General features: G+C 37.0%; 1 long non-coding RNA gene, 1 other non-coding gene and 2 pseudogenes across 2 annotated transcripts; 3 read left to right on the plus strand and 1 right to left on the minus strand.

Annotated features, from left to right (window-relative positions):
- The first annotated feature begins 41,687 nt into the window (after positions 1-41,687).
- On the plus strand, positions 41,688-41,794 carry LOC132366829 (U6 spliceosomal RNA). The gene has a single exon (XR_009503551.1). It is a non-coding gene; the product is annotated as a U6 spliceosomal RNA (small nuclear RNA).
- A 7,105-nt stretch (positions 41,795-48,899) lies between these two features.
- Positions 48,900-56,212, plus strand: LOC132366261 (probable ATP-dependent RNA helicase DDX10; annotated as a pseudogene).
- A 229,785-nt stretch (positions 56,213-285,997) lies between these two features.
- Positions 285,998-296,865, minus strand: LOC132366262 (ethanolaminephosphotransferase 1-like; annotated as a pseudogene).
- Positions 296,866-358,584: 61,719 nt separating this feature from the next.
- Positions 358,585-361,095, plus strand: LOC132366574 (uncharacterized). The gene is made up of 3 exons (XR_009503469.1): positions 358,585-358,671; positions 359,016-359,066; positions 360,779-361,095. It is a non-coding gene; the product is annotated as an uncharacterized LOC132366574 (long non-coding RNA).
- The last annotated feature ends 792,338 nt before the right edge of the window (positions 361,096-1,153,433 follow it).

Below are 1,153,433 nucleotides of genomic sequence, written 5' to 3' on the forward strand. Positions count from 1 at the left end.
AACAACTTGAAATTTACAGAGATACTTACATTTCAAGAGATCAAAAAGTGCAACAATGAGCTAGAAGAATGGCTACAATGAATGGCACTGCATTTGAGAACTTGAGGAATTTAGCAATTTAACCATCCATTCTCTTCTCCTTTAATCCAAGGATGCACAACAAGCTCATTTCACTATATAAATTCAGAGAAGGACATTTGGTGGTTTGTTATGAGTTCAAAAATTCCATTCAACCATGACATATGTGAAGCTGAGAAATACGAAATAAATTAATGCAATCTGCACAATCCCAATGGCAGTCCAGAAAATAGGCAGTCTTCAAAATTCCATGTGCTCTTCTTAGCTAAGAATACTCCTCTTTATTTTTATTAGAATAAAAAGATGCTTTTTTATTAAACAATAAATTATATAAATATATAAATGTAAACTGACTTTTATTTTAAAATCATGCTCTATGTGTACAAATAAATGTGGCATTAAACAAAATTTGAAGGTGCTGAAAGAGGAAGCTTATTTTTAATACATTAAATAGTATATTGAGTTTAAAGTATCAGGTAGAGGCCAAATGTTAGGCAACAGACTCCAACAGCAAATATTTGGAGTCTTCTACATATGAGGGACCACAGTGTTCATGCTCAGACTGCCAACAGACAATAGCCAACAAAAGACTGGCAACCTGAGAGAAGGGGAATGAATAAGAAAGCTTGTTTTTTTCTTTTTCTTTTTAAAATTTTTTTATTGAAGTATAGTTGGTATACAATGCTGTGCCAATCTCTGCTGTGCAGCAAAGTGACTCAGTTATACACATATAGACATTCTTTTTTTATATTCTTTTCCATTATAGTTTATCACAGGATATTGAATATAGTTCCCTGTGTTATACAATAGGACCTTTTTGCTTATCCATCCTATGTATAATAGTTTACATCTGCTAACCCCAAACTCCCAGTCCTTCCCTCCCCCAACCCCCTCCCCCTTGGCAACCACAAATCTGTTCTCAATGTCTGTGAGTCTGTTTCTGTTTTGTAGATAGGTTCATTTGTGCCATATTTTAGATTCCACAAGCAAGTGACATCTTATGGCATTTGTTTTTCTCTTTCTGACTTACTTCACTTATTATGATAATCTCTAGTTGCATCCATGTTGCTGCAAATGGCATTATTTTGTCCTTTTTAATGGCCAAGTAGTATTCTTCTGTATATATGTATCACATGTTCTTTATCCATTCATCTGTTGATGGACATTTAGGTTGTTTCCATGTTTTGGCTATTGTGAATACTGTTGCCATGAACATAGAGGTGCATGTATCTTTTGAATTATAATTTTGTCCAGGTATATGCCCAGGAGTGGGATTGCTGGATCATATGGTAATTCTATTTTCAGTTTTCTGAGGAACCTCCACACTGTTTCCCATAGTAACTGCACCAACTTACATTCCCACCAACAGTGTAGGAGGTTTCCCTTTTCTCCACACCCTCTCCAGCATTCGTTATTTGTAGACTTCTTAATGATGGCCATTCTGACCAGTGTGAGGTGGTACCTCATTGTAGTTTTGATTTGCATTTCACTAATAATTAGTGATGTTGAGCACCTTTTCATGTGCCTATTGGCCATCTGTATGTCTTTGGAGAAATGTTTATTAAGGTCTTCTGCTCATTTGTCAATTGGATTGGGTTGTTTGTGTTTTGTTGTTGAGTTGTGTAAGCTGTTTGTATATTTTGGAGATTAAACCCTTGTCTGTCGCATCATTTGCAAATATTTTCTCATATACTGTAGGTTCTTTTCGGGTTTTTTTTTTTTCTTTTTTTTTTATGGTTTCCTTTGCTGTGCAAAAGCTTATAACTTTGATAAGGTCCCATTTGTTTATTTTTGTTTTTCTTTCTATTACCTTGGGAGACTGACCTAAGAAAACATTGGTATGATTTATGTCAGAGAATGTTTTGCCTATGCTCTCTTCTAGGAGTTTTATGTTGTCGTGTCTTATGTTTAAGTCTTTAAGCCATTTTGAGTTTATTTTTGCACATGGTGTGAGGGTGTGTTCTAACATCATTGATTTACATGCAGCTGTCCAACTTTCCCAGCATCACTTGCTGAAGAGCATCATTTACCCCATTTTATATTCTTGCCTCCTTTGTTGAAGATTAATTGACTGTAGGTGTGTGGGCTTATTTCTGGGCTCTCTATTCTGTTCCATTGATCTATATGTCTGTTTTTGTACCAATACCACACTGTTTTGATTGCTGTAGCTTTGTATTATTGTTTGAAGTCTGGGAGAGTTATGCTTCCTGCTTTGTTTTTTTTTCTTCAGGATTGCTTCTGAAGGTCCAGTGGTTAAGAGTCTGTGCTTCCACTGCAGGGGGCACAGGTTCGATCCCTGGCTGGGGAACTAAGATCCCACAAGCCGCTCAGCACAGCCAAAAAAACAAATAAGTAAATAGATAAATAAAGCTTGTGTTTTTCTTGGAAATGCATCTCCATACTGCTGTGCATGGAGGGGAGAACCACAGAGATGATGAAAAGGTATTTCACTGAGCTGAGGAAATATGGGGTTCAGAGAAACCAACAAGGTTAGAATTTGTGGGATAGTGCACTGTAGGTGAAGGAGCTACTCAGAGAAAGAGTTCCAAAACTCTGCAGTTGAGTCTGTCTGAATTTTAAACTACATATGCATAGAGAAATGTCACAGGACTGGGCAAAACCAACAAAAAACTATCAAGCAAATATTAGCTAAAAATCCTCAGAACACATACAGCTCTGGAAGACATTGGAATTCCAGCTAGCTATAGTAGAGAAACTTTACTTAGCATTCAGATAATTCAGTAGGGATCTCAGAGGATCACACCTTAGTAGCAAGTCTAAAGTAGTAGGAGAGAAAAGTTATGCTAGAGGCATATTGGTAAAGTTTAAAATCAAACTTCATAAGAATCAAGGTGACTGGCAAGGAACTTAAGAATCCCCCCCGCCCCCCCAAAAAATAGAACAAACGTTCAACAGGCTTTAAAGGCACAATGTAACACTAATATTCAAGAATATAACAAACATACTGCCTGGCACCCAGCCCACAAATGCTAAACTAACAAAGAAGTGTGAACGATAGGATAGAAAGCAGTCATAGGTACAGAACTAGAAATGACAGAGAAAAAGGAATTACAAAGAAAGGACTTTTTTATTATAAATATGTTCAAGAATTATGGAAAACATATAGTAAGAAGAGAAACTGCAACTATAGAAATCAGCAAATTTAACTTCCAGAGCTGAAAGTACAGTATCAGATTGTTTTTTAGGCAAACTCATAGAATGGGTTTAAAAGCAAATAAAACAGTACTAAAGAGAAGATCAGTGAACAAGAAGACAAAAAATATTATAAGCTATTTTTAAAAAGAGAGAGAAAAAAATGATGGAGAATAATGAATGAAATTCAGTACCTGTAGAAAGATACTGAGTAGTCAAATATGATGTAACTGGAGTCCCAGGGTAAAATGGCATGTGGGAGAGAGTACCAAATAATTGTTTGAAGAAATTATGGATGAATTTATTTTCAAATTTGAATAAAACAAAAAAATTCAGAGATCCAAGAAGCTCAATAAAGCCTAAACAGAATAACACAAGAAAACCACACCAAGCACATCTTAACCACTGATAAAGAGAAAAATCTGAAAAGCCATAAGGTGTGAAGAACCATTACATAGGACAGCAGCAATAAGAATGATGGTTAACTTTTCATTGGAATAAATGGAAGTCAGAGACTTATTATAAGTATTGAAAGAAAATAAATAACCTAAATTTTTTATATACAGAAAAAACTGTGCTTTAAAATTTAAAATGAAATGAACTTTTTAGACAAGCAAAAGCCAAAGGATTTTATCACCAGCTGCTCTGTGGAAAATGTTAAAGTCTTGAGACTGAGAGAAAATACTACATGATGGAAACTCTGATCAACACAAATCAAAGAAGAGCACCAAAATATAAAATGTGATGGTGGATATAAAATATTTTCTTTTGAATTTTAATATCCTTTAAAAAATTGGCTGTTTAAAGCAAAAATAATGTTGAAGAACTATACAGTTTATAAGATGTGTAGAAATAAAATGCATAAAAACATTAGCAGAATATAAAGAATGTGACAGGGAAGTTAATGTGCACTGTTGCTGGATTTTACATTATGTATGAGGTTGTATGATCTATTTTGACAGTAGAGTAGGGAAGTTTAAGATGCATATTGTAAACCTTTGTGTGTGTGTGTGTGTGTGTGTGTGTGTAAACAACTGGGAGTAAATTGGAGAAATTGTACTCCTTCACCCTTTAATAGTTAAGCATTTTCTGAGAACAGAACACTCTCTTTAAAAAAATAATTAACTTATTAAAATTAGGAAATCTAGCATTGAAAAAATACTCTTAACCATCCAACAGTTTATATTCAAATGTCTCATACTTTGCTGATGTATAGCTATTTCCCCCCTTTTTAGAATATAATCTGGGATCACGCATTTCATTTGGCTGTAATGTTTTATTAATTTACTTTAATCTGGATTATTTCCTCATCCTTTATTTTTCATCACCTTGATATTCTTTAAGATTAAAAGTTTGTCATTTTATGGAACGTCTTGCATTTTAAGCTTGTCTGATGTTTTCTCAGGATGAGATTCAAGTAATGCATTTTTGGCAGAAATGCCACAGAAGTTATGTTTTCTTCTCAACATAGTATCAGGAGGCACAAGATTGATTTGTTCCCATATTGGTAGTAATAAATTTGATAATGTAGTTAATGTGGTATCTGAAAACTTTCTCCACCGTATAGATACTGTTTTTCTCATCGTATTAATAAGAAATCCACAAAAATTACAAAACTATGTAATTATCTTCCTTCTCATCAATCTTTCACCAACAAATTTTAGCATCAAGCGATGATTTTCTGATTCATCATAACTTCTATTTTAATTGATATTATTCTGTCAGAAAGAGTGTTCCTTTCCAGCATATTTATTTTTACATTAATTTTATTTACTTATTTACAGGTTTACACATTCTTGTTTTATACAATGAATTGTATTTACTATGACAATGCTCCAGTTGTTCACTGGTGACAAATTCACTCAATATTCATTGATCTGGAACAGTATTTCTACCATCATATTTAAAGTATATTTTCACTAGATACAGAATTCAATATTGAGAATATTTTTCAGAACTTTAAAGATGCCATTCCATTTTATCCTGGCGTACCATATTCAAGAGGCCAACCATAATTTTGACACTTTTGCCAGTGTTTTTGTTGCTTTTCTGGAAGAGTTGATTTTTGGAAATCCTTATACTCTAGAGTGTTTCTTGTCCATCAATTCTTACATACCATTCAAAGAGTAAAGTTTCAGCTTCATCCCAGACAGGGCCTATTGAAATTGATCTCATAATGTGTGATGAGTAAAAGGAAGAAGGCACAATTATGATTAAACAACTTTAATACTTTAATTATAATTAAATATAATTCTTAATTCACAGGACTTTTATAAGGTGGTAGCCTTCCATGAGTCTTGAATGATACAGAGTTGAATAAAACAGAGTCATTGTCCTTTGGAAGATCATAGTCTTATTAAAGAGATACATAAGTGAAATCTAGACTTTGGTTACTGGTTCTGCATGTAAGGAGAGAGAAAGTTTCCATTCCATCTCAACAACAAGTAAAAAGCTGAACAGGATGAAAATCAACAACTCTCTTGGATTAATAAGAGAGGAGAGGACACAGAGAAAGCCACAGTCTCCAAGACTGGAGAGACAGAGAAGCAAATATAGGCAGTTATGATTTAGAAACTCACAAGCAGAAATTTCCATGGGAACCAGTGCTGGGTAGGAAAATCTGTACTGTTAATAGATAAAAAGATAGAGTCTGAGTATGAGAGTCAGAGAGTTAAAAATTCCAGGGGGACCCAGTTATAGGAGGGAACCCACAATATTATGAGATTTACCCCCAAAGAGCTCTACCAGGTTTCCATAGTAATTATCTGACAAAAAGTCCTTCAGGTTTCCAACATGTGGAGGGAAAAAGAAACAATTTGAAATATTCCAGAGAACTGTGTTCTTCTGAACAAGGTCTGCCCTCAGGGGAAGCTACGTAGCCAAAGTCTAACCTCGTAGGGTATTACTAGAGCTTAACTGACCTAGTGAAGGAAAATACCCAACTCTCAAGACCACTGTAGCCACCCTGCCCCACTAAATGAGGGAGAAAAAAACTGAGAAACACCTGCAAAGTAAACAGTCAGAAAGTATAAGCTCACTAAAAGACTGAGACCTCATCATAGGACTATACAATGCTTCTGCTCCCCCCACACTTCACCATTAAATTACTAAAGTCCTATTTACATAATGCATCATGTCCGGCTATCAATAAAAATTACAAGGCATTCTAAAAGACAAAAAATACTATTTGAAGAGACAGAGAAAACATCAGAACCGGACATGGCAGCAATGTTGGAATCATCAGAATGGAAATTTAAACCAACCATCATTACTGTGCTAAAAACTCTAATGAATAAAGTAGGCAACCTGCAAGAACAAATGGGCAACATAAGCAGAGGAGATGGAAATCCTAACAAAGAACCAAAATGAAATGATAGAGATAAAAAACACTGTAACAGAAATGAAGAATGCCTTTGATGGACATATTTGTAGAGTGTACATGGCTGAGGAAAGAATCTTTGACATAGAGAATAAATCAAAAGAATCCTCAAAAACAGCAGAACAGAATATCCAAGGACTGGGACAACTACAAAAGATGTAACATACATGTAATGGGAATACCAGAAGAAGAAGAAAGAGAGAAAGGGACAGAAATATTTGAAACAATAATGACTGAGAATTTCTGTAAATTAATGTCAGACGCTAAGCCACAGATCCAGGAAGCTCAGAGAATACCAAGCAGTATAAATGCCAAAGAACTGCACCTCTGCATATAATTTTCAAGTTACAGAAAATAAAATAAAAAGGAAAAATTCTGAAACAAGTCAGAGAGAAAAAACACCTTACTTACAGAGGAGCAAAGATTAGAATTATATCTAACATTTCCTCAAAAAACAGGCAAGCAAGAAGAGAGTGGAATAAAATATTTAAAGTGTTGAGAAAAAAAAATACCAGCTTCGAATTCTGTACTCTACAAAATTATCCTTCAAAAGTGAAGGAGAAATAAAGCCTTTTGAAGACAAATAAAAATCGAGGGATTTGTTGAAAATAGACCTGCCTTGCAAGGAGTGCTAAAACAAATTCTTCAGAGAGAAAAAATTAATAATATAGGTCAGAAACTCCCATCTATCTAAAGAAAGAAAATACATTGAAGAAAGAATAAGTGAAGGTATAATTAAAAATTTAATTTTTCTTAATCTTAATTGATCTAACAAGTAACAGTTTGTTAAAATAATAATAGCCACACTGTATTTGATTATGTATGCTTATGTATATATCATATATATATTTATATACCTGTTTAAGTATGTTTATATATAAGTGAAATGAATAACAGCAGTGTTACAAGAGACAGGAGAAAGAAATTAAGATCCTTTTGTTATTATAAGGTACTCATACTACTCATGAAGTGGTATATTATTATTTGAAAGTGAACTTAGATTAATTATAAACATATATTGCAAGCTGTAGGGCAACCATTAAAAAAAGTGAAAAAAAGTATGACATGTGTTAAGAAAGGAAAAAAATCATGGAATAATATAAATTGCTTAATTAAAGCCACAAAAGGCAGAAAAAGAGTAGAAGACAAAAATAGGACCAAAGAACCAGAGCAACAAATACAAAACAATAATGAATATAGTAGACATTAATCCAAGTATATCAGTCATCACTTTGAATGTCAATGATCTAAATGCACCAATTAAAAGACAGATATTGTCAGAGTAGATCAAAAAAACATGACCCAACTATATGTTTACTACAGGAAACTCACTTTAAATATAAAGATACATATAGATTAAAAGTAAACAGATGGCAAAATATATACCAGGTTAGTATTAATCAAAATAAAACAGAGTAGCTATATTAATTTAAAGAAAAGTTATCAAAGATAAAGAAGGGTACTACATAGTGATAAAGAGGTCAATTCTCCAAGAAGATGTAAGCAACTCTTACTGTGTGTACACCTAACAATGGAGCATCAAACTACTTGAGGCAAAACCTCATACAGCTGCAAGGAGAAATAGATGAATCCATTATCATAATTGGACACCTCAACGCTTCTATCTTAGAAATGGACAGCAGACATAACAAACATGAACATACATTGGAATTGGTGCTATAATAGTATATGGAGGTAGTCAAAAAATACAACTATTCTGGGAGGTGGGATATACGCTCTCAGTGTCCTACTTCTTATTTTAGGGTAGCTTCATTCTCTTACATAATATTTCCAGAGATTAATTGAAAGTTATCTCTATGTAACTTTTATCTAATGCGTTATTCAGCCACAAAGAAAAATGTTAGAATCCAGCAGCAGGTGGCAACCTGTGGGTCGATCTGTAGGACTAAACACTGTACTTGTGTCATCCTTTCTATGTATTTACTTGTTTAACCTACATGAGGACTTTAAACCTGGTCTTCTTCTTTTTTTTTTTTTTTATCTTTTAAATTTTTTATTTATTTATTTTTTTTAATTTATTTATGGCTGTGTCGGGTCTTCGTTTCTGTGCGAGGGCTTTCTCTAGTTGCGGCAAGTGGGGGCCACTCTTCATCGCGGTGCACGGGCCTCTCATTATCGCGGCCTCTCTTGTTGCGGAGCACGGGCTCCAGACGTGCAGGCTCAGTAGTTGTGGCTCACGGGCCCAGTTGCTCCGCGGCATGTGGGATCTTCCCAGACCAGGGCTCGAACCCGTGTCCCCTGCACTGGCAGGCAGATTCTCAACCACTGCGCCACCAGGGAAGCCCTGGTCTTCTTTTAGTTGTAAACTCTGTCTCATAGTCAGCACACGTGTATGCATATCAATAATTGTATCATCATTATCATCATCATTGTCATAATCGTCATCATCACCAGTGAAATATCTGATTAGTTGAGTCTTAGAATCACTTTCTGATTTTCTAATATAATAAAAAAGCTAACATTTCATTTTTGGAAAAATGTTTTTCATGCGCTTGTGAAAAATTGGCAAAAAAATTGTCTACATATTTACCCAACTCAATGTTCCTTTTCTACAAGGAACAAGTTGCTTCAGGTTTTCTACAGTCAATGAATTTATGTTTTCTTTACATTTGTGCAGAAGTGGTTTTTAAGGCTTAAGTTGAGCTTTAATAGCAAGATGACTTCTGTCTGTGTCCAGTTGCTTAACCACATTTAAATAAGAATTTCGTAGGAAAGCACCTTTTATATAATTCTTATGGAAACTTCTACATGAAGACTGTTTATAAACTTAACTCCCTTGGCTCATTACCAATAATGTTCATTTGTTATTTATGATCTTATAAATGTTGTTAATAAATTTAATAATGGATTTATATTTAATTTCAAGATCTTAATCATTGACAAAGAAGAATAATGTTTAAAGGTGAAAGCCAGGACTTTGAATAATAGTACCTAAATCAATCCCATTTTGATGCACAAACTACTTATGAACATGTGAAGAAACATAAAATTTTACCAACAGGTGATCTTTGACATATTTTTAATATAAGTGAACTAAAAGTTCAATGAAAATTGAGACAAATCAAACTAATTTATTCCTTTTAAAAAAATTTGAAGGTCTTAGTGGGTTATATGCCAGATAGAATGAGAAAGTATAAGGTATGCTAAAATTCATAGACTTTGCAATCAGGAGGAAAGGTTATGAATCCTGTTTTAGTCACTCAATTATAGGTGTGTGATTGAGGAAGATACTTAATCTTTCAATGCCTTAAATTTCTCATTTGCATAATGTAAATAATTGTTCTTAATTCTCAAGATTATATAAAAATTAAGAAATACGTAATACATATTGTACAAAACAAATGACAGATGGTTTCTAGTAAGTATTAGATGTTACTTTTTCTGAAACATTAGTTTATAAAATATTTAGTACCAGTGAATACAACTTAAACACTGGAGGAAGAAGAATTATGGAATGAATTCATTACTTCTTGTGGTGTAAGCTCATTATTCCCTCAACATTTTATTCAAGGATGATTAATTTGTTCATGCTGAATGTCATGTGTATTCTTTCCTTCCTTCCTCTTCATTCGTTATCATGCCAGTAAAGTTTTTAGAACAGAGCAAGAAATCTGTTTTACCAAAAGTAGCATACACACAAATAAGCACACAAGTATGTATATTACTGGATGAAGTCAAACTGAAGTTAAATACTTTTGTTTACCCTTGGCAAAATACAACTTCCTATGTTTAAGAAAAAATAATAAAATTTATGTTGAATGTCAAAATCTCATGTAGAGCCACTTGTTGATGAGTTAAATGGAAAGGAATGAAGAACATAAGGATTGAATTTCTGTGAAAAAATGTCTGGGTCTAAAAATTAAAGAAAGAAAGCAGCTAGAGAACCATGTGCTATATCTTGCCAAACCTGATAGCATGATATAAACAAAAATGTGGCTCCATTTTCCCACTCTTAATGCATCAACAATTTTATGAAAACAAAAGAATGGTGCTCTAGAGGAATTTATCCAATTTGCCTAACTTCTTTAAAATTGTGAATTTCATAATGGAAAATGGAGATGCCTTTTAAGGATAAAGATACAGCATCTCCTTTCCTCCAGGCTCTAGAGTGCAATCTTGTCTTCAGCTTAGAAATCCCTACATATGCCAGGTCATACGTGTGTACCCACAACTCCCAGCAAATAGCTCATTGCCTATACATAGTTGGTGATTAATTAACATTTTTGTTAAGTAAATAATATACTATGTCTTGTATGTTTTAACAAACAAAACAGCATGACATTGAGTAGGCATTTATTTTTCTAATCTTCTTATATATTTTCCACAGCAATTTAACAACAAAAAAATGATTCCAATGACTACATATTTTAACTATCACTTTTTATGTTATATTTTTTAAATCAAACTTTTAGCTCTGTTTGATATACAATGTATGTAATAAACATTGCTTCCAAAGATTATAGTCTAGCCACTTAGCAATTTCAATAGAAAAGCTGAATTTCATTTACAACTGATAAAATATTAAAAACATTGCAAAGTCCAAAAACAGTTTCTCTGAAGTTATAAACAGAAGAGCGTTATAAAGTTGGATGAGAAATCATTAAGATATTTACTGTAGAGTTTTCCTAGCCTTCATTATCTTTATAGGCCAGAAGGTAATACTGATAGTTTTAAAGTTCTTATAGCAATAGTCCCACTTGTGATTACTTTCTTGACCTATTTTCAGGTGTTTGCCATATGTTTGGCTTCGATGCATAGATATTTTTTGATTTACCTCTCTGACAAATCAATCATTTTATAAAGAAAAAATTTCTCTTAGAACATGCACTAGGTCCGATGAATTATCAGAAATCCATCCACAAAAAGGTAAGATAGAATGTGGAGGTGGGAAATGTGGTTCAAATGAATCAAGGCAGAATTGGAGGAGTTGAGTCCAAAGTAAATTTTTTTTTTTTGAAATTCACAAATAGTCCAATATTCATATATCTGGACTATTTCAGAGTAACTGTAGACATGATGCCACTTTTTTGGCATGTGTGTTTGATCTCCTTTAATCTGGAACAGTTTCTCAGACTTCTATGTATTACATGAAATTAACATTTTTGAAGAATACAGACCAGCTTTGTTTTGTTTTGCTTTTGTAGAATGTTCCTCAGTTTGAGTTTGTCTGATGTTTTCTCATGATGAGATTCAGAATATGCATACTGTTGTTATCATGTTCTTCTTAGCGCATCATATAAAAAAGTACCTGATATAGGTTTGGCCCATTATTGGTAAAGTCAACTTTGATAGCTTGATTAAGGTTATGTTTGTTAGGTTTCTTCACTATAACATTATTATTTTTACCGTTTGTATTGATAAGTAATTTGTGGGAAAATATATTAAAATTATGTATATATCCTCTTCCTTATTAAACTTTTACCACTAGCTTTAACATCCATCTCTGATTCTTTATGCAACTAATTATTCCTTTGATAGTTGAAAAATGATAAATGTTTTAACTCCACCATTTCTTCTGCATTTACTAGTTGGCATTCCACTACAAAAAAAGCATTACCTTTCTTTCTTTCCTTTTTCTTTCTTTTTTTTCTTTCCTTTTTTCTTTCTTTCTTTCTCTTTCTTTCTTTCTTTCTTTCTCTCTTTTCTTTTTTCTTTCTTTCATTCTTATGGACACATGAATTTTATAAACCATTATTTCCATTATTTTTGATGCTCAAACTACCTTAGACTTGGATGGTGAAAGTCCATTCAGGCTGTCTCCTCTGTCCTCATGACACTGCTTAAGCGCTTCCTTAAAAAGTGATGATAAAGAGACAATGATTTAAATATCTGTGGCAAGAAGAATATTGAGGAAAGGAAGTTAAAAATTTAAGAAATGCTTTAGCAAGAAAAGTCTTGGTATTTTCAAGGTTCAACAAGAACTCAAGTGCTATTAAAAGACATCAATGAGGAAGAAGTGATATAAGTTGGGACTGGAGAGATGAATAGACAAACAGGGCCTTGAAGACTCTGAAAAGCAGTAGAATTTTATTCTAATTGAAGTAAGAAGGCAGTAGAAGCATTTAAGAAATGGAAAAATAACTAATGGATCTTTTTCAGGGATTACCCTGGCTGTTTCCTAGAAGAGGTACTAAAATGGGACAAAAATGAAAAAAGGAGAAGAATAAAGGGGCTATTGCAGAAGTTCAGGAATGTTCTTATGGTAGTTTGGCCTAGAAGAGTAGCAGTGAACAGTGGAAAAAATGTTAATTTCAGGAGCAATTTTTGAGTATAGCCAACATGGCTGTAGTGGAGGGATGATGTAGGGGGTAAGGGAAAGGGAAAATTTAAAATAATATCTAAAAACTTGACCTGAGTTACTAGATGGGTGATTTTGCCAATAATAAAATGAAGATTAATTCTGAAGGAATAGGATTTTTGGGGGGAATTCAGAAATTTTGTTTTGAGAAGGTTTAACTTTGAAGTATAAACGTCAGGCCTTGGATGTGAGTCTGAAGCTCATGAAAGTGTTTAGTAGTAAAATTATAAACTTGGGAAACAAACACATACATATTATACATATTATTTAAACTGGGGAACTAGATTGAGTATGAGAAAATTATGCTATTTCTGAAATCATTAGTAAATATTTGCTTTATTCATTGTATTATATCAATTTGATTGCCATGAAAGTGTCTCACTGTTATTTCTTACTTGATAAGTTAATCCCTAAGTCAATAATAATTTTGACTTTCTACTTAGTTCATATATGATATGACTATGTGAAAATAGAATTCCCCATAAAAACCCTTACTTGATGAAAAAAATAATGTCTTCAGCGATCCAATCTGAAGAAATAACCATCTGCTTATCTCTTTGTTATATAAGAAAACTGACAAAAATTTAAAAATGGAAAATAGAATGAAAAACTATTATATATTTGAGTTAATAAAGAAGATAATAAAGGGAATTTGAGAAAAGAAAGGAATGGGTGAAGAATATGCTGCTGAGAATTTTCCAGAAACGGCATGGGCTTTTTGGTAAAAACAAGAATCTTAAAGTTTGGGTAGCACAATCAATCCTAAGCTCATATACTTAAAAAATTCACACCTTGTTATATCTTAGTGAAAGTGCAAACCATAAAAGAAAAGACAACTTTTTAAAGATAGAATACTTACAGAGCAATGACAAGTGGACTGACAGCAAACTTTTCCAAAGCAATAAAGAAGGCAGAAGGTAGTGGAATACTATCTTTGATGTGCTGACGAAATATACTTATTAGTGAAATAATGAGTATTTTCTTCCTCATGATGGTAAAAAGCCAAATAATTCTAGTATTACAACCTCTCAAATATTGTACAAGGGTCCTAGGCAAAGCAGTAAGAAAAATATGGAAAGAAATAATCAAAAGGTAAAAGGAAAATTGTACTTATTCATAGATGACATAAATGTGTTCATGGAAAATCGTAAAGAATCTACAAAAAAATCTAATAGCAGTAATTGCACTACATTTCTATATACTAGCAAATGCAAAATTGAAATTAAAATATAATATTATTGAGTGCAGAAATGATATGAAATATATAGGAAGAAATATGTGTAAGGTACCTACTCCAGAAACTCCAAAATTATTGAAAGAATTTAAATCAACTGAATAAATGGAGAGATATACAAGTTAATGTATTGGAGAACTCAATATTTTTACAATGTGAAGTCCAAACTGATCTATACTTTCAATACAATACAAATCATAATCTTAGGAGGTGTGTGTGTGTGTGTGTGTGAACATTTGTAAGCCTATCCTAAGGTTTATATGGAAATGAAAAGGACCAAAACAGTTAAGAAAGTCTTAAATAAAAATACAAATTTGAAGATGCCTATTTTTATTTAAGACTTAAAGCATATTGCAGTATTTAAGACAGTGTGGTAATGGTCCAATTATAGACAAAACACTCATGAAGCACGGTAGTTAATAAATAGAGTCAAAAAATAAAGTCATGTGATTTATGACAGAGTTATTAGAGTTGCTTTTTCACAAAAATAGACCATTAGGAAAGGGAATAGGCAAGGTACAGACTATGAGATTTTAGAAAATGTATATTAGACAAATGACATAGGTCTATGACATATAAAGAAGCTTGATACATCGATAAGAAAAATATAAAGCTAACATAGAAACAGGCAACATATTTCTACAGGCACTTCATAAACAAAAATATACAAGTAGCTAATAAGAATAAAAAATGTGCTCCATACCACTAGTCTTCAGAGAAATGATAATGTAACCACAATGACTAAACTTTAAAAGACTGACAATACCAACTGTTTTCAAAGATGTGGAACAATTGGGACTTTCATACATTGTTGATTGAAGTATAAAATGATACAAACACTTAAAAATTTACTTTCAATAATTATTAAAACTAAACATATATTTTAAAATTATATTAATTAAGACAAAAACTATAAATATTTTTTACCTCACAGTTTCCATAGATCATGAATCTAGAATCAGTTTAGCTGGCTGTTTCTTGCTCAGGGTATCTCACTGAAATATCAGCTCATCCTGCAATCATCTCAAATTTTGACTGAGGGAAGATTATCCATGAAGCCTACTCACACGTCTGTCAGTGGACTTCAGAAGAGCTGTTTCCAGGATCACACCACTGTTGAAAGTCTTCAGAATATCTACTTTTGAGCTCACTCAGTTGGGCCTTTTTATAGGGCTAGCTCGAATGTCTTCTAGAAATCCAAGAGAGAGAAAGAAAGTGTACTTCAGGCAGAAGCCAATCTTTTTAGGTCCTAATTTCAGAAGTGACATCTCATTATTTCTACCATATTAGGTTTCTTCGGAGTAAATCAGTAAATCTATCCCATGTCCAAGAGGGAGAAATTTCACAGGGGTTGATCCCCAGGAAGTGGAGATTATTGTGGGCCATCTTAGAAGTTGCTTATCACAACTAAAAATGACACAGCAATTTCAGTCCTAAGAGTCCAAGAGAAATAAGTATATATGTCCACCCAAAAACAGTTTTATTTATAGTAACTAATAACTGGAAACAACCTGGATATCATCAGCAAGAAAATAGATACATACATTTTGTTGTATACATAAAATCGAAATCTGCAAAGCAATAAAAAAAGAACAAACTAATGCAACAACTTGAATGAATCTCTGAGATATTATGCTGAATGAAAAAATCTAGACAGAAAATAGTATATAATATACTGTACTAGGGATAGACAAATTTTATGAAAGAATTAACAACAGTTGTCACCTCTGAAAGTTGAGGTTAGACTGGGAGTGGACAAAAGAGAACACTCTGAGATGCTAAGAATGCTCTATTTCTTGATTTGGGTGATAGTATTGTTGGGTGATAAAGATACATTTAGCTTAAGGTTTAAAGTTAGTGAACTTTACACAATTTACTATACATACATTATAACTCATTAAAATATCACTACTTTTAGAAGACTTATTGAAATCCATAAACATGAGCTTAAAACTCATAGTATGCTTCTGCAATGAGGGTATAGATTACAAATTGCATAGTGAATTTAAAAAATCAATGAACAGTCAAGGTTAGGAATGGTGAAAAAAAAAAAGAGGACATCCCTGAATTCTTAAAATATTTATATAAAAACACTCCAAAATTTGATAGCAATTCTAAAAATGAACAGAATATTACCAATAATGAGTTTTGAATCAGAAAGCAATTTCTAGACCAATCTTTTACTTAACTCTTGTGGAGAATAAAATACGTCAAATGAGAAATTCTTTCATACAACTTCATAGTTATTATGAAGAAAAAGTGAAATAAAAATTGCAAAGCTTAATATGTATTCTTGGTGGGAGCTAAGTATCAATGTTTGATAATGATTTCTATTGTTATATAACCACAACAATTAAACTATTTGGTGTCTATTTTCTCACATGTTAAATGAGTGTTTTAAACTTGAATAGACCTTTCTACAAAGAAGATATATAAATGGGCAACAAGCAAATGAAAGGATACTCAACATTATTAGGGCTTAGGGAAACACAAATAAAAACCATTTTATACCCATTAAAGTGGGATGTATTAAAAACAAACAACAAACAAACAAAAAATGAAAGATAACGTGTTGGTGAGGATGTGGAGAAAGTGGAACCCTCATACATTGGTGGCTGGAATATAAAATGCTGCAAAAGCAGTGGAGAGCTGTCTGATGGTTCCTCCAAATATTAAACATAGAATTATCATATGAACCAGTAGTCTCACTTCTATAGTGTATACCCCAAAGAATTAAAAACTGGTATTTAAACAAGTACCTTCATAACAAGAAATGTTTGCATCATTATCCCCAGTAACCAAAAGGTGGAAACAACCAAAATGTCCATCAACAAATGAATGGATTAACAAAATGTACATATCCACACAATAGAATATTATTCAGCCACAAAAAGAAATGAAGCACTGATACCTGCTGCAATGTATAAGAACCTCAAAAATATGCTAGGTAAAAGAAGCCTGATACAAAGTCTTCTGAGACAAACTTAATTACTTTTATATTGCTTTGGGTATTGGAGAAATGATGGATAACATTTAATGATCATGCATTCTATAAGAGAGGGCTTTGTGGAGAGACTGATTCATCAAGGAATTGTTCATATATATGATATTTGGAATAGAATGCAAATTGATGAAAACACAAGAGTTGTAGTGAGTATGGTGTTTTCATGCAGAGTGACAAAATTGGCCTCGCTACAATCTATTTTTCAAAAAAAATTTTTTTTTCTTCTTCCTAGCTCTAAACAGGGTTGAAAAATTATTTCTTCATATGACATGATCAAAAGATACATTAGAATTCAGATGTTAAAAATGTAAAAAATATATATTTGAAACAATCTCACATTTCTCTCAAGTAGCACTGCCCAATAGAACATTCTGTGATAAAGGTAATGTTCTGTATATAACTTGTCCAGTATAGTAGCCACTAGGCTTTTGTCACTCTTGAGCTCCAGAGATGTGGTTAGAAAAAAAAAGGAATTGAATTTTTTATTTTATTCAACTTTATTTAATTTCGTTTGTTTGATCTTAATTTAATTTTAGTTCCCTTCATCATTTAGAGATTGTGTTAATACCGAAACTTAATGACTATGGATGTTGCTTCTGCTTGTGTAAGCGACCTTCTTTTGACCCCCAGGTCTATTCATATCTACTGTTTCTCACAAAATATCTGATTCCTAACTCTAGAGAATAAAGAAGTCTCATCTGCTTTCCCTGAAGAGGCTGGTATGAACAATTCCCAGTAAGGAAGCCCTGGAGCCCAACTCTTAGGCCTCTCTCAGCCATTACAACTCTACTAATCCCAGGCCATACAAAGCAGGATTCTCCCAGGGGCTGCCAGAATCTCCAGGCTAGGTCAGGATGCAGAGAATCATCAGTGAGGTTTTGAGAGATTCTCCAAAAACTCTGAGTGTTTTCGCAGGAGATCATAATGAAATCCTCCCTTTCCTTTCTCATACCCTCACCAATCTTGGAAGGAGTTTGTCAGTGGTGTGGTAAATTTCTTCACTTTAAAGCTTGCATTCCCCCTACTCTTGGTTTACTCTGAGATTAATCCTCTAATTCAAGGTTGTGGACATGTAAATACCCAGCTTTAGGATGTTCAAGAAATCCCCTTTCTATGATTTGAAAATGTGGCTGAAAACTTCGCAGTTGAGCTTTTATTCAAAGCCAGTGCCTGACTCAGAGATACACTGCCAAGATTCTTCTTCAAGAAAAGATTTGTAGCCTCAGCTGCCAGCAGCAGCCTCAGCTGGAGGGAGCTTCTTTTCCCTTCATGGGTCACAAAACATACAAACCACAGAGGGGGCTTAACACCCACAGTTCGCTAGAAGTTGACCTATCCAAGGCTTTCTCTGACCTGGATGGCAATTCCACTTCTCCCTCTGCCTGATCCTACTTCCTCTCACTCTTTGCCACACAACCTGAGGCATTTAGTTTTAAGTTCAAAGCTAAGCATTGACTTTTTTTTTTTTTTCCTAGGCAACGTCTGCCTGCCTCTTATCTATGGCAATAAACCTAATCCCCTTGGCCTAGTCTTAATTGCAAGATGATTCCAGGGAGGAAACATCAATTTTTAAAACAGAAAAATACTTTGGATTATATGTAAGAACATTACCCTGCCCTACTCCTTTAGGTAGGTACAATGACCTCAGGGGAGTTCAGGTCAGAAATCTGACTTTTCGTCAGGAAACTTCTGTGGCAATGAGTGACTTTCAGGAGAAAATGAGAGTCAAAACCACAAAACGGAAATGTGTTCAGCCATGCTTCTCATAGCCTTAGCACGCTGTAGAGAGGGAAGAAGGTGTGTGAAATAATGATTGCTATAGAGCATCATAACAATTATTATAGCGATAAGGAAAATTAGTAGGCAAGTCTGGTATTGGTGGTCATATAAATCAGAAAAGAGTGAGCACCTCCTTATTCTTTTTGAAAGTATTGCCACCCGCTTTCATCCTATTTTGTCTTTTTGTTGAAAGATTACCTAGTTTCTGAAGGGAAAGCCTTGCTTAGTTCTAACTCAGGGACCAAAAGAGTGTCATCTAAACCTGTTAACAAATTTCCTTATACTGTTTTTATTCCTCTCATCCTTTGATTTCCATTTACTCAGTAGTAACATCAATTCAACAGCAAGCTCACAGCTTGGATGGACATTTTACCTTATGCCATCCCCAGGGCTTGCCTAATTCCAACTTGCTTTCCCATTTGTTATTTGTTGGAGAAATGCATGCTCCAAAAGATATGTGTAGTAAAATGAAAGCCCATTATACTATTTTATGATGAAAACCAAATAATGCTTAACATGTTTCATATTCATCAGAATAATTTCCTTATGTTTCCATCATTTGGCTAGGAGAATTTCTTTCACACTGAAACCTGTTCCCTGGCTTTGTAAACACTGTCTAGCTCTGGGACCCTTCTGACCTCAGCAGTCTGTTCCATTGCTGCTAAAATAGTGCTTTTTAAGGAATAAAATATGTTCCGGTCTATTCTTTCACTGTTCCATGTATGAAGTTCTAATTACCCATAATGGAAATTATACACATATATTAAGGAGGAAAAGACCTTTCTCATGTATCATCTGTTTCTTTTCTAACCTCTTGTCAGTCTAACAAAATGTTTTCAGAATGTGAACTTCGTGCTAATTAGATTCCATCAGAGATCTCATGATATTGCCAGTTCAGGCTTATTAACCTTTCCTAAGGTGAGATTTTTGAGGCAGTTATATATTTTAAAATCCAGTACTCATGGAGTAACCAGTTTAGTGTTTGTGAACCAACAAAAATGTATTTTGTATCCTCCAAGATGCTTTGAAAAATTGTCAGCTCTGCCCATCACTTTATCTCTGATGTTTTATGATCTTTTGAGATTTAGAATATTTTGTATGTATTGAAGGCAAGTTCTTTACATTAGAAATTAGCTAGAATCTATTCTACAGAAGATCTTAGAAAAGTCAGTAGCATAATGTTGACTATTTGGCCTATTTTTTTCATAATGAATACACATGAATTAGTTACCTTATTGGCAGTGCCTTAAAAGGACTGTGGTTTAGAGGTTAGTCATATCTTGCATTGTAGACTTTGGAATAGCACGCAGTGAGGTGAACAGTTTATTATGAAGCTTTAACAGAGTGTATTAAGCATTCAGAAGACTGATTCCTTTCATGCCCTTGATAATAAATTCACTTTTCTCATGCAGTGAATTCACTTGAGATTCATAGTCTCCTCATAAACCTTGTAATAAATGTTTAACCTCAGATTTCAAATGCTATAGTTCTTTTTATGATAATAAATGTTATCCCTATGGGACTGTGAATTTGGTGATCATACCTAGTGCTCCAGTTAGAGAAAACTTACCTCCCTCCTACAGTATCCGGAGGTCCTGTTAGAGTATTTGATTACCCAAATTCATCCATATTAGTTTTCAATAAACATATGCATCCTGCATTTCCATGCACATGGATAAAGTTTTTCTTAGAGTCAATAGGATTAACTCTTAAAACAAATCATGATTCAAAAATTTTGGAGTGCAGCCTTTGCTATGTTTCTTTAAATTAGGCTGAATTTTATTGTGAAATATTTTACCACCTAATAAATGCTATGAACATTTAAGAGTATTTTGATCTGAAATAAAGTTCTTTTTTTTTCTTATTTCTAAAAAAAAATGTCCAATTTCTGGATTCTAATACAAAACCTGAATAACTACGTGCACTTTTTGGTATGGTGACAAGGGAATAATAATAAAAATATTTCTGGGTAACATTCTCACCCGGTCAAAGAATTCCGTGTACCTACATTAAAAGAAATTCATATATAGTCTATGGCATTGAAAAGAAATCCCTTGAATGCTGATAATATTTTTAATCCTCAAAACAGCTACCCTAGCAGTTAGTACATTGTATAAACTAATTAATAAATAAGCAGTTAGTACATTGTATAAACTAATTAATAAATAAGCAAAGACAAAATGTGAGAAAAGTATTAACTTCAAGTCTTAAATGTTTAGCATATTCAAACACTGAGATAAGTATTGTACTGTTGTGGAATCAAAGTTCAATGTAGTACAATATCTCTCAGAATAGCCTAAGCCATAAAAACAATAATATTTTATTAAAACACATTAAGCAAAATAAAAAAAGAAAACAAACAAAAACAACAAATAATAAAATAAAGGTTTTTATCTTGCTTTTGCTTTTTGTGTAATGTAGATTTCCAAGGGGGACTCTGTGTTTCAAACCTAGTCAGGTACATCCTGATTGCTATTCCATGCCCACATAACTGTCCATGACAGCAGACGAAAAGTGTGCTATAGAGTCTCATTCTTGTGACTAAATACTCTGGCCCAGAAACGACATATGTCATTTCCACCTAAAACTCACTCGCTCAGATAATCCCATGGCCACTCCTAACTGATTGAAACTGGGATATACCATCTTCTTATGAACCCAGAAGGAGAAAAAATTCCAGTGAGTGCTGGCAACCTCTGCCATGCACACAAAAGCCTCCATCTTGAAGGTTAATCAATACAGTCAAACATGAACATGAAAGCAATCACTAAGTCATTCATGTGAGGGTGTACTTCTTAATGATAGTAAAAGGTACAGGGAAACAGTTAATTTTGAATTTAACCCTCATACAAGATAATAATTTTACTGGAAAAGAAAAAGAAAGAGTAAGCCAGAGAGGAAGATACACATTACAGATGAAGACAATGATTACTCAAATTTTCATGTTCTCATTATTATCTCAGGGGAAGTATCTTTTTCCTTACCAAGAAAAACAGTCTCTGTCACTCCATGGTGACTCTTTTGTTTAAAAGTTGGTCTCTATCTTTACTAGCATCAGTAGTTAGACTTTGAGACAATATTTGATGTCTTTTACTTTATCAAAATGATGCTACCATTCTTATTTAGAACACATATTAATTTCAGACAGTGGTTTTTAGATGAAATAAATATTATGGAATCAATAAACTTTAAATTGGGTATCAGAAATGCAAAAATGTTGTTCATACTCATGGCCATGATTCTACCGTGCTGTTGGTCATATTCTAGAAAATACAAGTTATTGAGATGTATAGTAAAGAATTTTAACTCAAACTGAATCAGACTAGCCCCAGGCAATATATAAACAGTATGATTTTTCTCTTCAAGAGATCTACATTTCCTTTTTAATATATCTTTCTATCAGCAACAAAATGTAAATCTTGAGATGCAGATTGTTGGAGGTGTCTAGGAATAGACACTGCCTTTGGCAGTCCAAAGCAGCAGAGGGCAAGAGAGGAAATCTGAAACAAGGTGAACAGAATTGTGACCAGCAACACCAAGCATCACATTTGAAAAGTAAGGTGTAATCAGAAATGATTGCAAAAGAAATGATTGGGGAAGCCTCATGGTATTGGGCATAAGAGCATAACGGACTGGAAACAGACTACCTGAGTTTGGCTCTCAGCTGTGTTAATTCTCCTTTTGTCTCACTTCCATTATCTGTAAAATGAGGAGAATGATGGTCACAAAAAAATGTGAGGTAAGTCATGGAGATGTGATATACAACATGATGACTATAGTTAATAATACCGTACAGCATATTTGAAAGTTGTTAAGAAAGTCGATCTTAAAAATTCTCATCACAAGAAAAAAGTGTAACTGTGTATGGTTACAGATATTGATTAGACATTATGGTGATCATTTTGCAATATATACAGATACTGAATTGTTACATTGTACACCTAAAACTAATATGATCTTCTACATCAATTATACTTTAATTTTAAAAAAGGGAAATGAGGATGGCCAGTTTTGTGCAAAACCATTTGCATGCTATCTATGGTGCTTTCAGATTCAGTGCTACAGACTCAATCTTCAGAAATCTATCTCCTTTTACTGCCTGGTGTCTAAAATACTTCCATATTAACCCTAAGATTTTAATACCTATTAAGATGTGATTCTCTGTGAACAGATAAGTTATCATTAGACACTGATAAATAAATCTTTAACTTTGTGAGAGGGATTTAGATAAATCTAGAACAAAAGGATATAGGGTATAGAGGATGAAAGAAAAGTGCACGGGTAAATACTACTAACAATAGGAACAAGACAAAACAAATAAACAAAAAACTACCCTGTGGTCTGAAGAGAAAAAAAGTTGGTGCAATTAGAAAATTAGGCTACCAACACATGCTTTGCTAACGTCCCAGCTATACTAAAGGCATTTGGAGCAGAATCTCAACTGTGGCATAATATTCTATTGTGGGTATCTGCCATACATTAGCTAACCAGGTCACTGTTTTCAGACAATTATATTTTCTCCATTTAATCATCACTACAAATATTATTGTTATGAATATCCTGATGTGTATTTTTTTTAGATTTATGATTATTGTCTTAAGATAGAGGGTTATTTTTTTTTTTCTCTTATTATTTTCTCAGTTGCTATCTTGAGCTGATGTACAGTATAAATCTGTTTCTCTAATGGACCCTTTTTCCTCTGAGTGATGTGATTATTCTTCATCGTTTGTCAAAGGGCACCTGTATACTTCTGTCCTCCAATCTTGATGATCCAGGGTCATGGAGCTTCTATGATGGGCACTGTAAGGTCTCCCTCACATAATCATATAGCCAGAGAATTTAGATTTCAGGTAATGAGCATGCTTTGATTTGAGTTTTTTATTTTGTTTGCACGATATTTCAAAAAAGAATATTATTAGTCATGCATTAATCTTGATTCCAAGAAAAGAAACTTAGCACTTGGGTTACTTCATGCATTAGTGTTACCTTGCTTGACACCTGTGGACACGAATTTGTGACTTTCTTGCCTTCCTGCCGGAAAACTTCCCCAACCCTAAGGCAGAGATTGCCTTTGGAAGTCTGCTACACACAGCACATGTTCATGGTTCTTTTTCTCACTAACTAGACCATGAGTTCCTAGAGAATGGGGAACATACCTACTTTGTCCATCACTGAGTGCTCACTTTAGCACAATATCCAGCACACGATGAAAATTAAATAAATATTTGTTGAATAATTACATTAATTAACCTTGGTTGATTTCTCTTTATTTCTACTAGATTATCCATTCTTTATTCTAGGACACTTGTATATTTTTCTATTTTCTTATTCACATCCCAAGTATAATTAAAAAGTATAGGAGAGGATCTTAGATACCTATGATTTTTTGCCACATATCACACAAAATGCTTTTATCAGATGCTAAACAATAAAGTCATATTTTGCCTAAAGAATTTACTAAAATATTAATTCAAATTAAACCAATGAGTCACTTTCTAACTTATACTCTCCATGGTCATTGTTACCTTTGGGATCATGGTTCCATAGAGCCTGGATAACAATCTCCTCTCCATGGCTGTCTCCAGACACTGACTCCTCTGTTCCGTTCCAGTCAAGGTCAACTCAAAATTCACTAGAAATGTCCAGCTCTCTTGCCTAGCTTCTCCACAAGCAGTTTGTCTCAACTCGGATTACTTCTCCCATCTTCTCTCACCTAGCTAACTCCTAAGCACTAGTCACAACTTGGTAGAGGTAACATATTGTCAGAGGAACCCTACTTGACCCCAAAGCCTGGCTAAGCTGATAAACCTCTGACAAGCACCTTGCACGTACCAATTTTCACCATGTATTGTACTTTTCTGTATATTTTTTTGCCTCCTCACTTGGACTGTACACTTCCATAGAGTAATGAATATTAACCATTATTATACCCCTGGAACCCAGCATGACACCTGATCTTTGCAGTGCCCAGTAAATACCTAATGACAAAGGATGAGGCACATTAATGTTACATGCTGTATTACCTCTAAAAGCAAACCATCTCTTAATTCAAATGTTCCTCCTATGATTTATAATCATTCTTAATCTATGATATTCTACTGGTAAGGACTACATGTGAAATCAAATTCTCCATGAGAGAATATCAAGATCTGGGTGTGTAATTGGAAAAATGAAATACTGAATCTATGGTGATATATGGGGAGGTAGATTTTGAGTAGGATTATTTAACTATAGATTAATTCTTCAAATAATTCTCTTATTTTCCTTTTTATATGTTAGCGTATTACTGACATGTAACATACAAGTTTAAGGTGTACACATGATGGTCTGATACATGTATATATTTTAAAGTGATTACGATAAGGTTAGTTAACACCTCCATCACCTCTCATAACTACCATTTTTTAAATCTGTGGTGATAATATAAAAGATGTACTCCCATAATTAATTTGAAGTACATACTAGAGTATTGTTAATTATAATCACCATGCTGTACATCAGGTCCTCTAAACTTATTCTCTTATGGTTGGAAGTTTGTACATTTTGACCCACATCTCCCTATTTCCCCCATCCCAGTCCCTAGCACCACCATTCTACTTTATATTCTATGAGTTTGGCTTTTTCAGATTCCACATATAAGTGAGAACGTATGATATTTGTCTTTCTCTGTCTGACTTCTTTCACTTAGCATGATGTCCTCAGGTCCACCCATGTTGGTGAAAAAGGTAGGATTTCCTTCTTTTTTTTAAGACTGAATTATATATATATATATATATATATATATATATATATACAGTTGACCCTTGCACAACATTGGGCTTATGGTTACTGACCCTCCACACAATCAAAACTCCACATGTAAGTTACAGATGGCCCTCCATATCCAAGGTTCCACATCCATGTATTCAACCAACCTTGGATAGTGGTGTAGTATGAATTTATTGAAAAAAATCTGCATATAAGTGGACCCACAGAGTTCAAACCCACATTGTTCAAGGGTCAATGGAATTACATTTTATCTATTCATCTGTGATGGATACTTAGGTTGTTTCCATGTCTTGGGTATTGAGAATAATGCTACAAGGAACATAGGAATTCAGATATCTCTTTGAGGTAGTGATTTCCATCCTTTTGGATATATGCTGAGAAGTGAGATTGCTGGATCATATGATAGTACTAATTTAAATTTTTTATGGAATCTCCACGCTGTTTTCCATAGTTACTGCACCAATTTGCATTCTCACCAACTACGCACAAGAATTTCCTTTTCTCCACAGGATGGTCAATATTTATTGTCTCATCTTTTTGCCTTTCCAAAAAGTGTAAGGTGATAACTCATTGTGGTTTTGATTTGCATTTCATTGATGATTAGTGATGTTGAGCATCTTTTCATATACCATTTGGCCATTTGTATGTCTCCTTTGGAAAAATGTCTATTCAAGTCCTCCGCCTATTTTTTAATCCTATTGGTTGGTTTTTTGTTTGTTTGTTTTTGTTTGCTATTGACTTGTATGTGTTACTTATACAGATTCAGATTGATCATTGACCCTTCATCAGATACATGGTCTGCGTATTTTCTCCCACTCCAAAATTAGCTTTTCATTTTGCTAATTATTTCTTTTTCTGTGCAGATGTTTTTTAGTTTGATAGTCCTACTTGTTTATTTTTGCTTTGTTGCTTGAGCATTTGGCATCATATTTAAAAAACCATTGCCAAGACTAATGTCAAGGAACTTTTCCCATATGTTTTCGTCTAGTAGTTTTACATTTTCAGGTCTTACATGTAAGTCTTTAATACATAGCAAGTTAATCATGAGAGCAGTGTAAAATCAGGGTCAAATTTTATTTTTTGGTATGTGAATAGCTAGCTTTCTCAACATCATTTATTGAAAAAACTATACTTTCTGCATTGAGTTTTTTTTGGCTCCTTTGTCAAATTTTAGTTGACCATATATATGTAGTTTTATTTCTGGGCTCTTGATTCTGTTGTATTGATTTATGTGTCTGTTTTATGTAAGTACTATATTCATTACATTGTTTTTATTACTATAGCTTGTAATAAAGTTTGAAATCAGGAATTATGATATTTACAGCTTTTTTATTCTTTCTCAGGATTTCTTTGGATATTTAGGGTCTTTTATGGTTCCATAAGAATTTTTTTTTTTTAAATAAATGTATTTATTTATTTATTTTTGGCTGTGTTGGATCTTTGTTGCTGTGCGTGGGCTTTCTCTAGTTGCGGCGAGCAGAGGCTACTCTTCGTTGCAGTGCGCGAGCTTCTCATCGCAGTGGCTTCTCTTGTTGTGGAGCACAGGCTCTAGGCGTGCAGGCTTCAGTAGCTGTGGCATGTGGGCTCAGTAGTTGTGGCTTGCGAGCTCTAGAGCTCAGGCTCAGTAGTTGTGGAGCACGAGCTTAGTTCCTCTGAGGCATGTGGGATCTTCCCCGGCCAGGGCTCGAACCCGTGTCCCCTGCGTTGGCAGGCAGATTCTTAACCACTGTGCCACCAGGGAAGCCGCCATAAGAATTTTTGAATTGCTTTCTCTTCTATTTTTGTGAAAAATGTCATTGAAGTTTTGATAGGGACTGCATTGAATCTATACATAGCTTTGAGTAGTATGGACATTTTAATAATGTTAATTTTTACAATAATGAACATGAGATATCTTTCCATTTTTGTGTCTTCTTAATTTACTTCATCATTGTCATAATTTTCAGTGTACAGTTCATTCCAGTTCTTTGGTTAAATTTATCTCTAGGCATTATATATATTTTTTATGCTATTGCAAATGGAATTGCTTTCTTTCTTTTTCAGATAGTTATGTGTTAGAGTATAGAAATAGAACTGATTTTTGTATGTTAATTTTACTGAATTTATTTATTGGTCTAATAGCTCTTTGCTGGTGTCTTGGGATTTTCTATATATAATATCATTTCATCTGCAGTTAGAGACAATTTTACTTCTTCCTTTCTGACTTGGATGCCTTTCATTACTTTTTATTTCCTAATTGTTCTGGAAATGATTTCTAGTTCTATGTTGATTAAGAGTGGTGATAGCACAGTTGTCTTGTTTGTGATTTTAGCTGGAAAGCTTTCAACCCTTCACTGCTGAGTATGATTTAGCTGTGAATTTACCACTTATGACCTTTATAATGTTGAGGTATATTCCTTCTATACCCAATTTGTTGAGAGTTTTTATCCTGAAAGCATGTTGAATTTTGTCAAATGCTTTTTCTATATCTATTGAGATGATCACATGATTTTTATCTTCCATTCTATTAATGTGGTACATCACATTTATTGATTTGCTCATGTTGAACCATCCTTGCATTCCAGGAACAAATTCTCCTTGATTATGGTATATTATCCTTATATTGTGCTATTTAATTTGTTTTGTACTGGAGCAGGCAAGGAGTCTGGGTGTATGTGATCCAGCCTTGGGAAGGGGTGTGTCAAAAGCCTGGGTCTGTGTAGTTATTCTGGCATTGGTCCCAGTCAGGAGCCAGGGTTCATAGGGGCTAATTGGTATCCTGGGGCCATAGGAGCTTCCTAGGGCCATGGGAGCCCATCAGGAGACTGGTGCCATAGGAGCTTCCCAAGGCCGTGGAAGCCATCCAGTGCTGGGGTGAGCTGAGATCCTGGTTGGCAAGAGTCTGCTAAGAGCCTGGTGCCAGGAGAGCCATTCATTCCTGGGATGGGCTGGAAGCCTAGGTTTACGGGAACTTGCTGGGATCCTGGGGCCCCAGTGTCACTCAGGCCATGGAAACTTGCTGGCACCTTGGTAGACTAGGAGCCTGTAATTGCTGGAGACCTCCAGCATCCTAGTGTTGTGAGACTCACATGTCGCCAAAGGAGCTGGCAATTGCCAGTGAAAGTTGGGGTCCCTGGTTCATGGTAGCCTTCAGGGAGCCACCTAATGCCATGGGAGTTGGCATGATGTTGGGGTGGGCTAGCTTTGGAGTCCATGGTGAAGTAGATACTCACTTTCCCCTCCTTCCTCCATGGGATGGTATCTCTCTCTGCACTGGGCTACCCTGGCTTGAGGGGTAGTTATGGGGGGTAATGTGAACCTACCTTTCTTACCCTCCTCAATGCATCTTTTCTTATTTCTGTGCCTCATCTGGGTGCTATAATCTCTTGCCTGGGATCCTTAACTATTGTGAATTATTTTTACACATGGATAATTTTCTAAATTGATGTTGGGGGGCTGCCTGGGAAGACAAATAAGCACTAGAAACTCCTATGCCACCATTTTGCCGATGTCACTCCTCAAGCAATTCTTAAGGAAGAAAAAATTGTGAAATGTTATCTAGACTTATAAAACTATTGCTGTTAGTGATGTAAATGATAGGAGGACTATAAAATGAAAGGACAAATATAAGCAACATACATATTAAGAACATAAATATAGTAGTGCATTCTGGAAAGTTAAGAAAAATGAGGTTAGATGAATGTGATATTTTTCTATATCTTAATATTTAAATACTTGAAGGTGTATTTAAGACAAAGTGTTTGTGCTTTTCAATGGGTCAAGATAAAGTAGAACACCCATCATTCAGTTAGCCTTCTTCCAAGTTACATACAGAAACCAGAGTCATTGACATAATTAAATTATCTTGGGAAATGTAAAACAATCAGTATACTGCTTCAAATGTGATCAGCAGTGATCACACAAGCAAGTATAAGCATCTTTTTAATACTTGAAAAAACTCATTTATTTCACCTATTACAAACAGAAATATTTACAAATATTTAAGGGGAAAGTGGCCTTTCAAAATTATGCAACACATCTAAGATTTATTTTCCTTTAAGACCTATACATAAATGAACCAGATTTTTACAAATACATGAATGCATTTTTATCTTTTAAATGACTAATGAGCTGTGATAAACCACTTGGAAGGAGGAGACAAAACAGAGATAGAAAAATAATAAATGTTTATGAATAAAGGATAAATGTTATGTTCAATAATTGATTGTAGATAAATAGTTGAGAAATAAAGACTGAAATGGAAATTAGGATAGCATATTCTGACCTCTGTTCACCATTGAAAACCTACCACACAAGCATATTTTCCATTTCTTATTTTAATTCTTCATCTGTAAATCCATCAGAAGGTGACTACGTAAGAGCATTGCAATACAAATCAGGGCACTAGATCGCAGCTCATCTACCAACCAGCCCTGGGAGCTTGGTCAAGCACTTAAACCTCTCTCAGCTTTCTTTCCTTCAGTGCTTTTAATTCAACAACTATTTCTTGAGAGTGTATGGACTAGATTCTCAGAAAACACAGAACACTTGCTGTCAAGAAAGTTCCAGTTCATTTAAGGGGAAGATGAGGAAATTATATGCCTACCTGTAAAGAGACTTTGATCAAACTTCCCATCAGCTGTTACTGCGGGTAAAGATTTTTCTCAGTGTAATGATTCATGCTCTGGACACTCATATGGCCAACAAAATTGCTAAGAATCACTCCCATCATCTCAGGAAAAATACTTCACCTCTCCAATTTTCAATCACCTGACTTATAGAGTAGTCATGATGATAACTATCTTGTTCTCTTGTAAGAACTAAAACAAGCAAGAATCTGTATATAAAGTACACAGAACATTGTCTGCTACCAAATATAACAGATTTTATTAGTAATTTTTCTTCATCATCATCATCATCACCACCAACCCCAAGATCCTTATCATTGTAACTATTTTTTTCTTTGAGTCAAATTCGGTTGATGAAACTTGCTAATCCAAGATAATTATTGAATCATCTAACAAAATCTTGGTTCTGCCAATGAACAGCAGTGTGACATTGGGCATGTTATTTACCTACTGATTACTTTACTGTGTCTCAGTTTCTTGTTTTCAAAATAAAGATGGTAATATCATTTACTGCACAGAACTGATGGAAGTGTTAAATGAGATACAGGTTTCTCTTGCTATTTGAAAGTAGAGCATTTCTACGAAAACTTTCAGAAGTTTAAATGGCATAAAAGGAAGAAGCAATTACCTTAGGGCACGTCTTGCTAATGGATGCAAAAAATAAATTGAGATAAAGCACAAATGCTCACAGACACAGTTCAAAGCTGTGGCAGCTTGATGCTCAGAAGCAGAGTATAGTTCCTCAGGAAAGAGCTTGGTGGTGCCCCTCTCACCACTGGAACATGCGCTGCCTCTATAAGGACTCACTGTAAAACAAACGCTGGATGCTGGTTTTGCTTTACATCTTTTTTCATAAAGTGAAAATGCTCTTCGGATTTATTTTGTTAGCGAAAACAGGTACTAATGTAGGTCTTGTAAAAGTGAAGTAACATAGAGTGAACTTTCTGAAAAGTGGAGGATACTGTAATACTTATCACTGACCACAGCTTCAAACACATTGTAAGTGTTCAGGAAAGGTATTTTATTATTACAAATATTGATATTAAATGTGTTCCTTTCTTCCTTCATTTATTCTTTTTTGAAAAATAGTAAAAACAATGGTAGTTATTACTATTAATAGTGATAGTATATTTATTAGCAGCATGAATGCTGAAATTTCTTAAGGAAGGGACATGGAATTAATAATAGTAGTCATTAAGTGAGGTCATGAAAATGGTTACTGTAATCTGAAGATGGGAGCGGTATGCTTAGGTTGAGTTGTCCCTTTATTACTGATGTGGAATTTCTTACCAAACTGATGAGGATATTCTACCAGGAAAAGTATACTTTCCTCAGAAAATGACCCCCTAAGATGGACAGACTGTAGGTTACTCAATGAGAGACCTAGAAATGTCAGTGGGGGTGGGAGAAAATCTGAGGATTTTGAAAAGCAATCAGTGAAAAAAAAGTGACAGTTCATGCTGGTTGGAGAAGAAAGTAAGACTGTCTGTACAGTGAGGAAATAGAAAGTATTTCTGGGAAGTAAAAATCCACTGATGATATTAAGCAGCTGTGTGGAGCCTGGGAGACTGCGAAGAGTGTCAAGACCATCAACATGAATAAATTGGAGGTCAGGAGATCATGCTGCTCATCAGTCAGTGTCACTGGTGATGAATGTTTCCAGGGGAAAGGTCAGTTGATGAGCGGGAACTAGAGTATTCCAGGGAACAGTGCTCTTCTGTTAAACAGGAGGCTCTTGGAATATTGACATGTGATCATTAAACCTGTCACATCAATGAACAAGGGCCAAAATCAAATCAGAGTGGAGACTCCAAGAATTTTGATAAACTGAAAAAACTAGATCAAAATTACATGCCTTTCTACTGAACTATTACTTTTAGATACTTATGTAAAAATGTCAATTGCTATTTTATAACATATCACTTTTAAAAAAAAATAGGTACTTGATATCTTAAAAAAATGCAAAATAAGCCAACTTTTTGTTTTCTTTTCTTATTGTTCAGATATTTCTAATGAAAGCAAACTTGTAAAGACATAACCAGTCAATCTCAAGTCAGGAGCTCTGCTAACGAAAGACAATGCCAGGAATTAAGCAAGGCTCATTTTTAAATGGCTGCCTATTACTTGTGTGAATGGGACTGACAATTTATAGAGTCAGAGTGGATGTATTGACTCATTTTTAGGTCAAGTGCAAATACAGTATCAGGCCAGGAATGAGGAGCAGAATGGGCTGGAATCACACAGATTCATTTTTAAGAATTGTTATGTGTGTGACTGAGTGTACATTATTTAATTTTTCAGAGGCACAGTTTCTAAAGCTGAGGAATGGGCACAATAAACTCTACTTCAGATTTGTTATTATAAATAAGTAAAATAATGTGTATATAATATCTAGTAAAGTGAGAGGCATCAGTTACGTCATCAATAAATGACTATGTGTTTGATTATATGTATGTGTATGTCACAAAATTTGGCCTTATTGTAAATCTTAATACTGACTTGATGCATGAAATTCATTCCTTCAACGAATATATATTGAGTCTCAGATACTGTTTAGGTGCCAGAGACATAGCAGTGACCCAAATAGCCAAAGTCTCAACCTCATAGACTTTATATTCTAGTGAGAGGGAGGCAGATGATAGACAAGTACTAACACAGTGTGTGTGACAATGCTAATCAAGGTCCAGGAGCTGCAAGTGCTGTCGGGGCAAAGGTGGGAAGGACTGTAAATTTAGAAATATGTGATAAATTGTGGATTTTAGAGGGAGTGGCCAGCAGTGAAAAGATAAACTATGTGTAAAGACATGGAGATGAGCAAAGGAGCTGTGTAAGTAACAGGAGGAGCACATTTCAGGGAGAGGGAAGAATCTGAGTAAAGACTTTAAGTCGGGATATGCAAGGAGAGCAGCGTGGCTGAAGGAGAATGAGCAAGGATAACTATAGTAGGGAAAGGGGTAGAGGCGCAGCAGTGACTGGATCATACAGGACTTTGGAGACCATTTGAGGGGCTGCGCTTTGTACTCTGAGGAATATGAGAAAGCATTGGAAGTTACCAGTAAAGGAGTGACAGGAATTGACTGAATGTTACAGTTACTCTTTTAGGTATGTTTCCAGGAATCTCTATTTTAAAATTCCCACAATACCCAGTGAAGAAGTTGCTGTTCTTATTGCCACTGTTCAAGCAAGGAAAAGGAGGCTCAGGGACGTTACATAATTGACTAAGGCCATGTGTTTAGTTTGTGGTTGAGCTGGGTTTCAAATCCAAGCAGATTCAGCCACACATCCTGCTTTATTTATTTTATTTTTTTTCACTTTCAGTTGTGTCCATCCTATTCCTTGCTGTGTCTAGTCTACAAGTTTGTTCTGTAATAGTATTTTATGTTAATTTCTTCTACTTTATAGTCTCTATTGTCAACCCATTTCCTCATCTTAGCACCTTATTGTGAAGGGCTTATTTATATATTTTAGATTAGAATCTTAACAAGTTCCAAACTTTAGTTAAACACTCTTTAGGAAAGGTACAATTTTCTTTGGGTTGTCTTTTAGCTCTTCCAGACTATATTTTTTCTTGGTCCTTTTTATGTCATTTTTCTTTACTTCCTCTCTTCTTTCCTTCCCTCCCTCCATTTCTTCTTCTTCCTCCCTCCCTCCCTTCTTTCCTCCCTCCTTCCCTTCCTTCCTTCTTCCAACTTCCTATCTCTTTTTTTTCTGATTTAATTAAGGTACTTCTCATGTTTTATGTCATTTATCCTTCTATATTTTTGGTTGTACACCTCTCTCTCCTTTTTTTTCCTGTTTATTCATCCTAAGACAATGCCCAACTAATTTGATGTTGCTTACCACACCAAAGAATTGTCTCCAGCAACAAGCACTTAGAAGATTACTAGAAATGCATCACCACAAGCTTTGTCTTAAGATTTCTATTTTTGCTGGATCCACAGGTGATTCATAGATACATTAATGTCTGAGAAGCATGTTTCCTGCATAGGATTTGTCAACCGTACTCACTGTCGACTGGCCTTTTAAGTAGAAGCTGTTTCTCAGATTAACAGTTGCAGAAAAGTTCAATTTCAAAGATAAATCCGATAGCCATTATCAAAAAGAAATTTATCTGATGTCACCAATATAGCAGAGTAGAAAACCCAGCCTCCATTCTCCTCAAAGATCAACAATGACACAGCTATCCATAAATGAAAATAATTCTTAGAGAGCTCAAATATCCATTTTATACAACAGAGTGAGAGAAAAAAACCCTGAGAATAACCACACCAAAAGGGAAGGAAGAATGAAACAATCGAAAATGTAGAAAATTCTGAAGACTCCACAAATAATAGAAAAATTCAGTAAAGTTTTTGGGTATGAAATGAAAATACAAAAGTCAGATACATTTCTATACACTAACAATGAACTATCTGAAAAAGATATAAAGATAATAGTTCCATTTACATTAGCATAAAAGACCATAAAAATTTAGGAATATATTTAACCAAAGAAATGAAAGATCTGTATACTGAATCCTATAAGACACTGATGAAGCAAACTGAAGGAGACACAAATAAATTAAAAGATATCCTAAGTACATGGGTCAGAAGAATTAATATTGTTCAAATGTACATAATACCCAAAACCATCTATAGATTCAATGCAATCTCTATAAAAATTCCAATGTAATTTTCACAGAAATAGAAAAAAGAACACTAAAATTTTTATGGAATCACAAAAGACCCCAAATAACCAAAGGAATCCAGAGAAAGAAGAATAAAGCTGGAGGCAGCACACATTCTGATTTTAAACTATATTACAAAGCTGCAGTAATCAAAACAGTATGGTACTGGCATAAAAACAGACATATTGACCAGTGGAACAGATTTTAGAAATAAACCCATTCATCATAGTGAACAAATATTGAGAAGGGAGACAAGACTACTCAATGGGGAAAGGATAGTCTCTAATAAATGGTTTGAGGAAAATTGATTATTCCCATGCAAAAGTATGAAATTGGACCACTGTCTTACACCATTCACAAAAGTTAACTCAAAATACATTAAGGACTTAAACATAAGACCAGAAGCCATAAAACTCTTATAAGAAAACATAAGGAAAAAGCTCCTTGATATTGTTCTTGGCAATAACTTTTGTATGTGACACCAAAAGCTCAATCCACAAAAGCTAAAATAAACAAGTGGGATTACATCAAACTAATAAGTACAACAAAAGAAACAACAATGTGACAAAGCAACCTATGGAATGTGTGAAAATATTTACAAATCATACATCTGATAAGGGATTAATATACAAATTATATAAGAAACTCATATAATTCAATATTTCATCAAATAATTGGATTAAAAAAGGATAGGTTACCTGAATAGACATTCTTCCAAAGAAGTCATACAAGTTGGCAACAAGTATATGAAAAGGTGATAAACATCACTAATCTCAGGAAAATGTAAATCAAAACCACGACGAAATATCACTTTACACCAGTTAGAAAAGACAAGTGACAATAAAAATTCACAAGGCTGTGAAGAAAAGGGAACACCTGAGCACTGTTGGTGGTAATGTAAATTAGTACAGTCAAGATGGAAAACACTATGGAGTTTCCTCAAAATCTTAAAAGTAAAACTACAAAATGATTCAGCAATCCTACGTATGGTATGTATCCCAGGGAAATGAAATAACAACAGCAACAAAATGTTAATTATATGAGGTGACTTGTTTTAATGTTAACATTTTAAATGTTTTTATGTCAATAAAAAATATAATGCTATTCATCAGATTACACAATAATATTGTTTTGATGTTCTGTTTATGTGGTGATTAAACTTTAAATAACCTTATTGTGGTAAATATTACTCAATATATACGTGTTTCAAATCATCACATTGTACACCTTAAACTTACACAATGTTATATGTCCATTATATCTTAAAAACCCTAGGAAAACAATAAGAAATTTAACTAAAGGAGCCATGGTAAATAAAAGTGGGATCATTTTCTACCCCCATTCCCTTATTTTGTTCACATAGAAACATGAATTTCATAAGTTACACTCCACAGCTTGCACTAGCTCTGGAATGCTTTTGGGTTTTGCGTCCCTATATCTTTTTTTTTTTTTTTTTTCTTCTGGAAATGCACATTTCAAAGATCCAACGAGGCACAGTTAGTTCCTACCTCTCATTTTCCTTCTTATCCTGATTTTGTAAGTGGAAGTCACTAAATATTCTTAGAATGAGAAGTATTAAAGGGAAGGAAGAATGCTATATTCTGTCCTTCTTACAAAGTATATCCAGTTCTTCAGTCTCTGAGACAAGGGCAGAAAATGAAGGAAAAATAATATCTCCTCCCCTCCTTTTAGCCCAGTGGGTTTACTCCATTTCTGATGGCAAACAATGCATTGGAAACCAGCTGTGTTTCTTAGGTCATTGCTATAATTAGAAAATCTTTCCAGATTCTGGCAAAATAAAACTCGGAGAATTAGTTTTCAGTGTTCTCATGAGATGCAGAGAAGTTAAAATACCTGTCCAAATTTCTAAGTGACATAGGCAAGAGCCAAAATGATTATACACACACACACACACACACACACACACACCCCGCAGACACACATACACACACAGAATGAGTTCCATCTCATGCCTTTATACTAACATGCTCTACATGATTTAAGCAAAATCTGAGGAATACCAACATGAGTACTGTCCAATGACATTAGTATCATTCTCCATTTCATATTTCACTGCTGTTTTTGCAGCTGATGTGGTGCCACATCTTCTAATTACATTCCCAGGTCTCAGTCACTGCGAATATCTATAGATCACCTTCTTTTCCTAAATCGTGGCCTCTGTGTGGTTAAACCTGCTGCCCTCTACCTTAAGTCCCAGCTGTTTGGATCCTGCTGTGAGGGATTGTGAGTGACTGGATGCTGGACAGCTGCAACGTCAAGTTAAAAAGAAAAGACCAGCACATGTCTTTGCTACTGAAATCCTTGGTTTGTTCACGTGTTGTATATGAGCACAGAGCATACGTACCTCTCGTTCCTAAAGATTTGAATGTCTTATTTTTATCTCATTTCATAGGACCCTATACTTACAGAGTGTGGAGCAGCATTCATCTTATAAAGTCAGAAATGTTCTTGGTTTAATCTAAAATAATTTAATTGCATTCATTTTATGTAAATTTTTAAGCCACAATAAAATTATTCATAGATATGAGTCCAGTTGCTCTGTGTTTTCTAGGCCACCATTACTTGCCTTTTGCATACAGTATCTTACTGTGAGTTCTGTAAGTCTTATAGATCCTGAAACATTCAAGGACTAGAAATAGCAGATGAGAACATGGGGGGCATTATAACAGCTAAGTCATTATTTTACTTGGACAATTTAACTTAGGCAAACCAAATAGTAACATAAGATGAAACCCATGTGTATTCAATTGCCAAAATGTCTGTTTATTTTAAACAGCTTTTATTTCCTTTAATAACACTTCTGGAATATCACTTATAGCATATTCACTTTTTTAACTGCACTATTTTTAGTTTTGAATGTCCTGAAGATTTTATAACTAATTAGTCCTCTGAGCATATTGATTAAATTCATTTACATTTCATAGATCTAAAGAAAGGAAAAAAAAATATTGGTGGAAGGTTATTTAAGAATATTGCACAGAGAAAATGAACAAAAATGAAAACAGTTAAAAATAATCAATTGCTCAATGTACACTGTTATTGCCAAACAATTTTAATACATTTTAGGAGAAATCATTCTGTTCTTAAAACTGTGCCTACAGATATTTTTCTCCCTTCAGTAATTGTCTTTTATTGTCCCACCAATTTAACATGGTGAATATGTTAATATTACTAACTTATCCTAGGCTTGCCCATTATGCCTGAACTATCTCTAAAAAGGATCTGGTCTGCAAAAATCTCATCCTCAGACCTGTTTATAAATTATGAAGTGTTATGGATCAATTCAACAAGCACTTAAGGTTAATTAATGAATCCAACGATGATGCAATGGGAATTATATGCCAGGCATGTTTGTTAGACTCTAGAGAGTCAGAAATGAAATGGCCATTAATCTGAGCTCACTGACAACTGAATGAGATAAGAATGTTATGGTATTGAGGTAGCAAGGCATAAATATTTTTATTATGCATAAAGCATAAATCTGGGACTGTGATGTATACAAAGAGGTATTTATTTATTTATTTATTTATTTATTTATTACCTATGGGTAGTTTACAATCCCAAAGGGTAAATTAAATTTGTGACTTATTTGAAGAAAATTGAATTTTCCCCCTAGTAGATCCTCTCTCCCTACTGAAGGGGAAGAAAACCATATTTCCAAGACATAGTTAATAAATTGGTATCATTTTTGTTGTTTTGCCTCAGAATGTCAGTATTTTTGAAGCTATTCTTGAAGAATAGATGGTAAATTGGTTTAAAGGGGGCAAATCATATTAGTTTGCTGGCTTTGTCTTTTATGGGAAGACAGTGATCTTACTGCATTTTGGTATGGTTATCCATCGGATAAATTTAATCCCCTGTTGAAGAGCTCTTTCTTTAAAGGGGTTTGGTATTTCTGGTATCAATCATCAGCAAAAGATATGGGACTTCATTCACTTTCTATTGTTGTTGTAACAAATTACCACAAATTTTGTGGCCTAAAAAATCAAAAATTGATTATCTTAACTGTTCTAGAAGTACAATGTCAGAAATGTACTAAATCTAAAATCAAGGTGTCAGCAGGGCTGCATTTCTTCTGAAAGTTTTAAGGGATATCTGATCCTTGCTTTTTCCAATCTAGAGATGGCTGCCTTTCTTACTTTGTGGCCACTTCCTCCAACTTCAAAGCCAACAACACAGTATATTAAAATCTCTCTCTGACTCTGGTTTCTTCTTCTGCCTCTCTCTTCTATTTTAAAGAATCTTCTTGTGATTACCTTGAGCCCACCTAGATAATACAGGATAATATCTTGATCTTTAAGTAAGTAAAGATTAGTAAAATTAATTACATTTGCAACTTAATTGTCCATTGCCTTGTAACCCAACATATTCAGAGGATCTAGGGATTAGGAAACAAACATCTTTGGGGAATCCTAATTCTTCCTACCACAATGGTTTGACCAAGAACTTCTGGGTTCCCTTCTCTTGGATATGAATTTCAACTGGTTTTGGCAGAATCTCAAGTACTCCTGTATAACCACCAGCAAAGGTAGTTATAGAGATGTAGAGCATGGTATATGAGTCAGGTAAAAGAGTCCCTGTCTGGATCATGAAGTGAAGAGGAGTTAAACTTATCTTGATACTATCTTGAACTATTTACCTTTTTTCATTCCTGAACCCTTAGCAAAGCCTTGTCTTCCTTCTTCCTCATAGTACTGGTCAAGTTTGCAGTTAGTAAGAGAACAGTTATGAGTCCAAATTTGGGCCTTAAGAAGACAGCAGCACCTTGATGCCTAAGTGGTATTTATTTACCAAGGAATAGGTCATTCTTGGGGAATAATCTTTGAGACTATGAGTACCAACATTCATCTACAAGTGCCATTGTTCGTCTCTTGTTGTTATTGGAGAAGGTTGGCTTGATTTTTATTATGGCATCTTTCTTTACATGGAGTAGTACAAAAATTAGGCAAATGTGATTTAAAAAATAACTAACTTAGTATAGAAAGCCCCATGAAGCAATGATTTCAAAGTACCATGAAGTAAGGGTAAAGCAGCTTTGTGGCAAGAAAGATACTCAGTGTGGACATTTCTATTGTTTCTCTTTTCAGCTCTATTCATGAATATACTTACCTGATGCACTGACATGACTATCATGGTCATTGGGTCATTGTTCCCAATTCCTCACTTGATTCCCTATATTCGAATTGTGTATCCATGTCCTTTGTCATATGACTATGTAGTACTTCCTGGTGTGACAGAATGTGTGTTGCTGTCCTGTTGATGTTGGACTTGGCCATTTTACTTACTTTCACTGATGGCATGTGGATGGGATTTGCAGTATGTGGGATATGTACCTACACTTTAAGAGGCCCTGCATGTTTCTGATTATTTTCCTGGCTTCTGGACTTTCCATGAGACATATGTGCTCCAGCTAGCCTCTGGTCTAAAGAGAGTGAATGACATATGGAACAGACCTGAGCTCCACCCACACCCTGCAGACATGTAGTCATACGAGCAAAAAAGAAAAAGTTTGTTTCATTAGTCACTGGGATTTTGAGGTTATTTGTTATGAACTGTTATGAAAGGCCATACTCAATTGCTACAGTATCCAAAATTGTACAGAAAATTTTTGTTGACTGTATCATCTTGTTCTCAGTTACAAAAATCTAAATGAATCAATCTTGACTGCACTGTTTTCTTCAACTTCCATATATAATCAGTCAACCAGGTCCAATAAATTATCCCTATTCAATTTCTCCATAACTTTCGTTTACTCACTAATCATATGCCACTGCTTTAGTTCACGTCAGCATTATTTCTCTCCTCGGTAATAAGAGAGGTAACAGCACCAGCATCTTAGATGCCTCCATCGCAAGCTTTCCAATCCATTCTTCACAATGATCTAGTGTAACTTTCGTAAAATAAGAGTCTAAGACTGCCAGACTTCGGAATAGAATATGTAACTGTCTCTCTATTCCCTATACAATGAAGGGCAAATGCGTTGTGATGGCATGCTCAGCCCTTCATCATCTGATTTCTGCTTATCTGACTACCATGTCATTCTCCCACCTATATTCTATGCCTGATATAAGTCCCTCAGAAGTCCAATCTGAAGTGTCTTTATATGTCATATATTAGTCTCAGTTTAGTCTTCTTTTTTAAAGACAAAATTTCTTTGTTAGGAATGAATTGACTTCATGTTTTAATAAACAATTTGGCATGCTCTAAGACTCAGAGCTAACAGAAGTCCTTACATTAGTAAAATATTTCCTGACTTTCTCTCTCCAGGCAAAATCTGATGCTCCATTCTTGGCTCTTATAAACCCTTGCACAGACCATGACTATAGCACTTATATTATTGTATTAGAACAGAGAGCATATCTATAGCCACTATAAAATAGTGAGCTGTTATTCTTTATGATCCTAGTCACCTAAACAGTGTCTAATAGGTTGCTTTATGTATTCATTTTCTCATTCATTAAAAAAATACTAATGAGGACTCTGTCTAATAGGTGATGCTTTAGTCACTGGGAATAAACAGTGAATGAAATGAACAACATATTTCTACTACTTATGTAACTACAGTGTGCAAGCACAGTATTAAACATATTACATGTATTACCTGATTTACTTCTCTTAAACATTCTGAAAATTATATAGCATCCTTAGTCCACATGTAAAGACACTAAAACTCAGAGTCGTACTCCCTTTGGCAACACATACACTAAAATTGGAACAATACAGAGAAGATTAACATGGCCCCTGTGCAAGGATGACAGGCAAATTTGTGAAGCGTTCCATATTTTTACTGTCATACGAGTGAAGTAAGTCACAAAGATAAAAACAAATATTGTATATTAACACATGTATGTGGAATCTGAAAAAATTGGTATAGATGATCTTATTTACAAAGCAGAAATAGAGACACAGACATAGAGAACAAACATATGGATACCAAGGGGGAAAGGGGGTGGTGGGATGAATTGGGAGATTGGAATTGACATATATACACTATTGATACTATGTATAAAATAGATAACTAATGAGAACCTACTGTGTAGCTCAGGAAACTCTAGTCAGTGCTCTCTGGTGACCTAAATGAGAAGGACATCCACAAAAGAGGGGATATATGTATACATACAGCTAATTCACTTTGCTGTACAGTATAAACTAACACAATATTGTAAAACAACTATACTCCAATAAAATAAATAAATAAATAAAAACTTGAGTCTAAGAAGTAGCTAGTGATGTGATTCCTCCTTTTTTTTTTTTTTTCTCACCTAGTGTGAGCTGGTAATTGAGTTTTGTGGATGCTACAGTGACTGTGAAAGACACATTTCAATTGTTTGTTGCTGTGATACAACTCTAGGACACAGGGACTTAAACAGCCATTTTACCTTTACTCTCAATTTTGTGGGAAAGGAATTTGGATGGTTCATCTCTGATGCACATGGTGATAGCTATGGCTGGACGATACACTTCCAAATGGCTTCATCTCTCATGCTTGTTGCCTTGGTTCACCTTGCCAGCTCTCCTCTCCTCTCCTCTTTTTTCCTCTCCCTGCCTCTCTCTCTTTTTCATTCCTTCTTCCCCTCTTACCCCCAGCCCTCTTTCTCATCACCTCTCCCTACTCTCATTCTCTCCCTCTGAGGTTTCTCAAACTCTAGGTCTCTCCCCACTGCTTGAACTTTTCAAAGCATGGTCATTTCTGACCATGTAAATCATGTAAAACTGATTTCTTTCTACCAGGCATATCTCAACTTCAATGTTAAAACCTCAGAGAAGTCTTCCATGAACAACTAATCTAGGATAAGTCATCAACTATCAATTTTTTCACCCAGTATGAGTTCTCTGCAAAACATTAATCAATATCTTATATGTTTATTTATTTATTCCCCATAATTCCCATTTATTTATTCACTCATGTATTCAATAAATATTTATTGAGCACATACATATATCAACAGCTATTATAGATGTTTAGCAAACATCAGTAGGAAAAAAAAAGAAAAGCCATTGAGATTCCTGATGGCATGGAATGTGTACTCCATAAGAGCAGGAATCTAGCCTGTCTTCCTCAACATTGTATATTCAGAGACTAGAAACATGCCTGACATGTAATATATGCTCAATAAACATTTTTGATTGACCAAATGAGCAAGAGTGGGGCTGTTATAAAAAGGGACAGGAGGAATCTTAGAGTAGTATGAGAGACACAACAGGGGGAACTCATTATCATTTGAAGATCATGGGAGAGCTCCTTGCAGAGGTGATATTTAAACTGAGAATCAGAAGATGAGTTGAATTTAGTGACAATAGCAACATCAGTGGAGGCAGGACTTTCACCAGAGTGATCTACATCCCAGTGATAGAAATTAGATCTGAGATTCAAAGAAAAGTGGAGAATAATGGGAAGGAATATGCAATTTTCTCTTTTGGGGGATTGAAGCTAGGATTTATATTAATTTTATAGTAATTTTGAACTCTTAGCTCTTGAAACCATATATTATAATTATATACATAGAAAGATGGTTTTTGTAACCTCCAGAGTACATTGACTTTTCAATGGTTGCTCTTGAAATTGATGCTCCCAAGTGCTAAACTTGTTTTTGAATTAAATTGAATATTTATTTCAAATTAAATATCTAGTAATCCTCTTTTAATCATAGATTCAAGATGTATTGGAATTTTACTTAGGTAAATATTATTATCTGGAGGGTATGTGTTTCAAGCCCCTCTTTACCACCAAGCTTCTTTCATCAATTACTGTCTATTCACAGCTTCTTTATTTAATTCTCATAAGTCCTGCAAAGTCTCACTGATTCTAAGACTTCAACTTCCACCGTGATTTTGGGATATGTCCTGTTTTAAAGATATGAAATTACTCCTACTCTGCTCTTTCAGGGTGATAGGGGAAAATGATGTTTCAAGATTTATCCCCTTTTGGTTTTGCCTCACATAACATCTCACTACAGTAACTTTCAGTTTCAGAAATAAGTTCATCTATAAATAACAAAGCCACAAGGAAATATATAACATTTATAAATTTGATATGTACTCAAACATTGAGATATGTTCATGAGAATGTTAATTCTTCCTAGAATAATACACAAATCAAAAATTAAAACCAGAAGTTTAAACAAAATAAAACCATATGTTATGATGTGTGATCTCACCAGACCTGTGCCCCTTATACCATTAGGTGGAGTCACTAAACCCATTCTCCCGATGTTTCATTTTATAACAAGGGTCTTATATTAAGGTAGCACTGGACTCTTACTGACCCCTCACTCCCATGGAAGACAGTGATCTAGAAATTTAGGGAGTAGAAACTAGGTAGGCAGAGCTCAACCTACTACCAATTCAGTTTTAGTCTGGCCTCCAAGAAGCTTGTATTCTGGCCCATTTTTGTCCCCAGTGGTTAAGTTTATTGGTAAAGGCTCCTTCCATGTGGAGGAAGCAGTGCTACCTGTGACAAGGTGAGCCCTGGTCCTGGGGAGCAGCCTTTTGTTATCACACAGTGAGCTGTGCTCTCCATCAATTATATGAGTTATATTTTTATCTCCATAGGATAAACTTCTTTATATATCTCTTAGCTGGTTCAGAATTTGAGTGGGAGATAGGAGACCCTTCAGATGTTAATATTGTAGGAACAATGTAGGAAGTAAATGGGAGTATATGTTACAAAATTGCACAGAACTGGGCTCCTTGTTCTTTTTTTGCCATTAAAAATTTTTTTGTTCTTAGGTAAATCATTTAAACTCCCTGAAACTCTGTTTTCAATCATTAAACTGAGGGGAATGGACTATATTAATGTTTTTCAGACTCTAAAGTACCTACCATCCCCAGATAGGTAGAAGAGGGCTCAGTGGAGGAGAAGCAACTTTAGAGTTCCCACATCTACTTTATCAAGGTCAGCTCTATTTCTAGAAAATATTGAGCTTCCCAGTGAGACTTTGCAATGAAATATTTGAAAACAATTCCATTAGATGATTTCTGTTATTTCTTCCATTTCTGACACAGTGTTGCTGCATGTAAAATGACCAGGCAATGACTTGGTATAACAGGAATTATGCAGGCTTGGACACAAAGATTGGCCTAAGTTTGGATCTTGACTGTAACATACAAAATGACATCGAACAAGATGCACAACAGAGTTCTTGGATGGATGGATGGATAGATAGATAGATAGATAGATAAATAGATAGATATGCCATTGTTATTGTACGTGGGGAATTCCTGAAACCACAGAGAGTATTCAATAATTGCTAAGGCATTCTTACTCTCTCCCTTTCCATTTTTCAAAGGGAAAGTCTTTCAATAATAACATGAAATATTTATATGATGCTTTAAACCATTTTTACACATGCCTTGTCTCATTTGAGTCGCATGATTCTCTAGTGTAAATCTACATTAATTTCCTCCTTTTTAAAGTGAGTAAACCATCTCAGCACTCTGCTCAAGGTCATGCAGCTACTAAATGGCAGGCTTAGGGTTTGAACCTGGTCTCTCCAATGTTGAATCTGTCCTAGTGCCTGTGGACTAATAAGCCAGCTCTGAATGAGTCATAACATATTCAGTTTCACCTATTCTCATCACTTTTTCTGGTTCAACTCACCGATGCGACTCCTGTAAAATGAAATTGGCAATTGTTTATGGCACTGGCAGTGGGTTGTTATGTCAGCTCATCTACTGAGGCAGCCATTGTGAAATAACATGTGCGGTGACCCCTCAGTGTGAAGACTAGCACTTATGTCATACTTATCATTGTTCAGCATTAATATCTGCCCTGCTACTCCTTAAATACACTTTCCAAGTATCCACCTCAACGTATTTGCTCTCAAAGCGACTGGACTTCCAAGTTTGAAAAAATTGTATACTGATAAACATGACTTCTGATGTTTAAACACAATGCTTGATTTTTCATTCCAGGTAAAATACTACTGAAAACAAATAGCATTTCAAACAAGTGTTTTGGATAGCCAAGCTGTTGTTATCTCTTAAAGGATGCTGTGTGGAGACAATCTTTGTTGACGTGGTTATGACAAGCCAAATTCCACAGAAAATATAACCCAATTCTACCATTTTTTCCCAATTTCTGCCCATGTAACAGTAACTATTTTCTAGGTTAAAAAGCAAAGCAAGCAATGGAGCTGTGCCTTCTGTAATGATATTTTTACTGCAGGCCTGCTATGAATACAGTTCCTAAAGTTTCTCTGAACTTATCCCAAATTCCAACTAATTCCCTCACCCTTCTGACTCTTTCTATTCTACTTTCTCAAGCCACTCATGAAAAACAACTCATAAACGGATAAACAGCAATGACAGCAACAAACCCAGCAGTACATACCCACAGGGTTACAGGAAAATTAATGAGGATTATATACAACTTATTACCTTTTAAATGTGTGGTATTCGTTGATGCCTCTCTTCCTTTCACAGCCCACATCTAGTCCTAAATCAAGTACTGTCACCTTAACCTTAAAAAGATATCCAGAATTTGATCCAGTCTCATCACCTCCTCGTGATTGGCCACATCCCCTATTGCTGATTATTTCAGTCGTTCCTAACTGACTTTTCTACATTTGTCTTTATCAACAGAGTCTCATCCCAACACAACAGCCTAGGTGATCTTATGATGTAAACCAGATACTGTCTTTCTTTTGTTCTAAACCCTGCAGTGACTGCCCTTCTCACTCAATCTAATACCCCCAATTCTTACAATGGACTATGAAGCCTTATAAATTCTGGCTTCTTGTTAGCTTTCTCCCCATTCTCTCCCTTGTTTCTTCTACTCCAGGCACTCTGACCTCCTTGCTCTGCATACACACCAGGCTCAGGCATCTCCCACCAGGGGGCCTTTTACTATAATTGCCTTTACTTGGAAAGCCCTTCTCTGAGATCTCAGGGCACCCCTGTCCTTCTTCTACAGGTCTTTAATAAAATGTTATCATTCTAGTGAGGATTTCTCTAACCATTCAAAAATAGCACATTGGTATTCTTTATCCCCCATACCTACTTTATTTTTATTCTGAGTCCAGAATAACATGTTACATATTTTGCTCGTTATTTTGTTTATTTTCTGCCTTTCCCATCTAGAAGGTTAGCTGCACAAAGACAGGACTGTAGCTTGTATTAGTCTGTGATTTATCCTCAACCCCTAAACCAATGCCTGGTGCTTGCTGGGTATCTATTAGGTATTTATTGAATGAATAGCTCTCCCTTATATTTGCTCTGCAGATTGAGCCCTGATCAGTACACAGAAACTGGGTCTCTGTACTGCATCATCTTCAGGATCTAGTTTGGTCACATGATTTCTAGCAACATTAGCTGTGTAACTTTGCACAAGCCAATCAGCTTTATTTTCCTTTTTTTTTAAATGAGAAAATTTACATGGAAGTCACTAGTAACTGTGAAATTTAAGTGAGACAATGTGTATCAAAATAAGGTTTTAAAGTCTGATGTAAATATTTAGGTTGTTATCATTGTATACAATTTTACTATATTAGTTATTCATGATAATTTTCTGACACAGTGGTGTGGAAGATCCTCAAAGCACACTCTGGAAGAGCCCATGTAATCATAACCCAGGAGAATGCATAAGGTACAGTGGTTATAAAAGGAGATTTCAAAGTGGAAAATAAATTCAGTACTGGATATTCTGCGAAGTAGCATGGAAAGAGTTTTGAACTTGGGTCAGGTTATTTTTTGCTAATCTTTATCATTTTAATAAATGTGTTTCTTTTCTTTCACCACTTCTCAGTTCCACCTCCTGCAGCACTCAATATCTATTTACTTTTTAGGTTTTCAGCCAAAAAATTCCTTCCTTCACAATGTCCTCCCTATGTTCCACACAGATTATATTGGATTTATTTTTTATGTGCTCCTATAAGACATCAAACTTTATCATCTTAATATTCCACAAATGCAAATATTTATTCAATGTATATCCTCTCCACTGAAAACACCATAAGGTCAGGACATGAACCACATTTTGTTCCCACTTTATTTTTAGCACCTAGCACCGTATCTGTTATCTATTACATATTTGACAAATTTTTTGAATGAACAACAATTTTTTAAAAAGTGTGTCAGTAATATATCTCAACTTTGAATCCTAATAATACAATTCACATCTCCAAAAGGATACCAATTTTTTTTTACCTTTCATTAGACTTTTTCTATATATGGCTTATCTTCTAGGTTTTTATTATCTATATGCCTTGTCAACTTCATGTTATCCACCATATATTTAGTAAGTATCTACTACAATAATATTTTGGGGCATATTATATACTACATGCTATTTTAAGTTGTTACATGCTAAGTTTTATTTTTGTTTTTCTGTTGCATGTAGTAACTCATTCGATATGCCTAATCCAATCTATGGGTAGGTTCTCTGATATTTCTCTCCTCTTTATGGAAGAGGAATCTAAGCCACAGGAAATTCAAATATCTTACCTCAGGCCACACAGGTGGGATATGCAGGGCCAGAATCTTAATTCAAATGGTGAATTTCCAGAACTAATATTCTACCAGGAACATTGAGAGATGGGTAAGAAATTCCCCAGACACATAAACTAAGTATTTAGTGGAATGAAAATAGAATTAAATTGATAATTTTGATAAAATTGTTATTGATGATTGGACTGCCCACTGCATACAATAAAAGTCTTGGAATTCAGTAGATTCTAAAAACAAAATGTTGGTTTAATGAAGAATGGTTTGGTTTTAGCACATAGCTTATCTGAAGTATTCATACTCCCTCCACCCACCCCCCCAAAAAAAATAAAACCTTGTAGATATTTGATTATGTTTTACACTTTTTTGACAAAAATCGTACATATATGTTAATATATATATATACACACACACATATATACATATATATACACACATATATACATATATGTATATATATAAAATTCATGAAAAAGCAAAATACATCACCCCTGTCACTTTGGAACAGAATTACATAGATTGTGAACTGCAGTAAGAAAGAAGTGGGATATATTCCTTTTTGAGAAGCCATCTAAAGAAGAAGCATATTACATTGTCCTTCAGTTGTAAAGAGGTTTAGTATTTGTACCAAGAGATCCGCCAGCTATTGGTCTTCCTGGTATTTCTATTCTTGCCCTCCATGTGTGACAGCAGCAGTGAGGAGAATGGAAGTTACTGTAATGAATTTGCCTTCAAGAGATCTGCAATATTCTTTGTTGCTGATATTACAGCCAGGGGGCTGGACGTCCTGGCTGTGAATTGGGTTCTTGGGTTTGTCCATAGGACACCAACACATAAAACTTGTAGGTACAAAGAGAATGGTGACACTTTACTAATTTTGCTTCCCTCAGAAGGAAGAGAGATGGTACAGCAGCTTCTCCAGAAGAAAGTGCCTGTGAAGAAAATCAAAATAAATCCAGAAAAAACTTTTAGACATCCAGAAAAATAATGGAATTTTTTTAACCCCAAGATTCAAAAGAAAGAGCTCAAAGGTGTTTTGTTCTCTGCATACATTCAGTATATCTGATGAAGGATAAAATGTATTTAATGTGGGCATGTTACCTATGCCTGAATGTGCCTTGTCTCTTAGTCTTGCTGTGTCACCATGGGTAAAATTTCTTCAGAAAATTCAGAAACAACCCACCAAAGAACTGGTAGTAAGTCAAGATAATAAAGTAATTGAGCCAAGGGCTCCCTCCCTCACCAATGATGAGGTGGAAGAATTTAGAGCCTACTTCAATGAGAAAATGTCCATCCTTCAAAAAGGTGGGAAGAGACCAGAAGGGGCAGAGTAGAGACTGGTTAATTGCATTAATCATGAAGAAGAAAAAAAGAAGGAAGATGAATAAAAAAGGAAAGAGAAATTGGGAAAAGCAAAAGGATCTCAAGCTCAATTGGTCTCTAACACTGATGAGGTACAGAAGATCAAGGATATTTCCATGCAGTTCTTGGACGGAAATGATGAGGAGGAGGAAGAGGGACTTGATGCTGATTTCTTTATGGTGAAATGTGCTTGGGTTGGACCTTAAAGAAAATAAAACATTACAAAAGAAAGAATCTTCTAAATCCAGTGTCAAGAAAAAAGTGACCATTGCCACAGAAGCAAAAAAACAGTACTGGAGAGAAATATGTATGGTTTATATGTATGATTTTATATATAGAATGTATTGAATAAGTATATACATATATGCATATGTTTAGTACTTCCATTGCATATATAATATTTTCAAGAAATTTTTTAAAGTCACAAAAGTTTATTATTTATTCAATTCACATTTACTTACATTACTTTCCTAGGGAACTTTATCTGTATAAATGACTTGGTTCAAAATAACTTCCTAACTTCAGTGTAGTTACTGTGTGTAGTGTCTGCAAATATCTCAAGGGAGTTGTTAAATTTCTATAATCAAAAATGTAAGTGCAGCATGAAGAGTACACATTTCATAGAAATATGGAGCTGAAAAAGAATCTTAATATGTAGGTGGTCTCTTTTCGGCTGAGAGAATAGAGATGCAGAAAGGTTAAGTGACCTCACCAGCATCACGCAGAGTACTGATTCCCAAAGGAGTGCTCAGACCATGTTACTTCTCCATTAATTCTCCTGTGAATCATTTTATGGCTTGAAGACTTCCCATGCAATAAAAGTTTATTGGCCATGTGTCAGGAACTTTGCTAGGTGCTGGAGTAACAACGATTTATGAGACATAGCCTGTGCCCTAAAGGACATCATAATCTAATGGTAAAGATAGGCAAAAAATATGCTATAGAGTCTAATAAGTAAAAGACATACAGAAGAGGGACACATAATGCAGTCTAGAGAGGTCAGAGCAAAGGCTTTGGAAAGAGTGACCTCTAATCTGAATCTTAAAAGATAAGTAGGGGTAGAAGTTTTCCAGGTAGACTGGGGGAGTGGAGGTAGGAGGAGGCCTATACCTAGGAAGGGATAGCTAAGCAAAGATAAACATAAGCAAAGGCAGTGTGATATATTGGGGAGGGATTGAGGTATAGAGAAAATATAAGCAATTCATCGTTGCTGGAGTATGAAAGGTGTAAAGGAAGATAGCAGGAAGTAAGTCTGCATGAGTAGGTCCAAACCTTACAATGCCTGGTAAACCATATTTAGAAAACGTGGAGTGAAGGTAAAATTTTCAATAGAATTGTCACAGTTGGGTTTGTATTTACAGAACACTGAAACCAGCATAATCCAAAGAGTGAAGAATGAAAGCAGAGAGATTAGCTAGGGAATTAGTGCAATAATCCAGTTTTGAGATTTGGGGGACATGACTAGGGCAGAAAGATTGATTTGAAAGCAGAGGAGTGATAGATAGACAGATAGATATAGACAGATATAAATGGATATAATATACACATAATGTGAAATATGTCTTTATTTCATATATATATATATTGGATGTGAAATATTTAGGACTTGGTAAATAACTGAAAGTGGTGGCTGAAGGTAAAAGAAAAGTGAAGATGACAGCTAAGTTCTTGAGAGATGACTTAGAGTTGAGCAACTCAAATGGTACATAATTAAGTGGAGATTTAATTGGTACATAGTCAGTATATAGAGATTGGGGCATATTCAGGTGAAGGAGTTCAGCAGAATTTAATGTGGATATATGAAGGTGACTTGAGCAATCCATATGAGTGTGATTAGCACAAAACTATGTAATTGGATGCCCTTGTCATGGGAAAACATATGAGTAATAAGAGCATAATGGGTAGAGGAAAAGGAGGGGGTAGACAAGACCTGAAAGGTATCTTCAAAGCTATGAAGAGGGCAGGAGAGAATGATGTTACAGAATCAAAGAGAAACAGCATTTCAAGATGGAAGGAATTGCCAATTAAATACAGAGTAAAGGTTAAGGAAGAAAAGAATAGAAAATATCCATTGCATTTGGGAATTGATGTTATTGGTTTTGGCAAGCGAAAAATTTACAAAGATTTTTATGATTTATTTTGGAGGGAATGGGAGCTGAGACAATGGAGATAGAGACTGTTGCTGATTATTTTGAAATCATGGATTAGAATGGCTTGTGAAGGATAAGAGCTTGGGAGTAACGTGGTTCAAGGATGAGATACTTAGGCTAAAAACTGTCTGAATAGAGAAGAGGTTGAAGATAGAAAAGCTAGAGGGTGGATCACTGATGGTACAAGATTCCAAAAGAGTCAGGGATTAATGAGGTCAAAGACATTGATAGAGTCAGAGGTTGCCTAAGAATAGGAAGAAGGATCTCATTCTTTGGAATTACAGAAAAGGAAGTAAGTATAGATAGTAATGAAGTTGAGGAGCAGACAGAGGGGAGGAAAGTTGAGAGAGACCATGCATAATAACTTTATTTTCCAAGCAAACCAAGGAATTGTCTAGTTACTATCTGTGTGATACTGACTTAATATTGCTGAGTTTCCATTAAGACAGAAGAAAGAGAGGTCAAAGAATTGGTGGCCTCAGTACTTTAATTAGAAAGTTTAGTAAATGTGAGGGTGTGAGATTCTTGGAAGGACAAGATTTATTGGTCAGAGAGTAATCTTGCTTGATATTAAGATTTCTTTTATGCTAGTCTGCCTGATAAAAGAAGGTTCATGAAATGGTATAGGAAGAAAATAATGAAGCAGAGCATAGATGAAGCCAGTAAATGGAGGAAGCCCAGGAATTTAGCACCTGGTTATTTGGACGGACTTTGTTCATAATTATTGATGTTTCCTAGATATATGGTGAAAATATCTAGGATAAAGAATGAAAATCTAAACCAGGCACAGAGCTCTTCAGTACAAGTTTGTTTGTGGAAAAGGGCTGATGCATAATTGGAGTGGTAAAAGCCAGGTGGGATTATCCACGATGGGTTTGGTAAAATGAATATTATCCATTGTTGAGTCCTGTAGGGGAAGTAATGTCTTAGGCAGATCCAGGATTAAGAGAACGCAAGGTAGTAGAGAAAAAAGTCCATGAAGAGGGTGAGGAAATAGGTAGATAAGCCTTCTTTTTCCAGAAAAAAAAAAAAAAAAATAGTTGAAAGGATTCAGAAATGAAATCAGAATCAAAAGGAAACAGGCGTGGTTGAGAGTCTGCCTGCCAATGCAGGGGACACGGGTTCGAGCCCTGGTCTGGGAGGATCCCGCATGCTGCGGAGCAGCTGGGCCCGTGCGCCACAACTGCTGAGCCTGCGCGTCTGGAGCCCGTGCTCCACAACGGGAGAGGCCACGATGGTGAGAGGCCCGCGCACCGCGATGAAAAGTGGCCCCCGTTTGCCGCAACTGGGGGAAGCCCTCGCACAGAAACGAAGACCCAACACAGCCAAAAAATAGATAAATAAATAAATAATTTAAAAAAAAAAAAAGGAAACAGGCTGCAAGAAATATAGAGAAATAAACAATGAGAAAAGTCCTAAGAAGAATGACAACTAATTTTGGTCACTCCAAAGAAGCAGAATAAACACTCACCCCATATTTGGTTCAGATGTCAATCTTAATGAGGTCATACATGCACCAAGAAGTTATGAAAGGTTTATTAGTCACACAGAGACTTTCCAGGAGAACAGGGGTGAGCTCTGAAACTGGTGCGAGAAGGGCTTGAGAGAACAGAGAAAAGAGACTAACTTGGGGTTTTAGGGTGGTTAGGGAATGAGGCTGTGGTGAGGACTCCCATGAACTAGCTGGAGCTTATGGGGTTTGATCTTCCCATTGGCATCAAAGGAGATAGAAAGTAGGCTTTCTTATCAGCTTTCCCAGATGTGGGGTAGAAGGAGATATCAGCAATCAAATATGAAATATGGAGCCAGACTCTATTTACAAGAGGATTGTCTTTCCTTCCGTAATCAAGGACTATACGGATAAGACACATGGTTAGAAATGCAGAGTTAAGGTGTTTATATTCATTAAGCTTAAACTATTCACGCATAGATTCTAGTGACCATCAGCATTGAAAACATGAGATTAAACTGGCAAAGGGCAAGCAGTCTAGGACTCAAGGAGAGATTTCCATCCCATAGGGACAGTGGAGCATTGAACCCGGAAACTAAAGACTGAATATACAAATCCAGCCGAAAGAAGAGACATAACGTAAGATCCAGATGCCAATGCTGCTGTTGATCAGAAGTTCATAAGTGTTCAGGAATTTGGCTGGACTAAGCCTGCAGGTGAATTTTATTATTGACTGTAGCTGAGAGATGCCAGAATCATGTCAAGTTTTTAAGATTTTACATCCTTGTTAGTAGAAGGGAAAATGATTCCTCTGAATCCATAAATGGCACATCTTAACCTGTAGGAGACAACCAAGAGCCAAGACTATGGTTGGAATGAAGCCTAGAATTATCAAAGTTCAAAATATAAGACATCATGACAAGCTTATAAACCCACATGTTTTATCCTCTGGGTTAATTCAAAAAGGAAAAGGAAGAGATTTTTCAGCTCTCTAGGTCAAGCAGCCTGTCTGAGAAGGCTTGAGAAGAGGATAAAGATTCTTGCTGTGGCAAGACTATCTGGACACAATTGAAATTCTGCTATTCAAAGAGAGCCAAGATAGTAACACAAGTGGAGTTTAGTCTTATATTCAATTCTTTTTAAAAATTTTTATTTATTATTAACTTTTATTGGTGTACGGTTGCTTTACAATGTTGTGTTAGTTTCTGCTGTACAGCAAAGTGAATCAAGTATGCATATACATATATCCACTGTTTTTTAGATTTCCTTCCCATTTAGGTCACCACAGATCATTGAGTAGGGTTCCCTGTGCTAAACAATAAGTTCTCATTTCTTATGTATTTTATACATAGTAGTGTATATATGTCAATCCCAATCTCCCAATTCGTCCCATCCCCCTTTCTCCCCTTGGTAACCATAAGTTTGTTCTCTACTTCTGTGATTCTATTTCTGCTTTGTCAATAAGTTCATTTGTACCATTTTTCTAGATTCCACATATCAGCAATATTACACAATATTTGTTTTTCTCTTTCTAACTTACTTCACTCTGTATAGCAATCTCTAGGTCCATCCACATCTCTGCAAATGGAACTATTTCATTCCTTTTTATAGCTGAGTAATATTCTTTACTTCTTTTTTCAAAAGTCAACCTGATCCATTAAATTCCTGTTTTCATTTAGCAGTTTTCTCTCTAAACTGAAATCACAAAACATAGGAATATTTTCCAAATATATTTATGGTATAGTTGAAAAGAATTCCCACCAGTAACACACTGTCAAAGATATCATCACTGAAACTGCTAAGTGTTATACAGAGTCATGGAATCTCAGAAATGTATTCAACATCCTGTTGTACACATTTGTATCTCAAATACTTCAGGTTTAAGCAGGTCCTTATTGACAGTAAATCTAATAATATTACTATATTTTGGAGTAAAAATGAATGATGACTAGGATGGCTTTTCAATAATGGAGAAATAGTGTCATAATAGAAGGAAGAGGGGTTTGAAAATAAGACTATATTTTCTGGAAACTAAATAATACATAAAATATTTCATTTATTGTCTCTGAACAGCCAAGCATGGAAATGTCAAGAGAGCATATTGTTCAAAATGGGATGTTGTAAAATTCTTTTCTTTCAGCACAGTGGTTAAAATCATAAGACGCTAGAACCAGAAAGCTTGGGTTCAAATCTTGGTTTTGACGCTGAGAAGAGCTGTCTGCCTCATCCATAAAAATATTAGGAAGAAAAAAAGTAATAATTGAACTTGCCTTATAGGGTTTTGGGAAGGTTAAAGGGGTCGGTATTTATAACATGCTCAGAGCAGGGATGAGATCATTGTGACATGTACAAGAAACATTAGATAAGTGTGAGCTACTATTATTAATCTCGGGAGTTGCTTCTGATAAGTCAGTTCTCTCACCTCTCTGTCTGAGACTGATATTTAGAGTTTCAGAATCTTCATCATTTACTCGTGCTGAAATCAGGGCAAAAGCTGCACTGTAAGTACTATAAATCCTCTCAATTGTTGCCATGTTACTGTAGTTTTAATTCTTCAGTTAATTCTCCAAATTGGCTCAAATTATCTGTCATCTTTGTCATTATCACCTAATTCCATAATTAATTCTTGACAGAATTTGGTTCCCAATGTTATTTGCCTTCTAAAGCAGTCAGGAATTGGAAAGCAACAATGTAATTGCCTTGGCAGCATTTTGCTTGGTTTCATGAATCTTGTTTTGGTTATATTCTAGGAAGAAGGATCCAAGATTTGTAGAATTCAAAATCCCATCTTGGCAGTAACAGCATTTGACTTTGCACAGATTGCTGAGGTAGTTTTCTCAGCAGGTGAGAAAATTTCTTCTGTTAGTCATTATGGCTGTCATGCTTTGGGGAGGCAATTCAGAAAACTCCTTTCATAATACTTAAAAGGTTTCCTTGACATTCACTAAAAGAATGGGGGGGGGGAGTGATTAGTGAAATTAATTTAGTCAAAGCAAAGAAATAACCAATATAATTATCATTTCAGAGATACATTATTTATTCATTTGGTCATTAATTCAACAAAAATTTATAGAGTGATCTCTATGCATCTCTCACAGTTTTGATCTTGCAATAAAATGGTGAATAAAACCTGGGTCTGACATCCATATGTCATAGAAAATATATTTTAAAAATACTGTTTTGAATATTAATTCTAAATCTATAATCTATAATTGAGAAAACATCATTTCACTTTTTTTTTTTAATAAATTTATTTATTTATTTATTTATGGCTGTGTTGGGTCTTTGTTTCTGCACGAGGGCTCTGTCTAGTTGTGGCAAGCGGGGGCCACTCTTCATCGCGGTGCGCGGGCCTCTCACTATCGCGGCCTCTCCCATTGCGGAGCACAGGCTCCAGATGCGCAGGCTCAGTAGTCGTGGCTCACGGGCCTAGCCGCTCTGCGGCATGTGGGATCTTCCCAGACCAGGGCTCGAACCCGTGTCCCCTGCATTGGCAGGCAGATTCTCAACCACTGCGCCACCAGGGAAGCCCCATCATTTCTCTTGATATCACTTCTAATCAGTCCCAATATTCTTGTGTATATACTAAAATGAATATATTTAAGTTAGATTTTAAACTCAATAATTTAGAAATAAAAATGATTCTGGGGGAAATTTCCTCAGCCATTGGATGTACTCCTATGGTCAGCTGTTCACTCTCAGTGTCACATGTAAGAGGGATAATTATTCTCATTTTACTTAGTGGTTCATAACTGTTTTAGACTGAAAGCTACTACAGGGACCATTTCTTATTAGTCTTTATAGTCCCTGTGCCTAGAATAACATCTGGAATAGTGGTTCTTAACCCCACTATGTGCCATTATCTCATCTTCTATATAGCCTTAATAATATGTTTGGTCTGGACCCACTGCAGGTCTATTGATGAAGAATCTTCAAGGGTACAGACATGTCTATTTTTAAAATAGTCCAAAGTGGTTTCAGAGCCTCAGTTAGGGTTGAGGGTTGAGTCCCACCCGTATAGAACTATTGCTTCAATGAATAAGTGACTGAATACATGAATGAATGAATAAAAACTAACATCACAAATACGTATAAAAATCGTGTTAGGATATTTCCTTGATTTATGCAACCAAATTCAAAGCTTTTGCACAACAGAACTGAAGCAGTAATTTAAATTAAAAAACTCTTCATGCCAACGTTCTATTCTCAATTAACCAATCTGTCAGTAATTTATCATCTTTCCCTATACTTCTGTATTGCCAAAGGAGAACAAACTATAAACATTAGAGAATAAGAAGCTTTCTCTAGGTTGACTCACAAGTTAGAGGAAAGGTTCACAAGGTGTGAGTTAGCTGTTGATTTTCAGGCAAGCTGGATGAGTGAAAAAAACAGTTACTGAAAGACCTGAGATTTGAAGGCCAATATTATTCTAGAAGTCAAGAGATGGTGTGAGTGCAGAACACCTGGTGTTCAGTTAGCAGCCCACAAGTTACAAGGGAAATTAATGATTGAAAACAAGCTCTTATAGTAATATTTTATCCTAGAGTCTTCTTTTCAATATCTACTAACTCTTTATAGGAAAGTTAGCATTTAAATATAGGATCTTAAGAAAAATTAATGACATTGTGAATTCTGTAGGTGTACACAATCTTAAATGAAGTAATCGTTCCTTTGCAAGCTTTTGTGTGTTTAGGATATGCCCTAAATACCTTCTTTTTAATGCTAGTAATATTGAGAATAACTTATGGATAAGAATAAGCTTTGCCAACAATTTTAAACTCTGAATAATAGCTATGCAAGAAGTGATTAATTACTAAGTGTTTTAATACTAATTCAATTAGCTCCATTCATTTTCCACACCACACTGTCTAATTAGCTGATTTGCCATTAAAAACAACACATTTGTGACAAGAATTGTACAGGAAAAGAAAAGGAACATGCTGTCATTTGAATTCAAATGCTAATTTACAACTACAGCCCAGGGAAAGAAATATATTTTGTTTACAAAAAAATAAAAAAGGAAGAAAGTCAAACAAAAAAAATCACTGCTAAACAATAGTAAACATATATTCATCTAACTACAAATATCTTCTATACTGTAAAGCTTTTAGAATGAATTGTTAAGTATAGGAACTACATATCAGGAATTAGTTCTACAGTTCAATCAAATTTAATATAGTTGTTATGTCTTACAAAGCATTCTTTCTTCCAATGTTTTTATAGCAAAATACAAACATGTTAATCTAATTGCTCTTGACACTTCTAATTCCCAAGATTGAATCATTCTATTATCAGGATAGGTGAGAATCAGATTTCTAGTGGAAAGAATCATCATTATAGTGAAACTTAATTGAATTTTTGACCTTAACCTGATAGGCAAAGTTATTAATGGACCAGCTTTTATGTAAATTGATATCGTGTTGCTAACTTCTTCTTTCCACTTATATAAAAGGCATTCATTGTACATTGAATGTCTAGAAAAATGAATTACACTTAAATAATAGCAAGGAATATTTTAGTCATTTACAGCTTACCTTTCTGAATTGTAGATCATTTAATATCACTACCAATATGCTTTCTCTTTCATAATGTTCTCAACGCAGCAGCATGTTCATTAATGCATATATCATTGTTTTGTAATCTCTGAAGAGAGATGCCATTTAGTGGCACAATATAAGTTGTTATATGCTAAAAAAAAAAAAAAAAAAAAAGACAAAACAGAGTCCAGGGTTTATTTGGAAAGGTTAAAATGGCAGACAATATATTATAATCTAGCTCTATATAGTATCTGTTTGTATATATAAAGTACTATATCAACAGGATAATATTTATTAGCCTGTAACTTTTGTTGTCAATTGTGCTATTAAAATGTTTTCATTAAGCAGTCATATTTTCATGAAGAAAAAAACATTGTATTAATGAAACATCAACTAATGTCAATTTATTTAAATTAACATAAGCAACATCAACAATATTTAAGCCTAAAAAGAGATATAAAAACACCTTTATTTAAAAATTGCTAGTCTTTGCAAACGCTCCTCAAAGAAAAAACATTATGAGCTCTTACAATGGTTCGGGTTATCTAGAGGCTAGATCAGAAGCTATAGGACCAAAACAGTACAGAAGAAAGTGAAGCACCCTGTGTTTAACACCATGAGAATTAAATTTGCCTTCCATATCTCTATACTGAATAGCATAGTGGTTTACAGGAGAAGCTTTGGAATCAGACATATCTGAATCTGACTCCTAGTTTCAACACTTAGTAGCTATGTGACCTTGAGCAAAAAATATATAATTAATTAAATTGCCCATCCCTAAAATGGAAGCATGATAGTTGTTTTAGGAGAGGATGGTAGAGTAGATTACATGAAATAATTGCTGTTAGTTATAATATTACCATTATTGTCATCAACGATACTGTGCAATGACAGTGCCCATCAGGTAGTCCTCCACATTTGCAGGTCTCATTGCAAATTTACTGGGACCATGTGATTACTACTGGTAAATGAAATGTGAGGGACAATTATGTGAGTCAATTCCACACTGAGGCAATTGAGAGTTAAGTGCCTCTTTATATCTCTCCCGTTCCCTATGACGGTAACCTTGAATAGCACATGTTCCAGATAATATAGTTACAAGGTGGAGGAGGTCCAACAATCTAGATTGAATTTCACATGAGTGGGAAATAAAACACAGACATGTGAGGGTTATTTTATTTTAATTTTCACCATAACATGCCTAGCCTAAACTGACTAATACAGATCTTTTGAGATAGGAATGGCAAGTCCAATTGCTCCCATTTTATAGTAGGCGATACTAAGGCTCAAAGATTTAAAACAATTTCCCTAAAGTTCCAGAGATAGTTAGTGATATTACCAGGATTAGATTTCAAATATTTCCATCCCATGGAATTTTTACCATGGAAGGTGAGGGGCTAGAGAACTTAGATCATGATCACTGTAGTCAGGTAACATTTATATGAAGATCTGAATCTATGCAATGCCTTCAATCAGCTGGCATTGCGTTAACAATCTCTAGATTCACTCCTCCTCAAAATAGGTGCTTGTAGAATAAGAAGAGCACTGTATATTAAGCTCTTAGTATTCATTGTAAGAAAGATATTATTATAGTAGGTGTCACTTTATGGTAGGTTAATTATTGAAATATCTGTTTCACAGGAAAAAGAAATTCCTTGGATTGATTTTCCATGCATGTAGTATTCCACAGGCTAGGCTTGTCACCTTGAAATTGCAGAGATATTGAACATAAATCATTTTTTGCTTCCAGAAATAAATTCACTAATTCAGTATTCATTTAGGGAAAATGAACTAAAATTTGCTTATCTTATTTCTAGGGAAATTGTGGTTTTTGGAATCTTCACTCCTTTGTTAAATCCAAATAAATCTAGTAGTCATTCTAAAATGAATGAATTGACCTGAACACCAAATTTTTACTACCTGGGTTAACTGATCTCATTGGTATCATGCCCGTCCTTGAACCCACATCCACCAACCTCCTTTCCTTCTTTGCCAAGTGGAACAAACATGATCAGAATTATATCTTGCCTATGATTTCAAGGAAATTGCTTACATCTGAAACTTCCCAATTTAATGGTTTTGTTTTGTTTTATTTATTTATTTATTTGGACAAATTGGTATTCATTGTTTCCTTTGGAAAAAATGCATTCAAATTTTTTAAAGTTCTGAATAACACCTTTAGCTGCTTTTATTTTATTTCTTTCTTAATACATACTCAGAGCCCATTCTAACACAGTTCATACAAAAGCATTTGCTTTTTTGTGCCAATAAAGCATATTGTGAACAATAATGTTTTTAAAGAGAAAACTTTGCTTTTAACAATTTCAACTGAGTTTTTACCAACTCCTGAATAATGAACAGTATAACGAGTGCTGAATATTTCAACAGGCCTAAGATCTACTTTTGGTTCTTCCAATAAAGCTATTTCAAAATAGAAAACTCACTTACTCTTACTGAGTTTTAATTTAAAATCCAGTAGTGTGAGGAGACAAAGATCTCTAGGGTCACTTCCATTTCTAACTCTGTGCATCGGTGCATGCATGGTACTTTCATTTAATCTTCTTTCACCTGTATTTGTGCAATATGTTCCTAACTAATCCTCTGTATCAAATTCCTTATTCACTACCCACCAAACAGTTCTCTCTTCTACAGCCATTCATCCTTCAACGGCTTTATTAAGATATAATTCCATACTACAAAATTTCCCCATTGTAATTGTACAATTCAATGATTGTTAGCAAATTTATAGAGTTTTTAATAATCATCACAATTTACAACATTTTCATAAACTCCAAAATCTCTTCCATACCTGTTTACATTTAATCCTGAACTCACTACCAATCCCACTTATCAGCTGATCTGCTATCCATCTTTATATAATTTGCATTTTCTGGGCATTTTATAAAAATTCAATTATACAATATGCAGTCTTTTGTGTCTGGCTTCTTTCACTTTTCATAATGGTTTAAGTTTCTTCTATATTATAGTATGTATCAGTAGTTCATTCCTTTTTCTTGATCAATAGTATTGCTTAGTATGGATATTACCACATCTTGTTTATTTATTTAACAGCTGGTGGGAATTTGCATTGTCTCCAAATCCTGGCTATTATGAATAATGCTGCTGTGAACATTTGTGTACATTTCATTTGGAGCACAGTTTTTTGTTATTTTTTTCTCTTGGGTAGATCATTAGAATTGAAACAGCTTTGTCTTATGGAAACATTAACTTTTTAAGAAATTGCCAATGGTTTTCCAAAGTAGGTGTATTATTTTACATTTCAGTCAGCAATGTATGAAGAATTCAGTTTTCAACATTTTGGCCAAATATTGGTATTGTATATCTTTTTGATTACAATCATTCTATTTGGTGAATATTATTGTGGTTTTAACTTCCAGTTATCTAATAGCTAATACTGTTGGAAAACTTTTCTTGAGCTTTTTAGCTTTTGATAGTGAAATTTTCAGTGAAATGTCTATTCAGAGAATTTGCCCATTTCACTTGGGTTGTTGGTCTACTTATAATAAGTTGAAAGGGTTCTTTATATATTATGGATGCAAGTCTTTTTCAGATATGAGACATAAATATTTTCTTTTAGTTTGTAGATTTTCTAAATGGTATTTTTGAAACACAAACTTTTTAATTTTGGTGAAGTCCAATTTATTCATTTTATTCTCTTATGTTCATTGCCATTTTTTAGAATTTGCTGCCCAACCTAAGGTCACAAATATTTTGTCCTACATTTTAGAAGTTTTATAGTTTTAGGTCTTACATTTACATCTGATTAATTTTGAGTTAATTTTTTCTTATGGTGCGAGTTAAAGATTTAAGTTCCTCTCGTCCCCTTCCTCTTCCTCCTCCTCCTCTTTCTCATTCTTCTTTTTGCATAGGGATTTACAATTGTTTCAGCATCATTCAGACCCATAATTTTGTTCTATTAATCTATATATCTATCTTTGTGCCAATACACTATTTTGATTACTATGGCTTTATACTTTGCCTTGAAATCAGATACTGTACATTCTCCAACTTTCTTCTTTTTCAAAAGTGTGATGGATTTCTTGGTTTTTTGAATTTCTGTATAAAGTTTAGAATCTACTTAATAATTTCTTCAAAAGACTACTGGGATTTTAAAAGAGATTTCATGGAATTTATAGATCAATCGGGGGAGAATCATCATTTAACGATATGGAGTCTTCCAATCCATGAAAATGAAATATCTTTCCATTATTTTAGATCATCTTATTTTCCCTCATCCATGTTTTGTAATATTCAGTTTGTGAGTCTTGCAATTATTTTTTTCTTCCATTATAACGAAGCATTTCATTATTTTTGATGCTATTGAAATAAGAATTGCTTGCATAATTTCCTTTTTGTGTGTTTCATTGCTAGTGAAGAGAAAGAGAATTGATTTTTGTATATTGATCTTTTATCCTAGAATTTTTAACTTATTTATATTTCTATTAACCATCCTTATCTCCATGAATTTCTTAAGGTTTCCTTCATAGAATGTTAAAATCATAAAGAAACGTTACTATTCCCTTTCCAATTTGAATGCCTCTATCTCTTTCTCTCTTAGTTACTGCCTTATCACACTAGTTAGAACTTCTAGTACAATGTTGAGTAGAATTGGCAAAACTAGACATTCTCACCTTATTCCAAATATCAGGGAAAACATATTGTCTTTCAACATTAACTTTGATGTTGCCTACACAATTTTCAGAGATGGCTTTTAACAGACTGAGCTTAAGTGCTCTTCTATTCCAATTTTTGGGGGAGTTTTTATCATGAATTGGTGTTGTGATATTTAAAATGCTTTTTCTATATCTATTGAAATAATAATGTGTTTTTTGTCCTTTATGTCCTTTACTACTGTGGTATAATATTAATTGATTTTTGGTTGTTAAACCAACCTTGCATTCCTGAGATGAGTCCCACTTCACCGTAGCGTATAATCCATTTATTCATTGCTAGACTCAGTATGCTAATATCTTGTTACAGACTTTTTGCCCATATATTCATCATGGATATTGTTATGTAATATTCTTATGAAGTTTTTATCTTGCTTTGGTATCAGGGTAACACTGGATTCATAGTGAGTTGGGTAGTATGTCCTCCTTGTCTAAATTATGTAAGAGTTTGTGAAGGACTGGTATTATTTATTCTTTAAATATTTGATAGAGTTTCCAGTGTAGCCATCTGGGCCTGGGCTTTTCTTTGAAGAAAGTATTTTCATTAGTTATTCAATCTGCTGTTGAGTTCTACTAACAAATTTTAATTTCAGTTATCGTACTTTTCTACCATTAAATTTCAATTTAGTTCTTAATTTTAATTTATAAATTTTAGCATGTATATCTTTGATTTATTGTTGTTATGCTTTCCTTTAAATCCTGAAATATGCGTTTCTTTAGTTCTTTGCTCATATTTATAGTTGTTTTGAAGTCTTTGTGTTCTAAATGAAATGCCTGAGATCCCTCAGAAATAGTTTGTATTGGCTGTTTTTTCATGGTTTAGGTCATACTTCCTTGTTTCTTTGCATATCAAAATTTTTGTTGTTGTTGAAACAGAACATTTTAGATAAACTAGTTGTAGCAACTTTTGATTCTGACTTTTACTGAATGATAATTGTGGGTGGGGTTTTTTTGTTTATTTCCTTTCATTTTTTACTTTTTATTTTTCCTTTAATGGTTGATTGGACTAAAGTAATGAAGTCTGTCTCCCTTTCAGTGTGCAGCTACTGATGTCTTTGATCAGTTCTTTTTTTATTATTGTTTTTTAAATTATTTTTAAGAGGTCTCCCAGTGTTTGCATACCTTAGTCATCAACTAATAATTGAGGTTATGCTCATCCACTTCAAGTCCATAAGACTTTTATACTCTGCATATGACATGTATTTGCCTGTATAGAAAAGTGCATTCAAATTCAGATTGGTTTCATATATACTCCAGATTTTACTTTCTATTGAGCCCTTTTTAATTTTCTGTGCTCATGTGAGCATCCTCAGATTTGGTCAGGAGTGTGTGGCTGGCTGAGGTCCTCCATGTCTTAGCCTCAGTCAAGCCTCAAACTTATTCTTGTATACAACAAGTACCAAATCAAGCTAGTAGAGCCATTGGTCCTTCTTGCCACTGAGAGTGGGCATCACCATCACTACAAAATAAGGGAGCCCCTTTGGATGGCAGCAGAAACTGCTATTCCATATGGCTTGCCCTGCTCTGGCAGAACTTTCATGTCTACTAACTTGTGAGGATGTGAGTGAGTTAAGAAACAGCCTTGGGCCAGAATTTCACAGATTTCCACTCTTCTGATATTCACTCTTCTAAGGTCAGCAGGATTTTTTTGTTTGTTTTTTTTTTGCAAAGATACTTCTCATAATATTTTACGCCTTTGGTTTCATTAATTTCCAAATCACTACAAAAGTATTTTGAGCTTTATGTGATTTTGTGTGGGTGTAGGTTTGTATTTTTTATTTTTGTACTTTTTTCCCAGATATGAGGAGAGGATTTTCCTACCTTCTCACTTGACCATAATCTGAAGTCACTTATTTTTGTGATATATAATTGGTCATTTTTCTCTGCTTAAAACATTTAGTTACAAGATTAATGTTTACTAACATGGGCATCTAGAAAATCAACTTAAAATATTTATAATAGTAACAAGATAATCAAATATCTTGGAATAAATTTTTAAAATGTACAAATTTCATGTGAAAAATTATAAAATATTGCTGAGTGAATTTAAAGCAGACTTGAAAGTTCAAGTAGATTGTAAATTCTTTTGGGTAGATATATAATCACACAATCAATAAATGACCAACATTTTTACTAACTAAAAAAAAAAATTAGTAGCCTCTATTTTTTTTCTTAGAATAACAGCTTTTAGAGTACTAATACTTGATACCTCATTTAATGCATCTCCATAGCAATATTACACCCTGTGCTCCCTTTTCTCCCTGTGGTCTAGCACACTGGTCTTATTTGATGCACTGTGTTCCCTCCCACCACAATGCCTTCATAATTGTTGTTTCCTGCCTGAGATGCCTTCTTCCTCTCCCCTCCACTGCACAGTTAACTCTTCTTTTCCTTCATATCTTAGCTCAATCATTACTTTCTGATCTTTCTGACTAGATTAATTGTCCTTTAGATATTCTTGAGCAACAGATAATTCTACTTTTTAACACTTACAATGTTTTTTTTTTTTATTATTTTTATTCATTGCAGGCTAAGAAATAATCTGTTTTGCTTTTCATCATATTCTTAATGCCTGACAGGGTGCCTGGCACTCATTAAAATAAGCAGCTGAGGGATCATTTTCTTAAACATTTGTTAAATATGGGGTCTGAATATCATGAGCTGGTAAATAAAGTTTGACATATAATATCTTTACATCTACTGTGAACCAGGCACCTTGGCAGGTCTGGAGGATACAAAGATAAATTAGATGCATTAATGTCATTTTTATACATATTAATGCAAATAGGTATTTTCTGCATTAACATTATTACGACACTATCCCTGAGCTGGGTCAGATAATACTTTTTCCACGATTTAACTTGACATAGGTGAGGTAGTTTATGTACAAATGTATCATTGGGCACAATAAATTAATGTTTTGAAGTTAAATTTTAATATTTTGCAGTCTTCTTGCATTTAATATATAAATTTGTTTCTCTTTCCTGCTTGAAAAAGAGATATAAGCACAAGAAAATTATACTAGTTTTATAGTGTGAATATTTAAACGTTAACATTATGATAAAAGTAAATCAATGGCAGAAGTCCATAGGTATAATTTTCCTATAAAATTGTACTTTACATGACTCACATTGAGCAATATTGAAACAGAGTGTTTTTACAGTAATTCTGCTGTCAGAAGAAAAAGGAGTAGGAAAGGAGGGAGAAAAAGAGGAGGAGAAAGGGAAAGGGAAGTGAAAGGGGGCCAAGAGAAATAATTGTTATATAAACAGATGCGGTGGGTAAGTGCCCAATTATCTGCTCCCTTTCTCTATTAGAGCATTATTCCTACCTATTAACTGCTGTGTGATTTTCAGTGTCTTCCTGGGGAGCAGTATATTCCTTAGCCTGAAACTTGAAATGAGAGAGCATGAGTTGCAGAGTTCAATAAAACCCACAGTCACTACTGAGAGCGAGGAATAAGGCCCTGTTATTGAAGCCACACAGTTTGGGGTGATGGCAGCCTTACCTAGGAACTGAGGGTCAAAATAAGCATTATACATTGTTAAGAGTTTTTTTAAGGAAAACTGCAGATAATACGGTGTCCCTGCTTTTGAAATGTCATTTTATTCTAGTGAAAATAAATCATGTTAACCCGGTGCACATTTCCATCTCTTTGTGCTCCCTGCTTGCTGTATACATGTCACACAAATCTATAAAACAAGAATAATGAAGCAAGTTAAAACAACAGCCACCCCAAAGAATCAATTACCTGTTTTTCCCCAGGAGCCACTGAAAGAAGTTAGTTTTCCAAAGTCGCTTTGATAAAACAGTGATACTCCACAGGCATCACCCCAGGCTTGTAGCTGAGCTTCCTGCACTGCATCTTCCAAAATGTGAAGGGCAGCAGTCTTTGAACTTCAAGGAAGGAAGAGACACTGATTCTGGGAACTCACAGCAGACTAGATACCTAATGTTAAATTTGGGCTTTAGGACTCTTTTTTTCAAACTACTTACTACAAATTTAAGAACAATTCACACTCTTAGTTAACCTCACAACTTACCTGAGAGTCCTATTTCACTAGTTTCACACATTGTAATTTTATTTTAGCTGGAGGCTCTTTCTCAGTTTTTAGTAAGGAAAGGGCATGATCTGAGACGTTGTCATGTCCCATGAAATCTATTTCCATAAATCCCATTTCCCAATGAGGGATGGCAAAGGAGAAGGTACACAGACCTTGATGTCTTCATGGAAGACATTTATCAGGGAAATGGTGATAGAATGAGCAGAGAAAAGAAAAACCAGGTTGAGTTTTGTTGCTGACCACTGCAAAAGCAGAGTTTTCACAAAAGATTTGGGAAGAAGCCAAACACTTAAGGCCAATATACGTTCACTTTGCATATGTGAGTATATGCAGGTCTTTACTTGACTGGGAATTATCTGCAAGTTAAGCGTTTTCAATGTGCACAATTTCTACTTGCATCTCAGTCCTCCTTTCAGGTGCCACTATCCTTCTTCCCACCCTGTGTGAATATCAAACATAGGTGTCCTAAGTTCAGAAGTTGCCTTTGCCATTTAGTCATTTATTCAGCACTGTGTTTTGGCTTTATTTTTCTTGATTTTTTGTAATTCTGTCCTGAATTTTAAAAGAAAAGGAAGCTCACCATCTAATGAAGAGATAAATACAAAATTACAATAAATACAAAATTATAATAAAATGTGAAAAGTGCTGTGATAGGAGCAATGAGTAGTATAGTGGGATACAGAAGAGGTGTGCTTGCTTCAACCTGCACACAGGATAAGTGGTTAAAATGTTAGCTAATCTTATAAGCCAACTGAATTAAGTAGGTGAAGAAAGGGAAAATTTTCTTCTTCCCTGTAATAAGGATATGAGTGGGCAAAGAACTAAACTAGAAACTGCAACTCATTCCACTGAACCAGAAACTAGCACTTTGATTTTGCTCCTTTTTGGTGTATAATTCAAATCTTTCATTCATCGAACTACTTAGGAATTTCTATTGAGGTGCCTTTCTTTATTCTCTCATTTCTCTCATTCATGTAATATAAAAAACTGATTCCTTAGGTTGAGTGAATTGCTGGTTAAATATACACACAGGTGCACAACTTTTCTTTTTTACTGTCACTGGATATCTATTTTGTTTTGTTATTAATTAGTCCCAAGAGTAACTAATGTTCAATGTATATGATTTCTGAAGATATAATACACTGACAATTCTTAGCTTTTTCTTCATGTAAGTCCTGTACTTAAATAAATCATCTCCATCCCCTGAACCAACACTTTAGCTTAGCTTAGCTTCCTACCTCATGACATATTTTCAATCATCTCCTAGCTCACTTTTCTAGCTCCAGTCTCTCCATCAACTTATTCAAAACCAACTTTATCAAGTCACTTCCTTGCTCAAAGAATCTCCCTTGACTGACTCTTTCTGGCTGTCCTCCTCTCCTGTCTTTCTAGTCCTTATTATTTTTTGCAATTAATTTTTATTGGCATATAGTTGCTTTACAGTGTGGTGTTAGTTTCTACTGTACAGCAAAATGAATCAGCTATACATATACATATATCCCCTCTTTTTGGGATTTCCTTCCCATTTAGGTCACCACAGTTCATTAAGTACAGTTCCCTGTGCTATACAGTATGCTTTCATCAGTTATCTATTTTATACATAGTATCAGTAGTGTATATGTGTCAATCCCAATCTCCCAATCTGTCCCACCGCCCCCGCCTTTTCCCCTTGGTATCATCTAGTTCTTCTTAATCAGACTTTTACTCATCTATTTTCTTTATTCTCTGTTTAAAAAAATAAAAAGCCATACTCTTCCTGTCAGTCTCTGTCCTCTTGGCTTCCTTCATATACCTCAACTTGACTTCTTTTTTGGCATCTCTTTCCAGACAATTTTTACTCATCTTTCAAAACCTTAATTCATTCATCTTCTTAAAATCTTCCTTGTCCAGACAGAGAACAGGAAGCCCTGCTGAAGGGCCATTCTCTGAATTCTTATTGTGCTTACAATCAATTCCATGAAACTCATTGCTGAAAAAAATCCCTGTTTTGTACAGATCAATTCTGTCTTGTAAATGTTGGTATTGTCTTCTCAACTAGGTTGTACTATCTTTAGGGAGGAGAACTGTGGCTCATACTGTTCTGCATTCCACAGTATGCCTCGCATTCTGCTGCAAGCATAGTGAAAACTCAGCAAATGTTGGTTGTAATGAAAGTACTTTTCTTTTTTTCCATTGCTAGCTTACTTAATGACTTCAATTTTCTGTTTTATGTAATTTATGAAATGAGTCATCTTTTAAAGTTGCATTTATTTGTTCTATAATACATACAAACAAAAAATAAACACATTTAATATTTAAGATTTACGTGTCTTAATTTTTAAGAATTTGAATTATTTATTTCATTCCTTTTAATATCCATGCACATTCCCACGTTTTAGTTTTTTTTTTACATTTTTATGGCATCAGCGGTGGTCATTATAAAAATTTAGAAGATGTCATCTGCATTTGACTGTCTGTGTGTGTATCTGTGTGTCTCGTATTGTCCTGATAGTAAGTACATCTGGCCTCACCAGTGTTACCCAGAACTAGCTGGAGAGAATATGTTGAAATTGGAAGTGCTCCATGTTTTAACCCTTAGAGTTATTTGAACCATCATTATTAATTTCCATTCAATAAATCTACCAGTGCAGATGGTCACGTTTCTGATTTTCTAGGTTATTGTTGCTTTTGTTTGTATTTGTTTTTGTTTTGTTTTGTTTTACAAAACACTTGGAACTGACTAAATTGGTATCAAATTAATTATCTCATATCTCAATGGGTGGCCTGATTTTTCTAGTGCAACCAACAAATTTAGCCCTGCATACCACTCACCTGATTGCCCATTTACATAAGTCTTTATGATGGGGAGACGCCAAAAAACTGCCACAAAATACAAAACTCTTTTCAGTATGGGATATAAAATGGTACAGTAGACATGGTGTAAATGTAGAATAGAAGACATAAGTTTGATTCCTAGGTAGACCACTTACTTTAGTGTGGCATTACTAAAACACTCTAAGTCGGTTTCCTGCTTTGTAAAGAGGATTACACTCAGAATTTTGAGGACTGAGAAAATTTATCAAAATTAACAGCATGATATCTTTCACACAAGAGTTATTTGTAATGACATTTTGGTTGAGAGATACATCATAATGTTTAGAGAACGGGTTCTGGAGTTTTGCAAGCCTGGATTTCCAGTTGAATGAACTTTGGAAAATAACAGCCTTCCTGATGTTTAATTTCATCAGTAAATGAAGAATGCAAACCTTTGTAAAAATGTCTTGGCTTAAAGCAAATATATTTAAAATACTGAAGAAATACTTGATATAGTATAGGAGCTCAAAAAAACCTTAGCCAAAAGAGTAAAATGCAGATTTGAAAGAACATTCCTGAGTAGCTGAGGTATGTGTTACAAATTTATAGATTTTATTTATTTATTTTTATTAAAAAACAAACAGATACTGGACACTGCATGATTCTTCTTTATTATATCACAGTTTCTATGAATCAGGACTCCTGTCATAGTTTAGTTATGTTCTCTATAATATTGCAATCAAGATATTGGCCACGGCTGTTGTCTAATCTGAAGTTTGACTGGGGAAAGATGCACTTTTAAGTTCACTCAGAACATTGACAGAATTCAGTTCTTTGAAGTATAGGACTGTGGGCTCCAGGTTCTTGCCGGCTGTCAACAAGAGGCAGCCCTAGCTCTAGAAACTGAGCACAGTTCCTTGACACATAAGGTTTCCCAAAATGGCCACTTGCTTCTTCAAATCCAGCAAAATAGAAAGGGACTCCAAGAAGACAGGTTCTACAATGTTATGTGAATATCATATACACCTAATTACATGCATCCTGCCACCTTTGCTGTGTTCTCTTCGTTAGAGATAAGTCACAGGTCATGCCCACTGTCAAGGTGAAGGGACCAAAGAAGGGCAGAACATCGGAAGGTGAGGATCCTGGTTGTTAGGCTGGAGTTTATCTACCACACTCCCTCAAACAAGATGAGGCTTATTAAGGTAATATAATCTTTTTAAAAACTATCAAACCAAACTTTCATTTCCTGAATGGCACCATTGTTCAGAGAAAATGATGGCATGGTGATGGGATAGCTACTTCAACATGTGCTCATTCCTACAGATGGCCTACTGCTCTCTATGTAGTAACTTGTTCTGGTTTCCTACATGAAGCTTTGGGTGATGTTTCTCAAAGATTCTAACTGTGTGCTATGACCTACACAAAGTTTATTCATATATTATATGAATTTTGCTAACTTCATAATCCCTATTAATTTCTTTCTTTTATAGGCCTTCTTAAAAATGGAATATTTTAATGTAAGATTATCTACTATGGCATCTGAAGACCAAAAAGGCACCTAGTTGTTTCCTGTCTACCAGGTGGCCCCACAGAACATACAGAATGGTAGGGACCATGAGATCCCAATGTCTACCTCACTGACCAGCTGCCATGATTTTGAAGATTAGTTGTAAAATGGGTGAAATATTTAAACAGCAGTCTACATCTCAGAACATACTGAAATTTGGTCCCCTGCTAATTGACCACTGATGGAAGTAACCACTGGGCTCCCACTGAGCAAATGCAGCAAATTGTCTGCCTGAATGAAATACAAACGTGGTCTATTGGTTCCTATAACTTCTTCCACTGAAAAATTAACCTTCCATCCTATCTCTCATTTATAAGATGGAAACTCATTACTTTAAAAAATTCAATGGAAACATACAAATCTCTTTGGGAATTACCTGACTCTTAAAAACGAAACCAAAATACGTAAGTAATAAAAAAAAAAAAAGCCTTGTTGCTCTAGAACAATTGCTTGAATAAGAATTTTGGTGTGTTATTGTTTTTCAGCGAACCCATTATAAAGGCTAAAATTGGAACCTAAGTGGATAGCTATTTATTGTTGCTGTAAGTGAACTGCAAGAATTCTCCATTTCAAAGTCACTTGACGTAAAACTTACGCATTCCAGACTTCTGATACTTTCCACCTACTTATATCACTGTCACTTACACATATCGTTAATCCATCAATAACTCTCAGGGTTGCAACAGCTGAATGGAAAAATGGCTAAGGTTCACCCATTTCATAAATCTCAAAGTGCTTGCGATTCTTAAAAATACTGCACATATTTTTATTTGCAGTTTCAGAATGATTGAAATAATTTAGAAACAGATACTCAACTGGTGAGTGATTTAGTCTGGAGTTAGAATTAATATTCCACATTTTCTCATTTTTGAGCAGAGAACTATTTACTAAAAGCATTTCAGCAAGAGGAATTAATACACTTTTTATGTTGACTTTCCACCTTAATATTTAAAAGGAGAGCATTTATTGAGGAAAACCTGATTTCAAATTTACTCTAGATAGTTTTGTATATTGAAAGTTTCATGTAGAAGAAAATATTGAAATTTTAAAGTTATGGAGGTTTATTTTACTCTAGTACATATTGAGTAGTTTATATCACAAAGATTGGGTTATTAATTTTTTTCAGTAAACGTGTCCCAAAATTGCAGATTCCAAAAGAGAAATAAAGCAAATTCCTGTAGACTGACAATATGAAAATGAAAATTTATTTGAGAATCAAAATTAGTTTTAAATTATACTAATTCGTAATTCCTGAAGGTGTATCATACAACACTATTTGGACACTTAAGAACAAGTATTCTGTGGCTAGAGAAAACCATAGGGAGAAGAACAAAAAGGAAAATTTTGAAGCAAATTTAGAGAAAAACTGCATCTCTCAAGATAAGGGACTTAGATTCTATTATCACTTTCTTGAAAGGATGAGCAAATAAAGACAGAATTGAATAAAAAACATTAGAAAGAAAAGGGAACAATGACAAATCATGTCAATTGAAATGATTCCACTACAATTTGAAGAGGGTAACATGTGAAAAGAAAGTAGAGAGACTAGGGTGTCTAGGAAAGTGTCTACTAAGGGGCTATTTAAAAAGTAATGTAAGTGCAAAAGAAAATAAATAAATGTTACCAGGGTGTGGGCCCTTGTTAATAAAGGCGTTTTCCCCAGGGAAGTTTCAAGGAGGTCTTGCTCTAACTATAACTGTACTGATTACAAGCTTTTTCTTCCATGTAGTTGCCTCTATGTTTCTTAGCCTTTTCTGCAGCACTGAAATAGCTTGTTCAATCTTATTGTTTTGAGTCCAAGTAGATATAAAAGCCTCTTGGTTGCTCCACTTGAATATTGTAACATTTTCGTCTCTAGTGTGAAACCCTGAACAATTCACCAGGCAAACAGATGATCTAGAACACCTTACCTCTAAAATAAGTAAAAATTGCCAGGAACAAACTTATTAGGACCCTCTATAGAGTGAGTTATTCAGAGGCTTTGTTCATAAAAGGGAAAATAATATACACAATAAATAAGACAGTAGAGATTTTTTAATTAGGTAATTAATTTATTGGCATAGTCAAATTGGTCTGGCAATAAAATGCCTGTAGTTTTCAAACCGTCTACTGTCATGATTGACATTTGGAAATGCTTCCATTTGGCACTTCACTCATTTCCAAAAGAGTTTCTTTCACACACATACATTTTTGTACCATGGTTTTGATAATAAACCATATACAAGGCACATTTCCCATGTCATTCCTATAAACAACATCAAGCTGTGTTAAGTATTTCAAAGTCAACCTGAGAATTTTTTTTATGGGAGAGGTTTAACACATTTACACTTATCATCATATTAGATATAGTTGGTCTTAATTTTGTCATTTTATTTTATTTTTTTCTTATTTGATTTATGCTTCCATTACATCCTACCTATTTTTGTTACTTCTTCATTTTTCTCCTCTAAAGATTCGAAATATATGAATCCCATTCTATTTTATACAAATGCTTTCTCTTAACTTTTCTCTGTTTGCATATATACTAAAAAAAACTAATGTATATTAAGCCCTTACTGTGTGCTGGGTACTAGAGTAAATGTTAGCTCACAGTAAATTCTCCTCACTAATCCTATAAAATAGGTATATCTTCTTCTTCTCCTTCACAAATACAGGACCACTGATGCTAAGTAACTACCAAATTCAGAAAGTATGAAGAATGGCAAAAGAAGTGTAATTCAGGTCTGTTGGACCTAATATCATGTGTTCTTAACATTATGGTGTAATATATCTCTTTAATTATCAATGCAGGGTGAATGCAAGCTTAGCAGAGAGAATAGAGAACACACAACTGGAGTTGTAGAAGGGAATAGCCTGGTGGGTGAATGTTATCTTTTCTATACTATAATAGTTTGAAATAATGTTTGATTATGTATGTCTTTTACATATATATTTTAACTATTTCTCCATTTGTCATTTGTTTGACATTACTTCATTGTTTTTTCCTTCATTACAATTGTAATAATTCTAAACCATTTTATCTTTAATTTCAAATTTTGGTAATGTTTTCAAATAATACTCCACATTGCAATATTTTAAAATAGTCACTTATAACTTCTAATATTTACTTTTCTGTTTTTAAATGAAATATTGAATAACCTTAACATTTGCTTTACTATATGATGTAAGATAAAGATTAACTTAAAATAAATAAATCAGTATGTGACTTTTATGAAATAATTTGTCTAATGAATAATATATATGATGTTATAATACATAATTATACAAATATGTATTTATATGCATATGTGTACATACATATATGCAAATGTATACATTTACATATATATGTACACATGTACATGTGCATATATATACTACATATACATACCATGGATCTACTTCTTGAATCTAGAAATAGTTCTATTGATCTGTATGTCAATAATCTGGCACTCATCACACTAATTTTAATTATTTTAGTTTTATAATACCTTTTAATAATGGTTTAAAAAGTCCTCATTATACTCCATTTAAAAAATTGTCCTGCGTATTCTAGATTTTGTACACTACTACCTTAACTCTAGAACATTAATTTGGAGAATGACTTTAGAAATATTTTTACAAATAGAATTTTTAGTGGAACATGTCAGAAACATTAAAAAACATATTTGACATGTTAATAGGTATTGTATCAAAATCAAAGATTAATTTACAAAAAATATACAGTTAGGGTTTTTTATAGAGAAATGTTATTTAATAATTGGAATCAATGAATATTATCATTTCTTCTCATTTGCACTATTGATATTATTATTTTCATTATATCAACCCCCGTTTATATGCTTCAGTATAAAGCTACAGAGCTCTCTTTAATGTACAAATTTCTTTGATTTATCAGCATGCTCTTTAATATTTGCATCTCTATTTACCTGTGATATCATCTAATTTTAATTTCTTTTTCGGTTTGGAGAAGTTTCATGATGACCGTTATCAAGATTAAAAAACAAATTGGACAACTGCTATAAAGAAAAAGTGGAGGAACTTATGAGGAATTATAGCAGGAACTCTGAAATAGATTAGGGGGTGAAAAATAAAAGACTTTCTAAGGACATTATATTTAAGACACGACTTGAAGAATGTATAGAATCTTTGCAGGCAAGAGATGGAGACCATGAAAGAAACTTCCTGACCAAAAAAAAAAAAAAAGAAAGAAATCAGCATGTGAAGCCAAATCTGTCTCAAATTCTTAGATATGCCAATAGCCCTGTACTATCAGAGCATAGGAGATGAGGCCTCAGGACCACTCAAATTTAGTCAGAAAAAAAGAGCAGAATCATGAAAAGCATTATGTGGAGAAGTAGACAAAGAGTTAGGAGAAATATCAGGGGATTGTCATAAAAGCTGTCTGTCACGATTTTGAAAAGTGTATTTGTAGGGATGTTGTAGATACACTAGAGATATTTGGCTTAAAGAACAAGAACTTATATTGGATTAAATATTATGGTTGATTGATCCAGCATCTCAACAAGGACATAAAGGAGCATGATTTTTCTACCTCTTTGCTCTGCTGTCCATAGTGTAAATTTCATCCTCAGGCCAGCTTCCCTCTTGCCAGTCGAAAACAGAGTTATATGAGTTCACATCCTTTAAAATAAATCTTTCCCTTTTTTGAGATCTTACCCAGGAGTCTTCCACAAACACCTCTTTATGTTCCATTACCTACGATTGGGTCACCTGCTCATTTTTACATGAGCAAGAGAAATGGAAATACTTAAAGACCAACCATGATGGTACTGAGAGTGGGACAGGTATCTCCTAGTGCATGTTGCTTAGTGGTGAAAGGTTATGTGCCTAGAATAGCTAACATTCTGTTAGAAAGGAAGACAAGAATAAGGGAAGTTTTACAGGAAACTGACAATGTGTGCCATAAAATTAATGTAAATTTGAAAATTAAAAAGTGTGTATTTGATTCAGCAACCAGATCATTTGTGGACGTAACAAGTTTCAGTAGATAGGAAGCCAGATTGGAATAGGTGGAAGAGAAAATGGGAAGTAAGAACTAGAGTTTGGGAATTAACAATATTTCCAACATATTTTGTGAAGGACACAATAGTGAGATAGAAGGATAAGAAAGGAAACATAGGAAGGGTAACTAATAATACCAGAAAGACAGTTGGAGATGGGACCTAGACCAAATGTTGAAGATTTGGCCACAAGGATGCATGAATACCTTCTATTGCAATGCAGTGTTAAGAGTATGGATTGAGATGAAGGACTCTTATATTTATTTATTTATTTTAACATCTTTATTGGAGTATAATTGCTTTACAATGGTGTGTTAGTATCTGCTTTATAACAAAGTGAATCAGTTATACATATATCCCCATACCTCATCCCTCTTGTGTCTCCCTCCCACCCTCCCTATCCCACCCTTCTAGGTGGTCACAAAGCATGGAGCTGATCTCCCTGTGCTTCCCACTAGCTATCTATTTTACATTTGGTAGTGTATATATGTCCATTCTACTCTCTCACTTCGTCCCAAATTACCCTTCTCACTCCCCATGTCCTCAAGTCCATTCTCTACATCTGTGTCTTTATTCCTGTCCTGCCCCTAGATTCTTCAGAAACATTTTTTTTTTTTAACATTCCATATATATGTGTTAGCATACAGTATTTGTTTTTCTTTTTCTGACTTACTTCACTCTGTATGACAGAGTCTAGGTCCATCTACCTCAGTACAAATAACTCAGTTTTGTTTCTGTTTATGGCTGAGTAATATTCTATTGTATATATGCCACATCTTTTTCCATTCATCTGTTGATCGACACTTAGGTTGCTTCCATGTCCTGGCTATTGTAAATAGAGCTGTAATGAACATTGTGGTCCATGACTCTTTTTGAATTATGGTTTTCTCAGGGTATATGCCCAGTAGTGGGATTGCTGGGTCGTATGGTAGTTCTAGTTTTAGTTTTTTAAGTAACCTCCATACTGTTCTGCATAGTGGCTGTATATCTACAGTCCCACAAACAGCTACCATGACAAGGTACCACAAACTGGAAATTTAAACAACAGAAATTGACTGTCTCGCAGTTCTGGAAGCTAGAATTCTGAGATCAAGGTGTTGACAGGGCTATGCTTCCTCTGAAGTAAGGGAAGGATCTCTTCTAGGCTTCCCTCCTAGCTGCTGGTTGTTCCTTGGCTTGCAGTAATCAACATGGTCTTCTCCTTGTATATGTATCTATGTCCAAATTTCCCCAGGCATAACTCTACTCCAAACCTCATCTTAACTAATCACATCTGCAATAACCCTATTTCCAAATAAGTTAACATTCCGAGAGGGGTTAAGGATTCAACATACAAATCTTGGGGGACACAATTTAACATACAACACTCGTCTTCCTCCCCTGTGAAAGAGGTTTAAAGTTATATGAATAATAGTATTTTTGTGGAAATTAAATGAGAAACGTATGCAAAGTTTTATCTCAGTAGCTTTTCAATCATTGTAATACTATTAATTTAGAATGTGTCTATTCTTGTCTAATATTCTTGAGGTTGTCATCTTTTTCCAGCCTATCATCTGCGTTAAAGTCACAGGTCATCTATAATTCCTCTTAATAAGTTAAAGGTATAGAAGTTTCAAAAAGATATGCTGGGAAAAATAGTTGTTTACCGTTTGTTGATTTGTGATTTATTTCTTCCTGCTTGTGGAAGGGATTGGATATGTCTGAGCCATTTTTATTGTTGCAGAGAACCATTGCCTTGTGGTGGCCCCATTCAGAGAAAGAATTTGCAGGGCAAAAGGCTACTCTCTATACTAGACCAGCACTTTCTTCTTTTTCCTCCTTTTTAAAATGTACTTATTTAATTTTTGTCCTGTTTGCTGCTAAAGATGTCCCAAGTGATGAGCCCCCGCACTGGACCTGTGACCAGTGGGAACAGAATCAATGCTGAGAGCACATTCTCACAGTTGAATGGGCAGCTTGCAGGTGGTAATGACTTTCAGTCACAATTTGTGTGAGATCCAATGCCGTGCTTCAGACGGCTAATCCATTACCAGTTTTCCCTTCTCTCTCAGTCTGTTACCGGTTTAACTCCCCCAAATTCCCTTTTACTCTCTCTTTTGCTATTGTTCTTTCTTATTCAATTGCAGTGACTTTGCTCAGGGGCTGAATGGAAGGTTGGTGCAGCACAAGGTAAAATTAAACTGCTGTTTCAATACCACCTGCATCTGCAGGCATTTTAATTGAAAAAGAGTTTGACCATTCTGTGGTCATTCCATTTGACCATTTTTATCGTACAAATGCAATATTTTGGTTGGTTTTCTAAGGCACCTGGTCTTGTATTTCCTACTCAACAAAGGAACAGGCAGAGGGATTATATAGTGGACATTGTGTTTGTTTCCTGGAGTTGTACTAAACATCCCTTCTTTACCCACCAGTTTCATGAGAGGGGAAAAAGTAAGATGACCCCCAAAGGGAAAAATATACAAATCGAGATGGAGGCATGTTTTTATATACATATATTTTTATTATAGTTAGGGAAAAATCAGTTCAAGTATTTATCTAGAAAATAATTACCATTTGTGTATCTACAGTGTATACACCTAAGTGCTGTTCTTCTCTCCAACACTGCAAGTTTATGTATTATCTATATTTCTCAGATAGAAAAACAGAGATTTAATGAATTTAAGTTACTAACATACAGTTACATCACTGTTAAATAGAAAGCCAAATTTTTTTTTTAACATCTTTATTGGAGTATAATTGCTTTACAGTGGTGTGTTAGTCTCTGCTTTATAACAAAGTGAATCAGCTATACATATACATATATCCCCATATCTCTTCCCTCTTGCATCTCCCTCCCTCCCACCTTCCCTATTTCACCCCTCTAGGTGGTCACAAAGCACAGAGCTGATCTCCCTGTGCTATGCGGCTGCTTCCCACTAGCTATCGGTTTTGCATTTGGTAGTGTATATATGTCCATGCCACTCTCTCACTTTGTCCCAGCTTACCCTTCCCCCTCCCCGTGTCCTCAAGTCCGTTCTTTAGTAGGTCTGTGTCTTTATTCCCGTCCTGCCCCTAGACTCTTCATGACCATTTTTTTTCTTTTTAGATTCCATATATATGTGTTAGCATATGGTATTTGTTTTTCTCTTTCTGACTTACTTCACTCTGTATGACAGACTCTAGGTCCATCCACCTCACTACCAATAACTCAATTTTGTTTCTTTTTATGGCTGAGTAATATTCCACTGTATATATGTGGAAGGGCTGACATTTTATCTTGAACTCCAGATGGGTTCCCTGGAACCTCTGCTCTGGGTAGAGATTGCTAATATAACCTAACATCTGGCCACATTGCCAAATATACGGCAGTTTTAATTTTACTAATCATAGTAGGTAAATCGTCTTTACATAATTATCTTTGCCCATCCAGGCAGGGCAAAGATGCCATCACTAAGGATCTACAGTGTTTTCCTTGGTATCTTCTCCTTTCACTCATCCTCTTGCCTTGGAAAACTGGGGAAAGGCAGGTCCAGGTGAGATGACTGGATCCTGTGTCACTGTGCAAACAAGCTAAGAGGTGAGCATCGATTTTCCATTTTTGTACCTCTAACAGAGACCAGAATATACAAGTTAATTTTAACCTGTTTCCAGCTCAGCTAACTTGCTTCCAACCTCCCACATTTAACTGGAACAAATTTAATTATATATACATAGATATATAAAACTAAATATATACATATATTTAGTTATATTGCTTCCATAATAAATTGATATTTTTGCCAACCAGACTTCTAGTCAGATTCTATTCATATTCTTTCCCAAATCTGGGCATTTTGGTGGACACAACACTTGAGTATCTAGTTCTTATATTTTATCTTGAAAATTGCTGTCAAATAATTTTTATGACATTTCATTGTGCCCTATTGTCCTCTATTGTTTCTAAATATATCAGGATTGAAATCATTGGATAAATAATGATCTGGGTGGTGAGCCAAAATGAGATTATCACAGGCCTCCTTGTCCTTGTGAAATTTAGCACAGTTATATGCTTGTAAAATGTATCCAGTATGAATTGAATTTACATAAACATTTGTATTCACATGACTCAGCCTTTTCTCATATTCAATTTGCTATGTGCTTTTACTAGTTAGTGCTGAAACAAGGCTAGAGCAGTCTATAGGTTGTATTAGGGCCCATGGATGATGAGGACTGTTAGTACCAATTACATTTTGCCAGCAGACAGTGGAGCTGGAGCATCTTAGGAAGACTGAGACCATTAGGAACCCCAATGAATGAGGAAAGACCAACTACATAGTTGCTTTCATCTGCCTTTCTAAACAGGGGGTCCATGAATTCCCTGGCGGTCCAGTGGTTAGGACTCACGCTTTCACTGCTGGGGCCTGGATTCGATCCATAGTCCTTGAACTAAGATCCCACATGCCACAGTGCAGCAAAAAAACAGAAGACAAAAAACAAACAAACAAACAAAAAAACAGGGGCTCCACAAGAAAATTAAGCCCTGAAGCTCCAAGAGACATCTATTTTACCTAATGAGTTTCCTTCTTTCCTCTTCATCTAGTATGATACTACCTAACTATCATCTTTGAAGGAATTGAGATAATAGCCACTGGAATCATTTTCTGGGTTATACAGTTTAGATGAAAAATCCCAACTGAGGAGCTGAGGAAAGCTATGCACATTCTGTCACTCCTTCACTCTCAAAAAACTGTGGGAAAGAGATCATTTGAGCAGCAAATGCTGACCCCCAATTTAGTGCCAGATGGAGGGGAGCACACATGAGAATTAGTTTCTTGCAGTCTAAGCTAACTTTTTCAGAATCTTACTCCTAGGGAAGCTACTTAATAGCTCTTCCCAATTTCCATAGCATCTTTTCTACCCTTAAAGAAATACCCATATAGATATATGGTCATATGAATTTAGCCAATGAAGATGGTGCATCAGGTCCCGTTGGCCACTGTCTGTGATGCTGGGATTATTGCAAAATAGTATAAGTATATACAAAGAGAAAAAGGAACTTGCTAAGTAAAGACGTTACTGCTGAAAACTGTCATAAAATAACATCGACTTTTTTTTTGGAACTATGGATTAAAATGTCCCCAGAACAGGCTGTTTTAAAGTGCTTTCTCATTCTGAGAAAAGGTCACAGTTGTGACAATTATTGTTGTTCCCTTCTTTTGTCACAGTAAATTTACAAACTTTATTAGATGAAGTGTGATAAATAATGAAACAATAGAAACAATTGATCTAGATCTGGAAAAGCAAGGCAAAGTTTCAGTTCTAGCGTCTAAATCATCTTTATTAACTATGTGATCTTGGACAAGTTTCTCAATTTCTTTAAGTCTCAGTTTCTGGCACTATAAAATATTAACCCTTGATCTCAAGGGTTATGGTGAAACTCAAGAGGTGAGATATAAACAAATCCTATATATGCTCTAAAGAAACAATTACGAAGTCCACCAAGATTTGCTGATTAAAGTAGGAATATTTTCATTCATATGTATTTTGTGCTTTACAGACAATTTATCCATTTCTCATGACATCACCATGAACTGAGTCAAGGAACATAACATGACTTGCCTGAGGTCAAAAAAACAAATACATAGCTGAGCCTGGACTCCTCTTGTCTGCTTGACTCTCAAGTTCAATTTTTGTAATCTGTGCAATATGTAATTTCTTTAGTTGCCTAACTTTTAAAATGCCTCCATTGATTTTACTTTTGCAATTCATTTGCATTATAAAGACTGTGAGGGCCACCAATTGAAATGCACAGTGAGGAATGAAGGCAGAATCCTGGAACCAGAAATTTCTGTTGAAGTCATCTAGGTGGACTCCTTGCCTTATGTAAAGCTCACCAAACCATTCCAGACACATTGTCAAGGATAGAATTAACTGCTCTGCTAACTCCTCTGCTACTTACCATGCTTGCTACCCCCAGAGTTCCTCCTTACATCATCTGAATTCCCTCCAGCTGCAATTTATGCCCTTATTCTCTTATTCTGTCCTCATCAGAGAGAGAACAGCTGGTCACCATCCTCCATATAATCATACTCGTGATAATGAAGGTGGTTATTGAGTCACTCTTCCACAATTCCAGTCCAGGTCTTACTACACAGACCTATTTGCTGGGGAACTGACAAAGATGGCAAGTAGAACAAAACACATTTAAAACATATTCACACCTAGTAAAATGTTGAATAGGAAAACTGTTTTAGGAATGAATGTTGTTGCTCATTATTTTACCGCAGCTTATGTTCTGCAATTGTTTTAAATCTGAAACCCATTCCATAATGGCTAATGATATGATTTTTCATACAATTTGGATCTGGCTTTATCTGAGTTTGAGATAATTAAGTCAGGAAATCCAGGGTAAAAAAAAAAGGTTTGGACAGCAGCCAGCAGAATATTTGATCCAAGGCACATGTGTCTGAAATTAAATTTGGGAGTTAGTCTGTGCCGTCTAAATCACAACAACAAATGAAGGGAAACCTTCTGTATGCTAAGAAAAGGGGAACATGTAGGCTGCTGCCTTATGGGAATTGCAGGGAACAGGGATAATTCCTAGAAACTACCCAGATTGACTGAATGGCAGTTTGGCACACCGGAGTGAGGGGATGAGAATGGAAGCCTCCCTATAATTACCTTGTCTGGGTTCCTGAGAGATCACATGTGTGGATTTGGGCAGGTACAGCTGCTGGAGTGTGCAGAAAATAAGGCATTGCCTAAATGGCATGATTTTTAAGGTGAACAAGCTCTCCAGTTAGAAATCAATTCTATGTGTATTGTTTTGTTCATGATAGTTTTATTTTTGATACTTTTAAAAAGTTGTCTACATCTCAGTCTCCCTTATTTGAGAGGTAATATTCTCCATTAGCAAGTCAGCTAATGGCATCCTGAAAGCATGATGTTTCAAGAATAGGGATGATATTCAGACTCCACTTGTGGCTCCGGACAAGGTGGGAGAATGATCAGAATTCTTTCACTCATTTATTCTTTCACTCAATCATCCATCAATAAAATGGGAATAAAAACAGCATCTATCTCATAGGGATGAACATTAAATAACTCGGCGAATGAAGAGTTTGTAATAGTACGTGGTGCATAATAACAGCTCCATAGATGCTGTCTATTATTACGAAAGAGAGAAGGCAACATAGGTCATGAGGAGGGCTTCCATGAACAAACAAAACTAGTATTTAATGTGAAAAGTTCTTTAAGACAAAGTTCTAGAGCAAGAAACATCTTAGTGATTAGGTTTTTAGAAAGAACAGGGAGTTTCAGAAAGAAGGTGATAATAACTACTTAGTGCTCGATAGAGTCGATCAGAAATATTTCGTTTTTCTAGACATAACACTTTACAAAGAATACTGATTTACTTGATTATATCCCTGGGAAGCAACCAAATAGAAAAAGGTTTTCAAACTAATTTGAATGGAAACAATTTGAGAAAATTTTATGTGTATAATTTAGAGAGGAGTTAGGCTGAGATATGACCGTGTTCTTGCATGACTGTTTATGGACTATGAAGTCTTTCCGGAGAATAAAACCAGGACCACACAGAGTGGAAGTCTCAAGAAAAATTTCATTCATTAGATAAATTTTTCTAACAATGGAGTATGATCAAAATATGATTGAGCTGTCTCAAGTAGTATATGGGTTACTAAAAATATGGAGGACAGACTTGAGGAGCATATTTGGAGATTGGTGTATAAACCTCCTGGTCCTTTTTACATTCAAACTTTTATAATTTGATGAAGAGCATTTTTAACCTCAACATTACTAATTAACAATGTTTCAAAGACCAAATGGACAGAAGACACACTCACCAAAACAGTTTATATGCAAGTTTATCTGAGGGGAAGTAAACGTTTTACCAAAACCAAATTTTAAAAATACAAAATAAAAATGATCTTCCTGTAATTGTCTATTTTAAGTATTAGGAAACCAATTGTTCTTTAATTCACCAATGGAGCTTCCAGACATTACACTCTGTAAAGTCCCCCTAGCATGGTAACCAGATATTATAAGTCAGCTGTGAGGCCAGAGAAGGTCCACTTCCTGTAGAGGCATATTGTTGACTCCGATGGATGGCTTAATCAAGGGATGTGACTAGGGCTTCTGACTCAAGGCAAGAGTAGCTAGGACAATATTTTGTAGAACAATTACTTGTGAAGACATTGGATGCAGAGATCAGGCTGGTTGTCTGTACCCAACATCTTTATGAAGAATTTAATTCATGATTGTACAATGTGATTGGATAAAATCAACATTTCTGACCATTATCTCTAAACCCTTGAGCTTGCCTATTTACACAGTCTCATCTCCTACTACTTTCCCTTTCATCATGTTACAGACACAATGACTTTCTGCTGTCTCTTGATCAAGCCAAGTTCACTACTTGCTATGTTTGGACTGTTTCCTCTGTCTCTTCTTTCCTCAGATCTTTGCATGGTTGTTGCCTCATGATCATCCAAATTCCAACTTGATATTCTTCTCTGACCATGAATCTAAATGTATTATGCTATTCTCTTCCATCCTTAATCATTACTCTCCATCTTATTACTCCATTTTTTTTCCATAGAATTTGTTAGTTATCTTTTTTTTTTTAATTTCTGCAATACAAGTACCTAGAACAATGTTTGTCACATATATTCACTCATAACATGTTGATTTATCTCAAGTATATATTTATTTGTTTATTATCTTTCCCCTCCCCACTAAAATATATATTTCATGAGGGCAGAGACTCCTGTTTTTTCATGTTCACTGTGGATTTCCCAATGCTTGAACAGCGCTTGGAAGAAAATGACACTTCCATAATTTTTTTTTAAAGGAATGAATCTTGTTTGTGGTGGGCAGTCACATATGAAGAACTTAAAGTTACTTTAGGATGGTAGATGGTATAATTTTGTTTTTGCTTATGTGGTTTTTATTCTCAAGTATCTAAGATGTAAAATTCTGAGCTTACAGTAATGGAGGTAACTCCATCATGCGATACTCACGATGATGAGGAACCAACTGTGTAAGGTAGCCTTAACTACTCTGGTCCAGTTGCTGTCTTTCTTCTTTTAACTATTTCAGCACCACTATTCTAAACAAGACTTGGTCCTCTGAAAGTAAAAGTAAAAGCTATGTTGGAGGTCAGAGCTAGTGGAGCAGTTAAAAATATGAAAAATGTCCCCAGATGCAAGGGAGGAGTCTCAAGAGGATGCGGGTAAAGAGAATAATGTTGGAGGCAAGTAAATGCTACTAGCAATGACTTTGGTGAAGTATAATAAAAACCTGTCAAGACCTGAAGCTGTAGGAAGCAAGTAGAACACAAAGAAGTCAAAGGAGAGAACAAATTGATTTTGGCAGATAAAGCCTTCTGCAATATAATCCCTCTTGAAGATCCAGAAGATGTTCACCAGTCCCTCTTTGCCTATCTAAGAGGAGCCAGATGTTTCTGATACATAGACTCTATTATCTAATTAGATGTGGTCATTTATTTCATAAAAGTTACTCTTCTGAATGTAAAAATAAGTACAAAATCAGAGTCGAAAATAGAATTTTTATGTAGTATAAGTAAATATAATTCTATACCATCTTTCATATTATTATCACAGTTTATTATTATTGGGAAATATATTTTTTTCATGCCAGTCTCCACCATTAGACAGAGATAAGGTTAGGGACATATTTTAATCACCATTTACTATTTGATTAATTATTTAGAGTTAATTCAGCAAATATTTATTGAGGATCTTCTCTGATAGGATCCATGATAGGTCCTGGATAAACATGGTCTCTGCCTCAGGAAGTTTATCTTCTTGTAGAAGGTGGTAGACATTAAAATATTTAGGATGATATTGGATTTTGAAACGTGCTTCACAGAAAATAAAAAAGCCTTGAAGTAGTAATGATTGGGGATGAGAGGATGGTGCCACTCAAGAAAGGATTGAGGTTTGGCCTGGATGGAATTTAAACTGAGATCTGAAGGCTGAAAAGGAACCAGAAAGAATATTTCAATCATAGAGACAACAAGTCCAAAGACTACAAGGCACAAATCAGCTTCAAGCAACTGCAAGGAAATGCCTGTGCTGCAGACCAGTGAGGAAAGAAGAGAGCAGTAGCAGAGGTGGACAAAGAAAAAATCATGCTAAGTTTGTGGACCCTCATTAGGAAGTTCAGATTTCATTCTAAGTCCATTGGAAGCTTTTGAGCAGGGGAGTAATTTAATCTGATTTACATTTTTAAAAGATTGCTCTAGTTAAAGTAGAATAGATTATATGAAGGTAAGATGGAAAGCCCAGTCTGAGAGACTTTATTGGAGGTGACAAGGTGAGATATGAGAGTGGTTTTAACTATGGATAAGCAGTGGAGATGTAGATGATAATTATAGAATAAATATGTGAAGACTTTAGATGTATGGGAAACAGAGAGAGGAATAACTACTACATTTTGGCTTGAACATCTGGTTTGATGGTGGTATCATTTATTTATATGGAACAGACTGAGTTGAGTAAGAAAAATATTAGAATGGTGAGAGCCATTAATATCATTCTTAATAAGTTTCAGAGATCATTCGATATAGCAAAATCTGTCATGTATGTGAAGTTCAGAGCAAGTTTGGGCCAGAAATATATAACTGGGAGTCATGAGCATATAGTTGATATGTAAAGCAACTGACATGGAGGTGATAACTCAGAGGGAAGGTATATATAGAGAGAAGAAAGTAAAACCTAGGACCAATCTTGGGAATAGCAAATATTTAGAGGTCAGATAGGAATAAGGAGTATATATATAAAAAAAAAAAATCCCTACATGGAATTATCAGTTAGATAAAGGAAAACTATGAGAATGTGAAATCACAAAAATTGAAAGAATATTTCTAATATATGGGAGTATTTATTTCTGCTGAATAACGCCAAAATGTGTAGAAAGACTGAGGGATAGATATTAACGTATTTTAGGAGTTAGTTTGGAGGTCATTGTTGGCTTCAAGTACATTTCAATAGATCAGTGAACACCTAGACACACATGAATCAAAGTACTGAACACTAAAGACAGACAGTCTGAAAAGCAATGAGAAAGAAAGGACAAATTTACTTGTAAACGAAAGATGATTATTTATTCTCATAGCTGGATTCTCAGAAGCAGCATTAGAAGGCTGAATTCAAAGAATAATACCTACAAAGTTAGGAGAAAACTGCATTCTAGTGAAATTATCACTTTAAGAATGAGGGCTAACTACTTCACACCAATTAAGATGGCTACTACAAAAAAAATGAACAAGTTTTGGTGAGAATGTGGAAACATTGGAACACTTATGTACTGTTAGGAATGTAAAATGATGCAGCCACTAAAGAAAACATGGTGGTTTCTCAAAAATTTGAAACTAGAATTACTGTAAGATCCATCAGTCTAACTTCTGAGTATATACTCAAAAGAATTGAAAGCAGGAGTTAGAATAGATATTTGTGCATCCATGCTAGTAATAGCATTATTTGCAATATGCAAAAGGCAGAAGTAATCCAAGTGTCCATCAATGGCTGGGTGAATAAATAAAATGTTGTTTATATATACCACATTTTGTTTATCAATTCTGATATGTGTTTCTTTTTTATTTTTTACCACAATTGAAATTAAAAAAAAAAAAAGTTTTGATCTTTTTGAACGTGTAAAGTTCCTCTGAGATACCCAGTAGTCTACAGGCCATACTTCGAGGACTTCCAGTATAAAGTAATCTTAACAAGACATATTATTAAGTGTAGAGAAACATGGACCACTTCACTTCCAGCTGAATTCTGGATAATGGAGACACAGTGGTTTTTCCAGGAAAGAACACTTTTACTAAAAGGGTAATGTTTACCCTAATAATTACATAACACAATCATGTGCAAAGGAATCATGTGTTTTCAAAATATTATCCCTTTAAACCATCACAACAACCTGATAACATAAGTACCATTGTTCCCTCCACCCTCAATTTCACAGCTATATACTCCTCATCTTCAAGGAGTACAATTCATATTGTGTGATGTAAGGTAGCTTGACTCACTGTCTCTAAGTGAAACTGAGAGAACCCTGCCTAAGCCTCTTGAGCTAACCGGTCTCACAATCTTTCCCAAAGGTTACACGTTCTCTTTAGTAGTGCTTAAGCATTTAAGCTGTTCCTTTCCCTTAACTCTGCTGTAGAGCTGGTTCAGACTGATTATGGCACATCAGAGTCTCTGTTACTTGTTGACGTTTCTCCTTCTTTTGCTCTGAGAACTCATCATTTCTCTGTCAGAGCATTGAGTTTTCACTTTCTCTGCTCAAGTGTTTCCTATCGTGTAAGTACCCCAACAATCATGCTGGGGGAAGCTGAAGGAAATACCCACTCACCACCTTTGTATTAGGATTCTCAAAAGAATAACCTAGTCTCTTTCCCCCTTAATTGCTAATGTTCACAAAAATTTTTTAATGGCACCTAAAGCGTCCTAAGGGCTGGATGGGAAGATAATTTGGGGTAGGATTCAATATCCTCTACTTTGTTGTGAGATGAATGTGAACACTGCCATGTCTATTCTAGCTAGAAAACAAGCAAAATAGATAAGCTAGACATTTTGTAAATACTCAAGGATGGAGTCTTCTTGCAGTTTTCGTGTAATGCCTTACAAATGTGAAGATTTAACAGCGTTAAGGAAATACTGCTATATATGTCAAAAAAGTCTTCGTCAGTTGTGCTCAAGGAATTGTTTTCAACCTACTATGTCAGAACCCCCTGCATAAACATCATCAATTTTTTTCAAATAGAAATTTCTAGGCTGCAATTTGCTAGAGATATAGATTAAATAGATCTGAGTGGAGTTCATAAACATATTTTTAACTGTCTCCTCATGTCATTCGTAGGTAGAATATACTTTGCGTACAAATAATCTAGAGGATAACATCTTCTTTGTAGGTCATAATGATACTAGGGACTCTTGCATGGCATGCTATGTACCAGGCACTATTCTAAGTGTTTGAACATGCCCTCTTGCCAGGTGGCATAATCAGGTCAATCCAGGCAGGCTACCTCCAGAATCTGCTTTTAACCACTGTACTATGTTTTCTCTAGCCTCATATAGAATGCCGAAATTATCAAATCTTTGCAATGGGAATAAGCCAGAGAGTTGACATTAGTCCTCCTGCATTATCTCTGTTAGGATTTTGAATTAAACTGCCTTCAAGATTCCCTGAATCGAATCTCAAGCACTTAAATATATGTTGATTAACCAACCACCTGGAATTGCACAGGATCCTTCTAAATGACTTCCAAATTATTGGTTATGGGGAGGTTTAATACTAGAAGGGGGAAAAAAAAATCCCAAGAGCCAGGGCCCATCATGCTGGAGAGCTAATCTCACAAATATCCGTAGGATGTATTGTGACCTATCTGGTGACTTCAGGACCCAGGAGAGAGACATTAATTGTGGGTATGGTGAACCTTCCCAACTTTCTAGGACTCCAGTGGAGAGAAACATGGACCACTTCACTTCCAGCTGAATTCTGGATAATGGAGACACAGTGGTTTTTCCAGGAAAGAACACTTTTACTAAAGTGAAAACATGTTAAAATGTAGAAATGCTCTTGGGGATGTGAACCGAAGGTAAAATAGAAAAGTAAAACAACTTTGTCAAATAAACAAAATAACAACAGCTGGTTCCCTTGATATACTGATTTGTAAAATATGGGGTAACTATAAATACGGTCAGTCTCTACCCTTCTCCTTTCAGAGGCACACTGCCACTTTAACGGATCAATAGTAAAATTATAGACGGCTGAAGAAACCTGATGATCTTTGGAGTCATCGCTCCCATTTTCTAATCTACATTATATTCTATTATAGTTAACAAGTAATTGAGTTATGGGGCTTGGGATAGGCACAGATCGCTGATAAGCCTCTCCATGAGCATTTGGAGGTTGACAGTTTTCAAACAGAATTCCACAATTATTCTATTAAATAATTGAAAGTATCCTTGCAGCTATAATTAAACATAAAGCATTTTAGTTTATCACTGAAAATAGTAAAGGCAATGCCATTTATACCAAAACTGGAATTTAAGGCTAGTCTACTAGAATACAAATTCTGGAACCAAGCAATTATAGTTTATATCCAGTCTCTACCACCTTGCGGAAGTCATTCAACCTCTCTGTGTTTCAGTTTCCTCATCTTTAAAATGTGAATAAAATATTGCCTAACTCATAGGGTATGGTGAGGATTAAATGAATTGATACATGTGAAACTCTTCAACAGTGCCTGACATATAGCAAGAATGATACGTGGTAGTTGCCATTATGTTATTACTCATCAGAAAGACCTTAGCATCTCCATCAAAGACCTAGGTTAAAAAATGGTACAGGCTGCATGTTCTGTAAGACTTCACAAGAGGGAACAATCACCGTGAGCCTCAGTAATAAGTCTCCACTCTAAACTTTAGTATCTCCATCTACAAAATGGAGATGGAAGTGCCTGACCTTCTAGCATATTACAGCTGTGGTAATAGTTAAATAAAATGATATTTAGGAAGAGTTTTATGAATTTCTGAAGAGGGATAGCTTTGCAATTTAGCAGTGTTGTTATTATTACTATTTTGTGAAAAGCCTGAAGGAGATGGCAGCCTTTGAAGGAGGAGCTGGAAAAAGAATTTCCTACTGTGGGTGGAGGCAAGGTGCACAAATGTACCCCAGTCATCTTTGTACTGTATCAGTGAAGAGACCAAATTTCACCTTTCTTTTAAAAAGTTGAAGTATAGTTGATTTACAATGCCCCGTTAGTTTCAGGTGTACAGCATGGTGATTCAGTTTATATATATACATATATATATGTATTATATATATATATTCTTTTTCAGATTCTTTTCCTTATAGGGGAAAATATTGAGTATAGATCCCTGTGTTATACAGTAGGTCCTTGTTTGTTATCTATTTTATATATGGTAGTGTGTACCTGTTAATTCCATCTTCCTAATTTATCCCTCCCCTCTTTCCCCTTTTATAACCATAAGTTTGTTTTCTATGTCTGTGGGTCTATTTTTGTTTTGTGAATAACACTTTTTGGTACTTCACTCTTTTTGGATGATAAAAATCAAAGTGAGAGAGAGAGGAGAAAGAGAGAAATTCACCCATCCAAATATGAATTCAAAATTATTTTCACTTACTCTACTACCAGCCTCCAGGATATGAAACTGTCATCTGCTGGATTACTGAGCTGTCTGTCAAATCCCTCAGGACTGTGGAAGCTAGTCCCCCATTTCATTAGTAGCCTTTCAGTGTTGCAGTGTAATAGGTTGTTCTTCTAATGGTATAGCCCTAGTCCCTGTACTCTTCCATTTGCAAATATCTCAAATGTCAAAGGAAAACACCTTAATATAATTACCTCTAAGTATATAAGGTAGAGATATAAGATAGATAGATAGATAGATAGATAGATAGATAGATAGACAGATAGATATAGATAGAAAGATATAGATACATAGATATATGTGTTTCACATGATACACAATTTTCATCAATATCATCATCACCGTCATCATTAAAATTTTCCTTTTGATGAAAACTTAACTCCCACTGTTTTCTTTGTGTAAGATTTTATTTGCCATGAAATTTCTGCAGTTGGGTATTAGGTTACTTTGTTATTTTTGTTTTGTTTTTAGCTTTTTGGGTTTTTAAAAATCAGGCTTCTGATTAAAGCATTAGATTGTTTTATTAAATAAAAATTTTAAACACAGATTTTAGGATTGTTAATGCAAAACCCTCTTCAGACTCATAGATGGCCCAATGCATTTGAGGAAGAGAAAGGAGTTGGTCTGAAACCTCAGACGGAGATGGTTTTGAATTGACACTTTGGTTAACTCTTCTGGTTCTGATTAATTGAACTATCTACTCAGGTGTGACTTAAGTACATTGTGTTTAATAACATCCATAGCTATTTTAAAGACCATTACCTTACTGTTCTGAGAAAAGCCTCAGGATGACATGTGGGTATCATTGCTTTCTGCTGCTCTGTTTGTATTTCTAAGTTGGGTCATCAGAAAATGCATACATACATACATATATACATACGTACATACATAAATAAATTTTTAAAAACTGTTGCACATTTTTAAGGCTCTTAACAATCTATTAGGCAGGGAGTTAAAGTTTCCCAGAGCAGGAACTACTCTGCAGATGTAGGCTAGATGCTTTAGGAGGTGAAGTTCACCACATTAACCGACTGTGTTTGGACAGTTTTGGACAGCAAACAGGCTTCAGAATCAGAAAAACTAAGTTTAATTCCAAACTCTGCATCAGTCTTTGTTCTCACTGACCATGGGTCTCCTAATTGCTTAACCAGGGTAATAAAAGATTCTGACATCATAGAGTCGTTTTGAGGTTAAATGAGGAAATAGATGTCTAAATGTCTTCTAAACTGTAAAACAGTTTAAAAGCAAAATTTTTTCTTCCTGGTCCAAAAGACAGCAGGAAAACCTAACTGCAGGACTTCTGGAGGCTATGTGAAATTGTGTCTGGGGTTTCTCATATGGTCAGGCACTATATGTCTATATGTAATGGTTAAGAGCTTAGTCTCTGGAGTTTTAAAAGACAGATATAGCATGTTGGGGGTTCCAGTTTTAGGCCAAAACTCCCAGCTGGTTTTGGAGATCACTTACTCTCTAGGATTTCTTCTGCTTTAGCTTTACTTTGGTCTCTGATGATGTCTTTTTCTATCATGCCTGCTCAGGAATGCAGTAAATAAGATTTAAAATGTTTTATTTTCAAACACTTAATTGGTTTTATGGAGATGGTCATACAGGGTATAGAGACCATCATGCTACTGGAAATAGAAGTCTGCCATTTAAGTCAGAACTCAATAACAGGATACCTGTTTGTGTAGAGATCTATAAAGATTGACATCTATATAATTTTAAAGGAGGCCAGTATTTCACTATTCAGATAATTGGGCTTTACTGAATGTCATACATGTTCAAGAAATATATTTTCCCTTACTGTGTTACTGCTATGCTCTGAATCATGATCTCTGCTCTTTTTGTGTTTCCTTCACTCCTTTATTCCAAAGAAATGTCTTCAAGCCTAAAATGTATTTATCTTCTAACTATTCTCAAAAAATCATTTACTTATTTTACCATTAAACATGCACAATTGGTTGAATAAAAACTGAGGGTGAGAAAGGGGGAGGAAGGGTTCAGAATGAGTTTACTGCTTTTGGTTAAATTCTTAGTATTGCTTTTCCTCTTTATATAAGCTACTTTGCTAAATATGGGAATGACTTTATATATTTTATGCTTTTGAGCATCTTTACATATTTTATCAGAATTTCATTATCTCTGCTTTAAATATTGGTACAAAAATGAATGCTATTATTTTGTTTTGCATTATAACTTAGGGTAAAAGTAAAATTCCAGAAAATTACATTTCCAAAAGTTTATAATTGATATTCAAAATAACAGTAAAGATTCAATTTGCAACATCTTTTAACAAGCCCATCTCCTTCTAGCCAATAGAGTGAGGAATACCTTTATGGACCACCAAAAGAGACTGTACCTTTTTCATATCACCGCTCACCTTCCTTTCATGTCATTCACACAAAGAACCACAGCAGACATGTGCTAATGAAAAAAATCTGAAACACATTCCCTCTTCTGTTTTACAATGCAATTAATAGACACTGAATGACAATTTTTCATGTCCCTTATCTTTACCACGCCAAGAATTAGCACATGTCATTGTCACTGTCACTTTTTGAAACTCCTGTTTTTTTTTTTTTTTTTAAACTGGGCAGATACCTTGGCTGATGATTGCAAGAAAAGCGATTTCCAGATGCCTGTTGGAGGGGAACAGATATCATGGGCAGGTGGGATCTGAGAGTGTCCACGGCAAAGCTGTTAACTGATTTCCAAAATGATCTCTGCATTTTACAGTTATTCAGCAAATCTCTTCTCACAATAAATAGATCCCCCATGCTGCTTAAAAAGGCCATGGCATTCATTTCACGGAACAGGAGCAACTTGTTGATTAGATGAAAAAGGAGTTAGTCCTGCAATCCGTTGTTTTTTACCCTCCATTTATAAGGTGATTAAAAATTTCATAGTAATGATCTCTGTGTGTTTTTTCCTGGTGTTGCTTTTAAAGTTTGCTGGGAGCTTCCCTGGTGGCACAGTGGTTAAGAATCTGCCTGCCAATGCAGGGGGCGTGGGTTCAATCCCTGGTCCAAGAAGATCCCACATGCCACGGAGCAGCTAAGCCTGTGTGCCACAACTACTGAGTCTGAGCTCTAGAGCCTGCGAGTCACAACTACTGAGCCCACGTGCCACAACTACTGAAGCCCACACACCTAGAACCCATGCTCTGCAACAAGAGAAGCCACCTCAATGAGAAGCCTGCACACTGCAACGAAGACTAGCCCCCGCTCATTCTAACTAGAGAAAGCCCGCGCACAGCAATGAAGACCCAACACAGCCAAAGATAAAATAAATAAATTTATTTTTTAAAAAAACTTTATTAAAAAGAAATAAATGAAGTTTGCTGGGTAGCAACTTTTTTTTCCCTCAAGGAAATCATTTTGGGGTAGTAGATTATTATACATCACATACACTTGCTTTGTTTGAAGTTTACTATAAACAAGAACTCACTAGATTTTGTCCTCCACTCCTTGTTGGTTTGCCTACAATAAATGACTTTCAATTACTTAATGGATGTTTTTTTCTAGTCTGCTACCACTAGAGCTTCTGTCTTACTGAAGCTATCAGTAAAATCCAAACTAGAAAATTTTATTTTATCCGACTGTCATAGTCTGTATTTCTGGAGCCAGGGCTTTTTTTTTTTTTTTCCTGAATGAATAAGCAAGATTTTAACTCTATTTTGAATAGAAATCTAAGACCAAGCTTCTGAGAAAATCGCTGACAAATGTTCCTGGTTGGGAGAATTGATAGTTTGCCTTTAACAAGAAGTTTACTTACAGATCTTTTTAAGATGCTATCTTGTCATAAGGAAGCAGTCATGACAGTGTGTTAAAGAACACTGACCCTAAACCAATAACGACTTGACATGGCTCATTCCTCTGCTGACCTGCTGTGGCTGCTAATAGCCTAAAAGTAGCTACTGGTGAGAAGCATTAAACCATGAAGACAGAAAAAAAATCTATCACTCATGATCCCTTCATTTAAAAACTGTCAGGAATGGTATTGAACCAAATTTCCTAAGACTAACTAGCTGTTCTGTAAATATAATTAACCTTGGTACTTAGGAGTTATATATTATGTTATGTTTTGTTATATATGGGTATAATTTATTTATGATTAGTTCTGATTTGGGTTTCCTTATTGTAAACATATTTCCTCTTTATATTATACTCATCATACTAAATTTAATAGAAAAAAATAGTTCAATGTCCTTTAAACACAAGAAATAAGCTTGTCATATAGGCTGTTTTTTTTTCAAAAATACGACTTTTTATACTCCCCCCAACAATAGTAAAGGCAATTTGGTGTACTACAAATTATTGTTATCCATTTTAAATGTAAAATGTACTGCTAAAAATTTGAGGGTTTGGATGAAACAAGAAACTTACTTTTTTTCATAAATACTTTGACACTCTCCCAAATAGTAGATTTTATTAGATCAATTAAATGTATTGGTTCACCAGAGTTTAATATTTTATAATATAATTTTGTATACTGCACCCTAATTTTGACTATGACTTTCTCTTTAGGGCACAATACTTCTCCTTCCTTAGAACTAATGCCTTAGTTAGGTTTTATGTTTTTTGTTATTTTCTGTAAGCCTGAATAGGCACAGAGGGAAAATTGTGTTCATAATGAGTATCTATATTTTAAATTTACTATTCTACATTAGATTTAAAAAGTATTCTAACAGTAATTCTAAATTTGCAGACATACTTACACATATTTTAATGCATTTGTCTGATCATATTTATTGAAAACCCAAGGGAAAAACATCCTAAATGTTTAGGGTTACTGTCAATTAAAATTTTCCAATTAGATATGTAATTCATTCTCAACTTCTTCCCCACAACTGATGGGCTCAAAGTAGAAAAGCTGCCACTATTACCTGAAGGAATGCTGCTGACCGTGGTGTTTTCCTTGCCTGCTCTGCTCAAAGAAGTCTTTGAATGCAGATTCCTCCTCCAAAATCACTTTAACGTGTAGAGCACTCAGTGTGTCTGAAAGATCTATTTTGGTCCCTGCCAGGAAGATTCCATCAACTACTATCTGTGTCACTTGCCCTCTTCTGTTGACTTAGCATTTCCTGAAATACATTCTTCACTGACCTAGTACTCCAGGAAACACCAATTTAGCATGGTAAATTACCATTTTCACTGCTGCCTCAGCGTTTCCCGCAAAGATTTTTTTTTCCTTCCCTTAGTCCCTTCTGTCAGAGAGCTATGGTTTTGAGGCAGATTTAGAAGTTCAGGACTATCACAGAACATAATGACAGGATGCCCTCAAGTGGTAACATTTACTCTACCCAGAAAACTCTAAGTGGTTTACAACATGAAGACACAATTCATCCTGTGGCCTCCTTAGCAGAGGTGGATAGCATCCCCGATAACTCAATAATGGGGTAGCATGTGAAAGCTGAGTGAAGGAAATGGAAAAGGTACTAAAATACTTGGAAGGAGATAACATGTATTTAACCAGAAAGATTTCTCTGCATGTCTCAAATTACCACTCTGTAAAATATTTAATGGAACTCTTCCTGTCTACCAGTGAATAGCAAGAGTATCCAATTGGTTATGAGTATTGTTTAGATATATTTATGAGGATGATTGACCTCAAAAAATGGCACATTTCACAAAGACCTAGTTTCTACTCATTAACAATTCTGAACTTTAGATTAAAACAAATATATGAATATCATGTAGAGAGGTGTCTGATACAAAGAAGGGGCTCAAGGAAGGATAATTTTAATCCTATTTCATTTCACACATTTCTCATCATCAATGATATCACAGCCAGGAAGTCTAGCTCACAATCCAGATGAAAAACTGAAATTTGTGAAGGGTCAAAAAGACTGAAATGATAGACTGACACTAATGTGATGAGATGTAATAAATCCCTGAGAATCTCAAGCTGAACATTTTAAACTAAACTCAGCTTGTTGTTTTTCTAGGCTCCGAATCTGTGCCTTTTATTCCAATGTCTTCTGTATTTTATTCCGGTAAATAAATCTATTCTAGTTAAAACATTCAGTTATTCAAGTCTGCAACCCCAGGGTCATGCTTGAATCATCCTTTTTATGTCACACTTGAATTACCTGGTTTTCTGAATGTTTCTTCCACCTGTCACCTCCTTTCTACCACCATAAGAGCTTTGGTTCAAGTCCTCAGTATTTTTCACCTAACTGATCTTTCCAGCATCAATCTCCTCTTCTTATTGTAAGCGCTAGGAGTTATCCTTTCAGAATAAAATTATTGCCATTATTCTTCATTAAGGCCAGTCAATTAAAAAAAAAAAATTTGAAGTCTAGTTGAGGTAAAATATTTTATAAGTTACAGGTGTACAACATACAGATTCACCATTTTAAAGGTTGTATTCCATTTATAGTTATCATAAATTATTTTATATAACAGGTCAGCATAAGTTTATTATAATTATTATTATTTAACTTATAGTTTTACATTAATATTACATTTGACATTGATATAGCTATCATAAAATTTTGACTATATTCTCTGTGTTGTAAAATATATCCTCATAGCTTATTTATTTCATACATAATAGTTTGTACCTCTTAATCCCTTACCCCTATCTTGCCACTCCCCACTTTCTCCACTGAAACACTAGTTCGTTTTCTATACCTGTGAGTCTGTTTCTTTTTTGTTATATTCACTGGTTTGTTTGATTTTTTAGCTTCCACATGTAACTGATATTATACAATATTTGTCTTCTCTGTCTGACTTATTTCACTCAGCATGATGCCCTTCAAGTCCATCCATGTTACTGCAAATGGTAAAATTTTATTGTTTTTTATGGCTGAGTGGTATTCCATTGTGTGTATATATATATATATATATATATACATACCACATCTTCTTTATCCATTAATCTGTTGATGGACACTTAGTGAATAAAGAAATTTGCCTTCATATTTCCCCAATATTCATTATCTATTTTAACAAATTACTGTCATATTCTACTTCTAAGACGACTTATTCTGGTTTGGACTTACCCAATGCTCAGTATTTTATTGACTATACAGAAACAGAATTGGTCAATTTATGTTTGGAATACTATATCTTTACTGTACCCCTTGAACTGAATTCCTCACATCATTATATTTCACTGGTGTCTCTTTCATCTTAGTTCCCAAAGGTGGCCCCAGGACTTGGAAATTATCTCAGTAATTGCACCCAGGTAAATTTCTCTCTTACACCACATCTTTCTCATAACCTCACCTTTCCTTTCATAAATGCATCCAGGATAAAGTAGTATGTAACAAATATAAGGTGTCTACCAGGCTACTTTTTTTAAAGCAAGGCTATACATGCATACTTAAGGCTTAGAGGGAAATTAATAAATGTGAAGAGTAAGGCAGCATATGTTAAAAGGACACAGAGCATGGCACATAGTAGGAGGTCCGGAATGTATATTTAATGATGATGGAATTACTGGACCATGGTCAGGAAACCACTGTTTCATCTTAAATGTCAAATCATATTTGTTAGTAGTGACTGCTGACAATATTATGTTGGGAGGGATTCCTTGCCTCTTAAGGGCTCAACTAAATGGATCAGTTAGTACTGCCAGGACCTGGGACACCTGGTTGCACAGGTATTGCATTGTTGCCTTTCATGTTCTGGCTTCTATTCAATGAATAAAAAGAACAGTAAGATGTTTTTGATATAAATATGGACTAGATGACCCCCAAGGTACCAATCCTATTGTTACATATTTCTCTGTTTATCCGTGACATATATTAAAGTGAAGAGTACAGGTGTTACCATTCATTGATGCTCACTGTATGCCAGGCATAAATGTTTTGGACACATTAGCAACTTTTATTTATAATTGTATAATATCCTTATAAATTGTATTACTGAACTAATGTCATACAGAATGATAATGAGGCAAGAAAGGTTAAAAAACTTCTCTTCTGTCTTTCAAGCAATTAATGAAGAAATTTGACCCTGTATCAAAAGAGATCACCTTGCTTTTTACTTAGGTGGTGTAACGGTTAATTCTGTGTGTCAACTTGGCAGTGTCATGGTGCCCAGATATTTGGTGACACATTATTCTAGATGTAAACATGATTCTTGGATGAGATTTATATTTAAATAAGTATATTTAGAGTAAAGCAGATTGCCTTCCAGGATGTGGGTGGGTCTCATCTAATAAGTTAAAAGTCTGACTAGAACAAAAGGCTTACCTTCCCAGAGCAAGAAGGAATTCTGCCAACAGACCTCCTTTGTACTTTCTCTGAATCACCAACTCTTCCTTGTTCACCAGCAGACTGCCCCTGGATTCAAACAGCAACTCTTTCCTGGATCTCCAGCCTGTGTCTCCAACCAGATTTTGGACTTTTTTAGCCTCCACCATTACATGAGCCAATTATTTAAAATAAGTCTATATAAGTGTGTTGGTTACTTTTCTCTGCAGAACCCTGCATTAGTGAATATAGGTGGGTATTTTCTGGTTATTGTATACTTAATGACTTTTGAACTTTACACTCATTTCAGACACTATATGTAAACACACATCATTAAATTTGAGGTCCTATGAGGAAAAAGAAGAAAAACAAACAAGAAGGCACACTTGTTCTGGCCATCTAATGCTATGTAACAACTTATTATTGGCTTAAAACAACAGTTATCACTATGTTATCTTTCATGCTATCTTGGATTCTGTGGATTAGGAAATTGGGAAAGACTCAAAATAGGGAGTTCTGGTTTGGGTTCTCTCATGCAATTCCAGCCAGACTGTGGCTGGAACTGGAACATCAGGTGATTGGAACAACTGGGGCTTTCTGGGCATGTGTGTGAGTGTGTGTGTAGGGGGGCATATGTGCATGTGTGCACGTGTGTGTGTATGTCTGAGTGGTCTCAAAGCCTCTACATGTAGTCTCTCCATTTGAGCTACTTTCAGTTCCTTCACAGCTTGACAGCCCCAAGCTGCCATAGTGTTTACATGGCATCTAAAGATTTCAAGTGTGAATATCCCAGTGATCAAGGATGAAGCTACATCATTTTTTATGATCTAGCTTCATGAGTTGCTAATATTATGTCCTGCTGAATGTTGAACTCTGTTGGTTCACACAGCTACAACGATACACCCATTTTTAAGGAGGGCACACACAGATCCCTATCTCAGTGAAAGAAGTGTCAAGAGACTTTGCAGACATATTTTTAAATGTCCATGCTATTTCTTTCATCACTTCCTTCACCCCTCTTAAGAAATGTAGACAAGTTCTGTCTCTAAATCCAGTAAGGAAACCACAATTCCTTACCCAATCAGCACTGGTTACTCCATCAGTACATGCTATAACTAGCATGTACTAATCAAGAAGCTATCGTGCTCTTAGGACATTGTAGGTAATGTTAATGTGGAGAATAGGAAACAGTATAAAACTGATTCCCTGAGCTCAAAAGCTTAGCATTTTATTGTAAAGTGTATGATCTTCCTTTTCCTTCTGAATCCTCATTTAGTTTTTGAAAGTTTTAAAAGCTTTGGGTGACATAGTGGTTATTTGGTTACCATGTTCATGATTCTGCACTAAATCCATTTTCTCCAGACAGAATTCCAAAAATTTTCCATGTCTACAGTTTTATTAATTTTTCTTCACTGTGAAAGAATGAGGTGGTATTAACATCAAGATATCAAGCAATTATTTGGTTTCTCACTCAATGGCACATTCCAGAAGGTAGGTTCAGCAACTGTAAACTTCCACCTCAAAGCTGAATAACAAAACAGATTCTGAGGATTTTTATAGTAATTTCATCCTGAATAAACTACATTTGTGGTGATGATATGAAAAAAAATCAGTTATGTAAAGGATAAAAAGTTATCAGTGCCTTAACTCCCTGAGAATAAAGGAAGTAATCTGCTGGTCAGCTCTTAGAAATCAATGTATCAGTGCATATATTTTCTTTTGTTTTCTGCAAACCAGAGGTCAGCAAATGCTTAAGGCATCAATGTTCCTTAGAGAGCCTTAGAGAGTCACTATAGGCTTTAAGGACTACCTTGAGGGTAAAAAGGTATAAACAAGAAGGAAAGAAAGAGAGAAAGAGAGACAGAGAGAGAGAGAGAGACAGAGAGAAAGAAAGGAAAGAAGGGAGGAAGGAAGGAAGGAAGGAAGGAAGGAAGGAAGGAAGGAAGGAAGGAAGAAGAAGAAAGAAAGGAAGAAAGAAAGAAAGAAAGAGAGGGAGAAAGAGAGAAAGAAAAAAGAAAATAGATAAATGAATGAACAAATAAATGGAGTTAAATCGAGAGAAGGCAGAACAGAAAGGGGAAAGAATCAGAAACATAAAAGGAAGGAATGGGGAAATGAGAGAAAGAAGGCAAAGGAGAAGGAAAAAAGGAAATAAGTGGATTAAGTGGCATGAGATAGAGTGTTACCAACATCTCTATTTTTTCTCTTAAGTCTTGGGTTCTGTAAGAGTTTTAGAAAAGATATGACAATATTGCAGGCATGTGTTCTAGGTCACTACATGATGTTATTTTCTGAGTTCTAATTAGAATCATGTGGAGTTTTTTTCAGACACAATGATTGGAATTATTCAAAGTAAACATTGTTAAATATTATCTAGGATACCACTAGATCAATAGGAACTGCCAGTCACATCCATGTAAGCATTTAGAGACTTTAGAAGGTTATGCTCCTCCAAAAGAATGACCTATAGATGAACAAGGAACTTTATTGAAATGCAATTGAAGTCCTTGATGGGAAAATTCATCTATTGGAAAACCTGAACATATTTCACAGAGGTTTCTCAGTGAAGAATGTCCCTTTCCCCAAAATGAAAATAAAGTATATTTGTGTTCTAGATTGAGAATTCCTATAAAAGGATGAAGGGGAGTCCCCAAAAGAATTTATCTTAAAGGCCCAATTGAAATATTTCTGTATACAGCTCTGACAGTTAAAGAGTTTAGAAGTCACTGCTCCTGTCTTTACAACAACAAAAAAAAACTGAACAAATCTGGGGAGATAGGAGGATCCAGAGGGTCACAACCAAAATTAGCTTACCTAGAGCAGAAGTTGTTAAAGTCACAAACTTTTGAAAACAATTAAATGGTAACTGACTTTGACAGATTACGTGAGGTTGAGTGTGCACTAGCATGAGAGTGAGAAACTCCTAGGGGCTACAGGCTTAAAGGTATGCCTATATTTTTGTGGGTTTGACCTCTAAGTATCCCCCAAGTTCTCACTATAAGGAGTCAAGAAAGATTCTCCTCGGGTCTCTGGAAGGGGTAAGGTAAAAGTCATATTGTGAAACACTCTCACTATATTCTCAAAAGAAAAGGTAGACAGACTTTATTGCAGCCTTATTTCATCCAGAGAAAAGGCATTTCTCCCACTCTAGACCCCTCTAGCCTTCCCATATCACAAAAAAAGGGGAGAGGAGATATATTAATGGAACAATTTCTGTGAAAGTCACAGTCCTTTGACATAGGTTCAGTAAAATAATGTAATTTAATCATAAGATTATAGAACAATTCTCCTGCCCCACACCTTACCACCACACTAATAGGGTTCTAGTATAATAATAGTGAATTACAATGAACAAGCTTTAAGATACAGATTCTACTTAAGAAGGAGTTCTTAGGAACACCTGAAAACAAGGGAGAAAAAAATAAATGACACTGGAGTGAAGTGAAGCCTCTGGCACTTACAGGTACAACAAACCTTAGAAAAACCTTAACACCTTAAACGCAGCCCAACTCCTACACAAATTAACATATATCCATTCATTCTTTACTTCATTTCCTATAAACTTTACAACATGTCCAGCTTTCAACAAAAAATCACAAGGCATATCAAGCCGCCCTTGAAAACGAAAATAATTTTAAGAGATTAAAAAAGCATCCCAAATATGAGAAAGATGTTGAAATTATCAGACAGGGACCATAAAGTAGCTATAATTAATATATTAAGGACTCTAATGATAAAAAGTAGATGACTGGGGTTTCCCTGGTGGTGCAGTGGTTGAGAATCTGCCTGCCAATGCAGGGGACACAGGTTCGAGCCCTGGTCTGGGAAGATCCCACATGCCACGGAGCAAATGGGCCCGTGAGCCACAACTACTGAGCCTGCGCATCTGGAGCCTGGGCTCCGCAACAAGAGAGGCCGCAACAGTGAGAGGCCCGCGCACCGCAATGAAGAGTGGCCCCCGCTTGCCACAACTAGAGAAAGCCCTCGCACAGAAACAAAGCCCCAACACACCCAAAAATAAATAAATAAATTAAATAAATTTTAAAAAATTAAAAAAAGTAGATGACCTGCAAGAAAAGATAAACAGTGAGATGGAAATTGACTCAAAAGGGAATAGTAGAAATTTAAAAAAATGATATAAATGGTATTGACTTTAATGGATACCTGAGGAGATTGGGCATGGTTGAGAAAAGGATCAATGATTTTGAAGTAAGATCAATTGAAACCTTGTGAGCTGAAATGGGAAAAAAAATTAAAAGCATCCATGAACCATAGGACAATTTCCAAAGATGTAACATATGCATAATTGGAATACCAGCAAGAGAGAACAGAGTGGAAGGAATAGTTGAAGCAATAATGGCCAAGAAATTTCTAATAATAGGAATAGACATCAAAGCAAAATTCATGAATCTCAGAGAAGAGCAAGCAGGATAAATACTACTACTATAAAAACAACAAGAACAATAACAAAAAATACAAAAGTATCAAGCCAAAAGTCAAAATAAACAAGAAAACCAAACAAATCTACACCTGGGCATATCATATTCAACCTGCAGAAAATGAAAGACAAAGAGAAAATAATGAAAGAAGTCATAGGGTAAGGAGAAAACAGTTTACCTATAGACAAACAAGGGTAAGAATTGTAGCAGACCTCTTGTCAGAAACCACACGAATAAGAAAAGAGTGGAGTGAAACATGCAAAGTGATAAAAGATAGAACCAACAACCTTGAATTTTACACTCAGGGAAATTATCCTTCAAAAGTGAAGGAGAAATAAAAACATTCTTTGACAAACAAAAAATGAAAGAATACATCAGATCTGCTACCAGCAGATCTGTCCTGCAAGAAATGTTCAAAAGAAGTTCTTCAGCCAAAAGGAAAAATTATGTATGTCAGAAACTTGTATCTACAAAAATGAAGGTCAGCAGTGAAGGAATCAAAGAGGGTAAAATAGAAAAAAAATAGTTTTTTCCTCTTAATCTATAAGATAACTGTTAACATAATAATAATAATACATTGGGTGTTTGCATCATATGGATAAATTAAGTGAAAGACAGCAATGTCATAAGACATGGGATGAAGAAATTGGAAACACCCTGTTATAAGGTACCTGAATTACATGGAAATGATATATTGATATTTGAAGGTAAAAAATATTTATAAAGAAATATGACTAATATGTTGAAAGAGAAGTTGAAGTAGAACTATATAAAATTTTTGATTAATACCAGAAAAGACAGAAGAATAAGGAAAACATTCCTGGATATCAGTCTGGACTCTGTTGCCATGACACCTGTTTTTATAAATAAGTTTATTTTGAACAGAAACTCATTCATTTACATATTATCCAGGCTGCTTTCTTGCTACAACACAGAGTTGAGTAGTTACAATAGAGACCATATAGCTTCCAATATCTAAAACATTTCTTATCAGAACTTATAGAAAAAGAGATGGTAGATCTTGGATAAAACTCCATTAACCATATTCAAATTTCATCAATTGTCCCAATATTATTCTTTATAGCTATTTATTCCAGGATTCAATGCAGAATCTTTCACTAATTTAGTTATCCTATTTCCTTTGTCTCCTTCAATGTTTTTCTTAGTCTTGACAGTTCCTAAGAGCATAGACCAGACATTTTATAGAATTCCATTCTATTTAGGTTTATACTTATTTGTGCATTTGGGGAGGAATATCAAAAGCGATACATCCTTTTTTGTGCATCACATCACATGATGTTGATTTTTCCCAATATTGGAGATCTTAACTGTTTTCCACTATGATGTTTCCTTTGCATCAAATAGGTAATTTGTGGGGAGATATCATAATACCATGTAACATCTTCTAACTCAATAACTTTCTTACTCCATCATTCCTTCTATGTTTTTTTATTTGATATTTTACCGTAAAAAAGAGTTTTGCTCTCTCTGTATTGATTGATTAAATTGATTTGTATAACTAACTATAGACTTGAGGATTTTTATTTTATTCTTTGAGCTATAATACAATATTGCCACTATTTATATTGATTCTCAAAATATCCCAGTTTTAGGTAGGAGGAGCTCCCTAAAGTTGGCTCTGTCCTTTTGATAAGTTGCCATCATTCTCATGTAACTTTCTTCATTTCTTATCTATTAAAGCTCCAGATATTCTGCTCCAATCCAGGATTTAGCTTTTTCTCCAAGAATCCATAGTTCCTGTTAGTGGAGAGCAGGATTTGGAAACAATTTGCACATTGTTAATGAGCTGCCAATAATAGTTCTAGCTCCTCTCATCATACAGAGCTGGGAAACCCACAGGCGCAGGCGCACATACGCACACATGTGTAACTATATATATATATGCACATATATAAACATATTTACCTATTTCTATTTCTCTCTATCTCTGTGTGTGTGTTTGTGTCTGTATGTGGAAAAACAAGTATATTTGCCTATTTCTCTGTTTCTCTCTCCCTGTATATATATATATATATATATATATATATATATATATATATATATATTTGTATTTGTATATGTATCTACATATATATGTGTGTGCATTTATTACATATATACCTGTACATGTGTATGTATGTGTTTATGAAATATGAATACATTCTGAGATTTTCAATTCCACTCCAGCTCTGCAGAGTATGTTTAGTCTTACACATTTTTATATGAAGAACTTCATAATCAATAGCGAGAAATTTGTCTCCTGTTACCTTTAATATATATACTTACTTCTTAAGCTAAAAATACATAAAAAGTAGTTCCTGAATTTCTAACCCATATGATTATTAAAAAATGAAACTTTACTAACTAGAGTCCTAGATTTGTTTATTGTTTCTTTTTTATGGGGGGACGTGACATTTACATATAATGGTATGCACAGATCCTAAGTATACAATTAGATGGATTTTGACAGATATATACTCCAATGTAACCTATACCACAGTCGAGATATAGAACTTCTTCATCTCCCAAGAAAGTTCCACTGTGCTTCTTGGCAGCCAACAAATCTCCTGAAGCAAGCACTTTTCTGATCTGTTTTCATCATTGATTATTTTTACCTGTTTTAGAACTTCATATAAATGGACCTATACAGTATATATTCTTCTGGTTTCATTTGTCAATATAATATTCAAGATTCATCCTTACTGTAGCATGTGTCAATAGTTTGCTCCTTTTTCTTACTCAGTATTATTCTATCATATGTGTATACTACAAGTTATTTATTCTCTTAGAATAACAACTAGTTGTATGGCTTTTGCTAGAAGTCCTCTCTCTGTGCAAACTCAAAGAGAAAACCCTCTAAGTCCAGTTACTGCCACTACTGGTCTTGGTTTTTGTTGTAGGGTCCATGAGTGTATGAGAAAGGGACAAGGAAAGCCTACTCTATATTTCATTCTTATTTGGCAGCACCTGTTACTTGGCTTGCTCTCTACTCTAGTCCAAAACCCAGTATCAATTCAGGAAGAAAATTGTTACCACACACACAAAATGGATATTTCCAGAAAATATAATTTACTGTTCAGAAAAATCACAGGAACTCAGCTCAGTATAGGCTTAAATTTTTGAACGTTCTCTTCGCTATTTTCTGGGACTTCCCTGGTGGCACAGTGGTTGAGAATCTGCCTGCCAATGCAGGGAACATGGGTTCGATCCCTGGTCCGGGAAGATCCCACGTGCTGCGGCGCAACTAAGCCCATGCGCCACAACTACTGAGCCTGCGCTCTAGAGCCCTTGAGCCACAACTACTGAGCGCATGTGCCACAACTACTGAAGCTGGCACCCCTAGAGCCCGTTCTCCACAACAAGAGAAGCCACCACAATGAGCAGCCTGCGCACCGCAACGAAGAGTAGCCCCCGCTCACCGCAAATAGAGAAAGCCCACACGCAGCAACGAAGACCCAACTCGGCCAAATAAAAAAATTACTATTTTACAACTTTTATCACACTTTCATGGGAGAGTAAATGATGTCCCTTGCAAGAGGTTTTAACACTGTGTTAAATAAAGGTAAATTGGTTAAAAATATTTATTTTTCAATGCACCATTTTTCAGGAATTGTAGTGTGCTAATATGAATTATGAATTTCCATGGAGGAGTGTGGCGATGTTCTACAGCACTTTCCAAGCTGATTTGAGTACAGAGCTACTTCTCTCCTAATTGGGGAGGGGCAGATCTTTTCACAGGCAAGTAAGTGTTCTACAGAATCCCCTTGTACAAAGTCTTCCTTAATCCATACATAGGATGGTACTTAATTATTCCAATCCCTTCTAGAGTAAGGGTACTTCCTAACTGTGCCCTTATACATCTCTTGGCCACTATTTTTCTTTGTTTTTTACTCTTCTGAGAGCCTCATGCTTCACAAACTCAACCACTGTTAACATTTTAAGCTTTGCTTATAGATCATTTGCTCATCTATGTCATAGCCATAGATAATTGTCTCTTTATTTAACTGCATCTTTCTCTACCAAGCTTTTAGTATTCTGTACCCTCCACTGAGGTTCTCATCAATATTGTCACAGCATCTTTGTTCTTTTCTCTCTCAAACTTATCGGCTGAGGGTTTTCTTCAGCTTAATCCAGATGTCCACTGACATTATGTTACTTTTAGAGATTTAAATAAAATTAGGTTAGACATCATCTCAGGAAATGTTGAAAATGTCATTTTCTTCCCCAATATTTCTTTGACTGTCTAGTGACTCTGAATGTCCTGTTTCTGCTAAGCTCCAAATCTCATTTCTGCCTCATTTACTAAAATTCTTCTCTCTGTTGTAAAAGACACGAATATGTGATAAAAGCTTTTTCTTGATTTCACCAATCCACTGTTCAAGGGTTCGAGTTTGAATTCCACCATTTTCCAATTTAACAATTTTTCTTTTTTGTATTTTGTTTTTTAATCCACCCATATATCTTCTATATTTTCTCAAACTTGATAGTATTTTAGATATATATAAAATGCAACAAAATGAGATGGAACATATATTAATGAAAATCTGTCTCCTAAAATTCAAGCACACTAGAGCTAGAGTCCATAGTTTCCCATACATTATTAATATGGTGATATGATAATTGCTTCTTCCAAAATTAAAACATCTAAAGTTTCTTTTAATTTGATTTATGAAATGTAAATCTATTTCATCTGCTATTATTATATAACATATTAATAAATAATATCATAAATTATAAAATTAGAATGATCAAATCATTAAAGTGATTACTTCTTATCACTTATATTAACAAGAAGAAAAGTAACAGCCAACTGGTAAATATTTTTTTTCCTTTTTCAGCACCTAGTTGCTTCATGTATTTTCTTGGTGGTCTTAAATTGAAGAATAAAAAAGTCATTTGATGTCTAGTGGTTAAATTATGATTCAGGAAAGCTCTTACACAGTGGATTTTTATGAGTATCTTAATTGTGGAGCTAAGGCAAGCTATAGATTTATGCTGATTAACTACAGATGGCTCTCTCTCTTCACCCTTAAAAGTTTAAACTGTCAGTTACTGATTCTCCTTTTCCCACTGTGTATTCTTAGTAAAAATATCTCTCTTCCTTACATAGAAAATATATTCCACTCTTTGTTTTACATTTGGTTTAAGTTTTCTGCATGTTAATGTTTGATTTTTTAAACTTATAGGAGAGCAACAAAAAATGTATTTTAAATATTCAAAATCTCCCTGAATATGAAAAGCTCTCATATTTTCTAACAGTAAGACTGTCTTCCTTTTATGGTTCAAACTAATCCTTTAATTTGAAGAAAAAAAACATCAACTTGCTAAACAATCCAACTTTATCTGTTTGTGTTAACAACATTGAACAAATTGTTTGAAAATAAAGTCTCACTGTTTTAGTCAAGTTTAATTTTGGAAGTTATATATGTTGAAATGGGTCCTTGACCCCTAGTCATACAACAGAACAAGTAAAAAGAAAAGAGAAAGAAAATCTCCAGTCTGAAATGGATTTTCTAACTGTAGCTAAAATGATTGCTGAGTAATCTGTGGTGACATGGTTAACTCTGAGAAAGACATAATACTTAGATTATATCAGATTCACCATGACTGTTTCTCAAAGACTAGTCACTAGTGTCTTAATGCCCACTAATATATGAAAGCAATAAAACATGGGGTTCTCTTGGCAGTTTAGATTATACACAAAATGGAAAGCTTCAAATAAATACAGGTGTATAAGGAATTAGGTGAAAACAAAATATTGTCACCTTTCTTTCCTCAGCTCAGGCAAATGTGGAACCATGATTTTGATGATGTCCCATATGAAAAGCTATAGCCACACATGGTTTGCTTTGCTTTCATCTGGCCCTACTTTAATAAGTCAATCTCATGTCCCAAAATACTTTCCTTGAACCAGACTGGCCTGATCACCTACTCATTCTGACTTTTGCCTTGGAGGCCATTGAAAGGTTTGGATTTTCTTTTAAGAGGAATGGATGGTGATTAGAGAGATTTCAGCTGGTAGATAACATAAATGTAGAGATCATTGCCTATCCTATTTAGAGACTATGTTCTACGATGAAAATGCTCAAATGCTGATTATAAAGCTCAAATAACTATAACAGTAATACACCCTAATTATGGTTTATTTAGAAAATAGAGAAAAATATGAAAAAATTGAACTCACATATAAACATATCAGTTAGGAAAAATGTGCAAATGTGATGTTCCCTTTCTTTTACTTTTTTTATGTAATCAGCTACAAAATCACTATATATTGTTTTGTGTGCTGTATTTCTCACTTAATATTGTACTTGGTTATAGTCAGGTGACATGACTAGTACTTGAAAATATAGGTTTTGATGCCTACTAACACTATTTCATAAAAAGGATGTATTTATTCTATAATTTGAAACATTTAGGGAGTTTCTATTTTTATATTTTTAATAACAGTTTAACCCTCTATTAAATACTTTTAAAATCACATATATAAATAATTTCTTAGTAATTATATCATCATGGTTAAGAGTGTAGGTTAGGAGTCAACTGCTTGTGTTCAAACTGCAGATTCACGACATATAAGCCATGTGACCTTAGGCAAATTATTAAGCTATCTGCATCTGAAGATTTTTGTTCATAAATGGGCATAATAAATAATACCTATTTCATAAGGCCACTAATGGTTTTAAATGAGATAATGCATATAAAGAGTTCGGCACACTGTTTGACACAGTGTTGTTGAAATCATCATCATCATCTTCATCATCATCATTATCATCATTATTAGTCTTTAGATATCAACATTTATAATACCACTCTCTTGACAAGGCCAGTCAATAAAATGAAGGTTTTTTATTATTGACTCAACACATTTCACCAGAGAGCCCTTTTAAGTATAGCAACTCTTTTTAATTAGTATTTTGTAGAACAGACATGTAATAATTTTACCCTAAATAAAATATTTCATAGCATTTTTTCCTGGACTTTTGTGTCTGCCATGTAATCAGGTACCAATATTAATATTTGCCACTCTAATGGTACTGTTACAAAAATTTCACAACAGTAATCTCTTAGTTGGAATACTTCAGTCAGTTCTAACCACCAAAATCTATCTTAATAACTATTGACAGATTAATATTCTAAGTGTCTAGTTCTAATCACATAAAGGCCTCAGGTAGTCTCCTTCAAAGAAGCTTTCACTCAGCACTCTTAATTCTTCACATGCATCCAAAAATTTTCATAACCCAGAAAGTAATTCTCCCACTTTATTGCCATTGGTGAAAATATATTCTATGACCCTAGAAACCTGGAATAAATATCCTTATAATTTCTAGCCTATCTTTATTGCCCAAGTTGTTCCTTATATCCAAAATATCCCTTACTTTCTCTTACAACTTTTCTTTCCATTTAGAACTTGCCGGATTCTTCATTTAAAACATCCCTATTTTCTGTAGGAGGAATACATTTTCCTTATTTTAACTTCTATGGCTGCTATTCTCTGATTTGTATTCTCATATTGGGTTTTTGTTTAGGGTGGATTTATATTAGTTCTGACTGTTATTTGAGTTATTTATGCACACATTTCATCTCCATTACAAAACCGTGAGCTTCTAAACAACATTTCTGATGCATATGACCTTTGTAGCCATCATAGGACCAGAACAATGTTTTCCAGATGTCAATTATTCATGTATTTATTAAATATGTAATGTTCTAGCCCTTTACAAAAGTCACCATTACTTCTGCTGTAGATCCTATGGGTCTCTCCCCTATCTCATGTATATAGGTAATACAGGTAACAAGGGGTCTTCATCTGGAATTCTATTAGGTTGCCTTAAGTGGCAAAGATCTTTTTAAAGTAAAATTAAACTGATTGAGGAGGTAAAAATATTTTTTTTAAGTATTGGATTTTCAGGAAAGGACACCATCTCAGCAAGAGCAGAGGTCAGAGTCTTTATCTGCTAAGAAAACCAGAAATCTAGCTAAGCTTTTAGTGCAATTATTGGACTTAAAGAGCACCAGTGAGTCACTTCTAATGTGATTAAGAGGCTATACCAAGAATATTGGATATCATAGCTGTTAATTAATACGAGATTCCAATTATTATTCATTATCTCTGTTTTCATAAATTGTATCCTGGAGGCTTGGCTTTTCCATGAATTACTGAAGGTAGTTCTATTTATAGAGATTTCTGATTTCCTGGGTTTAACCATGTGGTAACTCATCATTCTAACATACATGTATAAAGAAAATATTTGGAGGGAATAATCGTCAAGAGACAAACAAATGAAGTAGGAACTCTTTCCATTTCACACCTGAGTAAAGGCATCTGGGAAGGAAATGCTGTCACTCGAACCCCAATACCTCACTCTGGAGTCCTGTGAGCCCCATTATGAACCACAGCTCTCCTCTGGTTTCTTTTAACTGTTTTGCTCCTATCTCTTTAGAGGCTCAGAACTCAGGAAAGCCAAAAATCCCTCCCTCATTCCTGAAACAGAGAAAGGGAAGAGTGCCTGGAATATGTCAAGTAGATTCTTAAATGAATATTATTGTACTTTTTGTTTTCCATCAACTTAAACCTTAATTCCAATTTCCTTCCTGAAGGAAAGCTTTCTGTGGAAAAGGAAAACCTCTTTGTAATTATCATTAGTGAAAATAATAGTAATAAATTATCTCAAGTGAAAAATATATTTTCTTCTTTTTCTTTATGTTCTATATCTGACCTTTGCTCTTGGGATTTCTTATTTTGTATGCCATTGAAAAATTCAAAGGCGCATATTCTTCCAAGTTTATATGAAGAGGTCAAGTTAGAGTACAGGGTATAGAACAGAGTAGATTTGGCTCTGGCTCTTTCTCTGGAAAGCAGAATGTCTTTATGCATTTCCCAAATCTTCTCTATTGAAAGTCTTCTCTTCTCCTTCATTCTGCTATTCCCCACTCTGCTTATTGCAACTGACTTTTTTAAACTTATTTTTTTAATTGAAATATAGCTGATTTACAATGCTGTGTTAGTTTCAGGTGTACAGCGAAGTGATTCACTTACGTGTGTGTGTGTGTGTGTATATATATATATATATGTACATATATATATTTTTTCAGATTCCTTGAGTATAGTTCCCTGTGCTAAACAGTAGGTCCTTGTTGGTTATCTATTTTATATATAGTAGTGTGTATATATTCATCCCAAGCTCCTAATTTATCCCTCTCCCCACCTTCCCCTTTGGTAGCCATAAGCTTGTTTTCTATGTCTGTGGGTCTATTTCTGTTTTGTATGTAAGTTCCTTTGTATCATTTTTTTTTTAGATTCCACATATAAGCAATATCATGTAGATAAAGAAGATGTGGTATATTTATACAATAGAATATTACCCAGCCATAAAAAAGAATGAAGTAATACCATTTGCAGCAACATGGATGGACCTAAAGATTATCATACTAATTGAAGTAAGCCAGACAGAGGAAGACAAATATCATATGATATCACAATTTACTTTTAATGGTGACTTTGTGATATTTCTTTCCTCAGTATTCTAAAATGTGAGACAATGTTTTTTTACTTTTGTCCATTACTAAGGTGTTTCTATGTGAATTGTTAGCTGAGCTTGCTTCCACCACTCCTGCATTCCTGTTGTGTTCACTAAGCAACTGATAAGAAAAAAAAATATTGTTAGACTACACCTAGCTTACTTTCTTAGGATGAGCCATTCACAACTAGGGCCCTGATTAATTAGACTGAATTCCTTTCCTTCCTCTGGGACCAGTGTTTTAGGTTGTAGGCTTAGTTTTCATGGAAGGCCCTGAAGCACTTGAATCTTCAAGAGAGGCACGGAAATCTTGCAGGAACAGTCTTTCCTTTTAATTTCTTGGTTCTTCCTGTTTTCTATCAGTTTTCAAGCATGAACCCCTAACTGAGGAAGAAGTTTGTTTAGGAAACATTCTCCCTGTCCAACTGTCCTCAAGCAGGGTAAGAGAAATCTTGACCTGTTTACACCTTTTTTGTTTTCTGGGTTTTCTTTTACTTTTTATTTTATATGGCAATATAGTTGATTATGTTGTGTTAGTTTCAGGTGTACAGCAAAGTAATTCAGTTATACAGATACATGTACCTATTCTTTTTCATATTCTTTTCCCATTTCAGTTGTTACATAATATTGAGCAGAGTTCCCTGTGCTACATAGTAGGTCCTTGTTGGTTATGCATTTTAAATATAGCAGTGTGTACATGTCAATCCCAAACTCTGTAACTATCCCTTCCACCCTGGTAACCATAAGTTTGCTCTCTAAGTCTGAGTGTGTTTCTGTTTTGTAAATAAGTTCATTTGTATCATTTTTTTTTAGATTCTGCATATAAGCAGATGGCCAAGAGGCACGTGAAAAGATGTTAAACATCGCTAATTATTAGAGAAATGCAAATCAAAACTACAATGAGATATCACCTCACACCAGTCAGAATGGCCATCATCAAAAGATCCACAAACAATAAATGCTGGAGAGGGTGTGGAGAAAAGGGAACCATCCAATACTGTTGGTGGGAATGCAAATTGGTGCAGCCACTAAGGAAAACAGTATATAGGTTCCTTAAGAAACTGAAAATTGACCTTCCTACTCTTAAAATCTCCTATGTTTTATAATATAACATAGTAATTATTTCTTGCTCTTTCTCCATTTCTCTAGAAAAAACAATTTATTTTAACTGTTAAATTAATTAAACAAGGTGGCCATATTAGACTGAGGTGGCTCTAATGCAGTGGTGGCCTACATGAGAAAACCAAAATCTAAACTTTTAAATACCTCAAGATTACAAAATCAAAACCTAAGGACAACCAATTGCAAACAGCCAACTGAGCTTTATGCTATAGTCAATCAATAATTTTCTTACTTTGTTTCCTGCCTTTTCTGTACAAAAGGTTTTCCCCAGCTCCTATAGTGGGAGCACTCCTAACTACTTTTGGTTTGGCGCTACCCTATTCCAATGGATTTTTGGTCAAATAAACTCTTCAGATTTTTAATATGCCTCACTTTATCTTTGAACACAACCTATATTCTCTACTTTCCCTGATCTCTCATAGAGAGCTTTGAGCAAGTTGATATTTTTAATATCCCCTCACCTCACCATACCTCTTTGGTCCCCCCCACTTTCTTACCAAAACCAGACTAATTCCTCTTTCGATAGATGTATAATTTAGAAGACATGAGTCTTCAGTGAATCTCTCTCTTGTATCTTACACATAAAGCATGAAATATTATTTTGTAGGTGAGGTGATTTGTCTACTGTTATTATGGTAGGAATATTTGTGCTAACTAGAAATTTCTTGGTGATGAAATATAAATTTCATACTTAACTATAATATATATTTCTTAGAAGATATTCCACAAAAAACAGGAAGCTAGTATTGAATAACACTAGGCTGACCAAACCCAATTCTTCTCTCATTTTCTACTTTTATTTCTCGGTGTGTTTTTTGTTTTTATTTTTTTGGTGATGTGATTTTCTTCCACAGTTCCCTTCATCTCCTGTTCCCTTTCTTTCTCTCATAACGCACTCATTGAATACATATGTATCAAACATCTTCTATGTTATTTGGTCTTCCTCTCATTCCTTCTAAATACAAATAATAATTAACATTTCATATGGGGCACACATTGTGATAGGCTTAGAGTACAGTGATAAATGAAACAGACAGCAACCCTGTTGTCAGTGAACTTGAAATCTAATGATGGAGACAGGTATTATATAAAAAGACAAAAACATATATAATTACATGTAGGATAGTGCTATGAGATAAAAGGTTCTCTGCCTAGTCACATTCTCCCTCCGTTCTATTCTCTGTAACTCTCCAGCCCCTTATCCTGCTTTCTGTTTCCTAGTACTAACATTATTTTATGTATGCATATATTGTTTGTCAGCTGTCTGTCCATCTCATGATCAGTAATCATTTCTGACCTGTGCTTCATGTGTCCCCATCATCTAGAACAGTGTCTGCAAGTTAGTAAGTCCTCAGTATACATTTTATTGAAAATTGAATGGATATCTGATGGCTAAAAAACGTCTAGTCACTGATTGCATGATGAAAAATACTACAGACCCAATTACTCTCTCTGTGAATAGATGAAGACTGTAAACATATATCACAAGTGAACACAGTTATTCTACCTGTTTTCAAGGAAATGTGTGAAAAGGTTGTATTGTCTTAAAATTCAGAAAAATAAGGTTCTCTGAAAATAATCATTTAAAAAATTAAACATTTAGAAAGCATTGACTAAATATAAGATATTTGCAAGAAGGTGTATTTTTAATAAATTGAGAGTAAGATATCATATGGAGGTATGATGAAATAATTTCAGAGATGAAAAGTAATCAGACTATTGTGTGAAAATATGAGGTTATATGAAATGCAATAGCAAAATTGAAATATATTTGTAGGTAATAAAGAACTGGCATTGCTGAGAACTGCAGCAAAGCTGTAAAGGCCCTCCAGAATGCAGAAGCAAAAGAAAAATAAATGATTGCAGAAAAGAGATATACAGAACAGAGAAATTATTATTTGATAGGAAGAGAACTAGAAATAATAACAGTTGACATTTATATAGTGCCAGACAATGTTCTAGGAGCTTTAATTATTATTAACCATTTAACACATACAATAACCCAATAAGGTAGGTATCCTTATAATTTCCATTTTACAATGAGAATGCTGAGGCATGGAAAGACTATGGGAATTGTCCAAGGTGGCTGAGCTGGAATGGGAAATCAGGCCATCTGTATCAAAGTATCCAAGATGTACTAATTCCACTAGTTAGAATTTTAATAAACATTGTTTAATTTTTATCTATTATATGATCTTTTTTATGGCCATTTAAAAATACATTCTCTATATCATTCTTATTACTCTTTGCTTAAATTGGGAAGTGGATGTAAAAAAGAAACATATTAATAACTCATAATACTGTGTTTCTGCCTAAGTCTCCTTGTAGTTTTATATTATTTTCTGTGCCTTTGCCCATCCTTTAATTTTAAACTTTTCTGAATCACATTGCTTCCAGTTTTTTGCTTTTACATAGTATATACTTTTGTGGGTTTTTTAATTCAATGTTTGCTATGAAAGTTATGTTTGATCTAGCCCTGCCATCTTGTTTTAAGACATATTTTCTTCATTTCTTTTGGGGCTTTCTGGCAGCCGAAGTGAACAAATACATCTTCAGCTATTTTACAAGAATCACTCAGCTATTCTCTTCACAGAGATTTTATTTCTATTTTCCTTAGATCTGAATTATTTAAAAGCCAAGAGTTACTCTCAACCAATAACTCAGTTGTCAACCAGTAATATAGAAAAGGCATTATTTAACAAGGAAGTGAATGGACCTATTATTCAGTTTGTTAAATGTATCAGAAAGAAATCTATAATAATTAAGAAATTAGCTATACTGTAATAGGATAAGAAAATCACTCTCTCTGAAGGCATTGGGCATAGAATCCTCTTTCCTGATGTTCCTTATTAATCTCAAGATAAACATATACCCCGCAAAGGTGATCTTTTTGTCTTCTCATTCTAAAAATTCTGCTACCAGAATGACACCTAGATAGTCATTCAAATGTTAAGCAGGCGTAGAAGGACGTAATCTCACTCCCTCTTGCGAGAACACCAGAATCACAACTAACTGCTGAACAATCATCAACAGGAAGACACTGGAACTCACCAGAAAAGATACTTCACATGCAAAGACAAAGGAGAAGCTTCAATGAGATGGCAGGAGGGGTGCAGTCACAGTAAAATTAAATCCCATAACTGCTGAGTGGGTGACTCACAAACGGGAGAACACTTATACCACAGAAGTCCACCCACTGGAGTGAAGGTTCTGAGCCACACATCAGGCTTCCCAACCTGGGGGTCTGGCAACGGGAGGAGGAATTCCTAGAGAATCAGACTTTGAAGGTTACCGGGATTTGATTGCAGGACTTCAGCAAGACTGGGGGAAACAGAGACTCCACTCTTGGAGGGCACACACAAACTGGTGTGCGCATCAGGACCCAGCGGAAGGAGCATTGACCCCATAGGAGACTGAACCAGACCTACCTGCTAGTGTTGGAGGGTCTCCTGCAGAGGCAGGGGGCACCTGTGGCTTACCAAGGGACAAGGACACTGGCAGCAGAACTTCTGGGAAATACTCCTTAGCATAAGCCCTACCAGAGTCCGCCATTAGCCACACCAAAGAGCCAGGGTAGGCTCCAGTGTTGGGTTGCCTCAGGCCAAAAAATGAACAGGGAGGGAACCCAGCCCCATCCATCAACAGACAAGCGGATTAAAGTTTTACTGAGCTCTGCCCACCAGAGCAACAGCCAGCTCTACCCACCACCAGTCCCTCCCATCAGGAAACTTCCATAAGCCTCTTAGATAGCCTCATCCATGAGAGGGCAGATAGCAGAAGCAAGAAGAACTACAATCCTGCAGCCTGTGGAACAAAAACCACATTCACAGAAAGATAGACAAGATGAAAAGGCAGAGGACTATGTACCAGATGAAGGAACAAGATAAAACCCCAGAAAAACAACTATATGAAATGTAGATAGGCAATCTTCCAGAAAAAGAATTCAGAATAGTGAGAGTGAAGATGATCCAGGAACTCGGAAAAAGAGTGGAGGCAAAGATCGAGAAGATGCAAGAAATGTTTAACAAAGACCTAGAAGAATTAAAAGAAAAACAAACAGAGATGAACAATACAATAACTGAAATGAAAAATACACTAGAAGGAATCAATAACAGAATAACTGAGGCAGAAGAACGGATAAGTGACCTGGAAGAAAGAATGGGAGAATTCACTGTTGCAGAACAGAATAAAGAAAAAAGAATGAAAAGAAATGAAGACAGCCTAAGAGACCTCTGGGACAACATTAAACACAACAACATTCATATTATAGGGGTCCCAGAAGGAGAAGAGAGAGAGAAAGGACCCGAGAAAATATTTGAAGAGATTATAGTTGAAAACTTCCCTAACATGGGAAAGAAAATAGCCACCCAAGTCCAGGAAGCACAGAGAGTCCCATACAGGATAAACCCAAGGAGAGACACATAGTAATCAAATTGGAAAAAATTAAAGACAAAGAAAAAGTATTGAAAGCAGCAAGGAAAAAATGACAAATAACATATAAGGGAACTCCCATAAGGTTAACAGCTGATTTCTCAGCAGAAACTCTACAAGCCAGAAGGGAGTGGCATGATATACTTAAGTGATGAAAGGGAAGAAAGTACAACCAAGATTACTCTACCCAGCAAGGATCTCATTCAGATTCGATGGAGAAATCAAAAGCTTTACAGACAAGCAAAAGCTAATAGAATTCAGCACCACCAAACCAACTCTACAGCAAATGCTAAAGGCATTTCTCTAAGTGGGAAACACAAGAGAAGAAAAGGACCTACAAAAACAAACGAAAAACAATTAAGAAAATGGTAATAGGAACATACATCTCGATAATTACCTTAAACATGAATGGATTAAATGCTCCAACCAAAAGACACAGGCTTACTGAATGGATACAAAAACAAAACCCATATATTTGCTGTCTACAAGAGACCCACTTCAGACCTAGGGACACATACAGACTGAAAGTGAGGGGATGGAAAAAGATATTCCATGCAAATGGAAATCAAAAGAAAGCTGGAGTAGCAAGTCTCATATCAGATACAATAGACTTTAAAATACAGAATGTTACAAGAGACAAGGAAGGACACTATGTAATGATCACGAGATCAATCCAAGAAGAAGATATAACAATTATAAATATATACGCACCCAACACAGAGCACCTCAATACATAAGGCAACTGCTAACAGCTCTAAAAGAGGAAATTGACAGTAACGCAATAATAGTGAGGGACTTTAACACCTCACTAACACCAGTGGACAGATCATCCAAACAGAAAATTAATAAGGAAACACAAGCTTTAAATGACACAATAGACCAGTTAGATTTAATTGATGTTTATAGGACATTCCATCCAAAAACAGTAGATTACATTTTCTTCTCAAGTGCGCATGGAACATTCTCCAGGATAGATCACATCTTGGGTAACAAATCAAGCTTCAGAAAATTTAAGAAAATTGAAATCATATCAAGCATCTTTTCTGACCACAACACTATGAGATTAGAAATCAATTACAGGGAAAAAGTGTAAAAAAACCCAAATACATGGAGGCTAAACAATACGTTACTAAATAACCAAGAGATCACTGAATAAATCAAAGAGGAAATCAAAAAATACCTAGAGACAAATGACAATGAAAACATGCTGATCCAAAACCTATGGGATGCAGCAAAAGCAGTTCTAAGAGGGAAGTTTATAGCTATACAAGACTACCTCAAGAAACAAGGAAAATCTCAAATAAACAATCTAACCTTACACCTAAAGGAGCAAGAGAAAGAAGAACAAACAAAACCCAAAGTTAGCAGAAGGAAAGAAATCATAAAGATCAGAGAAAAATAAATGAAATATAGAAACAAAGAACACAATAGCAAAGATCAATAAAACTAAAAGCTGGTTCTTTGAGAAGATAAAATTGATACACCATTAGCCAGACTAATCAAGAAAAAGAGGGAGAGGACTCAAATCAATAAAATTAGAAATGAAAAAGGAGAAGTTACAACAGACACCACAGAAATACAAAGCATACTAAGAGACTACTGTAAGCAACTCTATGCCAATAAAATGGACAACCTGGAAGAAATGGACAAATTCTTAGAAAGGTATAACCTTCCAAGACTGAACAAGGAAGAAATAGAAAATATGAACAGTCCAATCACAAGTAATGAAATTGAAACTGTGATTAAAAATCTTCCAACAAACAAAAGTCCAGGAGCAGATGGCTTCACAGGTGAATTCTATCAAACATTTAGAGAAGAGCTAACACCCATCTTTCTCAAACTCTTCCAAAAAATTGCAAAGGAAGGAAAACTCCCAAACTCATTCTGTGAGGCCACCATCACCCTCATACCAAAACCAGACAAAGATACTACAAAAAAAGAAAATTACACACCAATATCACTGATGAATATAGATGCAAAAATCCTCAACAAAATATTAGCAAACAGAATCCAACAACACATTAAAAGGATCATACACCATGATCAAGTGGGATTTATCTCAGGGATGCAAGGATTCTTCAATATATGCAAATCATTCAATGTGATACACCATATTAACAAATTGAAGAATAAAAACCATATGATCATCTCAATAGATGCAGAAAAAGCTTCTGACAAAATTCAACACCAATTTATGATAAAAACTCTCCAGAAAGTGGGCATCGATGGAACCTACTTCAACATAATAAAGGCCATAGAAGATAAACCCACAGCCAACATCGTTCTCAATGGTGAAAAACTGAAAGCATTTCCTCTAAGATCAGGAACAAGACAAGGATGTCCACTCTCACCACTATTATTCAACATAGTTTTGGAAGTCCTAGCCACGGGAATCACAGAAGAAAAAGAAATAAAGGGAATACAAATAGGAAAAGAAGAAGTTAAACTGTCACTGTTTGCAGATGATATGATACTATATATAGAGGATCCTAAAGATGCTGCCAGAAAACTACTAGAGCTAATCAATGAATTTGGTAAGGTTGCAGGATACAAAATTAATGCACAGAAATCTCTTGCATTCCTATACACTAATGATGACAAATCTGAAAGAGAAATTAAGGAAACACTCCCATTTACCATTACAACAAAAAGAATAAAATATCTAGGAATAAACCTACCTAAGGAGACAAAAGACCTGTATGCAACAAACTATAAGACACTGATGAGAGAAAATAAAGATGATACCAACAGATGGAGAGATATACCATGTTCTTGGATTGGAAGATCAATATTGTGAAAATGACTATACTACCCAAAACAATCTACAGATTCAATGAGATCCCTATCAAATTACCAATGGCATTTTTTTCAGAATTAGAACAAAAAAATCTTAAAGTTTTATGGAGACACAAAAGACCCCAAATAGCCAAAGCAGTCTTGAGGGAAAAAAAACGGAGCTGGAGGAATCAGACTCCCTGATTTCAGACTATAATACAAAGCTACAGTAATGAAGACAATGTGGTACTAGCACAAAAACAGAAATATTGATCAATGGAACAAGATAGAAAGCCCAGAGATAAACCCACGCACCTATAGTCAATGAATCTATGACAAAGGAGGCAAGGATATACAATGGGGAAAAGACAGCCTCTTCAATAAGTGGTGCTGGGAAAACTGGACAGCTACATGTAAAAGAATGAAATTAGAACACTCCTTAACACCATACACAAAAATAAACTCAAAATGGATTAGAGACCTAAATGTAAGACTGGGCACTATAAAACTCTTAGAGGAAAACATAGGAAGAACACTCTTTGACATAAATCACAGCAAGATCTTTTTTGATCCACCCCTTAGAGTAATGGAAATAAAAACAAAAATAAATAAATGGGACCTAATGAAACTTAAAAACTTTTGCACAGCAAAGGAAACCATAAACAAGACGAAAAGACAATACTCACAATGGGAGAAAATATTTGCAAATGAATCATCGGACAAAACATTAATCTCCAAAATACATAAACAGCTCCTGCAGCTCAATATTAAAAAAAAACAAACAACCCAATCCAAAAATGAGCAGACCTAAATAGACGTTTCTCCAAAGAGGACATACAGATGGCCAAGAAGCACATGAAAAGCTGCTCAACATCACTAATTATTAGAGAAATGCAAATCAAAACTACAATGAGGTATCACCTCACACCAGATTGAATGGACATCATCAGAAAATCTACAAACAACAAATGCTGGAGAGGGTGTGGAGAAAAGGGAACCCTCTTGCACTGTTGGTGGGAATGTAAATTGATACAGCCACTATGGAGAACAGTATGGAGGTTCCTTAAAGAACTAAAAATAGAATTACCATATGACCCAGCAATCCCACTACTGGGCATATACCCAGAGTAAACCATGATTCAAAAAGACACATGCACCCCAATGTTCATTGCAGCACTATTTACAATAGCCAGGTCATGGAAGCAACATAAATGCCCATCGACAGACGAAAGGATAAAGAAGTAGTGGTACATATATACAATGGAATATTACTCAGCCATGAAAAGGAACAAAGTTGCATCATTTGTAGTGTTGTGGATGGATCTAGAGACTATCATACATAGTGAAGTAAGTCAGAAAGAGAAAAACAAATATCGTATATTAATGCATATATGTGGAACCTAGAAAATGGTACAGATAAACCAGTTTACAGAGCAGAAATTGAGACATAGATGTAGAGAACAAACATATGGACACCATGGGGGGAAAGCGGTGGTGGGTGGAGGTTGTGGTGGTATGAATTGGGAGATTGGGATTGACATGTATACACTGATGTGTATACAATGTATGACTAATAAGAAAATAAATAAATAAACATAAAAAGAAAAGAAAAGTAATATTCCCTGGATAGGGTTGCTGTGAAGATACTCTTGTAAATCGCTTACCCTCTGCTTGATACAAATACATATATATATACATATATATATATATATATATATATATATATATAGTAGTTATAGCAATTATTAGCTTCCATAACAATGCTGCTGTGATGGAGTTACTGTCCTGATTTTGAAGAATAATAAAACAGGCTCAGATGGTTAGGAAACTTGCTGAAGGCCACACAGGCATGAAAGGGCAAAGCCAGAACTTAGGGGAATTGACTTTCAAGTTGACAAGAAAATGCTGGGCAAGTATGAGGAGGAGGCAGGACTATGTAACTTGGGTTGTGGGACACACAGATAAGCGAGAGAATCAATCACAGGACAAGCTGGGGAGAGAGTTGGGGACAGAAGGAAGCCTCAGAACTTTGTCATCAAAGACCTTGCCCAATCCCCAACCTGTTTTCTTCACCATAAAATATTTTGAAGGAATAATGATTAGTATCAATAGCTAATATTTATTGAGCATTTACTATGTACCAGTCCCTATCCTAAGCACTTTCTCTATGCTTTCCCATTGATTCTTTTGTCCCCTGTACAGATAAGAAAACTGAGGCTCAACTAGTGGATGACAAGGTCTAATTTCAACCCTGAATAATCTTACCATGGAATCCTACACTCAAGTAAGAATTTTCTCCTCTTTGTCCCAGAGCATCAATGATTAACAACTAAATGGAGTGATAAATAGATTAGATGGGATGATTTGAGAAGTTCCACAACAGGGGGGATTATTAAGACCTCATCTTTATAAAATCACCATTGTAACCTCTTAGAAATGAGGCACTCTTCACATTGCCCTTGTCTGCTTAGAGGATATATTCCTGGAAACTTATTATTAAAAGTTCTTGTTTGAATCCATGACCTTGTGTGGTCCCTGACAAAGACAGTATCTTGGGGAAAAAAGAGAAAAGAGTGAATGAGAGAACAGTATGTTTTGGGACATTTAACTTCTCCTATACTCTGATATTTAATTTATTTCCTTTTACATTGTTTCACTCTCTGATTCCCACACTCAAATGTATGCTTTTGGATGACAGAATCTATTTTATTCTGCTTTATCCCAAGTGCCTAGATTAGTGCCTAGTTCATAGTAGGTATTTATTAAATAGTTGCTGAATGAATGAACTAGCATCAGACTCCGAGGGACCCGAGCTTTAAAGCTACCAATCACCATTTACTCATTGTGTGGTCTTGGATTATTAATGTGATATCTCTGAGCCTTGTTAAATGAGAATGATAAAATTCTACTCAGAGCAGCATAGTGATTAAAGGTATGGAGTGTCCAATGCCTAATTCTGTTTTTGGCAGGGCTCGGGACTTTTAGTTGTTGCTTATCCTGCAAATGCCTGTCTCTGACCCGTAGTATACATTATGAAAGCAAAAAATTAGCATGAAATTCACAGTCAACTCTGTGGAAATCGTTTGTCACTTAGAGTGTGTCTCCTCTAGAGAGTTTATACTCTTGATGGTTTGGCTAAATTCTTAGATCACCTTAGTCAAGCATTTTCTCAGTCGCTAATTATGCCTAATATAATTTTTTTCAAATTATCCGAGGAACTACATACTGGCCGGGGAAAGCTTTCTGATCGTATCCAGAGGGAATTAAGCTAGTCACAAGCAAATATTCCCCCCATCAATAACCAATGAAAACCATTATCCCGATTAAATATCATTCTGAAAGCAATCTTAATCAATCTAGACTTGCTGGGCTTCCTGAAAGAATTGCTTAATTAAACTCTCTATAGAATAAAGTGATTCTGCCTAGTCACCCCAACGGTGACAGGAAACTAAGAAACAGAGGAGAATATTTGGAAGTGAATCTTCTTAGAGTATCCAACAGAATTCAGAGGCAACTGGGCTAGTGTCTTTCTCAAGGGATATTGTGAGGCCACAGAGATAATTCACATGAAGCATTTTTGAGATACACTCTGAAGTGAGAATTATAATCATGATTTAATGCGTCCTCCATGCCACCTGACTCTTATTTCTGCACTCTCTTTCTGCTTTTGTGTAAACCCAGAATCTTGTTATCTCTTCCACTCTTAGGACTGTGGTGCAAGTTGTTCTCTTTACAAAGGTACCTTCTGAAGAGATAAGTGGAGGCTAAAATCCAACCCAGGTACCTCCTCTCCAGGCTGGTTGTCTATGGAACTCTGTCTATTCAAAGAGCAAACTCCTTTCTTAATTTGCACAGAAAATGTTCTAACATTATCTTCTCTCTCCTGTGTTACTTTCCTAGGGCTGTCATAACAAATTACCACAAACTTAGAGGCTTAAAGCATATAATTGTGTTTTCTAACAGTTCTAGAGGCTAGAAGCCTGAAATCAAGATGTCAGCAGAACAGTACACCCTCTGGAGGCTCTAAGATAGAATCCATTCCTCACCTCTTCCAGCTTCTGGCAGCTGTTGGCATTCCTTGATTGTGGCTGCATTTCTCTCTGCTCCATCCAGCATCATTCTCTTCTGTTATCTCCTTTTGTCTCTCTCTATTATCAGGATACTTGTGATAGCATTTAGGGCCCAATTGCATAACTGAAGGTAATCTCCACATCTTAAAATCCTTAATTATATCTGCAAAAGACATTTTCCCAAATAACGTAAGATTTACAAGCTTCAGGGATTAAGACTTGGTATCTTTATCCAGCCTGCTGTCTATCTCTCAAACTGCTTCCAGGAAATAGCTTAATCTTGGGGGTGCAACATGATTGATTGAGAATAGTTTTGGTTTTTTTTCAGACAGAGGAGAGTTCAAGCACATCCAAGTCTCAGTGCCATTTAGAATGAAGAATTTAAACTGTTGTAAAACTTGGGGAGAATGTATATACCAAGGGTATTCAATGGAACATTCTGAGATGATGGAAATGGGGCAGGTGCTCCGGAATCAGGACTCTGGACTCTTGGTGCCAAGCTTTTTATATCACGTATCTTTGAGCATCTGGGGAGGAGACACTGCTGAGACTCACACTGAGTTGCTCACTCCTTATGTGCCACTGCAGTCCAGCGAGCTTGAAATATAAGCACTGTGGCCCGTTTCTGGGAACACTCCTGCATTCCTATCTCGTGGCCCTTATAAGTTAGGTTTTTGAGTCTTTTGATTTCCTACAGATAAGTATGAAAAACTAATTCTGGATAGACCCATGTGACAGGGAAACCATTAAAACTAATGAAGCAGCTTTTCATTATGAAATCCTAAGCTCTTTAGGAAAGAAGGTAGAAAAAGATGCAGAAGTGCCCCAGCTGGTAAAAATTATTCTTCTCAGTAAATGAACCTAACTTTAGTAGGAAAATTAGTAGAGCACTGTATTTGGGGAGAATATCTGCTTTGACTCCTTTTTAAAAGGACATATCTCGGGCTTCCCTGGTGGCGCAGTGGTTAGGAATCCGCCTGCCAATGCAGGGAACACGGGTTCATGCCCTGGTCCGGGAAGATCCCACATGCCGCGGAGCAACTGGGCCCGTGAGCCACAACTACTGAGCCTGCGCGTCTGGAGCCTGTGCTCCGTAACAAGAGAGGCCGCGATAGTGAGAGGCCCGCGCACCGCGATGAGGAGTGGCCCCCACTTGCCGCAACTAGAGAAAGCCCTCGCACAGAAACGAAGATCCAACACAGCCATAAATAAATAAATTAATTTAAAAAAAAAAGCACGTATCTCTGACGTTAAAAGTGAGATATGCTTATTGTTTATAATCCTGAAAACATACAGAAAACTGTAAGGAAGACAAAAAAGCATAGAGATAGTCTCTTAATTCTTAATATATCAACCCTGTCCAACCCAAATCTCACTAACCTGGCCCATACCATTATTATCTCTCACCTGGGTTATTACAACAATATTCTAGCTGGGCCCCCAGCCTGCAGTTATCCTTCTATCTGCAGCCAGTAAAATATTTATAAGTTGAGAAAATATTTTCTTCAATGATTTCCCATTTTCTCATATAAAGCCAAGTTCCTTCACAAGTCCCTTCCTAACCCAGAAGTTTTATATCTACCCTTCCCATTATGGCCCCAGAATCTTTGGCTGAAGCTGTGGAGATACTTTTAATTCCTGGTCAGAGTGATGTTACTCTCACCATGGTACCTCTGAATATTGTTTCTTCCATCTCCTGAAGCACTTTGCCTACCTGTTGCCTTCACTCATTTCTTGCCCTCCATCTCCATCCCTATCCATTCATCTCACCATAGCTTTCATGTCATGCTTTCTTGGGTGTCGCCTTTGATTCTACAACTCTAGATTAGGTGGCGCTTCTCTGGGCTTCCACAGCACTCCACACTTTGTCTGCATTGTCTTTATACTCGATTGTATTTGTTGCACACCTGGTTATATCATCTCCCCACTAGACTGCATAGTCTTTGAGGGCAAAGATTATATCTTTTCTGCTACAGTAGTTCCAATGTTACCATAATGCCTAACACATTGGAGACACTCAATTTATATATTGAATGCATATTGAATTTTAGAAAAGATAAGATTAAGAGCAAGGATCCTAGATTCATATTGCTTGAGTCCAAATACTGGCATTTCCTACTACTAACTTTTAACCATAGGCAAGCTACTTAGTCTCTCTGAATCTCAATTCTCTTATTCATGAAATGATAAGAAAAATATTATGTGGCTGATGCAAATTAAGGTTACCTCCAAAGAGTCATGTCCTTGTATAATTTCCTCCTGAGTGCGTGGAGAATCTGTGACTTGCTTCTAATCAATAGAATATGTCAAAGTGATGGGATGTCAGTCCATTGATTAGGCTACATTGTATGGCAAACAAGATAGACTATCACCCCCTGACTCCATTACATTATATGACTCTGTCTTAGCAGACTGCAGCAAGAGAGATTCCCTGCTGACACTGAGGACACAAACAGCCGTGTCTTTAATGCCCTATGAGAGGACCATGTGGCAGGGGAGTTCAGGCAGCTTCTAAAAACCTGAGGATATTTTCCAACTGCCAGTCAGAAACCAGGGCCTTTACTCATAAAGCCACAGGAAATGAATTCTGCCCACAATGTGCATAAGCTCAGAAGAAGACTCTTTCCTAGTTGAGCCTCCAGATCAGAATGCAGCCCTGCTAAAGTGCAACTACAACTAAGTTTGTGCTAATTTTTTACACAGCAATAGAAAACTAACGCATAGCCCCTCTTTCACATAATTATTTGGAGGATAAATTAATATTCACAAGATGCTGAATTCATGCCTGTCACCTAGTATTATATTAGTATTTGTTAAATAAAAGGAAAATTAAATGTTCTTATCACTCAAATATATCTAATGTTTACATTATGTTATATATTTTGTTTCTCTCTTTCCACTATTTTCACTATATTTTATACTTGAATTTTCACTATTCACACAATATGTAGTATAAAAAGTATATTTTACTGATAACTTCCTAACGTTAAATTATGTACATGTATCAAAATTTGAGTAACTTTTTTCCTATTTTTGGATATTTAGGATCTTTCTAATTTTTCATGATTGTAATCAATGTTGACTTTGCCCTGAGTCTTTGAAATCACAGCATCAATTATTTTATTAAAGTTTTGAACATACAATTTAAAATTTAAAATTTTTGTTTTCTTTCTTTCATATATTTCTTTCCTCCCATGCAGCTGATTAACATGGAAGAATTTTAATGTCTCTCCTTACAAAACCATTAATGAAGTTATAAGAATTTATTGCTTTAAGTTCTTCTAGAATTAAGTCTTTACAGTGTGCTCCAAGTTACATAACATGAAAGAGAAGGCATCCCACCCATTTTATCCCAAAGTACCTTAAGAATGAAATACCAGACTGAGGTCAACTGATCTTGTCCTTAGACTAAATTGCTTAATCCCTCCTTAAGCCATTGACCTGGAGATAAATGCTACATGTATATATTTTGAACTGAAATGTAAGAACTGTATTTCTATTAATTAATAGCATGTGCCTTCCAAGGGGTTAAAGATGTCTAAGTTGCTTGATGTACTGTGAGTATTATGTCCATCTTACTGTCATATAGATTACCCATCAACTCACAGAGGGTGAAGATTGTGCCTATTATAATCATCATCATCATTATCATCACTATTATTATTATTATTTTGAATCTAGTCACAGCCACATGACAAGGTAGTGCTTAGGAGACTCACAGAAATAGGTATAATTTCTTCCATGAAGCAAAAGAAACTCTGACAGACCTAGGAAGAAATGGACTGTATTTTGATATATACAAGTGTTACTATCATTTAGTAACTCTGAGCCTCATAAGTAAATTGGCATTACAGCACCTATATTAATGTTCAGTTGTGAAGATATGTTTAATGAAGTCTATATGCAACTTTAACAGCTCCATCAAGGTATAATTAATATACACAGAACCACATATAGTTAATGTGTATAATTTGATGAACTTAGACATATGCAAACAACTATGACACCATTACCACAATTAAGGTAATGTACATTATATGCATCCAACAACTCTTGAAACTTCTGTGTGTCCCATTGTTCTGTGTCTGTGTGCTTGTCTCTGTGTATGTGTTTGATAAGAATAATTTACATGAGATTTACCCTCTTAACAAACTTTGAAGTGCACAGTACCATACTGTTAACTATAGACACTATGTTATATAGCACATCTCTAAAACTCATTCATCTAGTAAAATTGAAACTTTATATTTATTAAATAACAACTGCCCATTCCCTTAACCCTTCAGCACGTCTTTTTAACTTAATAGAGATCCAGTGTATCCTGCCCACCATTATGAAAGTGAACCAATACAAACTATTTTATATGTTTTTTACATGTCTAGTTGTTTAATTAATTTGCAGTGAACTTATGTTTATACAATGTCTTCTGTATAAGAGCACAACACCTGTGTGTCTGAGTGAGATGTGGAAAATTTACCCAGTCAGCCATCATTCTCTAATTGTTTTTTCTTAACTGGTATCAATAAGTGGAACTTACAGTTGAGGATATTACACACACACACACACACACACGCACACACACACACACACACAAAGGAACACACTGTTCCAGCTTGAAGGGAAAAAAGGTAGATACCAGACTGAATGTCATCAAACAATTGGATGTTTTAAAACTAGCGAGATAAATTCAGTTGTATGACTGACTTCAATCATGGGTGGCCTTACTCACCAAATGGTTTTCAAAGAAGATATCTGTGTTCTTCTAGCCAGATGCTATAAAGAGAAGAAAGAGAAGAGAAAGTTTTGTTAAGGGTTCTGGGTAGAGTGGAAGTGATTATTTCAAACTATATTAGTTCTTAACGATAAAATTCAATACATTTTGAGATTCATAACTATTAACTGAATTTTCATTGAGTAAATTCCACATATGGAATTGTACAAATTTGAAGAGTTAAAAAATTACTTTAAGGTGGTGGCTTTTATGATTTGTTTGGCACAAATAGAAAAATTGATACATTTGTATTATGATGGCTCAGATGCCTCCTTAAAAACACCCTGTATTCTTTTCCATATCCCATTTTAACATGCTGTCTTCAATATGTGTCTTATCTATAGGTAAGGGCATAGATTGGTCTTTAATAAGGTCAGCTGATCACTCTATTAGTTAAGCAGCTTTATTAGGAGTATATGATGATGTTCATCTTCTTCAATAGCTATTGCTAAAGTATCATAATGCAAAGAATATGGACCCCAAAATGTAGTGGATGTATTATTGGTTCATGATTATTCATTTGTTCCCTGCACTTGCCATGTTTTCTACTAGAGAGAATATAATCTCTTGCTTGATTACCTTTGGGCTTAGACATGTGGCTTCCTTTGGACAATTAAATGTGAATATGCTATATACCACACATGAACCAAAATTTTCAAAGTACTTGTGCATGTTTCTGTCTCTTATTTGGCCTCTATTATAAGAAAATTTGTCACAGAGGAGAACTATAATTTTAGCCTTGTTTCTGAAATAAGGAGACATATAGAACCAAGCACAACGTAGTCCAGAAGCCTGGCACAGCTCAGATAAACCTAATCTAACTGCAGATTGCTGTTCTTGTGTACATGAATAAGAACTATATATTTAAAACAATTGAGATATCAGAATTGTTTGATGCTACAGTAAAAGTTTATGGATAGATAGATAACTAGATAGACAGACATGTGGGTATATATAGATCTATCTACCTATTTATAATCTATCGATCGATTGATATAGATATATAACTAGAACTAAATCTAGCTATTTCTAGGTTATAATACTGATTCTACTTCTTAATAAATTTATGTGTTTGGGAAAATATAATAATTGCTATAATCTTTGTCCTTATCATAATCATTAACTTAGTTAAGGTGAAGGTAGCAACTCTAAAAATAAACACCAATATTTCAGTTGCTTAACATACTAAACATTTATTTCTTGTTGACATAACTCTCCAAAGTGTCCAAATTGGGCAAGATTTTCTCACTGTAAAAATTCAGGAATCCAGCCTCCTTTTATTTTGTGTTCCCACCATTCTCTAAGAACTCAGGGATTCTCTGGGACCATGAGACTTGCTATCAAATTGACTTTGAATTCTCTGTGTCTCAGTTTTTTCATCTGTTAAAATGAGACTACTTCATATAATTCCGGTAATAATAAGTATATGCAGAGTATTTGGAATAGGCATGGCAGAGATTATATGGCCCAAATGTTGGCCTTTATTAATTCTCACACTTTCTGGCCCTCCTTTAAGGTATTTTCTGGTCTTTCTCCTTCACAGATAAGATTGTCAGTTCATTTAATATCTCTGTGTCTCAGTTTCTTCAATTGAAAATGCATATAATGAAAGCCTATTGCAGAGTTGTTGTGATGATTGCAAACTATCCATGTAAAATACTCACTACAGTATATGGCACAGAGTAAGCACTTAATAAATGAATATATCTCATGATGCTTGTGTTTTAGCATGATAATCCAAAGTATTTTTTTCTCTCCTTTTCAGATGTCTGTATCATCCCACAGAAGGGAGATATAGAAAAGTCTTTCTGACAGGAAGCATTAAATTTAAAGCCCAGGAGAAAGATTCAGTGGAAATAGAAGCAAAAACAGTCTCAGGAATAAAGTAAAACCCAAAGTACACAAATGCCAGGTGTAAATCATTTGTTCTTAATAGGACTGTGCATTTTAACATGAAGTATCAATATCTTTACTTAATCAACCATCCATCATGTAATGAATTAAGAGGCAAAGAGAGGCAGGAGGTAGGAGAATCACTCATATGTATTATTTGACCTTCACCTTCCCTGCTCTCTCCCCACTTTGAAACAGTCTTCTTCCTCTCTGGTCTCTGAGTCATCTTTTAGCATTTATCCAAATTCCCAGCCATGCATTCCGGAGAGCATTGTTTTGGCCGAATCTCCATGGTCACAGGTGGTAAAGCCACCTGCATGCATCTTAACCCTCCCTAGACAAAAATCAGCTCTTGGTCGGTTTGAAGTGCAGAGGATAAAAAAGATGGTGGCACAAAGAGAACAGATGGCAGCCCTACCAGTCCTGTGACTTCTTTGGCTTCTTCAACCTGGAGGCTGGTGGCTTTGCCATGACTTTCTTGGGAGAATTCATATCCTGGGAATTTTTGCTCAGCCAACCATGATGTTAATAGTACCCCATGGACTGCAGAGGAGTCAGAGGGGAGTGTTTGCTTTGGCCAAGTTTTTCTATTGTGAATGTTCCGTTTTTGTTATGTCTGGGCCTGATCCATTGCTGGGTTTCATATACAATTAATATCAAAGTCTATTTTCTTTGTACAATCCCAACTTACCTCTAAAAAGCTTATACAAAGCTAGAATGCATCTCCAAGAGGAAAGAGAAGGAACTTTTGATGAGCACAGCTATCTCTATCCTTCAAAATGATTTAACTTGCTCTGTTCTCTTCTGCATTAGCAAACTAAAGTAGACTTTTAAAAATCCATCATCTTTGAAATTCCACAAACTTTCTTGCTTGTTTTGTGCATTAGAGTGAGAAGTGAAAATCTGGATTTCCTAGGACAATCATTTAGCTTTGGAAGACAATATTCTCAAAAGCAGAGGTTCATGACTTCTCAAGGGTTAATGAGAGCACTTCAGAAAAGTGGGAAATTGGGTTATGGAATTCTGAAATATTTCAAATATGTGTGCATATGTATATTATTCTTATGGCAAGGTCCATAACTTTTATCATATTCTCACAGGAGCAGACAGCCTGCAAGAATGAAAGAGTCAATGCTTTTAAATTTAATTATATTACAACCTCAAGAGATAGTGCCTAGGGCTTCCCTGGTGGCGCAGTGGTTGAGAATCTGCCTGCCAATGCAGGGGACACGGGTTCGAGCCCTGGTCTGGGAAGATCCCACATGCCGCGGAGCGGCTAGGCCCGTGCGCCACAACTACTGAGCCTGCGCGTCTGGAGCCTGTGCTCCGCAACAAGAGAGGCCGCGATAGTGAGAGGCCCGCGCACCGCGATGAAGAGTGGCCCCCACTTGCCGCAACTAGAGAAAGCCCTCGCACAGAAACGAAGACCCGACACAGCCATAAATAAATAAAAATAAATAAATAAATATTTAAAAAAAAAAAAAAAAAAAAAAAAAAGAGATAGTGCCAAATCTAAACATTTTATGAGAAAATCTTCCCTCAAACTAGACAATAGCTAAATCTACTCTTACCTGATACTGTTATGAAGTTGAAGAATTTGTTGAGCTTTTCATTAGACATAAAAGCTTTCATGATATTTTCTCAAGTGAACTACAGGTTATTTTGATTCGTAATCAAACTATTATAATGCTTGCTATAAAACATAGCTTGTGCAAAGAGCTCATCTTTGATTGTGCACATCTATACTTCTCTATTGTAAGGAATTGATCTTTTTATATTCTTTGGACCTTCTTTATAATCCTTATCCCCATTTCGTCTAAGATATTCTATAAAAAGAAAGAAAAAACTGAATGCATATGATGCTATAACTCAGCTGTTAATTTCCTTTCTACTCTTCTTGCTCTATGTTTTTCCTCCACATACGACATGAGCATGTTAAAAGCAAGATGAGTAAACCAAGTAGCAGACTGTCTAAACAGCTCCAAATGAGGTCATATTACGCCGATCATGAGATTAGCTTCTATCTTTGCCACTGCTGGCTTCCTGGGCTTTCTTACCAATTAGAAATCAATAACTAACAGCAACCAGGAGAATGAAATATTAAATTGAAATGTGGGCATCATATTTCTCTTATATGAGATGTGACAGGAGAGACAGAGACAGTACAGAGAGAGACAGTGAGACAGAGAGAGAGAATTGTGTGTATTCCTAGTTTGAGTTTTCAGTATACAGGGGCAATTTATATTTTTCTTAGTAACTGGAATGCATAAACATAACATTGAGCTGCAGAGTTTTACAGATGGAAGGGGGATTACTATTATCCTTTAATATTATAGATAATTATAACACATCTGAGAGAATATATGGGACATTAAATTGAGGAATCAATTCTAAGTGCTTAGTACATAATGATAATAAAGGACGTGATTGATTTCCTCCCATATGCTGGGGGCTGTGCTAAGCACCTCATATACATCAACACCTTCATTCTCAAAACTACTCTAGGAAGTAAGCAATATATTATTATCCTCTCATTTTAGGAATACAGAAACTTCAACTGGGAGAGGTGAAAAGGTCACTGTGAATATTTTTTAACCATTTGGCTCTGCTTTTTCCAGATAAATGTTAACAGATATGTAAATGAAAGAGTAGAAAAGGAAGGCAGAGAGGTTAGTGAATGGGTGTACCATACAGAGAGAATGAGAAGGACAGAAAGAGAAGCACGGGAAACTCCATGGCTGTTAGTTAATATTAGATTTCTCTTAGTCCTTATGGTTATCTAGAATATCACTATAACCAAGGTGAGATTTCTGATACTCCAATTCAGCCTCCTTTTTGTTTTGTTTTGTAGCCAGATGACATGCTACCTTCTCCTATTTTATTTTAAACTCATCCTGTAATTATTCATTTACTTCTAACAAGAGAAAATATTCATCCTAAGAAAAATATAGCTGCAAACCTATACATTTTTTCTCACTGCAGATTTAAATGTAAAATCTGAGATGCTATAATTGTTGATTTATTTTGAAATACCTATTTCATTATCAAAACATTTTAAATCACCATGAAAACTACCTCCTAGTATTCATACCATTTAATAATTGCTTTTGCTACTAAATTACAACTGTGACTATTGGTCATCCAAATACTACCAGGGACCTTTCCAGAACTGCTGTTTGGAAGTCTAAAGGATTTTACACTCCATACTCAGGCCCACCCTGTTCTCCAAAGCTGTCACCTAACTTCTGGAGTGTTTGCTCATCCAGCGCAATTGGATCTCTAATTTTGTTTTCTCATTAGCATTTCCTTTGTTCATAGAATTATTCATTCACCAAGAACGTGGAAATTAAAATCAAACAAAATATATAGCTCAAAGCAGTCCTAAATAACTTGTGGATCAAAGATACAGAGAAACTGCAATTGCAATGAATTCCCACATGCTGCAATAGCCCCCGGTATTTGCCACCTTCATAGCAATAAGTGCACCATATTAAAACTGCTTGGTGCCTTGTTTGTCCATCTTACTAGAATAGAAGCTCTTTGAGGTCAGGGACTATATATGTCCATTATGTATCCAAACTCCTGAGCTTACAGGAGGTACTGACTAAACAGTAAAAATAAATGAATGGAAAAACAATTCAGGGTACATAATATTCTCTTAATGTGATGTGCAAAGTGTTCTCCTCATGATTGTGTAGACATTCCCCACAAAACTGCATAACTACAACCATCTGCACTAGTCTTTGTGACAGGTTTCTAATTCTACTTTTATCTCGATTCTTTCCCCTTTTAATTTCCCCAGACTCAACTTTTAGATGAATAATCCTAATCTACAGCTTTTCACATGTCACCGCTACACAAAATCTTCAGGGTCTCACCTATACCTGCAGGATTCTCATAAGCTTGATATACCAGAATTTTCCACCTCCTAACTCCAACTATCTCTTACAGCTCTGATTGATCTAGGCTTTTTCTACCCAACAATAAATTTCCCTTCTCTCACTAGATTATTTATTCCCTTTATCCCTTCTACCTTATTATCTTTCTTTATCTTTGTTTTAATATCATCTATCTTTTAAAGTCCATTTTAAATTTTACTTCTTCTACAAAGATTTCTTAGAATCCTCTCTGTCTCGTATATTCTAAGGAATCAAAGACTCAGATAGATATCAAAAAATAATTGGAGTTCCATGTCAGATCCTCCATAAGCTTTCTTGTATCTTGTACACAGGTTAGGAGTCAGATCCATCTTTGAGCACTGACTTTTACTCATGCCAGCTGGGTACCATTGAAAAAAATCAGCTCACTTGTATGAACTTTAGTTTCCTCATCTGTAAACTAGATGTAGTAACCTTCCTTCATAGAAATACCACGGGAGTGAAGTAGAAAAATAATTAAAGTTCTTAGAATGCCTGGCTTCTTTTTTCAAAGCTGTTTTCTTTAATATATATCTTGAGTCCTCTAATATTTAAGCATTCTCCAGTCCAGGAAATAGAAATTAAAGCATTAACATTCTATTATTAGAAAATGTGAAGGTTTTCTCAATATATACCGGCGCATCAAATTTGTGGAATAACTAGAAGTTTTATGATTTAAAAATATTAAAAAATCAAACATTCAAATAATAATTTACAGCTTATGAAATCAAATATTCATATCATAAAATGATATATTCAATGGTTTTATTTGAAGGGTTTAGAAAACTGGAATGGTAACTCAATACGTTTGGCCCCTTTCCAAATTTTCTGCCTTAATTCCTCAGATCTCCTAGTGGTATGACCCCACAAGCAAACGGAGAAATAGCAAAAAAAAAAAAAAAAATCCAATTGCAGAAAGAAAAACAGAATTGAATGTGATTGTGTCTTAGGTTATTTATGTAACCTTTTAAGAATTAGATATGTTTGAATAAAGCACCATCACTTGCTTTCCTAAGATGATAGTTTCATTAAAAAGCCTTTCCGCTGAAACCTGGAATGCATTGCCTGGATAAGCAGGTCAGAGTTCACAATTGAAACTGCTCATGCAAAGCATGTTCAAAACTACCAGAAAAAAAAATTAAAATGATAGTATCTTCCTCTGTGTGTGTGTATTCATGCTTTACATATGGAAAAAAAAAAAAAAAAGCTAGCATGAGCATGAGCAAGAGGAGGCAGAGGGAGCTGGGGATGCTGGGATGGAATTCAAATGAGCATTTCACATACTTCTACGCTATTCTTGCAGCGATAAGATGGTACAACCTAAAGACATTTATGGCAGTCTGGAGGGAGGTAATCTTTGACAAGAGAGAGAAAAACAAACCACATTTATCTCTGATGATTTATCAGATTCATAGCCATAAATCTCAAACCAGAATACTCAGGGCATTCTTTTATCTTTTGAAGCTGCAGAACAGGGCTTCTCTACCTGTCTTGTGTCCCCCAACTGAAGTTGAGGGCCTGTCATTTGTGGGCTGGGATACTCTGGGGTGATATGAGAATTCACAGAGGGTCAGTGCTGGGAGAGTTGTCAGCCAGAAGGGCTGGTTTCCTCCTCTCACTGCGGCGTGTGGAATGCGGACCATGATGAATGTGTCCTAAGTAACTGCGTTGTTAGCATCGGGCATCTGACAAAGGATTGTCAGAATGTCTTACACAAAGAATTCCGGGGGAAGCAGATTGCTTCGATGTTTTCTTTCTTTTCTTCCTCCAACTTGTGTTCCAGTAATTGAACTCACGTCCAAAGATGAAGCAGAATTTGATGTTTTTTGTTCATTAAATTATTTATCCAGTTCATTTTATGCACCACTATGATGAATAAAATATGTAAAATAACTGCTTTCATGGAGCTTACATTTTATACAGAAAATAAATATATCCGATATATTAGATAAATTAAATATATACTAATCCCCATGATAGATAGTATGAAAAAAAAAGCTGGATAACGGGGATAGAGAAAGAAGGAGGAAGCAGAAGGTGGTTAGTTGTTTTAGATTGAGTGGTCAGTATAGGGCTTTATGGTATGGGGACATTTGATCCAAGCTATGAACAAAAGAAGGGAGTGAGTCAAGATATCATTTGGGATGAAAGTGTTTCAAGCAGAGGGAAGAACAAATGCGAAGTCTCTGAGTCAAAAGCATATCCTGATAAAGTAAGAAAAAAAAAAGTGGTAAGATATAAGGATAGCAGTGGGCCAGGTCACAAAAAGATTTTTTGTCAAAATAAAGCCTATGCATCATAATACGAGTGAGATGGGAAGACATAGGTAGTTGTTTTGTGTAGAGGAGTGAACTGACTTCTGCCTACAGGAAGGAGGAGAGACAGGAGTCAAGATCCAGAATGATGGTTAGGAGAAGGAGGGTATTGCAATTGTCTAGGAAAGAACAGCTGAGATTTGGAGCTGGTGAGGGTGGAGAAGAGTGTACAGGTTCTGCATGTATTTTGACTGTAAAGAGGACAGATATTGATAGATTGGATGTGGAATGTGACAGAAACTGAGGAATTAAGTCTGACTTCAAGATTTGGAGCCTGAACAACTAGAAGAACAAATGTGACATTTGCTGAATTGCTGATTTGTTTTTCTTTGCTAGTACCAAAATGTATATGCAGAAATAAATGCTATCTTTCAAATGACTTTTTTTAGAAGAATATCTACTTGGTACAGCACTGCTGCTCAGCTCAGAGCAGTTGAAGTCCTTCTTAGGAATTCAATTCGATTAATGAAACATACAATATTCAGCCTCATTCAATTTCATTTTTAAAACCAAACGGTATATTTACCTTAATTTTAGCTCTTTCTAAGATGGGCTTTCCAATTTATTAGGCATTAGATAGTGAAGGCATTGAAGATAGTGAATATAAAATGTAGCAAAAAGATAAAATCTGAAAATTTCATTGTAATATTACATGTGCAAGCAACTAGCAATTCCCAGCAAGGAACATAAACTCTCCAGACATATCCACCCAAGTGGTGCTAGTTGGTTTCTCTAATCCTATATATAAAAAATTTTAACTTCACACAACTTGGCCATGAGAGTAAATATTGTAGTTTCTCAAGAAAGTTTGGAAAGTTAAGATTAAATTTGGCTGCATGTAAAAAAAAAAAAAAAAAAAAAAAAAAAATGGAATGAAAGAGAGAGAACAAAAGAAAAATCTAAGACTTTGTGCCATAAACATATAAGGATATGTTTTTCTTAAATAATAAGAAGTCTAGAGGTCACAATCCAGGTTCTTTGCTCAAGGAAGTCACGGCCCAGGCTCCTCCTAGCTTCCTTCTTTACTATGTTAGCATGTGGCTTTTATCTTTATTGTTACAAAGGATATGACATAACTCCAGGTTCATGCCTGAGTCCCAGGAATGAGAAAAGGGGAATGGAGAGGATAAAAGGCAAAAGTCATGGTCAACCTGAGTCTTCCCCTTCTATCAGGAAAACAATAGCCTAATCACAAGCCCCATTCTGTAGAATTCTGCTTATATCTTAATATACAGAACTGGCTCACATAGACACCATGAGTGTAAGATATAACTACTTTGTATTGTTGTTATAACTGTTTGGTTCTTTTCTTTTTTTTTTTTTTTCACTTTGTATTGGACAGTATTTCACATAACAAGAGACGTTTTTATGAAAAGGACACAGTTTGATAAATTTTCACAAATGGTATATACCAATCCAGTCTGTGTCCAGATCAAGGCAAAGGATGTTAGCAGTACCTGTGCACTCATCTGAGACTCTCTCTCAGTCACTGAGAGAGAAGAAATACAGTCTTAGTGCAGGGCTAGACACACCGCTGATGTTCAAAAAATGGTATCCATTATAAATGGCTAATTCTGTTCTCTATGACTAATAGCTAAAATAATAATAAGAGCAATAGTAATAAGGATAGTAATAGTAACTAACATATATTGAGAGCTTTCCAAGACTAGGTACTGCTCATTTACCCCTCACGGCAACACTAATGCCAAGAACAATTATTATCCACATCGTATAGATGAGAAAAGTAAGGATCAGAAAAGGTCAAATAAGTCGGTAGAAAATACACATCTGGTAAAATAGCATAACTGGGGTTTTAACCTATACAGCAAGTCTATAGAACTTTAACTTTGATTCCAGCAATGGTCACATCATTGTAAAGTAGTCACAGCCTTCCTAGTTAAGTGCAGGTAGAAGAACAAGTATCTGGGTACATATTGGTAAGTTTTTAATCAAATTTTATGGGCTTAAAACACTTGCTCATAACATAATTAATTCACCCAGCATCTAACTAACTTATTTACAGAAAATAAATATTTAGAGCCAAAGTTCTTTCGCTAATTTTAGATAATGAACTATTTAGAACCTATGAGTTGGCATCGTTGTTTTGACTAACTTAGAATAAAGATGTTTTCGCCTAATGTAGTGAAGAGACACATTCACAAATAATACAAAAATTACAACCACATTGGACTAAGAAGCTGGCTCCCCTTGTTCAGCTCTAGAATATACAACAGAAGACCATGGTCAAATTCACCAGGAGACAAAAGGCCAAATCACATATGAAAGCTGTATGATCAAAGGGTCTTTGGAATTGCCCAAAAAACTGGACTATATTTTCTCTGAGGCACTTAGACAATGTCCAGTTACCTTTGGTTATCCACTGCCTTGTAAATTAAACTATTCTCATAACTTTCTTCAATATTTTTTCTTATCTCAAATTGGTAGTGTTTGTTGACATTGAAAAAATAATATTGAAATACATGTAGGTAGAAATGTCTTTTTCTGAGTGTGGGTCCCTTTTCTTTTTAAAATAACTTTCATTTGCCAAACACCTATTTATAATCATTAGTGCCAGAAACTGCACGTGCAGAACCATGAGAGTATTGCTTTACTTTACAACCGAGACTTGTCATGAAAATTTAAAATTTCCAAGGATAAAACATGAAATGGAAGTCCAGTTGAGGAAAACTGCTAATTCATAGCTATCGTTAATTGAGTAATTCCGAGAGGGCAGAAAGAATCTATTGGGTTTGCCAAAAAATTCTTTCAGGTTTTTCTGTAACATCTTACGGAAAACCCAAACGAACTTTTTGACCAAGCGAATATTTAACAATGGAAGCACTGAGGCTCCTAGAAATTTATCATTTTGTCCAAGATAATGCAACTAGTAGAGAGAGGTCATGATTTGAACCCAGGGCACTATGACTCCAAAACCTGTGATCTCAACTACTCTATAAAAACTTGAAGTAACCAATTCAATGCCTTAATAACACAGGAAACATCTTAATGTGAACTGGAAAAGTCATACTATAAGCCTCTTGGGGAACTGATAACTAAGAACGCTGAAATGCAAACTAGAAGTCATGAGTTCTGTAAGATATTGGGCATTTGACATCTTTGGGTAATTTGTTTAGCTTTATTGGGAATTATTTATCTCTAAATTCTGTTTTGTAATAATCTACAGGTCTGTGAAATACTTCACATGCATAAGTTCATTTCCTCTTTGAGTCTCATTTGGTCTTATCCATGGAACAGAGACATATTATCATTGATAAATATTTCCTAAAATTTGGAGCTACATGGAATTCAGGAAAAATCCTGCCTTGAAATAGAAAACTCTAGGCTCTTTAAAGAATGGAAACATTTTTATTGCATTTATCACTGTATCCTCAGGACCAAAAATAGTTACAGGGACTTTGTAAATGTGAATTAATTTTTTTTAAACTGTAAAATGAGAAGGAAGTCACCTTTAAAACAGATATTTTTCTCACAATCTTTTCAATTAATTTTATAAACCAATATTTAATGAAAAATATGTCATCAAACTACTTAGGATTTCAAGCTGGAACTCCATAGGATGGGTGGATGATTTCTGTAATTCAAGACACAGAGGGAGGCAGGCAACTACTCATGCCATGCACTTTTTAAAGTACAGAAGAATTCCAGTTCAAATGCAGGTGTTAAGAAAGCCCTCATTTCAAACTGGAAATCTTCCCAGGTTGATGTCTATTCCATTTTATTAGGTGTGGGCAGTTAATAAGATATAGAGCTCATTTTTTTTCTCATACACTAAGTTCATTCTGAGCAAATGTATCTCTAAATTCTAGCCTGGATCTCTGAAGACCCAGAGGTCTTCATCCTGGGGTGGCATCTTTATGACTAGGAACCGAGTCAGTTCTTTTGTATTCAGACTACCCAAGTCATCCAGGAACTCTGCTCATCTTTAGAACACAGCTTTTTCCAGTCAACTCCAGAACTTCTCACTTCCTGAAAGGTACAGTGAAACTTGATGGATGATTCCTCTAGGAAAACACAAGTGCCCCAAAACAACCCATTTTCCAAAATGTCTATAAAGCATCCATGTACAAGTATAGTTTTCTAAGAACCAGTTTTTATAAATAATGTGAGAAAAAAATGTAGGGAGGTAAGTGGGTGTGGTAGCAGGATAGTACCATGATCCATAAATTAGAGAATTCTGCACACTAAAGCCTTATACTTCAGAGCATTTTATTGCAGCACACAATTCCATGGGTTGACCTGGGCTCGGCTGAGTTATTTCTCTCCTGGCCTCACTGGGTTGTCTCATGTGTTTTAGTCAGATGACAGCTGTAGCAGAGGCTAGATGTCTCCTCTCTCGTGCTCCTCTCTTTGGCCTCTCTCTCCACATGGCAGGTTATTTTCCATCATCTTTTCATGTGGCTATTCTCTCTGTCAGTCTACCTTGGGATTTTTTGGTGGCTCAGGGTTGCAAGAGAAAGAAAGCAGAGGCCAGAACTCAGAAGCCTGAGAATATCGCATCTTCTACATTCTATTGGTAAAATCGATCATAGGTTCAAGGGAGAGGATATAAGTTCCGTCTCCTGAAAGAGCCTAACTACCACAGGCATGAGTCATTTAAACTACAAATGTATATACAGTTGGTTGTTATTACTATTATATCAGTGTCACAGGTTCTTTCCGAGAGATTTGCATCCAGACAACAGCTTTTTGACGATTGGTACCAGCAGGAAGCTGTTAGTACTGTAGTGTGGTAGACATCACAGTGGGGAAACAGGTAATCAGGAGTCTGCAGCTGAAAGGAGACCTATTGGTTCATGTAGAATGAGAAAAAGACCATCGTTTTGGTGTAAGGAAAACTGGGGGTTAGCGCCTAGCTCTGGTACTCTCTAGTTCTGTGACAGCAAATGCTGAAATTTTCTGAGACTCAGGTCATCTGTGCTAATGTTCCAGTGGCTGTGACTGTAACAAACTATTCCAAAGCTGAGTGGCATAAAATAAAACAGCATGATTTGTTCCTGGATCTGCAATCTGGTCAGGAAAAGAGGAAAGTTTTTTCCTCTTCTCACCATTGGCTTGGGTGGCTCAAAAACTGAGGGCTGGAATATCTGAAGTCTCTTTTACTCACATGCTGGGCCTTGGACTTGAACAGCTGTGGAATAGAACAGCTGGGGCTTCTTGAGCTAGTCTCTCTGTCTCCATATGGTTACTGAAGCATATTGAGTTCAGGGGAACTGGACTTCTTTCATGGACGTGCAGGGTTCCAAAGACCTGGGGGAGAGAGCCAGTTAGAAATTTATGGAATTTTTATATCAGTCTATTCATGAGGAGTGAGTCATTTAATGTTTATGCATATTCAAGGGGTGAGGAATTAGACTCCACTTTTTGTGGGAAAAGTGTCAAAGAATTTGCAGACATGTTTTAAAACTTAACAGCTCTGATAGGATGTTATCAACCTCAAATTAGCTGCTGATTCAGTGAATGTCAGACAAGGCTCACTATGCATTCAGTTCCTTTCTCTCCTCACCTGGCCCATATCCTCCTGCTGTACCCCTACTTCAATTTCCCAAAATAGCATTTGAAAAGATTCAGATAGAGCATCCTTTCAAGATCCTCTGTATCACACGTCTCTCTGGAATCTTCAGGTCATGCCCAAGTAGATTCTTCTGTGCTGGCTTAGGTATCTGCCTAATATCAGCCCACTCAGAAGGCTCAAGTAATCTTTTAGAAGGGCTAGTTTGAGGCAAGATGAACCAGGCACTGGCTTTCTTACTGGGAAGTCAGCCTCTCCCCTACCTGGCAGGACTACAACTTGCTGTGTGGGTCGGGTTGGCTCCAGGTAGCTCTAGAGTTGAGAGGAAGCCCAGAAAGAGTACAGAAACAATCTCTGAGGTCTAGAGGAAGCTCGGGATGAGTCCACAGGGGGCTCTGTTTTTAATTCTGCTGCTAGTTTATACAAATTAGGGCAGATATCTCTGCCTCCTTAAGACTCAATCTTTTAGTTCTTCCCTAATGTCACTCCCTTGGCTTCCTGGTCAGCAACACATCTTTCAAGATTCAGCTGAAATATCATCACCTCTATTTTAATTGGATTCTCTCAAGATAGAATAATCCTTCTCTTTTTGTGTTTCCACAAAAATATATACAGACTTCTATTACAAAATATTTTATCAATTCCTCTTTATTTTCTTGTCTGTTTTCTCTTATTAGGCTATAAAACTCCTATGGAAAAAGCAGACATCTTGGGCATCATTTTATCTCTAGTGACTGGCTCCTCACAGAGTGTGTGTTACATAAATGCTTATTGAATGGATGGGGAAAAAATGACTATGCTAACGTTATCTGTCCTTTCTATCCCTTATATCTGCTGTAATATTACCAAACAGGGACACACAGATCAATACGCTTTTAAAGTATTAATTCATCTCTCAATGCTATGTGGTTTTATTATAAGTAATTTTATGAAGTGAATGTCAAGAAAAAAATAACAGAATCATCAGGCGAAAATATAAAAATTAAACATGATTGTGTGTTTCCATTCTTTGCTGAAAAAAAAATAAAGAAGTAGAGGTTTCTTAAATTTCCTGTTTTCAGTGGAAGCTAAATAAAATAGTCATGGCCGTTAAGGGAAGGGTGACCGGTACATTGACAAGATTTGTGATGATGTCATATGTATAAGTACTAAAGGGCCTTAGTTTTGTTTGTTTGTTTTCATTTATTTTTTTTTTTAGCCTGGAGAAACAGAGACTCAAGGCTACAACATCCAGTGATAATTGATTTGAATTGTGTAGAGGACTGTCAGATGAAAGAGAGATTTACGCTTTTTGTTCAGATCTACAGGGAGAATTGTGATCAATGGATGGAAATTGAAAGGAGTTGTCATAAACAAAAATGATTATGAACCTGGGCTTTGGCATCAGACAAAAGAGGTTAAACTCTCAGCTCTGCTGTTCATGAGCTATGTTTTTTTTTTTTTTAACATCTTTATTGGAGTATAATTGCTTTACAATGTTGTAAATGTTGTGTTAGTTAACATTGTGTAATGTGGTGTTAGTTTCTGCTGCATAACAAAGTGAATCAGCTATAAGTATACATATATTCCCATATCCCCTCCCTCTTGCATCTCCCTCTCAGACTCCCTATCCCACCCCTCTAAGCTATGTTTTTTGAAACAAGTGATTTAACCTTTCTGAACCTCATTTTTCTGATTTCTAAAATGGAGATGATAATAACACTTACCTTATAGAGATATTTTAAGGAGTAGATGAAGCAGGAGGTATATTATGCTTAAACAAGTGGAAGGGCCACAGTAAAAGCTCAGTCAATCAATGGGAGGATGGACCTGATTACATTTGTAGTTGTTTCTCATTTTTATTTTCTGGACGTGGGATTTTAAAATCTAAAAGACAAGAGCACAGACTTCTCAGATTAGTAAGCCACTTTCTGTATGAGAGCAGAGCCTGGATGACATTGTGAAGAAGGTAGACTGTTTTCAGAATGGCAAAGGGTATAACCAGGAAATGTAGAAACCAGACATCATAGCTAGGAAGGCAGACACAGAACTGAGGCAAGAGGAGAAAATAATATCTTTTTAAGGAGTAAAAACCATGTATCAGAATCTTTGCTCATAATTTTGTCATCATTTATTATCACAGCAACCCTGAAAGTGGTGATTTTTTTTTCATTTTAAAAATAAGAAAGCTGAGGTTACGTATTTGGTGCAACATTTATAAGGACAAATGAAACTTAGCAGTTCACTTGAAGAAACTCACATTGTAGTTGAGAAGAAAAAAAAATAGTACTCCCAAGTATGTCTATGTTCTTTATAGAGCCTTATTATATACAGAACTGTAGATTTTACCCAGGAGTGGGCTGACAATAAAGAAAGGAGTGGAAATAGCAGTTCTCCCCTTCCAGACACCTTTCTCCATTAATATGTCCATTGCTGCATTAGCCTTGTTTGACAATAACTCCATACTAGTGAATCATGTCAAGTTTACTAAAAATAAGAATAATAGGCATCATTTATGGACAGTTATTATATGCTCCAGTTAGACAAAACTTTGAGAGTTTGGTAAAGTTTCTTTTGAGAGATGTGTGTATTCAACTCAAGAAAAGGTATTTAACTTTCTCCAATTCACATAACTCTGAATTGGGGAATGGTGGAGTTAGGATGAAAAATGTGAATACCAAACTCTTAACACCCACGTTTTACTCCTGTGCAAGGGGGCAAGCTTCCATGGTCAAGTCCTGAGCAAGCCAGAGAGCCACAAAAGGTTCCTAAGGGTGGGATAAGGGAAAGATGCTTGAAGGCCCATTTGATCTGCCTACTCCAGTTACCTGGGTCTAGTAGAAAGACAGGCCTCAGGTGTGGTGGAATAATTTCACGGCGGTGTGTCGAACACCAAGCATCTTCATGAAGGCATATGAATAGTGAGCCAGAATGACATGGTGTGGTAAAGAAAAGAGTTCTGGACTAGCAAGCAGGAGATTTGAACTTGGGCTCCATTTGCTGTGTAACGTGGGAATAAGTGAACGTCTTCTGGATCTTGTTTTCTTCATCTCCACAAGGAAAAACTTGGGGGAGAGTAAATTTTAAACATACTTTTCAGCTGAAAAATGTGACTGTTTTCTGTTTCTCAAATAGCAAAAGCCAGTCCAATGTATGGCATTTGAATTATGCATTTTTCCTATAAATGTGGGTGCTTTAGAATCTCAGACAATAGAAATATCATCAACAAACAGAAACATTTGCAATTCTCATGTAGATCTAGTTAAAACTCTTTCAGTCTGTAAACTTGGGTGATAATTTTAACTATTATATTTTTCTCTTTATTGAATATTTTGGCAAGAAATTTTAAACACAATATAACTTGGATGGTTTTGGTATTAGAATCAGGTGACACGACTTCCACACCTCAAAATAGTTCTGATAGGTATTTTGGTACAACTTGCTCAATAAATTAACTTTAACATCAGAGCAAGGAAATGTGTTCAATTGCTACCAGAAATGTGCCCTACGGGAGTTATATAAAATAAATTCAGGCTTAGCAATGTTTGAAGAGAAAATTATTTTTGAGTGTGCTTCTTTTAAATGCAAATGGAACTTGAAGTTGTGCACTGGCACTTTCTATCCCAGTGGAGTTTTATAACCAATTATTACTTTTATCATTCCTCTTTTCCACCACATATTCAGAGCACCCAGGCAACCAAGTGACTAGAAGTATTCCTCTTTATTTTTCAACCTCTAAAACATGGCAGTCTTTTTGTAGGAGATAAGGTAAATCATTACTGCAAAGCATTTTTGAAATCCATTCTGGGGTCTTGATGTTTACCCATAAAAAGATTTTAGACAATAAAATACCACTATCGTCTACTAAAATGTACACATGTGACTTAGAAAGCAAGTCCATATGCTCTTTATCTCCTCTTATGAGCTTTCATCAGGAAGATATTTTTAGTTGAATTTATAGTCACATACTACACGCACTCATATGGACAATGTCATGTTAATTTTTTATCTACTCATAGAGTTGATAATCTAAAAGGGAACCAAGCTGAAATGTTTGATCTCCAACCACAAAAAAGGGTATTGATTACTGATGAACAAATTAATTGTGTGATAATATTTTATTTTAGAAGTCATATTTAACCATATGTGAACAAACTGCTTTAAATTTACTTGGATATCTTCATTTTTAAAATAGTTATTTTTACATCAGTGATATCTTAAACAATTCCTTTTGATGTACTAATAATTAAACAATTCCTTCTGGTGTAGATTTACTAATATTTTATTAACTTAATAAAGGTATCATACAGGCCCTAATAATCAATTAAACGATAATTGTGTTTCCTAATTTGTGAGAATCTCTGTATTGATACTGTGGATACAAGGTACAATATTTTTCGTCTGTCTTTAAGCACTTTGTTATTCAATGTGAGGCTGAAGTTGGGGGGAGGAATTTGTACCTAAATTCACATGGTGGTTATTCAATAATTGTTTCCTAAATAAAAGAAAACTGAGAGATGAGACATAATTTAAGTATTGTATACTCACCCATGAAGTTTTAAGCCTTTAGAGTTAAGAAAAGCTTAGTGAGTGAATTTTGAAAAGGGAAAAAGTTCTTGAAACAAGTAAACCTTAAACTGCAGTCTTTTAAGGAAGAGTAGGTTATAAATTAGGAAAAGAGAGGTAAGCAGACACTGTGTAAAAACAGTCAGAGAAGGGAGGATCAATGAGCACAGAGATTTGTGGAGAATGATTATAGTTTAACCTGTTATATATTTTGAAAATCTTACCCTTATTTGGCTCAGAGACAGCATAAATAATGTCCATATTATTTTAGTTTTCCATATGTCATTCCTCAAGGTTTATATATTACAAAACTAAGAACACTCTCAGTACATTTAATCTAAATTGCCTGTATTCCCCACCTAATAAACACATGCACACACATACACACATGTGCACTCACTCTCTCTCTCTCTCACACAGACACACACATACCCCTAACACACATGTAAACAAAATACTCTGCTATATGGTATTTCCTGGATTTCTTCTCTGTCGAATTTTTAGAATATGTCTTTTATCCTAGCATACATTTTTATGTCAGATAAATCTTTTAGAGCCTCACATAGTGGAGTGGAAAGAAATCTTTCATGAAATGACTTTTAGCAAAACTCTTCCACTTTACTATGTAGCCTGTGCAAATCATTTAATTTCCTGAACTCAACCTTTATCTTTAAAACAGAGATAGAAAATTTCTTATATCCTAAAATGAATATCTTACAATGTTTTTGAGAATCAAACAGAATAATGTCCACGGAAGAAGTTGTGTAAACGCTAAAGTAGTAACAAAAGCAACAAACTGTGATTATTATCCAAACATATAGATACTTCTCAGTTAACTCACCAATTATACAAGCATATGAGACAAACAAGGTAACTACTTTAAGACTGATTATTTTATTCTCTTGGCATGTTCCCTTTGCTTTATGCAAAATCAAACCAGTCCTATGGCATATAAAAAATCAAAGTGTCAATAAAAAGAGGACATAAAAGGTGTACAAGATGAGTCTATAAGATCACATATAAAGTGGCGATTTCCACAGGCACGAGAAACATTTTTGTCCTGACTTAGATTCTCACCTTCTGTAACTCACATGGAAAATTGTTCAAAACGTTTTCCCAACTAAACTTGTATTGAATGTCACCAGTGGTAGAAATCATCACCACTTGAAGGTAGATCTGACTTTTAAAAACTGCTGAACATCAATCAGAGTGAATCCTGGTGAAAGGGTGGAGTGATTAAACTGAACAATAGCATTTTTCATTTAAAAATAAACTTAAAACTTTTAAAATATATTTGGTTCAAAGGGTGGTTCAGAACACATTTTTTAAATCATTGTGAGGAACAGATATAACTGAATTAATTTCATTATCTTCACTGTTGTGGATATAGCATGTCTTTGGATACAGAAAAAAGTTCAAGAGTGTTTTTAAAAATCAGGCTGAACACATTATTGTCATGCCTCATCCACTGCCTCACACTGGGTACCAGAGTCTGCAACGTTACCCAGATGAGACAAAGTATTCACCCATGCACAAATTCCTGGTCTCACGCCTAATCTGATTTTTCCAGGATTTACTCTTGCTCGTGGTTTTTATACTTAAATAATACATGTCTCTAGACACTTTGGAGATGATATTAAAGGAGACAAAAGACAAGAAGCAGCCAGCAGTAGCCATTTGGGCTCAGGTAATATACAAAACAGTTTGGATGATCTCTGTTTACCATAAATCTTTACACTAGTTATTCTCTTCGTGCTCCAGCCACCCTTTCTCAGACATTCAGCCTACAGAGCACAGCCCCTGCCTGGATGCTGTCACCTTGGATTATGCAATTGGATTTCCCTCTGTCTCCTCGGTCAGGATTTTCTAGCTGGTTATCACTCCCATGATCCGTTTCTCTTTATCTCTTTATCACACATGAGCTGACTCTCTTCCAGACTTCCATGCCAGCATCTGGCCCGCCTCCAGACAGTCCTCTAAGAGGATCTGGACATTCTTTACAGGATGGTTTCAATTTTTGACTCTACCTATTTACAACGTGAATACAATATTGGCCTTTATCTCCACCTTCCTGTCTTTCAGGATTAAGACTTTATCCTGACATAGATCACATCTGCCTAAATCCAGCATCTTTCCGTCTCATCTGTTCTTTCCAGTGATTTGAAGCCTAGTAGGTATTTCCCCTTCTACTCCAACATTCACAAATTCTTATCATGTTATATGTAGTGTAGCTAAAAAAGAGTTAAATGATATACTAAATTCCTACAGAGATTTATAAAGCCTCCGCTAGTTGAATAAAGATACATTAGAGCAAGCACCTTATAAGCACCTTATAAGTGTATGTTATGCGTCCCAGACACTGTACTAGGCATTCTTACTGTTGAGTCATTTAATCCTCAAAATGACCCTGCAAATTTATAAATTCAATAATTATTTGTTGAATGAATTAATATTGGTTTGTTCTATTTGGATTCTTCATATCAGCCCAGCCCTGCCTCTACATTAAATGTTTGGGAATTTTAGGAGTAAGATTCAATCTTCCAGGAGAAGGATGGAGTTTGGCAGGGCCATAAAATATAGCATGGATCTGCACTTAGGCCATGAAATACAGTGGCAAGCACAAAAATGAGAAGGCAACACAATTTTTGGTGTGCCAATGCTTCAAGAGAGGCTATCATTCAGGAAGACAGAAGATGAAGTTGGGGAAATCTGTCACTCTTTGGTGAAAGTCTACCCAGGAATCTTCCTAAACTGAGTAGACACAATGTCAAAAGCAACCTGGCTAAGTTTATGTATCTTTAACTATAGGCTCCATTTCTGGGTGACTTTGCTTATAGATTATAGAATTGGAGGATTCATCTGCCAGGATGGGAAAAGTTTTGGTGTCTCCTCTGCGAGTCAGAACAGAATACTGTCCTAAGGTAACATTTCCCAAAATACTCTTAAGAACTCTTCCTTAGTGATCTATTTTAGAGATGTTTTCCTGAGATGATATACACTCAAGTCATTTTATATATTAGTACTTTTGCATTTATTTTATTAGTAATAAAACATGCCCATTATTTATTTTCTTTAATTATATATAAAATGCTGTGGCTGATGGCCTCTAGAAGAGAGTATATAAGCAGAGTGTAAAAGAAGGGAAAGGGTAATCAAGTGTACTGCACACCTCCTATGTGAGACCACAAGTTAAACACTTTAAATCACGTCATTTGATTAAAAGTCAGTAAGATGATTATTATTCCTATTTTGTAAACGAGAATACTAAGTTTTTACAAGTTTAATGAAATCTTCCAGTCACCCACTTAGCAATCAGATCAAATATTTTAGAGCAGTGTTTTTTAATACTTGGTTGGTGCTTTTAAAAAGGAAAATGAAAATCCAGGGTCTTCATGCTCCATTTAACCAATTTGTCAAAAACACTGAAATCATATTTAAATACTGTCATGTCATATAAGCAAGTTATTTTGGTGCCAACATGATTGTAAATATAAACCTACATTTTGGCACTAAAATCTTGAGACATTATGCTATTTTGATACTGTTATTAAAATGACACTGAATATTCTTATATTTTAAAAATATTATCATGGAAGTAATAGCAGAATCTTAAAATATCTTTTTAAACACATAGGGTCTAGAAGATGTGTTCCAGTTTTCTAAGGAGATTTGCCTATCATTGGCAAATGTTTCTGAGATCCTCCTCTAAGCACAAAATTTGGTGGTTCTAAGTTAACTAATTTTTTCTTAATTTCAGAATATTTCCTCTAGCTGTAGCAATTTTCTTAGAGCTGTACAGAGCCAGTCTCTGGAAATTCAATCAACACAATAAAGTTGAAATTTTATATCTGAAAATTTCATCATGGAATGCCTAGATTTCTCAGTGTGGGGCTTCTGAGTTTAGTTTCTCATCTCTCAGGTGAAAGTTAAGTAGTATTTACTCCTTTGAAGTTACTTTGACACTAACATTTTGCATGTCTTTCTCCACTGACGTGTTTAATGGGGAAGACTTCTCTCCCTTTAGTCCAGAATTAAAGGGATCATCATAAATATGACCATAAGATGAACAGAAGCCAAACAGCTATTGGTGAGCATAGACATGATAATGTAAGTCAAAGACTGACATGGTTCATGTCACTGAGGGGGATTACTCAGCAGTTCAAAGCATACAGTTGCAAGGAATGCTGCCTGTGGATTGCTCCTAAGAAAAACAAACCCCAGCAGGAAAGGGAAGGCTAACATTTTGAAGCTATGAATCCCCAAGAACTAAGGAAAAGGGAAAAGGAATATAACCGGTATTTATTTAACACGTTATTATGCTGCTTAATTTTATATTCTGTTTAATTCTTAGGACAATCTTGGGTAGTTGGCTATTAGTCCCATTTTACAGATAAGGAAACTGAGGAGCAATAAATTCTACAAATAGTCAGTGACGAGACTGGATAGGTACTCTAGGTCTCTCTGGCACTAAAACTCACACTCTTTTCCATATGTCCTATTTCCTCTCTACTGAGGAAAATGGATATTGGATCAGGGGATTTATTTGGGGCATAACAGGTAGTAATTCCAAACCCAAACTTTTAATTTTTTCCCTGAATTGCTTTGAAACTGGTATCGATGCTTGGTTTCTTCTGTTATAGTGCCCTTCCTGGTAGGTAGAGGGTGATAATTCCATTCTGCAGCAACTCATGGTCCTGAATTCAATGTGCAAATAAACAATTCTCACGAAATATCTTCAAAATGGAGATATATTCATGGAATTAAATGTTTAACTATTTATGGGACTTAATTATGTTCAGTATTAAATGTTTAAGAAAATAGAAATATGAATAAAAAATAGAATATATGAATTCACCCTGCTTATATGAAAAAGTCTTAAAAGAATCTCAAATTATAGTTCCAGCTCTGCCCCTAACTAGTGTGGAATGCTGTCTGTTCTGTTTCTTCATGTGAGAACAAAGAGAAGAGGTATTCTCTTTTCCTCTGTATATATTTTAGATCTAAGGTAGTAATATAATCTCTGTCAGGTGATGACAGTTTTTCTTTTATATTAAGCATTATGAAAAGAGAAGAGTATATACTCGTACACCGTCTTCAGAAAGACATAGGACTATTGATACATGACAAACCCCATTAAGTGGCTCTATTTCTTCATGGGTTGTTGTGTGTGACTTGGTCACAGTCTCTGAGTCATCTACGATGATGCCTTAGCTCACTCTTCATTAACTACCCTCCTTATAGGAGAAGGTTAGTGATGATGAAAAGTGAAAAAAGCAGAGCCAGGGAGTGAAACTTGCTCTCCCGGTCATGATTTTTCCCATTCCCTATCTCAGAAGGTGCCATGTCTGAAAATCTGCAAGGAACTCCCTATGAGTAATCATAGTGATGATAATAATAATAGCTATCACTAACTAAGCCAGGCACAGAACTAAGTTTTTACAAGGCTAACTAACTTAAGACTCACAGCACTTACTCACTAAGTTCCCATTTTTCTCTGCCCCCCCCCTTTTTTTAATAATAAGAAAAGTCTAGCATAATTAGGTCACTTGCCCAGTGTTCAAATAGTTGCAAAGTGAGAAAACCAGGAATGTAGATCTTCAAAACTTGAAAGTTCACTCTGTAAATACTCAGATTCTATAGATTCCCAACTATATTGCCCACATGGGTACTGACTCAGAATTTTAATTTTTGCCTTATTTTTATAGTGATTGTAAATTAATTTTTTTTTTTTTTAAATTTTATTTATTTATTTATTTATTTATTTTTGGCCATGTTGGGTCTTCGTTTCTGTGCGAGGGCTTTCTCTAGTTGTGGCAAGCGGGGGCCACTCTTCATCGCGGTGCGCAGGCCTCTCACTATCGTGGCCTCTCTTGTTTGGAGCACAGGCTCCAGACGCGCAGGCTCAGTAGTTGTGGCTCATGGGCCTAGTTGCTCCGCGGCATGTGGGATCTTCCCAGACCAGGGCTCGAACCCGTGTCCCCTGCATTGGTAGGCAGATTCTCAACCACTACACCACCAGGGAAGCCCTGTAAATTAATATTTTTAAATCTACTACTGATTGTCCTCGATACATATGTGCATGTGTACATATATATTTTATACAAGATAATCACTCATTACAACAATTTTTCAGACTGTTAATTTCATCTTAGGCTGGATGGATTGAGGCACAAAGAAGCTCTAACTCCCCCATGTTCTCTGAGTTTTTAAGAGGTAGAGCAGAGCTTGGAACACAGGTACTTTTAAAGCCAAATCTATTGCCTATCCCTTGATTTTTCATAGCTTTGTAACACATTCAGTTAATCATATAGTGATTATTTAATACTTACCATACCAGACAACTTTTAAGATTTGCACGAGGTGAGCTCAATGCATAGTTGCTATATGTGGTAAATAAAATACACCAGTTAAGATTATTTATTAGGATGGCCTGTAAGGATTTTCCGTTTCTCACCTAACTATTGTCTCTTTGACCTTAAGCCCCAACTCATGTTTATTTACTCTTTGACTTGAAAAACCAACATGGTTATTGGAGAATGAACTGGCTGAAGAATTTGAGCTCACTGACCACTCCTTGCTCTGCCTCTGGCCAAACCATCTTCAGATCACTGTGCCTAAAAAAGCAGCTGGGACTCCACTTCTGTGCAGAAACATTTTTGACTGAGAATCAAGAGACCTGGATTCTGTAATTGGCTCTGCTCTGAAACAGCAAAGTGACCTTGGCAAGTTGCTTGAGGTCTCTAAACCTCAGTTGCCTTGTCTGTGGATGAAAGTTTTGAAATAGATGATCTTCAAATGCCTTTTTAGTTCTGAGGGTCTACAAACACCCTTCTCCCTAGCCCCCTCCCAGAATAGGGCTGCTGCTGCCATCCCAGATTGTTACCAGAGAAGAGAAAAGGAAACAATGGTAAATAATTCCATTGTGTGGTTGCTTTTGAGCATCTAATGAAAATCACAGTGACTTGCTCACAAACAAAGGAGCTGCCTTCCCAGTATTTATCTGGTTTCTGGAAGGATATTGTTTAAGCTTTACATCAATAGTTCCTTTTCTCTGATTACCTATTCAGGAGAAGTATTCAGTTTTCAAGATTCCCCCTGTAATTCTCAGGCCTTCCTCCTTCCCTTCTTTCCCCTCCTTGATGACTCTGTTCTCTTCAGTGACACTAGTCGCTGTGCCCCCACTTTCTTACCATGTATCTCCACTTTATCACCATCACCCGTATTCTCCACGATGAAGCCCTTATCAGGCCAGCAGGCATTTTCACAAAGCCTGTCAAGCAAATTCCCGGTGCTTGGGTGGTCCATTTCTGTCACCCAAGCTCTAGATAAGCTGACTGTCTAGTGCAATCTCACCAGGGACATCCCTGCTAGCTTTTTCCACACCTACCATGAAAATCCATGTTTGTATAACAGCGGCATCTCAGTAACTGAAAGAAATAATTTATTCATGGCAAAATGAAGATTAAGCAAACTTTCTGTCATTTCACAGAATAAGCTCTTGTAGAAAGCAAATAGGAAAACTAAGTCCAAGGTGTTTCAATTCCTAGAAGACAGAATTCACACCACTGATCTACCCAACTACTGTATTCTCTCCCCCCACCTTACTTCCTCGCATAGACATTCATTGAGCACCTACTATGTGACAGACACTATGTTATGAGCTGAAGATACAGAAAAGAATAAGTCAGATGTTATCCCTGTCCTCATAGAATTAACAGTTTAATCTACCTCTATTAAGGCACTGATTATGTTTTGTTATAAATTTATAGCTTTTAGATATGCTTCTCCAATAGATTGTGAGGTTTTCGAGAGCAGAAGAACTTATCTCAATCATATCTGATTGCAATGGTTGCAAATAGTTCTCAGTATACAGGAGAGATTTAATAAATATAAATGTAAAAAAACATGGATTTGTATAAATATACACAAATATATACAAATCTCCAATGACTTTTCATTAATGTAAAATAAGACCCAATGTCTTGCCATAGCCTACAGAGCCTGGCTTGATGACTCCTATGCCTCAATTTTTCCTACTTTCAGTCTCACTTCCAGTATCCTTTTCTTTTCCTTCCTTAAGCAGGTCAAATTCTTATTAACCTCAGGACCTTTATATATGCTACATACTCTCTGCCCGAAATGCTTTTGACCTGGTGCAAGGCACAGTGAGCTCTTTCTTGTAACTCTGCTCTCAATTCAAATGGCCTTCAGTGACCACTAGCTCTGTAGTTTCCTTCAGCCTCTCGAGTAATTATCATATTACTCTAGTGTATTTTCTTCAGAACACTCATCATTATGTAAAATAACCTAGCTGTCTCTAACTTGATAAGTCACAACCTCTCTGGACTTTTAGCCTAATTTATAAACCTAGAAAATTAGACTCAATTATTTCTTCAGCTCCTTTTAGTTTTGAAATCGTATTACCTCTTAGAAAAGATTACACACACACAAAAAGACCAGATCATGCTCAATTTTTAAACATTTTTTCAGTCAACAACATATTGTGTACATTCAGGTGTGAGCCTGTGATACTGGTTGTCATAGATTAGAGATAACTTAGTCACTTTCTTTAGAGTAGGAAGTTGATTGATTGGTTGATATACTTCATTTATTAACCTTACTAATCACTTTCATAAGAATATAACACTTATTCTTCTGTGTTTCCATAGTAATTTCTTCTTGTTGTTCTTGAAGTTATTGATTTCTTTCTTTTTCTTTTTCTTTTTTTTCCTTTTCTTTTCTTTTCTTTTTTTTTTAATGGACACAGTGCATACACTGAAAGAGAATATATCCCACATTAAAAAAAAAAAAAAATGTCCTGAATTTACAGATGTAAGAATCCCATTTGTGTAGGACTATCCATGAAGATTAGTGGAAGGAGGTAGGATATGAACTAAGGCTTAACTTATGGCGATATTTCAACAGTTGTTTCTAAAGCCAATCTAAACAGAGGGATCCTTGTTTTAAGTAAAATGTAGGACACAGGAATTTATGAGCTGTTTGGAGGAGAAAAAGGTGAAAATCCCAGTTCATTCAAAATTCATTCAGCTGTATATCTTTTTTTTTTTTTTTTTTTTTTGAGCAATTCAAGTTTATTTGCACTTACGACAACACAGATTTGGAGTATTTATAAAGGATTATTGATTAAGAGATATACACTTGCTTGCACTATTCCAGTATTCATGTCAAAAGTAGAAATTTAAGTTCATCAGTATTACCAACTACAAATTCCTGTAATCTGCACACCATAAGGCTTATTGATCGCTTCACCCACTCCTGATGCTCTTACACTATTCTTTGTTAACTTTGACCTTTTAGCCTTAAACTTAGTCTAATTATGTTTCCATTTTTTTTAAAACATCTTTATTAGAGAATAATTTCTTTACAATGGTGTGTCAGTTTCTGCTTTATAACACAGTGAATCAGTTATACATATACATATGTCCCCATATCTCTTTCCTCTTGCATCTCCCTCCCTCCCACCCTCCCTATCCTACCCCTCTAGGTGGTCACAAAGCACTGAGCTGATCTCCCTGTGCTATGCAGCTGCTTCCCACTAGCCATCTATTTTACGTTTGGTAGTGTATATATGTCCATGCCACTCTCTCACTTTGTCCCAGCTTACCCTTCCCCATCCCTGTATCCTCAAGTCCATTCTCTAGTAGGTCTGCATCTTTATTCCGGTCTTGCCCCTAGATTCTTCTGACCATTTTCTTTTCTTTTCTTTTCTTTTTAGGTTCCATATATATATGTTAGCATACGGTATTTGTTTTTCTCTTTCTGACTTACTTCACTCTGTATGACAGTCTCTAGGTCCATCCACCTTACTACAAATAACTCAGTATTGTTCCTTCTTATGACTGAGTAATATTCCATTGTACATATGTGCCACATCTTCTTTATCCATTCATCTGTTGATGGACACTTAGGTTGTTTCCATGTCCTGGCTATTGTAAATAGAGCTGCAATGAATATTTTGGTACATGACTCTTTTTGAATTATTGTTTTCTCAGGGTATATGCCCAGTAGTGGGATTGCTGGCTCATATGGTAATTCTAATTTTAGTTTTTTAAGGAACCTGCATACTGTTCTCCATAGTGGCTGTATCAATTTACATTCCCACCAACAGTGCAAGAGGGTTCCCTTTTCTCCACACCCTCTCCAGAAATTATTGTTTGTAGATTTTTTGATGATGGTCATTCTGACTGGTGTGAGATGATATCTCATTGTAGTTTTGATTTGCATTGCTCTAGTGAATAATGAAGTCGAGCATTCTTTATGTGTTTGTTGGCAATCTGTATATCTTCTTTGGAGAAATGTCTATTTAGGTTAACTGCTCTTTTTTGGATTGGGTTGTTTGGTTTTTTTTATTTTGAGCTGCATGAGTTGCTTGTATGTTTTGGAGATTAATCCTTTGTCAGTTGCTTCATTTGCAAATATTTTCTCCCATTCTGAGGGTTGTCTTTGCCTCTTGTTTATGGTTTCCTTTGCCGTGCAAAAGCTTTTAAGTTTCATTAGGTCCCATTTGTTTATTTTTGTTTTTATTTCCATTTCTCTAGGAGGTGGGTCAAAAAGGATCTTACAGTGATTTATGTCATAGAGCGCTATGCCTATGTTTTCCTCTAAGACTTTGATGGTGTCTGGTCTTACATTAGGTCTTTAATCCATTTTGAGTTTATTTTTGTGTATGGTGTTAGGGAGTGTTCTAATTTCATTCATTTACATGTAGCTGTCCAGTTTTCCCAGCATCACTTATTGAAGAGGCTGTCTTTTGTCCACTGTATATTCTTGCCTCCTTTATCAAAGATAAGGTGACCATATGTGTGTGGGTTTATCTCTGGGCTTTCTATCCTGTTCCACTGATCTACATTTCTGTTTTTGTCCCAGTAGCACACTGTCTTGATTACTGAGGCTTTGTAGTGTAGTCTGAAGTCAGGGAGCTGGATTCCTCCAGCTCCGTTTTTCTTTCTCAAGATTGCTTTGGCTATTCGGGGTCTTTTGTACTTCCATAAAAATTGTGAAAATTTTGTGCTAGTTCTGTGAAAAATGCCAGGGGTAGTTTGATAGGGATTGCATTGAATCTGTAGATTGCTTTGGGTAGTACAGTCATTTTCACAATGTTCATTCTTCCAACCCAAGAACATGGTATATCTCTCCATCTATTTGTACCATCTTTAATTTCTTTCATCAGTGTCTTATAATTTTCTGCATACAGGTCTTCTGTCTCCTTAGGTAGGTTTATTCCTAGGTATTTTATTCTTTTTGTTGCAATGGTAAATGGGAGTGTTTTCTTAATTTCACTTTCAGATTTTTCATCATTAGTGTATAGGAATGCAAGAGATTTCTGTGCATTAATTTTGTATCCTGCAACTTTACCAAATTCATTGATTAGCTCTAGTAGTTTTCTGGTAGCATCTTAGGATTCTTTATGTATAGTATCATGTCATCTGCAGAGAGTGACAGCTTTACTTCTTCTTTTCCGATTTGGATTCCTTTTATTTCTTTTTCTTCTCTGATTGCTGTGGCTAACACTTCCAAAACTATGTTGAATAATAGTGGTGAGAATGGGCAACCTTGTCGTGTTCCTGATCTTAGTGGAAATGGTTTCAGTTTTTCACCATTGAGGACGATCTTGGCTGTGGGTTTGCCATATATGAGCTTTATTATGTTGAGGAAAGTTCCCTCTATGCCTACTTTCTGGAGGGTTGTTATCATTAATGGGTGTTGAATTTTGTCGAAAGCTTTCTCTGCATCTATTGAGATGATCATATGGTTTTTCTCTTTCAATTTGTTAATATGGTGTATCACGGTGATTGATTTGCATATATTGAAGAATCCTTGCATTACTGGGATAAACCCCACTTGATCATGGTGTATGATCCTTTTAATGTGCTGTTGGATTCTGTTTGCTAGTATTTTGTTGAGGATTTTTGCATCTTTGTTCATCAGTGATATTGGCCTGTAGTTTTCTTTCTTTGTGACATCTTTGTCTGGTTTTGGTATCAGAGTGATGGTGGCCTCATAGAATGAGTTTGGGAGTGTTCCTCCTTCTGCTATATTTTGGAAGAGTTTGAGAAGGATAGGTGTTACCTCTTCTCTAAATGTTTGATAGAATTCGCCTGTGAAGCCATCTGGTCCTGGGCGTTTGTTTGTTAGAAGATTTTTAATCACAGTTTCAATGTCACTGCTTGTGATTAGTCTGTTCATGTTTTCTATTTCTCCTGGTTCAGTTGTGCATTTCTACAAATTTGTCCATTTCTTCCAGGTTGTCCATTTTATTGGCATATAGTTGCTTGTATTAATCTACAATGATCGTTTGTATTTCTGCAGTGTCAGTTGTTACTTCTCCTTTTTCATTTCTAATTCTATTGATTTGAGTCTTCTCCCTTTTTTTCTTGATAAGTGTGGCTAATGGTTTATCAATTTTGTTTATCTTCTCAAAGAACATGGTTTTAGTTTTATTGATCTTTGCTATAGTTTCCTTCATTTCTTTTTCTTTATTTCTGATCTGATCTTTATGATTTCTTTCCTACTGCTAACTTTGGGGGGTTTTTTTGTTCTTCTTTCTCTAATTGCTTTAGGTGTAAAGTTAGGTTTTTTTATTTGAGATGTTTCTTGTTTCTTAAGGTATGCTTGTATGGCTATAAACTTCCTTCTTAGAACTGCTTTTGTTGCATCCCATAGGTTTTGGGTTGTTGTGTTATCATTGTCATTTGTTTCTAGGTATTTTTTGATTTCCTCTTTGATTTCTTCAGTGATCTCTTGGTTATTAAGTAGTCTGTTGTTTAGCTTCCATGTGTTTGTATTTCTTACAGATTTTTTCCTGTAATTGATATCTAGTTTCATAGTGTTGTGGTCAGAAAAGATACTTGATATAATTTCAATTTTCTTAAATTTACCAAGGCTTGATTTGTGACCCAAGATATGATCTATCCTGGAGAATATCCCATGAGCACTTGAGAAGAATGTGTATTCTGTTGTTTTTGGATGGAATGTCCTATAAATATCAATTAAGTCCATCTTGTTTAATGTATCATTTAAAGCTTGTGTTTCCTTATTTATTTTCATTTTGGGTGATCTGTCCATTGGTGAAAGTGGGGTGTGAAAGTCTCCTACTATGTTTGTGTTACTGTTGATTTCCCCTCTTATGGCTGTTAGTATTTGCCTTATGTATTGAAGTGCTCCTATGTTCGGTGCATAAATATTTACAATAGCTATATCTTCTTCTTGGATTGATCCCTTGATCATTATGTAGTGTCCTTCTTTGTCTCTTGTAATAATCTTTGTTTTAAAGTCTATTTTGTCTGATATGAGAATTGCTACTCCAGCTTTCTTTCAATTCCCATTTGCATGGAATATCTTTTTCCATCTCCTCACTTTCAGTCTGTATGTGTCCCTAGGTCTGAAGTGGGTCTCTTGTAGACAGTATATATACGGGTCTTGTTTTTGTATCCATTCAGCCAGTCTTTGCCTTTTTGTTGGAGCATTTAATCCATTTACATTTAAGGCAATTATCAATATGTATGTTCCTATTACCATTTTCTTAATTGTTTTGGGTTTATTATTGTAGGGCTTTTCCTTCTCTTGTGCTTCCTGCCTAGAGAAGTTCCTTTAGCATTTGTTGTAAAGCTGGTTTGGTAGTGCTGAAATCTCTTAGCTTTTGCTTGCCTGTAAAGGTTTTAATTTCTCTGTCAAATCTGAATGAGATCCTTGCTGGGTAGAGTAATCTTGTTTGTAGGTTTTTCTCTTTCATCACTTTAAATATGTCCTGTCACTCCCTTCTGGCTTGCAGAGTTTCTGCTGAAAGATCAGCTGTTAACCTTATGGGGATTCCCTTATGTGTTACTTGTTGTTTTTCCCTTTCTGCTTTTAATATTTGTTCTTTGTATTTAATTTTTGATAGTTTGATTAATGTATGTGTTGGCGTGCTTCTCCTTGGATTTATCCTGTATGGACTTTTTGTGCTTCCTGGACTTTATTAACTATTTCCTTTCCCATATTAGGGAAGTTTCCAACTATAATCTCTTCAAGTATTTTCTCAGTCACTTTCTTTTTCTCTTCTTCTTCTGGGACCCCTATACTTTGAATGTTGTTGCATTTAATGTTGTCCCAGAGGTCTCTGAGATGGTCCTCAATTCTTTTCATTCTTTTTTCTTTATTCTGCTCTGCAGTACTTATTTCCACTATTTTATCTTCCAGGTCACTTATCCGTTCTTCTGCCTCAGTTATTCTGCTATTGATCCCTTCTAGAGAATTTTTTATTTCATTTATGGTGTTGTTCATCACTGTTTGTTTGCTCTTTACTTCTTCTAGGTCCTTGTTAAACGTTTCTTGTATTTTCTTCATTCTAGTTCCAAGATTTTGGATCATCTTTACTATCATTATTCTGAATTTTTTTCAGGTAGACTGCCTATTTCCCCTTCATTTGTTAGGTCTGGTGGATTTTTGCCTTGCTCCTTCATCTGCTGTGTGTTTCTCTGTCTTCTCATGTTGCTTAACTTACTGTGTTTGGGGTCTCCTTTTTGCAGGCTGCAGGTTCGTAATTCCCATTGTTTTTGGTGTCTGCCCCCTGTGGCTAACGTTTGTTCAGTGGGTTGTGTAGGCTTCCTGGTGGAGGTGACTAGTGCCTGTGTTCTGGTGGATGAGGCTGGATCTTGTCTTTCTGGTGGGCAGGTCCATGTCTGGTGGTGTGTTTTGAGGTGTCTGTGGCCTTATCACGATTTTAGGAAGCCTCTGTGCTAATGGATGGGGTTGTGTTCCTGTCTTGTTAGTTGTTTGGCATAGGGTGTCCTGCACTGTAGCTTGCTGGTTGTTGAGTGGAGCTGGGTCTTGGTGTTGAGATGGAGATCTGTGGGAGATTTTCACCGTTTGACATTACATGAAGCTGGGAGGTCTCTTGTGGAACTTGGTGCTCCCACCTCAGAGGCACAGCCCTGATGCCTGGCTGGAGCACCAAGAGCCTGTCCTCCACACGGCTCTGAATAAAATGGAGAAAAGAAAGAAAGAAAGAAAGAAGAAGATAAAATAAAATAAAATAAAGTAAAATAAAATAAAATAAAGTTATTAAAATAAAAAATAACTATTAAAAAAAAATTTTTTAAGTAATAAAAAAGAAAAAAAAAAAGAACTGACAGAACACTTGGACAAATGGTAAAAGCAAAGCTATACAGACAAAATCACACACAGAAGCATACACATACACACTCACAAAAAGAGAAAAAGGGAAAAAATATATATATATTGTTGCTCCCAAAGTCCACCTCCTCAATTTGGGATGATTCATTGTCTATTCAGGTATTCCACAGATGCAGGGTACACAAAGTTGATTGTGGAGATTTAATCCGCTGCTCCTGAGGCTGCTGGGAGAGATTTCCCTTTCTCTTCTTTGTTCGCACAGCTCCTGGGGTTCAGCTTTGGATTTGGCTCCGCCTCTGCATGTAGGTCGCCTGAGGGCGTTTGTCCCTGCTCAGACAGGACGGAGTAAAGGAGCAGCTGATTCAGCGCCTCTGGCTCACTCAGCCTGGGGGGAGGGAGCATACGGATGCGGGGCGAGCCTGCTCTGCCGCCATGATGTTGCACCAGCCTGAGGCGCTGTGCGTTCTCCCAGGGAAGTTGTGCCTGGATCACGGGACCCTGGCGGTGGCGGGCTGCACAGACTCCCCAGAGGGGAGGTGTGGCTAGTGACCTGTGCTCGCACACAGGCTTCTTGGTGGCGGCAGCAGCAGCCTTAGCATCTCATGCCCGTCTCTGGGGTCCGTGCTGATAGCCGCGGCTCCCGCCTATCTCTGGAGCTCCTTTAAGCAGCGCTCTTAATCCCCTCTGCTTGCGCACCGTGAAACAAAGAGGCAAGAAAAAGTCTCTTGCCTCTTCGGCAGCTGCAGACTTTTCCCCGGACTCCCTCCTGGCTAGCTGTGGCACACTAGCCCCTTCAGGCTGTGTTCACGCCGCCAACCCCAGTCCTCTCCCTGGGATCCGACCTCCGAAGCTGGAGCCTCAGCTCCCAGCCCCGCCCGCCCCGGCGGCTGAGCAGATAAGCCTCTTGGGCTGGTGAGTGCTGCTCGGCACCGAGCCTCTGTGCGGGAATCTCTCCGCTTTGCCCTCCGCACCCCTGTGGCTGCACTCTCCTCCATGGCTCCGAAGCTTCCCCCCTCCGCCACCCGCAGTCCCCGCCCGCAAAGGGGCTTCCTAGTGTGTGGAAACCTTTCCTCCTTCACAGCTCCCTCCCACTGGTGCAGGTCCTGTCCCTATTCTTTGTCTCTGTTTTTTCTTTTTTCTTTTGCCCTACCCAGGTACGTGGGGAGTTTCTTGCCTTTTGGGAGGTCTGAGGTCTTCTGCAAGCGTTCAGTAGGCGTTCTGTGGGAGTTGTTCCACATGTAGATGTATTTCTGATGTATTTGTGGGGAGGAAAGTGATCTCCACATCTTACTCTTCCGCCATCTTGAAGCTCCTCAGCTGTGTATCTTTTTGGTGCCTACACAAATCCATCTCTTCCTTCTACAGCTTTATAGAAGAGGAAGATATTAATCATGCAAATCAATATGTAGTTCAAAATGGTGACACTAACAAGAATGCATATAACAGTAGGCCTAGCATAGTCTAGGGGTCAAGGATGGCTTTTCTACAAAACTAAGGGTCAAAAGTGTTCCAAGTTTTCTCAGTAACAAAATTTTCTTTCCATTCCCTCAGCAACAATAAAAGTTTACTACATTTCACTTCAGAGGTCTGGCATTAATATGCTCAACTATTCTCTCCTTTCTCTGTTTCAGATTTTCTGATAAAGGACCCAATTAATCTGAGCTTGATAGACTCACTGAAAAGCACTCATACAAAAAGGTATATTATGCCAACCCATAGACTGACCTTTATCATTGGAAGATCTCTTCATCTAAATCAACTGTGGATGGATTGTGGTTCACCAGATATGTGGTTCACACATAAGAGAAAATAACCTCTTATGTGTGAGAAATAAGAGGAAATAACCTCTTATGTGTGGGAAACCTCCATGTGGGGGTCTATGGGGTTGACAGTTATCCAGAGAAGGGGTCGTGGGCGTGACAAACACCTTGGGGGTGCTCTGGAACTTAGGCAGCCAAGGGTTATTGTAACCCAGATGAAAGCACAGAGGTTTGAGGAAGCACAGATTGACACCTCTCAAACCAGCTGAACTGAGTCTGGTAGGCTACCTAAAGGAGACGGTGCTTGAACTAGGTGTTGAAGGGTGAAGAGAACTGGTAGGAAGATGAGTGTAAAGAGAGGCAGAGATAGCATGATAGAAAGCCTGGAAGTACAATATAAGACAACTCCAAGGAGTTGAGAATTAAATGAGATAACATGAAACCTCATCTCACTGACAAACGCATAGCATAGTGCCTGATATATGCTAACCTATTAAATATTCATTTCTTAATTGATGGGTTTGTCTAGATAGAAGTAAGATCAAAGTCTGACCGTGCACCCATTCCCTGAATGCAGGCTAGTGATAACAGTATCATTTCTACCTACAGAAGGTTCGGCAGAAAATATAGTTTGTGCTACATACCAGGAAAAGAGAGAACATTACAAGAAGTTGACATGAAAGTGTAAAAAGCAGCTAAATATTACAGTCATCCAAGAATATTTGCAGTTTGCATCATTGAAATGAAGACTGTGACATTCTAGAAGTCTGTCTTTAGAACCTTTTGCTTTCCAGGCTAAGTCCAAATTGAGGAGAGATATTACCCCCTGGCTCCTTCCCTAGAATAGGTAGATAGATAGGGTTGAGATATGTATTGAGGATAAAACACTTCTAGAGCCTTGAACATAAAACACTTGTTTTCAGGAGTGGAGGGAAAGTGAAAGCATGACTGGCCCTTATCTATTTCTTATCTATTCTGTATTTATCAAAGCTCAGTGGTAGGACAGGAAAAACTAGCTTATGGAGAGTAGGGACAAATGCCCCAGCTCTGTGTATGATGACTCCAGGATAGAGTTACCAGATAAAAGACAGGGTGTCTAGTTAAATTTGAATTCAACTGAACAATGAATATATATAATATATATATTAATCTAACTCTTTCCCAATATTTGGAGAATACATATATTAAAAATGTCATTTTGTTTATTCTAAATTCAAATTTAACTGGATATCCTCTATTTGTATTTGCTAAATCTGGCATCTCTACTCTAGGATTAACCTTGCTGGACTGGAAAAATTATCCAGAGAAGTACTAAAAATACCTAGGTTAACTGAATAAACATTATGAAAACAAAATTTAGCCAAGGGAATAGAAGGGAAGTAGCAAACATACTTTCTTTTTTAAATGTTCATGAAAAACAATAATACGATTAGCATCAGTTTTCTACCCTAGAGGTACTTCTTTTTTCCAGCATTCTTTTGTACATTATTCATATGCTAAACAAAAAAGAGCTAAGCTGGCTTCAAGCTGATTGGTAGTTGTATGGCAACCATGTTGTTTTGATGATGCTTTTATGTTCGTTTCAACAAAGTTGCCTAAAAAAAACATGAATAGCCAATGCACGAAAGAAATACAAATAAAAATAAAGGCATGAACAACTGCTCCTCTGTACTAGTAATCAGATGTGAGAATTAAAATAACAAAATACTATTTTTTCCACACCAATTTAAGATTTTAAAAATGAAAATGCTAAAAATTGCTGAGTGTGTGTTATGACAGGCTGTTTCATAAGCTATTGTAGAAGTAAAACTAGGTACATAATTTCTGGAAAGCAATTTGACATACTGCTTACGTAAAGAATCTTAAAAATGTTCACATCCTGTGATCCAGTATTTTCTTATCTAGGCATCTACCTGAAAGAAATAATCAGAAAAACACTCAAAATGGATGTATAAAGTTATTGCTGCAATTATCTATTACAAAAATATAGTAGAATGTAACTTAAGTATGTATCTATACAGGAATGTTTAAATGAATTTTGTTAAATGAAAACAATGTCACATCACATAGTTTCTTAAAGAATATTTACACCCAAGGGAATGTGCATACAAAATAATGTTAAAAAAACAGGGAGATCAGCTCGGTGCTTTGCGATGACCTAGAGGGTGGGATAGGGAGGATGGGAGGGAGGCTCAAGAGGGAAGGGATATGGGGATGTATGTATGCATACGTCTGATTCACTTTATTGTGAGACAGAGGCCAGCCCAGTATTGTGAAACAGTTATACTCCAATAAAGATATATTAAAAAAAAAAAAAGATTAGCTGACTAATATCTAGCTAGGATGGGTCAGATAGCAGTGGCAGAGAGCAAAGAAATAGGTAAAGTAGATATTACATTAAAAGTGACACAGTTGGATCACTGATAAACTGTTTTGAATAAATGACAATAAATAGGAATCTTGAGAAAAGTAAGGCTAATGAAGAGTTAAACCAGATAATCTTGAGATAGGTCTAGCCTAACAATAAAACTATATGATTTTATAATTAAAGTATAGAAAAATAAATATAGATGTTTTACCTACTCAATTTAACTCTTATTCCTGTCTTTGTGTAAGGTTCAAATTTCATAGTACAAATAATGTTCTTGAGATCTGGTGTTTTCTCCAAAATGGATAATCATCATTTATTTTTTAATGCAATGCCAAGAACTTCAACAAATGAAGTTTAATTATTCAAAAAACAAAAACCTACAGAATCTAAGTGTTATATTTAATGTTATTCCAATTTTGAGACATATGGGTGTGCATATGATATATGTGTGTTTGTGTTTATGTGCCTGTGCATCTGTGTTTTTCATATTCAGAGTTAATGCATCAAGAAAACACTAGAGAAAAATACACTAAATATGAATAATGCTTATCTGTAGATTGGGAACAGTATGTGCATTTTTAATAATGCTTATGCTTCCATATATTTCACATTTTCTACATTGAATATTATCAATTCATGATAAAATATGTTTTAAATGGGTCTAACAGATTGATGTTATAATTTCATATGAAAAAGATCTATTTTTATCTACCAAATTAAGACAAAACATTGACATATGTAAATGATATACGTAAATAAGAAATCAACTGGGATATGGAAAATTTCTAATTAAATGACTGAATGGGATTGCTTTCTTCCTTCACTCTATCTTCTACTACAAAAAAGAAATGTTGACAATTAGCAACTTTTTTCTCATAATTCTATAAGGATTTGAGTGTATAGTTTTCCTATTTAAAATATTTTTTTTAATCAATTAATTAATTGGTCACACCACACAGCAGGCAGGATCTTAGTTCCCCGACCAGAAGCCGTGCCCCCTGCAGTGGAAGTGTGGCATCTTAACCACTGGACCATCAGGGAAGTCCCTAAAATATTAATATAAGCACATAAATGTATACAATTGAGTAATGAATAGTCTCATTTTCAGGTGAGAGTATCACCTTTTGGGGATTTAGGGTCAAAATATGCATTTTGCAAAGTTTAGATGTTATATTTTATAACATGACTCAAACATTGAAAATATAAAAGCTAGAAGTCTACATGCCATTTACTTACAATCTAAATAATGCAACTTGTATCTATATCAAAAATCAATTGATTCTTTCCTTTTTCTTTTTTCTTGAATCTCATCAATTTAAGACATTTCAAGAACAGTGAAAAATAGAATCTATTTCTTGTGTAGTATGTTAGAGTTCCATTTACATAAATAACTGTTTGAGTCAATCTGAAATAGTACTTAAGATAACTGAAAAATAAAACGATTCCTTTTAATTGACGTTAACAAAGTCAAAAGAGTCAAATATTTTCTCTGGATAATTAAAAGATCAATATTTTCAAAATTTTTGTAAGTAATTTGGTTCCAATCTGCAGATCAAATCATTTCTGAGTCACATTCAATGTCGCTTGCTGCTATCTCTGTTTCAAAATTGTGTATTTTACAGGAATCAAGTAGTTAAAATCCGCTATTTAAATATCTGTACAACAAAATGGCTAAAATCTCCGTGGAGACTCAGAATGATACGGATTTGAAATTTGAAACTCAACTTCCTCAATTATAAGTGTAACCTTTCAGAAGTTCTTAAGCCTTCTGAAATTCTGAATCATCATCTACAAAACAGGACCCAAAATGTACCTACCTCATTAGGTTGTAGAAAACCATAATGAGGTGACACCTGCGATGTTTTTAACCCTGTACTTGGAACTTTCCTAAGCATTCAATTAATTATATCCATTATATACATTTTTTTAAAAAAAGCACAATTGTTTCTGTAATCCTTAGTCCCTAAATGTCAGGCAATGCATTTAAAAAGAGTTTCTTTCAAAAATATTTCCTCTCAGCAAACATCTACCTGCAAGTGGGCATTCAAGAGTAAAGTGTTCAATGAATCTTATCTGTAAAACAAGAGAAATACATTTAAATATCTTTCCCCTCCTCTCTTTTTTTCCTTGTGACTTTAACAAATTTATCTTTGAAATAGTAAAAACAAACAAAAATGAACAACCAACCAATTGAAAAAAATAAGTCATTGTTGTGAAAGAGATGCCTGTGATTTTTGCTTTTTAATGTGGCACAGTAGCTTATTCCAATTTAATTTTTCATAAATGCCGCCACCTAGTGTTCACTAATCCAACTTTTAGTATTGACCTTAAACTTACATTAATGTGGAAGTAATGTTCCCTAGTTTCACAGCGTCAAATAATATCAACAGTCAATGCATTTCATGTTTCCAAGTCTTTTAAAAAGACTTCTGATATTTGAAATAACAAAGAAATGGTGAAGTAGGAACAAACACAGTAGCTAAAGTCCAGCATTGTAGACATGGTATATTACTTTGTAAAATACAAATACACTGTAATTATAGTTCTCTTTCTCTCTCCCTCCCTCTGTTGCTCTCTCCTACTCTCTCCCTGCAACAGTTCTTTACAAATTCTTTACTTTCCGTTGGATCTATGGCTCCCAGCATAGTTCTTGGCACGTAGTTGGTGCTCAGTGGAAAACATCATGCATGTAATAAAATACCTAATTCTTGTATGCCAGGGGTTGTTTTAATCAGTTCTTATATAATATCTCACTTAACTCCTAAAACCTTTGAGAAAGATTCTATTATTTTTTTCTGTTTACAGATGAGGAAACTGAAGCCTAGGGAAGCTGAATAACTTTACATGAACATGTAGCTGATGAGTGGTCAGGCCAAGAATTGAAGTCAGTCAGACTCAAGAGTTCTCACTTTCAGCCATTAGTGGCCAATGAATTATCACATTCGCAAAAATGGTTTGGATCTCAGAATACTTACAGCTGTGCCATGTTGATTGATAAATGAGAATTGAGAGGTAAATCTGTTTGAAATCATTTATAATTCTTAGAGTATATCACTATTTCTAATGAATTTGAAACATGTTATGAAACTGAACTGAAACTATTGAGGGTAATTGAAATGTGTCACTGATTAACAAAATAGAAACATATTTTGTTCTACCTCCAAAAAATGAATGCATACTAATAGGTTAGATGTTTGAATTTGTTCTTTTTTAAATGAATTGTAACCTCTCCAACAAAAATTACATGCAAAAATAGGACAACTTAACTAAGGAGGTGCTTTGCCTATTTAAATTAATGGCTTACTGGTGTGATTTTAATTATATTATGCAATTTGTTCTATTATATTAGTATGTTATGTTGCAAGTAATTTTTATTTTTTGCTTTAACTATTATCTTTTCCCCTTTTGTTCTACAAAGACAGGCTTCTAAGTTTAGGTAACTGTTTTAGATCAGAAACTTGACATGAGAATATTGATATTCATTGAAAGGTCACCCATTCATCAGTTTCATATCATAAACATCTGTACTAAAGACAAAGGAAAAATTGTATGTATTTTGTCTTGCTAAAAACAAACATTGAAGGGAGAGTAGTGGTGGAGTTAAAGTAATAGACCCAACAATCATCACACAGCAAGTAGATAAGTAATCATAGCTCATCTACCTATCCCTTCATTCCAAACATTTACTGTGCATGAACTCATAGTCTTTCAAGAAAAAAGCAAGAATCTAAACAGTGATTTCCCTTTTACTTTTTCTAAACATAATTGACAACTTTCTGTGGCCAAACATATCAAATATTAAAGCAGTATCTATGCAGCAAGACTTTGAAATGTCAGGGCCCTTTAATTTTTTTAATGTTTTTCTGACATTTATTTCCAGATCCTTTAAAGCAATTTATTTCTTTATTATTGTTTTTGTGTATATTTGACTCACTAAATTGTAGCACAGTTTGACCAGAGTGGATCTTTGACAAGCATTTATTAAAAAATGAAGACCTCATTCTCTGGGGAAAAGTCCATTTTTCTCCTCACTTCCATCTTCCCCCTTCCCCTTCCATTCCAATAGGAAGACATCCATTGTCTCCAATTTCTTCTAAATTGTTTACAGAAAAGGAAATAAATATGAAGACAATTGCATAAAAACAAATCAATATAAACATTTCTCTATAAAAAATGAAGCAAGAAGCAGTTTTTGGTATAACATAGTCATAGCTTAAGCCAAGTCTATTCAGAGCTACTACCTTGATAATGTGCTTCAGAATTGCTTATTTTTACTTCATCCTTACAGACTTTAAGACTGAATTAGCCAAATTGATTATCTCGCTCCACCAAATTTCACATACAATAAATATTTTGTGCTTTGGGTTTTTGTTGACCAGACCTAAAATAATAAAGTCAGAGCCTGTCATTCTATATGCTGTAGAGTGGAATGGATTGGAAGACCTTATTTTGTAGTGTTATTAATCAAGTATTAAAAACATAAATGGAAATTCATAGTTAAACATTTTCTCCAAGCAAATTCCAGGACCAGAGCAAAGATTATGCACAGAATAATTATGTATTCTTAGGCAATTTGCCAATTAAAAACTGCTATGCAAATCAGCATTTTTTTCTATGTCTATGGTTCTAACTTTTCATTTTATAATCTAAAAGGTACTTGCTGATAAGATTTTAACATTTTTTAAAGTGTAAAGACATGAAGAAGTACCTGAAATTACACTTACATCTCATGTTGTTCCATACACGTTCAGAAAGAAAGATATGTCAGATGTCAAAGTTGGATTTAAGATAGATGTGATTTATAGTCATATGAAGTATATTAATTGCAGAAGCATAACTGAACCAAAATAATCTATCTGGAGAGAGAATCAAATACAATGGAGCTAGGACGTTCCATGGAATTTCAGGTATGGCGTTGTTTGGGTTGGATTTCTTCCAGCCAAAAGATTTTCAAGTTTACATTACTGAAGAACAAATATTCCCAGACTTAATATTTCACAATGATGTGTTTTTTTAATCATATGCATGTATTGCTTCCATTAAATTGTATATAGTGTATGTGCACACACATATATGCATATAGAAACATACCTGCATACATTTGTGTGTATACTTATATTAGCTTATGATTCCATTTTATCTTCTACATGGCCTATTACATTTCCTACAATAACACCCCACCACCACCTCTGTGAGATTCAGATAACATTGAATGGATATATTAAGATTCTAGAGTGAGTGAGTTCTATGCCAGCTCTATCTGGGGTTGAGGAATAAGGGGTAATGCTGCAGGGGGTGGGGTATACCCCCGCCTAACTATGCTACATTCATGCTTTAGTTGTGCTTTCAATAAATTAATTAGTGACTAGTACTATTTTCTATAGTACAAGTTGTAGATTGTGAATTCACGGTAAGAATGTTTAGTCTGTTTCTCTGAGTGACTTGAGATGCCTTTGGAGGATTTTACACAAAAGGTTGACATAATTTGATTTGTGTTTTGAAAGGGTCACTGGCTGCTGTGTGGAAAATAGAATGTAGGCTCACAAGGGTGGATGCAAAGACACTGGTTAGGAGGCTACTAAAATACTACTAGCAAAGTATATAATAGTGGCTTGGAATAAGATGGTGATAATTATAACTGAGTGCTCCATTTCTCAAAGGCAATAATTTTAACTCACCTATAGATTATTAACTTAATTGAAAGAGAAAAGAAAGTCTGTAAATTTCCAAATCATAGGACTGATCCAGTCAGTCAACCCTGAAGTCACAACAAGGCAAAGATATTTCAAAAAAAGAAAATGAGCAAACTCATTTATGACTATAGATGCAACTATTTTTCTTTCATTTCCTTGAAAGAATAAGGAACCATAAAAATGTAGGAAATTATTCAGATATGCGAAGTGTTTCAATATTAGAGTATCAATTCATGTCATTAATTTCTTCAGTTATAAAAAAATTACATCTAGTTAAATGTATGAAATATTTCATGATCTGCATCATCTATGCCTAAACAAGTAAAATTCAGTGAAATAAGAATAAAATGATATTTTCTTATAAGAAATATCATCTATCTCAGACCTTAAAAGCTAAAATAAATTATGAATAATGTTATACAGACATTCACATTAGAGTCAAACTCAAGGAAAAACTCAAGGATATCCATTGTCATTACTAGTGTTTAGCTGTAAATCACAGATAAAAAAAAAAGTGACGTGACCAATCCATTAGCATTAGAATCCAAAGGGGAAAATCTATGCAATATATTACAAAGTTATTCTTAAAAAATATAAATCACAACAAATAAACGATTGACAGCCATTCGATAGACAGTGTTGTAAATTTGCAAATTAATAATTATATACTTACAACATATAATCACACAATGAATAATAAATGTCTAGTAATATGAAAATATCCAAATACCCAAACTTTTCTATCATTAAAAAATGCAAGTTTAAAAATGATATGCCTACTTCACATAACTGACAGTTTTTAATAATAATAATATAAAACTGTTCAAGGAAACTCATGTTCTTAGTCATTGCTGATGGCAGTATAAATTATTTTACATTTCCAGTTGGCAATTTAGAAATATATATGAAAGGCTTTAACTCTGGCACTCCTTTACCTATCAATGTCATTTCTATATAAACCTCATAAAAAATCAGCCACAGGCTCAGTCAAAGATAGAGGTAAACAATCTTCTTCATGTGATTATTACAATGAGAAGTTTTTTAAAAACAAACATTGATGTCCTAAAAAGGAAAATGGTTAAGAAATTATAACCAATCCATAAGATGTAACATCATGCAGGCATTAAAAAATGAAATGAGGAAGAAATGTTAATAAACTGAAAAGTTTTACGAGATAATAAGTTTAATTAAACTGGTTGCCAAGTACCATACATAGTACAAAACAAAACAAGATCGACCTTCCCTTAATAAAATTTAGTAAACTGCAAGCACAGATTCCAAAATATTACCATTGATTATCGCTAAGTTCTAGGATTCTGGTATGTTTTTTCTGCCCTATGCTCTTTAGAATTTTTTAAATTTTGACTATATATACGTTATTTAATAAACATATGAAAAGAGAGCATACGATTTATTTTAAAATAATCCAGTTGATGATTTTTTTGATGTCAAAGGATAGAGGAGGTAAAACAGTATTGATTAGAGGGCCAGTCTTTCTCTTTAGAAAGGCTATGGCTCAATCATTCTTTCAACAAGCATTGATTGACTCTCTGCTCCATTTCATTCCATAAGCTAGAAACAAGGCATTCAAAGATGAGTTAGTCACAATCACTTTCTCATAAATCTCTTGGATCAGTGAAGGAATCTGACAGTTACAATGTCAGTGCAATTGCAATGAATTGGATATTTATGTGGATAAAGGGCACAGAGGTGGGGTGTGGCCGCCTGGGTGAATAAGAGATAAGACAAGGTTTCCAAAATCCTGAATAGGAAGCTGATGAAAATGGTGCCTTCATAGTTGCTATAGCACCTTTATCGCATAGCTTGCAAATAAGACCCTTCATAATTTGTCCTCTTCCTGACACTCACATCTTCTATCACTCCAACATGCCCTGTCTTGACACCTACCACACCATACTGCTCCATATTTCCCAAACATGTCATGTTAGTTCATTCTCAATACTTCCTGCATCCTATTCTCTTCAGAGAATTGTTTTAGAACACCACAGATTTCATAAGATACCCTTGTTTTGTACATTGTTGGTTTCATTTGCATACTCATTCAAAGTATTTGCTCTATGTCATCTTAAGTCATCATGTCATTCTATCAGTCCAGCATCTAGCATCTAACACAGAATCTGATGCACTGTACACATACTGTAAGTATTTATTGAATGAATGAATGAATGGTGAATTTTATACAACAAACTTGCTACAATTGAATAGGACATTTCTCAGACAAGAAAAATAGCATGGCATTATCTCTGAAAACAAATCAAGATAAAGTGACCTTTAGTTTATATTTATCTAAGATATCAAGAACCAGAAATAAGATTGAAACGAAACATTTTGTTAAATCTCCAAATAATCTAAATTACAAAAATTGGACCAAGCTTCCGAAATAAAACAAAAAATAGAAAACCAGTTCAAAATGAAATCAGATATATTAATTTAAAAAGTCATTTTACTGAACTGATACAAAATTGCCTAATACCCTAAAAATAGTTTGTTTCAACCAGAACAATGGTAAATAGATCATGATGCTACTATTTGATAGGTACAATAGTGATAGTTTTGTTTAATACTCTCCCTGGTCTTAAAAATAAAAATAGAATAACTGTCTATTTTACCGAACTCCAGACTCCATGGTCCCAGTAAGTAATGACCAGAGAATGAGGACGCATCTCTTCTTCCAAAGGGTAAGTATTTGCTGTCGAGTGGCTCAAGAACTCCTCCTCCAGCTCCTGAACTCCTCTCTTAACATGTACAGCCATCTTGTAACGCACGTCCTCAAATAAAACACATGTTAAAGAAGGAACTTGTTCTTGAGACATTCCCTATTTGCATGGTTCCATAATATTCTTGAGAAACACACGAGGAAGCATATGGGCCACGCATGCGCTTTGTTCTGGGTGACGGGCCAGGCCCTAGGGGCCAAGGAAGGGGGAGGCAGCTCTTCCCTCAGCTGGCTGTCATCAGGCTGCAGCGTATCCCACCCCCGCCCCCTGACTCACAGCTGGGAGACAACCCACAGCATTACCACAGCATTATTGTGACAGCCACGAACCCAATGCTCACAGCCCCCTTCTCCTTCATCCTTGGTCACCCTGACCTCTGGCTCTGAGCCCTGTTCTGACCAAATCACAATGATGGGTATTTGGGGGTGGGTGGGTAGGGGGGGGTAGTGGGAGGGGATGGAACCAACTTTTTCTGTATTTTGTATTGTATGTTTTCTTCAACATGTAACCAATCAGTATCTTGTCAACATAGTCAGCTGATTGATCGACAAAAAAACAAAGAAAATCCTCCTTGGTACATGAGAATTCCTCTTCTATTCTGAAGAGTCATAAGCCTTGTAAGCAAATGAATTATATAGACTACAGAGGCATTACTGAGAGGCTTCCAGTGGAAAGACAAAACTGGCTCTTCCATAGGCCTGGAAACTACTTTATAAGCTAACTATTTGAGGCTTGAGCGTGTGCACTCTGCATATGTGTATTTACAATGATGCTGACCACAGGGTTTTAGATAGAGCAGTGAGTCAATCAATGTTGAATGAATAAGTAAATGAATTAATGGATACATAACCTTTAATGAAACACAATTTGATATGTCTGGAAGTGAACTATTAATCGTAATCAGTAATACCATATAAAAACCCCTTGGCTAAAACTTGCTGTACTAGGCAAAAGCTGTATGTGGGCATCAGCGTTGTATCATAAACTATGAATATATGGATATATGTGTGCATGATTCTACACATATTTATGCATATAGGTATTCTGCTTCAATATGCAGTCTTAAGGATATGCAAAAAATGCATATCTTTAAAAACTAAATCCTTAAAATTTTTAAATAAAAATATTTATTTCCAGTTTCCCTGGTGGTGAAGTGGTTAAAAATCTTCCTGGCAATGCAGGAGACACGGGTTCGAGCCCTGGTCTGGGAAGATCCCACATGCCGCGCAGCAACTAAGCCCGTGTGCCACAACTACTGAAGCCTGTGCACCTAGAGCCTGTGCTCTGCAACAAGAGAAGCCACCGCAGTGAGAAGCCTGCGCACCTCAACGAAGAGTAGCCCCCGCTCGCCGCAACTACAGAAAGCCCCTGCGCAGCAACGAAGATCCAACACAGCCAAAAATAAATAAAATAAATAAATTTTTTAAAAAATGTATTTCTTTCTAGTTAGGATGTGGTTATTTTTAATTTCTTAATTTTGCTGCCTCTAGTCTCTAAATGTTCCAGAAAGATATATATTATTTCCATAATCACAACAATATTTTATTAACAGACGATATTTATGGGCATATAGAGAGGAGAGAAACTAGATTCTCTCTACTGTGAAGAGATTAAATATTATTCACTAGATTGAATGTATGAAGACAGAACTCCAGTTCAACAGTTTTGTTTTTTTGTTGTTGTTGTTTTGTTTTGTGTACCCATCATGGGTGAAACTCTGCAGGCGTTGTTTCTGAGAGGACACTTATAGACATGAATATAAATTAGTCTCTGCCTCATGATTTTAAACATGGATTGAACCAAAAGAAGTATGGGTTTAATCTTTTGTTAATGAGAAAATCTCATTAACTTGAAGCCGTGATTATGATGGCATTCTGATTAACTGAAGCACCCATGTATTTGTGGAAAATTGTACATGTATACCCTTAAGTTACCCACCTCACTTTCTCCCAGAGTTGCTCTTGGGAACAGGGTAGACAACTAGAATAGGAGACCATGTACCTTCAAGAAGAGAAAGGATTTGCAATGAACTCAAAGGAAACTTTGGCAGGAACATTAAGAAAGACCTTGGTCTTTCTGACTGCCAGATTAAACAAAGTAAAGGATGTCGTTTATTTTACTTAAGTCAGCTCAGTTGATTCATAATACTAGTGGTAAAAGCATCTTAGAGGAACAGGTCAGGGATCACTAATCCTTTCTTAGTGACTTTATTATCTTATTAGATTTAAGCTAAAGAAAAAACAATCCGATAAGCAGCCAAGATGCTTACAGAGAATTAAAATGCTTTCTGAGATTGAGACTGAACACAGTTTCAATCCTGGTTTAAAATAACAAGCAGCTTTTCTTCCATTAAGTTGAATAAAAGAATACTATATATGTATTAAAATGTGAAATATTTGGAATTTATAACTACCTTCACATCTACTGAAATAATGTCCTAACTGGTCTCCCAGTTTCCCAATCTTCATTTGCCAGTATTGTCATTCTCCTGCCCATCAGCCCCTCCTGGCTATACACTGTTTACAGACGTAGTTCTCAGTGTGGGACATATGGAAGCCTCGCCTCAGAATTTTCTGAGGTACAAGATAAATTACTCTGGGAATAGGTTGCTAGCCCTCCAGGTGTTTCCTTTGCACAACAAATGTTTAGAACCACTGGCCTAGATACTACTATATAAATCCCTTAACGTGGCATTCGATGTCCTCCACAATCGGTCCCAGAGCTGGTTTTCTGAGATATTTCACACCATGTCTTTCCATGTATATTAATGAGTCAGTCTTCCTTGCTTCCTGATCTCACCCTGTCCTCCCAGGCCTATCATTGTCTTCATTTTGCTCTTTCAGCCTGTATTGCTGAATTCCTTGCTAGCCTCTAAAATTTTTAGATTTATCTTCTAATGCTCTAGCTGCCAAACCACAGCAGAGGTTCCTATTGCCCAGTATCCATCCTTCTGAGACCAGAGAGAAAAGATTTTGAACCTCTGGGCTGCACAATGTAGGGCTGTTTGGGAGTGCAGTGGTTTATGAGTATGCGTATTAAGGTCATACGCTAAAGCTTACCCTTGAAGCCAATCCCTTTGTAAATATTTCATTCTTTGAAGTTCCTAATGATAGTTGATTAGTCCAGCCTCCATGCATTCCTATAGGGTCAGCATAGTAGAGCAAAAATTTTTTAAAAAAGAAAAAGTTATGGGTTTCAGAATTTGATAGTTCTGGGATTGACTAGCAGGACCGCCAGCTACCAGCTGTATGATTCTAAACAAGTCACTTCTTTTATCTCAGTTTACTTTTTCCTAAAATGGGCATAGTGTCTCAGGGTGGTTATGAAGATTATTAAAAATTGTAAAATTCTGATTTTTATTTTTCATGTGTCTCCACACTATTATTTCTCAGAGGATAATGTAGTTACCTGCTCCAAGTTGTTATTTAGTTTATATCTACTAAACTTTTGTTAATTAAATAAGTGGATAAAATGTTTTAAAATACTTCATCAAATTCCATTAGAAATGTGTGCTTTTCAGTTGCATTACTACCTGTTTTGGGCTGAGTTGTGTCCTTCAAAAATTAACACCAGTGCCCCAGAATGTGACTGTATTGGGTCTTTAAGAGGTAATTAAGTTAAAGTCAGGTCATTAGGACTGGCCCCAACCTAATGTGACCAATATCTTTGTAAGAAAAGGAGATTAGAATGTAGATACATACAAGAAAAACCTTGTGAAGACACAGGTAAAAGATGGTCAAGGTGAGAGGCCTGGGAAGAAAACAACTCTCTGACACTTTCATCTCGACTTCTAAACTCCAAGAGAGTGAGACAATAAACTTCTGTTTTTTAAATCACCCAGTCAGTGTACTTTGATATGGAAGCCTCATCAAACTAATACATCTCTTGACTTTAGTGTTATAATTGATACACTTGAAGTAAACACTAAGCTGTTTGTTTTATTGGTGTCTATGTTAATCTGTTTGGTATAAACATAAGATATCATCAAAAAATTAAAGTTTTCACCTGGAAACAGGATAACAACAGTATTTTTCTTGCTTAAAGAAAAGCGGTTCCTGCAACACAGTATGTGTCCCCAGTGAATGACTTCATATCATGTGGAAGATGTGCAATGAGGCTGGTAAATAAAGCTGTACTGAGTGGGCTGGGCTGGATTTGTTAGCAGTGAAACTTAAGCACAGTGAATCATGAATGAACCTCACAATAGCTGGAGACATATTGATAGTTCCTGTTTTAATTCTAGAGTACCGAATGCCCAGCCATGTTCCCTAGCAATGTCTGCTGGATTCCAAATGAATGGTGTTTGCCTCATTGGGTCCCCAAGCAAATATTAAATTTTTGTAGTATTTGTTTCCCAACCTATTGCATTTGTGTAGCACATTGGAGATTTGAATGCATCCCCTCTTATATTTTCTCATTTGGCCTTTATTATGGTGAAGCCTAATAATAATTATAAACTCAACAGGGTTACCCAAAGGCTTAGAAATATAGTCCTTTCCTCAAGGTCCAATGCATGAGAACGTGCAGAAGACAGAATTTTGACTCAGCAGCTGCATGCTTCTTTCAGTTCTGTGGCTGATAAATCATGTTACCTTACTGCAAGTTACTACCATCCAACACCCATTCTTCTGGGACCAGAGAGAGCACATTTTAAACCACTAGGCCATGCAGTTTCAGGCAGCTGGGGAGGCAGTTGTTGGTGAGTAAGCATATTAAAATAAAAAAAGAGGTCTCAAATTCTCTGGCAGAAATTAAAACCGTGCTAAGATTCTGGATGTTATAATCTTTAATAAAACAATTTCAACAAATCCCATTTCAAAGATGAAGAAAGCACAATTCACAAAGTTACTCATCTAAGATCACACTCATACCCAGAATTTGAAAGTGAGTCTGTTGGACAACAATATTTACATTTTTCCATTGTGACAACCTATTCCCACTCATTTATTAAAATTTCAAGAGAATTATCTTAATCTGCTTAATTGTGAAAGGCAATTACTGCTAAGGTAAAGTGACTGCTTTCATGAAAAACTGGCACCAGAAAAGTCTTCATTAAGAGATTAGGTATTAGCACTTACGTATCACCATCTTCATCAACCCCATCCCCTCAGTGTGGCTGGATATCATGCTGCAGAACAAAATGTCTGTTTTTTTTTTTTTTTAAACATCTTTATTGGAGTATAATTGCTCTACAATGGTGTATTAGTTTCTGCTTTATAACAAAGTGAATCAGCCATACATATACATATATCCCCATATATCCTCCCTCTTGTGTCTCCCTCCCACCCTCCCTATTCCACCCTTCTAGGTGGTCACAAAGCACCGAGCTGATCTCCCTGTGCTATGAAGCCACTTCCCACTAGCTATCTAGTTTACATTTGGAAGTGTATATATGTCCATGCCACTCTCTCACTTCGTTCCAGCTTACCCTTCCACCTCCCCATGTCCTCAAGTCCATTCTCTATGTCTGCGTCTTTATTCCTGTCCTGCCCCTAGGTTCTTCAGAACTTTTTTTTTAGATTCCATATATATGTGTTAGCATATGGTATTTGTTTTTCTCTTTCTGACTTACTTTACTCTGTATGACAGACTCTAGGTCCATCCACCTAACTACAAATAACTCAGTTTTGTTCCTTTTTATGGCTGAGTAATATTCCATTGTATATATGTGCCACATCTTCTTTCTCCATTCATCTGTAGATGGACACTAAGGTTGCTTCCATGTCCTGGCTATTGTAAATAGAGCTGCAGTGAACATTGTGGTAAATGACTCTTTCTGAAATATGGTTTTCTCAGGGTATATGTCCAGTAGTGGGATTGCTGGTTCATACAGTAGTTCTATTTTTAGTATTTTAAGGAACCTCCATACTGTTCTCCATAGTGGTTGTTTCAATTTACATTCCCATTAACAGTGTAGGAGAGTTCCCTTTTCACCACATCCTCTCCAGTATTTATTGCTTGTAGATAATTGGATGATGGCCATTCTGACTGGTGTGAGGTGATACCTCATTGTAGTTTTGATTTGCATTTCTCAAATGATTAGTGCTGTTGAGCATCCTTTCATGTGTTTGTTGGCAATTTGTATATCTTCTTTGGAGAAATGTCAATTGAGATCTTCTACCCATTTTTGGACTGGGTTGTTTTCTTTGATATTGAGCTGTATGAGCTGCCTGCATATTTTGGAGATTAATCCTTTACCAGTTGCTTCATTTGCAAATATTTTCTCCCATTCTGAGGGTTGTCTTTTCATCTTGTTTATAGTTTCCTTTGCTGTGCAAAAGCTTTTAAGCTTCATTAGGCCCCATTGTTTATTTTTGTTTTTATTTCCATTTCTCTAGGAGGTGGGTCAAAAAGGATCTTGCTGTGATTTATGTCATAGAATGTCCTGCCTATGTTTTCCTCTAAGAGTTTTATAGTGTCTGGCCTTATATTTAGGTCTTTAATCCATTTTGAGTTTATTTTTGTGTATGGTGTTAGAGAGTGTTCTAATTTCATTCTTTTATATGTAGCTGTCCAGTTTTCCCAACACCACTTATTGAAGAGGCTGTCTTTTCTCCATTGTATATTCTTGCCTCCTTTATCAAAAATAAAGTGACTATATGTGCATGGGTTTATCTCTGGGCTTTCTATCTTGTTCCATTGATCTATATTTCTGTTTTTGTGCCATTACCATACTGTCTTGATTACTGTAGCTTTGTAATATAGTCTGAAATCCAGGAGCCTGATTCCTCTGGCTCCGTTTTTCTTTCTCAAGATTGCTTTGGCTATTCAGGGTCTTTTGTGTTTCCATACAAATTGTGAAATTTTTTGTTCTAGTTCTGTGAAAAATGCCATTGGTAGTTTGAGAGGGATTGCATTGAATGTGTAGTTTGCTTTGGATAGTATAGTCATTTTCACAATGTTGATTCTTCCAATCCAAGAACATGGTATATCTCTCCATCTGTTTGTATCATCTTTAATTTCTTTAAACAGTGTCTTATAGTTTTCTGCATACAAGTCTTTTTTCTCATTAGGTAGGTTTATTCCTAGGTATTTTATTCTTTTTGTTGCAGTGGTAAATGGGAGTGTTTCCTTAATTTCTCTTTCAGATTTTTCATCATTAGTGTATAGGAATGCAAGAGATTTCTGTGCATTAATTTTGTATCCTGCTACTCTACCAAATTCATTAATTAGCTCTAGTAGTTTTCTGGTAGCATCTTAGGATTCTTTACGTATAGTATCATGTCATCTGCAAACAGTGACAGCTTTACTACTTCTTTTCTGATTTGGATTCATTTTATTTCTTTTTCTTCTCTGATCACTATGGCTAAAACTTTCAAAACTATGTTGAATAATAGGGTTGAGAGTGGACAACCCTGTCTTGTTCCTGATCTTAGTGGAAATGGTTTCAGTTTTTCGCCATTGAGAATGATGCTGATTGTGGGTTTGTCATATATGGCCTTTATCATGTTGAGAAAAGTTCCCTCTATGCCTACTTTCTGGAGCCTTTTTATCATAAATGGGTGTTGAATTTTGTCAAAAGTTATTTCTGCATCTATTGAGATGATCATATGGTTTTTATTCTTCGATTTGTTAATATGGTGTATCACATTGATTGATATGCATGTATTGGAGAATCCTGGCATTCCTGGAATAAACCCCACTTGATCATGGTGTATGATCCTTTTAATGTGTTGTTGGATTCTGTTTGCTAGTATTTTGTTGAGGATTTTTACATCTATGTTCATCAGTGATATTGGCCTGTAGTTTTATTTCTTTGTGACATCTTTGTCTGGTTTTGGTATCGGAGTGACGTTGACTTGTAGAATGAGTTTGAGAGTGTTTCTCCCTCTGCTATATTTTGGAAGAGTTTGAGAAGGATAGGTGTTAGCTCTTCACTAAATGTTTGATAGAATTAACCTGTGAAGCCATCTGGTCCTGGGCTTTTGTTTGTTGGAAGATTTTTAATCACAGTCTCAATTTCTGTGCTTGTGATTTGTCTGTTTATATTTTCTATTTCTTCCTGATGCAGTCTCAGAAGGTTGTGCTTTTCTAAGGATTTGTCCATTTCTTCATGGTTGTCCATTTTATTGTCATATAAGTGCTTGTAGTAATCTCTCATGATCCTTTGTATTTCTGTAGTGTCAGTTGTTACTTCTCCTTTTTCATTTCTAATTCTATTGATTTGAGTCTTCTCCCATTTTTTCTTGATGAGTCTGGCTAATGTTTTATCAATTTTGTTTATCTTCTCAAAGAACCTGGTTTTAGTTTTATTGATCTTTGCTATTGTTTCCTTCATTTCTTTTTCATTTATTTCTGATCTGACCTTTATGATTTCTTTCCTTCTGCTAACTTTTGGGCTTTTTTTTCTTCTTCCACCAATTGCTTTAGGTGTAAGGTTAGGTTGTTTCTTTGAGATGTTTCTTGTTTCTTGAGGTAGGATTGCATTGCTATAAACTTCCCTCTTAGGAATGCTTTTGCTGCATCCCATAGGTTTTGGATTGTCGTGTTTTCATTGTTATTTGTTTCTAGGTATTTTTTAATTTCTTCTTTGATTTCTCCAGTGATCTCTTGGTTATTTAGTAGTGTATTTTTTAGATTCATGTGTCTGTATTTTTTACTGACTTTTTCCTGTAATTGATATCTAGTCTCATAGCGTGTGGTTGGAAAAGATACTTGATATGATTTCAATTTTCTTAAATTTACCAAGGCTTGATTTGGACCCAAAATATGATCTATCCTGGAGAATGTTGCATGAGCACTTGAGAATAAAGTGTATTCTGTTGTATTTGGATGGAATGTCCTATAAATATCAATTAAGTCCATCTTGTTTAATGTATCATTTAAAGCTTGTGTTTCCTTATTTATTTTCATTTTGGATAATCTGTCCATTGGTGAAAGCAGGGTGTTAAAGTCTCCTACTATGATTGTGTTACTGTCAATTTCCCCTCTTATGCCTTTAGCATTTGCCTTATGTATTGAGGTGCTCCTATGTTGGGTGCATAAATATTTACAATTGTTACATCTTCTTCTTGGATTGATCCCTTGATCACTATGTAGCGTCCTTCTTTATCTCTTGTAATAATCTTTGTTTCAAAGTCCATTTTGTCTGATATGAGAATTGCTACTCCAGCTTTCTTTTGATTTCCATTTGCATGGAATATCTTTTTCCATTCCTTCACTTTCAGTCTGTATGTGTCCCTAGGTCTGAAGTCAGTCTCTTGTAGACAGCATATATACAGATCTTTTTTGTGTGTCCATTCAGCCTGTCTATGTCTTTTGGTTAGAGCATTTAATCCATTTACATTTAAAGTAGTTATCAATATGTATGTTCCTATTACCATTTTCTTAATTGTTTTGGATTTGTTATAGTACGTCTTTTCCTTCTCTTGTGTTTCCTGCTTAGAGAAGTTCCTTTAGCATTTGTTGTAAAGCTCGTTTGATGGTGCTGGATTCTCCTAGCTTTTGTTCGTCAATAAAGGTTTTAATTTCTCCATTGAATCTGAATGAGATATCCTTGCTGGGTAGAGTAATCTTGTTTGTAGGTTTTTCCCTTTCATCACTTTAAATATGTCCTGCCACTCCCTTCTGGCTTGCAGAGTTTCTGCTGAATGATCAGCTGTTAACCTTATGGGGACTCCCTTGTATAGTAATTGTTGTTTTTCCCTTGCTGCTTTTAATATTTTTTCTTGGTATTTAAGTTTTGATAGTTTGCTTAATATTTGTCTTGGCATGTTTCTCCTTGGATTCATCCTGTATGGGACTTTCTGTTCTTCCTGGACTTGATTCACCATTTCCTTTCCCATATTAGGGAAGTTTTCAACTATAATCTCTTCAAATATTTTCTCAGCTCCTTTATTTTTCTCTTCCTTTTTTGGAACCCCTATAATTCGAAAGTTGGTGCATTTAATGTTTTCCCAGATGTCTCTGAGACTGTCCTCAATTCTTTTCATTCCTTTTTCTTTATTCTGCTCTGTGGTAGTTTTTTCCACTATTTTATCTTCCAGGTCACTTCTCTGTTCTGCCTCATTTATTCTGCTATTGGTTCATTCTAAAGAATTTTTAATTTCATTTATTGTGTTGTTCATCATTGTTTGGTCTTTAGTTCTTCTAGGTTCTTGTTAAACGTTTCTTGTATTTTCTCCATTCTATTTCCAAGATTTTGGATCTTCTTTACTATCATTACTCTGTATTCTTTTTCAAGTAGACTGCCTATTTCCTCTTCATTTGTTTGGTCTGGTAGGCCTTTGCCTTGCTCATTCATCTGCTATGTGTTTCTCTGTCTTGTCATTTTGCTTAACTTACTGTGTTTGGGGTCTCCTTTTTGCAGGCTGTAGGTTCACAGTCCCCATTGTTTTTGGTGTCTGCCCCTCATGGGTAAGTTTGGTTCAGTGGGTTGTGTAGGCTTCCTGGTGGAGGGGACTGGTTCCTGTGTTCTTGTGAATGAGGCTTCATCTTGTCTTTCTGGTGGGCAGGACCACGTCCGGTGGTGTGTTTTGGGGTGTTTGTTACCTTTTTATGATTTTAGGCAGCCTCTCTGGTAATGGGTGTGTTTTGTTCCTGTGTTACTAGTTGTTTGATATAGGGTGTCCAGTATTGTAGTTTGCTGGTCATTGAGTGGAGCTGGGTCTTAGCGTTGAGATGGACATCTCTGGTAGAACTTTTGCTGTTTGATATTACGTGGACCTGGGAGGTCTCTGATGGACCAATATCCTGAACTCTGCTCTTCCACCTTAGAGGCTCAGGCCTATCACCCAGCCAGAGCACCAAGACCCTGTCAGCCACACGGCTCAGAAGAAAAGTGAGAAAAAGAGAAAGAAAGAAAGAAAATTAAAATAAAGTTATTAAAATAAAAAATAATTTAAAATAAAAATAATTAAAAATTAATAAAAAAAGAAAGAAAGAAGGGAACGACCAAACCATAACGCAAATCCACCAATGATAACAAGTGCTCAAACTATACTAAAAAAAAAAAAGTACCAACTAAGACCTAAGACAAATGGTAAAAACAAAGCTATACAGACAAACTCTCACAAAGAAGTATACACATACACACTCACAAAAAGAAAAAAAGGAAAAAAAAAAAATATATATATATATATATATATCTTTACTGAGTGTCTGCCACTTTGCATTTGCCATCATATGCATTTCTCACAATGCTCCTGTGTGGTAGAGATTATCAGCCACAATCTAAAATGTCCCAGTGATGGGGCCTGATCTCTTCACTCTTGCTCCAGGAACCTGTCTAGCAGATTCAACAGCACACTTAGTTCTTCTCTACTGGATCCTGCTTCTGCGGCTCACAGTCCATACCTTCTCTGATGTTCCATGGGACCAGGAGGGACCCCAGGTGCCCATCTCTCTGCTTCATCAGACAGCCAGGACACTGATTCCCAAAGCAGGAAAGACACGACTTGGATCCCTTTGTCCTCCCACACCCCAGGGCTGTTCAGCCTCACGGCCAGGACCCACATCCTCAGCTGAGCTCCAAACACCTGAAGGCGGGACCTCAAAATGTCAAGTTTTTAATGAAAATAAAAATAAGATCTAATATTTATATAGTCCCTACTGGACACTATACTAGACTCTGTTCTCAATTCATGAAAACCTTATCAAAATGCTAGCAAGTAGACATTATTAAATTAAAATGAGGAAACTGGGCACTAAGAGATCAAATAACTTGTCTAAGGTCATATTACTGGTACATAGCAAAACTGGGTTTGGAACTTTATTTTATACTACACTTTAAAATAGTTTAAAATTACGTTCTAAGCTGATATGATATTTTGTATTTGTTGTTGTCTGTTACATAAGTTGTAAGACTGTCTAAATAAATCCATTCACTAATTTATGCAAAAATATAATCACTGAGCCCCCACTATGTGCTTGGGACTAGGGATACATGATAAATTTAGTTTTTGCTCTGGAAAAACAGTTTTATTAATAAAAAACAAGCATTAAGCAAATAAATTTATTTAATTTATATATAAAATGAGTGTTATATTGGAAATGTACAGGATACTATGAAACAACAAGGGAACCAAACATTTATTTTAATGATAAAATTTTCCTTTTTATTCAGTTAATATCCTTAATCTGATAAAAAATTAACATTCTGTCCAACATATGTGCAATTCATCATTATTTTCCTCCAATTTACATTCATCATTTACTTAAGTTACATCATGAACTCTATTTAAATTACTATACCAAGGATCTATATTTTCGTTAACTTTCTAATAATGCACTTACTCATCTTTACAACAGTGCTTTGGGCAGAATTTTGCTAAGATCCATAAATTACATCAAAGATTTTGTTTCAACCAGGTTGCTCAGATGTTCATTTGGTTAATAAGAGGAAGACTGGAATATTTTTTGCCTTTCCTGCTCATTTATATCAAAAGAATATCAGGATAAAATTACCCTCTAGCCTTCTAGGCTATGCCTGGTATATTATAATTATACATCAAGACTTTGCCAAGTTTGGGGAATGGGGACCAAAGTCATTTTGAGGAGGAAGGGTATGTGTATGTGTGTGTGTGTGTGTGTGTGTTTGGAATTGTCTTGGTTATGAAATACTTTTATTACATACTCTAACTAAACAACTAAATTTCTCTTTTAAGTGGAAAATAGCAGAGAGGCCATGTGGTACATTAAAAGATTAAGGCATTTGGGATTTTTCAGAATTGAATTCAAAGCCAGTTTTGGCTGCTCTTTTAATATGTGTCTGAAGGTAAATTAATTTATCTGAGGCTCCATATCTACCTGTCCATTCATCTATCTATATGTTTTGAAGATAACGATTGCTACTTCCTAGTGTCAACTTAGAATTCAGTGAGTAATTTATCTAAAGTCTACCCAATGCCTGGCATATAGTGAGTACTCAGTCTGACAAGATTATTGTTATAACTAAACTCTACAGACACAATTTCAGACATCAGTGAAATAAAGACAATATGGAGAGGCACCTAATCCTGAAGGGTTTTCTGATTTTCTTCTGGAATTGAATTTTTATGTGGTGAAGAAGAAAAGAATAGCAGATGTTCATTTCTGAATTTTGTAATCTTTAAACCATTGACAAAAATGCCTCATTGAGCACTAAAAATATTGAGGCTAATCAAGATGTTGGAGTTAGTCTATCACAGTTAAATTAGTATCAAAATTATTCAAGATTTTGAAAAGACAACCAACTGTGCTCTCCAAGTGTAGACAGAGAATATCCAATTTGGAGAGTATAGCAAAGAATGGTAAAATTCACAGAAACTCTTAAAATGCTTAATATTTACCTGAGATGTCAAATATGACAAATTGAAAGAGTTATTTTGAATAAAATAACAAGATCCAACATAGTGAAATTATATAACTATGAGTACTGATGTACTCATTAAAATATATAAAAGAATATTTGGAAGGTTTCTATGGTATTCACAGATCTCAGGACATGTGGATGCATGGAAAATTAAATTCATGGAAGATTTTGTATTTACTAATTTTGGCAGGAAATACAAATGTGTAGAGAGTTTTCACATATTAATATCTGTTTCACAAAAAGTGAAAAATCATTCTCATTCATTTTTGCATACACACATTCATTCATTTAGTAAACACATACTGACTATGGCCAAAGGAATTAGTGTTATGGAGATGAATAAAAATGACCCCAAACATTCTTGCATCTGACCATTTGATGGATATTTCACATAGAATCTCATAATTATAGTAAAAAAAACTATGGGATAATGAAGATGAAATTACTAATTCATCATAGATGTATCACAGAGGTTCCCTCAGAGGAGGTAATATATGAATTGAATATTTAAATAGAGAAGTTAGGCTGCTAGAGAAAAAAGAGAAGAATAGAGATATTATAGACAGAATAAAAAAGCATATACTAAAGCAAGGAGGAATTGTATGCATGGCATTTAGTGTTCGAGGATGGTATTTGATAGTGTAGGTTTCTCAAGGAAGTTTTGAATGTATTGTGATGGTCCTTGTATGATAAACCAAAATGGTAGTCTTTGGACTTACAGTCTCCCTTTCACACTGCCCACTGAGAACTTACTATGTGTCAACCATGGTGCTAAGAAATGTATTGATTTATTTAATACTGGTAACAACAGTAAAGGCAAGTATTAATATTAACCCATCCAAAAGCAGACATTTGAAACTTAACAAGATTAAATAATTGCGGTTAAATTTAAACAGTCTAATTACAGAGCCCACATTCATAACATTTATGTTATGTATGTTTCCAATATGATTGTTGGAATACAAGAAGAAAGTTAACATAAACAGAAGAAAAGACAAATGCAATGCCATCAATGAAATTTTATCTGATTGGGCACTTGGAATTAACTTAGAGACATGAATGATTTAAGTTATAAAGACATCGTAGATGAGAAGGGGAAGGGATTGTTAGCCCACCGTGTGTGAGTTAACTACAAGTCACAGGAGTGAAATGAAGAATTTCATGCATAGCTAATATACTAAATTAATTATAAAAACATTGTTAAGTTCTGAATCAATGACTATGAAAGTGATAATAACTGTATGAGCTGGAATCCCTGGTTTAACTTGGCAGAGTGTAACAGCAAACACTCCAAATTTTCTAAAGGATACCATTCTAAAAGGTGGCTACTCATTTTTCTTAAAGGGACTGATTTTTCTTGTTTATACCTGCTCTTCAGCATAATATTGACTACCACTTGATATCTGTGTTCTTTTTGCTGCTAAATAATCTCAAACATTTATAGAGTCTGTGGGTCTACAGAGGATCAACTAGTCTTGGTTCTGAACTGTGAGTTAGGTTCAACTCTGCTGTGTGTGTTTTCTAATTATTATTATCTTTTAATCAGAAGTTACTCATGACACATTCTTACAGCAAAACATGCGTGCTCAAGAGAGCAAGGAAAACCATACCCACATGTTTAATCATGTTTACTAAGATTACTTTAAGCAAAGAAAAACACATAGCCAAGTCCAACATCATGGCACTGGAAAATATACTCCATCCAGAGTGGAAGTCATGTAGAGTTAAAGGGGAAAAGGTATGGATGTAACTAATCTCCACAATGCCATAAAAAGTTCAGCAAAGTGATGCAATTGTGCTTTTTAAGCAAAAAAGAAAATTGCATACTTTACCTTGAAGGTTGATAATTCTCATAAGATTTGGCCATAAGATGACCAGCAAACATTTTTAAGTTTCTAAATATTGTTTTATAGTCTTTTCCGTGTCGTAACAAAGTATTTTGTAAATTTTTTAACTAATTGTAATGTAACTGTGAGGCATCTCAATGTGCTAAAAGCAATTTAAAAAAATGTAAGAATACTGGCTATTAGACTGTGTGGTGAAATTACCAAATACTATGGTCTGAATGTTTGTGTCCCCAAATTCATATGTTGAAGACTTAACCTCCATGGATGATAGCGTTAGGAGGTGGGGACTTTAGGAGGTTCATAGTTCATGAGAGTGCAGCCTTCCTGAATGGGATTAGTGCTATTATAAAAGAGGCTCTAGAGAGATCCTTTGCCCCTTCCACTATATGAGGACAGAGAGCAGGCATCAGTTATGATCCAGGAAGAGGGCCTTTACCAGAATGTGACCATACCAGCATCTTAAGCTTGGGCTTTCAGTCTCCAAAACTGTGAGAAATAATTTTCTGCTATTTATAAGCTACCCATTCTGTGGTATTTTGCTAAAGCAGCCCAAACAGACTAAGACAATTTTTTTTTTAACCTCAGGACAAATCAGCATTCCACATGCGGTATTTTGGTATATATGAATCTGACATTAGAGTTTGGGTTAATTAATAAATAAATATTCAGAAAAATCATAGAAATTATGTTAATTGAGCTATGAGTTATTTTGTAAATACTATTTGGGGGACCTCTTCATAGAATACTAGTTAAAAGTCCACACTCTATAGGCCAATTATTTAATATTTTTGAGTTTCATTTTCTCCTGTAAAAGGGTGGCAATACTACCTACCTCTTAGGATTATTGTATGGATTACATGAGATAATTCCTATAACAGGCAAATCACAGTTCCTAGAAGATAGAAATACATTAACTATTATAATTATTTTTATTATAATAATTATCTCTCAACCTTAATTTCCTCTTCTGTACAACATATATAATAATACATATTTGTGAGCATTCCAAGGGCTGTGAATGCAATGCATATTCTGAGTGCACCCAGGAGCCAGTGCCTTGGAATTTCTGATTTCTTTTAACCAAGGAATTTGGAGAAACCAGTGGCATTTCATTGACACACAAGAGAAGAAACTATTCTAAACCCAAAAGATAGAATTGAAAATAAAAAATAAAAATCGGGATATTCAGGCAACAAGTTGTAGTCTGACTAGAGAGAATAGAAGTAGGCAGTTGGTGGAAATGAGAAACAAGTATTGAAATAGGCAATAAAGTGAGAAGAGGGAGTTTCATAAAGAAAAGGAAGCTGTATTTGCAGCTGAAGAAGATGGAAATCAACTTGATTCCTTTGGAAAGATCGGTAGAATGTTGGCAGCATTATTTGAATACTTGGGGAAAATTTTTAAAAATAGCTTTTAAAGAAAACTATGAATATTTTATTGAAAAATCCCACCCTCCAATATTATCTTCCTAAGGAAAATAAAAATAAGACTACCACTCTTTCCTCATGGAAAAGAGAAAAAGTCTTTGAAACCCTTTCTAATGTTATATTTGAAGTTTATTTTGGACTATTTTAAAAACATATCAAATATGCTATAGTTTCATCCACAGATGAACTCTCAAACAGAACATTTACCTTCTAATGACTGTTCTAAAATTGCCTGGTAAATTGAATTTCCCAGGTCCAAAATATGCTTTAGCACTGTCACTTTTTTGAATTTTGAAGAAGACATCAACTTTACCAAGTTCATATTCTATTCAACAATAACAAAACAACATTTTCTGGTATGTAAGAAAAAATACTTTGTGCATTTTTCTCCTTTCTTTTTTATAAAGGGCTTCCAGTATATTGGGACATCAAAAAACTAATGAAGGCCATTCAATAAATAAATCAAGTTTGTAGCATCTAGTTTTGCTTTGAAAATTACATAGAACAAACAACTAGAGGGAAATATTTAGCGTGAGAGAAAACACAAACCTCTCAAAAATAACTCAGAATACACTCATAAACTTATAACAACATTGGTATCAGTTTGAGTATGTGACAAAGGACATAGACTATTAAAAAAAAATACTGGTGAAATATTTTAGGCTTTTTAAAATTACAAATATGTATGTAGTGTGTGTATGGAAAGATTTTGGCCAATAATTAGAAAGACAAATCCTTGTTTATTATCACAAATTATTAAATAAAAAAATAAGTTAAGTACAAGGACATATAGAACAGACCAAGGTACAAAAATTTTTTGAAATAACTAATCTTCCTGAAAAAAAAGCATGTTTTCTCCTATTTTAGAAGTTATTTCAAGTATTATCTTCTCTGTGGAATATTCTCTGAGTTATATATTCAGATTTAACAATTTAACACCACGTTAATCATTTAGGCTGCTAACAAATATTTTAGTTCTCCTTTTCTAGACATGTTGCCTTCTTCACTTCCTCTGAAGATGAGCATCTTATGACTTGTTTTGACCAGTGAAACATAAAAGCAAGTGAAATGTGTCACTTCCAGGAAGAAGCTTTAAGATTCAGTGTGTAATTTGTCATGAATGCTCTGTGATTGGTGATTATTAAAGCATGTGTCAAGATCAAGCCTTTGTTAGCTCAATCCCTGGATGTCATCAATAACTAGAGCAACCTGCATGCCTGCATTTAACATATAGAATGAGAGATAAATAAAATACAATAATGTTAAGGCACATAGATTTTGGGGATTGTTTGCTACCACAGCATAACTTAACTTACCTTGACTAATATAATTGCTCTCACCTTTGTGATTTTATATCCATATATTCATATATAAATGTATATATTCAGCTGGCAGCTCTTCATACTATATTATCTAGTTAAATGCCTGTTTTTTCATTAAACTCCAAGTATTTTTAGGATAAGATTCTTATATATATTTTTTAGGTATTACTTGGCATAGAGTAGAAACTAAAATGTGTTTTCTGAATAAATACTATTAAAAAGTAGTAATAAATGATTATTCATTGACTTTTATGGTCTGAAAAATTATAGAATTTTCATATTTATGTGTATTAATGGTAGTCAAAGACATATATCATTTCTACTCGAAATAGTAAATGACTGAGAAATAAAAGTAAATTAAGTATTAGTTAACTTTGATATTTATAGCCCGAAAATTAAACCCCTCTCAACCCCACATATACATTCAATAGAAAACATTTTTAATTTTATATTATTAAAATAGGGGCACATAGAATATGTGGAACTAGAAATAAAAAAATTGGTATCTATCAATAGCAATAAATGTAACTTAGTTAACTGGATAAAGGTCAAGTCCCTCTGGCATAAAAGTGAGCTCACAAATTATTTCACTATCAGTGAAGTGTTTTCTCCATATATTTGAAAAAGAACAATTTAATAAGTCTTAAAGGTAGTTAATATGTATTCCCATATAATGCATAAATTTCCTTTTCTATTAGTCAAGCTTTTCCCTCTCACTTTCAAATAAATTATTTTTCACCCACATCTAAACAAAGCACCCCCACTTGTTTTCTGCAGGAAAAATACTACAAATTCAAGAAGCACTTCTCAACTGGCCTCTTAAATTTGTACTCATAACACACTGGAAAGTATCCAGGAAAGACGTCCGAGAAAGAAGAACTAAAATTTTTGTTGCACGGTTTCATAAAATTGAATGAAATTTTAGAATGCAATCATCTGTGCCTCAATCTTTGTTTATAATGAATCCATTCTGGTATTGGATATTGGGAATCAGTCCTTAAAAAATGTAAAGCTGATTTTATAAATGTATGGTGGTGGTAGTGTTTTAACTTCTACCACCCTTTGGTCTTTCAGTTCCCTCTTATTGAGACTTGTGGCTACATCCACATAACCACATGTAGTCCTTTGCCCAATATAGTGAAAATCTGAATCACACTGGTGCAGCACAGGGGCAAAAAAAATGGAAGTTATTATTTGAGGTCACGTGGAAAAAGCTAATGAGTTAAGCACCTGAATTTTTCAAATTTCGGTTTTAATTTATAAAGATACAGCCTTTGCTTTTTATATTTTCATGTTACCTCAGGACACCTCCCATGTGGAGGTGCTCTGTAAATAATAGTCAAATGTTACATGTAATACTTTCAATATCTTCTTTGTCAGCAAGAAACAACATTCCTGAACTATATAATTATAATTGAGGAGAGTTTGATAAAGGGACTATATTCAAGGGTGTGGCAGATTTAGAGAATACAATGTGGATCAGTACAATACTCCCGGAGCTGATGATAGCAGGGAAATTTTCCCACTTTCGGGTCTGAAGAAATAACTGGAGTGGTGTGGTTATAGAACGCTGCAAGATAAAAGTAGGAAAGGGTCAGGGGTTGGCAGGGATTATGAAATGTGGTAGAAGGACATGTCCAACTGTGATGACCCAGAGGAAGAAAGCCAGGGTAGTAGATTCTTGGACCTCATTCCCCTCTCTCCTTCTGATGCCTGCCTGTACTTTGCATTGACCACACCCAAATGAAAGCCAGACAGCAAGAAGGGGACACTTGGAGTCCACAAGTAGCCAGTGTCCTGGAGCAGAGATTGGATACCATGCGTAAGATGAACATATTAAACACCTCCTACTCCTTCCTTTCTGTAAATTTTAGTACTTAAAATCATGTAACCAACAAGTCACTCAGTACTTTTCCAAAAGGAATTGTGCCTTACCTAATTAATTATATTTTAACTGAAAGGAGTTATAATACTTCTACAATCACCATACATTTATAAAGCTACCTTTACATTTTTAAAAGACTCCTTCTTCCCAATATTCAATTCCACAATGGACTCAGTATAAACAAAGATTGAGGCACAGATGATTGCATTCTAAAATTTCAATTATAAGTTAATTATGTATTGATAACTTACTTTGAACAAAGCTAAAAACTTCAAAAAGAGGTTATACTAGTAGAGTTTCTTTCAATGATTTCATCATTTAGTAGGGAAAAAAAGATATGTTAAAAATTCAATATAATGTATATTGGTAATTGCCATGATACTGACATGAATATGGGTTAATAGAGGAGAGGTAAATGAATTTCCCTAGAGAAGTCCATAAATAACTCCTTTAAAATACTGGATTAGATTTGTCCATTAAAAAATAAAACAGGAAATACACCTACAGGGATGGTGAAGGTAGTGTCAAATTTCAATCACATACAAGTCAACTATAATATGGGAAATGGGAATTCAAAAAGCCTACAATAAAGCAAAACAGGCCTTAATAACCATATATCAAATGCCCAGTAACATCACCATATGTTAACCTGAATCTAGCTTTTAGCAGATTGTCCTGTTTACTTGGTAGACTCCGTTTCAGCCCTTCCCTCTCACACTGGCACTGCTCCAGACTGTATTAATTCCTTTCTGTAGTTATCTGGTGAGATTCCTCATATTGGTCATCAGAAAGCCAATATCCAGAGTAACAATTTAAAACTTAAGGATTCTGGTTTGTTAAATAACTGTTCTCACCTGAGCCCTTAAATAAAGACTTAATTTGATGACCAGTAAAATGAAGAATTTTTTTTTTCCTATTTGCTTGGTGTAATAGGATGTTATCTGTCAAACTTTCCATTCATTTTTGTTGTGTGTGTGCCTATATCTGTGCTAGGGACCCAAATAACTTTGAGATCTCTAGCAAATAGGACCACTTCAGGTTAGAACAATTATAAATCAATAACAACTAACAAAAATTTCACCTAGAAATATCCTACTAGAATGACACTGCCTTGTTCTCCTTTGTCTAGGCTACTTTTAGTGGAGTCAATAAGCTGAAGTGGAAGGTGAGAGAGTTTTGGAGCTAGACATATTTATACTTAAACTCTTTTCATCATCTTACTAGCTGTCTAAATTTGGAGCAACTCTTTAAATTTTGAGGATCTAATTTTACTGCTTGTGATTTTTCTGTAGGATACCACAGTTCCTTTGAAGGAATAGTACATTCAAGTATACATATATGGGAGTAAGTAGCAAATTTCCCAAACCTCAGCATCTTCATCTAAAACAAAGGTATAACACCTATTTCAGATTTACCATGAAGTTGAATAAACTTGTGGATGTGGGTAGGAGAGAGTTTTGTTAGGAGTACAGTCCAAGGCCCCATCTTCACTAAGGAGGTGTAACTTTACACAGTTTACTCTTTGGTAAAATAGGAGAATAATAGTGACCATCAAATGAATTTGTTGTCACTTTTTAATGAGTTGATACAGTTAAATGTTTGCTACAGTATCAGGATAATAAGCATTCAATATAATTGCATCTTTCCATAGAAATCTGATAAATGTCCATTTCCTTCTTCTGAAAACCCTTGCAAGACCCCTTTAATAGCATTACAGAAGCATGATAAATCAGGTCGCTTTGGGAAAAGGGAAGTTGTTACTCAGTCTTCTTCCTGTTCCTCCCCTCTAATTCCTTTGTGGTTCCCCACACCCTGCCCCCCTTCACTATCCTTTTTTTCTCTCAAGGAATTGTTTTGTCTAGCAAGGAGCTGTAAAGGATGTGTAGCAAAGGAAGACTTAAAAGTGCCTTTTGGTGACGGAGCTTACATGCCAGGGGGAGGCAAGCTGCCACAGAGATCTCAGCCAGCTGCCATGGGAAACTCATACCTGCATAATCAGGCTAGATGAAAGTCAAGAGCTTCCTTCCATGATGAAATGGGGGGCTGGGGCTGGGGGGAAGCCCACATTCAATCACAGCTGGAGAAGAGGAACACAGGGGGAGGCCAAGGCGTTATTAAAGCTAATTGTGATTGAAAGCCATGGAAGGGTTCAGTGGTATCTGAGGGGCACATGAAATGATCAGACCTGGAGCCTGCAAAGAATGGAAGAGAGAAAGCCTGAAGTTTAAATAAAGAAGAAAAAACTTAATAAGTTTAATAGCCATAATCTCTCCACCCTAGATAAAGATTGTATGGCTAAGCTGCAGGTCACAGAAAGCTTGCTCAGCAGATTTTCTTGCTGGGTAACTTTTAGACCAAGATGTGTGTGTTTGAACACCATGCTCACACTGCAGCATGATTTCTCTGTGCTTCTTTTTTGATATTTATGTATTGCATAACCTGTGCTTGTTTAATATTCTATCTATTCCTTAAGAGAAAACATCAATAGATAGAAGAAAAGCCCATGAGACTGTTTAAAAGGGAAAAGGGTAAGAGAATCAAAAGTGTGAGTTAAAATGAAAAACAAAGCAAAGCAACATAAAAAGGAAATATATATTTATGTATCTATATGTTCATAAATATCTATAATATATGAATAGATTTATCTTGCTTTTACTTTTCCTTCTGAGAAAGAAATTTGATGATAGTCTGTTCAAGGAATTTGGAGCTGATCTAGGAAAAAGTATGCCCATGATAGGCAGTAACCCAGTAAGCTTTGTTGGGTGGTCCTTGGACAGGGTTTCATGGGAGGAGGAGTCCCACAGGGGACCACCATTCAGAAAGGGGGAAAGGCAAGCGAGTTCCTGGGAGAGAGGGGGATCCAGAGGGGCTCACATGTCTAGGGGACATTGCCCAGCAGCAGGTGGGATCTTCTGGGTCAGAGACCTCAGAAAGGCAGCTTGGGGGTCTGATAACCGCAGGGCTCTCTGTTATCAATGGTCAGCAGATGCGAAGTGAGGTTTCACTGGCTATGCAAAGGAGACAAACTCTAAGTGTCTAAAAATCCACTTTTGGGGTTATTTTTTAAATAATTATATGTATAAACATTTGAGTTTGGGGCCCTCAAGCCTTTGAGCTAAGCAGTCTCAACCTGTAGTGAAGAAATAACACCTAGGGCCCAATACATGAAGGCCATCTTTGGCTCATTTATATGATATAGTTCCACCAGCTGGTTTACCTATAAATATTACTATAGTTACTGAGAGTGTGGCCTGGGATATGCCCCCAGATACTACTACCAGCCTCTACTCTGCCTTGGACCTTGAAATCACATATGTAAGCATCCAGGAGCACGGGGTGAGTGAAGAGCTGAACTACAAAGTCGAAATCTTGTGTGTCCCCTCTTAGCCCATTCTTCCTAACTGTGGCCACTAAATACTGACATAAAGCCACAGTGGGAATGACAGAGTGTTTTGATAAAGCATAGATAAATGTGAACACCCTAGGAATCCAGGGCTTCCCTTATCCTTCTCTTAAATGGAGTAGGTCAACCCTAAGGGGAAACTGAGTGGTCCATTTCAATTTATAGAACTGAATGTGTGTAGTCAATATGGATGTCATTTGTATTCAAGACACTCTGCAAGGAATTAAAGATGAGTAAAGGAGCCATTGCTTTCAATAGTCTTGCAAGCAAATAGGGAGAATAAACTATATACACAATGGCTGTACTAAAATAGAATCAGATACGTGAAATAGAAGTGATGTCCACAGAGTGTTACTGTGTTGAAAGAAGGTACAACCGCATCTTCTCAGAGAGAAGGCACCTGAAAGATGCTTTGCAGGATGGGTAAGAAGTCTGAAGGTGAATACAGGTGAACACAAGGGATTCCTGGTGGAGTGACTGCATCAGCAGATGCAGATGGAGATGTGAAGGTAACCTCAGAGAACAAGAGGTAATACAATCTGGTTGGATTTTAGGGCGGGCTGTGGTGAGCTTTCTTTTCATTTTTCTACCCAAGAAAGGAACTACTAGAAATTTCTTTCTAGTCTAAGAGTCTAATTTTCTTCTAACTCAACTTCATAAAGTTCTTAACCCTATTATTAAATGTACATACATATGTATATATTAATAATGAGTGTCCAAGACAACCTATTTTTTCTACAGAGAATGTGTAATACTGTGTCTTTTTTTCACTATCATAAAGTAGTGTCTTAGCTTAATTACATCCTTTGTACACATTACGTACAATTATTCAAGAACATGCTGAATACTCTTTTTAGGATTCTATTTAGTTCAGGATTTTAATACAGCAATGAACAAGCCTGGACTTCCCTCTGTGCTATGGTTACTGTAGTTTTAAATGAGAACCATTTATTTAAGCATTATCCATGCATTCACCACTGCCGAGGAGAAAAACTTTTCCTTTCTTCCCTTCTAGGTTCTCTGGCTGTTCTAATAATTAAATTGACATAAGACAGATTAACAGGAGAAAAACAAATTTAATTTCATACATACGGGAGCCTCAAAAATATGAGAATCCAAGAAGTGACAAAAGCAGGCAACTTTTACGCCATTTGGACAAAGAAACAGTAAATTTGTGAAGAATTGGCAAGACAAATAATTTGGGCTTAGGGTAGTAAATTGGTGAAGAGGTAACAAGGTTTGTTTATACAGTCTTCTCAGCCCTAAATACCCCATCTCTGATGATAAGGATGTCTCTCTACCTCCTGGCATGGGAAGGATACTTTTCACATGAGAGATTTATTTCCTGTCTTCACAGGGACAAAGCAGGGTCAGCGTGTTCTTACTACACTGGCTGCTTCTCAGGTGACTTTCATTCAAAATAATCAATGTGCCAGAATTGCACTTTGGAGTGACATGTTCTCTTTTCCTTCACCACCCAAAAATATTCCTGGAAGATCCATGATATGCCTGGTTCACTTAAGCATGGTGCAGACACAAAGGTATATTTGACAAAGACTCTTTGAAGGACTTCAGAGTTATATTATGAAATAAACATGGAATCACTTATTCATGTATTCATTCAGTAAATATATTCTGAGCCGATACTCTGTGCTAGGTACTGTTCTAGTTTCTAAGTCACCAGGTAGTGACGCATGCTATAAAGAAAATCAAAGCAAGGAAAAGAGATTGTCAGAGACTGTTTTGGCTAAGATCATGGGATCAGATTTAGGGTTTGAGAAAACTTAGCACTTACAGCACCAAATAACCATTTAATGATAATAAAATCAATAACCCCCAAATAATCAGGCAGTATGCTCTAGGTCTTACAGGGATTACTGACTAAACTAGGATTAGTCAATGCTTACTAAATACTCATAGAGTAATGGTGGGAGAAGAGGATACAAAGGCAAGTGGGAGGTATGGTAAGTCCAAGACAGGTTCAGGAAGACTCCAGTTCAGTTGGTGCATAAGGTTCAGAACAGTGGGGTAGGGATGGAAATAATGCATTAAGGAGAGATTGTGAGCTAAGAAACACTGGGCTAAGCAGTTTGCCTTCAATTTCCTAGGCAACAGGAAACCTTTGCTTGAATATGTATTCAACTCTCACTGCAAAATAAAAAAAATTGAAAATCTCCATATTCTTCTCATTCATTATTTAACTCATTCAACCTTTATGGAACACCTGCCATGTGACAGGCACTTTGATAAGCGCTGTCCACAGGAACCCACAGCCTAGTAGGGCAACATACACAAATATCTATTATGCCAAATGAACGTGACAAGTGCTGTAATCGCACTCCCCCCTCCTCTCCCTTACCCCCCTCCTCTTTTCCTCCTGTGATTGAAGTACGATCACAATGTTTACCAGAGCTCAGACTAGGAGTACATAATCCAGTTTTGCAGGTGGGGCAAGGAAACCTATCCAACTGAAGGCAATGCAAGTTAATTCTCGAATAATAGAAGTTTTCCAAGAAAAAAAATAATAGTAAATAGAAAACAAGCTTATATTAGAAATTCATCCCCACAACAATGATTTTAGTATATGCTATAGGGTCGACAGTATTTTATTCGGCAATTTTTGTGATCCTGAATGCTAGTAATGGTGGCCCTGACATATTTCAATAGGTTTCTTGCTGACTGAAGTTAATATCTCTCTGCTCCCAAGTAAAATCTGATTAACTCATATTTATCCATCAAGACCCGAATCAAACATCCTCTCTCCTTTAAAGATTATCTCTGAAGAATTAATTACTCATCCTTCCTGGACCCACATAGCTCACTGCACTTCCCTCATCCATAAAGCAGCTGCCACATAGTTATTTTGTCATTGTTTGTATCTGTTTCTGTCCACTCTAAATTCTGGGCAGCTTGAAGCACAAGACCACTTTGTTTAAGCCGGTGTCCCCACTATACCACCTTCAACAGGGTAGATGGATTAAATGAATAAAAGAATTCTGAAATGCCTCCAGAAAAACTGTTAAATCAGTATGTTTTGGGGCTTCCCTGGTGGCGCAGTGGTTGAGAGTCTGCCTGCCAATGCAGGGGACACGGGTTCGGGCCCTGGTCTGGGAAGATCCCACATGCCGCGGAGCAACTGGGCCCGTGAGCCACAACTACTGAGCCTGCGCGTCTGGAGCCTGTGCTCCGCAACAAGACAGAGGCCGCGATGAGGCCCGCGCACCGCGATGAAGAGTGGCCCCCGCTCGCCGCAACTAGAGGAAGCCCTCGCACAAAAACGAAGACCCAACACAGCCAATAAATAAATAAATAATTTTTTAAAAAATCAGTATGTTTTACGTCAATAATGTTTAGCTGTATACTGATTCTTTAACAAACCTTAAGACATGGGCCACATTTTACTACAGGTCTCAATTACTAATAGAGTAATATTCAATTATGGATGTTGTGTATGGCACAGAAAAATGCACAATAAATATCTCCTTAATGATTGTAAACTCAATGAACCAGATGTCTTATTTTGTCAATTATTTTACCAAAAAAAATGACTTTCTTCTCTAGTAAACTAGCTAACTACTCTGTGAGGAACTTATAATATTCAGAAATGAATACTTATAAAATCCTGTCACTTGAGTTTAAAAACCTACTTCGGGGACTTCACTGGTGGCTCAGTGGTTAAGAATCCACCTGTGAATGCAGGGGACAGGGGTTCGATCCCTGGTCCAGGAAGATCACACGTGCCGTGGAACAACTAAGTCCATGCGCAAAAACTGCTGAAGCCCACGTGCCTAGAGCCCGTGCTCTGCAACAAGAGAAGCCACCGCAATGAGAAGCCCGCGCACCACAACGAAGAGTAGCCCCCGCTCGATGCAACTAGAGAAAGCCCGCGCGCAGTAACGAAGACCCAAGGCAGCCAAAAATAAATACATAAATAAATAATTTAAAAAAAATAAAAGCCTACTTCATTTATTTTCATTTCCCCAGTGACGCTGCCTTGATTTCTTCTTGTTTTCCTTTAGTAGCTTCATTGATTTGTCTCAGCCCACTCTGATGCTTTCACATTCTCTGTTCTTTTTTCAGGTTTCTTTGTTTGCTTGTGTTTCTAATCTTATCATAAATCCAGTAAGCAGAGGTTCCAACTGATACTGCTCTTAGGGTATTTTAGACATAGGATAAATGTAATTGATGGTAAGCTCAAGAGAGTATGACTGCAAAGAACTTCAGGTCTGTAATTGCAGATAGAGCAATTTAAACTGAACTCCAGATGTAACAGAGCTATTTTCAAGTATAGTTATTTTGCTAGATTCATGCTGATGATCCAATTGGAAGAAATTTCAGTATAGATTCCTTATCTAAAGTAATTCCAGAAACAGAACGTACAGCTAAGGAGAATCTGAAACTACTATGTGATAGTCACTGAAATTGGATACTTTAAAATTTAATAATATTGTCTCCATTCGAGACATGAAAGGAAAATGCAGTTCATAGAAGTTAAGTAATTGGCCTAAGACTACAGGTGGGCAAGGCAAAATATGAACTTATACTTACATTTACCATCATATTATCTTACCTACCCTGTTCTGTTTTTAATGTTTCTTGCTGGGAGAACACATCACTGGGCAGAATAGTTTGGTAACATTTTAATTTTTATTTGATCCAGAATTAAAAAATTCAAAATACATTAACAAAGCTGCCCGAATGAATTAACCAACATGATTTTTGTTTTTGTTCCAAATTTGATGAACATTCCTCAGAAGACTCAACTGAAGTCTGAAGACACAGATCTTACCCCAGATTTGCATCAATACTATAATGATTTGGTACAATCACCTTAACCCTCTGAACACTGGCCTTTTTATTTTAAAATAATATTAACAGTATCTCCCAAGACTGCTTCTCGGGATCATGGTCATCAAATGGAAACAATACTTTACAAGCTACAAATCAGTATCTTACATTTCTTTGAAATAAATACTTGTAAAATCTCTCCTGTGCACAGTGAACTACACATAGTTCTTCAGGACGTACTAAGATATGGGTCTGTTAGCAGGTAGAATAGAATAAAAAGTCATTATCTTTAGATGTGTATCCACATTTCCGGTTTTGCACTTATTGGCTGTGTAAACTTAATACAAGCATACCTTGCTTTATTGCACTTCACAGATGTTGCATTTTTTACAAAATTTTTGTAAAATGTTATAAGATATATCTAACTTACAAAGTCCAGAGATATTAAGAAAGAGTCTCTGGTTCTCACTACATTTGATTCATGAAGCCCTTGTAGACTATTCAGTTAGGAAAAGACTCTGATGCATCAAGCCACTGTAGACCTAGCTGGATCCACTGCACGCAGGACCTAGAGTTTGTCTCAAAGCAAACATGCAGTCATCCCCAGAGGATGTTCTGCCACTCTGCAGTATTGATACCAGTGGGGTACACATGACTAACTGATGAGAATCTCATCACTCCTCAGTTTTCTGAGTCTCAGGGAATATGAATCTTTCCCACTGGGATTAAGATATTAAGACATCCTCTTTTCCTTTGGCTTCTTCACCCTCCAATCTTATCCGTCCCCATTATATCTGACCTAACACATATGGGTGCCCTATTTTCTAAAATCTAACATTTCTGTCACACTCACAAAACCATTCACATTTAAACAAAAGAAAACAAAACAAAAAGAAGCAAATAACTCAAAATACGGTAGAACGCAAAAGCTTGGATAAGCACTGTTTTTCTAAAAAGAAAAAAAAAAGAGAAAGATGCATTTTAGTACATTTGTGTCCACAGCAGCAGAAAGAAGAGACAGAAATCTGTACCTTCATACTTTATCCTCTTTTGAAAATAATTCAATTTATGCTTTTGGATCCCCTTGGCAACCATATCTCAGGTGCAATTATTCCTATTCTAAGTTTTCATTTCTAGGTTAGACAACCATAGTTCATTTAGGTATTTATGCCTGTTGACTCAAAATATTAAATAAATAATTGCGGAAATAATAATTATTTAACACGGTTTTTGTACTGGCAATATTGTTAAATAGTTTATAAAATAACACTTTAATTAATCTAAGTTTAACATTTTAATATTAAACCTAAAACATTTCTTCAAATGTATATCCATGATTATAAACAAAAGATCATATTACATACACTGTTTTTCCCTTTTTTTTTTCATGAAACAGTATCTCATTGACATCTTTCCATGTTATTGTACACACACATCTTTGCTTGTCTTAAAACTGCATAGTATTTCACAGTGTACTTGTCCCTTCATCTGTTTATGGATATTTAAGTTGGTCCAATTTTTTACTATTATAAATAGTCCAGCAATAAATATCCTTTTATATAAATGGCTATAGACCTTTGTTAATGTCTCAGTAGGATTAATTCCTAACCATGAAATAAATGTATGAAAGAGTACATGCATCTAAAATTTCTCAGGCACTTCCTAAAATCTGTCCCAAAATGTTGTTCCAATTACACATCCAGCAACAGTGTATGAGAATTATTCTTCCTTCCCTTCTGCTCTCCTAATCCTGAATATTCTAAATCTTTTGAACACTTTCTTCAATGTAGCATGTGAAAGATGGTAAATGTGTTTTTATTTAATCAATAATGGAGTTGAGTATTTTAAGATGTTTACTATATATATTCCTTTTCCTTTGAATAGCTTTTTCACATCCTTCACTCAAAGTGAACTAATGTGTTCATTTTACATTATTTTCTGTAATTTGTATTTTAGGTAAAATTAATAACATTTACCCACTTTATAGATGAATAAACTCAGAGTTAAAGAAATTAGGTAATTTGCCCAAATGTCTATACAATCTTAATCTAGTTTCTTTACTTGACTTTGTAACTATGCTATTAATGACTACACTAAATTATTTCCATAGCATCCTTTCCAATATTTATATTCCTCACATCAAAATCAATTTCCCCTAAACCTTGTTTAAACATAAATCATATCAAAATAGCAGAAATCTGCAAACATATAAATATACATTATTTTCCTTATGAATAGTTATACAGACAAATGAAGTAACAGAGAGGTCCTTTCTTCATTACAATTAACTGTTATGTTGGGGATCAAAACTTGGTGAGTAATTTCTGAATTAAATGTACTTGTCCATAAATGTTTTATTTCTCTCCTTTGACCTATGATATAGTTGCCATGGAAACAAGACTGTTTCTTTAGTACGTTACATATTTTAAAAATAGTATTTTTAAATTTTTTTTAGTATTTCGTCAGTTGCATATTAAAAAAAAGAGCACATTTATTTGTAGAAATGTGAAAATATATTGCACTGAAGAAGACTTGTGCTAATCACTGATTTCCTATATTCAACTCAATACAAAATATGTTGACTAGGGAGTACAAGATATAATTATGTTTTTTACACTTTCAAAGAAGTAAGTTGACTGATAGGAATTGATGATTATCTTCCAGTTTAGTGTGTATTTTTTTTCCTCTTTTAGGTTCTGTGAAGCAGCACCTAATTTAAAGTTTAATATCTTGCTTCTGTTCCCATATACAGCAGATGGCCCAGGCAACTACCTCCTACTATCTAATTCCTTAGTGACATTTATTATTCATCGGAAAGGAAGTTAGGAAACATTATCTTTCCAATTCCTGGCTTGCTTAATCAAATAGATTAAAGAAAATATCCTGTAGTTAGCAAAGGGAGTCTATTTAAACCCATAAAAGCATTAAAAAGTAAAACCTAGGGCCACTCATTGGGGACACTTGATTGTTGTTCCACCACACAGATAATTTGGTGGGAAAATGTATCTAATAAGAAACAAATGATCACTGCTTTGCAACAGAGCTCAGTTTCCAGAGATATTTAGCTTTGAACCACAGAAGTCTGGTGAATGATGAATAAATTAGCCTCTTGCTCATCTCTACTGGCTGCCAATCCCTCTATGTATCTAACTAGAGACCCTAGATGCAGGTCAAGGAAAATAAGTTGAGTACTGTTTCCGTTTGCATTTTTAATCTTAGTGTTATTATCATATGTGTTTTTCAAAGTCGATGCCAGAGAATAAGGCTAGGGAAAGATACAAAGGAGAAGTGGTTTGATGAATATATTACTTCAGACTTTTTCTGATGCAAAGGCAAAAAACCCAACTCGTACTGGCTTAAACAAAAGGGAATTTTGTTGACTTCTATAACTGCAAAGATCAAAACTAGTTTGAGTTTCAGATTCTGCTGAATTTAGTAACTCAAACAATATCATCAGTGCTCATTTGATTTTTTCTATCTCTTGGTCCTCATTTCCTAAGATTGTTTATTTTCAGGCAGCTTTCTTCTCAAGATAACATGAGGGCAACAGCAACGTGGAGACTGAGTCTTATTTTTCTGGCAACCACAGAAAACGGGAAGCAACTTTCTATTCATGTCAGCAAAGTAAACATGATTGTCTCTGACTGGATAAACTTTTTTCAGGTAATCTTTTCTGAATCAATGACTGAAGCCAAGTGGATTATATAATCTGATTAGTTTAGGGCCAAGACACACAGCCATCCTTCAAACTCCAGAGAGCCTTTCCATCTCTCCATTCTAATTGCCTTTGAGGTGTCTTTTTTGACTCATGAGTTGTTTAGCAGTCCATTGTTAAATTCCAAATATTTAACAGATATATTTTCCAGATATACTTCTGCTATTGATTTCTAATGAGTCCATTGTGGACAGAGAATATACCTTACATGATTAATCTTTTTAAATGTATTCAGACTTGGTTTTGGCTCAGAATATGATCTATCCATTGAATGTCTCATGTATACTTCACAAGAATATGTATTCTGTTGTTGAGTGGAGTGTATTTTAAATGTTAATTAGGTTCAGTTATTTAATAGTTTTGTTCAAGTCTATAATGTCTTTAATGATTTTCTATATATTTCTTCTACCATGTACTGTACCTGTGGATTTTGTTTATTTCTCCCTTTTTTCCATTCAAGTTCTGTCATGTCATTTGAAGCAAATACATTTAGAATTGTTATATCCTCTTAATGAAATATTCCATTTATCATCATAAATATTTCTTTTTATTCCTAGCAGTATTTTTGTTCTGAAATGTAATTCTTATTAATATAGCCACTTTAGTCAGTCATATGTTCTTATTGTTATTTGAGTGCTACATATATATTTTTTGTACTTTTGCTTTTAAGCTATGCATGTCTTGGATTTCTCTGCAACTTATTTTCAGCAATTTGTTTATGATATGCCTTTGGATTTTAAAAATATTTATTCTGTATGTCATTTTCCCACTTCTAGAACTTCAAATATTCTAGTTAGTGTCCCAAAGCTTGCCGATACTCAGCGTTTTTCATTTTTTTCCTCTCTTTGTTTTATTTTGTATGGTTTATATTGCCATGTCTTCAAGTTAACTGGCAGTTTTCTGCTGTACCTAATTTGTGATAAATCACATCCAGTGTATTTATCATTTCTGATATTTTATTTTTCATCTCTAGATTTTCTGATTGTATACTTTTTGTATCTTCCATTTCTCTCCTTATCATGATCATGTTTTCCTCCACCGTATTAAACATATGCAGCATTTTAATAGTAGTTGTCATAATGTCTATATCTTCTAGTTCTATCACATTGCATTTCTGAGTTTGCTTCTATTGAATATTTCTTTTCCTGCCAAATGGGTCATATTTTCCTGCTTCTTTGTGTGCCAGACATTTTTTATTCTATACTGGAATCAGAATTTTTACGTTGTTGGTTGATGGATATTTCTTATTCCTTTAAATGGTGTTTTGTTTTGTCTTTGTACACAGTTAAGTTTCTTGGAGTTAGTTTGATTATTTCAAGGTTTTCAGATTGGGTCCATAGCAGCATTTATTCTAGAGTTAAGTTAACCTCCTGACTAAGGCAATACCCTTATGAGAATTCTACCCCATATCTCATTTATTACTATATCTTTCCACCATGTTGATGAAAACACAAGTTTTCCTGCCTCACATCATGGGCACCAGAATTTATTCTGACTACTTCTTTTAGGTGGCTTTTCCCCAGGTCTCTGAGGGTTTCCTTTCACACATTCACTGACCAATATCAGTCAGATTGTCCAGGAAACCCCTCCATGAGTCTTTGGAGTTCTCTCCCTCAAACATAGGGCTTTTTTTTTTTTCCTTTTCAGAGATCACAGTCCTATTCTTCCAGTTTTCCAGGTCTAAAAATGGTCGTCTTACCTACAGTAAAAACAATATACTACGTTCAATGGTTTAGCACAATAAAAGTTTATTTACTACTCACATTATAGTTCAAGGCAGGGATATTGGGTCCGTTCTCTGTGACAGCTGGCGCCTAAGTAGACCCTCAGGACTCAGGTTCCCTCTTTTTTTCTGTACAGCGTGCTCTAATGCTTCCTAGTTTTCTTTTGATTTTTCTGCATTCAATTGGCATGAGAGTGAAAGGAGAAAGCATGGAAATATTGATGGGGTAAGCTTAAAAGTGTTCTATTTTTCTACTTCGCACATTCCTTCAACCTGAAATCAGTCATACAGTCCCACCAACTTGCAAGAGACTCCAGGAAATGTAACCTGGCTATATGTCCAGAGTAGTTCAGTCCAATAGAAATAAAACGGGAGCCTCATATGTAATTGTAAATTTTCTAGTAGCCACATTATAATATAAAAAGGAACAAATAAAAGCACTTTTAATAGTATATTTTATTTAGACAAATTTATTTGAATTAGACCAATATATTCAAAATAATATCATTTCAACAGGTATTCAATGTAAAATTATTAATGACATTTTACATTTTTTTCCTTACCAAAACTTCAAAATCTGGTGCATATTTAATATACTTTCAGCACATTTAAATTCAGGTGTTAGATTTTAATCATAAATACTCAATTGCTATTTATAGTTCATAAAGTTTGCAATTAGAGAGTAGATTTACATACCCAAGTTCTTTCAAACACACTTAAAATTTTATAATAACTAAATTGAGTATCTTTCTTTTTTGAAATTTAAAGTAAAAAATAAATTTATAGTTTAGTTCTTCAGTCACACTATCTACTTTCAAATGATCAGTAATGACATGTGTCTAATGGATACTATGTTGAACAGTATAGGTCTAAAGCAGGTGTTGGCAAACTGGCTCGTTAGCCAAATCCAGCCTACAGCCTGTTTTTGTACATTCTGAGAGCTAAGAATGATTTTTACCTTTCTAAATGATTGAGAAAAATCAAAATAATAATAATATTGTGTGATGAACATTCTATGAAATTTTAATTTCATTCTCAATTAAAAATGCCTTCTTAGAACACATCCATGTCCATTCATTTATGCATTGTCTATGTCTGCTTTTACATTGTGATGGTAGAGTTAAGTAGTTGCAAGAAAAGGTATGGCACCAGAAACCTAAAATATTTACTTTCTGGCCCTTTACAGAAAAAGCTTTGCAAGCCATTTGTCTAAAATATAAGGAATCAGAATTTGTGAACACATTGATGTCTCTTCCTTCCTTATAATGCTGAACTATGTCAGGATTTGGGGATGTAATATGGAGATTATTTTGTATTTATGACAAATGCCACTTAGCACATGTTGGATATTGAAGAGTAGAATTTGGAGTTGTTTTAGGGAAAGGAATGTGATTTGTCAATGGGAGATGGGGTAAAGAATGAATTAAGTTTAAAAAAAACACTAAAATATTGGAAAAATAGAAGGGATATTTTTACAAGTCCTACACCATACCTTTAAAATCATGAAGTGGCAAAGTCACAAGAAGAGTGATTCATGACAAATGACAGCTATGGTTGTACTACCGTATCCAACAAAATTGTGTGTCCCCGAATCCTCTTCATTTTCCTGATGACTTCTCTTTACCTTGAAAGTTCTTTCCTCCTGCCCACACCACATAAAATTCATGAATAAATATTTACGTTTGTGTGTGCACGTGTGTGTAGGGGGAGAGATAGAAGGAAAGAGAGAGAGACAGACATGAGCCAAGAAAAAAAGTCTTATCACAGATTTTGTAGAGATCATCTAGGTTGCTATTGATCCAATATTTATATCCTGTAGTCCAATGATTCTCAAGGAGATTGTGCCCAGCATTTGGGACAACCTCCTTTTGTAAAGAGCCATTCTATGCAATAAAAGAAATGTGTCATTCCTGGCCCCCACCTACTAAATATCTATGACATCTTTAAATCATTGTAACAACTCGAACTAGATTTTCAAAATTTCTCCAGTCGTTGGTGGAACCACACCTGAATCACTAACCTATTACAAACTTACCTATTCCTAATATTCTTAAGTACATGTCTTCTCAATTTCATTCACAAAGAGCTTTGTAAAATGATTTTTCAAAATGCTAATGCATTATGTCTCCAGAAATCCCTTGCATACCATTTCTCTGATGCTCTCCTCCAAAGTAAACAAAGTCCGTGTGATGTATATTAATGTGACAAACTATTCACTGTAATCCCAGCCTGAATCCTGATGAGCAGCCCTTTCTCTTTTAATGCTTATAACTTAATATTTTAAAATTAAATTCTAATTCCAATTAAAACAAGATTCCATTTATGCCTATACAATTAGGATATGTTTAGACATCTCATTTCTTAACAGTGATGAGAGTATAGCAAAAAGTGAAATATACTGGATGGAAGAGTAACCTGGTTCAAAATTTCTGGATGACAAAAACAATGTGCATCATCAAGCTTAACATATATACTTGTTTTGACTAATGGATTACATTCTAGGAAACTCTAATCTCCTTATTGCCTGTAATAAAAGTACAAGTTTAAGGTCAAAGGTGATCATTCCAGTGTCATCTATAAATGGAAACAACCTAGTGGTCTAATAATAAGGGAATGATGGGTCTTTATATGATAGAATAGTATTCACCCTTTACAAATAGGCTTTATGGAAATACCCTATCATGGACAATGTTAAATAAAAATATCACATTAGAAAATTGTATTTCAAGATATTACCTCAACTATGCAATAAAAGATATAAGCAATAAAATTTCTGTATAAAAATAAGTTAAAATATTTTACTGTGATTCTTTCCTACCTGCCCCGCTTGGTGCAGGAGAAAAAAGATGGGACAAAACACGTATGAGTCAGCATTTACTAGCATATGTGCAATAAAAGCAAACATAAATATTGTTAGCTTACAACCACAAATATGTATTTCTCACTCACAGTGTATAGATGTTGAGTGTTGTGCCTCAAAGAATCCCAAAGCATCCATGGTCCTACTGGTCTTAACTGGTCTCCCTTGAACCTGGCTTTAGTCTGCAGATCAGATTTAGGTCTCCTCTAAAAGAGCACTTTCTGGGTTTTCTTTGGTGGAGGGCATTCCATTCATGCAGCCCACCGCACATTCCAAGAAAGCAAGAAGACTGGCAAAAACTTGCACTGCTTTTAAAAGCTTCTGCTTGAGCATCATAATCAAGCCACTCATATTTCATTGACTAACAGTAGTCACATAAACAAGTCAGTGGTCTGGAAAAATCTACTCTGCAAGGTAACAATGGCAAGGGAGAGCAGTGGACAAATGATTCTGGACAAATCTACAGCTGTGAGATAGGGTTTTTAAGTTCGCTTTGTTTTACGTATGTATGTACGTATGTATGTGTTAGTGGCTTTACACTTTACTATATTTTTCAAATTTGGTATATTTTACTTTCAAACATAATTTTAATAAATTTTAAAACATGTAAAATGTATATGTAAAATAAATAATTTTATATATACAATTTACATATACAATAAAATTCATAATACTCATTATCACATTTACCTAGATTTGGTAATAAACTTCTCATATTACTTTTTGGAAGCAATATTCATCTCTTTTTTTAAAAAATATATTATTTTATTTGTCTACCTGCAGTATTCTGGACTGTTTCTTTTCTTCATACATTATGATGAGTGTACTTTCTTTGGCTCAAAGAGATTAAATTATTTCAGAACGCTGAGATAAAATTAACTTGTTGCAAAAGTTCTAGATGAAATGTGAGCAGTTAGGTGGCTCTTTACCATTCATTCATTTGTACTTGTATGGACAAGAAATAGGAGCAAGATTATCAGTTAATCTGGAGAGCTGGGGGCTCAAAAAGAATAAGGTATTTGAAATAAAATTTATGTGGGATAATAGATTCTGTAAAAGATGGATGACAAGATCATTGAGAGACAGAGAAGGAACAATTCATAATGTTGTTGTAGGGATAATAGTACTGTTACTTCCTGGAGTTTATCAATCCTATACACTATTCCCTAAAATTGTTGTGCATTTGGCAATTTCAGTGAAAACTGAAAGAAGCAACCAGTGACCCTTTCATTGTGAATTCATTATTTGGTTATATTTATTTTATTAAAGAAGGATTTATTTAACTTGGCATATTTACCACTTACTATAATTACTTATTTTTATTTATAATTATAGGTTTAATGGCAATTTTGTTTGCTTTTTGTTTACTTAATGATTAATTTATAGACATTTGAGTCATACAAACATGATTTCAGATCCTGGCCCCATCGGTATCGGAGTTGTGCTATTTGAGATACTAGTAATTAAGCAGTAGATCTTAATTATCATCATCAGCTTTATTATTAGGAAATAGACATAGAAAAAAAGAGAAATACAGTAAGGAAAAGAAGTAAATGAGTGGTTTCAAAGAGAAAAAGAGGATGATTTGGGGGTGGATAGCTTACAATAAATAAATAAATAGGTAAGTAAACAAACAAACCAATAAATAAAGTGATTCTCTGGGACTTTGAATATTATCAGACAAATCTGACAATAACCTGAGATTGTAAATATGTGGCTTAAAACTGTTGGGAACATCCAAAACACCACTGAAGGTGATGTAGAAATAATTTAAGTGGCATACCTGGGCAGTGATTTAAATTTGAAAGTGGCAAACTAATGATTTATATTGGAGAAAGACTGTGAATTAGAAGATGTGGTTGGCTGAAAGAACTAGAAAATGACTTCCAAAGAACCACACTGTATAACCAGCCTTAGCAGTGTCCAAAAAGGAGACTTACTGTCCAATCACCTTAGAGTGGTACCTACTCATCCAGGCCAAATTCACCACTTGCTTTTGCTTTGTCTCCATGCTCTCCAAGCAACATTCCAAATACTAGTAATCCAATTTCCCATGAAACTACAAACTAGGATGGGTACTCCCTGGATGAGAGATGGAATAATTCTTGTCATTTGGAAGGAATGTCTCTTTAGAAATGAATTTTCTGGTGGTTGGCTTATACGGTTCTTTCTCTTACGTGTTGAATTATATGAGTCAGACAATCCAATATTTCTAAATGCTGCAACACTAACATGAATGTTTGAAGGCACCAATATAATACCATCCTCTGAGATTTCTTTTTGAAAAATTAATTAGGCTTCACTTGTCACCCTTCACTTATTGCCATCTTCTGTCTCCCCCTACAAAATAACAGTCATCTCCTACTTCCCTACAAGTAAATTATAAGTAATATCTATAATCTTAAACTCAGTTGACTAAACATAGCATTTAAATTTTGTCTTATTAATTTTTAAATGTCAGATATATTTCTAATTAAGTCTAAAATTCCAGATAATTATTATTCTCTTTATTCTCTTGATGTGTTAATGTGAAAATATAATGGATGAGTAATAATCTTCATGTACACTGTAGTCTAGGCCCATAAGTGTTATTTTCTGAGATTTATTTTTGCTACCACAACACCTGATTATTTTAAATGCAGTTTATTTGAATATATATAAACTAGCATTTGTTCTGTGATCTCAAAATCTCATGGCATATCCTGAGTTATAAGGAGGTGTAATATTGATTTACAATCCCCAAACTTATGCTACTCACTAGGAAATACAAACTCGTCAAATGAGTGTCACAGTCACAATACTAATGGTTTAACTGTTTGGTCTTGCTGCTTTATTTTTTCCTACACGGTTTTAAACATCGGGGGTGAGGTATGTAAATCATTAGAAGTTTTGGGTGGGCTATGTGGTTTACAGAGGCATAGCGCATGAAAAAAAAAAAACATAAAGATAAAATTGGGATGGGGAAATTTCATCCATAAAAGGAAAAACTTATGGTCGGTCATTCAGTGGAATGAACATATTAATAATTTGCAACATTCCTGCCACATCATTACACCTTGGCACTGAGCAGAAATGCCAAATGTAATGTTTCACAGCCTATTTTTTTCCATGAATATTCATTCTTTCTAAAGTTAGAGGAAAATATTGTCATTTATATGGAACCAAAAAAAAATCACTAAAATAAAAACATCTGGTAAATATAGACCAATATGTTAAAATCCAAGAGGACGCATTTGGGCTTTTTGTATTCTGCTTTTTCCTCATAAAAGGTCAAATTCTTCATAGAACTTCATCTATGTATTGTAAGTAGTATTTTAAGATCATAATACCTCTACTAAATTATGATTGCCTATGCATTGTCTTGTAGTACAGTTTTCTTTTAACATTAAAGCTTTATGAAAAGTGCAGAGGGAACACAGAATATGAGTAAATGGCTGGCATGTAAGACCCTGCTCCTGAGATGCTGCTAGAACTTACTGAATCCATATTTAGATATTAAGTGATATCAGATCTCTTTGGGAATGAATTCAAAATGCAAATTTCATCTCTGGTTAAATGCAATTTCATGGTACAGAACACTACTTCATAAAAATCAAATACATATATGGTGGAGAACCTATGTAAAATACACAAAAAGTACACAGAGGAGTCAATGGATTTTTTTTGGAAAATAGCTTTGGAGAGAGAGAGAGAGAGATCGTCCATCTGCTGTAATTTGTTTAGAATTATTTAGAAGATTCAATTTTATATTTTTATCTTTTAGTGCTTGCCTAAAGTTTATAATGCTAAGAAGACTATTTTTGTCCATTGAATAAGTAGAATTGACTATTTTTATTGCATAGAAACAAATACTTCAATAGGCTTCACATGCATTTGAAAAATATTTCATTAGCAAATTTTTCCTCTTGTTAAACTACTTTAAAAAAAAAATAAATTCAAACCTGGCTACCAGGTTTGTGATATAAAACTAAAAGTTCAAACTAGAAGATCACACTGGGTGGTAGTGATGTTTTTTGACTTCTCAAAATCCACTCCATCCCAAGTGACATTCATACTAATAAAAATAATCCCGTTCTCTTCCTGGCAAATGATTTATAGGCATGCATACGTCTCCTTTCTGGCCAAAGACACAGGAAACATAGATACTAGGTATATTCCAGAAAATGTTTGTTCATCAAAAGGTTGAGACACTGCGAAAGACAGTCACTTTATGTCTCTGTCCATTTCTCTGTCTACATATTATGTCTGGAACTGATGCAACCATACTGAGCCGTGAGGGTAATCAAGGCTAACCTGACAGCATACAAAAGCAATTCATTAAGAATATAAGTGTAGAAAGAAAGAATCTTGTCTCCTGAATAATCCAAGTTAAAATATGTTTCCCTGGGCTTTTTGTTATATGTGATAAGAAATTTCTTTATTCTTTAATTTGAGTTAGAAATGTCTATTACTTGAAAACCGAGGCATAGTAACCGATATAAAAGAACCTACATTTTTGGAGCTTCCCTGGTGGTGCAGTGGTTAAGAATCCACCTGCCATTGCAGGGGGTGCAGGCTCCAGCCCTGGTCAAGGAAGATCCCACATGCCGCGTGTGCCACAACTACTGAGCCTGTGAGCCACAACTACCGAGCCCACGTGCCACAACTACTGAAGCCCACACACCTAGAGCCTGTGTTCCAACAAGAGAAGCCACCGCAATGAGAAGCCCGCTCACCACAACGAAGAGTAGCCCCTGCTCTCCACAACTAGAGAAAGTCGGCACCCAGCAACGAAGACCCAATGCAGCCAAAAATAAAATAAATAAATTTATAAAAAAAAAAAGAACCTACATTTTTTTAAATCACTAAGGTTCTGAAATTTGCTACGTACTTAATATTTACACACAACCATTGAGGTAGAGGTTATTATTGTTACTTTAGTAATACTGAAACAAAGATTGAGAAAGGGCAAATAACCTACACCAATTTACATTGGTAGAAAATGATGGATCTGGATTTGAATCCAGATTTTGCAATTCCAAGCACCTTACTTTATGCTTGATGTGAAGGTTCTTCTAACTTGTGTAGAATGTTTAGGATAATTTCCATTAGAGTACTAAGTAATACTGAGAAAATATAATTTTTGTCTGTGTAATTTCCCTTTGACTGTAAAAACCACAACAATTGACAACAACAACAAATGAATTTTACTAGGTTGACCCATCTTTTTCATAACAGTTGGTTAATCTTATCAATCAGGTCTGTCTATGTAATATACAAACTATACAGTCTTTATTTACTGTTTACTATATGTCTGGGATTCTTTCATGTCTTTAAAATGTGGGAAGAATACTGACATAAAAGCCATGGTCTTCTCTTACAAAGACGATGCAGTAATGTATCTGAATTGTACATCAGGACTTCAAAGTATTCTTTCCTTAATCACGTGTTGATATTCTTCCTAACAATACCTTTTGCGTGAAGTCTTCTGGTTCTCCTTTACCAATCAGTTGGCATCTACCCTTTTAATCATCTAATTCCTATACTACTTTGTGTCTCTTCATATATGATTGGACATGAGGAATTATTCTGATATGTTTTATTTAGCCCTTTGCTATAGACTGAATATTTTCACCACCACCCCCAATTCATATGCTGAAATCTAATATCTGATGTGATGGTATCAGGGAGTGGGGCCTTCTGGAGATGCTTAGGTCATGAGGGTGGATTAGTATTTTTATAAAAGAGACCCCTTTTTGCAATGTGAAGTTGCAATGAGAAAAATGCTCTCCATGAGGAATGATCTCTCACCAGACACTGAATCTGCTGAATCTGCTGGCACCATAATCTTGGACTTTCCAGCCTCCAGAACTATGAGAAATAAATGTTTGTTATTTAAAAGACAATAGTTAGTGGGGTTTTTTTGTAGCAGCCTAAATGGACTTAGACACCTTCATAATAATTTTTTAAAATCTTTGAGTGTCAAAACAGCATTATATTCATGCTGGTATCCTTCAGAACCCCTAGCATTTATTCATTAAAAATATGTATTGAGTGCCTAATTTATGCTAGTATACCAGGGCTTGGGGATACAAAGATGAATATGTAAAGTACCTGGCCCACCATGATAGGCACTTGGGAAATTTTGTTGAATTTTATTTAATTTATCCCTCAATAATGTAAGAGTGAGCCTCTTTGGATCATCCTAAGAATGGAGGTCATATAAAACATAAGGTTAATGACTAAATAATGGAGTTAAAATTTAAGGTTAAATGCCATGCTGGTACACTGTGTTATGTGATTTCTGCACATAATGAAGATGGGTCATTAAGGATTCAACACTTTCAGGCCTACTTAACCCAAACAACAATGAAAAAGAATCTAAACACAATTTCCCAGCTTTCAGATGGATGAGGTTAAATTGGGCAAGACAGCAAATAATGAGGGATAGTAAGGAAGAACTCAAATCATCCAGTACATTAACAAAACTGATGTGCAGTTAATACTGGAAAAGATGTATCACTTTGCTGGCTGAGAAGTTAGAGATTCCTTTCTAAGAGGCAATGGAATACACATCCATGCATCTTTACATGTTCATATAAAATCCTTTTTCCAAAGCTCAGTTCATAGGTCATCTTTTTTCATGCTTCCTTTTCCTGCCTTCCCCCCCAAGCTGTCTCTGCACCCTCACAGTGTTCTAGCCATACTTCCTTTGAGCTTGGTGGTCTGTCCTATCACCCACGTAAAGAATGTTAACTCTCTCAGAAGAACAGAACACACGTCCATGTATTCTCCTCAGGTCTAGGAACTGAACTAGGCATTTTTTTATATGCTGTCTCACCTTATCCTTGCACCAAATCTATAACGTGGGGATAAAGGACAAGATGAAGAGTGGAGTGTCAAAGCCTTAATTAAATTTCCTGAGGTCACATAAGAAGTGAAGACCCAAGCTGGGCTTCAGACTTAGGAATGTCTGACTTCAAACTCATTATACTTCCTGCAACCTTAAACTCTCAGAGCAAGGCCCTTATTTAGATAGATGTGGGTGCTTGATAGAATTGGTTAATTCAAGGAATAAAATGTTAACCAATAGGTTAAATAATTAATAAAGCATTTCGATAGTAACTTAATCTTATGTCTTTGACAAAAGTATTTCTACAACCATATTTTGTTTCAGAAGTTGGTCAGATACAAACATCACATTTTGATTAAAAAGCTACATTTCCTACAAAAGCAACAACACTCTTGTAATTCCTGTTTGAACAGAGCTGGTATTTGCTTAACTCATGCAAAATGAGCTAATTTCAGCTTGACATAACCAAGAATTGTCATATAGAATTCCACCTTTGAGACTGAATTTTTTCAGCTATCTTCACTAATGTTATATCATCTGGAAGTGCTCTTGGCTTCAAATAACATAAAAATCAAAATAATAGTAAACAAATAGGAGTATATCTTTTTCATATAGCAAAATGTGTAGAAGTAGGTGAATTCTGGCTTTGCTTCAGCCGTTCAGGGATTCCATCAAGGATCCAGACTCTTAGGGAGATCCTAAGACAGGGGTGTTTTGGTGCGGGAAGGGGATAAATAAATTTGTAAAGTGTAGAGTGTATTAGAATAAAACTAGCTTCTGTAACAAATAAACCTTAACATTCAGTAATTTTACATAGTAGAAATTTACTCATTTCTTAAGGAATAGAACTGGGTGAGTGAGCAGTTAGGCATGCCAACTCTTCTCAGTAGAGCTGTTTAGAGATCTCTGGAGATGGCTGTGCCATAGCCAACAAATGCCTTCTACTGTCACCCTGTGCTTCTTTTGCATTCCAGCCTGCAAACACTGAGGAATAATGAGAGTAGCCTCAATGCACAGATAATGATGGTTAGATTGTTAGTATTGAAGGTCTTTCTAGGAGCATACCTAGTTTGAGATCCCCTTGCCTACTTTGGTGATATAAGCATGGTCTTGTGTTCAGTAAGACATGAAGTTTCTCAAATTCTTATCTCTTATGAGAAGTATACTTAGTTATCATTTGTCTATTTTTCACAAGAAAGAGGCTTAAATTAAAATTACTTCTGACTATTAATGTTCTGGCTGTTTAGATTCCAAAAACAAATAGGAGTTGGTCATACACATTCATGCCCGTTTGCATTTTGTTCGTATTGTCACCTATTTGTGAAGCCTTCTCACACTTCTTATGTGCTAAGAGAACATTTTATTTTTCAATAAATTAAGTGTATTAAATAAGAATCTTATCTCCTCAGTAAGTGTTACCTCTTTCTGCCTCTTTTTTGGGAGTTTTCACATCCTTTCACTGGAATGCTCTAATATGATCACCAGGTATGCATCTCTACTTCACATATGAATATGCAGAAGATCAGATAGGTGAAGTAATTTGCCCACCATTCTTCCAATTCTGAAGTTAAAAGTGTAGGTATTACTTTGACAGTGTATTTTTCCCTCATCCCCACAAACACAACCAATTACAAAGTTATAGCAAGTTCATCTCTTTAACACTTCTCAAATTTTTTTTTAACATCTTTATTGGAGTATAATTGCTTTACAATGGTGTGTTAGTTTCTGCTTTATAACAAAGTGGATCAGTTATATATATATACATATGTTCCCATATCTCTTCCCTCTTGCGTCTCCCTCCCTCCCACCCTCCCTATCCCACCCCTCTAGGTGGTCACAAAGCACCAAGCTGATCTCCCTGTGCTATGCGGCTGCTTCCCACTAGCTATCTATTTTACGTTTGGTAACACTTCTCAAATTTACTCAGTTTTTTTCTATTCCTATAGCCATCGCATCCATTCAGTTCACTATTACTTGTCATCTGGATTACTGCTGTATTTCCGACTCGGTCTTCCAAACTCAAGTATTCTTCCCCTACAATGCATTACACTGCTGTTATAGTAAACTTTCCAAAATGGAAACAAATGTTTCAACTTTGTAGTGTATATAGATTTTTAAAAATCCTTCTATTCTTTATCATTCTCATTATTGTTATCGTCATCCAAGTCATCCTTGCTCCTATGAGAGAAGTAAGTGGTTAACATTTTCTTACTCTGCTTCAAGTCTCGAACATCACAAAACCACTTTGCAAAATCCACAGGAATTACAATACAGGAAACCTCAGGAAGGCCTTCCAAAGGAGACACATGGAAAGAAAGGACATATTGTTCAGGAAATTAGAGTACAGCAAATATCAGAGACCATTTTCCATGACTAAAATGAATTAGCTGCAACAAACCAAAACACACAGATAACTCTCTATCAATATGTGACTCTGTCATTAGGAGCAAGTTATTTCCTTGTAAAGAAGGTGTGATGATGAGACAGGACGTCTGGGATTATGCTTTGAAGGCAAGATGTCACTATAGAGGCTGTGCTCATGGCCAGAGGTAGTCTTTCAGATATTTCTGAGCAATGCAGGAACTTACCACTTTTATAAAGATCTTGGACTATCACATTTCAGTGAGAAAATCTAACATTATAGCTAAGAGTTTAAGAACATAAACTAGTTAGCCAAACTGCCTGTGTGTGTCAAGCTTGATGCTGACACTAATTGGCTGTGAGACTTTGGCCAAGCTATTCTGTTTGATTCTTTGTGATTCAGTTTCCTCATCTGTACAATGCAGATAATAATGTTACCTAGCAAGGAAGATGATAATGAAGGTTACATGAGCTATTTGTATGTGTTTGTTGCCAAGAACATTGCTTGATATATATTTTATGTCATACGATTTTATGTTTTACCTGATATGTACATTTGTTCATCTCAAATTTGTCTCAGCCTGCTTCTCATAAAAGGAGAGAAGAAAGCCAAAGCTCTATCATAGTTTATTTTATTTTGGAAGAAATTTAGACTTTTACTACTTAAAATCCCTCATTTTATACTTTAGGAAATAGAAACCCAGAGATGTGACTATATATTGAGGAATTTATCTCCAGTAAGAAGATAAATTAAAATAATTTGACCTAGACACTTCTGCTCTTGGTTTGGTGTTCTTTCAAATAAACTATATTATCTTAGCAAATGTCCACAATGTTCAACATTTTCCTCGAGAGTAAGTGGGGAGAAAAGACTTTCCCTGAGGGAAAGCCAAAGAAGTTAATAAATCAGATGATTTACACAATAAGGCATAGCAAAAAGATTGAGAGTAGAATTGCAATCCATGACTCCTTTTCTGAAAGTTGTTTCCCTGATTACAAAAATGATGAGCTATGACTTTGGGGGATATTATACAAAAATTCATATCTTTATAAGTTCAAGATGAGTCATATCTTGCTTTCAAATTTATGATCAACAAACACAAGTTTGCACCACATTGTGATCAAAATCCTAATACTTTTCTCTGTTAAACTGGTCTAAATATAAAAGACCAAAGACATTTTGCATAAGTTTTTCATTATTCCTGAAACAGTTGTACTTCTAATTCTGCATATCAGTATGTAACTGGGGCAAAACCATTATTTTGGAGGGAAAGGGAAAATCATCTACAGTACCTGCTATTATGTTATTACATCAAGCAGAGCCATTTCCATAGAAAAAACTATGTATCCACAAAAATATATCAAACATTTGAAAGTATAAACAAAGAGAAGATTATGCATAAGTCTGCAAAACTTCAAAGGAAGAGTAGGATTGGGAGAGAAAAGAAAATATCTCACAAATTTGGCTCAAAATCCTTACTCTCTCTTGGTATCTGAAGCATCTCAGCCCTTATAGAAAAGCTTGGTTTCCAGAAGATTAAAAAAAAAAAGTTTAGGGTATTTTCGTATGTTTTTAGCTTTTTGTCAGGGAATCCTATTGATGGGTATAAGGAGTTCCAAAGAACTGTTGAAACGAATTTAGTGTCTGGAAAGTTTCAGGGCTTCAAAATTGAAAAAAAAAAACAAACTATCTTCCAAAACTAGAGATTCCTAGAGACTTTTTTCCACTGCAACCCACAAATTTCTGTAAGATGCTCCTCAAGTGTAGTGGTACATGTATCTTATCCCCTTCAGAATGTAAACTACAATACATAGAGACAAACGAATATTATTTTCGTGTCTGATTTCCTTTCACTGTCAATCTTGGGGGGCAGCAGAGAAATCATAGCTAAGGACTTCAGAGTTTGCATGTCCTGTGCTTACTTATTACTGAAAAGAATAAAATATAATTAACCTGGTATGGACAAGGAATGAAAGGAATAAAATATTTCTTTCAGATTGCCAGCAAGCAATGGAACAAATGAGATTTATGGCAGAATTGGATATGTGATTTATAGTTTTGCTTGTTCTTCATTTAAAAGAGGAAATTAAAACCACATTTGCATATGATTCAATCTTTGATCAGTAGAGAATAGCTGCTGTGAATTAATTATTATAAACTCTATTACCCTTGTTCACCCCAGGTGCTGCATTCACAGTACCTTCTGACTAGTGTCTCAGGGGAAAACTTTTTATTTTTTCGGTTGAAATTTTGCAGGAAAATTATCTGGCATTTGGCGTTTCACTGAGTAGTCATTTATTATTTAAGGAACTAATTGAATAACCTCATGGAAAAAACATAGTTCAAAGAAAGAGCCATATTAAATTCTTAGCAGCTTACACGGAGATTGTGGGTGTTTATTTTCTTTTCATCATCTAGGAGCCTAAAATCACATGCCTACATTTATGCATAAATATTCTCAGATCTTCAGCTCTGATAGTTCACATTTAATTTTGGTAGTAAATGTGGAAAAAATTTATTTCATAAAGAAGATATTTTGTTCACTTAGTCTCCATTTAAGGCAATAAAAATAATGTTTTGATGTAAACATTTCAAGACAGCAAAATATAACAACGAATCATGGAGGGAGGGGCTCCAAGACACGGTAAATAAGAATCTATTTAAAAGATGATAAAATAGATATTTTAATACAAATTCAATAAAATAATGTCATAATTGGGCAATTAATCATAAGAAACCAACACTCTTTGAAAAGAACATTTAGAAAACTACTGACGACATAAAATATAAATGTTAAAAGAAGAAAAATATTCTGCAGAGTTAAGAATGTAGTGGAATGTATTACCTAAGGAATGTCAAAATCTAAGGTGTTTTACATATTTGAACCTGTACGCCGAAGGTTGGTGACTGTGAAGCCATCAAATATGATCAGAGACCTCAATGATATGGCAACACAGGACAGATAACTTTAACAGAATGGGCTGACTCCTCTTCATGTTTTCCCACTTGGAACATTTGCAGTTTCCTTTTTCTTTGATTCTCTCTGTAGATGGCTATGTTTATGGGTAGAAGAAGAGAAACCAATATATGAAGCACTTGAATAATGTGAAGAATTAGAATTCTTCTGATGGCATGGAAATATAGAATAGAATATGATGGATAAAAATATGACTCAAAGTAGCTGAAACGAAAACAGAAAATGTAGCATGTCAAGTTATTTCAGACACAAATGGATCCAAGAATTTAAATGACTGGAATTCTCTTTATCTCTCACTTCTTCTCTCTGTATACCACTCACTCCCCACACATCCATTTCTCCATCTCTGAGCTCTGCTCTCTGTGACAGTGTCATTCTCCTGCAGGTTTTCTCCACCTCTTGGCAAAGGCAGAGCCCTAGAGCTCTAGTCTTCACAGCTCTTCCCATTGCTGATTCCTAGGAAAATATGCATCCCTTTCCTGGGAGTTTCAGTCAAACGGTAAGAATTGTTAACCTTTACCTGCTTGACTTTATTCCCATCTCTAGATGAATTTCTGTTCCTGGGAATGGAATAAAATGACTGACTGATCTGAGTTCTGTGCCCATCCCCACTCAAACCCCAGAGACTGCAAAGATAGTACAAGTGGTCCCTGAAGAAAGATCAAGATGCCATCTCCAAATAACATGGAAGCAATGTTGGGCAGGAAAAAACAACAGATGTCCACTACAAACCAGTTAAGAAATTGTCCTGAAGTATGTTACTTTTATATCTATTGCCAGTTGAGCTGCACAAAAAATATACAAGCCTTGCCAAGAAAGAAGATAAAATCATTAATTTTTAAACTATTAGTCAATTTATGCCTTTTAAAATTCAGTTAGGTATTACTGCTAGTTTGCTGTGTATATGTATGTGGATTTTGTTTACATATTTTGTGGAAGTTGTGAATATAGGGGTTTTCTTTGTAAAGTAATCATATTTAATGAAGTTAATTTTTAATGCTAGCCTATCATATTTTAAAATATTTTAAAGAATGTAAAATGAAAAATAATTATGCATAACTCTACCACTCAAAATATTTTGATATCAGTTTTCCCTTGCTCTCTCTTATTTCAAATTTGTGATTATTTGGGTTTTTTTTTTTAAGATTTAAATTTTTATTGGGTACTATATATTATTTTATAGCCTAGTTTCTTCATTTAACATTACAGTATGAGCATTCTCATTGTCATTGTAAACTCTTCATAAAAAGAATTTTAATAGATAATTAAAATCCCACCCACAACATATCCTTACTTCTATATTTGAAAATTTACATTGCTTTAAAAGTTTTATGGTTATAAACAGTGCTGCCATTAATAGCCTCTTGCCAAACTTTGTTTTATGAATTTCAGATTATTTTCTTAAGAAAGTTTCCCAGGAATGGTGTTACTGGATAAAGGTTTACAAAAATGTGTTGGATGAAGATTGTCTTTGCTTTTTATTTAGTTTTTCTATGATTTGATGATTCTCTTAAAATGTATCTTAAATATTAATTTTTTAAAATATTGGAACATTGAACTTAGTATTTATTTAGCAAATACTTTTGGCACACATATTAGGTGTCAAAGAGCATGGTGGAGGGATATTTAATCCAGATTTAGGGAGGAAAAAAAAAGACTTCTAAAAAGAAATGACATATAAACTGAAGAATGAATAGGAGTCAGGATTAGAATTAAGTATAAAAAGAGAATGTATAAGGGAAAAAAGCATCTCACTCAGAGGAAATAAAATGACAAAACGCATGGTATACTTGGGAAATGACATGGATTTTAATATAGCTAAAGGCAGGAGACTAGAGGGATGACAGAGATCAGATTTCAAAAAGCTCACCTGCAGGAACCGAGAGGGATTTAGAGGGGTTTCAGCAATGAGAGATTCCTACTTGGTTCCTGCTCTCCGTTGTCTCACATTATGTAATTTCTCAGATTGTTGCCCTTAGTTTGGTGAACTTCTCTGCCTGATGCAAAATCTGAAAGACGATATTATCTCAGAGCACAAAGGATGGGTTGGAAAGAAAGGGGAAGAGTGTAGAGGCTTTGATCAATGTAGTTCAGTGTCTGATTTAGGAATATGAATGGGGAAACGTCCTTGATCTAGGCCTTATTTCTTCCCCCATCACAGAATGATCTCCACAAATTTCCTTAAGTATAGAGTTGTTAAAGACTGGCTCGCCTTCAGCCGACATAGCTTAAGGAGCATGTGCATATTTCCTAGAAAGTACCCAAGAGTTGGGTAAAGACTTTGTTGTTGTACCCTTTGCCCAATTCAAATTTGAGATTGCAAAGAGACTAATTCCACCCATTGAAAAAGTATGTTATTAACCAATAAGTTCCACCTGGAAAAGTTGAGTTCTATGAGTCCTGTTTATATTTCAGTTTCAACTTCCCATGGGGTTCGGTCATTCTGGCCTCATCTACCTTGGGATGTACAGCTCTCATGCTTCCCCTCAAAGACTGTGACACTGGACACAGGCAGATAGATGTCAATGAATGTAACCTGCACATCTGCAGTTGCTGACTCACCTGTCAGAAAGCCCAGATGTTTTTAAGAAACCCTTAGTCAGGAAGTCATAAAAGCAAAATAGTTGTCCAGGGGATGAGGAATGGATGTCTTTTTTCTGAAGGTTGGGGTCCTTTTTCTATCTTTCTCCACAACTCATCAGAGAACTTAATTGAACCACTTTTCTGTCACAATCTTCCGTGTCTGTGAAATAAGGATAATTATTGCTACTCTTTCCTTTGCCCCTTGATAACTTTACAGGGGTGTTCAGAGAGGTTATGAAGATTAATAAGCCAAATGCTTATAGAGTGCTTCAAGATCCCTATAAGGGAGAGAGCAGCAAATTAAAATCCACTGCTCTGAGAACAGGAGGGGACAGATACCAGAGGCCAGTACCCAGAGCCCTGACAATCCTCAGCTCTCGCTCTTTTGTGAGTGCTGTGTATGGGGTGGGAGCTTTCTCCCCATGCCCCTTAGTATCAGCTCTGGCCCATGGAGCATGGGGCATCTGTATCATATTCCAACATCTCTTACTTCACAGAATCAGGTCTGCAGGTCTGGCAGTCTTTGATCAATATAAGAAGAAAAGAGAAGGCAGAATCAGTCCTACCCATCCCCTTTTTAGAAGGGACTCTTACTTTTATATTACTGCCTTGAGCTGTGCTGTATAACTACCATCTGCTGCAAATATGAATGAAATGAGAATTATTTTTAATAAAGAACCTGGGTGAACAAATATTGGTCAGTAAACTAGAAAGTGCCTGACACACTTACCCTTTACAGAACATCAAATGTTTTGAGAGTACTTGTCAGCTACTAGATGAGGGGTACATACCATTAACCTTCTTGAGTGTCGATAGTTCATGCATAAAATGGGGAGAGAAATAGATCTTCACTTTCTATAAGGTAATAGTTAAGCTAAAATAAGAAAATCGATATGAAAATTTTTGTAAACTATGAAATGATCAAAAAGTAAATTGATTTTTTTCTGATGATGATCATTCATGTGCATTAGCATTGGGAAAGCCAGAAAAATAGTGCTTATATTTCAATAATGGCTTCTAAAATTTTTTGCCAAATGCATGATTAGCAGGTATCCAGCAGGGCCAGGAACCTGCCTGTTTATCAGCCTTGCCTTGGGAGTGAAGAAAGCCTGGGCACAAGATGTAGCAAAGACATTATCCACCAAACCCAATGCTCCCCTCCCCCCAGGGTATAGATGTAAGACATATCTCCCAACTTCCTTTGTGTCACCTTCCTGAGCAGAATGGATGCAACTCACAAGCCTGACCCTTAAAATCTTCATGATTCTTCGTGCTCTCTTTCACCATCCACAGGCTGAATAGACAGAATAGGATTTAAAGGGTACAGAGGCACAGGATAAAAGAGCTTAGATTTCTAAAAGACTGCATGAAACTGAGCCCTTAAAGACCTATGTTACACTGTGTTGTGACAGATAAACTATTATTGTGCAAAAAAAAATCCCTTGATATTTAGAGGAATTGGCCATAACAATTGACTTTGCCTGCCTAACACACATGGGTGTACCAATGGTGGGGCAGTGATTGCCTCCCAGGGTGCAGGAAAAGGGCGATGATGCATTATCAATTCAGAATTTACAAACAATAATAATAGAAAGCAGTTTGCTTTTTATTATCACCATACACTGACAAATCTAAACAATATCAACAATGAAATGTTCCTTCTCATGTGGTGGAAGAGGACTGCATGCACGAGGAAGTGGACTCTAGGAGACAAAGACACTGTTCCACTCGCATTGTGTCCCTGTTTGGTGCATGACTGCTATCAGGGGAAAAAACAAAAACACAACACTAGGCTTGAGGATAGAATACATGGCTTTAAGTTTCCACTCTGCCACTTCAGAAATGAGGCTCCCTGATCCTTCCATCTGGGAAGTGGATTTCATACTTAATTCACTGAGTCTCCAGAGGACCAAATGAGGCAACACATTAAAAAAATTAGTAAATTTTATAAATATCATAAGAATAAATGCTAGCATTATTATTACTTCATTTTAAAAATTATGTTTATGTTTTTTAAGTACAAAGTATTCTCTCAATTATACAGGTGGAGTTTTACTTTATTGAATAAACTACCTCATATATATACACATATATATATATATATATACATTTCATATACACGATATGGATAGATAGTAACAAGCAGACAAATAAGACTAAAATTCTTGTTATAGACAAAAATTGATTTCTTGAAGTACCATATTGTTTTGGGGGAGGAGCCTTTTACGTTTCTTAAATTATGTCCAGAAGAAAAGAAGATTAAAAGAAAATATTTCTAATACTTTTCTTACCTTTTTGTTACCTTTCTTCCTTCCATCCATTCTGTAGAGAATATTCTTTAAACACGTGCTACAATAGATCCTGGTGTCCAGATGAATAAGGATGATCTCTACTGCCACAGGGCCTGGAGTCTACAGAGACACTCGTTTATACAAAGAAGCATTTGTAATAAGTATGAACAGGTGCTGTGGCAGATATGTGAATTTTATAAAGCAGTATGTATTTTTTACTTCAACTTGAAAACTCCAATTTGATTACTAACTTTTGATTTTGCCAATACAGACAAAATCAAATTGGATTTGAGAAATCCAAATTCAACTGGATTGAGAAAAAATCAATTGGATTGAGAAAATCCAATTACTATTGCATTTTCATAAAGTATGAAACAATTTAACATCAGATATGTAAAAAGAGTATGTTCTCAGAATAAAGTCAGATTCCTGAGTTGACATATGGGGCTTTATTTTAAAAAATTAAAAGTTTTCCTTATTTTCCATAGATTGTTGAACACTTCATTGCAGGGTACAGGCCCTGGCCTTCAGGCTTTCATGGTGAAAAGCAGGTCTTGGGGAGCGCAGTTTGCCTCTAGGAGGATCTGGTCAGAGGATTCTATGTGATTTGATATTGGGAGTGGTGGCCCTGGAGAAGAGGAGTGAATTCCAGGAGAGTCAGGGTGGAGCATGGAGATGGTCAGGAAACTCTACGCACTGGCATTGTCCAAAGGCTAATCCACAAAAGCTGAAAAGGCACTTACAGTTAGGCAGAGGATGAGAGGGCTGTAGGCAGACTTTCAGGCAGAGGAAGCAACTCAGGCAAAGGCAGGGAGACATACAATAGTACAACACTGAAGCTGCTCATTGTGAAGGAAGCATGGTGGTTGAGGGACTGAAGACTTAGGGTCCCAGTAGAGGAAAGTGATGGGAACATGGCACTTGTCATCTCTCTTTCTGTATTATTTATTTTGAAGATATTGCTTTCAATTAAATTGGAGTTGATTGGTATGACATGTGAGATAGAGGAATCACCTTATGATAGTAACACTTTTAGATCAATTACAATTTCAATACCAATTTCGATGTCAAACAATAAATAGCAACATTCTCAATATTATTGTGATGGGATGGCTTTTCCATTACATGTTACAGGGAAGAAACAGAAAAACAATCCCATAAATAAAGATGGGGCTATGAAACCACCTACATAATGCAATTCATTTAAGGAAAGGAGAAATATACACTCTTCTTTTAAAATTGAAGTATAGTTGATTTACAATGTTGTTTTAGTTACAGGTGTACAGCAAAGTGATTCAGATATACACATACACAAACACACATATATATATTTTTTTCAGAGTCTTTTCTCTTGTAGGTTATTACAAAATGTTGAGTATAGTTCCCTATACAGTAGGTCCTTGTTGGTTATCTATTTTATATACAGTCGTGTGTATATGTTAATCTCAAACTCCTAATTTATCCCTCCTCTCCCTTTCCCCTTTGGTAACCGTACATTTGTTTTCTATGTCTGTGGGTCTATTTCCATTTTGTATGTAAGTTCATTTGTTTCATTGTTTTTAGATTCCACATATACATGATATCATATGATACTTGTCTGACTTACTTCATTTGGTATGATCATCTCTAGGTCCATCCATGTTGCTGCAAATGACATTTTTTCATTCTTTTTTTATGGCTGAGTAACATTCCATTGTTTATATACCGCATCTTCTTTATCCATTCATCTGAGGAGACAGATACAGTTTTAATTTTAAGGTAAAGCATTAAAAATCGTTATCAAGATAGTAGTCTTCATCTGAAAAGACCTGTTTCTGTTGTTATTTTAAGATATCTGGTTTAACAAGAAAGAAAGGACAAGTTGTAACCCATAGTCTGAACAATTTTTAAGCCAGTTTTAATCCTCCCTCCTAGTGAACTGAAGTTCCTACTGCATCTTTCTCAATAGCAGAAATCCTCAGAGGTCAGTATCTGTGCAGGAGGCCAAAGATTTCGGAACCATAAAAAGAAGGCAAGGTGAAGAATCCCAGTTGAGGGACCTAAAAGAAGTAGAGATCAAGGGAAATGGATAATTTAAAAGGAGGTTGGAAGTCAGGGCTTGCTAAAGGAATATCTTTATGGGGTTATACAGAGCCATGACCAAAAAATTCTGCTTTTGTTGGGTATGTATAGGAGTGAGTGTGTTGGACTTGAGGTAGCACATCAGACTTCTTTAACTTCCTCATAATCCTCTCTTTGGGAAATGACACTCTTGAGATGGAAGGGAAAAGCTGCCTGAAAGTTCTTTGGGTTTTCATATATGTTTGTCATTAGGAGAAAAGAAAAAGGAAACCTGCCTACCCAAGTACCATCACCACTAAAAAATGTGATGTTTAAGATAGTTCAGTAATTAAAATGTGGAGGGCACACTCCTTAGTTTTTAGTCACAAGCTGAAAACTTATATCCACACAAAAACCTGCACACAGGTGTTTATAGCAGCTTTATTCAAAATTGCTAAAACTTGGAAGCAACCAAGATGTCCTTCAGTAGGTGAATGGATGAGTGAACTGTAGTACATCCAGATAATGGAATATTATTCAGTGCTAAAAAGAAATGAGCTATCAAACCATGAAAAGACATAAAGGAACTTTAAATGACTATTACTAAATGATTGAAGCTAATCTGAAAACACTGCATACTGTATGATTCCAATTACATGGCATTGTGAAAATGGCAAAACTATGAAGACAGTAAAAAGATCAGTGGTGACAGAAGTTAGGGGAGAGCATAGGATAAATGAATTGGCAGATCACAAAGCCTTTTTAGAACAGTAAAACTATTCCATATGTCACCATGATGGTGGATATATGCCACTATGTATTTGTTCAAACCCACAGAATGCGTAATACCAAGAATGAACCCTAAGGTAAACTATGGACTTTGGGTGATAATGATGTGTCAGTGTAGGTTCTTCAATTGTAACAAATGTACCACTGTGGTGAGGATGCCAATAGTGGGGAAGGCTGTGCATATATGAAGGTAGGACTGTATGTGAAATCTCCGTACCTTCCACCCAGTTTTGCTATGAACTTAATGTGCTCTAAAAAATAAATTCTATTAGAAAATAAGGAGGCTGAGAGTGATGGTAACCTAATCAGTAAACCTGGCTCCCCTACCTGCTTTGATTATTAGTCTAAAATACACCTGCAAATACTGATGTGATTTTCCAGTGATATTTGGTGAATATGTAGATGTAACAATTTGTCCTTATTTATTTGTTCCATGGACCTCGTTTGATTGGATAAGAAATAAAGTCTCCAAAACTTCTCTTGTGGATTTCTAGATCAATAAGCACCTTTATATTGCATGCTATGTGCCTTGCTTTATAAGTACCATGGCACATATAAAAGAAAGTAGGTTCCTATCTTTAAGAAGTTACTAAATACTGACTCTTAGAAGTCCTGACATTGGACTAATGAGAAGTTGGAGAACTGAAGAGGGAATTTAATGAGTAAATCACCAAGCACTAAAGATGAGAAGAATAGCTATTTCTAGGTGATGTTGACTAAATACAGAGGAAGAATTTACTAGTTAAAAAAACACTTACTTCTATAACAGATAAACCGCCGAGTCTCAGTGACTTAAAAAAAAAAAAAAAAAGTCTATTTTTTCTCTTGTTACAGTGTAAGGTGATTACTTCTAGCTAGGTAGCCACCTATATAATTATTCTAGGACCAGAGCTTCTTCCATCTGTGGCTTTGCCTCCCACTTGAATGACACTCAGTGGGTTCTCCATTCAGTTGGTGGCTGGGGAAAGAGAGGACCAGGCATGAGATTATGGGAGGTTTGAATAGGACAGTTCAAGAAGTGGGGTGCATTAGTCCTATTCATAGTCTGGCTAGAACTTAGTCAGTGGCTGCAATTTCCTGCAACAGAGACTTCGAGAAGCAAACTCACTGTGCTTCCAGGACACAAAGAGAAATGAGTTTGACATACAACCAGTTTCTCTCTCCAAGAAAATAACGAAAGTGAACTAAGCCTCAGCAGGTCAAAGCAGATCTCAGACTGTGAGCAATGACTCAGGGGCTGGAGACTGACTTGGAAAAGTGGGTCTGAGGTGGCTTCATGAGAAACAACACCCTAGAAGGGCTGAGTGGTAACTTCTTGACCACCTATGAACAAATTATTGAAATAGAGAATATGATGAAACTCTGGAACAGGTAGAGAATAATAAAGCTGTTGTGACTCAGAGGAGTGTTCTTTTTCCATACACTGGAAAGCTAAAGGAGGGAGCAGCACATTTTAGAATGACCAAAGGAGACAAATACTCATCTTAGGACAAAAAGAGACAACAATTAAGGAATTAGAGAAAATGAGCTGGGCATCTATATTTGGGGATTGAGTTACAGGGAATTTGAACTTTCTTGTGAAATCTGTCTCTCAACTGACCTATATATATTTGCACATATTGATTAAATGTGTATTCTGATAAACTCGGTAGGTATTATCCTATTCTCTGTAAATTGTACCATTAGCTACCTAGCACAAAATCCTGCTCCTTACCCTCAATCATCCACCATTATTGACATTGGGTATAAATTGTAAATCAGAGGCAGCTGACCTCTGGCTGTCTTTGGGATGACTTTGTGATCTGATTCCTACTTATTTTGCTTCATCAGGTTTTACAACTAAGATCTTTGAACCAGATCTATTTAAGTTTGGTTTGGTTTGCTTTGGATAGTCTTCAGAATTCATTGACCTGCTAGCTTCAAAGGTATCAATACTTTTGTTTGTTTTGTTTAATGAGTTATCACCACATAATAACAATTAGCACTACTGCACAGGTTGTAGTGTCTGTGTTAGAAACCAATTTAGGTTCTGCACTATACTTAGGGTTTCTAAATTTGATGCCCACTCCAGCTGTGGGTAAGAACCGTGCGATTTCCCTTTTGTGGAAATTACCTACCACTACATTTAAAAAATAAGAGCTAATAATAAAAAGACTATTAGATTAAATTTTAGGTGATTCTTAGAGGACACAAATGGGCCAAGAATAACAATTTCATGCAATTAATTTCCTGTGCTAGAAGACCCAAACTGAAATAGCTCCCAACACAGAATTTCTATCCTGTTTGGTCATGTTGTCACTTATCTCACCTCTTCTGGAAAACTCGTTCTTCCCTCCCTATTTTGAAAATTATCCCACAGGAGCTGCCATTCTGTTATGTGTTCTTACCAACCTGGCCTAAGTAATTGGTCTAGGAAAGTATATTTACATGACTCATGATGGGCCAATCAGGGACATACCCAATTTGCAAGTTTTCAAGGTGGAATTGGTGGATGGCAAGTCATTTTCTCTTACATGACAAAACTGAGGGTGCATGAGGCCAGGAGGTATCCATGGACAGGAATAAGTATTCCTGTGGGAAAAGCCAGTCTTAGAGGAAAAATTCTGAGTGGACAGAAGGAGAAAGTACCACTTCTACTCATGAATGAGACTCCTGCCTTCCTGAGCTTTGGTTAATTGAGCTAATAATTTCAACTTCCCTTTTCTTCTTTTAAACTTTTCACTTGTTGATTAATTGATTGTGTGTATGTGTGTGTGTGTGTTTAGGCCAGTTTAGACTGAATTGTCATTTTGATCAAAATGACAGCAACAATAAGAGTCCTGATTAAGACATCTGGGAAATTTATTTATGAGTGTACATAGAAGAATGGTTTTATTTCAGTTAATTCAAAAGTGGCTTTTATTGTAAAGCATTGCAGATCTCAAAGACTGTTCATGCATAGGAAATATAGAGTACTCTTTGACAACCCAGAGAAGTTTCCAACTGTTCAAGTTTCAGTTTCTCACTCTTCAAAATGGGAAAATGTGTTTGTAAGCTTGGTAGACATTCTCTAAAACAATAAATCTGAGTTATCTAATGTTTTAACATTTTGTTGATATATTCTTTATCATGAAGAAAAATATATTCATGGACAATATTTGAATTGAGAAGAATAAAATCCATTTCAAGTTCGGCTTATAAGGCAGAAGAAAACATCAATTCAATAAAAAAGAAGTAATTATCTTTTTTTGCCATCCAATTTTTCTTAGTGGTATCTGAGCTCCAATATAAGACAGAAGGTGGGGGGCTTGAGTATGTTTCCAAAATGACTGGGCTCAATTCTACTAAATGATATAAAAACCCTAAAATAATCTATTAAAAGTATGATCTAATTTATCTAGTAATCTGTAAAGGTTAATCAAATTTACCGTGAGACTGCTGGAGCCCTGAATTTCTGATTTGAAGGTCTCTGTGACCCCAGCACAGAGAACAGAAGAGTGCCCTGAAATAGTTCTCATCCCCAAGGCCCCAGGATAAAACACAGACAGAAACATAAGTGCAAAATTGACTTGGCTTTTTAACATAAAACAGGCCTGCTTCTGTTGGGTCTTTCTAAACTGCCCTTTCTTCCTGCAACACCCCAGAGAACTAAACATCAAATACCAGTGAAAACAAAGGAAATACCTTGGGAGTGAACTCAAAAATCCTCAAATCCTCCTCACTGTGATTCAAATACAGCAGAATTTTGAATATGTGAAAGTAATTCACTAATGTGTTGCATATACACCCTCATAAAAGACTGTTAGGATGGGTGTATATTTAAGATTCTCAAGTCTTTCATAATAACTTTGAGTCACATATAAACGCTAAGAAATCCATTTAAAATATATAGCATTTCTGACTATTTGACATAGGGTAAAATACAACCCTTTTTCTTATTGTTCTGTTCATTTGATATTTCATTGTGAAGTTGTAGAAACTAAACAGGTGAGATATATGCACACGTCTGTGTATATATGTATATACTAGTATGCATGCATATACATGCATATACATGCGTGCATTTTTATATATGCAGCAGTGGGGACTTGGATAACTGTATTAAGTTATGATTTTTGCTTTTTTAAAAAGTAGTTTCTGTTTGATTGAGGGGGTGAATCTACTTGAATCTCTGGGAATACATTTTATAATATTAATAAGCCCAGACAACTTGAGGTCTCAAGCAATCTTCGCGGAACTAGGCCAAATATTCTAACTTCTATTTTTCCATTGTATGTCAGTAAGCCAGGATTTCAAGGAAATCAAATATAAAGAGAAAATGCCAAAAATATCCACTTATTCTGTAGGAGGACTCAAAATGTTAGGTTTTGATTTTACCCTATTTATTTATTTATTTTTAACAAATGGCTTTTTTTTTTCTTGTCAGGACTTCATCAATAGTTTGGGGCCTTCAGAAGCCCCTTGAAAGACTCCAACCATCTTTTGCTGTCTTGTCCTTCTTACACTCTCCTATGCATCTGGATTCCAATTTTGTATATTTCTCTGAACGTAGTTTAACCTTAATTATCTTGCATATTTTCTTCCATTTACTTATGGTGTCCTTGCATATAAAATAAACATTTAATTTAATAAATATTTATTGACCACCTACTATATGGCAGTTATTATACAAGATACTGTGAGTTACACAGCTTTGGATCAATCAGGCATGTACCTTTCTTGATGGAATCGTGTCCTCTTTCTGAGGAAGTTCTATGCACTCCTCAATAGTGATGTGAGGGGTGAGGGTGTAGGCAGTAGGAAAGGTCTGCTCCAAAGGGAAGAGTATTTCATTACTGGCATTGTTTAGAATTGCTGGCTCAGGGCAACAGTGAAAAGGAGACTAACTTTCAGTAAATTTTATTATATTGTTAAATTGTCTACAGACAGTGCATCACCTTCTTACCTGCATCCAGAGTAGATGGCTCTTTGCTATCTCCTGAAATAGTAGAAGAGGGATTTTGGTGAAGGACCTTAAAGCATGAGGGGACATAGTCATCTCTGAGCATGATAAAGGGCAGAAGACAGGCTGGAAGTGAATTAGTATTCATCATGAAAAACATCTGATAGCATAATAGACTTTGCCTCCTGGAAGCCAGGCTACTATGAGACTTTGAGAGCACCCACATTTTTTCCACTATAAGGGTCCAAAACTCCAACCTTTATCTCCTAGAGAAAATTATGAACATTGGATAGGTTGTGGAGGGTGAAGAAATGAGATTGAGTGTGAGAGGGGACCCATGGGGAATGAGGGTGAAGGTGTCTCCAAACCTTGAGCAAAGCTACTCCAAAGTAGGATGAAGCACAAGTGAAAGGATTTAGGGATGCACATTGAAGAGTTGACAAAATCCTCTCCTGAAACTCTACTATCCTGTGGGTTTTAAATACTTAGGACCATGTTTTTTGGACTTGAAATAAAGTTCTGATTGTGTACGCAGTTTGTAAGGGTCTCACCAGTCATCACTAGGACTATGCAATCTGGAATCTGCCACAATATAATTTAATGGTGGAATTATGTATATACACCCACCACAGTGAACTCACAAAAATGACTTTCAATCTTTTCTCCTCCTCTCTGCTGTAACAGAATTGAGCCTCTCAGCTCTTCTGCATCGTTTTGGAACAAAAGAAGCGAGTCATGTCTCCTGCAGAGTTCATGTTGATTGCTTCCAGAAACACTGGAAATGTTTGTTGACATATCTATATCCCACTTCTAAGGAGCAATGGAATGGCCAGGTTGATACACCAAAGAAATTGTCATCTCAGGGAACATTTGGGAAAAAGTATCTCATTGCACAAGTGAGCTATTTGTTTCTTTTACAATTTGCCACCCACTTTGCTAGTAAGGATGGAGCTGCTGGGTTGAAAATGATGGATTGCCCTAAGTGGGTAGCTACTGAAATCCTTAAACTTCAATGGGTCACACGGAGCAGAAGATAACGAGCTTTTCTGGCAACAAAATAAATTGTCCTCATGTGGCATTAGTGTTTCCAAATGGCCCTGCACTCCTGTCAGATGAAAAAGCCCAACACATTTCTCTTTCTTTGATTTTCTTTCTTATCTTTTCCCAAGATTTATTCCTTTGATGTCCTTTAAATTCTGATCTTATCTGTTATTTTTCACCTGGACATTCAATAGCCTTACTCACTTTTTAGTAATCAAACTTGCTGGGATTTATCATGCTTCATTTTATATCTGCATATATGATATCAAAGTCTCTTGTTACCTGTCCTGTTAAGAAACTATGCTTTTTGTTTCATCTGCATCTTCCCTATAGTCCCCATCTCCATTCATGTATTCAACATGCAAAACCTGGATTCTGTGATAGTAATACTCATGAAATATAACTCCCGACCTCCAGGAGGGTCAATGAACCTATGAACAACTAATAGTTTTGTACTTTGACAAGCGCAATAAAAATTAGCTCATAAAGATGAGAGAACCAATGCTGAGTGTTAGAAGAAGTATACACAAAGAAGGACGGTATTTTGAACTGATTCCTACAGAAAGATCCAGTAGGGATTTGTCAGGAAATTATCCCTTGACAAAAAAAGTATGAGCTCAAACATTTTGTTTTTTTTTAGTAGCAGCTTTATTGGAATAAAATTTATTTAACCTTATAAATTTATCCTATATAGTTCAGAGGCATCACTCCAAAAGAGACACTGTATTCTTTAGTAGTTAATCCTCATTTTTCTTTCCCACAGTCCCTGATAATTACTAATCTAATGAATCTTACTTTACGTTTACCTATTCTGGACAGTTCATATAAATGATGTCATACAGTAAGTGGCCTTTCTGTCTGGCTTCTTTCATTTAGCGTAATATTTCAAGGTTTATACCTGTTTTAGTATCTATCAGTGTTTCATTCTTTTTTATGGTCAAATAATATTCCATTGTATAAATATGCCACATTTCACTTACCTATTAATCAGTTGATGGACTTTTGAGTTGCTTCCATTTTTAGCTAATATGAGCAATGCTGATATGAACATTCATGTACAAGTTTTTGTGTGGACATATGCTTTCAATTTTATTGAGTATATATCTAAAAATGGAATATCTGAGTCATATGGAAACATTTTTATCATTTTAGAGGAAATGCCAAACTGTTTATCAAACAGCTGCACTATTATACATCCTCACCAGGAATGCATGAGTCTTCCAATAGATTTCCTACTGGGTGGGAAGTGATATCTCATTGTGGTTTTGTTTTGCATTTTCTTAATGCTTAATTTTGAGCATCTTTTTATGTGTTTATTGTTATTTTGTATCTTCTTTGGAAAAATATGTATTCAAATCTTTTGTCCATTTTTTAATTGGGTTATTTGTGCATCTATAATAATATTTTTGTATAATAAGGATACTGGATACTTATCAGATATGTAATTTGTAAATATTTTCTACAATTCTGTGGTTGTCTTTTAATTTTCTTGATAGTGTTCTGTGTATTTGAAAATTATTAATTTTGATAAAGTCTGATTTATTTTTTTCTTTTGTTGCTTGTGCTTTTGGTGTCATATCTGAGAAAGAACTACCAAATCCAATGCCAAAAGACTTATTCCTGTGTTTTAAGTGTTTTATAGTTTTAGCTGTTACATTTAGATCTATGATCATTTCTTAGGATTTCCTATATACTAGATGTGTCATCTGTGAATAGAGATAATTTTACTTCTTTTCAAATCTGAATGTCTTTTATTTCATTTTTGTCTAATTGCCTTACCTATAACCTCCCATATATTTTTGAAGTGATCACAGCAGACATCTTTGTCTTGTTCCTGACATTAGAGGACAGCATTTAGACTTTCCCCATTAAGTGTAATGTTAGCTGTGGTGTTTTCAGAGATGGTCTTTATCAGATTTTGGAAATTTTCTTCTATTCATAATCTGTTGAGTGTTTTTATTATGAAAGGTTTTGGATATTGTGAAATTATTTCTTGCATCTATTTAGATGATCATCTTGTTTTTGACCTTGATTCTGTTAATATACCATATTACACTGCCCCACTTTTTTAATGTTTTACCAACCTTGAATTCTTGGTATAAACCCTATCTTATTATATAATATATTATCACTGTTATATGTTGCTATATTTGGTGTATTAAGGATATTTATATTATATTCATAGCAGAAATGGTTTGTAGTTTTCTTGATATCTTTGCCTGTTTTTGGTATCAAACTTATGCTGGCTTGATAAAATGAGTTGTGGAGTATTTCTGCCTCTTCTGTGTTTTGGAATAGTTTTTATGTGCTCTGACCACAATGGAATAAGATTAGAAATAAATAACAGAAAGAAATTTCAGAAATTCACACATATATGGAAATTAAACATTACACTCCTAAATAATCAATATTCAAAGAAGAAATTACAATATACTAAATGTATGGAGTCCAGCTAAAACAGAACTTGGAGGGAAACTTTTAACTGTAAATGTCCACATCTAAAAGGAAGAAATATCTCAGATCAATAGCCTAAACTTCAGACTCAAGAAACTAGAAACTAAGAGCAAATTGAAGTCAAAGCAATCAGAATGAAGAAAATTTTAAAAAGATGAGACAGAAAGGAGTGAAATATAGAATAGAAAAATAGTAGACAAAAATCTACAAACAAAATTTGGTTATTTGAAAAGAAAAAATTTGACAAAACTTCAGTTTGACTGATAGGGAAAAAAACACTTTTGCAAAAAACAAGTAACAATTGTTATATAAGGAATTTTTTTAACAGTTATGAAAGTTGACAGAGTTGATCTATTCTAAAACCATTTTATAGTAGTAGGTACTCATTTAGTGTAACCGTATTTTGCCTTAACCTCCCTGACAGGTGAATATTATAATTTATCAAAATGTTGGTTAAAATATCTAACCCATCAAATTAAATAGAATTTCAAAAAAATTCTTTCTTTAAGGAAAACAATCTGATACATGACTAGGAGTATAAACCTTTGATTCCTCCCTCACTAGCAGTTCTCTGTACATGTCCCTTCTTATTGCATTTTCACAACATTTCTAATGTGATTGGTTCTTTGTCTAAATGGTCAAATGAAGCAATCTACTCAGAGTGTTCCCAGAGATACTCAGAAAATTCAGCAAGTGATATTTAACTTTGTTATACATAATGACAGCTTTTTAGAGCCAGGAAGATCTCCATCCTCCAACCATCATCAATTCTGAGAACATAAGCTAGTTGCTTGATCTTAATGTTTCTGAGTACCTTCATCTGTAAAACTGAGGTGAAAACAAAACATACACCAAATAATTGGTGTGAACATTAAGTGACCTAATATAATTTAACCATCCCATGCAGCTCTGATACAGAGTAAGAGTTCATCCATATTTATTTCCTAGCTCTTGATCTTCCCTTCTGTTTCCTTCTCTGGTGTGTGTTTTTAACATATGCTTAGATGCCACAGAAAGCAAAATTCCATCAAATGAACACAACATCCACTGAAGCTGAATAGTGAGCCTTTCTGACATTCTGGTTACAGCCATAGTAATTTCCTCTGAAAATTGTGCCACGTGGCTAGAATAAAGCAGATGTTAAGCTGGCCTTACCTTCACTCATGAGAAAATGATTGCTTATTTGTTCATCCATTTTCTTCCAAAAGAAGTGAGCCTGGAAGTAAATTGCTAGCTTCAAGGTTTTAAAAGAATCATTGGTTTTCCCCATCTATATATTAGTCCCCATTTTGAGCCATGTCATGGGTTTGATTTGAAGGTTAGAAGGCACACCATCATAATAAGGGTTAGTGGCTTGAATCACAAACTCCCCATACTCCAAAATAACTAGGATCGTTGGCAAAAGAGAACATATGGAAAAGCAGTTGCTTTAATCAAACACATCTTTTGTGTTGCCTTTTACCAGTGAGTTACTTCTCATTAGCTCATTTTATGTGCTGCAGTAGCCATGGCAATGATCTGCCTATTTCATAGATGCCATAAAACTATGGTATCAAGGCAGTTGTGGTAACATAGTAGTTGTCAGATAATTTCTGTGTCTAGCAAAACCGATCAGGTGGTTACAAGGCAAAATTTAATTTCTGTTCTGTCCCAGAATTGTTTAACATTGGAATAGTATGAAGCAAAGCTTTAGAATAGCATCATTCAATAGAACTTTCCATGATGATGAAAATCTTTCTTATTTGCATGGTCCAAAAGAGTACTGATTAGCCACATGTGGCTCTGGAGATTTTCAAATGTGGTTAATGAGACTGGGGAAGTGAATTTTAAATTGTATTTAATTTTAATCAATTAAAATTAAAATTTAGATAGCCACGTGTTGCCATTGACTACCATACTGAATAATGAATCTCTTGACTGATTGGAAAAGTGACAATTTTTATACTGAAATTTGAAAAATTCTTAAAAAGCACTGTGCAAAAAATTTTTAAGAAAAAAGCTGCCCAACCAATTCTTATAGGGCTTGAAATTCTATCAAGATTGTGAAATTTTAAATGCTTTAAGGAATGTAAGGGGACTAGTCATCTACTCTCATGCTCATAACCCGGATGTTGTTATTACCAATAATTCTGACCTCTCCACACTTAACTTCTAATGATTTCATTCTTCAACTATCACCTCCTATATTTCCATTTCTCTTCCTCTGGCTTGTTTGTCTCCACCGATTTCTATACCCACTTGAAATCACCAATCTACTTTCTCATTGTCCCTTATCTCCTTTACTTCTCCCTTCATAATTCATCAATAAAAGCAATACTTTACATAGAACTTCAACTCCATTTCCCCTCTTTTCTTCATCTGATGAGCCCCTAACCCTCATTAAATTCCAACTCCTCTCCCCAGTCAGTACCTGCATAGGAGCAGCTGAATATGATTGGAGAAAAACGCATATGTGTACTAATACATCTCATTTTACATCCGTGACTATTCAAAGGAGGTAGCTGTTTAGCACTGGTTAATTTTCCTGTCGTTCAGTCTCCTATGTATCAAGAAGGTGTGAAATCTCCAATCCTCCAACACATGCTCTCTCCTTCTCAATTTTTGACTACTTCGTTATTCGTAAAACAGAGAGAAAATCTGAAGAGGACTTGCACAGAATACTATGATCAAGCTACCAGCCTGGCCCATTGCTCTGACTCCCCTCCTATTCTGATGGATAAACTCACTGTACTCCTAAAGGCAATTCAACCACCTGTGTGAAGCACCCCTACTCAAAGAATCACTCTTGAAAGTGCCCCTCCCTTTCCTGCATCATAACATATCCCTGTCTACTGGATCACTCATATCTCCATATAACAAAGACACAAGCAAACAAAAAACAATTCTCCCTGACTCCCAATCTCCTTAGATCAACTTCTCTCTCTCTCTACATATATATATATATATATATATATATACACACACACACACACACACATATATATATGTGTATGTGTGTGTATATATATATATATATATATATATATATATATATATATATATCTCCCTCCTCTCCTGCCCAGGGCATACCCAGCCAGCCAGAAACCACCTTAGGATGGCCCATGCCCAGGTGGACTATGCTCCTTGGACCCAGATAAGAGGGATGGAAACATGGACTCCAGGAGACCAGGAATCAAACTCAGCACCTGTCTCTCTCCCTGCCACCATCCAACTCACTTTTCTAATGGCCTCTGCCTATGCCCCCTTGGAGAAGCATATCAGTGCTCTATTGACAACAATAAGCCTGCTGTGACTGCCAAAAGACAAGCAAACAAACAAAAAAATATGTGGTTTCTATTTTCTGCCTTCATATCCTCTCCTCCCATTCTTTCTTAAGACAAGGGAGATTTTACCCCTACTACATCCATCATAATTTATTTTGTCAGTTATCAGTGACATCAATTTGATAAATTTAATAGTCATTTCTCTGTTCCTATTTCACTTGACTTAGTGATATTAGATGTATTGGATTTTAATATTCTATCCTCTTTGAAATACTTTATACACTTTGCTTTTGGGGAATCACTCTGTCACAATGCTAATCTTATATACCTTATGTCTCCTTCTTAGTATTCTTAGCTGGTTTCTTTCCCAAGGAACTGGAGAATGACCTCCAAACACCATCCTCTGCCTCTAGTCTTGGTCCTTGGACTTAAATTGTTGTGTCACATACGCTCGGTAATCTCATCATATCTAATAGCTTCAAATGGCAAATATGCCCACATCTCCCCAAATCCTGAATTCCAAACTCACATCCAATAGCATATAATACTGCCACTTGAACACTTAATGTGCATCTCAAAATTAGAATGCCCCCTACCCTCGTACATGCTCTTGCACTGATCTTTCCATAAATAGAAATTCCATTCTAAGTACTCATCTAATACTCATCTCCTGCTTCTACTTTCTACCTGCTTCATCTATTCTCCTTTCTCTTCCCCACAACAGCAAAATTGCTTTCATTCATCCATTCATTCTCCCTTTCACTCCCTCTCTCTCTCTCTCCTCCCTCCCTCCCCCTCTCTCATCTCTTTCTTTATTTCTTTCTTTTTAACTTAAATCAGAATGTGTCACACCTTGCTTACAAATTCCTTACCCTGGTCTCTGCTATGTCTCTGACTTTCTTACCATTCTCTCTCTTTGGCCACCTTGCTATTCTGAGAACTCTCCAAACACAAGTTCACTGTAGAATGTCTATATTTGCTGTTCTCTCTGCTTGCAACACTCTTGCCTAACATATCTGCATGGCTTGCTGCTTCAATTATTCTAGATTTCTCCATAGTGTCACCTTTTAGATAGGACTTTCTTGACCAGCCTATGTAAAATAGCAGTGATCTATCTTTATTCTCTATCACGCTTATGCAGCTTTATTTTCCTTCATAGGCTGTGTCACATAAGACAGAGTATATATTATTGTGTGTATATTTTATTGCTTTTATCTATAAATTTGATCCTCTATAAACTCTTAAATGCAGCAATCTAGTCCCTGCTATATTCTCACCACTTATAGCTATGTCTAATAAAAAGAAGTCTATTCATCTACTTTATATTAACCTATTTTACGGATGGAGAAAAATGTAGAAATTTTCCATTTTTGTCAAAATTTTGTGCTTAGCTGATTACGGGGTTAATCAGTAACCATGTCAGTGAAATACCTAAACAACTGTCTAAATATTATTGGCAACAATAGTACTAATCACATGGAGTTCCAATCCATGGGCCATTCTTTTCCATATCAGTACAAACTAATTCAATGCTTCCTTTTTTCAGCTAACTTTGTTTTCTTAGTGCTAAAGTGATCAATCAACTCCAGATAAGATACCAAGTTATAATATTTTACCACTTGAGGAGATAATTAATTGAATGGGCTTGGGCTTGGTAGTCACACAGACCAAAGTTTGAAGCTGGTTTGAGCATGTACTAAAACTTTGGCTAAAATCAATTCATTTCTCAGAAGATAAGGATCTTTTTTTCATATGTAAATAATACGAAGATGATAAGAACACCTTCTTAAAGAAGGTAAAATATATAATACCCCTGGCAGAGCACCTAGCAAATTTTTATACTCAAGGAGCTGGCAAAACTTTGATGATGTGTTGTAAACAAAGTTTCATTAGAGCACAACCACATCCATTTTTTAACGTATTGCCTGTGGCTCCATTGTCCTACAATAGCAGAGTTGAGTACTGTCTGCAAAACCTAAAATAACTTACTCTCTGGCCCTTTACAGTATAAACTTTCCTGACCTGTGAAGTACAAAATCGTGGCTATTTTCATTAGTCAAAAAACATTCCATGAAGGGAGACCTTCAAGATAGCAGAGGAGCAAGATGTGGAGATCACCTTCCTCCCCACAAATACATCAGAAATACATCTACATGTGGAATAACTCCTACAGAACACCTACTGAACGCTGGCAGAAGGTCTCAGACCTCCCAAAAGGCAAGAAACTCCCCCACATACCTGGGTAGGGCAAAAGAAAAAAGAAACAACAGAGACAAAAGAATAGGGATGGGACCTGCACCACTGGGAGGGAGCTGTGAAGGAGGAAAGGTTTCCACACACTAGGAAGCCCCTTCACGGGCAGAGACTGCGGGTGGCAGAGGGGGGAAGCTTCGGAGCCATGGAGGAGAGCGCAGCAACAGGGGTGAGGAGGACAGAGCGGAGAGATTCCCGCACAGAGGACCGGTGCCGACCAGCACTCACCAGCCCGAGAGGCTTGTCTGCTCCCGCGCCGGGGTGGGCGGGGGCTGGAAGCTGAGGCTCGGGCTTTGGTCGGATCCCAGGGAGAGGACTGGGGTTGGTGGTGTGAACACAGCCTGAAGGGGGCAATGAAAACACGTTGACCCCAAACCTATGGTATGCAGCAAAAGCAGTTCTAAGAGGGACGTTTATAGCAATACAATCCTACCTCAAGAAACAAGAAATATCTCAAAGAAACAACCTAACCTTACATCTAAAGCAATTAGAGAAAGAAGAACAAAAAAAACCCAAAGTTAGCAGAAGGAAAAAAATCATAAAGATCAGATCAGAAATAAATGAAAAAGACATGAAGGGAACAATAACAAAGATCAATAAAACTAAAAGCTGGTTCTTTCAGAAGATAAACAAAATTTATAAACCATTAGCCAGACTCATCAAGAAGAAAAGGGAGAAGACTCAAATGAATAGAATTAGAAATGGAAAAGGAGAAGTAACAACTGACGCTGCAGAAATACAAAGGATCATGAGAGATTACTACAAGCAACTATATGCCAATAAAATGGACAACCACGAAGAAATGGACAAATTCTTAGAAAAGCGCAACCTCCTGAGACTGAACCAGGAAGAAATAGAAAATATAAACAGACAAATCACAAGCACAGAAATTGAGACTGTGATAAAAATCTTCCAACAAACAAAAGCCCAGGACCAGATGGCTTCACAGGCGAATTCTATCAAACATTTAGGGATGAGCTAACACCTATCCTTCTCAAATTCTTCCAAAATATAGCAGAGGGAGGAACACTCCCAATCTCATTCTATGAGGCCACAATCACCCTGATACCAAAACCAGACAAAGAGGTCACAAAGAAAGAAAACTACAAGCCAATATCACTGAGGAACATAGATGCAAAAATCCTCAATAAAATACCAGCAAACAGAATCCAAAAGCACATTAAAAGGATCATACACCATGATCAAGTGGGGTTTATCCCAAGAATGCAAGGATTCTTCAATATATGAAAGTCAATCAATGTGATACACCAAATTAATAAATTGAAAGACAAAAACTATATGATCATCTCAATAGATGCAGAAAAAACTTTTGACAAAATTCAAAACCCATTTATGATAAAAACCCTCCAGAAAGTAGGCATAGAGGGAACTTACCTCATCATGATAAAGGCCATATATGACAAACCCACAGCCAACATCAGTCTCAATGGTGAAAAACTGAAACCATTTCCTCTAAGATCAGGAACAAGACAAGTTTGTCCACTCTCACCACTATTATTCAACATAGTTTTGGAAGCTTTAGCCACAGCAACCAGAGAAGAAAAAGAAATAAAATGAATCCAAATTGGAAAAGAAGTAAAGCTCTCAGTCTTTGCAGATGGCATGATACTATACGTAGTGAATCCTAAAGATGCTACCAGAAAACTACTAGAGCTAATCAGTGAATTTGGTAAAGTTGCCAGATACAAAATTAATACACAGAAATCTCCTGCATTCCTATACACTAATGATGAAAAATCTAAAAGAGAAATTAAGGAAACACTCTTATTCACCATTGCAACAAACAGAATAAAACACCTAGGAATAAACCTACCTAAGGAGACAAAAGACCTGTATGCAGAAAACTATAAGACACAGATGAAAGAAATTAAAGATGATACAAACAGATAGAGAGATTTACCATGTTCTTGGATTGGAAGAATCAACATTGTGAAAATGACTATACTATCCAAAGCAATCTACAGATTCAATGCAATCCCTATCAAACTACCACTGGCATTTTTCACAGAGCTAGAACAAAAAATTTCCCAATTTGTATGGAAACACAAAAGACCCCGAATAGCCAAAGCAATCTTGAGAAAGAAAAATGGAGCTGGAGGAATCAGGCTCCCTGACTTCAGACTATACTACAAAGCTACTGTAATTAAGACAGTATAGTATTGGCACAAAAACAGAAATATAGATCAATGGAACAGGATAGAAAGCCCAGAGATAAACCCACGCACATATGGTCACCTTTTATAAAGGTGACAAGAGTATACAATGGAGAAAAGACAGCCTCTTCAATAAGTGGTGCTGGGAAAACTGGACAGCTACATGTAAAAGAATGAAATTAGGACACTCCCTAACACCATACACAAAAGTAAACTCAAAATGGATTAAAGACCTAAATGTAAGGCCAGACACTGTAAAACTCTTAGAGGAAACTTAGGCAGAACACTCTATGACGTAAATCACAGCAAGATCCTTTTGACCCACCTCCTAGAGAAATGGAAATAAATACAAAAATAAACAAATGGGATCTAATGAAACTTAAAAGCTTTTGCACAGCAAAGGATAACATAAACAAGATGAAAAGACAAACCTCAGGATGGGAGAAAATATTTGCAAATGAAGCAACTGACAAAGGATTAATCTCCAAATTTACAAGCAGCTCATGCAGCTCAATATCAAATAAACAACCCAATCCAAAAATGGGCAGAAGACCTAAATAGACATTTCTACAAAGAAGATTTACAGATTGCCAACAAACACATGAAAGGATGCTCAACATCACTAATCATTAGAGAAGTGCAAATCAAAACTACAATGAGGTATCTCTTCACACCAGTCAGAATGGCCATCATCAAAAAATCTACAAACAATAAATGCCGGAGAGGGTGTGGAGAAAAGGGAACCCTCCTGCACTGTTGGTGGGAATGTAAGTTGATACAGCCACTAAGGAGAAAGTATGGAGGTTCCTTAAAAAACTAAAAATAGAACTACCATACAACCCAAGATTCCCACTACTGGGCATATACCCTGAGAAAACCATCATTCAAAAAGAAACCTGTACCACAATGTTCATTGCAGCGCTGTTTACCATAGCCTGGAAATGGAAGCAGCCTAAGTGTCCATCGACAGATGAATAGATAAAGAAGACGTGGCACATATATACAATGGAATATTACTCAGCCATATATAGAAATGAAATTGAGTTATTTGTAGTGAGGTGGATGGACCTAGAGACTGTCATATAGAGTGAAGTGAGTTACAAAGAGAAAAACAAATACCATATCCTAACACATATATATGGAATCTAAGAAAAAAAAGAAAAATGGTTCGGAAGAACCTAGGGGCAGGACAGGTATAAAGACGAAGACTTAGAGAGTGGGCTTGAGGACACGGGGAGGGGGAAGGGTAAGCTGGGATGAAGTGAGAGAGTAGCATGGACATATATACACTACCAAATGTAAAATAGATAGCTAGTGGGAAGTAGCCACATAGCACAGGGAGATCAGCTCAGTGCTTTTTGACCACCTAGAGGGGTGGGATATGGATAGTGGGAGGGAGACACAAGAGGGAAGAGATGTGGGGATATATGTATATGTATAGCTGATTCACTTTGTTATAGAGCAGAAACTAGCACACCAGTGTAAAACGATTATACTCCAATAAAGATGTTAAAAAAAAAAAATCCATGACCAAAACAACTCAATTTTTTGACAAGACCTTTGAGGTTTGAGATTAAATAATAGTAATCGCTTAAAGAGCACTTATTATTTCATTTATTAACTCACTAAGTTTTCAAAACAGCTTTGTAAGGTAGTCACTATTATTATGTCTATTGACCAATGATGAAAGTGAAGCACAGTAATATTAAATTATTTACCTACAAGCAGTGTACCTGGCATTTAAACTCAGGTTCAGAGTTTATGTTCTTAAATGTGTGTCTCCCAAAAGCCATATAGAATTCTCAACCGCCCAGTCCTTACATCTAGGTAAGAAGGGAAGTTACATACTCTGAGTTATGCAGACTTTGACTAAATTTGAAACTTAACTTTGTCCTGCCAGTATATACTAGTGGATCCTCTGTGTACTTCGGAAAACTAGAGAACTCGGGAACTGACATTACTTTACTCTCAGGTTGTCTAAAACTTCTGGAGACACAGAAGCAGGAGATTGTCAGAAAAGGACTGCCTATGAAATTGAAGAAAAGCTATTGATTTGGATAGGGTCAGTGCTATTAACAATACACCAGTGTGTGTGTATGTGTGTGTGTGTGCGTGTGTGTGTGTGTGCATGTGTGTGTATGATTTTGGTTTTGATGACTGCTCAGTATACTCAGTATATGCAGTGCTCTGTATCCCATATACCTACATTAGCTCGGGGCCATTGAAGTCCTGTATCCACCAACTCATTTGATAGGTATCAACAGTTCACATGACAAGATAAGCAAAAAATAAGAAAAGAAATTTTTAAAAACTGAGGGAATATATTTTAATATTCTATGATGATGTGCCTTAAGAAGTGGGCAGTGGTTACCCTGGATGATGGGATTAAAGAGAGTCTTTCATGCTCCCTGAATTGCTTGGATATTTTATAAAGGTTTATCAAGGGGGGAAAAATACTTATTTTAAAATTTAAAAAAGGAAAAATTATTGTGCATTATTATAATGCACAAATACTTTGCAGCTAGAGTGATAGTAAATTAAGTATGCTAAACATTAATTGAGATCTGTGTTATTAATAAAGAAGCAGCAAGATAATAAAATAACTATAAACCAAAAAAAAAAAAAAAACTGAGGGAGGAATGCAAGAGACATTTAAACATGTAGAGTGTTTAAAAGAGGTGAAGAAGCATAGAGTTAAGAGAACAAACTTTGGGGTTAAACTTGGGCTTGAATCCAACTGAAGCTCACAAATTGCACACTGAGTGACCTTGTATAAATTGTTCAGTCTTTCTGCTCTTTAATTTCATTATCTATGGATTATTAGGAGATTGAAGCATGAGCTACTTCTAAATTGGCGAGCATGTAATAAAAGACAAAAAGACCAGAGGTCATTGTTATATCCTAGAGCAGAGTTTGTTAGGTCAGGAATTGACTTTTTCCACCTCTGTATCCCCAGTGCCTAATGCAGTGCCTGACACATGATATATGATAAATAAGTATTGAATGAATTAAAAAGCAGCTGATCTTCCCTTTCTCTTCTAAGTAGAAGCTTATCCCTCTCTCTTGCCTACCTCCCCCACCCTCCAATGCAGTGTAAAATAGTCATTATTGTGTGGCTGATAAAGCTCTGTTCTTGAAATATGACTACTTGGTGTCTTAATTTACAAGCTCAGCTTCCAATCTGTTAAATGGAATTAATACTGTGTGTTTTCTTATATTTCAGAATAATTGTAGGAATTCAATTAACAGTGTAGAATGACTTTAGGGGGAAGATATTATATAAACACTAAAAATGTGGCATTATTCTTTGTGAGAACATATAAGTGTTTCTGATTTTACTTCCCTATATTTCATCCTTTATCCCGTAGAGAGATACACAATGGAGAAAAGACAGTCTCTTCAATTAGTGCTGTTGGGAAAACTGAATAGCTACATGGCAGAAGAATGAAAGTAGAGAATAATTATTTTCAAGAATGAAAGCCACAATGTGCCACACACTCAATTCAAACTATCAAATGGTTTTCCAACAGATTCAAATAAATCTGAAATTATCTCCATGACCTCCAGAGCTCCCTCTCAATCTAGTCTTCTCCCTACTCCTCACCCCTGACTCATTGCATTCTAGACCCTCTGCCCTTTTGGCTGCTCTTAAGTGTGCCCAAAACACACTTAACTGAGGACATTTGCATCAGTTATTCATTATGCCTTAAATATTCTCCCCACAACTCATTCTCTTATCTCATTCAAGTTTCTGCTCAAATGCTTCTGCTTCTGAAACGCCTTCCCTTGCGACCTTATCAAAAAGTTACATGCCTTGTTACCTTTTCCGTTTTTCTTACTTTGTGTTATAAAGCAATAACATTATATTGCATGATGACGTATTTATTGCTTGTTTCTTTTACTAAAGTGTAAACTTTATGAAGGTAAGACTTTTCTATTGAAAATTTTCATATCCTTGGCCCCTAGAATAGTTCCTAATACATAAAAGATGCATATTAAATCTTGGGTTGAATAAATAAAAGAATTTGTGACAGCATGAAAGTTTCCTGACCTGTTCTACTGAAAATACTAATAGATTAGAAGTTAGGAGATCTGATTTCTAGTTCTAGTTCTGCTAAAGTACATATCAGGCAACTCAACATTCTCTAGTCACAAATTTCTCACTTATAAACTAAGAGTTGAATGGAATTTGGAGTTTTTAAATTCTGCATGACATAGAGACCATGGAAGAACTTGGCTGGACACAGAGCATGTTTATGAGTTGGGCTTAGAACATAGTCCTTACTGCAGCTAAAGATTTTCTGTTTTTACCTATTTTATGTATTGGGTTTCCATAGACACTAGTGTTAATGTTTGAAGAGCAGATTTCATGACTAAGGGAAAAAGAATAAAAACATAATATAGTCCTAATTTGTTTATGTGTTTGCTTCCTTGCTTGGAATGGCTGTCTCTGTTTGGTAAACAAATGTATCATGATTCATTATGATAAAATAAAACCTAACTGTAAATATGATTGTTGACATAGTCTTAGCATTGGCAAGGATTAATCTGGGACCACTCTTTGTGTCTTTGAATTTATTAGCTTTGTTTATGTGATGTGTGGTTGCTTGGAAATTGAGGTACAAAAATAACATTTTAAGCAGTAATTAAAGACATGATATCAGTTTTGTTTTGGGGTTCTTAAGACCAAGAGGGACCCACATGTAAGTGATCAATTAGAAGGAGCGTTATTTCAAACACACGTATTAACCATTTTAACTTCCATAAATCATTCAAGACATTCTAAATATGTGAGAATTTAATTGAGGATCCAAGAAATAGACCAATGATTGCTACATTTTAATAGCGCTTGTGTAAATAATACTTTGCTGAACTGAGATGAAATTTCAGTGTCAGTTCCTTTGGGTTTTCTTCAAACATTCTATAAAATGTAAATTAAAATAACTATTCATTCCTAAATATACGGTCTGGGTATATCTCATCTTTATCCTAGATAGCTTTAAATAAATGTACTAGACTTGCTGGAGGGAGATTGGATAACTCCACTGTTCTAAAATACTCCAGTAAAGTGGAGAGAGTGGTTTAGCATTATATAGTATTGGGAAACTTGGAGGAAATGTTTGCTAGCAAGCCATCCTTTTTGATCTTTACATAAACCCATCTTTGAACACCTATGGGATGACTCAGCCCTCCAAATCCCCTTTAGCCCCAAATCCTTAGCATTCAGATCCAAGAGTTTCAAATAAGAATTCTTGGATACTTGTCCACTTTTTTCAGTCAAAGCCTGTGGGGATGGGGAAAGGGAATAACATTAAATTAAAAAAAAAAAAAAAAGACAGAAATGATTGAGTGTAAGTCTCAGCTGCCCACATCCTAGAGAAATTATAACTCTGGTCGCTCTGTTCTAGGAGATTAGGTAAAACTGACAAGAATGTCACTTTGTCTCCCACACACTATTCTGACCTAATTTTCTTTCACCCGTTTTCATTTTCTGTCAACAAATTCTTAGCGACTACATGCACACACAGATGAAGGCTGCTCTGTGTAAGACAGGCCAGAACAATGTGTCTGTGCTTAGCAGCAGCATGTTAATGACTCCTGACAGGGGTACCCCTCCATTCGTCCTCAAAATATGGGCCTTGGGGAGGTAAATTCACTGAAAGCCTGTTAAAATAGGTGGTGGGTGGAAGTGAAAATAAATAAATAAACCAATGGATAATCTAAGTGGGTTGAAACCCTTCTCCAAGGCAGAGGAGAGACCTGCATCCATCACACAGTGACATTATAAATCTGTATGCTTTGCAAGGCAATGACATGAAAAATAAGACTGAACAAGCCACAGATGCACAATTTGTCAGCCTCAAAGGAAAGGTTAATGCAAGTTAAACATTGACATGTCAGCAATAAGGATTACGCCAATTATAAATTTACACCAACACCGCCTGCACTTTAATGACTGTGTGACACTGACAGGTCAACATAGGAGGGAAGAATGACAACTGAAGAGAACATCATAGAAATTAGCACACTTGGACTTTTTTAAAACCTCAGCTTTTTTTTCCCCCTCTATTTTACCCTTTAAGAGATTTATTTTGAGAAATTTGCTCACATGATGATGGAGGCTGAAAAGTACAAGATCGACAGAGTAAGTCTACAAGCTGGAGATCCAGGAGAGCTGATGGTGCAGATTCAGTCTGAGTCCAAAGGGCTGCAACCAGGAGAGTGGATGGTATAGTTCTTGTCCAAAACCAGACAGCCTAGAGACCCAGGAAAGGCTGATGTTTCAGTTAGGGTTCAAATGCAGGATGTACCAAGTAGGAAGAATATTATTTTACTTGGGGGGAGGGTCAGGCATTTTGTCTTATTCAGGCTCTCAGCTGACTGGATGAGGCCCAGTCACATTGGGGAAGGCAACCTATTTTACTACCTATTTAAATGTTAGTCTCATCCAAAATCACAGATACTTAGAAAAATGTTTGACTAAATACCTGAGCACCTGGCAGCCCAGTAAAATTAACATATAAAATTAATCATCATACCGCCTCTGAACTGAACACTTTCTATGTACTGGGCACTGTGGTAAATGCTTTTCATTTAAGCTCCTATAAAGGATAGCACAATCCTATAAAACTACTTGCATTTGCCTTGGTTCCATTTCCTAGATGAGAGGTTAAGTAACTTGCCCAAAGTCACAAAGCTGGTAGGTAAAGGGGCCTGGATTGGGAATCTGAATTGGAATCTGAACTCATGGTACTAACCTCTATTGATGTTAAAAAAGTTCTCACTAATTTGTATTCAAACAACTTAGTGAGAAACTTCTTTATAATTTTAGAAGAGATGAAATCTTCATTTCATCACCTTATGTTTTCTGCTTCTGTACATTCTTCCTATGGGCCACTACAGGCACTATGTAAAATATATCTATTGAAACGTAACCAGAATTCATCATTGTGGTTACCCAAGAGGAGGAGGAAAATACCAAAGACCCAGCAAATAAAAATAAATGATCTCTCTTAAAATTGAGTTATGACTATCATTTGAAATGTCTAATTTATTAAATAAGGAACTAGGTTATATCATTGAATTTTGAATATCTTGACCTAATTTCAGCAATGGCACTTAACTGAAGTATGCTCTTCTGTGAGACAACCACTGTACATGTCATATGTGTATGGTCACCTTTCTTTTCACTAAAGTTGACTGATTTAGGCAAAATCAATATACCTCTTTTTAGAAAAGAAAAGAAAAAAATTTGGAACAAAATGATGGCTAATAAATATCTTCAAGGGGAAAGTCTTAAGTGACTTTGAAAAATTTTGTTACTGCAGCTTCTGAAACTAGAGAGAATTCCAGGTAAATAATCTTATGGTAAAAGATAGGATGCATTAAGTTTTTCATTATGCGAACCAAAAGACAACTGAGAGCTTCCCTGTTCTGATAGCCATCCACAAAAACATTAGCTGTGTCCTTTAATACTTCATGAAACTTCTCAAAGGGCATGTTGGGAATAATTTAAACCTTGCATGAATTTTAAGTTTCCATTGGGTATCATCCCTCTTATTGGATGTATTTAATTTTTTAAATCTACTGACTATAATTCATACGAAGTTATAACACAAGAAAAGTAAACCAAAAATTTTAAGAGCATTACCAACTAACCTATTATTTTGATTTGCTGCTTCAAATTTTGTTTCAACATTTAGAAAACACTATTATTCAGAGAACTCCCCATGCCTAGAGAAACAACTAGTGCATAGATCTATAATTCCTATAACTTGGGTCAAAGCAATCAGTAAGGACTTTCTTAATGGTTGTGTTTGCAGAATAACTTTATCTGTGTATCTTTTCCAAAATCCTCTACCTGTAGCCAGGCCCCATAATGATGACATTACTGCTTGTTACTGTACAGAAGGGCTCTAACTTGAAGTTGTTGGAACTCAGTCATAATTTGGACTTATAGAGAAGACAAATGAACTGAGAAAAAAAATGGATGCAACTCAGGAAGATATAGTCAAGAATGGGGAAGCCAGCCTAGTTTTGTTGGTAAGGCTCAGCATGGGCAGTGGTGTAGGGCAAGAAACAGGGCACTAACGTTATATCCAGTTCAGGTTTTGGCTACAGTAGTGTCATTAAATCACATACAAAGAACAAAGCACAAATACAGTCCTAGGCAGGCGTGAAAAAATGTAATAAGTGGAAAGAAGTTTGATGTGGTATCGACATGGCTGGCTATCCAACTCAGGAAACAAAACATGAGACAAAATCAGAGTACCTTGATCTTGGTTTCTTAGATCATTCGCCAGAAAAGGAGCCAGAGCTCTTTGGAGAAATGACTGGTCCCAGGGCTAGGTCAGGAATTACACAGTATTAATCTGGAGCATCTTGCATTGTCAGAAAGTGAGAAAATAATCAAAGAAACAAAAGGATGAGGCTATGTCAGTGGGACACGGAAACCAACCTGAAAGGGCTTCAGATTCCAAAGCTGGAATAATTTGAGCAAAAAATAATAATAATAAATAATGTACTCTTAGATTATACTTCAAAATATAAAATAAATATCCATAAGTCCATACTGAAATAAATAAATTACTGAAAAAATAAATAAGGGAGAACAGACAAATCCTACATACAGAAGAATTCCAAATAGTTTAAGTAGTTACTCTTCCTCAAGGAAGTGGACTTAAGACTCCCAACCCTTTTAGTGCGGGCTGTATTTAATGACTTTGCTCCAATTAATGAAATATGGGAAGTAGATAAAAGTGACTTACAGTGGAGAAACTCTACAAACACTGCCTCAGCCAGTGCAACATCGCTATTAGAGAAGAGCAAATCAAAACCACAACGAGGTATCGCCTCACGCCAGTCAGAATATCTATCATTAAAAAGTCGACAAAAACAAATGCTGGAGAGGATGCGGAGAAAACGGAACTCTCCTACACTTTTGCTGGGAATGTAAATCGGTGCAGACACTATGGAAAACAGTAAGAAGGTTCCTTAAAGAATTAACAATAGAGCTACCATAAGATCTCACCCCTGGACACATATCCAGAAAAGACGAAACCTCTAATTTGAAAAGATACATGCACCCCAATGTTCATAACAGCATTATTTGCAATAGCTAAGACATAGAAACAACTCAAGTACCCATCAACAGATGATTGGCTTAAGAAATGTGGTATACACACACACACACACACACACACACACAAAATGGGATATTACTCAGCCATAAAAAAAATGAAATATCGCCATTTTCAGCAACATAGAAGGACCTAGAGAATATTATACTTAGTGAAGTAAATCAGAGAAAGACAAATGTCATATGATATCACTCATATGTGGAATCTAAAAAATAATACAGATTAATCCATATACAAAGCAGAAACGGACTCACAGACATAGAAAACAAATTTATGGTTACCAAAGGGGGAAGGGAGAAAGGAAGGGATAAGTTAGGAGTATGGGATTTGAGATACAAACTACTATACATAAATTAGACAAGAAACAAGAATTTACTGTATAGCACAGGGAACTATATTCAATATCTTATAATAACCTTAATGAAAGATAATCTGAAAATTATATATATATATAAAACAGAATCACTTTGCTGTACACATGAAGCTAACACAATATTATAAATCAACTATCCTCAATAAAAAGAATAGGATTTAGGCAAATAGCTTCAGTCACTTGCAAAGGAAGAGTGTTGAAGCATGATGAGCTCCATCACTAATCAAGTAAATGAAAATAATAATTTGATGCAACAAACATTGATGTAACAAAACAACATATATTTTAAATAATTATATTGATAACCAGTACTGGTAAATGGAAGGGAAATGGTATGCTTATCACAACTATTATGAGAATAAATTAGTATGGTAGTGTGAATTTTAAAACTTAAAAGTAGTCTGTCCAAGTAATTTTATTTCTAGGGATATTCTAGCCAAAGGAAATTACTAAGAAACAATGTAAAATGCTATATATGAAAAAGATGGTTCATTGCAGTATTAGTTATAATTTTCAAAAATTAAGAGAAAGAGAATTGGACATAGCCCAAGTATATAAAATGTGATTTCTCAGGCAAATTATGGTATACCTATAATTAACTATTAAAACTTACATTAAAGAATCTGTATGGACTGCATTATGTCTCCCACAAAATTCATATGCTGAAACCCTAACACCCAATGTGACTAAATTGAAGGTAAGGCCTTTAGAGAAGGCCCTATGGTGGGGTCCTAATCTCATAGATTTGTAGTGCTCCTACAGGAAGCGGAAGAAACATGAGGTCACTCTCTCTCTCTCTCTCTCTTTCTCTGCACAGAAGAAAGACCATATGAGAACATAGCTAGACAGTGACCACGCACATGCCAAGAAGAGAAGACTCACTAGAAACCAACCCTGGTGTCACCTTCATTTTGGACTTCTACTCTCCAGAATTGTGAAAAAAATAAATTTCTATTGTTTTTAAACGAATCGGTCTGTGGTATTTTGTTATGGCCGTACAAGATAATAGAGAGGTCATTCTTTAATTCAAGAAGATATTCATGATATATTGTCAAAAGCACAAAAGCTGTTAACTAAAAAAAATAGGTGCAATATAAACTGAATTTAAAAAATAGTTATTCTTCTGTAGCATAAAATTTTTAAAAAGAGAGTATATACAAAATGTTAAGCAGTGCTTCTCTCCTATGTTGAAATTATTAGTGATTTTAATTATTTTATTTTTCCCTCCTTCATAGTTTATTTTATTAACCATGACCACAAATTACTTTTATTTATTAAAAATAACTTTAAAATAATAACAGATAGCCGGAGATGAATGGGCAGAAGCTATTTTGAAATGTAAACAAGGAAATATCAAAGTTCTAGTCCTGTAAGATGGGGCACTGGAGTGGAAGAAATACATATCCTGAAGTCAATCGTGGGGTCATATACCTTCAACAGAAATGAAAATAAAGGAAATGAGGAGGAAATTTAGGGGATGTCATTATCTCCTAGGTATAGTAGGATGATCCCCTATTAGGATCCCCTTGAATCTGGAGAAGGTCAAGCCCGTAGTGAAGCAGTTTCTGTCATTCTTGCCTTGGTCAAGATTGGCTCAGGAATGAGCATGCAGATGGGAATATCAGAGGGTCAGGTCATGAGACCCTTCTGCATAGGATGGAAATGGTTGGAGCACTGAGGGACATTGTAAGAGCCAATGAAGCACGCCTTGCCCGGCAGCCTTTGAGTTCACATGACCGAAGCAAAATAAACATAAAAATGATAAATGTAACAATCATACTTGAACAAGAAAAGGATTGAAAAAAGTGAAAACAAATGTGAGTAAACAAAAGGAAAAAATGAAATTGTCAGTTAAACTTGATTAGGAAATTCAGGGTTGAGAAATGAAAATGCCAATGAATAATAAGCCCTCCAGGATCAATCCATCTCTTCTATCTATCATCTCTCTATCTATCTATCATCTGTCTATCTATCTATCCTGTGGTGTGTATGTGTTTGTATACATATACATTACAAAGAATCAACACAGACAATCAACATATATTTACTTTTTGCCTAGTGTCTTGTGGGAAACAAAAAATAGGAAAAAGACTCAAATATAAAGAGTCCTGTTGCACTCAATGGAATCCAGATCCACCAAATCTACATACATGATTTTGGTTGTCGTATTCAGTCCCATTTAATTTCCATTTTAATTGGAAAGGTGCACTGAAGAACAAAAAAGATGATAAGTCATCACAGAAGTTATTAATTCTAGGAGTAAGGAAGATAATGTTTGTATTTGCCTGAGAAGAGGCAATTAAAGTGAGATTATGATTGAAGAGGATAAGAGACAAAGCATACAAAGCAGAGGCACTAAAATGTTCAATGGAATAATAGCAGCAAGAGGGGCCTGTGGCATCATGATTGGTTATGATAAAACTTTCCAGAAATACAATGGTTTCTCATATAATTTGTCCTATATGATGATAATATTCACATTAATAAATGATGTTACAATAAAAATATTGTGACATTAGACACACGGAGCAATATGTCATAAGCTCTAATCGGAAGATGCATGAAAAATAATAAACTTGTGGCATTACAATAGAAGTGATATTAATAAAAATTATAATAACTACAATGAGTTATAATAATTATTAATATTCTTTACAGTTTACCAAATGCTTATACTACATCACTTTATCACCTTGGCTTTGATTTATATTTGTGTTTAAAAAGTTTTTAAAATTATAAACTAACATTTGAGAACATACTACTAAGAGCCAATTTGATCCCTTTAAAATTTTTCTGTTTGCAAGTATGGAATCTAAGTATCATGTTAAATATTCTGTTTAATGGAATAAATGGCTCATCCATGGGGATGGATAGAAAGTGTATTCTTCTGGTTTTATCCATTCTAAATGTCAGAAAATGAACTGTATATTTAAGTAAAAAGGAAACATTGCTTCTTATGTCAGGGAAGAGCAGAAGTGGATTCTGGGCTCAACTGTATCATCGAACTGAGTTTCTTTATATGGCTTTCTTCTCTGAAAGACTCTTGCCAGTTGGTAAGCATATTGACTACCAAGAGCTTTTTATTCTCACATTTCTGAAAACCCATTAGAAGGGGACCTTTCTTCTAATTTTAACACACCAGCAAGATTGGTCTTGTTGGGTTATGTACCCATTCCTAAAACTGATGTATAGGAACACTGCTTTATCAGCCAGCTAGAATCATTCCCCTATCCTATCCCAAAGGTCATGACAGGATTTTGCCATGAAGAGCCCACTTGGGACCACATGGGGTCAGGGACAATGTCTTCAAATTTCTTGAAGAAACATAAACATGGGAGACAGGACTCCCTGCAGAGCACACACACACACAAAATGCCAACTATATTCTGCTACTGGAGAAAAGGGGTAACTTGAAGGAAATATATTTTCTTTTCACGACACTTAGAAGCTTTGCTATCTTGTGCTATTTACATCTAACAGCTCTGTAAGTTTCTGCCTTAGTCTACTTGGATTTACAATGTCACAGTTTTTCAGTGATATTACACCTTCAATTTACCTGCACACACACACACGCCATATAAAAAGTTTCCAGAATAAAAATGATGTCAGTTTTCTCGACAGCAGCTCTAAAAATGAAAAATTAAGCAATGTTTTTAAAATTCTGACAGATAATAATTTCTAACCTATAAATCTATAACTAGCCAAACTAACAATCAAACATGTATATAAAATAATGATACATTCATACAAGAATTCATTTTAGAGAAGCTACTAGAGGATGTACTTCTGCAAAATGAACGTGAAAGATATGAAAGAGCAAGAAACAGGGTCTGGGAAACAGAAAATACAATCCAGGAGAGATGCGAGGAAAAATTCTGGATGTTGTGAACAAAGAGCCATGATAGAGGTCTATAAAGTACAAGCAGTTGGAATGAGGCAGATTTTTTCAAAAAAGAGGATAGCAGAAAAAAATGTTTCTAATATTAAATAAATTGATATGTTATTGAATGTCTTTGAACAGGAAAAAAATATTTGTTCTATTGGAAACTTTGGAAGAAGTATGAAAAAAGTATTATTGATAACCCTAGGATAAGAAAAAGTTGCACAATAATGGAAATATAATTATAGTACACTATGTGGCACAGATCTAATATTTAGGTCATGAAAATAAAAAAGCAAATTTTAATTGTACAAATAATAATACTATAAAATTCAGCGGTTTGCAAAATATGTCCTAGAGCATGAGTTTCAGGATCACCTGAGAAATTGTTAGAAATGCAAATTATGGGGTGCCATATCAGAAGTACTGAGTCAAAAACTCTGACAATGAGGCCCAACAATCAATGGTTTCATCAAGCTGTTCAGCTAATTCTGATGCATGCTAACATTTGAAAACTACTACTCTAATTATATTAGAAGAGTATAAGTGTAGGATTTTGAGGAAGAGATTATGTAAGCTAAATACTCATCTTCCAGAGTAGAATATCAGTGGAAAACAAAATAATCAGAACAATAACATAAGCATATTCTTATGAAATATGAATATAAGTACCAGATGGAACAGGTAATTTTACTAAAAGCATTTTCCTTGGGCAACGAAAAATTAGGAGTGGAAAGCTTAGGACAAGGAATTTTTTTCTTTTTTTTTAATTTATGAAGTATATTTCATTTACAATACCATGTTAGTTTCAGGTATACAACATAGTTATTCAATAGTTTGTAGATTCCACACCCTACAAAGTTATCATAACATATTGGCTGTGCTGTACCTTGCATCCTCGAGATTTATTTATTTTATAACGGGTAGTTTCTAACTCTTAATCACCTTCAACTATTTCTTTCCTTCCCCCACCCATCTCCCCTTTGGTAACCACTACTTTCTTCTCTATATCTGTGAGTCTGTTCCTGTTTTGTTATAATTTGCTCACTTGTTTTGTTTTTTAGATTCCATGTATAAATGATATACAATATTTGTCTTTCTCTGTCCTACTTACTTCACTAAGCATAATCCCTGACAGGACCATCCATGTTGTTGCAAATGGAAAGATTTCATTCTTATTCATGGCTAAGTAATATTCCATTGTATATATTTATCAATTCTTCTTTATCCATTCATCTGCCAAAGGGCACTTATGTTGCTTCCATATCTTGGGTATTATAAATAATGCTGGTATAAATTTTGGAGTGTGTATATCTTTCCAAAAATAGTGGTTCTGTTTTCTTCCAATAAGTATACATGAGTGGAATTGCTGGATCATACCATAGTTCTATTTTTAATTATTTTAGGAAATGCACAAAATGGCTGTACCAATTTACATTCCTACCAACGGTGTGCTAGGGTTACCTTTTCTTTACATCCTCACCAATACTTGTTATTTCTTATCTTTTTGATGATAGCCCTCCCGACAAGTGTGAGGTGATATCTCATTATAGTTTTGATTTGCATTTCTGTAATGGTTAGTGATGTTGAACATCTTTTCATGTGCCTATTGTCTATCTGTATGTCTTTTCTAGAAGAATACCTATTCAGGTCTTCTGCCCATTTTTAATTGAATTGTCTGTTTTTTTTAACATTAAGATGTTTGAGCTTTTGATATATTTTGGGTATTAACCCCATATTGGACATATCATTTGCAAATATCTTCTCCAATTCAGTAGGTTGTCTTTTCGTTTTGGTTATGGTTTCCTTCCCTTTGCAAAATATTTTTTGTTTGATTTGGTCCTGTTTATTTTTGCTTTTGTTGACCTTGCCTGAGGAGACAGATCTAAAAAATATTGATAAGACCAATGTTGAAGAATATACTGCCTATGTTTTCTTCTAGAAATTTTATAGTTTCAGGTATTACATTTAAGTCTTTAATCCATTATGAGTTTATTTTTGTATATGGTGTGAGAAATTTTTCTACTTTCATTCTATTACATGTAACCGTTCAGTTTTTCCAACACCTCTTATTGAAGAGACTATATTTACCCCATGTTATAGTCTTTCTTCCTTTCTTGAAGATTAATTGACTTTATATGTGAGGGTTTATTTGAGGGCTCTCTACTCTCCTCCATTGATATATGTGTCTCTTTTGTGCCAGTAGCATACTATTTTAATTATTATACTTTTGAAATATAATTTGAAATCAGGGAGCATGATACTTCCAGCATTGTTCTTCTTTCTCTAGGTTGATTTGACAGTTTGGGGTCTTTTATATTTACATACACATTTTTAAATAATTTTTTTCTAGTTCTGTGAAAAATGCATGGGTATTTTGATAGGGATTTCATAAAATCTGTAGATTGTTTGGTGTAGTATGAACATTTTAACAATATTAAATCTTCCTACCATGAACACGGAATAACTTTCTGTTGATTTCTATCCTCTTCAGTTTCTTTCACCAATGTCTTATTGTTTTTTGAGTAAAGGTCTTTCACTTCCTTGGTTAAATTTATTCCAAGGTATTATATTCTTCTTGATGAAATTATAAATGAGATTTTTTTTCTTGATTTCTCTTTCTGAAAGTTCATTATGACTATGTAGAAATACAACAGTTTTCTTTTTATTTTATTTTATTTATTTATGGCTGCGTTGGGTCTTTGTTGCTGCACAGGCTTTCTCTAGTTGCGGTGAGCAGGGGCTACTCTTCGTTGTGGTGCAGAGGCTTCTCGTTGCAGTGACTTCTCTTGTTGTGGAGCATGGGCTCTAGGTGCATGGGTTTCAGTAGTTGTGGCATGCAGGCTCAGTATTTGTGGCTCGTGGGGTCTAGAGTACAGGCTCAGTAGTTTTGGTGCACGGGCTTAGTTGCTCCATGGCATCTTCCCGGACCAGGGCTCAAACCTATGTCCCCTGCGTTGGCAGGCAGGTTCTTAAACACTGCACCACCAGAGAAGTCCCACAACAGATTTCTGTATGTTAATTTTGTATCCTGCAACTTTATTGAATTTATTTATTATTTCTAATAATTTTTGGTGGTGTCTTTAATGTTTTCTAAATACCATATCATGTCATCTGCAAATACTGGTAGTTTTACTTCTTCCTTTCCAATTTTGATGAATTTTATTTCTCTTCCTTGTCTGACTGCTGTGGCTAGGACTTCCAATACTGTATTAAATAGTGACAAGAATGGACATCCTCATCTTGTTTCTGCTCTTAGAGGAAAAGCAGAAAGCTTTTCACCATTGAGTATGATGTTAGTTGTGGGTTTGTGACAAATGACCTTTATAGTGTTGAGTTATATTCACTCTACTCCCACTTTGTTTATTTTTTATTATGAATGGATGTTGAATTTTATCAAATGCTTTTTCTGCATCTATTGAGATGATCATATGATTTTATAATCTGATTTGTTAACATGGTTTATCACATTTATTTATTTGCAGATATTGAACCATCCTTGTATCCCTGCAATAAATCCCACTTGACCATGATGTATGATCCATGATCCTTTTAATGTATTGTTGAATTTGGTTTGCTAATATTTTGTTGAAGATTTTTCATGGATGTTCCTCAGGGATTTTGGCCTGCAATTTTGTTGTTTTGTAGTGTCTTTCTATGGTTATGGTAGCAGTGTAATGCTGGCTTCATAGAATGAATTTGGAAGTGTTCCTTCTTCAATTTTTTGGAATAATTTGAAAATGATAAGTGTTAACTCTTCTCTAAATGTTTGGTCAAATCCCCTGTGAAGCCATCTGGTTCTGGACTTTTGTTACTTAGGAGTTTTTTGTTTACTGATTCAATTTCATTTGTAGTAATTAGTCTGTTCAGATTTTCTGCTTCTTCCTGATTCAGTCTTGCAAGAGTCTATGCTTCTAGGATTTTATCTATTTGTTCTAGGTTTTGCAATTTTTTGTTGTATAACTATTCATAGTATTATCTTATGATGGTATTTTTATAATATTGGTTGTAACTTCTCTTTCATTTCTAATTTGATTTATTTGGGACTCTTTTTTTGATGTGTCTCACTAAAAATTTATCAGTTCTGTTTATCCTTTCAAACAACTAGCTCGTAGCTTTATTGATCTTTTCTATTGTTTTTTGGTCTCCATTTTATTTATTTCTGTTCTTTTTTTTTTTTTTTTAATAATTAATAGCTACTTTATTTATTTATTTTTGACTGTGTTGGGTTTTCTTTTCGTGCGAGGGCTTTCTCTAGTTGCGGCAAGTGGGAGCCACTCTTCATCGTGGTGCAGGGGCCACTCTTCATCGCGGTGCACGGGCCTCTCACTATCGCAGCCTCTCTTGTTGCGGGGCACAGGCTCCAGACGCACAGGCTCAGCAGTTGTGGCTCACAGGCCCAGTTGCTCCGTGGCATGTGGGATCTTCCCAGACCAGGGCTCGAACCCATGTCCGCCGCATTGGCAGGCAGACTCTCAACCACTGAGCCACCAGGGAAGCCCTATTTCTGTTCTTAACTTTGTTATTTCCTTCCTTCTACTAATCTTGGACTCTGTTCATTTTTTCTAATCCCATCAGGTGGAAAGCTAAACTGTCTTCAGATTTTTCTTGTTTCTTGAGTAGGCATGAATGGCTATAAACTTTCCTCCTTGGACTGCTTTTGCTGGGTCCCATTGACTTTGGACAGCTGTGTTTTTATTTTAATTTGTCTCAAGGTATTTTTTTAAAATTTCCTGTTTGATTTTTTTCACTGACTCATTGGTTTCTGCTAGTTGTTTAGTTCCATGTGTCTGTGGGGTTTTTTCCCAGTTTTATTCCTGTAATTTTTAATTTCATACCAATGTGATCAGAAAAGAATCTTAATATGATTTCAATATTCTTAAATTCATTGATACCTGTTTGTGGCCTAGATTATAACCTATACTGGAGAATATTTCAGGTTCACTTGAAAAGAATATGTATTGTGTTGTTTTGAGATGGAATGTTCTATGGATATCTATTCAATTCATCTGGTCCAATTTGTCATTTAAGGCCACTATTTTCTTATTGATTTTCTGTCTGGATGAACTATCTATTGATGCAAGGGGAGTCTTAAATCCCCTATAATTATTGTATTATGTCAATTTCTTCCTTTAAGTCTGTTAATATTTGCTTTAAATATTTAGGTGCATATATGTTTACAAATGTTATATCTTCTAGGATTGCCCCTTTGTCTTTTGCATAGGCTTTGTTTTAAAGTCTACTTTGTCTGATATGAGAATTGCTACTCCAGCTTTCTTTTGATTTCCATTTGCATGGAATATCTTTTTCCATTCCTTCACTTTCAGTCTGTATGTGTCCCTAGGTCTGAAGTGGGTCTCTTGTAGACAGCATATATACGGGTCTTGTTTTTGTGTCCATTCGGCCAGTCTATGTCTTTTGGTTGGAGAATTTAATCCATTTGCATTTAAGGTTATTATCAATATGTATGTTCCTATTACCATTTTCTTAATTGTTTTGGGATTATTATTATAGGGCTTTTCCTTCTCTTGTGCTTCCTGCCTAGAGAAGTTCCTTTAGCATTTGTTGTAAAGATGGTTTGGTGGTGCTGAATTCTCTTAGCTTTTGCTTGTCTGTAAAGGTTTTAATTTCTCCATCAAATCTGAATGAGATCCTTGCTGAATAGAGCAATCTTGGTTGTAGGTTTTTCCCCTTCATCACTTTAAATATGTCCTGCCACTCTCTTCTGGCTTGCAGAGTTTCTGCTGAAAGATCAGCTGTTAACCTTATGGGGATTCCCTTGTGTGTTATTTGTTGTTTTTCTCTTGCTGCTTTTAATATTTTTTCTTTGTATTTAATTTTTGATAGTTGGATTAATATGTGTCTTGGCATGTTTCTCCTTGGAGACTGTATGGGACTCTCTGTGCTTCCTGGACTTGATTAACTATTTCCTTTCCCATATTAGGGAAGTTTTCAACTATAATGTCTTCAAATATTTTCTCAGTCTCTTTCTTTTTCTCTTCTTCTTCTGGGACCCCTATAATTCGAATGTTGGTGCATTTAATGTTGTCCCAGAGGTCTCTGAGACTGTCCTCAATTCTTTTCATTCTTTTTTCTTTATCCTGCTCTGTGGTAGTTATTTCCACTACTTTATCTTCCAGGTCACTTATCCGTTCTTCTGCCTCAGTTATTCTGCTATTGATCCCTTCTAGAGAATTTTTAATTTCATTTATGGTGTTGTTCATCACTGTTTGTTTGCTCTTTAGTTCTTCTAGGTCCTTGTTAAACGTTTCTTGTATTTTCTCCATTCTATTTCCAAGATTTTAGATCTTCTTTACTATCATTATTCTGAAATCTTTTTCAGGTAGACTGCCTATTTCCTCTTCATTTGTTAGGTCTGGTGGGTTTTTACCTTGCTCCTTCATCTGCTGTGTGTTTCTCTGTCTTCTCATTTTGCTTAACTTACTGTGGCTGGGGTCTCCTTTTCGCAGGCTGCAAGTTCGTAGTTCCCTTTTTTTTGGTGTCTGTCCCCAGTGGCTAAGGTTGTTTCAGTGGGTTGTGTAGGTGTCCTGGTGGAGGGGACTAGTGCCTGTGTTCTGGTGAATGAGGCTGGATTTTGTCTTTCTGGTGGGCAAGTCCACATCTGGTGGTGTGTCTTGGGGTGTCTTTGGCCTTTTTATGATTTTAGGCAGCCTCTCTGCTAATGGATGGGGTTGTGTCCCTGTTTTGCTAGTTGTTTGTCATAGGTTGTCCAGCACTGTAGCTTGGTGGTCACTGAGTGGAACTGAGTCTTGGCGTTGAGATGGGGATCGCTGGGAGATTTTCACCATTTGATATTACATGGAACTGGGAGGTATCTTGTTGACCAGTGTTCTGAACTTGGCTCTCCCACCTCAGAGGCACAGCCCTGACACCTGGCTGGAGCACCAAGAGCCTGTCATCCACACGACCGGCCCACAGTCTCCAGGACTGTCACAGCTTCAGCTGTTGGGGACCCTCCAGAGACAGCAGCCTCAGTGAGGCCACCCTCCTCTCTGGCTCTGGGGCAGTTCAGTAACGGCAGAGGGAAGAGACCCCGAGCCAGGAGTTCCAACTCTCTAGTTCATTTATATTTAAAGTAATTATTGATAGGTATGTACTTATTGCCATTTTATCACATGTTTTCTTGTGTTCTTCTTTTAGTCTCTTCCCCTGTGGTTTGATGATTTTCTTTTTCTTTTTCTTTTTTTTAGTGTTCTGGTTTGTTCCTTTATCTTTTTTTAATTTTATTTGTGTGTATCTGTTGCAGAGTTTTGCTTTGTGATTGCCATGAGATATGTATATGTGTATGTGTTTGTGTGTAGTTATTCATTGATGTTATCATTGACTTTACGATTTTCATCTTTTAATCTTTGTACTAGCTTTTTAAAGTAGTTGATCACTGCCTTTACTATATATCTGCCTTTACCAGTGATATTTTTTTCTTTTTTGCATTAAAAAAGACCTTTTACCATTTCCTGTAATGCAAGTTTAGTGGTAATGAAATATTTTCATTTTTTCTTCTCTGCAAAACACTTTATCTCTCCTTTAGTTCTGAATGATAAACTTGCCAGGTGGAATATCCTTGGTTGTAGGTTTTATTCCTTTCAGACTTTAAATATATCTTACCCCTCCTTTCTGGCCTGCAAAGTTTCTGCTGAAAAATCAACTGATAGACTTTTGGAGGTTCCATTGCATGTGACTCTTTGTTTTTGTTTTTTGTTTTTTTTGCTGCCTTTAAAGTTCTTTTTTTATCTTTTACTTTGACTTTTTTATTATGATATGTCTTGGTGTGGATCTCTTTGGTTGGGTTCATCTTATTTGAGATTCTCTGTGCTCCCTGGACCTGGCTATGTGTTTTTTTTGTTTGTTTGCCTTTTTTTTCCCCTGGGTTAGGGAATCTTTTAGCCAAATAAATGATAAAGGGTGGGGGTGGGTTTTGCCCCTTTGTCTGTCTATTCTTCTTGTTATTGTCCCAGAGGTCCCTTAAACTCTCTCTTTTTTTTATTTTTAAAAATTTTTTGCTGTACCAATTGGGTTATTACCACTATTTTGTCTCCCAGTTGGCTGATGCAATCTTCTGTATCACCTAGTCTGCTATTGACCTCTTCTACTGTATTTTTCATTTTAGTTATTGCATTCTATGGCTCTGATTTGTTCTTTTTTATATTTTCTAACTCTGTTGAAGTTCTCACTGTGTTCCTCTATTCTTATCACAAGTTTGGTAAGCATTTTTATGACCATGGTTTTGAACTCTTTATCAGGTAAATTACTTATCTCTGTTTCATTAGTTTTTTGTTTTTTTTTTTTTTCCCCCTTGAGTTTTATCTTGTTAGTTCATTTGGAACATAATCCTCTGTCTTCTCATTTTTTTGACTTTCCCTGTTTGTCTCTATAAAATTAAGCTAATTTTTACTGACCTTTGTCTTGAAGGCATGTCCTTGTTTGGGAATATCCCTATGTGGTCTTGTGTGCCCAGTGGCTTTAGTAGGAAAACTAGATCTGAAAAAAGTGCAGTCTGGGGCTGCTTTTTCTGGGAAGCACTGAGGCCGTTGCCTTGGCAGGGGTGAGCTAGAGGCAGGGGGAGTGGGACTGGAGCCAGAGCCAGAGCCATGCTTGGCCTGGGGCTTCTCCCCAGGTGCACTGGGGGCCACTGCCTTGATGGGGATGGGGTTGGAGCCTGAGGGGTTAGAGTGGGAGGCTGGTGAAAGAAGTAGCTTCTCCTGGAGTGTGCTGGTAATGACCAACTTAGCGAAAAGGTTGGAGTGGAGCCTGAGGGGCAGGGGGTTAGAGCCCAGTGTGGACTGTGGAATGTGCCGGCATGGTCTTGGCAGGCTGGCTAGAGGGCCAGGAATTTTTAAATCTGCTGTCTCTTTGCTAAGTTTGGGAGTAAGCAAGTCCATGTGTGCACTTTAAGAGCAGAGTCTTGATTTCCTACAGCTCTCTGGTTCTCCCAGTCAGTAATAAGCCCCGCAGGTTTTCACAACCAGCCAAGGGGGCTCATTTTTCTGGTGCCAGATCCTAGGGCTGGTGTGGCCAATGTGGGGTTCAAACGCCTCACTCCCCAGGAATGATCCTCAAGTTTGTGATATGCACTTCCTTTTCTGAATCACCCACCAGGAATGTGGGTCCAAACTAAAGGTCCTCTTTTCCCCTCCTACACACCTCAGTGTGGTCTTTTCTCTATATCCTTGGAGGTAGAAGATCCTTTCTGAGAATTCTCAGGTTATTCTCAGAGAGAGTTGTTTTACATATAATTGTAATTATGGTGTGTTTGTGTGAGGTTATGTGATCAGAGTCTTCATACTCTGTTATCTTGATCCTGCCCCTATTGTTTTTCTTTATGACACTTTTAGTGGCATTTGACTTTTTAAACTATGTAATTTAATAAAAACAAAAAATAATCAGCAAGTAATAAATAAAAATTTGCAAAAGCATAGATTCTCAAGAAAAATAGGAGACTATATGTATTTGTGCAAGTGAATAATATCCTTTTGCACAATATGCAAAATGTGCTTGTATCCATAACTGATGTCACACTTTTCACTATTTGCCTGGCCCTAGAGGCATTTGAGTTTGCTACATGTATACATATTTTCTGAAAATAGGATGTCATAGCTAGAGATTATATAACTATCTCAAAATAATTGTGTTACAGTATTAAAGACCTTACTGAGGAACTTAATGGAGGTAATAAAGAAGTAGTATGATCAATGTTTAGAAGAAGGAATTACCAAGGGTGATGGTTAATTGTTATGAAGGAGAAGAAGAAAATCAGAGTCAAATATATATATATGAAACTAGAGTTTGGGGACTAGAGGAATAACAACGCTGGAAATTGAAAGCAGATCAGGAAGATGATTTAACTTCTTAGAGCTTCCAGATGCAGAACTAAAAAAGCAAATGCACACTCAGACCTGCTGTGAAGCAAGAATAAAAAACTGGGGCCAAGGAGTTGTCAACTGTCTCTCCCTATTGGAATAGAGGTTAAAACAATGTCCTTGATCAATTGAGAAAAGAGGACAGAACTTTCTTGAGGCTCTTGACATTATTGGCATGGTGGGTTCTTTATTTTCCTATTCAGATTGTGACAGTTCAATAAATATTGTTGGTGATGATCTATTGCTTTCCTAGTCCCAGGGTTATGTAGTGTCTGATAATATGAAATTAACCTGAAATGGTGATTTATATTTCCATGATTGTTTGATGGATAACTAAATAGAAAGTCTGAATATATATGCAAATGAATTGATTAACCATCCTCACTTTTCAAATGACTTCTGTTTTGTAATAAGCTTTCACATAGACTTTTTTGATTTATCAGAAGATTTAACTGTGTACAGTATTTGGGTTTACATAGAGTAGGGTGAATTTTAATGAAAATCGTTTATCATCTTCAAGACTTAGCCAATACATGTGCATGCCTGTTACTCCCTTGCAAAGTTCAGTATATTGCAGTCGGATTACATCAACTCCTGGAACAAGGACTTTGGGTTTTGAACTCAGTATTTAGAAAATATCAGAAACTCAATATAATTTTGTTTATAATGAAAATGAAGAACCAATCTTAAAAATAGTGATTATTCTTAAGCTTTTGTAATTTACTCCAAAAATAATAGTGATAATAATGATAATAAAGATCATTTATTGAGTACCAACTATGCACCAGGTTCTATGTTAGACATTTTTATACATTTGCTTTAATTCTTTTTAAACTTTATTCAGTTTTCTCTAATTATAGTATGAAAATTGAAGTTAGGAGACTATATGAGAGTAACTATATGAAAATGTGATCATTGGGCTGCAATGATAGGGGCATAAAACTCCAACCCAAGATTTACCCCTCCAAAGTTATTATTTGTCTCCACTCTCTGAAACAAAAGAGGTATCAGTAAAGAACTGATAAGTAGTTTATGATAAACATAAACTGATCTTATGTTTATCTGTCTTTAATGCTCATATTTCTTGTGGCAATGCCATAGTATATCAGAAACAAATTAAAGAAATTAAGCAACCTTCTCCAGAATCAGCTTTCGTAATGTTGAATAATTGATAAATGAGTGAATGACTCAATGAGTATGCACTGTCATGTACTAAAATCCTGACATATATTATTGCAAATAGAAGAGCTAAACATAATAGCTATGTGTCATTTATTATCGTTTTACACATGAAACAGAGGTTAAGAGACGTTAAAGCCAAAGAATAAACAGTTGTGGGAGTGGAGGGATGTGAAGGAGTGGATCCTGGTATAACAAACTTCAAAGCTCATTTTTTAAATACTATGTCAAGCTGCCTCAAAAATAGAAGACAATGTTCCCTGTCAAATTAGGGAGACAAAACTAGTATCCTAGTTTAAACTTACATTGTGCAGTGCAAAACAGAGTGTTGGAGGAATTAAGAAATAAGGCACTGGTTAACTATTAATTGTTAAGTTACTACTAAATCCCATGTGCTATGTATAGTTTTTTACGTAATATTTTATTTAATCTCTATTATAATTTTAAACATGAAGATATTATTTAGAGCATAATAACTGTTATACAAATAGACTCCAGAAGTTACATGGTACAGAAGGATTGGAAGTTTACCTCTTGCTCACACAATATTTTGAAGTCAGTTAATAGTTATACAGATCAGCTGTCTTCCATGCAGTCATTCAGGAACCCCAGAACCAAGGGTTTCTATCTTCACTATGTGACGTTCAAGACTACTGCTGGGGTCATCTCCATTACATCCAGCCAGAAGAAAAAAAAAATCCCTGGAGGAGAGCCATGGGTCAGGTTGATAAGGACAAGCATGGAAGTGGTGTTCATCATGTCAGCTCACCTTCCAATAGCGAGTCATAGCTATACCAGCTATAAAGAATGCAGGAAGGGTAGTTCTGGCAGGGCAACTATTTCCCAGGTACAACTTCCATTATGGAAAGGGAAACATGAAATTTTGAGGACAGCTCTTCATTTCTGACACAAGTGAGTATAAGTGACTCCACTGGTCATATAAGAAAACCAAGGCATAAATACATTAAATAACTTGCCCAAGATTCAAGGTTCTGGAAGGGCTATTTCGTAGGAGAAACTTCACTAGCATTCAGCAAAAGTCAAATCTGGCCTGTCACCTGTTTTTACTGATAAAGTTTTATTGGAACACAGGCATGGCCCTTTATTTATGTATTATCTGTGATTGCTTTCATACTACAATGACAGATTTGAGTAGTTGTGATAAAAAAAATTTGTATGGCCTGAAAAATCTCAAATATGTTCTATCTGACCCTTTACAGAAAACATTTACTGACTATATTGGTTTTCTATTTTCTAAAAACTTGCCACAAACTTGGTGGCTTAAAACAACACAAAAGCATTCTATTATAGAACTTTTATAGCTGAAGGTCAGATGTCACAAATGGCTCTTACTGGACTAAAGTCAAGGTGTTAGCAGGACTACATCCCTTAGTGGAAATTCTAGGACAGAATCAGTTTCCTCGCCTTTTTTAGCTTCTAGAAGTCTCCTGCACTCCTTGATTTGTGGTTCCCTTCAGTCTTCAAAAGCAGCAGTGGTTGGTGGAGTCTTTCTCATGATGTATCATTCTGACACTGACTCTTCTGCCTTCTTCTACACTTAAGGGTTCTTGTGATTATATTGGGCCCACCTAGATAAACCAGTATAATCTCCCTCTCCTAAAGTCAGCTGATTAATCACCTTAATTTCTCCTGAAACCTTAATTTCCCTTTGCCATTTAATCTATTGTAAAATAGTCACAGTTTCCATGGGTTAGAATATGAACATTTTCAGAATGTTATTATTCTGCCTATAATACTAATCCCTACTCTATATCCTAAATAATCTATTCTTTTCATTCTACTACCTTCTTTTTCTAAAGGAGAAATAAGGCTTTGCTACAGTAAAAAAATGAATCAGAGTGTCAAAGGATGTGTAAAATATTGATGGGTAGAAAGAATGGAGAGGATTACTAAAATGGGAAAACATTTAGAGAAGCTGCAAGGAAAAGGTCATTGAGTCAGAAATATGCAGAGCATGGAATGGATGGGAGTTTAGAGATCTGAATAAAAGTAATACACAAAGACTCTTGAAGTTGTATCTAACTGAGTAGAGGAAGATTATGTAAGGTTTTAAGAAAATAAGAAAATCACCATTCCGCATCACAAGGTTACAAAAGAGAACCTTATTCTACTCTAGGGAAAGGCGAGAGGTATACAAAATAAAATAATTTGCTCTTTTGTTTTTCAAATTTGGGAGGGCTAATAATAATAGCTCTAATAATAGCATATTTTTTTAAAAAAAAAACTGATCCTATCATGTTGCAACCTCCAATTGTGTCTTCAGGAAGGAAGTGAAATGCTGGTTTCTAGCCTCTCCTTATGATTTAGTCAGGATAGGATAGACCATGCTGCTGTATTGAATATCTGTTCTGTATAGAATCCATTATAGACATTAGTCTTCAGAGAAGACTATTAGAGTCCCCAAGTTACAGATAAGAAAACTGAGACCCAAAGCAGTTGGTAAGTTTGAGGAAACAAAGGTAGTAAATATTGAATCTAACCTTTCTATCCCAAAGTGTCTGAAACCATGCATTTATATTACAGAGTCAGGATAAATAATGCAAATTTCCATATGTTTTCTCAATCTCTTGGAGCCTGAAATCTAGATCTATTGTAGAACACATCAAGCCTAGCTGGGAATACTTAGGCATAGCTGATACCTATGATTTGATTTTTCCCCTTACTTTATTGATTGCCAATATTTAATAATAAATAAACTATATGTTTAAAAATATGGGGATTTTAAAAATGCATAAATGAACCCATTTGTAAAGCATCATTTGAAGATTGGTTCTATGGGTCTACAATGCTCCCTTTTGTATTTTGAATTGCAAGAGCATTACCACCATTTCTACAGGTCAATGTGAAATTCTTCCACCTGACCTAAATACAGAAAAGAATAAATTGCATTTTCAGTATCATTGAAATAATTAATTTTCAATGTCATAATCAATCATCATAAACTCAGTACCTTCCTCTTGGGAGAAGAATTATTCTAATTCCTGATGTATCACTTTTGTCATTTTGAAAAGAATGTGCCCACTGATAGAGAGTTATGAAACAATCTGCATGTTAGAGGTCCATTGTACTCTTTTGAGTCTCTGCTTGAATTTTTGATCCACAAAATAATAGCAATGATGATAATACTATTAATAGGTATAATTATTATTTTTATAGTACTTTGTTGTTTATAAAATGTCTTTATATTCAGTGTCTTGTGTTGTTCTGACAATAGTCCTCTGAGTTGGGGAAATGATGATAATCATTTCTATGTTATAGATATAGACGGCCAGGGAGGTTTAGAACATTTTCCAAGGTGAGGCAATTGTAGGTAGAAGAGCTGAGAATCAAACCCGGAGCTCTTAAGGAAGGAAAAAACAGATAATTTGTGTACATATTTTTAGAAATTATATAAACAAAGCATGTCCTTTCTCCTCACTAGTCTGTTAACAGAGCTGACCAAAATATAATAGCTAATTTGACTGATTCTGATTTCAGTGCTCATAGCTTCTGGAGTCATCTGCCCATGTTCAAGTACTCCTGCCCTTTGATGCAAAGGCTAGCTGTATTCTCTTCTATTTCTGCTATACTAGAAAACTATAGGGCGGATTTCTCATTTAATTTTCAATAAGGCACTGACCTCCTTCTCCATCCCAATTCCCACTTCACTTAATATCAGTTGTTTCTTCTCACAGATTCAGGTTGCTATTTTAGCATTTCTTTAAGCTCCCCTTTGCCCTTTGGTTCTATTCTGAACCTGTGTGTTAGCCAACACTCACCTCCTTGATGTCCTAGTTGAAGTTTGGATAAAACATTTCCCTGATCTGAGAAAGATTGGAATGGGGGTAGGGCAGCAAGGAAGAATGAGAAAGAAAGATAATTTAGAAAGGGTACAAATGGACACATGGTATAAATTTGTTTACTTGAAGAGGAGGGACCAAAAAAAAAAAAAATAACTTATAGAGTCTGACATAACCGAGGAAAACAAAAGGGCCCAGGATGTGAAGGAAAACAGGATCGGAAGCCTCTGGTAAGTTGCAAGTGTTTTGAGTTGTTGGGTCCATAGATCCAAGTTGACTTGAGGAGAGAAAGAGATTTAAAATTTGTGAAGGAATATGAAATACATGCATTAGTAATAACTATGCTCAGCAGTGTTCCCCTTGGTCAGCTTGTGAACTCAGCACTTCCATCCCTCCTTGAGCAGCTTGCAAATCAGTAAATGTTTGGGTGAAGTCAGCAGGTTAGGGCTCTTTTGGACAGAAGTCACCTTGTTCAAACTGACAGTAGAATCAGATACAATTATTTGACTAATTTAACAAAAAATGTAAATAAGATGTTTGCTCAAGATGTAGCTGAATCCAGTGCTCAAAAACTATTGTGAGGAATCTATTGGTCTCCATTTTTTGGGTCTGCTTTTCTCTGTGTTGGCTTCTTTCTCAGGAAGGAAATTCCATCTTAGTGAGCACTCCTGGCTTATTTTCCATTCCCTCTTCCCCCTGCACACGTCCATACACCCCCCCCCCACACACACACACGCACATCTCACCCCAAACAGTGTTTTTCAGTTAAAAAGAAACAGTAGTTTAGGCTTAAGGTAAGTGGAGCCTATTTTCTCCTTCCTGTTGATTTTTCCCTTAGTTTGGAGGGTGTGACTTTATGACAGCAGTCCTAGCAAAGGTCCTCCACAACTGCATAAAGCAGAATGGGCTAATTAACTAACACTCAGACTAAGTAAATGCTTATGGGAAGAACTGAGTAGCGGCAAAAATAAACAAAAGGAAACAGTAATATTTTTAAAAGCTTTCCAGCTCTAAAGATCTTAATCTGGTCCTGCCCACCAAAGACAGACAAAAAGGGCAAGGAAGATGGAAAGAAACTACCAACTCGTATGATTCAGAATGCTGTTCTGTTCTTGAATATTATTCACATTTTTTTTTCCTGATCAACTTCTTGACTGAGGGAGCTTTACCATGGAGCACAGTAATCTCATAGAAAACCATTTATAACTTTGATTTATAGCTAGGCAAGGACCCAGAATCCCCAAATACAGAGCTGCTATAACATTTGGAGAATGTGATGTGGCTTGAAGAACACATAGTGAAAGCCGACCAGGAACATCTCTCAAGTCAAAAGAATGGTTAGGTTATTTAGCTTGCTGCAGAGAGAAATGGTTTACCCAAGGGGAACCTAGGTGGGAAGAGTGAATCAGGAGTAGCTTACTATAGGATTTGTGTTTGTGTTAGAGAATTCTAAGCAGGAACCAGTTTGGGTTCCGATGTTATCAAAAAGTGAGGGAAGGGACTTCCCCAGTGGTCCAGTGGTTAAGAGTCCGCCTTCCAATGCAGGGGGCATGGGTTCAATCCCTGGTCGGGGAACTAAGATCCCACATGCTGTGCAGTGCGGCCAAAAATTAAAAACATGAATAAATAAATAAAATATAGTAAAAAGCAATTAAAAAACAAAATTTTAAATGTGAGGGCAACTAGATATTATAATAAATTTAAATTTGGAGGCAAGTAGAATAGAGTTAGAATTGCCATAGTAAAGACGCAGCAATCACTCAAAGAAAGGCGGTGTATATCAGGAGATGAGGATGGTTAGTCATTTCTTTGGTCATGAGGAGTCTTGTCTACATCTATCCAAACATGGGCAGAGTGGCCTAAGTGTTGTCCTTGTTTGAGCATTATTTATATTCTATTGGGAACAGTGCACTCTGATTGTTAACAGGGTTGTTTTCCACTTTCTCACTGGTTTAAATTAGAAGACAAAAGGGAAGTTCCTTCTTTCTTGTTCTCTCTCTTCTCTCTGACCTCAGGGTACACTCTTCCTATGGTAATGTGATAAGAACATACTCTCCAGTACCAGAGGGAAAGGAGTAAGGTGGAGCAAACACAAGCGAAGCATTACCCTTGACAGACCATTAAGCCCTGAGCATGCCTCGGGAGAAAGCAGAGGGAAGATGTGGTTCTTCCTTTCTTACAGAAATGAGTCTAGGCCTCTCACTGATCTATGACCACAAAGGTGAAGAGTGGAAGAAATCTCACTGCTCTACTACCTTTAAGACACAGGAACTCAGCCCACTTATTCAATATGTTCCCACAAATGTCTCTGGTTTAGATCAACCAGTTGGGCAATACTGCCTCCCTTAAGAGGACTTGGTAAGAAAGTAGATACAGATCCAGTTCAGAAAGAGGGAAAAGCATCTTTCAATACTACATTAAGACAGAAGAGTATCATGTATAAAAACATGGGCTTTGGAGCCAGAAAATGTAGAATCGCTAGCTAATCCCATCATTACTTTTCACGTCAAGTTAGACAAGTCAATAAGACTCAGTTCTGAAAGCCTTATTCTGAAAGTCTGTTCAATGAGGTTGTTGTAAAGATTAAATTAAGTAATATATAAGGGCTTTTGCATAGTCCTTGACACACATTGTACATGCAGTAAAAGGTAGCTGAGTTATGGAAGAGCCCATTAGGTTGACATACTCCAGAAAAAACAATGCTGGCATAAAAGGAGAAATTTCTTGATAGTGATGACCTATTTTGCCAAAAGGTTTCTTTATTCTGTCTGAGGTTCTACTCAGTTCCTCAGGTGATGCCTTAATATGCAAAAATTAGAGAAGTACAGATAGTACTATCTGCCTATCTGAATAGTAGTAAGATTGAGGTAATTAATTCATGTATCCCTCCATTCTTTCATTTACCATGTATATTTTGAAAGCCTTCTATCCCTCAAACAATGCGAGGAAAACTGGGAATTAAAAATGAAAAGATGGTCCTTGTTCTTATGAAACTCTCAGCTATTTTTTGAAATTGATATTTCATATTGATAATATAAGTCCTAAATTTCTGTTATTAATTTAAATTGCCTAAATTGCAGATGTAGGAAGTGTCAGATGTTGCCCATAGCACAGTCAGGAGGTGTGGTGAAGTGACAAAGTTGGCACTGGACAAGAGCAGTGGGCAAGGACTCTGAACTTCTGCTCCTTCATTTTCAGAATAAGAAAAGTGGAAAAGATGGATGAGAAAGTGTTTTCTGGATAAAAGATCAGATGCTTTATTATCTGTGTTGTGAACAGAGCTAAGAGAAATTTGGGGCTGGCAATTTTAAGGAGGGAAATGTCCATTCTTGTTGCATTGAAGTGTATTTGGGTCTTGCTTAGCAATAGGTGGCTGCATTCATTGACCTCTAAGTATCTTGGGCAGCCTTGAAGTCATAAGGAACACTGAATTATCGGAAATTCATTTTGCTATAATTCTAAAAACGAATCATCTTCAGGGGTCAGTGTTTCTGATTTTAATCAGAACACACTCTTGCCATTTGTTTTATCAAGGTTTTTACTTTTGTTTCTCTAATCAAAATATAACATCTTGACAGTCAAAGTAGAATAATGCTTTGCAAGGCAGTCTTTTTTACTTTTGGTAGCATCTGGTAGGGAGCCAGTATAGCAGTTTGTACTTAGTAACAATGCCACAGACTCAGAGTTAGAGACACAACACCAGTCCTCTCTCCATCATGAACTTATGGAATGGATTTGGTCATGTCACTTAACCCCTCTGCCTAACTTTCCTAAAAAAATAAAGGAGGAAGTTGGAATAGCAATATTTTCTCATAAGGAAGTTGTGAAAACTGATAGGTTTGCGTGTTCTTGATATGCAGGTTACTTTCATTAGTTAGAAAAAGATATTTAATTTAATAATAGGCCAAGTATTTTGGAACACTGTGTTACCAACAATTCTTCTGGGTAAAAGAATATTTACAAGCTTTGGACTACACACTGTCGTTGGTAGATGGAAATCAATAGAGCATTTAAGTGTTATTGATTTCATTTCAAATTTAAGGGCGACCTGTATATAAAATACACTGAAACTGAGCTGAAAATATATAATCTTATATTGCTTAATGACATTCAGAATGGGGTTGATTTAGAGATATTTTTTAGAGGAAAAAACATAAGTCTTGTACTTTATCTCTTTCAAATGTTTAATAAATACATATTTATTAAATTAGCAAAATAATATTAACAACAGCTACCACTTACTAAGTGCCTACTTTACAGCAGAAGTTGTGCCCATATTTTCTTACTTCTCACAATAACCCTATAATATAGGTATGATATTTTTTAGTTCCCTTTCATAGATAATATCAGGTGCCTGGTAAATGATGGATTTGGGCTTTGAAACCAAGTGTAGCAGATCTAAACGTTTCTGCAGTGTTCATGAGAACATACTTATTCATAATTTATCTGAGGAGGCAGAAAAAGATCAGGCTTGCCTTGAAAGAACTTCAGCCTTCCAATTGATGAATCGAGTCCCCCATAGAAATGCATGTTCTTGTTAGTCCTCTTTCCTCGAATCTGAGAAGACCCCTACCATTAGCCTGTGACTAAGAAAACACAACAGAGTTGGGTTGAGTGACTTCTGAGACCAGCTTAGGAGAAGTCTTGCAGCGTCAAAAGGGCTTTATGGAATGGTTCCTCTGAGGGTTCCCCAGCCTGATCATTCTCTTTCTAGCTGGTCAGTCTGGCCCCTAACAGGTTCAATGCCAAGTTTCTCCTAAGATAATCATAACCTAGATTGATGTCCATGAAGATGATTGAGAGGAGAACATAAGCAAATGGAAGAATCTTACGCTGTCGTGTTCTGGGTTCCTTCCTTTTTTCAGTGGGAGTGTGTTTGATGCCCAGTGTCAGTCCCTGGTGACGTAAGGATGAATGAGACAACGTTCCTCACCACTAGGTACTCACTGAACAGAGGGAGACAGAGATCCATTGACAAACAATTTTGAATAGAGGTGGCGAAGGTTTCGAGAAACTTTTCAGGCAGAAAGTGCAGCAGGTGTGGTAACTCCTAGCTAAAAGAGTTTTGGTCCTTGGTAAAACAGGTAAACCATGTGTCCGGACCCAGAGCTGAGCAAGAGATGGGGGAAATAAGAGTAGATGAAGGTGGGAGTCAAGCAGAAGACTATGGAGGGGCTTTTATGAGAAAAGGAGAAGGAAAAAACAAAAGCAACAAGATAAAGGGGTGCAAGCCAGTCTTTTATGAGGAAAGTTTTGCTAAAGTCCAGAAACTTTCTGGCTTTGAAGAGTCCACACAATTTTCTCAATCCTAAAATATTAAATTTAATTTCCTATGAGACAGTAAGCTGTTAACCATTATTCCTTTGCCATTGGTTCTAATAAGGAAACAGAGGGCAGTGTTAAATTAACTCAAATTTAAAAAATTATTCAGAGTACACTATCTTAGGCACTGGGCAAAGAGGTGAGCAAATTAACATAATCTTCACATTCATGGAGCTGAGAAGTCAAAACAATGGCGATACTATGAAATAGTGGGGGAATTTGGGGAAACCGTTATGAGTTAAGATCATTTCTATACCTGGTAACCTCTAAAATAATATTGACTAACATTGGAGCTTAGCATTTCTCTAAGCTGTTTACACTATCGATTTATTTAATTTTAACAATGTATATGTAATTTAGGTATTGTTATATAATATGTATCTGTGCCTATTTTAAAGATGAAGAAATTGAGGTACAAGGAAGATAAGTAACTTGCTCAGCGTTTCACAACTTATAACTAGCTGGTGGAAAATAAATTTGAAACCGGGCAATTGGGCTCTAATATCTTCCCTTAGTCACTGCAGTATACTACTTTGTGTTGTTTATGGTAGGGGTTTTCAGATTGCAAATTTCCCACTACACATTCCTCCTGTGCCCTACCAGAAATGACATCGGTTTATGGTGGGGCTCAGGAAACACAATTTAAACAGACACTCCAAGTGATAGTGAAGAGGGCTGTCCTGGGACTGTACATGAAGAAACACTCAGCTAAAGCATAGAACGGACACTTGTGGGAATGCAAAGCTACTGTGATGAGTTTTAGTGACACTTATTGCTGTTGCAGGGAGAATCACATGTATAGATATAAGTGCTGAACCTGGGGTCTTACAAAGCCCCTGGACTCCTCCCAACTCTCCAAAAAGCATACACACACACACACACACACACACACACACACACACACATACATAAACTTCCAGAAGGCAAAGGAATGCATCAAGACTTGGCCTGCCATTCAGGAAGGAAGTTCTTTATTCTTCCTTTATGTCAATTATAAGAAGTGAAATGCGGCCAATTCTTGCCTATCCCAGGCTGCTGGTTAAAATCTTCTAAATTAACTTCACTCTATTAAAATCCTAGTTTTATTTTTAATTGTGTATTTCCAATTCCAAGACTAGTTATTTTAAAAGCACAATTGAAACATGTATACTTTGCAATATTACAACTGTTCTGTGAAAAATAATTTATAAATATGGGTTGCCAGCAGAAAATGAGGAAACCAGGTTGTTGCAGAAATTTTCACACAAAGCAACTCCCCAAGTGCAATATTTTCTATAAATGTATCACAAACCTGTGTATATGTTAATCAGGGTGACACCTTATTTGATACCTATGGTAACCATTTCCATGTTGGCACTTTCCTTCTGATCTTGTCAGTCTGTAGCCTGTATAATTTGCTATGCGGCACAGCAATCACTCCGTTGGAGAATAGTGATGGTGCATACAGATGAATTCTCTAGACAAAATATCATATCAACTTCCCTTATGGCAAAGGATCTGAATCCTTCTCATATCATAAAGTGGTTTCTTTTCTGAATACTACCTATAGAAACCAATGCCCAGAGGTAGTCAGTGACTGAAGATGAAGTGGGTAAAAGGCATTTCTAGAAGGTTGTTAAACCCAATGTAAGGGTTATATGCAAACCTCTTTCAGAAATTTAGTTAAATTGCCATGGACTTACCTCTCTCTCTCCTTCTCTCTTTCTCTCCTCTCCCTTCTTCCCTCTCTTCTTTCTTTCTTTTTCTATTTCTCCCTTTCTCTCTTTCTCTTTCGTTCTCTCTCTTTTTTTCTTTAAGTTTGTCCTGGTTATGTTCATTTTCACTCAATTTTATCACTAAGAAGTAGCGAAGAGAAGCTACTGTAGATTTTGTACTGTGTTCAGGAATTGCACGGAACTTAACATTTAGATTACAATGCAACATTATAGTCCCATAGCCTTTTTTCTACAAGAGAGTTAGGTAACCTTGCCAAGTTTATTCACCCACTTATATATTAGTTTATTCAACATAATTAATTAAGTACCTTCTATGTGCTGTTAGTCTCTGAGCTGGACTGCATAGCCTGTAAGTAATGGATTTAAGATTTGCACACAATTTTGTTTGACCCCAAATTCCAAAGTGTAATGGGTTTCAGCATGAGAACATTGTTGGTAAAATCTCTTCATATCAGTTATTATCTGTTTCACTTTGGAATATTTCCCTGTCTCAAACAAATGCATTCCAGTTTTATCTCAGTTTTCCAGTCTTTTCCAAGAAATTGAGATTCCTTAAAATGCAAATTAAAGACTATCAAACAGCCTTAATAAAACAGGAAACTCAATGACACTTATAAATGAAAAGCCTAGGAGATATAGTTTCCTTTGGGAATGGGTGTATCTAGGTTCCAAAAGTATATCATCATGTATTACTCAATATCGTCCCACCTAGCCCTTTCTTTCCCTCCCTCCCTCCCTCCTTCCCTCCCTCTCTCCCTCCCTCCCTCCCTTCCTTCCTTCCTTCCTTCTTTTTTCTCTCTACTTTTCTCAGTTATGCTTTCTAGTAGGTTGGTTAGAGTTTTCAGATTTCTTATGCTGAACTCTAGCAACTCCTTTCAAATTACCTTCAAATTTATAAGAAGAGTTTTATATCTTAATAGTGCTAAGAAAATCATAAAATTGAACTTCATTTGGCCAACTTAGATTACATACATATTCCTTTTAAAAACAAAAACAAAACCAACATGGTCCTTTTTTATCAGCTAAGCTTGGGTCACTAGCATCAGCTTCATAGACTGAATTGTGTTTCAAGGTGTTATTTTTATAGCTTCTGAAAAAGTTTAATAAACTCATTGGAAGAGTCACGCATAATGCACAACCAATGATCATTGCAGTGAATAGGTCTCTATAAAAGAAATTAAACAGGAAAGGTTCATACCAGGCCTCAACTCCCACAATCGCAGTCACTATGTAGACAAAAGAAATAGTCACCTGGCTAACGTCATATCCCCATGGCAGGAAAAGAATCCCTGTGTTATACTTTTCCCAGTGGGACAGGATGAAAGAAAATAAAACTACCCGTAGCAGGAGATAAAGAACAAAAACACTGACACCAGATGATCCTCATCCAAAAATGGAATACACGGTTACAACAAAGTACAGACATGACCAACTATCCAGGCCATGGTCACAAAGCTCCCCTAACGGGGTGCTGGAATTGGTTCTACAGACTTGCTTTCCATCCACACCATCTAGAGTGCAGGCTACGAAGTTGAGGATGCCCACTACAATCCAAACCCAATCAGGTACATGCTTGTGACCTGGTACTGAAGCATAAAAGTCAGGATCAGAGTATGCCATAAGCAGAAAATTGAACACAGCCAGCAGAAAGCCAGAAAAGTTTATCAGATTTGGGGTCAGCCAAGTAGGGAGCTTCAGAGCCACAGAGGAGAGTGCAGCAATAGGGGTGCAGAGGGCAAAGTGAAGAGAGTCCCGCACAGAGGATCGGCGCTGACCAGCACTCACCAGCCTGAGACACTTGTCTGCTCACCCACCAGGGCGGGTGGGGGCTGGGAGCTGAGGCTCGGGTTTCAGAGGTCAGACCCCAGGGAGAGGACTATGGTTGGCTGTATGAAGAGAGCCTGAAGGGAACTAGTGTGCCACAGCTAGACAGGAGAGAGTCCGGGAAAAAGTCTGAACCAGCTGAGAGGCAAGAGACCATTGTTTTGGGGTGCGCGAGGAGAGGGGCTTCCTGCTCCATGTCCTCACAAATGGCAGAGCACTGCCTAAGTGAGCTCCAGAGATGGGCGTGAGCTGCAGCTATCATCTCGGACCCCAGAGGTGGGCAAAGGAGAGCTACTTCTGCCGCCACTGCCACCAAGAGTCTTGTGTGCAAATGCAGGTCACTACCCACACCCTACCAAGAGCCCATGCAGCATGCCACTGCCAGGGTCTCATGATCTAAGGCCAAATTCCCTGGGAGAACACATGGCATACCTCAGGCGGTTGCAACTACACGCTGACATCTGCCACCACAGGCTCTCCCCGCATCACAATTATGACTACCCTACCCCTCCTTCTCCCTGGGCTGAGTAAGCAAGAGGGCCCTAATCAGCCGCTGCTTTAACCCGCTCCTGTCTGGGTGGATAACAGATGCCTGAGGGTTACCTACAGGCAGAGGTGGGGGCAAAACAAAAGCTGAACTCCAGGAGCTGTGTGAACAAAGAAGAAAAGGGGAAATTTCTCTGTGCAGCCTCAGGAGCAGTGGACTAAATCCCACAATTTGCTTGATAAACCCTGCATGTGTGGAATACCTGAATACAATGAGTGTTCCCAAAATTGAGGCATTGGACTTTGGGAGTAACTGTAGACTTGGGGTTTGCCTTCTGTGTTTGATTTGGTTTTGGATTCATGTTTATATTAGTTTAGTTTTTAGTGATTGTTTTCATTTGTGGTTTGTTTATTGGTTTGGTTGCTCTCTTCCTTTCTTTTTTTCCTCTTTTTGTGAGTGTGTGTGTATATTTTTCTTTGTGTGATTTTGTCTGCTTAGTGTTGCTTTTACCATTTGTCTTGGGGTTCTGTCTGTTCATTTTTTTTTTCTTCCTTTTCTTCTTAGCCATGTGGCTGGTAGGGTTTAGGTGCTCTGACCCAGTGTCGGGCCTGAGCCTCTGAGGTGGGAGAGCTGAGTCCAGGACGTTGGACCACCAGAAACCAGGGCTTAAAGGAATGCCTTGCCCTTCTAATTCTGCCATTTTTAAAATCATTCCCCTGCAATAAAATGATTGTGCAATAAGTGTTGCTTATTTTCTCTGAAACCAGCAGCCTGGACCAGAGCAAAAGAGAGTGTGTTGGTGACATCATCTAATGTCTTGTGAAACAAATGTTGTATTTGTTGTACTTAAGTTATTACAAAACAATAATAAACTGTTTTATAATCTCTTTTAAAAAAAGAAATATGATAGGCAAAAAATAAAAATAAAACAAAGATAAATTAATTTCCAATTTCAATCACAGAAAGACAACTCAAAACCATAATGAAATACTACTGATATTTTACTCCTGAATGAATTGGCAAAATTTAAGAAATATGACCCTACCAATGCATTGCTAAAGCCTTAAAGAAAGAATAACTCTCATCTGGTGCTGTGAGATGTGGAAAGTAGCACAACCATTTTGGAAAACAATCCAGAGTATATCACAAAATTGATCATACACATACACTGTAATATGGCAATTCTATTCAGCTATAAAGTTAAAATCAGTCCTAGAGAAGCACCTGCTTACAGGACAAGGTCACATGTCAAGGTTGATCCCAGAAGTGTTTGTACCACTAGACTACCTAAGTTAGAAGGTGAGTTCAGGGGCTTCTGTCCTATTGCTATATCTTGACTTATGTTTATGTTACATATTTTCTACTAAGTTATCAAATACTAAATAATATAACACATTAAAACATTTAAAAAAATGACATACAAGGGGCATAAATAACATTCTATGAGCATTCAGAAGAGAGCATCATTACAATATTATTTTAAGATCGTGAAAGCAGGGAAATTTTTTTTGCATGTGGTAGCATTTAAGACACCCTGAAGGCTGTATTATTCATAATTTATACCTTGCCTTGTTTTTCAAAAGATATAAAATTCTTATAAACATGTTATAAAACAACATTTAAAAATAGCAAGGAGCAGAAAACAGGAGTTAGGGGAAAAATAATGAGTGAAAAAGAAAAAGGAAGTAAGAAAGGCATAAATTAGCAAATTGGAATTCACAGTATTCAGTTAATTTTTGTGTAGGAGGTTGGATGTAAATTTGCCTCTAACCAAATGAAGAGAAAAATACTGTCAGTTATTATATCAATAATTACTAAGTCTGTTAAAGGGCAAGGAAAAGGATTGTTTTGTTAGCTGCTTATTGATTTGTGTTTTGTTTTTTTCCTGGCACTATTTTCTTAAAAGGAGATGCTGTGAAACATGACAATAAAGGCCATTCTGAGAAAAATAAAAACAGAATTAAAGTACCTATGTAAAAATGAGCAAATAAAGAAATAAACGGCGTATGTAAGAGGCATCAAAGAGGATTTCCACCTCATTTTGCTGCAAATGCTTGACTGGTGACAGTTAATAAGGTTCCAAAGACAGACTGGGACCAGACGGACAGAGAGTGACACACAGTGGTACTCAAAGGGCGGTCCCTGGCCCAGAAGCATCAGCACTTCCAGGGAGCATGTAAGACATGCAAATTATTGGCAACACTGCAGACCTACTCAATTGGAACCTCTGGGGATGAGGCTCAGAAATCTGGCTTTTAATGATCCTCCAGGCAGTTCTGATGTGTGCTAATGATTTTGAACCACAAGGCCAAACAGTTTGGATTATACACCATATGCAATTAAGTACCACTGTAGGTATTTTCCAATCCTAAACCCCCCTTAAGTTCCCGTGCTCCTGTGCCCCAGGAACCAGGATAAATTTCTGCTGCCGTCACTTAGAAGTGGAACTATGATCCAAAGTAGATACTCTTGGCATTTATTTAGTGCATTTCAATCTGAGAGAAAATTCTAAAGCAGGATGTCTCAAGCGCAACAATTTTGACATTTCAAGGCTTGATAATTCTTTGCTTTGGGAAGCTTTCCTCTGTGTGTTAGGATGTTTTAACAGCATCCCTGTAGGATATTCAACAGTATCCCTGGCCTCTCTACCCGCCAAATGCCACTAACATCACTTACATAATATAAGACAATCAAAAATATCTCCAGACATTGCCAAATGTTTTCTGAGGGGCAACATTGCCCCCGGTTGAGAACCGCTGTACTAAAATATTTCTAAACTAAAATATATACTCTGGTTGTCATTTGATCCTGGGGTTGTTCTCACCTATGTCCTTGGTGCTCAGGTTGTATAGGGAATTCTTCTAAAGTACTGAATGTGCCAACTCAGAGTACATGTTATGATAAAGATGATGGTGAAATTGATAATGGTAATCATGATGCAAATTAAATGATTTATAATAATTTATCTAAAAGACCTTTAAATGCTCTTAAACCAGAGAGCCCAGAAATATGTTAATTCCAGAGTCTTTCCAACATAACAGACTACTCATGCCTAATGTCAGCCCAGAAGAATCAATTTTCTAAAGTTTTGGGGATGACAGCAGTCTTTAAATTTATGTACGATTATCTTAGGAATTTATTAAACATTCATATTCCTGGGCCTTAATCTCAGTTATTTTGATTTAGTAGGCCCAGTTGGGGGCCAAGGAAATAGCATTTTAATAAGCACTCCAGGTACTTTTGATGCAGTTATGTGCTGCCCCTTGGGAAATACTGCTCTTAAGAATGGATAATATAGCAGGAACTCTGCTCAACATTGTTATAATCTAAATGGGAAAAGAATTTGAAAAAGAATAGGTACATGTATATGTATAACTGAATCACTTTACTGTACACTGTAACAATGTAACACACTGTTAATCAACCATACTCCAATATTAAATAAAAATGTAAAAAAAGAATGGATAATGGGAGCACTGAATCTGAAGAAAGCTGAGTTACCTTACTAATTAAGAAACATTTCCTTTCCAAAAACAGGTTTTAGTCTGGACTATTCACTGTCGCCTTCTATTGAGAGGAGCAAGCAGATAAATGATGATGTAAACAAATGAAACATACCTGATATAGAACCATAGGCACTGATGAGGAATGTAGCTAATTAAAACACAGCAGTCCCTACTAAGCTATAGGTGATTGTTGTCAAGCAACAATAAAGCTCATGAGTGCCAGGTCTCCTGATATCTAAACATAGACTAGAATTTCAGATTTTTATGTCAGCTCTTCTAATCTTAAAAAGAATAGTTATCAGTAATTCAATTTTTGTTCAAGCTCTTTATTTTTCAGACTGGATTTGCACTACAAATCTCTTGTTATGACATCTGTAATAATGGAACCAGTCCATTCGAGGACCAGTGAACAAAAAATCATAGTGGAAGAATCTATGCCTAAGCTGGAAGTTTTCCTGAATTCCATCTCCACTGTACACAAAATCCCTCACTGTTTTTTGTTTTGGTTTCGGGTTTTTTGAATACCATAGCCCAAACTTTCAGTATGTAATTCTGTCTATACTTTGTACAGCTGGTGTTTTGGCTTGGGGAGAAGGAAGGGAAAAGATGCCAGGGGGAAGAAAGACATTTGCAGCTTTGTCTCCTGGTGGTTTCTGTGGAGACTGCTGTCATTGCATACATTAGATATATTTGAGTTCCCCGTGGTGCTGAATGGTCCAAGAGAATAGGTAGAGTCAGAGCTAGGAGAGGAGCAGAAAGACACAGCACTGGGGAAGCTCTCCAGAGTGTCAACTGGTCTAAACCCTCTGCTTACATACGTAAGTATGCTTGACAGAAGGAGGATGCGAGGCCAAAACCTGGACACACTTAATAATAGTTATCAAGTATGGAGTACTTAATATATAGCAGGTACTGAGCTAACCCTTGGACACACACATACATATTGTACATACATACACATGTACATACTTGCATATATACATACATGTCAGATATGTGGTGACACATGACTGGTAAATCTTGGAGCTGGAAATTAGAACCTAAGTCTGTCTGTCTACAAAATCCATGCTCATAAAATTATCACGTGGGGTTTACACTCAAAAATATTTAAAACAGCAAAGTCTTTGCAAATACTAAGTGCAGAGTTTTGAATCATATCTGCTATAGATGACCATTCAAGGCACTACATCCGAAGTCCTAAGGTTAAGAGGAATGTTCTTATAAGCAGTACTCAATCCTGATGTAGTGAAGTTCTCTAATTCTCAAATGCAACCCATTTTATGACAAATATAAATTTAGTGATAGCTTTTTAAAATATTTTGGCAAGGGAAAGAAATACTACTCCATAAGGGTAAATATGAAATACTGAAAGAAATATTTTAAAATATATATTTAAAATATATCTTAAAATTAAGAAAATTCAGTAGTTCTCTTTCTTGCCAAAATCTCTGGAACCCTATAAGACCTTAGCATTGCTGCAGCTCTGTAAGGAAGAAATGCACAGAGATTACTAAGTGGCATACCCACAGAACTGGATAACTTGGGTAATTCCAGCATCTTCACAAGTTTCTGAAATAACAAAGAAGAACAGAAATTGAACACTCCCATCAGATAGAGTGTATTTTAGAGATCTTCAAATGCAGAGCTCCTAATGATAAATAGGCATTCACTACATGAACAGTCAAGGGGATGTTTTTCTAAGCTAGTGATTAGCATATGGAAAGATTAAAGGCCTTTAACCGAAATAGTCAGTTCATGGGAAAAAAATAATATAGTATTCCTACAAAGAAGAGCAGAGGGTTGTAGAAAACTAGCCTAGCATTAGGATTAGATTTAGCTCATTTTGAATTTAATGCATGTAAAATGACAATTTCATACAATTGCTTAAAACCCACAAGTGGGTCTCCAGTACTACAGAATACTGCTCAGCAGTTAAAAGAAAGGAACATGTACCACCATGGATGAAGCTCAAATAATTATGCTGAATGGGAGAAGCCAGACAAAAAAAGAATATATGTTGTATGTTCATTTATATAAAACTCTGGAAAATACAAACTAACCTATAGTGAAAGCAGATCAGTGGTTGCCTGGGGATAGAGGTAGGGGTGGCAAGGATTGGGGGAAAGAGAAACAACAAAGGGCTGCAAGGAAGCTTTTGAAGGTGATAAATATTTTCTCTCCCTTGATTTGAAGATGGTTTCATGGGTGTGTTTATAAGTTATGAAATTATGCATGGTAAACACTTGTCATTTACTATATGCCAATTATACCTTAATAAAGCTGGCAAAAAATCAAACAGATAAAAAAGATACAGATACTTTGCATTTGGCTGCCTAAAAGTTCTGTGAGAATATACATAGAACCCAAAATAGTTTCCCATTGGAGTGGTATAAGAACTAGGTAAATAAAGCCTACAAAGGAAGAGGACATTTCGTCATATATCTCTCAATTAAATTAATCAGATATTTATTAAGCACCTTCTCTGTGCCAATTACTCTTTTTGACGTTAAAGATGCATTGGTAAACAATATAGAAAAATCACTATCATTGAGAAGAATATGGTGTAAGCATACCTACCACATAATTTAATTAAAATATTGAATAGCAAAAATACTGTTCAAGTTTTATTTGTAAAATACCTATTTTTAAAATCACTACCATTGCATTTGTTTATATATGGAGAGGTAATATACATATATGTGTGTGTGTTTGTGTATGTGTGTGTGTGTGTACACTTTTCATGTTATTTCTCTTTCCTAGAATGCCTTTCCTGGTCTCTTAACTTATTCATCTTTTAAACTTCCATTTACTCTCAAGGCAGATATAAAGTACTTCTCCCATTGTGAGTTTTTTTCTAATCTCAGTTGTACACTGATCACCCCTTCTTGTGTGTATTTACAAGGCCTCAACCATACTTCAATCATATCATCTGTTAAATTTCCTGCCACTTATTTATTGGCATTGGTGTTTCCTCCACTAGACTATCATCTTTGTGAAAACATTACCTGTGTATTCTGAGCAATTAGCAAAGTACCCAACATGTAAGTGTATACTTATTGAAAGAATTAATGCAGTGCTTCTCATTCCTGCCTTGGTACAGATGTTCTAAGGTATGGATGGAAAAGAGGTACAATCTATAGAGTACCAGAGTTGGTCAGAAGCTCTCTATTCACAAGGATTCTAATGTCATTTCTGAATTCTAGACAGAAGGTCATATTTGTTTAGGAACATCTGCCGTGTGTTTAGTAGAGAGGAAATGAGGACGTATGCACCACATACTTGTGATTTTTAGACTTGGGAATATAAAATATGAAAATAAAATAAAACATTATATAAAACAGTTCTTTAAATCAGTTTTCCTATCCAAAACGGACTGTCACCCTTTCTTTCTAGAACGCATGGTCTTTTTTCTATTTGCTATGTTGGGTGCTAAAATTGAGATGCCCTTCATCTTCTCACATGTCCTTATTTAGATGAGATAAGAAATCAGTGGCAGATATATGGCTCTATAAAAATAAACATGAACTTGGGAGTGGTTGAAAGATGAGAAAAGAGAAAAGGGAAAGAGAGGGGGAATGGAAGATGACTTAGTGCAGACGGACAAAGAAATATGAAGCATGAGAACTGTCCCTGACAGAGAAGGTCAAAGGATGTACAGACACTGAATGTCAACTTCTGCGGCAAACCTGCCCTGTGTGACTGCTGTTTCATGAACTCAAGGGATTTCAACTAAAATCTGAGTCAGGTGAGAGAAGAGAATGGCCACAAGATAAAATGACTCCCGTAGGTTAGAGAGCTTAGTATAGTTGTGAAGAAAACAGAGCTGAAAGTGACCATAAAAATGTAAAAGTTACACAAATCTTGGAGAGGCAATAGATTCTTCTGAAAGATGATAGGAAAGCCAAGAAGACTTTATGAAAATATCACAGCACAGGGTGATATGGGTTACAACGAGCATAATATGATTATATACATCTTTATAGATTACAGTAGATCTTTGATCATGATTTTGTTGGATTCTTATGACTATTCTGGAAGACAAGCAGGTCAGGAACTATTATCCATTCTGAAGTAACTGAGGCTCCTAGAAGTTAAAAATCACCCTGGAGCCAGCGAGTCTGGGAGGGAGAATGTGCTGCAATACCTCTCCGTTTCCGTTTCCCCTCCCCCTCCCTCCTCCTCTTCCTCTTCTCTTTTTCCCTTTATTTCCTTTCCTTTCCTTCCTTCCTTTCTTCCTTCCTCTCTCTCCTCCCTCCCTCGCTCTTTTTCTTTCTTTCCTACCAGACTGAGCATATGTGAAACTTCATTTAATAATTGAAAGCTTAGGGGCTTCCCTGGTGGCGCAGTGGTTGAGAATCTGCCTGCCAATGCAGGGGACACGGGTTCGAGCCCTGGTCTGGGAAGATCCCACGTGCCGCGGAGCAACTGGGCCCGTGAGCCACAACTACTGAGCCTGCGCGTCTGGAGCCTGTGCTCCGCAACAAGAGAGGCCGTGATAGTGAGAGGCCCGCGCACCGTGATGAAGAGTGGCCCCCGCTTGCCACAACTAGAGAAAGCCCTCGCACAGAAACGAAGACCCAACACAGCCATAAATAAATAAATAAATAAATAAATAAATAAATAAATAAATAAATAAATAAATAAATTGTTGAAAGCTTATACGTTGGAGGTCATGGCTGTGAACACAAGCAATAAACATACACAGTTATACATGGGACTACAGGAAATAAAGAAGATGGAACCATATTTTTATGGCAAGGAAGCCTTGATATATGATCTACTTTTGAAATGAAGATGTAATATAAACGTATATTTTGTCATTGATTTTTTTTGTCCCAGGAATTAAGCACAATAAAAGGCTCTGATTATGTGATTCTGCTCATTTGGCCTTGATCACTGAACATTTTATTAAAATGTAGCTTCTTGAGGTTTTGTGTGTATGTGTCAGTATACCATATATGTACAGCACACTGTATATGTGTACACATACACCCATACACACACACATACACATATATATAACTTTAAATAAATAATTGTTAACCAAAACCAAGGAGTTTTTATTTCTATGATTGTTTGACTGGGTTAGGAAATTGTATTTATTTATAAAGACCCCTCTGGCCAGAAACAGTGTTATACTCTGGATAAGAAATTTCTTTCTTCCTTGATGAAGACAACTTTTTTTTTCTTTTTATGGGAACTAAACTATTCTCCAATTCCCCTGGTGGGATATGAATTAATATAGTAGAACAGAGTTTACCCTCAACAGCTGCAACTTGCACCTGTGCAGTATATTCTTAATCCTTTTTCACTGCAGTATGATAGGGAAAAAAGGAGGGGAAAATGTTTTATGGAAACTTCCAACTGAGATGCTTAATGCGTTATTAGGAACAGAAATTCTCAGTGGGATTTAACCATGCCTATTAAGAAGTAGGCTTAGGAACCAAATATAAAAAGTATATAACATTTCCCCAACCTGCACGGAGATCGACAGTGGGATCCACAATGCTCATTTTCTGGTTTTTCTCCAATATGTCATACTAAGGTTCCCCAGATAATTTCATCTCCTGGCTTCTTTGATCCATAGCCAACAGAGCAGAGACATTTATAATAGCACAGTGGCATTATGTGAGAATCATTGGCCAAGACAGAACACAAATCAGCTCTGCTGTATGCCTGCTCTGCATCATTAAGCATTAATAAAGTGATGTCTAATTGTTTCTCAGTCCTGGGCTCCAGGCTCTTTATTGCTTGGTACTACTGTGCAGCTCCCCTTGGAAGTCAAGTTAATTCTTCCAACTGTTGAGATAGCAGGCACATGCTTCCCTATGGAGGCAATGTCGTTAACCTGCTATGATTTGGAAGGTAAAGGAAGGGAGAAAATGTTCCTAATCATGGGCATCTAAGAAAACATCTTCTGTGCTGCTTTTAGATGCCAATTCTTTTACCTCTGAATCCCAAATGCTTCCATCCACTCTCAGCTTCTTATGAAGATCTATGCCAACAATCAAAAATATCCTAGCATCGTCCATTGCTATTTGGAGAAATTTTCAGCAATAGATATGTATAAATGTATACAACATCTGAACAATCTTCTCTAGAGGAACTTTGTAAATAATGTATAATAAGAGAAAATTGGAAAATACAGACGATTAAAGCAGTCAGCCAATTTATACCATCACATAGAGATATGCCTTTTCATATGCCTTGTGTGTGTGTGTATATATATATATTTATTTTTAAAAGGCTTTATGTGTCTAAGCAAAACAAATCCCTCTCATCAGAAAATAATGGTCAACTTACATGTGTGTGTTGGGAGTAGGAGAAAGTATTTATTGCTCACTGCTAAAAAAATAAAAGGAGCAAATGCTATTAACGACTGTCACTACACTTGACAATTTACTACATGGAGACTATGAGAGTATTATTATCTTTGCAAAATATTTCATTTCACCTAGAATCTCCCCATAAAGCCCATGTGGCAAATCTAGCTTAGGATTCAGTGCCAACTTTCACACTGGACAAATAAGACCTAAAATCTCCAAACGTAGCAAACGGTTCCTGTTGACCAAGTAGTAAAATAAAATTCAGGAAGGGGTAAGGGTGAGTTTGCGAAATTCAATGACCTCAGGAGTTATTAGACAGAAGACTTTTCATTTTTAATGAGGGCTGTAGGGGATTTAGGATACACAAATGAATATGGTTTTGACTAAAAATATCAGTTACATATTGCATGCAAACATTTAAAGGAAGGTTAAGTTGCAATAAAGTTTCTGTGGAGTCAGGTTATATCAAAATGCGTTCTGAAGAATTTATTTGATTAATATGAATCCGCTGAATGACAAAGGAAGTAAATACCAATTATATTCCTCTTATTTGGAAATATTAGTGCCCTACAGTGAAATCAAAAGTATCCAAAGACTATATGATCTTTTAGGTATCCATTTTGCCATCATTTTAGATCACTGAATTTCTCTTTTTCTTTCAAGATACACTGTAAAGTGTCAGCCAGCCATATTTTTAAGTAGATGCATTTGCCTCTTTTGACTTAGTTTATTGCCCTTGTGGCTCCAAGAGTTGAATGCTTATGGCAACGCCCTGCAAGACACGTGTTGGTGGCTGAGACCTCTGCGTGCCTGTCACTTCTCTTTGGTTTATGTTGCACAGCTGAGTGGGTCTGTCCTTTGAGTGACTGCAGGGACGGGACTGGGAGACAGAAATCAGAGTGACAGCTTAGCTCAAAACAGACCCATCATCACAGACTGATGTGCTGCACAGGACAAGTGCCTGCAGCTGGCATTTCCACCATATCCATGGGCTTAAAGGTACATATTTACTTAAAGTTATAGGATTTTCAGATCTGCACAGGAGCTTAGAATCCTTCTTACTTTACACTCGAAGATAATGGCACCTACAGAAATGAAGGGGCACCTTTGCCTGGTAAATGTCATGACTTGGACAACTTATATCTGCTGGCTCTCAGTGCCCTTAGAAACCAGGCTCTCTCCATAGTCCCTTAATGTTACATTTTTTACAGCTCTGGACCAGGACAGCTGGAATCTTAGGTACATCCTTGGTGTGAGTAGAGTTTTTTTTCTTTTTAGATTACAATCTCCCTCTTACACAACTCAAGCTGCCTTGCAGGTATGAACAGGTGATGTATAAGGAGAACTTTAAAAGAAAATGTGACTCAGTATAATCCCATTATCTTTCTGCAAAGCTGTTCAAAATCTAGGCCCTGTGTTTGTTTAATCTCTCAATATGTTTTTTGATATAAGATCTCTCATTTTATCTATAAAACAGGGACTCAATCAATGTATTTTATTTGATTCAGTTGTCCCATTGAATTATTTGGGGATACATGTGACAAAGGAGAGTGGGCTGACAATTAAGTAGATGAAACTGTCCACAGAAGCAGAAATCAATTCTATCCATAGTATGGAATAATCCTTCCCATCAAGAAGGTTATAAATACAGTAGACAAGTACTTCCAGCTGTACAGTCTTACCTGTCCACCAATTCACCCCTTCCTGGCCTAGGCAGTATCAAAAGAAAGGTGTAAAGAGGGTGTTAACAATAGGGCTAGAAGGCGGGTTCAATCCATTCCAGATGTGGTAGTTGACACCTTGTCTTAACTTTGTTCTCAGTCTAACACCCCATGTATCATTGACAATGGGGCAATCAGGAAACATAGTCAAAGACTGAAGTATCACAATTAGGTGTTAATAATTAGGACAGGAACTCCTCTGACTGAAACAAACATTTTGGTAATCTATTTCTCAAAGTTTTACACTAGATCATTTTTTATCTGACTTTTTTTTTTAAAAACATCTTTATTGGAGTATAATTGCTTTACAATGGTGTGTTAGTTTCTGCTTTATTACAAAGTGAATCAGTTATACATATACATATGTCCCCATATCTCTTCCCTCTTGCGTCTCCCTCCCTCCCACCCTTCTAGCTGGTCACAAAGCACCGAACTGATCTCCCTGTGCTATACGGCTGCTTCCCACTAGCTATCTATTTTACATTTGGTAATGTATATATGTCCATGCCACTCTCTCCCTTTGTCCCAGCTTACCCTTCCCCCTCTCTGTATCCTCAAGTCCATTCTCTAGTAGGTCTGCGTCTTTATTCCTGTCTTGCCCCTAGGTTCTTCATGACCTTTTTTTTTTTTTTAGATTCCACATATATGTGTTAGCATACGGTATTTGTTTTTCTCTTTCTGACTTCCTTTACTCTGTATGACAGACTCTAGGTCCATCCACCTCACTACAAATAACTCAATTTCATTTATTTTTATGGCTGAGTAATATTCCATTGTATATATGTGCCACATCTTCTTTATCCATTCATCTGTTGATGGACACTTAGGTTGCTTCCATGTCCTGGTTATTGTAAATAGAGCTGCAATGAACATTGTGGAACATGATTCTTTTTGAATTATGGTTTTCTCAGGCTATATGCCCAGTAGTGGGATTGCTGGGTCGTATGGTAGTTCTATTTTTAGTTTTTTAAGGAACCTCCATACTGTTCTCCATAGTGGCTGTATCAATTTACATTTTTATCTGACTTTGAAATTACACTTTTTTAACTCAGTTTTACAATTACACTTTTTCTTCTTCTGCTCATTCTATTTGGAAAACATGGATTTTTTTTTCTCTTTTTTCTACCCCATTTAAAGCCACAGGATATGATATTCTGAGCTGTATTGCAGAACCTAATTCATCAATAAGTATGGGTTTAATGCTGCCTTATTGCAGAGCAAGAGGGTGAAACAGACAAATAAGATTTTAGTTTTATTTTGAAGTGTTTTGATCCAAAAGACCTTCAGAAACCACCAGGGATCATGCTTTGAAAACCATTGAATTAAAAGATATTCTCCTAAAACTAACTATGTTTACAATAAGAGTTTGGAGCATGGATATATATGGAAGAGGTAAAGCAGGGTTAGATGCTGATATTTGAAAATGGGTAAATTGCTGAAAATGGTCAAAGACATTTCTTATACCAGGAAAAGAAAGAGAAAATGAATGGAGAAAAGAAAGTACTTGACTAAGGTAGAAAAGAAAGTACTTGAGTAAAGTACTTGTTCTAGAAGACCCAAGCCTCTTCAAGTGTGGTAATGCTGATGCAGCACGTCTTAGACATGTATAGATACTTGAGGATACATACAGGTATATATACTTCCAAATAAGAAAAATGTTCTCTAAAACTCATTTCCTATAGATTGTATAGAAGTAAGAGTGCACCAAACTGTTTAACAAATCAAGATCCCTATCAAAACAGAAATTAATGAGGACACTTACCTTACTGAGGAGCCCTAAACTGGGGTGGAGTTGTAATTCTAAATTAGATATTCATTTAGACCTCACTGAGAAACTGAGGTTTAAACAAAGATTGGAAACACATGAGGGATGTAACCATGTAGGTATGTGAGTGAAGAATATTTTAGGCAGTGGGAATAGCCAGTGCAAATGCCCTAAGTCAGGAAAATGCCTCGAGTGTTTAAGAAAAACTATAAGGAAGCCAGTGTGACTAAAGAAAAGTAGCAATAGAATGGTTGTAGAATCTAAGTTTAAAGAGGTAACAGAGAGCCAATGTGTAGGGTTTTGTTGGTCATTGTAAGGACTTTGGCTTTTACTCTGACTTATATTGGGAACCATTACAGGGTTCTGAGCAGAGGATTAATATGTTCTGACAAACATTTAGAACTATTCTTGATTCAGCAAGCATTCAGTGAAGGGGGACAAAGATGGAAACAAAGACAAGTAAGAAGCTACAATCAGGAGCCCCCAAGGTGATCTAGATTAATTCCTTCCCTCCCTGATTTATGCACTTGTTGCTTCTCAACTTTAAGAGCTGGGGGGTCATTCATCTCCCTTCTCTTGAATCTGGGGCGGACTTAATGACTTGTCTGAGTAATTAAATGATATGGGAGTAATAGAAGGTCTTCATAAGTCCCACAGCTTTGAAATAATTTTCTTAAATCTCACTGCCGAGAAGCTCCAGCTTAGAACTTAGTCTCCATGCTGTGAGAAACACAAACTACATGGGAAATCCATATGTAGATCATCCAGTTGACAGACCAAGATGAGTGCTAGTCAATAGCCAGGATCAACGGCCTGGCAAGTGAGTAAACCGTCTTGGACATCCAGTCTTCATGTGTTATCAGGCTGTGAATGCGTGAAAGACCTCAAGTGAGAATCACTCTGCTGAGCCCACTCAACCCAGAGAACAATGGAGAAAAGTAAAATATTGCTTTAAATCACAAAAAAAGTTTTGAAGTAATTTGGAGCAATCTATGCAGCTATAGATAAATAAAGTATAAGCTATTGCTTAATCCATAGGGAAGTAGCAGTAGAGGAGAGATAATAGTTTGGAGTCTCAACACAATTGACGTAGAGCATAATGGATCATCTCAGTGATTGATGTGCAAGTGAACTTGAGAAAAAACAAGAATTAAGTATGACTACACAATGTTTGACCCAATCAATAGAGAGGTGAGTGAGAATTGTTATCAAATGAATTGTTGGATGACTATAGTTTGAGGAAGCATGGGGAAGGAATAAGCTTTTGAACAGAGAGGTGAGAAAGGAGAGATTTAGGAATGTATTTGGGACTGTAAGTAGAATAGGCAAACAGGAGGCATTAAAAACAGGAAGATTACTGAAAGACTGTGATTAGAATCCATTTATAAGATAAATCTGGCCTTCTTAAGAGTAGTTTCAGAATGAATGGCAGAAAAAGAAAATGTGCACATCAAAGAAAACTTCAAAGAAGACAAACAACAAAGTCAAATGTCAAAGAGTCATATTATTTGGAAAACATGGTTATAGTTTATGAAGTTAGGCATAAAGACAATGTCAAGTGTTCTATAGTCAGGGACAGATAAATGGAGATTTTTTCAGAAATGAGGAATTTGTGAAAGTATATGAAAAGTGCTGTGTAAATTGTTTTTAGTAATTAATGGGTAAAGGAGAAAAGAACATATATACATTTCCCTTTATGGGGAAGAGCCAGCATGGATTATGATTTTTGTGTTGTAAGCATGTGTCTCTCTATTTTTTGTCTGTATTTATTTTCTTTCTTTATGGATATGATGAAAGATAGTTTTGGTTTTGTTTGTTTTCAGGAGGAAAGTAAATTTGTCATGTTCTGTCCTAGTCCAAAAGTGTTCAGGGTAAATGTTTTGGCTTTATTTGTAAACCAGAGGCACTTGAACTTTCAAGGAAAATCCATATTTTAACAGATTTTCAATGTAATTACAATATATTAGTGATCCAAATAGATTTATATAAGCTTTAGTTAAATACAAAAAGTGAATATTCTTTGTATACAAAACACAAGCCCACCTTTCGCCTTCTGAATTAGGAAGAAAGGGAATATAAACACTTTTAAAAGATCGATGTCAAAAAAAATTTTTTTACAACAAAGAACAAAGAAAAAGGAGGTCTTTGTTTTTACAATCTTCTCTCTTTGCTATTCTCTTTTAAGAAATTAAGGAATGGGGATAACATAAGAAATGGAAGTAGAGTTAATGCCATTTTGTCAACCTGCAGCAAAGAACAGCACATTTATTTTGCTGCTTGAAATGCAATTGAATTTAGAAACATAATTCCATCATAAAATCTGATCCATTTCTCACTGTCAGTTTTCAGAGCTTTTCTCCAAAAGACATAGGTGGTGTTGATGAATTTTCATATACTCTATCTACCCTAAAAGCTTGATATATGGTATCATGTCTAATTATTTTAGCCTCATGGTCAGTACTTAACATTGGAAATTCAACTTAAACCTATTAATTCCCTATATGCATACACATATAAAAAACTTTTAAAATTTGTCGGTGTAATATTTTCACTACACCCAAGTATAGGTGTCTGGAGACAGCTGACATTTTACAGTAATAACTTTGTGGCAGGCAGTTTTCAAAGAATTTTGTGTGTATCATTTCTTGTAATCTTAACAAGACACTGATGATGTAGGCATTATTATTCCTAATTTACAGATAGAGAAACTGAGGCCCATAAAGATTAAGTAACTTACCAATGTTGCATAGCAAGCAAATTGCAGAGCAAATATTTAAACCTGAGAATTCTGGCTAGAGAATATATACTTCCAACCACTACGCTATTACTGACTTATGTACATAAGACGAGAAAGAAGAGATAGAGTGCTATCAAAGGAAGTAAGATTAAGAAAAATCAACATTCTGAATTATTAATGAGACATAAAATTTTCCTAAGGGCTTATAGAAAAATTCCCTTAGATTTGTAATAGAAAATATCAAATAAATCTGAATTCATGCTGCTCAGTGAGTGACTGGATTAAAAAAAAACAAAAAAACAAAAAACAGTGGTATATCCATACTTTGGAATACCATTCAGTAACAAAAAAGGACAAACTATTGATACACACAACAATTTGTATGAGCTGCAAAGACACTGTATGTAGTAAAAGAAACCAGTATCAAACAGTTATTTACTGTATGATTTTGTACCAGAGGTTAGGAGTAGGACTAGTGGATTACTATAAGGATGTAGGTCAAGTGAATTTTTGAGGGTGATGGAATTGTTCTGAATCTTGATTATAGTGGTAGTCACACAAATCTGTACATCTTTAAAAATGTATAGTCGATTAATTTTATAAAAGTGAAAAAAGTCAATTTTACTGTATTATCATACTTAAAAAATAAAATTTTAGTACTCGTGGGGGAAAAAGAGTCATGATTCAAGACTTGGTCACTCCACTTACGACTGTGGATCCTTGATCAAGTTGCTTAAACTCTTATGGCTTCAGTTTTCTCTCTTTAATTAACAATTAATTAAAAATGTAAGAATTAAGGGTAAATTCTGTGAGGTGCTCAGTACCATGGCTGAAAAATAGAAACACTCAATAAATGGTTATGAATACTGTTCATTGTCTTAAAAGGAAAATTAACATAGCTTCCTTTGCCCTTTTTCCAGATTCCCCAATTATAGATGTCATGATCTGGTCCCAGGAAGAAAGCCTCCTGCAGGAGCTATCAACAACGACATCGTTTCCTTAGGTTCGTATTTGGTGATTTTACTGCATCAGAGGAGCATTGTCTTCTTGTCATCATCTGAACCAACAATTCTGCCAAAGAAGCTGTGTATGATGCTCTTCAACCACAGGAGATTAAGAAATGTTAGCCTCTTCTTCATCTTTCCTAGCTGCCTCTGATTTCATTGCCCTGCTTAAACACCAATCTCCCTTTCTGCAAAGACTCCCCCTCTTTTCCTTTCAGCCACCAACCCCAGTCCCTTCTGCTCCTTGAGGCTCCAGCATGGTCCTTTTCCTAAGTTCTCTGCATGCCTTACTGAGTAGTTCATCTTGCTCCATAACCACATACAACCTGGTAGTGGATTAAAAGTATCAGATGCTCATGCTGTATCGCATCAAGGAAAATCCAAGTTTCTTGAAGGCAGGCAGACAGAAAACTAAAATGTATTACAAATCTGGTGTGTATTTGGCCTTCTCAGTACTTCAAATACATTGTTTGACTTTTCTTTAAAGCAAGTCTTTAAAATAGAATACTTTACCTCCATTATGTACAAGAAGAAACAGACAGTTACTTTCCCAAGGGAAAGTCACATATGTTGGAGCTGGGATTTGAACCTAAATGTGACTCAAAACCTACTTTACTTTAATTTTACAATAAACAAAAAGACAATTTTTCTTTATATCTCACAGGAAATTGAATACATATAAGTTTCATTAATTATCTGTAGAATGGAATTTAATTGAATCTTTTCTACTTATATAAGCATTTTAAACATAATAGCTTCCTGAAGAAGATGATGATTAGATTTTCACCAAATCAAATTCCAGGTGAGAGGAAAAGATGTTTAAACATATTCTTACTTTTAACTTCCAAATATCAGACTTGGGGCATTTATCTTCTCTTATCTCTCTTCCCCTCCTTTTCTCTTCCTCTTTCTTATTGTTCTTCTTCTTCCCCTCCTCCTCCACCTCTTCTCCCTCATTTTCTTCTTCTTCTTTTCCTCCCCTTCCTCCTCTTCTTCCACTCTCTATCTGCTTCTCTCTCTCTCATTATTATTATTATTATTATAATAAATTGTTGGGCACCATTTTTTAAGTCAAAAGCACATCTCATTTAGATACTATTAAGATGTCATCAATAATATTGAGCACATCTGTGAATAATTTGACAATAATTAACAAGAACTAATTTTTTTGTTTCCTTTTCAAGCAACTATCTATATGTAAGATTGGTAAAGAAAAAAAGAGCAAGTAGAAAATATGGCGAATAATTTTTCTTGTAAATTAATGAAAATGATAAATGGTACCATTGTTTCTTGTAAATTAATGAAAATGTTAAATGGAATGGAATCTGTGGAAAAGCGTATCTCCCCTGCTTTTCTGTGCTGTGGATGTTCAAGTATTGCCCAACCGTAATGCACCTGGGGGAAATTTCCATTCATGGCAATAACATATGAATGAAGTAAAACTCAGGACTCTTGTAATAAGACTAAGGATAACGTGAAACTTGGTGTTCAATACAAAGAATCCGGAATATTACTTGACCTCTATGATATATTTCAGATCTGCTAGAAAATTGCATTTTCCAATGCATTACAAGATAAGATTTAAACTTAATATTTACTGAGAACTCAATATACGCTGTTACTGTGGCTAAGACATTTAAATCCATTTTCATATTTAAGTCTCATTACAATCATGCATGATTTTCATCATCTGCATTCATTAGGAAAGTAAACTGAGTCAGAAAGAAGTTAAGAAAACTTGCCCCCCCCAAAAAAATAGCAGAGGCAGGATTGTGAGAGAAACCACTGAGCTACCTATGCTTATAACAACTATACTATATTGCTTCTCCTGGGGAACAGCAGCTATTATAACCACCATTACTGACATTTGATGAAAGAGTCCATATTTGTAGTCTACCCTACTATATAAACATTTGCATTTAGTTGCTGAAATGGGATATTTACTCTGCATTCCCTGAAATTTATTCTGAAACTACAAAAACCTTTGTTTGATCATTGCCCGCATGCACTCTCAATTATTCTTCAAGCGAGTTTCCTTGGATGGATATTGATGGGGTTTACGCTCACAGAGAAATCTCACTGACATGCAAACAAAGACAAGGAGGAGGCTTAGCTCCAAGCTAGTATCATCCATAATGATTGACCTTGTACTGTGAATTTTAACTGTTGAGCAACTGAATTTCAGATTCCAAGCAAGAGTAAGATTGTTACATGGGTATAAGCATAGTGTTATGAGGCTGCATATACCTGGGCAAGAAAGAAATCTGACTTCATACCATCATTACTTTTCTAGGCATGTAGGTCATCTGCAAAAGTTCATTTCCCAGAAAGAATGAAATTAGAACTCAGATAATAAACTGTTTCAACAGACACCAAGACAAAAGCACCAAGGACTCATTTCAATATGTCAATATACAGCAATGACTTCATACATTTTGGAACCTCTAGCATAAAAATATCACTCTTTTCAAAGATAATAATGCTATGGCATCATCAAGGATATTATATATTTTTGTGTGTGAGAGCTAAGATAGTGTCTGGCCTTACATTTAGGTCTTTAATCCATTTTGAGCTATTTTTGTGTATGGTGTTAGGAAGTGTTCTAATTTCATTCTTTTACATGTAGCTGTCCAGTTTTCCCAGCACCACTTATTGAAGAGGCTGTCTTTTCTCCATTGTATATTCTTGCCTCCTTTATCAAAGATAAGGTGACCACATGTGCGTGGGTTTATCTCTGTTCTTTCTATCCTGTTCCATTGATCTATATTTCTATTTTTGTGCCAATGCCATACTGTCTTGATTACTGTAGCTTTGTAGTATAGTCTGGTGTCTGGGAGCCTGATTTTTCCAGCTCTGTTTTTCTTTCTCAAGATTGCTCTGGCTATTCGGGGTTTTTTGTGTTTCCATACAAATTGTAAAATTTTTTGTTCTAGTTCTGTGAAAAATGCCAGTGGTAGTTTGATAGGGATTGCATTGAATCTGTAGATTGCTTTGGGTAGTACAGTCATTTTCACAATGTTCATTCTTCCAACCCAAGAACATGGTATATCTCTCCATCTATTTGTATCATCTTTAATTTCTTTCATCAGTGTCTTATAATTTCTGCATAGAGGTCTTTGTCTCCTTAGGTAGGTTTATTCCTAGGTATTTTATTCTTTTTGTTGCAGTGGTAAATGGGAGTGTTTTCTTAATTTCAGTTTCAGATTTTTCATCATTAGTGTATAGGAATGTAAGAGATTTCTGTGCATTAATTTTTTATCCTGCTACTTTACCAAATTCATTGATTAGCTCTAGTAGTTTTCTGGTAGCTCCTTAGGGTTCTCTATGTATAGTATCATGTCATCTGCAAACAGTGACAGCTTTACTTCTTCTTCTCTGATTTGGATTCCTTTTATTTCTTTTTCTTCACTGATGGCTGTGGCTAAGACTTCCAAAACTATGTTGAATAATAGTGGTGAGAGTGGGCAACCTTGTCTTGTTCCTGATCTTAGTGGAAATGATTTCAGTTTTTCACCATTGAGGACGATGTTGGCTGTGGGTTTGTCATATATGGCCTTTATTATGTTGAGTAAAGTTTCCTCTATGCCTACTTCCTGGAGGGTTTTTATTATAAATGGATGTTGAATTTTGTCAAAACCTTTCTCTGGATCTATTGGGATGATCATATGCTTTTTCTCCTTCAATTTATTAATATGGTGTATCACATTGATTGATTTGCATATATTGAACAATTCTTGCATTCCTGGGATAAATCCCACTATATCATGGTGTATGATCCTTTTAATGTGCTGTTCGATTCTGTTTGCTAGTATTTTGTTGAGGATTTTTGCATCTATGTTCATCAGTGATATTAGCCTGTAGTTTTCTTTCTTTGTGACATCTTTGTCTGGTTTTGGTATCAGGATGATGGTGGCCTTTTAGAATGAATTTGGGAGTGTTCTTCTCTCTGTTATATATTGGAAGAGTTTGAGAAGGATAGGTGTCAGCTCTTCTCTAAATGTTTGATAGAATTCACCTGTGAAGCCATCTGGTCCTGGGCTTTTGTTTGTTGGAAGATTTTTAATTACAGTTTCAATTTCAGGGCTTGTGATTGGACTGTTTATATTTTCTATTTCTTTCTGGTTCAGTCTCGGAAGGTTGTGCATTTCTAAGAATTTGTCCATTTCTTCCAGGTTGTCCATTTTATTGGCATAGAGTTGCTTGTAGTAATCTCTCATGATCCTTTGTATTTCTGCAGTGTCAGTTGTTACTTCCCCTTTTTCATTTCTAGTTCTATTGATTTGAGTCTTCTCCCTTTTTTTCCTGATGAGTCTGGCTAATGGATTATCAATTTTGTTCAGCTTCTCAAAGAACTAGCTTTTAGTTTTATTGATCTTTGTTATCATTTCCTTCATTTCTTTTTTATTTATTTCTGATCTGATCTTTATGATTTCTTTCCTTCTGCTAACTTTGAGGTTTTTTTGTTCTTCTTTCTCTAATTGCTTTAGGTGTAAGGTTAGGTTGTTTATTTGAGATGCTTCTTGTTTCTTAAGGTAGGATTGTTTTGCTATAATCTTCCCTCTTAGAACTGCTTTCGCTGCATCCCATAGGTTTTAGGTCGTCGTGTGTTCATTGTCATTTGTTTCTAGGTATTTTTTGGTTTCCTCTTTGATTTCTTCAGTGATCTCTTGGTTATTAAGTAGTGTACTGTTTAGCCTCCATGTCTTTGTATTTTTTACAGATCTTTTCCTGTAATTGATATCTCGTTTCATAGTGTTGTGGTCAGAAAAGATACTTGATATGATTTCAATTTTCTTAAATTTACCAAGGCTTGACTTGTGAACCAAGATATGATCCTTCCTGGAGAATGTTCCATGAGCACTTGAGAAAAATGTGTATTCTGTTGTTTTTGGATGGAATGCCCTATAAATATCAATTAAGTCCACCTTGTTTAATGTATCATTTAAAGCTTGTGTTTTCTTATTTATTTTCATTTTGGGTGATCTGTCCATTGGTGAAAGTGGGGTGTTAAAGTCCCCTACTATGATTGTGTTACTGTCGATTTCCCCTTTTATGGCTGTTAGTATTTGCTTTATGTATTGGGTTGCTCCTAAGTTGGGTGCATAAATATTTACAATTGTTATATCTCCTTCTTGGATTGATCCCTTGATCATTATGTAGTGTCCTTCTTTGTCTCTTGTAATAGCCTTTGTTTTAAAGTCTATTTTGTCTGATATGAGAATTGCTATTCCAGCTTTCTTTTGATTTCCATTTGCATGGAATATCTTTTTCCATCCCCTCACTTTCAATCTGTATGTGTCCCTAGGTCTGAAGTGAGTCTCTTGTAGACAGCATATACGCGGGTCTTGTTTTTGTATCCATTCAGCCAATCTATGTCTTTTGGTAGGAGCATTTAATCCATTTACATTTAAGGTAATTATCGATATGTATGTTCCTATTACCATTTTCTTAATTGTTTTGGGTTTATTATTGTAGGGCTTTTCCTTCTCTTGTGTTTCCTGCCAAGAGAAGTTCCTTTAGCATTTGTTGTAAAGCTGCTTTGGTGGTATTGAATTCTCTTAGCTTTTTCTTGTCTGTAAAGGTTTTAATTTTGCAGTCAAAGCTGAATGAGATCCTTGCTGAGTAATCTTGTTTGTAGGTTTTTCTCTTTCATTAGTTTAAATATGTCCTGCCACTCCCATCTGGCTTGCAGAGTTTCTGCTGAAAGATCAACTGTTAACCTTATGGGGATTCCCTTATGTGTTACTTGTTGTTTTTTCCTTTCTGATTTTAATATTTGTTCTTTGTATTTAATTTTTGATAGTTTGATTAATGTGTGTGTTGGCGTGCTTCTCCTTGGATTTATCCTGTATGGGACTTTTTGTGCTTCCTGGACTTTATTAACTATTTCCTTTCCCATATTAGGGAAGTTTCCAACTATAATCTCTTCAAGTATTTTCTCAGTCCCTTTCTTTTTCTCTTCTTCTTCCGGGACCCCTATAATTCGAATGTTGGTGCATTTAATGTTGTCCCAGAGGTCTCTGAGACTGTCTTCAGTTCTTTTCATTCCTTTTCCTTATTGTGCTCTGTGGTAGTTATTTCCACTATTTTATATTCCAGGTCACTTATCGGTTCTTCTGCCAGTTATTCTTCTATTGTTTCCTTCTAGAGAATTTTAAATTTCATTTATTTTGTTGTTCATCAATGTTTGTTTGCTCTTTAGTTCTTCTAGGTCCTTGTTAAACATTTCTTGTATTTTCTCCATTCTATTTCCAAGATTTTGGATCATCTTTACTATTATTATTCCGAATTCCTTTTCAGGTAGACTGGCTATTTCCTCTTCATTTGTTAGTTCTGTTGGTTTTTTACCTTGCTCCTTCATCAGCTGTGTTTCTTTGACTTCTCATTTTGCTTAACTTACTGTGGCTGGGGTCTCCTTTTTGCAGGCTGCAGGTTCGTAGTTCCCATTGTTTTTGGTGTCTGCCCCCAGTGGCTAACGTTGGTTCAGTGGGTTGTGTAGGTTGCCTGGTGGAGGGGACTAGTATCTGTGTTCTGGTGGATGAGGCTGGATCTTGTCTTTCTGGTGGGCAGGTCCACGTCTGGTGGTGTGTTTTGGGGTGTCTGTGACCTTATTATGATTTTAGGCAGCCCCTCTGCTAATGGGTGGGGTTGTTTTCCTCTCTTGCCATTTGTTTGGCATAGGGTGCCCAGCACTGTAGCTGGAACTGGGTCTTAGCGTTGAGATGGAGATCTCTGGGAGATTTTCCCCATTTGATATTACTTGGAGCTGGGAGGTCTCTGGTGGACCAATGTCCTGAACTTGGCTCTCCCACCTCAGAAACACAGCCCTGATGCCTGGCTGGAGCACCAAGAGCCTGTCATCCACACGGCTCAGAATAAAAGGGAGAACAAAAGAAAGAAAGAAAAAGATAAAATAAAATAAGATAAAAAAGTCATTAAAATAAAAAATAAAAAATAATTATTAAAAAAAGTTTTTAAGCAATTTAAAAAAAAAAAAGAAAGAAAGAAGAGAACAAACAAACCAAAAAAACAAATCCACAAATGATAACAAGCGGTGATACTAACGGACAGAAGGAACCTTAGGACAAATGGTAAAAGCAAAGCTATACAGACAAAATCACACACAGAAGCATACACATACACACTCACAAAAAGAGAAAAGGGGAAAAATATATATATATCATTGCTCCCAAAGTCCACCTCCTCAATTTGGGATGATTCTTTGTCTATTCAGGTATTCCACAGATGCAGGGTACATCAAGTTGATTGTGGAGATTTAATCCGCTGCTCCTGAGGCTGCTGGGAGCGATTTCCCTTTCTCTTCTTTGTTCACAGAGCTCCTGGGATTCAGCTTTGGATTTGGCCCTGCCTCTTTGTGTAGGTCGCCTGAGGGCGTCTGTTCTTCGCTCGGACAGGACAGGGTTAAAGGAGCAGCTGCTTCGGGGGCTCTGGCTCACTCAGGCCAGTGGGAGGGAGTTGTACGGATGCGGGGCGAGCCTGTGGCGGCAGAGTCCAGCATGAGGTTGCACCAGCGTGAGGTGCGCCATGTGTCCTCCTGGGGAAGTTGTCCGTGGATCACGGGACCCTGGCAGTGGCGGGCTGCACAGGATCCCGGGAGGGGAGGTGTGGAGAGTGATCTGTGCTTGTACACAAGCTTCTTGGTGGCTGCAGCAGCAGCCTTAGCGTCTCATGCCCATCTCTGGGGTCCGCGCTGATAGCTGCGGCTTGCGCCCATCTCTGGAGCTCCTTTAAGCAGCGCTCTTAATCCCCTCTCCTTGAGCACCAGGAAACAAAGAGGCAAGAAAAAGTCTCTTGCCTCTTCGACAGTTCCAGACTTTTTCCCGGACTCCCTCCTGGCTAGCCGTGGCGCACTAGCCCCCTTCAGGCTGTGTTCACTCAGCCAACCCCAGTCCTCTCCCTGCGATCCGACCTCCAAAGCCCGAGTCTCAGCTCCCAGCCCCCGCCCGCCCCGGCGGGTGAGCAGACAAGCCTCTCGGGCTGGTGAGTGCTGGTCAGCACCGATCCTCTGTGCAGGAATCTCTCCACTTTGCCCTCCACACCCCTGTTGCTGTGCTCTCCTCCATGGCTCCAAAGCTTCCTCCCTCTGCCACCTGCAGTCTCCTCCCGTGAAGGGGTTTCCTAGTGTGTGGAAAACTTTCTTCCTCCACAGCTCCCTCCCACTGGTGCAGGTCCCATCCCTATTCTTTTGTCTCTGTTTTTTCTTTTTTCTTTTGCCCTACCCAGGTATGTGCGGGAGTTTCTTGTCTTTTGGGAGGTCTGAGGTCTTCTGCCAACGTTCAGTAGGTGTTCTGTAGGAGTTATTCCACATGTAGATGTATTTCTGATGTATTTGTGGGGAGGAAGGTGATCTCCACATCTTACTCTTCCGCCATCGTGAAGGCTCTCCCCGGTTATCAATTTTAAATGTAACAGTGTGTACATGTCAATCTCAAACTCCTAAACTATCCCTCTCCCCCACCCTTCCCCCTGGTAAACTTAAGTTCGTTCTCTAAGTCTATGAGTCTTTTTCTGTTTTGTAAATAAGTACATTTGTATCTTTTTTTTTCTTTTAGTTTCCACATATAAGCAATATCATACAATATTTCACTTTCTCTGTCTGACTTACTTCACTCATTATGACAATCTCTAGGTCCATCCATGTTGCCGCAGATGGCATTATTTCACTCCTTTTAATGGCTGAGTAATATTCCATTGTATATATGTACCACATTTCTTTTTATCCATTCTTCCATGTCTTTGCTATTGGAAACAGCACTGCAATGAACATTGGGGTGCAGGTATCATTTCAGAAGATGTTTTTCTCCAGGTATATGTCCAGGAGTGGGATTGTAGAATCATATGGTAGCCCTATTTTTAGTTTCTTAAGGAACCTCAATATTCTTCTCCATAGTGGCTGCACCAATTTATGTTCTCACCAACAGTGTAGAAGTGTTCCCTTTTCTCCACACCCTCTCCAGCATTTATTGTTTGTAGATTTTTTTTATGATAGCCATTCTCACTGGTGTGAGGTGATATCTCATTGTAGTTTTGATTTGCATTTCTCTAATAATTGGCAATGTTGAACATCTTTTCATGTGCCTCTTGGCCATCTGTATGTCTATTTGGAAAAATGTCTATTTAGGTCTTCTGCCCAATTTTTTATTAGGTCGTTGTCTTGATGATATTAAGCCACATGAGCTGTTTGTAAATTTTGGAGACTAATTTCTTGTCAGTCACATCATTTTCAAATATTTTCTCCCATTCTGTGGGTTGTCTTTTCATTTTGTTTATGGTTTCCTTTGCTATGCAAAAGCTTTTGAGTTTAATTAGCTTCCATTTGTTTATTTTTGGTTTTATTTCCATTACTCTAGGAGATGGATTGAAAAAGATATTACTGCAATTTATGTCATAGATTGTTCTGCCTATGTTTTTCTCTAAAATTTTTATAGTGACTGGTCTTACTTTTAGGTCTTTAATCCATTTTGAGTTTATTTTTCTGTTTAGAGTTAAAGAATGTTCTAATTTCCTTTTTTTATATGTAGCTGTCCAGTTTTCCCAGCACCATTTATTGAAGAGACCGTCTCTCCTCCAGTGTATATTCTTGCCTCCTTTGTCGTAGATTTATTGACCATAGGTGCGTGAGTTTATTTCTGGGCTTTCTATCCTGTTCCATTGATCTATATTTCTATTTTTATGCCAGTACCATACTCTTTCAATGAGTATAGCTTTATAGTGTAGTCTGAAGTCAGGGAGCCTGATTTCTCCAACTCCGTTTTTCTGTCTCAAGACTGCTTTGGCTATTTGTGGTCTTTTGTGTCTCCATACAAATTTTAAGATTTTTTTGTTCTAGTTCTGTGAAAAATGCCATTGGTGATTTGATAGGGATTGCATGGGATCTATAGATTGCATTGAGTAGTATAGTCATTTTGACAATATTGATTCTTCTAATCCAAGTACATGGTATATCTTTCCATCTGTTTGTGTCATTGTCGATTTCTTTCATCAGCATCTTATAGTTTTTGGAGTACAGGTCTTTTGTCTCCTTAGGTAGGTTTATTCCCAGGTATTTTATTCTTTTTGATGCCATGGTAAGTGGAATTGTTTCTTGAATTTCTCTTTCTGATCTTTCATTGTTAGTGTTTAGAAGCACCAACACATTTTTGTGTATTAATTTTGTAACCTGCAACTTTACTAAATTCACTGATGAGCTCTAGTAGTTTTCTGGTAGTGTCTTTAGGATCTTCTATGTATAGTATCATGTCATCGGCAAACAGTGACAGTTTAACTTCTTTTCCCATTTGGATTCCTTTTATTTCTTTCTCTTCTCTGATTGCCATAGATAGGTCTTCCAAATCTACATTGAATAAAAGTGGTGAGAGTGTACATCCTTGTCTTATTCCTGATCTTAGAGGAAATGCTTTTAGCTTTTCACCATTGAGTATGGTGTTAGCTGTAGGTTTGTTGCATATGGCCTTTCTTATGACATCTTTATTGATGTTATTCAATACTACTCAGTTAGAAACTGTTATGCGATGATTGCGATCCTCTCCCAAATTCATATGTTGAACCCTAACTCCCAGTACCTCAGAATGTGACTGTATTTGGAGGTAGGACATTTAAAAGGGTGATTAAGTTAAAATGAGAACATTAGGGTGTGTCTTAACCCAACATGACCAGTGCCATTATAAAAAGAGGAAATTTGGACTCACAAAAAGGCACCAGAGATGCACACATACAGAAAAAAGACTATTTGAGGACATAGTGAAAAGAGAGTCAGTGATCTGCAAACCAAGAAGAACTCAGGCCTCAGAAGAAACTAAACCTGCCAACACTTTGATCATGCACGGCTAGCTTCCAAAAATGTGAGAAAATAAAATGTTATTGTTTAAGCCATCCAGTCTGTAGCATTCTGTTATGGCAGCCCTAACAAACTAATACAGCAACTATCCTTTAACTTACCCTGTCACATTGGCCAGAAATTTCTCCCTATTCATAAGACATCTGGCAGTTTGGCGTTCTTAATATTGAACTGGGAAAGTTGATTTTTTTAATTAAGTGTAAAGAGATTGTGTTTTTTAGACTGTTCTTTATCATAAAAGCTTAATATATTCTGAAGAATAAAAAATCCTCAGTGCAAAGCAATGGGAAAAGATAGCTTTTCCTTCATTTAAAAGGAGTAAATGTGGTTTATTTTATTGTATAGTGAACTAGAACTGAAGAGTGCAGGGTTCAAATCCCTGCTCTGTACTTGGAGAAATTGTTTAACCTCTTTATCTAGGACTGCAAATTATCTCCAACAGTGACTGTGGAGAGAGGGCCAGATCATTGGTAAAGAGCACCTGGTTCTTCTTCTAAAGTAGCCAAACAGCTAACACCATTGTGATTCAATTTCTTGTCAAATCTCAGTGGACTGAAAGGTAATACTATCTTCTCTTAACAATTAACCAAATTATGACAGCCAGCAAGCCAAGTCCACTGATCTCACTATCCATACTCTTGATGGGACAAAAACCAATCTGATAATTCTTTTAATTCAGAAAGAGTGCTGGTTTGGGGGTAGAAAAACCTGGTTAACAATCCAGCTCTACTCTGTTGTGTGTCTAACAGTGTGACTTTACACCTTCAGACCAATAGGGATCTGTGTTTCTTAAAAGCATCCTCAGTGATATTGAAGATAAAACATTTGGAAATAAATACACTACACTAGCTATAGTCTTTAAAGAACAAAAAACGTCTCTATTTTCGCAGTATTGTCTCTAGTTCCTTGCAAAATTTATGGTACAGAATCAGGAATCAACATATACTCATTGAATGAATAAAAGCTTATGATTTTCTGGAAAAAATAGATATTAATACTTATAATACAGTTGTAGAGTAAAGGAGATAAATGACATATATTACTTTGCAGAGAAGGTGCTCATTAAAGAGTACTTTTGAGATTATTATTCATTCATCTTATTTTATGGTGTTCCTGTTATTGTGTGGCCAGTTTACTCAGCCACAAAGCTAGCAAGGTGACAAGACATTTTTCCAAAGTCCACTTGTAAAGGAGATGTGCAAACAAACAGTGATTACATCCTATGATAATTAGAGTTTTAAAATGTAAGTTCTACAGGACAGTGTCAACATATTAAACTTTCTGGATAAGTCATTATTAAGGGAAATCTTAGTTGGTAAAATTAATGAATTCCAAATTTCAATGCAGCTGTTCTATATGGCAGAAAGTGGTTTTATTCCATGTGTTATTCAGCCATCTTCTTCCTCAGCCATCCTCTAGGGTCTTTAAATCTCTGTATTCATCTTCAGGATGTGGGAAGAGAGCCAGAAGAGGACACAACCACTTCTTAAACATCTTAACTTGAAAGTGATCCATACCATTTCTGTCCATAGACCACAGCAAAAGCTAGATAAAGGATTTTACCTAGATGATTGATAGGGAATCTGGAAAATGAAACCCCTGCCTGAGAAGGTGCTTCTCAGAGACAGATCCTTGTTAGGGAAATTTCGTGGACTGTTATAACCATTTGTGCCACAGGTGCCCACAATGGGCCATATAGAACAGCTGCACTGAAATTTGGGATTCATTAATTTTACCAAGATTTCCCTTAATAATGACTTATCCAGGAATAGTTTAATATGTTGACCCTGTACTGTAGAACTTACATTTTAAAACTCTAATTATCATAGGATGTAATCACTGTTTGTTTGCACATCTCCTTTACAAGTGGACTTTGGAAAAATGTCTTGTCACCTTTCTAGCTTTGCGGCTGAGTAAACTGGCCACACAATAACAGGAATGCCATAAAATAAGATGAATGGATAATAATCTCAAAAATACTCTTTAATGAGCACCTTCTCTGCAAAGTAATATATGTCATTTATCTCCTTTACTCTACAACTGTATTATAAGTATTAATATCTATTTTTTCCAGAAAATCATAAAAGAGTCTAGAGGCCTATGGAGAAGTGATGCCACATGATCTGAGACTAGAATAGGCATTATCCAGGAGGATAGGCAAAAAGGATGCCCCAGGTGAAGTGAAAACATGTGCAATGTTTGTAGGTTAGATAGAGCAGATGTATACAGGACAAGAAGGGAGTCCCATTTTGCTTCTGCACTAATTGTGTGGTAGTGAGTAGTGGAGGATGAGTTTAGATGGATAGATGAAGAACTGAAGATGAAGAGCCTAAATGTCATTATAGCAACACCCTATCTTCTCATTCACCTCCTCTTCCCCTCAGAATTTTCATTGATCGGGTCTAGGTCTTTACAAATTATTTTTCTCTTCCTTGCTCATTCAAGAGGATAATCTCCTTGCTAGACAGGGTCACTAAAAGGGAAATCTTTCCTATTGAATGACCTTTTAATTCTCACAATTGACTGTGTAGATAAAGCCTGGTCATGTGTCTCAGCCAATTGGCTCTCTATTGAGAAGGGCAGTGCACAGTTCTCTCATTGACACACACATAACTTGAGTGCACCAAGGACATGGGCAAGGGTCATTCATATAGCTTCTATAATTAACTGCCTTTTGAAATGTAGGCAGTGCAATGTATTGTGTCCTGGTATTGTGCTTCCTCATCGATACCCTTCAGCCGACAGAGTTCAATCTCCAGTGACAGCAATATGTTTATTTATTTTTAATATTCCATGACCTACTCAGGGTTATGGCCTCATTAAAAACCTATTGATGTCTTTGGCATATGCTTGTGAAGTGTCCTTGTTGTTTGCATTTAATCATGATGAAGAAAGAAAGAATGAAAAAGGGTGGTTGCCCTAGATCTTCCCAAGACTATAACAAAAACTGACAAGAGTAATTGTTTGCTACTTCAGAGACTTACAAAAATAGATAACCAATCAAACAAGATCAGTAATTTTTGCTTCTTCTGTATTTGGTTGAAGAGGTGTTATTTTGAAAGCTTTAAGTTGCTAACATTAATGGAAAAAGTATGGCTCCTTATTAATTTAGATTGAATTAATTTTCTGTGTAGTAATAGGATACTAAAACATGTAGAATCTTTTAAAATCTATTTATGTAAATCCCACAAACCATCTTTTCATTGATCTCTCTACAACTACTGCACTGGGGAGACTCATGAATAAGGTGTATAAGTCTGCGTAGTTCAGACTGAGATTTTAAATACTGACAGCTGTCAAGAAATGTGACTAACACTAGATTACTTGGAAATTTACAGATAGTTACAGAAAAGGTATTACCTTAAACAAACCTGTTTATTCTTACTGGATGTTGATAGTGGTATTCATAATGATGTATTTCTCCTAACGTTTTTCTTTGGTCTGTAGAATCTTCTGAATGACATAAGAAGGATTGCATTGTTCTAAACATCATTTTGCTAATAATTCCATTGTAAGACTAATTGATTATCTGGAAACTGGATGTCAATATTCAAACATATGTTAACCCAAGCACTGACTATATTTCTAATATCCGCCACACAGTGCTGCGAGCTGGGATGCAATGATCAACAGACTAAAGCCCTTGACTTTGAGATATTCATAACTTAATAGGAAAATGAGTATGTGAAAAAGATTCTACTGAATTTGCGTAATTAGAAGAAAGATGAGTACAGAGTCCTCTGGGAGCAGAGGAAGATAGGAGAAAAAAAAGCAATTTACTTGGAAGTTTAGGGTTATACAAGTAAATCAGTTAGAATCCCAGACCCTCCACTTCTCTACCTATGAATGATGTGATCTTGAATTAATCACTTTACTCCTCCAATCTCATGGAGATAATCAAAATACAGGGTGTTGTGAGAATTAAAAAGAACAATCCATGTATGTGTCTGAAATGACATCTGATAGAGCATATTCCCCAAGATGTTAGTTCTTTACTATATTAATATTAGAGGATATGGGTAATATTCCAGACCTGTGATATTTTTGATAGGCCTTAAAAAAAAATAAATGTTTACTAGGTAAAAAGAAAGGGAATAAGAATACTCTAGGGCAGAAGAAAAAGATGCAAAAGCACAAAGCTGTGACACCACAAGATCATTGACTTAGAGTCCCATTTCCTTTGCCTCAAGAAAAAAACCCAGCAAATTTCTATTTATTTATATTTTAAGAAGAAAATGAAAACAACTAATGTACATTGAACATCATCTAGATAACTTAGTAAATCCTCAGGTTCAATACATCCTATTTTACCAATGAAGAAGCTGAGATGCTATTATATGACTTAATTTGCTCTGGATTATGAGACTGGAAAATAAAGCCTACAGAATATTGATGACACCAAATGCCAGTGAGCATGTAGAGTTTCTGTTGAAACTCTCATTCTTTGATCGTGGGAATGCAAAATGGTACAATCACTTTGGAATACAGTTTGGTGGTTTCATACTAAACTAAACACAGGTTTATAATCCAACACTTATACCCCTTAGTATTTATCCAGATGAGTTAGAAACTTACGTCCACTCCAAAGAGTCCACACACGGGTTTATAGCTGCTTTATTCATAGTTGCCAAAACTTGGAAGCAAGCAAGACGTCCTGCAGTAGGTGAATAAATAAGTGAGCTGTTGTATATCCAGATAATGGAATAGTATTCAGTGCTAAAAAGAAATGATCTGTCAAGCCATGAAAAGATATGGAGGAGCCTTAAATGCATATTACTAGGTGAAAGAAGCCAATCTGAAAAAGGCTATATACTATATGATTCCAACTATTACTTTCTTAAAAAGGCAAAACTATGGAGACAGTAAAAAGATCAGTGGTTTCCAGAGGTTGGTAGGGGTGGGGTATGAATAGGCAGAGCACAGAGGATTTTTAGGGCAGTGAAAATACTCTGTATGATACCATTATGATGGTTGCATGTTATTATACATTTGTTCAAACCCATAGAATGTACGGTATCAAGAGTGAAATGTAACATATGGACTTCGGGTGATTATGATGTGTCAATGTGGGTTCATCAACTGTAACAAATATACCACTCCATAGGAGCTGTTAATAATGCAGAAGGCTTTGCCTGCGTGGGAGCAGGAGCTACATGGGAATTCTCTGTACCTTCCCCTCAGTTTTGTTGTGAACCTAAAATTGCTCTAAAAAATAATAAACTCAAATTTTAAAAAAGTCTAAAACTCAGGTCCACTTAATCTTATCTCTAAAATATATACTATTTTGACTTCATCAAAACTTGGGTTAGGATTTGCCAATTCTAATTGATACTATATTAGGGAAAGAATCCATACCACTCAAAAATATGAAATTTTTATAAAAAATCTCAGCCAAGTTGGTTGACTGAATTCTCCAGCAGTGCTTCATATAATACTCAACAATAAGGAGGTATAATTACCCCTGTATAGAAAGTGAGTTTCAGAGGGATAATATGGAAGTCTCTAAGCATAAATGAGGAAACTCTGAAATCTAAACCTTCAGAGTTATGCGCTAGCAAGTGGTGGAGTTAAGAATCGAACCCATCTCTATCAGATTCCCCACCCTATGTCCTTTCCACCACACCTGGGTGCCTCTTTTGATGTATAATTTGGCCAAAGCCTGTCCCTAATAGGAACTGAGTGCATCTAGACATATCTAAGAGTCTTTTGGTCTGCTTTCTTGTATATATTACTGAGGATGATCAATAGTTCTCATGGCTTTTCATCAGCTTCTTTTGGGGAAGAACTGCATTTAAGAAAACCAACCAGAAAATGAAATGAAGCTCACACTGAATGACAGTATAAGCCAGGACAAATACAAAGTAAATCTCCTCCAACATCATCCCATCTATTTTACATTTAGAATCCAATGGTATTTGCCTCCTCATGTTATATTAGCAGGTCAAAATGTGCTTCTCCTGGGGAATTCCCTGGTGGTCCAGTGGTTAGGACTCTGTGCTCTCACTGCCGGGGCCCAGGTTCAATCCCTGGTCGAGGAACTAAGATCCCACAAGCCACACAGCAGGGCCAAAAAAAAAAAAAAAAATGTGCTTCTCAAAGAGACTATTTTGGCCCAAGTGAAATAGTACCCCAAAAAGCTGATAAAACAAATACTCTCTAAATCAAATAATATCATCACATCAGTTCTCAGGCAGCAAATACAAATATAGTCACAATCTAGACACTCAGATTTCAAAATAGTCATTCTCCTCTTTACAAACATACTGATTTGAAATTTAGCAGTAATATCAGAAATGAGCTCAAAAATAAGATTATATATAATATAATATGATATAATGTGATACACCTATACATATATAAATCAGATTTGCATGCACTGTACATAAAAATAGAAAGATGTATGTATAAACACATAAATATATAATTTATGTATAAACACATAAATATATAGTATATACACCATATACTATATTGTATACTGTATACATTTTATATCAGACAGTGCTTTCTCCTCCGTAGGTCACTTTCAGAAATGCAATAGCTATGGAAAAGTATGGATGTTTTCAGTCATAGCTCAGATATTATTTGAAGAATGAGACACAGTAGACCTTGAAAGTGGTTGAGATCCATTTTCTCTATTTATTGTTATTTATTGCTCTTATTTAAAAAATAACTAACATTCATTAAGCACGTGCTATAAGCCAAATATACTTACAAGGATATGTGTGTATTTTGCCACACTTTCCTTAGACCAACCTTAGGAGACACTAATATTGTCCCCATGCTGTAGATGAGAAAACTGAGGCATTAAAAGGGTAAGTAACTTCCTGTGTTCATGTAGCTGATAAGGAACAGAACCAGGATTTAAATCCAGGCAGTCTGGCTTCAGAGTCTACCCCTGATTTCCTCTCCACTTGGTGCATACTATATAGCAGGCTCTATGCCAGATGATTTCACCACCATTTAATAAAACCCATTCTTTTTTTGTTTTGTTTTCCCTCCTGAACACTTGTGTTTGAGATAGATTAGGTAACTGACTAACCAAACACATCACTCTCTTTTTCTCTCCCCTACCACCCTAGAAACTTGAAGATTGGATGAGTGGTCTCAGCTAAATGGGAGATGAGGTTGTGGAAAGTGCTTTAATGTATTCTAAGAAGCAACTCATGCTCCCAAAGTAGCTTCTGGTTAGGGGTGCAAAACATAACAAGGCATGTAACCTTTTGAAGTCCAACCAGATGAAGGAACAATCGATGGCCCAGCTGCAGTGCTCAGACTTACAAAAACTCCTCTGCCAATTCCCAGTCATCTTCCCAGGGAGCCACGTGTTCCCATCAGCATGCCCCATAAATTTTGCAGTAGGATGCAAGCTGCTGGCTTGAAGCTGACACTGATTGAAAAACCTCACCCAGGGCCAACTGCTGTAAGAGAGGACTTGGGGGTCCAGAAGGAAACACCAGTGTTTTTTGTTCAGCAGATTTGTCAGCGTTTAGAGATCACAGGAGAGATAGAGAACAGCAAGATAAGCTTAATTCCCCCAAGGGGAAATATTGTAGGCTTGTGATGTAATTTATTTTCTTTTCTTTTTTTTTTAACTTTGGTCAAGCAAAAACAAAAATTCAGTTATCAGGCCCGGTTGTTCTTAGTAGTTACAAAAGGATGTTAAGGAGATTAGGTCTGCCTGTAGGTTTTTTTTTTTCCCTCTTTACCTTCCAGTGAACTTTCTTCTTTCTCCCTTCAAGCAATAGAGGGTGACCTAGGCTACAGAAAATTCAGTTTCTTCTCATTAGAGAGTAGCCAAGGGCTCTTTAAACTAATAAAGCAGGAGAAAGATCACAGATAGAACAAGATAGGACATTCAGGTGGAGATGACAAGAGTGCCTAGAGGGTTATGTTAATAATTACAGTCTGAGGGGTAGGAATGAGACCTCTATAAAGAAAGTTATTTTATGATGTCTTTACAGCGCTTTCAAAATGCTCTGCATAATAAAACCAATTTTGAAGTTTCCCATCCCCCTCCCCCCATAAACAGAACAGCTCTCCCCAGGAAATTATTCAAAAAGCAAAAGTAAACACTTTCCTTCTCCAAGCAGAACTGACTCATTTTTACAACAGGAAGAAAATGAAATAAAACATGCACTATAATACATGGAGATTGCCTTCTTTAGCCTGTGGGAAATTCTGAAAGGCATATGTACAGATCCATAAGGCAATTTCCTTTGGTATTGGACAGTAAAAAGCTTACAATTGTTCCCCCTCCAAGTTCTCTCTCAACTCTACTCTAATCAATTCCAGGTCTTTTCTGTATATTTCTCCCTTGCTTTTCTACCACATTCCTAGGTACCGGCTGATGGGCAATCAGTTGTTTTACTACACTTTGGTGTTTATTTGTTCATGCTATAAATTTGTCCAACAGATACCTGGGGACAAAGCCTGGGGGCTGGTAGCTACACAAAAAACAAGGCAACTAGGCCCCTTGACATACAATCTGTAATTATATACTGTGTAGCATTATAATGTAGCATTTGGAAACATTATAAATATAAAAGCAATAAAACTTATATTTATATAAATATAAAAGCAATAAAATCTAAAGTCAAATATTGATAATAATAATGAAAGAAGGAATGGAAATGAGAGAGAAGAATACAGGATCCATGAGATGAGATGCACCTGGCTTTGGACACTATCCTTTTCACTTCCTGAGTACACTGCCCTTGGTTAAGTTACTTAAGTTTTCTGAACGATTACTTCTTCATCACTAAGGTGGAGAAAATGCTCACATCAAAGGAGTCAAAGCAGTTATGAGAATAAATATGGTATATAAAATGCATAATAGTAAACATTCCAGTAATGTGCAAAAAATATGTTAGATAAATGAAGTATTGTGGTGAGACATAGGAAGGAAGCACTAACTCAGCTAAGGCTCCCCAGAAGTTGTGAAATTTGAGGTAAGGTCTAAAAAGATAATCACAGACAGAGGTTTAAGGGGTAGGTAACAGGAAGTCCTAAAGTGAAATCCATTAAGTACACAGAACTATACAAGAATGACAAGTAATTATTTGTGATTGGAGTGTGGGTTCATGCTGAGTGAAAGAAGAAAATGAGACGTGAAAAATGAGTTAGGAGAAGACTGTGAATGGACTTCTATTCCACGCTAAGGAATTTTAGTCTCTGAAAATAAGAAATAATTACAAATTTATCAGAAGAGAAATAAAATCTCAGAATTGTACTTTAAAAAGTGAAACGTGGAACTCTAGGTGGTATGTAGCTAGTGGATAACAGTAAGGAGAGACTGGAGACAGAAAAACCAGTTCAGAGGATATAACAATTATTTATATATAATATTTATGTTTAGATTATATTCCTATATGTTTAAATTATGTTTATATGGCCATACGATAATTTAAATTTATGTGATAATATAAATACAACAAAACCTATATTTATATAATAATATAAAAGCAATAAAACCTGAAGTCAAGCAGTGATAATAAAAATGAAAGAAGGGTTAGAAGTAAGAGAGAAAATTAGAGGAAACTTTATGATTGACTGGATGTAGGGAATTATGAATCTGGGTATGTCAAAGGCATTTCTGAGGCTTTTACCCTGGGAGACTGAGTGACCTGTGATCCCCTTAATCATTATACATAATTCACAATGAATAGACAGAATGAAGGAGCATGGTGTATTGGATCATTAATCTCTAATTCTTTATCGTCATTCTGCATCTATCCAAAACCTTTGCCAGGTGACTTTGTAGTACCTCCAACTGAAGACGGAGTATTTTTCCTTGTCTCATTGACGTTGGGCTTGGCCAAATGAACTGCTCTGGCCAATGAAATTTGAATCAAAGTGTCAGTATGCCATTTGCAGGCTGAGGCTTTAATAAGAATAACATTTCTGCTCAGACTTGTGTTTTCCAGGGATGCACTAGGAGAAGTAGATGTTCCAGGTAGCTTTGGCTCCAAGGAGAATGACAAAGCTCATGGAAAATACCTATACCCAATCCACAACCTGGAGAAAATCCTAGCCAAACCCAGCCGAGCCTCAGTCTGAAGCAAGCTTTCCAACTTAACATGTAATAGACCTAAAGCAAGAAAAATAAATTCTTGCTGTTGTATGACCTCTTGAAAAAGTTTTTTTTTTACTCGGCATTATTATGGCAATAGTCCCCTAATACAAATAGCCAGAAACAGCAATGTTTAAATATCTACTTCCAGTGTGTTTCCAATGCCCAACTATCTCCTTACCGCTGAATTCTCTAAGCTGCCACAATATTACTCCAATTAGTCCTTTTTTCTTTTCTTTTTTTTCTTAAGCAAAGTAGAGTAGTTTCTGTTATTTGTTGCCCATTGAAATTTATTAAGCTTAAAATTCTGCTGAGATGCTTTAATCATAATTATCTTTCCAGATGTCATGGTAGAATAATGAGGTCACATGTTGGACCAGAAATTATCATGTATAGAAAAGGGCAATTTCATTAAAGATTTAGTCAATTAATTAATTAATTAATTAATTAATGACAGAGTGGATTCCATAGCTATAGACTATATATTCCCTTATGCAGCTATGCATCTTGAAATCATGTTTCATTGATGAGCAACAAAGGGACTAAATTAAAGAGCACGGTAATATAAATACTTAAGATGTGGTTAAATAAAGAATAAGTTGAGAAGAAATATGAGTAAAGGGAGAACAGGAAATAATGGTGTTGTTAAAGCAAAATAAGGTAATAATTTTATGAAAGAGAAAGTGGTAAACATTATCAAATACCAGAGACATATCAATTAAGTTAGATGACCATTAACAGAATCAGGTCATGGGTGAATTTTCTCTCTAAGCAGTTAGAGTGAGGTTTGTGCCACAGGAATCTGAGAGTTTTTCAGAGAGTAAATTTTAATAGAATGAGAAAGCCTTCCAGATACTGAGGAGTATCTGAAAAGGAAAAAAGTGAAAAGAGAAAAGAGATAAGAAAAGAGAAAAGAATAAGAAAATATAGACAAGCCCCAAATTTGTGCTTAAAACATTTCCTGCACCCACCTGAGTTGACTATTCTCTCTTTATTTCAATTTCTGGTAGACCGAAATTTGTGATTAAATAAAAGCTATTTGTGATTATTTATATGATAATTAATCATGCTTGTGAACAAACTAATTCTTTAGAAAATGTAATACTTTACAATTTTTTCATTGTTTTTCTTTGTCTCTAAAATTCCCACATTAAAAACTCTATTCAATTTTTGTTTATTAAATATGAATAGAGGTAAATAAAACTGATCATGTGATCACAGTTCTTATGCCTAAAAACCTACCCTTGGCTTATTTATCCTTCTTATCTACTATAGAAAGACAAGTTTCAAATCTGGTACTTGAACAAATGGACTGTCCTTAATTGGGTCTTTCCAAATAAGTTGAATTTACTTTAAGAGCAGATGTGCTGTGAATGTACTGACTTAACATCCATGAAGGGAGATAATTTTATGTCTACTTTTATAACTATATTTCCTGTGAAATATAATATAGAGTAGTGTCTGACACATAGTTGTTCTCAGAGAATATCTGTTGAATGAATCAATGAGTGAACACGTGTCTTTGGTTTCAGTCTTAAGTTTTGAACAATATGCTCTCAAGTTTTTTCCCCTCTCCCTCTGCCTCTTTCTCTCCGTTTCAGTTAGTAAAATCTGGATAGGAGATTCAGCTATGACGAGAATACACTATAGCAGTGTATATGTTTATATATTTATATAGCTTTTATGCCTCCTACGTAATAGCATCCACATCACAATGCCCTTGAAAGAACTGGTAATCAGTCTGGTCTCATACTTCTTTTGGAGTAACTATTCAAGCTGATGAGCAGAGCAGTAGTATAGTTACACTCAATGTCTTGGGTACAGGAGACTCCATCTGGCTTTAACCACTTCAGAAGCTAAAGTATAGGAACAGCTTTCACATACTCTATTCTTACCCTAGACAGAGACTAACAGGAGTTTTTCAGGTTGTTAGAGCCGCAAGAAAACAGGATAGAATGCAGGGCAAAGCTCCTCACCTAGATAAGAATGGAAATGTCAATCAGAGAATGGCACAACCAGCCAGAGAGAGCAATCAGAGCCAGGACCAGGGAGTCAGGCTACATCTCGTCAAGCATATCCTCATGAGGGGTTTGAACACTGCCTTCTGGACTAGGATCACGGCTCTAAGATTTCATCTGACCACTAGGTTTTAGCACTGAATGGGATCAAGTCTGCATGCCTGGGCACCTGCCGGAGCTGAATCTCCCTGGAGCTGGGATAATCAGGGATTGGCATTCACCGCCTTGTAAGAGTCCAGATAAGACCACTGCCATGTTTTTTATCACACAATCTGCAGGGATATCCAGGATGTGACAATGTGTTATTAAATTTATCTACCACATCTTTGAACTCCTGAATATTTTCTCATGTTCCCCATAGGCTTTACACTTTGCTAAAAATGTTTTAATGCAATGGCTTGTTCTGACAAAATTAAATTCTGCTTTGTTTATATTTATTACAATTTATAGGATCCCTGAATTCTGGAGGTTCACTGTTTAGGGGGTCAGGAAAAGATTATTCTTAAAAGATCACTGAAACTATAGATGATGTAATTATCAGATACTATAACTAGAAAGAAGCTTCAAGTGCAACTAAGCTAATGTTTGCCAAATAATATTTGCTGGGGTTCTTCAAGAAGAAAACTACAAATAATGCTAAGAAAAGCCACATATATCTCTCTTTTTGAAATTTCTCAAAGCATGTTAGCATCTGTCAAAATTGTTCTGCAATGAAAATTATTTTATGTATGTCTAAGCCTGTGTTCAATTATAGTTGACCATAGACCATTTTATGGGTAAAATATCAATTAAAAACAAGTGGAACTATTGTACCACTGAATAGTTGAAACCATCCAGGTATGGCCATTTGTTCTCTATACTTCAGGACTTGGAGGGGTCATTAGCACAAGAATCTGTTCTTTTTTTTCTCTTGTTTTCTCATTCTACCCATCTCCCCTGTGGGATCTTCTCTTTGCTTTTGCTTCAACTATTTCCCACACCAAGCTGAAGCTGACTCCAGGAAACATTAGTTGCTTTCAAGAATTTTTTCTGAGCTCCATACTTTCACATTCAAATATTTTCTGGATTTCTGCCCTTGGCTGTTGTACTAGAAAACTGAACTATTCATTTTTTTGCCCTCCCCCTCTTTCCCACCAGCATGGATTACACCAATATATACCTGGGAATATCCTTGAATTTTCCCTCCTATATCTTCTCCCCATTATCCCATTAACACAGTCTCAAAGTCCTGTCACTTGCCTCACCCAAAGAGCTTAAGATTTTTCATCTGTCCTTGCACAGATTAATACAAAAAGTTTGTATTTGTTTGCATTTCCTGTGACAGCAAAATCTGATACAGGGAACTTGGGTGCCTGTGGTTGACTGGTGAGGTGACCCCAGGGAGCAGGAATAAGAGAGCTGGGAAAGTGAGATAGGGAAAGAAGAAAAGGTGATCAAAGGTGTGTTAGTGTGCTGGTTCCCACTATGAGTAATGGGGCTCAGTGGTGCTGGGGCAGCTCTGCAGAACAATGTAGAATATGCCTCAGAGTTTTCCCTCTGAAGAATGGGAAGTGGGTCTGTATCCCCTGTCTCCCTTCCCCTATCAGTTGAAATGGTGGCCCCAGGAGCATTAACTCTCCTGAACTTCTGGGTCAACCTGCAAATATGTCCTGAGACAGAAAAGCAGAGATAAGCGAGGTCCTTGAGTTAGCACACTGCCAGTGTGCACAGAACTGCCCAACAGAGCTGCAGCTGAAACCAATGCATTGGCCAAAGGAGACCTTTCAACCACTCTCCCCTCTAGGCCTGCCCTCCCCAAATCATTCTTTACACTGTCTACAGAATAATCTTTCTTACGTTTTCATCCATTAATAAAACACAAATTTCTTAAGTGCATTCCATTTGCCAGGCACATTCCTATGATCTGGAGAACAAGGACAGTTTTTAATGTCCTTTTAATTCTGAAAGGAGACAGGTAAAAATAAGTAAGGAAGCAGGAAAAACATAGTATCAGAGCATGGTATATCTTATGCAGAGAATTAAAATGCATAAATGAAAAAAGATGTCTTAGGTACTCTACATTATTTAGAAGGCTATTTCAGAGGAAAAAAGAAAAAAATGATTTAGTTGAGGTCACTAGGAATGGTATGGAGAGGAGTGGTTGGATTCACAATATGTTTAAGAATGAGAGTCGGGCTTCCCTGGTGGCGCAGTGGTTGAGAATCTGCCTGCCAATGCAGGGGACACGGGTTCGAGCCCTGGTCTGGGAAGATCCCACATGCCGCAGAGCAGCTGGGCCCGTGAGCCACAATTACTGAGCCTGCGCGTCTGGAGCCTGTGCTCCGCAACAAGAGAGGCCGCGATGGTGAGAGGCCCGCGCACCACGATGAAGAGTGGCCCCCGCTTGCAACAACTAGAGAAAGCCCTCGCACATAAACGAAGACCCAACACAGCCATAAATAAAAAGTAAATAAATAAATAAAAATTCTAAAAAAATATATTAAAAAAAAAAAGAATGAGAGTCAATATTAGGTGTTTTTTTTTAACATCTTTATTGGAGTATAATTGCTAAATAAATAAATAAGAAAATCAAAAAAAAAAAAAAAAAGAATGAGAGTCAGTGGAAAGGCTGTGAATTGGATGTGAAGAGTGAGGAGAAAAAGAGTAGGTAAGATGTTAAATGTTTGGATTAAGCACTCAGCAGATGGCATTGCCATTTTTTAAGATGAGGAAGCTTGGGGGGAAGAGTAAATTTCAGGAGGAAATAATGCTTTTCTGTTGACTCATGTTAAATTTGAGATGATTATTAAGCATACCTGTGGAAATGTCAAACGTACATGTGACATTATTATTCCCCTGCTTAAAAAATCCTTCTAGGCCTCTACTTGCCCTCAGGGTAAGATCCAAACTTGGTAGGACACATTCTGTGCTCACCAAACCTTCTGTTTCATCCATCTACATATTCTAAGATTCAGTCACATTGATATCTGTTTACAGTATTCAAAATGCCACTCTCTTTATGCCCCCGTATGCCTCCCTGTAACATCTTCCTGTTCTTTCTTACCCATTCACTCTCTTTCTTCCAGACTTAGTTCTGGTTTTATCCTTCACAGACCTCTCTTGATAATGCTGTGCTGAGTTGATTTCATGCCATCCTGGGTGGAGAATACCTCATTTTCAGTCATATTCTCTGTACTTATGTCTAACATAATGCTTAGTACATTGTCTATTATATTTTTTCCATTATTCATCTGTTTCCTATTTAGTCAATGTGCAGGAAAACTATATTTTCGGCATTTTACACTGTGCCACACTAGTATCATATATCTGATGCTGTTGTTTGAATAAATCAATCAATAAATGAATGAACAAATAATAGATGAGTGAAAGAGACAAATAGCTAAATATCTATACATTCTTGAGTATAATATTAGTTTTGCTTTATTAGTTTGGGTTCTTCCCTTAAAAGTTTATATCATGTTTGTGAGAAATTGAAAAAATTGTAACTTCTTTTCAATAGTTAAATTTAAAAATTTAACTACATAAGTTCTCTTATGAAAGCTAGTGAACTGAAGAAAATATTTAACATTCATTTTTATGTATTATTAGTACCCTGCTTCCCCTCAACCTCCAAAAAAAGTAGTATAAGGTAGCAAACAGAGGCAAATAGAATAAGAGAATAAAGTATACTTTGAAGCAGATGAGGAAATCAGGGAAGATATAATTTAAGAGTGAGTAAACAAAATAAAGCCTCAGTCTACTAAATAGTCACAAGGTTCACAGAAAGGCAAAGAAATATGTGGAAATATACATTTTAAAAGCCAGTTCAATAGTGGAATCATCAGTTTTAAGATTTACAGCATCCATGGGATAAAAACGCATTTTAAAAATACTGAGGTCACGTAAATTATTTTTGGATCAAGCAACAAATACATTCCCTCTGGTCAAGAGAACAGGGTGTTCAAGTAGGTTCATCTAGGCTGGATTCTAGTGTTCTTTCCACTTATAAAATAATGTGATTCAATGATGGCAGATCTAAGACTAGGTTTGTGTATCAGTCCGGGTTCAATCATAGAAGCAGAACCTCTAAGATATATATTTACATGAGATTTGTTACAGAAATTTGACCATATACACTTGTTGGAACAGGTTAAGCATATTGAATTCATGTCTGATGCTACAGCTTGAAGCTGTAAGCATATTAAATTCATGTCTGATGCTAAAGCTTGAAGTCTGCAGGACATGTAATTGGGAAGGGAAGATAATATAAAGTGGGGGGAGAACAAGAATGAGCTGGAAACACAAGCCACAGCTGGAGCCCAGGAGGACAGACTGAAACCTGTATCAGTTCTTTCTGACTCTGCCCTTTATGGTATAGGTGTCTTGCAAAACCCAGAGTCCTTCATCACAGAGCTAAACACATACACCTGGTCTAGGAGGCAGAGGAGATGAAGATGGATCTAGGGAAAGGGGGAGTAGTTGCAGACCTGGTCACTGCCTTATATCAGTGGGTGAGCCAGCAGGTAAGACAATGTGGGTGAGCTACAAAAGGGCTGCTGCTTCACTTGTACCCTTCACATTTCACACAAGAATCTCTCTTGTGGCCTACACTGATGGGAAGCATAGAGCAACAGAAACTCCAGGAAATGAAGTTCAGTTTAGGCAGGTTGACACATTTCCAAAGCAAACATAATTTGTTTGGCATGATAGAGTTACAAATCTAGTATGTATTGAGTGAATGGTTGAGCATCTGGGGGGGACTGATGGACGGACAGGTGGATCATGAATAAATGCATAGGTCTCTGCCTTCTTGCCAAAGGCTATTTCTTTGCCAGTCTTCTTTGTAAATGCCTTATCACTGATTCAACTCATACGTATTCTATGAAAACAATGCATGATTATTATTAGAATTAACATATATTAAGATTAAATATTAACAGGAGGTTGATTCAAAGTTTGCAGTTAAAGGTCTAGCTTTAATATTAATAGCTAACCCTTACCCGGCATGTACTTGGTCACATTAATGATCTAATTTAATTTTCACAATGACTTATGAGGTAAGGATTAATGCTATCCCCATTTCACATATGAAAACTGAAGCTTGGAGAGGTTAAATATGAAAATATTTCTTTGCCTAGTCTATTGTGATCCTATTTCTTTTAGTGACGTCGGTCAGAGATGAGGATGTGTGTGTCAGCAAGTAGGTCTGGTGCTGATGTCCACAATGGAGCAATGTCCGTGGATTCAGAAATGTTAATGCCAGAAACATATCTCTTTCTTGTTCACATAACATTTAATTTTATAAATATAAAGAACATAGGAAAAATATTTTTATTCTTTCTTCTAAAGGACATGGGTTCAGTTTTGTTTTATGGTTATTGAGATAAAATGTATTTGTTCCTAACTTTGGCCTTTATAACCTGATATCCAAAAAGTATGGCTCATCTCCTGAGCAATTTATTAATGGACGTGATAGATTGCCTAAGATGATATCATCCTGCACACCAACACCAAAGCAGAGAGTTGAATGGATTATTCTGAATTCCAGGACAAAGAACATAAATATAAAACCAATTTGGATAAATTTAAAATATCTGGTCAAAATCAACAAAGGAGTCATAATCAGTTTATTGCACCTTTAGTTATTTAAGAGTGATGGACAAATAGCCTCCAAAAGAACTATTTAATTTTATATATTTTATTTAGTCAGATTCAAACTGTATTCTCCAAATAGAGAGTTTTGAGTTTATTCTATGATAATTGCTCTACTGTATTTATCAATTTGTTGGCACAGCTCAAGTTGAAAACAAAATAAAAATTGATGCTATTAGTTATCCATTAACTGAAAGCTAGTGGGATATGGATTGCCTGGATTCTGTGAAAATTTTCTACTCAAGATTTGTTTTCAAACATTGTAAGGGGACATTAAAATCACTAGAGTAAAATTCCTTACACAAGCTTTTTATCTAAATATTAATTTTTTTTTAATTGGAGTATAATTGTTCCACAATGTTGTGTTAGTTTCTGCTGTACAATGAAGTGAATCAGCTATATGCATACCTATATCCCCTCAAACACTTTCTCGAAAATTGTCACAGAGAGAAAGCACTGCTCTGACCATTTCAAATTTGAACACATTTCCTCCTGTGGGTGGAAGGATTAAAGTTTGTGAGCACCTGTGACATATCTGGCACTGTATTGATACTGCATAGTAATCATCTCATTTAATTAAGCCAAAGCACAAGAAGTACTTAAGTTTTTACTCAATAAACTTTAAATATTACACAAAGTTTTGTTGTCAAAGGCATTCTCCCAGACACATTGTATAGTAAGCATTCTGGAATAATTTATAGATTAATTGATCAATTCAATTCAATCTAACAGTTATTGACTATCTGCTCTGTGCCTGACACTAAAAATGCAAAGATGAGTCAAATACTTCTTCCCACCACCTTGAAGTCTAGGGAAAGAGTCAAGGGTATAGGTAATAAAGTACAACGAAGTACAGAAAGTACTATTACTATAGATACAAGGGGGAAAATACCCTGGAAACAGAGGGCAGAATGATAAATAATTGATGTGCTTTATCTTGAAAAAGGAGGAGGAGAGGGCTTTCCAATAAATGGCAGTAAGAGAAAGAAAAATACAAACATTTAGTGAAATAGGAAGGATAGGGCAGAGTAGGTGGCAAAGGATTGTGGTCCTTTCAGTGGAGCTGGAATGAAAATTGGGTAGAAATAGAGGGGGACTAAATTGGACTGGTAAGAGAGCTGTAGATTGTGAAGGATTTTGAGTGGTAAGCTAAAAAATTTGAACTTCATAATGGAGGCAAGAAACTTTGAAATTTGATTTGGTTAGTTTTGATGTTAAGAAAGTAAACTCTGAGAACAAGGTGTCACATTGTGCAAAGCAATTTTCAAGTACAATTTTATTAAAGGTTTCTAACAAACTCATTATAGAGATACTATAATTATTTCCATTTTTTAACATTGAAGATGAGCCTTACAGAGGTTAAGTATCTTACCTAACTTGTGAAAGATAAGTTCCAAAGCCAAGTCTGGAAAGTTATTAACCTCTACAATATCAGTCTCTTTCCAGGTTTCTAAACTGGATAATATTGTCAAATGTGCTCTCATAAACAGTAACAGAGACTCAGATATATTGCAGGTGCCATATTTCTTACCCAGTAGAGAGCTGTAGGTCAGAATTGGGCTTCAACAAGACAAGATCATGATTAACTAAATCTATATGTAATAATATAAACTTTAGTTTGAAAATGGAACTGAGTCAAGCCCTTAAAAATGTCTGATTAGTAACTGGAACTAATACCTAAATTTTATTTCATCCAAATGTATGCTCCTATCCTCATAGCTTAGAGGAAACTCATCAAACATTTTGTAAATAAAATAATGTCCTAATGATATAGAGATGCAACATGCAAGGAAGAGCATAGAGGGTAAGAAAGAAAAAACTGAAGACAAAAAATTATGGATTTTAGTCCTCAGTAGTGGTTTGTCCTGAGTCAGTCATTTAAACTTTCTCATTATCCATTCCATCATCTGCAAAATGAATGCAGCTTTATTCATCTTGTAAAATTCTCAAATGCTTAATATGAAGAGTTTGTAGAATCATGTATATGAAACTGCTTTGTAAACGTTTAGGTCCCCTAGAAACATCTGCTTTCATGATCATGAGAGCCCTTTGATTAACATCCACTTTTAACCATAGAAAAGGGGATCCTACACCACTTCATTCTGATGTTGAGATTAAACTACCTTATTTGAAAAAGAACAGAAATGGTCTTCAAACCGCCTACAAAGTACCACACATGCCTATACATAGCATCAGCATATGAAGATTGAGTGCTTTTCTGAGGCTGTGCCAAGACTCTATCTGACAAAGCCATCCTTAGGCTTCACAAGGCATCAACAATCCCCGCGAGGGCATAACAAAAGCCCTTTTGTAGCTCAGGAAAGCAGAATTAAAAATGGAAACAGCCAGAGACCTTCTTTCACATGGAAGAGGAAAAAAAAGTGTCTAGTAAGACAGGAGTAAAGAAAATTCAAGGACAGTGGCCATAATCTAATTAAGGTCTGTAATTACAAATTCAGTACACTTAATAAAGAAACATTTGCATGTTCATTTCAGTAGAATCAACCTTTTAATGGAGCTGAAAAGCATAGGTGAAAACCACTGTAACTTATTAACTGAGTAAAGCATCCAAGAAATGGAAAACCTTGTTAGTGCATTCCCTGAAAACCATGTACTTTATAAGGTAGTAAAAGCAGGTAAAGAAAATGTATTCCAAAATAATTACTTAAAGGAACAAATAAAATATTTTGAAAAGGTAAACATATTGACATTGAAGGTTAGGAAAAAAAGTATACAACTGAATCGATTGTCAAAACATAAAAAAAAGATAAAATGTTTTATATGGTACAAGGAACAGAGGAAATTGAAGTATTTGAAATCTAGCACAGGTTTTGTAACTAACTAAGGTGAAGTCTTGGGCAAATCAGTTCCCCTATCCATACCTCAGTTTCCTCATATATAAAATGAAGAGGTTGGAATAGATAATATCTATGGTTCATATGATTTTATTATTCTAAGCAAAACTAGAATAGAATCCTACTTGCCCATCAAAATTTTGAGTGGATTGTTGTTTACTAATGTGCTATCAAAAGTTACTAAGAAGGCTTTTTTTACTCAGAAAGTACACCAGTATCTCACTCCAATGTTCCAAATGCCTAAAAGAATATGTATTAATTTTCTAGGACTGCCATAACAAAGTATCACAGACTAAGTGGCTTAAACAACATTGATTTATGTTCCCATAGTTCTGGAGGCTAGAAGTCCAAGATCAGGGTGCGAGTATAGTCAAGTACTGGGCTTTCTTCTTGGTTTGCATCTGGCTGCTATCACTCCATGTGCTCAGGTAGCCTTTTCTAGGTTCCTACTGGGGAGAGAGAGAGGGTAAGAGTAAGGAGAGGGAAGAGGGAGGGGCAGGAGAGAAAGTAATCTCTCTCACTCTTCTTATTAAGCCACCAATCCTATAGGAGTAGGGTTCCACCCTTATGACCTCATTTAACCTTTACTACCTCCTAAAAACCCTATCTCCAAATACAATTACATTGGAGTTTAGGGCTTCAACATATGTAGTTTGGGGGGACAAAATTTGGTCCATAGCACCAGTAGTACTGAATGATATCTGAAAGTTCACAAAACTTTCCCAATAAATTGCCTTCATCCCAGTGTTCCAGTTATAGAGAGAGATGGAAAATTTTTTTGAGGCAGCTTTGAGTAAAAATCTAGTGGAGTAGGAAGCTGGATCAATAATGCCCTAAACTTATGAAGAACCACAGGTAAAACTGATCCTTACCAAATGAAAGGAGCTAGAAGTATCTGTATTTTTACTCAAGAATATGGTTAGTTGGAGGGTTGTTTGCAGCTTTAGTTTGTTAATTTACCAATCTACCTTTGGATGGAAACCAGCTTTAGCCAGAAAATCTGAATGAGAGCAAATTAGATCTTTTCCCAAAGAGTATAAATTAACCAAGGGCAATCTGATTTACTTTGTTTGTAAAGGAGACCAAGAAAATAGGTGCTGGAAAGCTTTATATTTTCTCAGTTTCTGAAACTCGTTCATGGTAGGAGGCTAGTGATATGGAAAATAGTTACGTAGAATCATGTTCTATTTCTACTTTCTCTATTCTTTAGTTATTTAAAGCCTGATTTTCTAAACTAGACACATCTGCATTGTGTGAAATATGCTACAGTAGTCAAACAGATTGAATAATAGATGGTTGTATTTATTAGAAATGCCCTAAGTGTCCAAATTCAGACAGCTTTACAGTGGTTAAACACAACATTAACTTTGGAACCAACTTTAAGCAATTCCTAGTTCTGTCACTTCTCTGCTGTTGACCTTGGTCAAGTAACTTGAGTGTTCTTATCCTCAGTTTCCTTAGCCAAAATTTGGATACAGAAATAATTAATAGGGTTGTGATGAGAATCAAAATAGATACTAACCTTTAAAGAAATGTCACGCAGTTGGCAAATGTTAGCTGCTCTACTACTAACTACCACTATTACTTCTACTACTACTAGTACTGCTGCTGTTACTACTACTATTATCATTATTATTTGATAATTTAGAGGACACCTGCCACCATTCAGTCTTCTGGTGATCCAGTATAAATCAATAAGGATTTTTTTAATTCTGTCTTTATCTCTGGCAACATGTAAGTCACCACAGGGAAAGAGAACAAATGTAAACTGTATTCGTTACCATCGGCAGACTAAGAATTTAGCTGGTGAAATTACCATAAATGTTTCCAAAAGCCCTTTGGAAAAGGAAATTGAGGCTGAGATAGAACCTAAACATTTTGTTCAAGGTGTCAGAGCAAAAAGCAGCTGAGTTGATACCAGAGTTCGGTCACCTGATTGGAGCATCAGGTTCACTCCTCTAGGCCACATGTCAGTTCTGAGAACCCCATAACCCTGATGGGAAAGGGCATAACTGTGCCAGATGAGGCGGAGTAATAACAGCCCCAAGAGATAAACCAGACCAGTGACCTCTGGCCCCATTAGCGCTGGACTTTCACCAATTCAGCATGCAATTGCTCCACAGCTCCAGTCAACAAATCAGCAATGGGTAATGTGGGGCACAGCCCAAGGGGCAACTGGACATTATTTTTGGTTCCTTTTCTATAGACAATATCTCTTCCTTATGAGTCAAGCATGAGTAGGGTCGATGATGATCTCTCCAGAACAGAGAGATTTCAAACTTATCCACAGCACAAATGTCTCGAGTTTCCAAATGCACTCAAAATGCTTGTCCGGATATACATACGATGCAGACTTTGAGTCAGACCTAGCTTGTGAGGTTAAATAAAGGTAAAAGCTTAAGTTTCCATGCATACCAGAGATGCCACTGCAGTGTTTCATGACTTTTTGGAGAGTGGATTGGCAAAGGAAGCAATCACTGTACTGTAATTTTTGTATAATATTTGTGCATTCCATACCCTGACTCCTATCTATAAACACTCAAAGGAAATCATAAGCACAGTTAATGACATATTAGAAGTAAGGCCTCTGTTTCCTGAGGACATTCCCCAAGGCAGTTGTTCAAAGAGAACTTGGAATTTTCCACCAGAAATGGTTTTCCTTCTTAATAATGATCTCGTGTGACATGCATTCCTGTTTTTGTTTTTGGTTCTTTTGTTTGTTTGTTGTCTTTTGATATATCTTACACTCTGCATTCTATGGGAAATGCTGTCTCCACAGATTCTGCACTTCTGTCTCAGAAATGCAGGGTAATTCTAGGAGGTTAGTAAGACATCTTCTGATGGAATGTATTTGATCTACAAAATAGCCTGGCCAAAAGACATCCAAAGCCAGATTTCAGGAGCAAGGCGCGGGCCTGCTCAGCATCAGAACAGACCAGAACCCAGAGCACTCTGGCCCCTCCCATTTGCTGCATGCAGAATAAATCACATATCTCAACAACGGTTGGGGCCACCATTTGCCAACTAGACATGTTTTCTCCTAGGCGAAACTCAGGGTTGAATGTGATTTTTAAAAAACAAAATAAAACAGTCAATGTGACATATTTTAAACATCCAGGAGACTTCACAGCTTCTCAAAGGGAATAGATTTTCATGTTGACTTCCAGTTGTAAACTTAGGTTGAAATATTTGTCTTTGCTCCTTAGGCATCCCAGACCAGTGGTTGACATCAAGGACATTCATATGTGAACAGACTGGGAGAAGCTTTGAACAATTGGATCTTTAAAAGAGTACTATTATTTGCTTCAAAAATGACTTTTACACTAAACTCCTAATTATTGAAAAGCCAAACCTCTCTTTTTAAAAATGTATTCATTTAATATTTCTAAAAGTAAGTTCTCTGCCTTTCTAAAATAATCCGACTGTAACTGCTGAAAAGGACTTCCTAGAATGAAGAGAGGAAATCTAGCCATAAAACCCTTTTTGAGTGATTCTAATAATGAAGCAAATATATTACATGCTGGGCAGGAGAAAAAAATATTTTTATTCATAAAATACTTTGTTAATTCAACAGTATTTTTTCCTGTTGATCTTGTAAAATGATCAGCTTATATGTGGAGCTAGATTGTATAGCTTCCTATCTTGAGTGAATTTCATCTTTTATTCTTCAGTTTCTTTGACCAAAAATGTGAGGATTAAAAACAATACTTTATAGGTCGTTATGAGAATTAAATATGTTAATACACATAAAGCATGTAATAAACACTCAATAAATGTGAGGTATCATTGTTAGTAGCACTATTAGATTGTTTCAAAAATCTGATTTTAACACAGGGCATACTTTTCTTCTAAATTTGTATCTCTATGTATCAAAATTATACTGTAATAAACTATACACTTTCCCTGGGAGGTCAGTTCACTCCACCAGGATGGGTCTGGCACACATGGTTTCCAAATAAACACACCCTTTTATTCTTATAAGCATGTTATTACTTCACTATATGTTTGTATTTTTTCTTTACAGGATAATATCCTTGCTTATTATGTGACCTCCCGAAAGGCAGTTGTCTGAGCAGATACCTGCTTCCTTTTTTACGGATATGTTTGCATCAGGTAAGAAAAACCAGGGATATAATACTTTCTGCTAAAAGATTACTTTCAATATATTTTCTTAAAAAAAAAAAAACTGCTTCAACAAGAACAACATCAAAAAATCCTCTTTGAATATAAGAACAAATAAACTTGGGGCATAGCCAGATTTGGCAGATTCGGGTCTGTGTGTTATCCATCTATCTCTATATCTTCTGCAGCCTAGTAAGAGATGTAAGTTGAATTGAATTGGAGACTCAGTTAAGGTCCTGACAGGAAACTGATGTAAAGCAAAAGGAGCAATTAAGATAAGTTTATTGACCACCCAAGGGCAAGATTCAGGAAACCAACAAGAGATGATACAGCAGTGGCTAGATTGCTCTTACCCTCTCTTAACCTGAAAAAGCAAAGGGAGGGACCAGCACCAGGAACCAGGCAAGCTCTGCCTGTTGGAGATGTCTGCTGGATGGAGGCTATGGCCATTCAGCCACTGTTAATTCATCACGCTGTCAGGAGGGAACTGAGGTAATAAGTGCCCCATACGTTCTCTTCTGCCACTCTCCATACCTTGCCAGGACTTCTCATTGGCCAAATGCAAACAGAAGGCAGAAACCAAAGAACTTCAGATGATGCGGTCACCGTGGTCAGCTTCCTCAGAGGTCACAATAAGGGAGAAAGAAAGGAAAGCAGATCTGGAGCTGCAAATATCCTACAAAGTCAAGAAACACTCTGGAGAATGCATTGATGTGTTCCAATTTTGTAGTCTTTCCCATGCCGTAAAAGAATTCTGAAAGCCAGTGTCAAAAACAGGCTTTCAGAGAACCTCTCCAAATCAGAGTTTCAGATTGTAAACACAATAAAATAGACAAACGATAGAGAGACTGCTTCTGTCTTTATATCTGAAGGATTTTCTAGGCTCATATTAAAGAGAATTTGAATTAAACTAGTTTGGGATACTCTAACACTTTTCAGTGAAGAGAAATGTATTCCCAATAGTTTAGTTGTTCCTTCTCTAAAAGAGTAATTTCCTAACTCTTTTTACTATAAACTCTGTCAATAAAGAAAAATTGAGCATGCAGTCTTAATACATGTGAACTTATTAAAAAGTCCATATATAAATGGACTATTCTAATATATTATATGCATCATTAAACATGATGTAAAAGGTACAAGCGGAAAGTAATAACAGAGGAGATAAAACAAATACAGAGTTTAATATCTTCTCCCCCACCCCAGTGCACATCTTACTTTCCCAGTATATTCAAGCTTTGGAGACTCCTTCACTCTGGAGAGTCTCTTAAGAGACAGCTATGACTCCACACTCCATCCAATGGCCATTCTATAGACACAGTATTATTCCACCCCTTACACATTTTAATAGGCTCTTAAGAGAGCCAAAATTTGAATGGTTACCAAAATTTGAATTTCCTGAATAATCAGAAGATGCTAAACAAATAACTTGCCACACTAAGCTGTTGCTAAGTGTGGTCAGCACTTGCTTCACAGTAACCCTGCAGAACAGGTCTCATCTCCATGTTACAAAATAAGAAATAGAGGCATACATAGAAGGTTTTAGGAACTGGTTCAAGATGATCTTTATCAGAAAATCCAGATTTCCTGAATTCTAGCTGAACATTCACTCTCATAATACCAGGTTTCCTACCTAGCAAATTTTCTACAGAAGAAATTTATGGAATAAACCAGCATTTCACCACAGAAGGGTCTCTCTGGGAAACGTATGTCATGGTCCCTGTGAGAAATGATTTGCTCAGAGAACTTAAGCTAAATGTCTGATGCATATTTGGCCTCTTGGTTTCTGTTTTTCCTGCTGGGCCTGAGAGATTCCAGCATTCCTCACTGGAATGCCAGTCACTCTGGGCCAGGACTCCAATTATCATCGGTTTTCCCCCCATCACCTGACACAGTGGCTAGAAATATAGATTTCTAATAAAATGGCCAAATAAATAAACGTTTACTCAACTGAAACATAACGTGTGTCTTCAAGGCAATAGAAATTTGGAAACCAGAATTAGGAAATTATCTCCACATTTTAAAAACATACAAAATTTTTAAAATATACCATGATCTTTAAAGAGCATGAAAACTACCTCAAAATATCCCCTGTAGTTAATTGCAACAAAGGGAAAGAATTCTTGGCCAGTAAGTCCACCTCGTTCACAGCTTTCACCAGTTAATAAGGTTCAGTTCAATTCCATTTTGCCTCCAACTCCCTCTCATTAAGCTTGGCTCAAATTCAAGCCCCTGAGCACCTCCCAGTGTCCCTGAATGGTCCCGATGTTTCACTTCACTAAAGAAAAGATTAATCTGTAGAAAGGCTTCAGCACATTCCTGGGTTGCTCAAGTGCACTTCTTTTCACAGAACAGGCTTTTGATTTGTGCTTTAAATCAAAGGCAGAGAGCAAAAATTCCAAGTATGTATGGGCTTCCGACCTTTAAAAAAACAGGATTGTTCAGATGGAATTTGACACAGAAATACTCTAGCCTACTACCCTTGTTAGTTTGATTCTTCCTCAAGATACCCCTTTCTTCTTTCTACTAAATATCAGCATTTCAATCAAGTTGGTATTTGGCAAAGCATTAAAGATAAGTGAAGAGTTCTTTATTAGCAATTTATTCATATTGACATTTTAGGGTTTCATTTCATAGGAAAAGACGGTGGCTCCAGTTAGGAAACCTGTTTGGCAGAACATAAGTTGTTAATACACTATTTCCTGTGTCTGTGTCAGGGGAGACAGTGTGTTTACTTGGACACAAACTCAGACACTTTTAACAAAGACTCTGGTATTTGGAAAAGTCATTTTTGAATATTTGTACAAACTTCTGATTCACAGATTTATGATACATAAAGAAGAAGAGAAAACACTAAATACTTATAATAGTGCTTTTGAAAGATTGCTTTCATCCTTGAATCTTCTTTACTCCAACATTTATATTTTTTGAACTTGTTGATGTAGTTTTACGTAAAGTCTGTTGCAAGTAAAACATAGCCCAGTCACAAGAAAAACCCCATCCCATGTGGGATAGAAATGTTGCTTTGATATTGTTCAGAATGTTTGCTAAATAAAACACCAGGTCACCCTGCTTCCTGGGTTTGATTCTATGTACATACATACACACACACACGCACACACACTTTGATGAACAATTTAAGAAAGAACAACAGCTTTAAGAGGTTCTATACTCAGTGCAATGATTGTTTTAGTTACAAAATTATTCTATCCCTCAATATTCAACAAGTCATTTTAGGGGAGAATAGGGCATTGTACAGAACTTCTAATTGATCAGAACATATTTAACATAATAAAGTGCATTTGAGAAACATTTCTGACCTTTTCAAATGTTTTCAATCTTACTTATATTCAGATCATTTGATCCCATGAAAAGAGGTGCTCTGATGAAAAGGGGATGCCATTGATGGTTGCAACAGAAATTTTATCACTGGAATGGGATCTGGTAATTTGAGTTAGATTGAATGGCATGAATATAATGGTAGTAGTATGATCATCTATAGCAGAACTGGTGAGTTAGCTATAGGTATTATATCCTTTACTATGGTCCTAAAGCCATGGCATCCTGTTCTTAACTTGGTGGTATTTAAAAAGTACTCTATAGAGTACCCAAACTGTCTACAAACTGCTTCCCTTATACTATCTTTGCATTCCACAGTTTCTTCTTTGTATATTCATGAGAGTATAGGATAAGCAGGGTTTCATACCTCCTTCAATCTCTTAGACCTCTGATTTAGTCAAGCATCTCTCAAGATGAAGGAAAAACAGATTCCTGGAACCTAGATATTACTAGCAAAGGATTTGACCCTGACTGACTCAAAGTAGGGTAGCCAACCAACAAAGAAAAGCCCAGGTCTAGACGGTTTCACTGGTGAATTCTACCAAATATCTAAAGAATTAATGACAATCCTTCTCAAACTTCCCCAAAAATAGAAGAGGAGGGTAGACTCCCAAAATTATTTTATGAGGTCAGCATTACCTGGATACTAAAGCCAATATACATTACAAGAAAAGAAAGCTACAGACCAATATCCCTGATGAATATAGCTGCAAAAATTATTAACAAACTATTAGTAAACTGATTCAACAATACATTAAAAGTATCACACACCAAGATCAAGTGGGAATTATCCCTGGGATGCAAAGATGGTTCAATATACACAAGTCAACAAATGTTACACATCACTTTAATAGAAAGAAAGATAAAATTCATGTGATTATCTCAACACATGCGGAGAAGCCATTTGACAAAATACAATATCCTTTCATGATAAAAATGCTCAACAAATTGGATGTAGAAGAACATATATCAACCTAATAAAGGACATATATGATAAGCCCACAGCTAACATCATATTCAACAGTGAAAGATTGAAGGGGTTTCCTTTAAGATTAGGAGCAAGACAAAAGTGCCCACTCTCACCACTCCTATCCAACACAGTACTAGAAGTCCTAACCAGAGCATTCAGTCAAGATAAAGAAATAAAAAGCATCAAAATGGAAAAGAAAGAAGTAAAATTGTCTTTGTTTGCAGATGATACGATTTTATATACAGAAAATCTTGAAGACTCCACCAAAAAACTGTTAGAACTAATCAACAAATTTAATAAAGTTGTAGATTACAAAATCAACATACAGAAACCAGTTGCATTTCTATACATTAACAATGAAACATCTGAAAAAGAAATAAACAATCCCATTCAAATAACATCAAAAACAATAAAATACCTAGGGATAAATTTAACCAAGGAGATGAAAGATTTGTACACTGAACACTATGAGATTTTAATGAAAATAATTATTGAAGAAGACACAAATAAATGGAAAGACAGCTTATGTTCATGAATCAAAAGAATTAATATCATTAAAATGTCCATTCTACTGTAAGTCATCTGTAGATTCAATGCAATCCTTATCAAAATTCCAATGGCATTATCATGGAATTAGAAAGAAGAATTCTAGAATTTGTGTGGATCCACAAAAGACCCAGAATAGCCAAAGCTATCTTGTGAAAGAAGAACAAAGCTAGAGACATCACACTTCCTGATTTCAAACTATCTCACAAAGCTATAGTAATCAAAACAATATGGTATTTGCAAAAAATAAATTCATATACCAATGGAACAGAATGGAAAGCTCAGAAATAAACCCTCGAATATACAGTCGACTAATATTTGACAAGGGAGTCAAGAATACTCAATAAGGAAAAGATAGTCTCTTTAATAAATGGTGTTGGGAAAACTGGATAACCATATACAAAAGAATGAAATTGGACTCCTACTTACATCATTCACAAAAATTGACTCAAAATGGATTAAACACATAAACATAACAACTGAAACCATAAAACTTCTAGAAAAAAAATACATAGGGAAAAAACTTTTTGACATTGGTCTTGGTAAGGATTTTTTGGATATGACATCAAAAGATAAGCAACAAAAGCAAAAACTAATAAGTGGAACTATAGCAAATTAAAACGCTTCTGCAGAGCAAAAGAAACAATCAATGAAATGAAAAGGCAATCTATGGAAAGGGAGAAAATATTTGTAAATTATATATCTATTAAGGGATTAATATCCAAAGTATATAAAGAACTCATGCAACTCATTAGCAATTAAACAAAGATTCAGTTATAAAATAGGCAGAGGAACTAAATAGATATTTTCCCCAAAAAGGCATAAAAATGGCTAACAGGTACATGAGGAGGTGCTTGGCAGCACTAATCATCAGAGAAATGTAAATCAAAACCACCATGAGATATCACCTCACACCTGTCAGAATGTCTATCATCAGAAAGACAAGAGATAACAAATGTTGGAGAAGGATGTGAAAGAAAGGGCACTCTTTTGCCCTGTTGCTGGAAATGCAAATTGGTGGAGCCACTATGGAAAACAGTATGGAAGTTCCTCAACAAATTAAAAATAGAACTACCATATGATCCAGCAATTCTACTTCTGTGTATATATCTAAAGGAAATAAAAACAGGATCTCAAAAATATATCTGCATTCATTCCCATGTTCATTGCAATGTTATTCACAATAGCCAAGTTATGAAAACAACTTAAGTGTCCAGCAACACATGACTGGATAAAGAAGATGTGGTATATATACACAATGGAATATTATTCAGCTGTGAGAAAGAAGGAGATCCTGCTGTTTGCAATAACACTGATGAAACTTGAGGGCATTATGGCTAAGTTAAATACGTCAGACAGAGAAAGGCAAATACTGTATGATATCACTTATATGTGGAATCTAAATTTTAAAAAAAGTCAAATTCATAGAAAAACAGAGTGGAATGGTGGTTTCCAGGGGCTGGAGAGTAAGAGAAATGGGGTATTGGTCAAAGGGTACAAACTTCCAGTTGTAAGGTAAGTTCTGGGGAACTAATGTACAGCATGGTGATTTTAGTTAGCAATACCGTCTTACATATTGAAAGTTGCTGAGACTAGATCTTAAATATTCTCATTATAAAAAAGGAAATGGCAATTATATGACATAATGGAGGTGTTAGCTAGCACTATCATGGTAATCATTTTGCAATATATAAGTGTATCAAACCAACATGGTATACAATTAAACCTACACAATAGTATATGTCAATTATATCTCAATAAAGCTGGAAAAAAAGAAGGATAATGACAATATAACTCTGTGATACTAAAGATTTAACATCTGAATTTCTTTTGAGTGGATTAAATATAATAAAACAAAAGAAAAAATTTCTTAAATATATGCTATTCAATTATAATAATTGAAAATTTTATCATCAAAACAAAATAAAACATCATCCAAAAATCTACAAACAGTAAATGCTGGAGAGGGTGTGGAGAAAAGGGAACCCTCTTACACTGTTGGCAGGAATGTAAATTGATACCGCCACTATGGAGAACAGTATGGAGGTTCCTTAAAGAACTAAAAATAGAATTACCATAGGACCCAGCAACCCCACTGCTGGGCATATACCTGGAGAAAACCACAATTCAAAAATATACATGCTCCCCAGTGTTAATTGCAGCACTATTTACAATAGCCAGGACATGGAAGCAACCTAAATGTCCGTCAACAGAGGAATGGATAAAGAAGATGTCGTACTTATATACAATGGAATATTACTCAGCCATAAGAAGGAATGAAATTGTGCCATTTGCAGAGACGTGGATGGACCTAGAGACTGCCATACAGAGTGAAGTAAGTCAGAAAGAGAAAGACAAATATCATATATTAATGCATATATGTGGAATCTAGAAAAATGGTACAGATGAACTTATTTGCAAAGCAGAAAAAGAAACACAGACATACAGAACAAACATATGGATACCAAGGGGGAACAGGTGAGTGGGTGGGATGGATTGGGAGATTGGCATTGACATAAATATACTATTGATACTATGTATATAATAGATAACTAATGAGAGCATACTGTATAGCACAGGGAACTCTACTCAGTGCTCTGTGGTAACCTAAATGGGAAGGAAATCCAGAAAAGAGCAGATATATGTGTATGTATAGCTGATTCACTTTGTTGTACAGCAGAAACTAACACAACATTGTAAAGCAACTGTACTCCAATTAAAAACATTAAAAATTTAAATAAATAAATAAAACAAAAATACCAAGTAAGGTGACAAAGATCTGACTGAAGCTGCCACAGCAACATAGTCATTTAGTTCAGTGCACAGCATGCTCTTGGCAATGCCCTTTAGAGACTGTATGTTAACATGAAGGTGACTTCAAACAGTGCCTCTTCTGAGTCTCTGCCTTCATCCAAGAGGAGATGGAGAAGAGGTATCTATTACAGACAAATTTATTCCTAGAAGAAAAAAATGGACCAAGACACTAGGGAGCAAAACCTTTAGAAAGAGGAATAAAGAAGTTTTAAAAAACTCTTTTCCACTGAATAGGTTCTTTCCTTTTTGCAATGCTTCTCCTTCAGAGTTGCTACAGCAAGACAGGCCTGGAGTTGATTTCCCTTTAGAGGGACCCCTTTCCAAGAATAAATTAATGTGAGGGCCAGAGCAAAGGTGACCTAGAATAGAGTGCTTAGAAGAGCTGCTATGTTTCTGTAGAATACTTTAATTTATGGTTCTTCTCACCTCAGCATGAGAAGACTGCAAGAGAAATCAGGATAAAGACCTAGGAAAAGAGGTCACAGTGGCTTATCCACAAGCTCTTATTCTTGACTTTGTGGCCACTAATTACAATAAGTAACACATATTTAATGTAGCATTTACTAGGTACCAGGCACTTTCTAAATGTCCTACATACTTTAACCCATTTAATCCTTTCATCGATCCTACAGATTTCATTTTATAGGTGAGAGGATAACTTGCTTACCCAAGATCATACAGCAAGTAAATGGGAAGTTGGTGTTCAAACCCAGGCATTCTGACTTCAGGAGGCTGTACACTCAACCGTCGCACTATGTTACTGTACATAAAAAAGCCCTTTTTGCTCATATGAATTTACACTTATGACATAGGGAGTTCCCCAAGGCCAAATAGTAATAATAACAAATTTTCCTTGTGTATGTACTCTTGAGAGCTCGTAGAAAGACAGCTATAATCCTGATAAAACATCTGTTGCTTATGGAGCTCTCAATCCATAACACAAATGTCTTTCATGCCATGATGCCCCTGCATTTCAAGGATTGAGTCCTTGAAGTGTCAAAAATAGTCACGACCTATTTTCCTAAGTGGTTATCCTAAAGTCCTGAGAGGTCACTAAATCCTTCTTAATTCCACTCTGTAACATCTCTTGGCTCAGCACCCTTTAATGAATCACATTTATATTAATGTTAGATTCCACTTTGCTTTGCTTTCATTTCATTCTAATGTTTAAATAGGTATTCAAAACTAACTTTGTACAATCCTACTCTATGCTATTCAGCTACCTTCTTGCTGATAAAACTAATCTCAAAAAGTCAGAATTGTTTAGGGTTCCTGGACTGGAGAAATGGTATAATATTTGAGAAGCAAGAACAGGCAAAAGTGAGCTGGTTTTAGAAGCTAGACTTAACTGAGAGTCATAGGAAGTCCTATACCCCATCCTCCTTTGGATTATAAGCACAGATTTCAGAGAGAAAGAATAAAGCAACATGGTCTCAAGAAACACATGATCACTATAATTAAACCACACTGCCCCCTGGCATACACTAAGAGGAATAAAATCACCCATCAAGGAGAGCCACTTGCATGGAAAACAAGGTGTCCATGTGGAAACAAATCAATTACTGAAAAGTGTATACTCAGACAATTTCTAAACAATGTCCTGCCATGATTAATTTTACTTTGAGTAACTCAACAAAGAAATATTGTCCATTCAAAATCTCCAGGCCTGCTGAGATCCTGGGATGTTGCCAATGGCTCAACTGCTATTCACAAACCCTGGCAACCTGAGTCTGGAGCTCTATACTTTTAGACTACCAGAAAACATTACCAGGATATCATTTCTCTAGTCTTTACAGCTACTCTGCTTCTTTTGGTGAAATAGAAACCAAGGACCTAATTCACCAATCCTATTGAAAAGGAAGTAGAACCCAGTGTCAAGGTGTAATATATACAGAAGCTAAGATAGTGGATTTTGTTGTCAAATTCAAATCCTGGTTCCACTTTTTCTATGTTTTGATCTTGGGAAAATGACTTACTCCCTTTTTCTGAGACTAGGTTTTCTCATGGATGAAATAGGGATAATTATAGTAGTATCTCACTCAGAGAATCATCTGCAGAGCTACTCAACACGTGTTTATTAGACCTGTAGCATTATGTAATCTGTGAGCTTGCTAGAAATGCAAATTCTCGGGTCCTGCCCCAGAACTCTGAATCTGAACTAGGGAATGGGATGTATTAGCTATGAGTCTGCATTTTAACCACTCACCAGGAGATTGTTATGCACATTAATGTTCAATAATCACTGATATAAAACATTAAATAAAATAGGAAGCCCTTATTACAGCCTGTGGAAGACAATATGCTCTCAATATATGTGAACTGTTACTTTCATTGGAGTAGAAGAGTAGAGTTAAGTTTTGACTTTTTGATCAATGATTCAGGAGCTCAGATGGCTCCAAGTGAACTACTAGTAAAGACACCAGAAAGTTGCAAGCTAATAGGAAAGGGATCACAGCTCTGATATTCTACCATTTTCGCTATTCAAGATCTCCATTGCATTTTAAGATTTTTTATTCCTTTTGGTGATAATCCATTCTATTACAAGCCATAACGATCTGTACCTCCTTAGGATCGCCATTACATTTACATAATGGAAAACATGACTGTTTTACAATGTATAAGTCCACCCTTACATGGCAATATGAATCACCTGAAAACTTGGAGTGGTCAAAGAGACAGGTATCCCTGAATGATGGTCTTTTTGAAAGAGCAGAGCTGCTAATCAATCCATCGTGACACCAGGAAACTGAATGCCAAGAATCCGTGAGAATTTATGTGGGTACCATGCTTAACTTGACAAGGATGATTGGTGGTCACTATCAGTATTATCTCAATTGTAGCCTGAATTAGGTAGTCTGTGTGTGATTCACTTCCAGTGACTAGACAAGAAGAAAGATCCTTCCTCCAGCTTACTTCTGGATACCCTGAGGAACACACAAGAGGGCTCTGGGAATCACATACCCCCACTATGTTAACCCAGAAAAGTCTATCCAAGTAAAAGTGTAATCTTTAACATTGGTCCTGCAACATCATGGTGTTTTACTCTTAGAAAAATAAAATTCTTGAATTTAGGGTTTCAGATGAACATATTTTTATTGAATACATAATGGACCTTGGAATACATCAAGTCTGATCCCCAAACAAAGAAAAACTTCTCTAGCAACCTGAAAGGAAGGGTACCTAGATTAAAAACACATCCAGAAGTGGGACTCTGCACTACTATAGGTGCCCATTATTTTAGAATCAGCTGAGAAAATATCCTTGTATAATTTCTGCACATACAATGCTACCAAAATCTGGCGCTTTTTTTTCTAATTTTCTGTATTAGATGCTGAAACTTTGTCTCTACTGTAGAATCCCTTTTATCAAACCTGATCTGAAAGGGTAATTGATCAATTAATTGAAAACCTTGAAACAGCAGGGAAAAATAACATTTTAAATGTAAAACATATAAAGGTGGCATGCCTATGTCCATCTTTGCATTTCCTTTATCTTTCTTACATAAATATCACCCATAATGCATCTTCTTTTTTTTTTTATTCTTGACTGTGTTGGGTCTTCGTTTCTGTGCAAGGGCCTTCTCCAGTTGCGGCAAGCGGGGGCCACTCTTCATCGCGGTGCGCGGGCCTCCCATTATCGTGGCCTCTCTTGTTGCGGAGCACAGGCTCCAGACGCGCAGGCTCAGTAATTGTGGCTCACGGGCCTAGTTGCTCCGCGGCATGTGGGATCTTCCCAGACCAGGGCTCGAACCCGTGTCCCCTGCATTGGCAGGCAGACTCTCAACCACTGCGCCACCAGGGAAGCCCCCATAATGCATCTTATACAATTACCAATTCCACTTTCATTAAATGGAAGCAAGAATTTCAAGGTTGTTCATGAAACATATCAGTCTTTTGCATTTATCTTACAGTTTTATGACTCTTTATCTTCTCAATTTTCTCAGCTACATCTAATGTCACAGTATTTTAAGAAACTCCCTTAATTGAGTCCTTTAACACAGTCTTTATTATAAAAACTCCTTTCACATTTTTATTTAATTTACGTAATATTTAGTAAAATTACTTAAGTATAATAACAAGGAATATTGACACAATCACACTGGGAAGCAAAGCAAAGTGGCTCTGGGTAAGTGTATTACTCAACAAGTTAGAGCACTAGTATGCCAGCAAACTAGAATTCAAACCCTGAGATTGAATGCGTTATAAATGTCTATGTTTTATACCGTGAAGTGGGAGCTCCATTTGCCTGGTGAATCTATTATGTGAAGCTTGATTAAGGGGGCTTGTTTCAAAGTATTCTATTATGGAAATGTATAGTGGCATATTACTCATAATTTTATGTATATTCACCTCCTATCACCAAGTAGAATGGTATCTTGCAAAGACAGGAGAAAAATGTCTGGGATCTAGTGTAAAAGTCCTACAATATGTAAGTAGAAACTAGCGATTTATGAATATAGTTCTTTTGAAGAGTAATATATGAACCTTGTTGGAAAGGCCAACCACTGGCTAAGTTACAGGAGAGGCTAAAACTCAGATTTCATTTAGACCTGAGATGGGATGCAAAGCAGGTATCTCCACTGATTCCCCTGCCCTCTCCTTCTGACATTTGTGTCTAATCAGTCCCCTGGATGAATAACTGACACATTGTACATATGTCTGTACAGGGGCCAGCACTTAATTAAATCATGAAATTATAAATGGTACTCTAAAGTAAGATCTGCAAGGATTGCACCACATGAATATTTTATCTGGCATTAAGAGCCACATTTACAGAATGTCTGTGAGAATAAAAGACATTGTAAAGTCCTTGGCATATAGATGGTGATAAAAATGTCAATCATCTTCATATTCTCTTTTTCCTAAAATAGTTCCTCTATGTAAAGACTCGGTAGCAAAATTGTTAGGTCCTAGAATATGCAAACCTTCACCTCTACTAGTTAATGATAAGTTGTTTTCCAAAATAGTTGTACTATTCTGTCACCACCATGCATCAGAGTTTCTATTCTGACATATTTCACCAGTATTTAATATTGTCAGACTTTTAAAAAAATTTGTCAATCTGATAGATAAAATGGTATCTCCTTATGGTTTTACGTGCACTTTCCAGATTACTAGTGAAACAAAATCTTGCAGTATATTTAACAGTTATGTTTCTTCTTTTGTGAAATGTCTGCTTACCTCTTTTTTCATTTTTCTATTTGAATTTTTTGTCTTTCATTTTCTTAATTCTTACGGGTTCTTTATCTTCTGAACTTTCGTATTAACTCTGGGACATGGGTGTGATTTATTTCCTTTACAGATGAGAATTTGAGGAGTAAGAGACTAAGAGATGTGTGCAGGGTTGCAGAGACAGCAAATGATGGAGGGCAATCCAAACCCAGCTCTGATCTACTTCAAATCTCAAGTGGCTTCCAATAAACAACCCTTCTTTATTTTTGCTCGTGCTTTCTTAATCTCTGTACCACAAGCTCCCCCTAGATTCCCTGCAAAGAACAACCTCGTGTGAGTCACATTGCAATAAGAAGTAGAGAATGGACATGACCAAAGAAATGGCTGGGGAATCAACAAGATGCAAAATTGAAATAGTGGAGAATATTTGGGAGATCTTACTTCCCATTGCTCTCAGCCTGTCATTACCACTATCACCAATTACAATAATAATGATACTAAAAATAACAAAAATATTGAACATTTTTCACTGAGCACTTAAGATGCACAAAATTCTGCACAAAGCAGTTTAGAGGCATCGTTAAAGTTAATCATTAAGTTAACCCCATAAGTTAGAGAACTGACTCAGTTCTATTGCATAAAAGTAGAAACCAAGTTTTAAAAGAGTTAGAGAAATTCTCCCAGGGCCACACAACAAGGAAATAGTAGATCACGGGTAGATGATTTTCTTGTTTTTACTCTGGAGAAGGCACGTCTAATAATCATGGGAATATGTCACAGGCCACTAGTCAAAATACCTTATTATATAGTTCATGTCTCTTTGCCACACACACATATATGTTTATCTTTCTCTCATTGTCACGTTATCTAGCAGATAAACAATCCTACATTGAGAATTCAAAAGCGCTGCTGGCACTCAAATATCAAGCCCACTTTAGGCTAATTTTCCAAAGAGAATTATTATTGACATATGTACATGTTAATAAGAAGTGCACAACTAGATCTCTTTTGGAGCAAGGTCATGGTCTCAGAGCTCCAGGAGTCCATGAGAAAAAATATTTTGACTGACAGCAGAGGTAGGACCTGCATCAACCTTTTGCTAGAATTGCTCTGCTCCAGAATTGGAGTTTTTTTTTCAGACTCAGTGGAAAATAGACATAAAGTTTACAGAAAACCCAGGTACCTCTTAGATGCTCTTCAGAGAAGGTTTCAGTCCTTATCTGACTTACCTGAGGCATATCGTATTGTCATCTATGAAGAAACCCCCAGATATAGAAAGCAGCACTCCACCTTTGATTAGAATCCTTGCAAATATAACATTTATTGTCCTGAAATGTCTTTTTTGATATTTCATTTTTTACATCGAATATAGCTTATGATGTAAGGGTCTAATAACCAAATGTTTATAATCACATCATTACTTAGCTTGATGATTTTTTTATTGACATCATCTTAAACTGTATGGGAAAGAACGTTTTCAAACAGCCTAGAATAAATTAGCAATCAGAACAGACACCAGCACATGTAGGTGCTCAGTCAATAATAATTGAATAAATGAATAAGTAGCTAATCCATAAAGGGGTTTCATGCCATTGTCACCCAGAACATTTCCCTGACGATTGTTCAGAGTTGTAATGCAAGGTGAGGTTAATCTAGTTATAGTTTCAGAAATATATATTGAAAATATCATTTCTATAATGAAGCAAAAATCTGATTCACTTTACTTCTGTATTAAAAGCACTATGATTTTTAGCAGTCTTACCTCAAAACAATAAACAACACCATTTCTGAATGCATTACCTAGTTTAATCCTCCCAACACTATTTGTACTATTTCACAAATGAGAAAATTGGAGAAGCCTGAAGGTACATTGCAAACATTAAAGAACTGGTGAGTCAGGACTCACTCCTGGGTCTCCTTGACTCCAAAGCCTATGCTCTCTCTCCATTGGAACAGATTTCTATCTTAATGCTGTCTCTCCTTTTGGTCAAATACAACCAAAATCAGGATGTGGTGTACAGAAAGAAAAGAACCAGCATATATGATGACATATTTGAATCAGATATTTCCTGTATATAACCTCATTTGAACATCAACAAATACTAAGAGAATAATTATATCAGCTCTACTTTTGTGGATGAAGAAACTGAATCATAGAAAATTTAAGTAATTTGCCTAAGGATGGGATCAGAATGTAAGACCATATCTATTAATTTTTTAGTTTTCTTTAGAACTTGAGAAATCTCAAGACAAGGAGGCAAATGGCACTTAATTAATGCATATTTAAATTAGAAATTTTATGGATTTCAAAAATATCTGAGGCATCATTATATTCAAACAGTTTCTACTGATCAAGAAACTGAATCTCAGAGATGTTAGGTAATTTACCTAAAATAATGTGATCAGAATTCAAATCTTTGTCTATTGATTCAAAGTGATTATTCTTCTTACTAAAAATATAATTTTTTAGCTGGAAGAGACTTTTGAAATAGTTGAGGCTAGGCTCCTAATTTTTTTGATAATATAAAACAAGGTATAAAAGGAAAGTTGTTCCCTGGAGGCTGTTGGAAGGGCAGGGATGCAAACAGAACACTATTGCATGCCATCACTGGGAAAGAAATTTCCAGCTATGTTATTGGAAGTCACTCTGCAACCTTTAAAGGAATTTAACTTTTTATAATTATTTATCATGAAAATCTTAATCTGGAAACAACAATTTCCAGTTAACTCCTAAAAAATTTCTTGGGGTGCTGGCGGGAAACAGAGTCCGCTCTTGCATAGTAACTGTTCATTACACGTTAGGCACTTTATTTACGTTTGTCGTATAAATGAATGAAACAGAATAAATAATAGAAGCTATTTTATGAGAGTGGCTATATATTCAAAGGCATGTTCTATTTTCAATTCTTAGAGAACAAATAAAATCCATTTTTTTTTTTTTTACCTATTGGGATATGTATCACCCTTTTCCTGCAATCAAATTTATATATTTCTAGAACATACTGTCCTCACTTTGTCAATAGTCCCTTCCATGAGTGGGGACTCATGGAAGAGTGGTTGTTACAGTATTAAAGTAAGAAAGATGGGGTGGAAAAGATTGGAAAAGACTAGAATGAAGATTCTGAAGCTGAGGAGACTAAATCAGGAAGAGAAGAAGGAAGGGGGAGGCAGCAAGTGAAAACTGACTTTCTGCTTTGCGAAGGTTATGTATATCTATATGTATGTGTATATACACAAGCATGTACATTTGTGTGGCAGAATTTAGCTAAGAAAATACAGCTTTGCTGTACACCTGAAACTAACACAACATTGTTTTGGGGTTTTTTTTTGGGGGGGGATGCGGTTTGGCCATGCCACAGGGCTTGTGGGATCTTAATTCCCTGACCAGGAATGGAACCTGGGCCCTCGGCAGTGAAAGCACTGAGTCCTAAACAATGGACCATCAGGGAATTCCCTAACACAACACTGTTAATCAGCTATACTGCAATATAAAACAAGAAGTTAAAAAACAAACGAACAAAAAATTCCCTGTTTGACCATTCTAAGAAACAAACAAACAAACAAACAAAAACAGCTAGAGATAATAGAGTTGAAAAAGGAAGTTGTTGTTACCAAGTAATTTTAGGGGATATTGTGATCTTAAACAATGAATTTATAAATAGTTATGAAGCAGCACAACTTTGTTACAGAATAATTCTAATTCCAACTCTCAGGAAGGCAGAGTTTAGATTCTCTCCATCTCCCTTGAAAATATACTAGACTTAGTAGTTCTTTACAAAGAATAGCACAGGAAAGGGGAAAAATAATAACTGTACCATGAAGAAAGCTTCAAAAACACTACATTGTCTAGTTGGTGAAGGTTAACATCATAATCATGTACCCCTGATATGAGATGAGATGAGAGAGGCACTTCACTTCTGTGGTATTCTTCCTCAAACCTATATCCCCAGTCTAATAATGAGAAAAACATCAGACAAACCCAGACTGAAGGAAATTCTAAGAATTTTAACAATCCTCAAGACTGTCAAAGCCATGAAAAAAACAGAAAGATTCTCGTTGACCAGAAGGACAGTGGAGATAGGAAAGCAATGCAAGGTGATACAAATTGGCTACTGGGAAAAGAGGATGTTAATGGAAATCAAAACTGACTCTGGACTTTAGGTAACAGTAATGTACCAATGTCAATTTCTTAATTTTGCCAAATGTACCATAGAAATATAATGTGTTGACAACGGTGAAAACAGAGCAAAGTATACATGGGAATTCTATATTAGCTTTGCAACTTTTCTGTAAATCTGAAAGCATTATAAAAGCAAACACTGTATTTAAATAAACAATAGCAGAATATATTTAAAAATAAGCAGAATGGCAGGGTGTGGAGGTGCAGTTCACAGAAGTGGATGAGTTAGAAAGTAAAAGCCTGAAAATGTGTTACTTGAAGGCACAAGAATTTTCTGTGGACTTGGTTACATTTCACATAGGGAACTTTTCTCCAGCCTTGTGAAAATTCTGAAAATCCCCTTCACATACTGGGCTGATTATCTATGTCAGCAACCATGATTATAATGAATACAGACAAGTTTATGGCAATAAAAGCAAAAGTGAGATGAAGGAGAAATGTGGATTTTGTTTTTGAAATAGGTGACAAAAAGTTCTACCACGTGAGAACTTATTTTCCAGACCTTGAGTATCACTTGCTAGTTATACATACTTGGTGGAGGAAAAATCCTGAAATAAAAAACATGTGTGTGTGAAGAGCTATGAAAGGATAATTTATAATCTCTAGGGATTTGGAGCAGTAACTAAAATAGTCAAGCAAAGCTATATTTCATTCATTTAACAAAAACTGGAATAAGAACCACTGGATTATGCCCATTGTATGTATTTCTATGTTCCTGGGGCCCCAAACATGGGAGGTATGAATGAGTGAATGAATGGATGGATGGATGAATGAATGAATGAATGGATGAATGATATGATGGAAAGACTGGAATTGTAGGAAATACCACAACGTTCATTCTAATAAGGGTGATTCTCATAAATGGTTTTGATATAAAACAGATAATACAAGTACTAAGAGGTTTAAATATTAAAGAAGCATAAGAGTTCAGAGGACTGAGGTTTTAATTCAAGGTTAGATACAGTCCTGCTATTTGTACTGAGCTTGTCAGGACTTGACCATGTGATATGTTAAGGTTTATTTATTGCCTGGTTTGTGAGGTACAAAGTGCTTATTTAAAGCAAGAACATCAAAGTTTGAATCTCAGTTCCACACCTGACCCTCACACACTTAACTCCTACAGCTTCAGTAACTTCATGAATAACATACGGAAGACAAGAATACTTATGTCTCTCACTGCTTTGCTGGAAAAATTAAATTACACAAAGTTTGTAAAAATATCTGGCAGAGCAGTGTGGCTAGTAACAGCAGGTGACTGAATCTAGACAGAGGTAAATGATTAAAATTTCACTGTTCCTAGTCTAGGTGGGCAATCATTAATTTGGTCTAACCACTCCACAAGGTAATATTGGCATTTTCCCAATGCCTGCTGGGACTATGCTGTCTCTAACAGTGTGATTTTAGAGAGGGAAAGCAGGTAGGAACTACCCAGATACGTGATAAGCACAGTGTTCAGGTGACCAGCCCAGAATACAGGAATATAGGCTACAGTCTCTCATCTTAGGCCAGTTGATATCAAACATTGGTTTTATACATGTAATAGATGGTTTTCCATAGCATTTCCCTGAGTTAATATAGTAATATAACTTCCATTTTGAATTTTAAAAGTCCAATCAGAAGCTGAATAATGATTCCTATTCCCCTTCTGGAAGGGGACAGCCGGAAGGCTGGAAGGGTCATGGGTAATTGGTAGGGAGTGTAATATCTAAAAGGTAGGTGGTCATTTGAGAAATCTTTTTGCACTTCTGTTATTAGTTGGCCTTCAACTTTCTCTCAGATACTCCAGAAATCCTGAAAGCTCATTATTTAAAATTTTTTTTAAAAATGCAGAGATTACTGTGGCTAAAACTTTGAAGTCCACGGAATTTATTTTAAATGTCTCCATCTTAGATGTTCAGTGGTCTTATATCCTAGGCTTTTAGTTAGAAGAATGTCACAAAAGCTGAAAAAAGAAACCCAGCAGTATTAGCTTTTAAAAAGTATTTTTACTTGCATTAGATTATTTAATGCTCAAAATAGGAACCTGTGGGTCAGTTTCATCATTCCTATTTTCCAGATGAAGAAACTCAAGCTGAGAGAGGTTAAGTGACTTGCTCAAAGTAACAAGGTAAGTCAGTATGTCTTTCAACTGTGTCTACAAATTTTCTTCACTGTGCCCTGCTATTAATACCTCGGTGTGAACTAATTTTAATTAGTACTTCTTTCCCAGGGCTTTTGGTTTTTAAAAGAACATAGCATGTAAAAGGGCTCATTTATTAATGCTGGAATTTAAGACCATATAGCCTTTGAGTAAGTAGATATTTAAAGGAAGCAAAAGGACCTTCTGGGTGTTCCACAAATCACGTAAAATAAAGGTGAAAAATACCTACTTGCATGTAAGATTTATTTTGATGATATCGTTCGACTGTGGCCCTGCCTTATTAGTAAATTATATATATTTAAATTCCTAAATAATTTAAGATTCTTTTCTGGCTCCAGGAAACTTATTTTATTAAATAAGTACCTTAAAATGCTATAAACCAGTGTTTCTCCAGTGGAACAGTTTTGCCAACCATGGGGTATTTGACAATACCTGGAAATATTTTTAGTTGCCACAACTGGAGAATGTTACTGGCATCTAGTGGTTAGAGATTAGAGATGCTGATAAATGTCCTACAATAAACAGGACAGAGACCTATAACAAAGAGTTATCCAGTCCCATATGTCAATAATACCCAGGTTGAGAAATGCTGGTATATCCAGAATAGCAGAGTAGCAACAAGAACAAGGATTCAGTTCTATTCGGGTTGGCTGGAAGCAGGAAGACATTGTAAAGGTGAAGGTAAATAGGTTTTTGAAGAAAATACAAAGCCATCCCAGACCTGTAAGATCCCATGGCCAAAAGCCTTGACAATGAATGCCATGTGTGGCTTGAAACCCTGGGAATTTAAAATGGTTAAATTACTTTGTATGGTATCAAGGAGCTTAGAGTCAATGGTAAATGTTATACTTTACAGTTCATACTTTGCATTATTAATTCATTTGGTCCTCATCACAACCCTATAAGATAAACATTATAATCCCCATTTTACAAGTAAGGAAACAAAAGCATAGAAGAGTTTTGAAACTTGCCAAAGATGGCACAGCTAGCATTGATTTTAGTATAGCTTGTGGTTAAATTTATAATTATAAATTTATAATTAAATTTATAATTATAAACTTAAATTTATAATTCAAAATATGTGCTTTATAGGTCACATAATACAAAAAGAAGTGTCCTATGGTTTACAATACACATACACACACAAATAAGACTGCTAAATTAGAAACAGGGAAATAGTGTTTAAGTGTTATACATATAAAGCCTTCAGCAAGCAGAAGGGAACAAATAGTATGAAAAAATCCTTGGTCTTTATGAAGTCTGTAGCAGAGCAAGAGATTTGACCCTGTGCTCCTTCTAAGCTAAAGTAAGGAGGAAAACATCATTAAGTACATAGATATTGTGGTCTGATAAAAGGAAATCAACTGATGTTATTGAAGAGCTGGCAAATATTCCCTAGAACTCTTTTCTAAAAGGAGTGCAACCTAAGGAGGGCTGTCTTTCAAGGTGAGTTGAAGGACTGTTAAACAGGCACTCAGGCTGCATGTTTTGCAGCAGACTTAAGCTATTCACTCTCTCAGTAATTAAACATTTAGTCATTTGAGGATGCTGGGAGAGTTTCCTAACTTCTATTCATTTTGACCTTAAAAATGCGATGATGATGTATAGGATTTAATCAATATGTGAACAACCAGACATTTCCTTAACAGTCTTCATATCACTCTGTTGGTTTAACACAGCTGGAAAGCCCGAAGCAATGATTAGGTCTGTTGCTAAGGATTAAGCCACCGAATTATGGATGGAAAGAATGTCACCTCCTCCTCCATAAAGGACTGTTCCTCTCAGCTGGACAACCAAGGTCCCAATTCCTCTCCCCTTCCAAATCAAGGAAAACATTTTAATTATGACTTCAACAACTGTTCTAGACAAGTCCAGAGATAGATTGCCCCGGGAATTATTTTCTCTAAAATGAACTGCAAGTGTTTACCATAAATATATGTTTAATATATGTTCTGCTTATGTCTGGGGCCAGGCAGCATAAAATTACTTTACTGGCAATAGTTTTCAGTCGTGAATTTTCAGTTTATCCAACCAACGTGTATTCAGCACCTAAGTTGAATTGGTATCCTTTCTACTAACCAGTTTTGTCTTTTAAATATCACATGGGGCTTCCCTGGTGGCGCAGTGGTTGAGAGTCTGCCTGCCAATGCAGGGCACACGGGTTCGGGCCCTGGTCTGGGAGGATCCCACATGTCGCGGAGCAACTGGGCCCGTGAGCCACAACTACTGAGCCTGCGCGTCTGGAGCCTGTGCTCCGCAGCGGGAGGGGCCGCGATGGTGAGAGGCCTGCGCACCGCGATGAAGAGTGGCCCCCGCTTGCCACAACTGGAGAAAGCCCTCGCACAGAAACGAAGACCCAACACAGCCATAAATAAATAAAAAATAAATAAATAAAAATTTAAAAAAAAAAATTTTTTTTAAGTTAAAAATTAAATAAATAAATAAATAAATATCACATGGACTCATTACCAGCCTATTACTTAGATCAAGGGAAGAATTCTAAAGAGTTATGTAACACTTGCTATGTAAACATAGCACAGTACGTAGCTTCATTCAAGACATTTATCAAGCACCTACTATGTCCTAAAATTTGCACTGAAATCACACAGGAGGCAGAAACACAGAATTTCTCCAAAACACATTTATTGACATTGATTGATTGTTTTCTCCCCACACCTGTGAGCTTACTCTCCAGTAGGCAAATTAAATTTTCAGCTGCTTTTCTATAGGGTAATGGGCCTCAAATACCTTCACTCAATATGAAGCTGTTCTAAGCCACAGGGCAGACTTGCAAAACCATAAGGTAAACCATAGCCCTAAAGTCACTGGACACCAGAGCAATTCATATCCCCTCAGATATTGTATTTAATAACTGCATAAGCATGCATCAAAGTGAAAATTCTGACAAATGTGCCCTCTTTTCTCCCAGCAGTCAAACCCCTCAGCCCTGCAGTTTGGTTGAAAAATAAAACCATGACGTGCTTCCAAATATCTGCTGTTTTTTATCAGTAGGGCTGTAAGTGGACCCTCACCTCCCATCACACACACACACACACACACACACACACAAACACACCCCAGATTTCCTTTTTTCCTCCTCCTTCCCCTAAACAAACTTGTTATCAAAGAAAATTTTAACAGAACTGAATCCAAGACAAGTATTCTTGGATTCTTCTTGTTGTTTTCTGCAAACCAAATGTGCCCTTTTAGCTGAGAGGTTGAGAGAGGAGCAACTGGTCCCATCTGGGCTGCAGTGCAGGGGACCCAAGCATGAAAAAGAGCATGGAAGGTGACCTGGAAGAGGTCACCATTCCCACACTTGAAAGGCGTGTCCAGGCAAGCCTGAGTCAATTTGACACATTTCAAACTCCTGGAAAACCAGGTGTTTCAAAGCTGACTTTTGAAATCCAAAGGTCCTGAGGGGCGAGCCAGGGAAAGGAAGGTGTTGCTTTTCCTGACTCAAAATTCAGTGTTGCTGCCTGTGGAGACAATGCATTCAAAATTCAAAGGATGCTCGTTTGGTTTTAGTGGAAGAGGAGAAGGTTACGAAAGAGTGTCTTACTTCTCTTTTTACCTTTTGCAATAAGGCTGCCCTTTCCTGCCTTTATAGAAATTATCTGAAGATCTCCCTCATGGAAATCAGGCAGGCAAACAGTCTAGGGCTCAGCAGGCAAAGTAACACTGACTTATATTTGACAAGTTTTGACAGATAAATAATTCTTGGCTGGTGTCCTAGGCTAAATATCAACTCCTCCCTGTGACTGCCAGGACAGCTGCAAAGTATCCGACCCTGGCAACTAAGGTCCAGCTCACGAGAAAGTGGCAGTATCACAACCAACTGATCACTGTGGTGATTTGTTCTCCGGGACACTCCTCAGGATGACTTTAACCCCTCAAAAATGTAGCTGGAATTTGCAACTCAGTGTATTTCTAGGGAACAGCCTAGTCTTCACAGTATTTTTATATCAGCATGGAAACAAGGCTTTGTACATTTTAAGACCCCTAATGAGGAATTTCATCAAGAAATGGACAGACTACAATACTTGCTTTCAGTAAGCATGGTCAGGAGTTGAAATTGTTCTTTGTTTTTTGTTTTAATACAAAATACATTATGTATGATGTGAAAACTGGAATCTCTTGTTTTGAGTACCTTAGAGAGAAAAGTCATGAAGCATAAACTGAAGAGATATACTGTTTTGGAGTGGGAATCAGAGAGATCATGAAAAAAAAGAGAGAGAGAGAAATAGACCATAAAGTGGAGTATATTTACAGTTGTCAGTGCTTATAGAAAGATATTGTCAACTACGGGGCATCAAGAATAAAATTAATGTGGATATGAATTTTCAAAATTACTGATCATTTTGCCATTGAATGAATATTAATTTAACCTTGTAATTAAGATAAATGATCATGATAATAATAACAATAGGTTCCAGTTATAGAGTTCCTACCATGTGCTAGGAATTGTACCTGTAAGAAAAGTATCAGAATCCCTTTTTTAAAGATGATTAAGTTGAGGCTCAGTTGAAATAACTTGCTCAAAAATGTATGCAGTCTTTAAGCACAGGTCTGTCTGAGTGAAAACTAGACATACTTTTAGGTAGGTCAATGTTGTTCTACCTCTCTTTTTAACATACTTCCTTCACCTGCCAGCAAAGATTTTGCTGAACTTTCCTTTCTGTAGTTTGTGTATAATGAAAACGGTAGTCATATGAATGTGCTTTTCAATGTATCTCTTTTCTAGAAATGCTAACATGGCCCCAAAGAGACTTCCTTCACTCCCCAGGCTCCAGCCCCCATCCGTACCCATATCCCGCATCCCCTACTCTTTCAGACCTGACTGAGAATCATCTCTATAGCCTGTGAATTCAGTCCTTATATTGTACTTACTCTGGGTTATTTGTTTGGGCACTGCCAATATGGATCATAATAAAGTCTAAGAACATCTCACTTTCTAAAATCGAACGAGTACGTCCTGCAAATCTAACCAAACGTAGATACAGCAGAAGGCGGATTCAAGAGGGATCCATGCTTATCATGGATTTGAATGAGAAGGAAAGAGTGGGAGCATGTGAGAAAGGGAGTGTTGGGCTTGAGTCTCAATTCATCATGTGCTACCCGGGTAAAGAGCGTGACTCAGGAGTCTGACTGCCTGGATTCAAATCCTGTCTCACCTCTTTAATAACTCGGACGTTCCGTATGTTACTTGACCTCTCTGAGCCTCAGTTTTATAACATATAAATCAGGGATAATAATAGCTCCTGCCTAATGATGATTAAATGAGATAATGAATGGTAAGTTCTTAGAAAAATGCTTGGCACATAGTAAGCGGTCAATAAACGGTAACCTTTACTATTCACATCATTCTTGTTATCATCATTGTTATTATTGCGACTGCTATTACTAAATATTATTATTATCAATACTATATTGATAATATTATTAGCAATAGTTTATTGATAATATTATTATCAATATTTATCAGCCTCAAGGCCTTCATGAAAATAAAAAAAATTATCCAAGCAGTTATTTTTCAAAATAGATTATTGTATTTAACCAATTATATTCGTTTTATGAAAATACAGCTTTATGGAAAAATGGAAAAATTCATTCAAATAATGGGACTAACTGGTAAACTTGATAGTCTATGATCAACCCCAAATATCGTTCATTTCCCTTGGGTGGCCAACTATCTCGGTCTCTCCCTTGGCACAAGTCACTGAGTGAATCAGAGAGCATTTTGGAAGTTAAGCACATCTGACTTCAGAGTTTAGCCTACTTACTTCTAAATTCCAGCTCCAATAAAATTCAGTTTTCTCATCTATAAAATGGCACTAATAGTAACTACCTTGAGAGACAGTAATAATGATTAAACACATAATGTCACAAAGCAATAAAGGCTAACACTTACTGATCTCTTATTTTATGCCACACACTGGGCTAGGCACTTTCAATGTATTAACCATTTAACCTTCACAACTCTATATGGCACATGCTATTTTAATACCTATTTTTGTAATTGCTAAATAAATGGCAACTTTAGTTATTTAAACAAATGTCTTCACTGTGCTTGACATTTGTTTTCAGAGACAAAGCTTTTCAAAGACTCTCCTTTTCTAGGAGTGATTTTAGATCACCACATTATCTGCCCAGGTTCCCCACTGCCTGTCTTGCCTGAAGGTCTCCAAGCTGAGTGTGGGAGAATTTACCAGGGAGAAAAACTATTTAGTTTTACCTGGGTGACAGCAATTATGCAGAATGACAAAAGGAGCAGTTAAGTTACAAGTTAAGGATGATAATTCATTCTCCCCAGGGACTGTCACTCAGAAAGCCTTGAGAAAAAACAACACCAAAACAATGGCAGGCTCTATTGTTAACAGTCATGTCCCCATAATTCCTTGGCATTCTGAAACAATAAGACCACAAATGCAGTCTGCTGTCCCTCGAAAGCTCTCCAAGCACATATGCTATAGTTCAAGCTGTCACTCCTTGGAGACTCACCATGGAACGGTTGTCAGGTCGTCCCTGTTAGCCATGGTGACTCCATTTGTAATGAATGGCTCCATAGGACCCTCCAAAGAACTTAACTCACATCAGAGACTTACTTGCAGTACATGAACCAAAGAGTGGGAGAAACCTAGATAATAAAAGTATGGATTTCCTCAAGACAGATAGGAAAGTGGAGGTATTTGCCAAGACAAGTAGTGATAATTATAACTTTTGCACATTATGTGCAAAGTGCTACTCTGAAAAAAAAAAAACAACCACCAAATAAACAGAAATAAAGTGTGAATATCCACATCTTCAGGAGTTAAAACATTTTACTGATTTCTAATTCATCAGTACTGATTTGAATATCTTAATTTTACTTGCTATTTGCTATAGTCTTAAAGACAGACTTGTACTAGTTCAGAGTAAGTCGATGTCAGGTGGCATATTTATTGCTTGAAATCTATGGCAATAAATAGAGTAAGAGAGATGTAGTTTTTCAGGGCTTATTATGGCCTAGTATACCAAACTGTAAACTAGCACAGACTATATAGCAAAAAGGCAAATAAAATCATAGAGCCAGCTTGACTGAGTTCAAATCCCTTTCTTCCACATCTTGCTGAAAGACATTTGGACAAAAAAATCCCTTAAACTCTGTATGCCTCAGTTTCTGGAACTGTAGAATAGGTATAATATTTGCCCCTAAGCCATATGGTTGTTGTTAAATTAGTTAATACATGTCATATGTTTCAAACAGTGCCCAGCATATGATAACCACTGGATAAGCATTAGCTCTTACTCCGACTTATTTAGCATATTCAACAGTTAATTTAATCATTTCGTCATTTTAATTCCTATATTATTGATAATGAAATGAGTGTTTAGGGAAATCCCATAATCGACACAGGGTCACATGGAAGAGGTGGGACTGAAAACTACAGCCACCTGGATCCAAATACTGCTTTTCTCAACAACTTAATTCTATTTTCTAAGAATAGGAGCTTTGGGGGAGAGTCAGAACTGAGGTCAAATCCCTCATTCTGTGGCTTACTAGCTGTATGATCTAGGAAAACTCATCAGAATTCTGTTAAACTTAGTTTCCTCTTCTGTAAAATGAGAATAATCATAACAAATTATAGAGGACAAGTAAGGATTTGAAGAGATTTTTAAGTTACTTTTGCTGTTCACAATGAAAGATGCTCAATTTGCATGTCAACTGGAAATACTGACATAACTCTTGTTTTGCTTTTTGGAGGGAATCATTAGTGAGGTTACTGGGGGGAATTTTGTACAAGATTTTATTTTTCCAAATAGTATCTTCCCAAAGAAATGTATTTAGTCAAAGGATTTCTTAATCATATATAAGGTTAAAATTTTAAATTGTATGAAAATCTGTATGACCCAAAATTGTTAGCCTCTATCACTTTTGATATAGTGAGTTTGGAGTTCCAAAGGTTAGAAAGATGGGAGAGTTTGGCCTTCAAGTGTGTGTCCCAACAACAAGGAATCTAAGCACCTGAACACTGGAAAGGCAGTGTTCAGAACAATACGTTTTAAATAAACATTTACTGGGTGAAACACTGTGAATTAGAGTACTAGCCAAGGAGGCGGGATTAGATTGAGGCATGAAAGAGGTCTAGAGGCAATCACTCTCAGATGTGGGACAGAATAAACAGAAAACTTGCAAAAGAGATACCTAGTACGGTTTGTACTTGAGACTTGGAGTGGGGAGGAAGGAGTGGGGAGGAAAGTGGAGGAAGGTCTCAGATACCTAAAACTCATGGCTGGGCCAGGAAATAGTGCATTTGAATGTAACGCATCCCAAACACTACTATAAAAGTATTATGAGGGATGGGAGGAATAGTAGAAGAGGTCTTAATAGAGACCAACCTGCAAGGCTGGACTAGGTGCTTTCCTCTGTGCTCCTGGAAGTTTCCCTGTCCCTCTCTAGTGGCTCTAGTGTTACCTACAGACCCTCTGTTGATCTGTCTCATCCACCAGACAGACTAGAGGTCCTTGTATAAAAGACCCAGATCATTCATCTTGTGCCTTCAGTTCCAGGCAGGGCACTAGAACATAGTAGGTGCCAGTAAATACTTTTTAAAAAACTATATGAAGAAGAGAATGATGGGATTTATTATATATACTTTGGCCCTGTAGAGTTTAGGCAAACGATGGTACAGACATGATCTTACAGGCAGAAGCTTAAAGAAATCAGGGCAAGGATATGAGCAATTCTTAGCAGAAGTACCTAAAAACTTATGAAAATATATATATATAAATGAATCACTTTGCTGTACAGCAGAAACTAACACAGCATTGTAAATCAACTTCAATAAAAATAACTTTTAAAAAACTTATGAAAACATATATGATTCTATCCATCTAGACTCAACGTTAGAATATACCGTTGATAGGTCAAAGTACAAGAATATGCATTCATTCATTCATTTATGCATTCATTCAACAAATATCTACTACATATCTCCTATGTGTGAAGGGTCTTACCAGGTGATAGATTCAGATGGAAAACAATACAGACACAGGTTTTTCTCTACAGTTTTTTATGGCCTAGAATTGGCTCTGAAATCAAACAAAAAAATTACATAAAAATTACTCAATCACAAGGTGATAGTTGTTACATAGAAAAATAGTAAGGTATATTCTGCCATAGACTAGGCATGAGGGGGGATGAAATAGTTTGGGGGCAGTACCTTGAGGTGATTTAGACATATCTACCATTGAAAACTATTGCTTTGGGTCTTTCTTAATTTCTTCTGGCTCTTGTTTATATGATCTTGTTCTCCCTACCTAAAAATTCATTCACCTTGACATTTCTACCCCCAGTGATTTGAAGGATCTCCAAGTCCTATGAGACGGGGGAAAAAAAGTAAACATGGCTCTGTGGTTCATCCCCAATACAGTGGGGAAGCAGTTAAGTAAGTATAAACAAGTAAACTTCCATGGTCATTTAAACCCACCCCTCTCAAATGTTAATCTGTACAACTGTCGATTATACCCTATCACACCTCCAGCTGAGGAACTGCAACACATTTTTAACCATCCATATGGCAAACAGCATGGAAAACTGAAAAAGCATATGACAACTTAGGGTTCTAGCTTACTCCTAATGTTGTGCACATAATAAATTATAGCCTATCTACATGACCTTATTTTTCATATTTTCCTGCCCCATTCTTTTTTATCACCATGGGTGTGATTAGTATCCAGAGCTTCTGGTGATGTCAGTGGATACACTGGATTCATTTGAAACCCAAGACAAAACTGTGGCTTTGCCTATCTGAGAGAGATAAGAACTAACCCTCATTTAAAGAAAATTGTAATTGATGTACTCAGTGCCATTCTTCTGAGAAATCAGTTGTCTTAATTACATAGTACAGACTGGTCACTTCTTTTTTTTTTTTTTTTTCACTGTATTTTATTTTTACAAGAGATAAATAGACTGACACCAAGCATTGTACATGGATGACCACAACAAAAGCAACAATGATTGCAATTACCAAACATGAAACACACTCATACTACGTCATAATATTGACATTCACAGACTGGTCACTTCTGAGGAATTTGGTGAGGGCAGGAGACGTTCTGAATTTGTTTTTCTGGATGGGTTCAGAGTAAACATTTAGATTATTTATGCATCCTGGCTGGATGAAGCCGCCCTCCCCAGGTTTATGTTTCTCCGTGGGTGTTCCTTTTGACTCAGAGGTCACAGTGTAGGAGGGAGAGTGAAAAAAGCAGCCGGGGTGTGTGGGGGCCATTTTGAAGTGAACAGATCAGGGGTATGAAAATCTCTTCTCCAGCTGAGAAATTTCTAAAATGTTCAATGCAATAATCTTTCTATTGTTTATCAAATCCTCCCACTTTCCCTGTCATGCATTCTAGTGGTTTCTGCTACTGACACTGCTGACATTGGCAAAGTTTGCCATTGACATCCAACAGCTTCCCATTAATTTCTATATTTCTGTACATCAGAGCACTGCACTCTCATGATAATGCTAAGTATATTGTTTCATTATTTTTAGGCACTTCGTGGGGCTTACACTTTTTTTTAAAGCCAAAGCTATTTGTTCCTGTTATCATGCCATCTTTTTCTTCCAAGTAAACCACAAATTCTTTTCACTAATGGCAAAATGAGCCCTTTCATAGATTTCTCTGGGTGTTTTATCTTAGTCTTCTTATAAACACAGAGATGAACCAAATGTCAAATTTTGAATCAGTATGCTATGGTCGGAAGAGCACCAAATTGGATTTGAATCCTAGCTTTGCTTTCCAATGACCTTGAGCATGTGAAAGTCAAGTAAGGAATTACATATAAAGAACTATCTGGTCATATAGAGATATACCTCTAAATCTCTAAAATCTGTAATTCTATGATTATTTTAGAAGCATATGTAACATAATTTCTAAGGCATTCTCCAAAGAAATCAACAATGTACTTGATATTTGTGTGTTAATATTTATTTCAAAATCAAGATAGTAATGTCCCCCTTTATTGAGGCAATGAAACTAGTCAGATCAGAATTTGAAAGCTTTATCCTTCATCCAGCTGTTAAATAAAATTTCTGAGTAGCAGATCCCTCAATTTGAAAACAAGGGGATAATGTCTTTCCTCTATGATTTCTGTGAGAATTAAACAAGGTAATGTATGTGCAAATGCCTAGCATGAGATCTGACACATAGGGGTCAGAAAATAAATGATAGCAATTCTTACTATTATTGACACAAAGCTTTGTTCTTTTTGAAGCTCATTTATATACATTATTTCATGCTAACGGATTAAGCCCAATGCTGCCAAGAAATTTCATGTAAAAATATATCCCAGGGTCAGTGACATTATAAAAATTCCCATCCTGAAATGAAGAGACTGTCAACCAATTTTATCTTGTAACAATAAACTTCTTCAATCTATGTTTCATTCATTCAAATATCTCCTTGACCCAATAGCCTTGTAGCAAGTCTGTCATATTTTATTTACGCAGTCATTAATATGGCAAATATTTATCAAGTAGCAACTATGTACCTGGATCTTATTTTATCAGATGATAGTTTCTTATATTGAGAAAGGGCCGGGAAAAAATAAAAAGATTGCTATTCAATAGCAATGTAGATAGTGATGAGCTGATTAAAAAAATGGGAAGGGGCTTAAGTAATTAATTTTTTAGATGAATTTATTAATGTTCATTAACTGTAATAATAGTACCTTACATTTCCACAGTGCAGTAAGGTTGACAAGGGTCTTTTTCTAAAACATGTCCTGGGCCCGCCCATTTTGCTCCAAACCTAATAAAATCACCAACATTCAAGCCATCTTTATTCCTAACCAAGACTCTTAATAACAAACCCCTAACTGGTCCCTGTTTTCGCTCTTTGCATCCTAATAGCCATTTTCTACTAGTAGTTAAATTATTCTTTAAAGTGAAAATCAGATCAGTTTGCTTCCTGGTTCCAATGCCTTCCCCATACATCTTTCCAACACTGTATCCAAGAGCTGCTCCCTGCCCTAGTCAACCATGCTCAAGCCACAGCAAACTTTGGCCATTGCTGGAGTGGGCGGATCTGGTTCTTGCCTCAGGAACTTCACGCTTACTCTTCATTGTGTCTGAAACATGTTTTCGTCTCTTCTTTTTTTTTTTTAAATAAATTTATTTATTTATTTTTGGCTGCATTGGTCTTCGTTGCTGCACGAGGGCTTTCTCTAGTTGCGGAGAGCGGGGGCTACTCTTTGTTGTGGTGCGCTGGCTTCTCACTGAGGTGGCTTCTCTTGTTGCAGAGCGCAGGCTCTAGGCTCACGGGCTTCAGTAGTTGTGGCTCGTGAGATCAGTAGTTGTGGCTCACGGGCTCTAGAGCGCAGGCTCAATAGTTGTGGCGCACGGGCTTAGCTCCTCCACTGCATGTGGGATCTTCCCGGACCAGGGCTCGAACCCGTGTCCCCAGCATTAGCAGGCAGATTCTAAACCACTGCACCACCAGGGAAGTCCCTCCTCTCATCTTCTTGAGCCTGTTTCCTTTTCATTAATTGGATCTAACCCTTCCTGAGCACTCATTCAGAAACTGTACTCTCTCTCTAGTATAGCTATCACACTATAGTGTCACTGTTTTTGTTTTTGTTTTCCCCAGCTCTTTATCATTACTTATGGAAATGTTGTCTATTTGTGTATTCATGTAGAATCTAACTTTTCCACCAGAATGTAAGCTCATGAAAGAAGAGATCATGCTTTCTCATTGACATAGCCCTGTTACACAAGGAAACCAGACACAGCGAGGCTATATTACTTAAGCAAGTAAAGAATATTATAAGTAGTATCTAGGATGACTATCAGCTTTTGTGTTTTATTACAATTCATGGCTGGAGAATTTGCGCATATAAAAAACTCTGCCCCTTGTCTCAAAAAGTCTGAATCTAGGTCTTAAAATAAGATATTATCTCATCAATAGTAATAATCTAGGAGTTATTCTGCAAGACAACAATAATATTGTTATGTAATAAGACTGAATATGATTGTGTGCCAAAATAATCAAAGACAGTAAGTGCTCTGATTTCGCATAGATAGTTTAAACAAACATGTTGCAAGAAGAGTTGTGGTTTTTTCTTCCTTTTTACGGTAAATACTATTTATTGTTCTTTGAGCTCATGTTGCTTGACTCTGTGATTATTTGATTTTTCTGTTTGTTTAACTGAATGTCACACCCAGGCTTTCCTAAAGTTGCTGTATCTCATGTATTTATTTTGTAAATTAAAGTTATTTCAAATCAACTCTCTTTTGACCATTTTAAAAAATGTTCTAAAACCTCTTGAAATAAATGGAGATACAACACTAGTATTTCAAAATCTGCACTGTGGTCAGGGGTCACTGTGGTCACCATCTCAAGTGGCTATCTATTTGGGAAAATCTTCCCTTTTAGGGAAACTCAAGGAAAATAGTTTATATGGCCTGTTATCATATTTTTTTATAGGATTGCAGTTTATAATTAAAAATTATTGTGAAAATTCAATTAATCCTAAAATTTATTTAAAACTTTTTCATAAATTCTATCTACAACTCCTTTCCTTCTTCCATCTCCTCTATGCAAACAAAACCATCAAATCACCCTCTAATGGGCTCAGTCCCTGTTTTAAAAATATGTTGAGAGGGATTACATCCTCAGGAAGATGATCTGAAAGAAAAAATCCAGACAAGTCTCTTCCTGATATATATCTAATCTACAGCCAGATCTAGATAGATAGATAGATACCTTCTTACAGTAATTGCTCTTCTTGTGGACCTCTAGTCTGTCTTTCACCATTCCTGGTTCCATGTGAGCCTACAAATTTTACCTCCTAAAAAAATATTACCCTTGTTTAGCAAGATAAAGAATGTAATATATCATATAGAAGGTGCCAATTACTGCTGTTTCCTAAGTGATATATAATGTAGGGATTTTTTTTTCCCCATAAAAGAACAAATAGTAAATATTTTAGGTTTTACAGGCCATTTATCTGTTTCACCTACTCAGCTTTGGCATTGCAATGTGAAAGCAGCCATAGATAATACACAAAAAAATAGATGTAGCTGTATTCCACATACTCCATAATGAAATTATTTCAAATATGTCTCATGAATTTCATAGCATCTATATATAGAAAAACAACTTGTCTTGAAAATAGAATGATGACACTGGAAGAAATTTAGACCTTATCAGATAGTTTTATCTCTATGAACTCCCTATATTTGTCATTTACTGACAGAATAGAGAATAAAACTAAAGACAATTAATTTGAATAAAATAATTTGTAAGTATGTTTTAGTAGAGGCTTCTAAAATTTTGAACCTAAATAAATATATATCCAAAAACATCTATCAAATATATACACTCATTCCCCTACCCCCTTCCCCTCTGGCAATCACCTGTTTGTTCTCTGTATCTGTGAGTCTGTTTCTGTTTTGTTAAGTTTGTTCATTTATTTTGTGTTTTAGATTTCACATTTAAGTGAAATCATACAGTATTTATCTTTGTCTAACTGATTTCACTTGGCATAATACCCTTTATGTTCATTCATGCTGTTGCAAATGACAAGACTTCATTCTTTTTAGTAGCTAATATCCCATTGTGTGTATATTATATACCCAATATTCTACTCAGTCTTTTCCATTGATTATTTTATTTAATCGTTACAACTACCTTCTGTGGAAGATGCTATTGTCTTATTTTTCATGTCCAGAGTGACAGAGCTAGTAAGTTTTTCAGTCATATGACTCCACAACTAATCGATTGCAGCCTAGGAATAAGACACATATAAGGTTGTACTCAGTGTCAAATCAAATCGCATAAATATTTTTGTAACTAAAAAAGGCAGGAAGAGAATATTGGATGTGATCATTCAGACCAAAATTTAAGTTAAATTAGCATAAAATCAATGGAAGAATAAAATGTTTTAAAGAGAGAAAACAGCAATTAATGAATTAGAAAATTGAATATAAGTTTTTAAATGCCTAGTGCTAAATTTTTCGATTAAAGAAAAAAAAAATAGTTACAGTTCTAGTAATTCTTGGGAAACCAAGAAGAAAAAACACAAATTTAGTAAAAATGGATATGACTCCTGGAACTAATAAGCGATTCTAGCAAAGTGGCAGGATACAAGGTTAATATTCAAAACACAATCACATTTTTACATATCAGCCATAAACAAGTAGAATTTTAAATTTAAACCACAATACCATCTATTTTAGCACCTCAAAACATGAAAGTGCAAATCAAACAGAATATGTGTAAGATCTATATAAGGAAAACTATAAAAATATGACAAATAGAATCAAAGAACTAAATAAATGGAGAGAGGTTCCGTATGAATGAATAGAAATACTCAATATTGTGAAAATGTCAGTTCTTCTCAAAGTGTTGTAGAGATTCAATGCAATTTCAATCACAATACCAACCAGTTATTCTGTGAATATCAATAAACTGATTCTAAAGTTTACATGGAGAGACAAAAGATCTACAAAAGACAACACGATATTATAGGGGAACAATGTTGGAGGACTGACACAACCTGACTTCAACACTTACTATAAAACTACACTAACCAAGACACTGTGTACTAGTGAAAGAATAAACAAATAGATAAATATAACAGAGTAGAGAGCCTAGAGATAGATAGACTTGCATAAATATAGTCAACTGCTCTTTGACAAAGAAGCAAAGGCAATAGAATGGAGAAAAGATAGCCCTTTCAACAAATGGTGCTGGAACAACTGGACATCCACCAGTAAACAAACTAATCTAGACACAAACCTTCCCCCCACACAAAAATTAACTCAAAATGGATCATAGACCTAAATGTAAAGTGCAAAAATATAAAACTCCTAGAAGATAACGTAGGAGCAAATCTAGATATTTGGGGGTATTGCAATGATCTTTACAAGATCAAAGACACAGTCAATGAAAGAAATAATTGATAAGTTGGACTTTATTAAGATGAAAAATTTCTCCTCTATGAAGGACTCTCAAAAGATTGAGACGACAAGTCACAGACTGGGAGGAAATATTTGCAAATATGTCGTATATCTGATAAAAGACTGTTATCCAAGATATACAAAGAACTCTTAAAATCAACAAGAAAATGAAAAACCTAACTAAAAAATGGGCAAAAGACCTGAACAGATACCTCACCAGAGAAGATATAGAGATGGCAAATAAGCCTATGAAAATATGTTCAACATCATATGTCTTTAGGGAATTGATAGTAATTAATTAAAAATTAAAACAACAATGAGATATCACTACAAACCTACTAGAGGTGGCCAAAATTCAGAACATTAACAATCCAAACACTGAGGAGGATGTGGAACTCTCATACATTGCTGGTGGGAATGCAAAGTGGTACAGCAACTTTAGAAGACAGTCTGGCAGTCTCTTACAAGATTAAACATACTCTTACCATATGATCCAGCAATCATACTCCTTGACATTTTTACCCAAAGGAGTTGAAAACTTATGTCCATACAAAAATCTCCACAGGAATGTTTATAGCAGCTTTATTCATAATTGCCAGAATTCAGAAACAATTAAGATGTCCTTCAGTAAGTGAGTGGATAAACTGTGATATGTCCAGACAATGGAATATTATTTAGTACTAAAAAGAAATGAGCTATCAAGGCATGAAAAGACATAAAGGAAACTTAAGTGCATATTACTAAGTGAAAGAAACCAATCTGAAAAGCCTGCATACTGCATGATTCCAACTGTATGACATTCTAGGAAGAGCAAAACTGTACAATCAGTAAAAAAATCAGTGGTTGCAGGGGCTAGAGGAGAGATAAAAAATAAATGAATAGAAGAATTTTTAGGGTATCAAATTATTCTGTGGGATACTATAATGGTGAATACATGTCATTATTCATTTGTCAGAACCCGTAAAATGCATAACACCAAGAATGAGCCCTAATATAAACTACAGGCTTTGGATGATAATAACATGTCAGTGTACGTTCTTCAGTTGTAACAAATGTACCACTCCAGTGAAGGATGTTGATAGTGAGGAGGTTGTGCATGTGCGGGGTCAGGGAGTATGTGGGAACTCTATAGTTTCTCCTCAATTTTGCTATGAATCTAAAACTACTTTAAAAATAGAGTCTATTTATGAGTTTAAAAAAGAATATGACTGATACAGAAAATATTATAATTTTATATATTTATAAAATCCATTATTTCTAAGGTATATGTAACAAAATTTATCCAGGAAGAAAAAATAGAAGAACTTAATGGAAAACTACATGACAGTAATTTGAACAAGTTATTAAAGAATTATTTGATATTAAGATTAAAAACTCAAGAGAGGTCAACAAGTTTTTTTCTCAGTTTTTTCAAACATTAAAGAACAGCCAGTTCCTATATGGTAGTTACCATGTAAAAAAAAAGGAATAAAGTCACATCAAAATAAAAGTGTACATCAACAGAGGGCAGCTTATAAGAAATTATTTTCTTCTTTCTAATAGTTTAGTGTTTTATAAAATGTATATGCAATTAATGCACATAATTACAAATTTATGTAAAGTAAAGAAATTTTTTTTGAAATTAAAATGTATAAATAGAAACATTCAATTTGTAGTCTATGGCCTAAAGATAAAAAAATCAAATTTAAAAATAGGGCATAAATTTCTTTGTTACAAAGAAAGTTTAATGAGAATTGGATATTAGCCTAAAAGGAAGTAGACAATTAAAACAAGTATCCAAACAATATACTCAGAAGGCTAATGAACACGTGATGAAAATACTCATGTAAAATCATGTACATTATCAGTAACATCCACTTTTTTCATGGATAGATTGTGATCTGTGAGGGCATGTATCCCTCAGAACTGTATCTCCAATAAACATATAACCATAGAGATTTCAATATTTGGTGTAATATATTCTCCTTATTATTTTTGTCATTATTTTCATAGCTATTGTCCTATGTTTATTTTCAATAAAATCTAATTGTGTTTTGAGATTGCACTGAGATTTGAGATGAATTTTGTGTGAATTTAAATGTTTACTACATTGAATCTTCCAGTACAAAAGTATTCAATTACTTAAAACTTCATTTATGTTCCTCAATAGAATTTAGAAAAATTTATCTTTATATAAATCATACATATCTCTTAAGTCTATTCCTAGGCAGTTTATCTTTTTTATTATAATTGTATGTGGAAACTGTCCTTCTATTGTGATTCTTATCTGGTTATTATTTTTATAGAGAAAATATATTAATGTTTTATATATTAATTATTGAACTATCTAAATAAATTTCCTTCATTTTATAATATTTTCTGTATTTCTGTTCATTTGTCATGTTTTTACAGTGTATAGAAATACAAAATATATTAATTTTACCTCTTCCTTTGACATATTTATACCAGTATCGTTTAAAAAAATTATATTAAGGGGGAAATATTTATACCACAAAATAAAGAACAAGAGCCCATAAAATAGAAGTTATAAATCATATGGCACTAACTGTAAGTGGTATAAATAGTTTTGAAATTAAAATGAGTATTACCACAACTTGAAAGGTCATTATGTTAAGAAAACGTAATTTTCCATGAAAAATACTCGAAGCTACGTAATTGCAAAAGTATTTTACTGCTGCAAAACAACAGTGAAATGGGGTATTAAAATCTGTAAATTTCACTAGTTTTGATGTTGGCCATAGTCAGCAATATGTTTCCCTACTTATATATGCAGACCATAACACACACAACTTAATGTTTCCACATGGTTTCTTCAAATTGTTGCATTTATGATTTGTTGCAATTAGTATTTAGGTCTGCTTCTTAAGTCCAAACATTGCAGGCATTTAGGCAGATTTCTCCCTGCAAATTCTGTAGCTGTCAGGACTACACCAAACCCTGCTTTGTTCCCTTTGGTCTATATTCTCTCCCTTCTTCCTGTTGGTTTCCCTGACATCATATCTCTTACAGAATTATTTACACCTTAGTACCTGACTCTTGGTAGACATATTTTGATGTCTTCACTCCATTCCCATTTCTTTTGTTCAAAAATGAGTGATATTTGTGAGCAAGTGAATTTTGGTGCTTTCACTGACAAATAAACCTAAGCTCTGGGATTGAGGAGCAAGCCTTGGGTGTTAGTGAACATTCCTAAATTACAGTCCTTTGTATCCCAGTAGTTGGTTCTTCTAGCCCACAGCCCCCTCTTTCCGGGGGTTTGAAAATGTAAGGCGTGATTTTTGTTCTCACAATGAGGAGGAGTTACTGGCTTTTATTGGGCATGGCCAGAAATGCCAAATATCTTGCAATACAAATTATAAATTGCCTCTCTAAACCAAAACCAAACCAAATAAACATGTAAAAAATATATGAGACAGCCTACATCCTTAAAGCTGCCTCACCACCAAGGAAACAGCAGACATTTGTTCAAGATATAATTCTCGCTTCTCAGGCTAGCACCCTGCACTTCTTCCAGACACATAGTACTAGGACTGTAACGTTCTGTCTCCTTTCCTTTTAAGCATAGCTATATGGTTTGTTTTGGCCATTGTAATGTGAAAGGAAGTGAGATGTGTCACCTGTAGGTAGAAGTGTTAAAAATCAGTGCACAGTTCTCCAAGTTTTCTTTTTCCAGTCTCCAAGCTGATAAAGCTTGTGTCAAGATAAGGCTCTCACATCCTGGGTCCCTGAGAAAGCACATGAATAGATCCCTTGCCAAGCCATACTGTGCCTATAGCATGAACACGATAAAACATGTATGGCATTAATTCACTAAGATTTTCAGGTTGCTTGTTACTACATCAGAGCCTAGCCTATCCTGACTGATACTAGACAATATTGGACGATAGGAGTGAGATTGTCTCTATGTACCTCTTATAGACCGTACTGTATCCACCCAGAATTCATAGATTGAAGCCCTAACCCCAGTGTGACTGTATCTGGAGATGGGCCTTTAAAAAGGTAAAGTGAAATGAGGTCATAATGGTGGGGCCCTAATCCAATAGGACTAGTGTCCTTGTAAATAGAAAAGACACCTGGGGCATGAAAACAAAGAGGAAAGGCCATGTAAAAAGAAGAAAAAGAAGGAAAAATAGGAAAAGCCAAGGAAAGAGGTCTCAGGAGGAGAAACCACCTCTGGCAACACCTTGATCTTGGATTTGCAACCACTAGAATTGTGAGAAAATCAGTATCTGTTTGTGAAGCCATTAAGCCCGTGGTATTTTGTTATGACAGCCCTAACAAATACAGTTCCAGTTCCACCATCTTCACAATGTTTTTTTCAATTTTTTAAATTACAGACTCAGCTACCACAGATAAGCCTTATCCTGATCTTGTCCTAGACTGTCACTCTGGCCTCCTGCTTGCATGGAAATGTGCTTTAGAGTTTCATTTAAAATGTAGTGAGTCCTCCAACCTGGCTTTGAATCCCAGCTCTCTGATGCATCTGTGTTTTAATCCTAGCTCTATCTTAAACTTACTGTGAGACCTTGGACAAATACATTTATTTCTCTGTGCCTCAGGTTTCTCATCTTTAAAATAAAGATATCTGTATCTATCTCATAGTATTGCAGAGGGGAAAAAATGTGGTATGAAAAATAAAACACAGGGTAGATGTTTCTTTACAGTGAACACATAAAAGAATATTAATTTTCATTATTATAATCTCTAGTTTGGAAAGTCCTCCACCATTGTTTGCCTGAATCACAAAATATCTTGAAAAATTGGTCAGAACTGGGGTGAAGCAAGTGAGGGACTTGAAGGACCCTGAGAGGGAGCTTCTTAAATATTGCACCTCAGTTGCCTCACTTGTCTTCTCTCTGCTCTCATCCTAGCCCCAATAAACCTGATAAACCTTTTAAACTTTGTTTCTCACTTACCAAGTTTCTTTTCCATTATTAGCCATTAGAGCAAGTGGAATTCCTGAGCTTAGGGTCCTACTCAGGTGTATGGGCATTTTCAGAACACTAGTTCCAACACTGCCTCTGTCAACAATGTGGTAGCAAGATTCCCATATATCTTATACTCAATCCCATTCAACTTATAAGGTAGCCTTAGACATTTTCAGTCACCTGAACAATGATGATAACAAATTAAAGTTCAATGAGAAATTTACTCCAAAATCAAAGAACTTGTAAGTACACTTAGAAATGCTTGAAAGAGACATGGCATGCAGGGTTTTGTAGTGAAATGCTACCAAATACTTTATTTGAATTTTATAACAAGAAAATAAAGGCCGAGATGTGTTCCTTTTCAACTGAAGGAAATAGCTTCTATCAGCTAGAAGATCAGATCCAATAACTTTGGGGATCGATTTGGCTTTATTAGGTCTGTTGCTATTGTGATGGGCTAAGAAGTTTCTTTTGAAGAAAAGTAATTACTGTACCAGAGCCCCTAGTCAAAGAAATGTAATTGTGTTTTAAAAAATCATTTGCTCAGCACAATTTAGGCTCTCTGTGTCTTTCTGTAAGCTGGATCAATAACTAGCAGATATATAGATCTCCATGATGGCTAGAACTTAAATCCTCTCACATTTTCTAGTGATACTACCATGAAAGAAAAACCACTGTGTGAAACATACTTACCAAAAGCTAAATTAGTACTTTATCACATTCACAACATAGTCACTATTATATCATTGGAGTGTTAAGCAGAAAAGCAGAGGAAAGAATATTTGTTGAACACATACTTTTGTCCAGGCACTGCAATATGTGATATATTTGATTTATATGATTTGAATTATATGATTCTTACTGTTACCACATACCTGTGGGTAGATAATGTCTGAATCATCCTCATTATGATACATGAAACTAAAAGGAAAAGAAAAGAAATCTGAACCATTGTAGAACAATTACCCAGCTATATTTAGTGAATGTTTTTAAAAAATGATGTTTGCCTCAAATCCCTATAATATATTCCTTACAGCTATATATGTACATATAGACCGCTATGTAGATGTATGTTAAACTGTGTATGTTTTGAACATGTTCAGTTTCCTTAAGGAACACTTTTATCTTTCTAAAGCCCCTTTGAACAACTCTGCCTTCCTGTTATGGAAAGACCTTGAAACCAGATAGATGCACTCAAACCATGAACGTGAAATTCTCATGCCCAGAGTGGGCAACATCTTTTACTGAGAGACACTTGAAGAGTCTTACTTCTGACAATTTCTTTCCAGAAGGGTTGCTTCCTAAAGTGACAGCCACATGACACAATTCTTTCTAAAATTTTATAAGAAGTACAACCATTTTCTCAGTGTTGGAAGGTCTATGCTGGTTTGGAGTCCTGAATTTCCTTTCAACCAACTCAGTGAAACCCTCAAGCAAGAACCTTTACTTAAAACAATTAATGCAAAACAAATTCAGTTTAACATAATCTGAAGAAGACGGAAGTCTCATAATTCTGAAATGGGGAATACAAATTAAAAGTAAAATGATACCTTTTTTAATGTCATGCTGTGGCAGGCCTTGATTTGAGAAAAAAAAATCCATCTGGCATTAGTAATAAAGATGTGCACTTTCCGAGTTGTGTGGGTATATTGTTTCTTTCACATTTTTACAGTGAGGGCTAATTTTTAGTGCTATGGAACTAAACAATCTATTTTATTTTTAAAGAGATCAGTCTTATTGATTCCATAAGTCTTCATTAAAGAATGAATGAATAAGTGTTGAGCATCTCCTCTGAGACAATGTGATAAGTCCTATGCCAGAGAGAAGTGAGATGTGCAAGCAGGAGAGCACTTTCATCCAACCCGCAAGTTAAGCAAAGCTCCCCAGAGAATAGGGACCAGGGTCAAATTTTCAAAACAGGCAGCAATTACCAGGATGAAGAATGGGAAGAAGGACTTCGCAGGCAGAATGAGAGGTGAATGCAAATCACATTAGTGAAGTCTGATTATGATGCATTTCCATCTAAATCCTGTGCTTTCTCAGATGTCTCATGACCATCTCTCATCCACAGCCCCACACACGTGCACTTCCATCTGGATTCCCCATCTCAGGCAAAAGCATCATGAGTACCTATTCCTACATTACAGAAAGGATGAGCTAAACTCAACTCTTCCCTTTCCTTTAACTACAATCTTAAAGGAAGCACCAAACGTTCTCTATTCCATCTGCTAGGTGTTTATTTAAGCTTATACTTCTTCTTCGTCTCCAGTAATATTTACTTATTTAAATGCCATTTTCTCTTTAATCTGGACAACAGCCAGTTTTTATTGGATAATTGTCTACCTTTTAAATTCAGCAATTGTTGGCAGTTATGATAAGATATGTGCAAAGTGTTGGGGCTATAATGATGAGTATGACCCTGCCACAGACTCCAGTGGGACCATACCTAGTGGAAGAGATATAGACATAAAGAGAGAATTTTAATACAACGTATGTTAAAGATACACACAAAAAGCATATGAGGATCAGAGGGGAAGGCTGGAAAGCCTTCCAGGTGGATTCAAATCCTGCAGTGAGACTTCAGGATGAGAAGGAAACACCACAGAGAAACTATTCCAGAGAAAATAGAATTAGCAAAGGCATGGATATAAGATACAACGAGCTGTATTCAATGTTGCTGAAACTTAACATTTTGGGAGTAGGAAATGATGAGCGGTAAAGGTACAAAGGAAAGCAGAGGCCAAGTCATGCAGAATCTTGTGTGCCATGTTAAGAAAAACAACAATAACATTAATAATATGTTACTAAATCCCTATTGTACTCCCATATATGATTATACACTTATGTATTTCATCATAATAACTGTATTTTGAAAGATATATCATTTCAATTGTACAGACTTAAAAACTAAGCCTCTGATGAAAGGTAAGTTTCAATGGATTCTGATGCACTCAAGTTCAAATATGATCTACAACTGCATTATCACTCTTTCTCATTTCTGCCTCTTCCTAGAGCCTTTTTAATTTATTAACAAATACTTTTGCTTTTAATTTAAATTACACTGATTCACCAAAGGAGTATATTATTCTCCTGGCTTTCGATGGTTCACCTTTGCCTTTTGTAGAAGGTTCAAACTTCTTAATGTGGCTTTCATGGTTGTTTATGTTTTCCCTTTCCTTCATCTCAATCTCTCTACACCCATCCTAAATTCTAGGTATACCTAATTTCTTGAATTTCCCTGAACTTGTTTCTATATCATTGCCTGTGCTGTTTCACCTTGTTCAAATGCCTTCCTCTACTTTATTCTTTCCTTAATCTCTAGAAAATACATATTTACTCCCCAGCACCCAGAAGGAAGCAAAATCCCATGTTAATTTCCTTCACAAAGATATATCCTCAAAAAATGGGGATTCACTTTCAAAAAAATGACTATGAAGACATTGAAATATGTGATATTTAACCAAAGATCATATAAGAAGTATAACCTTCCATAAAGCCATTAAGATAACTGTATGAGGGTATATAATAGACAGATATATTTTCCTTTAACTGGTCCAGTAGAGAAGTATAGTCATTCCCACTGATGTATGGCTGTCTCTGAATTTTCTATGCCTGTGCTGTATAATCTAGGTCCTTAGAAAATAGCACGTATGGTCTAGCCAAAGGCACTGTGCAAATCAAAGCATGACCCATTCATTTCTGTTCTATCAGATGGAGATTGCAAATGGTGTACTTTCCATGTTCCACATCATTAGCATAGCCTAACACCAGATTCAGCTGCATAATGTCTATGCCTGAAGGTGGAGTTGAGATGTTCAAAGGTATGACGGTATGGACAGCTGAATCACAGGTATAATTCACTTATGCTACCTTCCCCTAGCTATGTATTGTGGATCTACAAACTTCCATATACCTAAAATAGAGACATAAGACCAAGTGCCCACCATAACTAAACTCAGGATCTTGCAGAGGAGATAGAACATAATATGTGGAATATAAATAATAACATAAAAGCAATATGAGAGACTTCAATTAAACAGGAAAATATATTAAAATAAGCAGTTTTAAATAGCTTATGAATAATGGAAAAAGACTAAAGTCAGAAATCTGGGTTCTTGTCCCAATCCTGACATATGGTACCACATATGACATACAGCAAGTTACTTGAATTCTCTAAATTTTGAGTTCAGCTAAATACACCTGTTATGCCAACTTCACTAGACTTTGGAAAGGGTAAAAGTTAAAAAGTGATTCTACAATTACAAAAGGATACACAGAGTATGATGCAAGGTAATTTCCATGCAAGGAACATTTTAGTGGACCAAGTGCTCAGAAGTTTCTACTTGAGTTCTCTTTTACATTTGCTTTCAAGTTGGGTTCTTCTTTGACTACACTTATTAATCCCTCAAATAAATACTATTATTTTTAGCCAATAATGATTTATTGAGCAACTAGTATATGCCAGTCACTATGTACAGTGCTAAAGATACAATCATGGACATGACATATAAGGACGCTGTGTCATGCAGAAACTGTCTGGCACATAGTGAGTGCTCAAGAAATGTTAAGTTTATATTATTTTTTAAATTGAATTCCATATTTGGCGGGTACATACAGAGAGACTATTGAAAGTGAAAACAATTTGCATGACTTAGAAATTGCCTGGACAGAGTGGAAGAAAATTTTTGATTGCTGTGACAAAGGTTTGCAATATAAAATACAGCAGAACTGATTAAAATTTTATACTAAATTAATTCCCAAACTTCAGTAGGCAATAGGCAAAGGATAGGAGCTGACAGTTCACACCAAGGATAAGACAAATATCAGAAAAAACCTTGACAATTTTTCAGCCTCATTAATAAACAAAAGTGTGAGTGTATGTATACATATATACACACCATTTGATTTGTTTACACACTCACAATATAGGTATACTCGAACATGTGTGTGTATATATACATACAAATTAAATGAACAAATAACAGCAAAAATTAGCAAATGGAAATACTCAACATCTGAAATTGTGTGGTGAAATGGATATATTTTTATAGTGCTGATGCATTTTGATTGTACTTAGAGCATACAATCTTTCTGGGGAGAAATTTTAAAATGTCTTACTATATTGGAGTAAGGTTACCATATGACCTGATAATACTACTGTATTTCTATTGCTGCACGGCAATACTTCTACACACTTAGCAACTTAAAACAACACATCCTATTGTATCACAATTTCTGTGGGTCAGGAATCTGGCCATGCTTCAGCTGGATTCTTTCCTAGGGTCTCGCAAAGCTGCAAAGTGTCAACCAGGACTGGGGTTTCATCTGAGACTAGGTTGAGAAATGATTCACTTCCAAGCTCACTTGAGTTGTTGGGAGATCAGTTCCTTGTAGTTGTGATATGGAAGCCATCAGTTTCTTGCTGGCTGTTGGCTGGAGGCTGCTCTCACCTCCTAGAGGCCACCCACTGTTCCTTGCCACATGGGGCTCCCCAACATAGCTGATTGCTTCCTCAGACCCACCAAGGGAGAGACTCTAGTGAGATGGTCACTACAGTCTTATGTAACATAATCATAAACACATAATCACATACATTCTCTCACCTTTGCCATATTCCACTGTTTAAAAGCAAGTGACAGGCCACCACCACACTTAAAGGAAGGGAATTACACAAGGCTGTGAATAACAGAATGTGAAGACCATGGGCACAAACCTAAGATTCTGTCCGCCACAGCGATGTTAGAGAATGTATTCTAAGGAAGTAATTCAACAACAAAAAATAAAAAAGAGAGAAAGATTTAGATGGTCTTGTTTGTTGGTGTACTGTGTGTTATTTCTGATAACTGGGAGTAGTTTCAATTCACAAATAGGCAAGGGAAAAAATGACTAGACTCTGGCAACTTAATTGAATTGTACTTTGTTTACATTAGACATGAAAATTAAGAAGTTTATACACATATAATTGGAAAAATAAATAAGGCAACAATAAGGGGAAAAAGAAGATAGAATAATGAATAAGTGATCATAGCAACTAGATAAAAGTTTATCTGAATAAATATTTAGAGTAGGAGAGGTTACAATATTTGTCAATAATTTTTGACAATATTTAAGAATTCGGCTATTGTCTACTGTTTTCAAAAATCAAAGAAGTTATTTATATCAATAAAAACGTGATTATTGAAACATAGAAAGCAAAAATAAAATGTAGAAATTATTTTTTAAACTCTGCAGTGTGGTTTTTTAAAGGATTGTAAAACTGAAAAAATTCTAATTAAGAAAAAAGGAGAAAAAAGTACATATTAATAAGGAATGAGAAAGAAGGCATAATCACATATTCAAAAGAGTTTAAAAATATTTAAACACAAATATTGTGTGCAAAACTAGGACAACTAATTGGAATATTTGAAGAAAAATAGATGATTACCAAGCAAATATAAATTATCAAAATTGATCTCAAAGGATGTAGAAAATTTTAAATAGGCAAATAACTATAAAAATGTAGTGGCATTAATTAAAAAATTACCATTTATAAAGTTATTAGCCCAGATTTTTTATAGATGAGTTCTATATAATCTTTAAATAACAAGTAATCCAGTGCTATTAAAAAATTTTACAGATCAAAAAACATTGAGATGCCCCTACCACTTTTAGAAATTAATGAACTTTATATCTAAATATGTCAAGATGAAAAAATACTTCAAAAATTTTACAATCATGTTTTGAATAATAATGCACAATTTCTAAGTTAAAAATTAGAATTTGGGAAATTTGTGTAACTTCTGCTCAACTGTGCTGTGACCATAAGACTGTTCTAAAAAATAAAGTCTATTAAAGAGCTAAAAAAAATTAGAAATTGAAGAAAATTAGAATACTCTCTTATTATTTTAAAACTGAATATGATGTTGTTGAAGTTAATATGAAAGAATAAATATCTGATATGACAAACAAAACAAAACAACAACAACAAAAAAGGAATATGAAGGGAACTTTGCCTAAGTAGATACCAACACTTACAATAAACCCATTATAATAAAAATAGGATGGCAATTGAGTAGGTATAGACAACTGTTCAGAATAACTAGTTCAAAATAGAGCCACCTGAAAGTGTGATTGAATGTATGACAAGTTATAGTTCAATAAAGTAGCAAAATGAAGTTTATTTCATAGCCAGCACAAGCGGTTAGCCATCTATAAGAAAACAAAGCACATGCCACATAAAAAGTAAATTCCTTACAGAATAATCCAATGTATGATTATCTAATGTAAAATAATATTATATAAATATACATAGTCAATAATAAATAAAGATACCTATACATAATATATTTTATAGCTTTGTATCTATATTTAAAGTTATTTTTTAAATAAAACAATATATTAGAAAAATTTAGGAGCTCTCATATAGCTTTTTTGGGAAAGAATAGACCCACCAAAGTGAGAGGAAATCCAGATGTCATGAAGGAAAATGGACATAAAAAGAATTCCATAACAGAAACACATAATAAGATATATTATTTGCAACTCATATTGTAGAAAATTGATTACTATCTCAAATATACATAACACTCTCTGATAAGAAAAAAATACAAAAAAAAGTAAGGAAATTATATGAATAGGCAATTCACAGAATAAGAAATGCAAGTGACCAATAAATACAAAGATCATAGGCCTCACTGGCAGTTGGAAGTTGAAGACATAATGAAAAACCATATTTTACCTCTAATTGTAAAAAAAAAGAAAAAAATGTAAAGTAAAATAAGTCTGGTCTAGTGACTAGATGTGGGAAATGGATAACCACATGATTGCTGGAAAGAATATGAGTTAATACTATACTTTGTAGCATAATCTGGCAATATCTATTAAAAACAAAAATCCCATAGCCTTTACATTTTCACTTTCGATTACCAGTATTACAGAATGAAAGCTCAGGTATGCAAAGCAATATATATGAAGATACTTTCTGTAGTATTGGCAGGAGGTGGTGCTAGCAAAACAGCAAAAGATTAGAAGTTAGAAAAACTGAAAATATCCCAAAGGTTGGTTAATTGAGGGAGTTCAGTGCATGAAATATTATGTAGTATCTAAAAATAATGAGTTAATTTTGTTTTTATCCACCTAAAGAGATATCCATGCCATATTATTAAGTGGGTGAAGCAAGATGAAAAGTAACTTATATGTATATAAAAAACTGCAAGACCCCTACATATGTGTATATAACCCCTGCTCATCCCTTAAATGTCGATATTCCTTAGGCTTCTGTCCCAGATGCTTTTCTCTTGCCCAGGGACAGATGTATTTGCCTTGTTTTAGAATTGTATCACTGTAATTATATTAGTATTGCCACTTTCTGATTCTCCCACAGGACTTAAGGGCCTCAAGTGGCCAAGGACAGTGAGTTTATTTACTCTTTTCTCCCTGAATATAAACTAGTAGACACTCAACAGACATGTACTACATTGTGAGAAGAAAGAAGGAAGTAAAAGGAGGAAGGGAGAAAAGAGACAAAATATCTAGCAAATTGCCCGGCACATGAATGATCTTTACAGAATGTCATCACCCCCATATCTCTTTCTCACATCAGTCCCTCTGCCCCTCATTCCCTTGGCCCACGTACTGCTCACTTTCCTGATTCAGATACCATATCCAAGCAACAAAAAGGTTATCCAGCGATTCATCAATTCCTCACCTCCGATGCTTAGCTTTCCTGGCTGCATTTCAGCCCCTGGTGGGAGATCCACAGCCTTTGGCTCTGCTTGCAGAATGGCCAAAGAGCACATATGGATTGAGCATTTCATTTTCAATCCAAACCTGCTTGTATTAACGTTCTGTCATACTTAATATACACTGGGCAACCTGTAGTCTGATAGACCTGGACTCATTGGCAAAAGACAAAGCATGGCATTGTTGAGGCCATACCAGCAGGGGGTATAATTCTTTGTAAAGCTAAATAGTATGTTCCAAATATATTGCAGCTGTTGATAGGTTTTATTACATTTGCAGTTAGGGACCTTATTATGTTTGCAGAAAAGATTTATTATATTTACTTTTATTACTTCAGCAGTTTGGGATATTTTCATATTTGTCATGAACTTATTCCATTTATGCTCATTGAGTTTATATCTTAAGTTATCTACATGAGCAGGCTATGAATAATTTCACCTGTTGTCATTATACTTGCAGTCAATTCTCATTACCACTCCACTAATATTTCACAGTATTTGCAGGTGCTGCATATTACATTAGTGGTTTGAATATTTTAAAGTCAGCAGTAATGGGCAGAGCAATCAGCTGAAGAAAGGGCACAGACCTAGCAAACGCTCAGACTCTTGGCAGATGGAGGAAAATATGCTGGACTGCAGAAGTTGGCTATGATAACCAGACTCTTTTTAAGAGTACGTGTCCAAAGGATTTAAACCCTAGTCTGACGTGCTCAGGCTCACAAACTCCAAATTATCTGTATATCTTATTGCTTCTACTTTCCAACCTTCTTTCACTGGTTAAATGAAGATTAGAAATAAAGGTTGAATTTATGACAAATTTATGTTTTCAGGGTGATCCTTTGCCTGAATTCTCTCTACCTTGAAAAGCTAGGAGATGGTTATATAAAATCACATTGTAGGTGAGTATAAGCAGAGTATTTAGTTGAATTTTTAGAATTAGGGGTAGAATTTGACAGCTTAGGCACCATTCTAGGCTTTTGCCATTTATAGCCACTGCAAGCTATTAATAGATGGAGCATTTGATGCAAACCTGAAAACCTTTGTTTGAAGTTGTGTGATTTATTGTGGCTGTTAATGGAACCAGTAAGAAAAGCAATTTGGGGTAAGAGGAAACTTGAAATAATTATGGCACGTGATGGTCTCAGCAGCTGCAGAAGGAAAATAATAATAATCACAACAGCTTAAGTTTATTGAGTGTTTACTACTTGCCAGTCACTGTTGTAAAGTACTTTACTTGTATTAAATTAATTAATCCTCACCACAACAATATGAGCTGTTTACAAGGACTAAATCCATTTTACAGGGGAAAAACCGAGTCACAGATTAGTTTTAGTAACTTGCTTAAGGGCACAGAGTAAGAGAGCCAGATCGAGGTTAAACCAAGTAATTTGACTTCAGAGTCAGAAGTTTTAACCCGTGGACCATGATATTAATTCCTAGTTACCCAATTCAATTAAGGAAGATAGTTTTCTATTCCTTAATTGAATAAAGATATATATTGAGTTCTTATTCATGTTATGGTTTATGCTACATTCATTGGACTTTCTCCAGACCCACAGAGACTCCTATTTAACCAATATTTAAATAAATATACTTTCTTCCAATTATATGTGATCCACTAGTTTACAGGAATACATAGTTTTCTCTCCCAAAATACTTATAATAATTTGAACATCAATTTAAAAGCAGGTAACCCCTCTGCCCCAAATATATGCTGAAATAATGTATACTGAAATAAACTATAGTAGTTAGCAGCACAGTATCATCATTTTTCAATCATCCCTCACGCTAAAACAGTGAAAGCTAGAGTCCTGGACTAGAAATGAGAAAGCCTACATGTGATTTTTGCTCTACAGCTCACTAATTGCATGACATGAAGAAAGTCATAGGCTTGCAGAATATCAGTTCCTAACAATGCAGAATATCAGTTTTCTCATTTACAAAATCCAGTAAGACAAATGCTTGTTCTGCCTCCCTCATATGTTGTTATGAGGTTGTAGGGTTACCAGATTTAGAAAATAAAAATACAGGAAACCCAGTTAAATTTGAATTTCATATAAAAAACTAATATATTTTAGTATATGTCCCATGCAATATTTGGGACATATTCATACTAAAAACACATTCATTATTTGTCTGAAATTCAAATTTAACTGAGCATTGTGTATTTTATTGGGGAAGTCTAGAGGAGAATTGAGTGAGATAATGCATGTAATACATTTTGACATTCTGACATAAGACATTGACATGGTAAATATGAAAGTTAAAAGAGAAAAACAGAAAGAAAATCATGTGACCCCCATTTTTTCCAAAAAGCACTCTCTAATGTTTTAGTTCCATTAAACATTTTGGATTAAATGTGGTTCCCTGGTCAAAAATTTTGGAAACACAAGGTACTATATGTTCTTCTTGGAAATTAAAATGGTAAACTACCATAGAAAGCCTCTGGAAAATTATTTAATACAAAAGCTTTTTAACTTCATTTCACCCAGAATTTTTGAATTTGAATAGAGTATTAAATATTTTTAATAGTAGAGTTATATGGACGGAATGTTTGTGTCCCCCAAAATTTATATGTTAAAGCCCTAACTCCCGATGCGAGAGTGTTAAAATGTGAGAACTTTGGGAAGTAATTGGGTTTAGATGAAGTCATGAGGGTGGGGTCCTCATGATGGGATTAGTTGCCTTTATAAGTAGAGACCAGAGAGCATGCTTTCTTTCTCCCCATCATGTGAGGATACAGCAAGAAGGCAGCCATCTGCAAGAAAGGAAGAGGGTTCTCACAGAAACGAACCCCACTTCTCAGCCTCCAGAATGGTGAGATATAAATGTCTGTTGTTTAAACCATCCAGTCTACAGTATTTTGTTAGAGTAGCTGGGCAGACTAAGACAGAGCATATCACAGAATGTGTTTTAAGGCAATACTTCTTAAAGTTTAGTGCATATACCCATAAACTGTGATTCTTTTTAAAGATTTTGATTCAATAGATCAGGAGTGGGACCTGAAATTCAGCATTTCTAATATAATACCATGGTGACCACACTTTGAATAGCAAGGTTTTAAGAAAGATTCTTTGGGAAACAGTTCTGGCTGTAACCTAAGGTCCTTCATCGTCATTGTGTCTTTCCCACTTTAGTAACCTGAGCTCTTGGGCAGGGCCTGGCACATGAAGATGCCCATAACTATTTTAGGATTAAATGGGTGTATAAAAGAATGAATCACTTGAAAGCCTTGTTCTGTGATAAGGTTTACAAGTCAGGTACCTTTTCGAATAGGTTGAGAAGAGTATCCTCATGCAGGGTTAGGGAACTGAAGGAGCAGTACGGGAGGAAAGATTCATAAGAGGCAGCAAACCTTAGGTAGTTGGAAGGTAACGATAAGGTGAGGAGCTAAGGGTTCCAGTGTCAGGCCAATGGAGGGCCTAGAGGGGTCACAAATGGGCATGGTGATGCAAAATTAACAGGGCTCTGAAGCAGTTGTCTTCAAATCCTTTCAGGACCAGTAACCTAAAGAATAAAACACGCTGACCTCCAAAACCACAGCTCTGTAGCTCACTTGAGAGGAGATTTTCAGCTGGAGATGGTAACATTGAGTATCAGAATCTCTGAGTAATTTAGTCTGAAAAGAGCCCTCCTCTTCCCCCCATTCCAATATGTGACCATATTCCTTACTAATACACACTTAGAAGCATTAGTCCAAAAAAAGCACCAAGAATTTTAAAAAGATAATGCTTTATAGGGAAGGTTCTGTTTATTATCCTAAGCAACCAGCATATCCTAATCATCATTATTGCCATCAAAATAAGTGGAATGAGAAAAAAATTATACCAGCTGCATATTTATAAGAGCATCTCTTTCTCTCATTGATATTAGCATGCAATTAATGAACATTAGTTTCTCAGATCATTTAAGTTCTCAGTGCTTATTTCTTCATTTAAGAAATGAAGTTCAGAATCATGATGATATGTTTTTGGTAGCAGAACAGTAATTCTCCACTCCTCATGCTTCCAGGTGGAAAATCTTCAGCTAAATAAAGTCTCTTGGCTCTGTCCCAACCCCTCTTATTCCTCCCAGAGATGGGAGAAGTTAGCCAGCCAATTGGTGTGGTTAGGACAGATGAGCATTGCTTTCTCAGTCTCCTCCTCTGTTCCCTTTGGGGTCTTCCTGCTCTCAGAGAACTGCATTCTGTTCTTCCACAGAGCAAATAATTTTGTGGGTGGACTCTGCCATGTTGGACAAAGTCTTCAATCATACAGTACAGCCTGTGCCAAGGTGGATTTGTCTGCTCAATTTCAGAGTAAAGTATTAGCAGTCTCACTTGCCTAGAGATGTATAGCCAGGGTCTACATTTACCTTAATGTCAATAAAGCAGATACTCTGGTTACCATCTCTCTGTCTCCTGGATTTCGTTTTGTTCTGAATTAAGATTAGGAAAAAAGTTGTTTATTACGTTCTCTCAAACTCCAATGTATGCATGTATTGGCTAGGAACCTTGAGAAAAGTCAAGAAGTAGCTTTGGAGAACAAAATACCACAGAGAGAGAGATTGGCCCATAGCTTTATTCTTAAGGATTTAGTAAGTAAGGCCTAAGTGGAATTTTGTCCTTGGTGGATCATTATGGTTTATGGCAGCTTTGTTCACAGTCAAGTGGCTTCACTGATAGAGGTAGGGCTATTTTTAGCAGGCATAGCTCATAGAAAATATAGCTCTTTAGCAAACAAGCTTTGCAAGGACCTTAGCAAACTTGGACAGCTCTACCTTACTGAGCAGTTCATGTTGGCCTTGACTGTGTAAAGATACAGCATGATCTTGAACTCCAAGAGCATGGCTTGACCTCTGCAGAAGCCAGTGAGGCATAGATTAGATATTATATGTAAGATGATGCTTAGGTGAAAAAGTGTAAAACTGAAAAGATCTCTGGCAAGTCTGACTTTTAAGTCATCCACATAGCAGACAGGAAAGAAAAGCAGTTTCTTTGTGTGGGGCAGAGAAGTTATGCTGCAAGACCCTGTCTGAGAGTAGGCAAAAAGACACAAAGGAAGCCTGGTAGATATCATCTTGGTTTGGAAGTTAAATTGGCTGTCAGCTCTCCAATTAATATAAAGTAGAATAGCTCTAACATGGTTGTTCATGGCTTAAGGGAGAATCAAATGGTGAGGCCAATTTAGAACACCCAGGCTTATGGGTGGAATAAGAGAGATTTTACAAACTCGAGCCACAAATTCACCCAGAGAAGGGTCATACATTTCATTAAGGAACAAACGAAAGTATTGGACTGTATTCAGGGAAGTGATAAAGATGATACTTCAATCTCTGCCAAATTCTTATTTCTCTCTTCCTACTAGTTAAGAACTTAGAAACAAGGTCCTACTGTATAGTCTAGGGAACTATATTCAATATCCTGTGATAAACCATAATGGAAAAGAATATGAAAACAATATGTATATGTTGTATACATATATACGTTAGGTGGAGAAAAGGGGTATTATTTATTGAATGCTTAAAACCTCAATAATAAAAATAACCTACATTTATTTTTAACTTTTCAGTTAATCTTTTCCATATTCATCTTATCACAACAGTGCAAGATAACATATAATGGTAGCAATGACTAAAGGAATGAAAGTGTAATGGTGAAAATTTGATGAATTCAGAATATATCTTAGAAGAAGGGGCAATGGAACTAGAAATTGGATACGAGAGAGAAGAAGAAAAATAGGGAAACTACCTCCTGGGTTGTAGTCTTGATTAATTACACAATTATGATTAATTGAAATAGTAAAGGCTGAGAAGGAACAGGGTTGGGGGAATAAGACAGAGTTTGTTTAAATTCAGGTAAGTGTTTTCTTGTATTTAGTATCTTCAAATTTTTTAAACTGGACTGATAATTGTTCGACCCTCCAAGTTTTACCATGATAAGCAAATAAGATATTTTATGGAAAAATGCCTTTGAAAAGTGGCAAGCCTTTTGAAAATACCAACTCTTAACTGAGGCAATTATCCAGGTAATAGAAAGAAGATGTAATTCATTCTTCTTCTGAATTACCTATATATATGAGAGATCAAAAACTGCCCCCATCTTTTAATTTTGTGGAATTTACCTTTGATTCTTGAGAGTTTCTTAAATGAGATGATTTAACATAAATGGCAATAGAAGATTTTTAGTTCTCTTTTTAAAATAGGAGGGGGTAGGGTAGGATAACTAACATGAAGGGAGTAACTAATACATTCCAGACACAGGTCATCTACTTTATGAGTATTACTTTATACTTACTTAATTACTTAATCTTTACATCAAACCTGGGTACCTATTATTATGCCCATTTGTCAGATGAGATTCAGAGAATAAAAGTAACAGGTACAAGGCCACAAGTTTAGTAAATAAGTAAATCCAGGATTTTATCTGAAGTTTTAATAACAAGAAAATGCATTCAGTTCAACAAATAGGTCTTAAGAGCCCCACCATACGCACGGTGTCCTGGCCTGGCTGTCCCAACAAACTTTCCGAGTTACGTAAGATGAACAAAAACAAGCAGGCATAAAAGAAGAAGAACAAGACCCTGGGCCATAATAAATATTCATTGTACCCTTTTATCTCCAAGGATATGAAACCTTCCTAATACAGATGAAATGGTTTTTGGTAGTGATTCTGGAGCAAAAATCTGGGACTAGAAACTAAGATTTTTGTCACTAGTTTAGCTGACAATTTTTTCTTTATCTCAGATAATAATCTTCCCCAGCAATTACATACTTTGCTAAATTTATTTCTGTAGCAGAATTGACAGCACATGCTTAGAGGCTATGAAGGGAGGGGAAGGTGAAAAACTCATGTGCATTGCAAGGTTCCTGTGGTTCCACCTCAGGCATAGAGCGAAGTGATGATTCAGATTAACCAACCCTTAATTCGTCCTCTAAATAGAACAAATTACAAACAAGTCATCATTTTCCAAAATGATGCCCTTTGAAAGTATTCCCCCACACCGTGATATAAGTGTAACGACATGTCTGTAAGTATATTCAGAAGCTGTCTTGTTAAAAATGCCAGATTCCTCAATTTAAGAACAAGAGTAGGACTTCAGACACTTCTGACCATGAAGTACCTGCCCGTGGATGTATCCAATAACCATTCAGTTTTTTTTTCTTTATTGTTTTGTAACTTGCATTAAAGAAGGTGATTCTGATGATGTAGATAATGACCAAAAAATTATGGCCCAGGCAATATAATAGTTGCTCATTAGATACCAATGGATTGTATCATTCAGTAATCACTTTTTATCTCTTAGTGTTTTCTGCTTGCAAACCATTTTTTTTTTTTTAATGTGATGATCCATTTATTTATTTATTTATTTATTTATCTATTTATGGCTGTGTCGGGTCTTCGTTTCTGTGCGAGGGCTTTCTCTAGTTGCGGCAAGCGGGGGCCACTCTTCATCGCGGTGCGCCGGCCTCTCACTATTGCTGCCTCTTTTGCTGCGGAGCACAAGCTCCAGACGCGCAGGCTCAGTAATTGTGGCTCACGGGCCTAGTTGCTCCGTGGCATGTGGGATCTTCCCAGACCAGGGCGCGAACCCGTGTCCCCTGCATTGGCAGGCAGACTCTCAACCACTGCGCCACCAGGGAAGCCCCCACTTTTTTTTTTTTTCAGAAGAGACTTCTTTATTTTTTTTCCTTATTTATTTATTTATTTTTTGGCCGTGTTTGGTCTTTGTCGCTGCGCGTGGGCTTTCTCTAGTTGTGGCGAGCGGAGGCTACTCTTCATTGCGGTGGCTTCTCTCGTTGCAAGAGCACAGGCTCGTACTTGTGTCACATGAGCTCAGTGGTTGTGGCTTGTGGGCTCTAGAGCGCAGGCTCAGTAGTGGTGGCGCAGGGGCTTAGTTGCTCTGCAACACGTGAGATCTTCCCAGACCAGGGATCGAACCGGTATCCCCTGCATTGGCAGGCGGATTCTTAACCACTGCGCCATCAGGGAAGTCCCGCAAACCACTTTCATGTACAATAACATAATGACTCTTTGTGGGAAAAGGAAAGAAAATAGGACAGGTAATTATCATTTCTATTACACAATTGGGGAAATCCTGACAGAACTTGAAATCACACTTTCTGGGCTGTTCCAAAACAAAGTTCTGCATTAGGCTCCAGTTGAGGAGTAGGAAAAGGTGTATTCTTGTAAGTATATGTATTGTTATTATTATATGTAATTATAATTATTGTTAATTATATGTCTTAGTCTGCTCAGGTTGCCGTAATACAGTACCATAGACTGGGTGACTTTAACAACAGAAATATAGGATCTCACAGCTATGGAGGCTGTAAGTCCAAGATTAGTGTGCCAGCGCAGTCAAACTCTGGTGAGAGCTCTTTTCCTGGTTTGCAGGTAGCCACCTTCCACTGTGTCCTCATGTGGCTTTTCCTCCGTGCATACATGTGGAGCGAGAGAGAGAGACAGAGACAAAGAGAGAGACCTTGCTCTTCCTTTTCCTATAAGACCATCAATCCTATTGGATAAAGACCCCACCCTTTTGATCTCACTTAACCTTAATTTGTTCCTAAAAACCCTGTCTCCAAATACAGTCACACTTGGGATTAGGGCTTCAACATATGAATTTTAGGGGATACAATTCAGTCCATAGCATTAATACAATGAAAAATGTTTCTTTTTCAAACATTCCCGCTGTAGTTTTATCCAGTCTTCTAACAGACAGTAGAATACCTCATGGTGATGCTATTTTTTATGCCTTTATATCTTATAAAAGCTTTTTATTAATTTCTTATATTACTACTAAAGTGAACTCTTTTTGGAGTGGTTCATTATAGATATTTGTGCTTTTTAAAATCTAAAGACTGGATGAGAAAAATGTTTATTTTCGTTTGAAAATGTAGTTTCAATTTATAGTTGAATGCACACTTTCTATTAAGTACTTATAGAAACTTGAAATGAGGTTATGGCTTATGAAGAGGATCCACAATTATGAAAAGCAGTCTTATCCACTGAAAATAAATAGATAAATAAGCAAAACCTGTTCTATTGATTCAAATGACCTATTTATTCAAAAATAAAAAGAAAAGTTATAAATCAACATAGCATAATGATTAAATTCATTGGTAATAAAATGCACGTGAATTAAAAATAAAAAGCACGTTTAATATCTAGCAAATGACTAAAAACATAAATTACCAATGAAAGATAAACCTTTAAAAAATATCTTCATATACTACTGTTTACATTATATATTAATAAGATTCTCATTTAAAAAGTCATAAAAATATTCATAGCTTTGACCAAGAATCTTTCTACTAGGAATATTTCATAAGAATATTATTCAAATTTTTTTTCTAAATTGGAGAAATAGAAGGATTTATATGCTTAAAAGGAAGGGAAATGCTGTGCAATTTTAGCTAAATGAAAATTTATGGAGCCATTTAAATAATTATGAAGACCACAGAAAATGGGAAATAGCTTATAATATAATAAGTGAAAAAAGCAAAATAAAAAGTATGAATACCTCGAGATTATAAGAAAGAAATATGCATACAGACAAGAGCCAGCAGGCAACATTCGAGTGTGTATACACACACAAACACGCACACACACACACAAAGAGGGCTATTGATGAACTTAAACTTTGGGTCTTGAGTCATCTATTTTCTTTTCAAAGATTCTTTTTTCATTTTACTATAACGTTTGAATGATAAATAAAAGCCTATAGATGTAAACACAGCAAAATTTATTAAAATTAATATATATTTAACATAGCATTTTTATACATCTCATATTTCTGCACCCAGCAGTATTTTTTCTCTATTTAACTCTATCAGCAAAAGCTAAAATTAAAAGGAAAGGCAGGGGCTTCCCTGGTGGCGCAGTGGTTAAGAATCCGCCTGCCAATGCAGGGGACATGGGTTCGAGCCCTGGTCTGGGAAGATCCCACATGCCGCGGAGCAACTAAGCCCGTGAGCCACAACTACTGAGCCTGCGCATCTGGAGCCTGTGCTCCACAACGGGAGAGAGGCCGCGACAGTGAGAGGCCCGCGCACCGCGATGAAGAGTGGCCCCCACTCGCCGCAACTGGAGAAAGCCCTCGCACAGAAACGAAGACCCAACACAGCCAAAAATTAAAAATTAAAAAAATTAAAAAAAAAAAAGGTACGGCAAATGAAACTTGACTAGCACAATGGATGACAACAGTATGACAAGTTTAAACTAATTATTATATTTTATTATAATAAGGTAATAGCCAAATTTACAAATCCATACATGATACATGGGAGAATGTGGAGAAGTAGAGAAGCATTTTAATATATCTAATATTTTTAAGTTCTTATTTTGTTCTGTGTTGCTAGTACAAGGCCTTGTATAATGTAGGCACTCAGGCACTCAATAAATAATCATTGAATTGAGTTACATTTTGTAAAAAGCATATAATAAATTAGATGTTAATGTATGGATTTACTTCCATGAATTATCTTAAATATTAATTTATGTAAAATATAGACACTTCCATATTTCCTTTTGAACAGATGAAATGAATATAAAGAAAAGAATATAAAGTCTGGAATCAGATGTAGCAGGTACATAATAAATACTTCTTAAATGAATGAATGAATGAATTAAAAAGTTAATACATAAGTGAATATATATTCTTACTCTTCTTTAGATTGCTCTTTCTGTGGCATATTACCTATATTGGTGTCTCTCAAAGTGTGGTCCCCAACGAGCAGCAACAGCATTACCTGAGAACTTGATAGAAATGCCAATTCTCAGCCAATCCCAGAAACTCTGGGTGAAAGGCCCCTGATTTCTCTGATTTAACAAGTTGTCCCAGTGATTCTGATGCATGTGATGCAAGATTAAATTGGAGAGCCAATTATCCAGCCCAGTTAACATTGTTTAGACCATGAATTCCACAGTCCCTATCCCAGTAAAACAAGAGGAAGCAACAGGGTTCACAAAAACACATGCTCTAATGAGATTATATATAAGTGTGAAATTTAGTCTTGAATTAAAGAGAGTTTAAGAAGAGTTTCAGTAAAACTTCAGTTAAAGAAGTTATAGAGCCTCAAAAACTGAGAGATATAGATAACCTAATATTTATAGGAAATCCCTAAAGTAAAGTAGTTAGAGCGTGTTTGAAAATAGGATTTAGGTAAGCTAGGTCAACATCTGATCAAAGTATAAGAGAGAATCCACATCAGGGTGAAAGACTGAGAAGCTAGTTTGCCAAAAGGCCAACCAAGGGGCCCCCATGGGAAGAAATCTATACTTTGGATACTTATAGAAAAAATGAGTTTGGAAATCAACTTTGTCATTCATCAGGGAACTCACACAGGGGGAAACTCTATAAGCATTTTTGTTGTGAGAAAATCTTCAGACAAATGTCTAAATCCTATTTCTCCAGAGACTCCATTTTAAGGAGAAGGCCAATAAATGTGATCAGTGTGGGTAAGCATGCTGTCAAAGATGATATCTTCATGTTTACCCATGAGTCCATATAGGAAAGAAGCTATGTGAAATAAAATCAGTATGAGGAGAAAAAATTTAATTAGACATCCCTTGCAAAAGTCCCATAAGAAGCATTTCCTAAAACACATGCAAGTTAGTTGTGGGTTGCCTGCTCTTAAAGGATTACTTATATCACTGTACCCGGTAAAAAAGTAAATTCCATTCAATGTGACAAAAATTACATGTGTGGTTATTACGTGTAAGAAAAATTTTAAGTCTATGAAGGCTATGAAAAGTGAACAAAGTATAATGCCTTTCCTCCTGGAAGACTGCAATCCACCCACAGTGATAACTCAAAATGCACTCAATTTTTTAAAAGTTAAAGTTCTAAGTAATGCAGGCTATGTGTGTAAAAAGTGACAAAATAAAGAGATGCATTTTATACCAGTGAGTAGAATCTGGAGAGGAAGTGGAATATGAGGTGAAATTTGAGAATGGATGTATAAGGTTTCAAAAGGTAAAGTGTCTTAGAGAGAACATTCTGAGGTGGAGGAAGGGAAGAAAGATTGAGGAAGATTAAGCAGGAGTCAAGAGAGAGGGAAAACATGGCATGGCAGGCAGAATACTGCCCCTTCCAAAAGATGTCCATGTTCTAATCCCTAGAATACGTGAATATGTCTGGTTACATGGCAAAAGGGAATTAAGGTTGTAGATGGAATTAATATTACTGATCACCTGTCTTTAAGATAGAAAGATTCTCCTAGATAATCAGGTTGGTCTCAATGTAATCACAAGAGAGAGGCAGAGAAACAGATTACAAAAGAAGCAAATTGCAGGTTTTGAAGATGGAAGAAGGAGACCACAAGCTAAGGAATAGGGGTAGCCTCTAAAAGCTGAAAAGGCAGGAAAATAGACTCTCTCCTCCAGCCTTAAGAAAGAAACATGGAGGATGACACCTTGATTTTATCCTAGTGAGACTCATTTGATGTTTGACCTCCAGAACTGTAAGACAATAAATTTGTCTAGTCTTAAGCTACTAAATTTGGGGTGATTTGCTAGAGCAGTGATAGAAAAGCAGTAAACATGGATTGTGGGAAATGACTGAATTGCAGTGTATTCTATAGAATTTAAGGCAGTACATGCAAGGCAGACTGATACCATGGTAAGAAGCACCTTGACTTTTAGGGTAAGGCAAGTCCAAATTCAGAACTATGGTGAGAAATCATCATAAATTTTGAACCAGGGATTTAGGGGTTGAGGAATTGTGTGGAATTAATTTAGAAGCAATATACTGAATGGATTAGAAGAGAAAGAGATAGGAGTTGGGAAGTCTCCCTGGGAGAGTGATAGCAAAATTCAGTTAAGATGGACTCAAAGTCTAAAAGGTAGTGGTAGAAAGAATAATAATAAAGAGAAAGATGGGATAAACATTACAAAGAGAGATCTACTTCTGTGTGTAGGGTTTGAAGCCTGGGGTAAATTGGAGGATCAAGCATTTCAAGGGTAGATAAATGAAATATATATATATATATATATATATATATATATATATATATATATATATATACACACATATATATATATTAATAAAGAAGACAAAAGAAACCATGGGAATAGGGGAGACAATGAGACAGTGTAAGCCTGGAATATCTGAAAAATGAAAGTCATATTTTTATTTTAAAAAAGTAGAAGATATGCCAAGTGGATCTGTACAGTATTTTACACATCCAGAATGTGGCAGAAACTCAGCTGCTCATCAAAATCAGATTTCTCCTTACATCAAAATGGGGATCATAGCTGGATACAAATCTAGACTAATTTCCCAATCTTCCTTGCAGTTAGATCATGAAACTAGGCTCTCTCCATTGGAATGTGAGCAGAAATGATGTGGGAAAATTCTTGGCTAGAATTCTTAAGAGAGTTGGTGTTCCACTTTCATACTTCCTTTCCTCTTTCTCCCTGAGGGATGACAGAGCCCCAAGCTAGATGGAGACAGGGTACCAGCATGACTGAGGGGAGGAGAATTGCTCTATTTGAACAAGCTCCCAGGATAGTTACATGAGGAAGAAATACATTTTTATTTCATCAAGCCACTGACATTTTTGTTTCCATAGCTGAGCCTGCCCTAACAAACACATAAAGTAGAGTTTCTGGCACAAAATGTGACATTGGTAAATCCAGTTGTGAGTTTCTTTAAATAATGTTAAACTCTATCTATGCAGATTTAGAGTCACACATGATCATGCACACACAACTCCTTTAAATAGTAAGTTTCTTCATTCATTTGCAAAGATAAGATGGGAATGTAACTCTTCCAAAACAATATTATATTGCATAAATTGAGATAGAAAAAATCTATATTAAACATATCAGCAAGGCATAAACAATAGAATAATTCAAAGGGAAAGTGAAAAGAACAACAAAAGAGAAAGGTATTAAATATTATCCCATTTGAGAGACCTCCAGGACTCTATATTGTCACATTTTCATAAAAGGAATGCACACATATGTACACACATATATATAGTGTAACTAAGAAAATCCCCTGTTATTGTCTCAAAGTTGATAACAGTTCATAAATGACTTGGGTTACTACGTGGGCCGTATTTCTCTAGGATGACAAAGGAGGAGCCAAGTGAATGATTTCTAGAGGAAGATTTTCTGAACAAAACTTCATCTATTTTTATATGTTTTAGAATGAATTACAAATGTATCACATCACAGCTCATTAAGCTTAGAGAAGGAATAATTTAGCTAATCATTATCCAGCCTTAATGATGCATGGAAATGGACTGAGCTCAGTTCCAGGCAGGTTGACCTATTGTGAGGAAAGGGCAGCCAGGTCCGTGGTAGCTACTTCCAGCTTTAAGCAGACTGCGAGTAGATCAACTGAAGGCAGAGGGCAGAGGAGGGTAAAGAACTTTCAGTTTTGATGCTTCAACATTTCCATATTGTCAGGGGCTCCATATGCTGTAATCCAACGTAGGATTCAAGTAAAAAAAAAACAACTGGGTGTTTGCCAGATGGGTTAATGAGTATCCTGAATATTGTATAATTTTAGGAAAAAAAAAAAAAAAAAGGAATGAAGAACACTGACTACATGTTTATAAAAGAGATTTTTGTGTGGCCAGCTTTGCTGTCCTGCCTTAGTTCATAACTAGCATATTCCATTTTTTATCCTAGCCTCTACAGCTCTTTCATTAGGTGAATTCCAGCTTTTGCTTCCCAGTTTCTTACAGGTGCTTGCTGGTTCCTTTGTATTGCTCTTAGCAATGTTGCAAAAGAATGCTCTGTTTGTAGAGTTCATGCATTGGACTGTGTAGTTTCTAAGAGGAGGAAATAGGTCTCATAGCCCTGTGCCTTAGTTCCCTTGCCAGAAAAAATGATAATTATAATAATATTACTAACCTCACAGGGTTGTATGTTAATACATACAGTGTGTTTTGAATCGCGCTTGGCGTGTGGTAAGCGCTCCAGAGGTATTTGTCATCGTTGCTGTTGACTGTTATCATTCACGTGAGTTAAAATATAGTCTCTGTCCATTAGGGATTTCAATCTATTTAGATTTTAAATTTAAATTAATAAAAATTAAATAAAATTTCACATTGGTATTCTTAGCCCAATTGGTCACATTTCAGGTGTTCAATAGCTACATGTGGCTAGTGGTTACCATATTGAACAGAACAGAAATAGAACATATCCATGATCACAGAACCTTCTACTGGACAGTGTTGATTTAACCTGCTCTCTTGTCAATTTTCTAAGTCCCCTTCTTTTTCACTAAAGAGAAGGGATCATATCAATTTCATCTATCACTTTATTTCTAGCACCAACATATCGTTATTGATTGAATAAATTCTACAAGGGTCAGCTTAGCCTATAAATCCTCCGCCATATTCAAAAAGCAACCCAAATGTGCTCCCCAAGTTTCAGACTTATAAACCAAACTTCTGCTGAAAATCTCCAAAAAAAATGCCCTACAACTTCATATTAAGCATATTCAGCGTCCTCGCATCACTCTTCTTGTTGCGTATTGTTTACATTAACTAGTAACACCAACACCAATGCACAGTCACGGAAATTTTTGAAACTATCTTTGAAAGAGAGAGCTAGCTGTCTCTTAGAACCTGTTTCCTTCTTCTTTGCCTTAATACATGACTCAATTATATTTCTCCACCTTTGTGTATTCAGATTTGGCTATGAGACTAACAGATAATGCAATGCAGGTGGAAGTTATATGTATAATTTTCAGGCTGGAGCTTTTAGAAAGCACATCTTAATGCTTTATTTCCCCTTCTGCCAACTGGATGAAGGGATTCCAAGGTATTAGGGCATTGCAGAGCCACAAGATGGCACATTCGGGGTCCCTAAGTCACCACATGGAGAAAAGATACTCACCAGCCAGGAACATCTGCTTTGGAAAGTTGTGTGAGAAATAAAGCTCCGTTTTATCAAACGATGGGAATTTGGAGGTTATTTGTTTCAGAATCTAACAACATTTTTACTAGTATGTCCACCTTTCTTCCTCTCTGATCCTCAAATTTCATCAAACATAAATTATGCTGACCATACACCAAGTAAATACTTTTATTTGTATCTAATATTTTCTAGTATCTTGTGTCTCCTCTATTCCAATTCTTACCAATTGTTGTATCTGACTCAAAACACTTTCCACTAACTAAATTAAGCAAACAATCCTAATGTCATCAGTCAAAACCCAAATCAAACTTTCTAGTCCTCTCTTTTTTATTCCAAACACTGTGTTCCCACCAAATTAGACTTTTCATTACTTTTGTGTTGGCCCTCCTTATTCTCACCTCCATGCCATTGTTCAAAATGTTCACTTTGCCAGAATACTCATAGCTGCCTTTCAAAATCATATTTATCTCTTAAGATATTAAACTTAATTACTTCCATTATATTTTTCTCCTCACATTTTTCTGTTTGTAGTAACTCTTTTATGCCCCTGCACTCCCTGATATAGCATCTTTAATGATCATACCTAGAATACTTCACCATGAGAGATTGAGAGAATATATGTAATAATTCTGTACCTAACGGAACCCTAATACGTTTCTTAAGAGAAAGAATCTGCCTTACTGTAAAAAAAAACTACCAGATACAGTGCATGACCACAGTAATTGTTTTAAACACTAAAAATAAGCAAACACTAAATATAATGGCCAAGGCACTGAGCAAGAACAAGGCTTATGAAAAAACCACAAGGCTGAATTAGAGCCACTCTAGGAGCTCTCAGACCAAGACTGTCAGCTGGAGGGACTCAAGCCAGAAACCTGGACAGAGTCCCTGGTCTGAAGCTCCCTCATTCTCCCAACTCCTTAAATGGGAAGGAAATCAAAAAAGAGGGGATATATGTATAGGTATAGCTGATTCACTTTGCTGTACAGTGGAAACTTAACACAACATTGTAAAGCAACCACACGCCAATAAAATTTTTAAAAGATCTGTTTCATAATCATAATTTTTTTAAAAAGTCTCATTAGTGTCACCTGCTAAATAGAGCTCAAATCTGGCTTGTTCTCCCCACCTAGTCCCAATTATCATCACCTGTCACTTGGGCATCATGTGACATTTGACATTTGCCTCACACAATCTGAAGACAATATGACTTTGTTCTTTTCTGATGTTGCTGCCTCCCTTTAAAACTTCTAGCAAGTTTCTATTTGTTTTGGGATAGAGACAGAGCTCCAGATAGGTCTGGTCCTTACCTCTGTCTCAGCTCACATCCTACACAGTATCCCTTCGCTTTCTCTATTTCAGCCAAAAAAGCCTTATACTGGTTCTATAACCCATCACAAGGTCTTTCTTAGGGATGCGTTTTCTGATCTGCTGAATTCGACCAAATTTCTCTATCACAGGTATCCTAGCACAGCACCCTTACCTTCACAGAATTTAAAACGATCGTAATAATGAACTTCCTTGTAAGATTATTTGATAGTCTCCATTCCCACTGGGAGATAGGTCCATGTAAGTTTGATGAAGGCAAGGCCTATGTGAATTTTCAATGATGATTGCTTACTTGACATAAGACAAATACTCCAAAAATATCTGTTAAAATGAAGAATGAATGAATAAATGAATAAACCTAAATCTATGAATCTTTTTCTTTGTGAACCTTTCTCTTAAGGAGCTCATGTTAGGTTGATGAGTCAAACATGTAAACTAGAATTAGACTGCATTATTACAGAAGTAAATGAAAATAATTATAAAAACACAAAAGCTCCTGATTTTACCACGTAGTAGAGGAAAGCTCAAAATATGAAAACTTTTCAGCTAAATCTTAAAGAATAGAGCAGAACACACTGAGAAGATGTGTTGTGGGATATAGAAATGGAATATCAATCAAATCGAGTCTTTGTATAGAACAAAAATACATGAAAGAACTTTGCCTTTGGGGAAGGGGGGAGTTCACATTCTGAGAAATGTTAAGTAATGTGGCAAGTTAAAGGCCACAGAGCCTATAGGGGAGTCATAGAAATAAAGATAAATGTTAGCAGTTTATCCAGAGAAATGCAATTTTATTTGTTCTGAAAAAAATTATCTCATCTTAATTTACATAAATGTAATGACATAGCTATTTAAATTAAAGTGATATCGTTTATTAAAAAAATTATTTAACTCATTTTTTTTCCTGAAAAGTCTCCCGATTGGAATATATGCTCTTAAGCATATATAGTCATGCTTTTATAATATTAGCTGCAAATGCTGTTTTTCATCCTGAAGAACAATACTAAAATTGCTATTTTTGTTTTCATGTGCTGGTGTATTTTTCTGCAAGGATGCCATGGTAACTATTTCTTTAAATAAACATTGAATACACTCTTCAAAGTTTACTCAGAAAAGAAATTACTGTTGCATATTTTCTGGTTAGTAATTTTATAGTAAAATTCCCAATGATACAGCCACACATTTCTTACTGTTAACAAGTCTTTTCTTAAAATACACTCACACTCACACACACACACACAGAGACATATAATGTTCTTATTAATTGTTACATCTAGAAAGATAAGTATTCAAGGTTTTAGCTAGCTAAAACATTTCAAAGATATTGTACAAATAAAGCATCCCTTCCCCCCGCCTTTGCAGTCCACCTTGGCTTTCTGTTTATAAAGACAAGTTTTTGGTTATAAGAACTTTTGACCAATGACTGCAGTGACAAAAATACTGAAAGAAATTTTTAGAGTAATTAATAATGCATTAAGAACAATCCCTTTTATGTTTAGGATTTTACAATTTACTCTGTGTGTGTGTGTGTGTGTGTGTGTGTGTATGTATATGTATTACTACTGTATTCTAATAAAATATTGGTAAAGCTGACATATTTTTTAAATGAAGATACAATGACTCATAGAACTTAAATGACTTGCCCAAGTTCACCCAACAAGGTAGTAGAAAAGCATCAGCCAACAAGATGTCTCACAATTAATCTAACTGGAATTCCAGTACTGTTTACCATCAGAGGTGAAAGTACTCCTAGACATCACAATATAGATAGATGCCATAGGAATATTTCTTCTTCATTAAATATGTGTCCATTCTTCAAAAATAATAGGCTGCTGTTGCCCTTTACTTTATTGGGCCCCATGGTTTCTGGTGTTATTTTTAGTTCAAGTAATAGGAAATAATAACATTCTTCTTAAACATTTTATTGTTATAGAAATAAACTGAGTTTTTAGTGACTTGAAATCTTTGCTACAAAAGACAGTATAATAGAAGTTCCCAGGATCACTACAAGATGTTATTTTTATGGTATAGTCAATAAAATGCTTTTCATCTGGAATACTTTTGGGGTAGTAATTAATCATTCTTACTATAGAAATCAACCTTCTAATAATAAAGATTGGCTTAAATATGCATTTTCATTTATGCATTTCACGAACTGATTTTTATTCTTAACTCTGAGCCTCTATTAATAATAAGCAGAAGAATCAGTGTATGAACTTCCCTTCATTTCAATTGTTTGGATATTGGAGTTATAAAAAATAATGCACAGAGATTTTGAACCTAATGAACCTGGTTCAATATTGCAGCCGTCACCTTCACTTATAACAGCTAGGTAAATTGTACGATATTGTAATTTAGAAGAAAATAGTCTTACTTCTCTTAGGAGAATGTTGTTGTTGTCTAAAGTAGAAAATTGAAGTTTAGAATCAGATAATCCTAGGTTAGTCTGATTCTCCACTTTGCCATGGATGAGATTAAATAAATTACTTAAACTATTGAGAATTTGGTTCCTCATCTATAAAATGTGATAACAAATCCCATATGTTAGTGTTGTGATGAAAATTAAATAATATATTAAATGTTAATATTAATAAATCACATTATTTTAAAATTAAATGACATTAATTAAATAAAAATAATATAATTGATATTTTGTTTCACTCTACAAAATTTTACTTTTCAGGCAGAGGCTAAGATGCTATAGGAAACTTAATATTTTTAACAACTTTCCCTCTTACAATGTTTTCTTGATATTACTTTTTCCATCCATTATAAAGTCTCAAGTTTGTTTTTATTTGTGGTATCCTTCCTCAACTCTGTATCTTTCCATAATTGCTATAAGTTGTGGAGAGATTTGCCAATATGGAGAAGTTATCTTTGTTGACTAAAGCAATTTTCTCTCAAATAAACATAAACTTTGTGGCTACCCAAGAACCCTCTTTATGTGTATTTAGAAAGAACTAACAATGTGGTTAGTTGGAAAGGTCTGGAAGCAAAGAGCAAAGTAAACAAAATTTTCTGAATTTTAAATGGTTAACAAAGTAACTTGGAAGAGTTAGCTTGTGCCAACTTTTGAGTAACTCCTCCTTTGAGATGATTTAAGATGAACTGACATAGCTGGTAATTTGGGGCCCTTTAGTCAAATAAAGATGTGCTGTGGAGGTGTCACATTGAAATAAAGACAGTGGTGAACATCTGTGGATTTTGTTTGCCCAACATCTCCACAGCGTTTCTTCTAGTAAAACACATTACTTTCTCTGGATCAATGACCTGATCCCACCCTAACCCAAGGTCCACATGGTTCTGATTCTGGAGAGAGACCCTTTTGCTCATACTACCCCATAAATGGGTGTAAAAACACTAGCCAAGCTTCACCAATCACAATTCTCACAATTATTTTCTCTACCTATCTATCTATCTATCTATCTATCTATCTATCTATCTATCTATTGTACATCTCTTTCCTCTGGATTCCCTAAGGTGATGTGATGTAAGAATGGAGCTCCCGATGACCATACTCTACTTGTCCCTCAGTTACATGTGGAAACCTACCTGTAATAGGGTGAGAATGAGGCAGATGGAGAGGAAACCAGAACCCATTCAAGTATTCACTCTGTTAATCAGGCATTCATTCAACTAAAGTGGATAAAATATCTACCACGAGCCAGTTCTTGGTACTTGAGGTACATCAAAAAACGAAAGAAATAAAAATCACTGCCCTCATGGAGCTTATATTTTTGTAGGGGAGAGAACTAGAGGAAGAGAGGGACAGTTGGGATGGAGGGATAGAAAAAATATTCAATAAGCACGATGAAAAGTAAGTTATATAATGCATTAGAAGGTAATAAATGCTATGTAAAAAATCAAGCCAGATTGCAGGGGATCAGAAATGCCAGGTTCAATTTACATAATTCAATAAGATGGTCAGAGTATGACTCATTAAGGAGATAAAATCTGAGCAGAGACTTTAGGGAAGTTAAAATATTAATCATGTGGAAGTCTTGGCAGAAAGCTAGATGGAGCAAGTACAAAGGTCCAAAGGCACGAAGTAGCCAAGAAATGGAAAGGAAGCAATGTGCCTGGAGCAGAGAGAGAGAGAGAGAGAATAGTAGGGGACAATATTGGAGGGTTAGCTGGAAAGTATAGATTGTATAGGACCTCAGCTAGTACGCCATACTAAAAGCCTAAAGAAAAGAAACCATATGATCATGTCAATGGATACAGAAAAAAATTGACAAAATTTATCATCTATTCATGATGAAAACTCCCAGGGATCATCCTGAGAGTTACTAAGGGATTCACTTAATAAAGGGAATCAAACCTGTATAGAGCTAGCTCATACTCTGTTGCAGGTACTGGGCTATTAGTTAAATCCAAGTCACAACTTACAGGTTAATACAAAGTGAGATTTAAAGAGGTTTTGTAACTTATTTACAATAATACAGTCAGATTGAACCATAGTATGATTACAGAGGTCTTATACTCATCCATTGCATGATAAGTTGAACAAAAGTCTACATGATATTGGATGCACATTAAGTTGTCATGGCTTGAGATACAACTCTGAGAGAGTGATATAATATTAAATTTTATTGCATAGGTAGTGTCATGGTACTAACTCATGGGAAAATCCATTTTTAGCTGAGACTACAAATTGAAAATGTTTGTATCTTTTTAAAAAAAATGTTTCAAAAAATCACCTCCTGTAGTCTTTGGCAATAAATAAACAAATATCTGATGTCAATATAGAGAATTCTAGCCTGGAGTACTCAGGTAAGAGAGAAAATTGCAACATATGTTTGCATTCCTTACCCAATAAGACAAGCAAACTACCAGTACTATACAGTACTATGCAAACTACCCATTATTAGGAAGCAAAGTCACTCTTAAAAAACAACTATCAACTACTAAAGAAATGCTATTTAAAGAATACAGTTTAGGCTAGTGCATGAACAAAATGTATTTTTTCTGCTGATGGTAAAAAGAGTACCAAAGCAAGAAGTAGATGACACAGCACAGAAATTGTGAAATAAACTGAAAAAGTTGATCAAAATCAGTGGAGGAGAGAAAGGCAATTTAAGTCATGAAAGACACTGGGGTCAAAATGGTCATTGATACGTGAGTAAGAAGTAATTGGAAGTTTATAACAGAACTCCATTAACATATGTATTTATTTTATATATACTGTGCCCAAATGTATTATATAGCAAAATATACTCATTTCTCCCTACCACATACACTGTCTTGATAAAGTAAGGTATAACTACAGCTTCCATTTTCAAAATGGCATTTGATTAATGAGGGGCACAATTAAGGTGGATTAGTTAAGACCATGAGCTGTGGAGATACCATTACCAGGGTTCAAATCCCAGTGTAGCTATTTACCAACTTGGAAGCCACTTTATCTTTACTAATGTGGAATTAAAATCAGTACCAATCTTATAGGACTGTTGTGACAATAAATTAAATATTTTATGTAAAGGTGCTTATGAGGTACCTGCAAAAGAGTAAGCGTTTAATAACTGTGAACTGTCATTGTTTTGGAGAACATGCATTGCATCATGCTGATAATAGTCACAAACTAGTGACATGATCACAAAGAAGTGATTCCTCATGTCCAATGGTTCCAGTGGCTTTTTGCATTGTATATTGTAACAATGGGAGATAAAAATGATTAAATTATGTGAACGTATAAAACTAATACACAAATGATGGTGCTAGTGATTATAAACATTGTGAGATTGTTAGTATTTGTCAAGAGCAAGATGTAATCAAATTCTGAATTTTTTAGTCATCTTCAGATTTTTTTAGCTAAGCATTTACATTATATTAAAAAATCTTTAAATTGAAATCTCTGCAGTAAGATTGGATTTTAAAATGGGAATCTAAACCTCTCAAGCCATACTCCCACGGGGAAAAAAAACAATTACTTTTATAATACAATTTTTACAGTATAAAGTTTCTTAAGAAAAGAACAAATTAATACCTATGTTATTTTTATATTAGTATTTGAATGTCAACATTCATGACTATCATAATAAAGATTTGGGGCCAAGATGCACAAAACAGAATCACTTACTGATGATACCCAGTTTCTCCATGGATTGGGCAAATTCAATTTTATAAAATTCTGCCTTAAAGAGTAGAGCATAATTTTTGAAAAAGGGAACATTTTGCATTACATTTAACAAACTCAAGTCATTTGGCGCACCAAGTACCAAAAAGCTAGCATGGAAATTGACAGATACCTATTCAAGGAGATGGGGCAGAGGGGCTTTTATTTTCAGGCTTAGAATTGTCACCTTTCTATGTGGCTCCTGATACACGTGCTCATGTCAGCCTGCACATTTCAGCATATTTAAAGCCTCACACATTTCTTGCCACAAAGCACATCTTCAATAAATCACATGTAAATAATAACCAACTTAAAAAATACCAAAATACTCATTCATGGCTAGAGAGAATTATCACTACCAACTTAAGAAACGTTGAGATTTGACATAGGCTTTGAAAATTAACGTAATTTATGTGGCAATTTTTAAAAAGAACTATAACTCTCTGTACTTTAGTCTCCAAAGGATGACCTCTATTTATATTATGAAATTATGCAGAGTGGTTTAAAAATCAACTTTGCTTTCTCTAGTGCCTGGCATCTTCTGTGTGCCGCCTAGTTTAAAAGATAAAGATATGTTTCCTTATTTGCGTTCATACTTGGCCCTCCTCATGCCATTCAGTCATACGCTTCCATCAGAGTGAACACACTCAGCTAGGATGCTTATATGCAGATTCTTTGTGATACAGATCCACAAAGGACTAAACAAATCTACCTGTGTGTGTGTGTGTGTGAATGTGTGTTTGTGTCTGCTTCTGTGTGTGTGTGTGTCAGGGTTAGGGCCTATTTCACATATGCCTTTGCAAAAGGTTTGTCGTGAAAGAACTCCCCTTCCACCCATCCCCCACTCGAGATCACTACCACCACCACCCCTGCCACCACTCAACTTCATACATGTCTCTTCAAAACGGAGTTCAAATTTCTCAGATCGATGAAGCCCCTCTCTCTCACATTCAATGTCTTCTCTCCCCACAGGAAGAGCTTCCATTCCTTGATGCCTCTTGGTTTGCAAATTCAAACATCACCACAACCTGGGCTTGTGCAATTCACATCCCAGTTTCTGGAGAAGAAACACGTTCTAATAGCGTGAACTGGTCTGAATATGAGCCTCCCAAAATCTACTGACTATATCTCCCTGAGCAAACTCTGCTAGTAAAAGCATGAATTTTCCTCTGAGCAAACACAGTTCAATCCCACATTGATGAAAGAGCACTTCTTCTATTCGCTGAGGTTTATCCTATGGTCTACAGGCAATTAAACACTGTAACAGACTGAATGCTTATGTTCCCCTAAAATTCATATTTTGAAACCCTACCCCTAATAGGATGGTATTAGGAGGTGGGTCTTTTGGAAAAGAATCAGGATTAGATGAGATCATGAGAGTAGAGACCTCATGAATGAGATTAGTGCCCTTACAAGAGTCACAGGAGAGTTTGCTTCTCTCTCCATTATGTTGAGGACACAGCAAGAAGATGGCTATTTAGGAACTAAGAAGTGACTCTATTTCTGTTTTGTAAATAAGTTCATTTGTATCCTTTTATAGATTCCACATATAAGTGATATCAGGGGATGGATAAGTTGGGAGATTGGGATTGCCATACACACACTACTACATATAAAATAGATAACTAACAAGGACCTCCTGTATAGCACAGGGAACTCTACTCAATACTCTGTAATGGCCTGTACGGGAAAAGAATCTAAAAAAGAGTGGATATACGTATATGTATAACTGAATTCACTTTGCTGTACACATGAAACTAACACAACATTGTAAATCAACTACACTCCGATAAAAATTTTTTAAAAAAAGAAATAAGAAGTAGACCCTTAGCAGGCATGGAAACTGCTGGTGCCTTTCCAGCCTCCAGAACTGTGAGAAATAACTTTATGTTGTTAAGTCACCCAGTTTGTGGTATTTTGTTATAGTAGCCTGAGCTAAGACAAAGATAATATACATTTGCCATCCAGGTTATCTCTTTGTCCTCTGAAGACTAGCATCAACTTTACTGGATAAGGTCTTTTTCTCCCCCTGCCCATCTTCTTCTGAGAAAAAGGGGTAAGAAATATTTTCCAACCCATTCCATTATCTAGAAATACAAGTGTAATTGAAAGAAAGGGTATTTGGTTGCTGTCATAGGTGGGTCTAAATTACCAAGGGCTTTTATAGTCAAGCAAGGATGTTTGAATATAAGCATTTGGGCAACAGGCAAAGCTGCCACCACTTGAGAGATGGTGTAATTATAAGGCCCTGATTTCTGGGCTCAAGTTATGGAGACATGTTCTAGAAGAAAACACTCTGACTGAACAACATGTCTGTTCCATTAAAACCCCCAAACACAGTCTTTACTCAGCTCTGTGACTAAAACCATTAAGGGCAGAATTCAATCCACTCAATTACACTATGTCCACTGCCATATATTCTTTAAGCAGGAATCTAGAGAAAAGCCAGAAACTTTGGAATCAGAAAAACCTTTACGTCAATTAACATCTTTGACTTTCTATTACAGGTAAATCTTTGACTTATCTACAAAATGGAGATAATACTCCTCACTCTACAAAATTGTTGTAGAGATTAATTAAGGGGAAAATGTCCTATCTTTTGATTACCTTTAAAGTCAAAGGGGTAAAGAAAGTTTTAAATAAAACCAAAAAAAAACCTAGTTGGCACATAAACACATTTTATCTACTTAAATGCAAGTCAAATCTCCACATGTAACAATGTCCCTTTTTTTGTTTGCTTCATGTCACTGTCATATTAGAGCTCAAAATTTCCCCACAGCCATTATATACAGCAAGTGTATTCCCTGGGGGCTTTTCCTTCAAGTTATTATAGACATTTTAATACAATATGCTTTTAGTTTGTACAACATATTTCATGCAAGTCACATCTCAAAATGCTATGCAGAGTTAAATAATTCACTTAGAAAATTCAATAAAACATAAAGGGAATGAGAAGAAGAAATTAGGAAATGTTGACTAGACAGAGCATTGAAAACCTGTGGTTGTTAGTAAAAGAATTAACTCTGGTGAAGCAAAGAATTAGTAGTGAACAAAGCAATTGCTGCAAAATACGCAAAGTGCATGGAGATGCAAGATGTAATGATAAATTTAATATTCCTTATCTAGATGACAACAGGACCAAAGTAATGTAAAACAGAATACAATGAACATTAAAATAAGAGGAGAGATTCCAGAGGCAGAAATTAAAGAGTGTATAGGATTTATAAGGAAACAATAGAAATTCCTTTATCCATCTCTCTGAATCCTGGATATGTTGTGTTTGTAAAATACTTTGGAGCAGTGAAGTCTTTGCTTCCCCAGAAGGAAATGAAGTGTGAGAGCAGCCATTCTTGCACCTGCTTGAGGTACTGTCATAGTTCATGAAAAAGTAGAGGATTTAGGTTCAAAATAAACCTATGAGCATTCATTCCACTCCACCTTGTATTACTCGTTTATCTCAGGAAGAGGGACTTAGCTCTGTGTTTTGGAATTTCATATCTGCAAAATGCTTACATTTGCTTATAACAAATGTGCAGACAGTAAGATCAAAGCTCTTGAATCATGGAATAATCCTAAACAAACATTACTGGCTAGCTTTTCTTGTGCCCTCTTCTCACTGGTTTCCATGGGGCTGAACATTCTCTGCCCATTCATTCTTTTTTTAATTTTCAAAATTAATTGTATTTATTTATTCATGTATTTATTTTTAATTGACATTTAGTTGATTTACCATGTTGTGTTAGTTTCAAGTGTACAGCAAAGTGATTCAGAGTATACATATATTTTTTTCTTTTTCATATTCTTTTCCCTTATAGATTATTATAAGATATTGAGTATAATTCCCTGTGCTATACAGTAGGTCATTGTTGGTTACCTATTTTATATATAGTAGTGTGTATATGTTAATCCCAAACTCCTAATTTATCCCTCCCCGCACTTTCCTCTTTGGTAACGATAAGTTTGTTTTCTATGCCTGTGAGTCTATTTCTGTTTTACAAATAAGTTAATTTGTATCAATTTTTAAATTCCATACATAAGTGATATCATATGATATTTGTCTTTCTCTGTCTGGCTTACTTCACTAAGTAGGATAATCTCTAGGTCCATCCATGTTGCTGCAAATGTCATTATTTCATTCTTACCTTTATTCAATCATCTGATGTTTATTGAGCTCTTACATTATTCTGGGGACTGTTCTCTGTGCTTCAAATAGTGTTGAACAAAAGATACAGTTTCTCCTTCATAGAGTGCATAGTCTAATGAGGAAAGAAGACATTACACATGCAAATAAACTAATTACATATTCCAAAGTGGAATTTCAGAAATGTTATAAAAGAAACAAAGGTAATGTAAAAACGAGTAAGAGAGGCTGACTGAAAGTTAGAATATCAAGAATGTCTTTCCTTTGAAGGGGCATTGAAACTGAAAAATAAATGGTTAGTAGGAGCCAATCATATAGACAGTAGGAAAAGCATGTTCTAGGCAGGTGGAAGAACTTGTGCGCAGACCTCGAGGTGGAAAAGAACCTGGTGTGTATAAGGGAGAAAAAAAGCAAGTGCGTGGAACAGCTGGGCTTCCTCTGGGCCCTGAAGCCTCTGTGCTTCCTTCTATCACTGTGCATCTCACACTGTGGTATAATTTTCTATCTACGGGTGCACCTCTTCTACAGGATTGACATATTGAAGCTAGTGGCTGGGTCCATCTTCTCTGTAAATTCATGTTGCCTATTACAGACCCTAATACACTGTGGATACTCCATAAATATTTAACCAGTGAAGGGACACTGGCCCATGGTGTAAGGTAGTGGGAGAATAAATATTTCACTGCTGGGAAAATATAAAAGTTGAGTTAAATCCCTATCTTTCAATTGCACATTTTCCTTTCAATATATTGAAAACCTGTGATCTAATAGGGAGTATAACACCCTTAGTGGCACAGAAAAGAACAAGAGTCCCTGCCCTCTGTGATCTCAGAATAGAATGGGGAGAAAGATAAGTAAATGAATGATTAGAGAAGCGAGAAGCGTGTGTTAGATTTTATGATAGATGCCACAGTGACGAGACACAAAAATCAGCCAAGGGTATCTTTGAAGGCTTTCTGGAGCTGGTTTCTGCTTCTTTCTACAATATTTGCTTTTTAAACTAGTTTCAGTCCTTTTAATTTGACACAATAATTGCACTGAAAAAATGTGCAGAGAAAGAAAATAGTAGGAATAAAATTTTAAATTACAGAGCCACTGCTCTCAAAATATGGTAGGGGTTTTCATAAAGAATTCTAGGACAAGTCTTTAATTTGAGATACCCTGGAAACCTTGTTGGATTACTAATAGGAGAGAATATTTTAGGATATCATGGAAGCCTTCATAGAAGAAGTGGAACAGAAATTGATCCTGAAATAAGGAAATTAATATTAGAAAAAGTAAAGAGTAACAGAAAGGTATAGGGCCTATGTGAAAATGGTAAGTAGTTAATTTAGCAGTAGTTTGTCTATATTCAAGCAGGGATAGTACCTTATGATTCCTATTTAGAGAGGGGAAAACTGATCCTCAGATAAGTTCCAAGGCCACAGAGTGAATACGTAACAAAATTAAGATATATAACACAAAGTCCAGTGCTATTTCCACATGACTGGTTGGGAATGTCTGATGTATCTATTATTCTTGGTAGATGGATTCATATGTGGGAATTAGTAAAAAAAAAAAACAAAAACAAATAAAAAACAGTTCCAAACTAGCGACCCAAACAATCCTGGGATCTACAAGAAACAGTCCTGCTACCCTGCCTTTCCTCAATCATCTCTCCCTTAGATCCCATAAGTACCAAAGAGACTTAATAGTTGGTTGGTATTAGGGACTGAATTGTGCACTACCATCTCCCCCAAACCAAAAGTCATATATTGAAACTTCAGCCAATGTGACTGTATTTGGAGTATGGCCTTTAGGGAGGTAATTAAGGTTAAATGAGTTCGAAGCATGGGACCCTAATCTGATAGAAATGGTATCCTTATAAGAAGAGGAAGACCCCAGAGAGCTCTCTCTCTCTCTCTCTCTCTCTCTCTCTGTGCCTGCACAGAAGAAAGGCCACATGAGGACCCCGCAAGAAGTTATCATCTACAACCAAAGGAGAGCAGCTTCACCAGGAAAACTTTGCTGTCACCTTGATCTTGGACTTCTAGGCTCCAGGACTGTGCTAAAATGAATTTCTGTTGTTTAAACCACCCAATCTGGCATTTTGTTATGGCAGCCTGAGCAGACTAATACAGTCACGTAAGGAGACAAGTGGTGATTACTTTGTGTATCATTCAACAGTCAAGTTACAGAGGGAGTGCTGCAACACATCATGATGAAATTGGTTTACCCACATGTTAGCCACCTGGCCAGTGGACCAGCCTAATTGTGATGAAATAAATCTTTGAGAGATTTCAAGATGCAAAAGAAGGATTACCCTGATCAGCCTCATTTTCCACTATGAGTCTTCTCATGGTCTCCTCCCCTTTATCTTGGTCTGAGGCCACTGTGAACAGATTCTTAAGTCTTTCTAGAACACTTTCATGGAACAAATGGAAAACTCCACTTCACAGATAAAGAAACTGAGGACCAGGAGTAAGCTGTTCAAGGTCACAGAGCCAATAAGTACTAGACTTAAGGAGACTTAATAAGTAGACATCTCCTTATTTGTTTTCTTCAGTTTCCTAGCCTGTTTGGCCCTGTTTCCATAACCCTGATGTTGGTTCACAGGCTTCTGACTGTGGGCTGACATTGATTGCTAAGATTTCTACTCATAGTATAGGACTCCATGCCCTTTCATTAGATTCCAAGTCATAATCAGATTGGGGTGATCCCAGGGAAGCCCAAAGACACATTTTTTAGTCTGAGTTCATCTTAACCTGAAGAAAGCAAGAGAAAATGGATTTGTACTCAAGCAGAAAGGAGTCAAGTAGAAGAATTCGTACTTCGTTGAAGCTGCCAAATTCATCCTTCTCCAAATATGGAAACTGAGGCCAAAGTGGTTATGACTCTCCTAGGATCATATAGCTACCTAAAGTCATTATATGTATGGGCATGTGTCTTACAAGAAAGGAATTCTTAGGTTGGAAAAAGGAAAGTACGAAACTTTTGTTCAGTTTTTAATTTAGAATCATGAAGAAAATTCAGTGCATAAATCACAGGAAACAAAAAATGCACTGAGGAATTTCTATGTACCACACAAAGTATTTCACTTAGGGAAGCCATAGCCAAACAAACAATTTTAGTCAAAACCCAAATATAGGAATAAAGCTCACTGAATTACAGCAATAATAACCCTAGGTTTTCTGCAGACTTAGCTACAGACCTCCCTCCCTGACCCCCAATATCCTCACACTTCCTCCCATGCTTGTAGCCACATTGCAATCTAAGTTGACTGTTTGTTCTTGCAAATCGCATTTCATAAATTGTTGTATCTAACATTTACCTCAGTTTAAAGTGCATGATGTCGACACTTCCCTCTACCTCCCAATTTTGCAATTCTTTCTAAAATAGCAATAAACATTTTTCCAGCAGGATGTGTTTCCTTAAAAACTCCGGTTGCTTATTGTTCATTTTCTATTTCAGCCAATACACATGTAGAGTGTCTCTTATTACTTCTTTATTTGTGAGCTAAAACACTGAGACTAAATTTACTACTCAGTCAGCCATCAATCCCACTGGGTGTGAAAAAATAAATCTACTTACCCAGAAATTCTCCATCTTCCAGCAACTCTGGGGATAATTCTTATACTTTCTTTCCAGGAAAGAGTCGAGGGAGGGAAAAACCAGTGGCCTTCTACTTTTAGAAATTATATCAAGCAGCCTGGCATTATAAATTTTTGTTTGTCCTGCTTCATGGAGAAAATCTGACCTCATATAGCCTGAACACTCACCTCTGGTGAACTCTAAAAGTCAACCACTGTGTGAGTCACTCCAGGGGAGCTTAAGTTGGTGGGATGTAATTTAGTGTGCCCCAGCAGGAAAGAAACTAACAAACTCTTTGTGTCAACACTCTAGTCCCCCAACAAAGAACTCAGTCGATCAACTGATCAAAAACTTTTGCCTTAAAAAAATTTAACTAAATAGATTGTGTGTGCCTCTGTGTGTTCGTGTTCTCATTTGACTAAACTCTTCCTAATTTATCCTTGTTAGCTATGACTATTTTATACCAAATGATTTAATTAGATCAAGGAAAGAATATAATAACAGAAGTGCTACTATGAGCTACTATGAGCTCTGATCTAAGATACTTCTAAGTACATTATCTGATTTAATTCTTATAAGGATATTCTCAGAATATTTATTAACTCCTGTATCTGCCTACATAAAAGTTGATTTGCCAAGTAGCTTGCATGATAGCCTGCATCAATGAAATAAATCTTCAAATAATCCTAAATAAAGTTTATAATTGTTATCCATTGCTCACTGGTCACTTTTCTTTTGCAAAAGCTAGCAGTTCATGTTTACGGTTTGAGCAGTTTAAAAATGTGCACTATAGATCAGTGATTCTCAGCTTGTGGTGATTTTGCACACCCTTGCCCACTGCCCCACCCAGCACAAAAATATTTAGCAATGTCTGGAGATAATTTTGGTTTTCACAACTAGGAGGGGTGCTACTGGCTTTTGGTGGGTAGAGGTCAGGGATGTTACTAAATACCTTACTGATGGCCCTCCACAGCAAAGAATCATATGACCCAAAATGCCAGTAGTGCCTAGACTGAGAAATTCTGCTCTAGATATTTTCTTCTATGTTTTATTCATTTAACACACATTTATTTAATACCTGTTTTGCACCTGGTATTTTGTTATGACATACGAAAACAAATCAAAGACAAGATCCTTGACCCCAAGGATTTCACAATCCACTGAGAAGAAATAATAAAGGCAATACACAGTTTTGGGGGCCTCACAAATGCCAGGAACTGTGCCAGAAAGTTGTAACACAGCAGAGGCCAATAAAGATATAGTCCTAACCTCACTGAGATGACAGTTTCATAAGAAAGACGGACATCAAATAATCAGTGTTTCAAAGGAGAGGTGCAGGCTGCTATAAGACTATTTAACTTAAAGGATTAGAAAAGGTTGCCCGAAGGAATTGACATTTGAAAAAGTTCTAAAGTACGAAAAGGGATTCACAATCTCAGAGAAAGACACCATAGTAAGTATGAAGGTGCATGAATTGAAGAAACTGAAGGAAAGGTAGAAAAGCAGAAAGTTAGGCTGCTGAGTTTAGTCAGGGGACCCGTGCAGTATTGTGATAGATGCTATTCTGCCATCATGAAGTATTCTTAACCAGGACTCATTTCAAAGAGAAAGTAATATCAGAGCTAGGATTTGAAACTTGTGTCTCAGTGAATTAGGGAGGGAAAAAAAAAAAATCCAGGCGAAGGAAATGGAGGTTAGAGGTGGCACGGCTTGCTGGAAGAATGACAGGGGTTCAGATGTCTGAGCAGGTAAGTGTGTGGGTGACAGGAATGGGATAGGAGGATCTAGACTAACCAGGCGTCTGCTCCCTCATGTTTCTTTGAGTCCTGTCCAGATGCATGAATGGTTTAAAATGACTTCTATTTCCCCTCAAGATATGTGAATGATTCCTAACAGACCCTTCTTTATAAGCTTTATGAAATCAAAGAGCCTTAACAACAGGCCCAGGTAGATTTTGTCCCAGCAGGAGCCTAAATTTGATTGATGAAACGGGATCTTAGCAAGACCTTTTCCAATCCCCTCTGCCCTGCCTTCCTCTTCACTACCCTGCGTTACTGATTGTACTTCCACAGTTTCAAGCTCTGTTTCAGTAAAAAGTCCCAATTCACTTCAGCCTTCATGCCTTTGTACCTTCCCTCAGTTCTGGGCTTTTTAAGAGCCTGGTGGCTTTTTGATTGCTGGTGTTCTTAACAACACTTTTGGCAAATCACCCGGTACCTCCCACACACAGCCAGCTCTTCACAAACAATAGGAGTGCATGAAATTCAATTCACAACACTGCAGCTTACACATTCCAAGCTCACTGAAGAGATAAGCCCTCCAATTAATGATCTCCCTGTGTAATTGCTTTCCCTCACTTACCCAATTTGCTTTTGATCATGCTCTGTTACAAATTCCCTCACCTGCTTATGTAGTGAGTTCCTTTCAAAGGGAACCAGTGGGGGCTAAAGGGGGTGGGCTGGGTAGTTGGATACACAGTGAGGTGGTTTTAAGTGGATTTTTGACCTGTCATCTTTCCACTTAAGTCTCCCTATGTATTGTATCAAGACTACCTGAGGTCTTCCTTGCACTCCTCACTGGGTGATAAATACCAGTTGTTTCCTTTTGTTCCTTTGACTCTCTTAAAAGACTGTCTATTTTGAAAAGGACTGAATCATTAATCTCAATTTGAATGCCTCCTGCATGTCCAAAGCCAATGGTTAAGACTAATCAGTCTGATGGCTGATTTCCCCAGTGACAATGCAATCTAGGATGTCAGCTATTATAACTTATTCATCTGTCACCTCATTTGGGGGCTCTGTGTGTGGCGCATAGTAGGAGTTCAGTAAATATTTATACCATAGTTATATGGATGAATATTTAATAATGGCACTAAACTTAGCTTAAGGAGTTTAAAAGAAAGTGAAAGAGATGAAAATGTGGATAAAAAAGAAATATGTGCAGAAACCAAATGGGTTAGAGACAACATCAGAAGCCAGAGGTTCTGATTTAATAAGGCTGGTATGGGCATCTGATCCTGCAGTTTACAAGTGTTCTGCTGACCTTGATGTGGATGGTAGCAGACAGCTACTTAAACTCTTTGAAAACACTTGTGTAAACAAAAAAGTCTGGTCCCAGAATCAGAAAATCAGGTCTCAAGGCTAGGACTCAAGTTCAGTTTCACCATTTGCTGGTTGAAAATGAACCTCAGTGCAATTCCCACTTGCACAGCCCCTGCCTGTGCCAAAGGTGAGTGATGGCAGCACCTCCGTTCCAGGCTAAAAGTGAGAGGCAAAAGAGAAGAGGCATGAGAAAATGATTCGCAAACTGCAAAATTAGCTACAGTTATTTAACAAAATAGAATGGATTAGAGTCCATTAAGATGAGATGGATGATTTAAAAGATGTATTCAGATGATAGGGAAACAGAATAAGAGCTGATCATTCGAACAGCTTCTTTATTATTTTTATTTTATTTTATATTTGATCTTTAGAGAAAATGTCTTGAGATGTTCTTAATGGGCTATAAAAGACATTAGCATTGGAAAATGTGTAATATGTCATAGTGTTCTTCAGATAATATTTATTGAAACTCACCTGCCTTAATCTGAGCTGCATTATACACATAGTGTCTGCAGGTTGATAGGGCATTCACTATTCACTCCACTAACAATTATAAGGGGCCTTTACATAATGAATCATGTGGGTAAGAACATGTCATTTAAGTCACAGCGTAAAGGGTCCCGGTCTCACTGATTTCGATGTCTTGGGTTTTTCTTTCCATAGAAGTGTGACTATCCCTGAGCAATGGCTCTCTCCATATCACTCTACTCAGGAAATGGAAGTAAATAAGGAAAATGCACCTTTATTTCCTCTTTGTCAAATTGACTGCTGGATAGTCACAAGGGGGAGCTGATACATTATATAAATGAATTGAGTTTCCTACAAAAATGCATTCAAAGGTGGCTTGAAGGTCACATGGCAGCCATATGATATAATTCAGTTCAATCAATTCATTTCTCTTGAACCAACACTTTAATGAATACTTTCAATTATGCAGGACTGTAGAGGAGGGAGGGGTGTGTGTGAGAGGAATCCAAAGATTAGTAAATGAGGGCCTTTGTCCTCCAGGGCAGGGCCTTCCCAAATCTGACAAATAGAGTGGGAGACTTAAGATGCATTTTTCCCTGACCCAAGACCAATCCTTCTTTGGCTTTATTAACATTGAAGAGACAGGCTGAATTTTCAAAACCTAAAATAAGAGAGGTCAAAAAGAGATCATCTCAGAGAGTATCTGAAGCATAAAATTAATCTGACTTTCCATGGGTTTCTAAGCTTCTCACACTGAAGAAGTTCTCTCTCATATATATATTTCCCGTGTATGGATCAGAGAAATCTATACACTTGCCTCAACATTCAAGATCATTCACTTAGATTTCCTTTTTCAAGTTCCCTTAGAAGGTCGTATTTTTGAAGCTAGTCCTTCTACAACCTGATGATCAAACGCCACTTTTCTGAACCCCATTCCATTCATCTATGTATCTGTATTAATCATATTCATTACCCCCCTTCTCTCTCTCTCTCTGTCATCAACCACAGTAGAATAACAGAAGATACGGAAGGTGCGGGAAGCTGCAGAAAGAGTAAGATGTATTTTAATCACAGTATTTTTGAATTATCCTGCTTCTGAGGGTGACCCAGGAAATGGCCTTTTTTAGGCCTCTAGGTAGGAGAAATTTCTTCCATTCTCCTATGAATCTAAAAGCACTGCATTTTTTCTCTAGTAAGGCAACTGTGCTCATTACTTTCTATTACAGTGATCTGTCTGTCTATATGTTACCTTTCCTTGAGTAGATTTTAAACTCTTTGCAGCCTGGATCATATTCTAGTTCATCTCAGTTTTCTTCACATAGCCAAGCACTGTGTTTTGTATAGGGCAACAACAACAGGTATGGCTGCTGTACCAAGTGAGAAAGGAGGATGCATGATACTGCAATGTCCTGAGAAAACTCCATCTTGATTGATGAGAAAGCTCCATACACAGAAGCATATCTGAAGAGATCCCACATTTTATGATCCACACAGTAACGTGTCTACCTCTTCATGTGCACTGCCTTGACAGTGCTGCCATTTGCTTTTACAATGGAATGCCTTGCCACGTGACCCCTGGAACTAATTTGGCTGAGTTTACAATTCCAGATAACAGTTCACTGAAGCTTTATTACTACACCAGTAACCTAATTAAAAAAAAAAAAATTAAGATCGACTGTAGGAGAACTTGAAGTAGTCTGTCACTTCAGATGAGCTATGCCATCATTAACCTTTAAGGTCACATTAGCTATTATTGAAGTGTCACATATCACTGTGTCGAGATTAAATTAGACAAACTATTACTTCATTATTGTGCTAACAAATCTCAAGCTTTTCTGAATTAACATTATACAGACTGGAGACTTCCTTAGCCAGTTTAGTAATAGTGCACAGATTTAAACTATTTAGATGTAATGTATGAGATCAATTTCCTAGCTGGAAAAAAAATCTTCTGAAGCTACTTTCAGTTATGGTAAAGACGTGAACAGATTTGGGACTAAATTACCAGTTGACATTTAATTTTAAGGCAATGTGTTGAAGAAAAGTTGATGTCTATTGATTTTATTCTGGAACCCTTTTACTTTAATGTCAGAATTTCTCAGATATAATAAAATAAGTTTATACTTTATCTAAAGAGAATACATGGCTCTGAAAACATCAAAGACAACTTGTGATGTAAAAGAGCAGCCCACTTGAAGCCTTGTTTTGAAAAGGTTATTATCCAATCAATACACTAAAATATGGTGTATGAGACATCACAGACAGCTGGCTGGAAGTGTGGATTAATTCCAGGTTTATGTAATGGCTGAGAGAGAGAGCCAGGACTGTATCTTTCCTCAATCCAGCAAATATTGTCTTATAACAATGGCTCTGGAAGGGACTTTAGAGACAAGCTAGTCAAACCCTTGCCATTTCATGAATAAGGAAAAAGGTTTAAGTGATTTCCTCAGAGTTACAGAGCTTAAAGCACCATCAGGGAACAGGACCACTCTTGTACGCAGACCGCCAAAGCAAGAAACTGCAAAGGAAGCCTCCTCACTTTGCTATCTCTAAAACTTGTGAAGAAACAGAATTTGTCAAAGTTGATTGATAGACATGCTACGGGGTGGGAGATAAGGAAAAGTCTTGTGTTCATAATCCAATATCTTTAATAATAAAATTTATTTCTATTATTTTATAAAAAGTACTCTTTTATCATAATTGAAACTTTATGGAGAGGCTTATCTTCAATGCATACCCAGCCAATCCAGAACAATGAGAGCTGTACTTTTGACAGAGCTGCAAATTATTTTTAACCATATTTAATTTAAACACATTAGGAATCCTTGCTTTTTTCCCCAATCATTTTTTTATAAAGTAACAAAGCAAAATACAATCAAATTTAGTATTAAAGTTACATAATTAAATATACATTTGTGAAATCGCCAAAGTAGAACTGTTGACTGATAAGTAATACCACCATGGAATATTTTTAATTTTTCTCTTGTGATTTGCGATAGCCGGGTTGGAATTCAGTATAGCAAGCCCAGTTTGCAGCTGTCAATCTCTAATGTATAAAGGAATGATTGTTCAAGACTTGAAAGTATTAATGGTAAGAAAATACTAAGCAAAATATCATTGAAATAAAATGGAGGATATGCTTACCAAAGAGCACTAAGAACGTTTTCAGAGGCAATGACCCAGAAGGTAAAATGAATAGTAGGAGAAGGAACAGAGAGGACTTTTACTGCTCTTCTGAATAGTGCCCCTACACTATCTATCTGGATGAGATGGAAATCACAATGCCAACATTGAAAACCAAACATTTTAGATTATACGGACAAATATAAAATACATAATGATGATGATACTATTTTAAAAGCACAGAGCTGAGGTTATACTCCAGGGGAAATTATAGATGGCTCCAAATATCTCCATATTGATGTATATGAAGCCTTAATTTGTGATCAAGTAGCCTCCTGGGCCGCCATAATGGACAAGGTGAACAAAAAGTGGTAGAGTCCCTGCTCTCCCATTAGCTTATCAAGAAGAGCAGTTTTGTTTTTATTTTTACATATTATAGTTCCAAGTAAAATTTTATTTGAAGACAATAATTCTACTGATCTAGACAAAATGTACAATGTTTGTCTGGATTTTTTATTTTCCACTTGGATGTTAGTAATCATGGAGACACCCAAATTTGCTAATCAAACCAAGATTGATCATGGGCATCTCAGAGGATTCTTTTTCAACAATGCATCTCGTGGCAAATAATTAGGTACAAACTATGAATTCATGTTTAAAACTCTGAGGATATCAACTTTCTTGTGTAAAGTGGCATGAAGTATAGAATCTAAGAAGTATTTCTTTTTCATGATATGCTTTCATGCTTCAAAGTTATTCACTTCCTGAACCAAACCACCTGCTGATTAGATTGATAAGGATAGAATTTTCTCCCCAAGGGTAACTAGGGAAGAAAAATTATATTTGCAACATAAAAAGTCATTGATGAGCTGAGCTCAATGGTGCCATATTCCCTCCTGCTTTTATGCCCCACACCTAGTTTCCTTTGCCTGCTCTGCTCCTCTCCTCCACCCACTACCTTAACCCATCCTGCCCAACACCAATCCTTGCTTGATTCATCCTTCTACACAGAGGTTCTTAACATCTTTATGTATGTTGTGGACTCCCTTGGCAGTCTAATGAAGCTTATTTACCCCTTTTAAGAGTAATGTGTTTAAATCCATAATAAACATATATAGGATCATAAAGGAAGCCAGTTATTGAAATTTTTAAAAATAGCAAATTTAAAATAAAGGTATATATGTATATATCCCTTTTATTAACATATTAAATAGCAAGATCTTTCAGGAAATCTAATTGCTACCATAATTTTCAATTTGTGATGAGTTAAATGACATTTTGATACATCAATAATAACTAATATCTATAAGAAAATGTGACAACTTTTATTGGCCGCAAAGTTACAGATCTGTGGAAACCAATGAGTTCTGTTGCTCTCATTCATAGTTAATAGAAATGCTAAATTTTAGTTTGATGCTAATGAAATCAAGGATTTATATTTTTTTCAACCCAAACTAATGGACTCCTGATCAAACACCCAGGTTAAATTCTACATTTTATTCAGGAGTCACCTTCTCAAAATAAAAAGCTTTTGGAGAACCCTTCTCCACATCCATAAGCACCCTTTCTTAGTACTCTGAAGGTAGCATATATTTGCCTCTACCAAAGAACTTGGTTCAGTGTATTGCCATTTTATCATTAATTTCATTTCATAAAGTATTTATTTGAATACTTAAGTAAAACACAAATATGTTCTCATTGTCAAAATCCAAACAACTTAGATAAAGGCAAAAACCCTGTTGACTATCTGACCCACCACTGAAAATTGTCCATCCTAAATCCCGTTCTCCTAAAGTAACATCTATTATAATTTTTGTTTATATTCCTTTAGATCTATGTTTTAAGCATTTACACACACACACACACACACATTTACATACTAAATATATATATGTATGAGGTGTTGTGTGTGTGTTTCAGAAGCTTTTAAGATGATCAAGAATAATGTAACAAATGTCCATATCCCAAACACCCAGAATTAATATCTATTAATACAATATTTGTTCAAGATTTTTTCAGGGAATGATGAATTAAAGATAAAGGTAAAACTTCCTCTGCTCTGAGAGCCCTCCAATTTCATTTCCCTGTATACTATCTGGAACTTCAAGAAAAAACACATAATGAGTTTGGTTCACGTTTATATATTAGCTATATATACATTTTTGTATAAATGTACATGCAGATGTACATGAAATATTTAATTTTATGTACATAAAATATAGTTTTGATGTATGTTTAATTTCCATGAATAATATCATATTGTATATATAATTCTTTGTCATGTTTCTTTTCTCTCTCAGTTATGATATTTTGTGCATCTACCCATATTTCCATTTAGAGATCTACTTTATTTGTATTGAGTATCATATCATGTCCCATATAACTATATCACATTTTATTCAATCATCCACCTTCTGAAAAATATTTTGCTAAACACCTTGTATATTATAAACAATACTGCAGTGAGAACCCTCCTCGATATTTCTACACAAATGTGATTTGTGAATGTGAAAAGATTCCCTTTGCAGAATTGGAATATATGAGTTTGGATATATTTATTTCTAATTTTATCAGGATATGTCAAGTTACTTTCAAAGTGTGTCTATTTAAATTCCCGGCAGCTGAAGATGATGATCCTATTTCTCCAAATGTTTGTTACTGTCAGATTTTTTAAAATTTCGTGACATTATTGAGATATTATTGAAGTAAATGCACATATTTGAATAGTACAATTTGAATGGTTTTGACATTTGTATACGCATATGAAATCAACCGTAGAATCAAGATAATGAATAATTCCATCATCACCAAAAGTTTCCTTGCATCCATATGCAATGCATTCTTTATTCCAACTCTGTCTCCAAGAAATAACTGACTTGCTTTCTGATAATATAAATTAGTTTATTCTGTCTAGAATGTTATATCCATGGGAGCATAAAGTGTAAACTCTTTGTTCCTTGCTTCTTTCACTCAGAGTAATGATTTTCAGATTCATCTTCTGTGTATAAATAAATAGTTATTCCTTTTAAAGTTTAAGTATCCATTCACCTATTCATGGATATTTGAGTTGTTTCCTGTTTGAGGCCACTACAAATAAAACTACTAGTAATACTCATATAAAAGTCTTTACTCATACATATTTTTGTGTTTTTCTTTCTCATTGTAAATAACCAGAAAGAGAATGCCTGAGTCACAAGATAGGTGTACATTTAACGTTTTAAGAAAAATTAATTAATTAATTAAAAAATATAATAATAATACCAAACTTCCAGGTAGTTGTAAGAATTGAATTAAGTAGTCATAATGCTAAGGGCTTTGCACATACTAAGTGCTCAAAATTGTATTGTCTTTATTATAAAGGTTATTATTATTATTAGAACAAAAAAAAAGAACAGAGGGAAGGGTAGAAGTCACTCTAAGAATACAGGCTCCTGAGGGATCATTTTGGCTAAATTTCTCTAGTCAGACTTCCTTATTCCTTACTTATTCCTGAGCAAGAGCTGTAGGTCCAGTGGTGCGCCTGTAAGTGTTTAACAGTTGGCACTCCGAAAAGAAAAATGTGTGTGTATATAGACACACACACATGGATACACACACACATTTAATGTATATTTTATGGATATAAAAGATATGTAGTGCACAATTTACAGATAATAATAAATATTTTTTCTCTGTGTATTTAAAAAAAGAAATAGTCAAACTATTTTTCTAAGTAGTTGTACCCTTTTGTGTTCCTATCAGCAGTATATGAAGTTCCAGTTGCTCCAAATCCTTGCCATTACATGGTAGGCTCATTCTCTCTCATTTTAACAAATCTAAAATGAAATGGGTGTGTAGTGGTATCTCATTGTTATTTAATTTGCATTTATGTGATAATTAAAGGTATTAAGTATCTTTTTACGTGCTTATTTGCCATTTCAATCTTTTCTTTTGTAAAGTATCTAGATCTTTTACCCAATTTATTATTGAGTTGTAAACATTCTTTATAAATTCTAAGAACAATCCTTTGTCTCATATGTGTCGTAAATATTTTCTACCAGTATGTAGCTTTTATTTTCATCTCTTTAATTATTTCAATGGAAATTTAAAAAATTTTAGTTAGATCCAACTAATTATCTTTTTCATATTATACTTCATGCTTTTTGTGTTGTATGTAAGAAATCTTTGCCTATATCGGGATATCAAAATTTTTCTTGTTTTCTTTCAGATGTTTTATTCTTTTAGATTTACAATTAAGTCGATGATCCATTTGTAACTCAGTTATGATAAGGCCTTCATTTGTCCTGGCTATTTTAAATTCTTTATATTTACATATATATTTTTAAATCTATTTATAAAATCTTGTCAACTTATGAAAGAAAAAAATCAGGTGCTGAAACTTTGTCATTACATTGAATCTTAGAATTTAAAAATTTGACATTTTAACACTAATGATCATTCCAACTCATGATTAGCATATATCTCTACATTTATATAGGTCTTCTTTGATTTTATTAATATTTTGTAGTTTTCAGTATGAAGGACTTGGCTACGTTGTCTTAGAAATTTTCCTAAGTATTTTATGATTTTGATGTTATTGTAAAAGGGTTTTAATATTTTTTATTTTCCAGTTGTTTGTTTCTAGTACATACAAATCCACTTTATATTTTATATTAACCTTGTATCTGAAATCTTGCTAAATTTATTTTTTAATCTTAGTAATAATTTGTAAGTTCTTTTCTGCAAATTCCTGCAAATAAGGAGAGCTTAGCATCTTCTTTTCCAATCTTTGTACTTTTTATCCTTTTTCTTGACTTATTGCTGTACCTAGCACCTCCAGTATAATGTTGAATAGTCATGACAATAACAAACATCCCTGTCTTTTTCCTATCATAAAAGGAAAAAATTAAATTTTCCATTTGTAAGAATAATATTGGCTGCGGAATTTTCATAGAGGTACTTTATCATTGAGAATATTTCATACTATTCCTAATTTGCTGATAGTTTTTATCTTGAATGGATATTCAATTTTGTCAAATGGTTTTTCTGCAACAATTGAAATAATCTAATCATACTTCGTTTTCACATTTCAATTATATTTTTTAAAAAGCTTTGATTTTTTTTGTTAATGTGGTGAATTACATTTATTGATTTGCAAAAGGATAAACCAATCTTACATACCTGGGATAAACCTTGCTTGCTCATGATGTATTATCTTTCTTATTGTCAGATTTGATTTGGTAATATGTTTCTAAGAAATTAGCATATCTGTTCATGATGGATATTTAATTTTTTTGCAATATTTTTTTCAGATATTAGGGTTATCATTGGCCTCATAAAATGATTTGGGTACTACTCTTTTCTCATCTGCATTCTGAAAATGTGTGTGAAAAATTGATGTTATTTCCTCATTGGATGTTTGATAAATTACACCAGTTAAATATCTGGGCCCAAAGATTTAATTTTGAGAATTTTTTAAATAACAAATCTGATTTATTTAACAGTTATAGAGATATTATTCAGATTTTTCAGGGGGAAGGTATAGCTATTATGTATTTTTCAATAAATTTTTGTGTATCACCCAAGTTGTCAAATTTGTTCCCCTAAATTTGTTAATAGAATTCTCTTATGATCATCTTAATGCCTAGGATCTGAGATGATAATTTATTTTTCATTCCTGATGTTTGTGATGTTTTTCTCCTGGCAAATCCCTACCATCACCAGATGGAATCTCTGTGTATCTCTTTTTTTTTTTTTTAATTTTTTTTAACATCTTTATTGGAGGATAATTGCTTTACAATGGTGTGTTAGTTTCTGCTTTATAACAAAGTTAATCAGCTATACATATACATATATCTCCATATCTGGTTGATCAATTTGTTTGATCCTTTAAAATAACTATGTATTGGCTTTGTAAATTTTCTCCATTGTTTGTCTGCTTTATGTTTCTTTGATTTCTGCTTTTTATTACTGTTCTCCTTCTACTTAGTTTGGGTAAAATTTCTCTTCTTTTTCCAGCTTTTTAAGGTGAAAAATTATGTCTTTAATTTTATAACTTCCTTCTTTTATAATATAAGCACTTAAAATATGAATTTTACCTAACCATTGCTTTACCTTGAACCCACAAATTTTGACATGTATTTTTCATTGTCATTGATGTTAAAGTATCCAAATGCTATAATATCTGTTCTCTGCCAACCTGTCTGATGTCATGTGCACCCTTCTGCTTCTTATTCATTCCTCTTTAATGATACTGGCCTATTTTCTATTGTTGATCATGTCCCAAGGATACCACCCCCACTTTAGTGCTTTTGCAATAATTGCTCCCTTTCCTTGGACTAAAATCCTCTGCCTCCAGATCTCTACATTGCTAGGTTTTTAGGTTAACTTTCCTGCAAAGATCTTCCTTTTTTCTGTCAGTCTGATTCCCCAATCTCCTTCACATCATCCACTTTTATTTCTATCATGGCATTTGTTACTTGACATAATCATGCTTGCGTATTGCTTTGTTAATTTAATATATTTTCCCACCTAGACTGTTTAGTCTGTTAAAGGATAAATCTTACATATTTTACTCACTAATGTATCCACACAATGCTGGGTGGTAGGGGCTCAGTAAGTATTTGTTAAGTATATTATCTTATTTAATCTTCAAAATAACCCTATGGGTTAGCCACCATTATTTTCTTATTTTTAAAGATGAGTAACATGGATTTGGGGAAGCTAAATAACACTTTAGAGCAGCCTTCATAAGATGCAAAGTCAAGATTTGAATACATGTCCATCTGGCTCCAGAGCCTGAATACTTACCCATTGGGCCATAGGGCTTAGAATAAATTCCAGATATCTTGCTTGGACCCTCTAGTAAATGACAGGAAAGTCCAGAGAGGGTGCTGTTAGTTGGGAGAAAAATAAGATCAGTATTAAAATGTTTCACTTCAGATGCTTACAGAACATGCAATTGCATGGCAGGTATGAAGTTGGACGGCAATACATTTAAAATGCCATCATTTACAACACTCTCAGAATGCCATGTGAGCATGAATGAGAAAGTTCAGACACTAGCATAGTAAAAAATGTCAACACATTACCAAACAGCATACTCTCAACATTTTAATAACTGAACTACAGTAGTTCCAAATCAAAGTAACATTTCTAAATGGTTTAATATGAGCAAAGTGAAGAAAAATGCTTCCACTTGTGTTCTTTATTAGGAGGTACTGCATGAATAAGGAACACATCACAGATTCAACATAGCAATTCTCCAGAGCTTAGCCTCCATGGTGAAAAACAGAGCAACCTCTTCCTTTTAAAATTAAGTTTCCACTTAGTGTTTTGATAAGAGATATTTTCTTAATTGTTATTTCCTGGAGTGATCCACATTTTATGAGAAAATAAACACTGACCCTAAAAATAAGTTATTTAACTACCCTTTGAGATTCAGTTTCCAAAACTTTCTCAGTCCTCTAATGCCGTATCTAATTTGTGTTGCATAAAAAGAGACTTTTTACAATTCTGTGTCCTACAGCTTTGAGACTGAGGAAAGTGAAAAAGAAGGCCTGCCATTTACTAGAGGTGTGTTTTGGTTATAGTCAAGACTTTTGACCTTTTCACTAATGGGGACAAAGGAAATTGCAAGTCAGATAACAGTTGTTCCAAACCAGAACAAAAACTAACACACTGAATTAAGTTATGACCTGAGGCACAGGCTGATGCAGTGTGGTGTAGCAGGCAGAGCAAGGTTCATGTGAAAGGATGCAATAGGTCTGATCACAGCTCAGACGCTGTCTGGGGCCTTGGGCAAGGCATTTCTCTCTCACTTCAACTCCCTCATCTGTCAGTAAACTGTCTTCTCTCCATTAGGTATCACTAGATGTCCTCTGGTGAAATATAACAGGAATCAACATGAATAGTTCTCTAGTTGGACTATCAATGAGAGACATAGGTATATTTTAATGCATATTCATTTATAATGATAAAAATGCCAGTGCCATTTGTATTGGAAGCTTTGTCCCATGGATCAAGGTCAGATTGAGGGGACATACAATGGAGCATTTACTGATTTGCCTTCAAATAAGGTCCATGATTTTAATGACACTCTTGTTTACACCATCAACTCCCTTGCCCATCTCTCACTATGTTTTACTTACTTGGCAAAACTCCAACTCTCTATGTATGCCCCACCTGTACTTGTGCAACTAAATTTGGTTAAATAAAACCATGCTAAATAGACTCACTTTAAATACCTGTGCTTTAACTTCACCCAGGCCACTTGGATACCCAGAAGCTCCAGTACAGATTTATTCCCTTTCCTATCCCCTAGATCACTGTTTCACAACTTCTGTTTCCTCAAACATTCAACACCTCATTCTCAGCTTCATTCATTTCACTGACAAAATCGGAAAAAATCAGAAGATAAATACGCATGCTCTGACCAAAATACCTACTACAAAATACCTACTACAAAATACTACGAAATACCTAGTACCCCATTCGCTGTCCTATGCATCTACAGAGTTCTTCTTCCCTCCACTTACAACAAATGTCCTGTCCAAGCACCTAAGGCCAATCCCAACTGTGGTGCACTAGAATTCATCTTTTCTCACTGACTTAAGGTCATGGTGGTTTGAGCATTCAAAAATCATCACCTTTTACTCTATTGGATCATACTCATTAGCATATAAATATGCTGTAATAACTCTCAAGTTAAAAACCAATGGAAAGGAAATTCTCCTTTGACGTTATAACCCCATCCAGCTTCCATTATCCTTCATAGAAAATCTCCTCAAAACAGGTATCTGTACATTATGTCCTCAAACCATCTTCTTGCAGTCTCTCTTGAACCCAATCTGATCAAGCTTTCAACTCAGCATTCCACTGACACTGCTCTTTTCAATAATAAGTTCACATCCTACTTCACCTACCAGCTATATCTGACATAGTTAATCAACTTCTTTTTGAAACTTATTCACACAGTTTATGAGATATCTCTCTAACTTGGTTCTCTTTCTACATCATTGGTAGTTTATAATTTTGTTTTGTTAGTTTCTCCACATATCCTGATTTCTAGGCAATAGAAAGCCTTGAGTGTCAATCCTAAGATTTCTGTTTTATCTACACTCAATCTCTAGTAATCTCTTCCAAACCCAAGGTTTTAAATGTCAACTGCAGTCTGACAACTCCCAAATTTATGTCTTCAGTCCAAGCCTCTCCCTAGGACCCTAGGCTCATAAAAACAACTACCTACTAGATACCTTTACTTGGATGACTAATAAGGACCTCAAAACTAATGTTTCTAAAAGTGCAAAACCTGATTTCTCCTCCCTTACACAGCAGACTTGCTTCCCCTGCTGTCTTTTTCATCTCATTTAATGCCAATTCAAACGTTCCAGTTGTTCAGGCCAAATTATCCCTGAATCCTCTATCTCTCTTATACCCCACACCAAGGTGAATATCTTCTAAAAACACACTGAGCTGAACCACTCTTCAACACCATTGCCATTATACCTTGTTTAAACCACTGTCCTATCTCACCTGGATTCTTTCCATAATCTTCTAAGTTGTCTCTCTGCTACATGCTTGCCCTAATATGGTCTATTTTTACCCAAAGGTGGAGTGATTCTAGCACTCTAATTCTCAAATTCTCTAATGACAGTCCATATTACTCAAAATAAAAGCCAGCATGTTTACACTAGCCTAGAAGGCACCACCTGATCTGGTCCCCATTCGTTGTATGACATCATGTCTTAAACTCCCCCCATCTGCTCAGTCTGCTCCTGTCACACTAGCCTTTTCCTTCTCCTAGAGTGTGCCAGGTACCAGTCCTAACCCAGCTATGCACTTCCTATTACTTCTCCTTGTAATGCAGAAAGGTGGGCCAGTGTTTGGCAAATTCTACCTTCCATTTCTCTTACATCTTAATCCTAGGAAGAAAGTTAGATATTTGTTCTTTTTTTGGCAACTGGCATGTTTTCTTTTTAATTAAAGTATAGTTAATTTACAATATTACATTAATCTCAGGAGTACAACATAGTGATCCAGATTTTTTTTATATATTATACTCCATTTAAAGTTATGAAATATTGGCTATATTCTCTGTGAAGTACAATATATTCTTGTATCTTATTTATTTTATACATAGTAGTTTATACTTCTAGATCCCCCATCCCTTTTCCCACTGGTAACCACTAGTTTCTTCTCTATGTCTGTGAGTCTCTTTCTGTTTTGTTGTAATTATTCATTTGTTTTATTTTTCAGATTTCACATGTAAGTGATAACATACAATATGTGTGTTTCTCTGTCTGACTTATTTCATTAAACATAATACGCTCTAGGCCCAACCACATTGTTGCAAATGGCAAAATTTCATTCATTTTTATGACTGAGTAATATTCCTCTGTGTGTGTGTGTGTGTGTGTGTGTGTGTGTGTGTGTGTGTGTAAAATCTTCTTCATTCATTCATCTGTTGATGGACACTTGGGTTGCATCCATACATTGGCTATTATAATGCTGCTATGAATATTAGAGTGCATATATCTTTTCAAATTAGTGTTTCAGACACATACCCAGGAGGGAATTGCTGGATCATATGGTAGTCCTATTTTTAGTTTTTTGAGAAAACTCCATACTGTTTTCCATAATGGCTGCACCAGTTTATGTTGCCTCCAACAGTGTACTAGCATTCCCTTTTCTCCACATCAGAGCCAACATTTTTTATTTGTGGTCTTTTTGATAACAGCCATTCTGACATGTGTGAGGCAACATCTCATCATGGTTTTGATTTGCATTTCCCAGATGATTAGCAATATTGAGCATCTTTACATGTGCCTATTGGCCATGTATATGTCTTCTTAAAATAAAGTCAGTTCTTTTGCCTATTTTTTAGTCAGGTTGTTTGGTTTTTTTTGATATTAAGATATATGAGCTGTTTCTATACTTTGGATATTAATCCCTAATCAAACATATGATTTGCAAATGATTTCTCCCATTCAGTTGGTTGGTTTTGGTTTTGTCAATAGTTTCCTTTGCTGTGCAAAAGCTTTCAAGTTTAATTAGGTTCCACTTGTTTATTTTTACTTTGTATCCTTTGCCTGAGGAGACTGATCCAAAAAAAATATGACTACAACTTACGTCAAAGAATGTCCTACCTATGTTTTCTTCTAGGAGTTTTATGGTTTCTGGTAGTAACATTTAGATCATTAACCCATTTTGAGTTTATTTTTGTATATGGTCTGATAAATTGTTCTAATTTCATTCTTTTACATGTAGCTGTCCTGTTTTCCCAGCACTACTTGTTGTAAAGACTGTCTTTCCCACATTGTATTATATAATTTTTGCCTCATTTGTCACAGATTAATTGACCATATGTGCATGGTTTTATTTCTGAGCTCACCATTCTGTCCCATTGACCCATGCGCCTGTTTTTGTGCCAGTACCATACCATTTAGATTAGTTTAGCTTTTAGTTACATAAAGTCAGGAAGTGTAATGCCTCGAGCTTTGTTCTTTATTCTCAAGATCGCTTTGACTCTTCAGGGTCTTTTGTGGTTCCATGTAAATTTTAGGATTATTTACCCTAGTTCTGTGAAAAATGTCGTGGGTATTTTGTTAAGTGTTTCATTAGATCTGTGGATTACATTGGATAGTATGAACATTTTAACAAAATTAATTCTCCAATCTATGAACACGAATATCTTTCTATTTTTTTGGTATCACCTTCAATGTTCTTCATCAATGCTTTATAGTTTTTGGAGTTACCAGTCCACTTCCTTGATTAAGTTTATTCCTAGGTATTTTATTCCTTTTGATGGAATTTTAAACAGGATTACTTTCTGATAGTTCATTATTAGTGTGTGGAAAAACAACATATTTCTGTACATTAATATTTTATCTTTCAAGTTTACTGAATTTATTGATTGGTTCAATAGTTTTTTGGTGGACACTTTAGGGTTTTTTATATGTAGTACAAATATATAAATGTCACTTTGCAAATAGTGACAGGTTTACTTCTTCCCTTCTAGTTTGTGTGCCTGTTATTTTTTTCTTGTCTGATTGCTATGTCTAGGACTTCCAATACTATGTTAAGAGGTCATCTTTGTCTTGTTCCTGATTTTAGAGTACAAGTTTTTAGCTTTTCACCATTGAGTGCAAGTTTAGCTGTTCATTTGTCAAAAATGGCTCTTTGTAAGTTGAGATATGTTCCCTCTATACCAGGGGTCCCCAACCACTGGGCCATGGACCAGTACCAGTCTGCGGCCTGTTAGGAACCAGGCCGCACAACAGGAGGTGGGAGGGGCGAGGGAGCAAAGCTTCATCTGCCACTCCTCATCACTCCCCAACACTCACATTACTGCCTGAACAATCCCCCCGCCCCTATCCCGTGGAAAAATTGTCTTCCATGAAACCAGTCCCTGGTGCCAAAAACGCTGGGGACCACTGCACTATACAAACAGTAATGAGAGTTTTCATCACAAATGGCTGTTGAATTTTGTCATATGTTTTTCTGCATCTCTTGAGATGATCATGTGATTTTTATCATTTGTTTTGTTAACATAGTATATCACATTGATGGATTTGCAGGTATTGAATCATCCTTGCATCCCTGGAATAAATCCTACTTGATCGTGGTGTATGATACTTTCTATATATTGTTGAATCTGGTTTGCTAATATTTTGTTGAGGATGTTTGCATCTATATTAATCAGAGATATTGGCACATAATTTTCTTTTTTTTGTAGTGTTTTGTCTGGTTTTGGTATCAGGGTAATTGTAGCCTCATAGAATAAATTTGGTAGTGTTTCCCTACTTCTTAATTTTTTGGAATAGTTTGAGAAGTGTAAGTATTAGTACTTCATTATATGTTTGGTAGAATTCCTCTGTGAAGTCATCAGGTCCTGGACTTTTTTTTGCTGGAATTTTTTTTTTTTTATTACAAATTCAATTTCAGTAAAAATGATTGGTCTTTTCAGATTGTCTATTTCTTCCTGATTCAGTCTTGGAAGACTGTATGTTTCTAGGATCATCCATTTCTTCCAGGTTGTTCAATTTGTTGGCATATAACTGTTCTTAGTATTTGCTTATGATTTTTGGTATCTCTGTGATATTGGTTTAATTTCTCCTCTTTTGTTTCTTATTTTGTTTATTGGCCTCCTCTCTTTTTCTTGATGATCCTGGCTAACCTAAATGAGAAAAGAATTTGAAAAAGATAGATACAGGTATATGTATAACTGAATCACTTTGCTGTATACCTGAAACTAACACAACATTGTTAATCACCTATACTCCAATATAAAATTAAAAAAAATTTTAAAAAGCTTATGAATTTGATTTATCTTTTCAAACAACCAGTGTTTTTCTATTGATATTTTGGTTTCTATTTTATTTATTTCCACTCTGACCTTTTTTATTTCCTTTCTTCTTCAGACTTTGGGCTTTGTTTTTCTTTTTCTAATTCCTTTAGATGGTAGGTTAGGTTTTTATTTGAGTTGCTTCTTGTTTCTTGAGGTAGGCCTGTATCAGCATAAAGTTTCCTCTAAGAACTGCTTTTGCTCTACCCCACAGATTTTGTAAAGCTGTGTTTTTGTTTTCATTTGTCTCAAGGCATTTTGTTATTTCCTCCTTGATTTCTTTATTGACCCATTGTTTTTTTAGTAGCATGTTGTTTAGTCTTCACTTGTTTGTTTTTCCCATTTTTCTTCCTGTACTTAATTTCTAGTTTCATACAATTATGTTCAGAAAAAATGCTTCATATAATTTCTGTACTCTTAAATTTGTTGAGACTAATTTTATGGCCCAGCATGTTATCCAACCTGGAGAACATTCTATGTGCACTTGAAAAGAATGTGCATTTTGCTATTTGGGGATCCAGTGTCCTGTATATATTAAGTCCATTTGGTATAATGTGTCATTAAATGCCACTGTTTGTTTTATTGATTTTCTGTCTGGATGATCTTTCTGTTGTTGTAAGTCAGCATTAAAGTCCCTACTACAGTTGTATTATTGTCAATTTCTCCCTTTATGTCTGTTAATATTTGCTTTGTATATTTAGGTGCATTTATATCACATGCATATATGTCGTATCCTCTTCTTGTTTTGATCCCTTAATCATTACAAAATGCCATTCTTTGCCTTTTGTTATAGACTTTGTTTCAGAGTCTACTTTGTCTGATATGACTGTTGTTACCCCAGATTTCTTTTTGTTTCCATTTGCATGAAACATCTTTTACCATCCCCTCATTTTCAGTCCATGTGTCTTTAGTTCTGAAGTTAGTTTCTTTTAGGCAGCATATAGATGGGACTTTTTTTTTATCCATCAGGTAACTGATGTTATTTGATTGGAGAATTTAGTCCATGGACATTTAAAGTGATTATTGATAGGTGTGTACTTATTTTCATCTTGTTACTTGTTTTCTGTTTGTTTTTGCCATTCTTCTATGTTCTTTTCTTCTTCAAGTTTCTTCACTTGTAGCTTGATGATTTTCTTTAGTGGTATGCTTATGTTCTTTTCTCTCTAGTTCTTTTTTATAATTTTGCAGTTTTTTTATGGAAGTATAGTTGATTTACAATGTTGTGTTAATTACTGCTATACAACAAAGTGATTCAGTTATATATAGAGATATATAGATATACATTTTTTTAATATTCTTTTCCATTATGGCTTATCATAGGATATTGAATATAGTTCGCTGTGCTATACAGTAGGACCTTGTTTTTTATCCATTCTGTATATAAAAGCTTACATCTGCTAACTCCAACCTTCCACTCCATCCTTCCCCCAACCCCTCTCCCTTGGCAACCACCAGTCTGTTCTCTATGTCTGTGATTCTGTTTCTGTTTCATAGATTGGTTCATTTGTGTCATATTTTAGATTCCACATATAAGTGATATCATATCGCATTTGTCTTTCTTTTTCTGACTTATTTCACTTAGTGTGATAATCTCTGGGTCAACCCATGTTGCTGCAAATGGCATTATTTTTGTTCTTTTTTATGGCTGAGTAGTATTCCACTGTGTAGGGTGTTTTTTTTTTTTTTGGAAAGGCATTTTATTTTAAATACAGCAGTGTGTACATGTCAATCCCAAACTCCCAGTCTATCCCTCTCTCCCCATCCTTCCCCCCATGCTAACCATAAGTTTGTTCTCTAAGTCTGTGGGTCTGTTTCTGTTTTGTAAATAGGTTCAATTGTATCATTTTTTTAATATTCTGCATATAAGCAATATTATATGACACTTGTCTTTCTCTGTCTGACCTACTTCACTTAGTATGATAATCTCAAGGTCTATCCATGTTTCTGCAAATTACATTATTTTGTTCTTTTTAATGGCTGAGTAATATTCCACTGTGTATATGTACCACATCTTCTTTATCCATTCATCTGTCAATGGACATTTAGGTTGCTTCCATGTCTTCCATTGTATAGGTTTTTGATTTGTGGTTACCACGGGCTTCATATTTGTTGACCTATATCTACTTGCTTTAAACTGATAATCATTTAAATTCAAACACATTCTAAAGGATCTACATTTTTACTCCCCTCCCCCATGTTTTATACATTTGATATGATAGTTTGCATCTTTGTCTATCCCTCTATTGTTTTTTGTATTTATAATTGATTTTACTGTACAATTTTCATCTTCTAATCTTTGTACTCACTTATTTAAGTGGTTGATCCACAGCCTTTACTATCTATTTGCCTTTACTAGTGGGAATATTCCTTTCTTATAATTCTTACTTCTTATTGTAGCCTTTTCTTTTCCACTTAGAGAAGACCTTTTAACACTTGCTGTAGGGTCAGTTTAGTACTGATTAATTCTTTTCATTTTTGTTAGCCTGAGAAGTTCCTTATGCTTCCTTCAATTCTGAATAACCTGATAATCTTGCTGGGTAGAATATCCTAGGTTGTAGGTTTTTCACTTTCAGCACTTTAAATATATCATGCCACTCCCTTCTGGCCTGCAAAGTTTCTGCAGAGAAATCAGCTGATGGCCTTATGGGGATTCCCTTGTATGTGACTATATTTTTCTCTTTTTTCCTTTAAAATTTTTATTTTTAACTTTTGCCACTTTAATTATGATATGTCTTGGTGTGGATCTCCAGGGAACTTTTCAGCCATATTATCAAATACATTCTCTAATATTTCTCTCTCTCTCTTCTCTTTCTAGGACCCCTATAATGTAAATGTTGGTATGCTTGATGTTGTCCCAGAGGTCCCTTAAATTAGGCTCATTTTAATTTTTTTTTTCCTTTTCTGATTGGGTGATTGCTATTGTTTTATCTTCCAGATTGCTTGTGTTCTTCTGCATCACCTAGTCTGCTATTAACTCCTTCTAGTGCTTTTTTTATTTCAATTATTGAATTCTTCAGCTCTGACTGGATCTTTGTCATATTTTCTAATTCCTTGTTAGCATTCTCACAGTGTTCATCTATTCTTTTCCCAAGTTCAGTTAGCATTCTTATTTCTAAAGCTTTAAACTCTTTATCTGGTAAATTATTTATCTCAGTTTCATTAGGGTTTTTTTTTCATAGATTTTTTTCTTGTTCTTTCATTCAAAACAAATTCCTCTGTCTTCTCATTCTGTTTAACTGGTTTTTTGTTTGTCTGTTTGTTTGTTTTTGTCTCTGTGAAATTATGTGAAAGAGTTACCTATCCTGGTCTTGAAGTGAAGTGGTGTCCTTGTGTAGGAGTGTCCCTGTGTAGTCTTCTTCATGTTCCCGGTGGCTTTAGTGAGAGAGCCGGTTCTGAAATGAGCAGGGGGCACATCTTCCCTGGTGGTGTGTTGGCAGCTATTACCTTGTTGGGAGGTAGGGCTGGAGATGGAGGGGCTAGAGCCAAAGCTAAGTGTGAGCTGGGGCTTCTCTTATGTTCAATGGCTGCCACAACCTTATTGGGGGCAGGGGCAGGACCCAACATGCTAGAGCAGAAACCCTGAGGTTTAGGTCCCAGCTGGTACTGTTACTTCTAAGTTTGAGCTCTCTTCCTCTCCCCAGCAATGGCACCGACACCTTAGTGGAGAACAGCGTGGGAGCAAGAGGAGCTGGAGTGAGAGCCTGGAATGGACTGGGGTGCACACTGGGACAGTCCCAGCAAGCCAGTCAGAGCCCCAGGCCATTTCTACTTCATTGCCTCCTTGTGTTCACCGGTATTGGCTACCCTCTACCCCCTGGCCAAGTCCCAGCTGGATCTGCTTCCTCTAAGTAGGTGCACTTCCCCTATCAATGGCACTTTTGCCCCAGAGGTGAGCAGAGCTGGAGCAAGAGGGGCTGAAGCAGGCACCTGATGCAGTCCAGAGCATGTACCAGGAAGGTCCCAGCACACCAGTCAGAGCCCTGGGCTGCTCCCAAACCACTGCTTCCACGAGCACCAGCAATAGCCACCCTTGCCCTGTTCAGATGCAGGGCTGGGTCCAGGATGTCTCTGTTCCTCCCCAGGTGTGCACTCTCCTCTGCAACTGCAACTTTCACCCTAGTGGGGAGCTGCATGGCAGCAGGAGGGGGAGGAGCAGGATCCCAGTGCCAGCTGGGGAGCACACTGGGGCATTGGCAGGGAACTGGTCAGAGTGCCAAGGAGTTTTCAATATGCTTTATTCGTCTTGTTGCCAGGAGTAAGCAAGCATATATTTATGCTCTTCATGAGTGGAGTCTAGGTTTCTTACAGCCCTCTGGTAAGTCTCACTGGATTACAATCTAGCTAAGGGGACTCCTATTCCCAATGTTGAACCCCAGGTCTGGGGTGCCCAATATATAGCTCTATCTCCTCTTTCCCCATGGGGGATCTCTATGCCAGTGACATCCCCTCCTCTTCTGTGTCCCCTGTTAGGGGCACAGGTGCAGACCTGATCACTTCTCCTCCCTTCCTACCCAACTCCATGTGGATCTTTCTTTACAGGCTTGATTGTAAAAGAGTCTTTCTGCCAGTCTCTAGTTTGTTTTCAGAGTTTCTCCATGTGTAGAGGTATTTTTGATATTTTTGTGGGCAGAGGTGAGCTCAACATCCTTATTCTCTGCCATCTTGATCTCCCCTCCCTGGCAGTGTTTGATTCAGTTATAGACATGTCTAAGGAGTAGAGTGGTGGTATTGACTGTGCTCAAATGCAAAGAAGTCCACAGATTAATAAATAAGCCCTTGTTGAAATTTTACACATATGCTTTGCAATATTCTTCGTTGTAACTCCAGTTCCTAGTGCATTAGCAGGAAACAAAAAAGATTAGTAGGTAAATGAAGGCTCTATCAACTTCATGCAATGTGAAATTCATATGTAAACAGTTCATAATAATCTCAAGGAAACTGCAATCTAGCAGAGAAAGCAAACAGGTCTGGTCACTGAAGGACTACATCCAAATACTAAAAGTAGGCAAGAGATAAAAATTATATATAACAGTGTGAGGAATGTGTTGATCGTGGATGTATTCCTGGAGACTGGAATTTGAGATGAGTGGAAAGGATTCTGAGAAGCAGAAATAGATGGAGAGGACAGATTGAATTAAGACTGGGAGATAGAAATTGTTCTAACAGAACATGTAGCCTCATTTTTCCTGAGATTCTCCTCAGGACGAAGGAGGATTTAAGATTCTAAGACCTCTCACTCTTAGATCCATATGTGTAGCTCCAAAGATGGATGGATTTCAGTTAATATCAAGGGTCTTAATGAAGACTCTTGGGGCTCTCTTGCACTAGAAGCTATCAAGAAGTAACACAATTCTGAGGTCCCTCAAGTTTGAAGTCATATATTTTTACCGATTGCAGCAACATACTCCCAACACACACACCACACACACACACACACACACACACATGCACTCACACAGACAGAGAGACCCAGGTAACAGCTCTAACAAGAGGCCTTTTACCTTGGGAGACAGCTGTGTTCTACAGTCTTAGAAATCTCCCCAAGGATTTCTCCAACCATTTTAGCAAATTTGTTCTACAGGTTGCACTGGTATATATATACATATATTTAGATATAATCTTAAACTAGCATATAATAAAATTAACTTAATTTTTCAGCATACCATTCCAGTTATTCTAACACCTATATAGATTTGCATATCTTCTGCCATAATTGGAATACAAAACAGTCTCTACCTCCCCCAAATTCCCTTATGCTGTCCCTTTCCCATGAAGCTAAACCCCACCTCTAATCCCTGACAACCATGGATCTGTTTTCTATCCCCATAAGTTTGCTTTTGAGAGAATGCCATATAAATGGAATTATAGAGTACATAACCTTTTGATACTGGCTTCTTTTCCTTGGCAAAATGCCTCTGAAATTAGGCCATGTTGTATGCATCAAGCATCTGCTCCTTTTTATCATGGAATAATATTCTGTTGTATAGATTACCACAATTTGTGTATCTATTTGCGGGTTGACAGACACAATACTCAAAGAGTATAAACTCCACCTTTAAGTTGAATAAGCTCTGGGTATCTAATACATAGCATAGTGATTACAGTTAATAATACTGTATTATATACTTGAAAGTCGCTATGAGTGTAGATCTTAAATGTTCTTACTACAAAAAAGATATGGCAATTATGTGATGTGACACAGATAACACTATTGTAATCATATTGCAGTATACAAGTATATCAAATGAACACATTGTACACCTAAAAGTTACACAATGTTACATGTCAATGATATCTCAATCAAGCTGGGGGGAAAAGGACATATGGACTCTTTCCAGTGTTGGGGGAATTAGGAATCAAGCTGCTATAAACACTTGTACACAGGTTTTTTTAATTAAACATGTTTCCTTTTCTGTGGGGTAAATACTGTAAGCTGGCCATAGAGTAAATGTATGTTTAACTTTATTAGAAATGTCCAAATTGTTTTCTAGAATGGCTAAGAATTTGAGTTGTGCCACATCCTAGGTAGCAATCAGTATTGTTTGTGTATTTGTTTGTTTTCTCATTTAGCCATTCTAGTAGTTGTGTAAAGGTATCTTAATGTTTTAATTTGCACTTTAATTTGATGTTGAAAATCTTTCCATATGCTAACTTGCCATCAATACTCGGTGAAGAGTCAATTCAAATATTTCCTCCAATTTTATTGGGTCATTAGTTTTCTTATTGCTGAAATTTGAGAGTTCTTTATATGTTCTGGATACAAGTCTTTGTTGGGTATGAAATTTGCAAGTATTTTTTCCTAGTTTGTAGCTGTCCTTTCATTTTCCTAATGAAATCTTTTGTAGATCATAAGTTATAAATTTTGATGATGTGTAAATATCAATTTTCTTGATGAATCATGCTTTTGGTGTAATACCTACGAACTCTGCCTAACCCAAGGTCAAAAAGATTTTCTCATATGTTTCCTTTTAAAATTCTTATATTTTTACATTTTTCATTTAGATCCATGATTCATCTTTTTTAACTCTCTAGAAGCCTATATATATTGTGCCAAGACATGGAAAAAACCCAAGTGCCCATCAACAGACAAATGGTTTAAGAAGATGTGATATATATGTGTATATTACTCAGCCATAAAAAAGAATGAAATATTGCCATCATCTGCAGCAACATGGATAGACCTAGAGAATATCATACTAAGTAAGTCAGATAAAGACAAATATTATATGATATTACTTATATGTGGAATCTAAAAAATAATACAAATGAATCTATATGTACAACAGAAACAGACTCACAGACATAGAAAACAAACTTATGGTTACCAAAGGGGAAAAGGAGCAGGGGAGGGATAAATTAGGAGTATGGGATTAACAGATACACACTATTATACATAAAATAAATAAGCAACAAAGATTTATTGTATAGCATAGGGAACTATATTCAATATCTTGTAATAACCTATAATGGAAAATAATCTAAAAAATATATACATGATTTACTATACAATATCGTGTTAGTTTCTTGGCTATAAGTAGTGCTGCTAAGAACACTGAGGTGCATGTATCTTTTCAAATTACAGTTTTCATCTTTTCAGGATATATGCCCAGGAGTGGGACTGCTGGATCATATGGAAGCTCTATTTTTAGTCTTTAAGGAATTTCATACTGTTTTCCATGGTGGCTGCACCAATTCACATTCCCAGCAACAGTGTAGGAGGGTTCCCTTTTCCTCACACCCTCTCCAGCACTTATTGTTTGTAGTCCATAGATATGAAGAGAGAGGTATAGGTTGAGTTTCCGTCTTTCTTTCTTTTTCTTTCTTTCTTTTTCTTTCTTTCTTTCTTTCTTTCTTTCTTCCTTCCTTCCTTCCTTCCTTGCTTTCTTCTTTTGCAAATGAGTGACCAATTGTTTCAACACCAATTTTTAAAAAGGCTATTCTTTCTCTATTCAATAATTTTTTGCACCTTTGTCAAAAATCAATTGGCCATATTTATGTGGAGCTATTTTGGGGCTTTCTATTCCATTCCATTGATCTATGTGTCTGTTCATTCATTTTTATCAGTTTTATCTTCAGTACTTAAAATAAGACTGGGAGCACAGTACTATAGATAACAGAACTGTTTTCTTAATAGTAGATCTCTTTGGCACTTAAATTCCTGCCTAATGTTCTTAACTTGATTACATAGCATAAGTCTTCAAAGATGTGAAAAGTCTTTTTAATCTCTATAAATGTTGTTATACACAAATATAGCTTTCAACAAAGATAAATATAATATTAAAATTGCTGGAATAAGTGCCTGATATTCTAAATACAGTACTTAAAATTTTTTTTTTTAATATTTTATTTATTTATTTATTATTTTTGGCTGTGTTGGGTCTTCGTTTCTGTGCGAGGGCTTTCTCTAGTTGCGGCAAGCGGGGGCCACTCTTCATCGCGGTGCGCGGGCCTCTCACTATCACGGCCTCTCTTGTTGCAGAGCACAGGCTCCAGACGCGCAGGCTCAGTAGTTGTGGCCCACGGGCCCAGTTGCACCGTGGCATGTGGGATCTTCCCAGACCAGGGCTTGAACCCGTGTCCCCTGCATTGGCAGGCAGACTCTCAACCACTGCGCCACCAGGGAAGCCCCCAGTTCTTAAATATTTGAAGACTTTTGTATAATGAATCAAGCAGATTGAAAATAGAGTATTTTGACCCATCATTTCTTGACTCATTAATCAAAATATAAGATTTCTTGTCTTTAATCTCTTCTTTGCTAAACCAGCCTAAAACCCTCTGAAATTTTCTTAAATTTCATGGGGTAGTTTAATTATTAGTGTATTGATTATCTGCTTTACGGTTTGTTTTGCAAGGAGGCTTTATAGACTCTCAGAGCACAACCTACAGCAGTTCCTTTGAACTGTAGAAAGAAAAGATGATAAGACTTTTGATTTGCAAATATCATCTCCTAGTTTATAGTTTAGAATTTCTTGCTACTTTAAGACATAGGCAACTTCATATGTAGGAGGCAGGACTAGAAATGGAAATGTAATAATTAGTAACAAAAAACTAATCATTAAAAATAGTTTGAAACGGCCCTAATCTATGTCTGCCATCTGACTCCTATGTTTTTGGTTCTATACCCCTCCCTATGGTAACAGGCACTATTGTAAGCCATTAACATATACAAGCTCATTTAACACCAGTAGGAGGTAGGTGTGGTATTAATATTGCCTTTTCATAGATGAGACAAATGAAGCAAAAAAAGGTTAAGTAACTTCACCAAAACTATAGTGCAAGAAAGCAGAGACATAATCCAAACTCAGATAATCTGTTTCTAGGGTCTATGTTCTTAACCTAATCTTTACAACTTTAGATAAGGGTAAAGAGAAAAGAGAATCACGAATCATGAATCAGTGAAATTCTCACCCAAAACTCCTTATGGTAAAACAATTGTTCGATATAATTATAATGTGTATGCATTAAAAGTTTAAATTGGGGGTAGGGGCAAGATGGCGGAAGAGTAAGACGCGGAGATCACCTTCCTTCCCACAGATACAGTAGAAATACATCTACACGTGGAACTGCTCCTACAGAACACCCACTGAACGCTGGCAGAAGACGTCAGACCTCCCAAAAGGCAAGAAAATCCCCACGTACTTGGGTAGGGTAAAAGAAAAAAGAAATAACAGAGACAAAAGAATAGGGACGGGACCTGCGCCAGTGGGAGGGAGCCGTGAAGGAGGAAAGGTTTCCAGGCACTAGGAAGCCCCTTTGCGGGCAGAGACTGCGGGTGGCAGAGGGGGGAAGCTTCGGAGCCGCGGAGGAGAGCGCAGCCACAGGGGTGCGAAGGGCAAAGCGGAGAGACTCCCGCACAGAGGCTCGGCGCCAACCAGCACTCACCAGCCCGAGAGGCTTGTCTGCTCACCCGCCGGGGCGGGCGGGGGCTGGGAGCTGAGGCTCGGGCTTTGGTGCTAGCCGGGAGGGAGTCCGGGAAGAAGTCTGCAGCTGCCGAAGAGGCAAGAGACTTTTTCTTGCCTCTTTGTTTCGCAGCGCGCAAGGAGAGGGGATTCAGAGCGCTGCCTAAACGAAATCCAGAGACGGGTGCGAGCCGCAGCTATCAGCGTGGATCCCACAGCAACAGGGGCGCAGAGGGAAAAACGGAGAGATTCCCGCACAGAGGCTCAGCGCCGAGCAGCGCTCACCAGCTCGAGAGGCTTATATGCTCACCCGCCAGGGCGGGCAGGGCTGGGAGCTGAGGCGCGGGCTTCGGTCGGATCGCAGGGAGAGGACTGGGGTTAGTGGCGTGAACACAGCCTGAAGGGGTTGGAGTGCCGCGGCGAGCCGGGAGGGAGCCGGAGAGGAGGTCTGCAGCCTCCGAAGAGGCAAGAGACTTTTTCTTGCCTCTTTGATTTGCGGCGCGCAAGGAGAGGGGATTCAGAGCGCCGCCTAGACGAACTCCAGAGGCGGGCGCGAGCCGCGGCCATCAGCGCGGACCCCAGAGACGGGCGCGAGCCGCGGCCATCAGCGCGGACCCCAGAGACTGGTAGGAGACGCTAAGGCTGCTGCTGCCGCCACCAAGAAGCCTGTGTGCGAGCACAGGTCACTCTCCACACCGCCCCTCCCGGGAGCCAGTGCAGCTCGCCACTGCCAGGCTCCCGTGATCCGGGGAAAACTTCCTCGGGAGAACACACGGCGCACCTCAGGCTGCTACAACGTCACGACGCCTCTGAGGCCGCAGGCTCGCCCCGCCTCCTCCGTACCGCTCCCTCCCCCGGCCTGAGTGAGCCAGAGCCCCCGAAGCAGCTGCTCCTTTAACCCCGTTCTGTCTGGGCGGGGAACGGATGCCCTCAGGCGACGTACATGCAGAGGCGGGTCCAAATCCAAAGCTGAACGCTGGGAGCTGTACGAACAAAGAAGAGAAAGGGAAATCTCTCCCAGCAGCCTCAGAAGCAGCGGATTAAAGCTCCACAAAAAATTTGATGTGCCTGCATCTGTTGAATACCTGAATAGACAACGAATCATCCCAAATTCAAAAGGTGGACTTTAGGAGCAGGATATATTAATTTCCCCTTTTCCTTTTTTGGTGAGTGTATATGTGTATGCTTCTGGGTGAGATTTTGTCTGTATAGCTTTGCTTTCACCATTAGTCCTAGGGTTAGGTCCGTCCATTTTTTTTTTTTTTTTGTACTTAAAAAAATTTTTTTTCCTAATATATGTTTTCTTAATAATTTTTTCCGTATTTTCTATTTTTAGAAATTAAAAAATTTTTTAATAAGTTTTTTCATATTTTTTATTTTAAAAAATTAAAATTTTTTTTCTTAATAAATTTTTTTCTTAAAAATTTTTTTCTTATTTTTTACTGTAAAAAATTAATAAATCTATTTTTAAAAATTAAAAAAAATTTTTTTTCTGAATACATTTACTCTTAATAATTTTTTTTCTTATTTTTTATTATAATAGCTTTATTTTATTTTATTTTATCCTCTTTCTTTCTTTCTATTTTTTTCTCCCTTATATTCTGAGCTGTGTGGATGAAAGGCTCTTGGTGCTCCAGCCAGGCATCAGGGCTGTGCCTCTGAAGTGGGAGAGCCAACTTCAGGACACTGGTCCAGAAGAGACCTACCAGCTCCACGTAATACCAAACGGCAAAAATCTCTCAGAGATCTCCATCTCAACATCAAGAACCAGCTTCACTCAACGACCAGCAAGCTACAGTGCTGGACACCCTATGCCAAACAACTAGCAAGACAGGAACACAGCCCCATCCATTAGCAGGGAGGCTGCCTAAAATCATAAGGCCACAGACACCCCAAAACACACCACCAGATGTGGACGTGCCCACCAGAAAGACAAGATTCAACCTCATCCACCAGAACACAGGCAATAGTCCCCTCCACCAGGAAGCCTACACAACCCACTGAACCAACCTTACCCACTGGGGACAGATACCAAAAACAACGGGAACTACGAACCTGCAGCCTGTGAAAAGGAGACCCCAAACACAGTAAGAGAAGCAAAATGAGATGACAGAAAAACACACAGCAGATGAAGGAGCAGGGTCAAAACACACCAGACCTAACAAATGAAGAGGAAATAGGTAGTCTACCTGAAAAAGAATTCAGAATAATGATAGTAAGGATGATCCAAAATCTTGGAAATAGAATAGACAAAATGCAAGAAACATTTAACAAGGACATAGAAGAACTAAAGAGGAACCAAGCAACGATGAAAAACACAATAAATGAAATTAAAAATACTCTAGATGGGATCAATAGCAGAATAACTGAGGCAGAAGAAAGGATAAGTGACCTGGAAGATAAAATGGTGGAAATAACTACTGCAGAGCAGGATAAAGAAAAAAGAATGAAAAGAACTGAGGACAGTCTCAGAGACCTCTGGGACAACATTAAACGCACCAACATTCGAATTATAGGGGTCCCAGAAGAAGAAGAGAAAAAGAAAGGGACTGAGAAAATATTTGAAGAGATTATAGTTGAAAACTTCCCTAATATGGGAAAGGAAATAGTTAATCAAGTCCAGGAAGCACAGAGAGTCCCATACAGGATAAACCCAAGGAGAAACACGCCAAGACACATATTAATCAAACTGTCAAAAATTAAATATAAAGAAAACATATTAAAAGCAGCAAGGGAAAAACAACAAATAACATACAAGGGAATCCCCATAAGGTTAACAGCTGATCTTTCAGCAGAAACTCTGCAAGCCAGAAGGGAGTGGCAGGATATACTTAAAGTCATGAAGGAGAAGAACCTACAACCAAGATTACTCTACCCAGCAAGGATCTCATTCAGATGTGATGGAGAAATTAAAACCTTTACAGACAAGCAAAAGCTGAGAGAGTTCAGCACCACCAAGTCAGCTTTACAACAAATGCTAAAGGAACTTCTCTAGGCAAGAAACACAAGAGAAGGAAAACACCTACAATAACAAACCCAAAACATTTAAGAAAATGGGAATAGGAACATACATATCGATAATTACCTTGAATGTAAATGGATTAAATGCTCCCACCAAAAGACACAGACTGGCTGAATGGATACAAAAACAAGACCCATATATATGCTGTCTACAAGAGACCCACTTCAGACCTAGAGACACATACAGACTGAAAGTGAGGGGATGGAAAAAGATATTCCATGCAAATGGAAATCAAAAGAAAGCTGGAGTAGCAATTCTCATATCAGACAAAATAGACTTTAAAATAAAGACTATTACAAGAGACAAAGAAGGACACTATATAATGATCAAGGGATCGATCCAAGAGGAAGGTATAACAATTGTAAATATTTATGCACCCAACATAGGAGCACCTCAATACATAAGGCAAATACTAACAGCCATAAAAGGGGAAATTGACAGCAACACAATCATAGTAGGGGACTTTAACACCCCACTTTCACCAATGGACAGATCATCCAAAATGAAAATAAATAAGGAAACACAAGCTTTAAATGATACATTAAACAAGATGGACTTAATTGATATTTATAGGACATTCCACCCAAAAACAACAGAATACACATTTTTCTCAAGTGCTCATGGAACATTCTCCAGGATAGATCATATCTTGGGTCACAAATCAAGCCTTGGTAAATTTAAGAAAATTGAAATCGTATCAAGTATCTTTTCCGACCACAACGCTATGAGACTAGATATCAATTACAGGAAAAGATGTGTAAAAAATACAAACACATGGAGGCTACACAATACACTACTTAATAACGAAGTGATCACTGAAGAAATCAAAGGGGAAATCAAAAAATACCTAGAAACAAATGACAATGGAGATACGACGACCCAAAACCTATGGGACGCAGCAAAAGCAGTGCTAAGAGGGAAGTTTATAGCAATACAAGCCTACCTCAAGAAACAGGAAACATCTCGAATAAACAACCTAACCTTGCACCTAAAGCAATTAGAGAAAGAAGAACAAAAAAACCCCAAAGCTAGCAGAAGGAAAGAAATCATAAAGATCAGGTCAGAAATAAATGAAAAAGAAATGAAGGAAACAATAGCAAAAATCAATAAAACTAAAAGCTGGTTCTTTGAGAAGATAAACAAAATTGATAAATCATTAGCCAGACTCATCAAGAGAAAAAGGGAGAAGACTCAAATCAATAGAATTAGAAATGAAAAAGGAGAAGTAACCACTGACACTGCAGAAATACAAAAGATCATGAGAGATTACTACAAGCAACTCTACGCCAATAAAATGGACAACCTGGAAGAAATGGACAGATTCTTAGAAATGCACAAACTGCCAAGACTGAACCAGGAAGAAATAGAAAATATGAACAGACCAATCACAAGCACTGAAATGGAAACTGTGATTAAAAACCTTCCAACAAACAAAAGCCCAGGACCAGATGGCTTCACAGGGGAATTCTATCAAACATTTAGAGAAGAGCTAACACCTATCCTTCTCAAACTCTTCCAAAATATTGCAGAGGGAGGAACACTCCCAAACTCATTCTACGAGGCCACCATCACCCTGATACCAAAACCAGACAAAGATGTCACAAAGAAAGAAAACTACAGGCCAATATCACTGATGAACATAGATGCAAAAATCCTCAACAAAATACTCGCCAACAGAATCCAACAGCACATTAAAAGGATCATACACCATGATCAAGTGGGGTTTATCCCAGGAATGCAAGGATTCTTCAATATACGCAAATCAATCAATGTGATACACCATATTAACAAATTGAAGGAGAAAAACCATATGATCATCTCAATAGATGCAGAGAAAGCTTTCGACAAAATTCAACACCCATTTATGATAAAAGCCCTGCAGAAAGTAGGCATAGAGGGAACTTTCCTCAACATAATAAAGGCCATATATGACAAACCCACAGCCAACATTGTCCTCAATGGTGAAAAACTGAAACCATTTCCACTAAGATCAGGAACAAGACAAGGTTGCCCACTCTCACCACTATTATTCAACATAGTTTTGGAAGTGTTAGCCACAGCAATCAGAGAAGACAAAGAAATAAAAGGAATCCAAATTGGAAAAGAAGAAGTAAAGCTGTCACTGTTTGCAGATGACATGATACTATACATAGAGAATCCTAAAGATGCTACCAGAAAACTCCTAGAGCTAATCAATGAATTTGGTAAAGTAGCAGGATACAAAATTAATGCACAGAAATCTCTTGCATTTCTATACACTAATGACGAAAAATCTGAAAGTGAAATTAAGAAAACACTCCCGTTTACCATTGCAACAAAAAGAATAAAATATCTAGGAATAAACCTACCTAAGGAGACAAAAGACCTGTATGCAGAAAATTATAAGACACTGATGAAAGAAATTAAAGATGATACAAATAGATGGAAAGATATACCATGTTCCTGGATTGGAAGAATCAACATTGTGAAAATGACTCTACTACCCAAAGCAATCTACAGATTCAATGCAATCCCTATCAAACTACCACTGGCATTTTTCACAGAACTAGAACAAAAAATTTCACAATTTGTATGGAAACACAAAAGACCCCGAATAGCCAAAGCAATCTTGAGAACGAAAAATGGAGCTGGGGGAATCAGGCTCCCTGACTTCAGACTATATTACAAAGCTACAGTAATCAAGACAGTTTGGTACTGGCACAAAAACAGAAATATAGATCAATGGAACAGGATAGAAAGCCCAGAGATAAACCCACACACATATGGTCACCTTATCTTTGATAAAGGAGGCAAGCATATACAGTGGAGAAAAGACAGCCTCTTCAGTAAGTGGTGCTGGGAAAATTGGACAGATACATGTAAAAGTATGAAATTAGAACACTCCCTGACACCATGCACAAAAATAAACTCAAAATGGATTAAAGACCTAAGTGTAAGACCAGACACTATCAAACTCTTAGAGGAAAACATAGGCAGAACACTCTATGACATACATCACAGTAAGATTCTTTTTGACCCAGCTCCCAGAGAAATGGAAATAAGAACACAAATAAACAAATGGGACCTAATGAAACTTAAAAGCTTTTGCACAGCAAAGGAAACCATAAACAAGACCAAAAGACAACCATCAGAGTGGGAGAAAATATTTGCAAATGAAGCAACTGACAAAGGATTAATCTCCAAGATTTACAAGCAGCTCATGCAGCTCAATAACAAAAAAACGAACAACCCAATCCAAAAATGGGCAGAAGACCTAAATAGACATTTCTCCAAAGAAGATATACAGATGGCCTACAGACACATGAAAAAATGCTCAACATCATTAATCATTAGAGAAATGCAAATCAAAACAACAATGAGATATCATCTCACACCGGTCAGAATGGCCATCATCAAAAAATCTAGAAACAATAAATGCTGGAGAGGGTGTGGAGGAAAGGGAACTCTCTTGCACTGTTGGTGGGAATGTAAATTGATACAGCCACTATGGAGAACAGTATGGAGGTTCCTTAAAAAACTACAAATAGAACTACCATACGATCCAGCAATCCCACTACTGGGCATATACCCTGAGAAAACCATAATTCAAAAAGAGTCATGTACCAAAATGTTCATTGCAGCTCTATTTACAATAGCCAGGACATGGAAGCAACCTAAATGTCCATCGACAGATGAATGGATAAAGAAGATGTGGCACATATATACAATGGAATATTACTCAGCCTTAAAAAGAAATGAAATGGAGGTATTTGTAATGAGGTGGATGGAGTTAGAGTCTGTCATACAGAGTGAAGTAAGTCAGAAAGAGAAAAACAAATACAGTATGCTAACACATATATACGGAATCTAAGGAAAAAAAAAAAAAAAGGCCATGAAGTACCTAGTGGCAAGACGGGAATAAAGACACAGACCTACTAGAGAATGGACTTGAGGATATGGGGAGGGGGTGGGGTGAGATGTGACAGGGTGAGAGAGTGTCATGGACATATACACACTACCAAATGTAAAATAGATAGCTAGTGGGAAGCAGCCGCATGGCACAGGGAGATCAGCTCAGTGCTTTGTGACCACCTAGAGGGGTGGGATGGGGAGGGTGGGAGGGAGGGAGATGCAAGAGGGAAGAGATATGAGAACATATTGTATATGTATAACTGATTCACTTTGTTATAAAGCAGAAGCTAACACACCATTGTAAGGCAATTATACTTCAATAAAGATGTTTAAAAAAAAAAAAAAAACAGTTTAAATTGTTATACCACAAGTAATAATAGAAGGTAAAAGGCAGTAAATAGGATATTACATTATGTATGTAATATTATATATGCATTCACCCATATCTCATTTAAAACTATTTTATGCTCTCCGAATATTTTCTCCCCTCTCCTCACTTGTCTAAACCTTCCTCATCCTTCAAGATCCCCCTTTCCTTTGAAATTTGAAAGCTGATTTTTCTTCTTATATCCTAAGACAGAAAATTTAGCATAAGATAATTAAAGCATAATATCTAGGCCAAATATAGAATACTTATGGAAAGAAAGTTGAGGAATAAACTAGTGAGGTTGAATGGAGAAGACAGAAATAATATGCAACCTGAATCATGTTTAACTAGGGTGGACAAGATGATTGAAAAATTATAACTGTGTCAATAGGGTATAGTGTCCAAGTAACCTAGAATCAAAATGTATCAGTGTTTCCAGAGTGAGTCTAGAATCTGTTAGGTAAGTTGTCAACCAAGAGACCCATTCCTGGTATAGTGCAGCCCAGACAAGACTTGGCTTCCTGGGGAGGGAGAATAGAGAGAGAAAAGAAGGATAGTATGAACCAATGTATTTTCTATTTCTTTATTTTTTTTTAATTTTTATTTTATATTGGAGTATAGTTGATTAACAATGAAGTGATATTTTCTACTTCTTTAAAACAGGAATAAAAAGAGAGGCCTGGATCTGCCTGATAACATGATAATTGAACATTTTTACTGAGACTCACAGTTTATTTTTTCACTCATTTTCCTTACCAAAGGGAGAGAATTAGAAATGTTGTCATAATCAAACTCATCCATCCCATAAACACATTTTTCCACTATCAATGAGGAATGAGATTCACATAATGGGATATTTCTGAGACCTGAAGTACATACGTTTAGAAATATCTTTTTACTAGTGTGGGAATTATTTTGAAATACAGTAAACAATGTCAATAAAATGCCTATAAAATTGAAGCCCAGAGCCAGATAGAAAAATCTGAAAACAATAAAGAATCCAGTGAAGCAGTAAAAACATAGGCTGAATCAAATTAAGGGGTGAATGGAATTAGCTGCAACCTTGGTTGTAAATATTAAGTAATGGTGATAAATGAAAGGCTCCTAGAAAGGATGTATAATGCATTAGATTGCAAAATTAATTCCAACCAGAAGCTGTAGAAATGGAGTCGCCCTCTCACAAAGCAGTCAGAACTCAATTATAAGAAGGGGTTAAGTATATTCAACTGTGGCTCTAGTAGATGCACTTGGACCTATACAACTGATCTAATTCCATGATACAGTCTTGTAGCACATTTGGACCATAGCAAAGGGTATCAATATGCAATATCAAAAATCTCCTATAAACCTTTTACAAAAAGGCAAAGAAACCAACAGATAAAATGCACAAAAGTCATAAACAAACAGTTCACAGAGTTAGAAATTTAAAAGAATATATTTACTTTTAACTTTATGTATAAAATATATACAATTCAAATACAATAAAATATTAAATTTGCCTAAATTATTAGCAAATTGTATATATTAAGATATATCCATGTGGTGCCTTTTTTTAATGTTGTTTTTAATATCTATGGTGAGAGAATGCTATTTATATTATTTCTGTATTTTGTCTGTTTTTCTTTTATGTCTTACAGTTTATTTTTATGTGAGTCGTTGCTGTTACTAGATGCATGCATATTAATAACTAGTATCTTCATTATTAAATACAGACTTTAGCATTATAAAGTGTTATTTGTCTCTTTTTATGTTTCTTGGCCTCAAATTCAACTTTGTCAGATATCAAAATTATGAAACCTGTTTCTTTTTTCTTTTTAATTTGCAAATTGCCTTGTGTACCTTTGTCCATGATTTTATTTTAAACATTTAAGAACCTCCTTATTTTAGATACATTTCTTGTATACAGCATACTGTATGACTTTCTTCACTTACTGTGATGGATTATATGCTGTCAAATCAGCATCATCTTTATCCCCCTCCTTTGCAATGCATTTCCCAGAATCCCCTTCTGTGTATGGCTCTGGGTAAAAGATTGCCAATATAAGGAACACGCATAAATTTAAAAGATCAGAATGAAAGAAAGACATCCTTCTCTTGAGGAAAGTTGCAGCCGTACATATGGACACATAAGAAATTCCTGACAACTCTTGAGAGTTATCTAGTTCTTCACTACAGGTTGAAATATTTGGTGGGGAATTCTCATATTCTCAAGAATTGCAGCAGCTTCCAGTTGAGAATTATCCACCTGGGTACTTTGAGTTGAGACGTGAGTGTTGACTCCTCTGACTTGCAGGAGACCCTCTGAATTTCAGTAGTAGCTTCTCTGATCTCTGTCCCTCAGGCTCTTACAACAGATATTTAAGCCCCTTTTTCTACATGAAGACAGTTATACCTGAACACAGAAGAGTGGCTTCAGTCTTCTGACTGAACCTTGATTAGCTGATTTGGTCTTTCTAGTTCTGTGATATTTTTCATATTATATTTACCTTTAAATGTCATTTTACTATGGGGTTTCTCTCTATGTCTCTGACTCTGTCTCTGTCTCTCTCTGTCTCTCTTCTCTCTCTCTCTGTCTTTCCTTTTTCATCCTTGCTCTCACTCTTTTTCTCTCTGTGTTATCTTTAATATTTAGACAAGTCTATATTTTTTGGTAATAGTTGCATTTATACTGATCTCTTTACATAATACTCTTAATTAATCTTTTCTTTTTCTTTTTGGATAATGTCTATTTGTTTTCTACCATAAGCAAGTTTGTTAGGTAGAACCTTTTTTTTTTCCTCTCCTCTCTCTCCTTGCACTTCAGTTGAGGAGACACACTTTAAATTCCAGTTTATATCCATAAGGCAATCAGTAAACTCATTCTGCTTTCCTTCCCTTTTCTCTTCCCTTCCTCCTAAACTGATTTTAGTTTTATTGATAACATTATATTTAATGTTTACTGCACATAATTATAACAGTGTCTTTTTAGGCCTTTTTGTTATCTTAAAATTCTTCTTTAGTGTATTTCTTATGAAGGGCTCATGAAATATTAACTGACATTATGCATGTTAATAAATAGTATGTCTGTGTTATGTAAAATGTCATTACATTTTAATATCAGTTTGGCTAGATATGCAATTTTTGGCTAACATTGTCTTTTCTACATTATCTTACATATATTACTACATTGTCCTCTGACATAAAATATAACTTTCATCAATTTTGATGACAATCTGATATTCCTTTTCTTATAAATGATTCCACCTTCTTGGAATGATGCCTGAAAGATTTTATTTCTCTGAAGTCCATAATTATGCTAAAAATTAATCTTTCTGGGTCAGTTTTCAAAAGGATATAGTATGTTCTTTCAATATGTAGTTTCAGGTCTTTTTTATTCTAAAAAAACTTACTTGAATTCTATTTTCTATTATCTGTTCCATCTACTGTTTTGTTATTCATCTTCTGTAGTTACTACTATTATACATATGTTGCATCATTGTTACCTATTTTTATACGATTCTCTCAAACTCTGTTTTTCTCTTTCTTTGTTTTTTCTTTCCTTCTTTCTTTTATTTTTGTCTTTTCATTACCTGTGTCCCTTATGACATTATCTACAGTTTTCTTTCTTGTTTAAACTTTACTTCTAAAATTATCTTTTTTTAAAATTTCTAATTATTTTATGAATACTGTTAGTTCTTTATTCATATTCTCATTTGTTGAATGAATTACTACTAAGCTTTTATAATTCTGATTTCTATTGCTTCCTTAATTCCTTTCTGGTTGATTTAAAGTACTAGCTTATAGATTTTTATCTCTTTTGTGCATGTTCTTCTAAAATGAATTAAATGTCTATAGGTATTTTATTTTACTCATTTTACTTTTTTCATATGGAAATTTAACATAGGGTCCTATTGCAATATATTTCAGTTGATGGTTTGTAAGTTAACTAGGTTTTCCCGAGTTCTTAGAACAAGGGGGTAGGCTAAACTATCAAATCACATGACTCTACAGAAATATTCTCTGTTGCTATCATGTAAGATTTTGAAAACATGGCCTTGTATTTTCTGAGATGTGCTGGTTCTCTTTCTTTTGCTAAGTTTTATATGAACTATCTCCATCCTTTGCACTTAAAAGTCCATTTTTCTGTTCAGTGTGTATTTCACTCACAGCAATTTTACCTAAGTCTGGTGTTTTATTCTAAAATGAGTTCTATTTCATTAACTGCAAGAATTCATAGTGATTGGACTACCTCAACATTGTCTGAAATCTCCTTAGTAACCATTAACTTCCTTACATAGTTAAGCCTCTGTTGGCACCCTCCTAGTTGGGCTGTTCAAGATTTGCCCATCAAGCTTTCTACAACAAATGTGGCAATTTCTGGATTCTTCAGCTCTCAGAGTCATTTGAAGATGATTTATTTGCTATTTCTGCTTTCTCTTGCAGAGTTGTTGAAACCATACCATTCTTATTGCTGTTTTTGTTTTTTCCCCACACTAATGGGAATAGTTTTTCATATAATTTTATTGTAGATGTTGCCTGTGATATTTCTGGTATATTATCTTAGTGGCTATATCTGTTTTTGTAAGGAGGTTCTGGACTATTCAAACAAGTACGCCATTAACTGCAATGCAAACAGGATATTTATATTTGTAACTATACCCACATAAAATTTTAATTAAAAGTGAAAGGAAATATGCCCTTAAGAAAAATAATTTTCAAATGCTATTTATCTTTAAGATATATTTAAAGCAAAAAATCCAAGTTTTACTGTATGTGGACATCTTTTAATAGTGCACTCTATTGTGTTCAAGAGATGGTTACTCTTGCTAAACTGTTTTTTAAAAATACTTCGTAACTGTGAAGTATAAGTGAATTCAGATTAATAATTGAATATTTTTGTTGCCCATAAAAACACTCAAGGTTCTGGGGCTTATTCTGATGTTTATATAACACAAGGTTGAATAGTCTATTAGCTCTTTTCTCTTTTGGATTTCCAAGGTTTCATTAAAATAGCTTCCTTAGTGCACATAAGATGATTCAATCACATGTAATTTGTGGGCGAGATCACAAATTAATCCCATCTTTCTCCCCAGGTGATCAGTTTTTAAGTTATGTGAAGTTTTCAAACTTGATATTAACAATGAGTGATAAAAGCAATATTTAATTTCCAATTAATCAATAGTACTAATAATGTGGATTCTAACATGGACTACAGTATTAAGCTATGTTACTAAAAAACAAGACTATCAGTTCAAAGAACAAATCCTTAAAATAGATTAACTCATGCTATTCTCTGTATAAGTCAATAAGCATTAAGTAGAAGGCATTTTTCAAAAATGTAGGCTTTAAAACAGAACTTGGAATTTGCTCATTTTTAATCTTCAATTTTCTAAATCTAATACTCTCCTTCCTACTCACATAGAGGGTCATTTATCTACAAGATAACACATGTGATTTCAGTCAGCTGTGCTGTGGTCATGAACACTGTGGCTGAATTACAGATCCAAGGTTATTTTTTAATCATTTGAAATGCTTTTAGATTCACAGAATACAGTTGGAAGCAGATTATGCTGAATTCTAGGAAAAGCCTGGTTTATTCTTTTCTTGGTACTTAATGAAAAACAAGGTGAATCAAATTTCAGTTTGAGTACTGTAAACCAAAATATGCAAACCCCATATATCTTGGGTTTCAAATATCTTTGTTGGAAAAATCATAGTGCTTAAATCTGGAAAGCTTGCTGAGGTTTTCCTATCTAGCATAAGTGGTCAATTTTGGCATTTTTCCCAGGGAAATGTGCATAAGATTGATAAAGGAGTTTCACATCGAGTTAATTCCCAAATGCTTAGAGAAGACATGTTTCCCTTCTAGAATAGAGAGGCACAGAGAAAGAATAAGGAGGAAAATAAACTGGGTTTTGGACAATCAGGATAAAAATCAGGAAATATAAACTGAACAATATCTCATCAATCTGAACCACAAAAATTCACTCAGGTCAAAATTTCATTTCTCTATCCCAAAACATGTGCATTATCTTTGAAAGATCCCCCAGAATACCAGAGTACCTCCCTTTCCCAACCAATCAGCTTCCCTAAAGATATAGTTTTTAATGAACAAAGCTATAATTATTATAAGGGGTTAAAAATAAATGAGCGAAATGTTGTGCTTAAAATCAGGAACATATTTGGCATCACTACATGAGATATAATCCATGAGCACAATAATAACACAAAAAATGGGTGACATCATGTCAGAGACTTGCAGCGGTGAAAATCCTTGCCTCAGTACAGTATTCACTTTTTTCCCAGGTTCTTGGAAAACATCAACTACAGCAGGGAGCTGATTAGAATTCACATTGCTTTGAAACATAAACTACAACTCAGTCTTTATGTATCTAGTAAAACAACCTTGATATTACAAACCTAACCATCAATATTAGACTAATTTAAACAAGTAGGTTTGACAAATTCCCCATGTCTCAAGGTACCTTTAACATCATCCTATCCTTCTTTTGTTCCATCTTACTGGTGTGGGAAGGACAATTTATCCAAGCTAACACAGCTGAGTGCTAGAGCCCTGACTAGAATACCAGTTCCCACACTGATGATATTGTCTTGAAGACACTAGCACTAGACTGAAGATTTTCAACAAATCTCTGTCTCCAATTGACTCATCTGAGTCTTCAGTCTGTATTTCCACCATCTTCATGAATGAAAAACAAACTCTCATAGTCAACACTTTCCAAAATTAAATTCATTTTCGCTTTCTCCCAAATAAAACTCTTTCTTCTCCTAGGTTACCTGTTGTAGTGAGTGACACCACCATTCTACCAGTCTTCCAGTGGAACACCATAAAGTCATCCTAGATGTTCTCTCTTTCTTCATCTCATAGTGATAATTTGTCCCCAACTCCTGCCCATCCTGTTTCCCAAATTTCTACTGTCTGGTAATCCTCTCTCCAAATCCAAGCTACCCCTGGGTTCAAGCCATCAGTACTTCTCACCTCCTAACTGTAAATAATCTCCTAATTGAATTCTTATCGCTATTACCTCTTTGACTCATCATTCATTCAGCTATAAAAGTGCTATTTCTAAAATGTAAATTTTATTATTCCATTGCTTGATCTGGAATTTTCTATAAGAATATCTCCTCTCTACCCTTCTAGTAATTTCTTTTTCTCCATTCAGTGATCCTAAAGAGGATATTAGGTTTCATATGAAACAACTAGCCCATTACATGGCGAGATCATTCTCCCAAAGTTCTTCCCTTAAACGTGTAATTTTTGTTTTAAAAACAGTCAATTAAAGTGTATAAATTAAACAGAGAGTTAAAGACGCAAATGAATTGACTCTCCCACCTGTTGACTCTTGTCTCATTATTATATTTTGTTTTGTTTATTTGTATTTTTTAATTATTTTGTTTTTTGTTTTTTTAATCATCCTGGAAATTTTCTCCAAAACCGTGCATGAAGTGTTCATATATCTGTTTTTGATATTCAACTTCTTATAATATTGTCTTCCTAATATAAAATACAATTTTTATGATTCAATTACCTTCTGTTGTGCTTTTCATATTCCCCATTCTTCTCAAATTATGCCAAATTTTGTTTTCAGCTTCCCTATTCATTATCTGTATAGATTTGCATATTTACTTAAATTTTGTTTTATAACCTATCAACTTAAGATATTATTTCCTGGTTTTTGACAATGTCTATATTTTATTCATTACTTTTTCCATAAATGTTTTTGACACTTATTCTTTTTTATCTCTGGAAATTTACTTTAATTAACAAATATTTATTGAACACATGTTACACAACACAGAATAATTACATTTCATCGTTTTTCCAGTTGCTGTTAAACATCTTACAATTCATGAAACAGGCTTCTCCCACCAAAGAATTATCTTATCCAAAATGTCAATAGTGCCAAGATTGAGAAAAACTGCACCAAGGTCATCTAACTTCTACATCATTTTGTTACATGAATCTTTTTTTTTCTTTAATGTCTTTCTTCTTAAAACTTTTTGACTTCGTGTTCTACTTTAGTTCATTCATTTTCTAAGCCAACTGCACATTTAACAGCTGAGTTTTTAAATTTTACTCAAGTTTAAAATGATGTATTTTGAATACCATGTCTTCCTCTTTCCTGTATGTTGTCTTAAATTTGCTGGAGTGCATTCTAGAAAATGACTTTAGGATGTGAGTGGCAAATTTTATGAGTCCCTGTATATCCAAATACGTGTCTGTCCTGCACTTGCCCTTGATATTTGGGCAGAGAATAGGCTTTTCCTTTAGAACTTAGAATAACTTTTTTTCACCACTGTCATACTCAGTTTTGCTGATGACAAATCAGATGTCATTTTAATTCTCATTTATTTGTAAGTTACCAGCTAGTTTTTTTGTCTCTTTAAATTTCTGGAATCTTTTAAAATATCTTTGATGTTCCAAAATCTTGTGAGAGATATGCCTAAGTGGGCATTTTCCATTCATCCTGCTCAGTCCTTGGCTTACTCTTGTACTGATGATTCACATCATAATTTAGTCTAGGAAGTTTTGTTTTTCTATTCCTTCACTTCTTTCCCCTTCCTTTTTTTTTGATATCTTAAGACATCTATTCAACCCCTATTAGAAATTAATGTTTAAGCGTATGGGCTCTGGAGCCAGGACACCTGGATTTGAATCCTAATTGTGCCTTTTACTATCTGAGTGACTTTGTACAAGTTACTTTACCTCTGTGAGCTTCATTTCCTCAGTCTGTACAATGGAGACCACAATAGTACCTATTTCATAAGGTAATTGTAAGAATTGTGTTGGCATGCATTAAAAATTAAAACTTTATCTGGCACATAGTACCTTTAAAATGTTTTCTATTGATAACATTATTTCTATATGTTCAGTACACTATACTGTCTCTACTGGTCAACAAAAGTATTTCTGGCCATTGTGAAATGACAATTACATGATTTTTCTCCCAGATAAGATCAGACAGCAAGTAGAAAAAATAATCTATGTTTAATTTACTTATCAGTTCTGTTTCTATAAATATCAGACTGTCGGTATGGTTATAGATCCATCTTCATTGGATCAACAGATCTATTTGAATTACTTCTTGGCAAAACCATTCCAGGAGATTGTGAGAAGGAAGTTTTGGTGTATGAATCTCTCCACTGACAGATGAAGATAGATACCAGTTGTTATATGCATGCTTATATATACAAAGAACAAAGACATTCAGTACTTCAACAAACCCTGAAATACCATCCCTTCTACAACAACTCCATCAAGAAAAATTTCAATTGAACATTCCCTTTTCCCATTTGACATGCATTTTTCAGAATACCCCCTTTTGAGGAAAGTGCATAGTCTTTGCATCAAAAGACTTAGGTCCCTATCTTACCTCTGTCATGTGCTACCTGCAAAATCCTAAGTAAGGTATAATCCAGGACTTCTGTTCTCCTGTAGTTTATGAAATGGGGTTAACTCAAATGGTGTAAAAGAGATATATACTACACACATGTGCCTGGCATATAGTAAATATGTAAGCTTTCTTTTTCTCTAAACCTGATTTCATGTAAATTAAGTTATTAGAGAAAGAATGAGATGAATATAGTGATCACAGAATATAGTGTAACCTACACATAATTTGGTTCTGCTTGGAAGAGTCAGTGAGTATGATATAATCATATATTTTATATCTCTCTCTTTATATTTCACTGAACATTTCTTTCATGTTTCATGTTGTTGAATTTTAAATGCTCATGATGGGCAAGGTATATGGAATGTTTAGGGTCTCATGTCCACATTTCTATCACTTTTAACCTGTAGGCAATATTTATTTTTCCACAGAATCATAATATTGAAAACATAGGTTTTCCTCTTAAAAGAACTACTTATTTTTTTCCTCAATGGTAATTCTTGATATTTTGGAACAAATATATAGAAAAATATATATAGTTGGATGATTCCCAGAAGGAAAAATATTTGACAGCCTTGTTCACTTAATAGTAAGTAACTTAAAATGCAAATTTTAAGATCACTCTCTATATAATGTAATCTCTTTGGCTAACCTCAAAGTATTAAGTGATTACAATTTTAATGGAAAATTTCTGGCAAAATATTCACCATTGGCTTGTATAATGTCCCAAGGAAGGACTTTAAATACCACCAAAAGGAGGTTAAAGTCCATTGAAATGTGCCCTTCATTTTCCTGGAATGATGCCTAGCTCTTGGAAAGCAATTTACAAAAGGCCTTTCTTTCTACTACAATCTTTTTTTCCCTTCCCGATGACTCTTTTATTTTAATGCTTATATGGAGAGCCAGATAGCCACTTAAGGCAATGTTCTGGTGCATTAGGCAGTGTTCATGAATGAGTGAAAAGATCTAAGATGAAGAGAATGTTAAGATTAGGAAGGACATGAAAAAATGATCCAGTTCATTCCCAATATCATTTATTAATAACAGCTGAAGAGGTTGATAACTTTTGCAAAGGGAGGCAATGATCACCTTATTTGTTAAGACAGTTCCATTCTAAGGAACCACTAATTCAGTAGGATGTTCTCACTCCATCTCCTCCACCTTTCTCTTTAACATATTCCAACAAATCAGAGCCATCACAACTATTAAAATGTTCAAATCCCCTAGTTGCCTTCTTTGAATATTGTCAAATTCCAGACTTATCATTTGTTCAACTAATATTTTATTTAAGGGGTAAGGAATAAAAATGTATACTTTCAGCTGTTCACCATAGTGGTGTATTAGTTTCATATTTGCCACTGTTACAAGTTACCATAAATGTTTTGACTCAAAACAGTACAAATATATTCTCATAGTTCTGGAGGTCTGAATCTGAGATCAAAGCGTTGGCAAGGCTGTGCTCCTGAAGGTTTCAGAGGAAGACTTGTTTTCTTGTTTTTGTTTTTGTTTTATCCCGGCTTCTAGGGGTTTCCTGCATTTCTTGACTCATGGCCTGTTCCTTCATGATAAAAGGCATCCTCTGTTTCCATCATCGTCTCATCTTCTTCATTATTCAAATTTCCCTCTGCCTCCTTCTATTAAGGACACTTGTGACTCTATTGGACACACTCGGATAACCCAGGAAAATCACCATATCTCAAAATACTTAACTTAAAATGGCAAAGTCCCTTTTGTCATCTAAGATAGCACAGGTTCAGGAAACTAGGATGTAGATATCTTTGGAGTACTATTATTCAGCCTACCACAAGTAGAATTGAATCTTTAGATTCCATGAATCATTCAGACAAGGTTCAAAGATTACATATTAGGCAGATTTTCAGACCTGTGTATGTAGAAATGTGAGAACTATGACACTATCTACAGTATATAAAGAAAACTATCAGTCAAAATTATTCAGTAAGATGAGTACAAAAACATTTAAGAACTTGAGAATGGAAATAATAAATTCAAAATAAAAAATAAATACTCACACCTGAAATGTAAACATTTCAATATGATTCATATTATTATCACTTCAAAATTTCTTTTTTTCACTTTGCTGTATACCTGAAATATTGTAAATCAACTATACTTCAAATAATAAATAAATAAATAAAATTAACCCCCTAAAATTCCTTTTTGTTGTCTGTTTAAGAAAGGAGTTTTCACCTAAGGGCTAGGCTGTTTATAATAATGGATATATATCATGTTAGCTGCTAAAATAACTTATATGGATTCCGTATAGGAAATTTAAATATTTTATAACTATTTGAGAGTTGTTTTATTAAGGTTTTGTTCCTTTTGAGGAAAAGTGGCTTAGGTGGCTCTGGAATCTTATTTACAAATGTTTAGAAGGACAATTGACTATTACCAATCGCCCATATTTAAAAAAAAAAATATATATATATATACATATACACATAAGTATATATAAACTTGAAGCCAAAATTGGATATTGTGATTGACCTGAAAAAATTCTGATTTCCAGGAGAGTACTATGTTTAAGGATATTTGTATAAATTTTCTAGATAAATTTAATATTGAAAAGTCAAAGGAAATGCTACATATTGAGTAAGTTACCAAAACGGTGTTTCTCTTTTGGTGTGCACCAAATACTATGCTGACTAAAGGTTTAAATTAACTGCATCATAAAATGACAATGATGCAATAATAATAACATTATTATTTGGCATTTTTATACATATACACACAGACATACATACACAGAAATCCATGGAATTATTTTTTAAATCCGTACATACAATACTGTACTTGGATATAGAAATAATGCCATAGATAAATGCAACTCAGAGATACTGCATGTAAAATTGCACTGTAAATGCAAGAAGAACATAGTAACCAGTATTAAACAGTCTTTTCATCTCCCATAAATCTATTTTGGGACAGAAGTCTTTGCAATCTGCTTCCAGAAATCATGGACCTTAAGATTGGAAGGAACCTTAAGAAAATACAACATATTTGTTGAAAGATTTAAACACCAAAATATACAGGTTCAGTTCTGATTTCTGTTCGAATTAACTGTGAACTCAAGAAAATCTCTCACTTCTCTGAGAGTCCAATTCTTTATCTAAGAATGAGATAATCATACACATATCCCTTGGTTTCACTGAATCAATCTAAAAACAGTTTTTAAGTCCTTTCTGGCTGTAGCATGTTGTACAAAATCAAAAATAGAAACCAACTATTGAAGACTGGCAGCATGACAAATATTCTCCAAATTGCAAAGAACTCAACAAGGTAGATATGATATTTTACTTAGAACAAAAAACTGTGGATCAGAGAAGTCAAGTAACTCTGCCCAGAGTCACACAGAAGAAAAGGGAAGAACTTAAATTTTAAACATAGTCTATGAAGTCTGTTCTATGCGTTGTACCCAGCTGCCTCTCAATAAAGTGACATACAATTTTATGATTTAATCCAACACCTTCCAATGTAAATAAAGAAGCACAATGTAGGTCCAGAGGAAAGTATCAGTTTTGAGTCAATCTGATTACTGAAGGCAGAATTTAGTGATCAAATCCAGGTGAGGGACTTTCCTGGTGGTCCAGTGGGTAAGACTCCACACTCCCAATGCAGGAGGCCCGGGTTCAATCCCTGGTCGGGGAACTAGATCCCGTATGCATGCTGCAATTAAAAGATCCCGCATGCCACAACTAAGACCCGGCACAGCCAAAATAAATTAATTAAAAAAAAATAATGACCCAGGTGAAAAGGTGCTCATTTTTTTTTAATATGATGACCCTATGAACATCCTATCATGATTAAGATATTCATGAAAACAGTTAATGGATGATTTTTTAAGGTAGTGTGGTTATTATAATGTTTTAATGTATGTAACTTTAAAGTGTAAATAATGTAATTTTTAAAAATTACGGTCAGGGTTCTTGACTTGGACCAAAACTCCACTTAACACCTTGCCTGATGTCAAATCCATAATTTCTGGGAGAGTTTTATAACTTGGCAATGGGTAGAAAGGAGTGATGCACATTAGTTAATCCTTATATTCTTAGTTCAGAAGTCACACACTCAAAGGTATAGAGTAACATGGACACTCAGTTAGAAACATAGTCTACTATACTAGCCTGTGTGCCTCAACTAAGATTGACACTCCACACACTTAAAAAAGTTGAGTTCATTTTACTAGTTCACACAGGTTTTTCAGTATTCATTATCATTACTCTATATATAAACAGGCTCACTACCTTTATCTCAGGAAACTGGTAGTCAATAAAAGCCAAGACCAGGTGATGGTTACCAATATTTGTTTTACACATCAAATTGTACACATAATTATCTTAAAGATTATTCTTAGGTATGTGGTTTCCAGATACATGAGTCTCCTGCTTCTCCAGTTTTTGCTATTTTCAAGGTGGATGTCTTGCCCTACCCCATTCAGACTTAGACAAACCAGAACATTAATACTTTCTTAGTTACTCCAGCCCTCTTCCTACTATTTCACTGCAACTCTGTTCTAAAGAAAGCCAACAGAAAAATGGGTTCAGTGGAGATACAAATGTTCAAAATCTCTTCTTCAAGTCATGACAAACATATGTATAGACAGAATTGTGAACATTTTCTGGATGAGGTGAGTCTCTGAGTGATTTCTTCTGCATGGAAATTTACTGTACCTAATCTGTCAACAGAAGTGACAAATTGATGCAGCTGGGAAAACTTGCTTCTTTCTCTACTGAAAATATATTAAAGAGGCCAGGTTGGATTCATTCAATTTTATTTCAAAGTTTCAAGTATACAGTTTATTATAAGAAACTTTATTACTCTATATGTATATTTGTATGTCTGCACACATATAAACATATATGCAAAAGATAGATAGATAGATAGAAATTTCAATTAGATAAGTAAAGATTTAAACCAATTCCTTTTCATTTTAAGAACTTTCTGACAATGTTTTGGCTAGGAAAAGGAAACTACCTTAGTATCAAAAGACATGTTGCTGTTCAGTCCTAAAACAACGACTTGCTCCCCTTTGAGAGCTAACATAATTTCACTTCAGAAACCTGTAGTGACTGAAGGTAATCTTGTATAAACCCCCATTCAATATACTTCTGAAGCCAGATATAGTAATAAATTTATTCTCAGAAGAATATAGGTTGAGATGAAATATGTATTTAATCACTTTAATTGAGATTTATCTATGTGAGGGTGTTAATTTCAATCACCATTCTAGATCATAATTAGGGTCCTAAGATAATTGAATTATAATCATTGAGTACATTCATTATGCTTGTTGTTTCAAACCATCTAAATTTAGATCAGGGAAGACTACCACCTACAAATAATAAACTCTATAGGTTTAATAAACTCTTTTGGAAATAATAAACTCTGTAGGTTCTTATAAAAACTGTGTAGGTTCTTATAGGTTCTCCATAGCTTCTAAACTCTAAGCTTTTCAACAAAGCTTAAAGGAAGAAAAGGAAATTATTTTCTTCATGGATTGATGTTTATTAACTCTTTTGAGCTTCAACTCAGAAACACAACAAAAGAATTAACAGATGTCCTCTAAATGGTGTCCTGAGGCAAACAACCTTAAATCTGTTTATCAACTTTGATTCTCACTTATACCACTTGAAGACAAAGGATAAAAAATAAAATGATATTCAGTTCCAAGATAATTCCTAGGCCACAACAACCAAAAAAATATAGGCTTTCTTAAACCATTTTGGGGGGCATTTAATAGTCAGTATTTTGATTTCTCCCAAAGAAATATACATATAAAGAAGACTGGTATAACTGTCAGTACTCAATTATTTGGTGGAATGTATAAAATCTAATGCTGATTTTAGCTGTGATTTCACAGATTCCAAGAGGCTCTCTTTCCCACTCAAATATCTCTCTAATATGTTCATCCATTTGATTTAAAGGAAGAAAGGGGATGAGGGAGGGACGGACTGAGAAGTAAAAAAAAAGAGGAAAGAAGGAAATATTTCACTATCAGAAATAAGGTTTAACACTAAAAATTGATTATAAATGATTGTTATTTTTTACTTAAAGTAATTTTTTAAGTATATGAAATGAGAAGGATAGTATTGGTACAAGAAAGACTTTCATGAGAAGTTGTAATTGATGTCATCGAATATTGTTATTACCTATTCAACAATTTTGCCTAGAATAAAGGTTCAAGAAAAGGGAAACATTACTGATTCTTGAGATTATTGATAAAGTGAGATAGGGATCAAATTTGTCAGTAATTATTTTAAAACACTGTTAGAGATTAAGACTATTATATTTTTAATTGCAAAGAAATTTTGGCTTTTAATTTATTAAAGGCTTGTTAATGGTTTACTTGGTGTCACTCCAGTGGCCAGACTTAACATCACATTCACTTTCAAGAATCTAGGATAGGAAATCCATCTTTCCAGCAAAGCAGAATTAGACATTTCTCTTAAGCGAGAATACTCACAGAGGTACGTGTAACAGACCTCAAGAGCTGTACAGGACCTATCCTTGTTGCCATCTCTAGATAGAAAAGTATCCAGATTGGATATATAAAGGAAAAAGATCCACATTGGACAGGTATGGGAGTCACCTTGTCATAGAAGCCTCATTCTTCACAATCTCTTGTTACAACCCAAGGGTTCCCTCAAAAGATGTGCTCAATTATAAGGATGAATTCAAGGGAACCAAAGGCATGGTTCCCATCATGTATTTTTAATGCGCCCAGTCCAGTTCTCATGTACCAATCAGAAATAGTAAAAATATAAATAGTAACAATTTACCATTATTAGATTTCCAGATGAACTAAGCAAGAGGAGAAAGTGCTTCATTAATCAAAATCCTGTAGAGTAAAAAAAATGCTTGTTCATTTTCTAGTATTTGTTCTTAAAATTCTTTTTCTACTGATTATGACTGATAGTGTTTTTAAATCATAAAAATAACACATGCTCAACTGCACTCAGGGAAACCCAATATATACTCTATGCACAACATCAGAAAAGTTTAGAAATATATAAAGAATCAAGAAAAAATAATAATATGTCTACAATTCTACCACAGGGAAACAACCACTGTTAGGATATTTGTGTATTCTTTCCAGCCTTCTTAAGTAAATAATATTTCATTCTTTACATAATGAAAACCGTATTATTCTCAGCATTTTCTAGCTTGTTAACATTTTTCAGTTAAATATGACATCATAAATGATTTTCTTGACATTAAAATTAATTATAATTCATTTAATGAGTGCATACTATTTCATCACACAGATATATGAAATTATTGATTCTCATTAAATTTCTGACATGTGGATGTTTTTCAACTTTTTTCAATTACATGCTTTGCATTTAATTTTTTTTTTTTTACAATAACAGTATTTACATAAAAGTTTCATTTGGGATTTAAAGTCTTTACAGAAAATGTTTCAATACTCTTTATAACGCCCGTGTGTTATATGTATGGTATTGGAAGAAGCGCCCAGACTATTTAAGGTAGTGCATCATTCCATGTAATTATCTTGAGAGGTTTTTTTATTAATACTTTATTTCTAACCTCTATTTAACCTCAAATTCCTATATCACATTTTTTTAACATATTTATTGGAGTAAAATTGCTTTACAATGTGTGTTAGTTTCTGCTATATAACAAAGTGAATCAGCTATACATAAGCATATATCCCCATATCCCCTACCTCTTGCGTCTCCCTCCCACCCTCCCTATCCCACCCCTCTAAGTGGACACAAAGCACTGAGCTGATCTCCCCGTGCTATGCGGCTGCTTCCCATTACATTTGGTAGTGTATATATGTCAATGCCACTCTCTCACTTTGTCCCAGCTTACTCTTCCCCCTCCTCATGTCCTCAAGTCCATTCTCTATATCTGCATCTTTATTCCTGTCCTGCCCCTAGGTTCTTCAGAACCATTTTTTTTAGATTCCATACATACGTGTTAGCATATGGTATTTGTTTTTCTCTTTCTGACTTACTTCACTCTGTATGACAGTCTCTAGGTCCATCCACCTCACTAGAAATAACTCAATTTCGTTTCTTTTTATGGCTGAGTAATATTCCATTGTATATATGTGCCACATCTTCTTTATCCATTCATCCAATGATGGACACTTAGGTTGCTTCCATGTCCTGGCTATTGTAAATAGAGCTGCAATGAACATTGTGGTACATGACTATTTTTGAATTATGGTTTTCCCGGGGTATACGCCCAGGACTGGGATTGCTGGGTTGTATGGTAGTTCTATTTTTAGTTTTTTAAGGAACCTCTATACTGTTCTCCATAGTGGCTGTATCAATTTACATTCCTACCAACAGTGCAAAAGTGTTCCCTTTTCTCCACACCCTCTCCAGCATTTATTGTTTGTAGATTTTTTGATGATGGCCATTCTGACTGGTGTGACGTGATACCTTATTGTACTTTTGATTTGCATTTCTCTAATGATTAATGATGTTGAGAATCCTTTCATGTGTTTGTTGGCAATCTATATCTTATTTGGAGAAATGTCTGTTTGGATCTTCTGCCCATTTTTGGATTGGGTTGTTTGTTTTTTTGATATTGAGCTGCATGAGCTGCCTGTATATTTTGGAGATTAATCCTTTGCCAGTTGCTTCATTTGCAAATATTTTCTCCCATTCTGAGGATTGTCTTTTCACCTTGTTTATGGTTTCCTTTGCTGTGCAAAAGCTTTTAAGTTTCATTAAGCCTCATTTGTTTATTTTTGTTTTAATTTCCATTTCTCTAGGAGGTGGGTCAAAAAGGATCTTGTTGTGATTTATGTCCTAGAGTGTTCTGCCTATGTTTTCCTCTAAGAGTTTGAGAGTGTCTGGCCTTACATTTAGGTCCTTAATCCATTTTGAGTTTATTTTTGTGTATTATTTTAGAGAGCATTCTAATTTCATTCTTTTACATGTTGTTGTCCAGTTTTCCCAGCACCACTTATTGAAGAGGCTGTCTTTTCTCCATTGTATATTCTTGACTCCTTTATCAAAAATAAGGTGACCATATGTGCATGGGTTTATCTCTGGGCTTTCTATCCTGTTCCATTGATCTATATTTCTGTTTTTGTGCCAGAACCATACTGTCTTGATTACAGTAGCTTTGTAGTATAGTCTGAAGTCAGGGAGCCTGATTCCTCCAGCTCCCTTTTTCTTTCTCTAATTGCTTTGGCTATTCGAGGTCTTTTGTGTTTCCATACAAATTGTGAAGTTTTTTGTTCTAGTTCTGTGAAAAAAAGCCATTGGTAGTTTGATAGGGATTGCATTGAATCTGTAGATTGCTTTGGGTAGTATAGTCATTTTTACAATGTTGATTCTTCCAATCGAAGAACGTGGTGTATCTCTCCATCTGTTTGTATCATCTTTAATTTCTTTCATCAGTGTCTTATAGTTTTCTGCATACAAGTCTTTTGTCTTCTTAAGTAGGTTTATTCCTAGGTATTTTATTCGTTTTGTTGCAATGGTAAATGGGAGTGTTTCCTTAATTTCTGTTTCAGATTTTTCATCAGTAGTGTATAGGAATACAAGCCTTGCATTTAATTTTAATTTTAAAATATGTCAACACAATATAATATATATTGTGTATATATATATGTATATATGTATAAATATAAATAAATATACAAATTTTTTATAAACATACATGCATATATGTTTAAAGTCTGTCGGCTGGTTTAAAGAATGGTATTGAATGGACTGCTAGTACACCCACCAAATAGAAAATTACCAGTGTATTTGAAGCCCACTGTATGCCTGATCCCAGTCTTCTTCCTCCATATGAAAGAGAACCTCTGGCATGAATTCTTTGTTTACTATCATTCGTCCTTTCTTATTGTCTTTTCCATATGCTTATATTTCCTAAGCAATGGATTGCTTAGATTTGCATGTTTTAAATTTTATATTAAAAAAATTTCTTTTCCTTGGATTTGCTTTTAGACTTGGTCTCATGCTTTTGAGAATAATTCCTCTTGCTATATGTGCCTAAAGTTCATTTGTTTTCCCTCTTGTTTGGTATGTGTTGTATTATTTTATTGTAAGTTATTTATTCAATTTGCTCTCATAGAAATTTGTTTTTCCCCAGGTTTATATTATTGCAACTGTTCTTACAAATAATGTTAAGCTACAAATATTAAAAGTTATTAAAATTTTTTTAAGTATTAAAACATATTTGTTTAGTGTTGCTTTCAATTCTTTTACTTTCAAGTTTCCACTTTCTATGACTCTTGTAATCACCCTAGAGCTTGATGTTTTTGAAGATCTTGCTCAATATCATTGTCTTTTAACTGGAAATTACATTCATTTTGACTACTGATACATTTGGATTTAATTCTATTATCTTGTTTTGCTTTCTGTTTATGCCACATGTTCTATGATTCTTTATTTTTCCTCTCTTTGAGCAAGCATTTGAATATATGTTTCTTTTTCTTTTTCTTCTCATTATTTTCTTCCCCTTTTATAAGATCAGAAATTATACCTTTTATTTCCTCATTTTACCTCCAGACTTAGCACGTCAATTTTTCTTAACAAATATACAATTAATCAATATCTTTACCCTGCTCCTCCTCAATATCTTTGATTGTAATCACCCTTTCATTCACTCAACAGACATTTATTGAGTGCTAACTATGAACAAAGCACCTTAATATCCTTTCAGGTTATGAAGATGAATAAGACATAGTCCTTATCCTAAGAATGAAGTCTTGTGAGATATACAAAAGAATCTTTTCTGTATCCAGAAGGAAGTGAAATGAGAGCAGTATGGACAATGTCTCAGGGGAAGAATACTCCATTACCCTGAAATGTAAATATTCCTGCACTAGTCGATGCCTGGGTTGATTCCTTAAAATGATGAGCCTAGGCCATTTAAGGTATAGAAAAGTCAGGGAGAGATATTTTAGGCAACAAAGAAAACTCAGAAGAATAAGCTCAAAACTCAAAAATTGCAAATTAGGACCAGATAATTTTCAAACATATTAACGGTGTTGGAACATAGAGAATAGAGCAAGAAGTAAGATTTATCTAGAATAAATGAGGAGAGGAGATAGAGAGACTCCAGTACCTTGAGACCCGTGATGTATCCAGAGTACCTAGAAAGGAAATAGCAGGGTCAAATGTACAAATGACATTAAAAGTCTTGATATATTTAAGATCATTTTCGTAACTATATTTCCTAACTCTATCAGCCATTCTTCTGATGTTCCTCGCATTCCCTTCTATCTCTCTCTTTTATGGCTGACTTTCCCAGCCTGATTGAACACAATACATTTTAGTTGTGTCAAAATGAATCAAAACACTTCCTTTTCCTTAGGAGTTGTCCTATCTTCATTCACTGAAGCAAGGAGGGGCAGTAAGGCAGCTTTGTAACTAGCCATGGTTGTTGGACCTGACGAATCACCCAGCACTCTCTAAACCGACCAGATTCCCGCTTCCAGGAATTTGGAGTTCAGAATAATTGTCACCTGGGTCAGTCTCAAATTCTATGACAAACACATCCCTTAATTTTGGAACTGTTGCATTACATAGCGTGGAAGAAGCAGGAGTGGGGAGGGGAAGGAATATCTAATTAAGGTTTGCATGTGTCTCAAAGAACTCAGGTCTAACATCATAGCAAGGCACTGCAAGACCTGGCAATCATATACCAGAGGAAAAGAGAAACTTGTCAGATGTTTAATCCCTTTCCAAGACCATTATCAATCTATTCTGCTTAGTGTAGCCAGATCAATTTCCCTAAAACTCAAATCTTTTTGTCATTTTTCTGCTTGAAAAGTCATCCATGATTCTATTAACTTCAGGATACACCAAACTCCTACTATGTCATATAAAGCCCTTTCTATCTTTTTCCTCCTCAGTCATTGACAACACACTCCACACACTAAAGTCTGGCCATGCTAAATGGACCATGCATTCTTTCACTTCTAGAACATTAAATCTTCTGTTCTCTGTGAATATTTATTCGTGACATCAATTCCAGTTTATTTTTCAGAACTCTGCTCATGACATCTCCTCCCAGAATCCCACCCTTAAACACCAGAATAAACTCTCATAAAACTCTAAAAATTCCCCTTAGTAGTTACCATATTTCACCTGCATTTTCTATTTTATGTGTGTATATATGTCATATACATGCACATTGAGACTCCACTAGCCTATATAAAATATTTGTAATACCTAATTTTACCAAATAGATGTAGCTCTTATCAGGGTTTATGGCTTGATAGGTGGAGGAAAGCATGGTTTTCAGGAGCCCACCTGCATCTTAAACTGAGCACTTTATGCAGTGCACAACCTGCACGACCATACATTGTGGGCCTATTGATCTATTTTTTTTCTCACGAAACTGAAAAGTATGATTATTTAGTTTGGTAAGAGTAACACCTCAAAATGGTATCCAGTAAAAGCAGACCTTAAGTTTGTTTGTTGAATTATTCATGGGTGAAAATGCGATTCTTATTTAGTTTGAGTTTCGTTGATTAAAACTGATTTTTTTAAGTTGATAAAACATCTAATTTCATCCTGATGAATTATGGAAATGTTTCCTTTTTGATTTGTATGAACTCTTTATGTATAGATGATATTAACTTTTAATGTGTCATGTAATTTGCATGTAATATTATTCTAGTTTTCTATTTGCATTTTAATTTTATGGTCTTTTTGCAGACAAAAAATGATTAAAAGCATCAAATCTGATATATCCTTTTGTGATTTTTCCCATTGCTTTTATGGTTAGAAAGTTTTCCAATCCCATCTTACAGATAAAATATATTTATATCTTTTTCATCCTTTTATGTAATACTGCAATTATCTGGGGTTTGGTTTGTGGTATGCTGTGACTTAAGGCTTATAATTACTTCTGTTGGAGAGAAAACAATAACCAGTTTGTTTTAGGGTCAAACTCAGAGGAAAAGCCTTTATTTTTTTGACCACCTAACTTCAGAATGAAAGTAAACAGCATGTTTCACTTTTTTTTAAATTTTGTTTTTATTTTAAGTTATGAAAATCACCATTACCTGGACCCTGAGGCTATGCATTCAAAACCCAATGTTTTGTATGCTGTTACTGTTTACATATTCTTGTTAGTACTTTAAAATAATTAAATAAAGTAAATCATCATGTTGTTTTGTAAGAAAATGCCCGCATGTGATGTTTGAGGTTGATCCAAGAGTCGGAAATTATATTTCAACACCCTCCTCCTGCCAAGATCACATATTTTATTCTGGAGACCGCTTTTTTCCCAACACAGACAGTGTTAACTGTTCATCCTTCTGAAATCAATCATAGGGCATAATCTTCTAAAACCACTGGAGAAAACAGATAATGAAATTCCAACTAGATCAATCTCAAAAATAAATTCTTGAAAACTGAGATTTTTAAAGAAGTTTTTGTGAGCTAGTATATCGAATTTGGAGTTAAACATGAAAATGTAAGTGATTGTATTAGGCTGTGTTCAACATAAAATGAGAAACCATGCTCCAGTGATCTCTGCTCTTGTGTCTGCCATCAGCTGTCAGGCAGGTTAAGCATGCTGGTTTTAGATTGGCTTCCTGGGACTGGTGTGATGACTGGATCCTCTCTCTACCTGGTCTATCATATTCCATCAGGCTAGACAAGGATTGTCCACATGTCCAGTCCCAAAGGCATGAGATTGAAAACTGCAAGACCTGCTGTGATCTAGGCTTGGAAGCCTCACGTGTCACATTTGCCACATCCTCCTGATCAATGGTGAGACATATGAGGCATGGGGAACTTGAACCCACTGCTTAATAGGAAGCACTGCAGAGTATCATGGCCACTTTTGCACTTTACCATGATACATATAGCTTCTGTTTCATCCCAAGGCTTTCTACCTTAGGGGTGGGAGGTGGCAGGGAGGTCTTCAGTTGAAGTGGATAGGATTTGATGATGACTTTGGTGCGACTTACCTACATTGCCCTAGTTGACCCTTTCTCCATTAAAAAGTTACAGTTTATTACTGCATTTGTATAAAAATAAATATCAAAATTATATTCTGCAGTGAAACTGTAGTAAATATTATCATGGACCCTAGGCATTGCGTGTAATGTGGCTTTTGGATAAATCAACCCTATTGCAAGGGACAGAAAGAAGAGACTTTCAAATCATCCTCATGTATTTTTTTTATCTAATCTATTTTCTGTCTTTATGGATCTGTCTATTCTGATATTTCATATAATGAAATCCTATAATATGTGGCCTTTTGTATCTGGCTTCTTTCATTTAGCATAGCACTCTCAATAATCATCTGTATTATTGCATATATCAGTACTTTATCCCTTTATATGGTCAAATGATATCCATTGTATGGTTATACTACATTTTGTTTATCCATTTATCCATTGATGAACATCTAGATTATTTCCACTCTTTCTCTAATATAAATCATTCTTCTATGAACATTTATGTAGAAGTTTTTTTCTGGACATGTTTTCATTTCTCTTGGAATGGAATTACTGGAACGTATGGTTACTATGTTTCACTGTTTGAGGAACTGCCAGAATATTGTCCAAAGTAGCTATACCATTTTATAGACTGTTGTCCAAAGTAGCTGTGCCATTTTACATTCCCAAGTAAAGTTTATGTGGGTTCTGATTTTTCCACATCCTTATCAACCCTTGTTATTATTGGACTTTTTGATTACAGCCATCCTAGTGGGTAATAGTGGTATCTCATTGTGGTTTTGATTTGCATTTCCCTGATGATTAACAATGCTTAGCTTCTTTTCATGTGCTTATTATCATTTGGATATCTTCTTTGGAGAAATATCTATTTAAGTCTTTTGCCAATTTTTGCTTAGGTTATTTGTATTTTTATAATTGGTTGTAAAAGATTATATACATATATTCTATGTATGGGTCCCTTATCAGATATATGATTTGAAATATTTTCACCCATATGTAGGTTGTTTTTTCATTTTCTTGGTTTTGTCCTTTGAAGCATGTGTATTAAATTTTAATTAAGTCCAATTTATCTATTTTTACTTTGGTGTAATATTTAAGAAATTGTTGCCTAATTCAAAATCACAAAGATATACTACCTTGTTTTCTTCTAAGAGTTTTATAGTTTTATCTTTTACATTTAGGCCTTTGATCCACATCGAGTTAATATTTGTATATTGTATGAGGTGAGGGTTCAATTTTATTCTTTTGCACCTAGATATCCAGTTGTCTTAGAACATTTGTTGAAAACTATTCTTTCTCCCATTGGATTTCCTTGGCACCAATGTCAAAAATCAATTGACCATGAATGTAATGGTTTATTTCTGGACTCTTAATTCTATTCCATCGATCTATATGTCTATCCTCATGCCAGTACCACAATGTATTGATTGCTGGAGCTTTGTAATAAATTTTTAAATTGGAAAGTGTTAATCCTCTGACTTTGTTTCCTTTTACACAATTGTTTTGGCTATTCTGGGTCCCTCACATTTCCATGAATTTTAGAATAGCTGATCAAGTTCTCCAAAAAAAGAAAAAAAAAAGGCCACTAGGATTTTGACAGAAAATACTTTGAATCTGTAGATTAATTTGGGAGTATTACCATCTTAATGATATTAAATCTTCCAATCCATGAATATAATGTCTTTCCACTTATTTAGGTCATTTTAAACTTCTTCCAATGATGTTCCATACTTTTCAGTATACAAGTGTTGCCCTTGTTAAATTTATTCTAATTAACTTATTTTTGATGCTATTATAAATGGAATTCTTTTCTTAATTTCCTCACGAGTTTTAAACATTTTCTGACCCCTAGCTGCTATCTAGAATCAATTATAACATCAAGGCAGTTTAACACATATCTAAAATATATATGTACTAGCAACTTTTATTCACAATGAAATTTTCAGGCTATCATGGAGAATACAAGGATGAATAAAACATTGTCCTTGTTCTCTGGTGTGAAATAATAGAAAATATATGTATTGGTCTCTGCCTCCATTCCTTGAACAGAGCTCCTATAACCTTTGTAATTTCCTAAGTGATAAGAACACCAGAAACATCTTTTGTTCTAATATTTGGCCTTTGGCCCTAGTTCCTGAATACAAGGCTCCTAAATCCCTTGGAACTTCCTGGATGATAGGAGTGTGTTTTGTTCTAATGAGGTGAATCTTACTGGACTCCTGCATAGCTTCAGGATGGCAGCTGGTCCCCACTCTCCAGGAAAAGGAAAGAGGGACAGGAGACTGAGTTAATGATTGGTCATAACTGCTTGATAAATCCTCCATAAAACTTCCAAAGTATGAGGTTTGAAAAGCTTCTGGGTTGGTGAACACAACCACATACCATACTAGGAAAGTGGTGCCCCGCCAAGTGGTGCATGGGGACAGAGCTCTTGCACTATTCTCTTTTGGACCTCACCCTGTGTATCTCTTCATCTGACTGTTCATCTGTACTCTTTCTTATATTCTTTATAGTAAACTGGTAAATATAAGTAAATGTCTCTCTGAGTTCTGTGAGTCATTCTAGTAAATTACTGAATCCATGAAGGGTGTCATGGAAACCCCAATTTACAGCCAGTCAGAAGTACAGGTTGCAGACAATCTAGAACCTGCAACTGGTATGTGAATTGGGGGCAGTGTTGTGGAACTGAGCATGTAACTTGTGGTATCTGATGATAATTCCAAGTAGACAGTGTCAGAATTGAATTGAATTATGGGACACCCAGCTAGTGTCACACAGAATTAATTGTGTGAAAATGTATATATATTTGGTGTCAGAAGTCTCGTGAGTGCGTGAGCAGAAGAGAAACACATGAGTGTTTTCTCAAACTCTGCTAGGAACTTATATAATAATGTTTTCCATTGTAAAACATTCACATTAAATGTCAGAGCACTTGCTATATAATAAATGTGAATAGTAAATAGATGAATGATATAATGATGGCAATGGTGATAATGATGTTTGCTTTAATGAAATAAAGAATGGATAACCTCTTAGTCTGTCCATTAGTCCTACTTCCTGCATCCTCTCACTCTCCACTCCAAGAATTCAAAAGTACTAAAATCTCCTAGACTGTGCCATTTCACTCATTCTTATGGGATACTGCACATAAAAGAATGTGCCTGGAATACTTTTCTGTCCCCTGCCTAAACTCCCTATCTTTGCCTAACTCATCCTTAACTCTCTAGTCTCAACCCAGTTTAACTATCAATTCCTTTGAAAAATCTTTCCTGACATTTAAAATTTGGGTTAAATGCCCTTTGTTGTTCTCTCACCGTGACTCCCAATTATCCCCATCTTGATACCATTACACATCTCTTTCGTTGTCATACCCAGGAGTTTGTAAGGTCATGGAACTCTGTAACTTTGTTGTCCAGAACAAAGACTGGTACATAGCCAATGTTCAAAAAATAATGACCCCTCAAAATGATCAAACACGAACAAATAAAATTATCTAGAAGCAATCCATATCCTAAAGGCACTGGATTTAATCAAGATTTTCCCCTCCTCTCCCTCGATTTTTCCATTTTCTTTGCTTTTCCATCACATTTCTACTTTTTTCTTACTCTGCCTTCTACCTACTATTTTAATTTTTATTGCCATATGTCTATTGTCAAATATAGTTCTTGTTTAAAGCATTCTGAAAGATTCTCTCTGACCTTTGAATAGTCATAAAACCATTTAATTAATACATAAAACCATTATGAAACTACTCTAAAGAGAGATAAACGTTATGTTGTCAGAACCCACTCCCCATTTCCACAACACAACATACCAACTGGTGTTGAAGTAATATCATATATTTGGAAAAACATAATTTTGACTCACTGGACATAGTAGTGTTTTGGTATTTAATGAACTATATACAAAATAAATTTGTTTTTGAACCAATTATTTTATTCTATTCTCTTCCCCTCACCAAAGTGTCCTCTGAATTGCATATTTGACCCAAGATTTAGTAACCATGAAACTTAAGGCATGTCACTTTACCTCTCTGACATTTAGCAATGACATGTGAACACTAACACCAATTTCTCATGTTATATGGAAGGACTAAAATTTAAAAAGACATATAAGCTGTCTGTCCCTGTTTCTGGCATGTTGAATGTGTACAATAAATTAGTTTCTTTCTCCATTCTCCCCATTTCCTATATAGACACAGCTATGTTCCCCAGTTAAATACCTGACTGAGGTAGAAATCCTATTTTTGAGTAAGCATGTGGTTGATGATCACTATGGACCATTTATCAATAAAAAATGAAGCATATTATAAGAAAAACAAAAATGAATCAATTTCTTATGTTCCTTTTTTTTTATTATTTCTATAAGGGTTATTTAAATCCAAACTAAGAAATTATGACATTCTTTTGGGATTGGCTCTGGTTAGCCTTCAATATATGTACCTCCCTTTAGAATGTCAGTGTTGTTCATTGACACTGCCATATTTTGCTCAAAGAGTTGAGTATTTTCCAGAACGCTGCAGCCCATTTCCCCTATAAATTATTCTTATTAATGTTTCTATACTAAAATGCCTACACGATGCATTTCTTTTAGTGCAGGGGGCAATTTCAATATCTCAAAGACCCCTATAAATCAAGCATAGTGTTGTAAAAACGAGGCAATTTGGCTGGAAAAGCAAAGACATGGTTCCTGTCTGACATTTACATCAGAAAGTCAGCCAAGCTTCTGAGTGCATTAGTCCATGGAAACAAGAGTCCTCTTATGATAAACAAGCACGCTGGGAGACAGGGTATTATCACAAAGAGGATTATTTATGCTAGTTCAAGAAACAAGAAAAGGGGGAAAATGTAATCCCCTTCAGATCTTGAGGCTGCTGATCAAATAAAAATTTCAAAGTAAATTTTTGAAAATTGGCTCTGAGAGTGCTTATTATTTAGTCAGAAAATAAGTGGGCAGAGAGACCTGAAGATGGTAGAATATTAACAAACAGAAGGGTTAATGTTGAATTCTCTTGAAGCAGGATTTTAATTCTCTTAAATATCAGAAACTACCCTAACTCCATTACAGACCTCATTGGAAATAAAATCATCTCTGTGGAAAAAAAAGTAGACTCGCGTTTACTCATACAGAAATGCACACTCATTTGGAAACACAAATATGAAGCCCAAAGACAGGAAAAAATACTCTCAAAAAACACCCAAATATGCCCATTCATGAAATCTGCACAGTGATTCTGAGGTCACAGACAAGCCTGTGGATAAAAAGCAGGGCCAAGTGTTTAAGCCAAATCCCTAACCTTCCAGACATTTAATACGTCTTTAAAATGCCAAACGAAAATGAATAACTTCTACTTTTTCTTTAACATGGTTCCAGAAAGCTCTAATCTGAGTTTTTCTCTGGTGTTCTTTTATTCAAGACAAGGAAAACTTCTAATATATACAAAGAAGACATAATTTTTAATTATATCATAAATATATAGAACTATTTGGGCCCAGCCTTAGACAATAGAGGAAATAGTGATAAGAGCAAATAAACACATCTTTTATATACACCAGAATAGAGTCTAAACATAGTGACTGTGTTCACCTGTAGAAAAGTCAAAATCATTTGAGAAACCATAGAATAACGGTAAAACCGCAACAGAATTGCTGTTTACCAGCCATGGCTTCAAATCCCAGCTCCATCTGCTGTTCTATGCTCTGTAGCGCTGGAAAAGATATTTAACCTCTCTGTCAAACATCTGTCTCAGTTTCTGCATCTTTAAATGGAGGTGACAAATACTTAACATTCAGATTGTTGTTAGTGTTATAGTATAATGCCAGGCACATATTAGACACTCACTCAACATAACTATTGCACATTGATAATGCAATATGATAGTGCCTTTAAATGATTTGTAGATTACATTTAATTGAATCTATTTTAAAATAATCTAACTCAAGCTACATTAAATGAGTAATGAAATATGTCCAAAAGAGATAAGAATCTGAAAGCACAATTATCTGTCTAAAGTACTCTTTAATTCCAAGCAGTATGTTTATCAGTAAAATTCCTGGGTACTTAGGGAAAAGGGAGCCCTTGATATGCAGCCGCAATAAGACAGTTGAGCAGACTGCACTGTGTAGGTTAGAGGTGCCTTTAAGGGAGGTGACATGTCTGCAGAAACACTCATGTACATTCTTCCTTATAGTGTCAAACACAATAACCTACTGTCAAGTGGAAAACCCACCCCATAAAGCGGTCGTCTTCATTACTCAGCACAAACCAGTGGTTCTGATGGATGTTTAGCATTGAATTGGCCACCTGCCCCAGTGCCCTTGTGTCTTGGGGACTCAGATTTGAAGAAATCTTCCATTCTGTGTCTCTACAATTTTATATCCTAGGGTATATCCTAAAGGATAGGTGCAACCTCTTATTCTGAGACAAGAACATGGCAAACTAACAAGGGATACTAGCAAAATGTAAGAGGTCCAGGTTCAATACCAGAAATGCATGGAAATAATAAAGAACATAATTTTTAGGGGTGTTACAGGTGTACAATGAAAAGATGAATGTAAAGCACTTACATTATAAGTTTCAGACAATGTTGGCTAAAATTTTTATAGATAAGTTTTGTAAGAACAGTATCCATCTTTTACTTAGATAAGCATATTATTGTTTTTAATGCTATATCTAATGATTTTCAGTCAAATTGTCCAAGGAATGAGAACAATGCTGATTATAATCAAATGTAAGAAATTGAGACCAGGCAACTGGACAAAGAGACCCAAGAAGAGGATCAAGACAGTGACAGTAAATCATGATAGAGTCCACTAGGAATTTACTTTATGCATGTTAGCCGAGGAGTAGAAAGGCAGGTGGGTTATGGCAAAGAAGCAAGAATGAGACAAATACGGTTCTTGCTCATTTCTGCATCCCTGCCCCTCACTTCAACTTTCAACTACCTGTGTCCCTAAGAGAGCGTTCCTACCTGCAAATGGTGTATCGTCTTTTCCTAGGCCATTTTACCCCCTCCATGAAAAATCCTTTGTCCCATGTCCTAAACTACCAAAATCCTGCTTCGTGATTTCTAAAATGACAGCTAATAAATATGCCAAAGCTGTCCATGTTAAGGAGCATTTTAAGTCTTTGACCTCTTTCTTCACTCAGGATATAGATTTGTTTTCTCATAGTGCTTTGGGGTGACAAAGTCTCTTATATACTAAATTAAGTCTTCTCAAAAGTCATGTGTTGAAGCCCTACCCCCAAAGGTGGCTGTTTTTCAAGATAGGGCATTTAAACTTTAGTCAAGATTCAATGCGGTCATAAGGGTAGGACCCTAATATGATAGAAATAGTGTCCTTATAAGAAGATGAAGAGACATCAGGGATCTCTTCTTTTTCTCTTGCTCTCTCTCTCCCTTTCTCTTTTTCTCTCTCTCTTTCTCTTCATGTGCTCATAAGAGGAAAGGCTTTATGATGACATGGTAAGAAGGCAGCCATCTGCAATCCAAGGAGAGAGATCTTACCAGACACTGACCTTGCCAGAACCTTGATACTGGACTTCCAGCCTCCAGGACTATGGCAAATAAATTTCTATTGTTGAAGCAAGCCAGTCTGTGGTATTCTGTCATGTCAGCCTGAGCAGTCTAATACACAGCCTTACTCAAAGGACTGGATAAAATAGTGAGAATTTCAGACATCCTCAAAGACAAGATAAATAGACCAAACAAATATGTGGATTTTGTAAACTACTAAAATCAATCTACACAGCATCTAATTCCATTTTTCCATCATCACAGTTAAATGTTTTGCTTAATTCTGCACACTAGAAAGTTACTATATTACAGGGCTTACTGAGTGTTTATTACTCAAATATTGACTGATAACCAAGGAGAGAAAATTTTCCAAAGGCTACTTAGCCAAGGATTCTGAATTTACTCATCAGTTTTTGGTGAGTGGGGGCATTAGAGGATGAGAAGGAATCTTAGAGGTGACAAGTGTAATGTGAGATGCTGGGATCATAACTTTTTTTTTTTGTCATTGCTATTAATCAATTAATTCTATCAAAGAAATCAACTGAGATTCTCTTTTTAACCATGATGCTCAACATATAGGAACGGCTTCTATTTTCAAATTCTAGCTTCTCAGCGTGGAATATTTTTTGCTTTCTACCAAAACTTCCCTACTTTCCTCCAAAGTTACCTACCAACAAAGCCTATAGGCAACCCGTCTTTAAGGGAAATTGGTAGGGTAAAGGAAGTGTATCAAAACCAGTGGAATCTAATTGAGTTTTTCTAACATAATGAAAAAAAGTAAAAGAATTTTAAAAGGTAAGAATTCCAAAATAAAATTAGATAGCTGATTGAAAATTTTTAATGCCTGGAAGAAGTACTGAAGACTATGTAATAATTGAAGCTGCTTAGAAACTTCTTCTCATGAATGAGGCGGAGTAGGAGCAGTGATTATATACTGCTGAATATGTCATCTTTCTGCATGGATATAGTCCCTAGTATTCACGTTGTCACTGGCCCTAAGAAATTTTTTCTCTCACTTTTCTTATCATTTTCCTAAATAGAAAGCTCAAAAATCACTGTGTAAGCAATTCTTCCAAACATATATTTATTTATCCAGAGCAATTTTTAAACAATTTCATGGCTCGTGGACATCTGACCTCAAAATTTTGGCAAATTGATAGGCCTTGTCCAATGTTTTTGCTCCTACATTTTTTATTATCTTGTCATCCCCATGTTTTCAGGGTTGAATTTGTTTTACCTGTAAATTTATATTACTTGTGTTCTCAGGGCTGTTCTCTCAAACTAAAAATTCAACTAAAAGCTGAAGGTTAAAAAGAATGGAGATTTTAACTACTTGGGACATACAGGAGAATCTTTGAGACCTGTGTAATCATGTAATTGAAAACAAGTCATGCTTTTTTTTTTTTTTTTTTCTCCCAAAGGCTTAACTCTAGCTACTACTTTCAATGATTTAATTTTCTTCCTGTTATGTCAGGTCCCACAAGATTGCCTGCAAAACATAGCCTTGTCAATGGCACATGAACACTGTAGCTGCCTGTTTTCTGTTGGGTGGCAAAACAACATTAAGTAGCTATTTTTTTCCTTCTCTTTTAAAGCTGAGAACCTAGTGTAGCGCTGTCTTGATTGTAATTGCCCTTCTTATTTGATCTGCACATTTAAGTGACTTTGACAAGTAATTTCCTCTCTCTGAATTTCAACTATCTTATCCATTGAATATGGACAAAAAGATCACCCTTAAAGAATTGTTGCAATGGCATGCACATGGTACAGATTGTTAATTATTCCTTAGTGTCCATTCTTCCTTTCTGTCTTTTAATAATTAAACCTCTGGGTTTCAGCTAAGCACATAGCCTCCTGGTTAAAGACTATATATCCCAGACACCCTCGCAACCAGTTAAAACCCCTCGACTAAATTCTGTCCAGCAAATGTGATGGGACTGATGTGTTCGAGTCCTGCATGGTGTCCTTATAAGGAAGTTTCTTTTTTTCTCTGTCCTCTTTCTCCCTTCCCATAGGCTGGGATGTGTACATTGAGATGGTGAAAAAACTTTGTCAAGCACACAAGAAAACACCACAGGGAGTGACAGAGGAACAAAAGAAAAAGAATATGGGTACTTAAGAAATCTCATGGAGTCGAAACCCTGACCTACTTATTTTAGTGAAATTATACATGAGAAAGAAAAGACCCTTTCCAAAACCCTAAGTTATCCAATGAATAAAGCATGCAGCAATGTAGGAAGTCATGTTATTTCCCAAACACAAAAATTCCTTGCACATTAAAGTCACACTATGATCCAGGGCAAGAACCTAAACTGAAAAGTCACCAGGGTTCTACACATTTATTGTTTGTGAGTCAGGAGTAGCTGTCCCATGTTATAGATGAGCACCCTAGGACTCAAAATAGGTTAACTTACTTTTCCACTATCACCATGAAGAAACTGTTAAATTGTTAAATTAAACACACACACATACACACACATAAACATACTTCTCCAACAGAAAATGTTTTAAGTGTATATTGTTGGGATGATAATTAGAGAGGTATATTGCCTAGTGTGTGTTGAAAAGAAGGACCTCCCTCCATTTGAAGCAAATTATATAAAAATACTCAATGAGTGTATTGCCTGTTGTGATGGTTAATTTTATGTGTCAACTTGGCTGACCATGGGGGTACCCAAATATAACATTATTTCCGGGTACACCTGTGAAGTGTTTCTGGGTGAGATTAGCATTTGAATCATAGATCGCTTTCCCCAATGTGGTAAGCATCATCCAATTTCTTGAAGGCCTGAATAGAACAAAAAGTGGAGGAAATGAACATTGTGGTACAATGTTCATTGCAGGTCTATTTACAATAGCCAGGACATGGAAGCAACCAAATGTCCATCGACAGATGAATGGATAAAGAAGATGTGGCACATATGCACAATGGAATATTACTCAGCCATAAAAAGAAATGAAATGGAGGTATTTGTAGTGAGGTGGATGGACTTAGAGATTGTCATACAAAGTGAAGTAAGTCAGAAAGAGAAAAACAAATACCGTATGTTAACACATATATATGGAATCTAAAAAAAAAAGATGGTCATGAAGAACCTAGGGGCAGGACGGGAATAAAAATGCAGACCTACTAGAGAATGGACTTGAGGACACGAGGAGGGGAAAAGGTAAGCTGTGACAAAGTGAGAGAGTGGCATGGACATATATACACTACCAAATGTAAAACCGATAGCTAGTGGGAAGCAGCTGCATAGCACAGGGAGATCAGCTCGGTGGTTTGTGACCACCTAGAGGGGTGGGATAGGGAGGGTGGGAGGGAGGGAGATGCAAGAGGGAAGAGATATGGGAACATATGTATATGTATAACTGACTCACTTTGTTATAAAGCAGAAACTAATACACCATTGTAAAGCAATTATACTCCAATAAAGATGTTAAAAAAAAAAAAATAGTAGAGGAAAGAGAAATTTGCCTCTTCTTTCCTGCCTCACTGGATGAGCTGGGTCATCTCATCTCATCTCATGGTCTTTGGCCCTCAGACTGGGATTTATACCATTGGCTCTTCTTGTTCTCAAGTCTTCGAATTTCAACTGAATTACACCACCAACTTTCCTGGGTCTACAGCTTGCAGAGGGAAGATTGTGAAAATTCTCAGCCTCCATAATTGTGTGAGCCGATTCCTCATAACAAATCTTTTATATATCCATATGATATAGATATAGATTAGATATAGATATAGATATACATATAGCTATATAGATCCTACTAGTTCTGTTTGTCTGGAGAACCCTAGTATACTTGTACACAGCAAATTTCATGAAAGAACTTGTCACATAGAAAAGCAATTTAATCATATATTTAAATGCCTGCAATTTCCTTGCTTTTGATCTGGTTCATCTTTAGACATCAGTTCAAACACTATTTTCTCTCTGAATTCTTCCTTGATTCTCAGGCATTTAGACATTTGCTGAGCCATATTTTCACAAAATGGATTGTAATACTTATTACATTCTGTTGTATATGTATCTCGCCATTTCTCAGTCTCCTCCAAGTCAAAAACAACTTGACTTTCCTACGCCTTAGCTCAGGCCACAATTGGCTTATAGTAGGTGTTCAATAAATATTTTTAAATAAACAACTAAAGAGAATAATATTTTCAGTCTTTACAATGCGCCCACCACAGTACTATTTATCTCACTTGACCCCATGTGGTAAGGACTGTTATCAGCCCCAACGCACAGATGAAAAGCTGAGGTTTAAATAACTTTCCCAAGATTACAAAGCCAATAGGAATCAAAGAAGATTAAATCTAAAGTTTGTCGACCACAACTTTATACCCCTTCTCAGTTGACTGAGAATATGAACCAACTAGAATTGTTGATCACCTACTATGTGTTTCTTATTTTGATAGGCATGGAAGGTAACAAAATAGCTATAAAAATCATTACTTCTGGCCCCCCGAAAACAGATATTCTATTTAGAGGGAGCAAAGAATACAGACATGAATGCTCAACTGTATGTGTGTGTGTGGCGGGGTGGAAGGGGGGACAGAGGCATAAAATGACCATAAACCAAATAAATATCCCTCAAAAGGTCTCCCTACCAATTATATCTATCTATTTAAATTAAAGGAAGGCAAATGATAAAGTTCAATGATCTGCCATATGATGGTGGTATAAAACCTCTTCTCTCCTTAAGCATATTTATTTCTAGCTTCACTGGAATGATGAACTACCTATTCATAAAAATAGTCTAGTTAAGAAAAAGCAATAGACTATAAACTGGAATTAGCATAGATTTCCAAAGAAACAAATCACGCCAGCAAACATGATTCTTTTTGTCATACCATTTGAAGATAAGTTGATTAAGGAAGGATTGTAGAAGTATTGGGACATATTTGATTTATTCAGGCCCAAGTTAGTGTCTCAGGAAAACTAGTTCTCATATTAGGCAAAATTGCTGTAGGTGTTGGATGAGCGCTGTCAAATAGATTGCATACTAACTGAAAGGTCATAAAACAAAGAGTAATCACAAATTGCCTGGCATTTAGATGAAAATGCCCCGACTACAAGAGTTTGTGAAACAGACATAACCCAAAAGGGATGACCGTGCCAGATATTTCTATAAACCTAAATATAGAAAATCATAACTCTCCTATAACTGGGAGGACTGAAATGCCATATAAAACAATAGTCTGAGGGGGTATCTAGTATTTGTTCTGCTTTTTTAATATACCTATTATAATACATGCATTATCATTTCCACGATTTAGTCAATAAACGTGTTAAGTGTTCACTTTACGGAAATCATTGAGAATATGTAGAGAAAGGAGTTTACATTTACTTGGTGCCCAATACACGTCATGCTTTGAGCTAGGAGCTGTCCATAATTCCTCTTATATAAAGAAAACAGTGTAGTTTGTGCTTAAGAGCCTGGTCTCACATGTCAGCTATTTGCCCTTGGTCAATTCATATAACTTGTCTCCTCAATTCTCCCATAGTTTTGCTGTAAGGATTAAATATGTTAATTTATGTAAAGTTTTTACATTATCATTACCTTAGTTTCACAAGAACTATAAGAGATAGGTAGCAAAAAGAGCATGTGCCTTCGCACCTGTGAGACCCAAAGTCAAATCTTGTTCTGCTGGTTTCTATTTTGTGAAGTAGTGCAGCTACTTTGTTCAACTCTTTGCACTTCAGTTCCTTCATAATTAAACTGAAGACCATACCTATCTTTTAAGATGGTTTTAAGGACAAAAGGTAATGAACTCAATTTGTCCATTGCCATGGCTGGCAAAATAAAAATTCTCATGGAATGGAAGCTGTAATTGTTAAGAAAATTACATTGCCCTTGGAGCTCACTGCTTCCATTTTAAATTTCAACAGTTGTTCAGAAGCTATTTATATTTTTTAATAAAAATTCTGATTGTATGCACATAATCTTCCATGATTAAAAGCATATACATCCATAATCCCACAGCCTAACAAACTTATATCCCTAACCCCCTGAGCAAGTTTTTCTTCTATATTACCTTTTCTGCTGCCCTATTTATTGGAAACATACCAGATGTTTGAAGGGTGGAGGGGTGAGTTAAACTACCGTTCAAAGTCACATGGTAAATTATCCTACACAAACACGTTCTTAACATTTAGAAGCATTTTGCATAGCTGTTGCTTGCTTCAAATCTAAAGGTAAAAATATTTGAGATACTACAGTTTTGATTCATGACATATGAGATTCATTTAGAAATAATACTTATTTTCACACTTGAAAATGTTAGCTTGTTTTGGTTTGAGGTTTATAATTCATTTTAAAGATTATTTTGTTCTATATAAACCCCATCTATCTTTAATTTAATTCAAAACAATTAACATTTAATGAGAACCTACTGTGTGCTAGGCCCTAGGAACAAAAATACAAAGATAATATGCCCCTTACTTTCTAAGAATTTAAAGTCTATTGCCAAATACAGACAAGTTAGAGACTGTAGTTATAAAAGCAGAGTCATTTTATATTTGGTTCCATCTCTAAAAGTGTTCAAACTATTAATAATTATTTTTTCAAAAGCAAGAATAATTCCATTGATCTTTAACTCAAAGTATACAATTATAATGTTGTACACAACTTAAGGTCTTTTATAGTTAGTTATAAGTACATACACAGGTTCAAATCTTCTAGTTTATTTTTTGTTTGTGTACTTACCAGCTTGCTTGCTTGCCTGCTTTCTTCCACTTTAGTTAATCAACTCCACCAGAGTTTTGTGGTTGGGGAACAGGATATGGTATGTTCCTGGGTCTCTATAGAATTTTTCTGTAAACGAAAATTTATCTAGGTTATAAGAAAATTGGTGTATTTTCCTGAACCTAGCAGAAAAATATCTAAAAATGGAAGTTCACTGTAAAGTGAACTGAGATGTATTGGGGGAAAAATGTAAAGTATCTCATATGGTGAATATGTGCTTGGCATCCAACAGATACTCTGTAAATATTTATTGAATAAAATCATCTACCATGTATACTGATCAGAGTTAGGTATTTGAAAATAGATGATAAATATAGGGAAGTGAATGAAAAAGCAGTCCCAACTGTCATTCAGTTTTTAAAAGAGTAAAAAAAAACATAGGTGTCCCCTTACTTTTCTATACCACAGACTGTGTGCCCCAAGTATTGGATGAAATTAATAACTGTTCCATTGACGTGAAAAATAAAGGTTGAAATGTAAATTTCAAGATGATACCCCACCCATCTCACAGTCTCCATGCATTACAATAGATAATTTTTATATGCATTATTACTTATGATCATCTCAAAAATTATGTCAGTAATACAGGACAGTTCTTCTTATATCTTTTGAAAATGAGAAATTTAACACTCAAAAAAAGAAATTTCACAATATTATATCACTAGTAACTTGCAGTGTAGTAAGGTAATTTTCTAGTGGGAACATGTAGATCATTTTTTAACCACTTTAACTCTTAGGCCACTTATTCTCTCTCTAACACACTATATCTGTCTTATGTTCTAGAAAATTCCAATATATTTGTGTAGGTTATTTGTCGCCATAATGGCCTCTCAGTTCCTTGTATACCTCTCCTCCAGTGTTGATGCCAACTCACCTATCACAGTCACTCACTCCCATGACTCCACCTCAATGTTGTCTTTTCCAACTATGGTGGTTGTTCCATATCTTTATTTCACGTACACCTCTCATTGACCAGCATTTCCTTTCTTTCCAGTTATTTCACTCTTTTAGTCCAACTCCACCCATCTTTTTGTAGCACCATGACCTAAAATACATTGATCCTACTCCTTCTCTTTTTCACCTTGAAGTGCTCAACAATTATAGTCATTATCTTTTCTATACCCTGAATTCCCTCGTGTCTTTCTTCCTTCATCGTATGGTTACATTAATCTGAGAAATGAAGGTGAAAGATAATAAGAGTTTATTATATACCCCACTGGCACAGAGAGCTAAGAAAATGTGATTCCATCTTCCTAGCATGCTGAGAAGTGGGTGACTCAATCCTTCTTTTATACAACAGAAAACTGATCCCCATGGGATTAAGTGTCTTGCTCAATGTGATGGTTAATTTTATGTGTCAACTTGACGGGCTAAGGAATGCCCAGAAAACTGGTAAAACATTATTTCTGGGTAGGTTTGTGAGGGTGTTTCCAGAAGAAATTAGCATTTGATTGGTAGACTGAGTAAAGAAGATCACCCTCACTAATATAATCCATTGAGCGACTGAATAGAACCAAAAGGCAGAGAAAGGGTGAATTTGCTCTCTTGCTTTACCTGGGATGTCCACCTTCTCCTGCCCTCAGACACTGGCACTCTTGACTCTTGGGTCTTTGGGTTTGAACTGAAACTATACCACCCTCTGCCCTGAGCCTCAGCTTGCAAATGGCAGACTGTGGGACTCCTCAGCTTCCATAATCACATGAGTCAATCCCTCATAATAAATCTTTTTCTATATATTTATATACATCCTGTTGGTTCTGTTTCTCTGAAGAACCCTAATATACATAATATCAAAATGAATAAAGCGCAGAGCCAGAATTTAAACCCAGCTTCCCTAAGGAGACAAAATTTGGTGTAAAGACTACCATTTTAGGAATCCAGAAACCCCTAGATTGTTCCAAAAAAAGACACTATAAATGAATTTAAAAGATTGAAAGCATTTAGAAAATCAACGGGCAGTTAATAAGCACTAAATACATGTTAGCTATGTCGAAATTATTTAAGATAATGTGTTTTTGCCTATTTTTGTAAATTCATATAGAAGATACAGATTCAACATCTTTGATTTTATTTTTTTATTTAATTTAATTTTATTTTATGTTTAGCCGTGCCACGTGGCATGTGGGATCTTAGTTCCCCAACCAGGGATCAAACCCGCACCCCCTGCAGTAAAAGTGCAGAGTCCTAACCACTGGACTGCCAGGGAAGTCCCTCAACATCTTTGATTTTAAATTATTGTGTTAGGATCTTCAAGTTCAAAACAGTTCACCACATGGTGAGAAAGACCCATCAGAGAAATTATAAAACAATGTGGTAAGTATGCTAATAAAGATGCAAACAAAGACTAAGTAGGGGTACCTAACCCAACCAGGGGTAGAGGGAGGGCCACAGTCAGGAAAGTTTTCAGAAAAACCTAGCAGAGTATCTGGCACAATCTAAGGAACCAGTAAATGATAAATAGTAGTAAATGTTATTGCTGTTGTACTTGTCTTCTGGATTTTTAAGCCCATTGCGCTTTCACTTAAATCTAGTCAAATCCCCTAGAATTTGGATTCACTCTTAGACCACATTGGCAAAATTTGCCCTCCACTGGTATTTTTTATAAACACTTGAGATAGTGAGGGAACAGAGAAGGGAGAAAAGGGGCAGGAGGAAAGGGTCAAAAATGATAGGATAATGACTATGCTGTCAGAGCATCCCTAGAAGCATGTTGTTTAATTCCGAGTTCTTTTGGCTACAAGGAGTAAAAGATCTTATCAATAACCTAAATATTAAAAGGCAAGAATGAGGTTGAGATTTCTTATAGGGAAACAGAAATTTCTTAGACTCCAAAGATTGAAATAAAGGTATGTCCAGACTTCAAGCAGAAAAATAAAGCACAGAAATTTAACAGCTGAGGACACTCTCTTCACCTCTTTAGGGCCACGTGATCTCTTTCATGTTGCCTAGTCGGCTCATTTCTCTTTCCAACAGCTGCCTCTGCTTATTTTATCACCTTGTTAGAGACAATACATGACCAACAATTACATCCTTACTCACTGAACTCTCAGTCTTAGGGCCAGTCATTTAATGATTATTGTCTCCATATTTCTGAACGAAATTTTTCCACATTAGGGGGAAATTTCCACATTCCTAGTCACATGCTGGGTACTGGTGATAAAACAGCATAACAAGAGAGGGTCTCTGCTCACAATGAACTCAATGTTTATAAAGAGAGTTGCCCAATAAATTATTCATATTAATTTCTTCTTTCTTTCAACAAGTATTTATTGGGTATGCACTATGAACCTAGCAGTGTACTGCATGCAGAAGGTACCAACAGAAATAGAAACAAACACAGTTTTTCTTCTTAGGGAACTTCTAAAGTTTACTGTTTCAAGGTGGGTCAGACTTTAATCAAGTAATCACACAAACTTTAACATAGATTAGAACATATTATAATGGAGGAGTTCATTGCACTGTAAGAGCATCTAACACACTTGACCTTGTCAAGAAAGTCATTGAAAAGTCAATTTCATTGAACATGGGACAATTGAGCTGAAATGTGGATGCATAGGAGGAACCTAACAAGGAGAGGAAGGAAGAACATTCCATGTAGAGGAAAAAAGTCTGCAAAATCCCTGTAGCAGGAGAAAGGGGTTCAGCCAAAGAAATAAAAGGAAGCCCCTGCGGATGGTCCACAGAGTGTAAGCATGTGAGAAATGAAGTTGTAGTTCATCTACATTTAGCTACACTGTACTTTGTAAGCCAGGTAGCATGATGGGAAGACACTTAAAGTTTTTAAGATGTGAGTGAACAATTATACCATCCAATTTATGCTTTGAAAACATAACTCTGGCTATAGTACTAAGAAGAAATTAGAAGGGATTGGAGGTGTGATGGTTAAATTTGCTGTGTCAAATTGGCTAGGATATGGTATCTAGTTATTTGGTCAAACACTAGTATAGATGTTGCTGTGAAGGTATTTTGTAGACATGATTAACATCTACAATCAGTTGACTTTGAGCAAAGGAAATTACCATCCACAATGTGGGTGGATCCCATCTAATCAGTTGAAGATCTTAAGAGGCAAAAGTGAGGTTTCCTAGAAAAAAAGAAATTCTGCCTCAAGACTGTAACATAGAAATACTGCTTGAGTTTCTAGCCTTATTGCCAGCCCTACAAATTTCACACTTGAGACTGCTTGAGTTTTCAGCCTTCTTCCAACTGGCCTTCCCCCACAATAGATTTAAGACTTGCCAGCCTCAGCAGTTGTGTAAGTCAATTCCTTAAAATAAATTCTATATATATATATATATATATATATATATATATACACACACACACACACATACACACATATATATTCCCTCTAGAGAATCCTAACAACCTGACTGATATAGAGGACAAAAAATAATTCTGTAATTGAACCAGTAAGGGTTTATTGTAGTTTGGAGTAGTTTTTGGTGATAGATACAGAGGAAAATTGCCAGATTCCAGAGAAGTTTAAAAAGTAAAATCAACAGAATTTAGTGATGGATTGGATGTGGAGGGAGCTTAGGAATGAGTGGGTTAAGTAAAAACATGGAGTTTCCGTTTAAGTCTAATTGAAGGATAGTGACACCCTTCAAAATGAGTTCTGCTTGATTTCAATGATTTCTCCAAGACTTTCTAGAGAAGAAATGTGGACAAGATTCTAGATTATATAAGTCTGGAACTCAGAGGAAAAGTGAGAGCTGGTGATACAATTTGTGTCATTGGATACAGCCAACAAATAAAGGCACTGCTGTACAAGAGGTATCCTGGGCAGACAACAGAGAGAGAGAAGAGAAGGGAGCTCAGGATCAAGCTGAGAAACTTTTCAACAATTACAGAGGTCATGAGTCCTGTGCACATCCTGGTCCAAATAGTGCACACCACAGAAAGATCAAGCCTCTTTCCAAGATTTCATGCCATGGTCAGGGCAGTTTTAGCTAAAAGGGAGAAAGAACTGAGCTTGCTGAGCAAACTTACTGACATTGACCAACTTTCTTGAGTTTCCAGTACGTTATTTTCCCCAAAGATATCTCATAGGTAAAAATAAACTCAACAGTGTCCCCTTCCTTGAAGCCATTACTGATCACACTTCTCTTACTTAGGTGCTCATCCTTTGGGCATGGATCTCTGACAGAACAGTTGAGAATTTCCTGTCTGTCTGTCCCAGTAGGTTTTTTGTACCATAGGAAAAGTAACTATAGCATTTATATACGTATCCCCACTATTCATCTGGCATTTACTGGGCACATAAGAACCTTCATGAAGTCTCACAGCTGGCCCAGGGCAGTGTCAGGCTTCAAACTCAGGCTCATAGTCACTATGCTGTCCAGCCTGTTTTCCTGTCTAGAACCACATACAATCTGCCAGACAATGTCAAATGCATTGAACATACTTTCCCTTCAAGAAACATATGCATCAAATTCTCTCCCTGTCCTTGTGTGGAGCACTCAGTTCTCTGCAGCCCCTAAGCGCTTCTGCCTATCTGCATATCCAGGTAGACCAAAGAAAGCCTTAAAGAGAGAAGACATATATAGATATATATCATATATATGTATTGTACTCAAAACACACCTAAATCTCCATTTCCCTAAATCACACGTATACACATACATTCTTGGTCTCTCTGAAGGCTAAGCCACTGTGTAGTGGCTTTGGATTGGCTACTGAACATTCTAAGTCTGTTTTTGTACCTATAAACTAAGAATAAATGCATTACCTACCTCAAAAAACAAAAAGAAAAGAAACTTCATTAAGTAAAGAAGTACATGAAATCTTAGAAATGTATTATTTATTTTACCATAGCTATTATCACTAGTTCCATTGAAGTACAAATATTTCAGTAGCCCTTAAAATCCCATTTCCAAGCTATCTTTCTAAAAAGGCATTTTAGACAAAGTATGAGGGGGCATAAAGCGACATTCAGCCTATGTATTTTTCTTCCATAACACGTTTCCATCAATGATAACATTTTAATCAGTACTTTATGGATGCTTCCCAAAAAGTCATTTGCTCCTGATCTCAGCCATGCATCTCTCATGCAATAGGAGACTTCATGTGAAGGCTTGGGGGCATCAGAAAGCCCGAATCCAGGAGTTTGGCAGTGACAATAGAAAAGGTGGTGTACTTTAAACACTGTGTCAACTTATCACCAACCAAGAAGAGAAGGTAATTCGAAGGCTTTCATTCTGTTCATGGTCACTGAGGTCAGCATTAAACATTCTATAGAACTGCCCCAAAGTGACCTCCTCTATCAAATTTTCCTATATCTGTCAGGTTCTATGTGTTCAAAATAAGCATTGTGCATTCTACATCTCTACTCAAGGTTATTGAAAATCCTCTTTTGAAAGTGCATCAATGGTTTTAAAAATACATACGGAAAGAAAACTGAAACATGCATTTTCTAAGAAAAGCAAAATGAAAGAGTTTCTTCCTTGTCTTTTTTTTAAAAAACAGAATCAACTTTGATGTGATGGGTGCACTGAACATGTCAGGCAGAATGTTATCAAAAGAAGTAGTTTGAAGCCATTCCTGGGGGATGATCTTGATGTCCAACTGTCCTTGTCTTACATGAAAGTATTTGGTTTAGACGAAAATTTACTTTGACCCAGAAATGACACACACACACAATTAATGTAAAAACAACAAATCTAGGCCTTGGAATAGGGGACTTTGAACTGTTTGATTAAAGTCAGTTCAAAAAACCTGACCATATACTACTTTTTTAAAGAAACCCCAATTTGTAAACTGGGAATAAAATTGTTTCACTAAGTCCTCTAAGAAAATGGCAAGACTGTAAGTTGAATCTTGAGTATTCTTTTGGTCCCTGGAAGACCACTAAAATCCATTGTTTCAGCAAAGATAAATACCCTCAACGCTTGACTAAAAAAAATTAAGCAATTAAGTAAATCATTCTCTCTCTCTCCCCCCTTGCTTCCCTCCCTCTTTTCTTTAAAGAAGCAATTGATGAGAAAATGAGAGGAAAACAATTCTTGTTACAGACCTGAAATCAGTAGCAATCTAGTGCTGTTTCCTTTTCCCATATTTCTGTTTTGCCTGAAGCTAACTCCGACTGTGAGTAAGGACCCCCGTGCATACTAAAGAAACCCAATCCTTTCTGATTATAATCAAACAAAAATAATATTTCATATGTGAAATTTTAGCAACCACTGGGTAACAAATATGCCCTTTCAGTCAATGAGACCATCCAAATCCCAGACAAGTTTCTTAAACGACTTGATATCCGTAGATGAAAATGCTGCCTTAAACTCAGCCCTGTGGCTCTGCCCAAGGAACTTCAAGCTGGCGCTGTTTGCGCAAAGGAGAAATGCTGCCTAAAGAGAGCTCTCCTCCCTCTTTTCTTTCTTCTTTCTTTTGTTTTAAAGCAAATTCCTGCCGACTCCTGTTCAGCCAGGAGGTATTTATCTGACAAGCGAAGGCACATCCTCCAAAGAGAGAAAGAGGAAAATAAACCACTCCCTCCCTTGCCCACTGGAGGGTAGGAGGGGAAGCTCCAGCTGTGGCATTTGATAACCTCCCACAGGCAGACTACCTAAGAGCAAACAGAAGCTTGGGAGCTGGTAAGCAGGGGGACCTGAGGGAAGAAAGGAAAGAGTTGGGCTATGGGGACAGGAGAGGAAGGTCCTGGGTTGGGGGTCCCGTCACTGCATTTCTTTTGAAAGAAAAATAGCAGACATTCAGGAAAGGGGGCCAACCTACAGCATGAGGAATCCCACTTCATGTTTGCTTATTCTCTGTTTTGGTTTTGTATTTATTTTATGTCTCAGTACAATGGAGAGGGTCAGACCATCTGCAGCAGCCCATCTGCATCTTGACAGTTTGTAGACTTTTAACTCAGTGGAAAGCATGCCAGCTTTCTCACTGGACAAGGAAAGTCCAAGACATTCCCATTTGATAAGGTTCCTGATATACAGTGAAATGAAGAAATAACAAAATCGAGTGAAGAAAATGGGGCTGTATTTTCCATGCTCACATTTAATAATCAAAGTGATGTAATGAACACCTTTTCCAATATTATCTAAGTAGACATAGATTGGGAGTGTATGTTTAACTGCATTTGCAAATAATGCCCAAACAGATAAAAGGAGACTTGGGCAATTAGGTATCCTGTTTTCGTGCTCCAGGGCACAGAACTAACCTCCCTCCACCCCTCACTACCATACTGGGCCCCACCCAGAAAGGCTCTGAATCCAGGTACCAGGGACATCTCAACCAGCTAAGTCACAGAGAGGTCTTTGTCAGGGTCTGTGGGCTTATCTCAAGTGCCCTGAATGACAAGTTGGCGAGTGATGGCCATTCCATCCTGCTCGAGGTCAGGAAAAAAAGCCTATCTCTGGGAGCTGCTCATCTCCCTCCAACTGAGAAAGTCACCTGCAGTAACCTTGTCATCTCACAATGCAGGGTTTCTACTGGATAGGACTGGTTACACTAGGAGAATTTCAAAGCCAACCCTAAATGTTGCCGTTTATGTTGTAGAGTTGAATTAAGTACAATAAGGCCTGCTCACAAATGTAAATGCATGCTCTATTTTGCTCACACAAAGATGATATGAGAAATAGCAACACCTGATCTTTATGGAAGTGTGATCCCAGGCGCTGTCCTGCTGCTGGCTAGCAGAGGCTTCCTAGAGGAACAGCAAAACATGTGAATTCTTGAAACTAAGAGCCTGGGTACCAAATACCACTCCATCACTTACTTTTTGTATTCCATCATTCTAGGTCTTGCTTTCTCATCTGTAAAAGAGATAACTATAGCTCTTCCTGATTAGGGTTGTCAGGAGGACTAAATGATGTAGTTCATGTGAAGGTATCTCAGAGAATGCCAGGTGCATAATGAGCATTTACTAAGAGTGAGCTGTTCATGTGACAAATTCACTCCTCACAACAACTTCAGGCAACATCTATTAGTGTCCTGTTTTATGAATGTAACTGAGACTTAAGTCAGATAAGGAAGTTGCCTCTGTTACATAACATATAAAAAGACAGGTAGAGGTTCAAACTCAATTTTGTCAGATTCAAATGTCTGCTACACTGGTTATCTTTCTCACATTGTTGACACCCTCAAAGAAGAACTTGGGATGGATGCAAAAACTAAAGTATAAAAAAATGCAACCTGCAGCATTTTTCACTTTTTTTGAGAAGACAAGAATATAGGAAGCTGAATGGTTTATTTTACTTTCTCTTCATCAGCTCCCTTTTTGTCTCCTTTGTCTCTTATCTTTCTACTTCTCCCTCTTTCTCTCTAATGATAAAATGATCTGACATAGCACAGAATACAAATTATGTGATATTACCTTAAATTGCTCCAGTTCATTTAGCTCACCATGAGCATTCATTACAGCTAATTATTGTAACAGATTTTTATTATTCATAATTATTTTTTCATGTTATAATGACCATACATTTAAAAAATTCTGGCCATCATGAGTCACCAGTCATGTTTGTCAGGGATTTTTTTTTTTTTTTTCCCTTACAGAACACTTAGATGTTCATTATCATCAATATATTTGTAGGTTGTTATTATTCATATCCCATAAAGCCCTTTTGGGGTACACAGGGTGACTTCTGAAACCCAGTAATTCTCAGGCCTAATGACAAACTGATGCTCTGCTTAATTTTAGAAAATCAAATTAACTACTCTGATTAAAGGTACAGCAGATTTCACTGTGTTAACTGTGTCAGGTTCATGACTCCAGGCAGAGAGAGGTGCTTCCTTAGTTCATCCCTATGCAGAAAATACCCTTTTTAAAGATCCTCTTCCCAAACTGGTATATTAGGCAAATGCAAGCATTCCCTGGGGAAGGGAAAATGAGCAAAATATCATCTCTCTATATTTAGGAAACTGCATTTATACCATCAGCAATTAGAATCAGGATGTAGTGAGTGCAAATCTCAGGCTACATGCAACAAATATACTATTATTTTCTTTAGATTAACTAGTTTGGGTTAATCAACTCATTTTTTGTCTAGCTCATGGCAATTTCATCTCTTCCTGGCACATACCTGAGGTGCCAAGGGCACATTCTACCCCTTGAGTTTGTGCCAAGAACAGGGATTTACTCAATGCTGAGGTATCAGCTGGACATCTTTGGTGATGCCCTCACTCCCTACAGCTCAAATTCCCACTGCCTCTTCTTTTATGGTTCCATCAGTTTGGTTCTTCTGCCATTCCTGGTGCAGAAATCTTTGACTGAGCTGGAAGGCCTGGGCATAGGATACATCCTCCCTGGTGCCCGTCTTGGCCAGTTCTTCCCAGGTGCTGCCACATCTTCAGGTGCTATCTTACAGGGTACAAATCCCCATCTTCAGCTAAACCAATAGCATTCACTTCTCTATGCCTCCATGTGAAGGAATTCACTGAGAAGCTATCTATTCTCTATTTGTATTTTCATTTTATGAGATCTCCTCCAGGTACAGGGCATTAAGTAGCACCCAAATGCACATGATTCCTAAATGTGAATCAAGCTCTGATCTACTTTCTGACCTTCAGACTCTATACCTTCTCAATATCTCTTCTCATATATCTAAAAACATTCCACATGTTGTTATGTCTAAACAAAAATACCAGGTAGCTTCCCCGAACCTGCTTCTTTAGAGTTCCCTCATTTCAATAAATGGCACCCTTACCCACTCACTCACTCACTTAGACCTGAGAGTCACCTTTGATTCCTTTCTGCTCAGCAATCTCTCAGCAAATCCCTACAACACTATCACCAGAATAGGGCTTGCATCTGGCTACTTCTCACCATCATCACTAAAATCCTAGTGCAAACCCCATCACCTAGCACCTGGATGCTGTAACTAGTCTCCCACCTTTGACTCTTGCCCCTCATACTCCATTCTCTCTGCAAGACAGGCAGATCGTTCTAGAGCATAAATCAGATCACATTGCACTTCAGCTTCAACACCTCCAGTTACTTTTCATTATACTTAAAACCTAAACTGTGCTGTCCTACAAGCTTCTGTAAGACCTGGCCCCTGACTTGCTCATCTGCTACTTCTTCTTCTTCCCTTTCCTTCATCCATGAAGCTCCAACCAAACTAGCCTCCTCTCTGTCCTCAAATAGAGTTTATTTACTTGGTTATTAATATTTATTAGCCGTGGGGTTGTAATAACACACTCTACAGGTATTTGTTTTCATTTGATCCTCACAACAGCTTTTTAAATTGGTTACTATTATTGTTGTTATTGTATAGATTAAAAGATATATATACTATAATGTGACAGATCTGGGTGAGAGAAGCATGAGAAGGAAAAGAACTTTGCCAGGTTGGTGCACAGGCGTCCTGGCATTATGTCTGAGTCAGGCTTTCTCAAATAGATGTGTTGATATTTGCCACACTGCCCAACATTCTGTCACAATTGGTTAGTCACAAGGTTTCAGTCAAAGTAAAGTGACATTTGGCTGGGAACCTACATCTTCTGTCTGCTCCCTACCTATACTCTCTCTCTCTCTCTCTCTTTCTCTCTCTCTCTCTCTCTATATATATATATACACACACACACACACATGACTTGGAAGGCAATACCTGGGATGATGGGGCCCCACCCAGTCTCCACCATATACCTTGGCATTCCTACTGAAACTGTTAAGAAGCCTGAAATGTTCGGAGAAGTAGCAAGCAGCAGAGTAGTCAGGCTAAGTGCTGTGCTTACCAGTACTTCTGTGTTCCCACCTGCCTGATACTCACACATCCACTTGTAAAGTTTATATATAGTCTGGTCCCTGGACAAGCAACATCACCATCTTCTGAAACTTGTTAGAAATGCAACTTCTCAAGCCATTTCTGAGACCTGCTTAACCAGTAAATACGTTAGTGGACCCAGTAATTTGGAGTTTAACAAATACTCCAGGTGGTTTTGAAAAACACTAAACTTTAAGAACCACTGATAGAGAATATGGGCAGGTAACACCTCAATTACTATGATCACTGTTGATCCCATGCCACAGTGTGAGCCCTTGGTGAGCTTGGTTGGATCAGGAAGAGCTATAAGAAGTGTTTTTGCACACAACAGTTGAAGGCCTTTGGGGTTCTTTTCCCTTAGATCCTTGCCTTGCAAACTGTCCACAGTAATAGTGGGATTGGCACCCAGCACCATCCTGGAAATTGCTAGAAGCACCGAATCTCAGGTCCCGTAGCCTATTCCAGGTCTGTTGAATCAGAATCTTTATTTTAACTAGATCTCCTGTTGGTTAAATTGTATATTAAGTTTTAGAAGCACTGCTATTTCATACTCTAATTTCAGCCCTTAAAATCAATGCTTGCACAACTACAGTGATTTAAATATCTTCCTTATGAGTTTTGCCCTATCCATGCATTACAGTTACTGTTATTTACTTAAAATTTCCATAGGAATCCAATTCACAATTTTAACAGAAATAAATTGGTTTATGGATTAAACTTTATACCAATTCTACTGAAGAAAAAACAGCTCAATTTGCAACAAATAGAGAGTATGCATAAAAATATAGTGAAAAGTAAGCAATATTGCTAAATTATATCTAGATTCTGTTGGCTGCCAAAGTTTGCTGAGCCTTCACTTCCTTGGTGGAAAGAGAGAGGTAAAAGTGTTAAAGAAGTATTAGAGCATCTAGCTTAGAACTTAGACTCTCTCTAAGCAGGAGGATTGAAAGAGAATTGGATAGGGAATAACCTCATCACTATGTCACTTACTGTTATATAAAGTCTGATTCCTGGGAAACCAGGTATTATCTAGGTGATGGCCATTCTGCTGCTCATGGGACCATGCTTTGAGTGCAAGTTTGTAGATATTTCTGCATCAATAGAAAAGTAAGACACGGAAAGGACTTGCTCAGAGGAAGGCATGAAATGAGAGAAGGAGAGGAGATGGATGAAGTCTCCCACATAGGCTCCAGTACATTCTGCTGCTGAAGGCCTACCCGTCATCACCGGACACAGTGGCTGTGATGCCTCAGAGGTGGTTAGAGTCTGGGGGAAGATAAAGGCCTCTCGGTTTGGAGTATTTCATCAACAGATGAATTGGCTGGTCAGCACTAACACCTAATGGCAGTTAATTATAGTGATTTGAGTCCAGAAACCATTAAACACATGTATACACTTCAGTCTTTCTTTTCAGGGGGTTCTTACCTGGCCTGTCAAGCATTTCTCGGGTGGAAATTGCCAAATGTCTCCATAAGGGGGACCTAGTTGTTGGTAATGTCATTTGTTCTAAGAAGAATTCTGAAGAAAAGAAACTCTGATCTTCTTAAATATACTGTTTCACCCCAAAAAATGAGTTAGTTTTTGGATCACCTTTGCCTCTCAATTGAATCTTGTCTACCTCTGAGCCTTGGTCTAGTTTCCTGCCTGTTTATTGCACAACCCACTCAGCATTCACTGAGAAGACATTACCTGAGCTCTTATAATGCACACTGGGGAGAAGAGTCAAAGAAAACCGAGGTGACAAAGTTCATATGGGAAGCTTTCTCATTGGTACTGATAGAGAAAAGCAATCATGACCCTTGGGTCCACACAGCTATGTAGCAGCCCCGCAAACCCAGATCTGGCACATTTTGCCAAAGTGCAGAAAGCAAAACCAATTCAAGCCTCCAGATCCACGAGTAATAATGTTTGGTCACCGACAGGAGTCTAACTAGTCCGATAATTTCCTCTTCACACGCTGCAGTCATGACCTTGGGGATAGTCGTGGTCTTGGACAATCCACACAGACTCCATCTCCCTGAATTCAAAACTCATTTGCCAGCTCTCAGCCTGTGACATGTGATGCCAAAACAAGCCATTTTGATCTCCTCAGGCAAACTGCCAGTCAGCTCCATGTAAAATAATCAGCCAAATTTATGTTTAACTGGACTGACTAGGTGTTCGGTAAGTTTTTCCTTTTTTGTTTTTTTCTTTTTCTTCTATGAATTGACAGGTCAAATCAATCAGAAGAAAATGCTAGCCTCCAGGAGGCAAAGCCTAAATTGTTTCTCTGTGCTCTTTCCAAGAAAAAGTTAAAGTCACTCACCACATAGCTCCATGCCACTTTTGCTGAACTGCTAATGTCAGTTGCAAGAGAGGCAGGGCGAAATCAGTTATATTTAGAAAAGAATTCATTAGCATTTACTATGTGCCAGGCATTTTTCTAAGCACTTTACTAAATTTAACTAGTTTTACTCTTAACAACTGAGGGACATTATTAACCCATTTTACAGATGAAGAAACTGATTCACATGGAGGTTAAGTCACTGAGTGAAAAGAAGCTAGTGGGTGCTGGAGCCAGAATCACTCAAGGCTATCCAGGCTCTTGGCCACTGTACTACACCCTTCAACCTCAGACTCACTGTAGTCAAAACACTCACCTAAGTTCACAGACACCCCTTTGGACACCTAAGGTCTGGAAAGATTAACCAATTGGAAGTCATGGAGCCCAGCAGTGGCCAAGACAGAGAGATAATTTCTTAGAAGAGATCTGGTAGGATTATAGCTGCCCTCTTCAAAACTGGCAGGTCATTATTAACAGAATGAACATAATTATTCTGTTTCTCAAAAGGCCAGCCTAGATCAAATGGTGAAAAATGGATGTGCTATTTTATTCATTCTTCTGTTTGCTTTACTTTTTCCTTCCTTCATTCAAAATTATTGTGGGTACAACATAGGTGTTTATTAAGAGTGCGGTCATCAGAGTCAAGCAGACGTGGGTGTGGGTGGTCCATGCTCTAATGTTTAAAAGCTGCAGTTGCCACATTTTCTTTATCTGTAGATCTATCAAAGGAAACTTAGGTCGCTTCCATATCTTGCTACTGTGAATAATGCTGCAATGAACATGGGTGTGCAGATAGCACTTCAAGAGACTGATTTCATTTCCTTCAGATATACCCAGAAGTGGGATTGCTGGATCATATGATAGCTCTATTTTTAACTTTCTGAGAAATGGCCATACTGTTTTCCATGATTGCTCTATCACTTTGCATTGCCACTGACCTTATATAAGGGTTCCATTTCTCTACATCTTTGCAACCGTTATTATCATGTAACTTTTTGAAAATAGTCATCCTAACAGGTGTGAGGTGATATCTCATGGTGGTTTTGATTTGCATTTCCCTGAAGATTAGTGATGTTGAGCACTTTTACATATACCTATTGGCCATTTGTATATCTTCTTTAGAAAAATGTGTTTTCTGTGAGATATATATATATATATATATATATATATATATACACACATACACAAAATACATACAAAATATATATATAATATATATGTACAAAAATGGAATATTATTAGACTGTTAAGGAAATCCTGACATTTGTGACAACATGGACAAATCTGGAAGGCTTTATGCTAAGTGAAATAAGCCAAGGAAAGACAAATATGGTGTGGTTTCATAGAAACAGTAGAATGGTGGTTACCAGGGGCTGGGGGAAGGGTAACATGGGGTGATATAAGTCAAAGGGTACAAATTTGCAGTTTTAAAAAGAATAAGTTCTAAGCATCTGATGTACAACATGGTGACCATAGGTAATAATACAGTGTTGTATACTTGAAAGTTGCTAACAGTAGGTCTTAAACATTCTCACTGCACATACAAAAAAGAAAAAGTTAACTATGTTAATTATGTGAGGTAATGGCTTTGTTAATTATCTTGCTCTTGATAATTATTCTATAATATATATGTATATCAAATCATTGTGTTGTATACTTTAAATATATACAGTTATATTTGTTAATTTTTCCTAAATAAAGTTTTGAAAATTAATAAAACATAAAAGCTTCAGTTGCCATGGGGATGCTATTACAGTCTCTTATCCTCATTCTCTTGATCTGTAAAATGGGCATGTACTTGTACTTAACCTCAGAGCATTGTGAAAATTAAATAAAATCATATAAGTAAAATGCCAAGTATAATGCTTAACTCTACAAAAATTATTTTTTCTCTGTTACAGGCTTGATAGGAGATAAAATAAGTACATGCCCCTGTCATTAGGCAGATAGAAATTGCAGTGCTGAACACTGTGATGTGGATCAGAGAGTACCATGGGAACATAGAAAATAATTAACAACTTGAGGAAAGTGGTGAATGTTCTAACAAGGTTGTAACATCCTTTAGGTATTAAAAGAAACAGTTTTACAGTAGACAAGGGATATAAAGTCAGCAGAAATACCTTGCAAAAATTCAGGTGTGCATTTTTTTAAGGTGGGTTTGAATGATTGTGGCAAAAATATACAATTCTTTATCAAGTGGGGAATAAGGAGAGAACATTAACTTGGAACTTTCAGATGGAGCTTGGAACTTAGCCAATGGAGCCCCTCAGCAGTGGAATAGGGTAGGCTTCTGCTAGGCTCTTATAACTGGGGGGGTTAAGCAGAGGTTTGATAGCCATCACTCAAAAAAATGTGGTGGAGTGTCTCTCTTGGTGCTTGCTCTCACCTGAGATGTGATTTTTGCATCTAAGATCACTTAGCCAATTTGAATGTCAATCTTCTCTGCAGAAAAAAAAGCGGGGGGGGCGGATAACATACTCAGGAGGAGACTTAAAGGATTTTATATGATTGTGTGTGCAGAAGGATTTAAAAGATTCATCCATTCATTCAATGACTGTTCACTGAGTATCTACTACATGCCAGAAATGGTCTAGGTGTTAGGAATACAACAGTGAACAGAACAATATATCTGTACTCACGGAGCTCATGTTCTAGTGACGTGAGGGAATGATGATCAACACAAACTTATATAAGTATAGAATGAGTTTTATGGTGCCAAGTGCTACAGGGAAAATAGAGCAGGTAATGGGGCTAAGGAACACTGTGATGGGGGTGCAATTTTTCATCAGAGAAGGTGATCAGAGAAGGTCTCTGAAAAGGTGAAATTTTACCTGCAGACCATGAAATCATGAGCCAAAGAAGGAGCAGCCAAATACAGGAGGCAGTAAGAGAGAATGGATCCTAGGAGCCACGTGAAGTTCATAGACTAAATGGACACTATTGTCATTTTTCTTAAATGTTGCTGAGACACGGACTAACATAATGATTATTGAAGTTGACAAAGAGAAGGTAACTGGGGTAGGTCAACCCTAATGAGTTGCTGTAGTGGAATGGTGGGGATAAAATCTAATGGGAGTGTGTTCAAGAAAGGACGGAAGGAGAGGAAAGGGAGGTAATGAATAGAAATAACTCACTGAGGTTTGCTGTAAGGAGAGCAGAGAAATGGAACTGTAGTTAAAGAGAAATGTGAGGTCAAGGAATAGGGTCTTTCTTTCTTTCTTTCTTCCTTCCTTCCTTCCTTTCTTTCTTTCTTTCTTTCTTTCCTTCCTTCTTTCAAGATGGTAGGCATTACAGTATGTTTATATGCTGATTTGAACAATCCAACAAAGAAGAAAATATTAATATACAGAACACTGAGGAGAGGATTGCTGGAACTTTTTCTTAAGTAGAGGAGAGATTGTGGGATCTAGTGCACAAAGAGTGGAGCCGGCCTCAAAGAGAAACATGGATATTTCATCCATAGAGATAGGAGGGAATGCAGAGTAAAATGGGCTCACATCCAAAGAGGATGGAAGATGTGATTCATCCTTTCTGCTTTCTTTTGATGTTTTAATCAAATGGAGCAAGGTTAATAGCAAAGACTTGGTATGGGATAGGGAGTAACTGTATAAGATTTGAGAAAGAGAGAAGATACAAACAAAATGGTCATCTAAGATAGTAAGTAGAGGACAGAATGGTCTGGAGTAAGGTCATCAAACTACAGCTTGTGGGCCAAATCCAGCTCACTGTTTATTTCTGTAAATACTTTACTTGGAAGATGACCATGCCCATTCATTTTTGTACTGTCTGTGGCTGCTTTCCTGCTAGGATGGCCAAATTGTGACAGAAACCGTATGGTCCCCAAAGCTTAAAATACTTTCTATATTTGACCCTCTATAGAAAACATTTTTGAAACCCTGGTCTAGAGAGTTGAGTTGGATTTTGAATCAGTGTTAAGAGTCACAAGGTAGCAGTCCTAAGTTTGAAGCGAGACTGGTCAACGTGGGTGTGACTGTGTACATATATGGAGGTGGGAGTGGGGAAGGAAAATCCTCTTCAGACAACTTCAGCTGTTCAGGTACGTGTGTATAAGAGGAAGAGAGCTGGAATTAGCCAGGTTGGGTGTTCAGTCAGGCAAATATAGTAAGGGGGAAAGAAGGGTAGAGGGACTGAGGGAGGATAAAAGGGATGAATAATGACCTTAGACTCAATGATGATTAAGTGAGGTCATGAGGGGAAAAGTGACAGTAAAATGAAGTATCAGTGGATTCTAAGTCTTAGTGAGCTTCAGGAAATACTAAATTGGAGTATTAATGGGAATAAGGCATGAGAAGAAAAATGATCCTTGAAATTAAAATTATGGAGGGGTTGACAGTTTTGAAAATAAGGAAAGACAAGTGAATCAGTTTGATAACGTGAGGCTAAAAGAAAGCAAATGTAATATGTGCTCTTCAGGAGGATCCCATACAAATGTAAGAGATTATTTCCAATTTCCTAGACCCGAATTTTGCACATAGTAAGTACAGCATTTTAATTTGAGGAGCACATTTGGAAAGCGTGAGCAATGAAGAACATCCCTTGTTTGTCTCGTTTCCAAGAGATCAGTGAAATTACACTAGAAACAGGGAAAATCAAAAACAGGTAGGAGAAAGTATATGAGCTTGCAATGTCTTATTAATAACTCCATCTCTCCAGGGAAATGGCTCCAACTGAAAGACACTACCCAGGATTACTGTCCCTGGAATTACTTAGATGACAGATAGAAAGCAGGAACTGCAGATTTCATTATTTCCCCTCACTGTTGGTGAAATGGAGTACAGGCTGAGTTATGTGAGGTTTTTCAGATCTTTCCAAACTAAACACATTTTGTCAGTTTTCAAAATCATAAAGAATGACCCATCTTCCTACCCTTACCCTTGACCCTACGCACATAGCTTTTTCTTTTTTAATCATTGTGTCTTACATCAGACATTGTAAATGGGGAGATCGCTGGTCTTAGCTGACTTTGTCCATGTTTGCCATTCTTCCTGATCCTTCTTCAAAGTTATGGATGCACTCCAAACTGATTAAATGGATCACAGCCTTTTAGAGAGTTCAAAACCAGCTGGTTCCAGTCAATTGTATTCCTTCCAGTTGGCAAGCGTTATTATGTAGGTTTTCTTCCTCTGGAGGTTGATCTTACAGTTGGTGATTGATGATTTGATATTATGCCTTTCAGGCTGCAGTAACATCTCACATTCAAGTCCATGAATCTATCTAGATCTTGGGTTATCCCATCTGCCCACCACAAAACACTGCATATGAGTTTATTTTTAAGTTCAGTTATATATTCAAGGAGATATTTAGCCATTTATTTTATTCAATATTTATGGAACGAATACACACACACACACACACACACACACACACACACAATCCACTGGTTGTGAGGAAACAGAGATGAAAGGGACAATTCCTTGTCCAAGAACACAACAGACTGCTCAGGAGAAAGAAAAATAGACAATAAAAGTTGTGATAAGTAGTAATATAGAAGTAATCAGAAGGAAAATAAAAGAGGGACATCTGAGAGCCTAGAGCAGGGTTTCTCAATCTCAGCACTACAGATATTTTGGACTAGACAATTATTTGTTGTAGGGACTGTTCTAGGTATTGTAGAATGTTTAACAGCATCCCTGACCTCTACCTACTAGATGCCAGTAGCAACCTGCCCATCCTCCCAAGTTGTGACAACCAAAAATGTCTCTAGACTTTATCAGTGTCCCTAAGGGAAGAGGGAGACAAAATCACATTTGAGAACCACTAAACTAGAACATCAAAGAAGCTTACCTAGAGGGGGTTGTACTAGAGCTAAATCTTTAAGGATGAGTAGTCATTTCCTCAATAAACAGAATGAAAAATATTTTTTAAGCAAAGGAAACAGCACATGAAGAGATAGCATATTCATAAAATTGTAATTTAATGGTACTGCAGCACAAAGAACAGACCATAGAAGGATAGACTTCAAAGATAGATTGGACCCCAATTAATCAAAACATTCATAATTGGAATATATTTTGGCAGTTACAAAACAAGTCATATATTATCAGAATTACCTATGTAGATATTCAAATATACAGACATCTAATTTCATTCTTATTGAACCAGAATCACTGAGAATAGACCCCAGGAATACATATTTTATAAAATCCCTTAATTAGTTTAGGGAATTCTCAGAACCTTGTTACTCAAAGTTGGGTACTTGTTAAAAATGCAGAATTTTATTGCAAACCTACAAAATCAGAATCTGTAATTTCACAAGATCCCCCAAATGATTCCTATGTTAAAATTAAGATGCACTGCTCTGGTCTAGAGGAAATCTTTTAAGAGCACAGAAGTAAGTACCATAAATGACCACCAGAAATATACAGTAGGATTTTTCAGCACTGTTTGTTAAGAAATAAGAGGAATTTACATGAAAACATGCAATACTAGACCACTCTTTTCAAATTTGTCCCACATGGTAAGTTGAAGATTTATTACTAATATAAAATATGATCAGATTCCAACAAATTATTTGGGAAAGCAAGGGAGAAGTGGATGCCACCATTGATCATAAAGTAACTTCTTAGGACCCCAAATCCAATCCTGATGTAAATCTGCATTTCTCAGGATCAAGAAAAAAATCTCTGTATTTTAGAGCCAATGAAATTCAGAGGGAAATTTACTCAATGTTGGAATAATGAAAAGAAATAGATAGATATTAATTTTAATAGCATTTCACATTTGTCATTCCAGATTAACATACTTTAATTCCAGGTTGAATTGGAAATTTTACCTACCTATACACAGTAGAGAGGTAGCTGACTACAGAAACTAATCATAATGACCATTTGGAAAGCATTTACAAATTGCTTAGCACTGACTGTGCTATGTCTCATATAAACAATGGTTTGTCATAGGAATTATTATTCCATTTCACAGATGAAAAAACTGAGATTTTATGTAGGAATGTTCATGATCTCACAACTAATAAGTAGTAGAGTCTGAATGCAATCCCCCATTATCTGAACTCCTACCCCTTGCTCCTGACCACTCTAACTTAAACATAATTGTTAACCAACACATACTCAAGCCCCAGCCATACCATTCTGCAGGCTTAATTATAAAACATCTGAGTTTGTTTCTCCATCTGTAAGTCAAAGACTGTACTATTTAATCTCACAGGTTTTTATGATTAACTGAGATCAAGTCTGAGAAAAAAGCATTGTATGATGCAAATCACAATTGAGCAAATTTCAGCCAAGATGGCAGAATGTGATTATGGAGAAATCTGGCTCCATTGCAAACATATAAAAAGTTTTAAGAGATGTTAAAAAGAAAGTAAGTTTGTGATGATAGGCATCTCAAAGAACACTAAAAAGGAATAGAAACACACAGAGGTAAGCAAGAGCTCATGTTTAGGTTTGTGTTTGAGATCTAAAACAGGAAGAAGGTCCCAGGAGTTCATATGCAGTGGACAATGTGTGCCCAACATGTAATGGGGCACAGGAATATAGGATCTAGCTTGGCTCTCCAACCATCACTGGGGACCACCATGAAAACCGAGGGCTGAATAGAACCATGACCATGGTCATCAGTTAGTTGTTAAGTATAATGGAGAAACGTGGTCCCACAGGAGAAATCAGATAAGTCATGGGCACACTCTGATGCAAAACTTTTATACTCAAGAAGTGTTTTGATCTGTCACCTTAAAACCCTACCTGAGGTGAGAAGTGAAGGATTGAACAGAGAGGAGGAGGCAACTCTAAATATGCTAGACATAAGCATGAGTGTGTGCAAAAAAAAAAAAAAAGAAAAGGGAAATTTCCAGCCAGAATGAGCTCCTACAGATGTTATTGGAAGGGAAATACTGCACATCAGAAATTCCAAGAATTCCAGGTCCTTCAAGGCCCAGTCCAGTGCAGTCTCCTCTAAAAGGTATCCTTTTCCCCAGCTCCATCCTATTCTGCTTTGAGTAGGGCAGGACAATGTTGTAATTAGGAGAGCACTCAGCTAGGTTTATACTCCTGTGCTACTGAAGAACCTTGGCAATGTAACTCAAGCAGTGCCTCAGTTTCCACATTTGTGAAATGGGCATGATGATAGTACCTACCACATAGAGTTGTGAACATTTCACCAGTTAACTCACATAACACACTGAGAACTGAGCCCACGGTAAGCACTGGACAGAGAGCTGTGCCTTTGACCTTGCACAGCTGTCTCTGGTTAACTGTGATTATCATACAGAATTGTGTTTCTATCAAATGTGTGTTTCTCAAGAGTAGGACTCTCTCTAATCTCTAGAGTGTAATGGTTGGGTAAATAGGTTAGGCAGCTAGTGAAGTGATTCTGGCTTGAAGTAATAAAAGACAATTACCTGTGAAAATAGAAAAAGACACAGTGATGGTTTGGAAAAAGTACTAAATGAGGAGAAAGCAGATCCAACAACTTTCTCTGATTATCTACCGCATTGGACAAGTCATTCCTCTGCTCCAGAACCTCACTCTCTCATTACTAATGTGATCATACTGGGCTATAAGACTCCAAAGATATCTTTTAGCTCTAAGATCTTATGAAACTGTACATCATGCATCTAAATTGATGCAATCAGAGATCCTGAGGTGAGTTACTCCACTATTAACATATAACCTTCTGGACAATAGATTAAAAACTATATAATGTCATCTAGAAATCTGACAGTGAACTTCAAGGGAAAAGGAATATAGTCAGGTTCTGTGCCACTATGTGGTTTATACTTGGACTCCATCCACTTATCTTTGAAAAACAGTGAAAAGGATAGATAGGGTTTGTCTTCCTGGAGTTTACAATTTAGTGGGGAGACAGAAGAAATAGAACAACAAATAATGAAATAACTGTACATTGTGATACACGGTATGAAGGAAAGAGGGCGCTGAAGTCAGGAATCACAGTGTCCTGGTGAAGGAGAGCTTGGGGAGGGGGATGGTCAGGGACCTCTACTTTGAGCTGTTGACATTAAACTGAGACCTAGACCTGAAGGATAAGGAGACCAGGGGAAGAGATGTCCAAGCAATAAAAACAACCAACACTAAAATCATCAGAAAGAAAGGAGTCTGCATGTTGGAGAACCTAAGAAAGAATTTAGTGTGACTGGTAAAAAAGAGTGAGATGGAGAAAGGGAAAAAATGAGCCTGGTGGGAGCTGTGATCTTGGAGTGCCTGGCTAAAAGATTATCCATTATTTAACTTCAGTGATAGAAAATAAATTAAGCAAAAATATTATAGCAAATATTAACTGAGATATTATTTGCCAGGTGCTGTCCTGCATGTGTTTCATATATTAATTTATTTAGTCCTCACAACAACCCTATGAGGTGGGATCTATTATTATCCCATTTTGCAGATGAGGAATCTCCACAAAGAGTGATTAGTTAACTTGCTGAAGATCATACAACCAGGACGTCTCTAAGCCAGATTCTTTCCTAGGCAGCCTGACTACAAATCCTGGGCTCTTAACAAATGTGCTAATAGGATTGTGTTTCATAATTTGGAGGTTTCAGGTGCTTGATTTGTACAGACTGAAAACATTCCATAAGTGATTTTGATTTCTCTTTTCCCAGCTTTATGAAGAAGCACTGCTTGACATGATACAACAAAGAATACATGGAGTGTTTGTGAACGCCATGGGCTCAAGTCCTTCAGAATGAAAGGTGCAACCTTTAAAAGAACAGACCAGTGAGCAACGGGGCTGCTGCTGATATTAGAAAGACTGATTTTTTTTAAAACATGTCTCATGACACATTTAGCCTGTGTCTTCTGGCTCAGTGAAATTAACCTCACTTGATTGATATTAGTCTGGACCAGTATTTTCAGTTAAAAAAACAACCAGATCCACAGGCAAAGATGCTGAGACTTCTCTGTACCTCAATTTCTCATCTGTGAGATGAGGAAGATTATATATCTAGTGTAAGGATAAGTAGATAGTTTAGATAGCTATAGAAAGATCATAAGAAAAGTTATCTAATGGCACTGCTAATTAATGGCAATCTGTATGTATATAGATTATCCCCATTTTACAAATGAAGATGCTGAGGCACAGTGATTAAGTAACTCATTCAAGGTCATAGAGTTAGGGGGCCTCCCTGGTGGCGCAGTGGTTGAGAATCTGCCTGCCAATGCAGGGGACACGGGTTCGAGCCCTGGTGTGGGAAGATCCCACATGCCGTGGAGCAACTGGGCCCGTGAGCCACAACTACTGAGCCTGCACGTCTGGAGCCTGTGCTCTGCAACAAGAGAAGCCGCGATAGTGAGAGGCCCGCGCACCGCGATGAAGAGTGGTCCCCACTTGCCGCAACTAGAGAAAGCCCTCGCACAGAAACAAAGACCCAACACAGCCATAAATAAATAAATAAATAAATAAATAAATAAATAAATAAATAAATAAATAAATTTAAAAAAAAAGAAAACCCACAATGAGATACCATTTAAAAAAAAAAAAAGGTCATAGAGTTAGTAACTAGTGGTGTCAGGATTCACGGCCACTGAATCCATCTTCAGAGTTCGTTCTCCTAACTACTACCCTATACTCTCCCTCATGCATATCTTAATTAGCCCTCCTTTACTACTGTCAGAAAAGACTAGTATTCCTTTTGCTTTTCCTATCCTTACAATACACAGTGTAGCAACACTGAATAATATTTCTGATAGCTGTCAAAGAGAGTAACCAATTAAAATGGAAGAAAATGTCAGTTTCTTCTTTGCAGGGGAAATCCTTAAAATAACATTTTATCTCACCTCCCTGACTTTGTATTTAAATAGACAGGCCAAGACATCTGGGTAGAATTCAGCTTTTTTAAGGCGTTCTAAGTTAGGTCATATCCTATGTTCCCACAAGACTTTCTTTTCCCTGCTCCCCTAACCCTATCCAGAGCCATTAAATAAATGTCTTAATAGCTTTGATGACTTAGTCTATATATGCTCTCGAGTTGTGTCCATCATATCCCACAGCAGAGTGGATGAACCTCCACAGCATGTGTGTGTCCATAGGGAGAACTAAACCCATTAGGACCTGGCTGTGCTAACAACATACCCTCTTTGTTTCAATAGCACCTCAAACTGACCACTTCAGAACAATTACGTCATTGAGACTGCCATTCTTCATGATTATGCCTCTTTCTTATACTATTATGTAAATGATAGAGGGGAGGGGCTGTCTCTTATTTGTTTCAGAAAATTTCAGGAATTTTTTTCTGTAAGAAAGATATAATTAAAGACACTGCTAAGTGTCTCTTGTTTTTTGAGTCTTCTATATGAAGCTTCCTACGAGAAATTTCTTTTTTTAATTGCCAGAAAAATCTTCAATTTTATGTTTTCTTTTGTAGAAAATCAAAACTGTTGTAACTCCCTGTCTTTGCATGCATCTTTACTTGTTTTTGGTCAATGGAAAACTCAAGGCCAATTCTATCTATCATTTATTTATCTATCAAGCTATCTATCAGACTAGTCTAGGAAAGGAACATATTGTTAAATACTTAGAGAATGAGTGAATTAATTCAGGAATTGATACCATAGCTATAGCCTAAACTCCCTTACTAAGTATCTTGAAATTATATGTCATGGATGAATAACAAAGGGATTAAATGGGAGAGTATTGTTCTCGTCACACAAAGCCATCTGTACAGCTGGAAGAAAAACTCAATGTTTATAAGGTATCAATATTTTCCCTACAAAGAGAAAAGCATTATCACACATTTTTAATAAAAGCAAAAAGGGGCTAAATACAGAAATAAAGAAATGCACACAGCTTTTGGCAAACAAAATAGCCAAGAGAACACATCTAATCAATCACAAACTAAAATGACTATATAACACTATTTGGTCAAAATCCAAGCTATACCTGCAATCCAAATATAAAACCTTCCATGCCAAATAACTGCTGAAATAAGTTGACTTCCTGTGATTCTCTCCATAGTAAACAACTATGGTCTAACACCCCCTGTTCCTTGGGGAAATAGCTTCTTTCTTGTCTACACGCTACCCACAGTGTCCGTCAGCCCTGGACAGAAAATGTAATCTTGACCCAGTGAATCACAACTACTGGCCACTGTGTTTAGTCCAGGGATGGACAAATGAATCATGTTGAGTCAATAAGAGCCTCTCAGATTATTCAGTTTGGAACTGGAAGTAAAAGATTACAAAGTATAGTAGAGTGACAAGTAAATTGTGTGTGTGTGGTGTGTGTGTGTGTACGAGAGAGAGAGAAGAAGAAGGAGGAGGAGGAGAAGGAGGAGAAGGAGAAGGAGGAGAAGGAGAAGGAGAAGGAGAAGGAGAAGGGGAAGGGGAAGGGGAAGAGGAAGAGGAAGAAGAAGAAGAGGAGGAAGAGGAGGAAGAGGAGGAAGAGGAGGAGGAAGAAGAAGGAGGAGGAGGAGGGGGAGGGGGAGGAGGAGGAGGGGAAGGGGAAGGGGAAGAGGAAGAAGAAGAGGAGGAAGAGGAGGAAGAGGAGGAAGAGGAGGAAGAAGGAGGAGGGGGAGGGGGAGGGGGAGGGGGAGGAGAAGGAGAAGGAGAAGGAGAAGAAGAAGAAGAAGAAGAAGGAGGAGGAGGAGGAGGAGGAGAAGGGGAAGGGGAAGAGGAAGAGGAAGAAGAAGAGGAGGAGGAAGAGGAGGAAGAGGAGGAAGAAGGAGAAGGAGGAGAAGGAGGAGGAGGAGGAGGGGGAGGGGGAGGAGGAGGAGGAGGAGGAGGGGGAGGGGGAGGAAGAAGAAGTAGGAGGAGGGAGAGGAGGAAATAGACCTAAAGACCTCATTTAAATCATTTGTCCCTTTCATGCTTGAAATCAGCTTCACCTCTGGACTCAGACTGAGCTAGGGTTCCCCCACTTGTAATTGCAAATGTTCTCAGTAATATATTTCCCCTACCATTCTTTCTTCAGCCATACTAAGCTATTAAACTACTTGCTATTCCCAGGTTAGAAGTAACCTTTTCATATCTCTGCATTTTGCACATATACCCTCTATTCTGGTTATTAACTGTTGTGTAACAAACTACCCCAAAACTTGGTGGCTTAAAACAATCCTTTATTTTGCTCATAGTTTTGAGAACATGAATTTAGAGATGGTCCAGCTCCAAGTGGCTTCAGCTAAAGTAGTTTGGGCTGAAGGATACACTTCTAAGACAATTTCTTCATGCACATGTCTGGTGCCTTGACATGAGGCTCCCTGGACTCTCCTCAGTGTGATGTCTCATCCTCTGAGACTCTCCACATGGTTCAGGTACATTTCTAAGATGGGTTCCAATAGGGACATTGTAAAAGCAACTCTAAGAGGCCCAGGTGGAAGTTGTAAGACTTTTTTAAGATCTAGCCTTGGAAATCACACAGTAACAATTCTGCCACAGTTTACCAACAAAGAGCGAATGCAAGAGCTAGGACAGATTCAAGGGCTGGGACCCCACAAAGACAGGGTTACTGTGAGGTGAGGTTCATGAGGGTGGAAGGAGAGATCTTTAGAAACCAACTATCATCCACCCCTCTCTTTCTGGAATGGGATGTCCTTGTTCTCCTGGTTACTCTTGCACATCCCTGGGCTCTTAGCATGAGCATTCCCTTCTCTAAGAAGTCTTTCTTTTGCCACATGTACATAATTCTGTCATAGTATGTGGTACATCTCCTTGTAGCATGATTTACAAGTCTGCCTCTATACGAGACTCTGAATACCTTGAGGGGATTAACAATGTGTCAATTCACCTTTATATCTGAGAATTTACTTATCGCTGGTGCTCCATAAATATTGACCAGGTGAATAAGCATACACATGCCAACACATTTACTCTTTAGGCTGAGAAAAATCACAATAGATGGAATCAAGTAGAATTCTTGCTCCTGGAGAAGTTTCTGGGTCAAGACTATGTCAGCTTGTGGACTATTTCCCCCTATGATATATTCACACATGATGTCAACTAATATTAGAAGATAACAAACTGATGCAGCTGAAAGTAGTCAAAGCAACTGATGTCAGAGTGTTTCATGATCCTGTCAGCTTGATGAGTCCTGTCTTTCTCACACAATTCAAGCAAACTTGTGAAGTCATACATTTATTTGGACAGCCAGAGCCACAAAAATTTAAACCAGGACAAAATGCAGCTGAGGTTTAGTCAGAGGAAAATTATTTTCTGTGATTTGTCTAATTTGATATATCATAATACTGAGTCTCAATTTGACTGTAAGCTATGCAGATGATTCCTTGACTAAGTGCATTATACTACCTCCTGCAAATGAGAAATGTGGGCTTATATAAGCAAAAATACAAACATTTGAATTTAAGTTCAAATAACTATGAGAGTGAGGTGTTCATCCCAAACATTATAATAGAAAATTGGATTCTTCTATGCTCCCTTTCTTTCAACTTACTGAGTTTGTTTTCTTTCTTTGTAAAGCTTATAATAGCTTATTCTGTAGAATGCCCAATTTTTTACAGAGGAGAAAGCTGGAAGGATTGACAAATGGGGGTAAATATGTGCAAGTAATGACTATTCAGCTTAAACTTATCTGTAATTATTTTAATATGAAAAGTTATTTTTTAAATTTTTTTATTGAAATATAGTTGACATACAATATTATGTTAGTTTCAGGTGTAAAACATAGTGATTCAACATTTATATACATTACAAATTGATCATCACCATAAATCAAGTAACCTGTCACCATACAAAGTTGTTACAATACTACTAACTATATCCCCTATGCATACATTACATCCTTGTGACTTATTTATTTTATAACTAAAATTTTGTACCTCTTAATCCTCTTCACCTGTTTCACTCAACTCCTTCACCTCCCTCCCCTCTGACAACCACCAGTTTGTTCTCTTATTTTGTAAGTTTGTTTCAGTTTTGGTTTTTTTTCCATTTTTTTGTTTCTTAGATGTCACATATAAGTGAAATTACATGGTATTTGTCTTTCTCTGTCTGACACATTTCACTTACCATAATATCCTCTAGATCCATCCAGGTTGTTGCAAATGGGAAGACTTCATTCTTTTTTATGGATAGGTAATATTCCAGTGTATATATAAAGTATCTTTATCCATTCATATATAAATAGACACTTAGGTTGCTTCCATATCTTGGATATTGTAAATAATGCTTCAGTGAACATTGGGGTGCATATAGCTTTTGGAATTAGTGTTTTTGTCTTCTTTGGATAAATACCCAGAAGTGGAATTGTTGGATTATATGATAGTTCTATTTTCTATTTTTTGAGGAAACTTCATACTGTTTTCCATAGTGGCTGCACCAACTTACATTCCTACCAACAATGCATGAGATTTCCCTTCTCTCCACATCCTCACCAACACTTTTTTTTTTTTTTTTTTGTCTTTTTGATAATAGTCAGCCTAAAGGTGTGAGGTGATATCTCATTGTGGTTTTGATTTGCACTTCCCTGATGATTAGTGATGTTGAGCATCCTTTCATGTGTCAGTTGGCCATCTGTATTCCTTCCTTGGAAAATATCTCCTCAGGTCTTCTGCCTATTTTTAGTCGGGTTGTTTGGGGATTTTGGTTATTGAGTTTATTTTTGTATGTGGTATGAGAAAATGGTCTAATTTCATTCCTTTGCATGTAGCTGTCCACTTTTCCCAATAACATTTATTGAAGAGCCTGTTTTACCTCCACAGTATATTCTTGGCTCCTTTGTTGTAAAATAATTGACCATATAAGTATAGGTTTATTTTGGGGCTCTCTATTCTGTTCCATTGATCTATGTGTCTGTTTCTGTGCCAGTACAAAACATACAGTTTTGGTTACTATGGCTTTTCGTATAATTTGAAATCAGTGAGAGAAATCAGCTTTGCAATTCTTTCTTAAGATTGCTTTGACTATTCAGGATCTTTTGTGGTTCCATTCAGATTTTAGGATTATTTGTTCCGGTTCTGTGAAAAATGTCATTGCTATTTTGATAAACACTAAATTGAATCTAAATATTGCTTTGAGTCGTATGGAGTTTTAACAGTATTAATTCTTCCAGTCCATAAACACTGTATAACTTTCCATTTATTTTTGTTGTCTCCATTTTCTTCCATCAGTGTCTTATAGATTTCAGAGCACAGGTCATTCACTTCCTTGGTTAAATTTATTCTTAGGTATTTTATTTTTGATGAAATTATAAATGGGATTGTTTTCTTAATTTTTTTCTGACAATTTATTATTAGTGTATTCAAATATAACAGATTTATGTACATTGATTATTTTATCCTGAAAACTTACTGAATTCGTTTATTAGTAGTTTTTTGGTGGAGTCTTTAGGGTTTTCTATATATAGTATCATGTCATCTGCAAATAGTGACAGTTTTACTTATTCCTTTCCAATTTAGATATTGTTTATTTATTTTTCTTGTCTGATTGCTGTGGCTAGGACTTCCTACACTATGTTAAATAAAAGTTGTGATAGTGGACATCCTTGTCTTATTCCTTAGAGGAAATGGTTTCAGCTTTTAACCATTGAGTATGATGTTAGCTGTGGGTTTGTCATGTGTGACTTTCATTATGTGGAGATATGTTCCTTCTATACCCACTTAGTTGAGAGTTTTTATCATAATTAATCTTGAATTTTGTCAAATGCTTTTTCTGCATCCATTGAGATGATCACATGATTTTTATCATTCATTTTGTTATGTGGGGTATTACATTGACTGATTTGCAGATATTGAACCATCCTTGCACCCCTGGAATAAATTCCACTTAATCATTGTGTACAGTCCTTAATATATTGTTGAATTTGGCTTGCTAATATTTTGTTGAGGATTTTTCCATCTATGTTCATCAGGGATATTGGCCTATAATTTTCTCTTTTTTGTAATGTCTTTTTCTTGTTTGGTATCAAGGTAATGCTGGCCTTATAGATGAAATTTGGAAGCATGCCTTCCTCTTCAAATTTTTGAAATAGTTTGATAAGGATAGACATTAATCACCTTGCTGAGTTTAAACATGAGAAATCTCAAGAGTGTTTTTTGTGTGTGCATGTATGATAAGAACACTTAACATGATATCTACCCTCTAAACATATTTAGAAGTGTACAATAATGTACTGTTATCTAAAGTCTATATGTTGTACAGCTGTTCTCTAGAACTTATTCATCTAGCATAACTAAAACTTTATATCCATTGAATAACAACTCCCCATTAAAAAAAAGACAAAAACAAACAAACAAACAAAAACAAAAGCAAAAACAAAGGGACACAAGGAAATGTTGTTGAATGTCTCTTACATTGATTGTGGTTATGGTATCATGGTTGTCTGCATATATCAAAATTCATTAAATTGTATATATTAAATATGTGCAATTCTATGTATATCAGTTATACCTCAATAAAGCTGTTTTAAAGAAGTCAGTTAAAAATTATTTTCATTTTTTCACTGCTCTATTTTTTATTGCTGTAAAGAATAAGAAGGGACATACCTGAAGCAGTAAACAATGAGATCAATGAAAGTTAAAAAACAGAGGAGGAGCTTCAAGATGGTGGAAGAGTAAGACGTGGAGATCACCTTCCTCACCACAAATACATCAGAAATACATCTACATATGGAACAGCTCCTACAGAACACCTACTGAACGCTGGCAGAAGATCTCAGACCTCCCAGAAGGCAAGAAACTCCCCCACGTACCTGGGTAGGGCAAAAGAAAAAAGAAAAAACAGAGACAAAAGAACAGGAATGGGACCTGCACCAGTGGGAGGGAGCTGTGAAGGAGGAAAGGTTTCCACACACTAGGAAGCCCCTTCGAGGGGGAAGGCTGCGGGTGGCGGAGGGGGGAAGCTTCGGAGCCATGGAGGAGAGTGCAGCAACAGGGGTGCGGAGGGCAAAGCAGAGAGATTCCCACACAGAGGATCGGGGCCGACCAGCACTCACCAGCCCGAGAGGCTTGTCTGCTCACCCGCCAGGGCAGGCGGGGGCTGGGAGCTGAGGCCCAGGCTTCAGAGGTCAGATCCCAGGGGGAGGACTGGGGTTGGCGGCGTGAACACAGCTTGAAGAGGACTAGTGTGCCACAGCTAGCCGGGAGGGAGTCCGGGAAAAGGTCTGGAACTGCCAAAGAGGCAAGAGACTTTTTCTTGCCTCTTTGTTTCCTGGTGTGCGAGGAGAGGGGATTAAGGGCGTCACTTAAAGGAGTTCCAGAGACGGGCACGAGCCACGGCTATCAGCGCGGACCCAAGAGACAGGCATGAGACACTAAGGCTGCTGCTGCCGCCACCAAGAAGCCTGTGTGCGAGCACAGGTCACTATCCACACCTCCCCTCCTGGGAGCCTGTGCAGCCCGCCACTGCCAGGGTCCCATGATCCAGGGACAACTTCCCCGGGAGAACACACGGTACGCCTCAGGCTGCTGCAACGTCACGCCGGCCTCTGCCGCCACAGGCTCACCCCGCATCCAGTACCCCTCCCTCCCCCCGGCCTGAGTGAGCCAGAGCCCCCGAATCAGCTGCTCCTTTAACCCCGTCCTGTCTGAGCGAAGAACAGACGCCCTCAGGTGACCTACACGCAGAGGCAGGGCCAAATCCAAAGCTGAACCCCAGAAGCTGTGCGAACAAAGAAGAGAAAGGGAAATCTCTCCCAGCAGCCTCAGGAGCAGCAGATTAAATCTCCACAGTCAACTTGATGCACTGTGCATCTGTGGAATATATGAATAGACAATGAATCATCCCAAATTGAGGAGGTGGACTTTGGGAACAACGATATATATATTTTTTTCACTTTTTCTCTTTTTGTGAATGTGTATGCATATGCTTTTGTGTGTCATTTTGTCTGTGTAGCTTTGCTTTTACCATTTGTCCTAGGGTTCTGTCTGTCCATTTTTTGTTGTTGTTGCTGTTGTTTTAGTATTGTTTTCAACGCTTGTTATCTTTGGTGGATTTGGTTTTTGGTTTGGTTGTTTTCTTCTTTCTTTCTTTCTTTTTTTAAATTACTTTAGAAATTATTTCTAATAATTATCTTTTGTTTTTTATTTTAATAACTTTTTTATTTTATCTTATTTTATTTTATTTTATTTTATTTTATCTTTTTCTTTCTTTCTTTTTTTCTCCCTTTTATTCTGAGTCGTGTGTATGACAAACTCTTGGTGCTCCAGCCCGGTGTCGGGGCTGTGCCTCTGAGGTGGGAGAGCCAAGTTCAGGACATTGGTCCACCAGAGACCTCTCAGCTCCACGTAATATCAAACGGCAAAAATCTCCCAGAGATCTCCATCTCAACGTCAAGACCCAGCTCCACTCAACGACCAGAAAGCTGCAGTACTGGACACCCTATGCCAAACAATTAGCAAGACAGGAACACAGCCCCACCCATTAGCAGAGAGGCTGTCTAAAATCATAATAAAGTCACAGACCCCCAGAAACACACCACAAGACGTGGGCCTGCCCACCAGAGAGACAAGATCCAGCCTCATCCACCAGAACCCAGGCACTAGTCCCCTTCACCAGGAAGCCTATACAACCCACTGAACCAACCTTAGCCACTGGGGGCAGACACCAAAACAAAGGGAACTACGAAACTGCAACCTGGGAAAAGGAGACCCCAAACCCAGTAAGTTAAACAAAATGAGAAGACAAAGAAACACACAGCAGATGAAGGACCAAGGTAAAAACCCACCAGACCTAACAAATGAAGAGGAAATAGGCAGTCTACCTGAAAAAGAATTCAGAATAATGATAGTAAAGATGATCCAAAATCTTGGAAATAGAATAGAGAAAATACAAGAAACGTTAACAAGGACCTAGAAGAACAAAAGAGCAAACAAACAATCATGAACAACACAATAAATGAAATTAAAAATTCTCTAGAAGGAATCAATAGCAGAATAACTGAGGCAGAAGAATGGATAAGTGACCTGGAACATAAAATAGTGGAAATAACTACTGCAGAGCAGAATAAAGAAAACAGAATGAAAAGAATTGAGGACAGTCCTAGAGACCTCTGGGACAATATTAAACGCACCAACATTCGAATTATAGTGGTCCCAGAAGAAGAAGAGAAAAAGAAAGGGACTGAGAAAATATTTTAATAGATAGTAGTTGAAAACTTCCCTAATATGGGAAAGGAAATAGTTAATCAAGTCCAGGAAGCACAGAGAGGCCCATACAGGATAAATCCACCAAGACACATATTAATCAAACTATCAAAAATTAAATACAAAGAAAAATGTTAAAAGCAGCAAGGGAAAAACAACAAATAACATACAAGGGAATCCCCATGAGGTTAACAGCTGATCTTTCAGCAGAAACTCTGCAAGCCAGAAGGAGTGGCAGGACAGATTTAAAGTAATGAAAGGGAAAAACCCACAACCAAGATTACTCTATCCAGCAAGGATCTCTTTCAGATTTGACGGAGAAATTAAAAGCTTTACAGACAAGCGAAAGCTATGAGAATTCAGCACAACCAAACCAGCTTTACAGCAAATACCAAAGGAACTTCTCTAGGCAGGAAACACAAGAGAAGGAAAACACTTACAATAACAAACCCAAAACAATTAAGAAAATGGTAACAGGAACATACATATCGATAATTACCTTAAATGTAAATGGATTAAATGCTCCAACCAAAAGACACAGGCTGGCTGAATGGATAAAGAAACAAGACCCATATAAATGCTGCCTAAAAGAGAACCACTTCAGACCTAGGGACACATACAGACTGAAAGTGAGGGGATGGAAAAAGATATTCCATGCAAATGGAAATCAAAAGAAGGTTGGAGTAACAATTCTCATATCAGACAAAATAGACTTTAAAACAAAGAATATTACAAGAGATAAAGAAGGACATTACATATTGATCAAGGGATCACTCCAAGAAGAAGATAAAACAATTGTAAATATTTATGCACGCAACATAGGAGCACCTCAATACATAAGGCAAATACTAACAACCATAAAAGGGGAAATCGACAGTAACACAATCATAGTAGGGGACTTTAACACCCCACTTTCACCAATGGACAGATAACCCAAAATGAAAATAAATAAGGAAACACAAGCTTTAAATGATACATTAAACAAGATGGACTTAATTGATATTTATAGGACATTCCATCCAAAAACAACAGCATACGCTTTCTTCTCAAATGGTCATGCAACATTCTCCAGGACAGATCATATCTTGGGTCACAAGTCAAGCCTTGGTAAAGATAAGAAAACTGAAATCGTATCAAGTATCTTTTCTGACCACAACACTATGAGACTAGATATCAATTATAGGAAAAAGTCTGTAAATAATACAAACACATGGAGGCTAAACAATACACTACTTAATAACCAAGAGATCACTGAAGAAATCAAAGAGGAAATCAAAACATACTTGGAAACAAATGACAATGAAAACACGACTACCCAAAACCTATGGGATGCAGCAAAAGCAGTTCTAAGAAGGAAGTTTATAGCAATATAATCCTACCTTAAGAAACAAGAAACATCTCAAATTAACAACCTAACCTTACCCCTAAAGGAATTAGAGAAAGAAGAACAAAAGAACCCCAAAGTTAGCAGAAGGAAAGAAATCATAAAGATCAGATCAGAAATAAATGAAAAAGAAATGAAGAAAACGATAGCAAAGATCAATGAAACGAAAACCTGGTTCTTTGAGAAGATAAACAAAATTGATAATCCATTAGCCAGACTCATCAAGATAAAAAGGGAGAAGACTCAAATCAATAGAATTAGAAATGAAAAAGGGGAAGTAACAACTGATACTGCAGAAATACAAAGGATCATGAGAGATTGCAACAAGCAACTATAAGCCAATAAAATGGACAACCTGGAAAAAATGGAAAAATTCTTAGAAATGCACAACCTTCCGAGACTGAACCAGGAAGAAATAGAAAAAATGAACAGACCAAGCACAAGCACTGAAATTGAAACTGTGATTAAAAATCTGCCAACAAACAAAAGCCCAGGACCAAATGGCTTCACAGACGAATTCTATCAAATATTTAGAGAAGAGCTAACGCCTATCCTTCTCAAACTCTTCCAAAATATAGCAGAGGAAGGAACACTCCGAAACTCATTGTACGAGGCCACCATCACCCTGATACCAAAACCAGACAAAGATGTCACAAAGAAAGAAAACTACAGGACAATAGCACGGATGAACATAGATGCAAAAATCCTCCACAAAATACTAGCAAACAGAATCCAACAGCACATTAAAAGGATCATACACCATGATCAAGTGGGGTTTATCCCAAGAAAACAAGGATTCCTCAGTATACGCAAATCAATCAATATGATAAACCATATTAACAAATTGAAGGAGAAAAACCATATGATCATCTCAATAGATGTAGAAGAATCTTTCAACAAAATTCAACACCCATTTATGATAAAAACCCTCCAGAAAGTAGGCATAGAGGGAGCTTAACTCAACATAATAAAGGCCATATACAACAAACACACAGCCAACATCATCCTCAATGGTGAAAAAATTGAAACCATTTCCACTAAGATCAGGAACAAGACAAGGTTGCCCACTCTCACCACTATTATTCAACATAGTTTTGGAAGTTTTAGCCAGAGCAATCAGAGAAGAAAAAGAAATAAAAGGAATCCAAATCAGAAAAGAAGAAGTAAAGTTGTCACTGTTTGCAGATGACATGATACTATACACAGAGAATCCTAAAGATGCTACTGGAAAACTACTAGAGCTAACCAATGAATTTGGTAAAGTAGCAGGATACAAAATTAATGCACAGAAATCTCTTGCATTCCTATACACTAATGATGAAAAATCTGAAATTGAAATTAAGAAAACACTCCCATTTACCATTGCAACAAAAAGAATAAAATACTTAGGAATAAACCTACCGAAGGAGACAAAAGACCTGTATGCAGAAAACTATAAGACACAGATGAAAGAAATTAAAGATGATACAAATAGATGGAGAGATATACCATGTTCTTGGATTGAAAGAATCAACATTGTGAAAATGACTCTACTACCCAAAGCAATCTACAGATTCAATGCAATCCCTGTCAAATTACCACTGGCATTTTTCACAGAACTAGAACAAAGAATTTCACAATCTGTATGGAAACACAAAAGACCCCGAATAGCCAAAGCAATCTTGAGAAAGAAAAACGGAGCTGGAGGAATCAGGCTCCCGGACTTCAGACTATACTACAAAGGTACAGTAATCAAGACAGTGTGGTACTTGCATAAAAACTGAAATATAGATCAATGGAACAGGATAGAAAGCCCAGAGATAAACCCACACACATATGGTCACCTTATCTTTGATAAAGGTGGCAAGAATATACAATGGAGAAAAGACAGCCTCTTCAATAAGTGGTGCTGGGAAAACTGGACAGCTACATGTAAAGGAATGAAATTAGGACACTCCCTAAAACCATACACAAAAATAAACTCAAAATGGATTAAAGACCTAAATGTAAGGCCAGACACTATCAAACTCTTAGAGGAAAATATAGGCAGAATACTCTATGACATAAATCACAACAAGATCCTTTTTGACCCACCTCCTAGAGAAATGGAAATAAAAACAAAAATAAACAAATGGGACCTAATGAAACTTAAAAGCTTTTGCACAGCAAAGGAAACCATAAACAAGGTGAAAAGACAACCCTCAGAATGTGAGAAAATATTTGCAAATGAAGCAACTGACAAAGGATTAATCTCCAAAATTTACAAGCAGCTCATGTGGCTCAATATCAAAAAAAACAAACAACCCAATCCAAAAATGGGCAAAAGACCTAAATAGACATTTCTACAAAGAAGATATACAGATTGCCAACAAGCACTTGAAAGGATGCTCAACATCACTGCTCATTAGAGCAGTGCAAATCAAAAGTACAATGAGGTATCACGTCACACCAGTCAGAATGGCCATCATCAAAAACTCTACAAACAGTAAATGCTGGAGAGGGTGTGGAGAAAAAGGAACCCTCCTGCACTGTTGGTGGGAATGTAAATTGATACAGCCACTATGGAGAACAGTATGGATGTTCCTTAAAAAACTAAAAATAGAACTACCATACGACCCAGCAATCCCACTACTTGGCATATACCCTGAGAAAACCATAATTCAAAAAGAGTCATGTGCCACAGTGTCCATTACAGCTCTATTTACAATAGTCAGGACATGGAAACCACCTAAGTGTCCATCAACAGATGAATGGATAAAGAAGATGTGGCACATATATACAATAGAATATTACTCAGCCATAAAAAGAAATGAAATTGAGTTATTTGTAGTGAGGTGGATGGACCTTGAGTCTGTCATACAGAGTGAAGTAAGTAAGAAAGAGAAAAACAAATACCATATGCTAATACATATATATGGAATCTAAAAAAAAAACAAAAAAAAATGGTCATGAAGAACCTAGGGGCAAAACGGGAATAAAGACTCATACCTACTAGAAAATGGACTTGAGGACACGGGGAAGGGGAAGGTTAAGCTGGGACAAAGTGAGAGAGTGGCATGGACATATATACACTACCAAATATAAAATAGATAGCTAGTGGGAAGCAGTCTTATAGCACAGGGAGATCAGCTTGGTGCTTTGCGATGACCTAAAGGGGTGGGATAGGGAGGATGGGAGGGAGGGAGATGCAAGAGGGAAGAGATATGGGGATATATGTATATGTAAAGCTGTTTCACTTTGTTATAAAGCAGAAACTAACACACCATTGTAAAGCAATTATACTCCAATAAAAACGTTAAATTAATTAATTAATAAAGGATCACAGGATATATAACCTTTATCCAAAGCTTTGATTATATGCTTCTTTTAAAAATAAGATCTATAATTAGAAATGATAAATGCCAATGAAATCCAGTCATTTGTATCTTTATCTATAAATAAATATATATATAAATAAATAAAAGTTGAGAAATTTAAAAAAACAAAAAAGATAATTGAATGCTGAAATCAGTAAAAGGGGCAAATTCTTAAACAAGGCAATAGAAAGTTTTTTTCAGGATATAGCATTGGGTTCAGTGAAGACCCCGCAGTTCCTTGGAAAAACATTGTCAGAGAATTTTATGTTGAAATTCTGGTTTGACCCACACTGCCATTCAACTAAGTGTTAACCTCCAGGTACAGTTCAGCAAGACCTTAAACATAATAAGATAAGGAGACAAATCCACAGAACTATTTGTAGGAGAATAGTGAAAATGCAATTAAAAGGAGCTGGAAGTATATGATAGGGAATGAGTGTGCTCAATGAAGCCATTTGATAATTACCAAGATGTTCTAGCACAAAGTAAGACATATGGTGTAACCTATTTGGATGTTTATTAATATGACCCATTTGGCAGGCAGGATACTGTGTGTTTCTAGACCTGCTGACTCTGAAACAACTTATTGATGTCACTTCTTAAGAAGGAGTGTCAGCACATCCATCAGAGTCTTTCCTTGAACACTCAGAATAGGTCACATGAGTCCAAAGTTTGTAAAAATTATAAACCAAAATTTGGATCCCTGTAACAAGTATGGCTATAGACCAGGAGACACTGAGCACGAGGGCCAGACTGTATATAATTTAGGCTTTGCAAGCCATACAGTCTTCGTGGTAACTGCTTAACTCTGTCTTGCAGCAAGCACAAAAGCAGCCAAAAACAACATGCAAACAAATTGGTGTGTCTGTGTTTCAATAAAAGTTTAGTTAATATAATCATGAAAATTTTAATTTCATTTAATTTACACACAGCACAAAATATTATTCTTCTTTTGTGTTTTTTTTTTAACAATTTAAAAATGTTAAAATATTCTTATCTTGCAGGCCATACAAAAACAGGTGTCGAGTTAGATTTGGTCCATGGTTTGTAGTTTGCTGACACCTATTATAAACTAACTAGCTAGTGACAGAATTAAGGGATCAATTCTTTTTGTGTGTATGCATATCCAAATGTGTCAGCTAGAGTTATCTTGCCTTTATATCTAATTGGCTTGAACTACTACTATTCCACAAGGTGGAAAATCAAAGGCCAAATATTTTGTCTCTCTCTCTCTCTCTTTTCTCCTTTGTTTGTATGTGCCTCTGTCACTCTTTCTCTCTCGTGTATCTCTGTCTTTACCTCCATCTCTATCTCTCACTATTTCCCTCTCACTTCCCCACCCAACATTTATTATCTTTTTTTTTTTTTTTTTTTTTTTTTTTTTTTTTATAGCTACTTTTATTTTTATTTATTTATTTTATTTTTGGCTGTGCTGGGTCTTCGGTTCGTGCGAGGGCTTTCTCTAGTTGCGGCAAGTGGGGGCCACTCTTCATCGCGGTGCGGGGACCGCTCTTCATCGCGGTGCGCGGGCCTTTCACTATCGCGGCCCCTCCCGTTGCGGGGCACAGGCTCCAGATGCGCAGGCTCAGTAGTTGTGGCTCACGGGCCCAGCTGCTCCGTGGCATGTGGGATCTTCCCAGACCAGGGCTCGAACCCGTGTCCCCTGCATTAGCAGGCAGATTCTCAACCACTGCGCCACCAGGGAAGCCCTATTATCTTTCTTTTATTCCCATTCATCCCTCAGTTCCAATCCAGTTATAATGCAGTAGAATTTAGCAATACCTTTTGATGGCCTATATTTGCTACATTTTTAAATGGCAGAAAAAAATTTTTAAAGGAATAATACTTTGTGTCATGTGAAAATTATATTAAATTTAAGTTTCTGTGATGATATATAATTTTCTGGAATACAAGCTGGAAGTTACATTATAATAAATAAGTCTGCATATGTAGTAAGAAAAAAAAAAAAAAAAAAAGTATGCTTAGAATCAGCCAGTCCTAAGTTCAAACCCCACCAAATAAATAGTATATGTAAATAATTTCTTAAGCAACACTACTAAATTTCAGGGTGTTTTAAAAACATTATTTAAGGAGAATGTATTGAGTTCTGTTTTAACTAAATCATTTGTCCAGGATTTAAATAAAGTAAATGACACATTTGAGATTCAAATTCAAGTCAGATTCCAGAAACTTTCTTCCTCTAACAATGATGTGCTATAGTTTTCTATCAGGTCTGCCTTTTTTCCTGTATAGGCAGTTCTGTGTAGGGTATTCCAGAAATAATCAGAATTAAAGAAATGATTTCCTCAAGAAGTAAAATCTTAGAAGAGGAAACTGAGTCTCAGAGAGTCAAAAGGAATTTCAGAAGAATACTTACAGCTTCTCCACGCATTGCCACTGCAAGGAAAGCTGAATATGAATGGAAAGAAGTATAACGAGTATTTTGTACCTTTTTTTTTAATCAGAGAAAGGTGATGATCATCAAACAGTTTTAGACAATGGACAAGACGGAAACTGCAATTTGAATAAATTGACAGAGTCCTGACTCTAAAAATCCAGGGAGCCAAGACAGTGGAGAGAGCATCTTTCTAGCTCCTGGTCAGGGGAGGCAGCACCACTTCTTGCACACTGTCTCCTGCCGCACACGGGAAGAGAGCCCCTTCCTCAGCACATTTTAAGATATAGAAGTAACCAGTCTGGATGCCCCATAAGCTGCCAAAGAAAAATTACCAATTATTCAGAGATTAAACACTCAGGAAGCAGAAAACCATGTAGAGTGATCACAACATTGACCCAATGAAAAAGGACAGCCAAGGCTTTAGATGAAAACCTGAGTAAAAATATAAGAGCACTTAAGAGAAAAGTATCTCCCAAAATACATTATAGAGTTAGAAAAAACCATGATTTTCCCATTAAGCAATTCCATAGATCCTTGTCGAGAGCTTTATTTTTGACCTAGAAGAGTGAGTGAAACATCAAAAAGCACAGAGCAAAATATAAAAACCTGAAATACTGAAGACAAAGAGGAGAAATTTGCAGCCTGTGTAGAAACACAGATAGTCCACTTAGATTCCCCCTTCGAAGGTTCCAGCTGTAAGTCACTTCAGGTTTGTTAAGCTGCAGAGATCTAGGGCACACCCTTCCTAGGGTTGTCCACATCGAATGACTGATCAATACTTGTGTATAAAGGTCCAACTTTGTACAACTCTAATAGACCATGTTTGTTCCAGAGCTCCCTGTGGATCTGGAAGACGCTTTGCCAGACCTTTGGCACAATTCAACATATTCTTCTACCCAATCTTGCTTTCTTTCCTTCTCATCCAAGGGAGTAGATTCCTAGTAAATAACCTGCAGACTAAACTCCATCTCAGTAACTACATCTAGGGATGCCAAACTATAGCAATGGTATTGAAAGTGATCTAAGAGAGCATAGTTTCACCTGGAGACACAGCAAATGTCCCATGTAACCATTAGCTGGACAAGTGCCTGGGAATTCTGGGACACTTCTTCCAAGAGACCAGCAGGGAAGGAAAGGAATCACCATCTTGGCAGGGGTAATTGATAGATTATCAAAATGAGCTTGGACTACGGTTACAAAATGGAGGCAGAAAGGAATACACAAGGCATCTAGGTGATCCATTCAGGGAAATTTGATAATTTCTTGCCCAACTGTGACTTCTGCAATGCAATTTCACAACCAGAAAGCCTGAACTAACATTTACATTTTACCGTGGAAAAAGATCTGCAATCCAAGAATCTTATGTCTACTCCAAATTTTAAAAAATATATACCAGCAGTAAATAATCAGAATTTTTAATTGAAATGAGTTGACTTACAATATTGTATTAGTTTCAGGTGTACAGCATAGTGATTCAGTATTTTGACAGATTATATTCCATTATAGGCTATTATAAGATAATGGCTATAATTTCCTGTGCTATGCAGTATATCCTTGTTGCTTATCTATTTTATATATCTACTATTCATAGTAGTTTTTATCTATTAATTCCATACCCCGAATTTGTCCTTTCCCCCTTCCCTCTTCCCTTTTCGAATGATATGACTTAACAGTATGAAAACATAGAAATAAATCTTCGAGAATGTATATTTTCTCCTCTTGAGATACCATTTAACACACTGAGAATATTAAAAATTAAAATCCAAAAATGCTAACTGTTGGAGAGGATGTGCCTGAAATTTGTCTCAAATTTACTTTTGAAGGTTCATGAATTTGAAATTGTTGACATCTTTGATGCTTCTATATAGACCATAATATTTGCATTTGAGAGACTATTCTTTCTATAGGTGCTGATATAACTGGTAAACTCAGAGAAAATTCTGCTAAATTAAAAATATTCTCATTTCCATTTTTTCTGTGTTAAACTGTATAAATTGGAACTCAAATATTCTCACAGGTATTATTTTTTTCCATTAAGAATGTGTTTCTTCAACAAATATTTTAACACAGTATAATTCATCAAATAATTTCTCTATTCATATTTGTTAATGTTTCAAAATTAGATGCTGCAAAATTAGGCCTCATCAATTTCATTTCATTATGTTATTAAATATAAATTTAACCAAGTTAACAACTCCAATGAATATATTTTTCCAAGTCAAGGTGTTCCAAAGCACAAATTAGGGAATTTCAAAATTATACTTTATAAGTAATTTGAGCCCTCATTCTTTAATTTGTTAAACTCCTGCTTTGATTTTGTTGTGATTAGTGCCAATGCCTTCTCATTTTCAAGCTTTGTTTTCAATATTTATAATTCAATGAACCTGTCAAAATCTGAAGCTTCATGGATTCCATTCATTAAATATTTTATTTAAGTATATTTCAACAGATTTTAATTGTTTAAAAAGCTGACAGATTTTATAAGATTTAGTTACAGTAAATATATTTCAATACAATAAATTTTAATGTAGGTCACATTGATGGCTTTCAAAGTAGTTGTTCTAAGGCTCAAACTTTTCTAACATCCGCTTGGTGATGGACAGCAATGAGAAGTGGGCCCACTGCTGAAGAATTTTAAAATTTATTTTTAATTGAGATAAGATAGATATAACGTAAAATTTACCATCTTAACCATTTTTAAATGTACAGTTCAGTAGTGTCAATACATTCACATGGTCATTTAACCAATCTAGAGAACCTTTTCATCTTGCAAAACTGAAAATTTATACCCATGAAATAACTCCTCAGTTTCTCCTCCCCACAGCCAATGGTAACCACCATTCTACTTTCTGTCTCTACGAATTTGACTATTTGGGTATTTCATATAGGTAGAATCATACAGTGTTTGTCATTTTATGACTAGCTTATTCACTTATTTCATCTTTTCATGTCTTTCATGGCCATTTGCATATCTTCTTTGGAAAAGTGTCCAGCTTTTCCATCACCAATTGTTCAAAAGACTGTCATATCCTCATTAAATGGTTTTGTCATGCTTGCTGAAGATTATTTGATCATATATGTGAGGTCTTATTTCTGGGCTTTTTGTTCTATTCTATTGGTCAATATGAATGGTTTTAACAAGTTACCACACTGTTTTGATTACTTTAGCTTAGTAATAAGTTTTGAAATTGAAACGTGAGACCTCCAACTTTATTCTTTTTCAAGATTGTTTTGGCCTTTTGGAGTCCCTTGAAATTCCATGTAAATTTTAGGATAGATTTTGAAATCCCATTTGCAAAATATGCTCATGAGATTTTGATATGAATTTTATTAAATCTGTAAATTGCTTTAGGTAGTATTGACATTTTAACAATATTGAGCCTTCCAGTTCATCAACATGGGATGTTTTTCAATTTATCTGTGTCTTCCTTAATTTCTTTAGCAACATTTTGTAGTTTTCAGTGTACACATCTTTTGCCTCATTGGTTAAATTTATTCCTAGGTATTTCATTCTTTTTGATGCTATTGTAAATGGAATTGTTTTCTTAATTTCCTCTTCAGATTGTTCACCGTTAGCGTATAGCATAATATATAGTGTGTAGAAATGCAACTGACTTTTGTGCCTTGATTTTTTATCTTACAACTTTACTGAATTATTTTATTAGTTCTAACAGAGAGTGTGTGTGCGTGAAATCTTTAGGGCTTTCAACATATAAGATCATGTTGCTGCAAACAGAAATAAGGTTACTTCTTCCATTCCAGTTTGGATTCATTTTTATTTCATTGTCTTATCTAATTGTTCTGACTAGGGCATCCAGTACCAGTGAAGAGAAGTGACAAAAGCAGGTTTTTTGTAATTTATAATTTATGGTCATTCAAACAACCAAATACGTGTTTCTTATATGTATTTGTTCTCCATCCACAGTTCCTGGCTCACACCTCCCCAAACATGGAATTTCCTGAGTTATAAGAGCAATAGGGTATTAGTTATCTAGTCCTCAGTTCCTGAAAATGCTTCAGGGAAAGTGACTTTTGGATCCCATCCAACTGTGGGAGCTGGCTGCCAGAGAACCAACCATGTGATTAGAGGGTTGGAACCTTCAGTCTCACAACTTGATTTCCTGGGAGGGTAGAGGAGGTTGACTCAATCGCCATTGGCCAAAGATTTAGCCAATCATAACTAGGTAATGAAGCCTCCATAAAAGTCCAAAAGGATGGTTTTTGGTCCCCTTTTCAAGGAGCTTCTATGTCAGGAAATGGAATGCTTCCACGTTTCAAGGTGCCAGGCCCCAACCTCCACAAGGACAGAAGCCCTTTTCTTTAGGAGCTTACCCTATGTATCTCTTCATCTGACTGTTGATTTATATCCTTTAATATCCTTCTAAAATAAATCGGTAATCTAGTAAGTAAACAAGATTTCCTGAGGTCTATGAGCGATTTTAGCAAATTAATCAAACCCAAGGAAGGGGATGTGGGAACCTTTGATTTATAGCCAGTAGATCAGAAGACCAGGTAAGAACCTGGACTTGTGACTGGCATCTGAAGTGGAGTCTTCTGCAACCGAGCCCTTTACCTGTGGAATATGATTCTATCTCCAGGTAGATAGTATCAGAATTGAGTTGAATTTTTGCATACCCTGCTGGCAAAGGAGAATTGCTCGTTGGTGTAGGGAAGCTTCAACACACACATGTTGGAATAGGGTCCAGGAACTCTTTTTAGTAGGCATTTCCTGATCTTAGAGGACAAGCTTTCAGTCTTTCACCATTGAGTATGATATTAGCTATGGGTTTTCATATAAGGTCTTTATTCTGTTGAGATAGTGTCCTTCTGTTTCTGGTTTGTTGAGTATTTCTATCAAGGGTGCTGACTTTTGTCAAATGCTTTCTCTGCATCAATGAGAGGATCATACGGGAGTTCTTTTCCCCTTCATTCTGTGAATGTGGTGTATGATATTGATTGATACCACTCTTTACTCTCTGCCCCAAGGAAGGAGCTGAGGAGTGAATGCCATGTTGGTTTTCCCCCCAATATTACTTATTCTGTTTCCCCAGCTAACCTGAAATATAGAAAGCAAGAAAGGTAATCCTCAGATTTTTGTGCTTGTCAGAAGGAACACTGACATCAGGCTTTTATTTGCTGAGCTATAGAATTTCAAACACCCATCCTGTTCTGTTACTGGGTCAGAGCATATTGAATGATTTCTTTGACTATCATCCTTGGTAAGGCAAAGAGATTTGGTGTTGGATGTTCCCTTCAGAAAGCTTAAATCTAAAACTTGGCTGGAGCTGCTTAGAATTGCATTGCAAAGAGAGCAAAGCCTTCAAGTTTTACCAAAGGGCAAGGAGAGCTGAGTTAGAATCCTCTTAAAATAATACAACCAATAGGGCTGTCTGCCAGCTTTGGGGCCCCAGCAGGAACAGCAGGAGCTAAGAAGAGTGAAAAGATCAGAGATTGTAGTCTTAATTTAGGCTTGACTGGACTTTTAAAGATATCTAGAAATGAGACTTTGTTTATACATGAAAAGGACCAGAAAAGCTATGGGATTAGTTCCAGTATTGGATTGGGAAGGGGAGGAATGATGTAGTAAAGTGAGTGACGAAGATAGAATTAAGTCATTTTCTGCTTGCACTTCTAGGTCCAGCACTTCCAGTGTACTAGAGGTAGATACATAAATACATCAAAAGGTATCCAGGATACACTGCCAACATTAAAAAAAAAAAAAAAAAAGGTTATTTCATTGTGAAATTTCATAAACAGCTTTCTAGAGGAGGTGAGATTTTAGGATGTGAGGTGGTATTTAGGAGAAGGAGGACACACAAGATTCCAAATCAAGATAAGCATGAGTGGGCTTCCCTGGTGGCGCAGTGGTTGAGAATCTGCCTGCCGATGCAGGGGACACGGGTTCGAGCCCTGGTCTGGGAAGATCCCACATGCCGCGGAGCAACTGGGCTCGTGAGCCACAGCTACTGAACCTGCGCATCTGGAGCCTGTGCTCCGCAACAAGAGAGGCCGCGATAGTGAGTGGCCCCCGCTTGCCGCAACTAGAGAAAGCCCTCGCACAGAAACGAAGACCCAACACAGCCATAAATAAATAAATAAATAAAATTAAAAAAAAAAAAAGAAGATAAGCATGAGTATTAGGGAGAAACAAGAAGAGTAAAAGCAATAATGTTTAAGATTCTCTGTAGGAAAGTAAAATACCTAGTTTGATAGACAGGGAAGCTTTATGTTAATATATTAAAAGGTCTTGAAAAGTAGATTGAAGTATGATATTTAAGGTCTTTAACCTTGAGTTTATGAAATTATTTTTTTTTGGTGGAGGCGGTGATAGGGATGGGAGAGCAGCAGTGAAATGTTGTAAATTCCTGAACTGACCATATGCAGATCAAAGTCCTATTTTAGGATATGTAATCTCACACAATGGAAGCAAAAGGGGAAATGTGTCAGGAAATAAGTTTAGAATTTCAGCTACACCATAAGCTCCCTCATCTTTGGATTTCTGTGTAAGAATTCCCTGTGCAGGAATCAGCTTCCACCATCATCCTCCATTTTTAGCCTGTAATTAAATGCACTAACTGTAAATCCAGAACTAGAATACTGGTTATTTGACTCTAAAAACTCACACTATTAACCACCATCCAGTCAGTTCATAATCAAATCTATTATAAACACCACTGTATTACTACCACTTCCCTTGTGATAGTGGGAAGAGGGGAGGACCCTATAAATCATGAGAGGCTTTCTTTTATTTCACTTTATTTTCTGTTTTCATCTCATGATACTAATGTGATCTTAACTTAAGAGAATACTGTTGATTCACCAGGAGTCCAGTAAATTAATCTGCACATCTCTAAAACAATCCAAAGTGAGAACCAGAATTTATAATGGTTCCCAAACTGGAGCTGTCTTTGGTAATTTTATTCTTGTTTCTTCAGTGTTCTGTATTTATTCTTCAGTGAGAAGTCTTCACAGAATACTTTTGCATATATTTTGACTATGGTCTTAACTAAGGCCCTTTGCCCTCACAGAATAAAATCAAATGTTCCAAGTACCATGAGCCAAAGAGCCTGGTTCTATTTTATCTCTCCACAAGGCATAATGCTTTAAACTTTGAAAATATCTGTGAATGTGCTGGCCTTTGCTGGGTCTCTTTGGACCATCCTCAAGTTAGCTCTATAAGCATTTATTGTTCATAACAAGAGTGGTTGATCTTCTTTTGTTTTTTCCCCAAGCCTTAATAGCAAAGATCTTCACAGAGAGCTGTTCAGCAGTTATGATAATAAAATGCTTTAATTGCTCACCCTAATATAAATTGAATTCTTTAGTCAAGAATACCCTTCCTGTTTGACAAACATAAATATGTGACAATATTACTGTCCATAAGTCCAAGGTACACTTGTGGACATAACTTACAGTGGAAATTCTGCTTATGATAAACTCATTTTAATTCTTTTTCTCATTTATACATTGTGCTTAGTTCGTGTTTTTCATTTGGGAATATGTAAAATCATATGCATTTTAGTTTACAAAAGAAGTGTGGCATTTTCCCCCTTTGCTACAAAAACATTTATTAATGTTTGAATGGCGCTTTCAAAAGTCAAGCAGATTTAATTTGAAACTTATGAATAAAAGATTTGCACTTAGATTAAATTTTTCTCTAAGGCACCTGTGTCTTTCCTTTATTGATCATTATGTTGCACGGGGAAGTTGTATTAATTTGTTGTGTTGCTATTTTAATTAATGCTCAGCTGAATTTATTCATTCAGAGATAACAACACCAGCAATTCCAGGCATGGGTCAGCACTCTGAACTCTTCCGCATGCTCTTCTTTTTAGAGAGAAATTTCATGCAGATGAGAACAAAAATCCTCTCAGTTCCAAGTAATAATCCATGTGAAAGAATCATTTTACAATCAGTTTAGCAACGATCTAAAGAACTCAGCCACATTCCAGATTGGAGTTCAAGACTACCTGGGATTTTATAACAAAACTAATTCACAGTTTTCTACACTTCTCCCACACGTGAAGTACAGAATGTTGAGGAGTTAGAGGTTAAGGAGAAATATTAGGGAAATCCATTGGGGTTCTATAAGTACTACTATACCCAAGAGGTCAGGGATGAGAGTTCCTATGCCCCACCTCAAACCTTGGGAAAGGGCTTCATATGGACACTCAGGGTGCTTATTATGTGTTCCAGAGACTTGAGAAGCAAAGTGGACTCACTTCTCTTTCTTGCCTTGAAAAATCTAAAGAGGGGTAGATTGACTAAAGAGACCACTTGAAATAGCATCATAGCAACAGCAGTTTGGGGAGTAATGACATTGCCTATGAACTACTAGTAGACTATGAATGAGAGAGTGGAATGGAATGACAGCTTCTCATTCTTCCAAGTGTGGATAGACAGGGATCTTGGAAACCTTGAAAACTAGAATTGTATTTTCTGTCATCTACAAGCTTAGGAAGAAATCATAAATGACCAGGCAATAACATTAACACGCTTGTCCATTTAGAGGACTAGAGAGTTCCCAATGATGGGAAAAGGGTCTCATAAGAATCTAGGAAACTTAAAGAATGAATGAATCAACTTCAAGTACTTCCTAGGCTCAGAGAGCATCAAACCCAGTTTACTCACATTTTTTGGAATGAAAATATTTTCTTGCTTATTGTATCTCTCTTTTCTCCACTGCTGAAAATTTCCCAATTCCACTGGTCAGAAATCTATTAGCAAGATGACGGAGGAAGAGGATAAGTGCTGGTAGCGGAAAGAGGGAAGCAACCTATAAAGCCTCACTCTTACCCCTGCATGCAATCAGTTTGAATCAGGTTCAGGCTAAGAGATGGGATGGGAAAACTGCCTTCAAACAAAGTTTTAAGGTTTTGATTATTACACTGTAATAGACAAAATTATGATTGGATTGAGACTCCTTTGTGGACAGAAGTTACAATGACTCTTTCATTATCTGAGAATGAGCAAAGGATTCATCAGCCCTGACCTAGTTTGCTGATTCAGGTGGACGGAAGAACCAGTCCCATAAGTTGGGTTTGAATGGACAGCAGGGGCTCTGAGGAGTATGTGTTGTCACTGTTGCTGTTGTTGAATAAGCAGTCCTACCTATTTACCATGAGAGTTTCACTTCCCTTATTAGCCTTCATGTGGCAAATGCATGATTGTTAAAAATCTTCAAATTGCTACAAACCAGTTAGGTCTTTGTCTTCATAGCGCTATTCCAGAAACCCAAAGGGCTATGACCACTGGAAGAGTGATCTTGGCATCACCAATAAGTTCATACTTGCTACTGTCCTTGTTACACCTGCTCCATGTTCTGTAATTTGGCTTTGCCTTCTGCCATATACATGGAAAGTCTCTTTTCAAGATCACTCATGACTTCTCTTCCTAATTGTTACATTCAATGCAAAATGTACAACGTTTGCTTAACACAGTTAAACTCTCCCTTCTGGCATTCCTCTTTTCCCATGACTTTGGTGACATCTCTCCAACCTGAATGTATAAGAATTCAAGCTCTGCAGTCAGGCTTCCTGACTTCAAGCCCAGATCCAAATACGTATAAATGTGTGCCTTGGGACATCATTTATTATCCCTAAGCCTTCATTTCCCTTTATATAAAATGAGATAATAATTATATACAACTCAGCATGGTGTCTATTATACAATAAGCATTCAATTAATATTATCTAGCCTTTACCATTTTTATTGTCAGAATCATCTCGTCTCTCCCTCTAAGTTTCTTTCCATCTTGAACTCAATTCCTCATTCTAGACATGAAGTAATTGTATTTCCTGGAGTTAAGTCTTTCTGTCTCTTCTCTGCCTAATTTATAAATTTAATTTATTTAATTTCTTTCATTTCCATACCTGCAACTATCACTTATGTTCTTCAAGTTCACAAATCTCCTTCAGGGTCACACTTTGAACCAAATATACAGGGGCTTAATGAAAATTTCCACTTGATATCCATTACCTCTTCAAACCCAACATTTTGAAAATCAAACTCATCAACATTCTCACCCACTAACCTTACACAAATACACACACACACACACACAAACACACACACACTTCTTTTTAGCCCTTCATTCCCTAGGTAGGTACTGACACTACAAACATCCTAGTCACTTAGTCACTTAAGCCAGAAATTGAAGGGTTGTCCTAGATTCCTTCTTCTCTCTCATTTACCATCCCAATTTGTCATTAAACCCTTTAAATTCTGCCTCCCAAATATTTCTCAAATCAGTCAACACTTCTCCATTGCTATTCTCATAATTAGGGATAAAATGAAGGCCAAACCACACATAGTTCATGATTTAGCTACTGCGCATCTTTTCTCTCACTGCTTTTCTCCCTTTAGCCTTTAATATCAACCACATCAACTATTTTAAGTTTCCCAAATACGCTAGATTTTCTCTTAGTCTCTTGGCTTTGAATATCGTGTTCTGTCTGCCTAGCCTGTGACTACTTCATTTTATATTTGATCTAGAATAAGTACAAACAAGATGAGCACTCACTGACCACATGATCCTATTCTAACTTCTCAACAAATCTAGCATATGAGTATCATCATTATTCTCTTTTTGGAGAAAAGAAAAGAGGTTCAAAGAAGCTAAGTAACTTACACCTGGTCCCTAAACTGGAAATTACCAGTCAACTTTAGAATTATTTAGGGGCTAAGTAAATGTCATTGAATCTTAAGATAGGAATTGTTATTCCTCTTGTAAGAGTATCAAAATGAAGAATCAAATATTTTGAATAAATTATCCAAGATCTTATAGCTGGTTCATAATAAAGCAGAAGATATAAACCCAGATTTTAATCTTTTCTTACATTTAGTTGACTTTCCCAAGTCTTTAGATAAAACTAAAAATAAATCATTATGGCACAAAGCAACCACAATTTTGTTTTAAGTTCCCCTCACCATTCTAAATTTGCCTTTTTGTCTCTCTTTCACTAATGGATTTTTTTCAAGATCTAAATAAAATACCATATCCTCCTCTATCAGAACTTCCTTGACCTTCTAGTTTCTGATGATTCGCTCCTAAATTCCTATGACATTTCCAATCTACATCATCTGGGCTGGAACTTACTACTGTGTGACTTGAATTGTTTCTTTTTTAATGTTCTTTTATCAATTATTTTTATAAAGGTATATGTTACAGAGTAAAATTCATATATAGTTTTTTTCATATATAGTGTTTTGAGTTTTGCAAATGCATAGTCATGTAACTACTACCAAAATCAAAATACAGAAAAATTATATTATCTCAAAAATTTCCCCTATTCACCTTTGGAGTCATCCTTCTCTCTTAGTCCAGCCTCTGACAATAATTGATCCATTTTCTGTGTCTATAGTTTGGTTTTTTCAGGATATCATATATATTGAATCATACAGTATGTAGACTTTGGGGGCTAGTTTCATTCATTTACAATAATGCATTTGAGATTTAACCACATTGCTGTGGTATTAATAGTTTGTTCCTTTGTATTGCTGAGTAGTATTCCATAGTATGATGCAACACAGTTTATTTATCCATTTACCTGTTAATGGACATTTCCGTTACTTTCAGTCCTTGTCAATTATGAATAAAGTTGTTACAAATATTTGCATATAATTTTTAATTAAAAAGGTATTTGTTTCACTTCAGTATATTCCCAGGAATAAGACAGGTGGTAAGTGAATATTTAACTATTTCAGAAGTCAACAATCTTTTTTCCACAGTTAATGTAGTAACTTGCCTTCTCAACAGCAAATTATGCAAGTTGCAGTTGCTCTGCGTCCTCACAAACACACTGTATTGTCAGCTATTGAAATCTCTTCCATGATAATAGTAGTATCTCATCATGGTTTTAATTTGTATTTCCCTAATTACTAATGATGTTTAGCATCTTTACCTGTGTTTATATGCCATGTGTATATCTTCTTTGGTAAGGTATCAGTTTAAGTATTTTTCAAAAACATATTTAAATTATTGTTTGTTTTCTTACCATTGAGCTCTAGGTACAAATATCTTATCAAATATGTAATACAAAATATTTTCTTTCAGTCTATGGCTTTTTCTATTTTTATTTTCATAAGAATATCTTTCAAAGAGCAGGAGTTTTGAAATTCTAAATGGTGATTAAGTCCAATGTATAATTTTTTTCTTTTGTAGATTGTGTTCTTGTTGTCTAATCAAAGAAATCTTTGCCTATCCCAAGGTCACAAATACTTTTGCCTGTATTATAGCCTAAATAATTTACACTTTTAGGTTTTATTTTTAAGTATGACCCATTTTGAGTTCAAGAACCAACATTTTTTTTTTCTTTTTTTGCATTTGCATGTCCAATATTTCTGGCATCGTTTGTTAAAAAGATGGACATTTCAACACTGAATTGTCCTTACTCTTTGTTGAAACCTCACTGATCCTGTACATTGAGTCTACTTCTGGAGCCTATTCTGTTCCTTTGATCAGTGTTTCTATAATTTCACCAATACCACACTGCTTTGAATACTAAAGTTATATGATGTCTTAAAATAGTGCATGTATTCCATGATTTTTTTCAAACTTTTTGGCTATTCTAGTTCCATTGCCTTGCCATATAAATTTTAAAATCAGATTGTCAAATTTTACAAAGATTTTCTGCTAGAATTTAATTTAGATTGAGTTGAAACTAAAGATCAGTTTGGAGATAATTGACATAAACATTAAACCTTCCAATCTATGTATAAGGCTTATATCCATTCATTTAAATATTTTATTCATCAGTGTTTTATAATGTTTAGTGTATAAAATTTGTGCAGATTTTATTATACATGTACCTAATTATTTCATGTTTTTGGTGCTATAATAAATGATGATTTTTTTAAATTTCAAAATTGTTAAATTTTAATATATAGAAATGTGATTAATTTTTGTATATTGAGTTTGTATCCTGAAACTTTACTAAACTCACTTATTCCAGCAGCTTTTTTTTAGATTCTTTGGTATTTTCTAAGCAGAAAATTATGTTGTCTAAAATGGAGACAATCTTATTTCTTCCATATCTGTTGGTATGGGTTTATTTCTTTTTCTAGTCTCAGTGCACTGATTACAACCTAGAGTATGACGTTCATAGGTGTGGTAAGAGTGGGTACACTTGCCTTGTTCTCTTAGTGGGCAAGTATTCAATTTTCCACCATTAAGAAATTAGTGATCTTTTTGTGTAGACGACCATTTTCATGTTGAGGAAGTTTCCTTCTGTCCCTAGTTTGTTGAGAGTTTTTATCAGGAATGGATGTTGAATTTTGTTAAAAGTCATTTTTTTACATCTTCTAAGAGGATCAAATGATTTTTCTTCTTTAGATTGTTAATGTGATAAATTATACTGATTAATTCTCAAATGCTGAACAAGCATCACATTCCCAGGATAAATCGCACTTTGTCATGAGAGAGACATACACACACACACACACACACACACACACCTATTTTATATTTATACCTATTTAACTTATGAAAATCAAATTTTCAACCTGGGAAAATTTACCATAGGGTAGTCTGTTCTGTTCAACATTAAATCAGTGACTGGAACAACAAAGCAGTGAGTGCAAAGTCACCAGCACGCTAATGAAAAGTAGCCAGATTCAAACGATACTAAAATGATAGACATAGACTATGTAAGGTCTTACATTAGGATCAAAAACACAGAACCCAAATATAAGGTATGTTTTCTTTAAGAAAAACAACCCCGGGGTCTTCCTTTCAGGGTAAACCTAATACACAACAACATGTTATAAACTCCAGCTTAAGGCTTTGATAGTTTTATGCTGCATAAAACTATCTAAAATATGAGAAGTGAAAATCTTGCTCTGTGGCACTCAAGACACCTCTCCCATTCAGGGCCCAACAATTCATACATGTATTTTACATTTTTTATATACACACATATATACACTAAAATTTTATACCTTATTCTCTTTGGAAAATTTTGAATGTTGTTAAACCTATAAACTTTTATATATTTTACCAATTAAAAAAATCAAACTTTAATCATTAAAGATTAAATTAACATAAAATTTTACATAATTGCATAAGATGTAATAAAATTTTAAATTGGGAAATATTCAGAAGAGAGTAATCAGGTGGTTACTTCCCAAAGATGATGCAGACAGTCTTCAAACATAGAGGTGAGAATCTGGAGGGAGAAAGAATAAAACTACCACATAAATGACCCACAGGCTGTATTCTATCTTCTTTATCTGGAGGCTATAGTTCCTGAAACAGACAGTAAAACTGAAACAGTTGTGCGCCGTTTTCTTGATTTCCTTGGCAACCATGAGTTCAGTATGCTCTCAAAGTTTACAATTCTCCAAGGGGAAGATCAGGCTATTCTAAGGACTCTTCTGGGTCAAAAATGCCCCAGGAGGTATGAGTTTGCCCCTGAGTCAAATAATAGTAAAGATTAGGAGAGGGAGGTTTAGAAAGAGGATCTAGGGTCAAATGAAGCAGAGAAAACAGATGCTCCTCTAACTATACTGTGCAGTGACATCACGGCTAGCACATACCTGAGCTTCTTAACAAATTAGAGCCCAGAATCAGCTCAACAACCTCCTTCTTCCTTTCTGTCCCTCCCAGACCACAGCCCATGTTGAAAGCAAAGTGTTTTAATAGACTGAAGCCAGCTGGAGAGGTTAAGTGAGTCACTCTTCTATGAGAATATAGGCTAAGAAAAAGAAAAAATGTAGCATGTGTGCTGGGAGACTCTCCCTAGATCGCCTTGGAGCCATATGGAGAACCAAAACTCCTGGTCACACATTTCAGAAACTAACATTTATCAAAGCACCACCTGCCTTGGGGCTCTGGTTTTCTACCTACTTCTACCATCCTAAGTCTATGTTATCCACCCCAGTGAATTTTCCTTGGTGTATTCATGTAGTATTTGGGGACAGGATTGTTTGGTTGTATAATTCGTATTCCCTCATAAAGTTGAAATTTTTAAGAGTTACCCCTGGCCTGAGAGATATGAAAGAATGTATTGTAACTTTAGGGCAACCGGGGTTTCCATGACTCTGGTTGGTGTATACAAACAGAAGGGGAGAGGAAGAAGGGGGAAAGTGTTCTGTTATGTTGTACTTTACAAAGTTTATTTCTTCCCTCTTCCGTTTATAGGAAAACAGATACTTTGTAAATCTTCAGACTTGCTGCAGGCTTTGTGTTTAATGAGGTAAAGGATATTGGATAGTTTTTCAATGCACATCACAGCTAGAATAAAATAACCCAAGTATTAGCAATTTGCATGCCCTATATACAATGGGTGATATTTGTAATGAGTATTTAAACAATACACCTCAGGCATAAGGCTTTGAAACATAAATATAGAAACACTCACTGGTTTCTAAGTGTTTCCTGGCCTTACAGTGATCTGCTTAAGCCTCTTAACAAGACAGAAATCCTATTTGACTGAACTGTCTCATTTTAACAAAGACATTGCATCACTCTTGTAGCCCTATTTTAAAGGCTTTGACACATTTTCTTTATCTTTCCTGTCTTCTCTCCATATCTGACAAATGGAAATCTTCAAATGAGATTTAATCTCTCTTAAAATCAATTTAACTGAGCAAACAGCATTGTGCTAGATGTTTCAAAATTTGCGTTTTGAACCCTGCTTTCAAGGTAATCATACTATTTTAGAGGAGAAGAAAAAAAGCAGGTAAGTACTACAAGTTGACAAGTGGCTAGAGAAGAGGAAGGGTTTTAGGCAGTGGACTATCTAAAGAGTCATGGAACATCTCAAAGAGGAGTTATGCCTTCAAAGGTTGGGTTTTGAAGGATGAATGGAGATTCCTCCCAGTAAGGATATTCCAGGTGGAAAGACTATAATGTTGCCGGTTCAGGAACCATAAACAGCTCTACATGGCCGTCAGATAAATAAAGCATTGCTCAGAGGGGATGGAACGGGGAATCACTGGAGAGAAAACTGGACAGATTGATGAAGGAGAGATCAGGAAAGCCTAATATGCAACGTTAAGAAGCTTGGACTTCACTCTGTAAAGAACTGGAGGCCTTTGTTGGATTTTAATCAGAGGAAAAATTTGATCAGATTTTTTTAAAAAAGAAAGTTACATGGAGGCTAGAATAAATTGAGACAAGACTTGAGGATGGGAGATCACTCAAGATACCATTAAAGATTCAGGCAAAAAGGGGTTTGAATTAGTGTGGGGAGTGCAAATATGGGGGTAAACTGAAAAGGTAATTTGAGGGTAGAATCTATAAGATCAATCTACAAGTGACTGGAAGTTGTGCCAGAGAGTGAGAGAGCTCAGGGGAGTAAGACATGAGCAAGAGAGAGTCAAGGATAATTTCAAAATTTCCCACGTCTCCTATTTTGATTTTTCTCCCCAGAAACATCGTGCCTTATGTCCTCGCTACACAAATGTGGTCCATTTATTTACTGGAAGCATTGGTATCACCAGGAATTATCTTGAAAATGCAAATTACTTGGCTTCTTAGCAAAACTTCTGTGACAAGAACCAGGAACCTCGCTCTACAGTTGATTCTCATGCATGCTAAATTTGGAAAGTATAGTTGCATGTGATTAAAACTAATATTCTCTACATCCCTCCCCCAAAAATGCTTCCTTTTCTCCCAGCCATCTCTGACATCTCTATTTCCAGTTCTGCTTCTGCCTGAGGGCTAAACAAACGTAGACTCTAAGAGTGGTGTCAAAATTGGGAAGTGAGCAACCTTTTTCCAATACTGAATTTGAGGCTCAGTCCATATGGTCATAGCGAATTAATGATATTGTCGAGGTGTTTCACTATCCACTTAGTGTAGTTCCAATATGGTATGTGCCTGCTTGTTATTGCATTAGACAAAAACACTTACAAAGAATGGACACTGCAGTACTTGAACTCATGTCTATTTTCTCTCCACAGTTCTCATTTCGATACTACCAATAATGGCGGTATCCTACTGTGATATCCGTTATTATAAATGCTTCCATTGTAAACAGTACAGAAAAGAGAAGCTGAACTTACAACACAATAGTGAAAGGATGGAAAACCTTGTTACTAATTAGACTCTTCAGTTTGAAAAACTCTATTCTTTTCATGAGAGGAAATACTTCAGACTGAGCATCAGGAAAAAGAGATGGTGCATAAGAATTGAGAATAGGAGATTGACAAGCAAAAGGGAATGTCTAATTTGTTGCATTTCTGAATAGAGGTTTTCAGTGTTCTGCCTTAGATTGTTTCACACTATCTACTGTTCTTTCACACTTTTTCTCTCCCACAATTGCAGTTTTTGGAGTTGTAACTTTCTCAATTCATGCCCTTCCTCTCAATTTATTAATCTCTTTCTTCTCTATGTTTTGAATGAGGTATGCTTTTAAAGAAGTATACTACTTTCTCCCTTTTCAAAGAAACATCCTAGCAAAAAGAAAATGAAGATATCGGCAGAAAGAAAGAAAACAAGGGGAAAAGCAAGGAAGGTGACACTTAGAAAAAAGATAATGAAAGCCCCCTATCGGGCTCTTACACAAACTAGCAGGAGTGAGGCAGTGCTGAGAAGGCAACAAACAATAGAGGCAGAGCAATAACCTCCACTTAGGATCTTTGAAAGGAGAAAAAATTACACCCTTTCTGCTGCTATGCAGGAGCAACAGGACCACCCAGGAGGGATAAGCAGAGATGGGGCTCCCCCTTTCTTTCACCAGAAAAAAAAAAAAGATATTGCAAAAATATCTTCCAAATTATATAAATGGTAATATGCTAAGACTGTTTCTAAACAGATATTTTGGGAACTCCTCATTCAAATGAGGGCTGTCTCTATCAAACTTGGTCCTGGAAGTGTAAACTCACCCCAAAGATGCTACCAATGATTGAAACAGCTTGGGATATCTTCTGAGGATTGTCTTCAGGATGCTATTTTCTTTCTCTTGTTCTGCAGTGTTTTGGTTGGTCGGTTTGTTGGTTTGTGTGGTAGACTATATTTATTTTGTTTATTTTATTTTTAAAACTAGCCACTACAGTGACATGCTACGCAGAGCTCATGGTTGAATTCTGAGTAACTGTCCCTGAGAGGGGTTTTCTTAGAGCCAGTTCATGATTGTCTGACACTCATACAGTAAGAGGCAGTAAGACGAGACTGAATTCGCCAATGACCGTTGTGACCTGGACTTGTTGTATTTCAGTCCCAACTCCAGAGGCTTATTTGTGGGATGCACAGCTCCTGTGATACACCACCACTCTTCCCTTCCTTTCAGGTATCTCAGAGTGCTGGTTGATCATCCTCCCAGTCATATATAAGTTGGGTTTTGAACAAGGGACAGACAGGATATGTCTACCTACTTTCACGCAAACAAGTCAAGGTATATGATGTTTCTGCTTCACTACTGTGCTTTTTAATCCATGTCTATTGGTCTTGCAGTTAGTGGAAATACATCCTTCATTACAGAAACAGATTGATCATCACTGCTCAGTTTTAGTGGTAGTGTATTTTTATCCTTTCCTCATTTTCTTTATGAGTAATTAATGGAAGTAGGTAAAAGCTCTGTGCATTCAGCATTTTTTTCTTTCCCTATGCTTACATGTATACAGTATCTTCTTTCATTTTTGTAAAGTAGACCATACTAAATATTGTTCTGCCTCTCCTCGGGAGTAAGCAAAATAAGTAGGAGTGACAGAAGTAATATATATCGTTTAATTGTCTTTAATCCTCATTTGGTTGTGACAGCAAGCTCACCAAAGGATGGGGTATTTTCATAGGCTGGGGACAGCTGTGGAGGCTTCCATATATGTTCAGGAAAGATGCCTCACCTGTGGTCCTTCTGCTTAGCCCCACTACAATGAAAGGATGACTTGGCTGCATCTTCTGCTTGTGAGGGACATGCAAGCCCTCAGTCTCACCCTGAGGAAGAGAACCAAGATTCCCCTGAGCCTGAGTAGAGTTTAGAAGGATAACTTGACTGTTAATCTGGTAGGCAAGTCATGACACTCTAAGAAGTCAGAACCATATGGACAGGGATATGGAAAAACTTAACAAACTGCCATGTTCAGAGAAACAGAAGGTACTAAAATTTGGAATATGAGTGACAGAGATATGTGTACCAAATATAGCACACAAATTCAAAGTCCTGGTGCAAATTGTAAAGACCTAGACCAGCGTTGCTCAGTGTGTAGTCTGTGAACCAATTTATCAGAATTACCTGGACTGCTAGCTAAAAATGTAGATTCCTAAGCTCTACCCTAGATCAATTAAATCTAGAATCTTCTTGTAACACCCATCTTTAAGATCTAGCCTAATAATTCTGTAGTGGACTAAAATTTCAAAACCCAGTATATTCTCCATCTCAGGGTTTTAAAAGGTTAAATGAGTCAGAATATTGTTTTTTAAAGTTACTTTATAAATTGGATAAGCATCAGGTTAACTTTATATAGTATATTTTATAGATTTATAAAGCAAATATCATACCACAGAGAGGCTGTACAAATTAAAAAATATGTATTTATTTCTCTTAGAAACAAATTCCTAGCATTGTCTATAAACTGAAAATTCTAATTATTTCTTTCTAGTCACCTCGTTTCAGATGAATAGATTAGTGGAATTCAACAGCTATTAAAATAGAGTCAATTTCCTGATCATTATCAATTAGACTTGCATGCCTTAGTTTCAAAACCTTTTAGTGTTTCCCAGGCCATATCCCTAAGTTTAGTCAATTTTTAATATAAAACCCCTCTGTAATAGATACTGATTTCCCCATGCCATTACTGAGGCCAGACCATTACTGCATTATATCTGAAAAGCTTCTTAACTGCTTATAGAGTCTCCAAAATTCTACATTTTCATCATTCCAACTAATTTGTACGAAAACCTGCATTATACCCGATCTAATAAACCAGGTAACTGATATTGGGTATAACAATTGAAATGAAGGAAGAAAAAGTGTTCTTATTTGTAGATGTTATGATTGTACACCTAGAAAACTCAGACGGCATCACCAAAAAGCTATTACAACCAATCATTGAGATCAGTAAGTTACCCAATAGCAAAGTAAATAATTAAAAATCAATAGCTTCCTATAAAGTCATCATCTTTGCCGTGCCTGAGCAATGGCAGGATCCTTGTGGAAGGCGAGTTGTCTATTCTCCAATCCCATGAGGAAGCGTAATGCAGCAGTCCTGGAGCCGTGTTTCTTGTGTTCAGATTCTGACTGCTGCTAGCTATGTGACTTTAAGGAAGTTAAATGAGCCTATGAGTTTCCTCATCTCTAAAATGGAATAATTAAAAGAAAGTATTTAATAGAGTTATTGTGAGGACAGTATGTTTTATATAAATGAAACATAGGTTATGACTCCATGACTATAAAATATTTATACTTACGTATACATAATGGGTCATGGCTACATATATGTGTGTGTGTATATATATATATAATATGACTACATGGGTAATTCACTTAGAACAATATCTAGCACAAATGGGAAACACTGAATAAATCCTCATTGTGATTTTGTGGTACATGATTTTCTGAAATGACATTAGTTTTGAGCTGGTTACACAGCACAACTTCAGTAATACCAGCATTTGAACCTAATGACTTAAGATTCCTTCCAATCTTAAAATTCTATGGTTCATTGAAATTGAAAATTGATATTTTTATTTCTTATCTCCTCTATAGTTTTTGTTAGTTTGAAGACTGGATGTTTGGTACATTTTTGTTTATGTTCTCTCATGTAAAACAAATTAAATCTTAAAAGAGGGTAGGGCTAAAAATCTCCAAAACAAGAATCTAATTTCTTTTCACCTGTAAAGTGAATTGAAACTTCTGAAGGGAGTGGCTGACCCGGATGAACAGAAGGAGATCTGTGGATCTATGTTGCTGAGAAGTTGGGCTGAACCATCCTGGTTTAAAAGGAATTTAGAAAGGTGGAGTGGGGAAATATAAAGAATGTAGGCTCTAGTGCCAAAAAGCCAAGATCGTAATCTAAGCTCCTACATTTCCCATCTAAGGGAATTTAGTGGATCTTACTTGAATCCTTAGCCTCAGATTCTTCATCACAAAAATAAAAATCAAATAGGAATCTGATTCATCAGACTGTAGTGGAGGTAAAATAAGGAACTTGGCCAAAACAAAATATCTTGTGAATATCAAGATTTAGGAGTCTGGTACTCCATGTAAACTTCTGTTTTCTAAAATGCAAAGCCTCCTCAGGTGTCATTACACCTGAAGTTATACCATTACAGAGTCTCCTCTGGGGAGGGAAAGCAATCTCTCCCAGGAATCATCAGCTGTTCACTCTCTTCCCCTTGATAAAAGAAAATCCATGTGCCATGTGAACTCTGATTGCTTGTAGTGAGAAAGGGATAAAAGTGGCCCAAATGTGAAAAGAAGGGGACAAAAGATCTCCTGAGCCAATTTCATGATTCATCCAGTGTCTACTTCTATCACTAAAGTATGGAAGAAGGGGAAGGGGCAATAAACAAGGCTTTAAATTTTATATGATTTGTCCAGAAATGCATTTGAGACCTGAAATACATATACTAAATTTTTCCCCGAAGTCCATTTAAATGAAATTTTTCGATATGGGGATTTATATTTCTTTTTTTTTTTTTTAATACATTTATTTATTTATTTTTGGCTGCATTGGGTCTTCGTTGCTGCACACGGGCTTCCTCTAGTTGCGGTGAGCAGGGGCTTCTCTTGTTGCAGAGCACAGGCTCTAGGTGCACGGGCTTCAGTAGTTGTGGCGTGCAGTCTCCAGAGCGCATCAGTAGTTGTGGCGCACAGGCTCTAGAGCACAGGCTCAGTAGCTGTGGCACACAGGCTTAGCTGCTCCGTGGAATGTGGGATCTTCCCCAACCAGGGCTCGAACCCGTGTCCCCTGCATTGGCAGGTGTATTCTTAACCACTGTGCCACCAGGGAAGCCTGGGATTTATATTTCTATATATTTTCCTCAATTGTGAGAATTATAAATCAAACAGGTTAGCTATCTAATTGTAAAATCAATACATTAGGTGTTAAACAATTTAATGAAGAGCCAGGTATAAAAGACAAAGGCTTTTGTGCATGTTAGGTACAACAAAACAAAATAAATTTATATGTAACTATCTTCTTCAATCTACACTTTAAAGCAGGCTAATAAGCTCCCCTCCAGTACCTGTCAGCCTATATCTAAATATTCTCCCCCTAAACCTGAAAACTCAGCATTGTTCATGTCTATCACCCAAGCCAACTGCAACGAAATTGTTATAGAGAAAGATCCTGAAATTTGTCCAAGAATTGAAGGATGAAAATTGAAAATTTATGTGACTACTGTATTATTGTTATTTCAATAGCAATATGTACTATAAACATGTAAAATGGTAATGTGCTTTTAAGTTGATTTACTTATATATTTAAATAAATGTTTAAAATCTGTGATTAGTTTGGGTTCTTTAGTTGCAAGCAACAAAAACTAAATCCAGCTAACCGAAGTGAAAGAGAAAGGAGGAAGTAGCCAAGATGATGGAGTACAAAGACCCCGAGCTCATCTCCTCCCCACAGCCACACCAAAAGTATTCTATTTACAGAGCAGTTATTGATGAGAAAGACCAGAAGACTAGCAGAACAGATCTTCTACAACTAAAGAAAGAACCACAACAAGATGGGTAGGAGGGGTGGAGATACGGTGTAGTCAAGACCCATACACCCTAGGGAGCAACACAAAAAGAGAATAATTACAATTTCAGAGGTTCTTCCCAAGGAGTGTGGGGTCCAAACCCCAAACTGGGCTCCCCAACATGGGGGTCTTACATGGGGAATATGAACCACCAGAACTTTTGCCTTTGTAGGCCAGTAGGGCTTACTTTTGAGAGAGCCAGAGGACTGTGGGACTTAGAGACTCCACTCTTAAAAAGCACACATAAAATCTCATACACTCTGGAACCCAGAGCAGGACCCAGGACAGAAGCCATAAATTGAAACGAGCCTGGGTCAGCCCCACTTGCTCATCTTGGAGAGCCTCCAGAAGAGGCAAGAGGAAACTGGAGCTCATCCTGGGGCCATAGACACTGGTGGCGGCCACTTTGGGGAGCTCATTCTATCAGGAGGACACTGGTGCTGGCAAGCACTCTTTTGGAATCCTCCATCTAGCTTATTAGCATAGGGACCCAGCCCCATCCACCAGCAGGCCTGCTGCCTTAAGACCTCCTGAACCCACTGTCACCCTGGACCCACCAGATGGCCCAGGACCCAGACCCATCCGCTATTGTGCTGGCACTAGCCCCAGGACCCAGCCTCCAGCAAGCAGACACCAGCCTAGGATTACTGCATCCCTGCAATATGCTATGTCAAAACACAGCCCACCCACCAGCAGGCCAGCACTAGGCCCAGGAGCCCCTGGACCCCAGCCCTGCCCATCTATGCCAAAACCAGCTTCAGGACACCCCAAATCCCACAGCCAGCCACATCAGGAACTGGACCTCCCCACCAGCATGCTGACACTAGTCCCAGGACCCCCAGGGACCTGCAGCCAGGTAATCCATGAGCTGGTTCTACTCACCAGCAGTCCAAAGCCAGCCCTGGGACCCAGCCAGGCCCTGGCCACACCCACCAGTAGGCCAACACAAGGTCCAAGACATCTTGGACTCCCCAGCCAGCTGTTTCGGGATCTAGCCCCACACACCAGACGGCTGACACCAGCTTTGGGACACCCAGGAACAAATAAAGGATACCACTCTCACCATTTTTATTCAACATAGTATATGAAATCCTAGCCACTGCAATCGGACAAGAAAAAGAAATAAAAGGCATACAAATATACAGAAATCTTTTGCATCTCTATACATTAACAACAAATTACCAGAAAGAGAATTTTTTTTTAAAAATCCCATTTACAATTGCATCAAAAGGAATAAAATACCTAGGAATAAATCTAACTAAGGAGGTAAACACACACACACACACACACACATACGCACACACACCTGTACTTGGAAAACTATACAACACTGATGAAACAAATTGAAGGCAACACAAATAGATGGAAAGATATACGATGTTTATGGATTGAAAGAATTAATATTGTTAAAATGACCATACTGCCCAAGGCAATCTACAGATCCAATGCAATCCCTATCAAAGTACCAAGGGCATTTTTCACATAAGTTGAACAAATAATTCTAAAATTTGTATGGAAACACAAAAGACTCCAAATAGCCAAAACAACCTGTAGAAAGGAGAACAAAGCTGGAAGTACCACAGTCCCTGATTTCCATCTATACTAAAAAGCTACAGTAATATCAAAACCATATAGTACTGGCACAAAAACAGACACAGGTCAATTGGACAGAATAGAAAGCCCAGAAATGAACCCATACTTACACAGGCAATTAATCTACAACAAACAAGGCAAAAATACACACTGGGGAAAAGACAGCCTCTTCAATAAATGGTGTTGGGAAAACTGGACAGCTACATGCAAAAAAATCAAACTAGGCCACTTTCCTACACCACAGACAAAAATAAACTCAAAATGGATTAAAGATTTAAATGTAAGACCTGAAACCATAAAATTTCTAGAAGAAAACATAGACAGTAAGCTCTTTGACATTGTTCTTCGTAATTTTTTTTTTTTGGATCCATCTCCTCAGGCAAGGGGAACAAAAGCAAATATAAACAAATGGGACTACTACAAACTAAAAAGCTTTTACACAGCAAAGGAAACTATCCACAAAACAAAAAGGCCACCTGCTGAATGGGAGAAGATATTTGCAAATGATATATCTGATAACGGGTTAATATCTAAAATATATAAAGAACTCATACAACTCAATGTCAAAAATGAAAACTCCTGGGCAGAGGATCTGAATAGATACTTTCTCAAACATGACATACAGAAGCCCAACCAGCACAGGAAAAGATACTCAACACCACTAATCATTAATGAAGTACAAATCAAAACCACAGTGAGATATCACTTCACACCTGTCAAAATGGTTATTATCAAAAGGACAACAAATAGCAAGTGTTAGCAAGGATGTGGAGAAAAGGGAACCCTGTGTACTGTTGGTGGGAATGTAAGTTGGTGCAGCCGCTATGGAAAACTGTATGGAGGTTCCTTTAAAAGTTAAAAATAGCAATTCCACTTCTGGGTACTTATCTGAAGAAAACAAAAACACAATTTAGAAAAGATATATGTATCTATATGTTCATTGCAGCATTACTTACAGTAGCCAAGGTATAGAAACAACCTAAGTGCCCATCAGTAGATGAATGGATAAAGAAGAAGTGGTATATATATACAATGGAATGTTAGTCAGCCATAAAAAAGAATGAAATCTTGTCATTTGTGACAACATGGATGGACTTAGAGGATATTAATGCTAAGTGAAATAAAACAGACAGAGAAAGACAAATACTGTATGATTTCACTTACATGTGGAATCTAAAAAACAAAACAAATGAACAAACATAACCAAATAGAAGCAGAGTCATAGATACAGCAAACAAACAAGTGGTGGCCAGAGGGAGGGTGGTGGGGTGAGGAAAGAAACAGAGAGATTAAGAAATAGAGATTAAGGTATTAAGAAATAGGGAGATTAGGAGGTACAAACTTCCAGCTGCAAAATAAGTGAGTCACAGGTATAAAATGTACAGTGTGGAAAGTATACTCAATAACGAAGTAATTCTTTGTATGGTGACATATATAACTGAATTTATAGTGGTGATTATTTTGAAATGTACAGAAAAAACTCACTATGCTGCATAACAGGAATGAACATAATGTTGTATGTCTATTATACTTCAAAGACAAATGAACAAATATACAAGCAAACTCATAGAAGAAGAGATCAGATTTGTGGTTACCAGAGGCGGGGGTTGGGTGGGAATTGGATGAAGGCACTCAAACGGTGCAAACTTCCAGTTATAAGACAAATAAGTACTAGGGATGTAATGTACACTGTGATAAATAATTAATAATTATTAATTAATAATTAATAATTAACACTGCTGTATGTTATATATGAAAGTTGTTAAGAGCATAAATCATAAGAGTTTTCATCACAAGGAAAATTTATTTTCTATTTCTTTAATTTTGTATCTATCAGTATATGAGGTGATGAATGTTCACTAAACCTATTGTGATAATCATTTCATGATGTATGGAAGTCAAATCATTATGCTGTACACCTGAAACTTATACAGTGCTGTATGTCAATTATATATCAGTAAAACTGGATGAAAAAAGTGAGAGAAAAAGATCAAGAAAGAGATTGAAAATAGTGCATTTAGAATTTGAGGTATACCACAGAATCAAAAGGAAAGGGTGAAAAGCATTCCTTAACATAGCAGTCATTGGGTGGAGTGTAGGAAAATGAAATTTTCCTAAGGGACCTGCCTATGGAATATGGAATACATGTTTGGGTCACACAGCTTAAGACACACTCTTCTGGGAGCTATAGCAGTTAACACTGTATATATGGCACTAACCCCAACAAAACATGCTCCATTTGCCAGGACAAAGTGGCATCTTGATTGACAGTTCTAGCAAGATTTTGTAGAATAGGAAGGAAAGGTCTCTCAGTGGGAAATCAGAGGAAGGAAAATAGAATCTGTGTAGTCAAAGTCCTCAGATATCCACTGGACTTTCCATAACAGCTTTCATGGGTTCACCAGTGGCCTCATATTTTCTTATAGTCTAAAATTCGTCCCCCATCATAGAGTTTTAGAAGCAGAACTTTCAAGGGTAGAGGATGGAATTCTATATATAAGCCATATTCTCCAAATGGTCCAAGGTGGGTGCTATGGAATATCCTCTTTACAAACTCAGACCACAGCTTATTCCAGGTGAACCGCATTGTATATTTTTATGCTCAGAATCTCTATTCATTAAAATTTCCACAGTGAATGGATAAAATTAAACCATGTGTTTTTCTGTTTGTGTGGTTTCAAAAACAGACATAAGAATGTATCCATTTTTCATTTAAATGGTACAGGTGTTTTTTCTGTTATCCCTTTTTTTATTTTTTCAAACTACTAACCATTTCTTGCTTTTTCCACATTAAAAAAAAACTATCCAGATATATACCAGAGGTGCCAAGTCACAAATGAAGGATCATGTTAAACAAATTTCAATAGCCACCACTCCACAGATTTTCCTCCACTTGAGAGAATTTGCCAAAAGAAGTTAATTTTAGAATAAAACAAACTTTGGTCTTATATTTTTATCATCTTTCTTCTAACTCAAAGCCTTCACTCTGACTTGAAGAACCAAAAAAATCTGTTTAGACACATGATAAAAATTTTTGATATTATAGCTTTCCCTTTCCAACACACCATCTGATTGAGAAATATTTAAATGATTAACTGACAAATAGCTGGCTTAGATAATTTTTTTCTGGTCAATCGACAGAAATTTTGATCCAACAGATAAGACATTTGGATGGCAAAAAAATAACTAACTAAAGTCCTTGAATTTCTAATGCTAGTTCCTCAAGTGATACGGCCATGAGGATGGAGACAGAGAATTGTAAGTATATGTTGATTCCCTTTCTTTTACCTGCCACCAGAAAATGTGCTATAAAAATACGAACAGAAACTTTGATCAGCCCACAGAAGACTCAAGTGATATCTTCTGGATAACCTTAGATTTTACTGGTAGATCGAAATGCTTGCCATTCATCACCTGCAAGTATAAAGAAACATCACATGGAGAACAGGTTAAGAATTTTAAAACCAGAGAACCTAAACCCCAAACTCTGCTACTTCAGTGCCAGATATGTGATCCTGTGAGTTAATGTGTCCTGAATCTCAGGATCCCCAACAATGTCCTATGGGCTTTTTGAAAGGATTGGAAACAAATCTAAAAGAACTAAGGAATCACCTAGCATGTAACAGTGCTAGACGAATGACAGCCTGTGTGAAACTTTTTCACCTTAAGAGAAAATTCTGTCACAGGGAGGCAAATTTTGATCCTAATTTTACCTGGAACCCCAATACGAAAGGTGAAACATCCAAGGAAAAACAGACCCTGCATTGGCCTATGTTTCTAGGGATGCTGTTTATTTGACCTTCTTACTCCAGGCACAGGAACTGACTGTAAATAAAACTTGGGTTTAACAAGTATGAGTTTCTTGTTTTAAATATAACTGATTGGATTTCTTTAACTTGGCACTGCATAAGGCTTACAGAAGTTTTCACTAAGGAAAATGTGGCTCCACATGACAGGATTAACTGCTTACAACTCAGTTATGTAATAACTCCCTACTGCTGGTTTGGGTTCTCTATGTGTTTTGATGTGTGGCTTGGTGTCATCCACTGATTCACATCTGTGACACTCACCACATCATCATGCCCCTGCTGTGATGGGGCATGGGTGTCAGAGCTATGATAAACCAATATACATAAGTTCTAAATTCCTCTGTCTGCAGAATTTCAGTTTTGGGTTTTGGTGTTGTGGTCATTTCATTTTTTTTGTTTCCTTTTAAGGTTTGTATCAGTTACATTGTAGGTATTCACACCCAACTTGACCAGGTGATTATTAATATATTACTACTTTGAGCTGGAGTTCGCTCTATTGCTAGGTAAACACAGCAACTATAAAAATGGTTGTTCCCATTGGGATGCCTACCCTGGGGGCAGTGCTGTACTTGATGCTCTCCTCATTTTAACTCATTTAATCCTCTGAACAATCCTATGAACTATGTGTTCTATTCACAACCTAAAGATGAGGAAACAGGATGGCACAGCTAAGCAAATGAGATGTTCTAAGTCACACAGCCAGTGAGAAACAGATCTTGGCTTTGAATCTAGATCCACATGACTGCAAAGCCCATGCACCTCCTTTCTAGCACACAGCTTGCTCCGCAATGACTCCCCTCATTACTGTGAGGACCATATCTTAAGAGCATGGGCTCTAGAATCAGATGGCTTGATTGGGATCTCAACTTTGCAACTAAATTCAATTGTATGAATGAATAATAATTATTAAAAATTATTTAATGTATTTAATATTAGGAATAGCATTAATGCCAATAATTATTAGTAATAATAATAGCAGGGGTATCACAATGATTATATGAGTATATGAGTGAAGCAACTTAAGCGTGCCTTGGATGAAAGCAAAACTAATATAAGTACATACTGGGGCTTCCCTGGTGGCGCAGTGGTTGAGAATCTGCCTGCCAATGCAGAGGACACGGGTTCGAGCCCTGGTCTGGGAAGATCCCACATGCCACGGAGCAGCTGGGCCTGTGAGCCACAATTACTGAGCCTGCGTGTCTGGAGCCTGTGCTCCACAACAAGAGAGGCCGAGATAGTGAGAGGCCCGCGCACCACGATGAAGAGTGGCCCCTGCTTGCCACAACTGGAGAAAGCCCTCGCACAGAAACGAAGACCCAACACACCCAATAAATAAAGAAATAAATAAATTTATATTTAAAAAAACATATATATATAAGTACATACTGTCAGTGAGGTAGTCTCTAAGGTTATTAGGGAAAATGCTTAGGCCATTCTTGTGACTTTGTCAACCTTATAGCTATAGTTTTCCTAGTTCTCCTAACAGAGATCCCTTTAGTTAGAACAAATGTAGTTACCTTTATGGTGTTCTGCTTTTTAATTATTCTTTGCTCATTTGACCCTGACTTACATAGACAATTATGGCTTAAAATGCAGATCACAGGAAGATTCATTATTACATTTTAGGATATGATGTTAGATTCTATATTGCCTAGCTGGTTCACATATTATGTGTGTAAATTGTGTCACATTTGTGGAAATTTGCACTGAACTCTATGTTACGATATCAAAAGCATTACATTTAACTGGAAGAAATATGGCTATGAGGCTCCTGATAAATGCCTTTTCCTCTCCTCTCTCAGTTGTAGTCAGTTAGGATCACACAGTAAGCCAAATCAAAGCTAAAACATAGTGCAACTCTATTACTGATAAAACTGTTTGGAGAATTGGGCAGAACTTCCCTGGTCCCTCTCATAACCTAGGATTTCAGACCAAAAGCACCCAGAGTTTTCCACCCAATAGCAAGAAGAGAAGAAGGAAGAAATATGCAGATTTCTATCCATACAGAAAAGGATGACTTTGTTATATAGCCTGCGGTGGGCATAGAAGAGCAAGGTCATCCATGGACACTAATCTTTATCCCCAAACAATAAAAAATTGATGTAGCAGATGTTAAGTTCTCCCTAATTTTCCAAGTCAAATGCCACTCTTCGTCAAACAGGGGCCCAGGTGATTCAGCCACAGCATGTTCTCTGAACTTGTCTCTTATTGGTCTTGCCCTCATGCACAACATTCTCTCCAAGACAGTTCTTGATCAAGTCCTTTGTACTTGTTCCTGTTTCCAGAAACATTTCACCACCTGATTCTTGACATAATTCACTCCTTCCTGTCGTGCTCATCTCAGTTCAAAGGTCACTACCTTAGAAAGTCCTTTGATAACCCCCAAAATATAAAGGCTCTCTCTGTTATCTGTTATATAATCCTGTTTTAATTTCTTTATAATATCCAAAATAATTTTGTCTATTTTTTTATTGAATAGTTTATCCTCCTGGCTGGGGCAGACTCTTTTCTGTAAAGGGCTAGATAGTAAATACATTAGGCTTTGAGGTCCATAGGGTCTCTGTGGCACCTCTTCAACTCTATCATTGTAATGCAAAGGTAGCTATAAGCAAAACATAAATGAGTTAGCACAGCTCTGTGCCAATAAAACTTTATTTTCAAGAACAGGCAGCAGGCCAGATTTGACTGAGGCCATAGTTCTCTGACCCCTGTATTAGAACATTTACTCCATGAACATAGGCTTTACCTGTCTTGCTCACCACTCTCTCCTCTTCATGTTGAACGGTCTCTGGAATATAGCAGGTTTCTAATAAATATTGTCGTGTGAATAAATGCACCCATGCTGAGGTCTGGCAAAGAATCTTCTCATGAAAGACTAAAGGGCAGGGAGAAGGGAAATAGATTTTCCCCTAATAAGGTCTAAAATAAAATTTTATATATATAATAGGTAATAAATATCTTTGAAATTGAATTAAATTGATTTTTTTGTATTTCATCTTCCTCCTGTTACATCTCACCTACCAGAAAAATCACTGAATCAAAAGATTTCATTTGAAAAAATTAATTTACTTTGAGAACTAAGCCAAAGTGACTTAGGGCTTTAGAGAGAGTAATCAAATTGGATAACTAAAGCAACTAAGACTGGCTTTACAGCCATCCTTGCTCGAATGCAATTGTTGAGGAAAAGGAGGGATAATCAGGAGCAGAAAATGAATCCAGTCGCTGCTCTATCATTAACGTTTTTCTGTGACTTCCAGGAATGGCATTTTAATCTCTGAGCCTCAGTTTTCTCATCGGCGAAAATATGGGATCACCTAGTAATAATAAGAGCACACATGTATTGAGCGCCTACTGGACAATGGGCATTGTTTTACCAGTGCTTTACACATATTATCCTACAATCACTCTATGAAGGCAGAGACTCCATTTTACAGATGAGGAAACTGAGGCACAGGAAGCTTGAGGAAATGAAAAGTGGTAGAACTGAGATAATTATGTAGATCTTAAGATTCTGGATCCATGCCCTTAACCTTACACTGAGCTGCCTGATATCCAAGCCCACAGTGAAATGAGGATAGTCCTTGGTAAATGTATTTCAAAGATTTCAATGTTTTTCTTGAAATCTTTTTGGCATCCTATAAGATCATCTTAATGTGACTCTCTCAAATTGTGAGCTGCCAGGGCAGCAACTAGAAGAAAGTAAAAACTATTACAATATGGGGAAGTGTTATGCAGCACGTGAAAACAAAGTGTTTATCCAGGACAACAAAATGCCAGATATACTGGAATCTAGTTGTTGAATATTTAACTAGATTTTCACATTTGGGGAATGGAGGTGATCTTTTGCATTCTGCATGCATTTTACAGGTAAAGAAAACAAAACCTGAGGAAAATTCATTTCTCAAGATCTCTCAGATGGATAGTTTCAGAATTGGAACTCAAGTTCTGATAGCCTGACTCCTAGCATAGGGGTCTTTACAAAGCCAAAAAGCAAGTTCCAACTCTGAGATAGAGCAATAATGGAGGTATCCACCACTCAATGTGATTTTAGCATTAATAATGCTCTCCGTGTGTGTGTGTGTGTGTGTGTGTGTGTGTGTGTGTGTGTGTAATGTAAGAGAGAACGAGGGACCACAGGCAGAAGTCTTCAGGTTGAAAATGAACAGTGTGATAAAGACCATGCTAGTCATTTCACATGGATTGTGCCATCTCCATAATCATGCTGTGAGTGAGATATTTTTGTCATTATAATCATTTTATAAGTGAGAAAACTGAGCTAAGAGAGATTAGATAATTTGGTCAAAGACACATAGCTTGTAATTGTGGAGAAGTAATTTAAACTCCGGCACTGTGGAACCCATATTTTTAATATCCATGCCAAAATACATTTTAAAAGGTGATGAGCCTTTCCCTTAGAAACCAGTGCTATTGTCTGAGGTTCTCATTATTGCCTCTAATCATTTTGGATCATAGACTAATCTAGAAAAACCTTCTGTGTGTAGAGAGACACTAAGATGATGACAGTTTTATTTTGTTCCCCAGACAGGCTTTGAAAAATGTTCACTATGTGGTTCTCCTCAGTACGTTTTGTGATTAAATACATTTGGAAAATGCTGACTTAAACCAAGCTAAACATGTTTTGTTGGTTTGCTTTTGTTTGCTTGTGGGAATTCTCATAACCCAAGTATTCTAAAAATTTTGTGAATCTGGTAGAGGAAACTTAGTACCTGATATTTCCTAAATTTATTTGCCCATGGAGCACCTCCAATCCACACTTTAAAAAAATCTTTAAAAATCTTCCTGAATTAATGTTCAATATTTATTTCACTTTAAAATTTAATATAGAAAATTTAGAAAATGAGCTACCAGAATGACTCTCATCATTTTATACAATCCTGAAGATTGATATACAGGACTTGAAAGTGGGAAAAGCAGAAAGAAGGATAAGAAAAGGTTTGAAACATGAAGGTACAGTTAGTCAGAGGAAATTATAGAATTCTGTCAAATGTGGCACCCAGCACACATTAGGCAAAAGAGAGGTAGGCATAGTCAGAGAAAGGGATGAGGCAGGCATCAAATAAGCAGTGGGGGAGACCCAAGGCTTACAGCAGTGGCTCTACTGGTAATTAATGTATTGCACTCCGAACTTTTCCTAAGTGTGGTGTCAGATTTCAATCAATAAATAAAAGTGATTTTACTCAACTGAAGATGCTTATTATTATCCGTCATATTAGTCTTTTAGTCTTGCTGGGTCAGAAAGCCAAAAGCAGAGTGAGATATACCTTTGTTGTGAGTGGAATTGTGTCCTTCAAAAAGATATGTTCAACTCTTCATTCCGGTTCCCTGTGAATATGACCTCATTTGGAAACAGGATCTTTGAAGATATGATCAATTTAAGATGAGGTCATCCTAGATTAGGTTGAGTCCTGATCTAATGACTGGTATCCTTATGAGAAGAGGGACATTTGGACAGAGATATACCAGGAGAAAGCCATGTGATGATGGAGGCAGAGACTGCAGAGATGAACTTACCAACAGGGAACTCCAAGGATTGCCAGCAACCACTGGAAGCTAGGAAGTGGCAAGAAAGAATCCTTCCCTAGAGCCCTGCCAACTCCTTGATTTTGGACTTTTGGCCTCCAGAAGTGTAGGAGAATAATTGTTTCTTGTTTCAAGCCACCAAGTTAGAGGGACTTTGTTTTGGAGGCCCTAGAAAACTAAAACACCTTGATTCTGATGATAAGCATAAAGGAGATCATAATTCTCAAGGAGCACCACAAATGTCCATGTACGGACTAGAGCTTTGCCCTTTGTGAATATAAGATTTTAATGTCCAGACAACAAAATTACATTCTCTCCACAAGAAGTGATACAGGCTAAAAATGAACAAGTAAGTAGCACAATAGCTACGAGGGCAACTTAATCTCTCTAAAAGCATTGCCAAAATTTCTAGTACTTGAAAGCTTACCATAAATGCAAAAAACGGGGGAGAATCATTGAGGGATGTCAAGTACAGCCATATTTCTATAACATTCTGAAGGAACAATGAACAACATAAGTGAATTAAGAATTAAGTGCTAAGAATTGCGGCTCTAAGTCCTGCAGAAATGCAGATCAATGACTGATGGTGTTTTTATGGACATAATGCAACATGTGAGGTTGGGGCAGTGAGGTTATTGACCTGACGTGGTAGAGAGTACCTATGGGTAACTAATAGGGAATATTACCATTTTCACTTTTTGTTAATTTAGTTATTGTAGGTAGGATTTCCTGGGAAACAGATATTGAGACTGAAATTTGCATGAAGGAGATGTACCGGTGAGTGCTATAGGGAACAACACCTGTGAGGGTAAGAGATGCAGAGTTGGCTAAGGAAGAAGTCGAACTGCAGTGCAGTTGATCTAGGATGGTCTTCAGCATTGTCCTCCCCTGAGAAAAAACTACTGGGGCCTTTCTACCTCTGCCTGAGTCAACCGTGTATTGGATATATACTGCCACAGTGATGGAGATGTAGCCTTGGTAAGGAGGCTCTTTTTGACTAAAGGTTGTTACTGAAGAGGGACTCAGCTGAGAGCAATGGTTACCACCACTCAAAGCAGCTAAAAATGAGTCCCTCAATCCAGCTGGCACCATCTCGTTGGCACTCTTTCCTTTTTCCATAAGGAGTTTGGGTCTTCTTACAAGAAGTTACAGGCAACAAAGGAAAGCAATGCAATTAGAAATGAAAAATAATCAATATCAAAAAATATTGCTAATGTAAGTTTGCCAATATGTGTAGATGTCAATGCAACTGAAGACTATGCCACTGATCTTCCTGGTAGTCAGGGTAAAAAGGGAAACAGGATGTATCATATCCTTATTCTTATCAAAGAGGAGGAAGCAAATCAATTCCTTAGAGGAAGCAAAGCTTTTTAAAATAATACTTTATAAAATAAAACTGTGATATAAACCTTATAGGGTAGAACAGAATGACATAAAAAAATAATGCCTTCAACAGCATTTTCTTTACAGCACATACAGTAGTACATTTTACATAGTTGTTTCTTATAAATATTGGGGGAGGGGGTAACTAAAGATTGAAATCAGTGAAGTATTTTTTTTTTTCCCCTCAAGATACCAGATTCATTTAACCTAGTATGCAGAATTCTGGTGCCACACTTAAGTTTGAAGGTTACACCTTACATTTGTAGAAGAATCCATCCACCTCATGGCCTTTAGAGGATTATTGCTAAATAACTTTTCCTCTGGGCAAAAATTTCATGGGCACAGGCTCCTGAACCTTCTCACCTTCTCAATTCTGTATCTCCAGCACCTGATCCATCCTGGAGACACAAGTATTTATTGAATGAATGAATGAGCAATATGATTTTCTCTCATACTGGTGAGCAGACAGTCCAAGGGTGTGTGTGTGTGTGTGTGTGTGTGTGTGTGTGTGTTTACGAGCTATATAAGCAAGTATGGAGTTTCAAGGGTGATTTCAATACCCATCGGAATATAGACAAGCAGAAGGCAGAATGAGAAGGAATAATTTTCAATGGCACAAAATTAAGTCCTTGAAAAGCAGTCAAAGAGACTTAGACTTGAAGGGATAAAAACAGGGAGCCTATGAGGTTTCTAAGCAGGGCACAAGATAAAAGCATTATCTCAAATAAATGATCTTGGCAATGGAAAAATGAAAAACTAATTTTTCCATCAAGTTGTTTCCAATAAGGACTGTTTAACTTAACATTTTATTTTTAAACTAAATTTAGTCAAACCAGTAGTTCTTGTGCACAAAATTAATTTTAGCAAACTTCTTTTTTCTAATTACAAAAAAAATATTTAGTTTGCAAATATGAATACATAAAAAACAGGAAAAAATTATACCAAATTATCCCTAGATGAATTGATTGCTAACATCTTTTGCACCTTGTTTCTCTGTACTTTACAGTTGAGCTCAGACTGTAGAGATAATTTGTTACCTCAATTTTCATTTAAATTATAATATGTGTATTTTTCATGTTATTGAAAACTCTTCAGAAACATAATTTTAACAATTTAACAATTCTTTAATATTCACTTACGTGATCATACATAATGTATTTAACTATTTCTCTATTGTTGGCTATTTAAGTTGTTTTACATACTGTAATTTTTAAATTGTTGTACTTTAAAAATTAATGATCCAATAAGCATCATATATACAGATCTTTTTAAATACTTCAAATTATTTCCTTAACAAAATATTTCTAGGAGAGAAACGACTAGTTCAGAAGACATTAATATTTTGATATACATTTCTAAATTGTTTCCAGAAAAGGTTGCATCAACTTGTACTCTCTCCCTTAGCATGTAAGTAAACCAGTATTCTATACATTCATCAGCATGAAGTATTTCTATTAAAAAAGCAAAATATCACTGATTTGACAGACAATGAATTATGTTTTGTCATGGCTTTAATTTAAATGTCTTTCATTACTGATGAGTTTGAACATTTTACTCAAATATTATCCATTTTTTTTACTTTGTAAATTATCTTTTCTCATTTCCTTGGGATTTAACTCAAGCTTTCAGTAGCAATATTTGTGTTGTCAGAGGTCTTATATGAGCTTATTGGATAATAAAGCAATTAATCTATTGCATGTTGTACTTGTTGGATATTTTTATGGAGATAGAAAATAATTTGATTTGTATTATCAATATATGAATTTTTATTTTGTGATTTCTTCCATTTTTAAAAAAGTTAAAATGCTTTTTCATGCCTAGATTTGATGGCAATTTTAGTTGTTGTATGTGTTTTAAAAATCTAAATTTTAAAATGTAATTCTTTAATCCATCTCCAATTTCTTTTGGTTGCATGGGGCGAAATGATATATCAGCCAGGAGTCATGATTACAAACAAAGAAAAATCAGATGTCCCTGCCACCATCCCTGCCAAAAGATGGAGTCTAAGCATCACCCATTTCTTTACTTACTAACTTATGACCTGAGTCATGAGCTAGTAGATATAATTTTTGAAGTCTTGGTCAAATGTTTTTATCTACCTTTAAAGGAGGCTGGGAGACAATTCCAAATTTTTAGAGTAACAGAATTTATAATATGGGAAGTTCTCCAAGCATAACATGGGCATTCAAAAATATTCATTTGGCAAAAATGACAAGTATTCCCTATAGAAGAGGGAATAAATTGGCCCTTGTTTCAAATAGCTTGCCAACTGTGCCAGTATAATTTATTAAGTAATCTTTCATTTCTCCATGGATGTACTATACCTTCATTATAGCATATTAAATCATTACATGTAGTACGATAGGTTTCTGGTTTAGGCACAATTTTTAATAGTACTCTGAGCATTTGGGAAATTTAATATAAAATATAAAAGCTAGCCAAGAGTCATACACACACACACACGCACACACACACACGTTATGGTTCTTTATATATTACAACAGTGACTTTTATTTGTATGCATCTTGCAATTTTAAAGTGTATCTCCATTATTAGATTATAAGAATATCTCATTTTATTGTTCTTCCCTTTACTGTGCTTCACAGATATTGCATTTTTTTTACAGATTGAAGATTTGTGGCAACCTTGTGTCAAGCAAGTCTATTGATGCCATTTTTCCAACAGCATTTGCTCACTTCATGTCTCTGTGTCACTTTTCATCAATTCTTGCAATATTTCAAAATTTGCATTATTATTATATTTGTTACAGTGACACGTGATCAGTAACCTTTGATGTTACTATTGTATGTATTTAGGGTCTCTTAATCCTCAAATAATTAAAGGTAATCATAACACCCAAAGCCCATACTCTTCATCTCTGATGTCAGTGTTAACTCCACTTTTTACAAATGACGAAAGGAAAGAAAACTTTATCTAACTAATTTTGTAGATGCACTGATTAATATACACAGATGAGAAATTCTATCAGTTGCCATCTTCCAATGTTGAAGACGACTATGTGTGTGCTTTGGTGATAGCTCTTTTCCCCTAGATAGTTAACATTCTGTGCCTCGGATGGGATGTAGAATAATCATTCTCATGATTACAGAATCGCTTAGTGCATTCCTCCAATTTCCACCAAGATTACACTATCAGAAAACCAGATGAAATCTTCAGCCCTTAAGAAGTTTACCAAGTATTTTCTCATAAAGATATTTTATTTAGTTCTTATATTCTAGCCTTGAGGATATAATAAGCCCAACATGTAAGTTCCCTTATGGTTCCAATTACAGAAGTTATGGTGGAAAAGGGAGTTCAACGCAGAAATTAAAAGATTGCACATTATATTGGGTTTTGAATGGGGTATATTAAAATGTTAGTTTTAATGTGGGAATTTAAAGACTACATTGTCTTACCTGTGGAATAAGAATCCCCATATATAGCTGTAGAATAATAATTCCAATCTATTAGTACACTGAAAAAGCATGAGGCACCGTCTTAGGTTCTTTTCAACTCTGAAGAATAAGTATTATTATTCCCAGTATTAAAGATAAGGAAAAACATGGAGTTTTTTTTTTGAAACCCAGATGCCCATCTTCAAAGCCCATACTTTTCCCACGATTTAAGAGGTCAAAGAGGTGAGTGTGTTAACATCCCCTCATCTCTCATCTCTTTCCCCATATTTTTGGTACTGGTGGGTCTACCTTGAGGATCAGTGGGGAGTCAGGCTTCTTTGTAAGGTCTCAGGGACCAGGAAGCCAGTGATTCCTGACCTTAAATATTGCAGTACAGCAGTACTAAAATTCCAATTTTTATATGAGTTTTATCATTAGAAGTGAACATGCTGGTAACTTACAAGTTTATTAGAAATATAGGATGTAGTTGGAGAAAATAAAAATATCGGCAAAAATGTTCTCAGAAGTCCTATTATTTTCCATAGAGTATTTCCCAAATTTTATTAATTATATGTAATTATAAAGATAAAAACTAAAAGATGATTTTAGCAATGGGCCACTGGTAACAAATGTGTGTTATAGATGCTTCAGTTGCTTCCTTCCAAGCCATAACCCACAGTTCACATGCACCCAATCAGAACAACACGCATAGTAGCAGATATAGCAGCAACCATCAGGCCAGCCAGCAGACTTTTCTACTTTCTGAAAACATCATAGGAAAAAAAAAATGGAGAAATTGACATGATATGGAAAGTCATTGATACACCAGGGACTACAGCCTTTTCCTTGCTCTACTCACAAAACTTCTCCTTCTTCCCTGATCCCTGAAAAGGGCTACACTATTTTCAGGCCACATGGGCAATGTGGATGATGTTCATGAAAGATTACTATGGAAGAGAAATAGAAGAAAGCAAGTCTTAGAAATCTGAAGATGTCAGAGTATAAGAAAGAAAGGAAATTTTTGAACAGAAGCTTTAGAGTATAGGATCCCCTTAATTATTTGACAGGTATGAATCAAGACTAAACTATATAGTTGGTCCAAGTGACAACATTTTGGGGAATGAATGAAGCATGGAGGGTCATGGTTTTATAAACACAAAAGGCAAAACTAGCTTAATTCCTGCTAGATTAAATATTTATGCATTTTTTAAAAATATAAATTGGCAAAAGAATTAAAATTCCTACAATGCTATTGATTGGCAATTTTTTAAGGCAGTGACATATCTGCGAGTTTGTTACTGTCACTTATGTTACCTTTTGTGAGTTATTGACTTTAGCTGAAGTGCTGAAGCTGAATAATGATTATCATGCTGCTGATTAATGTGATCAAGTGATTTACCTTATTGCAGTTCTTAAATAGAATGTTTAAAATTTACATTTTTTAAAAAAATTTTTAAATGCTTAATATTTTAAAATAATATTAGTATTAAAATTATCATTTGAATATTTTGTAGTTTACATATTTTAAATACACAGTTTTCCCCACTAAATAAAGGCTCAACAAGTGTTAAAAAAATAGGAGTTTAATCATTAATCATTAACCAGCACAGTGTCTATGCCCAATTTGTTTTTAGTGAAACTGGTTTGTAAAGGTCACATATATATTGCCAAAATTCTCTCCTTGACCAAATTCTAATCTTCTATTCTTCTTAATCTTCTTCCCAACTTGGCCTTGACTCTTAGGCTTTCTTTGTCTCTGATTGCCTGATTTTAATAAGAATCCTACTAAGTCAGTTAAGCAGAATCCCCCATCCTCAATATCTGATCACCCTCTATACCCTATAGGATCCTTCATCCTCCATCATCCATCAGGTGATGTCTGACTACCTTGGCTTGGCTTCGGCAAGAATCATGTTGGGTTGGTTTAACCAAGATCTTCCTGACTCCTGATGTTTCCTCTTAGTACTTTTCCATCCTCTAAACCTCACCGTGCTCCTTGGCTGTAAATTCCCACTCTTCCTTATTTTCAGAGTTGAGCCAATTTCTCTCACCTACTGCAAAACTCCACTGCAGTGTTTCCTACACCTACCGTGACAGTCCCAAATAAAGTTCACTTTACAGTTCTTTATCAAGGGTAATGAATAATTGTTTCTTTAACAACATTAATTAAGTAATTAGAATTAATATTAGTGTCAACTATAGTAATAACAACTTAAAATTTAAATCACTTTTAGATATGTTTTTCCTTTTTTTGTCATATGCCTTTTAATTGATTTGTAGGTTGCTTTAGTTGAGCTTACTTCCATTTATAGGAGAAGTTACAAACTTTCAAGAAAACAGCTTCAAATAATGGGTAGTATCTTCCTGAATCCAGCTACATGAAGCTACCTCAACTAATTCACATCTCTTAAACACGAATATATTGCTTCTACAGTTGATTTTGGAATCCAAAAACAGTACAATCATTTGTGGATATGATGAATGAAAGAAGTTCATTGGTGGTCAATATGACACCTTGATCTCAAATAAAGTTTTCAAACTGATAGGAATAAGTGCAAGCAACACACTGGGAAATAAGCCATCTATTAATACAAGCTGACCTATGAGAATTAAAATATTTTCTTTGAAATTATATTTATGATGCAAATTGTAAGTATGGAAAATTCCCTGCCAGATCATGAACTGAGAGTATGTTATGGATCCACATCCCCAAAACACAGAACTTTTAAAAAAAATTTCATTGAAGTATAGTTGATTTACAATGCGTTAATTTCTGCGGTACAGCAAAGTGATTCAGTTATACATATATATATATATTCTTTTTTCATATTCTTTTCCATTATGGTTTATCACAGGATATTGATTATAGTTCCCAGTGCTATACAGTAAGTAGGGCCTTGTTGTTTGTCCATCCTACATATTAATAGTTTGCATCTGCTAATCCCAAACTCCCAGTCTTTCCCTACCCCACACCCCTCCCCCTTGGCAGCCACAAGCCTGTTCTCTATGTCTGTGAGTCTGTTTCTGTTTTGTTGATAAGTTCATTTGTGTCATATCTTAGATTCCACATATAAGTGATAACATATAGTTTTTGTCTTTCTTTTTCTGACTTACTTCACTTAGTATAATAATTTGTAGGTCCATCCATGTTGCTGCAAATGGCATTATTTCATTCTTTTTTATGGTTGAGTAATATTTCATCATTTTATATATATATATATATATATATATATATATATATATATACACACACACATACCACATCTTCTGTATCCATTCACCTGTCGATGGACATTTAGGTTGCTTCCATGTATTGGCTATTGTGAATAGTGCTGCTATGAACATAAGGGTGCATGTATCTTTTCAAATTACAGTCCAAGACATAGAACTTGACTGTGTAGATGCATTAGATGAGTTCAAACTACAAGTAGAGCTTCTTTCTCTATGCAAATAGCAAGTTCAATCACACATTACTAAATACCCATTGAGTATTTCTGTCAGTCATTGCACTAGTTATGGAGGTAGAAGAGGTAACAAAGCTCTTGACTCAAGGATTTACAGTCCAGCAGGGAAGACAAACAATATGTAGTTATAATGCAGTTGTATCATGAAAGCATTTCTGGGTCAGAAGTAGGTCCTCTGGATCTTGAAGAGTGCATCATTGTCAATAAACATGTTTTTCCCAATTATATGTTGCTGCTCCAGACTGATTGTATTACAGCCTCAGCCAAACCGAAAAATCTAAAACAACTTGAGAACCGTCACAAACTTTAGGTAGGGAAGCAAAGCAGAATTTTTACACGTTTCTATCATTTTGTTTTCATCTTTAGTCAAGTTTTAAAGAAATATATATTGAATATCTAGCATAGCACTATGCTTAATGATGAAGGGAATAGTAAACGATATAAATGATAGGAATTTAGACACATTAGAATCACTTTTTAAGGACTTGCTTTGAGTGAAACAGGTGAAGTTAGCAAATGAACAAGAAGACATATGTTTTTACGAAAAGAATTTCTGGGGAAAGTGTAGAAAAACACAGAAGGGGCTAAATATGTTTAGGAAAAATTTTTTTTGTGGAACAAAGTTTGCAAGTTTGCCAGGGGATGGGGAGGTTGTCTTTACAGAGGGACGTGCCAGAACTTTCAGTATGCTGGTGATACTGCAAATTTCAAAGAAGGTGCATAACATGAAAAGTTGTCCATAAGCACTTGGGGAAAAAAAAAAATCTATGTTAATAGATAATCAAGAGTTACACTTTGGGAAAGTCAAAATCAAGATAAAAAATCGAAGTCAAAAATCATGCTAGAAAATCCTATTAAATAAAGGCATTTTGGAACCAAAAACATAGCCTTACTCCAACTTTCTTCTATTTTTTACAATATTTATTTATTTGGCTGTGTCGGGTCTTAGTTGGCATGCGGGATCTTCGCTGCCGCGTGTGGGATTTTTACTTGAGGCATGCGAACTCTTAGTTGCAGCATGTGGGATCTAGTTCTCTGACCAGGGATTGAACCCGGGCCCCCTGCATTGGGAGTATGGAGCCTTAGCCACTGGACCACCAGGGAATTCTTTCTATTTTAAGACACCAAATTAAAGCATAAATTCTTTCCTTGACGAAACTTGGAACAAATTCCTTAGCCTGGGAGATTTTCCCCTCAAATATGAAGAAATACGTGTTAGCTATTTTTGAGTACTAAGAATGTAAAAAATGTATATTTTTGAGAATTGCAACTTTTTTGTCCTTGAATAACTCAAAATTTCTTTGTTCTTCTGAATCATATTTAGCAAGTAATTCACGCTTAATGAGAACCAGTTGTATCAGATTCTATTTTGTTAAAATGCATTTAAAAATACATAGGAAGACAGATAATCTGGATTTTCTTTCTAATAACACTAACCTCATGAATGTTGTTGAAGAATGTCTGATGGGCTGAAAAACCTGTTTTGCTAATTTCCAGAAAGTCCTTGGGGATTAATTTGCTCTCCAAGCTTGGTTCAATAATATATCTGAAGCAAATAGGAGGTTTGAATCAAAGATCAGCAGCGTAGCAGTAAAGTTCTTTAAGAGAGCCCAACAAGATGATTGCACAAACATCAACTCACTTCTTAGCTGATTGGCCATGCTCTAACTGCTGAGTGGAATGCTGAGTCCTACCAGAATTCTATTCTGGAGGCAAAAGTCTCACTCCTAAATCCACACAAAGCAGGCAAATTATAGGCAGAAATGAATCAGTCACAGCAAATGCAACAGCAAGTGAGACACAAAGGATCAGACTCTTTTAGTCTGGTCATGTGTGATGGTGAGTAGGAGGGATAAGAAGGAGGAAGACATGCTTAATACCAGTGTAGAAGTATTCTGAGTGATCACTGAAGATCTGGGCTAATTTAGGGTTGTGCCAGCTCCTTTTTCACTTACAACTAAAATTTCAGAAGTTTTTTTATTTATCTCTTATGTGAAGCCCAAAGTTTGCCACAAGTGCTGATTCAGGGACCCAGGCTCCTACCATCTTTTTTGCTGCACCGTCTTCACTAATGGAGTCCCATGAGTATCTGCAAAAAGCCATCAGAAAGAGAAAGAGCATGGAGAATAACAGGGGTGATATTTTAATAAACCAAACCTTGAAGTGATGCACTTCATTTCTTCTCATATTAACTAAACACATGGCCACATCTCACTGCAAGAAAGACTGGGCATCATAGTCTACGAGTGTGCCCAGAAAGAAGAAGACATTGATCTGTGCAAAAATTGGGGGAAAGCACATATTTTAGAGAGAAATAGCCCTGGATTCTAATCCCAGGTCTGCGACCTGCTGAGAAGCAATGGCCAAGTTACTTAACCTATCTGAGCACTGACATGCTCATGTTTCCCTTCCAATTCTCTAGTCTCTATGTCAAATTTCACAGCATTTTCCAACCAGGAGCAAAATGTGTACAGCAGCTCAGCTTATCTGCAGTGTTTCAGAAAAATAACATTAATACCTAAATAAATAGAACAAAGCTGCATAAACCAGAAGACAAAGTGGAAGCAGAAAGAGAAGGAGGAGAAACAGCAAAACCATCCCCTACCATCAAACTATGGATATATTCCACCTTCATTTTCTTATCATAAATCTTTTATGCAAAGCCCAGCAATCTAGCCTTTTTATCCCTCAGTACGACACCGAATCTCTATACTGATACAATGGTTTCCAAAGTTTAGTGTGCATCAGAATAATCTAGAGAACTTGATGAAATGCTAGGTCCCCTCCAAGTATTGCTGATTCAGTATGTGTGGGGAATGATCAGAGAGTTCACATCACCAACAAATGTATAAGTGAAGCTGATTCTGCTGGTACTGGCCATACTTTGAGAACCACTCACCAGTACATGATCCTCAAACTTGACTAAATGTCTGAATTAACTTGGGAGTTTTGTAGAATGCCAGCCTTCTCAGGCTAATTACATCAGAATATTTGGGGGTGAAACCCAGGCACAGGTATTTTTTAAAGTTCCCCAGATCGACAACCGCTATTCAAATAGGACACAGATGGTTTTCTTTTTGCTATCTTTAGGAAAGGATTTCTTAATCATGGCTCCAAAGATATGGTTTGGATCTTCTAGGTTTGCCTCGGAGTCATTGCTTGGTGCATAGCAGGCTCTTCTTCACTTAAAGGTAGCTGAAGTTCTTACTGAAGTAGAAGTTGATTTACTTAACCTCTCTACTGTAATGAGTAATACTGACATCCATTCTTTGAAGCACATCTCTCATTTCACAATTTGCACACTGAGTTTTCTTATTTCTTACCAGATACTAACTGTTCAATTTGCTTATTTGTTTGTTGACTTTGCTAGTTCTTTCTCCTACACTAAACTCCAAGGGTTGTTCTTGGGCTCATGTATTATTTTCTCCACATTAGAATTTCAGTCATATCTTTCCTCCATACAAGTGATGTTAACATGTTCCTGACCTTCCAGTGACACCCTGAAATTGAAGGGGACTAGACTCCTCTCCCACAAATCACTCCAATCTTTACCTTGTGCAGGTAACTCTTAGGAGTTGTCACCCTGGGAAGCAAAAGTGTAATTGGACATAGTTAATAATAGCAAAAATCCAATATTTATTGAGCACAAGGTATTGTGCTAAGGCTGTCACATGGATCACTTTAGCTATTTTTTTTTACAAGAAATTATGTTTAGATACCTTTTTATCCCTATTTTACAGATGAGGAAAGCAAAGCACAGGGAGGTTAGATAACTAATCCAAGGTCATGCAGCTGGTGAAGGGCACAGAAAGACTTCCAAAGAGTTACTCTGGCTTTAGAAATCAAGATCTAAAAATTCTATTCTGGAAGAAAGTGAAGAGGTTCTAGAAAACAGAAGAATGGTACAGAATAACAATTACCTACGTGGGCATGGAAAATGATACTCAGATTCAATATAACTGAACAAAGGTATTGAATTAATGAGGCGCAAATGGAAGAGTAAATGAAAAGGCCATTACAGATGTTCATGGAAAAGGAGGGGCAGGAAAGATCACATGTGTCAGGAAAAGTTGGAAGGAGGAGGGAAAGATGGTTGTGGTCCCTGAGTTTGTCAGTGAAAAGAATTCATTGGTATTTCCCATGCACCTGACGTAGGAAAACAGGAGACAGAGAACTGGCTTGTGACCTTCTTGGTGTCTTTCCAATAAGTTGGTCTGTAAAGGCAGAGGAAACCTAGCATGAGGAAGGTAGATATTATATGAATACTGGTTTGTTAGAGGTTCAGAAAGAGTCTGAGGCAAAAAGCTAGAATAGAGATGCATCTGCACCCAGATCAAGGGAACTACAGTCAGAGGAGTCAAAGAGGGCCCTGACAAAAGGCAAAAATGTGACCCTATGATAAAGAAAGATATAGCTTTAAACATAAGACAGGACCAGAGAACACAAAGCCAGTTACATGAGAACAAGTTCAAGTTGTCCTTTTTTATATGTTACCACTCCTTCACCCGCTTCCTTTAAACTTAGACTCTTGGAATCTGAGAAGCAAACAAATGGGAGTGAATGAGGAGAAGCAGGCAAAGAAATAAGTTAGTAGCCAACCATTACAGACTTACACCCTGAAGCATGTTAGAGTTTGAGGAGGGGAGAAGATTGACATGAAGCCATATTCAGAATTTTGATTAATAAGTTACACTGGACACCAAATTCCTGAATTAGGATAGTGTTTATTTCTTAAAGTGACTATCAGACTGTGTTTTATCTAATATTGAGCAAAAACATGGAGGAAAACCAAAATAGAGATGTGTTTTGAATAATCTATGAGTTGTGCTTATTTAATATACTGTTCACACATGTATAACAAAGGTCTCAGGTGATATTTTCATTATGTTCACCCTAAAATTCTTATAAGGTTGTCTAGAGGAGTTACAGACAAGGTGTACAAGAAATTGTTTTCTACAAGAAAGAGAGAAGGCACCTGGAGTGTGGAAACCATAACTCAAGGGAACAGATCGTGAATTTTCAAAGATTTGGTTCAAGGACTGTGATGCCGCATTGGATAGGAGGAATGTCTCAGTGTATCCACTTGGTTCTGTCACTTTGATTGCCATTCAATGTACCATGAGCCCTGTTATGAGTAATCAGTAATAAGTAACATGGTGGGTGCCAGGATCCATGGGGTATACTAGTCACATTTGGGAAACAGAAGCTGCTCTAGGGATTTCAAGCAGGAAAGGAATGAATACCCAGAATTTGGTGCCAATAACACTGTTAGAAGGGCTGAAGGAACCAAGATCAGGGAAGGCGGACACTAGCTCTCAGGCTGACCTGCCCAGCTTTCTGAGAATCAGCAAGTTTCAACCAAGTCAGGAACTCCAGGAAACCACTGTCAAATAGTCACTGCTTCCTAGAGCAATGAGGCAGGTGACTTTAAAAGTGTTTCCAGAGACTATTGCTGACACTGAACCTCACATCTGCTAAAGCCCAGGTGCTTCCTGCCATTGACAAAGAAGTATGGTTTCTGCTTCCATCCACCTTCCTACACTAATGCAATGCATTTAATTAGAGGAAAGCAAACCAGAAACATAGTAAGAAATACTAGAAAACGTAGCTTCTGGTCTTTTAGCCTCTGAGACACCAAAGAGAGTGTAAGAGGGACACTGAGAAAGGTTTGGAGGACCATCATGCAGTCAAGCATATGATGTATTCCTAATGTAAGAGATTATACATTGGTTTATATCAATCAATATTTTCAAATAAAATAATAAAAATAAATACATCTGTTTGCAATCGTGATCCTGAAAAGAATCAATGTTTGATTATTCTAAAGCAGATTTGGGGTTTTCCAGAGATGGTAGCTGCTCCTTTTTCCCTCTGCAATGTCCTCTGAGTATGCATCTGTCATACACACAAAATCAGACACATGGAAACAGGTTCAGGGGACCATGTACAAAAACATGTAAACCTACACAAGTCCAGAAACAGGCAAACGCACATGCTCCACACTGATTCTGATCACAGACAAACTCTATACTGACCAGAATGGACATGGCTTTAAGTCAAATCCATGCCCTTTAGCACCATAAAGGTATTAGAGTTTAATAAGCAAAACCAAAATTTCCAAGGAAAATCTAACCTTAATCTTTCCTTCAATATCAATTTTGTTTGAGGTTTAGGGAATCTACTCAGTGAAACATTTACTTCAAAACCTGTGTACAGCATGTTTTTTCTCTTAGATGATAATAAAACCTAATAACTTGAAATTCAGGATTACAGTGGATGTAAAAAACAATTAAGCAAGTTTTGTATTGTTGATCCTGCCGTCTCCATTCTACCACTTCCTCTCACCCCCAATCAACCCTCCTCCCTGCCACCTAGGTTGATATTTCTAAAATTTAGATCTCATTGTGTGTCTCATTTGTTTAAAAGGCTTCAAAGGTCCCCATAGCATTTAAAAAATCAACTCTAACAATATCTATGAGACTTTTTATCATCGAGTTCCCATCATCTTCTCTAGCCTCAATTCATACCATGCTCTTCAATTTCGATTTTAAATGGATCAATTTATCTCTGCCTATAAATACTTTTGTGGGGGTTAAATGAGATGATGTGAGTAAAGCACATAGACAATAGCTGGCACATAGTAGATGATTAATAAGTTATCTTCAAATACATCCTTTATGATGTATGCAGACAGGTGTTTTAGCCTTCTTCAACATTCATAGGTATGCCCTGAGGAAAGTAGACGAGATTTTAACGTCTCCATTTTTTAAAATAAGAAACTGAGGCTCAGGAAGTTTATGTGGCTTGCTAAAATCCTACAGCTCATAAGTGGAGGAGCTAATACATAAATTCACTTCTGACTACAAGTGAGTGTGTGCCTCACTACCCTGTACTCCTTCCCCTATAGATTTATGAAAAGTTGCATTTAGGAAGAGATTGTTCTTAGACCCACTACCAGTGCCTGTGCCAGACATTTGCTCATTTTCTCTCAGATCCACTCCCTGATAACAGTGGGCTGACCCTGCAAACTTTTCCCAAGCTGCCCTAACTACAGACTTCTGAATAAGTGCAGTGAATGGGAGGCACTGGTGAAGATTGAAGGCAGGAGGGAGGGAGAATCTAGACTACTTCTTACTGTCTCTTTCTTGTGTCTGGGAGTGGCTACATCTCCTCTTTGGTCCCAGGCAACTCCCACTGATGTCCAAGATCCCAGTGGGCACCTTTGGCTCCCAAGCCACCGTCTCACATTGTTTAACCTATACCAGGAAAGGGTGGTTGTACTTCCTACTATTGGTGAATCTTGGATTGCCTCTTGGTCCCCTTTTGGCCTTTCAGCTTTTCCAAAACCTGTGTATTAATTCTCTCCTGTTGAGCCATAGTATCGGTTTCCCTAACTAGACAATAATTTATAGAATAGCCATACAAATAGCTTACATATTTCAATTCAATTGGAAGATTGGAATGATAGCTTTCATTTAAATCAACTCGTAACATTAAACATCCAAGTGTTGTTTATTGCCTGGGGCAGACAATATCCACTCTCCTCTTCTCCATCCTAACAGAACTTGGATTTGTTGGATGTGACAATTTGTGCAACAAAAACTCTGCATTTCCGAGGTTCACTTTCAGATGCAAGTAGCCACGAGATTAAATTCTAGCTAATGAGATATATGCAGAAGTAGTTAGTCGGCTTTTGGAGAAACTGGCTAAAAATCACTCAATTGTCATGTAATTGTTTCCATTCACTCTTCCTGCCTCTTCCTGCCTAGGATGCAGACAGGATGACTGGAGCTAAGGACTCACCTTGTGACCATGAGAATATGTGGAGGATATCATTTATTAAGGGTGAAGAACAAAAATATATCAATAGAAAACTCTGGGTAGTTGAAGACACATGTGGATCACACGTACCAACATGGGACCACCTATGTCCTCATATTATAGAAGAATCACAATTTTCGAGATGCCAGGATTACCCAATACCAAATGCAATTTCAAACTGATATAAGGCTAAGCTTCACTATTCTTCCATTTACTTATTCTTTTTTTCATTCATTCCTGCTATGTGTCAGATACCATACACCAACAAGGGTATAAAAAAATAGATAATGCAGAGCTCTTGCCTTTAATGTCACAGCAAGGTGAGCAGGCAAACACAGAAATGGGTTGTTACAATTGCCATAGGGCAATTGAGTACACTAAATAGAGTTTAACTAATACAGAAAAGTATCAAAATCCAATGTTCTTGGAGTCAAGGATGATTTCCTGTGGAGGTCATGGCCAACTGAACTATTAAAGATCATTAGCAGTTAGCCCATTGGAGGTGCTGCACCAAAGTGCAGTTGGGGAGGGGAAAGGGGGTCATGGAAATGGGGAAACATTACAGGCAGAAAGGAATGAAAGGAAATGAGAAACATGTTGATGTGTGGGAGGAACTTCCAGCAGTCTGATTTTGTTTGTGAGCAAAGCACAAACCAGAGAGTGGTGACAGATGAGTCAAGATTAGTCAGGGCTCAGTTATTACAGAACCTCTTCCACGACAACAGAGTTCACGCTTGGTCCCGAAGACAAAAGGGAGTCATAGATGTTCTTTGATGTTCTTAAGCAAGGTGTAACACCACAATCAAAGATTACTGTTGTTCCTGGAACAGCGGATGGGCTCATAAATAACTCAACTCTACATAAGGAGGGGTTAATTCTGTTGTGTCCTGGTATCACCAATGGCTGCAAGACAGGCTAGTTTCTCCATGAGTTACTATCAGTAATTGCCAACCAGGATATAAGGTGCAGTCGGGGAATGGGGGAAGTCTTCTGTAAATTGTGAACTTCTAGAAGCATGTGCTGTTTCTTCTATAGTGCTATTTGCTCAATAAATATTTTATGCATGAATAAACAAATGAACAATATGCCTGAGGAATAATGTTTCTCCCTACACTCCCAGAAGCAGATAGTGAATCAACAGCATTTAGCAGCACCCACCATGTGAACATGGCTTCATTCTCTGCCCCAGGGGAGTGGGTATCTCATGTTACACAGCACTTGGTTTTCTGTTGGCAACTCAAGAGCATGAAAATATTGTGTATGCATGAAAATGAACCTTGTAGCTTTTATTTCCTTATAGGCTTAGAGTTTGCGCTGTCATGTAAAGAGTTCTAAACAGTAGCCCCAGTGAAACTGACTCCAGGTTTCCTCCACTGACTTACAGTCTCTTTTTCTGTCCTTACCTACTAATAAAGAAATGCAAATGTTGGAACACTAGAAAAAAAACCTGAATCTTTAGATTAAATTCAGCTGAGCTGGAAAAAAAACTGTTTTGAAATCTAAAAGAGATCTTTAAAATTTAGTACTGCGTAGTTTGCCTTCAGGGAGGCTAGAAGAAAAGCATTTAGGACTTCCCTGGTGGCACAGTGGTTAAGAATCCGCCTGCCAATGCAGGGGACACGGGTTCGAGCCCTGGTCTGGGAAGATCCCACATGCCGCGGAGCAACTAAGCCCGTGCGCCACAGCTACTGAGCCTGCGCTCTAGAGCCTGCAAGCCACAACTACTGAGCCCACATGCCACAACTACTGAAGCCTGTGCGCCTAGAGCCCGTGCTCTGCAACAAAAGAAGCCACCACAATGAGAAGCCTGCGCACCGCAATGAAGAGTAGCCCCCGCTCACTGCAACTAGAGGAAGCCTGCGAGCAGCAACAAAGACCCAACGCAGCCAAAAATAAATAAATAAATAAATTTTAAAAAAAAAGAAGAAAAGCATTTAGAGCAATGCATTCTCTCTGTAACCAGGTGTAGGGGGAGAAGAAACCCAAAGAATATAGGGAGTGGTGGCAGACTAAGAAAGAAGAGAGCAGCCTAGGTCTCTGGGATGCTTGGAAGGAAGAAAAGAAGAAAAGACGATGCTCAGGTTTGGTCCCTGGCGAGGAGCCTTAGAGGCAAACACTAAAATGACCATGGATTATCTCGCCCTAAAACTTCACATCCAGCCAAGAGACTTGAGATCCTCTTGGAGTCATTGTTTTGCACAGATGTTGACTAGCATGGTCTTTAAAGTTTCAATGAATGAGAAAACTTTAGATGGAAGAAATAGAAAAAAAGAAAGGAGATACAAAGGAAAGAAGAAAAATTTGGAGCTTCTAGGGCAAATACTTTAAAGCTATGGTATGACATATGTCTCAGTCAGTTCCAGCTGCTATAACAAAGTTCCATAGACTGCTTGGCTCATAAACAACAGAAATGTATTTTTCACAGTCCTGGAAGCTGAAAGTCTAAGATTACGGTGCCAGCATTGTCAGATTCTGATAAGGACCCTCAACCGGGTTGCAAACTGCCTATTTCTCTTGTATCCTCACATGACAAAGAGCAGAGAGGGGAAGTAAGCTTTCTCATGACCCTTACAAGGACACTAATCCCATTCATGAGGGCTCCACTCTTGTGACCTCATCTCATCCTAGTTATTTCACAAAGGCCTCACCTCCTAATATCACACTGAGGGTATAATTTCAACATATGAATTTGGGAGGGACACAAACATTCAGTCCATAACAACACATTTGAAAAACAACTTTTCAAATGAGAAAAAAGAGTGGAACAAATATACTGGGTTGGCCAAAAAGTTCGTTCAGGTTTTCCATAAGATATTATGGGAAACCAGAACGAAATTTTTGGCCCACCCAATATTTTACCACCAAGTACAGTGCAGGGGTCATAACGTTCACTTTAGAGTTCACATGGGCCTAACTCTTTTACTTATGAGCTATGTGATGTTAACCAATTTATTTAACCTCATTAAGGCTCAGTTTCATCATCTGTTAAATGGGCATAGCATCTCCATCACAGAATTAGTATGAGAACTTAATGTGATTTTATTTTAAAGCACTTAGTGCTTTATCTGGCAAAAAATAAGTATTCAATAAGTAGTAGCTATTTAATAATGTGTAATAAAAGTATATTCCAACTCAGTGAAAAACTATTTTATGCATTTATCATTCTCTCACTAAGCCCTGGGACTATATTAATGAACAGGGCAGTGTCCAATTCTTGATGGTATTCATATTCCAGAGCACAAGTCACATAAATGAATAGATAACTTCAATGGAGTATCCTGAATGTTAAGGTAAGCTTAAGTAAAAGGTACAATAGTACTATAAAAGATGCAGCAAGAAATAAATACAGAAAGAGGTTTGATCATAAAACTCCAAAAGAATTTGGAGTCTTCTTGAGAGCAGGGGGTCCAATGAAGAGTTACAAGCACAAGATAAAAGAGTGTTGACTTTAAGGAAGTGAAATTACTATAGCTCCAGCTAGAAAATATATTGAAAGGACTAAAGAGAGAAAGAAAAAAAATTGTCATACCAATTATTGAATTCAGAATTATCCCCCTGAATTTTGGCATCTTAGTCAAATTTACTCAAATCTGGGTTGATTTTAAACTTGATTTTAAGTTCCTCTTGTCAGAGAACTGCTTCTATTCTTCCTAATACTAGGCATGGTGCTAAGTTAAAGCAAAAAATTTGGAAGGTTTGTTGAATGTATGATGGAGTTAATTTATGTAGGTATTTGATAAATGTCCACTTCATGCATGAAAAATTACTAAATGAGTAAAGTATTTTTCACAGCCCATAATCACATGACAATGCAATAAGAGCTCTGATGGAGGAACGTATACGGAATAAAGTGGGGCAGAACTTAGCCTGCAGGTCAGAGGTTTAGGAGAAGACTTCACGCAAAAGTTGATGTTTGAGCTGCATCTTGAAAGACAAATGTGCATTCGACAGAATAAGTAAAGGAGCTTCGAAGCAGAGGAATATAAAATATAACAGAGGCAATAAGAATATAAGTGCAGAATGATATATAAATATAATACCTTTCATGCTTAGAAAAAGATGTACATAAATATGTACATTTACACATTTGCAGACTGAAAGAATGTACCCCAAAATGTTGATACACCATGGTTTCTGATTCTGAGCATGGAAATGAATATAAGGAAAAGAAGAGAAAGAGAAAGTTTTACATTTCCCTCTAAATACCCCTAAGTTAACTTCTTTCAGTGAGAATTATTTATCTATTACTTATATTAAAATAAAGTAAATAGCATGTGCTCAGAAAAGAAGCACATGAGCTCCTGTGTGCTGTTTGATATGACTAGAGAGAAAATGCATGAAGAGCTTGTAGGAGGTAAGGGTCTTCATGTACTCATGGGCCAGATCCTAAAGAACTTTGCATGTGCTAGCAGAGCATGTAGACTTGACTTTAAAGACATGAGGGACCACTAGATCATATAATAAACATAATGGAGTGAGGTGCATTTAGAAAGATAGCTGGTAATGGTGCAGAGAGTAGAAAGGAAAAGAAAAGTGAAAAGGAAGAACACTGGCAATCAGAAGAATTATTATGAAGTGTATTAGTCAGGATGGGCTAAGCTATGCCATGGTAAGAAAGAAACCCTGAAATCTCAGAGGTTGTCCCCACCATCTCTGATCCATGACAGACTGTACTCAGCCATCTTGAAGCTACACCTGCTGGAAGATTTGGCCACAAAGGTTACTGGAGCAGGGGGAAAATTAGCATGGAGAAATCATTTCTCCTTTTAAATTTCTTAGGCTGGGAGAGACACATGTCACTTGCACTCAAAGTCCATTGGCCAGAACTGCTTTGTGTCTCTAATCTCTAATCATAGGGAGGTTGAGAAATATGGGGAAGCTCCAAGACATAATTTCATATCTCTGTCATACAATACTAGCAACTTTGTCAGTTAACTTTGGATATATGGTGAATATAGAAACCAGGGCACTGAATTATGAACTATTTGGGGTGCAATCGATAAGACCCCCAAAGATCTGGTACACGATTAGGTAGAAGATGGGTGGATAAAGAGAGAGGAGTAAAAAGCAGAGGGGATAGTAAAGCATATGAAGAGAATTAAAATGACAACCCAGTTTCTCAATGCACACTTAGCAGGATGGTGGGAGTGGTGCTACAAACTGAATCAGCAACACAGGTGTGTGTGTGTGATGAAGCAGTGATACAAAGTAAGGACCCAAGTTTATCCTGATGTGGATATAAAACTATCATTTAGAAATTTTAACTAGGCAGATGGAAATACTCCTTGGGAGCCACTGGTACTTAGAAGGAGGTGTAGCTCCTTGGGGAGTGCTGAAAATATGACCAGAAGGAGTATGGCAACCAAGCAGGGGGTCCCAGGAGATACATGAACCTCAAAACCACCTTCACAATTTTACTGCATTTGCATCTGTGTATAAAACCTAACAGGCTGCAGTGGAATATTCTAAGAGGCAGAACAATGACCTGAATGGGCTGTGTGATATTTGGTAGGATGGTGTTACTTTGTAGGATGAGGTACAACATGCCACAAGTATGGGTCTATTATAATGTCAAGCTAACGCAAAGAATGACCAGAGGTTTTCTGGGATGTGCTGGAAGCTTATCTGGCTGGTCAATGGGAGTACATAATTTGGACAACAGCTTGACCCACTTAAGTAATACAATGACTATGAATTTATGCCACATCATGAAATATTGTTAAGCTAATTGTGTCATAATTATTAATGACTTTTTAACGTTGTTTTGAGTCCTTTAATCCATTTGAATATGAACTCCAAGCCCAAATTTCTAATTTTGTAATGTCATGAACCCATACATAGAAAATTAGGAATATGTGGTACAGAGTCAGCAGAGAGGAATCTGGAGACAAACCACACTTGAGTGCCCTGCTAGGTGTGGAAAAGAAACAAGAGGGAGTGGCTATAGAATAAGGAAAGAACCAGCAGTGAATGGCTTCCTGGAAGCCAAAGCAGCAAAACAAGCGAGCTCTCAACTGGGTGGATGCATAAAGCATCTTGTACTTGGTCCACTATTTGGAGGGATCATTGGCAGTCTTGCTCAGAGCTGTTTTGATGGAATGTAGGAGTAGGAAAGTGTCTAAGCCAGAGGCAAGTGAAGTGAGCTGTGACTACTGCAAATTTTTGGAGAACTTTGGCTGTGTTGTGCAGAAAGTAGAGATAAAATTCTCTCCATAGTTTTCCTCTATTCCATACCACTCTCATTCTACTTGGAACACTACTAATTCACCTTGTCTAGAAGCAAGGGAGAGAGCAAGAGAAAAACTAATGTTTAGAGCAACGAGGCCATACAGCACATACATCTGGTTGGATAATACGCAGATCCATAGGGAGCTCTAATTTAATAACATAGCTAATGCTCAATATTGTTCTCTTGCTTTAAACAAAGAAATGGATAAACTAAAGTCTTTTTGTTTCCTTATTCAAGTTCCAAAATGGCAACATATTCTTTATGCATTTCCCCTGCCAAAAATACTAAACCTTTCATAAATGTCTATTTAAATGTCCACAAAGGAAATGTTCACAAATACATAAATATGGAAATTGTCAAGTTTTGATTATGCCCCAGATCAGGATCCACTTAGCAGCTATTTCTTTTCTCCTGCACAGAAATATCTCTTGGATATGCATTTGTCATGAAACTCATTTCATATTTCTTCCTCTGAGTAAATTAAAATGTGACAATCATTTCCAGCTTCCCACAAAGTCTGCATGCCAGCATCAGTGGTCAAAAACTACTGGAGCATTCTGACTTCCCACACCATCACTTATCCCATAACATGCATTTACAGGTACTGAAACTGCTTTTCCTTATTTTTCCAATAAAATCTGTGTTTACCAAATATTGATACTATGGAGAAAAAGGGATATAAGTTGCTGTGTTTTCAACACAAATGCTTTCTATTAGTCAAGCAACAAGTTGGGAAACATGTTTTAAGTAATGGTTCAGAGGTTTAATATTTTTATTCCCAATAGCAATACATTTTATTTTCCAAGACATAGACAAAAATGTCTGTCTTATTCAAGGAAGGAAAGTTCTTGGATATCATGTTTCATGAACGGACATTTCTTTTCTACTAGACATCATGTTACCCTGGGTAAACTTTTATTTCTGATCACTAAGGCAACTTCAGTGTTTTATTTCTCTACCCATCATTTAACTCTCAGCATTGTTTAGAGTTCTCTCTTTGGTTCTCTTTCCATTTTTTTCCTCAGTTGTGACCCATGGGTGGCTTCACTGAATCTCAAGATTTCAAATTGAGTCTATGTGCTTATTTCTCTCCAAGCAATAGTTTATTCTTTTTCAAACTCCAGTCATGTACCTCCAACAGTTACATTCAACTCAATGTGAAAAAACAAACTAATTATCTTTACCTCCAAATCTGCTCCAGCTCTAAAATATTTGGTAAATCATGACACCATCCTCTTGAGCTCAAAAACCAGAAACTTTAAAATCATTTCTCTCTTCCAGTCCCTCACCAAAACAAACCCTTCATCAAATCTTACTGATGTTTTTCCAAGAAATTATCTGTCTAATTTAGGTTGTCCTCTTCGTCTCCAATACAATCCTCATAATGAACATGAACCTTCTCTTCCAGGTAAGTTCAAAAGCTTCCTGTCTATTATCCTCTATTTCCACAAGTCTCTTATCTCTCCAGTCCCTCTTGGACACTCTTCTCAGAGCTGCTTATATCAAAGAAAAGTACTCCTGCACTCACCTTGAAAACCTCCACTGATTCCCAACCCTTTACAATACAGAGTCTAAAATCCTTAGGATGACTTAGGATTCTTTACAATCTATTCCCAAACTCTCTCTCTGCAGACTCATCTGCCACCTGGACTTCTCACAGTTCTTCTAAACTTCCTTTTATTTTATGAATCCATGCCCTTTATTCACGTAGCTCCTTGTACCTAAAATATTCTTACCTAGTTGGTCCCACTAGTAAAGTCTTAGACACTTTTCAAAATTTTTGATAGAAATTGCAAATGCCCACTCTTATCTGTGTTCTCCTCTTCTTGCTTGGCACAGAAATAGACGTGAGGCCATATGACCAAATTCCAGACAATGAAATGTGGGCAAAAGTGGTATTTGTCATTTCTAGGCATGGCTCCCCAAATTATCTGCATAATTCTCTGTGAGGAATCTCATCTGCTCATATGCTAACAGGCTGCACAGGATCAAGGGAAAGCCCCTGAAGCTTCAGAATATGGTTTCAGGAAGCCTGACTTAGAGAATGACTCCACAGACCAATGCTCCTTGCCAATCAGCATTACAATTGTGACATAAACAAGAAATAAACTTGTATTAGTCTCAGTCACTGAGATTTAGGAATTGTTTGTTACAGCAGCTCTTATTACTTACCTTCACTTATACAATGAACTAAAAGGGTGCACATCCTCAAAGAACTTCAAAGAGAGACAGCTCTTTCCAATATGCTATTATGTTAACAAATTCATGCCCCCTTACAAAAACAAAACAACTTATATTTTATTATTCCTCCTAAAGTTGTATTTTCTAAATAAGATTTTCCCAGGGAATATTGTCCAAGAGGAGATAATAGGGATGTTCTATTAAAAATGAGTTTCACAAGAGACCTTCAAGATGGCGGAAGAGTAAGACGCGGAGATCACCTTCCTCCCCACAAATACATTAGAAATACATCTACATGTGGAACAGCTCCTACAGAACACCTACTGAACGCTGGCAGAAGACCTCAGACCTCCCAAAAGGCAAGAAACTCCCCACGTACCTGGGTAGGGCAAAAGAAAAAAGAAAAAACAGAGACAAAAGAATAGGGACGGGACCTGCACCAGTGGGAGGGAGCTGTGAAGGAGGAAAGGTTTCCATACACTAGGAGGCCCTTCGTGGGCAGAGACTGCGGGTGGCAGAGGGGGGAAGCTTCGGAGCCACGGAGGAGAGCGCAGCCACAGGGGTGCGGAGGGCGAAGCGGAGAGATTCCCGCACAGAGGCTCGGCGCCGAGCAGCACTCACCAGCCCGAGAGGCTTGTCTGCTCAGCCGCCGGGGCGGGCGGGGCTGGGAGCTGAGGCTCCGGCTTCGGAGGTCGGATCCCAGGGAGAGGACTGGGGTTGGCGGTGTGAACACAGCCTGAAGGGGCTAGTGCGCCACAGCTGGCCGGGAGGGAGTCCGGGGAAAAGTCTGCAGCTGCTGAAGAGGCAAGAGACTTTTTCTTACCTCTTTGTTTCCTGGTGCGCGAGGAGAGGGGATTAAGAGCGCCGCTTAAAGGAGCTCCAGAGACAGGCGCGAGCCGTGGCTATCAGCGCGAACCACAGAGACGGGCATGAGACGCTAGGGCTGCTGCTGCTGCCACCAAGAAGCCTGTGTGCGAGCACAGGTCACTCTCCTCACCTCCCCTCCTGGGAGCCTGTGCAGCCCACCACTGCCAGGGTCTCATGATCCAGGGACAATGTCCCTGGGAGAACGCACGGCACGCCTCACGCTGCTGCAACGTCACGCCGGCCTCTGCCGCCGCAGGCTCGCCCCGCCTCCTCCGTACCCCTCCCTCCCCCCGGCCTGAGCGAGCCAGAGCCCCGGAAGCAGCTGCTCCTTTAACCCCGTCCTGTCTGAGCGAAGAACAGACGCCCTCAGGCGACCTACACGCAGAGGCGGGGCCAAATCCAAAGCTGAACCCCGGGAGCTGTGGGAACAAAGAAGAGAAAGGGAAATTTCTCCCAGCAGCCTCAGGAGCAGCGGATTAAATCTCCACAATCAACTTGGTGTACCCTCCATCTGTGGAATACCTGAATAGACAACAAATCATCCCAAATTGAGGTAGTGGACACTGGGAGCAACTGTAGACTTGGGGTTTGCTTTCAGCATCTAATTTGTCTTTGGTTTTATGTTTATCTCAGTTTAGTATTTAGACTTTATTATCACTGGGATATATGTTTATTGATTTGGTTGCTCTCTTCCTTTTTTTAAATTTCTATATATAGATATATAGATTTTTTTTTTCCTTTTTATCTTTTTGTGAGTGTGTATGTGTATGCATCTTTGTGTGATTTGGTCTGTAGAGCATTGCTTTTACCATTTGTCCTAGGGTCCTGTCTCTCTGTATAGTTTTTAGCACTTGTTATCATTGGTGGATTTGTTTTTTGGTTTGGTTGCTCTCCTCTTTCCTTCTTCCTTTTTTTATTATTTCTCTTTTTTATTACTTTTTAATTTATTTTAAATTTTAATAATTTTTCTAAATTTTTTATTTTGATAACTTTATTTTACTTTTTTCTTTCTTTCTTTCTTTTGTTCTCCCTTTTCTTCTGAGCTGTGTGGCTGACAGGGTCTTGGTACTCCAGCCAGGTGTCAGGCCTGTGCCTCTGAGGTGGGATGGCCGAGTTCAGAGCATTGGGCCACCACAGACCTCCCGGTCCCACATAATATCAAATGGCAAAAGCTCTCCAAGAGATCTCCATCTCAATGCTAAGACCCAGCTCCACTCAACAGGCCCGCTACAGGGCTGGACACCCTATGCCAAACAACTAGCAACACAGGAACACAACCCCACCCATTAGCAGAGAGGCTGCCTAAAATCATAATAAGGTCACAGACCCCCAGAAACACACCACAAGACGTGGACCTGCCCACCAGAGAGACAAGATCCAGCCTAATCCACCAGAACACAGGCACCAGTCCCCTTCATCAGGAAGCCTACACAACCCACTGAACCAACCTTAGCCATTGGGGGCAGACACCAAAAAAAAAAAACGGGAATTATGAACCTGCAGCCTGCGAAAAGGAGACCCCAAACACAGTAAGTTAAGCAAAATGAGAAGACAGAGAAACACACAGCAGATGAAGGAGCAAGGCAAAAACCCACCAGACCAAACAAATGAAGAGGAAATGGGCAGTCTACCTGAAAAAGAATTCAGAGTAAGGATAGTATAGATGATCCAAAATCTTGGAAACAGAATGGAGAGAATACAGGAAATGTTTAACAAGGACCTAGAAGAACTAAAGAGCAAACAAACAATGAAGAAAAACACAATAAAGAAATTTAAAATTCTCTAGAAGGAATCAATAGCAGAATAATTGAGGCAGATGAATGTATAAGTGACCTGGAAGATAAAACAGTGGAAATAACTACCGCAGAACAGAATAAAGAAAAAGGAATGAAAAGAATTGAGGACAGTCTCAGAGACCTCTGAGACACCAATAACTGCACCAACATTCTAATTATAAGGGTCCCAGAAGAAGAAGAAGAAAAGAAAGGGACTGAGAAAATATTTGAAGAGATCATAGTTGAAAACTTCCCTAATATGGGTAAGGAAATAGTTAATCAAGTCCAGGAAGCACAGAGAGCCCCATACAGGATATTCCAAGGAGAAACACGCCAAGACACATATTAATCAAACTATCAAAAATTAAATATAAAGAAAAAATATTAAAAGCAGCAAGGGAAAAACTACAAATAACATATAAGGGAATCCCCATAAAGTTAACAGCTGATTTTTCATCAGAAACTCTGCAAGCTAGAAGAGAATGGCAGGACATATTTAAAGTGATGAAAGGGAAAAACCTACAACCAAGGTTACTCTACCCAGCAAGGATCTCATTCAGATTCGATGGAAAAATTAAAACCTTTACAGACAAGCAAAAGCTAAGGGAATTCAGCACCACCAAACCATCCTTACAACAAATGCTAAAGGAAATTCTCTAGGCAGGAAACACAAGAGAAGGAAAAGATCTACAATAACAAACCCAAAACAATTAAGAAAATGGTAGTAGGAATATACATATCGATAACTACCTTAAGTATAAATGGATTAAATGTTCCTGAAAGGATACAAAAAGAAGACCCATTTATATGCTGTCTACAAGAGACCCACTTCAGACCTAGGGAGACATACAGACGGAAAGTGAGGGGATGGAAAAAGATATTCCATGCAAATATAAATCAGAAGAAATCTGGAGGAGCAATTCTCATATCAGACAAAACAGACTTTAAAATAAAGACTATTACAAGAGATAAAGAAGGACACTACATAATGATCAATGGATCAATCCAAGAAGAAGATATAACAACTGTAAATATTTATGCACGCAACATACTGGCACCTCAATACATAAGGCAAATACTAACAGCCATAAAAGGGGAAATTGACAGTAACACAGTCATAGTAGGGGACTTTAACACCCCACTTTCACCAATGGACAGATCACCCAAAATGAAAATAAATAAGGAAACACAAGTTTTAAATGATACATTAAACAAGATGGACTTAATTGATATTTATAGGACATTCCATCCAAAAACAACAGAATACACTTTATTCTCAACCGCTCATGGAACATTCTCCAGGATAGATCATATCGTGGGTCACAAATCAAGCCTTGGTAAATTTAAGAAAATTGAAATCGTGTCAAGTACCTACTCTGACCACAACGCTATGAGACTAGATATCAATTACAGGAAAAAATCTGTAAAAAATACGAGCACATGGAGGCCAAACAATACGCTACTAAATAACCAAGAGATCACTGAGGAAGTCAAAGAGGAAATCAAAAAATACCTAGAAACAAATGACAGTGAAAACATGATGACCCAAAACCTATGAGATGCAGCAAAACAGTTCTAAGAGGGAAGTTTATAGCAATACAGTCCTACCTCAAGAAACAAGAAACATCTCAAATAAACAACCAAACCTTACACCTAAAGCAGTTACAGAAAGAAGAACAAAAAAACCCCAAAGTTAGCAGAAGGAAAGAAATCATAAAGATCTGATCAAAAAGAGATGAAGGAAACAATGGCAAAGATCAATAAAACTAAAACCTGATTCTTTGAGAAGATGAACAAAATTGGTAAACCATTAGCCAGACTCATCCAGAAAAAAGGGAGAAGACTCAAATCAATAGAATTAGAAATGAAAGAGGACAAGTATCAACTGACACTGCTGAAATACAGTGGATCACGAGAGATTACTACAAGCAGCTCTATGCCAATAAAATGAAAAACCTTTAAGAAATGGACAAATTCTTAGAAAAGCACAACCTGCTGAGACTGAACCAGGAAGAAAGAGAAGATATTAACAGACCAATCACAAGCACTGAAATTGAGACTGTGATTAAAAATCTTCCAACAAACAAAATTCCAGGACCAGATGGCTTCACAGGTGAATTCTGTCAAACATTTAGAGAAGAGCTAACACCGTCCTTCTCAAACTCTTCCAAAATATGACAGAGGGAGGAACACTCCCAAAGTCATTCTAAGAGGCCACCATCACCCTGATACTAAAAGCAGACAAAGATGTCACAAGGAAGGGACACTACTGGCCAATATCACAATATCTATGAAAATAGACGCAAAAATCCTGAACAAAATACTGGCAAACAGAATCCAACAGCACATTAAAAGGATCATACAGCATGATCAAGTGGAGTTTATCCCAGGAATACAAGGATTCCTCAATATATGCAAATCAATCAATGTGATAAACCATATTAACAAATTGAAGGAGAAAAACCATATGATCATCTCAATAGATGTAGAAAAAGCTTTTGACAAAATTCAACACCCATTTGTGATAAAAACCCTCCAGAAAGTAAGCATAGAGGTAACTTACCTCAACATAATAAAGGCCATATATGAGAAACCCACAGCCAACATCGTTCTCAATGGTGAAAAATTGAAACCATTTCCTCTAAGATCAGGAACAAGACAAGGTTGTGCACTCTCACCACTATTATTCAACATAGTTTTGGAAGTTTTAGCAACAGCAATCAGAGAAGAAAAAGAAATAATAGGAATCCAAATCCGAAAAGAAGAGGTAAAGCTGTCACTGTTTGCAGATGACATGATACTGTACATAGAGAATCCTAAAGATACTACCAGAAAACTACTAGAGCTAATCAATGAATTTGTAAAGTAGCAGGATACAAAATTAATGCACAGAAATCTCTTGCATTCCTATACACTAATGATGAAAAATATGAAAGAGAAATTAAGGAAACACTCCCATTTACCATTGCAACAAAAAGAATAAAATACCTAGGAATAAACTTACCTAAGGAGACAAAGGCCTGTATGCAGAAAACTATGACACTGATGAAAGGAATTAAAGATGATACAAACAGATGGAGAGATATACCATGTTCTTGGATTGGAAGAATCAATATTGTGAAAATGACTATAGTACCCAAAGCAATCTACAGATTCAACGCAATCCCTATCAAACTACCACTGGCATTTTTCACAGAACTAGAACAAAAAATTTCACCATTTGTATGGAAATGCAAAAGATCCCGAATAGCCAAAGCAGTCTTGAGAAAGAAAATCGGAGCTGGAAGAATCAGGCTCCCTGACTTCAGACTATACTACAAAGCTACAGTAATCAAGACAGTAGGGTACTGGGACAAAAACAGAGATATAGATCAATGGAACACGATAGAAAGCCCTGAGATAAACCCATGCACATATGGTCACCTTATTTTTGATAAAGGTGGTAAGAATATACAATGGAGAAAAGACAGCCTCTTCAATAAGTGGTGCTGGGACAACTGGACAGCTACATGTAAAAGAATGAAATTAGAACACTAATACACAAAAATAAACTAACACCATACACAAAAATAAACTCAAAATGGATTAAAGACATAAATGTAAGGCCAGACACTATAAAACTCTTAGAGGAAAACATAGGCAGAACACTCTATGACATAAATCACAGCAAGATCCATTTAGACCCACCTCCTAGAGGAATGGAAATAAAAACAAAAATTAAAAAATGGACCTAATGAAACTTAAAAGCTTTTGCACAGCAAAGAAAACCATAAACAAGACGAAAAGACAGCCCTCAGAATGGGAGAAAATATTTGCAAATGAAGCAACTGACAAAGGATTAATCTCCAAAATTTACAAGCAGCTCATGCAGCTCAGTACCAAAAAACAAACAACCCAATCCAAAAATGGGCAGAAGACATAAATAGACATTTCTCCAAAGAAGATATACAGATTGCCAACAAACACATGAAAGGATGTTCAACATCGCTAATCGTTAGAGAAATGCAAATCAAAACTACAATGAGGTATCACCTCACACCAGTCAGAATGGCCATCATCAATAAATCTACAAACAATAAATGCTGGAGAGGGTGTGGAGAAAAGGGAACCCTCTTGCACTGTTGGTGGGAATGTAAATTGATACAGCCACTATGGAGAACAGTATGGATGTTTCTTAAAAAACTAAAAATAGAACTACCATACGACCCAGCAATCCCACTAAAGGGCATATACCCTGAGAAAACCATAATTCAAAAAGAGTCATGTACCACAATGTTCATTGCAGCACTATTTACAATAGCCAGGACATGGAAGCAACCTAAGTGTCCATCAACAGATGAATGGATAAAGAAGATGTGGCACAAATATACAATGGAATATTGGCCATAAAAAGAAATGAAATTGAGTTATTTGTAGTGAGGTGGATGGACCTCTAATCTGTCATACAGAGTGAAGGAAGTCAGAAAGAGAAAAACAAATACCATATGCTAACACATATATATGGAATCTAAAAAAAAAAAAAAACCTAGGGGCAGGACAGGTATAAAGATGCAGACATAGAGAGTGGACTTGAGGGCATGCGGAGGGGGAAGAATAAGCTGGGACAAAGTGAGAGAGTGGCATGGACATATATACACTACCAAATGTAAAATAGATAGCCAGTGGGAAGCAGCCACATAGCACAGGGAGATCAGCTCGGTGCTTTGTGACCACCTAGAGGTGTGGGAGGGAAATGCAAGAAGGAGGAGATATGGGGAGATATATATATATATATACACACACACACACACACACACATATATATATATATATACACACACACATATATATGTGTATATATATATGTATAGCTGATTCACTTTGTTATAAAGCAGAAACTAACACACCATTTTAAAGCAATTATACTCCAATAAAGACGTTAAAAAAAAATGAGTTTCACGAGCAAATACATTTGGGAAAGACTGGCTTTGACAGAGTTAAATAAGCACATGTGACTACAGAGTACATTTAATTACAGATGTCTCAGTCTTTAATGTACTAAAGAGCTTTGGGAATCTCCAAGAAGAGTTAGAGTGTGTCGTATTTTCCAAACCTCTTTAACTAAGGAATTCTTTTTCAAGGCACATTTGTCAGTAACTCTTCAAACAGGTTTTCAGCTAATTCACTGTGAGATTTACAAGATATGCTGTAGTAAGGATAGTGACCTCTGTGAAGATGTGAAGGCAGGGTCTATATCATGCTCGATTCTGTATCAACAGTAGGTAGCACCTTACCATGCATACCAGAGAATATGAATTATTGGTTAACATGTGCCTATTTTTCAATGGGTAGCCTTTGTTTTCACACCAAAGTAATCTTTAAAAAAAAGATTTAGTCCTGCATGTTCTTCCTTCAGAACATATCCTTTTATCAAACTGCTCATAAACAATGTAGATTTATTGCAGTTTACTGAAAAAGCTTGTGATAAATAAAGGAGAGAGTTTGTGTTGCACACCAAACTACAAGCACCAATATAAAATCCTGCTCCCATCACCATCCCTCTTTTACTATCACCTGAAAGACTGCATATCTCTTTCTGCTATACAGTCTCTAAATCTCATTCTCAACTTCTTTTTAAAGAGTAATTTGATTATTTTCCAACTCTCTCAATCCAAGGCACAGTGGAATCACAAGCACCAGAGACTCAGCCTGTCAGGGGCATTTCCAAGTATCTATTCATCTCCCTAGCCAGGATGGTCCTACTAGGATATTTTGTGTATGTCATTTCATAGTAGTAGTCTTTACTTGTATTTCTCTCATGAAAGTTGATGTATTATTACCCCTTCCATATTTTCCCTTTAACTGGATAAAAATAAAAATTAATAAACTTACCTTTATTAAAATTTATATTATTTTTGTATTTTTTATATTCTGCCTTACCGGAGAATATGTAGTAGGATATGTAATGTATTAAAAATGTTTAATACATTTAAAAATGTTTAGCACATGTAGTACAACCTTGGAAATATAAATATGTAGTCTAGGTAGTAAAAAATATGTAGTATAATACTTAGAAAACTCAATTTGATCACAGCTATCATCATCATCAGCATTATTAGAAGAGGAAGAAAAGGAAAATAAGAAAAAGAAGTAACTATTGATTGTTTACCATGTACCAAGTACTTAACTTACCTGTATTGAAAACAAATCTCACTTAATACACCTAACATTCTTATAAGTTTGTTACTACTTTGTTAGGAATTCTGAGGGCTCTATTTATATGGCAAAAATCAATCATACTCCTCTCTCCAAATTCTAAAGCAATTGAGAAACTACAGGTAGCTATGAAAATATTAGTTTTACTAACATAAGACTGCACTGGAGAAGACTGTTTGGAAATGTGGGCAAAATCAGACTTTGTATTTCTTTCTCTTGAATTGAGTTAGTCAAAACTGCAGGTACCCTCCAAAATAGTGTCAGGTGAAAAAAATAATAGACTACACATCAACAGGCTAAAGAAGAAAAGTCACATGATCACATAAATAGATGGAAAAAAATTGACAAATCCAACAACCATTCATGAGTAAAAACTCTCAGAAAACTAGGAATAGAAGGGAACTTCCCCAATTTGATTTTTAAAAAACCTGCAAAAAACCTAAACCTAATATAATACTTAATGGTGAGAAACTATAAGCTTTCCCTGTAAGATCAGGAAAAAAGTTAAGAATGTACTTTTTCTCTACTCCTTTTCAACATAATATTGGAAGATCTAGCTAATGAATAAGACAAGAAAAGGAAATAAAAGGCATATAAATTAGAATGTTAAGAAATGAAACTATGTTTGGAGATGACATGATTGTGTAGAAAATTTGAAAGGATCTAAAAACAATGAATGAAAAAGTCTTGAAACTAATAGCAATTATAGCAGGGTTGTAAGATCCAGTTTAATATACAAAAGTTGTTTACTTATATTCTATATATAAAAGTGGAATTTGAAATTAAAATCTTACATTAGCTACACCCCAAACTTAAATACTTGGGTAAAAATCTAAAAAGAAGTATGTACAATATAGATCAATAGAACAGAATAGAGAGCCCAGAAATAAACCCACACACCTAAGGTCAACTAATCTCTGACAAAGGAGGCAAGAATACACAGTGGAGAAAAGACAGTCTCTTCAGCAAGTGGTGTTGGGAAAGTTGGACAGCCACATAAATCAATGAAGTTAGAACACACCTTCACACCATACACAAAAATAAACTCAAAATGGTTTAAATACTTAAACATAAGACATATCACCATAAAACTCCTAGAAGAGAATATAGGCAAAACATTCTCTGACATAAATCTCACCAATGTTTTCTTAGGTCAGTCTCCCAAGGCAATAGAAACAAAAGCAAAAATAAACAAATGGGATCTAATCAAACTTATATGCTTTTGCACAGCAAAGGAAACCATAAACAAAATGAAAAGCCAACTTACGGACTGGGAGAAAATATTTACAAATTATGCAACTGACAAGGGCTTAATTTCCAAAATATACAGGCTGCTCATACAACTCAATAACAAACAACCCAATCAAAAAATGGGCAGAAGACCTAAATAGACATTTCTCTAAAGAAGACATACAGATGACCAATAGGCACATTAAAAGATGCTTAACAGTGCTAATTATTAGAGAAATGCAAATCAAAACTGCAATGAGGTATCACCTTACACTGATCAGATTGGCCAACATTAAAAAGTTTACAAATAATAAATGCTGGAGAAGTTGTGGAGAAAAGGGAACCCTCCTACACTGTTGGTGGGAATGTAAATTGGTACAGCCACTATGAAGAACAGTATGGAGGTTCCTTAAAAAACTAAAAATAGAGTTACCATAAATCCAGCAATTCCACTCCTGGGCATATATCCTGAAAAGACAAGAACTCTAATTCGAAAAGATATATGCACCCCAATGTTAACAGCAGCACTAGTCACAATAGTCAAGACACAGAAGCAACCTAAATGTCCATCAACAGATGAATGGATAAAGAAGATGTGGTACATATATACAATAGAAAATTACTCACCCATAAAAAAGAATGAGATAATGCCATTTGCAACAACATGGATGGACCTAGAGATTATCTTACTAAGTGAAGTAAGTCAGACAGAGAAAGACAAATATATGATATCACATATGTGGCATATAAAATATGACACAAACGAACTTATTTACAAAGCAGAAACAGATTCACAGATATAGAAACAAACTTATGGTTACCAAAGGGAAAAGGGAAGGGGGAATAAATTAGAAATTTAGGATTAGCAGATACAAACTACTATATGTAAAATAGATTAACTGTGCTACTGTTTAGCACAGGGAACCATATTCAATATCTTGTAATAAACTATAATAGAAAAGAATCTGAAAAAAAAAAAACAACTATTTGTTGGACGTTTCAAAAAAAGAAGAAGTATGTATAAGACCTATATGAGGAAAACTACAAAGCTCTGACTAAATAAATCAGAGAAGAACTAAATAAATGGAGAAAAATTCCATGTTCCTGGATAGGAAGACTCAATATTGCCAAGATGTCAGTTCTTCTGTAGATTCAACACAATCCCAATCTAACACAACATTGTAAAACAACTATATCCCAATAAAAAGAAAAAAAAAATATCCCAGCAAGTTATTTTGTGGATATCAACAAACCAAGTCTAAAATTTATATTGAGATGTAGAAGATGCAGAATAGCTAACAAGGGAAAGAACAAAGTCAGAGGACAGACATTACCTAACCTAAAGACTTATTGTAAAGCTATAGTGAGGAAAAGAGTGTGGTATTAACAAAAGAATATACAACATGTCAATGGAACAGAATAGCGAGCCCAGAAATAGACTCACGTAAATACAGGTAACTGATCTTTGACAAAGGAGTAAATGCAATATAATGGAGACAAGATAGACTGACTTTTCAACAAATGTTGCTGGAATAAGTGGACATCCACATGCCAAAAAAAACAAATCTAAACCCAGACTTTATACCCTTCACAAACATTAACACACAATGGATCAGAGATCTAAATGTAAAATTCAAAACTATAATAATAAAACTATAATAATACTATCCTAGTAGATAACATAGGAGAAAATCTAGATGACTTTGGGATTTGATGATGACTCTCTTAGACACAACACGAAAGGCACAATTGAAATAATAATTGATAAACAATAATTTATTAAAATGTAAAACTTCTGCTCTATGAAAGACAATGTCAAGAGAATGAGAAGACAAGTCACAGACTAAGAGAAAATACCTGCAAAAGACACGTCTGATAAGGGACTGTTATCTAAAATATACATAGAACTCTTGAAACTCAATAATAAGAAAATGAACTATCTGATTAAAAATAAGCAAAGGACCTGAACAGACACCTCAACATAGAAGGTATACATAGCAAATAAACATATGAAAATATGTTCCTTATCATAAGTCATTCGGGAATTGCAAATTAAAACAACAATGAGATACCACTACAAACTTAATTGGAATGGCAAAAATCTGGAATGCTGACACTGATTGCTGGCAAGGACACAAGGATGTGGAGCAACAGGGACTCTCATTCACTGCTGGTGGGAATGCAAAATAGTACAGTCATTTTGAACAACAGTTGAGCAGTTTGTTGTAAGACTAAACATACTTTACCATATGATCCAGCAGTCATGTTCCTTGGTATTTACCCAAATGAATTGAAAAGATAGGTCCACACAAAAATCTGCACACAGAAGTTTATAGCCGCTTCATTCATAATTTCTAAAACTTGGACGCACCAAGTCCTTCAGAGAGGAATGGGTAAAGAAACTGTGATACATCCGGATAACAGAATATTATTCAGCACTAAAGAGAAATGAGCTTTCAAGCCATGAAGAGACATGGAGGAAACTTAAATGCGTATTATAAGTGAAAGAAACCAATCTTAAAATCCTACATGCAGTATGATTCCAACCATACGACACTCTGGAAAAGGCAAAACCATGGAGAAAGCAAACAGATCAGTGGTTGTCAGGGGAGTGAAAAGAAAGTTTAAGGCAATGAAACTATTCTGCATGATACAATAATGGTGGATTATGTTATAAATTTGTCAAAACCTGTAGAATGCACAACACCCAGAATGAACCCTGATATAAGTTATGGATTTTGAGAACTAATAATGTATTACTGTACATTATTCAATTCATCAATTGAATTGAATTCAATTGTATCAAATGGTATGGGCAGTGGGGAGGTTGTATATGTGTGGAGTCAGAGGGTATAAGTAAACTCTCTGTATTTTCTGCTCAGTTTTGCTGTGAATCCAATACTGCTCCAAAAAATAAAGTCTATTAAAAAAAGAACTACATACTTTGATGTGACAATAGAAGGCCCAGTCTATAGCTAATGAATACCTGGAGAGTTGTAGAATCCAAAAAGGTAGAGAGCCAAATTATGTCAGAGGCACCAGGAAAAAGATTTCAGTGACAGGGAACCCAATTTAAGAACCTTGCTCCTTCTTTAATTATTTCCAGCAAGGTATAAAGAATATAGCATTCCATGAAATAGCAAAATGGCAAAAAACAGAGGAAAGATTTAGACTAGGTTGCTTCTAAGATGGCCCTCAGTGTATTCCTGCCACATGATATTCACAGTCTTTCATAATCCACTCCCTTCAGTAACCAATAGAATTTGTCAAAGTTAAGAAAAGTCATTTTCGTGATTAGGTTACAAAAATTCTGGCTTCCATCTTGGTAACAGACTCCCTCCCTTCCTTGATGGAGTAAGTCGCCATGCTGGGAAGGCCCATGTAGCAAGGAACTAAGAACAATCCCCTGTCAACAGCCAGCTAGAAACTCTGACCCTCAAACCACCCAAAAAGGACATAATTTTGCAAACAGTTACATAAGTGAGCTTGGCAGCAGATCCTTCTCCAGTCACCCTTTCATTTCAGACCCTATCCCCCGCCTTCACTTGATTAGAGCCTCATGAGAGACTTTGAAGCAGAAGACCCAGGAAAGCTGTGCACAGATTCCTGACCTACAAATACTGTGAGAAAAATTAATGCGTGGTACGTCCTTAAGTTTGTTTTACTTTGTGTAGAAATAGATAACTAATATAAAAGCTTGTCAGTTTCCTCTGCCAGCTCTCAGTTTAATGCTAAATATTTTGCTTTAACTGATTGTATTGACATTACTATGTGTCAATGAAACTTAACCAAAACATTTAGCTTAACCAAACATGCTTAACCAAAACAGGCATGAGGAGATCTGCATGCAGTTTAGCATGAAACGTTCCTTGATGAAGCGCATAGTGATAATAAAAAATCATGTATTGTCTTGACACGTTGGGTCAGTAATACACTATCTTATGTACTATTGTTAGTAACTATTGTTTGCAATCACTAACTGTTACTGTTACTGTGTGGCCTTAGGCAAATTATGATTTCTTTGCGCTCCAATTTTCTCACCTTTTCAATGGACATAGGAAGAGGATTACATGAGATTATATATGCAAAGATTTTGTACAAGGCCTAGACTGCAGAAAGATTTTAGTAAATACTAACTTGTATTACTGTCAAAATTATTAAAGGAATTCCAATTACATGTTACACTATTTTGCACCAATAGACAGCCTAAGGTTGTAGACCTAAAACAGCTTTCCTGTGACACTGCACTGATAAAATTCACTGAGCATTACTTACTGTCTTCTAGTGAAATAGGCAAATCTTATCATTTACCAAAAAATAATTTTCCAATAATCTGTGATTAACAAACTCTACTGAATTATCAAATGGATCTTCTGTGATACTTACAAGAGAATGAAGGTGTAGGGAGAAGGGAAAAAAAAGCTGGTCTGGCAAATCCTTAACTAATTAAATATTACTTTTACCAAATAATCAAGGCAAATATAAATTTAAAAAATCTTCTTTCCTTGAGAACATCTCCTTTCCCCAAACCCAAACAAAATAGACTCTGCTGAAGAGCTCAGTAAAATAAGAAAATCAAGAATAAACTTCAATTGCTTTTAGTCCTTGCGGTTCAAACGGATGAGGGTCCTTCCTCTTCTGTATAGAACCAAATAAAAGTATTCTTGATTCAATCAAGCATGTAAGGAAATTTAAATTATTACTTAACCATAGTACATTATCTTTCCTTCTTTAGAGTATTGCCTTTATGACTACTCCATTAAAACAATGATCACACATATTTTCTAAATAAACACCTAATAAAAATTCCTAAAAGTATATTAATAAATATATACTATAGAATAATTTCTTGCTAAAAAGTTATTTATGAGAAACATATACTTAGGAAAACATAAAGCAGATGAGATTGAAAGAGAAAAATCTATGTCAAGTCCATTAAAATACACTATTAAAAATAAAAACAATATGGGCTGCACCTATGTGTGTCAAGCACTGTGTTAGGTAGCATCTGGTTCTCAACGTTATCTTGCAAAGATTCCTGCAAGTTAGGTGTCATTTCCATTATCTTCTTACAGACTAGGAAACTATCTCTCTGAGATTATTTTATTTACTGTGATATATGTAGATTTATATTATCAAAGTACTTTTATCTAAGCCTTTTGTGGGATTTCCCAGAAGTAAAACCCTCTTTCCCTAGAAGTTTGACAAATTATGGTAGCTTCTAATTTTATACAGAGGGAACAAGGTCGCTTTTTAGCCAAGATTGCATTTCTACAAAGGATCCTTCTACACTGAACCAAATTTCTCTGAGAAAACTAAACAATAAATACACCCACACGCTGAGATTTGAGATTGGAGAGTTCACCTGGGTTCCAGCCTGACTTTCCTACTATCCTTCTAAAGAATTTTGATCTACCTTTCAGGTGATCAGGAAAAGGGACAGCTTCATGAACACTGTGACCAACACTTTAATCTTTTTTTCCCTTTTTGGGGTTTGTTGATATTTTATTTTATAGTTAAAATTAAAATTGTACTGAACCATTGTAATATTTTGTCAGTAATTTCTAGCAACAATAAGCCTGAGGAAGGTTCAGGGAGCTCACGGTGTAGAATTCTGGCTGTTGCCCGGGACCGTAGCAAATTGCAGTCACTCTGACAGAAGTGAGAGCCATGGTGGTGTAGGGTGGTGACATGGGGTGGGAGTGGGTGGGTCATTCTCAGGGTACAGTCTTTTGTGGGCTGGTGGCAACTGAATGGCCTTGTGTACAAATATCATCCTCATTCAGTTTGTCTGACCCAAGCCCGTATGTTTGCATTTAAGAAAAACTTCCTATGATTTTAAAGATCCACCAGATTGAAAGTTGTATTAGTTTCCTAGGATTGCCATAAAAAAATTACCATAAACTTGTTAGATAAAGCAACAGAAATCTATTCTTTCACAGTTCTAGAGTCCAGAAGTCTGAAATCAAGATGTCTTCAGGGCCATACTTCATTCAAAGACTCTAGAAGAGAATCCCCCTTTGCCTCTCCCATCTTCTAGTGGCTCCAGAATTTCCTTGACTTGGGGCTGCACAGCTCCAATCTCTGCCTATGCCTTCACATGGCCTTCTCTCTTGTGTGTTTCTGTGAGTTCCCTTCTTCTGTCTAAGGCTAGTTGTCATTAGATTTAAGACCTACCCTAAATCCAGAATGACCTTATCTCAAGATTCTTAATTTAATTTCATCTCAAAGAGCTTTGTCCAAATAAGGTCATATTCACAGGTTCCAGAGGTAGAACAGAAGCCTTGAGCTCCATAGCCCAGACTCTGGAGTCAAGTACACCTGGATTCAAATCTGGTCTTTACTTCCCAACTGAATGACCCAGAGCACTTTTCTCACCTATAAAATGTGGATAATATAAGCACCCATGCCCTGGTTTATGGTGAAAAATCACACAATAGAGTCTTGGCATAGTGTCTGGCACAAATATTCCCTATTATTACTAGCTCTTTCCTCAATAACTTACATTATTGGAGATGGCTAAGCTTTATATGGGCAAGAGCAGCTGGTCAACATCCAGCCAGACAGAATCCAAGACATGTGCATCATGGGCCTCTTGCTCTAATTTTGTAAGATGGAATCTCACTGCTGAAAAAAAACTTAATGATCATCCAGTCCAATGCACGTGATTCTGCAGATGATACAAATAATGCTCAGAGAGAGAACACATTTTATCCATAATTACACAGAAAGTTGGTAGCACAACCAAAACTAGAAACCAGGTCTTCAAGATCCCTGTTAAGTTCTTACCTCCATTCATTATATCTTGTTAGATGAATCATTAGTGGTAATTATCTGCATTGACACAGAGAAATTAAAATCTAAAAAAAAATAGATTTTTTTCCATTTTAGAATGTTTTCTCCAAACTGACTCTACTTTTACAGTAATTAAAACCAGTGATTTTAATTACAATAGCACATACTGGTATAGCAGTCTGGAGCAGATTTTCTCAAGTAAATTAGCATCACTTCCCCTTCCACTGACTATTGGTAATAAAAGAAATGCCCTTGCTGTGCTGACCTTATCACCCCTCTACTGTACAGTAAAGCTTATAATTGCATTTTTGTGCTAATGACCTCAGAAATTTTCTAGTAATATTCTGCTTGTTGTCTGTGCCATTATAAATTGACTAAGTATCTTTTATAAAAAGCATGTTTCTGAGATTACAAATTTGGAATAGGGGCGAAAGGGAAAGGCATTAAGGGGTGGAAAGGAGTAGTAGAATAGTAGCAGCACAGATATTTTACAGTTTGCCAGCACATGGGCCTAAGAACTTAATTTGATACAATTAGTATCCTTGGTTTGGACTAATGTTTCAGTGATTTGTCCCACTTCCTTTTTGATTGTATAACTGCATCTGTTTTCACTTCTATTTGCTCATAGAAATTTGCCTATCACTTAAGTCACTTTATTCACATCTGATTTCAATATAGTTAGTTTTGCATTTATCTTCTCTCCCTTCTAGAGGACATAGTCCTTGAGAACTGAAAAGAGATTCTCTCCTACAATGGAACGTTCCTGAGAGCAGGGCCCATTTTATCTTACGCATTCCGTGACCTACAAGGCACAGCATAGTGCCCAGCACAAGGTGAGTTCCAAGTAATTCACTGTTGAGTGAGTTAATAATCCCCTTATTTTAGTCTCACTTAATAAATGTTTATTAATTTAGACGTATAGAGAAGCTCTCCATTTAAACACTCACTTTTGTATCTTCTACACAATGTGCCAAAATGGTTAATATTCAAATGTGTCTGTTGAACACACCACAGAGAGAGTTTTGGAAGACTGGGGGCTGGTTACCAGACTTCTTCTAAATAGAAGTATAGTTAACCTCATCTTAAATTACCTTGATAGTTTTAAAGCCACTTCTAAAATAATTCTAACATTCTAAGTTGGCAAATTTATTTCCAGAGTTAAGGATAGACTAAAGGACCTATATAATAAAAATGAATGTTGGCACTAGTTTGGTCAGTGGAAGTAATTTCAGGACTATGCTTGAAGGTTTTTAACATGGTCTGTCCTGCCTGGCATGAGGAAGGGTCTACCACTGTGGCCTACTGCTGGACTTTGGAGGGTTACAATCACTCCCATGGGGCATCTAGAATAAGCCTGGCACAGTTGCCACTTTGCTGGTTGGTAATGAGCCTGGGTGTTAGTCTCAAATCCGATTAAATAAAGCAATTATATTAGAACAGCTCAAAGAGAGCAACCTTAGGGAAGCCCAGATTGCTTTCTAAACCAAGATACAAAGGTGTCAAACTTATCTTTAGCTCAATGGGTATGCACATGACACAAAGTTTAAAAAAGAGAGAGAGAGATTTGAGTAAACAGAGAGGATTCATTTGCCAGGGATGACATAACAAAGTAGCACAAGCTGAATGGCTTAAACAAATGAAACTTGTTGTCTTGCAGTTCTGGAGTCTAGACATCTGAGATCAAGGTGTCGACAGGACCATGATTCCTCTCAAGGCATTAAGGAAGAATCTGTTTCAAGCCTCTCTTTTAGCTTGTGGTAGTTCCTTGGCTTGTGATAGCATAACTCCATTCTCCCCATGGAGTTCTCCCTGTGTGTGTATTTCTGTGTCCAAATTTCCCCCTTTCATAAGGATACAGTCCTATTGGATGATGGACCCACCCTGCTTCAGTATGACCTCATCTTAACTGATTACATCTGTCACAACCCTATTTTCCCAATAAGGTCATATTTTGAGGTAGTGGGGGTAGGTACCTTCAACACTGAGGTACTGAGGGTTAGGATTTCAACACCTTTTTTTTGTAGGGAGGGGATGTACAATTCAACCCATAACATGGAATAACAGAATCAATAAAAGAAAGGTGCAAACCAGGCAGGAGTTTTGCAGGGCGGGGCTTGGTAATACAAGGTTCTCTTATTTCAAGCACCAATAACCCAGCGCACAGGTAGGTTGAATTGGTTTCGAAGAAGAAAGTAATTTTTAACACGAGGTTCTGTGAGGGCACAATCTCTCCCTTTACTCACTCCAGTGACAGCCTGCTGAGGAAACCCAGGCCAAGCGAGCCAAACGTGAAAATGCAGGCACAGAGCCATTGGCTAGAACAAGTTCTGTGTTTATCACCTAGACAAGTTGACTGACATTCAAGAGCTGGATTTGATGGCTGCCAAAGAGCAGTGGGCAAATGAGCCTGCTCAGGCAAAGAGCTTGACATTTTTTGGTGGAAAGACATTATTCAATTATTCCTCCTCCCTCCAGCGCTAATTGTCAGGCAGCCCAACACTGTACATTTTCAGCTCTTTGGAGTAAAGCACTTTGCAAGAGATTGAATGTTGTTTCAAACTGAAAGAGACACAGTACTGCTTTTCCACCCTTCCTTCAATCAGTGTGGCTATTTTCCAATATTAATAAAAATTTCTGTTTCTGCAAACTAACCTCAAACTCCATTCTGTCTCCTAAGTTCCAAGCATTTGATGACAAACTTGGCATACTAAATTTTACGGATCCAAATCAATGTTGAACACAAAAGAAAGCCCAGTGCCCTATGGTAATATTAGAGCATGATTATTTTTGGACTGAAACCACTTAACACAAGCACAGCTGCAAAGGTCTTGTTCCACTTCCAGAAGATCGTCTTTATATTCCAAATGTATCCAAGAGTCATAGAAACCAAGCTCAGACAGCATTATTAATATGAAATAAAGTTATGTCACACTTGGTTTTCAAAGATAGTAAATCCACCAACACCAGTAAAATTAAATAAATATTTGAAGTCTGAATATGAGAGAGCCAGGAAAAAAGAAAATTTCAAATCTGGTTCAGGAAAAAATATTCTATGAGAGAGCCAGGAAAAATGAAAATTTCAAATCTGGTTCAGGAAAAAATATTCCTAACTAATTTCATTAGTTTTCACCCTGACCATTTAAAGTTAACTATATATTGACTACAGAAATGCTATTTGTTCAATGATGAAATTTCTGTCTAAATTGAAATTATTAAGAGTAAATATATACTCTTGTAAAACTGACTTACAATGGAGTGGTATGAGCCATAATGAGTTTTTGGATGCACCCAGTCTGATCATGTCACTTCTGGGCTTAAATGTTTTACTGATGCCCCATTGAATTCAGGATACCTTTCAGAAAGTCTTTAAGTATATGAATGATCTCAGGGTGACCCTTCAACCTTCTCTCTAAACTCCACTCACCCCACCTTCCTAACCCTCTTCCAGGATCCTATCACACCCACACTCCACCCTTCCGGGCATGTTGTTCATTCACTGGTTTTCCTCTTAAGAAAACTTGAGCATCTTCACTTCAGGGCTCAGTATTCCATGAATGGCTCTGAAATGGACTGAGTGCTCCTTTTATGTGCTACTTTGTGGTCACCAATGTTGCATCTATGGTCATAGTTTTATACTGGGAAATGTACAAATCTACCTCCCTCACCAGCTACTTGCTTCTTAAGAACAGAGCCTCGAGTAAGTCATGTTGTTTGGTCAATGGATGTTTAATAAACAATGTTGAATGAAAAAGTGAAAGTTATCACAAGACTTTCATTGACTATGTCTCACATATGATACAATAATCACACGCATTTGCCAAAAATAACTAACATAACCCGTGTTTACAAAAAAAAATTCAGGTTTGTTATAAGAAAGAAAATAGTTGCATTCTATTCTACACTAGATTAGTGATTCTCTAGGGAATTTTCCTCAGTTTTGGACACCATACTGTTTAATGGCTTTTTTTTATTTTCCTAAAAGTTTCTAAGTTCAATCTAGAACTCCTAGGAAAATAAAAGCCAAAACATATTTAAATTATCTGTTGTCCTAACATCCAGAAATAACATTTGTTGATGATTATTGCATGTTTTCCAGTCTCTCTCCCTTTCTCTCTCTTTTAAATGAACATCAATAATTAAAAGAGATGGTGACAGACTAGATTATGCCAATGTAATGTTTACATGATGGTGGAGAATCTAGAAACAATTACTAATACAAAAAAGAGGAAAAATGGCTTTTTTCAAAGGCACAATCAGCGTCTCTCAATATGAAGTTCACCAAGCAGAAGAGAAATTAAATGCAAATCTATAGGACTTTTGAGAGTAGAACTAGAATCAAAAAGTTACTAAGCTGTATTTCAGTTTATTTGAGCTTTGGGAAAATTGAAGTAGCTTCCTCTTCAGAAAGTGAGTTTCTTTAACATGGAGGTAAATAAACTGAAGCTGGCTGTCAATTTGTTGAGAATATTAGAGAAGTGACACATCCATCAAATTAATCCTGGAGATGACCTGGAGATGACCTCTGAAGTTCTAAGATGAGATTTAATGATTCTATGACAGTGTTATCAAGAACAATTCCAAATGAATTAGTCTCTTTTATTCTAAGCAAGAAATAATATATTAAAAGACAATAATTCCTCTTACATAGGCTTAACAAATATATATATATATATATATATATATATATATATATAAAATGATTCCACTGTGCAAAAAGAATGAGAAAATGTATATATATATATATATATATATATATATATATATATATATATTCAACAAAAGGTATGTAATAGAATGCTGATTGGAACTATTTGTAATATCCTCAATCTGGAAACTACACAAATGCCCTTCAACAGTAGAATAAATAAAAATTAGGTATTCATGCAATAGAATACTTTACAGTCCTGAGAATGAACAAATCACTATTATATGCAAAAACATGAATGAATCTCACAGACATCAGGTTGAGTAATAGACACAAAAAAGTAAATAAAAGCAGGCAAAATTAATGCATCGTGTTAGAAGGGTAAGGGTAAGGGTTACCCTTGTGGTGGGTTTTAACTCAAAATGGGCATGAGAGGGCTGCTGGTAATTCTCTATTCCTTGATCTAAGTGCTGTTTAGACAGATGTGTTTAATTTGTGAAAATACATTGAACTGGACATATGTGCATTTTTCTGTACATATGTTGTACTTCAATATAAAGTTATAAAAGTGGCCTCTATGTCCATTAGTTTTCTATATTCAATACTACAGAAAAAGCCATGATGTCAAAGTCATAAGATTTATATTTTAAAAAATTATTCACTAAGAGAATCTAAATAGTGTGAAAAGTTTTAAACGATGTCTAAAAACTTATGAATAAAAATATGTGCTTTGGAGACAAAACCCTAGCGAGGAAATCTGGTCACCTTGATGTATTTCATCTAATTTGTGCTGAAATCCATATGCAGTAACAACTAATTATAGATCTCTTTTAGATTTGTTGGCACGCTGCTTTAAAAATATATTGGTTTATTTTTCATAGGAACTCTGGCAGAAATTAAACCTCCTAGAAATTTCTAAGCATTTTCATTTATGGATAAAAGTATATAGCCATATTATTGTGCTTCCAAAAATCCTTCTACTTACTCGGTAAAGCAGGTGCACGGATTTATCAGGCCACAGCCACAGTCATTCAGATAATCTCTACAAAAACAAGAGCCCAACCGCCAGGTTGTTTGTACTTTCCAAAGCCAAGAGAATAGGTCTGGATAATACTACTGGAAAAAAAAATAATACTGTACCGTGTAATTGACAAAAAAATATTATTTTTCAAGTATCGGCAGCTTTGTTCCGTGGCAGAGGTTGGCAGATGTTTTCTGAAAATACCCAGATAGTAAATATTTAGGCTTTGCAGGCCACATGGTCTCCATCACAATTACTCAACTCTGCTTTTGTGTGAAAACAACCATGGACAATACAGAAACAAAAGAGCATGACTGTGTTCCAGTAAAACTTTATTTATCAAAACCCTGAGCGGGCCTGATTTGGCCTGTGGAATGGAGTGTTCAACTCCAGTTCTAGGGGAATGAAAAGGTGTTTTGTTTTATTTTGTTTTCCCTTTTTCCATGTGACTATCAAACCAGTAGAGTATGTATTATCATCCTTCAGTGGTTTCTAATCTGGGATAAATGGATTTGGGGATGGGGATGTCCTTAAGCTTTTCTCATTATTAAAATTTGAGGAAAACAATCTGTTTCTCTAGCATACACAGACTAACTGAAATGTAAGCCTCATGCTTTTCACTAGAATTTCCCCAGCTCCTAAGAATACAATCTATAGAAGAATACTATGTAAAAAATTCTTTAAGACTGAAAATTGGGAACAACTTTCTTAACTAACTAGAACCTTCCTGGTAAACTGTGATGGTGGACACCTTATTTCATTCCTTCACTCAACAGCTGCTTTACAAACACTATTATAGGCATTGTACTAAGGGTTTGACGGGAAACAGTAGTGCATATATAGAATTCTTACTCTCACAGACTTACGTGACAGTGGGAAGACTCAGGGGATAGTGGTTAAGAATTTGTAGGCTGGAGCCTGACTGTCTTCAAACACAGACCCCAACTCTCACTAGATATATTATCTTGAGTAAGTTAGTTACTTAATAATATTTGCCTCCATTTTCTCATCTGTAAAAGGTAAATCAAAATGCTATATATTTACAAAACTATTGTGAGGATTAAATTAGTTACCACTGTGGGCTGGGCCAGATAACTCTTTGTACTGGAGACTGTCCTGTGTATTGCAGCATGTTTATAGCAGCCCTGGCCTCAATCCACTAACACAACACTTTCCATCCTCCCTCACCTGATGTGATAACGATAAATGTCTGCAAACATTGCCAAATGTCTCCTGGGAGCAAAATCACACAGCTGATTGAGAACCACTGATCTAGCGCATATTAAGTGTCCAACACGTACTAGCTGTTACTATATTTAATCATTAGCTGATTTTGAAGGGTAAAGGAAGAGATTTCTCATAGGTGGTAACTTATGCATTGTCATTTATTATAAAATCTCGTGTATAAAAAGCATGCAGTACAATGCTTTGCAGACATTAAATCAGTCAATGTTAATCTCTCTCTTTCCTCTTCAATGTTTAATATTGATTTGAAGTACAGTCCCTCTCAGAATGCCTTTTTAAGTTTATTGCTAAGGACTTCATTTTTAATTTCATTTTTATTTTTCCCTTTCTAGTCTATTAGCCAACTCTTTCAACCTCAGTTATAATCTTACTGCAGGTCATTTACTTAGAGGAATGGTTTCTTGCATGGAATAATATAAGAAATAGAATAAAACCACTCCTGAATGTGATGTTCTTATGCCTCCCTATATTCCTGTAGGAATTGAAAAATGGCTTCAACAGAAAACCTTTTTGTGTTTATTTCAATTATTTTTTTGTTGAAGATCTTCCTAGGATATATCAATTTTTTGCTTTGCTTTAGTAACTATTAGCTGATGGCAATAACAGAAGTTGTCTTTAATGATTGACTATCATTTCAGTGCTCGTGGCATCACTGTTCTGAGCACCGATTCTTCTTAGCCAGGACTGTAGATGTATAAGATTGGGGTGCTGGGCACAAAACATATATCTACTGTTCAAGGTTTCAGATTAGTTTTGGCTGTTTAAAATTACAATGAAATATTGTGTTCCTTAAATTATATCTTAGGGGCAACACTGCAAGTAAATGTTAAACTCTGACAAAACTTAAGGGAAGGGATTGTGTGGGAGAGAATTTTAATTTTCCAGCCCCTTGAAGTCAGACCTGGTCTTCATTTGAATTGGCCAGTGAAATGTGAGTGGAAGTAAGGCGTCTCTCTCTCTCAAGCAGAAACTTTTAAACCGGCATGTGGTTCACATCACTGTCCTCTTTTTCCTCTGCCAAGAGACTAGGGATATTCCAAGTAAAAACTGCTCCATTAGTCTGGATTTCAGAGGAAAGATGGCATGGAACAACTGACTTGAGATGGGCTTACAGCAAGAATAATACATAAATCTTCAGTGCTGTGTTTGTTACCACAGCATAAGTTAGCATATGCTGACTGATACATGTTATAATAGTGATTCATTTATTGAACAGTTTTGCACTCTCTCTGTATATATACCAGGCACAAGAGTAGACACTTGTCAGTAAAACACAGAAGTAGCACCTGTCCCTGAGGGAGCTTACAGTAGAGTGGGATGAAACACCTACTAACTAGAGAAGTGGATTACCTGCAAATTGCCTTCTGACTATATTCCCATTCCTGACTTCAGAATTGCCTGTTTCTCTGTGACAAAGCAGAGAAGATGAAGCATTATGTGGGCAGGTGGATAAGAAAAACTTGGAAGCTGGGCAGCTCCATGAACCTAATTAACAAGGTGGTTATCTTTTCTTTTGGGCAACCGCAATCCATGCCAGGAACATAGATACAAATAGGGGCAGATTCTATGTCCAACTGCAGTGGAAGAGCCATGAGATATTGTCAGGAAGCATCCTCTCCGAACGTGCATGCAGAGAAAGCAGAACCTACCGGCAGCCAACACTTCTCCAGCTCTGAATGGGAGACATGGTTCCCTGCAATACTTGCTGCTGACTCCACCACCCAGAATTGCTCACCACCCAGAATTGCTCTCCTGGGATGCACTTCTATGCATCCCAGGGCCTGGGAGGCCTGGTAAAGGAACACCACAGGAACACAAGGACCACTTTATTATCTGACTGTGGCCTGCCTTTGGTTTTCCAAGGAGTCTTATATATGGAAATGAAGCAATTGAAACCAGCATGATTTGGTTCTGGTGGCTACCCTCCTCTCCCCTAACAGGAGTAGGCAGCATTTTATGGGCCTCGTAAAAGAGTTTACGAGGCTTTGATGGGAAGTTGGCAGCCCAGGCTGCCTACAATGACCTGATGAAAAACAGCTCTTCTCTGCACCTACTTGAAAGGTTTATGGCTGCGGTTGTTTACTCAGAGCCCAGGCAGAGCTGGGCCAGGGGAGTCAAAGAGATGGGCCTCAGAAGTGAAGGTGGAGGGAAAACCTAGCTCTGGCATGCCAGAACTCAGAAAAGCATCTGTGCCCAGCAGGGATGCTGAACCGATTTCCTAGAGAGGCTGAGAAGACTTAGTCCACTGAACATACTTAGAGATGCCTTAGGACACGTCTGGTTTGATAACTAAGAGCACAGGCTTTGAAGACATAGGACCTGCCTTAAATTCTCCCTCATGACTTACTAGCTATGTGGCTAGTAGCTTACTAGCTATGCAGCTTTAAGTAAGGCATTGAACCTCTCTGATCCTCTGGTTCCTACTCTTGCTTAATAATGATTAAATGAGATTATTTTGACCAAGTTCTTAAAACAATGCCTGGTACACAATGACCTTTTAGGAATTAATGGCCATCACTAAAATATCTAGCTTCGAGACTCAGTTCCACCTTAGGCAGGTCAATTAAACTGACAGATCTTAAGTTTCCTCACTGACCGCATGGAAGGAATGAAATTGGGATGAAGGAATAAATTAAGATATTGTATATGAACATAGCTCGTACATTTTGAAGTGGAATTCAAGGGGCCATTCAAATTCTAAAAAGTACATTCTTAAAATAACAATAATGATAATGACCAAACATTAATACCATGAGTGCCATATATCAGAGCCTCTTCTAAGCATTTTACACGTATTAATGCCTATTTCTCATAACACGGCTAAGAACTACCAGCTTTATTACCTCCATTCTATGGAGGAAACTGAGGCACAGAGAGGCTAAAGGAACTTGCTTACGGTAGAGGGAATATTAAAACTCAGGTAGTCTGACTCTTTTATCCTCACCATATTAAATTTCTATAATTTCTGTAAATATTTTCAGACTTAGATATACACTTTCAAATTGTCAGACGTGCAGATTTGTGTTTTCCTTGAGGAACCAGATGGCTGGTTCTACGTATGTGATAAGTGCAGCTATAGCTAATTCCACTGAGAGAAAATGTGTGGTTTATCAAGATTTATGTATCTTTCACTGATTCATTCCACAAATGTTGACTGAGTGCTTGCAATGTGGTAGGCACCATGGTAGACACTGGCAAATTTCTCAAAGTGTTTATCAAGACATCTGCATCTACAACATTTAGTCTATTTTTTTTACAACCTGACTGAATTCAACCTGGCTTCCACCACAATTACTCTAATTAACTTTACTCTCAAATGTCACATTCTAGTCACTTACGCCAATGTCTGTGTATGTGTGTGTTTTCATCATACCAATCTTATTCAAAGTCTTTGTTTGCCATGTTTTATTTAAAATTCCCACTCTCTTATCTCATAAAATGACACTTTTCCCCTCTGGAGATTGGTTTTCGTGGACTCATTTTCCTCCCCAAGCCACTAAGCATGAAACATGACCCCCTCAATGCATCATAATCAAACTCTATGCCCTGGCATTCAATACCCCTCAAGATCAAATTCCATACAGTTCTCTAGCTTTACCTCTCACGCCCTCCTTCATGCATGAAACCTTCCAACATTCCGCACTCTTCAATGTTTCCCTATCTCTGTATGATTATCCAGTTTGTTCTCAGAATTAACTATCTTCCTCATTTACTGTTGGATTCAAGGTATCCTGCCCACTTCAGATGGAGCCCCAGCTAGAATCAGCATTTCCTTCTTCACACTCCAATGGCAATTTACCACACCTCTCTCAAGACACTTACTGTACATTACCCTCAGTGACAGCCTGTTCTACCGTTGTCTTTTAGCCTCCAGGAAGCTGTAAACACCTTCAGAGCATGGATTACGTCTTCATCACTATGTTCATTCTCAAGCCTGGCATAGATCTGTCCTCAAGGTAAATGAGCAGTGTTATTGGATGGCTGGTTTGATGGGTGAATAGATGGTCACAGGCTCACATAATTCATAAGCTAATCTTTCTTCTAAAGCTTGTGTTTTATGACATTTAGGACAAGAGTTGATTACAGTATCCATATTGGCTGCAAATATTTTCATTGTAGAAAATATTCTTAATTTCTACCATGAATAAAATTACACAAAAAGCTTTAAAAGGAAAAAGTGATTGTTGTTGGCAACACTGGAATGGACTCTGGTATTAAGCACATTGTACCTTGGCTACACCCCTGAGAGTGGCCAGTGCCCCTATTTCTCCCTCTGAACTCTGAAGTGAAGTTAAACAGAGACCCTCTTTGTGTCTGTCCAGCTCGGGAAATGTCTAGGTCCACCTTGCATCCTTCTATGGGTAGTTTGGATCCAACATATTATACTTATCAAAATAAGGAGAAATTAAGAAGGAAATTCCATGGCTTGCCATTAACAAAGTCATTTGCCATGGTGGCTAGGAATAATTCACATGCACTGGTGGGTTATTTTAGAGGAAATTCTGAAAAGGATTATTTATGAAAGAAAAAATAATGCCAGCTACCAATAATGCCACCTGCCAATTCTAAAATTCTAGAATTGTGTGTGAGGCTCTGAATTATACTAAAAAGAGAGTTATACTGAATTATACTGAACACTGGTTCTTAGGCTATATAGGTACATATAGATGCACCTATCCAGATGTGTATATATGTGCATATACACACATATGTATATATACATATGTATTTCATGTATGTGTATACATATATACATATGCCTATATATAGAGATATATTATATATGCATTTATGTATATATTATGAAACATTCAAGAAATAGAAGCTTTAAAGGAGCAAAAAGAACAAGAAAAAATACAAAGAGATATGGTAGAAATGGAACTAACTCAACTGAGTTGACATAAAACAGTTTTTCCATTTATGCACTGAAAAGACAAGGGAAATGGACCCTTATGAAGATATTTATCATTACGCGGCTGGTGAAGCCATCGCTCTGTACTTGTCAACAAGGAGTACAAAGCTAAGATGTGATGGATTAGCAATGAATATGTTTTCTGTTGTGTCCATTATTTTATTAGATTCTTCTAGGCCCTGAATTCTTCCTAAATAAAACAGAATAAAATAATAAGAAATAATAAAGTAACCTTTTCTTCATTTTTCATAAAAGTATGTGATGGGAAAGTACACTAGTGTGGGACTTTAAGAGAGCCTTTGACTCATCTCCACTTACTCATTTGTCAAGTCAATGTGACCAAAGGATGTGGAATGAGTGGGAGGGATGGTCTTCAACTTATCCAGGTTCTAGCACAGGTACCTTGTTTTGTAAAAAACAAGACATCAAAAGAACTGCCATAACTATGATCAGAAACAAGTTATGGGCACTACAAGTAAGAATGTGTTCCACTAGTTTTTCCAGAAATTTTTCAAGGCTTAATTTGTTTGGACTCAGGCACTGTTGAAGAGGAGAGTCCTGGGATTGCTAATATGTTAATGTCCATCATATGTGAGGTCTTTTACAAATGTCACCATGGATTCCTCACAACTTTGTAAGACCAATCTCTTTCCCACTATTTAATAGATGGGGTTACAGAAGACTGAATGTTCTTAGTAACCAGCCTAAGGTCATCCAGTTAATACTCGGTAGAGACACAGTATGAGCCCAGTGCTATGTATGCCCCAAAGGCTATGGTCTGGGCTTCATAATAACACCCTTTATTTCAGCTATTACTGTACATTTCAATTTAAGTTTTTTTTTACTTATCTAATTATTTTTCACCTTACAAGTAAGCGATAACAAGGTTGAGACATTATAACTGTAATTTCATAGAGAGGCAAACTGAGGTTCAAAAAGTTTAAATTATTTGTCCAAACTCATTTAAGTGTAGTACCTAAGACAAGTATTCAGCTATCTGATTTTAAAGCTAGTTCTTCTTAAAGTAGAGCATATTGTATTTCACCAAGCTCAGTATCAAGACAAAACACTGTATATGTTTTTATTCCTTAATACGTGGTCCCATTTTGAAATAACAGATTAGAATTACACACAGACACATACACAAACACACACATATTGCACTATAGTTACTTTAATATGTATTATATATTGAAATGTGTAAATTTCATTAACACGGAGATTTCCAGCCCAGTTGTTTTACTATAGGAAGGCTGAATAAAGAATAGCGGAAACTCTTCCAGCCAAAGAAAATTGCATAAACACAAAAAACACTAATAGCTGTACTCTGTAAAGGCTTGAGCTTATCTTTGCTTGATTAAACTAGAACAGCATTTTAATGGAATAACCTTCATTTGACATTTAGCTAACTACTATTTCACAGAATCACATTTCATTATGAAATGAGAGCCAATCTTAGTGATTGCAGCACTAGTTATTATAAAAATGTTTCTTATTTTATTCTCCCAATCAATACTCTTCAATTTCTATTCTAGGATTTGTTTTCCTGCTTCTGATTTTAAGTAGGAGTAAAAAGGGGACAAATAACTTCCCCAAATGCATTATCCTGAGAAAGAATATTGCTTTACAATCTCCAAAGAGCCGCCACATACATTAGCACATTTTTTTTTTACTTAAAACCATCACTTGAAGATAGATATTATTTTTCCTTAAATGAAAGAAGAAATTGAAGACAAAAATATCCAGTGAATTTCCCGGAGTTGCATAGCTAGATTGTAGCCAAGATGAGAGTTGAAACCCAGACCTAGTCATGTGCTGTCCACTGTATCACATCTTAACATTGGAACTAATTTTATTTACCTCAGGCCTAGAAAATGCTAAGAGAAATTTCATCAACATCAGGTAAAATCTGAGGTCTAAGACGTTGCTTTAGGAACTCAATCCAATTGTGTTTCTAGTTGTAAAATCCATTACTCTTTTATTCTCAGCTCATTAGAGCTGGAAGAAACTGCAGAGAACATTCATTGAAGAACCGTTATTTGGTCCTATTATGGACCAGAGATCGTACTAGGTCCTAGAGATACAAAGATGAGTAAGACACGATCCATGGCTCCAAATAACATTACAATGCTAATTATTTGTACAACAAATAATACTTAATTTTGCCACCAGGCACAGGAAAGGGAGAGATTCAGAGAGGAGGTACTAAAATTCCACATTAGCTGGTATTTTTTAAATGTATATGTGTTCATTGAAGTAGAAGGGAGGACTGAAGAGGTGATGGGTGGATAAAGAACTAGTATAACTAAAGGCTTGTGGACTTGGGGAAACTATGAATAGTTCCACATGACTTGGGATTTGGTTTGTGTGTGTGGAGAGAAAGAGAGGGGGAGTGGGGAGGGAGGGGGAGAGAGAGAGAGAGAGAAAGAGAGAGAGAGTTGGTGTGTAGGTGATGGCAATGGAGAGCTATTATGGGCTATCACTAGCCCATAATAATGTGAATCAGAAAAGTGTGCCCCTAACTGGACCAGCTATTTGCAGTCACTCTCCCCTAGGGCAAATACCTAATGTTGTGGCCTTGAAATAGAGAATGCAAAAGAGATAGAGAAGGACAAGAGGTAAGATTGAAGACATAGTGAAGCCATTTGGGTTCTGAACTCGACTTTCTCCCATGATATGTGGAGCCATGAAAGAGGTTTTACAAAGGAACAAAACCAGCAGCAGAGAGAAGTCAGGAGACAATAGGAATCGCAGTGAGGTCCAAGACATACCTTACAACTCCCTTTTCTGTAACTGACTTCATGTTCTCTCAAGAAATAAAAGGAATTAAATTAGTCATTGTAGGACAATTTATGCTCTGCTATAGCTTTAAAATCTCTTTTATCAGTTTAATCACAAAGGAACTCAGAATTTGTTTCCTTTTCTCCTGCCCTTAACTTAGGAACTAAGTTTTGAGGTGGGAATGGGCAATTTACATACCAACCTGGCCTCACCTCCAGACCCATGTGTTGATATCAGATGCCTCTTCTATCTCCCAGAGATGCCCCTCACCCTATCTGGTCTCTGGATAGCCTGTGATGATGTCTACAGAAGTGCAATTGGTGGTGTCTAGGGATCTTGGTGATGTTTTAGGTATCTCGTCATACCTACTTAATCAATAAACATTTAGGGGTACCTAATATATAGCAGGCAGTGTTCTAGGTTCTGCAAATATACAGTAATAAGCAAAAGAGGCAGAAATCCCTGCCTGATTGTGTTTACATTCTACTTACAGTTGACATCTGTGCCATAGCTTCTAGTTCTACATCCAAGTTCCTGCCCCTCTGTCCTTCTCATCTCAACCCCAGTCCTCCATTTGTTTGGGAGTCCACTTAACTCCATCTAGATATCCTCTTTAGTCACACGTAAACTACTTCCCATGCATCGGAATTCACTGATGTCCTGCTAAATGCAATTTTGAAATTTCCCTAGGCTATGTCATTATGAGTGGAGAATAATGCTCCTCCGAAGCCATTCAGTTCCCCTTTCCCTGGCTGACACCCAAGGCAGAAGAGAGCTTTCTATGCCCTCTTTTCTCGCCACTGTTTCCTTATATTATGTCCCTCTAACATCTTACTTCAATCTCATGATCTAGTCTTAACTGCAAAAAGTTGTAGCTATTTCAAAGAGGAAATATATCAAGAAGTATTATGAAATATTGTCTTTATTAAACAATGATCCCGCTCTAAGTTCATCACCACCAATCTAACACAGGAGCTGTGAGTGAGGAGAAATTTAGGGCAAAATCACACAGACTGATATGTGATAGGTGATGTAGTTGTAACACTGTGGATGAAGTCTAAGTATGTTTCTGGGTAACTGGTGGCATTATTCACAACCACAGAGGACAACAGGAAAGACACTTGGTTGTTTTGCCTGCCAGTCTTGAGGTGCTTGTGGAATATTTGATCGAAGATGTCCATCTATGCTTCAAAAACTGGGCTGAGGATCCATATGTGTAAATCCTAAGCACAGAAGTGGTATTTGAGGCCATGGAGAAATCATCTCATCCAACCCCCTTCCCCCACTGTCACCAACTCATTTTACAGGTTCAAAATCTGAGGCACAGAGAAGCTTACTCAGTGATGTATGCAGGGTCAAATGGCCATTTTTTGGCAGAGCAAACTAAATTTTTCTTTATTCTCAGCCCAGCAATGAGGTTCAAGATAAGTTAGGAAGATAATGTTTCAGATGGAAAGAGATGAAAAAGGAAACAAAATCTACACGTTTCAACCAAAATGTTAGGCTCAGAGATATTATACATGTGAAAGAATTTTAAACTATCCCTGGATGAACTGCTATATGTGCTTCCTGAAACACCTGCCACATTTACTTGTCATCTAAGTGAATTCATTAAAAAACAGAGCAGCCCCCAGGGCAAGAGATCCCTTGCATATATTAGGTGTGAGGGACAAAAAGCACGTTTGAGATGTCTTTATAGGAGAGCGTAGAAATGTTGGTTTGTTGCAGAATTGAATAACTTCCTAGAACAAACTTTTTAGAGTCTGTGGTTGTGTTTCTATAACATGAATAAAAATGACTGCCCATGGGAAGGATAGCACATCCTGGGAGGAAAAACTGCTTACTCTCCCACCATTGCTTCTCAAACATCTAAGCAATCAGTTCTTCTGAAAAAAAGTCTCCAAAGCAAACCCTGTGTCTTCTCCTTCAGATTGATTGATCAAAGAACAATTGGTGGCACCATGACACCCTGACAGTTCAGACATACACCTCTAGAGAGCCATCAACTGGGGCTCATTTTCTGCTATCAGTTGAATGCAATTACTTCTTTCTCACTCAGTTATGTCAAAGGGTCTAATAGGAAAATTGGTTCTGTAATTTTAAGAGCTTGCAGATTAAGAACTGTAGAAATTTCCGTAAGTGTCTCATGGTGGGGGAGTGGTGAGAAGGAGCAGTCCTCCCAACCCTGACATGCCAATTTGCTGCTCGTCCTTTAGGCCCAAGTCTAATAGCCCAATACCTCACGTCCTCTATGTAAGGTCTGAATAGTCAAGATGATATAACACAACTAGCTCTGGAAAATAAGTTACAGAATGATAGGTTGTCATACACTAAATTATCACCTGAGTTTTGAAACATAATCTACCATCCTGTGAAACAATGCACATTTTTTTCTCCAGGGTAAAAAATATCAAAACAAGAAAAAATATTTGAAATGTACTCCCAAACCCCAATGCCCACATAAGTCTGCAAGGGAATATGTTTATCATTCATTCAATCATTCATGTAGTAACTAGAGCTAGGTTCAAATCCCAGCTCTACTACTGGTTACATGCAAATGTTAGGCTCAGAGATATTACACATGTGGTAGAGTATCTGTTCCAGATACTCAGCTAGGCTGCATAGAGAAATGGTTTTAAAGAACATAAACACTGCTCTCAAGGATCTTACGATCCAGGATGGAGCTAGACATGCAAATAAATTTGTATCATATAAGTTACTGGGTGATGAAGATGATGACGGCATCACATTGTGATGTGCACCAGGGGGCTCAGAGGAAGGAGGAGGTAGGTCAGAGAAGGCATTCCAGCAGAGCAGAAACTTAAGAAGGCCTTAATGGAGAAACAGGAGATGCCTAGGCAGTTACAGAAAAGACAGGGTGTCACACAGGTGAAAGCCGTGGCAAAGACCATCTATGAGAAAATGACAAGGTAAGTACCTTCTGTCCACAGGTTTGTTGTATTTTACCATATGCCCCCTCACTTGAGTGATGACCTCTATAGAGTTCTATCCGTCTCTCCCAGAACCCCTACTGTAATCTTCAACTTAAGACTCTCCTGTACATGGAACGTGTCTGCCCAGACTTTCCCATCCCTAGCTCAGATTTTAACACTGGGTCCCCTAAAGAAAGGATTTGGTATAGATGACAGTAAGATAAGAGTATCTGGGGTTCGAGTTAGAACTGGATTCAAATCTCACCTCCCCTCTACTAGCTGTATGACACTGAGTATATGTTTAACTTTCTAGCCTCTGTTTATTCATCTGTACTGTAAAGATTGTAACTTATTGAGTCATTTGTAGATTGAATAGTCAATACCATCTATCTCTAAAAAATGACGGAGAACATTTTCTTCAATGAGAATATCCAAAGGTAAATTTTGGGTAAATTTAATATTTCATATTTTTATGGATATGTTTAAAATATTCAAACACATGCTTGTAATAAGTTATATGTTATACACTCCTAGGTAAAATAATGTTTTATGAAAATAGTGTTTGAATTTAAAATGTTGCTTTTTCAACTCATATTTTGTGAATCTATTTTATTCTAATTGTTCATATATATATTCAACATCAGTGCCTTTATCATCACAGAAGATAAGTTTCAACTCATCTAACACCAATTACCAAAGCACATCATCCTCACTTACTTGAAATATAGCACTTTTTATGCTATAATAGCCTCGTATAATACTGTCTCTGGAATTTTATCCCAGGATGCAAGGGTCATTTGCCCTCTCTGAATGTACTATTAAAAATTCCAAAGATTTAGTCCAGCTAGACAAAATAAAGAACTGGAAAATGAGAAAATTAAATTTAGGAAAAAGACAAGGAAAGAAGGAAGGGAGGGAGGGAGGGGAAAGTGGGGAGAGAATAAACAAATATAGCTACGTCTAAAATGTTATTAATATGATTATAAAATCATTACAAATCTAAAGTTAAACATGAACCAGAAGATAAATGATATTATAAGAGGAAGTGGGGTGAGAAATTAAGAAATAAAATCATCCTAAAGTATTCATATTACTCAAGAGGCAATCAGATTTTCTTTCGTTCTTTTTTGTTTTCAATCATAAATAGACATACACGCATTTAAGAACTTCCTTTAAAACAAAGAGTAATCTCACCCTACTTCATTTTTTCTTTCCCCAGAACAATCACTTCCAGTTCTTTGAGCTGAATATGCTTACTTGCCTTCTCCTTCGTATCCTAATTTTACCACTATTACTTGCTTTTTTAAGTTTTAGGTCTAACCTGTTGACTTCTCCATGGAAGTCAACACACACACACACACACACATACACACACGAGCTCTCACTCACATACACTCCCACATTTTTATTACCCTCTACTTCCCAACATAATTAAATACATTTACATTATTGTGATCATGAAAGTGCTATTCACAGATTATTACAGACTAGGTGGTAATGATTAGTTATCCTTTCTTACAAAATGTTAACTTTTGGAAAAAGCTCTTTCAGAAAGACCCAGCAGAGCTCAGAGTTAAAGAGACAGTAAGGACAAAATCCCCTAGTGTCTCATTGTAGGTGATGGTAAATGGAGCCATTTCTGCTTCCACGCCTTGGTTCATGTACCTGTTCTTGCGTGAACACAGTGCCGTATAAAGGTCTCTGAGTTAATAGATATACTACATCCTAAAGAATAGCACCCTATCTTTTTGGAGTGTTTCCTGTGAACTAGTACTTCAATTGTACAGCTAGAAGGCTGTTCTAGAGTTCTAGGGGTGGGCAGCTGATTTTGGATGATTTTAGTACATGATATGACCAGTGGACCCAATAGCCACGAGCCCATTCCTGTACCTCCTTCACTGTAAAGATCCCCCGGTTGAATGCTCTGTGGAATTGATTCTGGAGCTATGGATCAGGCATTCTATAAGTACCTGGATAGCAGTCATAGCTAAGACACTGCAGGCAAGAAAAGCAAATCTATACCTGAAATAGATGAATAACTGTTTGAAGATGGGAGGAACGTGAGGGTGTCACATTGGCACCAAGTTGGCCAGATGGTATCCTTGAAGAAAAGTGCCATATAACAGTTTGGGCTCAATGTTCATTTCTGTTGCTGAAAAATTGTACACTCAGAGACAGAAAGAGCTGGATCAGCCTTAGTGGTGGGTTGTCCATCCTGTTGCACCCATACCTAGCCTCCATCTCCACCTCTGTGCCACTCCAATCATGTGCCCATCATGCCGGTTCTGAGTGACCAATTGTTAACTGGTAGAGTAATATTGTCTATGTGAGTTTTCAGTGACTTGTCTAAGTAGATACTTTCTGTTAGGCATTAACTGATGATACAAACATCTTCACAATTTGTGCCGACCTTCCTATGTCCATCTCCATGCATCTATCTCAAAGAGTCTTGTCTTCCACCCCCACCTCCCACCACCAGAGGGTCAGGCCATTTGCCACTGCCCAGGAATCTGTATACAGTCTCCTCTCAGGCCGCTACTTCTTCCACATCAAGTAGATGAGTAGGTACCCTGCTGGCAGCTCCACCCACTGGGAAGATGTTCACTGCCCATCCACTGTCCTCAGGGGTACCTCCGAATGGGGCTGTAACATATTTATCATCTATTTTCAGCTTCAGCCATGTATCAAGCCAATCCATTTGTAAGCCAAACTCACTTTTATTCCTCCTCCTTCAAATGTTCTTACAAAACCCCCTTAAATGTGCAAGCCAGGGAGGGGCATTTGTGCAACTGTGGAGGGTGACTTGTAGCATCCACATGCCCTCTGGTCCTTCTAATCGTCCATCCAAGATATGCCATTTCTGCTGTATGATGGACAGCAGCTGGACTTGTCCAACTTCATGGCTTGGTGGGTATGTCAGAACGGAGCTCATGATGAGAGGTTCTGGCTATAGGGTCACTTGGTACCTAATGGTAAAATGATCCATCTCTACCAGTGCCTAATAACACGCCACAAGCTGTTTCTCAAATAGCATGCAAATTTCTGTGGTAGATGGTACAGTCTTACTCCAGAATCCCAGGAGTTTTTGTGGCAATTCTCCCACTGGAGCTTGCCATAGACTCCACACTGCCCCCTTGCCCACTATAGACACTTCCAACACCACAGAGTCTGCAGGACCATAGGATCCAATGGCAGTGCTGGTTGTCTCTTGATCTAGACATTCTATAATGCCCTTTTCGGCTCCAGGTCCCACTCAAAGCTGACAGCCCCCAAACCCAACCACTATCCCCCAACATAATTAAAATACAGTCAAATGCCTAAAATATCAATGACAAATGTTTACATCGGGATGTGAAACACTTAAAACACTGCTTTTGCTCACCAAAAAGTTGATGATGTTGTTAACAAATATTCTGGTTTCTGGCTTCTGGCTGTGTAGTATCATGATGTGCATCTCCTTAGTTGGCATTCAACTCTCACTTCTTAAAATGTTTATGTTCTACCAATTGTATTTGGAATATAACTCAAGACCGTTCATGCACATTGTTTTGTTAAAAATGCTGTGTTTAGACTTGTGGGCATAAGTTTTTTTTTCTTTTTAAACATTGCCCAAAAAATATTGCATTTAAAATGCTCTGTGAAGTCTAGGTATTAAAAACCAAGAGGTATTCCACTGGGAAAATATTAACTGGGAGATATTCTGTAGGATTTTTCTGTCATAGTTTAAATTCTGATAAGTACAATGGAGAGAAAGGAAACAGGAAGGAAGATCAGGAAGGTGGGAGAGGAAACAGGTGTTAGCAAGTTCAATAGGGTGGTTGGGAAAGGTCTCACTGAGAAGATGAGAGTTGAGTAAAGACTGAGAGAGGAGAGAGAGTAAGCCATGAGGTAATTTCACAGGGAGAAAATCAACATTTGGGAGAAAAAATAGGATATGTGAAAGGCCCCAAAGTAGGAGTATGTCCAGAGTTTTTGAGCACAGCAAGTTCAGAATGACCAGAGAGACAGGAGCTATATAAGCAGGAGTGAGTGTAGCAGGAGATAAGGGGAGAGAGGTAAGAAGGCAGGGAGGGGACTTGGTGGATTACAGGAGGGCTTTGGAGGCTGTTGTAATCACTATGGATTCTGCTAAGAGGTTGAAGGTCATGAGTTTTGAGCTGAGGAGACAATACATTTCATCAATTCTAAGGCATAGCTTTGGTTTTGTTTTTCACATTTTAACATCACTGAAATAAAGACATGTCTAGAAATCAATGTTGTGTTAGTGGGTAACTTTTTTTCTAACTTCATCATACATAAAATAATGGTGTGTTGTAAAAATCTTTGTCTTAACTTTGAGGAATGTAGTAATCTGACTTACATATTAATAGTATCAGTCTTGCTGCTGTTTGAGAAAAGACAAAAAGATACCAAGGGCTGCCTAAAAAGAAACCTGAATTATTTGGAAAATAAATAACATATTTGTACAAATTTTATGGGTCAAATAAATCACATTGGGGAGTTAGAATATATTTTGAACTGAATTATAATGAAGAAAAACATAAAATTTTGTTCTTGCATAGCAATATGGAGATTTAAATGCTTATCTTGGAAAAGAAAATCTATTTACTAATATACAGTGTATATTGAAAAATGCTTAAAATGAAAATATGTTCATAACAATACATTTAAAAGCGTAATACACAAAGTATAGTGTTTATCAGAGAATCTTGGGTTTATATGTATTTGTTTGTACCTCAATTGTCCATTAAAAATTACTATACAGTAGAAATTTCTACTACTAGCATGTTTATACTTGAAAAAAGGAATGCTATAAAAATATACAAAAGCAAGATGCTGTGTTTTTATTCTTATTTATCTTATTTATCTTTGATTCCTCTTCACAATTGCCCGCACTTCAAGGTTAAATGTGCACAGATAATTTGTGGGGAATCAATTTCCGTATCCTCAACATATGTCATATTTCCTAATGTTAAACTGTCCAAGAAAGTGACTGGGAGGATCTCCCCCTTCACTTCCTGTTTCATAACCAGTTATCCTTGATTTCTGGAAAGAAGAAGATACCCTCATTCCTAATGTAACTATGTGAGTTGCTCTACAGAGGGGAACCTCTGGTGTATGTAACAAAAGGACAGTTCAAAATAGGAATGTCAGGGAAGCCTCCCTCAATCAAACCTTGATAATCCAGCCCCACCCATGTCAACAAGAGATACATTTCCAACAAATTTTTACCTTTTGCATTTAACATATAGTAGCAATATTTTAATGTTTATGTTTTTTTTTATCAATTACATATTAATTTTTGAATTGAGAATCTCATCCAGAGGAAACTACAAAACACTTAGAGCTTGATGTCCACAAAAATAATGTTAATTTCCAATTTTTTACATATATTTGCCACAGCAAAGGACGATGGTGGATCAATAAAAGTCTTTCAAAATAAATATATATTGGGACAATATATAGGTAAATTGTAATGGAAAAATAATTTCAAAGAGATTAAAAAATGATGTCTACTGACCACCTATGAGAGTTTGTGCATATCTTTGAAGTGGATATTTATTATTGAAAATATGCACTTTTCTACAAATTTAAAATGTGAATAAAAAAGGAAAGTGGAGTATTATTAAAATGCACATTACCGGGCTTCCCTGATGGTGCAGTGGTTAAGAATCTGCCTGCCAATGCAGGGGACACGGGTTCGAGCCCTGGTCCAGGAAGATCCCACATACCGTGGAGCAACGAAGCCCATGCGCCCCAACTACTGAGCCTGCGCTCTAGAGCCCGCGAGCCACAACTACTGAAGCCCATGCGCCTACAGTCCGTGCTCCACAACAAGAGAAGCCACTGCAATGAGAAGCCCACGCACCACAATGAAGGGCAGCCTCCGCTTGTCGCAACTAGAGAAAGTCCGCGTGCAGCAACGAAGACTCAACACAGCCAAAGACAAAAAAAAAAAAAAAATTAAAAAAAAAAAAGCACATTACCTTAACATTTATTGAGTATTTACTACGTGCTTGATCTTTGCTAAGTAGTTTCATAGATACCCCCATTTCATTGTCACAAAATGATTGCAGGACAGATATGATGCCCAAACAATAGATGTGGAATTTGAGATCCACAGAGGTTAAGTATCATGCCAAGGACCATCCACCTAGTAAACTGCCAAACTGAGACTCTAACTGAGGTCTCTGGACACCGTCTCACATGACACAGCTACCTATGTTTTTTCTATTTTTGCTTCAATAATAACAATTTAAATAATGCATTAGACATACTTAATAAGCATCAATTTTTGGCATGGCAGGTCATGCATAAGAAATAGAAGTTGTGGTTTCTTGTAATGTAGTTGTAAAATAGGCTATGCCATAATGGTTTCATTCAAATCCTTCCTTTTCCCTTGTTTCCTTCCTTCTTTTCTCCCTTCCTTCTTTCCCTCCTTCCTTCCTTCTTTCTTTTCTGCTTTCCTTAAATAAATGACTACTGATTTTGCTGCTTCTCTGACACTTTACTTAGCACTGAGAGGTCTATGCCTTATCTTAAGTATATAAATTTACAGTAAAACTTACAAGAAAATCTTCTGTTGTAGGAGTTCAGAAGGGAAGGAATCCTGTGTGCTAGTACTTAGGTATTTCTTGAGTTGTACAACTAGTTAAAGTCACTTCTCAATATAACTAGTGCTTACAATTTAATGAACAATTATCTCAAGCTCATTAACTAACTGCCTTTAACCACTGTTTCCTCACAAGAAAGAGAGGGAAAAAATTCACCCTATGTGACTGAGAGTCTCAGGGAAATAAAATATTAAAGGGATATGAACTTCTTAAGAGCATATAAATAAGACCAGCAGGGGCCCTGTTGGGTCAAAACTCAACTGCCACCCCGACTCCAGGCTCTCACTGTCCCTTGTACATTCCTCCCCATAAGCTTTAGTGTAATTTTTTTTTTTAAAGGAACTCCTTTATTTATTTATTTATTTATTTATTTATTTATTTATTTATTTATGGCTGTGTAGGGTCTTCGTTTCTGTGCGAGGGCTTTCTCCAGTTGCGGCAAGTGGGGGCCACTCTTCATCGCGGTGCGCGGGCCTCTCACTATCGCGGCTTCTCTTGTTGCGGAGCACAGGCTCCAGACGCGCAGGCTCAGTAGTTGTGGCTCACGGGCCTAGCTGCTCCGCGGCAATGTGGGATCTTCCCAGAGCGGGGCTCGAACCCGTGTCCCCTGCATTGGCAGGCGGATTCCTTACCACTGCGCCACCAGGGAAGCCCCTAGTGTAATTATTTTTGGCACTCTGTCTCTGTCTACTAAGTGATAAGGTCTTTGAGGGATCCTGAAGCATCTCTAGTGCTTAGCAGAGGCTGGATAGTAGGAGGTTCTAAATAATGTGTGTTTCATCAATTAACAAAAGCACCACTAGAGTAGTATGGCATGAAGGAGGGGAGAAACCACTCACAGGTAAAGTGACATTGTCTTGACATAGAACTCTACCAGTCTTTGAAATCATTTCAAGAATGGGAGGAATGGTGATCTCTCCTCCTCTCAGATTCCCTGAAAATGATTGATATAATAAGGAAATAAGGAAAAACTTACCCCCTACTGGAAACCAGGGCCAGATGACATGCACAGAGATTTCTATTAGATGTGATAAAGGCAAATATAAAGTACTTCAACAATGGAGAGGTTTATTTCTCACTCACGGGATAGTCCCAGGTGTAATATACTATTGCACGTGGCTAAACTCTGGTTTATTCTATCTCATTGTGCTGTCTTAGTATGTAGTTCCCATCTATGTATAAGGGGACTGTTCTAGCTCCTTCCACCACACACACATTCCACTGAGCAGGAAGGGAAAAGAAAAGGAAAGTGTACGTCCTTTCCTTTTAAAGGCATAATGTTGCACATACCACACCTACTTTTCTATCATTTGCCCCAATCCAATCATCTGGTCAAAACCAACTGGAAGGGAGGCTGTTTATATTGTCTTTGGCAGGTCAGCCATGTGACTTACTAAAATATTTAATTCTGTAGAAGAAAAAGAGAGATTTACTGGAGGAAGAGCTAACAGTCTGTGCTGAAGTATAGTTTGGACATAATTTCCTAGATTAATATGAAAGTCGACAGAAATTCCTTTCATAAGAAGAGGAAGCATTGTTTTCTGTGAAAAGAAATGGAAGAGAACTTGATAAAACCATGCCTACCAAAAGTCTAGTAGAGAAGGTGGGATGGATTGCGTAATTCTCAAAGACCCCTGGTAAAGATGGGACAGTTCTGATGCCAGAGGCCACAGAGAGCAGAAAGTCCGTAGCAGCATCTGTGGGTGTCAGGAAAACAGAATTATCCCGAAGGCCCCTGGGAGTCTCAACAAAATGGCAAAGCAATTACTCAGCCTAGAAAAAGTTTTGACATTAGCTCCCTTTTTAATCCCCACCATCCCCCTACTCCTCATGGCTGGGTCTCAGAAGTGGCTAAGTGGATGTAGAATAGATTAAAACTTTTCCTTTATCCCTTTATTTGGGCCTGTAAGAATCAGACAGGAAACCTTACTGACAGGACTCATTTTACCTACACAGTCTACACAAAACCAGCAGAGCTCTTCTTCTTAAAGATGAACAAAAAGAGAGAAATATTCAGACATAAGAAAGATACCATGGTTCAAAAGAAAGAGAACAGTCTGAGGAAGGTGCAAGTGCATGTCAGTGGAAGAGATTTGCTGCAAGAAATGATATTTGTGAAAATATCTCAATTTTTTCTTAACAAATTAGACAAGACATCCATCGCAAAACAAATAGATTAAGCAGTCCTAAAAAAAAAGCACCATCTAAGATCAGGAAAGAATTCTCAGGGATCAAACATATAATTGCTGAATTTAAAAGTGCAATGTAGATAGTAACTGAATACAATAGAAGAACAAATTAGTGAAGAAAAGAACTAGCCTAATCAATTACCCTGGGTGTCAGAATGCAAAGCTAAAGAGACAAAAACAATGAGAGAAAAGATTCAAATATAATTTGAAGATGCAAGCATGATTAGTGTGTTAACATAACACTTCACACTTTGAAAGGTCCTCCAAGAACCAGGAAAAATTAGTATTGTCTCTGGTATATACTCAAAAACATTTTTCAATTTCAAAAATAAAGGAGAAAAACTACTGTTTGCATCTACTCAAAATAAGAAGGAAGAGAAAGAAGTGACAGAGGGAGAAAGGACATAAATGATGTATTTTAACCTCCAATAAACATAAGTTTAAAATTGTCAAAGATTGTAATCTTGCTCACTTGTCCACAGCACGTAGGAGATACAGGCAGAAAGTAGGTGCTCAACAGATAGGTTGAAGAAATGAAATTTCAGTGTTTTAAGTAGACAAACTTTTGACCAAAAATTCTACAACAATCCATATTGTTGTCCTGGTTTGAGAAAAACAGAAAGACAACCTCATATGTGAATTTAGAGAGTATACTTCTCTCCCATACCTTTCAAGAAAAACATATTCAAAAATGCATGACAGTTGGCTGAAAAATGAATAAAAGTATAGACATGAAGATATGGTGGCATCATGGTATTACAAACAACTGGTGAGAAGAAATAAAATCAAATGTAGAGTAAGTCTAAACAGTTATTGTTAAAGATTATACACTTAAAGCAAATGAGAAAACACTTTTGCAAAGTATTATAAATACAATATAAATAAAAATAATATATAAGTATTTTTATACCTATAATATTAAGAATGTTATAATCACATAAGATAAAATACACATTTACTATGTATCTGGGTTTTAAGTCCCAGATTATGAAAAAAAAAATTGGGATTTGCGTTGAAAGTCATAGAATAAAACCACATTCAAGTTTCCACTTTATTCGGGAAGAATATACATATGCATACCATGTTTTACTTGATGTTGAAATTTTTTTTAAAAATCACATAAGATTTCATTTTTTAAAACAAGTGAATTTACAAAGAAAGGGGTGTGCTGAATTGATGAAATTGCAGTTTAAGTTTGAATTCAGATGCCCAGAATCCATGCTGGGTACTGATCTACCCTTGTCCTTTCTTGGTCCAGATGCCAGCTTTTTTGCTGCCAATTTATCAAAATGAGTTTAAGGAAATCTTCATGGTGCACCAGGTAACTGAGAATTGCCCTACCTATCCTTAATTTGTGTCCCTCCACCAGTAGCCATGCATGTAAAGGGGTCTCTGATCTTCCTGGTCTCTCTCTGTCTGCCTCAAAGTGCCACCTCACAGGAGACCCACATCCATCCCACCCACCAACACCTGAGGCTCACACGCCCTACATGCCACAAGCTCAGACGTCCCATCAACAGCTGCTTTGTGTTGTGCTTACCAAGTTCAGCTTGCTGTTAAAGGACCTTATGGCACTGCTTCTCTATTATGACACTGACTCATTTGGACCTGAGATTACCCACATGGAGACTTCTGGCCAGCCAGCCTTTACAAACATAGTTGGGGAAGGATCCTCTTCCCAGAGGTGTGCATGGATTATCCCATCAAGAGTAATTATAGCACTAAGGAACTGGTTCTAGTTAGTGGCCCTGAATCTGAGAGCCTTCTCTCTGTGCTTACATTTGCATACTGGTGTGTGTGGGGTTCCAGGAATTCATAACACTTCACGTCTCACAACAAAGCCACCCTGTGAAGGACTAACTCAGCAGGACCCAGAAATGTATCCATGGTCCCCATCCTGCTTCCTGCTAGAATTCTCACTCCCTGAATCACCTCTCAGACTACAGCCAGCACTGAGGAACTGCTGAAAAGCCACTGTATTTGCTCTCCTCTGTTTGCTTTTGACACCTTTCCTGCTTCAGGGGGAGGTGATCCGGCTTTTAGGTTTAAAAGAGCCCGCTTCTGAGCACCGGGCTCCATTGAGGAGTGAAAGTAAACAGGAAGGGAGAAGGTTAACCCTTCTTTATAACCTGTATGTTAAATAATGTCAACAGGATGCTGAGAACAAGATCTGCCGAGGAAATTCCACAACTAAATGATGAAACTTGATGGTACTGGAATGGAGAAGCCTGGATGGTGCTTGCTTTGATCTAAGGACCTACAGTCACAAGAGGTTCTGGGAGGAGAGAGTTTAGAAACAAAGGGAAAAAATTAACATTCTATAATCCAAAGAGTATGACTGTTGTTTGGTGGCAGCTAGGACTGGCTTTCCACCTTAGAGGAGAAATCAGATCAGGAGCTCAAAGAAACGGACTTTCTTTTGATTCAGATTTAGAGATTTTAGGAGAAGGGTTGTATGTTAGTTTGTCCCCAGTGTTTAGAATTTTTTTTTAATTTTCTAGAAAGAGACTAACTTCAGTCTCAGAAGAACACATTTAAGTTAATGAAGAGATATGAGGGGCAAAATATTACCTCCTTTCTTTCCATTCACCTACCCCAGGGGACACATTCCCATGTGAGAATGCTTAAACTTTCCCCACAGTTTTTCTCAGAGACATCAAAAGATGCGGAATTATGTTTAATAGTTTACAATTGGAATTTGTCTTTATGAAAACGTCGGGCTGTGTAATTTATGGAAATTAGGCATGCATGCATCTCCATTGTGCTATGAGGCATTACGATACAGTAGGATTAGGCAGAAGGACAGAGATCTCATGATATATGAAAATACTTTGTGTCTAAACACTGCCCAGAGGTTGGAGAGGGATTTTAAAACGCTATTGTCCATCACAAAGGGGGCAGTTTCAAGAATAACCTAGTTTTGTTGTCACTGTTGTTGTTGTTTTTGTTTTTAATGGAGGGAGGTAGCTCTTTTGTGTATTTGTTTCATATTTTACCCCGAAAACCACATAATATTATCACTGTGTTTTACTTTAGAAGGGATTCTTTTTAGTGTGTTGTGTTGTTTTACAAATAGAAAGACAGGGTTATATATGTTTCAGATAACTCTGCCTTGGGATGATTTTCAATTGTTTAAACTAGAAAGTCTAGCAATTTCTGATAAATATTGGGATGAGCAAATCTGTAATTTTCAGAGATGTCTGGATTATTCCTTTTTCTCTTTAATAAAGCATTACTCAGTATGAACTTTGTAAGTGGAAAAAATTCTTTTGGGTTAAAACACATTGGGTCTGCTATGTTAAATTTGGAAGAAAGGCATTTCTTTTTCTTGACTTTTAAGTTTCTTCGAAAACACTCCTCTGAAGGTTTTAGAAACAAAAAAGTCAGCAACAATAATAATCATGATAACTGGTAATAATAAAAATAGCTTCCTTTTCATGCATGCCATTTATTTTTCAAAGATTAGCCACATACATGTATTTAGTTGATCAAAGCACTTTCACTTCTCTGAAAATTCAGTTCGATTTACCTTTACAATATTTGCTCTCAGCCAGTCAGGAATCGAATGAAATTTAGCAGGTGTTGCTTTGGCTTTCTGAAACTGTAAAGAAATTCCAGAGATGTCCACACTTACACTTGCTGAGGGCTCTGTGGAACTGTGCTCAAAAATTATACACTATTTAATGAATGGTTCCATAAGTTTTTTTTCAGCTAATGACACTGTGTACATGCAACGTCTGATTAAAAAGAAGAAATCAGGATTAACTTTGATTATTTGGAAAGAATGTAGCTGCATATCAAATAACTTCCTCAATCTGGCTTAAAAAAAAAAAAAAAAGAAAAATACTGGCTACAAATCACTGAAAAACATGGAACCCAGTGGAAAACTGGATCAGATGAGCCATATTTATAGCTGTACAAATAAACACATTTCAAATTCTGTTTGTTGGAGGCTCTCATTTTGAACAAGGAAAAAAATTGCTTCCTTTGAAATGGGAACCCTGCCATCTAGTGGGATGTTTTGGTATCATGTCTTAGACCATTTTTTGACATACTATAGAAATAGGTAAAGTTAAATCTTGATTCATTTTAGAGTTGTAGCATTTCAGAACTATTTTATAGGTTGAGAAATTGAAACAGGTGAATTGAAAGATGTTCCCCAAAGGCTCACCATTAGTTAATGATAGTGTTTTAAATAGTTCAAAATAACTGGCGTCTCACATACAATATTTTATTACTTAGACACATGATTAATTCTATTTCATTTTTATCTAACAACATTTTTGCAATTTGCATTGCTATTTATCAATGAATACCTTTTTAATAATTCACAATTAATCTATAAAACAAATTCTGTATTATTTTCTAGTTAATTATTCCTTTGCCTAGAGGTAAAATTTTAATAGCTCATGAAAATGGGTTTTTTTGGTTTGTCTTATTTTTGGTTTTGGTTCTCTCTCATGAAAAAAGTAATCCAGAGCTAGGTAATAATATTCTGACTCATTTTTATACTTCCCTGAGTCTTTAACTTTTCTTTTGAGCTTCCTAAATAATAAATGACTTAGTTTTTTAAAAAATCATAGTACTATGTGTGTTAAAATTCATTTGCTTTTTAAAAGAAAACTGTAACAAATTGGTGAAGGAATATTTCTTCCCTAGGGAGAATCACACAACTGGGAAAAATTAATTATTCTATCATATTAAAATACTATCTTCAAGTAATAAGGACTCAATTCATTTATTCAATAAATGTATTTTAGATCCCACTAGGTGTCAAGCATGGGGACAAAACAATAGATGGCACATTTCATTCTTAAAAAAAAGAAGCAGCAGAATTTTAAGCACAAAGAGAAAAAAAATATTTTAAAAAGAACTCTTGAGTATCAGAATAAGCAAACATACCGAAAAATAATCACATATGTCATGGGCACACTGATAGAAGCATCTGTGTAATGCACAATAGAAACCGGTTAGCTCTGTAGTGATGTAGGTCTGGGAAGATTTCACATAGAGAAACACTTGATCTGCAGAGAAAGGATCAACAGAAGTTTCCCAAGTTGGTGATTAAGCGAAGGGCATTTGGCGAGGAGGAATAGGACTGGCGAAGTATCTCGACATGATCAGGAGAAGGAAAAGTTCAGTGTGATCAGAGTATGTGTTTAGAGCTGGTATTAAGCTAATTAAAAGAAGAAGCCATTAAACTGAGGGGGGTCTCATGCCACGGCAGTCTAAGTGAATAAGCCAGCCAAAATCTAAGCCTGTAAATACCTCAAGGTTGTGAAATCAAAACGCTAAGGACAACCAATCAGGAACGGCCATCTAGACTGTAACCTACAGCCAATCCATAATTTTCTTACTCTGCTTCTGCCTTTTCTCTATAAAGTCTCTCCTGAGCTCCTGTCAGTGGTGGAATACTCCTAACTATCCAGCTGGGCACTGCTTGATTCCAGTTGATTTTTGCTCAAACTCTTAAAAATGGTAATATACCTCAGTCTAACTTTTAACAGTGGACACAACCAGACACCAGGAGGGAGTGGGCAGGACTAGATCTTTAGGAAACCTTGATCCTACTGGGATAGCATATGGGCAAAGAAGAACTTCAATCCCCTTCTCGTCACCAACCATCCGAAAGGTGTTCTCCTGGTCCAGAAGAAGTGGGAGACGGGTGAAGTGGAGAGCACTTGGCTATCAATCAGTAGGAAAAGGGTTTGGTTTGGAAAATCTACAGCGTGACTTCTTGGAGGAAGATTAAGTCAGGTTAGAATTACCTGGCCTGTCCCCTTTTCTGTAAAGGACAGAGCCCTGGCAAAATATTTATTTTATAAGCAGTTTGTTAAAAAAAAAAAAAAAAAAAAAAAAAGGTTTTCTGGTTAGATGCACTTTTTAATATAGTATAATTTATTTTTAGAAAAGTGTTCCTAAGGGAACATAAATGTTCATGAATTTTCACAAACAAAAATGTAAGGAGCCCCCAGATCAAGAAACAAAATGGTAGCTTTACTCCAGACACCCCGAGGAGGCAGCCCAGGGGCTTACCCATAAGGGCAGCACCCTCCTTCTAACATCATGGATTTGTTTTGCCTATTTTTGAAACTTATCAAAATGGAAGCTTTACGGTATCCCACTGTTGTGTCGCTGTCCTCTAAAATACTGAAGTGAAGAGTTACACACGTTTCTTTCCTGTAAGACTTTTCATCGGGGAGGATCGGTGTGCAGTGTGCCCCACGTGGGGACATCTGGCTTGAAAACCAAAATAACCTTCCTAGAGTTGCACAGTAGGCAGCACTTACTCTTGGTAAAATGTTGAATTCTGGCGCATGTGCATCTTCTTCTAGGTCTGGGGCTGGCAAGAGCCAGATAACGAATAGGTTATGCTTTGTAGGCCGCATGCAGCCTCTATTTCTTGTTGTTTTCCCTCTCCCTCTCCCTCTCCTCTTCCTCTTCTCTTTCTTTGCTTTTTTCTTTCATCCATTTAACTGTGTAAAAACCATCCTTGGCTCACTAGTCATACAAAAACAGGCCATGGGCAGTGTCTGGTCTATAGTTTGCCAACCCACATCTGATCCTGTCACGATTTCCATAGCAATCAAGCTTTTGAAAATAGTCACTCTTTCCTCCTTAGCACAGGAAGGAAATAGATTTTTCCAGTCTCCAGAGAAATCACTCATTGGTGCATGTTTGGTCCATTTTTACAAGCACATAGAACACGTTGGTGGGTTTCTGCATGCCCATATTAGACCTATGGCTCTGTCCCACGGAGACCTCATTATAGAAGCTAAAGTGATTGATGAGTGCTGGCTGGGTGCCTGCCAGCGTCAGTCTCTCTATGCCTATCTCTTCAACTGGGCAGGAGAGCCAGGTCTAGATTTCACTTATCCTTCCAAGAACACTTATCTGTCCCAGGCGGGAGAATGTGTTCTCAGTCCTGGATGGAGCTGTGATTCTCTGCCAGGGCTCTACTTTCCCTCTCAGTGAGGTGGTTGAGAGTTCAGGGAACTGGCTGTCTAAAGCTCATTGCTACAAAACACCATGTGCAGGCCTGAGGAGGAATCTTCCTCGCACGGTTCTTAGCCCCATCTGAGGCTCTGGGCAAGTCCTGATGGCTTGGTAACCGCTGAAGTGCAGTAGGAGTCCTGGTCAACACTTGGTAGGAAAAATTTCTTCCTGGCTTTGGAGAGTGACCTAAGGTAGCCTGGAAGATTAGAGGGTGTGATGGTTAATTTTATGTGTCAATTTGTCTACGTTATGGTGCCTAGATATTTGGTCAAATGCCATTCTAGATGTTGTTGTGAAAGTATTCTTTAGATGTGATTAACATTTAAATTTACATCAGTAGACTGAGTAAAGCAAATTACCCGCCATAGTGTAGGTGGGCCTCATTCAATCAGATGAAGGCCTTAAGAGAAAAGTCTGAGGTCTCCCAAGAAAGAAGGAATTCAGACTCAGGACCACAGCACCAACTCTTCTCTGGGTCTTCAGTCTTCTGGCCTACACTGCAGATTTCTACTTGCGAACACCCACAATCGGGTGAGCCAATTCCTTAAAATAAAATTTCTCAAGATAGAATCAGAGATATATCCTGTCTCTTTAAATTGAGCTAACCTACTCATACAGCAGGGATCAATAAGGCAAATAACCATCATCACTGCAGTACTTTCAGAGGTCCTTCCCCAGCACTCTCTTTGGGTCATCTGTTTCTATTTCACTCCGAATTCCTTCCTGCTCTGCGTACTTGAATTTCTTACATGCATCACTTCATTACTGCCCTTTTAATTTAGTGATGGTACCAGAATTGCTCTAATTTGACTTTTGAATATCCTCCAAATTTTCTCATTTCTTTCTCCCTCCCCCTCTCTCTCTTTCTCTCCTATTTTTCCTGTGACAAGTAGTATTCTCTTGACCTATTTGTAACCCCACAAGACACATCCCTAGAACCAGGGTACTTCATCTCTAGAAGGAGGGTAAAACTATCTTCCATACAAACTTGCAGTGAGGATTAAAAGATATATTATGTGTAAATTAAATGGAAGGAGCACAGGTCATGGGGGCTGCAATATTTTACTGTAATTATGAGGTTTTAACAGCCAAGACAGGAAGCAGGGCAAAAATGGCTCAGATCTAGGAACCTAAAATTTCCAGTCTCTATTCTTCTCTGCTTGATGCGGATTCTGGTGACTGCCTTCAGAGCTCCTACCACCTTTGTAGATCTTACCTCTAATTGGTAACAGAAACCCTTCATAAGTTCTGATGCCCGATGTGGTGACTGCTTATCCAAAAACAATATAGCACTTGAGATTTCTCCAAACACAGACAAGGATATACATATCATCTGAACATAAATAACTGCAGTCTTGCAGTAAATGCCAGCAAATTATTTACTAAAATTCAACTTTCATCGTTCCTTCCCCAGATATGAGCCAGACATGGCTTTTGGAAGTCTATGAGAAAAAGGTTGAAATCTTTAGCTGGATATTCAAGGCCATGTTCACCATGGTCCCAATTTATCTTTTCATCCCATTTCCCTTGACTCATCTACACACACTCTACTCTTTATCCAACTTGATCCATTCCATTATTTTTAATATACTTTCCTTGCAAGATACCTTTAATTCTTGACCATATCCTGTTTACTCTTCAAAGGACAACGTAAGTTCCTTTTATTCTGTGAAGCCATGACAGAATCCTCAAACACAGTGATGTCTGGAGTCCTACAGTAGTTATCAGTCTTCTGCCTTAGAACATCTTAAATGACATTCAGAAATTGAATTTATTCTGAGTATTTATTATGTGGTAGAACCATGCAAATTTCTGGGACACAGACATTGATAGGTTACAAAACGCTTCTACTCATAAGTGAGGGAGCAGACACGTATTTAACTATGGTAATGTTTTTGGACATAAAAATTAAGACAGCTTTCGTGGCAAATGAATGTTCATGCAGCCAAAAACGGGAAATAATCCAGATGTCCTTCAGTGGGTAAATAGTTAAATAAATAGTGGTACATTCATACCATGGAACACTACCCAGTAATAAAAAGGAACTCAGTATTGATCCACACAACTTAGATAGATCTCAAGGGAATTATGATGACTGCAGAAAATCTAAAAGGTTATTTACTGTATGATTCCATTTGTATATCATTCATGAAATGATACCATTATGAAGAAAGAAATCAGATCAGTGTTTACCAGGAATTGGCATCCCCTTGGAACAACTTGCCATGTTTATATAGATGGTCAGAGGACTTCAGGAGGTATACTACATAAAAAATAGAAGCTATATACTTCCTTATATATTTGCTTATTATATTTGCCTATACGCTTATTTTAGAGTTTTCTTAGAGAATATGGGGATGAGTTGGTCATAGGTACATAGAAAATGCATCGATTTAAAAAAAGGCAATTATGAACTTCAGGAAAAATCAAGTTTTACTAGAAATGAGCTCTAACATATACACTCTGACCCACCTGTGAATAATATATACACAATAATAAACACAATATTGATGCAACCAATTTGCTATAATTAAACTGGGTGAATGAGAGACATGTTTGATAAAATGCTGAGTAGAAAGAGACAAGATTTGAGAGAATTAAATGTTTGTCTTCACATCAGAAGGATAATAACTGATATCTAATTTTGAAAAATTATGATATAGCAATATAAGCATGTTATTAGGTGATAAGATGCTAAATACTATAAGAAACAACAAAAATTTTTGAAAGTTATTTCTTCTAAGAAGGAAAAAGCCAGGTTTGTTTTTGGTTTAAAAAACATCTAGTGCTATTTTAATCATAAAGCCATCAGAATTATTGAACTTTTAAAAATTATGAACAGGATTACTATATAAATATAAAAGTAAAATTTTAAGTTTATAACTTGGAAAGTAGTAATAGATAATCAGAGGTACAGATAAACATAAATGTATTAAGATGCTCCTCAAAGAGTTAATAATAATAAAGACTGGAAATAATCCAACTGTCTCTAAACAAGTAAAGGATTAAATAAATGTTGGCACATCCATAACTTTGAAAAGCATGAAGCCAGTAAAATGTTTTCAGAGAACATTAATAGCTTAGAAAGTTCACACATTTTGTTAATGCTATGGGATAAAAAGCAAGGTTCAAATGATAAGAGATCTAGTGTAAACACAAGTATGATATAATTATACATAGAAGTATAAACAGAGGAAGACAAGACTAAAGGAAATAACTAAACTTTTAACAGTTGCCAAGTCTATATGTTGATTTTTTCTGTATTCTTTTTTGAATTTTACAATTTTTTCAAATTCTAAGTGTTTTACTTTTATAATCTGAAAAACAAAAATTTATCTTCAAAAATCAATTAAATTTTCCCTGAGAAGTTTGGAATGTAGGATTTGAACTCAGATCAGTTTGATTCGGTGCCGCTTTCACTCGCATATGGATGAAAATTATTTCTGATGCTTATACCTGCAGTGACAACTCATCAGATGATCAGTGAATATTTGCTAAGCCCAACGCAGAAGCCCTTCAATGTAGTTTCCTTAAAGCCCATGTGGTTAAGGGCCACGGCTCCCAGAATTATAATCCTTCATGTAAACACACCTATGCCACATCCAACATGTCCTTTATATAAAGGAAACATTATATTCTACACTGTAGAGCTGAAAGCTTTGCTTCATCAATTTTTTAAAAGATGGTTTTCAAATTAGACTTACTCATTTGTGCTGAAGTTTAGAGCAGCTTCTGACCAGATTGCCTAATAACCACAGGAAATTGTTTGGGCAGTGTGTTAATTTGCTGTTCATGTATAACATCAATTGTGTGTGATAGAGCAAGACAAGTTTGGATACTAAAAAGCTCCAGGAAAAGTGTAATCAGAAATAAGTGACAGCACACTTGACCTACTCTAGAACAAAGCAATTAACATCAAGTTTGTTGAGAGGTACACATGGGACCCAACAGAGGAAAAGGGATATGGGCTATTATCAACACTTAAATCAGGTACCATGACACTTAACTGAATTTTTGAGTCAGAATTGTGCTTTGATTGGCTTAAATTGTATATACTCGATAATTATGGTGGTTGGCAGAAAAAGGCAGATATGATCACCGTTCAAGAACAAAGCCAATGCCAAATCTACTGATTTAACATTAGTCTTCAAATGTGATTGGGAGATAAGTGAAAATGGTTGAACTTTCTGCCCGTCACCAGCACCACACACGTATCTGTATACATTTTTCATGTCCGTGTGCTATCATCTTTAAAAGTCTCTTCTTTTTTGTCAATATAGGTGAATCTGAATTTGTATAAGAGGTACATTCTTGGTGTGAATCTGAATTTGTATAAGCGATACATTCTTATGTCCATTTGATTTTATGTAAATTGAGGCAAGTTTTCTCCAACTGAAAATATCATGCCAGAGATGCATTCCATAAGATAAAAATGTTCATCTCCCAATACTTATAAAAACAAAATATTGAGTAAATATTTAATCCACCTATATGTGCCAAACATTGAGAGGTATTTTCATTTTAATAAAATATTAATGTTAGTATGCCTGAGGTTCAAACCTCAGGTCTGCCACCTATTAAGTTGTGCAAGATCAGGCAATTCATATGACCTCTAAGTAGTACAGCAATATAACTTGTCATCCAATGGCCAACTTCTTGGTAGTGAAAGAGACAGTGTTGTCTGCCAAGACAACAAGTTAAGTCAGGGCTTCCCTGACAAACCATATGGTCTCCGTACCTCCCTCTAAGACTGTTTCTCTTTCCATAGACTAGCCCAATATCCCTAAAAGTGATGGGGGGACTATAAGAGTTAACAATGGGTGTACAAAGCACCCAACATAGCATCTGGCATGCAGAAGGCTTTCAATGACTAATAGCCACCCTGCCTTTATTCTCTAATTTTTTTGCCCAAGTCAAAGAGTCTACAGATTAGCAGGAAAAAGCACTTAAGATAAGATCCATTTCATCAGATTTTATAGGTCTTACAAGGCATTTTGGTCCCAACTTGCTTTTCCAGATTCATTTTTCATTATATCCTCCCACTCCCCAAACATGCATAACCATGCTTACACACGTGCATGCACATGCAAACACACACACACACACACACACACACACATTCTATAGTCTACATCATGTAATTAGTATTATCCTGATTTACTGGATTTCTCATTTTCTAAGAATAAAAGAATAATTTTCATGAATCTAAGCCTGTTTGTCAATAATTGCCCTGCCTCAAATTCCCTATTCCCTCTTCTTCATCTGGCAGTCTCTTATTTCATTTTAAGGGCTAGCTAAAATCTAACTTCCTTGCGGAAATATGTCTATCAATAGTCATTTTCTGTTTAACAAATGACCATGAAACTTAGAGGCTCATTGGGCTCATGATTCTGTGGGTCAGCAGTTTGGGCAGGGCTCAGCTGGATGTTTCTGGGCTTCCTCATGTCTGCAAGTCGGCTGCCAGGTCAGATGGGGGCTGCCTGGTCGGATGGCTCAGTTATACTCCAAGTGTTTCCTTATCGTCCAGCAGGTCAAGCTGGGCTGTAGGAAGGGAAACTGAGAAAGACTCTGTGAAATTGTAGGGGAGGAAAAGGTTTTCCTTAACCCTCTAAGAGTCCCTCTCTGAGTCTGAAAATTAAACCAACAAAGACAGATTAACAGGAGAAAAGCATACAAAATTATTTGATTTAAGTTTTATGTGACAAGGGAGCCTCCTTAAGGAAGCGGAGACCCAAAGAAACAGTGCTGTATTTGTATGCTAGGTTTGATGAAGAGTGGATCGTTGTGGAAGAATATGACAGGTGAAGGGGTACGAGGCAATTATACTGAAGCAAGTTAGCAAGACCTGTTTGTTAGGATTCCTCTTCACACCCCTTTCTCTTCAGAGATTAGGATGCTCCTTTCCTCTGTGTATAGTAAGGGCACCTTTTACGCGAGGTTTTTATAACCTGTTTCAGGGACGAAGGGTGATGGGGGAAGAGGTCAAAGTGACCTTCCTGTTTCTACTGTTCCCTCAGACTCCTTCAGTTTAAAATATTCAGCATGTCAAGGTACCATAATTTGGGGTAACTTGGGAAAGGCCTCTCAGAGCCTATGTCCAAACCTGACACAACACCACATCTGCTGTCTGCTATTGACCAAAGCAAGTGTCAAGTCCAGCCCAAAATCAAGGGGTGGGGCAAATAGATTCCACCTCTTAATGCCTAGAGCTGCAAAGTTACTTCACAAATGATGTGGACACACGGATGGGTGAAAAATTTGCGATAATCAACATGTTAAATCTGCATTTACTCTTCTAGAGTGAGTTAGTGGACTTATTCTATATGCTTCCCTAGAATTTACTACTTTCCCACCCCTCGCCCATGTTTTTTAACCCACTTGTGCTTCTAAGAACACATAACCTTCCTTTGTTTAGCTTGGCACTAATGCATGAAAGTGTGTTGTAGATATTATATAGTAACTGTTGAATTAATAAACTGACTACATGCCAATATATAAAGTACCTATATATTATTAAATGTGAAATGATTAAACAGTGATTACTTTAAGCTGTTGCAAATAGTGCTGAAAGAGATATATATTTAGTTGTAATACACAATAGCAATCATGACATCAATATTTCTGCCCAATGGCAGGAATTCATTTTCAGCTTAAACTCTAATCAAAAAGTACAATTACTACATAATAATGATGGTAACAAAAGCCTTAGGCTGATTCATGTGAAATTTTTAATATTCAACCATTTGACCTACAAAAGCAATGGCAAATTTGATGGTTCAACCTAATAACGATGAGGCAGTATAATTATTTTCCAGTTGTCAGTGAACCTGAGAAAGCAAAACAGTGTTGATGTTAGGCAGCATAACAGAAAGGCTGAGCAAAATAAGGAGCAGACATTTTATGGCGCTTCCTTGCAGGGAGCAAGCCCTCTCAGGATTAAATTGATAAAGGTGTATTATGGACAACAATCTTGGATATATGTGGAGAATATTTAAAATTCATAGGTTGTGTCCTAATACCCTTTATAGACCAGCAGTAGCAGAGAATGTGAAGAGGTTTATGGCAAATGATTATTGTGATGGAGTAGGAAGACACGGTGTTTAACACCTCCTATAGAATTGTGACTCAGTATAGTGTTTTCTCTAAGAACCGTGTGCTACACAATACTAGAGTACAAAATGTACTAAGGGAGTGGTAAAGCCAGGGACTAATTCTGTAGAGGGAAGTTCATGGTCATGATGCTTAAAAATAGCAGAAAATTAAGTTATAAATACAGGTACAGACTGCATATTAGAACAATTCTATGATTGTGGGGAAGTCTTCGCAAAGAAAGAGATATCTACTCACCATCCTTAAAGATGAGTAGGATTTAAGAGGTTGGACCAGGGAGAGCTGGACCATGGTTTAACCCATTGTGGCTTGAGTAGGGATTGCGTGCTTGGGGTGACAAGTTGTATTCCTTCCATCTTCTGAATGATGATAAGTAACATGTGTTTATTGCTTACTATGCGCCAATGTGCCGTATCCTCTGTGTGCATTATCTTGTTTAATTCTTTTCCAAAACTCTGTGTGGGAAATGCTGTTATCTCCATTTGATAGATATAGAGCAAATCAATGCTTAGAATCCTTAAATTATTTGCTTAGTCACATAGTGAGAAATTGGCACAGATCAAGATTTAACTCAGGACATAGCTTCTTAACTATTTTCTTGTCAACTGTTTTTAAGCCAACTTCTGGCCAATTACTTTGTAGTAATAAAAAAATAAATAAATTTGTATTTTGTTTTAAGCTTGTGTTTTTTTCCTCCGTGTAAGACACTGATTTATTTTTGTACCTTGAACAATTCAAAGGCAGCGTTTTAAACATTGTAGATGTTTAATAAATATTGTTGGCTAAATCAGTCTTCTAAAGCACGGGTTGAAAACTATGGCCCACAAGCCAAAAGCAACCTGCAGCCTGTTTTTGTGAGTGGTTTTATTGGAGCACGGCTATTGCCCACTCATCAACCTATTGTCTATGACTGTTTTCACACAGCTGTGGAATTAAATAGCTGAGAAAGAGACCAAATGACCAGCAAAACATATAATATTTATTATTTGGCCCTTTACAGACAAAGTTTGTATAATCCTCTTCTAAAGGAAAGGAAAGAAAAAATAATATGTATAAACTCTGGCAAACTGATATATTGAGTACTTCTCATTCTTATATTGTTAGAAAATTTTCAAAAGTGAGACATTCAGGTGTCTAACACCATTAACTGTGATTATTTTGTTAATCTAGCCTTTTAATATCATAATTTTAACTGCCAGGTACTTTATGTGTTCTATTTTCTTTTTATTTTCTTTATATTTTTCTTTTACATTTTTTCATTGGAGGTACTTCATGTGCTTATTTCATCGAATCCTCATAAGACCAGTTGGTAGAGATTATCATCACCATTTTATTAGTAAAGGAAGTAGAAATTAAAGATACTTGCCACTGCTCCACTGGGGGAACTGGAATCTGGACATAGCCATCTTGGACTCCAAACCCTAGATTCTATTTTCCCAGTGTAGTTTCAATCCATTCTCATGTGGCAAAAGTATCCTGATTAATTGCTTATGAACATATAGTGCCCTTTATTTTAAAATACCAGCAATCATTTCTCAATGTTAGCACATAAACGAGAACATCCCATTAACACTTGAAAAATGTCAAACCCTGAGAGGTCAGGTGCCTGGTACTCCCAGCCACGCAGTGATTTACAGGAGGAGACCTGCAATTGAAGGCATTATTTCTCAGTGTTCCCGCATAGTTTGTAACCTTAGTGTCACAGAGTCTCAGGGTTGGACAGTTACTTAAAGATCATTTTGTCCAACCCCCTACCCGAGGCTTGAATTTGTCATTAGTATCTCAGGGGACTTGGCAATTGGTCTCACACTGATGATGCATTTAGTCAGGTCCAGAGACTGTGATGGACGTTTAATGTGCTTCACCCCATTTAATCTCTACAGCACCTCTGGGAGATGGGTATTAATTTCATAAGATAAGGAAACTCAGGCTCAGTAAGATCAAGTCATTTGCCCAAGGTCACACAACTGGTAAGTAGTAAAATTAAGATTGAGAGCCAACACCGTCCAACATAAAACCCGTCCTCTCTCCTTGTCATCACTCGCCATCAGCAGCCCGACAGCAGAGAGGTATTGATGGTCCACTCAGCAAGACTAGTTATAACCTCTGAAAGACCGGGAAATTATAGGGGTGAATGTTGTTAACACTTTTGTGGTGGGTGACAGTAAATACATTTTCTATTAAAGCGAATATGCACTTGGGAAGAACTAGTCACATAAAAGTCACTTAAAAAAAAAACACCTTAAAATCTCTCAGCTACCAGTTTATTACAAATAAGTGGTCAGCCATGCCTCTCTGGCCAAACATTTAACAGAAAACCCACTCCATCCATGACTTCGGGCAAAACTAGCCAGCCACACTTCAACCACAGCTCAACTCCCTCATAGTTTGCGCAGGCACAGGAATACTTTCAGGTCTCTGCTGGTTGTCACTCTGGCACCCTGTAACTACCTTGTATACCCACATATGGGTAGTGAGATATCATTAGGAAGACACTGCATTTTTGGAAGCATTTAACTACTGCAATAGTTAAACAAAACTTCTAGAGGAGCCACCCTACCTAGCTCATGCACACACACACACACACACATACACAGGAACACTCCTCACTCCATCTCTCTGACACAATCCTTTCTACACGATGGGTGCTGTGCAACATTGAATAAAACATCATCTCAAACCCCGAAACATGGTGGGTTTAAGGAAGTGAGTGAGTATGCAAGTATAAAAGAAATAAAGAGGCTAGGTAAATCAATATATAAATAATGATTGACATTACTGTGTCTTTATTCTGAACAGGCACTGTGCTAAGTGTTGCACTTCATTTATTCCATGTGGCTACTTGTGAAATAGCACATTTATCGCCCCCAGTTTCAAATGAGAAAAGCGTGCCTTAGGATTAACTTGTTCAAGCCACAATTACCACAAGCCACGATTTGGATCCTGAAAGCATTTTTAATAAAGAAATCACAAAAGTAAAGGAGATTAAATTAAAACATACACATACATGCACACACACCCATAGAGCAAAAAGCATATACAAACCCAGAGAGAGGGCTCCCAGTTCCACACAGAGCCAGTATCTCCTGCTGTGACCTTTCAAGGAAATTACGATTTTAGAGGAATCCCAGGACCCTGTGGGTCATTTCTGACATCTCCCTACCCCTCCAACGCCCTGCCGATTCCTCTCCGTTTGTAGCATTTCTGATCCAGCTATATCTTTTGATTTGCTTTTGTCCAAACCGCAAGCACTCCTGGCCACCTTCCAGCCCCACTCCCGCCCTTTCCACACACACCTTATAGTGGCAAATCAGCACACACAGAATTTTCTCAAGCTCTCTTAGGGGAAGCCAACAGATGTCAAGGTCTTTGAGTGTCCCTCTCCTCATTTTTAGGCTGGGGATTATAATACCTGCATAGAGAATTCTTGTGTGGATAAGAGATGGTGATGTAAGTTGTAGGCAACAAATAACAAGTATCTATTATGGAAACCGCAGGCAGGGTACTTCTCTCACGTAAGGTTATGTTTTACTTTAACTGTTGAGAAAACCCTAGGATGGTGTTTTCAATTGGATGTGGTCATCCAAGGAGCTGGTTTTATAGCCTTAGCTATTCATTGAGTCAAAAATTATTATGGCTGCATTTTTTGTAAAGGCTGAATAATTTTATTGCCCTCAATGAGATTGGTAGCTGAGGAAGCTGAGGCAATGATGAAAATAATTAAATCGTGCTTCAGGGCACAAAGCAATCAAATACAGATGAACAGAAAGAAATTTTGCATTCCTCCCAGATTCTTTTGACCTCCTTTGACCACCCCCTGCACCCACCAGAACTTGATACTACCCACCGGATGAGAAGACGGAGCAACTGTGCCTTTCACCCACGGCTTAGTGAGCTGTGGGGGCCGTAGCCAAACAGGATCTGATCCAGACAGCCAGATGCTGAGGTTCTGCCAGAGACCAGCTTTATTTCTTTGGCTCCCCTCCTCCTTTAGCTGATGTGAGGACTCCTAGTAGCATTATTTATTATAATTAATTGTTTCACTTCACTGATCAAAAGCTGCTTCCAAATCTGATCCAAGGACAAGTACAATCCCCGAAATTCATGAATCTTGACATTACAAGCCCCATAAACCTTCAATGAGGAAAGGCTGGACCTGTGTGCGGAAGTGCCCTTGCTGTACTTTCCAGGCATCGTGGATTCTCTGAGCAGAGCAGTGGAAGTGTCCAGCTATGTCTAGATTTGGGGCCCTTTGATGTCTTTTCTTGCCTTGGAGCCCCCATATGAAACAGTGCTCTTCTGCCTTAAGCTGTGGCTATCCTTGCAAAAGAGCCTTTAAGAGAAAGGCATCCTTGTAAGTGCAACACATGCCACTATGCTCATTTCTAGATGGTTAAAAAGAGCAAACTTTGTCCCTGTGACATCAAATGAGCTGTGGTAAAATCTATACCATTATGATGTCATGCTACATAAAGGCTTTAAGAAATTCTATTTCTATATTTCATGTCTTTATCATAATTGAGACATTGTGTAATTTTTAGACTCTTCCCTTCCAATTCTTAAAGAAATAAAGAAAAAAATAAAAATGATCATCATCACTGGGGTAGGCAAATAATCTCTGTGGGAGAGAAGTTTACTACACGGTTTCATAAGAATGATTGCAAATATACATCTACTGGCTATGCTTTCACTTGTTCGGACTTGACATGCAAACTCTAAGTGCCTTGAAAGTAGTTTTGCTGTCTTATATATGTTTTATTCATCTTCACAAATGCATAGCTCTCCCCAGAGCTAATATTCAAGAAATATTAGTTGGTTGACTTGAGCTCTCTTTTAGCCTCAAGCTTCCTGGGAGTTTGTTTTCTTGTTAATTTGCTGCTGAGCAGTACTCAGCACCTGCTCATCTCAACTTGACTGTGTCTCCTCCACCAGCCTAAACAGAAGGGTACAGAAGGGAGACAAAGAGATTCAACCAAAGTGGGGGTGTGTCTTGAGGAGGTGGGAGACTCAGCATAGGACACCGGAGATCAGTAAGACATTCACTGCTCACATTGACTTTCCTTGACTTCCCTATTCAACATTTACTGTAGCATTCCCTGTGGGTTACTTGGGTATTCCTTGACATTGGGACTTTTTCTTCATTCATTGAGAGGTGATTTCTTGAGAGGGAGGGCTGTGTGGCTATGAGGAATTGCATCTCTAATCCATGGATCACTAAATATAGAGGTAGAGTACGGATTGTGAAGTAGAATAGGGTTACTTTTTAATTTAAGTGATCAGAAACCTTTGAAATTTGTATTTCAGAAAAAAAATTGAAACAGTATTTATTTAGAGACATGAAAGATTTTTTATACTTTCCTATGATATGTAATTCAGAGATAAAGAACTTCATCTTCTCCTAGCTTATATTATAGATGTCCTTTTCTCAGTGTACTGCCAAAAATTATCTCCTCTTTTCACTCAAAGTGGAATTCTTCTCTACAGGAGAAGAAAAATCTAATTCTCAACTGATTATATGATTATTTATTGAGGTTATGATATTGACAGGAAGACTGCTTAGAGTGTGGGAAGATGTAAAGTTATAAGGAAGGTGTAAGAAGTGCTTCCTATCTGAAAGGAGCTCTTAATTTTGTAAGAACGTAATAATACATAAATGCATAAGATTACAGATTCATTCTAACCCTTGTGTTTCTACGATTCCCAGTCTGGAGGAATTGCAACAACATTCACACAGCCTCCCAAGCCAGGATACCAGGAGTCACCCTGGACTCCTTTGTCTCTTTCATTCCCCAGAGCTAACTGGTCCAAAAGATCTATAGATTCTACCTCCTTAACGTCTCTACATTAGCCTTATCCACAACATCCTCCTGCCTTAGTTCCGGCATCCATCAGTTCTTGCCTCAATCCTTAGAATAGTCTACAAATTACTCTTTTTATGTCAAATCTTGAATACCTTCAGCTCCCCAATCCATCTTCTACTCTACAACCAGGTTGATCTTTCTTAGATAAAGTTTAATTGACCCTGTAATTTCCTTACTTAAGCAGGACAAAATGTAGATACTTTCACTTAATATATAAGGTCCTTAATAATTTGTTCCCTGCCTGATTCTCTAATTCATCTTTTGCCATTCCCTAATAATCTATAAATGCCAAGAGGATGGGATCAAAAACTTTTTTGTGCAGCTCTGTATCCGTTAATACTTACCAAGGATGCTGAACAAAATAGGTGCTGATAACTTGGAATAAATAAACCCTTTGCTCCAATAAAGCTAACCTATTTGTTATTTCATGAATGACCCATATTGGTGCTGTTTCTGAGTCTTCTGACTAAACTTTTGCCTCTCCCTACAATGTTCTTAAAGACAAATTCAATTCAAGGAGACCATCCTCCAGAAGGTTTTCCCTGTTCCCCTTGACTGATTAAGATGTCTCTCTGTTGTGCTCCCATACCCCTCCAGGTTAGCTCTGTTACAGAAATTGCTGTGCTTTCTGTGATAACAGATTCATTTCTCTCTGGCTTCCTCTAGACTGAATGCTCCTTGACAGCAGGGCCCATGTTTTATTTGGTTTTCTATACCATGTGCCATCATTGTACCTGGCTTAAAGTAGGCACTTGATAAATGCTTAATAAACCTATGAATGAGTTGTATGAATGTACAAAAGCATAAGAGAGAGTAAATAAATTAATAGATAGATATATTGACCTGAACAGCACACAAGGCTATATGTACTATTAAATATAGGCATTTGAAGAGGAGTACAATCTCCTAAGAGGAAGACTTCTCTCTTAGCTCTTTGGAAATGACTTTCATGTTCATGTTGAGGGGACTTTCTGGTGTAAAGAACAATAATTACTATTTTTTCTTCAGTTCAATTTATTATTACATAGTATTTCTCTAAATATTCACAGATTTCTTACATAACTGATAACTCAAAACTATGTGGATTTAACAAATTAAATATTCCCCAACATTCAAATTGATTATATACTTCTCAAGTCAAAATGTGAAAGTTCCATAAACTCTGTAAACACTTTAAAAAGCAAACATGAAATAGAGTGAACACAGAATAATCAGTTCTCAGCCTGGCTAATCCTTGTTATTATTCATCTCTCAGCTAAGCATAATTTTTCAGATAGATTTCTTTGATCAGCAATCTCCATCATTCTCTCTCACAGTTCCCTGAAATTCCCCTCAAGCATTAATTGAACTTGTACTTATATTTTTGTTTGTTTAACTGTTTATCATCTCTCTCCACCACCGGCCCATGTAAACCCCACAAGGTAGAGATAACACCTACTTAATTTAGCTCTGAATTTGCAGTACCTAATGTACTGCTTGCATATAGTCAGCAGTCAATAAATGTTCATTAAATGATTATATGTGTTTGTTTAATGCCTGTAAACTCTGTGCAGGCAGACATGATCTTGATTTTCTTTGCCATTGCCCCCTACGCACTCACTCACACACACACACACACACACACACACACACACCCCTGATATATAGATGGTACTAATAAATATTTGGTGAATGAATGCTAAATAGCCTTCTAAAAAAATCTCCCCATATATGACCTTGAAGCCTTCCAAACCATTTTCCACAATACGGTCAACATGATCTTGGAAAAATGTGAATCTCGTGATACTGATCCCCTACTTTAACCTTGTTAGTATCATCTCCTTGTTCTTAGAATAAATTCTGAAATTCTTATCAAAGCCCACAAAGCCTCACCTTTCTTATCTCAGGACACTCACCCTCTCCTTTTCTGAGTCCTCATCATACAGGTGTCTCATCAATCTCTGAAATGGGCCTTGGTGCTCCCACTCTAGGACCTCCTTCCTGTGTCCTTATTCATGTATGCTCTTCCCTTCACCTGGCCCGTTCTCTGCTTTGCTCTCCTTGAGTTCACATCTTAGAATAATATCATGTCCTCTGTGAAGACTTTCATGAAACGCCCCACCCCACTATCAGGAAAGTTCAGATCCCCTCTGTCATATGCTCTCTTAGCACTCTATACTTCTCTATAGCACTCACCACAATATAATTAAATACCAAATTTGTGGTTGGTTGATTAAAGTCTGTCCTTCTAGAAACTGAAATCCACAGGTTCAGATAGTATATCATTCTCATTCAACCCCAAATTTTTTAGCAGCTATCAGTGTCTTATCCAGTGCATGAGCTCAGTAATTGTTTACTAAAAGACTAACTGAATGAATGGATATGATTTGGAATATTAACTGCTATTTGGTCTCAAGTTAAAGATCATCATTAACATTTGAACACCCGGTTCATCATCACTTAGAGCTTAGCAGCTGTGGCAGAAAAGATCATCACCCAAATAGCTGAATTAACCACCACCCCAGCCTGAGTCCCAAGCTATTTTTTTCAAATTTTGGCTTAAAACTAAAGAAGTTTTACATCAATACAATTTTTCCAACGCAGCTACTTTTTCATTCTTCTTTGTTCTTGATAAAGAATTCAATGTTTCTTCAACCTTTCACTAATATATTGAAGCAGTGAAATCCCCTTCAATATGTCAGTCACTCTCCTGAGGTCACATGGCATTGAATACTGAACACAGAACTATGGGTATGATCTGATTCTCCTACACAGAAGAGGGCTAATTCCACCTTCATATGAGACACTATAGCTCCATGATTTTAATCTGAGGACTCATTCTAATGACCAAAGGTGATAAAATACCCAATGCACTGAGTGAGTTCCTACATTTTTAGTTATTATCATTTTAATGCCTTACCCTTTGGCCTTAACTTAGGGAATAATAAAGTTTAAGAAATCAACAGCAAAATGGGAAATTTTCAAAAAGAAAATCTCTCAATCGCTATTATTTTGGGGTCAAGATATTCCTAATTTCAATCATTCTTTTTTTAGATCTGCAACACCTTTTAGGGTATAATGTAGCTATTTTACTTTATTCTCAAAAGAAACATGAGTAAGCATGACACATCTTTTTAAAATCCTGGCTGCATCATGCCTTATTCTCATTTTGTACATTATTCAAAGTAAGAGACATTAGGTGTTTTCCTGAATCAAAGTCCAAGTTAAACTCTCATCCTCACAAGTTTTCAAATGAATATTTTTAATAATTAAAATGCCTCAATGGAAGAGAAAAGGAAGAGGGAGAGGGAAGGGAAAGAGAAAGAGGGAAAAAGAGGTGGAGCGGTGGTGAGCAAGAGAGTGTGTCTTGGAACTATGAGTACATGAAAAAAGAGTTGGAGCTGCCATCATTCCACCACATGGCCACATCTTCTAGGGATTATTTAACCTCATTAGTACCTGTCTTCCATAACATTAGATGTCTTGGCCTCAATAGTTAAAGAAAACAATTTGAGAGATTTTCCAGTATGTAAAGAAAATGTATATTTTTTGGTAATGTAGATGCATATTTTATGCATATGTTAATTCAGATGCCTTATTTTACTTGTAATATACTATTCTGTTTTTTTCTCCCTAAATCTCGATACCTATAAAAAAGTTTTGTAAATATTTTTCTCTAATGCAAAAATTATAATATTTTATAATATAAAAAGCAAAGTCATTTTTCAACAGCGACACATTCAATGCTCTAAGCAACTCCTTGCCAGGGCTTATTAAAGTTATCACAGATTATCTTTTTTAAAATCCTTTTTTATTTTTACAATGTTTATCTTTTATTTTCTCTTCTAATTTCTTATCCACCTATACTTTGCTTTTCTCTATGTATATGATAAAACTCATGAACTACTAAAGTAAACCGAAACTTATAAGGGCTATACCTGTCAGTTCAGAAAGACAACTTGGCAGTGGTATTAATAGATGTTTAAAAGCATAAATCATATATCTGTGAGAAATAAGAAGTAAGACATTGTTTATGGAAGAGTTTTTATAAGGCATGGTCCCACTAAGTATGCCTCTTACCCCCTAGCTATATCACTACGGAGATAGTATTTGTCATCTATGGAGACCAAAAACAGTTCCAGGACTGTATAGATGCCTCATCTCTCTCTGTGCCTCTATGTTATTTATCAAAAGCATGGGGACAAGAGACTTCAAAGGGAATTCCTTCCTCAGATCAGCTCAGTGGGAGGCTGAGGGAGACAAGAAACAAGCTCTTGATTGGTATTTATTGAGTGCCAAATGTTTCCTCAACACTGTACAATACACAGGGAAAGACATGGTCCATGCCCCATGGGGTTACCATCTAAATAGGACCGATGAGGTGAGACATAATTGGCTGAATTCTTACTCTGTGTTGATGACTTCTCTATGGGAACCCAAATCGTCCTCTGTGGAGATTGGTGCTATTCACCAAACCTTAACAAGCGCGTTATGTCCTCTGAGAGCCTGGCACCATCAGCCCCATCAGGAGGGAGAGCTCTGTGTTTGTCATAACTGCTTCTCGTATTCAGTCTCTCGCCAGATGCAATCTTCAATGGCCTCGACAGCAGTGGGAGGTCAATAGAAGGCTTTGTGGATGATCCAGGAGAAGCAGGAAGACCCTTGTCCTGGAGACAAAAGCTTAGCCTAATACTTCTAGAATTGCTCTCCTGGCTGCCATTTTTAACATATCGCTTCAGTGGTTACAGCTCCCCAGTGGCTCCCCTGTTTCTTCCTCCATTCAATGGAGACCTCTGAACACTGCCGCAGATTTGATCCTATCCTCTTGATGGCCAGATTATGCCCTGTGGCCAGCCTTGCAGTCTCTCCTTCTGCATATCCTAGCCAAGGGGCCTCACAAGCCAAGAAAAAACTATTTCTTCTTCTCCCCAAGACAACATTGATCTCCTTCTATATACATGTCCTGAGAAACTAAAAATTAATCCAGTCTATGTAATTTCATCTACCGTCTCACAACCTACTTTTATAGTTTGATTCTTCATTTCTAAATCTTGAGCTATTTTTATCTATTTTGACTTCTCATTTTGTCTCATAAATATTATATCTATATCCACAGCTGATGAATGTGTAAATAAAATAAAACCTCCCATGGTAGAATCCAGAAACTATTTTATTTTCTGAACACTGCTGTTCTGGACTATACTCCTATATAATCCAGAACAGGGTAATTTTTTTTTAATCTCCAACTACTTTAATTCTAAAATTTATGCATTATCCTCTGTGGCTTTTATTAATCTTTAAATTCAACTGAGGTAGGGGTAAGAACTGTGCATTAGTGCAGGCTAGGGAGGGGAGAAAATCCCAGACTTTTCTAACCCCATTAATCCTAGAGTCTCCAAAGTTGCCTGAACTTGGGTCACTCAGTTGCCACAGCTACCAGAAATGTGGTCAATGAAGCTGTCTTGTGTCTAACAATAGGCTGTATCTTTGACCAACCAATATGTTAAGCAATGAACTGGGTAAAGTCGTAAGCAAAAGGCTTATCTAATCAGTAAAAAACATAAGATTAGAAGGACTCATTCAATCACTCAAAAAATACATATTGAGACTCAAACATTTTCTAAGCACAATGCCAGGTGCTAGGAATTCAATGATAAGCAAAAATCAGATAAAGTTGCTGCTGTCCTACACTACATACTCTAGAAGGAAAATTTAAATTAACCACATAATAAATCTAAAATTCCAGGTCTGTTAGATTCTGTGAATGAGAGGCATATAGTATCAGGGAAGGGCTTTGACCTTCCAAGGAGGTCATGGAAGACTTCCCTTTGGAAGTGAGGACTGAGCTGAGATCTGAGGGCAACATGGCCTTAACTAGGGAAGGAGTGGAGGGAGGAACCAGCCATGCAAGGAGAGCAGATGTCATGGGCAGAGACCATTATTCTAAGGAAGAAGGAAGTAGATGCTTTTTTATTCTCCATGTGCCAACCCTCAAATGGCATGTCCTGGACCATTCATTCCCCTGCTTCCACTTCACCTGGACTCCTTTTATGGCACTAGAATTTCTACCTTGTATTACAGTGCAATACAATTCTTCTGCTGCATTCCCAAAGGAAAAGATCACTATGTTGTTCTTTAAAGCCTCCACGGTATCTAGAAGAGTACTTGAATACTGCAATCAGGTGGAACAAAGGGAAGAAACCAAGAAGATGGCATTTGAAAGTATACGTAGTCAACTATACTTTAATAAGACAGGATTATTAATGTTAAAAAGTATATGTATATACAAATATTTATTTTTTAAATAAGTGCTTCTTAAAAAATAAGACTAGGCAGACTTATCTTGAAAACACCTCGTATGATAAAGTCACACTGAGTTCAAGTTGAGGAGATAACCAGGGACCAAAACAAAGATGGAAGTAAAATGAGAATGGTCCAGGAAGGATGTAACCACATATGCTCAAGAGGATTTGGCTGATATCAGAAATCTAAAGCCTCGTGGTCTAGTGTCCTATGAGAGGACTTTGGCCTGGGCAAAGTAGAATTAGAATGGAGATTCCCTTATAAAGTCTGGAACTTGAGCGTCCTACTGACAAGGGCAGGTGACAAAAACACCTGTTTATATTGGTTTAGACACTGGAAGGAAAAAATATTGACACTGGAATAAAAAGTACTAACCATAGATCTGCCTTCAAATACAATTATACTACTGTTTGGTCTAGAAAACCCACATCAAAAAATGTCTTAATGTAGTCCAGGAGTAGTGGCACTTCAACTTTCTAGGTAGAAAAAAACATACATTGTCTATGAAAGCGTGTGTCCTTAAACCTAGACCCATACATAAATTTGAGTTCACATCATAAAATTTAACAATTCATGAGAAAACAAGTTACCATGGGAAAAAAAAAAAAAAAATCATGGCAATAGACCCCTGGGATTCCAAATAGTATAATTATCAAATCCAGAATATAAAGTACCCATGCTTGAAATGTTTAAAGAAATAACAGATTGAATTCAAAATATGAATAAGAAACAAGAGACTGTAAAAATATAACTAAGCATATTTTAAAAAATAACTTTTCTAAAATTTAAAAATGTCAGCACTATAGCTAAAACCTCAATATACAGATTAAATAAAAGCTTTAATACAGCTGAAGAAATACTGACATGAAAGATACATCTAAAGAAACTATAGAACTACAGAACACAACAGTGAAAGGCAGATAGGAAATATGTGACGAGACAAAGAAATATGGAGGAAAGAATGTTTAAAAAACTAACATGCATCCAATTGGAATGCCAGAAGAAGGAAATAGAAAGGATAAAAGAGAATTAATATTGAAAGGGATCATAACTGAGAAATTTTAAGAATTGATAATAATATAAAAAATCAGAAAGGGAGGCACAAACAATACCCAGTAGGTGAAATAAATAGAAATCTCCTAGACACTTATTAATAAATTTGCACAATACCACTAACAAAGAAATGATTTTTAAAGCAAACAGAAAGAAAAAATGATCGTCTATAAAGAAAAAGAAATTAAATAGAAGAATTCTCAATGACAATAATGGAAATGCTGGGAGAAAATTTCTGTAAATCTAAAATTGTGTACCACCTAAATTATTGATTTCACAGCCAGAAAACAAAAACCCTGTAAATGCCAACTAGGTACAGTTTGATTGGGAGTGCTGTTCCAAAATTCTCTATAATACCTTTTTTTTTCAAGTCATTCCATCAATTTAAGGGAAATTGTTGTCAAAATTTCCAACTATGATTATAGATTTTATCTCTTCTCCCTTTACTGTTTTTTTACTGGTTAAAAATATTTAGCTTTTTTTTTTTTTAATCTTTATTGGAGTACAGTTGATTTACAATGTTGTGTTAGTTTCATGCGTACAGCAAAGTGAATCAGTTATACATATACATATATCCACTCTTTTTTTAGATTCTTTTCCCATATAGGCCATTGCAGAGTATTGAGTAGAGTTCCCTGTGCTATACAGCAGGTTCTTGTTAGTTATCTATTTTATATATAGTAGTGTGTATATGTCAATCACAATTTTCCAATTTATCCCTCCCCCTAACTTATCCCCTGGTAACCATAAGTTTGTTTTCTACATCCGTGACTCCATTTCTGTTCTGTAAATAAGTTCATTTGTACCCTTTTTTTTTTGATTCCACATATAAGTGATATCATATGATATTTGTCTTTCTGTGTCTGACTTACTTCACTCAGTATTACAATCTCTAGGTCCATCCATGTTGCTGCAAATGGCATTATTTTGTTCTTTTTTATGGCTGAGTAATATTCCATTGTATATATGTACCACATCTTTTTTTTTTTAACATCTTTATTAGAGTATAATTACTTTACAATGGTGTGTCAGTTTCTGCTTTATAACAAAGTGAATCAGTTATACATATACATATGTCCCCATATCTCTTGCATCTCCCTCCCTCCCACCCTCCCTATCCCACCCCTCTAGGTGGTCACAAAGCACCGAGCTGATCTCCCTGTGCTATGTGGCTGCTTCCCACTCGCTATCTATTTTACGTTTGGTAGTGTATATATGTCCATGCCACTCTCTCACTTTGTCCCAGCTTACCCTTCACCTTCCCCGTATCCTCAAGTCCATTCTCTAGTAGGTCTGCATCTTTATTCCCATCTTGCCCCTAAGTTCTTCTGACCATTTTCTTTTTTTTTTTTTTTTTTAGATTCCATATATATGTGTTAGCATACAGTATTTGTTTTTCTCTTTCTGACTTACTTCACTCTGTATGACAGACTCTAGGTCCATCCACCTCACTACAAATAACTCAGTTTCGTTCCTTTTTATGGCTGAGTAATATTCCATTGTATATATGTACCATATCTTCTTGATCCATTCCTCTGTCAATGGGCATTTAGGTTGATTCCATGACCTGGCTATTGCAAACAGTGCTGCAATGAACATTAGGGTGCATGTGTCTTTTTGAATTATGGTTTTCTCTGGGTATGTGCCCAGTAATGGTATTGCTGGGTCATATGGCAATTCTATTTTTAGATTTTTAAAGAACCTACATACCACTCTCCATAGTGGCTGTATCAATCTACATTCCCACCAACAGTGCAAGAGGGTTCCCTTTTCTCCAAACCCTCTCCAGCATTTGTTGTTTGTAGATTTCCTGATGATACCCATTCTAACTGGTGGGAAGTGATACCTCATTGTAGTTTTGATTTGCATTTCTCTAATAATTAGTGATGTTGAGCAGCTTTTCATGTGCCTCTTGGCCATCTGTATGTCTTCTTTGGAGAAATGTCTATTTAGGTCTTCTGCCCATATTTTGATTGGGTTGTTTGTTTTTTTAATATTGAGCTGCATGAGCTGTTTATATATTTTGGAGATTAATCCCTTGTCTGTTGATTCATTTGCAAATATTTTCTCCCATTCTGAGGGTTGTCTTTTTGTCTTGTTTATAGTTTCCTTTGCTGTGAAAAAGGTTTTAAGTGTCCTTAGTTCCCATTTGTTTATTTTTTTTTTTACTTCCACCCATTTTTTGATTGGGTTATTTGTTTTTTTTGATATTGAGCTTCATGATCTGTTTGCATATTTTGGAGATTAATCCCTTGTCCGTTGCTTCATTTGTAAATATGTTCTCCCATTCTGAGAGTTATCTTTTTGTTTTGTTTATGGTTTCCTTTGCTGTGCAAAAGCTTTTAAGTTTATTTAGGTCCCATTTGTTTATTTTCATTACTCTAGGAAGTAGATAAAAAAAGATTATCTTTTCTCCCTTTAGTTCTGTCACTTTTGGCTTCATAACCTTTGAAGCTCTGTTATTAGGTGCTCACACCTATAAGTACATACACATTCAGGATTAGAACTTTCATAAAATTTCTTTTTTTTTACATTTTGCCTTTAATTTTTAGCTATACTTTGTATTAGTTTTAGTGGTGGTTCTAGGGACTATACATACAACTATAAATTATCACAGTCTACTTAGAACTAATATTATGCTACTTTGTGTTAAATAGTATAATATTACAACACTATAATTCCATTAGCCACTCTTTCATTTGTACTTCTGTTGTTATATTTTCTACCTTTACACCTGTTATAAACCCAGTACAATGTTATAATTTTTCTTTAAACAGTCAATTTCCTTTTAAAGATGTTGAGAGACAAAAATATATATGCTTTTTCATTTTTACCTAAATATTTATGAGTCCAGGTGCTCTTCATTCCTACCTGTAGATTCAAGTTTTTATCTGATACCATTTCCCTTCAGACCAAATAATTTCCACACAGAACAGGTTTGCTGGTGATTAATTCTTATCACTTTTCATTTATATGAAAAGGCCTTTATATTGTGTTAATTTTTGAAGTATTTTGATTAGAAAGTGAAATTTGGATTGACTTTTTTTCCCTATTATTCAAGGCTTTAAAACATGATTCCATTAAAAAAAAAAAAAAAACATGATTCCATTGACTCCTGGCTTCCATTATTTCTGATGAGAAACCTGCTGTTATTGTGAATGTTCCTGTCTATGTCAACCACTAATTAATAATCCAACTAAAACTAGAATACAAATAAAGTAAGAGTATGTGAGGTTGGTGACTGGAAATATGTGTTCTTGTTGTATTTGAAGAGAGTAAAAGCTAAATCTTTATCTTTAATTGACTCATAATCTATTAACAAATTTTTAAATGCCTAAAACACAAGCATGAAGAAATAAAGAAGCATATTGTTCAGAGTAATGGAAATAAATAATTAACGAAAAATGGAATAATTACCTGTGGCTAGTGGAAAATGGAACAGTGATCGAAAATAACTTTAATAAGAAACCTTATAAAACCACTTAACTCTTTAAAATAAATGCATTTAAATCCTTGACAAATACCATAACTATATTTTTAATGATTCATGACATTTTACTCAATTTCTGTCCCCCAAAATACAATTCCTATTAACCATGGATATATCTTCTGTTCCTATAATTTTGCCTTTTCTAGAATGTTATATAAATGGAATCATATGATCTGTAGCCTTTGGATCCTGGCTTCTTTCACTTACCTAATGCTTTTGAGAGTCATTCTTGTTATTGCATATATCAGTAGTTTTTTCCCCTTCTTATTACCAAGACATATTCCATGGTATAAATGTACCACAGTTTTTTTCTGCATTCACCAGTTGATAAACATTTGGGTTGTTTCCAGTTTGGGATGATTATGAATAAAACTGCTATAAATATTTGCATATAGATTTTTGTGTAGGTGTTATTATAATTTCTCTTGGGTAGATGTCTAGGAATGCAGTTACTGGATAATGTAGTAAATATATATTCTACTTCATAAGAAATGGAAAAATTATCTTCCCAAGTGGCTGTACCATTCTATATCCTCACCAGCAGAGTGTGAGAGTTCTAGTTGCTCTTAGTCCTTGACTTTATTTGGTATTGTCAGATTTTGTTTCTGTTTTTAGCTATTCTAAGAGGTGTGTCTTCTTTTATTTCTCTCAACAAAGTTTGGGAGTTTTCAGCATACAAATCTTTCACATATTTGTAGGTTTATCCCTAAGTGTTTCATGTTTTCAGGTATTCTTGCATATGCTGTTGTTTTTACTTCAATCTAGTTGTTCAAGGCTAGTATATAGAAACACAACTTAGTTTTGTACACTGATCTTGTATTCCATGGCATGACTAAACTCACTGATTTGTTCTTCAACCTTGTTTTACGGATTCTCTGAGATATTCTTTGTAGACAATCATGTTGTCTGTATACAGAATGTTTTATTTCTTTACTTCCAATCTGTATGTCTTTTATTTCCTTGTCTTACCTTATACTGTACAGAATTTAGAAGTAGTGTTATTAATTTAACCTAAATGTGCAGATCCAAGCCACCTCACCTGAGACCTTCTAGGCACTGCTCATGCCTATCATTTCTCCCACTGACACTGTGTTTTACATATAAATACATCTGTGTAATCAAACTCCTAGGCTTCATCTTTCCTTCCAGTAGATATGACTGCAAGGTTAGATATTTGGACACAATGTGTTTGCCAGAGCTGGGTTGAGGTTACAGAGGTTGCTCAGCCTGGATTCACTGTTCCTTTCTATGGATTAGTGGGATCGAGATTACCATACTAATGATTCAAGTGTGCTTTTAACACTTCAGCATGAACTGTCTAGAACTGGGCTCTTTATTGCACACACACATACTCCTCTAGTCATGTTTCTCATCTCAGAAAATAACATCACCCAGTTGCCTAAGCCAAAAACCTGAAAGATACCCATAGTTTTTCTTTTCCTCTCATTTATGTATTCACACTCCAAGTAAATCCTGCTGATGCCACCACTCCATCACTAGGGATACCATCTGTTGTATAAATGAGCCAGAGATGGCCCCTGTGTATTAGCCTAAAATGTCCCATGTTGTTTCCTGCTTCACAACAAGCTGGCATCATTATCTCAAAGCCTGCCAGTGCCAAACTCAAATTCTCACACATCCAAATTGTTTTAAATATAGCTCCCAAACCCCCATATTTTTAGCCATTAAGATCCTACATACTTTTAGGTTGCTTCCGTGTCCTGGCTATTGTAAACAGTGCTGCAATGAACACTGAGGTGCATGTATCTTTTTGAACTATGGTTTTCTCTGGGTATATGCCCGGAAGTGGGATTGCTGGGCCATATGGTAGTTCTATTTTTAGTTTTTTGGAAGCAACCTAAATGTCCATCAACAGAGGAATGGATAAAGAAGATGAGATGTGGTACATATATACAATGGAATATTATTCAGCCATAAAAAGGAAAGAAATAATGCCATTTGCAGAGACGTGGATAGACCTAGAGACTGTCATACAGAGTGAAGTAAGTCAGAAAGACAAATATCATATAATATCACTTATATATGGAATCTAGAAAAAATGATACAGATGAACTTATTTGCAAAGCAGAAATAGACACACTGACGTAGAGAACAAACGTATGGATACCAAGGGGGAGGAAGGGGGGGGGATTAATTGGGAGATTGGGAATGACATATATACACTACTATGTATAAAATAAATAACTAATGAGAACCTACTACATCGCACAGGAAACTCTACTCGGTGTTCTGTGGTGGCTTAAATGGGAAGGAAATCTAAAAAAGAGGGGATATATGTATATGCATAACTCATTCACTTTGCTGTATAGTAGAAACTAACACAACATTTTAAAGTAACTATACTCTAATAAAAATTAATTAAAAAATAAAATAAATAAAAACAACTATACCCCAATAAAATATAATAAATAAATAACAGATCCTACATACTTTAAACCCCATTAAGCTGCCCCCAACGTCTGCTAACCATAAATAAAACAAGCCCTGTAGCTATAAAATACCCCAAATGGCTGCTGCCCTTTGGAGCTCTCTGTCCCAGGAACTCCCCACCTTGCCACTGAGTAAGATTACCTAGACGTGTAAGCTCCAAGCTCCCCTCTGCTATTTGCCCACTGGGTGGTGGCCCCATACTGCTGCCTCTAGAAGGTTTCTTGCTGAGAAGGACCCTGTCCAAGTACTGCCCAAATAAAGCTTGTGTATTTCTGCCTCTTGTGGTCTTGTTTCTTCCTTGATCAACCCCTAAGTCCCTGAACTTACCATATCTCCTATTCAAGTCATCAAGACCCATCTTCTGAACTATAAAGGTCTCCCTTCTACCCCTCTTGCCCCATCCCAGCCAATCCATTCTCTATACAATAGCCAGATTGACCTTTCTTAAATGTAAGTTAAAGGATGTCACTTCCCTACTTAAAAAATACCAATAGCTTCCCACCTCATCTAGAATAAAATAAAAATATCTTATCGTGGTTTTAACTACCCTATGGGATCCACGACTCTGAATCTACCTTGTGCCATTCTTCATCTTGTTTATCATCCTTCATGCCGTATTTTCCTTCTTCTTCTTATACCAACACACCAAGTTTACACTTGACCTCTACAGCTACCTCGCCTGGAAAGCTCTTGCCCAGATACAGCATTTGCATGTATGCTTCCTTCTTATTAGTCAGGTTTTAGATTAATGTCACTTCTTCAGACCCATTTTATTATACTTAAAAAATTCTTATTACTCATTTTATAAGTATAATAAGTAAAAATAGTATTTTATAACTTTAATTTTTATTTTATTATTCTAATTTTTATATTTTTTCTAGTTATTTACTTATTTGTCTCTCCACAGTAGATTGTATATCCATCAGAGCAGAGATCTTATCTATTTCACTCAGGATTATCATCCCAGTGCCTAACATAAAGTGGTAGTTTTGTAAATAATTGCTAGACAAATGAATGAGTGAAAAGATCACCCTAAACACAGATGAATAGTACCCCGAACATATAATCATGACACTCAGATTATGAAAAGTGATCAAATCCAATATCCTACTCAACTCCTTTGATCTCATCTTGTTAAACGACTTATAGTTTCTAGGACTCTGAGCTTATGTACTTGCTCTTCCTTTTGTTGGTACATTCTTCCCTCTCTTCCCAATTAGCTGGCTAATTCTTCCTTGCTTGAGATCTCCACCTCCAAATTGGATTGGGGATCCTCCTCAAAATGCCCATATTCACTCTTATCATAGCAGTTATGACATACTATTGTCATTTCCTGTTTTTTAAGTTTATCTCCTCCATTAGACTCTACACTTCTTGAAGGCAAAGAACAAGTATGTTTGTTTGTTTGCCTTTTCTCGAGTATCTGTTATGTGCCTGCCTCTTGTTATGATTGCAATAATTTTTGTACTTGTTTAACAGATAAATTTTACTCTTGATTTTCTTAAAGCAGTTTTAATCATTCCTAGAATCATGTATTAAATTTCATGAATCCTATTTTAAAAGAAACGTTAATAAAATAGGGGATGAGGGCTCTGGAAGCATGTCATATCAGAAAGTCTTGAAAGAATTAGGGACATTCAGTTGGAAGAGAAACAACCCAGAGGAACATCATGTTTCTTTTCTAACATCTTAACTTTCCATCTGAAAGAGACTGACAGTTGTGGTGGTATGGAGAAAAAACAGGTTATCACAGGCTTTAGTTAAGTCCACAGGAAGCTAATCACTGACAGCTTCATTGACAGCGAGATTTTAACAATTATGATTGTCCGAGCCTGTCTTACAAACTAGTTTCACTTTGTTTCTTAACGAAGCTTTGTTGAAAGAATGAATAAAGAAACTCAAGAATTCTGCAAGTAGTATAATTTAAGTAGAAAGATAATTAGCTGATTATGAATAAATATGACTAAAGATCACTAATGAGAATTTTTTTGAAAAGAAACTATTTACTATTAATTGAAAGTTAAATTATTGACTAAACCGGAAATAGAAATAAGTTAAACACCAGCGTGAAGCAGTGAGCCAAATGCAGATTGTAGGGTACTCTACAGGAGAAAAGACTCAGTTTCCTCAACAAACCATGACGTGAAAAGGCAAATTGAATGGGTTGTAGGGGAGCATTTTATATTATGGAATAAAAGAAACTTAAGACATAAAACAACCAAAGGCAATAAGTAAATCTTGTTTGGATCCTGATTTTTTTAAGAGCTTCTTTGAGACAATTGAGAAAATTTGAATATGAATTATTTGTTCTTAACTATGAAGGAATTAAGGTTAATTTCATTAGGTGTGATCATCGCATTACGGTTATGTAAAAATGATGCCCTTATTAGTTAGAGGTGCATACTGGAGTAATAAATGGAATATTGCCTGCCACATCAGTAAACAAAGGTCGTGACAGTCAATCAGTGATTGCAGCCACCACCAGGGAGCTGGTGAGCCCTGAGGGAACTCAGGATGTGAAAACACAGGATACTGGCCCCAGATAGTTGAAGTGCATATCAAAGGAATGATTTCAGACTCTTGTATCCTCCCATACATAGAAGAGTGCTAAATTCCTTAACTTGAGATATCTGGCTTTCCTTAATTAACAATAATCTTTTGACGTTGCAATGACCTGCCCTTTGTTGTAAAACTTCTATATAACCTGGCTTCCCACTTGCCACCTCAGAGCAGTTCTCTCAGGATTACTTGAGATGCTGCCTCCCAGGCTGGAAGTCCTAAAAATTCCCGCCGAATAGAACACAACCCTCAACTTTATGTTGTGAATAATTTTTTAATTGACAGGAGTATTTATGAGTGAAATGACAGTGTCCTCTATTTGCCTTAAAAAAAAAAAAAGTTTTGCACCAAAAACAGGGAGAGGTGGGTGGATAGATGATATTAGCTTGGTAACATCTTGACGGATGTTGAATCTGAGTAACGGACACAAGGGTATTTGTTATATCATTCTTTCTAATTTTGTGTTTGTTTGAATTTCCATAATAAACATTTTAAATCTCATATAATACTAAAGAAAATAAAAGTACCTTATATCACACTTATAAAATATGTTCCTAGACCTAGCTCTGAACGTGGGATGTGAGATGTTTGTATGTGAGTGTGTATGTGTATGCACGTGTGAGCACAATGTGTGTATATGTGTGTGTGCATGCATATATGTATGTGTGTGCATGTGTATAAGTATTCAGCATGACATTATTATTATGAGTATTTCATTTCATACTCACTTTTCATTTTTCACTTGAAACCATTTTTCTCAGAAAATAATAAACATATCTACCTTTAACCAAAGAGAACATAAATTTGTTCCATTTCTGTCATCCATTTTGTCATCTAATTATCTTTAATTCTCAGAAATTAAACACAACCCTAGGAGAAAAGTAAATTTCCAGTGTAATCTAAAAGCCTGAAGAAATTTTGATTCTCTGGATAATGAGGGTTCTGGTTAATGTAGAGTTATATATACCAAAGAGGTTTGGTAGCTATCTGTAGGAGTAACTTTGAAGAATTCCATGTAGAACGACTTCCAAGTGGACTTAAAAGGCTGATTTTCATTCTGAAAATCTGGGGTAGGGCCAGAGACGCTGCATTCCCTATAAATTCCCAAGTGAGTTTATACCAATCTGTGACAATCTACTGTCTATCCATGACATTGACTGGCAAGGTCTTGCTGATTCATAGTAAATTTCTACAGGATAAAATATTCTCAATTGAGATTCACTGGAAATAATTTTTTCATCAACTCAAAGGTTTTATCTCTCTGCTGAGCCCCTGCTTGAACTTGAATAGATGAGGACTGCTTGATTTAGAAGGGTTCTTCCCCCTTAAATTAGGTGCCCACAATCCTCCAGTTTACATCTACCCCCAGCAATCTCATGATAGGACTAGCCACCTTCATGGTGATTTCAGTTTTGTAATTTCAGTTGTACAAAGCCCTGAGATTACTGTATTTTGAAGTAACTCCTAGTTTAGTATACCACCTGAGTAAACATAAGTAAATAAGCCCCAAGATACAAGTGAACTATCAAATTTAAAATAATTAGATGACAGGTTTAACTCGAAGACTTTAACTCATACATGCTAATAGTTCTTTTATGATCCATTTCAAGAACATCAAATGTCTTATGATCATGCAGCAATAAGTCATCAGAGGTGATTAGTAAGACTTTTAAATGAAATTTTTCCTTAATTAATGAAAGAACAAGTGAAGGCTGTGTCAAACTTTGTACAAAGCACAGATTCTACAATACAGCCCACCAGATGCCTTTTGGTTCCTGTGTGTGTGTGTGTGTGTGTGTGTGTGTGTGTGTGTGTGTGTACATATATAGTATGTTTTATGTGTGCATAATATATATGTTTCATATGTGTGTGTGCACATATGTGTGTATATGTATTTCATGAAAAATAATTCAGATCCTTTTCCCCAAATCCAGTTTCCTGCACTTTCATCTTTTGTTCTCTGAATACGTGTGAATGGGATGAGTTACCGTAAACAATCACAGCTATTTTTGGTGCATGACACAGGAGAGCCAAGTGTGTTACTGCATTTAGTTGATTTTAGTAGCCACTCTGCCTTCACCCCCGAGCTGCCCCCAAAAGTCACCCTGCGGGGATTGCAGAGCCATCTGTTTCATATTCGCTCTGCTCGTGGTGTTGTGTTCTATTTCAGCTTTCTGTGCTCTGGATCCAATTGATGACATTCGAGGTAGCTGCGACCCATAGTGATGAGGATCACAGAAGATGATGGGCTCGTTAAGCACATCTCATTTTAGACAAACTGCAAGTGGCATTTTGTTTATATGGTTCATTTCGCCAACAAATTAGATTTCAGATTGATTGCTTTCCAAAATGGCTTTGTTCATCAGTTCTGAGACCAGGCAATTACAATCAGAATCCTAGTAATTAATGGTGTCCTATATTAAAAACGTTTTTTAAACAGAAAGGCATTCATGAATTTCAACAGAATGTAAAATCTGTCCATGACTTTTAATCCCGCTCAAGAACTATACAGTGTAGAAATGAAATACTTGTCTTTACACAGGTCTACTATGAAAAAAAACCATGACAGCCCAGAAAAGGGGCATGTAAACCACTAGACCTCTTTATCATGAAGCAACTGAAGGTCCAGCAGAATATAAATAAAAAGTTTAACATCCTGCACCAATGGAGACCAATGGTATTGGATTGTGATTGAATATTATTTGAGCCACTTTACTCAAAAAGCAATTTCTAGTATGTGGCTTTTAAAAATAAATTCATGCACAAGGTGTGTAAGTTGGTGGGGTTATTGCTCATCTTCAATTTCATTTTTAAAAGTAAGATTATTTTTTATGTTGTGTCTCTAAAATCAAATTAGAAATTGAAGAAGGGTGGTAGGAAGCCTCCATGGTTTTTCTTAAACTTTCACTGGCCAAAGTTTATAGGAATTAGCTACAGCTTTTTACTGCCAGCAGTAGCACCATACTTCTGAATCTTTGTAGAATCATTATTGGTTTCCAATTCTACCTACACCACTAACATCCTGATGAATTTGGGATAATTTTCATAACCTTTCTTTTGCAAAATAAAACATAAATTCAGATAACCACATCCATCAAATGTACAGCTAAATTAATTATGATCACCAGCCAGGAAACCACCCAGGGCAAGAAATAGCATTTTACTCCCTATTTGAAAAATCCCCTTCATGGGCTCCATCTCTATCATATCCTCTGCCTCTTCTTATTCTCCCCTAAATATTATCCTGACTTTTATAGAAATCACTTCCTTATACAAAAAAAAAAAAAAAAAAGTTAAATTGCCCAAATGGGCATCACTAGACTTGGATTCAGCCATGTTTCCAGGAATTGGAAAAGTTATTTCACATCTCCAAATTCTAACCTAGAAATCTGTAAAACAACTCATATCATTTAGCTCCCAGGTGTGTTCATGTGTATGTGGACTTAGCTTAGCACAGGGACAGTCACGATGCTCTTGTTTATCCCATCCCCTTACCTAGACAGGCAAGACAGCTTGCAGAGAAGACAGCGAGGAGGTCAAAGTTCAGATCCTAAAGAAAAGGAAAATCTCATGAGTCGAATAAGAGAGGAACACAATGAATTCAATCTTAATTGATACATTTTGAAGGAAAAATCATGAAGATCCTCATCACTCTAGCTAGTTGTGAAAACGTCATTTCAGAAATGAGAGACTTTCCTTCTTGAGCATATTCTCTAGACCCTCCAGGCTCCTGACATGTATGCTTTTTATCTCAGCTCTGGCTCTAATGGACACAGTGATATTTGGCATGCTACTTAAAAAAATTGGGATTTCTATTCTTGAAAGATAGAACACCTTTGAACTTAAACCTCTCTATATACTGTAAAGACAGAGAAATAAATTTTAAACAAAGAGTAATTTTCTCAAGGTCAAATAATAGCAACTCAGTTCTCCTGATTCCAGTCTCAATTTTTTTGACCAACCCAAGTCGTTTCTCTCTAGTAACATTGCACTTACTCCGTTATTTCCCTGACCCAAAGTCTTCCCATAGTGGTCTCTCATGCCCACTGAATAACATCCAATCATCTTAGGCATTCTTATCCAATGTTAGTCCTCTGCCATTTCTTGGCAAGTGAGATCATGCTTTCCTCCATAGGCTTGTTTTTCAGAAGGGAAAAATGTTTTAGCAGCCTCTTCTCTATTTTAATGAAAGGAGTCCCTGAGGCAGATTATTTCATTACCAAGCAGAATGGTAAGTATGAGACTACAAATAGGCAACTCACAGGTGCTCTGGGTTGAGGTGGGATGCTAGAGTCCACCAGGAGGAGGATGGAGGAACCAGCATTGCAAGAGAAGCTGCGGAGTGTTAGCCTTGTGAAAGAGTGGAGAGATAAGATGGTTAGCATCAGAAAAGAGATTTGGGGAAGATTACCAAGAGTGGCCCAAAGAGAGATTCATGATATTTGGTCATATGAAATGTCATGAACCCTTCCTTTCCTCTCTCCATGGTATCTTCAGAAAACATCTACTTCTTGCTTATATATTATGGGGGATCAAGTGTTTCTGAGATATATCAAAGAATAGAGTGTTGCTGCAAGATTGGCATAAACACAGAAGCTACTCACAGGGATCCCTACAATTATTAACTAAGCTTGGACCTTTTCACTTCCTTTATTCCTGCTCTTCACTACTTAAAAATATTCTTTCTGTCTCTGTATATGTATACATGTAAATGTTATATATCATTAATAAATGTCTCCTGTGCAACCCGCACTGTCCAAACTTTACATATATTATGTCATTTAATTTTACAATGCCTTAAGGTACTTTTATTATCCCCATTTTACAGGTGAGTCCCAGTGAGATCACATGGCTTGCCCAAGATGCATGCTTAGTAAGAAATGGGGTAGGGACATGAACTCAGGCAGCCTGCCTCCAGAGCCCATGCTCTTAACCACCACAGTCTCCTAGCTCTGTAATACCACTCCTCTGGTACATATGAATCAGCTCTCCTTCAATGTGAATATATTTTATCTTCTCAACTTAATGGCAAACTCCCTGCGAATAAGTAGTTTGTCTTTCTCTTTGTTTATCCTCTACAGATTTTTTTGAATTGACTATTTTGGTGAGGTGAGTCATTTGATTGGATTAGTAACTCCCAAATATTTAAAATTAGAATAACCCTTTTAACAAATGACGTCTGACCCCAGATGCTAATGTGTGGAACACATAAAAGCAGAGCTTCTCTGATCGAAGTTAAATAATTTGTCCCAGGTCAAAGAACTAGTATAAGTACTAAGAGATTTTGACCTAAGACCCTCTATTCTATACCCTAATTCTTACCTACTATGCAGCCTTATATTATAAACCCTTCTCAAGCCAATAGCCTTAAAACAACAGAGCACAATATTGCATTACCCGATTAGGTAGGACGGTATGTAAGAAGATGAATTTTTATGATTTTAATATTATTCATTCAAAAGTGTGTAGTGGTTGTTCTTAGGAAGTACTAGGAATGAAACACATCTGGCATCAAGAGATAACTTCCTACACATATAAGTTTTAGGGAAGTAGAATTTGAAACTGCGCAAAGAAGACTGTGGCTAACAATGTCTACAAATGTTGAGGTGGTAAAATGTGAATATGCTATGTGAAGTTGTGAATTCTTTATCACTAGAGGTTGGAAGCAGAGGCATCCAGATAATAACCCTCTGGAAATGATGGAAAGCGTGGACTACATGCTTTGGTCAGAGGACTGGAGTACAGGTTCTTTCTATTCCAGCATTAAATTTTATAATTCTATTATTTTAACACAATCTAACGTACATAAAGGACATTTAACAAATGCCATTGGATCATGACAATTATAGACAAACACACACACACACACACACACACACACACACACACACACACACAACAATAGCAGCATATACACAGAATAATGCTAAGAACATTACGCATGTCTTAGTAATCTCATTCATTTAAATTCCCGTCTTCCTGAATGGGTATAGCAATCCTTCCTATAATTTAAATTCAAATTGACAATATCTGAATTTCTGGTTAGAAACCATAATTTTCTGAAAAATGATTCTTCATTTGCCTGAATAGCATAAACTCAAATATTTCTTTCATCAAGAGCAAAAATTTATACTTTCTTTCCCAATTAATGCCTCCATTTGTATTCTAAAGACAACTATATTACATGAGAAGACTCAGTGCTCACAACTTTGAATTGGTTTATGTCCATTATAGATCCCTTTATTGGTCTTTTAAAATTTTAGAAAGGGAATGCAAATTAAATTGTGTGAGGAAGAGATAAATGCCTCTTTCATTCATAATAAATTGATCTAAAAAGCTTACTGATCATCATCCAAATGCTACATCTGGACTTGTTGTTATCACGTGGAAATTCATTATAGAAAATATACTATGCAGATTGAGTTGGCTAATGCAGCGTGTAAACTATAATTTCTGCTATGATTTAAAATTATACTTTCTCATCTAGTGAAGATTGCTTTGACAGGCATTCATCAGCTGCCTCCTCTTCTTGCATTTGACCTAAAGTATTTGGGATAAATATTTGTATGAAATGCCTATCATGTAAAAGCCATATTCATGAGGTTATATTATTTGCCTAATTCCTGAAAAATAAATACTGCCTTGATCTACGTGACACTATATTATCCAGCTACCAAGTGAAACATTAGTCAGAAACTTGGGGTTTTGATGAATATCAAATGGCGACCTAACTCATAATCCTCTAAGGCAGTGTCATCCCTTGCAAATAAATGTGAGCCACAAATACAGGGCACACATGAAATTTTAAATTCTGTAGAGATATTAAAAACAGTTTTGATACCGAGCAGGACCCTGTGGGGCTCCTGGGCACAAAAGCCTTCTCTGTCCCCCATTTCTAGATTACAGGAAATAGGCTTCATTCAGCTTCTGTGACTTTCTCTGAGTTCCAAGAGCAGATTCAAACAGTTGTTAATTAGGGAAGGGAGTAGATGTGGAGACAAGGGAGGAACAGTCAAAAGAAACAATAGTGCAGCCTTGGGGCAGAGTCCTGTTTCCCCCACAAGAGATATACATAACAATATCTTTGAGCTGTTTTGCAGATACTGAAAACCCCACCAGGTGGGAGAAGTTAAAACGGAATATTGCAGCTCTATTTACAATAGCCAGGACATGGAAGCAACCTAAGTGTCCATCATTGGATGAATGGATAAAGAAGATGTGGCACATATATACAATGGAATATTACTCAGCCATAAAAAGAAATGAAATGGAGGTATTTGTAATGAGGTGGATGGAGTTAGAGTCTGTCATACAGAGTGAAGTAAGTCAGAAAGAGAAAAACAAATACAGTATGCTAACACATATATACGGAATCTAAGGGAAAAAAAAAAAAAAGGCCATGAAGAACCTAGTGGCAAGATGGGAATAAAGACACAGACTTACTAGAGAATGGACTTGAGGATATGGGGAGGGGGAGGGGTGAGATGTGACAGGGTGAGAGAGTGTCATGGACATATATACACTACCAAATGTAAAATAGATAGCTAGTGGGAAGCAGCCACATAGCACAGGGAGATCAGCTCGGTGCTTTGTGACCACCTAGAGGGGCGGGATGGGGAGGGTGGGAGGGAGGGAGATGCAAGAGGGAAGAGATATGGGAACATATGTATATGTATAACTGATTCACTTTGTTTTAAAGCAGAAACTAACACACCATTGTAAAGCAATTATACTTCAATAAAGATGTTTAAAAAAAAAAAAAACGTAATGCTGTCCACAAGCGGTAGATCCCCAGAAGGGTTGATGATACTGACTCCCACTTACCTCACCACCAACCAATCAGAAGATTGTCCATGAGCTGATCACGCCCTCTCTGAACCATTACTATAAAACTCCTCACTACCCTCTCCAAGTTGGCACACAGTTTTGAGGCCATTAGCCTGCTGTGGCTCCCTTTGCCTGGCAAAGCAATAAAGCTATTCTTTTCTACTTCACCCAAAACTCTCACTGAGAATTAATTTGGTGTTGGGATAGAGGCCAGATTTGGCTTCAGTTTTCACTGTTGAAAATAATTTTAATAAAACATTTTATTTAACTGTATATATGCAAAATATCTTTATTTCAATGTATAATTGTCATAAAAATATTAATGATACCTTTTATAAGTCTTTGAAATCTGGTGTACATTTATACTAAGTACGTCTCGATTTCAACCAGCCACATTTCAAGTGCTCAATAGCTACATGTGGCTTGTGGCTACTTCAGATCCTGGCTTCACCATGAATATAAGCAAAGGGAGATAGTGGTACTGTTCCCGACAACACAACTCTAAAAGCTAAGTTTTCCACATTTTATCTTAATAACCAGTCCCTACTTTTCAGCCCTTTTTTCTATTGTAAATAATGATAATCGTCACCTATGTTTCAGCATCATTTAACCCTAGTGGCGAAAAATTCCAGCAGGATATTAAAGTCTCCAAACATAATAATGAATGGTTATAAAAGCACTTTGGACTATTACTATCTAAATTATCATACATCAGGGGAACACAGCAAGAAAGTTTTCTCAGCCTCCCTTACCTTCATGGATGTAGACGGCCTATCCATTAGACTAGTCCTTGTTGATCTTATCTTTGGTACCAAGGATATTTTTTTGTTTGTTTTCTTTATTCATTTTTGTTTTTGATTGCTTGCTTTTTCATTTGTTTGTTTTCTTTACCCTGCTAACTGTGCTAAAGAATCCTAGTGGAGCCCAGCTCTGTACTACAGAATGCCAGCTGCAGATAAGAAAGATTAGAATCCTTACCTAATTCTGCCCTCTACCGTCATTCCCTGAATCCTGCTGCCCTTAGACTAAACTGGAAAGAAAAATCTATTCAGTCAGAGGACTCACCATGGTTCATAGTGATGTATATAGCCCACTGATGTTCTCCACTCAACCTGCACAGTGTTATTTAATTTGAAATAGTTGACAACACTTAAGAATCAGATTTCAAAAGAATCTGATTCACAATTTTTGTGTGTGAAAAATTCTATCTGATGATCCCAAATCCCACTTCTTGCATGAGATCCTGACATTCTAAACCTCCATCCCATTTGACCAACTGAGTACTCTTGTACTGTGTATGCTCTTTGCTGGGTGTGTCTCTGTTATTGGATTTGGACAGCTGAGCACAGCCAGGGACAGGGTCAAGCCTTTCCATCTTACCTATCCAGCTCATGACTCAATGTCAGCTTGCCCCTGTCTCTGTTGGAGCCCTGACAGCAATGACACTGATGACTTGGCCTGTGGTAATTATTTTTCCTTGGTCGCTGAAGTGCATGTGAAACAAAGCTATGATTAATCTCTGTTATAGAACTTATTTGAGAATCAATGGCCATGATGTTATTGAATTACGTGTGAAATGAAGCCCTAACTCAACAAAGAAACATATCTCTTGATCAGTATTATGAACAAAATCTTCTTGGATTGGACAGTGCATATTCAGCTTGCACCTGGACATTCAATAACGTTGGCCTTTGTAAATTTCCTTGAAAAACTGTGCTTCCTAAACCTCATATTTGTTTTCTAAAACCCCTACTTGTCCTTCCACTTAACTTGTAGAAAAATCTTGATTATTATATTAATGTTACTGTTTTCGTCAAGCTGTCTATATTAGTTTCCTAGCCCTGCCGTAACAAATTACCCCAAAGTGGGTAGCTTAAAACTATGATAATTTACATTTCTGGAGGCCAGAAATCTGAAATCAAGGTGTCAGCAGGGGCACACTCTCTCCAAAAGATCTAGGAGAAATTTCATTCATACCTCTCCCAGCTCATGTATTAAGAGTTTTGCATTTAGGCGTTGGAGTGAAAAGACTTGGGTCCAAATCCTGACTTCATCATGTACTAGCTGTGCAGACTTAGGAAGGGAGTCTCAGTTTTTAATTGTGAAGTAAGCTGAATAATGGTAATCACCTCATAGGATTGTCATTGGTTTAAATGAGATGATGCTTATAAGCCACTTGGAACAGAGACGATATGTAGTAAAAGTTCAAAAAATTTTTCATAGTCTTCATCATTGAAGACATAATTTTTAGAGTTATCTTCATAAACCTGAATTGTGAGTTCTTTGGAAATGTGCCTGTAATCTGATCTCTACTACCATGCCATGATGCACAGACAAATGCTAAATTCATTTAATTTACATTTAATTTACATGTAAATTAAATGATTTAATTTACATCAAAACATTTACTAACTGAAACCCATATAAGCAGAATTAAATCATAGCTATTCTTTACTCTTTATGCAACTATTAATACCAAACAATCCTCTGTAGTATAACTGTTCTCTGTAGTGTTACCATACGGATATCTAAAAACACCAAGGTCAGAAGGACTAACACACTATCAAACTTGTACATGAGTCTCCCTGGCATACATTGTACTTTCCTTGGTGAAACCATTTTAATTCCCTCTCCTTGGTGAATGTATGTCAGTTTGTATGATTCCATCTACCTATAAATTCCTCTTACACTTAATGTCTTGCCAGGTATTCAAAATTGACCGTATTAAGCTATTTTCAATCCATGGTTTGTGACTTATTAGGGCATGATGAAATCAATTCAGTTTGAAGCAAAGAGAAGCCTTTTTTTAAATGAAATACAGTAGAATAAAATAGAATGAAATAGAAGACAAGACAATATATGCGTGGATCAGTCAGAATAAGTGAAAATAAATACTGTTTTTTGAAGTTTTTGTTTCCATTTTATATGTACATATGCATGAATATACCTATGTGTTCTGGTAGGTAATGTAAAATACATTTCTCACCAGGAGTTTTAGGCATTTGCTAATTAACATACATCCATTGCTGACATTGCAGATGGATATTCTACGTAATCTACTGTAGTAGATCACATTTTTGGCCTCAATTCTTTTTTTTTTTTTCTTTCCTTTTTTCAACTTGTGTTAATTTGAAGACTTACAAACCTACAGAAAAATATAATATGATGAACACCATATATTCTTTATGTGGATTCATAAATTTTTAAGATTTTAATGCTTTGGGATTTTCTCTTTCTCTCTAATTACACACTCCTTATTATTACAATCCTTATTCTTAATCTTATTATTCTTATGGGCCATTGAGAATAAGTTATAGGTATCATGGCTTTTCACCACTAAATATTCAGTATATATCCTCTAAAACAAAGATATTCTCTTACCTAACCACAGTACAATTACCAAATTCAAAAAATCTAATATACAAAAAATACTATTATCTGACATAGAGCCCATAATCAAGTTTTGTCAACCACCCCAATAATGTCCTTTTTAGTGACATTTTTCGTTCAGGATCCAATCCAGGATTATGCATTATATTTAGTTGTCTTGGCTTTTTGTTTTCCTTTAATACTAGAGCAGTCCCTCAGGGCTCAGTGTATCACATCACTTTCTGCTGCCAAACGAATTTTCATCTAATAGTTTTGATGATTCTGGCTTGACTCAATTACTGCTATTATGGAACATAAGTTTTATATACATTTAAAGAGTAGCATGTATGTACACATGCACACATACACACCATATGATTTATATGTTTTATATCTAATCCTTGTGATAATTGTGAAAAGCAATTTTCATTATATGATAAGAAAGCTGGATGTCTCTGAATTTAAGACACTAGTCCAGGGTCATTTAGCTTGGTATGTTGTAGAACTGAGATCTGAACCCAGAACACTTTATATCATTCTGTCTCTGTTAGGCATTGACTTAAACTCTATTTTGTCTAATATTAGTATGGTCACCCCTGCTCTTTTAGTTACTATTTGCATGAAATATCCTTTTCCATCCTTTCACTTTCAATCTATTTGTTTCTTTGGATCTAAAGTGAGTCTCTTGTAGACAGTGTAGAGTTAGATCATGGTTTTTTTAAACTCATTCTGCCAACCTCTGACTTGATTGGAGAGTTTAATTCATTTACATTTAGAGTAATGACTGATAAGGAGGAAACTACTTCTGTCGTGTTGCTTCTTGTTTCCTATATGACACATAAGCTTTTTAGTCCCTCATTTCCTGCATTACTGTCTTCTTTTGTGTTCAGTTGACTTTTTGTAAACTTCAATAACGTACAAAAACTGTTTCTTTAACAGCTTTATCCCCTCCATTTTTCAGTTGTTAATGTCACAAAATTACATCTTTATACATCATTACTGAGGTAACTGGACTCCCTCAGCTTTTGTTTATCCAGGAAATGCTTAATTTCTCCCTCACTTTTGAAGGACAGTTTTGGTGGATATAGGACTCTTGGTTGACAGTTTATTTTCTTTTAGCATTTTAAATATATCAGCCTTGTGATTTTGCATTGAAAACTGGACATTTGAATCTAATAATGTAGTGATTCTGGAAATCAGATTCTCCCCCTTCCCCAAGGTTTGCTATTTTGATTTTGCTCAGTTTTGATTGTTGTAGGCTGTCCCTGTGCTGAGGATCCTCCTGAGATGTAAACTTTAGGTCTCCTCAGGTCTTTTCTGAGCCTGTGCCTTCCCTTGAGCATGTGTGGTCACTTTCTAATTTCCCCCCTATACACAATTGCTTTTGAATGTCCTACTCTCAATGTCTGGCTCTCAAGAGGGAAAAAAGAGAAAAATAAAGATGGGGGGTGGAGAAGCGCCATCCCTTTGAAGTCACTTCAGTCAGAGACAGAGAGGCTTGCAACATGGGGAGAGATGCAACAGCAATGGCCACTGGCTCTTTGTTTGAACTTCTGATTAGGAACAGCAATCTGAAATAAGAGCACATGTCCTGTATATTTGAAGGACAGGTTCTTTCTACCCACCCTGTGTGCAAGCTGCTCCTGGAACACATGCACAGCTGCCTGCCACATAGCTGGGGTTGGGGGATGGGTAGCTACTACAGTACTAACAGCTGAATTAACTGAAATTAATTATAATTTATTCTTCAAACCTTCCTGGAAGTTGCAAGCCTCAATAGGCTCCAGAATTCCAAAATAGTTACATTCGACAGATTCTGTCAGTGAAATTATTGTCTAGGTGGAGAGACAGATTCCTGGTGCTTCCTATTCTGCAGGCCTCCCAGAATCCTCCCCTACCTCAATTCTTCACCCTTCCTGTATTCATGTCCTTTGCTATGTGACTTTATAATACCTTCCACGAAAGAGATGAAGTATATTTCCCCACCATGATTTTGGCTTTAGTCATTTGACTTTATTTGATAACTCTAATAAGTCAGTTGTATTGTGCCAGTTCTGAGCCTTGGCCTTAACAAAAGTTGTGAGTTTCTAACCCATTCTCTTGAGCCTCTGCTATCACCATAAGAACATTCCCAAGCTGGTTCTAAAAGAGAAAGATGTGTTACAAAGCTCAGCTCTATAGCTGCACCCTGCATGATCAGCTAACCTCCTGATGTGTTAATGAATACAACCAAGATCAGCAGAGCCTCTTGGCCAAGCCTAGCCTAAAACAGTCAATCTCCACTCAACCCACAGACTTGTGAGCTAAATAAAAGTTTATTATTTTATACCACTAAGGTTTTGTGGTTAGTTATAATACAGTATTATTATAGCATAAAAATAAACATATAAACAGCCTCCAAGGAATGTTAGAAAGTCCTTGCTTTCTAACTTTATATGTATATATTTATTTACAACAACTTATAATATCCTTCTTTTTTTGTTTCTCTACTGCTATTATTTTCCTCATGAATTCTTCTGGCAGATATAAACATTTGTTCCACTGTGTTTCCATTACACTGATCACATAACTATACTTTCAAGAACAATGCTTTGCAAATTTATGTTTGCTTGTCCATCTCTCTCTCTACTGTTATTGCTTCTCTAGATTCCCACACTAGATTATGAGTCACTCCAGGTGGAGAAATAATGTGATATAGTTTTTAATGGTACAGGTTTTGGCCTCAGACAGACCTTGGTAATATGCTTTCTTTAGCTATGGGAAACAGGGTATGTGCTTTAACCTCTCTGAGCCTTTTATCTACAAAGCACATTATATAATCACCTTTTAACGTACATGGTTTTTGTGAATGCTAAATGAGTTAAGATGGGTAAAGTGTCCAGAACATGATTGGCATTTAATAAATGCCAGCTATTATTAATTCCTCTTACTGGTCTTTACAACCATAGAATTTTAGCATATTGACTGTATAAGATTAAAAAATTTTCAATACATTGAACCACAAAACTGAGAAAGTTGGAAAACAGGGAGAAGAAACCACTATGTCATCAGGATTCAGATAAAATTTTTTTTAAGGAAAGATAAATTTATGAGAACATAATCCCAAGGAAGTTTAAGGTAAAATGGTATCAGAATGGAGTTTTAAGTTTCAATTTTAAATATAATATTGTTTTTATTTTTTCTTTGAAAAATAGTGTCAGTCTTCCTTTTGTTATGTTTCTTTTTCCTTTTCTAACATGTAAGAAAGATAAAGATACAAGGAAAAGCAAAAATCAGTTGACATAGATTTAATTTTCTACTTTGAATATTATCTAAGCTTTTTAAAAGGAGTAAAATTAAATGAGGAAAACCTCTATCAATAAAACATTCATTTTCCCTCTTTCTACATAGTGATTTATGCCTAAACTTTAGTAGAAACGTGAAAACACTAAGAGACACTCCAATAGAAAAAGCTTAAGCTCTGAAGTCAAACAAACTGGATGTTGAATCTCAGCTTTGCCAGTTAGTTATTTTGTAAAATAGAAGAAGCTACTCTAACTCTCGAACCTTGGTTTCTTCACCTCTAAATTATGTACCCTGATACTTCACAGCTGCTGTGAGCATTAAATGAGGTAAAGAATTTAAGGTGTCCCTATAGCAGATTGAATGATTCACTCCAATGTCCACTCCCTCCCCCTATCTACACCTTTGCCACATCCTCATCATGGGTACTTTGATTGGATATAATTGGCTTTGGTCAACTGATATGTGGGTAGATATGATGAATATGCTAGTTCTGAGCCTAGGTTCTCAGAGGCCTTGTGTATTTGTTTGTTCTCTTGTGTTACTGTCATTATCATGAGAACATGTCTCAGCTAGCTTGCAACCAAAGGATGAGAGGATGAGAGATATATGAAACAGAGTTGCTCCTGCCACTTCGCTAATTTGCAGCTTGAAGCAGGGCTGCCCAGTAGAGCCCAGCCTAGATCAGCAGAACCACCATAAGTGACCAGCAGATCCAGGAGACTAAATGACTGTTTTAAGTCACTTGTTATTGGGATAATTTCTTATACAGCTCTATTGTTACAAGAGCTAATCAATGCAGTGCTGAACACTGTGGATGACACATAATAGTTTTTGATAAATATTAGTTCTATAGTAACATAACAATATGTCATTTGGCATTTCAATTTACTTATGTTAAACTGAAGAGAAAGCCTCTTTTAATTGTACATGATTTGTTTTGAAGGCCAATTACTAATATAAACTTGTGAAATAAAATACTAAATAAAAAATTAAAGATAGAAAATTCTTGAAATTCTTAGCCTTATCTGTTTAGTGTCAGTATCCTTCTAATAACCCCTAATCATTGTGCTGCTCACTAACCCCTTAGGCTAAAAAAATAGTATAAAAATGGTATGAACCTAGTATGGGATAAAAATTAATTCATACCAATACTCACTAAGCTGGTGACCACAATACCCATTAAACTGGTGGTGTATAGTTTCAGGGATTTGGATGCAAGCTCCCAAGATGTTTTATATACACCTTTTAAAATATATCAGTCAGTGAAATATATTCTACCTATTTCCCACCCAACTAGAATTTGAACCACAAATGGCAGGTGCTAGGTTCATATTTCACTAATATAATCCTCCACACAGCTCGGTATTTTTAAGAAGAATCCTTATAACTTAAGTGCCTAATACCTGAAGGCTTGAAGTGCATTTGTGTTTGCATCTGGGCTTTCTCCATTCTACCAAGACACACAATGAAAAAGCATACCAAGTCTCAGTGTCCATCTGAGACCCAGCAGAAGATCAATTTCTCATGAACCCTCACTGGAGGCACTCTTCAGTTTGATGTCTAAAAAGGCCTCAGACAAATATTCCCACTTCAAATCTAGACTAAAAGTCACTGCTTTTGCCTTTGATGATTTCCTTTAGCCATGCAAGTATGTACACTTTTCCAAATAAGATCTTGTGGGGAAAAAAAGCTGGAGAAAGTGCTCAGGAGTGTTCCATTTATGTATTTGTCTGATTTTCGACCAGAAAACCTAAACAAAAGGGCAGAACTGTGATTTTTCAATGTTCCATGACAACTTTTGCAATAAGACAGTTCTCTACCTAATTCTATCCAACTCTTCCTCTGAAAATTTTGTTCTACGTATATGCATTACTATGTATTGCATCCATTAAGTTGTTAGGTTCAACTTCTGGATTGATATGTAATATTTAAGGAGTGCTCACTTTCTTCCTAAAATTTAGAAGGATAGCTGAGGTAAAGATTTGTGAGTCATCCATTCAAAACTTTCTCTTTTTACTTACACACTATGATATAATAGTAAGTGCATTTATTCATTTGACAAATATTGTGCAAACAGCTATCATGTGCCATGCATCATGTCAGATGCTAAGGAGTTGACAGTTTCACAGAGTTGGGCATTAATCAAAAAATCAGAGAAAAATATAAAATTAAACGTATGATGAGTACTATGTAATAAAAGTGCAAGGTATTTCAGGAGTATATAACAGGAGGCCTGACCTAATTTGGGAGTATGGGGAAGGCTTTCATGTGGAAGTGATGTTGGAACTAATACATGAAAAATAAGTACAATTTATCTAAGTAAAGAGATTGGGCAAAGGGGCCTTTCCAGGTAGAGTGATCAGAATATGGAAAGTAGCGGAATGAAGAAGACTAGTGTAGGGGGAACAGAGAGTATTAGAAAGAAGAATGGCATGAAATTAGGCAGGAGGTGGGGCAGAGAACTGACTGGCAACTGGGAATCTTCATGCTCAATGTGTCCCTCCAGACCTACTCTACACCCTTCTCCACCATACCCTATACCCTAGAAGACAGAACTTTGAAAACTCCATCAATGGGCCCCTTTACCCTCCAGCTCCCAGGTGTATCCAGCCAATGGGAGACACCATCAAGAAACTGGATGATGAGATGAAAGTGAAAAAAAGTGTATTCCTCTACTATAGGCATACCCACCGACCGGAAGTCAAAATGTATGTTTCTATTCAGATTCACATATTAAAATGATCACTTTGGCTATAAAATCCCCAAATTGGATCGGAAGGGGCAAGAATGGATAGAGACCTAACATTAGCTTGGACAGGAAAATAATGGTGGAAATACAGAGAACTTGATGGATTCAAGATGGGGAAAAAGACCTCCAAAGTGGACTCAACATTTTATCTATGCAACTTGCTGTAAGGCAGTACCACTGACTGAGGAGAGCACCTCAAAAAAAAAAAGGAAACAGGTTTGCAGATGGCAATCAAGCATGTGTCTTTGGACGTGTTGAATGTGAGGTTATTTTGAGACATCTAACTGGAGATGTGAAAAAGACAGCTGGATACACAGATCCAAAACTCTAACAAAAGGTCAGAAGTTGGGGATTTATGTTTGGGAGTTTTTGACATGTGGTGATGATTAAAACTGTAGTTGTATGTGAGGCTTCCCACAGGGTGAGAATAAGGTACTGGCCCAGCTCTAAGAAACGTTACCATATACTGGCCAGTTAAAGGAAAACAAACTCAGAAGGATGAAAAAAAAAAGTAGCAGCAGAGATTCGGTGGGTATGTATGACACCAAGGAAATGTACGTCATAGAAGACAAGGAAACAGAGTATATAAAACAGTAAGAATCATATGGTTGACTGAAAATATGTGAAAAAATATTCTTTTTCTGTGTCATTATAGTCCATTGCTTTTATAGGGAATAAATATTAAATATTAAAGGAAGGTGTTTTCTATGCCAGAGAACAATTTTATTGCACTTAGGTTCCCTTTGATTTTGACCCCTTCTTGTGTCTGCCCTTTTCTGCAATAGAAGATAGTTTCCATAGTTCTCACCTGTAATAAAGTTCAGTGTTATACCCTGCTGCTTCTAGTTATTACTGCTTACCCCAGTCAGAACTGATACATTGGATCCAATGCTAGGAACTTGGATTCCAGTTAACCAAGGTTTTATTCTAGCAAACTTCTGCCTGCACAGAAAGAAAAAGAAATACACAGAGATTAACTTTCCCAAGGACACATACTTGGAAAATATCAGAGTCAGATTCAAACTAATACTTTCGCTAATACTTTTCAAACTAATACTAATACAAATTCCCTGTTGTATGACACATGAAGGCATCACCATAACTACTCAATGTACTCCTTCCCTAACCTCGATATTGCAAGCAAGATGTAATAAAAACAAAAACTCATTAATCAGGAGAGAGAACCCACAAATTGTAAAGCTCAAAAACTGGAAATTCTAAAATCATGAATTCAATACTGCCAGCAACTTTAGCCTCATCCTTTGAAAAATACGCCTTTGTCTCAGCCAGCTAGGACTGCTATGAAACAAAAATACCATAGACTGGGTGCCTTAAACCACAGATATTTATTTCTCACAGTTTGGGAAGCTGGGAAGTCCAAGATGGCAGATCCAGTGCCTGGTGAGATCCTGCTTCCTGACTTGTAGATGGCTGTCTTCTCCTTGTGTCCTCACACAGTAGAGAGTAGAGAGCTACAGCAAGCTCATCCATCTCTTCTTATAAGGGCACAATTCCATTCATGAGGGAGGCTCTGTCCTCATGACCTAAACCTCTTACAGGCCACACCTCTTAATCCCATCACCTTGAGGGTTAGGATTGCAACATATGAACTTTGGGAGACACATTCAGTCCATGATAGCCTTTTTAAAAATTTTTTTCCAAGAAGAATTTATTTTTCTTTGATTTAAAGAAAAATTACAATCCCAGTGAAATTATATTCACTAGTTTGTTGTATTTTTTATATTCCACATATAAGTGATATCATACAGTATTTGTCTTCCTCTGTCTAACTTATTTCACTTAGCATAACACCCTCCAAATCCATCCATGTTGCTGCAAATGGCAGAATTTCATTCTTTTTATGGCTAATATTCCATCGTGTGTGTGTGTGTGTGTCTATATACACACACACCACATCTTCTTTATCCATTCATCTGTTGATGGACACAGGTTGCTTCCATATCTTGGCAATGCTGCTATGGACATTGGGGTGCATGTATCTTTTTGTTTGTTTGGGTTTTTCACTTTTTAATTTACTTCAGCATTTTAGGGGAAAGGAGAGACACAATCCCAAAGGGGGTGTTCAAAGCCCACCTTGCTTACTGAGGCAGAGAAGTATTTTAAATATACATATATATGATAGCCTTTAACACCCTTGGAGATCGTTCTCAAATTTTTTCCAAACTCATGAAAATCACCTCTCATTGTCAACAGTGCGGACTATTTCAGAGAGCTGTAACATGACTGCATGGTCAGCTTGCCTGCGGTTTAAGGTACCAAAAGAAATCTCATTCTGCTCTTAATTCCCTTGTTTTGTGGATAAGCTGTTCACCTGCCGAAACCAAGCAAGAAACAAACCTGTGGCCTTGGTACCCAACATATTTGAATAGGCTTGTTTTAATGTCTGTGTTTCACTTGCTTCTTTACAGTTCATGTGAGTTTTTTTTTTTTTTTTTATAGCAGCTGGTTTTGCTCTAAGGACGAGTGGGTGCTACATCAGAATATTCCTCTGACAGTGTAGAAATTCTGGGCCACTTCAACATTAGGCCAGTGGATTTGGTGTCACAGTTTAATTGAGCCAAGTACTGTTATCATGAGTGTCGCGTGAGGGCTATGTTCTCTACAGCTTTGGAGAACTTAATTATTAAATCCACCCCACTGGCTGACAGACAACGTTGTACTTAAGGAGGAATGCATGGGGTGTTTGTTTCCCTACAAACAAACATCATCAGATTGGTGGTAAATGGAGGTCTGTCTCAGTTTTTAGACTGTCATTATCTAAATTAAACTGAAATGGCAAATTTTTATCTAGCAAAATATAGCAAGTTAACCATAGAGGGGCTGTCTAGTTGGAAATTAGATGAAGCCAACAACAAGACAAAATTTAACACAAATTAGAAGTCAAATTAATACACGTGATTGGTGGAGCTGCTGGGGTATTAGTGCCAAAGATGGGTATCCTTGAACCTTATGACAATCTATTGGCTGTCATTATTTTACTAGTCCAATGCTATTGCCAAGTCAAGCTAACACAGATAATTGTCTCTAGTTTTGCTTTGGAAAATGGTCAAATACAAGGATTTCTCCATGCCTTCTAGAACTCAGTGCCCATCTGCTCTCAATCAGTAGGAAGACTGAGAAACAGAACGTGCCATAAACCCTAAGACAAACCCACCTGAGAGGCTGAGACCTTGGCCACTTGTCATGAGATTGCTTTTCCTTCACCTATGGACATATGGTCTTGATAAACTGTCATGAGGACAGCATGATAGAGAAGACCTACAATATCAATAATCCCAGGAGCTAATTCACATATATTGCAATTAATAAAAGATATGCTACAGCCATTATGCCTTATATGACATCATGAGAATTTCTGAGTGCTTTCTTTTTTGGAACATTTCTGTATGAGAACAGAAGCCATCTTTCAGTGCCCCAAATGTGAAAAGAGAAATTTTAATTAGATGTCTACCCTGCCAAACATCCTATAAAAAAAGGAAGGGGCAGTTCATGTCAGGTGAAACAAACAGGGACCAGTCATATCCATGTAGCTCAAGATCACCTTCCAAAATTTGGGATTGTGGAGGGAAGGAATTTGCAGTCCTGCTCAGGCCATTTATCTTAATTCCCTAGAGCTACCATAACAAAGTACCATAACCTATGTGCCTTAAAACAACATAAATTTATTGTCTGACAAATCTGGAGGATATAAGCTCAAAATCAAGATGCCAGGAAGGTTAATTCCTTCTGAGGGCTCTGAGTGACGCTGTTTCATACCTCTTTCCTGGCTTCTGGTGAGGGCTAGCAATCCTTGGACCTTCCTTGGCTTATAGACACATCATTTCAATCTCTGCCTCTGTCTTTACATGGATTTCTCCCTGTGTTTCTCTCCTCCTCCTATAAGTACAATAGTCCTTTTGGATTAGGGCCCACCCTACTCTAGTATGACCTCATCTTAATTAATTAAAACTGCTGTAGCCCTATTTCCAAATAAAGTCACATTCTGAGGTTCTGGGGGTTAAGACTTTAACATATCTTTTGGGGGGTTACAACTCAACCCACAATATCATTTAAGCAATTCTCAAAGAGGATCTCACCAGAAAATGACTGAGACACTAGTGGGGATAAAAATCTCATCTTTTCTTTCTATTTGCTTAAACAGAAGACAAATGAAATTTGTTTAAAAAAATTTTTTTATCTAACATCTGACTTAAAGAATTGAAACTTTTATTCACTGCATTTTATAAGGAAGTACTAAGTAATTTATGGCCTGACAAGGAAGGAGTCTCCCCTGATCTTTGGTGAAAATATTCCCTGAAAAAAATAATTCATCCCATGAAAATGTCTTGTGTCACTCATCTTCCCTGGTGGATCAGGGTGCTACGCTACAGAAGTATATCAATAAATGTGTATTAAATATCCTAACCCAATAAGGTTTCCCTTTATTAGGTGCTATGGAATTGCCAAAGGTGATTTCTACAGCTATATGTGGCATTCTTGGGAACTCAGAGAGAGCCAACTTAAAGTAATATATAGTGCTTGACCTTGTATTTAATCATCCAGATTATTGTGTCTGATTAAGTCTCGCTGAGAGATTAACAAACACGAGTTTTAGTCAAGCCACAGAAATATTAGAAAGTGTATCCCTCTCATAAAACAAGCTTGTCTCAATAAAACAAGCCTAGAAGTGGATTACCATGTCTGTACCTAATACTGAATTAGCAGGACACCCTGATGGGCTATTTCACCTTATAGTATCTGGTGCCTAAAGAATCTTGGCAAGCAACGGAGGGCTAACACGTTCTGGAGAGCTATTCCCTATTGGCAGAGGGATTTCTGCTTTGCCAAACTCAGTACCAAATGCCCAGGCCTCCCTAATTGCAGTCTTAATTCTCTGTAAGTCAAAGTTTATGACTCCCCTGACAGTCTTCAAGGCCCTGTCTCGCCTCCGCAAAAACCAAAGGTCAAAGTGAGGTCCATTAGCAGCTCTGGTTGCGTTCAGGAACCAAGAACAGCAGGGTTTTCCTGATTAGAAACATGGGGCAGGCTGAATAACATGCTCAGAGATGCAGCCAAATGTGCTGGAAAGAGAAGAGGTACAGCAAACAAGGCCCCCTGCTAATATCTGCAGCTTGATCTCTCATCATTTCGTGCTTCTCCATCTATGCTCCAGTAACATTGAATTTCATCCAGGTCGCCAGAGATGACATGTTCACTCCTTCTGTTTCTCGTTTGCATTCCTTCTCACCTCTGGGTCCTGGCACACACTCTCTGCTGCTCTTAATGCCTTTATGAATCTTACTGTACTTAGAAAATATCAATATGTCCTTTAGAACTTGGGTAACTGTAGTTTCCCTCAAAAGTGGTCACTGGTCCCCAAATCTGTGCCAGGTGCTGCTTCTCTGTGCTCCCAGTGGCTTCCCGTACGTGGATCACTCAGAGAGCTCACCACACTGTATGTTGTAATTGCTTGTATATTTTACTGTATCCCCTGATGAGATCCTTGAAAACAGGGACCATGTCTTATTTAGCTTTTTAGCCTCAGGATAGTGACTGTCATACAATAAATAGTTAATGAACACTTATTGAATGAATTACAAAATGAATACAAGTTTGGTAACCAGAAACCCACTGATGTAGTTCTAGCTTTGCTACTAACAAGCTCTGATTTTTCAGGAAATTGTGATAATCGTTGTCACATTCATGACCTTGACACCCTCAGTCATGACGGAAAAATGTTTGCTTTTCCTGTTTCCACTTTTATGAACTTCTACTTCATTCTTTCTTCATAATTGTAAGGTAGGGATGACTCAACCTACATGGTGGCTGGTATGAAAGGTTATCATAATGTATATGAAGGGGCTTTACAAAGTGCAAAATTCTATAGAAATTCAAATTATTATTGATCCTTGGTAGAAAATGAAGAGTGGCCTGAGAGTCTGCAAATGTAACTTTATTGTGAAAAGTGTATTGTATCAGTGTAACATGGCACATTCACTACACGTCCTCCCTTTCCTTTGCTTTCTACCAAGTAAGTGGAGCATCGTGTAGGGTGACACACTCAGGGACTGAGCGTTTTGGTCTGGGCACCAACAAGTCTCTTGGTCACTTGCAGTGTTTTTGATAGAGTCAATATTCTGTCAGTTTCTATAAATGGGATTTTCCTGACTGAAATTTGCATAAGGTTTATTTACTTATAGCTCAAGTTCAAGGGGGAAAAAAAACCTATTACATGACTGTACTAAACAGTTAAATTGAACATTACAACACACACATGTAGGTTTCACTTTTCACCACTGCCTTACAATGGTAGGCTAATGCTTGGACTACTCAGTTTTTTGAGATGGAATGTGAACTTAGATAAATTTGGTTGAAATTTGAGTAGTTTGTTTAGTCCTGTTGTCTTATGCCAGAATCCCAGCCTGTATCATGTAACTATTTGAATTTGTGGCTCCTGATTTAAATTATCTGAGTCTAAATTTCTTCATTGTAAAATGCTGTGGGTGAGGGCTTAGATAATCCCTAAGTGACCTTTTAGTCCTAGAATTATTTAGAGACACATACAAAGCATGACCGTTTTGACATGTTCTGGGAAAAGAAAAATGATACAATTGTAATACAATATCCCAGTCTCTAGGACAACCAGAAAATATAAAGAGAATAAAAGTAAACTTTTACATCCTATTTCCAGTTCATCAATTTTGTGATATGTCCATTTCGTAAAGTGGGAAGGAAGTCACTGAAAGAAAAAAATTTGAAATGAAAATGACAAGGTAATAAACAGCCCCACTGCAACTGCATAACCAAAACTTGAAATACAAGTTGTGCCATTACTATAAATCAATAAATAGTGATGTCAAACGGAACACTGGCATCAACTCCAAAATGGAGGAATATATAAAAATTCAAACACAGATCTACATGGGGATGGATGTGAGCACTGTGTTGGGAGCCAATATTAGGGAAACCATTTCCTTCTCTGCGTCTCGTCTCTCTTTGTAACGTGAGGAATTTGGTTACATGATCTTAAATTCTGGCTCTAACAATCTGTAAGAGACTACAGCCGGCATTAGTTTCCTTCACCCTGTGTCTTATTAATCCTGCTTCATGGAATTCGTCTAAATGCAATCCATGCTTGATTTTCATTCATAAGGAGCTCCATGGTCTATGTAGACTCTAATTGGAAAATTAGTATTGTTTCAAAAACACCAGCTAAGTCTCAAAATCAGATGCCCTCAGTATGACATGCATATCTAATTTCTTCCACGGCTACATAAAGTAAGCAAGAAAGGCATTCTCAACCACTCCTGACAGCTTTTATCACAGGCTATTCAACAAATGTTTTCTGTCTACTTGTCTGAGAAAGCTGATTAGACAAAACAGCTGGTGGAGACACAAAGAAGAACATTCATTACTCACCAAGGGAATATAAAAGATATTTAAAATGAATGAATAGCAGACACAAAAATGACTCTTGGAAGAATTGCATACACATTTTTGAATTGTGAAATTGTCAGGAGTGTGGTATACTACAACATTAGAGGCTGAGTTTCCATTACTTTGCAAGGATAGGTGTGATTTTTTGGTTTTAAATTAAATGGACACAATACAGGCTCCTACTGAATACAAAATTCTTTTCAGTGTAATCCTTAGGTCACTGCTCTAGAGATGATTTCTCAGAAAATCTAGGTGACTTGGAATGTCTAGAGGATTTACTAGCCTCAATTCAGAAAATGTATCTTGAAGCCCTGGATCCTTTACTACTTCTTAGGATCAAATTGTTCCTTTCAAATGCAGTGAAGGGATATTGGTGAATGATACAGAGAAAGGAGATTCAGCTGTCTCCCTCCTTTCCTCCAACAAACAAGGGAAGGAAGATTTGTGCTCGTCACAAAATCTCAAATCCCCATGCTTTCATCTCCTAGAGTATTCCTTCACTATAGTCAAGCACACACATGCCATATGTTCTCCATTAGAAAATAATAAAAGTAAAACTTAACTTTGCTTTGTTTTCTAAAGGTAGACTTTGATTATTTTCTCTAAATAATTTACCAGAACAATTTCTTCTAAAAGAAGAAAGTATAGGAGAAAGTGCATTGGCCTGGGCTAAGAGGAGACAGTTACGTTGTTCTCTGACTAGCAGACCATGTTTACTTGGAACCATCTTCCCTCAGGGCCTCAGTTTCTTCATCTATAAATGATGCGATTTCATCTTTGGAATGGATTAAGGTATAAATGAATACAGTACACTAATCAAAAGGTTGAGGTCAATCCAGATAATCTCTGCGCTCCCCTCTTACCCACTTTCCTTCTCTTGACACTCTAATCCTATCCAGGAAAACAAAACAAAACAAAAAACAACAACAACAAAAGGATTGCATATCCCTGTATAAAAGCATATACATCATCTCATATACACCATATACAGCATATACACCATATACATCATCTCATTTGCTCCTCATGGTGAATATAAGGGAATTCAATTAAACTAATAACTATGGCCGACCCACTATGTACCGGCTCCTCTATTGTTTTTATATTAACTATCATCTTTTACCTTCAAAACAAATTGTACAGAATGGAAGAGTATCTTCCCCTTTCTCAGTGGAGGTTGTTGATGATGTTGACGATTTGCTATAGCTCACACAGGCTGTTAGAGTCACTGGCTGTGTGACTGCCTGGGCCTCATGCTCTCCCCCAGATCCAGAGGGTAAAGTCATTCCCACCTGAATCAAGTCCAAGAAAAATAGTAGAGAGATGGTTCTTCAGATAGAAGAAATGGACCATTTTACCTAGAGATACATAGACATACTAGATACACAGACACAATTGCATGCTCACTCTAGTTATTATGAATACATAGCCTCTTTCTCCTCCTCATCCTCTATTCTATTGCCAAGTAAATTTTCTAAAGAAGCATTCACTAAAATGAATTTTCAGTGAATTAGAGTACAGAATCGAATGGCCCTTTCTGGTCTGGCCCTATCGATCTTTCCTGCCTCATACCCTCTCCCTCCCTCTAGTGCCCACTGAGCCAGTATCACCAAAGGCGCGTGCCACTTCATGCCTCCGCACCTCTTCTATAATTCTTTCCCTCTTTCTCTGTGTGGTAAAGATATACTCTTCCTTTATGCCTCTGTCCATGTGTCATTTTCTTGCCATCTGCTTCCCTGGAGTGTTTAGCTCACCCCCTCTTTGCTCCCACATCATCTTTCCAAACACAGTGAGTCTGACCAGTGTTTGCAGGGTCCTAACCCTTTCCCTCATACCCCGGTATACTGTGACTGTCTTAAAAGAATGTTTTTTCTCATTCATTTTGGAAGACTGAGAGCTAACACAGAGTCTGCAGTAAAGTGAGTGCCAATAAATAGTTTCAGAGTTTATGATGAACTGAGTGAGTGAATGAATGAATGAATAAATGTGTGTATTTGATCTGAATTGATTCCTAAATTGGGCTAATCCTCCCCCTCGGATTTCTTGGTTGAAAGGAAATACTTTGAGACCAATTCAAAAAGGATATTAATATCAAATATTTTAGAAACAGTCAAAGGCCTTATGAACTTGGGGGCATTTTCCAACCATGTGCTTTTCATCTCCTGGTTCTGCTGATAGAGTATGGAAATAATTGAATGGCCACTCTTTTCTAGGATGTCAACATACATTTATCAAGGTTTCTGGGCAGTTAGTTTCTCCTTTGAAATTTTAAAAGATGTGACTCTTGGCAATACTGTATAAACATTAGGTTTATTTTCCTGATTTTTGCTTAAGAACTATCATTTGATTCATCTGCCAAGATAACTTCATTATATCCTTGAGGCAATTCAATACACCAGCTATTTGTGTCTCCATTTTTCAAATTCACCAAGCAAGAACTCCAAGTCTTAAAAGAAGCCAGCACAAACCTTTAGGAGGTGGGGTTAGGGCAGAGGGAGAGCATTAACTATTGTGGGTTCTCAGAAGCTTGTTAAAAACAAGATGCAATATGTGCATTGATTGTATTACTTTCTCTCAGCTTTTATTCGTCTTCCCATCAGTGAGATTTGGATTAATCTATATTTTACACCAACTGAATTTTTAAGACATTAATTATAGTTCTTTAATCACATTGTTCCTTGTATGATAGTTAGTGGTATACACAGGTCATCTTTGACCATAACAAATGTTCTGTCCCAGCCAAGTTCCACTTCAGTTGCAAGGCATAGAATCTTAAGGCTGGGTTGGCAAGAGAAAGAGTCCTGGAAGCTGGCGTATAGGGACTAAGAGAAAGGAAGGCAGCAGCCCATATCACAATGTCTCCAGGAAGAATGAACACTTAGCCAAGTCAGGACTGTATTTCTTAGGAGGCTGAGTTGCGGAGACATGTGACCACAGCCCTGTCTGAATAGAATGAGCTTCATCGGTGGGTGTATCTTTGCAATTCCTGAGAGATTCATCTGAGTTGAAGCAGACTTGCACTCGTCGTTAGCCAGGAGTTGAAGAAAGTGGCTCCAGTCATGGGGGTGGGAGGAGGGAACTGGCTAGAGATATCAGGCCAATAAAAGGTCCCCAACAAAAGAACTTTAACACTGGGGAGACGTTTGTGTAATAAAGACAGTAACTGAAATCTATTAAGGAAACCCAAACTAGCTCAGCAAAAGTACAAATATGCTCTCAGAAGATTCATGTAGAATTTCCCCAGGCTGCCACAGGGAGGTAATGCTAAAAAGTGTTTAGAACTGGTCAAATGGATCTGACTTTGAAGCTGGTTCCTTTACTTACCATGAGTATGACTTTGGAAAAATCACTTAACCTCTTTTATGCCTCAGGTTTGTGTCAGTAAGGATGCTTTCAGCAGCAACTAACAAATCAAACAAAAACTATTACCCAAATTGACATGTAAAGAGAGTAAATGCATTGGCTCATCAAACCTGAAGTCCTCCCTGGTTGTGTCATGGTGGCAAAATGTTTATAGCAGTTTCTGACGTCATATGTGTTCACTATTAAATTGAGAAGAAACGAGAGATTTGCCTCCAGGATCTCTCTCTTCAGAGTGAAGGATTTATTTTCTTAGGAGCCTCTAGCAAGCTTTCAGCCTGAATTGGGTCACTTGCCTATTCCTAAAACAGTTCCTCTGTCCAGGCAGTGCCATGGGCTCAACAGCTTAGGCCTGAGTTCCTGAACAAGTCATTGGCAAGGGATGGAGTTATCATTAAATCAATGGGGACCTCTCCTAGACCTGGGGATGGCTTCAATTTTCCAGGAGGTATTTCCTCTGTGTTGGGAAAGGGTGGATATCTGAACCAAATCAAAGTACTGATAGACAGGAAAAAATAGGAAACAGAATTCAGGTAGGCCACTACATAGCATCTACAAGGTCCCTCATCTGTGAAAGGGGGAACGGTGATATTAATGCCCACCTTGGAAATTGTTGGGAGGATTAAATGCGTTAATTCATAGGATGTACATAGCTCAAAAGTGTGGTGTTGTTTTTTCTGCTATTATTGTTTCCCTCACTCTCTATCTTCCCTGCTAAACCCACTTGCTCCATTTTGTTGCTCCTCCCCCTGCTTTCTTCCTGGCACTTGAGTGTCAGTCTACACCCTTTTAATCGGATCATCTGTTTGGCTCTTGCCACTGGGTTTGCACGCTTGCAGTTGCTCAAGAAAGAACTACACCGGCATCATCCTTTAAAGATGAAAGTTCTAATCTCATCAAAGTCAACGAACACATTGATGTGTCATGATGCTAAGAAAAATGGGAGATAAACAATTGAACAAGACTAAACTACTGACTCTGCAAAGTTCACAACACCAACATTCAGTAGTGTGGCTAGCACATGGTTGGTGTCCAGTACACTTTGTGGAATTAAATTGATATCTAATGGGAATACCATGTATGCACAAATAATCAATGTAAATCAAGATGTGGTAAGTACAACAGTAGATATATGAATAAGGCATTGTAGAAGTTGGTAACAGTTGAGGCACAAATATTAATTCAAATTGGGATGTGATTTGGAAAGATTTCTTGGTCAAGTTGAAATCTAAGCCAGAGAGTAAAGAATTCTAGCACAAGTTTAGGCCAGTGAATGGAGGTGCTCAATTTCCAACCAGCAGATGTATTCTTGTATCCCATCTGTTGATTCTACACATGAAATAAATTTAGACAGTTAATCTTTATCAATTGCTTATCTTGGAAGGTTTTCTGAGTTTAGTTGGATAAAAACTGATGTTCAGGGAAATTTTCACTAGATATCACATATTCTGCCTATTAAGTAATACGTTCTAAAACAGAATACCAGATGAAAGGCATTTGAGAACCAGGATTCAGAATTGCTTTCCACTGCATGTATGTGTAATTTCTTGATGAGGCAAGGCAATGTCTGACATAGTTTCCTGCGGTCCTCAGAATTTGCTTTTTCAGCCCACACAATCCTGCTATTTTTTATTTCACGTTTAGTTTGCCTTCGGTAATGAAAAAGATTTAAAGATAACAAGATGAATACTTGGGGGTTACAGAAACCTGGCTTCATTTTCAAACCAGAAATAACTCGTAGCACAAGTTAGACACTCAAAATAACAGAATTAATAAGGAGAAAATAAGCACAGACTTGTGGTTTTAACTAAGTGACCGTTGCTGTGAAAACAACATTTCCACCAACTGGTATAATTTTTTATCATTCATTATCATGCCTAGCAGAAGGCATATTGTGTGAATACAGACAATGTAGGAAGAAGTCCAATTGGCAATTGTTGTATCTCAACATGTTATGCACGGCAGTGAAAAAGCAAAATGGATTTCAACTCTCCAGACACTCCATCTTTGTAATATATTTTAACAACAAAAGACAAAGCCTCTAGTTCCAAGCATATCAAGTGTGTTTTCATAATTTTTGTCTCAGTGTGCAGTTCTCATTTTTTTAAATAAAGCAGGTGGTAAAAAAAAACCTCTAACATAGACTGATCCCCATAATGTTTTGACAACATTTGTCATAAGTCTTATTCCTATCACATGAGATATTTAAAATACATTATTCTCATTCTGTCATAGAAGTGAAAGCCTTTTTAAAAACAGGAACTAAGAAATGTGGTTAAATTCAGGAAAATTTTCCAATGTGACATAATAATTTTACTGAGATATCAAATTTGATATTTTCCCTTGGAAATCCAAAACCAGAGCTGAGTTTGTGAGTAATAAAGACAACACTGTCAACATGGGCTATTAACAATGACATTAACAACACAGGTCTCTATATTTTCACTGTATAAAATAAGCTAAACACGAATGTGTAATTAGAAAGAAAAGACTAGGAGGTTAAGTATCTGTGAGGTCCCCTTTGTTAGAGGCTCTAATGTGGAGAATATAAAGTCATGATGCTTTTGAGTTTTATAATAGTTTCCATGGTAATCACTCCTCAAAATATGTAAAAGGACATTGAGATTTACTGGAAAAGAAGACATGAAAGGTTGCCGTGAATAGCATTCTGAGCCTTGTGTTCCAGAAGTGTCTGCATAAGTGTGTGTACACTCTCCTCCTCCTCTTCCACTTCCAGCTGTGACACACGCATCCACATACAGTATATGTGTGCACAGACATACCACTTCTGGACTTGAATTCACAATACCTGAAGATCACAGGAGAAGAAGCATTGGAATCCATTAACAAAGAAAGCTGCCTGTGAGACCTTGAGTTTAGAATACTAAATGTATTATTGCATAGATTCCATCCAGAGAGTCTTTACTACAAAAACAAACTGAAATTAAATAGACTAAGACCAAGATCTCTCAAGCAGTTAGATTTTGTTTCAGAGTCCAAACTGCCCTGTCCCCCTCCATGAACAATCAGGGACCAGAGAGATCTTGAGCCAGAGTATAGCATCTCAGAATCTCGGTTGGGACATAGGACATAATGCCAACATTTATAGATTGGAGAGTTAAAGGCATTTACTCAATAAGTAGTTACTGAGCACATACCTATGCTAGGTATTGTTCTAGGTACTATCAGTTAAGAAAATAGAATATAAAAGATTTCTTATCCTCACAAAGCTTATATTCTAAAGAAGAGACAGGTAATAAACAATAAACATAATGGGTATGTGGTATGATATATTAGAAGGTGATACAATCCTACTGAAAAAACTAGAGTAAGGGGAATTAGGAGTATAGATATATTAACAATGTTACTAGCTTCTGTAAATTTGATGCTGTAACATCTGCCCGACATGCATGGTTGGACACGTCTTGCTCTGAACAACCCAATAACATGCCTGAGTCACCGTGCTTGGTCTCCTACCTCCCTCATTGCCTTCTACACCTCCTTGGGCAGAATACTCCTCCCAAGGGCATGCTTTTCAAATACAAACCAACCAATCCATAGCCTACACTCTCAGCCAGTTCCCTTACTGGGTTCTCAGACTCCAGGCCACTATCCACCTACCCTAATCACTCCAGGGCCAGGTGCCAGACAACTATGGACAGCCCCTATGTCCCAGAGCCTGTTGAAATTATTCAAACTGACTAATCCTAAACATGCTTGCTTTGCCTCATCCATTTCTTCACTTGGAAACCACAGTAAAGGCTCTTGCCCACAGTTTCCCCATCCCTCTGTCTAGTAACTGACCCTGATGCCGGCCTGCACGGCCCCTCCCCTTGGGAACTGTGACAATGAGCTATATTGTCAATGGCAATTGTTTCCTCATCTGTTGGCCTTATTGTACAGCAAATTTTCTATTAACACACTGTATTTTAAAACAATAAGCATGGAGTAGTGGGCTACGTGATCTCTGTAGGACTCAGCTCAAACGTGACATTTGATTAAAGGCTCCAAAGAAGAGGAGGGACTCCTCTGGACAATTGAGGGAAGAACAGTCCAGCAAGAGGGACCGGCCAGTTCAAAGGCTCCTAGTGGTTTGTGCTTGGTGAGTTTGAAGAACAGTGAGTATATCTGAGGCTGAGTAAGCAGAATAGCAAAAGGTAAGGGAGACTAGGGAGGTAACTGTGGCTAGACCGGATGGAAACTTGTACCTAATTAGAAAGACTTCAGCTGTTACTTCTCATGAGAGAAAGGAAGAGTTACTCAAAATGACATTTCAAGGACGTTTCAGATGAGGGAAAGAAGATTCTAAAGAGCTGGTATACAAGGAAATACAATGGAGAAAGGAAGTTTTCTATAGTTTTTTAGGAAAATCATCCTCTTATCAATATTTGGCTTGGAAGCTGCACCATCAGTCAAACCTGTGGAGACAGAACATGAAACTCCTCCTCAAAGCAGAGAGGAGAGATGAGAATAAGTCAAGGCTTGAAGTCAAACAAAATGGCAGCCCTGGCGAAGGGTAAGTGGACAGTAGAGAGAAGACCCTGGAGCGATCCTGAGAAGAAAAATAAACCACTGAGAAGGTGTTTTTATTTTTTAGATTTTTTTTTTTTTTTTTTGCTCAGGAGCATAAACATACTGGAAATTGAATGTTGAGTGATAGATAAAGATTTGTTGAGAAAGGCACAAAAGTTTGCAGCAGAAAACTGAGAATGTTACTACCTCTTCAAATGAATGTAAATGTATCAGAGAAGGAGGACAGTTAAAAGGACATTATAGGGCTTCCCTGGTGGCGCAGTTGTTGAGAATCTGCCTGCCAATGCAGGGGACAGGGGTTCGAGCCCTGGTCTGGGAAGATCCCACATGCTGCTGCGCAGCTGGGCCCGTGAGCCACAATTACTGAGCCTGTGCGTCTGGAGCCTGTGCTCCGCAACAAGAGAGGCCACGATAGTGAGAGGCCCGCGCACCGCGATGAAGAGTGGCCCCCGCTTGCAACAACTAGAGAAAGCCCTCGCACAGAAACAAAGACCCAGCACAGCCATAAATAAGATAAATAAATAAATTTAAAAAAAAAAAAAGGACATTATAGGACACTTTGAGGAAATAGTGGAAATAACTGAAATTCAAGAGAAGCAGGGATTCTTAAAGAGGAGGAGGAAGAGGAGGTTAAGCGTGGCAAATGCTGCAGAAAAGGCAAAACAGAAAATAGGCCATTGGATGAGCAATTAGAAAACCAAAGATGACCTTGATAAAAGCATTGGCAGGGAGGAGTAGTGACTGAGCAAAATCCAGACCAAAGAAATTAGAAACACAGAGGTTTAGTGCAAATGTAGACTATTCAAAAATACACACATTTTTTTTTCCTCCCCTTCACTTTCCAGGTTCCTAAGCATTCCCCTAAGGAATTTCCCTCAGACCTCAGTATCAGTAGACTTCAGTATGAGTCTTAAAGGCCTCACTCAGAAAGAATTCTTGACTCTCCCTAGGGGATTAGATGATAGTGGCTTGTTCTTCTTAGGTATTGCATGGAGTTTTGTGCTTTAATAAGAAAATCAGAGAAAAAAAAAACCCCATAATCCAAAATAATTAGTTGTATTTTTATCTTTTAAATATTGATTCTACTTGTGATCAGGCCTCCTTTATTCATTCCAAATATTGTTTGTTTGTGCCTTCTCTCCTTTTTTTATAGATTAATTTTTTTTTTTTTTTTAAATTTATTTTATTCATTTATTTAATTTTTGGTTGCATTGGGTCTTTGCTGCTGCACGCGGGCTTTCTCTAGTTGCAGTGAGCGGGGGCTACTCTTTGTTGTGGGGCGCAGGCTTATTGCGGTGGCTTCTCTTGCTGCAGAGCACGGGCTCTAGGCGCGCGGGCTTCAGTAATTGCGGCACACGGGCTCAGTAGTTGTGGCTCGCGGGCTCTAGAGCGCAGGCTCATTAGTTGTGGCGCACGGGCTTAGTTGCTCCGCGGCATGTGGGATCTTCCCAGACCAGGGCTCGAACCCGTGTCCCCTGCATTGGCAGGCGGATTCTTAACCACTGCGCCACCAGGGAAGCCCTAGATTAATTATTGTCCAGGTTTTATTCTTTTGTTAATTACTTCAGAGAAAGAATTTTTGATGTTATTTCTTACTACTGTACATAATTCCTATTTTGTTAGTTTCTCTTATTTTTTACTAATTTCTTATTTTTCCTTTGACTTTCTCCTGTATTTCTTCTCCTAACTTATTAGGTTGGACACTTAGCTCATTAATTTTTAGACTTTTTTCTTTTCTTTTAATTCTATGTATTTCTCTTCATGTAATTTTCAAAGTATATACACATTTGGATATGAGTATTTTCCTTATTGTTAAGTTTTAAAGATTATCAAATAAGTAAAAGAATTTTTTATTAATTATACAGGAGTTTTTTTTCAATTTTCTAAATGAATGGGATTATACTATCTTCTTTTACTGATTTCTAACTCAGTGTCTTTGTAGTGAATGCAACGTGGTCTGAATATTTCCAAGTCTGAAATTTATTGGGACTTGCTTTGCAATCTAGTGCATGGTTAACAATTGTAAATAATATTAGTTAAAATTATTGTAAATAATCTGTGTGAATAATATGTATTCTCTGATTCTTTAATGCAGGACCCTATGTATGTCCCTTAGAAAAAACGTGTTAACTGTGTTGATGAATGATTTATTTTTATCAATTACTGAGAGAGATATGTTAAAAATCAGTCTTATGAGGAATTGCTCCATTTCTCTCTGTTAATTTTTGCTTTATACATCTCAGTGTCAGCATATCATCTGCCCATCCAATATTTGAACTGAGCACATAAAATATTTTCTGTTAATTAAACCTCTTCTTACAACTTTGTGCTTAAAATAATTTCCAAGGATGCAAGAGAGGAGGGAGCATGTTCCATAAAATAGCAAACCCTAGCTAATCCTAGGAAAATCCTGCCTCTAGGATTGTTATTAAACCCTTCTCTTTTCCATCGTGGAAAAGGCAAGAACAACAGCTGAGATGGGAGATGGAACTTTTTGCTCTACTCCCCAAACACAAATTCTTCAGCACCATGGCTTTGCTAACTAGAGAGGGTCCTCCCAGTGGATAAAAGATCTCTTCTTGTCTCAATTAAAAAAATGATTGTGAGCCTAGCTGAGAGCACACAAGCATGACATAAACATGAGAGAGATGCTCCTCAACTGAAGTCCCAGCCACACCCTCACTCACTGTGTGACACTGGCCTAGTCAATCAACTTCGCTCCATAAGCTTTACTCTGCACAACTCAAAATAGAGGGGGGAAATGCCTGCATTAATTGGGTATTGCAATTATTTGACATAATCTGCAGATAGCCTCTAGCAGAGCACCTGGAAAAACACAGGCACTGAATAGACCTTAGTTGCTATTTATTTGTTTCCCTGTCATTTCTTTTTTTTTTTAAATTAATTTTTATTGGGGTATAGTTGCTTTACAATGTTGTGTTAGTTTCTCCTGTACAGCAAAATAAATCAGCTATACATATACATATATCCCCTCTTTTTTGGATTTCCTTCCCATCTAGGTTACCACAGTGCATTAAGTAGAGTTCCCTGTGCTACACAGTATGTTCTCATTAGTTATCTATTTTATGCATAGTATCAATATCTCATTTCCTTTAGTTTAGAGACTGAGGTTTGGAGGATGGGGGAAGAAAAACAAACTCCTGAATCTGTCCATGAGCTGTAAGAGATCAGCATCTTCTTTCAGTGGAGTCCTTCTGAGTCCTGGGCCACAGTTCCTTGGAGCTGGCTTAAGGCCACTATTAAGTGAAACCATCTTACTCCAGCCATGGGGAGAGCATCCATCACTTGCATGACACACCAAGTCACCCATTTGTTCAGACAAACAGGGCAGCGGTATGAAAAGCAGCAGTATTTGCCATGAATCTCCCTGGAAAGCAACTCAACCACAGAATTCTATACTCTATTTTCAAATTTGAAATTTAAAATATATACATGAAGGGAAAATGTGACTATATTAGTCAGCTCAGGCTGCCATAACAAAATACCAGAGACTGGGTGGCTTAAAAAATAAAAAACTTATGTTCTCACAGTTCTGGAGCCTGGAAGTTTGAGATCAGGGTGCCAGCATGGTCAGTTCTGGTGAGGGCCCTCGTCCTGGTTTTCAGATGCCACCTTCTCACCATACCCTCAAGTCGCAGAGAGAGAGGACGTGCAAACTCTCTGGTGTGTTTTCATATTAGGGTACTAATTCCATCATGAAGGTCCCACCTTCACGACCTCATCTAAAACTAACTATCTCCCAAAGCTTATCTCCAAATATGATCACAATGATGGTTAGGGAGGTCTTCAGCATATGAATTTGGAGGGGACACAATTCAGTCCATAACAGGGACCAAGTAGTGACTTTATTTGACCTCTGATCCAAAGAAGTCCTAAATCTATATTTGCCATGTTATGTTACAGGTCTGTCAAAAAACCCATTTTAACCTATTTTTATTTTTGTCCTTTGAGTAAACAATACAGACCAGCTAAGAAAGCAGGTTAATTTGAAATTCTGGTTAACTTAAAATGAGGGATGCCTTGGCATGTGTGCAATCAACCAATGTTCAATTAGAATGTTTTTAAAGAATTCAGAAAATATTTGCATTTAAGATGTATTTTTTTCTACCAGAAAACCATGGAGAAAGATATTTGCAGTCCCATTCTAACCACATTTGTTTTTAAATCAAACACTTGTAAAAAATGACAATTTGTAAAAGTGATATCACTTCAGATCTACAGTGCTATTCACAATTTTTCTATGACCTTGCTCCAACTTACACTCCAACTCGTGAGAAAGCTTATGTTTCCAGAACCCTGGGTAGCAAGGGTTTAGGGAAAAGTGTACAAGGAAAGCAAACAGGCTGCTGCAGGTACCTTCTTTGTCTCTGAATTCCTGTAGGAATATGTCCGTCAGCTCTCCTCAGGCATGTATATCACTTTAGCTCTGATATTAAATGTATTTGTATGTGACTGACAATTTCATTTCCCAGTAGGTAGAGGAAATGACAATCGAAAAGAGCTTATATTTGACCAAGGAGGAGGAATTGGCTGGTGAAGTGGATGTGACAGGAACCCCGGAAGAAAATGACCCTCTTATATATATGCTGTTCTCATTTCTATGACAATCAATTTCAAACAGACTATCTCAACACCCTTCAAAGCACATGCGTATTTGTCAGGTCATATTTCCTGATCTGAGTTTCAGAAAGCTTGAAAACGTGATCTCAAACTGTGTTCATTCCCCTTCTCAGTGTATTGGGCAGACTTCTTATACTAAACAATCTAACCCAAAAACTTTCACAGAGTAGATACTCAGTGAATTTGTTTTATTAAATAGATAATGAAAATTTAGACCTTGGAAGGGGCGTGTGAATAGAAAAAGATCAGCCCATCCTGTTTTCTCCTCTCAGGCAAGTGTAATGTGAGAGAAGACAGCAGAGTTTCAGCTTAACTTTATCATCTCCCTCTGCTTTGGACTAATACCTAAGGCAAAACAATCAACAAACATCTAATGAGCAATTATTCCGAGTAAACTAAAGAAGAGAGCTAACACTTTCTGGCACCTAAGTGCCAGGCAATTTATTTGGCCCTTTTTGCACATTACTTCATGTAATCTTCAAAAAACTCTACATAAGAGGGAGAATTTATATTTTTCATGTAACAAATGAAAAGGCTAAAGTTGACGAAATTTGAACAGAGCTATGGTTGGGAACTAAGATTTTCTGACTTCCAAGCACACACTCCAATGATAAAAAGCACTAAGCTGGAAGCTGGAATTGCGGTGTCTCCACAGCACTTCTGTGAGCTGAGGTATTGGGTGTAGCTTTTCGCTCGAGGACCTTTGGTTTGAAGCCGAGGGCAAGACCTCTGTATGTGGCACCCTCTGAGCAAGTGAAACTGGATTAAACAAAAAGGAGAAGAAAAAAAAGGAGCTCATATTCTCTTCTTCCTGCTGGTGTCTGTCAGTGGTACGGCAGTATATAGTGCTACAACAAGTCAGTCACTGAGCTCTCATGGGCTATTGGCAGCCAAAGTACCAGGTTACCCATCAGCACTATAAATCAGCTGTGTGGCTGACAGGGTCTTGGTGCTCTGGCCGGGTGTCAGGCCTGTGCCTCTGAGGTAGGAGAGCCGAGTTCAGGACATTGGACCACCAGAGACATCCAGGACCCACGTAATATCAATTGGTGAGAGCTCTCCCAGAGATCTCTGTCTCAACACTAAGACCCAGCTCCACTCAACAACTAGCAAGTTCCAGTGCTGGACACCCCATGCCAAACAACTAGCAAGACAGGAACACAACCCCACCCATTAGAAAAGAGGATGCCTAAAATCATAATAACTTCAGAGACACCCCAAAACACAGCATTAGATGCAGTCCTGCCAACCAGAAAGACAAGATCCAGCCCCACCCACAAGAACACAGGCACCAGTTCTCTCCACCAGGAAGCCTACAGAACCCACTGAACCAACCTAATCCATTGGGGGCAGACATCAAAAACAACGGGAACTACAAACCTGTAGCCTGCAAAAAGGAGACCCCAAACACAGTAAGTTAAGCAAAATGAGAAGACAGAGAAACATGCAGCAGATGAAGGAGCAAGGTAAAAACCCACTAGACCAAACAAATGAAGAGGAAATAAGCAGTCTACCTGAAAAAGAATTCAGAGTAAGGATAGTAAAGATGATCCAAAATCTTGGAAATAGAATGGAGAAAATACAATAAACATTTAACAAGAAGAACTAAAGAACAAACAATGATGAACAACACAATAAATGAAATTAAAAATTCTCTAAAAGGAATCAATAGCAGAATAACTGAAGCAGAAGGACAGATAAGTGACCTGGAAGATAAAATAGTGGAAATAACTACTGCAGAGCAGAATAAAGAAAAAAGAATGAAAAGAATTGATGACAGTCTCAGAGACCTCTGGGACAACATTAAACGCACCAAAATTCGAATGATAGGGGTACAAGAAGAAGAGAAAAAGAATGGGACTGAGAAAATATTTAAAGAGATTACAGCTGAAAACTTCCCTAATATGGGAAAGGAAATAGTCAATCAAGTCCAGGAAGCACAGAGAGTCCCATACAGGATAAATCCAAGGAGAAACATGCCAAGATGCCTATTAATCAAACTATCAAAAATTAAACACAAAGAAAAAATATTACAAGAAGCAAGGGAAAAGCAACAAATAACATACAAGGGAATCCCCATAAGGTTAACAGCTGATCATTCAGCAGAAACTCGGCAAGCCAGAAGGGAGTGGAAGGAAATATTTAAAGTGATGAAAGGGAAAAACCTACAACCAAGATTACTCTACCTAGCAAGGGTCTCATTCAGATTCAATGGAGAAATTTTACAGACAAGCAAAAGGTAGGAGAATTCAGCACCACCAAACCAGCTTTACAGCAAATGCTAAAGGAACTTCTCTAGGCAGGAAACACAAGAGAAGGAAAAGACCTACAATAACAAACCCAAAACAATTAAGAAAATGGTAATAGGAACACACATATCGATAAATACCTTAAATATAAATGGATTAAATGCTCCGACCAAAAGACAGAGACTGGCTGAATGGATACAAAAACAAAACCCGTATATATGCTGTCTACAAGAGACCCACTTCAGACCTAAGGACACATACAGACTGAAAGTGAGGGGATGGAAAAAGACATTCCATGCAAATGGAAATCAAAAGAAAGCTGGAGTAGCAATTCTCATATCAGACAAAATAGACTTTAAAATAAAGACTATTACAAGTGACAAATAAAGACACTACATAATGATCAAGGGATCAATCCAAGAAGAAGATATAACAATTGTAAATATTTATGCACCCAACATAGGAACACCTCAATACATAAGGCAAATGCTAACAGCCATAAAAGGGGAAATTGACAGTAACACAGTAATAGTAGGGGACTTTAATACCCCACTTTCACCAATGGACAGATCACCCAAAATGAAAATAAGTAAGGAAACACAAGCTTTAAATAACACGTTAAACAAGATGGACTTAATTGATATTTATAGGACATTCCAACAAAAAACAACAGAATACACTTTATTCTCAAGTGCTCATGGAATATTCTCCAGGATAGATAATATCTCAGGACACAAATCAAGCCTTGGTAGGTTTAAGAAAATTGAAATTGTATCAAGTATCTTTTCTGACCACAACGCTATGAGATTAGATATCAATTACAGGAAAAAAACTGTAAAAGATACAAACACATGGAGGCTAAACAATATGCTACTAAATAACCAAGAGATCACTGAAGAAATCAAAGAGGAAATCAAAAAATACTTAGAAACAAATGACAATGAAAACACGACAGCCCAAAACCTATGGGATGCAGCAAAAGCAGTTCTAATAGGAAAGTCTTATACCAACACAATCCTACCTCAAGAAACAAGAAACATCTCAAAGAAACAACCTAACCTTACACCTAAAGCAATTAGAGAAAGAAGAACCAAAAAATCCAAAGTTAGCAGAAGGAAAGAAATCATAAAAATCAGGTCAGAAATAAATGAAAAAGAAATGAAGGAAACGATAGCAAAGGTCAATAAAACTAAAAGCTGGTTCTTTGAGAAGATAAACAAAATTGATAAACCATCAGCCAGACTCATCAAGAAAAAAAGGGAGAAGACTCAAATCAACAGAATTAGAAATGAAAAAGGAGAAGTAACAACTGACTCTGTGGAAATACAATGGATCAAGAGACATTCCTACAAGCAACTACATGCCAATAAAATGGACAACCTGGAAGAAATGGACAAATTCATAGAAAAGCACAACCTTCCAAGACTGAACGAGGAAGAAATAGAAAATATAAACAGACCAATCACAAGCACTGAAATTGAAACTGTGATTTAAAATCTTCCAACAAACAAAAGCCCAGGACCAGATGGATTCACAGGTGAATTCTATTAAACATTTAGAGAAGAGCTAACACCTGTCCTTCTCAAACTCTTTCAAAATATAGCAGAGGGAGGAACACTCCCAAACTCATTCTATGAAGCCACCATCACCCTGATACCAAAACCAGACAAAGATGTCACAAAGAAAGAAAACTACAGGTCAATATCACTGATGAACATAGATGCAAAAATCCTCAACAAAATACTAGCAAACAGAATACAGCAGAACATTAAAAGGATCATATGCCATGATCAAGTGGGGTTTATCCCAGGGATGCAAGGATTCTCCAATACATGCAAATCAATCAACATGATACACCATATTAACAGATTGAAGGAGAAATACCATATGATCATCTCAATAGATGCAGAAAAAGCTTTGGACAAAATTCAACACCTATTTATGATAAAAACTCTACAGAAAGAAGGCATAGAGGGAACTTAACACAATCTAATAAATGCCATATATGACAAACCCACAGCCAGCATCATTCTCAATGGTGAAAAACTGAAACCATTTTCACTAAGATCAGGAAAAAAACAAGGTTGCCCACTCTCACCACTATTATTCAACATAGTTTTGGAAGTTTTAGCCACAGCAATCAGAGATGAAAAAGAAATAAAAGGAATCCAAATCAGAAAAGAAGAATTAAAACTGTCACTATGTGCAGATTACATGATACTATACATAGGGAATCCTAAAGATGCTACCAGAAAACTACTAGAGCTAGTCAATGAATTTGGTAAAGTAGCAAGATACAAAATTAATGCACAGAAACCTCTTGTATTCCTATACACTAATGATGAAAAATCTGAAAGAGAAATTAAGGAAACACTCCCATTTACCACTGCAACAAAAAGAATAAAATACCTAGGAATAAACCTACCTAAGGAGACAAAAGACCTGTATGCAGAAAACTATAAGACACTGACGAAAAAAATTAAAGATGATACAAAGAGATGGAGAGATACACCATGTTCTTGGATTGGAAGAATCAACATTGTGAAAATGACTATACTACCCAAAGCAACCTACAGATTCAATGCAATCCCTATCAAACTACCAATGGCATTTTTCACAGAAATAGAGAAAAAAATTTCACAATTTTTATGGAAACACAAAAGACCCCGAATAGCCAAAGCAATCTTGAGAAAGAAAAACGGAGCTGGAGGAATCAGGCTCCCGGACTTTAGACTAAACTACAAAACTACAGTAACCAAGACAGTATGGTACTGGCACAAAAACAGAAATATAGATCAATGGAACAGGATAGAAAGCCTAGAGATAAACCCACACACCTATGGTCAACTAATCTATGACAAAGGAGGCAAGGATATACAGTGGAGAAAAGATAGCCTCTTCAATAAGCGGTGCTGGGAAAACTGGACAGCTACATGTAAAAGAATGAAATTAGAACACTCCCTAACACCATATACAAAAATAAACTCAAAATGGATTAAAGACCTAAATGTAAGGCCAGACACTATCAAACTCTTAGAGGAAAACATAGGCAGAACACTCTATGACATAAATCACAGCAAGAACCTTTTTGACCCACTACCTAGAGTAATGGAAATAAAAACAAAAATAAACAAATTGGACCTAATGAAACCTAAAAGCTTTTGCACAGCAAAGGAAACCATAAACAAGATGAAAAGACAACCCTCAGAATGGGAGAGAATATTTGCAAATGAAGCAGCTGGCAAAGGATTAATCTCCAAAATATACAATATTTTGTATTGAGCTCATGCAGCTCAATATCAAAAAAAACCACAACCCAATCCAAAAATGGGCAGAAAACCTAAACAGACATTTCTCTAAAGAAGATATACAGATTGCTAACAAACACATGAAAGGATGCTCAACATCACTAATTATTAGAGAAGTGCAAATCAAAACTACAATGAGGTATCACCTCACACCAGTCAGAATGGCCATCATCAATAAATCTACAAACAATGAATGCTGGAGAGGGTGTGGAGAAAAGAGAACCCTCTTGCATTGTTGGTGGGAATGTAAATTGATACAGCCACTATGGAGAACAGTATGGAGGTTCCTTAAAAAACTAAAAATAGAACTACCACATGACCCAGCAATCCCACTACTGGGTATATACCCTGAGAAAACCATAATTCAAAAAGAGTCATGTACCACAATGTTCATTGCAGCAATATTTACAATAGCCAGGTCATGGAAGCAACATAAGAGTCCATCAACAGATGAATGGATAAAGAAGATGTGGCACATATATACAAAGAAATATTACTCAGCCATAAAAAGAATCGAAATTGAGTTATCCGTAGTGAGGTGGACGGACCTAGAGTCTGTCATACAGAGTGAAGTAAGTCAGGAAGAGAAAAAGAAATACCGTATGCTAACACGTATATATGGAATCTTAAAAAAACAAAAAAGGTTCTGAAGAACCTAGTGGCAGGACAGGAATAAAGACGCAGACGTAGAGAATGGACTTGAGGACGCGGTGGGGGGCCGGGGAAGGGTAAGCTGGGACGAAGTGAGAGAGTGGCATGGACATATATACACTACCCAATGTAAAATAGATAGCTAGTGGGAAGCAGCCACATAGCACAGGGAGATCAGCTCGGTGCTTTGTGACCACCTAGAGCGGTGCGATAGGGAGTGTGGGAGGGAGACACAAGAGGGAGGGGATATGGGGATATATGTATATGTATAGCTGATTCACTTTGTTGTAAAGCAGAAACTAACACAACAATGTAAAGCAATTATACTTCAATAAACATGTTTAAGAAAAAAAAGCACTGAGCTAAGTGCCCTGAAAGGATTTAAAAGCAATATTCATTTCTGAACCTCACTGAAGCTCTACAGCCTAATTAGGGAGAATCACAGGCTCATCCAAACTTAGATTAAAGGATCTTAGAGAGCATCTAATCTCATGTATTTGCTATACACAAGAGGAAACCAAAGCGTGAATTCACATAGTGCCTTGCCAGAAGCAACACAGCTAGCGAGGAGCAGTCAGTCTAGAAATAGGATCTTCTGGCTCGTGTTCAACAAGGTGACATGCATTCTTAACCTTTCCATGGCATTTAGATGTACATTTGTCATGAATTAAAAGCATTATGAGATACAAAGATGGTGACACACGGCCTCTCCCTCTTCACCCTTTAGTCGGGAAGAAAACAACATAACAAGTAATCATAATACAATGCAAGACTAGAAGGAAAGGGGGAGCTGGATTAGTGAGAGCATTTTTTAGGATTCTTGGCTGCTAGTGGGCTTAACTCAACCTGATCTGCCAAAAGGAGCTGTAAATCTTTGAACGGGCCAGGTAATTTTCATGTTCAAATGCATTGTCTTGGAATGCTTTCTCCTGTTCAATATTTCTGGCCAAGTCTTCCCAGAGCAGCAGTCATCTACCCCACAAAGGCTTCTCTTTATCTCTCCCCATTTCCCAAAGGCAAGGGGCTGAGCCTTTCTGTTGCCATTTTTCAGTCCTCAGTCTTCCATAATTGATGGATTTTCTTTCTCCTCCACCAGTTTATGCGTTCTTCCAGAACAGAAACAGTCTTGCTTATCTCTGAAATCCAGCACCTAACACTTAGTAGGCAAAATAAACTTTCATCAGATGCATTGTGAATAAGCGGTAGATGAATGATTTTTTTTAAATGTTGGCAGGACCTTCTTTTTTTTTTTAATTGAGGTATAGTTGATTTAGAATGTTGTGTTAGTTTCAGGTATACAGCAAAGGGATTCAGTTATACATATATACATATATATATATATATGTATTCTTTTTCATATTCTTTTCCCTTATAGGTTACTACAAAATATATATTTTATTTATTTATTTATTTATTTATTTATTTATTTATTTATTTTTGGCTGTGTTGGGTCTTCATTTCTGTGCGAGGGCTTTCTCCAGTTGCGGCGAGTGGGGGCCACTCTTCATCGCGGTGCACGGGCCTCTCACTGTCGTGGCCTCTCCCTTTGCGAGCACAGGCTCCAGACGCGCAGCCTCAGTAGCTGTGGCTCACGGGCTTAGTTGCTCCGCGGCATGTGGGATCTTCCCAGACCAGGGCTCGAACCCGTGTCCCCTGCATTGGCAGGCAGATTCCCAACCACTGTGCCACCAGGGAAGCCCCCACTACAAAATATTGAGTAGAGTTCCCTGTGCTAAACAGTGGGTCCTTGTTGGTTACCTATTTTATGTATAGTAGTGTGCATATGTTCATCCCAAACTCCTAATTTATCCCTTCCCCTGCCTTTCCCCTTTGGCAACCATAAGTTTGTTTTCTATGTCTGCGGGTCTATTTCTGTCTTGTATATAAGTTCATTTGTATCTTTTTTTAATTCCACATATAAGCAATACCATATGATATTTGTCTTTCTCTGTGTGACTTACTTCACTTAGTATGATAATCTCTAGGTCCATCCATGTTGCTGCACTCTTTTTTTTATGGCTGAGGAATATTCTGTTGTATAAATATACCACATCTTCATTGAAAAAAAGAATAAGGGGAGAGGAATACTTAGAAGGTATATTAAACCTTAAATTCTATGAAAATAAGATTACTACTAATTTCTAGTTTGTAACAGATACACATTATCTAAAATTACATAACTCAAAACACTGACCACCAATAGTTGAGTAATTCATTTAAATACTTCTTTTTTTTAGTATTTTGCAAAGTTTCTTACACACTTCTAAGAATTATGTAAGGCTAGCATAAAAAAATGTATTTTGAAAGCTTCCTAAAGGCAAAATACTGTAAAATAATGTAAGGCTTTTCATGTCACTCCCCTTCCAAAAAAGAACTTCTTTGAACATTTTTTACATTTGTTGTTATAATAATGTACGTTTTTGTTATGTGGAATTTTAAAAACATAGGAAGCCCCAATAGGTATTTTATATTTCCATCATGCAAAAACTTTTAAATAGCAGTGGGAGCTGTCTAAATATTTACTGAAGAATAAATTTGCTGATTAAAAAATAATTGTTTCCTTTCATTTTTATTATTTTCTTTAGGATAAAGGATCAAAGATTTATTCAAGCAACTAGAAACATGCTAAGATTTTTATAAAAAATTTTAAATACATTCTTTTCCACCTTCTTGATTTCCCTTTAACTAGACTCATGAGGACAAAATGTTACCAAGTTGACTAATCACTTGGATTGTTACTGACTGGAGTCACTGTTAATTTCTAAAGTTGAAACTAAAATTATGGAAAATATGATTTTCTTCATGCGCCCAGCAGTTTGCCATATAAGGCAAGTTACCCCATTTTCATTATTCCAAGGTTTATGAACATGGACAATATTAATTATAAATACCAAACCAATTATTTTGGAAACATTTTCAGTTATATACTAGCTGAAGACTCTTTACTTCCTTCATACATATCTCGTAAGAAGCTGCTTAATAAATAAAGGGGCAATATAGAACCAAAGATTTTAGAAAACAAAACCGGCAAAACTAGAAGCTTCTTGTTCCTGCACTGTTTGTTTCATTGGTTATTACTCCTAATTTTAGAAGTTTAAGTCTCATGAAGCATGCTATTTTTTGTAAAGTACCAAAAAATGGAATAACAGTTTTTCTCTTAATTTTGCAAGACTGCAATAAGAAAACAAGGGAAACCCATTAGCTCAGCAAATAGAAGCATCATTCTCTGTACTTAGCATCTTTGGTGATGGTGGGAATATATGCCTCTCAGAGTAGAAAGAAATATTTAATGAGATAATCTATTTTCTTTCTTATTGGAAAACCAATCTTTCAGGCTGGAACAGGTTTTATTTGTTAACCTGCTTTGTTTTTTAAACAAACCAGCATAGTGCATTTTTATATTCATATTTGGATAGCCTTTTCAAATTTGAAATTTTTTATACATAAATTCAGCAGAAATAATACCTCAGTTGAGTGGTAGGAGATGGAAACTGGAAGTCAAATAATTTGGATTGAATTTATTTTCTTTTATCGATCATCAGGATGATTGCTATTCACATCACAAGAAAAGTATTATCTATCCAGCACTTCTAAGCTAATATCTAAGCAAGGCATCAGTCTAAGAAGGTCAGAGGCTCTTAGTGGTAGAAGAAATCCTAGAGATTAGCAAATACAGCCTCCACCACTAATGTTTCTCTGTGCACGATGCATGCACCACTTGGATCAGAATCCACTGAGGTGCATAGTAAAAAGGCACACCCCGTACCAGACCTGCTGAAGTACAGTCCACTCCATTAGCATGCTCTCTAACATTTGAGAACAAATCTAAATATTTTTCACATGTTAGCTCTTCAAATATTAAAGAATGATATTGTCTTGCTGCTGAAATACTTTTTTCCTAAATATCCTGTGTCCAAGTATAGTTAAATATCTGATAGAAAATACGCAGATGACCACTATTTCTCAAATCAGATTTAAAATGGAAGAAAGAGATTAGTCTCAGCAGAGTTATTAGTCAGAATTTATCAATCCTCGTTTCTAAGGAGACTAAATCTAAAATTAGATACTGCATTCAAAACACTTAGCCCGGTGTCTGATGCACAACCAGTCCAAGCAGTAGTGATGGTGGCAGTTGAAAAGGCAGCAGTGGTCGTGATAGTGGTCCTGGAGGTGATGGTGTTACTGTAGTGCTCTGCAGACTCACTGCTGCCTGCCTGCCTTCCTCCTTCCCTCCCTCCCTCCCTCCTTTCCTTCCTTTCTTCTCCCTTTACATATTTTTTTTTGTAATTTATTTTTGTGTTTATCAAAGTCATATATACACATGGTAACAAATCAAACAATAGCTGTAATTTTTTAAAAAAAGCAAAACTCCTTTAGCACGTTCCACCAAACAAAGCCTAATTACACAATGGCAGTATCTTTTGGTAGTTTTAATCCTTCTGATAGTTTTCTTTCTGCTATTAAGTAACACGTTAATAACTACATTTCTTGACTTATCAACTTAGGACCACAACTAATGACTCTATAATATGATGAATTAGCTCCCTAAACTTCCACTTTCTCCATTCCCTTCTTCCCAAAGGTTATCATTTACACTATTTTTCCAGTTCTTCAAGTGATCCTCTCTGTAACATGAGATAATTAACCTATCTATACCTCTACTTCTTGTTCTGCCAACTTTTGACAGTGTCTCTTGGTCTTTCAACTGTATGAAATGAGGATATTTAGCAGCAGGCTCTTTGCTCCTCTACTTTCATGCCCCCTTTATCTCCATCACACTTTCACTTGAGCATCGTCCTTAAATTGATCATAAAGTGTGAAAAGCAATGAACAGCGTTTAATAAGTATGGCATGTTAAGATTATGTCTGCTTTTCTATAGGTCCCATACTGGGCTCTTGGGCCTAATGAGGGGGATATTCCCCCTCATTATTTCGTTTGTTACCACATGCATATGACTTGGATAAATGTTTAAAATAAATTGTGAAAAATTCAGTATGTAGAGAAGTGGGAGGGCAAGAAGTCTGTGAGTACAACTAAGGTCATCGTCTCTCCCTCCACTGCCACTGCTGCTTGGGCCTCCACAACCAAGACTAATGCCACAGTGAAAAATTCTCTTTTCTTGGACTCCATAAACTGCTGAAAATTATTACACATGTCATTTTACTTCCTATTTGTAATTTTTTTATTAGTTGGACTTTTTAAAATGTAGTTACTTTCTTTTATCCTTGTATTACTTGCCTTAATTATATCCTCACTTTAAAAAAAATCAATCTCTTGATTGCAAATCTATGTTGATTCAACTGTTTATTTTTTTTCCTTGAAAATGTCCTTCAGAAGCTCTCTCTCCTTCTGCAATGCACACTGTTCTCACTGTAGAAACTCCACTAATTCTCTACTGGTCTAGATCTGCTATTTCCTGCATGCCTTCATTTTTGTGAGTGTGTTTATTTGCTCACTTCCTGTGTATAATATTTTGTTACAGTACATTTTTAAGTAACTTCTTGAGAATGACTAGATGTTTTTTAAATCTCCCTGAAAGTTTTAGAGTACGAGCCTTTGTTTTCCAGCAACAAGTGTTTCTTGAAGCTTCTATGATCTGCATTATTCTTGATGTTCTGAAATTTTACAGTGATATTTCCAGATATGAGTCATTTTTCCCCCATTCATTGCTCTGGACACTTAGTATGTCCTTTTAATATAAAAATTTGTGTCCTTCCTTTATCCTTAAGAAATTCTCTTCTTTTACCTTTTAATAATTTTCTCTTTTCCATTTAATCCAAATTCTGTTTCTGAGGTTTAATTGGCCAAAGGTTGGACCTCCTGTATTGCTCCAGTAGGCTTCTTTTATTTTCTCATATTTTCCCTACCTTTATCTTTTTTTGTTTTAGCCTCTAAGACATTACTTCAAATTTACATATGTCTGTGAATAGAAATTTTTACTCTTTCAATCATATTTTTAGTCCTTATTGTTTTCTGATTTTCTTTTTTAGAGAATACTATTTTTATTTTATTGACATGATTATCTAATTGTGTCTGGGTGTATTAACTTTCCTTCTGTTCCTTGAATTATCTCTGTTTCCTCTGGGATGACTTTCTCTGTTTGCAGTGGCTTTTTTCTTTCATACTTCCAGTCTTCTTTATATCACTGGTGATTCATAGTGCCTCTACATGTTCAAAACAAAGGACTTGCCAGCTCATGTAGGTTGCCTCTGCTTTCTATGAAGAGGGCTCTTTCTAACCAGGTCTTGGGGTGGGAATTTTAATGAGGTTTCTGTGTGGGAAAGATATATTCTTTGCGAGGAAGATATGTCAAATGATTGGCAAGTGTCACAGTAGGAGGAGCAGGCAGTGACTGGCTCAGGCAAGCCCAAAAGTAGTTTTTTGCTGGAAAAGGATCTAGCCAGGTTCCCTAGATCTAGACAAACGCTAGTGTAAGAGGGTTTTATTCAGAGGTATTGAAATTCACACTAGAATAGTTAGCTTTCCCCAAATATTTGCTTCAATTTTGTTAGAGAAAACTCCCCTGCTCTATGTCCTTAATCTTTGATGCCAACCTGGGCTTACCCTTTTCCTGGTAATGCAGCTGATAAGTTTTGAACACTGGCAATCAACACCAACATCTGCCCTTCTCACCACTGCACTATGCCATCTTTCCAAAGACTCAAAGATATATGAAAAATATTTTATGAGGTATTACTATTTGTGATTGGAAACAAACTGAAAATTTCAATATTCCTGGTTATGTCACAGCCTAGAACTTTAGCACTTGTACAGATCCACCTTAAAAAAGAAAGACATGTGAGTGGTCCAAATTCTGTCCAAGTATCTTTCTAACTCCACCACAGTTTTCAGAAGCATGAAAATTTCTGAAGACAAGAGGATGGTAGTGCCACCAGGTTGATGCAATTTTCCCATTGATGGATCATCAATGTATTTTGCCAATTTCAGCCTACTTGTGTTGGCGGTAATCCTTAACATTTAGCTAAGATTTGCTGGGAGCTGCACCAGACAGACTGGTCCTCACCTCTTCTGAAAGCCTCTTCTGATATGTGTTTATGTTGCAATGACTCCCTTGTCCTGTCTACATTCTGTCTCCCCCAAATCTGTGGAAAACCCCTGTTCACTAGTCTTACCCATGTCTATTCATTTTTCCTAATTTCCTTTGAAATTAGGGGGAGGGGCTCAAAAGGAATGAGGGACTCATTTCTGAATAGTTTAAAGTATATAATATAACATTTTTCTTGGGATATTTGAAGATGTTTTCAGAGTTTGATCCAGTTCTAAGAAAGGCTGACATTCTGCCAATGCCACCATTGTTAAATGAATCCCTTTCTTGGATTTTTTCTCCCCTTTCTAAAATCCCGGAAAATAAATCTCTCTTTGGACAACAAATTCTCATCTAGCCTTTGTACTCTTGTCACCGTAAACAGTTGTTGTAACTAGATATTGAAAAGAAGAAAAGATTCTGTTTTTATAGCAAAAAATCTTTTCTAATATCCATATATGCATTCCTTGACTGCTAGACAAATCTCACCTAAATTTCATTCCAGACTCAAAATGAGCTGCAAATTGAAGTTTACTAGTGATATTTCACTCATAGCCACTCCACTACTATTTTTTACAAAGACATCTATCTGCATAAAAATACTCCTAAAGTAGGTGCTGCTATAGCAACTGAGTATTTCTTTCAGTCGGGGATGCCTAAGGGTGCAAACTGCAAAATTGACAATTCTCTTGGTAGTTCCTGACTGTATCAAAGCTGAAAGATACATTGTTTTTCTTAAAAGGATGTTTCTTCTCAAGGTCACAGATCCCAGAGTCAAATTTGAATCCTGCATCATGCTCTGAATTAAGCAAATATCATCTCAAATAACACTTGCATTTTCAGTTTCAATGCTGCCTTTGAATTTGCATAATTAAGTTCTTATTTCACTTCTCATCCTCCTAAAGCTGACTTTACAACAGTTCTTCCTATGAGCACTTTATCCAAGGGAATCATGGAAGAAGGCCAGAAATCAGACTGTTGTTAAGAATTATGATACCAGCTATTATTTATTGAGTGCCTGATAGACGTCAGGCAGATTGCTAAGCTCTTTGCATAAATTATCTCACTGTATCTTTATGAAAACCTTATCAGTTGGATGAGAAAAAAAGATCCCTGAAGCCAATTTAGCCTAATTTCCCAAGCCATGAGGTGAAAACCTACATCATAGTGTGACATATTTCACTCCCAGATATTTCAGCTGCAGAATCAGTAGCTGCAAAGCCCAGAGGCCAGAAGAGCTTGGAGAAAATGCTCTTCTCGAGAAGAAGGAGCTAATAAACTCATTTTCCTAACTTTGGACATTCATCCAATTGGGAAATATCCAATTCAGATATGTTCATTGTATATGCAGATGTATATATATATATGTACATATATATGTGTGTATATATATATATATTTTTTTTTTCTTTATCCACTCATCCATCGATGGACACCTAGGTTGCTTCCATATCTCAGCTATTGTGACTAATACTAAACATGGGACTGCAGATATGTCTTCAAGATATTGATTTAATTTCCTTTGGATATATACCCAGAAGTGGGGTTACTGGTTCATATGGTAGTTCTATTTTTAATTTCTTAGGAAACTTCCATACTGTTTTCCATAGTGGCTGCACCAATTTACATTCCCACCAACAGTTTTTTTTTTCTTTTATTGTACATCCTCACCAACATTTGTTATCTCTTGTCTTTTTGATAATAGCCATTCTAACAGGTATGAGGTGATATCTCATTCTGGTTTTGACTTGCATTTCCTTGATGATTAGTGCTGTCAAACACCTCTTTACGTGCCTGTTGGCCATTTGTATGACTTCTTTGGGAAAATGTCTATTCAGGTCCTTTGCCCATCTTTTAATTAGGTTATTTCTTTTTATTTATTTATCTTTGCTATTGAGTTTTATGAGTTCCTTGTATATTTTAGACAGTAATCTCTTATCAGATATGTGGTTTGCATATATTTTATTCCATTCCATATGTTGCCTTTTCATTTTGTTGACTGTTTCCATTGCTGTGCAGAAGCTTTTTAGTTTGATGTAGTCCACTTGTTTATTATTGCTTTTGTTGCCTATGCTTTTTTATATGCTAACAATGAATTGTCTGAAAAATAAATAAATAAAACAATCCCATTTACAACAGATCAAAAACAATAAAATGTTTAGGAATAAATTTAATCAGTGAGGTGAAATATCCATACCCTGAAAACTGTAAGATATTGAGGAAAGAAACTGAAGAAGACACAAATAAATGGAAAGGTATCCCGTATTCTTGAATTAATATTGTTAAAATATCCATAATACCCAAAGCAATCTATAGATTCAATAAAATTCCTATCAAAACTACAACATCATTTTTTTACAAAAATAGAAAAACAACCCTAAAATTCTTATGAAACCACAAAAGACCCAATAACCAAAGTATTCTTGAGAAAGAACAAAGCTGGAGGCATAACACATCCTGATTTCAAAATATATTACAAAGCTATAGTAATCAAAACAGTGTGATACCAGCATAAAAATAGACACATAGACCAGTGGGTCAGGATATGGAACCCAGAAATAAACCCACAGATTTTGAATCTTTGACAAAGATGCCAAGAACACAAAATCAGAAAAGGATAGGTTGTTCAATAAATGGTGGTGTTGGGAGAACTGAATATACACATGCAAAAGAATGAAACTATCTTACACCACCCACAAAAATTAACTCAAGATGGATTAACGACTTGAATGTAAAATGTAAAATTGTAAAACTCCTAGAAGAAAACATAGGAAGAAAGCTTCTTAATATTAGTCACAGCAATGATTTTTTTTGGACATAAAGTTTACTGTATATATTATATACAGGTAATCATGAAGGACAACCCACATAACAAGTAGGTTATCAGTCTCCAGTTCCTTCACACATGATGACTAGAAATACCCCTTAATTGGGTATGTTTGGGAAGGAGAATTTTTTCATTTTCTGTAAAGACTGTGTCCTCTTATAAGGGTCTCATATCATGTTTTCCTTGGTCAGGCGATGTACTTTCTGTATAAAGGCTTATTAGTAAGTTGCAATCCATGTTATGCATTTGCTCAAAACAATTTCTTTTTAAAAAAATTTTACTGGAGTATAATTGATTTACAATGTTGTGTTAGTTTCAGGTGTACAGCAAAGTGAATCAGCTATACATATACACATATCCACTCTTTTTTAGATTCTTTTCCCATATAGGTCATTACAGAGTATTGAGTAGAGTTCCCTGTGCTATACAGTAGGTCCTTATTAGTTACCTATTTTATATATAGTAGTCTGTATATGTCAATAACAGTCTCCCAATTTATCCCTCCCCCTGCCTTATCCCCTTGTAACCATAAGTTTGTTTTCTACATCTGTGACTCTATTTCTGTTTCGTAAATAAGTTCATTTGTACCATTTTTTAGATTCCACATATAAGCAATATCATATGATATTTGTCTTTCTCTGTCTTACTTCACTCAGTATGACAATTTCTAGGTCCATCCATGTTGCTGAAAATGACATTATTTCATTCCTTTTTATGGCTGCATAATATTCCATTGTATATATGTACCACATCTTCCTTATCCATTTCTGTTGATGGACATTTAGGTTGCTTCCATGTCATGTCTATTGTAAACAGCACTGCAATGAACATTGGGGTGTATATATCCTTTCAAACCATGTTTTTCTCTGGATATATGCCCAGGAGTGGGATTGCTGGATCATATGATAGTTCTCTTTTTAGTTTTTAAAGAACCTCCACACTGTTCTCCTTAGTGGCTGTACCAATTTACATTCCCACCAACAGTGTAGGAGGGTTCCCTTTCCTCCACACCCTCTCCAGCATTTATTGTTTGTATTGATTTCTACCAAAGTTGTAGCTCTTCACCATATTTTTATGGTATCTGTTTATTCATTTAATACCTATTTATGAAACATCTGTCATGTGTTACATATTGAACTAGGAAATTAGAGTAAATAAGGGAAACACATCCTATCCTTTATGAGTGAGACATACAAGTGTCTAGCAAATTATGATAAGCTGGATAATTATGAGCATATTTGAAAGTATCCCTTATCCAGGCTGAAGAAGGGGGAGGGTGGAGAAGTTAGAAGAGGTGATATATAAGCTAAAATAAATAAAAATTTGTCAGGATGTGATAAAGAATGCTCTAGTGGAAAGAATAGTATACACAAGCCCCAGATGCCAGAAGGAGCATGGTGTTGTTATAAAACTCAAGCGTCTGGGCCTGGCTGGAATGTTCGGTAGAGGAAGTCTCTAGAGATCTAACCCTAACCCTAAGTGGTAAGTTAGGCAGGGTCATGAGCTTAGAGGGTCCTGTAAACCATTATACAAAATTTGGAAACATTACTAATTTGATAATAGGTTTTAAGGAGAGAAATGACATGATCATATGTGTTTTAGAAAGATGGCACTGGCTGCAAAGTCCCACATGAATGGGAGGGGAAGTATTAAATGCACGTGGGCCATTTATAAGGTTCCTTGTAGGACTCTAGTGTCGTCTGCTCACAGTGTGATTCTCACACCAGCAGCATGGGCATCACCCGGGAGGGCCTCAGAAATGCAGAATCTCCGGTCCCACCCCAGAATTACCAAATCCGAATCCACATTTTCACAAGTTCCCCAGGTGATGTGTATACACATTGAACTTTGAGATGTGCTGCATGACAGCAGTGGTTCTCAAACTTGGGGGCACGTGGTATTATCTGGGAAGCATTAGCAAAGTAGCAATGCCTGGGCCTTAACCTCAGAGATTCTCATTTATTTGGAAACCAGTGGTTCTCAAACTTTGCCATATGTTAGAATCACCTTGAGGGGATTTAAAGCTGCTGATACCAAAGCTGTACCCCAGACCAATTAAAAGTAGACCAGAGAGATATTTCTACACCAGAAAGATATGCAGGAGGGAGAAGACTGACAACACTTGATTAATTGGATGTGGAGGGTGACAGAGAGAAGTCAAGAATGGCACCCAGATTTCCTGCTTGAGAAACTGGGAGAAGCGTGATATCCATCAGTCTTCCTCCTGATCTCGCTGTGCCTCTAATATGCACCATTGGCAGCTGTATTCTCTCATGAAATCCACATTCTTTGAACCCTGCCGGGAGAGGGCCTTTGACTATATATTGATTGGGGGAGTCCTCACAAAGAATTGGAACTCTAGACTAAAAACCATATTCCCCAATATGCAGAAACATTAATTTCTATTTACCGTCAAAACCTTTATCTCCTGCAGAATCAGCTCAGCTGTGCCAAAGGGGGTAGCACCAAGTCCTCTTGTAGATCATAAGAGAACTGATCACACTGCATGCTTATCATTTTTTTCCTTATCTGATTCCACCTTCAGACTAGGAGCTCCTTAACGGATACATCACCTTTGTACCCCCAGAGTTCCTAGTACATAGTAGATGTTCTTGAATGCGATTTAAATGAAGGCACAAATGGTCAATGAATAGAACATAGTTTACACAAAGAGACAATAAATTCTCTTTGATGTGGCTGCTTCATAAACACATTTTTCCCCCCTAAATTGCTTGAGTTTTCTTTTCTGTCCACATTTTCCCATAGACAGCTTCCAGGAAGCCACTGCCAATTAACGCTAAACACATTCATTGGTCCAAGGGGATATTATTTCTGATTAAGAATTAACACAGTTTGGCATGAAGCTGTCAATGTCTATCAGTTTAAATCAAATTGAAATGTCAAACCACTTAGCATATGGCTTATCCATATCTAATGTTGAAAGCAAGGGTGACATTCTCCCAGAAAGAAAACAACCCTAGTACACAGTGAGCTGCAGAGTCTTTAAAGGGCCAAACCCCAACTGAAAACGCATGAAGTCCTGTACTTAAAATTTTCAATATACACCCTTTCATAAGCACGTAAATGTAAATTATAAGGGAGCAGGGACCAGTCTGCCCTGTTCTTCATGTCATTCTCAAGACTACACAGTGCCTGGTAGAAGGAGAACACACCATAAATATCAGCTAAAGGAAGAGATATGAACGGTTATCTGACAAAGCAAAAGCATCAGCTCTGCCCTCCACGACAGATGCCATTAGCAGTCATGTATTTTTGCTGATGTTTGTTTTAAAATGCAGTAAGACTTCTTAAACAACAAGTCCTGAAATGTTGATAGTAAGGAAAGAGGACATTTAAACAATAGGTGGTAAGAAAATTATGAATATTATCTGTGCAAATGGGATTATCAAAACCGATACCATCAACCTGCTCAGTTCTCTTGTGAAACCAAACACTGCACCAATACATTCAGATTAGCCTTTGTAGAGTGTTACTTTGGACTTACAAATAACTCATGAAGAGCCTTTCAAAAACTAGACAGTCATAAGTTAAGGAGCCTCTTTGCCATATAAAAGATAACCAACACTTATTGAATGTTTACTATATGCTGGGCAATGTTTGACATTATCATGATCTATTCATTCAGTCATAATTCACAAGAAACCTATCAGCTTGCTACTCCCATTAGCCCCATTTTACAGATGAGGAAGTTGAGGCTGGGAAAAGTTAAGCAACTTGCCCAAAGTCTCACAAGCTAAAAGGTAGCAGAGATAAGAATCACACTCAGCACTCAAGCAAAATACAGAATAGGTTTTGTTTTGTTTTGTTTTGTTTTGTTTTGTTTTGGCTGCGTTAGGTCTTTCTAGTTGTGGCGAGCAGGGGCTACTCTTTGTTGTGGCTCATTGCGGTGGCTTCTCTTGTTGCAAAGCACAGGCTCCGGGGTGCACGGGCTTCAGTAGTTGTGGCACATGGGCTCAGTAGTTGTGGCTCGCGGGCTCTAGAGTGTAAGCTCAGTAGTTGTGGCACAGAGGCTTAGTTGCTCTGCAGCATGTGGGATCTTCCTGGACCAGGGCTCGAACCCGTGTCCCCTGCATTGGCAGGCAGATTCTTTTTTTTTTTTTTTTTTTTGATTTATTTATTTATGGCTGTGTTGGGTCTTCATTTCTGCCCGAGGGCTTTCCCTAGTTGCGGCAAGCGGGGGTCCACTCTTCATCGCGGTGCGCGGGCCTCTCACTATCGCGGCCTCTCTTGTTGCGGAGCACAGGCTCCAGACGCGCAGGCTCAGTAATTACGGCTCACGGGCCCAGTTGCTCCGCGGCACGTGGGATCTTCCCAGACCAGGGCTCGAACCCGTGTCCCCTGCATTGGCAGGCAGACTCTCAACCACTGCGCCACCAGGGAAGCCCCGGCAGGCAGATTCTTAACACTGCACCACCAGGGAAGTCCTCAGAATTGGTTTTAATACAATGTAAACACAGTTAAAACTAGTCTAATAAATCTCTGGGCAAGTTTCAAGGAAAATAGTTAAATATTATGAGTCTATTGCCAAATGATCTCTCAAAATTGCAAAACTGATCATTCATTAAGAACAAAACCAATCAATAGAGTGTCTTCCTTGTGCCTGGCATTGTTTTGTGGGGGAGGAATGCAGTGGAATTAAGTTAGGGAATGCCGCTGCTTTCATGGAGCTTACATTCTAGTGAGGAAAAGTAGATAATATGCATAAAAATACATAAAGACAGTATTTTCAGATTATGGCAAGTGCTATGGAGAAACAAAAGCAGAATAGTGTAATAGAGTGACTTTGTGACTTATAAGTTACTTTAACTTGGGTGGCTGAAAGATTTTCCCTGAGATAGATAGTGATATCTGGGCTGAGCTCCATGTTGACAGGAAGAGGCAGTCTCTTGAAGGTCTGGGAAAAGAGAAATTCAGCATAAGGAACAGCTGATGCAGAAGTGCCGAGCCTAGAGAGAGCCTGGAGCTCAAGAAGCAGAAATAATGCCAGTGTGAGAAGGGAAGGGAAGAAGGGGATGGAAGGGAAGGAAGCAATACCATTGGGAGTTTCACTGTAATTGCAACAAATGTATAAAGTCATTTGTGGATAATTAACATCACTTCAATATCGTGTATTCCCATCCACTAAATGGAATGTCTCTTTATCTGTTCCAGGCCTCTTTCCTGTCCTTCAGTAAATTCTCATGGTTTTCTTTATATACATCCTACACAATTCTTAGCTTTATTCTCATACATTAAATTTATAAATGATTATAAATGGGATTCTAATTGTTTCTTCTTGTATATATCAAAAAAAAAATTCCCCAGAGCTAATTAATCTCTTTTAAAATCTCTGTGTATTGGGGGGTGTGTGTGTGTGTGTGTGTGTGTTTGTGTGTGTGTGTAAATATTTTTTCCATTCTCTTAAAGTCAAGCTGCTCTCAGGGATGCATCAGGACACAGACACCCCACTTCTGCTGTGCTGATCCTTCCCTCTGGGAAGAGATGTGAGTGAGGTGTATAGAGGTGGGTTGGCTATTCATCACAATAGACTAGAAGAAGGTTCTGTTCAACACACCGTGTGACCTCAGTAAAGGCCAGTTGGAAAAGAATTGCATTTTCTGATGTGAAACATTCTTTTAATGGGGGAATGGGCTAAAGGAAAACAGGCGTGCTCTTATTGCTACTGTTGGAGGGGGGATGGAGAGTTTCGTTTGTAAATTATTCACTCTCTTAAGCCAAGTTATTCAGAAAATGCATTTTAATAGGGCACAGGAAAACCAAAAGGATCCACAGGTAGAGCATCTATTTAAATTGCCACCTGCCACAAAGAAACTAATACTGTATCCTCTAACTAATGACATTCAACTTTACATGCTGCAGGGTTACCAATGATTCTAGCTCCTGGCTCCATGATAATTCATAGTAAATGAGGCATGACTTTGTAGGAATTATTTATTTACTTTGAAGTGAATCTGTGATCTGTGAATGACCCTATTACTTGTTAATAGGAGGAAAGAAGTACTTGTTACTGTAATGAAGGCAAAAGCATATAACATGTTCAACATATAGTTTTCACAATTTCTCCCCAAAAGGCTCATTTCAGTAACATTCACAAGGAGATAAGCAAAGCAAAACTATTATCCACACTTGAGAGATGAGAAAATGGATCCCCTCATACTTAGAAACCTGGCTTGTCCAATTTTACCTAAAAAGTTCATGAGCAAGCCAGAACCAGGGGGACTTTCCACCACAGGCGCTCTTAGGGTCATACTGAAATATTTAATAATTATGAAGCTAAGATTAGTATTGCATTTTTCATTTTATAAAGCAACTTTACAACAAACAGTTCATACAATAACGCAGTTTAAAAAGAGTATTTGGAGTACTATTCACAGCACGTCTTCAGAACAAGAAAGTACAGTCTTAGGAAATTTAAAAACTTGGTTCAGCTCATGCCCCTAAAAGGTGGCAGTATTCAAGTGACTGTTTCTGCTGGCAAATTCCACTTTACTCCCATATATTTTATGATACCATCACACCTAGAATTTCAAAGCATTTAAAGCCAGTGTTATTCTATTTCCCCAACTCATGAAATAGGGGGGGTAAAGGGATTTTCACCCTTATTTCCCAGAGCAGAAACCAATGGTTTAAAACTACAGACACACCATTGGGAGAATTAACAGCTAGCTCCAAAATCAAGTGCACTGAATCTCCCTCTGCAAGCCTTAATTAACTGTTCTATCTCAACAATCACAGTGGTTTCCCTATGAAATCAGCACAACTGTAGAAGTCTCTAAGAGCCCATTGCTTTGCTCCTTTATAGGATAGGGCTCTGACTGAAGGGTTTGGGAGAGATTTTCTAGATTTGACCACTTGGGGGCAGTATTATCATGGCATTGAAAGGCTTCCCTCCTCAGCCGTTCAAGAGAGTGCAGTGCCAATTAACTCAGGAAAGCATCATTTTGTGTCCTCTTCTTTGACTTAGAGATATGCAAAAAAAGATAGCAAGCTGTGCAGTCCCTGAATGAAGAGCTTTGCTTCTTCCATCCAGCTTAACTGAAGGGATGTGGGTGCAGGATGAGGGGCAACACTACAGCCTAATGAGCCAATTACTTTGAGTGGCACAAATACACCTAGGGACTTGGAGAAAGGTGCTTCCACGAAGAGGGCGAAGAAAAGACCAGGACTATAGTTTTAGGCAAATCACAAGCTTAAAATGTGCCCCTGGGCTTAAAATGTCTTCTCTTTTCTCTTTATTGGACTTTCCAACAAAGAAACAGGAAAGAGATGTTTATATTGGCATTTTCCCTTTTTGATGGGAAATTTGTACAAGTCACATTTTTCCTAGCAATAAATCTACAGTGCAACCAGCTTGCAAATCCATGCATTCAAAATATATCATCCTGTTACTCTTACATACAATCTTATTATGGAGGAAACTAGCTCTCACCCTCCCATATATACATATATGGGAGGGTGAGAGCTTGTTTTTTTTCCTTTTCCTGGTACACTGAAAGGACTATCTCACTTTATCCTCACAGCAATTCTGTATGGTAGCTGTCATTATTTCCATTTTACAGATAGGGAAAGCAAAGTCAAGAAAAATTAACTGAACTGACTCAAGTTCACACCCAGAGTAAATGGGCAGAACCTGATCTATTCAGTATAAACCCACAATTTGTCTTCTCAGCATAGTCGTTTCACACTCAGAATCATTTCTCCCTCTCTTTTCATTAATATTTGTTTTCTTTCATTTTGTTATTATTCAAATTTATCTTTAAGTGTTTAAATAGAGAAATCTCAAGAAGGAAATAAGAAATAGCTGATAAACTCATTGCCCAAATGAGCCCTGATATCTTAAAGATAAAAAGGAGGAAAAATATAACATGTTGATCTGATGAGAAAAAACAACCATACCCAGAAGTACAAAATGAAAAGTAAAAACTTCTCTATGACCCACACACACACCCCTCTGTATAAACATTACCACTATACTAATAATAAATAATAAATAATTTAAAATATAAGTGTAATATATAATGTAACAATATAAGCTGCACTTATAAAGCGTCAACTATTAGCCAGGCACAGTTTGCAGCACTTTAAAAGTAATAAATCAATTAATCAATTAAATCATTTCATGTGCATGAAGAGCCATACATTCATTTTTTATTAATACTAAAGAGATCTTACTCTTCACAGCATTCTGAACTTTTCCTATTTTCTTTTTTTTTTTCCTTTAAACATGTATCTTGGAGATCCTTCTATACCCATGCAGGCTGATCTTTTTTTTACATAGAATATTCCATAGCAAGGATGAATCATAATTACCAGATACTGATGGATAATTTCAGCTCCCTATGATCTTAAATAAGAAACATGTACGGTTAGTGCTCTTTTAATTTAAAAGTCACATCTTAGCAACAACCATAAGAGACTGAATATGGTTCAAGGGTGGTTAGGTTACAAAGGAACTGATAAAATGAAGAGAAAGATTATTTTTATGGTTTAGAAAGCTATCATGTAACAGCGTTGCCAGGTACCTTGAGGCTGCAGCAAGCAGCACTGGGGTGGCCAAGGACAGAGGCCAGCTGACTTCACAGGTCAAATTATCCTGTCCCCCGAGCACTAAAACCTCCTGAAATAAAATTATCCTCATGCTTCAGGTCCATGGCAATAGGTTCCAATCCATATCTTCTAAAACAATGGTCTTTGTGCCACCGTTTGGAGAGCCAAGGAGTGCCTTCCACCAGATGTTAAGTCTATCTACTCCATTGGGTTCTGGAGAACAACCATAAAAATAAGAAAGACTTGGGCCCAACTCCATTTATTACCCTGCTTCCACTGACCCTCCCACCCCAGCTGAAAGACTCCTAGCATCAGTACCAGCTCAAACCCTAACAGCTGTCCAAAATCCTGAGTTTTCTTCTTTCCTTGCTGCCAAACGGCTTTAGGGCATTCTAGGAAGGATCAGAGGTATGTTTACTATGTGCTTTGATCTTCATCAAAGAGATCTGCCATCTCCTTCTGTTAGTTGGGTTCTGGGTCTGTAAACTGATATAGATCTGGAAACCAGATAAGGGACCATGGTTTCTCACTGTGACAACTGGTGGCAAGCTTCTGCCCTCCGGCTCTCAATCTCTTCTCCTCTTCCCCTTTCCCTTTCCTCTCCCCTTCCCCTTCCCTTCCCCTCCTTCCCCTCCTCTCCCCTTCTCTCTCTGTCTCCAGCATCTCTCTGTCTCTCTACATGTCTTTCTACCCTCCCCCCAAAGAATGTCATAATTTAATAGTTATCACCACTATCCTTGTTGGACAAGGCACCCCAACTGCCACTCTGGTCTTGATGCCCATTATGATCATTATTTCTATCTTGCAACTGGCATTTAGATGCTGGCACGTGCCTTCTGTCATTCGTAAAATCTGCCATCCATATGTGAGAGCCCTCAGTTTCATGGCCGCATCTCCCACTGTCAAACCAAGTCTATATAAAACAGCCACCACTGAGCTTTTGAAAAAGCCAGTGCACTCCTCACCAGTGTGTCCTCTACTCCCTTAGTGAAGTGCGTGTTCCCTGGGCTCTCCTGGGAATCACAGTCAGCTGCGGTACTCTCGAAGTCTTACACAGTAAAGCCATTCAAACATTTCACCTACCCAAGCCTTCTGATCCATTCCTCAAAATGCTTCCAGGGAGGTTCTGCCATTGCCGCCCCCCAACCGCTGTAGTTCACCTTTATATGCCAGCTTCAAGGTGCCTGTCCTGAAAACTCAGATATCGTTTCCAGAACATTATCCAGAGTCATGAGTAAGTGCCCTGACATGAAAAAATTCTCCCCCAGCCAGCCTTGTAGTCTACTCTACCTGCTCCAATACCCCCTAATTCCATTCTCACAAATGTTTCCCTAGCTCTTAACAGTACATATTAGTCACCTTCTGAGATTCCTTTGGGGCGTAAGCTCTTTTTTCCTGGGGCTCAGATAGTACTTCCCCGTTCAGACAGGGAGTGCTAAGACCTGATCGTGGATATTGGTCTAGAGGAACTGAGGACTGGTGGAGGCAGAGCTCAAGGAGAACAGGAGAGCTTTGTAAGGCCCTGTTTCATGGCAGAGCTTCACATGGTCTCCAGGCAAAGAGAGGCTCCTTTCCTCTGGCAAGGGGAAGGTGGCTGCTTCTTCCTGGGTGGAACATCCAAGAGAGTATGAGGTGCAAGGTCCTCAGGCTTACTGACCAAAAAACCAGTTCTCAGGCCCTTCCTCTTTTTCTCTCATGATCCTAACAAAGGAAGCCCGTCATGGCTGTGCATTTGCTCTCTTCTGCTGCCGCATCCCCTGATTTCCTGTATCATCTGATGCAGAGCGATAACAGATCTCATCGCTGTTCAGAGCAGCCACAGAACCCCTCTGACTTTCACAGCATGTTCAGGTTGGCAGTTTACTTCTCGGAGTCTATCATTTTCTTTTGTCAAGGACTGCGATGCAGTTAATCTACTCCAATATTTTCATAACTAGCATTTTCCCCAAACTGTTTATTCAGCAGAGACTTTCCATAAATACTGTTTCACCTACACCTTTCACCTCATCCCAATTAATTGTAGGGGGAAACATTAGTGATTGTAATGCCACTACATGCCAGGGGTTATTACCTGACTAATTACCAACAGTATGGGTCCCATATTGCCATCAGACCACAAGTAACACAACTCCAGAACAGATTCTTGGGGTCTGCTTTCTAGAGCTTTTCCCGATCCCAATTGGCATAGCATGGAGTTCCCACAAGGCAGAATCTGCACCATTATCGACAGGAAATATTTATGGGGCAGGAGATAGGACAATACAAGAAGAGATATTTAAACAGATAACTACAAGATAACAGAATAAATTCTAAAATAGCGATATGAACAATATCTACTCTACGATCCATCTGAGAAGGTGGTTGAATGTACTTGAAGATTCAGGGATGTCTTCAAGGAGAACTAAGGTAACAACACTTATTCAGCATTTGCTGTGTGTCAGGATCCATGCAAAGCCCTTTATATTTAATACTTTTAATAATCTTATGTTGCAGGTAGTACTGCTGGCTCCATTTTCGAAATGAGAACATTAACTAAAGCTTAGCGAATTCCTGCAGATGCTAAGGGGCAGAACCAGGGACCATGCTTTTGAACACTATGTTAAACATTTTTTCTGGAAGACTTGATGCTGGCCTAATTTTTGATAAGGTGCTTTTTATCAACTATAGAAGGAAAAAGAGTACCCTGGGCAAAAAGGAGAGGCGATGCAAAGTCAAAGAGATGTGAAAGGGACTACCATGCTTTAGGACAGTAAGAAATTCAATATGAACTGGGAGCCATTTAGAGGGTGTCTTTGTTTGGGCTGCTATAACAAAATACTACAGACTGGATGGTTTATAGAGAACAGAACTTTATTTCTCACCGTTCTGCAGACTGAGAAGTCCAAGTTCAAGGCACTAGAAGATTCCTTGTCTGGTGAGGTCCATCATCCTGGTTCATAGATGGCTGTCTTCACATGGTGGAAGAGGCAAAGGAGCTCTCTGGGGTCTCTCATACAGGCACTAATCCCATTCATGAGGGCTCTAGCCTGATGACTTAATCACCTCTCAGAAGCCCCACCTCCTAATACCATCACACTGGAGAATAAGTTTAAACACATGAATTGGGGGGGGAACACCAATGCTTGGTCTACAGCAGAGGATGAACAAGAGTGGAGAACAGGTGAGAGAATTTAGATTGTACAATCAATTGGTGAGTTTTACAATAGAAAGTCATGAAACTCTGAAAATGAATTATGGCCTGGATACCAGCAAAGGGGCATAGAATGTGTGCCCCTTCATTACCATTATCTTTACCCCTCTCCTCTCTGTGTCTAAGTGCCAGATACCCCACTTGTATCCATGTGACTTTGGGCAAGTCTCTCAACCTCACTATCCTGTTTCTCTAGGTATAATATGAGGAAAATAATAGCTGCTACCTACCTATCTTGTCAGATTGTTATAAAGATTAAATGAAATAATGCAAGTACTGTAATCAACATCCACATTTAACTTATAAGCATTCAACCGTAAGCTCTTGTCCAGAGACAGAAATATAAAGAAAGCAAGAGAAGGAATAACAGTTCAACATTATATGAAATTCCACTTTCAATCACTGGTAGTTCTTCCTTGGTGAGAAGGGAGGTGTGAATCTGCCATTGCCATATTTAGCCCTAGTTCCCCTCTGCCTTTCAGAGTGTGAGCATCTCACAGGCTAGAAATCTTTTGTGCTTAAAGCTATAGCTTAGCACAGTGAATGAGACAGTAAGCATTCAATGAGTGTTCATCAGATGTTTGCTCATATCCTTGTTATTATTATTCTCCTCCACTCTCTTCATCTTCCTAGCAGCCTGCAACCTCTGTCACCAGTTGATATGTCAAATTTTCTCTCTTGAAGAGACAGCTGTCCTATGTTGGGGACTTTGCCCACCCTGCCCTGCAGAGGAGTTGCTGATCTGCCATAAGTGATTTCCTTCATGGCTACCTCGAAGCAGCTACTTTTTTAGAATTGGCTACTCAAACCAGAATCTGTCTCTGAGTTTTTGCCTAATTCCCCACAAATATTCTACCTAGAACCGATGTCCATCTCATGCCCTACCAGTCCCAGAGGGAAAGAGGATAAAGAAGAGTATATTACTCTCTACCTCTCCTACCCTTTATTTAAGCCCCATCTCATATCCCAGCCTGGGACTAATTTCCCACAACCCTGCCAGGGACAATATTCTTGCCCATCCCCGGAAAATCCATCTCTACCCACAGGTGTGATCTGGTCCCAGGGTCCTGGCAATCATCATGATCTGACAGCCCGTTCCTGAAATGCTTGTTTATTTAGGGTTAGTCAGCCCTGTATACAAGACACCAGTTGAGTTGTGCCAGAGTTGTGTTGTGCTAGTCCAAGTTGATCTCAATTCTTTTTCCCAGCCCTTCCTCCAATGCCGGGTGAGGGTGATATCATGCCAACACATCCCTTATGTGTGGTCTGCCCTCCACTCTCCATCTCCTGGGAGCCAACGCTTAGGCAAAAAAAAACAACATGCTAACATTTTCCTATAACAAAAAATAATGTTTAGACATAGAGAAATTGAAACCAAAATTTAGGGAAAAAAAATACCTTGCACAGTTTTCAGGTACATGAAACCTATGTCCAATGTAAATTACTAAACAAATGACTTAATACTGCCATCAGCAGCTTCTGTGTTTGGGTAATTCCACTGTCAATTGGGTCCTTGCCAAGAACAATGGATGTGGGCTAGTCTAATATCAATAAGATTGAAAGACCCACCAAAGTCCTCTCTCCCAGGAAAAAGAGACCTATGACCTAAAGACAAAAGCAAGTTAAGTGTTCATGCTAAAGTTCAGATTTCCATATACATTGCTTGGTACAGTACTCAGTTTCTTTAACATTGTAATTGTCATTTGTTATCACCTTGCTGCATGCCATCCTTCCAGCATATGGACCAAGTGCGAAAGCATCCTAGTTCTCTTTTTATTTTCAGAGTCAAATGAAATAAAAAATAGGTCATATCCATCCCTAATTCATACAAGGGTTTGATCCTATGAGATGCTTTGAATATATCATTTGTTGCATCAAAGTTCAGGTTACAAGTTCAGAAGTGGTTTATAAGCCAGTTTGCTTTGCCAAGTGTCCCTAGTGGAAAAGTTAGCACTTTCATGGAATGGGTCGCCCTCAATGCCCAGTGGAATGTACATAGATTTTTAGTGCAGATAATTTGTGGGTATTTGTATGGCAGAGAAAAACAACAAAAGAAAGCTAACCGAGCCCCTTTTCGTGAGATTTAAATGGCAACATTTCAACTAAAATTATGAATAAAAATCTTATTCCAGTGACCTTTTTATTTTAGTCTGCATGGCTCAGCTCACATCTTATAATATTTGAAGGAGTTGAAACAAGTGCTATGCACATTTAATTTTTTGTTGGAAGACTAGTCTTTGAATATTAGAGTTGACATAACACATACACAAACTAACATCATCTTCCCCACCACACTCACTTTATGGTCTGGCAGCTTCTGGGGAAACTAGTTGGTACGGGGGAAATGAAAGAATTTTGAACACAGGGTTGCCAAATACAAGTCAAGCACCTCAACTTACTAGTCCTGTGATTCTGGTTGAGTTACTTCTCCTCTCTGGATTTCATCTTATTGGTCATAAAATGGAAATGATAATAACACCTACCTCATGGAAATATAGTGAAGCCTGAGTAAAACACTGTATATATGGGAGGCTCTTTATGTGCTCTAAGCTGTTGCACAAACATTACATGGAGTCTTGCTGATGTGCTGTGTGAGTATATGATTTGAATGCACAGGACCTTAGTTTAAGTCCTCGTTTTACCACCTGACCTTTATAAGTGACACAGTCCATATCTGTAAAATGGGATACGTATAACATTTCCCTCATAAGGTTTCTGTGATAGCCCATGAGATATGTGGATAGCACTTATAGTGTCCAATACATAAAAGCCTCCAGCAAGTGTCAACTATCACTAGATATTTGATGATAAAATTGATATTTCTTCAACAAGTATTTAAAGAGACCCAGCAGTGTACTAGGCACTCTATCTGTGCTAAGAGTGAAGGTGGAAAAAAAGATACCTTTTGGCTCTGAAGGGACTCACTGTGAAGTGGGAAATATCTTACTATATCATATGTCCATTACCAAAGTGATCAGAGACTTCTCATTGCCCAGAAAATAAAATTCTTCATTCTGCATTTAAAATACTCCACTATAGGACCTCACCCTATCGCCCGCTGAACTTCCTTATGTAATCTATGTTTCGAATCAAACAAAATTTCCCATGTCGGTGTCATTTCATTGTATTAGTCATGATTCTCCAAAGAAACAGAACCAATAAGAAGAGATTTATTATAAAAATTGGCTCACACAATTATAGAGGCTGAGAAGTCCCATGATCTGCCATCTGCAAGTAGACAACCAGGAAAGCTGGTGGTTAATTCAGTCTGAGTCTAAAGTCTAAGGAGCAGGTTTATCTGTATTTGAAGGCAGAAGAGGATGAATGTCCCAGCTCAAACAGAGAGCAAATTCTCCCTTCCTCCATCTTTTTGTTCTATTTAGGCTCTCAGTGGATTGGATGGTACCCGCCCACACTGGCGAGGGTGATCTTCTTTACTCACTCTACAGATTCAAATGCTAACTTCTAGAAACACCCTCACAGAGATACCCAGAAAGAATGTTTTACCAAGTATCTGGGCATCACACTCATGCTGGATTCTCTGCCTGGAATACACCTCATCCCCTTCTCCCTATGTCAAACCCCTACACTTGCGTCAGAGCCAAGCCAAAGTGCTCCCTGTTGTGAACATCCGGTTTCCTGCTTTGCTTCATGCTCCTTTAAGGAGCATCTTCTCTACACCTCTTCCGGTGTAGCTGCATATGCCACTCCTTGGCCAAAAAAATAGGTACAAGAGTACCTAGTTCCCATCTAAGAGAGTATGGTATCCCCTTTGCTTCAGGGATTAGTTTAGGGGTAGGCATGTGACCCAGTATAGACTGATGAGAATGACGTCTGGGATTAGTTCAGATATGTTCAGAAAGAAAATTTCCTTTTAAGCTGGAGTTAAGGTAGTTGTTAACGAGATGATTGTGAGTCAAGAGCTACAAGATACCATCTTACCTATGAGAACACCCAACTCAGAGGAAAGCAGAACTGAGAGATGGAGAGAAACAAATTCCTGATGGCATCACTGACCACTTGTATGGACACCCCTTGATTTTCAGTTAGGGAAGCCAATCCATGTATTATTATTATTACTACTATGACTACTACTACTATTATTATGACTATTTAGTTGCAATCTAGAATCTCCTGCTGACCAAGACCACAGCTTATTTATATTTGTGGCTCCTATGAAACATTGGGATGAGTTTTTGCCCACTGTAGGTTCTCCGTAAATGTTAGGTTAGATTAATTAATCTATAACTCATGGAAAGAAATTTAATGGATTCCAAATGGCATTCAACCTCACTAACATGTAACCTGGTTCATTAAAGCAGAGGAAATATATCTGAGCCAAGTGATTTATTTGTGAAGACTTTTCAGCCATTCAATTTCTCTAGAGCCCCAAAGGAACCTGTACTATGCATAACAACCTACAGAGATAGGAAAATTATAATTTTCCAAGTGTTTTTAATCCTTTCTTTAGAAATGAGAAGCAGAAGGTCTGGAGAGTTTAACTGATTTCCTACAGTCTCACAGGAAGTGGGTAGACCACTGCTATGGAATCCTTTGATTCCAAAGGACTAGTGATCCTTTGTCTTGCTCTGTCTCTGGAGCTGGGCTAGTATAGGAGTAAGAACCTTTGAAGTCACACAAGCTGGGGTTGAAACCTCATCTCCACCAGTTGTGAAGCACTACCTCAGGGCCTAGTACATATTAAGTGCCAAATAAATGACAGATTTTATTATTACCATTAACATACATTTTTATGTTTCTCAGTACACTAGATAGTTTTAACTGACTCAGAAATCTTGGGGCAGCTTCATCTGATTATGTTACCTGTGAGATTTCTCTGCCTTAGGGAAAAACAAATTCCCCAGCAGATGTCTCAGTGGGGAAAATGTAAAGACATAAGTTACTGGTATTTGTGTTATGATTAATTTCCCACCCATTATCCATAGGCTTTCTTTATTCATAATAAAATGGGACTTTCCTGTGCTCACTGAGGGGAGAATATTATTTGGCTACTGTTATAGATTTGCTAAATTTCATTAATTTTAGAATCTAATTTAGGTTGAGATCCTTATATGTTACAGTAGGAACTTCTCAATAGATTAAGGGAATTTGATGACTGTAGACGAATAAGAAAATGTGAAAATGAATATAAAACTTAACTCTGTAAACCTGAAAAGGTTTCAGAAATTCTTCCCTCAGGTTGAAGGAAAAATTAAAGGACAATTGCCTCCTTTATGTGACTTCAAATCTCATCTTTGTCATATCTAAATGTCAAAGGACAGACCTGCAACGAAAGCGCCAACCCAAAAGACATAGCTAAAAACAAGGTTTTCTGACCCACCAAGAAGGTTATCTGGGGCTACTGTAGAGAAGCTTTTATTATGAAAACTTTATTTAATTCTTTTTAGTTTAATCTAGGTAGGCCAAATGTGATTGCTTTGTAAATTTTTTAAAAAGTAAACACACCTGACGACTTAAACAATTCTTAGGATGTGTGCACAATTTAAACTATGAAATTGAAATTGAAAGCATGCCAATACAGGAAAAGAGAAGATACCCTTCTTCCTGGGGGAGAAATATTTTAACTCTTTAATTGCGGACAAGTGTGCCTCTACAACAAAGGTCTCTCTCAAAAATTTTAAAGAGAAAGCTGAAGAAGAAAGGGATATTAGGGGAAGGGAATTAACATGTAGTTGGTGAGCGTCTACTTCATGCCAAGTATTGTCCATGATGCTAAACACATGTGAGCTCCTATCATTCTCCCCAAAACCCTTGAGATAGATCTCCTCAATCCACACAAAGGGCCTATGAGCCCCAGACATATTGAGTAAAGTGGCTATGATCTCCTCACTAATAAATGGCAATGTTGAGACTTATAAAAAAAAAATCAGTACTGTGATTAAAACACCAAAACAGAAACCTCCAATGCTCACTCTCTTCCTATTCCATCAGCGTTCGCATAAATCACTCTTTCGTGTTTAACCTTAGTAACTTGGTTATATTGCTGTAGGCCAGAGTTCAGTTGTTTATCAGACTGAATTTCTCTCCTACCTGGGCACTTAGCTAGACCACAGTTTCCAGGCTCCCTTAAAGTTGTGTGGCCACGTGACTGAAATCTGGTCAAAGGAATGTGGTGGGTGTCATAACATCATCCCCAGACCCGACCCATTGGAATTTTCTATGCAGTCCTCCAAGCTCTCCCTATTACCTCCTCTCCTAACCATATTCAGATGATCTAATAGAAGACTCAAAGCTCAGTGGATATTGGAGCAGCTAGTTGGAAAGAGCCTGGGGCCTCCATGACTATATGGGGTGGAGCTATGAGGCCAATTTACACTGGAGTGTGACATGGAGGAAAAACCTTTACTAATTAAGCTCTGAGACACAGGGATTATTTATTATAGCAGCTAGTCTTCCCTGACTGATACATGACAAACCATTTATACTTAATATTTTTATATGAACACATCTACTTTTTTCTTAAAATTATATATCATGGCATTATTTACTTTATCCTCTATTGTAGATTTGATGTACTGGCTATTTTTTGTCTATTACATGAAAACAAAATCAAAACTATATTTTAAGGTTTATTGTATAATAATCTTGTGATAATGTGCTACTCTAATCACTTCCCTGTGCTTAGCCAGGTAGCAAGCCCCTTCTTCAGCCAAAACCCTGAATATCCAAAGTGCACGTTCACGTCAGGATATGCACACAGAGGCACTGTGTCATCCCAGTTCGACAATTGCCCTTTAAGTCCGGGGGCCCAACTAGAAAGGACGGAACTGAGCAGGAACTCCAGAGCTACTCTGGCTTAAAAGGTAGCAGAAGGGCTTCCCTGGTGGTGCAGTGGTTGAGAATCTGCCTGCTAATGCGGGGGACACGGGTTAGAGCCCTGGTCTGGGAAGATCCCACATGCCGCGGGGCAACTGGGCCCGTGAGTCACAACTACTGAGCCTGCGCGTCTGGAGCCTGTGCCCCGCAACGGGAGGGGCCACGATAGTGAAAGGCCTGCGCACCGCGATGAAGAGTGGACCCCGCTTGCCACAACTAGAGAAAGCCCTCGCTCGAAACGAAGACCCAACACAGCCAAAAATAAATAAATAAATAAATAAAAGTAGCTATAAAAAAAAATTGCTGTGAATTGCACAAATGATTTAAAAAAATAAATTAATTAATTTAAAAAAAAAAAAGGTAGCAGAAGCCTCTTGGCAAGAGACAATAACTCTGGCCACATGTCTCTCTTGATTGCTCAGACCTCAGCCCTGTGGTTGCTGTGGTCTTCTAGGAGCCGCTGAGGATTGAATAAGCAAGAGCAGTGGCTCTTCCTACCGTCGCTCTGCCTCTGGACACTGGAGCTGCTCACGCTCTTCTAAGTTACCCAGAACTATGGCCTCAGTCACCATAGCTTCCCACCTGTACATTTTGTCATCTGCCCCCAGAACACCATCTCTCCAGCCTGCAAAGAGGACCTTCTCAACCCAAGACTAATGTTCCGAAAACAAACCAGAAGAATAAGAACTCCTGGAGGACAAGGACCACATCCTAATTATCTCTGACTCCCCAGAAAATCCCAGAGCACAAAATAGGCACTAAATGAGCATTTGCTAAACTGAACATCAAAGGTTGATCTGTTCAGCAGAAAAAGAAAAGTTTTCATGTCACCTCATGGTGATCCACTCCACAAGAGAGAATTGCTTAAGAATTCCATGAAAATACATTAGAAATTTTCAGTAGGCATACAAGTATTAACTGAGTTTTCCTTCCTAGAAAGGAAACAAAAAGCTGTGTTTGAAACTCCACTGTAAAAAATCAGATGACTACTGAATCTCATATAATTAAGGCAGAGTTGGCATCTACAAGGAGTGAACTGCTACTGAAATTCAACTGCATTCACACACACACACACACACACACACACACACACACACACACCACATTGCTGCTTCATTAAATAGCTTAAATCCGCCAGTGTTTGGTGGTAGTGCTTGGAGCTGTCTAATGTCGAAAATCAGGCCACCTACCCAAAACAGAAAGAGAGAGAGAGGGAAAGAGAGAGAGAGCACTTTTAGTCCGAAATATATTTAACATAAAACCTAGTGACCCTTCTGCATGGCAGAGCACTAATTACTCTGGTCCCAGACATCTTTTCTGTACAGGTTTTCTGCACTCTTCCCACTTGTTATTTATGGAAAGATGGGAGGAAAACAGCAGATGAACTCTTACCATGGCAACCCTTGCAGAACATGTTATACCTAATACTATCTGTCATTGCTTAGAGAGCTCTTCTTACAATGAAAATAAAAATGCTTTTGACTTGATTATATGAGTATTTAACATCCATCAGGGAAAACACAGAAATCAATTAAAAGAGCATTCACTTTGTCCCCTCAAGTGTTGAAACAAAGCTCTTAGGCTTCCTTCTTTTTAATAAAATCCTCATCTCTTTTGTGGAAGAATTGACTAATTAGTATAAGTGATCTCCAGTGTCTTAATGTGATGACCAGGTTCTACCACTGTGCTAAGATTAAAGATAATGAGCATGTTTAAGTTTTCTTTCCAGTGTTTTCCATCCAAAGTGAAAAATGTTCCTTCCCCAGCAGCTGTTTCCTTTCAGGTATTTACCCCCAAGTTACCATGGATTTACTTCTGAATCATTTGGTCACTATTGTCACTGGGCCAATTTGCTTTCAGTCTCACTCTCTATCTCTGCCCACCCTCACCCTGCAGCCTGTGGCCTTGTAAGTCTTCTAAAGACAAGCAAATACCTTTGTTCTCTCTCCTGGTTTTGCTTTTAATTACCTTCTCCGAGCTGTGGCTTCCTCTGTTTCTGAGAAGCCTCCTAGAATTGCCTGAAATGTAAATACTGTCAGACTATAGGAACATAAACAGCAAGGAGAAGAAGCCAAGGGGATAGCAACTGCATCAATGCTATGGTGTGAGACAGTTGAGAAGACAGGTTTTCATTTCTGGTCATCAATCTACAACTGGAACACATAGAGTTGTTTTCCAAAAAGTCCTAGCCTCTAAGACTAGCCCAGACAGAATGTCATATTTTCAAGGGTTAGATTAATCAGAAACCCTTTACAGACATGTTCAGAAACACACCTCTATTCTGATAGTTGATAGAGCTCACTGATTCATTCAGAAAGCATTTTGGAATGACCATGTTCTAGGAACTGTGCTGGAACACAATAAAGCCTGTTAATTTTCACAGTCTCATTTTAGACTGTAAATCCTTTAGAAACCACTCTCTAACTTCTACAGCTGAGTCAGGTATCCTCCTCTGTGTTTCCCTGGCACCTTGAGTTTGACCTTAAGCTAGCACTAATTGTTTTGTAATTAATTTCTTTTTATAATAGGATAGGCTCAGTTAAGCTTCAGGAGCAAGTAAACTCCCAAATTTCAGTAGCTGAACAAATCTGTATTTTCACTTAAATCACCATCCAGTGTAGACTGGGTGGTCCTATAACAACACTCTTATCTAAGAACACGTTAAGGGACTCAGGCTGCTCCTATCCTCAGCTCCTCTATCCAGAAAACTTTGCTTCCAGCTAAATGCACAGGATAAATAGGGTCAGGGGAGAGAGACAAAGAGACAGAGAGAAATATATCAAGACAATGGAGATGCCAAACACGTTAACTGTCTCAAGAGTTAAGAACTGGCAAGAACTAGTGACATTGACCCCAACCAAATTGAGGATGGGAAATGTGGAGGAACATATGATGAGAACTATCATACTCTGTTCCTATATGCAAAATAAAATTGTAGACACTTAGATGACAGGGACTGGTCAGCATATTTGTATCTGATAGGAATTAACCAACAGACACAGAAAATTCAAGATTGATTTATAAAGTCTTAATAATGAAAAAGTTCACCATATATACTTGATACAAGAGCAATATTAAAAGATCACTTTTATTGCTAGTATACCAGCAATAAACAAATATAACATACAAGTTTTTTAAAAGACAATTTTTTTTACAAGGGAAGAAAAACTATAAGGTGTGTGGGAGTGTAAAATGATTCCTTCACTTTGGAGAACTGTTTGGCAACCTATTAAAAAGTTACATATCTACCTTACGACTTGGCAATTCTATTCCAGGTATTCACCCCAGAGAAGGAAATGCATCTAACCACAAAGAGAACTGCACAATTTTCTTAGGAATTCTTAGGAGATTTGCTCATAATAGGCAAAACCTGGAACAACCCAAATGTCTATAAATGCATAGTAGAATAATCATGTAAGAGAATAGTACAGACAGTAAAATCAAATAAAATGCTGCTCATGCAACAACACAAAAGAACCCTAAAACATGTTGAGGATGAGCCAGACACAAAAAAAGTACAGACTGTACAATCTGATTTATATGAAGTACATGAATAGATAAAACTAATGATAGAAATCACAAAGTACTTATTTGGGTGGTAAGTGAAAATTTGATAGGAAAGCATCATGAAAAACTGTTTGGGGTAGTGAAAATGATCTATATTTTGTTTGGGATATACAAAAATTTATACAACTAGCAAAACTTCTTAAATTGAACACTTAAGATCCATGAATTTTATTTTATTTAAATAATAATTCAATATGACAGAGAAGAAAGAAACCTATAAGTACTCAGAAGCAAGTTTTCAAAAATGTTCAAGAATGTCCAAAATAATTTATCAGACTTTATCAAAAAACATTAATGAAAATATATATCATTCATGGAGAGGAAATCTCAATCTCATAAAAGTAATAATTTTCATTAAATAAATCTGTATATTCCATGAAATTGTATTCAGTCTCAACACCCATTTGTGTGAGTGAGTGAGTGTGTGTGTGTGTGTGTGTGTATATTATCACCTCAGTAGCTGATTATAGAATTTATATAGAAGAATATAGAGCCTAGCCTAGCCATGATAACCTTGGAGGATGATCATAGTAAGAGAATGAGTAGAAAAATGATGGAGAATACAAAAGTTTAATTTATTAGATAGCAAGACATACTATATAGATAATTTAGAACAATATACATTGGAGTGTTGACCTTAAAAACAGTATTTCTCCAGCAAAAAAAAAAAAAATAGATTTATTCAAAATCAGCAGAGAATTGCAATTTGGGATCTGCAACCATGATGAGTCACATGCAAGTCCTCACACAGTAAGGGAAGGATAATTCTTTTATAGAGGGGAAAAGTTAGTTGGAAGGGCTTTAGTTAATAAAGATCCCATGGCTTTTCATTGGCTGAGTTGTTGTCAGGAAAGAAGAGAAGGCTTTCTTCTTCCTATTGGGTTCTGCTATCATCACAGACTGTGAGAGCTCCCCTTTCTCTTCTCCGAACTTTATTTAATTGAGGTTTCTGTTTATTAATTTTTTACACTTCCCCCTTTTGATCAAGATCTTTCTCTAAAAGCATCACTGACCAAGAGTCAGGTTGTTCAGTTTCAATGGCTTTTTGTCCCTCAGTGCCAGTAAGGACCTTTCCTGGGGGTAGTGTCTCACATCAGAGGGAAAGTACACAGATTGGAAACCTATTGGGATCACATTCAAGTAACAAGAAGGGGTAGGAGAGAGAACTCGCAGTCACTTTTTATCTAAAATACATATGTTGTCAAGACCATAAACACTGGAAATCATCTAAAGCACTATGTCATCATCAAAACTTTGGTGACAAACTTAAAAACAGGCCTGGCCCTGATATCTTAGAAGAGCTATCTCATCAGATACTGTCTGCCTCAGTTCTGGGAAATCTTTACTTTCAGGTTACTAAATGATGTGCAGGTCCAGTTAAGGGTCAGTATTTTCTTTAGGTATGTCATATGAACCCGAGTATATTCCCTGAAGTTTGGTGGCACAAAGGTTTGTTAGCAGTACATGGCAGGATCCTCTCCAGTGAGGTTGAAAAGCGTCTTTCTGGAGGTGTCTTTTTTGTTTTATGTTTTTGATGTCATATTTTACATCTTCATGTGTATCCCTTAACTGTTTATTGTAGTTACAGTTGATTTTACAACTTTTGGCTTTTAACCTTCATACTAGCTTTTTACATGGTCTATCCACTGCCTTTACTATGTATTTGCCTTCACCAGTGAGATTTTTTTCCTTCATATATTTGCTTATTTTGTGTTATGGCTTTTTCTGTTTTGCTTAAAGAAGATCCTTTAACATTTTTTGTAAGGCCTGTTTAGTGGTAATGAACTCAGGTTTTGCTTGTCTGACAACCTCTTTATCTCTCCTGCAATTCTGAATGATAACCTTGTCATGTAAAGTACCCTTGGTTGTAGGCTTTTTTCCTTTCCGCACTTTACATATATCATGCCACTCCCTTCTGGCCTGCAAAATTTCTGCTGAAAAATCAGCTGATAGTCTTATGGGTTCCCTTGTATGTGACTCTTTGTTTTTTTCTTTCTGCCTTTAAATTTTTTTGTTTTATCTTTAACTTTTGTCATTTTAATTATGAGGTGTGGCTCTCTTTGGGTTCATCTTGTTTAGGATCCTCTGTGCTTTCTGGACTTGGGTATCTATTTCCTTCCACAGGTGAGGGAAGTTTTCAGCCATTATTTTATCAAATATGTATTCTGCCCTTCTCTCTCTCTCCTCCTTCCAGGACCCCTATATTGCAAATGTTAGTATGCCTGATGCTGTCCCAGAGGTTCCTTTAAGCTATCTTCATTCTTATTTTTTTTTTCGTTTTGCTGTTCTGATTGGGTGATTTCCACTATTCTTTCTTCCAGGTTGCTTATACATTCTTCTGTAACACCTAATCTGCCATTGATTCCTTCTAGTGTGTTTTTCATTTAACTTATTGTAATTAGTTTTGATTGTTTCTTTTTATATTTTCTAATTTCTTTATTGAAGTTCTCACTGTGTTCCTCTATTCTTCTCCTCAGTTCAGTGAGCATTTTTATGACTGTTGCTTTGAACTCTTTCAAACTACTTATCTTTGTTTCATTAAGGGTTTTTTTTTTTGCGGGGGGGATTATTGTTCTTTTTTTTGGAACATGTTCCTCTATCTTCTCATTTTGCTTGATTTTTTTTGTTTGTCTCTATGAAATTAGGCAAAACAGTTACCTATCCTGGCCTTGAAGGTGTAGCCTTGTGTAGAAGTGTCCATATGCAGTTTGCTTCTGCCCAGTGGCTTCTGAAAGAGGACTGGAGCTGACACTAGCATGGGCATATGGGCCAGGGCTTCTCCCAGGGCACGCTGGCAGCCGCCACCTTGGAGGGGGGGCTGGAGCCAAAGCGGATAGAGTTGGTGACTGGTACAGGCCAGGGTTTCTCCTGAGGCATTCTGATGGCCATTGCCTTGAAGGGGGTGGTGCTGGAGCTAGAGAATAGTATGGGCCTGGGCTTTTTCAGGGGTGCTTGAGGGCTGCCACCTTGGTTGGGGTGGTTGGTGCCAGAGGCTGGTGCAGGCCAGTGGGTATGCTGGGGCAGTCTTGGCAGGACTAGACATTAGCATTAGACAATTTGCAATCTGCTGCCTCTGTACTGGGACTGGGAGCATGTAAGTTTTTGTGTGTGCCCTTTAAGAGTGGAATCTCAGCTTCTTAAAGCCTTCTAGTTATCTTAGTCATAAGCCCCACTGGTTTTCACAACAAGTTAAAGGGGCTTGCTTGTCTTCTCAGTGCCAGACCCCAGGGCTGGGGTACCCAGTGTGGGGCTTAAACCCCTCACTCCTTAAGGAGGAACTCTGAGTTGTGATAGCCCCTTCTTCTTTTGGGTCACCCACTGAGTGAGTGGGTCCTGACTAGATCAATTCTCTTTGCCACCTATTCATCTTGGTGTGGTCTTTTTCTTTTAATCCTTAGTTGTAGTAAAGCCATTCTGTGCTAGTCTTCAGGCCGTTCTCAGAGACAGTCTTTTCTACATATAGTTGTAGTTTTGGTGTGTCTGTGGGAGCAGGTGTGATCAGGGTCTTCTTACTCTGTCATCTTGATCCCATTTCTCTAGCTAGTTTTTCAGTGTTATCATTTGGGGAAATAGCCCTTTGGACATGACAGAGGCTTGACTACTGTTGGTCCATTTAAGGGCAGCACTTCTTGCAGAAATGTCAGCAAGGTGATTTCCGTTAGCTTCCAGAAAGTCAAGTTTAGAATGCCCCAGAATCTTAATGATAGCTAAAGCAGCAGGTAAAAGTATTGCATCCAATAACTTCTGAACATAGGAGCCATTTTAATTTTATTTTTGCTGGAAGTAGGGAAGCCACATTGCTTCCACAACATTCCCATATCATGAGCTACTCCAAAAGCATATCTACTATTAGTATAAATATTGGCAGTCTTGTCGTTGGCTAAAGTACAAGCCCACGTAAGAGTGTATAATTCAGCCTGTTGGGCTGACATAACCATAGGTAAAGATGCTGCTTCAACAACATCAAAAAGAATTGCAATAGCATATACAGCACAATATCTGCCATTGCTACCATTTAAATTAGAACCATCAGTGAACAATGAGAATTCAGCGTTACCCCCAAAGTATTTCCTGCAGAGCATCACAAGGAGTCAGGAGGTGGTACATCAGCATTAAGCTGCCATGAGAGACTTTGTCAGTGATGGAGTGGAGAAGAGTAGCAGGATTAAGGTAATTACAACATGAAAGAATAATGTGAGGAGCAGTTACCAAAAGGACGTCATAAGAAGTAACATGGCTAACAGTAATGTGAGTGTGGTGAGAATTCAGGAGCATTTCTACTGTATGAGGTACAAAAATGGTTAAAGGGGATCCCACAATAATTTTCTTGGTGGCCTTAACCAAAAGAACAGTGACAGTAAATGCTCTAAGTTAAAGGGGGGTATCCCCATCCCACAGGATCCCGTTGCTGGCTATAATACCCTATGGGTTGATGCTGATTTCTGTGTTTTTGGGTAAGAACCCCATGGGCATCCCCTTTCTTTTCATATACAAAAGGAAAAAGGGAATCTGATAATTGAGATGCCGAAGGGAAGGTGTGTTCATCAAACTCTCCTTTAAGGCTTTAAAGGCTATGTTGTCTGGTTCTTCCCGTAAAATTGGGTTAGGGTTTTTATTCTTTAGTAAAACATACAAAGGTTTGGCCATAAGAAAGAAATTTAAAATCCAGTGTCAGCAATAGCCAACTAGCCTGAGAAAACCTCACATTTGGTGCTTAGTTTTGGGTTTTGAGAAGCTTAGGACACCATGGAGCTTAGCGTAGCCCTTATTCTGATATAAGATGCCTTAAATATCAAACCTGGGTTTGAACAAACTGCAATTTTTCTTTGGTAACCTTATGTCCTTTTAAGGTTAAAAGCTTCAGCAAATGGATGATACCTTCCTGTGAGGAGATTTGAGAAGGAGAGTAAAAAAGCAAATCATCCACATATTGCAACAAAGTAGAACCTCTAGGGAACTTTACATCATCCAAATCAGCCTTCAGGATTTGTGAGAAATAAGAAGGACTATCAGTAAAACCCTGAGGCATTACTGTCAAGGTGAATTGTTTTTCTTCCCAAGTGAAGGCAGAAAGGTATTGGCTAGCTTCATCAACTGGAATACTAAAGAATACACCGCATACATAAATTACAGTGAAGAATTTGCTTCCAGTGGGAAAAGATGTTAGTAACATATGAGAGTTAGGAGCAATAGGGTATTGAGGATAATAATGTTGTTTATTGCTGGACAAAACTCTACTTTCAGCCCTTAGGTTTTCTCACCAGCAAAATAGGTGTATTACAGGGACAAATACAAGGGATCATGAGGCCTTGGGCCTTGTAATCTTCTATTATGGGCTCCATGCCTTGAAAGACTTCTTCACTTATAGGATATTGATTAATTCTGGGAAGAGGTTTTGAGGGATCTATATGAATAATGGGAAGTACACTGTGAATTTTGCCAACTTCAGTTGGAGATTTTGTCCATAGGGAGGGTGGTAGCTGATTCAATAAGGACAAATGATCAGTTTTTCCAGAACCAGCTCTAGTACTGTCAGAGACACAGCACATAAAAGATGTCAACGGGTCATTTAATTCACCTGGTTGTCTGCTTTGATGACTTCCTCAGGCTCTAGAATTATTTCGCCCTTTTGGGAGAAAGAAATTCCATTATGATACTTAGCCTAATAAATGGATAGAAGCAGGGTAACTAAGGAGAAAAGGGTTTGTACTTCTTAGGTACTAAACAAAAGGGAATAGATTCAGACACAAGTACCTCTTGAGGTTTATTAGCGATCCCCACTATTTGAACTGTTTTAGTATTCCAAAGCAGGGGCTGCTTTATAGTAGTGGGGTTGAACATAAATTCGGACTGGAAGAAATTCATCCCCAATCTGAAGAAATGTTTCTCCAAGCTGATTAAAAGGGAGGATTTGGAAGAGCCCCTGAGTTCCTTAGAACCCTGTCACTGAGAATTGGGAGGAGAGTGGAAATGGTGGCTAGAAGGCTGAAGGCCCCTGATGTGCTTGAATTTGTAACAATCTATTTTCTAATGCCCTGGCTCTTTGCCTTTATAGCAGAAACTAGGAAGGCTTGGTTTTATGTAGTGGTTTTCAATTGCTGGAGTTGAAGATTAAGAATTTTGGTCATCTTCCTTTTAAGTGACTCGTCTGGAGTGTGAGAGAGCTGGTTTGCCAGATTAACTAAATATGAAGTGGACGTAGTTTCCCATTCCATCATGGTCCTTTTTACTAAAAGGGAAAGGTTCTGGTTAATAAACATAGAGTTTAAAGCTACTCAGGTGGAATCAACATCTGAGGGAAGACCAGAATTTTCTTTAAAAATCATCTGAAGTTGATTGTAATAGCCAAGAACAGGTTCATCATAGTTTTGCATGCAAGCCCGAATTTTGTTCCAATCAACAGGCTTTGAAAAAGTCCTAGGAACTGCTCGATGAAGTCACCTAGTGATTGCCTGAGCCAGAATGTGTATGTAAGTCAGTGTGCTGGTCTCTTGGTTGTAATTCTAGAGACCTTTCAGCATTTTCCCAATTAGTGATTTGCATCCGGCCAACAAGTATATGAACTAGCTGATGTAAGTCAGAGAAACCAGGTTGATAAGTTTGAAAGGCTACATTAAATTCCTCAGCAAATCTGTGAGGATCTTCAGTGGCTTTGGGAAAATCTTTGACTATGGCTTGCAGGTCAGCTTTAGGTCAGGAATATAAGAAATTAAGGGTTCAGTTTCTGGCTCCTCCAAAGGCTTAATTTTAAAGGGACAGATTCTAGTAAGTTCAGAGGAAAAGGGAGTGGGGAGGGTTTCAGGGAAAAAGGAAGTTTGGTGAGAGAATTAGTATGGGGAACTAAGGTTATAGAGAAGGTGTTGGCTACACAGACGGCAAGGGGGAAGATGGCGCTGGAAGTGGAGCCTGAGACAAACAAAAAGCCAAGGAGGAGGAGACTGCGGCTTCAGGAGCCGTTTTATACTTCTGGCATTGTTTGTTTGCCTCAGTTAATCTTAAAATCTTATTTTTCAGAGAGGCAATTTTAGGCTTCTCATAAATTGTGGAAGCCTCAAAATACCAGCTGAAATAGGCATTCCACTCAATCCTGGTAATTTTAGAGTTATAGAGATCCAATTCAGCTGTAAGAAAATTAAGTTTAGGGATTTCAAAACTTCCGGATAATGGCCATTGATATTCTAAATTGCCTTTGGTGAGGTCAGTTCATTTAGTTAGAAATGTGCATGAAGGAGGATCATGGTTTTTAAACATAAAATTGGCCAGAGTCCCTGTAGGGGGGTGCCCTCAAAATAGTTAGATAAAGGGGAATCCCATTTCTCAGAGTTTTTCCTCAGGATTTTTCTAGAGTAGAAGAATAATTTTCAAACAGCCTAAAATTCTTCTAGCTCAAACAGCTGAAGACTCAAATAGATCAAACAACTTGAACATCTCAAATATCTCAATAACCTGCAGGCTTAATACTAGTCACTTTTAAAGGAAAAGATTGTCCTAGAGGAGCCAGGCTGAAGGCTTCTCAGGTGAGTTCTCACAGAACGTTCCTATTCCAAAAGAATGAGCCAAAGGCTGAAAATGGCACCATTTCAGTGAAACAGCTCCTGTTCCCAAAGGAATGGCCAAAGGCAAGCCAGCTTCAACTGAAACGGTCAAAATCAGACTGAAGTACCAAATGAGTACTCACATACAAAACAAGGCCTTAACCAGAAAGAAAGAAACCTTAAAACAGATCCCAAATAAAGCCTGGAGAGTTTCAAAATGCAAAGAGGTTGATAGCTGAGATTTCAGGAGGAAGACATACCTTCAAACTTTAGAGTCGGTTAGAAAAGCAGTGAGTGACAATGAGCTCAATTTTAGGTACTGCACCCGACTTCTCAGAGCCATCAGGGGTCTTCTGTGGTCCTTATATGGGCCACTAAAATGTTGACATAAAACAAACAGACTTCCAATTATTTCTCCTGCAAAAAAAAAAAAAAAAAAAAAAAGATTTATTCAGGATCAGCAGAAAATTGCCCTTTGGGGTCTGCAACCATGAGAAGCCATATGTAAGTGCCCACACAGTAAGGGAAGGAAAACTCTTTTATAGAGGAGAAAAGGAAGTTGGAAGGGTTAAAGTAAACAAAGAGTCCATGACATTTCTTTGACTGAGTTGTTGCCAGGAAAGAAGAGGAGCCTTTCTTCTTCCTGTTGGGCTCTGCTATCATCACAGGGCATGAGGACTCCTTCCAAATCTATTTAATTGAGATTTCTGATTATTAATTTTTTTACAGTAGCAAATATAATAAATAGACCAATAGAATAGGGGAAACACTTTCTAAAGGTAATAATTAAAACAATCTGCACTCTCCTGCATGATCAGAGTTCCCCTCTATACTGAATAATTTGCATTTATATAAATGTATTTTTATTTCTTCTGTCCTTAAAAAATATTTTAACCCCACTCATCCCTATTTTGTTAAACCACTTTATTGAGTTATAAATTATATACAAAAAGCTATACATATTTAATGTATACAACTTGATGGGTTTGAAGATAAGTATACATGTGGTGAAATCATCTCCATGATCTATGCCATAAACATATCTATCACCTCCAAAAATTTTTTCCCATCCTCTTTATTTACTATTATTTTTGAGATAAGAGCACCTAAGATCCACTCTCTTAGAAAGTTTTAAAGTATACAATACAGTTTTGTTAAGTACAGGCACTGTGCTATACAGTAGATCTCTAGGACTTATCTTGTATAACTGAAACTTAGTACCTTTTAACTAATATCTCCACGTCCCCACCTCCATCAGCCCCTGGAAATTACTATTCTACTCTACATCCCTATAAGTGTGACTATTTTAGATCCCTCATCTAAGTGGTATCATGTAGTATTTGTCCTTCTGTGTCTGCCTTATGTCATTTACCATAATGCTTTCCACGTTCATCCATGTTGTCACAAATGGTGGGATTTCCTACTTTTCTAAGAGCAAATAATATTCTATTGTATGCATATGTCACATTTTCTTTATCCATTCTTTCATCAATGGACATTTTGTTTGCTTCTGTGTCTTAGCTATTGTGAATAATGCCACTATGAACATGGGAGTGAAGATATATCTTCAAGATCATGATTTCAATTCCTTTGGATAAATACCAAGAGGTAGGATTGCTGAATCATATGGTAATTCTATTTTTAATTTTTGAGGAAACTCAGTACTGTTTTCCATAATGGCTGCACCAACCTACATTCCCAGCAACAGTGTACAAGAATTCCAAATTTTCTGCACTCTCATTGCAGAAAATCTCCCTGAAAAAGAGTTGTCTGGAATTGCTATCCCCAGTTTTTCTCTTTCCATTCTCTAAAGCCCATTCAAATCAATTCGTCACTCCCACCCCTCCACTGAAAAAGGTCTATCAAGGTCAACAATGACCTCGTCATTTTACCTGCATTTTTAATATGATCGATCACTTCCTTCTCTTTGATAAGCTTTCTTGCCTTCCAAGTTATCACACTCCCTTTGTTTTCCCCTCCTCACTGATCCTTCCTTCTCCGTCTCTTTTCTGAGTTTCTGCTCTTCTCCCTGACTATTAGAGTTATAAGTTGCAACTTGGGTTATAAGAAGGCAATTAAGTATAATGCTGACTTCTGATCTGAATGAGGACAGCAGGTTTAAAAAGAAAGGTTGAAGAAATACCAGGCATAGGTTAAATTCTTGCCTCTTCAGATTTTTCCTTTCTTCATTTACATGCTCAGAAAAATAAGTGAAACTACAATTACTATTGCTTATAAATACTTCAGGAAAATATTTAATGCAGTGTTAAACTATGATAAAATGAGAAATGACTAAAGTTAAGAGACAAAAGAAAAAGATCTTAGCCATAAGAATGACAAAACACTAGAATAGGCACCTTTTGGAGTCTCCATCCTAAAAGTCATGTTCTGCATGGATATCGTTCACCTGACTGAACATGGGTGGTTGGCACAAATGATCTTTCATAGATACTTTCAGCTCTATGGTTCATAACTCAATTATCCTGCTCAACATTCTTTCTTTATATCCCAAACTAATCCACAGACTCTACTTTCTCAACCACTTGCATTGCTACCACACTAATACGAGATACCATTATTTCTTTCTGAGTTACTGGTAATAGCCATCCAACAAGTTGTATTGATCAAATAAGTTAACTGCTATAAAAAACAATTCCCAGATATGAGTGGCCTAACACAATAAAAGTTTATGTTTATCTCATGCAAAGTTGAAAGCAGATGTTCCTGGTCTGGTGGTTCTTCTGGAATACTCTCCTCCTAGCTGTACTATAGAAACTCCAGACCTCTTCCATATGATGGCTCTACAATTCCTAGGACCTCAGGGCCTCTATAAGAAGTGACAATCTCCTGTTGTCACACTGCATTGACTGGAGCTCAGTCACCTGTTAAGGTTAGCTGGCAGGGATCCTGGGAAACATAGAGGAACACATAGTACAGAATATCTGCCACAAAAGTCCTCCCCACTTTTATGCTTGCCTCCCTACGTCTATTCTCAACACAACAGCCAGAGTGATCTTAAAACATAAATTAGGTAATGTCACTCCTCTACTTAGAATCCTGGGATATCCCACTTTACTCAGACTTGAAGCCAAAGATCCTAAGAGTGGCCCACAAGGCTCTGCAACATCAGAAACCCCCATTAGCCATCTCCTCCTACGTTCTACTTCTCTCCCAGGTTCCTACTCTGCTTCAGCCACATTGAATTCTTCCTATTCTTCATATATGTCAGGCATGCTCTGAGCTTAGTGCTTTGGTCTATATGGGCGTTTTGCTTGGAGGACTTCTCCCCAGATACCTGCATGGATAACCCTTTCATTTCTTTCAAGTCTTTGCTCATATTCTTCATGTTAATGAGGCCAACTCTGAACACCCTATCTATTGCAGCTACAACAAGCCTACCCACTTCCTAGAACTCCCAACTCTTCTCCCTTCTCTGGCATCCCCGGCCATTCTCCCTGGCTGGCACTCCTAATCTTCTTCTCCTTCCTAAAATGTTTATTTATTTTCTCTCTCACTCTACCAGAAGGTAAACACCAAGGCAGTGATTTTTAATTTTTAGCATATTGATAATGGTGGCTGGATTATAATAGAAGTCTTAACCAGTATTTTTCTTTAAATGAACAGTTCAATTTTCACTACCACCTAACTTCATAGGCACAATTATTATCATCTCCTTTTACAAGTGAGAAACTGAAGCACAGAGAGATTTAAGAGTATGCAAGGTTATTTCATTAGCAACCATCTAGGAAGTTGCTGACCTTCAAATCTTGGTAGTCTGGTTCCAGGGTCCATGGGCACAACCACTAAACCAATCTGCTTTTCAATTTGATATCCCTGGAGCTGTTATAATTCATACTGCAACCTCATGAATTAGGTACTATCAGTAGATACATTTATTTGACAAATGAGGAAACTGAGGCAAAGAGTTAGACTAACTTGCCCAATGCCACATAGTTAGTAAGAGGTGGAGCCAGGTTTGATTAAGATATTTGTCCCTAAAACTTCTGCTCCTAACCACTATGTATATATTTCTAAGAATGTTATTGTATAAAATTACTCCTAGAAATCATTCATCTCTCCTTTGTTGTTGTAAAAAATCACAAGGTTTCCTTCGGGGCTGTTATTTTTAAGTGCTGCAAGTATCATTTTACTGAGCGAATGCTCAACCACATCAGATTGCAGTGTGTACCCCCGACCGCTTAATTACTTAATGCTCATAAAGCCTGGACTGCTGACCCAAATCCTGTGGTCTTTCCTCTCCATGGGGTAAGCTCTTAATCAACTGCATGTTCAATTCAGTTTAATGCAATTTCTTTTGTTGTTTTACTGACTCGAACCATTTTCCAACTGACCTCACCAAAGTACCATCAAGGACTGCCATCTGAACAGGTTTACATGGACTTCGGTCCAGATTTTAATCAGTCTAGCTGATTGGTATCTACAGTGTGGGGATGGTGACTTGGGACACAGAGGCTGCTGCCCTGAGTCAGTCTGTGGAGCCCAGGGTCCATCTACCAACAGTGGCACTTCATAAACGACTTGTCAAGAAGAATGGAGGAACTGATTGTGCTGCTTAATGTTAGTTTTCAAGAGATGCTCTGATTCGTATCTTCTTCTCTCAGGTGTTATTAAAGATATTTAGTGATCAAAGCATTTACATATATATTTGTGTGTTGGACCCAGAATCTACATTTGCCCTTGGATAAATTATCATTTACTTGAACAGAGAGACATCTGAATTGTTTCATCACTGAAAGGGAACCTATGTTGATAGATCTTCTAGGTAGCTGCTCAGGGATGCTATGGGCAGGCAGGCCAACCATGACAGTCTTTGTATGAAACCCCAAGGATGTACTACTTGCCCACCTCACCTCTTGTACTGGTCATCTGTTCCTCTCTGTCTGGCTGCCTCTCTGTTTGAGAAATACTTTCCCCCAATTCTCGTTGATTCTCTAGATAATATTTCCCTGCCTTTGTAGGAATGAAGATGGGCATGCAACATGCACTGCTGGTCAGAGTACCCTAAAACCCCTGGACAAAAAGGCTGACACTTAGGGATGAACCTGCAACCTAAGGAACATTTGAGGAGGAAAAAATAGGTGAGCAGTCAAACAGGCATTTTACAATGTGGATTGCTTTTCCATTGCCCTATAACAGATTACTTCAAAATTTAGCAGCATAAGCAACACCCATCCTAGAGTTGCTGAATGTCAGAGATTCGGGCCTGGCTTAGATGGGTCATCCAGCTCAGAGTCTCTCAAAAGACTAGAATCAACTGTCAGCCAGGTACTCATTCATCTCAAGGCTCAGTTGAAGGAATATAGATTTCCAAGCTCCCTCCTTAGGTGTCGGCAGGGTTTAGTTCTCTGGGGCTATTGGACTAAGGGACTCAGTTCCTCACTGGCTGTTGGTCAGAGGCCACCTTCAGTTTCTTGCCTCTTTGGCCTCTCCATATGGAAGCTGGCTTCCCCAGAGTGAGCAAGTTAGAGGTCAGGAGAAGTAGAACCAGCCAGAGAGAGAGTGCTAGCACGACAAAAGTCACAGCCTTTTGTACATGAATCTAGGAAGTGATAGCTCATCGCTTTTAACATATTCTATTCATTTAAGGCAAGTCACTATGTCCAGCTCAAAGGGAGGGTATTGTACAGGGTCATGGTGATCGGGAGGTGGATATCATCTGGAGCTGTTTTGGAAGGCTGGCTACCACAACAGTCTGTCTACATATGTGTACCACAAGCTGATACTAACTCACTTTGGGCAAATTAGAAGAAGTATCATCCCACTGATCAGATGCAACCCAGATGCACCCAAGTCAAAAAAAAGTATCCCTTCCTTGGAAAATGCATCCTTGAGCCAGGGCACATGGCTTGGCCCACGGAGACTACCACCTTTGAGCAGTGCATACACTACAAAACTGAGAGTAGCAGCTCTGTGCATACTGTTAAGTCATTTTCTGTCAAAACATAATTCTATATCAAATAATCCTACTTTGGAAGTGAGGGCCAACCTGTCCTATTTTAGAAGAGAGAAGGCTTTGGTAGAGAACTAAAGTCGGTATAATACTATTCATTAAATGAGATAATGCAAATGGCTCTCTGAAATTGAGTTGCTAGCTTTAAATCACTAAGCAAATGTAAGGAATTATTACCCGTATCTGTCTGGTGAGTCCAACCAACATATCCCACCCAATAGCAGCATTTCATCTAGAACACCCAATAATTAATCTCAGACACCTATGCCTCTCTTATTCAGCAAAAATTCACTGAGAACCATTTTTATATAAGGTACTTTCAGGCATATGGACTCATAATGCAGGATAAAAGTAATAGTGTCAGATATGGGTTAGCCTTTCTTCACACAGGGGTGAAACTGGTGTAACCTACATGGACTCAAATGTTCCTACACTTCTCTTACTCCAAACCATCTCCCTATCATCACTCGGTGAGACTCCCTAAGGGGGAGAGCTAATTCGGTTAGTGCTTACAATGTGCCATGCATCATGCTATATTGTTTATCTATCTTTGTTGAGACTATGAATAGGAAAATGTAGATGAGCTCATAGGGTAACTTTCTGGGACAACTGTCCTCAGTGCAGTGGTTGGTGTCCAGGATGCTTTCACCTTGTGGTTCTGCCGTCTCGACACAAGGTTTCCTTCAGGCTGCTCACAGGAAAGAGAGATTGAAGAATTGCGTTGTGGCTTTTCACTGCTTTAGGCTGGAAGTGATCTATGTCACTTCTGCTCACAACTCATTGTCCAAAATTATTCATGTTGGTTGACCAGGCTCCAAAGGGGCTGAGAATTGTGGTCTTCTGTGTGCCCAGAAGGATATGGTAAACTAACAACATCCACTACCACATTCACACTACCTCTCTGCAAATAATGCTGCTGGGTCTCAGAAAGTGGAGGCAATGTTTCTGAGATTATCCAGCAGAGCCTGGATTAGAACTGCTGTCTGTCTGGCTCCAAAGCATGTTCTGTTTTGTTTTGTTTTGTTTTGTTTTGTCTTGTTTTGCTTTCCACCACAGCATCCTACCATTTGGTGGAACCATTCCTTTGGGAACTACTTACTAAGGTATTTATTTCCAAATGGCATGCATTAAACGGGGCAATCTTAATGCCTTACCTCAAACCCATCCTAAGGGAATGAGCTCTCTCCCATATCTGAACACCTCTCACTTAGACTTAACCTCTCCTGTCATTCCACATCCTCTACCCACGCACAGACCTTCTGAAAATCCTGCATGTAGCTCGAAAGCTCTCTACACATATAGCTGTTACTTGAGAGAGTCATTTTTTCCATTCTCCCTTTAAATAGCATCTGTTTTCAGGAAATACTTCAGTGTCTACCCTAGGTCGTTATAAGTCAAGGAAAGTAAGCATATGCCTCTCCCATCCATCCCTTCATTCCTCCATCAGACACCTCTAAGTAGAACCTGGAGGAGGAGGGCACATATGAGAAGGGAGGAACGTGGCTGGTGCAATGTCTAATGTCTTTCCTGGAAAGCTGCGACACCACAGATCTGACTTGTTTTCTCTCTACTGACCTTGTATATCTGACTTAAGAAACAAAACTTTAGTACAAAAATATAGGAGCAAAATTAAGCAAGAAATAAAGACCGAGTTGTCAGAGTAGCAGCTCGCTACCATGTTGTGCTAACCACGAAGATGTATAAGCAATGCCTGTTCTCACAGAGTTTTCAGTCTCCTAAAGGAGGTAAAACATGTGAAAAATTACAGCTCAAAAAAGAAACTGTGGGGACTTCTCTGGCGGTCCAGTGGTTAAGACTCTGCGCTTCAACTGCAGGGGGCGCAGGTTCCATCCCGGGTTGGGGAACTGAGATCCCGCATGCTGCGCGGTGCGGCCAAAAAAGAAAACCAACAAAACAGAAAAAGGATACAAAAAAACCTGTGTCTTAAGACAGGTCCAAGAAATACATTTAAATGTCCAGGGAAGAAAGAGATCATGTTCTATTGAAACAATCAGTGAGGGCTTCGTGAGGGAAGTGGCATTTGATAATAGTAACAGTAATGGTGATAATAGAACTAAAATCAAGTTAACATAGGGTTAAATCAAGTTAAACACATATCATTCCAGGCATTTCCCTAAGCACTTTATATTTATTAGCTTATTTAGATCTTAGAATAATTCTAGATTTTCATTCATTCTTTCAACAAATACTTATTGAGCTCCTCCTTTGTGGCAGGCAGAGGCATATTAGCTAAGGTTACAGCCAAGGAGCAAGACAGGAAATATCACTCCTCCCTTGAAGGTTACTTTCTACTGAGAGCTACCACTATAATCTCAATTTTCTAGGAAACTGAAGTGTGAAGGAGTTAATTACCCTGCCAAAGGTCACACACATTTTTAACTTCCAAGCTAGGATTTGATTGCAGTCTGTAAGGAACAGAGCATGCTTTACCACTATGTTCTTCCAACATTGAGTGATAGGGTGATCATAAATAAAATAACAATTAGGTCAGTTAACATTTAGTTGGGCATTTAGCACATGATAAGTTCTATGCAACTTTATATGCATTATTTCATTTACTCCTCAAAACAATGCTATAAGTGCAATAACTGGAATAAGTTTATGACTCAGTAAGATCTTGTGCTCTATATTCAGACCACCATATTTTAAATTCTAGCACTTCCTAGTACTTAGCTAGCTGTATTGCCTGTTCCTCAATTTATTCATCTACAAACTGAGTGACACGACTAAACAGCACCAAAGAGAACTGAAGTTGCTGCACCAGTGTTTTTACTTGCCTTTGTCACCTATATTTTAAGTGTCTTGGAGTCAGGGCATTTCTCAGTACTCGCTGTGTCCTGACACACTGGAACACTCAATAAGTATTTGATAAGTTAGTGAAAGATTGGTAGAATAAAGGACTTTGACCTTGTTGAAGAATTTTCATAAATCAAAGCATATGGCATGAGCTGTATGATTTCAAGAACTTCAGCATTCCAGAAACCATTCCAGAAACCACCACATATTGGAAAGATCCTCCTTTATCATCATAAGCCAAGGTAAGCACCTGTTGCTACATGGAAGACTCTGGATACCCAAAGGAGATAGCTGTGTAGTGCAGGCCAAAAGGAGACAACTTTTTTCTGTTGCCCTGTTAGCTTGGGTTTGGGCCCGGTTACAAAGAAGTTGGATCAGAAAGTAACTTCAAGATGTACAAGTTTTCCTAGCACAAGAAAGGGTGCCCCACAGCAGAAATCCAACCAGAAGCTGCATTTGTGGGTAATAATGCAAACCATATCCTGGCGTTCTAAACACATTATTGAATCCTTTGCAATTACAGGAATCCATTGCTAAGAGTTGAAGCTAGACCATTTTCAAAGTTGGCATGGAACCAAGAAATGAAGAACTCAAGCTCCATCCATTTTCTTTTTCCACTAATGAATACTCTTTTTGTTCCAAAGTCTCCCAAGTCACTCCCTTGACAATAGAGGTAATTAATGGACCATTCTTGATTCAGATGCTGTTGAAAATGTGGGGGGATTTGATCATTGAATCTGCATCCAAACTTTCCCATTATCTAAGTGACTAATAAGTATGCATGAAATTAATAACAGTACTTTTCTAGGAACTTCACAGTTTATTGATAAAGCTCATCTGACAAAGAGAAAATGGAGGCAGAGAAGCTCTGCCAAATAAGACTGGAGCAAAAATTTCACTTGATTCCTTTTAAGATGAGATTTGAGATTGGATTTCAATCTCAAATTCAAAGACCTAGGTCCATCATCAGGCTCCCAAAAGTCAGAATTAAATAATTAAATAGCACAATTTCATTCAGAAATTTTTTTAAATGACCTAAACCTAATTTTTTTAAACTTTGAAATACAAGATTTGGGATAGGGTGACTCTCAGAGTCAATAGTAATAATATTATCTAATGCTTCCAGTATTATTTTATTAAAAAAAGATCTTCAATATCAACCATTTCCAGGACACTTTAAAATTGAGATTAAAACAGGTCTGGCTCTGATTTTTGGAGTAAATAGTGCAAAATGAGACTCTAGAAGTTGTAAATGTTTTAACCATAGAGAAACTTATCTTTTTTGGAATTGGCCTTAGTGAATTTAGCTAGACTTTCCCCTCTTTCTCCCAAAGGAACTTCTGTACTAAATTTAAATGCACAGGACAGAATATGAGCTGGTTTAGAAGATGCACTAGTTTACTAATTTGAAAAGATATATGCACCCCAATGTTCATAGCAGCTCTATTTACAATAGCCAAGACTTGGAAGCAACCTAAATGTCCATCCACAGATAAATGGATAAAGAAGATGTGGTGGAATGGAATATTCCACCACACACAATGTAATATATATACGCAATGGAATATAACTCAGCAATAAAAAAGAATGAAATAATGCCATTTCCAGCAACATGGATGGACCTAGAGATTATCATGTTAAGTGAAGTAAATCAGACAAAGACAAATATTATATGATATCACTTGTGTGGAATATAAAGAAATGATACAAATAAACTTATTTACAAAACAAAAACAGACTCACAGACATAGAAAACAAATATATGGTTACCAAAGGGGACAGCAGGGGGTGAGGGGAAAGATAAATTAGGAGTTAGGGACATATAGACACTATTATATATAAAACAGATGTACAATAAGGACCTACTGTATAGCACAGGGAACCATATTCAATATCTTATAATTACCTATAATGGAAAAGAATAGATAGATAAACAGATATGTATTAACTGAATCACTTTGCTGTACACCTGAAACTAACAAGACATTGTAAAGTAACTTTACTTCAATTAAAAATGGTTAAAACTTCAAAACTAAAAAGAGATGTGCTAGTTTAAAAATTCCACAGATGTAAGTTTCTTGTCCCTGTGGAATTCATTGGCATCTTCTTGTATTCATGGCAATGTGCAATATCCAGCAAAAGATTACCATAGATTTTGCAGTTGTTCACACTAAAATATCACAAGCATTGCATTAATAATTTGAGAGAACACAAGATGAACAATAAACGATTGCTCATAAACAAAATGTTGGTTGCCATTTCATGTTTTCTCATAGAAGCACAGACAACATATGGGTCGAATAAACAAGAAAAACAATTTTGAGGGTGTCACAGAGGTATCACAGAGGAGGTACTTCAGGTCTATTTCCCAGGAGAAAAGGAAGAAAATTGAAGAGACTATAAAGAAAGAGATGATGTTCAGAGGGGATCAGCAAGTTGACTGGCAATTCAAAATATCAATATTCAAAGAACCAGAGATCGTGGCCAAATAAAAGGGCTCTGAATTCTTTAACGAGGAATCACTGTGGTGCAGAAGCTTTTCCAAGACACCAGGGGCCCACAAGATGTTAATTGGCGTTCCTCAGAAACATCGGTTTTGCAGTCAAATAAGCTTGGGAAATAGTGAGTGCTATAATTCCCAATCTGGGAGATTCAAATTTACTAGATGTTAAAGACAGGCAAATCTTGGAGGAAAATATCTATTTAACATAGTTTGACCTCACATTTCCTAACTCATTTTATCATGGAACAAAACTGTCCCCCTCCCCACATACATCCTCCCTCCCTCCCTCCCTCCCTCCCTCCCTTCCTTCCTTCCTTCTTCATTCCTTCCTTCTTTCCTTCTTTTAGCTATCTTTTCTGGATACTCATTAACCTCTACTACTATAAACAACTGTGAGCTCTTGCAGGCTTTTAATGAAGAGAATGACATAACCAAATTTGCATCTGGAGTACAACATGAAAGGTAGATTGGAGTGGGTTGAGACTAGAGGCAGAGAGACCACAGCGCTACATGTGATTAGAATTGATAAGACATAGCTTGGATGGCAGCATGGAGCAGTCAAGGAGAAAAGAACAGAACAAGAATGAAAGAATAAATGCATGCATGAATGAATAAATAAATGAAGATCTACACCAGCTACATCAGAGTAACTCTGATGTTTCTACCATGTATTCCCAGTGGTGACTGTAAGACAGAAAATAGAAGATGCATTGTTTAGCTTTGAAAATTCGTGGTTTCTGTGGCACATTTCTGGGGAGATGTCTAGGAAGCAATTCAGGATGGGCAGTAAGGAGATAATCTGGGCTTTGGTGTTAGGTAAGAGTCATCAATATTTCACTGATTTGTGAAGCAATGAAAATGTTAAACGGTTACAGCAACATATTATGTTAAAGCTAATTTTAGGTATGGATTTCAATCTACTACAAACCAAAATTGCAGTGTCTATTATTAACTTGTAAAACAACGAGAATGCTAAGTAGCATATGAAGTCTACAAGTCAGAAAAATTGGTTCTTACCTTCAGTTCCACTGGGTATCTAAGATTTAAAAAGTAGATACAGGTAGATCACTTATCTCCCCATGGCTCTAATGTGCCAAGGCAACCGGTAGATCATTGAAATAGTCAGTGTAGCCAGTTATTAGGCATCATTTAAATGGGACATGGGTGAATCTCAACTTGTGAAATTTCTGAATCCAATCATTTTTGACTAGAAACCGTGAACTTTGCCCCCTTGTTCCTGATGCCTGAAGTTCTCCACAACTTGTTTGTCTCCCAGACAAAACTAAATCATCTTCAAGTTCTAGCTGTAGGTCCATTCCCTCCATGAAGCCTTTTCCAGCTGTCTTCACCAACACACAAGTCAACATGAACCATTTCTTTTTCAGAGCTCTTAACACCTCACATCATACACCACACTGTTACTAGATGGACATAAGTCTTTCCTTCAGTTACATAGTGTGCTCCTTCAAGGTAAGTCTTATTTATCTCTAATTCTCCCACTTTACCCCCTTTACTTAGTGCCTGGTAAGTAAGTACCATTCAATTTCTGTGGAATGCATAGTGAATATCTAGTGAACAAACAAATGAATGTATGCATTACAAAATGTATGAAAGCAAGAATGAAAGAATAGATGCATACATGAATGAATAAACAAATAAAGATACACACCAGCCATCTGCACCAGGACACTTAATTTGGTCCACCTGGTTTGTTGAAATTTGCTCTTTAGGAAAACTGAGTGGTCGGTATTCTGAAAAGCACTTCACATAGGATTTTAGGCAATTAGGAATAGTCAGGGCTCATAGAGGTGCAGGGAGGCCCCACTTATTTCATAAGATCCACATAGACACAGCCATTGTGTTTCTGGTTACAAAACTGAGGAGCAAGCCATCTTTTACAAGTTTTAGATGAAGAAATGGGAGGGAATGTTGCTTACATGGTAATAAATTTTGCTTGGAACATCACATTGAAAGTAGAAAGGCCAAAACCAGGGGAAAATGTCAGACACTGGCAAAAAATATTATGAAGGCTGATTGTGTAAACCTTGTCTTGTTTGAAGGGTAAAGACTGTAATCCACAGATCAAGTTCAAATTTCCTGTTTAAATATTGTTAGTTTGAATGTTAATCTGAGTTCCTTGTTTGATTGCAGGGATCGGGGCTGCAAATATCGATTGCCATGAAATGAAAGCAGAAATTCATTTCTGAAAAGGAAGCTGCGGAGCACATTTATATGAACCCAAGTAATAAATAATACCTTGGGATTCTGACTCATTCCCAAACCAGAATGTAATTATTTCCTCTTTCACCCTGCTTCTTCAGCTTCCTTTCAGTTGACTGAATGCACATCCCATATCTGGGCACATTTACAAAAGCTAAAACAAACAATCCAAGTAGCCAAACACCATGGCAACAGAACCAAACTTGACACCACTAACTCACAACAATAAATCTCCACAGATTTCAGAGCCATCACCAGATCTCCTCCTTTGTCCATTACAAAGCCCCACTTTCCACTGAATCACAGGGAGTCACTGCTTCATGCCATGCCTTCTAATAATTGCCAGACCCAAGCTGTGATGGCCGACAAGGGAAAGTTCACAACAGAGAATCCCCAGCTGAGCAAAACCTGCTACCCCTGTCATGGTTTGCTTTTTAGAACAATCAGAAAGGTCAGGTGGGAGATGCAATCTTACAGAAAGTTAATGAACTAACTTGTGGCAGGCGTTAGAGATGCCAACAGAGCTGACCCTAATGTTTTTCTTCCTTCAACAAATCCCTAGGCCACTGAGTGCGTGGATTCACTACATTTCCATGCATTCTGGTTGTGTTGGTCATATATGTACATAGACTTTTTCATTTGTGATTAATGCACCAAACTTGAGAGGAGGTGGAGAACTGAGGCAGAAATCTTGAATTATTTGGCATTATACACTTCAGTGGTGCCCAAATGCCAGTGAGTAGATAAGTACAGGCTATGACAAAGTTCTCACCACACCAAGGAAAAGAAGCAGAAAATGAAGAGCATCAAGTGAGGTTTTCAGAAGCTAAATGACCCATCTTAATTCTGAAATTATGCTATCTGTATTTTATTGGTGTTAAAATATCTTCTCCTTTATGCCATGATAGTAGAGGCAAAAAGTATTATAGTTTTTTTGTTGTTGTCATTTTTATTTTTGCTTTTTTTTACTTGTTAAAGTAAAAAAATAGACTCTACAACAAATACCATAATTAAATATATACATGATTTTATAAAATAAAAATGTGAAAAAGTATGCAGAATAATGTAATAAACACTTATATTTCTCAAATTTTAATGAATAATTATCAATAATATATTGTTTGGTATAGTTCTATGTTATTTTACATAATTAAATATTTCAGATAAAGCAGGAGTCACCTTGACCTCCAATCTCAGTTGCCCACAATTCTGAGTGGTAGGAGCAGGACTAGATTTCTGTCTTCAGGTCCTTTTCCACTATTTCAAGTCACTCTTTGTAATCAGAGAAGCCAGAGGACAACTGGTAAATGATACTCTAAAGAAACATCCCCCATGTGGACGCTCAGAGGGAATGCAAAGTGGCTGAACAAGATGCGAAAATGAGAAACAAAATTGAGCAGTTACATCATAAATTGTAGTCTCTGCTCTGTCCTGGTATTATAGTTCCCAAATCTTCCTAATAGAGCAGGTAAAGCTCAAGAAACCAATTTTCACATTCCTTTGAAAATGCAAATCTCATACATGATTCCACTGTTATTGGGACAAAGTACAACATACTTAAAATATGGAATCTGGTCACTCCTACTTAATAGGGTATGTGACTTTGGACAAATTAATTATCATTTTTAGGTCTCAATTTCCTCAACTTTAAAATGAGAATGATAATACCTACCACTAAATTTTAATTTACTGTTGAAGGATTAAATGAGATAACATAAAGCACTTAGCACAGCACTCAATAAACACTACCAATTATTGCTGTTACTAGGGGTTTTTCTCCTACAGAGGCTACACACTGATGCTGAAAGATTTTGACTCTGAAGATTACATCCTTCAACTGCTGAGTTCATGTCCCCCACCTCCATCAAGACTTCCTAACCCACGCCAGTCCTCAGCAATCTTTCCTGAACTCTCAACATGGAGCATTTATTTTCTCATTTGCAACTCTTACAACCCAAATAGATGTAATTTGCATATATGGTATGTGACTATCTGGACTGAGATCAGTTTGGAAAGTCAAGGCATAAGCAATTTAATATATCATGCAAGAGATAAACATACAAATATTCCACATGCAAGGCCTCATATACAAAAGCAAGAGAAAATTTCAGAAAATATTTCATGACAAGAGCCAAATAGTTGGTATGAGTAATGTCTTTTGGTGTCAACAGATATTAAGAGTTCTACAGGCTGGAAAAACTGTGGAAAACTCCATAGTGGAGAAGAGTCCAAAGCTTGGTCATTAGGGTGGGTAAGATTTGGTTTGGCTGAGATGGGGACAATTGCATGAGTAAAATCAATGAATAAATGATTTGGAGTAAAGCAGAGAAACTAGAGCAGTACAAAGTAATTAGAAATAAGTCTAGATTTTATGTAGTTAGACTGAGGCCAGGAAGTGGAGGTATCAAAGTTCCCAGCCACCCTGTACTTCTGGGAAGGTGCCATTTGGCAGAACTTTCTTCAATTCTGCTTTGTAAAATATTTCACACCCACCTCTATTAGTTCCCCTTAGTGCAATTGTAGTGTTCTTTTTCAACATTTTAGCTGTAGGGTTTTTTTTTCTTTTTCTTAACTCGGATTTTCATGACTTTTTGCTTTTCTCTTTCCTGATGCAGTCTCTGACCTGAACCCCACCCTCTCCTAATGTCATACTTCCTCGTCACCTTTGAACTACACCCAATATGAGACCACTTCTTCCTCTCTCTAGATCCACACAAGACCAAAATTCTCTCTCTGATACCAGAAAACCTGTTCCAGGGCTGTGTGAGAGTCTGTGCCTCACCAGCCATGAAATAGAAGTTTTCACCTCTAGGCAGAGGGGAGCCATTGAAGGTTTCAGGGGCGGGGGTGGTGATGGGAAATGATGTTGAAAAACAGTTGTTGATTTTTTGTGTGTCAGTGGGATTTCAAACACTAGAATTTGGTGGCCATCCTAGAGAATTAAAGGATTCAAAACACCACCAGCAAGTCAACAAAACTGAGCCCAGGCACTGCCTCAGTCCATCAGTCTCTTGTGACGCCTGAACAATCACTGTGTTTCATTCTCTGCTGTGTACCATTCACCATTCATTCAGTCACCAGGCAGCTCTCTGCCTTCTTTCTTTTTAAGCATATTTTCTGCTTTAATCAGCCTTTCATATTCTTGCAAGGTGAGGTTCTCATCTTACATGCCACAAATTTTTAACTTGGAGCCAACTTGGTGTTAAGCCTTCACCTACAATAGTTGTCCCCAGTTAACTGTGCTGTCCATTCAGCTACGTTCCTTGCTTGACATAAAGAGAGAGTCTTATAATAGTTTGAATAATACACAAGCACCGTGAAAATCCACATTGAATACTGTTCAAAGTTGGCAGCTAACCCGTGAAGCTTTAAGGCTCATTTGCATACTGTGATAGTCCAGGGGTAAGGCACTGGACTGGAATCTGACAAGCAACCTCATACTTAGTGCCTGAACTCCCACAAAGCACAGTGCCAAACATTATTCACCCAGTCTCTATTTAAATATTTCTAGGTAGTTTCTCACAGACTGTATTTGAGAAATTCTATTTGTAAAGAGTTTCTCCTTGCAGTGAATCAAAGTCTTCTTCCCTCTATTATCCACTAGGCCTAATCTTATTTTCCAGAACCAACAGAATAAATCTTACCCAGAAGCAGACCTTGAGGAAGGAATTTTCTGCCAGTGATTCATTTTGGGAGTGCTCCCAGGAGAACTTGTCAGGGAGTTGGGAAAGGAGCACAGAAAAAGGGAAGAAGCCAGGGAAGGTACAAGGTCAGGCAAAGTCCCTTGAAGGGTAGCTTCAACCTGATCCTGCAGGGGAGCTCTCTAGAGTACAAGTTACATCTCCCAACTTTATCCTTATTTGGGGCAAGGAAGCTGAGGCTCTCATACTCCACCATGATTCAGTCATTGAACAAAGGGTCTCCCTGGAGTCATAAACCGTCTGCACTTCTGTCTCTCTGTGTCTGTTGGCAAAGCAGCTCAGTAGCCTGAGAAGTCGTCTGAAGGAAGATTGCAGGTGTGCATCTTTGAAAGCAAAAGCACAGGGAAGCCAGGGGAGGAGATCACAGAAATGGCAAAGGGATCTGAGCACATCAGAATGGATACCAAGGGACTTCCCTGGTGGCGCAGTGGTTAAGAATCCGCCTGCTAATGCAGGGGACATGGGTTCGAGCCCTGGTCTGGGAAGATCCCACATGCCGCGGAGCAACTAAGCCTGTGTGCCACAACTACTGAGCCTCCGCTCTAGAGCCCGCGAGCCACAACTACTGAGCTCACGTTGCACAACTACTGAAGCCTGCGTGCCTAGAGCCCGTGCTCCGCAACAACAGAAGCCACCGCAATGAGAAGCCTGCATACAGCAAAGAAGAGTAGCCTCCCCCGCTCGCCGCAACTAGAGAAAGCCCTTGCACAGCAATGAAGACCCAATGCAGACAAAAATAAAAAAAAAAATAAAAAAAAAAAGAATGGATACCAAGCGTCCACTACACCTCTCTTCCTCGTAAGAGCCCTGCATGCCATTGCATACACCCCTCACCGCCAAGTCTCCTAGTCTTTCCATTAAACTTTCCTAGTTCTCTTGACACACCAAGGTGGCACCCAAACCTTGGGAAACCTAAGCAATACTGAGTTGTTGCTGGTCTATCATCTCTTGAAAAAAGTGGTACTTTAGAAAGGTTTCCCTGGCCGAGGAATGACACTAAGGTGAGCCTTTTAGAGAGCAAATGTTAAAAGGAGTGGCTATTAATTTCTGCAGTTTTCCATCTATCAACTGCAAAAAGAATAAACTGTGACAAACGATTTTCAGAAAGGCCCACTGGCCAGTCCACACCACCTCCAGGGAAACATTTCCCTGCCCTGGTTTCATTTGAAGACCTAAAGTTTCAGCTACAACAGTTTTCAACTCAGCCATGTTTATGGAAAGAGCAACTTGGAGCTTGAGGACATTTTGACACCAAAAATGGTTTGAATTTTAGAGGCTGAAAAGTACATTTCTAGCCTTTCGAAAGGTCACCCTTCCTGTTTTCAGGTTTATGAACCGTAATGTTTCTGGTGGCTCTCTTTCAACTCTTGTTTCTTTTTCCTTCAGGGCATTTCTGTGTAAATGTCACTTTCTCCAGCCAGCGCACTGCAAGGGTGGCTTAAGGCAGGCTTAAGTGTAGAAATCTGAGGCTCTGTTCCCAGGGGTAAGCGTTAGTTTAGACTTTTTTCCCTGTATTTAATTGATCTTCTTGCTGATATATTGCTGTTTGCAGCAAGATCGGGAGTCACAAAAGAGGACCTCTAAAACACCAACCAAAGAGAAACACACAAATGTAAAACAGTATCACAACAGTATGCTTACACTAGGTGTGAAGGTTATACTTAAGTGTATTCTTCCCTCCCTGAATTTAGAAAAAATTAGGAATAGACACAGGAGTCACAGACAGAGAACAAAGTATTTGCTTTTGCAGAAGCGGGTGAGGTTACTGTGGCCTGGACCCACAGACAGGGGGCTTCCTCATTCTCTTTCCCCCATTGAACTTACCAAGTCTCAACAGAGCGCCAGCACTGTGTCTGGCCTCCTCTGCAGGGACACACCAGTCATCAGGCAGAACAGTTTGGGGGGCTGGGCAGAAAGAGAAAAAGAAATGAAAACAGGAGCCAGAACACTTCGGTTTGGGCATGTGTAGCTCTGTGATCATGGACTACTTACTCTCAGCCTTAGACGCCTCACTCCTCAAACAAGCTTTCTGAGAATTAAGGTGTTGTCCACAGTTCCTGGCACATAATGAGCCTTCCATGAAGAGTAGCTTCCATTATCAAAAATATTAATATTTTATTCCTACCTTCAACTCACAGATTCTTAGGATTTAGGGGCTTCTTCTTGTCCATTCTTCTCCTGCTGTTGATGCTAATGCATGTGATGTTTTTCCTTGGCACTTGAGGCCATAAAGAAAGGGTCAGAAGCAGCTGACGGCCCCCCAATTCTAGGGCTGCTCCAGAGAGCTCTTTTTGACATAACTTGGTCATGCAACACTTAATGAGTACATGTTTCCTTTTAAGCAAAGAATTAGGCACAAATAGGAGCTGGAATTTGGAATGAGATTTTTCACAGAAACAATGGTTATAATGCACAGGTTGTGAGGGCGTGTGAAAGGGGGGGTATTGGTTTCTCAGTCTCATCTGTTAGCATTGTTTATGTGGCAAAGTATCAAGTTCCCAACAGCCAATAAGCAAATAAAATTTGGAGGCCAGAGAGCACCCTATGTTCACCGACTCTGCCAACACAAACAGAATTATACACTTCAACATGTGATTCAACTAACATATACTTATTCCTATCTTTGTATCAATATTCTAACAGTTTCAAAATCCCTAGGTCGTGAAAGTAGTTCCCAAGTTTTACCAAGCCCTCAGGAAGGGAATAAACACTTCTTTAATCTTCCCCAAAGTCAGTAAACCAAACAGAAGGGCACCTCACAAAATGACCCCTACACACTACTCCTTAAGTTACTTGTAAATTATTAATGGTTGCTCAGCAGCAAAATCTTCAAGACAAAGGCAGAACATAAAGTAAGAAGACTCTCTATTCAGAAAAGTCATCTCACTTTGCAGAGATCACATTTAAATACAGCCTTTAACATTTAGCTCCTACTGAACAGTTATGGATGTCGTTTCCATCATGGAAAATTTAAATGCATTAAATTATAGCCTCTCTTCTCCATTATGATTTGTGTAATTAAAAGAGCAGAAGTAATGTGGAGAAATTGGGATTGCAGTAATTGGAAGACTAACAACACTGATAAAATTTATAGCACATTCATATCTTTATAAACTCAAAAAAAAACTATATTTCATGAGAGTACATTTACATTCCATAGAAAAATCAAGATGGTCAACTTCTACAGAGGCTACTTAATGTGTTGGGTAGTTACAGGGTAACTTAGTCACAAGTCACACTGTAGTCACAAGTCACACTGCTGGAAATGTTAATTATTTTTTTATTGGGGTAAAATTGATTTACAATGTTGTGTTAGTTTCAGGTATACATGGAAATGCTATTAATTCTTTTATCTATTTATTTACTCACTCATTGCAGAAATATTTGTTGAACACCTCCAATGTGCCAATTGTTTGAGGAACAGATGGGATTGAAACAGAGAGGATCTCCTCCTTCTGACAGTTTAAAATCTGGTGGTAAGCATAGCTTTGACTCCAATTGTGAATTTCAGAATTCTTGTAAACAGAAGAACTAGCACTTTACGGTGTGATAGTCGTTCAATCTACAGACAGATACCATTAATTTCTATTTTACTAACATCCATAATAAGCATAATTATCTGGTTTCTTAACCCTCAGTACATTTTAGGCAGACAATGAGAGGTTCCCACCCTTGTTCAAAAATATAAAACCAATAATGGTACTTGCTACCATTCATTAAATGCTTGCTTCCTGACAATCATTGTTATCAATGCTTTACATACTTTTATACATTTAACCTTCACAACAATCATACGAAGTAGGTACTATTCTCATCCCCATTTTTCAGACAAGAAAACTATACCACAGAGAGTTCAGTAACTTTCCAAGATTAGTTTACTAGTAAGAAGCAAAGAAGGGAATGGAATGCGCAGTCTGATGTCAGAGTCATGATTTTGAACACTGCCACACACCCACTGTCCAGCAGAGGACACTCTGTCGGCATACCATTGTCTTCCTGTTTTAGCAATATTTGATAGATGCATTGGAGTGCCATATAAAATTATAAGCTATTTCAGTAGTAATCATTGTGTGTAGTTTTCCATGAAATGGGAACTACTTTAAGTCCCATACACAAAGGCCAAGTTGACGGAAGTCATTGCTTAGTGTTATGTAGTGGCCTTTTGTCCTAATAGCAAATTGTAGTTCTTAATAAAAATAACTGCTGTAGAAGAAGAACCAGGGATAAATTTTAGGCCAGACTTCCCTGTCAAAACTATCATTTGGTGAGAAAAACATCATTTCCATCATACTCATCAATAGCAAATTTATTCTTCTCATGTATTATTTTACATTGATATAAATAGAACTAAGATAACAGAACTAAGATAAATAAAATGGTTTTGAATATTCCTATTCCATTTAGAGAAAACTTATTAAGAGAAAAAGGATGTGGCTTTTTAAGCTTCTATCTGCAGACCTAAGCCATGTGAATCATAGATGTTTGTATGAGGCAATATCAAAACATTTCAAACGTAGTTGGAAAAACTAGGTAAGAGATTTAGCACCACAACTTAACTTTCTGACCTTGAGAAAATGAATCACTTAACTGTTATGAGCCTCAGTTTATCTGCAAATGGGATACTGTCTATGCTACTAAACACACAGGGCAATTATTGACAGAGTAAAAACACAATGTATGTGAGAGTGCTTTATGAGCTCTGCATAGATTCCATTTAATTAAATTCACAAGCATTTGTTGAGTATCTTCCATACGATAGGCATTGTGGTGAGCCCTAAGGTTACAAGATCAATTGTATCTAGTCCAAAGCTTTAAAGCATTATTATCACTTGCATGTTAGTTTTAAGTCTTGTTTATGGCACAATAGAGTTGCATTTTATGTGTAATATACACAATTTATGGTACATTTGGACCTTTGTTTCATAAATACTTACTGTATGTTCATTTTCTAGGACATAAGGCATAATTTTACACTTTCTAATTATTGTTGTGGCTTTGTGTTTTTATGACATACTAACCATCATTTCTATGATTTATTTGTTGACAAATCCTTGGTTGAAAATATGTGTCAATTATAACATTGTTTCCATAAGAAGCACATACCACTTCAATATGTATATGTATAGCTGATTCACTTTGTTATAAAGCAGAAACTAACACACCATTGTAAAGCAATTATACTACAATAAAAATGTTAAAAAAAAAAAAAGAATACATTACACTCTAATTTGGAGGCTGTCTAATTTCTAAGTTCATTTTTTTCAGATCAAGGCACTAAGAACCTGAAAAATTGGTGTTTTCTCAGATAAACCAAAGCATGATATCTGAGGCAAATAAGGAGAAGCACTGAATGTTCCTAAATTCTATAGATCATGGCTCTGAGGTTGTGGTTAGTATAATGAAATATGCATTTTTCTTTATCTCCAAGTGAGAAATTATCTCATTAATGATTCATTTATTTACCATTCATTTGATGAGCATTTATTGCATAGTCACAAGGATATGAGCAATTTAAAAAATGTCAGATGAATTAATGATGTAGCCCCTGCCCTTGAAGATCTCTCAGAAATAAACATTCCCTGGGTCAGGATACAATGTCAAGGAAAGCTCGTCAGAAAAATAGAGGCTAGTCTCCGGCAGAACCACCATAACAGCTCTGAAATGCCAACCTCCAGTCAACATTTAAGTAGAAAAATAAAACTCCCAATTGGTTTGAGCCATTTGGGGCAAGTTCCTATAATTCATGGCCGAATGCAATTCCCAACACATAAAGATCACTGACTCATTTGTAGCCCAAAAGAGGGAGTCTTTTTTTTCCCTCTGGGCAGAAGCAAAGGTAGAATTGTGCTAGGATTTTGAAAGGACGATAAGAAGCTTGGACAGGCTTCATAAAGCACTGGAAACTTTTAAAGTGTAACTTGTAAGGAGGCTTAAGATCTGTCTAGAAGCAAAGTAAGGAGAAAAACATCTCAGGCAGGAGTAAAGGCAGAAGTGAAGGCGTGGCGGTATGAGAAAACAAGGCTCTTCAGGAGCAGTGAGGGTCCCTGGTGTATCTGGGATGCAGGGAATTAGGAGAGGCATCGGGATGGGAGCAGCAGCAAGTGCCTGGAATGCCGTGCTAAGGGTTTGGGACTTCACATCCCAGGCACTGAGGAGAGATCCCAAGTGGTTCAGAACGGCATTGTGTTCTCCCTCATTGGTGCTAACAGCGCCAGTGAGAGAGATCTGAGCACTGTGGGAAAGTGAGGGCTTGGGACTGTGGCTCCTGGAAATGCTTATTAAGCAATGGCCCAAGTTCTATCAAACAGAAAAGGCAATACATTCCCTAGAGTTACAGCAGCACAGCACCTGCCATCAGCTAGCTTTTCCAGAGGCTGCCCATGATGCTGCATCTCAATATCTCTAGATATGCAATTTGTTCCTTTACAGCATATGAGATAAATCAAACTCACATGCGTCATCTCACTGGGGCGAGCAACTGATGTACACAAGTCTCAATCCATCAGGAGACCAGCCTTATTGTCTAAGGAAAACAAGAGTCCTCAGATTTTCTTTCTTTTATGTTGCTTTGCTGCTTTCCCTGTATTTGCTTTTCATTTTGTGATTTCTATCACTCTCCTTCAAATAAAACAAAACTTAGCAAATATTTCTTGAGCACCTACTGTGTGCCAAGCACTGTGCTAGAATGCACAGAAAGCAGAGAATTTCAACTTTATGGTGATGAAGGTGGACACAACATTTAGGTCAATCTGGGGCAAGACACAGTAAATAGGGTTTCCAGATTTTGCAAACAAAAAGGATGGCCAGCTAACTTTGAATTTCAGATGAACAATGTATCGTTTAACTTTAAGTATGCCCCATGTCTTATTTGAGACATATTCTAAAAGATTCATTGTTTACCTGAAATTCAAATTTAACTGGGTGTCCAGTATTTAATCTGGCAACATTAACAGCAAAGGATCTGTATAGAAAGGAAATATGAAAAAAGATATTTTGGTCCTTAGTAGGAGCCCAGAAGAGAGTGTCATAATAGCAGCTTCCGTTACTGAATGCTTATTCAGTGGGTACACCTAAACTGATTGTGTATTTCCAGCACTCACGCTGATTTGAGGGTGCTCATAGTACATTGTTAAATATTTTGAGTATCTCCCTCTGCTTTACCCTTTGTATACATTGCCTAGTTCACCACAAGGACACTCTCAAAGGAAAATAGGTGCACTTAGCATTTTATAAATCTTTTAATGATGCGAAAAAGCTGATGATATCCAAATTACAGGCCGAATTGGCTCTTCCCCAGCTTTGCTGTTTTGCTTTGAGATGTCTTTAGGTGTAACCCAGTGAATCCTGAGGACAGGACAGATGGGCGCGGTCAGGGACTTGAACCAGGCTGAGTTACAAGGGATGTGGCCAGAGTGGGTGGAACAAGGCCAGATCAGGCCAGGGAGATAACGGGTTCCCAAACAGATAGGCAACAGTGGAGCACAGCCCAGACAAGGAATAAACAACGGGCAGAGAGACAGGCATGCAAGAGAGGGAGAAAGGGCAAAGCCTAGAAGGGAAAGGAATCCAGGCAGGGGCAATCAGGATTCAAAGCAAAGAGCTCGGACTGGCAGCTGCTAGAGACCCAGGTCCCAGACCAAGTTTGAGGACCCGCGTCCAGTTCCTGGGAAGAATAAAGCAGTCAGAACAAAGGTTTTGGGTTTAAGGGCCTTGGTTTACTAAGCACATGAAAAAAGTTTTAGACAGAAACCAAAGTGAGTTTTTCTTTTTTTAAAAGCTATGACATAAAGTGAGAATTTGTATGGAAACTAAGATTTTTTAAATTGGGAACTCATCTACCCAACCACCAAATAGTGGTTGAGTATATCTATGGGCCATGCCATGTACTGGGATAGGAAATAAGGAATAAAATATATAATAATAATATAATATAATATAATATAATAATATATAATACAATATATAATAATAAACGGCTAGAAATAACAGCCAATATTTTTTGAATGCTTACAATATGCCTAATTATTTTCCATGTTCTTTGTGTACATGAATCCATTTTAGTCTCACTATAATCTATGAGGCAATTTCTATTATTACTCCCAATTTACTTAGGAGAAAACTGAGGCAAGGAGAGAGACACTGTGACTTGCTCACAGTCACACAGTTAGGGAGCTGGCAAATTAGAGTTTAAGTCCAGGAAATCTAGTTGCAGAACTCATACTCCAATTCACTATACCACACGGCTTCTCAACTCGCTAGGCTCTACCCCTGCCCTCATTGACCTCCCAGAGCAGAGATGACAGAGAAGACATACTGGTAAATCACAGCACACGAATGTCACACAAGCTAACAGATAGCAAACATATAAAGTCTTGGTAGTCCAGAGAGGGAAGATCATTAGAGGTCTAAGACTATTTCTCAAAGAAGAAAACATTTTTAGCTGCATCTGGAATGATGAGTGGGATTTTTTTCATCTCGATAAGAGAGAGAGCTTTCTGGATGGAAGGAATGGAATGGTAAAAATGCCTGGAAGGAGTGTTCAGGGGTGGGCAAGAGGCTGGAGCACAGGACATGGTGAGGAAAGTGGCAGGTGATGAGGATGGGCAGGTAGAGTTAAATCCACTTCTGTGTACTCTGGTAAAGTGTGGACCCACCGTGGGCAGCCATCCTGGGTTGTAAGCAGGGAAGTAACAACAAAAAAGCCAGGAGCAGTGTGGAAATGGATCAAGTGATGGGAAAGAAAGATAGGTTCTGGGTGAAACTGAAATGATCCTCAAAATGTGAGTGAAGTGCTACTGAAACACATTCAGCCTCAACAGAGGCTGTCCAAGCCGTCCCCAGCTCTCCAAGAAGGAGAAATACAGAGGCTGGGATTCAGGCTAGGCTGACATATAACAATGATACTAATAGAAAACATGTTCATACAGCATTTACCAAGTGTCAGGTAGTGCTCTAAGTGTCTTACACTGATTAACTATTTAAATCTTCACAAAATTCCCATCTTACAGATGAGAAAACAGAGAGGTTAAGGAATTTGCCCAGCATCATACAGCTAGTTGGTTGGAGAACTTATCTTTGAATGCAAGCAGCATGACACCACAGTCTATGCTCTTAGCCAGTACTCTCCACTGTACCTCTAAAATAGAATGGAAAATAGTGATGTAATAGACTCACTAATTATAATCATAAAATTTTCCGGACCCAGAAAAGTCATGGTATTCTCAGCATGGTATGATAAAGGAATTGGGTTAAATCAGCGATGAAGTGCTGGGATATGGAGGAAGAAAGAGAACTTCCTCCTTTTGATCCTTAGGTGGCAATGATACAACCTGGTAAGTGTGGCTTCTCAACTAGTGGGCAGAGGCTGGCTATAAGAGTCTTAGCTCAGAACCAGTAAAGAATTGGGTTCAATTTTATCTCAACTATTGTGAAACTGTGAGCTAATTTTTTCTGAGCTTTCATTGTTTCTTCTATAAACTCTGAGTGATAATACCCCACAAAGTTGTTGAAAGGGTTAAAGATGTCATATGTGGAAAGCACTCAGCCCATGGTAAGTTCTCAACAAATGATATTTATATCATCATAATGATGGTGAAGATGTGATGAGTTCCCTATCTCTAGAAGCAATCAAGTTGGAAGTAAGTGGCCATTACAAACGCTATTTAATGGAGTCTTATGAGATATGGAGCTGTCCTTTCCAATTCCTGGATTTTAGATTCATTCCAAGATATGGCCAAAGCCATGCAGGGGAAGAATTATCAAATTCTTGTGGTGCCATCCCACTAACCTGATGCGTGATGATACTTAGGTTCAATGCAAAAACAACTGGAAAACACGCAGAAAAAAAATTGCTGGGGTTCCATAACTACAACATGGAAAGCTAAAGGAACAAAGAAGGAAATTATTGTGAAGACTTCCAACAGTTAACTGCTAGTAGATATTACCCCTAGGATCTAAGTTCTTCAACTTATTCCTCATTTCCTCATCAAATATTATCAGCTAAGTCTACTAGGGAAGATTTCCCTCACTGGAACATATTTCTGATATTATCACATTGGTCAATTAGAAAACCAGGATCAGTGTTTAGGTGTTGCTTTGTCCACATTAGGAATGAATCCATTTTGGTATCTGAAGCATGGCACTGTTTGCATTTATTGGAGCTTAGCCAGAAATTCAAGTTAGGCTAGGTGAATTAAGCCTTAAGTAAACTTACAAACTTATATGCATAGATATATTCTCAGAAATTTTTTTGTTCAGTTTTTGCTTTTCATTTATGCTTTCTCCCACATTTAAAAAGGTCATAAATATAATTCAATTGTAGTACTATTATGAAGATCCACAAAGGCTTATAATTATAGCCCTTGAAATGATTATCTCTAACCTAAAGGAAAAGTTTCAAAAAATTTGTTGAAAGCAACGATGCAATGCAGATAAAAGCCTCTCGTCACTTTACAAGACCTGAAGTTCACCCAAGAACTTGAGGGCAAGCCTAAAATATTCCAAAGTAGAAATACTAGAAGGTCCTTCTACTTGCAAAAGTTGGAAAATGGAATGAGATCAGAATTTTAGTGCAGCTGTTGGCATCCCTTTGTTTTATGACCTGGGAACATCATTTACCTCTCTGGGTCTCAGTTTCCTCAGCTGTAAAATGGAGTAGTTGTACTTCTTGATTTCCAAGGACTTGTAGGCTTAGTGACTAGAGGATTCACACACACTACTTATATCAAGAGGACATGTCCCCAGTAGTGGTGAAGAGTAGGGACTTGAGCCATGCTGCCGAGTTCATATCTTGGTGCTGCCACTGACTTGCAGTGGGACCACAGCCTACTTTCAGTGTCTCATTCCCCCCTTTGTAAAACTGGTATAATGATAATATTCATAGGGCTTTTGGGAAAATTGAAAGAGTTAGAATTTTAGCACAAAACCATTCTTAGCACAGTGCAAGGCTCATCTTAAAATCTCTAGGCCTGCCCCTGTGCTAAATTCCTTACTTAAATTTTATCATCCAATCCTCACAGCCCTCCTGCAAAGCAAGCTGATATTCTCATCCCTAAGGGTCCCATATCCTGCCAGGAGCTGCACAATTGCTAAAGATCAAGGGGGCATTTGAACCATGCAATGAAAAGCCCCCCAAATCTTTGCATCTTTGATCATACAACATTGTCTCCCTGGTTTTTTTCTTTCTACTCTTTCTAGGCTTTTCTTCACACAGAACCAAAGTTCACCACATAAAAACTAGCAAATGAGTTCAAGGAGATGATATGTTTAAAGATGCATTTGCAAAGACTTGAAAGTCGTAGAATCAGATAATCAGTCCTAGAATCAGATGTGACTATGGAAAGCAAGCAAATCTCTCATCTGGGGCTCCTTATTTTAGTAAATGGTATCACCTGCCATGGAGTCTCCCAAGCTAAGCTTCTAAAATGAGATTAATACCATAGAGTCAGGGCTTCCCTGGCGGCGCAGTGGTTAAGAATTCACTTGCCAATGCAGGGGACACGGGTTTCATCCCTGGTCCGGGAAGATCCCTCATGCCGCAGAGCAACTAAGCTCGTGCGCCACAACTACTGAGCCTGTGATCTAGACCCCGCGAGTCACAACTACTGAAGCCCACGTGACACAACTACTGAAGCCCGTGCACCTTAGAGCCCGTGCTCCTCAATAAGAGAAGCCACCACAATGAGAAGCCCGCACACTGCAACGAAGAGTAGCCCAGCTCACCACAACTAGAGAAAGCCCTCGCACAGCAATGAAGACCCAACACAGCCAAAAATAAATAAATAAATAAATAAATACATTTTTTTTTAAATTAAAAAAAAAAATGCCATAGAATCAAAAGTTGTAGCCATGAGAAGAGGTAAGCCCACTTAATAATCAAAAGAGAAGCACAATGTGATTATCATATAGATGCCAAAAATGACATTGATACAATCAAATATCTATTACAGATAAAATGTGTTAAAAATATAACATAATAAATAGCAGTGTGAGCCAAAACTCATCATCATGTTTAACCATGGCACACACAAGGCATTGCCGTTAAAATCAAAGGAAGGAAAAAACAACGACTGACACATTGACTGTTGATGATTTCTTCTCTGGAACATCTAAACAATGCTATAGGATGTGAAACTGGTACAACGGTGTGACTATTATAAATAATGAGAAAAATATTATTAATTTAAAATAATAATTATATATCTATAAATCTCAATAAACCAAGTAAGCTTCCAGAATTATAATAAAGAGGATTTTTAATAAAGTAACTGAATACAAAATAAATATTCAAAAATTAATAGCATTGTGTCTTACCAACGCCACCACAATAGCCTCTCATAGCCTTTCCTCCTCTTGCTCATATCCCCTATAATCTATTTTCCATGAAATAGCTAGAATAATCATTTTAAAACAAATCTGATCATGGCTATCTTCATATCCTTCAATGACTTCCACTGCATCTTAAATACAATCCAAATTCATAACTCTGGTCTCGCCGCCCCACTCAGCCTCATCACCTGCCTCTGTCCCTTGCTTGTGATGCTTCAGACCCCTTCACATTGTTTAAGCTTCTCATATATGCCCAGATATTCTCACCTTAGGACCTTTGCATGTTCTTTCTGGTTGCCTTGCATGTCCTTGTTTCTTACTCTTTGGATCCTTCCCATTCTTCAAACCTCAGCTTCAAAGACCGCTCTTTAGAAAGGTCTTCCTAAAACACACAATGTTGGTAGCTTCTCTCCCAGCCTTCCAAATCTCACATACACTTATTCTCAATCACCAAACTCTACTCACTGCTTTCAGTTCATGTATTAGTATCCGAAATTAGATATTCACTTGTTTGTTTATATGGTTACTGTCTCTTCTCCCTTTGTGGATTACATTCCACAAGGGTGGGGACCAAAACTGTTTCCATGCAATTCCAATAGCATATCTGGGGAAACTGACTAAACAATTCTGAGATTTATAGAAAATAATAAACAGATAATGGTGGGAATTATAATTTTATAAATAAAGTGAAATAAAAATGAAAACTAACCTCACCACATATTAAGCAACACTGCAAAGCTAGTCAGTAAAGTAATTAAGCAGAATAAGCCTGAAACAATTGCTAGTAAATGCAATATTTAATATATGATAAAGGAAGCATCACATTCAACAGGTTAAGAGATGGATTTATTCAACAGACATTATTCAAGAATTAGTCCATATAAGGAAAAAATTTTTGGCTTTTTACTACAGAACATGAAACAGAACAAAGTACAGATTAATTTATCTGTAAAGTGTTAAATAAATAATAGAACTGGTAGATAATAGTTCAAGGATCTTAAGGATCTTGTGATAGAGACAAGCTTTCTAAGCTTAAAAGTAGTGAATGAAAAGACATCGCTACATTAAACATAATCATAAAAAACTTTAAATTTCTTGAAAATTACTTATCAAGAAAACTCTATGAAATATGCTTATAATAGGATAATATTCTTCATCTATATAGAATGTTTACAAATCATTAAAATAATTAAAAATAGGCAAAGGAAATTAGTAAATAATTCACATAAGTAAAATGACAAGTGTGGACATATGAAAAAATGATCAGCTTCCCGAATAATCAAATAAATATGATTTTAATGGCTAATATTTTTCAAGTATTAAAGTAGCAAAGATTTTTCAAGGATAATCCTAGTGCTGGCAAGGATGCATTAGACAGGCACTCACCCATTATGACAAGGAAAGATAGATTGGCACAACTTGATTGAACTGCAAATTGGTGAGGTAAACTGAGGGTCTTTAGAAAATTTGTATCTACGGAATCAGTAATCTTCCAGAAATACATCCTGAATAGTCAACATGAGTACATATATTTGTGTACAAGTATACTTAATGCAACATTAATTATAATGGTAGGAGAAATGTTTCTAGCCTAGTGTATAATAGGGCAACAGTTAAATACATGATGATATATCTCTTTTAAGAAATATAGTTTAACTATTTAAATTAATATTTTGAGAGACTAAGGCTATCAGAAAATACTAATGACATAATCTTGAGTAAAATAAAAGATTAGAATACTAAGCTACATTCAATATCATCCTGATTTTTTGTGTATTTATACAATAAAACTTCATGATAATATAATGAATTTTAAAATTAGGTGATTAATCTACAATTACTTTTTATTCTCTAATGTTTTATGTTTTCTTTAAAATTTTCACTATTATTACTTTCAGAATATTATCACTTTGATACTAAATTTAGCAAATGATTAAAAGAAGAGAAACAAGCTTAGAGTTTAAGGAGAAAACTCAGGGGAAAGTTTGCTTTAGGAAAGTTAAACCTTGATTTTCATCTGTAGGCTAAGGTGATAAAATGATTAAAATCAGAATATGGAGAACAGTATACGAAAATATGACCAATAAACATATGCAAAAATAGTATGGCTTAATCAATAGGCTGTAAATAAAATAACAATGCAAATTACATAACAACAAAACATCTCATCTATTAAATCAGCACCTAGAAAGCTGATGATTATGTTTGCAGTGGAGGGAGGGGAAATCAAATTCTCAGTAATCCCAAGGTCAAAACTTTGCACAAGTTCATTGTTAGTGTTGATACAAACTGGAGCTACCTTTCTGGAAACTAGTTTCTAAATGTATAAAAGCCATAAAGAACCAAAGGAAGTAAAAAGTTATATGCTGAAAACAGGCATGACATTATTGTTGATAGCAGCCCCAGGTCAAAAGCAATCTAACTATTGGAAAGTAGGTGAATAGTTAAATAAACAATGAGACTGTCAATTTAGTTGTCTTTAACACAAGAAGAATGCTACATAGCAGTGTGTCTATGTTGTGTCGATATAGTACTAAGAGGCAGAATTGCAAAATTTTACATGTACATGACCACAAGCAGTATATGACTATACATAGGGCCAAAAACTAAAAGTTTTCAAAGCTGATGGGATTTTCATTGACTTTTCTTTTAATTTTTCTTTATCTTATACATAATTCTACTCTGATTTATGTTGTTTTGAGAGAGACAACAAAAGAGAATAGTGTAAGTGAAGCACGTTCCTAGAAGAGAAGGGAATGGATCGTTCCAGCAAAGATTTACTACTGGGGGGAAAATGAGGTTCCTAAGTTCTCTGTGCCATCATTCTGTTAGGCACTTTCAAGTACATTAACTCATTTATCCATCAAAATATTACTGTACATGTGTTATTTTTAATCCCCATTTTCTATATGAAGAACAGTGGGTTTAGAATGGCTAAGTAACTTGTTGAAGATCACACAGTAGTAAGTATAAGAGCCTAGATTCAAACCCAGAGCTCTCTTACTCCAAAGCCTAGCTCTATCCACTACACCTGTCCAAGAAATTCCCTTTTCCTTCAGACAGGTGGAGAGAGGAGTGGTTGAATGAAGATAAGTTTATTTGGAGTGGTGTGGGGAAGAGTGGGGAACAAATGGGAAGACAAGGGAACATTGAATGACTTCAATCTTTTCAATCAAATGAGGGTGGAATTGTTTGCTGAGAGTGGGGTCATAAAACTTTCAGAGAGTGGAAAAGCCATCAACAGCATGGTGAGAAATCAGGTCCGGTACCAGCAAGGACCTGAGAGAAGATCTTGATTACTATTCAGGAAAGAGGCAATTCCAAGTGCTTTCAGGAAATGCTATAGGGAAAAGAACATAAACTATGGAATCACACAGTTTAAATTCTGAATAATTTTGTCTTCAATACTACCTACAGTAGTGATGATTCTCAACCAGGGATGATTTTTCCCATTACCCCACCCCAAGGGACATGTGGCAATATCTGGAAACATTCTTGGTTGTCATAGCTGGGGATAGGGTGCTATTGGGTAGGGAACAAAGGTGCTTCTAAGCATCCTACAATGCATAGGACAGCCCACTGTAACAACTATCTAGCCCAACATGTCAACAGTATCAAGGTTGAGGGACTTTGACCTAGAGGGATAACCGTAGGAAAGATATTCAGCTAAGTTCTCTGAGCCTCAGTTGCTGTGTTTCCAAAATAATGGTGGTAAATACCTGCATTAGAGGCTTTAAAGTTTAGAGGAATTTTGTGTACAGTATGAAGCACAGTGTTCAGTCACATGGGCACTCCTAAACCAAGATTATATCTCCACTTAACCAACTTACCTTGGGCTCCCACTTTCTCAGCTTCCCTGAATAACTACCAAATCCAATCAAGCTGCAGTCCCTGATATCCAGTCTCAATATTGACCTACTTGCCTATCAACCAATCAGGCTTAACCCTGACACCTTAAAAGTTGAATTGAACCAATATTTCTATTACAAACTAATAATAAAGAGGTAAAATGCCAAGATATTACTCTGAGATCCAGGAATACATTTCAATTCTAGAATTGTATTGATAGTAAGGAAATCATCATGGATATGCACATTGATTTATCTGCAAAGATGCTTATTCCAGAGTTGTTTGTGATAGGGAAGATACAGCAACAACCTAAACATCTACTAGTGGTGATTAGTTAAATAAATGATGGCACATCCATTTTGAAGAGTCTAATTTTTGATGTAAAAAGGTAAAAACTAGATGACAATTTAGTGTGTGAAACATGAATCATTATCATAAAATATCGATTAGCACAGAAAATACCTGGAAAGACAAACATCAAAATAGGAACAGTAATTATCTCAGGGTAGTGGAATTACAGCTCATTTTTAATATGTTTACTGTATATTCCAACTTTTCTAAAATGAACTTGATATCATCACTTTAAACAAAATAAGAGCAATAAATAGCACATAATTTTTGAGTTAAATGTGTATTTTCATCAGGTTCAAAAAGAGTTGCACCTTCTTTGAATAAAGAAAATTATGGGAAATCTGAAAATGTGAGCATGAAATTTCTGAGGTTCAAAAAGAGAAAAAGAAAACTACTAAATTGTCAAAAAGCTTCCTTTCTGTAACAGTTGCCAACTTCAGTGTAAAACACTTGCAGCCAAAGAGTGAGAAGTGAAATCTTAGCTCTCCAAAAGAAGCTGCTTCTCTTCCAAAAGTGACAAGGTTCCCACCCAGATTTGCTTTTTTTGCTTTGTGGTGTCAAATGGTCATTTGCCTTATCTCAATTGAGCAAACTTCAAGTCTGAAATCTCCAAGTAATTATATACACATGGTCTTAAAATCAACACAAAAAGCTTTCCTATCTTTCTGAGGCTTTCTTCAGTTCTGCATGGTGGAGTAGTTTTCTATAATATTTTTAAGTGTACCTATATATAAGAATTAAAGAATGAAAACTGTGAAGTGTTCCAAGTGCTTTCGGGAAATGCTTTTAATCTGTAAGTACTTCAGTGTGGAGTTTATGTAAGTTGGGGAAAAGAGCAGTTTTGCAATGGATCCAACCAGAAAAAACATCCACTCTTCTTCCACAGCTAGGCAGCTTCCACACCATATACATTTTGAAATGGAATTCCTAAATTCTCCTAAAATTTGTCCAACATTTTCCTAAAATTCAGGCTGCATCTACAAAAGCACCATGCAGTGAAGGCCAATAACATCAGCATCCTTGTGCCACATAACATAAAATCCTAGACCCTCTCACCTTATTCTTGCCTTTGTTCCTTAGCACCCACTATATTCCTGTGCTACTTAGAACTTCACTTCTTGGTTTTCTTTTTCATCCTCAGCTCCAGATTTGCCCTTGGAACACGGCAATAGATTTGGCCTCTTTAACTGTAACCACAAGAACTCTCCTGACATGGTTTTATCCTTGCCTTCTGAAGTCTCTCCTTGCTGTTGCCCTTAGTGTCCACCTGGGCTGTAACACCTGCCTGGCACAGATCCATGAGGAAAGCACATTTGCTAGGTAGCCCTACCCTCTTTGTGATGGTTAATTTTATTTGTCAACTTGGCTAGGCTAATGGATGCCCAACATTTCTTGGTGTGTCTGTGAGAGCGTTCTGGAACAGATTAGTATTTGAATCAGTAGACTGAGCAAAGAAGATCCATCCTCTCCAGTGTGGCAGGGAATCATTCATTCCATTGAGGGCCTGTATTAGACAAAAAGGCAGAGGAAGGGAAAACTTGCTCTCTGCTTGAGCTGGGACAATCATCTTCTCCTGCTCTCAAACATCAGAGTTCCTGGTTCTTAGGCCTTTGGACTTGGACTTACATATCAGCTCCCCGGATCCTCAAGCCTTCAGGTCTGCACTAGAACTACACCACTAGCTTTCCTGGGCTTCCAGATGGCAGACACCAGACTATGGCACTTCTCAGCCCATGTAATCGCATAAACCAATTCCTCACAATAAATCTGTCTATATCTCTATGTCTGTATCTATACTATTGATATATCTATATCTACATCTATCCTCTTGGTTCCGTTTCTCTGAAGAACCCCACTAATAAACCCCTTATCAGAGGCTAGAATACCTTTGTATTTAAAAGGCATTTTCTTCAAAGCTGGGGTCCAGAAACCTGAGAATTTAGGGACTAGCAATGCCAACTCAACTGTAATGGGAAGTGAATAATTCACTGTCAGCTATATTCTGTTAACACAAAAACCATGCAGGAATATACAAATATAACAATGTAAAATATAAATATACAAATGTGTATTTATTGTATACAAATGTAAAATAGATAGCTAGTGGGAAGCAGCCGCATAGCACAGGGAGATCAGCTTGGTGCTTTGTGACCACCCAGAGGGGTGGGATGGGGAGGGTGCGAGGGAGGGAGACGCAAGAGGGAGAGGATATGAGGATATATGTATACATATAGCTGATTCACTTTGTTATAAAGCAGAAACTAACACAACATTGTAAAGCAATTATACTCCAGTAAAGATGTTAAAAAAATATATACTCAATATCCATGTTCTAGAGTTAAAAAAAAAAACAAAACAAAACCATGTAGTATCTGTGAGTGTTTATCTTCAGCACTCACAACATTGTCTAGATTTTTGGTGTTGGGTGAATAGGTTCTGGTTCTGCCACTGCATGATCTTGAACAAGTGGTAAAATTTTCTGAGCTCTGGATTCTCATCAATAAAATGAAAAACTCAGATCAGTGCAGAGAAGCATGAAGGTCTCTGGTATAGAGAAAAGATCATAGGTTAAAGTCAAATACAGCTGAATTTGAATGCTAACTTTGTCCCTTATTCCCTGTGTAATATTGAACAATTTATACAGCTTCTCTGACCCTCCATTACCAGTACATGTCTAAAAAGTATTCTAAACATGTACTATACATAAACCAAATATTACACCACAACCCATGAACAGCAGACATTAATGAATCACAGAACTTTAGAACAAGAATGGGCTTGGGCTTCCCTGGTGGCGCGGTGGTTGAGAGTCTGCCTGCCAATGCAGGGGACACGGGTTCGAGCCCTGGTCTGGGAAGATCCCACATGCCTCGGAGCAAATGGGCCCGTGAGCCACAATTACTGAGCCTGCGCGTCTGGAGCCTGTGCTCCGCAACAAGAGAGGCCACAATAGTAAGAGGCCCGCGCACCGCGATGAAGAGTGGCCCCCGCTTGCCGCAACTAGAGAAAGTCCTCGCACAGAAACGAAGATCCAACACAGCCACAAATAAATAAATAAATAAATAAAATTAAAAAAAAAAAAAAAAAAAGAATGGGCTTAATCTTAGATGGTAAAATATATTAAAATTCGTAAGTGTAACAGTGACTATACACGTATGCAGTCTTATGGTATAAAGGCAGTATATCGCCCAAAAAAGTAAAAAGTTGTATACTAAAATTTAGTAAACTAGAAAAAGTCTTACACTAAAATTATAGTGATCTGTATTAATTCTTTTCAGACATTATCATTAACTAGACTTGTGTTTTTTCAGTAAGTCATCTCTAGACATGAATTTTCTCTTCCATAGAGTGACAGTTGTATCAGTTTATACTCTTTAAATTTTTAAGTAACAAAAATACAACTTGAGGGCTTCCCTGGTGGCGCAGTCATTGAGAATCTGCCTGCCAATGCAGGGGACACGGGTTCGAGCCCTGGTCTGGGAAGATCCCACATGCCGCGGAGCAACTGGGCCCGTGAGCCACAACTACTGAGCCTGCGCATCTGGAGCCTGTGCTCCGCAACAAGAGAGGTCGCGACAATGAGAGGACCGTGCACCGCGATGAAGAGTGGCCCCCACTCGCCGCAACTAGAGAAAGCCCTCGCACAGAAATGAAGACCCAACACAGCCAAAAAATAATAATAATAAATAAATAAATAAATAAAATTAAAAAAAATACAACTGGAACTAGCTTAAATATTAAAAAGAATTATTAACTGAACTGTGAAGATCAGGTTTGGTGTTAAGCTTAGGGGTGACTAGGACAAAGGACTCAAATGATATCATTGGGGCTCCATTTTTCTCAGGTAGACTATCTCCATGTAATGGGTGTGATGGAGTCTCAGAATCTAGGACTCATATTCTACCACTGGAAAAGTCCCTTTCCCCATAGCACTGGCAAAAAGAAATAGATCTCAGGGAGAACTCTGACTGGCTGTTCTCAAATCATGTGCCTATTGCTGAACCAATAACCTTGACCAGGGTATTGGGTGTTTGTCTGGATCTAAGTCATGTGCCCAGACCTATGGGAGGTAGAGAAGAAGGAAGAGCCCACCACGAACAGAGCCACATTGAACTGATTCTCCAGCAAAGTTGGTGGGTCTATTATCAGAAGGAGGAATCGATGTCAGGCTGGAAAAGAAGAAGGTTGGTAGGTTATGTGATCTCAAGATTCTTTACAACTTGTTTTTTCTATTTTCTACTATTCTAGGCCTTACTACAAATAAGTACCTAAGAAGCTAGGCTAAAATCTGAAGCAAGGTATGTTTAACATAACAAAAGAACAGAAATAGGATGTTTTAGGGCAAATGGGAACTTTGCACCAACATATGTTCTGAAATGAAAAAATAGCAATTATTAAGCTTGTTGCTTTGTGCCTAGTATTCCACTAGACTCTGTTGGGAAGACAAAGAAAGCGTGCATAAACCAGTAAGTCAGTGAACGTGTTTGAAATCAGAAAACTTACCTTTAGGTACATAACCTCATATAAGTCCCTGAGGCACTCTGACTCTGGCCTGTAAAATGGGTGCATTAACACCAATACCCTCTCCAAAGAATTGCAAAGACCAAATGAGGGAAATTTAAAAGCATTTCAAAAATATTATGCAGTACAGACATAATTATTTTTACAGAACGTATTTAAAATAGGTGCTAGAGTTTGTGGCTCCATTTATAAATGCTACAGAAATACAAATAATGCAGAGGGCAGTGGGTAACAGTCTGATCATAAACGGAGGTGGGATTGGAATGGGGCCTGAAATAATGTATGTAGTTTGGACAGAGAGAGGAGAGAGAAATCTGTTGTGACAAAGTCTTGTGACTTGACTGTGGACTGAATTTCAGAAACTTCCAGCACCAAAGTTTTCTTCCTTTGCTAGTTTGCAGTCAAGTTTACAGTTTTCTTTTTTCTGTTCACTGTTTGTATTTTGCTTTCAGAGCATGGACAAATTCCACAAGTGTCGGTTGATGAAGAAAGTAATCTATGGAAATCTTGTGCCAGAGAGAAAAGCTCTCCATGCTTATAGAAAAGAGCAGAGATTTGCCAAATAGTCTGAAAACAATTTGGAGTCTGGTATCAATGAGGTCCTGGAAAATGTCTGCACAGAACCAAATATTTAACCTCATCCTTGGCATTTTAAGTGACAAGTGTTACATGGAGAAATTAGAGCTGTTGGGCAGTGGATCCCAGGTTAGCTCCTTATAGAAATAAAGTATTAGCAATTTTCTTTTCTCTAGGCTCTGAGATCTTTCCTACTCTTCTACTCCATTATTTAACAATGATTTATTATGCCCTTATTAAGCCAGGAACTTGTAAGGTTCCAGGGAGACAAAGATGAAAGTCATTGTACCTGATCTCAGCAATCTTGTATCTAGTGATTTAGATTGGGATTACACTTCAAAGAAGATAACACAAAAGAAGGGTGACTTTTTAGATAATACATGAAGAGGCATGCATGGAGACACTGCACAATTCTAACATGGAATAGAGCAGGATTTACCTGGACCAAACCAAGTTTAGCCATCAATCTGAATCAATGAAATCATTTTTAGTGAATGGAAATCCCAAACTTCTTATAATATTTACTATTTGAATTGCACCCACTTTATAGATGAGGATCCAAAGAACCACAGGATTTGTGTAGAGAAACACTGTTAAGAGGTGACTTTTTTTATTCTAAACGTTGTGCCCTTTCCACTGTACTTTCCTACATTGTTCTATGTTGTTTATGCATATTTGCCTTGTCCTCACCATCTTATCATTTTGAATTTGTGAGGGAAAATTGTGAATTAATTAGTCAAGTAATCTTCGAACACATATTATTAAGAAGGTACTATGCCAGACACTGGAGATACCAAGATAAAAACAACATGGTCCATCCTTCTCCTAAATTTTGCACAATAGTTAAGTAACTTCATATTACACAGGGCATTGTAATATGGTATTTAAGGGCCTAGACTTTGGAAGAGTAATAGACTGAAGAAATATTCAGGAGGTAGGAATCAAGAAGACTTGCTAATTGGTTGGAAGTTTAATCAATTTTCTCTATGTTTCTGGTTTTTATTTCATTGATTTCCACACTTATTATTTCCTTCCATATACTCATTTTGAGTTTACTTTGCTCTTTTTCTAGCTTCTTAAGGTCACTTAAGATCATTGATTATAAACCTTTCTTACTTCTAATCTGAAAATTTAAAAATTCAAAAATGAGTAAAAGACTTGAATAAACATTTCTTGAAAGAAGACATACAAATGGCCTTAAGCACATGAAATGGTGCTCAAAATCACTAATTATTATAGAAATGCAAATCAAAACTCCAGTGAGACACTACTTCACACCCATTAGTGTGGCTATTATCAAAAAAACAGAAAACAAGTGTTAGGAAAAAACTGGGACCCTGGTGCATTGCTGGTGGGAATGTAAAATGTTGCAGCCACTATGGAAAACATTAAGGTAGTTTCTCAAAAAATTAAAGATATTCTCAAAAAATTAAACATATGAAACATGTGATCCAGCAATTCCACCTCTGTGTGTGTACCCAAAAGAATTGAAATCAAGAGACTCCAACAGATATTTATACTTAAGTGTTCAAAGTAGCATTATTCACAATAGCCAAAAGGTGGGGATAATCCAAATGTCCACTGATAGACGAACAGATAAACAAAAGGTGGTGTGTATATGCAATGAAATATTATTCAGCCTTAGAAATGATTGGGATTCTGATAAAACATGGATGAAACTTGAAGACATTACACTAAGTGAAATAAATCAGACACAATAGGACAAATATTGTGTGATTATACTTATGTGAGGTACTTAGAATAGTCAAGTTCTTAGAAACAGAAAGTAGAACAGTGGTTACCAGGGACTAGGGGAAGGCAGATAGGGAATTATTGTTTAATGAGAACAGAGTCCCAGTATGGGAGAATGAAAAAGTTTTGTAGATTTTTTTTTTTTTTTTGAGAACTAAACAATGTTTTGGCTGCATTTAATGCACTCAGTGTTTGTGTCCCCCAAAATTCACATATTGAAGATCTAGCCCTCAATAACATGGTATTTAAAGATGAGATCTTTGTGAGATAATTAGGGTTAGATTAGGTAATGAGGGTTGGCCCCTCATGATGAAATTAGTGGCTTTTTAAGAAGAGGAAGAAAGAGATCTCTCACTCTCAGATGCCTCTTGAACACACCACAGAAAGGCCATGTGAGGACATAGTGAGACTTTGGCCCTCTGCAAGCCAGAAAGAAAGCTGTCAACAGGAACTGAATCGGCTGGCACCTTGATCTTGGAATTCCCAGCCTCCAGAACTGTGAGAAATAAATCTCTGCTATTTAAGCCACCCAGACTATGGTATTTTGTTACAGCAGCCAAGGACATTAAAACACTGCATCCCACAATTTTCTCGTTTTTATTTTATTTCAGTTAAATACTTTCAATTTCTCTTGTGATTTCTTCTTTGACCCATGGGTTATTTAGAAGCATTTTGTTTAATTTCCAGATATGCAGGAATTTTCCAGATATTTTTCTATCGCTGATTTCTAAGTTGATTCCACTGTGGACCAAAGAACTGCGACTTGTTTTGTGGTACAAAAAATGGTCTACATTGGTAAATAAAAGAATTTATGTTCTTCAGCAGATCAGTGGAGAGCTCTATAAATATCAACTAGGTCAAGTCGTTTGATAGTTTCTTCTATATCCCTATTGATTTTCTGACTAGTATTGTATCAGTTAGTGAAAGAGGAGTGTTGAGATTTCCAACTACATTTGTAAATTTCTCCCTTCTCTATTTCTTCTATTTCCCTATTCTCTATTCTTTTATATCTATATTTCAGCTAATTTTTGCTTTGTGTATTTTGAGTAACTGCTTTGAGATACATACACATTTAGATTGGTTATGTCTTCACAATGAATCCATCTTTTTGTCATTATAAAATGTCACTGTTTATCTCTGACAATAGTCAGTACCCAGAAATTTACTGTGTCTGGCATTAATGTAGCTCATCCCAACTTTCTCATAACTAGTGGTATCATGGAATATCTTATTTCATCCTTTAATTATTTTTTTAGAAAAACTTTATTTTTTGGAACAGTTTTAGATTTACAGAAAAATTTAGATTCTGGGACTCCAGTTACAGAGTATGTGTGTTAGACAGCTTGATATTTTATTCTCAAGTGACTTAGACTTTGTTTTTGTTTATTCTTTTCCTCTTATTCTTCATTTTGAATAGTTTCTGTTGTCGTGTTTCAGGTTCACTGATCTTTTCTTCTGAAGTGTCTAATATGTTTTAAGAGCATTCAGTAAAAATTTTATTTCATATATCTTATTTTCCATCTTTAGAGTCTACATTTGTTTTTGAAATATTTCTCCCATGTCTTTCCCCTTTAGGTTCATGTTTCTTTAAAAGCTTGAGCATATTTATAAAAGCTCTTTTAAGATCTCTGTCTACTACTTGTTTCATCTCTGTTATTTATGGGCCTATTTTTCTATCGTCTTATTTTTTCTCCTGGTTATGGGTCACAGTTTCTTCCTTCTTCACATGTCTCACATTTCTTGATTGGATGCCAGGCATTGTGAATGTTACATAGTTGAGTGCTAAATTTTGGTGTAATCTATGAGAGAGCTTTGAACTTTGTTACAGCAAGCAATTACTTTGCTCAATAATTTGTTCCTTCTGAGTATTGTTTTCAAGCTGTTTTAGGGGTAATCTATGGTAGACTTACCTATAAGTAGAATTTAGTACCACTAGTAAGACATAAGTCTTCTAGGGTTTCTAATAATTGTCCCATATATTTAATACATTCTCTGTATTCTGAATGTGAAAGTCAAATTATTCCTGATCCATGGGACTCTGGGAATTATTTAGCTTACAACTCTCAGGAAATTTGTTTTCCTTCAGAAGTTGTCTTATGTCCATACTTGTGGAACTTCACCCAATACATTCACAGAATGGTATTCAGTCAAAGACTCAAGAGGACTCCTATGAAGATTTTGGAAACTCTTTCTTTACTATGTTCACTTCTCTTCAGAATTCTGTCCTGAAAATTCTATTCACCTAAGTCTCCCCAGACTCCAAACATCTGTTTCCTCAACCAGCAAGACCATTGTGCTCTGCTTGTGTTTGCCCTGCCTGCACTACACACTGAAAACTCCCTCTGGGCAGAAAGCTGGGGCATGGTAGAGTTCATCCTGTATGTGTCTCTTCTCTCAGGGACCCTAAGTCCTATGAGGCCTGTTGTCCAGTGTCTGAAAACAATTATGTTACATTTTTGTCCAGTTTTTCTAGTCCAAGTTTGGACCGTTACTCTCATGGATGGAGAGAGAAAGAGAGACAGAGACAGAGAAAGAAAGACAGAGAGAGAGAGACAAAAATAAGAGAATTCACTCTGAAAATGGTTTGTCAGTGGGAGTAAGCATTAAGGCAGCATAAATTACATGACCAGAAGCCAAATATACTTTGGCCAGAAAAGGGAGACATGAAGGGTCATGGTACCCAAGAACAAACAAGACAGTGAACCCTAGCAGATGCCAGCTCTGCTTTGAAACCAACATGTATCAGTCTCCTTCTCCTACACTCTTTCAGTGTCACGACTTCACAAAAGGTCCCTCTTAACACCAGTAAAGGAGAAGGGGAGGAGGAGGAGGAGGAGGAGGAGGGAAAGACCTAAAATGACAGAGCTAGGCTCCAAGTGACTGAGAAAATGTAGGAAAGATGAAAAATATCAAGGTTTCTGCCGTTGGATGAAGGAAATTAGGTTCAGTTGTAGAAAGAGAACATTACTTTTTCCCCCTACAGGCAGCTTCTTAGGACATTACAGCATCATTCATAATTACCCACTCCCCTCTGTTATTCATTGTTTGCTGATGGCTTTATGTGTGTTCGCCTTGCATTCTCTAGTGGATTGTAAATCTCTCAAAGACAACATTGTTTTTTAATACTTCTTTTTAAATATCCCACAGCATGTAGCACAGAACTGAGACGATAGGAGGGTAAATTTAACAGGTACATGGAGGCTTACCTGCAAATCACCTGCCTGTGTCTCTGAATAATTCTTCCAGGAAGTTAATTCAGAGCTTATTATCATCTCTCCTTTCTTCTCCAGTTAGAAGAGACCAACCCTACTCATGAGATTTTCCTAGACAACCTTCATTGCCAACATTTTCTCCCATTGCCACACAATGTGTGAGACAATTCGTCCCAATATTTTGTGCAGAAAAACATAATCATTGTATTTTAAATCATTATGAGAACAAGAAATTTTCAAGTTTTGTTGGCTCTCTTTTTTTAACTTACAACTATGAGCGCAACTACTCCATGAATCTACCACTAGATAAGCATTATATTATTTGTCAAGTAAAAAGAGAGAGAAGTCTGTTTAAAAATATTTTCCCACTTTCTTTTCCAAAAAATTTTTCAAAGAAAAAAATGTGCTCAATTGTGTTATGCAGCATTGATACCACTCAAAATACTCTGGTTGTTGGGACGAAGATATGGCAAGTCTTAGTGAGAATATGATTTTATTTGAAATACATGATTGCATCTTATTTTCTCAATTGCATATAAAAACCATGTCAGTAGGGCCCCTCCAGGAGAAAATAAAGTGAAAAAAAGATCTATTGACAAGGAGCTAGGTGTTGAGGGAAGGGGGCAGCTCAAAGCTGCTTGATTTAGGTTGGCAACAATCAGCAGGAGTTGCATAACTAATTATACTAAAAAAAAAATAGTGGCTGACCATTGGTAAGAGGACTTTGCTTTAAAATAAAACTTTAAAAAGCACGCATTTTGCTGGCTTTCAGATGCATGGCAAAAGGAGTGTCTAAGCAGTCTTTGGGAGTTCATGGTTGCCATAGAAGCATTTGTAAGTTGATCTTTCTATGCTGAGAGGTGTTTTGCATACAGGCTATCTAAGGTGAAGCAAATCCCCAAGGGACAGACTCACTCAATGTCAATTAATTAGAACAGTGTAGAAGAATCAGAAGAATAGGAAGGGGGTGGGAACGTGCAGAAAAACGGCTATTGCATTATGAAAAAATTAGTTTCAGATATTTACACCATGGTTGTCTTAACCATGCTAAAGACTCAGATCTGTTTTCACCACATGGAATGTTGGTTTGCAAGTCTGGGGATCTTACAGATCATTTACTGAACGTTTGCCTCTCCGAGGCAAACCTCTCCGAGATTTAATTTACTCATACGCAAAATGGGGCTATTGACGCTAACTCTGCAGGTTATTAGGAGATTTAAAAGGGAAAACATATGTAAAATATCTAGCATATTTCCCAAAGTATTGCAGCAGATGCTCAAAAGATTTTGTTGGGGAACTGTTGACCAAAACCGCCCTCCTTGGCCAGGCAAGATAATAACCACTTGCACGAGTTGTCTCACAACAGGAGGTCCCAATAAGGAGCATGGTGCTGCCCCCGAAAACTAACCGGGAAAATTTGGGAGGGGCCAAAAAGAGGGAGGAAACTCCAGCCCATGATATGTCTTGTAAAACTAACTGGAAGTGTTCAGGAGGGACCAAAAGGAGAGAGGAGATGCCAGCCTACCACCCTCCCAGAATCCTTCGTGCTGAAATCCACCTTGGCTGAGAGATGTGCATGCCACCAGGAAGGACACTGAGTCAGACCAAATATGGGCCAAGCAAGATGATTGGCCAGAGGCAACCCGGAAACTAACCCCATTACCATAAAACTTGAGACTTCGAGCAACGTGGCAGAGCAGTTCTCCTGGGTTTCCTTACCCTATTGCTCTCTGCCCAGGCGCCCCTTCCCAAAACAGTCTTTTACTTTGTCAGTATGTGTGTTTCCTCGGACAATTCATTGCTGAGTGTTAGACAAAAGCCCACTCTTGGGCCCTGGAAGGGGGTTCCCTTCCTGCAACAATTTTAGTTCCTTTCCATATCCCACTGGATCATATAAGACTTAGCAATACTCCTAGAAAAACAGATATATGGTCAGTCACCATACTCCATTTTTGTCTGTAAATCTCAATATTCATAAAACTATTGAAATCATGAGGTTTCTCTATGGCCTGCTCACCTATTCAAACAGATTATTTAAATCAACATAAAGAGATAATAATAGTTGAGAAACAGGATGTCCTACTTAATAAAACATCCTGTGTACAGAGGAACAACTTTCCAATAATTTAATATAATGAACATATCAATCATTAAAATATAGGTTGAGTATGATTGAATCTCTTTGATGATTCAGGGGTTACTTAGTTTCTTTCAGGGCTTAAGTTTGGGAATATCCATTTCTCAGAAGAGTTGAACTGCCAATTAACCAGATTGGTTTGATGAGGTGGATGGAGGAGGTGACCTTATAAACAGCTTTTGAGAATGTGTGCTCCATAAATGGGTTGCTATAAGGCAATATGTGAAACACTAAGACAGTAAAACAAATCAGGCTAGCCTGAGTCCAAGATGAGCTCATTAGAGTGGATGAGGGAAACACCAAACAGATCTTAGCGCAAGAAAGTTGTAAGTGGAATCACAGGCAGAATTACAGAGAGAAATGGAGTCACAGAAAAGGGACGTATTAACCTAGCTTGCAGTGGGCATCTGGGAACGCCAGATTAATCTTCCTAAGGCATAGTTTGATAAATAAGTTGACAACCCTGCTCAAAATTTTTCAGTTACTCCCCACAATATAAGAATGAAGATGATAAGATGATACTCTTTACCCTGACATGAAAAGTTTATCCCTTCAAATCAAGATATTAGCTACTGTTTCAGCCTTCTCTCCTATAACTTTATAAAGAATTCTCCATAAAGGTGCTCCAAGCTCACCTCATATTCTCTTGAGGAAGCATCAAGCTCCCTAACATCCAGAATTTCTATGACACCAATTCCCACCTTTACTAAGGGCATAAATTTGATAGGATTTAAATAGAAGCAATAGCTGACCAGTAGAAGCAAGAAGAGGTAGTGGGAACCAATCAAGACTGTCGAGTGTCTCCATCAGTGCTTCGACCAGATGACATTGGATTCTCATCATTTATAAGCTTTAATGGTGAAGAATACATTAGGCTGTATTAATTTATGGATATGACGTTGAGACCTCCCCAGATCATTCTCTTTCTCATGATAACTTGCTCCTCAATCAATCTCTGCTGATAATTAGTATTCCTACATAGATGTCCCTAGAAGTTATTATGGCAAAGACAATGACCATCTTCTTTCTCTGATCACATAGGAAGTCTACATTTTCCAAACTTCCACAGAGTTAGAGTGAGTGATATGAATGAGTTCTGGTGGTAGAGATGACATAAGTAGGCCTAGCTATTTACACCTCCCCTGATGTCTTTCAACCCTCTCTTCACTGTTCATGCAACTTTAGAGGCCACATGTTCCAGATGGCATGGCTACAAGATGGAGGAGGGCTACCTAACTTGCACCAGACCTAGTATGAGCAAAAACAGACACAGTCAATCCACCAGGTCAGCTAGTGTTAAGTGCCCTGATGGCACAGCCAGTAAATATATCTGTTCCTCACTTTAAATTTTTCTGCTTTGGTTCTTTTCTTCTACTTCCTAGTATGCTGAATCTTCCTTGTTTTTCAAGAATTAGCTCAATCTTCACCAATTTACTAAGCTTTCTGTCCTTTAGCATTCATTTTCCCATGACATTTATTGATACTATGTGTCATTCATCTCACATATAAGATTGCTGCATCTAAAGAAAAATAGAGTATTACTTTCCAAACTATTTTACACCATGACACATATAGTAACTGAAAATATTTGTATGGCACAATCAAGGGAATGGGTGAGGTTGTTTTTGAATGATGATAATCACCCAAGGAAATTCAGCCACCCCCAGGACCTGCTCAGCTGCCTGGAGGTCAAAGAGGATTGATAACTCAAGGCATTTGCTGTCCATTCACAGCATACCATCAGGCCATGGTACATTGGTTGGGAAGTTTTGAAAGAAAAGAAGGCAACTCAAGCAGAGTCCTACATGGTAGAATTATCTTCGAGCTATCACCATGCTACAGAATCTGAGCCTACATTTTTCTTAGGCTCTTATAATGCAGTATACTACCATGTGAAGAGCCTACCATTGAGTATATTATAGATCACAAGTCTCATTAATCCCTGCAACGTTGAGAAGTAGTCTTCATCATTTGTAGCTAGAATATAAAGAAACTTAAGCTCAGAGAGGTTGAGTAATTTGCACATGTGCAGTTTTACATTGGAACTCAAATGGATCCAGCTCCAAAGCCATTATGCCTCTGTCAAGAGACTCTCCTTTACTCCTGAACCCAGAGTGACTGTACCAACACAACTTCACAGACGGTGACATATAAAGTAGAAATCCAACTTTTGCCTTTATAGTGGGAAATATATTGCCAAACAAATTAGAATACTGATTTCAACTCCTCATTGCATTCTCTTATCTCAATTCTCAGAAAATAAAAACCTGGGGTCATGTAGACCTGGTTGAGATGAATATTCTGAAGGTCTGAGTTACACTATAGTGTAGATTTTCCTATAAATTTCAATACAGAGGACCAAGGTAAGAGTTGAGAAGCAGTGTCTTGGAGTATACAAGATCATATCTGAATAGTCCATCCTGTAGGAAGTTGGCAATCTAGGGCAAAGCAAAAAGAGGGAGCCCTCGTAGAAAGCCAAACAGAAAGAAGCCAAAAAATGGTGAGGAGGGAGTGTTCAAAATAATGTAGAGAGCCACATATAGAGTAAATCTCAAGACTAAAGACAAGCAGCTGACTTAGTGGGCAAGAGCCAGGTAGGAATTTCTGAGAAGAGGCAGCTAAGATCACAATTTCTTTCTTTCAGAAAAGTCAGCATGGGAACAAAACTATCAGCAGAGAGAAACTTGAGGTGCATGAAGTCTTAATAAATATAAAGAGAGGAGAACCATTATGCTAGAGCCACCAAGTTAGCTTGATGTAGCCTTCCTAGTATAGAAAGAACTGCAATACACCTCAAAATATGCAGTGCTAGTAACTCATCTTTCAGTAACATTATCTGTCAATAATGATAGAACTATGCAGGTTATCTGGCCCTTTGTTTCACATTTTAAGTTCCTACCTTCAGCATAGCCCCACTCTGCTTGTTCCCTGAACAAAAGTAAGAAGAGGACTTGAAAAACAATAGCATAGTCCTATATTGTTTTAGCCTTTCTGGCATGCATTTCACCTTTTTCTGGTAAAGCACAGTGGTTTTCCCTTTGGAAACCACCATCTGGTTGGGAAAGAACTCACTTTCTGGTTTAAGGGATGTGTAATACCCAGCCTGAGAAAATGAGTATATCCTATTCCCCTGGCCTAAGAGATAGATTCAAAGCTGGATACCTAATTCAAGTTGAACAGTGAAAATTATATTAGGAATTTTTTGTGAAATTATTGAGAATAAAACTCTTTCTGTTGTTATGCTGGACTGAAAGAATGTAGGTATAGAATTGGTAGGGATATCTTGCTACCATGAGAGGAAAAACCTGCTTGAGATTAAACTAGGGCAAAACAAACTATGCATTAAAAGATGAAAAATAAAAACAGATTTTCAATGAAATTTAAGCAACTAAGTTCAACAATACCTCATGCCAATTCCCCTTGCCTTTCAGTTATATGAACAATCAACTAGTTGAGGCTCTCAGGTGAATTTGAGCAAAGGTAGAAACACTCTGGCTCCTTAAGGTTGTCATTCACACTCTGAATCAAGTTTGACCCCAGTACTATTCAGCAAGATGCCTTTGACATCATTCTCAGCTTGACTAAACTTTAGACGTTTCTTCCTTACTACAGGTCTCTGACTTCCCTTTTCTTAGGATGTTACTTTAGAAAACTTACAATTGTAAATTCTTCCTCTACTCCTTTGAGATGGAGATCACCTTTCAGCCTCTTGCCAGTTTTACAACCCAGGAATATCTTTCTCAAGGACGCGGGAGCCATACCTTTGAAATGAAATCATCAAGAAAGATAATCCCCTATCTACCAGTTTCTGTGAGAAGGTAGGAGCCTAGCTTTGATAAGTATCAATTAGCAAACAGGATGACCCAATCACGTTGACCAATCCTCCCCCACCAATATCATCTACTACTTTTCTACTAGCTCACCCCAGGGCTTATAACCTCTCCTGCCTTTTGTTTCAGTGGAGTTGAGTTCAGTCTCTCTCCCCTGTTGCAACAGTCTTGAATAAAACCTGTCTTGCCTTTTTACCTCTGATGCAATTTTTCTTTGGCACTACCTTACATTGGGACTTCTTTCTGTGTAAGAAAATACATTATTTTATTTAACACAATTGAGTCACATCTTTCTGTTATTTGCAGCTAAAATTAAGTGATGCAAAAATTATTTTCTTCCTTAAATAATAAAAAATTTTAAAGAATTTGGAGTTCTAACCATGTATATAATCTTTTATTAGACTTATTTACTTAATTCTTCTTTTATTTCCATCCCCTAGGGCTTCAGAGTAGTTTCCTAAATTGGCCTTTTTACATTATCTTGGTCATTTGTCAATGTTTTCCCGTATCAGAGCCACATGACATACATTTACCCCGATTATGAAAATAAAAGGTTTTGCTATTGCCTCAAACTCCTTTGAATTCTTCTATTGCTGCTTTACTCCCAAAAGAAGAGAAGGAGAATAAAGAGGAGGAGGAGGAGGAAAAGAAGAGGAGGGGGAAGAAGAGGAACAGTAGGGAGAAGAAAGGGGAGGAGAGAGAGGAGGAGACAGAGGAGGAGGAAGAGATGGCGGTGGTGAAGGCAAAGAAAAAGATATGATAAGAGAGGGAGGGAGAATACTAATAGTGTATCAATAGAACAGCAATACAAACTCCCATGAGTCTTACTGTAGTCAGTCTCAGAGGAAAGAGGAGCCTCAACTCTCCAATGAATCATGTCCCTGTGCAAGGTAAGGGGCCAATACAGAGTGCTGTCTCCAAGTTGGTTAGAGATGAGGGAACTAATGAAGCAAAAGCAAGGCCTTCTAAGAGGCATATTTGTAAATAACCACAGAGCCTGAATACATTACTCAAGCCCACTGATATCTGAATTGTGGCTGAGCCCAGCTCCAGGTCCTTGGTTTCTCAACCTATCTTTGCCCCACATCTCCCATATGTTGCTTTTCACATGTTCCCATTTGTAACCTTGGCTTCCCTCCTCCACTCTCTAGGTAAGTGACACTTGCTCGTATACAGACGTAACTTTTGTCATGTGAAAAAGGTTCACTTCCCTTCCCCAGTTCACCTCTTATGTGCCTCTGTATTTCCTTTCCTAGAGTGAACTCAAAACAGCACTTTCCTTCAAAGAGGTCTAGACAGGACAAAATCTGCTTGTAGCTACTGTATTTTCTATTGATTTTATAGGGGGGAAAAATTGTCTTTTTGATCAAAAATATATCTCTAATACAGAGATTAAAATTGCAAAAATCTCTCTCCATATAAGTATCTTATCCAAACCAAATAACTTTGGGGATAATATTTAACAGAAAGGATGTTTAAAAATTGATTTAAAGAAATGAAATCCACCTTGGGAACTAGGCCCATCTCCTGCCAGCCCGTTTAGTTATCAATTCATCACACATTTACAATGGGATAAGAAGATCTCAGCAGACGTTTTCAGTGATGTGATCATAATTAGGATATTTTGAGAGCGACATTGGATAAAGAGTCCCAACTTCATTTGGGCCTTGAAGTGTGAGAATGGCAGGGTAAGGGCGGAGAAGGAAGGGAGGCAAGGGAAGAATAGCTTTGGAGAGCACAAAGGTCTTGAAGCAGAATGAAGTTCACATTGTAGATTTTGTGATTGGACCTGGAGCTAAGCCTGTCTTTCTCTGGAAACAGAGAAAGAAGAGGAACTCAAATACCAAGTCAGAGTCAGGATTCATTTCTACAGGAATCTATTGAACTCCTGCTGTGTAACAAGCTGCCTATTAGTCACTAAGGTTATAAAATGAATCAGTCATGGCTTCTAGCTCTGGACCTCATTAGATTCCAGTAGAAATGGTTTTTGTCATTGTTCACAAAAAACTTTCATATCCATTATATTTGATTTTCACAATATCCTACAAGAAAGGCAGAGAAGGTATTAACATCTACTTCACAGGCAAATAAACTGAGGTGCAAAGAAATTAAATGACTTGCCCAAACTAGGAAATAGCAGAGCTGGACTACAAACTCAGGTCTTCTGCCCTCAAATCTGGTATTCTTTTTTGGAGATTTTACATGATATTGTGTCTTTAAAACCTTTACCACCAGACTAATGTCCCCAAAACAATAGCCAACAATGCATCATTTGGTCAATACAGTATTCCAAACATGATGTGGATGGCAGTTATTCATGAAGCATATGAACAAAAGCAGATATTATTCATAATGCTCATCCAATGAACAAGAGAGAAACAAGATGATCATACCACCTCATTAGGAATTTATTTCCAAAGCACTCTCACATGCATCAATATTTGATTCCCTGAATTTATATGAGGCGCAGCATAAATTATTATCTCCATAGTATAGGTAAAGAAACTAAGGCAAAGAGAAGACTTTTTTACCAAAGGTCACTCATTTAATTAATTACAATAGACAAGGATCTAAGACCTAGATGTCCTGATTTTCAGTCTAATGCTCTGTTGGCTAAAACTCTCTACTAAAAGGAGGTAGGGCAATTCATACAGGAGTGGGTGACCTGGAGCATTTTATTCTCTAAGCTTTAGTTTTTTCATCAAATGGCGACAATATTTGTTGATTATTTAGTTACCTGAAGTTCCATTTCTTCCACTAGATTATAAGCTTTTAAGAGCAGGATACAAATCTCATTCAGCTCTGTTTAACCCCAGTACCTAGTGAGTGCCTTGTACATAGAGGCACTACATGCCTGGTTAATGAGATGAACCGAACCGAACAGCACTGAAGCAAAATGAGGTATATTTAATGTTCATTTGCTTTGGAATGCTGTAAATAAAGCAGAGTTCCAATAACATTAATTTAGGGGAGTGAAAGATGGATTTAGGAATGGAAGGGTAAGAGTTATCTGGCTTAATAATATTAAAGGTAATTACTAATGATTGTAAAATACTGTGGCATAATAGAAATTCCTAAATCTTTTAAATTACGTGGACTTGGGTTATTTAAATTTTTGATCTTCGGTTTCTTCACCTGTGAAATGAGGGATATTCTATTCCCTGAGGATTATAACAATTAAATGACACAAGGTCACATCAGTAAAAAAGAGTTTGGATACAGGATGCCAAGATTTACCATTCAGCACTCATTCCCTTTTAGAATTCTGGCAATGAAAAACACACAACTGGCAAAAACTGTATAAACCTCCACAATGCAAACCTTACAATATCGTATGTATCCCATTCTCAGGCAAGAGCAGGCATCCTCAGAAGTTCAATGACTGCATGTTGTAGAGCACCACAACACACCCAGCCTCAGGTGAGTCCCACCTGAGATCTCCCTGCAGCCCACCAAATGTAGCTGTCATCTCAGTCTCCATCAGAGGACCAAGTACCCCAGATCATCTATCATCATCTATCCTCATGATGTTCTAAATGATTCCCTTCTCAGAGCTGGACTAGAGGTCAGAGAAATGTTCATCTTGCTTCCCTTTGCCTCATTATAACTGTCTCTCCTACCTTCCTTCACAAAACCGATCTCCTTTGAAGCATATCTTTCCATTTTCCCACTTGATACCCTTCTTTGTGCTCTCCTGATACCCAATCACTTCCCTTAATTTATTGTTGACTTCAGCATCTGGCTTACTATCTCCCTTTCTGTCACTAACTTCTATTTTTATATTTGGAAACTTCAAGAATGGTGTAAATTATCTATAAAAGGCCCTGGTCAAGTTCTTTGACCTGATTTGCTCTATTACCACATTCCACTTCAGCCGTCTACTCCCATCTGTACATTCTTGACCGTGTGCTTACCAAAAACTGCACCCCCTCCATAAACTCAATCTCAACATCCACTCTTCAAACAGCACTTCTTATCTTTTCAACTCATTCCTTGTAGTAATTAACTCAAACTTTTCTTTTACCCCACTGGAACCTTGAATCACACTAAACTGCCAAAACTACAACCCTACTTGGATCTTCTAGCTGTGTCTTCACCTGACTGGCAAAAATTTGTTGGAGAAAACACACCATTACTGACCAAGCTCACTTCAAATTTATGGACATGAGTCTCAAATGAACCCTCAGTATTGCCCGTATCTGCTATGCTCCTCTCATGATTTCAATTCCCCACTTTGCAGCATCACTTTTTCCACCTTCTTTCTTCTCAAATCCCCAATAACTCTCCCACATTATTATTGTCTTGAAATGACTTGCAAATTTTTATAGAGCAAATAAACACTAACAAGTACCTTAATTTCTTCTCCATTATTCCTACCTGAATCTGCCTCCCTTCATATTGAAATGAAGAAATCATCCCCACTCCTATTAAATCCCCTTGTCAATGTGCCTGGATCCCATCCCCTCTCACCATGTCAAAGTCCGTACTTCTGCAATTATCTCCCATCTCTCCAGCATTATTGATTTCTCCTTTTACACTGGCTCATTCCCAGCAGAACACAAGTGTGCCTTAAAATCTCACATCAAAAAATTCTTTGTACCCCACATTTCCTCCAACTACTATTCCATTATCTTGCTTCTTCTTGCAGCCCAACTCTCTTTGTTTTAAATTGAAGTATAGTTGATTTACAATGTTTCAGGTGCGCAACAAAGTGATTCAGGTATACACACACACACACACTCACATTTTCTTTTTCAGGTTCTTTTCCATTATAGGTTATTACAAGATATTTAATATAGTTCCCAGTGCTATACGGTAAGTCCTTGCTGTTTAAGCTATTTTATATATAGTAGTGTATATCTGTTAATCTCAAATTCCTAATTTATCCCTCCCCACCCCTTCCCCTTTGGTAACCATAAGTTGGTTTTCTATGTCCAGCACAACTCTTAAAAAGAGATATCTATACTCACTGTCTTCACTTCCTCACCTATCATTCTCTCCTCAGTAAAGTCTTATTCAAATCAGACTTTCATCTCTATGACTCCACTGAAATGACTCTCATCAAAGGTTATTATGACCCATGTTTTACCATAACCAGCAGCCAATTCTCTGACCTCATCTTACCTAAATTCTCAGGGGCATTTGACACTGTTGACCTCACTTTCTCTATGGAACACTTTCTTCTTTAGACAAGAAGTTATGAACTAAATTGTGCTCCCCAAATCCATAGGTTGAAGCCCTATCCCCAATGTGACTGTATTTGCAAATGGGGCCTTTAAGAAAGTGATTAAAGTTAAATGAGACCATAAAGATGGGGTCTATAATTCTATAGAACTGGTGTCCTTATAAGAAGAGAGAGACTCCAAGAACATGTGCTCACAGAGAAAAACTCATGCAAGGATTCAGCAAAAAGGCAGTCTTCACAAGCCAAGGAGAAAGGCCGCAGAAGAAACCAAACCTGCCAACACCTTGATCTTAGACTTCCACGTTCAAGTACTGTGAGAAAATGATTTCTGTTGTTTAAGCCACCCAATCTGTGGTATTTTGTCATGACAGCCCTAGCAAACAAATATACTAGTGTATCTACTTTTGTGTATATTTGAAATGGAAGTTTTCTATAGCAAAAAAACAATTTTTAAAAAGATCCTCTGTACATGGATGACTTTCAAATTAATATCTATAGGCTCAGGCTTTTCTGTGAGCTCCAGGATCTCATATATAACTGCTTTCAACTTCTCTATTTGAATATATAACAGAAATCTTAAACATAATATGATCAAAACAGAACAATTACTTATTCCCCAAAATCTGCTCCTCTTCTAAGCCTTCCCTATTTTAGAATGTATTACGACTGTCCACCAAGTCACTAAGTACAAAGTCCAAGGAATATCTTTGAGTCCTTTTTCACTCACCACCCACTTATTGTCCAATAGCAACACCATCGACTCACCTTCCAAAATATATCCAAAATCTGCCTACTTCTCTTCATCTTTACTGCTAATCCAAGCCAATCTTACATTGCCTAGACCATTGCATTAACCTCTTCATTTTTTTTAAAGAAAAAAAAGTGTTTATTTAGGCCATCCACTAGGATCATAATAAATAAGACAGTAAACTAATGCAATAACAGATGTTCTCATGTATTTATCACATTTATAAGTATACAAGAAAGCTGACTTATAGAGCTTTCTCTTCAATTTCTATCAATTTGCTTGCCTGTAATACATCTTCCACTTAGACACTAGACCTAGAGACCTTTCAAAAGTGTAACTCAGATCATACTACTCACATGCTTAAATCTCACAAATGGCTTTTCATTACATTCCAAATTCTTTACCATATCCTACAAGGTCCAACATGATATAACTCCATCTTCCTCTGCAGAGATAAGCTTTTGTAGTTTAAAGCCTCTGTGATTTAGGGAAGTCTTTATTACCAAAACATAACCTTGCCTACACTGACTGATATAACACTTATTACTTCTGAAATTTAACTATTTTTTTTAAAATTTTCATGTTCATTTCTCTCCTGACTAGAATACAAGTTCTTTGAAGGCAATGACTGTCTGTTCACTAGGGTACGCCCTGTGCCTAGAACACTGTCTCTCTTGATAGGCAATCAGATATTTGCTGACTCTCCAGTTTATTAAGTTGTGTTCAAGCATATGGCTTTATCTTGATGCCAAATCTCAAGCTTTCAGAGCAGTTCTCATGCCGAATCAGCTTCACAGATGAAGAGCATAGGCCTGCCTTATACACTCTGCCATATTTAGGACAGAAAAAGCTAGTTAGAAAGCCAAGTACAGGCATCTACCTGGGAACACTGACTGGACTGAATAAAGACAAGAATCAGATGGAGAGGAATCTGCTACACTTGGAGAGAGGAAGTGAAGGAGCAGGAAAGAAGGATGAATGCCTTCCGCACCTCATCTCGAGGGGGAAATGAAAGGGGAAGTGTGAGGCGAGGCATGGCTTGGCTTTAGAGTCACATCAAAGGCACCAACTAGGGATATAATCCCAATGAAGATCAGGTGTGATTAAATGAATTAGCTGTTTCTCTTTTCTTGGGGAAAAAAAAAAAAAGTAAAGTGTTCCCTCCAATACTCCTCTACGAGGAGAGGGAAGAGATGCATCAACATCTGTGGGCCAGGGCCAAGCTGTATAGATTAAAAGAGAGAGGGTCCACCTCCAACACCAAGGAACTGACTCAAAGTAGGTTTTCTCATCCTAACTTCGTCACTTTGGGGAGTATAATGCTAGTAATGGAACTGTAGTCGGCAGAGACACTGTGTGCGGGGAAGAAAAAAAAAAAAAAAGGATCCAAGATGCGAAGAAGGCTTCCAGAGTGAATTTAGGTTGAATATTTTTTGACTGACTTCTGAACATTTCAATCTGCCTTGGCTCATCAAGGGATGATAAGACAGGTGATATCAGGAAGCAAATAAATGTGAAAGGAGAGCTTTTATTTAGATTCCATTTTAACTTATCTTTTCTCTTTTGGACAAAATGAAAATTACTGTGTGAGACAAAGCAAGGAAGTAAGCTCTTTAAATAGTACACTGAATATGGAAAAAATAAAATCCTTGGGAGCATCGCCCTCCCCCTTGGAAGTTGACATGCCACTTCAGAAGCTTGCTTTGTTTAAGCTAGATTTGCATCTTAGTAGAAACTTGCAAGCATGTAACCTGTGAGGGCATGGTTGCCATGACAACATTAATGAGCCTGTCCTATGACCAGAGATATATCGCAAAGAGAATATGTTTGTGTTCCCACTTATTATCATATCTGTCTCTGCTTTCTGGACAGGAAGAGCTGAAAAATCACTCGAACAGAGGGAGTTTATTAATGGTTTCATTGTGAGCCGTTCAAACTTTGAATAAGTAAGAGGAAAATTTTACAGCATTAAAGAATAAATGAATAAAGGTCAGCCTAAAAATCATTTAGGTAAAAAATGCGTTGTGTTCATAATGGGCTACTGTTATGAAACTGGATGCTGTTTTCTAATAAATAACAATGGTGTTGAATTAGTATAGTTTGGCCTGCTACATAGGCTTGTACAATCTTCCTCATTGAACGGTTTCAAAGCCTTGTTTGTTTGATAACTAAATCAGTAACCCTTCATAGGCCTCTTACTTAAACATTAAGTACTAATCGAGCACTGCGTATTTAACACACATTGCATTCCTGTACCATACCAGCTCTTTAAATACAGCATAGCTTTTCAGCCTCAGCATACAATTCACCATGAATTAGCCACATTTAAGTTAAGAAAAGCCAGGCTCAGAAAATTTGGGTAGGTTTCTCCAGACTACACAGTGAGTAAGCAGCACTTTGAATGCCCCCTGGGTACAAAGGCAGTGGGTTTTGACCTGATACTCCCTCACCACCAACACCCATGGCTTCAGTGACGTGTGAGTTTTCTAAAGATATATATTGTAAAAAGGGCAAGAGAAAGTCCCCACCTTCAAGGAGTTTTCAACACAGTCAGATAAGATTTATCATTTATTTTGAAAAAATTTGAGTCTTGAGACCAGGATTCATGACCCAGACCTGCCACTAAGTAACTGGATGTTCTCAAGCAGGACACATATTATTGTTGTGCATTAGTTTCCAGAAACTACTACTAATAATATCTGAGTCACTAGTTAGATCAGAGCTCTCTGGAAATGGATTGGACTACCTCAAAAAGTAATGAGTGTCATAAAAAAGTATTTAACAAGAATCTGAATGACCATATAACAGATAATTCTACACTGAAAACTGAAAACAAAGTAGGGTACAGATTTTTGTTTGTTATTTTAAATCAACTATTGAGAGATGTCTGTTAAAATCTCAATTATGACCGTGGATTTCTCTATTCTATTAACTTTTGTCTCATGTATTTTAAAGCTCTATTATTGGTGTATACAGATTTATGACTTGCCCTTTGCCCTTTATTTCTTGCCTATATTAAACTACAAAAACTCTTATCTCTAACTCTAATACTTACTAAACAGTCTTACCATAATTTTAAAATTATGACCTTACAGGATATTATGCCTGACTGAATTCAACTTAGTAATACCATAGGAGCTTTCTTAAAAGATCACCACTTAAGACATTAGATAAAACAATTCTTCTCCCCATTTCCTCCATAAAATGAGCCATCACTTATTGTACCCTCACTCTTCACTACATCCATATACTTCTCCCATCATTTGAATGGTATGCTTATCAGAAGTCAATTGTACTTATTCCCAATTTACAGTTGTATCTGTTACTGTAATTATATAATTTACTAGTATATTTATATAAAATAATAAAGTATGAATGTGAAAAGAGGCAAGTTAATAAAAAAAATTTGCCATGGAAATAACTATAAAATAGTGGGGAGAAATTGTCAAAATCCATAAGATTATGACTTCAAATTGTTTTAATCAGTGTCTTTAGGCTCTTGGTCCATGTGAAAGAAAATTAAATGGGAAAACGTAGATGATGCTTGATTAGTGTCCCATCTGGCTTGACCCTATTAGAGGTTTAGTGATTAGGTATCATTTATGCATCATACATTTAATCAAAATGTTTAAAATGTAGGTTTATTTGTTTAAAAGTTTCTGCTGTAAACAAATTCAAATGTCTGCTCAAATGTCACCTTATCAGTAAGGACTTTCCCTGACAACTTCACACAAAGTGGAAACCCCTTCTCCTCTCTGGAACTCCCTATTCCCTTTAGCCTGCTCCACTTTAGTCCTTAACATTTATCAATAAATCACACTCCATATTCACATTTATTCACTCATGTTGTTTTGTTTCCAGTGTGTGTCCTGTGGTAGTCAGAATAATACTCCCCCAAAGAGGTCCACATCCTAATCCCTGGAAACTGTGGCTATGTGTTGCCTTACATGGAAAAAGGTACTTTGCAGATGTGATTAAGGTTAAAGACTTTGAGATGGGGAGAGTACCCATGTGGGCCTAACTTAATCACATGAGCCCTTAAAAGAAACTTTTCTGACTGAGGTCTGCATCAGAGATATGCAATGGAAGAATAGTCAGAAAGATGAAACATTGCTGGCTTGGAAGATGGAAGTAGGCCATGAGCCAAGGAATGGGAGCAGCCTCTAGATGATGGAAAAGACATGGAAGTGGACTCTTCCATAGAGCTGCTAGTAAGTAATGTAGCCCTACTGGCATCCTGATTTTAGCCCAGTGATCCCCATTTTACACTTATGACTTACAGATCTTAGGCTAATAAACTTGAGTTATTTTAAGCTACTGAGGCTGTGGTAATTTGTTACAGCAACCATTGAAAACTAATACGTGTCTCCTCACAGAGCACAAGCTCAATGAATTTGGCACACAGAAAGTATTCAATAAATATATGTTGAATAGAAGAATAATGAATGAAAATGCCAATAAACCAATAAGCCATCTCCTTCTAGTCCTGATATCACAGCACAAGAGGGCTTCTACTGAAATAACACCAATAATGATACTATTGAGTGCCTCTTATAAGTCAGCATTTATGTGCATTTATTTTCTCATTTACTCATCACAGCAAATGTTAAGTATATTATCTCCATTTTCTACAGGAGCAATCTAGGACTCAAAGGCTATAAATAACTTGACCGGGTCTACCTGGCTAAAAAGTTGAGTCTTCCATTAAGGCACTATTTATAAGAAGAGTCAAAAATTTTTTTTTAATTTATGGTCAGTAAAATAAAAATTAATTAAAAGACAATCAAATCCAACATATATAACGGATAGCCTTGAAACATAAGGGGGACTATTTATTTAATCAGTATGTAACAAAGGCCTCAGAGTTTGTGTAAGAAGTGTGTGTGAGTGAAATAACACTTTCTATACTCTGGTGATTTGAGTATCTCAAAGCATAGCAATTAGGCACCCGGCCTAATTGGATTCCCCATTAGAACTCCACATGTAAACTAATGGACCATGCATGCCCCTCAACCAGGAGGTCAATTTACAAACACCGCAAGCATAATCTTCCAGAGACCTCTGCATGTCCAAACAACAGCTACAGGTTGAGCTCCTATCTCTCCCCAGATAGCCCATACACAAGGAGTAGCTCATTGCTCCCTGAACCCAGCACTCTTTCACACCTCTGCTGACGCTGAGGCTGAGTAAGCCTGGAAATTAAGCCTGGCCTCTGAAGGTGGGCCCAGCCCAGGTAGCCTTAGTGTTGAAATAGTATTAAAAATCATATTGAAAAGACAGAGGGAGTTAAGGGGAAAATCATTTTCTGTTCACCCATCAAATGCAGATGTAACTGAAGTAACAGAATTTTCAGTCATACTTGGGTTTAGTGTTCAGTTCAACTATTTTCCAACCGTATGACTATTGGCAAATTCCTTAATTCCTCAGAGTTTCAGTTTTCTCATCTGTCAAAAAGGTATTTTAATAGCTGTTGCACCGGATAAAATGAATAAACAGGACAAGACCACTGTCCTCAAGATTTCACAAAATTAAAATACACCTTTAAGAATTAAAGTAACCTTGAAATTTGTAAGCAATTGAAGTAACTCTAAAATGGGGAACTGATTGAATAATTTCTGGTAAATCTCTACAATAGATTGAGAGCAGAACCAGAAATGGAACGGTCCAAAAATATTACATGGAAATATCCCAGAAATAAACAATCCATAAGTTTTAAATTATGTGCTGTTCTGAGTAGCATGATGAAAATCTTGAGCCGTCCAGCTCCATCCAGCCTGGGATCCCCAACCATCAACATCATCTGCTCCTTACATCCAGTCATCGACCTCATCATGTCTCGATGATCCAGGATCACTCAAAGCAGCTGATCCTTCTTCTGATGTATGGTCAGAAGGTCAGTAGTAGCCTAATGCTATGTCACAATGCATATGTCATTCACTTCACTTCATCTCATCATTTAGGAATTTTATCACTTCATGTCATCACAAGAAGAAAAAGGATGAGTACAGTAAGATATTTTGAGAGAGGGAAAGACCACATTCACATAAATTTTATTACAGTTTATTGTTCTATTTTATTATTAGTAATTGTTGTTAATCTCTTACTGTGCCAAATGTATAAATTAAACATTATTATAGGTATATATGTATAGGAAAAAACATACTATATATAGGGTCCAGTACTATCTGTGGCTTTAGGCAACCACTGGGGGTCTTAGAAATGTATTCCCATGGATAAGGGGGAACTGCTCTATTATGTTCTCTCTACATTTAGTATGTAAAACTGATTCTCCCTCTTTGATGGAGATTTAAGCATTATAAGCCCACATCTCTAAGGGGAGAAAGAGTTTATTCAAAAAAATAACATCTTGTTTTAGCATGAAACATCTGTCCAAGAATTCAAGAGGTAGCGTCAGTGTTTAGTTCAATTCCCTGAAACCTAAGGGATAAAACAGAGATACCCACCTTTTGCTGCTTTGACCTCACAAAACATTTACATCTCCTAATATTAAAGCATCACTAAGCTCTGGGAAACCCCATACCCCTGGTAAATACTCCCATTTTCTAAGAGTTGAGATGTGCCAGCCAAAATACAGTCTTCCATTTCAAACATAAATGCCTCTATGTGAAACAGGGTAAGCCCTCAATTTACTCTGACAAAAATGCATTTCAGTAGAGTTATGAGTATTTGGAGTCTCACTCAATTATTGCAAAACTTTTCTTCTTCCTAGTTGAAGGGGTATGTTAAACAGAGGAAGGGAAGATAGGAGGAAACATTCACTGAGGGCCCTTCAGGCCAGGTATGGCCCCTAATCCCCATAACAATCCTATGATGACTGCCTTGTTTGCCTGTCCCATTTCACAGGTAAGGAAATTGAGGTCCACAAGGATTACGCAATTGGGCCAAGGCCACCTAGATAAGAAGTAGAAGAACAGGAGCTAAATGTCAGCTTTCCCCAGTCACATACCAAACGATGCAAAACCATGGGGGCCAAGATATGATTATGGATTTTATTATTATAACAGCCATTGTGTTCTCATGTTGGAAAGGGATGATTCTCACAGAGGAATCAGAAAAAGATCGATAAAGTCAAGTTGTTAATACATCACCAAAAGAAGAAGAGGAAGTATCATGTAAAGAATGAAACTGTGTTAAAAGATGGATTTCAGTAGAATCTTACATAGGATGTTTCTTCACTGAGTTCCCATGAAGTACAAATAATCCACCTACAAGAAGCTCTGAACCCAGGTAATTAATGAGGAGAGAGCAGGACAACTGTGATGGTAATGCCAAACTAGATCAGCAGACATTCAAAGCTGATTTGAAAAAGGAGGAGGAAGAGAGAAAGGAGAAGGAGGAGGGGAGGAAGAACCGCAATAACAAAGTAAAAACAAGGATATGTATGCTAGAGAAAAAGCTGGGTAAAATGGTTTTCAGTGCCCTCATTTCCATATAAAATGTATCTAAAAATGAAATTTCTTTAAGGCTTTCCATAGAAAACATCACCAGCACAATCTTTATCTAGATCTAGATAAAGATCTAGAGCTACAGAGTCCAATATGATACCACTAGCCACATGCGACTATTTAATCTAAATTTAAATTAACTAAAATTTAAAAAAAATTATAATTCGGTTCCTTACTCCTGACTATAGTTGTCAAGCACCCAATAGCTACATGCATCTAGTGGCTACCATATTGGACAGCACAGACCTATAGATAAACAGATTGTCATTATCATAAAAAGTTGTATTGGACAGCACTGATGTAGAGTCTTCTTTCAAAATCTAGTCAATTGTAATCCATAAAACCTAGTGTGTTCTCTCATATACAGCAGATGTTCAATAAGTATGCTTGAACTGTTGAATTAAGCTGGATTCAGAATAAGTAGGAAAGAGGTGGGAGATTCATTTGTAGGAAGCAAATATCTGCACTGAAATTTTAGTAAATCTATATATAATTGAGATTTCATGTCAATGGATTTGGTAATAAAACTTTTTGAGTTTTCAATTCATGGTGTTTGTGAAATTTCCTTACTGTGATGATTTTTATAACTTAGAACTTCCATTTTTTTGAAGACAAAGTCAGGTCAAGTAAAAATATTTAGATATATGCTATCCTTATACCTTTCTTGGATCAAGAATCCAATACATGTTTTTTTCTTTGGAAATACCATAGGATATCTGTCTTCTATGTGACTTCAGACAAGTTCTGCCCCGTTCCTGCTCCCCTTGCTCACCTTACAGTGTTGTGAAAAACAAGCAAGATAAGCATGTGAAAGTGTTTTGAAAATCGCAGAGGTTATATATATTTTAAAATTATTATTGTAATTTGGAGGGGAGCAGTTAAGTTGCCTATAAATCAGCTGTTGGAGGTTGGTATGGCTCAAAATATTAAAAGGTTTTCTCAGGCTAATAGTTAACTTACCTGTTCTGTTGCTTATCAAATTGAAACACCTGTCTTTTCTGTTAATGTTTAAATTCATTTGAGAGATGTCATTTATGTTTGTTCAGTTATAATGAAAACACTGGAGCCTGGGTTCACTCTCTTCCCCAGTCACTTGCTCCCACTCTCTTCCCCAGTCACCTGCTCCCGACTCTTCTTCTCTTCTTGCCTCTGTTTCAGTCTCAAAATCATGCTTGTGTTCACCCCGCCACATCTTTAGGAACAATCAAGGTTTGAGTCAGGAGAGGTACAAAGTCATTCACATACAAAAGAAAATATCACTTTTTAAAGGATTCATTTGACAAGGAACAATAGTAAAACAAAGGGAGACATTTTATTATTGCCTCCATAACGTCCAACCCAATATTATTATTCTGATGAAGTTATAATCATTGTTAGCAAAACTAACCTCTTCTATTCAGGTCTCATATTGATACATCTGATATATTTATATTTAAATTTTATTATTAATCTTGGCCTGCTTATTTTCAAGGCAATTTATAGTCAGCTAGGCATTTTCACATTTATTATCTCATCTGAAACTCTCAGCTACCCCCTGAGATTGGTCAGGCAATACTTCTATCTCAAATTTTCCCTAGGCTCAGAGAAGTGAAGTGATTTGCTCAAGGTCACACAGTTGGTATATGGCAGAGCTGGGACTCAAATTTCATGGATGTTATGCAGGCCAACTTTCAAAGGACTGTGCCTGGAAACCTGAATGCCTGTTTGATTGCCAGTTACCTTAAATCTTCCAGTGTTACCTCTTGATTAAGTCTCTGTAAATATTTTTTTTCTGTTAAGAAACATAAAGTTATGGAAGCATTAACTTCAACAAGATTTTTTAAAATATTTTTTCTAGATCACCTACTTTCCATGTTAAGCAAAGATTGTAAAATTGCCTGTAAATGCCAACAAAGGCCTCCATCAATACAGAGGTAAAAAATCTTCACAAGAACCTGAAATCAAATCAGCCTCTAGTGTTATAGTGTTTTGCTATGAAGATTTTTTTTCTATTCAGGCTAAAAAGATCAAAATACTGTAGACAAGATAAATTTGCAGGAAATGGAAGTAAGGTCAGCCACTGACACTTTGCACAGAAATGCCACGAGCCCCAACAGCACAAAAAAAATGGAATTATTCATAAGGTTGACTTTTCAAACACTTTCTTATCGATTTTTGTTGGAAAACAGCCTTTTGGCCATAGCAAATAGTACCACAAATAAGCTGGACTAGGAGAGAATTGTGCTCCAACAAAAATCTTTTTGTGCCTTCAGTAGACCCACAAGGATGGAATGCGAAAAGTGGGTAGAACTCCTCCTCAGTTATGAGATGAGACAATGTGGCAAAGTGGGCAGAGCATGAGATCTGGAGTCAGAAGAATTGGCTCTTAAAATAATTAAAAATTGAGCTGTTTTAATACTTGTACATAATCAAGTATAGCTACTCAAAGAACAGGCATACAGCAAAGCATCTGAAGGTTGGAAAATGGGTTTGATGGATAGAATTAAGCTCCTAATGAAAAAAAAATCTCCCTTCAAAACTGTGTCCTCTTTTTTGCTATGATGCCTAAATTTTTTATTCTTTCAACTAGGATAAAAGAGTTTGTAATCTGAGAGATAAAACAATTTTGCTCAGCAACTGTTAGTAGAGATGAGTGTGGTCACCAATATCCCTCCAAAGGAAATATCTCTTTATTATCTTGCTACCCACAAAGGTATTTTCCCATGCCTTTAAATGATCAACAATTTTGTAGATTTTCTTTAGCATGATTTGGAAGATATGTCTAAGGCTTTCTCAAGCTCTTATTGAGGTTACAGTTGCCTGCTAACTAATGTCTACAGCCAACTGGGCTACTAAGAACAGATGTAAGAGCAAGCCCCTTGGTCTGTAGGCTTAGCTGACTTCAACCTGAGTGACTTTTAAGACTGCCACAGTGACACCATTGTGATGAGAATTAAATCATGGAACATGCAATGGCCCACTTTTTGCATTTTAAAATTTGGGTTATTGCTGTATTCACCCCACACCCGGAATTTCTCCACTCCTCCCACTTTATTCATTTCCTTTCCCTAATTTCGTATGTATTCACCTCTCCCAATAAAATTATAAGTTAGAGTTTAGACAGGGAGAACAAGACTATAATTTATTCCTCTTTGCCTACATACATTTCAGTGATTAACACCATCTGTTGCAAAGTGTTTGCATTAAACATTTATTAAATAAATAAATGAATGAAATGTTCCTGTGGCCTTGGATAACTCAGCCCCTACCTCCATGTATCAGTTTCCCCTTATTTATTTATTTATTTTGGCTGCATTGGGTCTTCATTGATTCGCACAGGCTTTTTTCTAGTTGTGGGAGCGAGGGCTACTCTTCGTTGCGGTGTGCAGGCTTCTCATTGTGGTGGCTTCTCTTTTGTGGTGCACAGGCTCTAGGCACACGGGCTTCAGTAGTTGCAGCACTCGGGCTCAGTAGTTGTGGCTTGCAGGCTCTAGAGCGCAGGCTCAGTAGTTGTGGTGCAGGGGCTTAGTTGCTCTACAGCATGTGAGATCTTCCCAGATCAGGGATCGAACCCTTGTCCCCTGCACTGGCAGACATATTCTTAACCACTGCACCACCAGGGAAGTCCCTTCCCCATATTTTTAAGTAAAGGTATAGGAATTGGTGAAGTGGTATAGTATAATGATTAAGACTATGGAATTTGGGACCAGGGAGATAAGGGTCAAATGCTACATACACAGTATGACCTTGGGCAATTACTTAACCCCTCTGAGCTTCAATAGCCTCATCTGTAAAATAAGAATAATTCTTGTGCAAATTGTTGTGAGTATTAAATTCTTGTGCAAATTGTTGTGAGTGTTAAATGCAGTAATTTATGTACATCATATGTACAATGTATATAGCATAAAGCATAGTTGTAGTAATAATAGTATAATTTAAAAGTTTTTTTTTCTGGCTCTAACATACTATAAGTTTATATGTTTTCTTCAAAAGGATGTTTCATTAATCATTAAGAACAGAAGAAAAATATCACAAAATAGCTCTTTTCTGTGTCCCTGTACACTCAGTCATTTTCTGGCCTCAGTAAGAACAATGGATATATGAGAGAAAAGGGTTGTGATTTCTTCTATCTTAGACTAAATGTAAGGTGTGAAGAGGAGAGTAAGAGACCAAAAAGAGAGAAGAAATTACTTTTAATTAAATACAGTAGTTTAGAGGGTGGGAATATAATTCATGATCCCACTACAGTAGAAAAATATCACTATACAATTAGCATCTACATGCAAAAATCATTTACCCTATTGGCATTCCGATTAATGTTGTTGTCTTATATAGTTAGAAATTCTGTCTCAGCCACCTAGAAGAAATTTTTCTGATGAGAGAGGACACACAGATATACACATGACATGTATACAAACACAAATATGTGTAAATGGTTAGTCAACCTGAAAACACCTCTGCAGTAAAAGTAAACACAGTTGAATGAGAATAGAGCCAATTTGATAGCAAAGCCACAGAAAACCAAGAATCTGACAAATTTTTTTGGTACTAAACCTTCTGACATAGCAAAGTATTTTTAAGGCTAAAAGTTGAATATTGGGTGATTTGAGAGGCACCTGCACTGGGGTATGTGAGTTTGCTACTTGTGCATTTTCTACACATGTGATTAAAGTGAGTTTTTTATAAAAGCCATCTAGTTTTGATCATTTAATTTTAAATGAAAATGTTGACTAAGAATGCCTTTTTTCTTTAGCTTGCATCAGCTCCCTTCCAGTTTGCTACATCTGCATACAGCATTGCTTCTTAGGGGACAGCTCATTTTGGTCTGAGTTCCGTTCATTCACTCAAGAAATATTTATTGAAAGCTTCCTGCTTGAGATGTTTTATTGGATCTATATATACGGAATGTACATTTTACTAGGAAAGAGACATTCAATAATAAGTAGAAAATTAATAGATAAGGAAGCATGGAAATAGATAATAAAGTAACTTTAGATAGTGATAAATGCTATAAACAACTATATCACTTTTCTTCTAGAAATTTTATAATTTTAGTATTTACATTTAAATCTCTGATCCATTTTGAGTTACTTTTAGTATATGATGTGAGGTATGTAGAGATCAAAGTTCATTTTTGCATATGGACCTGTTGGGTGTTTACAAAAGCCCCACTATAGTATCAGTGGGAAGTTTGGACTTCCATTACCATCCCACAGTAATAAGGCATTCCTCACCCTCCCCACTGGGCGAGGGTGTGTCAAAAGAGACCTAGTGAACACTCAGGATTTTTAATCACAACCCAGCCATGAAGTTACCCCCACCATGTGTCAATAGAGGCCACATGGGAATTAGTAACAAGGCACCCCAGACCCTCCAAGCCAGAGAGACATCAGTGGAGGCTTACTGGGGAGCCAGAACTCCCACCCCACCCAGCAGCAATGAGGAGTCCTCACCTTCAGATGTATCAATAGGAACCTGGAATTCTACCATCACTTGATGGTAATGAAGCAGATCCCCCCACCCTTTGCTTCCCAAAGCAGTATACAACAAAACTAGCTAAAATAGATCCTTAAATAAGATCCAGAGTCTTATAACATAATATCCAAAATGGCCACGTTTCAAACCAAAATCACTAATTACACCAAGAACTGAGAAGACCACTCACTGAATGAAAAAAGACAATCAATACGTGCCAACCCTGAGAAGACAAAAATGTTAGAATTAACTAACAAATATTTTAAAGCAGTCACAGAAAAAAAATGCTTCAGTGAGCAATTATGAATATTCTTCAAACAAATAAAAAAAATCTCAGTAAAAAAATAGAATGTATAGAAGAACCAAATCAAAATTTTAAAACTGAAAAATACGTTGATCAGTATATTAAAAAAAAAAAACACCCTCAGTGGGTGAGCTCAGTAACAGAATGGAGTGACAGAGGAAAGAATCAGTGAACTTGAAGACAGAACAATAAAAATGATCCAATCTAAACAACAGAGAGAAAGAAAATAAACAGAGCCTTAGGGCCTTTTGGGACTATGACAAAATATTTAACATTTTTGTCATCAGATTCATAGAAGGAGAGAAGAAAGAGAGCAGGACTGAAAAAATACTTGAAAAAGTAATGGCTGAAACATCCCAAATTTGAAAAAAGTCATTAACCTACAGATTTAAGAAGTTAAGAAAATCCCAAAGAGTACAAACTCAAGTAAATCACACCAAGACACATCAAAGTCAAAATTCCAAAAGATAAAGACACAGAAAAAGACTTGAAAAGATCAAGAAAGAAATGAAACTTTACCTATAAAGAGAAAGAAATTTAAATGATGGCAGATTTTTCATCAGAAACCTTGGAGGCCAGAAGGAAGTGGCATAGCATTTTTCCAGTGATGAAATATAAAACTGTCAAACCAGAATCCTATATCCAGCAAAAGTACACTTTGAGAAAGAAGAGGAAATGAAGACATTCTCAAATTATGAAAAATTAAAAGAATTTGTTGGCAGCAGACCCACCCTAATAGAATGGTTAAAGAAATTCTCTAAACAGAAAGGAAACTATTAAAGAATAAACTTTGGAACACCAAAAAGGAAGAAGGGAATGACAGACGGAAGACTGGTAGGAAGGAGGGAAAGGGGAAAATAATAAACAAACACATGGGTAAATATAATAGACTTTCCTCATTTTTTGACTTTTCTAAATTATGTTTGTTCTTTGAAGCAAAACTATAACACTACTGTAGTCCCAAATATATGTAGAGGAATTATTTAAGACAGTTAAAAGGAGACACTAAAGGGTTGTAAAGGGAGGTAAGATTCTATACCCCACCCAAACTAGTTAAATGATCACCCCATAAATTTTGTGTATATGATACCTAGAATAACCACTAAAAAAGTTATACAAAGGGATACATTCAAAAACACTATAGATAAATCAAGATAAATTCTAAAAATTGTTCCAAGTAAACAAGAAGAAGCCAGGAAAAAGAAACAGAGAAACAAAAAGCAGAGAGAAAAAATTAAAAAATGAAAACAAATGGCAGGCTTAATCTCTAAGACATCAATAATTATAATAAGTGAAAATAGTCTAAATACAAAAATTAAATGACAGAATTAACAGGTTATATTTTAAAACATGACCAAGCTATATAGTATGTACAAAAAACTCAATTCAAACATAAAGATATAGGGAGGTTGAAAGTAAAATTAAAAAGATATGCAAACATTAATCAAAGGAAAGCAGGATTTACTATAGTAATATCATGTAAGATAGACTTCAGTAAGGAAAATTAACAGAGACAAAGTGGGACATTAGATAATGATAAGAGTCAATACACCAAGAAGATATAGCAATCCTAAATGTGTATGCACCAAACAACACAGCTGCAAATTATGTGAAGAAACACTGATAAAATTGAAAGTACAAATAGACAAATCTATAATTATAGCTGGAGTCTTCAACACTCCTCTTAGCAATTGATAGAACAACTCTACAGGAAATCAGCAAGCATATAGAACTCAACAACACCAACTAACAAGGTCTAATCAGCATTTATAAAATACTTCACCCAACAAGAAAAGAATATACATTATTTTCAAATAACCATAGAACATATAACAAGATACCATATCTTGGGCAATAAACTAAACCTCAACAAATTTAAAAGAATTGAAATCATACACTGTTTGCTGACCACAGTGGAATCAAATTAGAAATCAATAAAAGTGGAAAGAAATGAAACTCTCCAAATACTCAAATACTAAATAAAATAATTCTAAATAATCCGTGGGCCAAAGAGGAAGTCTCAAGGGAAATCAAAAATATACTGAATAGAATGAAAATTAAAATATAATGTACCAAAATTTGTGGAACAAAACTAGTGCTGACAGACAAATTTGTGGCATTAAGTTCATACATTAGAAAGGAAAGTCTTAAATCAATAGTTTCAGCTTTTACCTCAAGAACCTAGAAAAAGAAAAGCAAAATATACCTAGAGAAAGCAGAAGGAAGGGAACAATAAAGATAACAGTAGAAATCAAGGACATTAAAAACAGGAAAAATAGAGAAAATCAAAGCCTGTCAAAGAAAAAAGGAAGATGACACAAATTACCAATATCAAGAATGAAAGAGGAGATATCACTAAAGATGCTTCAGGCAACAATAGGATAATAAGGGAATACAATGAACAATTCTACCTACAAGATATTAATAGCTCAAATGAAATATACTAATTCCTCCAAAAAAAATCACACAATCTACCACAACTCACCCAATATTAATTAGGCCTGTAACTATTAAGGACTTTGAATTCATAACTTTAAAACTCTCATAAAAGAAATCTCTAGGCCCAGATGATTTCACCAGAAAAATTTAGCAAGCACCTAAAGAAGAATTAACTCCAATTCTACACAATCTCTAACAGAAAATAGAAAAAAATACTCTCATTTTATGAAACTAGTATCAGGTATTCCTTGATACCAAAACCAGGCAGAGAGTATTAAAAATGAAAACTATATATCAACATCCTTCAAGAATATAGATACAAAAATTCTTAAAATATTAGCTAATAGTACCTGGCAATAAATAAAAATAATTATAAACAATGATCACATGGGATTTATTCAAGGGGTGAAAGGTTGATTTAATATCACAAAATCAATCAATTTAATCCACCATATTAACAGGTTAAAGAAAAAAAGTCATGATCCCACCAATTAATGCAGAAAAAACATTTGGCAAAACTCAATACCCATTCATTTAAAAAAACTCTCAGAGAAATAGAAACAGAAAGAAACTTCTCCAACTTGATAAACAACATCTACAGAAAACCTACAGCTAACATTATACTTAATGGTAAATGACTGAATGTTTTTCCATTAAGAGGGGGAACAAGGTAAGGAAGTCTGCTCTCACTACCCTTATTCAACATTGTGCAGGAAGTTCTAGCCAATGCATTAAAGCAAGAAAATAAAATTTATGCCTATCAGAAAGGAAGAATAAAATAATCCCTACCTGCAAATGACATGATAGCCTATGTAGAAAACCCAAGGAGTCTACAAAAATACTCCTAGAACTAACAAATGAGTTCAGCAAGGTTGCAAGATAAAAGAAATCTACAAAATTGTATTCAATTGTATTTCTATATACTAGCAATGAACATATGGAAACCAAAATTTAAAATACAATACCATTTACCATCACTCCAAAAAGGAAATATTTAGATACAAATCTAACAAAAAATGTACAGGATTTGTTTGCTGAAAATTACAAAATGTTGATGAAAGAAATCAAAGAAGATCTAAATAAATGGGGAGATACACTGTGTTTATAGATTGGAAGACTAAATATAACAAATACATCAATTCTCCTTCAAATTGATATGCAAATTTCACACAATTCCCACTAAAATTCCAGCAGTATTTTTTGTAGATATAGACAAGATTATTCAAAAATGTATATGGAAAGGCAAAGGAAGTAGAATCGCTAAAATAATTTTGAAAAAGAACAAAGTGGAAGGAATCAGTCTACTCAATATCAAGGTTTATTACGTAGCTATAGTAATCAAGACTATGTGGAATTGGTGAGGGCACAGACACATAGATCAATTCAATACAATGCAACACCCAGAAATCAGTCCAACTGACTTGGTGCAAAAGCAATTCAATGGAGGAAAGATAATCTTTTCCTCAAATGGGTCTGGAGTAACTGGTTATCTATAGGAAAAAAATGAACCTAAGCCTCACACCTTAAACAAAATTTAACTCAAAATGTATTACAGAATAAAATGTCAAACATATTTGGACCTTCAGATATTCCTACAATACTCTGTTCCCTGACCTTTCACTGCTGACAATTGCTTATCTTTAAATACCAGCTTAAATACCATTGCCCAGAGGGACTTTCACCAATTCATTTAAGTGAAACCCTCTCCCCATCCTCACTGATTTCTGTCATAACAACCTGTTCATCTTACTTAAGCCCTTATCTCTTGATTGTTACATAGTTTTATTAAATTTATTTACTTGTTTACTGTTTGACTCTACTACCAGGCTCTAAGTTCCACACTGCAAGAACCATGTCTATTTTATTCAGGAATGTGTCCCAATCATCTAGTATAACATCAGAAACATGGTAGATGTTCCAAGAAATATCTGTAGAGAAAATAAATAAATCTGTCTTAGAAGGCCAAGGCAACTTTGTGAAATAGAGTTCCTGCTGTCTTTCATCACTTCCAGAAGTCTGGTTTTGGGGAAAGAACTCAGGTTTCCAAGTAGGCTTGATGCCTAGCTCCTCCACTTAGCAGTTCGGTTAGCTAGTCTAAATGAGTAAATTATTTAAACTCTTTGAGTCTCCAAGTGTTGTTGTAGGTAGTGAAGTAAATCATAAAAAAAAAAAGTTTACATAGTAGGCACTGGATAAAATATTGCCTCCCTTTTTTATATGGGTTGACCTTTTTCGATCCCTAAATTAATGAATATCTAAGCAAAACTCTTGAAATACCTACATTCATTTGAACTTTATATAACACTTTCATTTGAGAACATCTGTGGTTATTTGTAAAGGAGAATTATTAGCCCCAAAACAGAACTAAAAGGAATGATTTTCTCTGTTATACGATACTTTATAGGCACAAGGAAGATGAGAATTTTAAATGACCTGCTTCTCTTTAAATTATACACATTTTTGTCTTCAGCACAGCTGTTCTTAGTTTCTTATATCTATCTTGGGGAGAATGATGACCTAGGTTGGGCAAAGAAAGATACTGACCAACAAAACCAGATTCCTCCTGCCTCCACCCAAAAAAATTTAATAAGAGTAAAGTATGTCCTTGAAGTATTTTCATAGTGTTTATAGTCAATAACTCTTAGGATTTTATTCCTTTTAGATGGTTCTCTAAAGAGAATAATAGTGGTCTTTGAAACTAACTGACAAAGGGCTTTTATGAACCATCCCTGATCTGTTCCACAGAATAAAACTTTGCTCTCAGTGGACTAGAGAAAGACATAATTCTATTTGTTCAATGCCATATACCTAGGGCTTGGAGAAGTATCAGCCATTTGGTAGGTGATTCACAAATATCTGGTGGATGAATAAATGAGTGAATGAAAAGTGAGGCTGGGTTGCAGGAGTAGATCGTCAACTCAGTAGAGACCCAGAATATCATAGTAAAAAAGACTTCTAACCTTCTTATTCAGCATTTCATCTATACCTCCATGCGTAATAGATCTGAAAAGAGGTCTCTGTTTAAAAATTTTCCAGACATGAGAAGCCAACTTGAGGCAGGCCATTTCATCTATATCCCATTCTAGTATGTATTTTCACTAGTATGTATTTTCTTCCAAAAAATTAAAGTTTACCTCCCTTTAACTTCCATCCATATGCCCTGGTTCTTATCTTTCTCCCAGAAATAGCTTACCAAAAGCTTTAAGGGAGCTGTCATGCCCCTGAAATTCTGAAATTAATATAAACTCTCAATAGCCCACAGAGAAAGGAAAAGCCTTTAAAAGAAGCTTCTGGATAAAGACATCAGGATTCACACTCAGTGAACATAAGCTGACAAGTACAAGTTCTCAGGATAGTGGTGAGAAAACCATTAACTTTATATTTTAATGAATGTTTTATTTTAGAATAGTTTTAGCTTTTCAAGAAAATTGTGAAAACAGTACAGAGAGTTCTCATATACCACCACAACCAGTTTCCCCTATTATTAATATCTTACATTACTATGGTACATTTGTTACAATTAATGAACAAATATTAATATATTATCACTAACTAAAGTTTGTACATTTTTTTCAGATTTCCTTAATTGGTTTTTTTGGCTTTTTACTTTTTTTTTTTTTTTTTACTTAATGTTACTTTTCTGTTTCAGGATTCCATCCAGGACACCATATTAAATTTAGACATCATGTCTCCTTAAGATCCTCTTGGCTGTGACAGTTTCTTAGCCTTTCCTTGTTTTTGATAACTTTGACAGTGTTGAGGAGTATTGAGCTGCTGCTTTGTAGAATGTCCTTCAGTTGGAATTTGTCTGATGATTTTTCTGATTAGAATGAGGTTATGTGTTTGGGGGATTAAGACCACAGAAGTTAAGTGCCATTTTCATCACATCAAGAGTACACACTATCAGCATGACTTACTACTTCATCACCCAGCTGATATTAAACTTCATCAACTGCCTGAGTTAATATTTGTTAGGTTTCTCCACTCAAAATTACTCTTGTTTTCTCCCTTTCCATTATACTATTTAGAAGGATGCTACCATCCACCACCCACACTTAAGAATTGGAAAGCTATGCTCCACCTCTATAAGGGTGAAGTATCTACATAAATCATTTGGAACTCCTCTGCATGGGGAATTTTTCTCTTCTTCCTCATTTATTTATTTATTCAATCATTTATTTATATTGGTATGGAATCATAACTATGTATTTTATACCCGTATTGCAATTCAATTATTTTTATTCCTTTTTTTTTTCACTGCTTAAAATTTTTATTTGCTGCTTAAATTGTTTTCAGCTTTGGGCATTGGGAACTCTTTCAGTTGCCTCTTGATCCCTTTGACATAATACTCCAATGACTGTGGATTTTTGTGGGGTTTTCTGAGCACTTCCTAACTTTCTGACACTATGAGTTGCCCCAGGTTCATCTTGTGTACATCCTGCTTCAGTACTAGAATTAGCCACTTCTCCAATGAGTCCTGGTTCCTTTTGTTGAAGAATGGTATTAGAAACAAAATTCTGGGTTCTAGGGGTGCTCATTGTTCCTGGGGTGTTGCTGCCTCTAGACTTTCTTAGTGTACAAAGCCAAGAAATATGTGTGTATACTAACTAGTGTATATACAATATAAGTATTTCTATTTGTAGCCATTTGTATCAATATTGAGCTAAACATAAGTTTACACTAATGTTCCAAATCTAATCCATTACCACATATATCATTCTACTAGCCTCCTACTCATGCTTATTTTTAGTTTTTAAAGGAACCTCCATACTGTTCTCCATAGTGGCTGTATCAATTTACATTCCCACCAACAGTGCAAGAGGGTTCCCTTTTCTCCACACCCTCTCCAGCATTTGTTGTTTGTAGATTTTCTGATGATGCCCATTCTAACTAGTGTGAGGTGATACCGCATTGTAGTTTTGATTTGCAGTTCTCTAATAATTAGTGATATTGAGCAGCTTTTCATGTGCTTCTTGGTCATCTGTATGTCTTCTTTGGAGAAATGTCTATTTAGGTCTTCTGCCCATTTTTGGATTGGGCTGTTTGTTTCCTTTATATTGAGATGCATGACCTGTTTATATATTTTGGAGATTAATCCTTTGTCCATTGATTCATTTGCAAATATTTTCTCCCATTCTGAGGGCTGTACTTTCTTCTTGTTTGTAGTTTCCATTGCTTTGCAAAAGCTTTTAAGTTTCACTAGGTACCATTTGTTTACTTTTGTTTTTATTTCCTTTACTCTAGGAGGTGGATCAAAAAAGATCTTGCTGGGATTTATGACAAAGGGTGTTCTTCCTATGTTTTCCTCTAAGGGTTTTATAGTGTCCGGTCTTACATTTAGGTGTCTAATACATTTTGAATTTATTTTTGTGTATGGTGTTAGGGAGTGTTCTAATTTCATTCTTTTACATGTAGCTGTCCAGTTTCCCCAGCACCACTTATTGAAGAGACTGCCTTTTCTCCACTGTATATCCTTGCCTCTTGGTCATAGATTAGCTGACCATAGGTGCCAGGGTTTGTCTCTGGGCTTTCTGTCCTGTTCCATTGATCTATATTTCTGTTTTTGTGTCAGTACCATATTGTCTTGATTACTGTGGCCTTGTAGTATACTCTGAAGTCAGGGAACCTGATTCCTCCAGCTCCGTTTTTTTCCCTCAAGACTGCTTTGGCTATTCGGGGTCTTTTGTGTCTCCATACAAATTTTAAGATGTTTTGTTCTAGTTCTGTAAAAAATGCCACTGGTAATTTGATAGGGATTGCATTGAATGTGTAGATTGCTTTGGGTAGTATAGTCATTTTCACAATATTGATTCTTGCAATCCAAGAACATGGTATATCACTCCATCTGTTTGTGTTATCTTTGATTTCTTTCATCAGTGTCTTATAGTTTTCTGAGTACGAGTCTTTTACCTCCTCAGGTAGGTTTATTCCTAGGTATTTTATTCTTTTTGTTGCAATTGTGAATGGGATTGTTTCCTTATCTTTCTGATCTTTCTTTGTTAGTGTATAGGAATGCAAGAGATTTCTGTGCATTAATTTTGTATCCTGCAACTTTACCAGATTCATTGATTAGCTCTAGTAGTTTTCTGGTGGCATCTTTAGGATTCTCTATGTATAGTATCATGTCATCTGCAAACAATGACTGTTTTACTTCTTCTTTTCCAATTTCTATTTCTTTTATTTCTTTTTCTTCTCTGATTGCTGTGGCTAGGACTTCCAAAACTATGTTGAATAATAGTGGAGAGAGTGGACATCCTTGTTTTGTTCCTGATCTTAGAGGAAATGGTTTTAGTTTTTCACCATTGAGAATGATGTTTGCTGTGGGTTTGTCATATATGGCCTTTATTATGTTGAGGTAAGTTCCCTCTATGCCCACTTTCTGGAGAGTTTTTAGCATAAATGGGTGTTGAATTTTGTCAAAAGCTTTTCTGCATCTATTGAGATGATCATATGGTTTTTATTCTTCAGTTTGTTAATATGGTGTATCACATTGATTGATTTGCGTATATTGAAGAATCCTTGTATCCCTGGGATACATCCCACTTGATCATGGTGTATGATCCTTTTAATGTGCTGTTGGATTCTGTTTACTAGTATTTTGTTGAGGATTTTTGCATGTATGTTCATCAGTGATATTGGTCTGTAATTTTCTTTTTTTGTAGTATCTTTGGTTTCAGTATCAGGGTGATGGTGGTCTTATAGAATGAGTTTGGGAGTGTTCCTTCCTCTGCAATTTTGTGGAAGAGTTTGAGAAGAACGGGTGTTAGCTCTTATCTAAATGTTTGATAGAATTCACCTGTGAAGCCATCTGGTCCTGGACTTTTGTTTGTTGGAAGATTTTTAATCACAGTTTCAATTTCATTACTTGTGATTGGTCTGTTCATATTTTCTATTTCTTCCTGGTCCAGTCTTGCAAGGTTATACCTTTCTAAGAATTTGTCCATTTCTTCCAGGTTGTCCATTTTATTGGCATAGAGTTGCTTGTAGTAGTCTCTTATGATGCTTTGTATTTCTGCTGTGTCCATTTCAACTTCTCCTTTTTCATTTCTAATTTTACTGAGTCCTCTCCCTCTTTTTCTTGATGAGTCTGGCTAAAGGTTTATCAATTTTATTTATCTTCTCAAAGAACCAGCTTTTAGTTTTTTTTTATCTTTGCTATTGTTTTCTTTGTTTCTATTTCATTTATTTCTGCTCTGATCTTTATGATTTCTTTCCTTCTACTAACTTTGGGTTTTGTTTGTTCTTCTTTCTCTAGTTCCTTTAAGTGTAAGGTTAGATTGTTTATTTGAGATTTTTCTTGTTTCTTGAGGTAGGATTGTATTGCTGTAAACTTCCCTCTTAGAACTGCTTTTGCTGCATCCCATAGGTTTTGGATCATCATGTTTTCATTATCATTTGTCTCTAGGTATTTTTTTATTTCCTCTTTGATTTCTTCAGTGATCTCTTGGTTATTTAATAATGTACTGTTTAACATCCATGTGTTCGTGTTTTTATGTTTCATTCCCTGTAATTGATTTCTAATCTCATAGTGTTGTGGTCGGAAAGGGGCTTGATATGATTTCAATTTTCTTAAATTTACTGAGGCTTGATCTGTGACCCAAGATGTGATCTATCCTGGAGAATGTGCTGTGTGCACTTGAGAAGAAAGTGTAATCAGCTCTTTTTGGATGGAATGTCCTATAAATATCCATTAAATCTATCTGGTCTATTGTGTCATTTAAACCTTGTGTTTCCTTATTAATTTTCTGTCTGGATGATCTGTCCATTGGTGTAAGTGAGGTGTTAAAGTCCCCCACTATTATTGTGTTACTGTCGATTTCCTCTTTTATAGCTGTTAGCAGTTGCCTTATGTATTGAGGTGCTCCTATGTTGGGTGCATAAACATTTGTAATTGTTAAATCTTCTTCTTGGATTGATCCTTTGATCATTATCTATTGTCCCTCATTATCTCTTGTAACAGTCTTTATTTTGAAGTCTATTTTATCTGATACGAGTATTGCTACTCCAGCTTTCTTTTGATTTCCATTTGCATGGAATACCTTTTTCCATCCCTTCACTTTCAGTCTGTATGTGTCCCTAGGTCTGAAGTGGGTCTCCTGTAGACAGCATACATATGGGTCTTGTTTTTGTATCCATTCAGTGAGCCTGTGTCTTTTGGTTGGAATCCATTCACATTTAAGGTAATTATCGAGATGTATATTCCTATTACCATTTTCTTAATTGTTAAGGGTTTGTTTTGTAGGTCTTTTTCTTCTCTTGTGTTTCCCACTTAGAGCAGTTCCTTTAGCATTTGTTGTAGAGCTGGTTTGGTGGTGCTGAATTCTCTTAGTTTTTGCTTGTCTGTAAAGGTTTTGATTTCTCCGTCGAATCTGAATGAGATCCTTGCGGGATAGAGTCATCTTGGTTGTAGGTTCTTCCCTTTCATCACTTTAAATATATCATGCCACTCCCTTCGGGTCTGTAGAGTTTCTGCTGAGAAATCAGCTGTTAACCGTATGGGAGTTCCCATGTATGTTATTTGTCATTTTTCCCTTGATGCTTTCAATAATTTTTCTTTGTCTTTAATTTTTGTCAGTTTGATTCCTATGTGTCTCGGTGTGTTTCTCCTTGGGTTTATTCTGCCTGGGACTCTCTGTGCTTCCTGGACTTGGGTGGCTATTTCCTTTCCCATGTTAGGGAAATTTTCGACTATAATCTCTTCAAATATTTTCTTGGGTCCTTTCTCTCTCTCTTCTCCTTCTGGGACCCCTATAATGCTAATGTTGTTGCGTTTAGTATTGTCCCAGAGTTGTCTTCATTTCTTTTCATTCTTTTTTCTTTATTCTGTTCCATGGCAGTGAGTTCCACCATTCTGAGTTCCAGGTCACTTATCCATTCTTCTGCCTCAGTTATTCTGCTATTGATTCCTTCTAGTGTATTCTCCATTTCAGTTATTATACTGCTCATCTCTGTTTTTTTGTTCTTTAATTCTTCTAGGTGTTTGTTCTTTAATTCTTCTAGGTCTTTGTTAAACATCTCTTGCATCTTCTTGATCTTTGCCTCCATTCTTTTTCCGAGGTCCTGGATCATCTTCACTATCATTATTCTGAATTCTTTTTCTGGAAGGTTGCCTATCTCCACTTCATTTAGTTGTTTTTCTGGGGTTTTATCTTGTTCCTTCATCTGGTACATAGTCCTCTGCATTTTCATTTTGTCTAACTTTCTGTGAATGTGGTTTTCCTTCCACAGGCTGCAGAATTGTAATTCTTCTTGCTTCTGCTGTCTGCCCTCTCATGGTTGAGGCTATCTAAGTGGCTTGTGCAAGTTTCCTGATGGGAGGGACTGGTGATGGGTAGAGCTGGGTGTTGCTCTGATGGGCAGAGCTCAGTAAAACTTTAAACCGCTTGTCTGCTGATGGGTGGGGCTAGGTTCCCTCCCTGTTGGTTGTTTGGTCTGAGGCGACCCAGCACTGGCGCCTACCCGGCTCTTTGGTGGGGCTAATGGCGAACTCTGGGAGGACTCATGCCAAGAGTATTTCCCAGAACTTCTGCTGCCAGTATCCTTGTCCCCACAGTGAGCCATAGCCACCCCCCACCTCTGCAGGAGACCCTCCAACACTAGCAGGTAGGTCTGGTTCAGTCTCCTATGGGGTCACTGCTCCCTTCCTTGTGTCCCAGTGTGCACACTACTTTGTGTGTGCCCTCCAAGAGTGGAGTCTCTGTTTCCCCCAGTGCTGTAGAAGTCCTGCAACCAAATCCCACTAGACTTCAAAGTCTGATTCTCTAAGAATTCTTCCTCCCGTTGCCGGACCCACATGTTGGGAAGCCTGACATGGGGCTCAGAACCTTCACTCCAGTGGGTGGACTTCTGTGGTATAAGTGTTCTCCAGTTTGTGAGTCACCCACTCAGCAGTTATGGGATTTGATTTTATTGTGATTGCACCCCTCCTACCGTCTCATTGCAGCTTCTCCTTTTTTTGGGATGTGGGTTATCCTTTTTGGTGAATTCCAGTGTCTTCCTGCCGATGATTGTTCAGCAGTTAGTTGTGATTCTGGTGCTCTTGCAAGAGGCAGTGAGCGCATGTCCTTCTGCTCCGCCATCTTGAACCCAAAAGCTCCGTTAGTGTAAATTTTGTATGTTATCTTAAAATGTGGGACTGGTCTCCCCCTCTCTACCTGTCTATTTTTTCTTTATTTTTCAGAATCATCTTACCATTTGAGGAATTTATTCTTCTGTGTAAAATTTTAATTTTCCAAGTCATCCCTCCCCCCAAAAATATGCAAGAATTTTGATTAGAATTGCCTTGAATTTACTGATTAATTTGAAGGGAATTTATATGTTGAAAATGAAAAATCACCTTCTTCATGAACATGGCGTGTTTCACCATTTGATTCTTTTCATAGGTACTTTAAAGTAACTTTAACATTTTCTCCATAATCTTTTTTGTACACTTCGTTAGACAATCCCTAGATACTTCACAGTTTTTGTTGCTTTTATAAATGGTATTAGTCTACATTTCTAGTTATTTATTGATGAGTCCCACTGATTTTTATTGCTGATTTTAGATCCAGAATTTTTTTGCATTATTTTCTTGGTTTTAGCACTTTGATAATCTTTTGAGTTTTGTATGCAAATAATATCTTTTTAAATAATAAAAATTCTATATCTTTCTTTCCAATCTTTATATTTCATGTATCTTTTTCTTGTGTTATTGCTTTGGTCAAGACGGTTGACCAATTGTCCAAGTTTGCCTGTGTCTGAGAAGGTTTCTAGGACTGAGCTACTTCACTTTTAATACTATAACTGTCCAGCCAAACCACTCAGGTTTCTCGGGACTGAGGAGTTTCCTAGGTTGTAGTGCTAAATCTGGGAAAATCCTGGGCAAACCAGGATGACTTGATTACCTGCCTGTAGGAACTGGTTGAATAGTAGCAGAAAGAATGGGAATCACTATCTTGTTCCCTGCATTAAAGGTAATGTGGCTAATGATCTCCATTAAATAGGAAATCCTATTCCCTATAGGGTGTTTTTGTCATTTTTATTGGAGTATAATTTACAATGTTGTGTTAGTTTCAGGTACAGCAAAGTAAATCAGTTATACATATACATATATCCACTCTTTTTTAGATTCTTTTCCCATATAAGCCATTACAGAGTATTGAGTAGTTTCTTGTGCTATACAGTAGGTCCTTATTAGTTATCTATTTTATATATAGATAGGGTTATTTTTTAATAGTCTTTTTTAAAGTTAAATAAGTTAATTTCTATCGCTTGTTTTCTAACCATTTTAAGCATGAATAATTGTTGACATTTATCCACTTCTCTGTCTACACCTGTCAAGATGATAGATTTTATTCTGAGTTGAATCATCCTGGCATTTTGGGGACAGATACAATTACATTATAATACAATTTTTATGACCTGCTGTATTTGCTTAGCTAATATGTTCTTTTGGATATTCACATCTATGTTCATTAGTGGAACTGGACTATAAACTTAATAGTTTATTAAGTTGATTAACTTAAAGTTGCATAAACTTTCCCTTTTAACTTTTTTTTTCTGCAATAATGTGTGTAAGAAATAAATTATCTCATCCTTGACAGCTTGATTGAATTCATATGTAAAACTATCAGGGACTGGGGACGAGGGAAATTTTGAAAATCCATTTCAATTACTTTAGTGGTTATTCTAGTTTTCCCTTATTTTTGTCTTTTTTGCCACTTAAGGAGAAACTTATCTCTTATATTACTTATTTTAAAATTTATTCAAGTATTATTTGCAAAATATTCTTTTATTGTTCAGCTTCACTGAGATATAATTGACATATAACATTGCGTGTAAGTTTAAGGTATACAATGTGTTGATTTAACATACTTTCATATTGCTATATAATCACCACTGTAGTGTTAGCTAATACCTCTATCGTGTCACAAAATTACCATTTTTTCCTGCAGTGAGAATATTTAAGATCTACTCACTTAGCAGCTTTTAACTACATAATAGAGTATTGCTAATTATAATCACATTGCTGTGCATTAAATCCTCAAAACTTGTTCATCTTCTAGCCAAGAGTTTGTACTCTGACAAATATCTCCCCAGTTCCCCCACCCCTCAGCCCCCAGTAATCACCATTCTACTCTGTTTCTACAAGTGTGACTTTTTTAGATTTCACATGTAAGTGACATCATAAAGTATTTATATTAATTATGTATTACATGTATATTTACTCCAACTTTTCACTCTGCATTTTGCTTATTTAAATATCCTATCATTTGTTCTTATAGGTCCTGCCATTGTTTTACCTATTTATCTTTTGAAAGAACAAGTTTCAGGAGCTGTGTATCCTCTCTAATTCTTTATGCAATCATATTTTATTCAATTCTACCTTTACCTTTATTATTTCTTTTCTTCTTGTTTCTTAGGATTTACTCTGCTGCTCTTTACCTCACTTCTTAATTTGAATGTTGAGCTAATTTATTTTAATTGTTCTTTTTTTCTCTGATAAATGTTTCAAATTTATTAATTTCCTTCTCATCTGCCTCCCACAGGTGTTAACATGTAGTGTTTTCATTGCCATTTAATGTAAATATTTTATAGTTTCCCTCATTGTTTTCTCTTTTTTATTTAATAGTATGAATACTGTGTTTAGTATGCTGTCTAAACTTTAGGCTTTGTTGTTGATTTCCAATTTTCTTAAATTCAGAACATATTTCATGTTCTAAATGATACTGAGTTTTTGGAATTTATTAAGGCCCTCTTGTTTAGTGAACTTTGTGCGACCTTGATATGCTTGATAACTTGAAACAGTACATTCAATGGACATAGGTTCAAAGTTATTTTCCATCAACTATTTGGAGATATTTTATCACTGTCTTCTTGCATCCAGTATTACTGTTGAAAAGACTGATACCATCACTTACTTTGTAGGTATCTGGTTCTTCCTGGCTGAAGCATTTGGAAGCTATTGCTGTCTTTTATGTCCTCAAAAGTCAATATAATGGGGCTAAATGTAGCTTTTTCTTATTAATTCTATTAGCTCCTAAGGATTTATATCTTTGTCCAATTCTTATTATTTCTTCTTATTCATTAGTTCTTATTCATTATTTTTTCTGTTACTTTCTCTCCTCCATTTATTCTTTGCTCTCCTTCTGAAAGTCCTTTTAGCTAGCCATTGATACTTCTACTTCTATCCTCTCTCTTAATCTTTCTTTCACTCTTTCCATTATTTATCATCTCTTGACATCTTCCAGGAGAGTTCTTCACCTTGATAGTACAGTTCACTTGTTTGTTCTTCAGCTATATTAAGTTTATTATTCAACATATCCATGCAGTAATTTAGTTTAACAATATCCAATTCCAAGAATATCCAATTGGATTTGAACAATATTCAAACCCAATTCCTCCAGCTGTTGCTTCATAACTGCCTAGTCTACTTCATGTTTCCCATGCTCTGTTATCTCTCTGATAGCATAGACTATGTTTACTTTAAACCTTTGCTGTATGTGTTCCATTAATTCTACATCCTCTTTTATGTGTGTTCTATTTGTGCCTTTCCTTCTTAGGGCTTGTTCTCCTTATATGTCTCATGATTTCTCCATGATACGTTTTTAGTTCTTATTCTCCTAGACTGAGGTATGCAAGGGCCTGTAGTATCTCCCTGTGAGTGGGGGTGAGATTCTGAATGCCAGACTGTGAAATCCAGGGTGGGGACCCTCTAGCAGATTAATTATGTAATAGTTTCCCAGTTACCCTTCTTCTGCACATATAATAAAGTCTTGGCATCTATTTCCAGGAGCTGGGAATTGTTTAGAAAGATCATAGGATGTTACTGTAGCTTATTTTTGGCTGAAAAGACCTGCAGAATAAAGGAAAACTGGAAGAGCCTACCTAAAGAATCTTGGGAAATCAAATGAACTCATTTTTTTATTCTTATCACTTTCTTTGATACCTTCAGCTTTAAAATTGGCTCCAAATAAATGTATTCTATGATGCTAACACCAGAATGTGGCACAGACGATTATTTTTATTTGAGTATAAAAAGGCCTGTCTTACATATTAAATTTATATATCTTCTTAAATATTTCCCAGAGCCATCCCTAATTTTGAGGAGGCAATAGAGAAACATTTTTCCCTAATCAACCATAGGAGACACTCTAAAGTGTGGTCTAACAGGTGAAAAAAATAAACCCTATTAGCTGAAACAAAAAGTATAGGCTATGATAATCTATAAAAATTGGTTACCTGCCATGATACAGCTTTTATAGAAGGAGGAAATAGAAGGATGCAATTATGACTATTAGACATCTGACTAGGGCAACTATAATACTCAATTTCCTGTCAGTAAAGCAATAGTGATATTTGATCCACACATGCCCTCATACTAACAGTAAAATAGCCACTTTAAAAGGGAGTACATTTCATGGGGCATTTACAGCTTAATGATTAAGGGCAGAGACATTCTTGTCAGTCAGCTAAACTTTCAGTGCTGACACTTCACAACTATATGGCCTTGGACAAGTGACTTCACCCCCCTTGTTTTTATTTCTTTGTCTGTAAAACAGAGTTAACAATAGCACATACCCCTGTAGTGATGTTATGGGAATTTAAGCAGAGAGTGCATGCAAAATACATGACACATGGTACCACCCCCAAAACATTACTGATCACTATCTTGAGTGAACATGAAAATCAAGCATAATATATAGACTTTCTAATTATGGTGGGTATTGGCCAAAGATTACTAGGGTTTGAGCAGTTCAAAGAAACATTTTTTTTCTAAGCAATTGAGTAAGCACTTTAACTCAGTCAATAGATAGAATGCAATTTGCAATTCAAAGTTGATTTAGAGCTCTAAACAGGGGAAGTGATGTGGTCAAAATGAACACGAAAATAGGCATGAAATAGTTTGAAAAGCAAAATCTCAACCACGATAAACTTGGAAGAACAGTTGCCAGCGTGAGCCAGGAAGCACCTTTGGATTGTTTATGTTTTTAATGATTTGAGATAGCACTTAACCTAGAATTTATTTTTACACTCTCGAAACTACGACACTACAGAAAGAAGACAGTTCACATTTTTTACAATAGGATGTAATTCCTGATATAATTAGTGGCCAGTTCATGAAAAGCTTATGTAAATTACAATGATAACAATCCAGAATAATAATCAAAGGAAACTGAGACTGTACCAAAGCAGGAATTCACTTTAACAGCTCCTGGCTAAGAGTTTCATCCATGTTTTAAATTAAGAATTGGTTTATGAAATTAATAATTTTAATAGTTAAGGGAGAAAGAGATAAAAAATCAATGTGAGCCAGTTGTGTGTGTGGTGGGGATAGAAAGAATAACAGCCCCCCAAGATGTCCACGTCCCACTCCCCAAATTTGTGAATATGTTATATGGCAAAATCATGTTACATGATTTTATCTGTTCAGTTGCAGATGAAATTACTGTGGCTTATCAGCTGATAACTAAAATGGTAAGATTTTCCTGGACTATTCAGGTAGGTACTATCTAATCACACAAGTCCTTAAGCTTGGAGACCCTTTCCACGCTGGGTTAGAGATGTGGTGTGAGAAGGACTAAACCTGCTGTTGCTGGCTTTGAAGATGGACGAAAGGGCCACAAGCCAAGGAACATGATGGCTTCTAAAAACAGGGAACCACCCCTAGCTAACAGCCAGCAAAAAGCAGGATCTCAGTTGCACGACTGCAAGGAATGGGACTATGCCCACAACCTGAATGAGTAAAGAAACAGGTTGTCCCCTAGAACCTCCAGAAAGAAATGCAGCCCAGCCAGCACCTTGATTGTAGCTCAGTATGACGGGTGATGGAATTCTGACCAATAAAACTTTAAGCTAATAAATTTGTGTTGTTTTAAGCCTCTAAGTATGTATATGGCAAATTGTTGCAGCAGCAATAGAAAACCAACACTAGAGAGAGACAGAGATTTTAAAAAGACAACTGCTGAAACAGTGAAACTCTCAAATTTTATTACAAAAAGCTAATTGGTAACAGTGACACAGAACTCTGTGCTAGGGTCCTAGCAAAAACCTCAGAACACCTGCCCAGATTCCTGTTCTCGAAAGCAGGCCCTTCCTCTTGATGAATATTATCCTTCCATCCCAACTCAGCTCAGCAGCACACACAGAGGGGCTAAGCAAGCCCCAGGAAGACAGAATACTCAAAGAAATGCTGCTCAACTACATGTTAAGTCCTGGGCACCAGAACTGTGGATGCTAAAATCAAGGAAGGGTCACTCAGTTCAAAACAAAGGAAATTCTCTCTCAGGAGTAGGACTCTAAGATCGATTTGAAAGGTGAAAATTGCAGGTAATAAAAATTATGCTTGATAAATCTCTTAAATTGCCCATAAAGCACAGTTTACACTGTTTTGTGTATTTAACTCAACAAAGTAACATGTGTATGTGAATATGTAATGTATTTAATAATGTATGTAATGTACGTAAGGAATATGTTCACAAAATTTCATTCTACAGGGTTTCTTTATTTTACCAAACACAACTGAATTAGCGTAAGCTCAGTGCATCCCCATAGTATACACAAATGTATATACACTCATTCACATAGGATGTATAGTAGTTAGATAAGTGGTAAGCTATAAATACACATACAGATGTGGATATAGACAGTCATCCTGGACCTCTGCCCTTCTCTTTCAACCTACATGTGAAGTGTTGGCAAATTTTTTCAGTTTTACCTTCAGATGAATCCATTTGCACGACCTCCATCGCTGGTTCAAACCACCATCATCTCTCACCTGAATCATTGTACTACTGTAGTCTACTTAATGGTTTCCCTGTTTCACTCTTGATACCCTCAGTCTATTCTCAACACAGCTGCCAGAGTGACCCTGTTAAAACACAGGTCAGATCAAGTCCCTGCTCTGTTCAAAATGCTCCAATGGCTCCCATCCCAGAGTAAACAACAGATTTCTTACAAAGACCTACAGAACCCTGCTTGATTCGGTCTCCCTTTTCCTCTCTCACTCCAACACCTGAATGTTTCCCTGGCTCTCTCAGCTGCAGCCATTGCAACCTCTTTGTTGTGCCTCAAACCCACGGGGCACATTTTCAATATCACAGCCTTGCACTTCTTCTCCCTGCTTGGAATATTCATCCCTCAAATGCTCACAGGACTTCTACCCTTATTTCTTCATGTCTTTATTCACATGTTACCTTCTTAGAGATACCTTCCCTGCCCAAACTTTTGAAAATATCAACCCACCCAATCTCTTTTCTTAGCACTTTCCACTACTAAACATAATGTATATTTTACTAACTCATCTTGCTTATTGTATATCTGCTTCGCCGACATATACAGTTCATGAAGGTATGGATTATTTTAAATCTTTTGGTTTGCTGTAATACCCCCAGCACCTAAATAACGTCTAGATCATAGTTGATGATCATCAAGTATTTGTTGACTGAATCAATAAATAAATACACACAGATCCTTGAGGGGTTCCATTAACTTAAGTCTATGTAAAGATGAGAAAGGGTTAATTGGTAATGATCAAGCCTATACTACATTTTGTACCAGACACAGTTTGTTGAGTGAAATTACATAAGTTATATAGTTTATTGAATGAAGTTACACAAATGTGAAGAGAATATAAGGATTCTTATGCCTATCTCTAATTGCTCTTAACCAGCAATAAACCTCAACCAATTTGGCTGTAGTGGACAGATCCTATGACAGATTCTGTTTCCTGCCCCCTGGAAATCATATCCCTTCTCTTTGGGTATGGGTGGGACCTGCCACGTGCCTCTAACCAAAGGACTATAGTCAAAGGGACTATGTCACTCCCTTGATTAAGTGATATTATACGGCAAAGGTGAAAGGATTTGCAGATGTAATTAAAGTCCCAGATAAGTTATTTGGAGTTAATCAAAAGGGAAATTATCTGGGTGGGTCTGACTTAATCAGGTAAGAGTCCTAATAAGAGAGACTGGGTCCTTCCTCAGGGGAGAGACTCTTCTTGCTAGCTTGAGGAAGTAAGCAGCCATGTTGAGGAAGTCCACATGGGCAGTCTCCATCCTACACACAGCAAAAAATGGGGTCTTAGTCATAAGCCACAAAGAAGTGAATTCTGCCAACAACAGAAATGAGATGAGAAGATTCTTCCCCCGTCAGGCCTCTGTATGAGAATATAGCCTGACTGATACCTTGATTGGAGCCTTGCGAGACTGAGCAAAAGACCCAGCTAAGCTGTGCCCAGACTCTTGACCCCATGGAAACTTCAAGATAATAAATGTGTGTTGTTTTAAGCAACCAATCTGTGGTTACTTGTTACACAGCAATAGAAAACTAATATCGGGGCTAAGGCAGCACTTCTGGTGCAGGATTGATCTTATTGTCCACACTGTCATTTGCCAGGGTGTCCACACTTTCCTTTAGTTATTATTGAAGACAGAAAGTCCATGATTTTGATTATGTGCTTGTTCAAAGTAGTTTTTGAGGTCTGAGTCTTCATTAAACTATTTCTGTGGAAGGATTTGCCACCTTCCAGTATGTAGTACTTATTGCTGATTATCTGCTTTACTTATTAACAAAAATGGCTTTTGGATCCAGTACTCTACCTCATTAATCTTAGCCAGCTACATTATTTCAATCTTTTTTTTCCTTCTGGCATTATCAGTATTAGTATATCTGCCACGGTTAGAAGAAGGATGCCTTAATCTTCTTTGCCAAGTAAAGTTACTTCATGTTGGGAGTCTAAACTGAGAATAAACCCACTATCACACAGAACCCTGGGCACTGTGTTGCTTCCTCTGTGAGATCTGTCACTCTTCCTCCTGGTGCTGAAGCAGCTAAGGAGCATCACCGTTTAAGAAGTCCACTTTGCAATATAATTCTAGTCTTATCTAAACAAGCCTCATTTCACTTTCTCCTCCTCTCTTTTTCTTCTCCTTGTTGTTCAGTGTGCGCTGAAGACTTCTTGAAAGCGCAGAGAAGAAAAGAAGAAAAAGGGGGAAGATGGGACAATGGGAGGAAATGAAGAAGGAGGCAATGAGGGAAGTTGAATACAGCTTCTACTTTGTCATGCACTGTGCTTAATATTTTCATATAAATAATTCCATCTAATCTTTGTTAAATGGGTATGATTTCCTCCTTTTTACAGAATAAAAAACAGGCTGGGAGAGGCTGAATGAATTATTCAGAGTTATAATGAGAGTAATGGTTCCATAGACGTTTCTACAAGTTCTCTTTAAAAGTAAGCTGTGTTTTGAATTGTTTTCATTGTGTGTGTTGTTCTGTTGTTGACTTTAGTTTATTTTCAGCAATTATCATATGTGAGGAGGCTATGCATGTTTCAAAGATTCTTATTAAATTCCAGGAACAAAATGTGGTAAAATTACCGAAAAAATTGATATATGCAATTACTAATTTCTAAGGAAAAAAGTATTTTCTATACTGCAGCATAATGAATGTCCCATCTGCAATAACTTAATTTTAACCAATTTTACGTGCATAATACTTCTAATATTTTCTTCTTATCTCTAGGTTAAAAGTTATCACCAGAGTACCAGAGTCTTCTGTTTTGTACATATTATCAAATGTTTACTGTGCAGTGCCAGCTGTTTAAAATTGTCTCCTGTGGCTAGAGCTAAAACCCAGAAAACAAGACAACAAAGCAAAAAATAAAGGAGATGTCATGTTGCCATTAAAAATTCGTTCTAGTAAAGCATCCATAAGAATATATTGTTGATAATTTCTCAATGTTATATTTCCAACGAGACATCAGAGAAAAAGGAAATCCATTGTTATAACTTAACGGAATGAAAACGCTTTCACTGAAAATCTGGTTTTTCAGTTGGACTTGTATTGATAATCCAGTAATTGTCAAGAGGTGCAATGAGTGAGGAAAGAGAGAAAATTACTCTAAACCAAGAAAATATCGAAGACTTAACCCTTTTCTAACCAACCTAGAAGGAGAAAGAGGAAAGAGCAGAAGACTTCTGGTTCTTGGTTTCAAGGGAATTTTCTGGCATCCAAAGCCAGAAAAATCCTGCACCCCAACTATTGAAATGGAAAGGATACGTGTTGTATCAGCAAAGTACTCAGGCTCTGGACTCAAGTCTGCCTGAATTCCAGCACAGCTTCTGCCTCTCCTTGTCACTAAACACGTCCTGGTTTTTTCTCTTTTGCTTCCTGTTTCTGTATCTGTATGGTGACAGTAATAGTACTGCCTACTCAGAGTATGGTTTTGAGCATTAAAAAGACAATACATGTAGTTAATTTAGAACAGTGCCTGGCATTTAGTAAGCTCAATAAATGGTGGATGTTGGTTGGTGCTATTATTAATTAGCAAAAGCAATTCATCACAGCAAAGCAGTGACATGTTTGGGATCTAGAGCCAGAAAACCTGGGTTCACATCCTGGTTCCATCACTTACTAGATGTGTAATCTTGGGAAATGTGTAATCTTAAACTCTCTATACCTCAGTTTCCTCATCTTCAATGTGAGATTTATACTAACAAATACTTCATAGGGTATTTACGAGTATTAAGTAAGTTAATATTTGAAAAGTGCTTAGAACTGGAATATCAGGGCTTATTATATTCAAAAAATAAATAAGTAATTCAAACTAGACCCATCTTGCACCATCCAACTGCTATAACAGGAGGTCTGCTCCAATCAAGCGAGTCCAGTTGCCAGTGCACTTAAAACTGTTCCTTGTGTATAAACATTCTTAAGGAAAACACATAAGACTCAGAGCAAATTTTTAAAATTTCTGAAGCACAGGTTTTTTACCCTAACTTTACTCCAGCTCCAAAGAACAGATATAATTTCCAGAGGTGTTCTAGCTGATGCCATTCCTTTTCAGATCTTTGTCTCCACATAATAATTATCACCTAATTTCCTTCCACATGAAAGTGGACTCTTAGACTTCCTGAATTCATTCTTGAAACAAGGCCAAAACATTAATTCACATGCAATCTTTTCCTAGTTTGAAAATTCCTCTTTCTTTTTCAATTAGAGGAACTTGGATATATAAAGGGAAAATTCAAAAAAGAAAGGTGAAAATGGAAGGGAATCAAATCTTTTAAAACTTACCTTAGGGACTTCCCTTCTGGTCCAGCGGTTAAGTGCTTCCACTCTGTGCTTCCATTGCAGGGGGCACGGGTTCAATCCCTGGTCAGGGAACTAAGATCCCACATGCCATGCTGTGCGGCCTAAAAAAAAAAAAAAAAAAAAAAAACTTATCTTACATATCTCTTTTTTTTTTTTTTATTTTTCAATTTTTTTCTTTTACACCTTTATTGGAGTATAATTGCTTTACAATGTTGTGTTAGTTTCTGCTGTATAACAAAGTGAATCAGCTATGTGTATACATATATCCCCATATCCCCTCCCTCTTGAGCCTCCCTCCCACCCTCCCTATCCCACCCCTCTAGGTCATCACAAATCATCGAGCACATCTCTTCTTATAAAAAGCATCCAGTAATTCCCCAGGATAACAGAGGTGATCTCTTGATGACAGGATAATATTGTGGAAAAAATTCAATGGTAAGCAATTCCATTGTTTTATAATCATGTGTAGTATAGATTATGCTGCAGTAACAAATAAACCAAATTCCAGTGGTTTAACACAGCAAAGTTTTCCTTCTCACTCAAGTGACAATCCAATAAAATTGGGTGGCCCTCTTGGGTAGCTCACTTCCAAGAAATGACTCAGGGATCCAAGTAACTCCTATCATGTGAGTTCATCATCATATGATCATGTGATCACATCATCACATGATCAGATACATAAACTGTAAAGAGAATGCTATATTTTAAGACCAGGCCTAAAAATCATGTCTGTCAACATTTCATTAGCCAGAACTAGCCACATGGTCCTAACTCAAGAGTATAAAGGAAGCAGAGATGTGTAGTTTTCCTGAGTTTCGAGGAACAGAAATAAGATTGCTGAACATCTAGTCAATCCCTGCCACAGTGGTTGTTTGCTTACTCTACTTTGAGCTCCTTGAGGAGACAGGACTTTCTTATCAATCCCACCAACATATCACTAACAATAATTGTGTGGGTTAGTAAATATTTATTAAATAAACTAATGAAAAATACCACCCCTACTTGTATTCCTGTCCTTCTGGTGAGTTTACTGGGTTGTTCCTTGCTGTTTGTTTGTTTGTTTGTTTGTTTGTTTTAATAGAAGAGATAACTCCCTTCTAATTACAGTCTTCTCAACTGCTCAGCCTGGGACAAAGGCTGCCCTCCCCCACCCCCTTGGCTAGTCTGCAAAGCAGGGCTGGAGTAAATTGTGGAAGTCAAATCAGAAACAAAGCAACAGCCAGATGCCGCAGGGCAGAGTGAAGCATCTGCACTTTATGACAACATGGGTTTAGGAACAAAAAGCATTTTTGGATATCAGATCAGAGATAAAAATATTCTGATTGGATAAATAGTACGGGTGACAGAATCATTCTGGTGTCAAAAGAAAGAAGGACTGAAAGGAAAGATACAGGACATTTAGCTAAAATAAGAACATAATCTGGTTAAAATCTCTTTATACAGGTTATTTTTTCTTAGGGTGACACCAGGCATGCTCCATTTAATCTCTAAACCAGAACATAACCATATCTGACATGCTTTGGCAGAGACAGTAACCCGCCTTGTTTAGCAATAGTTTTTTCTTGTCCTGCTTATCCTCAAAAAAGAGGACCTGAAGCGCTCACTGATATATGTCTTCCATCTGAGTCTACTACTTTATATTATATATCTACCATAGATCCAGTCCTGTGCCCAAGACTGTGAGATTAAAACAAAGCCTATAGTGCACTCTCTGTCCTCAAGTATTTTGTCAGCTCATCACAGGGAGGAGGCATTGGATGATATCAGTAACTAGGTCACTTGAGCCAAAATACATATATTTAACTGTGTGTTTAAGTCAGGATGAGTCCCTTAATCTTTCTGAACCTCAATGTCCTAATCAACAAAATGAGAATATTGAATCAGGTGATGTCTAAATGCCCTACTCAGCCCAAGGTTCTAGGATACTATTCTCTGTGCTTAATAATATTGTAATTGAAAGTTTCAGAATCGTATTTAGGTACAAGAGGACCAAAAGAGTTTGTTCACTGAGAAAATGAAAAGAATTTCTACTAAGGATATTGGAATCCGTGAGTGTCTGTTTGGTGGCTCACCTCTGACCTATTCTTAAATGATCATCACCTCCTTCAAAACAATGAACAGATGATCCCTCCCCAGGCTATGGAATCTGCATTTACAAAGTTTTAAGTGGTTGGTTCCCACAGCTGTGAGGTCACTTAGTGTTCTGTGCGGTTCATGACTTTCCTGAGCTCCAATGAGGTGATCCAGTGGTTTGCATTACCACTATCCCTTGTGAAATGATTCTATATATGTGTTAGGCTTTCTCTTCCTGAAAATGTTTACAAATGTGAGCTGCTTTCATTCCTTACAAGAAGGAGAATGGGGTGGCCAAACAGGACCATAATCTTTGGAATCAAGCAGACCTGTATTTGAACCCCCAACCTGCTGCTTACTAGTTATGTTGCCTGGGACAAATTATTTAACATCTCTGAGATTCAAGTTTTTAAATTTGTATATAAATAATACAGATTCCCCAGAATTTCTCTGAAAGAATATTTGTGGGACATATCTAACATAGTAGATGCTCAAAGAATGGCAGTTGGGTTTGTTTGTTTGTTATTATTGTTTTAAGGGAGAGAACCCTGTGCGGAGGTTTGGAGATTAAATAAATTAACCAAGTCTGAGTCTACATAGCTACTACATGGCACAGACTTTGAAAGTACTCCTGCCTGATTCTTTCCATTTTCTATCATCTCCACCCCTCATTGAGTTTCTTCCAGTGATTTTATTGGACAATATTCCTTGAACTTTTATTCTGATCAGAGTTTTGGAGGAATGCTAAGGGCAGTTTATTATAGAATCTAGTCCTGTAAATTTTGTTAGACTAAATAAAAGACCATGACTTGCTCAAGATGACCTGGCTACTTGGGGGCTGAGGTCTTCTGACTCAGCACCCAGTTCTCTTTGCCTAAGGAGAGGATAAATATTAGTGTTTTTGTCACATTATTAATGACTTGACCACAATATTGCTTTTAATAAAAATTCTTTCAACCCCTACACATTATCTCTGTTTTGTAACAATTTGCATGTTTCCATTTTAAAGAATGTAATAACGGTTCACTTAATAATGATTCTGTTTTATTAAAGTTTGAATTATATGCAACCTCCAGAAAAAAATCTACAAAGACATGTCAATTTATAGAGAGATCAGGCCATAAACTCAGTACAAAATCTATCTTTAAATGTTTCCCAAAGTTGAAAACATGAGAATATAGGTCTTTTTTTCATAATAATAAACTTCCCAAATGCAGAAATTAAGCAGAAGTCTCCCTGAATCTACTGCTCCTCTGTTCAGCTATTTGTATCCCTGACCTAAGCAATACAACCTGTCAGTGAGAATAACTTTTACCAGCTTATTATTAGTCAAAGAAACAGATTGCCAATAGTAAGGTATTCCTTAGTATGAAAAGCTAAAGACTTTGGCTCCAAAGACTGGAGCCAAAATCTCTTCCAAAGCAGCCAGAACATATACCTTAAAGCTATGCATTCACACTCTTTGCAAAGTCAAGGGTGTAGCTTCTCATGGTCTACACTTTGTCACTGCTGGCTTTCACCTCAGGATATGGGGAAAAAGTCTGCCAAAGACAAATTAGAAAATGTAGTCTGACTGTAGAAGACAATGTCAAAATCAGGGACAAATGTGTGTAAAATCTCTGGATTTCTTCAAGAACCTCTTTTCCTCAAGTGGTTAAGAACAACCATTGGGAGCTCCCTAAAAGCAATCTGGTGTTAGGTACTGAGGGGGTAACACAAATAAGATTAATACTAAATTAAAAGCAACCCCTATCATCGTACATCTTGCTGTGAATCTAAGAGGAAAGAAGGCAACAGCAGGATGGAACAAAACATCATTAATGATTGAGCGCTCCCAAGGTTTTCTTTCCAAGTCAACTAAAAAGGAGTCTCTTTCTCTGCTAATGTTCTTTCCCTCTTCACCTTCTGAGGATAATCTTTTTTTGCCAGGGGGGTTTCTCTTGGATTTTGTGTTGCAATGATCATGTAGGGATGTGATGTGTAGGGTAAGGATACAAGTATGTAAGCTAAGGCTGGATAGGAATTCTTCAAGGAAGCTTAGATGAAAAAGAGGGGCAGGAGCAGTTGGGTATGTGAGAGAAGGAGTAGGTGAAAGAAGGATAAAAGGATTCTGAGAGTACCTTCTGGCCTCTTTATGGGGATTGAGAAATGCAGTTAGGAATCAGAGTTTCTTTGAAGTGTCTTTCTTTGCTGCTGAATCATGCTTCTTTGATCACCTTGCCACTCTGAGAATGAACTATATGAGTGTGGCCCTTTATTAGTTACCCAGAAATTTGGCTAAAGAAGTCTTTTAAGGTAATAGGTAGTGTGTTTAATTTATTGATCAGAAGCTCTGTGGCTGGATGCTTTTGGTGTGCTATACTTTTAGAGAAAGACATTGAAATAAGTGAATATAGGCAGGATGAATTCATGTATGATATCCAGGCTATGTCTTGGGTTCAAGTGACATTGTGTCTCTTTTCTTTGGTAGAGATAGATCTAGTCTGCAGGTATGAACATACCTAGAGCAACAACACATCCAAGCATCCTGATTTGTTTTTTAAAAGAATTTTGCATTGATGCTTGAAAAAAAGGTACGGGAGCCATTCATCATCGGAAATTACAACTTTTTTTTGGATTTTCGTACATTTAGATTACGGTTTGATATTGATTTTCTTTTTGAATCATCTTTAGGGAGGACATGACAGCATAATCAGTTCAGAGCTTGAATCTTCTAAGGGTTTTAATTTGGCCCTAATCTTTTGTTCTCAGTCAAACGTTCAAAAAATGATTTATCTACATTAACTTACTCTTTAAACTTAGGCAATTGAATTCAGAAACTTTAGGGAGATTGATGGTAAGGAGAGAGGCAACACAGTGTTGTGGAACATTAAACAAGTTTGAAGAAAACCTGGTTACCAGCCCCGAATCTATTATTTACTTGCTCTGCGATCTTGTGCAGTTTCCTAAAGCTCTCTGGGTCTCCTGTCTTATCTGTAAGCTGAAGGTGTTGGGCTAAAACAATGCTTTCCAACCTTTGTTTCTATCTGACATACCTGAGATCCACAACATTCTTACCTGAAACAATGGCTCATTTTGAGAGCTGTCCATAGGGGGTAGAGGCGACACAAAGAGAAGGAGGAAAAGTCTCTGAGCTTTGAAAAACTCCGCAAGTCATTTTTAAATTTCCTCCCCTCAACCCCTAGTGAAAAGTCATTGCACCTGAGGACATCTGGAATCCTTTGTGGCTCTGGAACTTCTATAACAAAGGTTTATTTTCTATGTCTGAATCTTTATAATTGCTATTGAAGATATATTCACAAATCATTTGAAATGTAAAGAAACCTAGGCTTAGAGAGTCTTAGCACCTTTCCCAGTGCCTTTGGGGAACCGCCATGGTTGCTGATACCATCCATGTTCCTGATCTTCCTATTGCATGAAGCTGAGCTTCTGATGCAGAGTAAGATCACACAAGTTTACCCCATTGGCATTCAAGGCATCTTTCTTAGAGGAAAATAGTTGTCCTCTTTGGTATCAACCCAGAGACCCTTTATTTCATTAGGTTCAATAAACAGTGGCTGAATAATAACAAAAGAATAATAAAGGATAATATTTATTAAGTACCTACTATGCATCAGGCACTGTTGTGTTTATAGATGTTTTTCACACATAAACCTATTTAATCTTCCCCAAAACCCTAAAATGAAGATACTGTTATTTCCATTTTATAAATGAGTTAGCTGAGGCATAGAACCCCAAATTACACAGCTAGTAAATGCTATAGGCAGAATATGAACTCAGGTATTCAGTCTCCAGGGCCCTCATTCATAATTACTCTGCCATGCTGATTCTTGAAAGATCTTCTTAAAGATTTTATATCTGTTTTATTATCCAGGTTGTATAATAGCTATAGAATCATGAAATCAGGAGGCCAGTGGAAAAACATGAGAGAAAGACAGCAAAGCATCATGAGAGAAGGTGAAAAAAAAAAAAAAAGAGATGGGGATTTAAGATGGAATTCTGGTTCTTCCCCTTGCTAGCTGTGTGATCTCAGTCAAGTTACTAAATCGTTCTGTGTCCAAGTCTCCTTACATTTTACATGGCTTTGACAAGAGCACTACTTCAAAAGACTTTTGTCAAAATTAGAAGAGTTAATGCCCAGTGCTCCACACTTAGCACAGCACCTAACATCTCCCACACAGGAACCAAACATTCTGAGATCCCTTTTGCAGCTCTCTCTCGAGCCAAACAACTCTAGCGTGTGTAAAAATAAAGTGTTCAAGGTAAAACAATATGTTCAGTGATATGGATCACCCAGTACAAGACTGTGTGTTGTAACCATGGTGATGGTTTTATATTTTATCTTTAGGAGATATCGTTCTTTAAAAGCCTTTCAATGAGGTGTACATCCTTGACTAGTGCTGACGGCAGCTCTCCTTTTGTTCATTCAATTAAATTCAACAGCTTTTATTGAACACCCCCCTCTTCTCTTTCTTTCTGGTTCAAGCTCTCATTGTTTCTAACTTGGTTGTTTTTTTTTTCAGCCTCCTCCTACCTTGTTCCACTGCCTCCTGTCCCTAACCCTCCATCCCAAATTTATCCCTTTCTTCTACACTGCTACCAGTGCTACCTTTATGATAAGCACAACCCAACCAGATCAGATCCTTCCATAAAATATTCCAGTAGCTCCTCAAAGTTCCCAAGGTAAGTTCACGTTTCTTAGTTTGACACACACAAGCCTTCTTGAATTGTCTTTTGCTTTCCTCTCTAGTTTCACCTTGAACCATTCTCCTAGTCTGCAGGCCCTTGACCACACTGCATTATATGTCCTTCATCCCTGGTTCTTACTTGCTGCTTCGCATCCCTCTGCTTTGGATGTATAGCTACATCTTTGCATGATGCTCTTCTTCCTGACACTCCTCCAATACTTCACCAAGGCTCTTAAACTTGAATACCTTCTTCTCATCCATCAAGACCCAGCACCGGCACTGGGGACCCTAGGATGACTTTGCTGACCACATCCCCAACCCCACTGAATCTGGTTTCTTAAACATGCCCATATCTCCATGTGCTAACCTCAATCACTACACTTGGTGAATTGACCTGCGACATTTTTGAGGACAGAAACTGTGTTTCTCGTCTCTGTATTTCCAGGTCATGCTTGACACATAGTAGACATTAAATTCTCCTATGCTGAGTGAATGAACAAGTGGATGAAACTCAACTAAACTCATTCAAAACAGGTACATTCACATGGAAATTCATAAACTAACCCACGTGATGCTCCTCCAACAGGTGGGAAGCATATCATTGTGTTTTTATGCTACCGAGTGAAGAAAAGTGGTAAACTTTTCTTGCTCATCGAAACATATATAAGCCTGCATCTGGCTTATGTCAGTGATTACAGTGGTAAAAAGGGTGTTAATCCCACTCATACACGAATATAGGAGACTGTGAACAACCCACAACCTGTCTCTGTTAGGTAGTTATATTAGAAAAAAATCTGTTGGAAAACTAAAAATTTTTCTCTATGAAATTTGAATGTCAATATATTTCATTTAAAAAAATAATTTGACTTAAGGAATAAATTTATGAATTTATAAGTATTAATAATTTTAGGTACTTTTATATACTTTTGATTTTTATTAACTTCCCCCACCCTCATGTTTGAAGTTCTACACAATGCAGGGATCATTATCATGCCAACGGTAGCATATGTGCTGCTAAATCCAACATATGGGGAGAGGTGAAAGAGGAACTTTAAAAATGATCAACTTATCATTTTTAGAATTTTTCAAGATATGAGTCCTGGCACTTCATTTTCAACACTCACATTAAAAAGCATGCCTACAAAGCTATATCTGTACGTCTTAAGGGGACACATCAAGGATTAAACTTGGTAGGGTGAATTATCTGCTCAGGAGTTTAACTGTACTCAGCTGTAATGCCTTGTGTGAAGTAGAACAGACGCAGGCAAGGGAGGGGTGGATGGAGGACAGGCAACGGTGGAAGGCTGGGGTCTCAGCACGGTGAAACCAATCCACACAGGACTTCCTCTGTGTTCTCATCAGCTTCACTGCCCAAATCCAACTGGGCTTTTGGACAAACAACAAGTTCAGTCTCTTTATGACCACAGGCTCCCAGAAACTACTAACCTGGCTTCAGGGGCCCTGCACTGCCACTGTCTTTGAAGTTGGAGGCCTTGTTTGCTAATACACAAAATCTGTCAAGGATATTGCTACACTCCATGTTAATTTAATTAAGGGTTTTAATGAAGCAGAAAATTAATCAAAAGGTTGTCAGAAGAATATGTCAAAATCAGTCTTTACCAATGTCAACATACTGTTTCAGGATCATTCCGCTGTTTCTGGCAGCTTGCCTCATGAATACTGGACGGAATAGAAACAGAAGCCTTCATGAAAGGACAAAAAGGAAGTCCATCTTCCCTATCTGTGAAAAAGGTAGTGTAAGGTTTATTTCCTTTCAGGCTAATAGTGAGGAATAAGCCAAGGCATTTTAAAGAACTGAAGGAGATGGAAAGATTTCTCATAAACGCAAGTGGTGCTAGTTACCCTCTTTTCCTCCAGAAAGAAAGCCTTCCAGGATACCCACTCTTACTTTGCTCAGAAGGGCTGCGACCTCTTTTCAGTGCCCTGTCATGTCCCTACTTGTCAAATAGAACAATTTTAATTATGGTCTTTAATTCCCCCTCTTAATAAAGAGGGAATTGTCTTATCATTTATACAGTCCCCATTTCAGAATTAACAATGACTCCTCACCAGTACTTGGCATTTTCAGTTTCTTCTTAAAATTTTATCCATTCTACTAGGTGTACAGTATTATCTCATTGTGGCTTTAATTTGCATCTTCCTAATGACTAATGGTGTTGAGAAGATTTTCATATGTTTATTTTATATCCGTATATATATATATATATTTTTTTTTTTTTAATTATTTTATTTATTTATTTATTTTTGGCTGCATTGGGTCTTCGTTGCTGTGCGCGGGCTTTCTCTAGTTGCAGCGAGCAGGGGCTACTCTTTGTTGCGGTGTGAGGGCTTCTCATTGCGGTGGCTTCTCTTGTTGCAGAGCATGGGCTCTAGGCGCACGGGCTTCAGTAGTTGTGGCATGTGGGCTCAGTAGTTGTGGCTCGTGGGCTCTAGAGCACAGGCTCAGTAGCTGTGGCACACAGGCTTAGTTGCTCCGCGGCATGTGGGATCTTCCCGGACCAGGGCTTGAACCCGCGTCCCCTGCATTGGCAGGCGAATTCTTAACCACTGCGCCACCAGGGAAGCCTAATCCATATATATTTTGTGGTGAAGTGTCTGTTTTCTTATTACTGAAATTTTAGAGTTCTTTATATATTCTGAAAAAAAACTGTTAACTTTATCAAATATGGTATTTGCAAATATTTTTTCCCAGTCTATGGCTTGTTAAGTCATTATTTTAAAACTTTTTATGAGAGCACAGAATGAAATCTAATATAAAAATATTTTGTTTTATAAGTCATACTTTTGTTGTCTTATCTAAGCAATCTTTACTTAACTCAAGGCCCAAAGAATTTCCCCTAAATTTTCTTCTACAAGTTAAATATTTTACATTTCATATTTTTTACATTTTGGTCTGAGATACATTTTGAGTTAAGTTTTGTAAGCAGCAAGAAGTTGAGTCATTGTTTTTACATGTGTATATTCAATGAGTCCAGCATTATTCATTCAAAAGATTATTCTTTATTATTGAATTGTCTTTTCACCTGCAACAAAAATCAACTGACCACATATGCATGGGTGTCTTCCTGTAATATTTATTTTGTTCCACTAATCAATATATCTATCTTCTTGCTAATATCCACACCTTCTTGATTATTGTAGCCTTATACTAAGTCATTAAATCAGATAGTGTGAATCCTCCAACTTTGTTCTTTTTCAATATTGTTTTGGCTATTCTAGTTTCTTTAGTTTTCTATATAAATTTTTGAATAGGCTTATCAAATTCTGGTGTTTTTCTGGTTTTAAACATCAGATCTTTCGTGTAGTTTGTTAGATGCGTACCCAAGTATTTCACAGTTGTGGGGTACTACTGTAAATGGAACTTTTTTTTAAATTTCTTTTTCCAATTGTCCATTACAAGTATACAGAAATACAGTTGATCTTATATATTGACTTTATATCCTGTGTCCTTGCTAAACTCATTTATTATTTATAGAAAGCTTTTATATAGATTCTTTCAGATTTTTCGATGTAAATGATCATGCCATCTGCAAATAGAGACTGTCTTAACTTCCTATCCAATCGCTAAGCATTATATTTCTTTCTCTTGCCTTATTATGCTAAGACTTCCAGTACCATGTGGAATAGCAGCAGTGAGAGTGCTTACCCTTGTTTATTCGTAGAAGAAAAGCATTCCGTCTTTCCACATTGAATATATTATCTGCAGATTTTACATAGATGTCCTAAATCAGGTTAAGGAAATTCCCTTCTATTCCTAGTTTGCTTAAAGTTTCTTTCATGAATGTTATGTTGAATTATGTTAAATGATTTTTCTGTATTTTTAAATGATCATAAGGGTTTTTTTTAATCTGTTGATGTGAATTTTATTGACTGATTTTAGAATACTGAACCAGCATTGTATTCTTGAGTTAAACAAAACTTGGTCATGATATATTATCCCTTCTATTTATTGCTGGATTCATTTTGTTGAAGTTTTGTTAAGAATTTTTGCATGTGCTGTGTTCATGAGAGATATTGATTTTCCTTTCTCATAATATCTTTACCTGGTTTTGGTATCAGGGTAATGATGGCCTCATAGAATGTGTTAGGAAGTGTTCCCTCCTCTTAATTTTTCTGATATACTTTATATAGATTTTCTATTATTTCTTAATTGAATGTTTAGTTAAATTCACTCATGAAGCCATCTGGGCTTAAGTTTTCTTCCAGAGAAAGATTTCACAACAAATATAAAATTTCCTAGATATAGGGATATTCAAGTTTATCAAATTCTCTTTGAGTAAGCTTGAATAGTTTGTGTCTTTCAAGGAATTTGGTTATCTTAAGTTATCAAATTTATTGGGCTAAAGTTAATATTAATAATCCCTAATTATCCCTTTGTTGTTCATAGTGTCTATACTAATATCCCCCCTCTCATTCCTGATATTGGTGACTTATGTCTTCTCTCTTTTTTCTTGATCAATTTAGCTAGAGTTTATCGATATTACTGATCTTCCCAAAGAACCATCCTTTGGTTTTAGTGATTTTTTTTCTCAAATTTTCTCATTTCTATTTTATTTATTTCTGCTCTAATGTAGATGTTTAGTGCTATAAATGTCCCTGTAATCATTGCTTTATCTGCATTCCCTAAATTTTGAAATATTGGGGCTTATTTTCATTCAGTCTAAAATACTTTTAATTTTGCTTGTGAGTTACTTTAAAGTATGTTGGTTTTAAAGCAGCCGCATAGCACAGGAAGATCAGCTCGGTGCTTTGTGACCACTTAGAGGGGTGGGATAGGAAGGGTGGGAGGGAGACACAAGAGGGAGGGGATATGGGGATATATGTATATGTATAGCTGATTCACTTTGTTATAAAGGAGAAACTAACACACCATTGTAAAGCAATTATACTCTAATAAAGATGTTAAAAAAAAAATGTTACCCAAAAAAATAATAATAAAATAAAAATACTTGAGGATTTTCCAGAGTTTTGTGTTACTGATTTCTAAAGTCCACGTGGTCAGAAAACATGCTGTATGTGACTTGAATAAATTTACATTTATTCAGATTGGGTTTACAGTCCATAATATAGTCTGTCCTGGTAAATGTTTCATGTATACTTGAAAAGACTGTATAATCTGCTTTTATGAGTGTGATATTTTATAAACGTCAATATGATCAAGTTGTTGATAGTGATGATAAAGTCTTCTATATGCTTACTGATTTGCAGCCATCTGTCAATTATTGAGAAAGGGGTATTGAAATCTCCACTATATTTGTGAGTTTGATTGTTTCTTATTATAGTTTATCAGTTTTTGTTTCATGTTTTTGAAGCACAATATGCTTAGCATATTTATGTCCTCAATATGTTTAGCATATGTATGTCCTTTTGAAAAATTCATCTCTTTATGGTTATTAATCTAATCTCTTTATCTCTGCTCATTCTATTTGCTTTGAAATCTACTTAGTCAAACACTAAACAGTTTTCTTTTGATTACTTTAGCCTGATATATTTGTTTCCATCATTATTCTTTTAACTTATTTGTGTCTTTATATTTACAGTATATATATTGCAGGCAGTATATAGTTGGGTCTTGCGTTTTATTCAATCTGAAATTTTCCCTTTTAAGGTTTAGTTCCTTTAATGTGATTATTGATATAATTGTATTTAAATCTAAAATCTTGATATCTATTTTTTATTTGTTCCATCTATTCTTTGTCCTCTCTTTTTTTCTTTGTATCCTATGGACTATGTATTTTTTATGATTCCATTTTTCTCCCTTTTGGCTTATAATCTACACGTTTTTTAGTAGTATTTTAGTGTTTTATTATACAAATTTAACTTAAATGTGACCTAAATAATATTATGTAACTTCATACATAGTATTATAACCTTACAATACTGTATTTCCATTTCTCCTTCAGTTTTTCTCATTTTGTAAAGGTGTCGTACATTTTACTTTTACATTTGTTATAAACACTGCGATACATTGTAATGATTTTTCCTTCAAATGGTCAATTATCTTTCAGAGTGATTTAAAATATAAGTAAACGCTATATACTTATGACATATTTACCATTTCTGGTGCTCTTTGTTACATTTTGTAGATACAGATTTCTGTTGATATTATTTTTCTTCTGCCTGAAAGACTTTCTTTCATTTTTTAATTGAAGTATAATTAATGTACAATATTATATAAGTTACAGTTGTGCAATACAGTGATTCACAATTTTTAAAGGTTATACTCCAATTATAGTTATTATTGAATATTGTATATATTCCCTGTGTTATACAATATATCCTTGTAGCTTATTTTATACATAATAGTTTGTACCTTTTAATCCCCTACCTCTATGTCACCCTTCCTCTTTTCCCTCTCCCCATTGGTAATCACTAATTTGATTTCTATATCTGTGAGTCTGTTTTTTTTTGTTATATTCACTAGTTTGTTGTATTTTTTAGATTCCACATAATTGATATCATACAGTATTTGTCTTTCTCTGTCTGACTTATTTCACTTATCATAATACCCTCCAAGTCCATCCATGTTGTAGCAAATGGCAAAATTTCCTTCTTTTTATGGCTGAGTAGTATTCCATTGTGTGTGTGTGTGTGTGTGTGTGTGTGTGTATACACACACACACACACACATACACAAACACACTTATGCATACCACATCTTCTTTATTCATTCATCTGTTGAGGGGCACTTAGGTTGTTTCCATGTCTAAGCAATTGTAAATAATGCAGCTATGAACACTGGGGTGCATTTATCTTTTCAAATTAGTGTTTTTGTTTCTTTTGTCTATATACCCAGGAGTGGAATTTCTGGGTTTTATGGCAGTTTTATTTTTAGTTTTTTGAGAAACTCCCATACTATTTTCCACAGTGGCTGAACCAATTTACATTCCCACCAACAGTGTGCAAGGGTTCCCTTTTCTCCACATCCTCACCAACATTTGTTTTTTGTGTTCTTTTTGATAATAGCCATTCTGACTGGTGTAAGGTGATATCTCACTGTGGTTTTGATTTGCATTTCCCTGACAATTAGCACTGTTGAGCATATTTTCATGTGCCTGTTGGCCATCTGCATGTCCTCTTTGGAAAAATGTCTGTTCCGTTCTTCTGCCCATTTTTTAATTGGGTTGCTTATCCTTTGATGTTGAGTTGTATGAGCTGTTTGTATATTTTGGATATTAACCTCTTATCAGTCATATTTGCAAATATTTTCTCCCATTCTGTAGGTTGTCTTTTCATTTTGTCAATGGTGTCCTTTGCTGTTCAAAAGCTTTTAAGTTTAATTACATCCCATTTGTTTATTTTCGATTTTATTTCCTTTGCTTTAGGAGACAGATCCAAAAATAAAAATATTGATATGATTTACATCAAAGAGTTCTGCCTATGTTTTCCTCTAGGGGTTTTATGGCTTCTGGTCTTACATTTAGATCTTTAATCTATTTTGAGTTTATTTTTGTATATGGTGCTATAGAATGTTCTAATTTCATTCTTTTACATGTAGCTGTCCAGTTTTCCCAGCACCACTTATTGAAAAGACTGTCTTTTCTCCATTGTATATTCTTGCCTCCTTTGTCATAGATTAATTGACCATAAGTGCATGGGTTTATTTCTGGGTTCTCTATTCTTTTCATTGATCTATTATGTCTGGTTTTGCACCTGTACCACACTATTTTGATTACTGTAGCTTTGTAGTATAGTCTGAAGTCAGGGAGCATGATTCCTCCAGCTCTGTTCTTCTTCCTCAAGATTGTTCTGGCTATTGGGTCTCTTCTGTTTCCTTACACATTTTAAAATTATTTGTTTTAGTTCTATGAAAAATACCATTGATATTTTGATAGGGATTGCATTAAATCTGTAGATTGCCTTGGGTAGTATAGTTATTTTAACAATATTAATCTTCCAACCCAAGAACATGGTATATCTTTCCCTCTGTGTTATCTTCAATTTCTTTCATCAGTGTCTTATAGTTTTCCAAGCACAGATCTTTTACCTCCTTTGGTAGGTTCATTCCTAGGTATTTTATTCTTTTTGACGTGAAGTGAAAGATTTTCTTTACTATTTCTCATAGTACAAGACTGCTGGTGATAAATTCTTTTATTTTTCATATGTCTGAAAAAGTCTTTTTCCACCCCCCCTCTCTTTTGAAAGATACTTTCACTGGGTAAGAATTCTAGGTTAGTAGGGTTTTTCTTTCAGTACTGAAAGAGGTTGTTCCACTGCCTTCATGCCCATATTATTACCATTGCAGGGTCTGTTACTATTCTTAGTTGTTCTTCTATACATAACGTCTTTTTCTATAGCTGCTTTAAGATTTTCTCTTTATCACTAGTTCTAAGCAATTTGATTATAATTTTGGATGCCAGATTTTGTGAATTTTCCAACAGGATGAACATTCTGTTATGTCACTTTTTTTTCATTCTTGAAGTTTGTTCTGAGACACAGTCAAGTTACCTTTAAATTATTTGATCTCTTCAAACCTTGCTTTCAATCTTATTTAGCAACATTACAGAACCTTTAATCTAGGGCTAATTTTGCCACAGTTAATCTTTCCCATCCCTTTTGGTATCTTAATGTCCAGAAGCTGTCCAGTGTCCTGGGTACTGAGATGTTTCCTCATTCAGTCATCAAAGGCTTATAGGGTGAGACTTGAAGCACAATCACAGCACAGATTAAATTTACACAGGGGCAAGGCATTAATAGCGAAGTCCTTAAAACCAAGCAAGAATTCTACTCCTGAAGTGACCTGTTCCCCAGGGTATTGTGATGGGATGCATTCAGAAATCCATCGATTCTAGAACTTCCCACAACACACTCCTGGTAGCACTATCCATGGTCCACTGGCCTTAGCACTTTAGGAGACTTGGCTCTATGGAGTTCAAGTTTCTAAATCTCCATTCTTCCCTTTACCTTCCCATATCTTGTCTTTTCGTGCCTCTTCTCTGTCTCTTATCAACACTACAATACCAAAAGGTATACATTCCTCCCCCTAGTGGAACTTAATGGCCTCCCAGAGAAAGACACAAAAGATCCTGCTGCTCTGTGTGGGGCTAAGGAGGGATGGAATCAGGCGAAATGCCTATCTATTGTCCCAGGAACTGAAAGGTGACTGTGCTTTCATTCCCACATAAGTGAACAGAAGTGAAAGGTAGCTTGTGGATCTGATACATTTTGTATATATCAGATACATATTCCAAAGGGACAGTCTTCTCTGAGTAACCCAGAGAAGTTAACCAACTTGCCCAAGACCATAGAGTTAGTAAGTGGAAAGGCTGGAATTAAACCCTTTACTCCTGGCTCCTCTCCTGCTCTATGTGAACACTCAATCTTGACTACTCTACACCACAATACATACAAAACTGTTACCAGAAACTTTTGCAGCCCATGGATTCTATTGATCCACCATTTCTTTTGATGCATATAAACCAATGTGGTGAACCTGCATTCTGATATAAATGATTACTCTTGTAAAATAGATTATTTATTTACAAATAAATTATTTATTTACAAGCACCATCTACTGGCCCCAGGAATTAAGCCTAGTATACAATAGGTATGTTATTTCATTTGATTAAAATGCCATCGAGTGGTTGAATTATTTTTACTCCCATTTTACAGACATGGAAACTGAGGCTTAGAGAAGCTTAAATAACACGCCCAACATCACACCGCTAATAGGAAGAAAACCAAGCCAGAAAGACTATGAAGATCCTAATCACTATGTTAAACTGCCTGACACGTGAAAATGTATGTTTAGGTGTCAAGAAATTCTTTCTGCAAAAGGCTTTACACACCTCTCATATAACAAAACTTGCATTGACAGCAGCCAGGACAATAATAGTCTCTCACATTAGGTTTGAACTTTCCTGTTCACAAAGCATTTCCTTATATTGCTTTGTTTCCCCAGAACTTGAGGCCCCACTGGGCTCCTAAGATTTTTCTAAGATCTGACTTGTCCTTTCAGAGACAGAGAGAGACAGAACATTATTGCAACTTGATTCTTAAATCAAACCAAATGAGCATGAACAGTGGGACTCAACATAGGATTCGAGTGGCCCACATACATTTCTTCTAAAAAGAAAACAAAAATAATGGCATTGGGAGTATTTCAGTAAATAACAAATTAAGATTTTCATTCTGATTGGTCCTTATTTTTCTTTAAGATGGTGCAGAATATAATTTAAGTTGCTCACTATCACACATCTTAATTGACAGACCTTTTCCTTATGCTTTGTTACTAAGAATTAATGTTTGTATTTAATATCATACTGTCATTATCTTGTTTCCTCTACACTGAAAGGAGTTGTCTGTTATTTGCAGGTGTGGAGGGCCAGCTGGAAACACAATTCCCTTCTCCCCTTCCCTCCTCCCACTGATCATTGGTTATTACGCCTAATTACATGGAAGCATGTATTAGACTTTATTATAATGCATGACAGTGTGCTTTAAGTAAATTAGAAATTTGCATGTCAATTCAGGAAAAAAACCTAAAATGCCATTAAGGACATTTTTTTACATCCAGAGGATTCCTAGTTTTTAGGGAGTTGTTTCTCTTCTCAGGTCTGAGTCTAAAATTTTAAAGCATAATGAAGGGAGAGTGAGGGGGGGAGGGGCTCTGCATCCTAGGCTGATTTTCTTCCTCTTTTTCCTCCTCCCTCTCTTAGGAACCAGCTGGGCAGATGGTTTCTTAGTAACCACGCAGGTCAGCCGTTGGCTAACTGGGGCACTTAGTATTTACCTTACAAGGTTTCAGCCCCCTGGAGCCAGCAGGTAGCTAGCTAGTGGTTTCAGTACCTCTACAGCGGAAAGAAATCAGGGCCATGCAAGGCAGACACAGCCAGTGTTCCCTGGAGTGTCGAGAAATAACAAGTCACAATGAGCCCTTCAATTGCTCCATCCTGGCCCTACCTGTCACTTTTTGTACAGTACCCATTATCTTCCTTGACCCTGGAGAGAGGTGACCCAGGCTGAAGAATTGCTTGAGGCCTTCAAGACCATGAACAACGGCACTGGAGGGGGTCATCTCCAAGCAGAGAGGGGGAAGGAATCTTGTTTCCTCCCAAATAGCTCAGGCTTGACTGTGTGGATGTTCAGTCATTCCTGATGGAAATGTATGTCCCTCAGCTCGTTAGGATAATTTGTAAAAATATTTGTGCCTTTGGAGAGTACTGAAGGCTATCAGAGGGTGTCGTTTTCCACAATACAGTTCGTCACAGATTTCATTATGCAAAGGCTTTGTTTCAGCTCCACTGTATTGTGTGTGCACTTATAGATTTAGAAATTTAAGGATCAGGCAAGCTTTCTTTGGAGTTTTTAAAAATCTATGCAGTCTTTTTGAAAGTATGATTTAAATTTTTAAATTCTTCACCTTGGAAGATATCAGTTATAATATGTGGATAAAGTTGGGAAAGAAACATAGAAAATAAAATAGTTATTTAAGAACAGTGGGGTTATGGATGGATTTTTTAAATTACATTAATTTAATACCAATAATAAATATATATTTCCTTGAATTTAAAAATATCTCCAAATAACCAGATGCTTTTACAATGAAGACATGTTGCTAAGGAGTAACTTCAAATGGTGTTAGTTTTAAGGTAATTTCTATTGTGTAGACAGAATAGAAACCACTACTAGGTTGAACCATTAGAAATTGCCTGTATCCGAACACTTTGGATCTACAAAAATAGCAGTTTCATATGATTCAATCTAAACTACCTAACTGATCAATAATCTTTTTACTTCAACTACACAGAAAGGTAGTTTTATTCATTTTGTTTGTTTGTACCTTCACCTTATTCCATATAGGATTTGAAAGGGATGATGGCATTCTATGGTTCCCCACTCCCCACCACCCCTTCCTAACATTACAACAGTTAGGAAGAAAATGCAAGTAGTATTTTTTTGTTATTGTTGTTTTGTTTTACTTTTTCTATTAGCTCTCTTTAGAATCATTAGTGTCATCAGAATTATTCCCTCTGATAAAAACATATTGGGACACTTTAGAAAGGGCATAGCTGTCCGGTGTCCTAACGGGGACACCTGTGTGACTTGTGTAGCCACCAAGCAGCACAAAGCAATGCCCCGTGAAAGAGTTTACCTAGTGCTGCATAGCAACTGCCCCAGGACAAAGAATCACAATCAACTGAAACCAAGTAGGAAATAAGAGAGAGAGAGAATGCTATTATCCATATTATTATTTCCTAAGAAGACCAGCATTCATATACCCAGGCGTTCCAAAGTACCAGGGACTCTGTCACATCACATATTTAAGGACACAAATTCCAATTCTGCCAGCTCATAGGTTTCTACAGATAGTGATGGGTGAAACACAATAGTAATGGAAACATGAAAAATGTAAGAAGGGCCTATTCTTTGTGATGAAAAGTTGACTTCTAGTTTGGAAGAGGACAGTTAAGTTCCAACTTCAATCTCTCAGCTTTTCAACTTCCATGCAAGTTTCAGTTGCTTTCATTAAGTGCAAGGGATGTGAAAACTGAAAAAATATTAATCAAGTCACTCTGCTAATGTGGTCATATGTGTACATCTTTTATTTCTATAGAAATAGGTTTTTAAATTCTGCATCATATAGTTATATATGTGTGTACATAAACATACACACCTACCTTTGTTGTAAAACTTTGGGAACCAGATAAGGGAATAAGAATTGAAAGAATTCTTAGAGGACCTATAATACAAACCCCCTTATTTTGTGTGAGATACTGAAGCCAAATGTCATATTAGGCTGGAATCAAAATCTAGTACTCCAGTACTCATTCCACTGCACCACACCGCATCCTTTACACCCAATAAAATCAACCAAATTTTAAACCAAGTCAAATTCTCCATCTTCAGGAAAAAAAATATGATTCAAATCAAGCTGAAGTAAGTACTATGGCAGAAATAGCAAACTGGCTTCTGATATACATTCTCCCTATGTTCCTTAGATATAAGAAAATAAATTTTTAGCTGGGTACATTGTCACAAAAACTGTATTGCCCAGTATCCCTTTCAGCTGGCTCCCCGTTATGTGACTAATTTCTGGCCAGTGAAATATAAACAGGAATGTTAATATATTGGCTGAAACTTTGATGTCCATTTTGGACCTGGAGGCAATGGATGCTATGGATGGCAGAGCAACAAGATAGAAGGAGCCTGGATCCCTAATAATCAGGAAGCCCTAATAACTAGGTAGGGTTGTAGCCCTACCTACATCCAATACTACTTTAATTTAAAAATAAACTTCTTTCTTACTTGAGTCCCTGTTATTTGGTGTTTTTCTGTTGTATACAGTCACATCTAATCCTAACTAACATAAATGTACAAAATATATATCTAAAAGACCTTAGAATGTTTTAATTAACGTGACAATAATTGAAAAAAAAAGACTGATTTAACCCATGATTTTTTTTATCCTAAAGAGATTGAAACATTCATCAAACTTTATATTATGCTCCCATTCTCATTCCTACCCCCTGGGCATATTAAATTTCTAAAGCTGAACAAGGTACCAACATCTAGGACAAGCACTTTGAAGGGAGGCAGAGAGGCAAAATTCATATTTCCTTTTCTGTAGCTTTATTAAAAGCATTACAATTCCAATTATGTAATTCAGCTATTTATTTGTCCGATGCATGGAGGCAGAAGTGAAATAGAGGTTTCAAATAATTTGAGGTTTAGGTATTGTGTGTGTGTGTGTGTGTGTGTGTGTGTGTGTGTGTGTGAGAAACTCACCACTTGCAGGACCTTTGATGAACCTAGGGGCAGGACAGGAATAAAGACGCAGACGTAGAGAATGGATTTGAGGACACAGGGAGGGGGAAGGGTAAGTTGGGATGAAGTCAGAGAGTGGCATGGACATATATACACTACCAAACGTAAAATAGATAGCTAGTGGGAAGCAGCCGCATAGCACAGGGAGATCAGCTCGGTGCTTTGTGACCACCTAGAGGGGTGGGATAGGGAGGGTAGGAGGGAGATCCAAGAGGGAGGGGATATGGGGATATATGTATATGTATAGCTGATTCACTTTGTTATACAGCAGAAACTAACACACCATTGTAAAGCAATTATACTCCAATAAAGATGTTAAAAAAAAAAACCTGAGAAAAAATGTTTACACAACACTTATCAAAAAGTATCATTCAAGGAAAAACAAACGTTATACACTACTCATCTTTATCTGCTTTGGCTGCTCAGCCCTAATTTTCATGGTTGTCCAATCTATTCCTTCTTATCTTTATGATCAACAGTTCTGCTCTGAATCCTTAGCTCAGAAACAAATGTCTCATATGAGGACAGGAGAAAATAAGCTAATAACAATATAAGTAATAATAATTTTACATTTCCAATGTGCTTTCATACAAAAAGCTCAGAGTGCCTTATAAATTATATATACAGGGATCACTTAACCTCCTACTAAAAGACCACTACTCTTAAAAGGAAATTCTCTGCAGTGTTGGACAGCAGGAAAGAAAGTCTGCCACGTCCATGTGCAATTGCTGGAGGAGTTTTAGGAAAGCAAAGTTTAATTCCCTACTCAGTGGCACTAAAAGCTTTGAACAATCCCTTTAAAAAATTATCAAGGGAGCTTTTAATCACCAGAAGTAGTCAACTCTTTGTTTTGGGTCTCATCCAATCAAAGTGGAAACTTCAGCCATAAAATAGCACACCGAATCATCAGGGGTTATGAAGTCAGCTCCACTTCATTAGCAGTAGTCTCTTTGCCAATGACTATGTCAAGCAAGGAAAATGGAAAAGATCAGAAGGCAGGCAAAAATTGTTACTCTTGAAGCTGATAAGAATTAGGCTGTGAAAGACATACACCTGGTTGTATTTTGCATACTTTTGCTCCCTGCTTCCAGTTCTTCAGAACCAAGATCTAAGAACTTGCCCTCAATTCCCATCACCTACCACAGAGGACAACAGCAGGGAATGTTCTTCATACCTCTTTGCCACCTGCGAACTTGTATCAACCTTGGTGACCATGACCCAGCTACTGCTGTCTCCTCTGTGAAGCCTACTGATTGTAGCTACAGCAGGGATGGTTATTCCCTTCTCTTAGTTGCCTCAGCTCATTTTTCATACTGCTAATACAGCATGTGTGAATCCTGTAAGAAATGTTTTTGAACCTTTCTCCTCTACTAAAGGATTTGTTCTTTACGTGTAGTGATGGTATCTTGTCCTATGTCAACCCCTAGCAAAAGGCCTGGGACAAAGTAGATGTTAAGTGTTTCATTAAAGACCGAATTAGCTAGTCCACTATCAATTCTAACCTAGACAATTACAACAACCTTCCTGTTACCATGCTTGTCTTCCACTTATCTATTCTGAATGCAGTAGCCAGAAAGAGCTTCTAAAAGTGAAGATCATTCCACCAACACTTCCCCACTGCATCTCCCTCTCCCCATCATGCTTGCTTAAAACCTCTTGTTGGCTTTCCATTGCTCTGAGAACAAAGACCAAACTCCTTACCATGCCACAGCCTGCAGACATGGATTTTTTTCCAAAACCTTATTTTCTGCCTCTATTTCTCTCCCCTACTCACTATACCTCAGTCATACTGGCTTCCATTCCTCATCAAACACACCATATCCTCCTCCCCTAAACCTTAATATATGTTAATCCCTCCAGTTGGAATGTTTCTCTCCACACACAGTTCTCCTTCTTCAGATCTCAGGTTCAACATCACCTCTTCAGAGAAGCCTCTTGTGTCCACTACATTAGGTAAAATTTGTTATCACCTAGCATTCTTTATCTTGGACTCCTAATATCCTCTCCACATAGAATATAAGTTCCATTAAGGCAGGGACGATGGCAGTTTTATTTTCCATTATATCCTTAGCAAGTAATACAGTGCATGGAACTTTTAAGTACACAGCAACTATGTGTTGAATTAATAGATAACACAACTTGGGTTCTAAGGCTAAACACCTATGTCCCACAAAGAAAGTCCCACTAGACTAGAGAGAATCTCCAAGGCAGATAAAATTGGGACAGTCTGACAGCCAGAGAGAAAATGCAACTAAAATGAATATTTATGAAACTTAGGAAATATCAGAAAAGTAAAGCTTCCTTCCAGGTCCACCCATGTTATCACAAATGGTAGGCTTTCTTTCTTTTTATATGTATATGCCATATTTTCTTTATCCATTCATCTGTCAATGGATATTTGGGTTGTTTCCATAAATTGACTATTGTGAATAATGCTGCAATGAACATGGGAGTGCAGGTATCTCTTCAAGATCCTGATTTCAATATTTTGGATATATACTCAGAAACAGGATTGCTAGATTACATGGTAGTTTTACTTTTAATTTTCTGAGGACCCCCCATACATTTTCCATAATGGCTGCACCATTTTACATTCCTACCAACAGTGTACGAGAGTTCGAATTTCTCCACAAGTCAGTCACAGAAGGACAAATACTACATGATTCCTCGTATATGAATATCTAAAATAGTCAAACATATACAAGTAGACAATAGAAAGGTAGTTACCAGGGGATGGGAGAGCAGGATATGAAGAGTTGTTGTCAATGGGCATAAAGTTACAGTTATGAAAAATAAATAAATTTCAGAGATCTGCTGTTTAACGTTGTGTCTGCCTATAGTTAACAATAAGGTGTATAATCGTGCACTTCAAAATCTGTTAAGAGGGTAGATTTCATGTTAAGTGTTCTTACCACAAAAAAAAAAAATGGACACAGGCAAACTTCTAAAGATAGTGGGTATGATTATTACTTTGATTATGGGGATGGTAACCACAAGTGTAAACTTATGTTCCAACTCACCAAATTGTATTCATTAATTACATGCAGTTTTTTGTATACCAATTATACCTCAACAAAGGTGGAAAAATTGAGGCTTCCTAGCATGGATAGTATTTGCCCATGTAAATAAGTAATTATAATTTGTAGTATATATCTCATTACAGGGATTCTCTCGTGTTTACCTGGCTAACTCAACACAGATGTCATGTCCTCTAAGGAGACTCTCCACTGGTGTAAGGTGCATTTTGATGTGCTCTGGTGATACCTGTTGTATCTGTCTAAGATCAGTGAAGTGGCAGAAGATGTGGGCAGAAAGAAGTGTTAGGTATAGATTGCGCAAGTCTCTATATTTCATACTAAAACATTTGGAATTTACCTAGTGAACAACGAGGAAATAACTGAAAGCATGATCAGAAAAATGTAGTTTAGAAAAAATTGTTCTGATTAATCTGCGAGTAGAGTTATTCAAGGAAAGGAAGACTGAAAAGTAAGAGGTGGTTAACAGGCTACCACAGTGGCCAGACAAACATGATGAGGATCTGAACTAGGCCAATGACAAAAGGAATAAAAAGATGAGTATGAATTCAGGAATTATATAGAAGTTGGAGTCTACAAATCAGTTAAGTAAAGAAGTTGGGTTTTCAGAAAAGATAGTAAATTTGGCTTGGCGAAAATAAAGTTCGAGGTGCTGGGGTATATCCAGGTGAAAATGTTCAGTGTATAATTGTAGATTCAGACCTGGAACTCACAAGAGAGAGGTAGGCTGGAGATGTAGGTCAGGAAGCCATTGGTGGTTATAGGTTCGCCCACAGATGACCTTGTTGATGGCCCTACATACAATGAAAATACCTGGGATAATGATGCAGGAATTGATCAGAACATTCTCCAGAGCAGAGCAACCTAAAATAAAATGACATCCTAACAATTAAAAAAAATATTATACTATCTGCTCAATAATACTAGATACTGAACAATTTCAAAGGAATTACCAAAACAGGAGACATTAAATCCAGTTTGTTGTCCACAATTTCTAACAGTTGGTCATCACATTAAGGTCCCCAAAAGAAGGCTCTCTGACTTTAAAGATACAAATATAAAATGCTGGAGTTCGTTGAAATATATTATGCATTAGTATGTTAATGCATTCTAGATATGTGTTTGGCACATACTGCACTATAATGAAGATGGGTTATCTTGTATATTATGTTCCTTTTGCTTAAACGGATCCCTTTACAAGTTTCACAAAGCATGCTAATAAATTCTTTGCATTCACCTAAGTCCATTAATGAAGTTGAGCTGTTTATATCACATGGCAGTACTGTGACTGAGTTCAACTACCTCACTGAAAGAAAATAGCATTGAAGAGGAAATTAAGAGTTCACTAGTGCGAAATTATAAGAACTTACTATGAACCAGGCACTATTAATTCACTCATTTGTTCCTTAAACACTCAAAGGAGATATTAACATTATTCCAGTTTATATCCTCCCTCCCAAAACTAAAGCACAGAGAAGCTTGTAACTGTCAAGGTCACAGAGCTTATAACTGGTAAACTTGAGCTTGAAACACAGGCTCTCTGGCTCTAGAACCTGTTCTTTAAATCACTCAGACTCCAAACCTTCCCCTTCTAAAATTTCTCAAGGTCTTCTTTCTGGGGAGACTGAAAAATTGAATCACTCCTTCCATCAACATAAAATAAGAGCTAAACTATTAAATGTTGACTTGATGCATTAATAAATAATGCATGAACATTCAATTATATCATCTGTCACCACCAAATTTCACTGCAATGACATTCTGCTCCTCCCTACTCAACCAGCCCATCAGCCTCATTCGGACTTCTTTTTGTAGCCCATTCTGTTCTAAACACAGTGGTTCACCATGTCAGTACTGCCCTCTCTAGCACTGTAGAGTGTCACCCCTCAAACTTCCATTGGAATAATAAATCCAGAGTTCATAGACCCTTTTCCCTACAGGAGAACCTCTCACAGGGCAGCTTCATGACTGGATGACTTATACAGTTGCACCAGGCACCATATTCAGAAGGGCTCCCTGCTTGGTTTAATGCTCTGCTGTCACTGTCTTGAAATTCTTAATTTTTGAACAAGGTGCTTGCATTTTCATTTTGCACTGCGCCCCACAAATTATACTGCCAGTGCTGAGCTCACATAAACTCATTCTAATTTCAAAGCAACCTTCTATTGACTGATTTGTGCAATGAGTTATTTAATTATATTTGGAGGGAAATATTATAAAGAAAAAGAAGAGTGCTGTGGGAATGTGTAGTCTGAGGAATTAGGGAAGCCTCCTTAAGAGGGTCAGATTTCTTCTGGGTTCTGAAGGATGAGTGGGTACTAAGGAGGCCAAGAGCTGGGAGAAGCACATTCCGGGCAGAGCCTTGAAGCATGAAGCACATGGTGGGTTAGTGGGACTAAACATAGGGCATTTAGCACAGTGGAGTCAGGAACAGGTGAGGCTACTGAGGAAAGCAGGCAAGATCATGAAGGGACTGTGCATCATGTTAAGAATTTTGATCTTCATCCCAAAGAGCAATGGGAGCTAATTGTAGCATTTAAATCAAGAGAGTGACAGGATCCAATTTTTACTTAACAAGGTCACACCAAGACCTCACATCTTTACACTTCAAGTTACTCCTCATCATGCATTGACATTTACCAGATCTGCAGTTTCTTTTTTCACAATTCTCCAGCTCCAAATGGCACCTTTTTACATTTAGCAGATGACTTCATCTACTATTTCTAAGAAAGTTGAAGCTTCCCCACTTCAATATATCTTCATCGCCTCTGCCCTTATCACCACATGATCCTCGTAACTTTAAGATGGTTTTGGGTTTACTCATGCTTACCTCCTCCCCTCTTGTCCCAGAAGAAGATGTATCCTTCATCTCTTCGCAGGCTAACCTTTCCAACTGTAGTCTTTTTTTTTTAATTGAAGTATAGTTGATTTACAATACTATATTAGTTTCAGGTGTACTGCATAGTAATTCAGTATTTTTACAGATTATACTCCATTAAAAGTTATTACAAGATAATGTTTATAATTCCCTGTGCTGTATCCTTGTTGCTTATCTATTTTATACATAGTAGCTTGTATCTCTTAATCCCATACTCCTAACTTGCTCCTCCCCACTTCCCTCTGCCAACTGGTAACCGCTAGTTTGTTTTCTATATCTGTGAGTCTGTTTCTGTTTTTCTATATAGTTTCATTTGTTTTATTTTTCAGATTCCACATATAAGTGAATCACACAGTATTTGTCTTTCTCTGTCTTACTTATTTCACTAAGCGTAATATTTTCTGGGTCCATACATGATGCTGCAAATAGCAGATTTTAATTTTCTTATTACTGAGTAATATCCCATTGTGTATATATACTACATCTTTATCTACTCATCTGCTCATGAACTGTTAGGTTGTTTCCATATCTTGGCTATTGTACATAGTGCTGCTATGAACATTGGGAGGCATGTATCTTTCCAAATCAGTTGTTTTCTTTTTTTCCAGGTATATTACCAGGAGTGGAATTACTGGGTCATATGGCAGTTCTATTTTTAGTTTTGTGAGGAACTTCCATATGTTTTCCTCAGTGGTTGCACCAATTTCCATTCCCACCAACAATGCACACAAGTTCCCTTTTCTCCACACCCTCAGCAACATATTTTATTTGTAGACATTTTGATTATAGCCATTATGACAGGTACGAGGTTTAGTTTGCATTTCTCTAATAATTAGTGTTGAGCACATTTTCATGTGCCTGTTAGCCATCTGTATGTCTTTGGAAAAATGTCTATTCAGGTCTTTTGCACATTTTTTGACTGGGTTGTCTTTGATATCAAGTTGTATGAACTGTTTATATTTTTATATTAACCCATTTTCATTAATATCGTATCATTTGCAAATATTTTCTCCCATTCATATGCTGTCTTTTCATTTTGTCAATGGTTTCGTTTGCTGTGCAAAGTCTATTAAGTCTAATTAAGTCCTATTTGTTCACTTAGGCTTTTATTTCTTTCGCTTTAGGAGACAGATACAAAAAATATTGCTCTGATTTATGTTTAAGAGTGTTCTGCCTATGTTTTCCTCTAAGAGTCTTCTGGTTTCAGGACTTACATTTAGGCTTTCAATCCTTTTTGAGTTTATTTTTGTATATTGTGTTAGAGAATATTCTAATTTCATTCTTTTACATATAGCTGTCCAGTTTTCACAGCACCACTTATTGAAGAGACGGTCTTTTCTCCACTGTATATTCTTGCCTCCTTTGTCATAGATTAATTGACCATAAGTATATGGGTTTATTTCTGGGCTATCTATTCTGTTCCATTGATCTGTGTGTCTTTTTCTGTGCCAGCATCATGCTGTTTTTGTTATTGTTAACTTTGTAATACAGTCTGAAGTCTGGGAGGATGATACCTCCAGACTTGTTCTTTTTTCTCAAGATTGCTTTGGTAGTTCAGGGTCTTTTTTGGTTCCATATGAATTTTAGAATTATTTCTAATCCTAGTTCTTTGAAGAAAGTCATGGATATTTTGATAGGGATTGCATTAAATCTGTAGATTGCTTTGGGTAGTATAGCAATTTCAACACTATGAATTCTTCCAATCCAAGAGCATGGCATTTCTTTCCATTTATTTGTATCATCTTCAATTTCCTTCATCAATGTTTTATAGTTTTCAAAGGATACGTCTTTCACCTCCTTGGTTAAGTTTATTCCTAAGTATTTTATTCTTTTTGATGTGATTTTAGAAGGGATTTTTTTTTTTTTACTTTCTCTTTCTGATAGTTCATTATCAGTACATACAAAAGCAATAGATTTCTGTATATTAATCTTGTAACCTGCAGCTTTGCTGAATTCGTTTATTAGTTCTAATAGTTTTGGGGTGGAGAGTTTATGGTTTTCTGTATAAAGTATCATGTCATTTGCAAGTAGTGACAGTTTTCCTTCTTTACTTCCAGTTTGGATGCCTTTTATTTCTTTGTCTTGTTTGATTGCTGTGGCTAGGACTTCCAACACTATATTAAATAGAGGTGGTGAGAGTGGGCATCCTTGTCTTTCTCCTGAATTTAGAGGAAAGGCTTTCAGCTTTTCACTGTTGAGTGTGATGATAGCTGTTGGTTTGTCATAAACGGCCTTCATCACATTGAGTTATGTTACCTCTATGCCCACTTTGATGATAGTTTTCATCATAAATGGATGCTGAATTTTGTTAAATGCTTTTTCTGAGTCTATTGAGATGATCATGTGGTTTTTATCCTTCTTTTTGTTAATCTGGTATAGCACATTGATTGATTTGTGAATATTGAGCCATCCTTGCATCCCTGGAATAAATTGAACTTAATCAATGTGTATGATCTTTTTTATATATTGTTGGGTATGGTTTGCTAACATTTTGTTGAGGGTTTTTACATCTATACTCATCAAAGATACTGGCCTATAATTTTCTCTTTTTTAGTGTCTTTGTTTGGTTTTGAATGAATTTGGGAGTGTTCTATCCCCTTCATTATTTTGGAATAGTTTGAGAAGAATAGGTAGTAGCTTTTCTTTATATGCTTGGTAGAATTCCCCTGTGAAGCCATCCAGACCTGGACTTTTGCTTGCTGGGAGTTTTTAAATTATAAATTCAATTTCACTAGTAGTGTTCAGTCTTTTAAAATTTTCTGTTTCTTCTTGATTCAGTCTTGACAGGTTGTATGTTTCTAGAAATTTGTCTATTTCTTCTGGGATGTCCAATTTTTTGGCTTATAGCTGTTTGTAGTATTTTCTTATGATATTTTTTTGTATGTCCATGATATTGGTTGTTATTTCTCCTCCTTCATTTCTCATTTTCTTTATTTGGATCCACTCTCTTTTGTTCTTGGCGAGCCTGGTTAAAGGTTTATCAATTTTATTTATCTTTTTAGAAAACCAGATCTTGGTTTCATTGATCATTTCTACTTTTTATCTCTATTTTATTTCTTTCTTCTCTTATCTTTATTTTCTTATTTCTGCTGACTTGAGCTTTATTTGTTCTTCTATTTCCAATTCTTTTAGGTGGTCAGTTAGGTTATTTGAGATTTCTCTTATTTCCGGAGGAAGGCTTGTATCACTATGAACTTCTCTCTTAGAACTGCTTTTGCTGCATCCCATAGATTCTGGAAAGTTGTGTTTCCATTTTCATTTGTCTCAATGTATTTTATGATTTCCCCTTTAATTTCCTCATTGACCCATTGGTTTTTTTAGTAGCATGTTGTTTAGTCTCCACGTGTTGGTTCTTCTCCCATTTCTTTTCTGTAATTGATTTCTAGTTTCATACTACTGTGGTCAGAAAAAATACTTGATATTTCTATCTTCTTAAACTTGTTCAGGCTTATTTTGTGGCCAAGCATGTGATCTATCCTGGAGAACATTCCATGTGCCCTTGAAAAGAATGTGTATTCTGCTGTTTTGGGATGTAATGTCCTGTAGATATTTATTAAGTCCTACTGTATGTTTTGTCATTTAAGACCACTGTTGCTTTGTTGATTTTCTGTCTGGATTATCTGCCCATTGATGTCAGTCTACTGTTGTTGTATTATTGTCAGTTTCTCCCTTTATATCCATTAGTATTTGCTTTATATATTTAGGTGCTCCTATATTGGGTGCATACATGTTAAAAATGTGTAATATCTACTTCTTGTATTTATCTTTTTATCATTATATAATGCTCATCTTTGTCTTTTGTTACAGCTTTTTTTAAAGTCTGTTTTGTCTGATATGAGTACTGCTACTCCCATTTTCTTGTCGTTTCCATATACATCAAATATCTTTCTCTATCACCTCACTTTCAGTCTGTGTGTGTCTTTAGCTCTGAAGTGAGTCTCTTGTAGGCAGCTTATAGAAGGCTCTTGGTTTTTTTTCCAATCAGCATTTAATCTATTGACATTTAAAGTAATGATTGATAGGTGTGTGCTTGTTGCCATTTTATTACTTGTTTTCTGGTTGTTTCTGTAGTTCTTCTCTGTTCACTTCTTCTTCTTTTTGTTTCTTCACCTGTGGTTTGATGATTTCCTTTAGTAGTATGCTTGTGTTCCTTTCTTTTTAGTTTTTGTGTATCTATTGTAGGTTTTTGATTTGTGGTTACTATGGGGTTCATATATGTTGGCCTATAACTATAACTACTTGTTTTAAACTGGTAGTCATTTAAGTTCAAACATATTCTAAAAGATCTACATTTTTATCCTCTTCCCCCCACCCCATCTTGGGGTTTTGATGTCACATTTTAAATCTTCATGCTTACCCCTTAACTGTCTATTGTAATTATTGTTGCCTTTACAATTTTTTGTCTTTTAATCTTTGTACTGGCTTATTTAAGTGGTTGATCTTCATTCCTTACTATTTATTTGCCTTTCCTAGTGGGATTTTCCCTTTCCTACAGATTCTTACTTCTTTTCCACTTAGAGAAGAGCCTTTAACATTTCTTTTAGGGTAGGTTTAATACCGATGAACTCTTTTAGCACTTGCTTATCTGAGAAGTCCTTTATGTCTCCTTCTATTCTAAATGATAATCTTGCTGAGCAGAGTATCTTAGGTTGTAAGTTTTTTCCTTTCAGCTTTTTGAATATACCATGCCACTCTCTTCTGACCTGCAAAGTTTCTGCAGAGAAATCAGCTAATAGCCTTATGGGGATTCCCTTGTATATGCCTATTTTTCTCTTTCCACCTTTAGAATTCTCTCTTTAACTTTTGCCATTTTAATTATGATATGTCTTGGTGTGGGTTTATTTGGGTTCATCTTCTTTGGGACTCTCTATGCTTCCTGTATCTGGATATCTGTTTCCTTCTTCAGGTTTGGGAATTTTTCAGCCATAATTTCCTCAAATACATTTTCAATCCCCTTCTCTCTCCCTTCTCCTTCTGGGACCCCTATAATATGAATGTTAGTACATTTAATGTTATTCTAGGGATCTCTTAAACTGTTTTCATTTTTTAATTTGTTTTTCTTTTTGCTGTTCTGATTGAGTGATTTACATTATTCTGTCTTCCAGATCAATTATGCATTCTTCTGTATCACTTAGTCTGCTCTTCATTCTTTCTAGTCTGTTTTTTATTTCAGTTACTGAATTCTTCATTTATGATTGGGCCTTTTTTATATTTTCTAGTTCCTTGTTAAAAATTTCACTGTGTTCATCTATTATTTATCCTAATTCAGTTAATATTCTTATTACCAATGCCTTGAATTCTGTACCTTTACAGATGGTTTATTTCTGTTTTATTATTTTTTCAGGGGTTTTCTCTTGCTCTTTAAACTGAGGACAGTTCCTCTGCCTTTTCATTTTGTTTAACTTCTCTGACTCTATAAATTTAGGTGAAACAGTTACCTATTGTGGTGTTGAAAGGGTGTTCTTACGTGGGAGTGTCCGTGTACAGACTGTGTGTGCCCAGTGCCTTTGGTGGGAGAGCTGGATTTGACGTGGACAAAAGTCATGTCTTTCCTCAGGGTATGCTGGCAGCTATCACCTTCGTATGGAGCGGGGCTGAAGATGGACTGGATAGAGCTTGCATGGGGTACGAGACAGGGTTTCCCCTCTGCTCAGTGGCAATCACTGCCCTATCAGAGGTAGGGTCTGATCCCAAGTTGCTGGAGCAAAAGCCATGAGGATCAGGCCTGAGCTGGCTTTGTTCCCTTTAAGTGTGTTTTTTCCACTTTCCCAGCACCAGGACCCTTGCCTCAGAGGTGGGGAGTGCTGAAATAAAGGGGGCACAGGTGGGCTCTTGGCTCCTGTCAGCCACAGACAGAGGTTTGAGCTGTCTCTGATGTACTTCCTATGCAGAAACCTGCAATTGTTTTCCTTGCTCTGCTCAGACACAGCCTCAGGTGCAAGTCCTCTTTGTCCCTCATAGCCTATCACTGCCCCCAGCCACCTCTGCCCCTCCCCTATTATGGAGTCACACTGCAGGGCAGTATGGGCCCATGTGGATTCTTGGCACATATCAGGGTGTGAACTGTGGTGGAGCAGTCACTGTCAGAGATCTGGGCTGCTTCTGATGCACTATTTAAGTGCCAGCAATGGCTGCCACATCCCAACCCAGGCTCCAGGACTTGGTCACCTCTGCATCCCATGACCAAGTCTTCTGCCTAGTTGTGGCCACCCCAGATCCAGTGCTGAGCTGTGACGTGGAGTGAGTGGGGATGGAGCATTTGCTTGGCTCAAGCTGGGGTGCATTTCCTTCTTACACTTACACATTTTTTCCACTGATGAAGTTACATTTAAATTTTTGCTTAATAATTGGAAAGTTAAACTGCTGTTATCACGTCATAAATATTAGCAAAAACCTAATTAAGTAGAATTATTTAAAAAAAAAAAAAAAGAAACCCATGGGGTATACATCAGAACAAGAACATACAAATAGTGAATAGAGGAGAGAAAATATTTTAATAATGGTTGAAAATCTAGCTAGAAACAAAAGCATAAGTGTCTTATGTCCTCTCAGACAGCCCTCATTTTAGGCAACAATGGTTTTCACAGAATGCTTCAGGGCATTATTACAGGTTCTCATGGCGCCAGGTCTCATCAAAGCAGTGAGTGTGACCAGAGTTGGCCCGTTTGTATATAAAGGTTGCCCTAACAGCCAAATGAGATAGGCACTGAATGGGAGAGTATTGAGATTTCAATGCCCTATTCAACCTTTTGCTTCTTAAAAATTTTGCAGGCCTAAAACTAGGCAATGAAAGGATCTATCTTATAAATTTGCCTCATAATCAGGGTAATCTTTAACAGAGCATTATATCTGATTTCAATAACTACATAGCAATTAGATGACTATTGGTTCCTGGTATACCATTAAGCATTAAGGAAAAAATACAGATGAACAATAATCACACTGTATTTTACATAGAGCTATAACCTGAAGCACAATAATTATCATGTGCTATAATCTCCACAATATAAATAACAGTGTAAAGGTCATTTGAAAGAGAGAAAGAAAAAACCAGGGAAAAAAACAGAAAAGAAAAAACCTTTATCTGGACCAACTCAGAAGCATATGCCAGGTAAAAACAAGCAAGGACAACTGGGGAGATGGGAAATAATAAAATGACATAATGATTTACACAATGTGATTCCTACCACCAAGTCCATGAACTCTACCTCTTGGGTGTATCCCTGCTGCCTCTACCCTAGCTCAAGCCATCAACATTCCTTGCTTGGACTGGTGCAGTCCTCTTGTATCCTCATAAGTAGTCTCCTTGCTTCTGGCCTCTATCTGCTCCTGCTCACTCTCTACCATGTCACTAGAATTCTCTTTCTACACTAAAACTCTGGTCATATCACTTCCAACTTAGAAATCCTCCATGGCTTCCCCCTGTTTATAGAATAAAATCTAGATTCCTTAGTGAGGCAATCAAAGCTCCTCACCAGTAAACCCTCACTAACTTCTTCAGCCTCACCACTAGGCAGTTGCAACCCTCGTACTTCCAGCCCCTACCCTCCTATATGCTACCTTCCAGCCATGGTAGAAGGTCCGCCAGGTCCTCCCATGACCCTGCTCTTGATAGTTTCTGTTTGGGCAGCAGAGTGCTTAAAAGCATGGATTCTGGAGCCTAAGCACCTGGGTCCAACCTCATCTATGTCTCTTCTTAGCTGTGTGAACTTGGAGAAGTTACTTAACTTCTTTGTGCCCATTCTTCACATCTGCAAAATGGGAATATAATGAAATTGCCCACATTAAGAAATAGCATTTCTTAATGAGCTATTACAGGTGCAATGCTTAGAACAGTGCCCAGTACACAGTGAGCAGTATGTATTAGCTTTTACCGTTATCACTGATTCTTGCCATCTCTTGTCCACTTGGCATACTCTTAGGGATCTCAGTGACTCTTGTCAAAGGGCACTTTTCTACAAACCTCACCTCCTGCACTTTATCACCATTAGGCATGAAAGACACTTCATTTTCTACCGTAGCATCACAGAACTTCGATCATAAAATTGAATGATATTAACTCTCATTTATTAAACACCTACTACAAGCTATGCATATACTACACAAAAAATAAGGTAAATATAAGGATTACCATTATACAGGTAAGGAGACTGAGAATTAGAGGTGCAAATGAACTTATTCAACCAGCAGATAGAAGAAGTATAATTCAAATCCAGCCCAATATGACTCAAATCTATTAACTTTTTTCCACACAATATTGCTGCCCAAGTCCAACACTCATTACTCTGTATCAGGTAAGTGCTTATTCTCTCTCAAGTCCATGAGTTTAATCTCATTTATCTTTTAATCACCGGTAACATGTCAAAGGCTCAGCACATTATATGTGCTCCATAACTGTGTGTGGCCTTTGAAAACCATACTCTAAGGGAGCACTGTCCAACAAAAATATAATGTGAGCCACACAGGCAATTTTAAACTTTCTAGTAGCTACCTGAAAGAAAAAAAGAAACAGGTGAAATTAGTTTTAACGATGCTTTATTTAACCCACTGAATGTGCAATATTATCATTTTAACATGCAATCAACATAAAAATGTTAGCGAGATGTTCGCCTTCCTTTTTCAGGCTAATCTTTGAAATCCAGTGTATCCTTTACACTTAACAACACATCTCAATTCAAAATGGCCACATTTCAAGTTCTCACTAGCCATTGTCATTAGTGGCTACTTTAATGGACAGTGCAGGTTGAAGATGTCCCTTGGTACCCATGGAGGATTGGTTCCAGGACCCCCCACAGATACTAGAATCCATGGATACTCAAGTTCATTGTAAAAAATGGCATAATATTTGCATATAACCTATGCACATCCTCCTGTATACTTTAAATCATCTCTAGATTACTTATAATACCTAACACAATGATAAATGATATATAAATGGCTGTAAATACAATGTAAATAGTATGTGAATAGTTGCCAGTGCACAGGAAATTTAAGTTTTGCTTTTGGGGATTTTCTGGATTTTTAAAAAAATATTTTCAATCCATAGTTGATTGAATCCGTGGACACAAAGTGACTGTAAACTGTAAATATAAAACTAAATGGAATATCATCCACTCTGTAGAGATCGAATCAAACAGTGCAAGGACACAACACACATTCTCAATCTCAAGTGAGTCTCTTCACCACTTTCAGACAATGGCTCTACTCTCCACACTAGGTTATTGGGACCTTTTGCAATCCTTTGAGATTCATGGTTATTTTATCTCTTCACTGCCTTGGACAAAGTACACATGAGACTACTGAACAAAACTACCTTTTTAAATCCAAAGTAACCTTACTGGATTTACCTACAGTATTACTGAGTTCCCACTGCCTGCCAGACACTTCGTGGACAGGGGCGAATTAAGTATACACCTACATGCAAACTATTTGATTTTAACCTCTCATGCGGCATTTTTCAATTTCCATCTTGTGTTTGAATCTATTGCCTGCAGAACATCTCTGCACACGAGATTTTAAGTTAGAACCCCATATGTTTGACTTAACATGTGGCTAAGCACCCAGTGGTATGCCTTGACTCATTATCTGACACTCAACACAGAGTTATCAGATGAAGAGTCTCAAGGAGTATACCATGGATTGAGAGTACAGGTCAAGTGTGGAAGATGTGACTGAGGGTAGAGCTGAGATTTAAGGAGTACATAACGTGTTTTAGGTGACAATGTGATAAGGTCACCTCAAGCGGAGGAAGCACATGCAAAACACCAGAAATATAAAATATCATAGTGGGAAGGAGTAACTGTGCTTTGCATCTAAAGAGCTCTCATTATGTCTTTGCTGGCAGTAGGATTTGGGAGCAATCATTGCATATAATTCCAAAACATTTAGTGAGAATTTATTATGCCACCATCTTGCAAAGTGATAGAGATACAATGATCTATAAGACATGGTTCCCCTTCCTGAAGAGTTCAAAACAAGTAGGAGAAACAAACATATGAAAAAATAATTGTCAGTCAGTGGGATATTTGCTATAATAGAGGTCTAGTATAAGGTACAATGGTGGCATTCAATTCAACCTAAGCATAAAGGAAGACTGATCTAAAGCTGTGATATATGAACTTGTTCTTAAAGATGAATGAGTTGTCCAATGGACAAAAAAAAGGGAAAGATTCTTTCAGACAAAGGGAGTTATGTACGAAGACAGAACTATGTGAAACGTCCTAGCAAATTTCTGGAAATGCAGGAGTTTGGCATTACTTCAAAGATGGAAATGGATGGACATAAGACTGAAGGGGTGAGCAGGGGTCATACAATGGAGAGCTTTATATGAAATGCATAAATGTTGTGAATTCATTCACAACAGTGCAAGTCACTGAGGCTTTTAAGCAGGGAAGTAATATAATCAAATATGCTCGCCAGTCAAGAGTAGATTGGAAAATGGACTGGAGAACTTAAGACTGGAGGAACAGTTAGGAGGAGATGGCAACTATCACTTGAGAAAAGATGGCAGCCTAAATTAGATTAAGTGGGTTAGGATATAATGACCATCTAGATTAGGTGAGGGAGGGTAAGGAGGTTGGTAAGGATGATTACTGGTTTCTGGATTGAGCCATTAGATGAATAGCGAAGACAGCACCCAAGATAGAGCAGGTGCTCTTAAAGAGAAAGATGATGACATGGAGAAGTGGAAGTTGATGCTGTGAAGCAGGAATACTGTAAAAAGGAAGCCATCCATTCAAGCTTTGGATGACACCAATCTATCAGACAAATCTGCCATCTGCCCCAATCTACTATTTACTTTGTGTTTCTTCTAAAATAACAGAGCAGTCAATCTTGATATTCACCCAGCTCCCAGGCTTGGCTATCCCTCCTACCTGGGATGCTGACTGCAAAAATTGGTCAGATTAAAACAAATCAATCAAGTTGTATCTGCCAAGTTAACCTCTCTATAGGAAGTTAATTGACCCTGCTTCTGACACAAGCCCACATGACAGATGAGGAGTGAAAGAGGATGGGACATAGCCAGCAGTTTATGACGCAGGCAATAAGGAGATGTCCTCCTTCTATAAACGGATTGTCTGGGTGGAAAGTGATCCATGGAGCAAATCTGTGGGGAAGGTCAGAGTGTTAACAGGTATCTGAGGGTGAGGAGAGTGAGCTCGCAGCCACGCTGCTACTACAACTCCAGGGAAGCAATCAGACTCAGACAATGACAGGCAAAAACTGGAGGGGACATCCTCTCTCTGCCTTAGGGAGAAAGAGGGGCACAGAGCAAAAGGGGTGCAATTGCACTTGATTTGCAATCATAAGGTCTGGCTTCATGCCTGACTTAATGGACACATTACTTAACTTATCGGAAATTAGTAAACCCATCCTCAAAAGGAGGTTCATAATACTTAGTTCACCTCTTACCAGCTGGATAATATGAGACAAGTTTCCTAATCTTTCAAAGCCTCTGTTTTCTCATCGTAAAATGGACAGACATTTGACTTGTTTCATAAGACTGTTCTGATAAGTAAAGGTAATAATTTAAGGGAAGGTGCTTGGTAGAGTGAAAATTGGTAGACATGTTCTAGGGTCTAGAGGATCTTGGATCACTTATTGAAAGACAAAAGTTCTCATCTCAACTCTATTATGTCCTAAGTTTGGAATATAGCAAATCATGTAATTTCTCTGGACCTCAAAACAAAGAGCTGGGACTAGATGATCCCTGCATTGCCTTTTAGCTCAAACATTTTATGTTTTAGGGATACTGTTTACACCCTTGGAGTTCGAGGTCACTAGAGAAGTTTTTGGTAGCCTCGAAAGAATGCAGGATTTAGTCGTAAACTCTGAATTGTATTTCCTTTCCAGCTTTTTAGTAACCATGTGAACTTTGGAAATTTACATAACTTTTCAGAGCCTCAGCTTCCTCTTCCATAAAATGGATCTTAAATATCATGCATAAAAGTGCTTTAGTAGGCATAAAGAACTAAATAAATATAAACTACTTATTGCCATCTAGGCTGAATTACAATCGAAATTAATTACCAAAACCTAACAACCTTCTTGATGCTCTTCAAATCCAAATCAATAATAAACCAACTAATGACAAAGTGTAAGCTGGACACACCTGCCTGGTGTTCCAAGAAATCTAAAACACTGAATAAGCCACTGTTATGGGCTGAATGTTTATGTCTCCCCAAATTCCTATGTTGAAGTCCTAACGCCCAATATAATGGTATTAAAAGGTGAGGCCTTTGGGAGGTAATTAGGATTAGCTGAGGTCATCAGGGTAGGGCCTCATGATGGGATTAGTGCCCTTGTAAGAAGCAGAAGAGACCAGAGTTTCCAGTCTCTGCCATGCAAGGACACAGTGAGAAGGTGGCTATCTGCAAGCCAGGAAGAGGGCCTTCACCAGGAACCAAATCACTGTCCCTCTAACCCTGGAGTTCCCAGCCTCCAGAAATGGGAGAAATAACGTGTGTTATTTAAGCCACCTAGTCTATGGTACTTCGCTATAGCAGCCTGAGGAGACCAAAAGCCGCTGTGGCCAGTGCACCAAACCTTCTCAACCACAGCCTGTCAGCTATAGAAATGCTTTGTTTACAAGGAGTTTCAACTGATCTCTTGTTTAAGTATCTACCTCCCTCTTTACTCACTTTGTATTTGGTAAGATACAAACTTCCTTCTTATCATTTTGTCCTCTTCAAACCTCTCATAAATTCCATCCTTTCCCAAAACCTAATGCTGACCAGAAGGGCTACACTCCCTCCCCATCTTCTGTGGTTCCATATTGCCTAATGGATGGAACTAAGAGATCGTTCTCAACCTGGCTTCCTTCCCCACCCCCATCATGGGAGAATCAGCATGAAGGAGCACTGGACAGCACAGGCTTCCAGACCAGAAGAAGCCATGTCTTCCCAGAACCTAGCAGAGAGCCTGGCACCCAGCCGGTTGGCCATCAATACTACTCATTGAATTAATGAATTAAGGAATCCTTACTCTACCACTCACTTCCTGATTGACCCTGAACTATTAATTGGCCTCTCTTCATTAGAATTTGATCATTTGCAAAAGAGAGTATTAACATCTACTACATAGTTGTTCTGATTGAACGGAATAGAGTAAAGTATAACCTGTTGTCTGAGACATTAAATGTCCAATAATTTGTAGTTAGTAATATTATTAAAGCACCTTAAACCCCAGCCAAGTTGAGAAGTTTAACATTTCTCAAGCCTGCCTCAGCCTTTTAGCCCACAATTCCCACAGCTCTCGACTCTCTTCCCTTGGCAATGCTGGGAAAGTGTGTTTATGCCTCTCCACTTGTCACATCATACTTTATCTCAGAGCTATATAAGCAAACGGCTTCACTTTTCTGCTTAGCTCTCAGCTCCATGAGAATGAGGCATGTGTCCAGTTCATCTATGGGTCCCACTTGTGTCTAGCATAGTGCTGGCCAAAAGCTAGTGATCAAAGTTTAAGTGTCTGAATGAGTGAAGGAATGGATGAACATAGATGACATATGCTGAGGGCTGGTGTCTATTTCAGCAAATGTCCTTTTTCCACAGTCTAAACCATTCTGGCTACGTGTTGTATTGGCTTGATTTGTGGTGTTAGTTCCACAAGTGTCTGCATAAGTTCAAACCCACCAAATTGCAGACATTAAACATGGGCAGCTTTTTGTATATCATTTATACCTCATAAAGCTGTTTATTAAAAATAATAACAAACCACATTTGCCAATAGTGTGGAGAGAAGTCAAAAGTCTGAATCATAGATATCACACCTGCCCTTTGACCTTTGATGGAGGAAAGAGGTAGTCCTACTCTGTTAGTACTTGTTTTCTGAGGAACTGTCAATAGCCTTCTGGCTATCCTCTCCAGTGGAAGGAAGGTAAGTTCAGTATAAACACATTTTCCCTTCATGTCTGCCTACAGTGAAGAAAGCAGCAATGATGGCTATAAAACCTTTCATCCAATTAAACTCTAGGGTTTAATTTTAGCCCTAACAAGAGGAATTAATTTCCACTGCTTCTTAGTTTTCCCCATATGTAACATAGGTGTAACATAAAGATATGAATAAATGGATAGAAGATCATCACCCTCAAGTTAAACAACTATTAACTTTACCTAGCTCTTCCCTTAGGCTGCAGGCTTCACTCAGCTAAGCCCTTCTAGTGCTAAGCCTCCAAGTGTTATTGTCAAGTTGGTGATACTAACATGTGTAGACACGTATTCACTTCTAGAGAAAGTAAGGAACCAATATTTACTGAATACCTATAATGGGTTCAGACACTATGCCAAGCACTTAACAGGTTAGGTCTCACTTGAGGTAGATACACATAAAAATCCTCTGATAGGAGATCAGAGAAGTTAAGTGAGCCAAAGTCACACAGCTAGTATAGGGCTGAGTTCTATTTATTTGTTGTTTTTGTTTGTTTTTATTCTGAGTTTAAAGTCTTTGCTGAAGCCCAGGCTGATCTGATACTAAGTAGAAGAAATATTTAATTTTATACAGTCTATCTTTTTAGAGGAATTCTTCATGTTCTCACTTATCCTCACAGCAAACCTATTGCAGAGTTGAAGTACAGAGGAAGTACCTTAAGACTTGGGAGAATAAGGCTCAATATTAACTGTACATCTTTATGAGGCAGGTATGAAGAGAAACACAAAGTGTCATGCCACAATTTGCTGTATTCCCAGAATTATTCTTTTGATGAGCATATTGTTGATCGTTGGTTTGAACTTCTAGAATGATTAAAAACCTCTTAACCACCACTGTGTGTCCCTACAAGACAAAGCCAGGAGTCTTTCTACTGTTAGGAGACAAGAGAGCTTAGGGAATTAAAAACAAGTATGTTGGAGTCACATACTTGACTCCAACCATACTAGGTTTGAACCATACTAGGTTCAAATCTGAGTTTATCACAGAGGAACTTTAGGCCAGTTTTAACACTAGGATATTTGTTCCAGGATTGCAGGAACCATTTCTGTCTTCTGCACTGCTCCATCCCAGCACCTGGAAGGATGCTTGGTACATAGGAGGGGGCAATTAATGCTTGTTCAATGGATGTCTTAAAATCACATGATGATGTAATAAGTACACAATAAATGAGATTTAGAATTCATTCAGATTTTAGAATTTGCGTATAGTTGAAGTTATCCAACGTTAAGTGGAAAGACTGGAGACCATGTCTCTTCATAGCTGAAGAAACCATAGCCAATGACTTGCCCTGAGTCACCCAGCTAGGAATTAAACCTGGAATTCCTGATATGTTCTTTGCTACACCTAGTTATTTTGTATGTATGCCCACAGACTCTTAGACATAGTTGTTTAATAATAAAACAATAAAAGCCAACATAAAGCCTTTCACATGACATCAAGATTGTCTCTAGCATGTTCAATTTCTAGAGAGGAAACTAAAAGCAAGGCTTCAATGATTCCCAACTTGTTGTGAACTCACCAGAAACAATGCTGGGGTTGGACCCACAGGCCAGAGGCAGAGTCCCACTCAGACCCTATTGAATAAACAATGAACCACAGACAGACCTTGGGGTATTTCTTAGTGAACTTCTTAGGGGAAAATAGCTCCTGCTTTCATGGGGGGTTTGCTGCATTGTCCTTGGGGCCTGGTTTGTAAAGAGATTAGAAACTCTTGGACCCCAAACACAATACATGTATAAGGGGCCTGTGTTTGATATAAATCACAAAGAAAAAGAAATGTCATGAAAGAAATCAAAGTATCCTCTGTACAAAGGGAAAAAGAAAAAAAAGAAAAACCTGGGCAACTGAAAACCTAGCCCGTGTGGTTCAAATTCCATTTCATTAATATTTCTTTGGTTGTTGTATTCTCCGCAACGTATAAGCTGTGGTCTAGTTAATGCAAACCATGGCCTTTTGCAAACCTTTTGAGAGTGCTCAGAAGGACTGATTTGCATTACTTCCCCACAACAGAAACTCCAACCTAGGGGGGTGTGTTAAGCTCATCACACCAGAAGATTTCCCAGGCTAAATGTGCCTCTGTTTTTCTTTTTCATAATACTTGTTAAGCATTAATAAACACACAAAGTCTTCACTCACAGCTCTGTAAAAAACAGTATTTCTTATTTAAGCTATGTTTAAAATGCCCCAGGAAATACGGTTGCTTTGTTTATGCTACTTTCTGAGAGGTTTCCACCCTCAAGAGGTCAGGGTGAAGTAGAAGCTGATTGGCTCAATGGTTACTGGGAGCAGCATCATAGCTCAGCCTCCAAATGAGCCTGCCTCCTCATTAACTTCCTGTAGTCATCAAAGAGCAACCCAAGTTAGCACTATTCCCAGACAGCTTGTTTGTTACTTGACTGAAAAGTTAAATCCTTCACCTCCCCTCACATCGTCCAAATAAACCCCAAACAACTATGTTTCTCTGCTTCCTTATTTTGGCTTCTTACTTTATTGCCAAGTATACTCTATTTCAAAAGAACACCTGAGCTGTAAGAGGCCCTTGAACTCCCAGGAGTCCAGCCCAGGCTTGTTCTCATGTGAAAGCAGAAAAGCAAGAGAAAGGCCTCCGGAGATGTAGATGTAGAATGGCCACATTGTTACTTCTACCATATTCTTGCGGAAATAAATGAAGACCACCCAAATGAGACCAAGCCAAGGCTACTTATTCAGAGATTGGTATAGCAAGGGAGTCAGCAACCATCACTTGCACTTGGCAGAGACTCAAAGGCAGGCAGAGTAGTAAAAAAGCATTATAGTGGAAAAGGGGAAGGCTTCAGGTATGTCCTGATTGGAGGCTGTTGGCTTGAAAAAGCTGTAGCTGGGCTAACTAGAAGGGGGTCATCCATATGATTGGTTAGGGGTGCCTATTTAGCTTTCTTTGGCTGGTTCTCATTTGGAAGTGGGGTCAAAAATTAGGAAAGCTGTCAGTTACCAATCAAGTCCTGGCCATTAAGGGCATGATCAATTGTGTCAAATGTAGAGCAAGATTAGGGCAGAGAACTGAATATCGAATTTGGCAACATGGAGATCAATCGTGACCTTGACACTGGTGACCTTCTAAGATTGTTTCTACACTGTCTTTTTCTTCATCTCTACTCCCACCAGCTAGGAGGCTAATATTACCTCTCTCCTAGAAGACTTCAGTAGACTAACAACTGGCCTCCCCACATCTGTCTTTGCCTTCTTTCCAACCATTGCCCACAATGAAGCACATCTAATTCTAGCCATCACCACTACCACCATTTAAATCCCTATAATAGCTTCACATTGCTCCTAGAACAAAGTCCAAACCCTTACTATGATTTCTACGCACATGGCCTCAGTCTCTTCAATCTCTTCAACCCTCTCACTCCACTCCCACCACTTCTCTTACTTCCTGGGGTGTTGTTCTCCCTTTCACCAAAAAGTCTTTTCATATGTCGTTCCTTCTCCCTGAAATATTCTGCTCCTCCAACCCTAACATATGAAATGTGTGTGTGCATGAACATACACATTTGTGCCTTGCTAAGTCACAAGCATCCTTTCTCCTTCTATTTAAAAGGGAAGCAGTCCATGACTGTCTAGCCTAAGTCCCCTAAACATCCCATACCCTGTACCCTACTCTTCCATTACCCCAGATCCCACGTATCTTGAATTTGATTTGGCAGAACTTTTTAAAATTATTGTTAATTATCTGCCTTCCATGTAAGCCTGTTGGCTCCTTGAAGGCTGCCATACCCCTGACTCAAAACAGAGACTTATTCATTATTGTCCCCTTTTAACGGATGAGGAAACTAAGACTTCAACAAGGTCAGGACCTTGCTCCAGGATTCTAATCAAGCCCTGCCTAACTCCAAACTCTAGCAACTATCTCCTAACTTTCCTTACGTGGGGGTATGTTCACCACTAGCTGGAGTTTTTTTACAGCAGAGTTTGTATTTCATTCATCTCTGAGTTAGAGCCTATCTCTGGATTGTTGGCCCTATAATCTCTAGAAATATTGATTGAATTGAACTGTAGAGAACTGAATTTCATAGATTTGAGTTGAACTGAACAAACATGCAAGCCTTGTAAAAATATGTTTAGGTTTATCTTAGGAATATTCTGTTTGGTTTATAATAGCAATTTCTGCCTCTCCCTCCTCCCCTCATTGCTAATGTTTCTTTCTTCAGGGAAATATTATTTTGTGTCTATACTTACAGCTAGTTGGTTCTGGCAGAGGCTACCTCCTGCTCTTTCTTGCTCACCTCAAGCACTATTTGTGTTTGTCTGATGAAGACAGAATTCAGCCCATTATGAAGCAATAGAAATTGTGTGAATGCTTTCAACTCAAGAGTCAGTGCACTTATGGGAAGTAGGGCTCTCAAGCTCCTGCAGACTGCAGACCACTTTGGTGAAATGGAGGATGCCCACGAGCCACCAACCATCCTCATTCCCACTCGAGGCTTCCCCAAATGGAAACCACACCCCAGGAAATGAAAGGCTGGTACTGCCTCTGATGGGCTGCAGACCAGACAATGCCTGCTTTTATTAAATATTATAAGCAACTGACTTAATAATACCAGTAACCAAGCCCTAGATATAACAATAAAATAAACAAACACTGATGCCACAGCCCACAGACCACCTGGTTCTCCAACTGTGGATTATCAGGTGGTCCCCAAAGAGACTTAAAGAATACTCTAATTAAGGTATAATAATATTGATTAAAAAATAATAAATAACATTACTAACAATTAACTTTGAATACTGCAGTAAAGTTTATAAAGATGTTCACATTTGCTCTCTTAGATATATACAGTAAGTCTATGAGGAATATGGGACAGGAATTACGATGACCATCTCAGAACAGGTGAAGGCTCAGAAGGGTTGATAGGCCAAATGCTTCATGGTCAGGAAGTGACAGAATTTCAAACTCTATCACTAAAAGATAGATCACTAACACACACCTGCTTGGTCATCTTGATGGTTTGGGACTGTGGTAGACTGAATTATTGTTCCCAATTTTTCACCTGCACTCTGTTATAGAATTAATGCATCTGAACACTTTGTCATATAACTTTATAGTTCCTCCCACCGTGGGTGGGCTATAATTCCCTGACTCCTTGATGTTTGCCTGTAACTCCTTGCCACCTTGAGGTTTGGCTGACCTTGTAACTCCCTTTGGCCAATGAAATGTTAATGAACATAACGTGAGCAGTAGCTTTAGAGGGTTTGTATGGCTTGAAAGGCTCTCTTGCACTCCTACCATTCACCATGAGAAGATACCCAAGGATCTGGTAGATGGAATTTGAGAAGACATTTGGAGTAGACCTTCATCCAACGTGCATGGAGAGCCAAACCCAGATGAATCCATCTAGGCTCAGCTGAGATCAGCCAAAGCCTAGCCAACTTGCAGGCTCATCAATGAGAAAAATAAAGGCTGTTGCTAAAAGCCAGTGAGTTTGGGGGTTGTTTGTTACACAGCAATATTACAGTAATAGCTAAATAATACAAGGACTATGTTTCCTTTGCTGAGAGGAAATTTGGCTGAAGGGTGATGGAGCTATGGCAACGTGCAGAGAAAGGAGCACAGGCTTTGCAGGAACAACTCTAAGAACTAGGATTCAAATCCTAGTTCTACTGTGCCTTAGTTGTGTGACTTTGGGAAAATTACCTAACAGTATGATCCTTATCTTCTTTATCTACTAATAAAGATAAGAATACCTAGTTTATAGAGTAGCTGTATGGATTAAATGAGATATTTTATGTCAACATCCAGAATGACATAAGAACCATAGTTGTCCACAATTGTTAGCTTCCTTCTTAGATCTGATTAAAACCTCTGCTTTTTTTTTTTTTCTCTGCTTTTTTCCTTTTTTTTTACAACATAAGCTTGTAAAAAAGCTTATGGACAACTTGAGTGTGGACAAGTGTGGACAACTTGAGGTTAGCAAAGGTGTCTTTAGTTCTACATACCACTTTTTAAAAACCAGAATTTACACCTTTTTTGTTCAAAGGGAAAGGAAAGGAAGGATGGAAGGAAGGAGAGAGGGAGGAAGGAAGGAAGGGAATGATAGTTAAAATGTAACTAACTGCAAGAACTCATAAGGAAAAGTGCTCCTACATGCCACTCTTCTCTATGCATTCCCCTCAGCTCAGCTGCCAGGGTAACAGGGACTTAGCCCAAATGTGCATGCAGAGGGTTATAATGTGTGGGAAATAAAAATGGGGGAAATGAATGCTTTCCTTGTGATTAGGACCCCATTAATCACAGACTGACCAGTAGTCAGAAGTACATGACTCCTGGGACATAAGCATAGGCACATGGCTGGATCTCAGCAACTATGTGCTGATTGAGTGACTTAGTGAATGGGAGCTCTAACAAGCCAATGAGAACCTTCCATGAGGGAAGAACATGTGCGGCAGTGGGAAGGCACCGATTTGACAGCCAGGCACCCAGACTCTGCGGTAGGCTCTCTAGACCAGAGGGTTTCAGTTCCCCTCCAGTTCTAAAATTCCAAGATTATGGCAAAGAAGAAAAGCACAGCCATAAATACCACAAGCAGGTGGTTCCATGGGCTGATTGCTGGAAAAATGCATTTTTTTATTATATGATAACATCAATGTTTTTGTTTCTGGCACAAATTATTACTTTTTTATAATTAATATTGTATAGGCATCATGTACTGATATATCTAAAACCAGCATAATTTGGTCACTCTTTTTTCAATATCAACAGTTCATACTTTATTCTGGACAATTCTTTTGATGTTTGGCCCCTCTCTAAAAAAATATTGCTTTCTATGTGCCATATTTTGCTAGGCACTGAGGATGCAAAGATGGAAAGCAAGTCCCTTTTACGTTCTCCATTCAATCAGCTTCTTCATAGATTTGATCAATCATTTCTTGGCTTCTTATGAACAAGTAATTTCCCCAAAGCTGATTCACAACTACATCAGTGCAACTCTAAAAGCCCTTCTTCTCAAGAGTTTGGTGAAACCCTGAGAATGTTTACAAATATTCCAGGAGCTTCTTACTCTCCACCTTTATCTTGGTCCCTCCCCCATGTATAAATTACCAGTTAGGGTATTTCTCCAGCTCACAATGTCTCTCCTGTTAACCATGCCACCTACCCTCTGGTCACAGCTAAATGACTCAGGAATATAACACAAGAACCAAGCTGAATCAAACAGACACTCTTATTCAACAAAATGAAACTTGAATCAAGAGACACAGAGGTGGTGTATCAGTCAGCTGTTGCTGTGTAACAAACACTCACAAAATTAACTTAAAACAACAATTCATTTTTTCTCATGAGTCTATGGGGGCAGGTGGACAGTTCTGCTGACCTGCACTAGGTTTGGCGGGGCTTACTGTTGCATATCAGTCTGCTGCTGGTGGGATACACAGTTCTCAAATGAGATTTCTGCCATAGCTGGTGGCTCAGTTCAGATAGCTGGGATGATTCAGCTCTTCTCCATGTGCCACATCATCCTGTAGGCTAGCTTGGACACATTCTCATGGCAAAGACAAGAAGCAAGCAAGGAAGCAGAAATCTGTAAGTGCTTATTCAAGTTTCTGATTACATCACATTTGCCACTGGTCCAGGGCCAGTTTCAGAATCAGAATGAGATGGGACTATAGAGTTACAGAGCAAAGGGCATGGATACAATGAGGTCTTTAATTGGGACCATTAACACAACTAACCAACCACAGATTGGAAGTCAATAACCGTATGACAGCACCCCAGAAAGAAGATATATGGAGGCTCAATGCTAACATCCCTAGAGATTCCCTGATTTCTGCCTTCCCAAGATTTGATCAATTATGTACACTATCTTTCTTCAATTATGTGAGCTACCCAGAATCCTGCCAATAAGTCACCATTTCTGCGTACGTTCACTGGCCAGTTTCTGTTACCTGCCACCAAAAATTGTCATAATCATCATCATCATCATCATCAACTATAATGACTTTAAACTAATACACTACATTTTGTCAATTCTACATACAAAAACTTCTCATACTCCTCTTTCCTTGCACAGTAAGAGTTATTGTTGCAACTCAGACTTTCATCCTTTCTAGTCTGAACAACTGCAATAGGATTCCTGAACCAGAATATTAAGCCACTGAACCTGAAACCCATTGCAAAATGGCTTTGAGTCTTTCGTATTCCTCAGTTACATTATTTGGTTTAGTTATTGCACTAGGTAATTTTAGACTATCACATGTCTTGCATATTTTTATAGGGGACCAAGTTGGTGATTTCCTATGGAATTTAGTGAGAGTTAAGAAGTTGTTCTTTTCACATTTTTCATATACTTACATTGGTGTTTGTAAAGAAATATTTTTTTCACCATATTTTAGTTAGCATCTTGTTTTGGGCCTCCCAGTCTCTATCTGTTTAGCATGTAAAGATAAATAAACAAATGTCAAAGAAATATTTTTTTAGACATCTTTTGTCCATGGTATCTTCAGTAGAGAAAGTAACATTATAGTTTTACCTTAAAAGTAAATTTTATCTGTCTGGATGTATATTAGAATTGTTTCAACAACATGGTTATCTGTTTGTATAATGGAATTTAAGGATTTCATTAAAATTCAGTCAATGACAAGAAGAGAAGGAAAGAGCCACCCAAATGGAGAGGAACTGTGACAGTTTGTGTGTGTTGGGGAATACTCTGACCTAGTCTTTTGTGGTTAACTAAGATGTAACATTTGAAATTCTAGTCATGTATATATTTAAGGAAGAGTTTGGTTGCCTTCCACAGACTGACACAATCAAACAACTGATACAGTCACACAGTGTATATGAAATGGCCTTTCTTCTCAAATATGCGAAAAAGAATATATATTTTTTATGATGCCCTTTACAAAGTGTCCCCCTCCAAACTCTACTTTCATTTAGCTCTCTTCTGTTCTCTTGGTTTGAGGGTTTGTCAATTTGGTTTTTATTCTGAGGCTTGCAGGGCTTGGCAAACTAGGCTTGCAGACCAAATCCCACTCACTGCCTGTTTTTATAAATAAAGCTTTATTGGAACACAGCAGTACTCATGTGTTCAAATATTGTCAATGGTTGGTTTTGTACTACACGAGCATGTTGTGTGGTTGCAACAGAGACCATATGGCCCACAGAACCTATTTATACTATAGCCCTTTCCCGAAAATGTTTGCTGACCTGCTCTAAAGGAAAGAGAATTGACTTGGGAGTCAGCAGGTATGGGTTAAAACCCAAACTCTGAAAACACAAAAGCTGTGATAAAGATGTGATATCGAGCAAAGTATCTGCTCTGAACCTGGTTTTTCTCATTGTTAAATGAAACAATAACCCCAGTATCATGGAGATATTATGAGGATTAAACAAATATGGAGAGAATTTGAATCAGAGTAGACCTTACAAATATTAATTGTTCCATCCTTCATTCTTCACCCACCACATACCCACTCCCCTTCTATTGAGCAGTACAAATTTCAACCTACAAAAAGTTTAGTTCAAATAAATTCACTTACATAGGAAGAATAAAAACCAAGGCTTCTTATGATTCCCACGGGGGTGTTAATTTCTCATTTTTCTCTTCCCTTTTCTTTCTCCTGATGCACTTCCGAAGGAATGGAGCAAATGGCATCAATTTGAGTAAGACGTCACCTTGTAATCAGCATGTTAAAAATGGGAATATGATGCCAAGCTATTCAAAAGCAATGCGTTTTAAGATTCATAAAATGCTTTCCCTCCAGTTAACAATGGAATTTGGTTGCACCTAAGGTTCAGTATTCATAAATTTGTATTAATGCCTGACGACCCAATTGCAAATTTTGCCTCCCACAGATATTCTCTAAAGAAGTGCCAAATTCCTACTCACAGAGTTCTATTGATCCTTTAACTCTTTTCGTCACCACTTTCAAAGGTCTTTTTTTGCTTCTATGATAATGAAATAAAAGTTCAAGAAGATAACCACAATTTTCAATTTCAAGTGCCAACAGTTTGAAGCTACAACACTCAGTCACAAAAGCAGGTCCTCTGTCTCCAAACCGAGCTCATGCTATTCATGGTCTCCGATTCCACCTTCCAGGCAAACAGAAAAGCTAATCTCTAGCTCAAGGATGGGGAAAAGTACTCCAAGATTCCAGGTCACAGTCTGCTGCGTCCAAAATGGAAGTGGGTTATTGAAGAAGCAATGTCCAGCCAGAGTGAAAAAACTGAAGTTAGGTAGGTTGCTCCATAGAACCAATGATCCAAAAGTAAGATGTCAAGAGAGAGTACCAGGTGGGAAAAAGTAATAATAACGACTGCTTTTTAAAAAATACTTTCTTTGCACTGGGCAGTATGCTCAGTCCTTCAGTATGATGACTATGGTTCTAAAAGTTGGCCACTACACTGTACTGACCACATGTGAATAGCACTCCTTAGAGTCATACAGTGCCCAGTCTACATAGTCATTCATGGCAGGCTTGTATAAATACATTACAATTGCATGATTGTGTTGAACATCTTCTACATGCTTTACCTCATTTAAGCCCTGCAACATGCCTCTGAGATAGATTTTGTTACCCTTTTTTATCCAGATATGGAAACTAACTAGCAGTGAGGTTAAATAACTTACCCATATCTACATAGTTACCAAGTAGAGGAGCCAGGATTAAAACCCAGGTCTGCCTTGCTTTACGCTTTTTCCACCATTCCACTGTGCCTCTCCTTAATTTATCCATTGTTAGTGAATACCCTTTACAGTAGAGAAAGTCAAGAAGTTTTACAGTTTGCAGTATTCCACCAGGACTTAAGCAATTTCCCCAGAATGCGATGGTAATTCATAGAAGAAGACAGAGCTATTTGAGGCCATGAGGGCACCATTTAATAAACTGCTGGATGAGCCTCTGAAATAGAAAAGACAATTATCTACTCTGAGATAAAACAGTGCAAACAGGTCTTACATCCTCCCCAAGGGTCAGCTTCCTCATGGAGACAGGTATTCATACAGGGACAACCTGGTCAGTTGTTAACTCAGTTTCTGATAAGAATTTATTTCCCACCATGACAGTGTCAGAAATCATCACTTCCAGCTTTAATGATCAACACACTCATTTGGCCTTTTCATCTTATCATGAAGCTTTACTTGAATTTGAATGTAAATATAATAAATAACAAAGAACCCAAATCAAAAACCACCCAGTTATTTATTGACCATGAGAAGCAAGTTTTCTCATAAAGTGATTTAGAAGAAAGATTCTAAATGTAGTGCTACAAGCCAGAAAGAATGAGCAGAGTCAAAGACCTACCCAATTTAGTCAACTCTGGCCAATATCACCACCGCATTCTTAGAGGGAGCTTGACCTAGGAAGAAAAACTGGCTTCGGAATCTAAAATCTTGCTTCTCTTTAAATTAGACTGACGATGTCTGTCTCTGTTGGTGTAATGTAAGGATTTATGAGAAATTATTCATTGAGCGCCCAGCGCATGGTACATGGCACATAGTGGATATTCTGTAAAACTCAGTTCTTGTCCCTCCATCCTCAGATGTCTGTCATCTGTTGGCCGCAGAAACATGACTTTAGAATCTCAATTCACATAAACCTGTCAATACTTGATTGTAAGCAATTTGAGGGCAGTCCCTTGTGGTTATATCCAACACAAAAGTATACTCCCTACATAATAGCCATTCGATAATCATTTGTTTAATTATTAGTTAGTTGATGAGACTATATGAAGTGGTTGGGGGAGAGAATGTTAAATTTAAGTGAGAATTAAATCTTAATATTTAAGAGATACAATGATAAGGTAGAATTTCAGAAGTCAGCTGGAAAAGACAAGACAAAAGAAGAACCCTGAGGCTTGCCTAATGTTCCACACTATTTGGGAAGATGATGACTAATTCCTTTTACAGGAACTGTAAATTATTGGTCATTTAAGCTGGTGTTAGGAAAGGCTAATGTGATAAAGATGCCTATCAATTCCTCCTCTGTGCTCCCTAGAGACAGGACTACTAACTACCATCTGACATCATCTTTGCCCTGGCCAATAGTCATTATTAACTGGACTATGGGAGGATACTGACACAAGGATCCAAAAAAGTCTGAGTTAGCCAGATGCAGGCCCTGAAACTGTAAAGTCAAATAGACACAAGAGTTACATCTCCCATTTTGGGTTGATCAACTTTAAGGACATGTGCTAAGAAATAAACAGAGAAGGCTAGTTTGCACAGGAAAAAAAAAAAAAGAAGAAGAAGAGTGACTCAAATGTGCAAGAAAACAGAGATAGGAGGCCATTTGTTCCTAAAGACGAAGAAAGTAAGGGAATTTCTTGGCTAGTCTTTGGAAGCCTTCCAGTTCTCAATATTCACAGTTTATGATAATTGTGGATATCTATAGTTTATGTACTTTGGAGTTTATGAAGTACACAGTTACTGTATTTTAACCCTTGGATTCCATTAAACTCCCTGATTCCTTATAATAAATTATCATTTTACTTGAGCTATATTGAGTAGGTTTCTACTTAATACAATCAAATTATCTCTGACATATCTTAGTCTTATGGAAGTTATCAAATATAAACCAAATATTTCTTAGTCCCCCAGTGTCTGCACACATGGCAGGATTGTACACTCTGGCCCCTTATGAATGGGTGGAGCCATGTAACTAGTGTCACTTTCAGGTCAAACATGCCATTGTTGGTAAGAAACGTCAGAGCTCTTCCATTGTTTTTTCATGTTCAAGATGGTGGTTGCTCTATTAGCCTGGGTCTCTGATGCACTATGATAAATAGCCTGCTTATTAACTCATCAAAGACATTTAGCATGATTTAGAAATAAACCTTTGCTGTGTAAGCCACTAACACTTGGGCATTGTTTATTATAGCAGCATAATGTAGCTAAATTGATACAGAGATTATTTCAAGTTGTTCCCCAGGGCTGCATGAAGTATATATATAGTTGTCCATTAGGTGAATGCAGAAAGGAATCAAATATCACCAACACTAAGGAAGTACGGACAAAAGAATTTTGTAGAACTATACAAAAGAATATAAAGGTTCAAAAATAAGAAAGGAACAACCACCCAATGTGTTAAGTTTTGTAGAGTCCTTCATATTTGTTGAATGTATTATCTATATTAGTCCTCTGGACATACAAGAATCTAGGTTGCACAAATTATGGCCCCTGGTTTCAAATCCAGGTGCCACCACTTACTAGCTCCATGCTGTTGGCTAATTGTTTAAATTTATCTATAAAATGGGGATAATAATACCAACACACTGAGGACTGTGTTGAGAATTAAATAAGATAATGGTGATAACGTGTGCATATCAAACAGTGGGTATTCAGTAAAGAATGCTTGGGAGTTACAATCACTGTTTTAAAATTCCAAAATATTGCCAAATAAAAGGTAGATTAGGGTTGTTTTGTAAAATCCCAAGGGGCAAGACATAAAATCAATGGATAAGTTATGGAATGACAAACTTTAGTTTAATGGACATAGAAATTTTGTAACTGTTAGAAAGATGGAATTGTCAGCCTCAAGAAGAGTGAGTTCCCAGTTGGGGGAAGGTTCAAGCAGAGGCAGTCAGCTACCTGGAGACCAGGAGGGCTGTTGTGGAGCTCATAACGTGAGCTGTGTCGAGAGTCTGTTCCAGATCTGAGCATCTATGTCTCTGCAAAGTTTCATTTGTTCATTCATTCATTCAACAAGTAACAAAACACTGACTCTGTGCCAAAGGCTACAGGTTAATGGCCATGGATGCAAAGGATATGATATTGAAATGGTTCTTATCCTCAAGGAGCTGAGAGACTGGAGAGGAAAACAGACATGAAACAAAAGCTATACAATTATTCATTCACTCAATAGAAATGTGAAATGTTCTAGGAAGAAAGATGGAGAGTGTTAGGACAGGGTAACAGATTGGATAATCTCAACTGTGAAGTCAGGACAGCTTCTCAAATAAGTTAGGAGTTAACTGAATCTTGAAGGACATGCAGGAATTTAGCCAGGTGAAGGATAGATGGCTGAGGGAAGAACATTCCAGGCAGAGGGAATGGAGTGGTGCAAAGATATGAGGCATGAAGTAACTTGGCATTTAAGAGGCAGAAAAGTTTGGCAAGAATGTTGTCGGAAAGGGAGAGGAAGAGTGCAAGGTGCAAAGAATGAGAGGCCCAGATTACATATGGTTTTGGAGGCCAGGTTAATAGTGATTTAAATGGCATGTTATAACCCCTCCTAAGAACTTGGTCAAAAAGTTTCAGATTCCAACCTTGGAAGGACAGAATTTTGCAGAGCCAAAAAAAGAGAGAGAGAGAGAGAGTTTTATTCACGTAGTCCATTAGTGTCATGTTTGAGCATCCATTCTATGCAATAATCAGGATTCATGCCCAAGTACAGGAAGTCATTTCAATTTCAGAGCCCCTCTATTATCCAATCAGCATGTTTCTCACTTGAAATTCTACCATTATTGAACAAAAGGTACTGTGTCTTGCAAAGTTTCAGTGAAAATACAATAATACTAGGAAACGCAATACAGAGGTATAATACCATGTAAAATACGAGAATATCAGACTATAGTGTGAATTATCCACTAGTGTTGTCCCTAAACTTATTAAAGGAAATAGAGACTTTCAAAAAAGATGTTTGGGGATTCAAAGAAAAAAACCTCTGTTACTTCACAAATGTGTCCTACTTGGTGATGCAAGAGCGTGAAGACCCTGCTTCTACTCTGGGGCTTACAATTTCATGTGGTGGAGAGGGAGCAGGGAAAAAGCAACACAATGTCAACCACTCCAAGGAATACATCTGAATCCCATGGTTGTTGTCAGGACTTGAAAGAGAGCTAACCCTCAAGTCAGAGGCAGATAGAGGAAGAGAAACCAACAGGCAACAGTAGGTTGCAAAATGGTTGCTTGGTTGACACATCTCTGTGATAAATTGTGTCAATGGCCCCAATTCTCCGCCCCTCCTTCCTATTTCCCTATCCTTTGGAAATACATACTTTTGTGAATATATAAATAGGAAATATATACTTTGGAAATATACAAATATACTCTCTAGTGTCCTCCACTGTAAGTGAGGGCACTCCCTGCTTCTTGACTTTGGGCTCAGCCATCTGATTTGTTTTGACCAACAGAACGAGGTGGAAACGAGGTGTGCCAGTGCTGAATTTAAGCTTTAAGAAGACTCGTGTGCTTCTACATGCTCTCTTGCACCTCTGCCATTTGCGTGCCAAGACCATTCTGGGGCTGGCCTGATGGTCCTAGAACGAGAACGAGACACTTGGAGCACAGGCACCTGCAGCCAAGCCCAGCCTAGACCAACCAACCCCCAGCCAACTCACAGACTGTGAGAAATAACAAATGGTTGTTGGGGGCTGACTTGTAACACACAATATAGAGCTGATACACTCTTTACTCTGAAATGTTTTGTTCATAATAAAACCAGAGGTACAATAAGATCCAACAACAACACAAAATAAAACAGGAGCCAGGAAATTAAAGGGAGATGAGAAGAAAAAGACATGGGTGAGGAGCAGACCTCTCCATTTTCCTCTGGGGCCCAAAATTCTAGCAATTACAACGTAAAAGGAAAAAAGCAGAAAAGAGACCAGAACCTACAGATATTTCCAATGGCCCAGACAGCAGTCATCTGAAGTGTGAGTGCAACGGAAAGAGTACAGGCCTTGGGATGAGGACTTGGGTTCTCAGTTGCTATGTAAGTGTTCTGAGCTCTTTGTTCCTCACCAGTGAAAATGGGAAAATAATACTCTCTTTTCCTATAGAATAGATATGAGGATAGAAACAATAGCATAATACAAGAGAAAGAGAGTAGCACTTGGCAGATAAGGTACAAATGATAGGTACTAGTATTAGTAATATACTAGTTAGGCGTTTGCTTAAGTTTTAGATCTCCATACTCTGCCCGTCTTTTTCCTAAGACCTGCTTGATTTTGCCCCTTGTACACATCCCTGCTCGCAGATCCTTTGACTTGCTCCTGTTCTGGTGAACTAACACCCCAATCTGGCTCTTAACTTCCTGCCTCTGACAATGATAGAATTGATGACAACATAAATGTAATTGCAAATAGAATGACAGTTAAAATTTAAGGAGATGCTTCCCAGGAACGATGCTAAACATTTTATTTACATTACATCCTTTTCTCCACATGTTGGCCTTATTGTTTTATCATCATCTCCATTTTACAGATGAGGACACTCAGAAACAGACACTGCCTTTTCCAAGATTACTGTCATGAAGAGGCAGAGAAAAGATTTAAATCCAGGGTTTTATGATGCCAAATACTGCCCTTTCCACAGCTATTCCACTGCACCTCCCAGATTCTCAGAACCTTTGCATGCCCTGACTGGCTATCCTCTGCCTCTGGGTCGCCAATTTCTCAGTGGTCAGGTGTGACAGATGGGTTGGGGTAGGTGCTCTTGACCTCTAAGCAGAGTCCAATGACAATTTCAACCCTGCTAATTGGGACTGGCAGGAGGATCCTATACTCCTTCTCAGTAAGGACAATGTAGAACAATTCCTATCCTCTTACTGGTCTCTCCATCCCCACAAACTCAGGCCTGCAGAGGGGCCCCTGCAGAGGGTCTGCCACTGCTGCCCACAGGCATTTACTTTCTGCTCTCATGCACTTCCATCCTCTCTCTTCAATTAGTCAGACAGCAGTGTAGCTCAATCAGTGTGTTCCAGGAGGTCACACTTTGGGAAGACTCTAACAATGAATTAAATTTTCATTTTAGACCCTTAATAGCCCAATCAATAATTTAGGGAGCAAAGAAAACATTTTCTGGGAAAGCATTAGCTTAAAACTGAAAAGTAGCTACTCATCCCTTGGAAATGACACAATTTTAGCAAGGGCGGGGTAGAGGGAGCAGAGGCTGGCCACCACCTTTCATATATTCTTACTCCTTTTCTCTATCGCCTGTGCGTCTGTCTGCCTGTCTCTCCCTCTTACTTTCACTCTCTCTCCTTACTTACTCCTTTTTTCTTCCTCTTTCCTCTCTCCGATCTAGTTTTCCCTCTTTTTGTCCCCACACTACTGCTATTAATGTTTCATATTTTCTCCTCAGCTTTCTGAATATTGTGATTGCTGGTGCAATAACTAATAGTACTGTAACAAATCCACAGCTATGAACTATTTTTTTCTTGGAAACAAATCAAAACCATTACATACTAATGTTAATTTCATTTTGAAGTATTAGTCACATTTAAAATTAAAGATTCACCTTAAAGAAATTACTACTATTCAAATCAAATTTTTATTTTTTTCAATGTGCTTGGCTAACTAAAAATGTTTAATTTGAAAATGTAAAAATAGACAAGATTCTAAGAATTCCAAATCTGTTTTTGAGAACTCACATGGTGGTTAATAATATATCCAACTTGCTAAAACCTTTGAACAGATTTCCAAGAAACTACTTCAAAATGCATTTTTTTTTCCCTCTCTCTCTCTCTAGTTGTTGCTGATTGCAGGTGCACTAAAAAATCCATTTGGTTTTGGAACAAGTAACACTTCAAAGAAAGTAAATTGACAAAGACTTTTGCCTCAGAAGTCATTAATCTGGGCTGAATTTTAGTGCAAAGTCACAGTCTGAGAATCCAAATGCCCTACACTTTTCCATTCACCTCAATGATGATTCACCCAAGCAATGCAAAATTATAACATAAATTAAGCTTGTGAAAGAAAACTAGCACTGGGGTGGTCCCTGATAAGAACATGGAGAACAGAAGACTAGCAAATATCAAAGGATAGATAACTTGTCTTCTCTCATCCTAAAGAAAAATACGGCATTTGGACAGATCAGTGATGTCAGCTGTAAGAGTAACCCCACACCCCATTCCTCACCCATGGAAGATACCTGCAAATCTCTCTTAAGCCTGTGTTTCAGGAGATTAGAGTTGTCACAAGAGAAAATCCGTATTTGAAACCCTAGAACTAGGGGATCTTCAAAATCTTTTTCAGATTCAAAAAAGTCTTTAAAACTGAATTATTTGTTCACCTTTACATGGGAATAGGAATGGCAGAAACCCAGTATCCTGATTTCTAGATCAGTTCACGTTTATTGATACTGCCTCTCCAGGTGCTACCCTCCATCCCTCTCCACCTGGAGGTATTACCATGACAACCAGCCCCAGGTACATCTTGGTCTGTCTACTGCAGGCACTGCCCTAGGATACAGCCCTACTGATTCACGTCCACTTCTATCCAAATTTCCCAGTCAATCCTCAGTTTGTTCCCTGTAGAGTGGATCTCCAACTTTAGCTGCATCAAAACCACCTGGATGCCTGCTAGAACAAAAATTGCTCAGCTCCACCCCCAGAGTCTCAGATTCAGCAGGTCTAAATGAGGCTTAAGAATTTGCATTTCTGACAAGTGTTATGAGATAATTCTCCACGAGTCTCTTGCAATTCTTCACATCTTGCAAGCAGAGGCACTGGCCTCCTTTATTCTGGACTACTTTTCAAGAACATTTGTAGAGTGAACAGCCTTAGAAGATGGAGATAGTAAAAGGCAGGTTTATTTACTGTCCTGTATATAATAGAGATAATAATGTCTCTCTCCGCAGGGCAAAGTTCAGGCAGACTTACTGTCCATTATAAAAGATGAAGATTCCCTAAGCTCATGATTCTCCTGTAATGCAAGCCACTATGTGTGCAGGCATTATCTGGCCCTCTTGACATTGCCCTGTGAGAATTAAGGCTCAGGGACTGATGCAAGCACCATCCATATTATGTATTTTAATTTATCTATAAGATTTTTGTCTACATCTCCTTTCTAGTACATTCCTTGAGGTCCAGGACACCTACTGTGTTCACTCCTCTTTTGTTCCCAGGACTTAAAACAGAGTCAGGTATGTAATAGGTGCTCAATAAACATTTTTTTTAATGAATGAATAAATACATAAAAAATAAATGATCAATAATAATCCAGTAAAGTTAGCACAACTCAACTCCATATTAAGGTGAGAAAAAGGAGAATAGAAGATTTTGGGTAACTTGGTCAAAATCACAGAGCTAGGAAATTGCAGAGTTGGGATTTGAACTTAAACCTCCCAGTTCTCCCTGCTAAACTTGTAACCACTATATTCTACTTCTTCTCTAATGTACACACGTGTGTCTGTGAAAAGACTCAGAACAGAGAGCAGGCACCAACACATGGGTAGAGGCTACCCAGTAATCTTGGTGATTGTTTTCCTCTTTCTACACACCTGTACTTTCTAAATTTCCTACCAAAAAGACCCCCATATATAAGTATTTTACATATGTATATATATATGCATTTACATACATACATATGTATATGTATACATATATATATAAATTTTATGAGAAAAGCAATTTTTTTTTTAAATATTTTATTTATTTATTTATTTATTTATTTATTTATGGCTGTGTTGGGTCTTGGTTTCTGTGTGAGGTCTTTCTCCAGTTGCGGCAAGTGGGGGCCATTCTTCATCGTGGTGCGCGGGCCTCTCACTATCGCGGCCTCTCGTTGCGGAGCACAGGCTCCAGACGCGCAGGCTCAGTAGTTGTGGCTCACGGGCTTAGTTGCTCCGCGGCATGTGGGATCTTCCCAGACCAGGGCTCGAACCCGTGTCCCCTGCATTGGCAGGCAGATTCTCAACCACTGCGCCACGAGGGAAGCCCAGCAATTTTATTTTTGAAAAATCTAAGGAGTAGAATTATTTCCATGATGTTTCTACCACCAAAAATATTTTAGTAATGTCTCTTCTGGAACTGTCCTCAGAGATAGTGGGCAAGGCACATGAAAATGACTCCCCATACTTTGTCACACTTCACTTTGACCCAAAATAGTCTTGCCCCCCGCACTCATCCCCTCATTTAATTGTCCAGACCTGGTCTGATTCCAAATACTACTACTTTTTTTCCAAAATCAAGTTGTCTCCTATGGACAAAGATTTGCAACTGCGGAAGAAGTTAAAGGAAGTTGATAATAAATTCTAAAGACAATCCCCAGCGTAGGTTCCAGAAATAATCTTGAGCATCTTTAGAATCAGTGGCTTAGTCTCTGGAGACTCTTAATTTAAACATTAACTATCTTATCACCACATGTAACTTTCAAAAGACAGCCTCCTTAAATCACAGTCCTAGCACAGGTTTTCCTTTATTACAATTCTTTGAAAAGTGATCATCCTCCTGTCTGGCTACTACTCGTCATGATGCCAGCTAGCAAAAGCCCTCCCCACCCCACATTCACTCACCATGACAGCCCACAGTTTATTGGAAACACAGTGAAGGAGCTATGCCTCCCACAGCAGCAGTTGGACCCACATAATTTAGATTCACTAATATAATCAGTGTGTGATCACTAAAAGAACACTGCACTGTTTACAGTTCTCAAGCATTCGGGACATTCTCCTTTGTTCATTATACCCAATTAGAAATTTGAATTAGGGTTTCCATGAAGCAAACACTGATCTCTTTTCCCATGTTCATTGTGGAACAGAAGCCAACAAGCCTCTTTAATTTCCTTCCAAGTTTTGCATATAAGTTGCATTGTTGAGAGTGGGGTTTGGTAATATAATTGTTCTCCCTCTGTGTGTTTGCGCTACTTGGTAGGAGAGAGCACAACTCAATCAAAGCTCTACTTTTTGCAAACCATTATAATTTTCCAATTTCATTCCCTTTGCATTTGGAGATACAAAATTTGCAGAATTTTGTAAGAATCGAAATATATTTTCTGTACCTTGACTTTATAAATAATCTAATAGTGCAATGAAAAGAACTTCACTATGGAAATCAAGAAATCTGGATTCATGTCTCAGTTCCACTTACTAGCTAGAGAACCTAGGGAAAGCTATTTAACTTCTCTGAGTTCAGGTTTTCTCACTGGTGAAAATGGATTTATAATGTCAGTGCTAACTACGTCATAAAATAATTATCAATATCCAGTGAGATAATATATGTATGAAAATGCTGATAATGTTTATTGTTTTTAGAATTAACAGTCACATAATCAAATCTCATTGAAGGTAATCTTCAAAGACATACCTAATTTATAATCTGACATTCCAGAAATGCTTCATTATAATACAGTCTAATGTCTCATTGGAACATTTAATCTATCAACAAAGAGCATAATAGGAGGACAGTTTCTATTTAATCATGCAAGAATAATTGTAATAGGAAGGTTACACTTGAAACATCCACTCCTGGGGGTGGGGGGAAGGGGATGTATCATGCTCTAGCTTTCAAATTCACAGAAAAGGATCCTTCGTTCTTGTGTGGCATTTCACAATGTTTTTGTCCTGGGAAAGGGGCGCGGCAGGGGCTGCAGAAAAAGGGACAAATTGGAAAGGTCTCATTTCTTTTCAGTTACTATATCCAGACTCCAAGGACGCCTTTCACAATGGGTAGTACATGGAGACACTCCCTCCAGAAAATACTTTAATTATAGGCTGCTGGCATGTGTCCAGGAGGGAGCTGGCTATCGGAGGCTGGGAGACTGGAGCAAGGCTTTCAATTGGCCAGATTCAGAAAAGGGAATACCCGTGGTGGGGAGGAGAGGGGGGGACACAAAGTAATTACCATCATCAAGAACAATTACAACAATACTGGAGTTGGGCTCCGGGTTGTTCACAAACAGGCAATTCCTTCTGTGCGAAATTCAAGTTGACCCCCTAGTACAGAAGCTCCAGAAGGAAAAAAGCAGGCAGGGTATAACCTTTTCCTTCTTAATCATCAACATTTAGCAGGGTAAATGTCATCTGCTGTCTGACTTTTCATTAACCACACAAAATCCTGGGAAATGGTGCCCACACTTAGAGACATGCTTTTTTTTTTTTTTTTTAATGATTTCTCCTCCTTTTCTGTTTTAAAACCCAGCTACTTCATTTTCACGTGCCCCCTACCCTTCCTGTAGGGATTGCTAGAGGTAGCATGCCTGCAACCTCCTCATCAGAAGTTTCTTAAGGCAGAATTACTGGAAGCAAACAGGGTAACTACGCTAAAGAGCAGACTCAATTTAACTGTCATCGGGAAATTGTAAAATAGCTTATCAGAGATTCAACGTGAAGGAAAGACCCTGAGGATTGTCATTTAAGAAGCAGTAGGTTAAACTGTGTGGGGAAGATTTTCCTTTAGCTCATTAGTACTTGAAGTCACAGCATTTAAGGATCTAAGACCCACCAGGGGAACAAGCCTGCCTTCGGTTCTCCTGCTGGAGAGCGATTAGCTGGAATTAACAAGAGCACCACTAGGGATTTCTTCCCAGATCAATTCAAACAACAGAGTTACCCTGACACAGAAATCTTAGGGAACAGTTAACCTGGCTTTGCAGCCTCACAGGCACGCCATGGAGTGTGCACGTCTGACATTTCCTCTCTACAGAGAAGAATGTCCCCGGAAAATGACTGAGATAAAAACCCATTCACCCTGCACCTGTCACAGAGTCATGCCATAATGGGAAAAATTACCCGGGGGTGCCTGGTTCCATGGATGTCCCCATTTTATTCCCAGACCTGCCACTCATTTATTTGTAGTTCCATGAGCAAATTCCCTTAGGCGGGGTTAATGGTTGGAGCAGGAGGTTAGAAAGCCATCAGTCAGCTATTAGCTTCAGCAAGGATTTCACCAGTCTGATTCATTTTGTCTAAGCTGACAGTCATACAGTGTGGGACAAGGACCATGTCCAAACTCCAGTCTTAGGCGGTCCTCATCTAAGCCTGGACACGATTATGTAATGCATCACACATACACCTCCATAGCTGGCATTCAAGTAACAGAGACCCCCCCCCCGAAACGAGCTTGCTGAAAGGAATGGATGATCCTAATCAAATCACATTTCAGGCGTTTGGTTTGAATTTGCAGAGCCCTAGATTTGTCACTAAAAATATTACTAGAAGAGCTTGGGTTTGCCATCAGAAAACCTGAGTTTGAATCCTAGCTTCACCACAAAGTGTATAGGACTCTGGGCCGGTCACTCAAGCTCTGGAACCTCATCCATAAACATGGAGACAATCAGCAGAGAACCTACCTCACAGGATTAGAAGAGGCATCAGCCCAAGAAATGTATTTCAAACATGCTGAAAGAGAGAAAGCAAAGAGATTTGTCTGAATGGATACTCAAACCGAAATTACCCTGATGGCAGCTCATTAAAAACTAATAATGCTTAAGTAAAATCATGGAATGGATTTTTTGTATGATCAGTTAATTCTTTCTTCAGAATACAAGAGTAGAGAAAATGCATTTTTGATTCCTTCAATATCCCCATTAATCGGGCTGCAGTTTACTTAGGTAATACTATTTGAGACCACAGTGGATCTGTATTCTTGTCAGTAAGCAACTGGCTATCTTCAACAGAAAAGATGTACTAGAAGTTTATCAAGGAAGCACAGAATTAAAAAGAGGCTTAAAAACCGGACATCGAATGTAGCAGGTGACAAAGACTCTCTCCTTGACCAAATTTTAGTTAGACTCCTCTGAGCTCTGTTCTCAACTAGGCCTTGATCTTTGGCCCTGTCTTTGGCCTGTCTAGCCTAGTTTTAGCAAGAACCCTGCTAAGCCAGTTTGTACGAATCTCCCAGCCTTAATATCTTGTCACCCTTCATATCTGATCAAGCTCCTCAGCCCTCACCTTTGATGTGTAAGTCCTTGGCCTGCCTTTAGCAAGAATCCTGTTAGGTCAGTTTAGCAAGAAACTCCCTACCCTTTGTGTCTCCTTTTAGTTAATTTTCTACCCACTGACACCCTCTGATCCTGCGCCTCACTGCAAATCCCCAGCTACTCCTTGTTGGATTCAGAGCTGAGCACCATCTCTCTCCCTTATTACAATAGTCATAATTAACTCCTATTACAATAATCTTGAATAAAGTCTTCCTTATCCTTTTAGCAGTATCAGAACAATTTTCTTTAACACAGGAAAGAAGGAGGCTGCACGGAATCAAGAATCACGTCTTAGCAAGAGTGGTGTCACGGAATCACGGAACCACGTCTTAGCAAGAGTGGTGTCACGGAATCACGGAACCATGTCTTAGCAAGAGTGGTGTCTCCTCTCCCACCATGAGCATCACCATGACACCCTGGATGTTTCCCAACTTCTCCTGGTCTTCGCAGCACTTGCTCCCAATTCGAAATCCTAGATGGAAGCACCAAATTGGCTCAGGCTAGGTTACCTGCCCAACCCCCAGCTACCAGATAGCACAAAGAGGTACAGTTTTCTCTCATGGGAAGAGATGGAGCATGAGGGATGTTTCCCAAAATAAAAAGAAGGATTAAATGTTGAGCAGCCAAAAACATCAATTTTCTACTGGAAAATTTTTCTGTTGGAAAATTTTTCCAATTTTCTGTCTGGCCCATGTGCCAGATACTTTTCATATCCCATTTCACTTAATTCTTAAAGCCACCTAGGAAGATGAAGTGTATTATGCCACATTAAGATGAAGAAACCGGCTCCAATAAATTCAGTGTCTTTTTCAAGAATTATACATCTCTTAAGTGGTGAGACCCAGGTCTGTCTGGCCTTATCTTTCATGCCACTGAGCTGGCGCTCATGAAAACTGGTTAAGTGTTGGGCCCAGGGCTGAATGAAATAATGAATCAGGAAAGAACCTTGTGAACCAACATGAGAGTAAAAGAGAATGATGAGAAATAAATCAGGGTCTCCTTTTTCCTCTGTGAATACAAGGCAAGGTGCCGCCTCTGTCTGTGTGTGCCTCACACAGAGGATAAAGTAGAAAACAGCATCGCCTCTCATGGGCTTGTGCACTCTGGTGGCTCAGTGACCACTGCTGCAGAAGCTGTACCCCACCCTTGAATAAGGAGGCTGGGTGTTATTGTCTCTGTGCTGAGTGAACCTCACTGCTCCAGAGACGCTGCACTTCCCTTCACCGTGAATACGTATGATTTCTCTTTGCCAAGCACTGATGGAGATCAGTTTGACCTGAGGATGATTCCAATCCAAAAAGTCTTTGTCCCTTCCCTGGAGATTTTTCTTCCCTGCAAGCTGATAACATTCAAAACACTAATGGAAATTACTGATTGTGTGCCTTATTTCTTAATATTTTAACCACTTTTACTTGTATGGGTCTGGACAATGGAGTGATTAATAATAATTTGAATTTCATGTCTGAAAACCTTTCAGAAACAATTATATTTTTTCTTCAACTCTCTGGGCAAGGTAGAATACTAAAGTACAAAAATGAAAAATAAAAGCTGGGCTAGAATCTTTGCTTAGCTACCTATTAACTGAGTATCTTAGAGAAAGTCACTTAACCTCTCTGAGCCTCATTTTCTCCATCTGTAAAGTGGGAATAAGAATAGTATAGACTGCATAGGACTATTATGAGAACTTTGCACAGTATCTGCCTTGTAATGATTACATAAGAGTTATTATTCTCTTCATTTTACAAAGAGAACTTGGAGAAATTCAGTAACCTGCTAAGATCATAGGCAGCAACAAAGGCCTAAACCCTGTCTTTTGATTTTAAAAACAGGACATCTTCCATTATATCTCTATGCCTTATATTTCCTACCCAACTTCCTGCTGCCTTTTTCACACAGACTACCTTGCTGATTCATATTTATTCTTGCATCCACTTAGATTAGTAAAGAGGGTAAGAAATTCTGCTCTGGGCCCGACAGGTCTGCAATCTCTGAACATAGGTATTATCTTTCACTGAGAGCCGCCCTTTGCTGGGCACATCTCCAGCATCTCTCCTTTTCATTAGCATTCTGTTAAGAACATGTTCCCCATGTCTGCATTCAAAAATTTCCCAAATTTCTATTTTTGTGTGACCTTGTTAATGAATTCTTAACATTTACACTGTGCTGAATGAAGCAGGACTTCCTCGCCTGGGGGGTACTGTCTCTCTACATAGGACTCTTTATCCAAGTACAAAACATAACCATGATCCACAGATTCATGAAAATAACTGAGGGAAAGAAGTCCACAGAAGAGACACAAATGCAAAACATGAGAAATGGAAGATGCTTATATCTTCGTACAGGAAAAAAAAAAAATCCAGTTACCCACAAAGCCCAAAAGATGGCAAATTCTAGGCAGCATTATGAAAAATTTAGAAATAAGGGAGTGAAATATTATTCTCCCTGTGTATACCACCCCAGAATCCAGGCACATTCAGTGTGATCCCTGAGAAAACTAGAAGGTAACTTTATTAAATTGTCAAAAATTATTAGATCATTAATTCTAATGGTTTTTTAAAACATATAAATGTGGAAAATAAATTCATGATGAGGTGAGTGTACATTCCCTGCAAATATTGCAGTGATGGGCACTCACAAAGGACTGAAACTCTGATACAGACATAACCCCGTAGTTTTTCACATCCTTTGATACTCTGTCTATTCTCCTTTCAGCATCCTATAGGTCTTCCTGACTCTGTACTTGAATAAGTTTTCACCCAGACAGATCTCCTGAGTGCTGAAGTCCCACTTGTCTTCTCTTCCATTTTCTTTTATTCACTCAACAACTAGACTCGTCTTTGTGCATATGTTACCTCCTCTCCATTATTTATCTAGAGGGAAATGATTAATACAAGTAGAAATGTAAAATTCTATTTCCCTTCAAAATATCTCCCATCTCACCATTCCTTCCAAAGAATGTTTTGAGTATTAAAAATATGTACAACTAGACAACCATATGTTAAAAGGTATTTATCACTATCTTGGCATGGGTCTAATCTCAGAGATTTATTTCAAGCTGAAAAATTTTAGGTGCTAAAAAATACTGTGATGAAGCCAGTGAGTAAACACCTATATCTAGTATTTTTAATATGCTTTTGAATTAATCAAAAGAGAAATCAAATTGAATAATTCTATTCAAACTAAAGTAAAATTTTTTATGGTTTAAGGAAATATTTAAAAAGGTAACTTTCTAATCATATTTATAAGCCCCCAGATGGACATTTGGCAAAATTATACATTAACATGTGAACTATGGCTGTTTACAAAGCAGAACAAGATATCCCATTGGTCAAGGCTAAAAGTCACAAGAAAATGACAAAAGGATAACGCTATTTACCATACAGATAACACTTCTTGAAGGTTTATTCTTTGGCAGGTGCAGTACTGAGCACTGTACAGTATACTGTTCCTTTTAAGAAGCACAATAGCACTATTCTTGTGTCCATTTTAAATATAGGAAACAGAGAGGTTAAGATTGACTAAGGGTGAGGGTCTCACCTCAAGTAAATGGTAGAATAGGGGACTGACATGTCTGTCTATTTTTAAAAGCACACACTCTAAATTGAGCTTATTCAGTAATTGCATCCACAAATATTTATTGAGACCTCTGAAGTGCTGGGTAGAGCTCAAGATTCTGGTGAGACAGGAGTAAGCAAGAAAGGCAAAACCACTGCCCTCCTCAAACATATTCTTTTAGGAGCAGATGAAAAATCAATACATAAACTAATGAGAAAGACTGCTGCAGATGGTGATAAGTGCTGAAGAGAACCGGAGGATGAGCCAAGGATTAAGAGATAAGGACAGCTGATAGTTCCCGTATGTAGCTCTTTAAGACCTTCCTGGGGAGGTGACAGTGAAACCATGTCTGGAACCATGAGAAGCCCTCTGACACAAGGGGCCTGGAGGAAGAGTCTTCTGAAAAGTCCTGCCCAGAAGCCCTGCTGGGAGGTCAGAGGAACAGAATAAATGTCAGGGCAGATGGAGCACAGTATGGGAAGAGGAGTGAGCGAGCCTGGTAGGGGCTGAGGTTGGAGACGGGCAGGACCTAATCTCTTGACAACAAAGACGTTGTCATGAAAAAGTGAAACACGTGAACATAAAGATCCCACTATCCTAATGCAAAACACTGCCAAGAGTTACATATTAAAAGATGTTTATGTCAAACACCTTATAAGGGAAAGATTTAGCCTGAATATCAATATAATATTTAATACTTTTTTATATTTAGATAGGAAAAATATTCCTATTTTAGCATTGTAATTTAGTTTTGGTTTGAGCCATTAGATATGTTGAGGTTATTAAATTTTTTTTACAATTTCGTTATTTTATTTACCATTGCAAACAGGCAAAAAAGATACATACCAACAGGTGTTATCTCTAGATGACGGAGTGATGAATAATTTTAATGAACTTCTGTTCGCATGTATGTTTTCTAAATTTTCTCTTTTTCTGCTTCATTTATATTTTTTATTGAAGCCTAGTTGTTAAAATATTATAATTAATATATTTGTTTCAGGTGTACACCATAGTGATTCAATACTTTTATAGATTGTACTCCACTTAAAGTTATTACAAAGTAATGGCTATATTTCTCTGTGCTGTGCAATATATCTTTGTTGCTTGTTTATTTTATACATAGTAGTTTGTATCTCTTAATCCCATACCCCTATCTTGTCCCTACCCCCTTCCCTCTCCCCACCAGAATCCACTAGTTTGCTCTCTATACCTGTGAATCTGTTTCTGCTTTGTTATATGCATTTGTTTGTTTTCTTTTTTTTAGATTCCACATATAAGAGATATCACCTGTCAGAATGGCTATCATCAAAAAGTCTACAAACAACAAATGTTGGAGAGAATGTAGAGAAAAAGAGAACCCTTGTACACTGTTGGTAGGAATGTAAATTGGTGCAACCACCAAACAGCATGGAGGTTCCTCAAAAAACTAAAAATAGAGTTGCCAGCAATTCCACTCCTAGGTATATATCAAAAGAAAACAAAGACACTAATTTGAAAAGATATATGCACCCCAATGTTCATAGCAGCATTATTTACAATAGCCAAGATATGAAAGCAACCCAGGTGTCCATCAAAGATGAATGGATAAAGGAGATGTGAGATACAGATACATAGATAGGTAGATAGATAGATTTATATTTATATATACACAATGGAATATTACTCAGCCATAAAACAGAATGAAATTCTGCCATTTACAACAATGTGGATGGACCTAGGGAATATTATGCTTAGTGAAATAAGTCAGAAAAAGACAAAAAATTAAACACCTCCTTGCTTTTTGTCCCCAACTTTATTGAGATATACTTGACATATAACACTGTGTGACTTTAAAGTGTACAACGTGTTGATTTGACTTATATATTGCAATATGATTACCAACATCATGTTAGCTAACACCTCCATCACCTTGCTCTAATTTACAAATTCACTATATGGTCTTTTTTATATTATCACTGTATTTAAAACAAAGGCTGAGGCATCATTATTTACTTTTTCAAGGACACAAAATAAGGGCACAATTTTGCAGTTTGTTTTCATCTTTTTAATTTCCAAGCATATAATAAAATTATTCACTGCCCCTTAAAAAAAATCACCTTTTAAAATGTACAATTCCATGGACTTGAGTATTTTCACAAAAATTGTGCAACCGTCACCACTCCCAAGCCTCAGAGGCAGAGTAAGGAGTTTGGATTTTATTCTAAGGATAATGAGTAGTCATTGGAGGATCTTAAATGGAATTTCTGCCATGTTTTTTACAATAACCTCTTGACCGTACTTTCTTCCCTTCCCCTCCAAGATACACCACTTACTAGCTGGGTAAGCCAACCAATGACCAAGCCACCTAATTTTCCACCTCACCTGGCTGGTACTTCTCTCTCATACTCTGCCTCTCAATCATACCAGACTATGTTCAGTGCTCAGATATATGGTGGCCCATCTCACCTCTGGCCCTTTGCACATGATGTTCACTCTGCCTGGAGTACCCAGTCTTCCTCCTACCTCTCTTTGTCCCATTGGACAAGTCCTATCACCTAAGATTCTGACCAAATGTCACCCCTGTCCTGATACTCTGAGGCCCAGTTACCCCATTCTGCACTATGAGATGTCTTTTTAATTGTGTGCATTTTTATTAGAAAAGTTTTACAATCGCATGACAAAATATGGGAAAAATGAAAAAATCAAAACATAAACCTCCTGCTACTCTAATGCAAATAGTGCTTCCTTTAAAATGAAGTTAACATTTTTTGCATAGGACTATTTTTCCACATTACAAAGCATTGCTATAAGTAGATTCCCAGGATATTTACACTCCAATCTTCAGGGTATGAGCAACTCTGCTCCTGCCTCTTTTCATACCTATTTATTTATTTATTTATTTATTTATTTATTTATTTTTAAGATGTAATTCACGTATCATAAAAAGTCACCTTTTCAAAGTGTACATAATTCAGCAATTTTTATTATTTTCAGAAATTGTGCAACTACTGGTTTGCAAACTGGCACCCATCAACAGAGGGCAAGGAGAGACTGAAGAAAGAGACAGACTACTCCAGATTGGTATGTGAAAGGTTTAATAAGTGAGGAACTTACTGTGAAGCTTGTCTTGGGTGGCTGCAAGATGAGCATATCTCCATACCCCCCCACCATATTCTTAAAAGTCTATATAGAGGCCTTAACTGGGTTCATCACATATACCATCCAGTGACCTGCTGTAACAGCAACCATCCCCACTATCTAATTCCAGAACATTTTCATCACCCCAAGAAGAAAACTTGTACCCATTAGTAATCATTCCCTATTCCTACCTTATCACAGCTTCTGGCAACCACTAATCTATTTTCTGTTTCTATGGATTTGCCTTTTCTGAATATTTCATATCAGTGGGAACATACAATACCTCAGGGGTCCCCAACCCCCAGGCCATGGACCAGTGTCAGCCTGTGGCCTGTTAGGAAGCGGGCCACACAGCAAGAGGTGAGCGGCGGGCAAGCGAGCAAAGCTTCATCTGCCTCTCCCCATCGGTGGCGTTACCACATGAACCATCACTCACATTATCACCTGAACCATCCCCCCCACCGCCCATGGAAAAATTGTCTTCCACGAAACTGGTCCCTGGTGCCAAAAGGTTGGGGACCACTGCAATACATGGTCCTTCGTGTCTGGCGTCTTTAACTTAGCATAAATTTTCCTGGTTCACCCATGCTGCACCATGTATCAAGAAGAAACAGACAATTTGAACAGACTGATCACTAGTAGTGAAGTTGAATTTGTAATAAAAACAAAACCCCCAGCAAACAAAAGTCCAGTCTCAGACAGCTTCATAGAGGAATTCTACCAAACATATAAAGAATAGTTGTTATCTATCCTCCTCAAACTATTCCAAAAAAATGAAGAACACAGAACACTTCCAAAATCATTCTATGAGACCACCATTCCCTGATACCAAAACCAGACAAAGACACTACAAAAAAGGAAAATTACAGGCCAATATTTTTGATGAATATAGATGTAAAAATTCTTAACAAAATATTAGCAAACCAAATCCAACAATATATTTAAAGGATCATATACCACAATCAAGTTGGATTTATTCCAGGGATGCAATGGTTCAATATTCACAAATCAATCAATGTGATACACCACGTTAAAAAAATGCAGAAAATGCATTTGACAAAATTCAACATCCATTTATCATAAAAATACTCATCAAAGTGGGTACAGAGATTTTTAAAAAAGACTGTATGTGACAAACCCACAGCTAACATCATACTCAATGGTGAAAAGCTGAAAGCCTCTCCTCTGAATTCAAGAACAAGACAAGGATGCCCTCTCTCACCACTTCTATTTAACACAGTATTGGAAGTCCCAGCCACAGCAGACAAGTAAAAGAAATAAAAGGCATCCAAATTGGAAAGGAAGAAGTAAAACTGTCACTATTTGCAGATGACACTTTATATAGAAACTCTACAGTCTCCACTCAAAAACTATTAGAATAAATGAGTTCAGAAAAGTTGCAGGATACCAGATTAATATACAAAAATATGTTGCTTTTCTATACACTAATAATGAACTATCAGAAAGAGAAAGTAAAAAAAAAAATCCCTTTTAAAATCACATCACAAAGAGTAAAATACCTAGAAATAAACTTAACCAAGGAGGTGAAAGGTCTATCCTCTGAAAACTATAAAACACTGATGAAGGAAACTGAAGATGATACAAAGAAATAGAAAGATATCCCATGCTCTTGGATAGGAAGAATAAATATTGTTAAAATTGCCATACTACCCAATGCAATCTACAGGTTTAATTCAATCCCTATCAAAATACCCATGACTTTTTTCAGAGAACTAGAACAAGTAATCCTAAAATTCATACAGAAACACAAAAGACCCCGAATTGCCAAAGCAATCTTGAGAAAAAAGAACAAAGCTGGAGGAATCAGGCTCCCAGACTTCAGACTATTCTACAAAGCTACAGTAATCAAAACAACATGGTACTGGTGCAAAAACAAATACATAAATCAATGGAACAGATTAGAGAGCTCAGAAATAAACCCATGCACCTATGGTCAATTAACATACAACAAAGGAGGCAAGAATATACAATGGAGAAAAGATAATCTCTTCAAGAAGTGGTGCTGGGAAAACTGGAAAGCTACATGTAAAACAATGAAATTAGAACATTTCTTTACACGATATACAAAAATAAACTCAAAATAGATTAAAGTACTTCATCTCCTTTTATGGCTGAATAACATTCCATTGTATGGATATGCCACATTTTGCTTTTCCATTCATCAGTTGATAAACATTTGGCTTGTTTCCACTTTTTGGCTACTATGAATAATGCTGCTATGAACATTCATGTACAAGTCTTTGTGTGAACATATGTTTTTTATTTCTTTTGGATGTTCCTAGGAGTGGAGTGCCATATTACATGGTGACTATATGTTTAACTTTTTGAGGAATGGCCAAACTATTTTCTAAATTGGCTGTACCATTTTACACTTTCACAAGCAGTATATGAGGGTTCCAATTTCTCTACATTCTCACCAGCACTTGTTATTGTCTATCATTTTTGTTGTAGCTATCTTAGTGCATGTAAAGTGGTATCTCATGATTTTGATTTATTAACAATGTCATGAGCATCTTGTTATGTGCTTATGCTTAGTACTTTCTTTGCCAGTTTGTAATGTTTTGTGTTTATGTCTATCTCTCCCCCAGACTGTGAGATCCTTAAGAGTATACATGGTGTCATTTGTCATTGCATCTCCAAAAACTGAAATCAGCAAATGAATGAATTAGCGAACAAGCTAACAAAAGAACGTAAGACTTGAGGAATCCCAAAAGGACACATTGTGAAAAATAATAATAATAAATTAAAAATGAAAGAAAACAAACATTGGTGACATAGTGGTAAGAATTTAGACAAAGGAGGGAAAGCCCTGTTAAGACTGAATCATCTAAAGGTGTGACATTTTTTACTGAGATTTTAATGAGCAGTAGGAGACAGCTAAGTAAAGAATTGAGGAAAGGACATTTCAAGCAGAGGGAACAGCTGGTACAAATGCCTCAACACATAGCAAGCAATAAAAGGAGATGAAATCTACAAGTGAAGAGCATCAGATCAAACACACCCTTGTCAATACTGATAAAGGTTTATACCTGTGGTGGTCATTGGGACTGTTCACAACGTTTTAGTTCTCTCATTTAGTGAAATGTGATATAACAGCTGTTCTCTACCTAGTTGAATGCAGGTAAGGTCATATTCTGGCTTTTATCAATAAAAGTCAAGAAACCAAATGGGTCGCTTCCCCACAGAAGCTTAAAGAGCCAGCCTGGGATTCACTGAATCTGTTTGTCTTGCCTCAGTGATTACGGAAGCCTAGGATTAAAATAGAGCTCCATCAGTCTAGGTCCTTGAGTGCCTATAATGACTGGAGCCTGTAAGCAGACTATATTAATCTGCTCAGGCTGCCATAACAAAATACCATAAATTGGATGACTTAAGCAACAGATATTCTTTTCTCATTGTTCTGGATCCTGGAAAGCCTAAGATCAAGGTTTACATTGATTCATTTCCTGATGATAGCCCTCTTCCTGGCTTGTAAGTGGTCACTTTCTCACTGTGTCCTCACATGGTGGGGAGACAGAGAGAGGAAGCAAGCTCTCTGATGTCTCTTCTTACAAGGCCACAAATCTCATCATCAGAGCCCTATCCTCATGACCTCATCCAATACTAATTACTTCTTAAAGGCCCCATCTCCAAATACTATCACTTTTGGGTTAGGGCTTCAATATATGTATTTCGGCAGGGGAAAATAATTCAGCCCATAGTATAACAACTCACAATGGATGTGCAACATGCAAGAAAACTAAACATTCTTTTTGTTAGGGCACAAGAAACTAACCCATCTTGACTGATGTGATATTTTATTCTAGGCTCTTTGAAAAGACATTGGGGAAATTAATCAGGGTCATGACAGTATAATTTATGTTTATAAATATGTGTAAATGGATTGAGAGGGCAAAGAATAGCTGTACAGAAAGAGAATAGTTTGAAGGGTGATTACAGGTGTTCAGACAAGAGTTAATGGTGCCTTGAATTATAATGATAAAAGGAGAAATGTTCAGAAATCATTATAACTTGCAATAGATGAATGTGGGGAGTATGAAAAGGAGAGTCAGTTACTATCTCCATGTCCACAGTAGTACTACCAGCCTGCAGAATTTTAGGGAGGATAAATAAAGCTTATTTGCAAAGGAATCTAGCACATCACATTCTCAGGGTTCAGTAAGGTTGGCTCCCATTCTCTTCTCACCTCTACCCCACCATCATCACGGCCACTCTGTTCCAGGGCGGGAACAACAATTACAACAATTACAACAACAATTACAGATCAACAATTACATTTTCTTCTTCAAATTATATCATTGTCTCATCACTGTGGGAGACCAGAGTAGGAAAGGCTGGGTCACTAATCACGAAACTTGGCTCACGGAATATTTTACCCAGGGCCGACTAACAAATCTGATTTCAGTTTACCTCTCCTCAGCAATGAGCTCTGCCTATGGCTAACAATAAATGATGCACTCACTATTCACAGTGAGGCAGCTCAACAGGAAGGAAAACCACATGAGAGTGGCTCACAGTGCTATTGACACAACTCTCTTACTTATAATTATTCTTGACAACCAGAAATTTGTGGGAAGAGAAGATGCTTGGATTATGTTGTTTCCAGTAGGCTTGTGGCCACTTGACTTCAGTAAAGGGAATTGGATGTCCCTTCTCTTTATAATAACCACAGGTTTTTTTAACAGAACAATCCATTTTTCCTGTAAACACTCTTCAATTTGGAATTCTATTTGCCTAATTGTCTACTCAGCAACAAGGTGGAAAATCATATCATTGTTTTAGCCATAAAATACCCAGGGATTAGAGCCGGCTTAAGGCAACAATACTGTAATTGTGGGCTTTAGGTATCACACTCCAACTGCAAGGGAGTGGGGAAGGGGATATTTCTTGCACAAAATATTTCTGGGTTCAATGCCTTGTTGATAAGAGCATATTATCTATGGAAGCATTTTTAAAAATTCGATGATCAAAAATATAAAATAGTTTTTACACACCATATGCATTAGAAGAGAGAATGTCTCTCAGTTTTAGTAAGTCTAGGCAGCCTCAGCAGATTAAAGGTAGTAGTGTTGAGTATCTGTACAAGGAGAAGGGGAGACAGCACTCCCCAGTCTCCTTCCGCACTGTTTCTCTCATGCTAACACCATCATCATGAAGTCACTTAAGCCTTTAGGTGCCCGTTACCAACTTGAGAGAGAGAGTGGAAAAGAATGAGACAAACAGCCCAGGATGCGAATTAAACTGAATATTTATCAAAAGAGGCTGAGAAAACCGAAAACAGATATTTAGAATTGTCTCCTTTTGCTAACAATGAAACGGAAATTAAATAAGCAGTGGAAAGGGAATTCATAGACATGTGTGGGCACTAAATAAAGAGAAATTTATTTTGCACCACTGCATTATAGAACAATGTCCCCCTCCCAAAGATGTCCACATACCTCTTTGGATCCCCAGAGCATGGAGATACGTAACACGGCAAAGGGAAATTAAGGTTGCAGATGGAATTACGCTTGACAATCAACTGGCCTTAAATAATCGAGATTCCCCTGGATTGTCCAGGTGGGCCCCATGTACTCACAAAGGTCCTTACAAGTGGAAGAGCCATTGGAGTGAGGAAACTAAGGTTTTCATTGTTTAATATGCCCAAGGACACACAGCTAGTAGGTGGCAAAGCCAGTACTTTTTGAATCAACCTGGGATCTCTCTGCTGTGACTCTACTCCAGCTCTCAAAGGAACCCGGGGATTTTCTTGTATTCTCTCTCCTTCGATTATGCCTTGTTTTAAGTCCTATACCCAAAGCTGTGCAATTTTCCTAGCTGATGTCCCTGTTGTGTTTTACAAAATATGCAGTAGAGTTTCTTATTTCCAAATAAATATCAAGAGAGGAGTAGTCTATCTAGATTAAATGAAACAGTGAGAAAGATAAAAACAGTGTCTGCAGAGGTTACCACCTATATACCTGGAGAAACAATGGAGGGCACAGGGTGCTCTGTTTCTTCTGAGAATTTAGATCCTTCTCTGCTAAAGCAAACCCAAGATATTCTTCCGCTAAGATATCCAAGCTGATTATGAATACAGTGCATGGCAACATCTGTGGTCTGCACATTGTTGAACTAAAAAGGCTCTAATGTGTTGGAGCAGAGGCCAAGCAACCAGTATCCATGGCAACTCTGTGTTTAGTTTCAACCGACAATTGTGAAGAGTATTCAATCGGATTCTTATACTTGTCTAAATGGCACCCAATAAATGTTTCCCATAGCCAACATTTTTGTCTTGGCTTGGTAACAAAGGAAAAGGAGCCCTGAATGGGAGAGGAGGACAAGGGTAGAATTCACCACAAAAGGACTAACTTCAGGAAAGCTAAAATTAATGTTTCACTCATCAAGTGAAAAAGAATTGAGGAAATTATAATACATATGCATATAGGAGTGAGTGTAGAGGGGAAAAAAATCAGAATCTAAATATCTGGCCCTAGTTTTATCATTAAAAAGTGATTTTTAAAAAGTCATGAAATCTGGTTGTGTTTACAAACTAACAGTCAACTATTGTTTCATAAGTGTCCATTCAGGCATTATTATAGGCACTTTACAAGCATTATCTCTAAACTTCACCAAAAAAAAGGAAAAAAAAAACTACAAGAAAGCTATTATTATTTCCATTTTACACTGAAGGAAGTGGCAGTGTAGAAAATTTAAACAACTTACCCAATATTACCGTTTTTGTCTGTAAAAGATTTGAACTCAGGTCTACCTAATTTGATTTAAAAGTCCCTGCCTTTTCCAATGTTTCACATTCTGAAGGAATCAAGGAATATTAATTTTTAAAAGTCCCATCCTTGTTTGAATAAATGCTTCAATAGTAAGATATTATTCTGGCAAATAACAAATTTCAAATACAAGTCTGGAAATTTTTATCCCCGCAATGAAGAGTCTTGTCAAAAATTAAACAGATCCATATTTCACTGGAAAATGATGAAATGTGTGAATACTCTTCATTTGCGTGTGATTTGCATGTGTTCATTCTAGGTCAACAAGGGGTAGAAACTGAGAAGGTGAGATCCAGACAGCTTGGTGCCAGAAATATAGGAATGTGAGTATCTAAAGAGTCTTAGATAGAGACCTGAGCAGAAAATTGGACAAAAGAAGTGGCCTCCCCGCATGTATCTAAAACCAAACTTCCCCTCACCTTCTGGAACTTGCTGGCGTTCCTAAACTGAATTACTGACTTGCCTCTTGTGTCATGTAAACCATCTCAAATGCCTGCAACTTTCAATATGATAACAAGTCTAACTGCAGAAGAGTTAAGATGAAATGAAAGCATCAACGGCCACCTCTGCAATATCACGTATTTAAGCAAGTAGGATAAGAAAGCAAACAGCTTCACTGACATCTAATTAACATAAAATAAACTGCGTATGTTTAAAGTATACAACTTGTTAAGTTTTGACATATGTACACATCTGCGAAACCATCACCACAATCAAGGTAATGAACATAGCCATCTCCCCTAAGAGTTTCCTCATGCCCCTTTGAAATCCCTCCCTCCCATCCTTCCCTGCTCACCCACTGCCATCCCCAGGAAACCACTGATCTCTCCTTTCTATCACCATAAGTTAGTTTGCATTTCCTAGAATTGAAAGTGCACTTCTAAATTCTCCTAGCACCAAGTTGAACATAGAAACCAAATAAAAAGTCATCATAGCTACCTACCCTCTGAACAGGAGTCCTTCTGAGCCCCATATTTAAATTCCAATTTGAATCTGTACTCTCATCAGCTCCTCTCTACCTTGGTCATGTGTGATGTTTAGTGACATCATTTCATACAAGCTACCCAGGTCTGGTCTTCAACATGGAACCACTTCTCATTCTGCTCTCTCATACTTGACGCCCACCTCCACAGCTGCCAAAGATATGGGGCGTCATCATGCCTACTGGCCATCACTTATCCAGAATGTGGGACGGAACAATCATAGATAGCAGATTTTTCTTTTTTTTTTTTTAGTTTTTTTTTTTAAACATCTTTATTGGAGTATAATTGCTTTACAATGATGTTAGTTTCTGCTTTATAACAAAGTGAATCAGCTACACGTATACATATATCCCCATATTCCCTCCCTCTTGCATGTCCCTCCCTCCCACACTCCCTATCCCACCCCTCTAGGTGGTCACAAAGCACCGAGCTGATCTCCCTGTGCTATGTGGCTGCTTCCCACTAGCTATCTATTTTACATTTGGTAGTGTATATATGTCCATGCCACTCTCTCACTTCATCCCAGCTTACCCTTCCCCCTCTCTGTGTCCTCAAGGCCATTCTCTACATCTGTGTCTTTATTCCTGTGCTGCCCCTAGGTTCTTCAGAACCTTTTTTTTTTTTCTTTTAGATTCCATATATATGTGTTAGCATTCAGTATTTGTTTTTCTCTTTCTGACTTACTTCACTCTGTATGACAGACTCTATATGATAGACTCTCACTGGTTTTCTCTAGTTTGATTATGATGTGGTTTGGTGTGATTCTTAATATGTTTCTTCTTCTTGGGAATTTTTGAGCTTCTTGTATCTGTAGGTTTAGTGTTTTCATCAAAATTGGAAAGTACTCAACCATCATTTCTGCAAATAGTGTTTCTGACCTCCCTTCCTTCTGAGATTCCAATAACATGTATGTTAATTCACCTGATATTATCCCACAGCTCACTGAGGCTTTTTTCCCCAGTCACTTTTCTCATTATGCTTCAATTTAGATAGTTTTATTGCTATGCCTTCAAATTCACTGGTATTTTCTTTTGTAATATCTAATCAAATCCGTTTATCCCATCTAGTGAATATTTCATTTCAGATATTGTGTTTTTGTGTTTAAAAGTTCCATTTGTGTCTTTTTTATCTTTCATTTCTCTGCTTACCATATTCAAGCCTTAAAAAATTTTATATCCTTGAGCATATTTAGAAGATTTAAAATAGCTGTTTTAAAGCCCTTTCCTAAATCCATCATCTGCCTCATTTAGGAGGTGTGAATTCTATTCAATTCAATAGAAATTGGTTGATTTTTTTCTTAGTTATGTGTCATACATTTCTGTTTCTTCACATTTCTAGTAACATTTTATTGAATTGCAGAATTCATGAATTTTACATTGTTGGTTGCTATTTTTTTTTTATTCCTTTAATGACTATTGAATTTTGCTTTGGTCCCTGTATTAGTTTCCTATTGATGCTAAAACAAATCACCACAAACTTAGTGGCTAAAACAACAAAACTTTATTCTCTTATAGTTTTGGAGGCCAGAGTCCAAAATGAGTCTTAGGAAGTTAAAGTCAAGTTGTTGACAAGTCTGGTTCTTCCTAAGGAATCTGTTCCTTGTCTCTTCTAGCTTCTGGTAGCTGCCAGAAATCCTTATCTTATGACCACATCACTCCAGTCTCTGCTTCCGTCAGTACCTTGCCTTCTCTTCCATAGTGAAATCTTAGGCATCACCCAGGTAATCCAAGATAATCTTCCCATCTCAAGACCCTTAACATATTTACATCTTCAAAGTCTCTTTTTAAATATCAGGTTCTATTTAGTTTTCAAGGATTAGGACCTTTGTATTTTGGGGAGACATTATTCAGCCTACCATAGCACTCACTTAAGTAACATGAAGAGCAAGCTAATCCTTACAATGCTTGCTTTTAAGTTTTGTTATGGCAGGTCCAGAGCAGACACTTTGCTGGAGCTAATGTAACCCCACTACTAATAGTACACCCTTCTGAAGATTTTACCAAATGCCCTAGAATAACAATCTATGGCTTGTGGGAATACAATTAGTCCTTTGTAAGCTTCAGAAAATCTTAGCCTATTTTTTCAAGTGGTCCTTTCCCTAGCCTCAGGCACTTTCCTCTCATACATGCACACGTTAGTACTTGATCAAAGATTAGAGGGACCCCTCTTGTTGATCTCAGGCTCTCTCACACTCTCTCACTTTCTCTAGCTCCCTCCTCTCTGTCCTCAAATTTTAGCTGCCACCGCCTCCCAAACTCCAACCTCTGTCTCCTCAACTCAATGAGGCCACTAACCCTGTTCTAGTTCCCCTTTCAAGGAGTAAACTGGGACAATAGGGCTTACCATGTCTATTCTATTTCCTTTTGCACTAACTAATCTTAAGCAGCAGATTTGAGAAGACAATCTAGAGGATTTTTTTAAAATTTTAATAAATAAAATGTACATATAAAAGATACATCGTAAGTGACAGCTTAATACATTTTCACAAACTGAACACACACGTGTACCAGTACCCAGGTTAAGAAATAGTCCATTAGCAGCATCCCGGAAAGCCCCCTCATGACCCCTTCCCACTTTTCTTCTCGCCCTACAATGGTATCCACAATCCTGACTTTTAACAACATAGATTAGTTTTGCCTGTTCCTATATTTTATAAATGAATTTGTAATTATGTATTCTTTTGTGCTTGCGAAATTCATCTATATTGCTGTGTGTAGTTGCAGATCCATCATCCTCATTGCTGCATAATTTTCCATTATGACAGTGCAACACAAAGTTGTTTATCTTTTCCACCGTTGATGAACATTTACAGTGTCCATGTTAGAGTTATTACATATAATGCTGCTCTGAACATTCTTGTGCACATCTTTTGGGAAACATCTACATACATTTCGGTTGGGCATTTATCTAGGAGTGGAATCTCTGGTCATAGGTTATGCGTATGTTCAGCTCTAAGAGATACTGCCACCCAGTTTTTCCAAGGTGCTTGTAATGTACGTCACTTTTAATACCCAGCAGTATGTTTCAAATAGCAGAGAAGCAATTCCAGGTTTGTGGACCATGGAATGTAAGATATCAGTGTCAACAAGTAAAACCAAATTTCTATTTCCTGAGCTCAGATCCAGATATCATTTCTTTTAGGTAATTTTAAACCCTTGACAAGACATAGTAATTGCTAAGTTAAATAACTTAAAGTAAAATGAACAAACTTAAAAATCTAAAATACTAGAGTTGAGGGTTGTTCTATCTTTGTTTTGTAGTAACAAAATCTTTTTAATCCAAAGCAGTTTTCTGCAAAATCTTTACATATAGATTCTGTAAAAGCCAGGGAGCTCTGGAGACAGCTTTTTGGAACCACAGAGCTATAAAGAGCCCACCCAGTTTGAAAGCACTATCCCTTTCTGTTTTAGATAAGGAAGCTCAGGCCCACGGAGAAAAAAAAATGTTCACGGGGTCACACAGCCATGTGATGAGAATGCAAATGATTAGCACCCAACTGCCTCCTAACCCCAGTTCAGCCCTCATGCTTCTCGCATTTGAATGGTATCTTAATCTGGACTCAAACACTGTGATAAGCAGGTTTGTGCCCAATCCAGAGCAGGTGTAAATAGATTTTAGGAGGCTCAGATCCTCCTGACAACCCTCAATTGGTTATTTTCTCTCAACATTGCTTGACACACAGAGTAATGTATTCTTCTACTAAGAAAATTAATACATTCTACTCATGAGAGAGGGGAATCACAAAAGCTACTACACCCAGATGCTAGTTCAAAGCAAAACATGTTTATTGAATATGAATGTGGATAATTGAATACTAAATGTGGACAAAATTTATGACCTCTTAAAGTCTACTGAAAAATAAGCAATGTGTAAATATGCCCTGCCAGTGTGCGCGTCTACTTCTAAGTAGCAGAAGTCTGAACTTTTGAATCTGACCCAAATATTTTTTAAAGTGTTGAGAAAATGCAATTTGAATTTTCTCCAAGCAATTGACTTTAGATCTGATTTCTAAAGACCTAGAAATCTTGCACATCAAATGGTTCTTTTAAATTTTTCCAAAGACTCAAGTGAAGCTGAATTCAATTTTCCCCTGAAGAACATATGGACTTTGAAAAGACAAGGGAGGAGGTGGCTGACAAAATATGTTTTCAGTTGTAACACATTTTAAAAAAATAAAACAAAATTTTAAAAATCATGGCTGGATTTGCCCTGGCCTAAAAATGACTATTTTTCCTGTCACTGACCTATGACTACTAAAGTTTTTCTGATTATTTTATATGAAATCACTATTCTTTGTGCTAATAGTACTTGCGCAAACTTCAGATAAAATCAGCAGTTCCTTGTAAATCATATGAAATAGAGACCATTTCCAGAAACTGACGGAAGTAACTCTGGATTAAGCACCAAGATGTCAATTCTAAACTTCAATACAGAATTTGGGTTTAACTAAAAAGGAGAAGGAGGAGAAGGAAGAGAAGGAGGAAGGTAGGAAAGAAAAAGAAGAAATTCTAAACGTATTATGCCAAACCTATGCATTGTTAAGTGGAAAATTGGCCCTTTGGACTCTTGCATTGGAAAGATTCAGTTTTGTTATTGAATTCATAGTTTTACCAAAAGTGTGTTGGTATTTTTTTTTTTACTAGAGCACAAATACATGAGGGCATTTACCAGAACCCAAGTGATCCAACCCCTCAATTAACCAGAAGTTTTTAAGCATATATATATCAAAGAATTTTTAAAATACTTCTTCCTATCTCTGCCATAGCCTTAGCATGCATTTAGCCCAATCTCCTCAATGTTTCAGAGACATGAATTCAGTCATTAGATCAGGATCCTGCCCTCAGGTAGCTAACAAGGATATGCACATGGTTGAAAATTGGAGGTGACTACCTGAGTTAATGTTGGGAAAGGAGGAAGGAGGAAGTCCTTCCAACTGGACTGGGATGAAGGGGCTTAAGAGCATGGCTGCCCCATTATGAAAGGGGCCTATAATTTTTTGTGTCTGATCTAGCCCTCATCCTACTCTCCAGTCCCACTACTTATTCTAGGAGTACCCCTCCAACCGTTCCAATCCTACCGTAGAAGAATTTAGTCACCTAGAACCCTTTTGGCTCCTTCAATGCGTTCTTCTCTTTTATGTATCTGATTCTGGAAATTTTCCCTCTCCCGGTTTCTTCTCCCAGACTTGATATTTCTTGTTTGAAGACATCAACTCTAATGCTATCCTAGACAGTACTAATCAGTCCCTCCTAATACTAAAAAAATGCTAGCCACTACTACTTTGCATAGATGCTATTCTAATCATTTTACTTAAAACAACATGCCTGTGAGATAGTTATGGTTATGATTCTCATATAAATGAAAAAGCTGTAGCATGTGTTAAAGAAGGGATATATAAGAAAAATGAAAAGGCAACTAGATTTATGAGGGTAAAGAATAAGTGACCCCCCACATGGTATGAATTAGATCTCCCAAATGAGTTCAGTACTGGTCATTCCATCATTATAACATCCTTCCTATGATGCTTTTCCATCTATTATGGTCTGAATGTTTGTGTCCTCCCAAAAGTCATATGTTGAATCCTAATCCCCAAGGTGATGAAATTAGGAAGTGGGGGCCTTTGTGAGGTTATTAGGTTATAATGAAGCCCTCATGAATGGGATTAGTGCCCCTATAAAAAAGGACCAAGAAAACTCCCTTGCCACTTCCATGAGAGAAGACACATCAAGAAGACAGCTACTTAGAAGACCCTTACCAAACACCGAATCTGCTGCCACCATAAACTTGGACTTCCTAGCCTCCAGAACTATGAGAAATAAACACTGTTTATAAGCCACCCAGTCTGTGTTGTTACAGCAGCCCAAAGAGACTAAGACACCATCATCAAGTATCTCAATAAAATGTAAACACATCAGGTGTGGTGATCAGAGTTCTTCATCAAAGACAACAGAATCCACTCCAGTTAGTTTAAGCATAAAGTAATTTAGTAAAAGACATTATGTTGTTCATACAATCTCTGTGAGACCCAAATTACCAGATTTATGCTATATAACCCAGGATAGATGCAGTTAGGTAAAATGCATTTAGAAAAACCATTCTAGCCCACCAAAGGACCATCCTAGATTGTTGGTCGTTGGTCCCTCTGTGGCATACTGCCCCTTCACTTTGCTTATTTTCACCTCCAAATCTGGGGGTCTTTTAATTCATAGATCCTAGGTCATGTGCTTACACCCTAGGTACAAAGTAGTTCAAACAAGGTTGTTTTGGCTCTCCAGGCCCTGTAATAAAGGAAAGCAATTTTCAAGTGGATTAGAATGAGTTTTGATGCAACAAACATACAGCTTTTGATCTATAGTAGTTATCAAGTAAACAGAGATAAAAATTGAGGAGACCTGGAATAGGGACTGACTGGTTTCTAAGGCAGGCCAAGGGGACAAAAGAAAAGGTCTCCCAAAAGAGGACAGAGGGCTCCAAAGATGGTGCTATTCAAGAGATAATAACAAGGTCATTTTCTTGGCCGTGGTATCTGGGAGATGAAAAGATGGACCGACTTGAAGAAAGGCTAAAGTGACAGCAGCAATTTCTAGACTGTATATCTATTCTGTTTAATTTATATTCGTTTTTCTTTCTACAAACTATTTCAAACAATTCATAGACAAGCCGAGGCAAAATTTTAAAATGGAATAACCCAAACTGATGTAAACTGAGAGGAAAAAAAAGCTGCAGACTGGAAAGAAAATGCTGTGGAAAACAGAAACCCACACTACTGTTAATAATATTCTTGACATCAGTAGCATGCACAACAGCTAAAATTCACATTACTCAGGAAATTGTCATTTTAAGAATACACTGTACATTAAGTGACCTTGGAGAAACATGAAATGCTATACAATTGATAGGTGGTTTATTTAAAAAAGTTTTTGGCAAATTGTTATTTTAACACACTGGTAATCTGAAGAACTAATATTCAACCAGTTGCTTTTAGGAAACTGCTATTAAGCCAATTGACCTAGAACAACTAGCCCAAAGGTCTCCTCCTCAGAGAGGACTCTCCAGAACAGGCAATCTATAGTAACCCTCTACCAGTCCCTTGTGATCACATAACTCTGTTGTATTTACTTCATGGCACTATTCTTCTCTGAAATTATTGTGTCCAATTATTATTGGGGGGAGGGGTATATTATCTGTCTCATCTCATCAGAAAGTAGTTCCATAAAACCATGACAATGTCTTATCCCACCTCTGTATCCACACCACCTAGAACAGCTCCCATTACAGAGTTGGTACTTAGTAAAGGTTGCTCCCTAACAATAATGAGTAATAATGCTTACCTTATAGAGTTGTCAGGAAAATTAAATTTATCAATATGTGTTAAGCTCTTAGAAGAATACTTGGCACATAGTAAGACCTCAATGAATGTTAGATATTATCATTTACTTTGAAACAATGCTCACAGTGTTTGTATACCCATTAGTAATAAATATTCCTTCTAAAGACTTCTGCCTAATTTACCTAGATTCTAAATCTGGATTTTAATTGGAGGACCAATGGTGGTCCCTCAGCAGCTCCATGTGGTCCATAGGCTGGCCTTTGCAATATTAATGTTTAATGTAGTGTAGTAATATACAGTTACATCTGCCACAGATTAATAATTTACATGTGATATTTAATATGAACCAGAATTCAAATCCTTAGTGCATCTTCAAAAATGTTGCCATCTGGCCCCCAAGTTGTGGGAAATATTTTGTGGTGAGAAACCAGAAGTGGAAGCCCTGTGGTCCAAGGGGTTTCTCTGCTTCTCTGCCCCCTCCCACTAAGAGAGGTGGCCTTGGGAAACAAGTAATTAATAAAGGTTTAAGGCCTCAGGGGCAGATGGACTTGGCCTCCTAGATGCCTTTGCAAACTTATAATTAAAGACTGTCTGTGTGTGTTTGTCCACAGAACATTGCAATCCTAGAACACTGGTGCTGCAAGGCGCTCCCAAGATAACCCTGGCCTGGTCCTTCATCTTACAGACAAAGGAATAGAGATTTAAAGTGAACTGATAAAAAATACAGAGGCTATTTTTAGAAGAGTTAATGCTAGAATTCAAGTTAATTCTATACAATTTCTAGTTTTCCTGAGTTTCTTCTTGGATAGGTGTGCCTGAGTTTTAGAGACAGATTTCATGAAAGTCTTTTTTAAAGCATTTACTCTGCAATCTCAGAAAATGATTGTCTCATCTCCCTCTTGTGTTCTGCCTTTCGTTTCTGAAGGGTGTTTTTTAATTTTATTTTTGCCCTTTGGATTTTTTGGTTTGTTTGATCATGCCATTATTCAAATCCAAAGGCATGTATATAAAATAGGAAAGATACCTTCATCCACACGATGCTGGGTCCATCACAAAATGTTGGATCCATCACAGGGATTTATTAAATGTTTTTAGACTTCAACCAACCAATTCCTTTATAGGTCAGAATTTAATAACTTAATGAGGAATAAGGTCTAAATTATTTCCTAAAATGGGAAAGCTCATGTCTTAATTATCCATTCTGTTCACACAGATGAGGAAGACAAGATATTCTAATAGTTAAAAGTGCTACTTGCTTCAAAGTTAGGCAGAGCTGAGTCTGAATTCCCTCTCCACCTGAGTATCAGTGGAAGTCACTAGATGTTTCTAGAAGTGACCTGTTTTCAGAGAGTTACTGGCACCTGTGTAGGGAAGGAATCCGACAAAGAAGATGGGAGGCAAGGAAAAGTAAAGAGACCATGGCAACCAGCAGGACAAGAGGTAATAAATGATATCATTCTTTCCTGTTAGCTAGGATTACCAAAACTTGGCAACAATTGCCATGTCAAATCAGTCCCACCTGGGGAAGGTTGAAACACATTCATGCATACATATGTACATACATACATGCATACATAGGAGATAGAATGTGAAAGCAAGGGGCCAGGGAAGCAGGGAGGAAAGGAGGGAGGGAGGGAAGAAAGGAAAGAAAGAGAACGTACCCCCAGTATATTTTGCTCAATGTATTTTATAAACCAGTGGTTCTCTCAATGCAGCTCCCTACTAGGAGCAAAAGCATCACCTGGAAGCTTGTTAAAAAGACAAATCTGGGGGTCCTATTCCATGTTAACTAAACCATAATCTCTCAGATGAGACCCAGCAATCTGTGTTTTAACAAGCCATCTAGGTAATTCTGATGCATATTCAAGTTTGAGAACTACTGTGGTATGTGTGTATCCTCTAAGTAGAAGGTGTACATGAAGTCCTAGCTCAGTGTAAATAGTAAACAAATCATATCTGTGTAACATATAAAACAATTTGCAAAATGCAGGAGGATAATTATTCAAGATATAAATAAACTGTTAATTTGTTTTAATATCTATATTCCACTTTCTAGGTAATAAACCCCATGCATAATAATGGCTATATCCAAGTGTATCAGAGATGATGGTAGACTTGTTGAATGCTAACATTTCAAAATTTTAAATCTGAGTAAATCCTCTGTCACATTTTGCAGATTGTTTACATCATATGTAGAAGTAAATTTATTACAAATTCAAACTACACAAGAACTTTATGGACACCTTTGTATATAATATAAATTTATGTGTATAATAAATATATATTTATAATAAGGCAGTATATAATGATTTTTCAAAGTAGGTTCCTCATGGTGTATTTTGTGGAACAGATGTGCTGTGATTTTATGAGTGTAGAGCTTTGGTTATAGCCAGATTCATTTACTCCCTACTCCCAGGACATATCTTTGATTTTCCCCACCTTTGCTCATGTACTTTACCCAGCCTAAAATGTCTTCCCCACTCTCTTTATAGGTTCTTGGACCCAATTCCAATGTGTGGGGGAGGGGAGTTTCTCCCACACCAACAAGCAATTCTCTGGACACCAGCTGGGTGTCTTGCAATTCAACTCAATTAGAATACTATCTACCCAGAGATAGCATCAGATCCCACAGGTTAAGGGCGCAGTCTTATAAGACTCCCCCTATCAACTTCAGATGCCAGTCCCCAGCCCAGGTTATCACCTGTGCTTCTAACCAACCAGCTATAGATTGGAGGTCCAATGACCCCCTCCTTGGACTTCAGATGCCCATCACAACTCCAGATTGTTACCTGTACTTCTGACCAATTGGCTATAAATTAGAGGTTCCCACGACCCCCTCGGGTTCTATTAATTAGCTAGAGCAGCTCACAGAACTCTGAGAAACATTCTACCTACTAGATCACCAGTCTACTGTAAAACGATATGACTCAGAAACAGGCAGATGGAAAAGATGCATAGGGCAAGGTATGCGGGGAAGGGAGCAGAGCTTCAATGCTCTCTGAGTGCACCAATCTCCCAGCATGTTCACCAACCCAGAAGCTCTCTGAACCCCATCCTTTTAGGCTTTATGTAGGATTAACTACATATGTATACTTGACTAAATCATTGGCCACTGGAGATTGATTCAACCTCCAGGCCCTCTCCCTTCCCCAGAGGTTAGGGTGTGGGACTGAAAATTCCAACCCTTCATTGGAGGTCGTCAAGAAGACATGACCTCCAGTTGACCTGTGAGTTAGATCCAGGCAACCACATGCTTCTCCACTCCCCTATTCTTGGAATGGACATTCTACCCACTGTCCCGGCACTAGGAGTCATTTCAAGGATGCAGCCTTGAGAGAATAATGTGCTGTTGAGACTACCTGAACCGAATATGTGAATGAACCCAGTTAAGGCCTCTATGAAAACTTTTAAGATTTTGCCGGGGGGTGTGCAGAGACCTACTCACCTTGCAGCTGCCCAAGACAAGCCTTGTAAGTAAGTTCCCTTGCTTATTACACCAGCCACCTTCCAATCTGGACTTGTCTGCCTCTTTCTTTGGTCTCTTCTTTCCCTCTGTGTATAGGGGCCAGTGTCAGATTTAACTGGGGAAATGCCTGAGTTTTTGAACCAACATCCTCTATTCACATGATTGGTTCTCCTGGCAACCAGCCCCCTATTTAGGAGGGGTCCAAAAGTCACCTCATTACATAACTGAAGATACTTTTATTGCCCTCATCATATAGGAAATTCACAGGGTTTTAGGAGCTGTGCCAGAAAAGGAGATGAAGATCTATATATTTCTTATTAAAAATCACAATATCACACACTCCTTTACAATATCTATCTGTCCTCCCTGAAATGCTTCACATGACCACCTAAGTTTAGAATTCAAGTGCTAAACCTAACTTTCCTGAGCCCACCAGCTACCAGAGCTGGGATTCCTTAAATAAGCAATATCTCAGCTCTGCTGAGGTCCAAAAGGGGAAAGTAGGGATATAGGGGAATTTTTATGCTCTGGGCCAGATGAGAGGCTGGGCACCAGTTCTGAGGTAAGGAACCTAAGGGATAAATTCTGGAAAGAACCTGACCTGGGAGATCTAAGGATCCACAGGCAAGGAGGCTAGGTGTACCTATATGAGTTTACTGTGGGGACCAGCTGATCCTCTGATTCCTTCAACCTGCAGGAGCCACAGGGGAGCTAAACCACTTGGTCATTCGGTCCTCTCTGGCTCTGAAGCTAGCTGAGTGAGATTTGCAGCTCTTGTTCATGAAGAACCAGAGAAGAAAGAAGCTTCCTTATGATTCATTAACAGTGCTCCTAGAACCATCAGATGTGTCTAAGATCACTCTGCCTTCCAGGACAGTGAGGCTGTTGTCTCTTAACATACCCCAGCAGCAGGACCTCAGTCTCAAGTAGCCAGCAGGGGAACATACAGCACTTCCCAAAAGTCCATAGTAGAGGAATGAACACAACATGGAGCATGAGCAGAAACTAACAAAATAGAACAGCTGAAAGAAAATATTTAAGGGAGCACTTGAGAACGTTTTAGTCCACCACAAATAAGCAGTTTTAGAAGTGAATTATCTGTATAAATATATATACATGGAAAGTACTAGAAGGACATGTGCAAAGGGGGAAATATTGTGATATGGTGATGGATTTATGGGTGATTTTTTTTTTACTTCTTTATTGGAGTATAATTGCTTTACAAGGTTGTGCTAGTTTCTGGTGTATAACAAAGTGAATCAGCTATATGTATACATATATCCCCATATCCCATCCCTCTTGTGTCTCCCTCCCACTCTCCCTATCCCACCCCTATAGATGGACACAAAGCACCAAGCTGATCTCCCTGTGCTATGTGGCTGCTTCCCACTAGCTATCTATTTTACATTTGGTAGCATATATATGTCAATGTTACTCTCTCACTTCGTCCCAGCTTCCCCTTCCCCCCACCCCATGTCCTCAAATCCATTCTCTACGTCTGCGTCTTTATTCCTGTCCTTCTCCTAGGTTCATCAGAACCATTTTTTTAAATTCCATATATATGTGTTAGCATACAGCATTTATTTTTCCCTTTCTGACTTACTTCACTCCAGTATGACAGACTCTAGGTCCATCCACCCTACTACAAATAACTCAATTTCGTTTCTTTTTATGGCTGAGTAATATTCCATTGCATATATGCGCCACATCTTCTTTATCCATTTATCTGTCGATGGACACTTGAGTTGCTTCCATGCCCTGGCTATTGTAAATACTGCTGCAATGAACATCATGGTACATGTCTCTTTTTAAATTATGGTTTTCTCAGGGTATATGCCCAGTAGTGATATTGCTGGGTCATAAGGTAGTTCTATTTTTAGTTTTCTAAGGAACCTCCATGCTGTTCTCCATAGCAGCTGTAGCAATTTACATTCCCACCAACAGCGCAAGAGGGTTCCCTTTTCTCCACACCCCCTCCAGCATTTATTGTTTGTAGATTTTCGATGATGGCCATCCTGATCGGTGTGAGGTGATACCTCACTGTGGTTTTGATTTGCATTTCTCTAATGATTAGTGGTGTTGAGGATTCTTTCATGAGTTTGTTGGCAACCTATATTTCTTCGAAGAAATGTCTATTTAGGTCTTCCGCCCATTTTTGGATTGGGTTGTTTATTTTTTGATACTGAGCTGCATGAGCTGCTTGTATATTTTGGAGATTAATCCTTTGTCAGTTGCTTCATTTGTAAATATTTCCTCCCGTTCTGACGGTTGTCTTTCGTCTTGTTTATGGTTTCCTTTGCTGTGCAAAAGTTTTAAGTTTCATTAGGTCCCATTTGTTTATTTTTGTTTTTATTTCCATTACTCTAGGAGGAGGGTCAAAAAAGGATCTTGCTGTGATTTATGTCCTAGAGTGTTCTGCCTATGTTTTCCTCTAAGGGTATAATAGTGTCTGGCCTTACATTTAGGTCTTTAATCCATTTTGAGTTTATTTTTGTGTATGGTGTTCGGAAGTGTTCTAATTTCATTCTTTTACAAGTAGCTGTCCAGTTTTCCCAGCACCACTAACTGAAGAGGCTGTCGTTTCTCAATTGTATATTCTGGCCTCCTTTGTCAAAGATAAGGTGACCATATGTTTGTAGATTTATCTCTAGGCTTTCTATCCTGTTCCACTGATCTATATTTCTGTTTTAGTGTCAGTACCACACTGTCTTGATTACTGTAGCTTTGTAGTATAGTCTGAAGTCAGTGAGTCTGACTCTTCCAGCTCCATTTTTTCCCCTCAATACTGCTTTGGCTAGTCAGGGTCTTTTGTATCTCCATACAAATTTTAAGATTTTTTTTTGGTCTAGTTCTGGAAAAAATGCCATTTGTAATTTGATAGGGATTGCACTGAATCTGTAGATTGCTTTGGGTAGTATAGTCATTTTCACAATGTTGATTCTTCCAATCCAGGAACATGGTATACCTCTCCATCTGTGTGTATCATCTTTGATTTCTTTCATTAGTGTCTTCTAACTTTCTGCTTATAGGTCTTTTGTCTCCTTAGGTAGGCTTATTCCAGGGTATATTATTCTTTCTGTTGCAATGGTGAATGGGAGTGTTTCCTTAATTTCTCTTTCAGATTTTTCATTGTTAGTGTATAGGAATGCAAGAGATTTCTGTGCATTAATTTTGTATCCTGCAACTTTACCAAATTCATTGATTAGCTCTAGTAGTTTTCTGGTGGCATCTTTAGGATTCTCTATGTATAATATCATATAATCTGCAAACAGTTACAGTTTTACTTCTTTTCTGATTTGGATTCTTTTATTTCTTTTTCTTCTCTGATTGCCGTCGCTAAAACTTCCAAAACTATGATGAATAATAGTGGTGAGAGTGGGCACCCTTGTCTTGTTCCTGATCTTAGAGGAAATGGTTTCAGTTTTTCACCATTGAGAATGATGTTGGCTGTGGGTTTGTCATATATGGCCTTTATTATGTACAGGTAGGTCCCCTCTATGCTGACTATCTGGAGAGTTTTTATCATAAATGGGAGTTGAATTTTGTCAAAAGCTTTTTCTGCATCTATTGAGATTATCATATGGTTTTTAATCTTTCAGTTTGTTAATATGGTGTATCATATTGATTGATTTGTGTATATTGAAGAATCCTCGCATTCCTGGGATAAACCCCACTTGATCATGATGTATGATCCTTTTAATGTGCTGCTGGATTCTGTTTGCTAGTATTTTGTTGGGGATTTTCACATCTATGTTCATCAGTGATATTGGCCTGTAGTTTTCTTTTTTGTGACATCTTTGCCTGGTTTTGGTATCAGGGTGATGGTGGCCTCATAGAATGAGTTTGGGAGTGTTCCTCCCTCTGCTATATTTTGGAAGAGTTTGAGAAAGATAGGTGTTAGCGCTTCTGTAAATGTTTGATAGAATTCACCTGTGAAGCCTTCTTGACCTGGGCTTCTGTTTGTTGGAAAAATTTTAATCACAGTTTCAATTTCAGTGTTTGTGACTGGTCTATTCATATTTTCTATTTCTTTTTGGTTCAGTCTTGGAAGGTTGTGCTTTTCTAAGAATTTGTCCATTTCTTTCAGGTTATCCATTTTATTGGCATAGAGTTGCTTGTAGTAGTCTCTCATGATTCTTTGTATTTCTGAAGTGCCAGTTGTTACTTCTCCTTTTTCATTTCTAATTCTGTTGATTTCAGTCTTCTCCCTTTTTTTCTTGATGAGTCTGGCTAATGGTTTATCAATTTTGTTTATCTTCTCAAAGAACCAGCTTTTAGTTTTATTGATCTTTGCCATTGTTTCCTTCAATTCTTTTTCATTTATTTCTGATCTGATCTTAATGATTTCTTTCCTTCTGCTAACTTTGGGGTTTTTTGGTTCTTCTTTCTCTAATTGTTTTAGGTGTAAGCTTAGGTTGTTTATTTGAGATTTTTCTTGTTTCTTGAGGTAGGACTGTATTGCTATAAACTTCCCTCTTAGAACTGTTTTTGCTGCATCCCATAGGTTTTGGTTCATCATGTTTTCATTGTTATTTGTTTCTAGGTATTTTTTGATTTCCTCTTTGATTTCTTCAGTGATCTCTTGGTTATTTAGTAGCATCGTATTGTTTAGCCTCCATGTGTTTGTATTTTTTACAGTTTTTTTCCTATAATTGATATCTAGACTCATAGCATTGTAGTCAGAAAAGATACTTGATATGACTTCAATTTTCTTAAATTTACCGAGGCTGGATTTGTGACCCAAGATATGATCTATCCTGGAGAATGTTCCATGAGCACTTGAGAAGAAAGTGTATTCTGTTGTTTTTGGTTGGAATGTCCTGTAAATATCAATTAAGCCCCTCTTGTTTAATGTGTCATTTAAAGCTTGTGTTTCCTTATTTACTTTCATTTTGGAGGATCTGTCCATTGGTGAAAGTGGGCTGTTAAAGTCCCCTACTATGACTGTGTTACTGTTGATTTCCCCTTTTATGGCTGTTAGTATTTGCCTTATGTATTGAGGTGCTCCTATGTTGGGTGCATAAATATTTACAATTGTTATGTCTTCTTCTTGGATCGATCCCTTGATCATTATGTAGTGTCGTTCTTTGTCTCTTGTAATAGTCTTTCTTTTAAAGTCTATTTTGTCTGATATGAGAATTGCTACTCCAGCTTTCTTTTGATTTCCATTTGCATGGAATATCTTTTTCCATCTCCTCACTTTCAGTCTGTATGTGTCCCTAGGTCTGAAGTGGGTCTCTTGTAGACAGCATATATATGGGTCTTGTTTTTGTATCCATTCAGCCAGTTTGTCTTTTGGTGGGAGCATTTAATCCATTTACATTTAAGGTAGTTATCGATATGTATTTTCCTATTACCATTTTCTTAATTGTTTTGGGTTTGTTTTTGTAGGTCTTTTCCTTCTCTTGTGTTTCCTGCCTAGAGAAGTTCCTTTAGCATTTGTTGTAAAGCTGGTTTGGTGGTGCTGAATTCTCTACTTTTTGCTTGTCTCTAAAGGTTTTAATTTCTCCGTCAAATCTGAATGATATCCTTGCTGGGTAGAGTAATCTTGGTTGTAGGTTTTTCCCTTTCATCACTTTAAATATGTCCTGCCACTCCCTTCTGGCTTACAGAGTTTCTGCTGAAAGATCAGCTGTTAACCTTATGGAGTTCCCTTGTATGTTATTTGTTGCTTTTCCCTTGCTGCTTTTAATATTTTTTCTTTGTATTTAGTTTTGATAGTTTGATTAATATGTATCTTGGCCTATTTTCCTTGGGTTTATCCTGTATGGGACTCTCTGTGCTTCCTGGAAGTGACTATTTCCTTTCCCATGTCAGGGACGTATTCCACTCTAATCTCTTCAAATGTTTTCTCAGACTCTTTCTTTTTCTCTTCTTCTTCTGGGACCCCTATAATTCGGATGTTGGTGCATTTAATATTGTCCCAGATGTCTCTGAGACTGTCCTCAATTCTTTTCATTCTTTTTTATTCTGCTCTGTGGCGGTTATTCCCACTATTCCATCTTCCAGGTCACTTATCTGTTCCTCTGCCTCAGTTATTCTGCTATTGATTCCTTCTAGAGTATTCTTTTTTTTTTTTTTTATGGTTTTTATTCTTCAATTTGTTAATATGGTGTATCACACTGATTGATTTGCGTATATTGAAGAATCCTTGCAGCCCTGGGATAAATCCCACTTGATCGTGGTGTATGATCCTTTTAATGTGTTGTTGGATTCTGTTTGCTAGTATTTTGTTGAGGATTTTTGCATCTATATTCATCAGTGATATTGGTCTGTAATTTTCTTTTTTTGTAGTGTCTTTGTCTGGTTTTGGTATCAGGGTGATGGTGGCCTCATAGAATGAGTTTGGGAGTGTTCCTTCCTCTGCAATTTTGTGGAAGAGTTTGAGAAGGATGGGTGTTAGCTCTTCTCTAAACGTTTGATAGAATTCACCCGTGAAGCCATCTGGTCCTGGACTTTTGTTTGTTGGAAGATTTTTAATCACAGTTTCAATTTCATTACTTGTGATTGGTCTGTTCATATTTTCTGTTTCTTCCTGGTTCAGTCTTGGAAGGTTATACCTTTCTAAGAATTTGTCCATTTCTTCCAGGTTGTCCATTTTATTGGCATAAAGTTGCTTGTAGTAGTCTCTTAGGATGCTTTGTAGTTCTGCGGTGTCTGTTTTAACTTCTCCTTTTTCATTTCTGATTTTATTGATTTGAGTCCTCTCCCTCTTTTTCTTGATGAGTCTGGCTAATGGCTTATCAATTTTGTTTATCTTCTCAAAGAACCAACTTTTAGTTTTATTGATCTTTGCTATTATTTTCTTTGTTTCTATTTCATTTATTTCTGCTCTGATCTTTATGATTTCTTTCCTTCTGCTAACTTTGGGTTTTGTTTGTTCTTCTTTCTCTAGTTTCTTTAGGTGTAAGGTTAGATTGTTTACTTGAGATTTTTCTTGTTTCTTTAGGTAGGCTTGTATAGCTATAAACTTCCCTCTTAGAACTGCTTTTGCTGCATCCCATAGGTTTTGGGTCGTCGTGTTTTCATTGTCATTTGTCTCTAGGTATTTTTTGATTTCCTCTTTGATTTCTTCAGTGATCTCTTGGTTATTTAGTAACGTATTGTTTAGCCTCCATGTGTTTGTCTTTTTTACGTTTTTTTCCCTGTAATTCATTTCTAATCTCATAGCGTTGTGGTCAGAAAAGATATAATTTCAATTTTCTTAAATTTACTGAGGCTTGATTTGTGACCCAAGATGTGATCTATCCTGGAGAATGTTCCGTGCGCACTTGAGAAGAACGTGTAATCTGCTGTTTTTGGATGGAATGCACTATATATATCAATTAAATCTATCTGGTCTATTGTGTCATTTAAAGCTTCTGTTTCCTTATTTATTTTCATTTTGGATGATCTGTCCATTGGTGTAAGTGAGGTGTTAAAGTCCCCCACTATTATTGTGTTACTGTCGATTTCCTCTTTTATAGCTGTTAGCAGTTGCCTTATGTATTGAGGTGCTCCTATGTTGGGTGCATATATATTTATAATTGTTATATCTTCTTCTTGGATTGATCCCTTTATCATTAGGTAGTGTCCTTCCTTGTCTCTTGTAACATTCTTTATTTTAACCTCTATTTTATCTGATATGAGTATTGCTACTCCAGCTTTCTTTTGATTTCCATTTGCATGGAATATCTTTTTCCATCCCCTCACTTTCAGTCTGTATGTGTCCCTAGGTCTAAAGTGGGTCTCTTGTAGACAGCATATATATGGGTCTTGTTTTTGTATCCATTCAGCCAGTCTATGTCTTTTGGTTGGGGCATTTAATCCATTCACGTTTAAGGTAATTATCGATATGTATGTTCCTATGACCATTTTCTTAATTGTTTTGGGTTTGTTTTTGTAGGTCCTTTTCTTCTCTTGTGATTCCCACTTAGAGAAGTTCCTTTAGCATTTGTTGTAGAGCTGGTTTGGTGGTGCTGAATTCTCATAGCTTTTGCTTGTCTGTAAAGCTTTTGATTTCTCCATCAAATCTAAATGAGATCCTTGCCGGGTGGAGTAATCTTGGTTGTAGGTTCTTCCCTTTCATCACTTTAAGTATATCATGCCACTCCCTTCTGGCTTGTAGAGTTTCTGCTGAGAAGTCAGCTGTTAACCTTATGGGAGTTCCCTTGTATGTTATTTGTCGTTTTTCCCTTGTTGCTTTCAATAATTTTTCTTTGTCTTTAATTTTTGCCACTTTGATTACTATGTGTCTCGGCGTGTTTCTCCTTGGGTTTATTCTGTATGGGACTCTCTGCGCTTCCTGGACTTGGGTGGCTATTTCCTTTCCCATGTTAGGGAAGTTTTTGACTATAATCTCTTCAAATATTTTCTCTGGTCCTTTCTCTCTCTCTTCTCCTTCTGGGACCCCTATAATGCGAATGTTGTTGCGTTTAATGTTGTCCCAGAGGTCTCTTAGGCTGTCTTCATTTCTTTTCATTCTTTTTTCTTTAGTCTGTTCCGCAGCAGTGAATTCCACCATTCTGTCTTCCAGGTCACTTATCCGTTCTTCTGCCTCAGTTATTCTGCTATTGATTCCTTCTAGTGTAGTTTTCATTTCAGTTATTGTATTGGTCATCTCTGTTTGTTTGTTCTTTAATTCTTCTAGGTCTTTGTTAATCATTTCTTGCATCTTCTCAATCTTTGCCTCCATTCTTATTCCGAGGTCCTGGATCATCTTCACTATCATTATTCTGAATTCTTTTTCTGCAAGGTTGCCTATCTCCACTTCATTTAGTTGTTTTTCTGGGGTTTTTTCTTGTTCCTTCATCTGGTACATAGCCCTCTGCCTTTTCATCTTGTCTATCTTTCTGTAACTGTGGTTTTTGGTCCACAGGCTGCAGGATTGTAGTTTTTCTTGCTTCTGCTGTCTGCCCTCTGGTGGTTGAGGCTATCTAAGAGGCTTGATGGGAGGCTCTGGTCTAGAGTATTCTTAATTTCATTTATTGTGTTGTTCATCATTGCTTGCTTGCTCTTTAGTTCTTCTAGATCCTTGTTAAACGTTTCTTATATTTTTTCCATTCTATTTCCAAGATTTTGGGTCATCTTTACAATAATTACTCTGAATTCTTTTTCAGGTAGACTGCCTATTTCCTCTTCATTTTTTTGTTCTAGTGGGTTTTTACCTTGCTCCTTCATCTGGTGCATATTTCTCTGCCTTCTCATTTTATTTAACTTACTGTGTTTGGGGTCTCCTTTTCGCAGGCTGCAGGTTTGTAGTTCCTCTTATTTCTGGTGTCTGTCCCCAGTGGGTGAGGTTGATTCAGTGGCTTGTGTATGTTTCCTGGTGGTGGGGACTGGTGCCTGTGTTCTGTTGGGTGGGGCTGGATCTTGTCCCTCTGGTGGGCAGGGCCACGTCCAGTGTTGTGTTTTAGGGTGTCTGTGAACTTAGTATGACTTTAGGCAGCCTCTCCGCTAATGGGTGGGGTTGTGTTCCTGTCTTGCTAGTTGTTTGGCATGTGGCGTCCAGCACTGGAGCTTGCTGGTCATTTGGTGAAGCTGGGTCTTAGTGCTGAGATGGAGATCTCTTGGCGATTAACATTACATGGGGCTGGGAGGTCTCTGGTGATCTAATGTCCTGGACTCAGCTCTCCCACCTTGGAGGCTCAGGCCCAACACCCAGCCAGAGCACCTAGACCCTGACAGCCACACGGCTAAGAAGAAAAGAAAAAAAAATGAACAGACAGAACCCCAAGACAGATGGTAAAAGCAAATCTAAACAGACAAAAATCACACAAAGAAACATATACACAAACACACACTCAGAAAAAGAGAAAAAAAAAGAAAAAAGGAAGAGAGCAACCAAACCAATAAACAAACAGACACATGCAGGGTTTATCAAGCCGATTGCAGGGATTTAGTCCGCTGCTCTTGAAGCTGCACAGAGAAATTTCCCTTTCTTTTCTCTGTTTGCACAGCTCCTGAGGTTCAGCTTTGGTTTTGGCCCCACCTCTGCATGTAGGTCACCTCAGGCGTCTGTTCCCTGCCCAGACAGGAGGGGGTTAAAGCAGCGGCTGATTAGGGCTCTCTTCCTCACTCAGGCTGGGTAGATGGAGGTTTATGGTAGAGACAATTGGAATGCAGGGCATGCCTGCAGTGGCAGAGCCTGACGTGCCGTTGCAACAGCCTGAGGTGCACCATGTGTTCTCCCAAGGAAGTTGCTCCTGGATCACGGGACCCTGGCAGTGCCGTGCTGCACAGCCTCCAGGAGGGTGTGGGTAGTGACCTGCGTTTGCATACAGGATCCTTGGTGGCAGCAGCAGCAGCAGTAGCACTCCATGCCTGCCTCTGGGGTCTGAGATGATAGCCGCAGCTTGCACCCATCTCCGGAACTCGCTTAGGCAGTGCTCTGTCATCTGTGGGCATTGCAGCAGGAAGCCCTCTCCTAGCGCACCCCGAGACAATGGTCTCTTGCCTCTCTGGCAGTTCCAGACTTTCCTGGACTCCATCCTGGCTAGCTGTGGCACACTAGCCCCCTTCAGGCTGTCTTCACACAGCCAACCCCAGTCCTCTCCCTGGGGTCTGACCTCCAAAGCCCAAGCCTCAGCTCCCTGCCCCCATCTGCTCTGGTGGGTGAGCGGACTAGCTTCTCAGGCTGTTGAGTGCTGGTCAGCACTGATCCTCTGTGTGGGAATCTCTCCACTTTGCCCTCTGCACCCCTGTTGCTGAGCTCTCCTCTGTGGCTCTGAAGCTCCCCTACGCCACTGTCCCCACCAGTGAGGGGGCTTCCTAAGTGTGTGGAAACTTTTCCTCCTTCACAGCTCCCTCCCAGAAGCACAGGTCCCGTCCCTATGCTTTTGTCTTTTTTTTCTTTTTTCTTTTGACCTAGCCAGGTACGTGGGGATTTTCTTGCCTTTTTTGGAAGTCTGTGGTTTTCTGCCAGCGTTCAGTAGGTGTTCTGTAGGAGTTTTTCCATATGTAGATGTATTTTTGATGTATCTGTGGGGAGGAAGGTGATCTCCACATCTTACTCCTCCACCATCTTGAAGGTCTCCTATGGGTGATTTTTTTTCTTTAATCAAATTTGTATTAAAGATAAATAGGATAAAGAAAATGATTTCTGAATTAATTTGCTACGGCCACCATAATGCCCACACAGACTGGAAGGTTTAATCAATAGAAATTTATTTCTCACAGTTCTGGAGGCTTGAAGTCCAAAATCAAGGTATGGGCAGGTTGGATATCTCCTGAGGGCTCTTTCCTTGCCCTGCAGACAGCCATCTTCTTGCTGTGTCCTCACGTGACCTTTTCTCCGTGTGTGCACATCCCTGTGTCTCTTTCTCTTTTGAAAGGACACAGTCCTATTGGACCTAAGGGTCCAAACCTTTTGACTTTATTTGACCTCAGTTACCTCTTTAAAAGTCCCATCTCCACATACAGTCACATTGGGGATTAATACTTCAACATACAAATTTGGGGGCCACACAATTCAGTTCATAACAGTTTCTGAAAGTGAAAAACTAACTTATTATATTTAAAAATGAAATAATGGAGCTATATAATGTAAAGTAGCAGATTTATATAAAATTGGGATAAAGAGAAAGCATGCGGACAAAGGATTGGGAGCTCTGTGCTTTAGTCTTGCCTTTACTCTTCATTATGTGACCTTGAACAAGTCACTTTCCTCATTACTGAAGAAAGGTTTTTACACATGAGGATTTCTCAGATTTCTTATGGTTTAAAATTATAGTTATTTCAAAATAAATTAGTTGCCAAAAAACTCTGAGAAACAATTTTAAAGATTAAAGTTATTATAGTAGAATGGTTTGCTCCACACACTGAGAGACCAAGTGCAGCCCATTACTTTACTTATTCAGAATTATAGTTAACCTGCTTAATCTAAGGTTCCATCCATCGGCGTAACAAGAGAATCAACTGTAATCAAATTTCCTATTTCACTTCCTCCTTTTCTCCTGAGGTTCAACAAAAAATCCTATGATTTGAATGGCACCTAGATGGAGAAAGGGCTTTAGTTTTCAATCCATCCTAACTGCAGTGGAGATGCTCAGTGTCCGTGTCCTTGTGCTCCATTAGAAGGGTGATGGTCTGTTCTCTCAATGTTTACCAGAGGTGTCCAAGCCTTGGCACCCTGTTTCCAGTCCACACAACCTTCCACACCAGCACCTCATCTGACCACCACCAGGAACTTCATGGGTGTGGGGCACAGAACTTGTGTCATTGAGAAACCTGCTATCTCTTAAAATCCCCAGTCTTGGGGAACCCAATGCTCTGCCTCTGAACTCAGGTAACTTCCAACATTTCATCCTTAGACCCTTTTCTGCTCCATTTCTTAATGAAAACAAAGTGCCATGAAATCTTCCTTGGGCCCTTAGATTACAAGGCTGGGGTTGGAATAGGGGTACAAGAAGAAAGTATTATCATCTTTGCATGAGTCTGCTTCTGATGGTTAATTTCATGTGTCAATTTGGCTGGGCCACATTACTCAGATATTTAGTCAACATTATTCTGAATATTTCTGACAAGATTATTTTGGATGAGATTAACATTTAAATCAAAGGACTCTGAGTAAAGCAGTTTACCCTACATAATTTGGTGGGCCTCATACAATCAGTTGACTGCCTTAATAGAACAAAGACTGACTTGTCCTGATCAAGAAGGAATTCTGCCAACAGACTGCCTTTTGGACTCAGACTACAACTCCAACCTGCCCTGCAGGTTTTGGACTTATATCTCCACAATAGCCTAAGCCAATTCCTTAAAGTCTCTTGTTTTCTTTCTCTCTAATACATATATATACATATATATATGTGTGTGTGTGTGTGTGTGTGTATACACCTATCTATGTGTATACATATCTATGAGTATACATATATACATAGATAGATAAATATACATCAAGAGATAGAGATGAGATAGAGACAGATAGGGAAATAGAGACAGAGAGAGAAGGGGGTGGTAAAAATGGCCCTTTACCTCTGTGATCTTATTCCAAAAGACACAAAACCCCAGTCTAATCATGAGAAAAACATCAGACAAATTCTAGTGGAGGTATATTATACAAAATATCCAATCAGTACCCCTCAAAAGTGTCAAAGTCATCAAAAACAAGGAAGGGCTGAGAAACTGTCACAGCTAAGAGAAGCCAGGAAGACATGACAACTACAACTAAATGTAATGTGATATCCTGGATGAGCTACTGGAACAGAAGAAGACATTAGGTAAAATATAAGGAAATATGAATAAAGTACGTACTTTAGTTAATAATAATGTATCAACATTGGCTCATCAAGTATAACAAATATGCCACACCAATGTAAGCTGTTAATAATAGGGGAACTAGGCCACAGGGTATATTGTAAGTCTGTACAATCTTTGAAATTCTTCTGTAAATCTGAAATTGTTCTAAAATCAAAAGCTTATTTTTAAAAAATCACATGACTACAGTAAGAACACAAATGGCATTTTAAAGAAGACTGGGATGTCCAGTCACTCTAAGAAAGTAGGAACAATGAGCATCAAAAATCTATTTGGAGTCTCTCTGCTGATGTCCCTAATGAGATTATACACTTACCTTTGAAACTTCATTAGTTCATTGGGAAAGGAAACAACACAGAAGTACTCTATTCTGGTGGGATCTGGTTTGTTTCCTTGTTTTGTTTTGTTCTATTTGTTTTTCTCTTTAATTTATGGACAGAGTTGAGGCAATCAAACTTCTCAGTTCATGGTATACGGTCATCACTGGTGCTTAATTCACCCATTATATTTTTATTATTTATTCCTGTTTATTCCAAAACTCACTCCTTTCTCCTCCCACCTCCCATTCTAACAAGCTTTATGAGAATTTGACAAAAGTTCACCATCTCTCACCACCCAAAAAACTAAAAAGTGATAATGTTGCCAGTGCCTTCTTTCTAACAGTAAAAGCCTTATCTGAGATTAAAATCACTTCAATAGAAGCTTTGGGGTGACAAGTGGTATTGAAAGCTCAGTTTTGTTTGAAAACTGTGGGTTTAATAGGACATTATTAAACCATTTAATCTCTCCTGTAGAGACATTTCATGCTGTCCCTTCAGGGAACTTTCCCTGTAGGAGGCCCTGGAGTCAGCTGTGCCCAAGTTGGTGACAGTTCAAGAAGTTCATCCTGTTCTAATTTCAACTGAGCTGCAAGAGCACTCACAGCAGGAAATTCAAATTTGAAAATCTCAAGGAAAAATACACACTGCCTTTCATTTCCAACCACCCAGGATATTAAACCCAGATGACCATGGTGAAGACAAGGGAAAGACAGATTGCAGAAATAAGCAGAGCTATTCTAAGTCACCAGGTCATTTCAAGTGAAAAATAGGCCCATTTGATTTCTAGGGAATTCACTAACCTCCCTAAAGGGAAGAGAAAGATGCCCTTAGAAGATACTCCATCAAGGGAATAGTGTTATCTAAGGAAATTGTTTTGCAAAAATTAAAGTTCAGAGTTTTACCTGCAGTGATGTTGGTTTTGAATCCAGCATCGTTAGGTCATTCTAGCACCTTGCTTCAATCAGACCCCAGGAAAACTTGTGCATTGTTTCTCCTCAATCTGGCACTCAAAATACACCTGCCAACCTTTGTTCTTCTATAATTTGCATGACGCCCCAGATAAGACAAGAACAGAGCTTTAGAGGAAGGGAAAAAGGCTCAAATCCCAACACAGCTGATTCAATTCGGCCTTATTCCTTGTGAGACCTTGGGGAAGTGGATAACCCTTTCGAGGCATCAGTTTCAGCATTTTAGGATTAGAGAAAACAGTACTAATGGGGCACATTCAGTGGTTTGACTCTAGTCAAACTGTAAGGTAAAAGTCATGCAGATTTTTTGTTTAATCTCTGAAAATTCTGCTACTTTGGAATCCATGTGCCACTACATATTTTATAAAAGACCAGCAAAGCCAGGTTTTCCTCCAGGGTTGGAAAAAATGGCTGCCTCTTTATTTAAGGACCAGATGAAGCTGTTTGCTTGCATTTGAGGGCGGTGTCGAATGGGAATTGTTTAGATTTAAATTTTTAGAATTGCACTCAGCACAGCTGATGCTCACAAAATGAGAAGCATTTGAAACAGAGAACATTTTAGGGAATAATGGTTTCATGTGCCCATCTCAGTAACTCCAAGCCAAACACTAATTAGTAGAGGGCTAACCAGAATTGAATGCACTATTTAAATATATCCTGTGCAAACTCCTTCCTTCTTCCCCTTACCTCCTCCCATTTTCCTCCTTCTCCCTCTTTTCCTCTTCTGCTTTTTCTCCCTATTTCTTTCCTTCCCCCATGCAAGTTGCAATGCACCCAAGTTAAATGCATGTAAGATTGTATGAGGCAATTCTGCTACATCAACCTTGCATCATGGTGTTAAATGTGATAGAGTGTGAAAGGCAGGTAATCCAATGCCTGGTGCTTCATAGGTGGTCAGTAATGGCAGCTGATGTTTAAAACTAAGGCTTGCCTTTTGTCCCTTTAGTGGAAAGTAGCCGCATAGCACAGGGAGATCAGCTCAGTTCTTTGTGACCACCTAGAGGGGTGGGATAGGGAGGGTGGGAGGGAGACACAAGAGGAAGGAGATATGGGGATATATGTATATGTACAGCTGATTCACTTTGCTATAAAGCAGAAACTAACACACCATTGTAAAGCAATTATACTCCAATAAATATGTTAAATAAATAAATAAAGAGTAAACAGTGACAACAAAAAAATAAATAAAATAAAATAAAACTAAGGCTTGGCTCTGTCGGCCCCGCATACTCTCACCTCCACTTCCTCCTCATCAAAAGTGACAAACGTAATTTCAAGACCTGGGTTTATTCTACCTTGGCTTTTTCCCAGAACTTCATTATTACAAAAACCTTTATTTCTGCTCTGCTGAAAGACTGGAAATTCATACACACTCACATCAAAATTTCTGAAGTTTAGGAAAAGTTATTCAGAACCAAATTTATATGAACTAGAGTTTCACAGTGAAGAAAAAAACAAGATTGAAAAGGAAGAACAACATATTCAAGGAAGTCAGTATGAGACAATAGAAGATAGAATCTGGAATAATATGTATCTGAGTTTAAAAACTTCTCTGTAATTTTACCTTGGGTATTTTGCTTAATTTCCCTGAGCCTCAGTTTCTCCAAAAGTGAAACCTGGTCTTCTCATTAGTTACTGGAGCAATGAGGTTTATCCTCTATTCAACATCCTAGAGAGAGAAAACTCAACAAGCGATTTGTATTGATTAGAGTCCAGACTGGAAAACAAATAGCACCCTAGATATTTCAGCAGAGAATTTAATACAGGGAATTGGTTAAACAGGTTGAACTACTGGAGATGCAAAAAGGAAACACTAAGGTGGAGCACACAGATAATACGCAGGACTGGGGAATAAAAGGGAAGAAGTTTAGATGTTCAGAACCTGGAAGCTCAGAGGAGGAGCCCTGCCAGGCTGGGACTTAGACCGCTAAGAAAGTGCTGCCTGCCAGGTGCCAGTCCTCAGAAACTCAGAGGAGGGACACAGGGGAGTTGGAGCTCAATCTCTGAGGAGGGGGTGGTGCCCAACTGGCATTGGGATTTCTGAGAGGTACGACTGGGACTGCTTCTGGGATTGCTGAGAGAAGCCATTGACTTGAGACAAAATGCCTTCTGGGGACGACGCTAAGAGGAAGAGATAGCAAACAGTAAGAAGCATGTCCCTTTTCTGTCCTCCATCCTTCCTGTCTCCCTCCAAGTCCTCCTATGGATCCCTTACAGGGATCCAGCTGGCAAAGGAGAACTGTAATTTTCAGAGTCCCAGCTCAACAGCCCAAGGTCAGGGATAGACACATGGGTGTGGAGCTGAAAAACAATAGCTTAATGACCAGCACATTGTTCCTGGTAAAACCACATAATATAGCTAACACAGGATCTAGCATTGACTCTTTAATCTTATATACCAATTGGAGGAAGCTAAACTTTTTTAAAGAATGAACATTGATGGTTATTTCCTAGAAAAACAGTATTGTAGTTGGTAGCATAGATTTGGAGGGAAAAAGCCCTGGTTTTAAAATCTGGCCGCCTCGTTTCCTAGCTGTGTGACCATGAGCAAATTATTTACTTTTAATAATATAATAACTATTTTAATTATTTTAATAACTATTTTTATTATTAATAATTATTTAATTATTTCATCTCATGTTGAAATTCTGTTTCTTGCCTCCTTGACTTCCAAGTCTCCTATGCCTTCACCTTCTCTCACAGCTCCAAACTGAACATCTCCAAAAGCCTGATAAAGATTTCCATCTAGATGCCCTGTTTCCTAACTATCCACTTATCTAAAAGTCAACCAATATTTAAATTAAGTTCCAACCTCACAAATGGCAGATACTCAAACAAAATTAATTTTTAGTTTATTAAGTTAAATGTGTATTCAATGCCTATATGTGCCAGGCGCCATGCTTGGCACCGAAAATACAAAAGTAATTAAAACATAGTCATTATCCTCAAATAAAGTCATGTGTGTAGCATACAATTATAAAATATTGCAACAGTGAAGTAGTCTGTACAGGTTCTTAGAGGGGCACATCTGAGGGAATACCTCATTCTGGAAATGGCAAAGAAGTCTTTCTGGAGAAGATGACAGCTGAGACAAATCTTGAAGAGTGAGTAGAAAGTATTCAAGTGAAGACATAAAGGATATGGAAATATTTAAAACAAACTCATCAATTATCTTTTTTCTATTACATTTTCAATGTCTCATTTTCCAAGAGATTGCATCCTGATTCTAAAACATAATAATAATATTCTTTATTCAATCAAATCACTTTCTTAAGCTATCATTGTTCCAACCTTCTGAAAAGCAATATACCTCCTCCCCATCTAAGTCACTTAAGAATCACCATGTACTCATCATCTGAGTTTAATCAAGTTATGCTTCAGATTTTTAGACAGAACCAAACATTACAGATGTTAACACTCCCTTTGTACAGTTGCCCAAACACATTACCTCCTGCCTCCCCAGTGGTAATCATTATCTTGATTTTGCATTTATTTTTCTTTTGTGTGTCTTATACTACTATTGCCTATGTATGCATCCCTAAAATATAGAATTTTGTAGGTTTTTCAAACTTTATATAAATGATGTCGTACTATATTTTGCAGCTTGCAGGTTGCTTTTTTAACTATACTACTTTGTGTGTTTGAACTGTGTCTATAAAGAAACATATAGTCTCATTCATTTGTTTTAACTGTTATAAAGTATTTCTAGTATTTACACATCACAATTTAGTTAACTATTATCCTGTTCATTCAGATTACTTCTGGTGTTTTGCTATGAATGTTTTCTATGAATGTTTCTGTATGTGTCTCCTGGTGTACAATTAGCAAGGAGAAAATGGAATTCCTGGACTGTGGTACAGACATGTATTACCACTGTTGGTATCCAACCCAAATCTTTTCCCCCATTTATTGTGTTCTCCCCCCACCCCAGGTCTTAGGGGTGAAATCTAACGTGGAGCATCTGAACCTGACCCTGAACTATCAAGCATTCATTTCCCCATCTCATCTGCCCTTGAGGGTGGACTAAAGAAAAGAGGGAAAGACCAACTCCCCCTGCTTCCTCTGAGAACAATTCTTCAGAGTAACTTTCATTCCAGAGCTCCCCTCGGGGTCAGGGGGAGGTAAGCTCTGTGGGACTCTGCCTGAGATTTTACCATTACTTGTCTTCCTCTCCTTCCATGTCTTGCTTGCCCACTCCCTTATTAGTTTTCTCTGAGAGCACTTTCTTAATCACTTGTACACAAATCTCATCTCAGGGTCAGCTTCTGGAGGACCTGACCAAAATTGAGCCACATTTCAAACTGACCAAATACTGCCGAAGTACGCTCTAAATTGATTGAACTGGTAGTACTCTCCCCAGCAGGGACATGTGATTTGCCAAGTCTCTACATCATCCTCAAACTTTGGAGTTAGACAACTTTAATTTTGTTCTTTCAATCTGACAGGTGTGCAAAAGGTATCTCATTGTTTTATTTTACATTTTCCTTATGTCTGTTGGACATTCACATTTCCTCTTCTGCTGATTGCCTGTGTGTTGTTTTTATCCATTATCCTATTGAAGTGTTTGCCTTTTCTTACTAATATGTAGGAGTTCTTTTTATTTTTATTTTTTTAATTAATTTTTATTGGAGTATAGTTGCTTTACAAATTTGTATTAAGTTTCTACTGTACAGAAAAATGACTCAGCTATACATACACATGTATCCCCTCTTTTTTGGATTTTCTTCCCATTTAGGTCACCACAGTGCATTAAGTAGAGTTCCCTGTGCTATACAATAAGTTCTCATTAGTTATATATTTTATACATAGTATCAGTAGTGTATATGTGTCAATCCCAATCTCCCAATTCCTCCCACCCCCCACCTTTCCCCCTTGGTATCCATACATTTGTTCTCTACTTCCGTGTCTCTATTTTGGCTTTGCAAATAAGATCACCTATACCATTTTTATAGATTCCACATATATGCGTTAAAATATGATACTTGTTTTTCTCTTTCTGACTTCACTCTGTATGACATTCTCTAGGTCCATCCACACCTCTAAAAATGACCCAATTTCGTTCCTTTTTCTGGCTGAGTAATAATCCATTGCATATATGTACCACATCTTCTTTATCCATTCCTCTGTTGATGGACATTTAGGTTGCTTCCATGTCCTGGATATTGTAAACAGTGCTGCTGTGAACATTGGGGTGCATGTGTCTTTTTGAATTATGGTTTTCTCTGGGTATATGCCCAGTAGTGGGATTGCTGGGTCATATGGTAGTTCTATTTTTAGTTTTTTAAGGAACCTCCATACTGTTCTCCATAGTGGCTGTATCAATTTACATTCCCACCAACAGTGCAAGAGTGTTCCCTTTTCTCCACACCTTCTCCAGCATTTACTGTTTGTAGATTTTCTGATCATGGCCATTCTAACCGGTGTGAGGTGATACCTCATTGTAGTTTTGATTTGCATTTCTCTAATGATTAGTGATGTTTAGCATCCTTTCATGTGTTTGTTGGCCATCTGTATGTCTTCTTTGGAGAAATGTCTATTTAGGTCTTCCGCCCATTTTTTGATTGGGTTGTTTGTTTTTTTGATATTGAGCTTCATGAGCTGCTTGTATATTTTGGAGATTAATCCTTTGTCAGTTGCTTCGTTTGCAAATATTTTCTCCCATTGAGATTCTGGAAGTTAAACCTTTGAAATTTACATGGGTTGTAAAGATCTTCACCTAATCTGTGACTTGCCTTTTCAATTTACGCTATCTTATAGTTGAAAATTTTTCACTTTTATACATTCAAAATTTATTTCTCTTTTTCTATAGAGTTTGTCCTTTTTGGTTTTGATTTTATAAAATCTTTTCCAAACCCAAGGTCATAAAGATTTTCTCCTATATTTTCTTCTAAATATTTAAACATTTGCTTGTCACATTTCTGTCTTTAGCCACTTTCTGTATGGTGTGTGGTAGGGATTTGATTTTAATTATTTCTTTCCAAATAGCTTTTTGCCATATGATTTTTTGGCAAATAGTTTCTAATGCCATTTGTGTCATATACCAAGTTTCCACAAAATCATGGACCTCTTTTGTTGCATTGGTCCATTTGTCTAACCCTTACCCAATGCCAAATGTCTTAATTACTATGGTTTTAAATAATAATTCTCAATATTTTAATAATTTAATAACTCTTATTCTATGGTAAGGCAATTTATCATCTTTTTTTTCTAAAATTTGATTCTGTCCTTTCCTTCTTCCACATGATTTTTAGGACAAGCTTTTCAAAACCCATGAAAAATTAGAGTTTTAGTTAAAATTCCACTGAATATCTAGAATAACTTTGGAGGACTGAGATCTTTATGATATAATCTTTCTATCCATGAACATATATCTCTCAATGTATTCATGTCATTTTGACTTTCAAAAATATTTTATAATTTTCTCCATAAAGATATTAAATACCTTATGTTAAATTTACCCCTTCATACCTTACAGTGTTATGTTGTTATATATTCCTCTTTGCTACTTCTGGTGTTTAAGATGGCTATTAACATTTGTACATTGATCTCATAACTTATAAGCTTGTTGAGCTCTAGTCTTTCTGTTTCAAGATTCTATTGGATTGTTCTATGGAGACAATCGTCTGCAATTAAAAACATTTGCTCTCCTCCTTTCAAACCCTAATCTCTCTCTATCTTTGATTTATTGCATTGGATATGTTTTCTAATATAATGATAATAGAAATGTTTAAATTGCCTTCTCTAATTTTTCCTGACACTAGTAAGAATATTTACAAAGTATTATAATTCATTAATAAGTTTGCTGTAAATTTTTTTTTAAATAATCAATTTGATGAAGTTTCCTTTTATTTCCAATTAGCTGAGAATTTTTTTAAATATATAATATGTCTGGGTATTGAATTTTATCAACTTTTTCCTCCATCTGTTGATATGATCATATGGTATTACCTTTTAATCTGTTAATATAATGAATTACATGATTAAATTTTCTCATATAGAGCTATCCTTACATTGCTGGAATAACCTCTACTTATACCTGAGAGTATATATGTAGACCACACATATGCTGAGTTCGATTTGCTTATATTTTATTTAGGATTTCTGCATTTGTATTCCTAACTGAAATTGATTTGTAATTTTATTTCACTTTCTTGGTCTAGTTTGAATATCAACACTAGAATATTGTCACAAAATAACCTGAGTAGCTTTCCCTCTATTTTAATTCTTAGAAACAGTTTTATAAAATGAGGATCTTCTGTTCCTCAAAGGACTGGTAAAACTTACTTGTTAAAACCATCTGGGCCAGAAGCCAAATGATTTTAATCCTTGTGTGGTGGGGGTGATGGGAGTCAGGGTTAACAAGGAGAGAGAGGGACAATTTTAAATACTGTCTCAACTTCTTTGATGATTACTCTTTTATTTAGGTTCTCTAGCTTTCTGACTCAAATTGGTATTTTAAACAAATTTTTCTAGAAAATTGTTTATCTGTTGAAATTTATTTTTATAGCATAAATATGTTTATAGTATTTTTCTGATGTTTTTATAGCCCTATTGTATACATAGTTACATATTCTTTTTCATTCCTTCGCACCTTTCTATTCTTATCAGTTTTGCAAAGGACTTACCTATTATTATGTTTTTTTAATCAAAGAACAATGTTTAGATTTTCTTGGTTCTTTGTATAGTCCCTTTATTTTCTGTTTAACTTTTTGTCTTTTGTTTCTTTTTCCTATGATCTTTAAGTAGATATAGATATAGATATAAGCTTACTGAACCAAACACTTAATTCATCTGTGTTCAATCATTTATTCATGAAGAAAGGTACTTAAGGTACTATTGTTGGTGTAAACTTCCAATATTTAGTCATTTTCATTGGGTTTTACTCTTTAACTCATTAATTATTTTCAAGTATAATTTTATTTTTGAAACATATTGCCATCATTTTTTAATATTTTCTTATTGATTTCAAATTTAATTGCCTTCTTGTTAGAGAACATGGAATTTATTACACTGATTCTTTGAAATTTATTGAGACTTCTTCTGTGTCCTAATGTGATCATTGTGTAAATGTTACATGTGTACTTGAAAGGCATCTAGTATTCCCCTTTTGTTCAACTCAGAGTTGTATGCTATCTATTAGAGTTAGCTTCTTAATTGTGCTGCTTAAATTTTCTCTGTTCTTACTGTTTCTTCGCTTGTTCTGTAAGTATCTGACAGGGATTGAATCTCTCACTAAAATTGTTGATTTGACCATCTCTCCTTATACTTTGGTCCATTTTTACTTTATGTTTTCCAAGAATACGCTGTTAGGTGCAAATGGATTATGATTGTTACATCTTCTCAGAGCACTGTTCTTTACACAATTGTCCTCTTTTTCTAGTAATGCTTTAAACCTATTTTGTGTCATATTAATATTGTTACACTAATTGTTTACTTTCCCAGCTCTTTGTTTTTAACCTCTCTGTGTGATTTTGTTTTTGTGGTGTCCTTCATCAGCAGCATATGGCTGGATTTTGTTTTGTTTTTATATTCATCTCAGTCTTTTGAAGCCTTAATCTACTTAGACATATTGTAATACCTGACATACATGGAATTATTTCTGCATCTTACTTTGGGTTTAGAGTTTGCCAGCTTTTTTTTTCTCTTTGCTCCTTCACATTTTCTTCTTTTCTTGTCTCCATTAGGTGGATTATGTTTTTTTACATGCCCTTTTTATCCACATGGAGACTTTATTTCCATGGTTTTAGTTAACTGTTTAGCATACATAATTAGCTATACATTATTCTAATACTCTAAAGATTATAGTATTTTATCTTCCTCTTAGACACAACAAGGATTTCACACTTTATATCCATCAAATGCCTCCCCACTCCCACTTAGTTTTAAGAAAAACATGAAATTGGTTTTTTTTAGTTTTGTTTCTCAATGAAATTTTTCATTGTACTTTATTAATTTCAGTGCCCTCCATCGTACTTGTATCCCAGGGCTTCCCTCTGCATTCACTTTTCTACCTTCTATAGAATATCTTTAATAATTCTTACATTGACAATCTTGGTTTAATAAACTCTTGTAATTTTATATACCTAAAATATATTCATTTGCCTCCTTTCTTGAATAATAATTCAGCTGGGTTATTATTCTTGATTGCAACTGTACTTAAAAGTTTTCTGGCCTCTGTTTTTGCTGACTGAAAAGTCTAGTATGAGTCTAATTGCGTCTAATTGCTGATTCTTTGTAGGTACTCTGTCTTTTCTGTCATGACTTTAAGATTTTCCTTTCTCTCTGATATTTTGCAGTTTCCCTACAGTGAGAAAACTGTGTTAAACCCAGAGCAAATTCCTCAGTACTATCTTTAATTCACGAATTCTCCCATTGTGTCCAGTCCAGAGACAATTTTGTTAGGGAGCAAGCCTTATTATTCCCCACTCCTGAGGATCTATATGGAGGGACGTTCCTTCTTCCTGCTCCACCCCTTCCATACTCCTTCTACCTGACTGCTGAGTGACAGCCGTTACTTCACATTCTTTGATTGTACGAAGCCAATCCATCATAAAGGCTGTCAGCCTGGGAGTTCAGTCTTTCTCCTTCTGCATTCTGAACTGGTGTGAGCAATTCTGGGTGCCGTGCCACCCCCAAATTTTCCATGGGTGGGATCCAGACTGTGGCGTGGGGATAAGAGGCAGGGCAAGCAGGAAACATCAGCAAACCTGTTTGGCACTTGGTTGCATATTGTGGCCTTGTCCTCCAACCCAGCTTTTGTAGCAGTGATAAAACTCACTTTTTACTTTTTTTAAAATTGAGATGTAATTCACATACCATAATATTCACCCCTTTAAAGTGTACTGTTTTATTTATTTTCAGTATACCCACAAAGTTGTGGAACCGTACCGTTTAGTTCTAGAACATTTTCATCATGACAAAAACGAACCTTGTACCCATTAGCAGTCACAACCCCTACCCAATTCCCAGCTCCTGGAAACAACTAATCTACTTTCCATCTCTGTGGATTTGTCTATTCTGGTCATTTTGTATAAATGAAATCACACAACATGTGGCTTTGTTTTGTCTGGCTTCTTGCTTTTAATAAAGCTCACTTTTACTCTCTATCTGGCTCCTGAATCTACCTCTCAATTTGTTTCAAAAGTGTGGTGTAAAGAGGAGTATTATTTATGGAGCCCACAAAACCACACGTAATTTTCTACTTCTTAGTTTCAATAGCTATACTTTTAATCCCCAAGGGTTATTTATAAAGTCACTTGTTCTTAGCCTAGCTTTATTTATTTCTTTTCCCATTTTTTTAATAAACTCTTTGTATTATAATATACATATAGAAAAGTACATAAATCCTAAGTATATATAACTTAATGAATTATCACAACCTAGTCAACATATAAAATATTATTATTATCCCAAAGTTCTCTCAAATGTCCCCTTGTACCCTCTCTCTTCATCCTACAAAATTACACTATACTTATCCTGACCTCTAAAACCACATGAGTTTTGTCAGTTTTTAAACTTTATAAAACAGGAATCATATGGTACAGTTTTTTTTGTATTGGGTTCTTTGGCTCATCTTATCTGTAATACTTCAGTTTTAATAGAAGGTACATATTTGTTTCTTGCTTTGATGCCTTAAACACACATAAAAGTTTTTGCCAGACTGGTTCCTAAACAATTTCATTTGGAGTGAATTCATGTTCTGATTTTTTTAAATTTTGTTCATTATCCTTTTCAGCATTAATTTAAAATTTTGTTTATAAGCTTGCTTGGAGTAAACAGATTTTTTTTTTTTTAATTTAAATGCTATCTTTGCGTGTGTGCTTGTTTCACCTTTTCACACTCACACCTTTCCTGTATAGAAGTTTTGTAGTTATCTCCACTGGTCAGATCCAAGCCTGCTCCATTATAATGGGAATGCACAGATACAGGTGCAAAGCCACCTGGTAACTGGAACCTAGTTCCTAGTCATGAGACTGTGTTTTTGTCCCTCTGAACCCCTGTTCCCACTTCCACTTCCCAAACTCCTCCCCACCCCACAGCCCACAGCTTTTTAAAGCCAATGACCAAATTACACATCATGAGGCACTTTTTTTATTACAGTCTCCTTTCCCAAGTGGTAGAGACTGTGCAGCCTCACTCAGTGGCATTGCTGTGCTCCCCCACCTCACAAGGAGCACAGTTGCAGAAACTAAGATCCACTCCCGGCTTCAAAATAGAAAGCCCAGTAGGTTTGTGCTACAACTGTCACCAACACTGTGTATTTTTATTGGCCTTGAATTTAGAATCTCCCACTAAGTCTTTTATAACCTTTTTTACTTTTATAAATCTATTACTGTGTGCTTGGGGAAAAAAAAGTATTTACACAGCACGAACTCGTTGCCCCATCTTGAACAGATGTTTCTTTTTTTAGGCCTTTACAAGCTGATTTATGACAACAATGCTCTCCAAAAAGGGTTCTCTTAAGTGATCATCTAGCTACTTCATCTAAGAGATATACTGGCTTTCTCTCAAGCCTTACCCTCATTGATCTTCTTGGGATATTTCATATTGAGCAAATCCCTGGGTCTAAGACACTCTCACTTCATTTGTTTTTTCTGATTATCTTCCTTCCTCTGTTATTGTTCCTTTTCTAGTTCATACTCACTCTGTGGAACTCCCCATCCCTTAATGTATGAATTCTCCAAAGTAAATCTCTGAATTTGTCCCTCTTTTCCTCCTCTCTACACTCTCCTTGGGTGACCTCCTACAATTCCATGTCATCAAATGTCATTTGTACTCCCAAGGCTCTGCTTATAGTGCTAATGCTTCTTCCTACTTTCACTGTCACATTTTCCATTGTTTTCTGGACATTGCCAACTCGATAAGCTGCCAGCTTCTTATGCATACTCATCCTAGTTCCCACTGTTACCTCCACCAGATCTGTTCTTCCTCCTCAGCATCACCGCTTTTCCAGACACTTGAATAAAAACTGCTAAGGTAACTGCTACTTCTTTCTTTCCCTTGCCCTGCACAACTAGTCAGTCATGAAATCCCACAGGTTTGACCCCTATCCACTTTTCATGGTTACTCCAGCTACTTCTCTAGTTAGAGCTCTAATAACTTTTTACCTGAACCATGTAATGGTCCCCAGCTCATTTCCCTGACTCTAGTCTCTTTGTTCCCTAATCCACCTGATATTCAGCACCCACAGTCATCTGCCTATAGCTCAGTTTGATCAATTCATTTCTTTGCTTGAAAACTGCCAGTGCCTCCACAGTTCCTGCAGGATAGCATACAACATATTTTGGCTGCCTTTCAAAAGAATCAGTGACCTGGCAAAAATCCACTTCTTATGCATCCTTCTAACCATGCTTCCAACCAGTTAACCCGCTAATCATGTCCTATGTTCTAGCCACACCTAACTTCTCCATGTCACCTTTAAAAAATCCCCTAATTTTCTCAAATTATCCTTCCAACTGGAATTTCTTTCTCTCCCATCCCTACAGGTTCAAACCTAACTACACTTCTTTATGCCTCAGCTGAAAACCCACTTCCACTAATACTTTATCATTATTCCATCAGCCAAATCTCTTCTACCTGAAATTCCTCTATCATTCCATCTCTAGCTCTATTAAGCCACCTATCCCTGTCTATCAGCTAGTATATTTACAAACATGTAGCACAATTGCCATGAGATTATAACCCCCCAAGGACAGAGCACATTTTACCTGTCTCTGAGTCTTTCACAAAAACCTGGCACAATCTCTGGCTCAGCATAGCATTTAATAAGAATCTCCCAGCTGAGTGAATGCATGAAAGACATGGTAGAAGAGATTTATGCCTTGGATGGAAAGCTAAATGAATTAAAGACTCACTCTTCCCAGATTCAATAATCCTCTGATTCTCAAAGTTATGATCAATCAAAATATATTAGCATAGAAACTTGTAGATTAATTAATTAATTAATTAATAGCAGACAAAATTAATAGCATCACCAAAAAACTTTTGGGAATATTTAGGCATAGTTTATATCTACCCCTATGCAATCAGTAGGCTTCTATAATCTCAAGACTCTGAAGGAAAGACTTGGAAACTGAAACACACCTTAACTCTCCACCTGGCCACACTGTAGCTCAGTGAAGTGAAGATCATACTTGGCCTCATAGCTCAGACTTCACACCTACAACAAGCATTTATCATCAGCATTGAGAGGGTCACTCTGGCCCAGCGTGAGGCATAGTCTTGAATAGTGAAGCTAGCATATTTAATGCTAGGTTGAAATGTTTAGATCTTTATCTTACAGACAAGAGTAAAGGGACTTTTTCAGAAGTCAAGTCCGCAGATAAAATGTGAAACTTCAGTAGAAAATTCAGCCTAGTGTCATGGATGAGTACAATGGCAGGGACCACCCCCTCATATTCTAACATGTAGTAGAGCCAGATCAGAAATTCTAACCTCCTCAAAATTCAATTTATATTTAGTATCTTGGCACTGTTTTTCAAAGTGTAACAACACATTTTCAGAAAAAGTCTGAGCAAAAATTGTAAATTTGCCTCCAGGCATGTAAATGTTATTGCATAATTAACTGAGACATGGATTAATGTGATTAAATTCACAAAAACAATCCCAATTAGGGAGCAGTATCACGAGAGATTTTTTTTTTTTTAACCCAAGTGCCCACAGAATTCACTGTTTCAACTCTGTTTTGACATCTAAGATTTCCTCCCCAGTAAAGGCTGATTTCAAAAAAACATGGGCTTGAATGAAGAAGGAGTTTGAGGTACATTAAATGCTGCTTAGAAGCACACTGCCGGGCTTTCTGCCAGCTCTGAGGAACATTTGCCTGACTGTGCTCCCAGCAGGATGCTTGCCTATCTCTGGGGAAGTTTTTCTCTGCTCACTTTGACAGTATTTAAAATAAAACTAACAGTACACATTCAGAAATCACTACATCTTTATGAAGTGTCATAAAGTTAATATATAATTTTTCCTATCACCAGTATCAATTCTCTAAACTTCCAGGCTTTACAACTCCTACTATACTAAGTGAGACATTTCAACTTTTGATTATGTTTTGCCTTTAAATTATCTCATGTGTGAATCCTATATATTATTCTGTGCCTTCTAATTCTTCCCTTCATAGCTTGGTTTTAAGTGCCATTAAGTTATATTTAGCAAAAGACAAACCCACCTATTTAGTTATGCACATCACACATATCTAGGAAAGTGCTCTGTCTGAGGCATTATTTTTCATTTTCTCATCAAATTGGTACTTATCCCAGACAGATAATATCGGTGCCTACTGAATCTTTTCTTCCAGACCGGTGCTCTTGGTTTCTGCCCTGGGAGAATAAAAACCTATTGAAACATTCACACAATGGTACCAGGAAACTTCCCTAAGAAGGAAGATTCTATGAAGAGATGAAAGACTGCAGAGAATATATGAAGGGCCAGTGCATACCACGGCCCATGAGAATAGAAAGTCTCATTTTGTGCTTATCCTTTGCACTATCCCAAATACCAAGTCTCTTACTACAGTTCTTAAACTCTTCAAAACTAAATTTTAGTTCAAGGATAGTTCTTTAAAATCCAAAATTTTACTTTTGCCTTGTTTTTAAAGTAATTGATGGATAATGAAATTTTACCTCTACTAATACTATTACTAATAGTAGTATATAGTCTTTTGGCTGGACATTATTGAGAAAAGTTCAGTTCAAATTATCATAAGCAAACCAAAAGGGAATTTGCTGGCCCTCATGGCTAAAAGGAATATTTTTTATTAACTCTCAGGATTAAACAAGAGCTGAAAAAATGAAGTTCTCCCTGACTCAGTGTTGCCAAGACTCTTGGTCTCTTTTACCTCTGCTTTTTGGCCCCATTCTTTCCCACAGCTGGATTTTTACCAAGTGACTAAGAAATATGGCCATTGGCATCTCTAGGCCTAAGTCAGGCCAGTTGAGTAACACAAGTGAGAAAGGATAGCCTAATTCCCATGGAGTCCACATATTGATCCCTAGAAAGAACCTGATTAGCCCTATACCCCAGTCAAATACCCACCCTTTAGATGGGAAACTACGATCAGCCAGACTGGGTCAAGGGGGAGGGTATGTTACCAGAAGCAAGGAGACAGGCAGGCTCACAGGAAAGGCTAAAGAACAACAGCTTCCAAGGCCCATTGGGAGTTTGGGATTGACATGTACACACTGCTATACTTAAAATAGATAACCAACAAGAACCTACTGTATAGCACAGGGAACTCTGCTCAATATTCTGTAATAACCTAAATGGGAAAAGAATTTGAAAAAGAATAGATACATGTATATGTGTAACTGAATCACTTTGCTGTTCACCTGAAACTAACACAGCATTGTTAATTAACTATACTCCAATATAAAATAAAAAATTTTTAAAATAATAATAATTGATATCTTTGTAACTTAAAGAGCATACAAAAAAGCCACAAATGAGCAAATGTGCTCTGACTGGTCTTTTAAAAGTTGAATTAGTATCAACATTTTAAAATCCTGAGATTCCCCTCCAAAAAACCATATTTCCAGATTTTCTTCAAAAATGGAAAGATCTGATCACATTCCCAAATGTTAATCAAAACAGTAAGCTGAGGATGCCCCTTTTCATTGGGACATATGCTTTCCCATTCATGCTGGCCTATTTCATTCATTTATGTCCCCAGCCTAGCCCCTACAGGCATTGGAGGGCATGACCCTTGACTGGCATAGCCCTTCACACTGGCGGGCATTATTTCTCTTCATCCTCTCAGCAGTGCTTTGACATTGGTATTATTGTGCCACTGAGGAAGGTGAACTCAGAGAGTTCTCATGACCTGCCCAAAGTCACATGGCTACTAAGTGAAAGACCTGAGACTTCTAATACACATCTCAAATCTCAGGTTTTAAAGTAGTAGTTTTCAAGTTTATTTTTAAGCAGTGAAATAATTTCTGTCAAATGAAATCTTGGGTGGATCACTCATATGGCAAGCAATGGAAGCTGAGCTCTACACTGAAGTAGGAGTGCAGAGCTGGGAATTCAGGTTGGAGTCCCACCAGGCTTGGAGCAACCCCTTCACTTTTTGACTCCATCACTACCCCTGCTACACCCCCCACCCAACTCATTATTGGCTCCTGATGCCTTTCTACAGAGCAAAATGGGAGACCTTCTTGTCATAATGTTATTAAAGTGATAGGTATTAGGTACTCTCTAGTACTCTGGGAAATCAAACCTTCGAGGGGGGTGAGAGAAACACATTTATAAGACGTAATAAATTATAAATTGTAATATATAATCATATGAGATATCTTATTATTATCTTATATATTCTTATCTATATAGTTTCAAAGGACTTTTGCAATGTAAATGAATATACCTGCTGAACTATATAAATAGTATTCCAAGAAAAGAGCCTTCAAAATTTTTGTAACCAAATAACTCAGAGGAGAGGGGATATATCAATCAGGTCTCATTTAGGAAAAGAGAAGCTGCTCTATAATTTCAATATAAAGCATTTAATATAGGAATTAGAGAATTAATTCCACTCAGCCATTGGAAGATCCAGGGGAACAGAGGCATAGGGAGCTGCCAGTATAATCAGGAAAGTGCCACCCAAGGGCTGCTTGGTCAGCGGCTGGAGCTGAGCTTGAGGCTTTAAAGTAGGTAGGGCACAAAGCTCCCCAGGAAGCTCCTCTGGGTCTGCAATGGCCTCCAGAGAGCACTGGTTTCTCCCACTCTTCTGCCTGCAAATCTTATATCAATTCCTTTCATTAGCAAATTCTAAACCGGAGCAATATAGGAACGGGGACATGGATAAATGTAGTTCCTGACTTCGCTTCTGCAACACAGAGAAAACACGAGAAGGGGTCATAGGGATGCAAAGTTGACAACAAACCATCCAAACAGAGCACATTTGGAACAAGTAAATTTGGGCAAAGAAAATAACGTATTTCTCATTTAGATGGGCATTGACTGAGGCATGTCTGGTCAAATATATCTGGGGTGTCTGCAGTCACTTTGCACAGTACCTCTTGGTTGTTCTTTCCCTTGTTGCAATGAAGGACTGAAGGTTAAGATTAAGAAGGATGGACTCTGACTAAGAATTATCATAGGCAGGATGAGCAGATGTGCATGCATCAAGGCACAGAGTGTAAGTAATACATAAGCTGAAATTGACATTTAAATGCAACAAGACAAATAGACACCAGTAGGATCTGGTAGGATGGAATTTTTGGCAAGTATACATTAGTGGAAGTATAAAGTCTTCCAAAAACTATATGTATCACAATGAAGGCTGGAGTAACATACTATATCAGAAGCTGCTAGTTTCCTACTTCCACAAGTCTTTGCTTCCTTCTTAGTTAAAAAAATTAATTTTTAGCTGGGCACATTGCCACTTAGAATAAAAGTCTACATTTTTCATCTCCCTTGTAGCCCTGTGACTGTTTACCAATAATTACAAGCAGATGCACTATATGGAACTCTCAAGAAGCATTAATTCTTTCCTGCTTCTTCCCTCCTACTGCCAGAAGTGGGGATGTGATGGTAGGAGCTCCAGCAGCCATTTTGTAAGAGGTAATCTTCAGAATGTAAGACATTGAGCAAGGATGGAAGGGGAAACAAATACAAGTCTTAGTCCCTGATAAAACTGTGAAACCTATCTCCAGACTTCTTTTACATGAGAGAATTAAGCTTGTATCTTATTGAAGCCACTAGTGAGAGAAGGGACTTTTTATAAAAACCCAAATGTAATTTCTAATTGATAGACGACTGAAGCTATGAGATGATGCTTGGAATGCAGGCTTAAGAAAAGGGCTGAAAATGTACACATCTTCCAGCAATATGTAGGTAGTTGGAATAAATAAATTACACAAGTAAAGGAGAAACACTGGAGAAACAAAATCATGATCAGAAAACACAGAGAATGCTAACTGACTTAACATAGAGAATTGGATGTCAATTGTTAAATATCTATTTTCATATCAGACCCTCATCCTCAATAAACTGGTTCTTCCAGGTCATAAATATGATCATGTCACTTCCCTGCTTAAAGCCATCTCCATTGACTCCGAATAAAATTTAAACTCCCTACCATGGCCTGCAAGGTCAGCCTCTTCTAGCACCTTCCTGTCTCTCTGGTCTTGTTTCTGCCTTCTTTCCCTATATTCCCCACACTTCAGCCATGTAAAAATGTATAATCCCTCCCTGATCTGTTTGGAGTGTCCTCCCTGTTTCATGCTCTCAACTTTGCCTTCCTAGTAGAATTCCCTGGCTGTCATTTTTTCAGAGAAAATCCCAGATCATGATCTTCTTGTGTGAAGTCTTCTCTGAATACTACAGATGTTCAAAGAATGGAGATGTTGCTTTCAGGTTTAGGAATCAGAAAAATATTAGTTGCAGAGTTGCCATTTTAAACTACCTTGAGTGATGAGTAAACATTTGAAAGGTTAAGGTAGAGGAAGAGAAAAGTACATATCAGAAACTCAAATAACATGCACAAAGGCTCAGAGATGAGAAGCTTGCTGTTCATTAGAGGAGCAGCAAGTGTCCAGCTTAGTTATGACACTGGATACACACATAAGGCAACCTTACTATTCAAGCTCTAAATGCTTGACTAATGATGTACAGTTAAAATGACGTTTAATAAGAACCTTCTACAGGCAGAGTTTCACTCTAGATTCAGTAGCTGTAAAATCAAAGGCACAGTCCCTACTCTTAAGGAATTCAAATGTACTAGGAGAAAGAGACTTGCAATAGGTTATTTCAATATGTTTTGGGTAAATGTTATGATATAGCTATGCACAGTATACCCTAAGAGTTCATGATAATGATTATGCTCTTATTTACTAAATGTTTAATGCACTAGGCACTTTACACACATTATTTAAGATTCATAGCAGTCCTTGAAGGTAGGTATTTTTATCTCCAAGTTAAATGACAAGAAAACTGAGAGTCAGAGAATTTAAGCAACGTTCTCCAAGGTCACACAGATAAATTAGTAGCATTCTTTCCACTACATCATGCTAAAGGGAATTTACTTAACTGGGTGGACAATGAGGTGTCACTGAAGGGTTTTGAGCGGAGAAATGACATACTCAGAGCTATGCCTTAGGAGAATTAATGTGGTAGAGATGTAAAGGAAGGAAGGACAGCAGAGAGACCAATTAGAAAGCTATTGCAAGTCTAAGCTTGAAATGGTAATGCTTAAAACTGGTTGTTAAAACAAAACAGAAAAGATCTAGTTATGCTTGTTGTGTGTGGCAGTCATTAGTGCTGTTCACCAAGTATGTTCGCCAAATATTCTGTTTCTCCCTCTTCTGGACACATGGTTCATAGGATTGCTCCTTGCCTCCTTAGAGTTAGGTGTGGTCATATGATTTGCTTTGCCCAGTAAAATGTGAGTAGAAATGACAAAATTCATTGAGCTCTCTGTTTTCCCTTCTGCCACAGCAATGAAAAATGATACAGAGAGTACTGGTCCATTAGCCTAGGACCTGGAATGAGAATGACATACAACAGAGACCCCTCTAGCCCACAGTAAACAAGAAGCATTAGAGAGAAGTAAACCTTGTTTATTTTAAGCCACTAGGATTGGGGGATTGTTTGTTACTGCAGCTTAACCCAGTTTACCCCAGTTGATACCACGTCTTTTCCTGAGACTCAGTCATTTCAAGCACTGCTCTCAAACTTTAATGTGCAGTCTAATGCCTGGAGATATTGTTAAAAATGCAGATTCTCATTCAGTAGATCTGGGGTGAGGCCCAAGGTACCACATTTCTAACAATCTCCCAATCCCAGGTGGTATGTGTGGATGCCACGAATTCACACTAGCAGTATTGCAAAATCTAAAACTGCACTGTCCACGATGATAGCAAACAGCTACATGTGGCTACTTCAATTTAAATTAACTAAAATTAAAACTCCAGTTCTACAGTCATGCTAGGCCATATTTCAAGTGCTCAAAAGCCACATGAGGCCAGTGGCTACTGTATTTAACAGCAGAGTTCAAATATTTACATCATCACAAAAAGTTTTATTGGACAGTTCTGTTATAGAGCAATATCCAGAAACAGAGGGACAATCAGCCCTGGCAGCTTGGGGGATGGCAATGGTCAAGATACAGGTAAGCAGAATTGCTGATATCAAACAGCAATCCAATGGAGAGCAGAGGGGTTTGAGTCTCAGGACATGAAGCTGAGATGGAAACAAAATGTGCACTCGATCTGAGTGCAGGACAAATCCCTGCCATGCCCAATCATTTTATTCCCCCTGTGGATCATTTTAAGAGATCCCATTTCAGGGAAGACAGTTCCAGAGAGCCTCCTCTCTCTTTGCCCGATCTTGTCTGTCCAATTTGGCTAATCTATTTACTTCCCCCAGAAAACACATGACACCAAGTATAACACTTGTTTTTGATCTCTTTTCCCCAAGAAATCAATAGCACTCAGAGAGAGCGTGCCTGTAAGCACTGCCAAAAGAGCCATAGAATTACACAGTACAGTAGGCATGTGGCTATGTTTGGATGTTAGCTGCCGCCTGCTGCCAGTGATGTTCTACACACTGATGCCTACTCCTTCTCTCCCCTTCTTTCCCTTGCCAGGAATTCGACAACAGTAGAGAACCTCCTGGTTCACCTCATTCTCTTTTCCTCACCTCCACTCACCCTGAAAATAGTAGACCTCCTTTTTCAGACTTAGACTTGGGCAGGGGTTACTAACCTGAGATCCATGGACACAACAGAATTGTATGCAAAAGCTTGGTGTGTGTTGCACGACCCCTAATGCCCCCAGGATTAACAGGGAAGTGGGGAAGGGCTGTAGTCAGCTCCATCCACATTCTAGTGGCCAGTGGCCCAGTGCATAAGGGGAAGAACAAAAAACCTTAAAGGATTAGCATAGAGGGAGAGGACAGACAGGAGTGAGAGACTGCTTGTGACGGACAGCTTATGAGTGAACTGCTGGAAAAACCATTGAAGACCAGAAGGAATCAAGGACAATGTCATCTAGGATAACAATTCAGACCATATGCCCCACTAGACGTTAACTCACTTTTTACCCTTCCCCATATTACTGAGGCCTTAGCCACTCCCAGGGAATAACCCTAAATTGGTTGAGATTAAGTCCCCCCCACCTCCGGCAGCAAAGATTATGATAAACATTATGTTAAGGTATCATTCTTCTACACCCAAGTTAATAGTGCAGTTTCTTAGAGTCTACAGCTTTTAGCAGATTCTCAAAGGACCCCTTGGACTACAGATCCACGTAGATGTCTGAGGATCCCTGACAAAAGGTATGATGCATCTGTCAGTACTGATCGAGTTGGCCATGTCCGGCCAAAGGCCTCTCTGTTCCACCTTCCTGCCTCCTCCGCAAACCAGAAGGTTCGATTTGACTGCCCTGAATCCCACTGTAATAATACCCCGTTTAGGACTTGCAGAAATATAGTATTTTAGTCCTTCTCTGACAATTCCACCCAAAGACCTCTGAGCGTAGGACAGAATGGATTTGTACCTGCCACCCTCCTTCCTACTCCAGGGACCTGATGTAGACCCCTGACCTAAATGGCCACCACAAGCAGGTTAAGTTCTTTGAAGTCTGTGCTCCACCTTTAAACATTCTGAGTCTTCACTCTGTAACCTAGCCATGCTTGTTTAAGTCTAAAAATCAGGATTTTTACCATAGGTCTTTAAGTACTATATCAATACCCAGAAAGGTAGGCCATGTGTAATCTGTGGCTTCAGGGACCTCTTGTCACACCACCATGGACGCCCCAGACTTGTAACTCTGTGTGAGAAGCATGGAGCTTGTTGATTCCTTGGACATTTTGCATGCATGTACCATGTGCCTAGCCCTTGACATATGCTCATAATACAGAGGTATAAACCTGCCCTGAAGGAACTCACTGTCTAGAAGATATGGAGAAGCCAACAATCTTACTTCTGTGCATGATGCGCTGTAGCAAAGAACAAGGTGCAGGAGACCAGCAGAGGGCATCGAGACCTATCAAAGTTTCATTGAGATAATCCAGACAAGAGTCTTTGCTTAATAATTCTTCCTAGAGGTGTGAGTCCCTTTAAAGAAGAAGAAGGGAAAAAAAAGAATTTTGGGGGTTTTCTTGAGTACCCAGGGCACTGTTAAAAGAAGAAGACCTCACTAGACGTGCAGGCAGCAGATCTGAGCACTAGTTCTACCTTCTGTGCTGAATCACGATGTGGTCCCTGCTGGGGCAGTTCCATTCTCTGGGTTATGATTATCACACACACACACCCTAACACGAAGGAGGGTGGAGAAGGGCAGCTGAAGAGCAGTCAGAGCTGTCTGTGCCCACACGTCTTTTCTCAAAGAGGGAATTCAGTTCAGTCTACTGGAAACACAAAGCAGGCCCTTGAGCAAGTCTCCGGTAACTTTAGGATGGGTCAGTTAACAAATCCATATACCTCCGGTGCAGGGGTCAGCGAACATTTTCTGTCAACAGCAAGACAGTAAATATTTTAGGTTTTCCCAGTCATACCTGGTGTCTGTTCCTAGTCTTCACCTCTGCTCTTGGAGCAGGAAAGCAGCTCCAAACAAGCCCTCAACAAACAGGCAGGGCTCCGTTCCAATCAAACTTTATTAATGGACATTGAAATGTCAATGTCATCTAATTTTCCCTTTCCAGAAATATAGTTTTTCTTTTGACCTTTTTGGTAACCATTTAAAAATGTAAAGACTATTCTTAGCTCCAGCCATTTGCCCACCCCCCTTGTATTAGTAAAGCTACTGTTCTTTGGGTGGTGATGGGAAGTTGGTTTTAAGAAAACCCTGCCATTTTTATGTGTGATTCCATATGGCCATGTGAAAATTCATTGAGGATGTGGAGATGGTTTTGTGTGTACAAAATAGACCTTTTCATTCTGAGCAATCTTTTCAAATTGTCACATAGATACTACAGGGCGTCTGGTTCTAGGAGGTAAAAATTTTCATATTTTTACTGTTTGCAACAATAAAAAGAGAAGGAACTGAGTGATTTCACCATACAGAGAACAGGCAGTAGCCTCTCAACAATAAGACAAAAGACAGTGTCTGAGCAGGCAGGGCCCCATGCTGCAATTCTGCACCCCCAGGCCCCAACCCAAGCTGGTGGAGCCAGTGGCCTCCCACACAGCCTCCCACGGCCTCTCCTGCCAGGATAAGCAGGATTCAAAGGCTATGCTGCACTGCCAGGGGGTTTGTATTTGCGTGAATAAAACAAGGCCCTTGAGCCGCACACATAGCAGATACGCATCAATTCCAGGAAATGTTATCACCAAGCACTGCCTGCGTCACAAGCCATGAGCGAGACCAGCTGCTCATGAGTGGAATTCTCTAGCTGTTCAAGAGTTCTCAGCAAGGCAAGTGCTGCTGAGCTTCTTGGAGACCCAAATTGGATTTCTATTTTTTTTCTTTTTTGCCAACTTCAAGGATCAACTTGGGTAGCAATTTGGGTATTTGTGTAGCAATTTGAGTGTTTGGTCGAGAGGCTAGGAAGTGAACTAATTGATCATTTTAGGGTACTTCCTGCACATCTTCTTCTGTTCCCACACCTGTTGTGCCACACATATCAGACTTTTAGTGATTCAATTCCATCCAGTTCACTTAATATTTATTGAGTCCCTTCTATGTATCCTATAGTAAACCAGTTGCCAGAGAAAAGGCAGTAAACCAGACAGATTTGATTTGGACTAGTTAGCTAGCAAGGAAAACAGACATTTAATTCAAATATGACACATATTACAGTGAGAGACATATCAAGTGCTATGATTGCTCTAGAAGGGAATCCAGCCCACCCGTGGATGTTGAGAAGACCTCCCGTGGGAAAAGATCCAAAGTTGGTAGCTAGGTAAAGAGGAAGAGATTTCCAGAACAGGGAATAATGTGTGTGGAGGACCCAGAGTAGAGACAGCAGGGTGCAATCACAGAAGTGAAGACACAGACTCCAAAAAGTTGGAAGGAAGGGAGCAAGGGCAGGGACTGTTCAACTCTGCCCCTAGAACAGGGCCTGGCCCAAGTGATCCGTGACTGTTAGCAGCGATACCCAGAGCTGACCTCTCCCTTTTTTTCTACCTTCTATATAAAACCACCTTCTATATACAACTTTATACCACTTACATGTGGATCAATTATCTGTTTCCAGTTCATTTCCTCATTTAAACCAGAAGATGGATCTTACTTGTTTTGTAGACCTAGGGCCCAACCAAATGTAAGGGTTCAGTAGTAAAAGAAGATAAAAGAAGAAAAGAATAAAAGAAGAAAGGAAGAAAAATGAAAGCAAAGAAAGCAAATCAGAAAGAAAGGACTTTAATGCATTAAGATAATCATCATTGTGGTAGATTAACTTCTTCCCCTGACAACCAGAAGGGTGAAAGAAATAGGACCTTCTGGGCATGGAAGTAAGAGGAGCCACCCTTTGACTCTTGTTTCTCCACTTTTTAAGTGCCAGCTTGTATTAGTCAGCTATTGCTGCAATAACGCCACAGGACAAACCTTCCCCAATTACTGAGCTTTATTTCTTGTTTCAGAGGTCTTCAGACCAGCTGCCAATTGGCTGGGCTAAACTGAACTTGTAGGATCCAGGCTCCAGGCTAAGGGTTGGAGTCAGGACTCCTCCATGCAATTGGCTCAGTTTGTCTTGGCACTTGCACTCTTGTGCGCTCCATGGAAGATCTCACCATTTTGGCTGATCCCATCTTTATACCTTGGTTGCTAGCCAGTCACCTAACCAGTTCTAGGTCTGTCTCATAGCTCACTCTAGTATTTCACATCTATCAGGTTACCTCAGTCAAAATGTCCAATCTATCATCCTATGGCAAGAAAGAAAAACAGTTTTTTTTAGGGTAGATGATATTTGTGTCTTATTTTTTTCTGAAAGGAAACAGCCAGTAGAGAGGGAGGGGTTAATGAGTCAAGAAAGAAACTGATTAATTGATGGAACAAGAGCCTGAAAAGGCAAGAGGGAAGTGGATCAAGGGCACAGGTGGAGGGATTGGCCTTAGGAGGAAAGGGAAGAGGCGAAGAGTCACTTCCCTTCAAACAAGAGGGAGAAATTGAGGATGAGAGTAGCTAGCGAAAAGTGTGTGCCAGAGTTAAGGCCCAGCTGGACATAGAGATGAGGAGTTTGTTGGGGTCTTTGTCTCCATCATTGTGCCAGTTATTTTCCTCCAAAGGGCTCAGCCACCAGGGTGTAATGCAGTAAAACAGTCTTAGATCCAAGACTGGATGTCTGCTAGGAGTCAAAAGGTTGGAAGATGTTGAAAGAAAAGGATCCAATTGGTCTAACCTGAAGATAGTGGAGAAGGAAGTGAGATGTGCAAAGCAGTAAAAGACAAGTCAAATCATTTAGGAATATGAGCTAAGTCTCATAGCCAATCCATCTCTTCATTATAGAAACTGATAAATCAACACATTATATGTTTCGTGAGCGCATTTTGACAGACACAAATAACATTTTTTTCCTCAAGAAGCTTACAGCCTAGCTGGAGGAATAAGATTAATACATAAATCAATATATGTCCCACAGAAAAAAATCTAGCTATATATATATATATATTTTTTTTTATTTGCTATTGAAGTATAGCTGGTCTACAATATGGTGTTAGTTTTAGGTGTACAGCAATGTGGTTTGGATATTTTATGTGTGTGTGTGTGTGTGTGTATATATGTGTGTGTGTGTATATATATATATATATATATATATATAGGAAAAGAATCAAAAAAGAATATATTCTTTTTTGATTATTTTTCTTTATAGGTTATTACAAGATATCGAACATAGTTCCCTGTGCTATACAGCAAATCCTTGCTGTCTATCCATTTTAATATATAGTAGTGTGTATCTGTCAATCTCGTACTCTCAATTTATCCCTCCTCCCTTCCTCCCCTTTGGTAACCATAAGTTTGTTCTCCATATCTGTGACTCAGTCTCTGTTTTGCAGATAAATTCATTTTTATCATTACTTTAGATTCCACATATAAGTGATATCATAGGATATTTGTCTTCTTCTGTCTGACTTACTTCACTTAGTATGATTATCTCTTGGTTCATCCATGTTGCTGCAAATGGCATTATTTCATTCTTTTTTATGGCTGAGTAACATTCCATTGTTATATCCATACCACATCTTCCTTATCCATTCATCTGTCAGTGGACATTTAGGTAGCTTCCATGTCTTGGCTATTGTAAATAGTGCTGCAATGAAATTTGAGGTGCATGTATCTTTTCCAATTAGACTTTTCTTCTTTTCTGGATATATGCCCAGGAGCAGGATTGCTGGATCATATGGTAACTCTATTTCTAGTTTTTTAAGCAACCTCCATATTATTTTCTGTAGTGGCTGCACCAATTTACATTCCCACCCCCAGTTTTCCCTTTTCTCCACACCCTCTCCAGCATTTATTATTTGTGAGCTTTTTGATGATGGCCATTCTGAGCAATGTGAGGTGGTACCTCATCGTAGTTTTGATTTGCATTTCTCTAATAATTAGCAACGTTGAGTATCTTTTTATGTGCCTGTTGACCATCTGTATGTTTTCTTTGGAGAAATGTCTATTTAGGTCTTCTGCCCATTTTTTGATTGGGTTGTTTTTTTTTTTGATATTGCATTGTATGAGCTATTTGTATATTTTGGAAATTTAGCCCTTGTCAGTAGCATCATTTTCAAATATTTTATCCCAGTCCATAGGTTGTATTTTCATTTTGTTTATAGTTTCTTTTACTGTGCAAAAGCGTATAAGTTTAATTGGGTCCTATTTGTTTATTTTTGCTTTTATTTCTTCTGCCTTGGGAGACTGACCTAAGAAAATATTGCTGGGATTTATGTCAGAGAATGTTTTGCCCAAGTTCTCTTCTAGGAGTTTTATGGTGTCATGTCTTATATTTAAGTCTTTAAGCCATTTTTTAGTTTATTTTTGTGTATGGCGTGAGGGAGTGTTCTAACTTCATTGATTTACATGCAGCTGTCCAGCTTTACCAACACAACTTGCTGAAGAGACTGTCTCGTCTCCATTGTATATTCTTGCCTCCCTTGTTGAAGATTAATTGACCGCAGGTGTGTGGGTTTATTTCTGGGTTCTCTATTCTGTTCCATTGATCTATATGTCTGTTTTTGTGCCAATACCAGTACTGTAGCTTTGTAGTATAGTCTGAAGTCTGGAAGGATTATGACTGAGTTAGTTCTTTTTCCTCATGATTGCTTTGGCAATTCTAGGTCTTTTGTGGTTCCATATAAATCTTAGGATTATTTGCTCTAGTTCTGTAAAAAATGTCATGGGTAATTTGATAGGGATCGCATTAAATCTGTAGATTCATTTAAGTAGTATGGCCATTTTAACTATACTAACTCTTCCAAACCAAGAGCATGGGATATCCTTCCATATCCTTGAATCACCTTCGATTTCCTTTATCAGTGTTTTATAGTTCTCAGCATGTAAGTCTTTCACCTTCTTGGTTAGATTTATTCCTAGGTAATTTATTTTATATAATTTTAAATGGGATTTTTTTTTTTTTTTTACTTTCTCTTTCTTATATTTCATTGTTAGTGTAAAGAAATGCAACAGATTTCTGTGTGTTTATCTTGTATCCTGCTACCTTGCTGAATTCCTTTATCAGTTCTAATAGTTTTTGTGTGGAGTCTTTGCATTTTTCTATATAGAGTATCATGTCAACTGCATATAATGACAATTTTACCTTTTCCCTTCTAATTTGGATACTTTTAATTTCTTTTTCTTCTCTGATTGCTGTGGCTAAGACTTCCAATAATATGTTGAATAGAAGTGGTGAGAGTGGGCATACTTGTCTTGTTCCAGAATTTAGCAGGTAGGCTTTCAGCTTTTCACCATTTAGTATTATGTTGGCTGTGAATTTGAAAAATTTCAAGTATATTAATGTGAGCTAAAACATGGCAGCTAGCGCAGTGTATCCTCCTACCCAAACACAGGCTCCCGATTAGCTGCCTGACATCTTTCTCTGAGGAAGGGAACTCTTAACCAGAGGCAACACCAGATGATAAGATCCTTGCTGGCAGATGGGACAGGATATATAGGATAGGATGGGCTCTGTGTCCTCAGTATCTGGCATAGACACAAAGGGACTCCATGAATATTTGGATGAACAAATAAATGAATAAATCTCTAAGAACACTGAAACCAACAAAAGGAATCACAGGAGCTGAACTCTCAGGGTGAGCCTGGATAAACACCTGAGACTGGAGCTGTATTTTACCATCTGCTTCACAGTATGGGCGAGCTGGCTTCATTTAAAGGGCTAGGAATGGAGAAGACAATATTACCAGAGACCCTACTGTGCACTCAGCCCTGTGCTGAGTACTCTGGGGATATAGAGGAAACAGAAACTTAGTTTTCAATCATTTAGTTTATTCTCTAGTTGAGAAGATATGATAAACCCATGAAGCTGGCAGAACTACGTAAAACAGTTGTGACATCATGCTAGAGCTGACTATGTCCACTGAAGTTAAAATTATACAAAAATTGTATGTGCGCATGTGTGTGTGTATAAACGTTAGCTAAAGAAGATAATGGTTGTTATGGAGCTATTTTAACTGTATCCACAGAGTATATAGTATCTGCTCCATATGGTCAACATAGACTTCTTTCTTCATCAAAATTAGCTGAAGAGCTTTCTCAAAATTCACAAGCAAGCATCCCCACAGATACTATTCAGTAAGTTTAGCGTGAGACAAAATAATCTCTTTATTTTACAAATCTCCAAAGGTGACTTAGATATTCATCAAATGGGGAAAACTACTTATTTAAACAATTTGAAGATGGAGATATTAGTAATGAATAAAGAGAAGCTGACATTTTTATATCCAGGTAAATGGTTTTAATACAACTGGCCCACAAGAGGGGGATGATTAAGCAAATTATGAGATAAAACAACATCAAACAACAACCCAAAAAAAAGGTATGTAGAACTTACTTCATGAAAATACAAACATGAGTGAAAAAAGAGCCTTACAGACTCTGTATATATTGACAATAACTATGTAAAAATAAAATGATTGATGAGGAGCCAAGGAGAACATCCAAACTATATTCTAAATTATGGGGTTTTTTTTTTTTGTCTACAAAGTTACTAAGTCTGCAGTTAAGATTTAACTAGCTATAAAACATTTTTGAAAAAATAAAATTTACTTTGTGTTACGTTATATGGATGCATTTTTTGACAAAATGCTTACAAGCAACTAAACAGTATCAATATGATGAGTAATTACACTGTCCCTCAATGGTCTGATCATTATTTATTCATCACGTTATGGTGGGTGTGACTATTTTTCTCCAGGGAGCATCTGCATCAGAAGGATGAATGCTAATTCCAGGAGCCTCTGCCACTTAAAATATAAACGAAGTAATGGAGTTATTTTGGTCTAAAGAGGTGCTTGATATAAGTTTACCACAATTTGAGCAGAGAGTTGCATTAGGAACATTCACTGTGCATTTCAGTGAAATAGATGGAGTATGGTGATGATAGTTAAACAAACCACCACCCGGGGATAGCTTTTGTGCATGAATATCATAATGTCAGGAAGAAATATCCATGAATATGTGTTAATTCCTACTTAGGTAAGACTCAGCCACCAAGAGAAAGGATTTGTCTCCTGTAACTCTATTTACATGAGCAAAACAGAGTCTTTATTAGCCATATGGAGCATGCAAAATATTATTAAATTCTCGTACTGAAAAGATGGGGGTGGTGGAGGATAAGGGGTAGGAAAGAGGAAGTTAGGCCAAAACCTACCTCACTTTAAAGCACAAATTAATTAAATCCATATAGGCACTTAAAAAAATAACTCTTCTAGATACAAAGCATTTTTGAAATTATTTCTTGTTGCCTTACTTATCTAACCTTCACAACAACCCTTAAGCATAGAAATCATTCTTATCCTAATTTTGTAGGTGAGGAAAGAATTAGTAAAAACTCATATTTATATTGTGCTTTCTAGTTTCCAAAGTGATTTCACAAATATAATTAATTTTTGAAATGATTAACCATGTTTAATAGAGAAGGAAATTAATCCCAGAAAGTTAAGTGAATTGCTGAAGATCTCATGCCTTGTAAGTGTCAGATCAGGATTCAGACCCCTATCTTCTGCCTCTTGAATGGTTATTCAGACCTGATTCAGACCTAGGCTGCATCTGCACAAGGCATGATCAACAGCAACATCATTAGAGACCCAAGTCTCATCTTTAAGCTTCTCACACCCACCTACTATTCACCCTGTGAGAACTTACTACCCATGAGATGTATTCCATCACATTCCTGGCTTAGGGGGAGATTTCAAATGTGTTATGAGTAGTCTCCCTTTGGGCAGACGCAAAGACCTCAGACTACTAACACTTTATAAAGCGTCCAAATACCCCACCTGCTAATCTAGAAGAAGTTTCCAGGGACCTGGATGGAAAAGAGGGCATTCCCACATGATGAGTCAGACAAGGCGAAGGCAGAATCTCAGGGCATAGATGACCGTTTCACTATAGGTCGAGCCCTACATTTGGTAGTTAGGCCAAACCAGGTAGCAGCCAGAGAACAGCTTCACCCTGGCTCACCTCCCATGCAGCCCCCAGTGCTGACAAGGGATGGAACTGGCTCTGGTGGACTTCATAGCTTCTCTCTCATGGCTATCAAGCTCTAGGGTCCCTTTCCTGTCATATTCTCTTTTCCAGCCTACAGCATAATTAATCTATGTCTCAGAAAGGAAAAACTGGCTCATCAAACATACACTGGAATTCTTCTTAACACTAAGTCACCTAATCATGCCATCTAATTGTAGTGTTATTTCAACATTTGTTCCTCAGTAAAATGACTCCTGGAAGAATGAAGCCTTTAGAGTACCAAAACACACACACACACAATATGTATATATATACTATATACTTTTTTATATATATATATGGAAAGAGAGAGAGAGAAGAGTGTAGGAGAGACACAGGTTAATACCTTAATAAATTATCAGCCAAAGTATCTTTCATGATACAGTTTTTTTCCCAGTCTATACCTCTTATCTCTCTAGCAACAGTAGAAAATGCATCCTTACATCCTCTTGATATTTTTTACCATAGTGAGCATATAATAGGTTTAAAACAACTACTAATTTTATTAGATTTACCTATAGCTGATTTACCTTCTGCAATAGCAAATACACCTGATTGTCAGATGTGACCCATCTCCCCTTGAGACTCACTGCTACCTACACACACTCTTGGGTAAAGTTTGCAATCTAACTGAGCAATTTCATGATACCAAACATAAAGGGAGAATGCTTAAAGTCATGCTACCCCAAGAAGGTAGGGCAAGACTATAAACCAGTCTTTTGTTCTATTCAGGTCCTCATATGATTGGATGAGGCCTACCCACTTTATGAAGGGCAATCTGTTTTATTGAAATTCCACAGATTTAAATATAAATATCATCCAAAAACACCCTCACAGAAACTTGGAGAACAATTTTGACCAAATATCTGGGCACCATGGCCCAGTCAAGTTGACACATAAAATTAACCATCACACATGCAAACAGTCACTTTAAGCTCCTGATTCTCTGCATAATAAGAGAATGATGTTTTTAACTCTAAATACAGATACAGACAGACCTAGCTCTCAACATTGTTAGTTGTTCTTAGGAAACTATGCATATCCTTGTCCATATTTAAGAAGCAGAGCTCAGGCTATGGCAGGCGGCCATGCAGGGCTGACCTTCTCTTACCTCATGCCTCTTACCTCATTACCTCAGACTGGGAGGAAGGGGCTGGACTGTGCTTGGCCCAGCACAGCCTGGACCCAACTGTTTGTGTATCACACATGGGGATATGGGAGAGCTCTTTAACACAGAATGCCTGGCTTTAGAAAATGTAATGACGTTCTCACTGTCTTGGAGACTGATGTGGCCAGATTACACTCCTAAAAGAGGGGAGGGGATTAACCCTGACCAGAATGGATATTTCCATATCAATTTTCCTTTGAAGAGATGAATCCTAGAACAGCAATGGGGCTGGCATAAGGTAGATATAAAACGTGAGGGTAAAGGGCTTATAAAGGTGAGACTACTGTTGCTCATTTTGGGTTGAATTCTGAGGACTGAAGAGATGAGGTACTCCCCGTGGAAGAGGGTGAAAGGGACACTAGCACATGACTACAGGTCTAGATTAGGTAGAAAGCCTACCTGGTAAAGAATTCTAAGGATAGGATTGGGCCTGTGGGTGCTATTTCTAGTGGTGGCATAACTTGTGTTCTATTTCTAGTATCTCCAGGCCTAGAGGTGGGGAAATGGATAGAGTCTGTATATGCTCCAGAAGGAGTAGCTAAGGGAATGATCAGACAAGGCAAAGTGAAACTGGTCATCCTTACCAACAACTGCCGCACCTTCAGGAAATCTGAAACAGAGTACTATGCCATGTTAGCCAAAACTGGTGTCCATCACTACAGTGGCAATAATATTGAATGGGGCACAGGGTGTGGGAAAAAACTACAGAGTATGCACACTGGGTATCATTGATCTAGGTGACTGATATCATTAGAAGCATGTCAGAACAGACTAGTAAAAAGTAAATCTTGCAAAATTTTTCTTTAATAAAATTGGCCAGAACTTGTATTTTTTTTAAAAAAAGGATAGTTGCAGTCCTTTGTCCACAGGAATAGAGCGGGGATATCAGTAATGGTCACCAAGCACAGACGTGATCTCTGAGTGGTCACAAGTCATAGAAATAGCAAAGCAGGAATTAAGCCATTTGGCCAATATTAACTTGAGGCCCTTGCTGTGGATCACTCATGAACCAGACTCTCCAGAAAACTCTAGGTAGAAAATATTTGAAGGGGGATAACTTGGGGGAAGATCATGCCATATTAAAATGAGCACTCCCATTTTAGGCATCATAGAGAATTCGATGTCCAGAAGATAACTCCCAGGATAGGACCCTCAAAATCACTGAATAATATAAAAATGTATTTTATAATGAACCAAAAACCCGCACTCACAGGCTTTTAGGGCCAGAATTCACACTCTCGCGTGACCTAAAAAAAACAAAAGCTCAAACCAAATAAGTATTTCCCGGGTTTTGCCTCACCAGCAGTCAGGCAGGAACAGACCTGAATCTTCTCTTGAGAACATACACTAAACCCAAGATTCAAATAAAACCTACTGACAAACTTCCAAGGAATATGAACTGAATTAGAAGTGGCAAACCATGAGGAAACAAGCCATTGTGAGTGTGAATAGTCAGCAGAAGCAACAGATGGCAGAATCAGACCTGCAAAGGCAAAGATATTGGAGATATAAAACCAAAATATAAAATTAATATTTAAAGTAATAAAATAGAGTAGCAAAAGTACAAAAAAGGATCAGAATATTATTTAAAGATATCAGGCTGAGCTGAAAAAGACAGAAAAGTAAAACTGCTAGAAATGAAAACTATGGTCATTAAAAATAACCATAATTTGAAAAGATACATGCACCCCAATGTTCACTGCAGCACTATTTACAATAGCCAAGACATGGAAGCAACCTAAGTGTCCAAGATAGATGAATGGATAAAGAAGATGTGGTACATATATACAGTGGAATATTACTCAGCCATAAAAAAGAATGAAATAATGCCATTTGCAGCAACATGGACAGACTAAGAGATTACCATACTAAATGAAGTGAGCCAGACAGAGAAAGACAAATACCACATGATATCACATATGTGGAATCTTAAAAAAAAATGATACAAATGAACTTATATACAAAACAGAAATAGACCCACAGGCATAGAAAACAAACTTATGGTTACCAAAGAGGAAAGCAGGGGCAGGGATAAATTAGGAGTTTGGGATTAACATACACACACTACTATATATAAAATAGATAACCAACAAGGACCTACTGTGTAGCACAGGGAACTGTACTCAATATTTTGTAATAACCTATAAGGGAAAAGAATCTGAAAAAAATATATATGTATGTATAACTGAATCACTTTGCTATACCCCTGAAACTAACACAACATTGTAAATCAACTACACTTCAATTTTTTAAAAGTGTAAAATAGGAATTCAGTGGACACAATAAACAACAGTTTAGATATATCAGAAGACAGAACTAGTGAACTGAAAGTTGAAGAGGGGTTACAAGAATAGAGCACCGAGAGAGATGATAGAAAATATGAAGAAAAATAAAAAGATATTGAGAATAAAATGATGAAGTCTAGAAACACCTAATTGGACTTCCAGAAAGAAAAAATAGAGATAATGGGAGAGAAAAAATATTTAAAGGATAACAATTGAGAATTTTCTGAATTGATCCCTAAGGTTCACATTCATGTCCTCTATTAAGAATTAGTCCAGGGCTTCCCTGGTGGCGCAGTGGTTGAGAATCTGCCTGCCAATGCAGGGGACACAGGTTCGAGCCCTGGTCTGGGAAGATCCCACATGCCGCAGAGCGGCTGGGCCCGTGAGCCACAATTACTGAGCTTGCGCATCTGGAGCCTGTGCTCCGCAATGAGCACAGAGAGGCCGCGATAGTGAGAGGCCCGCGCACCGCGATGAAGAGTAGCCCCCGCTTGCCACAACTAGAGAAAGCCCTCGCACAGAAACGAAGACCCAACACAGCCATAAATAAATAAGTAAATAAATAAATAAATACAAAAAATTAAAAAAAAAAAAAGAATTAGTCCAGGACTATACAACATGGTCCCAGTAGCTCATTTCCTCTGGGACGATGAGGAGTTGGGAGATGGGAGAGGCAGACACACCACTACTGGGGAAAAAGTAGGAAGAAGATTCACAAGGCTAAGCCATGAGAAGCCTATTATGAGAAGTCATATGCAGCACAATTAAATACTCCTGAAAAGCAGGCATCAAAAATTCAGAAGATCTATCCTCCAATTCTAAGGGAGAAAGACAAGCCACAGCTCATGTTAGAATGCTCTAGATAGGAGGTTAACTAACTCATTCTCTTACTCCTGGTCTGAGAACCATATGAAGGAGGAAAAGAGATGGCTTCCCCAAACTGCAGACAGGACTAAGTCACTATATTATTAATCTTGATTTAGGATAATTCAAAAGTCCTAAGGGGAAAAAACATAGAAAAATAGCGTGTAGATTGTCACAAGTGAATTTTCAGATACCTAAAGTGTATTCCATCAAGTGACATAATTTTTAAAAACTTAACCCTTGGAGCAGTGTTTTAGCTGAGATGACTTCCACAGCAAATAAAAGAGAATTCAAATCAGACTAGCTTCAACTATGGAAATGCACTGGCTCAACTGAAAGTTGGCTTCAGAGAAGCTTACATCCAAGTGTCAGCCCCATCCTCAGGCTGGAGGTGAGATGATACAGAAGTTCTGGGCTTTTATATGCAACAATACTCATGGAAAGGGAGAGAGTCAATACCTTTCAACCATAAGATCATAAAGGCATCAAACATTTAGAAGGGAGACCAAACTTAGAACATGTTTACTCTTAATACTTGCAGTATCTCCAAAAAAGCAAAATGTATACACAACTTTCTCTGAAACTCTGGAGAAGGGCAATGGTTAAAATTCTCTGGTAGTTGGGAATGATGAAAAAGTTCTGGAGATAGATAATGGTAATAGCTGCATAACAACGTGAATGTACTTAACGCCACTAAACTGTACACTTAAAAATGGCAAATTTCATGTTACGTATATTTTACCACCATAAAATTTCTCTGGTGGGGCTTCCCTGGTAGCTCAGTGGTTAAGAATCTGCCTGCCAATGCAGGGGACACGGGTTCGAGCCCTGGTCTGGGAGGATCCCACATGCTGCAGAGCAGCTGGGCCCATGCGCCACAACTACTGAGCCTGCACTCTAGAGCCTGCGAGCCACAGCTGCTGAGCCCACGAGACACAACTACTGAGGCCCGCGTGCTTAGAGGCTGTGCTCCGCAACAAGAGAAGCCCCCGCACCTCAACGAAGAGTAGCCCCAGCTCACAGCAGCTAGACAAAGCCCGCGAGCAGCAACGAAGACCAAACGCAGCCAAAAATAAATACAATAAAAAAAATTTTTTTAATAAATAAATTAATTAAAATAAAATAAAGTAGTAAAACCATTTTAAAAAAATTCCCTGGCAAGTAAAAAATAACTCATAGGAATCAACTGTACAGTATTCATGTTTATCAACTTGACAAACACAAAATTACATTGACATTCTCTTTATATGGTTGTCTGGATTTACTGCTTTATTTTAGGAAATTAAAATAAAGACTTTTACAAATTATAAATAATAATAGCTGGCATTTTGGGGAATTTTTTTTTAAACGCATTGTTTACTTTGTTTTTATTTATTTATTTATTTTTGGCTGTGTTGGGTCTTCGTCTCTGTGCGAGGGCTTTCTCTAGTTGTGGCAAGCGGGGGCCACTCTTCATCGCGGTGCGCGGGCCTCTCACTATCGCGGCCTCTCTTGTTGCGGAGCACAGGCTCCAGACGCTCAGGCTCAGCTATTGTGGCCCACGGGACTAGCTACTCCGTGGCATGTGGGATCTTCCCAGACCAGGGCTCGAACCCGTGTGCCCTGCATTGGCAGGCAGACTCTCAACCACTGCGCCACCAGGGAAGCCCAGGGGAATTTTTTTAACATCTTTATTGGAGAATAATTGCTTTAAATCTTGGGCTAGTTTCTGCTGTATAACAAAGTGAATCAGCTATATGTATACATATATCATTATATCCCTTCCCTCTTGCACCTCCCTCCTACCCTCCCTATCCCACCCCTCTAGATGGTCACAAAGCACCGAGCTGATCTCCCCGTGTGATGCAGCTGCTTCCCACTAGCTAGCTATTTTACATTTGGTAGTGTATATATGTCAATGGTACACTCTCACTTCATCCCAGCTTACCCTTCCCCCTCCCCATGTCCTCAAGTCCATTCTCTACCTCTGTGTCTTTATTCCTGTCTGGCTAATAGGTTCATGAGAACCTTTTCTTTTTTTTTTTTAGATTCCTTATATATGTGTTAGCATACAGTATTTGTTTTTCTCTTTCTGACTTACTTCACACTGTACGACAGACTCTAGGTCCATCCACCTCACTACAAATAACTCAATTTCGTTTCTTTTTATGGCTAATATTCCATTGTATATATGTGCCACATCTTCTTTATCCATTCATCTGTTGATGGTCACTTAGGCTGCTTCCATGTCCTGGCTATTGTAAATAGAGCTGCAATGAACATTGTGGTACGTGACTCTTTTTGAATTATGGTTTTCTCAGGGTATATGCCCAGTAGTGGGATTGCTGGGTCGTATGGTAGTTCTATTTTTAGTTTTTTAAGGAACCTCCATACTGTTCTCCATAGTGGCTGGATCAATTTACATTCCCACCAACAGTGCAAGAGGGTTCCCTTTTCTCCACATCCTCTCCAGCATTTATTGTTTGTAGATTTTTTGATGATGGCCATTCTGACTGGTGTGAGGTAATACCTCATTGTAGTTTTGATTTGCATTTCTCTAATGATTAGTGATGTTGAGCATCCTTTCATGTGTTTGTTGGCAATCTGTATATCTTCTTTGGAGAAATGTCTATTTAGCTCTTCTGCCCATTTTTGGATTGGGTTGTTTGTTTTTTTTGATATTGAGCTGCATGAGCTGCTTGTAATCTTTTGTCAGTTGCTTCGTCTGCAAATATTTTTTCCCATTCTGAGAGCTGTCTTTTCATCTTGTTTATGGTTTGCTTTGCTATACAAAAGGTTTTAAGTTTCATTATGTCCCCTTTGTTTATTTTTGTTTTATTTCCATTTCTCTAGGAAGTGGGTCAAACGGACCTTGCTGTGATTTACGTAATAGAGTGTTCTGCTTATGTTTTCCTCTAAGAGTTTTATAGTGTCTGGCCTTACATTTAGGTCTTTAATCCATTTTGAGTTTACTTTTGTGTATGGTGTTAGGGAGCGTTCTAATTTCATTCTTTTAAGTGTAGCTGTCCAGTCTTCCCAGCACCATTTATTGAAGAGGCTGTCTGTTCTACATTATATATTCTTGCCTCCTTTGTCAAAAATAAGGTGACTATATGTGCATGGGTTTATCTCTGGGCTTTCTATCCTGTTACATTGATCTATATTTCTGTTTTTGTGCCAGTACCATACTGTCTTGATTACTGTAGCTTTGTAGTAGAGTCTGAAGTCCAGAAGCCTGATTCCTCCAGCTCCGATTTTCTTTCTCAAGATTGCTTTGGCTATTCGAGGTCTTTTGTGTTTCCATACAAATTGTGAAATTTTTTTGCTCTAGTTTTGTGAAAATGCCATTGGTAGTTTGATAGGGATTGCATTGAATCTGTAGATTGCTTTGGGTAGTACAGTCATTTTCACAATGTTGATTCTTCCAATCCAGAAACATGGTATATCTCTCCATCTGTTTAAATCATCTTTAAATTCTTTCATCAGTGTCTGTAGTTTTCTGCATATAGGTCTGTTGTCTCCTTAGGTAGGTTTATTCCTAGGTATTTTATTCTACTATGACTGTGTTACTGTTGATTTCCCTTTTTTCGGCTGTTAGTATTTGCCTTATGTATTGAGGTGCTCCTATGTTGGGTGCATAAATATTTACAACTGTTATATCTTCTTCTTGGTTTGATCCCTTGATCATTATGTAGTGTTCTTCTTTGTCTCTTGTAATAGTCTTTATTTCAAAGTCTATTTTGTCTGATACGACTATTGCTACTCCAGCTTTCTTTTGATTTCCATTTGCATGGAATATCTTTTTCCATCTCCTCACTTTCAGTCTGTATGTATCCTTAGGTCTGAAGTGGGTCTCTTGTAGACAGCATATATACGGGTTTTGTTTCTGTATCCACTCAGCCAGTCTGTGTCTTTTGGTTGGAGCATTTAATCCATTTACATTTAAGGAAGTTAGCGATATGTATGTTCTTATTACATTTTCTTAATTGTTTTGGGTTTGTTTTTGTAGGTCTTTTCCTTCTCTTGTGTTTCCTGGCTAGAGATGTTCCTTTAGCATTTGTTGTAAAGCTGGTTTGGTGGTGCTGAATTCTCTTAGCTTTTGCTTGTCTGTAAAGGTTTTAATTTCTCCGTTGAATCTGAATGAGATCCTTGCTGGGTAGAGTAATCTTGGTTGTAGGTTTTTCCCTTTCATCACTTTAAATATGTCCTGCCACTCTCTTCTGGCTTGCAGAGTTTCTGCTGAAAGATCAGCTGTTAACCTTATGGGGATTCCCTTCTATGTTATTTGTTGCTTTCCCTTGCTGCTTTTAATATTTTTTCTTTGTATTTAATTTTTAATACTTGGATTAATATGTGTCTTGGCGTGTTTCTCCTTGGATTTATCTTCTTTGGGACTCTCTGCACTTCCTGGACTTGATTGACTACTTCCTGTTCCATGTTAGGGAAGTTTTCAACTATAATCTCTTCAAATATTTTTCAGACCCTTTCTTTTTCTCTTCTTCTTCTGTGATCCCTATAATTCAAATGTTGGTGTGTTTAAGTTAGTCCCAGAGGTCTCTGAGACTGTCCTCAATTCTTTTCATTCTTTTTTCTTTAGTCTGCTCTGTGGTAGTTATTTCCACTATTTTATCTTCCAGGTCACTTATCCATTCTTCTGCCTCAGTTATTCTGCTATTGATTCCTTCTAAAGAATTTTCAGTTTCATTTATTGCGTTGTTCATCATTGTTTGTTTGCTCTTCAGTTCTTCTAGGTCTTTGTTAAACGTTTCTTGTATTTTCTCCATTCTACTTCCAAGATTTTGGATCATCTTCACTATCATTACTCTGAATTTTGTTCAGGTAGACTGCCTACTTCTTCTTCATTTGTTTGGTCTGGTGGGTTTTTACCTTGCTCCTTCATCTGCTGCATGTTTCTGGGTCTTCTCAATTTGTTTAACTTACTGTGTTTGGGGTCTCCTTTTCGTAGGCTGCAGGTTTGTAGTTCCCGTTGTCTTTAGTGTCTGCCCCCAGTGGGTGAGGTTGGTTCAGTGGCTTTTGCTGGCTTCCTGGTTGAGGGGACTGGTGTCTGTGTTCTGGTTGCTGGGGCTGGATCTTGTCTTTCTGGTGGACAGGACCACTTCCGGTGTTATGTTTTGGGGTGTCTGTTAACTTAGTATGATTTTAGGCAGCCTTTCTGCTGATGGGTGGTGTTGTATTCCTGTCTTGCTAGTTGTTTGGCATGGGACGTCCAGCACTGGAGCTTCCTGACCAGCAGGTGGAACTGGGTCTTAGCATTGAGACGGAGATCTCTGGGAGAGCTCTCACCAATTGATATTACGTGGGGCCGGGAGGTCTCTGGTGGTCCAATGTCCTGAACTCAGCTCTCCCACCTCAGAGGCTCAGGCCTCACTCCAGGCCAGAGCACCAAGACCCTGTCAGCCACATGGCTCAGAAGAAAAGGGAGAAAAAAAGAAAGAAAGAAAAAAATAAAATTAAATTAAATTAAATTAAAAAATTATGAAAATCAAAAAATAGTAATTAAAAAAAGAAAAAGAGCAACCAAACCAATAAACAAATCCACCAACGTTAACAAGCTCTAAAAACTATACTAAGAGAAACATAAAAATCAGAAACAAATCAGTCGCAGACAGCAGACCCCAAATCTTCAGTTGCTCCTAAAGTCCACCACCTCAATTTTGGGCTGATTTATGGTCTATTCAGGTATTCCACAGATGCAGGGTACATCAAGCTGATTGTGGGGATTTAATCCGCTGCTCCTGAGGCTGCACAGAAAAATTTCCCTTTCTATTCTTTGTTCGCACAACTCCTGGGGTTCAGCTTTGGTTTTGGTCCCACCTCTGTGTGTAGGTCGCCCTCAGGCATCTGTTCCCACCCAGACAGAATGGGGTTTAAGCAGTGTCTGATTAGGGGGCTCTGGCTCATTCAGGCCAGGGGGAGGGAGGGGTACAATAGTTATAATTGGAATGTGGGGCGAGCCTGCGTCAGCAGAGCCCAGCATGACATTGCAACAGCCTGAGGCACACCATGTCCCTGGATCATGGGACCCTGGCAGTGGCATGCTGCACAGGCTCCTGGGGGTTATGAATAGTGACCTGTCCTTGCACACAGGATTCTTGGTGGCTGCCGCAGCAGCATTAGTGTTTCATGCCAGTCTCTGGGGTCCGAGCTGATAGCCGCGGCTCACACCCATCTCTGGAGCTCATTTAGGCGGTGCTCTGCCTTCTGTGGGCAGACGGGGAAGGAATCCCCTCTCCTCGCACACCCTGAAACAATGGTCTCTTGCCTCTTAGGCAGGTCCAGACTTTTTCCCGGACTCCCTCCCAGCTAGCTGTGTCGCACTAGCCCCCTTCAGGCTGTCTTCACACAGCCAACCCCAGTCCTCTCCCTGGGGTCTGACCTCCAAAGCCCGAGCCTCAGCTCCCAGTCCCCACCCACCCTGGTGGGTGAGCAGATAAGCGTCACAGGCTGGTGAGTGCTGGTTGGCACTGATCCTCTGTGCAAGAATCTCTCCGCTTTGCCCTCTGCAACCCTGTTGCTGCGCTCTCCTCCATGGCTCCCGCCCACCCCCCATCTCCCCCAGTGAAGGGTCTTCCTAGTTTGTGGAAACTTTTCCTCCTTCACAGCTCCCTCCCAGAGGTGTATGTCCCATCCCTATTCTTTTGTCTCTGTTTTTTCTGTTTTCTTTTGCCCTACCCAGGTACATGGGAATTTTCTTGCCTTTTGGGAATCCTGAGGTCTTCTGCCAGCATTCAGTAGGTGTTCTGTAGGAGTTATTCCACATGCAGATGTATTTTTGATGTACTTGTGGGGAGGAAGGTGATCTCCATGTCTTACTCCTCCGCTATCTGGAAGGTCCCATCAATTTGGGGAATTTTAAACTATGTGCCAGATATCTTGCTAAGAGCTTTACATCCATTACCTCATTAAATCTATACAAAACCCCATAGCCTTTATCCTCACTTTGCTGATGGAGAAGCTGATTTACAGAGAGGTTAAGTATGGTTGGTAAGTGGTAACTGAGATTTGACTGAGGCCCAGGCAATTCTATTCCAGATTCTAACCATTATATCAAACCAATCCCTCACACCTACACATTTCTCAACTGCTATATTCTTCTACAGCTTAGACTTTCAAAGTATAAGCTCTGAAGGATGACTGTACCTTTCGATGGAGTAAAATCTAGTTTTTATGTTAAACCAAAAAACATTTATTAATAGATTAATGTCAGTCTGGCTAAAGGACACTAGAGTAGGACTCAATCATTTAATCCAACAACAAGGCAAAGACTTTGAAAGTATTTATCCTTCATCTAAGTTAGAATCCTGAAAGCCATGCTGGAGTGGACCAACTCCCTCAATATTCACACCCAATTAGCCTTTAAGTGCTGCCATTTTTTTGTTTTAAAATATATTTCAAATATACCTTGTCCTATCTACTCCTAGTTTTCTCACCATTTTCTGCCTGTTCTGTGACAATCTCATAACTGGGCTCATTCCTGTCTCTCCTGGCCTCCTCAAATCTGCCCTCTGCTACCAAGATCATCTACTTGCTGAATGAATGAATAAGTGGATGATGAGGATATGAACTAGCACAGTAATAGTAGTGGTGGGTAGAAGAAATATTTTGGAGGTTTAGAAATGCTTAAGGGTTTAACTTCATCCTAAGAGCAGCAGTAAATAAAGAGTTTGAAGTAGGAAAGTAGCACAATCATATTCACATTTTAAAAATATATTTTTGTGTGAAGTAACCTCATGGAAGAACTGGGTATTTCTTTCCATTTGTTCAGCCCTGATTTCAAATATCGGCTCTATCCACTGCAAGCTGTATGAACTTCGGCAAGTTACTTAATCTCTCTATATCTCAGTTATCTCATACATGAAATGAGAATAATAATAACACCTTCCAGGGTTTCTGGGAAGGTTAAATGAGTTAATAGATGTAAAGTACTCAGAGTAGTGATGAAAGTAAGTAAGTGCTTAGCTATTTTTTAAAAAATCTACCAATAAGAATTTTGGTTTTTTTCATATAAATCCTGGTCTTGCTTATAAAATTTATTCTTAAATTTTTAATAGATTTTTATGGCTACTAAAAATAATATATTTTCCCCATTTCCTTGTCTAGTTGTTTATTACTAGGCCAATGAAAACCAATTAATGTTATGTTTTTATCCTATATTCAGGCAAATTCCCATATTCTCTTATTATGTAAAATATTGTTAGAAGGTCCCTGAAGTTTTTCAGATAAACAAGCTAAACATCAGCAAGTGGGATGAGCTTTATCTCCTTTTTACCTATATTTAAACCACTAATTCCTTTTTGTTTTCATAGTGAATTCTCTATAACATTTAAGAAAATATTTAATAAGAATGGCAAGGGCTTCCCACTTCTACCCATGAATAGTACAGACACAAGAGTCATCATCATGCTTTAAAGAATGACAAAACTAGACAAAATACATGAAACAACTGTTTTCAGTAATAAGCAGTCCTTCAATAAGCAGTAAAGGACTATGACCCTTGAGAGGAAGGAAAGAGAGGAAGAAAGCCCTGTGAGAAATAGGGACAAATCTCAAAAATACTGTGCTAAGCAACCAAAGTGCAACACTAAAGAGTACGTACCATACATACTCTAGAAAACTAGTCTATAATGATAGAGAGCAGGTTAGTGGTTATTTGAGGCTGGAGGTAGGAAGATGGGAGTTGGCTGGAGGGAACACAAGGCAACATTTTGGGGTGATGGAAATACCCTATATTTTGATTTTGGTGATGGTTACAGAAATGTACATGTTTGTCAAAACTCATCCATCTGTAGACTTAAAATAGGTAGAATTTTTAATGTAAATTACCCATCAGTAAAGTTTATTTGGAAACATGAGAATGGTGAAAATAAGCATCCCTTTCCAGTAATTTACTTATTTATTTATTTTTAATTGGGGTATAGGTACTTTACAAAGTTGTGTTAGTTTCTGCTGTACAACGAAGTGAATCAGCTATATGTATACATATATCCCTTCCCTCTTGGACCTCCCTCCCACCCCACCCCCATCTCACCCATCTAGGTCACCACAGAGCACTGAGCTGAGCTCCCTGTGCTATACAGCAGGTTCCCACTAGCTATCTGTTTTACACATGGTAGTGTATATATGTCAATCCCAATCTCCCAGTTCATCCCACACCCCCTTCCCCACTCCGTGTCCACACGTTCATTCTCTACGTCTGCATCTCTATTCCCGTAATTTATTTTTTCATAGAAAACTGTCCATGTTCTCTAGATTTTCATTTAATTGTCATAGGACTATACCTTAAATCAGGTTTCCTTGAAACAGACTTTGAAATGGAGATTTGTATAAAGGGGGTTTATTGGGAAGTGCTCTCAGCAAAAGCACCTGTAAGAAAGTATAGGAGGTGTGATTGAGCAGATGAAGCGGTTGAACTGGGAGCAACAGTGACAGTGGCTATCCCACTAGGAGCTAAGGTCCTTCAGAGCTGTCCCAAAGTAAGACAAGAGGGTAGGGATTTCATGTTTCTGTATCAACCAGTTTTGAGATGTAAGCTGTCCCCAATACATATTGGACCATTTACACTGGATGGGAACTTGGGCAAGACAGCTCCCTTGGCCAAAAACAATTCCTGCAAAGAGACACAGCTGTGAGCCATTAGCCACCAACACTCCCCACAATGAGAAAATGAGTCTTCTAGTCCTGAAGGAGGTGCCAGGGCAGCACACCACAGTGCCCACTAGAGGTCATGTGCATTAATCTCCACGATTGTTCTTCTCTCTCTTGCATCTTTGTTTATATCTACTTTCTCTTTAATGTTTGGTCTCTCTTTTCCCTTCATCAGACTTACAGTGGGTTTATCTATTTTTAGTGGACTTTTCAGCTATCAGCTCTTGGGTTGATTTATTATTTCTACTATGTTTATTCTTATTTCATTTAATTTGATTTTTTATCTTGATTCCTTCTTCCTAGTTTCTTTTTGTTTACTTTGTTGTTCTAGTAATTTCTTAAAATAAGTATTCACATTTTTCTTTCTTCTTTAATTGTGAAGACATAATACAGGTATTAAAACTCTAAAGTGTTCTCTGTATATAGTTCTATGTCCCATAGGTTTTGCCACTAAGTTGGTTTTATTTTTGTATTTTATAATTTCTCTTTCAAACTCCTTTTTGTCCCAAGTTTACCTAGTAGAGTTTTTCATAATTTCCAAAAAGATAAGATTTTGTCACCTTTTTATTATTTATTTTAATTTTCATTGAATTATGATGATTGAATTTGCCTAATAAAATCTATTTTTTTATTTTGAAGGTTTAATTCATAGTTAAGTAAATGATTGATTTTTGTAAATATTTGGTGGACAAATGAATATAAATATATCGCCCTCATAAACTGCTGCATTTACATAATGTCCCTTGTTATTTTCATTACATTTAACCTTGAATTCACCTATGTCATAAAATAATGCTGCCATGCCTGTTTTCTTTTTGTTTGCATTTTCCTTTTGCTTTTGTATCTCTCTGATCCACCTTAATCTTCTTTCTTTATCACTTTTTAAAGTATAAAGATATAGTTATAGACATAGATTTTGTTAAGGCATATAGCTCAGTTTTGTGTTTAACCCAACTGAAAATTTTTGTCTTTTAAAGGGGAAAAGTCAGTCTGCTCATACTCTGTATGATTTGATTTCTTCTTTTCATGATAATTTAGTTTGATTGTTTACTTTGCATTATTATTTCCTCATTTTCCTTTGTGTTTGATGATTTGATCAAATTGCTATTCTATTTTTCCCCTTGTTAATTTGGAAGTTCTAATAGTTTGCATTTGATGGTGACCACCTTCTTTGTTCCTGTTCTCATAATCACAGAATCCTCTATTCTTATAAGAAAACAAAATACCAACTATTTCCTCCACGAAGACAATTTATTTCCTCCCTTTGCTCCACCCCAATAAGAAGAGCTATTTCCTCCCCTTCCTCCACCCCAGGACCCTAGTTTTGTTAAAATGGATTATTGCTTTCAGTTCTATATTATTATTTGATTTGTTCCTTACAGTAAATCAGTATGTATCTTCTCTTTTAAGACCCCTAGTTTAGCACTTTTATTACATATTCCCCATCTGTTTTTATACTCTGCAGTCTAATTTTTAGAGTGAAAGAGAAACTGAGATTGATTCTGCACCCTTGCTCCTTTCCTTATCTTCTCTTGCCTTAATGTATTGGTTATTTTCTCATCAACTCACCCTAAAACCCAGTGATCCCTTTCAGGTGTTGATTTGTTTCATTGCTTCTCTTCTGAAATGTTTATCCAAGTCTCATAGATTTATCCTTAAGTCCCTTATCATTTCCCTATTGTTTTGCTTTTTTATTTTTTAATTTTGTGCTTTGAAATAATTCTTGCTCTTATAAATTATATCTCAACAGTAACAATCTCCTCCTTCAGTTCTTCTACAGAATTGTTTATATAGGAAATCATGGGAGTTTTATTGTTGGGTTTTTTTTGTAGTGATGGTGTTACTCCATGACGAAACATGTATGTGTGCTGCATCTGAATCTCATCCAGTGTTTCATTATTTTTTATTTATATTGTCATCCAGATTTTTTCAGGTACATATGTTCTGTTTGCAAATCTTGCTGGTCTTCCTTTGTGACTGCTGGATTCTTAGAATGCCTCTCTAGAGAAGTTCATTTTATTTTCCTCTGGGGGTGATGTGGGCAAATGTAGATATAGGCACCTTTGTTGAAAAATAGTGAAATTGGAGCTAAAACACTCCATTCTCCTAACCTCTCACCAAGAGGACTACAGTTACCCTATCACCTCTTTGGAGGCAATAGATGACTACACAAAGGAAAATCCTTTTAATAATCAGCTGAAACCTACTCAGGCAGCATTTGCAAAACAAGAAAAGACAGATATAGCTGAGAATCTGTTTATACAGAAAGGTGGAAGAATCCAAGGACAGTGTTAGCGACACCAGAGGTGAGGGAAAGATTACATTGGGGGTGCAGAAGGGGGCAATGGGAAGATGAAAGGTTAAAAAGATGAGATATGGTCCCCATGGGATTTCCTAAACCATGAGAGCTTTTGTTAATATCCCCCCTGATATGCCCCTCCTTTACTATCTAAGGTACAAGAAACAGATTACCTAGGTAAAGCCATAATTTCTGGTTCCTGAAATTGACTATAGGTTACTCATATGCATCCTTAAGCAGAAGAGCTTAAACCTACATCATACTTCAGTTATGCTCAGTCCATGGAAGATCAGTGTCAGGAGTGCCTCTCACTCTGTATCATCTGGTTAAGAACTTGCCCTCCCCTTGTGGAGAGAAGTGATCCAGAAATTACAGACCACCAGATGACTGTCCCTACCATGAGTAATCATGAGAAATATTCTTTTGAATTCCATTTCACCAAGGACAGCAAAGAACAGCTACTCTGAGGTACAAAGAAAGGGCTCAGGTATACATATTACACCAATAGTAGTCATGATAATTGTTACCATCCACTGAACTCCTACCATGTGCCAGTGATCATGCACGCATTGCCTAATTGAATCCTCCAAGCACCTTGCAAGGTAGATGAGGGTTAGGAACATAAAGTAACACATCCAAGGCCTGCAGCAAACAGGTGTTGGAGCTGAAATTCACCCCAAGGACTGCCAGACTCCAGTGCCCCTAGTTCTTTCCAGATGATCCCACTGACTCTGTCACAAAATGAACAGCATAAACAAAACACTCCAAATCAATCAGATATCATGGAAATGCATCAAAGATGTGGATGAATAGCAACTTCCTGTCAAACGTCCTATACGGTTAGGCTTCTCCTCTCTGCTGGGAAATTTCCCATTCCAAAAGTAGAGCCAAATATTGGAAGATATAGTGTTCTGAATCAGGCCTAACCCTAAACAGTAACCCCATAAGGTCTGTCTTGTTCATATACCCAGAAATAACCCTTTTCCCAGAAGATTGGGGAAACCACTGCAGAGGGAGGGAAAGGGCAATGGATGGGAAAGCTATCACTGGAGATAAGCTGCAAGTTGCCTTTAGCTGGCTCTGCACAGATCTGAGTGCAGTGAGAATGATCCCACAGTAGAGAACATTGCTCCCTCAGCCCAGGTGTTTGGACTGTCGCTAACTCACCCTAAAATACATAGTGAAATGTCATAAACAACCGGGACTTGACAGTTAGATGTAGGTTTGAATCTAGGCTCTGCTTTCACAAACTGTGTTCCTTAACCTATCTGAGCCTCAAGTTCTTCACCGAATAAATATGGATCAAAAGACCACCCCATAGAGTTGAAAAAAGTAAATAAAATAACTTTTATAAAAATCCTTGGCACATAGTAGGTGTTTAATAAATTACAGTTACCTTCCCTTTTGGCACACAGGGAGTGTGTACCACTCCCTGTACAAAGACGATTCCAGAAAATGAGTCCTGTAACATTCTGCTGTTGGAGTGGGGAGACAGGCTGGGGGACAATTCGTAGTTAACTATGGTTGGAGAAGAGCATATGCTTTCTCCCTCCTTTAAATTCACAATGAGCATTATTGTCTTAAAGGCTCCGAGAATTCTCACAATATTAAGAAAGGTTTCCTAAATTCATCTGGCCACTAAAATGTTTTTATGGTTTTGTAACACCATGCAGAGTACACTTTTTGAGAAAAACAGTATTTTTAAAGGAGATTTCCTTTCTTTTATACAAATGGTACAAAGTGTCAGAAAGAAATTCATTCTTTCATTATATTTATATTACCTTTATCTGAGGCACCTAAAAATACCCAGAGATTAAACTGACAGCTATTGAGACAGGCAGGCAGATCTGATCCTCATATTACGGTATCGCAGCTGCCAAGAGACATGATTTGATCCAAGAAAGATTGAAAGCAACAATCAGGAGCCACGAAAAAGCAGTGCAGAGCATTTCTTAAACTGAGAAAGACAGTGAAATATACATCATCTTCTCAAGAGCAAAGCGTCTCGCCCTCAAAGTCCCCAGTTTTCACAGGTACCAGCCCGCTCTGCTCTCATGGGAGGCACAGCAGAGTGTGTATAGGAAAGAGCACTGGCCTTGAAAACCAAATACTTGAACTCAAACTCTGGCTCTTCCATTAACAAGGTATTTATTCTCCCTAGATCCCAGTTTCCTTAGTTATAAAATAAAGCTAATGTTATCTTGACTAGAAAAATACCATAGTATAGTCAATTAATGTTGCATTTAACTGAAGCACTTGGAAGATAGATATGTATGCCAATTTAGAACCTCAAGGACCTTAAAGATTACCTGCTACAACCTTCTAATTTTATAGATGGTGAAACTGAAGCCCAGAGAATGTAGTGATTTGTCCAAGTTCACACAGCTCATTAGTGACACAGCTAGGACTTCAACTTGGGGCTCCTGACTTTTAACCCAGAGGTTTTTCCACTGTACCTCAGATTCATCTTCACTTGTGTTTAACATCAAATGAGCATAAAATTAAGATGAATAGAGCAATGGATCTTGTAAGTAAATATGAAACCCTCTTATCTAATATATTCAGGGAAAAGGGAAATTCTAGTTAATCAAAGAATCTGTCTCACGGAAATTAAAAAGATTCTCCCCACAAAAAGGTCAGGGAGCCCTGATATACACCACACATAGATTAATGACTTTCAAATCATGCGAAAGCAATACAGTTCACCTTTGAAACTAGGCTGGACATAATTTCCTCTGTCTTTGATGACTTTGGATTTTCACATTGCCTCAAGGCAACCGCAATGAATATCAATCATCAGCATACAAAGGGCATAAACTTAGAGCCCCACTCTGAGATTACACTGCGTGTGCAGAACTTGTTAATAGAGCTCTGGGTTAATGGAAATCCAGGTAGCAGAGGAGGTACTGTGCACAGATTTATGATCAGTTTCCAGGAACTCAGTAATTTAGAAGGTTTTGCACCTTTACTTTTTATTTAAGAGAGTCTATTGCTTAATATTTTACTAATTTCAGAATTAAAAGTCAGCATTGTAAAACAGAAAAGCAGTATAGATAGGTCACAGAACCTCAAGACTTTAATGAAATTTGGAAGCCAACAATTCCCATTTCATCCTTTAAAAGATAAGGAAGGAGAGGCTCAAGAAGTGAACTGACTTACCTAGAGGCAGAATAGGAACTGATCTCTAGACTCCCAACTCCCTTCCCAGAGCTCTTTGCCACTATGGGATGCATTTGATTTATCATTTTTAGTCAGGAGAGCCCAAGGGCTACTACTTAGAATTAAGGGTAGAGCCTTCAAGAGAAGACATTTAGATTACAGCTGCCATAGAGAGCAAGGAGCAGTGTCTGCTAAAAGAATGAAATTCCCCCACTTAGTTACTACTGACCTGCCCCTAAATGTGTCTAATCCACCCACGCATGCCCAGGAAGTCACAAGCTCCCTCTGACTGGGCGCTATCTGGCTTCCAAATGCCTGCTACCATCCCACCTGGGTGACCTGAAATTCTTTCGCACTCAACAAGTACAATATTGAATTTGCTGTCTTCTATATCTGAATTTCTTCCTGCATTCGCCATCTCAGTTGGTGGTAAAACCGTCCGTCAACCCATAACCCAAGCTAGAAACCAAATTGGAATTCAACCAGAACTCTTCCCTCTTGCAGGGCTGCTGAATTTTCCACCCAGGTTATTATCTCTTCATTCCTTTTTTTTTTAACTTCAATCTCAACTACCATAGCCATAGTTCAGATTCCCATCATCTAGCACAGAAGTTACTGTAATGGTATTTCTCCTGACTTAGATGCGAACAACTCCACCCCATCCTCAACCACCACCTGCTTAAAATCCTTTGATGTTTCCATTCAGGATAAAATGTTCTTAACATAGTTCTCTCACCCTTACGCGCATGCGCGCACGCACACACACACAGAGGAACATTAAACTGCTTATACTACACTGTGCTATTTCTTGTTTTTGTAACTTTGATCATGGTAGTCTCCCCTACCCATAATGCCTTCTGTTCCCACCTTCACCAGATCACTTTACCTGAGTACTTTTGGTTCACGCTTCAAGACTGGAGAAGTCACCCTTTGTAGGAAGCCTCCCCTGACTTCCACATCCAACTCACAGGATACATTAAGTACCCCTCCTCTGTTCTTCCACTGTACCCTGTTCTTAATTCTCTCATTGCATCTGCTACATCACTGTATAATATCCATTAAGATGTATGTTTTTCTTGCTATTCTGTAACTTGGCAGCCAGACCGAGACTCTGTCTCATTCCACTTTTGTATCCCCAGTACACAACACACTTAGCAGGCTCTTAATAACTGTTGAATTAACAAACAAGCTAGCTAATTAATTAATCAATGGATCTTTCCTGACCTTTTTAGTTAAGTTCACATGGCAACATCTGTACCCTCCATGGGTCTACCCTGGGTACAGACCCATTAACAATGAAGAGAGCCAAAAGAAACAGTCATACAGTCAGGGCTGGTGAACGGACACATCATTTCTTCCATATTGAAAACAAGGTGTTTTTTTTTTCTCTTTCAGATGCTGGAAACTACAAATGCAACGAAATCACAAAAATGTCACAGCAACAAGGACTTACATTTGTACAGTTGTTCAGCATTTGCAGATCACCTTCCTGGGCACAACTGCATTCTGTCTTCAGAACAATTCTAGGAAGGTAGTCAGAGTCAATGTCATCCTCATTCTGTACATAAAAATCTGAAACTTTGAGAAATTATTAAGCACATGAAAGTCCAAAGATTAGTTAATTAAAGGCTCGAATCCTACTTTTCTGACTCTTAGTTCTCTCACCATGTTGCCTCAAAATGTTTTTTATTTTTGAAAATAAAAATCAAAACAATCTTATCTCTGAATTGTGATCCTGACTTCATTTTCCTGAAGCTCAGAAGAGCCTGCACTGCTGCACATTTGCTAACCACCCACACTGTTTTCCTAAACCTGGCTGCCTTTCCTTCTCAGGAGGGATGAACACACCTTCCTCTAGGACCCAGTAACAGATGCTGCCCTGAAACAGCTTGAGGAGCTGCCTGACCCTCTCCCTATCCATGGTTGCTTAGAAGCAAGAGAGCAAATTAGTACCCAAACAGCTTCCTTAGATGGAGAGCATAATTCATACAACAGGTCAAATCCTATCCAACAAATGTCACTGAACAGAAATCCTTGAGTGATAAAAAGATTCTCAGGCTTCAGCCCTGGACCATTATTAAAAAGTAGCCTTGATGTGACAGAGTTCCTAGCATGTGTGCGCACAAACACACACACACACACACACACACACAAATCCCAGTTTTTAGTTATTTTGTGCTATTTTCTTATTAGCTTTTTAATGTGTTAGCTCATTAATCCCAATAACATGCCTATAAGACAGTCTTAATACTTCCGTTTATAGCTGAGGAAATTGAGACTTGAAAGCTGCAGTGGTTTGAGTTTACATGACTAGCTGTACACTCAGTGGTTATGAAGACACGCTGAGTTAAACTACTGATTCAAATTCCGACTTTGCCACTTGCCTACTCTGTGTAAGCTACTTGATCTCTCTAGCCTCAGTTTCCTCTGCTGTGAAATGGAGATAATAATGATAACTTTCATTATATGGCTCTGCTACTTTTTTAGGACCCCCATCTCTGCCTCAGATAGTGGATGGGGAAGAAAGTGTGTGGAGAAAACACACGAACTCTGTTCATCTCAACCCAGAGGTGACTCACATCACTTGTATTCCCACTCCATGGCTGAGAACTGTCATATACCCACTCCCACAAGCAAGAGGGCTTGGAAATATGGTCTAGAGGTGTGCCAAAGAAGGAAAAAACACAACACTGAATCCTGGTGGAAAACTAGGCACCTGTGCTGTAGGGGTGCAGAGCCTTATTGTGACAATTTTGATAGGATGTGTAAAGTGCCTAGCATATCATAAGCATGCAAGAAATGTTAATTATAATAACTATTCTTGATGGAGCCAAGAAACTCATGATTTCTGACGTCTCATCTAGTGCTTTCTTTCTTAACTCCTGGAGTATATTACTTCTTTGAATTTACTGTACTAACTGTACCCAGCCCTTGCCTTCAAAGAAATTAACAAACTATAGGGGGTACTGAATAACTGTCATAATTGAAAATACATATAAAAATCAATTTATAACAATTGGAGTAAGACACATTCTCTTATTCATTTAATTAACAGATACTTATTAAATATCTACAATGGGCCAAATACCTTTTAGTAGTTACCATAAAGATAAATCAGTACTTTGTGGTAGAATTTTCTATTATTTCAATGATAGAGTTGATACAATGGACCTGCCAGAATCCTTGGAGAACACAGACAGCATATCTTTATTCACAGGGATGTGGCGGGGGGAATCTGAGAATTGGGGGTATCTGAGAATTGGGGGGATCTGCACACCATTTGCCCAACAGGCTGCCTGGAAGCAAGGGGGACTACCAAACCTCTGGCAGAACCAAAACATAAAGACACTACACAAGTCATAGACATCTCATTCCCTAGATTCCTTTACAGGACGAGAACCAACGGGCAGCATGAACTCAGTCATAAGACAAGGTTCTAAATTATTGGACAATCCTAGATAATGAGTAAATCTGACAGCACTAGACCTGCTCACCTTATCATTATCTTCTCATTCTCCTCTGAATCGTGCTCTCTCCTGATTTCCACGACATTCAATCCAGGCATCTCTCAAGAGAGGTCCTTCTAGTTCACGCAGTCGTAACAGGAGAGCATAAAAACAAAAGGAGGAAAGAGATTCTGTGGCAAAGAGGCACGTTCCCAAAGTGTTTATTTCTGCTTGCTGACGAGGAATGACACCAAACATTCCATTATTTCTTCTAAACATTTATTCTACACCTATGTACATAGCAAGTTCAAGAAGACACAACTCCTACCCACTAGTAGGGATCATGCTTAAAATATAGTTTATATTTTTCTATGTACCTTCTCAAAGTTTAAAGTAGAAACAAAAAATAAACCTTTAAAGCCTCCCTGCAATGTTATTGTCCCTATCAGAAGTGGCCTGTCCCTTATATAGTCTCCCTCTCCCAGCCACTGACAAGTTAAAGATGCCCTACAAAAAGTAGTCATGACAGGATTCCAGCCAATGTTCTCTCCTGCTCTATCTTCTCAGGTCCACTTAGCTCTGTCCTGATGCCTCCAGACTCTTTCCTACTTAGTAGAGAGTGCTTTGCACTTCTTTTCATGAATTTCAGTCTCAGTTTTCGCTTGGATATTGTTTGAATAACGTTTTCCCTCCTCACATTTGACTTTCCTGAATATGCACATAGAACTGGCAGTTAGGACACTCTGTAAACCTTCAATATTACTCCACAGTGGACCTGCCTCTCTAAAAGATGCATCACCCAGATCATGCTATAGGCAGCTTTCCTATTCTGAAAGCCAGTCATTCTTGGAGAGAAAACAAAATGTTTTAGGAAGAGTCAAAAGGTCTTGTTTCTTGCCACGGCCCTGTCATCTGCCAGCTATGTCAACATACTAGATAACCTCCTCACTTTATAATTTTTTCCCTTATCCATAAGTCATCTGCTTGTATTTCATATTTTTCTTTAAATTTAAATAAAATTAAATATTAATACATTAAAATTTAAATTAAAAACTTTAAATCATCATATAATTGGCAATGTATCACTATCCACGAACCCTAAAAGTAAAGTTACAACTATCAAACTAATTTTATCTATGAATCTCCTAATTAATATATATTACCACTGTTACACACACAACACTTTGGGAAACCTCTCAGATGATTTTTCAAGTCATCTCCCCTTTATGATAGTGGAACTCTCCCATGCACTTCCAAAATCTTGGCAAATGAGGTGATGGTTTTGATGTCTTATGTGGAACTGAACCTGCAGTGAGCCTTGTACTGCAGCTGATGCTGAGTGCAGTTTGACCCCTGCCCAGGGCCTGGTAGTCCATGTGTTCATCAACATCAAGGTCTTTGCATCTGCTTCAAGGTGGCACTGAGTTGACATTACTGACATTCCTCCTTGCCTCCCACAGGTAACCCCGGTGTGGCACCTGACCCTGTCGGATGTGGGGTGATCCTGCGATTCTGCTATGAGTCTATTCCCCTTGCACAGAGATCACTGGGCACACCTAGGTACCCATTGTCTGGAGTTGCCTACTCAGCTTCTGTCGTGGCCGTGAGAATGCATTTCACAGAGCCCCCAGTTTAGGGAGTGTAACTGACAAGGGCTCTAGCTGCCGAGCTCTGAAATTCTCAGCAGGATTTGGTGAGGCCATGCCTTGCATAGGCTGTCCCCAGCCACAGACTGAGTGTGGCAGGGATATTAAGACAGACCCATCTCTGGAACATACGGTATTTCTCCAAGGGTGAGCTTGGGCTCCCGGTCTCCCTGATGGCTTTGCACAACCTTCCTTCAACTGCATGACGCTCTGCCATGCTTCCCCCCAAAGTTCTCCCTCTCTCTCTTCACATGGGGTCATACTTGCGTAGCAGTCTGATGGCTCTCCCGGCCTTACCCAGCATCCCTCATTACTTTCATTCAGGTGTTTTTCCTAATAAGATTCTTGAATATTTAATCTCACGTTGATGTCTGCTCTTTGAAGGACCTGAGCTTACATAGCTACCCTCCTCTTTCTTGGTTTGGGTAGGAGACTTTGCTCAGCTGTGAGTTTCTTATTTTCTAACTGGTTTATTGAATGAGTTAGACTCTACAGAAATCAAGTTAATTCTTTCTAACCATTGCAGACCCGCAAACCGGCCCCATGGTCCCATTTTTCTCTCCATGGATAGAATACTGGGTGGATTTTATATCAGTTAGAATTAGGTTTTATTAGGAGAAATAGAACCCTGAAAATGAGTGGCTTAAATAAGATAGAAATATATTTATAAATATCTCATATAAAATGAGTTTGGAGTGAAATGTGCAGGACTGGTATTGCAGCTTCATGTTCCTCAGGGAGTCAAGTTCTTTCTAGCTCACTGCCCCCTCAAATCTAAAGTGTGACACCCCTCCCCCATCTTCAGAGTCCAAAATGGCTGCTGGAGATTCACATTCCAAGGAGTGGGATAAAGGAAAAAGAAAGGAAAGGAATGCTTAAGGAGACTTACTATAGGTACAACACAACACTTTTGTTTGCAGTTTATCGTCCAGAAGGCTGTTTAAGGTAGTTTTTAGGTAGGACACAACATGCCTCGTTGAAAATCCAGGTTTCTTACAAAGTAAAGAGGGGAGAAGGGACAGGCAACTGAGAGTCTCTGCCACAGCTCCCTTAGCTCTTCCAGCAATTCAGCTGTCTTCTGGACACAGTCAGATAATAAAAGACTTTGTCCATTATAATACTAAAACTCCAAACCCTCATCCAATTAAAATCTTCCCCACGTGTACTAGAAAGTAGGACAAAGTTAGCTTCTGTATTGCCTCACCTCCACTCCTCTTGTCTCATTTTAGACCACCAACGGCTCTCCAGTGTCACAGCTGGAGAAGGAGAGAGATGGAGGACAGAAAGTTCCAACTTTACCAACACAGTTATAAATTTAGCATTGGGATTCTTTGTGCTTAACAGATTCCAAATGCTGATATGTTCTCTAAGGATGCTTTTGTGGTTTCTTCAGAGATACCTAAGCCCTGTATACAGTGTTCTCATCTGCAGTTCCATTAATGTGAGTGTCAGAGAATGACATTTCCCCCAATATCCATTCTCCCCTGTTTATTACATAGTGATGGAATCCTGATTATTAACTGGACACATGACCTCCAGGCATAAAGACCACATTCACCAGCTGACAGTACTTTAATGATGAAAACTCTTTTAACAACCAGCTTCTGCTTGGACATGTAAAGAACTTGGAAGTCACACTACGTTCCTCACAACAAAAGAAAATCTGAACAAGATGAAAATCAACAACTCTGCTTAAGTTCATTGGAGAAATGAGTTCATAGGGCAAACCAATGCCCTGGAAACTGGAAAGACAAACAGGCAAACAGAGAATCGTAATAGAGAACACACAAAGCTTTCTCTTCTTCATCTGCCCTTAAGGGAAACTACTTTATAGAGCCTAACTCATGTGCGAGAAAGAAAATACCCAACTTCAGCCCCCACTCTAACCTTCCTGTCTCACCTAAGTAAGAAAAATTAAAAGTTGAGAAGCACTTGGGAAGGTCACAGTCCAATGACTCTCACTAAAAGACTGAGAGTGAATCATAGGAGAATAGAACGCTTTCCCTCCTCCTCCCACACGTTACCACCACAACAGAGTTCCAGGATAATAACAGAAAATTTCAACTGAAGAAACTTCAAGGCTAAGACTCTGTTGAAGAAGGAGTTCCTAGGGAAACACAAAGACAACCCAGAAGACAAAAATAAGGATGCCAGAGAAAGCCAGAGCTTCAGACACCTACAGCTGGTAAACAGAGCACATCTCCTAGTAAGGTAAACATAAAACCTCACACTAAAGGCCTATTTGCCTCAGTTCCTATTACCCAACACACCATGTCTGGCTTTCAACAAAAAATCACAAGGTAGGCTAATGCCTTATAGGCAAAAAAGAACACAATCTTAAGATACAAAGCAAGCAACAGAACCAGACTCAGATATGACAGATATTTTGGAATTATCAGACCAGGCAAAATAACTATGATTAATATCTTAAGCCTCTAGTGGAAAAAGTGGACAACACGGAAGAACAGATGTAATGTAAGCAGAGAGATGGAAACTCTATGAAAAAAATCAAAAGGAAATGCTAGAAATCCTAACCACTATAACAGAAATGAAGACTAACATTTACCAGCTTCCTTTACAGCTAGGTGTAACCATATGCCACTGTCCTGACTAACAGGATATGAGAAGAACAGATATGTGCAACTTTCAGGTCAGGCTTTGAAGGGGCATGCTGTCTGTAATAGTCATTAAGATTGTTCACCTACATTCTACTGTAAGATTTTAATTTCTGACTCTTTGATGTTAGGTGTGGCCTTGTCACCAGTTCTGGCCAATAGCTGAAGGGCAAAGTCTTTTAATTGCTGATGCAAGACTATCCAGCTTGCCCTTCTCCTGCCACAGGCCCTAGCAATGCTCCAAATGGTGCAGATCCATCCTCTGTTGTCCCTGAGTGACAGTAACATGAGGCAGAATCACTTGTGACCCATAATAAACAAATCACATAAGCAAAAAATAAGCCACTAATATTTTGAAGATGATTATTACCATAGCACAATCTAACCTATTCCAACTAAACTCCCTCCCTTTTCCCTCTCCATCTTCATCCTATCTGATACTCAGACATGATGGTGAGCCACCTTGGATCATATGAACAAGATCATAGTGATACAAGAGCAACGAAAGGAAAGGAACCTGTGTCTCTGAAGAATTCTCAGAGCAGGGCCATAATAATAGCTCAAATTTCTCTAGGAAACAGAAATAAAATTCTCTTTTGTTTAAAACATTTTTTATTGTTACAGCTAAATCTAAATCCTAACTAATAAAGTAGCCCATGCCTCCTCTAGCTGGTTGCTTACTCTTTCATCTCAAAGAAATCCTGAAAGCTCCCTTTGTTACCATAACATTGGAACTTCTAAAGTTCTGTGTTTTACCATGCATTTATAAACAGATTTGGACACACCATTGCACTAATTGTTAGTTCTCAGGAAGTGTTAAATGAAAATGATGAACGCGATCACCCACACATGTGTAACCATTGGGAAAGTTTGGTCCCTGCCCTACCTTGGCTGCTGTTTGAGATCTAATGTATTTAGAGATATGAGTTTAAACAGTGTAACCACTGAAATGACCAATATTACCAATAAGGCGGAAGTCCAAGCTGGCCAGCAGGGAACTCAGCGTTTATAATGTAAACTGCCTCAGGTGAGGTTAAAAAGCATAATAGGTGCATATTATAAAGCCTTTGTTGAATTAGCAAGTGTGTAATCAGATGTAATTACAATGTCTTAAATTAAGAAACATCCCATTTCTCCAATTAAATAATTCCCCAAAGTCACATAAACAGTATACATTCCCAAAGTCTTTGTGTAATTGTATCACTTATGATACCATCAGCAAGACTGCAAATTTTCAAGAACAGAAACTACAACACGAACTGAATTAAACAAAAGTAGAGAACTAACTGGCTCCTCTGGAAAACTAGATAAGGCTTCAGGAAAGACTTGATCCAACAGCTAAGACAATGACCAGAAACTGGTTTCTGTCTCCATTTCTAGATGCACTTTTGGGTGTTGGCTTCAATCTCTAAGGCACCTCCCCCATCCCACATCCCATCTCAGGATGGCTGCCATAGGACTACATTCCTTGCTTATCTCCATCAAGAAAGAGTACGCCATTCAATCACAACAAAAATCTGGAGTCCAGTGTGACTGAACTAGCTTAGGTCATATGTCCATCCCTGAGCAGAATACATGAGAGCTGAGATATATGCTATATCTTTTTCAGGTGGAGCCAGGAACCTCTGAAACATGGGGAAGGGGCAGATATCTGCAGCATAAACTGCTAGTTCCTTTTCCTCCCACACAGGAAACTGGAATGCATTTCCCGACTATTCTTGCAGCTAGATGTGTTCATGTGACTCAACTGTGGCTAATGGTATGAAAACTTTGCCCATAACAACCTTCCACATGTGACACTCTCTATATTTTCCCACCTGTCTGCTAAAAATAGGACTCTAAAAATTTAGAGGAGAGCAGAGCCAAGAAGATGGAAGGAGTGGAGATCTCCATATGAGGAAGTAGAAGCCACTTTATTAGGACCACCTGCATCAGACAATGACATAAGTAGGAAGTATATTTTATAACACTTAGGCATTAAAAATGTACCATTTATTTATTACAACAGTCATCATCACTTTAACTAATACAATACTACAAAGAATATTGGGCAAATGGATGTTGGACAGCCCAAAATAAGCAATGTCCACTACAACAATGGTTTTTAAATTTTGGGCTATCTTTAAATAAAATGGAAGCAATTGTGCTGCCAGAGGACATCTGAGTCTATGTGCATTTTCTTTCTTAGAAGAGGAGCATTGTAATGACTTAGCCACAAACCAAATAAACAAAGCAGCAATTGCCTCTTGTACTATAATAAGCCTTTGCAAACATGCCCTGCATTTGCACATGGCTTCCTTAATAAATGGATGCTATTTTCTTATGTTCACCAGCAGTCGTATCAAATAAGAGACGCAATTTAAATTTGCTCTGCATCTCAGGGAACCACTCTTCAATACAACTATCATTTTCTGAAACGAAAAATGTATTTTTCTAAAATCTCTTCCTCTTTGATTTTAACGTGTAAGCACAAAGCAAGCAGAAGAAAGCAAAAACCAAGAGGCATAGAGAAGGCAACACAGAAGAAGCTGTGAACCAGTTCCAAAGCCAGTGAGAAAGGCAAAGGAGAGTGACTGGTCGAAGCCCAAGCCAATTACCTTCTATCTGAAATAGAATATGCCCAGAGTGGAGTGAAATTGGTACCAAGATCAAAGCATGAGCAGGTGTTCAAGAAAAATAAGGAATCAGCATGCCAGATGACAGACAAGTATGTGCTCTGCCTGGAGAGTTCCCTCCTATTTAACTGGATAAATTCTACTCATCTTGCAGGGCTCAGCTGAAATATCACAGCCTTGGGACAGATTTCGATGACAATCCCCTCCTCACCTCTACATAGTTATTCATCCTCTTATAATACCTTAATGACCTTTACTCTTCTTCCACAGCTCTTCTCATTATTGCAATTACAGACTTTTCTGCATAATTATTTAGTGTCTGTCTTCCCGTCTAGAATGAAAGTTCTATGGGGGCAAATACCATGCTGCCTTCTTCACATTTATATTTCCAGGGCCTAGCACAGTGCTTGGCCCATAGTAGGGACTCATTAATTTGAATAGCATTCTGGTGAGTTGTGGGGCTGGCATCAAGCTATTTTAAAGGACCAAGTGAATATGAGGAAGATGGCAGAAGAGTAAGACGCGGAGATCACCTTCCTTCCCACAGATACAGTAGAAATACATCTACACGTGGAACTGCTCCTACAGAACACCCACTGAACGCTGGCAGAAAACGTCAGACCTCCCCAAAAGCAAGAAACTCCCCCCATACTTGGGTAGGGCAAAAGAAAAAAGAAATAACAGAGACAAAAGAATAGGGACGGCACCTGCACCAGTGGGAGGGATCTGTGAAGGAGGAAAGATTTCCACGCACTAGGAAGCCCCTTCATGGGCGGAGACTGCAGGTGGCGGAGGGGGGGAGCTTCAGAGCCACGGAGGAGAGCGCAGCCACAGGGGTGCGGAGGGCAAAGCGGAGAGATTCCCGCACGGAGGATCAGTGCCGACCAGCACTCACCAGCCCGAGAGGCTTGTCTGCTCACCCGCCGGGGCGGGCAGGGCTGGGAGCTGAGGCTCGGGCTTCCGTTGGATCGCAGGGAGAGGACTGGGGTTGGCAGCGTGAACACAGCCTGAAGGGGTTAGTGCACCACAGCTAGCCGGGAGGGAGTCCAGGAAAAAGTCTGCAGCTGCCGAAGAGGCAAGAGACTTTTTCTTCCCTCTTTGTTTCCTGGTGCGCGAGGAGAGGGGATTCAGAGCGCCGCCTAAACGAGCTCCAGAGACGGGCGCGAGCCGCGGCGATCAGCGCGGATCCCACAGCAACAGGGGCGCAGAGGAAAAAACGGAGAGATTCCCGCACAGAGGCTCGGCGCCGAGCAGCACTCACCAGCCCGAGAGGCTTGTCTGCTCACCCGCCGGGGTGGGCGGGGCTGGGAGCTGAGGCTCAGCTTCGGTCGGATCGCAGGGAGAGGACTGGGGTTGGCGGCGTGAACACAGCCTGAAGGGGTTAGCGCACCACAGCTGGCTGGGAGGGAGACCGGGAAAAAGTCTGCAGCTGCCGAAGAGGCAAGAGACTTTTTCTTGCCTCTCTGTTTCCTGGTGCGCGAGGAGAGGGGATTCAGAGCGCCGCCTAAACGAACTCCAGAGACTGGTGCGAGCCACGGCTATTAGCGCGGGCCCCAGAGATGGGCGTGAGACGCTGGGGCTGCTGCTGCCGCCTCCAAAAAGCCTGTGTGTGAGCACAGGTCACTCTCCACACCGCCCCTCCCGGGAACCGGTGCAGCCCGCCACTGCCAGGCTCCAGTGATCCAGGGACAACTTCCCCGGGAAAACGCACTGCGCGCCTCAGGCTGGTGCAACGTCATGCCGGCCTCTGCAGCCGCAGGCTCGCCCCGCCTCCTCTGTACCCCTCCCTCCCCGAGGCCTGGGTGAGCCAGAGCCCCCGAAGCAGCTGCTCCTTTAACCCCGTCCTGTCTGGGCGGGAAACAGACGCCCTCAGGCGACCTACATGCAGAGGCGGGTCCAAATCCAAAGCTGATCCCCAGGAGCTGTGCGAACAGAGAAGAGAAGGGGAAATCTCTCCCAGCAGCCTCAGAAGCAGCAGATTAAAACTCCACAAACAACTTGATGTGCCTGCATCTGTTGAATACCTGAATAGACAACAAATCATCCCAAATTCAGGAGGTGGACTTTGGGAGCAGGATATATTAATTTTTCCCCTTTTCCTTTTTTTGTGAGTGTATATGTATATGCTTCTGGGTGAGATTTTGTCTGTATAGCTTTGCTTTATAATAGCTTTATTTTACTTCACTATCTTATAGCCTCTTTCTTTCTTTCTTTCTTTCTATTTTTTCTCCCTTTTACTCTGAGCCGTGTGGACGAAAGGCTCTTGGTGCTCCAGCCAGGCATCAGGGCCGTACCTCTGAGGTGGGAGAGCCAACTTCAGGACACTGGTCCACAAGAGACCTCCCAGCTCCACGTAATACCAAATGGCAAAAATCTCTCAGAGATCTCCATCTCAACATCAAGACCCAGCATCACTCAATGACCAGCAAGCTACAGTGCTGAACACCCTATGCCAAACAACTAGCAAGACAGGAACACAGCCCCATCCATTAGCAGAGAGTCTGCCTAAAATCATAATAAGGCCATAGACACCCCAAAATACACCACCAGACGTGGACGTGCCCACCAGAAAGACAAGATCCAGCCTCATCCACCAGAACTCAGGCACTAGTTCCCTCCACCAGGAAGCCTACACAACCCACTGAACCAACCTTAGCCACTGGGGACAGATACCAAAAACAACGGGAACTACGAACCTGCAGCCTGTGAAAACGAGACCCCAAAAACAGTAAGATAAGCAAAATGAGACGACAGAAAAACACACAGCAGATGAAGGAGCAGGGTTAAAACACACCAGACTTAACAAATGAAGAGGAAATAGGTAGTCTACCTGAAAAAGAATTCAGAATAATGATAGTAAGGATGATCCAAAATCTGGGAAACAGAATAGACAAAATGCAAGAAACATTTAACAAGGACGTAGAGGAACTAAAGAGGAACCAAGCAATGATGAAAAACACAATAAATGAAATTAAAAATACTCTAGATGGGATCAATAGCAGAATAACTGAGGCAGAAGAAAGGATAAGTGACCTGGAAGATAAAATGGTGGAAATAACTACTGCAGAGCAGGATAAAGAAAAAAGAATGAAAAGAACTGAGGACAGTCTCAGAGACCTCTGGGACAACATTAAACGCACCAACATTCGAATTATAGGGGTCCCAGAAGAAGAAGAGAAAAAGAAAGGGACTGAGAAAATATTTGAAGAGATTATAGTTGAAAACTTCCCTAATATGGGAAAGGAAATAGTTAATCAAGTCCTGGAAGCACAGAGAGTCCCATACAGGATAAACCCAAGGAGAAACACGCCAAGACACATATTAATCAAACTGTCAAAAATTAAATATAAGGAAAACATATTAAAAGCAGCAAGGGAAAAACAACAAATAACACACAAGGGAATCCCCATAAGGTTAACATCTGATCTTTCAGCAGAAACTCTGCAAGCCAGAAGGGAGTGGCAGGATATACTTAAAGTGATGGAGGAGAAAAACCTACAACCAAGATTACTCTACCCAGCAAGGATCTCATTCAGATTCAACGGAGAAATTAAAACCTTTACAGACAAGCAAAAGCTGAGAGAGTTCAGCACCACCAAACCAGCTTTACAACAAATGCTAAAGGAACTTCTCTAGGCAAGAAACACAAGAGAAGGAAAACACCTACAATAACAAACCCAAAACATTTAAGAAAATGGGAATAGGAACATACATATCGATAATTACCTTGAATGTAAATGGATTAAATGCTCTCACCAAAAGACACAGGCTGGCTGAATGGATACAAAAACAAGACCCATATATATGCTGTCTACAAGAGACCCACTTCAGACCTAGAGACACATACAGACTGAAAGTGAGGGGATGGAAAAAGATATTCCATGCAAATGGAAATCAAAAGAAAGCTGGAGTAGCAATTCTCGTATCAGACAAAATAGACTTTAAAATAAAGACTATTACAAGAGACAAAGAAGGACACTATATAATGATCAAGGGATCGATCCAAGAGGAAGGTATAACAATTGTAAATATTTATGCACCCAACATAGGAGCACCTCAATACATAAGGCAAATACTAACAGCCATAAAAGGGGAAATCGACAGCAACACAATCATAGTAGGGGACTTTAACACCCCACTTTCACCAATGGACAGATCATCCAAAATGAAAATAAATAAGGAAACACAAGCTTTAAATGATACATTAAACAAGATGGACTTAATTGATATTTATAGGACATTCCACCCAAAAACAACAGAATACACATTTTTCTCAAGTGCTCATGGAACATTCTCCAGGATAGATCATATCTTGGGTCACAAATCAAGCCTTGGTAAATTTAAGAAAATTGAAATCGTATCAAGTATCTTTTCCGACCACAACGCTATGAGACTAGATATCAATTACAGGAAAAGATCTGTAAAAAATACAAACACATGGAGGCTACACAATACACTACTTAATAACGAAGTGATCACTGAAGAAATCAAAGGGGAAATCAAAACATACCTAGAAACAAATGACAATGGAGATACGACGACCCAAAACCTATGGGACGCAGCAAAAGCAGTTCTAAGAGGGAAGTTTATAGCAATACAAGCCTACCTCAAGAAACAGGAAACATCTCGAATAAACAACCTAACCTTGCACCTAAAGCAATTAGAGAAAGAAGAACAAAAAAACCCCAAAGCCAGCAGAAGGAAAGAAATCATAAAGATTAGGTCAGAAATAAATGAAAAAGAAATGAAGGAAACAATAGCAAAAATCAATGAAACTAAAAGCTGGTTCTTTGAGAAGATAAACAAAATTGATAAACCATTAGCCAGACTCATCAAGAGAAAAAGGGAGAAGACTCAAATCAATAGAATTAGAAATGAAAAAGGAGAAGTAACCACTGACACTGCAGAAATACAAAAGATCATGAGAGATTACTACAAGCAACTCTATGCCAATAAAATGGACAACCTGGAAGAAATGGACAGATTCTTAGAAATGCACAAACTGCCAAGACTGAACCAGGAAGAAATAGAAAATATGAACAGACCAATCACAAGCACTGAAATTGAAACTGTGATTAAAAACCTTCCAATAAACAAAAGCCCAGGACCAGATGGCTTCACAGGCGAATTCTATCAAACATTTAGAGAAGAGCTAACACCTATCCTTCTCAAACTCTTCCAAAATATACCAGAGGGAGGAACACTCCCAAACTCATTCTATGAGGCCACCATCACCCTGATACCAAAACCAGACAAAGATGTCACAAAGAAAGAAAACTACAGGCCAATATCACTGATGAACATAGATGCAAAAATCCTCAACAAAATACTAGCAAACAGAATCCAACAGCACATTAAAAGGATCATACACCATGATCAAGTGGGGTTTATCCCAGGAATGCAAGGATTCTTCAACATACGCAAATCAATCAATGTGATACAGCATATTAACAAATTGAAGGAGAAAAACCATATGATCATCTCAATAGATGCAGAGAAAGCTTTCGACAAAATTCAACACCCATTTATGATAAAAGCCCTGCAGAAAGTAGGCATAGAGGAAACTTTCCTCAACATAATAAAGGCCATATATGACAAACCCACAGCCACATTGTCCTCAATGGTGAAAAACTGAAACCATTTCCACTAAGATCAGGAACAAGACAAGGTTGCCCACTCTCACCACTATTATTCAACATAGTTTTGGAAGTGTTAGCCACAGCAATCAGAGAAGACAAAGAAATAAAAGGAATCCAAATCAGAAAAGAAGAAGTAAAGCTGTCACTATTTGCAGATGACATGATACTATACATAGAGAATCCTAAAGATGCTACCAGAAAACTCCTAGAGCGAATCAATGAATTGGGTAAAGTAGCAGTATACAAAATTAATGCACAGAAATCTCTTGCATTTCTATACACTAATGACGAAAAATCTGAAAGTGAAATTAAGAAAACACTCCCGTTTACCATTGCAACAAAAAGAATAAAATATCTAGGAATAAACCTACCTAAGGAGACAAAAGACCTGTATGCAGAAAATTATAAGACACTGATGAAAGAAATTAAAGATGATACAAATAGATGGAGAGATATACCATGTTCCTGGATTGGAAGAATCAACATTGTGAAAATGACTCTACTACCCAAAGCAATCTACAGATTCCATGCAATCCCTATCAAACTACCACTGGCATTTTTCACAGAACTAGAACAAAAAATTTCACAATTTGTATGGAAACACAAAAGACCCCGAATAGCCAAAGCAATCTTGAGAACGAAAAATGGAGCTGGGGGAATCAGGCTCCCTGACTTCAGACTATATTACAAAGCTTCAGTAATCAAGACAGTTTGGTACTGGCACAAAAACAGAAATATAGATCAATGGAACAGGATAGAAAGCCCAGAGATAAACCCACACACATATGGTCGCCTTATCTTTGATAAAGGAGGCAAGCATATACAGTGGAGAAAAGACAGCCTCTTCAATAAGTGGTGCTGGGAAAATTGGACAGGTACATGTAAAAGTATGAAATTAGAACACTCCCTGACACCATGCACAAAAATAAACTCCAAATGGATTAAAGACCTAAGTGTAAGGCCAGACACTATCAAACTCTTAGAGGAAAACATAGGCAGAACACTCTATGACATACATCACAGCAAGATTCTTTTTGACCCAGCTCCCAGAGAAATGGAAATAAGAACACAAATAAACAAATGGGACCTAATGAAACTTAAAAGCTTTTGCACAGCAAAGGAAACCATAAACAAGACCAAAAGACAACCCTTAGAATGGGAGAAAATATTTGCAAATGAAGCAACTGACAAAGGATTAATCTCCAAGATTTACAAGCAGCTCATGCAGCTCAATAACAAAAAAACGAACAACCCAATCCAAAAATGGGCAGAAGACCTAAATAGACATTTCTCCAAAGAAGATATACAAATGGCCTACAGACACATGAAAGAATGCTCAACATCATTAATCATTAGAGAAATGCAAATCAAAACTACAATGAGATATCATCTCACACCGGTCAGAATGGCCATCATCAAAAAATCTAGAAACAATAAATGCTGGAGAGGGTGTGGAGGAAAGGGAACACTCTTGCACTGTTGGTGGGAATGTAAATTGATACAGCCACTATGGAGAACAGTATGGAGGTTCCTTAAAAAACTACAAATAGAACTACCATACGACCCAGCAATCCCACTACTGGGCATATACCCTGAGAAAACCATAGGTCAAAAAGTATCATGTACCACAATGTTCATTGCAGCTCTATTTACAATAGCCAGGACCTGGAAGCAACCTAAATGTCCATCGACAGACGAATGGATAAAGAAGATGTGGCACATATATACAATGGAATATTACTCAGCCATAAAAAGAAATGAAATGGAGGTATTTGTAATGAGGTGGATGGAGTTAGAGTCTGTCATACAGAGTGAAGTAAGTCAGAAAGAGAAAAACAAATACAGTATGCTAACACATATATACGGAATCTAAGGAAAAAAAAAAAAAAAGGCCATGAAGAACCTAGTGGCAAGACGGGAATAAAGACACAGACCTACTAGAGAATGGACTTGAGGATATGGGGAGGGGGTGGGGTGAGATGTGACAGGGTAAGAGAGTGTCATGGACATATATACACTATCAAATGTAAAATAGATAGCTAGTGGGAAGCAGCCGCATAGCACAGGGAGATCAGCTCGGTGCTTTGTGACCACCTAGAGGGGTGGGATGGGGAGGGTGGGAGGGAGGGAGATGCAAGAGGGAAGAGAAATGGGAACATATTGTATATGTATAACTGATTCACTTTGTTATAAAGCAGAAGCTAACACACCATTGTAAGGCAATTATACTTCAATAAAGATGTTTAAAAAAAAAAAAAAAAAGGACCAAGTGCCTGAGTACATCTTAGCCTGACATTTTCCTTTTGACCAATTTTGAAAAAAAAAAAAAAAACCTAGAAACCAATGGAATATTGTCTCTTAAATCATCTAAGAAATCATCTATTTTGTAAAACACTTGGAAAGATTGTGGGAATTTTTCTCTGGATTCCTCAAGAAGGGGACAAATACTATCACATCGCTACATATAGACTACTATCTTTGAAACGATGAGAATTAAGCTGGCATAGACCAAGCCCCTAACCCCACCACAGCCCTCCCCTCATTTCTTTCCCTGGAGAAGAACTATGGCCCAGACCATGAACTTCAGATCAATCTCTACTCAGTCAGTTAAGCTTTGTTACTTCCCTACTACATAATCCCCAAGTCCCTTCCCCTCTCTCTGAGAGAGCCCCAATTTTTTCATTTTCACAATGGTCTGAATGTATAACTCAAAAGGTTGTAAAAATGGAGTGAGACAATATGGGTAAACAGTCTTGCTTCAGGTCTGTGACAGACTAGCAATGCTCTATTATTTTTTCTTTCTTTCATGGCACTCTCTGTCTTAAAGTCTCCTCTGCCCTTCAATGTCACTGCAGTCTCTAGACCTTTCTACCACTTGCCTCCTTATTCAAAACTACTTCAGACTTGCTCGCAGAGAGGAAAGGAACTGATCATCTAATTCAAAGGCCTCAATAACTGACTGGGTTTTATTTTTTAAGCTAACACTGAGATTTCATACAACCTCATTTAATACTCACTACAACTCTATGAGACAGGCAATATTTAGTAATCATTCATCTTTGATGAGAATCTTAAGGCTAATAGAGGTTAAGTAACTTGCCCAATATAACATGGTTTATAAGTGGTAGGCCTGGAATTGGAAGCCAGGAGTGCCTGATTCCAAATTCACTCTTTCTATGGCACCATGCTGCCTTTCCACTTTCTTCTCTTAATCTCCTTGCTTCACCCAAATAGTGAAAGCTACCACTGGAAAACTGCCTGGTTAAATGCCAAGTTTAAACTAAAACTCTGTTACCACACGTGGCTGGCATGAAACTGTTAACTCACAAAGGTCCAACCACGTCATCTTCAGTCAGGATATTATAACAGACACCTTTGCTGATGGCTTTGACCTTAGCTATGTCATCAGGAGACATTTGTAGTGATAGACAGAAAACAGAGTGGAAAGAAGGGTATTTAAATAATGGAAACAATATTTTTCATTCCCAACGGAAATCACAAGGTATATTTATGCCGAAGACACTCTAGGTCATTTAAAGGCTTTAGAAAGAGTTACTGCTTCTTAACTATTTTAACTTAATTGTGTAGTACCTATTGGATATAGAAATAGCAATGACCATTGAAATGTGGTTGCCATACTCAGTATAATCAAATCAGAAAACCTAGAAGAATTTATATCCAAGCATTACTGACCAAGTGTCTGAGACCTGTCCACATTAAATATATTAGCTTGGACACAAGGAAGATGCTAGACCAGAGGACCAACATGAGATGCAGAAGGGGATCAAGTGAGTTAGAGACCCAAAACAAAGGGCTCCAAAGATGAGAAGACTTTAATAAGGCCAGAAGAAATACTACCTTCCTGGTTAAGGAGTTCAACATACTTTAGTAAAAGAGTTTGATAGTTTAACACCACACCCCAATACTCTTCTACATTAGATATATCTGTGCATTATTGTGTGTGTGTGTGTGATTTTATGCTCACAGTGAATATTAATAACAGCACAAGCTCATCCCACAATTTGGGTACCATTCTCAAAAAAAATTCTTTTAATTGCCTTTACAAAGTACTAAGTTATATAAGCCCACTCAAGCATTGCTAAAGGTAGCTATACCAAGTCCAGGTTCAGTAACCTTCTTGGGAATCACTCTTTTTGTGTTCAGACATATGGCTCAAGTCACCCGTCTTCCTTAAAAAATGTCTGAACAGAGGCTGATCCTGTCTGAATGAAAAAACAGATGTTCCTCCCTCAAAGGTCTTCACCAACAAAAGCCATTTTCCTGGCAGCCAACCTGCTCCTCATCCTTAATCAAAAAGCATTTTTTAAAGGGTCTATTGTATGCCAGGCCTGTTTTCAGTGGAGATACCTTCAAAGGATTCATAAGTAGAGATCAGACATGGACACAGAAGTTGCACTAAAATGGTGTGGTTCCCAGGATAAAAAGTTGGTGCAGGATACAGTGGCAGCCCCAAGGACGAAGTGGTCTCTTCTACATGGGGAACAATGGCTCTCAAAACATTTTGAAAGATTGTGATAAATGAGCTAAATCTAGAAAGAGAAGTGCGTGTTCCTTCCTTATTAAAAAAATAAGGGAGGAGATTGAAACCTTACTGAAAAACGTTTAATACTAAGATCCACTTTAGTGGTGGCACCTATTACAAGAATCTTGGGGTCCACATACAGAGCTCTGCAGTAGGCCAGTTCCCTGGAAAAACATCCAGGAACACTTCTTTCTATTAAGTATGATTCAGGTACCCGTCCTCTGTAAGAAATTCAGACCCATTGATGATTTTGAAAAGGATGACCAGAGAGAACATCTAAACACAGATAGGAACCTTAAGTAAGCTTGGCACCAGAAATTGGCAACAGACATAGCAGGCATAGCAAACAAGGGGAGAAGGCCTATGAGGTTGGCAAAGGACTTAGGGAAAAACAATAATAACAGTAATAGCTAAAACTGATTTAAGACATACTGTGTGTTATGAGAATTTTCTACTATTTATATGCATCAACTAATTTAATTCTCAATCCCATGTACTAGGATTATCCCCATTTGATAGATGAGAAAACCAAGGCAGAGAGATGTTAACCAACTTGCCGAAGGTCACAGAGTTAACAAGTAGATGATTTAAACAGGAGGCAAACCCAGGACGTCTCAGTGCAAAGTCTATGCTGAGCATCTCTTGGCTAGATGGCCTCAAAACCAACAGGGCTATGTAGTCAGTTTGGCAGGAGCCAGAGTTCAGGAGGATGATTAGCAAACTCTGATCCTGGAGCACAAATCACTAAGTCTATGCTGGGTACTAACCTCCCTGCAGGGCCAGAAGTCAGGGGCCTGCTGGCTGATGTAAAAGCCGAAATGGTAGAATATTTCACTGGGGTTTGGTGTGCTCTCTCTGAAGCCTTATATCGGTGAAGGCAATAGTTTCCCTGAAATTAGCACAATAGCAGTCCCTTTCACCTAACCAATTAAAAAGAATTTCATAGAATCTTCTAGAAATAGCTCCCTCCCAGTTATCACTTCTACAACTAACAGGACTCAGAATTTTCCATTTCATGTCTACTCAGTGTATTTAAATTCATGATATTCACATTAATTCTTCCAAAATGACATTTTTATCATGGAGAATATCTCCATTTAACTTCCCTGTGTCAATATTAACGATGGCATTTGCGTGTTTATTAGGTAAAAATTGGGTCCTGACAATCACACAGTGGATTCTACGGCCCACAAGCTCATGCATCAGGACTCCTCAATTGCTTTTTAAATTTCTTCTGTTGACATTGACCCTGTGTGAGGTTATTTATAAAAATCTTTATGAATACAATTTATGACTTAATTTTAACAAGTATTAGATAGATGTTATCACTGATTCCATGACCTGAGGTGGTAAAGATTCCTATCAGATAGCATCAAGATTCATTTAAATTTCTCATTTTGTAATTCCTGTTCTATTTTTCCAGCAGCACTAAGGGTCAGATATAAATGAAATGAGAAGTGTCTTTCCCATTAACTGTTCTTTATTGATTCCTTGGAGCAGAAATGTAGATCTTTCTAAAGCAACTGAAGTGTTAGAAAGACAAACCACCTAAAGGAAGACATGGAATATTTTTATTCATACCTATAACAATGGTACTGTAGGAGAGATGTTTTTTCCAATGTATGCAACAAATATGTCCTAAATTACAGTATTCCTAAGTTGACATTTTTAAATGAATAATAGAAACATAATTTTTTAAACTGGAGAGGTCTTAAAAATATACTCATTCAGGGATTTCAAACTGACCACCCACAAGATAAATAGTGTTTGGCTTATACAGAGTTTATAAAAATAGGAAAATGTTACAAAAAGCCTTGATTTCTGAGTTCTTTTGAAAAGTCAAAAGATCTGGCAACATTGTGCCTATACCTCCCCGGGGCAATAAGGGTCCCTCCTGGAGATAATCTGTGCCCTCTCCAGTTGTCATAGTCCCATTGCTCATTGCTGTCTTACACCTGGTCTCTTCACTCTCTCACATTATTTGCCTGATCCCTGAAGGCTTTTGAGTTGTCAACTCATATTCTTGCTCAGTTACCTCATTTTACAGATAAGGAAATTGAGAACCAGAGAGATTAAATAATACGTCCACACAAGGACAAGATCTAGGTCCCAGTCTCCTAATCCATACACACGTTACTTATTTTCTTATTGTAAATTTTGCCCTTAATAATATCTATTGGACATATGGATACATATTATTTAACACCTCATTAAGTGTAATGAATAGGTAAATATTATTGTGCCTCTGTTCTTGCCAAAGGCAATTGTAATAACTATGACCTAATTTACTGATCCTAATGGAATGCTTTACACTTACAGATCCATCACCAGAAACAAATAATAGCTGTGAGGATTGCCTAAAATGATAAGATGCAATGCCATATTGCATTGATTTATGTCTGATGCCTGCAGTAGTGATTCCTCAATACCCTAAACACAATACCCTAACACTGAGCCCAGGAGCCTGAACATGGTCTTAGAAAAGGCTGATGATAAAATCTAATTGTAAGGAAGTTTCCACTTCTGTTATCCTGAAGTAATTGTATCATACTGGATAGTCATTCCCAGGAACTAGCCTTTCTTTTCCTAAGTGTCTGTTTGTTCTAAAACTTCTACTGTGTTTATACAATTTAGAAAAGATGTTACATTATTCAGAATAGCAAGACTTACTCAAGTACTTATGTTTGTTTTCTTGGTAGTTTTTTTTTTTTTAAGTTTAACAGTAGTAATTAAACCTATATTTTGTGATTGTTTCCTGGTCTGTGTTTTGAAATTCCTTCCCTTTTTCCTAATTTCATTGGTGAAGATGTATTTAGATACTGAATTTGTTTAGACACTGATTTTGTTTAAGGCATAATTAATCACACTGGTTGTACTTTCAAGACAGACTTGAAAAAATAAACAGAATTGAAAACAAAACAAAACAACAACAAAAAAGACTAAGAAACATCTCCTATGGTAAGCACGCAAGATGACCCAATAATCCACACCTCCTGCTCTTCATGCTTTTAAGTAATTCTCCTCCCCTTGAGTGAGGGTTGGACTTAATAACTCACTTCTAATGAACAGATTATAGCAGAAATAATAGTATGCCACTTCCAAAGATTGTCTTGGGGTGCTCTCACTTGCTTTTTCTTAGATTGCTTGCCAGACTGTCATGTAATGGAGCAACCATGTGGAGAGAGCTATGTGGTGAAAGACTGCAGCTTGCCAACAACCACACAAGTGAGCTGGAAGCAGAAGCCCCTCCCATGCCATACTCTAGACAAGATCACAACCCCAATCAAAAGCCTGACCGCAATCTCATGAGAAATCTTGAGCCAGAAGTATCTGATTAAGCCATTCCCAGATTTCTGACCCAAAGAAACTATGAAATGATAAATGGTTGCTGTTTTAAGCCATTAAGTTTTGGGGTAATTTGTTACATGGCAATAGTCAAATAATACAGACTCCTTCACCATAAATATAGATCAAAGTTTCCTGAGTTCCCCATGTGTGCAGAGCCCCTTAAATTTTTACCGCATATTGCAAATAATGTATATGTGTGCGTGTATATGTATACAAACACATACGTGTTTTATATATGTGATATATACACCACATACATATATAGATAGACAGATGTCTCAGAAATGTGGAATAACATACTGATTAAAAACACATGTATAAGTAAAACAGAACTGTGTTCAAATCCTGGCCCTGACATTTATTAGCTAGATCACCCTGGAAAGATACTCAGCCTTGATTTCCTCAACTGAAAAAAATGAGTTTAGCATTCTCATTGCATTTTACAAATGACTTTACTTTTATACTTAATCATACTTTATTGTAGTTACTGATCATAGTGCACTCTGAGGTCAGATTAGTTCCAGTGAGCTCAAACCAAAAACCAACCAGAAGGTCATCCATGCATCCCCAGAGAACTAGGCTTCATGGTGGGGTCTATCAGCCCACCCTAAACTCAGCTCACCTTCCCCAGGAAGCTTACCCAAAGCCACAGTCTCTCCTGGGCATGGTGTCCTGGCTGGAGCTCTTAGGAGTCTGGTAGGCAGAAGCACAAATACTGTATTGTTTCTCATGCCCACCACTTCCAGAGGCTACACTGTTTGTTTTCCAGCCCTCTAGTGAGAGCTCGTGAAGTTATTTTTACAGTCAGAGTAGCTGATACAGGAAATGAGTTTTGTGTAACCTTCATTCCTACAGACTTCCTATAAGATCTAGACTTTTTTTTTCAATGTTTATGGGTATTAGATTGACCCATGGTATTTATAGACACGTTCTTTGTAAAGATGATATGTGATATATAACCAAATGCCATGTACTCTTCAGGGGACAATGATTAGCTGACTGTTTGATCATGAGGTTTTTATACAATTCAAGATGAGTAGAAAAAAACTGTTTCTGAGTAAACTACTTATTTTTAGCCGAAGTTCGAGATTTTTTAAACCATCATTCTACAGATTATGACTTTTCTCTGCATTATCACAATTAATATCTTTGGCTTACTCACTCCCTAAAGAAGAAAGAAATTTTCAAAGAGCAGCTTGCTCAGGATTATTATGGATATAAAAATTTGCCATCCAAGGTCGGCAATAGCTCTGTCCAAGCATCCAGAGTGTTTGTGTGGGTGGCTGTGGTTGTTTTTCTGTGTCATCAAACCCAAAAAGTATGCCTGAGCAATTATCCACAATTTGATTGCAGTTATTTAGAATGTATTTAAATTTGCTCCTTTATTTAACAAACCTTTATTGGATATGCTTCTGTGCCAGGCACCACACTAAGCACAAAGATAAGAGAGATGTCAGACTTACCCTCAAGTATATTATAATCTAGTGGTATAGAGACATACGTTTAAAAAACTTATTAAGAATAGGGTCAGCACTCTAATGTATTAGAGGAGCACTGGTTATTGAAAGCAGGAAGGAAATTCTGCTTGGAGAGTTAGTGAAATAAATCTAGGAAGAGAGAGAGTTTGAGTTAAGCCTTGAGGGATGAGTGGGGATGGACAGAGGAATGAAAAGGTTGTCAGACCTCCAGGTTCAATCATGCAAATAAAGGCAAGGAGGTTTGGAGGGCAAGGAAGTGTTTGTATAAACTCAATAATAAAGAGCTTAAAGTATATGAAGAGTATAGTGGGAAATAAGGATGAAATGGAAATGTGAGCCCAGATTAGGAAAAACATCCAAACATGAAGAAACAAATATGTAAGCTAGGGCAGTAGCAGTAAAAATAAAAAGGAGGTCAACAGATTCAAGAATGACAGCCAACTTAGAAAAGACTTGACACAATTAGGAAACTGGTTGGACACGTGTATTATTTTTTTGGGGGAATTTTGTTTTTGTTTGAAGCAAAAAAAGTAAAATAAAGGAGAAGAAATAAAAGATATAAAGATAATTTAAAAGAAGAGATCTAGCAAAAAAAAAAAAGCAGTTAATCTTGGAGGATACAAAAGGATAGTTGAGAAGTGTTCTATGGGTTGGCCAAAAAGTTCATTCAGGTTTTTCCATAACATCTTACAGAAAAACCCGAACGAACATTTTAGCCAACCCAATATTTGAGGAGTTGGTGGGATATAGAGGGTTTAGGACAATTGAAAGCTTGGAGGCTAATGAGGGAATGAGGGGGAAGTAATTAAGGTAATTAGTTTAAAAAGTAAATGCCAGATAGTATAATAGAAGATCTAATGCAGATATACACAAGTCTTTAGGAGGCTTAGCAGTGAGCTCAGTCTTGAAAAGTCATTGTTCCTAAATACTACAAGGACAGGCAAACTTCTTCAAACACAGATTGTATTTTAAGCTTGCGTTGGTCTCTGTTGCAACTATTCGATCTGCCATTGTAATGCAATAGCAATGCTAGACAATAAACTAATGGGCATGACTATGTTCCAATAAAACTTTAATTAAAAACACAGGTGTTGGGCTTCCCTGGTGGTGCAGTGGTTGAGAATCTGCCTGCCAATGCAGGGGACACGGGTTCGAGCCCTGGTCTGGGAAGATCCCACATGCCGCAGAGCAACTGGGCCCATGAGCCACAACTACTGAGCCTGCGCGTCTGGAGCCTCTGCTCCGCAACAAGAGAGGCCGCGATAGTGAGAGGCCCGCGCACCACGATGAAGAGTGGCCCCCACTTGCCGCAACTAGAGAAAGCCCTCGCACAGAAACGAAGACCCAACACAGCCAAATTAATTAATTAATTAAGTAATTTTAAAAAACCAAAAACAAAAACACGGGTGTCCAGCCTGCAAACAGTCATTTGCCAACTCCTATAGCAGAATGTTTCATGATTCCACTTTATTCAATATAGATTTACTGAACCCCTCATTTTTACTTATAATGTAAACCAAAGGAGAAAAAAGAATAACTACCACTTATAGGGTACTTGTTATGTGTCATACACTTTGCTGAACATTTTTAATACATACTATAGTACCTCTGACACAAAACTACGAGGTAGATATTACTGTCCTCTTTCATAGGTGAAGAAGTTAAAAATCATCAAGATGAATTTGTCCAAGGTCACCGGTAAATGGTGAAACTGGAGTTTAAAAGGCAAGATAGGACTCTCCCTTAAGGCAGTGTACTAAACTAAATATTCTGAAAACCCTTCCCACTGAAAACTATATTGACGTTAGATGAATTACAACAAATACGGTCTCAAAAGAAAGCAAGGGAGTTTCACAAAGACCAAAAAATTTAGCCCTATAGTGTAAAATGAGTGGTAAATAAATGCAAAAGTTGGCACTTCCGGCCAGCAAGTGGTAATGGAGGGAATGTAGAAAAACCAGGACTAATGGTAACACAGAGAAGAGACCTTAGGCCTATAAATAAACCCAAAGCAGTACCTGTGATAGCTGTGAAGGGGCACGCACCATCCTTAGTGAAAGGTCAGATTAGGAAAACAAAGTATCCATCTCTTGCCAGAGAGTGTGGAAAAAAATTATCTCTCTATCATATCTTCAGGTGGACCTTTTTATCGTGATGAAATGTCTCCTTTATCTCTGACAGTACTCTGGGGTTGAAATCTACTTTGTCTGGTATTGATATGGCCACATTCACTTTCTTATGCTTACAGTTTTCATGCTCTATCTTTTTTAATCCTTTTACTTTCAACTCTATTTGTATATTTATAAACTGTCAGAACTGAAGACCACGAGACAAATGGATATAATTCACAAAAAGATGAACTTTAAAAATCTAATTAGTGTCCTCAGAGAAACTAAAGAAATCCACAGAAATAAAAACACAGACTATTATGAAAAAAGAAGCAATTCAAAAAATAGAAAACTATATTAAAGAATTTAAAAGGTAATGAGCCTACCAGTATATATTGTAAAAAGACACAGAAATGTATAGATTATCTTATTCATCTTTTGCTATGTGACAAACAACCCCTAAATCTCAGTGGTTTACAATAAACATGTATTCTTGCTTATGTTACATGAGGGATGCAGGGTGGCTATGCAAGTGTTTGGCTCAGGTGGCTATGCCCAGATTCATGTTTCTAGAAAATAGAAAAGAAAAAAAAAAAAAAAGACATAGGAAATCAACTCAGGAGACTTAAAGTTAGACTAAGAATAGTTCAAGAATATAAGAACAATAAGAACAACAAAAAGATGGAGGACATGACAAAATACCTTTTTAAAAAAGAAAATTTATAGAGCTGAAGAAAAAGAGAAATTTCTAAATTGAAATGATCCATTTCCAGCAAAATAAATGACCTATCAAAACCTATAAAATTCCAGAACACTACAGATAAAGGGAAATACCTGAAAAGTTTTCTCAGAGAAAAAATAAAATTTACCTATGAAGAAATGAGAATCCGACTGGTAATCAGGTTTATCAGCAACATTGAGTGCTTGAAGACAAAAGAACAAAGACCATCAAAGTTACAAGGAAAAGCAATTCCAATCTAGAATTCTGCAATAGGTCAAATTAAAAAAAAAAAAAAAAAAAAAAGAAGAAAGAGGAGGCTTCCCTGGTGGCGCAGTGGTTAAGAATCTGCCTGCCAATGCAGGGGACATGGGTTCGAGCCCTGGTCTGGGAAGATCCCACATGCTGCAGAGCATCTAAGCCCGTGCGCCACAACTACTGAGCCTGCACTCTAGAGCCCGTGAGCCACAGCTACTGAGCCCATGCCACAACTACTGAAGCCCGTGCACCTAGAGCCTGTGCTCCGCAACAAGAGAAGCCACCGCAATGAGAAGCCTGCGCACTGCAACGAAGAGTATTTGTAGAGGATATCGTTGTGTCCAGGCTGGTAGAGAAGGTAGACTTTGGGCTCGGAGCCCTCGGGGAAGATGTGGGGGTTCATGGTGCCACCCTCACCACGGTCCATGTACTCCACCTGGATGGCGACACTGAGCACCTGGGCCAGCACGATGATGTGGATGTGGTCGCTCTCCTTGCAGGTGGGCTCCACCTCCTGCTGGCAGAAGTCCTTGATGGTCCACCCACCCTCGATGAAGTGCTCAAAGAACTTGCTCTCCCGCTGCAGGTACTCCAAGGTGAGCAGAATTATGTAATAGGTCAAATTATCAATCAAGGACAAAAATAAGATATTTCATTTTTTAAAAACTCCTAGAATTATTTTTTTAATTTTATGGATGGGTATAAGATAAATATATATTTTCAGAAAATAATCTTATTATAATAAGTGCCAATAAATGAAAATAGAAACAAAAATATTCCATTTCCTTTAAAATGTATAGGAATATATTTAGCAAGAAAGACAGGATCCATGTGAATAAAATAATAAAATATTACTAAAGTACTTAAAACAAGATCTGAATATATTTTAAAAACACACCATCACTCTTGGATGAGAAGAGTTAAAAGCATCTTAACATTAACATACAAATGTAACATGATTAACACTGAGAGAAGACTGACCCAAACAGATATCAGAAAATATCATAAAGCCCAAAACTTTAATCAAATCTGAATGACACTGGCATAGGAATAGAGAATAATTCCAGGACACATAAAAATTTAATACATGATAAATATACTATTTAATTCAATGGAGATAATGAAGTTTGCCTAACAAATTAAACTGGCAAAACTGGCTAAGAAGATAGACAGAAATATTGCAAGAATATCTAGTAAGCTACATGGTCAAATTAAGAGCAAGGGAAGACTTTTAATCAAGATTTAAAAGCTGGAAGACATTTTTAAAGGAAAGAAAAGACAGAGGTAGCTGGCACCAGTGCCCTCCCAAAGCAGCTCCCTCCCTAGGGGGCCAACCCCACCCCACCCAGCAGGTGGCCTCAGCAGGCACCAGTACCCTTCCAAACCATCTTCCTTTTCAGGAGGCAAGCCCTGCACATCAGCATGCCTGCAGCAGTCACTGCCAGACCTCCCAGCCAGCCAGGTCGAGTCATCTCTGCCCACCAGCATGCCCATAGCAGTCACAGCCAGGCCTCATAGACAGCCAGGCAAGGAACTAATCCTGCCCACCAGGGCATCTGCAGCAGTCACAGCCAGGCCTCCACAGCTAGCTGATCTGGAACAAACCCTGCCCACCAGCACACCTGCAGCAATCATGGCCCAACCACAATAGGAGGGTACATGCAGCCCACATGGCATACCCCTGGAGCATCTGGATCTGGAGGTGATGGGTGACTGCACCACTGGGCTCCACAGGACACCTTCTATATAAGGCCACTCTTTTAAGACCAGGACACACAGCTAATATACCTACTTCAAAGAACCAAACACAGAGAGTTAAGAAAAGGAGACAAAGGAATACCTTCCAGATGAAAGAACAAGACAAAATCCTCATAAAAGAACTAAGTGAAATGTAGATAAGCAATTTACCAGATAAAGAGTTCAAAGTAATAGTCATAAATAAACTTGTCCAACTTGGGAGAAGAATGAGCTCAGTGAGAACTTCAACAAGGAGATAGGAAATATAAAAAAGAACCAATCAGAACTGAGGAATACAATAAGTGAATTAAAAAACACTAGAGGGAATCAACAGCAGAATAGAGGACTAGAAATCAACTATAAGAAAAAAAACTACAAAAAGCACAAACACGTTAGCTAAACAACATGCTACTAAACAATCAATGGGTCAACAAAGAAAACAAACAGAAAATGAAAAAAATCTTGAGACAAATGAAAATGGAAATGCAATGTTCCAAAATCTAAGGGATATAGAAAAAGAACTTCTAAGACAGAAGGTTATAGCAATACAGCCCTACCTCAGAAAACAACAACAAAATCTCAAATAAAGAATCTAACCTGAAACCTAAAAAAACTAGAAAAAGAAGAACTAACAAAGTCCAAAGTTAATGGAAGAAAAGAAATAATAAAGCGCAGAGTGGAAATAAGCTAAATAAAGACTAAAACCAATAGAAAAGATCAATGAAACTGAGAGCTGTTTCCTTGAAAAGATAAACAAAATTGATCAACCTTTAGCAAATTCATCAAGAATAAAATAGAGAGATCCAAATAAATAAAATCAGAAATGAAAGAGAAGTTATAAATTATACCACAGAAATACAAAGGATCATAAGAGATTATACAAATAATTATGTGCCAATGAATTGGACAACTTAAAAAAATGGGTAAATTCCTAGAAACATGCAATCTCCCAAGACTGAATCAGGAAGAAATAGAAAATCTGAACAGACTGATTACTAGCAATGAAATTGCATCAGTAATCAACAAACTCCCAACAAAGAAAAGTCCAGGACCACACGACTTCACAGGTGAATTATACCAAACATTTAAAGAGTTAATACTTATCCCTCTCAAACTATTTCAAAAAAAAAAAAAGAGAGAAAGGAATGCTCCCAAAGTCATTCTACAAGGCCAGCATTACCTTAATACCAAAACCAGATAAAGACATTACAAAAAAAAGAAAATTACAGTCCAATATCACTGATGAACATAGATGCAAAAATCCTCAACAAAATATTAGCAAACCAAATTCAACAATATATTAAATACACCATGACCAAGTGAGATTTATTCCAGGGATGCAAGGATGATTCAATATGTGCAAATCAATCAACATAAAACGCCACATTAACAAAACAAAGAATAAAAATCATATGATTATCTCGATAAATGCAGAAAAAAAATTTGACAAAATTCAACATCCATTCATGATAAAAACTCCAGAAAGTGAGCATAGAGGGAACCTACCTCAACATAATAAAGGCCATATATGACAAACCCACAGTTAACATCATACTCAACAGTGAAAAGCTGAAAGCATTTCCTCTAAGATCAGGAATAAGACAAGGATATCCACTTTCACCACTTTTATTCAACATAGTCTTGGAAGTCCTAGCCACAGCAATCAGAGAAGAAAAAGAAATAAAAGGAATACAAATTGGAAAAGAAGTAAAACTGTCACGTTTGCAGATGACATGATACTATACATAGAAAATCCTAAAGATGCTACTAGAAAACTACTAGAGGTCATCAATGAATTCGGTAAAGTTGCAGGATACAGTATAAATACACAGAAATCTGTTGTATTTCTATACACTAACAATGAAAGATCAGAAAGAGAAATTAAGGAAACAATCCCATTTACCATCACATCAAAAAGAATAAAATACCTAGGAATAAACCTACCTAAGTAGGCAAAAGGTCTGCACTCCAAAAACTATAAGACTCTGATGAAAGAAATCAAAGATGACACAAACAGATGGAAAGATACACTGTGTTCTTGGATTGGAAGAATCATATTGTCAAAATGCCTATACTGCCCAAAGTAATCTACAGATTCAATGCAATCCTTATGAAATTACCAATGGTATTTTTCACAGAACTAGAACAGAAAATTTTACAATTTGTATGGAAACATGAAAGACCCCAAATAGCCAAAGCAATCTTGAGGAAGAAAAATGGAGTTGGAGGAATCAGGCTCCCTGACTTCAGACTATACTACAAAACTATAGTCATCAAAATAGTACAGTATTGGCACAAAAACAGACATATAGATCAATGGAACAGGCTACAAAGCCCAGAAATAAACCCAGGCATCTACGGTCAATTAATCTACAACAAAGGAGGCAAGAATATACAATGGAGAAAAGACAGTCTCTTCAATACGTGGTGCTGGGAAAACTGGTCAGCTACACGTAAAAGAATGAAATTAGAATATTCTCTTACACCACACAAAAGTAAACTCAGATTGGATTAAAGATGTAAATGTAAGAGCGGATACTGTAAAACTTCTAGAGGAAAACACAGGGAGAACATTCTTTGGCATAAATCACAGCAATATCTTTTTGAATCCATCTCCTAGTGTAACAAAAATAAAAATAAAGATAAACAAATGGGACCCAATTAAACTTAAAAACTTTTGCACAGCAAAGGAAACCATGAGCAAAACAAAAAGGCAACCTACCTAATGGGAGAGGGTATTTGCAAATGATATATCTGATAAGGGGGGTTAATATCCAAAATACATAAAGAACTCACACAACTCAATATTAAAAAAACAAAGAATCTGATCTAAAAATGGTCAGAGTAGCTGAATAGAGTTTTTTCCAAGGAAAACATACAAATGGCCAACAGACACATGAAAAGATGCTCAATATCACTCACTCATCATTAGGGAAGTACAAATCAAAAGCACAATGAGATATCACCTCACACACGTTAAAATGGCTATTATCAAAAAGACAACAATAAACAAATGTTGGTGAGGATGTGAAGAATAGAGAACCCTCACGCACTGTTGGTGGAAGTGTAAACTGGTGCATCCACCATGAAAAACAGTATAGAGGGGCCTCAAAATATTAAAAATAGAACTGCCATATGATCCAGCAATCCCACTCCTCAGTATTTGTCTGAAGAAAACAAAAATCCTACCTTGAAAAGATATGTCCACCCCTATGTTCATTGCAGCATTATTTACAATAGCCAGATGTGAAAGCAACCTAAGTGCCCATCAACAGATGAATCGATAAAGAAGATGTGGTATATATATACAATGGAATATTACCATAAAAAAGAATGAAATTTTGCCATTTGCGACAATATGGATGGACCTAGAGGGTATCATGCTAAGTGAAATAAGTCAGACAAAGACAAATACCATATGATTTCACTTATATGTGGAATCTAAAAAATAGAACAAATGAACAAAACAGAAACAGACTCATAGATACAGAGAACAAACGGGTGGTTGCCAGAGGGGAGGGGCATGGGGGGGTTGGGTGAAATAGGTAAAGGGGATTAAGAGGTACAAACATCCAATTATAAAATAAATGTCACGGGAATATACTGTTCAACATTGGGAATATAGTCAATAATATTGCAATGACTTGGCATGATCACAGAGCGTTACTAAACTTACCATGGTGACAAATTTGTAAGGTATATAAATGTTGAATCACTGTTGTACACCTGAAACTAATATAATATTGTATGTCAACTATACTTTAATAAAAATTAAGAAGAAAAATAGATAAATAATTGTCTATATAGAAATTTTTTTTTAATTTGTATGGCAAAAGATAATGTAAACATCCAGTTGACAAACGATTGGGAAAATTTGTAATGTAGAGGTAATATCTATCATATACAAATAACTCTTATAAACTGACAAGAAAAAGAAAATTCAGTACAAAAGCAGGCAAAGGACTTGAATAGGTATTTCACTAAAAAGCAAATCCAAATGGCAAAAAAGTTATAAAAATAGTCAAATTTCCTAAAACCCAGGAAAATGTAGATTAATTCACTTTATACCCTTATCAAGCTGACAAAAATTGAAAAGAGCTACAATAATTATTTTTGGTGATAACATGAAGGAGATCATGCTTTATTAAATTGTTTGTATTTCATGAAATGTTACCAGTTTTTGGAAAGTGAGGTGATAATATCTGTTAAAAGTAAAAATTCACATATCCTATGCCCAGAAACCCCACTCCTGGAATTGTCTAGAACCACAAATGCATAATTATACGTGTAGAAGGATGCTTCCTGCAGTTCTGTTTGTAGTGACAAAAACTGAAATCAAACACCCATTAATAAGGGAATAATTGAATAAATTGTGGGGCATTCACATCATGGACTATTATGTAGCAATCAAGAAGAATGGGGGGGCTTCCCTGGTGGCGCAGTGGTTGAGAATCTGCCTGCCAATGCAGGGGACACGGGTTCGAGCCCTGGTCTGGGAAGATCCCACATGCCACGGAGCAACTGGGCCCGTGAGCCACAACTACTGAGCCTGTGCGTCTGGAGCCTGTGCTCCCCAACAAGAGAGGCCGCGATAGTGAGAGGCCCGCGCACCGCGATGAAGAGTGGCCCCCGCTCACCGCAACTAGAGAAAGCCCTCGCACAGAAACGAAGACCCAACACAGCCAAAAATAAATAAATAAATTTAAAAAAAAAAAAAAAGAAGAATGGGGGGAAAAGCTATACCAGTTGGTCTGGAGAATTTTTATGAACTAGTATAGAAATAGTATTGGTGTGGCTTGAATGAGCTGTGTGATGTTGAGAAATGGGGCTGGAGAAATATGAGACAACAATGAGACAAGGGTTCCTTATGTCATGCTAATGAATTTGAAGACTCTCCAAACTACATGATAAAAATAATAATAATGAAAGGTAAGCCCTATAAAAACCTATGCAATCCCAATCAATCTAAGGCATCTCTGACTTCCCTATCTTCCCTTCCCTTTTGTTCCTTATGCCTTCCTCACTTCCTTTTAAATTTTCTAACAGCAGGATCCTACTGTAGAAAAATAAATATATTAAGAGATGAGGTACAACTAAGTGACAATGCAGCTAAGTGATTACTGTACTGAGATCCCTAAAATAAAATGTGGCCAAATCGGGCTTATGTGCTCTAGAAGAAACTGTTTCCAAATATGCTCCACTGTTCTTTTGGTAATTCAATTGTGGTGACAGGTCAGTCAGGCTATAATTGGTTTTAATTAGCCTCCCTAATGCTGCAATATTCCTTACCTACATACAAACTGTCAAAATGCAGGAAGAAGGGAGGGCAAGGGAAAGGGAGGGAGGGAGGGAGAGAGGTTAGTTCATTTTCCACCTTTTTCAAAATGCCAGATCAATTGTTTTCAACCTCTCTTACAAGGAAATGTCCCATTTTCCAGTATAAATGAGGGGAAATATGTCACCATGGCAGCTCTTAGAAAGAAATGGCTGATCCCTTCAGCAACAGACAATAAATTCAATTCTGTCTTTTGTGGAACGATGCATTGTTTCCAGGGTCCAGGGAGGAGAAAAATCTCTGCATCTGCTCCCCAGTTTCTCCTGGTAAAATATTATTTTAGGGGGCTGACAGAAACCAAGGAAAGTCCATACAAATCAAGCAAATACATTTAAAGATGCAAATATTTTTGTATTACTAAGCACACAGGGACTGTGTCTATATATGTGTCATACATTCCACAAAACAGGAAAGGTATTTCCTGACTGACTTTAAAATAATTGTGTACATACTGAAATTTTATCCAAAGCATAACAGCATTTTTAAAATTCAAGACTCTTCAATCATACTGAGTTATTTCAGTACCTCCTACCTCTGGGAAGCCACTGTCATTCCCAACAGAGTCTGGATCAGAAGTCACCTGGGACGCTGACCTCTAAGGTAAGGTACTTTCCATCGTTAAGATTCCAGGATACTCCATTTTTTTAAGTGATGAGAGGGATCAATCAAGACCATCCCTGGGACTCATCCATCCCAGGCTGCTCAGCTCTATCATCCTTCCTCCCACATAACTATTCAGCACATGGTCATAGCTCACTCAGCTCAACTACAGATGGCAAGCAGACACATTGATGGACACTGCCACCCCCCATTCCCCTTTGGCTTCTAGTAGAGACAAGATAAGAGTTGTGGATGCATGGACTTGGCAGCCATAGCTATTTCCTCACCCCTGCCCCCAGTCCTGAGAACCCCTGTCTGAGCAGACTGGTACACCCAGATCCTCATCCTCAACATAACTAGTGGCCTTCAGGGACATCAAGTCATTTAGTCCAATGAGCCTTCGGATACTGAACATAAACTTCCACTTATGAACCTCCAAGGGTATGGAATTGAGGCAACCTCTTTCACCTTTGTAAAAACTAATTATTTCACTGGTCGTCTTCCTTTATGTGCAATAGAACTCTGCCACTCTATTCAATACTTATTTCAAATCTTCCACAAAAATCTATTCAAGACAATCTATTTCAAGCTTCTCAACCCCTTGACCACCTCAACTTTTTTTATTAATTCCACTTCTATTCCTTGGTATAATATAGAATAAGATTAATCCTTCTTTCAGATGACAGTCTTGGTATAATTACGCATCTTCCCCAATACCCCTACAAACAGAAATTCTCTCTCTGCAGCAAACATCCCAATTACTCAAAAAATCTCTTTCCATCAATGGCTTAAAATTGCTTCGCCATCCTTTATACTCTCCTGTGAATATTCTCAAGATTATCCATGTTATTGTTCATCTGTGGCATCCAGAACTGAATATAATACTCAAGAAGTGGACTGAGCAGCTCAGGGTAGAGTAGCAACATCTTCTTGTTCATTTTAAATGTTATGTCTCCAATATTATTTTTGTAGAAATTACATAACATTACAGGGTTTGTGTTCAGCTAAAACATGTAAGGCACATTTTACGTGTACTAGGAAATTATATCTCCTTGAGCCAATACAATGCAGATAAATTTGGAAACTTAAGTGCATGATATAATTATCCTGATTCTATTTTAACCTTCTCAGAAGTGTCCCATCCTCTGAATCTAACCCCTCCACACCATGTTCACAACCAAGAATCCCTGCTACCAACTACCATCCAGGTTAGCAAGTCTATCTTAAAGCTGAATCCGCAACCTCTTTAAAAAGTACCTATTTACTACAGACATTTTGAGTAGATAACTTTTCTTTTTAGCGCATTCCTCCTCCCCTGTTCCTTATCTCAATGGCATCACCAACAGTCTCCTCAGTCTTCCAAATTAATAATCTAGGAGGAATCCTTGGCTCCCTCTCTCCCTATACCCTATCAGTCCAAGTCCTGCTGAGGCTACCTCCTAAATATTGCCAGGACCTGTCAATTCGCTTCATTCTCACTGCCACTTCCCTTCTCAGACCAAGGTCTTCCCTTTGCCAAATACTGAAAAAGCCACTGTCTCCTTTTCTCTCACTTGTCCCCAATAATTAAAATCTCATTTCTCTCCCCTGCTTAAAATCCTTCCACAGCCCCTTCCACAGCACTAAACTTCTCATAAGGCCCTTGATTTCTTCTCCACTCTCAAGCATCAATATTTGCACGCATCAGAATTCTGTGCTCTTCACAGCTTTTGCCTGAGGAATGTATGCCCATGCTGTCCCTGCAACTTTGAACATTCTCTGCCCCCACCTCTTCAGGCAAACATCAGAGCTCCACTTGAGTGGTTTTCTGTAAGAAGCCTCCACTGACTGCATTCTCAAGAATGGCCCAGATGCTCTCCCCATGTGCTCCACTGGCAAACTGCCTCATGCTATAGTAACTGTTTACACTCACTCCAATCTCTTGCCTCCCTAGTCACATCTGTTACCACTGTGATTCCCATTCTTCACTCTTATAAGGACCCTTGTGATTACACTGGATTCCACCTGGATGATGAGAGTAATCTCTCCATCTCAAGATCTTTAATCACATCTGTAAAGTCCCTTTTACTATGTAAGATAACATATTCACAGCTTCTGGAGTTTCAGACGTGGACATCTTTGGGGGCAGGGGAGAGGTCGTTACTCAGCCTACCACATGAGGTGAGAGTTAAGAAGTAGAGGGGGAAGAGCATTCTAGGGTAAAGGAACAGCATGTACAATGGTTCTGAGATGAGAAGGAGTACAGTACACTGAGCTCCTGAAAGAAGGCAATGTAGGTAGAACCTAGACAGCAAAAGAAAAGATGTTGTGAGATGAAAAGAGAGATGTAAAAATGGGCCAGATGGTACACAGTCTTGTTAGTCATGTTGAGAACATTGGCTGCAGTCCTAACAGTGACTGGAGGATTCCCTCTAGTCCCTCCCCACTGGAGGGAATCCACTGGAGGCCACCAAGCATTGGGAGTGATATCAGCAGATTTCAATTTTTTTTGAAGATCACTTTGGCTTCAGTGTGAAGAATAGGCTGGAGGTGCCAAGGGTGGGAGTGGAGGGAAATTTCATTTACTTTCCTGGAAAACATCTGAGAACATACTTTCATAATTCTAGGCATCTCATGGGACCTACAGTATTATTATCAATACTACTACTACTCAAAACCAAATTTCCTTACATTTGCCATTGCTTGCATTTCACAAACCTTTATCAATATTCACCATCACCTTGTGATATAGAAATTACTAAGCCTTTTAGGCAGATGAGAAAACTAAGGCTGAACTTAGTTTATGTTAACTATCTTGATCGAAGTGGTTCATCCAAACAGAAGCTGAGCCAAAACTAGAACCAAGATTCCTGACTCCCAGTGCAATGCTTTTGTACTTTAATTAGCATGTTCCCCCGCTAAAAACAAACCTTTTAACAAGCCCAGTGGGTTTTCATTATGACTTTATAAACTCGAACTCTCTTACTTTTCCATTGTCCAGGCATGAAAGCAGATGTTAATGCATCACTGAATTTATATCGTCACAAGAGTCGACCATCACTACCTTCAACATATCACTTCAGAACATCCCTCAACAACATGGCTCAACTCACATCCCACACTCATTGGTCACAGGAAGAAAAGAAAGTCCTCAGAGTTGCTGCTTCATTTGCAGTCCAGAGAATGGTGACAGCTCTCTGCTTGCAAGTTAGACAGTTTGAAAAAAATGAGTCTCTGAGCTTTTTGGCTTGTCTTTCCCCCAGCAGGCTCCTTGCTGCTCTCTGCTCAGCATAACAGACCATTAAACATGTTGGGTCTAATGTAATGACTCATATAGTGTGTACACTCCTTCCTATCACATTAATCACCAGTTTCTGTAATATCGTGTTTGTTAAAAAGAAGCAATAATGCAAATCCTAATAACAAGAACCCTCAATTAAAGGGAATTTGTTTCCCCTGCACTTCAGCACAAAGAGAAAGAACCAAATGACAGTGAAACAAGCTAATGGACATTTTAAAGAAGCAAGAAAAAAAAATAATACTTCCAGTTGCTGACATGGGGCCAGGACACAGTGACTTATTTGAGAAAACCAAGAACGACAAAAATCCCAAATCCTGAGTTTGCCATTAAAGATGTGACCAGTTGCCTACTAATCTCATTCACTAATTCATTAAATCACTCAAGCCAAGTCAGGAGACAGACACTGAGCAGACAGCGGGATGCCAAGATGACAAAGAGACCATCCCAGCTCTCAAGGAGCTCTGGCTCTGGTGGTGGAAAGAAAGTATTGCACTAGCCAGGACACTGACATTACAAAAGGGGCTAATTTCAACCCCAAATGACCTAAACGAACAAGCAAAAAGAAATGGTTATCTCGTTGGAAAGTTCAATTGCTTCAGGCACTTCTGGATTCAGATATTCAAACATCCAATAAAATTTTGTCTCTCTTCATCAAAAGCTCTGCTTTCTTCCATGTTAATTTCTGTTACTGTCAGTTTCTACACTTTTGGTGGCACAGTCGCCTTCTGCCACTCCAGGCTTATAACCGACTAGTCTTGCAAAACCAGTGGATAGGGAGAGTCTCTTTTCCAATAATTCTACCAAAAGTACTGAACTTGGCTCATCAGGCTTGTGATATGCATCTCCTCTGAACCATTCACTGTGGTCAAGGAGATGGCATTGCCAGTGGACCACTTATCCCCCACTACTCACCAAGCAGGGAGAGTGGTCAGGTCTTCTTAAACCACATGAACTGAGAACATGAATCAAAAATTCAAGGTGCTGTTACCAAACAAAAGAGAAACGGATGCTGTCCAGATAAAAACTGTATACATCCCCTACAGCTATACACACACCAAAGTGCAAAAGGTGTTACATGTTAGGGAGGCATGCGCAGAAGAACATGAGAAGACATGAAGGAAGAGAGCAGCTAATTCTGTCTATGGAAGGGAAAATCAGGAAAGGCTCCTTTATGCTTGAACTGAGTCTTAATAAGTAGGTGCTTGCTGCACCTTGCAAAGAAAAAGGAGGTTGCTTCCTGAGCAAAGGCACTGAGCCATGAAACAGCCTGGTCTGCTCGGGGGGATGTAGGACATTCTTCCATGTTGCCTCCCCCCATCTCTGCTGTCCCTGGATCTCCAAAGATATGTCCACGTCTACCTAGAGGTCTCCACTTGCTCCAAGTGGAGCTGACACTCAGTGTAATGTGATGTGTATCAGAGATTTCCTCTCCCTCAGCTGGAGAGGCCGCATGTGGTCAAGCTTCCAGCACTAAAATCCAGAACCACAGGGAGGATGGCTGAACTCCAGGGCTGCCCCTTGTGACACCTTCACTGCCAAGTTCACAAGATGAACTTTCTGTCTGCTCTCTTATTCCATGCCCAATCACAAATATTTACCGAGCCAATGCTATGGGCCAGACCATATTCTAGGTCCTGAGCATATAAGGTTTCTGCTCTCACGGAGGTTAATTTCTAGCTGGACAGGGGCAGACAAACATATATACAAATCAATGCATAGAGTCATATCAGAAAGTGCCAAGTGTTATAAGATAAAGCAGTTGTGTAATGGGATTCAGACTGGGGAGGGAGCGATTAAGCGAAGGAAAGGGCTGCTTTTGTTAGTGTGGTCAGAAAAGGGCTGAGGATCCAACTTTTGAAATGATACTTAAATGGCATGCAAAAGCCATGCACAAGCCTTTGAAAGAGCATCATCTCAGGAAGAAGGTGCACAAATTTCAAAGGCCCTGGGGTGAAAGCAAGCTTTGGCCTGTCTTGAGGGCTAGAAAGAGAATCTCTCTATCATAATCCTGCAAATTCAGAGCTTTAGGCTGAACCCAATGCACAATAAGGCCCCAAGCTTTTGCCATCCCTTCCTCAAAAGCAAGATTCCTTCCTCAAAAGCAAGATTCCTTCCTCAATAGCAATCTCTACCATATTAAGCATCTGCTGTATTCCAAGGACTGTGATTTAAAAAAACTGTACTCACATTATCTCACTGAATCCTCAAAAAGTTAAATACTAAAAGTTAAATACTGTCATAGTCATTTTATATCTAAGGAAACTGAATCTCAGTGCAGTTGAGAAACATGCTCAAAGCCATACAGCTGGAGAGGGACTAGCCCAAGATTTAAATGGAGACTTCAACATCCATGTTTTTCTCCCTGTTTCATCATTAGTGGAATAAACTGTCTGTATGCTGGATTAAATGATGGAAAACATATTGCTAATTCCTCCCAAAGATTAAATATGGAGATTTACCCCTGAATCTTGACTCCTAGTTGATATCAGGAGAAAAGTGTTAGAATAAAGCTTCAAACTATAGAAAAGTCTCTGTATTCAAAATCTAATCATAGTAAAATTGCATGCAAATGGATTCCTGAGACACCAATGGAGAATGCAGCCAGCTTTATCACAAAACCGTTCTTCAATCCTAACTGTTTTGTTTAGTTTTCTTCCTGAGAAAATTGATAGCAAAATTTACTTGCTACTGTTTTAATACTAGGGAAATAGGTTAAAAACAAAAAATACACTAAGGCGATGTAGTATTTTTAATATATTTTAAAGAACACTTATCTCTAAAGAAAATCCGTGGCAGGAGAGGGGAAAGAAAAAGTTCTATAGTCAACTAAGTTTGGGAAATTCTGTACCTACTATTAAAGATTCACAATGAACGTTAGCGTATTAACAACCATAAGAAGTCTTGCAATAAAGAAACCTCTTTCACTTTGCTTAATCCAATGTTGCCCAAACTTACTTAACTCCAGAACTCCTCTTTCAATACCATGTAGACATTTTCCCTGAATATGTCTTAGGATCTACTTGGGAAATGTTGGGCTATAGTAATTTAGACAAATAATCTGTCTTCTACCTCACTCTGGAGGATTATAGTAGTAGTAGCCCTGATCCATTCACACCTCACTGTATCCCTGCCCTTAGTAACTCCCTCCTGCACACACACACACACACACACACTGATTCTGGACTTGGCTGTGGGACTCGCTTTAGCCAGTAAGACAAAACCAAACACATGATTCAAGCAGAGACTTAAAAAGTGCATGTGTCTCTGGGCTTGCCCTCTCCTGAGGCCTCTAGGTCCCTTGTAACCACCACATGTAAAGAAGCCCAAACTAGACTCCTGGACGCTGTGAGAGAGCATGGAGCAAACACCAGCCACCCCATCTGAAGTCTCTCCTAGACCAACCAGCCCCAAGCCAACCTGGTAACTGACCAATGACATGTGAGTGAGCTCCATCTGAGACCAGCAAAAGAACCACCCAGCTCAGCCCAGCCCAAACTGCCAATCCACAGAACTGTGCAGGAAAGAAAGGATCGTCATTTTAAACCATTAAATGTTAGGGTGGTTCATCACAAAGTAAAAACTGATACATCCACTAACTGAAAGGTTTTGGCACTGTACTCAAAAAAAGCCTTAGGAAAATGAAGACAATGCTCTTTTAGGCCACAGTATTATCACCTGTAATGTTTTAAAAATGAAATCCAAAGGTTCTTACCACAGATCCCTTTTTCACAGAGGTAAGTGTATCTGAAACTTAGATTTATAATTAGTGACAGCTTCTGGAATTATCTTGGAAGCTCACAAAGTTGTTTACCTTGATCATACACCATCATCCCTTCATGGACTAATATACCTCCCTTTGTCAAAACAAACATGGGCTCCAAATATCGTAAACCAAATAAGTGCATTACAATTTTTAAGAGGGTTCTAACCCTCACAGATGATTTTAATCCAGGGAACCTTAAAATTAATAAACTGTGAAAGGTGTATCTTCAGTTCTTGTTGGATGAAAATGAGCCTTAATACCCTGCTGATGAGTCATTAACACATCTCAACAGTAAGAAATAAAACAACACTGTTACTTTCACTAGGAGAGGCCCAGTTAATTAATAGTGAAGGTGAGAATGCCGGGAACTTGGGTTTATGAGAAATCGCAAACCTGATAAGTTTATTAAATAATATTTCCATCAGCTGTAGGAAAACTTTTTAAAAATAGTAATAAAAATAGCAAAGTGGGAGTTTACAGGGAAGAGAGAGGAAATATCACCTCAGAAAGTCATTCCAGACATGTCTTCCTTCCCAGTACACACTGTGAAAACATAATTTCCAATTCATTAGGGAGGCACAGGTATGAGTCGAGAGAAATGCTAATTATGCATTAGTTCAGTTAGCTAAATTCAGATGGGGTAATAATACATGGACTGACGGAATAAGACATAACATTTTAAATTCCAGGCAGACTACTGCAAATGGCTTTTAAAGAAGCAAGCCAGTTCCCGTTCTCTACAAACCACAAACTGGAATCTGGGAATTACATATCTCAGCAGAATAGAAAAATTCACCCTAGAGAAGCTGATAACCAGTGAGTGAAATCTGCAGAAAGTAAGGGGTAAAGACAGCTTCTAAGGCAATGTCTAGGAATGTCCTTATTATAATATACAACTAAAGCTGGGGTAGAAGAGGGTAGATTAAAATGGAAACTGGGAATTCAACTTGAGGAGACCAAAATGTTGACTATCAGATGTTCATAGGCATTAAAACAATCATAGTCCTTTGTTATAAACAGCACAGTTTATCCATTCCACTGTTGATAGGCATGTGGGTGGTTTCCATTCTGTGATATTACAAGCAGTGCTGCTATGAACTATCTTGTATGTGTCTCCTGGTGCACAGGTGCAAGAGTTATTTTAAGGCTATGGTTCTCATTAAAATCACCTGCTGAATTTTCACTAGCTACTGATGTCCTGGTCCCGTCACAGACCAACTAAATGACTGATTCAAAATATAGGGGCAGAGGTGGGGGAGATAGGGAAAATGAGGGATGGGAGGGGGATGGGAAGGTGGGATGTCAAGCATTTTTTCTCAACATTCAATTTGTAATTATTCAAATTTCACCAACTGTCCCAAAATGTATTTTATTCCTGTTTTCCTTTATTTTCCACTTGAGGACCCTGTTTCAGTCCATACCTTGCATTTAATTGTTAATCTGTGATCTCTTTTAAGCTAAAATACTCTCTCTGCCTTTTCTTCTCTTATGACATTGACTTTTTAAAGAGTCCAAACCATTTGTCTTATAGAATGTCCCACATTCTGGACTGTTTCCTTACAATGTCATATATCTTGATCCTCTATCCTCTATATTTCATGTAAACTGAAGTTAGTTATAGAGACTTCATTAGATTCAGCTTAAACTTTTTTAGTAAGAACACTTCCTAGGCAATTCCGTGAATTGTTGCATCACGTCAGGAGACCCATGATGTCAGGGTGCCCCCACTATTAGTGGTACTGTTTGGTCACTTGGTTAGGAGGTAATTGCTCTATCTCTGCAAGATAACTTTTCTTAATTGAAATTAAGATGAATGGCCTCAGAGATTCTAGGTACCCTTGAACAGTAAGGGCTCTCAAACTTGTCTCCCATTTCAGTGGACAAAGTTATGACTTTTGGGGTCATTCAGAAAAAGTGAAGAAACATGATGATACGTTCCTTCCTCATTCAAGAGCCCAGACATGGAAATCAATTATAGCATTTTTTTTGACCCACTATACTTTATCTCATTTAATCCTCACAGTTACCTCATGAAATTATAATTAGTCTTATGATTTAAAAAAAAAAAGGTAACTGAGGGCCAGAGAGATCAAGTCACAGGCTCACAAAGTAAGCGCAAAACTAGGACTCAAACTCAGGTTTACGTGATCCCAAAGCCTCTTTTCACTATCCAAAGCTCCTAACCATACACCGTGCTCATTTCCCTCATAACCAGTACCTTTTTTCCTGTAGGCCTGAAACCCTAAATGAGATAGACCAATCCATCTGTCATTCCCTCTTAGTTGGAATCAAAGTCTCCTACCACTTTCATAACCCTTCTGACACCGTTCTCATCCAGGATTAAACCACCTTGACTCCATTTCATTGAACTGAGTTTTCTGTGGAAGAGTAAGCAACATTTCCTAGAGGAGCCACCTGAAACCCACAAAGGTTAAGTGCACAACCGAAAGTCACACAATAAATCAAAGACGATCGTGCTTCAAAAGCAGTGAGGGGCTTTTACTGAACAGTGCAGCTCTCGATAAAACTCAGCTGCTAAAGATGCTGTGGAACTGGAACACACAAAGACAACAAAAAGATGAACCAGGGAGCATAACCCTGAATGGAGTAATGCTTTGAGAAGCAGGTTCAGAATTTTAAAAATAATTATTTTATACCAGGTGCTTCACCAGATTATCTGTAATCATTTTCACAACAACCCTAGAAGTTAAGCATTAAACGAACCCCCATTTTATAGGTGGAAAAACCAAAGACCAGAGAGCTAAGAAATCTAGCTGGGCTGGAATGTAAACCCACACTGATTCCAGATCTAAACACTGAATCATTGTTCAGTATCTTCCTACCTACTCAAGTGTCAACAGCAAAACTAATACAGAAACTCTAAGCTAACCAAAGCTTCCTCTACAACGCTGAAGGTTAGTATTATAACAGTGAAAATAGAAGTTCTAGAGTCAACCTGCCTGGGTTCAAATCTCAGCCATTTTCAATGGAATGAACTTGGGCAACATTTTTAACCTTACTGTAAAGATAATAATAGTTCCTACCTCAGGGGGTTATTGGATTAATGTATACAAAGTGCTTGGAAGAACATCTTTTAGTAAGTACTTCGAAGGTGTTAGTTATTATTTTTAAATTGTTTGCTTCCATTTCCTATATTTTCACTTCAGTTGATACTCCCCTTATTTTTTTTTTCTGAATTTTTGAATTTTATTTTATTTATTTTTTATACAGCAGGTTCTTATTAGTTATCTATTTTATACATATTAGTGTATATATGTCAATCCAAATCTCCCAGTTCATCCCACCACCCTCCCCCCACCACTTTCCCCCCTTGGTGTCCATGTTTGTTCTCTACATCTGTGTCTCTATTTCTGCCCTGCAAACCATTTTTCTAGATTCCACATATATGCGTTAATATATAATATTTTTCTCTTTCTGACTTAACTTCACTGTGTATGACAGTCTCTAGATCCATCCATGTCTCTACAAATGACCCAGTTTCGTTCCTTTTTATGGCTGAGTAATATTCCATTGTATATATGTACCACAACTTCTTTATCCATTCATCTGTCGATAGGCATTTAGGTTGCCTCCATGACCTGGCTATTGTAAATAGCGCTGCAATGAACATTGGGGTGCATGTGTCTTTTTGAATTATGGTTTTCTCTGGGTATATGCCCAGCAGTGGGATTGCTGGCTCATATGGTAATTCTATTTTTAGTTTTTTAAGGAACCTCCATACTGTTCTCCATAGTGGCTGTATCAATTTACATTCCCACCAACAGTGCAAGAGGGTTCCCTTTTCTCCACAGCCTCTTCAGCATTTGTTGTTTGTAGATTTTCTGAGGATGCCCATTCTAACTGGTGTGAGGTGATACCTCATTGTAGTTTTGATTTGCATTTCTCTAATAATTAGTGATGTTGAACAGCTTTTCACATGCCTCTTGGCCATCTGTATGTCTTCTTTGGAGAAATGTCTATTTAGGTCTTCTGCCCATTTTTGGTTTGGGCTGTTTGTTTTTTTAATACTGAGCTGCATGAGCTGATTATATATTTTGGAGATTAATCCTTGGTCTGTTGATTCGTTTGCAAACATTTTCTCCCATTCTGAGGGTTGTCTTTTCATCTTGTTAGTAGTTTCCTTTGCTTTGCAAAAGCTTTTAGGTTTCATTAGGTCCCATTTGTTTATTTTTGTTTTTATTTCCATTACTCTAGGACGTGGATCAAACAAAATCTTGCTGTGATTTATGTCAAAGAGTGTTCTTCCTATGTTTTCCTCTAAGAGTTTTATAGTGTCCAGTCTTACATTTAGGTCTCTAATCCATTTGGAGTTTATTTTTGTGTATGGTGTTAGGGAGTGTTCTAATTTCATTCTTTTACATGTAGCTGTCCAGTTTTCCCAGCACCACTTATTGAAGAGGCTGTCTTTTCTCCACTGTATATCCTTGCCTCCTTTGTCATAGATTAGTTGACCATAGGTGTGTGGGTTTATCTCTAGGCTTTCTATCCTGTTCCATTGATCTATATTTCTGTTTTTGTGCCAGTACCATATTGTCTTGATTACTGTAGCTTTATAGTATAGTCTGAAGTCAGAGAGTCTGATTCCTCCAGCTTTGCTTTTTTCCCTCAAGACTGCTTTGGCTATTCGGGGTCTTTTGTGTCTCCATACAAATTTTAAGATTTTTTCTTCTAGTTCTGTAAAAAATGCCATTGGTAATTTGATAGGGATTGCATTGAATCTGTAGATTGCTTTGGGTAGTCATTTTCACAATATTGATTTTTCCAATCCAAGAACATGGTATATCTCTCCATCTATTTGTGTCATCTTTGATTTCTTTCAACAGTGTCTTATAGTTTTCTGAGTACAGGTCTTTTACCTCTTTAGGTAGGTTTATTCCTAGGTATTTTATTCTTTTTGTTGCAATGGTGAATGGGATTGTTTTCTTAATTTATCTTTCTGATCTTTCATTGTTAGTATATAGGAATGCAAGAGATTTCTGTGCATTACTTTTGTATCCTGCAACTTTACCAAATTCATTGATTAGCTCTAGTAGTTTCCTGGTGGCATCTTTAGGATTCTCTATGTGTAGTATCATGTCATCTGCAAACAGTGACAGTTTTACTTCTTCTTTTCCAATTTGGATTCCTTTTGTTTCTTTTTCTTCTCTGATTGCCGTGGCTAGGACTTCCAATACTATGTTGAATAATAGTGGCGAGAGTGGACATCCTTGCCTTGTTCCTGATCTTAGAGGAAATGCTTTCAGTTTTTCACCATTGAGAATGATGTTTGCTGTGGGTTTGTTGTATATGGCCTTTATTATGTTGAGGTAGGTTCCCTCTATGCCCACTTTCAGGAGAGTTTTTATCATAAATGGGTGTTGAATTTTGTCGAAAGCTTTTTCTGCATCTATTGAGATGATCATATGGTTTTTATTCTTCAGTTTGTTAATATGGTTTACCACATTGATTTGCGTATACTGAAGAATCCCCACATCTCTGGGATACATCCCACTTGATCATGGTGTATGATTCTTTTAATGTGTTGTTGGATTCTGTTTGCTAGTATTTTGTTGAGGATTTTTGCATCTATATCATCAGTGATATTGGTCTATAATTTTCTTTTTTGTAGATACTCTCCTTATTCTTTATCACCTCAGTGATCATATTCTCTAAACTCATAACCTTATTCCCAACTTTAAAAATAACTTGATTCTTACTTGATTATTAAATCTTTTCACCCACTTCTCATTTGGTGCTCACAACAACGGTTGAGGAACTCAGAGATTATTATCTGCCCTTGTTCATGAAGAAATCTTAATTCAGAAATACTAAATGACCAGTCTAAGGGAGCTTACCTAGTAAATAAAATAGTTAGACCCAGGACTCAAGTATACCACCTCTTAAGTTCAGTATTCTTTTCCTTTTTCTTTTTTTAAATTAATTAATTAATTTATTTATTTATTTATTTATTTTTGGCTGTGTTGGGTCTTTGTTGCTGCACACGGGCTTTTCTCTAGTTGCAGCAACTGGGGGCTACTCTTCATTGCAGTGCACGGACTTCTCATTGCAGTGGTTTCTCTTGTTGCAGAGCACGGGCTCTAGGTGCGTGGGCTTCAGTAGTGGTGACTCACAGGCTCTAGAGCACAGGCTCAGCAGTTGTGGCACATGGGCTTAGTTGCTCTGCGGCATGTGGGATCTTCCCAGACAGGGCTCAAACCCATGTCCCCTGCATTGGCAGGCGGATTCTCAACCACTGTGCCACCAGGGAAGCCCCAGTATTCTTTTTCTAATAGCTTTTCACTTCACGTTTGTCAGATTCTAATTTCCTAAAATCAAGCTCACATTATGGCATTTAGCATAAAACTCTTCAATGGCTCTCTATTACTAAGTGGAATAAAATTCCTTACCCTACAAATATGGCTAAAGCCCAGATTCTAGTTTTATCTCCTGTGTACTCCTTTACTGCAAATTTGACACCTCTTTTACCCCCATACAATCTCTAGAGAATTTTTAATTTCATTTATTGTGTTGTTCATCATTGTTTGTTTGCTCTTTAGTTCTTCTAGGTCCTTGTTAAACGTTTCTTATATTTTCTCCATTCTATTTCCAAGATTTTGGATCATCTTTACTATCATTACTCTGAATTCTTTTTCAGATAGACTGCCTATTTCCTCTTCATTTGTTTGGTCTGGTGGGTTCTTACCTTGCTCCTTCCTCTGCCGCATATTTCTCTGCCTTCTCATTTTGTTTATCTTACTGTGTTTGGGGTCTCCTTTTCACAGGCTGCAGGTTTGTAGTTCCCATTGTTTTTGGTGTCTGCCCCCAGTGGGTGAGGTTGGTTCAGTGGCTTGTGTAGGCTTCCTGGTGGAGGGGACTTGTGCCTGTGTTCTGGTGGGTGGGGCTGGATCTTGTCTTTCTGGTGGGCAGGGCCACGTCCAGTGGTGTGTTTCGGGGGTGTCTGTAAACTTAGTATGATTTTAGGTAGTCTCTCTGCTAATGGGTTGGGTTGTGTTCCTGTCTTGCTAGTTGTTTGGCATGGGGCATCCAGCACTGGAGCTTGCTGATCATTGGGTGGAGCTGGGTCTTAGCGCTGAGACAGAGATCTCTGGGAGAGCTCTCGCCGACTGATATTATGTGGGGCTGGGAGGTCTCTGGTGGTCCAATGTCCTGAATTCGGCTCTCCCACCTCGGAGGCTCACGCCTGACACCAGGCCGGAGCACCAAGACCCTGTCAGGCACATGGCTGCAACAGAATTGAGTGAGGTTGCTGGAGTAATTATCTCTCCCAATGGGGCTGAGTCCAGAGGAAACGGGGCAGTGTTTTTAACCAGTTCTCCAAAATGGCTCTGATGCCAGATTCAAGGACTCCTATCCTTGAGGATGATGCTTCCCTCCTGATGAAGGGCCCTTTTTTCTATCCCTTGGTGCTTAGTCTGGTTTCATTTGTTTAGAGGCGGCCGCAGGCAGAGGCCTCACACCCGGCCCTTCAGACCAGAGTTCCTGGTGCAAAATGGCCGCACCAACACCTCAGCTCCGGAGCATGTGCAGAAGCGCCATGCACAACACTGCAATTCAAGATGGCGGCGGCGGGCCATGTGTCCCGCCCCCCATACAATCTCTTTCCATCTGGAATACCTTCTCTCTCCTCCCCTATCACCACCTGTTAAAAAACCACATCCATCTATCAAACCTATCTTAACTGCCAACAGTTTCATAAAACTTTTCCCCAGTTCTCACAATTCAAGTGAACCATATTTCACCATTTTATCTATATAACCTACTACATTGTAAGATGTTTGAGGGCAGGTCTCACAACTTCTAATAGCATGCCTGGCATATAGCATGTGCTCAACAAATAGCTGTTGAATTAAATTGAATTCATGGTCTATCAAATTTGACACCAAAGAGCTATAAGGAAGTAGCAATGCTCTGACTTCTATATGCTTAGGAGATTTGGAACTGCCTCAACTATCACCTCAGATATGTCCCCAGTGTCTTTTGCATTTGCCTTTTACTTTATGTCTCCACTGCTACTCTAGTTGAGCATCTGATCCTTTTCCTCCCAGACAGTTTTAATGTTCTAATTGGCTTGTCTACCTGCTATCCCCCAACTCCCATCTATCTTTTCCAAGGCTGTCAGATTAATCTTGCAATAGTGCAGCTCCAATCATTCAAGCAAGAACAACTTCTTTAGCATCATGAAACATTAGTTAAGGTCCCCTCCAGTACAGTCAATACAGCAGGAGCATTTGCCAGTGAAAAAAGCTGCCAATATCCTCCAGGTAGGTGGGACCCACTGTTGCACTGGCCACTATGGGATGTGTAAAGTATCATTGAATGGTAGGTGAGAGTAAGAACTCATAAGCAAGGCAGACAGAAGGAAAGCTATAAAGACAGACCAAAGCACCACTTCAAATAACCAGGCTCGCTGTGTTATTTTAAGAAAAAGCAATGTTCTGCTAACCCAAGAGGTATCCAGCAGCCTGGCCTTTCTTCAAAGTGGTCACCGATCATCTTGACAGCAGCAGTCATCAGCAACTCTTGAACATCATGGCACCAACCCTTTGGTGTATCATAACTGAGCCTCCTCATTCCTCAGTCTACTCTCCAAAAGAAGCCAAGTGATCACATCAAAGTTGCAGAGCTCAGGCGTGTGAAGAATGTGATGCAGTGGAATGAGCCTGAGCTTTAGAGACAAGCTTGGGTTTGAATCCTGGTTCTAACATTCTGTAACTACATAATCTTGAGCAAGTTACTTAGCCTCAACTTTGACATCTTTAAAATAGGGATACTAATATCCCACAGCTGGACTGTTTTAAGGATGGTGTGAAATAACACATATAAAGTTGCTGACACCTATGTTTATTAAATAATACAAGTGGGCTAAAGGACAAAAAGAACAGGCAAGACTTCCTACCTGGGTCAGCCATAAATGTGAGGAACTCTAAGCTTTGAGAAAAGGAATCAGGCCAATTCTGTGGGCCCTCTAATTGTTTCAAGATACTGCTTGGATCCTGCAGGCATGCATTCATTCAATAATCATCAGTTGATACTCACTCTGGACTAGGCATAAATAACACATTGGTTTTATAAAAAATAAGATTTCTTTCCTCCCTAGCAATGCTCACAAGTTAAATGGGAAAGACAAAAACGAAAGAAAATAATTATGGTGTAATAAGTGCTATAAGCTATGGGCACACAGTGGAATGAGATATAAATTGCCTAGGAAGATAAGAGAAGACTTATCAAAAGAGGTGACATTTGAGTTAATATTGATGCATGAGTGGCTAATATCAGCTTTCTCTTAAGGAGAGAAGTATTCTTGATGAGGAAAGTGTTCTATAAAGCTTGCCCAAACAAGAACAGACCTTGAGAGGAAGAGTTGGAAAAATATATTGAGAATGCTAATCTTCTCTGCCTTAGAAACAAACAGAAATGTAGGTGGTAGTAAAAAGCATAGAAGAGAGAGCAGAACAACACAAATAGCAAATGGACCTTGTGAAGTGAACCAATGAGAAATCCATATGCTAGTTGTGCCAAAGGACTCAAAATCAGAAATGAATAATAGTCCATTTTGATTTGTCTGCATCGCTATAGACTAAAGTCTCTTTATGTCTCCAAACTGCCGTCCATTTAAAATATAAAATATGTCATCTAGTTGTGGTTTTAACTTGCATTTCTCTGATTACTAGTGAGTTTTACACAGATTTAAGAGTGGTTCTTGTTTTCTGTTCTATGAAATTACACGTTCAGCCTCTTGCTCTTTTTTTTTTTTTAGTACAAAGTGAATATTTATTTAGGTGGAGAAAAGAAATCACAACAAATTATAAATTAAAAAAAAGAAATCACAACAAATTACAAAGCCACAAAACTAACATACTTTGACTGATTAACTGGCTACATCTCTATAACACTTTCAGGACAATTCCCGTTTGTTCAGTCTATCTTTTAATGTGGTTCTTGCTCTTTTTTCTATTATCTTTACTCATTCTTTCCCACCTGGGGCCCTGACCTTGGTGTAGCAGACGTGCCTTGGTTGCAAGTTTAACCACTTTGGAGCTCAAATACTCTTTGATGGAGCCCCTGGTCCTCAGCTTTCTCTCCCTCCCATTACAAGACATACAGTCCTCTTTAAAGACTCCCAAAGGGGCCCTCAGTCTTTCACATTTGGCTTTTAATTGCCTGCTATTCATTTTCAGTCTTTCATCATCTTTTGCTAGAACAGAGCATAGAAATAGCTATCTAATCCCACTTTCCTTTTACTTACTATTTCCATCATGGTTTACAAATGCCTAATGCTTCACACTAGTTAAGGCACTGCTTCTAGAAAATATCCCAAATCACCACCAATGAAAGTTTTCATGACTGGACCATCACCTTTTGCCAGGCGCTATCTGTGTTCTTCCTGCCACCAAGTGATGGGATCCTCACTACCAACTGGGCAGTGAATGATACAACTCCAAAACTCCATCTTATTGCCAGTTTCTTGGCCTCCTCCTGGTACCAAATGCTGAAGTTTGTGTCCTTCAAGAAGGGGTTTCTGAGACAGAGTTTAGCATTCAGGATGTTTATTAGGACTTGTTCTTGGGATTAACACCTGTAGAAGAGAGGAGAGGAAACCGAGGGGGAAGATGGTTTGCAATGCAAGCCAAAGAACTTCAGCAGACTCTATGGGGGGCTCTGAAGCTGAACTGACCCATTAAAATTGCCCCACTGGACCAAAATAACTGGCCTTTATACCCCTGCCTCAGTCAGTCTTTGTATGTGAGCTGCCCCATGATAAGAGTGTGGCCTTGGACTAGGTGGTACCCTGTAGTTTAGGTTCCCTGTAGGTGAAAGCACTTCCAGCAGCTGGGGCAAAAAAGACATCTTAAAAGAAGGATCTGGGTGGCACAGGTCTGTGTCCACCAGAGCTGGTTCTTTGAAATATCTGATAATACTGACTTTCATCTGATAAGCCTGCTCGAAAAGTAAAGATAAAGAAGACAAAAAACTTAAAGATATTAAGAATGAAAATGGGATGAAACTAAAGACAAAACATTTCAATTCTAGAATATTATGAACAAATTTACGCCAATATATTTGGAAACTATCACATATCAAAAATGATTCAAGAAGAAACAGAAATACTAAGTAAACCTCTACTCTTAAGAAAGTGAATTTACAGTTTAAAATCTACCCCTCCCCAAAATCATTATGCCCAAAGTGAGTTTTACCAAATAGTGAAGTAATTCTAAAGTTAAAAAAACTCAAGGATAAGAAAAGAGAGAACATTCTCCAACACATTTTTAAATTTTAAAATAATGTTTCATAGTTCAGGTGAAACAATGCAGCAACTGTCACCAAACCATCAAGCCTGCAGGTGATCGCGAGGCTGAACTTCTTCACATAAAGCAAGAGGAGAAGCAATCCTGCTCAACTCCTGCTGTGTAAGAGAAGTGTCAAATAAAGGCTTATTTTCTGATGAAAAAAAAAAGTTTCATATGATCCCAAATAAGAAAATGTTAATTATATGTATATAAAACTATAGAATGTTATTTATTACATATAATAATAAAGGCTTGTATTGATATATATTAATATGTAATATACGTTTAGATATAAACTATACTATATATAATTATATATTTTATACACACATACATGTACACACATATATTACATGAAATACAAAAACCAAACATCCATAAATTAACAATGTTTGTCTAAGAGTGGCAAAATGGTGGGTAACTGTCTACAATAGGAAAGCAAAATTCCTGGAGCATATTATTTCTTCCCTCTGACAATGCATTAAAAGAGGAATTAGAACACCTGTGTCCTAGCTCTAGTTCTAGTACTAACTAGCTGTGTTATTTTAGACAAGTCACTTATTCTCCCTGGTTTTCAGTTTTCACATCTATAAAAGGAAGAAATTAGATTATAGGGTCCCAATGTTCTTTCCAGCTCTAAAATCCTATTATTATCTAAATGCCTTCACTGGGTACACCCACTACCCTCATAGAAGGTCTAAACACAAATCTTCCATTTGAACAGAGATGCTGTATCTCCTATAAACCAGAGTTGACGTGTATATACACTTAATCACTCAACGTCATCATCTAACTCCAGGAAAAACAGTTTCCCTGAAAATGAAATATAAAATCCAAATATGCACAAGTTAACAATGGTTATCTATGAGTGGTAAAAGTTTTTAACTCCCTACAAAAAATGCAAGGTGCTGGCATAAGTATAGTGTGAAAAAATAAAAACATATAATACCTGTTCTCAAAAAATATTGCAGCTTAGTAAATATTGACAAGTATACAAATGTCCATAATGAAAATTACAAAGTAGAAAACAACAAAAAAAAAACACAGTATTCCTTTGACATTTGAAGATTTGGAGCTCAGTTTTAACTATTCAAAAGCAAGTTTGAAAGCCTGTATGTTGTAGTTTGCCAAGATATTTTCTTTGGGGAATTATCCAGAACACAGATATTGAACCTCTTTCACAAAATTACCTAAGCCAAACTGACATTCTGGAAGCTTGTTTTAACAGATGTCAGTTGCCAGTATAATATAGCACATGTTATATCTTCAATAAATTTAATGCTCAAATTAAATAAAATATATTCCTTTTTATGTATTTTGATTACTCCCTATGTAACAAAAGGATTTGTATTTTTGAATTATAGTCTAATATCAGTGTGAATTTCCTCTTGCTTTTACTGGAATCTAATATGAAGCTGCCAGTTTCACAGCTGATATCTTTGGGAAAATAATAGGATTTACTGTGTATTCATTTACAAATATGTAGTTAATAATAATAATGGCTGACATTTACTGAATGATTACTATGTCCCGAGCACATGTAAAAAAGCACAGGATCTGAGCCAAACTTCCTTGGCTTCAATCCCTTTTCCACCTATTTGTAACTACATGTTATTTGCCTTTCTAAAACTTGAGTCATGTGAAATATGGGAATTAAAATAGTGCCCAATTCATAGAGTTATGAGGAGGATTAAATAACTAAATATAGGTAGAGTTTAAAACAGTGCTTGGTCTATAGTAGCTGACCAATAATGGTAGCTATCACTATTATTATCATTATCATTATCATTAGCACTGATCCCCACAATAATCACATGAGAGATTTACTATTACCATACCCATATACAGATAAGAAACTTAGGCATAGGAAAGTCAAACACCGTCCCCAAGCCATAGGCATAGTCAGTGGTGAAGCTGGGATTTCAATACAGATAGTTTTAACTCCAGGAAATGTAATCTTAATCATACAACCAACAAATATTTATTAAGCATCCAACATGCTCCAGGCTTTGGTCTAGATACTGGGTATACAATGGGAAACAAAACCAGCAGGATCTTTGCTCTAATGGAACTTACATTCTACCAGGAGGCAAGACAGAAAGAGTAAACAAACAAACAAATACATAAACAAGATAATTTTAAATGGTCATATTTAATCCCAAACATGATACCAAAATAGGGTAACAAGACAGTGAATGGAGTTATAGGGATGGGGGACAGGGGAGGATTTAGGCAGGGTGGTCAGGGAAGACTTCTCTAAGGAGGTGACATTTGAGCTGAGATCTGAGTGACATGAGATGATCTGGAGGAAAAGCTTTCCAGGCAAAAGGAAGAGCAAGTGCAAAGGCTTTCAGAAGGGAACCAATTTGGACTGATTAGGAAGCAAAAAGAAAGTAAGTGAAATTGGAGAATAATGAACAGAGGGGAAAGCAGTATCAGAGGAAGTGATGAGTGACTGGGTCATAAATGACTGGATGGGTGGCTGGCTGGATGAATGGATGGATGGATGAAAAAAAAAAAAATAGAGAACCCAGCCCAACATAAGGTTATTTATTTACTGAATAGTAATTGAATGCCTACTATATGTCTGGCATAGTTCTAGGCACTGGGGATACAAGAGTTAACAAATCAAAACTTTTAAAAACAGACAAAAATCCCTTCCCTAATGGAACTTTATATTAGGGAGGAACAAGACAATAAACTCATTAAGTAAAGGATATGGTATGTTAGAAAAATAAAGCATGGAAGGAAGATGGTGAGGCAAGAGGTGCACTTTTAAGAAGGTAGTTGGGAAAGGACTCTCTGATAAGGCAATTGCTCACAAAGGTTTGAAGGTAATAAAGAAGAGACTCATGCGGGGCAGAAGAGGATCTAAGAACAGAGAAGAGCAAGTGCAAAGGCCCTGGAGTGGGAATATGTCTGGTGCATTTGAGTAGCTACAAAGATGCCAGTAGGGTCAGATCCGGTGAGTGAGGTAAGAGCAACAGTGGATGATAAGATCCGTAAGTAAGCACCAGGAGGGTAAATATCTTAAGGACTTTGGCTTTTACTCTGAGTAAAAAGGGAAGTCATCTAAGGGTTTTAAACAAAGAAACGATAGGATATGACTTATATTTTAACAAAATCACTCTGTCATATTGAGATATCCCTTAAGCAAAGCAAGGGTAGAAACAGGGAGACCTGTTAGGAGGTTATTGCATTAATCTAAAAGGAAAGGCCAGGTGGCCTGGCAGTCCAGTGGTTAAGACTTCGCCTTCCAATGCAGGGGGTGCGGGTTCAATCCCTGGTTGGGGAGCTAGTTCCCACATGCCTCGCCGCCAAAAAAACCAAAACATAAAAACAACAGAAGCAATATTGTAAGACTTTAAAAATGGCCCACATCAAAAAAAAAAAAAAAAACTTAAAAAAATCTAAATAAATAAAAGGCCAAATTGAAACCTTGACTGTGTTGCCCATAGACACTTGCCCAGTGGGCAGGAAGGCATATCTCTGCAACAATCCAGTGACTTAATCCTAGGCAAGAGCAACATCCTCTGGCAGGATCATTCATCACGCTGTGTCCACTTCTTCCTACATTTCGGTCTTCTGTTTCTCTGTTTCCCCAGGCTCTGATCTGCAGCTCCCCTCCTGCTTCAGATCACAGCACCTTCCAGGGACCTCCAAGTAATTAAATCTGGCTGCCACTCAAGATCCCGCCTTGCGGATGATGAACTAAGCAACACTCCCTCAATGCTTTCTAGGACTAAACCTGCACACATTCTGGTTTCCCCTCTGCCCAGCTGGCCTTGAGCCAGACACAACAATAGGAAAAAGTCTCTCAACTTCCAAACCACACATCTAAAATGAGATTTTAGAACAAAGCCTGAATATCATCTCAGAGCTGACTGAACAATAAGAAGATTTCTCCAGATGATAATCCCAGCTTCTGCGTCCCTCCCCTCCACTGGCACCCACCCCCCCATTACCTGGAAGCACAGCCAGGGTCCAACATGGCAGCCTGCCCATCTGCTCAACAGAACTGCCTGAAACAGAAAATAAATCCTCTGCTCATATGGTTGACAAGCTGAATGACTAATTGCAAAAAAGACCAGTAATTTATTGGAATAGAAATTGAGGTCATTTAGGCAGGATTTAAATACTTTTTCCTGGCCAATTTTTCAAATTGACTTAAAGAAATGCTCTCTTAACACGTTGGAAGTGCATCAATGCCCTAATCTGACTCCATTCCGTTCTTTTAGTGGGCTCCCTGCTCTCCCGCCATTTCTCCATACGTTAATTGAATACTGGATGTTTATGCTACATATTACACAGCATTTTTTGCACTTATATTAATATCTCTTCGTAATATTCTATTTCAGAGGAAAAAAATGACTCCATCAAAAAGACCAGAATTCAAAGTTGAAGGGGATAAAGTCCGAGTTTGTCATTTAATAGCCATGCCCTTGGGCCAGTCACCTCTCTGCCCTGGACTGCACTATCTGTAAAACTGGGTAACACCGGCTCTGCACACTTCCCAGGATTGTTATGAGGTCAAGTGAGATACAAAGATCACATTCATGTGGATATGAAAATTATAAAGCCCCGTAACAGTTAGTTACTATGGAAGAGGACAAATTGATGTTTTCTAATTCAAGGACTACAAGCAGGAAGTCATTGCATAACATCAACTAAGTACTGGAAATGTTTCTCTTTATTTATTCTGGGGTAAATACTACTCAGAACCCTAGTTTGTTCTCCTCCTTCTTTGCTCTTCTGTTGGGGGGAGGGGAAGAAAACCTCTCTGAGCTTGAATTTCTCATCTGTAACAGGCAGAGAGACACAGTAACTATTAATTCCACTATTGAGATAAAGTGATAAATACAAAGAAAAAGGAAAGATGCTTGGTGGTCAGGGATGTTTTCCCTGAGGATGTGACATTTAGCTAAGTTGTGAAAGAAGAGGTGAGTACTAACTGGTTATGGAGGGGATGTGGGAGAAGCAAGAAGCAGCTTGCTTACCACCCACCCAGGCTAGGAGAACCCGAGTGGGCCTGGTGCGGGCCTGGGAAGAGCAGGCTGGAGAGGCAGAAGGGGGGCTAGATTACTCAGGGGCTCATAGACTATGTTAAGGATTTGTGACTTTATCCCAACATCAATGGGAGAGCTGCACACACTACCAGAGGAACTACCCTGAGGCATGGCCAATCCTGCCCCTCTTCTGAGTAGCCACTTCTTGTGATTATACCCTCAGAACAAATTCCAAACTCCTTAACCATGAGGTCAAGTTCCTTCATGATCAGGAACAACCTATAATTTCAGACATTTCTCCCAGTCTTCTCCTGTGCGTCTCTTACTCTAGCCAAATGCACATGTCCTGGGGCTTCAGACACTACCCCACAAAGTGTCCTTTCCACAACTGGTTCCTACCATTTCCTCTGCATGACATACCCTCCCATCTCTTTCTGTCCTTCTGCCTCTGGCAAGGACCTACCTATATTTTGTGACCTAGTTCTAAGTTCATCATCTCCAAGAAACCTTCCCAAATCCTCCCAAACATATAAGGTCTCTCAGAGCTCCAAACTTGCCCACAACCCAGTAACTCTCCTAGTGTGCTTATGAAGCTCTGCCTCGTGTTGTAGTTATTTGGATATTTTTCTTCCTTCCTGTACTGGATTCATAAGCAATTTGAGCATATGGGCCATGCCCCAGTCATCTTTGTGTTCCCTGTGCCTAGTCCATAACAGAGGTGAATGAATGTTAAATGAGGGCATACTAAATAAAAGCAAAAAGGTAACCTTATTGCTAAGCCCAGAGTATTGCACTTTAGCTCTTAATACGATAGTCATTAATATTATCTCTATAAAAGTAAGATAGCAGCTGAGGAATCATCATTCCTTATTTACAGCTAATTTTCAAAATATAATGTACTAATAAAGAGTTTCACATATTTTTGCTGTCACACAAAATATCACCTACAATATGTTAGAGATCAAGCCCTTCCACAAACTAAGAAATTTTCTCTGGAAAAGAGAGGGTGTTTTCAACTGTTCTTGGTGAGTTATTTAAGGAAATCTAAAGTACAAATAATCAAAGTTATATAAATTACATAAAATCTACCCTTAAGCATTTGTTTTTCTCCCTGCAGTTGAGATATCTAATCAGTTACCATTAGGGTTTGTTTTTTTTTTTAACTTTCAGAGAGGTTAATCTTTCAAATCAATGTGTACACGCATTAAAGGCTTACCTATGGTTAAAACAAATAATTCCTTTTTCTTGGTTTCATATATTATTTGGAACAGAGAGGGCTCAAGTAATTACCTAATTTGGGCCACATTTTATAAGATGCTAGGTTTTCCAGAGACTTCAGCATCAACAGCATGCTGACATTTATACTGGGGGAAAGACCCTGCAGGTCCTTTGTGAAGATAAAATGTTCTATGTTTAATTACTTGCAAGTGGAATGTAAGTTTTTTGTTTTGTTTTGTTTTTTTAACATCTTTATTGGAGTATAAGTGCTTTACAATGGTGTGTTAGTTTCTGCTGTATAACAAAGTGAATCAGCTATATGTATACATATATCCCCATATCCCCTCCCTCTTGGGTCTCCCTCCCACCCTCCCTACCCCACCCCTCTAGGTGGACACAAAGCACTGAGCTGATCTCCCTGTGCTATGCGGCTGCTTCCCACTAGCTATCTATTTTACACTTGGTAGTGTATATATGTCCATGCCACTCTCTCACTTCGTCCCAGCTTACCCTTCCCCCTCCCCATGTCCTCAAGTCCATTCTCTACATCTGCGTCTTTATTCCTGTCCTGCCCCTAGGTTCTTCAGAACCTTTTTTTTTTTTTTAGATTCCATACATATGTGTTAGCATACGGTATTTGTTTTTCTCTTTCTGACTTACTTCACTCTGTATGACAGCCTCTATGCTAAGGAATAAGCTTCAATATTCTGGCCAGAAGAAAAGCATATATCTTATTAAGTTTGAAGGTATATGCAGAATTTGATAAAATTACAGTACCAAAGAAGTCCAAGTGTATACAGGGACATTATAGTGACGCAGGGTGTTCCCATGTCTTTGTGCCTGTGATGGAGCCCTCCCAATCAGACAAGGGTAGAGTTGCTCATAAGAAATTAAAGATCAGAAAAGGGAGCAGTGTACGATAGAGCGTGGCGGGGTAGAGGAGCAGAAGATGTAGTGTGCCCATAGTGTTGACAAAAGTTATCAACCTGATCCTGAAGGCTTAACGCCGGCCAACCCACCACATTCAACACCACCAACAGCATACGTGCCGGGGATAAAGTGCCAAGCAGCCAATTATTTAGTTGTTTGGTGGAAGCAGAAGAAACTCATTTTAATTAATAAAATTATATAAAGAAATATATTTACTTACTAATTTACTACCACAGCCAAAGCAGACAATAGCTAGGAAAAAACAGAGGTGGGGCGTGAAACATTTCCCACTTTTGTGTAATACTTGTTCTCTCTCCACTTTTTAAATTTGTTTGGAAGGTGAAAACTAGGAAACTTCTTAGGATATATATTTAAGGGTTTGAAATTTAGATAATAACATAGAACTCTGATTCCTGGTAAATGGCATTAAGCGTGCCTTTTTAGTTTCAGAATTTTTAAGTCTGTAGACTTTAAGTCACAGTTATTGTATACGCATCTGAGAAGACAGATCACGATAAACACACACACATATGTATACACAAATAAACACACACAGGGTTTATTGTGTATTTTGACAAGAGAGAAAATATTATATTTTGCTAATTTATTCCAGACACGTTTGCCCCTTTTTAGGTCAGCACCTCTGGCAGCTCTGCAACTGCTGCCCCTTTACCCAACCCTGCTTCTGCCCCCTGCTGACCTTCCCACTCAAGACAGTAGAGCTTCTCTCTGTAGGGCTGTGTCGCCTGGGGTCAGGCTTGGTGATGCATCAGCATTATATGGGTTCTTCAGACAGTGGCCAGTCAGGCACACAGGGGGTGGTCAAACTGACCCCACCAGCAAATGAAGTGGTAACTTCAACCTTGAAGATGTTGTGCAGAGAAAGCTTGCATTCTGACTAGAGTCAGAAAAGCCTTGGCTTGAATCACAAGCATCCCATGCTGCGTGTGCAATCCTGAGCATGTACACGATCACTCAGAGCCTTAGATGTTGATAAGCAAACTAACCAAACGTAGCCCTAGAGCCAGGAAGGGATACAGCTGGATTTTGCCCTGAGGTAGCAAGTCTGTTCATGGGTCAGATTTGGAGTTTTGGCACCTGTGCTACTGGTAAGCAGCAATCAAACTCCATAAACAATGCCGTCCCTGGATGACAATTTCACTTTCATGTCACTTCCTCTAGTCTCTTTTCATTTTAGCCTTAACAACTGGCAAGTCAACATACATAAAACAGTTAAAAATGTAATGGTTTCAAAAAAGGTTGCTTCCCCACCCAGCTAAGTAGCTACATCACGGGATCCTGCGGAATTAAGTAAAATGACATGAAATTCTCCTAAATGCTGCATGATGTATCACAAGTTCTGAAGATGACTTGAATAAAAACCAAAAACATGGTTAAAGATAATATAAGGAAGGCCATCATTGAAAAAAGATCACTATTTGTTTGCATACGTAAACAACAGTGTTTTCTATTTCATTTACTTATTGAAGAAACCTTTATTGATCTCTTGCTACGACCACATGTGCACAAGGCAGTGTGACTGCCAAGATAAACAGGACATGAAGTTCACCTTCTGGAGAAGAAGACATGGAAAGCAATGATTATAATGCACATATAATGACCAAGCCTTCACGGAGATGGGTTCAGAGTGCTGTGCCACACAGAATAAAAGGTTCCAGCTGAATGGAGTGGAGTGAGGAGAAGCTTCCATGAAGAGGAAACATCTGGGTGGAGACTTGAAGCATGAGTAGAACAAAACAAGAAAGTGTACTTCATGAGCAGTGCTTATAACTGTGCTTTGTACTGATAAATGAAAAAGAAAGTGAGCAGATTGATTTCATGAACTTCATCCAAAAATCAGCATCACAACTTTATAACCAAACACACAGTCTATACATATACTTTAACAATAAACAATTAAAATATTTATTGAACTCTTAGTATGTATTTAGTGCCATATAATGCCTCATATACATTGCCTCATTTCATCTTCACATTAATACTATGAAGTAAGCAATATTGCTATTTTCATTCTATAGATGAGAAAGCAAAATCTTAAAGAGGCTAAGTAATTTGCCCAAGATCATGCAACTAATTAGTGGTAGAGCCAGGATTCAAACCCTCATCTGACAGCAAAAACGCAGCTTCTCCTGTGAGCAAGTGTACACATAAAAATATAGAGATGACACGTATTTTTTAAAGCATTCCATTGCAGCTGAAGAGCTATTTCTGAAAACTCTGAAACATACAGGCTGAAAAGGAGCTTGCAGATTATTCTCAGGCAGAACGTATTTGATATATTTAATATTGATCAAATTATTGATACTAATTTAAGGTGTTACTATTAGAATCCTCTCCCGTTTCATCCCAGCCTTTTCCATTACTACCCAATACCGGAATACAACTGGCTCTGGCATCCCAGACAGACCTGAAGAGGTTATAGAAAGGCTAAAATGTTGGAGCTTACTTCCTTAATTACTGAACAAAGTACAAGTGGTCACTGGGGGAAAATAAAATGCCTCCCTTTATTAACTAGACAAATACAATAGAAAAGTTATGGTTTCTAAGCATTGTTTATCTTGCAGTAACTCCTGAGCAAATTTATTCCTACTAGACTGGAATGGATAATTGCACTGGAGGTAAGATGATAATATTTTAAAAGGTAAATAAAAAATACTAATAATTAAATATTGCCTATGAAATGGAGCTAAGGCTAATTAGACGTGGTAAACACTAAAAGGAATTCATATTAAGTTGTCCAACTAAAGCAGAGATTTTCTTTTGTGTGATTCTCAGTTGTAGAATGTATTGTTTTCATTTAACAAGCTTAGTCTACATGATCAGCCTTACAATTATTTTGCCTTCTCTAGTGTTCATTACTATTAAACACAAGGCCTTGACCAAAAAAAGATCATTCTCTTAACTTTGTTTATATCCTAGTCATTGTTACTATTTGGCAATTTAGCCAAACAGTACTCAGGCGGTAGGTGGATGACAAAGGATTTCTTCAGATATAGCCAATTTTTATGAGTCCTCTCTTGCCCTGCACATCCCATCACCACTCATATACATGAACTCCATGTTTGAGAAATCACAAAAACTGAAGAGATAATTAATTTAGAGCTTTAAAATGGAATAATTCCAGTTCAAGAGCAATCTCTCTCCTGTTTTCTCTTTCAATTCTTATTGCCATTTATGTACTATACTAAAATTTAGAGGCAGATGCATGTGACATCATAAAGACGGTCTGTTTTTGTTCTTTCTTGTGCATGCTTCTTTCAGTTCCGAGGATGCAGGTAGAAAAGGCAATCAAAAATTAACCCACTCTGGCCTACAGACATTTGCACTGCAGAGGTTAACCATACTTCAAATGCCTGTATTCGTGTAGATGTTAGCCATACAAAGGCCACATTTTACATACTTACATTAAATATGATTTTTTAATATAGGAAAGGAAGCATTTCAGTAGGTCTTAGATCTAGATGCATAATGAGATTTCAGAAAGCATCAATAATTATGCTGCTGAGAAATAAGAAAGATGACTCTAGTTGTGGATACACGATTATATGTATAAACCCACATGCACGCTACACACATATACACACTCAGATGCTTTGGGAGATGTTATTATTTTTGATAAGCTTGTATCTGTGCACCACTTCTGTTTTTCAAAGACATAACAGAATTCTTTGCTCTTTTTTCTTAAAAGGGGTGAAGGCCATTTAACCAACCTGTTAGAGAGAATCTCTTGCTAATGAACAAGAATCAGGCAGAATGTTAAAATAGTACGTATTTGCTTTCAGTGCATTTTAGCCCCAAATGGACTAAACAGTAGTGTCAGCAAGTGAAGGGAAGATAAGGGACAGGCTAAGAATACATCATGTGGAAAAAATTGCATTAGGCCAAGGGAACAATATTCTTCAAATACTGCTGAGGCTGGGATATTAAGGAATAAAATTTAAACAAGGAGAGGGAAAAGATGAGCCTAGGTCCTGCTGAAATACTGCCCTGGCATTGTCAAATTTAAATGTTTTTAAATATGAGAAATATAAGAGTGTATCTGCTGAAAAGACATATGTGTGTGTATACATATACATATATGTATTATATACATATAATTTATATTAAGGGGGCTCATTTTTTCCAGGAAAGATGAAAATTATGTTTGTACAAGAGAAAATAATTATATCCTCAGTCCACTACCAGGTTAAATTATATTAGTGCAGTGTCCATCATGCAGAATAGCAGAGGTGCATTATGACAGAATTGCTGGAATTAACCTTCCTTTGCTCCTTTGGTTTTTAAGAGGCCAAGATCAAAGACCAGGTCCCATCAAATCCATTAAAATAAAAACAGAAGTTGTTGGGAGCTGGGGAGGAACTCCAAGGAAAATCACCTCTTCCCTTGCAGTACAAAGCACTGTTCAAAGAACTTCACTTTATTTAGATCTTTTTTAATACACTACCTATAATTCAAGTGAGAAGCAGGGTGGTTTGATTTGTGGGAGGAAATGTTATATGGAGGAAAATAAAAAGGAAAGAACTAGAGTTTTAAATAAGCCTTTCTGAGCTTATAGATAAACCTGCTCATAGTACTTGTACCATTTCCAAATGGGGGACCAGCCCTGAGACCAGGCTGCCTTTGCTGAGACCTATCATTGTGCTTATTTATTCCTCTGCATTATCCTGTAATGGTCCCACAGAGATGATCTTCTTTCAGTACCATCTGTTACTAGGAAAAACAAGAACATACACTACACCTGTTACAAGCTTCCCTGTATTCGAAGTCTTTTCTCTAGGCAAAATAGTAAATTATGTAAGCAATAAACAGGAATCACCAACTGATAGGGAGAGACAGGTCCTGATTCTGGCACATTTTAATCAAGTTCCTAACTGGTATTGAAACTGGGAAAGTAAATCATTTGGCCCCCTAAAATAATCTATAGGGCATGTCAGTGCTTAACACCAAAAATGTAGCCAGCTGGTTATCCAAAGACTGTCTTGGGCTTTGCATTATGCTGATGTAATTCCTTCCAGAAATACTGTCTGGCATGAATATTTGTGATCAACAGACTAAGAAATCACAAAACTTGCTTGACATCAGTATTCATAAAGTATATCTAAATTAATCCAATGAATATTTACTGAGTACCTACTGGGGCCAGGCACTACTCGAGCCACTGAGGAAGACAGTCTTTACATTAAGGCAGAAATCCACATGCTCTCCTTTACACTCGGCTTCCCAGCCTTTGCAGCATCCAGCCCTTTGCATTCATCAGTTTCTGCCTGCTGAGGATAACCCAGAAGCGATGTTGACTTCAAGCCAACTTTCTAAGAGCTCCTCAGAAACAAATTTTTTTCTAAACACCCGCAAAGGCTACTCCTGCACATGTAACTTCATGAAAACTACATTGATGAAAAACTTCCTGTTCTACGAAGAAACAATTATCTCATGCTAAACATGCTTTGATTTTTTAAAACCTGCTATTTTAACACAGGCTATTGTGTTTACCTATATATGCATTACACAAAGAAACTTACTGATGTCAATTACTGCTCCAATATTGTATTACACGTTTATGAAGAATACAAAAGATCTTAATATTTCACTTTGGAAGCAACTAAAATTTGTGAAAACCTACACTATGCGAGGCACAGTTGGATACATCTCATCAGGATTCCTCAAGGGTCCCTAATCTTACGGAGCAACATAATTCACCCAAAGCAATTCGACAATAACTGTAATCTCAGATTGTATGTTACTGACCATGAATTCTATATGAATAGAAACAAGGTAGAAAACAAAGTGAGCTGGACTAATCAGGGCAGGCTTTGTGGAAAAGGTGGGATCTGATCTGGGCTTTAGGAAGGAAAGGATCTCTATACGAAGAGAGAAGAAGGAAACACGGTACAGAGAAAGGTAATCACAGCTACTGGGGACAATGGCATGGATAAATCAGTAAAGATTTATCAGCAGGGGTAGGAAAACTCACCCACCCTACTGAGTTTGGGTCAGTAGCATTCTATGAGTGCGTGTACAAGTGCAAGTGTAGGTACTCTTGTGTATTATAACAAGGTATGTCTGACCTTATGTATATGCATTACGTGTGTGACTGAGAGACAAAGAGAAAGATAGACACTGTTTGATTCATTCATAACACATCCTTATGGAATTGCTTTATGGAATAATACCATCTCAAATTGTCACACCATGCTTATATACATTATAGAGAAATACCACTAAAACTCATCCCATAATTAGAATTATATCTTGTAAAATGCTCATCTCCCTTTTGAGTAGATGGCCTTAGGAACAAATGAATATCTTGTCTATTAATTAAATGTGTTAATCTTCCACATTCCTATTTTGATAGGAGAACTTTGAAGACGAGACTGTAGAATGCTCCCATATACTGGTAAGTCTAAATTAATTGCCACCACACAGGAAGTAGATCTAGGCATTGTTAAGAACAGCCCAATAAAGATATTTGCAGAATCCAGAGCGGCAGTCAGAAAGTACACAAATTAGACTATATTAAGTGAATAGATAATATGAAAAATGCCATAAAGCTGTTAACATAAGCCAATGGAGCATCCTCACTTTTATGTATAATGCATTCAGCTATGTCACTTTACCTCCAAGGACAGATACTTTTGGAGGTAACAGGAAATGCAAAGGTCCATTGAAGGGCAACAAGATTACTGAAGGCCTGTGAATGTGGCAGAAATAAGGAGAATGTCCCCACAATATGAGATGAAAGTGACTTTGCCCATATGTAGTTCTGTCCCTCTCTCCAGGGGAGGAGAGAGGGACAGAGCTACATATCCCAGACCTCACAAATTCACACTAATGATGAAGAGATACCAGCATAAAGATTTGAAATTATCCCAGAGGGAAGCATGAGATAGAAAAACCAATAAGATGCATGTGCTGTGCACGTTCATTTGAGTCAGCCCAATTTTCTTTCTTTACCCAACATGGATCCCAGAGCCTTTCAAACCCTCAGTAGGGGTCCCAATATGTCTGCTCTAGAAGGAAAGGGGAAAGGTCTTAGGGAGGTCACAATCGAAAATGCTAAGGCCATGCTCACTAATTTGCTTTCTGGTGTTTCCTGATTGAAAAACGAAAAGGTACAAATAATCCAAAGCCTGTCTTAACTGAGCTAATGCCCAGCATCTTAACTGCATAGTGTAATGAAGAGGAGAGGAGACTCTAGACCCACATGGCCCAAGTTCAAGGCCCAACTTGGGCACATGTTAGCTGTGTGATCTTGGGCAAGTTATCTCACCTTTCTGTGTTTTCATTTCTTCATTAAAATAAGCATAGTAACACTAGTCCTGATCTATAAGGTTGTTGTGAGAGCTTCAGTACGTATAAGGTGTTTACAACTATGCTTGGAAGGTAGTATTGGCCATTAGCCATGGAATCTTTGTTCTTGGGCTTCAGTTACAAGCTTTATGGACGGCTTCTACATGCTGGCACCATAAATCCTCACAATTCCTTATAGGTGCTATAGATACCTCCATTTTGCAGATTCGAAAACAGAAGCACAGAAGGGTTAAATATTATAATTTGCCTAAGGTCACACAGCTAGTAAGTGATGGATCCTGGATATGAACCCAGGTGATCTTGCTCCAGGATCTGAGCATTTAATCTTTACACTCCAGCCATCACTTGCAATTATTGGGTTCCCTTCCCCTATCATCAAAAAAAGGCTGATACTTCTCTGTGTTTTTATTTTGTTTTGTTTTTGCTTTGCTTTGCTTTGCTTTGCTGCTACCTGGGGATCTGGGGGAGAGATAATATCTGGGAATAGAACCTCTTAAAGGGTAAGGCCCTATCTGCTTCATTGACTGCTATAGCCCCCAGTGTCTAAAACAGAACCTGATATATTAGGTGCTTGAAATACCTTTATTAAATGTAAGTGATGAATCAACGTGTGCCCATACATGTGAATACTAATCATTATGCAGGACAAAAATGTGTTTGTTGGGGAGGTGGAAAAGTATAAAACAGCTATTTTTGGAGGGTCTGCAAATCATTTTGAGTGAGAAGAAGTCATCTTAGCCAGTAAATAGGATAGGAGAAGATGGACAGATGACCCCTAAAGCTCCCAACATGAATCCAGTTGTGTACAGCTTTCTGGAAGCTTGCAGGAAAGAGAGAAATGAAATATAAGCTCTGTATCAGACACTCAGGACTAAGCTATTTAAATGCGTGATTGCGTTTAAATTAGGGAGCCCAGGGGATGCCCTGGGTGGGCACTGGTGTCAGAGGGCGGGCCTCAGGGTAGCGTTGAGGAAGAGTGGAGAGCAGCAGTAGGGGCTCCAGAATTTCCCTGTGGGAAGCACTTAGAGGGAGCACACTCAAGTGGTGCCAGAAAATGTGTCTTGAATTTGTATAAGATTTCAGTTTTTCCTTAAATTGTGTGTTGATTTGGAATGGATTTGCAGATAGAGATTAATATGGGAGGGACCTATCATGGCCCCTCCCTACTCCAAGTTTCCTTTGACCTTAGTCTTAAAAAGCAGACTCTTGATTACCATGGAGAGTATATCTTCTGTGGGGCAAAAAATGACAGCAGGGTAAGGGAGAGCTTGGCAAAAAAACAGTGAGAGTGGCATCTGAGGGGCTGCTGGATGAAAGTTCAACACGATTCCTAGTCTAGGAGACATATTTGGACCCAATCATTCTCCTGCCATTGTCGCCATTTGCTGAGCCGGTCACCCTATCATCATTGCCACCCTTTGCTGAGCACCGGGAGCCTCGGGCTCTCCCTATCTGGGGGACATTAGTGGGGCTGGCTGAGCCCTGCTCTGCTCAGCTGTTTGAGAAGGACTTCTCCAGTGAGAACCAGAGTGTCACTGACTTGGAGAGAAACACACCCTCTCTCAGTTCCCCTTTCCACAGAGGGGCCTGCTGGGACAGAAACAAATGCTGGGACTGGATGAAGAAAGTTTCAGGGCTTGGCCTAACTCAACTTTTTACCAGCTTGCCTGTCCCTCTCCTAATCTCATCTGGCCTTTTTTCTTACATGAAAGAATATTTGTGAAAATAGGGATTGAGGCTCTACTATGAGCAGACATTTTACACAAGCATCAAAACAACTCTAAAAAAAGATATAATTTTCTTATTTTTATAATTGAGGACCTCAATTATAAACATTATAAACTTTGAGACATTATAAACTTTGCGCACAGTTACAAATGTGGAAGTAACAAAACTGAACTCAAACACTGTCCAGTTGAACTCAAAGCTCTTTCTACTATACTGTGTTGCCTCTAAGCACAGGCCATGCTTACAGGGTTTGTCAGCCAACACCTATAGTACCTGTACTAGTCAGGATCTCACACAGATAGGACATTCACAATAGGATGATCTGAAAAAGGTTTCTCTAACAAAGCGGCTGTTTACAAAGTGTGGCTGTGTGGTAACCATAAGGGATAATCCAATAAGCTGGACCTCATCGTGGCAACTGAGCTATTAGCACTCCTACGCCCAAAGAGACCAGGGAAGGGTATGATCACCAGAATCTTCAGAAGGAAGAAGTCATATAAGTTTAGCCCCAGGGTTAATTCCCTCATGAGAGTCAGTGACCTTCCACCCTGGGCACACTCAGTCTAAAGAGATCTTACATGGAAGGTAAAATATCCCAACCTCACTCCCCTCTCGCCCTCTCATCTCCTGCCAGGGGCCAATTAGTCAGTCCAACTAGAAGCCAAAAGCAGCCTTGCTGATGTAGCCCATGTAAGTCAGTCTCCCAAGGTGGAGAACAGGGAAAAAGAATGGAGAGGGTATCAGGAGGAAGGAAAATATCCAGCATTGCACTGGTTTAAGAAAAAAAGGGGGGGGTGCAGGGGACAAAATCATAAAAGACGTACCTTGCCTTCTTCCTGGTTTTCCCTAAAACCATCCAACTCATCAAGATCACTGGATATGCTGGTTTCCAAGCCCCTTGGAGAGCAATATAGTTGTCTATCAAACACAGGATCTATTCAATTTGGCAAGTGTTTTTATGGCAAATGTAAGGATGGGCTTCAGTCCAAGACCACAGTGGTCCACGTGACCACCAGACCACAATAATATGGGATGAGACCACCATGATCCACATGATGACCAGGTTACAAAAACATGGGATGAGGAGGTGAAAGGTAAAGGAGAGAAATGCACAGGTGGTGTGGACGCTGCCCAATAACTACTCCTATTTACATGCACGCTGAGCCTCCACTCCACGGTGGGTGGTCCAGCCCAGGAAATAACAATCTCAAGTATATGTGAAAATGATGATCCTAAGCAAGGAAGAAAATAGCCCTGGCGCTGACAATAGGAAATGTCAAGATAGATTCAAATTGTTAACCTTTTTACTTGTGTATTTTAAAGAAAGTGTTTTTGTCAGGCCATTTAAATGCTATCTACCTGCCTCCCTGAAAATACATTCTAAAAATTCATCATGTCTCCACTAAAAAAGCTTTTTCTATTGTGATCTCAAATTTGCAGCCCTTTTCCAAGTGCCTCTTGATCCTTCCTTTTAGGAATGACAAAGACAGACAGCATAGTTGGCCGTCTTTTGTATCTTTGTTATCTTATTCTTTTGTTTCTCCATTCACCAAGAGTTCCATAGAATGCCTACTAGACAACAACAATCACATCGAGCTTTATAAAATTCTTATATTTCTCCTTGATTTATATTCACAACAAACCTCATGAAGTCAGCCTGGAGAATATTAGTGTCCCCCTTTTACAGATAGGGCCCTCAAAAGAGTGAACTTCTTGTCTATAGTGATATGGCACAGAACAGCCCACTGTGGCCTCCAAGGCTCTATGTGACCCACTGGACCTCCCTTTCTAGCCCCATCTCACACCACCCACCCCTCACTCACTGAGCTCCAGTCACATGGGCCTTCCTTCTGCTCCTCAAACACACGAATTCATTCTCTCCAGCCACTCCATTTTCCTAGGACATTCTTCCTCGTATCTTCATGTAGCTGACTCCTTGCTTCTTGGGGCTCAATCCAAAGGCCATCTCCTCAGAGAAGCCTTCCATGACCATGCAGTCCAAAGAGGCTCCTCTTGTCTCATCATAATTACATCATTCTGCTTGTGCTTCTTCACAGTACTCACCATTACGTGATATTATCTTATGCGTTTACTTACTTGTTTCTTGTTTATTTTTTCTCTTGTCCCCTAGAATATAACCTCCATAAAAGTGGGGCCCTTCTCTATCTAGCTTACTTCTGTATCCCAGTACCTAGAGCATATACTTGTTACAACCTCTAATTGCTATTTAGGTAATTTTTTAAATATATCTATTTACCTCTATCCTGTAAGCTCTGTGGGAGAAGAAACCATGTCTATTTTGTTTACTACAGTGCAACACAGCTTAGGGACTTAGCAAATGTTTTATTAAAGGAAAGAAGTAAGAAAGAAAGGAAAGGAGGGAGGAAGAGAGAGAGGGAGGGAATGAATGGAGGAAGGAGCTCATGTCATTTTGCCTTTAATATGGACCAGGCAGTCTGCTAAGCCATTTCTATTCTTGTCTCATTTGGTCCTCAATTACCTGTAAGTAGGTATGTTGTCCCCAGTTTTGCAAATGAAAAAACTGAGGCAAGGAGAGGTCACATAACGTGAACAGTTCTCACAGGAAGCAAGTGTAGAACAATGTCTCATACTCCAGGCCATGCCCTTTCCAACCACATCACACTACATCTGAGCACACTTACACTTCGTATTCCCAAGCAGGAAAAGAGACGCGAGGAAGCTACAAGAATATGACTTTAGTTCAATATAAGAAAGAAACTTCTTTGGTAGGAGCTATTCTGGGCTAGAAGGAGCTGCCTCAGGGAATAACAAATAAGCCACCAGGACTAGTGGTAACCTGGTGGGGGTCAGGACCCATACCAGGAAGACTGTCAAATGGAAGATGGGCAGAGCAGGAAATTGGTTTTGGATACATACAAAGGGAACAGGCAAATACATAAACATATTGGGGATAATGGATATCCCATGTTTTTCACCATCAGAAAAAGGAGTTACAAATATGAAAAGTGGGAAAGCCAGAAGGAATTCTGTGGTTTTGAGCACACCTGGCACATGGATCTTAATTACTAAATACCATTCTCCACTAAAAGGAACAAGTTCTTTGTTATTCTTGTTATATTTTTGGAAGTGTGGAAATATTTCTAAATAAAGAGTAAAGAAAAAGAAAAAAGGTAACAAGTTTCATTCTCTGTGGGTATGCAAGTGTAAGGGTAGTGGAGTGTTTCTTAAACTTTAAATTGTATACAGATCACCTGGGGATCTTATTAAAATGCAGATTCTGATTCAGGAGGTCTGAAGTCCAAGATTCTGCATTTCTAACAAGCTCCCACATAGAGCTGATGCTCTGATCCACAGACCAAACTCTAAATAGTAAGGGGTACAACAATCACCTGATTATTAATAATAACCTAATTACCATGTAGGAAGCATTTAATATTGTCAGGCATTGTACTAGGTGTTGAATGTACATAATCTCTCATCTTTACCCACAAACGATAGATGGAAGGCAGTGGAAATGCAAATAACTTGCCCACGCCAGGGAGATCGTAGTAGCAGTATGTACTGAGCATGGGAGTCAGAGAGATTTTGGTTATAATTCCAAATCAACTAATTACTCAGTGTAGAGCCCTGACAAGTTATTTAATCTTTCTGTGCTTCATTTTTCTCCTAGTGTACTTCTATGAGAAATAAATATGATGACTTAATGCAGGGCCCAAAGTGTATAGCAACTGTTACCAAGTGGAGCTCATGCTCTAAAGGCTGTGTCCTTCCCACCACACTGTGCAATGAATACTGATTCCAGTAGATAATATTTGAGATTCCTCTCTCCCAAGCAGGAGGTTCTGTCATCACAGAATGAAGGTGTTTTGTAGGATTTGCATCCAAAGGGGAGAGACCCAAAGAAAAATTATGTACCCAGACGGACCAAGGAGAAGAAAAAAGCTTTTTAGTTGAAAGAAAGAGCATCAGCCAAAATACACTGCCCGGAATCAGGCAGACAGGTGCTTTTGGTGGTGAGGAGACCAGCCTGGTCAGAGCAAAAGGATCATGTAGCCCAAAAGAAGTTGCCAGAGTGTTTCAAAGGCAAGTCTGTGGAGTTTAGCTTGCTTTCTTCTGTAGGTGGCCCAGACAGGCTTGTTGCAAGACAAATCTCTGCTTATTGAACAAATCCTCTTAAACTGTCTGAACATCGACAGTCTGCACCTTTGAAATCCAGATTACAAATTGTAGCACTCTTTGGGTGTATCTTTGATGACTGAATTAATCTGTGAGCACAGTTTCCTTGTACAAACAATGCGATGTTGCTAACTTAAGGACACATCACAAACCAGGAAAAAGCTAGTCCATTAAACATACCTGGCCCATTTAAGTTGCTCGACTTCTGGTGTCTTCAGGTTCATGGGTTTTAATTACCCTCTTGTCCAATTCACATTGGAATCCATTCTCTTTCAAGGCACCCACATTCATTCGTGCACCCCTCAGAATGGAGTAACTTATTGTCTGCTGTGATGGATATGTACATCCCTTACTTACTGCTCTTTGGGTAAAACACTTCCCATCACACTCCTATTTCTTCACTTTGGAAAATCTATCACATCCTCAGACTTAAAGCTCTGTGTCTACAGTCTTTTACGAATTACATCTCCCCACCTGCTCTCCTTGTATTTAAATTGGCTGAATGTGGAGAGAAAAATCACTCTTTGTTGCTCTGGTTCATCCTTCAGTGAACATACCCCAAGAACACTTGCTCCTAAACTATTTCTGTTTGCCAACCAGCAGCCAGCCAGCAACCCACCCACCCACCTGATGGTTGAGGAAAGATGACAGAAGGGAGAGGAAAAGAAACTGGGGAAGAGAGAGAATCCGATGACCAATATCCTGGCCCTATTCCAACCTGGATAATTAGTCTGCCTCTATTTCGAACACTTTTCCCATTTGCAGTGTGTGTGTGTGTGTGTGTGTGTCTGTGTGTGTGTTTATGTTGAGTGGGGGAGGGGAACTCCATGAAAAAATTTTTTTCTGTTTCTTCTCAGCCTTGGTTCATTAGAAATAACCTTCAAATTATAAATTTAATCCTGGGGAGAGAAGCAAATATCTCAGTATTCTACCTCAAAAGGGCTCAGAGATAGGTAAACATGCAGAATTTCTAAAGGTCTCAGGAAGCTCTCACAATGTCAGACAGCAGCCTTTAAGAGCACAGGAAAGGGACGTTAAAATAAACAACCCCCACTATAGGGAACAATGCAAGAAGGCAAGGAAGAAGCCTTGCCCCCTTAGTGAAGGCTCCTGACTGACTCATCCACGTTTTGTCCTTGGCCTGTCCCTGATCTACTCTTCCAAAAACAGTCTCTCCAGGTGACATTCAGGGCACAGATGGGACTTAGGAGGATGGAAACATGAATTCTTGTAGCACAGCCAGCTCCCTCTCCAGACACATTGGGCTCTAGCCATTTGATAAAGATTGAAGATTTCATTCGAGAGAAAGGGGAGAATTAAGTCTTAATACACAACCAAGCAGTTTAGAACAATTCCCTAAACCCAGCGCTTCTAGAAGGCATTCCCTGCACACACCTAATGGCAGAAAAGCACCAAAAACAATACAAGTAAAATTGGTAGTCCACCTATGTGTCTATCTGCTGCCTTTATTCTTTTGCTCTCCATGCTGTGTGGTACATCTCTGGGAGCCCAAGAGATACCAATGTTCCTGTTGAAGAGTCATCCCTGTTCCACGTCTGGCTATCTCATGACCCTTTCCCCCTCTTACAGATGAAGGGATAAAATTCTGAGAGAGCGAATGAGGTTTCTCTTTCCCTCAGTATTCCTGTTGCCCTGTGATCCACCAGCTTTTGAATGAGGGATTTCATCACTTTGCAGGGAGAGGAAATATAAATATCAGCCAGGAAGGCAAACGAGTCTCTGAATGGATTGTTGTTTTGTTGTTGTTTTTTTTAATTCAGAGCTTAGAAAATAGTTTTGAAAGCTAAAGTTATCTAAGCTAGACTTTAAAGAAAGAAAATGGGGTTTGAACTTTAAAAAGCTATTGGCTTAGAAAGCTTAGAAAAAGAAAGTTGATAACATCAACCTCAGAAAATAAAAGAATAAATTACATTGTGTAAGCCTTTTTTCCTCTCAATAAAACAATATTAAATTACAAAAAGCTAGTGGAGGGGAGAAACTTACAAGGAATAAGACTTGATTGTAGGTAATGGCTACCTAACGAATCCTTCTGCCCACCTCCAGCCAAGGCCCAGGGAAAGCTGATAAAACCCCATGGAGGTTTAGGTGTTTGCTGAGCAGAGCAGAGGCAATCTGTAAGTCCCTTCCAAATGAAGCCCTCTTCCTAAATCATCACATACTCTAAAATCAAGGATCTACTATCAAGCCAAAGTAGAGTTGAAAGGCTATGTTTAGGAAAAGAAAATTTAAGTAGCTCCAATCCTCCCCCCACGCAAAAGCCTCCAAGACCCCAAAACACTGTAGGACAGAAACATCAGACCAACACAATTAGACATGTTCCATATTTACTGACCATCAGTAATGCTGCTAAATCACAAAATGCACACACAGAAATTGAACAGCCCAGGTAGGGGAGATGGGGCAGGAAATGAGCTGTAGTAAGAACTGTCACATTCTTGAGTAACCAAGTAATGGAATTAGTGACACTTTAAAAAACAAGTCAAGGTTTAAGTAAATCAAGAATCCAATTAGGTAAATCAATGATACCACAATTGAGTACTATGGAACATTCTGCCTATAGTCTCACATCTTTAGAACATCAAATATGTTCTAAAGGTGCATCTCAGTGCCCTGTTATGATACCAAAGGACAATTTCACTCCACCCTTGGAGAGATTAGACTGTATTAAATAAAATAGTCTGAAACATTTCTACTTATTTTCATGAATGACTGGTTGTTATTTTGAGAAACATGTATCTATCCAAGTATTTCCATTTCTAAAGTTTTTCATTTTAAGAAATATCCATTTGTTCAATAAACTTTTATTAAACATCTATTGTAAGCTAAGCACTATGTTAGGGTAAAGAATATTGGTGCCAGTGTCCAGAACTGTGCTTGTTACATAGGAGACACTTGGTATTTGTTGAATAATTGCATTAAAAATGGATAAGATGCATCCTTGAGAAACTTGAGAGTTTCTATGTTTCCCATGACCCCAAGAGGGATTCAGAAGTGCCTGAGAATTGGTCAGTTGACCTAGGGAGGTTGTCCAATGGACAAGAAGGATGCAAAATGGTCTGCAAGGACCTGGAGAAAGGGGGCTATAGAAGATTTAGCAGCAGATAAGACCTAGAAGGAGACTGACAAGGAACAAATGTATAAATACAGGAGCTTCAGATACCAGTACAGAAATGAGAAAGACCAAGGATGAGAAGTAAAGGCTGCCTCCCGCCAATACCTGGACCACACGTGAGCCCTCCAGAACTGAGACATCCCTGAAGAGAAAAGGAAAATAAACGAGGTGGAGAAATCTTGAACTGAGTAAAGTTTATCCGAAGGGACTAAGGGAAATGTGTTTGAGTTTACTGAGATTTGGTAAGATTGAATTTTCTGCTCTAAGGGGAACAGAGAGGCCAAAAAGATACACTTGTTCAGTTATTAGAGAAACAGAAAATTTTATATTTACACACTTGACCATAAAATTACCTACTACACATGAATGAAAGAACTAAGACTTTTTTGGTACACAAAGTTGGAAATGAACAAAACATATTTCCAGTCCCAGGCTGTGTGGCTTCAGGAAGAATCATTCTTTCCACTCCACCATGCAATCTCTCTAAAAGACTGGGTCTCAGTCTGTCAAAGGATTTTTTAAATGTGTTATTCACATTCTCAAATCTTAAAAAAAAATAGGAGTGTGTTTTTCTGGTGAGTAAACCTCATAATGCCTTGTATTAAACTGCCTTCCCAATTTTCAGCATCATTTAATTATCCAACCTCAACAGAACAATGTGTATCTGAAAGTTTTCACTCAGCTCAATAGGTATGTATTTAATAGCTGACATCTATGACCACCAGCCCAGTGTGCTAGAAGCTTTACATATGCTGTCTAGTCCCATGCTTCTCAAATTGTGGTCTTCAAACCTGCAGCATACCCTGGGAGCTCACTGGAAATGCAGACTCCCTGAACACACACTGACCTACCAAATCATAATCCACATTTTCACAAGATTCCCTGGTGAGTTGTGTGCCCTTTAAAGTTTGAGAAGCACTGCTCTAGTTGACTGTAAGAATTGTATCAAGTACTTGTAGGATCACTTATAACCACAATTTTGAATGTAAAATATAATGGCATATTTTTTAATGTATTTTGCATTTTTCACAACTCTCTCCATTGAAAGTAGCAACTCAAATCTTCTTAAATTTAAAAGAGAAGTGTATTTGAAGTTTCAGATAACTAAGGAAAGAATAAGCACTCAGCCAGGACACAGAGAACCTGGAATGGGACCGGAGATAAAATGCCACCACACCCACTCATCTTTGCTATTGTGTTGCTGTGTCTGCTTCATTCTCTCTGACCAGGAACCACCACAAGTCAAAGAACATAGCTACCAGCAGATCTCAGCACCCCCCACCCACTCATCTGTAGGTTTTTGCCATCCAAGAGGATATAAATCCTATTCTCAAGCTCTAGCCCAAAAATATCTATGAAAATTCTCCTTTTGCTCAGCTTAAGTCAACTGTCCATCCTGAGATCATCAACTGTGCTGAAAAGTCAATGCAGCATTGTGAAACTGAAGGTGGGTGTGGGGGGGAGGGGGGGAACTTCCATAAAAAGATGGCAGCTCTTATTCAAACTCCATAGTTGATGTGGAGTAAGGAGCATTTCTCAGGTGAAAGGGGAGGATAGTGTTATTAGAAGGAGAAGGAAGAAGTAGTGGTGGGCAGGCAAACCAATAGTGTCTATTGCACGTCCCACACTCATGTCATATTCCTCCCTGTGCCCCTCACTCTTTCTCTATTGAATATATTGTACATGAGCATTTCGCAAGTTCAAGGCAAGGCCAAGGATTAGACAGAAAAACACAACACAATAAAAACAAAAATAAAAGATGACTCTCCTCAAAGCTTGTTAAGGCAACAACACATCATGATATCCCTGACAGAAAGGGATAGCAATGGGCTGGAGAGCCACATACAGACTTGATACTAAAAAAGAAAATGGGCATGTTGTATATGTTTCCTTTAACCAATGGAAGTAGCAAACAAATATTTTCCTTCTGCCTTTACTGACATTTATTCCGCAAGTTAAAAATGTAGTTAGTAAACTATAGCTGCGCAAGTTCCTTCACTAACCCCAGTCTAGCCTGACAGGACTTCTTGCTATCTCTAAGATACACCGGTGCCTCTAGGATAGGGCACTTGCTATTCTTGCTACCTGGAATGATATCCCTCTAGAACTTCCTTAGTTCACGCCCTCTCTCCATCCCAGCTTCGGTTTAAAGGTCACCTCCTTGGAGAGACCTTCTTTGACCACCTTACCTAAAAAGCAGCTGCAGCCACTATATGCACACACACCATACTCTACCTCCTTTGACCGGCTTTAGCACTTATCACTATCTGACATATTTATTTGTTTACTCATCTGTATCTTGTCTGCTTCCCCACTAGAGTGTTAGCACTACAAGGGCAGGAACTTTTACTGTCTTTTCCCCTCTGTATTCCCCACACCTAGAACAGTCCCTGACACCTAGTCGTTGCCTAGTAAATTTTGCACATTGAAAAAAAGGGATGACAATAGAAAGTGTGAAGCCATAATATTGGAAGAATGGTCAGCACAGTTGTCAACCTTTCCAAGGATGGCTGAGGGAGCAGGGGTATGGAGTATGATGTGAAACAGACATTAAAAACAAAAAGGAAATGAGAATCTGTCTGGGAGGTTAGCATATAATGGTGATAATCCCCAGGAGAACAGAAAACAGTCATATAGCCCCCAAAAGGAAGCCAAGAACTGGTAAATTGGAGACCTGATTCTGGGCTCTACAGAATCTTTGCTATTGTACCAGTCTTCTCTTGTCAAATTTTTAGTGCAAATAAAGAAGGTGTTCACTGATCACCATCTACAGCTACACAGATAAAAGATGCAAGGGGAAATGTTTACTCATGCTCAGAAGTGCACTGCTACTGTACTAAAAGAAAGATCTGTGCTTACCTCTTCCCCAAAGTGAATTATAAACTCCAAAAGTCGTAACCAGGAAGAGCACTGAACAGAGTTGGAAAACCCAGGTTAAACTCCAGTTCTTCATCCCACTTTTCATGACTCCAGGAGAGTTGGTTAAAGATCTGGTTGCCCCTGTTTCTTCATCCCCTCAGGAAGATGAGTAGCCTCAGGTAAGGCTACTCAGGTCCACAGAGATGACGTAATTTGCTCCAGGTTACACATCTACAGAGTTCATTTGAATGTTCATCTGTCTGACTCCAAAATTCATACTCTCATGTTGTTATGTGTTTGTCACCCATACTGTTGAGAGACTGAATATACAAACAGACCATCGATAGCAACAGTACACTGATCGACAAGTTCCGTAGCAACCAGTCCAAAAACATTAAACCACAACCTCTGTAGCAATCCGCCCACAACAGTAAGAACTTGATCAATTACTGGCAGCCTCCCTAAGTTTTGGCCCCACTTCCAACTTAGAACCAACTAGAAAAAGTCAATTATGCTCCACCAATCGATAACACAGGTTGCCCTGCATGTAGATAGCTCATCTCCAGTTCCCTATGACAGCAGCCTCCAATCAGGGCATAGCTGAAACCTTCCTCTGTTTTCACTGTAAAACTTTCCCACTCCTCTGCTTGCCTTTTAGTTCTGCCAAACACAAGTGATGGTGCTGACTCCTTTGCTATAGCAAGCTCTGAAAGTCTTCAGTTATGTGTGAAGGACGTTATACCCCAACACCTAGCAGAGTGCCAGGCACAAAGTAGGTGCTCAATAAATGTTCCATGGAATTGAGCTGAGCTGAATCTACAACAGAGCGATAATAATAGATAATAATAACTACCTCACATTATTACTATGAGGATTAAATTAGATCATCCAAGTAAAAACATTTTGAAAACTGTAATGTGCTATGGAATCATAAGGTATCATTAAGTTAAAAACAATGTATAATCAGAACCACATAAGAGAGTAGTAGTATAATGCTGTTTATTCTGGGGATTCCTAATGATGAGAGACTCTTAGAATTATTTCCAGCTTTTTTATTACATGAATTCAATAGCCAAACAGGAAGAAACTCGTTCTAGATTCTTTCAAAACAGAGTCTTAACCAATCAAGGTCTTAGTGGGAGAAATTCTGGAATTCCCAAACCTTCTCTCCCTGCTTTGATCAGACTCTAACACCACCTTCTCAATTCTGTTCCTCTGGCTAAAATCACACATATTTAAACATGCCTGCCTATGCCAGCACAGAAAACATAAAAGATTGCAGAGAGCAGGTCATCAGGATTCCACTTTGGTGTCTCCTGCCCGGCTGCATTTTTCCTAAACCTCTGAGTTCCCACGCCCTGGATAGAGTTCATCTACGCTCCTCATTTCCTGCCTCACCTGAACTCAAACAGCCCCATGCCTGTAGCCTGTCTGGCCCTAGACCTTCTGCTGGTCCTGCCAACCTGTCCTCACCCTGGATATTCTACTTCTCACCCACTGGAACCAGAGTGCCTGACTGGTCCGGAGCCTGGACTCCCGAGGACTGGGACTTTCTTGTCAATCTGGATCGCATCCTCAAGTAAAGGACTGAGACTAACTTGCAAGCTGCCCAGAGAGAGCCTTCCTTGGTAATATTTTCTGGGTGAAGTCACCACAGACCAGGGACTGTTCCTCAATTTTGCATGTAAGAAACAACAGTCATTCTCTCAAGAGATGACCATTCATTTAAGAACAGCTTGTACTAAACATACTCACAAGAAAGTAATGTATAAACTAGAATAGCTGCCATTTCTTTAGTGAACCAGACGCTGAGCTAAGAGCTTTGTGGACATGATCTCCTTCTGTCTTTACAGCAGTCAGAGGACATAAATGCAATTTAGCCCCATGTATAAGAAAAATGACTCAGGGCCACGGAGATTATATAACTTGTCCAAAGTTATACATCGGGTGAGCTTTGAATGTTAATCTGCCTGACTCCAAAATCCATGCTATCTGGCACTATTCTATACATCTTCATTTTCACAAAGAATATCATTAATAGTCAACTGGATCTTGAAATAGCATGAAAAGTGAATTTTATCCCTGTGGGAATGCTACACAGAAAGCCAAATTGCAATTTAGTATTGACTTGACAAGCTTGGAGACTAAGAGGAGTGAGTCCAGTGATGTAAAGGTTTAAATAACTGTGAGCTACTTGAGGGCAAGGAATTGGATTTTTATCTAGCACTGTGTTTTGGTACACTGATGCTCAATAAATATTGGCTAAATAAATGATGGCATTCATCATAAGGCTTTAAAGCACTCCTTCCTACCATAGTAATATGCCCCAAGGAGGCAGACACTGATGATTATTCTCAGTCAGTTTCCATCAGGAAGCTAACGGCACACGTGCAAATTAGGATGATTTAAAGAGGGTTTAATAAAAGCGTTATTTACAAACGTGTGGACATGATGTAGGGGAAGTGCATGATCCTGGCGCTGTTAGAACACAATAAGCCTAAAGACATGGAGGAGGGAATGGCCACTGGGACCCAGAAAATAAGTTTGTATAGAGGGCCATTTTAGAGGAGCTGTGATCTTTGGTCAAGAACACAGATACCTCTGGGTAATTTCTTAAGAAGGCAACTGAGGAAATAAATATACCCTGACCCCCTTCCCTTCATTCCCTCCAGCCTCCTGCCTGGGCTCCCACTGGCCAAACCAAACTGGAAGCCAAAACTCCAGGAACTTGATATAATCCATATAGGTCAGCTTCCAGGGCTGAAGGGACAGAGTAGATTGGAGAGTGGATCTAGGGGGACAAAATTGCTTACTCGATATCTATTTGCCATGTTTTTTTTCCTTTTTAATAGCTCCTAGTGACACAGTTTTGGTCAATGATATATAAGCAGAAGTCTGCTTGGAATTTTTGGAAGAATTTTCCTTTCCAAATGTAGATGCCATTCCTTCTTTCTTATGCCTTCTGCCTTCTTCTTCCTACCTGAATACAGATGAGAGGACAGAGGAAGAGCAGCCATGTTACCATGAGGATGACAGTGGAGAATGGCAGAGCAGAAACATAGAAGGAGCCAGGGTCTCTGGTGGTAGCAGCCCCAGATGATCTATCACCAAACTTAATATGAGAGAAAAATTAATCCTCCACCAGGTTAATCCATGGGAGTCCTATTCCTATTTTATGCAGTCATATTTAATCTTGAATTGATACACCCTTCAAGCACCCAGATAGGATCATAGCCAGGCAAGGTCATCCTCTCCTGTGGACAGTACTGGATGCATACACACAAATCTTGCATCTCAAAACCTTTCTCTTTTTTCTTGTTGGTCTTTCCTTGCTGAACTTTGCTCTTCCATCCTCATATTCTGGCATCCTGTTGGTTAAGCTATGATCAGATTTTGATAGCCTGGGAGTCACTGTCTCTTTTGAAGTGAATTACATGGCTCTGTTCTCATCTGTTATGTTCTGATTTCATTAATCAAACTCTCAAAGTTCTAGCAATGACTTCCTATGACTGCCTACCATCAAGTCATCTAGGGATGGATAACAGAATATCTTCTACCAAAATAACAACTAACATTTGTGGAGCATTTACTATGTACCAGGCACTGTGGCATATTTCATTCTTTTATTCTTAGCTTTACTTTTAATCTCATTTTATAAATCAGAAAACTGAGGCTTGGAGAGGCCATGTTTCTTGGCCAAGGCTACCCAGTTAACAAGAGTAGCAGCCATTATTTTAGCCTTGATGTTCTAATTTCAGAACCTGTATTATTGCAAAACAATGTATTACCAGTTAAGCATGTATTCTCTGAAGTCAGACTGCCTGCATTCTCAATCCAGCACCGCTACTTAGCAGATATGTGATCATGGAATTGATTAACATCTCTATGCCTTGGTTTCCACGTCTATGAAATGGGGATAGTAATAATGCATTTTATAAGTTTTAAGTAAATCAGTGCATAGTGCTTAACCCAGCGTCTGGCACAAAATAGCAACTTGATCACTGTTAGCTCTTATTATTTACCATAGGAGCAATATGGTGGCTCTGCTCAGACAGATAACAAGATGGCACCTCTTCAGAGCTTAAGAGGAATGAAGAAAGCACTGGTCTCTGTGACCTAGGCAAGTCATTTATCACCTCTGACCTTAAGTTTTTACATCTCTAAAATGGGAATAAAAATCTATACCTACTTCACAGTTTTTATGAGTATCAAGTGAAATCACCTAGAGAAAAGACTCATAAATTATAAAGCACTGTGTAAATATGTTATTAGATTTCTTACTCACTCAACTATCCCAAGATAATGGGGCAGTAGCCAGAAGCAATGTTTCCTCTGCACTCAGTATGTTAGAGTCACTTTTAGTAGTCTCTTTTGGAGCAGTTGTTCAAAGCTTTTGTGGAGCTCTTTAAACTAGACTGATCTCCATTCAGCTGTTAGGCTCAAGATACATTCCAGGAATAATGGCAAGATCTTAACATGCAATGGATCTTTCATCCTGTGGTTAGAATGCCCCTTTCAGAGTCAAAGCTTGAAGAGTCACAGTTCCCAATGCAGATACTTCAAGGTATGAGTAATTTAGTCATTGAACATATTGAACACTTTCTATAGGTCAGACACTTACTTGTCACTGGAGATGAAACAGTAAATCAAAAAGTGATGTCTTTACAGACTCACATGGAGTCGTGAAGATAGACATGAAGACACCTCATTATAATACAATGTGCCCAGAGGGGAAATTCTGTCTAAGGGAGTAAAGGTTTCTAGGAGAGGTGACATACGAGCTGAGTCTTGAAAAATGATGTGCAGAAGAAGGATAAGAGAAAGAACAGGCAATTCTTTTAAGCTACCTATACTGAGACGGCCCAGTATAGTCTATTGTGGGATGTTTACGCCCCTTCTACAGCCTCATGCCTCAATAGTCTGGTCTTTCTGATAGGGAGAAGGGTAGAGAAAAAGATGGGGAGTTAGAGCTGAAAAAGGTGAAGACAAACTTCCTACTTAATTGACTCAAGCCCATCCAAGGAGCACAGGCCAGGTTCCCCCATCCTATCACTTAAAGATTGCGTGTGGTGCGTGTGTGTGTGTGTGTGTGTGTGTGTGTGTGTGTGAAAGAGAGACAAAGAGAATGAAAAAGAGAAAGTGAAAGAGAGAGTTTGTTTGATATTTTCTTTGGATATCTTAGTGCCTTCTTATATGATTCAAAACAATTTCCAGTCTTTCAGACCTTCTCCTCCCGACACCACACTCCAAGTTGGCATCAGGGTATTTGAAGGGGGTGGGGGGAGTGGGGCTTATATGATATAATCTGATTTTCCCCAATTTTTCTTAAAATTAAAAAATATATACCTTATGACTTTAATAGATATTAAATAAATCAGGGTGTACCTCGCAATAAGCTATATTTATTTTTTAAAAAACAAACAAAAAACTCTTTAAAAGTCTTTAAAACCTATTGCTCCAATGATCAGGGGTATGTTATTAAATTTTAAAGATGATTTTTATTCTTCAATTTGTTAACATGGTATATCACATTGATTGATTTGCGTATATTGAACCATCTTTGCATCCCTGGGATAAGTCCCACTTGATCATGGTGTATGATCCTTTTAATGTGCTGTTGGATTCTGTTTGCTGGTATTTTGTTGAGAATTTTTGCATCTATATTCATCAGTGATATTGGCCTGTAATTTTTTTTGTGTGTGTGATATCTTTGTCTGGTTTTGGTATCAGGGTGATGGTGGCCTCATAGAATGAGTTTGGGAGTGTTCCTCCCTCTACAATTTTTTGGAGGAGTTTGAGAAGGATAGGTGTTAGCTCTTCTCTAAATGTTTGATAGAATTCGCCTGTGAAGGCATCTGGTCCTGGACTTTTGTTTGTTGGAAGATTTTTAATCACAGTTTCAATTTCATGACTTGTGATTGGTCTGTTCATATTTTCTATTTTTTCCTGGTTCAGTCTTGTAAGGTTGTACCTTTCTAAGGATGTGTCCATTTCTTCCAGGTTGTCCATTTTATTGGCATATAGTTGCTTGTAGTAGTCTCTTATGATCCTTTGTATTCCTGCAGTGTCAGTTGTAACTTCTTTTTCATTTCTAATTTTATTGATTTGAGTCCTCTCACTTTTTTTCTTGATGAGTCTGGCTAAAGGTTTATCAATTTTGTTTATCTTCTCAAAGAACCAGTTTTTAGTTTTACTGATCTTTGCTATTCTTTTTTCATTTCTATTTCATTTATTTCTGCTCTGATTCTTCAAGATGAAAATATCTCTGTAGAAACAAGTGCCTTTTCTCAGATTATCTTGGTCTTTCCAGCTCTGTGGAGAGCTCTCTCAGGAAGGGCCTTTATCTGAAGAGCAATAATGAAACAAGAGATGCAGGCATCCAACAAATTTAGTGACCCTCACCAAGCTGGGTTCAGGCCAGGCCCCTGGATGCAGAGGTGAGCTGGACATAAACCCTACACTAAAGGAGATCACAGTCTGGAATCCTGAACAATCTGGGATTTCTGTCCCATCTCTCCTCCTAAAATGGTCCTGGATTCTCCATCCCTAGTAAAACCCAAGGCCAGGATTCCCAAACACTAACTAGATGACAATTAAAAAGTGTCAAAGCTGAGATCACAGAAGATTCACTTTAATCTACTCACCTTGTCTAATACTGAATCTGCAGGTTTCAGCAGCATACTACAGACATTTTATGATGGCGTGATGGAGGACTTTTTCCCAAAGTCTAACCATTTGGCAGGTGTCCTCCATGCCACTTCCCAGCAGGCCCCTTAACCATCTCAGAATCTCAGATAGTTGGTCTCCCCAGTTCCTTCTGGCCTTGTATAATCAATGCTTTTCCACATGACACTGCATTCATTTCTCCAGTACCATTCCTGCCTTTGAAATAATCCTGCCTTTTAAAACTCAGCTTTCTTGCCCATCTCTGGCTGTGTCTACCCAACACAAAATGAAGTAGATATCTGGCAGTTCTCCATTTATTTGATCTTTGTGGATAGCAAAATCAGATCCTTTGATCCAAGAAACCAACTCTGCAGCATCAGCTATCCCACTTGACCTATGATTTAAATTTATTAAATAACCACCAAATCCTCACTACATAATGGGACTGACTGTATGAGTGAGCAATTTCACTTGAGGCAAAGAAGGATTTTATTACATAGCATTCACATTTTTAAAATTCAGCACTTTGAGGACTATTATTCACATTTGGAAAATTATCATTTGCCTGACACATGATAAATTCTCAAATATACTTGTGAAAAAATGAACAAATGAGTAATTGAAGGGAAGTCTGTAGTTTTAAATTCTAATGCTCAAAATCACTGTTAAAATGGGCATATAGTTCCAAAAAACTTGAAGCAGGATAATGGTAGTCAAATTGGTGTTTTAAAATATGTTAATTTTATTTAACCTTTATTGGCTTCCTAGAAGCAATATATTAGTCCACAAATCTATAATTCAGTAAATAGGCCAAAGAATGAATGATTCAGATTCAGCTGATCAAAAACTCTTATTCTTCTAAACTTAACATCAGAAACAAGAAAATCAGTACCTTTATTGGCCTCTGAAAATTCCACATATATTTATTTTTTCCCTCCCAGGTAGACTATACATTTGATGAAAACAGAGAGCTTATTGCCCTGCTTTTTGTTTACCTCCCAATGAGTACGTGCTCTTCAGTACCCCTATGGTTGGTTGTCCACCACATTGACCTCTGTAGCTTACAAATACCTCTCCTGCTATACCCACACCTCCCAAACTTGCTCATTCACTGAATAAATGTAGCACCTATCATATCCTAAGGCCTAAGCAAGGGTCCAGGCAATGAAATGGCTCCTACCTTCAAAGGGTTTACTATCTATGACAATGGTTTTCATACTTCAGTGTGCATCTAAGTCAGCTTTGAGGAGGGGACTGAGAATTGGCATTTCTCATACAGTTCCAGGTGGTGTAGATGTTCTTTTGGGGAGCACACTTTAAGAACCACTGGTATATGTTCTCAGATTGGAAGAATCAATATTGTGAAAATGACTCTACTACCCAAAGCAATCTACAGATTCAGTGCAACCCCTATCAAATTACCAATGGCATTTTTTTTATAGAACTAGAACAAAAAATCTTAAAATTTCTATGGAGACACAAAAGACCCCAAATAGCCAAAGCAATCTTGAGGGAAAAAAACAGAGCTAGAGGAATCAGACTCCCTGACTTCACACTATACTACAAAACTACAGTAATCAAGACAATATGGTACTGGCACAAAAACAGAAATATAGATCAATGGAACAGGATAGAAAGCCCAGAGAGAAACCCAAGCACCTGTGGTCAACTAATCTATAACAAAGAAAGCAAGGATATACAATGGAGAAAAGACAGTCTCTTCAATAAGTGGTGCTGGGAAAACTGGACAGCTACATGTAAAAAAATGAAATTAGAACACTCCCTAACACCATACACAAAAATAAACTCCAAATGGATTAGAGACCTAAATGTAAGACCGGACACTATAAAACTCTTAGAGGAAAACGTAGGAAGAACACTCTTTGACATAAATCACAGCAAGATCCTTTTTTGACCCACCTCCTAGAGTAACGGAAATAAAAACAAAAATAAATAAATGGGACCTAATGAAACTTAAAAGGTTTTGCACAGCAAAGGAAACCATAAACAAGATGAAAAGACAACCCTCAGAATGGGAGAAGATATTTGCAAACAAATCAATGGACAAAGGATTAATCTCCAAAATATATAAACAGCTCATGCAGCCCAATATTAAAAAAACAAACAACCCAATGAAAAAATGGGCAGAAGACCTAAATAGACATTTCTCCAAAGAAGACATACAGATGGGCAAGAAGCACATGAAAAGCTGCTCAACATCAGTAATTATTAGAGAAATGCAAATCAAAACTACAATGAGGTATAACCTCACACCAGTTAGAATGGGCATCCTCAGAAAATCTACAAACAACAAATGCTGAAGAGGCTGTGGAGAAAAGGGAACCCTCTTGCACTGTTGGTGGGAATGTAAATTGATACAGCCACTATGGAGAACAGTACGGAGGTTCCTTAAAAAACTAAAAATAGAATTACCATATGAGCCAGCAATCCCACTACTGGGCATATACCCAGAGAAAGCCATAATTCAAAAAGACACATGCATTCCAATGTTCATTGCAGCACTATTTACAATAGCCCGGTCATGGAAGCAACCTAAATGCCCATCGACAGAGGAACGGATAAAGAAGTTGTGGTACATATATACAATGAAATATTACTCAGCCATAAAACGAAACGAAATTGGATCATTTGTAGAGACATGGATGGACCTAGAGACTGTCATACAGAGTGAATTAAGTCAGAAAGAGAAGAACTAATATCGTATATTAACGCATATATGTGGAACCCAGATAAATGGTACAGATGAACCGATTTGCAGGGCAGAAATAGAGACACAGATGTAGAGAACAAACGTATGGTCACCAAGGGGGGAAAGTGCAGGTGGTGGTGGTGGTGACATATATACACTAATGTGTATAAAATAGATAACTAATAAGAACCTGCTGTATAAAATATAAATAAAATAAAATACATAAAACAAGAACCACTGGTCTACATTTCCTCAAAAATTAAAAAATAGGACTACCATATGATCCAACAATCCTACCTCTGAATATATATCCAAAAGAAATGAAATCAGGATCTCAAAAAGATCTGTTCCCGTGTTCTTTGCAGCATTATTCAAAATAGCCAAGATATGGAAACAACCTAAGTGTCCATCAACCGATGAATGGATAAAGAAGATGGGGGGGGGGGGTGTGTACACATATGTGTGTGTGTGTGTGTGTGTGTGTATACACACACACACAATGGAATATTATTCAGCCATGAGAACGAGGGACATCCTGCCATTTGCCACAACATGGATGAAACTTGAGGGCATTATGCTAAGTGAAATAAGTCAGACGAAGAAACACAAATACTGTATGATAGCAATCATATGTGGCATCTAAGAAAGCCCAACTCATTGAAACAGAGACTGGAATGGTGGTTACCAGGAGCTGTGGGGTAGGGGAAAAGGGAGATGTTGGTCAAAGAGTACAAAACTTTCAGTTGTAAGATGATCAAGTTCTGGGGATCTAGCTTATACCATAGTGATTACAGTTAATAATACCGTACTGTATACTTGAAAACTGCTAAGAGAGTAGATCTCAAATTCCTCACCACAAAAAAGAAATGGTAATTATGCGACATGATACAGGTGTTAGCTAATGCTATAGTGATAATCATTTGACAATATATAAGTGTATCCTAGTGGATTCCTAGAAATTCCTGAAAGAAATTGGCAAACCAGATGAGCAAGGCAACAGCCCAGCTGGAAAGTACCCATGTGTCCCTTGTACTGCTTCTCAAGGAAGAGCTCACCACATGCTCAACCTCCAAATAACTGTTATTAGAATCTTGAAAATCTTCTGCCTGCAAAAAATTTAAGAAAGCCAGGAATTCTGACCTTTTAAAAATTTTTTAAATAAATAAACAAACTTCTTAATGAAGATAGAGTAGAATGTCTGAAAAAGAACTGAAAAAAATCAATCTTACATTTGGGTGCTTTTCTGTTTATTCATAAATAAACTTGCCAAATTGTGCTGAATATGTTTTATAATGCTTTTTACAACATTAGACTTTTCTCTGAAAATAAGCCCTAACAATCAAAAGTGCCATTTCCCCCCTTAAAAATACTATAAATTTACACTGACATTTGTTTAAATTTTTAATCTTTTCAATTTATTAATAATGATACCAAGAAGAAATACTTGACTGCCTTCTCCTTGTAAATAATACAACACAGACAAAGTGAAGCCCTCTCTGAGTTCCTATTCCCTACCTCCACCCCTTCCTGACTTGAGGGCAAGGACTATCAGTTTGTTTTCAGGCAAACACTTTTCAGTTGTTGTTGTTGTTGTTTTCTAATCAATTTCACATCATCTACTCATAGAAATTTATAATTTTGTTTTTATTTCTAACATAAATGTTATCATATGTACTATTCTGCAGTTGGCCTTTGTCCCTTAATATGTTATAGTATTCTTATGAGGTCATTATATGTAGATATATCTTGCTATTTCTAATTTCTGCACAGTATTCCGTAACATGGAAATTCATTACTTATCATTTCTACTCACTTTTTGATAGACATTTAGATTGTTTCTAATCTTTATGAATATTCTTGGGCATGCCCTGTTTTGAAGAGAGTCAAGCATGATATTGCTGGGTCTTAAGAGTATGTACATTCAAAAATGTAATTAGACATTGCCAAAGAGTTCTCCCAAAGGGCTATATCAATTTGCACTCTCAAAAGCAGTGCTTAAAGACATCCTTTTCCCCACACTCTCACCCACACTGGATGTTATCAAACTCTTCACATTCTGCAATATGGTAGACGTCCAAATCCAGCTTTTCTATGAGCTTATAAAAACTATTTTTCATTCCCAATGAATCTTCTGAATTTATAGCCTTCTCTTAAAACCCTACCTGCTATAATATACAAATTGTTTTCATTTGAATTAGCCGATCTCATTTTCCATTTTCTCCCAAAGAAATTCTCCTAAGTAATAGAGATGCCAGTCTTCTCTGAGTTTGTATGTGTTACCAATATCCTTTTAAAAAGACACGGATTTCAAAAGAAAATACATCAAAATATTAATGGTAATTGCTTTCTGGTGATAGGTAATATTTTTTCTTATTTATTATCTTTGCTGTCTTTTCCAAATTTTCTCCAATAACTAATACTTGCGGGGTGCTTACTATTTGGCAGGCACTGTTCTAAGCACTTTCAATGCTTTATCTCATTTTATCCTCAAAAGAAGCATATGAAGTAAATCCATATCCCTGTTATATACATAAGGCTTAAAGAGGTGAACTAACTTTCTCCAAATCCCACAATTGTAAAGGATTTGAGAACAGGCAGGCTGACTCCGGATCTTAACCACTGTGCCATACTTCTGGCTATGAACATGTACTAGTTTATAATTTGAGTAAATAAGTTCTAAAAATCAACTGAAAGCAACTAGATTTGCTAACCAGAAATCAATAGCATTATGACTTGAGAGCTTATTCCTCCCTTGTGATCTTCCTTACACATCTCAAAGGCAATCTTACCTTCCTAGCCACACCAAACCTCTTCTCCCCAGCCTCATCTCTGTCCCAAGATTTAAAGATACAAGCTTCAAAAAACTCGAGGTTTTATGGTCTTTTAATCTCCCTATAATTCATTTTTATCAGCTTTCCTTTGTCTCCTGTGAAGACACCTTGTTCTGTAAAACACACACTGTAATTTAATTGTTGGCTCCTCTGTGTGACATTCTTAGCCAGTTTCTGCTCCTTTTTTGAAGCTCCTCAAATCTCACTCTTTAGCTGATAGTTTATATTTCCTAATATCAATGGGAATGGCTGCAACACCCAGCACTGACACACAGTTCCCTCAGCAAAGCCTCTGTGTTTAGGATTGCAGCTCCTTAGCAGTGGTGGCAGTGACTGAGAATCACCATCAAAGAACACCAACAGATTGCATTACAATCTGCCAATCCTTCTCTAGAGAAAAGGAATTGGCAACTCATTATATTAAAGAATTGCAATCAAGCATCTGGAATATGGCAATGCACGTCGATGTTATGTGAATTAATGAGTTTCAGCAATTTATTATCCTGCGCTTTTTGACATAATCTTATCCACAACATCTCTAACACAAATATACATTCTGTGTGACTCACAATTGCTATTCAAGACACACCTTTGTGAATATCCTCTGTTTCAGAGATTTAGCTTTGCAGACTTACACATACACTTATGCCAAAGAGAGAATTATGTACTTTTAAATTTTTAATTAACAAAATATCTGCCCTCTTCATTTGCCTCATGCCAACAGGAAATTAAGACAGCTTCTTAATAAAACATTTGTGTCGAGCTGTGCCCTGTTAAGCAATAACCTCCTCATCGTTTTCCCACATACAGTCAACAATTAGACAAAGCAGACAGGCTGGAAAGGCCTGAAATCATCCTCATAAAAGCTGCAGATTACTGAGCACTCACGATGCGCCCAGCATCGTGTCTCCATTTTACATGCATTTTTCATTAAATCTTCCCAATTGTCCGGTGATATGTGTTGTCATTATCCCATGTCACAAAGGAAGAAAATGAGGCTTCAAGATGAAGCAATTTGCACAAAGTCATATAGCTATGTAAGTAGAAGAACTGGGTTTATCTATCAGTTAGCTTTGCTGCATAACAAACTACCCCAAAACTTAGTGGCTCAAAGCAACAATCATTTATTTAGTTCATAAATTGTAGGTCAGAAATTTGGGCAGAGCATAACTGATTTCAGCTAGGCCTCACTGATGTGTCTGCAGTTGGCTGCTGCGTCAGCTGTTGGGGCAGCTGGGGGCTGGCTGGGGGACGTGGGCTCTCATCCATGCAGCTTCCCGTTATCCAGAGGCTAGCTTAGGCTCATTCACCTGGCAGCCTCGAGCTCTACGCACTGCAAGAGAGGATAAGTCCTAATGTGCATACCATTTTGGGTCGTCTGCTTGCATTCCATTTACTACTCTCCATTGGTCAAACCCAGGCTCAAAATCAGCCCAGATTCAAGTCGAGAGGAGAGGAAGACTGTACCTCTTGAGAGATCATTTTTACAGTCTACCACAGCTTCAACTCACATTCTGCCGATGCCAAAACCCACTATGTGCACCACTCCTGGATTTGTTTGGCCTCAGATCTAGTCCTAACCCACACTCTGCTCTGCTCTGTATTACATGGACATTGACTCTTGCAGGCTACTTCCAGACACCTGTGAAAGCCAGTACAAGGTAATGGAAAGGGATTAGAAGGTGGTAAAAAAGAGAAGCATGGTAGACATCACCCTCCCTCTCTGCCTCAGGCTGCATGTCCAGCAGTAAGGTCTCCTGTGCATACGTCTGACATGATTTTCAGTCTCCACCTCCTCCATGTGTCCCTTCTGCCCAGTAAGGGCTTCCTGTCATTGCTAATCTAAAGGCTGTCATATTATCCTTTGACTTTCTAGCCCCTCCAAAACCTGTGTAACCAATTCTCTGCATTAAATTCCCTCTGTTCTAAATATTTAATGATTTCTGTTGTCCTGGTTGAAGAATGCGTGCAAGATACACTCCCCTGATTTTTGAGTCTCCTAGGTGGAACCCTTATGTAATTTCCCTCCTACAGTGCCAAGTACTATGAAAGTAACCATATTCATTCACTCAGAAAACATTCATTGAGGAACTACTAGGACCAAACACTGGGCTGAAGACTGTTTGCAAAGTTGAATAATACCTTACAAAACGAACCCAAAGGAGACAGGTCTATATATAAATAATAACCATATAGTAAAGTTCTTTAATGAAAATGTAAATAGACTTTAGTGGAAAAGCAGTCAGATGTGACAGGTCAGTGCACAAGTTCTGGAGTCAGATCACTTAGATCAGAATCTAGGACACTTTTACTATCAGAATCTGGGGCACTTTTACTATCAATAAAGCAAGTTATTTATACTCTGCTTCCTCCTTGATGGGGCATAATAGGATCAACTTCATAGGGTTACTGTGAAGATCAAGCAATAATACCTTCTTGGAGCTTAAGCCAGTGCATGTCTGACACATATTAAGTGTTCAAAAAGTGTTAGGTACGGCTTTTATGGAAACACAAGGTAAGAAACATCCATTTGTCTTGGGAATTGGGGAAGCCTTCCCAAAAAGAGTATGCCTTTCAGAGGACTCTTGAAAGAAGAGTAAGTGATCACCAGTTGAAATACAAGTTCTCCCAAAGACATTTCTCCAAACCCCATCTGAAAGTGATTCATCCTCCCTCTGACCACCCATGGGATTTTGTTTTCATACTCCTAGAACAGCAATATCTCATCTTAACTTTTGTTACAGCTATTGATGCATATGCTTTATCTGCCCTATGAAATTGAAAGCTCCTTGAAGGCAAGCACTAGCCTCTCCACCCTTGTCCATCCCGTAAAGCTTAGCACACTGTTTGCCACATATGTAGGTGTGCATTAATTAATTGATTCATTTGTTTATTTTTATTTATTTTTATTTATTTCTTTCATTGGATAACTTGAATAATATTTTTTTTTATACAGCAGGTTCTCATTAGTCATCCATTTTATCCACATCAGTGTATACATGTCAATCCCAATCACCCAATTCATCCCACCACCACCACCCCCCCGGCGCTTTCCCCCCTTGGTGTCCATACGTTTGTTCTCTACATCTGTGTCTCTATTTCTGCCCTGGAAACCAGTTCATCTGTACCATTTTTCTAGGTTCCACATATAAGCATTAATATACAATATTTGTTTTTCTCTTTATGACTTACTTCACTCTGTATGACAGTCTCTAGATCCATCCACGTCTCAACAAATGACCCATATTCATTCCTTTTTATGGCTGAGTAATATTCCATTCTATATATGTACCACAACTTCTTTATCCATTCATCTGTCGATGGGCATTTAGGTTGCTTCCATAACCTGGCTATTGTAAACTATGCTGCAATGAACATTCGGGTGCATGTGTCCTTTTGAATTATGGTTTTCTCTGGGTATATGCCCAGTAGTGGGATTGCTGGATCATATGGTAATTTTATTTTTAGTTTTTTAAGGAACCTCCATACTGTTCTCCATAGTGGCTGTATCAATTTACATTCCCACCAACAGTGCAAGAGGGTTCCCTTTTCTCCACACCCTCTCCAGCATTTGTTGTTTGTAGATTTTCTGAGGATGCCCATTCTAACTGGTGTGAGATAATACCTCATTGTAGTTTTGTTTTGCATTTCTCTAATAATTACTGATGTTGAGCAGCTTTTCATGTGCTTCTTGGCCATCGGTATGTCTTCTTTGGAGAAATGTCTATTTAGGTCTTCTGCCCATTTTTGGATTGGGTTGTTTTTTTAATATTGAGCTGCATGAGCTGTTTATATATTTTGGAAATTAATCTTTTGTCCGTTGATTCGTTTGCAAATATTTTCTCCCGTTCTGAGGGTTGTCTTTTCGTCTTGTTTATGGTTTCCTTTGCTGTGCAAAACCTTTGAAGTTTCATTAGGTCCCATTTATTTTTGTTTTTATTTCCGTTACTCTAGGAGGTCGATCAAAAAAGATCTTGCTGTGATTAACATCAAAGACTGTCATTCCCACGTTCTCCTTGAAGAGTTTTATAGTGTCCGGTCTTACATTTAGGTCTCTAATCCATTTTGAGTTTATTTGTGTGTATGGTGTTAGGGAGTGATCTAACTTCATTCTTTCACATGCAGCTATCCAGTTTTCCCAGCACCACTTATTGAAGACACTGTCTTCTCTCCATTGTATATCCTTGCCTCCTTTGTCATAGATTAGTTGACCATAGGTGTGTGGGTTTCTCTCTGGGCTTTCAATCCTGTTCCATTGATTTGTATTTCTGTTTTTGTGCCAGTACCATATTGTCTTGATTACTGTAGCTTTATAGTATAGTGTGAAGTCAGGGAGTCTGATTCCTCCAGCTCCGTTTATTTCCCTCAAGACAGCTTTGGCTATTCGGGGTCTTTTGTGACTCCATACAAGTTTTAAGATTTTTTGTTCTAGTTCTGTAAAAAAGGCCACTGGTAATTTGATAGGGATTGCATTTAATCTATAGATTGCTTTGGGTAGTATAGTCATTTTCACAATATTGATTCTTGCAATCCAAGAACATGGTATATCTCTCCATCTGTTGGTGTCATCTTTAATTTCTTTGAATAGTGTCTTATAGTTTTCTGCATACAAGTCTTTTGTCTCCATAGGTAGGTTTATTCCTAGGTATTTTATTCTTTTTGTTGCAATGGTAAATGGGAGTGTTTCCTTAATTTCTCTTTCAGATTTTTCATCATTAGTGTATAGGAATGCAAGAGATTTCTGTGCATTAATTTTGTATCCTGCAACTTTACCAAATTCATTGATTCGCTCTAGTAGTTTTCTGGTGGCCTCTTTAGGATTTTCTATGTATAGTATCATGTCATCTGCAAACAGTGACAGTTTTACTTCTTCTTTTCCAATTTGGATTCCTTTTATTTCTTTTCCTTCTCTGACTGCTGTGGCGAGGACTTCCAAAATTATGTTGACTAATAGTGGCAAGAGTGGACATCCTTGTCTTGTTCCTGATCTTAGAGGAAATGCTTTCAGTTTCTCACTGTTGAGTATGATGTTAAGATGTGGGTCTGTCATATATGGCCTTTATTATGTTGAGGTAGGTTCCCTCTATGCCCACTTTATGGAGAGTTTTTATCATAAATGGGTGTTGAGTTTTGTCAAAAGCTTTTTCTGCATCTATTGAGATGATCATATGGTTTTTCTTCTTCAATTTGTTAATATGGTGTATCACATTGATTGATATGCGCATATTGAAGAATTCTTGCATCCCTGGGATAAATCGCACTTGGTCATGGTGTATGATCCTTTTAATGTGTTGTTGGATTCTGTTTGCTAGTATTTTGTTGAGGATTTTTGCATCTATATTCATCAGTGATATTGGTCTGTAATTTTCTTTTTTTGTAGTATCTTTGTCTGGTTTTGGTATCAGGGTGATGGTGGCCTCATAGAGTGAGATTGGGACTGTTCCTTCCTCCGTAATTTTTTGGAAGAGTTTGAGAAGGATGGGTGTTAGCTCTTCTCTAAATGTTTGATAGAATTCATCTGTGAAGGCATCTGGTCCTGCACTTGTGTTTGTTGGAAGATGTTTAATCACAGTTTCAATTTCATTACTTGTAATTGGTCTGTTCATATTTTCTATTTCTTCCTGGTTCAGTCTTGGAAGATTATAACTTTCTAAGAATGTGACTATTTATTCCAGGTTGTCCATTTTATTGGCATACAGTTTCTTGTAGTAGTCTCTAAGGATGCTTTGTATTTCTGCGGTGTCTGTTGTAACTCCTCCTTTTTCATTTCTAATTTTATTGATTTGAGTCCTCACCCTCTTTTTCTTGATGAGTCTGGCTAATGGTTTACCAATTTTGTTTATCATCTCAAAGAACCAGCTTTTAGTTTTATTGATCTTGGCTATTGTTTTCTTTGTTTCTATTTCATTTATTTCTGCTCTGATCTTTATGATTTCTTTCCTTCTGCTAACTTTGGGTTTTGTTTGTTCTTCTTTCTCTAGTTCCTTTAGGTGTAAGGTTAGATTGTTTTTTTGAGATTTTTCTTGTTTCTTGAGGTAGGCTTGTAGAGCTATAAACTTCCCTCTTAGAACTGCCTTTGCTGCATCCCATAGGTTTTGGGTCGTCGTGTTTTCATTGTCATTTGTCTCTAGGTATTTTTTGATTTCCTCTGATTTCTTCAGTGATCTCTTGGTTATTTAGTAACATATTGTTTAGCCTCCATGTGTTTGTGTTTTCTACGTTGTTTTCCCTGTAACTGATTTCTAACCTCATATTGTTGTGGTCAGAAAAGATGCTTGATATGATTTCAATTTTCTTAAATTTACTGAGGCTTGATTTGTGACCCAAGATGTGATCTATCCTGGAGAATGTTCCGTGGGCACTTGAGAAGAAAGTGTAATCTTCTGTTTTTGGATGGAATGTCCTATGAATATCAATTAAATCTATCTATTATGTCATTTAAAGATTCTGTTTATTTATTTTCATTTTGGATGATCTGTCCATTGGTGTAAATGAGGTGTTAAAAGTCCCCCACTATTATTGTGTTACTGTCCATTTCCTCTTTTATAGCTGTTAGCAGCTGCCTTATGTACTGAGGTGCTCCTATGTTGGGGGCATATATAATTGTTACATCTTCTTCTTGGATTGATCCCCTAATCATTATGTAGTGTCCTTCCTTGTCTCTGGAACATTCTTTATTTTAAAGTCTATTTTATCTGATATGAGTATTGCTACTCTAGCTTTCTTCTGATTTCCATTTGCATGGAATATCTTTTTCCATCCCCTCACTTTCAGTCTGTATGTGTCCCTAGGTCTGAAGTGGGTCTCTTGTAGACAGCATATATATGGGTCTTGTTTTTGTATCCATTCAGCAAGCCTGTGTCTTTTGGTTGGAGCATTTAATCCATTCACTCTTAGGGTAATTATCGATTTATATGTTCCTATGACCATTTTCTTAATTGTTTTGGGTTTGTTTTTGTAGGTCCTTTTCTTCTCTTGTGTTTCCCACTTAGAGAAGTTCCTTTAGCATTTGTTGTAGAGCTGGTTTGGTGGTGCTGAATTCTCTTAGCTTTTGCTTGTCTGTAAAGCTTTTGATTTCTCCATAGAATCCAAATGAGATCCTTGCCGGGTACAGTAATCTTGGTTGTAGGTTCTTCCCTTTCATCACTTTATCATGCCACTCCCTTCTGGCTTGTAGAGTTTCTGCTGAGAAATCAGCTGTTAACCTTATGGGAGTTCCCTTGTATGTTATTTGTCGTTTTTCCCTTGCTGCTTTTAGTAATTTTTCTTTGTCTTTAATTTTTGCCAAGTTGATTATTATGTGTCTCAGCGTGTTTCTCCTTGGGTTTATCCTGTATGGGACTCGCTGTGACTCCTGGACTTGGGTGGCTATTTCCTTTCCCATGTTAGGGAAGTTTTCGACTATAATCTCTTCAAATATTTTCTCGGGTCCTTTCTCTCTCTCTTCTCCTTCTGGGACCCCTATAACGCGAATGTTGCTGTGTTTAATGTTGTCCCAGAGGTCTCTTAGAATGTCTTCATTTCTTTTCATTCTTTTTTCTTTATTCTGTTCCGCAGCAGTGAATTCCACCATTCTGACTTCCAAGTCACTTATCCGTTCTTCTGCCTCAGTTATTCTGCTACTGATTCCTTCTAGTGTAGTTTTCTTTTCAGTTATTGTATTGCTCATCTCTGTTTGTTTGTTCTTTAATTCTTCTAGGTCTTTGTTAAACATTTCTTGCATCTTCCCGATCTTTGCCTCCATTCTTTTCCTGAGGTCCTGGATCATCTTCACTATCATTATTCTGAGTTCTTTTTCTGGAAGGTTGCCTATCTCCACTTCATTTCGTTGTTTTTCTGTGGTTTTATCTTGTTCCTTCACCTGGTACATAGCCCTCTGTCTTTTCATCTTGTCTATCTTTCTGTGAATGTGGTTTTTGTTCCACAGGCTGCACGACTGTAGTTCTTCTTGCTTCTGCTGTCTGCCCTCTGGTAGATGAGGCTATCTAAGAGGCTTATGCAAGTTTCCTGATGAGAGGGATTGGTGGTGGGTAGAGCTGACTGTTGCTCTGGTGGGCGGAGCTCAGTAAAACTTTAATTCGCCTGATTGCTGATGGATGGGGCTGGGTTCCCTCCCTGTTGGTTGTTTGGCCTGGGGCAACCCAACATTGGAGCCTACCTGGGCTCTTTGGTGGGGCTAATGGCAGACTCTGGGAGGGCTCACGCCAAGGAGTACTTCCCAGAACTTCTGCTGTCAGTGTCCTTGTCCCCATGGTGAGCCACAGCCACACTCTGTCTCCTCAGGAGACCCTCCAACACTAGCAGGTAGGTCTGGTTCAGTCTCCCATGAGATCACTGCTCCTTCCCCTGGGTCCCGATGCACACATCACTTTGTGTGTGCCCTCCAAGAGTGGAGTCTCTGTTTCCCCCAGTTCTGTCAAAGTCCTGCAATCAAATCCCAGTAGCCTTCAAAGTCTGATTATCTAGGAATTCCTCCTCCTGTTGCCAGACCCCCAGGTTGGGAAGCCTCACGTGGGGCTCAGAACCTTCATTCCAGTGGGTGAACTTCTGTGGTATAAGTGTTCTCCAGTCTGTGAGTCACCCACCCAGCAGTTATGGGAGTTGATTTTACTGTGATTGCACCCCTCCTACCGTCTCACTGTGGCTTCTCCTTTGTCCTTGGACGTGGGGTATCTTTTTTGGTGAGTTCCAGTGTCCTCCTGTCGATGATTGTCCAGCAGCTAGTTGCGATCCCAGTGCTCTCACAAGAGGGAGCAAGAGCACGTCCTTCTACTCTGCCATCTTGATTCCAATCTAACTAATTAATTAATTATTAAGCTCTTGATTCTCAGTTCCAAACCCACCCTGCTATACTTACTCCATGATGTTGGGACTGGAACTGCAACCAAACTTCTGCCCTGGGGTACACTAGAGGGAGAATGCAAGGCTGGAGGAGGGAGGTGGCAATTGCTCATTCTTATTTCCTTCCTGTTGACATCCTGTCTGTTCCCTATTCCTAGGTGAACAGCACCTTAGAAATGCTTCCTCACCTCTGGCAATGCCTTCCTGGAGCAGCAGCTGAATCCATTTTGGGGTTTCCTCCCACACTGGTAAAACCAGCCTCATCCTACCACCTCAGTGACACCAGTACCATTACTGGTGCCCTTCAACTGAGGTCAGAGTTTCAAATCCATTTCAAAACCTTCCTTTAATTTTTCTTTCAAACCAACTTTACTGAGCTTTAATTTACATAAAACAAAATGTTACCATTTTAATTATAGTTTTATGAATTTTGACGTATATGAATATAATTATTCCAATTAAAATACAAATAATTTCCATCACCCCAAAAAGCACCTTTATGCCCCTCTGCAATCAATACCTCTCCCCACACAAACACTCAGAAAACAAATGATCTGTTTTTTACTTTCTAGTTTTGCTTTTACTAGGATTTCATAAAATTGAAATCATGCAGTATGTACATTTTGTGTTTGGCTTCATTTGTTCAGCATAATTCCTTCAAGATTCATCAATGTGATTATGAGGATCAGTAATTCTTTTTCTTTTTATTGCTGATAACTACTTCTTAGTATATATTTACCATAGTTTATTTATCTACTCACCTGTTGTTGGACAGCTGTTTTTTTCCAGTGTTGGGCTATTATGAATGAAACTGCTATGACATTCATGTACAAGTCATTGAATGGACATATGCTTTCATTTCTCTCAGATAAATCCCTAGTAGTGGTATTGGTGAGCTGTATGGTAATTGTATGTTTACCTTTATAAGAAAGTGTCAAACTATTTTTCAAAGACATTGTACCATATTATACTCCCATCAGTAGTGTTTGCAAGTTGCAGCTCCTCCACATCCTGATCAGCACCTGCTGTGGTCAGTCTTTTAATTTTAGTCATTCCACCGGGTGTGTAGGAGTTTTGATTGTGGTTTAATTTGCATTTCCTAAGGACTAATGATTTTTGGCATATTTTCATTTTTAATTGGCCAGTCATGTATTTTCTTCTGTAAAGTATCTATTCATATATTTTGTCACCTTTTTAATTGGGTAATTTGTCCTCTGCTATTGAGTTATAAGAGTTCTTTATATATCATGGATGCATGTACTTTATCAGGTTTATGTGTTGGAATATTTTCTCCCAGTCTATGGCTTCCCATTTCGTTTCCTAAAAGTTTCTTTCAAAGAACAAATTTTAATTTTTGATGAATTCCAAATGATCAGTTTTCTCCTTTCTAACTCATGACTGTTGAGCCCTAAGTAATCTCTGCCTGCCCAAGGTCATAAAGAATTACTTCTATATTTTGTTCTAGAAGTTTTAAAATTTCAGCTTTTACATTTAGAAATATTCGTCCAATAATAGAGCTTCAAAACATAAGATACAAAAATGGACAGAACTGAAGATAGAGAGAAATAAATTAATTTTGATCAAATATTTCAATACCCACTCTCAATAATTACCTTCATCAGCTTGGGATGCCATAACAAAATGTCATAGAGTAGATGGCTTACACAACAGAAATTATTTTCTCACAGTTCTGGAGGCTGGAAGTCTAAGATTAGAGTGTCAGCAAGGTCAGAATCTGGTGAGATCTCTCTTCCTGGTTTGCAGATGGCTACCTTCTAGCTGTGTCCTCACATGGCAGAGAGAGAGAGAGAAAGCTCTCTGGTGTCTCTTGTTAAAAGGACACTGATCTCATCATGAGATCCCCACTCTCATGATGCTGTCTAAACCTAATTACCCCCCAAAGCCCCATCTCCAAATACCATCACACTGGGGGTTAGGACTTCAACATATAAATTTGTGGAGGACACAATTCAGTCCATAGAAATAATCAATAGAATGACTAAACAGAAAATCAGTAAAGCATAGAAGATTTGAGCAATGCATTTAACAAACTTGATTTAACTGACATTCATAGAACACTCCACATGACAACAGAAAAATAAACACTTTTTTCTAATGCACACAGAATATTTACCAGCACATGTCATATCCTGGGTCATTAAAATGTTTCCAATAAATTTAAAAGTGTGTTCTCTAACCACAGTGGAATTGTATTAGAACTCAAGAACAAAAACCCTTCTGGAAGATGTCTAAATATTTGAAATGTAAACAACCTAATAACCCATGGATCAAAGAAGATTTCAAAAGGGATATTAAAAAGTGTTTGAACTGAACTCAATAAAAATGAGAACACATTAAAGTTTGGCGAATGCAACTAAAGTAATACTTAGGAAGGGGTATATAGCATTAAATGCCTATCTTAAAAAAGAAGAAAGGTCTCAAATTTTTTTTTAAAAAAAGCTTTGAATATTAACAAACTAGGAAAATAAGAACAAATTCAACTCAGAGTTAGTGGAAGAAAAAAATAATAATAAAGATCAGAGATAATTAGTGACACCAAAAACTTGTTCTTTGAGATGGAACAAGTATATGCCAATAAATTCAAATTAGATGAAATGGACAAATCCCTTGAAAGACATAAATTAACAAAGTTCACATAAGAAGAAACAGATAACCTGAATAGCCATATATCTATTAAAGAAAATGAATTTATAATTAAAGACCTTCCCACAAAGAAAAATCCAGGTCTAGATGGCTTCTTTGATGAATTCTACCAAACACTTGAGGAACAAATAATACCAACCTGCACAAACTCTTCCAGAAAACTGAGGAGAGACTACTTCCTAAATCAATAAAGCCATCACTACCCTGATAACAAAACCAAAGAGGGACATTGCAAGAAAACAAATGATAGATAACCTCTAATGAACATAGATGAATAAATTCTGAACAAATTTTATCAAAGCAAACCTTCATACATTACAAGTGGGAATTTAAAATGGGGGAGCTGCTTTGGAAAACAGTTTGCAGTTTCCCAAAATATTAAACATAGAGTTACCATATGACACAACAATTCTACTCCCAGGTATCTACCCAAAAGAAATAAAACATGTGTCCACACAAAAACGTGTACACAAACGTTTACAGCAGCATTAATCATAATAACCAAAAAGTGGAAACAATCCAAATTCTCATCATTTGACTAGATAAATAAATGTGGTATATGTATACAATAGACTATTATTTGGCAATAAAAAGGAATGTATTAGTGATACATGCTACAAAACAGTTGAGTCTTAATGCCAAGTGTAAGGAGCCAGACACAAAAGACCACATATTATATGATTCCATATATGAAATGTCCAGAATAGGCAAATCTATAAGACATAGATTAGTGATTGTCTAGTGCTGGGTGGAAGGGTTGCCTGGGAGAGACTGCTAATAGGACCAGGGTTTCTTTTGGGGATCATGAAAAAATCAGATTATGATGATTGTTGTACAAATCTGTACTATAATTAAAACCATTAAATTTTATACTTTAAATAAGTAAGCTTTATGGTATACAAATTATATTTAAGTAAAGCTATTAAGTAAATTAGAAACTCAAATCCAACAATATATGAAAAGGGTAACATATCATGACCTAATGATATACAAAATAAATTTCTATATATAAAAGTGGGAATTATCACAGGAATGCAAGGTTTGTTAACAAGCTAAACATATTAACAAACTAAAAAGTAAAAGCCACATTACCATTCTAACAAATGCAGAAGAAGCATTTAACCAAATTCAATATCCATTTCTGATAAAACCTATCAGAAAAATAGGAATAAAAGGGGGCTTCCTCAACCTGATAAAGAACATCCACAAAAACCCTGCAACTAACATCATACTTAATGAGGAAAGACTGAATACTTTCTCTGTAAGATCAGTAACAAAGCAAGATGTCTGCCTCCCCACTTCTATTCAACCTTTTATTCAAGGTTCCAGCTGGTGAAATAAAGCAATATTTAAAATTTTAAAACATGTAGGATAGAAAGAAAGAACTAAAATGCTTTTATTTGCAGACAACATAATCATTTATGTAGAGGGTCCATCCAATAAAATCTACAAAAAGCTGCTATAATCAATCAATGAGTTTAGCAAGGTTGTAGGATACAAGATAAATAGATTAAAACAAGTATATTTCTAAATAGTAGCAATGAACAATTAGAAATTAAAATTGTAAAACAATTTACAGCAACATTAAAATACGTAAAATATTTAGAGATAAATGTGACAAAATACATGAAAAACCTATACACTAGAAATTACAAAACATTGTTTATAGGAATTGAATGAGGTATAAATAAATGGAAAGACATATCATATTCATGGAACAGAAGACTCCATTTTGTTAACATACTAATTTTTCCTAAACTGATCTATAGATTCAATGTAATCACAATCAAAATCCAAACAGGCTTTTGTTTTGTAGAAATTTGACAAGGTACTTTTAAAATTCATGTAAAAATGCAAAATGACCTACAATAGTTAGAAGAACTTTGACAAAGAAACACACAGGTAGAGAACTAACACTGTTTGATTTCATGACATATCATAAAGCTACAGTAATTAAGAGAGTGTGGTACTGACATAAAGATAGACAAATAGAACAACGGAACAGAATAAAGAAATAGACCCACACATACATAGAAAACTCATTTTCAACACAGATGCAAATTCAGTTCAGAGGAGAAAGGATATTCTTTTCAACAAGTGGTGCTGAAACAATTGGATATCGATTTGTAATCACAGTCAATAAAAGAAAAAAATTGATAAATCAAACTCTCAGAAATTAAAACTTCTGCTCTTTGGATAAAACTGTTCAGAGAATAATAAGGAAAAAAACATAATGGTAGAAAATATTTTCAAATCATATATCTGATAAAGGAATTATATCTAGACTATATAAAGAAATATAGAGGGTAAATAAGCCAGGGAAAGTGCAACAACATTAGTTATTATGTTCACAATGAGATACCACTAGATACCTACTAGAGAGGAGAAAGTTTAAAACAACTGACAGTGCCAAGCACTGGTAAGAAGGTGAAGGAACTAGACCTCTCATACACAGCTGCTGGAAATGTAAAATGGTACACTCACTTGGAAAACAGTTTGGCAGTTTCTCAAAAAGTTAAAAGTTTGCCTACCATATAATTCAGTCATTCCAGTCTAGGTATTTACTCAAAAGGAATGAAAGCATATGTCTATTCAAAGACCTGTACATGAAAGCTCATAGCAGTTTATTTATAACAGCCAAAAACTGAAAACAACCCAAATGTCCATCAAAAGGTGACTGAATAAACTGTGGTATATCTGCACATGAAATACTATTCAGCAATAGAAAGGAATGGATGATTGATATGTGCTACAACATGGATGGCTCTCAGAATAATTATGATTTATGAAAGAAGACAGAAAAAAAGGAACTCATACTGTATTGTTCCATTTATGTAAAGTTTTAGGAAATGCAAACTGATCTACAGTGACAAAGCAGATCAGTGGTTGCCTGAGGATGAGGCAGGGGGTAGGTGGGGAGAGAGAGAATAATTATTAAAGGACACAGGAAACTGTTGGAGGTGATGAAGATATTCATTATCTTGATTGTAATGATGGTTTTGCAGGTGTATGCATATGTCAAAACATCAAATTTTACAAATTAAACATGCACACTTTGCTGCAAATCAATACTACTTCAATAAATTTGTTTAATGATTTCTGCTTCCTGACTGGACCTTGATTGTTAGAATAGAAACAAAGGAAGGGAGGAAGGGAGAGAGGGAGAAAGAAAGCAACGCTGTAGCATGGAGTTAAACAGCATGGAAAAGGAAAGGAACGAATGGAATGAAATGGAAAGGGTCCATCTCTGAAATCCCAAGAAAGGCCTTTCCAGATAAACTAGAAAATGATTTGGGGTCTTATCATTCCATAATTATTTAAGGAGGAAATACCTTCAGGATATTTTAGTATTTGGTGGCACAGAATTAGAGATAAGAGATTTGCTTTGACAAACTTACACTTTTTTGCTCAAAACAGTATTTCTGAAAAAAGAAAAATACATTCCATAATTTTGTCCTATGTATTTTATAAGTATAGCAATGTCTTCATTTTTTTCATTTTAAGCAGTGAGTTGACAGGTTCAGATGAAGAAGGGGACAGTTTACTGCCTAGTTCATGGGTACAGCACGAGAAGACCATAAAATCCACATTGGAAGATCTCTACAGCATTTCCCATTCCTCATAGGATGGGAGTAGCAGTTGTTTCAAGTTACTAAGGAATCTGACTATTCTCAGCTCCACTAAGGGATTTTACGATTACAAAAAAAAGGCACTCAAGCAATAAATATGTTTGCACTTGTAGGAAAATTAAGAGTAACTCCTTGTGACAGAGCCTGCTAATTGACCCTTATGTCTAGTCTCTCATTCTTCCTTTTAATATTCCACACCCCCTGCAAAAAGGCTGAACATGAAATATAGCCAACCAATTGCCTAATATACTTCCCAGACTCCCTTGCATCTAAATATGGCTACAGTAATCAAAACAGTATGGTACTGGCACAAAAACAGACATATAGATCAATGGAACAGAATAGAAAGCCCAGAAATAAACCCACACACCTACGGTCAATTAATCTATCACAAAGGAGGCAAGAATATACAATGGAGAAAAGACAGTCTCTTCAATAAGTGGTGCTGGGAAAACTGGACAGCTACATATAAAAGAATGAAATCAGAACATCCTCTAACACCACACACAAAAATAAACTCCAAATGGATTAAAGACCTAAATGTAAGATCGGATACTATAAAACTCTTAGAGGAAAACATAGGCAGAACACTCCTTGACATAAATCACAGCAATATCTTTTTTGGATCCACCTCCTAGAGTAATGAAAGTAAAAACAAAAATAAACAAATGGGACCTAATTAAACTTAAAAGCTTTTGCACAGCAAAGGAAACCATAAACAAAACGAAACCATGAGAAAATATTTGCAAAAGATGCTACTGACAAGGGATAATCTCCAAAATATACAAACAGCTCATGCAGCTCAATATAAAAAAAACCAAACCACCCAATTGAAAAATGGGCAGAAGACGTAAATAGACATTTCTCCAAAGAAGACACACGGATGGCAAAAAAGCACATGAAAAGATGCTCAACATCTCTAATTATTAGAGAAATGCAAATCAAAACTGCAATGAGGTATCACCTCACACCTGTCAGAATGGCGATCACCAAAAAGTCTACAAACAGTAAATGCTAGAAAGGGTGTGGAGAAAAGGGAACCCTCCTACACTGTTGGTGGGAATGTAAACTGGTACAACCACTATCAAGAACAGTATGGAGGTTCCTTTAAAAAAAAAAATAGAGCTACCATATGACCCAGCAATCCCACTCCCAAGCATATATCCGGAGAAAACCATAATTCAAAAAGATATGTGCACCCCAATGTTCACTGTAGTATTATTCGCAATAGCCAGTACATGGAAGCAACCTAAATGTCCATCGACAGAGGAGTGGATAAAGGAGATGTGGTAGATATACACAATGGAATATTACTCAGCCATAAAAAAGAATGAAATAATGCCATTTGCAGCAACATGGATGGACCTAGAGATTATCATGCTAAGTGAAGTAAGTCAGACAGGGAAAGACAAATACTGTATGATATCACTTATATGTGGAATCTAAAAAAAATGATACAAATGAACTTATTTACAAAACAGACTCACAGACTTTGAAAACAAACTTACAGTTACCAAAGGGAAAGGTGGGGGGAGGGATAAACTAGGAGTTTGGGAGTAACATATAAACACTACTATATATAAAATAGATAACCAACAAGGACCTACTGTATAACACAGGGAACTCTACTCAATACTCTGTAATAACCTATATGGGAAAAGATCCTGAAAAAGAATAGATATATGCATATGTATAACTGAATCACTTTGCTGAACACCTGAAACTAACACATTGTAAATCAACTATGCACCAATATAAAATTTAAAATTTTTTTAAATAAAAAAATATGGCCAAGTGACTAGGTTCTCACCAGTGGAATGTACACAAGGGTAACGTGTGCAGCTTTTACATCACTTCCTTAAATGGGAATCACTGCCCTCTACTTCTCTCTTTTCCTCTTCCTGAAGACTGGAACATAAATGTGGCCATAAAATACAAGCATCAAAAATGCAGATGTGGACAACACCCTAGTCAATAGCGGGGCAACATGATTAAAGTGACTGGATTCCTGGATTCCTGGCTGACCTTGTGAGTCAGCGTCATCTTCCTACTCCTTCCCTCTGGAATATTAAGTGAGAGAGAAATAAACTTGTCTCTTATTTGAGCCTTTATAGATTGGGGCTTCCTTGCTATAGCAGCATGGTGTCTTTTCAGGTAATTGGGGATCCTTGTCCTTACCCACCTAAACTTGGTATATTTCTTGAAACAAAAGAGATGTGGGAAGAGTTATGAATAAAAGGCATAAGAATGTGATAATACTAAAGCTGAAAGAAGTAAATTCCTAGCCAGAGACAAAGACGTGAAAGAAAAAGAAGAAATCTAAGGATGACCAAGGCAGAGGACTCAGCTGAAGAAGGAAAGAAGGGAGAGAAGAGAATCTGCCTAGTACTGAGCCTCTTGTTTTAAATCAATAGGAACTTGAAAAATTCTTAGTCAAGACCATTTCACTTTCCTGCCATAATTTAAAGTCAGTAGTGTATTTTTGGCAATGGTGGGTTCTCTAATTATACAGGCAAATGTGTTGATGAAGTAAAGTGGTATCTCTCCCCATAAGGCAAATGTCCTTTATTGTGCAAATAGTACAAATAACTCTGAGCTCTCTATCTTCTAATAAAGTGGATTTTCATCTAATTTTTCAACTATACAGCAATAATTAAAGAGTGAGATACATATTTATCTTATTTCTCTTTCATCCGTTATCTAGTCTTCATAACAAGTTCAGAAAACGTGCTGTTTCATGACTCTTTGGTCTTTGTAAAATGAAAATAATTTAATCACTCTTAGAATCAAATATTACCATCTAAAACTTAAATGTGTATCGTGAGGACACCACTACAAGTCTAACATGCAAACGTGGCATTTCACTGGCTTTGTCCTCCCACTGAAATGCAATCCTGAAATCCCATAATTCCTTTTCAAGAAAACCTTACTTACATCACTCCCCCATCATCTATATTACCTATTTCTAGCAATAATCCCCTATCAGTTCATTATGGTTACAATAGTGCTGTATAACAATCTCAGCAGCATACAATAATATGGATTTATCTATCTCATGGCTGTGGGTAAATTGATTTACACTGGGCTCAGCTGGGTTCCCACCTGGGCTCATTTACACATCTGAAGGTTGTCAGGGGACCAGCAGACCCTAGACTGGGCTCAACTCTAGCAAACTGTCTCTGCTCCACTTGTCTATCATCCTGCTCCTGGTAACAGGAGCAAGCTCAATCATGCAGGCTTTTTTCACGCCTTTGGTCATGTCATGCCTGTTAACATTCCATTGGCAGAAGCATGGGTCTGAACCCAAAAGAGTAGGGAAATATACTCTGCCTCTTTAGTGGAATAAACTGCAAAGTCACATAACAATGCACATGGATACATGGAGAAGGGAAGAATTAGGGCCATTAATGTGTCCTACCAAAGCCTTTTGTATGGGTACTGAAAGGAAAAATTCTTTTTCCACACTCTACTCCCAATACTTCTGACATCAGATGTCTGGGGGACTTTCCCATTCCAAGCAATTCTCTGACACCAGCTGGGTGTCCTATAATTCAATTCAATTCTGACCCTACCTGGAGATAGGGTCAGACCCCAAAGGGTAAGGGCTAAGTCCCACAAGACTGTCCCCTCATTTCAGAACTAGTCGCAAGTACAGGTTGTCACCTGGGCTTATGACCCACTAGCTACAAATCAGAGGTTCTCACAACTCCCTCCTCAGGTTTCATAACTCTCAGGTTTCATAATTCACTAGAATGGCTCACAGAACTCAGGAAAATTGTTTACTTACTAGATTCTTGATTTGCTGTAAAAGGATATATAGAAGGGTTCCTTTTTCTCCATACCCTCTCCAGCATTTATTAATTGTAGACTTCTTAATGATGGCCATTCTGACTGGTGTGAGATGTACCTCATTGTATTTTGATTTGCACTTCTCTAATAATAAGCGATATTGGGTATCTTTTCATGTGCCTGTTGGCCATCTGGATGTCTTCTTTGGAGAAATGTCTATTTAGGTCTTCTGCCCATTTTTTAATTTGGTTGTTTGTTTTTTGATATGAAGCTGTATGAGCTGTTTGTATATTTTGGAAACTAATCCCTAGCATCATTTGCAAATATTTTCTCCCATTCCATAGGTTCATTTTGCTTATGCTTTCCTTTGCTGTGCAAAAGCTTTTAAGTTTAATTAGGTCCCATTTGTTTATTTTTGTTTTTATTTCCATTACTCTAAGAGATGGATCCAAAAAAGATATTGCTGTGATTTATGTCAAGGAGTGTTCTGCCTATGTTTTCCTCTAAGAGTTTTGTAGTGTCTGGTCTTACATTTAGGTCTTTAATCTATTTTGAGTTTATTTTTGTATATGATATTAGAGAATGTTCTAATTTTATTCTTTTGCATGTAGCTGTCCAGTTTTCCCAGCACCACTTATTGAAGAGACTGTCTTTTTTCCATTGTATATTCTTGCCTCCTTTGTTGTAGATTAACTGACCATAATTGGATGGGTTTATTTCTGGGCTTTCTATCCTGTTCCATTGATCTATATGTCTGTTTTTGTGCCAGTACCATACTATTTTGATTACTGTAGCTTTGTACTACAGTCTGAAGTCAGGGAGCCTGATTCCTCCAGTTCCATTTTTCTTTCTCAAGATTGCTCTGACTATTCAGGGTCTTTTGTGTTTCCATACCGATTTTAAAATTATTTGCCTTAGTTCTGTGAAAAATGCCATTGGTAATTTGATAGGGATTGCACTGAATCTGTAGATTAGCTTGGAGAGTACTGTCATTTTGACAATATTGATTGTTCCAATCCAAGAACACAGAGTATTTTTCCATCTGTTTGCATCATCTTCAATTTCTTTCTTATACTTTTTCAGAGTACAGGTACTTTGCCTCCTTAGTAGGTTTATTCCTAGGTATTTTATTCTTTTTGATGCAATGATAAATGGAATTTTTTCCTTAATTTCCCTTTCTGATATTTCATTGGCAGGAACCCGCCTATACTGTTGGTGGGAATATAGATTGGAACAGCCACTTTGGAGAACAGTATGGAGGTTCCCTAAAAAATTAAAAATAGAGTTACCGTATGATCCTGCAATCCCACTCATGGGCATATATCCAAAGAAAACTATAATTCAAAATGATACATGCACCCCAATATTCATATCAGCACTATTTACAATAGCTAAGACATGGAAGCAAATTAAATGTCCATAGACAGATGAACAGATAAAGAAGATGTGGTGTGTGTGTGTATACATACATACACACACACACACAATGGAATATTACTCAGCCATAAAAAAGAATGAAATAATGCCATTTGCAGCAACATGGATAGACCTAGAAATTATCATGCTAAGTGAAGTAAGTCAGACAAAGAAAGACAAATACTGTATGATATCACTTATATGTGGAATCTAAAACAATGATACAAATGAACTTATTTACAAAACAGAAATAGACTCACAGACATAGGAAACAAACTTACAGTTACCAAAGAGGATGGGGGGGCGGGCGGAGAAATAAATTAGGAGTTTGGGATTAACATATACACACTACTATATATAAAATAGATAAACAACAAGGACCTGCTGTGTAGCACAGGGAACTATATTCAATATCTTGTAATAACCTATAATGGAAAAGAATCTGAAAAAGAATATACATATATATATATATATATATATATATATATATATGTATATATATATATGAGAATCACTTTGCTGTATACCTGAAACTAACATAACATCGTAAATTAACTATACTTCAATTAAAAATAGCTAAAAGAAAAAAAAAGGATATGTAGATGGGTAGCACAAGGGGAAAGTGGCACAGAGCCTCCATGCCCTCCCCTAGTGCACCACCCTCCCAGCACCAAAAGCTCTCTGAACCCCATACTTCAGAGATTTTTATACAGGCTTCATTATATAGTCATGATTGATTAAATCATTGGTCATTTTGTGATTAAATCAGCCTCCAGCCTCTTTCCCCTCCCCTGAGGTTAAGGGGTGGGGCTGAAAGTTCCAACTCTCCAATCACAGGGTTGGTTCCCCTAGCAACCAGCCCCTATCCTTAAGGGCTTTCCAAAAATCACCTCATTAATATAAACTCAGGTGTGGCTGAAAGGGACCTGTTATGAACAAAAAAGGACTATTGCTCTTACAGGAAATTCCATGAGTTTTAGAAGCTCTGTGCCAGGAACCAAGAGGAAAACCAAATGTCTATTATTATAAATCACAATATCACAAGTATACACACAAATCCTCATACATACAAAAACACTCCTATTCCGTAGTCTCCTGCTCATCTATTGCCTCTCCTTAAGATGTCCTTCCTAAACATCTCCTGACTCAGATATAGTTGCAGCTACATTATTGTGGTAAAAGTAGAGACTAGGAGTCAGCCAACATTATTCATATTCTGGATAAGTCACTAATCAACTATGTAACCAGTGAGAGCTCTGAAAATAATCTCTTCAAGTTTCTTTCCAACTCCTGATTCTCAGTTCTGTGTTTAGACTAACTTCCTATCATTCCATTCTAAGTTCCCACAATCATCAGACATCATCTTCATTCATTTGTTCAGCAAACATCTACTGGGTATCTTTTGTATATTAGGACCTATTCCAGGAACTGGGAATTCAGAGAAATATTAAGCCAATCCTCATCTTCCAGGAATCACAATCTAGTGGATATAACAGACAACTAAAGCAACAATGCCAATGACAATTTGTAGTGTAAGTGCCTGACAATTAGCTTTTTTGATTGTAATGTAAGTGCCAAACATTAAGCTTTTGATTGCCGAGGCATCCATTTCAAAGACATCTATCTCTAATAAACACACTGAGAGTTACACAACTAGCTAGAGAACCAGGCCGTCCCACCCACAAAGTTCCCCTTTTAGAAACCCTGGGTGACTTAGGTAACTGACCACTCGAGTGACCCTGCTTTTCCCTTCCTGCACTTTAATTCTCACTTCTATGTTTTAAATTCACCAATTAACAGTGAACCTGCAAAACTGCAGGCACCCCACACTTGATCCCACAAAAAAGCAGAACCCCAGGTCTGCTCTCTCCCTCTCCTTCTCCCTTTCCCTCTCTCTCTTTCTCTCTCTCTACCTGTGACCTCCCTGTTTGATCTTGGGCATGCCCGGTACCCTCCAGGTCCTATGAGTAATAAACTTTGTTTTTTAAAGTCCCTGATGGTTATTGCTAAGGTGTATCTGTTATCGAGTCCAACCTCGCTCTACTTGCCGCAAGACAGGCCAATAAATCAGGAGACAAGGTGCTGAGGCAAGGAACAGCAACTTTATTCGGAAAGTTGGCAGATTGAGAAGATGGTAGAGTAGGGTCCTCAAAGAACCGTCTTAGCAGGGTCTGGATGCTAGTTTCTTTTATAGAACAGGGAGGAGGAGGAAGTGAGGAAGTAAAGCAAAAAGGCCATTTATCTTGCAAAACAGGAGAGGATGTGTTCATTTCTCCTTTTCTGCAGCCATTCACAGGTGGGCAGGGTCAGAATATCTCTCTGTGAGTTGAACAAAGGCCTTTTAGTTTAACAGTAAGGCAGAGGGGCAGGGTTCCCTGTGGCAGGATGCTTACAGCTATAGACAGTGATTATAATAACAAAAGCAACGAAAAGCAAAGGTTACAGTAAAAGAAACAGATCCGATATGGAGTCAGAATTGCCTCTTCCCTGTTACACATCTTGCAATCATAATAAAAACCACAGGGGACAATCCAGCCACAACATAGGCTCTGGTCTGGGAAATGTCTGTGAGAGCTCACCCCAAGTAGTAGTAGTAACCAGGTGAGTGCCTCAGGCATTCCTAGCTGACAACGTCACCATCAGCAGGCTGAGACTGACACTAAACACAAGTACTTTGATAAAGTTCTGACAGCTAAGCCTGAAGGAAGGGCAGTTAAACCAAATGGTCTGCTTCCTGTTATACTACATACTGGTGGAAGATGCTAGGTGATCTGTACAACTGATATAGAAATTTCAAGTAATCTATCTTGGCTATCTCCAGGATTGGACTGACCCAATTTCTACCACAAAGATACCAAAAGGGTTGTGAGCATGTTTTAACTAGGAAAAGGTAGAATTTGAGCATTTCTGCTTATATTTCACTGGTGAGAGCTTGGTCACATGGCCATGCTAGCTACAAGAAAGGCTAGGAAATGAGTTATCTAGCTAGTTGCCTATGTGTCTAGATAAGTCTGGGGGCATGGAGTTCAATGCTAAAAAGTAGAAGAAATGGAGGCTAAATATTGAGTACAGTTGTGAAGTTTGTGTCACAAAAAGCTACCCTTAACTTCCCTGGAACCCAGATTTCTTCTATCTTGTGGCTCTGCTTTTGTCATCATGTGACTTCCATCTCATCACTCAATAAGGCTAAAGAGTCCCCTGCCATTATGGCCACTTTCCAGCCAACAGGAAATGGGACAAGTGGGATGGTACATGCCTTCCTTTTAAGGGCATGCCCTAGAAGTTGCAAATAACACTTTCTCTTATATCATACCTGACCTAGCTGCAAGGGAGGCTGGGAAATGGACTCTATTAATTGGCTGGCCATGGGCTCAATGGTAAAATTTCTATACCAAGGAAGAAAATGAATAGGTATGGGAAGACAATTCAATTTCTGCCAAGAAACCAAGAATAAACCATAATTGGGTGCCTGGGGGAAAAAACCTAGGTGAGCTAAACAGGCTGTTTTCACTCAAGAGTCAAAAGCAAGTGGTTAAGCCTCATCATATGTGTGCGTGTCTGATTAAAAGTGTGTGTGTAGGCACAAAAACTGTAACAAAGGCATGTTCATGGGATACTCCACTCCCTCTTCAGGTGCAAGAGTTGCCTGAAATTGCCTCCTCACTTCTTTTAGAAAGACTCTTTTCTGCTGAAAGGAAACCTAAGCTGATCTTCCTAATAAAATGCTGAGTGGGAGTCAGAAGGGAAGAATACATAATAAAGCTAATCAGTCTGGACCTGATTAATAGGAAGAAATATTTAGGGAATTGATGAGTTGAATGAGCCTATGGAGATGAGAGAAGAGCAGAGAAGAAGAAAGAGGATTCTAATGAATTCTAAAAAACTGTATTATTAGTTTTTCTATTAATACATAACTAACTGATAACCCTAGGGACTTAAAACAACACAAATTTTTTATCTCACAGTTTCCTTGGATCAGAAGTCCAGGCACAACTTAACTGGACCTTCTGTTCAGCACCTCACAAAGCTGCAGTCAAGGTGTCAGCTGTGCTGCAGTACTCATTTGGAGCATGGGGTTCTTTACCAAGCACATTCACTCATTCAGTGTTGCCTGAATTCAATCCCTTATGGTTATGGGACTGAAAGAGTCCATATTTTCTTGCTAGCTATTGGTGGCTGGGGAGCACGCTCAGTGTCTATAAGTTGTACATAGTTCTTGCCTTATGTCTTATATTCAGTTCACAACATGGGTAAATTTGCTTTCTTCCAGGCCACCACTTCTTCTAAAAGTTCATCTGATTAGGTCATTCCCATCCAGGATAATCCCCTTTGATTAACTCAAAGTCAACTGATTAGTAACCTAATATTCACTGGTCTCATCTATACTCAAAGGGAAAGGGATTACATAAAACATGTAAACCAGAGAGTGGGAATCTCAGGAGCCATCTTAAAATACTGCCTACAGCACTGTATGTCTGAATCCTTTTAACATTTTTTAGAAATGAGAGTAAAGCATGGAACTCCTTTTTTACTTAAGTTGTCAAATTATGTTTTATTAACACTACTAGAAAATGATACATTGGGTCTCAGGGTTTAGAAAGAGAGAAATTTCATGGACATTAGGTCTTGAACCATGGGAAAGGATGAATAACTTGTGACAGCTCTTTGTGTCTCTGAAAATCTATTTTCAGATATTGTAATATTAGACTCTCTGAATATATCCTCTCAAATAAATACAGTCCACTATAGGGGAAATATAAATATTTGCATTTAGAAAATGACTGAACATTTTTTATATGTATCAGAATTGCCTATGTAGAGCCAAAAAAAGAAGGACATTTGTCCTTATGAGAGGAAATATTTTATATTTTTTTATATACCGCTTACTATACAACAATGGGTGGTAACTAAGTTTATTTGTGCTCCAAAGATTTCTTAAAATGATTTGGAAATTAACTCTAAGAAAATATGAAAGAGCCATTGTAAAAATGGTTGATGTCTAAAGGTATATTATTAAATAAATCTTTATAAATTCAGTATTTTAAAAAACCCTAAAATGTATTAATGGCCTATTTTTTGTATTTTGATATACTTTACTTCATTTAATATTCACAATGATTTCTGAACATTTGCTTTACTTTCTCCATTTTCACACTCAGGGTAGATGACTTCAAGACCACACAGCTGGTCAGGAGCACACCTGGGAAGGAAACAAACTAGAATATTTCAACTCCACAGTCCTTACATTTTTTGGCTATGCCACAGCGGTTTCTCAGTCATTTATCCACCTATTCATTCATGCAGCAAATATTTCTTTAGTGCTTGTTATGTTTCAATAATAGCCATAAGCTCTCGGTAATACAGTGGTAAACAAATAGATCTAAGCTTTGCCTTCATGGAGCTGCTAGTCTGGTGCATGCAGAAATTCAGCTTGAATTTTTCATCCTCTGTCCAGCCTCCCCTCAACCATATAAAAACAACTAATTCTCCCACTGTGTGTCCACAGCACATTATACTTAGCACTTTGAGAGTACACAGCATATTGTATCATGATTTACTGTATCCCAGACAATAAGCCAAGCAAGGTGCCTTCCAGGCTCCCTTCCCAGGATGCCTGCCACACTAATAGGGCACACATCTGTCACAAACCAGAGGATACAAAGGAAAGGAAGGGAAGGAACACACAACCTGAGTTGACTGTCAATTTTAAAGAAGGAAAGGGAAGCCATACCATACTAAATGAGATTGTTAAGCAGGAAACTCAAGTAATACGGAAGCTTATGAGTTTAAAACACATTTTAACTGCTGGAAAGAAATTGAGTCACTGCAAGTTGCCATTATCTCCTTTCTTGAAGCAATAACTTTTATTCCATCAGAATGGCACCTTCAATAAACATTGTTTTAACATATTATTTTGCTGGTTTACTGTCTGTCACTAGAGTTTAACATTCTTCTCCATACCTCAAGAGCTTCTCCAGAGGGTAATATATGAAAGCAGTGGGTTGCCTATGAAATCCTAGTATTGTTAATCTAAATCCCCATGTATTCTCTTGTTTCTCTGACTCTGAATTATATTAGCTCTGAAAATTCGGTGTGATGCCATATTCAAACAGGTACAGTTAAAAAAATCTTTGTCACCAAAAATTAATAAATGTGGTATTACAACATAATGTAATATAACATAACATAATGAGTTTCAGTAAGAAAAAATATGCTTACAGAAGATGCCATTCTTTCTAAAACTAAAAGACATCTATGGTGATTTGTCCCTGGGGGAAAGACTGACTTTTGGAAGATTGAATTTGGTATTAAAATAAGAAGTTATTAACAACTGGGTACATACCCCTCCACTTATAAGCTCTGGAACTCTGGCAAATCACTTAACTTTTTACAGATTCAGTTCTCTTACCCATGGAATGGAGAAAAGTCATAAAATCTACCAAGAAGAGCTGCTGCGAGGGTTAAATGAACAATGCATATCAAGTACGTAGTTCAGTATCTGACATAAGTAACCTCTCAACAAATGTTAGCTATTTTTATTTAATGTATACATGCTAAGCATTCATGCCTTTCTGTATGTAGCAACTAGACTCTTGAGAAAGACTCAGATACAAAACTAGGAAAAAGTCCACCCAAGCTCTTTCCTGAAGAACAATAATATTTCCAGCTGCTGGAGGAAAATATTGCATATAATCCTGCTCAAGTCTTTTATTAGATTCTTGCTTGACTACTGGGGCCTCTTCTGAGTTTGGCATTTAGAATACTCACTAAATTTATTCTGTACAGAACTCAGCAACATTCCATTCTCTATGGCTACATGTTATCAGCATCCATTATCTATAATTTTCTTTTTCTATCTTCCTAAAAGAGTTCTCATTGGTATGGTTACTAGCTGGGCCTTCTCTTTCTCAATAATTACTTCTTTAACAAAATATTTTTATTTTGCTCACAAATTATTCTCCCTATGTGCAGTCGGAATTCTTACAACTATTGACACTCTTCTTGCCCTAATCCAGGCCGGCCACCCAGTCTGACCACTAATCATTTCATTAGGCCCATGGTTTCAGGGAAATCCTTCTTTCCTGCACTATATATGGACTTAGAGTATGAGTGATAAACAAGGCATGAGGAAAACATTTAAAAGGCAGAAGAAAATAACAAAACTTCTGTTAAGTGAATTAATGTCATAAATATTAGGTAAACATATTTTTTAGAGATTATTCCAGGTGCAGACCAGAAACAGAATTTTGACAAGTATTTATCAATTTCCAGCTTTATGACAAGCACTCAAATGAATGCTGAGGGCCCAAATGTAAATAAGAGTAATGTGGTCTCTGCCCCCACAGAGCTTGAAGTCCAGGGGATGAGCAGAAAAGACAAATGCCAAACAATAATTATAGTATAATAAAGGGTGAAGGCAGGGGTGAGGTAAGTACCAGGAGTTATAAGAGTGAGGCAGAGAAAGTCATCTATACGAAAAATTTATTATGACTTGTGTCCCCCCAAAATTCATATTGAAGCCCTAACCCCCAATGGGATGGTGTTTGGAGGTGGAGCCTTTGGGAGATAATCAGGTTTACATGAGGTCATGAGAGTGGAGCCCCCAAGATCAGATTAGTGTCTGTACAAGAAGAGGAAGAGACCAAAGCTCACTTTCTCTTCAGCATATGAGGATACAATGAGAAGGTGGCTGTCTGCAAGCCAGGAAGAGGGCCCTCATCAAGCCAAACCTGCCAGCACCTTGATGTTGAACTTCCCAGCCTCCAGAACTGAGAGAAATAAATGTCTGTTGTTTAATACACCCAGTCTGTGGTATTTTTGTTTTAGCAGCCAGAGCTGACTAAAACCACTCCCATCCACTGTGTAAGGCAGTGCTACTCAAAGTGTGGGCCATGACCTAGTGCCCATCTGCAAACTATTTGTTAGTGGTCCATGATGAGACAGAAATTGGGAGTTTAAGTGTTTGGAAACTTACGGAATTTTGTTAAAGGAATTTTATGTCTGCTAAATTTTAATAACAAAAAGATCTCATACTATATATATTTTAAATTCATTTTTCAATATAATATGTTTTATTATACTTTATAAAACATTGGCCTGTGATGGATTGTAAATAGAAGTACCAGCTCTTCACCACAGATGACTTAAGAAACCACACGCAGCAGACTACATTTTCCATTCCCCTCTTGTGCCTAAGTAGAGTCTTGGGACAAAGCCTGCCCAACGGTGCGTGAGGAGAAGGGATGTGCACCACCTCTGCACCAACACTGGAATGAGGTATTGTGCCTTCTCCACACTCTCTTCCTTCTTTCATCAGCTCCACACAGATGATGTCAAAGTCTGAGGGACAGTAGAGCCATAAAGTAAGAGGAGTCTAATTCCTAAATCATCATGGATAGGAAAGCTGCTCACTGACCAAAACCATCTATATTATGTGAGTATTATGGGTTGAATTATATTGAAGTCATAACTCCCAATATCTCAGAATGTGGCCTTATTTGGGGATAGGGTCTTTACAGAGGTAATCAATTTAAAATGAGGTCATTATAGTGGGTCTTAATCCAATATGACTGGTGTCCATAAAAAAGGGAGAAATTTGGTCACAGAGACAGACACACACAGAGGAAAGACAATGTGAAGACACACAGGAAGAAAACAGCCATGTAGCTGGAGTGATGCATCTACAAGTCAAGGAACACCAAAGATTACCAGCAAATACCAGAGACTAGAAAACACTATGAAAGAATTCTCCCTTAAAGCCATCAGAGAGAATATCTGACACCTTGATTTCAGACTTCTAGGCTCCAGACTCGTGAGACAATAATTTTCTGTTGTTTTAAGCCATCCTGCTTCTGGTACTTTGTTACATCAGTCCTAGGAAGTTAATATAATGAATAACAAATAAGCTGCGTAAAACCACTGAAATTAGGAAGTTAAATTAGTTAGCATCACCCTAACTAATGCAGAGAATGTACTGTGAGGAAGTCCAATGTAGACTACATGGTCAAGGACATTATCTCTGCAGTAGAGGCATTTAACAGAGATCTGAGAAATGAGTAGGAATCAGCTAGCAAAAGGAGAGAGAGTGTGCTGGGACAGGGAAAAGGGCTGATCACAGCAAAAAAGCAGAAGGAATGGCATCTAAGACAGCCCTGAGACAAGAAGAGAATATGGTGGGTCCAGAAACTAAAAAAAGTCCAGTGTATCTAGAGCACGGACAGTGGGATGATTGAGGTAGGTGGGTAAGTAGGTAGGTAGCTAGACAGAGATCAGAGCCTCTAGGTGAGAACTTGAGCCAAAGGGGCATTTGTCAGTAGCGTTAGGGAGGACAATACAGTTCATAGACAGTCATGGAAAAGGGGAATTGTTTATTAGTTCTGATCCAGTCAAGAAGTTGCTTCACACACAAAAAAAGTCAGGATTGATTAACAGTCCCCTTTCCGCCCCCTGCCCCCCAGTGCCCAAGTCTAGAGGGACCCGGAGGAGAGAAGAGAGATGCTGCTGAAAACACAGAGCCATACAACAGCAGCTCTGAGCAGCTGATGCTTTGAAAAGAACATTGAAGAAAAGCAATAAAAAACTGTGGTTAGAAATTGTCTTAGTTTGTTCAGGCTGCTATAACAAAATACCAGAGACTGAGAGACTTATAAACAACAGAAATTCATTTCTCACATTCTGGAGGCTGGAAGTCCAAGACCAAGATGCCAGCATGGTCGGATTCTGGTAAGAACCTTCTTCGTAGTCTGCAGACTTCTCATTGTATCCTCACACCATGGAAAGAGGGTGAGACAGCTCTTTGGGGTCCCTTTTATAAGGGCACTAACCCCGTTCAGGAGGGCTCTGCCCTCATGTTCTAATCACCTCCCAAAGACCCCATTTCCTAACACAGTTACCTTGGAGGTTAGAATTTCAATACACAGATTTTGGGGTAACAGAAACATTCAGACCATAGCAGAACTTAAACACCAAAAAACTGAAGAAACAGAAATTGAGAAGTCCCACAATCTGCTGTCTGCAAGCTACAGAACCAGGAAAACCAGTGGTATAATTCCGTCCAATTCAGAAGAGAACCAGGGGAGCCAATAGCATAAGTCCTAGAGTCCCTAAGCCCAATAACCAGGAGCTCTATTGTCTGAGGGTAGGAGAAGATGAGACTTCCCAGCTCAAGAAGAGAGAGACGTCACCCTTTCTCACTTTTCTGTTCCATTCAGGCCCCCAACAGATTGGATGATGCCCACCCACATTTGTGAGGGTAGATCTTCTTGTCTTCTGAATCAAATGCTGATCCCTTCTGGAAACGTCCTACTGACACACTCAGAAATGATATTTTACCAGCTATCTGGGAATCCTTTAGCCCAGTCAAGTTGACACATAACATTACCCATCACATCCAATGAAGCAGCTTTTCCATGACCAACTGCTATGGGATGTGGATCAATGGAGACTAAAGGAAGGGAGAATCCCAGTCAGCCCACAGCAGGGACCTTTCCCTTGGCAATGCAAGGCCAAGGGCTGCACTAGCTCTTAGTGAGAAGAGACAGGAAGTTCTACCTAGATATTATTTATAATGTACTTAAAATGTAATTATGATTAGGTCTTACATGTATAGTTAATAAACTGTACATAGTTCTCATTTGCTAGTGTGGATTCACTAGCAACCCTTTAATTATCTTCATAAAGTTTCTAGTGAAAGAACCTCCTCAGAGAGTGTTAATTAAAACAATAATAATAGTAATAACAATATCCAAATGATGTTGACTCCATTAACAACTGCATTCAAAATTTTGAAGTCCAGTGTGGGTAAAACAGATAAGTAATTCTGCCTAATCCACTTATAAAAATGGTATAAAAGGCTCCAAAATATATTCCTGTCTGGATGTACTACACACTACAATAGAACAGTTCTATTGTACTAATGCTCACCCTTAGCACAGAGTCCACTTTTCGCTATTTTATGGCTTCATTTGCATGCCTGTTGTTTTTTTCCCCCCACCAATGAGTTAAGTTTTCAAAACCAATATCCCAAAGACCAACCCTCATGTAAAGGAATTAGTCATTATTTTCATGCACAGAGAACAAAGTTTCCTTTCCCCCTGACTGTTGGCATAACACTTTCCCCCACACTCCCACCTCAAAATGCTCACGCCAAAAATGTTGATCTCACAAATGAGAGACATTTGCTATAATAAGTGAAACAAACAGAAGAGGCTATTGTGTTTTGAAATTTGGGAATCTGGAACTTTTAAATTCTGCCTCAGAAAATCAGCCAAAGCTGAAGCAAGCTGTGCATTTGAATTCCTTGGATGGAGACCACCTGTTCTCGGTGAACTCCAACTGACGAATCTGTTCCTGTGAAACTTCTTTTACTGTGCCTTTGTCATGTACACACACCCTGGGAATTTCACAGATGTTTGTGGAATAAAGGAAGAAAGGTAGGGAGGGAAGAAAGGAGAAAGGAAGGGTAGAAAGAAGGGAAGATGGCCAGCAAGAAGGAGGCAGGAAAGGAAAAAGAAAAGATGTACATATAAGGAAAAGAGTGCATGCTGAGCTAGACCACTGCTGCTGAATATTCTGTTTCTGTCTGATAGCAGGGAGATCACTCTGAAGCATCAAGGTCATGACTGCAGAGAAGGCAGTCAACAAAAAAGGCAAACTTTTCTTCCCTTTTAATGTCACTCCAATGTCAAACAACACAGCAATCTCTAAATTTCACTTGGACATGGGTACTAGATAATAAAAGCAGCTTGCAGTTCTTAGGAGAGAGAAATAAACTCATCTGTGTCCTAGAGTCTGCCTCAACTTTTCCTCTACTTGGGTGTTGCTTCCCCAAATCTCCACCCACCTGCTTCCTTGCCATTTAGGTTTTAGATCAAAGGTAATCCCCTTGATGAGAACTTCCCTGACCACCCACTAGTAAAATAAATAGCCCCTCTATCTGATTGTCGTTGTAGCACTCATCACTAGCTAATATTTTCATTTGTTTAGCATCTATCTACCACTGCTAGAATGTAAGCTTCGTGAGAACAAGGACTGTACTCCTACGGTCTCGTTTTCTGCTGTATCCCCAGTACCTAGAAGAATGCTAAAAACAAAGAAGGCTTACATAAATGCTTGTTGAAGTAATCAATTCCTGTTACTTTTCTTTTTTTTGAAAAGGAGGATGAAAGTATCTGTGGCCTATGACGTAGATTCCCACCATCTTTTCTAAAATTGGTTCAGAACCACTTTGGAGTAAAAAATTAGTCTTTGTAATGTATTAATTTCTAGATTATCAGTTTTCTTTTCCCACAATCACTCATCCCTGTTAAACTTCTAAAAGGCTGAACAGTGCCTTTATTTAATAACTTAAATTGTTTATGGTACTTTATTGATTATTTAAATAAGTGAAGAATGTGTATGCATGTATACTTTTATTAAAAACAAGTATATTTCACAAATTTAAGCCTTCAAAACAGAATTTTGATAATCCACGCAGGTTTTTCAGAGTCATTCAATCAATAGCAGAAGTATTTCAGCACATATAGACCAAAAAAAAACAGATGTTTACCAAACAGGTAAACGCCCCATTGGGTAAGAAGTTCTGTGTGTTATAAACTTAGATTTGAAAATTCTCAGAAATCCATGAATTATACAGATTTTATGCAACTGTTTTTTCTATCATTCAAGTTTCCATAGCAACTTTGGCATTAGATTGTGTACATGCTACCTTGAAGACACAAAGCGTCATTCTCCCGAATCTATTTAAAGTGAAGTACTATGTTATTTCTCAGTGTTATGTTCTTTCTGTTTAGAGAAAAAAATATACTGCCATCCTACATGATGCTGTTGCATTAGCTTCATGTTGTTTGGCTTAATGTAGTTTAGATTTCTGCTAAAGATTTCGAGTTGTTAAAAAGAAATATGGCAAGATAACAATAAAATTAAGATGTTTTCCTTTCTGGTGAGAAGGAAATTTTTAAAAGAGTGGGAGAAGAATATGGGAGACAAATTTTAAAATTGTATTCTTAAGATCGCAATGAATTAAAAATGAGGATATGCATTTGCAAGAACAGAAGCCCAGGCCATTCCCATTACAAGGTGGTTTCTGGGAACCAAGGAATATTGTTTCTTGATCTGGGTGCTGGTTACACAGGTATGGTCAGTTTATGAAATTGGAGTAGTACACTTAGGGCATGTGCACTTTTCTGAATGTGCACTGTACTTAAATTTAAAATCTTTTAGAATTCAGTCTATTCCAAAAGCCATTTTTTGTATCTGAGAAGCAGTCAAATCTTTTCTTTAAAAACTAGATAGTGAACATTTTAGACTTTATGAGATATCATTCTATCTTTTGGGGGATTTTTTGTTTGCTTGTTTATTTGGTTGGTTGGTTGGCTGGCTGGTTGGTTTTTTACAACCCTTTAAAAATGAAAAATCATTCTTGAGAGTTGTACAAAAACAGATCATGGATAACATATGAAGTCAGGATAACTTGGGGTCACCAAGGGAGTGAATGCAGATAGAGAGGAAAGGAGGACCACAGAGTGAACCCTAGGGCCTCCAGCATTGTTACACCTATTAAACCTATTAATATAATAAATTACATTACTAAATTTCCTAATATTAAGCCTTTTCATTTCTGATTTTGTTATGGTGCATTATTCTTTAATGAGCTACCAAGTTTTCTTTGCTAATGCCTTATTTAGTATTTTCCATTTTTATTTGTAAAGTGAGATAGTTTTACGATTTCCTTTTCTGTAAAATTTTTCTTAAGCTTTGTTATCAATGTCGTACTTACATCACAAGAATTGATTTGGAAGTTTTCCTTCTTTCTCCATGCTCTAGAATAGATGAAATAACAAAGAAAGTATCTGCACTTTAAAGTTTTCAGAAAAGTTTTTTACAAATCTGTCTAGGCCAAGTGCTGTGCTTTTTGGGGGGTGGGAGGTAAATCTTTTTGATAATGGCAATAATTTAACATAGGGTTTACTCTTTGCCAGACCTTGTTCTAAGAACCTACACATATTAACACATTTAATCTTCACAACAACCCAATGAGTTAAGTGTCATTATTATCATCATTATTATACCATCATCATCATCTCCATTTTACATCTGAGGAAACTGAAGCAAGGGATGTTAAATCGGTGGGTAGGGGGACACTGTATATTTCGATAGATGGAATTCAATGCAGGAAATTGATTACACAGGTATTGAAAAGCTGAAGGAGTAAGAAGGGAACACTGAGGCAAAGCAAGAGACAACTGTAAAAGACTGGTAACACTCTTAGGGGTGGAGCAACAAAGGGGAAGAGAGTGGAATTACAAGAACCCAGGAGCTTGAAGGAAGAGCCCAGCAGAATGGAGGCTCTGACCTCAGGGGCATGATGAAGCTGTTTCCAGGGATCCCCTTAGAAGCAGAAGGGTGGGTGACAAACAGAACCATCAACAAATCAAAAGAAAGCCCATTCTCTACAGCTCCTGACTTTCACCTTTCTCAGTGTTCCCTACCTGCAGAAGGCAGGGGGCAAAGGACCCTGTGAACTGCAGTTCTCAAAGGCCCAGCCCCAGCTTCAGAGAACAACATTTAGAAGGATACATTTAGACCTCAGAGGCAGTGGATGTGGAAGCCAGAATCTCTCTATTTCTCTATTTTCTCCCCCCGTGGAAATTGGTTTGTTGGGATTTTCTTTCTCTTCTGGGTACTTTTGTCATAATCAGCATATGTCATATGCTTAAGTCATATCTTCTGAGAAAATTATTATATTCAAATTTTAAAATTTTGATAGAATTGCACAAAATAACCTCTTATATTTTAATTTCCTTTTTTAAATAGATGTTTATTGGAGTATAATTGCTTCACAATACTGTTAGTTTCTGTTGCACAACAAAGTGAATCAGCCATATGCATACACATGTTCCCATATCCCCTCCCCCTTGAGCCTCCCTCCTACTCTCCCTATCCCACCGCTCTAGGTCATCACAAAGCACCGAGCCAATCTCCCTGTGCTATGCTGCTGCTTCCACCAGCCAACTATTTCACAGTCGGTAGTGTATGTATGTTGATGCTACTCTCACTTTGTCCCAGCTTCCCCCTCCCCACCCTGTCCTCAAGTCCATTCTCTATGTCTATCTCTTTATTCCTGCCCTGCAATTAGGTCCATCAGTACCATTTTTTTTTTTAGATTCCTTTTTTTTTTAACATCTTTATTGGAGTATAATTGCTTTACAATGGTGTGTTAGTTTCTGCTGTATAACAAAGTGAATCAGCTATACATATACAAATATCCCCATATCTCCTCCCTCTTGTGTCTCCCTCCCACCCTCCTCATCCCACCCCTCTAGGTGGTCACAAAGCACCGAGCTGATCTCCCTGTGCTATGTGGCTGCTTCCCACTAGCTATCTATTTTACATTTGGTAGTGTATATATGTCCATGCCTCTCTCTCACTTCATCCCAGCTTACCCTTCCCCTTCCCTGTGTCCTCAAGGCCATTCTCTACATCTGCATCTTTATTCCTGCTGCCCCAAGGTTCTTCAGAACTATTTTTTTTTTTTAGATTCCATATATATGTGTTAGCATACGGTATTTGTTTTTCTCTTTCTGACTTACTTCACTCTGTATAACAGACTCTAGGTCCATCCACCTCACTACAAATAACTCAATTTCATTTCTCTTTATGGCTGAGTAATATTCCATTGTATATATGTGCCACATCTTCTTTATCCATTCATCTGTCGATGGACGCTTAGGTTGCTTCCATGTCCTGGCTATTGTAAATAGAGCTGCTATGAACATTGTGGTACATGACTCTTTTTGAATTATGGTTTTCTCAGAGTATATGCCCAGTAGTGGGATTGCTGGGTCATATGGTAGTTCTATTTTAAGTTTTTTAAGGAACCTCCCCTCCATACTGCTTTCCATAGTGGTTGTATCAATTTACATTCCGACCAACAGTGCAGGAGGGTTCCCTATTCACCATACCCTTTCCAGCATTTACACAAAAAAAACTCCAAATGGATTAAAGGCTTAAATGTAAGACCAGACACTATAAAACTCTTAGAGGAAAACATAGGAAAAATACTCTTTGACATAAACCACAGCAAGATCTTTTTTGACCCACCTCCTAGAGTAATGGAAATAAAAACAAAAATAAACAAATGGGACTTAATTAAACTTAAAAGCTTTTGCACAGCAAAGGAAACCATAAACAAGATGAACAGACAACTCTCAGAATGGAAGAAAATATTTGCAAATGAAACAACAAAGGATTAATCTCCAAATTTCCTCTTTTTCTTTCATTTTCCCTTGTCATTTCTCTTGTATATATGTACTTTCTTCCTTTTCTCTTAATTAGATTATCTCATCATTTATCAAATCAATTTTTTTTCAAATCACTAGATTTTTTATTTTATTTTTTTGTTACATTCTCTAACTCCTTCCATTCTGCCTTTTTCTTCATTAATCCTTTCCTTTGACTTTCATTTGGTTTATTCTGTTCTTTTTCTATCTTTTGTGTCATATTTTTATGGTTTCTTTTTATTGCACTAAGTATTTAAGGCTATAAATTAACTTCTGAGCATGGCTTAGGATTCTGATATGCAGACTAAAATGCTTTTCAATATGTAACTTCAGATTTTCTTTTTTTCAGGAGAGATTTTATAAATTATATATTTATATAATTGCTCTATTATACCATTTGGGTTCCCCCCCCCTTTGGAAATTCCAATTGTAAACGTGTTGGATTTCCTTTGTCTCTTTCTATACCTAGCTTTTTCTCTCTAATCATTGTATGTCCTTATTTATGTTTCATTTGCTTGTTTTTTCTCATTTCTTTCGTCTATGCCACTTACTGTGCTTCCTAATATATCTGTTCTCTGTTTTACACTTTGAAATTTAGTCTTCACTTCTAAGTTATTTATTTTCTTTTTCTTCTTTCTCTTTTCTGAAATCTACCACTTTCTGCTTCAACTCCTCCAACAGTCTGGCTGACACGTTCTGTTGACTGTTCAGCTTTTCCTGGTTTCTTATATTTCTGATTTATGGTATTAACTGAGAGCTGTAATTGCTACATCAATTTTTTTAATTCACATTAAAATGTTGGTTATAATTTTCATTTGCTTCATGCAACATTTTCCAATAAGCTTTCTTTCTATATAGGGGAGTTTTGGTGCTCTTTTGCACAGTTTTCTTGTTTTTGTGTTTGGATGCTGTCTTTAATCCATTTTTGTTATGTATATTTAAATGAGTTGAATTTTCCTAGACCAGTTATTAACAAGACCCAGTGAATAGTTTTCTAGGTTTCTTTGTTCAAAAGTTCTCACTGGTATTGCTAAAGTAGTAGACTATTTAAAATACAATCCACAGCTCCTTCGCCACTTAGCACCTAACCTGGTTCAGAATAGCTTCTACCCCCAACTCTAATTTCCCTTGGATCCTTTGCTTATCACTGATACCAAGGGGCTATACCTCTTGCCTTCCAAACTGTTTGTTCACTCCCTTTTGGTACCTGGAGTTTTCTGAGACATGTCAGTGACCTCTTGATTTCCCCAGATGTTTTCTGCAACTTCTTTACCCACCTTCCTTAGCAATTACACCCTCTTCTGTCTCAGTCCAGTTCACAGCACTTCCCATTCAGAGATGGATCTGCTCCTTTTGGGAGTAAATATTGGTTTTTGATTTCTAATATCCACCACTGCTAATCCCTTCTATGTTCCCAAATCCTTCATCCTACCTTCAGCCCCCAAAGCCCCATCATTCCCATGAAGTTGACGTTGATTTCATTTGCTTGGGCCACAATTAAATGTAACCTAGAGTTTTTGAATTCTCTGTTTTCTAGAGAAAAAATTTTTGTTTTGTTTCTATTCTCCTTATGATTTCCAAGAAAAAAATGGGTAAGATTTACAACTAAGCTGCCTATGCTACTATCGTATCCACTTTGATGATTAATTTATTTCTACTGAAACTGTAGGTGCAAGAAGAATTGCCAGTCCTACTGACAATAAAACTACTGGTCGAAAAGGAAGTCAATGTCTTGTATTTACACTTATAAAATTTCCAAAGTATTTTAATTATATCTCTGGGATGCCTTCTATATCTAATGTACTTCTTAATGCCCTCTGATCTGAAGTGTTGACGCTGTAAATATTTTCTGTCTGAGCAATGTACAATGGAATCATAACATCATCTTTCATAAGGATAATGCATGGTACTAAAAGCCCAGCTAATAGTACAATTCTCTATTTAATTATCTCCTCTGGAATAATATAACCACCTACTTTCAATTATTATACTCATCATAATTAAGTCATAGAGACACTCTGTCTCTGGATACGTGAATAGTACATTTGAACAAAGGACAGAGTCAGAGTACAACTTGGAATGACTTTCTATTTACTGAAGCATTTTGCTGTTACAAAAAGTGTTCCACTTTATACAGATTCTTTTCATGCAGTAGCAAAGACAAATTTTAAGGAAAGCATTTCAAGTAAGTGTCTACAAGTGGTTTAAAAAGTTGCCCAAGGAGGTTGTACAAACCTGGGTTTGAATCCCAGGGTCTTTGCTTCTTAACTGTAGGACTTTCAAAGCTTCACTTTCTTTATATGTACATAACCCATTCGTCCAAACTTATTACTCTGGGGCACAGAGCAACGTCACTCTTTTAATATCCAAATTAGTACATCTCAAATCCCACCCTCTGAATCTCAGTTCACACTCCTTCTAGACATTCCCTCCATTACGACTGCTGCTTTCTCTGTCCACAGCAAAAATCCCATTTAAAATGGTCAGAGAATATCATCAGCCCATACAAAGGTACCTCTTCCCTGATGCTGGCTGTCCATACAGTATAGACACTAAACCCAGGCATCCTGGGAAAGTCCAACCAAATTCCTGATAATCGACTCCACTGCTGCCTATTACAACAGTTCCGGGGGGATTGGGATATGGAAGGATTTTAGCATCATTTGTGTGTTAAGTCCAGAACCAGCCCTCTCCTTCCAATTACTTAAATCATGGGCACACACTTCTCCCTTTACTTACAAGGCACACCTTATTGTTATTATTATTGCCATCATTATGGTTAGTACATAGTAAACATTTAATAAACATTTGTTGGGTATATGGATGGATGGGTAGAGCAGCTTCCCCCTACAGTTGTAAAATTAAATGAAAGAATGCATGGAAAGTGTCTAGCATAAAGTAGTATGTGACTTAAGAAAATGTTAGTTCCCTGTCATTTCTGGTGACATTAAGTCAAAAATCTCTAATTTATTACAAGTTTCAAAACATTTTAAAAAGCAACGAACATCCACTTTTGAAATAAAAGAGTCAATCCTTTAGTGTCTGTAGTTATAGATGTAAATGAAATTAGCAATAAAACTTTACTTCAGTACCAATAACCTTAAAACCATATCTTCCAATTATGTAAAACACCACTTAAACAATGAATCCACAGACCTCACTTCACCAGTTTCAACCACTGCATCTAAACATTTCCAGTTCTTTTGATAAAAGGCTTGTTTTTATCTTACAGCTTGGGAGAAATAAAAAAATAAGGCAAGGCAGCAACATATTTCCATAGCCAGGGAGAAAGCAGAAATTCTCTGAGAAATTTACCTTTTAAATTTACTTGTATAAGCAAGAGAGTTCAAATTTTTGTCACACTAATTTTTGTAGCTTTTGAAATAATTGTGAATTTCATCCATATTTCCATAGAATATGATTATACTTCTTTTAAAGCAATTTCTTTAATAAACCATTTGCTTCATATTATTATTATTATAACTCTTGATTCTTGATTGTGATTAATCATAATGACCACTTTACTCCCAGGCTTTCAAATGTAAACAATTTTATTCAGAGTTGTCTCATACTTTCCACAGTCTCCAGATAATCTATAACTGTGATGACACATTGTAAATATGAAATAAATACTTATGGAATTAATGAAATGTGTGTGATACCACGTATATATCATTTTGGTAAACAGAACCACAAAACTATTGCTAAAGAAGTTTGAAGCCTATGCTTGTTCTCTCCTAAGTGCCATTTTAAAAAACCATTGTTAAATAAGACAGTGTGCTAGAATTAGGAGTTATTATGAAGGTATAAAAATTGGGGGAATGGGAATTTTTAAAAATTAGAAAGTGTAGTCTTTCTACATTTTTAAAAATAGGGGGAAAAAAAGAGAATTTAACACTCTTGCGCTTCCTTCCCAATAAATCCATGTAAATGTGAACTCAGTAAGTCCCTTTATTAGACTGTCTAGGCTTAAAAAGTTGACAGTGAAATTCGAAAAGATACATGCACCCCAGTGTTCATAGCAGCATTATTTACAGTTGCCAAGATACGGAAGCAACCTAAGTATCCATTAGTGGACGAATGGATAAAGAAGATGTGGTATGTAATATATACATATACATATATATATACCTATACACACACACACACACAGAAATACTACTCAGCCATAAAAAAGAATGAAATTTTGACATTTGCAGCAACATGGATGGACTTAGAGGGCATTACACTAAGTGAAATAAGTCATACAGAGAGAGGTAAATACTGCATGAAATCACTTATATGTGGAATCTAAAAAATACAACTAGTGAATATAACAAAAAAGAAGCAGACTCACAGATACAGAGAACAAACTAGTGTTACAGGTGGGGAGAGAGGAGGGGAGGGGAGAGGAGTAATACAGGTGTAGGGGATTAAGAGTACAAACTGTTAGGTATAAAATAAGCTACAAGGATATACTGTACAACATGGGGAATACAGCCAATATTTTACAATAACTATAACTGGAGTATAACCTTTAAAAATTGTGAATCACTACATTGTACACCTGTAACTTATATAATATTGTACATCAACTGTACTTCAATTTAAAAAAAAAATTCTGAAGGTAAAAAAAAGAAGTTGACGGTGAAAATGACCAGACAACCCTGATATTCACATCAGGTTAGTTACTAATTGTCTTGTCAGATCCAGCCAGACCACACTTCTACTCCCAAGATGGGAGATGAGAACTTCCCTGCAGGGAATACATCTTCCCTCTCAATCATCCTGTGAAAAAATTAATCCTAAATCAGAAAACAGAATCTGTAGACTGAAAGACAGAAAGACATCTTCCTCTGTCTAGAGCTAAAACCAACTGGACAAAGACTCTGAGCCCCGGAGAGGCCTGGCCCACTGTGACTAGTGTAACTCTTGGCCACGTAAAACCACAGAGAAACCAGGTGGTTCTGTGAAGATTTGGGGTATTGTGGTAAAAACAATAAGAGACACACAGACAAAGGATGACATTATGAGATTACCAAGTCCTCTGACCTCAAAAGAATCAAACAGACTGAGTTCTGGCTACATTTGTGAGTGATTAAAAAACAACCCGAAATGACCAGTTAGGCTCCACTAAGCACACGGGGATTAAAAGGCATATCAATAGAGAGTCTCCAAAGAAAGACTAGAGAGTCTTTCTGCTAATATACGAACCTTTGGGAATTCAGAATTGTTGCATTTGGGAATATCAATTACTATATTCCAACCTGAACGTACCAGTTACATTTGGAAAGAAGTATTAAATTGAAGCTCTGAGAAGAAGTTATGCTTGAAATCTCAAAAGAAAGAATTCTGTGTCATGAGAAAAACAGAGTATACAGTAATGATATAAATTCTATACGTGTGATATGTAGGAATCAAAATCATTTAAAACAATTTTTTAAATATAAACATTTTAAAAATTCTGATCTTTGAATATTCTTACATCAATTTACATAATAACCCTACATTTTCACTGACTGTTGATATACAGCATTCTAAAACTAAAACTCATAAACTTATGGAATCTAAGAGTTAGAAGGGATTTAGGAGCCTGAACCAAGGTGGCGGTGTAGAAGGAGGTGCTCTCACTCCCTCTTGCAAGAACACCAGAATCACAACTAACTGCTGAACAATCATCGACAGGAAGACACTGGAACTCACCAAAAAAGATACCCCACATCCAAAGACAAAGGAGAAGCGAAAATGAGATGGTAGGAGGGACGCAGTCACAATAAAGTTAAATCCCATAACTGCTGGGTGGTTGACTCACAAACTGGAGAACACTTATACCACAGAAGTCCACCCACTGGAGTGAAGGTTCTGAGCCCCACGTCAGGTTTCTCAACCTGGGGGTACGGCAACGGGAGGAGGAATTCCTAGAGAAGCAGACTTTGAAGGCTAGCGGGATTTGATTGCAGGACTCTGACAGGACTGGGGGAAACAGAGACTCCACACTTGGAGGGCACACACAAAGAAGTGTATGCATCGGGACCCAGGGGAAGGAGCAGTGACCCCAGGGGAGACTGAACCACACCTAACTGCTAGTGTTGGAGGGTCTCCTGCAGAGGTGGGGGGTGGCTGTGGCTCACCATGAGGAAAAGAACACTGGCAGCAGAAGTTCTGGGAAGTACTGATTGGCGTGAGCCCTCAGAGTCCGCCATTAGCCCCACCAAAGAGCCTGCAGGCTCTAGTGTTGGGTCACCTCAGGCCAAAAACCAACAGGGAGGGAACCCAGCCCCACCCATCAGCTGTCAAGCAGATTAAAGTTTTACTGAGCTCTGCCCACCAGAGCAACAGCCAGCTCTACCCACCACCAGTCCCTCCCATCAGGAAACTTGCACAAGCCTCTTAGATAGCCTCACCCACCAGAGACCAGACAGCAGAAGCAAGAAGAACTACAATCCTGCAGCCCGTGGAACAAAAACCACATTCACAGAAGGACAGACAAGATGAAATGGCAGAGGGCTACGTACCAGCTGAAGGAACAAGATAAAACCACAGAAAAACAACTAAATGAAGTGGAGATAGGTGACCTTCCAGAAAAAGAATTCAGAATAACGATAGGGAAGATGATCCAGGACCTCGGAAAAATAATGGAGGCAAAGATCAAGAGGATGCAAGAAATGTTTAACAAACACCTAGAAGAATTAAAGAACAAACAAACAGAGATGAACAATACAATAACTGAAATGAAAACTACACTAAAAGGAATCAATAGCAGAATAACTGAGGCAGAAAAACAGATAAGTGACCTCGAAGACAGAATGGTGGAATTCACTGCTGCTGAACAGAATAAAGAAAAAAGAACAAAAAGAAATGAAGACAGTCTAAGAGACCTCTGGGGCAACATTAAACGCAACAACATTCACATTATAGGGGTCCCAGAAGGAGAAGAGAGAGAGAAAGGACCCAAGAAAATATCTGAAGAGATTATACATGGGAAAGGAAATAGCCACCCAAGTCCAGGAAGCCCAGAGAGTCCCATACAGGATAAACCCAAGGAGATACATGCCGAGACACATAATAATCAAACTGGCAAAATTTAAAGACAAAGAAAAACTACTGAAAGCAGCAAGGGAAAAATGACTGATAACATACAAGGGAACTCCCATAAGGTTAACAGCTGATTTCTCAGCAGAAACTCTACAAGCCAGAAGGGAGTGGCATGATATACTTAAAGTGATGAAAGGGAAGAACCTACAACCAAGATTACTCCACCCGGCAAGGATCTCGTTCAGATTCGATGGAGAAATCAAAAGCTTTACAGACAAGCAAAAGCTAAGAGAATTCAGCACTACCAAACCAGCTCTACAACAAATGCTAAAGGAACTTCTCTAAGTAGGAAACACAAGAGAAGAAAAGGACCTACAAAAACACAGGCAAAACAATTAAGAAAATGGTCATAGGAACATACATATCAATAATTACCTTAAATGTGAATGGATTAAATGCTCCAACCAAAAGACACAGGCTTGCTGAATGGATACAAAAACAAGATCCATATATATGCTGTCTACAAGACCCACTTCAGACCTAGGGACACATACAGACTGAAAGTGAGGGGATGGAAAAAGATATTCCATGCAAATGGAATCAAAAGAAAGCTGGAGTAGCAATACTCATAACAGATAAAATAGACTTTAAAATAATGTTACAAGAGACAAGGAAGGACACTACATAATGATCAAGGGATCAATCCAAGAAGAAGATATAACAATTATAAATATATATGCACCCAACACAGGAGCACCTCAATACATAAGGCAACTGCTAACAGCTATAAAAAAGGAAATCAACAGTAACACAATAATAGTGGGGGGCTTTAACACCTCACTTACACCAATGGACAGATCATCCAAAATGAAAATAAATAAGGAAACAGAAGCTTTAAATGACACAATAGACCAAAAAGATTTAATTGACACTTATAAGATATTCCATCCAAAAACAGCAGATTACACTTTCTTGTCAAGTGTGCACGGAACATTCTCCTGGATAGATCACATTTTGGGTCACAAATCAAGCCTCAGTAAATTTAAGAAAACTGAAATCATATCAAGCATCTTTTCTGACCACAACGCTGTGAGATTAGAAATCAATTACAGGGAAAAAAATAAAAAACACAAACGCATGGAGGCTAAACAACACATTACTAAATGACCAAGAGATCACTGAAGAAATCAAAGAGGAAATCAAAAAATACCTAGAGACAAATGACAATGAAAACACAACGATCCAAAACCTATGGGATGCAGCAAAGGGAGTTCTAAGAGGGAAGTTTATAGCTATACAAGCCTACCTCAAGAAACAAGAAAAATCTCAAAAAAACAATCTAACCTTACACCGAAAGGAACTAGAGAAAGAAGAACAAACAAAACCCAAAGTTAGCAGAAGGAAAGAAATCATAAAGATCAGAGCAGAAATAAATGAAATAGAAATAAAGAAAACAATAGCAAAGATCAATAAAATGAAAAGCTAGATCTTTGGGAAATAAACAAAATTGATAAACCATCAGCCAGACTCATCAAAAAAAAGAGGGAGAGGACTCAAATCAATAAAATTAGAAATGAAATGGAGAAGTTACAACAGACACTGCAGAAATACAAAGCATCCTAAGAGACTATTACAAGAAACTGTATGCCAATAAAATGGACAACCTGGAAGAAATGGACAAATTCTTAGAAAGGTGTAACCTTCCAAGACTGAACCAGGAAGAAATAGAAAATATGAACAGACCAATCACAAGTAATGAAATTGAAACTGTGATTAAAAATCTTCCAACAAACACAAGTGCAGGACCAGATGCCTTCACAGATGAATTCTATCAAACATTTAGAGAAGAGCTAACACCCATCCTTCTCAAACTCTTCCAAAAAACTGTGGAGGAAGGAACACTCCCAAACTCATTCTATGAGGCCACCATCACCCTGATACCAAAACCAGACAAAGATACTACAAAAAAAGAAAATTACAGACCAATATCACTGATGAATATAGATGCAAAAATCCTCAACAAAGTACTAGCAAACAGAATCCAACAACACATTAAAAGGATCATACACCATGATCAAGTGGGATTTATCCCAGGGATGCAAGGATTCTTCAATATACGCAAATCAATCAATGTGATAAACCATATTAACAAAATGAAGAAGAAAAACCATATGATCATCTCAATAGATGCAGAAAAAGCTTCTGACAAAATTCAACACCCATTTATGATAAAAACTCTCCAGAAAGTGGGCATGGAGGGAACCTACCTCAACATAATAAAGGCCATATATGACAAACCCACAGCTAACATCATACTGAACAGTGAAAAACTGAAAGCATTTCCTCTAAGGTCAGGAACAAGACAAGGATGTCCACTCTCACCACTATTATTCAACATAGTTTTGGAAGTCCTCGCCACGGCAATCAGAGAAGAAAAAGAAATAAAAGGAATCCAAATTGGAAAAGAAGAAGTAAAACTGTCACCGTTTGCAGATGACATGATACTATACATAAAAAATCCTAAAGAGGCCACCAGAAAACTACTAGAGCTAATCAATGAATTTGGTAAAGTTGCAGGATATAAAATTAATGCACAGAAATCTCTTGCATTCATATATACTAATGATGAAAAATCTGAAAGAGAAATTAAGGAAACACTCCCATTTACCATTGCAACAAAAAGAATAAAATACCTAGGAATAAACCTGCCTAGGGAGACAAAAGACCTGTATGCAGAAAACTATAAGACACTGATGAAAGAAATTAAAGATGACACCAACAGATGGAGAGATATACCATGTTCTTAGATTGGAAGAATCAATATTGTGAAAATGACTCTACTACCCAAAGCAATCTACAGATTCAATGCAATCCCTATCAAATTACCAGTGGCATTTTTCAGAGAACTAGAACAAAAAATCTTAAAATTTGTATGGAGACACAAAAGACCCCGAATAGCCAAAGCAGTCTTGAGGGAAAAAAACGGAGCTGGAGGAATCAGACTCTCTGACTTCAGACTATACTATAAAGCTACAGTAATCAAGACAATATGGTACTGGCACAAAAACAGAAATACAGATCAATGGAAAAGCAAAGGAAGCCCAGAAGTAAAACCCACACATCTATGGTCAGCTAATCTACGACAAAGGAGGCAAGGATATACAATGGAGAAAAGACAGTCTCTTCAATAAGTGGTGCTGGTAAAACTGGACAGCTACATGTAAAAGAATGAAATTAGAACACTCCCTAACACCACACACACAAATAAACTCAAAATGGTTTAGAGACCTAAATGTAAGGCTGGACAGTATAAAACTCTTGGAGAAAACATAGGAAGAACACTCTTTGACATAAATCACAGCAAGATCTTTTTTGATCCACCTCCTAGAGTAATGGAAATAAAAACAAAAATAAACAAATGGGACTTAATGAAACTTAAAAGCTTTTGCACAGCAAAGGAAACCATAAACAAGACCGAAAGACAACCCTCAGAATGTGAGAAAATATTTGCAAACAAATCTACGGACAAAGGATTAATCTCCAAAATATATAAATAGCTCATGCAGCTCAATATTAAAAAAACAAACTACCCAATCCAAAAATGGGCAGAAAAAAAAAAAAAAAAAAAAAACAAAAATGGGCAGAAGACCTAAATACACATTTCTCCAAAGAAGACATACAGATGGCCAAGAAATGAAAAGATGCTCAACAACACTAATTATTAGAGAAATGCAAATCAAAACTACAATGAGGTATCACCTCACACCTGTTAGAATGGGCATCATCAGAAAATCTACAAACAACAAATGCTGGAGAGGGTGTGGAGAAAGGGAAACGCTCTTGCACTGTTGGTGGGAATGTAAATTGATACAGCCATTATGGAGAACAGTATAGAGGTTCCTTAAAAAACTAAAAATAGAATTACCATATGATCCAGCAATCCCACTACTGGGCATATACCCAGAGAAAACCATAATTCAAAAAGACACATGCACCCCAATGTTCATTGCAGCACTATTTACAATAGCCAGGTCATGGAAGCAACCTAAATGCCCATCGACAGATGAATGGATAAAGAAGTTGTGGTACATATATACAATGGAATATTACTCAGCCATGAAAAGGAACAAAATTGGGTCATTTGTTGAGACGTGGATGGATCTAGAGACTGTCATACAGAGTGAAGTAAGTCAGAAAGAGAAAAATAAATATCGTATATTAATGCTTATATGTGGAACCTAGAAAAATGGTACAGATGAACTGGTTTGCAGGGCAGAAATTGAGACAGAGATGTAGAGGACAAATGTATGGACACCAAGGGGGGAAAGCAGTTGGGGGGTGGGGGTGTGATGAATTGGGAGATTGGGATTGACATGTATACACTGATGTGTATAAAACTGATGACTAATAAGAACCTGCTGTATAAAAAAATAAATAAAATTAAATTTAAAAATTCAAAAAAAAAAATAAAAGGGATTTATAAGGGCATCAAGACCAATTTCCCCTCTATAACAATTCAGATTTCCCTTATATAACATCTTAAACCATAGAACCACAAAAAGAAAATGTGTTTTTGGATGGTACTGATGATCTGTGTAGGATGAACAAGTCTTCTAACATTAAATGGGATTAAAAGGAGCATCACCTGGTTATTATTCAATCCTCTTACAAGAACTATTGAATAGGCTCCTTTACCAATTAATTCCTACTAAAGAAAACATATTAAATATCTAATTAGAAAGTTCATCCTAAAGAAGAAAAAATAAAACTTCTGAATCTGAGGGCTTAGTAACTAGCATTTGTTTGTGGGAGTAGAGCACAGCCTCCACTGGAATCCAGAATGAACTCTGGACTGTAATCTTGATGGAGACACACAACAACTTTATTTTCTTAGCTCCCACGACTTAACTTCTTTTTATGAAACAGAATATTTTTAAATCTACAATAAACATTTCTAGTGTTGGTGGTATGGCATTATGTTAATTTGGTTGTAAATCACTCACACATATTGTAAGAAAATAAGAAGTGGAAGGGGCTGGTCATGAATACTTTGGTTTGTCTTATTCTCTGCACTGTAGGATAACTTCTCAATAAGGATTTTAAATTTTTTGAAAGGAGCTTTTAAGTACTCACATAGTGTTGGCCCTATTTCACATACAGAAAGGGGCACACAAGACATGCAGATGGCTTTTAATTATGCACTTCTCCTGATTATACCATTTGGGTTTGGCTTATTGGCCTTTCTCCTCTCTCAGAAAGGATCAACTCAGAGGATTTGGATCTTCAATGCCTTGCATTCATGGCACTGCAATTCTTTAAGCTGCTGATACATTGTTAAGGCAATGCTGAAAAATAAAAACTTTGCTGTTGCAGAGAACCTTCTAGAAGGTGTTATTAGAATTGTTTTAGATAAAGTGATGTTTTCTAGACTCCTTCCTGTAACATTGTCCTGTAATCTCTAATTAGAAAACTAAAATGCTTTCTCTGAGGATTGTTCCCAATGCTGTTCCAAAATTTAAGCTGTTTTGCGTAGCTTCCAAAGCAAAACATACATTTTTGAAGGGACAGAGGCTTTCAAAATTTCCATGATGAGTGAACATACTTTTCAAGTGTTTTGACAGAACTGCTGTCACAGATACTACTGGAACTCACTCAATATATAAAATAGTTTTTTTAGCAGCATAAAAGTACTGGAAAAAATAAATGCTAAATCCCTTAAGAAAAATGTTCTCAGCAATTTTAAACAGTTAACAAGATGGAGTTCCTTGGGGGAAATTATGACAATGCTCTCCTGTGGCAATTACTTGCCTCGGTATTGAGTCTGGCCTTACTTTTTAGTCACCAAATAGAAAATAAGAAATTAAGATATGGTGAGTTACAAAATACAAACTATAATAGAACATGTGTGAGAAATATTTTTAGATAATTAAATAATAAGCCTTATCATTTGTCAGAAAAGAAGATGGAGAGAATGGAGTAAAAATTATTTAGGGTTCTAAGTTCAAATGACACAACATCACTACTAGAGGTCATGGGAAGAAGTTAACTGATAGAAAAATATCAGCAAAAAGGAAGATTTGAGCTCAATTTATAGTTGTAATGGAGTTTATGGAAGCCAAATATGTGGAAGTCTGTGGAAAAGATTTATGTGACATAAAAAATTACATGAATTGTGTTATTAGAAAATGTAAACGTACTCTCTATTGGAATTATTATAGCTGTTTAGCTAGTCAATCTTCTCAGACATTAACCCTCCAAAATGAACGTGAATGTTCTACTCTCCTTAGAGCTCTAGCCCATCTACCTATGTGTAGGATAATCCCTGAAAAACTCAGTGGGGCTGAGACTTACACTTCTCTGAGGAACTCAGATTTTGACATCAGGTTCATGGCTCCTATTTTCTGTAGGTCATAAAATCTAAGGGCAAAATCACCAAAGCAATTTGGTTTAACTTATCAGCATAAGCTGCTTCGTTGAAATGTATTCTCTGTTCTCTTTTACGTCAAACATATTTAAAACCAGTTTCTTTTATTTCCCTAGGAAGCAGAGCTCATGTTTTACTGATATAATTGAATAGTTATTATACTATTCTAAGTATTTGGTATAATTAGTCATTTCCTATGTGTTAACCCATGTTGAACAATTCAACCTCTTCCAGTTGAGCAACATCATAGAAATATGGCCATCTTAATGCTTCATAAATCAGTCTAAATCCTAACTAATTTAAAGTAGACTGATGGTTGCCAATAATTATTCTGGGTATTTTCTAATCTTGACTGACATAGATGTCACGAGATCAGTCCTGCTAAGGTAATTCCACATCTCTCAAAAAGAAAATAAGATTTTTTTACTGAAGTCAAAAAGTTAGCCCTTCAGGGGTTGGCTAATGGAATAGCTCTTACTCAAAATTGTAGGAACATGGAAACTCGGGAAAATATTCAAAGTCAAGAGTTCATTAGGGCATAAAACAACAATAAAATATATACTTATCATATATACTTATCATATTGGCCAAAAACAGAAAATAAATGAACCTGAAACCTACCTCATTCCAATAACAGAGTTAACTTGAGACCAATAATAAACTGTATTGGAAAAATCAGAACCAGAGAGCCTAGAAGAAAACATAGAATAATGTCTTTGTAACCTTGTAGTAGGTAAAAATTTCACAGAATACACAAGAAACAACTAAGTACAAAAGAAAAAAATTGATATATTGTATTTTTCCTAATTAAAATTTCTGCTTATAAAGCTACACTCTAGAAAATAAAATTCACAACACATATCTGATAAAGAACTTGTGTCCAAAACATATAAAGAACTCCTATAAATCAATAATAAAAAGAAAACTCAATTTGTAAAAATGGACAAAAGACATGAACAAATCCTTTACAGAAGATAAATAGCCAATAAGCATATACAAAGGAGCTCAACATCCTTAGTCAAAAGGAAAACAAAAGGTAACATTCTCCCAGCCACATGAATGGCTAAAATCTAAAAGACTGACAATACAATTGTTTGCCAGGAAAACAAGCATCTAGAACTCTCACGCATTGCTGCTGGTGGAAGCATAAAGTTGTACAACCACTTTTGAGAGCTACATGCCAATTTCCTTAAAAGTTAAATACGCATCTACCTTATGACCCAGCAATCCCACTTTAGGTATTTACTCAAGACAAACTAAATGAAAAACGTATGTTCACAAAAAGTCATATTCTTTACCCAAACCTGGAAACAACACAAATATTTATCAACCAGAGAGCAGATTTTTTTTCAATGTAGTAACATCGTACAACAGAACACTACTGATATTTGCAACAACATGGATGAATCTCAAAAATGAAAGCAAAGAAGCTAGAAACAAAAGAATACCTACTGTATGATTCCATCTATATGAAGTTCAAAAATAGGCAAAATTAGAAGTCAAAACAGTACTTGCCTCTGCAGGATAGGGATTAAGGAAAGGGGCACAATATAACTTTCTAGGTAATGGAAATGTTCTATACCTTTTTTGTGTATGGCAGTTACATGATATTAAAACTTATGGAACTGAGCACTTAAGATCCATAGACTTATTCTGTGCAAATTATACCTCAAAAACATTTTTACAAATGTAGAGAATATGTATATATAGAGAGAGAATGGTGGTAGGGTAAATTAATGGTACAATCTACAGTGGTAGGGTAAATTAATGCAGAAATACTGGCAGTCAATTTGATAATGAATCTTAAAAATGTGAAAGGCCTTTGACCAAGTAATTCTATTTATAGGAATTTATTTTAGGGAAACAATCAGAGATGTCTGTGTGTGCACATATACACATATACATGCACGTGTGTGTGTTTACCGTGTGTAAGATTTATAGCAGTAGAATTTTCATTCCACTATTATTAACAATAGAGAAAAATTGGAACAACCTAAATGCCCAATGATAGGGGTTTAGTTAGATAAATAATAACATATCTGTACCTTGAATATTACTTAGCCGTTAAAAATTTTAATGATAAATAAAAGTATTTTTCAATATGACAGTAAATTTTAAAAGGAATTTAAAGAACAGTATGTATAACATGAACATTAATTTGGCTTCTCTGACAATAACAGGTTTAAACAAGATGGAAGGTTTATTTTTCCCTTCCATGAGAGCTGCTGTTCACACTTTGCAGGTAGGCAGCTCTGCTCTACACAGTAATCTAAAAATCCAGATCTTTCTATCTAGTTGTTCCACTATCCCCAGTGTACCTTCTTCTACATGATTAAAGCTGGCTCACTATCACCATGTCTGCTTTTCATCCCAAGGAGAGGGTGAAAAAGAAAGTGGAAGGTAAGCAGCTTCCTTTTAAGGATTTGAACTAGAAGTTGCACACACCACTTCTCCTATCCTACTAGTCAGAACATGGTCATAACAAGTTTCTTAGTCAGCTCAGGCTGCTATAACAAAATACCATAGACTGGATGGCTTACAAACATTAGAAATTTATTTCTCACAGTTCTGGATACTGCAAGTCCAAGATGGTAGCACCCACATGGTTGAATGTAGCCCCTCTTCTTGTCTGCAGAGAATTCTCCTTGTGTCCTCACGTGGCAGAAGGGTTAGGGAGTTCTGTGGGGATCTCTTTTATATGGGCAGTAATCCCATTCAAGAGAGTTCCACCCTCATGACCTAATCACCTACCAAAGGCCTCACCTACTAACACCATCACCTTGGGGGTCAGGATTTCAACCTGAATTTTGGAGGGACACAGGCATTCAGGCCATAGCACTAAACTACCAGGGAGTCTCAGAAATGTCTCTAACTGGGCCACCATGTGCCCACCCCAAACTGGTGAGAAGACAGTTTCAATGCTAAAAAGAAGGGGTAAATAGATGAGCTTGGATGAAAATCTTGGAGACAACTCTTTGCAAGTTCTCTTGGAGAACTCTCTTTTATGCAAATTGCATCACCAATGTTTTTGATAGCACAGAGGATGAAACCATTAGGAAAAACACAGACATAGACAACTCTGAATCAAAAAGTGACATGGAACTGTTGGACTCTGAATGTGAAGAGGTTTTAGAACTACTTTAAGCAACTTGTTTTTCTTATATTTTCTTTTTGAGATATGCTGTAAAGCCATTCATAATAGAAGTCTATATCTAAACAAGTATAAAAGAATTTTTCCAACAAGCATAAACTTTTTAATAGGAAAGAAAGTAGTATGTCATAGTGTGACAGCATTTCTCCTTTCACAGTAGTAAAACAGTGGACATTCTAGTCAATGGTGTCTTAGATTTGATGAAATACAGTAAAATATTAGTAATTATTTGACATTGGTAATTATTTTACATAGCTGGGATTACAATTGGTCCTTGTATCATTCTTTACACTTCTACCTATTTTCTCATTTTTTTTTTGCAATAAGCAAAATTAGATGAATAAATATACATTTTAAATGGTCCAAGAGGGTAACCCAGTATGCTAGGAAGTCTAAACAAAGTATCAAAAAAGGACAGCCTGAGTATATTAATCCAAATATTAATGAGCCAGACAAAGCAAGAGGGTGGAGGATAGTTGCAGGGACTGGGCATTTATATTGTCTCAGTTGTATGGTGAATGGATTATTTCCATTTAAAAACTAAACATAAATATGACTAAAGAATATGTCAACCTGATTGGTTAAGAATGAGTGAATGAGGGACTTTCCTGGTGGCACAGTGGTTAACAATCCACCTGCCAATGCAGGGGACACAGTTTGAGCCCTGGTCCCGGAAGATCCCACATGCCACGGAGCAACTAAGCCTGTGCGCCACAACTACTGAGTCTGCGCTCTAGAGCCCACGAGCCACAACTACTGAGCCCGCGTGCCACAACTACTGAAGCCCATGCACCTAGAGCCCATGCTCTGCAACAAGAGAAGCCACCGCAATAAGAAGCCTGCATACTGCAACAAAGAGTAGCCCCCGCTCACTTCAGCTAGAGAGAAAGCCCACGCACAGCAACAAAGGCCCAAGCAGCCAAAAATAAATAAATAAAATAAATTTATTTTTTAAAAAAAGAATGAGTTAATAAGTGTCAAACTAATCAATTACTATATCTACTAATTTATCTGTGAAGCTAAAACCAAGGCAGTCCCTTTCTTTGCACCCTAATTTATTTAAAAATTAGCATTATTTCAGTAGATATATTTCTGTAATTAGAAGCTTTTGCTCTCTGAGCTTCTTAAACCTACCTGGCTTTCTTAATCTGAATAATGGCTCAAGTCATTTAACATGTTTTTAAAATTCAACCAAATATCCTTTTCACTTCACTATCATATATTATCCTTCAACTTATTTTTATCTCAACACGTCCTTATCTCACTATCTTACCCTCCTCTCTAGACAGTAATAATCACATTAGAACAGTTTTAATACAAACCAACTCCAGACTAATAAATTATTCTACAACAAAGAAACTATCCTATCCAGAAACAAAGGGCTAAAAACCAGATTTATTTTGACTATAAAATAGCAAAAGCTTGCAAAATAATTTAATTCTTTATAATCTATGATCACACTTCAATATCACCTGATTCCTAATTAAAAACAAGCAGGAGATCAGGTACTGTATCCAGCTTAGTGTCCACTCAAGCAACCTTTTATGAATCAAGAGTACATGGCAGGCCCAGAAAATTACTAGAGCTAAACAATGAATTTGGTAAAGTCACAGGATACAAAATTAATACACAGAAATCTCTTGCATTCCTATACACTAACAATAAAAAATCAGAAAGAGAAATTAAGGAAACAATCCTATTTACCACTGCAACAAAAAGAATAAAATACCTAGGAATAAACCTGCCTAGGGAGACAAAAGACCTGTATGCAGAAAACTATAAGACACTGATGAAAGAAATTAAAGATGACACCAACAGATGGAGAGATATACCATGTTCTTAGATTGGAAGAATCAATATTGTGAAAATGACTCTACTACCCAAAGCAATCTACAGATTCAATGCAATCCTCTCAAATTACCAATGGCATTTTTCACAGAACTAGAACAAAAAATTTTACAATTTGTATGGAAACACAAAAGACCTCAAATAGCAAAAGCAATCTTGAGAAAAAAAACCAGAGCTGGAGGAATCAGGCTCCCTGACTTCAGACCTTACTACAAAGCTACTGTAATCAAGACAGTATGGTACTGGCACAAAAACAGAAATATAGATCAATGGAACAGGATAGAAAGCCCAGAGATAAACCCACACACTTATGGTCACCTAATCTAGACAAAGGAGGCCAGAATATACAGTGGAGAAAAGACAGTCTCTTCAATAATGGTTCTGGGAAAACTGGACAGCTACATGTAAAAGAATGAAATTAGAACACTACCTAACACCATACACAAAAATACACTCAAAATGGATTAAAGACCTAAATGTAAGACCAGACACTATAAAACTCTTAGGGGAAAACATAGGCAGAACACTCTATGACATAAATTGCAGCAAAATCTTTTTTGACCCACCTCCTAGAGCAATGAGAATAAAAACAAAAATAAACAAATTGGACCTAATGAAACTTAAAAGCTTTTCCACAGCAAAGGAAACCATAAACAAGACAAAAAGACTACCCTCAGAATGGGAGAAAATATTTGCAAACGAATCAACTGACAAAGGATTAATCTCTAAAATATACAAACAGCTCATTCAGCTCAATATCAAAATAACAAACAACCCAATCCAAAAATGGGCAGAAGACCTAAATAGACATTTCTCCAAAGAAGATATACAGATTGCCAACAAACACGTGAAAAGATTCTCAACATCTCTAATCATTAGAGAAAGACAAATCAAAACTACAATGAGGTATCACCTCACACTGGTCAGAATGGCCATCATCACAAAGTCTACAAACAATAAATGCTGAAGAGGGTGTGGAGAAAAGGGAACCCTCTTTCACTGTTGGCGGGAATGTAAATTGATACAGCCACTATGGAGAACAGTATGGAGGTTCCTTAAAAAACTAAAAATAGAACTACCATATGATCCAGCAATCCACTACTGGGCATATACCCTGAGAAAACCATAATTCAAAAAAGAGTCATGTTCCACAGTGTTCATTGCAGCTCTATTTACAATAGCCAGGACATGGAAACAACCTAAAACGTCCATCAACAGAGGAATGGATAAAGAAGATGTGGTACATATATACAATGGAATATTACTCAACCATAAAAAGGAGTGAAATTGGGTCATTTGTAGAGACATGGATGGACCTGGAGACTGTCATACATAGTGAAGTATGTCAGAAAGAGAAAAACAAATATTGTATATTAACATACATATGTGGAATCTGAAAAAATTGGTACAGACGATCTTAGTTACAAAGCAGAAATAGCGCCACAGACATATAGAACGTATGGATACCAAAGGGGAAAGGGGGGTGGGATGAATTGGGGGATTGAGATTGACATATATACACTACTGATGCTATGTATAAAATAGATAACTAATGAGAACCTACGATATAGCTCAGGGAACTCTACCCCATGCTCTGTGGTGACCTAAATGAGAAGGAAATCCAAAAAAGAGGGGGTATATGTACACGTATAGCTAATTCACTCTGCTGTACAGTAGAAACTAACACAACATTGTAAAGCAACTATACTCCAATAAAAATTTTTAAAATAAAAAAAATTTTTTTAAATAAAATTTATACAGAAATTCAAAGGATCTAGAATAGTCAGCACAATTTTAAAGAAGAAACTGTGGACCATTCACAAAACTGATTTCAAGACTTATTATAAAGTTGCAGTAACCGAGACTGTAGCTTTAATATAAGAATGGATAAAGAGATTAATGTAACATAACGGAGAGTTTAGGAAAAAACTGTACATGTACATTTCATTGAATTTCAATAAAGATACCAAGATAACAATGGGGAAAGAAAAGTCTTTTCAATAAATTGAGCTAAAACAACTAGGAAAAACTATGGAAAATATGAACCTCAACCTCTCTCTCACATCATACACAAAAATTAATTTGAAACAGATGATAAACCTAAATGTATACAGGTACACCTCAGAGATATTGCAGGTTCAGTTCCAGACCACCGCAGGAGATGCCCAAGGAGAAGAGGAGAGACAGGCGAATGGCCAGTGAGTGGAGCTGTCAGAACACACACATTTATCCACTAAATTTGCCATCTTATATGGGTGTAGTTTATGATGCCCCAAAACAATTACAATAGTAACATTGAAGATCACTGATCACAGATCACTATAACAAATATAACAATAATAAAAAAGTTTGAAATATTGTGAGAATTACCAAAATGTGACACAGAGACAGGAAATGAGGAAATGCTGTTGGAAAAATGATGCTGATAGACTTACTCAATGAAGTATTGCCACAAAACTTCAATTTGTAAAAAATGCAAAATCTGCAAAGTGCAACAAATTGAAATGCAATAAAATGAGGTATACCTGTATGCTAAAACCATAAGGCTTACCAGAAGAAAATTCTGGAGAGTATCTTTACAACCTTGGGCAAAAGTCCTGAATAGATACTTCACTAAAGAAGATGTGTAAATGGCCAATTAGCACATGGAAAGGTGCTCAGCATCACCAGTCAGCAGAGAAACGCAAAATACAACTATAGTTAGATACCACTTCACACCTAATAGAATGGCTTAAATTTAAAAACTGACAATACCAAATGTTAGCAAAGAAATGGAGCAATGCACATTAGACAACATACATGCTGGTGAAAGTATAAAATCGTACAATCACTTTATAGAACTGTTTAGCAGCTTATTATAACATTAAACATACACTAATGCTATGACCCAGCACTCTGATTCCTAAGAATTTACCCAAGAGAAATGAAAACCATGACCACAAAAAGTCTTGCACAGAAGTGTTTATAACATTACTCATGATAGTCAAAAACAACAAAAACATCACCAATAGGGAAATAAATTCTAGTATAGTCAAAAAATGGAACACTATTCAGCAATGAAGAAACAGGGTATAAGAATAAAGAGGAGTAAATGTTAGCGTAACAACATGAACAGGTTTTTCAGAATTATAGTGAATGAAAGAAGCTGGACACAAAAGAATCCATACTGCATGATTCCATTTATATGAATTCCAAGAACAAGCAAAACTAATCTATGGTGAAAGAAATGTGAAAAGTATAGCCTATGGAGGTGGGAATTGACTGGAATTGGGCATAAAAGAACTTTCCAGGGGAATGGGAATGTTTTTGATTGAGAGATTGGTAGCACAGGTAATATATATTTCTCAAAACTCATCAAATTATACACTTTAAAATATATATATTTCTGTATGTGTGAATTTTACCTAAATAAAATATAACCTTTTTATTGTAGTTTTAATGAAGTTGAGTGA

Source organism: Balaenoptera ricei, chromosome 5 (genome assembly GCF_028023285.1).
Source record: "Balaenoptera ricei isolate mBalRic1 chromosome 5, mBalRic1.hap2, whole genome shotgun sequence".
NCBI classification, from domain to species: domain Eukaryota; kingdom Metazoa; phylum Chordata; class Mammalia; order Artiodactyla; family Balaenopteridae; genus Balaenoptera; species Balaenoptera ricei.